The sequence below is a fragment of the Lissotriton helveticus genome, chromosome 1_1 (assembly GCF_964261635.1).
Source record: "Lissotriton helveticus chromosome 1_1, aLisHel1.1, whole genome shotgun sequence".
NCBI lineage: Eukaryota > Metazoa > Chordata > Amphibia > Caudata > Salamandridae > Lissotriton > Lissotriton helveticus.
The window spans coordinates 883,271,427-884,424,859 of NC_136057.1; the positions used below are offsets into that span (position 1 = coordinate 883,271,427).

General features: G+C 46.0%; 1 protein-coding gene and 1 pseudogene across 8 annotated transcripts; one reads left to right on the plus strand and one right to left on the minus strand.

Annotated features, from left to right (window-relative positions):
* Positions 1-50,820: 50,820 nt before the first annotated feature.
* USP15 (ubiquitin specific peptidase 15) lies at positions 50,821-865,137 on the plus strand. Of its 8 annotated transcripts, none has more exons than XM_078675586.1 (22): positions 50,822-50,944; positions 108,001-108,128; positions 111,508-111,638; positions 232,977-233,103; positions 248,506-248,651; positions 312,483-312,544; positions 319,470-319,553; positions 351,274-351,418; positions 352,098-352,271; positions 380,877-381,035; positions 381,134-381,358; positions 464,548-464,631; positions 464,722-464,816; positions 501,160-501,348; positions 550,044-550,159; positions 570,943-571,236; positions 572,569-572,639; positions 629,331-629,446; positions 666,400-666,549; positions 711,466-711,569; positions 838,803-838,891; positions 864,828-865,137. In XM_078675586.1, the coding sequence occupies exons 1-22, from the start codon at positions 50,856-50,858 to the stop codon at positions 865,014-865,016; spliced, it is 2,967 nt and encodes a 988-aa protein (XP_078531712.1). In that variant the 5' UTR covers positions 50,822-50,855; the 3' UTR covers positions 865,017-865,137. The 8 variants fall into 8 exon arrangements, with proteins under 8 accessions (XP_078531770.1, XP_078531712.1, XP_078531721.1 ...); XM_078675595.1 differs by having other exon boundaries at positions 50,829-50,944; positions 570,961-571,236; XM_078675618.1 differs by lacking the exon at positions 50,822-50,944 and adding an exon at positions 50,985-51,045 and having other exon boundaries at positions 570,961-571,236; positions 864,828-865,136.
* Positions 865,138-1,110,645: 245,508 nt separating this feature from the next.
* On the minus strand, positions 1,110,646-1,111,344 carry LOC144763147 (endogenous retrovirus group 3 member 1 Env polyprotein-like; annotated as a pseudogene).
* Between the last annotated feature and the right edge of the window lie 42,089 nt (positions 1,111,345-1,153,433).

Genomic DNA, 1,153,433 nt, shown 5'->3' on the forward strand with positions numbered 1-1,153,433 from the left:
AATTCAGACACTCTGTTCATCACCACCCCCTTTTCTGAATCGTTTTTGGCCACTATAGGTGTGGCAGGGTATACTCAGACATGAGTCCCTTGCTCACTGCTCCATCAGGATTCAAGCAAGCCGGGCCGACGACGCCTGAAATGGCAGAAACCGGTCCCCGGAAGCTTGTCTCCTTTCTGGTGAAGAATTGGCTTGGTAGTTTGATCTGCCCTGTTCCCATGATGCACTGGGCCAGGGACAGACTAATTTGCATATAGCCAGGTTCTGAGCTGGGATGGGGCAGTGAGCTAAATAACGGTGATGGATAAAGCCCTGATCTTTGGACTGGGTAAGAGTGGTCTGCTTAATTCAGACACTCTGTTCATCACCACCCCCTTTTCTGAATCGTTTTTGGCCACTATAGGTGTGGCAGGGTATACTCAGACATGAGTCCCTTGCTCACTGCTCCATCAGGATTCAAGCAAGCCGGGCCGACGACGCCTGAAATGGCAGAAACCGGTCCCCGGAAGCTTGTCTCCTTTGTGGTGAAGAATTGGCTTGGTAGTTTGGTCTGCCCTGTTCCCATGATGCACTGGGCCAGGGACAGACTAATTTGCATATAGCCAGGTTCTGAGCTGGGATGGGGCAGTGAGCTAAATAACGGTGATGGATCAAGCCCTGATCTTTGGACTGGGTAAGAGTGGTCTGCTTAATTCAGACACTCTGTTCATCACCACCCCCTTTTCTGAATCGTTTTTGGCCACTATAGGCGTGGCAGGGTATACTCAGACATGAGTCCCTTGCTCACTGCTCCATCAGGATTCAAGCAAGCCGGGCCGACGACGCCTGAAATGGCAGAAACCGGTCCCCGGAAGCTTTTCTCCTTTCTGGTGAAGAATTGGCTTGGTAGTTTGGTCTGCCCTGTTCCCATGATGCACTGGGCCAGGGACAGACTAATTTGCATATAGCCAGGTTCTGAGCTGGGATGGGGCAGTGAGCTAAATAACGGTGATGGATCAAGCCCTGATCTTTGGACTGGGTAAGAGTGGTCTGCTTAATTCAGACACTCTGTTCATCACCACCCCCTTTTCTGAATCGTTTTTGGCCACTATAGGTGTGGCAGGGTATACTCAGACATGAGTCCCTTGCTCACTGCTCCATCAGGATTCAAGCAAGCCGGGCCGACGACGCCTGAAATGGCAGAAACCGGTCCCCGGAAGCTTGTCTCCTTTCTGGTGAAGAATTGGCTTGGTAGTTTGGTCTGCCCTGTTCCCATGATGCACTGGGCCAGAGACAGACTAATTTGCATATAGCCAGGTTCTGAGCTGGGATGGGGCAGTGAGCTAAATAACGGTGATGGATCAAGCCCTGATCTTTGGACTGGGTAAGAGTGGTCTGCTTAATTCAGACAATCTGTTCATCACCATCCCCTTTTCTGAATCGTTTTTGGCCACTATAGGTGTGGCAGGGTATACTCAGACATGAGTCCCTTGCTCACTGCTCCATCAGGATTCAAGCAAGCCGGGCCGACGACGCCTGAAATGGCAGAAACCGGTCCCCGGAAGCTTGTCTCCTTTCTGGTGAAGAATTGGCTTGGTAGTTTGGTCTGCCCTGTTCCCATGATGCACTGGGCCAGGGACAGACTAATTTGCATATAGCCAGGTTCTGAGCTGGGATGGGGCAGTGAGCTAAATAACGGTGATGGATCAAGCCCTGATCTTTGGACTGGGTAAGAGTGGTCTGCTTAATTCAGACACTCTGTTCATCACCATCCCCTTTTCTGAATCGTTTTTGGCCACTATAGGTGTGGCAGGGTATACTCAGACATGAGTCCCTTGCTCACTGCTCCATCAGGATTCAAGCAAGCCGGGCCGACGACGCCTGAAATGGCAGAAACCGGTCCCCGGAAGCTTGTCTCCTTTCTGGTGAAGAATTGGCTTGGTAGTTTGGTCTGCCCTGTTCCCATGATGCACTGGGCCAGGGACAGACTAATTTGCATATAGCCAGGTTCTGAGCTGGGATGGGGCAGTGAGCTAAATAACGGTGATGGATCATGCCCTGATCTTTGGACTGGGTAAGAGTGGTCTGCTTAATTCAGACACTCTGTTCATCACCACCCCCTTTTCTGAATTGTTGCCAACGTGTATCGCACCAAAGTGTCAGATCATCACCCAGGTGAATCGGTGTGATCAAAACACCTGATAGGATATACTTTTGGGTCTCATCCACGGGTACCACTTGTGGCTTGCTTCATCATCGGACCCACATCCTACTCACCTAGAGTGGGTGGTGTGCTCCACAGGTTTGTAAGCGGAGTGCTTGACCTGATGTTTAGGGATTTGTTTGTGTTAAAATTGCCTGCTGGATCCTACTGTCTTTTTAATTAGTTGGTCCTACTGCCACTAGTGTTATAAACTGCTAACTTTTAAGACCATTCTTCAACAAGTTCTGGCTTCTTAGTCAAAATCAATTTGCATTCTTAGACTTATAGGTGCACATTTCTCAATGATGGGCCGGCTCATAAATTGTAGCTGGATGCATTAAAAAAAGCATCGCTAAATATAAACATGTTTCCAAAGATGCAATATGCATTAGAGATTCTCATCAGTAACCTTTCCTGTCAGTTTCCAATGTAAACAAGCCTGTCCACTAACAGACATTTGTAAACTTGCTCATAATAGCCCAGTGCACCTTTGATCTTTTTTAAAAAGAACATGCTCACAAGTCCCAGGACACAAGTTGGACCATTATTTTACAAAATTGATGTAGATGAGTGAACTTCTATATGTACTACAGGTGTGCTGATACTATTTTTAAGTCCTATCTAGACCGTTACATTGCACTCGATATGGTAATATTTGAAATATACCTAATTTAATGTGTGATGACCAGGAACAGGTGTTCCACAAAGTGTCACACGTAAGCCACAAATGTCACAAATAACCACCCTGAAAATATAGACATGTTACATATAAGCAAATTAAAAACTTGCCACCTGTGGTATTCATAAAAATGGAATGCCCGAATTGCAGGAGTTTTGTGTCACTGCATGGATGGGGTGAGAGAAAAGCACAAAAGGGCACAGCAGCATGCGGGCAAGCAAGTACTCATTTGAAGGAATACATTTCATGATCCCTTGTTTTTTTGGTCAGACAACCCACTACCATTAATGTTGTAAATTGCTGATTTTTAAGTGCATTCTTCAACAAGTTCTGGCTTTTTAGCCATAATCAATTTGCATTTTGGGACTTATAGGTGCACATTTCTCAATGACAGGCAGACCTGGATACATTAAAGGCATCACTAAACATAAACGTGTTTCCAAAGTTGCAATAAGCATTAAAGTTTCTCATCAGCAGCCTTGCTGCCAGTTTCCAATGTAAACAAGCATTGGAAATGCAATAAGTCTTGCATTTGCTTGAATGAGTTCGAGCTACTGGCGCTGTACATGACAATGTCTTTTAGCCATGTGTTTTAGTTTGGAGTAACGTGGATGTATGTGGTGTGTAGTGGAATTATGTGGGTTGATTGGAATTGTTATAGGTGGAATTGTGTGGTGTAGAGTGGATTTGTGTAGTAGAATTATGTGGCATGGTGTGCTGTGGAAATATGTGGTATTGAGTGTACTTGCATTATATGAAGAGGGTTGCGTGTTACGGAGTGTAATTATGTAGATAGGATTTTGCGTTGTGGAGTGAGTAGCATGTAGTGGAGTTTGATTATATGGTGCGCTGTTGCATTATGTGGAATGATGTGGAATTCTGTGGTGTCGATTGTATGTATTTGGTGTGTTGAGTAATTGTGTTGTTGTGTTTAATTATCTTGTTTGGTGTCGAATTATGTGGATCTAGCAGGATTATCAGGATCTAAATATGAAACGACTCTTGAAGTGTGGGCATTGTAATGTTGAGACTGCACGTTTGCAGTCTAGTTGCCAGGCGCACGTAGGCGTGCGCATACGCGGTGGCGTACTACGCCGCGTACGTTATAAAAATAAAGAAGGCGTGTCCCCGGGTCAGTCGGGACCAGGCGTAAGACTGCAACTGGTGTCCGCGTGTGTCTCTGCGCAGCGTGCCATCTACACGCGCGCTACACAGGTCATTACGACCTGACAATGACGACGAGGTGATTACAGACCCCACGCTGTGCCTCTCCCGAAGCTCCGACCAGTCATTTTGGAGCGCCGAGGCCAGCCAAGCTCTGGCCCTCGATCCCTGTCGGCCCGGATGAAGCCCAGGCCCTGCCCTGTTGATGTGGCTCAGTGGGTCCACCAAGCGCTGCAGCAAGTGCACTGTGTGGCAAGTACCCCTCCTTCTCCTGTCTCCTACCGAGCGCGGTGGGGAGTCTGCGCCAGCGTTTTGGGCGGACAGGCGGAGTCGCTAGGCTGCGACACGTGCCCATCGGCGTCCAGGCTACAGGTGAAGCCCCGCCACACGCTGACATCGCAGCCGGCGCCACAACGGACGCACGTCCCCCAGGACTCCAGCACAGGGATCTCTACAGGCCCCATCCCATTTCCCGAGCCTCACCTCCGGCAGGGTTGAGGGTGACTGCGCCACGATGACGGCCATCCCTCCAATTGAGCCATTTGTAGTGGACGGTGCACCCGCATCCCTTGCGCCGAGATGGAAGGACTGGACAGAGCGCCTACAATTCTATTTCGAAGGTGCAGGGACGGCGAGGGAACGGCGCAGAGCTCTCCTCCTTCACCTAGGGGGTAAGGACATTCACCGTATTTACAAGACATTGACGGAGGCCACGCCACACACCTATGTCACCCTTCTGAATGCGCTCAACGCCTATTTCGAGCCTATGGCCAGCAAAGACTACGAAAGGTTCATCTTTCGTCAGGCCCGGCAGGAGGCTGATGAATCCCTTGATGCCTTCCATGGGAGGTTGAGAGAACTCGCCAGCACCTGTGGGTTCAGAGACGAGCAGGAGGAGATACGCGGCCAAATCATCCAAAATTGCTATTCGTCCGACCTGCGTGTCAAAATCCTACAGGAAGATGGGAAGCCCTTAGCCGAGATTCTGAAACTAGGCCGATCCAAGGAGTTGTCACGAGCGAGAGCATCGCATATGGAGGCGGCCTTGCACAGGCCGGTGAAGGTTGAACAGGTCAATGTAGCAGAACAAGTGAACGTCGTCCGGCCAAAGCAACGGCCTTTCGGAGGGAAGAAGCCACAAGAACGGCGGAAAGACTGTGGGTACTGTGGAGGCACACCACACCGTGCGAAAGACTGCCCAGCAAATGGCAAGAAGTGCGGCGCATGCGGGCGGATGAACCATTTCGCCTCAGTATGTAGATCCTCAAAACAGAAGCCGGAAGCAGCACACGCCATTAGAGACAGCCCAGAGAGCGAGGACATGGACGACGACTCCCATGACTACCCCGTCCACTATGTTTTTGCCATCAACCATCCAGCCAGGAAGAAGAGGCGTCTCCCAAAATGCCGAATAAGAGTGAACCAGCAAGAGGTGAGAGCCACCATAGACACGGGGGCATCAATAGAACTCATGGCGGCTGATGTGTACAATCAACTACGAGACAAGCCAACCCTGAAGATGGCGAAAATCCGAGTGTTTGCCTACGGACAGAAAACACCGATACCACTCATCGGGTGCTTCCAGACGGAAATCTGTCACCAAGACAAGAAAATCCCCACCACCATTTACGTGACAAAGGAAGGGAGTGGCATGCTCCTCAGTGGGCAGGCTGCCGAAGAACTCCAACTTATCTTCTATGCCATGGCAGTACTAGAGGACGAACTAGACGCCATTCTCGAAGAATTCGAAGACACGTTTCAAGGCATCGGGTGCCTCAAGGGGAAGGAGGTGTCGCTGCACATAGACCCGTCCATCCAACCAGTGGCCCTCAGACACCGGAGGATAGCATTTCACCTCCGAAAGAAGGTGGAGGATGAACTCGAAAGTCTAGAGAAACAAGGCATAATTGAGAAAGTCGACGGGCCCACACCCTGGGTATCACCGATTGTGGTAGCAAGGAAGCCCAAACAGCCAGGGCAGGTCCGCATATGTGTAGACATGCGCCTACCCAATGCAGCAGTCAAGCGGGAACGTCACCTGACACCTACTGTCGACGACATCTTAGGTGAACTGAATGGTGCCAAGTGGTTTTCCAAGATGGATCTCCGCTTCGGCTACCACCAGCTGCCACTACACCCTGACTCCAGGTATATTACCACTTTCTCCACCCATGTGGGCCTACGGCGATATCGCCGCCTCAATTTTGGCATATCCAGTGCTGCCGAAGTTTTCCAAAATACCATTCGAGAGGTACTCAGCGGACTCCCGGGCGTACTAAACGTCAGTGATGACCTGCTCATATACGCCCAATCCGTAGAAGAGCACCACCAGAGGTTGAGAGGAGTACTGAAAAGGATTAAGGACTCTGGCCTCACCTTGCACCGTGAGAAGTGCCAATTTCTCCAAAATACCATCAGTTTCTTCGGATACACATTCTCGGACAAAGGCATCACACCCAACCCGGACAAGGTCAAGGATGTGCAGACAGCTCCTGCCCCAACGAACATCTCCGAGGTACGGAGTTTTCTAGGAATGGTTAACTTCTGCGGTCGGTTCATCCCAGACCTCTCTAACCTCACCCGACCTCTCCGAGAGCTCACAAAATCGACCACCCCCTGGCAGTGGGGCGATGAACAAAATGAAGCATTTCACAACACCAAGGCAGCCCTGTCAGCAGAGAAAACACTCTCCTATTTTGACCCATCCAAACAGACCAACATTGCCGTCGACGCCAGTCCTTTCGGTCTAGGTGCTGTCCTAACACAACGCCAAGGGGAAGACGACTGGGCACCGATCGCCTATGCAAGCAGGTCTCTGACCGAGACAGAACAAAGGTACTCCCAGATCGAGAGGGAAGCCATAGCGATCCACTGGGCGTGCAGACATTTCCATGTGTATGTGTATGGTCACCCGTTCACAGTCTCGACGGACCACAAGCCCCTGATTCCACTGTTCCGAGGGTCGGTATCCAAACCACCCCCCAGGATAGAAAAGTGGATACTACAGTTACAAGAATATGATTATCAGTTAGAGTTCAGACCAGGAGCCACCAACCCGGCAGATTACCTCTCTAGGCACCCACGGGCAGCCACCACCGGAGAAGAAGAAGACGCCGAGGACACAGAGGCCTATGTGAACGCTGCAGTTGAGAGATCAAGGCCCCTTCCCATGAGTTTGGACATGATTATCGAGGCCACGAGAAATGATGAAGTCTCTCAGCTTGTTTTGAACGCCATACGCACAAATGACTGGAAGACACTCCAAGCATCTTTGAGCAAGAGAACACCGCAAGCCAAAAGGGCCTTGGAAGCACTCCTGAGAGTTAAGGAGGAGTTATCAGTGGACAGTCAAGGATGCGTGTTAAGGGGGCCCAGAATCGTGATGCCTTCAACCCTCACCCATCAAGCCATCACTCTAGCCCATCGAGGACACCAGGGAGTGGTGAAAACAAAGAGCAGACTTTGCGCAAAAATATGGTTTCCTGATATGGACTCACAAGTAGAACGAGCCGTCAAAGGCAGCAGGACCCCCAGATAGCCCAGGCAGCAGGACCCCCAGATAGCCCACCCCCGGTCATCACCGAGGACGGCCCCCGGAAGCCGTGGGAACACGTAAGCGCTGATTTTGGTCACCTACCAGACAGGAGACACATGCTGGTCATCATGGACGATTACACAAAATAACCCGAAGTGGAAATCGTGGCGTCTCTCACTGCAAAAGAAGTAATCGTCAAGTTTGAGAAGACCATCGCAACCCATGGCATCTTCGAAAAAGTCAAAACCGACACCGGACCCCCCTTTCAAGGCCAAGAGTTCGCAGATTATCTTGCAGAATGGGGAATACAACACAGGAAGATAACACCCCGGTGGCCGCAAGCAAACGGAGAGGTGGAAAGGTTTATGCGCACGCTAAACAAGACCATCCGAATTGCCCATGCTGAAGGAGCACCTCTGGAAAAAGGGATATACTCGTTCCTCCGGGAGTACAGGCTTACACCACACCGCACCACGGAAGCGGCCCCCGGTCCATCCACCATGGGACGCATAATCCGTGACACACTCCCCAATCACCACACCTGGAGCCCCAACAGGGCAGACTCGTGGAGGACTGTGTCCAACAGGAAAAAATCGAACGACTATGCCAGCTTCCGGCGAAAGTCCAAAGGATCGTCCATTGCGGAGAACGACTGGGTCTATGTCCGTGACAGATATCCCGGTAGCAAGTTCAGACTCCCGTATGAACCACGGCCGTGGACAGTCACGGGCAGCAACGGGACAATGATCACCGCCCAGCGAGGCGATGAAACAGTCACCAGAAATGTCTCATTCTTCAAAAAAGCAGTTAGTCCAGGGAATGACCAGCCTGTTTCCGAAAGGAACGAGGAATCACCCATTCGACAGGAAATACACCCGAGCCCTCCCGAAAGTGCAAGCCAGGAATGGAACAGCAGCCCAGCTGAAGAACCACGAGCCTCTGAGACACCTAAGACATCTACTCCTAGAAACCCCCGGAGACCCCTGGCGATCGAGATCTCCAACAACGAGCCACCCAGGAGAGTGCTATTCCGTGGTGAAGCGGCAGGCTATGGACTGAGAAGAAATCCAGCACCTTCCTCACAAATGGCGGACTACGTGGTGGGCTGAAGGAAGGCAGAGAGACTGGTAACAGGCCGGATGGCCGTGAACTTTTGGTTATTTGTTAAACCCCGCTATTAAGTGCCACCTTAATACTGTCAATGTTTGTTTCCTACTAAAGGTGGAAAGGAATGTAATGTTGAGACTGCACGTTTGCAGTCTAGTTGCCAGGCGCACGTAGGCGTGCGCATACGCGGTGGCGTACTACGCCGCGTACGTTATAAAAATAAAGAAGGCGTGTTCCCGAGTCAGTCGGGACCACGCGTAAGACTGCAACTGGTGTCCGCGTGTGTCTCTGCGCAGCGTGCCATCTACACGCGCTCTACACAGGTCATTACGACCTGACAGGCATCTTTGTATTCCGTACTCTGAAACCTAGACTTCCATTGAAGTGCTCATCAGCAGGGTTGCAGCAGTTGGAAGCACATAAGTACAGGAACGCCTAAAATATTACGTTTCGAATAAGTGGGTGACCCATCTCTTCTTTCTTTGACCTAGCTCCTGAAAACATCCATGTCCTTACAGAGCACCCCGGGTAGAGTGGGGGAAGTTAGGTTCCCTGGAGCACCGGTGACCAGTAGGACGGATGGTAATCTGAGAGCGTGCACCTCCTTGAGTGACAGTCCTCCTTGTTTGGTGTGTGGATCCCTTCGGGTAGATGTGCGTGTGAAACACAGAGACACCCGTGGAACAAGAAGACACAGCGTGTGTTCTTCGGCACCGGGAACAATGATATTCCTTTCCATCCTGCTGTCTTAATAGGGCGTGCATCAAAGACCTTCACGTGTTTAAAAATTGCACTTGAAAATAATTTCATGGAGCCAATTGCAGTGCAAGCCCCAATTATCATGTTTGGAGTGACGCTGCCCGCGCCAGCAGGTCTGCCCTGCTAGAAAAAGTAGTAACTAGTCCGTCCACATTTCTGCATTGTTGGCAAATGCCCAATAAATCCAGCCAAAAACGAGAGTAGGTCAGTATTCCATATTGAAAGTAGTACGCAGAACACACTGTTGGTAGTGGCGTCCCTTAGAAAAATCATACATTTCAAGCTATATGCAGGTATGCCCTGCAGGTAGAGCTATGCAGGTATGTACTGCAGGCAGATCGGGCACAGTGTACCCTGTCTACTGTCCTGCCTACGTCCATCTTTCCTTGGAGGAGCCACAGGCTGGCTGTTCATGATATAAACATGTGATTTGGGTTTAATATGCTTATTTACATTGTACACCTACACAATGCAGCACTATCTGTAAGCGCCCGATGGCATGCCCAAAAGTATAGAGCTTTAAAAATGTTAAAGCGTACAGAAAGGGTGATCACTTTTTCAAAACCAAGCATTTGCAATGCAGTAGGTCTCGCATTTATGCGAGTTTCAGCTATTGACATTGCAAATAACAATGCCTTTTATTTTTGTTTTCGTTTTTAAAACATATATAAAAGGCATTGTCATTTACAATACCAATAGCTTAAACTCGTGTAAATGCGAGACCTATTGCATTGCAAATGCTTGTTGCCCTCACCATCAGGGTAAAAAACAAATCTTAACTCTGCAGCAGTGCCACCCTTTACTGGCTCTGATGTCATTTCAAAGAGACTCGTTATAGTACTTTCACAGTCTCATGCTTTCAGAACGGAAGCATTCTCAATATTATGAACAACTAAGCCACAGTTGTCGCTTATTCATCTTATGCAACTAACAACCACTGACAAAGCCAATAGTGCTGGCTTGTTGTGGGTGTAATGTTACTTGTTGTATTATATGTCTGGATACAATGACAGTAGCAGCAAAATATCAGTGGGAGCACACTATGGCAAGCACAGATTTTTAGTTTACGTGTTTTAAAGCCTCGCCCATAATTACATAGACCATGCCCCTTTGAGGGGTTTTCTTCCCACTTGAAGTCCTGGGTGAGACAGCATAAAAAGCGCAGGAATTAAAGCACATTCATAAGGAGCAGCAAAGAACGCACAAGTGCACCACACGTGCATGCACAAACACACACGTGGGCCAACAGAGAACAAACACGAACATGAACGTACTGAGAGGGCATGTACCACAGAAACGATCAGGCCACCCCCCAGGGCCGGCTCCTGCAGTGTCCCGGGATGCCCACCCCTGGGACACTGCTGTTTGCTATGGCTTGGATTATTTCACTGCCAGGATAATGCACACACCTTGGTACGTGTCCCACCTTTCACATGCACTGCACTATGTCCAGGGGGTACCCTCTATCGACCATAGGGGTGCCTGATGTTTATGGAAAGGGAAGGGCAGGGTCTAGTAAGTGCATGCACTTACCAGAATAACATGGCAGTTTAGGAAACTGCGCGCAGGCCCTGCAATGGCAGGCCTGAGTTCCCTTTCCAAGGCTACTTGAGTGGGTGGCACAATCAGTGCTGCAGACCCACCAGTAGCATTGGCATTACTAGCCCTGGCACACATAGTGCACTTCACTAGGGACTTTAACAGTAAGAAAAACATACCAATAATGGACAACCAATCACCATTACACTTTACACAGGGAACACTTGCTCTTTATTTATTTTTATTTATTTTTAGAGTTTTCTATAGCGCGAACTTGAACCGATTAGGTTATCAGAGCGCTTTACATAGCACCAGTTCCGTTACATGTTATCACAGCAGTTTACATAGAATCAGTTACGTTGCACATTTCAGTAACTTGAGCCGATTAGGTTATCAAAGCGCTTTACATAAGACAGCATTCGATGTCCAGTGCCCTCCTCCGCCGTGTAGCGGGGGACCACTTCCAGCCCTCCGAAGTCGTCGAGCTGTCGGGACTAGGCTCCTGGAATGACCAGTGCCCTCCTCCGCCGTGTAGCGGGGGACCTCTTCCAGCCCTCCGAAGTCGTCGAAACTGTCGGGACTAGGCTCCTGGAATTTCAGCTGTCCCTTTACAACTACTTTGTTTGAAGTCATGACGGAAGTCTCAATCCCAGCAGCAACCAAGTGAGCTCTCTGTCTCCAAGTTTCTAAGGAGATGAAGAAGGAAGTCCAGGAGAGAAGGTGGAAGCCCAGGTGGGGGACGAAGTTGGAAACCAGCCGCAGGTGTGTCGCTATCCTGGAGAGCCTGTGATCATCCCGCTCGGTGGGCGCGAGAGTGCGCAGGGTGGTGGAGGTGTTGGAGCGGTCACGCGTTGGCCATGGGGCACTGCCCAGGCATGTTAAGAACAGTGGTGGCCATCCTCGCTCTGCGGTCACTGGCGGCCGCCATCCCAGGACCAGGCGAGTTGCAAGGAGGGTGGTGCGAGGGGGAGCCGTTGCAGCACTAAGTTAGCGGGAGGCTCCGCTAGGAATCAGCGAGCAGCCAGTGATCATACCTCCCGGGTTGTTGTCGTCGGGTGGCAGAGCAAACGTCCGGCAGATCGCAGAGGCAGATGCCGGCGAGGGTCACCGCCAGGGATCCCTGAAGAGGGCTCACCCCCACAGGCAAGAGATACAGAGAGAGCCTGCGGGGTCGCCCCTGGGAGAGGCAGCAAGCGCTGGGGCCAGGTGGTCAAGCAAGGCGCCGATCATTAGATGGGAGTCACACCGGGCCGCCATTTTAAGGTCAGGCAGGCGGGGGAAGGCAGATTCTAGCCGAGGCCACCCCCGGTGTCTTGCCGCTACAGAGGCCCCCGGAGACTGTCCTCAAATAGAGGCAACCCCTGCGTTCTTCCGATTTCGCCCATCAGCGTACCTTCCATAGAGAGTTGAGGTCATCGGCGCTCTCATCAGGGCTCCGACCGCCATTTTGCCCGCGGCCGTCCTTTCCTCGCGTCTCCCCTCAGATTCTGCTACAGCAGCGCCAGGGGCGATCAGAGCAGCCCCGCGGGTGCCCTGCACCTTCCGCTTCCTATGGGTGCCGGGAACAGCCCCCGGGCCACTGGGGAACCGCCAAACCCAACTCCCGAGCAGCGCCGGAGCCGGGAGCCGAGAAGGAACCCGACCGCCCGACTCGGCTCCGCCCTCTTTGACACTGTTTGACACTGTTTAGCAGTGGCAAAGTGTCCAGAGTATCTAAGTTGGCAACACATGTCAGAAAAAAGGTCTAGGGCAAAAGCAAAAAGTTTAGGGAACTTTAGCCAAAAAGGGCCAAGTCCCACAGTTGATTTTAGTAGGTTTAACCTGCTACAGATAAAGACTTACAGGGTGTGGTGGATTCCCCTCCATGCCGGAATGGCCAGACCACTCCAACATGGCGGACGAGGTACTCCAGGCCGGAAGCAGACCCGGCCTCTAGACAGCTGCACCGGAAGCCACACGCCGGCAACAGCAAGCCCAGAAGGCGGGGCTGAAGACGCCTGTCTTAAGCTGGGGAACACCATCACTGTGTGTGCGGAACAAGAGGGACTTGAGAAGATGGACCCAGGGGAAGAGGACGACGCGCCCGACATACACTGGAGAAGAGCCCTGGAGACACCACAGACCATGAACCCACCCCGAGACGAGGTGAAAGAAGACAACGGTGATCGCTCTTGGAGCAGTGCCCCTGAGTACGATACTCCTGCAAGGGAAGCTGAAGCTGTGACTTCCCTCCCTGTGGTCCAGGAGAACCGTGGGTTCAGGCAAGTGCCTGGTTTCTTTTCAGTTTGGAGCTGGTGGGCAGGACTACGGGGCCCCAAACTGTGAGCACCTTAACCCATCCCCTCACGTAGGCACATCACGGGAGTAGGGAACTGGGGATGGGTGCACTATTCTCATATATATATATAGCCAGGACGGCAGCCTGATACTTTTGTTTCTTTTCTTTTCTTTCGGTTCCCTTCTACGGAGACAAACAAAGCTCTACTGTAAGATGGCCCTAGATCCTGGGAAACACCAAGCCAAGACCACCCTAGGACATTGACGACGCCACCACTTGAAGCCCCTGTGTTTTTTATGTGTGTTGTTTTTTATCTTCCACCCTTAATTGCCTTCCTCAAAAGGCCTTCTACCCCAGAAGTATTGGGATACAGTGGGCAAATGGGAACCAAATAAAAAGACACTCCCTCTCCTATACACGTCACTCATTTTGTGTCTCCTTGATAGAAAAGGACATTGGGCGGCCGATACGGACTGACTTACCACACGGATAAACTTTGATCCCTGAATGAGGCACCATAGGTTCAGAACTGAAGGGACTCCTTCCTTATGCATTCCTGTAGAAATTTTTCTAGCAGCGACCACAGTGGATGAGCATAACAGATACACTTTTCCCTATCAAAGTGAACTGTAGGCAGCAGCAGAGTGGTAAAGCAATGCATACAAAGGACACACTTTAGTCATCTGAGTATGCCAACGAGGTGTATCTATACCGATCTTATCACCTCTCCCGTTTTTCATTGAACGTAAAATACTTTTTTGAGAAAATCTAAATATTAACATTTGAGTCCCAAGCAATTTGGATCTTGGAGGGGCGTGGCCACGAGCCGAGCATGGCGGGCGAGTTCTAGGAGAGCTCCGTCCACTGCCCGATTAAACTGGCAAATTATCCTTACTTTCGACCTCCCCTGACCGCCTCACTGCTCCCCACGATTGGTGAGACTGCCACGGACACTCGGTGGCGATTGCGGGTCTCGAACTCCACGGTGGCGTGAGCGCGACCCCTGGCTCGAACGGGGCCTATCATCCTTCGTCAGCCCGCGGACTGGAGTTACGGAGAGGGCTGGCCGCGACACGCGCATAGACTCCTGCACTGCAACCGGGACGGCCGAGCAGGGCAACAACACGGAAAGCAACGGCGGCCGCTGAGGACACACGAGGGCAGGCACAACACGTGCACACGGGGTAAGACCCTTTACAGAACTGGCGATTTTATTGAGCAAAGCGGCAGGGGCACCCGAGACAAGGCGGGCGGAGAAGCAGGCATCAACGGCCCCACCGAGTGGAGTGTAGACCGGGAGCAGGCGTATGATCGGAAGACCCACCGACTCGGTGTGTACTGCGCAGGATTAGAACACGAGCGGGTGTAGTCCCGGAGACCCGAGGCTGATGGGCGAGGTCGCGGCTGGTCAGGAAGTACGGGCGCCATTTTGGGCTCACCGCGCAGGCTGCGAGACACCGATGCCCTGAAAGGGGGCTGCTGATGACCAAGCAGGCGGCGTGGAGGGAGCTGTCAAGTACACCATAGCACAGACAAGGAATGGTGCACTGGCTGGCGATTTACATGACATTGGACGGGTGAGAGCTGTTCTCCCTTGCTGCCCGACACAGGAGGAGAGGACACAGCAGGTGAATTGCGGTGGTAATCAAGTGGAGCCCTACGAACAGTACACAGCTTGCCAACCGTGGGGACAAGGGGGCGGCATAGCGGCGGTGAGGACCGGGATTGCCGAGGTACCTGCAGTGAGCGGAACGCCGGTCGGAGTGGGGCGGCACCGGCCACGCTATTCACGACAACCACGAACTTAATAACTGGTGACCATCCTGTGCTTCCACGCTCCGGAGCAATAATACGACCGACTACGACGTTGGTGAATGTATCGGTGGTAGTGAAACGACGCTGAAGCTTACTCTGGGTGAGACAGGAATATTGTCGGAGACGGCCATAATGGGCAGGAACAGAGAAAAGGCACAGAATCAGGGCGCCGCAGCCGATATGCAATCCACTGGATCGGAAGACCCGCTGGCGTCATCGAACGTGGAATTTATACCGCCAACTGGCAAGTGCTCACAGGATGCCAAGTTGGACCTTATACTTGCCGAAATCAAGGCGTCCAGAGAAGCACTTGAACTGGCGATGGACAACATGGCGACCGGCCTCTCGCTGCTCAGAGCCGACCAAAACAAACTGGCAGAGAAGGTCTCGGAGCACAGGATCGCCCTTGATGATCTAATACCGCAACAGACGGACCACTCCACGAAAATTGAGTCCATGGAAAAACAGATCAAGCTACTTTGGAACAAGATGGACGATGCAGAAGGGCGGGCCCGTCGCAATAATGTGCGAATACTGGGTATTCCAGAACGGAGCGAGGGGAGGAACCCCACGCAGTTTGTCGAAGACTGGCTAAAGAAGGTGGTTGGCCTGCAGGAGCTTACCCCGCTCTACAGTGTGGAGAGGGCCCACAGAATGCCGGCGATTCCGCCGAAACCGGGAGCGCCGCCACGTCCACTCATAGCACGTTTATTGAACTATAGGGACAGAGACTCGGTGCTGAGAGTGACGAGGGAGAAGGCACCGCTGAGATATGAAGACAAGACTATCTCGGTGTACCCGGACTTTACCCCGACTGTGCAGAGAGCTAGGTCAACATTCCTTGGAATCAAGCGAAAATTGCGAGACAGGAATTAAAAATTATTAATATTATTATTTGGACATTTGTAGAGCGCTTGGTTACGCGCATCGGCGTGTCCCCGTGCTATGATAAGTGGAAGCTGCAGTCCAAGCCACCCTCAGAAACGCCTACCTGCTGTATAGATAAGTTTTAAGTTTTTTTCTGAAAATGGTCTCAGACGGTTCCAGACGCAATTCCAGAGGCAAGGCATTCCATCACTTGGGAGCCAAGTATCTTAAGGACCTCCCTCCCATACGAGCCTTCCTTACTCTCGGAACCTTCAGTAGCCCGGTACAGGAGGAGCGAAGATTGCGCGTGGGCTCATACCAGGTCACCAGACTCCGTAGCGGGGCAGGAGCTTTACCGCTCAGAATGCGGTGACATGTGGAGAGGGCTTTAAACTCCACCCTTCTCCCTACAGGGAGCCAGTGCAGTGCCTGGAGCGCTGCTTTAGAGGGAGATCTCTTAGGGAGCCTCAAAACTAAGCGATCAGCTGCATTTTGCAGCACCTGGAGGCGGCTTATGACCTTTCCCGTGGCCCCCAGATACAGCAAATTCCCGTAGTCTAGGCGCGATGTGACCAGGGCATGCACCAGCGTTCGGCGAGCCGCAATAGGGAGGAGATCTAATACCTTCCTTAAAGTTCTCAGAACGCCGAAGCATACCCCCGCCACCCGGCCAATCTGGGGGGCAAAGGCCAGGTCCGCATCCAGCCACATTCCAAGATTCCTTGCCTCATGACAAGGGACTGGAATTTCTCCCAGGCAGGGAGGCCACCATGCCGACGACCAAGCAGACGGCCCTCCCCCCACTACGAGTACCTCGGTCTTGCTACCGTTAAGCTTCAAACAGTTGGTGGACATCCAGGTTGCCAGTTCTTGCATGCAATCCCTGAAGATGTCCGCCGCAAGACCGGGCATATGCGAGAGGGAGATGACTAGCTGCGTGTCGTCGGCATAGGACACCAAGCGCAGACCGTGTCTTCCTACAATTGTCGCTAGAGGGGAAACATAGAGATTGAATAAGGTCGGGCTCAGGGACGAGCCCTGAGGCACGCCCTGGCCCAGCCCAATCTCTCTCGAGTAACAGTCACCCAGACGAACCCGAAAACACCTGTCTGACAAGAAGGATCGAATCCAGCCAAGCGCTGCTCCTCATACCCCTCCTTCATTCAGACACTGTAGCAAGATGGAATGTGCTACAGTGTCGAATGCTGCGCTTAGGTCCAGTAGGATCAAGGCCATAGTTTGGCCTTCATCCACACCCTGTCGCAAGGCCTCTACCGCCATAAGAAGTGCTGACTCCGTCGAGTGTCGGGGGCGGAAGCCAAACTGAGAGTTGTGGAGCAGGGAGGCCTCATCCACAAACTTCATCAGTTGAAGGTTCGCTATTTTTTCCGCAACCTTCGCCATATAAGGCAGGAGAGAGATGGGGCGGAGATTTTCAAATTTGTCAAAGCTAACATTAGCTTTTTTCTGCAAAGGGAGTACAATTGCTTGTTTCCAAGCAATGGGAACAGTCTGAGTCTCAAAAGAGGTATCTAGTAGGTGGCGAATGTAAGGTTCTAGTGCCTGCAAACTTCCCATCAGCCGTCTAGGCGTAGTAGGGTCCCTCGGGGAACCAGATTTTATAGACCCGCAAATGCGGATGAGTTCCTCAGTTGGCGGAGTAGAAAAAATGGTTAACCGCTGTTCCCCCCTTACCGTAGTGGTTTCAGTAAGCTTAGGACTGTTACCAGCCTGCTGGGGGAAGGCGGTGTATATCATCGCCACCTTATTTGCGAAGAACTCTGCTATGCGGTCACAACCCTCCGCCGAACAGAGCTCTTCGGGCACCACTGCAGGCTTCACTACCGAAAGTGATTTGTAGATTGAAAATAATTATTTTGTGGAGTTTTCGGCTTCTTCAATCCTAATGCCAAAGTACACAGTCTTGGCCTTCCTGATCAATCTGTGGTAAATACGCCTGTTAGCTATATACCCTGCTTTGGCATGAGCAGTGAGGGCTCTCCTCCATTGTCTCTCTGCACGTTTGCATGCTACTTTGGCCGCTCGCACCTCCTCATTGTACGCTCTATTGTTTCCAGCCCACCTCAAAATAATGCATGACAACAAGTCCTTGTTCTTCGACACGCCGGAAGAGGTGGCGGAATGGATGGAAGTGACTCTGACCCCGCCCGCTGCACAGAACCCGTTGGAAACGACTGGGGGGTTGCAACCTTCGCGCACTGGGAGTCGTCACCGTGGCACCGGACGAGGAACCCGCGAGAAGGACTCATCGGCAACTGGAGGAACAGGGACTACCCATCCCGGAAAGGCAAAGGCGGTGGGACAGCTGACGGAGGCTGCGCTGGCTGCCCACGATGCGAGGGATACACTGACCATGGAAAGCCGCTCCGGTACACACTCTGAGGGATCAGGCTCGGCTGACAGTCTACAGCTCTTTCCTAAGATCACAGCCCAGGAGGCGCACGACTTATGAGTGGGAGTTTGGGTGGCCCCCGATTGGTAACGTATATGCCTTGCAAGGGGGGCGGGAGGGGTGGTTGGGGGAGAAGAAGAATAACGTTGACTACGACAAGCTGAAGTCACACCAACTAGCTTAGGGCAGGATGCGTGGCGCACACGCCCCCAGTGCATAGCCATGTGCCAGTTTTATCTTTGCCCCTGTTGGGCATTACTGTTTGGACCTCAAGAGGTTACACTTGGGGACCTTGATGTTAAGGGGTTGCAAGTAGTTCAGGCACAACAGTTACCGTCTTTCTGAAACACTTTAGTATTGGTCTGGAACCCGACACATGTGACTCACGCAGACCGCAATGGGGACGCTTAATAAATACAAACTATGCACCTGGAATGTCCGGGGTATGGGGTCGATATATAAGAGGCACAGGATTTTGGCACAGCTCAACAGGAGGAACGTAATGATAGCCTGCCTCCAGGAAACCCACCTGAACAGTACAGAGGGTAAAAAACTGTTTACGAAATGGAGGGGACAGCTGTTCGCTACCTCCTATTCTGCATTCTCTAGGGGGGCGGCGGTATGGATCCGGAACTCAGTACTGTTTCAGTTGTTGGAGGAGAGGTTGGACAAAAATGGCAGATATGCATTTGTGTACGGGTTGTTGGATGGTTCCCGCGTGGTAATTGGTAGTCTTTATGCCCCGAACACGGGCCAATCAGACTTTCTGACTACCATGAATGGGGTCTTAGCGGACTGGGTGGATTACCGCTGGCTCATAGGCGGGGACTTCAATGCAGTGTTGAATGTTTCTATAGACAGATCGCACCCACCTATGCATAACACCGAGAGCAGAAGGCAGGCAGAAGCGCTGGCGAGGTGGGCGGAGGGGTGGGACTTGATGGATGCTTGGCGCTGCAAACATCTGAGGGATAGGGAATACACTTTCTACTCCCCACCCCATGGCCTGCACACCAGAATTGATCACGTCTTCTGTGCTACGCTACTGCTTGGGGCAATAGAACTGGCGGAACACATGGGCAAGACTCTTTCGGATCACAATCCGGTAGAGGTTACCCTACAGTGGGGGAAGGCCCCGACCCCTATCCCGACGTGGCGACTCCAGCCGGAGCTGCTGGAGGACCCGGTTTTTCGGACATCCATAGCTGACGCAATCACAAATTATTTTCACTCAAATGCAGGCACAGCGAGCTCGAGACACGTAGAGTGGGACGCCTTCAAGGTGTACATTAGAGGGGAAGCAATGAGCACTAAAGTGGGCATGAGACATATTGTGATGGACGGGCTCCGAGACGTAGAGGGGCGTCTGGCACTACTCGAAAACGAAGCTGCAGGTATGAACATACCCTTTACACCGCTACAACGGGCACACATACAACACGCTGAATTGCTGGAAGAGCTGAGGGTGCTGGATCATAGGGAATACACGAGCAGACAGCATGCGCAGGCGGAGAGGTCGGGACCCCTACTAGCCCGGATGGTTCGGGACGACCCGGTACCTGTGCCCATTACCGAAGTCCTCGATAAAGAGGGAACACATGTTGAGACCCAACTAGACATTAATAATGCCTTCAGGGATTATTATGCAACACTGTATGGCCCACATCCACCACTGTCAGACCCAGCCTTTGAAGAATTCATGGAGGGGCTCACTATACCGAGGCTTAAGGAACAACAGAGTCAGGACCTAGCGCGCCCTATCTCCATAGCGGAGATACGTCAGGCCATGACTGCACTCCCACGTACTAAAACCCCTGGGACAGATGGCCTACCGGCCGAGTTCTATGGGGCCAATAGTGATTTGCTAGTATTGTAGTGTATCAGGAAGCACTGAAGTCAGGGGGACTACCGCAATCGACATTGCAGCCACTAATAGTCTCAATGTTCAAGCCGGGAAGGGACGGCATGCAACTCGCAAACTATAGGCCCCTGTCACTACTCAACACGGATTTTAAGATTTTGAGTAAAATTCTTGCGACAAGACTGGCTCAGTATATCCCACAACTGATTCACCCTGACCAGTGTGGCTTTGTGCCCGGCAGGAGTACGGCTATGAACCTGCGGAGGCTTAGCCAACTCATGCTCGGCGAGCAAGTACAGTCCGGTACGGAGGTCTGTATCTCTCTGGATTTGAGGCAGGCATTTGACTCCCTTAGATGGGATTATATGCTTGCGGCATTCCGGAAATTTGGTATTCCAACCGACTACATCGCATGGGTCCGGTTACTGTACACCAGACCGACGGCCAGGGTCCGTACAAACAGATGTATTTCAGAACCATTGGACATAGCAAAGGGGACGAGGCAGGGATGTCCGCTGTCTCCGCTATTGTTTATTCTGGCACTGGAGCCACTGCTTTGTAAACTCCGCAGCTCGGCGCAACATAGAGGCATCCGTAGGGCTGGGACAAGTCATGTTGTGTCGGCGTATGCGGATGACATCATTCTCTATCTACACGACTTAAGAGGAGAGCTACACCCCATACCTGCACTCTTTGAAAGCTTTAGGGCACTGTCGTGTCTCACTATTAATGAGAGTAAATCGTACGGGTTTTGTTTTGCCGCCTCTAGAGCGAACACCCAACTGTCCTTCGAGCCACACGCCTTCCAGATGGCGGAGACAACTTTCCGCTACCTGGGCATCCAGGTGTACAGGGAAGAAAGGGACATGATAGACGGGAACCTGGGCAGGACACTGAAGTCGCAAATACAGTTCTGGACTGCGTTGCCACTGTCAGTGGCAGGCCGAGTGGCCATCTCTAAAATGGTGGTCCTACCCCGCCTTCTTTATTATTTTACGAGCTTGCCATTCAGGGTACCAGCCCCATTGTTTACAAGGTTAAATACCTTGCTAACGGAACTGGTGTGGGGCACGGGGAGGCGACGGATTAGCCTAGCGAAGCTACAGCTTCCCACGTCGGCGGGCGGAATGGGGGTCCCGAACATGCGGGCGTACAGCTACGCTAGTCAACTACAGTGGCTGGCGTACTGGCTGGCGGGCCGCAATTTACATGAAATCGACATGTCAGAAGTGGAATGGAATAAAGGAAAGGTCCATGCTTTGTTGCTGCCGAGGGCGGAGGTGCCAGATACAGCACCCCCACTGCTGAAACTAGCAATCACCCATTGGAAGAAAGCGGTGAGATACACCTCGTCTGCGACTTCCTATGCACCTACGATACCGCTTCTGGGACTCCCCCTAGGATCGGGAATGCTATCGAACAGGGCACTCACCGAGTGGCATGAGGCGGGGGTGTCGCATATAGGGGACTTCTTCGCAGTCGGGTTATGTCCTTTGACGACTTTAGAAACATACACCACACCCCAAGGGGGATGTTTTTAACGCATGCAAGGTAAGTCGTTATATAGCTCTGACCTGGGCGCCGCAGGGGGAAGAACCTGATACAAACCCGCTCCTGACAATGCAGTATCTGATGGGCACTGGTAGTCATCTGACTAAGTGGCTCACGAGTGGCATCAGAGAAGGGAGAGCGATAACGTTACGTCCGCTGAGAGATCGGTGGGAGGAAGATCTGGGGAGACCACTCAGGGACAAGGAATGGGAGAGGATCCTTAAATTCCCGAAGGCAGTGTCGAGAAACCCCAAATTTAAATTTATACAGCTAATGCTATTACATAGAGCGTACCTGACTCCGCATCGCTTACACGCCATGTTCCCCAAAACAGCTGACACGTGCCCCCGCTGTGGTGCGGAGGCTGCGCACTTGCTACATATGATGTGGGAATGCCCAAAACTAGGATATTATTGGAAATCAGTGCAGGATACTTTAACTAAGCTGGCCCCCTCCAAGCCCCACGCAGCATGGGAATATGTTATACTGGGATTGGGACCAGTGAAACGTAAGAAGAGTGTGAGCACACTTTTCATTGGCCTGGCACTGCTACTTGCTAAACGCACCATCACAATGAAGTGGAAATCAGCTAGACCACCTGACCCGGCAGTATGGAGGGCGGAGATGATACGATGGGGGAAGGCTGAGAGCGCGACATTGCAGCGCGAAGAGCGCAGAGGGCTTAGGAAAAACCCGATATCTTTGGAGTGAAACACACTGCTAGGGTCCTTTGAGTCCGGGGAAGGATACACATCCGAGGATTCGATAACTGCCACTTAAGATGTGGAATGCCTTGAAGGTTGGGAGTGGTGCGCAATTCATGGACATTGCCTCATGCCTAGGGGGACAGTTGTAGTTCTAGGCGCATAGTGCGACGATCTTAATACCGGGGTCTTAAATATGGCTCCCAGGGCGGATGCGGTGAACACACACTGTATGCTGATCATGATGGGATAGACCAGGTTTTATTTTTGATTTATTTGCGTATGTTTGGAGTGAAGGAATTGGAAGTGCCTGAAGGGGGAGGGACGGGGAGAGGGGTAGTTCGTAGGGTTGTTCAAATTAAAAAGAAAATGTTATACTTTCCTATGATACAGACATGTACATGAACTGTGAATTACTTATGGCACTGCGCAATGTGATGTACTGCGTCTTCTTTTGTAACATGTGGCAATAAAAACAGATTTTCAAAAAAACAATTTGGATCTTACACATGAGGAGGTGGGCTAGGGCTAAAAGGGTTTCTTTGGTAGGCTAAAAGTTGCAGTACTTTGACGGCTGGCTGGCATTTCTGTATCACGAGTGGAATGCTGACTAACTGATTCCTACGCCCACAAAAATGTTTTCCACACCACTGCCCATACTGTTCAAGAAAATTAGGTGTACCTCTAAAACCGGGTATTTGCCCATATAATTAGCTAAACATGGATCACAGGTGCTACAATGTTAGTCCATACATTCATATAATGATGTAGCCGAGGCAGATGAAGATGAGTTAAGTAGAAGGTTTATTTAGTCCATAAGTTAATACAGGAAGTAGAGATCTGGAACAAGCAGCCCCACCAGGAGCAGCCTCCTAGCTGCTCAGCCCATCTCCCAACTGACAACACTCACACCAGGCACCCAAGCATTTCACTCATGTCAATCACACTAACATTCTACCCTGAACACACACTGGCTGAGCAGCTAAATGAAGAGGAGTACTTAAACATATGTACAAATCTGAGGATACAACATTATCCTCTTCCTCTCGAAATGAAAAACAAAAGAGAAAATAATAATGGAGGAAAAACTATACACAGTAAGAATAAACAATCGAAATAAGAAATCCATAAACCCAGGGATGAGGATGACACCACATCACGAGAGGGAAAACAGACAAACAAGAAAATAAAGAAGGAAGAAAGAGACAGTAAACACTAACACTATCCTCCTCCTTTACTACTGGACAAAAATGTGAAGGGAGAAAGAAAAACTCACAACAAAAAGTGAGCAATACCTAACGTGAAGAGGAGGTCCTCACGAAAGGAGACTGTGGCAAAAGGAAAAGAAACCCTAAATGCCACCCCTCATGTGAGGGACTGAGAAAATATGGGGCTAACCCATAACTAAATAATTGAAGGTGCAACAAGGAACAGAAACCCAAGAACACACTCAGCACGGGATGGTGCAGCACAATGTGGCAAACGTGCACATAAAGTCAAGGTGAAGCACAGGTTGACTTACACACACAAGACAACGTAGGAGTACAAGGTGATGCGCAGTGGGGCTTACACACACAAGACAAAGTGAGCCATTGAACGACTACACAAACAAGAGAACGTGATACACAGGGCGATTTACACACGACAATGAAAAGTGATGCGCAGGGCGGCTTACACACTGGACACACTAGGAAGTGACGCGCAGGGCGACCTACACACAAATGACACACAACAAAGTGCCCAACACACGTAGAGAAGGGATTATCAACCTATAACCAAGACCTAAGGGTTAACAACAGAATGAATGGTAAAATTACCATGAAATGTAGAGAAGGGATTATTACCCTATAACCCAAGAATGAGGGTTAACAGTAGAAATGCATTACAAATAACCTAGAAAGGGGATTGTCACCCCATAACCCAAGAACGAGGGTTAACAGCAGAAATGCATTGCAACACAACCTTGAAATGGGGCCAACACCCATCCCAACCTTGACAAGGGAAAACTCCCTTGTCACAAACTGTGAATGAGGGGACTTGAAACTGAGAACCCACCCCCATCCCTAGGCAGGGATACAAAATCTGAAATACATGAACACAACACTGTAGTTCAGTCATGAGGGTAAGAGAACCCAACATAAGAAAAATAAAACCAACATAAATATGACATGACGTTAGAATTATACAGCATTTTCTGAATTTGTGCAATTTAAAACATTTTAAATGTGCTATAAAACAACACAGCAAGCTATATGAAAACTGGCAAAGGTGTGCCTGTCACCGAGATAACAAGCAACAGGCTGTCCAAACAGCGAAAATGAAGGGTGCAGCACACGAAGCTTGATAAAACATGATCCTGAGAGACAGGGAGTCCAAACATAAAAGGTGAGTGATGCATCACACGAAGTTAGAGAAGACACTGTGTAAAAGTAGTAGATGGCAAATCCAGAATCTGTAATATACCAGAATCAACAGACCAATATACAAGTTCTACCTGTATTTGAGTCCAAGTCAATGCAGCTGAAATTAGACATTCTGAATTTTTGCGTGTAATTGGTGAAAGTCCTGTGCACCCGATGTCATGCTTCAGTCCCAAAAAATCGTTCTCTCACCTGTGCAGAAAGATAAACCCGGTGCTGCGCCTACATTACACATCGTGTCGAAGATGATCCAAACTTGAACTGAAGAAAAACTTAATTGACAAAGTTTGGCAAAACACCGGACAAACACTCACCACTTCCATTGTGAATCAATGTTGAAAGCCTTTATCCACCAAACACAAGATGGAGGGACGCACAGGAGACGCACGCCGAGTGGCTCACTGTGCGCTCCTTCTTCAAAACGTCCTAAGGCAGCCACAACGACCACGAAGCCAGAGAACGTCACCGAAGGTTGAAGAAAGGCTCCGCGCAGCATAAGTGGCAAGGTGAGATGCGCGAGCCCATTTTAAATTTTGAATCGTTGACAACTGTCGTTTTGAGGCATCATTATTACAAAATGTTGGAAACCATGAAACTGTAACAAACTCACCCTGATGGCATATCCGTAGCAGGGTGGGAGGCAGACAGGTCCATATAGGTGAACACCAACCCTAACACAAAAGCAGAGTCCAACTTTTTGGTAACGACGGTGGTGCGTTAACTTGGAGAGACAAATCACCTCAAATCCCACACCAAGAGAACTGAAAAGCTTGTACACAGTCATACGCCAAACAGAATCACTTGATAAAGCACAGGAGGCAGAAACTGAAACAGCAAGTGATTACCATATGTTTGTAGTGGCAGTGTAGACAATTGTAGTGGCACTGTAGACAACTGTAGTTGCGCTGTAGAGATTACGAGTAGCGCTGCAGAAGTTTCTTGATGCGTTGATTCTTCTAAAAGATGTTGGCATGCTTTAAAGCTTAATGTTGTAGACAGTCCTTTTCGCCGCTTTGATGACAACATGCCTGGGCTAGGGCTGTCCGGTGTAGTTGACACTGGTGGGGCTACTTTGCGTGCTTGTAGAGGTTCCTTCTTCTTGAGATGCTAGTTGCTTGTTCCATATTCGATACTGGATAGTCCCAACTCCTGTTAGATGGCACGCTGTGCGCAGGAAAGTCATCTCATCCTCGTCGCGAAGAAATATGTAGTATGTTAGTCCATACATTCATTTAATGATGTAGCCGAGACAGATGAAGATGAGTTAAGTAGAAGGTTTATTTAGTCCATAAGTTAATACAGGAAGTAGAGATCTGGAACAAGCATCCCCACCAGGAGCAGCCTCCTAGCTGCTCAGCCCATCTCCCAACTGACAACACTCACACCAGGCACCCAAGCATTCCACTCATGTCAATCACTCTAACATTCTACCTTGTACACTCACACTGGCTGAGCAGTTAGAAGAAGAGGAGTACAGAAACATATGAACAAATCTGAGGATACTACATACACCTAACGCCAGGGCCTAGACATCGAGGAGGAACAATACAACAGCAATCCTTTCACTCAAGTCTGCTCCAGCACAACTTTGGTAAATAATTTGTTTCCATGGACACGTTAATAAAATAGTTTGTGGGTTGAGTGCCCGCTGCAAAAAGCTGCACGCAACCTGCAGGTCACATGTTCAAATTACAGCCAGACTAAATTAGACTCTAATCCTTCCAAAGCCGAAATAATGGAGTACGAGAGAGTTAGGTAATAAAAGACAATCTAGAGCCAAAAAAACAAGCTTGTGGTGGGAGATTGATAAAAGGCTAGCAACTTTTATTGGAAAATGCTGAGGTTGAAACGAAGGTTTTACAAAAATATCAGGGTTGGACGCACTTAATTAGGGCCCTGTATCCAATCCACCTTTTTGGCTTGGACGCTTCAAGCACTATGAAAAGGAGAAACTAAAATAGTTGAAATATACTGGAAACCCCTAGATGATACGAAGAGGCTGCCACAGCATCAAGCCATGCCATGTACTTTACAGCAGCATGTTGTATTGCAGAAGACTAATAAAGTCTAAGACTAATAAAGCCTCGGATTTCTGTATCAGTGGCACCAATGTACCCCTTGCGCCTTTCCAGTGGTCAATCAACAAAAGAAGGGATGAAAAGGGCTTATTATAGATGTCCAGCACAGATGCCCTGTCAAAACCTACTATCTATAGATATGCAGTTCTCTATTCTCAGAGCAAATACGACATATATTCAGGGAAACCTGTTTAAGAGTGAAACGTGAGTAGTTCAGGAAGCAGAACTAGGATCTCAAAAACCCAGCCAGCTGGGTGTCATGCTTCATCATATGGTCCTGCTCCTTGTCGGGTCGGTGCTGCAATACCCGATGGGCGTCCATAAAAGGCCTCTTTAGCAGAGATGTTTTGTTCCTCGCCGTAAGGTGCAGTGGGTGTGAGGGGCCTAAAAAGTGTAGATGTGGTGAAATGGTGACTAAAATAGGTAGGATAGTCCAAATAAGACTTTTATTCAGGCTGGCTACCCACCTAACAAAAAACAAGAAGAGTGACAGCTTTCTGACATAATGGTTCAGTTAAGCTATGCTCAACTCGGTATTCTGTCTGTCTGCAACTCTAAAGGTCAACATGTTTCATGCCTGCTGGTCAGTTGATCTGTGAAAAACCAAAGGAAATGATGGATGGAGCGTTGACAATACAAGCACTCAACCCCAGTCAACTGATCTGGGTTTAATCCATCACCGTTCTTTAGCCCACTCTGCCACCCCAGTTCAGACATGGCCATATGCAAATCAGTCTGACCCTGTGCCTCATGGGAACAGTCCAGCCCGAACTGCAAAGCCATGCCTTCCCTGGACTGGAAACAACGCTGAAGCTTACTCTGGGTGAGACAGGAATATTGTCGGAGACGGCCATAATGGGCAGGAACAGAGAAAAGGCACAGAATCAGGGCGCCGCAGCCGATATGCAATCCACTGGATCGGAAGACCCGCTGGCGTCATCGAACGTGGAATTTATACCGCCAACTGGCAAGTGCTCACAGGATGCCAAGTTGGACCTTATACTTGCCGAAATCAAGGCGTCCAGAGAAGCACTTGAACTGGCGATGGACAACATGGCGACCGGCCTCTCGCTGCTCAGAGCCGACCAAAACAAACTGGCAGAGAAGGTCTCGGAGCACAGGATCGCCCTTGATGATCTAATACCGCAACAGACGGACCACTCCACGAAAATTGAGTCCATGGAAAAACAGATCAAGCTACTTTGGAACAAGATGGACGATGCAGAAGGGCGGGCCCGTCGCAATAATGTGCGAATACTGGGTATTCCAGAACGGAGCGAGGGGAGGAACCCCACGCAGTTTGTCGAAGACTGGCTAAAGAAGGTGGTTGGCCTGCAGGAGCTTACCCCGCTCTACAGTGTGGAGAGGGCCCACAGAATGCCGGCGATTCCGCCGAAACCGGGAGCGCCGCCACGTCCACTCATAGCACGTTTATTGAACTATAGGGACAGAGACTCGGTGCTGAGAGTGACGAGGGAGAAGGCACCGCTGAGATATGAAGACAAGACTATCTCGGTGTACCCGGACTTTACCCCGACTGTGCAGAGAGCTAGGTCAACATTCCTTGGAATCAAGCGAAAATTGCGAGACAGGAATTAAAAATTATTAATATTATTATTTGGACATTTGTAGAGCGCTTGGTTACGCGCATCGGCGTGTCCCCGTGCTATGATAAGTGGAAGCTGCAGTCCAAGCCACCCTCAGAAACGCCTACCTGCTGTATAGATAAGTTTTAAGTTTTTTTCTGAAAATGGTCTCAGACGGTTCCAGACGCAATTCCAGAGGCAAGGCATTCCAACACTTGGGAGCCAAGTATCTTAAGGACCTCCCTCCCATACGAGCCTTCCTTACTCTCGGAACCTTCAGTAGCCCGGTACAGGAGGAGCGAAGATTGCGCGTGGGCTCATACCAGGTCACCAGACTCCGTAGCGGGGCAGGAGCTTTACCGCTCAGAATGCGGTGACATGTGGAGAGGGCTTTAAACTCCACCCTTCTCCCTACAGGGAGCCAGTGCAGTGCCTGGAGCGCTGCTTTAGAGGGAGATCTCTTAGGGAGCCTCAAAACTAAGCGATCAGCTGCATTTTGCAGCACCTGGAGGCGGCTTATGACCTTTCCCGTGGCCCCCAGATACAGCAAATTCCCGTAGTCTAGGCGCGATGTGACCAGGGCATGCACCAGCGTTCGGCGAGCCGCAATAGGGAGGAGATCTAATACCTTCCTTAAAGTTCTCAGAACGCCGAAGCATACCCCCGCCACCCGGCCAATCTGGGGGGCAAAGGCCAGGTCCGCATCCAGCCACATTCCAAGATTCCTTGCCTCATGACAAGGGACTGGAATTTCTCCCAGGCAGGGAGGCCACCATGCCGACGACCAAGCAGACGGCCCTCCCCCCACTACGAGTACCTCGGTCTTGCTACCGTTAAGCTTCAAACAGTTGGTGGACATCCAGGTTGCCAGTTCTTGCATGCAATCCCTGAAGATGTCCGCCGCAAGACCGGGCATATGCGAGAGGGAGATGACTAGCTGCGTGTCGTCGGCATAGGACACCAAGCGCAGACCGTGTCTTCCTACAATTGTCGCTAGAGGGGAAACATAGAGATTGAATAAGGTCGGGCTCAGGGACGAGCCCTGAGGCACGCCCTGGCCCAGCCCAATCTCTCTCGAGTAACAGTCACCCAGACGAACCCGAAAACACCTGTCTGACAAGAAGGATCGAATCCAGCCAAGCGCTGCTCCTCATACCCCTCCTTCATTCAGACACTGTAGCAAGATGGAATGTGCTACAGTGTCGAATGCTGCGCTTAGGTCCAGTAGGATCAAGGCCATAGTTTGGCCTTCATCCACACCCTGTCGCAAGGCCTCTACCGCCATAAGAAGTGCTGACTCCGTCGAGTGTCGGGGGCGGAAGCCAAACTGAGAGTTGTGGAGCAGGGAGGCCTCATCCACAAACTTCATCAGTTGAAGGTTCGCTATTTTTTCCGCAACCTTCGCCATATAAGGCAGGAGAGAGATGGGGCGGAGATTTTCAAATTTGTCAAAGCTAACATTAGCTTTTTTCTGCAAAGGGAGTACAATTGCTTGTTTCCAAGCAATGGGAACAGTCTGAGTCTCAAAAGAGGTATCTAGTAGGTGGCGAATGTAAGGTTCTAGTGCCTGCAAACTTCCCATCAGCCGTCTAGGCGTAGTAGGGTCCCTCGGGGAACCAGATTTTATAGACCCGCAAATGCGGATGAGTTCCTCAGTTGGCGGAGTAGAAAAAATGGTTAACCGCTGTTCCCCCCTTACCGTAGTGGTTTCAGTAAGCTTAGGACTGTTACCAGCCTGCTGGGGGAAGGCGGTGTATATCATCGCCACCTTATTTGCGAAGAACTCTGCTATGCGGTCACAACCCTCCGCCGAACAGAGCTCTTCGGGCACCACTGCAGGCTTCACTACCGAAAGTGATTTGTAGATTGAAAATAATTATTTTGTGGAGTTTTCGGCTTCTTCAATCCTAATGCCAAAGTACACAGTCTTGGCCTTCCTGATCAATCTGTGGTAAATACGCCTGTTAGCTATATACCCTGCTTTGGCATGAGCAGTGAGGGCTCTCCTCCATTGTCTCTCTGCACGTTTGCATGCTACTTTGGCCGCTCGCACCTCCTCATTGTACGCTCTATTGTTTCCAGCCCACCTCAAAATAATGCATGACAACAAGTCCTTGTTCTTCGACACGCCGGAAGAGGTGGCGGAATGGATGGAAGTGACTCTGACCCCGCCCGCTGCACAGAACCCGTTGGAAACGACTGGGGGGTTGCAACCTTCGCGCACTGGGAGTCGTCACCGTGGCACCGGACGAGGAACCCGCGAGAAGGACTCATCGGCAACTGGAGGAACAGGGACTACCCATCCCGGAAAGGCAAAGGCGGTGGGACAGCTGACGGAGGCTGCGCTGGCTGCCCACGATGCGAGGGATACACTGACCGTGGAAAGCCGCTCCGGTACACACTCTGAGGGATCAGGCTCGGCTGACAGTCTACAGCTCTTTCCTAAGATCACAGCCCAGGAGGCGCACGACTTATGAGTGGGAGTTTGGGTGGCCCCCGATTGGTAACGTATATGCCTTGCAAGGGGGGCGGGAGGGGTGGTTGGGGGAGAAGAAGAATAACGTTGACTACGACAAGCTGAAGTCACACCAACTAGCTTAGGGCAGGATGCGTGGCGCACACGCCCCCAGTGCATAGCCATGTGCCAGTTTTATCTTTGCCCCTGTTGGGCATTACTGTTTGGACCTCAAGAGGTTACACTTGGGGACCTTGATGTTAAGGGGTTGCAAGTAGTTCAGGCACAACAGTTACCGTCTTTCTGAAACACTTTAGTATTGGTCTGGAACCCGACACATGTGACTCACGCAGACCGCAATGGGGACGCTTAATAAATACAAACTATGCACCTGGAATGTCCGGGGTATGGGGTCGATATATAAGAGGCACAGGATTTTGGCACAGCTCAACAGGAGGAACGTAATGATAGCCTGCCTCCAGGAAACCCACCTGAACAGTACAGAGGGTAAAAAACTGTTTACGAAATGGAGGGGACAGCTGTTCGCTACCTCCTATTCTGCATTCTCTAGGGGGGCGGCGGTATGGATCCGGAACTCAGTACTGTTTCAGTTGTTGGAGGAGAGGTTGGACAAAAATGGCAGATATGCATTTGTGTACGGGTTGTTGGATGGTTCCCGCGTGGTAATTGGTAGTCTTTATGCCCCGAACACGGGCCAATCAGACTTTCTGACTACCATGAATGGGGTCTTAGCGGACTGGGTGGATTACCGCTGGCTCATAGGCGGGGACTTCAATGCAGTGTTGAATGTTTCTATAGACAGATCGCACCCACCTATGCATAACACCGAGAGCAGAAGGCAGGCAGAAGCGCTGGCGAGGTGGGCGGAGGGGTGGGACTTGATGGATGCTTGGCGCTGCAAACATCTGAGGGATAGGGAATACACTTTCTACTCCCCACCCCATGGCCTGCACACCAGAATTGATCACGTCTTCTGTGCTACGCTACTGCTTGGGGCAATAGAACTGGCGGAACACATGGGCAAGACTCTTTCGGATCACAATCCGGTAGAGGTTACCCTACAGTGGGGGAAGGCCCCGACCCCTATCCCGACGTGGCGACTCCAGCCGGAGCTGCTGGAGGACCCGGTTTTTCGGACATCCATAGCTGACGCAATCACAAATTATTTTCACTCAAATGCAGGCACAGCGAGCTCGAGACACGTAGAGTGGGACGCCTTCAAGGTGTACATTAGAGGGGAAGCAATGAGCACTAAAGTGGGCATGAGACATATTGTGATGGACGGGCTCCGAGACGTAGAGGGGCGTCTGGCACTACTCGAAAACGAAGCTGCAGGTATGAACATACCCTTTACACCGCTACAACGGGCACACATACAACACGCTGAATTGCTGGAAGAGCTGAGGGTGCTGGATCATAGGGAATACACGAGCAGACAGCATGCGCAGGCGGAGAGGTCGGGACCCCTACTAGCCCGGATGGTTCGGGACGACCCGGTACCTGTGCCCATTACCGAAGTCCTCGATAAAGAGGGAACACATGTTGAGACCCAACTAGACATTAATAATGCCTTCAGGGATTATTATGCAACACTGTATGGCCCACATCCACCACTGTCAGACCCAGCCTTTGAAGAATTCATGGAGGGGCTCACTATACCGAGGCTTAAGGAACAACAGAGTCAGGACCTAGCGCGCCCTATCTCCATAGCGGAGATACGTCAGGCCATGACTGCACTCCCACGTACTAAAACCCCTGGGACAGATGGCCTACCGGCCGAGTTCTATGGGGCCAATAGTGATTTGCTAGTATTGTAGTGTATCAGGAAGCACTGAAGTCAGGGGGACTACCGCAATCGACATTGCAGCCACTAATAGTCTCAATGTTCAAGCCGGGAAGGGACGGCATGCAACTCGCAAACTATAGGCCCCTGTCACTACTCAACACGGATTTTAAGATTTTGAGTAAAATTCTTGCGACAAGACTGGCTCAGTATATCCCACAACTGATTCACCCTGACCAGTGTGGCTTTGTGCCCGGCAGGAGTACGGCTATGAACCTGCGGAGGCTTAGCCAACTCATGCTCGGCGAGCAAGTACAGTCCGGTACGGAGGTCTGTATCTCTCTGGATTTGAGGCAGGCATTTGACTCCCTTAGATGGGATTATATGCTTGCGGCATTCCGGAAATTTGGTATTCCAACCGACTACATCGCATGGGTCCGGTTACTGTACACCAGACCGACGGCCAGGGTCCGTACAAACAGATGTATTTCAGAACCATTGGACATAGCAAAGGGGACGAGGCAGGGATGTCCGCTGTCTCCGCTATTGTTTATTCTGGCACTGGAGCCACTGCTTTGTAAACTCCGCAGCTCGGCGCAACATAGAGGCATCCGTAGGGCTGGGACAAGTCATGTTGTGTCGGCGTATGCGGATGACATCATTCTCTATCTACACGACTTAAGAGGAGAGCTACACCCCATACCTGCACTCTTTGAAAGCTTTAGGGCACTGTCGTGTCTCACTATTAATGAGAGTAAATCGTACGGGTTTTGTTTTGCCGCCTCTAGAGCGAACACCCAACTGTCCTTCGAGCCACACGCCTTCCAGATGGCGGAGACAACTTTCCGCTACCTGGGCATCCAGGTGTACAGGGAAGAAAGGGACATGATAGACGGGAACCTGGGCAGGACACTGAAGTCGCAAATACAGTTCTGGACTGCGTTGCCACTGTCAGTGGCAGGCCGAGTGGCCATCTCTAAAATGGTGGTCCTACCCCGCCTTCTTTATTATTTTACGAGCTTGCCATTCAGGGTACCAGCCCCATTGTTTACAAGGTTAAATACCTTGCTAACGGAACTGGTGTGGGGCACGGGGAGGCGACGGATTAGCCTAGTGAAGCTACAGCTTCCCACGTCGGCGGGCGGAATGGGGGTCCCGAACATGCGGGCGTACAGCTACGCTAGTCAACTACAGTGGCTGGCGTACTGGCTGGCGGGCCGCAATTTACATGAAATCGACATGTCAGAAGTGGAATGGAATAAAGGAAAGGTCCATGCTTTGTTGCTGCCGAGGGCGGAGGTGCCAGATACAGCACCCCCACTGCTGAAACTAGCAATCACCCATTGGAAGAAAGCGGTGAGATACACCTCGTCTGCGACTTCCTATGCACCTACGATACCGCTTCTGGGACTCCCCCTAGGATCGGGAATGCTATCGAACAGGGCACTCACCGAGTGGCATGAGGCGGGGGTGTCGCATATAGGGGACTTCTTCGCAGTCGGGTTATGTCCTTTGACGACTTTAGAAACATACACCACACCCCAAGGGGGATGTTTTTAACGCATGCAAGGTAAGTCGTTATATAGCTCTGACCTGGGCGCCGCAGGGGGAAGAACCTGATACAAACCCGCTCCTGACAATGCAGTATCTGATGGGCACTGGTAGTCATCTGACTAAGTGGCTCACGAGTGGCATCAGAGAAGGGAGAGCGATAACGTTACGTCCGCTGAGAGATCGGTGGGAGGAAGATCTGGGGAGACCACTCAGGGACAAGGAATGGGAGAGGATCCTTAAATTCCCGAAGGCAGTGTCGAGAAACCCCAAATTTAAATTTATACAGCTAATGCTATTACATAGAGCGTACCTGACTCCGCATCGCTTACACGCCATGTTCCCCAAAACAGCTGACACGTGCCCCCGCTGTGGTGCGGAGGCTGCGCACTTGCTACATATGATGTGGGAATGCCCAAAACTAGGATATTATTGGAAATCAGTGCAGGATACTTTAACTAAGCTGGCCCCCTCCAAGCCCCACGCAGCATGGGAATATGTTATACTGGGATTGGGACCAGTGAAACGTAAGAAGAGTGTGAGCACACTTTTCATTGGCCTGGCACTGCTACTTGCTAAACGCACCATCACAATGAAGTGGAAATCAGCTAGACCACCTGACCCGGCAGTATGGAGGGCGGAGATGATACGATGGGGGAAGGCTGAGGGCGCGACATTGCAGCGCGAAGAGCGCAGAGGGCTTAGGAAAAACCCGATATCTTTGGAGTGAAACACACTGCTAGGGTCCTTTGAGTCCGGGGAAGGATACACATCCGAGGATTCGATAACTGCCACTTAAGATGTGGAATGCCTTGAAGGTTGGGAGTGGTGCGCAATTCATGGACATTGCCTCATGCCTAGGGGGACAGTTGTAGTTCTAGGCGCATAGTGCGACGATCTTAATACCGGGGTCTTAAATATGGCTCCCAGGGCGGATGCGGTGAACACACACTGTATGCTGATCATGATGGGATAGACCAGGTTTTATTTTTGATTTATTTGCGTATGTTTGGAGTGAAGGAATTGGAAGTGCCTGAAGGGGGAGGGACGGGGAGAGGGGTAGTTCGTAGGGTTGTTCAAATTAAAAAGAAAATGTTATACTTTCCTATGATACAGACATGTACATGAACTGTGAATTACTTATGGCACTGCGCAATGTGATGTACTGCGTCTTCTTTTGTAACATGTGGCAATAAAAACAGATTTTCAAAAAAACAATTTGGATCTTACACATGAGGAGGTGGGCTAGGGCTAAAAGGGTTTCTTTGGTAGGCTAAAAGTTGCAGTACTTTGACGGCTGGCTGGCATTTCTGTATCACGAGTGGAATGCTGACTAACTGATTCCTACGCCCACAAAAATGTTTTCCACACCACTGCCCATACTGTTCAAGAAAATTAGGTGTACCTCTAAAACCGGGTATTTGCCCATATAATTAGCTAAACATGGATCACAGGTGCTACAATGTTAGTCCATACATTCATATAATGATGTAGCCGAGGCAGATGAAGATGAGTTAAGTAGAAGGTTTATTTAGTCCATAAGTTAATACAGGAAGTAGAGATCTGGAACAAGCAGCCCCACCAGGAGCAGCCTCCTAGCTGCTCAGCCCATCTCCCAACTGACAACACTCACACCAGGCACCCAAGCATTTCACTCATGTCAATCACACTAACATTCTACCCTGAACACACACTGGCTGAGCAGCTAAATGAAGAGGAGTACTTAAACATATGTACAAATCTGAGGATACAACATTATCCTCTTCCTCTCGAAATGAAAAACAAAAGAGAAAATAATAATGGAGGAAAAACTATACACAGTAAGAATAAACAATCGAAATAAGAAATCCATAAACCCAGGGATGAGGATGACACCACATCACGAGAGGGAAAACAGACAAACAAGAAAATAAAGAAGGAAGAAAGAGACAGTAAACACTAACACTATCCTCCTCCTTTACTACTGGACAAAAATGTGAAGGGAGAAAGAAAAACTCACAACAAAAAGTGAGCAATACCTAACGTGAAGAGGAGGTCCTCACGAAAGGAGACTGTGGCAAAAGGAAAAGAAACCCTAAATGCCACCCCTCATGTGAGGGACTGAGAAAATATGGGGCTAACCCATAACTAAATAATTGAAGGTGCAACAAGGAACAGAAACCCAAGAACACACTCAGCACGGGATGGTGCAGCACAATGTGGCAAACGTGCACATAAAGTCAAGGTGAAGCACAGGTTGACTTACACACACAAGACAACGTAGGAGTACAAGGTGATGCGCAGTGCGGCTTACACACACAAGACAAAGTGAGCCATTGAACGACTACACAAACAAGAGAACGTGATACACAGGGCGATTTACACACGACAATGAAAAGTGATGCGCAGGGCGGCTTACACACTGGACACACTAGGAAGTGACGCGCAGGGCGACCTACACACAAATGACACACAACAAAGTGCCCAACACACGTAGAGAAGGGATTATCAACCTATAACCAAGACCTAAGGGTTAACAACAGAATGAATGGTAAAATTACCATGAAATGTAGAGAAGGGATTATTACCCTATAACCCAAGAATGAGGGTTAACAGTAGAAATGCATTACAAATAACCTAGAAAGGGGATTGTCACCCCATAACCCAAGAACGAGGGTTAACAGCAGAAATGCATTGCAACACAACCTTGAAATGGGGCCAACACCCATCCCAACCTTGACAAGGGAAAACTCCCTTGTCACAAACTGTGAATGAGGGGACTTGAAACTGAGAACCCACCCCCATCCCTAGGCAGGGATACAAAATCTGAAATACATGAACACAACACTGTAGTTCAGTCATGAGGGTAAGAGAACCCAACATAAGAAAAATAAAACCAACGTAAATATGACATGACGTTAGAATTATACAGCATTTTCTGAATTTGTGCAATTTAAAACATTTTAAATGTGCTATAAAACAACACAGCAAGCTATATGAAAACTGGCAAAGGTGTGCCTGTCACCGAGATAACAAGCAACAGGCTGTCCAAACAGCGAAAATGAAGGGTGCAGCACACGAAGCTTGATAAAACATGATCCTGAGAGACAGGGAGTCCAAACATAAAAGGTGAGTGATGCATCACACGAAGTTAGAGAAGACACTGTGTAAAAGTAGTAGATGGCAAATCCAGAATCTGTAATATACCAGAATCAACAGACCAATATACAAGTTCTACCTGTATTTGAGTCCAAGTCAATGCAGCTGAAATTAGACATTCTGAATTTTTGCGTGTAATTGGTGAAAGTCCTGTGCACCCGATGTCATGCTTCAGTCCCAAAAAATCGTTCTCTCACCTGTGCAGAAAGATAAACCCGGTGCTGCGCCTACATTACACATCGTGTCGAAGATGATCCAAACTTGAACTGAAGAAAAACTTAATTGACAAAGTTTGGCAAAACACCGGACAAACACTCACCACTTCCATTGTGAATCAATGTTGAAAGCCTTTATCCACCAAACACAAGATGGAGGGACGCACAGGAGACGCACGCCGAGTGGCTCACTGTGCGCTCCTTCTTCAAAACGTCCTAAGGCAGCCACAACGACCACGAAGCCAGAGAACGTCACCGAAGGTTGAAGAAAGGCTCCGCGCAGCATAAGTGGCAAGGTGAGATGCGCGAGCCCATTTTAAATTTTGAATCGTTGACAACTGTCGTTTTGAGGCATCATTATTACAAAATGTTGGAAACCATGAAACTGTAACAAACTCACCCTGATGGCATATCCGTAGCAGGGTGGGAGGCAGACAGGTCCATATAGGTGAACACCAACCCTAACACAAAAGCAGAGTCCAACTTTTTGGTAACGACGGTGGTGCGTTAACTTGGAGAGACAAATCACCTCAAATCCCACACCAAGAGAACTGAAAAGCTTGTACACAGTCATACGCCAAACAGAATCACTTGATAAAGCACAGGAGGCAGAAACTGAAACAGCAAGTGATTACCATATGTTTGTAGTGGCAGTGTAGACAATTGTAGTGGCACTGTAGACAACTGTAGTTGCGCTGTAGAGATTACGAGTAGCGCTGCAGAAGTTTCTTGATGCGTTGATTCTTCTAAAAGATGTTGGCATGCTTTAAAGCTTAATGTTGTAGACAGTCCTTTTCGCCGCTTTGATGACAACATGCCTGGGCTAGGGCTGTCCGGTGTAGTTGACACTGGTGGGGCTACTTTGCGTGCTTGTAGAGGTTCCTTCTTCTTGAGATGCTAGTTGCTTGTTCCATATTCGATACTGGATAGTCCCAACTCCTGTTAGATGGCACGCTGTGCGCAGGAAAGTCATCTCATCCTCGTCGCGAAGAAATATGTAGTATGTTAGTCCATACATTCATTTAATGATGTAGCCGAGACAGATGAAGATGAGTTAAGTAGAAGGTTTATTTAGTCCATAAGTTAATACAGGAAGTAGAGATCTGGAACAAGCATCCCCACCAGGAGCAGCCTCCTAGCTGCTCAGCCCATCTCCCAACTGACAACACTCACACCAGGCACCCAAGCATTCCACTCATGTCAATCACTCTAACATTCTACCTTGTACACTCACACTGGCTGAGCAGTTAGAAGAAGAGGAGTACAGAAACATATGAACAAATCTGAGGATACTACATACACCTAACGCCAGGGCCTAGACATCGAGGAGGAACAATACAACAGCAATCCTTTCACTCAAGTCTGCTCCAGCACAACTTTGGTAAATAATTTGTTTCCATGGACACGTTAATAAAATAGTTTGTGGGTTGAGTGCCCGCTGCAAAAAGCTGCACGCAACCTGCAGGTCACATGTTCAAATTACAGCCAGACTAAATTAGACTCTAATCCTTCCAAAGCCGAAATAATGGAGTACGAGAGAGTTAGGTAATAAAAGACAATCTAGAGCCAAAAAAACAAGCTTGTGGTGGGAGATTGATAAAAGGCTAGCAACTTTTATTGGAAAATGCTGAGGTTGAAACGAAGGTTTTGCAAAAATATCAGGGTTGGACGCACTTAATTAGGGCCCTGTATCCAATCCACCTTTTTGGCTTGGACGCTTCAAGCACTATGAAAAGGAGAAACTAAAATAGTTGAAATATACTGGAAACCCCTAGATGATACGAAGAGGCTGCCACAGCATCAAGCCATGCCATGTACTTTACAGCAGCATGTTGTATTGCAGAAGACTAATAAAGTCTAAGACTAATAAAGCCTCGGATTTCTGTATCAGTGGCACCAATGTACCCCTTGCGCCTTTCCAGTGGTCAATCAACAAAAGAAGGGATGAAAAGGGCTTATTATAGATGTCCAGCACAGATGCCCTGTCAAAACCTACTATCTATAGATATGCAGTTCTCTATTCTCAGAGCAAATACGACATATATTCAGGGAAACCTGTTTAAGAGTGAAACGTGAGTAGTTCAGGAAGCAGAACTAGGATCTCAAAAACCCAGCCAGCTGGGTGTCATGCTTCATCATATGGTCCTGCTCCTTGTCGGGTCGGTGCTGCAATACCCGATGGGCGTCCATAAAAGGCCTCTTTAGCAGAGATGTTTTGTTCCTCGCCGTAAGGTGCAGTGGGTGTGAGGGGCCTAAAAAGTGTAGATGTGGTGAAATGGTGACTAAAATAGGTAGGATAGTCCAAATAAGACTTTTATTCAGGCTGGCTACCCACCTAACAAAAAACAAGAAGAGTGACAGCTTTCTGACATAATGGTTCAGTTAAGCTATGCTCAACTCGGTATTCTGTCTGTCTGCAACTCTAAAGGTCAACATGTTTCATGCCTGCTGGTCAGTTGATCTGTGAAAAACCAAAGGAAATGATGGATGGAGCGTTGACAATACAAGCACTCAACCCCAGTCAACTGATCTGGGTTTAATCCATCACTGTTCTTTAGCCCACTCTGCCACCCCAGTTCAGACATGGCCATATGCAAATCAGTCTGACCCTGTGCCTCATGGGAACAGTCCAGCCCGAACTGCCAAGCCATGCCTTCCCTGGACCGGAAACAAGCAACCGAGGACCGGTTTCTGGCATTTCAGCCGTCTTCAGCCCGGCTTGCTTGAATCCAGTGGCAAAGTGAGCAAAGGACTCACGTCTGAGCATACCCTTCCAACTTATGGCGAACAAAGAAAAACCAAAGGAAATGATGGACGGAGCGTTGAAAATACAAGCACTCACCCCCAGTCAACTGATCTGGGTTTAATCCATCACCGTTCTTTAGCCCACTCTGCCACCCCAGTTCAGACATGGCCATATGCAAATCAGTCTGACCCTGTGCCTCATGGGAACAGTCCAGCCCGAACTGCAAAGCCATGCCTTCCCTGGACTGGAAACAAGCTACCGAGGACCGGTTTCTGGCATTTCAGCCGTCTTCAGCCCGGCTTGCTTGAATCCAGTGGCAAAGTGAGCAAGGGACTCACGTCTGAGCATACCCTGCCAACTTATGGCGAACAAAGAAAAAACAAAGGAAATGATGGACGGAGCGTTGACAATACAAGCACTCAACCCCAGTCAACTGATCTGGGTTAATCCATCACTGTTCTTTAGCCCACTCTGCCACCCCAGTTCAGACATGGCCATATGCAAATCAGTCTGACCCTGTGCCTCATGGGAACAGTCCAGCCCGAACTGCCAAGCCATGCCTTCCCTGGACCGGAAACAAGCTACCGAGGACCGGTTTCTGGCATTTCAGCCGTCTTCAGCCCGGCTTGCTTGAATCCAGTGGCAAAGTGAGCAAAGGACTCACGTCTGAGCATACCCTTCCAACTTATGGCGAACAAAGAAAAACCAAAGGAAATGATGGACGGAGCGTTGAAAATACAAGCACTCACCCCCAGTCAACTGATCTGGGTTTAATCCATCACCGTTCTTTAGCCCACTCTGCCACCCCAGTTCAGACATGGCCATATGCAAATCAGTCTGACCCTGTGCCTCATGGGAACAATCCAGCCCGAACTGCAAAGCCATGCCTTCCCTGGATTGGAACCAAGCTACCGAGGACCGGTTTCTGGCATTTCAGCCGTCTTCAGCCCGGCTTGCTTGAATCCAGTGGCAAAGTGAGCAAGGGACTCACGTCTGAGCATACCCTGCCAACTTATGGCGAACAAAAAAAACCCAAAGGAAATGATGGACGGAGCGTTGACAATACAGGCACTCACCCCCAGTCAACTGATCTGGGTTTAATCCATCACCGTTCTTTAGCCCACTCTGCCACCCCAGTTCAGACATGGCCATATGCAAATCAGTCTGACCCTGTGCCTCATGGGAACAGTCCATCCGGAACTGCCAAGCCATGCCTTCCCTAGACCGGAAACAAGCTACCGAGGACTGGTTTCTGGCATTTCAGCCGTCTTCAGCCCGGCTTGCTTGAATCCAGTGGCAAAGTGAGCAAGGGACTCACGTCTGAGCATACCCTGCCAACTTATGTCGAACAAAGAAAAACCAAAGGAAATGATGGACGGAGCGTTGACAATACAAGCACTCACCCCCAGTCAACTGATCTGGGTTTAATCCATCACCGTTCTTTAGCCCACTCTGCCACCCCAGTTCAGACATGGCCATATGAAAATCAGTCTGACCCTGTGCCTCATGGGAACAGTCCAGCCCGAACTGATGGATTTAGGCCCAGATCTCTGTACTGGGGTGAATGTATGACATTGTTCTGCATTCTGTCCATCAATTGTTGTTTTTGCATTTGTCACCCCGAGTGGGATGGGTATGCTCAGACCTGAGTCCCATGCTCTCCACACCACTGGAGTCAAGCTATCCAGGCTGATGAAGGTTGATAGCCAGAAACCGGTGCTTGGATGCTTGATTCCGGTCCAGGAAAGACAAGGCTTGGCAGTTCGGGCTGGACTGTTCCCATGAGGCACAGGGTCAAGGCTGATTTGCATGTGGCCATGTCTGACCTGGGGTGGTGTGGAGTGCAAAAAAAAGATGGATTTAGGCCCAGATCTCTGTACTGGGGTGAATGTACGACATTGTTCTGCATTCTATCCATCAATTGTTGTTTTTGCATTTGTCACCCCGAGTGATGCTGTTACGGACAATTGTGTTTGTTTCTTGAGTGGAACTAAAAGACTGTTTAACTGGCCTTTGACTCATACACCTTTTCATTTACACTACTCTTGGTATTTCTTTATGCCATACATTTTGAGTCATCATGCCCTGTAACTTGTTTACCTTTTACTTCGCTAAGTAATTTGCTTGGTGTTATAGTGATGGCCTCGTTCTACTTTGTTGATTTTGCTGCCAAATATGTTTTTTTGTTCTTTAGTGTGTTTAAAGGTCCTTTTATTTTTTACCCACACCTTTGCGCTATTGGGAGTATATATTATTGACTTTGCTGCCGCAGTTACTTTCAGGGTATTAGGCTTCATCTTTAGGGTATTTGTTGTATAGGAGCTGGCCTCCATACACTTGTTTTTATCTTTAAGTGTGGGTAGTGCACATCCTTTACACTGATTTTACCCTATACGCCCTTTTGTGTGCCCAGCATTAAGGTTACTATCTCACTACCCTTTACATTTTTATCTAGCTGTTTGGATAGTTGTTTACCTCCCACATTCCTTTACTTTTTGCATAGTTTGAAATGCGCTATGGGCAGTGTACCCATCTTTAGTTGTAATGCGCAATGGGCAGTGTACCCATCTTTAGTTTTAGTGCGCAATGGGCAGTTTTCCCATACTTTATTTAAAAATGCGTAATGGGCAGTGTACTCATCTTTAGTTGTAATGCACAATGGTACCTTACTTAAAAATGTGAAATGGGCAGTGTACCCATCTTTAGTTATAATGCGTAATGAGCAGTGTACCCATCTGTAGTTTTAATGTGCAATGGACAGCCTTGCACCTTTCTCTTACATCAATTTTTCTGCTTTCTCTTCCTTATATATCATACTTATTATTCCTCTATATTCTGTTTCTCTTCTCTCTTTACTTTTAATGACGCTATACTCTAATGTTTTACACGCAATGTTTTACATGCAACGTTTTACATGCAATGTTCAAATTATTTCCATTAATTGTTTTTCCCAAGGGAAGGGGATGTGCTACCTTGAAGCTTTTTGCACCGTTTCACCCTCCATTTATTCTAGTCACTTTCTACCATTTATTCGCTTCTTTCTTCCCTGTCACCGTACTTTTATTTTTCCTCTGTTATTTATTGTGCGTATCGATGCACGCACCACCATTCATACTTTCTTGCTGCAAGGTTGCAAATTATTGTTGTTTATTGTTGTCCAAGGGAAGGGGTAATGTTGTACCTTCATTCCCACAAGTGCATCCTCTCCTTAACTGCTCACCCAGGATGAATGTGATGTCTGCGTGGAATGTTGGAATGCCTGATGAGAGAGAGTGGTATGTTGGTGTGCCTGCTTGTGAGGTCAGAGTGGCAGTTGTAGCTGAGCAGCAAAGATGCTGCTCCTGGTGGGACCTGTAATATACTTTTACTGAACCAACCAATAAAACTTCTACTTGTGTTATACTTCCTGGCTACCTCTGTCCATCAATGGATCCAACATTGTACCTTTACAACAGTCACGTTGCGCGACCTCGCGTTATGACGTGTTGACAAGCCAGTTGGTTCTTGTGGTGATTGGGGTGGGGGCGCTAGGCCCTCATCATGCATACACCCGCAGTCACGCAATTAGACACGGACACAGTAGTATGGGGATAGGTAATGGGCACAGAGCACGTGCGCTCAGCCCCTTTATTGGCCAGTGTCACATGACCTGTGACGCTTGGTGGTGGGTGGGTGTTAGGTGTATGGTTACACAGAACAGAGACACTAGACCGTGTCTTCCGACAGTACATCCCTCCCAACCTTAGTTAAGAAAATTAAACCAACTAAAGTCCAACCTGTGGGAAAGAATATAGTTCACACAAAACCCATAACTCAATTCACGACGACTCCCACGTAGTCTACTCCACTGCTAGTCACGTCAACTGCTGGCAATAGCATATCTTCTTGCCTTGGCAGACTTGCAGCTTGTAGGTGGGCTGTACAGTCTCTCTCACTCCATTTCACATCCTATGAATGCGTAGATGTATAAATAGCAGGTCCCGAGTGTGTTGCTTTCCGCTGGACCGTCCTTGTCAAAGTACTTGGTTCAAACTGGTGTCGGTTCCTGACGGGATCTTCAGCTGCAGGTTATCCCTCTCACGGATACCCCTCTCACGTGGGTGTCCCCTCTCACTGGACGACCCGGAGGCCCTTCTGCCAGGCTCCCACTGGACCAGAGGACATGCCGCCTTGTCACTCCAAAGTGTTGAAGGACATCGCTACGGGCTCTCTTCTCCGTGTCCGAAGCTCCACCTGAAAGGGTGTTGTTGGCACTGGTTCCGTCGTGTGTGACCTTCGGTCTTCCAGGATCTTCAGCGCGAGCTTCAACAGTCCGTCTCTCGTTGGGGACCCGCTGCCACCGGTGTCCCTGAGGCCTCTGCCCCTGGATTTCCGCGGCCCTTGTGTCCGTTCCATCCCAAAGGTGGGTGTTGCCAACAGACCGGCCTGCTCGCTTCCGTCATTCCTGGATGACTGTCGGGTTCGCACGTGGATGCTTGCTTCCAGTGATGTTACGTGTGTCCCGGTCGTGCGTGTGGACTGTTGTGCACCTCTCACGTTCTCCTTGATGTTTCCCCTTCTTGTGTGTCGTAGTGTCTTGGTCCACACTCCTCTTTGCTCTACTCCATTCTCATTGTCTTCCTGTCGTCGTGCTGCTCAGACCTCTTCTCCTTTACTTCTCTTCGGTGGTGGCAGACGTGCCAACCAGACCTCTTCTCCTTTCTTCTTCTTTGGTGGCGTCGTGCCACTCAGACCTCCTCTTCGTCCTTTTCGCAACGCGGTCTGGTCACCTTGCTGTCTTCCTCTTTCTGGCCAGACTTCTCCAGGCAGCGTGCACTCCGCCTGCTTCCATCCGGTCTTGTCCTGGTTCACGGACACTGTCTCTTCACATCTGTGACTGGACCGGGCGTTGCGATCTTCTCTCTCTCTTTAGACGTTACATGTTGAATTGTGGTTGTTGAAGTTCGTTAGTCGCTGATCGTGGACTGTGTCTTGGTGTTCGAACTTCTTGGACCTCTGGCCGGTCCACTCTGCCGATGCTGGCAGGCTATCTTCGGTTGTCTTGCTGGATACTTGCTGTGTTACGGTATGTTGACCCTTGCTTCGGTCACCTCCTTTCGCGACCCCCGGTGGGTCGGCTGTTGGTGTGGCCATCTGGCTGGCCGGCTTCTTGGGTGCGTCACGTCGAGTGACTGTCCGGGCTCTTCGTGCGGCCGTCTGAGGGGTTGGCTTTTGGTGCGGCTATCTGGCTGACCGGCTTCTTGGGTGCGTCACGTGTGTGACCATCCGAGTTCTTCGTGCGACCGTCTGAGGGGTCGGCTTTGCTGTCTTGTGTTTGGTCGCTGTTCGCTCCGTTCCGGTGCTGTAGCGTTGGCGCGCTTTTGTCCGTGCTCTTCTTGTGCTTCATTAAGTGCGGAGGGTTACGTCACCGCTCCGAGCTTCTTCGTGTTCAGGTTGCTCCTGTTACCTCATGGGGTGTGCTCGCTTTCGTTCGGGGACCCTGGAGCAGTGTTGGCGGTTGTCGCACTTCTTCACTGTCACACTTGCCTGGTGGGGAGTCTCGTGGTGGTGCTCCTTTACTTCCTTCCGGCAGCGGTGACGGCCTGTGGCCACTAGGCGTCACCGTGCTTTCCGTTGGTGTGGCGTCAGTGCTTCTGGCGGACTGCGCTTCTGCTCCGTCGTCCTTTTCTGGTGTGCAGAGTTCCTTCACTCCTTGCGCCGTCTTGCGCAGTGCTATGCTGTCCTGGTGTGTGAAGTTCCTTCCCTCCTGGCGCACTTCTGCGCCTTGTCACACCATCCTCCAGGGCTTGGGTGCTTCTCCTTGTCAAGCGGTGGGCTCTCTGCTTCTTGGGGTGATCACTCTGCCGTTTTTCCCTGGGACGTGACGAAAGGCAAGTTGCTGCGCTGTGTCGTCTCTTTGTGCTCTGAAGTCCTGTGGTGCTGTGCGGCGTTCCTGCGCCAGTCTTGCGCCTCATTGTGTTGATAACTTGCGTGGCTGTATGGGCGCTTTGCCGCCGAGTGTCCTCTGTGGGGCGTCTGCTGTCCTGTGGCTCACTTGGGGCTGCTAGGGTAAAGCTGTAGTGATCACTCTTCTTGCTGCAGGCCTATCTGGAAGCTGTCTTTTCTCCTGCACACTTCTCTTGGCTTGCAGTGTGCTTGTGTGTCATGCTGGCTGCAGTGTTGCCTGCTGGCCACTGGGTGGCAGTGTGTTCAGTCTCTGCAGGGAAAGGGGAAAGACACCGTCGTTGGCCGGCACTCCTGCACCCCTTCCTGCTGTCCCCTCTTCAGGCTGTCTGTCCCGGGGAAAGCACACTCAGGCAACGGCGCTTGTCCAGGCATCATGACCGGTGAGTCTCTGCTCTCGTCGCTGCCTCATGCTGCACCCGCTGCGCTGGGGCGGTGAGAAACCAGCGCGGCTCCCAAGGACTGCTGCCTTCATCTTGGTGAGTGTCTGTGGGGCACTGTGCACGGTTGCTGCGGGTGATGCTGGCGGCCTATGTCGCCGGGGACCGCCCGGCTGATTCCCCACTCGGCATTGTTTCCTGCAGGCCTCTGCAGCTCATTTAGTGCCCGGCAGCTCTTTACACGCTGCGGGCGCGCTCTTTGAAGTTTATTTACCCCGCCGCCGCAGCCTCACATGACACACACTGCGCGGCGGGGGATAGGGGAACGCTGCAGGCAGGCCGCGGGTGGGCTCCGCTGGCCCTGCTTTACATAATGTTCATACTCGGCCGCATCGCGTCTGGCAAAGGCGGCATGACCTTGCGGGTGGGCTCCGCTTCTTACACAGTCTTCCTGTTGCCTCAGTGGGGGTCGCTCCAGTCTCGCGCTGCCCCTCAGGCCTCGCCAGTGCCCAGGCTTACCTCCGGACGACGGGCCTATTCTTTGGTGGCGGCCGTGGCGGTTCGGCTCCGCCCAGCCAGCGCTCCTCTCCAGTGGGAGTCCCTGCTGCTGTGGCCGTGGCGGGTGGGCTCCGCCCGGCGCTCACTTCTTTGGGGCACAGTTGCGGCCGGTGCAAGTGGGCTCTGACCTGTCTGCACTTTCTTCTGGGGCACACTGGTCAGTGGCGGACGACGCGGGTGGTCTCCGGTCGGCTCGCTGTACCTTCGGCGCTGGGGCTCACACTCGGCCGGCGGGCCTGTTCGACCACACGGGTGGGCTCCGCGTTGGTCACCTCCCCGTGGGGCTCAGCTGGGCTTGAGGTGCGGGGTGGGCTCCCGGTCACCTCGTCATGGACATCTAGGCCCGGGGCAAGGCACATGCCCCGCGGGCCTCTCGGCAGGCTGGCGACGTTCCTGTGGGGGAGGGAGGGCGCGACGTCGCCCTGCAGCTCTCTCCTCTTTCCCCACGATGTTTTTTTTTCCTTCAGGTAGCAGTGGCACGCTGGGCACAGCTCCGCCTCGTCGCCATTGTGGTGATTGGGGTGGGGGCGCTAGGCCCTCATCATGCATACACCCGCAGTCACGCAATTAGACACGGGCACAGTAGTATGGGGATAGGTAATGGGCACAGCGCACGTGCGCTCAGCCCCTTTCATAGCTGCAAAGGTTTCAGATTGCTATGTGTGACATTTTCATAATTTCAGGGTAATTATGAGTGACATTTCAACGACTATGAGTGACACTCTCTCCGTCACCACTGACCAGTGTCACCCGACCATCACCGGCAGGGCCCAAACATAGCTGCCAAGTTTTCAGTACACACGAGCAACATTTCTGTTTTCAAGTCCGGTATAAGTGATTTTCACATCTCCTGTGCAACACCTTCAGTGATACTTTATATGGAGTAGTGGTTTAAGAAAATGTATGGTATAAAACGAAAATATTTTATTTAGTGCAGTGTAGTACCTGGATTAAATACACCACTCACACCTGGCGTGATTTGTGAAGTTGCCCTGCACCCTTTCCAACCGTACCATACCTTCCTGTAATATTTTTTGTAGCATTTAATAACATTCATCTGGTAATCTATACCAAATAACAGCTGTCTTATCTCAGTGTCGACCTGTATATACCTTTTTGAACTGTAAATTAGAAATTAATTTTGTTGGAGAAAAAGTGTTACACTAGTTTGGTATTGTAGTTTTGCAATTGATACGCATTACCGAACTTATTCCGATCTCTGAAAAACTTAGCTGCCATCTGCCAGTGACATGAGCGCACTGCACATTTATCACTGCTCCCAACCAAATTGTTGCTGCTGGCAGGCCACATCCTCAGGCTGGATTGGGTTGTCTCCCAGGTTTTACAGTACACGTCACAAGCCTCGACTAGGGTGTTGACAGCTTGGGTTGGTCAAGGTCACACACGCTTGTGTGTTCTGCTGACCGAAAAAGGCCCGGGATCGGGAGAATGCTGATGGCGGCGCTGCAAAGAACAACAAAGATGCCGCCCAGAGTCATTCGTCTATCTAAGGCCAATCTGAGAAGTGTGTGACACCAGTGGTTAACACTGACAAAGAGGGTGGCAAGTGCTGAAAAAACTGTCTACTTACAGGGATCGTTTTCAGCCGGAAGCATGATTGGCACGTGACGGAGACTCGCACTGCAAGTGGGCTGCTGGGTGCTCCATGCCACGAGTGAGCTACCTCTACGGCAATCTGCCTTAGACTGAAGGTCTATTGCTGTCCTCACTGAGTCCTGGCAGTCCGGCCGGCGCTGTAAACCGACAGTGAAGCCGGTCAGTCATAGCTCTCCAAATCCGTCCACTGAACTTTCCCTGTGCCGGCTCGGAATTTAATTGCAACTGAAGAATGAATGCTGCGGCGCCGCTGGGCGGCCCCCGTCACCCCCGAGCCCGGCCACGCTCGCAGTCCTCCGACCTAGGCCTGCCAGCTTGGTGGCCAGAGCTGTGAGTGTCTGTCGCCGGCCGGGGTCTGAGGTGGTCAAGATGCTGAGGGCTGCAGTGTAAGTGGGGAGCGCCGTGGCCATCATCAATTATGGAACTCGGAGAGCGTCTCGAGTTGAATCTCCCGCCGAGCACTTGACCCTACTTCCTCTGGATGTGACATCACGCGGCACTATCGCGACCGGCACATCCGGATTAATCCCGGCCCCCTGTGCGCCACACTTGACGGTGATTGACAGCTGAGTAGAGTATCTGACTCAGAGGGCAGCCCGGCCCCCGTGCAGACTAGGACAGAGTCTGAATAGCCGCGCCGGCGCCGGCCGCCCTGATTTGCGCATTATGTTTCCAGGGCAACAGGAGCCTCTCAGTCGGACAGGCAGCTGCTGGCAGAAGATACATTGTAGCGCGCCACGGTCTCAGAGCTGCAGCGTCTCCGTTAACTGTTTAGGCACTCGGGCGGCTGGCAGCACCTCTCAGAACACAGAGAGAGCCCGGGCACAGGAGCGCCGCTGGCGCGCCTGGCAGCACAGGTCGAAAATGCGTGACAAATGCATTTCAGTGCGGTGATGCGGATCATGCACTGAAATGCGTGAGCGTCACACCTGTTGCGTGACGCTTGGCAGGACTGCCCTTTTATTGACCAGTGTCACATGACCTGTGACGCCTGGTGGTGGGTGGGTGTTAGGTGTATGGTTACACAGAACAGAGACACTAGTCTTCCGACAGTACAGTTCTCTCTACTCGCACTGAATACTGCCGTCACTTGAAAAACTTGGCAGAGCGGCATTAAATCCAACGGCTTCACATACCTCGACAAAAATAATTCCTGCAACGTTAAATTTTCTTCTTTTCTTCACATTGGCCCAATTCCTGGCGTACTGTTTCTTTAAAGTGTCTCGCAAATTCAATGCATTGGCTTCCTTTAAAACTTGTTTAAAATCCACTGATCTCTTGCACATTCTTAGCCATCTCCAAATAGACACCAATTGTAATGTTGGCACGCCGCATGAACCACAACGAAGATAATCCTCTTAAAGACCTGTTTATTCCTTGACAAAAGGATCACAGGTGAGACCTTCCACTCTAAGACCTCTGTACTACAAATATCCTGAACTGAACCCAGCCTATGGAATGCTCCACACAGTCCATGCCCTATTCTAATAAAGAGTTATTCTACTAACACAACACAGAGCCCGTTGAGGAGCACCAAAATCCTTGGGAGATTAGCACTCCAAGTACACAAGCGCTTGAAATTGAACACATTGGGGAAAAAGCGCCAGCAATACTAACTTGAAATGGAAAAGGTGCGGCAGTTACAGTAGCTGATCATGAACAATTGTTCGGCTCAGCCCAAAACCGCACGCCGCCAGTCTTCTCGGTGTTTTGAAGTTTAAAAAAACAATCATAACTTGGATTTTGTCCGAGTGAAAAGCAACACTTAACAAGATGGCCGCCATGTTTATCAGAGTTTGGAGAAGAACTTAACTTGTCCTCTTTCTCCCTCTATTGTCGCCGGGACCCGGCGCGTGACGTCACTCCCAGCATGCTGCGGGCGGCGGTGGCTGCTGCCTGAGCCTGGGAAGATGGCGGAAGGTGGGGTGGTGGATCTGGAGACCCAGAGGGGCGAGGTTGCGACGCTACAGAAGACACCCCTTCGGAAGGGAGACACCTGGTAATGGGGGCGGGGCTAGGCAATGCAGGTGCCTGTGGGCGTGGCCCCTGCATGGTTGGCGCTTTGGGCACTTGAGCATCTTTGGCAATGGCAGGCCAGGGGTAGGTATCTTAAGAAATAGCAGCAGCAGCTAGATAAAAAAAAAATGACATGGACACAGAGGCCATTGAGGGCACTCATGCCAGTACGCGCCATACGTACCACAGAGTAGATACGAGACAGATGAGAGACATGGACCATACAGACCAGCAAATGCAAATGTTGTGCATTGGACCAAAGGGCAGCTTGAGAGCCACAACCTTTAAGACTAGGCTTTAAAACCATAAAACACTGTAAACGGAAGTGGTGAGTACCTAGTTTTGGTCAGTAGAAAACGTCACTGGCATGTAGAAGGCTATGTCCCACGGGGGATGAGCCGGCGAAGCCAGATAGCCATGTGCTATTGACAACAGCAGAAACGGCTAGAGCGCAGTGCACCAGAAACGTATCATAGGAACCACAAACTTTATCTTAAGAAGTATGGTGCATGGATATGTTACTTCACGGTGCTTTACCAGTAGAGACCAATGAGATCCGAGTCCACCTGGCATGGTATGGAAGCCATTCACGTTTCGTGCAGTAAAGGTTTTGGAGGGAGACACGAGTCCATTGGAAGGGTTATTTATACGAATCCATCTGTTAGCCGTGAAGATAAGTCTGCATGTGGATCATGAATGGGGGACGCGCGTCTGCCGATCAAACTGCAGAAAGAGACAGTGAGTCGGCCTTTTAGGATCCTGGCTTGGTTGCATGTTGTCTAAATAAGGCTTGTGACTCTAGGTGTTTGATAGGGAAGAGCATCTGTGAAAATGTCTGTGTTCGGAGTAGAATAATAACCTTGTCTTTTAAGTGTTAGACTTAATATCAGGTGCGTGTATGTGGGGATGGTAATAAGCTCTGCTGTCAGTACCCGAAGTTATAAGTTAACTTGCTGTTAATATTTTATGGTAGCTATAATTTCAGTTGACAATTTCTGGCAGTGGGAGTAACCTCAACAATCTGTGACTGGGGATAAACATAAACCTATTTGGCGATAAGACATCTGAGAGTCAACATATATCTGAATGACATGATCATGAAATATTTGGCACGTGCTGTCAGTGTTGGCACGGATTGTTAAACTTGTTGATGATGTCTAGAGGCTGATGTAGGTCCGACTGTCAATATATGGTGGCTGACAAAAACCTAAAAATCTTTGTCAAAGTGCAGGTGCAACTTTGCCTATCAGTGTCCCACATGTTTCCAGTCTCGAGGATTAGTAAGTGTCTACTGGGGTATATGTTTCTAATACCCCTCTTGTATTTCTAGTACTGCAGATAGATCTATCTACATATGTTGATAAATGTTGGTGGGCATAAATCAAATTATCAGTCTTCAGGATATACTCAATGGTTGGCTTCCAGCGCCGGGGAGACATCAGTCTTAGTGCTAGTGTTCAAGAGCAGACACAGCCATTTTTTCTTAATAATGTGGATTAATAGACACCAGTAGTTTATGAATTTATTATACGTTATCCTTCATGTAATACAGTTTTTATATAATCCTGATTCACTTAAGCTGTCAATGTCCAGGTGTGTACATAGTGGCAAACATAAGCTTGTTTGCCAGTACCCAATGGCAGACAGGAGAGTATTTGTCCATATCCATGGGTAGACTTAAGATGGGCTGTTATTCGAGGGCAGACATAAATAAGCCTGGGTTACAGTATTCCGAGATTATTGTAATCCTTATTTTCACTGTACAATCAAGACTTAAGCACATCTGGCAGTCTGAGGTGTGGTGGAAGTGACAGTAAGAGGGAGTGACACCTAAGCCCATGTGTCTGTCACATACATACACACTGTCAGCTAAGTGGTAAATTAACTATGTTCTATCATTTAATTTAATTTTTTTATTATATTTTAAGATTCAGAACTCTGAAGGAGATCTGCATGAGAACAATATAAAAAATATAACATACAATAATGCATTCCAACATACATAATTTTAAAGAAACAATACCAGACGAATCATCAATGCAAATAAAAAAAAGTTAAACATTTTGGCACATACCATTTCATTAGGAGAGAACAAGGATTAGCGGGCCTCTTGCGCTGATTGTACATTGTATTTTATAAACACCGGTCTTAAAAAGTGACATAGTGAAAAGTACAATGAGGGACCTGTAAAATTACATGATTTAAATCTAATACATGGAGATTACACAAATCACAAACTCTCTGTCCCTTAGGGACAGCGTCCTAGATCCCGGTTACTATTTGCAGGGGCAGCAATTTAATCTCAGCAGTAAAATTGTTCTATAAACCCTATGAAGGGTATTCCAAGTAAGATGATTTTTTTTTTACATTAACAGCTTTCTTGTATAATCACATTTCTCTCATGACGCTGGCGTAACAAATTGTCCTGGTTCAAACTGATTTTGTCAGAGAATTTTTGTAGATATCTTTTTAAAAAGTATTTGGATGTAGGAAAACCACTAACATGATCTATCACCAAAATATCCCTAGGTTTTTTTTAAAAGGAACTGCAGAATACACTTTTTTATTTTCTTAAGTTGAAGATTTCATACATTAAAGTAGCACTTACTGGCCTAGCATCTCCACCAAACAGACAGTTCCTCACCTTAAAACTGATGCTAGTGCTGTAACAAAAGTTGACAATAGTTCAGAATCCAGATGTAGGATGTACAACACTGCCATGGAATTCAGATAGCAAATCTGATGCAAGATGCGGTCTTCAACTACATTGAAGAAGCTCCAAATACCTCATATCTATCATCTTGCAAGCATAACTTAAGAAATAAGGAATTTTTGCCCTTACAATTGTTAATACATGGGAAAAATAACTTCTCCCGCACAGTTTGTATAATCTATTACTTGCACCAGTTTGCATCACGCCAAGGTGTGCTACTTCTTTCTGTTGCTCGAGTAGATATCATTCTCAAGCAGCAGCTTCCTCAACGTAAGCAGCAGATTTCTCACCGTGAGTGGTCACGACCTGCCACCGCCCGCGTTGAGAAATCTCACCCAGAGGAGATCTAGCATGCGATTTTTCTCGATCACCAACTTAATGTTGGTGAACAATGCAAGGGAAAAAACTTTGCTCTGCGTCACTTAGCAGAGTTTTGGGGAACTCCGCACGAAGTGAGCAAAACTCAGTGAACTGTGTTGGCAGAGTGATATTCTTCGCCCACCCCTAATTTTGGGCTCTTTTTTGGATAGTAGATAATAATGCTAACTTTCCAAGACGTCGCAAACTTTTTTTTTTTTGGATGGTAGTCATGTTCCCATAATGGGGGAAAAAAGCAGCCCAAAGTGTATTCTCCTGTTTAATAATCGAGCTCATGATTTCATCAGAGCCCATTGTGCCACACCCTCTGGCGTTCTTGAGGAAACCCACGATCTTCTGAATTGTAGGGGACACATACAGTTGAACAGTTCTGCATCTACTTAGATCCAAAGTGCGACTAGCATTGAGATTGCTGGTATAAAGATCTGAAAGCATAACTTTAGGAAGAAGGAATTTTTGCCATAAAAATTGTTAATACATGGGCAAAATAACTTCTCTCACACATTTTGTACAATCTACTACTTGCGCCTGCTTACAACATAGCCTTACTCGAATAATGTTTTACATGGTAGTATTCACTGCAATTTCTAGAGAAGAATTTACCTAAATAGGGATATAATTGTACCGTCTCAATTTTTTCATGCCTCATAAACAATTAAACGTCCCTCCCGAGTCTAGAGCCCTTCTTCCGGAAAATAAGGATCTTACTTTTCAAAATGTTTATTTTTAAGTAATGCTCCTCTGTATACTTCTTCCAGTGAGCTAAGGCGCATCTGAAGACCAATGGGTTAGGTCCAGGGCAACGTCGTCTGGATAAAGGAGACAACATTTTGCCAGCTTTCGGAGCATCCCCCTCTACCTTTCCAACTATGAACGAGAGTTCCTTAATATCTAAGGAAAATAACAAAGGTGCCAGCAGACAGCCTTGTTTCAGGCCGTTATGCGTCTGAACATTTTGGGATAATCCCTGATTCCCACCCATCAGTACTTGACTCCAGGTTGACGAGTAAAGTGTTTTAACTAGCCTCCACAAATGTGATGGCATACCCTGGCAAGACCTCTTTCTCCTCAGCATCCGACGATCAACTTTATCAAAAGCCGTGGAGAAGTAAATAAAGGCTGTATACACGACATTCCCTGTGACTGGGGGTACTTTTGTATATTCACTGTAGTACTACTATGTTATCTAATGTACTGCAATTCCTCCTAAATGCAAAAAGAACAATTGTTGGACAGAATGCCGAACAATATCATACATTCACCCAAGTACAAAAACCAGGGCCTAAATCCATCGTTTTTTGTCTCTCCTTGCCTTTCCAGTTTGGACCCAGCCATATGCAAATCAGTCTTGACCCTATGCCCAATGGGAACAGTCCAGCCTGAAATGCAAGGTCAGGTCCTCCCTGGACTGGTAACAAGCATCCTAGGACCAGTTTCAGGGTATCACCCCATATCAGCCAGGATAGCTTGACTCCAGTGGCATGGAGAGCACGGGACCCATGTCTGGGCATACCCGCCCCACTCGGGGTGACAAATGCAAAAAGAACAATTGTTGGACAGAATGCAGAACAATGTTATACATTCACCCCAGTACAGAGATCTGGGCCTAAATCCATAGTTTTTTTTGCTCACCATGCCTTTTCAGTTTGTATCCAGCCATATGCAAATCAGTCTTGACCCTCTGCCGAATGGGAACAGTTCCAGCCCGAACTGCCAGTCCAGGTCCTCCCTGGACTGAAAACAAGCATCCTAGGATCGGTTTCGGTCCACAGAAGACATGGCTTGGCAGTTCGGGCTGGACTGTTCCTATGAGGCACAGGGTCGAGACTGATTTGCATTTAGCTGTATCTGAACTGGGGTGGCGAAGTGAGCTAAAGAACCTGCCACCGCCCGCATTGAGAAATCACAACAGGTGGAGGTCTAGCACGCAATTTTTCTCAAAACTCAGCGACTTCCGCCTGCAGAGTGGAATTCTTCACCCGCCCCTGATTTTGGGCTGTTTTTTGGATCGGGGCACAGTAATGCTACCTTTCCAAGATGTGGCAATGTTTGTTTCCAGAGAGAGAACTGTTCAAATAATGAGCACAAAAAGCTGCCCGGAGTGTAGCCTCCTGTTTAATAATCGAGCTCAGGATTTCATCTGAGCCCATTTTGCCTAAAGCTCTGGCATTCTTTATGAAACCCACAATCTCCTGAATTGTAGGGGGTCAATACAAATCGAACAGTTCTGCTTCTTCTCTTAGATCCAAAGTGCCACTAGCACTGAGATTGCTGGTATATAGATTGGAAATATAATTTGTCTAATCGGCATCAGAGATGGGGACTGCTTGCGCATTTACTCTGGATTCACAATTTTGTGCTACAGTGCGCCAATACTTTCTAACATCGTTTGAAGGTACAGTTTTCCCAGTTTAATCCATTTATCGTCAACGTCGCTTCTCTGATCTAGGGCCTTCAGTCTGGTTCTCTTCAGTTTAAGTCACTAAATTTCACAGTGTGTGGTGATAGAGAAGAACACCGATTGTTTCCTTAACAGCTGATTTATTTCCTGATTTACTGCCTTTACGTTCTGATTAACCTTTAACAATTTTGCCTTTACTATCCAAACTAAGGAAGGATTGCATATGCATTTCATACCAGATTGTTAGATCTCAGCATGCGATCTCCTCTGTACCATTAATGACCTCCAAAAGTTTTAAACCTAGAGCCATTATGCTGCTAGAGCCCCAGAAGGTACATCCATTCATTTTATTATACACTACATCACCCCTCAAGTGGTTAATTGGCTCTGAGCCCTGCAGTGCTAATTCCACATTAGTGCTCAAGATACAATGATCACTCAAAATAGATAACTGTATATTTACATTTGAGAATGACCCATACATCTGACAGGAGACAATCATATAGTCAATCAAGAACTGACCGCCAGAGGAATGAAAATTAAATGGTGTGGGCGTATCGTTTGTAATTTGCCCATTCAAGAACACAAATTTCTTCATCCTACTATTTAGAAATCAGTCCTGATCTCCCTTGTAATATTATTACTAATTGGATGGCACAGGTGGGTGGGTTTACTCCTTTATAAGACCCATGATGAGGCATATCAGAATCACACTGAATTGAGTGAGGCTAAGACCACATGTCTTTCAAATTAAGAGGCGTTACTGAAATCTATGCCAACTTACTTTCTCCTTTGTCAGTTATATAGTTATGTTTGCTCTACTGTGCCGCCTCCACCTCTCTGTGGTTTAAGACTGCATTTGGTTAACATCAATGTCTAGCATGGAAACAGCATTACACGTTTTAAAGGAATCTGCACTGGTAAATCTGTTGTTAGCACAATACAATGTAACATGGAAATCGAGTGATTCCACCAAAAGAAGTAAAAAGAAAAAACCCTGAAAGGACAAATAATTCCTAACACTAACAAAGAAGTTAATCACTCAATTGTGATTTTGGGGAAAAGGGGATTTTGGGGATAAGCCTGAAGTATAGCAGTAAATTATGGGAGACCCGCAGACGAGGTGTGAAATCTCTAAGGAAAGTAAAATAGGGAAAAGCCTGAACAACATCTGATACCGTGGGTTGCACAGAGATAGTACTCTCAACTGAAAAGCAAAGGAGAACCATGAGTGCTTATAACAGCACAGTGTTGGATGTTGAGAACACAATTTATATTTTGCTCTCAGGAAGCAGTATTTAACATGCGGACGCAGACTGTCAAAAAAAATCTGGGAAGTGTAGTTTTCTTTTTATCTAGTACATGCTATGAACTGCCAGTGCCTAAATTCAGAAGCTGCACTTGCAACCATTCTTTCATTGAAACTAAGGGTGGTGAGACTTAAGGTTGAGGAGCAGATGTTAACCTGTGTACCATGTCGATTGACAAACAAAAGTTTAACACTTCGTAACCACAGGTGTACATAGAGTAACCCTAGTTTATTGTGATTTGGGATGGGGGGAGGGGTGTTTAAAATTCCTCTGGTTGTCACTGTGGGAGATTTTGGTAATAGTACTTTTGGGTGAATTTAAGCCCACCAGTCTTTGTTTAGTTAGAGAAGAGAACAACAGTGGTACAATTTTGCCTAATTACTCAATCTGTTCTAATTGTGCATATCGCTAATAAAGTGTGCTGCTGTGCGTGCCCCCATAGCAACTGAGTAAATGTCAGCTGTAATGGATGTGCAAAACATACTGAAAACACATTTATTCTTAAACAAAATTCACTACAAAAATACAGAAATGGTATGAAAACTGGCGCTCTGAAAGAGGACAAAATCGGTGAGGTTCAAAATGGAAACGGTGGCAGAATATTTTAGTCCTGATGATGACACTGAACATTTGTGGTAGTTTAAAACATCAGCTTTTATTTAAGAACTAGGACTGATTCCTACTATTGAAAGCAATACGTGATCTGCATTACTATATTTGTTTTCCAGACATAGCATTTTTTTAAAACAATTTTTTAAAGTAAATCCAACCATATCAGCATTCAGAGTTACATATTAGGGTTTAAACATTGTGAATTGAATGCAATACAAGGTAATTGTTGTACAAATGTGTGCAAATTGTCATTGCAAAAAAGAAATCATAAATGATATGCAAGGCACATATCAATGCCGCGAAGATCACATACTCTCACTTCCCTCGATTTAGCCATACTTAGTGACAATATGTATTTGCATTCATTGCCAGTTGAGTGGGCAATTTGATCTGCTAGATAGCTACGGGCAGGTTCCTATATATGTTTGGGTTTGCTCTACATAAGCCGTTGTGTGGCATATATTTTTGCATTTGTATTACACCATGCTGTATCTTCCTTCCACTGAGCAATCTTAGGAATTGGACCTTTCTTCCATCTCATCACTATTCTGAGTTTTGCGAGTAGCATCACCACTACTGTTAACTTCCTCACATGCTTGAGAAGATCCTTTAGATAGCCAAGTAACATCAACAGAGCAGATTTCATATTCCACCGCTTGCATCTCTTCGTTTTCTAGTTTCAACTGGCGTTGTTGAATTGTGGGGCAGTGGCAGGCTTGGTGGATAAAGTCTGCATGTGGGATTCTACACCTGTTGCATTTATATTGTTTTCTTGGGTCTGTTTTATGCAATTAAATTGATGTCATACATCCTTTTAATAAATTTAAAATGTTATATTATGTGTCTACAATTTGCCACGATTTACAGTTTGTGAACAACAGTATGCCTATTTACTCTCTGACCATTGCTCACCTATGCACAAATTAGAGAGACCTATTTTATCATGTGGATTGCCCAGGCCACTTTCTTATGAAAAAAGCAAAAATGCTTTTTATATAGAACCCTCACCCACCACGGTTTCCCCTTGGTTGCCTGCTTCATCATTGTGTTCCTTCCCGTTCCATATACGGAATGGGGCATGCTGCGACCAATGAAGCTACACAGGAGCACTGAACAATGTCAGACTATATGGCAGAAAATAGGAGCTAGGGAGTGTGGGCGAGGGCTGAGTTTTGTTCTCTGGCTCTAGTGATTAAATGTTTGATCCAATCCAGCTGATCTGTATCGGGAAGGCAAGAAGTCTCGATGATCAGGAGACATGCCATCCCACTAGATGGATGACCAGATGAGAAGATTGATCACAGCGACAATTTGATGGGAATCCATTGAGCTTTCTTTGGATCTTACTATTATTCACTCAAATCTTGGCTCTCCTTTTTGCTTTTTCTGTTTGTTTACTTCCTCGACTTACTGATTGGTTGTTGTGGGATTCTAGTTAACCCATGCTTTGACTCCCTCTGTGAGGATCTGCAGCCTTCTGGCTACAGTGTTGGCCACAAGACCCCCGGTTCTTTTTGTGTTTGGCATTTATTAAAGTAACAGTTGCTATCAACCAGGTATTTTCAACATAACCCCACCAACTCCCATTTTCTTCTATATAGGTTGATACTATGCAGTGCTACTGTGTAGCCTCATTGGTCGCTGCGCACCCCGTTCGAAGCGGAATGGGTAGGAAAGAAATGATGAAGCAGGCCACCAAGGTCAAACCCTGGTGGGGGAAGGTGCTATAAAAAATAAAATTTTTGCTTTTTTTCATAACAAAGTGGCTTGGTTAGTCCATATGATAGAGTAGGCATCTCTAATTTGTGCATAGCTTGAGTTTGAGGAGGAGAAGCGGTCCTCTGCTCTCCCTGATTTGTAGTATTATGTTTTTCACCTATACAACTTTCTCAGTTTTTTTGTCTTTGGTATGTCTGTATGTTTTCTGGTTTCATTAAACCAGCAATACCGCTTGGCAATCCAACCTGAGCATCCATGCAAAGTAACAATTTTAGTTAAGGAATTCATTGAGAAGGCTGTTTTGTAAAGGACGATTTGTTAGTTCTAAAGCCATGCCTAATAATTGAATAATAGGGCTAAATGCTTCCAAACCTTTGATTCTTTTTTTGAGGTTGTGCATTCTTAGAACAGTTGAGGAGCAATCTACTCAATTGACCACTGTTTAAAACATTTATAATCTTCCTTTGAATAAATACTCGGACGACCATTGTTCCCTATTGTTATATATCCAGGTTTCTTTCAGGAGATTGGGTAGCCATATTTCGTTTTCAGTTGTCAAGAGACCTGCATATGCTCACCTGCCAGCATCCATGGGCATTCATAATCCCCTTTGTCTGGGGTTCATTATTAATAGGTGCCAGTGTCCAAATCCAACCTGCCTGCTTGTGTTTTAAAGTAAAGGTAGCCCACCAGTATCCAGGGTGGATATAAGCCCAAAAATGAGTATTGGGGTTGATCATAAGGATAGTTGCAAAATACTGGGCATAGACATCAGCCTGCTTTTGGAGACACACTGAGAAAGGGAGAGATGGACAAAGGTTGTCTATTCTTGTATGTGTAGTCAAAGGTTTTAGTCAATCTTTGCAGCAGTAGACATATTGAGAATTTTTCTTCCTGTTAAGTCTTGTGGAGGTATGAGGCACATTTTGCTCTTGTGATTTAGCAATGTTTCCGAGACTGTCTCATTGTGATAGAGAATAGTTCTACTGAAGAAAAGACATTAGGTTTTCCCTTATCTCTGAGGAAAATGTGGACTGTCTGCAGACAAGAAAGGGAAAGCCCCTCCCCCTTACAGCTAACCTTAGTGATGAGACCCATTTCATGTACATAACTTTAAAAAGAACAAACAATGGCAAATTCAATAGGTCTTGTCTATGCAAGACCTATTGACAGTGCCAATGTTTTTTCCCAGCCATGTACAGTAGCATAACTGAAAGTTTTCAAAAAAAAAAAGCGATGTGATGCTGTCAATGCTGACTGCGTCAAAGAGCTTTTTAGGGTCGAGCGACAGCGCATGCTCTCTTGTTTGCGAAACATTATTATTTACAATAAAAGGATTGCAACCCGCCAGTTGCTTACCATGTATTGGCTTCATTGTCACTCTTCTTTGCTGCCTGCTAATTGGCCAGCGCAAGCTGAGCATAATTTCCATTTCTTTATATGGAGCACGAACCAAGCACAGGTTGATTCTACTTAATTAGTGCCCTTCTGCTGGCAGGGGTGTGGAATTTAATAAAACATCTTCTGTCCATGGGGCAGGTTACTTCATAAATCTACTTGTCCTGTAACAAAATCCACTTATCCCTTTGGTGCCATGTACTGCAGCGACAACTTATGGCAGCAATCTCATTATATAAGAGCTCTGTTATAGCCTTTCTGAGTATGCCAGGGCTCATACCATAGTAGTGTTTGAATACTTGCAATCCCCTTATGTTTCCACGTTTCTGCAGATCTACATACTGGGGCTGAAGGTAGTGGTAAGCAATAGATCAAAGGTTCGAATGCCCTTTTGAGTCTGTCCAAACCTACTAACATGCATGTTTTCAGGATTTTCAACAACTCTTGTCTAATCTGTTACAATTCTGAGAAATGTTGGCAATTCACTCCTGACAATGGCAGAAGTAAACCTTCCTGAGTTTGGAAAAAAGTGGTTGGAGGGAAAGCGAACATGCAAACACTCAGCTTTTCGCATGAGCAAATCTACACATGCATATTTGCTCATGCTAAAATGCCGTTCACAAATATTTTCTAGGAGTACTATTTCTAGTCCTAGTTCTGTAAATTCTGGGGAATTCATGAAAGCCGTATAGATGCACTTAATGCAAGGAAATATACCATGGGTGCACTTTTGAGACTTTCTTCAATAATTAGGCCCCTAATTTGGTCTGGCATTGACCGTGACGTTTTGAGTTTATTAAAATTCTGTCTCTCTCGCTGTATCGTCTGGCTTCACTGTGAGTGACCGCATTCTGCACTTTCACAAGGAGCATATCTGCACACAAAGTAGTTTTGTTTAGTGCCAGTAACTTCTGTGGCAGTGTGTGCTTTTTGAGACCAAAAACAACTTTTGCCAATGTTTGTTATAATGATTAGGGCCCAGCAGCTCCCACACCAATAAGGTTTTACACAAAACCATGCCAAAACAAGTCACACTGACAAAACTAAAAAGCTATCCCCCAATTTCAGACCTATTGGCTTTGCCAATGCTTGTTTATTCCCCCCCCCCCCCATAATCTTACTAAAACTGGTTACACTTCCTCAACGCAAGCAGCAGATTTCGCACCGTGAGTTGTCACGACCTGCCACCGCCCGCGTTGAGAAATCTCACTCAGAGGAGATCTAGCATGCGATTTTTCTCGATCACCAACTTAATGTTGGTGAACAATGCAAGGGAAAAAACTTTGCTCTGCGTCACTTAGAAGAGTTTTGGGGAACTCCGCACGAAGTGGGCAAAACTCAGTGAACTGTGTCGGCAGAGTGATATTCTTCGCCCACCCCTAATTTTGGGCTCTTTTTTGGATAGTAGATAATAATGCTAACTTTCCAAGACGTCGCAAAATTTTTTTTTTTTGGATGGTAGTCATGTTCCCATAATGGGGAAAAAAGCAGCCCAAAGTGTATTCTCCTGTTTAATAATCGAGCTCATGATTTCATCAGAGCCCATTGTGCCACACCCTCTGGCGTTCTTGAGGAAACCCACGATCTTCTGAATTGTAGGGGACACATACAGTTGAACAGTTCTGCATCTACTTAGATCCAAAGTGCGACTAGCATTGAGATTGCTGGTATAAAGATCTGAAAGCATAACTTTAGGAAGAAGGAATTTTTGCCATAAAAATTGTTAATACATGGGCAAAATAACTTCTCTCACACATTTTGTACAATCTACTACTTGCGCCTGCTTACAACATAGCCTTACTCGAATAATGTTTTACATGGTAGTATTCACTGCAATTTCTAGAGAAGAATTTACCTAAATAGGGATATAATTGTACCGTCTCAATTTTTTCATGCCTCATAAACAATTAAACGTCCCTCCCGAGTCTAGAGCCCTTCTTCCGGAAAATAAGGATCTTACTTTTCAAAATGTTTATTTTTAAGTAATGCTCCTCTGTATACTTCTTCCAGTGAGCTAAGGCGCATCTGAAGACCAATGGTTTAGGTCCAGGGCAACGTCGTCTGGATAAAGGAGACAACATTTTGCCAGCTTTCGGAGCATCCCCCTCTACCTTTCCAACTATGAACGAGAGTTCCTTAATATCTAAGGAAAATAGCAAAGGTGCCAGCAGACAGCCTTGTTTCAGGCCGTTATGCGTCTGAACATTTTGGGATAATCCCTGATTCCCACCCATCAGTACTTGACTCCAGGTTGACGAGTAAAGTGTTTTAACTAGCCTCCACAAATGTGATGGCATACCCTGGCAAGACCTCTTTCTCCTCAGCATCCGACGATCAACTTTATCAAAAGCCGTGGAGAAGTAAATAAAGGCTGTATACACGACATTCCCTGTGACTGGGGGTACTTTTGTATATTCACTGTAGTACTACTATGTTATCTAATGTACTGCAATTCCTCCTAAATGCAAAAAGAACAATTGTTGGACAGAATGCCGAACAATATCATACATTCACCCAAGTACAAAAACCAGGGCCTAAATCCATCGTTTTTTGTCTCTCCTTGCCTTTCCAGTTTGGACCCAGCCATATGCAAATCAGTCTTGACCCTATGCCCAATGGGAACAGTCCAGCCTGAAATGCAAGGTCAGGTCCTCCCTGGACTGGTAACAAGCATCCTAGGACCAGTTTCAGGGTATCACCCCATATCAGCCAGGATAGCTTGACTCCAGTGGCATGGAGAGCACGGGACCCATGTCTGGGCATACCCGCCCCACTCGGGGTGACAAATGCAAAAAGAACAATTGTTGGACAGAATGCAGAACAATGTTATACATTCACCCCAGTACAGAGATCTGGGCCTAAATCCATAGTTTTTTTTGCTCACCATGCCTTTTCAGTTTGTATCCAGCCATATGCAAATCAGTCTTGACCCTCTGCCGAATGGGAACAGTTCCAGCCCGAACTGCCAGTCCAGGTCCTCCCTGGACTGAAAACAAGCATCCTAGGATCGGTTTCGGTCCACAGAAGACATGGCTTGGCAGTTCGGGCTGGACTGTTCCTATGAGGCACAGGGTCGAGACTGATTTGCATTTAGCTGTATCTGAACTGGGGTGGCGAAGTGAGCTAAAGAACCTGCCACTGCCCGCATTGAGAAATCACAACAGGTGGAGGTCTAGCACGCAATTTTTCTCAAAACTCAGCGACTTCCGCCTGCAGAGTGGAATTCTTCACCCGCCCCTAATTTTGGGCTGTTTTTTGGATCGGGGCACAGTAATGCTACCTTTCCAAGATGTGGCAATGTTTGTTTCCAGAGAGAGAAGTGTTCAAATAATGAGCACAAAAAGCTGCCCGGAGTGTATCCTCCTGTTTAATAATCGAGCTCAGGATTTCATCTGAGCCCATTTTGCCTAAAGCTCTGGCATTCTTTATGAAACCCACAATCTCCTGAATTGTAGGGGGTCCATACAAATCGAACAGTTCTGCTTCTTCTCTTAGATCCAAAGTGCCACTAGCACTGAGATTGCTGGTATATAGATTGGAAATATAATTTGTCTAATCGGCATCAGAGATGGGGACTGCTTGCGCATTTACTCTGGATTCACAATTTTGTGCTACAGTGCGCCAATACTTTCTAACATCGTTTGAAGGTACAGTTTTCCCAGTTTAATCCATTTATCGTCAACGTCGCTTCTCTGATCTAGGGCCTTCAGTCTGGTTCTCTTCAGTTCAAGTCACTAAATTTCACAGTGTGTGGTGATAGAGAAGAACACCGATTGTTTCCTTAACAGCTGATTTATTTCCTGATTTACTGGCTTTACGTTCTGATTAACCTTTAACAATTTTGCCTTTACTACCCAAACTAAGGAAGGATTGCATATGCATTTCATACCAGATTGTTAGATCTCAGCATGCGATCTCCTCTACCATTAATTACCTCCAAAAGTTTTAAACCTAGAGCCATTATGCTGCTAGAGCCCCAGAAGGTACATCCATTCATTTTATTATACACTGCATCACCCCTCAAGTGGTTAATTGGCTCTGAGCCCTGCAGTGCTAATTCCACATTAGTGCTCAAGATACAATGATCACTCAAAATAGATAACTGTATATTTACATTTGAGAATGACCCATACATCTGACAGGAGACAATCATATAGTCAATCAAGAACTGACCGCCAGAGGAATGAAAATTAAATGGTGTGGGCGTATCATTTGTAATTTGCCCATTCAAGAACACAAATTTCTTCATCCTACTATTTAGAAATCAGTCCTGATCTCCCTTGTAATATTATTACTAATTGGATGGCACAGGTGGGTGGGTTTACTCCTCTATAAGACCCATGATGAGGCATATCAGAATCACACTGAATTGAGTAAGGCTAAGACCATATGTCTTTCAAATTAAGAGGCGTTACTGAAATCTATGCCAACTTACTTTCTCCTTTGTCAGTTATATAGTTATGTTTGCTCTACTGTGCCGCCTCCACCTCTCTGTGGTTTAAGACTGCATTTGGTTAACATCAATGTCTAGCATGGAAACAGCATTACACGTTTAAAGGAATCTGCACTGGTAAATCTGTTGTTAGCACAATACAATGTAACATGGAAATCGAGTGATTCCACCAAAAGAAGTAAAAAGAAAAAACCCTGAAAGGACAAATAATTCCTAACACTAACAAAGAAGTTAATCACTCAATTGTGATTTTGGGGAAAAGGGGATTTTGGGGATAAGCCTGAAGTATAGGAGTAAATTATGGGAGAACCGCAGACGAGGTGTGAAATCTCTAAGGAAAGTAAAATAGGGAAAAGCCTGAACAACATCTGATACCGTGGGTTGCACAGAGATAGTACTCTCAACTGAAAAGCAAAGGAGAACCATGAGTGCTTATAACAGCACAGTGTTGGATGTTGAGAACACAATTTATATTTTGCTCTCAGGAAGCAGTATTTAACATGCGGACGCAGACTGTCAAAAAAAATCTGGGAAGTGTAGTTTTCTTTTTATCTAGTACATGCTATGAACTGCCAGTGCCTAAATTCAGAAGCTGCACTTGCAACCATTCTTTCATTGAAACTAAGGGTGGTGAGACTTAAGGTTGAGGAGCAGATGTTAACCCGTGTACCATGTCGATTGACAAACAAAAGTTTAACACTTCGTAACCACAGGTGTACATAGAGTAACCCTAGCTTATTGTGATTTGGGATGGGGGGAGGGGTGTTTAAAATTCCTCTGGTTGTCACTGTGGGAGATTTTGGTAATAGTACTTTTGGGTGAATTTAAGCCCACCAGTCTTTGTTTAATTAGAGAAGAGAACAACAGTGGTACAATTTTGCCGAATTACTCAATCTGTTCTAATTGTGCATATCGCTAATAAAGTGTGCTGCTGTGCGTGCCCCCATAGCAACTGAGTAAATGTCAGCTGTAATGGATGTGCAAAACATACTGAAAACACATTTATTCTTAAACAAAATTCACTACAAAAATACAGAAATGGTATGAAAACTGGTGCTCTGAAAGAGGACAAAATCAGTGAGGTTCAAAATGGAAAAGGTGGCAGAATATTTTAGTCCTGATGATGACACTGAACATTTGTGGTAGTTTAAAACATCAGCTTTTATTTAAGAACTAGGACTGATTCCTACTATTGAAAGCAATACGTGATCTGCATTACTATATTTGTTTTCCAGACATAGCATTTTTTTAAAACAATTTTTTAAAGTAAATCCAACCATATCAGCATTCAGAGTTACATATTAGGGTTTAAACATTGTGAATTGAATGCAATACAAGGTAATTGTTGTACAAATGTGTGCAAATTGTCATTGCAAAAAAGAAATCATAAATGATATGCAAGGCACATATCAATGCCACGAAGATCACATACTCTCACTTCCCTCGATTTAGCCATACTTAGTGACAATATGTATTTGCATTCATTGCCAGTTGAGCGGGCAATTTGATCTGCTAGATAGCTACGGGCAGGTTCCAAATATGTTTGGGTTTGCTCTACATAAGCCGTTGTGTGGCATATATTTTTGCATTTGTATTACACCATGCTGTATCTTCCTTCCACTGAGCAATCTTAGGAATTGGACCTTTCTTCCATCTCATCACTATTCTGAGTTTTGCGAGTAGCATCACCACTACTGTTAACTTCCTCACATGCTTGAGAAGATCCTTTAGATAGCCAAGTAACATCAACAGAGCAGATTTCATATTCCACCGCTTGCATCTCTTCGTTTTCTAGTTTCAACTGGCGTTGTTGAATTGTGGGGCAGTGGCAGGCTTGGTGGATAAAGTCTGCATGTGGGATTCTACACCTGTTGCATTTATATTGTTTTCTTGGGTCTGTTTTATGCAATTAAATTGATGTCATACATCCTTTTAATAAATTTAAAATGTATTATTATGTGTCTACAATTTGCCACGATTTACAGTTTGTGAACAACAGTATGCCTATTTACTCTCTGACCATTGCTCACCTATGCACAAATTAGAGAGACCTATTTTATCATGTGGATTGCCCAGGCCACTTTCTTATGAAAAAAGCAAAAATGCTTTTTATATAGAACCCTCACCCACCACGGTTTCCCCTTGGTTGCCTGCTTCATCATTTTGTTCCTTCCCGTTCCATATACGGAATGGGGCATGCTGCGACCAATGAAGCTACACAGGAGCACTGAACAATGTCAGACTATATGGCAGAAAATAGGAGCTAGGGAGTGTGGGCGAGGGCTGAGTTTTGTTCTCTGGCTCTAGTGATTAAATGTTTGATCCAATCCAGCTGATCTGTATCGGGAAGGCAAGAAGTCTCGATGATCAGGAGACATGCCATCCCACTAGATGGATGACCAGATGAGAAGATTGATCACAGCGACAATTTGATGGGAATCCATTGAGCTTTCTTTGGATCTTACTATTATTCACTCAAATCTTGGCTCTCCTTTTTGCTTTTTCTGTTTGTTTACTTCCTCGACTTACTGATTGGTTGTTGTGGGATTCTAGTTAACCCATGCTTTGACTCCCTCTGTGAGGATATGCAGACTTCTGGCTACAGTGTTGGCCACAAGACCCCCGGTTCTTTTTGTGTTTGGCATTTATTAAAGTAACAGTTGCTATCAGCCAGGTATTTTCAACATAACCCCACCAACTCCCATTTTCTTCTATATAGGTTGATACTATGCAGTGCTACTGTGTAGCCTCATTGGTCGCTGCGCACCCCGTTCGAAGCGGAATGGGTAGGAAAGAAATGATGAAGCAGGCCACCAAGGTCAAACCCTGGTGGGGGAAGGTGCTATAAAAAATACAATTTTTGCTTTTTTTCATAACAAAGTGGCTTGGTTAGTCCATATGATAGAGTAGGCATCTCTAATTTGTGCATAGCTTGAGTTTGAGGAGGAGAAGCGGTCCTCTGCTCTCCCTGATTTGTAGTATTATGTTTTTCACCTGTACAACTTTCTCAGTTTTTTTTTGTCTTTGGTATGTCTGTATGTTTTCTGGTTTCATTAAACCAGTAATACCGCTTGGCAATCCAACCTGAGCATCCATGCAAAGTAACAATTTTAGTTAAGGAATTCATTGAGAAGGCTGTTTTGTAAAGGACGATTTGTTAGTTCTAAAGCCATGCCTAATAATTGAATAATAGGGCTAAATGCTTCCAAACCTTTGATTCTTTTTTTGAGGTTGTGCATTCTTAGAACAGTTGAGGAGCAATCTACTCAATTGACCACTGTTTAAAACATTTATAATCTTCCTTTGAATAAATACTCTTGGACGACCATTGTTCCCTATTGTTATATATCCAGGTTTCTTTCAGGAGATTGGGTAGCCATATTTCGTTTTCAGCTGTCAAGAGACCTGCATATGCTCACCTGCCAGCATCCATGGGCATTCATAATCCCCTTTGTCTGGGGTTCATTATTAATAGGTGCCAGTGTCCAAATCCAACCTGTCTGCTTGTGTTTTAAAGTAAAGGTAGCCCACCAGTATCCAGGGTGGATATAAGCCCAAAAATGAGTATTGGGGTTGATCATAAGGATAGTTGCAAAATACTGGGCATAGACATCAGCCTGCTTTTGGAGACACACTGAGAAAGGGAGAGATGGACAAAGGTTGTCTATTCTTGTATGTGTAGTCAAAGGTTTTAGTCAATCTTTGCAGCAGTAGACATATTGAGAATTTTTCTTCCTGTTAAGTCTTGTGGAGGTATGAGGCACATTTTGCTCTTGTGATTTAGCAATGTTTCCGAGACTGTCTCATTGTGATAGAGAATAGTTCTACTGAAGAAAAGACATTAGGTTTTCCCTTATCTCTGAGGAAAATGTGGACTGTCTGCAGACAAGAAAGGGAAAGCCCCTCCCCCTTACAGCTAACCTTAGTGATGAGACCCATTTCATGTACATAACTTTAAAAAGAACAAACAATGGCAAATTCAATAGGTCTTGTCTATGCAAGACCTATTGACAGTGCCAATGTTTTTTCCCAGCCATGTACAGTAGCATAACTGAAAGTTTTCACACAAAAAAGCGATGTGATGCTGTTAATGTTGACTGTGTCAAAGAGCTTTTTAGGGTCGAGCGACAGCGCATGCTCTCTTGTTTGCGAAACATTATTATTTACAATAAAAGGATTGCAACCCGCCAGTTGCTTACCATGTATTGGCTTCATTGTCACTCTTCTTTGCTACCTGCTAATGGGCCAGCGCAAGCTGAGCATAATTTCCATTTCTTTATATGGAGCACGAACCAAGCACAGGTTGATTCTACTTAATTAGTGCCCTTCTGCTGGCAGGGGTGTGGAATTTAATAAAACATCTTCTGTCCATGGGGCAGGTTACTTCATAAATCTACTTGTCCTGTAACAAAATCCACTTATCCCTTTGGTGCCATGTACTGCAGCGACAAATTATGGCAGCAATCTCATTATATAAGAGCTCTGTTATAGCCTTTCTGATTATGCCAGGGCTCATACCATAGTAGTGTTTGAATACTTGCAATCCCCTTATGTTTCCACGTTTCTGCAGATCTACATACTGGGGCTGAAGGTAGTGGTAAGCAATAGATCAAAGGTTCGAATGCCCTTTTGAGTCTGTCCAAACCTACTAACATGCATGTTTTCAGGATTTTCAACAACTCTTGTCTAATCTGTTACAATTCTGAGAAATGTTGGCAATTCACTCCTGACAATGGCAGAAGTAAACCTTCCTGAGTTTGGGGAAAAAAGTGGTTGGAGGGAAAGCGAACATGCAAACACTCAGCTTTTAGCATGAGCAAATCTACACATGCATATTTGCTCATGCTAAAATGCCGTTCACAAATATTTTCTAGGAGTACTATTTCTAGTCCTAGTTCTGTAAATTCTGGGGAATTCATGAAAGCCGTATAGATGCACTTAATGCAAGGAAATATACCATGGGTGCACTTTTGAGACTTTCTTCAATAATTAGGCCCCTAATTTGGTCTGGCATTGACCGTGACGTTTTGAGTTTATTAAAATTCTGTCTCTCTCGCTGTATCGTCTGGCTTCACTGTGAGTGACCGCATTCTGCACTTTCACAAGGAGCATATCTGCTCACAAAGTAGTTTTGTTTAGTGCCAGTAACTTCTGTGGCAGTGTGTGCTTTTTGAGACCAAAAACAACTTTTGCCAATGTTTGTTATAATGATGAGGGCCCAGCAGCTCCCATGCCAATAAGGTTTTACACAAAACCATGCCAAAACAAGTCACACTGAGAAAACTAAAAAGCTGACCACCAATTTCAGACCTATTGGCTTTGCCAATGCTTGTTTATCCCACCCCCCCCCACCCATAATCTTACTAAAACTGGTTACACTGATTTTCCATTATGAATATTTTTGGGAAATACTAGCATGCATCAACACGTTACTAAATGATGCTGCAAAGAAATGGCACCTAAAATGTTACAGTGGTTTAGAGAAATGTTTTTTTTCCTGCTCTCATTTTTTTATGGACATTTTATTTTGAAAGCAAAGAATCATCAATCTTGCTTTCAAGCTTCTGCAAATATTTGCATGAATTCAGAGAGCATCTGGGATCATTATACATAACCTCATATTGCTAAACTTAGAAAACGTGTGTACACATTTTAATACTGGAACCACTGTCAGTAACGCAGTCAGAGCTGACAACATTTACTTAGATCTCACCCTAATAATAAAGGCGTTCAATGAATGAATCATAAATACAAGTTTGAACAGCATTATCATATGGATAAAAATATTACCTTAACTACCGACAGTGCCCTTACCTGATACATAATGTTGTAATGCAAACTGGCAGCCAAGGGTTTGTCCTGCAGGGGTTTGGGCTTACTTGTCCCAAGGACAAAATACACATGAAAACCTGTTGCCCTAGACCCCAAACAATATGTCCTGGGCGCCGGGCTTTAGGAATTCCACATCCCAGACCCTGGCTGCTCAAGCTGTGATTCGGGTACAATTTCTTCTCTCCTCTCCCACATCTCCTGCTCCAGTCTGGCTCCCCCTCCCTTGTATTGTGGACAGACTGGACAAGCAAAGATGGACTATAACGATGAGGTAAAAAATAATGGGTAGACATACAATGACAGGGCAAGCAACAATACTGCAGGCCGGGAGAGACTGCCTTCAAACACTTGTGCTCTTATGGAGTGCTACAACAAATGTGTAGGTCTCTCCTACGCAGCGCGCAAGCGGTGTTTTGGAGACCTCTTGGAATCGTTCCAGGCTTTATTGGAAACTCTTGCATGTTCTGCACTGTTCCTAATGAGCCCTCGTGCATGTACAGCGTTTACCTTGCCGGAGCAAGCAGTGGTGCCATCTGTTTGTAATTACCCGTTCCTTACAATGCCAATTGACCAGAAACTTCCTGCAAACTTTTTTATTCAAAGACTCCTTGTCCTGGGAAATGATTGAGCGCACGCTGGTGGCCCACCGCTGTCCACTCTTTTCAGTCGGCACAGAGGAGAGATAGCCACTGAGTTCTGCCCGGGTCTCGCCCTGATCAGCAGTACCTCACTGCACCGTTAGATGGGTGCTCCTGAGAGGCAGGGGACGCCAGTTGGAGGGAAATCTGGGATTGCAAAAAACAAGGGAATTCGCCTGGAGCTGACTCACGGCGTAGATGTGCACAGAGAACTGCAGCCGCTGGTTCATTCACTTACTTAAAAGAAGTGAGGGGGCAGAGCTCACGCTGACAGCAGCACCAGCAGTAACCCTGGCTGCACCTCCCTCCTTGTGCGCTCCAAGTGGACTCGACATCCCACAGCAGTGCGAGGTAAGCAGATCGCTTTTCAGTTTTTCAAAAGTTTTTAATCTCATCTTTCTTGGTCCTGTTGGTACAGACAGTATTTTAATCTTCGCTTTTGGTTGGTGGGGAGAGAAAAATGATTTTAGACAAAGAAAAAACATAATGGGAAACGCATCTGTGTAAGTAGCAGTTTTGCACTTTGTGCCCGGCTGTCGTTTAAATAGTCACAGAGATAAATTGAAGCCCGATTGAACGCTGAAAACTTATGCAACACTCTCGGAATGCCCAATCTAAGGTTTTTTTTGTCCACTGAATAAACCCTCTAGAAAAAGGAGTGCATGGGGGGGGGGGGGGGGTGTAATTTTGTGGCCGAATAGCTGTCTTCGGAACTCGGCGACCAGGCTGCAATTCTGGCTCCTCCTCTTGAACCACAGCCATGTGTGATTCTGGTTAAGTAATTATAGCTCTCTATACATCAAATGAAAATGAACTTAGGAAGTAATGTAAAAAGTGGGCGTATTGTGCCAAACTCCTCTGTGGATGGATCGAAGACTGCATAGCAGTGGGCTGTGAGTCGGTTTTTGCATCACCTGCATACAATTAAAGAAAATAACAATAAAAGGGCAGCTATCAGGCTGACGTTAAAATATATTTTTAAGGATAAAGTTTCACATGGTCATGTTCCTGCTGTCTGTGATCATAGCAACCTTTAGGATCAACCTGGACCTTTGCTAAAGCTATTTTTTTGCTTTGTTCAGACAGTGCATGTAAAAAGGAAGAAGAGCTCCAGTGGTTTACTTTCCTGTTAAATTAGAAATTGGAGATATGTCTTATTAGCTGGTCAAATGCCCTAATCTAGTGGCTACTGAGGTTCTTCTTTCTCTCACCCCCCTCTCTTTCTTTTTTTTTTAAAGTTCTTTTTATTAGGCAAAAACAATAAAGAAACAATAGGTGACCGATTTCAAAGTAACATCAATAAATGAATGACATTTCCATACTTTTATTAATTGCAATTGAACACGGGTGTCGGATTAGGGGGACCCTCGCACTTCGGTTTCACTGGGCTCCACTGGGAGGGCACATATGTCTCCCCTGTAAGCATTCCAAGCCTCCCATACGTTATTCCACTTCCTGGGGCAGCCCCTCGCCAATTATACTGACCTTTCCCTGAACATACTCCAGTCCAAGTCCTCCTTCCATTTCTCCACCCGGGGGGGGCTGGCTGGCTCCCCACAATTGGGCCACGTTACGTTTGGCTATCATGAGTGCCAGAGTTACCCACTGTTTCTGATAGGAACTGAGGCCTGTTGGCTCCAAGACATTTAAAATACACCTACGTGCCTCCGGACCCAGCTCCGAGTTCAGGACTGTTCGTAGCGTGTCATGGACCTTCACCCAGATCTCCTGGACCCTAACGCAGTGCCATAGGATATGCAGGAAGGGGAACATCCTTAACAACGCAACTATTACCCCGCACTACCATCACAACGCGGGGATTACAACGAAAGTCTTTACAACGACTTTCGCTGGAGGGCGCTGTTGGATAGGAAATAGTTTAATTTTCTATCCAACACCTTCCCTACTATCCACGGGGACTGGAGTTGGAATAGAAAATTAAACTATTCGACTATACAGCGCCCCCAACGCAAGTCGTCGTAACGACTTGCGTTGTAATCCCTGCGTTGTGATGGAATGTGGGGTAAAAGCATGCGTTGTATTTGTAGGAAGGTGGATATCTGACTATGGTTACCCCCAAACTTTTTGCCTAGTGTTTAGCTGGTTTTTGACTTAGTTGGCCTGGGATCCTGCTATTCAGGGCCCCAGGCTAATTGCTCTCTCCTTAAAATGGACTCCATGTACCTTAGGTACATACCCAATTGGAACTGGTTCACCTTATTGGCCCCTGTAACAGTGTACCCAGGTACCCAGGGCATAGGTGCTTCCAAGGCCTACCAGGGGCTGCAGCATGTATTGTGCCACCCCTGGCCTGGCCTCCATATTTGACACAACTGGCTGATCACTCAGCTGGGGTAAGTCGGTGTAACCACCCCTTACTTAGGTGTAGTATGCCTATACCTAACCCAAAATGGACACATATGTTCCTATCAGCTACTCCTATGGAAGGCCTCATCAATCCTGGAGGCAGAGTGCTTGGAAATATGTGAGATGGTGCTCTGGCATGAGCTGAGCCTGTCTGCAGCTTTCGGAACCATGTCCTTTAGCTGTTCCATGATACTGCCATACCATATACTCTTAAGTGCATTATGAACCTCGCGGTTAAATGCTATCTTTGGTTTGGCTTTATCAAAACATGTCGAGTAAGGTGTCATACGAATTGGAATACTACCCCTTCGCCAGTTCTGGCGACGGGGGTAGCATTTCACCCTTCTAGAGGGATACGACATGTACCTAACCTGAACCCCGGTTAAAGTTAAACAGAGCCTCAGCATCACAAAATGGATGCTGCCACCACAGACACAAGTCTGACCTCCTGCTGCTGGGAGTCCTTCCAGCGAGGGCAGCTTGGACAAAGGGTTTCCTGCCTTGGGAGGTGCTAGCACCACCCTAGACAGGATTTTGTGTATTGGGTAGGACAGGGCTGAATAGAATCAGACATGCCTGGGGCACACAAGGTGTCCCTGTGCATATGCCAGTTCAAGCCCCAGTCTTGGCGCGAAGCTGGACAAAGGAAAGGGGGTGTAACCACCCCCCTTCCTGGTCCCACCCAGAGTAGGGACCTAGTAGGTGATCCGGCCCCCAGATTTGGAATAAGAGTAGGAGCTGTGTCCTTAGACTTCAGATCATCCTGAACTCGCCTTGAAATACAGACGAAACTTGGACTTCGACATTCTGCTGCACAGAAGACTGAAGAGAATCTCCCTTGTGGCCAAGGAGTGACCACCCTGTGAATACAGGCACCAACCAGCAACTCGACGTCTGCTTTGCCGCCGCCTCCCCCCGCCGGAGCCCGAGCCCAGAGCCTGACAAGACCCAGACTCCCAGACATCTCAGAGCCCGATCCACAGTCCCTGCAAAGAAGCGACCCGTGGAGGCACCGAGAGACGTGGGACCGGACATCTTGAAGACCCCCGAAGAGCTGACTGCGCAGCACCCGAGGCACCCTCGACGCTGTGCTTTGGGGTTTGAGAAGCCCCAACACCGAGCAGCATTTGCACCGAAAGATCAGCCCCCCAGCATCTCCACGATCTGCGTGGGGCCCTTTTGCACTTTGCCACTCGACGCGTCATCCCGGTCACTTGCCACGCGGCTAGTGGCCATCTTGGCGACGAAAACTACGACTTACACTGCTGGTCTGGTTGCTCCAGACTGGCCCTTGCTCCCCTGAAAAGGAGCACCCGCTCTGACCTTGCTGGTCCGAGTGAGAAGCTTGAATTGATTCCTGCGTGACTTGCTTTTGCCAAGGCCTGTTTGCTCCAATCAAGTTGCCGACACCGCCATCAGCGAGAGCCATCGTGGGACAGCTCGTGATCGACTCCTGGACGTCCTTGACCTCTTCGTGTCCACGTGGCTGCAGAGACAATCTTCGCTTCTTCACCTGTTTGCACCCGACGTTGCCTGGTTCCATCCTGGTTCCACGGTAGTCACTGGCTAGTGACTTTGAACATTGTCCCCTCTGCTTTCAGGTCTTCACCTCTTCAGATCCACCCTTGGATCCACCGGAACTCTTCACGACGACCCGCCTGCAGCATCTTCAGCTCCAAGCACCATCGACCTGCGTGACGAAACCCGACTCTACTTCGGACCTGTGCACCCGCTTCCTGTGGGTGAGGTAACTCAGCAACGCCGGTGTTCCCACACTGGTGTACACCTCTAGTGCCTGTGTCTAAAGTTTTATCCTTGTAGGTCCATCGGAAGGTTCCTTAAACACTAACTTTGTAACTTTTACGCACCATTGACTTATCATTGGTGCATGCGTGCACTTTGAGCACTGCACCCGAGTCCCGCGGGCCTTTCCCGACTTCATCACTGCTAGTCTCGAACAGCTCCAGCGATTTCCCAGGCCCTAGGCCTCTTCACTTTCCCCATAGTGGTTCTTATACCACTATTTTAGTATATGGTTTAGGTGGCCCCTAGGGCTCATCCATATTTGTGCAACTTTTGTATATTTAAACTGTGTTTTGTTTTTGCTTTTGTGCTCATAAAGAGTATAGGGGATATTTGTAGAAATAAATCTATATATATTTTCAATATATATCTGTGTGGTGTCCTTTCATTTGGTATTCAAGGGGATTGTATATGGTAAAACCGCTTGCTTCACATGCCTTTACAGAGTTTAGCCTAAGACTGCTTAGTCCATGCTACCCCTAGGATAGCTTGTCTATAAGGTTGACTTTACAACCTCCACCATAAGGGTTGCTTGGCATGGTACAAGGTGATCACTAGAACTAGTGAGCATCATATACCAGGCCAACTTCTCACAGTATTGACATACAACCATGCAGGAACGTCCCTATCTCTCCACACCCTCTCCTACATTCCCCCCTCTCTGAGTGGCCCATGTGGACCAATCTTGGCCCTGTGACATATGACCTATGTATGATTTTTAGCTGCACTAGTCGGAGTCTCATGGTGATTGCCACCACCCGTGGGGATGATACAGCCGTCTGCCAGTCCTCATCATCTAGCTCCAGGCCTTCTTCCTGCCACTGCTCCCTTAAATGCCCACGGGGGTCTTCCATGTGGTTTAGCAGTTTCCTGTATATCAAGGAGATCGTCTTCTCCGGGATGTGTCTGTCTAGTACTCTATCCTCCAGAGGGGAGGCTTCAGGAAGCGATGAGCCACGGGGGATATGAGTAAGCAGTGCATGCCGAACTATGAGGTAACGGAAATACTCCCCATCATTCAGCTGGTATTGCAACCGCAGGGTGTCAAAGGACTGAATTGAGCCACCCTTCCAGATATCCCTGATGGAAGTGATGCCAATAAGGTCCCACTTGTCGAATCCCTTCGACTTCCACAGCCCCCCCAATTGTTCCGCACTCCACAGTGGGGTGGCAAGCGTGAGCTTCCCCTCCCATCTGAGGTGTCTATTGACTGCGTGCCAGACCTGGACTGCATGCGTAATGGGTCCTGTGAGATGATATCTATGGGGTGCCGCATTCAGCGCCCTAGTGTAGTCTCCCCCCGGCATCAACCAGCGATCCATCACAAAGCCTGGGTCATTAGGGGCCCCGTATATCCTGTGATTCTTTGCTGCCAGTTGGGAGGCCCAATAGTATTTCTTATGGTCCGGCAGCCCAATACCCCGGTCATACCAGGGGAGGGTAAGTTTTGAGTATGCGATACGAGGCCTGCTGTCCCAAAGTAACTGTCTCTGTAGAGACTCCACCTCCCGGAAATAAGGCGAAGGCACCGGGTCCATAGAATTCTGCAACGCATACAGGAACCTGGGCAGGGCTAACATTTTAAAAGTACCGCCCTGCCCAGAAGGGACAGGGAAGCACCTTCCAGCACATCACATCTCCTCTTAAGCGGGCCGGGGGGGGGAGTACCGCCTAAAAATGGCCATTACATCAAGGAATCGTGTCAAGGATGATCTGGGATTAGTAAGGTAAAGCAGAATATTGTCCGTATACAGCGAGATTTTATCCTCCCAGTCAAGGGTCCATCGCAACCCGCGGATAGAGCGATCCTGCCGGACCCAAGCCGCCAATGGCTTTAGTGCAAGGGCAAACAGGAGCGGGCACAGTGGGCATCCCTGTCTTGTCCCTCTGCTCAGAGGGAAATCAAAGGACTTACGGTTATTGACCACAACTCGAGCCAGAGGGGCAGAGTAGAGGAGACGCACCCAATCAATAGATTCCGGTCCGGAACCGTGCTTTTCCAGCACCGCGAACAGATAGGGCCATTCAACTCTGTCAAATGCCATGGTAGCGTCCAGTGACACCACCAAGGCCAGTTCTTGAATGGTCCCCCTCTCTTTCTTTATTTGTTTTTCTTACTTTCCCCTCATCTCTCACCTCCCTAAACCCCTGTTGTATATATTATTACACAGAATACCAGCAGTTGGTTATCTTCTTTATTGATCACAGGAAATCACAGGAAACAGGTCTGTCTTGTCCAACAGCTGTAGCAGTGCTACTGGCACAAGTCCAGAACATAGAACACATAGATAACATTCTACATTCCTATTACTAATCAACACTAAAGAAGACTTGAGGATACAACAACCTCTTCTCTCTTTCTTTGTGTCCCACCCTTCCTCCGCCGCCTTTCTTTCTCTGGTCTCGACACTCTTCATCTTTATCCCCCCACCTTCGTCTCCCTCTCTCTTTGACCCCTTCTCCACCCCCATCTCTCTCTCTTGTTCATTCATCTTCTCCTCTCACTTTCCCAATCAGCAGCACCGTTGCCCCCCATTTCACCAACCTCTATCGGTGCACACAGAGGAGACAACATGACAACGTCTGAGCAGACCGGCTTCTGTGTGAAAGAAAAAGAGGTTGACCTGGAGATTATAATGTACTGGTGTTCAAAAGGATGATGAGAGGATACTGCTGCGCATAAACGTGTCTGGGGACATACTCTGCTGAAAACGGTCGACCTTGAATCGGGGGAACCGGGTTTGAGTCTAGGCAGCGATGCTCAACATCCTGTGATTTGGGGCAAATCACTTAATCTCCCCCTGTGCCTAACAAAAAATAATGTGTGCGTGTGTAATGTAACTGGTGCTCATGTAAAGCGCTCTGATACCCTTAGGTCAAATTTGTGCTACATAAAACTCTGCAAAAAAATACTTACAAACAGTGGCTTCAATAAACCAAAGTAGACTGCGCTCCACCCAGGCAGAGCAGAGCCCAGCCTGTCAGTAAGCCCTCTACCGAACACATCCGCCTCCCTTCTCCACTGGGCAGAAAGAGTAACAAACATTGGCATAGCCAATAGGTCTCGCCTTTAGGACCTTTATAAGTATTTAATTATGCAGCACAATATCATTGGTGCAACATCAACTGTTACATGGCTAAACAGTTAGAAAGTCCCAAAGCGAAGACCTATTATGTATGCCAATGTTGTATCTCAGAAAGTGTGCATTCAGTGAAAGAGCACTTCGCGCCAAAGGGAAGCCGTCCTTGAACCATGCTTTCTGGAGGAATGACCAGGAAGTGAAGCCAGCAAAAGCTGACCAAAAATAAGCAAGGAATACGAGTGACGATGAATACAATCCATTGATAAGAATGTAAGCTAGCAAAATCTATTGCATCCGACAGCACATCCGCAGTCTCAGACAAGGCCTAAAAATTAGAAATGCCAAACTATTTAGTGGGCTGTTAAAATTCTTCACTTCTTAACAGCCACTGTAAATTTAGGCCAAATATTTCATATTTACTAGCATCTAGACAGGACCACGAGGAAGAGCTTGCACCTCTTTTTAAAATGTTGAAAGGATTTGCTGAATACGTGTTCTGTAAGCTGTAGCTGTAGCTGTAACAGGAAGAACTGGTCCTAGCAGTATGTTACTTATGTGCCCAGTCATCATTCATGAAACATTCGGTCCAACAGCTGAGCCCTTGTTTTAAAAGGGAGCTTTTGAAAAGACGACTGCTCTTAATAGGATGATTACCCTGCGTTGTCAATGTGAGCCTTAAATGTAACATGTACTTCATTATACTGGGTACACTATTAATTGTTCTGTTATTCTGATACTTTTTCCGGTCAATACTATTACGATCTCCCGAAGGCCTCCATCCATAAGGGTATTAGGTGGTGTCGGTTTTTGATGACAGTGCGAGGCCCAGCCATATTATCGTGTTGGTCAGTTACGTTCTCTACAAAGCAGGTGAAAGCAATACGTACGCTTAGAACTTTCGAGTTGGGATAATTGCACTTTTGGTACACTGTTTGTCTTTCCTGAAAAATAGTGCTGTAAGCCAAGTTGTTCGGAGCTGTGTTAAATTAAGAGCTTTTTGTTGAGCAGCATTTTTTAGATTGAAATGCTACCAACTACTTGCTCCTTTTACCTCTGCCGAGCCTTCGTGTACTCTTAGCTCAGTGGTGCAGTCAGTATTTGGTAACTCCACCATGTCAGTCTTTTGTATTGGTGGAACCACCTGCCAACGCAGGATTCTTCAGATTCGTTGCAACACAGCAAATGGCTGCGCCGAGTTTGGCTTGAGGAGAGTTCTATAAATAGCGATGTATGGCAGATTTTTTGCAAGTGTTAGTTCGCCCTTTACTTTTCCCAGAATGTCCCTTTTTTGTTTAAGGTAAATACGTAATTTTCCTTTTAAATTGCGGAGTGTCGTTAAAATGTCCTGGTTCTGCTTTTCCTCTTTCCAGCTCTCCAATTAATTCTCAACTCTTCAGGTTCTATCTACCTCTTCCGCATATTGCGGCAAATCTTTAAGATTTCTAATGGTTAAAAGCAGTCTGCTGCCACTAGAGGCCTACTTAAATTGTCCAGGCCAGTGTCTGTATTTCACCAATTTTGATAATTTTAAAGGACTAAGAAACTTTCTGATTGAGGTTTAAGTTTTACACAGTCCAGACTAATATAAAATTGTGATGCTTTTGAATCACTTTGTTTTGACTTGCTTGTGGCATCTGTGAGACCTAATTGATTGCATGTACCTTACATGTACTTTCAAATGGCTGTAACATACCAGCGAACACTATCACAAGAGTTCGGGACAGGATTACTGAAATGTATTTTCCCTGCCCTATTTCGTCATGCGAGGAATGGCGGAAACGGGTTTGCACATTTTTAAACGTGCCCCATCCGCAGGAAATAAGCACCCAGTGTACCAGGCCCATTTACTTTTTGTTCAGAAAAAACAAGCTCCCACTTTCGGATCTTGTTTTTTTTTCTGGACAAAAGAAGTTTGCAGTGCGTCCTCTTTAAGCATGGTGCCTGCTCGCACACTTCACTGCTGTGAAGGAAGTTGTCACGGTGGTAGCTAACTAATTGGAAACATGAGGCATTTACTTATTGTAAATCGCGAAATGTAGTCTATGGAATAAGATGCCCGTGTTATATGCATGCCCTATTTCGTCATACGAGGAATGGCGGAAACGAGTTTGCACATTTTTAAACAGGCCCCATCAATCAATCAATCAATCAATACATTTATAGAGCGCGCTACTCACCCGCGAGGGTCTCAAGGCGCTGAGGGAGAGGGGGGGGGGCGCTACTGCTCGAATAGCCAGGTCTTGAGGTGTTTTCTGAAGGTGAGATGGTCCTGGGTCAGTCGTAGGTGAGCGGGGAGGAAGTTCCATATCTTGACGGCCAGGTAGGAGAACGATCGTCCTCCGGTGGTGGCTCTGCGGATCCGTGGGACGGTTGCGAGGGTGAGGCTGGTGGAGCGGAGCTGGCGGGTGGGAGAGTAGAACGAGAGGCTGTTGTTGAGGTATTAGGGGCCCATGCCGTGGAGTGCTTTGTGTGCGTGGGTGAAGATCCTGACCGTGATCCTCTTGCTGACGGGGAGCCAGTGCAGGTTTTTCAGGTGGGCCGATATGTGGCTGTGGCGAGGGACGTCGAGGAAGAGTCGTGCGGAGGCATTCTGTATTCGCTGCCCCATGCGCATGAAATAAGCACCCAGTGTACCAGGCCCATTTACTATTTGTTCAGAAAAAACAACCTCCCACTTTCGGATCTTGGTTTTTTTTTCTGGACAAAAGAAGTTTGCAGTGCGTCCTCTTTAAGCATGGTGCCTGCTCGGCACACTTCACTGCTGTGAAGGAAGTTGTCACGGTGGTAGCTAACTAATTGGAAACACGAGGCATTTACTTATTGTAAATCGCAAAATGTAGTCTATGGAATAAGATGCCCGTGTAATATCCTGTACATTGGCAAAACTAACCAAGAAGTAAGAGCGCGAATCACACAACATAAATCCAGAATTAAAAAGAACATTCAAACTGCGCCGTTGGTCAACCATTGGAGGTTAAATAACCACACAGAAAAAGATCTAATTTGGACAATCATTTCTAAAGTGGAGCAAGACCCTAGAGGTGGAGATCTTGATGAAAACTTGTCCAGGAGAGAGGCGATGTTAATCGTGAAATTTAATACAGCAGTGGACGGATTAAACGAACTGTCAGAAATTTATAAACTAAGCTGAAGTCCAAATCTTTGCCTGAGGTGTAAGGAATTGAGACATGAGATCAAAATTGCCCTCCTAGAAGCAACAAAAGGCAGCTCCACCCCATCTGTGAATGACTCATTAAGCACTGTCCAATTAATCTTTTTTCGCCATGTTTCAAATTCAACTAAATACCATGATTTCTGTGCCATCCATTTTAAGATAATGTAACAGACTGTATCACATATTTTGGATCAGTATCGATTAGCAGACCAACAAATAGCCATCATCAAGAATGAATCGTAGAAAACATTGAAGAAATACACTGGAACTAGCTTCATCACTAATAAATAAACATCGTAGATCACTTCATCAGATATGAGCCATACCAATCTATTACAGAAGATCGAGACACAAATGTAAACCAGAACACAAGAATTATGGTGCATCCACAGTATGGAAGTAATAATAAAGTTTTATTGAAAGCAAAAAATGACACGTGCCACAGGAATTCATCGATGGCACATGTACGATTCATTCCATTGAAACGTGACAAGATTCAAGATGTGCACCTTTAATGCGACATGGGATGTCAATATGTTCACCTTTAATGCGAAATGTGAGGCTAGCTGTTTTTAACGTCTAGGGGACACATACCACGAACTCTTATAAAACGTCCGAGTGTTACAATGGACGGGAGTCATACTACAAATCCCATACAGCTTCACTACAGGAAGTGTATTACACTTTAAGTGCGCATTGACGTGCTCTAACATTACACGCATCAACCCCGAGAACGCGGAAGTCGCGACGCGTCCCGGCATGTTTTGAGCCCATAACGAAGACGAACGAGATAATACCCCGCTTTCAACCAACTGCAAGAGCATAGAGAGAACGCGGTATAATTAGTCGCGAAACATCAGCTAACACGACCTGTATTTTTAGTTATAGGTCCACTCCCCGCACAAATTCAAGAGAGAAGGAGAAAGGATTGTCCTGCTTCACACAAAAGGAGAGAAAACTCCCACCCAAGTAAGTGGACGTTAGAACTAAATGAGCTCACACATAGTATCCATATAAAGATGAGAACAGTGATCAGTGGGTTCTGTTCTATACAGGCGCCGCACGCAAAATATCTATTAGTCAGAGAGAGACGGGCGACACACAGTGAGATCGATGTAAGTGTATGTTTTGTTGTAAGGATGGCTCATAGAATTAAAGAGTTGTGTGATGATAGATACCAACAAAATGGGTACTACAATTGGAGTTTTTACTTTGTTGCTTATGTTTATATTTTGATACAGTTCCCAACAACGGGTTTCATATAATCGGAACAGCTAGATTAAGAGAAGGTAAGCGTGTCTGAACGATGAGCCGAAAAGTAAAAAGAGATGAGCTTTTGGGCATTTAGAGTGAATGTAAGACCAATTTGTCTTTGTTTTCCAGCTACTTGGTCCTGATGAGAACTCTACAATGGGCAAGAGTTCGAAACGCGTAGACCAGTTTGTTTTGCAGCCATAAGAATATAAAACAGAGCCCAAATTGTTGAATCTATGAATTGTTTTGTTATGACATTGCACACTATGGCTGGTTTTTGAAAAAAGGACAAAAAAGTTTCAGAAGAAAGAAATTGTAATATATAGGGTGTATGTTGTGAATTTGGCGAGATGTTTAATTTTGATATGTGAAAAAAACTAATACAAAATAAGGATTTATTTCAGACAGAAAAAGAAGTCTATGGTACTTGTTGTTGGATTTTCAATATGCCTCCTCATAAGAAAGAGTTTTCCCCGTTTAGCATTCCAACGCAGGGGAGCTTCAAAGAAGGTCCCGCCTTTGAAATGCGAATCTGTCTCCTCTCACAGGAGAAGAAGATGGCCCCCTTTGTCCAGAGCCCTTTGGCACCTGGACAGGAAAATTAGTCAGGTAGGCGTGCCCACCCCAAGGCTTGTACCACCTCTTAGGTGGGCTCTCTGAAGTGGGCATGACTTTTCAGAGGTGGCAATCTTTGTGATGGCAAACTTAGGAATTCTGGGAGAGGGTTATGCCCATTTCCTACAAGAAGTGACCATATAAGTGCGTAGAAACCTCAAGGATAATTAGCCATTGGCTACTACCCTACACTCCCTTAATGCCCCAAAATTCGGTATTTAGGGGAGCCCCTCTCACCAGAGAATCAGATCCTGATGCCCTGAAAGAAAGAGATGGCTGTGAAGAGTCACAAAGAGCAAGAACGGAAACCCCAGCAGCGGACTTGCTGCCCAACCTCCCAGCCTGCCTGTTTCCTTTGATGATTGCTCCAAAAGGCAACTTTTGCTGCAGCTTCTGAGTCCCCAAAGCCCGGGAGACTTGCCAGCACTTGACGCAGGAACCAAGACCTCCCAAGAAGTTGCAATCCTGCTTCCCTGCATCCTGCAGGCACCCAAAGACTCCTCCTGAGAGGACTTCATGACAGCAGAAACTCAACGCTTGAAGACACCACTGCACCCATCTCTCCAAGCCCGAGTTGAAGTTAGCCTACAGTCCCACATCCCTCCAGAGACCGAGTCCACCGTGGTTTCGTCCCAGCGAACTTTCCGACATTGCCGCAGCCTCTGCTCCCAGGTCCCCTCTACCAAACTGCTCCCGGTAAGGAAAACCTGACACCTGAAGATACCAATGCACCTGTCGCTCCAGGCCCACGTTGAAGTGGACCAACAGTGTCCACGTGGTCCCCCAGCCCTCCATAGACCGAGTCCTCGGTGCTTTCGCACCAGTGAACTTTCTGTAATCGCCTGCAGCCTCTGCACGAAGGACCCAATGCCTAAAGACACTTCTGCACCCATTGCCTCTGAGCCCCCCTGTTGGTTCGGACAGACTGGCCTCCCAATCAAAGTTTAGCCTCTTTACGTGAAGACCAATCTGCATAGAATAACATTGGGCACCCATTGCAGGTTTGCACCCTGCTACCCTAGTGCCGCTGATGGTGTTCTGCTGGTGCTGTCTTGGACCTCGCCCACTACTCACCTTAACTCCTGGCGACTGGTCCCATAAGTCACTGTACTGTACCTGAATGCTGGACTTGCTTTTCCTCCCATAGCATAACATTGTAGCTTCTGAAAAATTGCACTAAGTGGTGACTTTTTAAATTCAAAAGTATTTCTTGTGAAAGCGTACTTACCTGAATTATTTGCTTCTGATGCCTAAATGTATATGAAGAGATGTTATTTTTTTTAATTGGTGTGGATCTCCTTTTTGAGTCGTGTGACTCATGTACTGACTATTATATGTATTTATGAAGGTCTAACACTCCCCTCTGATAAGCATGTGGCTGCTCGACCAAACTACCCCCTAGAAGAGCACCATGGAATTGCTAGAGCAAGCCCCTGTCAGCTTATAAGGGAATCCCTGGACTCTTTGCACAATAGATCTAATTTTGATATATCATATAAAGAGCCAGCTTCCTACACTGAGTGTTTCACAGAGGCATAGTTATGCCTATGTAGTTAAGATTCATGTAGAAGTTTTCCATCCTAATTTTTTTTCCTTCTTTTACCAATCTTCTCCCAATTATGGGAGGCTATCTTTAGAACATGCAGAATTGGTGCAGATCGATCCAAAAGTTATAAAGGGTTCTCACATGTTTTTCTTCTCGTTAATAAAATAGGACTCCCAGTAGGATATGTTCTGCAGGCTTAACAAATGGTTGGCAGTTTATTTATGAAATGGAGGCCTTCCATCATTCGGTGCCTCTTTTAGGTCTAAGCCTGCCAGACAGCGTTGCTTTCCATTGTTTCTTTGTTACTATTTTTTCTTGCTTTCTCTTTGGTGTTTTTATTTGTTTTAGCCCACCCATCTACTGTTTGACCCACTTGGAGATAATAGCCTGTTTACCATCTCTCTGACTGTCTCCTTTTATTCTTCCACTTGGGACTGCTTTTTGGTAAACCTTTTTGTTAAAGCACTCTTTGAAAGTGCATTTCTTTCTCCTATTCTATGTATTTTCACCCTTCTTCCACCACATACTTCAATATCAAATAACATCATCCTCCCATTTCTTCACTTTTTCTCCTGCACCGTTCCTATTCTTTGTAACAGCACTACTAGCTTATACAGTTTGTACTTACTCACATAGAGAACAGAAATGCTTACAAACAACACTTCAATTCTTGTTTACAAACTGCACGTATTGTCTATGTATGATTACATTCAGCACATGCAGACCATTTCTGCTTACAAGCAGTATATCTAAAGTGCATGTGCTTACAGCAGCATAACTAGACTGCCTACACTTACAAGCAGGGCTATTTATTATCCCTGCTTGCAACTTGCAAGTGTAGTCTGTCTGCTTACAAGCACCACATGCATACCACCTCTGCTTAGAAACAGCACATAAACTGTGACGGGTAGTTCACTTCTTTTGGCAAGGGTGTGCTTATGATCCACGTCTTGGAGTACCTTTCCCTGATACAAATGCACACTGCAGCTGTACACAGCAAATGCACCTTCATGCACACAAGCTCTCTGTACTCTCTTGTCGTACCTTCTAGGTACGATGCTTGATTCCTCCAGATTTTGGAAGCATTTGCAGGTCTTGATTTAGTTTTCCTTTAATTTCCTATACTTTTCAAATCGGGGGCATTGGCAGCTGGCATGCTAGAAGGGTGGTGGGGCGGGAGGGAAAAAAATATACAAGTAATAAGTACATTAAATTTTTTTTTACACTTATCTTCAATCTTGGCGAGATGTCCTCTTTGCTCGGGTCTGGATTGGAGGCAGCAGCGTCTCTCACCGCTCCTGAGGGCACTGGAGCCCTATGCTTTCACTAACCCAGCTGTCTTAGACAAGCAGCAGCAGAAATCAGAAAGCCCTGCCCCCCCCCCCGTCCTGATGCTCTGTTTGGGGCAGGGTTCTGAAAGATAAAATGGTTATAAATTAACTTTATCAGTTTATTTGACCATATCTGGGGTCAATTTGGTTAGTGGGGCGATGCTCCTCCGCCTTAACGGAGGAGCCGCCCCAGCCAGGAACCTTGCATTTGGGAATCACCTTATTGATGATAATTCCTGCCAACCCCCCTGCCCCCCCCTGGATCCCCCCCGACTTACACACAACACCCAGTCAAGACTTCCACTCTGTTCCCAGCGCTAGGACCGAAGCAATCCTACTCTGCAGAAGGCTAGGACAAGGAATTGTGGCAAGTGTTATGGGAGTTCAACCTGCTCTGCATCGGCAAAATGGCAGACTTACAGAGCAGTAGAATGACCAACCTGGGGCCCTGTCAGCTCCCAGTTTTCGAACACACACGAATACTGAGGACGGTAGGAAATCATGCTCCCATGACGTCAGACTTCTCCTTTCCACAAACTCACATTTCTGAAATTCGACATTCTTTCAAAGTTCGAAATGTCTCAATCTCAGACCATATCTGCATTAAACTGAAAAAAGCCAAACATGATTGTCTATAATTGGTGAATACATCTTGGGGATTTCTGTATGATTGACAAAGACCCATTTGAATCAAAAGACTTTGCCTCCTGTCCTTGGCTTTAGGCTGAATACTGCCAAGGAATTCCAATGGACACAAAGTGACTGTTTCTCTATTAAAATGTGCATATTGCCAACTTGTGGGTACTCCTTGATTTGGGAAATTAATAAACCATGTTAAATTGTGTGCGCTTTCCTCATTTTTATTACCCTAACCTGGGAGTTCTTTAAATCCAGAAATGCAGCATTTTAGTGTTTATGCGAAATTACAGATACCTCTGGCATAGTCTCCTGCATGACTTTTTTTACACTGAAGGTTCTAGAGTACAATGACTTTAACCAATCATACCCCACCCAAGTTTCTCCTCCTGTGCCACTGGCAAAGATGCAGAATGATAATAAAGGGAAATTATCTCACTGATAATGCCCTCTAGACTATTAATTAATGCTATTTCAAAATTATAATGCAGTGACAGTCCACTTTTGTTCTTAGAAAACCAGCTACCCCTCAAATTACAAGTTGACTGTCTTAGTGTTGGACCCAATATAGCAGTAGTTTCCAAACTTTTTAGAACCACAACCCACTTTTTAGAATGACAAACTTTCACGACCCACCTAGCTTTAGTGGAGGTGAAGTGGGCGATTTTTTTTTTTAAATGTAACTAAAGCATCATGTGGTAGTGCACTGTCATTTACTGACGGTACATTTTCATTGAAATGGGCTCTAAATCTGCCAAGATGTACTGTTTTACTAATAAAACTATATAGCACACAAATGATAATGTGTGAAAATAGGGTTTTCTGGGAATATGTATCATTTGTGCATGACCAAGTTAGTGTCTTGATTTGTTTTGATCCTATTGAAATCTGTTTCCATCACACATCACACTTCAGAATTATAAAAAAAAAAGTGCTCAATTTTTTCTTTGCTAACTGCTGAATGTGCACAGTTCATTTGCAGGTATTTACATTTTATTGCGTGTTACAAAAAACTGACACCCTAGAGCCTTTGCTTTCAAACACCTGTACCCCAACAAGATTGACAAATAATTCCCTTTAACTTTCTTTTTCTGACTGCAAAGTAAGAGGGAGATAGTAAACACCATTCACCAGAGTGACATTTGACCACTGTCTTTGAAGCACACCAAATATGACAACATAAATACAGAATTTAAAGGCTTCCTTATTTGTTGCTTGAATTTTCGCGACCTATCAAAAATTTACTCACAGTCCGCAGTTTGGGAAACACTGCTCTACAGGCTGCTTTCATATAGTTTTGCACTACATAAATACAGCATACATGCTTACTGGGAGCAGCTTGGATTTTGAAAACCACTAAGGTTTTAGTTTAAAAGCGTTATGAAGAAATAAGAGTGTTTGCTTAGTGTACTTGCTAAACTTTGTTGGGTGACAGCCCTAGGCTGAAAAGCACAAAGCAACAGGCAAAGGTATGGCACTCAGATTCTGATCGGTGGATTGAGCATTATATATCATAAGGTTCACAACTCGTGAAACAGGAGTTAACCAGAAATTCTAGCCATCTCAGTAAGCATTCTGATTAGTCAGTTTGTGGGTTGCATGCTCTGATTGGTGATAGATATTCCAGGATACAGCAGGTTTAAAAAAAGCAACTTTACAACCTCTGCTTCAAGAAGGTGATAGATATTCCAGGATACAGCAGGTTTAAAAAAAAGCAACTTTACAACCTCTGCTTCAAGAAGGTGCTGCCTCTATTAAACCAAGAAGGTTAGCACCTGGACACCCTTTTCCTGGGTAGGTGTAGACTCTATTTAATTCATTCATTCATTTCTAAACTCAGCCAAAACCCCATTCTCTCTTCACCTGGTCAGGTGTAGATTTTTTTCCTTTTTGGGTCTCTTAAAATAGCGCATTGGCTGTCTGTTGCGAGACATATTAGCTTACCGTAGGTTCTGAGCCCGCCAATTGCTTGCCATTGGTTGGCTTTAGCACTCTCATTTACTTCCTTTCTATTTGCCAGCTTCCGTGGGCTTTCCTGCCTTTTCTGGTGTTTCTCTCCCTTGGAGCATGGACCTATTTATTACAATTTTTTTCCACTCCTCCCTTTTCAGGCCGTATTTTTTTTTGGGTTAATCACGTTCAAGACTGAGTTGTACTCCTATTTCTTGCCCGTGTGTTTCTCGCCTCACCATCCCTCCCTAGGTTCTCCACTTGCTTCCTCCTTGACCTCCCTCCTTCTGTTACCCTTCTTGCTTCCCCACGCCCCCTCATTTTCCCTTTGATTCCCCATCCCTCCATTTACTCCCTATCTCTCATTTGCTTTCCCATCCACACCTGCACGCTTCCCCATCCTTTCTTTGCTTTGCCACCTCCACCTTCATTGTCAGTGTGCTTCCCCATCCCAGTTTGCCCTGTGTGGTTGGTGTGCTTCAACTTCCCCATTCTACCCACTGTTGCAGCGTAAAGCGTGATAAAAATATTTAATATATTCTTACTCTCCTTTCTATTCTAACTGTACTGGGCCCTTTACGAATAGACAATCTGAGGCATTTCCATTTACCACAGAGGCAATGCCTCTGATGAATCTTTCTCCGCTGATAAGAGGAGTTGAAATTAGGGTGATCAAACTCCACGTTAGCTGTCCAATGTGAACCATTAATTGACAGACAGCTCACATATTAAAGATCAAATTTAGATACACCACTCTTAAGACCATGTTGTAGAAATAAAGAATAGCAACAGACAGACCCAACCACCTAAAGAAGTTAAGTTGGGCTAGAATTATGCTGACCAAAAGCTCTGCAACTGCAATGCAAAACAATAGAAGTAACACCTGATGTTCTGTCAGAGCTCGATGATTCTCCCTACCATGCATTAAGTCAAACAGCACAGTTTGAATGGAAAATCAACCAGACTCAATAGTAGACTCAGACAGATATTTGATTAATTAGGTTATCGTATTAAAGATTCAAAATTAATTGTCACAAGTAATTTCTTCTGAAGTTCAGTTAAGTATATCACGATTTGTATAACTGTGGCAAATATTTAAGCAGGTTTTTTTTGGATGGTTATAATCAAAATTAGCCACAGAGTTACTTAGTCCTATTTCCATTAAGGCAGAAGAATAGTTTGTTGGCCAACAGCTCAGGTCCTACAAAGATTGACAAATGGGTTCAAAATAAAGTCCATTAAAGGAAGAGCCCATTAGCATAAACAAAGAAATAAAGGAATTAAAAAAATTTAAGTGGTTCGTAAGATAGCTTCAGTCCATCAGCTACTGACTGTAGCATGAACCAAGCAGTCCAAAAGCAAAGCGAGTTATAAAATCGATCAACATAGCATACGAGTCTTGAGTATGAAAATCAGAATGACGTTCGTCAAGAAGCAAAGATCAATGTTGTTGCCCTTCCTCTGGGGTTTCTTCTATGAAGTTTTTAGGCTCGTCCCAGTGAGGTGGCATAAAACCAACATGTAAGGACTATCACATGTCCATACTCTCATTTATTTTATTTTATTTATTTAGAAGTTTTCTATAGCGCTAACAAGACCCGAAGGTAGCAGAGCGCTTTACAGTAAAAGGAATCAAAAGGTGAACAACAAGACACGTAACAAGTAAAGGCGATCAACGAAAGACAATTTGGGAGGAGGAAAAGTTCGTACAGTAGGACTTCTTGGTAATAGGATACAGAGATAACACATAGTTCTGGGGATGATTGATGATCCTAGTTACCCACGACCTAGGGAACGGATAAGGAACAAGGATTTGAGTTGGCTCTTGAATTCCGCATAGGACGGTATGGTTCTGATGTGCGGGGGGATAGAGTTCCATATTTTGGGGGCATTTCCTGTGAAGGAGCAGTCCGCAGTTCTCTTCTTTCTGGTTTTTGGTAGGATGAGCAGCAGGGAGTTAGAGCTTCTCAAATTTCTAGCTTGGCCAGCTTTTTTGAGCTTGTTTGCCAAGTATTCTGGTTTTCCGGTATGGAGGGCCTTGTGGGTTAGGCAGGCCGTTCTGAAGGTACTACGCATTTCCACCGGGAGCCATTCGAGTTCTTTGAGTGCTGGGGAGATGTGGTCGGATTTTTTGCATCGTGTGATCATTCTCGCTGCCGCATGCAGTGTTGTTTTTAATGGGGCCAGGTGCGATTTGGGGATGCCTGTTAGGACTGATTTCCCATAGTCCAGTCTAGATAGGACTAGAGATTGCGTGGCTAGTTTAAGGTCCTTGTTTGGAATGAAAGGTTTGATTTTGTTCAGAAGTCTGAGGTTAAAGAATGCACTTTTTGCCGAGTTTTTAATGTGGTTTGTCAAGGTTAGTTTGGGGTCTAGGGTGAAACCCAGAGATTTTACGGAGTCAGCTAGCGTGAGAATACCTTTAAGAGCATCGATCGACTTCAGCCACTCGATGATTTGAGGATTGTCTTCTTTGTTTGAGATGAGAAGAGTTTCAGTCTTGTCGGGATTGAGTTTCAGGTGATTCTTTGTCAGCCAATCTTGAACATCATTTAGGACAGCATTTAGTCTGTGGATGTCATTAAGAGAAGAGGTTTCCAGGTAGATCTGCGTGTCAACCGCGTAGAGGTGGAAGTGGATGTTGGCATTCCTGAGTAGTTTGGCGAGCGGTTCCATATAGATGATGAAGAGCTGAGGAGAAAGTACTGATCCTTGAGGGACACCCTTGTTGACTTGCTGGGTTTCGGAGGTGAAGTTCTTCATTTTTATTATTTACGAGCGGTTATGTAGAAAGGAGGAAAACCACTCGAGAACTACCTCGCCGAGGCCAGCTCTTACTTGCAGAGTCTTAATGAGGAGCTTATGGTCCACCGTGTCGAAAGCTGCGGATAGATCAAGGAGTATGAGGAGGCAGCACTTGTCTGCGTCAAGAGAACCGTGAATGTCGTCTATTATGTTCAGCATCGCGGTTTCTGTGCTGCGGCCTTGTCTGAAGCCGGATTGGAGGGGGTCCAGGAGATTGATGTTGTCCAGATGATGCGTCAATTGCAGGAGTACGCAGCGTTCCAGTGTTTTAGCGAGCAGAGGGAGGTTAGATATCGGTCTGAAATTGTTCAAGTCAGTTGAGTCAAGACCGGGTTTTTTCAGCAGAGGGGTGATTGTCCCATTTTTAGACAGTCGGGGACCACTCCGCTTTGTAGGGAGCTGTTTATGATTTTGCCCCAGATAGGTGCTAAGGTGAGCTTCATTTTTTTGATTAGTGAGGGAGGAATGGGGTCTGAGATGTGTGCTGATGGTTTGGAGGTCGAGATCAACGAGACTATCTCAGTTTCCTGCACGGGGCGAAAGCTTAGCCAAAGGAGGGGAGAGGAGCCGGATGGGAGGGCCTGTGGGATAGCCGCGTTGCTCTTCTGGAGGTGTAAGTTGTTGATGTCTAGAGATAATTCGATTTTTAAGACCTTATCGTTGAAGAAGCTGGCGAAGTTATTGCATAGTTCTTTGGACGCCTGCAGGGGTGTGGGCAGAGGCTTGGATGTTTGATGTCTGATTATGTTGTAGAGCTCCTTAGGTCTGTTTTTGGAATTGGCTAGTGCCTCTCGGAAGAAGCTGGATTTCTTGTTTTTGATATGGTTGTTATACTTCCTGCGGGCTGTTTTTAGTTGTAAGCGAAGGATGGCTGTTGGGTTGTTTCTCCACTTTCTTTCTTTGGCTCTCAGGGTTCGTCTTTCTGCGTTGAGGTCCGAATTGAACCAGGTTCTAGATGGGATGGCACTGCTTCTTTTGAGCTTTAGAGGAGCTAGATTATCTAGAATGGAGACTAGCTCGGAGTTATAGTGGTCGATGAGATCATTGGTCGAAAGGTGCAGAGAGTTGTCTGGAAGAAGTGAACTTAGCTGACCTTCTAGGATGTCTTGGAGTACTTGGGAGAGGTTTCTCGACCATTTGGGGGGGTCTTGAGGAGGTTTAAGCGGGATGATGGGGTGATTGATGTGAAATAAGATCATATGATGATCTGACCAGTCAACGGGAAGTATGTGGTTGACCGTGATTGAATTCTTTTGTGCAATGATGGCGTCCAGTATGGCTCCTTTGTAATGTGTCTCCTCAGTACAGTGTTGAGTAAGGTTGTTGTCAGCGAGGAGGCTGGATAGCGATCTGATTAGAGGGTTATGAGTTTCGTTCCATCGGAGATTCAGGTCACCAAGAATTAGGTTTTTGGAATCGCCGAGAGCGTCTTGTGCAATCAGGTTGGATAGTTGTTCTCCAAACTCGTTGTTTCTGCCCGGGGGGTGATAGAGTAGATGGCACAGTAGAGAGTCGTTGTCTTTGGTCTTGATGACAGCGGATAGACATTCAAATGAGTCTTACTCGAAGGAGGAGGTTTCTGTGATGCTCCAGCTGTCCTTGTGGATGATAGCGACCCCACCTCCTCGTTGTTCTATCCTGTCTTTGGAGATGAGGGAGAAACCAGGTGGTACCAGCATGTCTAGGCAGGGAGGAGATGTCTTATTTAGCCAGGTCTCAGTGAGGAACGCAACCTCAATGTCATGTGTGAGGATAGCTTCGGCTAAGTCCGTTGCATGTAGTGAGGCCGATCTGCAATTGATTAGGAGGCAGTTGGTGATTTTCTCCTGATTGCTGGTGGTTTTATCTTTAGCCTCTCTAGGTATAGCGGTGAGGACTGGTAATCTGTCGTTTGAGAGTGGGTGGATCTTTCCGGTGGCTCGTGATTACCTGGATTTTAGATTTAGGTGAATCTGAAATGGGAGAGTCGTAGGTAGCGGCTAGTAAGGCTGCTTCCCTGTCTGACATAGGAGCTTCTGATCTGAGCGGCCTGGAGGTCAGGTGTTTTGAGCCTGCTAGGGTGGGAGATGAGATTGAGGTCAGGGGTCTGGTGCATGAGGCTCTGGTAGATTCGGATTTTTTGGGACTGGAAAGCAGGCCCTTGGGATAGGGATCAATCGGCTGGGCACTGAGGGCTTCTGTGGGCGCCTGGGTGATGTTGGCGTTGGCGAGGAGGGGGGTTCGGAGAGGGGGTTTGTGGGGATTACAGGCTATACCGAGGTTAAAGAGGATTTCTATTAAGCCTTGGGTGATAGTGTCGACCTGGTTTTCAAGGGCTGTGAGCTGCTTTGTTATGGAATCAATGGAGGGGTTGTGGGCAATTGGAGTGGGGCCGAGCGTGTTATGGTTCGAGAGGATGGGTTGGGAGATAGGGATCAGGGCAGAGGGAGGGGGAGGGGTGGGGAGAGGGCTAGGAGGAGGTTTATACATGGGAGAGATAGGGAGAGGGACAGGAGGAGGATTAGACAGGGGAGGTTTGAGAGTTGGGGGGAGACTTGAGGGGAGGCTCGTTGGCTGTGGACTGCCTGTTGGCAGGGAGGTGATTGTCGTAGGAGGAGGTCGGTGGCTGTGGCTGGGCGAGGTGAGGTGGTTGGGGGGAGGGGTAGGCGGTGAGAGTTGAGTTTCCTGTTGGTGGAGGATGGCTGGGCATGGGGGATGAGATATGGCGGGGGGAGGGGGAGCCTTGCAGGCTGTGTGTGGATCGAGAAAGGGCGTGTCGAGGTCTTCTCTGTCAACTAGGGGAGTGGTCGGTGAGGGTGTTGAGGCGAGGTGAGAAGGGGTAGGGAGGGCTGACCTAAGTGAGGGAAATAGGGAGTCGAAAGGTTCCAGGTTCTCATTGTTGGCTTGTATGAGGACTGTGCCATTAGTGAAGATAGTCACGGTTGTATAACCTCTACCAACTGATCTGAACGGGAGAATCGCGGTTAATTTGCAGCTATGAGGAGTGGAGTTAGTGTTGGCGATGAACATCCGCGTTCTGATCGTGGAGACCCAATATTCGGGTCTTTCGGTGTGGAATATTAGATCCATCTTCATCGGTCCTATGGAGGCCGAGTGGTAGGTGTCAATGATTAGGGTTTCTTTATGTTTGCGGATGAGTTTCTGCTTGAAAGTGCGTCAAAGCTTTGTAGAGAGGAGGGGGGGGGAGATGATGGTGAAGGAGTTCCGACTGTGAGGGTTGAGGTGGGCAAGTGGGACTGGAGGAGGAGGAGGAGGCTGGTCCCGGGCCATCGTGAGGGTAGTAGAGGGGGGGAGCCTGATTAAGTTGCGGTGTGGAGCTTGGAGCTTGGGTGGCCCAGAGGGCAGGCGACAGGCTGAATTAGGGTTTTGAGTCAGCGCGGTTCATCAGGACACGAGACTTGGGATCCTGTGGGGCAATGTGTCTGGAGATCAATGGCCGAGGGGTCGCTTTGCTAGGCTTGCGGCGATTGAGGGCTTAAGTTCACAGGTAGAGGCAGCTCCAGGGCGGCAGAAGTCGGGAGCGACCTGTCTAATGACCTTTCCGGATCAGGCAGCCAGGGTGGCGAACCGTGGGGTTCCCGTAGAGCGAGGAGGGTGATGCTCCAGGCAGAGGGGGGGTCCTATAGCCTGGGTGATTCTGCTTAGGAATTTGCAGGTAACCAGTCTCTAATTGGCAGTTGAACCTTTGTAAACTAGCACCATGGGAATGGTGTATGAGGGAGACTCTGATCAGGAGAGGTCCTCCTTGGCCGCCAATTTGAGGACAAGTGATTATAAATGATGGGAAAAGGATGTTCCGTTGCCCCCCCTGTTTGGCGCCCCAAACAAATTTAGCAGCCAGTACCTCACAGCGAGGAGGGAAACGGATCCGGTGGAGGCTCTGGTCTGGCGATGTCATCTTTGGCCGCCATTTTGAGGTCAGGCACGTGGTCGTCGGCGGCGGGCAGCATAGGGATCCGGTGAAGAGACTTTTCTTTACAGTTCAAGGTAATTAGGGCCGTGGCTTGGCGCCCCCGTAGCGGTCGGTACCTTATCGGGTGGAAGAGGCGGCTCCGGTGGAGGTTCCAGTCAGACGACGTCTTCTTTGGCCGCCATTTTGAAGACAGGCGTGGGGTCTGAAGCGGCGGGGATCAAGCAGCTCCGGTGAAGGGACTATTTGCTTTTAATGGCAGTCGGGCTGTAACTTGGCGCCCACATAGCAGTCCGTGAGCTTACAGGGTGAGAAAAAGCGGCTCCGGTGGGGGCTCCGGTCAGGCGACGTCCTCTTTGGCCGCCATTTTGGAGACATTATTTACAACAAGGGGTGGTGATGGACAGAGTCTCTGAATTAAGCAGAGTACTCTCACCCAGTCAAGAGATCAGGGCTAGATCCAACACCGTTTTTTAGCTCATTGCACCATCCCAGTTTCAGAACCTGGCTGTATGCAAATTAGTCTGTCCCTGGCCCAGTGCATCATGGGAACAGGGCAGACCAGACTACAAAAGCCAATTCTTACACTGGGAAGGAAACAAGCTTCCGGGGACCGGTTTCTGGCATTTCAGCCGTCTTCGGCCCGGCTTGCTTGAATCCTGATGGTGCAATGAGCAAGGGACTCACATCTGAGTATACCCTTCCACGCTTAGGGTGGACAAAATTATTTACAACAAGGGGTGGTGATGGACAGAGTCTCTGAATTAAGCAGAGTACTCTCACCCAGTCAAGAGATCAGGGCTAGATCCAACACCGTTTTTTAGCTCATTGCACCATCCCAGTTTCAGAACCTGGCTGTATGCAAATTAGTCTGTCCCTGGCCCAGTGCATCATGGGAACAGGGCAGACCAGACTACAAAAGCCAATTCTTACACTGGGAAGGAAACAAGCTTCCGGGGACCGGTTTCTGGCATTTCAGCCGTCTTCGGCCCGGCTTGCTTGAATCCTGATGGTGCAATGAGCAAGGGACTCACATCTGAGTATACCCTTCCACGCTTAGGGTGGACAAAATTATTTACAACAAGGGGTGGTGATGGACAGAGTCTCTGAATTAAGCAGAGTACTCTCACCCAGTCAAGAGATCAGGGCTAGATCCAACACTGTTTTTTAGCTCATTGCACCATCCCAGTTTCAGAACCTGGCTGTATGCAAATTAGTCTGTCCCTGGCCCAGTGCATCATGGGAACAGGGCAGACCAGACTACAAAAGCCAATTCTTACACTGGGAAGGAAACAAGCTTCCGGGGACCGGTTTCTGGCATTTCAGCCGTCTTCGGCCCGGCTTGCTTGAATCCTGATGGTGCAATGAGCAAGGGACTCACATCTGAGTATACCCTTCCACGCTTAGGGTGGACAAAATTATTTACAACAAGGGGTGGTGATGGACAGAGTCTCTGAATTAAGCAGAGTACTCTCACCCAGTCAAGAGATCAGGGCTAGATCCAACACCGTTTTTTAGCTCATTGCACCATCCCAGTTTCAGAACCTGGCTGTATGCAAATTAGTCTGTCCCTGGCCCAGTGCATCATGGGAACAGGGCAGACCAGACTACAAAAGCCAATTCTTACACTGGGAAGGAAACAAGCTTCCGGGGACCGGTTTAGCCATTTTGGAGACAGGCGCGGGGATTAGCAGTGGCGAGAGTCACGGAGCTCCGCTGAAGGGACTTATTTCTTAAGTGTTGAGCGGGCCTGAGGCATTCGTGGTTCCTGGTGCGGGCGCTGATGCTGGATCCGGCAGTGGTCGGCAACAAGTGGGTGAGTGTCCTGGGGTCGCAAGGAAGGCAGAGGGGCGCCGATCACCGGTGAGCGTTATCAGGCGGCAGGACTCTGCTTTCCGATAGCGGGACAGGCTGCACTTATCCGTCTTGAGCTCCGGTCGCATTCCTGGTGTTGGGCAGCGCTAGGGGGGGCTCTATTTAGTTGATTTTCAATTGAGCCAGGAGCTCTGTTTCAGAGCTCATTACCCCTGCGGCCATCTTCATGTTGTCCAGTCGTGTTCATGGTGTCACCTAGGCCACTTGCAACAATAAAAAGGCTTTCCATGCTAGTCATGAGAAACAAAAGATTCTCAAGTCCTCATGGACCTGACACTGACGGAAAGGAAACGCAAAGTTGCATTATAAAGTAACGGCAGCAATCCTGTTCCCACAGGAATATTTCACTGTGAACGTTAAAGAAACATTCAACACTATCGGGGTGTACACATGTACAGGAGAAATAAACAATATTTCACTAGTAGAAAATGAAACACTATATTAAGTCAGGGGAAAGGTCCACGTTAGAAAAAGCATTTTGAAAAGACCTTTGTTAGCATCACACATTTAAATGAAATTAGCTTTAAACCAACTTCAAATGCAGTGAAATAAAATAAGAAATATATTGAATTCTTCACTGATCATTATTACATGAAATTGACTAACGTTAGAAAATACCCTACTACCTTAATTTTTCTCAACATCCATATAAGTGCATGTTTTTCTAAATTCACTCTTCAAAATTCGTTTCTATATTTTTATAAACTATAGACGCCCTATTTAATCTTGCACTTCACTTCTACACGTATTTGCAGTGACTTTTCTAACTGGTGTATTCTCAGCAGAAAGCTATTGAATCGCTCGGCCACTTTACTTCGCATCAAAATTCCATTCATATATGTTAATAAGCAATGTATGTGTTAGAAATTAATTAGTGCAACTAATTTATATGTATTAATATGTTCTTAAATGTATGTTTTCTTCATCTTCATGTTTTAAAGCACGCTTTTACAGTGCGTCTACTACACTTGTTTCATTTTCATATGTCACTGTGTCTAACGTGGGCAAAGTGTACTTTCAGCGTTTCGTCTTTTAATTCGCAAATATGTTATGTATTATGATTTTTATAAATCGTGCTGCATCACCACCCTCCATTGCCTGTTTGCTTCCCTGTTGTTGTCTCTCATTTGCCCTTATTTCTCAGTCTCTCCATTCCTCCTTGTGTTTCCCTGTACCTACCTTCTTCCATTTTTTTTTAAGTGCAGGAGCATTATATCAAAAAGGCCCATTTTGTGAATTTTTTTATTTATTAATCCATCTCGAATCGGTTAATAAAAAGAAATAAATGCGAGCCTTATTTTGTAAGTACATGCTTGTGTGTTGGCACACACATACAAAATTACGAGATGGCGGCATCATTGCAGTTTTCTTAAACTTTACATTATTTTGAATCTTTCTGCACAGCAGGAGCTCTGCTGTACAGCATGAGTAAAAATCATTGCCAGAGCTAAAAGGACTCATAGGCTAGACCATCTGGCATTGCCAATGCTTGTTTTGTTTGATGAAAATGCCTTCAGTCTTTTGGATGTACAAAGCAGACTGAGTTTCCAGCACTCATGTTAAAGTATGTATTCTTTTAGAAAAGTTTGCAAACACTGGACTGCATAGTTGTTCGCAATAGGACCACACTGTGTATGGTAACTGACTGCAAGTTTTCCTCCAATTGTTTTCAAAAATTGAGAGAAAATCAAAAGAAGCACCAAAAACTAGAATGCAAAACGCTCCTCTGTGACCCACAAAATTGTGCAGTCCATAGAGAGCAGGTCACATGCCTCATATTCTTTGCCCTTTTCCACATGGGTAATGGACAGCATAACAATGTTTATGGCCTTACCACCACTTACTGATCCCTGCGCTCCACATGTTTTTCTGTTTTATGAAAAGTAATTTAGGTAAGGTGTACTGTTATATGTATATTTACGCATTTTATTGCAGTTCGATGATCAAATGTCATAATGTTCCCATAATACAAACTATAGAAGAGGAGAAACCGATTGTTTGCTGACTTAAAATTATATGCCCATAGTCACAAGTCCTGCGCGGCGGTCCGGAGGCAGGGTGGAGGGACCAACTGCAGTTCTAACTGGCTCAAGGAGCCCGTCCGACCGTTGGTCGGAATGTAATCCCTAAAGTAAGGGCGGTGCCTGCACAGGCACTGCCATAGGGGTTGCAATATCCCTTTCACTGACGATCTGACTGCTATTGAAAGACTGTCGGAAACTGAATTTGGGGGCCCATAGCAGGGCCCCCATCCCTCCGCAGCCTTTGCTATGAAGCCTGGGGGGCACCTGTGGTGCCCCCACAAACATCCATCCCTCGTATGGCAGGCACCACATGGTGCCTGACACACAGTGCATGGATGTTTGAAAATATTCATTTTACTAATGCGCCTTGTGCTGCGCCCCTTATCCGACTATAGCCAAGCTGCAATAATTAAATGGATGTTTCCGACCGCCTCATGGGCAGTTGCATCCTCAATTGTCAGATGGAATCGCCGACTACTGGTTGGTCGGCACCTAGTCCGACACAATGCCGCTCTGACGCACGTCTGACCAACATCGTAATAAGCCCCAGAGTTTTTAACTTGTGTTCAGTAAAAGACATCATAGCTGTTATGTTGTATGTCTCTTTAAGATGCACGAGTGTTAGAATGTAGAATGGTATTGTGTGAGTATTCCATGTGGAACATTGTTGGTCGGCTGAGCTGTTGAGAGGAAGACATCGCTTCCCTGGCTCTCACCTGTTATTACCAATTTTCCTGTAAATAAATATATTCTACAACTATATCTTGTTGGAGTACTTCACTACAGATTGGCGACGAGGGAAACTGGAGTTCTACACGGAAATCTACAGAAGAATAGTTAATATTGAAGAGAATTAAAAAAAAAAAAAAAAAAAATTATTTTAAGAAAACAAGAAACGGACCGGAGTGAACGATTGCTGTGAGTTACACTTTAATAATTATTGCGCTGTTGCCACCGCTTATACCCAACTGCGCTTTACCCTTGGTTACAATTGTGCCTAGCGCCACTGTTGGTATAACCGTTGAGGTTACTGGGTACCTGCATCTTTTGACCTGTGATCAACATTCCATCTGCATACGCTGACTTGCTCGTGAAGGACTACGCACGTCATTTGGCTACGCAACCACAGTCAATAGCGCGTCTTTAGGAACTGACGTCAGACGCAGGTCACGCAGCGTGACCCCAACGTGGCGGCCATTTTGAACACCTTGTTTACAATTTTTTTTGATCGTTGCGGAGACGATCGACTTTGCGAATAAAGGCTTCAGCAATATATAAAGTTCACAGCGCATGAGAGAGGAACAACTACAATTGGGAAATATACATTCCGGTCAAGACATTAAGGTGAAGTAGATATAAAACAGTTATTTGGTAATTAATTTACAACAGGTGAGAAGTTCGGGAGAAGGTTGTTTTTTTAACTTATACTTCACAGTGCATGGAAGAAGGTGACTGCATTGTGAGTACTGTTGATAAGGACAGAGACATGGCACAGCAAAATTTTTCAATTAGTCCTCCGGAACAATTTTGGGTTAAAGGTGCTCAACCCAGTATAAAATGGGTAGAATGGAAAGAGTATTTTGTTAATTATTTAGAAGCTGTGGATGAAACAAAGAAAATGAAATCTGAACAAAAAAAGAGAATTCTACTACATTCCTTAGGTCCCATTGGTTTAAAGACTTTCTCTAGGATGAGTAAATCTGATGACTCCGATCTTGATGAGTTTGAGAATGCGATCAAAAATATGGATAAGTATTTTGCACCCAAAGTATGTATTGGGGTCTTAAGACCCACATTTTTTCAAAGGAAACAAACTAAAGAGGAAACTGTGGATGAGTGGATGGACGACCTTAAAAAAACTTGCCATTGACTGTAAATTTGACAATTTACATGATGACCTAATACGTGATCAACTAGTGATGCACAACAACAACTCTGCCCTACAAGATCGTCTTTGGGTTAATGGTGATGCACCTCTTGATGATGTGGTAGCCATCATGAGGAAATCCGAAATGTCTGGAAGGTGTGCTACAGTCGTAAAGGAAACTGAGAAAGATGTATCCAAGTCTTCTGGAACTATTTGCAAGATTCAAACTCCTAATAGAAATTTTTGCCAACAGCAGCAGCAGGGAAAATGGACTAGCCAACCTACAAGGGTTCAGATTAAGAACATGGAGGAGAGGAGATGCTACAGATGTGATAGCAAAGAACATCTAGCATTTAGTAGACTCTGTCCAGCGTTAAAAAAAAAAATGTGGTATATGTGGACTTTTAGGTCACTTTAGTAAAATGTGTCGCAGACGCAGTAATGTGAAGTATATGTATGAAGAAGATGTAGAGAGTATGGATGAGATAGAAACTGAGGACGAATGTTGCGTAAAGAATGTTCGTGGGAACTATGTAATTAACATTTCTGAGGATTCTTTAAAAGGCAAACCAATTTGCGAAATATCTCTTGGTGGGGTAGTTATAAATGTGTATGCGGACTCCGGTTCCCCATACACGATTGTAAATGAGGAAGTCTGGAGAAAGAGATTTGTAAACAAGATTGGTGAGCAATTGAATCCACCTGATGTTTATCCAATCAGTTATACTGGTAATAGAATTGGCATGATTGGATTCAGGTGGCTTACCTTTTTATTTAAAGGCAGATCCACTAGAGCAAAGTTGTATGTGGCAAAGGTTGGACCATCGGTGTTAGGGTGGTTCGACCAGAAAAAATTGCACATCATTTTAGATCCTAATTCCAAGGATAAAGTAATGATTTTGGATGATTGCAGCAAAATGGAGGAAACACTGTCTAAGTATTTTCCTAAGGTGTTCAGCAAAGAGCTGGGTGTTCTAAAGGGGTTTGAACATAGGTTGTGCATCCGCTTTTAAAATAATCCTAAGGTCCACAAGGTGAGACCCATACCTATACTGATAAGAGAGGAAGTTAAGAAGGAGATTCAGGGACTGCTTGCCAAAGGCATTATAGAGGAAATTGAGACGTCTGAATGGATTTCGCCGATTGTGGTTGCCCGGAAACCCAACGGAAAAATCCGTTTATGCATTGATTTGCGCCACTTGAACAATAATATTGTGGTTGAAAAATTTCCCCTTCCCAGAATCAATGAAATGGTATCTTCCCTTAAGGGTGCTACATGGTTCTCCACGGTTGATCTCTCTGCCGCTTACCACCAGGTTATGTTAGATCCCAACTCAAAGAACCTTACGGTGTTTATAACGCCGTTTGGTTGTTACCAGTTCAGGCGTATGCCTTTTAGGTGGCCTCAGCCGCTGCTGTTTTTCAGCGGCTGATGCATAAACTTTTTGGAGACATGGAGAATATCTCATTTTTTCAGGATGATATCTTAGTTGCGGCGAAAGACAAAGAGGGCCATGACTCCAAGTTAAAACAAGTTTTGGATACCCTACAGTCAGCAGGCTTGACTGTGGAGTTATCCAAGTGCAAATTCAGCCAAAGGAGTGTTTCATATTTGGGACACATCATAAGTGAAGAAGGTGTCGAACCCAAACCCACTTTGGTAGAGAACATAGTAAAATTCCCTGCACCTGTTTCAAAAGATGAGGTGAGAGCGTTTCTTGGCATGGCCGAGTATTGTGCCAAATTTATAAAAAATTTTGCTGCAAAGGTTTTCAATATGCGTGCACTTTTGAAGAAGAACACTAGGTTCATATGGAGTGAATTATGTGAAGAAGAGTTTGAGTTGGTCAAGAATGAATTGCAAAATGTGAATGCACTCGCCAGTTTTGATCCCAATATTGATTGCCTGTTAACCACCGACGCTAGTGACAAGGGCCTGGGTGCCGTTTTGTCACAATTTAATGAGGATGGTAAAGAAAAGATAATTTTGTTCGCATCTAGAGCTCTTTCCCCTGCAGAGAGTAGGTACCCTATCATCGAAAGAGAAGCCCTTGCGTGTGCGTGGGCATTGGAACATTTTCGTGCTTTTGTTTGGGGAAAGCCTGTGACCATTCGTACTGATCATAAACCATTGATCCGTATATTGTCATGTGAGGGTATTTCTGGTGCGTCAGCAAGATTAGCGAGACTGTCTATGCGGATGAAGGAGTACATTTATAAAATGGTTTACCTACCTGGGAGAGATAACCGTATTGCTGATTGCTTATCTAGACTTCCACCTCCTCTTGAAGAATGTGAGGACGATCATTGGAGTGAATACTGTGTAGCTTTGGTGCATGATTGTGGTGAGCCTGCCATAAGTAAGACCGAATGGTTGGCCGAACAGGAAAAGGATACTGTTTTGAAGAACGTGTTGGAATACATTTGCAAGGGTTGGCCAAAGAAGAAGGGTATTCCTGGTTTGGATGCCTTTTGGCAAATCCGCATGGAGTTGTCTTCTGAAAATGACGTACTCTTTAGGGGTGATAGAATCGTTCCACCTGTGTCATTGAGAAAGAGAATTTTACAACTTTGTCATGAGGGGCATTTTGGTATTGTGAGAACCAAATCGATTGTTAAGGGGATGTTTTGGTGGCCAGGTGTGGACAGCGAAATAGAGGAGTTTGTAAGGAAATGTGTGGTTTGCATGTCCGCTGACAAGACACTTAGGACTTTCAAACCTAAAATGAGTGATGGTTTGATACCTGATTTTCCTTGGAACACTATTGCCATTGATATTTTTGGACCCATTGGGGACTCTAAAGAATATGGGTTAGTTGCTATTGACCTTTTCTCCAAGTGGCCAGTTGTAAAATTTGTTGAGAAAATCGACACTCAGACGGTGCTTAAATTTTTAGATAAACTGTTCATTGTGGAGGGTTTGCCTGTGTGTGTGCTATCGGACAATGGTGTCCAATTTACGTCCAAGCTGGCTAAGAACTATTTTGAAAGATGTGGTATTAAACATAAGACCACTGCACTCTACAACCCTAGTGGGAACGGCACTGTCGAAAGGTTCAACAGAGTGGTCAAAGGCGTCATTCAGGCCTCTGTGCATAGTAAACTTGATTGGAAAGTGCAAGTACAGAAGGCGGTTTGGTCGTATAGGGTTACTGTGCAAAACAGCACTGGTATGTCCCCGTTCACCATGATGAGAGGCAGAACAGCAAGGTGTAAGTTTAACCCTGGTTGGTTATTTGATGGAAAAATAGCGATTTGGTCCCCGATTGACGTCAAAGACAAGTTACTGTCTAATCACGACAAGAGCAAGGAATTTTATGATTGTCATCATAACACTAAAGAGGTTTCTGTCAAGGTTGGAGATTGGGTGAGAGTTAAGAAACCCTTTAAGGTACCCAAGGGCGTGAGTCGCTTTGAACCACCATGTTAAGTTGCTGAAATCTTAAGAAATTCTGTAAGATTAGATGATGGAAGGGTGTGGAATCTTAAAAACATTGCAATGAACCCTGATCAAGATTGTGTAGAGCTATTCTCCAATTCCAATGTCAATAGTTTTGATTGGGTGGAAGATCATTTTGAGAATAGTCACGTTCAATCTCAACTTGGAAATGATTCTGCATCTGTTTCTTTTGAACCTAAGCTATCCAGCCCACCTTGGTGTAATGAGGGGGGGGTGGGCGAGGGTTGCAGTTCTAATGTTCAGACAACTACTAGTGCTGCTACGCGTTTGGATACACGTGATACTCAGGGTAAGGTTGTCGACGTTTTACCTGATAAAAGGACAAGAGTTTTACCTGGTTGGCTTAAAGACTTTACTATGTAATTAGTTGACTTATTTCTGTTGCCTTATTTTCATTTCTTCCTGGCTACTTTTCTTCCTTTATGTTTTTTTTTATTTTCTCCATTGTATAGGGGGGGGATGTGTTATGTTGTATGACTCTTTAAGATGCACGAGTGTTAGAATGTAGAATGGTATTGTGTGAGTATTCCATGTGGAACATTGTTGGTCGGCTGAGCTGTTGAGAGGAAGACATCGCTTCCCTGGCTCTCACCTGTTATTACCAATTTTCCTGTAAATAAATATATTCTACAACTATATCTTGTTGGAGTACTTCACTACAATAGCTTATATGGATATATGCTGAAAGTCATTTGCTATTTATCCTCCTTGTTGAGGCAAGGGAAGTGACCTCATTACCCACCCAAGATGTGCTTGTCATGCGTCATAAACCCTTCACACACTCGAAAATAGCAATATACAGCATATTACACTCCACATATCTTCAGTTATTTTATTCACGTGAAAGACAGAAAATATCAAATAAAATATCTATTGTGACGTCCTGCCTTGGCCTGGAGCTGGCCTGGCCCGGCCCATTCCATTGGACCCCAGACTGTTGCTTCTCCATAGCACAGAGGAGATTGGAGAAAACCATTATAAGCGGCACCTCCTGTTTTTATGCCTAACTCTAGCTAAAAGGGACATAGCCCACAAATGGAAAGCGACCTCCCTGCCGAGTTTAGGTGAATGGAAGAGGGCAATGCATAGGTGCGTGGGCGCCGAAATTGCAGTCTTCCAAGCACGGATGCCCACAGGAGCACAGGAAAATGTGGTCCTGTTGGGCGACCTACCGGGGCATCGATCTAGCTCCCCTTGCCTCATTTAGACCCCTAATAACCTCATCAGCCATTATATGGGTTATAATAACACATCATAGACAGACAAAATCGATGGTTAATAGACAAAAATACGCAATTACGAATAATCAGCAGTGTTCGGTGCAGTTTGTTAATTATCTGGCCTGGTGTTCTACAGGTAAAGTTGTTATGTAATGATACAATTAGGCACACTATGTCTTTTGCATTTTATGGTATGTACATGTCAGGCTGCGCCCATTTGGTACCTTTAAAAACGAATAAAATCTGTTGTAGAAAAAAAATAAAACGTCTATTAAAGCCATGCACTTCTCTGAAAATTTTATCGCTTTTTCAAGTTGCCGATTTCTAGAATAATTAATTTTTTTTCATTTTCATAACCAAATATCTGAATTATCATGAACTGGGACGAGACTCTCTTTACTGTGCTGTCTCTTGATGACTTTTTTAGAGTGATACATTTCCACACTCCGGTTCCAAAGCAGGTCATGTATATGCATGCACATCTATTTTACAGTTTTACACACCCACACCTCGAGTTCTATCATACATTGTTTTTAAGCAAATAACTTCAGATGTCAATATGAAACGGCTATTATCTGTGCTTGAAAAATTATTACCTGCCGTTTTTTTTATTTCCGTCACATTTTTCACTCGAAACTTATTTTCTCTTTTTCTCCTTCCTTAGGTATTTGGTTGATAGTCGCTGGTTCAAACAGTGGAAAAAGTATGTTGGGTTTGACAGCTGGGACAAATACCAGATGGGAGACCAAAATGTATACCCTGGTCCCATTGATAACTTCGGGCTTCTCAAAGGTCATTCATTTTATTTTATTTACTTTGAGGCATGTATAATTTACCCAGAGTTAGTTCTGAAGTTTCACGAAAACATGAGACGCATAACTTTCTGGTACTATATTATTTTGCATAATACAATGATTATTCATATTATTTTTATTATCACGTCCTTCTCACCATGACAAAGAAGTACATGTTTAAGAATTTCTCACTGACTGCACATTTACGTCTACTAAGAACAACGCTAATAAGTAAACATTGTTTTGAAGGCACTATTGTTTTGTCTTGAAGCTTTGTATAATCTATTTAAATTCGTTTGTACTTCAAAGTAATTAGTGGCTTTGCCAATTAAAAAATTAGAAAGCATTTCGGATGCATTTCTAAATCAGACTATTATTGTTCTATAGAGTACCAGATTGAGGAATGTACATGTTTTTCAAATGACATGCTAAGTGTGATGGAGGTTCCTGAACACAGCAAGAGTAGTGACCTTCTAAACCAGAAAGCAGACCACTTAAAAATTTCAGACCACGTATTAGGGAGACACTAAGAGTCATTATCTGATACCTGTATGCTTGTTGAGACTGGCGAGTTGGAACAAAATAAGATTGGTTTGCGAGGTGGCTGAGTGCTGACCCTGTAACCCTCTCCAATGACAGCACACAAAAGCTTTAGACTTGGCTGTTTTCTAAATTGAGAAATAATGCAGAAATTTCCCGCTTACAAAAACTAAGTCAAATTTCCTCAGACACCGAACAAAGTGCGTTTCAGCTTTTTTGAAGGCTATGCAGCCAGCGTTTTTAGATGGCATAGCTTTATAGAAAGACTAATAATAACAAGCATTGGCAACGCCAATAGACCTCGCCTATGCAAGAGCTATTGGCTTTGGCAAGGTGTTTTAGTTATGTTGGACACCATTGTGGCTGCTGTTCAACATGACTAAAAGTTATTGGAGTGGGGTAGATTGGAGTGGGATAGATTGGGGTAGAGTGTAATGGGGTAGACTGGCTAGGGGTGGAGTCGGTTAGATTGGACTGGAGTGGCATGCGGCAGATTAAAGTGATGTGGAGTGGGGTAGATTGGCTAGAGTAAAATGGAATGTGGTAGATTGGGTGGATTGGAGAGGGTGGATTGGAATGGGGTAGAGTGGAGTGGAGTTGGATAGTTTGGAGTGGAGTTGAGATCGAAATGGAGTGAAATAGATTAGGGAACAGTGGATTGGGGTAGATTGTAATGTAGTGGGTAGGTTGGGGTGGAGAGGAGTAGATTGGGTAGATTAAATCGGGGTAGATTAGAATGGGGTGTGGAAGTTTGGGGAGGGGATGATTGCAGAGGTGTAGATTGGGGAGGAGTAGATTGGAGTAGGGTAGATTGGAGTGGAGTATATTGTGGTAGATTGGTATGGGGTAGATTGTGGTAGATTGGTGTGGGGTAGATTGTGGTAGATTGGTGTGGGGTAGATTGTGGTAGATTGGTGTGGGGTAGATTGTGGTAGATTGGTGTGGGGTGGATGTTGGCAGATTGGTGTGGGATAGTTTGCGGTAGATTGGGGCAGGGTAGATTAGAAGAGAGTGGGTTAGATTGGAGTGGGGTAGATTGGAGTAGAGAGGAGTTGGATAGATTGTACTGTAGTGGGAAGTGGACTAAATTGGAATGGACAGAGGTAAATTGGACTGGGGTAGATTGCAGTGTAGTTAAGTGGAGTGTGGTCCAGTAGATTGTAGTGGGGTATATTGGAGTGGTGTGGATTGGGGTAGATTTCACTGAGGTACACTGAGTAGACTGGAGCAGAGTGGGGTAGATTTGAGTGGAGTGTGGTAGATTGGATCGTTGAGGAGTAGAATGGGGTGAGGTGAACTGGGGTTGGTTAGATTAGAATGGAGTGGGGTAGATTGGGTGGAGTGGGGTAGATTAGGGTAGATTGTAGCGAAGTGGAGGGGGTATATTGGGGTACACTGGAGTGGAGTGGGGTAGATTGGTGTAGGGTAGAGTGGAGTGGATGGGTGTGTAGTGACGTACATTGTAGTGGCGTTGAGTGGAATGGCTTGGTTTGTCGTTGATTTTCTTAGAGTGGAGGATCGTAAAGTGAATCGCATGTTGTGGAGTGTCTTAGAATGGAGTGGTGTGGCATAGAGTGGAAGCGCATAGAGTGGAATGGAGTGGCATAGTGTGGAATATACAGTGTGGAAGCGCACTGCGATTACAGCCCACACATTTTCAATTTTAATGTCCATTGCATTTGCACAAAAATATGTATTTGCTGCACTCAAACGGTATTGTGTGAAAAAGTCATCAGATATTGTATTGATGTGTTTTGATTGTTTGCAAATATTTGTTTCCACCACACTTAAGAATTACAAAAAAAAGTGCTTCATTTGTACTAATTCTGATTTATTCTGAACAACACAGTTCATTTTTTTGTTGTGTGCTAGGAAAAAAACATCATACACCCTCTCCTCTTGCATGCGTACTCAGCAGGTCAGAGAAAGAAAAGTATACACTAAGCACATGCAGTCAAGATGATCCGTTTGACTTAAAGGTGGAACAACTGTTGATTCTCCCGGATAGAGCTCACGTTACTTTGTTTTGTGCTTTTGTATAGGGAATTTTCATCATTTGTATGTCCTTGCTTCATCTTCACAATTTGGTAATGGTTTCTCTTGGTTCTGGGATTTGCCCATCTAGCCGTTTCAGCTATTCAACAAATCTTAAATGTGTTTTAAACAGCGGCACCTAGCTGCCACCAGTGCTTCAGATTCTACATTTGAAAAGAAAGAGTAGCTCCAAAGCCAACGTAATGCCATTAACATATCCTTCACATTAACTCAAAATAGCCACATTTGGCCACTAACTAGAGACTCTTAGCCTTTACATTTCTGTCTTCCACCTTACCATATCAACATCCACTCCAGTATATGATTGTTTTATTACATAATTATCTTCTTGTGTTGCCTATTGCAATTATTGCACACGGTTTAAGAGCTGTTGATTAATGTCACATAGACGTTCGTTCAGAGTACATTTTTAGGCAAGATCCCTTCAGGGACTACGGTTTACACAGACCTTCATGTCTGTAGGTATTGGCACACCAACCTGTCACAGATAAGATACCATTGCTTGAATGAATATCAGTTTGTTGTTTGTGTAAACATTCGGAATTCGGAGAGACACTATTTCAAAACATAGTCTGAATTCGAAGAGGTGCTGTTTCTAACTATCTTGAAAAGTTCAAGATTTAAGCCTAATCCTAACGTAGAAGAAATTAATTATTCAGTCCATTAGGAAGAAACTTTATAGGATAACACACTTCTCTCCTACATAGTGTGAAAGCATGTTTGTTATTGATGTAAAGTCAACATATTTTGACCTGATACATTACTAAAATCTTTTCTTACAGATAGTGACTCTCAGTCTCTTAAAGAGCACCTCATTGATGAACTTGACTATATTCTTTTGCCCACGGAGGGCTGGAATAAACTAGTCAGCTGGTACACTGTGATGGAGGGTCAAGAGCCTATAGCACGCAAGGTAATCTTAAACATTGATTGAGTTTTGTATACAATCACAATGCCTATATTCAGTGAGTAAGTAATATTTTTCTGAAACGCGTGAATGCTAAGGTGTCTTAGCGCTAATGAGTGCTACCACTGACTGGGAGAGAGAGATCCCCTGTCTACCTGCATTCGAATGCCCTCCAAAGCTGCAATTAACGTTGATTCTGTGCAATGTTATGGCCTACAGCTGTATTGCGATGGCTCCAAATGATAATTTGCCTCCAAGAAGGCCATCCAGTCTTCATTTAAAGCTTTTTCTAGGATCTTAGTGAGGAGCAGTAGGAAGGATATAGGGTGATAAGCTTTTACCACTGTTGGATCTCTTGAAGGTTTTTCCAAGATAGGGCGAACCAGAGATTGTTTTCCACCCTATTGGAAAGTGCCGTGAAGTAAGTACTTTATTTAGAAGTAAGACAAGGTGGGTCGCAATCGTGTGGGGAACCAGTTGTAATGCATAACGTGGACACGGGTCCATAGGGGATCCCGATTTAGTGGTTTCCAGTAATCTTGTTACTCTTTCCATCGTTAAAGAAGGAAAATTGTCGAACCCATCCTATGTGTCCTTAAGGTTATCATCTGGCTTTCCAAGAGCGGAGCAAGCAGACTCAGCCACGTGTCTTGCATTCTGATTAGCAGAGAACTCATTGTAGACAACATTTACTTTCCTGTAGAAGAATTCCTCAAGTTTGTTGCAAAAATCTTGATCTGGCGTAAACGGTTTACTCTGATCAAAGTTCGAAAGCGCAGTGACCGTTTTGAAGAGTTTTCTAATTGAGTTCCTATCTAAACTAATTTTCTCAGTAAAGAATTTTGTTTTTGTTGAAACAATAGCCGCTTTATACTCTTCAATAACTATTTTATAACTATTTTATAACTATTCTTCTCTTCCAAGCAATAGTTTAATACTTTCTTTGCAACAATTCTAATTTCGTTTTAAAAATAACAGAAGCATTGATTATACCATAATGTAACACAGAATTAACAACTGCTAATACATATAGATAAACTAAAAAACCACATGCAACATTTTCTCAAGTAGGCCAGAAAAAAATCCATAGAGAATTCATACACTTGAAACTTTTGAAGATAGTGGTTGGGCTGAGGGATACAGCATCATGTTATTATTTGAATAGTATATGGATGATTAGCCACCTAATTACCTTAATCTTTCTAAGCTATTTGAAGAACAAGGGCATATGGAACAGGCATTTTTGCTCCCCACAATTGTGCCCTAAGAGGAAAAAAATGTTGTTGGCTGAATAATGCATATATGCAGTTTTTTCACAAGTGAATGCAGTATAGAACTTGTGTACTTAAGCTGAGTAGTAGCACTGTAGAGAGAAAAATATACATACCATAAAAGTGCTGCTTGTATTACCGTTTGAATCATGTTGTGGGCTATAGCGTCATGTTTTATTTTTCACTTTGTTGTTTTTCTTTGCTACGTTTTATAGCTTTACTTTACATATTGTCCAGCGACATTCATCTTTATATTCTATAGTGTACAAAAAACAGCACAAGTGGCCTTTGTCCCCAAGGGCAGTGGGGATGGTATCCTTGGTCTGCTACAGCATAGGATTCTGTTAATAACAGTTACATTTTGTTAAGGATCGCAAGGTTATTCTGCATGACACCTACTCTTCTAAGCAGCTGTTTAGTCCTCAGCTTTGCTGTAAGTAGCATGGTAAACAAAAACAAATAAAATTCACTGACTGTTACCAAGCTCTCTTGTAACAAAGCTAATTCAGTAAGTATCAACATTATTAAAGGTGGTCTTCTAAATTAACACGGGATCTAAAATAACCACTTGTCCAACAATGCCAGTCACCATGGTGTCTTCAAACATGTTTCACTGATGCCTCTTACCACTCCCATTTAATTCCCAGTTTCCAAATGTCTGCCTGTTTTACTGCCTCTTCTCCACTCCAGTAGTTCCTGCAGGTTTTAAGTGGTGTTGTTGTGTTCTTGGAAGCCACTCCAGTAGTTCCTGCAGCTTTTAGATAGTGTAGTTGGGTTCTTAGGAGTGTTTGTGGTTTTATTAGTGTGTTCTGTTGCCTGACCCTGAGGTAAAGTGACTTGAATGAGCTTTTCAGCATAATTGCATTGCACTCAACCAATGAACTGGACACAGTATAATTTTTAAAACAGTCAAACTGTAAAGAACTTTAGGAGTAGCAACAACTGAAAATATGAGTGTTAATATTGCCGCTCTGTAGCATGTTAGCCAATTAAAAAAACGATCCTAAAATTTTAGAATAAATGCCATGCAGAATGTTTGATTACTTCAGCTTGTGCGCAGGGTACAGGACTTTTATGTCAGTGATAAGAAAAAAGACATTATTTCATTTTCACTGTGGTTAACTATGAGAATTATGTATTTTTAGTGAAGTCAAGCCAGACTAGTGTTTGGATGGCTCTATTCAGAGCCAACATAGCTGCTTCTTTCTTGGAACATAGGAAAGGGACCAGGATCCCTCACAAAGTGTCCTGGGAAAACATTTAAACTAAGAGACATGAATGGAGATTTATTAAAATGAGCAAGCAGGACAGCATCTGCATGATGGGAAGATGACGAGGTACAACAGAGGTTGGCACCCTTGTTCAGAAGGAGCTATGAAAGTACATAAAGTAGTGGTTGTGAACAGCCGCGAGTATCATTGAGCAACTTATTTTCCATTTTTTTTTCAAAACTTAGTTTATTGATTTTGTACACACATTCCTGATTCTGCGCACAATAATAGTCATCACATCCGTAAAAGCCTAATAAAGGAAACCCCCCATCAATGAGTGATTGCATGAAACGATAAGCCTCCATAACGGGGCCTCACTGTCAATGCTCCGGAGAAAAGAACCCTACACAACCTGAGTTCATCCCCTAATCATCACAACAAACTAAAGTGTCCCACCCCCCGCCCGACTCCCCATCCCCGACGCGGCTTATCAGCTACCTTTCCTACTGACAAACGTTCCTAAGAGATACCATAGGTTGCTCTATATATCACGTCTTGCCTGTCGAGTGGCTCCCCTTCTTTCAGTAGTCTGCCCCTCTCAGTCGACATGTGGTTCGCAATCTCGTAGCGCCTGCACTAATGCTTCCCATGCGGTTGCAGCCTCTAGCGCCTTGTCATCATTACGCCTACACGCCATTTGGTATTTCAGTGCGCTGTCAGCAGAAGCCCATTTCAGGAACTCCCCTCTCCATCTATTACTGGTGGGACCCACTGCTGCCTTCCAGTGCCTCGTGATTTCCCTCTTAGCCAATATAAGACCCATATCAATAAATTTACTCGTAGTTTTATTCTTGGGTGTGTGTGGGGGAACCAATGTAGCATGCAGATAGCCCTGTCGAACTCTAATCCTCGCTGTGTGATCGCATTTAGTGTATCTCCCACCTCCTTCCAATATAGCCCCATCTCCGGGCAGGACCAGAGCATGTGGTCCAATTCAACCCCCGTCCTGGCACACCTAGGGCATGCCGCCTCTTCCACCTTAAAATATTTCCGGATCTTCCCCGGTGTCAGATATGCCCTGTGAAGTATATAGAAGTGCACCAATTGGAACCTGGCATTCCGCGTGCTCCTCCAGGCTCGTCGCACTATCTGTTTCCAGGTCGTCTCAGGAATATCCTTGCCAAGATCTATCTCCCACTTCCCTTTCAATGCCTCCAGGGGTTGCAAGCTCTCACCGAGCATTCTAGAATACAAGCACGAGACTGCTTTAAAGGTCACTGCCGCCATCATAGTGTACTGGCAGGCCGTCGTTGTTTTAGGTTCCGCCAATCCCTCCTTCCAGTGTACCTGCATCGCTCTGGTCACTGCTCTGTGTAATAGGAAATCTACATTCGGTAGGTCAAACCTCTCCTGGAGAGTCCGATAGGGCAGCATAGCTCCATCTTCATAGAGGTCCCCCAACATGTGTACCCCAGCTTCCTCCCAGCTTTGCAGTCGCGACCAGTCTCCGCCATGTGGGAGCGCCGTAACCATCCCAAGCGGTATCTCGGGCGCGTAAGGATGCAGCACTCCTGCTCTGCGTTGCGAGCGGTTCCAACAGAGTCTGAATGTTTTCTCCTCTGTGAGTAGATCCCTAAGGTCAAGCCTCTGCTGCAAAGCTATATATGAAAGAACATGGCGTGGAGTCACCCTACCCCTCTCATGGTCCGGCCCCCTGAATTCCCGCGCAACCTCCTGAGTAAATACCTGTAGTTGAGCTGCCAAGTAGTAGAGCTCAAAGTCTGGGACCGCCAGTCCGCCCTCAGCTTTGGGTCGTATGAGCGTCGTCTGTGCAACTCTACGTCTACCCGTGCCCCAGAGAAAAGATACAATTAAGGACTTCACTAATCTGAAAGTGGAACCAGGTATCCACACCGGTAACGTTCGGAAGTAGTACAAGAATCGGGGGAGTGCCATCATTTTTAAGAGGGATACGCGACCCGTCACCAACAACGGAAGTGTGGACCAGAAGGCCATGCTACCTTTTAACGCCCTCACTCCATGGCCCACATTGCCCTTTAGCATGTCCACCGCCGTGTAATAAATGTGTACGCCCAAGTATTTGAAACAGGTGGGTTCCCAGTTTACAGCCCGGGTCAAGCGCGGTCTGGTCTCGCCCCACCTCACCGGAAATAGACACGTCTTGGACCAATTCACGTTCAAGCCCGAGACTTCTCCAAATCTTGAGAGCAAATTCTCCGCTCCCGCCATCGCTCCGGCCGCATCTTCCAGAAAGAGTAAGAGGTCGTCCGCATAAAGCGACACGTACTGTTGCACCCCTCTGCTCTCTAGGCCTCCATAGTGGTTTCCTGTTCTAAGATCAACAGCTAGTGGTTCCACCACCAAAGCGAACAGTAATGGGGACAACGAGCATCCCTGCCTCGTCCCTCTTTCTACTGGATATTGCAACGATATTAACAAGCCTATTCTCACTCTGGCTACTGCAGACGTGTACAGCACCTTTGTCCACTGTAGATAGCCCTCTCCCAAACCAAACCGGCCCATCACCTTGTACAGATAATCCCATTCAAGACTATCGAAGGCTTTCTCGATATCTGCTGATAGTATCATTGGCTTTTGCGCCTCCGGGTGATCCCCCGTCCAGTAACCTCATTAACCTTCTTATGTTCGCGGAAGAATTCCGCGTTGGTATGAAACCAGCCTGGTCAGCATGTACCAACGTGGTCATGTGGGGCAACAAACGGGCTGCTAAGACACTGCTCAGTATCTTGTAGTCAGTGGTTAACATCGAGAGAGGTCTATACGAGGCCGTGGCCTCACCCTCTCTCCCCGGTTTCAGCAGCGGGATCACCAGTGCTTCACGCATTGATTGGGGCAACTGCCCCATCTCCCTGGCCTCCCTATAAACGTCTTGGAGCCGCGGTGCCGACATACTTCACATAGAATTCTATGGGTAGTCCATCTAGCCCCGGAGTTTTATTATGGGCCATACGTTTGATCGCGCCTCTGATCTCTCCAATCTCTATATCTTTGCCCAAGTCTTTCGCCTGCTCTTCCTCTAGTCCCGGCAATATCAATCCCTCCAGGAAGGTGTCGACGGCAGGGTCCCCGGGCTCTAGTCGACTAGTATATAGTGTTTCATAATAGAGCTTGAAACACTGCAAAATCTCATTCTGTGTGTGGACCACCCGTCCCTCTTCCGTTTGTAAAGCTAGGATAGGGGAGCTTCTCTTTGCAGGGTTGGCCAACCAAGCCAGCAGCGTCCCCGCCCTGTCCCCTTCCGCATGCGCTCTCATCGTGTACGCCCTATGGTCAAAGCTGCGCAACCGTTCCACTTCCACTGCCTCTCTGGCGGCGCCAACCTCTTCCTGCAATTTGGGATGCCCAAGTCTCGCTACCTCTGCTGCTCGGAGTTTAGCCTCCGCTTTGCTCAGGTCTCCTAGGAGTACTTTCCGTACTCCGGCATATTTTCCTATGCAAAGTCCCCTGACAACCACCTTAAAGGCGTCCCATTCTGTCGCCCTTGTCGCCGTCATACCAGCATTTTCCGCAAAGTACTGCGTTATCCCTTCCTCCAGCACAGCATGAAAGAGCGGATCATCTAATGTTTCTGGGCGCAATCTCCAAGTGGGGACACACGATATTCCAGCCATCCAGTCCATGGTGGCCAACAGAGGGTTGTGGTCCGAGATTGTCCTATTGAGATATTCAGTCCGTACAATAGTTGGCATTACTGTTGGGGAGCAAAGCACTGCATCCAGTCTCACATGCAGCTCATGCAGACCGGAGAAATAAGAGTAATCCCGTTCTACCGGATGCTGCACGCGCCAGGCATCAATCAATCCCCAGCTCGCCTGCCAGTCCAGCCGGCCCTTAGTTAATCGGTGTGTCGGAGAATCTGCCAGTGGAGGGTGTGACCTGTCCATAGTAACATCCGCTACGGAATTGAAATCACCCCCTAGCACTAGGGGACCCGCTAGATACTGCGCTAATGCCCCCGATAACTTCGCCAGGAATCCCAACTGATCAACATTGGGTGCGTACACACTGCAAAATGCAATGTCCCTCCCTCTCAATTTCCCCTCAATGGCTACATATCTACCCTCGGGATCTATTGTTTGCGTGGTCAGCTGGAAAGGGACTCCCGCCCTGATCCATATCAATGTCCCCCTAGCAAACGCAGAATATGTGGTGTTGTACACTTGGCCCCTCCATCTACGCTGCAGCGCTATCCCCTCTGCCTTCGTTAAGTGCGTTTCTTGGAGTAGTGCAATGTGTACTCCCCTGCGAACTAAATAAGCATGAACTTTGTCGTCTGTTCATAGTGTGGAGCCCCCTCACATTCCAGGTTATATACCTCAAATTAGTTGAATCAGCCATTGTCCCATAGCACTCTGGGTGAATCTACACAGTCACTTGCTGCCGCGTCGGCAATGGCCATTCCCCAACTGTCCCGTACCCCCCAACCCCCACAAGAACAGGACCTAGAAGCACCCAACTAGTTCCCTTCCAAACCATGACAACTGTCAAACAACAATTAAGCCCAACAGTAGACACTGCAGGCAAGCCTTATAGGCAGCGAGGGGGGGCCGGTTGCCAGCAGGTAGCCGCCGTCAAGTGTTCGAGTCGGAATATCTCTCCGAGCCCTCTATGTACATGCCCTTCCACTACCGTTTTCTACCCCCCCCCCACTCCAGGCAGCGCGGAGCCAGTCCCACCCTACCTTACAGATACAGGAGAATGACCCTACACCCCATAGTCCAGCCTCCTCTTCGGGCTTACGAGAATATGTTACTCGCATCTTCAGCCGCCTCCCACCGCCATCCCATGCCCCAGTCACAAAGCAAACCTGTGCACAAAAGTTCGACAAGTTCAGGGCGGTGCATGTCGAGAAGGCCCTCCTTCAACCTAGCTCTCATCTAGCATCCCGTCTACCGTGGCTGGCATGACCTTCGGTAGGTGCGTGCTATCCACCTCAGATTGTTCATCGTCCGATTCTTCAATGTCTTTATTGGATTCTGCTCGTTCCGGAGGTAGCCGATCCTGCTGGTTCGAGAGCGCCATCACCGCCTCCAGAGCTAGTCGCCGTTCCGATTCCGTTTCCTGCGACAGAGGTCTTTTCAAACACGCCTGGCGGTGGCGGAGCCTCCTGGACTTCCTCTGTGGCAATTGGTTAGAGGGGGGGCCGCACATCCCGTCTGTTCCATCTTTTCCCGCTCTGTACAGTTTGAGCCATGAACAAGAATGATGTCCCGCCGTCCACTATGACTCGCAGCCTAGCAGGGAACAGCAGCGAATATTGGAGTCCCTCAACCCTTAGTTCCCTTTTCACAGCTAAGAAGGAGGACTGGCGCCTCTGCGTTTCGTAGGTGTAGTCCGGAAAGATGTTCAGCTTGCTGTTTCCCACCTGGTATGGAACCTGCGTCCGCGCCTTCTGCATCAGGAGGTACCTGTCGCGATAATGGAGTAGTGGTGCCACCACCGGTCGTGGGGGTCGCCCCTGCTGGGGTGGCTTAGCGGGCACCCTGTGAGCTCTCTCCAGTGTGTAGAATGCCGACAGGCCCTCCGGAGCCACCGTCGCCAATTCTCCAGGAACTCCACCATGTCTTTCCCTTCCATTTTTTCAGGAGGTCCCACTATTCGAACATTGTTTCGGCGATTACGCCCTTCCGCCTCCTCTGCCCTCTTCTCCAACGCTTCAACTCTCTCCAGCACATCAGCCATAGTCGCCGTGAGGGCAGTCTGCTTCGGGCCCATGGACTGCAGCGTGCCTTCCAGTTCCGTCACCCTGTCCGCAAGCTTGCCATGGTCTGCCCGCAAGAGGCCCAGGCTCGAGGCCACCTGCGCTATGTCCTGCTGCAGTGCCGTCTTGGTGTCCACTATCGCCTCTAGTATTTTGTCCAACTGTGACTGCAGGTGCGGGTCACACGCCTGGTCCGACTCCTCATGGTCACCTTGCCCCGGCAGCTCCGTGTCTGACTGCGGTTGCGCACCTTCCTTCTTGCCCGTAGGTTTCCCCATGGTGGAGCGCCGCTGAAGCAGGAGCTCCGACCGATCCCAAGGGCTCCCAGGGTTTCACAATGCAGGTGGGCGCACAGTCCTCTCCCATCAGCCGGGACAGTCCCTATGAGGCCCTGATCATGCGTCAAGCCAGCGCGGGTTTCTCAGCGTTCCAATCACTGCCACTGTCGCCGAGCGAGGGCCGGCGGCTCATGTCCCTTCTGCGCAGCCCCTGCTCGGTCCCAGATCCCGCTCCTTGGCTGTTCTCTCCTCACCTCCAAACGTCCGGTCAGCAGGGAGGCACACCAGGGGGCCCAGATCGGTAATCCGCCTCCGCAGGCCAGCTCACACCGATAAACTGCACGTTCCTGCCGATCACCCCCACCACCGAGGGGGAGAGCCCTTAAGATCCGAAGTCCCGTGCAGCTGGACTAGTGCACAACAGTTTCTACCTCTGGCCGCCAGGAGAGACCGCCACCTGGTCCCGGCCGCCCGTTCCCCACAGGACCGGCACCTCCAAGGGGAACTATGCACCAGCTGTGGCTTCCATATAGTCTATGACCGCTGTATGGTCAGGTGCTCCCTCCAAGTGTACTCCGTATTCTTCAATGCCCAGGTGGGTCTGTAAGTTATCTGGTTGGGCCTTCTCCACCATCCGCCTCTGCACTGGGCCCCAGCACACCACCGAACACCGCCACAACAGTCGCTCCTCAGTGCCTCCTCCCTCTCACTTCTCCACTGGTTGCTGCTCCAATGTCTGGGGGTGCCTTCAGTCGATCGTGGCTGCCCAAAGAGGATTCCCCCATAGGCGTCCGACCCCACAGGGGACCACACCGGTGGCCGCAGGGGCCAGGTTCCGATCGCAGCAGGCACCCGATCAGGCCCTCGGCATGCCGTGTAAGCTCCGCCTCCACCGCTCCGCGAGCAGGGCCGCCCGACTGTCCGAGTCTCCGCCGGGGTAATACGGGCGGCCAAAGTGCACTCAGCCGCTCCGCACCCTGCCCCCGGTCCACCGCAGCATCCGTGTCTCACGCCCCACAGTGTTGCGCAACAGTGCTAATGCCAAGTCAGACGGCCGGGGTCTTGGCAGCCACCGGCCCGCATCTGTCTCACAGTCGCAGTCCAGCGGGTGCGCTGCTTCGAGTCTCCCTGCTCCGCAATCACCGCCGCATGCGTGTGGGCCAGCACTTATGTGTCCCGAGGCCCAGTTCGTGTTGCGATCGCCGTTGGCGGCTCCCGCACTGGTTCTCCTCCTCCGTTGCCGCACTCTCGGAGAGTCGCCGGGAAGTCGGGAGAAAACTCACGCCGTCCTCTTCTCACCCCGGCAGCAAACGCTCCACACCCCGACTCCTCCGGCACCATCTCCTGCCTTCCACCAGCCAATTCAGCCGAGCGCCGTTAGGCAAGCGCTCTCGGCCATCACAGACTGCCCTCTCCTCCGTCAGACAGCCATTTAGGGGTGCAGCAGGCAGATTTTCTAGTCTCGCTTTCCGGGTCGTCAGGCCAAGTTTCCCCTCAATGAGATCCTCGGGTGGTCCCGGCTCCCTAACACACCCTCCGGTCGGGAAAAGGGGGTCCGAGGGCACTTAGAAGCAGGATAATTTTGGGCTCAAAGACTGAGCCCGCTTTCTAAGCGGCCGACATCCGCGGCTCCAAGCCACGCCCTCCGAGCAACTTGTTTTCCATGCAGTGCTTTCTGCAACATTCACCTCAGAATGTAGCTTTAAACAAAGTAGTAGCCAGTACAAACCAGTCACAGGGCATTTGCGTCTGGTGGAAAATGCAGTTATGGTATAACTCAAACATTGTAACAGATTGGAGTTAGTGGTGTGAAGGTGAAGAATAAATGGGGCCACAAGACAAGAGTACAGTTATTGTATTGACCATGTGTCAGTGGACCAAGAGGACACCATCTTACAGTCTCAGATGACACCTGTTTGATTAAGAGTGTCTTACCTCATTTCATCTACTGCTTCTGTAATTTTCTTTTCATTATATTAATTGTAAATAGTTTTGTAGGTACGCTGTTTGCTTGTTTGGACAGCTAAGTCCCCAAAGTTTGTGAATTTCAAAGGTGATTTTAGAATTCTGAATAGTATTTTGCTGTTTGTAGTTGCATGCAAATTGATTACTGACTATAGGTATTTTGCTTGCTTTGAGAGAGTGTACTGTAGGCTATCATATAGAATGATTGTATATGATGTAACCTTGCACAATCAATGTGAAATATCAGTAACAAAATGTGGCACAAGTTCTGTTGTATGTTTATTTTTATGTTTGACATGATTATTGATGTTTTTTCATCTAAAATTAAGTTTCCTAGGCAGTGCCAGTGGTCCTTCCATAAAAATATGTGGGAAAAGGGATAGAGATAGAGGGAGAGGTAAGCAGACATCTTGTGATGCCTACTTCTGAAGGATATTTATTCTTGCCAAATACTTGCCCGTTGAACATTTTTAAGGCACCAGACTGGATCCAGACACTTCTTAAACCAGCAATATCTCTCTAGTGCTGACAACCGGCACCTTGCCGAGCCATTTGCTGCTCAGCCTGTTGGCGTTAGTTCCTCTTTTTCTGTACTTTATTCCGGAGCTCATTTTCAACGAATTTTACAGTGACTGGGTCATGTCTGCTCCTAAATTCTTAAGATTTAATCCCTGTCGACGGTGTCATAAGATGATAGCCGTTTTGGATTGAAGCATTACACCTTGGCCTGACTTGAGGTCCATCAGAGAGCTGGAGACCAAGTAAATGTTTTACAAAGTCCTCCTTTCAAAATTGGTGCCCTCACACACCCTTGGGGGCGTCGTGCTCCATCATCGGGTCTTGCTCCTCGTGGGGGTGGCGCTGCAGTCCCCTAGGGGCCCTCGAGAGGGCTATTTATCAGAGATCTTTTATAGGAGGTGCCATAGTTGTGCATGCATGTGTGTGGGCTTCGTGAAGATGTGTGTGTATGTGATACTAAAATTATTTAACCGGAACTGCAATACAAATTTATTTAAGGGTCCCGAAAACAAATTAAAATGTAAAGGACTGGGGCGAATCCTAAACAACAAATATATAGGGGGGATAAAGTATGCTCCCGCTGCTCTCAGTCGTGAGAATCACGTGCTGGTGAAGTGAGGTCAACATGTTTCGCACATGTAACGGGTCCCTAATGGATCCTCCGTGCGCTTTGTCAGGACCGTGAATAAAAGTGATGGTAAAACAGTGGGAGTCAAGGGAAGACACACTGTACTACCATCATACCTCTTTTAAGGCCAACATGCGTTTTTAGCGCTAAGAAATACGTACTATCCGTATTCTTGTGATCCCAACCTCTCCGTCAGTAAAGGTTAGACACGCCGGGGAGTGCTGCGGGTTAGGAGACCATAGTGTGTCCCCTTCAGGAGAAAACCCGTATACCTGCCCTTCCGATAAGGGTGTCTTCTCCCGCCTCCCACGGTATTTTAATTTGTCCTCCGGACACTTGAATAAATTTGGATCGCAGTTCCGGTTATGTAATTTTATTATCACACACACACATCTTCACGCAGCCCACACACCCGCATGCACAACTGTGGCACCTCCTATAAATGATCTGCGATAAAGAGCCCTCTTGCGGGGCCATTGGAGGACTGCAGCGCCACCCCTACAAGGAGCAAGACTCGATGATGATTGTATTATTTGATTTAATTTGCACTATTTTGAGATCGTTATTCTGTGAGGCATCTAAAAATCTAAAATTACATAGATCGCTGTGCTGCTACGTTTGAATTTTAAAATATTGCCGTTGCCCCTACCTACTCCGTAGCTTGCCCAGAGAGTCCACGTGGTTCCTTACTGCCGATTTAGGGCACTTTGAACGCGGGACTAGACACGACTCATTTCACCCTAGGTGCCATATTGGGCGTACCTAAGGTCAGCTTGCTAGTGTTCAGGGCGATTAGGCCTGCACTACATATAGGACTGCACTCACCTCAACGCGGTGATAGTAAGCAGACTTCTGAGGCAGAAGCTGGGAGTCAGGGACCAGAATTGTTTTTAGGAATTGGATTATTGTGTTGTTTGATTTAATTTGCACTATTTTGAGATCGTTATTCTGTGAGGCATCTAAAAATCTAAAATTACATAGATCGCTGTGCTGCTATGTTTGAATTTTAAAATATTGCCCATGCCCCTACCTACTCCTTTGCTTGCCCAGAGAGTCCACGCGGTTCCTTACTGCCGATTTAGGGCACTTTGAACGCGGGACTAGACACAACTCATTTCACCACAGGCGCCATATTGGGCGTACCTCAGGTCAGCTTGCTAGTGTTCAGGGCGATTAGGCCCTGCACTACATATAGGACTGCACTCACCTCAACGCGGTGATAGTAAGCAGACTTCTGAGGCGGAAGCCAGGAATCAGGGACCAGAATTGTTTTTAGGAATTGTATTATTTGATTTAATTTGCACTATTTTGAGACCGTTATTCTGTGAGGCATCTAAAAATCTAAAATTACATAGATCGCTGTGCTGCTACGTTTGAATTTTAAAATATTGCCCTTCCCCCTACCTACTCCTTTGCTTGCCTAGAGAGTCCACGCGGTTCCTTACTGCCGATTTAGGGCACTTTGAACGCGGGACTAGACACGACTCATTTCACCACAGGCGCCATATTGGGCGTACCTCAGGTCAGCTTGCTAGTGTTCAGGGCGTTTAGTCCCTGCACTACAAAATGCCGCTCCCACCTCGCACGCGCAGCGGACGAGCGCAGCGGGCGCGTCGATGGCGCTCCGGAGGTGCGCCAGAGGTAAGCCCGTCCGCGCCAGGCCAAGCTCAGAGCTCAGCACTAGGGCAGTTGACCATCATGTGCCATTCGAATACTCTAGAGAGGCTCTGCTCCAGCTGAGACAACTTGCCCCACCCCTCTGCACACACTCTATTTTAATGAATGGTCCCTTCAACTATTGTCGGCATTGCCCCTTTAGGCTAGCAGCTAATGAACCCTGTCCAGCTCCGTTTACTGTTGTAAATATGGCCATAGTAAACTGTAGATCATTACCAAAGCACGCCGAAGAAATTTATAGGACTTTAGAGGACCTCCAGCTGGAGATCCTCTTTTTAACAGAAACTTGGATAGGCCCTGATTCAGACCCAGATATCATAAAATCTCTTCCTCCGGGCTTCCTTATTCAGCATGTCGACCGTTTAAAGGGAAAGGGAGGGGGAATCCCTATAATTTATAGAGACTATTTCTCTTGCCGACTCCACGGCAGTCCTCTCTCTGACTGCGAAAATGTTCACTTCACGATCCAGACCTCCCCATGTAAATCCCTTTCGGGACTTCTTATCTATGGACCTCCAGGCGCTTTGGGACAATTCTGTAGCTCACTCCTGGAAAATTCATTTACCTTGGCCACCACTCTTTCAAATTTTATGATTCTTGGAGATCTAAATATCCATTTTGATAAGGCCGGAGACAAGCTGGCCTCCGAACTGTTATTAGACCTAGCAACCCACCAGCTTCAACTGGAAAATCTCCATCCCACCCACATGTTGGGGCATCTTCTGGACCCTATCTTTTCCAACATCCCAGACCTCAGGATACCTACTCCCATCCCGATACCGTGGTCAGACCACTTTCTCATACCACTTAGTTGGCGGTTCCCTACCATCCATCGCCCCTGACCAGCACACAGTAGACCCACACGCCCTTGGGCTAAACTCGACCCGGAAAAATGGAAGGATATCTTGGAGCTCTCGCCTCCATCGTGCGATTCGAACCCTGTAGCAGTAGATATTGAGTTTTCAACGTGGATTGGAAAGGCACTGGACACAGCATTGCCGAAAAAATCCACCTGCAACCCCCGAGGCAAAATTACCTCGCCCTGGTTTACCACGGAAGTACGACTGCTAAAAAACTTTGCAAAAAAACCGAAAGGGCATGGAGGAAGAACTTCGATCCCCTCAAGAAGCTGGAATATAAACGCATGATCCTCAAGTACAAAAAGGCCCTTAAAACTGCACAGTCCACTTTCTTTGAAGAAAAAATCAGGTTATCTGCTAATTCGTCGAGGGGAAACCTTTCAAATATCAAAAACTCTTTTAAAAATTCCTGACCCACCCTCCCCCGTAGAGCCATCGGTCAGCCGTTGCAATGAACTAGCCGAGCTTTTTGATTCTAAGATCAAAAAAATTCTTAACTCTCTTCCCCCGCACACTACTGACACCATTGATCCTTAAGACCCGCCTATATCAGTATTTCAGACACCGGAGCTCAAACTGGACCGGTTTGTTCCTATAACAATAGACACACTGTCCTCTGTTTTACAATCAATTAAAAGCGGATCTCCACTTGACCCTGCACCACTGAACATTCTAAAATTAGTGACCCCTACCATCCTTCCCTATATGGCGAAATTGATCAACATCTCACTATGCCATGGCATTGTACCTCCGAGTTGGAAAAAGGCAATTATCAAAGCATTGATTAAAAAACCCAACTTGGACCCCTTTGAATTGAATAATTATCGGCCAATTTCCTTGTTGCCTAGCATCAGCAAAGTTGCTGAAAAATTCATGAATCATCAGCTATCCAACTACCTTGAAGTTAACGGTCTACTTAAACCTTCACAGACAGGATTCAGGCTGGGCCAGAGCACGGAGACCACAATAATTGCGGTAGTAGAAGAGGCCAGAAAGATCATAGACTCAGGAGGATCAGTGGCAGTGATCCTCCTGGATCTGAGTGCGGCCTTTGATACCGTTAACCATTCTACCCTGATCCACAGACTTGAGGGTCTGGGCATTTCAGGATCTGCTCTGTCCTGGCTGGAATCCTTTTTGAACGGCAGGTCTTTTCAGGTGGCAGATGGTAATTTCACTTCTAAAATAACACCTATACACTGTGACGTTCCTCAGGGTTCGTCCCTGAGTCCAACTCTTTTTAATGTGTACATGTCCCCCCTTGAGAATATTGTCATCCCATTTGGTATTAAATTATTAACTTACGCGGATGACACTCAGCTGGTTGTATCCTTAAGTCAGCAGGACCATTCCGCTACCAACCTCTATTCTTGCCTTGGGGACATAACCAAATGGATGGATAGGTCCCATCTGAAACTAAATAGCGACAAGACGGAGGTCCTGGTCCTGGTCCTGGGCAATCAATCACATTTTCGCCCAGAGACCTTATGGCCTCCCTGCATGGGTCCACCCCCAACCACAAAGTGTGAAATTTAAAAGTCTGGGGATTTGGCTGGATGAAGGCCTTACCTTTACCACCCAAGCCAGAAAAACCGCTGGTACTTGCTACGGCATCCTACGCACTGCCCGAAAAATCCTACCTTTACCTCCCACCCAGTCCCAAAAGTTGCTGATTTAGGGCCTTGTATTTCCCGTTCGGACTACGGCAATGCCCTGTATCTTGGGGCCCCTAATAAGGTGATGGGAAAGCTCCAGGTTGTGCAAAACGCTGCTGCCCGACTTCTCACGGGCACGAACAGCCGGTGCTCAGCTAAACCAGCTCTCAAGTCACTTCACTGGCTGCCCATTCAAGAAAGGGTGCATTTTAAGGCCCTTTGTACCACTCATAAAATCTTGCATGGGAAAGCACCTCCCATTCTAAAGGATCTCGTCGTTCCCTACAAAACCAATAGAACCCTTTGTTCCACACACCTGCATCTGACCTCTATACCTAGGATCAAGAGGGCTCGATCCGGAGGCCGTCTCTTTTCATATAATGCCTCCAAATTGTGGAACGCACTGCCATTACACACCCGGGCCCAGCCCAATTTGCTTTCATTTCGCAAACTTCTTAAGACATGGCTGTTTCCTTAACTATCCTCTTTCATCCTCTCCTGCTCTATCATTAGCGCTGGGACACTCACAGGCAGCAATGCGCTCTACAAATCTGTAAAATAAATAAAAGCACGACACCCGCAAGGGTGTGTGAGGGCACCAATTTTGAAAGGAGGAATTCCCCCACCGATTTATTTTCCTGGAAATACCACCGACCAACCAGAGTAGGTTGTAGAGTCCCCCCCCTCCCCCACCCCCCTTTTCCTTAGGAACAGCTACCCTCCATTGGGTTAATTACTAAAAAGCACACTGCCCCTATTTTAGAGGAGAAACCGAACAGTTTCCTCATAAATTCTGATTCACTCATAAATAGTGGAGTTTGCTATTTTCTTTGCATCAAGGGAGCCTGACTGGGTCTTTATCACAGAAACTTGGGCTAATGAAGCATCTGGTCCTGAATTAGTGGATGCCATCCCGACAAACTATTCAATCATGAGGGTGCACATGGCCTCTCTGTAGGGTGGGGAACTGGCTATTGTGTTCAAATCTCACTTTAAATGTTTGATGGAAGCTGGATTTGTTCTAAAACATGCAAAACTCTCTATTTTAAAATTATTTTATCAGCTACTTGCTCATTTGGAGGTTTGCTGATATACAGACTCCCCAGGACCCAGATCTCCCTTTTCAAAAGAGCTAAAATACCTAGTCGAACCTTTTTTAGTCAACATGCTTGACCATCATGAACCATTTTAATTTCCATCTTGAAGAGACCAACCACCAATACTCACTATCACTTATGGAATTTCTTTCAAGTTTAGGAATGACGCAATTGGAATTGGCCCCTACTCATAAGGCAGGTCACAAACTAGATGGTATTTTTACTAATGATATTAAGGTGTCTCATCAATCAATCATCCCCCTCAGCTGGTCCGATCACAGCTCAGTAGCATTTTCTTTTACATCTTCATCAGCAGGAGTCAACCCCTCCGAACCACGGTTAGGTCAAGAAGTTGGAAGGGGGTATCTGCTGAAGTCCTGTTCAAAATCTTGGACAGCATACCCATTGAAATCTCGGAGGACATAGATAAGGGGGCAGAGGTATTTGCAGAGTGGCTGGAGATGGCAGCCAACAAGATGGCTCCCCTTAGAGTAGTCACGCAAAAAAAGACTCTCCCCATCAGCCCGTTAGTACAATGACAGACTCAGGACACTCTAGCAGGCATGTCACCGACAAGAGCGTTTATGGAGTAAACACAAGGAGAGCAAGAAAAAATAATCTATAGTAATCATATAAAGGAATATAAACTCTTTAAGGTTGTGCAACAGATCGCCACCACCCTGGTCAATGTAGAGCCTGAGGGCTCACAACTATTTTGCAGCCAGTTAGCACATTTTTTCCAATCTAAGATTGTAGATATCCATAAAGGATTTAAAGCAGCCAACCCCAAACAGAAAGCCTCAATTGGCATTTTGGAAAACCTCCGTTCAAACAGACCAAGAAAGCAAATTACTGTCGGTCTTTCCATCTCTTACCCCTAAGATGGTGGAACAATACCTTCTTAACATGAAATCAGGGTCACCCTGTGAAGCCTTCCCGCCTGCAGTTCATCTGGCAGCTAGTACCATAGCCCACCCTCTTTCCAATTTATTAAACCAAGTGATTATCTCTAGATCTTACCCCCGGAGATGGAAGGAGGCAGTAATTAGGCCCCTTCTTAAGAAATTTAACTTGGACAGTATGGATTGCAAAAACTATCGTCCTATTTCACTTGAAGGAAGTGACCCACTTAGGGCCACCCGGGTCACTTCGGACCACCTCTCAGCCTTTTATACTAAATGAAGAGTCAGAGAAACAGTGGAGCATATACACCATTAATCATTTATTATATATGCTCATAACGGGGCTCCGTCTGCAGAGTCTCGAGAGAGTACTACAGAGGGAACTGAGGAACTGTAAGCATAAGGATATATTATATGCATTGCATGGCCAACTAATAACACGCCCGCAGTAATTTTCCCAACAGTTGTGGGCGAACATCGTAAAGACAAAAAAGGTTTCTACTCTTGTATCTTACACAGCTCAGAACACTTTCAAGGCTGTTCCACCCTGGGCTGTGATCAAACTGCCCGACAGGTGGGAGAGGTTCTTTATCGAGGGAACGCTATAGACTGCCATGAACAGTCCTTGTTACAGAAACAAAACTTAGCAAGGGGCATTTATCGAAATCAAACAGGATTAGTTTCGAACAGTACATAAAAAGGTGCCTGAAAAAGAAATTGGTGTATCGAATGCTAGCTTATACATGACATTAAAGAGCATCAATGAGCATAATCTAACACACTGGTTTCCTATCCAGCAAAGATTCTAGAGAAACATCTTACTATCCATTTGATGAAAGTTGCAAAACAGCATGAGTGGCTGCACAATTCTCAGTTTGGCTTCAGGAAACATCATGTAACTGAATCCGTACTGATTTCAGCCACAGACTGCATTAGGCGTTTAGTGGATGAAGGACAAGGTGTGGCACTGATACTCCTGGATCTATCAGCAGCGTTTGATACCATCTTGCCTTTGCTGCTGATAGAACATCTTCAAGACCTGGATACCACTCATTAAGCCCTGGCCCTTCTTCCTTATGGATTGTTCTCAGAGGGTGAAGCTACATCACATCTACAGTTTTTTCTCTCGGCCATGCGGATTCCGCAGGGCTTCTCCTTAAGCCCTGGGAAGAAGGACCAATATCTTGGTGTTCTTTTAGATACTGAAATTAATTTTAATGCCCAGGCTAATCGTACTGTGGCAACCTGCATCTGGAGCATAAGGATGCTTAGGAAAATCTTCCCGATTATTCAGCAATCAGCACGTCATGTCCAGACTGGATTATTGTAACTCAATATACCTAGACCCCAACACGAGTACCCATCACAGACTTCAAATGGTACAAACGAGCTTGCCAGAGTAATTCTGACTATTCCTAGGTACTAGTCTGCCGCCAGGTGACTAGAGATTTTACATTGGCTTCCTATCAGAAAGCGCATCATGCTTAAATCTCTCTGCATGGTGTATAAAGCTCTTTTTTGCCCCACCCATAAAAATGTTTCACTGGAATCGTCCAGTAAGAAACCTGTGATCAGCACATCAAAATCGGCTCATGGTGCCTAGGACCAAAAGAAAGATATGGGGTGATAGAGCATTCTCAATTGCGGCAAGCAGACTTTGGAACTCCTTTCGGCAAAGCTTAAGGGTTATCCTTCAGCTGATGCCTTTCAGGAAAGCACTTAAGACTTGCCTGTATACGTTATAAACAACTTTTCCTGAACTCCTGTATGCTAAGTATGGTTCTCCGGATGGTCGTCTACAGCGTCTTGATGCCTTCGGGTAACTGCTGTGCTCTATAAATGTCAACATTCAAATAAAAAATAATTGAACTATTTAGCTGGCCCCAAACTCAAGATAACAGCATTAATATTTTAATCTGTACTCTAGTTGTATTCTTAGGACAGCCAGTGGCATAGATACTATTGGTGCAGCAGGTGGAGTGGTACCAGGGCCCAAAGCTTTGAGGGGCTCATTGAAGTCTGATAATTGCTATATTTCACTTCTCCAACTAAGAGGCAAGTCACTTGTTATGTGCTCTCTTTGGATGGCATGTGTTTCTATTGTACATGAACAGTATTATAGTTGATTAAATCAAACACTGGAGGTAGTTTTGTACAGCACACATCATCAAATCATGTATTTAAAGGTCATCATATGTGATATTGAAGAAAAAGGAGGGAAAGTGAAGTAAAACAATTGACTAGGGATCACAAAATTTAGCTAAGTGGAGAACTCAAGATTATTCCCAAGATTCTGGTTTCACATTGTGCAGTTCAGACACTAGATGTATATGCTTCTTTCCCCCTATACCCACCTTACCGCCAGCCACCATCCCAAATTACTGAATGCCACCTTGCATGGCATCAGTGCGGCCCTCAGTCAAATCCCAGATCAAGCTTTGTGGCCCCATGGAAAATGTTATACTACCCATGGTTTAGGAGATGGGCTTTCAGGATGGACTCCTTGAGAGATGGGGGGAGGGAGTGGCGCGGGGGGGGGGGGCGTTGGTGGCGGTGGTGGATGGGAGCTTTAGAAGAGTTCGGATTTCTGTGTCAATTTCTTTAGTTTTATCAATGTAGAAGGAGGCAATTACATCGCAACTGACTGGAGTTAAGTTTATATAGGAATAAAGGGGATTGGGTTTCCTATTGGTTTGATTTTTGACAAGTTCAAACAGTTTTTTGGTATGGTTTTCATCCTTATCAAGTTGTAGTTTGAAGAAAGATGCTTTGGATCTTCCGATATGCCTTTTGTAGGCTTTCCTTCTTAGTTTCAGTAAATTCAGGTTAGGCAGAGAGGGTGAGGGTCTCCAAGTTCTTTCAGCTACTCTTAGTGAGTGGCGTTCATCGTTAAGGTTGTGGTCGAACCAAGGGTTGGATTTTGTTATCTGGATTATTTTCAGTTGTTTGGGCACAATGGCATCCATTATGTCTGACATGGACTTGATATAGTAATCAGTGAGGTCTTGTGTGTCTGAGATATTAGTGGGTGGAGGTAAAATGTTGTTACTAATAGTAGCTAGCATGAAAGGGTTGATGTTTCTTGTGTTTCTGGTACAACATGTGGGTTTCATTGCTTGGCCTTTAGAGATAACTACCCTTTCTGGTATGGAGAATAGGATGTAGTGGTGGCTGTCGAATCACATAGTAGAATAGATTAAATTTGGATGGCATGCTCCTTTGCTATTAATAGGTCTAAGAGTGCCCCTTTATTGTGTGTCTGGCTATTGCATGCTTGAACCAGGTGGAGGTCGTGGAGGAAAGATGTAAAATTATTCACCAGATGGTCGTTTGTGACATTCCAATGGATATTAAAGTCGCCAAGAAAAATCTGATTGTGTGAGCTTATTTTAGTAGAGATGAACTCCAGGATTTGTGATTGTCACTAGGAGGGTGGTAGATCACGTGCAGCGTACACACTGTGTTGTCATTAGTTGAGATATTGATCCCCAGATATTTGCATGAGAATAGAGATTGAGTATAAGGTTGTTTTATTAAGAGATTGTTTCGGTGAATACAGGCAATTACACTACCTATATGGTCATGGTGGTTCAAATGAATAATGTCATAGCTGGGAGGAACTAACAGGCCCGGTATGGGGGATGAGGAGTCCGAAAGCCATGTTTCAGTGAGTAGTAAGAGGTCCAGATCATGAGTAAGGATAAGGTCCACAATATTGGTAGCATGCTTTGCTGCAAATTGGCAATTGAGTAAAACACATTTAAGGATGGTTTTGGTAACAGTTGTGGGTGGATGAGAAATGTGGATTGGTTTGAGGTTGGATTTAGTGATGGCCTTTCAGGTGGGATGGGGTCTCTAAGTGGTTGGGTGATAATTATCTGGATTTCCCCCAGGGGCATGGAGTGATTGATGGATGTCTGGTTATAGGGTGAGTAGGGAGAGTTGCTGACCAATCTATTGGGTCGGTAGTAGAGGTCAAGTTTTAGTCTGCCGCTCCAGTTAGGAAAAGAGGTTTTAGTTTTGGCTGGGCTGATATTAGTAGGGCGTTTGAGAGGGGAAGTATTTTGGTTGCCATAATGCTTTTTTAGATTCAGACAATTGTGTTCCAGGTTAGAGGACTAGCTCGCCACCGCCCTCAACAGCACCTCACCAACGTCAATCTCTGACACCAACACCGCAGCGCGCAACCTTCACCAATGGATCGCAAACTGCGCTGTCACCCTGGCCCCCCCTCTAGAAAGCCAACGGCAAACACATCAAGAAATCAAGCTGGTTCATGTCTGCCCTCCAAGGTATCCAGACGCTTCTGCAGACGACTCGAAAAGACATGCAGGAATCACAAAATCCCCAGAAGCCACACCGACTTTAAAACAGCCACCCCCACACACCACCACCTCATCAAAAACACAAGGAAGAAGGCACTCCAAGACAGAATCTACACCAGCGCGCACAACTGCAAAGAACTCGTCACCATCATCAAGGATTTCGACAGACCCAACAGCGAAACCGCAGACGTCCCACCCTCCGAATACCTCTGCAACAGACTCTGCACCTTCTTCCACCACAAAATCAAGACGACCTACAACCGCTTCGACAACCAGGACCTCCCCGCTGCACCAGCAACCTCCTCAACATACGACCACGACAGGCCCTGCTCAGTTGGACCCACTAACCATGGACAACACCCTAAAGAGCATCCACTCCGGAGCACTGTCGAACCCATGCCCCCACGGCATCTTCCACAGAGCCACCCGCCATCGCACCAGAGCTACGCCGAACCATCAACTGCTCCCTAGAGACCACCACCTTCCCCGATGACTGGAAACTCGCCTAAATCAACCCACTCATGAAGAAACGCTCCACGGACCCAAGAGGCCTTAAGAACTTCAGGCCCTGCTCCCCCTCCCTGCCAAAGTCATTGAAAAAGCTGTCCTCACCCAACTAGCCGACTTTTTCGAAATAAACAACATCCTGGACATCTCCCCATCTGACTTCCGAAGCCATCACAGCACCGAGACCACCATCTTCGCCACCACTGACGACATCCCTCTCTCTCCTCAGCCATGACGAAGATGTGTCCCTCATCCTCCTGAACCTCTCGGCAGCATTCAACACCGTCTCCCGCCACACCCTAACCACTAGACTCCACGATGCCGGCATCCGCAACAAGGCCTTCGACTGCATCTGATCCTTCCTCACTTGCAGAACACAACGGGTCAAACTTCGACCATACCTCTCAGAACCGACGGAGACCAACTGCGAAGTGCCCAGGGCTCCTCTCTCAGCCCCACCTTCTTCAACGTATACATAGCTCCCCTCGCTACCAATGAACCCAACGTCACCAGGCACACATTCCAAGAAGGGATGAAAGTCGGCACCACCTGGATGAAGAACATCTGCCTTAAGCTCAACTCCGGCAAGACAGAAGTCTTCATGCTGGGATCCACCCCCTCCGCATGGAACTATACCTGGTGGCCCTCTGCGCTAGGAATTCCCCCCCAAACCGCGACGGACCACGCACGAAACCTAGGCATCATACAAGATGCATCACTCACTATAGACCGCCAGATGAACTCAGTTTCCCCTATCTGTTTCAGTACCCTACGCCTGCTGCGAAAGACCTTCAGATGGATTCCCACTGAATCCAGAAAAATCGTCACTCACGTGCTTATCAGCAGCAGACTCGACGATGGCAACACACTCTATGCCGGCGTTACCCAGAAAAACGTCTGCAAGCTCCAGAATGCCGCAGCCAGACTGGTCCTCGGCCTTCCTCGGCACAGCCACATCACTCAATTCCTCAGCGAACTCCACTGGCTCCCAGCAGACAGAAGAATAACCTTCAAACTCCTCACCCACGCTGAAACGGCCCTCCACAACGCTTGACCAGCATACCTGACAGCCGCTTATCCTTCCACACACCCAAGAGACACCTCTGCTCCGCCCAGCTCGTCCTGGCCACCATCCCACGGATCCGCAAGACCAGAACCGGAGGAAAGTCCTTCTCCTTCCTCGCTGCCAAGACCTGGAACAACCTACCCCTTCACCTCAGACTATCTCCCATGCTACCCCAGTTCAATAAGGACCTCAAGACCTGGCTTTTCCAATGACCTCAGCATTTAGACAGATCTGCTCCCCACCTCACCCCAGAACCTTGAGACCCTCACAGGTGAGTAGTTGCTCTTTACCAACCCTAGATTGATTGATTGAGAGGTAGTATGTATTAGATTATGGATGTCTGCCCTCATTAAATGTCATTCGGTTTTTAGTTCGTGGAGTGTAGACCAGATAGTGAAGGTGCTGTTGGACTGGTTTGGAGGATACATGTGAACGGTTATGGTGGCTAGTAGGGATATTGGTGATTTGGGGTGGTCCTGGGATATGGGGAAGGGTTGTTGCTCAAAGACAGTGCTGTGTTGCGTGATTTGGGGTTAGGTGTAAGGAGGATTTGGGTATTGGTGGAAGAAAGTTGAACTGGAGCATAACGATGCCTCATTGTATTGTATCTAGGAAATATAATGCTAGGATGTTTATTAACTATTTGTGGAATCTGTTAGTCACGTATTAAATTAAGCCAATGATTAGTCAGGATTTTGCTAAATCTGGTTCTACCTCTATTGTAACTAGTAGAAAACTGCTCAAATGCATTAGCTGAATTCTGCGAGTAACTGCCCCAGCTGTTTTTTCCTATCTATGCTCACTGCTTTTTCTTCGACTTTTTTTTTTTTTAAACATGACTTTGTTAGCATTTGACACAAAAGAAGGTACATGAGAATAGCTCAGGTGACCTATAACCACACAGGGCATCAACATGCTGTGCATATGATCCAGCATGGTCACATAAAGGTTTAAGTGCATTCTATAAACAAATTCAAAACAACATATTGATAAATGTAAACCAAACATTAACTAGATAAACCGCGGTAATCCCAAAAGGAAGGGACAGTTCACAATGTCAAGGAGCCCTCCCCACCCAACCAGACACAGCATGTGAACGTGGATGGAGATACATTTCAAGATGGAGTATAGGGACAATAGGCGAGGGGGTGGTCATGCAGGGAGAAGTAGCCAACCCTGGAATCGGGGGTGCCGGGGGGAAGACGAGCACAACCGGCGCCCCACCCTCCCTGATGCACCATCATTCTACTGTACTCTAAGAACCAAGCTGTTAATCTGGGCTAGAACTCTGCCAAATCACGTGGGCCCATCATGGAGGCTGTCCCCAGCACTCGATCCCCTGAGCTAACAAGGGGTAGGGGCAGAACATCCACCCCGACAGGCTAGTCAACATGTCCGCCCACAAGTCTAAATCATGCTCAGCATGTTCGTCCATGTGAACAGCTTACATGCGTCTCCTCTTGGCCTCACCTCATTCCTGCATGTCCACTAACTATTTACCACTCATTGGGGCATGGGCAGTCCAGTGTATGGCCACCTTCTCCTTGGCCAGCACCCCTCCCAGCAGTGCAAACCTGTGGCATATGCAATCCTCACTGTTAGAAGTCAGGAGTACCCCCCAACAAGCAGTGTTCAATGGAGGACTCCACCAACACACTTGTTGTTCCCCACAGTGTCCTAAGGACCTCCTCCCAGTACCCTCGCAGTTTGGCACAGTTCCATGTCATATGAAAGATCACCGTGGTTGACCCGCAGCAGGGACAGGCTTCAAAGCGAGGCCTGTTCATCTTGTGTAACTGCAGTGGGGTCAGGCAGACTTGGTGTAAGTAGTAAAACCTTGCATTGTTTGCCAATTCCTTAACTTGGACAAATGCTCTTTTCCAGGCCCCATCTGTGAAGGGTGTTGTCAGTGCCCCCGTCCACCTATCCCAAACCACCGTCGACCCAGGGTCCAGTATACTCTGCAGAGTCCGAAACTCCACCAGCTCAGAAGGAAAGGTCGGCCACACCTCAGATTGTATGGGATACTTTGACATATTGTAGGAACTGGCATTGGTGGAGTCCAAACACATCACTAGTTTACACCATCGTGAGGAATACACCGTTAGAGTATAGGTCTCCCACAGTAGTACAACCGCCCTCGAACCATTGGTCAAGCCCATCACCGATTGGATTGCACTAACGGGTTTAAACCATTTCCGTGGCAAAAGTCTAGCTCATGGGGCCCAGTGCAGCACACATGTGACCACTCTCCCAGGCTGTAGTTGCCTGTCGAGCAGCAAAGGGGTAATCGACCACGAGTCTCCTTCACAACATAAGACAATGCAAGAGGTCCGCCTCAGCACCCCACGCTCTCAATAGGTTTTTCTCCCCATTGGGACCATCGGAACACCACTGAGCGGCATATTGCAACACACTCGCATAATAGTACAGTCTTAGATCTGGGAGACCCAGCCAACCCAGGTCAGTGTCTAACTTCAGAAGACCTAGTTTGACCCTGCTGCATTCCCCCCCCCCCTCTCCCCCACTAGGGACACCAGGAGGTAACGAAGTCTGGCAAAAGTAGACAAATGTCATACTTGGCATTTTGTGGTGCCTAGAGGCAGCGGGACAAAAGTACCATCCTGCACAATGCAACCATATCCATCAATGGCAAGAGGATCAGAAACGAATGGACTACTCCAGGCCACTGTGGACTCTACCTAAATTGAATTGATAGTGAGCTCCCGGAGTGTTTGCTATCTGGATCCCCAGATATCGAAAAGGGTCACTCTCCCACTGATATGATCTGCAATAGGGTCCCGACCGACTGCTCAGGGCAGGTAACCTACACTAACGCGTCGTCTGCATAATGCAAGACGTGTGATGCCCCCCACCTCAACACCCTACTGGGCCCTGTCACGGCAATGTTGTACGACCAGCAGCTCCATTGCCAAGGCGAACAGGAGTGACGATGGGGGGTAACCCTGCCTGGTACCCCTCTCAATAGGGAAACACTGTGACACCACGAAGCCTGTCCGAAACCGGGCGACCGGGCTGGTGTTGAGTAATTTCATCCAGGACAACATACTGGTACAAACCCCATCCTCTGAACAACCTTCCATAGGTCCTCCCAAACCAAAGCGTCAAATGCTTTTAAAACATCTAAAGCAATTAAAGCCGCCTCCAACTCACAGTCAGCGACAGAGTGCATCACATGAGAAAACCTCCTTAGATTCATGTTGGTCCCATGTCCTGGCATAAAGCTACATTGGTGATCCAGGCTGACGACTACACCGTGCAGTCTAGTGGCAAAAGCCCTTGCTAGGATCTTGACATCCACTCCCAGCATGGATAGGGGTCTGTAAGACCTGGTATCCAAAGGATCCCTGCCCGGTTTGGGGAGCATGACCATCTGTGCTTCACACATGGTCTGCAGCAAAATCCCGCACCCCGTGTCTCTAGGAATGTTTCTAGTAGATGAGGGAGAAGCAGCTTTGAAAATGTTTGGCAGTATTCTACTGGTAGACCATCCGGTCCCGGTGCCTTACCACGTGCCTTCCCCAGACCAGCTCTTTTAAATCCTCTATTGAGAGTTGCTCCTCGAGGGCTTCAGTTTCCTCAGTCGTAAGGTGAGTGAGCGCCAAGAGATCCAAGAATCTGCATGTCTTCTCCAAGTGACCGCCCCCTGCCACATTATAAAGGGACGCAAGATGATCCAGTAGAAGGAGATTGATTGAAGCCTGGGAACTCGCAAAGCTGCTATTGTGTTGCATCAGAGAAGGAATCACTGGAGGCATGCGTTCCCTCTAAAGTGACCACACCAGTAGGCTTTCTGATTTGTCCGTCCTCATGGTGAAATAACTGACGATATTCCTGCCGGACCAGCCGGATCCCAAGTCTCACTCACTGTCCTTCAGGCTGTCAATAGTGACTGTCATTGAGACCTTTGTGGAGAAGCAGCCTGTTGAAGGGTCGCTAGTTGCCTCTCATCGAGCAGTTGACCCTCCAAATGACGCCTGGTGCCACTAATACGTGACAGGCACTCCCCTCTCTTCACAGCTTTCAGTGCGTCCCATTCTAAATTCCTATGTGACGATGACCAGATAGAATCAAAATATCCTGTGGCAACTGCCCTGAGCTCCTCGTGAAAAGGAGAATCAGGGAGTGTCTCTGGCCTTAGCTACCACAGGGGCACCAGAGGTCGTTTGCCCCCCACTGAAAAAGTAGTGGTGCATGATCCGAAAGGAACCTACCCAGAATTCACATCTGCACCACTTAGTCACGGCAACTTCCGCCATGACTAAGAATCTGTTGTGGCGACTATATGAATTATGGGTCCGGGTGTAACAAGTGTATTCTCGTACGTTTGGATGTGTTATACGCCAGACATCCAAGCACCCCAACCGGTCCATTACCACATGCAGTCCGTCGCCATATTGGGTTTGGTACCCAATCTGTGAGGGTGCTGATCCCAATCACCCCCCAGCACATAACTAAAATCTCCCGCCCAAGTTAGGGTGTCCAGAGGTGGAGGAGAAGCGTCCACTCAAGTGCTGGATAGAACGCCCATTATCTCTTTCACGTTCAGCAAGCACACCTCGTCCCCATCCAACTAGCCACACAGCAGGAGGTATCTACCCTCAATATCTGCCTTAAAGTTTTGCATCTAGAAGGGTACCTGGCGGCCACCCATATGGAGACACCTCGAGCGTAGCTGGAATATGTAGCAGAATAAAACTGCCCACTCCATCTCCTCTGTACGTTCTGGGCCTTGCTTTCCAACAGGTGAGTTTCCTACAGTAGAGCGATTTGTATACCCTGCCTTTTGAGGTATGTGTGGACTCTGTATCTCTTCACATAGTAGTTAAGACCCTGCACGTTCCATGTCACCACTTTTATACGTGCAGCCATAAGGACATGTGGACCATCATGTCCCAACCAGTCCGCCGCCCCCCATCACCCATCTGCGTGCCGCTGCTGTAACATAAAAACATGTTAAACAAATAGAACAACCATCACACCCACCAGGTAAACACTACAGAACAACATGTTTCTCCTCAATCATTACAATCTCGTAGTATCCCCCCTATCAAAACTCACTCCACTGTAAATGACCACTCCTCCAATTACACATAAACGTCAGTCAACACTCAGCAACAATAGTGTAGATGGGGAGCCAGAGTCTGGGACTGCAGTTGGCTACCGTCACCAGGGCCAGCCTAACCCCGAACGCACACCTGTGACATACCGAGGTCATGTACTCTCCAACTACACCTCGAAACTCCTTTTCATACTGCTCCTGTATGCAATTTAAAGAATTCTTTCGCTTTCTTAATGGAGTCCTCCTCATACTCTTTGTTGAATCTCATCATCATGTCACCTGGATTGATCATTAACTTCAGATCGTCACTGCAACTCATGCAAGACTAATCATTTCTCTATATGGGATAGATTTTAGGTATGTCGTGAGATGTATGCTAGACGCATACAAAATGGAATTGAAAGCTGCCTTTTTTCCAGTACATCCTGCTTTCAAATCATTTTGTTACTGTCTAATTCAATTTCCAATAAGGATATTCTTTCCTTGTCTTACATAAGTGTGAAATGTGTGTTACATTGGTGATGATGCACATATTCATAAAATTGATGATGTTCTGTTTTATATTGGTCCGTATCAAAAGAGCGTCATCCATACATCTTTGCCAGTACTATTACTGTCCACTGTTCTGGCTTAGCTCCCTAGACTTAACCCATGATCGATTAAAGGACCATTACCAATTTAATAACATCCAGTAGTTTCTCTTGCGTAAGTTTCCTGATATTAAAAGGTCCAACTTCGATGTTTGTAGCACAGAGGTGCGCAAATCAAGCAAGGTAGGAGGCAGTGGATCCTTCCATCGCCTACATATTTCCCTCCTGGCCAACAAAGTGCCAAAGAAAAGTAAATTTTTTGCTGGCCCATGAAACTCTGGAGAAACACCTAAAATGACAAGAGCAGGACATAGTTTAACTTGGGATCCCAGGGAGGTGGAGAGTGATAGGCAAACTGAATTCCAAAAGGGTGATAAAAGTGGACAATCTAGGAACATGTGTAAATCTGAAGCTTCTACCAAGCCGCATTTAGGGCATGAAACAGGTGAATTATCCGAAAACTTCGACAAGCGTTGAGGCGAATAGTAGGCCCTATGTAACGTGAACAAGTGGTTTCGGCGTAGCCAAGATGGTTTCACAATGTTCCACATGATCTTAAAGGATTCGAACCACAGGTTCTCCACATTGGTGTTTGTAATATGTGCGGTCCACAGCAGATCAGGCAACTGGAACTCACCCTCGATTTCATCCAATAAAAGATTGTACCAGAGTGAGACCTCTTTCTTAGATGGAGGCTTATCTGTTAAGAGGGACACTAATGTACTATCACCCCCTAGCTGAAATCTACATTTAACAGAAATCTGTGAGTGTGCCCAGCTTTGTATTTGTAGGTATTTGAAACTGGAAAACCGAGTCCCTATTTTTAAACTCAATATCTCCCACGGAAGTAGGCTACCATCAACAAAAAGATCCCCCCATACCACTAATCCTGCCTCTCGCAGTGGTACTGCAAGGCTATCCAAAAGCCAGCTCGGGGATCCAGGTGAATTCCATAATGGAGCCTTACAGGAATAATAGTCAATTTTAATAGTACGCCTAAGTTTAGACCATGTTCTACATGAATCTCTCAGCACCTTCAGTTTTACTTTTTTTTATAACTTGGGATCCCCAAACTTAAACAAATATTTGTGGTCGGCAACCTTTTCCCCTCTGAGTAATGCAGCAAACATGTGCCCAAATCCCGAGTTTATCGGAGGTTTTAACAACATCCTGGCATGGGACACCTGAAAGGCCATGGTTGAGTGCGTTACAAGGGAAGTAAACGCATCCTTGGAATTGGGCACACTCGTTAGGTTCGTCACAAAAGGGACAGACTCCAAAGTGAGTTACAACCTTTGATTGATTTATTCAAGGTTTTTCTTTCATTGATTATCAAGGTTTTGAAAAGTTCATAAGTTCCGATTTTTCATTCAAATCATATGAATCAATACATGTAGTTTTCAAGGAACGATGCTCCAATGCATTTCGGGCAATGGATGCCCTTTTTCAAGGAGCTCTGTGAACGCAAAATAATATGCTTTTACCATTCAACTCAAGGCATTCAAATACATTGCGATCAATACATTTCTTGTTACAAAAATACATGTGTGCTTTGTTGCCCAAAGTTGCAAAAGTAAGTGTCTACCTTATAACACAAGGTGTGGAATGTGAGGTGATTGAAGTAAAGGGGTGGGGGTCCTGTCGGGGACAAGGTAATCAGGGCCGAAAATGTGGAAGGGTAGAGACTGAACACTTACGTATTCGTTTTTGAAGCAGGATTGACTCGAAAACTGGAAAAGAAATGTAAGGCAAACTGTAAAAAACAGTGCCTGGCTCAGCGTTGTAATAGCTGTTGCGAAAGGAATTTAAATTCGAGCTCCCACTTACTTTAGAATGCTCGGTGAGAAGGTTCGGGTGTTCCGTGTAGGTCGCGAAGGACTCACGGAGTTGGTGCGGAGTTTGGGGATATTTGAAAAAACGTCAGCGGAACTGAAAGGCGGTAACACGGGGGGGTGGAGGAAAGGGAGGAAGGACTGAGGTTGGGAAAAGGGAGCGGCCATGATTGAGTGGAGTGTGGATGTTAGAAGAGATGGTTTTAAATGTGGACAGATACACATGTATGAGGTGGAACTCGAGTATAGCTAGCAAAAGATCAAAGGTAAAACAAATATATCAACAGAGATGCTATAAAAAGCAACTAAGTTCAATCCGGTCGTTGAGACCGTGAGGCTTCATAGCCTGCAATCTATAAATCCAGGCTGTCTCGCGTTGGAGAAGAGTTTTGTTGTTGTCCTTGCCTTCTTTTTTGCATACGATTTCTAGCACCAAGAATTTTAATTGTGCCACATTGTGGTTTGATTCGTTGAAGTGTGTGGCGATGCTTGATTTTTGGTTTTTTGTGCGTATATTAGATTTATGTTCGTTGAGACGAACTTTAATTTTTCTGGTGGTTTTGCCCACGTATATCTTACCACATGGGCATTTCAATAGATAAATTAAGTTGCTTGAGTCGCACGTAGCATTGACGTGTAGCTTGATTTTGAATCCCCTCATGGGGTGATTGATGTAGTTTCCTGTAATGGTGTTATTGCAGTTGTTGCAATTGTGACATGGGCGTGTGCCAACATGGGAAACTTGTGGTATAGGTTCTTTGGACAAGATTTCTTTCAAGTTTTCAGATCTGGTATATGCAAATATAGGAGGGTCTTTGAATAGGTTGCCAAAGTCAGGTTCGGATGATAAAATGTGCCAATGTCTCAAAATTATGCTTTTGTAAGTTTTGCTGGAAGTTGAATATTTTGAGACTATCACAGTTCTTTTTTCCTCATTTTTCTCTGATCTTTGTAAAGCTTCCTGGCGTGTCACAGTGGATGCTTTTTTAATAGCTTCATTCAGAGGTTCTGGTGGGTACCCTCTATTGGCGAATCTTCTAGCCATTTCATCCATTTTGGCTGAGTATGTTTCCGGATCGGATACAATGCGTTTAATCCTGAGCATCTGACTGTATGGTAGATTTCTTTTGAGAGCATGTTGATGGAAGCTGGTGTAATGCACCGTATTGTTTCGGTCTGTAGTTTTGCGAAAGAGATCAGTGATGAGCCCTATTTCCGTGATTTTTGCTAGAACGTCAAGAAAGGTTATCTGATGTTCACTAATATTCCATGTCAAAGAGATTCTGTTGTCTTTTGTGTTCAAAAGCATTACTATACAGTAACATTACCGACTCCTTACAAACCTTCCTCGTGGAACTGTTGATCTTCACATTGTACCATAGTTACTTTTCATATGAACACCAGTGGTATCTTCAAATGTCCGGAATGTCAATGGGCAATTGCGCTGCACCGACCTATGCCAATATATACATGACAGAATTTGAAACATCTCACATCTGGGCCAACTCCAATTGGTCTGACAATCTTAAACTATATGTGCGCTATATAGAAGACCTATTTTTTGTCTGGAGAGATACACAAGAAAACCTAGAGCTAGCATTGAATGATTTGAATGATTTCGCAAAACTACAGACCGAAACAATACGGTGCATTACACCAGCTTCCATCAACATGCTCTCAAAAGAAATCTACCATACAGTCAGATGCTCAGGATTAAACGCATTGTATCCGATCCGGAAACATACTCAGCCAAAATGGATGAAATGGCTAGAAGATTCGCCAATAGAGGGTACCCACCAGAACCTCTGAATGAAGCTATTAAAAAAGCATCCACTGTGACACGCCAGGAAGCTTTACAAAGATCAGAGAAAAATGAGGAAAAAAGAACTGTGATAGTCTCAAAATATTCAACTTCCAGCAAAACTTACAAAAGCATAATTTTGAGACATTGGCACATTTTATCATCCGAACCTGACTTTGGCAACCTATTCAAAGACCCTCCTATATTTGCATATACCAGATCTGAAAACTTGAAAGAAATCTTGTCCAAAGAACCTATACCACAAGTTTCCCATGTTGGCACACGCCCATGTCACAATTGCAACAACTGCAATAACACCATTACAGGAAACTACATCAATCACCCCATGAGGGGATTCAAAATCAAGCTACACGTCAATGCTACGTGCAACTCAAGCAACTTAATTTATCTATTGAAATGCCCATGTGGTAAGATATACGTGGGCAAAACCACCAGAAAAATTAAAGTTCGTCTCAACGAACATAAATCTAATATACGCACAAAAAACCAAAAATCAAGCATCGCCACACACTTCAACGAATCAAACCACAATGTGGCACAATTAAAATTCTTGGTGCTAGAAATCGTATGCAAAAAAGAAGGCAAGGACAACAACAAAACTCTTCTCCAACGCGAGACAGCCTGGATTTATAGACTGCAGGCTATGAAGCCTCACGGTCTCAACGACCGGATTGAACTTAGTTGCTTTTTATAGCATCTCTGTTGATATATTTGTTTTACCTTTGATCTTTTGCTAGCTATACTCGAGTTCCACCTCATACATGTGTATCTGTCCACATTTAACACCATCTCCTCTAACATCCACACTCCACTCAATCATGGCCGCTCCCTTTTCCCAACCTCAGTCCTTCCTCCCTTTCCTCCACCCCCCGTGTTACCGCCTTTCAGTTCCGCTGAAGTTTTTTCAAATATCCCCAAATTCCGCACCAACTCCGTGAGTCCTTCGCGACCTACACGGAACACCAGAACCTTCTCACCGAGCATTCTAAAGTAAGTGGGAGCTCGAATTTAAATGCCTTTTGCAACAGCTATTACAATGCTGAGCCAGGCACTGTTTTTTACAGTTTGCCTTAAATTTCTTTTCCAGTTTTCGAGTCAATCCTGCTTCAAAAACGAATACGTAAGTGTTCAGTCTCTACCCTTCCACATTTTCGGCCCTGATTACCTTGTCCCCGACAGGACCCCCACCCCTTTACTTCAATCACCTCACATTCCACACCTTGGGTTATAAGGTAGACACTTACTTTTGCAACTTCGGGCAACAAAGCACACATGTATTTTTGTAACATGAAATGTATTGATCGCAATGTATTTGAATGCCTTGAGTTGAATGGTAAAAGCATATTATTTTGCGTTCACAGAGCTCCTTGAAAAAGGGCATCCATTGCCCGAAATGCATTGGAGCATCGTTCCTTGAAAACTACATGTATTGATTCATATGATTTGAATGAAAAATCGGAACTTATGAACTTTTCAAAACCTTGATAATCAATGAAAGAAAAACCTTGAATAAATCAATCAAAGGTTGTAACCCACTTTGGAGTCTGTCCCTTTTGTGACGAACCTAACGAGTGTGCCCAATTCCAAGGATGCGTTTACTTCCCTTGTAACGCACTCAACCAAGTTCTTTACACGACGCACCTGGACGGTTGCGTCTCTTGGCTGAGCACCCGAAACCTCTCTAAATTTTTCAGACTTTGTAAACCCCCAAACCAACAAACAGCTGTGCGCCGCACCACCATTCTTTTCAGCTACACCTGAAAGGCCACCCATAGAGCTGTAGGTCGGGTGCCGCCAAACCTCCCTTCTCTCTTCGGCGCCTGATCTTCTTCCAGGCAATTCTAGGGTTGCGATTATTCCAAATAAAAGAACATATATCTCTTTGGAGTTTGGCTATCATTGTAGGTTCAAAAAAAAGGGGGATGGTGTTAAATAGAATGTAACCTTTGGTAAAATAGTCATTTTAACTAGATTGGATCTGCCCAATAAAGATAGCGGAAGTGAAGACCATGATTTCATTAGCCTACGACATTCTTTGGCAATGAGCGAGAAATTTGCTGGAACTATCTCGTTTATATCCTTGTATATGTTTAGGCCCAGGTAACGCAGGACTGGACTTAGTTGTACCCCTGCCACAGGTGCAGGTTCATTCCAGACCATTATATCCGTCTTGGCAGCATTAACTTCATAGCCAGATACGGATCCGAACTCCTCAGCCAACGCGATTACAGCCGGAAATGCCGACCATAGTTCAGATGTAAAAATGAGAATATCGTCCGTGTACAAGGCTACCTTCCTCTCCCATCCTTCAAACACAAAAAACTTGAATTAAAAAAGTAAAGATGTGGAAACATCAGTTTAATGAGTAAATTGGCTATACTCTCCTGGAATACTAATGGTCTGCGAACTAGTCCGATGAAAAATAACATTATGCAATATCTCCGAGATTCAAGTGCACAGATTATAGTACTCCAGGAGACACGTTTGGCTGAGTCTGAAATGCTTGCATTGGTTAAAAGGAATAGATGGATCGATATTTGTATAACAACGTCACAATCGATACACACTAGAGGAGTGGCAATCTTATTTAAAAAATCCATTAAAGCGAGACTGGTCTCTAAATTGGTGGACTCTGGTAGTCGTTGGGTAATAGTGTCAGTCATAATATCTGGGTCTCCTATTACTATAGTGGGATACTATGGCCCTAATCAGGATGACCCTTCGGCTTTGAAGGTTCTTTTCTCACATCTGTACCTATTTCCCGAACCGGTTATTTTAGCAGGTGACTTCAACATAGTCCTGGATCCCTTAGTGGATAAATCACCTTCTAATAGAGCTAAAATCCTATCTAAAACCAGGTCTTACTTGCAAGATAACATGAAGCAGTTAGGATATAATGACATCTGGAGATCAATGCATGGACTACAAAGAGGAGTCACATTTCGAAATTACAGACTTCACCACCAGTCTCGAATTGATTTTATTTTGATTAGCCAATCCTTAGTTAACCTGGTTAAATCGGTATCTCATCTACCATTTCATTTATCAGACCACGCGGCGATTCTCTTAGATTTGGAAGGGTTTCCTAAGAGTCGATCAAGTAATTGGTCCTTTGATCGTTCACTACTGTCCTCACCTAATATCATCGATGCTCTCAAGGTAGAGGTCCAGTTTTTCTTGGATGAAAACATAGGTTCTGCCTCTCTAAGTGTTATATGGGATGCACTTAAAGCATTCTTAAGGGGTCACATAAATAAAAAAGCTTCATATAACAATAAAATCTATAGGGAAGCAGTGGCCTCCTTAGAATTGGAGTTGACTAAACTTCAAACAGAAATTGCTAGGCATCCGGACGCCCTCATCTACAGTACATGAGTGGCAGAATAAAGTGACCATCTTAAAAGGAGAGCTAAGCTCAGTTTAAATGCTAGGGTTTTAGAGAGATGGGAAGCCAGTCAACTGGCACATTTTGAGTATGGCGAAGGTGCCAGTAAATTTCTGGCCTGGAAGACGAAGACTGAGCAAGTTCGTAATAACATGAACTCAATTACGGCTGGTGGAATAACATTCTCCACCGATGCCGACATTAGGAGAGCGCTTCGTGATTTCTTCAGTGAAATATACTGTGAAGATAAGAACGTTGAGTCAAAGCAAGCTGAAGATTGGCTGGCGGGCGTCTCTCTTCCGGCACTGTCATCAGAACAAAGTAATATACTAGAAGATCCTATTTCGCAGGAGGAGGTCAGGCTAGCAGTAGATAGTAGCAAAAAAGGTAGGGCATCCGGTCCAGATGGTATGCCATCGGAAATTTATAAAGCTCTGATTTCAACAATTCTCCCTTTCCTAACGGAGTTGTTTAATAATATCCTCCTTGAAGGGATGCCCCCTCCTATATCATGAGATAGTGCCTCGATAACACTGTAGTGTAGCTCCTATTTTCCCAATAGGCTCTGCGCATTGGAATAGTACCTACAGCAGTAAAGGCCTAGGCCAGACGTTAACTAGGTCTACTACTGTTGATACTAGACTTAATTTTTGGGTTTGCCAGCTAAGCTCAGAGTTCGCTAGAAACTTTCTCGAATGTTCAAGGAAGGAATTAACTCCCCTGATTAGACAAGAAGGGATTTAGTTTCTGACAACCATAGAACATGACAACTTTGCTCTCCCCTAATCAAGAGTCAATCTCGAGAGTCGTGTGAGCACAAGGCAATTATTTTACTCAGTCAGTACGTGCATTCTTAGTCTCATCAGAATGTAGAGAAAAGGAAGAGACGGGCGTGTTCAATAAAAGATGTTATTTATTGATCAGTCTCTTTTCTCGTACAAGAGAAATGGATCGATATTATTGCAATACTTATAGTTAAGTAAAGTGCATACATTAGAAGCAATAGTATAAAATAATACTGTAAAAACATTGATATGGTTTCTGAGCCATATGATGTTTAAAATGATTAAAATATATTTACATACACATATACATTTGACTAAACGTACTCAACTGGTGTTTCTAAATACGCCTACCCCGTGTACCTGACCTAAGTCTAATGCGTGGGCGGGAATAGAAAGTTACAGTTTAAGTTAAGTTTGTTTTTGCCAAGTGAATAACTAAAGAATTCTCTGTGAGGGGTTATTCAGTTCTGTACCTGGAATTTAGGATGGATGAGGAATGGTATCTCTTTCTCTGCTCTCGATATTCCAGGCTGCCTGCGAAGGCTACCCGGAAGCGCCGGTGCTGGGTCTCTCGGCTTGAGATATCAGCGCGTCTCTCAGCGCGTCAGGAAGGCGGGGCTGCTGCCAGCGGGGTCTGCTTCTGCTCTCGGCTTCGGCAAGTATGGCTGCTCCGTCTTGTCACCACGCGTGTGTTTGCATAGGGCAAGGTCGGCAATATTTATACCTTAGAGGTGCCGAGATTGACGTAAGGATGGACATAGGTACGTCAATAAAGATGTCATACGACTTGCTCGTTAGCACATTCTTTTGCAAAAGTTCTCTGTGAAATCAAAACAATGGCCGCACGGATTATCCAGGTTGTCATAGGTTTGATTTGTTATGAGAACGTCGTATGCCTTATCAGGGGCTGGAGGAATGTCGCTTGTCTAATTAGATCTCAAGCGTTATGACCTAATCAGATAACACGTTCCTGTGCCGTAGTGTGACTGCGTCAGATAACGGTATCTGCATCATGGGGGATTTCTTGCCTCATGGGCTGACTGTTAGTTAACTTGATAGTTAGTTTAACCAGAATAGGGTCAGGAATAGGGGGATCGATTCAGAACCTATAGAAATACACGACACCCACTCCACGCTAACTATGGTCATATCTACTAATCTATGCATAGTATAACATAGTACAACATACTATAGAGTATAGTGTATACCTTACCACCCCAAAATACATAAATGCATTTTGAAATTTTCAAATATACTGAACAATTGCAGCCATATATATTGTATGCACTTAAGCTATGAATTAAATGCAAAAGTAAACACGCATTGTTATGCATTATTGCTTTTTGGTATATGAGAAATACACATGAAATGGCTCTTAATATGGCTATACAGAAAGGAAGTCCGAGACCATTTCATCACATAATAAAATATTTGTGAACCTACCAGCGGGCAGCTAAAGTCTATATAAAGTATCTAAAAATAGAAATCTTAGTTCTCTAGGAATAGTTTCTTACTTTAAGCAGAAGATCAGTGTCCCGGGAAAAAATATGTAGAAAAATATTTTAAGGGGCATGCTGAAAAAATTGCTGTCCGTGAACTGGATGGTAATTGTTCATGTGACTTTATTTTTAAAGTTGAAGGCCGAATTCAGGGAACGCCGTGTGCGAGTTTACTCAAAAGTCTCTATTTCTGTTCCGGAGAGAACATCATATCATTCAGGCTTTCGAAAAAACTGTCAACAGCTTCATGGGAAAGTTCCACTAAGTCGGAAATAGGGGTAACCATGCATTCATGCGCATGATCGTCTCCATTGACATTCTGATTTGCATTGCTGACAGAAGGTTGTACCTGTTCGATGTTGCTTTCATCTTGAACTTCACTACTCTTCAATCGCAGTGGTGAAGATTCCAGAAATGCCGTCATCAGGATTGGCAGCCTTTGAGGGCAGCACAAAGCGTGAACCTTGGTAGGAACCAACAGTGTATCTGCATCCACCGGCGCATCCGATTGTAGCGTCAGACAGGTGTCTAACACGCATTCTTCTCCGCATAGCAGACACCTTAGTACAGGTAAAACACACCTTTGCCACATTGGTCGAAATGATAGAAACCAAGTTATGTTCAGGTCTCTAAGCCGGGAGAGTCCCAGGATTTTTGATATCCGGTCCCGGTATCCAATGGCTAGGATCGTATCTTCCATTGTCGCGAGAGTTTGATCTGTGACATGGGTTGCCATAACGAAAAATAAGGACTAGGAATAGGATTCCGGCAATTAGTCCTAGGATCAGGGGAAGTCCGCCAAAAATCGAATGGACGAAATCTGGAAAAATACCCAGTATGGCTTTGAATGGTGTTAATGCCATCGAAAATACTGTCTTAAATACCTTTGAGACCCCAGGGGTATCAGAAATATTTAAGATTTCGCTTAGGATTTCCGCGAAATGTACGGGGGAATTGGTTGATAATAATGTATGTATCTCTGCAGTCGTCCTTGCGACTTGTAGATCATACGTTTCTTTTGATGACGTGAGCCTTGTAGGCGTCTGAAGAAGCACTGTTTTCATTCTGCTTAAAGTATCTATTCGAATAGAAGTAATTTTCAAACTGGGCCATGCCCTCGCCTCCCTGTCTGGAAAGGAGCTGGGGAATAAAGAACGTCCACAGCACTTGACCTTCGCCGTTGTAGTTACTAGATAAGGAGTCCCGGGCATAAGACTGCAACATCTGCGGTCTACAATAAGAATGTAACTCCCATTATAGAGTCTTTGAAAGAATGGTTCTATTTCAGTTGCAGGTGCGCCTTGCTGGTGACATGAAAGGTTGTATGAATTCCCTTCACAGGCTCCGTGCAAACTAATTCCGTTACACAGAAGCGTGCCGCTTAGTGACATAGCACAATTGTTGCCACTAAGAAACACTTTCTGTCCTTTATTACTGACACATGCATGTGAATAGGGCAGGTTCCAAGTTGTTTTAAGGTACCCCTTTCCCAATTTCTCGTACATGCCAGCCTGTATATATTTTTGGCAGTATTGAAACCTGAAGGTTGAGATTGGAATATTTATTATTCCGTGGATTATCCATTCACTGACAGGTCGTTCTGACATTGTCATTGGTAATCTTTCTAGTTTTTCAATGCTCAAGATTGTATAATCAGCACCCTTCTGCGCCATACCGATTTGTCTATCAGTAAGGTTAAAGATTTGGAATAGTGACGTTGTGTTGATTAAACGCCAAGGCACATAGCCTGAACGCAGATTTTGTAACGTCCAGCCAAGCTGTACAATGGAACGCAATTGTGACTGACCATGTTGTAATAACAGTAAGTCTTGCGATAGTATATCGATTGCTGAAGACACAATGCTGTCCAATGAAAAAATTCTGGAGGACAGAGTCATTAACCCATTGTCCACTACAGAAAGTGATTTTTCCAAATTAATACGGTCAATTTCCCGTATTCTTTCTGCTGTCTCAATTTGAGTAACCTTCCAGGCCTCATTGTATGCTGCATATACAGAGGCTGCTATGAAACGCTTTTGACGCTGTTTGCGTGGTCCCATTATGAAATCACGCAAGTCAGCACCATCAGTAAGTAAAGTTAGGTGTTGCTTAATTTCAGGCAGTGTGGAAGTCTGTAGCCATTGAAGGCATAATTTGCCCACACTGTAGGTTGTTATTATCCCTGGGTGATGTCTTTGAGGATATCTAGGGTCTGGCCTGGTCATTTTGAAACCCTGTGTTTTATTCAGGAATCTATCTTGACAGTTATTTGTATCTGTGGGCCAGATCAACCATTGTTTCCAATCAGGATGTGTTCTGTTTTGGTTAAGTATATGGTTTATGTCTATTTCTTCATCTGTATCAGAGTTATTGCTAAACATTGTTGGCTTTGGAATAGACAGGTTATTTAAATCTTTGATTTTGGCTAAGCCAAGACAGGTGGTTTGTTGAACAGTGTCATTTAAAAATATCATTTGTTCTGGGATCATGCAGGCTCTAAACAAAGCTTCTAAACCCTGTACTTGCCATTCTTTTGTACCCCAAACACTTTTCAAATCAACATTTTTGTCCCAATAATCAAATCCAAAAGTATTCATTTTTTCAAAGAATGAATCTGAATATATCAATTTTGTGTTGGTTATCATGGTTTTCATCCCTGTCTTGTTTGACAATTTGTAATAAAATGTTTCAGCATTAGTTATGTTAAAACCTGAAAAATATGAATATTTGTCATAAACGGTTCTTGAACTCCCTTTTGGAGGTGTTGCACAATGTTCCCATTGATTATAATTTAAAACATTTCTAGGTTGTGCAGATTTATGAAAAAAATGGTTACCATAATGGTTATAGCAATACATACTATCATAATTTGTAGAACCTTGCAAATAATCATGTTTTGTAAATTTAGCAGACATTACTAAGTCAGACATCATATTGTTAATACTTTCAAAGTCCCAATCATCAGCAAATGAGTTTGGTTTTGCAAAGTCACTCAAGGAGATCTTGATTTGGTGTGGATATTTCAGGATCTCGACCGGACCATAAATTTCATAGTCAGTGTTGTCCCAGGCTACCCCACCAGGTATCGGATTGGCTGTGAAGTTGGCTGAAGAAAGTTCTGGAGAAAGTTCTCTTTTCTCGACGTGTGAAGATGTGTGTGGTTTGAGGACCAAGTTGATGTTCTGACTTGCTGTGTCCATTTTAGCATATTTTCCCTCAATGAATCGTCCCAAGGTAAATACCATGATGAGCCAAAGTATGAGGATAAATGCACCAAAACCCACCCAAAATTCAATCCATTGAGAAACCAGATATGTTTCTTTTAGTTGTTTCAAAAGTTCCTTAGCTTTGTCTTTAAAGGATTTTGATGATGGCTGTGTCTTTGGTTCACTGAAGCCTTCAGAGGAATCATCGAAGTTGATGAAGTAACCAGATGCAGTTCTGTCAATTGTTCCAATTGGTTCAGGATTTTTGTTTTTTGCATTGTCACTTGGTACTTCAGTATAGATTGGTGTGTCTCTGCTAAATGTTTTTATTTGGGTTTTCAGAGGTCTTAGTTCTATTGCATTGTTGCATAGTCCTTGTTGTTCTTCTGTAGGCGTTTCGAATGTGATGAGCCTCTTTGTTAGGACCTCTGTACTGGTAGCAAACCTTGGTGTTCTGCTACTTATTGGGAGTCCACTTGGCCTACCGTTTGTTATCGGCCACATGTTGTGGTTTTACCAGGTCGATGGATACAACTCGGTTCTCCTTTTTTCCAGCAAGTGGCGGTAGTACAACTGATCTTGTCCCGTTGACAGACAAGACTGCTTTTCTGTAAGAAGGCCCAAATTCCTTCTTTACCGCGATCTTCTCCCTGACTAGATCCCCGACTTTTGGAATCCAGACAGGTCTTGCTGGGACAGGTGGTGATTCTTCAGTGGTCGTTGGCTGTTGTTTCAACTGTATGTTGCTCAGGTCTTTTCTTGTTTTGTTTAAGTCCTGCAAAATAGCCAAACGGTCTTTGACATCAAAGGTTTTTTCTATTACCACTGAAGTCTGACTATCAAGGTCAGAGATCAACATCCTAGTTCCGAATAATAATTCGTACGGACTGAATCCCTTCAGAGAATTTCTTGGCAAGTTATTTAGACTACGGTGGACACTTATTAGATGTTTGACCCACCCAGCCCCCGAACCTAATATCCTTTCTATTATAGATTGCTTTCTGCCTTGGTTTTTTCTTTACACCATCCCATACCCTCAGGAAGGAAGTGAGAAGATTCCCGCTGGGCTGTGCTCATTTGGCCATGTTTCCCCCCCAGGCTGGTTTGCCTGAGTGAAAGAAATGGTCGAACGTAGCATGCTCTTAGCGTATATGCCATTTAGACTCGCAAATCTTGTATAACAGTCCGGACGTCAGCCGAGTGCTGAGGATCTACATTATAAGTGTAAACTAGCCTGTATATGTTAATCGCAAGCCATTCTTTTTGCTGGTAATATTATCTGCCTTGATACGACGAGGTATTAAACTGCTTCTCTCCCCACTGCGATCTCTGTTGCAGTTTGGGCAGTTTTTTACAAACATGGTGTAGTGCAGGCTCATGCCTGGCCACCAGTACCGTGATTGTAATTCTTCCAGAGAATCTTTTAATTTAAGGTGTCTGTGACCCTCGCCCATGTGTGCGTCTGCGATTAACAAGCTTCTCCTGTCCATGTTTGGAATCACTCTATCCCCCACTCCAGGGATTCGAGCAAAAGGGACGGAGTTTGCATCGATTATGTATGTATAATTGAGTGGATAGTTGATCGGTAACGCTGAGCAGTCGCCTTTTGATGACGTTTTCACCGCCAGCCATGTTTCACCGTCAATGCATTTTAATGTACGCTTTTTTCGATCTACGGGAGCCGGTTTAGTGGCTGCCACTGCGGCTGCTTCAGCCAATGAATTCCCTACAACGTGAACGCCATCACGTTGATGACTCAGTGAGTGTGTCACGTGAGTCTTTGGTAGTTCTTTTTTCAAAAGAGCTACTTGTTCCCAGAGCAGTCTCTGCTTTATTGGTGCATCTGTGTCATCTTTGTAACCGTTCTGAATCCATGTCTGCAAATCGCTGTTATATGATTTGACGCAGTAATATGAATCTGACACTATAAGTGTCGGGAATTCGCGATCCGCATTATCTAGCGCCATTTTCAATGCGATTATTTCAGTTTGTTTTTCTGAATTAGTTTCTACTGAGTGTGATTTTGTTAATAGAGGTTTTAATTTACCTCCGCGCCACACTTCTTTTGTAATCTCACATGTGGGGTTGTATGCATGTTCTCCCCAAACGGAGGGTTGAGCATGTCCGTCTGTGTAGATTACACAGGCGTAATGTCTTAGAGGCAGAATGTCGATTGGCAGAGGATACGTCTTTTCATATTTTAGATTTCTTAATTCTTCTAGTTCTGGATCAAAGTAGTAATATACTTTGTCCGTTGTGATTGAATTCACCCATTGTATCCATTCCGGATTCAATGTTGTTGTTGGTAAATTACACGGTGCTGTTAGTGCCTCAAAGGCTGATTCTGCTGTTCTGACTGTGATATGTCTACCGTCAGCTATGTCTTTTTCTCTAGCTATTGCGGTTTGAACTGCACGAATGATTTTTTCTGTATTACTGAATTTCTGTTCAGCTTCTGTGTACATGTGTGATTTAAATGCAATTGGTACCTTTTCTCCCTCATTAGAGGTCAGGTATGTGAATCCGCATCTCCCTGGGATGACTCGGATCACAAGGTTGCGTGTATTATCACGGGTTTCTAATTTTGTTTTAATTAGCATGTCTGTTTGTAAGGATCTCAAAATTTCTGTGTGTGTTTGAGTCCAACTGGATCTTTTAAAGTCTGGTTTAATTAGATCATAAAGGGGTTTGACCCTTTCTGCGTAATTTGTAATGTATGTTCTTCCGAAATTTAGGAAGCCTAGAACTGACTGTAGGTTTTTTAGTGTTTTTGGAGCTTGGATTACGGCACATTTCTCTAGGAAATTGTCTGCCAGGCTTTTACCTTCACTTGATAACTCATATCCTAAGAATAGGACTGTCAGATGGGCAATTCTGGACTTTTTAAAGTTGAATTTGTAACCCTCTGCAGCGAAACCAAGTATTATGGTGTTCACCCTTTTCAAGTGAGTCTCCAAGTCATCATCTGTTAAGTAAATGTCATCAATATAAGATAATGCCTCATCATCATATAGTTGTAGTAATTCTGTTACTCTCGCTGAGAATACCCCTGGGCTGTTCTTGTACCCCTGGGCTAACCGACAGAATTGTTTTTGAGTGCCATTTACTGAGAATGCAGTTAAATATCTGCTCTCTTGTGCTATATTTTGACAAAAGAATCCATTGGAGATGTCCAAGGTTGTTTTGTATTTTTTGCGCACTATGTTATTCATTAGTGCAGCACTGTGTGAGTTTTGCACTGCAAAAGTTTTGCAACATGTGTTAAGGTGTCGGTAATCCAAAACTAGACGATATGAATTGTCTGGTTTGGAGACCGGAAACAAAGGATTGTTCATTTGTGAGGTGCAAGTTTCAATCACCCCCTGGTATTCTAGCTGATCTAGTATTTCATTTACTTGTTTTTTAGCTTCTTGCTTAATTGGGTACTGCCTTTGTGCAGTAGGTTGTGATTTTAACTGGATTTTGTGAGGAGGAGAATCCTCATCCCATCCTACGTGATTTTTATATAAAGCAGGTGCTAAGGCCACTGCCCACTTTCTAGCAAGTGTGTATTTTTTATGAATCGGGATTTGATTCGAGAAGGCAGGCATAATTACTTCTTCGCCATGAGGGCACTCCCTGACAAACTCTGGTGGCCAGTCTTTTTCAGCTAGAAGGATGTCATAGCCTTTGGAGAGGTTATCCCAAAATAGTCCCCTTATTTTCCTAGTCTTATCTCCCTCTATACGTAATGTTATCTCGTATATCTTGTGGGGCTTGCTAACTCTGGTATCTGCAGTTTCCACTTGAAGGTATTCATTCGTGTCCACTGTCTCCAGATGATTCATAAGGACTTTGCGAGCTATGCTCACCTCTGCTGCGCTGTCTAGCATTGTCTGAGCCCACTCTCCGTTTTTCAGTTGTGTCCTCAGTATTCTCGGCATTGTTAACTACCTTGATACTGGCTACCTTCTTTTTTGGAAATTGTAATTTCTTTTTCAGTTGAGCAGGTTCCTTGTCTTTGGACTTGGCGTGCTCTTCTGATCGTCCTCTTCTTTCCGATTTCTGCGAGGAATTCTGAAAAGATTGAGAGGGACGTGTATCAATGTCTTGATATCTATCAGGTTTTTTAATATTATCCCTATTTCTAAGGTTATATCTATTCCCAGAGGGGTCACTCTGCGGTGACCTCTGTCTTAGGTTTGGAGATTTCTCTCTTCGCCTCGGAGACCTTCCTCTGGACTGGAATTTCTTTTCTTTAGGATTGGATTGTTTGTTTCCATCCCAGTTCTTTTTTGGTGAATTATTATTATTAAAAAATATTTTTTCTGGACTTGTAGTCAGTTGCGGTTTTACTGGTATTCCACCTAGACTATCTCTGCCTAGTTCCTCATAGGATTTTTCTATGATTCTGGCTATTTCAGCTGGTTGGTCTGCTATATCTGTCTCTTTTAACCTCTGGCGGATCGCCACGTTTGCTGCTTCACCTTTTATGTTGGCTAGTAATATAGCCGAGACCTGCTTGAAGTCTTTCAGTAATTTCATACCAAGAGTTAAAGCAGGTTCTGGACCGTATTCATCTTGAATTTGTTTTAGCACATCTGGTATCACCGAAATGGATGGGACACCGTGCGTTTTTGTGTAGATGGAAGCAAAGACTGTACCCCAAGTGTCACAGTCCTCAATATGTGGTGCGATTCCCATTGGGAGACATATAGTCAGAATCCTGTGTTTTTCTAATGGGGTGGTGTCAGGAAACACCGCCTCTATTTGGGTGATTTTCTGTGCCAACCAGAATGGTATCTGTTCCCGTTTAGCTGGAACTTTACCTAGGCAGGATTGGATGTTCTGTGGTGTAATTTTATTTGTGTTCCCCTGGTGAGGGGTCAGCTGTGGAAGTTTAATCGCTGGCTGAATTGTTGAAGTCCGCATTACATACTGAACTAATTGTCTATGAATTTTTAGTAGTTGTTTTAGCTGTATTAATAGCTCTGCTGCAGGCATTCTTTCGATGTCTGGATGTGGTGTGTATCCGGCTAAGACCGGCCACGTTGCTCCTGGTCTACCTAAAGGACCGAGCCTTGTAATGTGATTGTTATGTATTAGGGCGCCATCAAATAAGAGCAAATGCTCTTGGAATTTGAGTGGTACTTCCACCTCCTCGAAAGGAGTGTAAATGTCAGGTGGTACCTCTATTTTGTAATAGTGGAAGTACTTTGTTACAGCATTTGCTGCTGGAAAATGTATCCATGTATAGTATACCTCTGTCTGCCGATATTCGTGTGCCTCAATTACGAATATAACTGTGCCACCTCTAGGTGTCAGTCCATTTTCTATAAGTTTTAAGGTTATAGATCTTCTTTTGCTGACCGGAATGAGTATTATATCCGCGTCTGCATCTTTTAGTGCAGTATCTGCTGCTGCTATTTCAGCTGCTAATCTAACTGCCTCTCTTTCTTCATCACTGTCTCCCATTTTACAGACAGGATGATATTATGTCTATTTGCAGATCAGGTTTCTTTATGGAACAATGATTAGATGCACAATATTATGGAACTGTTTTTATCCTTCAACGTTGACTTGACCAAGAACCATACATAGGAGTTCCCTCCTGCGAGGTTTTGGAGGATATAACCTTTCACCCACTCCAGACGTCTTTGGAGTATTCGGGAAAAGGGGTCTGAGTGAGAGAGCACGACTGAGTTACTCTAAATGTCTTACGTTAGTTTTATCGCCCTTTCCAAACGCGTTGGGCGCCATGTAGTGTAGCTCCTATTTTCCCAATAGGCTCTGCGCATTGGAATAGTACCTACAGCAGTAAAGGCCTAGGCCAGACGTTAACTAGGTCTACTACTGTCGATACTAGACTTAATTTTTGGGTTTGCCAGCTAAGCTCAGAGTTCGCTAGAAACTTTCTCGAATGTTCAAGGAAGGAATTAACTCCCCTGATTAGACAAGAAGGGATTTAGTTTCTGACAACCATAGAACATGACAACTTTGCTCTCCCCTAATCAAGAGTCAATCTCGAGAGTCGTGTGAGCACAAGGCAATTATTTTACTCAGTCAGTACGTGCATTCTTAGTCTCATCAGAATGTAGAGAAAAGGAAGAGACGGGCGTGTTCAATAAAAGATGTTATTTATTGATCAGTCTCTTTTCTCGTACAAGAGAAATGGATCGATATTATTGCAATACTTATAGTTAAGTAAAGTGCATACATTAGAAGCAATAGTATAAAATAATACTGTAAAAACATTGATATGGTTTCTGAGCCATATGATGTTTAAAATGATTAAAATATATTTACATACACATATACATTTGACTAAACGTACTCAACTGGTGTTTCTAAATACGCCTACCCCGTGTACCTGACCTAAGTCTAATGCGTGGGCGGGAATAGAAAGTAACAGTTTAAGTTAAGTTTGTTTTTGCCAAGTGAATAACTAAAGAATTCTCTGTGAGGGGTTATTCAGTTCTGTACCTGGAATTTAGGATGGATGAGGAATGGTATCTCTTTCTCTGCTCTCGATATTCCAGGCTGCCTGCGAGGGCTACCCGGAAGCGCCGGTGCTGGTTCTCTCGGCTTGAGATATCAGCGCGTCTCTCAGCGCGTCAGGAAGGCGGGGCTGCTGCCAGCGGGGTCTGCTTCTGCTCTCGGCTTCGGCAAGTATGGCTGCTCCGTCTTGTCACCACGCGTGTGTTTGCATAGGGCAAGGTCGGCAATATTTATACCTTAAAGGTGCCGAGATTGACGTAAGGATGGACATAGGTACGTCAATAAAGATGTCATACGACTTGCTCGTTAGCACATTCTTTTGCAAAAGTTCTCTGTGAAATCAAAACAATGGCCGCACGGATTATCCAGGTTGTCATAGGTTTGATTTGTTATGAGAACGTCGTATGCCTTATCAGGGGCTGGAGGAATGTCGCTTGTCTAATTAGATCTCAAGCGTTATGACCTAATCAGATAACACGTTCCTGTGCCGTAGTGTGACTGCGTCAGATAACGGTATCTGCATCATGGGGGATTTCTTGCCTCATGGGCTGACTGTTAGTTAACTTGATAGTTAGTTTAACCAGAATAGGGTCAGGAATAGGGGGATCGATTCAGAACCTATAGAAATACACGACAACACTGATTCTAAAATCAGGAAAATCGGCAACAAGTTGTGGGTCTTATAGACCAATTTCTATTTTAAACACAGATTATAAAATCTTCACATCTGTATTGGCAAATAGGTTGGGGGCAGTGGCAACAAACATCTTGCATGTAGATCAAAAGGGCTTTGTAAGGGGGCGTCAGCTGTACGAGTTGACCTATGATCTTATAGGTGCCATCGATATGGCGACGGTGGCGTCACTTCCTCTTGCAGTGATGACCTTGGACGCCACCAAGGCCTTCGATAGAGTAAACTGGGTTTACCTATCGGAGGTCTTGGGAAAGTTTAACATCGGCAAAAAATTTAGGCGTGTAGTCAAACTCCTGTATAGGAATCCGTCAGCTTCTATACTTGTCAACGGTGAACTATCAGACCCATTTAACATCCCTCGGCGTGCCCGCAAAGGCTGCCCCCTATCCCCCCTTTTATTTGTTCTGTATATAGAGCCTTTTGCTCAACGGATTCGAGACAATAGTAATATTCCAGTCATTTTCAGTGAAGATCATATCTATAAGCAAGCATTGGCATAGCCAATAGGTCTCGCCTTTGGGGCCTTATAAGTGTTTAGCCATCCAACAGTTGATGTTGCACCAAGGATATTGTGCTGGATAACTAAACACTTATAAGGTCCCAAAGACGAGACCTATTAGCTATGCCAATGCTTGTTCTTACAGCACAGATTTACGGAGCTGATTCAGAGCGCATGTAACGCACACCTTACCTACATTGTAAGTGGAGAGCATCACGTGTACCATGTATAACTTTTGTCAGTCTCATTTGACCACATGTGAGACTGACACCACATGATGGTAGAAAATGATAATCAACTTAATAATAAAAAACCAGAGCAGTTTTAAAATTCGACATTTTAGAACAAAAATAAAAAAAAAATATAAATTGATGAGAATCTTTTTGTTTGTGTTCCAAAGCACAATTTCCTAAGGACGAAGACATACATGTATTTGCAGATGTTCAGCAATGTAAATAAATTAAATCTTTGGCTAGGAAGCTGCAAGATTCAGTCTGCCTTTAAAAGCAGATTAATTTACTACTAGCAGTATTGTCAGAAAATGTGATGATACCTGAAAATTAATAATATCCCAGTTATTACATCATTAGACATTTCTGCTTTAGCATGAAGACGTCTTTGTGAAACAAAAATATCTTGCATACACAAAAGACTTCATTGAACAGAGCCTGCAATGATGTGCAGTATAAACTTGGCTTGAGAGCAAAATCCGAGCTATTACAATGCATTCATGTAATGAAATAGCTGTAAAGACACAAAGGTTCGAGAACAGTGTGGCGTGGATGTGAAAGTGACAATAGAAAGCATGCAGTAACTACAGCACACAGGGAGAGATAAACAGCTTCTGGCATCAGCTTCAGCACATGGAGAGGGTTAATTTTAGAACCCAGATTAAGATATTGCCTCTAGCTTCTAAGCTAGTCACATTTACGGGCTAAACACTCAGTAACAAAAAAAATTAATAAACGTGATTTTTTAAGTGCAATCATAAAATGAAGGGTGCAGAAAAAAGGTAGTATGAGTTATGGTAATCCATCAGCTTCGGGTATTTGTTTTTTGCATGGATTTCTTTAGAAATGTGAATGTATATGAATAACTCGTAACTAAACTACTCTTCCTTTTTAATAATTGTATCTCTTTCGAAAGCAGAAGATTGCAAAGAGCTAAACCTCCATTTTGGTACATGGGTTTACATTTAGGAATAAGCTAAGATAGTAAATTGCGACTCCTCGTAGTTGTCATTTTTTGCAGCACCCAAACATCTAACACAAGAGTGCTTGCTGTATGTTGTGACAGAAGAGCTCTCTCATTGAACTGGGCATGTTGTTCTAAACATGGAGGAATATGGCCTCTTTTTGTCGAGCCCGTTAAGCCGCCATTCCTCCGCGCACAAAAACAGACTTCTAAAGCTTTCGCACAGGGTGCTCGTGCATTTTCAGGTAGTTGGATTCCCTTTTGTTTTTAACATTTTTGTTTTCAGCCTGAGTGGTGTAACCGTAATCACATTGGGTTTGTGATTGGACGGTGTTTCGATTCCCAGCTGGGCAGCTCAGTGAGTTGAACGCATGCTGCTCACATCGAGATCGGCTTCTGGAACTGCAGCCTCAGCTGAGGTCGGTACATGGAGTGCCAGATATTGGGTAAGGGTTGCCTTCTATGGCTCTCTTAATTACACCGCTTTGAAAGTGAATACGTGCCTTCTGAAGCTCAAAGCTAAGAACTGCTACTTGCTAAAGTGTTTCCGCAAATATTGCTGGCTAAAGAAATATCAGCCGCAACACCACAAATAGAGGTTGGATTATCTCTCATTCTTTCGCATTGTAGCTCATTTTTCTATCACAAGTCACTTCACTTAAAGCGGAGGCTTACACATGTATTGAGCAATTGGAAATTAAAGTAATTCACTTGTGTATGAAATAGTGCACGTGGGGCTTCACCTCCGGAAAAGAACTGAAATGGTAATTGTGTGGCTGCAGACAAGCGCTCTTAGGGAGATACGATGGACAAATAAATGTAAGCAGAGCATGTCGCCGTGCTTGCAGTTGGAGAAATCATTAAAGTAACAAGCGCTGTGAAAGCCTGGTACCTACAGTGTGTGAAAATATAAATAAAGGGAGCGCGGTGTCCCTAGCGCTGTGCTCATTAAAGTAATTAAAAGAAGCCTGAAAGACAGCGGCGAGTGGTGTGCGCGCATGCATGCGATATAGGGGAAAAAAAGCAGAAGTGAAAGCGAGAGCAGTCTTCACTTTTCAAGGTGGATGCCGCCAGAAGCACGAGTGCAGTGCTTGGAAAAAGTGTAGACCGACGGCTAAAGGTCCTCATTGAGCAGCGCATGCTCGCTGCCTAGGCGAGACGTAAACAGTTAGCTGCATTGGCATGAAAATGCAGCTTAGAATGGATAGCCCTCTCAATAGAAACACCTGGACATATCTGTACAAAAAATTGAAAAAGATGAAATCAGGAACTTCAGTTTAGATCAAAAGCTTACCAAACTAAAAAAAGATAAAAGGAATTTCAAGTTTGCGACCACCTATCTATACCTAAAGGAAGATTTCTAATCATGCCCAGAGGTACATGGTCACTAATGGTGGATCAGCCAGCGGTTTATTACTTGCGTTATAATCAGAATCCTTTGTCGACCAGGAGGCAGGCAAGGGAACCGTTACCCAAATTATGCTAGGTATATTGCCCACCAGCCTTTTTGTGGAAGAGGCTGAGAAAGAGCAAGATTAGATCAACCAGCCAGAGGTTTTACAAGAGGTAATAAGCCAAGTCCAAAATATATTAGACATTGTGTCTGAAGACCAAGTTGCTGCACTATCAGGAAGACTCACCTTCATACTAGCAGTTGCCACTGATTTTATTCAATAAAAAATAGAAGAGAGACTTTTTCCACAAAATTTAAAACTACTTAGTTACTTCAAAGAAAGAGAAGTAAAACTGAAGTAATCGGTTAGAGCAAAAATCCACATTTGTACCGCCCAATTTGGATTATTACTTCTGAAACTAAAGTACTCTCAGCTATCTAAGTACTTCCACCCTAATCTGCCACAACCCTTGATCCAAGCTCTGAATGAACTAAAAGTGGCCATTAAACCAATAGAGAAAGCTATAGTGGTCTTAAACAAAGATGAATATATTGCGTAAGGCATTATAAAGTTCTGGATGAGGACTACTAGCAGACATTGGAATGGGATCCCGGGTGAGAACTACTGGAAGAAATGATCCCCCTTCTAGAACATGGGCATATGGAAGGTTGGATCTAACCTAAGGATTTAAACTTTCTCATAAATAAAATGTTAATAACACTAGTATTCATCCCTCTCCCTAAGATTTATAAAGATATGTGGAATTAACCAGGTTGACTGATCATCTCAGGTTGTGAATCAATCCTTGAGCCTTTGTCGTAATATGTGGATTTCTTCCTAAAGCCCTTTCCTCAAACAAGATCATTCCTACAAGACACTACTGAATTTATTAACCATATAGAAAGCAAGACATTTGATACAGACACTGAACAGTTGGTAACTTTAGATGTCTTTTCAGTATACACTAGGATCCCCCAGAATGAAGCCCTGGTGGTTATACAACTATAACTGGATAAGAGAGACACAACTCCCGATCCTTACTGACTTCATCCTTAAAATAGCGAGGCTAGCTTTGACTAGAAACCATTTTTTATTCAATGGAGATTACTTCTTACAAACTAAAGGTACTGCAATGGGATGGCCATTGCCTCACAAATGGCAGTCTTGTACATGTCAGAATTTGAAGAGATGTTTATGTATGATACCAACCCTTTTGACCAGAAGATAGCATCTTGGTACCAGTTTATTGATGGTATATTCTACATCTGAGCAGGACAAAATCAAGAGTACCTGCACCATTTCTTCGAATGGCTGAACACCAGAACAATGAACAATAAAATTTAACATCATGCCTGACAAATAAAAAGCAACTTTTTTGATGTCACGAAGATGCCATTGGCTGGATGTCGAGCCACCACTCTCTACACCAAAGCCACAGACAAAAATAGCCTCCTAAGGTATGTTAGCAATCACCCGAGAAACCTGTGGGAATCTGCCATTTGGGCAGTTCTTGAGACTAAGTAGAAACTGCAAAATTAAAAATGAATACTTCAAAAATGCAGAAGAACTTAGTAGGAAATTGAGCCTAGGAGATTATCTAAAGACTGTGGTTTAACCCATGTTTAACCCCTTAGAATGCTATGACCGATTAACAGAAGAGAGCATGTTTGAGCACAAAGCGATCAAAACAACACACCATGTCATTTCTAATTGCGAATCTAAAAATGGTATATATGGGAGCCCTTGTCCATGAAACAAACTGTACACGAGCCAGGAAAATTCTTAAACAAGTCAGTCAGCATAAGTCGCGCATCTGAAGTAATCACGTCAACTCCACTTGTCAAACATTTCAAGGAGCATGGACGCAGAGAGCATGATCTGAAATGGCCATCATTTATATTATATTATGCAAAAGACCTTAGCGGTGGCAACAAGGAAGACTCTCATTGAAGAAAAAAGCAACTTTCATTTTGTAATATGACACTATCCATTCTGACCTAAACGAATTATCAGAAAGTCAGAGTATGTCACAGTCTAATGCCAGACTCACCCAAAAATATTAAACTTGAGCATCACCATGGTTACCACGAAGGCATAACTTTTCCATCTTCGGGACGGCTCTCTTCCACGCATCATAGGGGTTGCCTGAAGCTATTTCCTTCCTCCCCCTCAATAACTATGTACATTTTGGAGCCGTCCGTTCATTAAACTGACTTCGACTTGTGGCCCTCTCGTTCTTTGGTGCTGATGCAGTTTGAGCTCACAATTAATAATGTTGCATGACTTGAGACAAAATCATCTTTGAATGCTGTGTTTTTTGGACTCGCCAAGTTCATTCACATCAACTTTGGAGGCCAATGCCCTGGACTGCAATACCTATCAGCACTTGCAACAGACCAGTGCGGCATGCTGAGCACCTCTTCTAAATAACTATGGTCCCCGGGCACTCATTATAAGCGGATTCCAACAAGCACAACATGTAGATCCCTGCTTTACCCCGGACTTCACTTCAGAAAGTAGCCAAATTGGTGTCCCCTGAATCACATAGGTGAGAGCTCCGCCTGACTATAATGCAGCATCTCAAAATTTTTACAGCATTATTTAGAGGTTTGCTCTTTTCCTCCAATTTTTTGGACGCAGTATAATTAAACGTCCCTAAAAAGGTAAGCCCAGCATGTGGTTTCACTCCAGCATGATTTTTACCAGTTTTTCACCTGCAATTACGCCCTTCACATTCTCCCACCTCCCTCCCTCTTTTTTTTGTTTTACTTGAACAGCCTTGCTGGAACTGTTGGATCACACAGTGTCCGAGCCCTTTCTGTGTTTCATTAAGGCAGAAGGACCTTAAATAACCAAATGACTACTATGAAGGTGAACCCATCACAGTTTACTCCAGCACGATTTTCCCTGCAGTGTTACCGTCCATTACACTCTTCACAGACTCCCCTTCTTTCACTCGTACAGCCTTCCTGCAGTGATCTAATCTGACTAGAAATTCCAACCAATCCACACTGTTAGGCATAATCATTACTTAAAGTACATAGATTTGGGAGGGCATGGCCAACCATCATGGACGAACGGAGATAACTCAGCTCGGCTCCGAGTCAGGACTGTCGATGTATGTATGTATTTGTATGTATTTGAGCTTGTAAAGCGCACTGCTACCCGTCGTAGGTTTCCTGGCGCTGTATAACTCTGGGGAACCCGTCCTGGCTTTCCCTGTGGGATGGTCCCTGCTGGGAGTCCTCAAGGTGGAGCCAGGCATATCTGGAATTGATGGGGCCGTTGTGGAGATTAGGCAAGCTAATGCCCAGAGTTGCCGAGTGGAACCCCTGATTAAAGTAAGCACCGAAGCGAGAATTATCGAGTCCGCTGACCCAAGTCCACGACCCTGCCGCGTCGGGAATTGAACCCTGGTCCCGGGCCGAATTTTGCTCCCGGGTCTGCCACCTCTAACCAGTGAGCCACACTACTCCACACCAGTGAGCCACACTACTCCACTATACTCCACGATACTAGCCTGTTTAGAGGCATCCTACCGCCTACAAAAGCTCCCAACCCTAATATGGCGAGGGTCAGGTAAAGTAGGCCCCTTACCTATCTGCATCTGTTTTAAACTGGGGGAGCCACCCTAAGCCCTAGGCATGGGTCCTGGCGCGCAGACTCGCCCAACCATTCAAGCGTGATTCACCACCTCTGCAGCACGTCCAAGTACAACAAATCCCCAGCGTGGTCCCCAAGGTGAGGAGCAGGGGCCCATATATTGAGGAGGAGGACCCCAGTAGAATCAATACTTATTGCACTGCACCTGGGAGCATGGGGGGGGCTGATTTGCCTGCATCTTTAAAGGAGCCTTGGAGCTGAGCTGCCTGACCCTAGCATGGCGTGGGTCAGGCTGCTCCTGGCTTAAAAATATAGCCTTGTGACTAAGCCTCAAAGCAGACGCTCTGCACTTCAGCACCTGTTCTTACCTAGGAGAGCCACCTAGACCGTCGTGTATGGATGGGGCTCAGGGTGCTCTGATTGCTGTGAGACGGGGGCTCCAGGCATCGGTGCTGCATAGTAGGTTTTCTGCGCCTTCTCACTGAGTTTCCACACAGCTCCTTCATCACCTCACTACAGGGGGGCCTCTAGTTGACACTGCTCGCCGGTCCATAAGTCGCCAAAGAAAGCGCAGAACACTAAAGTTTCCAACTTCACCCCAACCACCTCTGGCGCAGATAAAGAAGGGAGGGCCCGTACCAGCGGCGTCATGGTGCTTACAAGAGAGAACCTTATGGCGTTGCAGAGGGAGTTAAAAAAAGGAGCTCCAGAGATATTGGAGGCGTATATGGGACTGCTTGGATGAGGTTCTGGGCTGGCAGCTCCCACGTACAACGCAGCTGGGCCTTCTGCATGTCTTGGAGCAGGTGGGCGGCAACATATATAAAAGACATCTCTTGCTCCTGGGCCTTACAGTGGCCAAAAGGGATGTGGCCAGCGCCTGGAAAGACCCTGGGGCTCCCCCGATTGAGGTTTGGAAACGGGGCATGGATTATTGTATGGGACTGGAACGCCCAGTGTTTGAGGCCCGCGGTTGTCCCAGGAAACACTATAAAAGCTGGAAGAGGTGTGCGGAATACAGGGGGCTGTGGCTGGAGCCGCCGCTGCAGCGAGATGCGACAGTGGACCAGTTGTCCTATGTACCGGGATGAGGGTGTGAGTGTACTGCCATCTTTGTATAGATTGCTTTGCTTAGATCCGGGTGACCATTGTGAACGGGGCTAAGGTGGGACCCGGGAGGGGGGGGGTGTTAAGGGGTTGGGGGGTCCGGGTAGTTTAATATCACTGTTTTATCCGGCTTACTGTACTGATTGCTGCCAATGTGCTTCTTGATTATTTGCTCACAGCCTCTCCGGTGTCTGGAGTACTGTAGATGTTTTTGCAATCATTTCTGAAATGTCAATAAAATCTAGTTCTGAAAAAAAAAAAAAAAAGGAGCTCCAAGAAGATATTGAGGTGGATATGAGCACCTTATTTGGCGCTTTTAAAGCAGAGATGGGTGGGAAACTGATGGCCCTGCAAGCAGATATGGACTCGATTGAGGCACGCACCCTAGACCTGGAAGCAAATTGCAGGAACTTTCTGATCGCATGCAGCCTCTTGCAGAAGGCTCTGCTGACCTACGCAACCAACTTAAGGCCGCGTTACTTGGGTGCAAGGACCTCGAGAATCGCTCTTGATGCGACAACATCTGGGTGAGGGGCCTGGAGGAAGGCTGCGAAGGCCCTGATCTGGAGGCATTCATGGTGGGGTTTTTGCAACAGTGCTGGGAGAGAGTGGCCCAAAGGTGCATCTCAAGAGGATCCACAGGGTGGACCGCAACTACCAGGTGACTCCAGAAATCCAGGGATATACTGGCACAATTCAGCTCCTTCAAAATCAAAGAACTGATTCTCCAGAAAGCACGCGCTCTTGAAAAAATAACATTTCAGAATGTTTCCTGCTGTTTTTTTCAAGATGTGGCCCATGCAACACTGGCTCGTCGCCAGCAGTTTCGGCTGATCAGACACCCTGAGGGAGCGCAAAATAAAGTACCGCTGGACATATCCATTTGGCCTGGCCTTTTCGTTGGACAGCAAAAGCTTCCATTCCATGGAAATCGAGGAAGCAGCATCCATCCTGGGCATTAAAATCGCCACACAGAAGCAATGGAAGGGAGCAGGAGGCACAGGAACAGACTCACAAATGGAGAGACATGGCTGCAACAGAGAGGAGGCGGCAAAAAAACATCAGGATGACACACGAAGAGACTCTTTGGTCCGGTAAAAATTCTGAACTGTAGATTCAGTCTAGTGAAGTATTGTGGGCCTCAGAATTAAATGGGGTCCGACCCCTTTCGAAGAAGACACTGAGTCACTCAGCCTCCACGGAGGCTTGGGGGGTTACACTTGTAAGAGGGGGAAAAGATTTATCTTTTAATCTTTTAGACTGACAACGAACACTGGCTAATTCTAAAATCATTCCAACTAGCTATGGGGAGGGACTGGGCAATGGAACACTGTGGTCGGGGTCAGGGTGAGGGGGGCTTTGCACACACAAAATACAATAGGGTGACTATCCTTTTCCACTCCTCTGCCCCGTTTCCCCTTCAGGATTCCAAATCAGAGAAAGCAGGGAGATTCCTGATGGTCAGGGGTGAGCTGAGGGGCAGATCGTGCACTTTCGCGACAGCCTATGTGCCCAGTGTTTGGCAAAAAGAGTTTGTGAACACATATCTGGCCACTCTGGAGGGATTCGCAACAGGGAACATCCTTTTAATGGGAGATTTTAACTCTATTTGGGATCCGTCACTAGACACTTTCCATCCACATAGGGCAACAGGGGGAGTGTTTAGCAAGACACTCAAAACGGCATTACAGGGCTTGGGTCTTGTGGACGCCTGGAGGGATCTTCATTCTTCAACAAGGGACTTCTCCTTTTTCTCTCACTCGACCTACTCCAGAATAGATCATGCATTCATTAGACAATCCCTATTCCACACGCTCTCAGGATGCCAGTTCCATCCGATTTGTCTTTCAGATCATGCCCCTCTAGAGTTAGTGCTAGATTTGCCCCCTGAGTGCTGAACACGCCAGGTGATAATTCCCTAACTTTCTCAGCATGGATCGTCTCCTTCGGGATGAACTAAGAAAAGCAATCACAAAATTCTTTGACTATAATGACCCTGCACTGACTTCTCTTGCCAATAATTGGGATGCCTTCAAGGCGATCATATGGGGGAAGTGCATCGAATTGGCAACCACATTAAAAAATCAGCGTAAGGGGGAGAGAGTACTCCTAGAAGGGGAGTTACAAAACACAAAATGGGCTCATAAGGTCAACCCTTCGGTTCAGAACCTAAGAAAAGTCACACAGCTAAAAGGAAAATTACAGGCTATTTACACCATTTGGGCGAAAAATACTTTTCTGCGACTACGAGCCCGAAGTTACGAAGGGGGAAACAAAGTGGAAGCCCTCTTGGCAAGACAACTTAGAGCGAAAAAGGAAAAAGAATATATAGCACATATTGTGGATAAATATGGGTCATCTCAGAAAAGTGAGATGGGGGAAGGCCAACGCCTTTGGGGATTTCTACCGGTCCCTATACAATGCGGACCTCTTGTTTTTTGATGACCAAGAGAAATACTTAGAAACGCTTGTGTTACCACAGATCCCAGCCTCAGCGAATGAGGACTTAAGCAAACCTATTTCCCGTGAGGAGGTACTGAAGGCAATAGACACACTTAAATTGCAAAAAGCTCCTGGCCCTGATGGCTTAAATGCTCACTTCTATCATACTTTCACCCCTGAGCTGGTTTCCCGTTTAGTGTCCTTATTTAAATATCAGCGACGCAACAGGTGACCCCCTCCATGAAGTGTTCATCTCAGTTGTCCCCAAACCAGGAAAGGACCATACAAATTGTGCCTTTTACAGGCCTATTGCGCTCCTGAACCTAGATGCCATAATTCTGGCCACGTGCTTAGAGGCTGTCATGCCGTATCTAATTAAGGTGGATCAAGCAGGGTTCATTAAGGGGAGGCAATCGCATGACAATTTGAAAAGAGTGGTACACATCATTGAAAAAGTGCAGAAAAAAGACATCCCCGCAGCCCTTCTTTGGCTAGACGCTGAGAAGGTCTACTGGGCCTTCTTGACACGAACAATGAGGAAATTTGGTTTCAACAAGACCTTTATAGGCATGGTGTGGGCTAACTACTACGCTCCTTGATCGCGGGTTCTGGTAAATAAGGTTGCATCGGAAGCCTTTGGTCTCTCGTGGGGTACCAGCAGGGTTGCCTGCTATCCCCCCTGCTCTTTGCCCTCAGTATTGAACCCTTTGCGGAACGAATCAGGGACAATCCGTAGCTGGGGTGCGTTTTGGGACAGACGAACACAAAATCACCCTCTTTGCAGATGACGTGTTGCTTCCAATCACAAGGCCATTGTCCTCTCTCCCGGCTATCCAGAATGAGCTCACCTCCTTTGAAAAGGCCTCAGGGTTTAAAGTTAATTTATCAAAGTCCTAGCTACTCAATCTGACACTACCCAGGGAAACAATGAGAGCCGTGGAAGAACTATCCCATTTTCAAAACACGCATAAAGACATCACGTTCCTAAGCGTTAAACTTACCCCATAGCTTTTAAACCTGTACGGGGCTAACTATCGTTCCTTGCTGCAGCAGCTTATGGCAGATATGACCTTGTGGAGAACCTCCTATACCTACTGGATAGGACGCATCAATGACGTTAAAATGAATCTGCTTCCCACGTTGCTTTATCTCTTTTAGGGCCTTCCGATACCGGTGGAAAGGGCGCTATTTGTTGACCTGAAAAAGATCATCACTAAATTCGTTTGGCATGGGAAAGGGCATGGTTATCCTATTGTCTACTCACTAAGGCGAGAGTGGAAGGGGGATTAGCACTCCCGGACTTCTTAGGCCATTATAGGGCGGTGCAACTCTGGGTGATCACAGATTGGTCCCTTACCTAATCGGAAAAACTCCAGCTCCATATGGTCCGGCAAATAGTGGGTAGGTCGATCGAGGACCTCCTCTGGAAGTCCAAACAAAACCGGCCATTAAATGCTTATATTAGTACCCCCACGGCTATCACTCTGCAGGTATGGGATGACCTTAACAGATCAGTACCCCTGACCACTTTCCCTTCTCCCTACACTCCCATTCACTTTAATCTCGAGTTCCCACCGGCTCATCAAGAGGGTCAGTTCGAAGCTTGGCGGGAGGGCGGTTGGCTTATGATCGCGGATCTCTTTAAGGGGGGGGGAGAAGGATGTTGACCTTTGAGGAATGCCTCATCTCTTTCCTTTACTCACTCATACGGACACTGAGTCCCAGCTCCGCCCCTAGACACCAAGGATTCTGGGATTCTCTTCTTACTACTCTGCTAGGGTAAAAACGATGGGGCTCCTTGTATAAGGACATTTCCAAATACAATTTCTCCCAGTTTCTGGGAGAGGCTCACTATAAAATTATGTACAAATGGTACTTGAACCCCCAGAAGTTGAGCAAAATATTCCCTAACACCTCCGATAGATGTTGGAGAGGTTGCGGCCTCCTGGGAGATTTTAAGCATTTTTTGGTGGGATTGTCCCTCAATTCAGCCCTTCTGGAAAGACATTTTATCCCAAATTATGACAATACTGGTTTTATCCAATTCCCACTACAATGAAACACACTCTCTTGGGGATTTGGGACCCGAGTTTGAAACGCCAAACCCACGGGGACCGCTCTGTTATGTGGTTGTGCTTAGGGGCAACCAATATGACAATAGCTGCAGCGTGGAAGAAGGTGGAGGCCCCTTCCTAACACAGTGGCATGCTAGGCTATGGCAAGCTCTGGCAATGGAAAGAATGGCAGACATAGTAGAAGACATGAGAACAGGGTTCGACTATACTTCGACCTCCCTGGTTTGTCCCTCTTCACTTGTGGCCCCAGGTTGAGGGCTCTTCATCTCTTTCATATCTAACACATGGGCGACTGTGACTCTTGGGAGGAGAGGCTTGGAGGTGCAGTCTCGGGCCCTGCCCACAATAGCCCGCCCACACCATTGACCAATTGTGACTTTGTGATACTGTGATACTACTGTTTGTTTAGTTTTGTTAGGTCTCGACTACAGCATTGCTTTAGCAATGCTTGTTTGTCGAGATTAAAGTAAGACTTTCAAAAGTCTACCCAAACTGCGGATCGGGTACAGTTCATGTGAGCCGGGCGCGTGCATATCGCACACCATCGGCATCAGACTCAGACTTCAAAAGAAGCTGCTCCCCCGCTCCCGCCACCCAATGCCGCTCCCCTGCCATCCAGTGCCGAGAGCGCGTTGTTCGTGGGTCAAGTTTCGTGTAAGACGCGCTTGCGCTTTCACTTTCAATATGTGGGCCGCTCGCTTTTGCTCGTTTCTGCATACGTTTTTTTTTTTAAGAGCGCTCTGCTTCTAACAAGCGCTACTGTATACTTGTCAATTCGCGTCAAGCTTATTGCATTATTTTTCATTATTGTGCTGGCGATCTTGCCAGTCCTTGGTCGGATGAGTCCATTTTCAGTTCCCCGTCCGCCTGTGCCGCCCCCCTCCCCCACCCATTCCATGTGTGTGCGCATGCGTTTTATGGTACGCATGCGCACTACGCAATTTGTCAAAAGACGGCCATTACAAGGTGATGAGGATTCAAGAAAATAAATTCATTCACATTGAGGCATGTATATGACCAGCGTTTGTATTATAATGTTTGCTTTGGGTTTGTTAGCTTCTCACTGCCTTTGTCCAGAAGTTCATATTTGCAAACTTAATTTTTTAATCTACATTGGCAATTTGCTTTGTATCTGTAGTCCAACCAGAGCATAGGTGTCTGGGTCAGGATGACTTTGACAAACAACCTGCCCTTTCATGTGCGACCTCCCGTACAAGTTTGTACAGCTCCCAGATATCAAGTTTCAAACAAGGTCTTAACATTTAAATGCTGCCCAGTGTAAAATTCCCAAGACAATTGCCAAGTGTCCCATATCAAGTGGGCAGCGCGCAGCAGGTCCTGGTAGTTTAGCCAACACCACTTTACTTTACATACTGAAACTTACAGTTTAACGTATGTCTATTATTATAACGTGACTGAAAGTTCCAGCATACAAAGAGCTGTTGCCTAAAAAGCCGGAAGTGGCTCAGTGTGTCACTTGCGCTATGGGTTCACTTGATGGCTACTCTCCATATGAAATGCATTGGGCTGAATGTCTGAACATTTTTGTGGATGCCAGTAGTAAAATTATATTTGTGTCACTAAAAATGAGGGTAAAACTTGGGATTAACTTTACAATGGAGTGCAGCTTCTGATCTATGCATAGTTGCTAAGAGGCCTAATGCTACACGTGACACCATCAGCCAGTACTGGATTTTCATACACTATAGCACATTGCATTCTGGGACTTGCAGTTTTATGTTTAACAGTGCAAGTACAGGCTCAAAAATCGCAGCTTGCAAATGCAACATATAACAATACAACTACACACACACACAACCACACACACACAACCACACACAAAACCACACACACAACCACACACACACACACACACACACACAACCACACCCGCACACAACCACACCCGCACACAACCACACCCGCACACAACCACACCCGCACAACCACACGCACACAGCCACAAGCACCCACACAAGGACACAACCACACACACAAACCCACACACACCCACAACCACAAAACACAACCACACACACAACACACACACCCACACACACCCCCCCACATACACAGCATCACACACACACACCCCCACAAAAACCCCCACACACACAAACCCCCCCCACACACACAAAACCCCCCCCACACACAACCCCACACAGACACACACACACACACACACACCCCACACACCCGCACACAACCCCTCCACACACAAACCCACCCACACCAGCACACAACCCCTCCACACACAAACCCCCCCACACACACACAACTCCACACACACACAACTCCACACACACACAACCCCACACACACACCACAAACAACCCCACACACACACCACAAACAACCCCACACACACACAACTACACACACACACAGCACACACACACAACACGCACACAACCACACAAACACAACCACACGCACACAACAAGAAACACACAACCACAAACACAGACACACACAACCACACTCAACCACACCACACAACCACACACACAACCCCCAAAAAAACCACACACACAACCTCACACACAACCCCACACACACAACCCTACACACACACCCACAACCCCACAGCCACACACACAACCACACACACAACCACACACACAACCATCTATCCTATCTATCTATCTATCTATCGCACTAAATCTCTTTCTCTCTATCGCCCTCACTCTATCCATCGCCCTCACTCTATCCATCGCCCTCACTCTATCCATCGCCCTCACTCTATCCATCGCCCTCACTCTATCCATCGCCCTCACTCTATCCGTCGCCCTCACTCTATCCGTCGCCCTCACTCTATCCGTCGCCCTCACTCTATCCGTCGCCCTCACTCTATCCGTCGCCCTCACTCTATCCGTCGCCCTCACTCTATCCGTCGCCCTCACTCTATCCGTCGCCCTCACTCTATCCGTCGCCCTCACTCTATCCGTCGCCCTCACTCTATCCGTCGCCCTCACTCTATCCGTCGCCCTCACTCTATCCGTCGCCCTCACTCTATCCGTCGCCCTCACTCTATCCGTCGCCCTCACTCTATCCGTCGCCCTCACTCTATCCGTCGCCCTCACTCTATCCGTCGCCCTCACTCTATCCGTCGCCCTCACTCTATCCGTCGCCCTCACTCTATCCGTCGCCCTCACTCTATCCGTCGCCCTCACTCTATCCGTCGCCCTCACTCTATCCGTCGCCCTCACTCTATCCGTCGCCCTCACTCTATCCGTCGCCCTCACTCTATCCGTCGCCCTCACTCTATCCGTCGCCCTCACTCTATCCGTCGCCCTCACTCTATCCGTCGCCCTCACTCTATCCGTCGCCCTCACTCTATCCGTCGCCCTCACTCTATCCGTCGCCCTCACTCTATCCGTCGCCCTCACTCTATCCGTCGCCCTCACTCTATCCGTCGCCCTCACTCTATCCGTCGCCCTCACTCTATCCGTCGCCCTCACTCTATCCGTCGCCCTCACTCTATCCGTCGCCCTCACTCTATCCGTCGCCCTCACTCTATCCGTCGCCCTCACTCTATCCGTCGCCCTCACTCTATCCGTCGCCCTCACTCTATCCGTCGCCCTCACTCTATCCGTCGCCCTCACTCTATCCGTCGCCCTCACTCTATCCGTCGCCCTCACTCTATCCGTCGCCCTCACTCTATCCGTCGCCCTCACTCTATCCGTCGCCCTCACTCTATCCGTCGCCCTCACTCTATCCGTCGCCCTCACTCTATCGCCCTCACTCTGTCGCCCTCACTCTGTCGCCCTCACTCTGTCGCCCTCACTCTGTCGCCCTCACTCTGTCGCCCTCACTCTGTCGCCCTCACTCTGTCGCCCGCCCTCACTCTATCGCTCGCCCTCACTCTATCGCTCGCCCTCACTCTCTATCGCGCTCACTATATCTATCTATCGCGCTCACTATATCTATCTATCGCGCTCACTATATCTATCTATCGTGCTCACTATATCTGTCACACCTCACTCTATATATCTATCGCGCTCACTATATCTGTCACACCTCACTCTATATATCTATCGCGCTCACTATATCTGTCACACCTCACTCTATATATCTATCTGTTAGAACTGGAGTTACCAGTCTACATCGGGTAGCATAACACAGAGTGACAAGGCCTATCCCCAGAGCAATTGTGTTGTACCTGCGTCACACTCCCACAGTAAGACAGCGCCCATCCACAAAAAAATGACACTACACCAGTTTTAGAAAAATACGAATGGTTTATAAAAGAAATCTCTGGTCTCTTTTTGACTCGCAAAAAGGAAGTACCTTATCACAAGAAATATTTTTACATTGGTATTCTTTTACATTCACAAAGCTTTACATTCCTTTCATTGAATTAATTTCCCCTTTAGATTGCAAGAATTTTCACAGAAACCCTGTTACCTTAACTTCTCAATACTAGAACCACCATTTACGTGAGATAAACAGCCAGTATGACACTTTCCTGGAAGGAAATCAATTTGTACATTACCCTCGGAACTGCAAGGCAACAATAGCTGGAAATTACAGATGCGCGAAAAATAGGTCCCTCAATGGCGTAATTGTAAACTGTATTAGGCAGCTGCTTATCTAAAAGGAGACAGGTAGGTTATTTCAACATTACACATAGCCAAGGAGTTTTCTCTATGCTCACATGAGTTGGCCTGAATATTCTAATAACAATTTCCTGCTCAGCGATAGTCTCCATATACCGTTTACACTATTTCCTGCATTAGTTCTTTGACCTGACCTCTCGCACTTGTTGCCCACACTTATACTTGAGTTCTCCCCTTTTACTTGCAAACCACTTGTTGTAAGGTAGTCTTTAGGCTGAACCAGTTCGGGGCTTAAGGGACACTGTCTGGAAAGCAATTAGTCAAGTTCAGGTAGAACGCAGGTTGAAGCGTCTCTGCGTAGGCTCTTATCACTGTCAACACTCGGGGCTTTGATGCGTTTTCTCTCACGCCCACACCAAATTAGATTCCCCAGCTTACTTTGGTTAATGGCACTGTCCTCCAGTTTCTCGTCAGCGCTCTCTCCGGCTCTTCCGTCAGGTGTAGGTTTAACTCCCTGCTGTCTTGACGCGCCGCACTTCACCAGGCAGGAATCGGACGTACTTTCCTCTGCCGCCCTGGGGGTGTCCGATGAAGCTTCCGCGACGCTCTTCCGACTGGCTTCCCTCACGCAGGACTCCGCCTCCGCCCGGCCTCTTCAGCGTCTGTCGGCTCCTTCCGCTGCTGCTGCCGGCTGCTCACGCCAAAGCTCCGCCCTAGTTCTGCCTCTCCCCCGACGTCACCGCAGACTCGCCTTCCGAGGTCAGGATACCTCCGCTGACCTCTGGCTGCATTTGCCGGTCCTCGCTCCCTCACACAGCGGGGGAACCAGCGTCAGAGGGAACACCGCTGCACAGAAGGTTTGGTTGTCGGGCAAAAACGACCTCTCGGTGAGTTCCGCTTCTCTTACACAGCTTGTCCACAGAGCTTTCGGCTTACAGCGCGGCCGATTAGTTCTTTACTGGCAGGATTGGGGAAGTTTCTGTTTCCACTGTTGCGATGAGGCTCCTCACAGCAACACAAACTCGTTTCACCAGGGCAGTATGATTACAAAGGGGGTATCTTGGAACTAGTCATGGTTCCCCATGGCAGGGCTTGGTCAACAGAAGAGGGGTCACGTCAATATAGAAGTGCAGCTGGCCCGCAGGGCAATCTAACTCCTCATAATGCGCCTTCCTCCTCACTAAGTCGCCTCACTCCTTTCCAGTTCCACCCCACAACCTCTGGTCACTCTTCTCAAATGGCTGCCCTGACACTGGCCTTTTATAGACTGGCCTCAGGCTACCAGAACCAGCTGGAATGTTCTAGAGCTTTTCCCTTCCACTCCTATGGCGCCAGTGCCTGAGGTAAAAATAGGTGACAGTTACAAGCCACCATTTTGTGTGTCATATGTATTCAGTTCTCTGTGTGGGCAACTAGGCCTAAAAAATAAGAGGTGCAAGGTAGCACCTAACCCCAAGGACAACACCAAAAAAAAAATTCTAGTGGACATAAAAATAGAAAATGTAGGAGGCAGAAAGGAACAAAATAAATAAATAATAGGAGGGACCACCCAAAGGGCTGACAGGTCTAACACTATCTAACTATCGCCCTCACTCTATCTATTGCCCTCACTCTATCTATCGCCCTCACTCTATCTATCGCCCTCACTCTATCTATCGCCCTCACTCTATCTATCGCCCTCACTCTATCTATCGCCCTCACTCTATCTATCGCCCTCACTCTATCTATCGCCCTCACTCTATCTATCGCCCTCACTCTATCTATCGCCCTCACTCTATCTATCGCCCTCACTCTATCTATCGCCCTCACTCTATCTATCGCCCTCACTCTATCTATCGCCCTCACTCTATCTATCGCCCTCACTCTATCTATCGCCCTCACTCTATCTATCGCCCTCACTCTATCTATCGCCCTCACTCTATCTATCGCCCTCACTCTATCTATCGCCCTCACTCTATCTATCGCCCTCACTCTATCTATCGCCCTCACTCTATCTATCGCCCTCACCCTATCGCCCTCACCCTATCGCCCTCACCCTATCGCCCTCACTCTATCGCCCTCACTCTATCGCCCTCACTCTATCGCCCTCACTCTATCGCCCTCACTCTCTCGCCCTCACTCTCTCGCCCTCACTCTCTCGCCCTCACTCTCTCGCCCTCACTCTCTCGCCCTCACTCTCTCGCCCTCACTCTCTCGCCCTCACTCTCTCGCCCTCACTCTCTCGCCCTCACTCTCTCGCCCTCACTCTCTCGCCCTCACTCTCTCGCCCTCACTCTCTCGCCCTCACTCTCTCGCCCTCACTCTCTCGCCCTCACTCTCTCGCCCTCACTCTCTCGCCCTCACTCTCTCGCCCTCACTCTCTCGCCCTCACTCTCTCGCCCTCACTCTCTCGCCCTCACTCTCTCGCCCTCACTCTCTCGCCCTCACTCTCTCGCCCTCACTCTCTCGCCCTCACTCTCTCGCCCTCACTCGCTCGCCCTCACTCTCTCGCCCTCACTCGCTCGCCCTCACTCTCTCGCCCTCACTCGCTCGCCCTCACTCGCTCGCCCTCACTCGCTCGCCCTCACTCGCTCGCCCTCACTCGCTCGCCCTCACTCGCTCGCCCTCACTCGCTCGCCCTCACTCGCTCGCCCTCACTCGCTCGCCCTCACTCGCTCGCCCTCACTCGCTCGCCCTCACTCGCTCGCCCTCACTCGCTCGCCCTCACTCGCTCGCCCTCACTCGCTCGCCCTCACTCGCTCGCCCTCACTCGCTCGCCCTCACTCGCTCGCCCTCACTCGCTCGCCCTCACTCGCTCGCCCTCACTCGCTCGCCCTCACTCGCTCGCCCTCACTCGCTCGCCCTCACTCGCTCGCCCTCACTCGCTCGCCCTCACTCGCTCGCCCTCACTCGCTCGCCCTCACTCGCTCGCCCTCACTCGCTCGCCCTCACTCGCTCGCCCTCACTCGCTCGCCCTCACTCGCTCGCCCTCACTCGCTCGCCCTCACTCGCTCGCCCTCACTCGCTCGCCCTCACTCGCTCGCCCTCACTCGCTCGCCCTCACTCGCTCGCCCTCACTCGCTCGCCCTCACTCGCTCGCCCTCACTCGCTCGCCCTCACTCGCTCGCCCTCACTCGCTCGCCCTCACTCGCTCGCCCTCACTCTATCGCTCGCCCTCACTCTATCGCTCGCCCTCACTCTATCTATCGCTCGCCCTCACTCTATCGCTCGCCCGCCCTCACTCTATCGCTCGCCCGCCCTCACTCTATCGCTCGCCCGCCCTCACTCTATCGCTCGCCCGCCCTCACTCTATCTATCGCCCGCCCTCACTCTATCTATCGCTCGCCCTCACTCTATCTATCGCTCGCCCTCACTCTATCTATCGCTCGCCCTCACTCTATCTATCGCTCGCCCTCACTCTATCTATCGCTCGCCCTCACTCTATCTATCGCTCGCCCTCACTCTATCTATCGCTCGCCCTCACTCTATCTATCGCTCGCCCTCACTATATCTGTCACACCTCACTCTATATATCTATCTGTTAGAACTGGAGTTACCAGTCTACATCGGGTAGCATAACACAGAGTGGCAAGGCCTATCCCCAGAGCAATTGTGTTGTACCTGCGTCACACTCCCACAGTAAGACAGCGCCCATCCACAAAAAAATGACACTACACCAGTTTTAGAAAAATACGAATGGTTTATAAAAGAAATCTCTGGTCTCTTTTTGACTCGCAAAAAGGAAGTACCTTATCACAGGAAATATTTCTACATTGGTATTCTTTTACATTCACAAAGCTTTACATTCCTTTCATTGAATTCATTTCCCCTTTAGATTGGAAGAATTTTCACAGAAACCCTGTTACCTTAACTTCTCAATACTAGAACCACAATTTACGTGAGATAAACAGCCAGTATGACACTTTCCTGGAAGGAAATCAATTTGTACATTACCCTCGGAACTGCTAGGCAACAATAGCTGGAAATTACAGATGCGCGAAAAATAGGTCCCTCAATGGCGTAATTGTAAACTGTATTAGGCAGCTGCTTATCTAAAAGGAGACAGGTAGGTTATTTCAACATTACACATAGCCAAGGAGTTTTCTCTATGCTCACATGAGTTGGCCTGAATATTCTAATAACAATTTCCTGCTCAGCGATAGTCTCCATATACCGTTTACACTATTTCCTGCATTAGTTCTTTGACCTGACCTCTCGCACTTGTTGCCCACACTTATACTTGAGTTCTCCCCTTTTACTTGCAAATCACTTGTTGTAAGGTAGTCTTTAGGCTGAACCAGTTCGGGGCTTAAGGGACACTGTCTGGAAAGCAATTAGTCAAGTTCAGCTAGAACGCAGGTTGAAGCGTCTCTGCGTAGGCTCTTATCACTGTCAACACTCGGGGCTTGGATGCGTTTTCTCTCACGCCCACACCAAATTAGATTCCCCAGCTTACTTTGGTTAATGGCACTGTCCTCCAGTTTCTCGTCAGCCCTCTCTCCGGCTCTTCCGTCAGGTGTGGGTTTAGCTCCCTGCTGTCTTGACGCGCCGCACTTCACCAGGCAGGAATCGGACGTACTTTCCTCTGCCGCCCTGGGGGTGTCCGATGAAGCTTCCGCGACGCTCTTCCGACTGGCTTCCCTCACGCAGGACTCTGCCTCCGCCCGGCCTCTTCAGCGTCCGTCGGCTCCTTCCGCTGCTGCTGCCGGCTGCTCACGCCAAAGCTCCGCCCTAGTTCTGCCTCTCCCCCGATGTCACCGCAGACTCGCCTTCCGAGGTCAGGATACCTCCGCTGACCTCTGGCTGCACTTGCCGGTCCTCGCTCCCTCACACAGCGGGGGAACCAGCGTCAGAGGGAACACCGCTGCACAGAAGGTTTGGTTGTCTGGCAAAAACGACCTCTCGGTGAGTTCCGCTTCTCTTACACAGCTTGTCCACAGAGCTTTCGGCTTACAGCGCGGCCGATTAGTTCTTTACTAGCAGGATTGGGGAAGTTTCTGTTTCCACTGTTGCGATGAGGCTCCTCACAGGAACACAAACTCGTTTCACCAGGGCAGTATGATTACAAAGGGGGTATCTTGGAACTAGTCATGGTTCCCCATGGCAGGGCTTGGTCAGCAGAAGAGGGGTCACGTCAATATAGAAGTGCAGCTGGCCCGCAGGGCAATCTAACTCCTCATAATGCGCCTTCCTCCTCACTAAGTCGCCTCACTCCTTTCCAGTTCCACCCCACAACCTCTGGTTACTCTTCTCAAATGGCTGCCCTGACACTGGCCTTTTATAGACTGGCCTCAGGCTACCAGAACCAGCTGGAATGTTCTAGAGCTTTTCCCTTCCACTCCTATGGCGCCAGTGCCTGAGGTAAAAATAGGTGACAGTTACAAGCCACCATTTTGTGTGTCATATGTATTCAGTTCTCTGTGTGGGCAACTAGGCCTAAAAAATAAGAGGTGCAAGGTAGCACCTAACCCCAAGGACAACACCAAAAAAAAAATTCTAGTGGACATAAAAATAGAAAATGTAGGAGGCAGAAAGGAACAAAATAAATAAATAATAGGAGGGACCACCCAAAGGGCTGACAGGTCTAACACTATCTATCTATCGCCCTCACTCTATCTATTGCCCTCACTCTATCTATCGCCCTCACTCTATCTATCGCCCTCACTCTATCGCCCTCACTCTATCTATCGCCCTCACTTTATCTATCACCCTCACTCTATCTACCGCCCTCACTCTATCTATCTATCTATCCATCTATCCATCTATCCATCGCCCTCACTCTATCTATTGCCCTCTCTCTTTCGCCCAAACTCTATCTATTTATCTAATGCCCTCACTCTATCTATCTATCGCCCTCACTCTATCTATCTATCGCCCTCACTCTATCTATCTATCGCCCTCACTCTATCTATCTATCGCCCTCACTCTATCTATCTATCGCCCTCACTCTATCTATCGCCCTCACTCTATCGATCTATCGCCCTCACCCTATCGATCTATCGCCCTCACTCTATCGATCTATCGCCCTCACTCTATCGATCTATCGCCCTCACTCTATCGATCTATCGCCCTCACTCTATCTATCGCCCTCACTCTATCGCCCTCACTCTATCTATCTATCGCCCTCACTCTATCGATCTATCGCCCTCACTCTATCGATCTATCGCCCTCACTCTATCGATCTGTCGCCCTCGCTCTGTCGCCCTCGCTCTGTCGCCCTCGCTCTGTCGCCCTCGCTCTGTCGCCCTCGCTCTGTCGCCCTCGCTCTGTCGCCCTCGCTCTGTCGCCCTCGCTCTGTCGCCCTCGCTCTGTCGCCCTCGCTCTGTCGCCCTCGCTCTGTCGCCCTCGCTCTGTCGCCCTCGCTCTGTCGCCCTCGCTCTGTCGCCCTCGCTCTGTCGCCCTCGCTCTGTCGCCCTCGCTCTGTCGCCCTCGCTCTGTCGCCCTCGCTCTGTCGCCCTCGCTCTGTCGCCCTCGCTCTGTCGCCCTCGCTCTGTCGCCCTCGCTCTGTCGCCCTCGCTCTGTCGCCCTCGCTCTGTCGCCCTCGCTCTGTCGCCCTCGCTCTGTCGCCCTCGCTCTGTCGCCCTCGCTCTGTCGCCCTCGCTCTGTCGCCCTCGCTCTGTCGCCCTCGCTCTGTCGCCCTCGCTCTGTCGCCCTCGCTCTGTCGCCCTCGCTCTGTCGCCCTCGCTCTGTCGCCCTCGCTCTGTCGCCCTCGCTCTGTCGCCCTCGCTCTGTCGCCCTCGCTCTGTCGCCCTCGCTCTGTCGCCCTCGCTCTGTCGCCCTCGCTCTGTCGCCCTCGCTCTGTCGCCCTCGCTCTGTCGCCCTCGCTCTGTCGCCCTCGCTCTGTCGCCCTCGCTCTGTCGCCCTCGCTCTGTCGCCCTCGCTCTGTCGCCCTCGCTCGCTCGCCCTCGCTCGCTCGCCCTCGCTCTGTCGCCCTCGCTCGCTCGCCCTCGCTCGCTCGCCCTCGCTCGCTCGCCCTCGCTCGCTCGCTCTCGCTCGCTCGCCCTCTATCTATCTATCGCTCGCCCTCTATCTATCTATCGCTCGCCCTCTATCTATCTATCGCTCGCCCTCTATCTATCTATCGCTCGCCCTCTATCTATCTATCGCTCGCCCTCTATCTATCTATCGCTCGCCCTCTATCTATCTATCGCTCGCCCTCTATCTATCTATCGCTCGCCCTCTATCTATCTATCGCTCGCCCTCTATCTATCTATCGCTCGCCCTCTATCTATATATCTATCGCGCTCACTATATCTGTCACACCTCACTCTATATATCTATCTGTTAGAACTGGAGTTACCAGTCTACATCGGGTAGCATAACACAGAGTGGCAAGGCCTATCCCCAGAGCAATTGTGTTGTACCTGCGTCACACTCCCACAGTAAGACAGCGCCCATCCACAAAAAAATGACACTACACCAGTTTTAGAAAAATACGAATGGTTTATAAAAGAAATCTCTGGTCTCTTTTTGACTCGCAAAAAGGAAGTACCTTATCACAGGAAATATTTCTACATTGGTATTCTTTTACATTCACAAAGCTTTACATTCCTTTCATTGAATTCATTTCCCCTTTAGATTGGAAGAATTTTCACAGAAACCCTGTTACCTTAACTTCTCAATACTAGAACCACAATTTACGTGAGATAAACAGCCAGTATGACACTTTCCTGGAAGGAAATCAATTTGTACATTACCCTCGGAACTGCTAGGCAACAATAGCTGGAAATTACAGATGCGCGAAAAATAGGTCCCTCAATGGCGTAATTGTAAACTGTATTAGGCAGCTGCTTATCTAAAAGGAGACAGGTAGGTTATTTCAACATTACACATAGCCAAGGAGTTTTCTCTATGCTCACATGAGTTGGCCTGAATATTCTAATAACAATTTCCTGCTCAGCGATAGTCTCCATATACCGTTTACACTATTTCCTGCATTAGTTCTTTGACCTGACCTCTCGCACTTGTTGCCCACACTTATACTTGAGTTCTCCCCTTTTACTTGCAAATCACTTGTTGTAAGGTAGTCTTTAGGCTGAACCAGTTCGGGGCTTAAGGGACACTGTCTGGAAAGCAATTAGTCAAGTTCAGCTAGAACGCAGGTTGAAGCGTCTCTGCGTAGGCTCTTATCACTGTCAACACTCGGGGCTTGGATGCGTTTTCTCTCACGCCCACACCAAATTAGATTCCCCAGCTTACTTTGGTTAATGGCACTGTCCTCCAGTTTCTCGTCAGCCCTCTCTCCGGCTCTTCCGTCAGGTGTGGGTTTAGCTCCCTGCTGTCTTGACGCGCCGCACTTCACCAGGCAGGAATCGGACGTACTTTCCTCTGCCGCCCTGGGGGTGTCCGATGAAGCTTCCGCGACGCTCTTCCGACTGGCTTCCCTCACGCAGGACTCTGCCTCCGCCCGGCCTCTTCAGCGTCCGTCGGCTCCTTCCGCTGCTGCTGCCGGCTGCTCACGCCAAAGCTCCGCCCTAGTTCTGCCTCTCCCCCGATGTCACCGCAGACTCGCCTTCCGAGGTCAGGATACCTCCGCTGACCTCTGGCTGCACTTGCCGGTCCTCGCTCCCTCACACAGCGGGGGAACCAGCGTCAGAGGGAACACCGCTGCACAGAAGGTTTGGTTGTCTGGCAAAAACGACCTCTCGGTGAGTTCCGCTTCTCTTACACAGCTTGTCCACAGAGCTTTCGGCTTACAGCGCGGCCGATTAGTTCTTTACTAGCAGGATTGGGGAAGTTTCTGTTTCCACTGTTGCGATGAGGCTCCTCACAGGAACACAAACTCGTTTCACCAGGGCAGTATGATTACAAAGGGGGTATCTTGGAACTAGTCATGGTTCCCCATGGCAGGGCTTGGTCAGCAGAAGAGGGGTCACGTCAATATAGAAGTGCAGCTGGCCCGCAGGGCAATCTAACGCCTCATAATGCGCCTTCCTCCTCACTAAGTCGCCTCACTCCTTTCCAGTTCCACCCCACAACCTCTGGTTACTCTTCTCAAATGGCTGCCCTGACACTGGCCTTTTATAGACTGGCCTCAGGCTACCAGAACCAGCTGGAATGTTCTAGAGCTTTTCCCTTCCACTCCTATGGCGCCAGTGCCTGAGGTAAAAATAGGTGACAGTTACAAGCCACCATTTTGTGTGTCATATGTATTCAGTTCTCTGTGTGGGCAACTAGGCCTAAAAAATAAGAGGTGCAAGGTAGCACCTAACCCCAAGGACAACACCAAAAAAAAAATTCTAGTGGACATAAAAATAGAAAATGTAGGAGGCAGAAAGGAACAAAATAAATAAATAATAGGAGGGACCACCCAAAGGGCTGACAGGTCTAACACGATCTATCTATCGCCCTCACTCTATCAATTGCCCTCACTCTATCTATCGCCCTCACTCTATCTATCGCCCTCACTCTATCTATCGCCCTCACTCTATCTATCGCCCTCACTTTATCTATCACCCTCACTCTATCTACCGCCCTCACTCTATCTATCTATCTATCCATCTATCCATCTATCCATCGCCCTCACTCTATCTATTGCCCTCTCTCTTTCGCCCAAACTCTATCTATTTATCTAATGCCCTCACTCTATCTATCTATCTACCTCACTCTATCTATCGCCCTCACTCTATCTATCTATCGCCCTCACTCTATCTATCTATCGCCCTCACTCTATCTATCGCCCTCACTTTATCTATCACCCTCACTCTATCTACCGCCCTCACTCTATCTATCTATCTATCCATCTATCCATCTATCCATCGCCCTCACTCTATCTATTGCCCTCTCTCTTTCGCCCAAACTCTATCTATTTATCTAATGCCCTCACTCTATCTATCTATCTACCTCACTCTATCTATCGCCCTCACTCTATCTATCTATCGCCCTCACTCTATCTATCTATCGCCCTCACTCTATCTATCTATCGCCCTCACTCTATCTATCGCCCTCACTCTATCGATCTATCGCCCTCACCCTATCGATCTATCGCCCTCACTCTATCGATCTATCGCCCTCACTCTATCGATCTATCGCCCTCACTCTATCGATCTATCGCCCTCACTCTATCTATCGCCCTCACTCTATCGCCCTCACTCTATCTATCTATCGCCCTCACTCTATCGATCTATCGCCCTCACTCTATCTATCGCCCTCACTCTATCGCCCTCACTCTATCTATCTATCGCCCTCACTCTATCTATCTATCGCCCTCACTCTATCTATCTATCGCCCTCACTCTATCTATCTATCGCCCTCACTCTATCTATCTATCGCCCTCACTCTATCTATCTATCGCCCTCACTCTATCGCCCTCACTCTATCTATCTATCGCCCTCACTCTATCGCCCTCACTCTATCTATCTATCGCCCTCACTCTATCGCCCTCACTCTATCTATCTATCGCCCTCACTCTATCTATCTATCGCCCTCACTCTATCTATCTATCGCCTTCACTCTATCTATCGCCCTCACTCTATCTATCTATCGCCCTCACTCTATCTATCGCCCTCACTCTATCTATCTATCGCCCTCACTCTATCTATCGCCCTCACTCTATCCATCTATCGCCCTCACTCTATCTATCTATCGCCCTCACTCTATCTATCTATCGCCTTCACTCTATCTATCGCCCTCACTCTATCTATCTATCGCCCTCACTCTATCTATCGCCCTCACTCTATCTATCGCCCTCACTCTATCTATCGCCCTCACTCTATCTATCGCCCTCACTCTATCTATCGCCCTCACTCTATCTATCTATCGCCCTCACTCTATCTATCGCCCTCACTCTATCTATCGCCCTCACTCTATCTATCGCCCTCACTCTATCTATCTATCGCCCTCACTCTATCTATCGCCCTCACTCTATCTATCGCCCTCACTCTATCTATCGCCCTCACTCTATCCATCTATCGCCCTCACTCTATCTATCTATCGCCCTCACTCTATCTATCTATCGCCCTCACTCTATCTATCTATCGCCCTCACTCTATCTATCTATCGCCCTCACTCTATCTATCGCCCTCACTCTATCTATCGCCCTCACTCTATCTATCTATCGCCCTCACTCTATCTATCTATCGCCCTCACTCTATCTATCGCCCTCACTCTATCTATCTATCGCCCTCACTCTATCTATCTATCGCCCTCACTCTATCTATCTATCGCCCTCACTCTATCTATCTATCGCCCTCACTCTATCTATCTATCGCCCTCACTCTATCTATCTATCGCCCTCACTCTATCTATCGCCCTCACTCTATCTATCTATCGCCCTCACTCTATCTATCGCCCTCACTCTATCTATCGCCCTCACTCTATCTATCGCCCTCACTCTATCTATCTATCGCCCTCACTCTATCTATCTATCGCCCTCACTCTATCTATCGCCATCACTCTATCAATCTATCGCCCTCACTCTATCAATCTATCGCCCTCACTCTATCAATCTATCGCCATCACTCTATCAATCTATCGCCATCACTCTATCTATCGCCATCACTCTATTGCCATCACTCTATCTATCGCCCTCACTCTATCTATCGCACACACTATATCTATCACCCTCAGTCTATCTATCTATCTATCGCCCTCACTCTATCTATCGCACACACTATATCTATCACCCTCAGTCTATCTATCTAGCTATCGCCCTCACTCAATCTATTTATTGCCAGCACTCTATCGCCCTCACTCTATCGCCAACAGTATATCTATCTATCGCCCTCACTCTATCTTTCTGTCTATCGCCCTCACTCTATCTGTCTATCTATGGCACTCTATCGCCATAACTCTATCTATCTATCTATCTATCTATCTATCTATCTATCTGTCTGTCTGTCTGTCTGTCTGTCTATCTGTCTATCACCCTCACTCTACCTACCGCCCTCACTCTATCTATCTATCCATCGCCCTCACTCTATCTATTGCCCTCACTCTCATCTATCGCCCTCACTCTCATCTATCGCCCTCACTCTACCTATCGCCCTCACTCTATCTATCGCCCTCACTCTATCTATCGCCCTCACTCTATCTATCGCCCTCACTCCATCTATCTATCGCCCTCACTCTAATTCGCTGTGCATCTAATCCCCTCCTGAGGCGGAAGCCGGGAGGTAGTTGTTTTATTTGTTTGAGTATTCTTATTTTCTGCACGTTTTAAACTTGCTGTACCCTCAGCTTTTAATATCACTTGCACTCAGCTTGACCACGAAGCTTTGCAGCACTGTTCGAATAATTTGTATGACCTCGTGTGATTTACCCTGCTTGACTAAATAAGTGGTGGTAATTCTCCCCCTACTTGACTTAATAAGCGCTACCGATTCTTCCTTGCCACTCGGACCAACTTCAGCCGACTTGGGCGCTGAGACAGCAGAGTCCCGGGCAGGTTGAATCTACTTTGGCGGCCATCTTTGTTTGGGGCAGCGTTTACACGCTCTCTATTGGCCACTATAAAAAAGAAAGGTCATGCCTCCGCGCAGCGGACGCGCCGGACCTGCGCCGGAGTCGTGCCAGAGTCCTGCCCGTCCGCGACCAGGAAGCGGCCGCAGACGTAAGTACTGTCTCATTTTGCGATCCTCTATCCCTCATCTCCTACGATAGTGCGACGCTTAAGAACCTCAAGCCCATCCACTGTACCTCGGCACTTATTTCCCTTCAAGATCTTAGCCCTCACCTGCCTTTTACATCTTGCAGCCCAGGACAGTCTAATAATGATTCAAGGCACGATTGTTCCATCTCTCGGACCTTGGCTCCATTCATCCCAGTACAAACACTTTACTCATAAAATCCGGTTTGATTAACTGTCGCTCTTTAGCAAAACACTCTCTCGACATTGCCCAAACTCTGGAAGAGGAAAAGTGGGATCTCCTATTCTTAACCGAGACCTGGTTAGGGGACGAAACTAATCCCGCTATACACTTAGCCATACCTTCTGGCTATAGTATACTGTGCGCTAACAGACAGGGCTCTCGCCCTGGAGGTGGATTTGCCATAATATATAGATCTCATTGGACTATCTCCTCCTTCCCCTACAAACAATTGGAACGCATTGAAGCACTCCCCTTTTGTATTAAAATAGTGGCCAATTTTACCTTTTCTGGCCTTTTGGTTTACCGCCCACCCAACTCTAAAACATCCCACTTACCTTTTTTTTAGACTATGTTCTGCAGGCAACATCGCGTTATGCAAATTTCGCCCTCCTCGGGGATTTTAACTTTCATGTTGACAATCCCTCGGATTCCATCACTCTCAATTTTCTATCCACCTTATCAGATGGAGGGCTAAACCAATTTATTAGCAGTCCAACACATAAGGCCGGACACATTCTTGACCTGATCTGTACCAACCTGGATGGACTATCCATAAATGAACCCTTCCCGGTGATTTGGTCCGATCACTTTTTTATTCCATTCTCATTTTCTTTGCACCATCAAGACCGTCATATACGCCCGGCTAAATTACAAGGTAGAAACTGGAGTAAGATCTCCCTTGATAGTCTAGCCGTCCATCTCTCACCTATCCATCTCTTGGATACGGTCTCTAACTTAGACGCCGACTGACCAATTTCAACGGCTGGATCTCTTCCACCATTGACCTCCTTGACCCTATCAGGCCCATTAAAACCTATCGCTCCGCTCCTTCTGCCCCCTGGTATTCCGATGAGCTCCGAAAATGCAAATCGGCATGTAAGCTCCTTGAGAGACGCTGGAGAATAACTTATTCTCCCGACCGTAAGCTCCTCTACAAATCTGCCCTAAAAGAATATAGGAAAAAAATAATTGAGCACAAAAGAATCTTTCTGGAAGAAAAAATTAACCATGCACAGGGATCATCCAGGGAAATATTTAACACAGTCAGAACCTTCACCGACCCCTTGGCTCTCAAACGACCCCCTCTGGTGTCTCAGACACTATGCAATAGTCTCTCCGATATTTTTGAAAATAAAATTGCCACCATATACGACTCCTTCCCTAGCAATACCAATCCAGACATCCGTGTAACCAATACTGTCACCATTGGATCAGACTGTACGTTCTCCAACTTCAAAGAGTTTACCTATGATCAATCCCTTAAAGAACTTTTAAAATGCAAATCCGGTTCTCCTCTTGATCCGTGGCCTGCCAAGCAATACAAATCCCTGGCACCTATTCTTAACCCCATTTTGAATGGAATATGGAATGATTCTCTACATACTGGTGCCTTCCCAGACTCATGGAAGCATGCTCGGTGGTTCCCATATTGAAGAAAGCTAATGCCGACCCCAGTGAACCCTCCAACTATAGGCCTATCTCTCTTTTACCAGCTCCTGCCAAAGTGCTTGAAAAACTTGTACAGCAACAACTAGCAGGTTTTTTAAAAAAACATGGTGCTTTTCACGACTCACAGCACGGTTTTAGACCAGGGTATAGCACTGAGTCAGCACTTATTGAGATGGCCGATGCCGTACGCTGGAGGATGGACGAGGGATCTAGAGCGGTGTTGGTGCTGCTTGACTTGTCGGCAGCATTCGACACTGTTTCCCACCCCCTCCTGCTGGACCGCCTACAATCCAAAGGCATCCAGGGTACGGCCTTAAAATGGATTGCATCTTTCCTGTCCAATCGGACACAGGCAGTGTTCACCCCTCCCTATACCTCGGATAGTCGTCCGCTTCGGTGGGGAGTCCCCCAGGGCTCCTCACTGAGCCCCCTCCTATTTAATGTCTATTTTTCTCCCCTTGCTGAAATCATCGCCCAAACTGGAATAAAGGCCACTTCCTACGCAGATGATATTCAACTTTTATTTTCGTTCAATAGTATCACCCAATCCACCTTTGACCCACTAAAAAACTGCCTGCGTACCATTGCCCAATGGATGGACAATAATTTCCTCCGGCTTAACGCGGGGAAAACGGAGGTACTATTCTTTCACCAGCCGTCCCCATTGGATCCCAACATCTGGGGGCCTCCTGATTTGAGTGCCCCCCCCCCCCCCGCCTAAAGAATCGGTGAAAAATTTAGGGGTTAGATGGGATTCTAACCTATCATTCCAACAACAAGTACATACGGTCTCTGCAGCCTGCTTTGCCAAAATAAGGATGGTGAAAAAGTTCATCAATTTCTTACCTAACAACACCAGGAAGACTATAGTCCAGGCGCTGATCACCTCGCATCTGGGCTACGCCAATGGCCTATACACTGGACTGTCTGCAGGTCTATGCCATCGACTCCAGACAGTCCAGAATGCTGCAGTACGGCTGGACGGTGGCATTCCCCTACGTGAGCACATCTCGCCCCACCGTCGTAGACTACATTGGCTGCCCATACAAAAAAGGGCAGAATTTAAAGCATTAGTACTGGCCCATCGTGCAATGAGGGGTAAGGGCTCTGCCTACCTTTCCACCTGCCTCTCCCCCTACAGTAATACCAGGTTCCTTCGCTCTTCTTCAAAAAATCTTCTCACTACTCCCAGGTTCAAAAAAACCTGTTCAGGCGGAAAAACCTTCCAAGTTTGTGCCTCTGCCCTCTGGAACAAGCTACCAATCTCCATCCGAATGATTCAGGAACAACTCCCCTTTTGGAAAGCCTTAAAAACGTTCCCGTTCTGCTAATCCCCTCTCTAAACCCCCCCCCCCCCCCCAAAAAAAAAACCCATCTAACTCAGCTTAAGATCGCACAGGAGCGCCGGGACACCCCGTTGGGGTAGCTGCGCGCTATATAAAACACACTAAAATAAATAAATAAACTCTATCTATCGCCCTCACTCTATCTATCGCCCTCACTCTATCTATCGCCCTCACTCTATCTATCGCCCTCACTCTATCTATCGCCCTCACTCTATCTATCGCCCTCACTCTATCTATCGCCCTCACTCTATCTATCGCCCTCACTCTATCTATCGCCCTCACTCTATCTATCGCCCTCACTCTATCTATCGCCCTCACTCTATCTATCGCCCTCACTCTATCTATCGCCCTCACTCTATCTATCGCCCTCACTCTATCGCCCTCACCCTATCTATCTATTGCCCTCACTCTATCCTATCTATCGCCCTCACTCGATCTATTGCCCTCACTCGATCTATTGCCCTCACTCGATCTATTGCCCTCACTCGATCTATTGCCCTCACTCTATCTATCACCCTCACTCTATCGCCCTCACTCTATCTATCTATCCATCTATCCATCGCCCTCACTCTATCTATCTATCACCACAGCATCACTCAGCACCACCACAGCATCACTCAGGGGCACCACAACATCACTATGCGCTACCATAGCATCACTGAACGCCACAGCATCACTCGTCACCACCACAACATCACTCAGCGCCACCACAGCAACAATCTGTGCAACCATTCAACAACAACTGGTTCCAATATGTTCTCTCAATGTTTCAAGCTTTATTACAAATGTCACAAAAAGATGTTAATATTTTACTTCCATTCTTGTATTTTCGTCACAATAAAATACACTGAACATAATCTTCACTAAAGTTATTTACAAAAGTTTAAGCTATTCCCATTATAATTTACAATAGCTTTCATTTAAGTATTAATTATTTAAAAAAAATAAAAACCATTGTTATTTGTAATATCAATACATCTAAGTCACGTAAATACAACACATATTGCATTACAAATGCGAACGTTAAAACTATCGGCATTGTAAATGACAAAGCCATTAATTTTGCTATTTTTAAAAACAACACATAAATAAAAAATGTGTCATTTACAATACCAATAGCTCAAACTTTCCTAATGCGAGACCTATTGCATTGCAAATGCTTGTTTTGAGTTGTGTGGGAAGAATGGTTGTGGGTGGGAGTTGCAAGTGCCAATTAGATAACAAGACCCACGCTGGGAGTTAAAAAACAATGTCTCATTGGTCAACTTCCCCTTCATCCTGATGAGGTACATAAAGGTTGTTGTCATCTCAGGTCGAGTCCTAGTACACAAGATGTACTTGTAATTTGAGTTTCCTATATCTCTTGATCTGTAAGATATGCTGGTGCCTTCCACCGCTGTTTGTTTTGTATGTGTTTTGCAAATCTGAAACCAATTAAAAACATTCTGAACTAAAGTACATAGATTGGTGTGACCCCCTTTTTCTCATACTTTGCCCTGACTAAACCAATCTTACACATTAAGTTTTAATTACAGAATCCTACAAAGATGGTCATCACTTACACCGGAAGTACTTTATTTTTCTTTAAAGCTGTCACAAACCCCAACTTCCACCATACTTTTGAAGTCATTTTTAGTGAAACCCTAACATCGGACTGTCAACAGTCCCTGTCCTGAGGAGACCTCAGAAGGGTAAGAGGTTGAAATGTGTTAACAACTAGATGCTCAAGGGACCTGGACATAAAGAGACTCATGACGATGTTCCCTGAGGATTCCAATCTGCCCAGTAGAGGATACCCCCAGGCCAAAGCCAGTCCACACCTTGGCCATGCAGCATTTAAGGCGGGCGCCAAATAATAGATAATGCATCCTCACATTAAATATTGTTTTAAATAATGATCTGGTGTTCAAAAACGATGACTATCTATTGGAATTCTTGCATCTGTGAATTACTCATGCACTATTACTCACTTAAGGGCTCATGGGCTTACCTGATGGATTAGCTTTACACTTTGTATAGGGTCACATTTTTTGCACAACTCATGGCAAACATGTCAAGCAATTTTCTTTAACTTAGTGTGCTCTGACCTATCTGTGGATAAATTATTGGAACATATTATTAAAAAAAACAATAAATGTTGAGTGTGATATTTCCATTTACACACAGTGGATTCAGATGTACTATACGGGAAAAATGCTTCAGTCTAGGGGGAAGGCATCTTTTTAGTAAATATATCTTTAAAAATATTGCCCCATATCTATATCTGTGCATGTGACCAATAATAGTTTGACACTGAATTTTAGTTATCATTTTTTTAAATTACTAATTTAATAACTGATGCCTTAGAGAAATGGTTATTCAAATTATACTTTAAGAATTACGCAATAATTACGAGAAAACATACTGTATTTTTCTTCCTTTTTTTCAAGCTACACATTTTGTTTGGGTACATTTTATTTTGAAAACCGTCTCCAATCCTGCATCCATTGTTTTGCTTGTATTCAAGAAACATTCTTGTCGAAATGTAAATGGCCTCAATGGTTACATTTTGTAAACATGTAATTTTGTAAACATGTAGACGTGTTAATATTGGAACTACTGTCTGTCAAGCGAACTGTTTTTACTGTATTTATTTCCTAAGAGAAGGCCCATAGTTCCTTAGAGGACCAATCCTAATACTAAAGGCTTTGGGCACCAAAAGTGACATATTGCGAGTACACTGGGAGCGGAGGTGGAGGCAACGTATAGGCAAACGGTCTGCTCCTGGAGATGAGTTGATCCGCACTGAGCCTCTTCAAGAGGACCGCTGAGAACGGCAAAGAAACCGCCTAAGAAGCCCAAGCCGTTAGCTCTTGGCGTGATCCCCGATCCCAAAACTGAGTCAAAGCAGAGGCGCTAGAGCTGTGGCCGGGGGGCAGACGGGCAAGCAAGTGGACGGGTGGTAGCCGAAAGGAGGAGCAACCCACTTGTGGTGAGCAGGAACCGTCGTGGGCTTACGTGGACTGTGGCTACTAAAAGAGCTGAGCTGAGCGTGCAGAAGTGCAAAAGAAGACCTGCCAACTTCATCAAAAACCTCACTGTGTGAGGAGGGGCAGGACCTTGGGGAGGGGGGGGGGGCCTAATGCGAGAAGTACCTAAGAAACACATTTGCCGCCAAGACACCTCCTGTGGAAAAAAAAATGTAAAAGCTTGCAGAGATTTTTTCTGATGTCCCAGTGTGTTTTCACACACATTAATGGACGTCAGCAGCTGAAAGCCTCCGAAAATTAGCTGAAAACCACTATATACAGTGGTTTTCAGCTCGTTTTGCCTGCCACATTGTGATATCAGATCCTCACTGTGTGACCTTGTGATGGGAGCCGATATAGTGTGTCACACGGTGGCACCGTGTGATTTTGACTGGTCGGCAAAAGTTCTGTGAGTCTCCGTGACTTTTGTTTCCTGATTCTGAAGAAATCCCAGTAAAAGTTAAGTATGCCAAAGATGAGTAGGCTCTGTTTGTGGTGCCATAACGGGGGCAAATGCTGGTTCTTCTGCATGCTGTTCCCCAGCCCGTGCCCAGTGGGAGTTGACACAATCTAATTTAAACCATCCATTCTCCCTCTCGTCCTTCTTTTCCGTAATTATACAGTAGTCTCTCATCCCCAGGGGCCTCTTCGATCAAGATCATTTTCTTTTCCCAAATGCACAGTGGAACATGAATCAATTTACTAATAGAGGTGCTGGTGGACACACTCTAGGAGGCATTTCTAAACATTTTATCTTCCATTTTGACTCTTTTAGAGAAAACTGTGTCAAGGTCTGATCATGTGTTAGATATGTTGTCAATTTTATTGGAGACGCATGATGTCAGTAAGTGTGGAGCTTCTAAATGTTGTTAATGATATTGTATAGACCTTGTGAAGGTTAGCAACTGCATTGCCCCCTGGAGGAGTCGGGTACGCTTTTCCCCAAGTTGTTAAACCATTGCGGCATGAAGTGCCCGCAAAACATCTAAGCATAAATGTCGATGAGGACCTAGTTCTAGGACACCCCCGCGCCGCACGGCCACCAGCTGCTGCGTGTGCGCCGCCCCGCCTGACTGCCTCGCTGCCCGGCTGCCGCCGCGTGACCACGCCCCCTTCCTTCGAGCGGCGTGGCCCGTGCTCGCCTGACCTGCAGGCTCCTGGGCGCCGCTTCTCTCCCTGTGCCCCTGGTGTCATCTGTTTGTGAATTGTTTTTTATTGTTTTGAATTGTTATTCCCCTCTGTATTGCCTGTTTTGCTGGTAGTAGTTGCCCTTCGACTTCCCTCCCCGCTCCCCGCTTCCCGCCACCGCCGCTAACCCCGCCCCTTTCTTCCTTCTGTACCCTCCCCGCTCCCGCCTCCCAGCTGCTCCGCCCCCCCGCGCACTTGGCCATATATGGCGACCGTGCGACGCAGGTGAGTGTGACCTAGTTCTAGGACACCCCCGCGCCGCACGGCCACCAGCTGCTGCGTGTGCGCCTCCCCGCCTGACTGCCTCGCTGCCCGGCTGCCGCCGCGTGACCACGCCCCCTTCCTTCGAGCGGCGTGGCCCGTGCTCGCCTGACCTGCAGGCTCCTGGGCGCCGCTTCTCTCCCTGTGCCCCTGGTGTCATCTGTTTGTGAATTGTTTTGTATTGTTTTGAATTGTTATTCCCCTCTGTATTGCCTGTTTTGCTGGTAGTAGTTGCCCTTCGACTTCGCTTCCCGCCACCGCCGCTAACCCCGCCCCTTTCTTCCTTCTGTACCCTCCCCGCTCCCGCCTCCCAGCTGCTCTGCCCCCCCGCGCACTTCGCCATATATGGCGACCATGCGAACGCGTAGCGTTGACGCGCAGCGGGCGCGCCGATTGTGCGCCGAAGGCGCGCCAAAGGTAAGCCCGTCTGCGCCCGTCCGCGCCTGGACCGCGCCCAGTGCCAGGACCCCTGGCCCCCACCGACGGAAGCCGACCCGACGAACCTACAACGCCGCCGAACGCACCGCACTCAACACCGGCGGCATCCCGGGATGCCACCGAGCCACCCCGAAGCACACCCACGGACCCTTCAGCTGCCACGCCTGCAAGTTCACCTGCATCCGGACCTACCCTGCACCAGCACCCGCACCCGCCAAGCCGAACACCAACAGCAACCACCTCAAGTGCATCCTGCTCAACACCCGCTCCGTCCACAGACACGCCGTGGAACTCTGGAACCTCCTCGACACCACAGCCCCTGACATCGCCTTCCTCACGGAGACCTGGATGAACGCCTCCTCAGCGCCCGACATCGCCATCCCAGAGGGCTACAAGATCACCCGGAGGGACCGCACCGTCAACCAGATGGGAGGAGGCATCGCCATCATCCACAGAGACACCATCCGCATCACGACCAACACCGACGACACCCTCACGACCGCCGAACACCTGCACTTCCAGATCCACACCGACCCGAAGACCACCCTCCGAGGCACCCTGATCTACCGACCCCCGGGACCACGCACACGATTCAGCGAGGACATCGCCGACTTCATCAGCCCGCATGCCCTCCCCTCCGCCGACTACATCCTCCTGGGGGACCTCAACTTCCACCTGGAGAACAACAGCGACCGTAACACCATCACCCTGCTCGACAACCTCGCCAACCTCGGACTCAAGCAGCTGATATCCACCCCCACCCACCTCGCCGGACACACACTCGACGCCGTCTTCTCATCTAGCAAAGACATCGCCTTCAGCCACGCAACAGGACTCCACTGGACGGACCACAGCTGCGTCCATTTCACCTTCAAAAGAACGACGATCCACCACCACCAGCAACAGGTTGCCCGAAGAAGCTGGAACAAGATCACAGCCGACCAGCTCACCGCCTCCCTGAGCCAGCACCCTCCTGCCGGCTCAGCGAACCCCAGCCAGGCCACCGACAACCTCACGAAGTGGATCAGCAACTGCGCGGACGAACTCGCCCCTCTGAGGACCCCGCCCAGCCGACCCGGCAGCAGAAAAACCCCATGGTTCACCGACGAACTCAAGAGCTCCAAGAAGAACTGCCGAGCCCTCGAGAAAGTATGGAGAAGGGAACCAACAATGGACAACATGACCACCCTCAAGCTCGCCACCCGGAAACACCACCAACTGATCCGCGCCACCAAGAAAAATGCATACAAGGACCGGCTGGACAACAACGCACACAACTGCAAGGAACTCTTCAACATCGTGAAAGAGCTCTCCAACCCCAACGCCGGAAACAACGACATCACCCCGTCGCAAGACCTCTGCAACTCCCTCGCCTCCTACTTCCACAACAAGATCACGGACATACACAACAGCTTCAGCATCCAACCAACGCACGCCACAACCGCAGCAACGCCGCCCACCACCACCCTCCGCGCCTGGACTCCGATCAGCACCGAGGACACCATCCGCATGATGAACTCCATCCACTCCGGATCTCCGACCGACCCCTGCCCTCACCACGTCTTCAACAAGGCCGACGCTGTCATCGCACCCCACCTGCGGGACATCATCAACACCTCCTTCGACACCGCCACCTTCCCGGAGAGCTGGAAGCACGCAGAACTCAGCGCTCTACTCAAGAAACCTACAGCGGACCCCACCGAACTCAATAATTACCGTCCCATCTCGCTCCTCCCGTTCCCGGCCAAAGTCATCGAAAAGACCGTCAACAAACAGCTGGCCGCCTTCCTCGAGACGAATGGATCCCTCGACCCCTCACAGTCTGGCTTCCGAGCCAACCACAGCACCGAGACCGCCCTCATCGCTGCCACCGATGACATCCGAAACCTGATGGACAACGGAGAAACAGCGGCCCTCATCCTCCTAGACCTCTCCGCGGCATTCGACACTGTCTGCCACCGCACCCTAGTGCAGCGCCTCGGCAACATCGGAATCCAGGAGAAGGCACTGGAATGGATCACCTCCTTCCTCAACGGAAGAACACAGATAGTCCGCCTACCACCGTACAAGTCAGAGGCCACCGAAGTCATCTGCGGCGTCCCCAAGGATCCTCGCTGAGTCCCACCCTCTTCAACGTCTACATGAGCCCCCTCGCGGCCATCGCACGCCAACACAACCTCAACATAATCTCCTACGCCGACGACACCCAGCTGATCCTCTCCCTGACCAACGACCCCGCCGCCGCCAGAGCCAACCTGCACGAAGGGATGAGAGCTGTAGCTGAGTGGATGACGACCAGCCGCCTGAAACTGAACTCAGACAAGACGGAGGTCCTCATCCTGGGCTCCTCGCCCTCCGCCTGGGACGACTCCTGGTGGCCCCCCGCCCTGGGCACCGCACCCAAACCGACGGACCACGCACGCAACCTGGGCTTCATCCTGGACTCCTCCCTCTCCATGACCAGACAAGTCAACGCCGTCTCCTCGTCATGCTTCAACATCCTACGCATGCTACGGAAGATCTTCTGGTGGATCCCCACCGAGACCAGGAAGACAGTCACCCAGGCCCTCGTCACCAGCCGACTGGACTACGGAAACGCCCTCTACGCCGGAACCACCGCCAAGCTCCAGAAGAGACTCCAGCGGATCCAGAACGCCTCAGCAAGACTCATCCTCGACATCCCACGTAACAGCCACATCTCCGGACATCTGAGAGACCTGCACTGGCTCCCCGTCAACAAAAGAATCACCTTCCGTCTCCTCACCCCACGCACCACACAAAGCCCTACACGACCAAGGCCCGAGCTACCTCAACAACCGAATCAACTTCTACGCTCCCAAGCGCCACCTCAGATCAACCAGCCGCGCCCTCGCCGCCGTCCCCCGCATCCGAAGAGCGACAACAGGAGGAAGGTCCTTCTCCTACCTGGCCGCCAAAACCTGGAACTCCCTCCCGACCGACCTGCGCCTGACCCAAGACCACCTCTCCTTCAGGAAGAAGCTCAAGACCTGGCTGTTCGAGCAGTAACGGCACCCCCCCTCCTAGCGCCTTGAGACCCTATGGGTGAGTAGCGCGCTCTATAAATGTCTTGATTGATTGATTGATTGACCTTTGCTTAAGCTTGTTGTTTTAGGAATATAGTCCGAATTTTTCTCAGACACAAGTATGGTTGAGATCTTCCATTGTTAAAAGATGGGTGCCACAAAGACATTTTTAAATAAAAAGATCAGAAGAATCTCCAAATGTAAACTGAAAACATTTCCTAATGGAGATTTCCTGATTGACTTGAAGGTTTCTAATGACGTGACATTAATGACACCTGGGGGCAGTGCTACCTGTCTCCCTCCTCTCAATACACATGTTGACCCTCACAACCCCAAGTTGGAAGAAAGCTGAGTTCTTCATACGCTCAGACAGAGGTGGGGGGTGTCAATGGAAAGTGAGTTACCTCCTCTCTCTCTTGATGCTGAGGGTTTGAAGAACACTGCTGCCTGTACACATCTGGTTGGGTTATGTAGTGGGGATAGTTTTTCACAAGCAAAGGCAAATCGGGGCAATCAGGCTAATGAACCATTGTTTACATGTACAAGGTACAGCAACTGTTCCTGATAATAAAACTTGTTTTTTGCTTAATGAAGGAGCAAGAATCTTTGTTCCAAAGACCAACGAGCCAATCATGGGGAGTGCCGAATGTTGCTCTCATGGGCGATCCTAGAGCAGAACATAGTCATCCTCCTTAGATTTTATTTTACATTTTGATAATGAGTCCTTCCCTGTGATTAGAAGTTCTATTCTAAACTCATTTTCAGAGATCGAAGCACTAAAGTTAGTAAAAAGTAGCGACATCAAATGTGTTTATACTCAATTGCGCCAATGCCGTATTCTCGAATTACTTTTGGTACATTGGTTATCGCTAACCTGGTTTTCCAAAACTGTGATTAATTTTTTTAAAGGGGATTGATGTCATGCCTGTGGTGGAGCACTCAATGTGAGCTCCTTAAGTGGAATTGGGTTATGGGAGTCCTGAGTAGTGCATGTCGCATGTAAAACAAACGCTGAGCCATTTAGGTAGCGCTTGCGGGCTACTTTTGACTTGGAACGTGGCTGGATTGGGATGTAATGAAGCAAAATTGAATTCTTTGAAGTCTCTTAACACATTTATTCTACCTTTACAAGAAACTGGGACATAAGCTTATTTTACTGCTCATGATTATTTTGTAATCTCTTTTAATGCAAGGTATTGTGAAAGGGGTTGTGCTAATGGGAAGTAGGGTGGCGATTTAACTCAAGAATAACTGTGATTTGTAATTGGGATGTTTTTATTCATCCATCAAATATATGTCTGTGTTTGAAATTGGCCTCCCAATATATGAGAGGTTGTTCATCCTTCTTTCTATTAGCTAACATGTAAACATTTTGACGATCTGATTAGTTTTTTTTTTACATGAAGTCTGGACACCACATGTGCTGCTAGGCATGCTGTATTAGAGTATGGACTTGAAGCTCCACCCATATTTTTCATTTGCTTGTGTCATTGTCCTTTGTAAATTCTGGCTTCTGATTCTTTTATAGGCTTGTTAGTCCCTCCTTAGTACGGCCTTGTCTTCATTTGTAACCTCCCTTGAGGACTGGCCTTTTATATCTGTTGTAACAGGGTAGGTCTGTAATCACTACTTTCTTTAATGAGTTTCTGTTACTGCAGGCACCACATTCTTTCCTGCAACATTCAGCGTGCCATGTCCGCTTTCACTTTCCAAGCAGCTCGGGACAATGGCGGCCGGTTCGTTGAAGTGAAATAGGTCTCGCATTTACAAGAGTTTGAGCTATTGGCATTGTAAATGACAATGCCTTTTATTTATGTGGTAATTATCAAAACAGATAAATTAAAGGCATTGTCATTTACAATATCAATATCTTAAACTCTTGCAAATGCAAGACCTATTACATTGCAAATGCTTGTTTACTTTGTCTATGATAGTAGTATGGCTTAAGATTGTCCCTTGTTAATCATCATGGGTGGTCTAAATGCAAAGGTTTCCAATCTGGCTTTTTAAATGGTTGCTGATGTTGAAAAAGAAATGTGGTCCACTCCGGATATTTCTGTACTAAAAAAAAAATAGAACCGACCAGCATGGCTTTCTTTTACTGGAAACCCTTAGGAAGTATGACTTGGAGATCTTGATTAGACGATCCCCAGCTGGGGAGTTTTCCCCTTGTACCTTCCATTCCTCCTTCAAGCAAACCGTACCTGACTATGTGATAGTATATTATGAAATGTTTGGGGCTTGTTCGAAACTTACTGTATCTCTAGCTGACTTGAGCGATCATAGCATAGTGGCTATGACAGTTGTCCCTAACCTCCTGAAACTAGCACCTGGTTACCTTTTAAATGGCGAGGCTGCCATTTAATAAGTCAAATGGTTGCACTTTTTGGGCAGCTAAGAATATAGAGTCTTTAAATTTGAAAATCCAAGATGTATGTGTTAGAACTAATAAGACATCATGGGGTGACCCAGTATTCTCCTTTGAATCTCATATGGTTAGTTTCTATAATTTAGTTTCAAAGGACAAAGGCCCTAGCCAGCTGAAACACTGTAATCTGAAGCTAAAGGTGTTAAACCAGTAAATACATTTTGTGATAACGAGACAGCACCTGCTGTTTTCCTCTTTAAGATGGAAGGAAATCTATTGTCTTAAACGTATTAGAGCAAGACAACAAGCGTATAAGCGGAGGAGTGAAAATTATGTTAATTGGATTAAGCCAAAGGAGGCTGTGAAGTCTAGGGACGCAAGGACATTTTGGCGGTTGGTGGCTGAATACTGTGATACCAGGGTGACCGAACAGGCAATTTCCATTCCTGAAAATGTTTGGGTGGATTACATCTCAATGTTGTATTCTAGTCAGTCTAGGGAAGCGGACCATGTTGTGTTGAGTATAGATGAAGAAATGTTTGTAGTGTGTGGTGCTTCATCTCAATCTGAGATGGTTGGTTTTATAAACAAATGCAAAATCATCTAGAGCAAAGGGGCCTGACAAGATTCCTTTAGCAGCTATTAAAAAGGTGGCAGTAGGTTGTGGTACTCTTAGAAATAAGGGTCTCTAGTTAGCAAGGGTTTACACCTTTGTCCAAATAGGGACCCTTCTACCTGGTCAGGATAACGTAGTTACACTCCTAAAATAACCCCTGCTCACCCCCTTGGTAGCTTGGCACAAGCAGTCAGTCTTATCTTAGAGGCAGTGTGTAAAGCATTTGCACATAAACAACAGTAATACAGTGTAAGCACTACAAAAGGACACCACACCAGTTTAGAAAAATATGCAATATTTTTATATATGCAAGTAAGACAAAAACACAAAATGATAAAAATCCATAATACAGTACTTCAAAATCTTCACTTATCAAAATATGCTTCCTTGATGTCGATAGCGCGGCAGGGCGTCGATGACCTCTCGTTGAGCTTCCAAAAACACGGCGTCCGCAGGCCTCGGTTCCGGGGGTCGGTGCAGGAGTCATCGGGCCCTCAAAGTCACACGCGTTGCAGGTCTATCTCCTCTCTAATGGAGTCAAGAGCGCTGGCGTCGGCAGGCGTCATGTGTTGCGGTGCAGCGTGCGGTGCCCTCAATTTGCGGTGCGAGCAGTGGCTCGGTGGCGGCATCAGATGGTGTCGTCGGTGAGACCAGGGTCGCGGTGCGAGATGAAGGCGTTGCTAGTCACTGTGCTGGCAGGTCACTGTGCAAGCAGCGTTGTCGTCGTTGCTAAATCGTTGTCGTCGGCTGATGAACTGGATTCGATGGCGCTGGCATCGGTAGGCCAAGGCTGCGGTGCGGGATGAGGGCGATGCGTCTTGTAACTTTACGAGCGGTGCCCTCGAACCACGGTGCAAGCAGCAACGCCGATTTCGGCATGGAGCGGTGTCGTCAAGGATACCAGGGCGTCGTCCTCAAGCGAGGCGGTGCGGAGTGCGGTGCCCACAGGTCGCGGTGTGAGCAACGGCTCGGTTGCGGCATCATCTGGCATTTTCGGTGAGACCAGGGTCACGGTGAGGCATCGTCGGTGAGACAAGGGTCACGTTGCGGCAGTGCCCTCTGCGGTGCCTTCAGGGCACGGAGTCTACAGCAGCGTCGGACGAGTTGCTTTTCTGCTGTTGCAGCACAAAACACACAGTCCCAAGTGCTGAGGGCAGAAGAGCTTGAAGTCTTTGGTGTTCCTGAGACTTCTTGAACAGGGGGCAAGCTCTACTTCAAGCCCTTTGAGAAACTCACAAAAGTAGATTGCAGAAAGTTCAGTCCAGTCCTTTCACTGTCCAAGACAGAAGCAGCCACTGCAGGCCAACCCAGCACAGCACCCAGCACAGTGGTAGTCCTTCCTCACAGCTTCTCCAGCTCTTCTTCTTGGCAGTCCTCTTGATCCAAAAGAGTTCTAAAGTTTAGGGGTCTGGGCCCCAATATTTATATCCCAAAATCCTTTGATGTCTTAGGCAGAGAGTGTCTATGCCCAGCCAGGACCAGTTCGCCTTCTCTGGTGTGATGTCCTGGCAGGAGGTGGAGACGGCATTGTCAGAGGCAGACCAGGCCCTTTGAGGTGCAAGGAAATCTCCTCCACCTTCCTCCATTGCAGCCAGATCAATTCAGCCCTTTCCTGACCCTGCCTAGACTATCTGGAGCCACAACTGTCCACAGACTTTTGTCATCCAAAACCCAGACAGATATTCCATATTCCAGCAGAGGCACAAGTGATGACTGAGCAAGAAAATACCTATTTTCTAAAAGTGGTATTTTCAAACACAGAATGTAAAAATCACCTTCACTGATAGATGCATCTTTAGATTCTGAGTTCAGGCATACTAAACTTTCTTTTCCCACCTAGTTTTCAGGGCCAGTTATGTTTATGAGATGTTGTAAACAAACTTCCAATTCTGTCCTATGGGGAACAGCAGGGGTTTGGAATTTATTGAAATATCTACTTGTCCATGGGGCAAGTTGCTTAATAAATCTACTTGTCCTGTAACAAAATCCACTTGTCCATTTGGTGCCATGTGGCTCGGTGACAAATTATGGCAGCAATCTCATTATATAAGAGCTCTTATATAGCCTCTCTGATTATGACAGGACTCATACCGTAGTAGTTTTTGAATACTAGCAATCCCTTTATGTTGCCACGTTTCTGCAGATCTACATACTGGGACTGAAGGTAGTGGTAAGCAAAAGTTCCAGGGTTGGAATGCCCTTTAAGTCTGTGCAAATCTACTAACTTGCATGTTTTAAGGGTTTTCATTAACTCTTCTCTAATCTTGTCCCATACTGAGAAATGGTGGAAATTTACTCCTGACAATGGCAGACGTAAACCTTCTTCCATGGTTGGGAAAAAAGTGGTTGTTGGGAAAATTACCTTGCAAACACTCGGGTTTTCGCATGAGCAAATCTACACATGCATATTTCCTCATGATAAACTGCAGTTCACAAATATTTTCGAGGTGTACATTTCTTGCCCTACTTCTATAAATTCTTGTAAATTCACGAAATTCACTTAATGCAAGAACATATTCCAAGGGTGCACTTTTGAGACTTTCTTTAATAATGGGGCCCTTAATTTGGTCTGGTGTTAACCACAACCTTTGTGTTTATTAAAAATTCTCTCTCCCTCTCTCTGTATCGACTGGCTTCACTGTGAGTGACAGCATTAAGCTCTTTCACAAGGAGTATATTGGAACACAAAGTAGTTTTGTTCAGTGGCAGTAACTAATGTGGCAGTGTGCTTTTTTTAGAACAATTTTTTTATTGCTTTTGCCAATGTTTGTTATAATGGTGAGGGCCCGGCAGCTCTCACATCAAAAAGGCTTTACAAAAACCATGCCAAAACAATTCACATATTGGCAAAACTAAAATGCTGACCACTAAATTCAGACCTACTGGCTTTGCCAATGCTTGTTTATTTTTATGTTACTCATAATCTTATTGAAACTGGTTACACTGATTTTCCAATATGAACATTTTTGCAAAATACTAGCATGCATCAACACACCTTACTAAATGATGCTGCAAAGAAACGGTACCTGAAATTTCACAGTAGTGTAGCAAATGTTTTTTTTTCCTACTTTCATTTTTATAGGAATATTTTATATTGAAAGCAAAGTCATTAATCTTGCTATCAAGCTTCTACAAATATTTGCATCTAATCAGAGAGCATTCTGGGAGCATTATGCATAGCCTCATATTGCTAAACTTTGAAACCGTGAGTACACATTTTTATACTGTAACCACTGTCAGTAGTGCAGTCAGAACTTAAATTTACTTAGAGCGCGCACCCTAATAATAAAGGCTTTCAATTAATGAACCATAAATACAAGTTTGAACAGCAGTAACATAGGCACACAAATAATAACTTAACTTCAGGCAGTGCCCTTCCCTGGCCCATAATGTGCTACTGAAAACTGGCAGCCAAAGGGTTTGTGCTGCAGGGGGTTGGGCCTACTTGTCCCAAGGACAAAATACACATTAAAACTTGTTGCCCTTGACCCCAAACAATATGTCCTGGGCGTCGGGCTATAGGAATTCCACATCCCTGGAACAGGTAGCCTTGCAATTGTGAAAAACAAAATGGGCTGTAATTCACTAACAGGACATGCCACACACACCAGGGCATGTCCTACCTTTCACACACACTGTACCCTGCCCACAGGGTTAACTTGGGCCTATCTTAGGGGTGACTGACATGTAGAAAAGGGAAGGTTTAGGGCCTGGCAAGTGGGTGCACTCGCCAAGTCGACATGACAGTTACAAACTGCACAGACTCTGCAATGGCAGGTCTGAGTTACCTTTTTAGGGCTACTCATGTGGGTGGCACAATCAGTGCTGCAGGCCCACTAGTAGCATTTGATTTACAGGCCCTGGCATACTCAGTGCACTTTACTAGGGACTAAAAAGGAAACCAAATACCCAATCCTGGAAACACCAATCCATAACACAATTTACCACAGGAGCACTTGCACTTTACCCCTGATCAGCAGTGAGAAAATTGCGCAGAAACACTACACCAGCAAAAACAGAGTAAAAACCGGGAGGCCAGAAAGCAAAAACTCATAGGAAACACGCCAAAAGATGCCAAGTCTAACACGTACCTTTCTTAGCCCTCATTTTGAATACTGCCACCGAACTGCAATTATCCCTTCATCTTGGAAGTATAGTATCATTGTACTGCTTTATAAAAAGGGCCCCAAATCCTCTCTGGCTACTTTCAGACAGATATCATTGCTGGATGCAACAGGTAAACTCTTTGGTAGAAGTTTATTTTCCCATTTACAACAATGGGTACAAGAAAAGAACATCATTTCCCCCAAACAAGCTAGTTTTAGGAAGAATCGTCGCACCATTGATAATATTGCAGTTTTCCAAGCAATTGAGAAATATCCTTTTTCCCGGTGTATGCTAGTGTGTACAACCTTCATCGATTTTCTTCACAGCGTTCAACAGAGTAAATCGATGAATGCTGTGGAGACAGCTCTTTAGTGTGGGTGTCCCTCATCACATCCTAAGGCTCAATATTGAATTTCCTTCTGATACCTGGTAATTCTTATGGGTAAAACTCAGTGCTTAAAACAGAGCTGCCTGTTGGTCCCCCTCTCCCCCCCCCCCCCCCCCCCCCCAATTGATTTCTCTCGATATCTACCTTTTGTTCTAGATCAAATGCAGCGGGACCCCCAAAAAATTGGCAATACGCCTATAGGCTCCCTGGTGTATGCAGATGATGTGGCTATAATGGATGTAACCCATTTCAGCCTGTAACATATCCTTTCTGCTCTGATGAAGTTCACAGAAACCCAGTTTCTGAAACTAAGTAACATTTTGATTTTCCATAAGAAAGATACAAGAACAGGGGGATTGTTTAGCTTTTAGTTAGGGGAAGAGAAACTTGAAAAAGTAGACTTGTGTTAGTGGCTGGATCTTTTCCAGTACTAATGTGACAGTATGATGCTATTTCTTGCATGTTTTGTGCTGCACACAATGCACATTGTGACCATTGATTTTTAAATACTCTGAGGCCTGTATGTGTCTGTTTCCTGCTAACGAAATGTTTTATGACAAGATTATTCAATGTTTTAGATGTTTTTGAAAAACGTGTGTGCGCCATGACTTAGGCCTGTCTCATTGATGCAATCTTGTTGGACCAGGAGGGGTGCACTAAGTGCTACTTTCATGGTGGTGAGAGGCTAGTGCTTTCACCAGGAGTTGAGCAGCACAAGGGCGGTGGTAGCGGAATACCGTGTAGTGATTAGTAGGAGCGAATAGGCCTTTTTCACCTGTGTCATTGGAGTGAAGCCTAAAGGCTCACTCATTTTAAAGTGCTTATCTCTCCCTTGGCCTACAGTGGGTTGGTATGCAGTGCTGTGCAGCTCTTGAGTTGTGTATCTGTGCTGGGTGTGCCTGGGAAGGAGATCATACAGGGATAACGCAGTACTGAGCACTGCGTGCATGGTGAGTGCATTTGTTGGGTGTCTATGTACCTCTGAATGGTACAGTACATGGAGGATATAGTGCTGTGCAGTGTGTGTAGGTTGTATACATGTGCAAAGGTGTATGTGTGCTTGTGAATGGTACAACACATGGAGAGCCCTGGTAGCAATTTGGGAGACCCAGGCAGCAATTTGGGAGACCCAGGCCTGCATGGTGAAACATGTAGAGGAGGTAGAAAAATTGTTCCAGACAGATTTTTGCATTGCTGCATTCCTGTAAGCTGGGTGGGATACACAGTGGAGAGGGGAGTGCCCGGCTTCCCCTGTACAGTTCAGATGGTTCGCTTTGGTTCCGTGAGGGGTCACGGAAGGGACTTGGGCACATGTCTAGAAAAAGATGGGGATGACAAGAGAATCATGAAGAGGGGAGCTGGGGTCATGGGCTAACCTTAAGTCATATCACTGTGGCTGACATCCAGGTATGAACTCTAGTCACTCCCATGGTCTGTTAAGAGTTATCAGCATTTGAGTCACTTCTGTTGTAACAGACTGCTTTCAAGAGGAAGAAAAGAGCAGAGGAGTAGAAACTTCAAAAGTACAAGACCCCCAACTTAAACTTCAAAAGCTCAGACTCCAAATCACATTTGGTGTCTGGCAATGGACTAGAGGAAGGGGAGTTTGAGACCCTAAAAATTATCATCAGCTAAGCTACCAGATGAGCTGCGTGAGAAAGGGAAGCTCTGCAAAACATCTGCCTATGACCAGGACTGGGGACCAAGGCCTGTTAGTCTGCCTGCTGGTTGAAGGGATATTATTCCGGGAATCCAAGAGTAACTGCCCTAATCCACTGTACAGACCCATACAGTCACTCACACACCCACTCACAGATCCATACACTCACACACCCACACAGCTTTTTACATACCCACTCACAGACCCAATCAGACAGACACCCACCCACACACACACACCCGCATAAACACTCACACATCCAGTCACAGACCCATACAGCCACTCGCACACCCACTCACAAACCTTTACTTCCACTCACACACCTATTCTGAAAGATTACAGTTAGGAAATCACTAAAGAAACCAAAGGTTACAGTGACGTTATAGTTAAGCTCGGATTTCACTAGTGCAAAACCATTGAAATTCAGCAGTTCTAGTTACCTGGGCTAACTATAACTTATGTCCCCGCAATGCTCTGATTATGATCTCTCATATTACATGGTCAGTGACATCACTCATGACATCACAAATCACATCATCAAGGTGGGTAAGTGTTTCGTAAAGTATATACTAAGTAACAGCATTACTTGAATTACTATTCTTTCTGTACTAGAAGTTAGTCAAACTATATGTAATATATCTCATATAAGTGGCTGTATGACTGTCTGCATCAGTGTATAAGTGGGTGTGTGAGTAACTGTATGGATGTGTTAGTGGGTATGTGAGTAGCTGTATGGGTGAGTGAGTGGCTGTATGGGCGAGGAAATGTGTTAGTGGCCGTATGGGTGAGTGAGTAGCTGTTTGAGTGTGTGTATAGAAAAGCAAGTGGGTGTTGGTGACTGTATTGGAGAGTGAGTGTGTGTGATTGACTGTAAGGGTGAGTGAGTGGGTGTGTGAGGTGTATGGATGTGTAAATGGGTATATAAGTGGTTCTGTGGGTGAGTGTTTGTATGACTGAGTGGATGTGCTAGTGGCTGTATGGATAAATGAGTGGGTGTGTGAGTGCTGTATGTTAAGTAAGTGGGTGTGTAAGTATCTGTATCGGTGAGTGAGTGAGTGGCAGTGTGACCGATTGAGTGGGCATGGTTTTGGCTGTGAGGGTGAGTGAGTGGGAGTGGTTGTATGGGTCTGTCAATGAGTGTGAGTGGTTGTGTGGGTATGAGAGTTGGTTTATGTGAGGATGTATGAGTGTGTGAGTGGGTCTGTGAATAATGTCATCAGTGATGTCACAGACCATGATGTAATATGTGAGGTCATAAGCAGTGTATTGCAGGGCGTAAGTTATAATTAGTTTTGAACGAGTGAAACTGAGCCTAAGTTTAAGGTACCTGTAACCTTAATTGTTTCAGTGACACAGAGATAGATATATAGATAGATTACACAGATACATACATACACTGTGTACCCGTTACAACCTGCATAGTGACAGTCATTTAGGCCCAGTTACTGGGGGGAACGTGCTCTTCCTAATGTCACACATGTTCCTCCCTTAAACATTTATGCACACCAGCTTATGGGTAGCAAGGAGTGCTTGGGTGACATTTAATATAGTTAAAATCAGGTTTTCATTCCTGTCCAGTCAAAACTGTAATTTAGACTGGTCTGGCAAGAAGGATTCAATCTGCTGCTATTAGGTTACATCGGGTAGACCTGAAGCCATGTTTTTTATTGGCACCATATTGGATAGCACAATAGGTGCTTTAGTCCACAACTGGTATTTATCTTTCTATGCCAAGGGTGTATTTCTGCACTGCATACTATTGCCTTCTAGGAAGGTTAATTTTGCCAGTTGGGTTTAAGACAATTTAGGAGAACATACACTGGGCTCTGGATAGCTGTGTCCAAGTGTTAAAGTTTAAGATTAACAGCAGGTGAGTCCCCCAAAAAAGATGAAAAACTCTGGGTGACCACCGAAAGAGGGTCTCTTTGCAACAGTTGTATTCTAATTTGCTCTTGGCTATATTTCCACCTTGGTCTGCCTCAGGGATCATGGCCTTTTTGACTATTTGTAGTTCTCGTTAGGCCTGCCTCTCTCTCTTTTTTTTTTTTGTGTGTGTGTGGAAGGTCGGCACAGAAAAAAAGTATTGACAAAGTCAATAGGTATGACCTTTGAGACCTATTGGTTTTGCTTTGCCTATTTGCAGTGCTGTACAGTATTGGCAAGACGCTGTTCAGCATAGGTAAAATAAGTTAAAACATTTTTTTTTTAAAAAGGTTCAATGATGCGTCGTTCTGTAGGGTTGCGTCTTTGTGATGACGTGTGCGTGCATGATACAAAATAACATGATTAACATTTTTTCAAATACCGATTCAAAATGGATTGGTAGATTTAAAAAGCATAAATAAATTGCATGAATACATTTTTTTTAAACCGACGGGACTGGCAGCGGTTTGCCTCCTGGTCTGTCACCCCACTAAACCAAAAAAAATAACAAAAATGAAAAAAGAGTGTTTCTGGGAAAGGGGAAGAGAAGCACATGAGAGAGCAACACTAGTGGAGAAAAACATAAGTGAAAAAGCAATACAAAGCACAGGGAGGCTGGGAATTTGGTTTGGGGAGAAGCACACCAGGAGAGACTTGGAAAACACATGCCGTTTCACAGCTTGCTTAGGCAAAAATCTAACAATTAGTTCCCTATAATAGAAATTGAAGGATAGAAGCCAGCCAGCCAGTCAGAGGGATGGTGAAGAAGCGGCTTTGCTCAAGGGAGGAACAAACACAGAGATGTCAAATAAAAAGCAAGCAGATTAGAGTGACAATCCAGCCAAAGGTATGCCATGGGCAGGCTGTTAGCCCTTGTAAATTCTTGTAAGCCCACATTTGTTCTTTTGCAACCAGACAGATTCCATTGTCTGGTACTTTCGGCCCATAAAGGGAAAAACATCTGACAAATACATATTAAAAAAAGTCTCTGCTTATCGCCACCTAGGATGTTGGATATATGTATAACAAATGTATCCATTTACATTATTATGCTTAGCCCAAAAAATATGCATTTTAGCGTATTTTATCCGAGACAGCTATTCTGCAACTGGGCCCCATATTCTTGCAAGACGCCTCCTATAATTCTCAATGGTCAATATTGATATATCCATACAGACATGGTCCATTAAAACAGCACCACTATTGTCTGTAGTTAGGAAGTTCTTCAGCCGTGCAATGCTTGACTATCAATTTTTGTTATTAGAATGGCGATAAAGGACATATCTTCATGTTCTGTCTGAACTTCAGATGAATATCTGTACAAGATTAATTTAAAGGAGGGCTTAATGCTTAAACCCAAAAATATGTTAATCTCACTTAATACTTGGTTCCAGAGTTCGTGAATATGATTGCATTGAGCGAACAGATTAATTGGATCAACCTTGGGTGTTATGGTATGCTATGTGTATTTGTAAAGTACATCACCTACAAGTGTTTCCTTGCTCTGAGCAGGCATGTGTGCCTAGCCCTGCCTATAGTAGTTTGGTTAAGTGAAAAGCCAGATCTTAAGCTTTTTGTGAAATTCAAGAAGAAAGGATGAGGCTCTGATGTGGAGTGGGAGGCCGTTCCACACTTTAGGAGCAATGTAAGAGATCACCCATCCTCCTGATATGGTTCTCTGTGTATGAGTGAGATGTGTGTGAGTAGGAGTCCTGCGGAGAGGAGGTGTTTGGGTAATTGGAGGAAGGAGATGTGACGGTTCAGGTAGATGGGGCGAGAGTTTTGTAGTGCTTTGAATATGTGTGACAGGAGTTTAAATTCAGCGCATTTGTGTATCAGGAGTCAGTGTAGGCCTCTAATGTGTGGTATGATGCGAGGACTGTGTGACAGGTTGAGGATGAGTCTGGCTGCTAATTTCTAGATGATTTGTAGTCTTTTAGTGAGTTGTTTGGTGATCCCGTAATAGAGAGTGTTTCCATAGTTTAACTTGCTGGGGCTTGAGTGACAGTTTTTTTAATGTTGCTTGGGAGCTATTTGAAGCTCTTCCTCGGCATCTTTAGAGTGTGGAAGCAGGATGCAGTAATGGCGTTGACTTTGTTGAAAATGGCAATGTATATGTACATAAGCGGCGTTCATTTGTGTTTACTGTACCCCTTGTTGTAAGCAGAACGGATATCGCTAAACACTGACTGTGTTATCCCGCCAGCATAGACCCATGCACACACGTACACGACAGCCATTTTAGGCACCATGGCCTCTCTGCCCGTTTGTTAAACCCCCGGCACCCCTCCCAGCGCGCATTGCTCATGCATCGGCCATAAGACCCTCTCCCTCTGCGTGACCCTGCTCTAGAAGTAGCACTCCTGCTTGACTCACACCCCCCATTTCCTCCCAAGAACACCCTTCCCCCTCAGGTGACAACCCCCCCGGCTGCACTTGGCCTCTCGACCCGGTCCCAAGTCCTAAGACCAAGCCTCGTGGATGTACATCCCCCTTTTCCCTGCCCAACATAACAAAACCGTGATACACCAACCGAAGTGCCCAATCTTATCGCCTGCCCAACCTTTGACCTGATCATCCCCTCCTGCCCTCGTGTCCGGTAGGAATGTCCGGCTGAGAGATCACAATCTCTTGTTACATTCAGGAGGGGAGGATGACATCTGACCGACTGGTATGGGAATAGACCTGAAGCTAGGATTCCAAGCATGTCTTTTTTCCTACTTCAAAGTGTCCTTATTGTAATAAGGAATGTTTGTGCATCATAAACATGTGTATAAAAGACGAAGCCTCAGAGAAAAGATTTATTAGATGGTGTGTGGTGGGTAGGGAGGAGAGAGCACACCCTGTAGACACCATGCGGGTGTCTGAAATGACAGGCTCTCCTCGTGAGAAATAAAACTCTATTCTTGTTTTCCTGCTTCCAGCGCCCGTCTCTTTATTTGGTAATTGTTCAAGATGGGAACTAAGAGGCGTCCTGCGCCAGCAGCCTGGGCATCTGGTGCGAGATGGGCTGACTTTCCCACAACTTTTGCAGTCATGTCCATCAGTTTCCTGTCGATTATTCCGAAGTTCCTGTTGTGGATTCAGAGTGTGGGTGTGGATTTGAGTTCGGCTGGCCACCAATTGGAGACCCATGGTGAAATCTTCTTGCTGAAGATCACTTTTTCTGTCTTATCTGTAATGAGCTTGAGACAGCTAGCTTGGGTCTAGTTTGTGATTTTGGTCATGCAGGCAGTGAACTTGTTTCATGTGTTTGGGGTCGTGTCTGAGAGCGGAGAATATGATTTGAATGCCGTCTGCATTATTGGAAAGGCTGTGGATGTATCATGTGCGGATGACGATTGCCAGTTGTATCATGTATACGTTGAAGAGGGTTGGGCTGAGCAATGAACCTTGAGTCACTCTGATGAGTTTGCGGGCTTTTGAGGAGTAAGCTACCAGTTTGATAGCTTGTGTTCTATCCGTTAAGAGGGAGCAGATCCATCGGAAAATGTGTCCTTGGATGCTAATCTCATGCATGCGCCTGATGAGGATGGGATGTGAGACTGACAGATGCTGCAGAGAGGTCCAGGAGAATGAGGGCTGCCATGTTATCCTCTGTGAAGGATCATGCGGATGTTGTCTTTGGTGGCTATGAGTACTGTGGGTGGGCCTTAATCCGGACAGCGTAGCGTTGAGAAGCTGGTGTTTGGTGAGGTGGTCAGTAAGGCATCAGTTGATTAGTTTCTCTAAGACTTTTGCCATGTATGGTAAGAGTGAGATCTGGCATATCTCCAGCAATTGAGTTTTGCTATGATCCCAGAGGTCACATTTTCAGGGATGAATATAAATCCAATACGGTTTTAAAATATTGAACTTTTAGATTTGCTGTATTGACAAATTTATGACTTTTCCGAATGCCTTTTATCTCTTCATCCATTGTGCCATCTTCTAAGAAGTTTCTCTAACTATCTACTGGCTCAATGCAATCAGTTATTTTCATCAATAAAGAGTTTATGCAGTTGTTCGATAATACCTTTACTTTCTGGATAATTAGAATTTCTATCAATAAAAATATGTATAATTAGAATTCTTCTCCTTTTATGTTTTTTAAATGAGAAGTTAACTCTGTTACTATACAAAGGACCTATACACCATATTTCAATGTCAATGTCAAACGTTCTTATATAGCGCACAAATCACCGTGAGGTCTCATGGCGCTAGCAGCAAATAAAGAACGGTAGATCAACCAGCAGTACACAACTAGAGGCTACTAAGGAAATAGCCAAGTTTTAAGTTTCTTGTGGAAACATTTGTGATCCGTTGTGGAGGAGATGTGTTCGGGTAGTTTGTTCAAAAGGCGCTGGAGCCAGGTACGAAAAGGCGCGACCTCCATTACGTGATGTTTGAATTCGGGGCTGAACAAGATATGGCTTGGAGCATGACCTTAAAGTTCTACCAGGTGAGTACCATTTCAGTATATTTTTCAAGTAATGAGGACCATCCCCATACATTGACTTATGAACAAGACTCAGAATTTTAAATTGACATCTTTGACGAATTGGAAGCCAGTGGAGGGTCTGGAGATTCGGGGCGGATGGAGCTCTCCGAGGGAGATCAAGGACCAGCCTCGCCGCCGTGTTCTGAAGAATCTGGAGCTTAGTCAACAGATCATCATTCAAAGCTAAAAGCAAGCATTACCGTAATCTAAATGGCTAATGACAAGCCCTTGCACCAATGGTTTCCTTGATTCCGTGGGTAGCCATTTAAAGATATTACGAAGAGTGCGAAGAATCCCATAACAAACCCCTAGTACCTGATTAACATGGGGTTTCAAAGACAAAGAATTGTCAATGGTGATCCCCAAGTTACGTACGGCTGGTTTTGGAAGAGGACAGGTGCCCAGTTCAGAGGGCCACCAGTCGGGCGACCAAAATTCCTCGGCCCTTCCAAGCAAGATAATTTCTGATTTACTACTGTTAAGTTGTAACTTGTTTGCACTCATCCATTTGTTAATTTGAACCATGCATTTCTTGAAGCGGACTTGGGTGCTGCCAAGTTCTGAGTCACAAGTAACCAGCAGTTGGGTGTCATCAGCGTAAGACACGGTCTGAAAACCGTGCGCTCTGATGATACTAGCTAGAGTGGTGAGGTAAAGGTTGAACAACATAGGACTGAGTATCAATCCCCGAGGAACGCCAACAGTTACCGGGTAACTACAGGAGGTCATTGAGTCTGCAACCACGGTGGTGGACCTGTCAGCCAGATAGCTCTCAAACCAGGCAAAGGTTTTACCTCTGACACCCACCTCCCACAACCGATATTTCAAAATGCTGTGGGAGATTGTGTCAAAAGGCGGCCGACAGATCCAAAAGAACCAGGATCGCCGACTCCTTTTTCTCTAAGGTAAGCCTTATGTTGTCAATAACCTCAATGACCGCCGTCTCCGTACTGTGGGAAGCCCGAAAGTCGGATTGTGAGGGGTCGAGAAGACCGTGCTTCTCAAGATGGACAGTAAGCCGTTTATTAATGAGGTGATCTAACACCTTTCCAAAATAAGGCAGGAGGGAGATTGGGCGATAATTAGATGACAAGTTGGGATCCGCTGATGTGTTTTTTAGAATGGGTTTAATATAAGCTTGTTTCCATTTCAAAGGAACCTTGGCTTGTTCTAGGGACATTTTCAAAATAAAGGTCAAGGCATTAGTAATTAAAGGCATAAGCTTGGTACAGGCTCGAGGGGGAAAAGGGTCAACAGGAGAGCCGGATTTGATTTTAGTCAAGCCTTCTAATACTTCGGTAGTGGTTATGGAATCAAATTCCATGAGCACGGGGACATTTCTCGCTTCAGAGGTAGGGGCCAACACAGGTAGGTCACTGATTGAGTCATGAGAATCTTGGTCATCGGGAGGAAAAGAGCAGTAGATGGTTTTAATTTTATTGTCAAAGAAAGAAGCGATGGAATCTACCCACTTTTGGGAGGGAAGAAAGGAGGACTGTTCCACACGGGGCGCTGAAAATTATTTTAGTATTTTATAGAGTTTGTTGCTTGATTGGACGGCATTATTTATTCTATGAGTGAGGTAGTTTTTTTTGCTGATTTAATATTTGTTATATAGTTACAATGAAGATTCTTATATGACTTTCGATTTTCCTCAGTTTTTCTGATTCTCCACTTTCGTTCAGCTGCACTACTTAATTGCTTATCAATTTTTAATGCATCCGTGAACCACGTAGAGGCTTTGCTCTTACTTTGAACAGTGGGACAACTTTGTTCAACGCAACCACAATGGCTGATTCTAGCATAATTGTGGCTTGTTCCACGTTCTCCAAAGAAGAGATCAACGAGGGCTTAAAGTGCGAATCGAACACTTCCGGGGTAAGTTTACGCCCTGGCCGAATTAAAGTATCACTCTTAGGGTCTAATTTCCTATTGAGGTTCATGGCCATACCAAACCTCAATAGATAATGGTCAGTCCATAGTAGAGGTACTGGGGGTTCGGTGGTTACTTTGGTTGAATTTGTAAATATTAAATCTAGTGTATGACCTGCTAGGTGCGTAGGACCCTTTGTCCTCTGTGTTAACCCGAGTGTGTTCATTGTTTGGGTTAAATGGCAGGTGTCAGGATCTGACTCTAAATCTCCATGGAAATTAAAGTCCCCAATTAATAGAAAGTTGTCAACTGCAAGAACATGAGGTGCGATGGTCTCTAGCAACTGGTTAACAAAGGTGGTTCTAGGACCAGGGGGTCTATAGACCAGAGCTCCTCCCCATGTTTCAGTATCTGGAGTTTTCAGTCTAAATACCAGAATCTCTAATGTAGCAGTGGTGTGGGATTCTAAAACATTAATCACACAAGGGACTTTGTAGGCAATTGCGATGCCACCTCCTCTCCCGACCTCCCTATCCTGTCTAACCAGGTGATACTGAGGCGGGAAAGCTATTGTGACATCAGGGGGAGGCCAGGCTCTGAAGCCATGTCTCCGTGACGAAACAAATGTCTGGCAACTTGGCATCCATGAGACTCCAAAGTTCTAATGCATGCTTGGGCACAGACCTAGCATTGAGGTAAAGAGCATTAATTACAGTAGGGGTACTAATAACGTCTGAAACGAATGTCTTGGCGTTAACATCGTTCCGTGGTCATGCTTTTCTGCAGTTGGGGGAAATGGTTGCTGATTAGACAAGGAGAGGTCTTTTTGTGGGGAATGTGCAAGGGCCTGCAGATAGAGTGGGTTTAAAGCTCTCAGTGCCTTACTTGAATAGCACAACATGGTGTAGATAGACTTACCAAGCAGAAACAGAAAATGAGCAGAGGTAAAGGCTCAAGGCGACGATCTGGCGCGGACGGGTGCAGACGGGCTTGCCTTCGGCGCGCCGCCGCGCGCGTCTGCTCCCTGTTAGGGTTTAAATGGCCGAAAGGGGCAGGGCAAGAGTGAATTTCCGATCAGGTAATGCAGGCAAATTGCTTTTGGTCCCTCCGCTCAACCGGCACTTGCCGTGGCGGACCGGGGACCAGCAAGGGAAGGAGAGTAAGTGAAACGACTAAATAAAACTTTTAAAAAACCCAATTATAAGGATGCACAGTTAAGAAACATTGAAGTCCTTGGCTATGTCTGTGTTCCTCTGTCTCTGAATATTTCTGGGATAATAACATTAACCTATAAAAAGTTTATTCTGATGGATACATCTAACTTTAGATTCCTCACCTTTAGAATATCTTCAGATGCCAAATTTTATCCACTGAATTCTTCAGCAATACTCACAAATGTTGACGGGTGGCGCTGTGTGACTCCGTGAAGACCTCCCTTGAAGTGACGGAGTTATGCTGCATATCTGCGCCGTCCCTGTATGCCTATGTCTGTTCCTTTTTTCCCCTCAATGTTTATTGTGGATCAAGAGCTCCCAAATTTGTTATTTTTTCAGTGACTTCTTAAGTATGTTGAAATGTGTGCTAGGACAATGTCTACCTGAAAACAACAGAATTCAAGCTATGTAGTGGCTGCTGGAATAAATATCTGTCTCGGTCATGTACCTGCACTGTGAGTGTCTTTGATGCTTGGGCTCTGGGCATGACTCACTCATGTGCCACTCAAAGGTGATCCAGAATCAGAGATGAAGCTCTACATGATGAGTTTGTGGTCAAAACATAGCTCACACTGTTCACAATCCAGTTCAACAAGACAGTCTCTCGCACAGCCCTGTTCCCCCTCGAAGGCTTTCGATAAGTTTAAGGTGCACCATAAGCACAAGAAGGCAAGGTGGTATTCAGAGCCATCCTGCTACTCTAAATTAAACAATGACGCCAGTGCATCACTCGAACAATCATACTTTATAACTATCTCCTGACTCCAATCTAGTCCTGCAGTTGGTCCTTTCAAACCCCTATGGCCATTGTAAACCCAGCAGCAGATTGCTGTCTACAAGGAGGCCATTCTGTAGGTCTTTCAGATGCTTCCAGCCCCCTCTGGCATGCCTTCCGGCCACACACAACACGAGGAGCTCCACTTGGACTTAAGCAAGAGAAACCAACTGGCCTTATGGGACCTGTTCCCTGGTTTATCCCAATTCTGTGTAATACTTGTACTCCAGCGTTCATGTTCATGACAACACAGACTCTGAGGTGCTGGCCTATGCCCTGATTCAACCATTGGTCTCTGACACTGATGAAGCGGTGTCAGCTTACTTCGACTTAAGTTGCACTATGAGATTTCGAAGGCATAACCAGTGAATTTGTGACCAATGGAGAAAAGTGCCTCTTTCGCATTAGATGTGCAAAGGGCATCAGAAGTACATAATGTAGAGGTGCCTACTGTTGAAACCAAGATAAACGTGTTAATTGAGATCCTAAAACCTTGTCTAACTTGTTCTGAGCCACATTTACCATTCAACAAGCCTCCTACGGACACCCTTATGGCTACTTGAACCATGCCGTGATCAAGCCTTCCGGTCAGTCTTATGTTGTCAGGTGACATATGCTGGATTCCGTAGGTTCCAATTTTCTGACATGGTGTGCTACCCCTGAAAGTCTAGTGGTACAAGAATCTACAAGTAAAGTCACTCCTAATGCCTTTGTGACCAACCCTAAAGGCAGACAGGCTAAACCTATTGATGCCTTCGGTAATAGTGTTCTCTGTGCTAGTTCAGCCTCATGATCCTTGAATGCTGTATACCTTGGGGGCAAGCCCACCTATGCTTTATAGAACATAGCCAGCGAGATCTTGCTGGCCATCCCGGAAGACATTGGGGCTCCCTGGCTAAAAAGATGCATGATGGCCAGTACACAGTGAAGTATGTCTTGCTTGCTTGTTTGGACACCACGGACTGTGTGCAAAGAGATATTGTTACCTGTTTATTGCTTAAAAGGCATTCCTGGATGTAATCAACCACGTTTTTAGGGAATGCCCAGCCCTTCCTTAAGGACATGCCCTTTGATGGCTTTAGATTATTTGGGTAAAAAGATTGATTTGTCTCGCAAGCGATTTAAGGACTCTTGTCTCCTGCCAAACAGTTCCAACAGTAATACAGAAAGTTTACGAGCCCCGTTAGAAATCCATCACATCAGACAGATGGGTCGTGAAAATAATTGAAAGGGGCTACACCTTGCCTTAAAGCTCTTCCCTAGCCTTTCTCCCCTCCCATTCAGAGCGGCTGCCAGCGGACCATTCCACAATCTTGCTGCAAGAAGTTAGTCTTCTGTTGGACATGGATGCCATTCAGTGGATGCAGGCTTTGGATAGAGGACAGAGGGGTATTCACGCTACTTTCTCATCTTGAGGAAGGATGGAGGCCTCTGGCATTTACTGGACCTCCATCCACTAAATGCTTTTCTGCAGAATTAAAAATTCAAGATGCTTTCCCTATCTGAGATTCTTTCTGCTCTGGATCCAGGAGATTGTATGTTGTCCCTGGACCTGCATTATGCTTATTTTCATATACCTGTCCTGTATTTCCACAGGCATTATCCGCTGGACACGGTAGTTTCAGAACACTTCTAGTTTGTAGTGCTGCCTTCAGCCTTACCTCAGTCCCTCAGGTGTTGACAAAAATGATGGCAGTAGTCGCTGCCATCCTTTTAAGATCTGTGTGACATGCGGTTCCCTAGCTCAATTATTTGTACTCACGGTGGGCGTGGCACAGTCAGGCTTTGAGCATCGTCGGAGAATGGCCGTAACTGACATCGTTGATGTTCTTTAGTGAGCTTAAGTCACACTTGTGCCTGATGCAGAACATTCCCTTTATTAGAGTTGTCCTGGTGACCTTAAAGACCTTTATTTTGCCACAGTGAGTCTAAGACAATCCTAATATGATCCTGGTGTTTCGGGCTCAATCCTGGTTCCTTTTGCAATGGTGGCTCTTAGTCTTTTTGGACTGCTGACCTCATGCATCCTTCTCGTTCCGAAAGCCTGATGCCCTGCAGTGGAACACTTGGTGTTTCAGTAGCCCAGCATCTGGGCTCCTGTATGACTTCATCCAAATCTTGCATAATACTGCAAAGAATCTTCTCTGTTGGCTGACAAGCACCAACATGACCTGTGACAGGCCACTCTACTTCCCCACCCAGACTTGACAGTGAACAATTCATTACTACTGGGTTGTTGGGGGCAGGGTGTCATGTGGGAGCGGTGGACATCAGAGCCCTCTGGTCTCTAGCAGACAGCAAGCTGTTCATCGGCCTTTTGGAGCTCTGGCCTTAAAAGCTTACCTGCTATCTAGCAAGGGAGGCTGGTGCAGGTCCTTCTGGACAAAATGACTGTCATGTGGTACTGCAACCAGCAGGGTCGAGTGGGGTGCTGGACCCTGTGGCAGCAGGCCCTATGTGGAGGTGGTTGGAGTAGCAGAACATCTTTCTGATACCTCAAACATCTATCAGGGACTCTGAATGCCAGAGCAGTAAAACTGAGAAGACGTTGACTGGCGGATCATGAGCAGCATCTCCACCCCCAGGTGGCAAGGGACATCTTTGATCAGTGGGGCATGCCCAGTCAAGATGTGTTTTTCACTGGCAAGAATACTCTTTACAAAAACTACAGCTCATTGGATTTTCCACCCGGAACGTCCCTGGGAATCCCATAAAGGCTGCAATGGGACACAGGCCTCCTGTACTTGTTCCTCACACTCCCTCTTTAGCTTAATTCTGAGGAAAGTGAGGACAGACTGGGTCCAAGCCATTTTACTAGCCCCAGATTGGGCCAGGAGAGTATGCAGTTGCAGTAGTCCTTGCAGATCTACACCTTTAAACAAACTTCTTCTGTGCTGGACCCTGAAAGATGTTTGTTGCCACTTGTGGTGCTTGTCATACACAACCTCAGCAGACAAAACTCTTGTAGGTTTTGTTGTATTTGTTATCGTTCGCCCAGCAAGGCCCTGCACAAAAGATGTGGAAAGTGAAATGGTATGTGGTGTGGGGGTTAGACCTCACCATGTAATACTATCACAATAAACCAAAGATGGTCCTTGGATTCACACTAATAAATCCTTAGCTCAGTCTTGGTAGAGTAGCAAAGAGCACTCAGGCGTTATTAGAGGAAAATGTGTTCAGCATTTCAGAGTACCAACATGGACAATATAAATCCAAAGCCAATTCATAAAAACAAAGTATATTTGAATCTTAATTTAGACACCATAACAAACAGAATAGCATACGTAAAACCGAAGTGATGGATTTTCGAAGCAATAATAAATCAGTGCAAAATAATGCATGAAAAATATAACATTGGGAAAACAATCGGTCACTTGAAGGTCGGGTTAGGTGGAACCCTTACAGGGTTACGGTCATGGAGAGCCCCTGGACCAGGCTACAATAGTCAGACCAATTTTACCTAGCCCATGGAGTCAGGATGCAGAGTTGTTCTGGCTATTCGTGGTGCCGAAAGGGAGCCACATGAATGTTGGTTTTACTGCTACCACCATCCATAAAGAAGCAAAATGCAAAAATACAATGTATACACAGCTTCTGACATCAGATGAAGGTTGCACAGTGTTCCCTATAGATGCAGTGTCGAGTGTGGGGGTTAGTGGCCGAATTGGTGACCAATAAGCCTTGGCAGTGGTCAGCATAGCGAAAAGGCACTGGAACTTCACAGGGTCATTTGGAGGGAGGGAGCAGCCTGAAACTTTGGCAGGCGAGACTACAACTCCCACAGTGCACTGGTCCACCTAGTGCTACTAGTGCCGGGTTTTAGCTAAGGACGAGGCTCGTTCACTTATTTCTAAGTCTCTTGCCACAGGGACAAAGTCTCTTTTTCTTCGGTGCTGTGGGCACTGTTGTCAGTGATACAGGTCTTCTCTTGGTCCTTCCTAGTTGTTCGGATCTGAGGTTCTCGTGTTAGGAGGTTCCTTAAACCTTGGATTTAGGGAAGGTAGGGGATTGCACACTAGTAGCTAATGGGCATCTTGTCCCTGCAGCTAGTCCCCCGCAGAAGTGACCACATCGGGAGTGAAGTTGTTACGTCACCTTTTCTACTCCGAACCCTCTATTATACCATTCCTAAGGATGGCAGAAATCAGATTGTGGTGTACAGACCAGGCTATGCATATGTATCTGGGGCAGGGATAAGGTTGTTTCCTCCACCTGGAGTCAGCCCTGATGCATATAGGACGCGGTGAAGCCTTTGAAGCTCACCACTGTGATGTGCCACTTCACAAGCCTGCTTGGGTGGAGGAAGGTGTGGCCACCATCCTGCTCAAGCCTTAGTTCCTGACTCCTGGGAGTGATCACACTGCCTGGCAGGAGGTCAGAATCCTGTCTTGGTGGCATCATGCGCTGGAAAGCACGGGCTGGTCGGCCAGAGTGCAGAGAAGCTGAGGCAACCAGGTGGGCAACCTCTAAGTGCCATCTGGGTGCATGCCTCGTCACCAAGGACGCGAGATTTGTGTCAGAGGTCAGAAGGCACATTGTTTGATACCAAACATGACATATTTCGGCGGTACCATAATGGAGCTGCCAAACTCGAGAATGCCCAGGTGGCCGTCCATGTTATCCTATGGACCGCTAACACCTATAGTAGTTTTCAATGGGGAATAGCACTATAGGGACATATAGGCTAGCACATGTATGTCCTCACCTTTAATACACTGAATCCTGCCTCCTGGGCTGAATAGGCCTACCTTAGGGGTACCTGACATATAGGTCAGGACTGTGCCACAATTGTGAGGGCACAGTCATGTTCGAGCAGTTTGCAGTGCTCCTACTGTCTGCAATGGCAACTCTGGGGACCCCTTTAACGCCTATGCCCTGGGTACCCCTGGTTCCATATACTAGGGACTTATGAGGGGGTAAAGTCTTTTCCAATTTGGGATTACCAAGTCGAACATAACTGTTTTAGAAGAGACTCCAGTGCCCTATCCAAGTCATAACCATCAGCATCTGGAGCAAAAAAAAAAAGGGGGGGGCACCATTCAAAAAGGGCATTTTCCTACAGATAACCAATTTGTTTTTAGTTTTCTTTGTACTAAAGAAAGGAAAAGGACCTAATAAGAAGGATATTCGTGTGCTTCAAGATGTGTTATTTGCTGGCTAAGGTGCAAACCCCTGAGGTGCTGCTCATTCCACCAGGGCTACAGTTCTTGCAACATCATTGGTGAGGATGAAGCCATTTCTCGACAGTTGCCAAGCTGGGTCATGGGTATCAGTACATATGTTCACAAAACACTACTAGCTTGACAGGACTAATGGGAGGTTATTTTGCCTGCCAGACCACCTGGTCTGCGTCCATTTCCCAGATTCTCTATCTTTGCTAGGTGCAGCTATTGTATCTATTATTTTTTTAAGCTCCTTTTATTTATCATTTGCATCATTATGCTCAATACATGACTGCGTATATATTTGTTCCTTAAATTCTGTAACATATGGAGCTCTAAAAGAAGAGCATCTTAGAAACTACATGACAGTTTACATTTTGAGTGTCTGATTTCTACATTCTAGCAAAGTCTTGCCTTGGTCATCATACATCTTTAAATTCCACACTGAGTCCTCCAGTTCCCCTGTAGGATTTCCACATTCCCCAAACTTTTTCCCACTTCTGCGGGCATCTTCTCCCTTTATACATTACTTGCTCCACATTCTGACACCAGTCTAGGTCAATCTTCCACTGTTATATCGTTGGGGGAATATTGTATCTATTCTTAAGGTAAGGAATCTGTTCTTAGAAGTATCCTATCAGAAGAACCAGTTACTTACCTTTGGTAACACTCTTTCTATTAGATACTCTGTCTAACCTCGTGTTCTTCACTGCCCCCCACCCTTCCCATCTTCCCATTCTTTGGTGTGGACTGCTGAAGGCATCATAATAGATTCAGAGTTAGGTTTTGGCTTACCGTCACCTGCTATTTGTTTGTAAGTCTGAGGATAAAGAGGCAGAATATAAGAAACTGACTTCAACACTTGGAGGTGCTGCTTATGTTCGGCTCCGCTCTGTCATTTCTGGGTTAGTAGGGAGTCATCATGGAGCCACATGGGTCCATCTTTCAGTCCTTGGGAACTCTGCTTTGAAAATTCTCTTGATATTATCTGGTTGACGGGGAGTCTGCGGTTAGAGTATCCACCGGAACGAACATTACTAAAGGTAAGTAACAGTTTGATTTAATTGATGGAATTCTCTGAGCCCTTTCTTGCTCACAGTTATGTGAGTGGGACTGTGAGTTGGTGAATGAGTGCTTGACAGGATCTGTGAGTGAATGCAAGAGTGTAAATGTTAATTATTCAAAGAAAAATCACCAATTCAGAGGAGCACAACTGAAGTGGGAACCTATATATTTTTGGTCTAATGGAAGGAGAGGAAGACAGCTTGACATACTGTGTGGATTTCCTGGAGTCCTGGATTCCAAAAACACTGGGTATAAGGCAGTTAGAACACTGAGCTGCCCAGTCGCTCCAAGAGATTCTGGAATTCAGTTGCACATAATGATGGGTTCTGTATTTGTTGGAATAACCTCATGGAGTCAACTTGGTCTAAATTGCAGTAAGATTACCTTTTTCGATTTTGCTAGTAGTCGCAACAGTAGCTTTCAATTGATTACCATGTGATGAAAATTATATTTAGGAGCAGCAGGACACTGAAATCCAGGGTTCAGGAGTGGAGCACTAGAGCAATGCAACCATCTTCCCAGGCACATGACACACCTCCTTGAGCAATCAATGTTTCTGAAATAACTTTAAGGGGTTCAGACATTGCACAAATGGCTAGTAGAACAGGGTAAGGGTAGTCATCCATATCCTTAACAAAGGATGTGCGATTTTCAAGCTGGTGTTTCCTAGCTCTACAGTAGTTTTAATGATTTATTGTCTTGTAGATGCCAGACCTTCCACACCACTGCCTCCTTCATTGACTAAGCGTCTCATCTGTGCGTGAGATGTAGGCTTCTAGGGACAGTGATGTTCTGATAATCATATCTTCCTTAAAGTGAACTCAAGCTCAAAAATCATCTGTTTGAGGTTCCTTATTAGCATATGGAGTAAGCACCATGATCGTCTTCACTGAAGTGGTAGATACAAAAAATGATTTAGTTGTTGCTGGTTCGCCCTCAATCATTTTCACCACTGTTAATTTATTTTCTGGATGCCTCCCCTGTTGTCCTCTATAAGTGACTAATGGTGTAATACGTAGGTTTTAGGATAAATGCCCAGTTCTACTTTTCTATGAAAAATTATGCACTTGCTTCTGGCCTAGCTTTAACCCACATTTAGATCACAAGTTTGTCTTGTTATTTCATTTGAAAAGCAGCCCTTTTGACATTCTGTTTCAAGAGTGCCCTCCAAAAACAAAAATGTTAATATAGTGGTTCCTTAATTCTATGGTGCCATGATACTCTCAGGAGTAGGAAATACGTCAAAGCAAGAAAAAATGATTCTACAGATTTGCAGACTATGGGTTGGAGGTTACTGTTCTTTCTGACCTTTTTATAACAATGATTAATGCCTGCCTATTCAAGCCTGGAGCCAGCAACCTTATTTATTTATTTTTTTATTTGCAATTTGTATTGCGCAAACTAAACCCGAAGGTGTCAAGGCGCCTATCAAAACAGATCAGAAAGTTTGCAGAGCACCACTACAGGTATGCACGTGTGAAAAGGTGGGTCTTCAGAGCAGATCTAAAAGCTTGTAGAGTGGGGCGGGACCTTACTTCCAAAGGGAGAGCATTCCACCATTTGGGGGCCAGATTAGAAAAGGCCTTGCCTCCCCATCTTGTTTTCCTAACACGCGGCACAGAAAGAAGAAGCTTCTGTGTGGAACGGAGATTCCTGCCAGGGTTGTACTGAGAAAGGATCGATCCAATGCCTGTAGGGCTGGTTTTGGCTAAGGCCTTGTACACCATACACATGGATTTAAAAAGGATACGATCCCCAACGGGGAGCCAGTGGAGCTGCTTCCGGGCTTCAGTGGCAGAGGCACGTTTGGGTAAGTCGAGAACAAGTCTCGCAGCCGCGTTCTGGACCACCTGCAGGCGCTGTAGCTGACTCTTAATCAGTCCTGCATACAGCGCATTGCAATAGTCCAGACGGGAGGCCAGAAGTGCGACGGCAAGCTGCTTTCTTGCCTGGAGTGACAGATAGTGCCTGATTTTCCTTAGGATGTGGATAGTCCCCCAACAGGTCGATATAGTCCTGTTGACCTGTTGGCACATGCTAAGGTTGGGGTCAATCATAACCCCCAGATTTTTTGCTGAGGAGGTAGGATCGGGGCAGACGCCCAGCAAGTTCGGCCACCACTCATCAGACCAGATCTTTTCCTTTCCTCCAAATACCATCACCTCCGTCTTCTCCCAAATTCAGTTTCAGTGAATTGTGGATCATCCACTGGCCGACTGCCTCCATACAAGATCTAAAATTGGCTGCAGTCGACGTGACTGACTGGGAGAGAGAGACTAGGATCTGGGTGTCGTCCGCATAGGAAACTACCTCCATCCCAAAAGATCTAATAAGTCTGGCAAGGGGGGTCACATAGATATTAAAAAGGGTAGGACTAAGCGCTGACCCTTGAGGGACCCCACATTGCACAGACAGGGATGGAGATAGAAACGATCCCAGCATCACCCTTTGCTCTCTATGGTCGAGAAAAGAGGAAAGGAGTCCCAGGGCCGACCCGCGAACCCCAATCTCCCTCAGTCGAGATGTTAACACCGAGGGGGATAGGGTGTCGAAGGCAGCCGTGAGATCAAGAAGGATCAGGAGGGAGGTCTGTCCCTCATCAACCCTAGTGCGGATGTTGTCAAGCACTATGGTGAGGGCAGACTCGGTGCTATGTTCCCTCCTGAATCCATGCTGGGAAAGATCCAAACAACCCGAGCTCTCCACAAATGCAGCCAGATGTTTATTAAGATGGGCTTCTAACATCTTCGCGGGAGCCGGGAGCAGTGAGATGGGGCGAAAGTTTTTTAATACCCCAGGGTCCAGAGAGGGCTTCTTTAGCAGAGGTTTTACTACAGCATTCTTCCACTGCTGGGGAAAAATGCCCTCCTTCATCACCCTCATCACCTTGTGTCAGATTACACACTTGATAGACACTCACTTCCCTCGACACCTCTCACTTTCTTCCCACTTAAGTACTCTGGTCAGGTGGGTTGGGTAGGCAGACAGCCTATAGACGACTTGCAACGTGGTTCAGGCAGCACCGCATCCTAGTTCTTGACTACTCTACTGGTGACTTCTCCTAGTGCCAGGATCAAGTTCTGTTCCGGTTCAGCCCCTCCCCCTGCCAGTGGCAGTTCCCGCTAGCTGGAAAGAGAGCACTAGTGGAATTTCCCATCTCCAGACCCCCCTGGGCTAATCTGATAGCCTCCTATAGTCTCATTGATTCACCAGGCGTTCTAGACAACGCTGGCTGGACTGAAGCCATTCATAAGTCCCCTGGACTTCAACCCTTTCATGCTGCCAATGTTCTGCTGCATGTCTGTACGCTAAGCACCTCCACAGATTGCACACCCAGTCCAGCTCCCAGTTCCCTAGTAGCTAATGATAGAAACGCTTGCAGCGGCAAATGCAGCACCAATCACACAGTCTGCAGCGCTCACTCTCTCATGAGTACAGATACAAAAACTGGCATGGCATGGGCACTCTTGTCTGCTTCTGGGGATTACTGTCAAGCATCATCATTTATAATACAGTCAATCACGTGTTTTTCAATATCCTATTCAGGGATATACCTTCTTCACTACCCCAGCCGTGATCAGCGAGGTATGCGAAGTATGCCGGCTAACTGTGAGGGCAAGCGCTGCAGAGTAGGTGCGGATAGGAGAGACGTGCGCACCGCACTAGCCTGCGGCCGCCATGTTTTCCCCCGAACTATGGATGTATTGTCCAGGGATATACCTTCTTGTGATATAAATAATTTCTTTGATGTGTAAAAGATGCAGGTCATTCATTCCTTGAGCCATGACACTCATTCTCTGTGCCTCATGTTGCTCCTTTCTTCAGAATTGGCAACACTGAATCTAATGTTTTTCCTTTCATCTTGTGCTATATCCTTTATCAGTAAATGTAAATGTGGGATTTTTGTAAAGCGCACTGTTACTCTACCCGAGTGTCCTGGCGCTGTAGACCGCTGGGGAACCCGTCCTGGTTTTCCCTGTGAGATGGTCCCTTTCTGGGTATCTCCAGGGTGAAACCAGGCATCCCCGGCGTCTGTGGGGGGCCGTTGTAGAGATGAGGCAAGCTTAATGCCCAGAGTTACCGAGTGAGTTCCCTGGTTAGAGTAGGCACTGAGGCGAGAATTATCGAGTCCGTTGACCCTGGTCCAAGACCCTGCCGCGTCGGGAATTGAACCATGGTCCCGGGCCGTTCTCTGCTTACAGGTCTGCCGCCTCTAACCAGTGAGCCACACCACTCTCTGAGTTTTTAGCTGTAGAATGCCCCTTATATTTCCAGGTTGAAATTACTTTCCTTGATGTCTTATTTCTAGTGCTTGCAACCAAATATGTGCCTGTACCAGGACCACAATGACCTGCTGCATGGCTTCTGTTTGGTGCCAATTGTTCTATGTGGATGTCTCGAAATGAATGATTTACAAACGTTTTGTTGATTTTCTACCAATTTTGGAGTTTGGGATAATTCTGTTTGAGTAGCTTTTTCTCCCACAACCAGTTTCAAGAGCATTTATATTTCAGTATTTTGTCTTTTAATGAACACCGCAATTTCTCTAGGTTTTAGTTGCCCCCATCCTCTCTCTTCTCCCTTTGAGGCAACATATTTAATCAGTAAGAACAATTCAACTTGAATGCCAATATTTTATTCTTAATCTATCCCTAAGAGAGCCTCTCCTCTCTGACTACTACTGCAAAGAGGCGTTAAGTTGCTAGTTGTTGGTCTGTTAACACAATGCAAATGAAAATCATGGTTTTCTTAGAACTTCCAGATTTCCGCTTCTTTGTCTTTTCCTCCTTTTATTTTCGAGTCTCTGCATTCTTCTTTCATTTCTAACATTAATGGAAGCAAAGACGCCCGAGACCCTCCTGTGTTCAAACTGACTCTTGGAAGGCCTTCCTCCAATGCTCAAGCTTTGATAAATTTCTTTGTGGGACATAGCTGCATATGGAAGAAATAACTTTGCTGATTTCTCGAATGCCTCTGCCGATTTTAGGGCTTTAAGGTTGGTGTAATTTTAGCCTGCTTCTTTGTGTTCAGTGCAAACATTTTAAAACTGCTTGAAATGTGCGCAGCATTTGATAAAAAGTAGCATTTGAATCAATAAAGTGTGCAAAGACATAAGCTGCAAAACACTATAAATTTCACCTCCCACAATAAAGTGCATTCAATTCATGCCAGGATTAATTTGTGCAATGAGAGTTATTTATTTGTCAATTTAGGACACTTACATTAGGGTATACAAAAATGAAGCAGGCAGACCAAAATATAAACCCACACTAGTGATGAAGAGATAAAGGATGCCTTCTGTTGCTTAATTGTATTTGGGAGTATTTGAACCTTGAATTGGAATTCTTGAGATGTATAAATTTTTTAGGACTGGAGAACTTGATTCCCCCACCTTCAGTGGTCTTTCTTTTCCATTATGAGGAGGAAATACTATTGAATTACTCACTGGCATTATTCTGTGGGTAGAAATTCTACAGTGATACATCAGTAAAGGAGCACATTGATTGCCCCCATCTGAATTGCCATTTTTTCCCCACTTCAACATCACATCATTCCACGATGTCATACATATGCCAGATCTCATCTGTCAACACATCTGTATCAGGGCACTCAAAGCCACCATAGTGCAATATATCATTCCATGGACCATTATTATTCCTCAGTGAACCTACCCTACATCACCCTTTGACTACCGCAAATTGCCCTTAACAACAAGTATCACTCTACTTTCACCACAGCATTGTACTCCATCTGTCCACATCAAAATACAAACCGTGTTAACTTTCACAACCATTTCTCCCCAGGTTGCTTCTGTCTTTCCTCAAGTTGCGATTATCCCACCACCAACTGACCCTTGTCTCACTCTCGTTCATCGAAACCACTGCTGTTTCGCTCTAGTCATCTCTCCAAGTCACCATCTTCTTCCTCCATATATAATACTTGTGAGGAGGGTTGGCCAAATAGCTGTATTCTTGCACCGTGGTTGGATGGTGATGGGTATATTTCGTCATCAATTTTATTTCGATTGACCTCTTCACTGAGCCAAAAAATGCCTTGGAATTGTAGAAACGAACAGGAGGATACAAACTTTCCTAAAAGCATACGATTCATCAAATTGAACTCTTTCTGATAGAAATGTTCCAACAATCGTTTGAAAACACTCACTTGCAAATTTCTGGTGCATCATGGAGAGCTAATCTATAGTTTTACTGTTTACACTTAATTTTTGCTATGTTTTCAGGTGGTTGAACAGGGTATGTTTGTGAAGCACTGCAAAGTAGAAGTGTATCTAACAGAATTAAAGCTCTGTGACAATGGAAATATGAACAACTTGGTTACACGAAGATTTAGCAAAGCTGATACAATAGGTATGACTTATGTGTTGTTTTTCGTGTGTGTTCATAAATCACTGTCATTCTTATAAACAAAATCTGCTTTGGTAAAGGTGGGAATTGTTTTCCAGCTTATTAATTTATGTGTGACACAGTTAAAATAATTTGACCATTAATGGCAGCTTTCTGGGAAATTAAAGGTTATTAGATGAGTGCGTATTTCATATTGTTCACCTGTGTCGTATTAGATCCATTTGCTTCTTTATGAAGCAAAAGTCAAAGTCGAAATATACACAGTCCACCACTTGTTAGTGTTTCCAAAGTTCTTTGTTCGAGAAAAGTGGTTTGATGATCCAAGGTATTTTATAGGGGCACTCAAGCGTGATATTTCTTTAATGTACACATTCCTACATCTATGTAATCTTTCTGTGGAATAAATTCCAATTTCTTTAACTCCAGCTCACATAAGAACACGGTGACCTCAATGACAGTAACTGGAAATGATGTGTTAAGGGTTGTAATCCTCTGATCACTTCATTCCTTCGATCATGCCTCACAAGAGAGTGCTCAGATTAAGAGCCAGAGTACGTTTATCAGGACGTTTTGTGGTGAGTGCAGAGTGTCCACCAAAGTGCATTTACAAGCTCAGCAACACCAAAATATTAAAAGGGAAACACAATTCTGTAGTCCGATGATGAGGTATCAGTAAACAGAACAAAAATCAGCAAACCCCTGTCAAATAATGTTTTGCCATTTTATTCCTTTAAGGTAAGTTTTATTACATTGTTATTGGTGTCACAACAACTCAATGTCAAGTTAAAAAACGGTAATATTCCTCAGTGATCACAATATCTAAAATGGTATACAGCGGCCCAAATAATTAACTTTGCCTTCCAACAGCCATACTGCCTTCAGACACCTATCAGTCTAATAAACATATTCGTTTCTGTTATGTCAAATGGCAACATGTACATATGCAACATTACAAGAAAAACATTCTGGAGTCTTAAAAAGTAAATCACTACACATTAAAACACTGATGCAGATAGGTAGTTGGGTTACAATCACCCTCCTAGGGACAGTCGTCTTTTGTAAAATAATATTTTACACAGAAGAGTACATTTTCTGAAAATCAATAAGCGCACATCTACAATTGAAGATACTAATATGCATTAATATAGCAACATAGAAGAACACATTCATAATACAACCAGGATATACAAACGTAATATACTTCAAGGAATTCCCCACCAGTATTGCTTTGTTTAATTGAAAGCAACAAAAAAGTTATGCATAAAAAAACCTTCATCAAAAAAGGAGTCACAGGCCCCTAGTCATTAAACCAATAAAACGTTCAAAAGGCAGATGCTTACAAACACCTTACTTTGCTTCCATTAAAGTTATTCCTCTTGTTTTCCCCATAAATGTTGCCATTTTTTGTACTGAAACTCATTCATTAGTAGAAATACAGTAACCCATGCAGTTAATACAGAAATCATAACCTTCTTTATTTATGACCGCCAGTAGGTTTCATGATTGTTTCTTAATTCAAGTAGTAGAAGTTGGATCCATCACTAGTTGGTTCATGTCTTCTGTCATTATAGTATGACTCTAAGTCCATGCAATGGCTTTTCAGAAAAGCAGTTTCCCTTTCTCTCTATTCAAAGTTCCATTTAGGGAAATGCACTTAACTTCAAAGCCGTAAATTGGCACTATACTCCTAACAGTATTGTCAGTCAAAATTTTACATTGCTTACCATTACATGGTTATACCATCCCTTGAATAGAAACATTGGTGTGATTTAATGGCTGTTTATGCTCCCACAGGTTTAATGTGGCCATCTTGCCTTCCCGTACGGAGAGAAAAATGTAGGTGCCGCCTTGGAAAGTGTCAACAATCCCTATCCTCATTGGGCAATCACAAACTCTTAACAACATTTGCAACTGCCTCGTATGAATAATTTCCTAATGTTTTATTATGTGGAACTTCCCTCCCTACCAGCAAGAGTCTTCATCTTCAACTCAACTCTGATCTTTTGAACACTATAATGGGTATCACTGAAAAACGTTTAAATTTCTAGTAAAGAGGGAAATTAAATTCCCATTTTTGGAGGGGAGCTTAATCTAGATGCTGATAAAATTCAGAACTCGTCAGATCTGTAATTGCCACAGTTTCAGCTGATGTAAAGTTGTAAACACATATAACTACTAACCCTGGTGACTATGTTAAAAAAAAATGTAGACAAAGAGATGGAATAAAGGGTCGCTAAAGGAAGGTTAACTTTATCTGAGGAGTGGTTAAATAATGACGCCAACTAAGATGTTAATTCAGACCCTGTCTGTATGTATTACTTTTAAAGGTCTAGAACTGTCCTCAAGAGTGTTTTTAGGTCGAGCTGACCTAGCTTTCAATGCGAAAGCATTGAAAGCTGTCAGCAAGACAACTAATGTTGCCCGTATTTGGGAATGTGGACAGCAATGTGCCACGCGCTTTTCGTTTCCAGTTTTCACCGCGGGAGTGCGCTCCTAGCTACTTGCTGTGTGTGCGTCGTCAGTTTCGCTTTCGAGCCAGTGCCCCTGGGGAGCCTCGTGGGCTCTGGAGCGATGCCGGCACTATCGTTGGAGTCCCACACTGGGGACTCCAAATACCATGGCCCCCGCAGCCCTCAACATGCCCCGAGTACCTCCTGTCCCCAGAAACGCAAGCACGGAGCCCCACTCACCGGGACTTCGCCTCCGCAGGACTCTTCCGGGGAGACCACGTGCCCAGCCAGGTCCCGCTCCGGGGCTGCTCCCTCCGGCGTTAATGGGCACAGAGACACTGGCACTCCGCTCCTTGGCTTCCCGGGCGGACGCCGGCTGCACGCAGGGCTCTTCTCTCTCTGCTCCGGAGCCTTGCGCCAGCCATTGCAGCCTGCCTCCTGGGAAGCTCCGGTCGCACTCGACTTCTTGCTTCTGGTCAGGCCCCGCCTCTGTCTCGAGGAGGGCTGCCTGACTTCCGCCCAGCCTGTGGGTGAGAGGCTGCAGGGGCGAGCCGAGAGCCCTGGCGCGCGGACCATGGGCACGAAAGTCTCCTAAGAACCAGCCTGCCCAACTTTTCCAATGAGCAGGACGGGGGCTCTGTGCTTTCGCAGGCGGATCGATGCCCTCTTCCTGCCGGTCTGTGCCAGGACGAGATATAATGAAGAGCAGCAACTCGAGCAGTAAAAGCGGCGGAGGCAGCAGCAGTAACCACAAGGAACATGCCCCGCACCACCACCACCACCAGCAGCGGCACCAGCAGCACGGGGCAGCCAGGAAGGGCTGGCTCTCCACGGCGTGCCTGCAGTTCTCGCTCCGGGTTATGGCTTCTACATGGGAACCCTACTGCTCTTCTGCCTGGGCTCGCTTTTCTTCCAGCTCAACGGTGGACCGCCGCAGCTCCTCCTAGACATGCAACGCTATCTGGGTAAGGAGGCGCTAAGCTCCTGTCTTGTACCTTTAAGCAGAAATGTGAAGAGAGAGTGTGTAGGGGAGGAGGGGTGATAGATGGAAAAGATTTGTGGAAGGTTTGTGACGAAAACTTTAAAAAAACGTGCTCTTTGGATAGCACAACTTGTATTTAATGTGCAAAATTGGTGATTTGTTACACATTTGCTCTGCTTTGCTCCGTTATTTGAAACCCTAGTTGCTCAAAGCCTCTGCAAACGGCGAATGCAACAATTATACATTAATGTTGCAAGACACAGATTGTTGTTTTTAATTCTGGCTCCAAAGCCCCATTTGTTGGTGGGATTTGTGTGCAGTGCTGCAGTGTTTTTGGTTGCCCTGTCTGGGCCACGGGTGCCTGACATTTAACTCGTGCTTGCTTTCCTACTTCCGCCGGCCTTCCTGGGCGTGCTCTGCTGTCTGAGGGTATTTCAGGCGCTACCCTTGGGGTTAGCCTACATCTGTGCAGTGCCTGGCACATCCACGCTGCCATGCACGCCTTGACGGCACCTCCCCCCTGTAACTTGTAGACGTGTGAATTTTGCGGGGTTTCACCTTTCTGTGGCTTCGGCATGCTTGAAGGGCTCCGGGGCTGATGTGTAAAGCGGCTGTTTGTGAGTTTGGCACATTCCATAGGAAATTGTTTGGCACGGGTGCGTGCCTTAGGAATTCAAACGGCGAACAGGGCGCATGTAGCGCCGATATGGCCACGTGAAAGCGCAGCTTATTTTCTTTCTTATACCAGAAAGAGAACACCGACAACGTACGTATAGTTCCTGTTTCACATGAGCTCGTGACAAACATGGCCAACAGGCATATCTCAGCAGTCTTTGTAAAGAACAAGTGATGGGAACAGACAGGCGGAAGCAGGCACGCGTGGGCAGCAGCAGCGATACAAACCTGCCCCGGGAAAAACGCGGGTCATGTCTGCTCAAAACAAGACCAGCATTTTATCAACACTCAGGTTGAACAGTACCCACTGTGTGGTGTCTATTTAAAAAAAAAAAACATTTCAGAATTAGTAACTACTTCCGTTTTTAAATGCATAGCACGGCAAACCTCCTGCCCCAGCTTTTACGCATTTTTCACCTTTTGTGATTTTTGTATGTGTACTCTGCGCATGCAGTTGTAGTTGTGCAGATATGCTTTTCAAAATATGCTGTGAACTCTTTAAAAATTAGAGAGATGGGATCGCTTAAATGGAATCATGCTTAGCTGTCATCTGTCACTTATCTCGAGAGGAGAAAAGTGCTTTTAATCCTGATTGCATCTTGGTATGGTATAACTGCTTCCAGGCACAGCAGCGTCCGCTCCGTGGGGTACGCGAGGTCCCGGGGTGCCGGTGCTCTCCCCGAGGGGGGCGGCTTCCGATTAGGCACCACGATGTAGGGCCCCTGGCCTCTCCTCCATTTCACTAGCAGTTCTTGCATTTTACAATGTCCTCTGTGGAACCCGTGCATGAAGAAGAAAGCTTTAAATATGACTCTGAACATGAAGGCAGGGCAGTGCACGGCGACACCCCTGAACAACTGGACTTTGTAGAAGAAGGTAACTTTGTTATTTGTAATATCAATACATCTAAGTCACGTAAATACAACACATATTGCATGAAAAAATCCTAAAGGTGTCACATTTGCGAAAGTTAAAACTATTGGCATTGTAAATGACAAAGCTATTAATTTCACTATTTTCAAAACCAACACATAAATAAAATATTTGTCATTTACAATACCAATAGCTCAAACTTTCCTAATGCGAGACCTATTGCATTGCAAATGCTTGTTTTAATCTAGATTCCCACCTCTCATTTTTCTCATGATCTTTTTTATAACGGCCCATTTGAAATCTTTCTCGTTATGACCCTTGCCTAAACAAGACAAAAGAGTCATCATTTTCTTTGTCTCAATGAGTGACTTGTCTTTGCTAAAGCATATCCTCGTTTTGCCAATGTTGTCTTTTCTACTTGAACTAATAATTAAGTAAATAGCATTCTTTGATCTGCTATTAGTCATGTACTTGAGTTTTTCCCTCTAATCTATTGGCAATTGCACTAATTCAGTGGTGATTTCTATTTTAGAAGCATTAAACCCAACAAAGTACCAGGTATTTAAGTATAAAAGAGGAATCCTCATTGCATCCGCGCGGCTGCTCAGTATAAATTTGAAAGGCTAAAGTTTTTCCTTAAAAGTATGAAGGCCATCACCCATGCCTGTGGCCTGCTTTATGGTTTGGCCTTTCTGAAGGTTACCATGGTGGGCTCCCCATGGAGCTCCTGTAAGAGTGTCATGAGGAATACATCCTAACTGGTATGATAAGTGGGACCTTGAAGAAAGATTAAAATGCATAGTGATTGATTAGGTGTTAATTTCTTTACTAATTCCTCCTTATCACATCAATAAAAGCAAATGCACTATAAGAATCTGTTCAATGTGGACCCTTAGTGAAGTGTCAAAATGTTTCTGCCTCTTATTTATGGCCAGAATTGGTCCAGGGCATTCATCAGGCCAAAGTCCCAAACCTAAGTATCTCATGGTCTGCCCTATAAGCCAATTCACTAGTCTGGAGGTCTGAGATGGCTAGAAGGGAAAAGAATAATAGCGTGAAAACTTCTTGCCTTTGTAGAGCAATCACTGGTTAATCTGACCTATGAGGAGAAAGGAAAGCTTTTACCATCATTCTGTCCGTCATCAGTCTACAATTATTAAGCTCATCACATCTACACCGAAATAATGGTCAAATGGGTATGCATTTGAGTTTGCTTTAGATTTTCCCCTGTACAAGCGTGATCACTGCATACTCGAGCACTCTTGTATTCCACAAAAAGCACAGAGGCAACATAAGCGTTTCAAAATGCACAAATGCAAGACAAGCAAATCAATCCGGACTCTTCAGTGATGTTCTATCTGATCCTTTAATGGATACTTGGACCACACACAATATAAGGCGATGTAATGATGCAGCCAAAGTGCAGCCAACGTGTTTCACCCTGAACAGGGCTTCGCCAGGGCAGTAGTCAAAGTACTCCAATCTAGAAGTGGTCACGAATATACCCAGATCATTATATCATCAAATATTTCTTCAAATTAGTGTGGTATCTTACCACAAGTGAAATTAATCCCAATAACAACCTTCGGTTTGTCTCCAAATTTTCTTTAAAATCCACAATTGCTCAAAAACAACGGTTTTGTTCCAGTATACATGGTCAGATACAATTCCTGTTTATGTCCAAACAGACTGTCAAGTGCTCACTATGTTATGTTATGTTATGTTATCTATTTGGTTAAGCGCAAACAGCTGCCCCAGCAACGAGGCGTCCCGGCGCTGAGTAACCACAGAAGCTATCCTAAGGGAGGGGGAGGGAAGTCTAGGAGGGGGGGAACAGATGGGTCTTGATAGCCTTCCGGAAGGTAGATAGATTATACAGGGAACGGATGTTTAACGGCAAGGAGTTCCAGAGCTTAGCTCCTAGGACCCTAAAGGATCGGCCACCAGTACGGCAGAGCCTGGTGCGGGGTACCGTCACTAGGTGCTGGCCAGAAGAGCGTAGGTTGCGCTGTGGCGCATAATGTGTTAAGAGCGGGCGCAGGAGTTCTGGGCATCCTGATTTGAGAATCTTGAAGGCCAAAGTCAGGGTTTTGAATTGAATCCGAGCTTCAATGGGCAGCCAATGTAATTTCCGAATGGTAGCTCTGGCTGAGCACCTGCGAGGGAGACCCACCAGGGCTCTGGCCGCTGAGTTCTGTATGCGTTGAAATCGAGCTATCTCCGCTTTATTGGCGCCTAAAAGTAGAACGCTGGCATAGTCCAGTCGTGAAAGGATGATGGACTGAACAATAAGCTGACGGATTTTTGGATTAAAAAAAACGAGTATCGGGTTAAGGCTCCTCAGCAGTCCCACACAAGTAGCAGCCACTTTTTTCGTGTGGGTCTGGAAGTTGAGTGAGGAGTCCATCCAGACACCCAGATTCTTGACCAAGGATTTGGGTTGCGGGATGGCGCCCAGCGAAGAGGGCCACCAGTGCTCATTCCAATAGCTGGTATTCCTCCCGAGGAGCAGCACCTCCGTCTTGCCTGCATTAATCTGCAGGCAGTTGTCCGTCATCCACTGGGCTACTGCAGCCAGGCCATCCCTAAATCTCGAGGCCGAGATCGAATGGCCTCCGGTGAGGGTGATGACCAGCTGCGTGTCATCTGCGTATGACACCAGCGTTAGGTCCCACTCCTTAGCCACTGCCGCAAGTGGCTGCACATAGAGATTAAAAAGGGATGGACTAAGTGCAGAGCCCTGGGGCACTCCCTGGCCGATGGAGTGGGGCTGGGAGAGAAACGGGGGAGCTGATACCCGGAAGGATCTGTCCTTCAGAAATCAGCGGAACCACTCCAGGGCAAGGCCGGTTATCCCTATTGTCTCTAGACGGGTTAACAAGATGTTATGAGAAACCGTATCAAAGGCTGCGCTGAGATCAAGCAATATCAGCGCAGCACTCTGACCGGCATCGAGGATAGTCCGGAGATGTTCGGTGGTGGACAGGAGGGCCGACTCTGTGCTATGACCCGGCCTGAAACCATTTTGAGATGGGTCCAAGACGCTGTTTTGGGCCATATGGTGGGACAGCACGTTGTTTACAAAGGCCTCTGCAATTTTGGACACCCACGGGAGCAGCGAGATGGGTCTGTAGTTTTCTAATTTGGTAGGGTCAAGAGTCGGCTTCTTAATGATGGGGGAAACCCGTGCTTGTTTCCAGACAGCTGGAACCTCAGCCGAGGAAAAGGAACTATTGAGTATTGAGGCTAGGGGGGTATGAAGAAATCCAAAGATTCAAGAAATTGGGATGGCCTCATGGGGTCGGCTGGAGAACCAGACTTGACTTTCCTGCAAAGTTTATTTAGGTCATCGTAAGAGATTTCAGGAATAAGTGTCAGTATAGTGCCATTTGTGCTTGCATTGATAGAATTAGATGGGGCAGGGAAGTGCTGCGGGAATGAGCTGTAAATGTTTTGTACTTTTTCTATAAAGTAAGTGGCAAGGTCCTCACACTGTTGCGTGGAGGTAATACAGGAGGCAGGGGTTCTACTATTTTGCAGTTCTTGCACCAATTTAAAAATGACTTTGGTGGGATTCAGGCTGGATTTGATTTCTTCAGCATAGAAGGAGGCGCGCGCAGAGCAAATAGCTTTGTGGTAGATTTTTAATTTAGACAGGTAGGATACTTTATCCATATTATTGTACTCCCTTCTCCAAGTTCGCTCGGCTTTTTTGCATTCTTTCCGCATGGATTTCAGAGTGTCGTTGTACCATGGGTTAGAGGGGGAGCAGCGCCCCTTGGTCCATTTGGCTGGAATGAGAGCGTCTAATCCTCTAGTAATCCAGTCATGGAAGGCGGCATATGTGGTGTTGATATTCATATTTGCCTCATAATGAAATTCTCCTAAGGTAGACTGGAAGTCGCTGGTTAAGAGTTTATGCCAACGTCTTTTTAAACGACGAGTTGGCTCTTTTTTGTTGGGCTGTTCCCTAACCGTCATAGTGATTTTGATGAGGTAGTGATCTGTCCAACCCATAGGCTTGGGCAGGTCGGTCCTGACTTCCGGGATGTTAGTAAAGACGGGGTCTAATATATGTCCAGCTGTGTGAGTGGCAGTGTGGATTAGAGAGTTTAATTGTAAGGCAGCAAAGTCCGTCAAGAGATTTTTAATGGTAGGGTCTAGTATCGAGTCAAAGTGGAGATTAAGGTCCCCTAGTATCGTGAAGTTTGCCGAACTCACCACCAAGGAGTTTGCCACTTTTAGGAGTGCTTTGATGAACTTGGAAGCAGCACCAGGGGGTTGACAGATGTAGAGCCCTGACAGGGTAAAGTGGGGGCCCGTGGTGATCTTAAAGCGGGCACTTTTGCAGCCCCAGATATCTTCCTTGGTGAAGGAGCAGGCATATTGCTCTTTATGGATGACTGCTATGCCGCCACCTCTAGTATCTCGGTTGAGAGTCTTCATTAAAAAGCCATCTGGCAGTGTGAGATTCGTGATAGGTGACGCGCCTATAGTTATTCTTTTTCATGGGAAGTCACTCCATTGAAACTCGCAATATTGTGCGGTATCTTTCTACCCGCCGTCAAACTAAAAAAACTGTTCTATTCCGCCAGCAAAAAACACTAAACACTTGCTCCCCACCAACTGGAGAGAGATATCTATATTAAGATACCATCTTGTATTTTAATGGTCACCTATGGTCGCTAAAAAAATATCTTTCTGGCTGCTTTAATAGTCTTGTCTGGCGCCACTAGGATAGGTTCATTTAGTATCAAATTGCCCCTTGTGTCCTAATGTCAAGAGATTACAGTGGGACCGAAAGTATTGTTTATCCCTTTCGATGGTCGTCCCCATAAAGTTAAAGTTAAAAGACTTATAAAGCGCTCGTAGACAAGCGGTTTTTTGGCGCTGAGGACGGGAGTGAGTGGAAAGGTGCCTACTCGGCAAAAGCTTGCAGAAAAAGCCAGGTCTTCAAAGCCCTGCGGAAGTCCATATAGAGAGCTGTGGTCCTAATGCTGAGGGTTAGAGAATTCCAAAAAGAGGGGGCCAAGAAGGAGAAACTTGTGCCGCCATGTTTCTTCCTTCTGCAACGTGGGATGCACAGGAGGTGCTTGGAGGAAGACCGAAGGTCACGGGCGGGAACATAAGGCTTAAGTTTGGCGGCTACAAAAGCCGGAGCTGAGCCGGCTAAAGCCTTGAAAATCAGGCAACCAAGTTTAAAAAAGGAACGTTCAGTGAGTGGTAACCAGTGTAAAGCCTTTAGAAGCGGGTGAAGTGGTGGTGTTTGGGAAGTTTATAAACCAACCTTGCAGCCTGGTTCTGGATTAGCTGGAGATGGCGAAGCTCGTACGCCGGAATTCCGACGTACAGAGCAATTCCGTAATCCAGACGTGATTTAACCATGGCTAGCAAGATTAGTTTAAGTGCCTCATTGGAAAAGAAACGGGAAATTTTACGTATAATGCGTAAATTAAGAAAACAAGATGAGACCACCGCACTGACTTGGTTGTGCATGGAGAGGTCACTGCTGACTCTAATACCAAGGCTTTTGACAGAGGCTGAATGAGAGGGAGGTGGACCAAGAGAAAGGTGCCAAAAAATGGGGGACCAGGGACTGGAGACACCACCAGTAAGTACAAGCTCAGTCTTCTCGGGATTGAGCTTAAAGTGGTTACAATTCATCCAGTCGCTGATGAAGGTCATAACAGATTGAAAATTAGAGACAAAAGAAGGAGAAGAGGAGATATTGAAAATAAGTTGGAGGTCATCAGCGTAGTTAAATACTGTGACGTCCAGTTTTTGAAGGGCAAAGACAAGAGGGAAAATATACAGATTGAAAAGGAGGGGAGAAAGAGAAGAACCTTGGGGAACACCACAGGTGATAGGGCAAGCGGCAGCAGAGAAGCCGGCCAACTGGACGGCCTGCTGACGGTTCTCCAAAAATGAGGAGATCCAGACCAAGGGGGATCCCCAGAGGCCAGCGCTCTTGACACGGGCGATCAAGATGGTATGATCGACCGTGTCAAAGTCGGTCGAAAGATCCAGAAGGACCAAGGCCTGAGAAGAGTTGGCGTCGGCTCTGCACCTGAGTTCATCCAGCACAGAGAGAATGACAGACTCTGTAGAGTGCGCGGGACGGAAGCCCGCTTGATTGGGATCTGGAAAGAGTGTATTCTCAATAAAGGAACCGAAGCAGGCTGTAACATGGCTCTCCAAGATTTTCTCCAGGAAAGGAAGCAAGGAAATAGGGTGAAAGTTACAAGGAGAGGACGGGTCGGCCCCTGCTTTCTTCAAGATGGGAATGATTTTAGCGGATTTGAAAAGGTCAGGGACCATCCCCAATGAAAGGGAATTGTTAAGAAGTAATAGAGGGGGATCAGGACAGACAGAAAAGACCTCTTTTAATAGGTGAACGTAGAGGGGGAATACTGCATGCCAAATGGTGCTTAATGGCAAAATTGATCTATTTTAAATTGGCCGGGCAACCAGCAGAGAAATGATTAAGATTCATCTCATCCTCTGTATGTTTCAAATAATCAACTTTAGTTCAGGTCTTCCTCTAGTGAAGCAGCTGCCTGAACTGAAATGTTGTCTTTGTGATTCCAATTCTTTGGTTCAAATTAGTTATAGCACCATGATCTCATTGACACTAACTTGAAATGGTGTGTTATGGTTTGCAAATCTCCAATCACCCTATTTGTTTACCAATACTTGTGAGAGACGACGCAGTTGTGATCCAAATTAAAAGCCACAGTTTATCAGGAAGTTTAATGGCAGGAGCAGAATATACATTGAAGTGCAATTTAAAGTTCATCAGCATATAAAGTTGATGAGTTAGTCCCCTTAGCCAACTAAAAAATATTCATATCCTGAAGTTCCTTGTTTTTTAAGAATGTAATTGTATAAGTTTTACCAAAATGAAGTAACCTGGTCCTGTGGAACGTATGTACTATGCATACACCTACATTAGAGTTGTATCCAATTTCCCTTTTCTCAGAAAATCAGCTTGTCGTAGTTGTGTAAGCTTTTATGTACAGCTCATATCTCCCAATGAAAGCATCTGTTTCTACCCTGACACCCTGCTTTCTTCTACTACCCATCCCCAGGATAGGCCTCTCACTCCCTCAACAGTAAGATTTCGTGATGTGACATCAATAACAATTCCTTCATTCTTTACTGGGAAATCCCTATGTATTTAAATGTGCACAATTCTTTTTATTCAGAATAATTTTTGACCATAACATTCCTACAGTGAGGGTGCTCCTCGTCGTTATTCACTTAGTTCTCATCTGTCTCACTCTGTGCCTCATTTATTGTTTGTGCCCAGATACCCCCTTGGGGTGACAGTGTTGGGCTATTCAAATGCTGATTGATTGATTGATTGCTTCCTCTTGCACGTTTAACAACGTTCCTACAAAATTGGTGGCAGAATATACTTTGATCTTCATGCATTATCATCAGATTAGGTAGTTAACAAGGTCCCTCTTACTCTCAGTTGCTTTGCTGACATCTAGGAAAAATAGTATCAGGGCGATGTCGAGTTCTTCTCTCTATTATTCCTGTACTTTTCCCTGTGTCTCCACATTAAACTCTACCATTTCCTTCACTCTTTGAGTGCTTCAACATTTTACAATTTTAGTCTCCCTTTTTTCCGTGCCATACCCACCTGCTCCTTCAGCCAGGTCCTTTTTGGTGTGTCTTCTTAATCCCTTTTCCGAATACAATGAGGCGCTATCTCTCATGAAATGTTTCGGGTCTTTTTGTTGCATTGTTCATATACCATACTGCATCATAGTTAGGTTACATTATATTTATCCAAATTTACAACTTCTGTAACACTTCACTCAGTTGAATCTGTATACTCATGTTTACCTCTCAGTGTTGTCTCTCACTGATCTCTTAATTGTGAGCAGTGCCTTTTTAGTAAGGGGTGTAGTGTTTTTAGAGAACTTTCCCCAGACCTACTACAAGAGTGTTTCTGGCCCTCTTTCATTGCTTCCTCCTATGGAGGTTTCACTTTTGTACACAGGGCTCCTTTTGTGGCAGACTCCGAGATATACATATAGTGGGGTGAATAACTGTTTGAAGTAGAAGAGGGACAGTGGTGTATTGTGTTGGAAATTAAAAACCCTTACCTTGTTATAGATAGCATAACAATTGATAAGCTGTGCCACTTAATCAAAGGACACATTGAGCTTTTTGTGCCTGTATATTGTGACTTGTCACTGATATACATGTCTATTTATACATTTGTCATAACATAATACTTCCCCTAGCTGTAAAGATCTGAGCTAAAATCTTTGACACTTTGTATGATCTAAGTATCAAAGTACAACATTCTGGTGCATCACTTTGTTTTTGATTCAATGTGTACAAAGATCTCTTCAGAAAAAAAGTATTTTAAAAATGCTGTCAACGCAACTTTCAATAAATCATTACATGAAGTACCACCACCGTGAACTTGTGATACATGAAGTATAGTTGATATACCATGGTTTAAGATCATTTTCTTATATGTTCGGGGCTGTTTTGTACAGTCCCAACTGATGTACTGTTGTGCAGTCTTTTCTATAGTTTCTCAGACAAGAGTATCACCTTGCAGTTGTTTATGTAGATAATTAAAGGGGCAATGTGGAGAGAGTTTCAGAAGATTTTGCTGTCTTCTTTGTAGGAATTATATTATTCAAAGTTTTACTCTCTCCCTCATTTATAGTCAATGCAGTTTGACACTTCCTTGGTACCATTATGGTGTTCCTTATGGGAACTAGGGCTTTAGTGTGACCTGTATATTTGGTTAATGTCATGAGTTGCATTGGTGATCCATTGTAAGTAAGATTGAGCACAATTATTGTATATAAAAGGATAGTTATAGCTTACAGCTTCTCTATTATTAAAGTGGAGATTTTTTCATTTGTAAGATACATGTACAGCTGTTAATTCACACTACATTTGATTATGAAGTAATTGTAAGCACCGTAGCTGCCAAATGGTTTCCTAGTGTACTAACAGATGAGTTATCTATTCATGTTATGTTCATGTGGGTAGAATCACATTGTGTTTTTCTAAATTGACTTGAAGGGGCTGTGTTAAGCTAGTTTTCATCCCTTCAACAAGGTCACCTTATTTAGGATCCTCTTCTTTGTCAGCAGGTTCTCTCCTCTGGTATGTGTGGTGGACATCCAGCATTAAAATTCATGAAACACAAGCACATATGCTGACACCACCATGCTAGGCCACTATTGTTACCAAATATTTATCATGTTTCATCAGAGAAAGGGATGTCTGTGGTACGGAAACCCTGCCACAGGGGTAGAGGATATAATCTGCAGCTCAATACATTGTATAGTTCATGGAAACATAACCACTGTAGCCTTTAGAGACTTTATGCCATGTCGTAGCATCCACTCTCTTTTTTCCCAATAGTAATGTTGCTTTGAGAACTGGTCTTTCAGTCCTTTCCTTTGTTGTTTTGCGTGTGGGCCAACAGGTTACTCTTAGTAAAGGGAAACACCTCTTCCAGGGGTATGTTGTCGGGGTCCCCACTTTAAGAGTTATTTCTCCTTTATCGAAGATAGTTCATATTTTTCAACTAACTTTGCGGCACACAACTTCATACCAACACTTATTTTCATACCAGCTCTAACCTGTGCTTGGGTACCTCAGTTAAGCTGAAGCATCATCCCAAACCACTTCAGTTAGGTTTGGGGAGGGTAGATGGTTTTTGCTACTCCTTACTGGTTTGCCCAAGCTATAAGTCGGGCTTTAAAAGTTAAGATCTGTTACCTTACTGGAATGCATATCTGTTTGAATATGCTTACAGTCATGTTTTTTCAATATCCGGTTTTAAACCTGCACCAGCTCTTCAACCAGGCCACATTTGGCCTCAACCCCTAAAAACTAGCAACAGTTTATTGATTTGTCTTGCACTTTGTGGTCAAATTTGTTAGTTATGTTTTTTCACATCGGGCTATTAACACTGAGTCCTTGCTAAATGAGGATAACCACTCTGAAACCATTATGTCTCAGAACGTATACATGTTGAATTGATTTTTTGGTTGGCATAGAAAGACTTATCTGAAAGAAAACAAGCATATAATTTTATTTATGGTAATTGATTTCACCATTTTGTTTAGTTACAGCAGTAAAAATGTGTCTTTCATTTTCAGTTCAGGCATACATAAATTATCTTTATATCATATAGTTGTCTGGTAAATTGACATGGTGCTCCAGAACTACTGAAATGTTACCATGGATTTGCGGCTTTATTTGCCTGTTATCTTTATTTCCAGTTTAGATGTCCAATGAGACATATAAAGTATGCCTTAATCTTTGACATGATTACTTATTTCCTTTTCTTAGAGTTGTTTTACTTGTAGAATTATTCAAACATATTGCAGAGTGTTCTAATTTCTCATTTCACTTATGTTTTCTCTTCTAACCTAGATTCCATTGAGAAGGAAATGAGAAAAGCCTTCAATATTCCAAATGAAAAAGAGACCAGATTGTGGAACAAATACATGAGCAATACATTTGAACCTCTAAATAAACCAGATAGTACAATACAGGATGCTGGTTTATACCAGGGACAGGTATTTCATTTTACCATTGATTTATTTGTTAAAGAAAGGGCATGGTATCAATTTTTGTTTCCTAAAAACTTAGTTCCTTGTATGCACACCACAGCAACTATTTATATGGAGAACCTGCTACACTTTGCTCATTGTTTTCCTATTTTTTGCCCTTTCCCAGCAGCTGTCTGTTTTTTGCAGTTTTTTTAATTGTGCTAACCTAGCCCAAAGGCATTAGAGCACTTTACAACAGAAACAGTTTACGGTACCCATTTTTTTCTTTGGGCACAGGGAGAATAATTTCTATGAATTCAAACCTTGTCATTTGTTTAAGTTTTCCTTTCCTAATTTCTACCTGAAAATGTGTAAACCGGTGAGTAATTTTTTCTAACATCCAAAGGTTATATCTAATGGAAATATTTTCCGCCACATTCCACACTTTTATGACTATCCTCTGGGCATCAGACTGTATCCCGAATCAATGGCTCTCCAGCTCCCCCAGATTGCACCAAGAGAGGTGATGCCACTTGGCACTAACCTAGTCCAGTGTCTGGTCCCTCAATCCCAGATGTACAAAGTGATACTATATAAGATGCTGTCAGACATGCTGGTGCTAGTTCCTTTTGTACCCATGCCTTAACTTCGTAGATCTGGTACTGTTGTAAATGATTTCACTGTCTAAGTTCCTCAGCAATTTTGATAGTGACTAGTTCAAAGCCACCGCCTACGGTGTTGCAATGGTGGAATAAAATGTTCTTATTGTATCAAAACAAGGAAGGAGTTGCAAGATGACTCCTCATCCTTCGACTCCTATTCATCCATGCATCCAAAGGCCATCAGGAAGCGAGAGGTCAAGCAATTTTTGGCAGAGTCTGCAAGGATGCTCCAAAACAGTCCTTCTGCCTTCTCCCTTCATTTGATTCTTCTGACAGGCAACAATCACCCAAAGAAAAACAGAGGAGCGAAAAATATTCCTCCCTCCTGAAACATTCCCACTCTAGAAGGTTTGTTGACTCGGAAGCACTGTTGCTCTCACACAGTATTGTTCTCATCTACAGCGCTTATTCTCGATCTTAAAAAGAAGAAACCTGAGGTTCCAGCCCATGTACCGACCCTCCCAGGGGTACTGCTTTTCAACAGACCATACTGTATATCTACAAGATAGACCCTTATCCTTCTCTGACACTCTCCAGGGAGAGTTTGAGGGGTTGGCCATTCAGATGTCTCTGTCCCCAACACCGCCCAACTCCTCACCTCCACTGGCTCTGCTACTAAGAACCACTCACCATGTCAGTACCAGTTCCACTTCTTCCCTGGCTGTTGGAAACATTGTTCAAGTATGGAGAGAAAACGTCAGAGCCTCCTTCAAAAGCCATCCGCTGGTGGATCGTCTCCATAGAACCCAGATGGATGAAATATTTGGGTCTAATTATAATGTTTTCCAAATGCCCAAAAGAGATTACACACAAAAGAAGAAGACTCTGAGACCGACATCGCCCCTCCTAGCCTCTTCTAGACCCTAACTGCTAGTTGTCGATAGGGCAGCATTCCTCATCTCGCCGGTCCTCCTTAAAAGGAAGTCTTTAGAATAGTGGTGGGGAAGGCAGTGGAGGCACTGGAATTTTCCTTACAACCGAATGAGGCAAAGTTCAACATTCTGAAGGAAATCCATCAGCTGTTTTTGTGTCTCCGCAGTCTCTTCTGCCATTCATTCAGGCTTAGTTGGAGCCTGTCTTGACTGCTAGGGAGACCTCTCAGATCTTGCAGTCCACAAACGGATCACATGGTACCTTAGGGGACTGCACCTTAAAATCCCAAGTTCTGGTCAATGCATCAGTCACTGGAACGCATAGTGGCTCAAACCTCATTGACTTTGTTGAGTCTAAACACATTCCCCACTGCTCCTTCAAACTTTGAGTCCAAATGTTTTCAATACATGGGATACAAGGTCTTCGCATTACACAGCCTAGCCATGCACACCGCCAATGCTACATGCTTTTGTGGACGGTACATTTACGTCCTTTGGGAATTTGCATGATTAACGCTTATTAACCATACTGAACACATGAAGAAACTGTTCTCTGATCTGAGCATTGATGTTTGAATGGTCTTGAAATGCTGCCTGGATTCTGCTGACACAATGGCTAGGTCCATGGCCATGGCGATCAAACTCTGCAAGCATACATGGATGCTTTCTGCTGGTTTTTCAGGAAACGTCCTTGCACCACTGATTGAACTGTCAAGAGAGACATTGGAGAGCAGACAGACTCCTCCCTGGAATGGTTCAAGATCTTCTGTGTCCAAACTCTTTCACCTCCCCAAAGGATCAACTCCACCAACATTACGGCCATTTCCAGAACTACTTCAGAGGATAAACCTCACCACAAGAGTGATCATCACAGCTGGTCCCACAGCAGTTCTGCTGGCCATTTTTTGGGAGAGGGAATATATGAAGGATACCAACAGCAGCTGCTCAGTTCTCCCCAATCTTCCTCTCGATCTGCAGTATCATAACCTCATTGATGACTCCTCCGCACCATCCCCTGCCAACAACTTCATCATCAGCTGGAAGGATGAGATAAATAAGGATCTCTAGTGGCTCAACTACACCCTCTTCTTTCTGTCCTCCCCCCTGGACTACCTATCTTCCACCAGAAGCGCTGTGTGGCATGTACCTCAATCATGGGCTTGGAGGTACATGCCATGCCAAGTAAGAGAACCATGGAAGTGATGTCCCTGGTGGAGAGTGGCATAGGATTTTACTTCATGGTAACAGTGGCCTCTGACCCATTCTGATCCTGAATCCCCTCACCCTTTTCATCTGGCAGGGCAGGTTGAAAATTCTATCCTTGGGCCAACTTCTCCTGTCTCTTAGTGCGGAAGATTAGTTGATGTATGTGGATCTCCAGGACAGCAATTTCCATCTTCCAATACTTTCTGCTTACATGTGTAACCTCCAGTTCACTGTTGGTCCCAGCACTACCATTTTGCTGTACTACCATTTGAACCCATGACCACTCTATAAGTCTTCACCAAAGTGCTGGCTTTGGGTGTGCTTCACTGAACACATCAGAAGTGCATGTATTTCCGTACATGTCTGACTGGATGCTGAAGACAATGTGTACTATACTAATGAGACACCATCTCCAGTGTACAATGACTCTTTTGCACAAACTGGGCTTCCCAAACAACACTGAGAAGTCCAAGGTCCATGATATATGGTCTTAGTTCTATAGATACCTTCTGATTCTATTTTGATTAAATATAATACATTTTAATGTTGCTTTCCCAAAATGAATGAGTGGTCCAGAACGCCTCTGCTGTGCCTCTGTGATGGTTTATCAAAAGAGAGTATGTTTGTTATTTGTATAAAACACATGTTGCCAACCTAGCAATATCTTGTTTTTCTAAATTACTGATGCTGCATTGGAAATGCTTCTGAAATTCTTCAAAAATGTAACAACAATAATCATAAACTGATAACGCTGAGGACCTCAATCAGTCCTTTGTTCCTGAAAATAAATGTTCGAGGTATGTGAGCTGTAGATCAAATGCTTTTCATACTCCTGCCATCTAGTTTTGGGTCCGGATGTTTGCACTTTGTAGGTGAGTCCTGCTTTCGGTGATAGTGCGCATAGGCATCAACTCCATTGTTAGATTGTTTTTTTCCGCCATCGTGTTTGGATGTGTATTGCTGCGCTCCGGTTCAACACCATTTCTCGGTTCCCCTCTGTGCGCAATCCAGTTACCCTCAACGGTATTGTTATTTGAACTCGGTTCCCATTCTCTGCGTATCGTATCGTACAGAAAAAATCTCTTTCAAACGGAAAATTCGTGGAAGGGCATTGGTCTGAGCCGCGTCGGGTAAGCTCGCAGTCGATGGAACGGACTCCATTTAAATTCTGTCCTCTGTGCCACACCAAGTACCCGCGCACATACTTGCATGAAGTGTGCAACTTGTGCCTCTCCCCGGAGCACAACGAACAAGACTGCTACGCCTGCAAATCTTTCCGATCCAAGAAGATGCTCCGTGACCGTCGGCTTGACGTTACGAAATGCAACATCAATACATGGAGAAGATTCCGAACAAGATGCAGACAATACACAAGGAACCAAGGAGGAGGATGAACCCATTTTTCCTGTCTGAAGCCGAGTCAGACATGGAAGAAGACATTCCGCAGGATCAACGTACCGTGAGTACCAACACTCCCCTGCCCCAGACTCTACCTCTGCCTTCAGGACAAGGTCTGCACCAAGAACTGGTTTCCAACGGCCCGCCTTCGGGCACGGCACTGAAACAAACAGACACTAAAGCCTTCTGGCTCTGGACCAACTCGGCCCCATTCGGGCACAGAGCTGAAATAATCGGCACCGAAACCAAAACACGTTTTGGTAACAATCCCTCCGCGACTGAAACCATCCTCGGATCCGAGCACTTCGACGCTGAAAACATCAGCACCGAAAATATTGGCACCGTAACAAAAAAACACTCCGACTCCATCAAAGGAGCATTGCTTCGACTTCCCGCCTTCAAACACATACCCGAAACAAAAGGAACTGGTTATCAATCCCAAAACTGGACATATTCATTCAAAATTACCATTGAAACGCAAACCAGATGCAGAGGACACTTACCATATCCCTCTTAAGAGGAAACATGTTGGGACTAAACCCTCTCATCCTACTCTATCACCTTCTTCCCCGCATGACCCAAATTTGTTAATAACACCCACAAATTCACCACCACCACAATTACCTTACAACCAGGATGACAGGGATGGGGATGCAGTAGATGACAATAGTCCTTATCAATGGGATGATTATAATACAGACCCTAACATGGATAATGATCCAGACTTATACCTTACTAAACCCTCTCCACCTGATGATAATATAGGGTACATAGAATTAATAAATAGGGCTGCTAAATATGAGGTAATTAAGCTTCATAAGGAGTCACTTGAGGAATATTTTCTCTTTCAAAACATACAGTTCTTCCCAGAGATTCACTCCTACATTGCCTCTGCTTTTCGTGAGACATTTTTAAAGATCCTGTTCGTGCAAGAATCCTTACACCAAGGGTAGATAAAAAAATATAAATCTGCACCAACAGACCCAGCTTATATCCAGGGTCAATAACCATTAGATTCCCTTGTGGTTTCTAATGCCCGTAAACGGGCACACTCACAAACCTTGGGGGATGCCCCTCCTCCGGACAAAGAATCTAAATTAGTAGCCTCCAGCTGGACCAAGCAAAAAACCGACCTAGAAAACTGTTCGAACTAGTCAAAAATCAAACCAAGGTGCAACCTTTACAATCAAGCAGCACAACAAGCGATATACCATCCTGTGAAGGCTTTTCTGCTTTCTTTAAGCTAAAGACTGACAATATAAGAAGTGATCTCCTCAATGATGTAAGCCGATACTCCAGCCCCATCAGCATCACTACCACTCAACCCAAAAACAACGCGGCATGGTCGTCCTTCGACACCTACTCTGAAGAATCAATTTACAAACTGCTCAGCAACTTGAAACCCTCTAATCACCTCTCAGACCCCTTACCTGCTAATTATGTAAAAGACTTCACCCCCCTGCTCCTCCCACTCTGGTCTAAAATCATTAACAGTTGACTACTGGACAAGGAGGGGGGGGCGGGGGGGCAGGGAGTTTGGGGTTAGTTTTGTTTCATTTTGCAGACTCTTGTTTCTTCGCATTGTCATTAGCTCCACTTGCATCCTCCGAGCACCTCTTTAGACGCGGCCGGCCCGGATGGGTTGTAGGCGGCTTGCTGTGTTAACTATGACCGTCTGGTATCACTATGTTGGGCGTGTACTATGCCACTGGCCCAGACAGCCGCCCCGCGGCGTCGATGCTAATTCTCTTTGTGAGGTGCAGTGTGATTATTCTTTCTGCTTAATAAACAGATTTAATACTAAAATCATTAACAGTTCCCTTCAACAAGGACTCTTCCCAGACTCACTCAAGGTGGGGCAAGTCACGCCTATACTCAAGAAACCTACAGCTAACCCGACCGACCTAAACAATTACCGCCCTATTACCAATATCCCCACCCTGGCCAAACTGCTGGAAAAATGCGTACAACTCCAACTGACAAAACACATTGATCAGTTTGACCTCCTCAACCCTCATCAATCAGGCTTCCGAGCAAAACACAGTACGGAAACGGCTATGACGCACATAATTGCTGACGCCCTCCAAATCCTTGATCACAACGATTCCTGCCTCCTCATCCTACTTGATCTCTCCTCAGCATTTGACACTGTCAAACACGAGAACCTACTGGAGCTGTTAAACACCAGAATGGGTTTATCCGGGACTGTGCTCAAATGGTTCACTTCCTTCCTACATAACCGGGCTCAAAAGTTCAAGATCAACAACGAGCTGTCCTCATCTGTGCCTGTAACATTAGGCGTCCCACAAGGATCTTCCCTATTCCCCACTTTGTTCAACCTCGTCATGGAACCACTCACCACCTTGCTTGAAGCTTCTAATGTACACTTTCACATGTACGCCGATGACACTCAACTTTACCTCATACTACAATCCCCGGATGACATCAAACTTCTGAACTCCACGCTCAGAAACACCCAATCATGGTTGGCAGATAATCACCTCAAACTAAATGCTCTGAAAACTGAGTTCCTGTTGATATCTCCTCCTGCGAAAATCGCCATCACCCAAACCTGGCTCCAGCACCTAACTGCACTCAATGTCCAACCCACCATCGTGGACTCCGCGAAATCCTTAGGCATCACACTTGACGCCAATCTCAACATGCAGCAACACATTAGCAAAGCTACTAAAGGAGCTAATTTCCAAATCAACACCTTGAGGAAACTTAAGCCCTTCCTCCCAGCTAAGGACTTCCAAACTGCTGTACAAGCCCTAGTCATCCCTCGCATAGACTACGGAATTGTGGCTCTCAGCGGACGCCCCCTATCAACAACCGCACCCCTAAGAGCCTCCTTGAACGCTGCAGCGAGACTGATCACTGGATCAAGAAAACATTCGCATATATCCCCTGACTTAAAATCCCTGAACTGGCTGCCTTTTGAAGCCAGAATTCAGTTGAAAATTGCCTGTATGACACACTTGGCCATACACCACAAGTCACCTAACTACCTCACTAATAAGCTGACTATGTCAGGAGGCTCGAGATCCAATAGAAGCACAAAAAATCTCCTCCTGAAACATCGAAGATTCCGGAAGGAAAAAACATACAAACGCTCCTTCTCAGGGATGGCACCCAGGATCTGGAATGCACTCCCTCCTGAAACCAGACTTATCTCCTCCACCGCATTTTTTAAGAAAGAGGTAAAAGCCATCCTTATGGCTAAATTCACTTAAACTCTATTTTTGTTGGATCAAAGACTTTGCACCATTTTTGTATTATTGGTTATCTGATTGTCTATCTGCTTTTAAGTTTTTATCTGACTGCTATCCTATGTTGTTACTCACGTACTACCGACTACTATATTGTACCTTGTTTATGTAAAGCGCTCTAATATCTGCAAAGATCTTGTTTGCGCTATATAAAACTTTGAAAATAAATAAAAAAATAAATAGATGCCTCAGGGAAAAGAGTGGCTGAACAGGCAGCCAATCACGGGCATATTGCCAATACTCAGGCTCTCTTAGCTAGATACGACAGGGAGCACTATGATGAATTGGAACAATTACTCTAATTTTTACCTGACGAACACAAGGCTAAAGAACACGACCTGATTCAGGTAGGGAAACTAATCTCAAACACTTCCATTAGATGCGCTTTATACGCGGCTGACTCTGCCGCTCGTTCAATCAACACCAGTGTCTTGCTGCGTAGGCACGCCTGGCTTAGAATTTCAGGCTTTAAACTTGAAGTCCGGGCTTCTATCTTAAATCTACCTTTTGATAAAGAGCATCTCTTTGGTTCCTTGGTAGACACTTCATTAGAAAAGATGAAGAAGGACACAGATTTTGCGAAATCAATGGGAGCCCTGCAGTCCCCATCCAATCGGGGTTCCTTTCGTCGCTCATTCTACAGGGGGGCTCCAAAACCATATCTACAAAGAACACCTCAATCAACTTCATATAGAGGCAACAGTCAGTCACCCTCTTCAGGAGGTTTCTTTCGAGGCGGATATAGAGGCACCCCACAACTCCCCCTCAACAAATAAACATTGACTTGCCTCATCTTCCCCCGATCATTCCACACTTGTCGGGGGATGTCTCTCTCAATTCCTTCCCGTCTGGCATACAATAACTTCAGCCAGATGGGTCCTAGGAATTATCCTATCTGTTTATTGTCTGGAGCTTACCAACAATCCCCCTAACATTGCTCCACGTTCACACAAAATGTCACCGGAGCATCTTGTAACCTCCTGTTTCTCAGGATCGTGGAAGCAAATGAGAAAACCACGGAACCCACAACGTATGACGGGTACTGTTAAATGATTGTTTAATGTACACAAGAACACTCAACAGATAGCAAACAAAAGGAAATGGCAATGTTTAGTCTTGCGAAACACAAAAGCGTGGTAATACGTTACCCATCAGTCGTAAGCCCGGTATACAAGGAGGGCTGAGGTCCAACCGTCCTCTGCAAGAATACCGGTCCCGGTATTCGGCCAACAGAGGACACTGTGCAGAGAAACGGCCGAAAATGCCGCTCGAAATAGACTGATGGGTCAGGGTGTTAAGCTAAAGCGTTTTAGCGCTGCAGGGCTCGCGTCGCGGTAATACCCAGCCGGGCAGATTACCGGGGATCCAAACAGCGTCTCCTTAGACTCACAACAGAGATGCGGCAAACACCTCCCTTGGTGTGCGTCTCTGTTCCAATTCCTTCTGGGGAGCGTAGAAACCAACGCTCAACCCAGACTCCGAATAGATGTTCTCGGAATGAGCAGCCGCTCCCTTCCGAATCCTCCGTTCCTTTTCCCCTGATAGCGGGACTTTGATAACGGAGCAGGCAAGGCAAGCGTCCCTGAAAACCACGGAGCAGCGGGACTGCATTGACCGGACGGCAAGTAATTCAAAATATCCGACGTGTTCCCAGGGTTCAATGCGTCCTAAATACTCCTTCCGTTGCGCTCGCTATCGCGCAGTGCCTGCTGGATCCTGTAGTTTCAAAACGCGATGATCGGCGTTTCTTTCCTCCGGTTGCCGTTCGTGGCTGCAAGCCGCGCCCGGGCGATCTTGACAGTACATCCTCCATTAGCAGCCCCTCCGAACAGGGCCCGCGCAGGCCGGGTGTTTCTTGTGGAACGCCGCGACCATCCGTGGGGCGTGTAGGCCCGACGCGGGTTCCCACGACTGCTCTTCCGGGCCATATCCTTTCCAAGCCACCAAATACCAGAGTTTGGCGCCCCGCCACTTGGAGTCCAGGATACCGGCCACCTCATACTCCACATCGGCGTCCACCGACACCTGCTCCGGCGGCCCTCGTCGGCCACGAGCTGAAGGTTTCAAGAGGGACACGTGGAATACCGGGTGGACCCTCAGGTGGCTAGGTAAACACAGGCGCACGTTCACAGGGCTGACGCACTGTCGTGTATTCCTATAGGTTCTGAATCGATCCCCCTATTCCTGACCCTATTCTGGTTAAACTAACTATCAAGTTAACTAACAGTCAGCCCATGAGGCAAGAACAGCCCCCATGATGCAGATACCGTTATCTGACGCAGTCACACTACGGCACAGGAACGTGTTATCTGATTAGGTCATAACGCTTGAGATCTAATTAGACAAGCGACATTCCTCCAGCCCCTGATAAGGCATACGACGTTCTCATAACAAATCAAACCTATGACAACCTGGAAAATCCGTGCGGCCATTGTTTTGATTTCACAGAGAACTTCAGTAAAAGAATGTGCTAACGAGCAAGTCGTATGACATCTTTATTGACGTATCTATGTCCATCCTTACGTCAATCTCGGCACCTTTAAGGTATAAATATTGCCGATCTTGCCCTATGCAAACACACGCGTGGTGACAAGACGGAGCAGCCACACTTGCCGAAGCCGAGAGCAGAAGCAGACCCCGCTGGCAGCAGCCCCGCCTTCCTGACGCGCTGAGAGACGCGCTGCTATCTCAAGCCGAGAGACCCAGCACCGGCGCTTCTGGGCAGCCCTCGCAGGCAGCCTGGAATATCGAGAGCAGAGAAAGAGATACCATTCCTCATTCATCCTAACTTCCAGGTACAGAACTGAATAACCCCTCACAGAGAATTCTTTAGTTATTCACTTGGCAAAAACAAACTTAACTTAAACTGTAACTTTCTATTCCCGCCCACGCATTAGACTTAGGTCAGGTACACGGGGTAGGCGTATTTAGAAACACCAGTTGAGTACGTTTAGTCAAATGTATATGTGTATGTAAATATATTTTAATCATTTTAAACATCATATGGCTCAGAAACCATATCAATGTTTTTACAGTATTATTTTATACTATTGCTTTTAATGTATGCACTTTACTTAACTATAAGTATTGCAATAATATCGATCCATTTCTCTTGTACGAGAAAAGAGACTGATCAATAAATAACATCTTTTATTGAACACGCCCGTCTCTTCCTTTTCTCTACATTCTGATGAGACTAAGAATGCACGTACTGACTGAGTAAAATAATTGCCTTGTGCTCACACGACTCTCGAGATTGACTCTTGATTAGGGGAGAGCAAAGTTGTCATGTTCTATGGTTGTCAGAAACTAAATCCCTTCTTGTCTAATCAGGGAAGTTAATTCCTCCTTGAACATTCGAGAAAGTTTCTAGCGAACTCTGAGCTACGCTGGCAAACCCAAAAATTAAGTCTAGTATCGACAGTAGTAGACCTAGTTAACGTCTGGTCTAGGCCTTTACTGCTGTAGGTATTATTCCAATGCGCAGAGCCTATTGGGAAAATAGGAGCTACACTACATGGCGCCCAACGCGTTTGGAAAGGGCGATAAAACTAACGTAAGACATTTAGAGTAACTCAGTCGTGCTTTCTCACTCAGACCCCTTTTTCCATTATACTCCAAAGACGTCTGGAGTGGGTGAAAGGTAATATCCTCCAAAACCTCGCAGGAGGGAACTCCTATGTATGGTTCTTGGTATAGTCAACGTTGAAGGATAAAAACATTCCCAAAATATTGTGCATCTAATCTCTGTTTCCATAAAGAAACCTGATCTGCAAACAAACATAATACCATCCTGTCTGTAAAATGGCAGAGAGTGATGATGAAAGAGAGACAGTTAGATTAGCAACTGAACTCGCAGATGCTGATGCTACCATGCAAGCAGCAGACCCGAATATAACACTCATTCCGGTCATTAAAAGGAGATCTATAACCTTAAAACTTATAGAAAATGGACTGACACCTAGAGGTGGCACAGTCATATTCGTAATCGAGGCACACGAATATCGGCAGACAGAGGTATACTATTCATGGATACATTTTCCAGCAGCAAATGCTGTAACAAAGTACTTCCACTATTACAAAGTAGAGGAACCTCCTGAAACGTACACTCCTTTCGAGGAGGTGGAAGTACCACTCAAATTCCAAGAGCATTTGCTCTTATTTGATGGCGCCCTAAAACATAACAATCACATTACAAGGCTCGGTCCTTTAGGTAGACCAGGAGCAACGTGGCCGGTCTTAGCCGGATACACACCACATCCAGACATCGAAAGAATGCCTGCAGCAGAGCTGTTAATACAGCTAAAACAACTACTAAAAATTCATAGACAATTAGTTCAGTATGTAATGCGGACTTCAACAATTCAGCCAGCGATTAAACTTCCACAGCTGACCCCTCACCAGGGGAACACAAATAAAATTACACCACAGAACATCCAATCCTGCCTAGGTAAAGTTCCAGCTAAACGGGAACAGATACCATTCTGGTTGGCACAGAAAATCACCCAAATAGAGGCGGTGTTTCCTGACACCACCCCATTAGAAAAACACAGGATTCTGACTATATGTCTCCCAATGGGAATCGCACCGCACATTGAGGACTGTGACACTTGGGGTACAGTCTTTGCTTCCATCTACACAAAAACGCACGGTGTTCCATCCATTTCGGTAATACCAGATGTGCTAAAACAAATTCAAGATGAATACGGTCCAGAACCTGCTTTAACTCTTGGTATGAAATTACTAAAAGACTTCAAGCAGGTCTCGGCTATATTATTAGCCAACATAAAAGGTGAGGCAGCAAACGTGGCGATCCGCCAGAGGTTAAAAGAGACAGATATAGCAGACCAACCAGCTGAAATTGCCAGAATCATAGAAAAATCCTATGAAGAACTAGGCAGAGATAGTCTAGGTGGAATACCAGTAAAACCGCAACTGACTACAAGTCCAGAAAAAATATTTTTTAATAATAATTCACCAAAAAAGAACTGGGATGGAAACAAACAATCCAATCCTAAAGAAAAGAAATTCCAGTCCCGAGGGAGGTCTCCCAGGCGAAGAGAGAAATCTCCAAACCAAAGACAGAGGTCACCGCAGAGTGACCCCTCTGGGAATAGATATAACCTTAGAAATAGGGATAATATTAAAAAACCTGATAGATATCAAGACATTGATACACGTCCCTCTCAATCTTTTCAGACTTCCTCGCAGAAATCGGAAAGAAGAGGACGATCAGAAGAGCACGCCAAGTCCAAAGACAAGGAACCTGCTCAACTAAAAAAGAAATTACAATTTCCAAAAAAGAAGGTAGCCAGTATCAAGGTAGTTAACAATGCCGAGAATACTGAGGACACAACTGAAAAACGGAGAGTGGGCTCAGACAATGCTAGACAGCGCAGCAGAGGTGAGCATAGCTCGCAAAGTCCTTATGAATCATCTGGAGACAGTGGACACAAATGAATACCTTCAAGTGGAAACTGCAGACACCAGAGTCAGCAAGCCCCACAAGATATACGAGATAACATTACGTATAGAGGGAGATAAGACTAGGAAAATAAGGGGACTATTTTGGGATAACCTCTCAAAGGGTTATGACATCCTTCTAGCTGAAAAAGACTGGCCACCAGAGTTTGTCAGGGAGTGCCCTCATGGCGAAGAAGTAATTATGCCTGCCTTCTCGAATCAAATCCCGATTCATAAAAAATACACACTTGCTAGAAAGTGGGCAGTGGCCTTAGCACCTGCTTTATATAAAAATCATGTAGGATGGGATGAGGACTCCCCTCCTCACAAAATCCAGTTAAAATCACAACCTACTGCACAAAGGCAGTACCCAATTAAGCAAGAAGCTAAAAAACAGGTAAATGAAATACTAGATCAGCTAGAATACCAGGGGGTGATTGAAACTTGCACCTCACAAATGAACAATCCTTTGTTTCCGGTCTCCAAACCAGACAATTCATATCGTCTAGTTTTGGATTACCGACACCTTAACACATGTTGCAAAACTTTTGCAGTGCAAAACTCACACAGTGCTGCACTAATGAATAGTGCGCAAAAAATACAAAACAACCTTGGACATCTCCAATGGATTCTTTTGTCAAAACATAGCACCAGAGAGCAGATCTTTAACTGCATTCTCAGTAAATGGCACTCAAAAGCAATTCTGTCGGTTAGCCCAGGGGTACAAGAACAGCCCGGGGGTATTCTCAGCGAGAGTAACAGAATTACTACAACTATATGATGATGAAGCATTATCCTATGTCGATGACATTTACTTAACAGATGATGACTTGGAGACTCACTTGAAAAGGGTGAACACCATAATACTTGGGTTCGCTGCAGAGGGTTACAAATTCAACTTTAAAAAGTCCAGAATTGCCCATCTGACAGTCTTGTACGTAGGATATGAATTATCAAGCATAGCATGGTTGATAATTTAAAAAAAAATCTAAAATATGAAAAGACGTATCCTCTGCCAATCGACGCTCTGCCTCTACGACATTACGCCTGTGTAATCTATACAGACGGACATGCTCAACCCTCCGTTTGGGGAGAACAAGCATACAACCCCACATGTGAGATTACAAAAGAAGTGTGGCGCGGAGGTAAACTAAGACCTCTATTAACAAAATCACACTCAGTAGAAACTAATTCAGAACAACAAACTGAAATAATAGCTTTGAAAATGGCGCTAGATAATGCGGATCGCGAATTCCCGACACTTATAGTGTCAGATTCATATTACTGCGTCAAATCATACAACAAGGATTTGCAGACATGGATTCAAAACGGTTACAAAGATGACACAGATGCACCAATAAAGCAGAAATTGCTCTGGGAACAAATAGCTCTTTCACAAAAAGAACTACCAAAGACTCACGTGACACACTCACTGAGTCATCAGCGTGATGGCGTTCACGTTGTGGGGAATTCATTGGCTGAAACAGCCGCAGCGGCAGCCACTAAATCGGCTCCCGTAGATCGAAAAAAGCGTACATTAAAATACATTGACGGTGAAACAATGCTGGCGGTGAAAACGTCATCAAAAGGTGACTGCTCAGCACTACCGATCAACTATCCACTCAATTATACATACATAATCGACGCAAACTCCGTCCCTTTTGCTCGAATCCCTGGAGTGGGGGATAGAGTGATTCCAAACATGGACAGGAGAAACTTGTTAATCGCAGACGCACACATGGGCGAGGGTCACAGACACCTTAAATTAAAAGATTCTCTGGAAGAATTACAATCACGGTACTGGTGGCCAGGCATGAGCCTGCACTACACCATGTTTGTAAAAAACTGCCCAAACTGCAACAGAGATCGCAGTGGGGAGAGAAGCAGTTTAATACCTCGTCGTATCAAGGCAGATAATATTACCAGCAAAAAGAATGGCTTGCGATTAACATATACAGGCTAGTTTCCACTTATAATGTAGATCACCAGCACTCGGCTGACGTCCGGACTATTAAACAAGATTTGCGAGTCTAAATGGCATATACGCTAAGAGCATGTTACGTTCGACCATTGTTTTCACTCTGGCACACCAGCCTGGGGGGAAACATGGCCAAATGAGCATAGCCCAGCGGGAATCTTCTCACTTCCTTCCTGAGGGTACTGGATGGTGTAAAGAAAAAACCAAGGCAGAAAGCAATCTATAATGGAAAGGATATTAGGTTCGGGAGCTGGGTGGGTCAAACATCTAATAAGTGTCCAACGTAGTCTAAATAACTTGCCAAGAAATTCTCTGAAGGGATTCAGTCCGTACGAATTATTATTTGGAACTAGGATGTTGATCTCTGACCTTGATAGTCAGACTTCAGTGGTTAAAGAAAAAAGCTTTGATGTCAAAGACCGTTTGGCTATTTTGCAGGACTTAAACAAAACAAGAAAGGACCTGAGCAACATACAGTTGAAACAACAGCCAACGACCACTGAAGAATCACCACCTGTCCCAGCAAGACCTGTCTGGATTCCAAAAGTCGGGGATCTAGTCAGGGAAAAGATCGCGGTAAAGAAGGAATTTGGGCCTTCCTACAGAAAAGCAGTTCCTGTCTTGTCTGTCAACGGGAAAAGATCAGTTGTACTACCGCCACTTGCTGGTAAAAAGGAGAACCGAGTTGTATCCATCGACCTGGTAAAACCACAACATGTGGCCGATAACAAACAGTAGGCCAAGTGGACTCCCAATAAGTAGCAGAACACCAAGGTTTGCTACCAGCACAGAGGTCCTAACAAAAAGGCTCATCACATTCGAAACGCCTAAAGAAGAACAAGAAGGACTATGCAACAATGCAATAGAACTCAGACCTCTGAAAACCCAAATAAAGACATTTAGCAGAGACACACCAATCTATACTGAAGTACCAAGTGAAAATGCAAAAAACAGAAATCCTGAACCAATTGGAACAATTGACAGAACTGCATCCGGTTACTTCATCAACTTCGACGATTCCTCTGACGGCTTCAGTGAATCAAAGACACAGCCATCATCAAAATCCTTTAAAGACAAAGCTAAGGAACTTTTGAAACATCTGAAAGAAACATATCTGGTTTCTCCATGGATTGAATTTTGGGTGGGTTTTGGTGCATTTATCCTCATACTTTGGCTCATCATGGTATTTACTTTGGGACGCTTCATTGAGGGAAAATATGCTAAAATGGACACAGCAAGTCAGAACATCAACTTGGTCCTCAAACCACACACATCTTCACACGTCGAGAAAAGAGAACTTTCTTCAGCCAACTTCACAGCCAATCCTATACCTGGTGGGGTAGCCTGGGACAACACTGACTATGAAATTTATGGTCCGGTCGAGATCCTGAAATATCCACACCAAATCAAGATCTCCTTGAGTGACTTTGCAAAACCAAACTCATTTGCTGATGATTGCGACTTCGAAAGTATTAACAACATGATGTCTGACTTAGTAATGTCAGCTAAATTTACAAAACATGATTATTTGCAAGGTTCTACAAATTATGATAGTATGTGTTGCTATAACCATTATGGTAACCATTTTTTACATAAATCTGCACAACCTAGAAATGTTTTAAGTTATAATCAATGGGAACATTGTGCTACACCTCCAAAAGGAAGCTCTAGAACCGTATATGACAAATATTCATATTTTTCAGGTTTTAACATAAGTAATGCTGAAACATTTTATTTTAAATTGTCAAACAAGACAGGGATGAAAACCATGATAACCAACACGAAATTGATATATTCAGATTCATTCTTTGAAAAAATGAATACATTTGGATTTGATTATTGGGACAAAAATGTGGATTTGAAAAGTGTTTGGGGTACAAAAGAATGGCAAGTACAGGGTATAGAAGCTTTGTTTAGAGCCTGCATGATCCCAGAACAAATGATATTTTTAAATGACACTGTTCAACAAACCACCTGTCTTGGCTTAGCCAAAATCAAAGATTTAATTAAACCGTCTATTCCAAAGCCAACAATGTTTAGCAATAGCTCTGATACAGATGAAGAGATAGACGTAAACCATATACTAAACCAAAACAGAACACATCCTGATTGGAAACAATGGTTGATCTGGCCCACAGATACAAATAACTGTCAAGATAGATTCCTGAATAAAACACAGGGTTTCAAAATGACCAGGCCAGACCCTAGATATCCCCAAAGACATCACCCAGGGATAATAACAACCTACAGTGTGGGCAAATTATGCCTTCAATGGCTACAGACTTCCACACTGCCTGAAATTAAGCAACACCTAACTTTACTTACTGATGGTGCTGACTTGCGTGATTTCATAATGGGACCACGCAAACAGCGTCAAAAGCGTTTCATAGCAGCCTCTGTATATGCAGCATACAATGAGGCCTGAAAGGTTACTCAAATTGAGACAGCAGAAAGAATACGGGAAATTGACCGTATTAATTTGGAAAAATCACTATCTGTAGTGGACAATGGGTTAATGACTCTGTCCTCCAGAATTTTTTCATTGGACAGCATTGTGTCTTCAGCAATCGATATATTATCGCAAGATTTACTGTTATTACAACATGGTCAGTCACAATTGCGTTCTATTGTACAGCTTGGCTGGACGTTACAAAATCTGCGTTCAGGCTATGTGCCTTGGCGTTTAATCAACACAACGTCACTATTCCAAATCTTTAACCTTACTGATAGACAAATCGGTATGGCGCAAAAGGGTGCTGATTATACAATCTTGAGCATTGAAAAACTAGAAAGATTACCAATGACAATGTCAGAACGACCTGTCAGTGAATGGATAATACACGGAATCATAAATATTCCAATCTCAACCTTCAGGTTTCAATACTGCCAAAAATATATACAGGCTGGCATGTACGAGAAATTGGGAAAGGGGTACCTTAAAACAACTTGGAACCTGCCCTATTCACATGCATGTGTCAGTAATAAAGGACAGAAAGTGTTTCTTAGTGGCAACAATTGTGCTATGTCACTAAGCTTCTGTGTAACGGTATTAGTTTGCACAGAGCCTGTGAAGGGAATTCGTACAACCTTTCATGTCACCAGCAAGGCGCACCTGCAACTGAAATAGAACCATTCTTTCAAAGACTCTATAATGGGAGTTACATTCTTATTGTAGACCGCAGATGTTGTAGTCTTATGCCCGGGACTCCTTATCTAGTCACTACGACGGCGAAGGTCAAGTGCTGTGGACGTTCTTTATTCCCCAGCTCCTTTCCAGACAGGGAGGCAACGGCATGGCCCAATTTGAAAATTACTTCTATTCGAATAGATACTTTAAGCAGAATGAAAACAGTGCTTCTTCAGACGCTTACAAGGCTCACGTCATCAAAAGAAACGTATGATCTACAAGTCGCAAGGACGACTGCAGAGATACATACATTATTATCAACTAATTCCCCCGTACATTTCGCGGAAATCCTAAGCGAAATCTTAAATATTTCTGATACCAATGGGATCTCGGGGGTATTTAAGACAGTATTTTCGATGGCATTAACACCATTCAAAGCCATACTGGGTATTTTTCAAGATTTCGTCCATTCGATTTTTGGCGGACTTCCCCTGATCCTGGGACTAATTGCAGGAATCCTATTCTTAGTCCTTATTTTTCGTTATGGCAACCCATGTCACAGATCAAACTCTCGCGACAATGGAAGAAACGATCCTAGCCATTGGATACCGGGACCGGATATCAAAAATCCTGGGACTCTCCCGGCTTAGAGACCTAAACATGACCTGGTTTCTATCATTTCGACCAATGTGGCAAAGGTGTGTTTTACCTGTACTAAGGTGTCTGCTATGCGGAGAAGAATGCGTGTTAGACACCTGTCTGACGCTACAATCGGATGCGCCAGTGGATGCAGATACACTGTTGGTTCCTACCAAGGTTCACGCTTTGTGCTGCCCTCAAAGGCTGCCAATCCTGATGACGGCATTCCTGGAATCTTCACCACTGCGATTGAAGAGTAGTGAAGTTCAAGATGAAAGCAGCATCGAACAGGTACGACCTTCTGTCAGCAATGCGAATCAGAATGTCAATGCAGACAATCATGCGCACGAATGCATGGTTACCCCTATTTCCGACTTAGTGGAACTTTCCCATGAAGCTGTTGACAGTTTTTTCGAAAGCCTGAATGATATGATGTTCTCTCCAGAACAGAAATAGAGACTTTTGAGCAAGCTCGCACACGGCGTTCCCTGAATTCGGCCTTCAACTTTAAAAATAAAGTCACATGAACAATTCTTCCCACCAGTTCACGGACAACAATTTTTTAGCAGCCCCAAATTATTTTTCACAAATTTTTCGGGACACTTATCTTCTGCTTAAAGTAAGAAACTATTCCTAGAGAACTAAGATTCCTATTTTTAGATACTCTATAAACTTTAGTTGCCCGCTGGGATGTTCACAAATATTTTATTATGTGATGAGATGGTCTCGAACTTCCTTTCTGTATAGCTATATTAAGAGCCATTTCATGTGTTTTTTTCAAATACCAAATTAGCAATAATGCATACAAATGCGTGTTTACTTTTGCATTTAATTCATAGCTTAAGTGCATACAATATATATGACTGCAATTTTTCAGTATATTTGAAAATTTCAAAATGCATTTATGTATTTTGGGGTGGTAAGGTATACACTATTCTCTATAGTATGTTGTACTATGTTATACTATGCATAGATTAGTAAATATGACCATAGTTGGCGTGGAGTGGGTGTCGTGTATTCCTATAGGTTCTGAATCGATCCCCCTATTCCTGACCCTATTCTGGTTAAACTAACTATCAAGTTAACTAACAGTCAGCCCATGAGGCAAGAACAGCCCCCATGATGCAGATACCGTTATCTGACGCAGTCACACTACGGCACAGGAACGTGTTATCTGATTAGGTCATAACGCTTGAGATCTAATTAGACAAGCGACATTCCTCCAGCCCCTGATAAGGCATACGACGTTCTCATAACAAATCAAACCTATGACAACCTGGAAAATCCGTGCGGCCATTGTTTTGATTTCACAGAGAACTTCAGTAAAAGAATGTGCTAACGAGCAAGTCGTATGACATCTTTATTGACGTATCTATGTCCATCCTTACGTCAATCTCGGCACCTTTAAGGTATAAATATTGCCGATCTTGCCCTATGCAAACACACGCGTGGTGACAAGACGGAGCAGCCACACTTGCCGAAGCCGAGAGCAGAAGCAGACCCCGCTGGCAGCAGCCCCGCCTTCCTGACGCGCTGAGAGACGCGCTGCTATCTCAAGCCGAGAGACCCAGCACCGGCGCTTCTGGGCAGCCCTCGCAGGCAGCCTGGAATATCGAGAGCAGAGAAAGAGATACCATTCCTCATTCATCATAACTTCCAGGTACAGAACTGAATAACCCCTCACAGAGAATTCTTTAGTTATTCACTTGGCAAAAACAAACTTAACTTAAACTGTAACTTTCTATTCCCGACCACGCATTAGACTTAGGTCAGGTACACGGGGTAGGCGTATTTAGAAACACCAGTTGAGTACGTTTAGTCAAATGTATATGTGTATGTAAATATATTTTAATCATTTTAAACATCATATGGCTCAGAAACCATATCAATGTTTTTACAGTATTATTTTATACTATTGCTTTTAATGTATGCACTTTACTTAACTATAAGTATTGCAATAATATCGATCCATTTCTCTTGTACGAGAAAAGAGACTGATCAATAAATAACATCTTTTATTGAACACGCCCGTCTCTTCCTTTTCTCTACATTCTGATGAGACTAAGAATGCACGTACTGACTGAGTAAAATAATTGCCTTGTGCTCACACGACTCTCGAGATTGACTCTTGATTAGGGGAGAGCAAAGTTGTCATGTTCTATGGTTGTCAGAAACTAAATCCCTTCTTGTCTAATCAGGGAAGTTAATTCCTCCTTGAACATTCGAGAAAGTTTCTAGCGAACTCTGAGCTACGCTGGCAAACCCAAAAATTAAGTCTAGTATCGACAGTAGTAGACCTAGTTAACGTCTGGTCTAGGCCTTTACTGCTGTAGGTATTATTCCAATGCGCAGAGCCTATTGGGAAAATAGGAGCTACACTACAGCACTTGGAGATGCGATACGGACCGATGAATCTGGGATGAAAGACGCTGCGCTTCCGGAACCGCAGATTTCTGGTGGACACCCAAACATAATCCCCAACAGCATACAGGGGGCCAGGCCGACGCTTCTTGTCGGCGGTAGCTTTGTACGCCGCCTTGGCCTTCTCCAGGCTGGCGCGAGACCGAACCAGTGTTTCTTTGATGTGCGCCACCCTCCTTGCGGCTTCCGGTACCCGGAGGTCCTTGACGGGATGAAGGAATGGCAAGAACCTGGGGTGATGTCCATAGTTGGTGTAAAAAGGAGACGACTTGGTGTAGCTATGCGTGGAGTTGTTATACGCAACCTCTGCCAGCCATAAGTGATCCACCCACTCCTCGGTCCCTTGGTCCACGTAACAACGCAGGTACTGCTTCAGCGACTGGTTGAGACGTTCCGTCTGCCCGTCCGTCTGTGGGTGGAAACTGGTCGACATAGCTGACGTGACATGTAAGGCCGAACACCACTTCCTCCAGAACTGGGCCGTGAACTGCGAACCCCTGTCCGACACGATCAGAGAGGGCAACCCATGTAGTCGTACCACGTTCCGCAGAAGGAGCAAGGCTAGCTGGCCCACCGAGGGCACTTGTTTGCAGGCTATGAAGTGCCCCATCTTCGTGAGGTAGTCCACGACCACCATGATCGCCGTACAGCCCTGGTCCTTAGGCAATCCCATGATGAAGTCCAGGGATATGGCCTCCCAGGGCCTGCTGGGTGTCGGGAGAGGACGTAACAGACCTTGCGGCCTTCCGTGGTCAGATTTTGCAGCAGCACAGACGGTACAGTCCTCCCCCCACCTGCGGACATCCGAACGCAGTGAAGGCCACCAGAAATGCCTTCCCAGACAAGACACCGTCTTCTCAAACCCCAGATGGCCCGCACAGAGCGACGAGTGGCACCATGCAAAGGCCTGTTTCCGCAAACAGGGAGTGGGTACCAGTATCCGTTGACCATGCACAGGCAACCCATCCCGAACCTTCCATTCCTTGTGAAACGACAGCCACCGTCTCCATGCAAAGGTCCGTATCTGTCAAGAAGGTACCTGAATTCCTCTGATTCCGTGGGAGCAGCTGACGTGAAGGATGAATATCTTCTGAAGAGTAATTCCCAACTCCCCCACACCCCTGAACCCAGAGAACTCTAAGTCCAGGAATGAAAGGGAAAGGGGAAGTGGATAGACAAAAAGAGAGACTGCCACACTGGTGCCTTCTAGACTCTTCTAACTGGTCAAGTCGCACCTAGAACAGTAAGCACAACATTACTACAGTTCTACACATAATTGGCTTCTCCAACTACTCTTGTTTTATTCCCAGACTCAGCCTACCTTATTAATGTGTGGAATTTGCTGCTCTCTGTAAATATGTTCTTGTGTTGAAAGAATAGTCTCTTTTCAGGAATGAAACTACTCAAGTGGAATTTCCAGGGCTAGAACTCCAGACTGGAATGTTACAGGTGGTATACAACTGTATCTATTTTATGCATAGAATAAGATACCCCTATATACTTAGCATCAGTTGACTGGAGGCTGGGTTGTAGTTATGGAAGAATATCCCTACTGAAAATGTCCTCAGCAAAAGCTTCTACGCATTAGCCCAGAGTGGAAAACCAATTACTCAAACTGTTCTCCTTTGACTGAGTTCAACACAGTTCAGCTCCGCAACGAATGTCTTCAAATCAAAATATTCACAGGAAAAAACGAAGTCTCTTACCGCAGACGTTGGGTCAAGATACTAGGACAGAAACTCCTACCAGGTGCTGATTGAGAGAGACTCTCTCAAATGCTGTCTTCGGAATTCTCCAGCAAGCCGCCGAGAAAATTACAAGACGCGAATAGCAGCTTCACAGGATTATCAGGTGCTGCAGGACTGGAGAATTGGAGCGGTAACAGTTCCAGGCTCCAAGACTTGCGGAGGTCCAATTATCAATACAGATTGCGGATTTACCAGACGCGAGAGGCAGAGCGCGTCTAACCGCCAGAAAATCACAGTTGAAGTGGCAGGAGATAGCGCGAGCGGTCACAAAATGGCCGCCAGGGATAACCACTAGAGCGCTGACCTAATGAAGTAGCGGCACAACCAGGAACCACTACGGGAATGACCTTGCCCCCATTCGCACTCTTCTTTGTAACCAACTCCAGATAGGGAACGTGGTATTTACAGCATGATGCGGAGTAAATCTAGGACCAGAAGGAACAGTCTTGTTGTGGGCTAATCGGGATCTGACAGTACCCCCCACCAAAGCCCCCTCCCTAGGCTTCTGCGGGTGAGTCTTATGAAATTCTGCCACCAATCTAGGAGCATGAACTTGAGAACTAGGTTCCCATGATCGATCTTCTGGACCGAAACCCTTCCAGTCCACCAAGTAGAACAAACGGTTCTTACTCCATTTCGAATCAAGAATCCTTTTATTTTATTTTATTTATTTATTCAAAGTTTTATATAGCGCGAACAAGATCTTAACAGATATCAGAGCGCTTCACAGTAGGGTGAGTAGACATAGTAATTGGGTACAGTATAGTGAACGGTAGCATAATAGGATAACAATCATGTGCAATAAGATAAAGGTAAGCACTCAGCTAGACAGTAAAATAAGGCGGTGCAGAGTCTTTGATCTAACTAAATAGAGATCATGAGGTAGCAGAGAACACTCAAATAGACAAAAGTATAAGACGGTGCTGAGTCTGAGCTAGCTACAATACAGGTCTAGAGATAATAATAAACATTCAAATAGACATTAGGATAGGGTGGTGCAGAGACTCTGATCCAGCTGCCATAGAGATCAGTGGATACCTGTAAACCCTCAAAAGACAATACTATAGGACGGTGCAGGGTCTATGATCCAACTGCAAAAGAGGTCAATAGGTCATGAACAGAAAGTTAATGGATCACTAATTATCCAACGTTACACGATCGGTGCATAGACTCTGAGCAGCAACAGAGAGGATCATGTAAACTTGGCCATAAGGATGGCTTTCACTTCTTTCTTGAAGAGTACAGTGGAGGAGATAATCCTCGTTTCAGGAGGGAGAGCATTCCAGATCCTCGGTGCCATTCCTGAGAAGGAGCGCTTGTAGGTTTTTTCCTTACGGAATCTGCGAGGTTTCAGGAGCAGACTTTTAGTACTTCTATTGGATCTCGAACCTCCTGATATAGTCAGCTTTTGAGTGAGGTAGGTGGGAGCCTTATGGTGTATGGCTGAGTGTGTCATAACCGCAATTTTCAATTGTATTCTGGCTTCGAGGGGAAGCCATTTCAGCGATTTCAGGTCAGGGGTTATATGAGAGTGTTTCCTTGAGCCCGAAATGAGTCTCGCGGCCGCATTTAGGGAGGCTCTTAGGGGTGCTGTTGTTGCTTGAGGGAGACCGCTGAGGGCCACAATTCCATAGTCTATGCGGGGGATGACTAGTGCTTGTACAGCAGTTTGGAAGTCCTTGGCTGGGAGGAAGGGTTTGAGTTTCCTTAGAGTGTTGATTTGAAAGTTAGCTCCTTTCGTTGCTTTGCTAATGTGCTGTTGCATATTGAGCTTTGCGTCAAGTGTGATGCCTAAGGATTTCGCAGAGTCCACGATGGTGGGTTGGACATTGAGTGCTGTTAGGTGATTGAGCCATATTTGGGTGGTGGTAGTTTTCGCAGGGGGTGATATCAGGAGGAACTCAGTCTTCAACGCGTTTAGTTTGAGGTGATTATCGGCCAACCAAGATTGGGTGTTCCTAAGTGTGCAGTTCAGAAGTTTGATACCTTCCGGGGATTGCACCTTTAGGTATAGTTGAGTGTCATCGGCATACATGTGGAAGTGTACATTGGATGCCTGGAGCAGGGTGGCAAGTGGTTCCATGATGAGGTTGAACAGCGTGGGTGAGAGGGAAGATCCTTGTGGGACGCCTAAATCTACTGGCACTGGAGAGGACAGCACGTTGTTAATCTTGAACTTCTGGGATCGGTTGTGTAGGAAGGAAGTGAACCATTTGAGTACAGTCCCGGATAAGCCCATTCTGGTATTTAGGAGCTCTAATAGGTTCTCATGTTTGACCGTGTCGAATGCTGAGGAGAGGTCCAGGAGAATGAGGAGGCAGGAGTCGTTGCGATCCAGGATTTGGAGGGCGTCATCGATTATGTGTGTCATGGCCGTTTCCGTGCTGTGTTTCGCTCGGAAGCCTGATTGGTGAGGGTCGAGGAGTTCGAACTGGTCAATGTGTTTTGTTAGTTGGAGTTGCACACATTTTTCCAACAGCTTGGCCAGAGTGGGGATATTGGTGATAGGGCGGTAGTTGTTTAAGTCAACCGGATCAGCTGTAGGTTTCTTGAGTATGGGCGTGACTTGCCCCACTTTGAGGGAGTCTGGAATGAGACCTTGCTGAAGGGAGCTATTAATGATTTTTGTCCAGAGTGGGAGAAGAACGGGGATGAAGTCTCTAACAGCATTGGCAGGTAGAGGGTCTGTGAGGTGATTAGAAGGCTTCAAGGTGCCGAGCAGTTTGTGTATTGCTTCTTCAGAGTAGGTTTCGAAAGACGACCAGGAGGCGTTATTTTTAGGTTGGGTGTCGGGCATTTTGGTGATGCTCGGGTATCGTCTTACATCATTAAGGAGGTCACTCCTTATGTTGTCGGTCTTTAGCTTAAAGAAGGCAGAAAAGTCTTCACAGTGTGGCATGATGTTTGTTGTGTCGTTTGAGAGTAGGGGTTGCGTCTTGGTTTGAGTTTTGACAAGTTCGAACAGCTTTCTTGGTCTGTTTTTTGCTTGGTCCAGCTGAAGGCTGAAGAAATCAGATTTTGCGCGCTTTATTTTCCTAAAGTAGGCATTTCTCTTGCTCTTAAGTATTTTGCGATGCCGCGATGAGGGGACTGATCTCCATGTGCGTTCTGCCATTCGCATAGCACGCCTGTCTTCGTTGAGTCTGCCGTCATACCAAGGGTTCGAGATCTTGGTGGAGACCCTCTTTAGTTGCAGTGGGGCGGCTTCATTGACTATTGAATTCATAGAGTCGAGGTAGTGGTCAGTCAGTGATTGAACATCAGAGGTGCCAGGAGGGGGAAGGAGGCAATTGGTGAGGTGGGGAGGCAGGGAGTTGGGGTTAAGGTTCTTCATGTCCCTTTTCCAGATCTTAGATTTGGTGGGTTGAGCCGAGACAGGTTTAACCTTTTCATTGATGAAGAAGGAGATAACGTGGTGGTCTGACCAATCACAAGGTTGGATTGCCCCTAATTGGGTGGAGTCTTCGTTGGCGATGATGAGATCAAGTATGGAGCCTTTGTCGTGTGTTGGGCTGTTGCATATTTGAGTGAGGTTAGACGCGTCAAGGAAAGATTTGAGACTATTAACCACTGCGTCTTTCTGATCGTTCCAGTGGAGATTGAAGTCACCCAGGTATATTTGTGGTATCTGCCGACCAGCGTTTGATGAGATCGTGTCCATGAGTTGTTGGGTGAAGATGAGGTTGTCCCTAGGCGGGTGATAGATGAGATGTAGAGCACATACTGGTTTACCCTCGCTGGAGATATCAAGACAGATGAGATCGCAAGACGTGATGGAGGGGGAAGTTAATTTAGTAACCACGAGGTTGCTCCTGAAAATGCATGCGATTCCCCCGCCCGTCTTGCCGGTTCTGTCAAGTCTGATTATGTGGTAATTGGGGGGGACTAATATGTCCATGATAGGTGTGGAGGCTTCAGTTAACCATGTTTCCGTCAAAATGGCTAGGTCAAGATCCATTGATGTGACGAGATCTGCAATGTTGGAGGAGTGCCTCTGGGCCGATCTGCAGTTGAGTAGGATGCATTTTAGTCTGGGGGTGAGAGGGGTGGTTGAGTGTTCTAGTGCGAGAGGTATTTTTCTGAGATTGCTGGGGATGACGCATCTGCTGCTGCCAAATGAGCGGAGGAGGGTGTCTAAGTCATGAACCGTCAGGGAGTTATGAGCGCGACGGGGGCGGTGTATGTTGTTGCGGTCGGGGATAGTGGGCCAGCGCGGAGAGTGTGAGCCCACCCGTTTCACCCCTGGAGCGAGATGAAAGCGAGGGCCTGTGCGGAGGGTGTGGCCTTTGTTGGATACAGAGGTGTTGGTTGTAGGTCGGTGTTGTCTGGGGTGTGTGTGGAGAAATTCTTTGATGGTGTGGACCTCGTCTTTGACTTGTAGGAGCGTTGTTAAAATAAGGTCGAGCTGTGAGTTGGGGCTAGCGTTGGAGATGAGGCCCGTAGGCAGGTTGTTGAATAGGGAGCTGGACTGCGAACTGGGGACAGGGGAGTGGGGTGTGCCATTGTCAGTGGAGTGTTCTGCGGAAACAGGGAGAGGGGTGGTATTCGATGGGTGAGAGAGAGTGTGGTCGAGGGGTGTGGGTGAGGGATTGGTCGGCTGGGACGTAAGGGCGGGGACGTCGTTGGGGGGCGACGCCGGAGAGTTATGGGAAGAGTGAAGACTGAAGACAATAGGGGTGTCAAGAAGGTAGTGGGGGGCTGAGTATGGGGGGGTGGAGCGGGGGGATGTTGAGGAGCGAGGCGTGGTTAGCTCTGTGTGTCTGGTTGGGGGGGTGGGGAAGTGAGGAGTGAGAATGGGGGGGGATAGGGTGAGAGAGACAACTGCTGCGGAGGAGGGGAGATATGCTCCGGTCCGTTGTGGATACCGCGAGACTCGTAGGAGGTGTGGAGTGGGTGGGAGGGAGGGTGGGGGTATGTGAGATGTGGGAGGGGGGACGATCTTCGTCAATGAGTGCGGGGTGAGGAGTGGAGTGGAGTGGGGTGGAGTTGAGTGGGTGGAGTGATCTTCGACAGTGGGTGCGGGGTGTGGGGTGGTGTGGAGTGGAGTGGGGTGGTGTGGAGTGGGTGGAAGGGAGGGTGGGGGTATGTGCGATGTGGGAAGGGGGACGATTATCGTCAGTGGGTGAGGGGTGGTGTGGAGGTGTTACGTTGGGTGTTTGACTAACTATAGCACTGGGGGGATGGGTGGGGTGTGTGTCATACCGCTGGCGGGATGGGCAGGGTGGGTTATGTTGGGGGTGGGTGGGGGATGTGTCCTTCCGTCCGTGAGATGGGCAGGGTGGGTTATGTTGGGGCATGGAGTTGGGCGGTGTGGAGCATCTTGGTGTGTGCGAGGTGGGGGACCGCATTTTGGTAATGTGAACTAGGAAAGTAGGGAAAAGGTGGTTGAGTCGGTCGAGATTCCTATCTGTGGCTTGGAATAGAATGATCCCGTTGTTGTAGATGGTAATGGTGGCTCTGCCGGGGAAAACTTGGGATGGCGTGACAGAGAGCGTCAGGCTGTGAGTGGTTTTACTGGTGGTGGAACCAGTGAGAATGGAGAGAAGCGCTTTCCTCCACTGTGCTCTACGCAGCGTGTGGAAGATGATATCAGTGCTCATGGCACCATTGCTCTGAGAGAAGTAGGTGTCCACACATGGTGTTTCAGGGTGAGCCTTCAGGAAGTTGTGTTTGTAACGTTTGGTGTTTTTTTTGGAGAGCCCTGGTGGGTAGTTAATTTTGTAAGTGTGTTCGCCTGTGCGTTCCATGGTGGAGGGGGCGTAGGTCGACGAAAGAAGGGGGGGGGTGTACGTGAGAGAGTTTGTGAGGTTTGTGAGATTGAGGGACAGTAGCCTAAGTGGTCTTAGGTATGGACGGTGGGTGTGGGTGACTAGTCTAAGATGGCTGCCCCAGTGGAGGACTAGTCCAAGATGGCCACCAGGGCTAACATAATGGGTAGTAGCCCTTTCTTTGTTGTTGGTGATGTGCCTTAGAGGGACAGCTTCACTTTCTGCACTGATAATGCTGATGCAGTGCAGGCAAAAGATTTAGGTGTTGAGGTCAGGTTAATACGCCAGAAAGATATGAGGTAGCGATCGTTGTAAAGTGAGTTTGGTGCCCATTGAGAAAAACCAGGTTACAGGAGGCAGTATAGTACTAAAGTAAGGGCACTCTATCACCTGAGTTGTAAATACATGGATGTATAAGGTGCGCTGCCTATAAGAGGAGATTAGTCTAAAGGAAACCAGTTCTTGGGGTAGGGTCACTTTAAGGAGAAACTGCTCCCGTTTTATGCCCCCAGCCAATTTTGAACAGGGTAGAATTAACATATGTGATCTAGGGTGATTTAACATATGTGATGTGGGGTGATACCAAATACCTCTTTGAAGTTTCTGAAGTTTCTGGGCTGGTCAAGATGTCTGCCACAAGAGAGTAGATAAGTCAGGGTTACTGCTTGGTCCTTTGTCTGTTGTTATCTTTTTTTGGAGAGATCAATTTCCTTTTCTGTTGGGGGCAGGTCGAGTTAGTCCTGCTTCTATGTTGGTGATTCCTTGTTACTGCTTGGTAGGGAGGGGAGAGACTTATCTCCGTTTGTGTGATCCTTGATCTAGTTGGAATGCAGCTATGCAGACATCTGGGGTGGTGGTGAATTTATTGCTCCTGCTATGGCCCCCGCCATTTTAGGCAGTGGAGACAATGTCGATGATGTCTGGCCGGTGAAAAATAGAAGTCTTTCTTTGGGCGGCAGTAGCTCTTTAGACGCTTTGTACAAAGACCTTGTGAGGAATCAGGCGGCCGTTCTTAAACATTCCTGGAAAAGGCTGCAACTCCGCTCTTGTTAGGTCTTGTTAGATCCCGGTGTCAGCGGGGGGGGGGGGGGGTCGTGGGGGCGACTAGTAGCACTGCTGTTCTCTCCTGAGACTCCGCGTCTGTAGGGTCGCCCTCACGCTCCCATGCCTGTTCAGCCCGGTGTCCGCTATGCCACACCTTTACCTCCCTGCTCGGAGCTTCCCAGTATCTCGAGGGGTGGGGTAGGACGGGTGGGGGGTAATCCGGGTGAAGCCGGGCTCCCTTGGCTGCAGGGTGACAAAATCCAACGGTATCTCGTTATTTTATTGGCTGCAGGGTGACAAAATCCAGCGTAGCGATCCACCAGGCGCAGCGCCCAACCGGGCGTGGAAGCCCTTGCTCGGCCGCGCTCGGCCAGTCCGCCCCGTCTTCCAACTCCTCCGCCTCACTACTGTCAGGCGCCCACCTCCTCCGGTGCCGCCGTGCAGCGCAGGCAACCAGACTCAGAGCGCACAGCCAGTCGGGCGGGACAGGGCACACAGCTCCAGGTCTAGGGTAGGTTAGGACCCCGGGGGTCCCGGCAGCAGTCACTGGCAGTCCCGGCAGCACTCACCGGCAGGCAGGACACCTCCGCAGTGAAGTGCCCACCGCTCTCCAGTCGCCAGCAGTGGTCTACTCCAGCGACGTCCCTTAGTTAACCACCGACCTCTCCAGGCACACCAGTCACCCACAGCTGTCTCCCGGCAGCAGACATCCGCGAAACGAGCTCCGCAAACTGGCCAGTGGAGAGCTCAGGGTCCGAGGAGGACGACGGGAACTGCTCGGTCCTCTCCTGCGGGTCTCAGTCTCCTGTAGGTCGAGGGGGTCCTCCGCACGTTTCCACGAGCCAGGTAAGCAAATCCAGTTACTCTTTTATCCAGTTACTTGCTAATCCAGTTACTTTTGTGCAGCGATGTTCCGGTCGGTGTAGCTCGAGGCTGACGGGGATAAAAATCAGAAAACTCGATCCCCAGCACAGGAGCTCTTATCGAGAGCTCCTACCCGGCGGCCATCTTGGGGATTTCACCTCAAAATTTTCACCTCAAATTCATCAGCCGAATGAACTTGAATAGCTGTGGGAGAAAGATTACGCCTAAGATTTGGTGGATTCAGTTTGATCAAGGAAACATGAAATGTTGGATGAATCTTCATAGACTTTGGAAGTGCTAATCTAACACTGACTGGTTGACCATGCGTACAACTGGGAAAGGGCCTAAAAATCGGGGCTGAAACTTACGATTCCCTACTAATCTCATATGACGAGTGGAAACCCAGACCAGATCCCCTGACTTATAGATTGGACTTTCTCTTCGCTTCTTGTCAGCCTGTTTCTTGTATCCGGATTTTGCTCTAGAGAGATTCCGAGATGCAGACTGAAATATTTTCTGCAATTTCCGAATCACCTCTTCAGCAGCTGGAACATCTACCTCCACCCAACCAGCGAGCATATTTGGATGTCTTCCTGAATTTAGAAAAAATGGAGAGAAACCTGTAGCTGAATGAACTGAATTATTGTAGGCAAACTCCGCTGTACTCAAAAGGGAGGGCCATTCCCCTTCCTGATCCATCAAATACAGACGGAGATACTGCTCCAAATCTTGATTAACTCTTTCTGTCTGCCCATCCGTCTCTGGGTGGAAACTGGTGGACAGACGAGAGTCAATTCCTAGCCCTTTCAAAAAGGATCTCCAGAATCGAGAAACAAACTGTGACCCCCTATCTGAAATCACAATTTTAGGAATTCCATGTAGCCTAACTATGTGTTGAATGAATAGTGATGCCAATTGAGGAGCAGAAGGTAAACCCTTTAATGGAACAAAGTGACTCATTTTTGTGAATTGGTCAACCACCACCCATATCACGGAATAGCCTTGGCTGGAGGGTAACTCAACTATGAAATCCATCAAAATGGTGTGCCACGGGGAAGGAGCAGTGGGTAGTGGCATGAGCAAACCCTGAGGAGACTGTCTGGAACTTTTCCCCTTAACACACTGTTCACAAGAGGCCACATGCTGTCTCACCTGAGTTTCCATACCTGGCCAAAGATAGGTCCTCTTCACCAGTTCTAAGGTCTTGAACACTCCCTTGTCCCCGGCCAAAGGGTGGTCATGAAGGCCGCTGAATTACTTCTTTCTGTAATTCCTCACTAGGAACGAACATCTTTCCTTGGACATATGGTTTCCCATCACGAATCGTTCGATCAGGACCTTCAGAGATCCAATGGGTGAATTCTTCTCTTAGGAATCTTTCTTCAATCTTTTTCCCTAATTCGTCTTCCAAAACTAAGGCCACAATCTTCTCTTGAGGAATGATAAAACCTTCTGTCTTTTCTTCAATGTCTTCTTCAGTGCTGAGACGAGAGAGGGCATCAGCCTTTCCGTTGGCAGAACCTGGTTTATATGTTAAAACAAAATCATAATCCGCAAAGAAAAGAGACCATCGCAACTGGCGAGGTGTGAGAGTTCGAGCTGACTTCAAAAATTGCAGCTTTCGATGGTCCGTGAAAACTGTCAGCACATGCTGGGCTCCCAACAAATAGTGTATCCAGACTTTAAAAGCGTCTTTCACCGCTAGCAGTTCCTTATCGGCTATTGAGTAGTTGATTTCTGCAGGGGTCAATTTCCGAGAGTGATAAGCTACCGGATGTAACTGATCAGTCAGCTTGTGTCTTTGGGACAAAATTCCACCAATGGCTCGATTCGATGCATCTGCCTCAATAAAAAATGGTTCTTTCAGATCTGGATGTTGCAGGACCGGTGCAGAGACAAAAGCTTCCTTTAAAGATTGGAAAGCCTCTTCCGAATCTTTTCCCCAAACAAACCGCTCATTCTTCTTTAACAGGTTGGTGATTGGGCTTACCTTCTCAGAAAAGTTCTGGATGAATCGCCGATAAAAATTAGCAAATCCCAAAAAGCTTTGGATTTCCTTCACCGAGCGAGGGGCTGGCCAAGATCTGATTGCTTGTAACTTGGTGTCATCCATGAAAACTCCCTCAGGAGAAAGAATGAACCCCAAGAATTCCACCCGAGAAGAATGGAAAACACATTTCTCCAACTTTACAAACAGATGATGTTCCAACAATCGTTCCAAAATGGCACGGACGTGAACCACATGCTCTTCTAGACTGTTGGAAAAAATGAGGATGTCGTCGATGTACACGACTGCAAAACGGTCCAAAAACTCCCGAAGGACATCATTCACGAAGTGTTGAAAGGCGGCTGGGGCGTTGCACAACCCAAAAGGCATTACTTGGTATTCAAACAACCCCAGTCGCGTCCGGAACGCCGTCTTCCATTCCTCGCCCTCTGCCATGCGCACCAAATGGTACGCACCTCTCAAATCCAGTTTTGTGTAGACACATGCATCTTTTACTTGATCTAAAAGCTCCGATATGAGAGGTAGCGGATAGCGGTTTTTCTTGGTGACCTGATTTAAGGCTCGATAATCTATACAAGTTCTTAGGGAACCATCCTTCTTCGGAATGAAGAAGAGGGGGGAAGAAACAGGCGATTGTGATGGTCGAATGAATCCACATGCCAAACTCTCCTCGATGTATTCCTTAAGGTGCCGATTTTCTGGTTCAGATAGAGCATAAATGCGACTACAAGGCAACGCCGCTCCTGGCTCAAGCTCAATTCTGCAGTCATATTCCCGATGAGGCGGCAACTTCCGGGCTTCTTTCTCGTTGAATACTTCACTAAGGTCTTGATATTCCTCTGGAATCTCAGGAAGTTCCACTGCACAAATCATCTGAGTTTGATCCGCCAAACTGAAAGGCATAGAAGACTGCACCTTTTCACTCAGTTCAAGGAAGCATTGTTCTTGGCAAAAGGTTGAGTTCATTTCCACAGTGCGATTGGCCCAGTCGATATGAGGGTTATGTTCCGTGAGCCACGGTAATCCAAGAATCATCTGAAATTGGGGAGCATCAATCAAATTGAATTAAGATAACTTTGATGCTCTCCAGGTCCCAAAACTGTGACCACCTCTGTGTCAAAAACAATCGGTCCAGAAGATAAACTGGTGCCATCCACTGCACGAACTGGTTCAGATCGAAGTTTCTTTTCAAATTGGATACCTAGGGATTTAGCAAACCGAATATCACAAAAGTTTCCCGTTGCGCCTGAATCCAACATAATGGAAACTTCCTCATTCTGGGTCTTTCCAAATTGAATCTTACACGATAAAATTAAATGAGGGGCGGCGGGCTGAAGAGTGTTTGCCAAATGTTGAGCTTTGGGAGTTGACGCTCCCACCAGAGCCACTCCTTCTACTGGTGGGGCCTGTCTTTTACCCACTGGTTTGTTTTTGACTTCTTAGTGCAATCTTTTACAAAATGGCCAGACTTTCCACAATACATACAAAGATTTCCCAATCGTCGCTTCTCTCTTTCTTCCGACGTGAGAGGTCCTCTAACTGTGCCAATCTGCATAGGCTCTTCACCAGAATTTCCTTCGATAGTCTTAACTGCTTCTGACCTGACTCGATCAAAACGAGGGGGCAGCTGTTTGACATCTCTTCGCTTTTCACTGCGCCGTTCTGATTGTCGCTGATCGATTTGGAGCACCAGATCAATTAACTCGGAAACATTTGTTGGTCTCTTTGGAATTTGGGCTAATCCATCTTTAAGCTCATCCTTTAGCCCTCTATAGAATATTGCAGCTCTCTTTTCGGTAGGCCAATTCGTTTCCACGATCAATTTATTGAACTGTGCCAGATAAGCCACCAATTCCTTGTTACCCTGCTTCAAATCAAGCAATTCGTTATCTGTGGTCTGAGAAATAGTTCTGCGACCAAATATTCGTAAAAACTCCATCTTAAAGTCTTCGAATTTATACAGAACTGGATTATTAGAGGAAACTAACGGCATTGACCAAGCCGCTGCATCACCACTCAGGTAAGAGAGCATGAACGCCACCTTGGACTGATCCTCCTTAAACAAAATGGGCTTACAGAGAAAATGCAGAGAGCATTGTGTCAAAAATACTTGGGCCTTATGAGGATCCCCTTGAAACCTCTCTGGTGGGGCCAACGGAATGGTTGGGGACATTGCATGCAGCACTTGAGTGGTCAAAGCTGAAGATGAAGAGGGAGAGGGGGCAAAGGTGGGAGATTTAAGACCCCCAAAATTCGGACTAGGGCTGACTGAAAGTTCATCTATTCTCTGACGAAGGTAACTTGCCTCCTGGTTTGCTTTCCTGACCTCTTTCCTGGTTTCACTTGACTGTTTCTGTAATCCTTCCAAAATGGAGGCTAAAGCCTTGACATCTAAGCCTTCAGCCATGCTGCCCAGACGGAAGAAATACTGGCACTTCAATCTGTCAAGAAGGTACCTGAATTCCTCTGATTCCGTGGGAGCAGCTGACGTGAAGGATGAATATCTTCTGAAGAGTAATTCCCAACTTCCCCACACCCCTGAACCCAGAGAACTCTAAGTCCAGGAATGAAAGGGAAAGGGGAAGTGGATAGACAAAAAGAGAGACTGCCACACTGGTGCCTTCTAGACTCTTCTAACTGGTCAAGTCGCACCTAGAACAGTAAGCACAACATTACTACAGTTCTACACATAATTGGCTTCTCAAACTACTCTTGTTTTATTCCCAGACTCCGCCTACCTTATTAATGTGTGGAATTTGATGCTCTCTGTAAATATGTTCTTGTGTTGAAAGAATAGTCTCTTTTCAGGAATGAAACTACTCAAGTGGAATTTCCAGGGCTAGAACTCCAGACTGGAATGTTACAGGTGGTATACAACTGTATCTATTTTATGCATAGAATAAGATACCCCTATATACTTAGCATCAGTTGACTGGAGGCTGGGTTGTAGTTATGGAAGAATATCCCTACTGAAAATGTCCTCAGCAAAAGCTTCTACGCATTAGCCCAGAGTGGAAAACCAATTACTCAAACTGTTCTCCTTTGACTGAGTTCAACACAGTTCAGCTCCGCAACGAATGTCTTCAAATCAAAATATTCACAGGAAAAAACGAAGTCTCTTACCGCAGACGTTGGGTCAAGATACTAGGACAGAAACTCCTACCAGGTGCTGATTGAGAGAGACTCTCTCAAATGCTGTCTTCGGAATTCTCCAGCAAGCCGCCGAGAAAATTACAAGACGCGAATAGCAGCTTCACAGGATTATCAGGTGCTGCAGGACTGGAGAATTGGAGCGGTAACAGTTCCAGGCTCCAAGACTTGCGGAGGTCCAATTATCAATACAGATTGCGGATTTACCAGACGCGAGAGGCAGAGCGCGTCTAACCGCCAGAAAATCACAGTTGAAGTGGCAGGAGATAGCGCGAGCGGTCACAAAATGGCCGCCAGGGATAACCACTAGAGCGCTGACCTAATGAAGTAGCGGCACAACCAGGAACCACTACGGGAATGACCTTGCCCCCATTCGCACTCTTCTTTGTAACCAACTCCAGATAGGGAACTTGGTATTTACAGCATGATGCGGAGTAAATCTAGGACCAGAAGGAACAGTCTTGTTGTGGGCTAATCGGGATCTGACAGTACCCCCCACCAAAGCCCCCTCCCTAGGCTTCTGCGGGTGAGTCTTATGAAATTCTGCCACCAATCTAGGAGCATGAACTTGAGAACTAGGTTCCCATGATCGATCTTCTGGACCGAAACCCTTCCAGTCCACCAAGTAGAACAAACGGTTCTTTCTCCATTTCGAATCCAGAATCCTTATATTTTATTTTATTTATTTATTCAAAGTTTTATATAGCGCGAACAAGATCTTAACAGATATCAGAGCGCTTCACAGTAGGGTGAGTAGACATAGTAATTGGGTACAGTATAGTGAACGGTAGCATAATAGGATAACAATCATGTGCAATAAGATAAAGGTAAGCACTCAGCTAGACAGTAAAATAAGGCGGTGCAGAGTCTTTGATCTAACTAAATAGAGATCATGAGGTAGCAGAGAACACTCAAATAGACAAAAGTATAAGACGGTGCTGAGTCTGAGCTAGCTACAATACAGGTCTAGAGATAATAATAAACATTCAAATAAACATTAGGATAGGGTGGTGCAGAGACTCTGATCCAGCTGCCATAGAGATCAGTGGATACCTGTAAACCCTCAAAAGACAATACTATAGGACGGTGCAGGGTCTATGATCCAACTGCAAAAGAGGTCAATAGGTCATGAACAGAAAGTTAATGGATCACTAATTATCCAACGTTACACGATCGGTGCATAGACTCTGAGCAGCAACAGAGAGGATCATGTAAACTTGGCCATAAGGATGGCTTTCACTTCTTTCTTGAAGAGTACAGTGGAGGAGATAATCCTCGTTTCAGGAGGGAGAGCATTCCAGATCCTCGGTGCCATTCCTGAGAAGGAGCGCTTGTAGGTTTTTTCCTTACGGAATCTGCGAGGTTTCAGGAGCAGACTTTTAGTACTTCTATTGGATCTCGAACCTCCTGATATAGTCAGCTTTTGAGTGAGGTAGGTGGGAGCCTTATGGTGTATGGCTGAGTGTGTCATAACCGCAATTTTCAATTGTATTCTGGCTTCGAGGGGAAGCCATTTCAGCGATTTCAGGTCAGGGGTTATATGAGAGTGTTTCCTTGAGCCCGAAATGAGTCTCGCGGCCGCATTTAGGGAGGCTCTTAGGGGTGCTGTTGTTGCTTGAGGGAGACCGCTGAGGGCCACAATTCCATAGTCTATGCGGGGGATGACTAGTGCTTGTACAGCAGTTTGGAAGTCCTTGGCTGGGAGGAAGGGTTTGAGTTTCCTTAGAGTGTTGATTTGAAAGTTAGCTCCTTTCGTTGCTTTGCTAATGTGCTGTTGCATATTGAGCTTTGCGTCAAGTGTGATGCCTAAGGATTTCGCAGAGTCCACGATGGTGGGTTGGACATTGAGTGCTGTTAGGTGATTGAGCCATATTTGGGTGGTGGTAGTTTTCGCAGGGGGTGATATCAGGAGGAACTCAGTCTTCAACGCGTTTAGTTTGAGGTGATTATCGGCCAACCAAGATTGGGTGTTCCTAAGTGTGCAGTTCAGAAGTTTGATACCTTCCGGGGATTGCACCTTTAGGTATAGTTGAGTGTCATCGGCATACATGTGGAAGTGTACATTGGATGCCTGGAGCAGGGTGGCCAGTGGTTCCATGATGAGGTTGAACAGCGTGGGTGAGAGGGAAGATCCTTGTGGGACGCCTAAATCAACTGGCACTGGAGAGGACAGCACGTTGTTAATCTTGAACTTCTGGGATCGGTTGTGTAGGAAGGAAGTGAACCATTTGAGTACAGTCCCGGATAAGCCCATTCTGGTATTTAGGAGCTCTAATAGGTTCTCATGTTTGACCGTGTCGAATGCTGAGGAGAGGTCCAGGAGAATGAGGAGGCAGGAGTCGTTGCGATCCAGGATTTGGAGGGCGTCATCGATTATGTGTGTCATGGCCGTTTCCGTGCTGTGTTTCGCTCGGAAGCCTGATTGGTGAGGGTCGAGGAGTTCGAACTGGTCAATGTGTTTTGTTAGTTGGAGTTGCACACATTTTTCCAACAGCTTGGCCAGAGTGGGGATATTGGTGATAGGGCGGTAGTTGTTTAAGTCAACCAGATCAGCTGTAGGTTTCTTGAGTATGGGCGTGACTTGCCCCACTTTGAGGGAGTCTGGAATGAGACCTTGCTGAAGGGAGCTATTAATGATTTTTGTCCAGAGTGGGAGAAGAACGGGGATGAAGTCTCTAACAGGATTGGCAGGTAGAGGGTCTGTGAGGTGATTAGAAGGCTTCGGACGTTGGGTCAAGATACTAGGACAGAAACTCCTACCAGGTGCTGATTGAGAGAGACTCTCTCAAATGCTGTCTTGGGAATTCTCCAGCAAGCCGCCGAGAAAATTACAAGACGCGAATAGCCGCTTCACAGGATTATCAGGTGCTGCAGGACTGGAGAATTGGAGCGGTAACCGTTCCAGGCTCCAAGACTTGCGGAGGTCCAATTATCAATACAGATTGCGGATTTACCAGACGCGAGAGGCAGAGCGCGTCTAACCGCCAGAAAATCACAGTTGAAGTGCGCAGGAGATAGCGCGAGCGGTCATGAAATGGCGGCCAGTGATAACCACTAGAGCGCTGACCTAGTGAAGTAGCGGCACAACCAGGAACCACTACGGGAATGACCTTGCCCCCATTCGCACTCTTCTTTGTAACCAACTCCAGATAGGGAACGTGGTATTTACAGCATGATGCGGAGTAAATCTAGGACCAGAAGGAACAGTCTTGTTGTGGGCTAATCGGGATCTGACAGTATCCCCCTCTGGATAGCGCGAAGGAACGTGTCCGGCTGTATAGCCCCAATCACCGCCTCAGGCTTTATGATAGAATGTACGGGAACGGGGGGAAGAGCCAGATCAGACGATTGACGAGAAAGCGCGTCCGCCTTCCTGTTTTCCGTGCCAGGCCTGTAGGTGATGTGGAAGTGGAAACCGGAAAAGAACAGCATCCACCGCATCTGCCGTGGCGACAGGTGTTTTGCAGCCGTCATGAACTGCAGATTGCGGTGGTCTGTGTAGACTGTCACTTCGTGTCTGGCCCCCATCAGCCAGTGCCTCCATTCTGAGAATGCGTCTTTTATAGCCAATAGCTCCTTCTCCGCTATATGGTAATTTCTTTCAGCGGGGTTCAGTTTTCGGGACATAAAGGCCACGGGATGTAGCACTCCGGTACCCTGGTGCCTTTGAGACAGAATGGCTCCCACCGCGACCTCAGAGGCGTCCGCCTCCACCACGTAAGGCAAGTCAGGGTTCGGGTGCGCCAAGACAGGTGCCGTCACAAAAGCCTTTTTCAGTGCCACAAAGGCTTCCTGAGCTTCCTCGCCCCACACAAATGGTTGTGATTTTCGCAGTAGTTGCGTGATCGGCGCCACCAACCCTGAGAACCCATCGATGAATCGACGATAAAAGTTGGCGAACCCGATGAAACACTGCACGTCTTTCACCCCCTGTGACCTTGGCCAGTCTTCCACGGCCTTGACTTTCCGCTCTGCCATTTCCTGTCCTGCCGGGCTCAACATCACTCCCAGGAACTCCACAGAGGTGACGTGGAAGTCGCACTTGCTGAGCTTGCAGAACAATAGGTGATCTCTGAGTCTCTGAAGGACCGTGGCCACGTGGTGTACATGTTCCTCATCATTGTTGGAATAGATGAGAATATTGTCAATGTACACCACCACGTACTCATCCATAATGTCCCTGAAAACCTCATTCAGAAAGTACTGAAAGGCCGCAGGGGCATTGCATAGCCCGAACGGCATGACGAGGTACTCGAAGAGGCCGAATCTGGTCTTAAACGCCGTCTTCCACTCGTCGCCGTTGCGCATACGCACCAGATGGTACGCCCCTTTGAGGTCTAGTGTGATGCTCTCTGTAAATATGTTCTTGTGTTGAAAGAATAGTCTCTTTTCAGGAATGAAACTACTCAAGTGGAATTTCCAGGGCTAGAACTCCAGACTGGAATGTTACAGGTGGTATACAACTGTATCTATTTTATGCATAGAATAAGATACCCCTATATACTTAGCATCAGTTGACTGGAGGCTGGGTTGTAGTTATGGAAGAATATCCCTACTGAAAATGTCCTCAGCAAAAGCTTCTACGCATTAGCCCAGAGTGGAAAACCAATTACTCAAACTGTTCTCCTTTGACTGAGTTCAACACAGTTCAGCTCCGCAACGAATGTCTTCAAATCAAAATATTCACAGGAAAAAACGAAGTCTCTTACCGCAGACGTTGGGTCAAGATACTAGGACAGAAACTCCTACCAGGTGCTGATTGAGAGAGACTCTCTCAAATGCTGTCTTCGGAATTCTCCAGCAAGCCGCCGAGAAAATTACAAGACGCGAATAGCAGCTTCACAGGATTATCAGGTGCTGCAGGACTGGAGAATTGGAGCGGTAACAGTTCCAGGCTCCAAGACTTGCGGAGGTCCAATTATCAATACAGATTGCGGATTTACCAGACGCGAGAGGCAGAGCGCGTCTAACCGCCAGAAAATCACAGTTGAAGTGGCAGGAGATAGCGCGAGCGGTCACAAAATGGCCGCCAGGGATAACCACTAGAGCGCTGACCTAATGAAGTAGCGGCACAACCAGGAACCACTACGGGAATGACCTTGCCCCCATTCGCACTCTTCTTTGTAACCAACTCCAGATAGGGAACTTGGTATTTACAGCATGATGCGGAGTAAATCTAGGACCAGAAGGAACAGTCTTGTTGTGGGCTAATCGGGATCTGACAGTACCCCCCACCAAAGCCCCCTCCCTAGGCTTCTGCGGGTGAGTCTTATGAAATTCTGCCACCAATCTAGGAGCATGAACTTGAGAACTAGGTTCCCATGATCGATCTTCTGGACCGAAACCCTTCCAGTCCACCAAGTAGAACAAACGGTTCTTTCTCCATTTCGAATCCAGAATCCTTATATTTTATTTTATTTATTTATTCAAAGTTTTATATAGCGCGAACAAGATCTTAACAGATATCAGAGCGCTTCACAGTAGGGTGAGTAGACATAGTAATTGGGTACAGTATAGTGAACGGTAGCATAATAGGATAACAATCATGTGCAATAAGATAAAGGTAAGCACTCAGCTAGACAGTAAAATAAGGCGGTGCAGAGTCTTTGATCTAACTAAATAGAGATCATGAGGTAGCAGAGAACACTCAAATAGACAAAAGTATAAGACGGTGCTGAGTCTGAGCTAGCTACAATACAGGTCTAGAGATAATAATAAACATTCAAATAAACATTAGGATAGGGTGGTGCAGAGACTCTGATCCAGCTGCCATAGAGATCAGTGGATACCTGTAAACCCTCAAAAGACAATACTATAGGACGGTGCAGGGTCTATGATCCAACTGCAAAAGAGGTCAATAGGTCATGAACAGAAAGTTAATGGATCACTAATTATCCAACGTTACACGATCGGTGCATAGACTCTGAGCAGCAACAGAGAGGATCATGTAAACTTGGCCATAAGGATGGCTTTCACTTCTTTCTTGAAGAGTACAGTGGAGGAGATAATCCTCGTTTCAGGAGGGAGAGCATTCCAGATCCTCGGTGCCATTCCTGAGAAGGAGCGCTTGTAGGTTTTTTCCTTACGGAATCTGCGAGGTTTCAGGAGCAGACTTTTAGTACTTCTATTGGATCTCGAACCTCCTGATATAGTCAGCTTTTGAGTGAGGTAGGTGGGAGCCTTATGGTGTATGGCTGAGTGTGTCATAACCGCAATTTTCAATTGTATTCTGGCTTCGAGGGGAAGCCATTTCAGCGATTTCAGGTCAGGGGTTATATGAGAGTGTTTCCTTGAGCCCGAAATGAGTCTCGCGGCCGCATTTAGGGAGGCTCTTAGGGGTGCTGTTGTTGCTTGAGGGAGACCGCTGAGGGCCACAATTCCATAGTCTATGCGGGGGATGACTAGTGCTTGTACAGCAGTTTGGAAGTCCTTGGCTGGGAGGAAGGGTTTGAGTTTCCTTAGAGTGTTGATTTGAAAGTTAGCTCCTTTCGTTGCTTTGCTAATGTGCTGTTGCATATTGAGCTTTGCGTCAAGTGTGATGCCTAAGGATTTCGCAGAGTCCACGATGGTGGGTTGGACATTGAGTGCTGTTAGGTGATTGAGCCATATTTGGGTGGTGGTAGTTTTCGCAGGGGGTGATATCAGGAGGAACTCAGTCTTCAACGCGTTTAGTTTGAGGTGATTATCGGCCAACCAAGATTGGGTGTTCCTAAGTGTGCAGTTCAGAAGTTTGATACCTTCCGGGGATTGCACCTTTAGGTATAGTTGAGTGTCATCGGCATACATGTGGAAGTGTACATTGGATGCCTGGAGCAGGGTGGCCAGTGGTTCCATGATGAGGTTGAACAGCGTGGGTGAGAGGGAAGATCCTTGTGGGACGCCTAAATCAACTGGCACTGGAGAGGACAGCACGTTGTTAATCTTGAACTTCTGGGATCGGTTGTGTAGGAAGGAAGTGAACCATTTGAGTACAGTCCCGGATAAGCCCATTCTGGTATTTAGGAGCTCTAATAGGTTCTCATGTTTGACCGTGTCGAATGCTGAGGAGAGGTCCAGGAGAATGAGGAGGCAGGAGTCGTTGCGATCCAGGATTTGGAGGGCGTCATCGATTATGTGTGTCATGGCCGTTTCCGTGCTGTGTTTCGCTCGGAAGCCTGATTGGTGAGGGTCGAGGAGTTCGAACTGGTCAATGTGTTTTGTTAGTTGGAGTTGCACACATTTTTCCAACAGCTTGGCCAGAGTGGGGATATTGGTGATAGGGCGGTAGTTGTTTAAGTCAACCGGATCAGCTGTAGGTTTCTTGAGTATGGGCGTGACTTGCCCCACTTTGAGGGAGTCTGGAATGAGACCTTGCTGAAGGGAGCTATTAATGATTTTTGTCCAGAGTGGGAGAAGAACGGGGATGAAGTCTCTAACAGGATTGGCAGGTAGAGGGTCTGTGAGGTGATTAGAAGGCTTCGGACGTTGGGTCAAGATACTAGGACAGAAACTCCTACCAGGTGCTGATTGAGAGAGACTCTCTCAAATGCTGTCTTGGGAATTCTCCAGCAAGCCGCCGAGAAAATTACAAGACGCGAATAGCAGCTTCACAGGATTATCAGGTGCTGCAGGACTGGAGAATTGGAGCGGTAACCGTTCCAGGCTCCAAGACTTGCGGAGGTCCAATTATCAATACAGATTGCGGATTTACCAGACGCGAGAGGCAGAGCGCGTCTAACCGCCAGAAAATCACAGTTGAAGTGCGCAGGAGATAGCGCGAGCGGTCATGAAATGGCGGCCAGTGATAACCACTAGAGCGCTGACCTAGTGAAGTAGCGGCACAACCAGGAACCACTACGGGAATGACCTTGCCCCCATTCGCACTCTTCTTTGTAACCAACTCCAGATAGGGAACGTGGTATTTACAGCATGATGCGGAGTAAATCTAGGACCAGAAGGAACAGTCTTGTTGTGGGCTAATCGGGATCTGACAGTATCCCCCTCTGGATAGCGCGAAGGAACGTGTCCGGCTGTATAGCCCCAATCACCGCCTCAGGCTTTATGATAGAATGTACGGGAACGGGGGGAAGAGCCAGATCAGACGATTGACGAGAAAGCGCGTCCGCCTTCCTGTTTTCCGTGCCAGGCCTGTAGGTGATGTGGAAGTGGAAACCGGAAAAGAACAGCATCCACCGCATCTGCCGTGGCGACAGGTGTTTTGCAGCCGTCATGAACTGCAGATTGCGGTGGTCTGTGTAGACTGTCACTTCGTGTCTGGCCCCCATCAGCCAGTGCCTCCATTCTGAGAATGCGTCTTTTATAGCCAATAGCTCCTTCTCCGCTATATGGTAATTTCTTTCAGCGGGGTTCAGTTTTCGGGACATAAAGGCCACGGGATGTAGCACTCCGGTACCCTGGTGCCTTTGAGACAGAATGGCTCCCACCGCGACCTCAGAGGCGTCCGCCTCCACCACGTAAGGCAAGTCAGGGTTCGGGTGCGCCAAGACAGGTGCCGTCACAAAAGCCTTTTTCAGTGCCACAAAGGCTTCCTGAGCTTCCTCGCCCCACACAAATGGTTGTGATTTTCGCAGTAGTTGCGTGATCGGCGCCACCAACCCTGAGAACCCATCGATGAATCGACGATAAAAGTTGGCGAACCCGATGAAACACTGCACGTCTTTCACCCCCTGTGACCTTGGCCAGTCTTCCACGGCCTTGACTTTCCGCTCTGCCATTTCCTGTCCTGCCGGGCTCAACATCACTCCCAGGAACTCCACAGAGGTGACGTGGAAGTCGCACTTGCTGAGCTTGCAGAACAATAGGTGATCTCTGAGTCTCTGAAGGACCGTGGTCACGTGGTGTACATGTTCCTCATCATTGTTGGAATAGATGAGAATATTGTCAATGTACACCACCACGTACTCATCCATAATGTCCCTGAAAACCTCATTCAGAAAGTACTGAAAGGCCGCAGGGGCATTGCATAGCCCGAACGGCATGACGAGGTACTCGAAGAGGCCGAATCTGGTCTTAAACGCCGTCTTCCACTCGTCGCCGTTGCGCATACGCACCAGATGGTACGCCCCTTTGAGGTCTAGTTTCGTGTATATCCGGGCCTTTTTTACTTGTTCCAGCAAGACACTGATGAGAGGCAGGGGGTACCTGTTCTTGACTGTAATTGCGTTCAACTCCCTGAAGTCCACACAGGCCCGCAACTCCCCGTTGGCCTTTGGAATAAAAAAAAGGGGTGATGCAGCCGGCGATTTAGAGGGTCTGATGAACCCCAAATCCAGGAGCTTATCTAGGTAAGAACGCAGATGGAGGTTCTCTGGTTCGGTCAAAGCATACAGCCTACCACTGGGGATGCTGGCCCCCGGAACCAAATCGATTTGACAATCGTAGATCCTATGTGGGGGAAGGACCTCCGCCCGAGCCTCATCGAATACATCCTGAAAGTCACTGTAGGTCCCGGGTAACGTAACAGCCTTCTCCGCCGCGGTAGCCACCATGTGTTCTGTTTCGGGGTTGGGGGTGCCCCCTTGTCGTACCCGGCAATGATGGCGACAGTGCGAAGATGACATTCGGACCAGGTGGTTTACCCAGTCGATGGTCGGGTTGTGCTTCTGGAGCCACGGCATTCCTAGGATGATCCGGTATTGCGGCGCTCGGATGATACTGAAATCTATGTCCTCTTCGTAATCCTCCCCGAATCTTACTGGTAGTGTTCCAGTGTGATGCCCTATGGGGCCCGTGACCAGTTTTCTTCCTTCCACCGCAAACACGTCCTCGGGCGTCTTCTTGGGGATAAGGGTTATACCCAACCGTCGAGCCTCGTCTTCATCCATGAAGAGGCCAGTGGCCCCTGAATCCACCATGGCCTCTACGGGACTCCACCTGGCTTCTAAGGATACTTGAATGGTGACCTATAGGTGCTGTGGTTTCGAACAAGCATGACACGACAGAGAATGGATGCTAGCACGACTCAGAGAGGCCCCTTCCCTACTCAGGGAGTCCGTTAGTTTTCCGCCTGGACGTCCACCGCTGCAGATACCGGTCTATTGCTCCTGAGACGGCTGGTCTTTGGTTTAGCAGGGCACTCACGGACGTAGTGCCCTTTCTTGCCGCAGTATAAGCATAAGCCTTGTTTACGGCGTGTCTCTTTTTCAGTGGCTGTGAGACTGGCCCTAATAGCCCCTATATCCATGGGTTCCGCCTTGGTAGCGGGGCTGCCGTCTGTGGTCCCTGGTGTCCCCGGTACTGGCAGGGTTTTCCCTTTCTTTTTGTGGTCTCCTCTGCGTTCTCCTAAACGATGATCCAATCGTAGAACCATGGCGATAAGACCTTCGCATGTTTTGGGTTGGGGATCGATCTGGGCAACGACGTCCTTGAGCTCCTCGCTCAATCCCTGATGGAACAAGGCGATCTGTTTCGCGACCGGCCATTTGGTTTCCGCCACCAAACGACGGAAGGAGTTCAAGTAGTGCACTACGTCGTGGTTGCCCTGACGTAGCTCAAGCAGTTCACGGTCTGCGGTGTAGGTATCAGCCCTTCTGTCGAAGACCTTCAGAAATTCCTCACGAAACGCTCCCCAATCGCATAGAATGGGGTCATCCCTGCTCACTAAGGGCACTGCCCATTGCGCAGCGTTTCCAGCGAGGTACGATATGAGAAAGGCCACTCGAGCCTGGCTCGTAGGAAAGGACTTGGGTTTGCAGGACAGATGCAAGGCCACTTGCGTCATGAAACCTGCACCGTATCGGGATCGCCGCTGTAGCGTTCTGGGGTGGCCAGGGGTACAGCCACCGGCATTTCCACCACCACCGCCGGAGCATGGGGGGCCGTTTGGCTGCCGGCGTCAAAGGGATTCCTCTGGGCGGCCTCGAACCTCGCTTTTAGGTCCGCGGTTTCCTGCCTGGACGCCGTTAACTCGACCTGGACGGCGGCCAGAGCCGCCACCACGCTATCCAGAGAGGCCATGGTCTGCTTCTTACGATCGGGAGAGGATTGTGATTGGAGATAGGTCGGATATTATGTAACCTCCTGTTTCTCAGGATCGTGGAAGCAAATGAGAAAACCACGGAACCCACAACGTATGACGGGTACTGTTAAATGGTTGTTTAATGTACACAAGAACACTTAACAGATAGCAAACAAAAGGAAATGGCAATGTTTAGTCTTGCGAAACACAAAAACGTGGTAATACGTTACCCATAAGTCGTAAGCCCGGTATACAAGGAGGGCTGAGGTCCAACCGTCATCTGCAAGAATACCGGTCCCGGTATTCGGCCAACAGAGGACACTGCAGAGAAACGGCCGAAAATGCAGCTCAAAATAGACTGATGGGTCAGGGTGTTAAGCTAAAGCGTTTTAGCACTGCAGGGCTCACGTCGCGGTAATACCCAGCCGGGCAGATTACCGGGGATCCAAACAGCGTCTCCTTAGACTCACAACAGAGACGCGGCAAACACCTCCCTTGGTGTGCGTCTCTGTTCTAATTCCTTCTGGGGAGCGTAGAAACCAACGCTCAACCCAGACTCCGAATAGATGTTCTCGGAATGAGCAGCCGCTCACTTCCGAATCCTCCGTTCCTTTTCCCCTGATAGCGGGACTTCGATAACGGAGCAGGCAAGGCAAGCGTCCCTGAAAACCACGGAGCAACGGGACTGCATTGACCGGACAGCAAGTAATTAAAAATATCCGACGTGTTCCCAGGGTTCAATGCATCCTAAATACTCCTTCCGTTGCGCTCGCTATCGCGCAGTGCCTGCTGGATCCTGTAGTTTCAAAACGCGATGATCGGCGTTTCTTTCCTCCGGTTGCCGTTCGTGGCTGCAAGCCGCGCCCGGGGAATCTTGACACATCTACACCTCCTCAAACAGGAGGTTCACTCTCTTCTGCAAAAGGGAGCTATAGAGCCCGTCCCTATACTTTCTAATACCCAAAAAGGATGGCTCTCAGGCCTATACTGGACCTCAGGGAGTTAAATCAATACATTCGCTCAGATCACTTTCACATGGTGACACTTCAACAAGTGCTCCCACTACTACAGCAAGGCGACTTTCTGTCTACTCTAGACTTAAAGGACGCATACTTCCATATCCCAATACATACCGCTCATCTCAAATATATCAGGTTTGTATTAGTGAGAAAACACTACCAGTTCAAAGTGCTTCCATTCGGAGCCACCACTGCTCCCAGAGTATTCACAGAATGCCTGGCAGTAGTCGCTGCGCACCTGCGAAGACAGCGGATTCATGTCTTCCCATACTTGGACGACTGGCTCATCAAAGCCAGCTCTTACTCAAAGTGTCTCCAACACACTCAAATAACACTGCAATTACTGCACAATCTAGGATTTACAGTAAATAGGTTAATGTCCCATCTTCAACCCTCCAACACACAAACATATTTGGGAGCCACTCTCAATACTCAAAAAACTCTAGCCTGTGCCAATGCAGCCAGAATGTGCAATATGCAGGCTCTAATTTCACAGTTTCAGACAAACATGTAGTTACAAGCTCAAGTGTGTATGCAACTACTGGGAATGATGGCGTCTTTCACCATGATAGTTCCCCATGCATGACTTCAAATGCGTCCTTCAAGAATGCTTAGCACGTCAGTGGATTCAGTCTCGGGGTCAAATGTCAGGTCCAGTGTTGGTAGATGGCTGCACATATCGCTCTCTGCAGTGTTGGAATCCACAAAACCTATCGAAAGGGTGGCCCTTTATCGACCCAGTTCCGCAGACCGTGCTAACAGCAGACACGTCGCTCACTGGTTGGGGAGCTCATCTCCAGACTAACACTATTCAAGGGTTGTGGAGTCAAAAGCAAAGCACCTTCACATAAATAATCTGGAGATGCTAGCAGTTTTTCTAGTGCTCAAAGTTTTCCAGACTCACCTTGCAGGCAAAACTGTCCTGATATGCACCGACAACATGGCAGTCATGTATTACATACAGAAACAAGGGGGGACACACTCCCTCCAGCTGTCACGCCTTGCACAAGCCATTTGGAGGTGGGCCATACATCACAGAATTTATCTCCTGGGAGAACATCTCCCAGGAGTGAACAATCAGATCGCAGATCTACTCAGCAGGCAGAGACAACAGATTCACAAGTTGGAACTTCACCCTCAAGTTCTCCTCCCGTTCTTTCACATGTGGGGCTTTCCACAGATAGATCTGTTCGCAACACACTAAAATGCAAAATGCCCAAACTTCGCCTCCAGGTATTCACACTCACTGTCCAAAGGCAATGCACTGTGGATGAACTGGTCAGGGATATTTGCCTATGCTTTTCCACCTGTCCCACTCATTCCACTTGTGGTTCGGAATCTCAGACAAACATCCCTCACACCGATCCTAGTAGCTCCCACATGGGCCCGTCAACCTTGGTTCACTACTCTGATGGAGCTTTCAGTAGTTCCTCACCAAAAACTGCATCTCACACCCAGTCTCCTCACTCAGAGCTATGGAGAGATAAGGCATCCAGATCCCAAAGATCTCCACCTAGTGATCTGGCACCTGAAATCATAGAGTTTGGCTACCTTAACCTTCCACTAGACTGTATGAACATCATTAAAGAGGCCAGAAGGCCTACTGCAAGGGCTTGCTACACAGCTAACTGGAAGCGGTTTGTTATATATTGTAATAACAACCATATCAATCCCCTAGATGCTTCTATTAAAAATATCATTTGTTACCTACTACACTTGCAGCAGTCAGGATTAGCTTACACATCCATATGCTTACATCTCCCTGCTAAAATAAATAGTTGCATCATTTCAAAACAGACATCACCTGTCCCTTTTCAGAGTGCCCGTTATAAAGGCTTTTATGGAAGGACTCAAAAGAGTTATTCCACCAAGACTTCCACCAGCTCCTGTGTGGAATCTTAACAATGTCTGTACCAGACTAATAGATCCACCCTTTAAGCCATTGCACAAATGTGAAATGCAATTTCTCTCTTGGAAAGTTGCTTTCCTCATTGCTATTACATCACTGAGGAGAGTGGGTGTGCTTCAGGCACTAACCAAAGAGGAACCATTTTGTCAAGTCCACCAAAATAAAGTGGTCCTTCGCACTAATCCCAAATTCCTACCCAAAGTGGCATCTGCCTTTTACATCAGTCAATCTGTTGAGTTGCCTGTGGGCTTTCCTCAACCAGATTCAGTGGCAGAACTAGCTCTACGCTCATTAGATGTTGAGCATTATTGTATTACATAGAAAGAACAAACCTTTTTCGCAAAACGAAACCGCTCGTTAGGGCTTTTGCTCCACCACACAAAGGCAATCTTGTCTCTAAATCAGGTATTGCTCGGTGGAAGGTTAAATGTATTCAAACATGATAAGCAAAGGCAAAGAGGACTTCACCAATTCCCCCTAAAGCGCATTCCACCTGCAAATTAGGGGCTACTATGGCTTTCTTAGGAAACATCCCAATAGTTGACATCTGTAAAGCTACAACATGGTCTAAACCGCACACATTCACGAAGCCCTATTGTGTAGATGTGTTAGTGAGACAACAAGCTAATGTAGGCGAGGCAGTACTTAGAACACTCTTTCAGACAACTGCAACAGCTACAGGATAGCCACCGCTTTGGGAGAATACTGCTGTATAGTCTATCCAAAGCATGGGATCTACAGCTCACATGCCACGAACGGAAAATGTTGCTTACCCAGTATGAATCTGTTCTTGGCCTGTAGAGCTGTAGATTCACACGCGCCCTCACACCTCCCGGGTACCTATACCTGTTGAAGTTCTCTTACTTTATATGCATACACGTGGACATATCTATTCTACTCTTACTCACTCCAGTCTCACCCTCTGCGGGAAAACTATCCAACAATGCAGTCCATGCCCATGCCCTCTATCACCGAATAGAAGAGTCACCTACTTTTTGACTGGAAACACTTCTTCGAAGAAAAACAAAGTTCAAACATCCAGACCTAACACTAGATTGCAGGAGTATGCAAAGCATATGAATCTACAACTCTACATGCCAAGAAGAGATGCTTAGTGGGTAAGGAACATTTTCCTTATGATTGCATATTGCGTGGAAACTTAACAGAGCCTCAGTATATGCAAAGCAAGCCAATAAAATAACAATATACGGTCAGCCTTTTAAAAACATCAATAGATGAAGTTGAGAGTTTTGAAGTTTGCAAAAGATTTTAAATCCTGGGCATCCAGCCCATTTACAGTGTTCCACAAAACCAATGTTATTTTTTTACTTTGGAAACAAAGGTTTAATCATGTCTATAAATCATGAACCACCGCAAAAAGATTTCTCAATTTTCTCAAAAAGGTCATTTTGAATATGGAGTATTTCAGGTGCCCCATAACTAATCCTATTGCAAACAAAGCAGTCTTTTTATTGTCGCTTAAAACATTAGGGGTAGATGTTCATTTTAATTAAAATGTCACTGCTGATTTTCAGCATACTATTGTGAAAATAATTATTTTTAGTATACCCATTTGGGGGATTTATGTTCCTTGGGTTTGGATTACACAAATAATTAAGGTTCTTGTAGAATGGGTGGAGTTCTCATCTGAGTTAAAATGGCTTTGGGTGCAGTTATGGAGTGGCTTCACTGTGGTATACAAGTAATTTGAAAGAAATAAAATATAGACGGAGTCAATCTATATTTGAAAATGACATGTCCATCCGGACAGTGGTCTTTAGAGTTTACTCAATTTGTACTTCATTATACCATCAAGAGTGCCTTCCACATATCAGCCAGTGTGGAACACAAGCCTGTGCCCAGCACTTACAGAACAGGTACAGAGGGTGGGTGTAGGGAGCAAAGAACGGCGGTAAATAATAAGAAATAACGTGCGCCCACAGTCGAGCCCGCGGTACACGCTGGTATCCGTCGGAGGCAGGGGAACCGGGTGAGTCGGTAGGCAGTTGTGCTCCCACGTTATTTCTTATTATTTACCGCCGTTCCACACCAGGAATTACGGCATTTAGAGGCTATATCAATGTTAAGGCTTTCAATGTAATGTCCTGATGATGGTCCCCATGATTTACTAGGGGGTCCGAAACGCCGTCGAACTTTTGAGCACCAAATGCTAAAAACGTGATTACTATGTGTTGTAAATGGTGCTTTGTTTAAGTTTTCTGTATAATTGCATTTTACGACAGAAAAACGTGTTTTGCCTTAAAAAGCCCTTCTTTGCTCCCTACACCCACCCTCTGTACCTGTTCTGTAAGTGCTGGGCACAGGCTTGTGTTCCACACTGGCTGATATGTGGAAGGTACTCTTGATGGTATAACGAAGTACAAATTGAGTAAACTCTAAAGACCACTGTCCGGCTGGACATGTCATTTTCAAATATAGATTGACTCTGTCTATATTTTATTTCTTTCAAATTACTTGTATGCATGGGACCAGTGTTCATGTACAAACTATGTTCCCCGAGGTCCCGGCTGACTGAATTGGGGTCCCTTGTTGCTGTTAAATTCACTGTGGTATAGGCTAAGCAGTTCTTGATTGTCAGCACTTAAATATGCTGCCAGTGCTTTCTTTTTTATTTTAGGGGTACATCACATAATTATTCAAATAGAATATGACTTTGTTTTCAACTTTTATAGTCCATCAGTTGAGTCTTTCTGTTCCAAGAACATACATTCAAAGTGGTACAAACGAACAAATGTTTTTGACTGCTCAGTGAGTCAGTCCTCTCTTTGTCTTCCTTCCGTTGAAAGATAACCAGGAAGGTGCATAATGCCTTTCTTCAGTAGAAGTCTTCTAGGCTAAAGGGTGAGAAAGGGAGCATTGTAAAGGCCACTGAACGGTCTCATCCAATTCTCCTACCCTGCACATGGGTCTTTGTTAAAACTCAACTTCGAAGGTTTTAGGAATTTAGGAATCCTATTGATTGATTTGCATCGTCACTAACAACTCAGTAACCTCTGATGTGCTTTCATACATGAGTTGTTCACACTCCTATCTAGAAACCATTGATGCTCTTGACAGTTAATTGAAGCAATTATTGCTAGCACCACATATCAAATCAACTCTATTCTGAGTGACTTTTACGTTTTTTAACACCTTCACTGTTATCAAGTGGGTTGCTGTTTTGGTTTTAATTTGTATCCTCTTTGTATTTCCACTATCAGTAAATTAGTTCCCAAATGTAGGCATTGGAGTAACTCTAAACACCCCACATAATTAAATTTTGCTTGGCACCTAATATTTGTTATTCCTTTACAGTCTTATTTGTGTGGAGCCTATTCAGTGTGTTGTAAAACTCCTAACGTAAATAGCAAAGGGATGGTAACTAGGATGTGTTTCTTTATTGTGAAGCAATTAACAATAGTCCAGCGTTCTAATGAAGAAAACAGACACAAAATGGAGTTAGTTTTACCGACCTGAAGAATTTTATGTTTTACAGGTGTCACCTCAAGGGAGTGACTAATATCCCTCATGAAGCCTGTGTCCAAACAATGCTCAATATGCTTACTTTCTGGGGAAATTGCATCTTACGTTTTCTTTGAGTCTATTAATTACTGAAAGTTTAACTACTTGATGACCTGCTCAGAGATACATAGGCAATAACATAATGTAAATTATGTGTTTGAGGCATATGAGCTGCAGATCTTACACTGTGCATTAGATCGCCACCTAGTGTTGGGCTCGGATGATTGCATGTTGTTGTCGTCTTGGAAGAAGTCTTTGTAGTCACGAGATAGGTGACTCCTCCCTTGGACGATAGTGCACATTGGCATCGGCTCCATCCTTAGATTGTTTTTTTCCACCACTAGGTTTGGATGAAACTTTTCCACTCCGGTTCGAAATCTACTTGTCAAGTACTTCGACTCGTAAAAACGTATTCAAACTTCACCAAATTACTTTCGATATCGACAAACATCGTCTCTACTCCATCAGCTCGATTCCGGTCATCGACACGGGCCGTTGGGCCTATCCACGCCGTGAGGCCTACACCTCATGGAAACTACGCCATTCAAAAGATGCCCCGAGTGTGGAGCAAAGTTTCCACACAGTGACCATCACAAGGTGTGTAACCTGTGCTTATCGCCAGAACACGACGAATCCAACTGCACAGCCTTTGCATCCTTTCGATCCAAGAAAACGATTCGAGATCGGAGGGCCCGTCGACATGACATGCAGAGATCGGCCCCGGAACCGGTGGATATCTTTGATGAAGAAGTTCCGTCCGTTCCCGAAGAAGATTCAGACAATCTCCAAATCGTATCAGAGGCAGACGACTCAGATGACTCCATACCATCGGGTCAGCGCGTGAGTACTACTGCCCCGGCCCCATACCCACCACCCAAATCGAAGGCAAAGGTCAACCCTCCGCCTCTGGGGCCCAGTCGCGACCGAAAAAACACTTCGAAAGCCCCGCCATCGAGCTAGGCTCCGAAGAAAATACTCAAACCTTCCGGTAACTCCATACCGAGCAAACCGCACGTGCCGATCCCACCACCTCCCTCGGCACCGAAACCGAAAGAAGTCTCGACTCCGAAACCATCGACTTCTAAAGACAAAACTATGAAGCCAGCATCCGACGCCTCGAGGCCGATGAGACCAGCTTCCACTCTGAAGTCAACATCTTCGGTACCGAAACCTACAAGGCCTGATTCCGATGCGCTCAAGCTCTCGAAACAGCCTATGACTCCAAAAACAACACCTTTGGTGCCGAAATCTACACCAAAGGACACAGTAACAACTCCTAAGGATAAAGACAAGCAGCAACCACGCCCGGAACCGAAAAAATCTGCTCCGGCAAAGGTTCTGCAATCAGAAGAACTTTTCCAACCTGATCCTCTACAAAAGAAGATCTACATTGACCCAAAAACAGGTGCTTTATCCACTACACCAAACAGGTAGAGGAAATTAGATACAGCTCCTACACCTGCAGTGCCTGTCAAGAAGAAGGACTCTGCCACATCTCCTATGCACCCTTCTTCTCCTATACTTCCTTCTTCTTCATCTCCTGTTCCTCCTAACAATTCACCTCAAAATTCTCCTGAACACTCTCCTCCTCATTCTTCACATACACCTCAAAATGATGATGAGTCTAGCATAGGGGGAGGGGTAGACCCAGATGAGGCTTTTCCATAACCTATTGATGATCCAGATTGGGAGTACCCAAACCCACAAGATGTGCCAGATATTCCTGACCCACAGTCATATCCATCAAAACCTTCTCCCCCAGAAGATAATATTAGTTTTGGGCACTTGCTGAATAGGGCTGCCATTTACCATGTAGTGACCATGCATTCAGATGAGGCAGAGGGAGATTTTGTATTGGATACATTTGAACAATCGCAAAGGTCTGTTCAAATTCTTCCTATGATTAAAGGGGTCATCAAACATGTCCAGAGGTATCTAAAGATCCTGTACATGCTAGGATCCTAAAGTCTAGAATTGAGAAAAAGTACAGGCCTGCTCCTGGAGATCCAGCCTACATTAAAGGACAGCTACCCTTGGATTCACCAGTTGTCTCAAATGCTAGAAAAAGGGCAAACTCACAGACATCAGGTAAAGCACCACCCCCTGATGAAGAATCTAAGGTGATAGATGCTTCAGGCAAAAGAATAGCTGCATAAGCTACCAATATATGGCGTATAGCTAACACACAACCTTTCCTTGCAAGATACGACAGGGCTCAATATGATCAGTTAGAGACATTACTACAACATCTACCTGACCAATACAAGGCGCTGGCAAACAACCTTATACAAGAAGGCAAGTTAATTTCAAGTGCCTCAATCAAGTGCGCACTTGATGTAGCAGACACTGCATCTAGAGCTTTAAACACTAGTGTCCTACTTAGACGTCATGCGTGGCTACGCATTTCAGGATTTAAGCAGGAAGTGCAAACTACCATCTTAAATCAGCCATTCAACCAACATCAACTGTTTGGACCAGAGGTAGACACAGCACTTGAGAAAAAGAAAAAAGATACAGCTACAGCCAAATCTATGAGAACCTTGCAATCCACACAAGCTAGAGGCTCCTTTCATCGCTCCTTCTATAGAGGAGGCTCCAAACAAACTGGAGCAGACAATACAGCTTCCTTCAAGTCCAATACACAGACATCCTCCAGTAAAGGATATTTTAGAGGAGGCTACAGAGGCAACAACAACAAGGGAAGCGGTCGGGGTAACAACAGTAATCTAACCTCTTCCACCACAAAACAGTGACTTCCCTCTGCTCCCCCAACAGCATTCCACTCATGTGGGGGTCGGATTTACACAGCTACTGCCTCGAACTTACAGCTACCCCTCCACACATACCACCCAGGCAGCGTCCAATGTCTGCAGAACACCTTACTCTGCTCAAACAAGAAGTCCTATCACTTCTTAAAAAGGACGCAATAGAAATAGTTCCTTTACAACATCAAGGAACAGGGGTTTACTCGCTGTATTTTCTAATACCCAAAAAGGACGGGACACTAAGAGCAATTCTCGACCTCAGGCCCCTCAATCACTATATACAATCAGATCATTTTCATATGATCAATTTTCACCAAGTGCTCCCATTGGTGCAACGAAGCGACTTCCTTACAACACTAGATCGAAAGGACGCCTACTTCCACATTCCTATACATCCTTCTCACAGGAGGTATCTGAGGTTTGTACTGGAAGGACAGCTTTATCAATTCAAAGTCCTTCCATTCGGGGTAACAACTGCACCAAGAGTGTTCACAAAGTGCCTAGCAGTAGTATCAGTACATCTCAGAAGACAACAGATACATGTCTTCCCTTATCTAGACGATTGGCTCATAAAAGCCAAGTCATTCAATCAGTGTGTCCAACACACGCATCAGACAATTCAAACATTGCACGACTTAGGGTTCACGATCAACTACACCAAGTCGAACCTACAGCCCTCTCATATAAAACAATATTTAGGGGCTACAATAAACACGTCTACAGCTCTAGCGTATCCCAGTCCAGCAAGGATACAGAGCATTCAAGCCTTAGTCACAAAGTTCCAACATCAACACTCTATCCCAGCCAGAGTATTCATGAGACTAATAGGCATGATGGCATCTTGCATCTTCATTGGACCATATGCAAGACTGCAAATGCATCTGTTACAGGAATGTCTAGCACAACAGTGGAATCAGGCTCAAGGGCAACTAACAGACCTGGTGTTAGTAGACAACCGCACACATCGTTCTCTGCGGTGGTGGAACACCAAAAACTTGACAAAAGGGCGGCCGTTCCTCGAACCTGTTCCACAAATAGTACTTACAGCAGACGCATCTCTCACAGGATGGGGAGCCCATCTCCTACATCATACAACTCAAGGGCAATGGACCATTCGACAAAGATCGCTCCATATCAATCACCTAGAGCTGCTAGCAATATTCTTACCACTCAAAACATTCCAAGCGCAAGTACAAAACAAAGCTGTCTTGATCCGGACGGGCAACATGACAGCTATGTACTATACACAAAAACAGGGGGCGGGACACTCTCTCTCTACAACTGTCCCAGCTTGCACAGAACATTTGGAGATGGGCCATTCCACAAAACATATATCTGTTAGCAGAACACCTTCCAGGAGTCCACAATCCGATAGCAGATCTGTTGAGTCGACAGACACAACAAATTCACGAATGGGAACTACATCCGCAAGTTCTTCAACCATTCTTTCACAAGTGGGGTCATCCAGACATAGATCTGTTCGCCACACACGAAAACGCAAAATGCCCAACCTTCGCCGCCAGGTTTCCACACCCGCTGTCCCAAGGGCAATGCGATATGGATGAACTGATCAGGCAGATTTGTGTACGCTTTTCCGCCACTGCCACTAATACCACTAATAGTGTGCAAGCTACAGCAACAGTCGCTCAAACTGATTTTAGTAGCTTCCACATGGCCACACCAACCGTGGTATACAACTCTGCTAGAACTATCCCTAGTTTCACACCAAAAGCTACGTCTGACACCATCCCTGCTAACGCAGAACCATGGAGACATCAGACATCCAGACCCAAGTCAACTGAATCTGGCGATCTGGCTCCTGAGGTCTTAGAGTTTGGTTATCTTAACCTACCACCAGACTGTATGAATATCATTAAAGAAGCCAGGAGACCTATTACTAGAGCTTGCTATGCTGCTACATGGAAAAGATTTGCCATTTATTGCAACAATAACCAAATTGATCCCCTAGATGCTTCCATCCAAATATCATTTGCTACCTTCTACATTTACAAAGATGTAACTTGGCATATTCATCTATACGCCTACATCTAGCAGCAATTGCAGCAGATTTACAAAATAGACAACACCTGTCTCAATTTAGAGTGCCGGCTATTAAAGCATTTATGGAAGGATTAAAAAGAATCATTTCTCCCAGGTTTCCACCCTCTCCAGTGTGGAACCTAAACATTGTTCTTACAAGGCTCAAGGGACCACCTTTTGAACCTCTACACAAATGTGAACGGCAATTCCTCACATGGAAAACCGCTTTTCTAGTAGCTATTGCCTCTCTTAGGAGAGTGAGATCCAAGCTTTCACTATACAAGAACCATTTATACAATTACACCGTAGTAAAATGGTTCTCAGAACAAATCCTAAATTCCTTCCAAAAGTCATTACTCCGTTTCATTTAAACCAATCAGTAGAGTTACCAGTGTTTTTCCAAAACCCAGGCTCTGTAGCAGAAAGAGCTCTACACACACTAGACATTAAAAGAGCTCTCCTCTATTATATAGATAGGACCAAATCCTTTCGCAAAACAAAGCAATTGTTTGTTGCTTTCTCTCCACCCATCTCTGAAGCTGGAATTGCAAGGTGGATTGTAAAATGTATACAAATATGCTATCAAAAAGCAAAACGTACATTAACAGTTCCTCCTAGGGCGCACTCCACACGCAAATTAGGAGCCTCCATGGCTTTCTTAGGGAACATTCCCCTAGAATACATCTGCAATGGATTGGACGGAGACACGATCAAAATGATGGATGTTACGGCCCCTCTAGGTCTTTCTCCGTATCATCTTGGACCGACACATGAAAAAGGCCATACCCTGGATCTGGTCTTTTCGACCACTCCTATAGAGATGCTGGTACCTTTGCAGGTGCTTTGGTCGAATCACAGGCTGGTCAAATACTATGTGTCGGAGGTAAAAAAAAACCATCTAGTGCTTCTCCTCGGCAGTTTTGTCAAGTGTCGCGGGCATACCATCGGGTGACTCCAGAACTGCTGGCACAGGCATGCCTGGATCACCCTTGTCCTATGACAGGAGACCTGGAAAGGGATGTAGAACTGCTGCAAGCATGGCTGACGGATAGGCTGGATGATCTAGCCCCGGAGATGCCCCCCCGCAAAACAGCTAAACGGGTTTCTGCCCCTTGGTTTACCGAAGCACTGGCGGCTTCTCGGCGGCAATGCAAGGTGGCAGAGAGGGCTTGGCGCTCGCAATATGACCCTGCGGCAAAGCTTGCATACAGGACCTCTGTCAAAGCCTACCATCGGGACATCCTCTGTGAAAAAAGAGGCTATTTTGCGAGGCGGATTGATACTGCCTCTAATTCATGTAAGGAGATATTTGCTACCGTGAGGGAGTTTACGGCCCCACGCACCCTTTCGACTCAGGTACCCCCTTCTGAGACATGGGTGAGCGCTCTTGCCAACTTCTTCACCTCTAAGATTAAAACGATCCAGGACTCTTTCCCCCTGAAGGTGGCGGTTTCATCTCCTTGCACGGAGGGTGTTTTCGATCTAACAGCAAGGGCGGTTTCGGTTTTGGCAGACTTTCCACCATTCTCAGTCTCCTCGTCCCTGGAGTTTATGGCCAGCCTTAAATCTGGGTCGCCTCTGAACGCGTGCCCTGCCAAATTTTTGGCAAAGGTGGCTGAAGTCGTAAATCCCATTGTGAATCCCATTTTGAACCGCTCTCTGAGTGAGGGTGTGGTCCCGCAGGCCTGGAAGCAGGCGATGATCATCCCTCTGCTCAAAAAGCCTGGCCTGGATCTGGAGGTTTTGGCCAACCACAGGCCCATCTCTCTCCTGCCCGCTCCTGATAAGATCCTGGAGAAGCACGTGCATATTGTGCTTTCCAACTATTTGGAATCCCATGATCTGTTGCACGCCACCCAATCCGGCTTCCGGACCAACTTGAGCACCGAAACAGCGCTCCTGGAAGTTTCGGAGGCTGTTAAGGAGGTGCTGGATTCAGGAGGCAAAGCGATGCTTGTGATGCTCGATGTGTCTACGGCGTTCGACGCCGTCCCCCATGAGGGTCTCCTCGCCAGACTTTATGAGATCGGTCTGAGGGGGACGGTGCTCAGCTGGTTTAGATCTTTTTTGGCTGGCCGTCGACATGGTCTGGGCCTCTCCTAGTTCTGCCGAGATGCCGTCACTGGGAGTCGGAGTCCCGCAGGGCTCAGTGTTGAGCCCGACTCTCTTTAACATCTTTATGACCCCTCTGGCGGCACTTGTGGAATCTCTCGAGGCCCAGATCGTTTCCTACGCCGATGATACCCAGCTCCTCTTTACCTGCAGGAAAGGAGCAGATTTTGACGGAGAGAGTATCCGGGGTTGCCTTGGGGCTGTTTTTAACTGGTTCCAGCTCAACAGCCTCAAATGCAACTCGGATAAATCGGAGGTACTCTTCTTCGGTTGTAGATCGGACCCTGATTGGCAGGAATGGTGGCCTGCCAATATGTTTCCTCCAGCAGGATCTTCCCAGCTAGCCAAGAATCTGGGGATTAAGATCGACAATGGTTTAACATTGAGATCCCAGATTCTGGGCCTCACTGGCACTTGCTTCGGCCTCCTCAGGATGCTCCGCAAGTTTCTTCCTCTGCTCCCGGAGGATCACAGGAAGATAATGGTGCAGGCTTTAATTGGCTCGAGAATGGACTATGCGAATGTCCTTTATCTCGGCTTGCCGGAGTATCTGCTGCAACGGCTGCAGGTGGTCCAGAATTCGGCAGCATTGGCCATTTAAGGACTATCCGGTCGAGCTAGAACCTCGGGCCTGCTGCAGTCACTTCATTGGCTGCCTATCCGGAAGCGGATAGTGTTTAAGGCTTTGACCCTGGCCCATAAAGCCCTACATGCGTCAGGAGCAAAATATCTCCAAAAGAGGTTAGCGTTCTATCGCCCTGCCCGCTCCCTGAGATCTGAGTCTCTGTTCCTTGCCGTGGTCCCCCGTATAAAAAGGACACGTTTAGGGGGCCGATCTTTCAGATTGCTGGCACCGCAGCTTTGGAATACTTTACCAGTGATACTGCGCAGCACCTCCAATCTGCTGGCTTTTAGGAAGGGCCTGAAAACTTGGCTTTTTACTCTTTAGATTTGAGTCTAGATTGTTGTTTTTGGTCTCTTTTTTTCTCTCCCTTTCTTCTCACCTTGTTATGTTTTGGACAGGTTTGCAATAAAGCGCCGGGACACTCTTTGAGTAGCCGTGCGCTATACAAGACAAATATAACATAACATAACATAACAAGACAGCAACATGGTCTACAACACACACCTTCACTAAACACTATTGTGTTGATGTGCAAGCTAAGCAGCAAGCTGCAGTAGGCCAAGCGGTCCTCAAAACCCTCTTTCAAACTACTGCAACAGATACAGTTGACCACCGCTAAGGGGAGACACTGCTGTACAATCGATGCACAGTGTAAGATCTGCAGTTCATATGCCTCGAACGGAAAATGCTACTTACCAGTATGCATCTGTTCTTGGCATGTAGAGCTGCAGATTTTGACATGCCTTCCCGGGGCCTGTATCTGTTTGAGTTCTAACTTAATTAGATACACACGCATGGACATCCTTTCTTCTTTCTACTAACTCCATCATTTCCCATCATTGCAAATAACAATCTAAGGATGGAGCCGATGCCTATGCGCACTATCGTCCAAGGGAGGAGTCACCTATCTCGTGACTACAAAGACTTCTTCCAAGACTACAACAACATGCAATCATCCAAGCCCAACACCAGGTGGCGATCTAATGCAAAGTGTAAGAATCTGCAACTCTACATGCCAAGAACAGATGCATACTGGTAAGTTGCATTTTCCTTTGCTTGTGTGCACTACATGAGAACCGTTTCCAATTGTGACATTTGAGGTCAATTACCACTGGGTCAAGTTGACCTGATATTGTCCTCCCTTTTAGCACTTAACTCCCTTAAGGTAACCTGGGAGAGGCGTCCGAGGCTTAATCAAGACAGTATTGTTTGTTTACACAAACAGAATTCAGTGAAACCGGTCAATTCGGCAACCTTTCTGTCAGTGCCTTACTTTACAAACTAAGAGTACTTTATTAAACCAACAACATTTTTACAATACATCAAGTGACGTTAGGCTAACGAATCTAGAAGTCCCTAGCAACTTCCTAGTGAGAAATGTGGTCTCAGGTCTTTAGCAGGGGTCTGCACCTGGCACACAGTTTATCCGTCTTGCTCCATGCTTCGTCCACTATGATAGTCTTCATCAGGCTTGCCCAGAAATAGAGGCTTTTTTAATAAGAGTTTTGCAAATTCACTTGCTTTGAGATTAAAATCAGACTGCCATTATTTCTATTTTGCAGGTAGCAGTTTTACCTTATGCTCATAAACAACAAGAATATTTGAAGAATAATACAACTTGAGAAAGGAACTGAGACACTTATTTAGATATGTAGTGAAGCTCTTATTCTGCTCTATATATATATATATAGTGTATACCCGAGTACACTTAAAATGGGTATTTTTGGCAAATGTCCCTCATCCACCAAATTTTTGAGTAACCCTCCTAGTCTAGTATGGATGCAACACAGCCAGGTCATATCCCAAGTATTCTCTGCTAATGTGTGTGGAGCTCCTCTTTGGATGGTAAGAGATTTGGAAAACAGTCTTGGTGAAGAGACCTGGCACTTCTTCCCAGACCTAGTCAATCCGATTTGAACACCTTTTCCATCTAAGGGAACTTATCCGATTCTGGAGGGCATGCCCTCTTCAAAATATGACCATGCATAGTTTTTGTCTTCTTGAAGCCTGTCCTAGGTTGTTTGAGCTTGTCTAGTGAGAATTAAAAAAAAACAGTCAAAAGGCCTGTTCAAAAGTTATATGCAGATCATGGCAGGAAGAAGAGAGGGGGGAGCTGGTATCACTCTTCCAGATGATCTGCTATTCATTCATTGGGGTTGCCCCCAACTCCCTCACCCTCAGGGAAGGAGGAAGAGGAATGTAAAATGTGTAGGCTCCCCTGTCTAGCACAGACTCTAAGTAGCTTCACACAAAGCCAACCATTATTGTTTTTGTCACCATACACATGGAGTCTGTGTACTCCACCGAACACACCACCAGCAATACCTAAGAATCACAAACCCAGCCACAATTCACACATTATGCGGCAACACCATTTGCGTATATGAAAGGGCAAAGAACCCCAGTTACAGGAAGTAAACAGCGTTGCCTGAATCAATCCTGTAGGCCGTTCCCTTAATAGAGCACATGAAAAAAGGACATATGTTGCATTTCTGTATTAATTTATTTAATATCATTACCCTAATGTGTGTCAGTAATGGTTTATCTTTGAATATTACTCTATGATCTATTGCTATGGTTTGAGGGGTTCTAGATTTCATGTAACAGATCCTGCACAGATGCTGAGACCTTCTGCATGAAGAACTTGTGTACTGTGTCTCTCTACAATAAACCTACTTTTATCATTTGGGATTTCGTGAATTACTTCAACATACAATTAGGCTATCGCCACTGCCAGTCTCTCACAGCCTATGCAAAGAATGGAAAGGAGTTTGCACTTTTGGTTCCTCCCTAAATCTAGCAGCCCAGCTCGGTGGTCTCACAACTTTTTGAATGGTAAAACGCTTAATGGAGTCAGATTATTGTTGAGACCACTGATGGAAAAAGATATAGCTGCCTAGAAAAAAGATACTGTTCACACCACCACTGCTCTGAGTCAAGCAGGGGATTTTCCATCCTATTACCACCATTAGTTAGCATCAATCCCAAAGCCTTTTTAAAATGGCCTGGCAGGTAGGTTTTTACTAAAGAATTTCTTTAATAAAGTGGTGTTCATTTTACGTAACCACTTTAATTATTGTTGACAGCTAAACTAGCTGACCAGATGCAACATTTAAGCAAATATTTTGCATATCCGTCATGTAGATAGAGAACTGTTCAATGTATTTCTACTATAACTAAAAACAAACTTGGCACATTTCCATCTGCCAACAAAGCTTCCACTTTAATGTGTACAGGAAATGTTATGGAATCGTTATATTGAGTCTTATTTCTTTGTATGAACGCCTAGGTCCTTGTTATCGAACAGAAAAATGAGGATGGGACCTGGCCCAGAGGCCCTTCTGCATCCAAGTAAGTCTTTAATTAAAACATTTTTATTTTCACACTTTGTTTAGGCTAACAGTTTAGAGCTCATATTGGAAGAAAATACACAGTAGAATCTGCTGGTCCTGTTTGCCTTTTGATTGTGTTGTGGGGACTTGACAGATATACGGTTTCTCACATGGCTTTTATACAGGTATTTTGTTATATCTACTCTGCTTTAGCAGCCCATAGTACTGATTTGAACTACTTGCATTCCACTTACTTGATTGAACTGATGCAATTAACTGTAAGGTTCAGAAAACAGTTTTCCTGTCAGACGTCCATAATCTGTTTAGAGGTACAAGCATTTACCAGTCTTCCAGGCCTGCCATTGCACCTGTCTGGAAGAGGCATGTACATTTTTTTATTCATTTTGGGAAGTGTTGTTCCACCTACTCCGGTGAGATGAATTGTTTGTTTCAGATTTGTGGCATATGTTCACCTTTCTTTTTTCTGACCTCTAGCTTTGATTATCTCCTCAAAGAATACTCTAACACTTTAAACACGCTGCCTTGTGGTTGGAATCTGTTGTGTGTTATAAGAGTTTCAGGGGATTTTTTTTTTTTTTTTTTTGGTGCAGCAGTAATTCATGTCCATATTGGGCTTGTGCTCTGACATTTGGTCATAGTTGACAATTGGGGGCAGCTAACAAACTCTCTGAAAAGGAAGAGGGTGTGTTCTAATGAACATCTTTCCTATGGCTTTTCTGATCTCTTGCGAAAAGCACGTCTGAGATTCGTAGGCTTTTAGATGATCGCATGCGGAATCAGGTTTTATGTCCCCAAGTGTTCCGAATGATGATTTCAAAGGGACAATGCTTCATTTGGCGGACCCTTCTTTTGGATGTATTATCAATCAATCAGGGGTGTATAAAGTGCGCTACTCACCCGTGAGGGTCTCATGGGGCTCGGGTCAGTCGAAGAGCCAGTTCTTGAGGTTTATGCTGCCTAAATAAGATAAATTGTCTGCTTCAGGCAAAATAAACATTGTCAAAGATTCGGTTTTCTTTCTGGGTTGTCTATGAATCTTGTGTGTAACTATTGAATTTGTCTATCTTTTTTGTTGCCTTACTTGTCTTTGAATTGAATGCAAATGTTGACGACCTACTTCTTTCGTGTATTTCCGAGCTTTACACTGTTCCTTTTACTGGCTGATAACATCTTACTTTCATTACCACAGTACCACATCTGCCAGTCTTATACTCTGTAAGGCAGAGGTTTGTACTTTTCTGGTTCTGTTTTTGCTTATATTAATTTTCCTGAAGATTCGGCATGCCAAAAGTCCCTCCCACACCATAACTTCTACATTATAGTTCATTGAAAGAGCTATGTCAAACATGATGTTGAAAAGATCTGCATTTTGTAAATAGTTCAGATTACTTTAGTTTTATTGCCATTTAGCTTTCAAGGAGCTGAAAAAAATCCAAGTCAATCTTAGTGAGACAGTAGGATATTCTGTGAAAGTCATTTATTTCAAATGTAAAAAGACGTTGTATACTGCCCTCTCTTAATTATATTATACAATTGGTCAGCAGGCCAAGATTGTCTTTTTGTTCCATAATCTTAATGTTCCTGTCTAGCAGAGACCCTATTCACACTCCTAACCCAACCCCTCTAGAGCCACTACACCAGTCATGGTATTGTGTAAGTCGAAATTGAGCTCCTCTGGTTGATGAGCATCCCTAATCCCCCCACCAGTGCCTTTACGATCATGTACAGTCATTAATTGCACCTTTTCAGATACATTACTGTAAGGAATTTAAGAATAGTTACTTTTGTATTCAGAAATATTTTGGCACATCAGTAGAATAATCAAGGGTACAGCCAAGTAAACGTCAAATATTTTTCATTTCCAACAGTTTAAGTAGATTCCCATACTATTTTACAATGGTGGGCACATGTATCTTCCACCACTTTTCAAGCAAAAGATGCTTGGTTGCTCTACGGCCTCTGTTTTCTTGTGAAAGAATGGATTCGATAAGACTGAAGGCCCAGCAGCATTTATTTTGCGTGTCCAAGTTTTACTGTCACCAACATTAGTATTAGTTTCCTCTCGTACCATTTTCCAAAAGTAAGCAAGTTCATACCATGCCCAAAGTACATGTTATTAGAACTGGGGTGGCGAAGTGAGCAGAAGAACAATGATGAATTTAACCCAGATCTAATAGTGGCTGGGGGTGAGTGTCTGAAAAATGTCAGCGCTCTGTCCATCATCTTATTGTGTTTGATTTGTTCGCCCTAGTTGCAGGGCATACCCAGACGTGGGTCTCTTGCTCACTTTGCCACTGGATTCAAGCTAACCTGACTGATGAGAAGTGTTGCCCTGAAACCAGGATGCTTGTTTCCAGTCCAAGGAAAACCTGGCCTGGCCATACAGGCTTGATTTTTCCCATGAGGAGCAGGCCAAGACTGATTTGCATATGGCTGGGTCTGAACTGGGGTGACTAATTGAGCAGTAGAACAATGCTGGATTTAACTCACATCTAATAGTGACTGGGGGTGAGTGTCTGAAAAGTTTCAGTGCTCTGTCCATCATCCTATTGTATTAGCTTAGAAAATCCCTCCCCACACCCCACTCCCATGAAAAGATATCCCCACACCCCCTACCGGTCGGGTCGGTTCTTGCCTGGGACTGTACAGCTCCACCCTCCCCTAAGGATTATTGGTCTATTAGTTAATTTAAGGGCATAGAAAGCAAAGCAAGGAGGTAGTGATAAGGCTTGACCCTAGTTTGTGCTAGATCGGAGGCATAGCCTACCCAAAACATGGACTGAGGTCCCATCTATGACTTATCACCACCGAGTAGAGTAGTCCTAACGATGGTTCCCAGCCATGCTTCACTGACTTAATGCAGCACATTTGAGTCCCATAGATTTGCTTTCAAAATGCTTCTCTTCACCTCCAGAGATTGAGAATGATCAGAGAGCAGGAAGGGTAAGGGTAATCTTCATACCAGTGGCACAAAGCTGCCTAGTTCAGGCTCATTTATCCTTTATTCTATTCTTCTGGCTGGCAATGCCCATCTGAGGAAAATGCCCTCCAAAAGGAATTATTCTCTACTCCTCAACCAAAAGGGCGAGTGGTGGCAGGGCTGAAGGCTAGCACCTCTGATCCACCCTTGTAAGCAGATATTCAGGTTCTCACTAATCCCCAGCCCTTCTTGTAGCTGTCTTGTACTATCCAGGTAGCCACTACTCTGCTGACACATGGCCAGTCAGCACCTTGTGATCATTGTCATGCTCGCAAACTTAGTACCAGTGGCAGTGATAGTCACTTTAGGAAGTAGCAATGTCCCTCATTCCTTCTGGGTGCCCCACGTTTTCTACTGATAAAGTTCTATCAGGAACCTCACACCTCTGCATTAATGTAGAGACTCAAGAACTGGCCTTTATGCCCATACTTTATTTTTTGGCACCGTCAGAAAATCATGGCCCCTACAAATGGACCTAGATGCAAATAATTTGTCTGATTTTTTTTAAACACTACTAATCATTTATCATGTTCGTATGGCAAAGCATGGTTGACGTTTGTGTACATTTCTATTGTTTTTTTAATTGTGAACTCCCCTTTCATCCTTGAGCTATACCTCGAACACAAGAGCACTGCTTTTAATATTTCTGTGACCCTTTACAGTACATGGTAGAGGGTGACACCAGTGCTCCTCTGCCCCTCGCAGCTAATGCTAAAAAAGGCATTCCGCCTAAACCATACTGTTACACTGATTTCTGTTTCTAATGCTATTTCCTTGCACATATGGGGTCATATTATATTAAGTGCCCCGGGGGTGCACTGGGCGTTTGCGTCCGCTTTGCGTGCCCCAGGGCACTTTGGTATGACAGATGCTTATGCTTCCCCTTCAATAATACCAATAACGTTGGCGCACTTAAAACGCCAGCGCTACCTTCGGAGGGTGCACCCCTATGCAAATATGGGAATTTCTTTCACTCTGCACCCGTGCCATAATACAGACGCTGGTGCAGAGGCAAAGAAGCCCTCAGGAGGCACACTAAAAGGTGGGGCACTGTCAGTGCGCCCCCTGATGACAGCCCATGGACCCCCCAGACATCACCTTGCAGGCGTGTGCAATCACTGACTGCACCCGCCTGCAAGGGGATCTCCGTTTCCCTGTAAAAGTGCAGGCGGGTGCTGCCTGCACTGTGAAAACACGGAGCAGCTGCTTCGTGCTTTCACTAACCCTGGGCTTAGGACTACGCTACGCTCGCAGAGCCTGCGTAGTTTGCGCTAGTACGCACTACGTGAATTACATATAGCACAGTGCAAAAACACGTAGCTTAGCCTGCATTTTTTGCTTGTTCGCGGTCCTCAACGTCAAGTTGGCGACCGCGAGCGAGCAAAATAGCATCCTGGCGAGACTTTTCCCTCATTCTCGATCAACAACATTAAGTTGCCGATCGCGAGCGTGGAAAATAAACCTCCCGGCGAGATTCTCAACGCGGGGAGGTCAGGTTTCTCATTGCGAGTGATCGCGTATGCTCGCGACCCCTCGCCATGAGAAACTACGAGTCTGCGTTGAGAAAGCTGCCCCTCGAATACAAATCTGCTAGAGTGGCAGAAAACGACCGCTTGCACTGTGCAAGATGCGGTTTGCAATGATTGCACAGTGCGGACAAGCATCCGGCACTGTGAAATCAGTGCGAACAGCATTTTCCATACCGCACTACGCAGTTTGCGTAGCTACGCTTAGCTTACGTAGTGCGAAGTGCACTTTGTGTAGCTACGCGTATCGCTACTACGCAAACTATGCCCAGGGTTACTTTTCACATGAATGCGCTGCCCTAGGGGCAGCGCGAGTTCGCGGCTACCTTGGGGTAGAGCATATATCCTAATAGGGCGCATTGTCATGTTTTGCGCCCGGCCCACCTTTTAAAAGGTGCGCCGGGCGCAAACAATGACCATGCATAATACGGCCCCTGGTATTCTTCTCACAGTGGCACTACACGAGTATATGAAGTAGCTGCTTTAGCTCCATCTGCATGAATGTGATACTTTTCTTTTCATCGATTTTGCCAGTTGGGTTTTCTCTTGTTTCGTTTAAATCATAACATTTTTCAATTAACATATTTTCTTAGGAATAAGCTTTGCAGGTTTAAGTATATTATAATTTATAGTTCACAGAGCATGTTCCTCCCCCTTTCTATCGCTTCATTTATATGTCCCATCAATATGTGTGCGTCTGTATGTATTTTCCTATTTATATAGTTATGTAATTTAACTACTAGGTTAATTTAAATCTATTAAATTATATCTATCTTTACATCTACTCATATCTATTTAACCATATGTGCCTGTTTAATTAGATCTATTTCACATGTATATAGCCTAACATAAAAATGTCTCAGGCCTTGTGCGTCTATTTTGGTTATTAAAGAAGCACTTGCTTCCTCTTGGGATCAAAATATCAAGGAGGTTGCGTTGTCATATGCACTGAAATGGCAAATACTGTGGAGAACACCATCATTATTTAAAATGTTTAATCTGTAAATACATTATTATTTATGTCGATCTATTTCTTTTTGATTTGTTATTGTTCATGTATAAGAATGAACCATAAAGGTGGATATGATACCTACAGTGCATTATAGCATGATGTGGGATTGAGGTTATTTGGTAAAAACAGATGACTTGACTCACCAGCATCAATGCATTTTACACGGATGCATCCCATATTGCACTAAATGCCCATGCAGACCCATTTTGTGATGTACAATTTTACAGGGGAAGTTAGCTAGGACTTTTTGTAAATGGACTTACTGAAGCTATTGAAATTACGGTATTGTAGCAATGACTAAGAGTCTGGAATATTTCCACTGCCTAGAGTGCAACTTCTCTAGTATTTTTGTTATTAATTTGAAGTTTAAGAAATGTGAAGTTTGCAATTTTACTTCTGAAATTGATGCTGCTATGTTTTCAACCCCCTTAGTCTAACTAGTTTCCAAAATGTGTGACTGGGGCCATCTGCCAGAAGACTCATTAGGTATTGGAATTACTTTTGCTTCTTTTTACACATGTCATTATAGGAATACTTTTTCAGTTGGATTTCTGATTTCCTCTCTTGGGTAATATGTTGTATTTTTTTTTTTATTGAATTATTTCTGCTCTGAATGTATTCCAGCCTGTATGCAGACTATGCCGGTTCTAACAAGCTAAAAACACTTTCTAAAATGGTGAAAGTTGAATTTCTTACCACGGATGGGACTATCTTTAGAATGTGAAATATAGTGAACCTGTTCTTTTCTGTGCTGCAAGAGTTCTCTAAAATGTTTGTTTAGTCAGAAAAATATTTTTTTTATGGTTTGTTCTTCATTTGTCAATACAGATTTTGATCTTCGGACACTAAAGGTGTTGTGGTTTCTTCAGCTTTCATATCATGATTGTGGTATGAGTTATTTCAGTGTCTGATTGTACGGCTCTTATTTTACCATGGTCCAATCTGAATTTATGCTTAGAACAGAATGTGTATATTCCATCTTTGAGGCTTCTCAGCATTCCAGCATTATACCACGATACAACTTACTTTGTCACGCTGGCCCAATTGTGAATCCGTGTTTGGCCAATTATCCAGTAAATTATGACGCCTTTTACTATGTTTCTATATTCCTGATTTTCTTGGTACAGTTTGAATTACAAATTGTATGCTTTTGTGCAAAGTTAGAATATCTCTTCTCACAATGCATCATTGAAAGAAAAATGTGTTTGAAGAAGTCAAAATAACCAAATGTAACAATGGGAAACCAGTTTGCGGATTATTTGTTCTCTACCTGGTAGGTCTTCATTTATTGATCATGCTTTCTTTTCTGCATACATTACCCATTCAGTTAATTTTTCCTCACTCCATGACTAATTTAAAAAATTCAGCGTTTTCTCCTAATTTAACATTTTCATATTTTTTGAAGTTCCCCAGGTGCATCCAATTTTTCAGCTTTACCAAAGATCTCTCCATCACTGTCAAATAATTATAACGGCTTCAGCAACCGAAAGTAAGCATCGTCTCTTAAGAACCATTTTATGTAATCTATTAGACACATTAAGGCAGATTTACTGTGTACCTTGTGTTACGGTTGTAAGTAAGGTGTGTTTGTCCAATCAGAACTATAGATCAAATACTCCCAAAATAAAATAGTTTCTAGGGTTAGGATATACACACTTCCATAATTACATAACTAATAAAAAATATATTGCGTACTAATTGTTGAAATTGATTAGCTTCGCATGTTGTGTAAATACATTTGAAAACTGGTACAATATTTCATCACAATTCAAGGTTCCAACATAACTGAAAAACACAATGCAGTTTTTCAGTAAGATTAACTATAGAAGGGGTTTGCCAAGTAAATATAACCCATCACTTGATCCATTATACAAATTGTTGACCTATGTAGGCTTTCTTCCAGTATGGGAAGGGGTATCCATCCATTCTTGCAGGTTTTACCTTTCAGTTACTTTTACGTTTACGTGTGTTAGATTGAATATTATTTACTGAACAAATTTGTAGACTTAACATCAACTTCAATTCACAAAAGGCGACACTATTGTTTAGGGACATGATACATGGTTATAGTGTAGCATTGGCAAAACCTCTGAACAAGAAGGGAAATACAGAGGAAATTCATTTTTATTTGGTCGTTCACAGTGGTGTTGAAACATCTGTGCTTAATCACCATTTCCGCCTTGCAGCCACATGTTACTTTTACATTTTCTATTTTATGAGCTCTGGGAGTTTCAAATGGTGTCCATTGGTGTGAAGGAATCATGTTGGTGTATAGTTCCTACTTTATGCATTTAGAACAGCAACCGTAGACAAATCTACTTTGGTATCAGTGACCTCTTACCATCCAAGCAAGCTGTAAGTGTTGCAGTACAGTTTGTGTCTGCAAATAAGAAGTTACACAAAGACGGTCCTGTGCAATGAACCCATTTTATAGATATAATTGGCAGTTATGCAATTGAGTACGTGTTTCTGGGTTTAGTGTCACTGTCAGTTGACGTGCCATAGCCTTGAGTTATCAAGGTTGTGTTTAAAGAGGTGTCCATTGTAATCTAACTTGCAGTGTACACAGAGCAATCTGCCACATCAGGCTGCTATTTCTCTCTCACACTCACTGTCCTTGTTGCCTGGAATAAAGCCATGGAAATGAGCACACAAATGCATGACACAGGGATTGCCTGCTGTAAATGTGTCTGGTTGGCCATATATATTTCAGGATGATATTGCACAGATAGAGATTGAACATACCATTGAGAACAATCTTTTTAAGATTCTCAAGCACTGATGCATCTTGCTTTTTGGGTAGATGCAAAGATGTGGGCAAAGTCCAGTGTTTCGGTGTTACTGTGTGGGGAAGGGATTCTATTAAATGAAGAGGAATCACAACTTGACTCAGATTTACCCAGCCTTTCCTTCCTATGCAAAACTGCGAAACTGGATTTTGTATGGAAACTTATACATTCTTCATTAACTCTCATGAAGAGCTTTTTAAAATCAGTCATCTTTTTGTGAAACTTTTACCAGAATCTGCAGTACCCTTCTTAATTGCCTTGGAAGAGCGGTGCTGGAGTGATTCAATGAATAATCTTGTTAATGTGGTCTCAACATGTCTTTGGTATTAGGGTACTTTATAGCACATTCTCCCCCATCCCCTAGTTGTAGCACTGGATGAGTCGTTGGTCATTCTGGTTTCCAGAATGAAATAAATTATTGATGTAACCTTGTTTTTAAAATTCACAATTTGATGAGTGAGCTGCGTTTTTCCTAGCATGTTCACCTATTTCTCTTGTGGGTAAGATTTATATAGGATTTTGATGAAGTCATCAACTGTTTCCTAAACCTTATTTTCCTGGTAATTTTATTATGTAATTTAATTAATATGAACCTTCATTTGCTAAAGATTTCCACCGCATGAAGCAAAATAACTGAACATCATCAGGAACAGGTAGTGGTCTAATTACGGGTCAGTGAAAATGAACGATGCTGATTTATTGACTCCCTGACTGCAGTAAGAGAGAAATTGTTCCCTCTAATCACTATAAATAAGTAGTTTACAGAGGACAGCAGAATAGCAAGGAAGGAATGTTGGCATGGTGAGAGAAGGAGTGGACACAGCAACCTCTAGAAGGTTTCAGAGAGGACTGAACAAAAAAGGGCCCAAAAAAGTATTTTACAGTATAGTTGGACGAGGCAGACAATAATTGCACTCCTTCAGCCTCCTTTTGGAGCATTATTATCAATTTCCAAGTAGCTGGGAGAGAATATGGATGTCTCTTTTTCATTTAAAGATACCATCTTAAAGACAGAATCTTAGCCTTCCAACAACGGAAGCTATTGATTTGTACGTTTCCTTTAGCCCCATATTGGATTCCTAGAGTGACAGCTTAAAAGAGTTATTGAATCAAACACCTTCCCTCTCTGCACCAATGTCACCACCGCCGAAACACCATCACCAAATCTCCACGACAGGACTCAAACAAGATCTCAGAAGCATACTGGTCTTCTGAACTCCTACACCACCATCCTCGACACAACAGCTACCTTCACGATTTCATCTCCAACTTCAACACCTTGATCATTGCCTGTGCAGATACCCTCGCTCCTCCCAATGCCACCAAAGCCTTGAGGACATGACTGCAAGCTAGTTGGCAAATAGAAGAGCTCAGGCTCACCAAACGCCACTGCAAGCAGCTTGAACACAGACAGAGACAAAGTCAGAACAACAACCATCAAGAACACCTACAAATCCGCTCTCAGGCATCCATCATTAAATCCGAGACACCAAATGCTGCATTACTAGCAAAACAGAAAAGGTCCAAGGATTCCAAGGCTAAACAACGCTTAATAAGCTGATTTTGTAATTAAGTGGAGACACACTCAAAGCTCTGGACCTCTTGAGCTTCGTATGGAAAAGCGAGGTACCTTTGAGCGGCTGCTGGAAAAAGCCACCAGCCAACTACTTCTGGAGACCGACTGGGAGTCCATCCTCCAGATATGTGATATGATTCGCCAGGGAGACACCCAACCTTACAGAAGAATATTGTATTGCAAGTATTGAAACTCTTGTCTTTGGAACTTTGATACTATGGAAACAGTTGTATTATACGCCGCATTTGTGTAAATAGCCTTGAGAAAGCCCCGGCGCAACTCGCCAATAGGGGGCGAAACACGTGTCGGCTGTCTATGTCTCACATCACAACAATAAAGATGTCACACTGCAACTTGAAGTAGTCGTGTCCTCTATATGAGAATCTGAAAGAACGGGCATTCATCCCAATAAGCACAATACTGATCTTTCAAGGAGTACACACTCCCCCTTTCTCAAACACCAAATGCTGCATGCACACTAACCACAACAAAAGTGGCACTGACAGCACCACGGTAATCTTTGCCATAGTAAAAGACTTCACTTCGCCGGCAGCAATCTGCACCACGTAATTCTATCTCAGGACCTCTGCACCCAGCTGTCCCTATTCTTCTGCAACAAGATCACCACCATCTACAAAAACATTGAGCCCCTGCTGGACTGTTTCACTCTTCAGTGTTCCTGTCCATCGCTTCCAAAACCTTAAGGCCCACCCTCACCATCTGGCCTACCATCACCACTCAAGAAACCACAACAACCATGCAGTCTATACACTCCGGAGCAACCTTGAAGCCCTGCCCACATGCCACCTTCCTCAAAAGATTGAACCCCATCATCGCAGCTCTTACCCCAATCCTGAACCACTCAATCATCTCAGCCACCTCCACGGACAACTAGAAGCACACCACAGTACTCAGCTTCCTTACCCTCAGCAAATACACAGACTCTAGCCAATTACTAGCCTATCTTGCTGTTACTCCACTTGGCAAAAGTAGTGGAAACGGTGATAAATCAACACCTAGTCTCACACCTCACTGATCACCACCTTCTTGACACTCCTTAAACCAGAATCAGAGACCACCCTCGTTGACGTCACAGATGACAACCAGATGATTATGGACAGAGGTGACACTGCTGCCTTCATCCTACTGGATCTTTCTGCAGTCTTTGCCACCGTTTTTCACCCCATCCTTATCTCTGACACCATCAACCTCATCTGCAGAGTTCCACAAAGATCCTCACTCATACCCACTACTCTGTTCAATGCCTACATGACCCCGCTAGCCAGTTTCGGAATCCACATCAGAGCCTATGCTGATGGCACCCAGCTCATATTCCCCCTGCTCTGACAAGATGCAAGGCACCCGGACCAATTTCCCCACCTGTTTGACTAAAGTTGCCAGATGGATGAAAACTACCTGCCTCAATTTCAAAACAAGCAAGACAGAAGCAGTAATCTTAAGCAAAGACACATCACTCTAGGACTACACCTAGTGTCCTGCCGAACTCGGACCCCCACCCTTCACGGCAACCCAAGGAAAGAACCTCCGAACAGTAATCAACAACCAGCTCACCATGTCCCGCCAAGTGAATGCAGTCTTCGTCTCCTTCTTCCTTACTCTCAAGATGCTCATAGAGATCTTCAAATGGCTCCCTGCAGAACTGTCACCCAAGCTCTCATCACCAACAAGCTAGACTATGGCAACACACTGTATGCTGGAATCAACACTCACCTGACCAGAAGTCTCCAGACCATACAAATCTCAATGGCCAGGCTCTACCTTAACCACCCACCCTGAACCTCACATCATCCCGCACCTCTAAGAGCTAAAGTAGCTCCCAATCCACAAACAAGCACTCGTCAAACTCCTTACATACACATAAAAGCATTGCTCAAAATTGGCCCCACATACCTCAACAACTGTATAAATGTCCACAAACCTACCAGATATCTCAACTCAGCTGGACTTTTTCTCACCTCCCAAAGCATACTCCGAACCCGATCCGGCAGTTGCACCTTCTCCTTCTCTCCTAAAACCTGGAACAGCCTCCCTCTGCATATCAGAGCCTCCTACTCTGTTCTTGAATTCCGCAGGAAACTGAAAGCCTGGCTCTACACCTAGCCCGACCCTTGCTTGGCCCACACAGCTCTTGCTTCAGTCCCAGGATGCCCTCCTGGGTGACGTGTGTGCCTGGCCCGGTTTATGAAAGAAATTGCTATCTTGTGGTTCTTAAAGTGATTGTTCTAATTATCTTCTCCTTTATAACTCTGAAGACCCATCCAAACCTTTAATGGTAGTGGCCACCTCTTTATAAAAATTATGTTGCTGGTGTAACAGCCAATCGTTGCCTTATCTCTAGTCTGCCTGGCCGGGCAAGAGCTATGCAAGCAACTTCAGATCCATTTGAAGCACCTTAGCATGGTTTCCACTCATCATCCTGGGCTCAGAAGACAGAAACTTGTTTTGCTCGATATACATGATTGATTTTAAATGCAAGAGCAAGTGGAATTTGACAGTTTAGTCGAATTATGACCTTTGCTAGAGCATATTCAAACTAAAATTAAGCCAAAGGGGAAAAATGGATACTGTCCCATCACGGATGCCTGGAACCAGTTGGTCTGCGTTGGTTCCTGCATCTCACAAGCTGTACACTTACATTCTGAGTGCCAACAGTCTGAACCCTATCCCAGATTTAATTTCTGTTATTTGCTGAGGCTTAGCATTTTGGCATTGACTGAAGCTGAACACAAAAATAACAATGGTGAGATTAAAGGCCACACCCACACCATTTTGTTTCAAGCTGACAACCCTGCGATTTAACCACCACTGTACACTATCAAAAATATAGCACATAAACATGATTGAGTTGTTCCATGCAGCCATGGTGTCTCGAGTGGACAGCACAAACACCCTTAAGTTGACCGGCTCAATTTGATGATTGCAGTTACTCTAGAATAAGTTAGAAATCACTGTTTAGAAACTCAGGCACAATTTCTCCCGGACAGAGAGCTGTTTGCATTGAATTCTGGTAGGAACAAGCATTGGCATAGCCAATAGGTCTCGCTTTTGGGACCGTATAAGTATTTAGTAATGCAGCACAATATCCTTGGTGCAACAACATCAACCGTTGCATGCTTAAACACTTATAATGCCCCAAAGGCGATACCTATTGGCTACGCTAATGCTCATTATGTGATGCTGTAGCCCATCACTGAGCAAACTTTAAAGCATCAGTGAAGTATTTCAGTGCTAGTGCTTCTTTCAATTTGATAATAATAAAGGGTTCCTCATTTTCGAAATATAGACGAGTTCTGAATTCAATCTATACATCCCTCTCTAGATAATTACACTCCAGGCACAGACAAGCATGTGCAAGGGTGAGCGAGAAGGGTGGTATTGTTGATTGACAGAAATAGAGTGAAGATATAATGCACAATACGTTTCACAGGTGAGCCGCATAGAGACCTTTCTAAGGCATCTGGTCAGCTAAGAGAAATTCAGTTTTTCCCACAAGTTATCCCATTTCTACAGAGCATCACAAACAGCTATTTCTTAGTCATTGAGGAGAGTTAATACAGTTCAGCGATAATTAGAGAGGGAAGAGAGGGAGAATAAGAGAGACAATAAAATAGTGAAGGGTGTGGGGTTTAAATACAGTAAAAAAACCAAGCATTGGCATAGCCAATAGGTCTCGCCTTTGGGACATTATAAGTGTTTAGCCATACAACAGTTGGTGTTGCACCAAGGATATTGTGCTGCTTAATTAAATACTTATAGGGTCCCAAAGGCGAGACCTATTGGCTATGCCAATGCTTGTGTCTCTTGCCCTCAGGATGAAACATATGTCCTCGGTGAGGTATCACCCTTCCCCAGCCTTGGATGGAACTTCGAGGGGGGGACTTCGTTAAGTATGCGATCACAAGCTATGATCATGGACAGTGATCTGAAACCGCATGTATGGAATTTTCACGAGGTGGGCAGAGTGAGGCTATAAATGTAACACTGAGGCAATGATTAACTGATGAGGTCTTAGGGCAAATTTTCGGCTGATCAGACTAAAAAAGAGATGTAATACAGAGAATAAAGTGTTCAGTGAAAATTCTTCTTTATCCGCAGTTACTGAGACAGAGCATTCACTGCAACGGATGCAAAGCTTTGTTGAGTGTTGTTTTTTATTTATATTTTATTTCTAGTTGTTACTCTGTCACTGTGATAAACTCGTGGCTCTAACAAATGCATAAACATTCCTATCTCCCACACTGCTATCACAAAGCTGCATGCGTCTCTCTGGCTGCCTTGCACCCAAAGGGCTCACTCACTATCATTGCTGCTTTTTCTTTGAGTAGTTTTTTAGCCCTCCAAACAGTACTACTAGTTACTCACTTTCCCATGGCTGCCCTGACTTTCAGAATTAAACAAAACATTTAGGATAGCTATTAGGCATCATATCTATGCATAATGTTTTCAAACCGAAAGTCGAAAGTGAAAATGTCTCCTCCAAACGCTAAACTTTTGAATGCAGAGTATGAAAATAGGCAGTTTGTAGAACTAGCTCATTAAATGTGTAAGTTTTAAAAAAATAACTGTATTCTCCCCCCCCCCCCCCCCAAAATCCTTTCATACTTACAATTCCTAATGGCACAGACAAATGTTTCTGCATACATTGAATTATACTGTTGCTTAGAATTTGGTGAAAGAACAGTTTATGAATTTGTGAGGATTCTGGTCCCCTCTATAAGGCCATGCCCTTCTTTACAGATGCCAAGCTCCTTTACAGGAATACTGTTTCATGGCCTTGTCCCTTTTGAGAACTCCACCTTTTCCATCTCAGTAAAAGCGCTGCATACTGGGTAAACACCTTCGGCATGTCAGCGAGCTGTACAATAAGTCCCAGGTGTTTGAAAGCAAGTATGCCTATTTATTTAGTAACTATAACATTCCGCCATGTAGTAGGACGTTGATTTTAAAAAGGCACACATGCGTGTGAATAACCTGGATTGAGTTCGCCTCAATTGTCTATTCGTGTCGCACACGATTACATTTTAGCCCGCGTCGAGAGTTGCCCTTACAACAACAAATCCAATAGCTCGTGTCACAATCCTGCATTACCTCTAGCTCTTGCTCCTCGCTCTGCTCCAGCATCTTCCTGAAGCTCACCGGACTCTCAGCCATCACAGCCCCAGGCATTCTCCCGAGAGTGTAAGCTGTAAGCTGCAAGCAGCACACACTTCAACCGCCAATGTTGCGCTTCCGGCGCACGCTGTCACAAGGAGGAACTATAAGTGAAGCGTGCGTTCCAAGCCTCTCTAACCTCAGATGGGAAGGCAAATGTAATGACGTAGGTTTACGTCTATGACTTTCATTGGAAAACGAGAGGTAACAGCTATTAAAAACAAGGCTGCGCTCTCTACGACCCTGCAATCTGTATTCTGAAGTGCTGTCCTTTGGCTAGCCTGTGCGGGATATACTCATGCACGTTCCGGGGCGCACCTTCCCGCTCCGCCGTGTGTTGTTGCTGCTCAGTCCCTCGGAAGCGGCCGCAGATGGCTCACAGCTCTCGGTGGCGGTTTCCTGCACGGCCCGGCATGGGGCGGCGACTGCTGGGGCCTCGGACCCGTGTGGCGGCTTTACCGCAGGCCCCCAGTGCAGCGCCCGGCTATGACACAGCCCTGCAGGTGTCTGCGGCCATTCGGGCAAACCAGCGACGTTGGAGAGAGGCGCTGGGAGCGGCGGCAGAACAGGTGAGATCCCAGACCCACTGACCCTTTGCGAGAGCACCTCGCAGTAGAGTACATCCCACGGGTAGTTCCACTGAGCCACGGTAGCTTCTTACAGCCACACCCCAACCAGATCCAACGTGCGGGGGCGCACTCTGAGGCAGATACGGTGAGTGTGTGTGTGCCTGCCTGCCTGTGCCTGCGTGGTTGCCTGCCTGTGCCTGCATGTGTGCCTGCCTGTGCCTGCGTGTGTGCCTGCCTGTGCCTGCGTGTGTGCCTGCCTGTGCCTGCGTGTGTGCCTGCCTGTGCCTGCGTGTGCATGTGTTGTGAACAGCCGGCCGGGATCGGAGCGCGTGACCTGATCCGATTCCGGCCGGCTGCGTGCTCGTGACAGTCTGTTGTCTCTGCCTAGTCCTTGACAGGCAAAATGACTGAAATGATTGCAATAGATCGCTTTGCGACAGCAGGGGCTTTCGCCCCTGCAATCGCAGGCGCGACCTAAAAAAGCATTCATTTGAAAATCTCGACATTGCCTCAAATTCATTTCAGAAAGTTGCTTTTGTCATTCTTCAAATTAAATTTATTACACAAGGTCCGAGGATGCTTTTAGTGCCCAAACTTGTAGCTGATGATTTAATACAATCAATTTTGTTGTGTGGTTGTTAATTTTAGTGGGGCCTTGTTAAACCACACACATTTCAAGAATTGCTAAGGGGTGAAGGTTTTTGCTGGTCTTTTGCACTGGATCATACAAATCAGCGTATGGCTTTATTACACTCTTGAACCCCTTGTAACATGCCAGGTTGATGCAAACCATACGCTATGAAACTGCCACTGGGATACAAGTGGTGCATGACATAAAAAATCCAGACTTCAATGCTTGACTCCAAGTGTCTGTCACTGAAGAATTGTTAGTTAAGTGGTAGTTGTGGAATCAAAAGCTTTGTGCTTCCCTCTCTTTCTAAACCTGTGAAGGAAGAATTAGTGGTGTAGGTTTAGTGATTGAGTTTTATACAAAGGAACTAGAGGTCAGTGACCTTTTATACAGTTTTAATTACATTTCAACACATTTGAAATTTAATATGGTCTAAAATCAATAACAAACGGTAAATACTTTGATTTTCTTTAAATAATGGGTGATGTTGACAGAAGGACCAGGATGACTGTGTAATCAATATGGTGATTTTGCTTTTTTCAGTTGATTGTTGCTAAAGTAGACAGGTCAAGCCCAATTAAAACAAATGCACTGAATACACACTTATCTCAATATCCTATGATCTGCCCACTTGTGTCCAATGTTTTACCTTCCTAATGCTAGTTTATGTGTTGCTGCTTCCTTTTAAACTGTGAAGCAACTGTTCCAGTTTAGTATGTGTAAGAAGAGATGCTGTTCCTTCACGGTCTTCATCTTCACTTGGAATAGTTCATTTGGCATTACCCTTGCACGTTTCTGCCACTGTTGCTATAGTTCAGATTATGTTGTGTTGCAGGTCTTTTATATAGTGCAGCTATTGTCAAGTCCTAGCCTCTTGCTACTCCCACAAGCAAACGTCTGTCTGCAATCAGAGGTCTTTCTGATGGAGAGTGGGGGGGGGGGGTTAAAGCGAGAGATGTCATCGGCCATCCCAACAAGTTTAACTGATTGTGTTTGGAGCTTTAAGGGTTATCTCCATTGGGGCTCTTTGAAAAGGAAAGGGGTGGTGGGGAGCTTGGGACCTCTAAACCTAATCTGTGTGTTTTACATATTATGTGTTTGCTGCAAGTTTTTTTTTGTACAAGATATTTTACCCTCTGCCCACACCCTGTCAGCTATATAGTGCTGTGTGTAAAATTATAAATTCTCAAGTCGTAGACTTCCTTTGAGGAACAGAAATAGTGTTCTTCCATTGCTATTGGTGAGGCAAATGTACATTAGTTCTGTGTTGAGATGTTGTCTTAGTTTCTCGAGTCAAGGCTGTTTCTTTCTTAACCTAAGATATAGTGGGCAAAGGCCAAGAAGCTACCTTGTCAGAGGCTGCTTGCACATAGACTGCTTTGTCCTGTTCTCAGGATCTTACTATGTGCCAGTTCCGTTGTGTTTACCAAATACCACCCTCTTGTCATCCTGGGTGTACATTGTTTCCCATTGTCACCAGTCCTCATGTTTCATTTCTTAGTGTTCCTCTATTTCTATATGTATTGATCTTGTAAATCAGAATTGAGGCTCCTAGTTCTTTGGGTCTGTCTCCTCAACATAATGTGCCCTATAGGTGTGGGTAGCCTCCAGTCTTTGTCTGGTGCCCCTGTCTTTGACTTATTGAGTTCATAGAATAGGCTGCCATCATTTTTCCAGTAATCACATTCCTGGTCTACTCCCAGGATACTTCAAGGACGAGGTTTCTCGTCGTCTCACCGCCAACCTTGTCTTCTGCACACAGATACTGCCCCCTCTACCTTTTGACTGAAGTAGTTTCACATTGGTGGAATAATGGATAACTGACTAGGCCACTACAACGAGGCCGTTTCAACGAAAAGCATAACCACGCATGCATTACTAACTGCATTACAAATTACTAACCTTTAGAGGAGATGTGCAGGAAATCGGCGGCGCAGGAGAAGGAAACGGCCGTTTTGTTTTTCTATTTATGACGTCACCACGGAAAAAACGTGGAGAAGGAAAAGCGTGAATATAGTATTCCGTTGTAACGCATGCGTGGTAAAGGCATGCGTTACAACGGAGTTCGTTGTAAGATCATACAACCGCTTGAAACAAGATTGTCAGGTATTCTTAGCTTATCAAAAAGTCGAATTTCTCCTTTCCATATTGGGTCATTTGTTTCAGGTTTCGATTTATGGGAATCACTGGTTTTCTCAAATTGTGCCATAAATGTATAATATGTATTACAATCACAGGAAAGCAAAGTCCCACTCATTGTATCGTGCATGCAGATTCTCAACAGTCGAGGTGGCACTTCCAAGTAAAAGTTAAATAAAGCATTTTAGTGTTGCTTGTTCTCAGTCTCTACAGTAGCAAGCTATTAAACAGCCCGACAAGCAAGTACTATGCTTTTTGTGATGTTCCCAGGATTGCAAAAACCTGTTGTCTTTCTCACTACATTAGGGACTCCTGATATCTTTGCATTTCTTTTTCTGGACATAAGCATTTAAAATATATTTTTGATATCTTTTTCGCTCATTCCGAGCTGTAAGCATTTGCTGTCTATTTCAGTGTATTGTCAGGCATTTCTGTGGTTTGCTTAAAAGGCATAAATATTGTAATATAGTAAAAAAAAATCCTAACTAATTTAAAGGAAAGTTTCAATTCTCTTAAGGGCACGGAGGGAACGATTATGCTTTCCGACTTCTCTTTATTCTGCTTGATTAGAAGTAACATAGCTTAAACTACTACTCCCGTGATCTACAGGGGCAACAGCAGTTAAAAACACAACCAATCACGTATCCTCATGTATATAACACTGTCCTGACAGCAACCCTCTTCCTCTTTCTTCCTGCCACCAGAGTTAGATGTCCGTGAGTCCGTCCATCACTCCTGTTTCTGTCCCATTCCTTTGCAAACAGATACAAAAATGGGTTCCTCTGAATAATTACTCCAAACATGATTATTCAAACCATATGCATTAGCAGTGTCATTGCGTAAGCAAACCATTTTCATTCAGTATGTCATCGATATAACATTAGAAAAACAGAGAGGGGCCCCTTAAAACTCTCAAGGGAAATGAGGGACTTATCACCGAAATAAAAGAAATTCCCCTGACCCAACTGTTCATATATCCATATACAGTAGTTGACAATACAAAAATATTGAATACTATATTCAATGTATATATTACAAACACATAGATTTTTTTTAAGTTGAATCAGACGACCACCCGCTTTTGAGGGCATAGAGCCGCTGGTGGCGTGAGCTCCAAATATAGATATGTCAGTGCTTTCTTCCTGCATCACCCACCTCACCAATATAGCCATAGTCTGCGAAGATACAGCCTTGAACTTGAAAGATTTTTTGATTGAAATTAGAAGTTGCTGTACCTCAGCCGGTCTGAGATTTTCAGTCATGTTTTCATAACCGGTAATGCACAGAACAATACACAGTTTGCAAATGTATTTATTTCTGAGTATGGTACGATCCAGGTGTTACCTTTTGGGCATTTAAAATGGAACAATGCACTCCTTGAGGAGTAAACATCCTACCTGTTAAGTCCAAAGCCAGGTGTCAGACACATGTATAGGACATCAAACACAGAAGCTAGTCATCTTATCCGACAATTTCTTCCTGGAAAGGAACTGATTCTGTTATCAAGAAAGGAAGAGGTTCAGCACATGATTGACATCCCACATACCGGAAAATTTCATAACTGTTGGAATAGAGCGTCTAACCCCTCTGAGGAGTCTGCATACCTCAGAGTGCTCTCTGATAGCCACTCCATCCACTAACACATGACCTCTTGAAATGGCTGACCTGAAGGAATTTACTGACCCATAACCTCTTCCGTCTGATGCTACTTCCAAAAGAAAATTTATGACATGGACAGTGTCGCCCCCACAGGAACAAGATAATGTTCCAAACATCAGATGACCATTTAATGATATGCAGATGAGTAATATTTAACTGCTGGCCGACAAGGCTCATCTAATAAGAAACGCAGCCTGTCGCCAAGACCCAAGATTGACCATCATACCCTGTAATCTGCTGTGCCATCAGTCTCTGGAAACCTTCTTGAACCAAGTGATGATGGTTACCTTGCATTTCCTGGAGAATGTTCAGAATTAGGAGGAGACTGATATGTGAATCAGAAAACTCCATGAAAATTGAAAACCAAACTTATGATGTCCAGATCGAGGTGATGAGAGGCGCATCAACACCTTATCTCGGCCTTCACTGCCAATCTGATGAGCTGTGGAAAGGTATAGTTGATTTCCGTGCCCCATTCCTCAAGAAATGCATCATTCACTGCAGCCCCTGAATTAGGTCTCCTACTAAGATACCGTGGGATTTGATGGTCCTGGTGGGATGCAGAGATATCTTTGTGTCATGCAGCCCATCTGTTAGTAATTGTGTGGAGGTTCTACGGAAGTTGTTTTCATGCACTGGAAATATAGCAATGGCAGAATTCTCAATCCACAGTGGGGTTTTGATGTCCTAAAGGTATTCCGCTTTGACAGCTCTATAGCGTTACAGGCAGAAGTGCTAAGTGTCCTTTGCCAGTTCCGCAAAAGTTCTTGATCTTGTCCCCCCAGGTTATTTATGTAACGTACTGCTGAGACATTGTCCATCTTCAGGAGTACACAGCATCATACCTTGCCCTTCGTCCAGCATTTGATTGAAAAGTAGCCCTCCAGAACCTTCAGGCAATTGATATGCAGTGCCAGTTCGTCCTCTGACTTTTTTCCTCTGGTGGAAAACTCTTCGCACCTGGAAACCCATCCTAACCTGCTGGCATTTGATTATTTAACCAGATCCAGGGATGACTCAAGGATTGCTCTCCCATTTCATGCCTCCATGTATTGCCTCGACAAGAGTATCTCTTATCTGGCTCCTGCGTCAAGTCTCTCTATTGTGACTATGTTATGCCTCTCAACGGATGCAAAATCTTCAGGCGTTGCAGAAACCAGTAGTGCAGCGGTCGTGGGACTATGGCTTGTATCAATGACGAGATGAGCCCACCTAGCCAAAATAATTGACAAAGAGACATTCTGGGATTGTTCAAGGCTCTACTAAGTTCTTTCTTAATGTTGCCGTGGGACTGCTTGGAGTATTCCAGATGGAAATTTCCTTCCATTTCGGGCGAACCTCACCAGCCTTTCCCCCATGTGTACCTCTGAGGAGGAAATTAAACTTACTGGAAGATCCTCCATTATTGGTGTTAGTGCTTCAGAAGGAACCTCGACTCTTACAGCCTCTACAGGTCCCACATCAGGGAAAGAAACCGCCATACAGACTCTGGTTATTTCTAGATCCTTGCGCTCTCTGAGGACCTTGGCAAATGAAGCTGCTGGGCAAATATCTTCTTCCTCTCCCGGCCCCTCCAAATCTTCTGTCCAAAGATCTTTTTTATTGATGCCCATACACTATCCGAAGACACAAAGGTGGAGGCGCTTTTCCCCAGTTTTTTCAAGATGGAGTCTCCATACAAGCCTATTTGAAAATGCCAAATCCCCCAGGTGGGGGTCCACTTCATTTTAGCAGGTGTCTGTGCCTTTCAGTAGAAATTACACAGTTAGCATAGGAACATTTGGGCTCTTTGGGTCTATCTTAAAAGGCCGTCTGGGTGGATAAGAGAAACAGATTTCATGGCACATTCTGCCTTTTCTAAAAAAAATACAATCTGAGGGGTCTGGAAATATGTAGTACTTTGTCCTTGCATACTTGCCAGATATGTTGATCCCTTTCGTGCGATCCATTACAAATCTGCCCCAAAAAATTACAGATACTTTCATCTATATCGGGAGTGGCTGCAAACTTGCCATCCGGAGTTTGCGAGGGGCATTCCACCTTTAGGCAGTTTCTTACCTCTTTATCAAGAAGTTTGCGAAGGCACCCGGTCATGTACTGTGCCACTTTATAGGCAGGTTTGTGTTCTGGGGAGGTGGGATATGTCCTCCAGATCCAGCATGTCAAAGGGGATTTTATCCTGCTGGTCCTCTGCCTCCAATTTAGCACGCCTAGGGATGGGAGTGGTCACACAACAATGTAGAAGTCCCTGTTGTAATTGTAGCAGACTAGGATCGCTGAAATGAACTGGGGAGGGGTTTATTAGGTTTAATTTATGTTATTTGTAGCCTAGTCGGGATTTTACAGAACAAACTTCAAAACTAAATAAAAGCAAGTCACTAAAGTACACAGAAGTAAATGGCACTACCACCAGAGATATAAAAGTAATGTGCAAAATTTATTTGTAGCCTCCCAAATGGGTTACATTCTAAAACATAATACAAAACGATTAAAATACCACCTAGAGTGGTAACACAGTACATAAAAACAGTCAAAGTGTAAAAAAAGGTCGACGCGGCGTTTCGGTGCTAATCAATCTTGACACCTTCATCAGGACATTAAGGACATTTGACTCCGTATCTATAAACAAATAACAGTATTTTAGCATAATTGTGTACTTTATTATATATTTTCTACATGCCCTACTCTTCAAGGCTATTGTCTAAACATTATATTAATCCCTTACTCCTTCCTGACCCCAGTTACTGACATACTCGTATTATCTGCATAGAACCAGGATGTTGCTACTGGTTATCCAGTTCTATTTGGTTAATTCTGGAAGATATGGCTGAATGTACCTGTATCTTGTGTTGATATAGCTTATCAATTGCTTTCCAACTCGATGTCAACTTCTCGAATAGTTATCACCGTTGTTTTTAAAGTTCTATAGGAGATGCAGAAATAGATGTACCCCTTTATTTCTCGCTAGTACTAGGATTCCCACAGGTATTGTGCCTGAAACCCATTTATTTACCTTGAAGATAGAACACAATGTTTTATATCTGCACGGAGGGGCCACCGTTGTCAATAGAAGTGGCTTCTTTTTTCGATACTTTTTTCTTTTATTTGGGTAATTTTTCCTTGTGACCTATACATGGAGAGATCACGTGTGATAAGTCTCATATTTTTGTATATCTCTGATAACCAGGCCTAACATTCTACTTATTCCACTTCAGTATCTCATAGGTGAGTACTCACCAATTTTATCTTAGTTAGGTCTATAGGTACGGTTGAGTTAATCAATCTTCACCGACCCTCCAGTTGTTTCTCATGAACAGGAAATTCGGTCTCTATGGATGTAAGTAGGATAAAACTATGGTCATGGATTATGTATAATATTACTATGTATACATGGTTTATACATCGCTCTATTGTCTATAAATTTCTCAATCATTTGGCTAAGTGGATTTCTCTAGCGTGTTGTTATCTTGTCTTACATTACACTTATTCTACACCACTAAGTTTTTGTTTATTACTCTGGCATTTTATATATATATGATAATTATCTCATTATTCAAGGGATATGTCTATAATTCATGCACTTAGATTTGATAAGTAATCCTCCTGATAGTTATAAGTGGAGCCTAGTTTATACACTTTTATGAAGCACATTCAAACAATTACTTAAGTGCTTGGTGCTTTCAAATATATCTCATAGGTACAGAGTTTACTTAGTTAGTTACCCAGAGCATGGCCTACTAGAGTTTTAACTTACTTCAAACCACCCAGAGTTTCCCCTAGTTCCAGGTTAAGTTTATCAAATCCAGGGCTCACATACCTTATGATTTAGAATCGGCCTCCCTGCTCCTCCGTGCTGTTTCCTTCATTCCGATATGGAGTGAGAGGACTAACTAAAGAAACGGCGTATTTATACTGCCGCTTCCAAACGTGACCCGGAAGTCGTGCGCCCTATGACACATGTATTTTGAATGTTGTTCCCTTTTGTATAAAATAAAATATCTTCAGTATAAAACCTTGTTATTTATGTGGGAACTTAATTTTTTCGAGTTATTCAATTGAAAAAAAGCCATTTGCGCATAGCCTTTAACACAGGTGACCTGGAAGTGACTCTAGCCGCCTCGGACGCCGGCGATCATGATATTTTATCTAAACAAGTTTTCCTGCTACTATTAAATATTCTAATTAAACCTACTCCTAATATTGCGACCTGTTATGTCTTTTGTTTAGATGTTTAACTCGTCGTTTTGTTCCAAGACATTGCATTTACTGCGGCGGCCATCTTGGATTGGGAAAAGCTTGTGAAAAGATCTACACATTATAGTCATCTTGCAATTTGCTTAACAATAAACAGTTATTCTAAATCCAGACCTAAAAAATCAATTTATCTTTGCTCACAGGATAATGCACAATAAATTAATGTTTCAAAACTTAGAAATTAAAATTCATCACTGTTTGTACGTTATCATACATTTGGCTATGATTATGATTCGATCTGACATTCTCTCACAGTCAATGCCATAGTTAAGCATGTTACTGGTCTTAAGACATCTTCTATGAGATACTGAAGTGGAATAAGTAGAATGTTAGGCCTGGTTATCAGAGATATACAAAAATATGAGAATTATCACACGTGATCTCCATGTATAGGTCACAAGGAGAAATTACCCAAATAAAAGAAAAAAGTATCGAAAAAAGAAGCCACTTCTATTGACAACGGTGGCCCCTCCGTGCAGATATAAAACATTGTGTTCTATCTTCAAGGTAAATAAATGGGTTTCAGGCACAATACCTGTGGGAATCCTAGTACTAGCGAGAAATAAAGGGGTACATCTATTTCTGCATCTCTTATAGAACTTTAAAAACAACGGTGATTACAAGTAAACCAAACCAGCCAATCACGGAGTCACTGATCCATACATCAATTTACCATAGTGAGCACTTGCACTGTGGCACTGAATAGCAGTGGCACAGTGCTCAAAGCATCAATAACCAGCAAAAACACGAGGCAACAGCATAAAATGGAAGGGAGACCCACGCCCACAGTTCCAGATCTAACACGTGTCCCCTCCAGCTGAAATGTGGGTAGAACTACCCTACCTCCTGAGAGTTCTCATCACTAAGGCGGACAAATCTGTACAGACCATCAGCATTGGCGTGTTCTGTACCAGGGCGATGTTTCACCGTGAACTCCATACCCTGTAGGGAATTGGACCACCTCAACAGCTTTAGATTCTCACCCCTCATCTGCATCAACCATCTAAGGGGCCTGTGGTCTGTCTGAATCCGGAAGTGAGTCCCAAACAGTTATGGTCTCAACTTCTTCAGTGCCCAGACCACAGCAAATGCCTCACGCTCAATCGCACTCCACCTCTGTTCCCGTGGAAGTAACCTCCTACTGATTAAGGCTATGGGTTGATCTAGGCCCTCCTCATTTATCTGTGACAAAACAGCCCCCACACCATGCTCTGAAGTGTCTGTCCCAACGATAAACTCTTTTGAGAAGTTGGGTGCCAGGAGCACTTACTCGCCTTGATTGTGAGGCCTGCCCTCCGCAGCGCCATCAACACTTCCCAGAGGTGGTGCAGATGTTCTTCCCAACTGGTGCTCAACACTGCAGTGTCATCCAGGTAGGCGGCAGTGAACTCTTCCAGTCCAGCCAACACCTGGTTGACCAACCTCTGAAAGGTGGCAGGGGCATTCTTCATCCCAAAGGGCATAACCCGGAACTGTTAGTGCCCATCTGGTGTGGATAATGCTGACCTCTCTCTTGTCCCATCAGTCAAGGTGATCTGCCAGTACCCAGACGTTAGATCAAATGTGCTGAGGTACCGGGCAGCCCCTAACAGATCGATGAGCTCATCAGCTCTGGGGATAGGGTGCGCGTCAGTCCTCGTGACTGAATTGAGCCCTCGGTAGTCCACACAGAACTGGAGTTCTGGTGTGGCACCCGATCTGCCAGCCTTTGGGACCAAGACCACTGGGCTGGCCCAAGGACAGTTAGAGGACTCAATCACCCCTAATGCAAGCATCTTGGAGACCTCCTCTTTGATGCAAGCTCTCACCCTGTCAGTCACCCTGTAAGTTTAGTGCTTAACAGGTGGACTGTCAAGTGTTCACATCATGGATGCACCAATCTATGACACTGGGAATAAGGGAGAACAAATCAGAAAACTGCCCCAGCAACTGGTGGCAGTCATTCTGTTGCTCAGGGTGGAAGAGAGGTTCACACCATTCACTAACCCATCTCGCTCTATTGCCGACAGGAGGTCAGGAAGAGGCTCAGTCTCCTCCTCCATTCCAGCATCTGTCGCTAAGAGCATGCTCACTTTGGACCTCTCCAAGTGGGGCTTCAGGTGGTTGACATGCAGGACCCGCAAGGGTTTCCTGGGAGACCGCAAGTCCACCAAGTAGGTAACAGGACTTTTGCGCTCCACCACCTCAAATGGTCCGGTCCACTTATCCTGGAGCGCGCAGGGCTCCACTGGGGCCATGACCCACACTTTCTGACCAAGCTGAAGCTCTACCAGAGTGGCATTCTGGTCATACCACTGCTTCATCTCCTCCTGGCTGGCTTCCTGATTCGCCTCAGCGAGTTGCCTAAAATGCCTAGTCTGGTTACTGAAGGCCAGCATGTAGCTATATACATCCTGGGGAGGTTTCCTGGGAGATTGCTCTCAGCCTTCCTTGACCAGACTCAGAGGTCCTCTCACTTTGTGACCATAGAGAAGCTCAAAGGGGCTGAACCCTAGAGCTTTCTGTGGCACCTCACAGTATGCGAAGAGCAGGCATGGTAAGCGGACGTCCCTCTTACGCCTCATAGGTTCCTCAATCAATCAATCAATCAGTCATTTGTAAAGCGCACTACATACCCGTGAGGGTCTCAAGGCACTGGGGGGGGGGGGGCGCTACTGATCGAACAGCCAGGTCTTGAGCATCCTCCTGAAGGTCAGCAGGTCTGTCGTAGGCTCAGTGGGAGGGTGTTCCATGTCTTGGCGGCGAGGTGGGAGAAGGATCTCCCGCCGGTGGTTGTTCATCGGATGCGCGGAACGGTGGCGAGTGAGAGGTCGTTGGATCGTAGCTGGCGGTTGGGGATGTAGAAAGGGATTTCTGTTGAGGTAGGCTGGACCGGTCTTGTAGAGTGCCTTGTGTGCGTGGCTAAGGAGCTTGAAGGATATCCTCTTGCTGACGGGGAGCCGGTGCAGGTCCCTCAGGTGGGGGGTGATGTGGCGGTGGTGTGGTACGTCGAGGATCAGACGTGCCGAGACGTTTTGGATGCGTTGTAGTCGTTTGATGAACATGGTCGGGGCTCCCGCTTAGAGGGCGTTTCCGTAGTCTAGTCTGCTGCTGACGAGGGCTTGGGTGACTGTCTTTCTTGTATCTGTCGGGATCCATCTGTAGATCTTGCTGAACATGTGGAGGGTGTTGAAGCAGGAGAAGGAGACAGCGTTGACCTGCTTGGTCATTGAGAGCGTTGAGTCGAGGATGATTCCCAGGTTGCATGCGTGGTCGATGGGTCGGGCTGCTCCCAGAGCCGTCGGCCACCGGTAGTCGTCCCAGGCTGAAAGGTTGGAGCCGAGGATGAAGACCTCCGTCTTGTCCGAGTTCAGCTTCAGACGGCTGGTCGTCATGAATGAATGAAAAGGATCTTATCATGCGCAGACTTAGCCCCAAGGGCGTCAAGGCGCCTAAATCAAATATATCAGCTAATCCCCCTACAGTACGCTCAGAAGCATGCTCTCATTGGTAGGCCATCTTGAAGAGATAGGTTTTAAGAGCTTTTTTAAATAGCTCAATTGTGGGAAGGGTTTTTATATCAAAAGGGATAGAGTTCCAAAGCTGAGGGGCAACCACGGAAAACGCTCTGGCTCCCCATCTGGCTAGTTTGACACGCGGGACAACCAATTGACAGAGTCCCGCAGAACAAAGGTTTCTTGTAGGGCGACGGCCTTCATTCCTTCGTGGAGGTTGGCTTTGGCGGTGATGGGGTCTTTGGTGAAGGAGAGGATTAGTTGAGTATCGTCGGCGTAGGAAATTATGTGGAGGTCGTGCTGTCAGGCGACGTGTGCGAGCAGGGCAATGTAAATGTTGAACAGTGTCGGGCTGAGGGACGATCCCTGGGGTACGCTGCAGATGATCTCTGAGGCTTTGGACCGGAATTGGGGAGGCGGATGCTCTGGGTTCTGCCGGAGAGGAAGGAGGTGGTCCATTCCAGCGCCTTGTCTCGGATTTCTGCGACGTTGAGGCGTGCGCGTAGTGTGCGGTGGCAGACGGTGGCGAAGTCGGCGGAGAGGTCTAGGAGGATTAGTGCTGCGGTCTCACCATTGTCCAGCAGGGTCCTGATGTCGTCGGTGGCGGCGATGAGAGCGGTCTCGTCCTGTGGTTGCTGTGGAACCCTGACTGGGAAGGGTCCAGGATTCTGTTTTCTTGAAAGGTATCTGGTTAGCTGTCTGTTGACGATTTTCTCTATGACCTTGGCCGGGAAGGGGAGCAGAGAGATTGGCCGGAAGTTCTTGAAGTCTCTAGGGTCAGCCTTAGTTTTTTTCAGAAGGGCGTTGATCTCTGCGTGTTTCCAGCTCTCTGGGGAGGTCGCGGTCTCGAGGGAGAGATTGATGACTTTGCGCAGGTGGGGTGCGATGGAGCTACTTGCTTTGTTGAAGACGTGGTGCCGGAAGGGATCTGACGGAGAGCCGGAGTGGATTGTTCTCATGTTCTTGATGGTGTCATTGGTGCTCACGCTGGGCCAGGCTAGCAGGGGGTCGTGGTCGATGGTGTGCGGAGGGTCTGTTGTGTTGCTGTCTGGTGGGTCTGTCTGGGTTTTGAAGCTGTCGTGGATGTCTGCGCTGGAAGAAGGTCGCGAGGGAGTCACACAGGGCTTGTGACGGCGGGATGTCGTCGGTGTTGGAGCTGGGGTTGGAGAGTTCCTTCACGCTGTTGAAGAGCTCCTTGCTATTGTGTGCGTTGTTGTTTTGGTGGTCTTTGAACGAGTTCTCTTGGCGGCCCTGATGAGGTGGTGGTGGTTGCAGATGGCGTCCTTGTGTGCTGCGCGGTTGTCCGTAGTTTGTTCGCTGTGCCATTTCTTCTCTAGTTTACGGCAGACTTGCTTGGTGGCTAGGAGTTCTGGGGTGAACCAGCTGGCCCTCTTTCTGGTGTCTCTGTGGGGGTGTTTCTTCAGCGGGGCAAGGGTGTTGGCGCAGTCTTCGATCCAGCGTCTGAGGCTGTGGGCAGCGTCGTTGGAGTTGGAGGGTTCGGTGGATGGGCTGAGAGCGAGGTTTGCGTGTAGTTGGTCTTCGGTGATTTTGCTCCAGCAGCGGCGGGGGATCTGTTAGGTGCGGTGGTGTGTGGTGGGTTTCTGGAAGGTGAAGTGGATGCAGCGGTGGTCGGTCCAGAGGAGTTCGGTGGTGTGGCTGACGGAGACGTGCAGGCTCGAGTAGAAGACTGGGTCGAGCCTGCGGAGTGGGTGGGCGTTGTGACGAGTTGCTTTAATCCGAGGTTGGCAAGGTTATCAATCAGGGTTGTGGAGTTGTTGTTGTTCTCAAGGTGAAAGTTCAGGTCTCCAAGGAGGATGTAATCGGTGGAGGTCAGGGCATGCGTGCTGATGAAGTCTGCGATGGACTCGCTGAACTGGGGGCATGGTCCAGGGTGTCGGTAGACGAGGGTGCCTCTGAGGGTGGAGTTGGGGTCTGTGTGGATCTGGAAGTGCATGTGTTCGGCGGTGCTGAGCGCGTCGGTGGTGCTAGTCGAGACCCTGATGCTGTTCTTTTGGACGATGGCGATTCCTCCGACGACTCCGTTGGTGCAGTCTCTGCTGCTGATCTTGTAGCCGTCTGGGATGGCTATGGTGATGTAGGGTGCAGAGGAGTCGTTCAAACAGATGTCTGTCAGGAAGGCGACGTCCGGGGCTGTTGTGTGGAGCAGGTCCCAGAGCTCGACGGCGTGTTTGCGCGTGGAGCAGGTGTTACATAGTATGCATCGCTGGTGGGTGCGGTCATTCTTGGCGGGTGGTTCGTCAGTTCTGAGGCTGGTGTAGCTGCAGTTCCGGCAGGTGACGGGGACCGGGTGTGCGTTTCGGGGTGGCCTTGAAGCAGGTGTGGGTCCGTCCAGGATTGAGGGCGTGGAGTGTGCTGGCATCGTAGCGGTTGGCTGGAGCGAGGCCAGGGGTTCTGGCGTGGATGGGCGCAGACGGGCTTGTCTTAGGCACTCCTTTGGTTCGCCACACAGAATGTTAAAACCAACTTCACTAAAAGATGTATTTTATCATTCTGAGTTTAGGCATACTAACCTCGAATTTCTACCTAGTTCCCTGAGTCAGTTAGGATTATAAAATGTAATAATCCATCTGCCCATTCCGGCCAATCTGGAACAGTTAGCCTTGCAATAGAGAATAACGGAAATGGCTGTAATTCACTATTAGGACAAACCACACACACGGGGTCATGCCCTACCTTTTACACACACGGGGGCATGCCCTACCTTTTACCTACAATGCACCCTGCCCTTGGGCCTACCATAGGGGTGACTAATATGCAGAAAAGGGAAGGCTTAGGGACTGGCAAGTGGGTGCACTTGCCCGGTCAACCTGGCAGCACCAGACTGCACTTAGGCTCTGCTATGGCAGACCTGAGACACACTTTTACAGGCTGCTTCTGTGGGTGGCACAACCAGTGCTGCAAGCCCACCAGCAGCATTTGGTTTACAAGCCCTGGGCACACTCAGTGCACTGTACTAGGGTCTGACAAGTAAACCAAACCAGCCAATCACGGAGTCACTAATCCATACATCAATTTACCATAGGGAGCACTTGCACAGTGCCCAAAGCATCTATAACCAGCAAAAACACATGAGGCAACAGCATAAAATGTAAGGGAACCTATGCCAACAGTGCCAGGTCTAACAAAGACTCAATATAATACCCACCATCAATCACTGAGTCACCTTCAATAAAAATAACTACATATCCATCAATATGCACCCTCATTATTAAAACTGAGAGACTCTTAGAGAGAGCTCTTAACTTGCCATCAAGGCCAGCAAAGATAGAGGAAGAGGGTTGTTGTCAGGAAAGTTTTAAGGGCTTCAGGATGTGTGATTGGTTGTTTTATGGACTACGGTAGTTCCTGTGTTTCATGTGAAAAGTATTCGAGTTATGCTACTTTATTCAAAGTGAAGTCAGAAAGCATAATCTGAACCTCCAGTCCTAATGTACAAGTAACTCTTTTTACTGGAACATTGCTAGCCAGTCACATTTTTCTGCTTTATCTTCTCATAGACATCTATGGTTACATAAGAAACCTAAAACTTTCATCTACTGCAATTACTTTGTTTTGCAATTTCCAGACCGAAAACATTTTTGAATGCCATTTATATTCATTATAAGATTGCTGCAGGGATCTGCATAGGCTGTCATGTCTAGGGCCATCTGCGGATAAGCTGAAGAAAATTATGACTGGAAACTCTGCTTTAGTCAGTTGTTACTGTTGAAGTAGTATGAGGAAGATCTGCTACAAAATTGATACTCTAGGAGTCTTTTTCTTTCTGAAACACTATCACACACTATGTTGTTACTGGCCTAATGGATCTGTGTGCCAGAAGCCATTTGCAGTACTATGACTGAAGCAGGCTTCTGACTCTCTGTTTTTGGAAAGGGATCATCATGACACTGGCAGGCATTAGGCAAACATAGGCAGTCTGTAACTACATAGTCAAAGGTGTCTTGAAAACGTACTTGTTAGTCTGTTGTGAAATCAGGTGGCCATTTAAATGTGTGGATCATGATATTTAATTACTTTTATTCCATAGTGTCAAACGTATTGAGCATAGTTCCAACCCCCAGAGCAAGTCCATTCACTGAGAGTTTACCTGAAGATGTCCTTAAAATCCTACATATTTAACAGTTTGCAGAAGAAAGAACGTTGGAGCTCAAATCAAGTAGGCAGTGTAGTGCCAAACATCAACATCTGACTCAAAAAACTATTTCTCTCATCGTTTATGAAAGGGAGTTGAACATTATGAGACCGATGGCGGAACAGCTATTGCTGAGAGAAACGATCACCTGATTACTAATCACTGTACTGGTGAATAACAGCAAGGAGTGTGGGTAGAGAGACTAATGACATGTCAGAAGATGTGTAGGCAAGCTTTCACCTGCGCTGGTTCATTGAGTCAGTAATTTTAACCGTTGGCTCAAGCAGTTCCTATTCATTATCAAGCTTTGTCCAGGAAGTTCTTAGCTGCAGTAAGCTGTGTGAAAACATAGTTTTTCTTCTCTAGTACCACTATCGGCTTGACTCGGTTCCATGTGCATGAATCGGTGGGGACAGGGGTTACTTTTTAAAAAAAATATTCAGTGGCATACTTCTTTTTGGATATTTTCCTGGGGTTAGGTCAGGGAAAACTAAATGCCCTTCTTTTTTATACTTCAACTATTTTTAGAGAACTGGACATGTAAATATCCTTCCAGATCATTCAGGATTTAAGACTTTACAGTGTCCTCGGAGCTGTTCCCACTTTATTGTTTCTCCTTTTAAAGCAGCCTCAAAGTTTATTTTATTTTGATGTTGTTGACAGTTCATGTCAGTTTAATTCCTTAGTGAAAATGTTTAACACGTTTCATCACCGATCACATTAATTCACAACTGTAGGAAAACTGAGTCTTGGCTGAGGTTTTGATTGTGGTTTTCTCAGTTCTGCATTGCTCCTTATTTGGAGGCTCTAGTTCCCACTGCAGCCATTTCAGTTTCTGTTCCTGCCATGCAGGATTCAATGCCTTGAGTCTAGGGTCTACAACGTCAGTCTTTTCTGCTTTATCCTTTTTCTAATGTGGTGCTTATAAGGAAATCTTAATATATATACGGCTCATTGTCAGGCTCTCAGGTGCTAATTGTATGTTGCTCTTTAATTTAGAATGATCATGTTCTTTATATCTCTTTGTCCTGAAGTCCAATTTATTCTGCCTGACTCTTCATGTCCCTGCCTATCTTTCGGCATAAAGGCACAGTGAAGTTCCACAATTTAAAAACCTTCAATAGAACGGGAGCGAAATGAGCCACATAACCCCTTAAAGCCACGGTATACATTTAAGTAAAGAAGAATCCAGGAAAATGAATAATTTTTAATTAATGGAACATAGACTTTTAACGTTACCCTTATTGGATTAAAAAATCCATACATATTTAATTGATATCCCACCTATCTATTCTTCATAGGGGAGTTAATGGCCTCCATGCACCTACACCACATCACAACACAGACTATGGCAATTGTTTTGTTATCAACATTGTTATGTTACTTCATATGCATGAATCAGCCCATAAACTCACAAAAGATGTTATTTGTTTTTTTTTTGTTTTCAACAAAAGGTACAGAAATGTTTATAGAAAGGTTAGCAGAGAAATAGCCACAGTAAAATCCTGAGCATTGTCTGCCCATTGAAAGGTACATGTTTGTTGTACCTCGTGTTGTGTGTGCTGTTCCATTTTTCTTTTGTTTTTCTTATGAACAACTACGCAATATATGAAAAGAAATTCAAGGGGCTCAGCACCCATGGATATATGGTCAACAAGTTTCAGGTATGATGCTACATAGCCATTTCTTTCACAGATCGATGTCTGCACTTCTGTTATAATGGTAAAGGATTGCTGATAAAGTGCACATCTGCTGCTCTAGTTCAGTAGTCAGAAACACCTGCAGCAATCCAGGTTGGTGATAATTATAATTAATTACTTAACGGTCTATCAAATTAATCAAAATGTGGAGGGCTCATATTCACATAAGTCATTAAACAGGCTCTTAATCCCATGCTTACTGAAAAGAGACATTTGAAATTATTACCACTGAAAGACTGCATTGTAACCCCCTAAAAGAGGGGAGGGGTTGAAATCATGCAAGGTGAGCTGCTTACTTGAAACTTGTATTCTCCTCGTGGTCCATTCGTGCCATGTTAGCCTGAACTTTCTACTCTAGGGTGATGTGAAAGTGTGACTGCTCTCTTTTGGTTGGTGCTCACAATCCAGTGCTTCACACCATGGCTTATTTGCTCACCCCTATGCTCACCAGCATGCATGTGTGACTGCTCTATTTTTGCTAGTGCACAATCCAGTTCTTCACACCATGGCTTATTTGGTCACTCCTTGACTCACCAGCAGCCCTGCTTATGGTTTGGAGGCCTAGTCTTGCAATGGGTTCCTGAAGCCTATCAATTGTTTCTTTCACTTAACCTTGGGGAAAACACTGCTCCCTGTAAGATTTGTGTGTCTTCTCATGGCTACGTTCCCAACCCATCTATAGTTTTGCAGCATGAATCCTTTTCTGGATTCACATGCTGTGCATTATTCTGCCATCTAGTGGTTAGGTCCGGAATTGTTCTTGGTTTTTTTTTAGTGTGTTTTTCTCTTGTTTTGGGCGTTGTCTACCACCATTTGGTGCCAGGTTCGGCCCTTGTGTGACATCAGACGGTGCCCTTGAGGTCGTTGTGCTTGGTAGCTATAGTCAGATTCTTTTTTCTGCCATTGGGTCTGGAAGCAGAACGGGAAGTGCCAAAGTTTTTTCAGGATACCCCGAAACTAGGAAGAAAATGTCGAAAAGTTCCAGTGAACTTCACCGATCATCGACCCTGTGACCGGAGTGAAGAACACAACTCCGGTACCGACACAACAGGCGACCTCTAGTGTTGACAAATGGCGAGGTAGGGGCCATGGAAAATACCCCCTTCAAATTCTGCCCCGAGTGCCGCCACAAATTCGCGCAGCACGACCAACACAACGTGCAACCACTGCCTGCCCAAGGAACAGAAGGACAAGGACTGTGAGACCTGTGTGGTGTTCCAGCAAAATACACTGAGGGCTCGCCGAAAACAGAGAGAGGCTCATTACGCCACAATGTCTCAGACCTCGAAGAAGACCTCCCTTAAGGACCTGGGTTTCTCCAATGATGATGAAGACCAGGGAGTACCAGCAGAATCGACGCACAAGGGTTCGGATGCCGAAATTCTGGAGGGAGTCTCCAAAAAACCACACGCCCACAAGAAGGCGAGAGACACAGGGAAGAAAACTGATAAGGTAAGGCACCACACAAACCGAAGGGCCACGAAAACAAGGCCCAACCTAAAGCAGCCCGACACTGAAGGAAAAAGGCAATCGAGGGTCAACCACGATCTAAGGAGCCCACTGAACCCTGCCAAGGGTCACTGAGGAGAGAAAATCGCAGAAGACGCTGAAACCGTGGGTCGAGCACGAAGCCCCGAAAACAGGCGCACCGCCATCGAAACAAGAGACAGGCACGTCCAAAAAGAGAAAATCTCCGGTCACCGAAGCAAACAGAACAATCGAAGTCGAAAAGAAAAGGAAACAACTCGAGTCCGAGATGGCGGCGCTCCTCCAGAAAGAGTTTGACACATCACTAACAGGTTTTCGAATTCCAAAAGCACCACTCATCGAACAGGAAAAGGTCGATGCCGAAGAAGCGGAAGACGCTGAAGGGGAAGGAGAGGATATCCTCGAATCACACCCAACTCCCGAACCTCGCGAGGAAGATCTCAAGGAATATATAGACACACCTGCAGAGGAGGAAACCTTTGAAAATTTCGAGGACAACTGGAAGGACATCGACACCGAAAGCCTTCAAGAAGAGATATGCTGCTATTCTTCGAAGGCATCTCTGCCAGAGGATATCGCCTTCTACAATGGACTAGTTAGGAGGGCAGCAGACATTTTCGGGGTCCCCCTCGAGGAGGAAAAGGGAGACCTATATTCCTTCTAGAAACATTAGCCCCATCCAACAAGGGGACACAATACTTACCAATGCTACCAAGCGTCTTAGACCAGGGTAAGGAAGCCTTTAGGACCAGCCGCAAGTAAATGGGGTATTCAGAGAGTTGAGAAAAGTACAAAGCCGCCTCCAAAGACACCAACTATATTCAGGGGAACACGGTGCCTGTCTCCATCATCATTACAACAGCCAGGAGAAGGGCTAATGCACCATCTAACTATGGTCTACCACAAGAAAAAGAGAGCAAGATGATGGATATGCTGGGAAGAAAAATGGAAAAGGAAGCTGCGACAAGGTGGTGGCTCGCAAATTTGAGTGCCTTATTGAAAAGATATGGTCACCAACAGTGGGACAACATAGAGGAGCTCATTAACAAACTCCCCAAAAAGGACAAGAAAAGAGCAACATCTATTGTTCAAGTGGGAAGAAATATACCAAATACATGCCTTAAATCTGCACTAGATGTAGCAGACACCGCCAGCAGGCAGATGTCCACAGGCACTACCCTAAAAGACATGCCTGGCTCAGAATCTCAGGTTTCAAACAAGAGGTTCAGACATCCATCATCAACAGGCCTTTCACAGGTGAAGCACTGTTTGGAAGGAGGTGGATGAATCACTCCAACAAATCAAAAAAGATAATGAGACCGCGAGAGCAATGGGAGCTCCACAGCAAAGGGGCAACAGAAAACCCACAGGGATAGGTACATTGGGCCAAGGATAACAACTGTCACAGCAGCAACAAGGCCAAGGTAACATACAACAGACTAGCCAATAAGCTAGATACCAAGGTTGACAGGAACAGCCGAAACAGCCCTTTCGAGGAAGGGGCAGGGGCCGACGCCAACCCTCTAGAGGAAGAGGAAACTGCACAAATTGACTCCCACACGGAGAAAGACCCACACCAGTGGGGGGAAGAATAGCTCAATTTTTACAAAAATGGAAACGCATCACAACGGACAAGCATCAAGCATGGTCCACAAAATATCACACAAAAACAGATAACGGAGCATAAGCACAACATCACAACACAATATGCATCATACCTATAAGCTAACAGGTTTCTCCTTCCCGAGCTGTGATTGTAACAAACTGTCAAATTAAAACCTAGTTTAATAAAATGCTTTTCTTTTGTTCATGACCGAATGAAGCCTTGCAATCCATCCCTTTGGAGCCTGTAAGTACAGGATCATAGATAACACAACACCCTTTTTCTGGGTAGCAGTGGTGACTCCTGGATTACATGAAGCAAAATTGCATTGGCGATACAGCGGGGCTTGTTGCATTTTCTTATGAACCATTGCATTGTGGGATAGAGCGGACCCACACCGTGGAACGCAATTCCCCTCCCCAATCTTAAATATAACGATCTCTGTCTGGTACGCGGGACAACAAATCTCATGTCGGCAATAAACGAAGAAAGAAGCAGAAAAAAATGGGATAAACTGGTTTAATGATTTGGGCAAGCGGGTATATTAAATTAGTTTGCCAACTGAGCCACCAGAAAGTTTCACTCACTAGTAAAGGAAACAAGGGTGAGTGGTCAGATAAGCAACCGAGAAGCAGTTGCCTATTCCGTGACACACTCAAAGCATGCACCCTCCTGCTGAGAGAAGAGGGCTACATTCAGCTAAATTCAACAGGCTCTAGAGCCAAAGGGGTTAATTGGATAATTAGGCAGTCCAGCACGCATAACACCTGAAAGTGTATAAGTGCGGCGGGCACCGTGCTGATAAAATAAAAGGTGCTCTGAAACATAAAGAGCTGCCTGTACTGATATAATAAAAGGCACAGATTTCCCGGCTGTTGGAGCTCTAGCGACTGAAAATACCAGTGATCTCAAAATTAACAAAAAAAGTAGTTCCAAAACATGCTACGATGGTAACTAGTGGAGTGAGATTGTACTTGGTCCCTGCTCTCAGGGAGGGATAAACACTACATAAGACATGACAAATGCATGCCATGAACAAATAGGAAGAAAGAGTACAAGATTGGCAATGCAACCAGCAAATAGCAAGCCTATGGGCAGGATCGAAGTCCACAAACTAAATACAGCATACCTCGAAGAGACAGTGAAAGCGCGGCCTAGGCTGACTTAAAAACTCTCAAGGTTTCTGTGCTAACAGAGGTCATATATCAGGCACACTTCGATCCGTGAGGTGTCATCCCGCCACTCTTGCCTGTTTATTCTTGTGCGGCTGAACAGCTAACTAAAGCGCCTGCGACTATTCCTCCTAGTGGCAAAACTTAAAAAGAAGGATCCATCGGCACAGACGACCTAGACCTGCACTGTACCTCCAAAACCTAGAGAGAGAGAGAAAGTATCACACACTCATTAGGAACTGAGCCATTCTCACACACACCACAATCTTGGTGACTACCCAACGATCCGCACAGCCGAACGCCGATCAAGCACAAGCAAGTAAATTCATATTAAACACTGTATAACAGAACAGTACATTATTTCAGTTATCAAGAGAATCGAGGTGTTTGGCTTTCATTAGTACCTGGCTAGCACTATTGCATAGTGTAACAAAGCCAACCTAGCAAGTCATGACCGAAAGAAAAAGTTTACTTGTGCGCTGAGCAGGGAATAAATAGAAGTGGGTAGGCTCATTTGAGTTCTTGTCTTGGCCACTACGGATTTGGTTGTTTGATTTATCTAATGTTCAGTGTTCGCTGGGAAATGTAGTTTGAGTCTGCTTTTATGTTTTGTTGGAGCTGCTAATTAATAAACAAAGAAAGGGATACACAATTTCCGCCTCCATTATGGTCATAGAATCATCTGTTGCCACTTCCAAATTAGTGGAATGTATTTGATTACATCGATTGAGAGATGTTTTTCCTTATAACTGCCTGTATTCCACAAGAATATTCCTACAATGGTGTAAGCACTTCTTCTTGTTCCTGCAGTGTGAAAAATTCCAGCTACAGCCTCCCTTCATACCCTGCCTATAAGAATTATGATTACTTGGAACCTGGGAGGCACAATGAGCAGCCTGGTCTGTGTGGGCTCAGTAATTTGGGAAACACATGTTTCATGAACTCGGCAATTCAGGTATGTTGAGAGCTGCGTGCAGTTGACATATGTGTTGTTTGTTATTACTGTGTTCTCTTAGGAATAAATTGTCACCCAGCTTTACACCTAGTTTGTGGATTAACCAAGCCAGTTGATTAATACATATTAAATGAAGTTACCTTGAATCTTTCCCTAGCATATACGCTTGCTACAATCACGCTTTTATTTAGGAACTGGGTTAAATTTTGTTGTTTCTTCTGTTTGCTTAAAAACAGTCTTGAACAAAGATGGGGGTTCAGTAGATCTCATTTGTCCTGTGAAAAAGTATTGTAGTGAAGCAATGTGGTGGGAAATAATGTGGGAGGGGTTGGATCGAGCATGGGATGGAGTCTGTCTACTCATCACCAGTTTATTGATGTGGTGCTTTCCTTCTTGCTTATATGTAATTGTAGCACAACTTCATTACATTAGATTGCACAGTTTGATGATCATTCCATTGCACAGATGTAATGTGGTGATTAGCAATAGATCGCCTTTGACTGTAAACCGAATATTTCTAAGATACATGCTAACCAATGCTGAGCATCCCTAAAGATGAAAGACTTAGTTATTTCTTCATCCGAGAATTACAGAATGGACAGTCTTCATGTGTATGTGAAAGTAATGGACTGATTGAAACTATGGCTCTGTACATTAATACATCTGTTTCTTTCTTCAGTGTTTAAGCAACACCCCTCCTCTCACTGAATATTTTCTCAATGACAAATACCAGGATGAGCTAAACTTTGATAATCCTTTAGGAATGCGAGGTGAAATAGCTAAATCATACGCAGAGCACATCAAACAAATGTGGTCAGGAAAATACAGCTATGTAACACCTAAAGCTTTCAAGGTTAGTTTTTTGACCTTTGATGTAATTTCTATCTGTGAACTCTGCTCTCATGCAAACTGTTTATGTATGACTTGTAAAATGTGTTTCACAGAAGTGCTTTTCATTTCAGAAAGAGAATTCAAGCTGCAGATTCCTCACCTGCTTTTTGTCAGCTATTTCTCCACGTTTTCCAAAGTGAGCAAGAGATGACATGCCCTAAGACGAAAGGGCTTTAAGCCCTGTAAGGACTGTTACAAAATGATCCCCAACAGATTTGCTTGTGATGCCTGGGGTCAGGCCACGACATGCTGGGACTGAGTGTTGATGATCCCAAAAGCCCTCCGGGAACGTGGGGTGAAATCTTACATCACCAACACAATCACCAGATTGCTCAAAGTCAAAAGCTCGTTCCGCTACGGAATTCGATGGAGTTGCTCTTGAGGCTGGTCTTTGCATTGCTCCAAAGCTCTTAGTTAAGCACAAGAAATATAAAAGTTGAAGCAAAGCTCTACTCCGCGCCATTCATACGTCTCTGACGAAGTACGTGGACAGCGTCAGCGGTCCCGTTCCCGTTGAACAACTTCAGACCCTTTTCTGAAGCTGGTTTCTGCAGAACCTGAGTTCCAGGGCCTTCCGTTACACTGTGCCAAATTGAAGAGTATGGCTGCGCCATTCTCTAGCTCTTCTTACCTACTTCCTCTGGTGTGCTTCAGTACTGACGCCATCCTCTGCACTCTTACTTAAACCAGGCCCGGACACATCGATGTGAGTGCCGACTTCGTCACCCAAAGAGGTGGCCCCAATTGTCCTTTCCGACTCGACACCGGTCCAAATTCGACCAACACCCCAACTGAATCTGATAGAGGTTTCTGCTCTTGCCTTACCACCAGGTGGGCAGCGCTCCTTATACTCTCTTTTTCCCACAAAGTCCAATAACGTTCTTGATCAGGATGATGAGTTTGCTCAGCCCTATTTTGATGATAATTTGTATGAGGAAGATGCTAGTGGGCTAAACACCTCTCCTCTCCCCTCCTGGCCCTGCCACAGAAGAATCTGCCTCCTATTCCATGGTCATGCTTAGGGCAGCCGAAATCCTCAGTCTTCAACTTCCCACTATGGAGGTCAAAACAAACATGCTGACCGATGTTTTGCAGTCTGGTTGGACGGCTTTCGAACCTATCTTCCCCTTCAGTGAGACCTCAAAAACATTCCATTCCAAGGGCCTGGGCAAAACCAGGCATCGCCTCTCCAGTTAACCTCAAACTGTCAGATACGCTGCCCTGGGCGACCGGCTTTTGTCTCTGAGCACCCTTCTCCAGAGAGTTTTGTGATGCAAACTACCACTAGCTGGACTAATGCTAACAATTTCCCCACCACTCTCCCGGACAGGGAATCTTAAGTGAGTGAAGACTTTGGGAAAATGCTTGTTCTCCTCCGCTAGTTTGGCTCTGCGGTCAATCAACAACTCCTGTAGAATTGTCCTCACTGGTGTTTCTGAGGACCTTCGCCTTGTTCTCTTTTGCAGGCCATCCAGGACAGTTGTGATGCAGCCAAGTTCATGATTCGTAGTGTCTTGGACACCACCAACTGCGTTGTGCAGGCCATAGGCACTAATGTCATTATTCGTCGCCATGCGTGGGTATAATCCAATGAGTTCTCAGGCAACGTCCAGTCCTCCCTACTGGACATACCGTTCAATGGGAATTGCTTATTCGTGGGCAAGGTTGACTCGACCCTTGAATGATTTAACCCCTTCAGCGCTAATGACAAGGGTAACTCGTCATGGACTTTCCATTGATTTCAATGGAAAGTCAATGAAGCTCATCGACCACCCTTAGCAGCCAAGTGGTTAAAGAGAGTAGAGCTACTTCTTACTCCTCTGGGCCTTTCCACCCAGCCCTGCTAGCAACACTTCCAACCCTAATTTGTGGCTTCTGCAGTGGCATTTCCTACCTCCAGCCTATCCCTCCCTAACAGGGAATCCAACAGTTTCGCAGAAGAAGCTGTGTTGCCCTCTGCCTCCGCAGTCAAAGTCAGTGTGGCACTCAGTCCACATTCCCCCATCCCCCCCAGCCACATCTGCAAAGCCCCTTTTACAAGACACAGCCAACTGTTTGGAGGTTGGATCCACAGATTCTATCTGGGCTGCTGAAGCTGGCTCTGTACATACTATACCAAGGTATAGTGTGCACAGAGTCCAGTGGAACCCCAAAGATAGACAGAGGTAAAGTTAGATAGCACCTTACTCTCTATTTGTGGTAGTGTGGTCGTGCAGCAAGGCTGTATCAGAGGACAGTGTTAAGCATTTGTTGTACACACTCAGTCAGCAAATGAATTCACACACTCAAAGACTGAACTTCAGACCAATTGTTTTTGTATACAAATATACTTTTACTTATTTTATTTTCTAGAACCAAGCAAGCCTGGCACAGGCAAGTGATAAGTACTTTACAGTAAATATGCAGTTGTAATACAGTTTGGATTTGTCATAGTACATGCACTTTGTTTTGACTTACAGTATGGTTTCAGAGAAATGCAATACTTTGTAAATACAGTACATAGACTTGAATGGGCTTTTGAGTAGAATGACAGGTAAGTTACTTTTGAGATTACTTTTTTTACTCAGAGTAGTATAACTGCATACTACTCTGGGACATTTCCTGTAAAGAGGCAAGTAAAATCGGTTGTGTTAGTACAATTTTAAAGAATTTCTTTAGGTTTTCAAACTCCACACTTTTCCAAGAAAAACAGTCCAATGTTATCCTATGGAGGAAAATAGTGTAATCGGTTTAAAGGTAAGTATTTGGTAGTGGGAGTTGAGGTTCTGGGGATAGACTATGGGGTCCCACAGGGTCAAGGATGCACTCTTTTGATACCCTCAGCAGCACAAGGGCGGCCGGGTGCAGAGTGCTGGGGCCCAATGTTATCTAATGGGGGACAGGGGGCTTCTGGTTGGTGGCTGCTGACGTGCAGGCCACTTGGTTGTGGGAGCAAAGCTCCTGGACTATAGCTCAGGGCAAATGGGGAAACAAAGTGGCACCAAATGTGCACCCTCAGCAGCACTAGGGCGACCGGGTGCAGGGTGCTGTTTCAACGTTGGGCGCCCTGTTGTTTTCAATGGGGAACCTCTGGTTTGCAAAGGCACAGGAGACTTGGGGACGAAGGTCTTCTGGGTGTGACCACCACTTTGAGAGGTAAGTTGGGAAGTTAGGGGTTAGTGTGGCACTGTCTGTTTGGGCACCCAAGGCCGTGGGGCGTTGGGTGCAGGGGTGCCTTTTGGGGTCGGATCGTTTTACCAGTTCCTGGTCGCGGTTGGGGGGACGTTCTGGATTTAGGCTGCAGGCGTCAGCTGGAGGCTTGAGGCAGGTCAGGGGTCGCCAGATCTCAGGTCAGAATCGCTGGGGAGACATCCTCGTGGTGTTTGTCCACTTGAGCTCGGGCCGTGGACAGCGGGTGCAGAGTGATGCGGATTTGCGGTTTCCGGCCAGGGCCAGAGTTACAGATAAATCAATCTGGTGTTCACGGGAGACAAAGTCTTTGTGGTTGAAGGCAGGCAAGTCCTCTGAGGTTTTCGGGGTTGCTGGCTGTAGGACACATCGGGATTTCGCAGGAGCAGGTTCGAGGTGGAGACAGGCCAGTAAGGCTGGAGCCAAGTCAGTGGGTGTCTTCCTCTTGTTTGCTGCTGCATGGCTGTTCGGTCCTTCTTCTTGTAGTTTCTTCTTGTCTGAGGAAGCATGGTTCAGGGGTGCTCCTAAATACTAGATTTAGGGTCGTTACAGGTTGGTAAATGGTAGGGGCCTATGGGTCCCTTCCCTCAGGTGGGTACACCCCCTATTATGCCACCCTCCAGTGGGAGGAGGGCATGGGCATGAGCCTGTCTCTGGTTGGCTGAGTACCCCAATCTGCAAGATGGCATGGACTGAGAGCTGTGCTTCACCTCACCTGCCCCACCTGAGGGGTGGAGTTGGCAGAGGTGGGCACACCTCTCTTCCTCACTTGTTTTTCCTGCTCGTTCTTCTACCCAAAGTGGGGGTTAGAACCAGTGGGTACCAGTTGCTGAGAGCAGCAAGCAGCCTGGGGAAGCTCACAAAGGTGGCAAGCCTTTGAAGCTTCCCCTTCGTGAACCCTCCCCATCCTGGCTGCAGCCCTTAGAGGCCTTCTCTGGTCACAGTGCCCTGGGTGCCTGTGGTACCATTTACCTGGGGCTGACCTGTGGCCAGAGATGCAATTGGGTTTAGGCTTCAATACAGTTTTAGGGAAATCACATAGGCCCTGGGTACCTGATTAGCAGGAGCCCAGGGCACACTCAGTCAAAGCACATCAGCAATTCAGCAAAAAGTGGGGGCAACCATGCAGAAAGAGGGCACTTTCTCACAGCTGCCAAGCGATAGCATCGGACAGGTGGTTCCTGCAAATTGTTCTCAAAGGCTATGCCATACCCTTTCTTTCATCCCTTCCGCACCTTCCAGCATCTGCCCAATAACTGGCGGAGGACCATCTCTCCATTTTGCAGCAGGAGGTGCAAGCACTTTTTGCCAAACAGGCTATCAGGAGGGTGCCGCCACTAGAAATAGGATGTGGTTGTTATTCATGCTACTTTCTGTTGCCCAAAAAGATCTGAGGTCTTCGGCTTATTCTAAATCTGTGCCCTCTCAATTTTTTCCTCCGCAATGAGAATTTCAAAATGCTCAGCCTGGCTCAGGTCTTGTCTGCCCTTGACCCTGGAGACTGAGTGGATGGTGGCATTGGACCTACAGGATGCGTATTTCCATATTCCAGTCCTACAGGCTCATTAGCACTACCTGCCGTTTGTGGTGGGAGCGGAGCATTATCACTTCACTGTGCTCCCCTTTGGTCTCACCAGCGTCCCTCGAGTGTTCACGAAATTGTATGGTGGTGGTGGCAGCACACCTTCATATATCAGGGATGCCAGCCTTCTCACTACCTCGATGACTGGATGTTGAAGGCGGGCTCGTCCCAGGCAGTTGTCAACCTCCTCCAGACAACAGCGAACCTCCTGTCATCTTTGGGGTTCAGTCAGTGTCAAAGTGCCAAAGTCACACCTGACTCCTTAGATGCTCTCTTTCACAGAAGCTATTCTGGACATGGTTTGGTTTCATGCCTTTCCTCTTTTGAAGAGATTCTAGGACATTCAGACTATGATCCCGATCTTTCAGCCTTGGTCCTGGATTTCAGTGAGGTAGACTCTGAGACTGATGAGCTATTGCATCCTGCTGGTCGAGCACGCCAGCTGGAATATGTGGTCTATGGGTGGGATCTGAAATCCCAGTGGGTGCAATATCAAGGGGACCTCTTCATCCACGTCCAGAGTTTAGAGGCGACTGCAAAAAATATGCAGTTTTGGCTACTGGACCACAATTGGTTTAGTGACTGACCCCTCTCATTTCCCCACCCAAAACGGACAGTAATGACCGATGTATCAACTCTGGGTTGGGCGGCCAACTGGGAGAGGTGGAGATCAGAGGCCTCTGGTCTGCAGTGGAACCCCAGCTCCATATCAGTCTTCTGGAGCAGAGGGCCATCCATATGGCACTGAAAGCCTCCTGCCATCCATCAAAGGGAGCCTCGTACAGGTGCTCACGGATAACACCACTGCCATGTAGTACTGCAGCAAACATCGCGATGTGGGGGTCACGACCTGTGTCAGGTGGCATTTTCGTCTCTGGAAATGGGGGAATCTCCAAGGTATCTTCCTGGTGGTGAACCACCTGGTGGGCTCACTAAACGCCAAGGCTGACAAACTCGGCGATCAACGCTTAGCAGAGCATGACTGGCATTTACACCAGGATGTTGCGCGAAGTCTCTTCCACAAATGGGGAGAACCTTGTTTTGATTTATTCGCCACTGCTGAGAATGCGCAATGTCACAATTTCTGCGTGTTGAAGTTTCTTCTTAGAGTGGAAGTCCAGGCTTCTGAATGCCTTTCTTCTGATATCAGTATTTCCCTAAGTTCTCAAGAAGATCAGACATACCGGGCCCAAGTCATTCTAGTGACTCCAGACTGGGCACGGAGAGAATGGTATCCAGAACTTGTTGACATGAGCATCTGCCCTCCGATCAGGCTGCCCCTCTGGGAGGATCTTCTGTCACCACAGAAAGTTTGAGTTCGCACCCCTGCCTTCTCAATCTCCAGTATGCGGAGATTGAGCGGTGACCGCTGAACACCTTCGACCTTTCGCCGTAGCTGGGTAACGTCATCTTGGCAGCCATGCATCCCTTGATGAACACTTTAGATGTCTTTCTTTGAAATACATTTGTGGTTTGGTCCGGTGATCACCAGATTGACCCCATCCAGGCTAAACTGTCTGACGTTTTAATATTTGTGCTGTCTCTTGCCTGGCAAGGCCTTGTCCTGGGCACAGTTAATGGTTATCTTTAGGCCCTTTCGGCCTTCTTACAGTTGCCCAATAGCTGTCTTTATTTAAATCACCTGGTGTGAAGCAATTTTTTAAAGGGCAGCAACATATGTTCCCTGCATCCTGTTTGTGATGCCTTAATGGGCCCTCAATCTTGTACTTATGTATCTGATATGTGTACTCCGTTTGAGCTGCTTTATTGTTGTCCTTTACGGCTTCTCACCATCAAAACTGTGTTTCTGGTTTTCATCACTTCAGCACAGTGTGTAAGTGGTCATCAGGCTTTGTGTTCATCCTCTATACACCACCGTCTGCCCTGATAGGCTGGTTCTGCTTACTAGGGCATCCTTTCTCTCAAACGTTGTGACTCCATTCCACGTCAGCCAACCCATCACTCTGCTGGCATTCTATTCTCTATCTCACCCTTCTAAGGAGGAAGAGAGACTCCATTACATGAACACTAAGAGTGCTCAGCTTCTACATCGATAAGGCAAAAGACAACTGGATGGACAATCAGCTATTTATGGGGTTTGCTGGAGCGAAAAAAGGCAATGCTGTGCATAACTGTTCATCTCATGGTGGATCGTGCTCTACATTAAGATTTGTTACGCAGTGGTGCAGCCACCGCCCCCGGAAAGACTGCATGCCTATTCCACTAGGGCCTAAGCTGCTACCACTGTTTTAGCATGCAGCCTTCCTGTCTTTGACATCTGCCCGCTAGCTTTGTGGGTGTCCCTTCATTTGTTGTCTGGACTGCCAAGTCAGCTGAGAAGAGCACTTTGCTTGATTGATCCTGCTGGACTTTATGGTTTGTGTCCATCCACCGCCCTCCTCCCTTAGTTACTGCTTTGGTACATATTCAAAAGGTGAGGAATATGTTGCTAGAAAACTCTATCAGTAGAACAAGGTACTTCATTTCGGTAACACTCTTTCTGGTAGAGACTCTTATTTAGCTGCAGATTCCTAACCAATCCTCCCTGTTGGGTTCTATCCTTTAATGAGGTCCCACGTTTTGTAATCTGCACACTGATATCTTGATTTGCTTCTGGGGCCCACGTCTGGTGGCATGGGCAGTCTCGAAAGCAACTGACGTCAGTGTGGAGGAGTGGCACCTTTATAGGCTCGCACATAATATTTCCAGAGCAGAGCAGCGCCAGTGCGGACTTGCACGGAGCCACCTTCCAGCACGAAGAGGTACTATGAAAAAGTTTCCGGATCCAATCTGATGCCTGGGGAATATTTAAAAGGGAAGGATGGTGAGGTTAGACAGACTCTTTGCCAGAAAGAGCATTACTCAAGGGAAGTACGTTTTTCGTCTTTTTGTTGATTGTATTGGTTTGTGTAGAAAAGGGCCCCTTTTTGCATGGTTGCCCCCCACTTTTTGATAAATGTTAATGCACTTAGACTGAGTGTGCCCTGGGTCCCTACCAACCAGAAAGACAGGGCCAATGTTGTTTCCCTAAATGGTACTGTTGCAAAACCCTATTGACAACTCTGTGGCCACATGCAAGTCCCTTGTAAAAGGTACCATAGGTACCAAGGGCACTGTGACCAGGGAAGGCCTCTAAGGGCTGCCGCACTTATTGTACCACCCTTAGATGCCCTGTACCTTCACACACTGCCATTGTATGCTGCGTGTTTTGGTGCAGAGCAAAGTTAAGAGTCGACATGGCACACTCCTGTGCCATGCCTACAATCTACTGCCCTGGCATTGTCTGGCATAGGTAAGCCACCTCTGTAGCTGGGTGCACTATATCAGTGGTGAGGGTACAGGTGCACGAGCCCTGTACCCCTACAGTGTCTAAGTCCATTCATAGACATTGTAAGTGCAGTAGTGCCATAAAGAGTATTTGGTCTGGGAGTTTGTCATTACAAACTCCACAGCACCATAATGGCTTTACTAAAAACTGGGAAGTTTGGTATCAAGGTTCTCAGCACATTAACCGCACACTGATGCCAGTTTGGGATTTAATGAAAAATAAACTCAGAGGGCATCTTCTAGATGCCCCCTGAAGAACTACCTAACTCTAATGTCCTGGCTGAGTGGCTGCTTGCTAGCCGCCACCACCAGATATGTTTCTGGACCCCTGGGTCGAGAGCCTGCCGCTCTCATGGTCGTGAAACAAAGCACACCCTGGGATGAGGTGCCAAGCCTCCTCCCACCAGGATGGGCTGGGTCCAAGAAGGGGAAGCTTCAAAGGTTTGCCGCCTTTGTGAGCTACCCCAGCCATTTGTTGCTCCCAGCAATTGGCCCCCACCGGCTGTGCCCCCCTCTTTGGGCGGGAAAATCGGCAGGAAAACCAAGTTAGGAGGAGTGGTGTGCCCACCTTTGCCAAACCCACCCCTCAGGTAGGGGAGGCGCGGTGAAGCACAACTCTGTTCCTGCCATCTTAAAGATGGGGGGACCCAGCCAACCAGTTTGAAGCTTGTGACTCCTTCCACTGGATGGCGGCATAATAGGGGGTGTCCCCACCCCGAGGAAGGGACCCTTTGGTCCTGACCTGTACCTACCTGTAATGCCCCTAAATTTAGTATTTAGGGGCAACCCTGAACCTTGCCTCCTCAGACAACAAGAGAGAAGAAGAAGATGAGGACACCTACTGACTTGGCCCCATCCCTACCAGCCTGTTCTGACCTCATCCTACTCCAGTGAAATCCTGGTGTGTCCTGCAGCCAGCAGCCCCCAAGAACCCGAAGGACCTGCCCTGCCATCCCAAACCAGACTTTGTCTCCCATGAGCACTGAATTTGCTCACCCACAGACTCTGGTTCAAGCCAAATCCATGAGTCTGCTCCACTCTGCACCTGACGCCCACGGCCCGAGTTCAACACAAGGAGGTCTCCTCGGCGATCCTGCCCTGGGATCTGCAGATCCCTAACATACCTCAAGTCACCAACCGACGACTGCAGCCCCTTTCTGGAGAATCTCCCCCTCCCCCCGACCAGAGCTGGTAAGAATCCGATGCCGAAAGACACCCCTGCACCCAATGTCCCACGGCCATAGGTAGCCCAATCGACGGTGTCCCGGGATCTCAAAAAACATCCCAACTTATATCTCCATCCAGAGGTCGCCTCCAGAAGATCTTTGTCTGCGAGCCTGCAGTGTTTGTTGCAACCAGAGAATCCCATTGAAAATGACAGGGCACCAATGCCAAAACAGCACCATGCACTGCCCCTGTGCCACTGTGGGTGCACCTTGTGTGCTCGATAGGTTCCCCCTTTGCCCTGAGCCTAATTCCAGAAGCTTTGCTCCCACAACCTGGTGGCCTTCTCTTGAGCAGCCACCAACCGGAGGACCCCTACCCCCCATTGGATAACATTGGGCCTCAGCACCTGGCTGCCCTAGTGCCGCTGGGGGTGCTTTGAGAGTGCATCCTTGACACTGGGGGAACTCTAGTTCTAACCCCAGAAAACCAACTCCAAATCCAAAAGTACTTAATGATAAGTCGATAACATCGTGTTCGAGGCATATGAGCTTCAGATCTTACACTGTACATTAGATTGCCACCTGGTGTTGGGCTCGGATGATTGCATGTTGTTGTCGTCTTGGAAGAAGTCTTTGTAGTCACGACATAGGTGACTCCTCCCTTGGACGATAGTGCACATGGGCATCGGCTCCATCCTTAGATTGTTTTTTTCCGCCACTGGGTTCGGATGAAACGTTTCCGCTCCGTTCGAAATCTACTTTTCAAGTACTTCGGCACGTAAAAACTTATTCAAACATCAACAAACTACTTTCGATAGCGACAAACATCATTTCCACTCCATCAGCTCGATTCCGGTCATCGATGCAGGCCGTTGGGCCTATCCACGCCGTGAGGCCAACACGTCATGGAAAGGACGCCATTCAAAAGATGCCCCGAGTGTGGAGCAAAGTTCCCACACAGTGACCATCACGAGGTGTGTAAGCTGTGCTTATCGCCAGAACACGACGAATTCAATTGCACAGCCTGTGCATTCTTTCGATCCAAGAAAACCATTCGAGATCGTAGGGCCCGTCAACACGACATGCAGAAATCGGCCCGGAACCGGTGGATATCTTTGACAAAGAAGTTCAGCTCGTTCCCGAAGAAGATTCAGACGATCTCCAAATCGTATCAGAGGAAGACGACTCAGATGACTCCATACCATCGGGTCAGCACGTGAGTACTACTGCCCCGGTCCCATACCCACCACCCAAATCGAAGGCAAAGGTCAACACTCCGACTCCGGGGGCCCAGTCGCGACACTTCGAAAGCCCCGCCATCGAGCCCGGCTCCGAAGAAAATACTCAAGCCTTTCGGTAGCTCCTTACCGAGCAAACCGCACGTGCCGATCCCACTTCCTCCCTCGGCACCAAAACCGAAAGACTCGACTCCGAAACCATTGACTTCTAAAGACAAAACTATGAATCCAGTGTCCGAAGCCGACGAGACCAGCTTCCATCTTCGGTACCGAAACCTACAAGGCCTGATTCCGATGCGCTCAAGCCCGCAAAACAGCCTACGACTCCGAAAACAACTCCTTCGGTGCCGAAATCTACGCCAAAGGACACAGTAACAACTCCTAAGGCCAAAGACAAGCAGCAACCACGCCCGGAACCGAAACAATCGGCACCGGCAAAGGTTCCGCAATCAGAAGAACTTTTCCAACCTGATCCTCTACAAAAGAAGATCTACATTGACCCAAAAACAGGTGCTGTATCCACTACACCACACAGGAAGAGGGAATTAGACACAGCTCCTACACCTGCAGTGCCTGTCAAGAAGAAGGACTCTGCCACATCTCCTATGCACCCTTCTTCTCCTATACTTCCTTCTCCTTCATCTCCTGTTCCTCCTAACAAATCACCTCAAAATTCGCCTGAACACTCTCATCCTCGTTCTTTACATACACCTCAAAATGATGATGAATATAGCATAGGGGAGGGGTAGACCCAGATGAGCCTTTTCCATACCCTATTGATGATCCAGATTGGGAGTGCCCAAACCCACAAGATGTGCCAGATATTCCTAACCCGCAGTCATATCCATCAAAACCTTCTCCCCCAGAGGATATTATTAGTTTTGGTCACTTGCTGAATAGGGCTGCCATTTACCATGAAGTCACCATGCATTCAGATGAGGCAGTGAAAGATTTTTTATTAGATACATTTGAACAATCGCAAAGGTCTGTTCAAATTCTTCCTATGATTAGAGGGGTCATCAAACATGCTCCAGAAGTATTTAAAGATACTGTACGTGCTAGGATCCTAAACCCTAGAATTGAGAAAAAGTACAGGCCTGCTCTTGGGGATCCAGCCTACATTAAAGGACAGCTACCCTTAGATTCACTAGTTGTCTCAAATGCTAGAAAAAGGGCAAACTCACAGACACCAGGTGAAGCACCACCCCCTGATAAAGAATCTAAGGTGATAGATGCTTCAGGCAAAAAAATAGCTGCACAAGCTACCAATATATGGCGTATAGCTAACACACAAGCCCTCCTTGCAAAAACGACAGGGCTCATTATGATTAGTTAGAGACATTACTACAACAACTACCTGACCAATATAAGGCGCAGGCAAACAACCTTATACACGAAGGCAGGTTAATTTCAAATGCCTCAATCAAGTGCGCACTTGATGTAGCAGACACTGCATCTAGAGCTGTAAACACTAGTGTCCTACTTAGACGTCATGCGTGGCTTCGCATTTCAGGATTTAAGCAGGATGTGCAAATTACCATCTTAAATCAGCCATTCAACCAACATCAACTTTTTGGACCAGAGGTAGACACAGCACTTGAGAAAATGAAAAAAGATACAGATACAGCCAAATCTATGGGAGCTTTGCAATCCACACAAGCTAGAGGCTCCTTTTGTCGCTCCTTCTATAGAGGAGGCTCCAAACAAACTGGAGCAGACAATACAGCTTCCTTCAAGTCCAATACACAGACATCCTCCAGTAAAGGATATTTTAGAGGAGGATACAGAGGCAACAACAACAAGGGAAGAGGTCGGGGTAACAACAATAATTGAACCTCTTCCACCACAAAACAGTGACTTCCCTCTGCTCCCCCAACAGCATTCCACTGCTGTGGAGGGCAGATTAACACAATTCCTACCTGTCTGGAATTCCATCACAACAGACATGTGGGTAAGACAAATTATCCAGTATGGCTACTGCCTCGAACTTAAAGCTACCCCTCCACACATACCACCCAGGAAGCGTCCAATATCTGCAGAACACCTTACTCTGCTCAAACAAGAAGTCCTATCACTTCTTCAAAAGGACGCAATAGAAATAGTTCCTTTACAACATCAAGGAACAGGGGTTTACTCGCTGTATTTTCTAATACCCAAAAAGGACAGGACACTAAGACCAATTCTCAACCACAGTCCCCTCAATCACTATATACAATCAGATAATTTTCATATGATCACTTCACAACAAGTGCTCCCATTGCAGCAACAGGGCGACTTCCTTACAACACTAGATCTAAAGGACGCCTACTTCCACATTCCTATACATCCTCACAGGAAGTATCTGAGGTTTGCAGTGGAAGGACAGCATTATCAATTCAAAGTCCTTCCATTCAGGGTAACAACTGCACCAAGAGTGTTCACAAAGTGCCTAGCAGTAGTAGCAGCACATCTCAGAAGACAACAGATACATGTCTTCCCTTATCTAGACGATTGGCTCATAAAAGCCAAGTAATTCAATCACTGTGTCCAACACACGCATCAGACAATTCAAACATTGCATGACTTAGGGTTCACGATCAATTACACCAAGTCGAACCTACAGCCCTCTCATATACATCAATATTTAGGGCCTACAATAAACTCGTCTACAGCTCTAGCGTATCCCAGTCCAGCAAGGATACAGAGCATTCAAGCCTTAGTCACAAAGTTCCAACATCAACACTCTCTCCCAGCCAGAGTGTTCATGAGACTAATAGGCATGATGGCATCTTGCATCTTCATTGTACCATATGCAAGACTGCAAATGCGTCCGTTACAGGAATGACTAGCACAACAGTGGAATGAGGCTCAAGGGCAGCTAACAGACCTAGTGTTGGTAGACAGCCGCACACATCGCTCTCTGCAGTGGTGGAACACCAAAAACTTGACAATAGGGTGGCCGTTCCTCGAACCTGTTCCACAAATAGTACTTACAGCAGATGCATCTCTCACAGGATGGAGAGCCCATCTCCTACATCATACAACTCAAGGGCAATGAACCATTCGACAAAGATCGTTCCATATCAGTCACCTAGAGCTGCTAGCAATATTCTTAGCACTTAAAACATTCCAAGTAGAAGTATCAAACAAAGCTGTCTTGATCTGGACGGACAACATGACAGCTATGTACTATATACAAAAACAGGGGGGGGGACACACATTCTCTACAACTGTCCCAGCTTGCACAGAACATTTGGTGATGGGCCATTCCACAAAACATATATCTGTTAGCAGAACACCTTCCAGGAGTTCACAATCAGATAGCAGATCTGTTGAGTCGACAGACACAACAAATTCACGAATGGGAACTACATCCGCAAGTTCTTCAACCATTCTTTCACAAGTGGGGTCATCCAGACATAGATCTCTTCGCCACACACGAAAACGCAAAATGCCCAACCTTCGCCGCCTGGTTTCCACACCCACTGTACAAGGGCAATGCGATATGGATGAACTGGTCAGGCAGATTTGCGTACGCTTTTTTGCCACTGCCACTAATACCACTAATAGTGTGCATGCTACGGCAATAGTCGCTCAAACTGATTTTAGTAGCTCCCACATGGACACGCCAACCGTGGTATACAACTCTGCTAGAACTATCCATAGTTCCACACCAAAAGCTACGTCTGACACCATCCCTGCTAACGCAGAACCATGGAGACATGAGACATCCAGACCCAAGTCAACTGAATCTGGCGATCTGGCTCCTGTGGTCTTAGAGTTTGGTTATCTTAACCTACCACCAGACTGTATGAATATCATTAAAGCCAGGAGACCTACTACTAGAGCTTGCTATGCTGCTAAATGGAAAAGATTTGCAATTTATTGCAACAGTAACCAAATTGATCCCCTAGATGCTTCCATCCAAAATATCATTTGCTACCATCTACATTTACAAAGATATAACTTGGCATATTCATCTATACGCCTACATCTAGCAGCAATTGCAGCATATTTGCAAAATAGACATCTGTCTCTATTTAGAGTGCCGGCTATTAAAGCATTCATGGAAGGATTAAAAGAATCATTCGTACCAGGTTACCACCCTCTCCAGTGTGGAACCTAAACATTGTTCTTACAACGCTCATGGGACCACCTTTTGAACCTCTACACAAATGTGAACTGCAATTCCTCACATGGAAAACAGCTTTTCTAGTAGCTATTACCTCTCTTAGTAGAGTAAGTGAGATCCAATCTTTCACTATACAAGAACCATTTTTACAATTACACCGTAATAAAGTGGTTCTCAGGACAAATCCTAAATTCCTTCCAAAAGGCATTACTCCGTTTCATTTAAACCAATCAGTAGAGTTACCAGTGTTTTTCCAAAATCCGGACTCTGTAGCAGAAAGAGCTCTACAAACACTAGACGTTAAAAGAGCTCTCCTCTATTATATAGATAGGACCAAATCCTTTCGCAAAACAAAGCAATTGTTTGTAGCTTTCTCTCCACCACATAAGGGCAACCCCATCTCTAAAGCTGGAATTGCAAGGTGGATTGTAAAATGTATACAAATATGCTATCAAAAAGCAAAACGTACATTAACAGTTCCTCCTAGGGCGCACTCCACACGCAAATTAGGAGCCTCCATGGCTTTCATAGGGAACATTCCCCTAGAAAACATCTGCAATGCAGCAACATGGTCTACAACACACACCTTCACTAAACACTATTGTGTTGATGTGCAAGGTAAGCAGCAAGCTGCAGTAGGCCAAGCTGTCCTCAAAACCCTCTTTCAAAGTACTGCAACAGATACAGGTGACCACCGCTAAGGGGAGACACTGCTGTACAATCGATGCACAGTGTAAGATCTGCAGCTCATATGCCTCAAACGGAATATGCTACTTACCAGTATGCATCTGTTCTTGGCATGTAGACCCGCAGATTCTTACACGCCCTCCCGCCTCCCCGGGGCCTGTATCTGTTCCAGTTCTATCTTAATTAGATACACACACATGGACATCCTTTATTCTTTCTACTAACTCCATCATTTCCCATCATGGCGAAAAACAATCTAAGGATGGAGCCGATGCCCATGCGCACTATCCCATGGGAGGAGTCACCTGTCTCGTGACTACAAAGACTTCTTCCAAGACGACAACATGCAATCATCCAAGCCCAACACCAGGTGGCGATCTAATGCACAATGTAAGAATCTGCAGCTCTACATGCCAAGAACAGATGCATACTGGTAAGTAGCATTTTCCTTTCTCTCCTAGGACTGCATTGACTGCTTTCTTGTGAAAATTGTTCCAAGTATGGAGTTGGTTTGTATGAAACCCTAAGAAACTGCAAATGTACAAAAACTGATTTACTTACCTTTTCTCTAGGAAATGGCCCAGTGTGATATCTAGACAGATCACACTAAGTAAAAAAAGTAATCTGAAAAGTAATGTACAAAGTAATCTAAAAAGTAGCTAAAAAGTAATTCCAATTGTTTTATGAAACAATGACTTACTTGTAACCAATCCAATTGCATTCAAACTGTATTTAAACTGCATTATTCTTGCAACGCATTATTACACTTACCTGTACCAGGCCTGGCTTAGTTCTAGAAAATAAAATACAACTAAATAATATTTTTATACCAACAAAATTGGTACGAGTTCAGTCTTTGAGTCTGTGACATCATTTCTTGCCTGACTCTGTACAATAAATGCTTAACACTATGTGAATGTAAATGTGTGTATACTTGTAAAGCGCACTGCCGCCCCATGGGCATCCTGGCGCTGTATACCGCTGTGGAACCCATCCTGGCTTTCCCTGTGAGATGCCCCCTCCAGGGCACCCCCAAGGTGAAGCCAGGCATCCCAGCTCTGTTGGGGCCGTTGTGGAGATTAAGCAAGCTATTGCCCAGAGTTGCAGAGTGGGACCCATGATTAGAGTAGGCACTGAGGCGAGAATTATCGAGTCCGCGGACATTGAGCCCAAGACCCTGCCGCGTCGGGAATTGAACCCTGGTCCCGGGCCTGACCTCTGCTTCAGGGTCTGCCGCTTCTAACCAGTGAGCCACTCTTCTCCACCCTCTGATAAAGCCTTGCTGTTCCCCACATTATCACAAATATAGAGTAAGGTATTATCTACTTTAACCTCTGCCTACCTTTGGGGTACCACTGGACTCTGTGTACACCATACCTTGCTTTGGTATATTATATTCAGAGCCAGCTTCCTTCATTGGTAGATCAGCGGTCGGGTCTACAACTTTGCATTTGTTGGGCGGACTTGGTCAACACCTGATCACACAACAGAACTCTTAAATTGTCTTTAGAATTCTGAATTTATGAATTGACAAATTTTTCAAAATAACTAAAAGCCTTGATAGGACCTTGGGTAAATCCCTTTCGAATTTTAGAAAAATATAAACTCGCTATAGTTATGGGTAAGGGGATAAGAATTTTTGTATAATGTCACTTAACAAGAACCCACCTATTGGTGAAAATACCACCAATGACATAGAGAACATCGTTGAGGAGCTCAACTTCACCCCTTACCTCTACTTAGAATTTAAGGAGTTAAGATCTCTATGTAAACATTACCATGGGGTCCCATCCCTCCAAACAGGAGCTTTTGACAGGGTATGCGAAGGACCACCTCTATGAGCAAGATGAAGACCTCTTAGATGGGGAGGAGGATGGAGGGGTGATAACTTCCACCCCTCTTACTTCCTAGGGAGAACAGGGCCCCTGTTCCCCTGACTCTAAGAATACAACTCACAGCAACTAGATCCCACATGGGTGAGTGCTCTGAGTTCATTGAGGACAGCCTCAATGAGGAAATCAACCTCTTGTCTCTAGAAAAAGAAAGAGCAGAGATGGGCTTAGCTCCCATCAATGGTGGCAGCAACATACTAAATAGGGACCGAGAGCAATCTTATGATCCCAAAATCCCAAAGGGATTGTCCCCAAATTTGAGGAAGGTGATGACATCACCAAATGGTTCACAGCTTTTTAGAGAGCCTGTGAAATGAGAAAAGTTAGGAAGTCACACTGGGGAGCACTCCCTTGGGAACTGTTCACTGGTAACTGCAGGGACAGACTCCTGACCCTTAGGGGGGCAGATGCTGGGTCTTATGACCTCATGAAAAACACTCTAATTGAGGGCTTTTGACTCACAACTGAGGAATATAGGATTAGATTTGAGGGGACTCACAAAACCCCAAACCAGCCCTGGATTGACTTCGTAGATACTCAGTTAAGACACTAGATGGATGGTTAACTGGAAATAATGTGCGTGATTTCAAGTGACTTTACAATCTTTTGTATGAAAGAACATATTTTGAGTAATTGCACTAATGAGAAGTTGCATCAACATCTGGTAGACCTAGGTCTAATTTCTCCCCAAGAATTGGGAAAGAAGGGAGACCACTGGGTCAAGACTAGGGTAATAAAAACAGCCACTGGGGGTGACCAAAAGAAAGGGGTTACCAAACCTCCACTAGGGAAAGGGGGTGAGACCCCCAAAGAAAAAAAGCCAGTCTTCTAAAGGGCCCCAAAAGCCTGCTCAGGGGGGTTGGTTCCACAACCCTTCCAATTCCAATGGTAGGTACAAAGGGAAGAACTTTAATCCCTAGAAGGCCTGGTGTTTCAACTGTAAGAAGTTGGGACACTTAACTGGAAATGCTACTTGTCCTAACAAGAAGTCCCCTAGTCCTCCTCCAGTTAGTACTGGTGTAGTAAATCTCCAGATGGGATCAACAGTGTGCCCAGAGTTCACACCGAAGCATACTGAGGGTTAAGTTGAGTTTGCCACTTTAGTTGTGTTGCCTCCCAACTTAAAGATGTATTTACAATGCCCCTGGATAAATGGGACTAGAATAGAAGCTCTGAGGGAAACAGGTGCCAGTGTCACCATGTTATGTTATGTTATGTTATTTTATTTTTATATAGCGCAATTTACCACTGGTCTATAAGCGCTTTAGAGAGGAAGCAGAGAACTGCAGGGCAGCGAGCTAAACAGATGTCAATGTTGCTCTGAACAGATGCGTTTTTAGCAGCTTTCTGAAAGGGAGCAAGGCAGGTTCCCTACGTAAGGACTCTGGCAAATCATTCCAGATCCTTGGCAGGAGAATCGAAAACGCTCTGCCCCCTTTAGTCTTAAGGTTGAAGCTAGAAGAGGCTAGTCTACATGCTTCTGAGGAACGCAGGGTCCTTCCTGGCACGTACTTTTCTACTCTGTCTTTTATATATTGTGGCGCATCTCCGTATATGGCCTTGTGGGCTATACACAAGCTCTTAAAGTGAACCCGCTGTACTATCGGTAGCCAGTGTAATTTATGCTACCATGGTGATAGACGCACTGGTTTCCCCAGAGCAATACCTGATTGGACTATCTTATCCAGTCACCAATGCTGACAGTATTGCTACTAGCCATGGCTATGGTAACATTTGACTGGGGTGGGCACTGTTGAGCCCACAGCAAGATGGCTGCGCACTAGCGTAGCTCTGCCGGCTGGGAATGTAATCCGGCAAAAATTCGGGCATCTACAGACATCAAGGACATAAGACACCAGAAATAATAGCGAACCACCCTTGCTTACGATGCAATGACAAAAAATGGTGAGGGGCCGTCTTAGACGAGGTACAGCCACAATTGCATGGTGGAGGCTAAAATGGCGGACCCGCGCTAACAGTCGTGGAGAGGGCCTGGTGGTGCGGTGGAGCTGTGGAATGACTTGGGGACCCCTGCCGGTTGACTGGTGAGTCCTAGAACGACGACGACTGGGGACCGTAACAGCTGGCGCGCGCACTGGAGCGTCTCGGCGAGCCAGCGCTGGAGTCCACGACCGTGACCCCGCAGGTGAGGCCGACCTAAAGACTTGAGCCCCGGAGGTGCCTGCACTGTGCGGCAGAGACCGCCGGTCGGAGGATTCTTGCAGTCCGGGACTCTTGAACGCCTGGGAAAATATCCGGCCGCTGCTGAAGGTGAGGCTGCACCACTGGGCTGGCCATACCGAACGCCCGATCCAGCGCCTGCAGGGGACTGAGTGCAGCTCTTAGGCGGCGCTACCGACCTCCTCTCCCCGATCTCAGCTTCTGCATTCGGGGAGTTTCACACAACTTGGAACGTCCTACAAAGCAGTGGTTGCAGGCCCGGTATTGGTGAGTGGTGCTAGACCCTATTAGAGGCCCGTTCAATACAACGTGACCCGAAGCAACGTACGCTGTAAGGGACATAACAACCAATGTTACACAGAACTTGCGGTAAAACACAGGAACTAGATATAATTACCGCAGCTTACTCCCTGACTAGGCGAACGGATCCCTGGGGGCACCTGGCTGAACATCACCTGGCCAATGAAACTGAAGCATCTGCGGTGCGGCATCTGCGTGATCCGACCATTGCCTTTTGGGGTTGGGAGTCGCCGGCACTCACCGATCAGAAACAACAGCAGTGGTACATGCAGTCAGTCACCTGCATTGTCTGAATCCGCCTGACCTTCCACGGGCAGCGCGAAGACTGTGACGCTCACACCTAACGGACTTGTCCTAACTGCAACGCAATACAGTGACATAAATAGGAGGTAAAAGCAATATATACATGCAACACTAGAAGCCACTAATAAGACCTGCTGGAACACACCATAGGGAAAACTGACATGCAGCAATCGTGCCTCAACTTCGAGGCAAAAAAGGGGTCCAGACTGACACAGCATGCCCATTCAGACTCAGAGCAAGATCCACCAACGCAACCGAGCAGGTCCTTGGCGACCACTCTACAGGCCATGCAACAAAGCCTCCTGTCTATGGATGGGAAAATCAATTCCCTAAACGCACGCATGGTCAAAATGGCCTCAAAGCTGGAGAAACCAGATGGTAGACTCACCGAGGCAGAACAACGAGTCTCAACCACGAAAGACAACGTACAGTCATTAAATAACAAACAACTAAATATGGATAAAGTACTCGCCATCATCCAAGCAAAAAAATGAAGACTTGGAGGTGCGCTTGCGCCGTAATAATTTACGCATCCTTGGCGTCCCGGAATCCACCAATACCATCCGAATGGAACACTACATAGAAGAAATTATAAGAAAATTATTTGGCAGTGAGGAGCTATCAGCAGTATTCGTAGTGGAACAGGCTCACACGTCCCTGCAGGCGCGCCCCCACCTCGGAACCCGTCGCACCCAATAATAGCAAAGCTTTTAAACTACAGGGACAGGGACACTGTACTATGATTATCGAGAGAGAAAGGAGCCAGCCAATTTGAGGGTAATAACATCTCCTTTTACCCTGACTTTACAATGACAGTTCAGTCGGCACAATGTGAGTTTGGACCTGCAAAAAAGAAACTCCAGTGGATGGGTCTAAAATACTGCCATGTTGTATCCGACGCCCTTGAGAGTGGAACAAGATGCCCGCCACCTAATCTTTAACAACCCTAAAGCAGTTATGGACAATATAAAAAAATGAAAGAAGCCGAGATCACCCTTCACGGATAAAGAGGAAGGTGCGGACGGCCCCGGACCCAGATTAAATAATGGACTCTGCTGATCTGAATAACCAGCTAATTGTCATTATGAACACATAAGGGACACGATTAACTTTGGTAAAGATATAGTATCAAGATATCCCTAATGACACCGGGGTAGTATGGGATAGTCGCAGGTCACAGTGGTGCGCTTGACATCTACTTCTAACTACAGGCTGGTCCGGATGTCCAAGACCCTATAGACATATTCCCAGCCCCCTTCGATACAAAGAAGGGTAAAAGCGCTCCAACTCCCGCCCCCCCCCAAACAGGGTAGACCCCAACTTTAATCGAATGTTTTGGTTACACTGTGCTCCCCAGCAAGTACCTGGAAGTTTACTGTTAAAAGGGAAATGTTTTTTACAGGAAGGGCATGGCTTTGGCATTGTTATTTTGCCAGAGTGGGAGGGGTTTGAAGTTCTAAGTTGTTTAATTCTCGGTCGCCGAATACTCACATACTTCGACATTCACACCAAACCGTAAAGTTTAATAATGGCTTTATTGATGTGCTGCAACACAGCATTTAATGCCCCTGAACACATAAGGTACACATACTAAAACTAATCACGTGGAACGTATGGGACTGAACAACCCTAAAAAAGTCAGGCAGGTATTTGCCTACCTGCATAGGCACCAGATAGATATAGCACTTATCCAAGAGACAGACCCCTCACTACAAGCGGCAGCAAGTATTAGTTCACGCTGGACGCATGATAAAAAAGCATCTTCATACTCTTATTCCAGAGGAGTGCTTACACTGATCCGAAGAGGCGTCCCCTTTGTCACTACCCATGCCGAATCAGATGATATGGGGAGGTTTGTCATATGACAGGGCAACTGCAGAGGCACAAATTTAACCCTAATAAATGTATACGGACCTAATGTAGATGACCCAGAGCTCTATACCAACATCTTTACTAAACTCTACTAACTACAACAGTCCAAGATTATATGGGAAGGGGATTTTAATTTTCCGCTTGACTCAAACATGGACAGGTCTGGCTCTCAGAGCTCCATAATGAAACAAGCGTGCCAAACTCTCGAGGAGGGCATGACAGAATGGCATCTCACTGATATATGGTGACCCCAAACCACAATTACTTGCAGAAATAAAAACGCACCTTCAGGAATGCACGAAAACAGCAGACCAAGAGATCAGATACCTATCCAAGCGATGGATAGCAAAAGCGTACTGGAAAGGTGGGCGGCCGGGCCGCAGCCTAGCAGCTAAAATGAAGGGTACAAGAGACATCACATACATTCAAATCCTTCGAATACAAAAAGACACACGAGTGTCCGCCTCCCAAGATATATTGCAAACGTTTGTAGATTATTATGCAGAGTTGTACGGAGGGAGAGGGTCAGCTTAAACCAAGAAACACACTCCTACATCAATGACATAGCACTAGCATGGCTATCTCCCGGTCATAGGGAATTTTTGTTTCAACCACTCACTGAGGAAGAAATGGGAGATGCAATCCGCTCATTACCCAATGGCAAGTCACTAGGGAGTGATGGGATACCAGGATAGTTCTATAAAACCTGATCTGCTGATACCTCGCCTGCTGGCAATGTATCAAGAGGCATATTACAAAAAATGCGTCCCCTCCTCTCTGCGATAAGCACTTCTAATAACCCTATTAAAACTGGGAAAAGAAGCCGAACATCCAGACTGTTACCGCCCACTATCTCTAATCAACACCAACGTTAAGATCTTGGCAAAAGCCATCGCCTCCAGACTGCAGCTGCTCCTCCCAGCCCTGGTACTGGGGGAACAAGCAGGTTTTGTTCCCTGCCGATCCACCACACATACATTTGCGCACAATATTTGCTGTCCTAAATCAGATAAACTTCTCGCTGCCCACGGCGGCTGTTTTTTGTAGACGCCGCTAAGTCGTTTTATTCCATCCAGTGGTCCTATATGTTCACGGTGCTGGCTAGGATGGGTATGCTGCAAGCGTTCTTTAAACTGTATTCATCTGTTATATACAAAACCCACAGCACGAGTTTGTGTAAATGGTCTCACATCTGAACCAATCACTATATTAAGGGGGACATGCCAGACTGCCCACTATCCCCAATCTATTTGCGATACCCCTAGAGCCCCTAGCTTGCATTATATGCCAAAAACACTCAAAAGCCGTGTTAGGCTATTGCCTCCGACCCCTAGCGATTTCACTCTACTTAGATGATATGGTTGTGTACATTAGAGATCCAAACCCACATCTGGAGCCTACACTGATAGAATATGTCAAGTTTGGGTGGTACTCTGGCTTGACTATAAATTGGAATAAGTCAGTAGTATTTCCGCTGACCCCGGGAACCACGCCACACGTAACGGAGTTTCCTCTGGTGCGGTGCGCGTCGTCTCTTAAATATTTGGTAGTCTGGGTGGATAGAGACTCGGACGTAGTCATGAGGCTGAACTATGGCACAGCTGTCACAAAACTGAGGGATCAAATAGCAAGATGGATTAGGCTTTCCCTGTCGCTGGCTGGCCGACTTGCCCTAATGAAAATGGTTGTTCTCACCTACATTTTTATACCTTTTTGTTAACATTCCCATTCCCTACACGCTTGACTTTTTCAAAACGCTACAGTCCTGTATGGTAACCCTGGCCTGGGCAGGCAAACAACCCAGAATCAGCTGACAAACTCTCACTCGCTCATATGCGCAAGGAGGCTTTAACGCCCCAGATCTGTTTTTATTCTATTTGTGCCCATGCTCACTTTGCACATTACTGGTATCAGACCCCCACAGCTTCATCGCGCAAGTAGCTGTCGAAGCAGACGATGCGTACCCCACCCCACTAAATGCTATACTATTGCATGAGAGCAAGCTAATAAACCTTAAAACAGCTAGCCCACTGGAGAGCACAATTAGAGCCTGGAATACATTAGCATTGCGCGCAGGCAAATCTCCAATGTATGTATATAAGCTGCCCTTGCTTCACCACCCCTCAATATCTGTCACAAGCGAGACTGGCGCACTGGTGGTATTGCAGGAAGCAGGCTTATGTACTCTGTGTGTTACTTTTCTGTCTGGGAGTTCATCACATTAGAGGACTTTATAAATGGCCGTAGCTGCAATTTGATGCAAAAGTTTGTCTATTACAGATTAAGGGTGGCCATTAAAGCACTATATCCCGGTTTCCCCCAGAAACCACCTGGGTTGTTATTGCTTAGAATTATGCTAGTAAGCACAGACAGAAGAAACCTAATAACTAAGCTATACAAAGTCGCTAAAAAAGAAACCAAATGTCCAGTCGACACTACCAGGGACAAATGGAAAGCAACGCTAGATACACAAACCATGCCGGAGTACTGGGAAACATGCTGTAGTCTATTAGATAAACTCACTAAAAATTTTACATTTGAAATATATGAAACAGGCATACTATACCCCCCAGCAACTACATAAATACAGGTTGAGCCAGGATGCCAAATGTAAATGCTGTAAATCAGATGAAGCAGATTTTGTCCATCTAGCCTGGCTCCGAGCGCCCACAGCCGCATATTGGAAACAAGTAATGGCTACATTGTCTGGGATGGTGGGGATAGTAATCGCATGCACACCGACAATATGTCTGCAGGGCCTGCTTAAATCAGTACCAAATGTTCGTTGTAAATTGGTGGCTGTCGCATTACAGCTAGCCAAGCGGCGAATATCAATTTGTTGTGGTGGGAGAAAGGTGCCGAATAAGGAAGACTGGTTGCGTGACATGGCCTACTGTAAAACACAACTCGTGACATATGCCTGAAGCCTCACGACCAAAGGACTTTTGGGCCCCTTACGTGGTGTATATGTTAAGTGCAAGCTCAGAAACAGCTGTATGATCACATATCTTTCCAAATGTCGGGACAAGCTAAATACCATTTGAATGCACTCTGTCAAAGACAAGTTAAGGCAAAGTAGTAAAACACTCTACAACTAGCATTTACTATATCAGGAACCTAGAATGTTGTTATTTATTTCAAAATTAATACCTGCTAAACTGTATTGTGCAACTGAAGCTTATACCATGTAATCGTAAATATGGAAAACTGCAATGCACATTGAACAATGTTATAACTTGGTTATGGAAAATCAATAAAAAAAACATTAGCCTGGGGTGGGGTGGGGTTGAGGGGTGTTACTGGCTTGAAACGGGTAGTAGTCTCTCCAAAACCTCTAGCTGCTTGTCTGCTTGGAAACGACCTGGAGACCTCCGCATGGGCTGAGGTTGAATTGAAAACCCATGCAGCAACACTGGACATCCCTGATTGTGTGTGTAAAAACTAGAGCACAGAGCCGCAGGCAGGGTGAAAACGAAGTGTTGGAGCCTGAAAGAGTGGCCCAATCTTCCTAGAGAAGAGGTAAGAAGACTGGGAAACCAGCTTCTGATCAGCAAGAGATTCAGGACTCCTCTCCTCTGGGAGAGGACTTTGCAGCCCCTGAGGGAACTGAGCACATGGAACTTGACCCTTACCAGGTCGAGCTCTTAGGCCCAGGGGGGCCCACCAGTCGATCAGCTGTGACTTGGACAGCAGACCTGTCCAACTCTTAAAAACCTAAGGCAGCAAGCTGCTGCACAGGAAAAGGGAGATGTCAGTGGGACCCACAGAGCCTATTGGGAGGAGGGACTCCTGTGTAGTCCCCTTAGCTGGGCGTCTTGGCCAGACCAAGACTTGGGAAAAGCTAGTTTAGCCACTTTTACTGGCCCCAGATGTCCCAGAAAGTAAAGTAGTTTGTAAGCTACTGTGTCACCAGTCAAGCCAGTGGCAAAACAGGTGGACACCCAAAGGCCCCCTTAATTCCACTGACAGTTGTTGGGGTTCCCTTTGAGAGGGTAGGTGTGGACATAGTCTACTTGAACCTCCCACAGCCTCAGGAAACACATTTATGCTGGTGGTAGTGGATCATAGCACCAGGTTTCATGAAGCAATTACCCTTAGCAGTACTACAGCTCCTTCAGTAGCCAAGGCACTCATCGGTGTCTTCACCAGGGTAGGGTTTCCTAAGGAGGTTGTGTCAGACAGAGGGTCAAACTTCATGTCTGCATACCTCAAACACATGTGGAAAGAGTGTGGAGTGCAGTACACGTTTACTACACCCTATCACACACAAACCAATGGTCTTGTTGAAAGGTTCAACAAGACATTGAAGGGCATGATCATGGGGCTCCCTGAAAAACTCAAAAGGAGATTGGATATCCTCTTGCCATGCTTGCTTTTCACCTACAGGGAGGTGCCTCAGAAGGGAGTAGGGTTTCCCCCCTTTGAACTTCTGTTTCGCCACCCTGTTAGGGGACTAATCTGTCTTGTTAAAGAGCGTTGGGAGAAGCCTCACCAAGAACCCCAACAGGATATTGTGGACTATGTATTAGGCCTAAGGTCCAGAATGGCAGAGTACATGCAAAAAGCTTCCAAAAATCTTGAGCCAGCCAAGAGCTCCAGAAACACAGGTATGACCAAAAAGCTGCCTTGGTGGCATTCCAACCATGGCAAAAGGTGTGGGTTTTGGAGACTGTGGTTCCAAGGGCCGTCCAGGACCAATGGAGTGACCCTTACTCCATCTTGGAAAAGAAAAGTGAGGTCACCTACTTGGTGGACCTGGGCACAAGCAGGACCCCTAAAAGGGTGATCCATGTGAACTGCCTAAAGCTTTTTCATGACAGGGCTGACATAACCATGCTGATGGTTACTGACGAGGATCAGGAGACAGAGAGTGAACCTCTCCCTGACCACCTCTCTTACAACCCCAAAGATGGGTCAATGGATGGAGTTGTCTATTTAGATACCCTCACTGCCCTACAGCAGGCTGAATGTAAGCAAGTATTACAGCAGTATGCCAAGCTCTTTTCCTGGACCCCTGCTCAGACAAACTGGTGTACTTATGATGGGGACAGTGCCCCTGTCAAAAACAAAATCTATCAACAGTCTGATTGTTAGGAGAGCATCAAAGCTGAGGTCAGCAAGATGCTGGAGTTAGGGATGACTGAGCCCTGAGAGCCCCGGGCCAGCCCAGTGTTCCCAGTCCCCAAGCCTCATGCACAGGGTGGAAAGAGAGAAATGAGGTTCTGTGTGGACTATTGAGGTCTCACTTCTCTCACCAAAACAGATTCCCACCCCATACCAATAGCTGATGAGTTGATACACAAATTGAGAGCAGCCAAATTTCTTAGTACCTTTGACTTAACAGCAGGGTACTGGCAGATTGGTATGGCCCCAGGAGCCAAAGAGAAAACGGTATTTTCCACACCTGATTGGGTATTATCAGTTAACTTTTATGCCTTTTGGTTTAAAGAATGCCCCTGCCACCTTCCAAAGGTTGGTGAACCAAGTCCTACAGTTTGCAGTTCTGTTTATTGCAACCGGTCCAATTTACAAGTTCAATTGCGAACATTTTGGTTGAAGTCTAGCCTCATTAAAATCTTTTACACATCTGAAGCCCACCATACTATTGAGCTATGATTTTATATTCAAAGTTAGAACGTTGTACACAATCCATATTGAGAATGGTTCTAGCAAAACTAACCAGATATATGGCTACCAATGTTTTGTTTTTATTGTTTGTAATGCACAGCCATATTTGCCTTTAAAACAGCGTCACAGTGCAACAAATTTGAAATCATGTGAGTGAAACAACTTCTCATAAGCACATGTTAAAATGGATAGGGCAAATATTGATCCTGGAACTCCATAGGCTAGGGTATTACTGATAAAAAAAAAACATGTTTAACTTGTTGTCCCCTACTGAAAGAGAAGCCTGTATCCAGTCTTGCGCCTTTCCCTTTGTTTCGTAACTGTTCAATTACAGCTGTACAGTCCTAAAAGGCTTGTGCATTTTTTTTTACAAATATGTGGCCCAGTCAGCTTGGAAAACCCATATTTACATTGAGGAGGAGGATTGACCTGATACCTGAAACCACTTGTATGTAGAGGAAATTCCTGTGCCTCAATGCCATGCTACTGACCTCTTTTTTATGGCCTTAATGCGTCATGCTCCTTTCCGAGGCTCACAAGCCTTGGTTCTTGCTACTCAGAAGTTGTTTAGAGATTGCGCTCCCCCACTTACCCCATTTCATGGCTTCCCCTATACCATGGCAGTAGTAATGAAAGTTTAAATGAACCCCCCTCTGCCTGTTGAGCCATCATCTTTCTTGCACACTCATACACTCTTTCTTCCCCACAAAAAGCACTCTGAGGTGTCCTAAGAGCAGCATGTAGTGCTTACAAAAATCATAAATGAATGAATACTTATGAGATAGTGCTTGAAAATGGTACCAAGAAGTGGAAGAGTCCTTTCGAAGAGGTTAATTGGTTCCACATTTTTACTACCGAGCTCTTCTTTGTGTTCAGTCTTTCTGCAAATTAAAAAGAAAGCAGTGGTTCTGAAAGCCTTAGACTTATAATGTCATAAGAGAGGACTGCCTGGCGAAGAAGACTGCACTCCACTTTACAGCATGACATCTGTTGTTACATTGGTCATTAAATATGTTTTGTACAATTAATCCTCCATCATGTAAATTTATCAGTTATGAAAGCAAAAACATATTAATTTTTCCTTTTCTTAAATTCCACTTCATTTCATACAGACCCAGGTGGGACGTTTTGCACCACAGTTTTCTGGTTATCAGCAACAAGATTGTCAAGAACTACTAGCATTCCTCTTAGATGGCCTTCATGAGGATTTGAATCGTATTAGGAAAAAGCCCTACATCCAGTTGAAAGATGCAGAAGGCAGGCCAGACAAGGTACTTTGCTCCGGAAATCAGATGTTTCGGAAGGTTTAAGTATGTCATATTCTAGTGCTGTATGAGACTAAAATGGTTTTCTTCAATTTGTTTTTTAGATAGTGGCCGAGGAATCCTGGGAGAACCACATAAAAAGAAATGATTCAGTCATTGTAGATATATTTCATGGTCTTTTTAAATCCACACTTGTTTGTCCTGAATGTGCAAAGATTTCTGTAACGTTCGATCCTTTTTGTTATTTAACCCTCCCACTTCCAATGAAAAAAGAAAGGTCTTTAGAAGTCTATTTAGTAAGAATGGATCCACTTGCCAAACCTATGCAGGTGAGATATATGGTTTATTTATACAGACTAGTTGCTTTCATGTTTGCAATTGTTTACTTTTGTTTGCATACCTTAACTGCCACAATTTTAGCAGTAACTTAATGCAAAAGGTTAAATGTGGTACCATATTTTTGACTTTGTTTATCATATGAAAACCTCCAAACATTTCCATATGTAAAATGTTCATATCTTGCCATCTCATTGCAAGATTTTTGGTCCTCTTAGACATACTTTTGTCTGGGATGTCTGTGTATTGCGTTGTAATTTAACGAAGAAAAAACTATGTTGACTGCCCAGATGATAACATGTAGTTTATGGTTCAAGTGATATTCTATCTTGCGATTCACATTCCTAGAACAACCACAAGAAGCCGAATAAGGACATTGAATCTTTATATCAGAATAGAAATGTTATCATCCATATGCAGCATACTTAGAAACCATTGATGGTGCAAACACCTGGGTCAGCACATTCTATTGAATGAAAACAGTTTCAGGGCTTACCAGACAACTGTAGGCACTGATAATTCTTCTTACTTCTAATGTTGCATCTCTTAGCTACAGTCTCATTCTTAACAATTTAATGAAGTACTCTCCTGTATTGCATGAATATAACTCTTTCCTTCTACCCCATATCTTACAATTGCTGTAATCAAAATCCCCCACCTTTCTCCTCATTGTTTAACTAGTTTTTTCCCTTATAACTTCTGCAGATCTAAATCCAATCCTCCAGTCTGCCAAACTGTCTTTTGCTCTCTATGACCCGTTCATTCAGCAAGCAATCAAACCTTGGGTGCCAACTCCAGGGTTTTTTTCTCCTGACCTCACTCTTCATTCACTTTTAAATCCCAATGCTTAACACTTTAAATCTGCAAAGAACAAAAAACGATGGACAGAACACTTGCTTTAATGTCAGGTATGTGTAATTATAGGAAGCTGGTTCTTTATATAATAAACCAAAATAGGTATATTGTGTAGAGAAGCCAGGTATCTCATATGAGTTAACAAAAACCAACAGAACTGGGGTTTGGAATCAGCAATGTCACCTACTGCCTCAGCCTGCTCCAAACAGTGAGTCAAACAGGAGTCACACAAAGAAGAAAAAGGAAAACGAAAAAAGCAAAAAGGACAGGAGTAAGCAAAAGGAAATCATTGAGCAAAAGCTTGGATTCCCATCGATTGTCGCTGTGATCAATCTTATCATTTGGTTATCCACCCATATGGATGATGTGTCTCTTGATCATTGAGACTAACTTCCAACCAGGGGAAATTCGCTCAATGGGATCAAACCAAGAACCCCAAGGAGAGAAAGAACAAATAGTACGTTCCTTAATTCAAGACCACATGGGAATTACGTGCAGTGCAAACAAAACAAAGAATGTGGTGATAAAAATAGAGTTGTGAGGAGAGAAACAACACATTTTTATTAGAAATGTCACCTCACCCCCTAGTCTAAAAACAGAACAGTGCAAGAAGCAGTATCAACAAATAACTGTAAGGCCAACATGTTTCAGCCAATAGGGAAACAATGCCCTCGGCTTTCTTCAGGGCCTTTGTTCTCAAACTTTGCTACTGCAAAAAAATAATATACGAAAAATTTAGTGAATAATTACAGTGAAAAACTAGCATTATTTAGAGGTTGGAATGAATGCAACCTACTTTTACCCATCCTCCGCTTCAAGGGATGCAGATGGCATCTAGAAGAAACATATCAAACACAGCTCCTGTTCAGTTTACCTTTAAAATCTCAAACCTTATGCTTCTCACTAGTGTGACAATTATAGTAAAACCTTAATTTCTCACCCGTCTTGAGCGGGGACTGGCCCCAACCTCACCTGGACCTAGCTCAGGATATCGAGGCCCCGCTCTGAAGAGGAAAAAGAAAGGGGAAACCAAAGGATAGAGAAATTGGTCTAACCACTGTCAGTCCTTACCTTCCTCATTATCTTGAACCCCTACTATTTTAATCCTCTCCAAGTAAACCCTTTCAAAATAATCAAAATATAGTGTCCCTTAACTCCCCTCTCACAACATGTCTGCTCACAAAGCTGGACAAACGCACCCCAAGGTGCCACTAGGCTCTCAACTTGCCTAATGGTCTTATGGAAGTACTTTCTAATGTCTCATATGGGCATGCCATTCAATGAATCAGTCAAAGGGTCATAGACCTCTCATTCAGAGTACCAAAAACAGAATACTGAGAGCACCCCTTACAACCTACAACCCTCTGTGAGACTGTAAAAATTCCTAATGCAGTATTTAAAAGTAAAGTATAGGACAGAGTTTGCACCCCTACCTGTCCGTCCTTGCCTCAGATGTGTACTGAGTCAAGGGGGAGGCAACGATTGAACAGGCAGGGTGCTTTTATTGGCCACCATGCTCTTCTCTGCCTTCATTCTCCATTAGTCAGCCGAGGCATCGCACACCGATCGCATCCTGATTGGGTCGCGCTCTCGGCTGGTACATGATCCCACTGGAGCGCTTTAGTCCTGCATGATTTTCCTGCTTATGACTAAGCCAATTGCCCCACCATATACAAAATATGTTACAAGTACCTCATCAAGCACGCCCTTCTGAGTCCGCGGCTAGCTCGAACTAAAACGTACACTCCCGCGATATCCTGCGGGACTCCAAAATTACGTCACATCCGTGACGTTTGTAGTTCTAAAATGCGCCTGTCTGTACAACCCCAGAACAGTTTGTTCCTTCTTAAATCTCAATGTAACGGATTATAAGTTCCACATTATGGGGCCTTATTATATATCCCCGTTACCTTACTGCTCGAGTCATAATCTCTGAAACGCAGAGAAGCGTCACAGCCGTGACGTTTGCAGTTCACAGATGACCACAGACTCAGATCTATTTATTTTAGTCTTCAGAACTTGGAAAATGGAAAATGTGTATAACCAATCATGTTATCATCATTAATCCCTAAGTGTACCCAATACACATCGATTTATATTGTTAAAAAGATTCGTCAAAAGTGTGTATCTGCCTCACGAGAAGTAGCCCTGCAACGTGTCAACACTGCCTACACATTCTGTAACGTCAAATCTACTCCAGTTGTTCTTAATGCCGATTCCTGCCTCATTACTGCCAGTGATCAAGAGCTCGAGGGAGCTCAAAACGCGTTTGGCTGTTGGATGGAATGCAGCCTGTCTACCTAACTGCTGCCTGCGATGTGGTGTGCGGTAACTCCGTGCTGTGAGCGGCATCTCTAGAGGGCAACCTTGTTTTTTTATATATATATATCAAAAAACAAGGTTGCCCTCTAGAGATGCCGCTCACAGCACGGAGTTACCGCACACCACATCGCAGGCAGCAGTTAGTTAGACAGGCTGCATTCCATCCAACAGCCACACGCGTTTCGAGCTCTTGATCACTGGCAGTAATGAGGCAGGAATCGGCATTATATATATATATATATTACCTACTGGCAATAGCCAGTAGGTATGTATAGTTAGGATTGTTTTCCATAGGGAAATCGCAACATTCTATTGGGAATAACTTTGGCGCCGGTTGAGGAATCTTCCTGAAATTTTCCTTAACTTTGCCTCGCGGCGCTCCGCTCCTTCCCTGAAAGTTTGGGGGGGATTCATCAAACGGGGGCCGAGATAAAAGGTGGTCCCAAAACGTGTTTTCCCCATGTTAATTTCCATAGGGCGGTTGGACTCACTTTTAGCCCGAACGGCTGAATGGTTTTCCACCAAACTTGGCAAAATTGTAGGGACTGGTAGCCCGATGTGCCTTTGCTATGTTTTAAGAGATGTGCCCCAGTGGTTTTTACGAAAATTAACTTTGAAAAAATATATATTTGGCTACATTGGGCTATATATATGTTAGAGCCCAAATGTAGCCAAATGTAGCCCGAAGATGGCCACCAGAGACAAAAAAAAACAAATGTAGCCCAAATATCAGCCAGATGTAGCCCAACTATAGCCCAATGACAGAATGTCCCAGAGTGTTCTAAAGAACAACTAGAGCGCTAACAGTCTTACTTATGACAAAAGTATGGCACACCTGAAGTCATCTTGATTGGAATAAAGTGTTAACACTTAAAACATTTATTTGCAAAGGAACAAAATGAGGGGGTTCATTTTGCCATAGAAATTATGATTAGTGCTGAAGAAAGAAAAATTAGGGCACATTTTGAGTGACTTCTCAAATCCTCTTATATTTCATTAAAAAATTCTGATATGCAGTCTCCCAAGATGGCCACCAGAGACAAAAGAGCCGAAATGTAGCCCAAATATCAGCCAGATGTAGCCCAACTATAGCCCAATGACAGAATGTCCCAGAGTGTTCTAAAGAACAACTAGAACACTAACAGTCTTACTTATGACAAAAGTATGGCACACCTGAAGTCATCTTGATTGGAATAAAGTGGTAACACTTAATACATTTAATTTGAAAAGGAACAAAATGAGGGGTTTCATTTTGCCATAGAAATTTTATATATATATATATATATATATTCACTGAAAAAACCATAAGTTTCACACCAGTTATAGTTAGCTGGAAATTTTACTCGCATAAAACCATTGAAATTCCCACGTTATAGTTAGTTGGACTCACTATAACTTGCACGTCTGCAATGCACTGCTGATGACGTCACATATTACATCACTCATGCATATATTTAAATATTTAAACATCACTCGCTAATATATGTATTCACTAAGATACACTTAACCGCATGCGCTCGTCATGAGCGTGCGAGGAGGCTACCTCATGACGAGCCCAGCTCGTCATGAGCGTCGAAGGGGTTAATAAGCCAGTTACCCAATCAATTTTTTTTTTTAAAAACCATAGGTTTCAGGCCTTATATAGTTAGGAATTAGCATTTAAAAAACCTTTGAAATTCACTGAAAAAACCATAGGTTTCAGGCCTTATATAGTTAGGAATTAGCATTTAAAAAAACCTTTGAAATTCACTGAAAAAACCATAGGTTTCAGGCCTTATATAGTTAGGAATCAACATTTAAAAAACCTTTGAAATTCACTGAAAAACCATAGGTTTCAGGCCTTATATAGTTAGGAATTAGCATTTAAAAAAACCTTTGAAATTCACTGAAAAAACCATAGGTTTCAGGAGTTATATAGTTAGGAATTAGTTTTTAAAAAACCTTTGAAATTCATCAGTGATGTCATTTGAGATGTCATCAGTGATGTCACTGACCATGTCATGAATGATCTAATATGTGACATCACCAGCTAACTATAACACCACTAAAACTTATAGTTTTTTGAGTGAATTTCAAAGGTTTTTTAAAAACGAATTCCTAACTATATAACTCCTGAAACCTATGGTTTTTTCAGTGAATATATATATATATATATATATATATATATATATATATATGTATGTATGTATATATGTATGTATATATGTATGTATATATGTATATATATATATATATATATACACACACACACACACACACACACACAACACCAATTTAGAAAAATAACTTGTATTTTTATATAATTTTAGAAACCAAGAACTTAATTATTGAGTAAGTACTTTTTAAAATAGCAGTTTTGAAGAAAACGGGTAAATATTCTTGTATAGTCTCTAATGCAGTAGTATTATCCTAAGGGGAAAAACACATACACTGCATACAAGTACTCAGCAGCAACTTACAGGACCAATCTTCTGGAGCTGAGGTAAGTATGGGGCAAGCTCCAAGGTAGCACCAACAGGTCACCTGGGTAGGCTCTGAGGTGCCCGGGTGCTGAGGTGCTTATCGGCGTAGGGTGCCCAATTAGTTTCATTGGGAAATAGTCCTGGGAGAAAGAGGCTAGGACTGGGGGGTGGGGGGCAGTACAGTTGAACTCACAGGGGGCTCGGTCCTTGAGATACTTGGGCACTTAGGAACACCGTCGGTCTGCTTCTCATCGGGATGTGGGGCTCGGGTGCAGTGGTGCTTTTAGGCGCAGTTGAGGGGGCCTGCACAAAGAGGCTGCAGGCAGCGACTGGAAGTCCAGTCTGCATAAACCCATGAAGGGGTAGGACTCTGGAAGGTCTAAGGACCCCGTTGGCACCTCTGGGCCTCTTCGACTCGGGCTGGGGGGGTGGCACAGGTGCAGTGGTGCTTTCCGATTTTGGGTTTTCGCGGTCTGGAGTCCTCTTGGTTCTTCTTTGGTGCCTGCAGTATGCAGGGAAGTAGCTCTCCTACTCCACGGGAGATGCTGGTTGTTCCCTGAAGTGCTGGCTGTCCTCCCAGGCTTTTGGAGGCAGTGCAGCTGCAGGGCGAGTTGTCTTTGGCGCATTTGTCTGGGACAGTAGACAAGCAGGGTTGGAAGTTAAGTTAGCTACCGCTCCTCAGTTATTACTCTTCACAGCTCTTCTGTGTCCTTATTCTTAGGTAATCAGAATCTACTTTCCTGGTGCCGGAGGCTCTCCTAACTACTAGATGTAGTGGCGTTAAGGGGAGTGTAGGGTGGTAACCAATGGGCTACTTACCTTTGGGGGTCACTACACCCCCTATATGTCTACTTCCAATGGTAAGTGGGTATAACCCTCTCCCAGAGTTCCTAATTCTGCCATCACCAAGATGGTAGAATTTTCCTAAAGGGTGGCACATCAGGCAGCTCACCATAGGCATGAAATTGGCCAGGTAGTGCACCACGCCTCCCTGCATATCTAATTTACTGCCTGTCCTGGTGCCAAATTGGTTTAGGGCAGGTGGTTGGTATTTTCCCTGTCTAGGGAAGCTGTTGTCACATATCAGAAGCGGCAGAGGTCTTTAAAGTCTCCTGCCTTGATATACTGATTATTTAGCCGTCCTGCTTGGAAGATGTGGCACCACCTCCGATCAGAGCAGGTGTTGTTTCTGACCGCAGAGAGTGTAGGCTCTCACGTGCAGGGTGTCTGAAACCTGCCTGTGAACACCTGTCAGCCAGCTCACTAGAGGCTCGTTGGTTTTCAGGGTGCACCTCTAAAGTGCCCTCTGGGTGTATGTATTAATACATCCATCATTGGAATCAGCGTGGATTTAATAATACATGGTGTTCGAGGCATATGAGCTGCAGATGGTACACTATGCATTAGATCGCCACCTTGTGTTGGGCTCGGATTATTGCAGGTTTTTGTCTTCTTGGAAGAAGTCTTTGTAGTCACGAGATAGGTGACTCCTCCCTTGATGACAATACTGCGCATGGGCATCGGCTCCATCCGTAGATTGTTTTTTTCCGCCACTGGGTTCGGATGAAAGTTTCTCCGCTCCGGCTAGAAAAACACTTTTCAGCAACTTCGAAGCGCAGAACTCATACAAACTTCCAATAACTTCGACATCGACTACCATAGTTTTCGACGCCATAGTTTCCATTCCGGTCATCGAAGTGGGCCGTTAGGCCTATCGACGCCGTGCGGCCTACACCACATGGAAAGAACTCCGTTCAAAAGATGCCCGGTATGTCAAGCAAGTTTCCACATAGCGACCACCAAGAGGTCTGCAACCTCTGTTTATCGCCGGAACACAACGAGTCGACCTGCATAGCTTCTGCATCCTTCCGATCGAAGAGAACCATCCGGGATCGGAGAGCACGTCGACACGAAATGAGGACATCAGCTCCAGTACCGGAAGACATCTTCGATGAAGAGGTTCCCGAAGAAGACTCACCTGATCTCCAGATCGTATCAGAGGCAGACGACTCAGATGACTCCATTCCATCGGGTCAGCGCGTGAGTACTACTGCCCCTGCACCACATATTCTGCCCAAACCGAAGGCAAAGGTCAGCACTCCGCCCAAAGGGCCCAGTCGAGACCGAATACCTGCTTCGAAAGCCCCGCTTCCCAGCCCGGCTCCGAAGAAACCAACTAAGCCTTTTAGTGCCTCAACACCGAGCAAGCCTCTTCCATGGGCACCAAAAAATAAAGACGCCTCGGCGCCGAAGCCAAAAGACCCTTCGACACCGAGCCCAAAAGACCCTTCAGCACCGAAGCCAAAAGACCCCTCGGCACCGAAGCCTAAACCAGTACCGGCACCGAAACAGAAAGACGTACCTGTACCGAAACCAAAAGAAGCACCGTCTCCGAAGCAGTCTACTTCTACACCTTCGACGCCGAAGAACTCAAAGCCTGATTCCGAGGTGCCCAAATCCTCGAACATGCCTACAAAGCCGAAAACAACACATTCGGCACCGAAAAATATGCCACAGGACGTTATAACACCTCCCAAGACTAAAGACGCACGACAACCGAAAAAATAGACGCCCAAGAAGGTTGTAGAGCAGTAAGAACTTTTTAGACCAGATCATCGACAAAAGAAGATCTACATAGACCCAAAAACAGGTCGTGTAGGTGCTACACCTCACAAGAAGAGACCAGCAGAGGCACCACCCACACCTGTGGTTCCTGCCAAAAAGGAGTGTGTAACATCTCCTATGCACCCTTCCTCTCCTATACCTTTCTTTCCTTCCTCTCCTGATCCTCCTCACATATCACCTCAAATCTCTCCTGTACATTCACCATTATCATCACATTCCCCACAGCAGAATGATGATGAATGCAATTTGGGTGGAGGGGAGGACATGCAAGACCCTGATTCATACCAGGTAGATGAGGGTGTATGGGATTTTTTTCAAACCCAAAAAATGTACATATATGGGATTTTACAAACCCACAACATGTGCCTGACATCCCTGAACCGCAGTCATACCCATCAAAGCCTTCCCCTCCAGAAGATACCATTGGTTTTGGTCAGCTGTTAAACAGAGCTGCTGTTTACCATGGAGTCTCTATGCATTCCAATAGCATAGAAGAAGATTTTCTCCTAGATACCTTTAAGCAGTCTTAGTGGTCTGCTCAAATTCTTCCCATGATCAAGGGGGTTATAAAACACGCTCCAGAGGTATTTAAAGACCCTGTATGCTCTAGAATATTAAACCCCAGAATAGAGAAAAAATATAGACTAGCACCCTCAGATCCCGTCTACATTAAAGGACATCTGCCACTAGACTCATTAGTTGTGGCCAATGCTAGCAAGAGGGCAAACTCTCAAACTTCTGGCGAAGCACCCCACCCTGACAAAGATTCAAAAGTAATTGACGCGTCAGGTAAGAGAATAGCTGCACAAGCTACAAGCATCTGGCGTATAGCAAATATACAAGCCCTCCTCTCTCGTTACGATAGGGCTCATTATGACCAATTAGAAAAACTACTTGAGCATCTACCAGATCAGTACAAAGATCAAGCTACTCACCTTATACAGGAAGGCAAGTTAATATCCAATGCCTCAATAAAATGCGCTCTAGATGTCGCAGACACAGCATCTACAGCTGTAAACACCAGTGTCATACTCAGGAGACATGCGTGGTTACGCATTTCAGGGTTTAAACAGGAAGTGCAAACCACCATTTTAAACCAACCATTTAATCAGAACCAGTTATTTGGCCCGGAAGTAGACACTACGCTGGAAAAAATGAAGAAAGATACAGACACCGCAAAGTCTATGGGAGCTTAACAGTCCACACCAGCTAGAAGCTCCTTTCGTCGCTCCTCGTACAGAGGAGGCTCCAAACAAACTGGAGCAGACACTACAACATCTTTCAAATCCCAAACATCCTCTAACAAGGGATACTTTAGAGGAGGATACAGAGGCAATAATAACAAAGGGAGAGGTCTCGGTAACAATAATAACCGATTCTCTTCTTCCACAAAACAGTGACTTCCCTCTGCTCCCCCCACAGCATTCCACTCCTGTAGGGGGCAGATTAACACAGTTCCTACCCGTCTGGAACTCCATTACAACAGACAAGTGGGTAAGACAGACTATCCAACATGGCTACTGCCTGGAACTTACAGCAACCCCCCCACACATACCTCCCAGGCAGCGTCCAATGTCTACAGACCATCTGACTCTGCTTCAACAGGAGGTTCTATCACTTCTACAAAAAGATGCTACTCAGATAGTTCCTTTAGAAGAACAAGGAACAGGGGTTTACTCGCTGTACTTTCAAATTCCCAAAAAGGAGGGAACTCTAAGGCCAATTCTCGACCTCAGGCCCCTCAACCATTACTTACAATCAGATCATTTTCATATGATCACTCTACAACAAGTGCTTCCACTGCTGCAACAAGGCGACTTCCTTACAACACTAGATCTAAAGGACGCCTACTTCCATATCCCCATACATCCTGCCCACAGGAAGTATCCAAGGTTTATACTGGAAGGACAACACTACCAGTTCAAAGTCCTCCCATTCGGAATGACAACGGCACCAAGAGTATTCACAAAATGTCTAACAGTGGTGGCAGCACATCTCAGAAGACAACAAATACATGTCTTCCCTTATCTGGACGACTGGCTCATAAAAGCCAAGTCATTCAATCAGTGTGTCCAACACACACATCAGACAATTCAAACATTGCACGACTTAGGGTTTACGATAAACTACACCAAGTCGCACCTGCAGCCTTCGCATGTACATCAGTAAGTAGGGGCTACAATAAACACGTCTACGGCTCTAGCGTATCCCAGTCCAGCAAGGATACACAGCATTCAAGCCTTAGTCACAGCTTTTCAACACCAACAATCTCTGCAAGCCAGGGTGTTTGAGACTAATAGACATGATGGCTGCATGATGGCATCTTGCATCTTCATAGTACCACACGCACTATTGCAAATGCACCCATTACAAGAATGCCTAGCACAACAGTGGAACCAAGCTCAAGGTCAACTAACAGACCTGGTGTTGGTAGACAGCCGCACGCATCGCTCTCTGCAAAGCTCTGCAGTGGTGGAACACCAAAAACTTGACAAAGGGGCGGCCGTTCCTCGAGCCTGTTCAACAAGTAGTGCTCACAACAGACGCATCCCTCACAGGGTGGGGAGCCCATCTCTTCCATCACACAACTCAGGGCCAATGGACCAATCAACAAAAACTGCTCCATATCAACCATCTAGAGCTGCTAGCAATATTCTTAGCACTCAAGACTTTTCAACTGCAAGTACAAAACAAAGCTGTCCTAATCCGGACGGACAATATGACAGCCATGTACTATATACAAAAACAGGGGGGGACACACTCTCTGCAATTGTCCCAACTTGCACAGAACATTTGGAGATGGGCCATTCCTCAAAACATTTATCTGTTAGCGGAACACCTTCCAGGAGTTCACAATCAGATAGCAGATCTGTTAAGTCGGCAGTCACAACAGATTCACGAATGGGAACTGCATCCACAAGTTCTTCAGCCATTCTTCCAAAGTTGGGGGCACCCACACATAGATCTGTTTGCCACACACGAAAACGCAAAATGCCCAGCCTTCCCCGCCAGGTTTCCACACCCACTTTCCGAAGGCAATGCGATATGGATGAACTGGTCAGGCAGATTAGCGTATGCTTTTCCGCCTCTCCCACTCATTCCATTAGTAGTGCGCAAGCTGAGACAACAGTCTCTCACACTAACCCTAGTAGCTCCCACATGGGCACACCAACCGTGGCTCACCACACTACTAGATCTCTCTCTAGTGTTGGTAGACAGCCGCACACATCGCTCTCTGCAGTGGTGGAACACCAAAAACTTGACAAAAGGGTGGCCAAAAGGGTGGCCGTTCCTCGAACCTGTTCCACAAATAGCACTTACAGCAGATGCATCTCTCACAGGATGGAGAGCCCATCTCCTACATCATACAACTCAAGGGCAATGGACCATTCGACAAGATCATCATGACATCAAGACATTCATCAGTCACCTAGAGCTGCTAGCAATATTCTTAGCACTTAAAACATTCCAAGTAGAAGTATCAAACAAAGCTGTCTTGATCTGGACGGACAACATGACAGCTATGTACTATATACAAAAACAGAGGGGGGGGGAGACACACTCTCTACAACTGTCCCAGCTTGCACAGAACATTTGGTGATGGGCCATTCCACAAAACATATATCTGTTAGCAGAACACCTTCCAGGAGTTCACAATCAGATAGCAGATCTGTTGAGTCGACAGACACAACAAATTCACGAATGGGAACTACATCCGCAAGCTCTTCAACCATTCTTTCACAAGTGGGGTCATCCAGACATAGATCTCTTCGCCACACACGAAAACGCAAAATGCCCAACCTTCGCCGCCTGGTTTCCACACCCACTGTACAAGGGCAATGCGATATGGATGAACTGGTCAGGCAGATTTGCGTACGCTTTTTTGCCACTGCCACTAATACCACTAATAGTGTGCATGCTACGGCAATAGTCGCTCAAACTGATTTTAGTAGCTCCCACATGGACACGCCAACCGTGGTATACAACTCTGCTAGAACTATCCATAGTTCCACATCAAAAGCTACGGCTCACACCCTCCCTGTTAACACAGAACCATGGAGAAATCAGACACCCAGACCCAAACCAACTGAATTTGGCGATCTGGCTCCTGAAGTCTTAGAGTTTGGTTATCTAAACCTACCACCAGACTGTATGAACATCATTAAAGAGGCTAGGGGACCTGCTACCAGAGCGTGTTATGCCGCTAAATGGAAAAGATTTGCCATTTATTGCAACAATAATCAAACTGATCCCCTGGATGCTTCCATCCAGAATATCATTTGCTACCTTTTACACTTACAAAGGTCCAATTTGGCATATTCTTCCATACGCCTGCACCTTGCAGCAATTGCAGCCTATTTGCAAAACAGGCAACATCTGTCTCTCTTCAAAGTACCTGCAATCAAAGCATTCATGGAATGATTAAAAAGAATAATCCCACCCAGATTGCCACCTTCTCCTGTGTGGAACCTCAATCTTGTCCTTACAAGGCTCATGGGGCCCCCTTTCGAGCCGCTACATAAATGTGAACTGCAATTCCTAACATGGAAAACAGCTTTCCTTGTTGCCATTACTTCTCTCAGAAGAGTAAGTGAGATACAAGCTTTCACTATACAAGAACCATTTTTTCAAATACATCCTAACAAAGTGGTTCTTGGATCTAATCCAAAATTTCTTCCAAAGGTTATCACTCCTTTTCATTTAAATCAATCCGTAGAGTTACCGGTGTTTTTCCAAAACCCAAACTCTGTAGCGGAAAGGGCTTTACACACATCAGATGTTAAGAGGGCTCTCTTATACTATATAGATAGAACTAAATCCTTTCGAAACACAAAACAACTGTTTGTATCTTTCTCTCCTCCACACAAAGGCAACCCCATCTCAAAGGGTGGTATTGCAAGGTGGATTGTAAAGTGTATATAGATATGCTATATTAAAGCTAAACGGACATTAACAGTTCCTCCTAGAGCGCACTCCACTCGCAAACTAGGAGCCTCTATGGCTTTCTTAGGAAACATACCCCTAGAGGACATATTCAAGGCAGCAACATGGTCTACACCACACACATTCAACAAACACTATTGTGTTGATGTGCAAGCCAAGCAGCCAGCTGCTGTAGGCCAAGCTGTCCTTAGAACTCTCTTTCAAACTACTGCAACGGATACAGGTGACCACCGCTAAGGGAGACACTGCTGCACAATCAATGCATAGTGTACAATCTGCATCTCATATGCTCAAACGGAAAATGCTACTTACCAGTATACATCTGTTCTTGGTATGTAAAGCTGCAGAGTTGTACACGCCCTCCCGCCTCCCCGGGACTTGTATCCGTTCCAGTTTTTCATCTTACTTAGATGCACACGCAAGGACATCCTTCTTTCTTGACTTCTACTAGCTCCATCATTTCCCATCATGACGAAAAACAATCTAATGATGGAGCCGATGCCCATGCGCAATATTGTCCAAGGGAGGAGTCACTTATCTCGTGACTACAAAGACTTCTTCCAAGAAGACAACAACCTGCAATCATCCGAGCCCAACACCAGGTGGCGATCTAATGCATAGTGTACAACTCTGCAGCTCTACATGCCAAGAACAGATGTATACTGGTAAGTAGCATTTTCCTTTTGATACCAAACACCATAGATAACTGTGAAGTCATCACGTGGCTTGGGAACTTGTTTTTACCAGTGTCCGGCGCATGTACTTAAAATGGCTTCCCTGTTCTCTTGTGATATCTAAGAATTTACTTAGGCATCACAGGAGCATATCTGCGTAGACAGATATGCTCACACATGCAGTATAGTGCACCCTGCCTTAGGGCTGTCAGGGTGGCTTTCCTATACTGTATGCAGTGTCTGCAGGCATGGCACACATGGATGTGCACCATGTCATGTTTTCACTTTCTCTGCACCAAGGCACGCAGCCTGCAATGGCAGTTTGCATGTTGGTGCTCAGGGTGGTGTCCTTTAGTGTGGCACAATACATTCTTCCGCCCATGGCGACCCTCTTTAGTCTTCTTGCCCTAAGTACCAGGGGTACCACTTACTAAGGACTTACAGGGGTTCTAAAGATATGGCCAATTGGGGGCACTATTGTACAGTTTAGGGAAAGAGGCTTGGAATTGGAGGCCTGGATACGAGGAACACAGTGCACTTCTGTCAAAAGTGCATCAGTTACCAGGCAAAAAGTGGGTGTGACCATGTCAAAAAGGGGCACTTTACTACAATAATTACTTGGGACTAAATGGTATCGCTATAGATGGAGCCCTACAGTCAGTCATGGCTACAAAAAAGGCAGTTCAGCTGCAACCACGTCTGATCTGCACAGGAACACAAGCAACCCCAGGCATATTTCAGCCTCACCGCTATTGTCCATCCTGCAAACAAATCAACCACATTTATTTCTTCCTTTCTGGTAACCCACCCCACTTCTGACCTCCCTTTCTTCTCTAAAACAGAAAACTAAAACTAAAGCTGACACACTTTCTATCCACATACAAGCTAATCACGCCTCACCAGTTTAGCGTCCACCTTGAAAATGTGCTTTTGCATTGAAAGTGCAATAGGTTTAAATCAATTCGCTTGGCTGTGCATTTTGCTCAAATTCCTGATCTTCTTGAAACTTTAACATTTCTACTTTACCGTAGTTTCTAAGTGAAGATAAATTGATTATTAAATGCGTTTTCTGAAATTGTTTGTTGAAGTAGCTTATTCAAGATAATTTTATTGCTCACTGTTTCATTTGAGCTAGTCACTTATTTTCTTCTTCATTTTCCAGCCTTCTGCCATAACGGTCTGCGTCTCTCAAGGCAAACCCTGGGACTAATCCATTTCTTGTTATACATAATATTCCTGGCTGACGGGATATATCATCATTTGGATTCTCCTATAAACTATATGATGATGATACTCCAGTCTTCCTCTTTCCCGCCCTTCTATTAATATCTACTTGTCAAATTTAAGTATTCAAAAATGGAAATAATTTTTTCCTTGAATGCACAGCGCCTGCCACATTTTCTTATCCACCTCATGTATTTTTTGCCTCTCTTTACCTCTTGTTCTCTCTTTCATTTATGTGGCACATACCATTCACCAGATTGACTGTTAACATATCACTAGGCTAGTTACCAACTTTGCATTGCACCACTACAATTTGCCTCACACAATGCTCTCACACGTAGTACCCCAGCCCTGGAAATTAGTCTGCAGTGAATAACCTCCTCACCAAGCAAACCACCCTGTGAGGTGTCCAGGTTTCTATATTTCCGCTTATTGTTGACCCAGAGCACCAGAGCAACTACACAAGTCTGGATCCCTGGTGATGATTTTAGTTGTCATGTTCAAAAATGGATAATGCATGTGTGTCATGAAACAGTCCTGTTTCATGGATTGCGTTCTTTTTGGACCGAGTGGGGCGCCCAAGTGGTACTCTAATAGTGGTGAAAGACTACTGCCTTTGCCAGGAGTTAAGCAGCTCAAGCCTGGTAGTGATTAGTTGAAATGAAAGGGCTTTTTTGCCTGTATCACTAGAGTGAGACCTACAGGCTCACTCATGTTAAGTTCAGATGCTGTGTGCGTACATCCCCCTTAGCCTACAAGGTTAGTATGTAGTGTTGTACAGTGCATGTGTATTGTATGCATGTGCTGGGTGTATGTATGCCAGTGGATGGTACAATACATGGAAGATTTAGGGTTCCATTTTGGGAGACCCATGCCTGACTGGAGGAGCATGGGAAGATAGAGATATCTCCTCAGATTTGTCGATTGCTGCACTCCTATGAGGTGGGTGGGAGACACAGTGGAGGAAGGACAGGCTTTGAGAAATCTACTACCCCACGCGCTATGGCGAGTCATTTCAAATAGCCCTGGACAGACTATTTTTTAGAGATCACTAGCTCTGTCTGGTGAGAGTGTTCTGTTCATTCAGTAAGTGAATAAGCAATAATGATGGCTTTAACTCATGTTTTTATCTTGTCACATTTGCTGTGCATTAAAAGAAAAAAGGCAAATGTGAGCTTATGTGTTCTAACAAATTGGTGCTTATTTTAATCAGGAGATTGGTGTTTACTTTTCGTTTTCTGAATACAGAGTTAAAGGATTTTGTAAAATGAACTGTCTGGGAAAGTTTCAGTTCTATTAGGGCACGGAGGCGAGGATTAAGCTATTCTTTCTTATTTAATTTCAACAGCAGCCTTTTTAAACCAACAACAATCAACACAAAGACTTAATCTCCCATGAAGCATGAGGAAAAAAACATCAAGTTAATTGACGTCCCTTGGCTCAGTACCTGTCGATGACCCCTGCTGGACTTCCTCTTTCTTCCTGCGACAAAGCAGACTGTGAAAGTATCTTAATCCTGTATCGAAGTTTCTGCACCTATGGAAAGAAAACAGAGTCCTAATATATTGCGTGCGGTGAAGCTACCTCGCACAACATTACACTAACACATGAAAAACCAGGAAAACGCTTTACTTGCATTTCAACCTATGTCTCTTAACCCGGGTGTGTCCAGATTCATCCTGTGTGTGGGGTAATCCTCGCCTTGGTGTCCTTAATAGAATAGAAACTTTCCGTTACGTAAGCTAGGAAATTTGTCATTCTATGTCAGGATTTGGAGTTGAGGATTAGGCGAGTTCAAATCTTATCCACCACTAGGGTCGCAATAGAGGAGACTGGTTTAAAGTAAAACCTCTTGAAGACTGAGTCTGGCTACCAGTCTGCTGCATTCAAAATGTCCTCCGAGCAAGCTCCTAGCACGAAGGCCTTGGAAGCTATTGCGCCTCTTACTGAATGTGCTACGAAGACCCTCGTAGCGATGCCTGCCTCTAGCATCACCCAGCGTGCCCATCTCACAATGGTTGGAGATGAGACTACCCTAAATGGTTCCCTCAAAACAAAGAGTAGTTGCGTCTCCCCGTGTGGACGCAAGCCTACCGTCATGGCCTCATAGGCCTTGATACATCTTACTGCACAAAGCTTGGGTGTCCCTGGGCCCTGGGCAGGCCGGATATGAAATCACCCACGACTGGCATTTGGTCAGACGAGACAAGTGGAAGGTGACCCTGCCAGGAATTAACCATCTTCCTGAGATATCAAGGGCTCTGACATCTGAGACTCGCCTACATGACACCAAGCACAACAATATGGCCAGCTTGGGCGATAGCTGCCTGCGCAATAAATACTTGTTGCTAGGCCATCCGGATAGCAGATTCAAGACCTTGTTGACATACCAGAGGACTGAATACCTTTGTTCCGGTTGAAGGGAAACCCGGATGCCACCAGTTGATCTGCCACTGTAGCTGACCGGACGATATTGTGGACCGGAAGTTATTGACTGGCCTGAATGCCAGGCCTTCAGAACCTAGATGGGCCATGAAGTTTAGTGTATGGACAATGTCTGCCCCCACAGGATCCAGACTCCATTGGAGACACCAACCCATCCATCGAGACCAGGCCGATAGGTACCGCTTGATTGTGCCGTCCGCCCAGGCTAGGAAGAGGTGTTCGGCAGAGTTCCTCGAAAGTCCCGGGACCTACCATCGAGACTGGTAATCCTCCATGCCATGAGCAGAAGGGTGTCACTCACTACCAGAGGGTGAGGATTGCCTGCTGGATCGCTCAGGAGATGAGGGAGCGGGAGTAGACGGATTGGAAAAGCCCAAGAAAGTTCCATCAGAACTGGAAACCATGCTTTCGTTCTCTGAGCTGGGGTGAGCACCACCAATTCTGCCCTCTACCGGCAGACTGGAGTCATTAACCTCATCATGGCGAAGGGGGAAAGGTGTAACCCCGTTCTGGCGCCCAATCCTGAAGGAACGCATCCGTGGCCGTCCCCCCGGTCCGGTCTCCAGCTGAAGTACTGAGGAAGCTGCTAGTCGAGGCGAGAGACAAGCAGGTCAATGGAGAATGGTCCCCAAAGATCTTTAAGCATCTAGAACATTGGGGAAAATAGCTTCCATAAACTCGAGTCCCCAAGGTGTAAATCCGTTCAGTAGTTCATGAGAAATTAGAAAAAGAAAAAGTTTCAATATCTGCGCGGAGCCTAACGACACATCTCATCGTGAGATCTGATTGGCTGTCAGCCCTTCATCCTGGAATTGCTGGCAGCCATCTTGGGACCAATATACATGATAGTACCCCATTGAAATGCATTGTAGTGAATCGAAGATTTTGAGGGTTACCAAAAGGAGAACTATAAAGGGTGATTACAGACATTAAATACATTAGAATTCATTTGTTGATGGTACCATACTAATTTCAGGAATTGTGGTGTGTGCTAAGGTGATTGTACCCTGTGAAAAACCTTCTGCTGGAATATCATGAACCATGTTTGAGAGAAAACGGAAGCTAAAGTGAGAGCATATTTTCTGTAAATTCACATTATCTTTCTCAGTCATGTAAGAATGAAGTATGTCATTCTCAGTAAATCATGTACATCCAACAAGGGCAGAGACTGTCAGTTGATTCCTTTGTGTTCTACTGTAGCTTCCCAGAGTGTTCTAAAGAACAACTAGAGAGCTAACAGTCTTACTTATGACAAAATTAAGGCACACCTGAAGCCATCTTGATTGGAATAAACTGGTAACACTTAAAACATTTAATGTAAAAAGGAACAAAATGAGGGGGTTCATTTTGCCATAGAAATTATGATTAGTGCTGCAGAAAGAAAATGCGCTAACAGTCTTACTTATGACAAAATTATGGCACACCTGAAGCCATTTGGATTTGAATAAACTGGTAACTCTTAAAACATTTAATTTAAAAAGGAACAGATGAGGTGGTTCATTTTGTCATTGAAATTATGGTTAGTGCTGTAAAAAGAAAAATTAGGCCATGTTTTAAGTGAGATCTCAAATCCTCTTCTATTTCATTAGAAAATTCTGACAGGCAGACTGACACAATCACTTTCAATACCAGCAGTAGAATTCCAGTTAACTCCCTGGTGAGCAGTAGCTTTACTACAGTGATCTAATGAACAACTAGAGTACTAACATTCTAAATTTTTGGCAAATGTGTGACACATCTGAATGCCTTCTTGATGGAATCAAAGTAAAAAACTGAAAGCATATCCTACTGAGGAGACTGCAGTAAGTGAGGAAATCAGGAAACTTCATAACAAATAAGTCTTCCCAAGATGGCCACCAGAGAAAAAAAAAACCAAATGTAGCACAAATATCACCCAGATGTAGTCCACATATAGCCCAATGACAGAAGTGTGCAAAACACTTTTTATTTTTTGTTTTTCTGCAGTTTTAAAAAGTGCAGACTGGTCAGGTATTGGAGCGTTACATCTTACTTGGACCCCTTATTGCGTATTTTGCACGAAGTACATGAGATTAATCTTGCGAAACATTGAACTTTACAATTCTGTTATTCTGAAGTTGCTCTGAACCGGGCTTTGTAACACCCGTTTTTACCTACTGGTTTTAATTAATTCTCACTGTATTGTATTAGGAAAGAGGATTTACTGTTTTTATGTACACTTTTATGATCTGTTTGCAAATCAGATCGAATAAAGTTTAATGAATTCTATGGTAGGACGGAGGCGAGGATTATGCATATCTTTCCTCACTTTATTTGCTTAGCAGTTAAAAGAAAACGTAACACAACAATCATTAACCAAAAGACTACACAACCCATCAACCATTAGGGGAGTAGTCTCCAAGGCAACTATAGTCCAATCATGTCACAGTCCGTCATAATATCGTGACGTCCCTTCCGCTTCCTCTTTCTTCACTGCTCATCAGTTAAGTGCATTCCTTACATTCTTGGCTTAATCTGACGTTGTTGCTGTTTGTTTAGCGGTTTCTTGTTCTCTTTATTAGCGTTATTGCCTTGATATTGTTTCATATTCCCTGCGCAGCAGACTCTTGCCCGAGAGCGTTCTCCCCTTCAGAGTTTCTCCCGCTGTGCGCGGTGAGATCCTGTCAGGCGCATCTGGTCCAAGCGAGGCTGCTCCGCCGAGCGCTCCCGCGGGTCTTTACGCGCGTTTGCGAATCCGGTCACTCCTTTAGTTTCCGCTTGATTCCCGACCAACCCTTGCCTAATTTTGACACCGCTACACGGTGATATTCCACACGGCCACGTTAGTGGCCATTACCACCTGGTGGTGGTAATTGGTATTGCGCCTCAGTCCATTCTTATAGCAGCTTCGGGGAAAGCCCAGCTGTTGGAGCACCAGCAAAGGGGCAGCCTTAAGGATTTTAAGGGCATTTGTTCTGTGCTCACTCCCTCTACTATCGTGTGTTCTCCAGAAGACCATTTTTACTCATCCTACCAGGAAGTGGAGGAGGAGTGGTCCCCCAACTTTGCCCTCCAGCAGTGGACCATGCCCTCTCTCTGGCTATTTCTAGGGCGCTGGCTCCTCTTAGGGATCAGGTTGATAAGCTGGCGAAAAGCATCTCTGGGGTGTTCAGTGACCCAGATCTGGTGGTGGCAGGACCCAGTAGCTCCCAGATTGGGAATAAAAGGGCCGTTAAGCATAACGTGGGGCACTTGAAAGGATTTGATAAACTTACGGAGACCTTCCTCAAGAGTGCGCGAAAGCTAAAACATGCACCCTGCCGGGAGGAGGAGGAGTCTAGAGAAAATTGTGATGCTGTCACCACTGCTGTAGACCCCGACGGCGGGTTTCCCTTAGAGGGAGAGGGTATCGGAGGACGATTTCTCCTCCGATGAGGATAAGGACTCGGGGCATCCCTGGCATCCAGAGTCCCACTCCTCTCAGTCCCGGGTTGGGGAAGGGGTTCACTCGAAGATGTTGGAGCCTACCCAAATTTAACATCCTAGGTCGGCGGAGTGGACCCCTGACACCAAAGTGGCAGAGTATGTGGTGGGGAAAATCCATCAACCCCTTGAAAGGGAGGTCAGGTATAAGATGAGGGAAGAATGCCCCATGCCCTCACTGAAGGGTAAGGCGGCACACAAATTGATGAGAAACTATGTACCTTTTTCTCCAAGTATATGAGGGATCCCAAGAAAGGAATTAATAGGTCTTGGACGTGGTAGGGCCCTTGACCCAAATTATTCAACTGGCAGAGTGTTCAAAAGAGTCAGGATCCTCTTTGTCCATGGATATTGTGGCTGGTTGGGCGCTCTACCCTAAACCCTAAAACACTACCCCTCCACTACCCAAACGCCACTGCACTACCCTAAACCCTAAAACACTACCCCCAAAACTACGCAACCACCACTGCACTACCCTATTCCCTAAAACACCCCCCAGCAATACCCCCCTACACTACCCAAACACCACTGCACTACCATAAACCCTAAAACATTACCCCAGCACAACCCCCTACACTACACAAACACCACTGCACTAACTTAAACCCTAAAACACTACCCCCAGCACGACTCCCTACACTACCCAAACACCGCTGCACTACCCTAAACCCTAAATCTAACCCCAGCATGACCCCCTACACTACCCAAACATCACTGCACTACCCTAAACCATAAAACACTACCCCAGCACGACCCCTACACTAACACCACTGCACTACCCTAAACCCTAAAACACTGCCACCAGCATGACCCCCTACACTACTGCACTACCCTAAACCCCTACCCCAGCACGACCCCCTACACTACCCAAACACCTTTGCACTACCCTAAACCCTAAAACATCACCCCCCAGCATGACCCCCTACACTACCCAAAAAAACACTGCCATTACCCTTAACCCTAGAAGAAAAAAACCCACCCCATGCCCAATCCCCCTTACCTCTCACTCCTTGTGGTTCCTCTCTCCTCGTGGTTGCTGCTTCAAGTCGTCTCTGAGGGGCGGTGCACGTCGTTGTGAGGAAACGGAACAGCCTCTGTTTCCTTACAACAACGTGGATCGTCTACATGTTTTATAGAACACATGGTCATTTACCATACCTACCTTTACAACAAAATTTGTTGTAAAGGCATGCGTGGTAAATGACCATGCGTCGTAAAAAAATGTGTAGTAATGACTTTGCGATGTACAACGCATGCGTGGTAATGCATGCGTTGTAATGGTATCGCGAAGTAAAAAAGTCTTTGTAGCGGCTGTGTTCGAAGCATGTGGGCTGCTGAATTCATATCTGTGCATAGATCGCCGCCTAGTGTTGGGCCCGGATGATTGCACCTTGTTGTCCTGGAAGAGTCTTCGAAGTATCACAAGATAGATGACTCCTCCCCTGGACTACAGTGCGCTTGGGCATCTTCTCCATCCTCAGATTGTTTTTTTCCGCCATTGGGTTCGGATTTTATTCCTATACTCCAACGTCGGAATCGAAACTAAACTTTTCTAGAGGCCAAAAGGCCTTCGACTTCGACGGTATTGTTCTCGCCCGGTACTTCTTGACTCGATCAAACCTTCCATCTCGACTCGGTCGTCGACATGGGCCGCTGGGCCTTTTCGACGCCACGTGGGCCTGCTGTCGATGGAAAGGAGCCCGTTCAAAAGGTGCCCACAATGCCACTCCAAGTTCCCGCTTACTGACAGACACACAGTATGCAACAAGTGCCTATCACCAGACCACAAGGAAGAAACATGCCCAGCCTGTGCCCAATTCCGTTTGAAGAAAACGATCCGGATTTGACGGGCCGCTAGGCAAGAGATGCAGCGACAGGCACCGGAACCAAACAACATCTTCGGGGATGAACAGGAACTTCCAGAAGGAGAAGATTCGGATCTAGAGATTGTCACCGTCGAGGACCACTCGGACTCCGATGACGAGATCCCACCGGGGCAAACCGTGAGTACATTGCCCCCGACACCAATTAGCCCATTACCAAAGGCTCCGATCGAGGCATCGCCTAAAGGCCTTAGCCAAGATCTGAAACATCATTCGGCAGCCCCGCCGACCGGCTCGGCTTCGAAAATAAAGACCAAGCCTTCAGACACCCCAAGTCCAAGAAACGTTACCCCAAAGAAGGTTCTACAAACCAAAAAGGTCGTCGACCCGAAGAAGGCCGTCAAGCTAAAAAGCGCAGAACCTAAGAAGGCCGTCGAGCCAAAGAAGGGCGCCGAACCGAAGGGCGCAGACCCGAAGCAGGCCACCGACTCGAAGAAGGCCTCTGCGCCGAAAGTCGTCGAACTCAAGAAGGTCGCCGACACAGAGGGCGTCGTACCGAAGCCTGTGGCCCAGCCAAAAAAGGTTATCGAGCCAAACAAAGGCACCGACCCGAAAACAAGTGCTCCTAAAAAACCAGTCGATCCAAGAAAAATCATTGACTCGACAAAAGACAGTCAACCTAAATAACCTGTTGAGCACAGAAAGCGCATCGAACATAAAGATCCGGTTGATCCGCAATCAATCGTCGAGCCGGACAAACCGCCCGAGCCGAAGAAGAGCAATAAGGCACCGAAAGTCGTGGAACCAAAAAAGGTTGTCGATCCGAAGGCAACGGGAGATCCAAAACAGACTGAGCCAAAAAAGTCAAAGACACAGCCACGGACAGTGGAAGAAGAACTCTTCCACCCAGAGCCATCAGAGGATCAGGCAAAAATATACATCAACCCTGAGACTGGTAAAGTCACTATTTTACACAGGAAAAAGAGGCCATTGGACACTGAGCCACATTCCCCCATTCCTCTGAAGAAAAAGGACTTTGGGACTTCTCCCTCTAGACCCTTCATTCCTTTCTATCCCGCTATGCCTACTATGCCTTTTGCTCCTTGCTCTCCTACTCGCTCTGGGGACAATGAGGGCGACACAGGGGGAGATCCCCAATATGATATTAACTACCCTGAGGATCCTAACCCTCAAACTTAACCATGGGTAGAGCCCACTGATCCATATGACACGCATCCCATCCCTGACACCTCCTCTTACCCAACAAGGCCGTCACCTACTGACTACACCATTGTCTTCAACCAGCTAATAGACAGGGCAGCGCAGTACCACAATGTAGACATGCACAATGAACCTATAGAAGAGGACTTTTTATTTGACACATTCCCTACTACTGAGAAAAATGTCAGAACACTCCCTATGTTGAAAGGGGTCCTAAAACACTCGCCAGACATATTTAAAGATACAGCCAGAGCACGTGTAATCAACCCCAGGATTGAAAAGAAATATAGGGCGGCCCCTACAGACCCTACTTATATCAGAGGTCAGTTGCCATTAGATTCCCTGGTGATGGCCAACGCACACAAACGGGCCAACTCACAGACAACAGGAGAAGCTCCACCTCCTGATAAAGAGTCCAAAATACTAGAGGCCTCGGGTAAAAGAGTAGCATCCCAGGCCTCCAATTAATGGAGAATTGCAAATACACAAGCTCTACTAGCTCGTTACGACAGGGCACACTATGACCAGCTTGAAAGTTTGATGCAACACCTGCCTGAGCCTTTCAAGGCACCAGCTACTGACCTTATACAGGAGGGGAAATTTATTACAAACGCCTCCATTAAATGCGCGCTTGACGCAGCAGACACTGCAGCCAGGTCCATTAACACGAGCGTCTTATTACGAAGACATGCATGGCTACGTATTTCTGGCTTTAAGAACGAGGTGCAATCCACCATTCTTAACCAAACAGTCAATCAAGACTTTCTTTTCGGGCCTGCTGTCGACACCATTTTAGACAAAATGAAGAAGGATACGGAAACCGCAAAATCAATGGGTGCATTGCAGTTTCAACAACACAGAGGTTCCTTTCGACGCTCCTCATACAGAGCAGCTACACGAGGCAATACTTCACAAACCTCATCTACATACAAAAGCAACACACAAGGTTCCTTTAACAAGAACTCCTACAGAGGAGGTTATAGGGGCAACAATAATAAGGGACGAGGACGTGGAGGAAATAACACCAGAGCCTCCACTGCCACAAAACAGTGACTTCTTCACACTACCTCCAGACCATCTAACAACAGTCGGAGGCAGAATCCAACAGTTCCTATCTGTCTGGAACTCAATTACCACTGACGGGTGGGTGAGACAAATTATCAAGTATGGCTATTGCCTAGAACTCACCTCTACCCCACCAAACATACCACCCAGGCACCGTCCTATGTCCAAGGATAACATCACCCTGCTACAACAAGAGGTGAGATGCATGCTGGAAAAGGGGGCCATAGAGCCAGTCCGTTTCCAACACCAAGGGACAGGAGTATACTCACTATACTTCCTTATTCCCAAGAAGGACGGTTCACTCAGACCAATATTGGACCTCAGACCCCTAAATCAATACATACTGTCGGAGCACTTCCATATGATCACACTACAGCAAGAGCTCCCGCTGCTCCAGCAAGGAGACTTCCTAGCAACATTGGACCTCAAGGGTGCATATTTTCACATACCCAAGCATCCAGCTCACAGGAAATACCTCAGGTTCACAATAGAAGGTCAACACTACCAATTCAAGGTTCTCCCCTTCGGGGTAACCACAGCTCCAAGAGTGTTTACAAAATGCTTAGCGACAGTAGCTGCACATCTCAGGAGGCAACACATCCATGTGTTCCCATACCTAGACGATTGGCTAATACATGCAAAATCGTACGAACAGTGTGCAAAAGACACATCGCAAACACTTCAGCTGCTACACAGCCTAGGCTTTTCGATAAACTACCCAAAATCGCATCTACAACCATCCCACACACAACAATATCTGGGAGCTACTATGGACACCTCAGTAGCAAAGGCATATCCAAACTAAGCAAGGATAACCAGCATGCAGATGCTCATTCGCAAATTCCTGCCACAACAATCTTTGCCAGCTCGAGTCTTCATGCAGCTCATAGGCATGATGGCGTCTTGCATATTCATTGTCCCACATGCCCGACTACAAATGCGTCCATTGCAAGAATGCCTAGCACGGCAATGGAACCAAGCTCAAGGACAACTTAAAGACCTAGTGTTGGTAGACAGTCACGCTTACAACTCTCTGCAGTGGTGGAACCCAAAAAACCTTTCCAAGGGGCGACTGTTCCAAGAGCAGGTTCCACAACTAGTACTAACAACGGACGCATCACTGACAGGTTGGGGAGCCCATCTACTTCAATACACAGTACAAGGGCTCTGGACAATCAAACAAAAGAAACTGCATATCAACCAACTAGAGTTGCTGGCAATATTCCTGGCTGTAAAAGCGTTCCAAAAATACCTGTACAGCAAGACTGTGTTGATCCGGACGGACAACATGACAGCCATGTACTATATCCAGAAGCAGGGAGGGACACACTCCCCACAGCTATCCCACTTAGCACAGAGCATATGGAAGTGGGCAATTCCAAAAGACATCTTTCTCCTGGCAGAACACCTCCCAGGGAAAGACAATCAAATAGCGGATCTGCTCAGCAGACACAGCCAACAACTTCACGAATGGGAGATTCACCCCCAAGTTCTCCAGCCATTCTTCGAACAGTGGGGGCACCCAGAAATAGACCTGTTTGCCACAGACCAAAACCCAAAATGCCAGTACTTTGCCGCCAGATTCCCCCATCCGCTGTCACAGGGCAATGCGATATGGATGAACTCGTCAGGCAGATTTGCGTACGCTTTTCCCCCAGCACCACTGATCCCGCTGGTGGCACGCAAACTGCGGCAACAGTCACTCACACTAATCCTAGTTGCTCCCACATGGGCGAGACAGCCGTGGTACACGACGTTCCTGGAACTTTTAGCAGTTCCTCATCTAAGGCTGCGCCTCGCACTCCATCATTTAACTCGGAACCATAGAGAAATCAGACACCCAGATCCCAATCAGATGAACCTAGCGATCTGGCTCCTGAAGTCTTAGAATTTGGATACCTTAACTTGCCTCCAGACTGTATGAACATCATTAAGGAGGCAAGACGACCGACCACTAGAGCATGCTATGCAGCTAAATGGAAGAGATTTGTTATTTACTGAAACAATAACCAAATCAACCCATTAGACGCTTCCATTCAAAACATTATATGTTACCTACTGCATCTTCAAAGATGCAACCTAGCCTACTCTTCAATAAGACTACACCTTGCTGCTATAGCAGCATACCTTCAAAACAGACAACACCTTTCACTGTTTAGAGTACCAGCAATCAAGGCTTTTATGGAGGGTTTTAAGAGGGTAATTCCTCCAAGGCACCCACCTTCCCCAGTCTGGAACCTAAATATAGTACTTACCAGACTCATGGGCCCTCCTTTCGAACCTTTACACTCCTGCGAATGGCAATTTCTAACACGGAAGGTGGCATTCTTGATTGCCATTACCTCACTCAGGCGAGTTAGTGAGCTACACGCATTAACAATTCAAGAACCATTCATGCAAATACATGCTAACAAGGTAGTTCTTAGAACAAACCCATAATTCATGCCAAAAGTCGTTTCACCTTTCCATATCAATCAGTCAATAGAACTGCCAGTGTTCTTCCAAAATCCACAGTCAGTAGCGGAAAGAGCCCTACACACACTGGACATAAAGAGAGCTCTGCTTTATTATGTGGACAGAACGAAATCATTTAGGAAAACAAAGCAATTATATGTTGCTTTTTCACCACAACAGAAGTGGAATCCCATATCAAAGTCAGGAATAGCCAGATGGATAGTTAAATGCATTCAAAACGCACTTTATCCGTACCCCCAAGAGCACACTCTACAAGGAAAATGGGGACATCCATGGCTTTCCTAGGAAATATCCCTCTTGAGGACATATGTAGAGCAGCCACATGGACCACCATACACACTTTCACAAAACACTACTGTGTAGACCTGCAAGCAAAGCAGCAAGCTGCTGTAGGTCAGGCTGACTTTCAAACTGCTGCAGCTGGCACAGGTAACCACCGCTAGAGGAGATACTGCTATACAGTCTATGCACAGATATGAATTCAGCAGCCCACATGCCCCGAACGGAATATGCTACTTACCAGTATGCATCTGTTCTTGGCATGTAGGGCTGCTGACATTCATATCGCCCGTCCTCCTCCCCGGTGCCTGTCGCAGCTGCAGCATTATCTTTTGCATGAACATCTCCTACTTTACTATCTCCATCTCTGCCACAATGGCGAAAAACAATCTGAGGATGGAGAAGATGCCCATGCGCACTGTAGTCCAGGGGAGAAGTCACCTATCTCGTGATACTTCGAAGACTCTTCCAGGACAACAAGGTGCAATCATCCGGACCCAACACTAGGCGGCGATCTATGCACAGTTATGAATGTCAGCAGCCCTACATGCCAAGAACAGATGCATACTGGTAAGTAGCATATTCCTTACCGATTGAAGCTGGCCCCTGTTGTTCAGTGAGACATTTATTTGATTAATTAGGAGGAAGGAATGTGTTTTTTTACAAGGCAGAGTTAAGGCACTTACATTGGCTTAACGCTGCCTTGTAAATAAGGCCCCCTCTCATGCTATGCTTAGAGTGAAAGGGTGGGCAGTGGGAGTTGCGGTGGGTGTTCCTCTGCAACAGGCACTGATTTTGATGCTGCACCCTATTTATAATGGCAGCGTAAAAGGGAGGCAGCGTTAAAATTAAGAACAGGGAAAACCTGGTCTTAAGCTGGCGAATGCATTATTTCTCCACATTTTTGCTTCATCCATGTGTGCTGCCTTGTGCAACACAGACGGAAAAAGCAAAATGCCTTGTATGTGTAATCTTAAAAAAAAAATCCATGTTGTGATTTCTGTGTGTGCTGCTTTGAGCAGCACACATGGAAGTGGGACAAATGGCATTTAAAGATTGTTTATGTACAGGAAGGTACCCCTCCTGTACATAAACAATCTTTCCCCTGCACGCAGACACCCTTGCACTATGGTGCAATGGTGTCTGCGTTGGCACTACACTGCAAAGTTTAGCGCCAGCGCAGGGGAAATTCAAGGCTGCACCATATTGTTGTAAATATGGTGCAGCCTTCCGTTTCTGAAGTAGCGGAGAGAGGCTTAACCCATGGCTGTTAACGCCTCTCTCCGCAACTTCCTTGAACATATGCCCCTCAGTTCTTTTATCTGCATGGTACACCTTCTTTGTAGCAGGCACATTAACCCTCTGTGCCGTGAGGGTGGCAGGAGTGGTCTTGTGAGTGCACAGTGAGGTATGTGACAGTATGAGAGTAGGGTAAGTGGAGTGACTACAGGGTGACTGAGGTGACCATCAGAATTTGGGTGTGCATGTGAGTGCAGAGTGGGACTAATGAATGCATGGTTAGTGATGGGCTTGTTTAAGTAAGATTGCAGATTGAGCAGTGAGGGGGACAGGTGAGTGAAGTGTCACATGAGTGCAGGGTGGGTAATGTGCTTGTGTGGCTGCAGGTTGAGGTACAGGGAAAACCGCGCAAGTGCATTTTGAGAGCAGAGTGATCCCTGAGTGCATGGTAAATGGTGTGAGTGCATGGGGGTCATGATTGCTGTGAGTGCAGGGTGAGCATGAAAGTGAAGGGTGAGAATGAGGAGCAAGTTGTCTGAATGCAGGGTGCATTCCCAGACACTTGCAGTGCAGTAACTTAGCATGCTATTGACGGCAGCGCAGGGTTTCAGATATGTTAAACTATTGCTATTGCTATTATGGCATTAACCAGGGATCGAGGGTGGAGGAAATACATACTAGGCTGATCCTGCAAGAAAGTACCAGTTTTATGTTTAGGGTTTGCAGCTCATTATTTTGATGTCCCAGGTGGTACAAAAATAAGCAGTCACCTAAAGCTCTATTTTCATCATTTATCTGTGTATACTCTGAACAGAAAATATAAATAGAAAGCACTTTGAATTGTGTTTTAGGGCTGCCTGAATGATACGACTGATAATAAAAGGGAACAAAGACAGAAAAGTCACATCATAAATGAATACATACTTCTTTATTTATAACCCATATTTAGTGTTAAGAGAAGCAATTTGAAGGCTGTTTAAACACCTGACTGGGATTTGTCTTTTGGCAACTTAAAACCCTTTTAGCCCTGTGATCATTGCGCTCCTGCCGGTGTAATTTAAAAAGCAACATTGTCGTCTTTCTGGGAAAAGCTCACCCTCCCTGGACGGGGTTAAATTCCGAGAGCTGAAGTGCTTCAGCTGCACTGGGAGGCAGGACGCCTTACCTGCTAAAACTGAAAGCAAGCAACACATTCACTTAATCTGCAGTGTGAGGCAAGGAGTCTCCTCTGCTATGAAATAGTCGCTTTCAGTTTTAGCAAAGGGGGCTCCTTGCCTCCCACTGCAGCTAAAGCATTTTAGCTGTAGGAATTAACCTGGTTAGCCCCCCCTCTCCCCTCCCCCCTCTCCCCTATGTGTGGCAGCCCGGGATGAGACAGCTTCCCGGGCACACACACAGCCACATCGGAGTCCTTCACAGGTCTTTTAAGACCTTTTGCTTGTTAATGAGGCTTTGATGGTTTTCACCCCTTCTTTTCTTAGGGCCCCTGCAGCTCCACTCTGCCGTTTGCTTGAAGAATCAGCCCCCCTCCCTCCCCATCCCTCCCTCCTCCCCTCCCCCCGAAATATGGCTCTAAGTGCTCCTCTGCCTGATGGTGAAGTAGAATTGCAACAATGTGGGACACTAGAGGACAAAGGTGAGATTTTAGGGTGGCGTGCGCACCCCCCACCCCCCCCCCCCCCCCCCCCCCCTGAGACGGTGTTGCGCCCCCCCCAGGTGGGCGTGCCCTACAGATTGAAGAACTCTTTGTTAGGGAATCTGGAACGTAAAAAATTGGGTAATGTTTTATAATTGTTAGGATGCTTGTGAGGTTGGACAAATAAGAATCTTAGTCATGTATGGATTTACATATAAAACATTTTATTAAAACAAAACAACAACAATTTAAACTATGTACAACCATGTTGTGTCATCGCTGGACCATTTGTGAATCACAGCCTGCAAGACAAAAAGTGAGATAAGATTGTGCATCATGCGTCCAGCAAAGGAGAAAGAGGGAGAGAGAAAGAAAGAAATAGTAAGAGAGAGAGAGGATGACAGAGAGAGAGAGAGAAAGAGTGAGATACAAGGAAGAGAGAAAGAGAAAGTGTGAGAGAGAGAGAGGAAGAGAGAGACGGAGTGAGAGAGAGAAAGCCAGAGAGAAAGAGAAAGAGTAAGATACAAGGAAAAAAGAGAGAGAAACAGTGTGAGAGAGAGGAAGAAAGAGAGAAAGAGTGAGAGAGAGAAAGTGAGAGAAGAAGAGTTAAAGAGAGAGAGGAAGAAAGAGAAGGAATGAGAGAGAGGAAGAGACAGGGAAGGAGAGAAAGTGTGAGAGACAAAGGAAGAGATGGAGAGGGAAAGGGATTGTTGACACTGGAGAAAATCTTCGCAGCTCACCTTAGTGCCACCGGTGTGTCTCCAACCACGTGCCGGGATATAGTGCACCCTCAAGTTTAGTTATCTGAAAGATAGTATAGAGTTAGTAATTGCAGAGTACATACAACTTCACAAGCCTACTTCTCTGTTTCTCCAAAGCTCACTCATGCTGCTGCACCCCAACCACTCCCACTGGTCGGAGGTGTCTGTGTGCTCTTGTACACCCAGGCTGCTGCACACTATCCTCTCCCACCGCCCAGAGGTGACTACCCGCTGCTGCGGAAAGAAGTCTCTCTGCTTGCCTTCCGCCACCGGCGTGTGTGTAAGAGGGTCCACCATGTGCCGAAGGAACTTTCTCAGGCGTTGTCAGGATGGCCACGCATCATCGCAGGTTGTACACGCGTTCAGCTGTGGTGGAGTTGTGGAGGGGTGGGAGGGTGGCGTTGATTCATGAATCACAGCCTGTTAGATAAAAAGCAAGATAAGATTGTGTGTCATGCGTCCATCAAAGGAGAGAGGATGAGAGATAGAGAGAAAGAAAGAGTGAGAGGAAGACCGAGAGAAAAAAGAAATAGAGTGAGTGAGAGGAAGACAGAGAAAAAGAGAGAAACAGTGAAAGTGAGAGGAAGACAGAATTAGAAAGAAAGAGTGAGAGGAAGAGAGAGAGAAAGTGTGAGAGAGAGAGGAGGAGAGAAAGAGTGATAGAGAGGAAGATAGAGAAAAGAGAAACAATGAGGGTGTGAGGAAGACAAAGAATGATAAAAGAAAGAGTGAGAGGAAGAAAGAGAAACAGTGTGAGAGGGAGAGAGAAAGAGTGCGGGGACAGAAAGGAAGAGATGAGGAGGGACACTGGGTGCCTACACTGTGGACAAAACCCTCACGGCTCACCTTTACGCCACTGCTGTGTCTCCAACCCCGTGCTGGGACCTAGTGGAACTCTCAAGCTCCCACATCTGAAACATAGTACAAAATTAGTACTGGCAGTGTATATACGACTGCGTATGCCTAAATCGCTGTGCTGCCTTTGTGCATCCAGCCTGCTGCACCCCATCCACTCCCGCCGCCCAGAGATATCTACCCTGTGCTGCGCGCCCAGGCCTCACTGCTCACTTTTTCGCGGACAGGGCACCCTCCACATCATGTAGCCCCGCTCTGCAAACCAACAAGTCTTATATTTGGTGCTGCGTCATGATTTTGCCATGGCAAAGGGCATACTACTACACCCATTATCATGGCAGGTTACACACCCGCTCAGTCCTTGCAGTGCTACTAACTCAGTGATCAGTGAGGCTACGCACGTGGCAGTAGGCCCCCGCTGTTGCATGGCTCAGGCCTACACTGCGGTCCAGCAGGGCACACAAAACATGAGGTGTCAGGACCACCGGAACAGGCCATCACCGTGGCGGTGTGCGTCTGCCGGCAGCAGTGCATGGTGTGCGAGCAACTCTAAAATGACGTAGAGCAGGTGCGCTCAGTTTTTTATTAGTAGGGTCACGTGTCCTGTGATGCTGGTGGTGGATGAATGTGGTGTGGGTGTATACCAGCCATGAGGGTGTGGCTGTGTTATACTGACAACTAGACGTGTGACCAGCAGACAGTGTTGCCAGATTGGGCTAGATCACGCACAATTGGGCTATATTACGCACAATTGGGCTATATTTTTCCTGGTTGTGCGGTAACATTTTGGTTTGTGCTAGTTGCCAGATTATACATATATATATGCAGTGCTCCAGCAAAGTAGTATGTTAAAGCGCTTTATTAGACAAATATTTACTTGGCAGCCCGCTGCAAGAAAAATTCAAATGCATTCACCACCAGCTTGACGCTGTCCCTGCCCCTCCTTCCTTAAAGTAGCAATGTTTGGCTACTTTGGGCTACTTTTTGGATGGCTTGGAACTAGAGAATGCTTAAAAAATCTGGCAATACTGCCAGCAGATTACTACAATGAAAATCCGGTCCTTGTAGCGTTGTTGTCCTTCCCTGTAAGCGTCAACGGGGTTGGCTGGTCTAGCGTATGCCAGTCCTGCGTGCGGCTGTGCAGAATGACTCCGGAGCTATGGGCATAGCTCCGTCGTGAGCTCTATGAGGAATCAATTCATGCGGCATGCGGGTGTCCCTGTTGTAGTACTGCCGTCACCCGGATCTCAAGCGCCAATGTGTCACTCTGTGAGCCAAGTCTCATAACATGGCCAACATGGAAGGTACGGGGAATCACTGACCCTACTTTCATCCATAGTTCCACGCAAGATAGATGGTGGATATGACACATCTGTGTGGATATGAATGTGTATTACACATTAAGTGCAGTGTTGCAGCTGTAGCAATACAGGGCCATGGAAAGTTCATGTTTCAGTTTTTGGCACATGGAGGACAGCCACTTAGAGACAGACTTGTGGGAGTTAGGCTGCGCCAACATATGTACTTATACAATCACTCCGCCAATCCCCACGCACTTATAAATTCACTATACGCTCTGCTTGCAGTGCTGTAATGATCCAGTCTCTACTTACGTACTTGTGCAATGACCGAGACAAAGTTATATAACCAAAGTTTTCCCCCACTGTCAAAGGTAAGTTGGTTGCATACGCTGTCCAGAGCACAATGTAATGTGGTAGGGCCCAGGGGCAGCATATTGCGTACATAATGAACACACGGACACAGATAGATAGTCAGTGGTAGTGAAATGATTAGTTTTAACAGAGATGAGGTTATCAAGGGCATTGTTGGACTAACAGCTGGGAAAGCCCCAGGGCCTGATGGGATCCCGCCGGACCTATTTAAGTCTGAGCCTAACTCGGACAAAGGTAGCCCACATTGTTACAGACCCATCTCATTAATTGATTCTATGGTTAAAATTGTAGGAAGAATGGTATTGCAGAGACTATCTGAATGGGCAGAGGAAAAAAACATTATGTCCATTTCTCAGTATGGATTCTGTAGTGGTCCCTCTACAATAACCCAGTGGTTGAATCTCTTTTTAATACTAAGCAAGTACACTGTAGCGCAAAGGGGCACCATCCATCTCACCTTCATGGATTTGTCCTCAGCTTTCGACTGTGTTAACAGGGGAAAGCTGTGGCAGTCCATGAGGGCGAAGGGGGTAGATAGTGGTCTGGTTGGTTTCTTGGCCGATCTGCATAGCAACACCAGAGCTAACGTGAGATACTCCCAAGATCTGAGTGTAACGAATAATTTTAGCATTGGAAAGGGTGTCCGCCAAGGATGCATCTTGGCCCCCTTCTTTTTTAATTTTTATATCAATGAGTTAGATAATGTGTTACAGAATGTGCCGACAGATTGTCCGAGAGTCGGAAGGCGGGGAATTCCTATACTCCTGTACGCAGATGATGCGGTGTTAATTTCGAGAACTGAGAAGGGACTCCAATCTCTCCTAAATGCTTTTAAACTGTTCATGACAGATAGAGATCTTTTGGTTAATAATTCAAAATCATTTGTCATGCAAGTTGGCCAGCAACCAAGAAGGACCTTCACCCTTTAAAATTGATGGAGCTGTAATCCCTTTAACAAAAACGTTCTCCTACCTGGGGGTTCTTTTTGATACCAAACTCAATTGCCCCCCTCACCTTGCAAAAAAGAAAGGAGAACTAGTGAGGGTTAATGCTTCTATTTTCAATTTTGCTGCTAAATTGGGGAAAAAAACGATTTGTGCCATGCTGAAATTGTATAATGCAAAGTCAGTGGCAACTGCCATTCATGGGAGTGAAATCTGGGGGAATGTTGGTGGTGAGCACCTGCAGATTGCTGAGAACACTTTTTTGAAGTGTCTCTTGTGTGTCCCGGTAGGCACCCCCAATCTTGTTGTACATGAAGAGTTAGGGACGCAGTATCTAAGTGACTTGTTTTCTCTACGTCCCTTGATTTGCTGGCTAAAGTTGTGGTTGAATCAGGATATACCACTAACGCATTTGATCGTGAGGGATTTTCTGAGTCAGGATAAGGCAATGTATAACCCTTGGCTGAAATATCTGAAATCTAACTTTGCTAGGCTTGGTCGTCTAGATCTGTTTGAATACCCAAGCCAAATTGTAAAAGGGGATCTGGAGCTCATTAAATGGGCCTTCCTTCTGGATAGGAGGACCCAGAGGGAGGATGTGGAGCTTCAGAAACAAAGCGTGAGGAAATTTGCCATGCTGAAAACTTGTGAAACTATAGAACCGTATTTGGCTGGCTCATTGACCTCCCATGAAAAATTTCTCCTAACGAGGTTCAGATTAAATCTCTCATCATCTGCTGATCAGACAAAAAACAGACATTTTTAACAAATTGGCAACACCCTGCGGCTGCGACGGAAAGTCTCCGCAGGATATGCTGCATTTTATATTTTTATGTAAGTTTTATGAATTCCCACGCAAGCGCTACTTAGTAACACTTTTAAAAAAACTTAATTTTATACAAATCAGACCGTCGCTAATGTATTTACAACTTCTGCATAGTGACAGTATCCTCCACATTAAGGAATTTTTAAAACTGACTGTTGAACTGAGAAATTGTTTGGACCAGTAATGACTCATTGTGAATTTTGTATTATTTATACTTTAATTTTCTGCCTTGACCTTACCATGTGGAAGAAAGTATAATTTATTCACTTTTGGCACTTTACATGATATGTGTTTACATCTTTTTGTGAAATAAGAATTTTATATTGTACTTGCACTTTTATGGTTTGAAAAATATCCGAAATAAAGTTTTATTGATTGATTGATTGATTGATAGTGGAAGTTTGTACAGGCACGTGCACTCAACTTATTTTTATCACCAGGGTCACCTGTTCCGTGACGTCTGTGCTGGTTGCATGTGGGGCGAGTGTACGCCAGCTCTCTGGGAATGGTTGGTGCTGGCAACCAGTACAACATTAATCATTGCATCAGACACAGAGATTCAATCATAAAGGGTCAATGATTTGTGCTGCAGTAAAGAAGGGGCACCAGATGTGAAATAATACACAAAAGATTCTATCGTAAAGGGTCCATGACTTGTGGTACACTGAGTTAGGGGCACCAGATGTGAAATTATACACAAAATATTGTATCATAAAGGGTCCATGAGTTGTGCTGCAATGAGATGGGGGCATCAGAAGCATTTAGTGTCTGCGCAGCCAGCGATGATGCGTGGTGCGGGCGAGCCACATTGGGAGCAATGTGTGTTGTTATGTTATGTTATCTGGAATTTATAAAGCGCACGGCTACTCCCAAGAGTGTCCCGGCGCTAAGAAAAAGACCACAATAACAACCGACAGAGAATCCGCCCTTGCGTCGAAAAGACCTAAAGCTGGAAAAGCCACGTTTTCAGATTCCGCCCAAACGTTAGGAGGTCCGGGATCGTAGTGGGGGAGGAAGGCTATTCCAAAGTCGGGATGCTACTACTTAAAAAGATCTTCCCCCAACCCGGGAGAGCGTGACCTTCGGGGTCGAGATAAAGCGCTGGGAAGAGGACTCCAAGGGGCGCTGCGCAGGGTAAGGCTGAAATCTTTCCCTTAGGTAGGGGGCACCGATCTTGTGAAAAGCTTTAAAAAAGAGGACTAATACTTTAAAATGGATTATTTTCCACACCGGAAGCCAAGGAAGTGAGGACAAGTGATGGGACGTGTGCGTCCTGGGTCTGGTCTAAAAGAACGCCCTGGCCGCCAAATTCTGGATAATCTGTAGTCCGCTGAGTAAGTACTCTGGAAGCCCCAGGTACAAGGAATTAACGTAATCCAGTCTCGACATCACGAGGGCATGGACAACTGTTTTCCTGTGGGAGACTGGCAGTAGGGGAAGAAAATTCTTCAGCATTTTCAATGTCCAGAAACAGTTGCCTGGCACTGATTGGACTTGCGCCTCTATTTAGAGGGCTGCATCCAATTTAACCCCCAGGTTTTTTACAATGGAGACATCGGACGGGGGGGGGGGGGCATGTCCTGCGGCCACCAGGTATGCCAAGCTTCATATGGGCTGGAGCCGAAGAACATAATCTCTGACTTATCAGAGTTACATTTAAGTTGGTTGCGGCTAAACCAGGAAAAGACCTCCAAGAGACATTCATTGATCCTGGTCCCATTGAATTTAAAGCCCTTCTCGCATGTCAACAGCAAGTGAGTGTCGTCTGCATATGACACTATTTTAGCACCATGCTTCTTTGCGAGAAGGGCCATATACATGTTAAATAATGTAGGGCTCAGGATGGACCCCGATGTTCAGGGGAGGGATTTCTGCTGTAAAAGGTGGAGACCAGATGGTTTGAGAACGGTTACTTAAAAAGGACGTAAACCATTTCAAAACCGTGCCCTCGAACCCCCTCAAGTCTTTGCAAAAGTCTCTCATGGGGGATAGTATCGAAGGCAGCAGAGAGGTCTAACTACACCAAGACCGCCTTGCCTCCTCTATCCAACTTGGCTTTGATAGTCTCAGCAACTTCTAACAGAACAATTTCCGTGCTGAAGTTGACTCTAAAGCTGGGTTGGCTCGGGTGCAGGAGAAGATTGGCCTCTACATATTTCGTGATGACTTCGTTCACATATTTCTCCAGGACCTTAGAGAAAAAGGGCAGGAGGGAGATAGGCCTGTAATTACTGGGGACCTCAGGGTCGGCCGTGGGTTTCTTTAAAAGAGGTAGGATTTTGGCATGTTTCCATATTTGTGGCATAAGCCCCTACCGCAGTGGGGTGTTTAAAATCTGGTTAACCACCGGATCAATCACTTCAGCTATGGAAGATATGGGATCTGAGGGTGAACCTGACTTAAGATTTTTCATAACAGTGAGAGACTGTTCAAGGGCAATCTCAGGGAATTGCAGAAGATGGGGATCTGTATTTGGACAAGCGTCCTGGAGTGGATCACTGACTGCCACAGGCTCCAATGCCTGACTGGCGAAAGAGTCCTGAATGCTTAAAGGTTTTTCATGGAAGAAGCTGGCCATTCGCTTGGTCCATTTACTCGAGAGACTGAAGGGGCGACTGATAGACGAAGGAGATGAGAAACTTTTTACTATATTGAAAAGTTTGTGGCTTTTGTTGGCCTCTTGCTCAATTTTACTAGAAAGGATAGATTTATTTTCCTCACAAACTTTCTTATAGTGTTATTTTAGAGCTCGGTTTAAGGTGGATTTGTCCAAAGGGCTGTAGTTCCTCCTCCAGACTCTTTCCAAATGTTTGCACAAGGTTTTGCTCTTTTTTTAGTGCATCCGAGAACCAGGGGGCAGAGGTTCTGGTAAATTTGGCCGCCTTCATAATAGGTGGGGAGAGTTGCTGCGCCGGCAGATTTAACCGGTGCTCTAAGGAGTGCACATCCTGCTCTAGCTGGCCACTGAGGTGGATGGGTCATTGACTTATAGCACTCTGTATTACTTCTGGTGAGATTAGATGAAAGGGTCTGGAACAGCTGCGGGTGAGAGTTTTTCCCTGAGGGAGATGTTTGTCAGGTTCCCTACTGACATTAAAACTTATAAGAAAATGATCTGACCGGGTTAGAGCGAGGGGGGGCTCAATTCCAATCCAGTTTGAAGAAAAGACCTGATCTAAAGTATGCCCTTTATTATGTGTGAGAAGATCAAGATAGGGGGTTAGGTTAAAAATATTGAGGGCTTCATATAGCTTTAAGGTTTCTGGTTCAAGAGCGTTGTCCATATGGATATTGAAATCGCCCAGAACCAGATATTGGCTGTGTTTAGTCGCTATAAATGCAGTCATGTGGCTAATAGACTCCAAAAATGTCCCCACCGGGCCAGGGAGGCGATACATTTCGAGCCCCCTCAATGGACTGGTGGGCAGAAACAGTTAAAAGGAAGCCCAGGCTCTCTGCACCATCTAAGTTCGGGGTCGGTAGAGGAGTGCAGCTCCTACTGGACTTTTTCATCTGCAATCGCGACTCGATGTGAATTGTGAGCCCTGCTATCCACAGTGTACATCGAAGGCAGTAGTCGGCACAGACATCAAGGAATGCTTTTAGTCACTTCCTCTTGACAGAATTCGAGGACATAGAGTACAATTCTCTCTGCAATAAATAAATCATCTCTCAATTTAAATTGTGAGCTCTGCTGACCACAGTGTAGGTGTATGGAACAAAAGATGAAACATTTATGGAATACACTGACGAAATCTTGGTTCTTCTGAGTACAGTTGTAAAGTAAGGTATTCTGAAGCTGGAATCTGGACTGGTCGATCATCATACCATCCACCTTTTCCAGTAGGGAACAGCTTGGGAAAATAACGACCTTCCAAACTTTTTTATCACACACTCATGGGAGTTCCTTTTCCTTTTTTTTATCTGGAACAATTCACTAGTATCTCCTATCAGTTCTTTTGAATGTAGAGGGTGTATAGTATAATGTTCATACATTTCTTATTTTCTGGAATTCTCCACTTTTTCTATTTCTCCACTTGAAATATGTGTTTCATCTTCTAAAGTCATTTCTTCTTCTTCTACATTTACACTTTTATAGTAAATATTGTTTTGCACCAGATATAATGTATCCTTTTGGACTTTCGTGACATCTACTAAGTCTTGCCATATTTTCCGACTCTTTGTGGGTACACCATTAACAAGAATGACTACAGGTTCAGTATCCACTCTTTCTACACCAACAGTTTCAATATTTGTCTTAAAATCTAAAGGTAAATACACAACTCTTCCTTTTAAACCTCTTTGTAGATCTGTTGGAGGCAGCTTACCTGTTTTAGGCTCCATACGAATTATAGCCTGAAAAGGTTGCACAGATTGTATAAGGATGGCCTCATATGAAGTTAAATCTTTAACCCCTTCAGTGCTAATGACAAGGGTAACTCGTCATGGAGTTTCCATTGATTTCAATGGAAATTACATTGAGGGGCAAGAGGGGCCTTAGCAGCCAAGTGGTTAAGTTCAGGCAGTATAGCTACTAATTCATTATGGGCAGCTGTAGCTGGCATTTTGTTTTCTTCTAATGTATTATAACAATATTTACAAATGCATTGTACAGTACCTAACTCGATTCAAAAAAGAGCAGAATCATAAAAGTATACAATTTAAAACAAATTTGCACAATGTTATTTTTATAGAAAATAGCATACAATACAATTACTGTTACATCCATAATTACATAATATATAATCATGTAACTGGTACAATTCATTTGAGTAAAAGTGCAAAGTGCTTCTGCATTGGAAAACAGTTGGTCTACCACAAATATAACAGATGGGCACATAAAGTTTCCATTAGTGCTAATCAATATAGTCTTCTAATAATAAGCGCCAGCCTAATAAAGCTAAGCACAGCACTACATATAGCTGGGGTAGACAATGACAGTAAATACTCGTATCCCTCCTTATAATTACAGGGTCCAACATTCAGTAAGACAGGCTTAATAAATCGATTTCTGGGGTCTTTATACAAGGTACAAACAAGAAAAAGATTCAAGGTGCTTTGCGGAACCTTATTATTGCAAGGGCAAGGGGGTAGCCTCTCACACCCCCCGCCCCCTGTTTCGGGAAAGCAAAAAGAAAATGCAAGGTATTTAAACGAAATCTTGTTAAGTAAAACCGCCATTGGGTATGCATCGTAAAGGACAAATAAAACTGCTGTTGCAGTTTGCCCCCTTTATATGATGTATAATCAATATTTCTTAACATACCCAAGGTGGTACGATAGGCATTTTTAATTATTGGTTTTACACCCTTCACAGCAGATTCGGGGTTTTCGTGTATATGTTCCAAGCCAATCTTATGCAGAGTCCCCCTCACATATAACAGCCATGGGATCTGCATAGCATTGTCAAGTTTAATGCAGTCTTTTAAAATTTCTTTCGTAAGTTGCAGATCTTCAGATTGCCAAATTTTGCCCCATAGGAGCAAAGGGGAGACATGTATAATGTCACTCACAAATTCCAAACCCATCTCGGTATGACAAAAAATATTAGAGGAGCCGGATGGGACTGATAAAAGACGCTTTATAAACTTATTTTCCATCACTTGAATCTTGGTACAATTATCTATCCCCCGCACCCCCGCCCCATACGTTGCAACAGACAAACATTTAGCTTTGCACAAAGTTTTTATTTCCGCAATCGGTTTTTGGCCCAATTTACTAGAAAAACGAAAGAGGGCCTCTATCGATTGAGTAGCCTTTTGGACACGAGCTGATATTAAGGGATCCCAGCTCAAGGTTTTATTGAATAGATTTCCCAAGTAATTAAAATTATCAACTTTTTCAATGGTAAGATTAGTTACCACGTACCTACGAGTTTTTGCCCCCTTAGGGCCACAAACCATAGCGAAAGACTTTGTGAAATTAACCCTAAGATCTAGCCCTTGCATAAAATCATTAAAAGCATTCAAACAAGTTTGCATGTTATTGGCAGTGAGGGTCATTAACACAGTGTCGTCCGCATAGGATAACATAGGCACCTGTTTGCCATTTACTTTCGGGAAATCTGAGCAATTTTCCAATAGAAAACTTTCCAAGCCATTTGTGTAGACCAAAAACAAAAAGAGCGCCAGGATACAGCCCTGGCGAACACCTTCAGTAGATGGAATAGATTTTGTCTTCTCACCTCCCGGGCCAAATCTAATCCTCACGGTGGTGGCAGCATGTAATCTACGAAGCAGGGTAACCAGCGCTTCCTCAAACCCCATGTCCTCCATCATCCGCCATAATTTATCTCTACATACAGTGTCAAAGGCACTGGATAAGTCCATGAAGGCCAGGTGAATACAACCACCGTTGGCCTTCATGTACTTACCCATAAAAGTGGAGAAGTGTGGCTCAATGGTTAGAGCGGCAGACCCTGATGCAGAGGTCTAGCCCGGGACCAGGGTTCAATTCCCCGCCTCAGCGGGTCTTGGGCTCAAAATTCCACGGACCTGATAATTCTCGCCTCGGTGCCTATTCCAATCATGGAGTCCCACTCTGCAACTCTGGGCAATAGCTTGCTTAATCTCCACAACGGCCCCCACAACGCTAAGGATGCCTGGCCTCCACCTTGGGGGTGCCCAGGAGTGGACACCTCACAGGGAAAGCCAGGATGGGTTCCACAGCGGTATTCGTACAAGCGCCTTGAGACCCTTGCGGGTGAGTAGTGCGCTATACAAGTATCAATTTACATTTACATAATTAGTGCCAGATTTAGGCACTGCTCTGTAGTCCCTTTACCTCGCCTAAACCCATACTGCGAATCCACGATGATGCCAGATGATTCCGCCCAAGTGTCCAGGCGGGCCAGTATCACCCTTCCCATCAGCTTACAGGAAGCATCTATCAGCGATATTGGCCTGTAACAGCACGGGTCACTTTTATCTTCTTTTTTAAAAATCGGTACCACTACCGCCTCTTGCCATGAAGTGGGGATACCCCCGACCACAACCGCTCTAAATACATTTAATAACAATGGGGCCCACACCTCAACATTATATTTAAAAAGAATTAATGGGGCTGCGTCTGGCCCTGGAGCCTTTAGTAAAATGCCCTTCCTTAAGGCTACCTCAACCTCAGAAAGGGAAAGTGAGAGACTTAATGTTAATGCTGACTCTAAATTACAATCGCTACGTACCTCCATAACCGTTGTCAAACAGACCCCTTTTGGGTTAAAAATGTTAGAATAGTGGACTTCCCAGGTGTTCCCCGGTATATGAGTTACCATATTACCTTTTTCCTCACTATTTAGGAATGGGCGGTTTATGACCTCCAATAATTGCCTACAATCCTTCAAAACTGAAGCTTTTTTCCGGTCATCCCATGCCTTCTTCTTTAGATCTAATTTACGCCTGCTAATAGCATCCTTATAAGCTCTCCTTGCCTTACCAACCATCTCCCTATCCCGGGGTACTTTGTGTAATGCTTTTGTTAAACTTGTTTGTGCTGCCGAGCATTCAGCATCAAACCATTTGCACCCTCTTGATTTCTTTGTTCCCACGGTTTTTAAGAGGTGCAAGGCCACATTACCACAGAGCGCCTCAAAGTTCTTAATTATTGTTTCGGGCTCAGAGATGGGTGTTAAGCAAGCATCAATCCTTGTACCATTTGCTTTAAAAATCTCTACCTCTAGTTTTCTTACATCAACCCTATCCCATTTCAAGGTTACCCCTTGATTCTGGCTATATTTTGCCGGCTGGTCGAGGATCTTAGACTTCTCAAGCCTAGGGCTCAGACTTAATACTAAAGGATTATGGTCGCTTGCGGGATTCACTTCAATCTGGAAATCATTAATAAAATGGATATACCTATTGGACACCAGAGCAAAATCAATTACGCTCATATGACCCCCTGTGCCTTGGTCAGTGGGTATATCCAATGATTTAGAAAAAGTTCTCATATCCAAAACACCAAGGTCATTTATAGCAATAATATTATTCAAAGCATCACCTTGCTTTGTATGCTTAAAGTGTGCCAATGGTTGATCATTTGGATCTGACACCCCACAAGTCCTAGACCCACTAAATTTACATATTACACAGTTAAAATCCCCTACCCACATAATAAAAACTGGAGAGCAAATATTGGTCACTTTAACAATTTCCTCTTGTAATTTATCAATAACAAATGTAACACGATGATCAAATATATTATAATACCAATTCACCAAAAGTAAAGGCACTGGGAATAGATTTTTTTATCATGAGCAGTTGGTACCAGGGGGATTCCATCAGTGTAAGTGTTTTTACAGTGCTATACTTTAAAGAGATAGCGGTCATTAGACTCATGTATGTTTTGTCATGGAGTGAGAACACCTGGTGAGTGTGTTCAAAAAGCCCTCACCCACCAACCTAGTTGGTGGCATGCTTCATCATCGGGCCCACCCAGTGACACCTAGCGTGTCCCGGGTGTGCTTCGACGCCTGATTACAGCGGAGCAGGTATTTAGCTGAGTGTGCAGTGAAGGGTGTTATGAGAGTGAAATTTAAAACGGCTAGGCGGGGGTCCCAGTACCCGAGGGTAAATTAAACTTTAATACCTGGGCCTCCGTCAGCGGTTAAAAATAAGGCTGATGGATGTTAGAGGCGAGTTACGACCTCCCACATCCTGTGGGTCAACATGTTTCAGCCAGTGCCTTATATCTATGCTGGCTTTCTTCAGGACCTAAAAATGTGGGTGCAGTTAAACTAGTGGGTGTGTGATACAGACTATGTGTCTACACGCCCTAAGGTGTTTATCTATGTGTGAGAGGGGGATTCCCTTCTCAAGAACACGCTAGTTTTAGCAAGTTTTTGCCTCAAGGTTGAGAGGTGGCAGGGGGTTGGCCAGCATTTCTGGGCAGAGCCTGCTCTGAACCTGTAGTGCCTCCTTCGCATCACCGGTATGCGAAGGAGGCACTACAGGTTCAGAGCAGGCTCTGCCCAGAAATGCTGGCCAACCCCCTGCCACCTCTCAACCTTGAGGCAAAAACTTGCTAAAACTAGCGTGTTCTTGAGAAGGGAATCCCCCTCTCACACCTAGATAAACACCTTAGGGCGTGTAGACACATAGTCTGTATCACACACCCACTAGTTTAACTGCACCCACATTTTTAGGTCCTGAAGAAAGCCAGCATAGATATAAGGCACTGGCTGAAACATGTTGACCCACAGGATGTGGGAGGTCGTAACTCGCCTCTAACATCCATCAGCCTTATTTTTAACCGCTGACGGAGGCCCAGGTATTAAAGTTTAATTTACCCTCGGGTACTGGGACCCCCGCCTAGCCGTTTTAAATTTCACTCTCATAACACCCTTCACTGCACACTCAGCTAAATACCTGCTCCGCTGTAATCAGGCGTCGAAGCACACCCGGGACATGCTAGGTGTCACTGGGTGGGCCCGATGATGAAGCATGCCACCAACTAGGTTGGCGGGTGAGGGCTTTTTGAACACACTCACCAGGTGTTCTCACTCCATGACAAAACATACATGAGTCTCTTTATCTATTTATTTCCTTAATTATGAGCTAGTCTTCTTTTGATTAAAATCATATATAATCTCGGGGATAAGGACTAGCTATCTGGTCCTCTCTCTCTCTCTCTTGATTACGCATAGCGGTCATTAGGCCACCGTTGGCCCTTCCAGCCTGTGAAGGCTCAGCATACGCATTAAAAGATTGATACCCATCCAGGCTGTTACCCCTTCTGCTCCAAGTTTCCTGGAGACAGATTATGTCAAAAGTTTCAATATATTTTAACCACGCCTCATCCTTTAGCCTCCGAGCAAGGCCAGCTATGTTCCATGAAATTAGGCGAAAGGGAAACCCCTCTACTTTACTACTTGATGGGACCAGATGTGTACTTTCAGGGCCTAGTAGGTTCCTTACTTCAAGTTAGATCTCATCTCTCCCACCCTGATCTTTTACTAAATAAGCCATCAACGGTTTAACACATACATTTATATTGCTGGCCACCACCATCCCTGTTCCACCTATAGCCGCATAGGACTACCAGCCGTATCCACTCCTCCCTCGTGTGCCGCACTAATACAAATAGGAGCTGTGGGGAGTCACTCCACCCCCTCCAGACCCAAAACGACCTTCCACAAACAGATAAGCAGCAAATTTTTTCCATTTATCATTTAAACATTGTTTTCCTTTTCTCTTTTTAAAAACACATCTGCATTCCTAGTTTGAATTTTATAGTGAGTACGTCGACAACAAATACAAACATAGTTGGGATTTTCACCAGAAACTACTTTAAACTTTATTTCTTTTTCAAACTTCACATCAGTACTATCTTCCATCTCTTCTTCAACACCTACACTTATCAAACTCTTACTTACACTCCTCTTGTCCAGCAAAGAAACATAACTCTATATCATCAACATTTTTTTTATATCCAACAATGAACCATGCAAAAGAGCTGTATAAATTTCATTTAGACATAATGCAGGACTTTTAAATCTTCTAATTAACTTTCGCATTTCAGGATGATGTACTGCTGACATTCTTAAATGATGAAAACGACGTTGACACACTTTCTTAGAAAGACATGCCAGAGAATGACCTTGCAACCCTGTATTTTTTCTCACTTTTTTTTTTTTTTTGTTTGCAGAGTTTTATATAGCGCGAACTAGACCCGAACCGAATCAGGTATCAGAGCGCTTTACATAGCACCAGTTATGTTACATGAGGACAGACACATATTCATTTTAGGCACGGGGAGATTAAGTGATTTGCCCAGAATCACAGGAGGTTTTGGCGTCGTTACCGAGACTCGAACCCAGATCCCCAGGTACGAGGTCGAGCGCCCTAGCCGTTAGGCCAACTCCTCTCCCCAGAATAATATTCTTCACTATGCAGTATTTCTTACAACAATCATCACTTTTACTATTTATATCCGATTCCGCCCCAGAGGGCTATCTTATTGATCTTACTTTGCCACGGGTCGAGTCCTTGTAATATCTTAATCTTCTGTTTCACAGTTTTTCTTCCATATTGTCTTAAGAAATGTAGTAAAATATCAATAGATTGTTTACGTATACTACAAATACTACTACAATCCCTTGTAAACACTGCAGCCTCTGTACGTCTCCCTTGAACTTCCTCAGCTGTTTCTCGTTCAACATTTCTAGGAACTATTTTTCTCTTTCAATTGGAGAAACATTTTTCACTTCATAACAACGACCACAGGTATCAACTGCATGCAGTAATCTATTTTGTTCAAAATAACAAAATATTGTATCATAAAGGGTCCATGAGTTGTGCTGCACTGAGTTAGTGGCTGCTGAAGAACTCAGCATGTGCGCACCCAGCAATGATGTCATAATTGGTATAAAAAAAGTTCTTGAAGCAAGGATACTAAAAGGATATTATGTATGTTTTAGGGACCTTGTAGTTAGTTGCCTACTGCACTCTGTAATTAATGAATGAAGACTCAGTTTTTAATTGTGAGCCCTGATGACCGCAGTGTATGAGGCAGCGGTCAGCAAGGGCCCACAGCCACGTGGCGTTGAGTTGAGCTGCACAGTTATTGGTAATTCAGCGTAAGACCAGCTAGCAATAAGTGGTGTCCTGAGTTAGTGGCACCTGAAGCAACCAGCGTGTGTGCACCCTGCGATGATGCGTGGTCCGGGCGGGCTGCACTAGCAGCAATGTTTTTTGTCTATTGAATTCTGCCTTAATAAGGCCACGTGGCAATGGCTTATGGTGCGGTGAGTTAGTGGTACCTTTGGCGCTCAGCGTGTGCACACCCTGCGATGATGCGTGGTCCGGAGGGGCCGCACTGGGAGCAATGTGTCTTGCGTACTGGACTGCGTCATCTGTAATCGCCACTCCATATGAATTATGAGCCCTGCTGTCCACAGTGTAGGCAGCGGTCAGCAAGGTCCCACAGCCATGTGGCGTTGACTTGAGCTGCACAGATTGGGAGCATTTGGTTTTCTTAACCTATTATAGTCTCTTTCACAATTTGCATCAGTACTAATCTTGAATTGTGAGCCGTGCTAACCCCCGTCTAGACTGGAGGCAGCGGTCAGGATGGGCCGCCAGCCATGTGGCGTTGAGTTGAGCTGCACAGTTAGTGGCACCTGAAGCACTCAGCGATGATGCGTGGTCCAGGCGGGCCGCACTGGGAGCAATGTGTCTTGCCTACTGGACTGCGTCATCTGCAATCGCCACTCCATCTGAATTGTGAGCCCCGCTGTCCGCAGTTTAGATCGAAGGCAATAGTCTGTACAGACATAAGTCTGCGGTGCTGTGCTGCTGGGTTCACAGGGGGCTTGTGTCGAAGAGGCCAGTGGTCACGGCAGCAGCCATGTGGCAGGGGGAGGGCTGCCACTCTGGAAATGGTTTGGCCGTCCCACAAGTGAACCACACCCAGAGCTCCGGCGTATTTATTCATACTCCTACGTTGGAGTGGCATACGTTGGACCAGCCCACTCCGCTTCCAAGGGGGACAACACAGCTACATGACCGAGATCTTCCCCACTGCCTGAGGTAACATGGTTACATCTATTGTCCACAACACTACAAGCACCAGCAGTATATGTACACATGGAGAGGTTTGTGCTCTGCATAGTGAGGTCTGTCCAGCACATCACCGCTACACTTGATATTGTGTGCATTTTTATTGATGGGTTACTTGCCTCCTTCACACATACTTGGTTGCCACATCTGGCAACATTCAAGTATTGTGTGGCTGAGGGATAATGCCGTTTTTCTGTCCTGCGCTGCCTCGGTGGTAGTAGGGAGGGGGGTGGTCCAGGGAGGACGTCCTGAGGCTGGTGGCAGTGGGTGTTGTGGCCTTCTTGGGTATCACAGCTGTATGATCAGTAAGTTTGACATGTGTTGGTCTTCAGATGTGATTCTGGGTTGTGCTCCCTCTCACATTGTTCGTAGTCGTCCTGGTTTACACCAGTAAAAGGCAGATGTTCGATTCCTACTGCTGATGCGGCTTATTGCCTGTTTTGGATCGCACCCCAGATTTGGCTGCTCGTTGAAAATATCAGGAAGTGGTGTTTATGTGTTATTTTTGCAAGGGAACGCCTACTGTGCATATTATTACCATTAGTTGTTGGTCTAATTTGTGGCTTTTTTTTTTGTTGCAGAAGCTATTGGTGGAAAACTGGGGATATCCACTGTTTTCACTAGGTTGAGAATGGAATGATAATTTAAAATCACTGAAAAAACCATACGTTTCATGAACATTATAGTTAGAAATTAGCTTTTAAAAAACCATTAAAATTCACTTAAAAAACATAGGTTTCAGGGACGTTATAGTTACAAATTAGCATTTAAAACAGCTTTGAAATTCACTTAAAAAACCATAGGTGTCAAGGACATTCTAGTTAGTTGGACATTTCACTCGTACAACACCATAGAAATTCCACCGTTATAGTTAGTTGAGCTAACTATAACTTGCGGTCCCGCAATGCACTGCTGACGACGTCACATATTACATCATTCATAACATGGTCAGTGACGTCACTGATATTTCAAATGACATCATTGATGACATCACTCAGGTAAAAATCTGATGCACCTCCTCACACCTTAATAAATCCTTTGATATACCCACTCTAAAATATAAACTACCATTAGCTGATAGAGACTACTAGCCGCAGATTCCTCCACGTAGAATTATCCCCAGGCGTGAGACTGGATCCGGAAACTTTTCTGCCACAGCATCCCTGCGCTCTGAGGGCGGGGCGACATCACGCGACTCCGCCAAGGCGTCGTCCGCGTATGTGACGTCAGCGAAGTCACATAAGACCCGCCCCGGCGCGCCTACGGCAGTTTTTTCCTTTTTTGCGTGCAACGCGGATCCGGTCCTTGCTACGTGCCTGTTTAGGGCCCCTTTTTCTTCCATTTCTTTTTGGTGGAACAGTGTGCGAATGGCTTCGGGCTTCAAACCTTGCACGTTTTGTGGGCGTCACATGTTGGCGAAGGACACGCACCTCATTTGTATGTGGTGTTTGGGGGAGGATCACAGCACCACTGATTGCCCGGCGTGCCAACAGTTGAAGCCAAAGTCGCGGTGGGAGCACCGGATGAAACTTCTGTCGGCACGTCTCTCCAGGTCGACGTTCTCCCCTCGATCTGCTTCGGCAGACGGCTTCAGATATGGCCGTGATCGTCGTCCTCGTCCTTCTCCGGTGTCAGGTGAGCATCGCTCCCCGGTGGGTAAGTGTCGCAGTTTGTCCCCGGGTGCTGATGTCCAGCCTGCCGTGGGTGTGGACTCTCGGCGGGTGATGCGGCACCGCATGCTGTCCTATCCACCTTTTCCCGGTGTTGGGGCATCGAGAGTCCAAATGGAGACATACGCGGCAGCTTTGCAGGCCTCTCTGGCGTCTTCTCCTCCTTCCCCTCCTGGGGGAAGGCAGGGCCCTCCGCGGCGCCGCCGGTGGCTCCGACGCCGACTGGTTCGGATCCAGGCTTGGAGGATGTGGTGCTGTTGGGGTGCGGCTCCTCCGGGGCACCTCCTTCAGGCCACGACGTTTCTGCCTTGCAGCAAACTCCTGCGGGAGTCCCTGTGGTGTCGTGGGAGGTTGCCGGGGCTCGAGTCGCTTCCCCGAGCCCCTCTGGGTCCTTTGACAAGGTGGTCCTGTCTAAGGCCGAGGTGACGCTGCTACGGCGCCGGCAGCAGCTGGACCATGCGGAGCCTCAGGGGTCGGTGGACCCTCCTCGGCCTGCTCTGGGTCGAAGCCAGGTGAGGACCCCTCGTCCCTCTCCGGGCCCCTCTCGTCCCTCTCCGGGCCCCTCTCGTCCCTCTCACAGGCGGCTTCCTCCGCGGGGGGGAGTCGGAGGTGCAATCATTCCTGGCACCACCTCATGGGTTGCCGAGCGATCTACGCCTCATTCTGGGCCGCGGCTGGCGGAGGGCTTTGTGTCACTCCCCGTGCCTGTCTCGTTCCCCCACGCAGGTGGCTGCCTCGGCGGGGGTCGGGTCGGCATCGTTCCGGCGCCGCCCCGGGGCGGGTTCGGTTCCAGCTCCACTCCAGTCTCCGATCCGGTCTCTGGTGCTGGGTGACTTGGAGGAACCTTGTCCGGTGACGCCGACATCCTGCCTCAGGCAGTGGACTCTACGGCTTTGCGCAGGGGTCGTACCGCAGATTTGTCTTCGGACGCTCCTTCTCCAGAGGTAGCCTGTATATTGGTGTCGTCCTCCCCGGAGACTGGTCGCTGTGTGGTGTCTTTTTCACCGGCGTCAAAGGGCGGCAGGTCCCTCACTCTTCGGCTCCTTCGGACTTCCAGGACTGGCCCTTGCCTGTCCTGCTTGGCCTCGGGGACGGCTGCCTTAGTTTGCCCACGGAGGAGCTGCTTTCTCCACTGCGGGGCTTTACGGCGGTTGTGGCCTTTGCTGACGCGGTGTCCACGGCTGTGGGCATCATGCGCATGGGTGACCCGGTGGCTCACATTCCGTGACCATCTATTAGAGGTCCTCCACCAGGGCTCTGGTGGGAGGGAAATCTTACTTCTCTTTGAAGGTTCGCTCCTTTATTCCCTGACGGGGGCTTGGAGGCGTCCTGCCTCGGGGGACCCGGTGCCTCAACATCTTCTGCTCCGGGAACCTCCCGGCGTCGCGTGACCCGACGTGTCTTTTCCTTCTCCCCTAGGCCGCCTGTCCCCTTTTGTGCACTGCTTTTCCCTCCCTGCCGCCACTGTTGACTCCGCCGTCCCGAGAGGCCGGGCGCAACATGTTCGCCTTGACCAGCGCTGCCCTTCGGGCCCATAACACCTTGTGTGTGCTGGCTAGGGCCTCCTCCTGTTTGTGGGACTCAGCTGAGTCTCTGGGATCCGCAGCATCCCAGGAGACTGGTCTGGTGGACTTACGGCATTATGGTTTGGATGGCCGGGAGCTTGCGGCGTTTATTCTCCACTCCGCTCTGGAGATCTCGGAGGTGCTGGGCCAGCCATGGCTTCCTCAGTCGTTCTCCATTGCCATGTTTTTCTTTGGGACGGAGTGTTCCCTGAGACTATTCGGGAGCGACTCATTGACCTTCCGTTTGATGGCAGCCTGTTGTTTCATGCCCTGGCCGACTCCGCCATCCAAAGGCTCTTGGCAGGGCTCCGTCCTCCTCCGCCTTCTCCTCCTCCGTCCCCTCCTCAATGACTCCTGAGTTGGGTTGATTCTGGGCCTTCTTAGGCCCGTTGTTCTAGCTGTGGAGTGTGTGTTCTGGCCAATTGCGTCCTTCCTTGGGACTTTGGAATTGTTGGCTGCTGGATGGCCCTGTTGTTACTTCTAAGTGTGTGTTCTGCCAGAGTTGTTGCGCAGACTTGGACCTAAGATTAGGCCTTCTGCTTTGCTAGGGCTGCATGTCAAGCCTCCCGCGGGGGTGTTTTTTCCCCCGTGGCTCTTTTGTTTTCCTCTGCTGTGGAAGTTCTTCCGAAGAGGGTTCCCATATCTTGGGACTTAACTTACCCTATGTGCGGTAGTAGTAGCTGTCATATGGCTTGCGCTCTGCTAGGGGGTTCTGGTCACCTTCGGGTAATAATAATAATAATAAGGTAGTTTATAAAGCGCCTGGCGACGCCATCCCGGCGTGTCCCCGCGCTGAAAAAAGCAGTTTATCAGAGACATACAGCCTTCCCACATCCCCCCCTCCAAGCCCCTGCTTACAGTTTATATAAATGTGTTTTTAGCATTGTTCTGAATTTTGTTTCCGATTCTTCCAGTCTTAGGGATGTGGGGAGAGCATTCCAGTTTTTGGCTACTATATATCTAAAAGAGCGACCACCTAATTTTGCTCTTTTTACGCGGGGAATCGTCAACAGCCCCATCCCCTCTGATCGGAGGGCTCTGGTTGGCTGGTACCTGAGTCCTAGGTCAAACAGATAGGGAGGGGCTTTGAGGAGTATCCTGTGGCACATTAAGAGGGCTTTGAACATCACTCTCTTCTTGACCGATAACCAGTGGAGCGCAGCTAAAGCTGGTTTAGATGCTGCTCTTCTGGGAAGTCGTAGTACGATACGAGCAGCTGTATTTTGGAGGACCTGCAGGCGCTTTAAACCGTGTTCTGTAGCACCCAGGAACAAGACATTCCCGTAGTCCATCCGGGAGGTCACCAGTGCCTGGGTCATAGTGGTTCTGGCCTCCAACGGGAGTAGATCTAGGGTGCGATTTAATGTTTTCAGGACCCCAAAGCATTTTCCTACGAGGCGACGGATGTGGCCTTCGTAGGATAAAGTGTGGTCCATCCAAATGCCCAGGTTTTTGGCTTCTTTACAGGGGACAGGTGTGGGACCCAGACATGTCGGCCACCAATCTGGAGACCAGCTCAAGTTGTTTCCACCCTCCACCATTACCTCTGTTTTAGATCCATTAAGTTTTAGGCAATGTGCATCCATCCATTTAGCTAATGCTTGCATGCAAGCCTTAAAGTTAGATGCTGCCTTTGCTGGTGCTTGGGACAGCGAGATCAGCAGTTGGGTGTCGTCAGCGTAGGATACCAATTCTACTCCATACGCCTGCACCACTTCGGCCAAGGGGGTCATATACAGATTAAAAAGCGTAGGACTCAGGGCCGAGCCCTGGGGAACCCCCTGTTCCAAGGCCATCTCTGCTGATCTGCAAGAGCCTCGTTGCACCATAAAACTTCTGCCTGTAAGGAAGGACTTCAGCCACCCCAGTGTGGAGCTGATGACACCTGCTTTACCTAGACACTGCAGTAAGATGGAATGAGCTACAGTGTCGAATGCCGCACTGAGGTCAAGCATCACCAAGGCCATGGTGTTACCGGCATCCGCCCCCCGTCTAAGGAACTCAGTCGCTCTCAGGAGAGCTGTCTCCGTGGAGAAGCCCACCCGGAAACCAGATTGCGAGGGGTGCAGGGATTCAGTTTTTTCTAAGTGTGCCATTAATTGACCATTTGCCACTTTCTCCACCACCTTAGCTAAATAGGGGAGCAGAGAAATTGGTCTTAAATTTTCCAGTACATCTTGGGCAATGTTGGGTTTTTTCTTTAAGGGGAGCACAATTGCTTTTTTCCAACTTTCTGGGAGATGTTCCGTGGAAAAAGAAACCTGGAGTAAATGCCTAATATACGGCTCCAGTGTTGAAAGGCTTTCTTTCATTACCCTAGGAGGGGCTGGATCGCAAGGGGAGCCCGATTTAATTCCCTGACAGAGGCTGCAGAGCATCTCTGGAGGCGGAACTGAAAAGGATGTCAGTCCCCCTGTTGTCTACTGACCTAATTACAACAAATTTCGTACCAGCTACCGGTTTGTTGGAAAAGGTAGCATATATTTTCCTCACCTTTCCTGCAAAGTACTCGGCAATTTTATTAGATTCTGCTATTGAGTCAGTGTCCTGGGTGGTTGGGGCACGTATCACCGAGATCTCTTTGAAGATTTTAAAAAGCTCTTTCGATGAGTTTTCCGCCTCCCCAATGCGAATCTTATAATGGGTGGCTTTTGCTCCACGTATTAACGTTTGGTAGTTTTTCTGAGCCTCTTTGTATTTAGATTTACTTAGAGGGCAGAAATCTATTCGCCATCTCCGTTCCATTTTTTTACATGCCGATTTGGCCTCTTGTAGCTCAGGAGTAAACCATGGTGCTGATTTCCCATTTCTGCCCCCTGTTCTGGCGAGATGAATCGGGGCTGTCTTATCAAGGGCTTCGAGAATGCGTTGTTCTAGTCTTTTGAGAGCGAGCTCACAATCGTCTCCTCCCGGTGGACCCCCTTCTAGCAGCAGTTCATTGAACACCTCTTGGGAAAATTGTTTCCATTTGCGTCGGGGGTATCTTTTGTTCTCCGCTAGGTGAAAGTCAGGGGTTGAAATAAGGATTTTAAATGGGACCAAGTAGTGGTCAGACCACGGGATCGGAAGGGGAGTGTCAGTCGTAATTCCGTCCCAACTACCAAATACCGGATCTAATAGGTGGCCGTGTTTGTGAGTGGGCATGTGGTTTTTTAGGTCAATTTGTAGTGCCTGTAAGTCTAGTATCAAGTTAGTGGCTTCCTTATCCTGTTCATCATCAAGATGGATATTTAGATCTCCTAGCATCAGAAATCTGCTCTTTCTGGTTGCCAGGTACCTGTTCTCCATGGCGTTTATGTAGGTTGCTTTTGCCTTCTGGGGTCGTGTGCGCGGCCACTCGTAGTGGTGTGCCCGGGCATCTCCTCCTCTCCCTGCTCCTGCCCTGAGGTCTGGGGTGATCCTGTGTTCTCCCTTGCCGGGCGCTGCCTACTCGGCCTTCCTGGGGCCTCTGACTGTTCTTCTTGCTTCTGGCAGCTTTTGACTGCCGGTGCTGTTCTGGCTGGCAGGTTGCTCTCCATCTGGAGTGGGTTTCCCTTCTTTTCCCTCGTGTCCTTGGGTCCTCTAGGCTCTTCTTCCGCTCTTCCTGTCTTGGCATGGGGCGGCAGCTGGTTTGCCTTGTGGGGGAGTGTGGTGCTTTGTTCTCTCCGACCTTGCCCTTGGTTCTTCTGCTGTGAGTGTACGGGCCTCTTTAGCCTTCTCCCTCCTACATCCTTTTGGAATCTGTGGGGTTCTGCTTCTGGGGGTTCCCATTGCCTGGCAGGGACGAGGTTCTACCTGGTCCACAGATCTGGTCCCTCTGTTCTGTATTGGCTGGTGGGGTCCTTTTGCAGACCCTCCTTCCCAGGGGGTATTGCTAGGGTATCTATTCTTCGTGAAGGAATCGGAGGCTAGTAGTTTCAATCAGATGTACGAGTTACTTACCATCGGTAACGATGTATCTGGTAGAGACAATTCTAGCCGCAGATTCCTTTACTCACCTATTCTGCGAGGATTCTTGGGTTGGTCTTTGGTACTTGCCTCCCGGTGGGCGGCTGTTTCGCCTGTGAGTGCCTTCTTTGTTCTTAATGGGTGGCTCCGTCTGGGGGCGGTTCATTCCTCCTTTGCTTCTTTGGAGGATGGGGTTCCGGTCCTTCGGTGCCCAGCTGCTCTGGCTACTCCAGGGTTGGGGGGGATTGCTTTCTATCCGTGTCCTCCCTCCCCTCCTTCCATTGCTATCCTCTGCTTAAGGGTCATCTGGCCATGTCTTGCCCTTGTGGGTTGTTGCCCTCTATGTTATGGTGGCTTGGAGGTTTGTTGTCCCTGTCTGTCTTGGGACTGGTTCCCTTCCTTGCTCAGGGTGGGGGTGATAGGTTTACCCCGTGTGCCATGACTTTTACGCATGTTCCTTGCCTCAGGGGCACAGGGTTGGGAGGATGTCTATGTGCTGGCAGGGTGACTGCGCAGGGCTCTGCTTGTTCTTTCTTCTTTCCCTGCTTTTGGGTTCTGCGGTGTTGACACACTCTGGTGGTGTTGTTGGTCACCGTTTCTTTCCAATTTTTTTCTGCTCTTTGCACACTGTTCCCACGTTTCCACAGTTTTTTATCTGGTGGTTCCCCGTTGTGGTGCGGAAAGGTTCTCTGAAGAAATCTGACGTAGGCGCGCCGGGGCAGGTCTTCTGTGACCTTGCTGACTTCGCGGACGACGCCTGGGCGGAGTCGCGTGCTGTTGCCCCGCCCCCGGCGCGCAGGGATTCTCTGGCAGAAAAGTTTCCGGATCCAGTCTCACTCCTGGGGATAATTCTACATGAAGGAATCGCCGGCTAGAATCGTCTCTACCAGATACTCACACACCGCCACTCATCCAGAGTTACTCACACATTTAGTCACTCATGCAAAGAAACAAAAACACTTCTATTTACTCACCTATACAGTTATACACACAAACCTCACTTATTTATACAGATACTAACATATAGTTACTCTGTTATACAATCACTGATACAAGTACACACTCATCCATACAGCCACTCTCACAATCACTGACTCTCACGTATAGTCATTTATATACTCCAACTCTCACATGCACTGTTTTACATATGTAGTTACTTGGACATGTAGCAATGAGATATCAATTCACTCACCAACACATCCATACTCACACTCACCCACCCATACAGCTGTTTCCACATGCACTTTTGAACCCATACACCTAGTGAATAAAGAACTCACACATCTATGCACAGTAACACACCTCCCACCAACCCACCCACACACACACTGAGGCACACATACAAATACTCAGGCAACCAATCAATAACCCATATAGACAGTCATGTAGCTACTCACCAACCAATGCAGCAGCTTACACAGCAATAGACAGACATTCACACAGTTTAGTCACTAACCCATGCATTCACTAAGACACATTTATTCACTCACTTATACAGTCAGTCACGCATCTACTAAATCCTCCATCTAGACACTTATACACCCAATCATTCTTCAATACACCTTGGCCAATATATATATATAAAACATATTTAAACTTTACAAGAACACACAGTCACTGGATGATGTCATCAGTGATGTCATTTGAAATGTCATCAGAGATGTCACTGACCATGTCATGAATGATGTAATATGTGACGTCATCAGCAGTGCATTGCGGGGACACAAGTTATAGTTAGCTCAACTAACTATAACAGCGGAATTTCTATGGTTTTGTACGAGTGAAATGTCCAACTAACTATAACGTCCCTGAAACCTATGGTTTTTTTCAGTGAATATAGATATAGATATAGATATGTGTGTGTTGTTTATAAATTGGTATAGATCTCCTTATTGAGCTATGTGAATTATTTATTGACTGTGTGTATTTGCAGATGTGTTACACTCCTCTCTGATAAGCCTGTGGCTGCTTGACCACGCTACCACCCACAATAGCTCCTTGACCCTGCTAAAGCAAGCCCCTGTCCACTCATAAGAGAGCCCCTGGTCTGTTTGCACGATATATCTCAACTTGATATATCATATAAAGAGCCAGGGTTCTACATTATAGATATTGGAAAAAATCCCATGACAGAGAAGGAAAACGTACTTCTCTGTAATGGTAGTTCTATGTCATACAAAACAGAGTGGTATGCTATTCCTACCGGACAGTACAGGTAGATTAGTGCATGGAGAAATATTATGCTCACTGTAGGCAGGAGAAAATGTCCTCCTTTCGGAAAAGACCCTCACACACCTAGTCAGCTGGGTGTCTTGCTTCATCATTGGGTCTGATCCTCATCGGGTTGGTGCTGCAATACCTGATCGGCACCCATGATGGTGCCTTTTATCTGAGATCTATTTTTCCTGGCCATTGGGTGCAGTGCATGTGAGGGCCCTAGTGAGTGTAGATGTGAAAATGTGGGGTTAAAACAGGAAGTCGAGGTCCACTCAGAACAATTTTAATGAATGTGGCCACTCTCCTGATAAAAATAGAAGTACACGCACCCCTGCTGTAAGGTTACAGGGTACTGCGCTGTGAAGTCAGGTCAACATGTTTCTTGCCATTAAGTCATGTAGTTGGCAATTCTTCAGGACCAATGTCAGATCTATCTACACTTTTTGGTGGTGGTCCAAAGTAGTGAAAGTGAATGACCACCCATACAGCACCCTAAAATGTGGTACCTGAAGATCTAGAACATCAACCCAATTAGGGTCAGTTTAATGCGGCAACGTGTTCCGGCAGTTGTTGACACTGAATAGTGCAGTGTTGTTTCTTCTCCGTAATGGCGGCGGTAGACCTACCCCTCAGTCTGCCGGTCCCGGTTCTATGTTATAGGCATTTTCACTGAATCAATAAATAAATATACTATTTCTCCTTGTTCTAGGGGAACGGAAGGAAGTGATATGGAAGTAGTGATTCTTCTACAGAAATTTCTAAAAATTAGCTGCTTCATTGATTCATGGCATAGTTAGAAGGCTTGCAGCTTCTGAAATTCATAAAGGTGCAGTGTTATTTCGGCATTATTAATGCTCAACCTGTCCATTGCCCAAGGATCACTTGCAGATAAAAAAAGACCGGAAAATGGGTGGCCCTTAATGTTTAACGATTCTACTCATTTGTGTGCCGTAATGAAGGTTTGAATATTTAATTGATTTCAAGGTCATCAGTCACTAATTGTGACAGATATATAAAGATGTGTGTTTGATATCTTAGACATCGCTTCCTCAAAACATTGTTGGCCAATTCTCTTAATGTTCATTGCAAAATGCATGGGTAAACGTATTTATAATAGCTTGCAAATAAGGTTGAGGTGAGTCTGACATGGCCTTTAGAGAGTTACCATCCTGCCCTTACTTTACCTTGACTGCAGGATTAAATACACTCTTCTTGGTAGTAATTTATTATATTAGTCATCACAGATGATTACTAAGCAGCTCCTCTCCCTCTTTATTTACACAATGCTATTAATATGTTCCAGTATATTTTACCACAAACCTTTGGAAAATTGCCCATTAATGTTAAATCGTTAGTATAGTGTTTGCTAGAGTGGTGTTTTCAGCAAAATATATTTTTCTGTGAGTTTGTCTATTTGGAGTTTTTTTAAATGTATTTAATATTTTAAACAACTGAGAGTGTTCCTCTTGTGTGCATTTCTTTGCATTTAAAAACCTTGTTTTTCAAGTGAAAAAATGTTGTTTAAAAAGAGTGTTATGGGGTCAAGCGCATGCACAGTATTATTCTACTGTTTTTGGATTCAGAGAGACTACCCTTCTAGTGACAGATAACTTGGATTACAAGTAAGTTAATTTCCCATCCACAAACAAACTACAAGCAGCTGCGTTTTATTATGTACATCCAACCCTTGTGTACTTCATGTTGAAAAATGTGTTGCTTGGAGGTCTCTCCCTCTGGGTTTGCAGCTCATAAACCCACTTAGAAGCACACAAGAACTTGAGCCACTTCAAATATGTACAGTTAGAGAGGTACTCTCCTTCAGGTATCATTCAGTTGTGCATAAAAATCAAATAAAGAAGCATTCCATAGGCTCAATACTACTCTTTCATCTAATAATTTCTCCACCCAAAATATTAGAATGTACAGTACCCACTTTTACTCATCTTTCCATGTTTTAAAACCAAAGCAGAATTCAACAAGCAACTTGTTTCATTCCCTAAAAGGAACTTCTTCAGGACCTAACTATTCAGGTGCACAGTAAGCCCGTCCACATACATCATTTATGATTGATCGCAATTTGGTGTGAGCATTTATGTAAAATGTTGTCATTTAATGAAGAAAAGTGACCTCAAAATACATAGTATGCCATAATTAGTTCAGACAACGGACATAGGTCATTTGCAGTATTGATTGTGACAGCAGCGTGAAAAAAATGAAAACAAATTGAAAGAGGCACCTTTTTTACTATCATTTGATGAGTGATGGCAATCATTAGTTAGAGAGAATGCAAACCATGTTGGATTGGGGGTTGCACTTAGCCAAATGACAGGGAATGAGAATCGTACTATATCTTTAGCATTCCGAAAATTGCAAGACATTGAGCTCAAATATTCAATAATAGAATAAAAATTATTAGCTAGTGGGTGGGCAGTAAACAAATTCATGACCCTTTTTCTGAGGTAGGCCAGTTTTAATACTCAAAGGGCATAAGCCATTAGTGAGTATCCATCGGGGTGTGGGAGGTATGGGTCAGGAAAAGCATTGTACTAGTTGCAAAGTTAGCATGCACTGCTGAACACATTCCAGGAAATTGAATTTTACCAGTTAATTATATATTTTGTGCACTGGGCAAAACAGAGAACAGTGAGAATGAAACTAGCAGATGACCCAAATAACTGATGTGCTGTTTCGAAGAATGAGTGGGTGCATGCTGTAGAAAGTGATGTTGAGTGTTCCAAACATTTTATTGAGTTTGACCCTGGGAGAGAGGTTATTAGAGTGGGATCTTCAGCTGTATTGTACAATCTAAATACAAATAAGGTGTGCACTTGAGTGTGCATTACAAACAAAACACTGGAGCACATGGAATTTCGGTCACTTAGTAATATTGTTCCATAAAAAACGTGCAGGCGTTTCCTTTCTTTGTTTCTTTTGGCCACTTCAGTTATTTTGGATGTTCTTGACTGGAAACTACAATACATTCATACACATCCGACAGCTGACACGTGTTTCGTCCAGAACAAGACTTTGTCAAGGCTCAAAATCAACAGGATGCAAAAATGGTACTCCTGTATTAACTAAAAGACATAGTTATACATCCAATCATATTGTATGGCCACAAGAACCCGAGCAAGAACAAAGAGTGCAACATCATGCCTTTTTGGCATGCAGGCATTTTGTTGTGCCGACGCCAATCTACCGTCCTGGTGACTTATTTGCTTGAGGTTAGTAATATTGCTAACATATATATTGGTGGACACATTTTACTTTATATTTTATATTGTAACCTGTACTTTGGCTTATATTTTCTCCTCCTGGCTTGATCTCTATAGACCACATTTATATGAGATTGAATTTATACCTATGTCTTATAATGAGTGCAGGAATTCCATTTTTGTATCCTATACATTTTTCAGCCTTGGAAAAAGTCTTGTTAAAGACGAAACGCGTGCCTGCTGCTTGATGTGTATGAATAAAGTGGTCAAAATAAAGGAGAAAGAAAACACACGGACTGTTTTTTTTAAATTTTTTTTTTATAAAGACCTTTATTGTACACAGTCAGCATGACACAGCGTAAGGCCTACAACCCAGTCGGGCCGGCCGCAGCAGAACCAGAGCTCAGGCATTATAAATCGGACAACACAGCCGCGCGGCCGACGACCTGAGGGTCCGGCGTCAAATAGAAACTATGTGTACCATATATCAAGTATTTCAGGCATACGACATGGCTTAGGTCTATGATTTTACCATAACCAAACAACTAAACTTTTCCGTAAACTGTAAAGGCACACGTAGCATAAACAGTCCTGCGAAGGTGAGAGAGACAATCATACAGTGCAGTATATTGTTGATCAGCGGTGCGGTCAGCAGCCCATCCCCAACATCCCCACATCCGTTTACAAAGGGCGGAAAACACCGCCTTCTCGGCCACCATGGCGTCGTCCATATCTTTGCACCAGTCTCTCAGTGTGGACAGGGCGTCAGAACCCCACAGTTTGGCTATATTGCGCTTCGCCACCATCATACCCAGCACAGCCCAGTCCTGCTGGCGACGGGTCAGATCTTCCGCCTCCCAGATGTTTATCAGACAGCGACGTGGGTTGGGCAGCAGGGAAACTTTGTGGTTTGGGAAATGGTTCGCATAACCGCTGCCCAGTACGTGGCCACAAATCTACAGTCCCAGATCGTATGGTAAAAGGTCCCCCTCTCCCCGCATCCACGGAGGCAAAATGCGTGTGAGGTCCTTCCTATTTTGTGAAGAACCGTTCTGGTGTAGTATGTGCGGTGAACAATTTTCAACTGGACCAGTTTAAGTCTGGACGGGATCGCCGATTCCTTTGTCGAGGAGAGCGCCTCCTGCCATTCTGAGTCATCAAGATCGCCGACATCTCCCGCCCAACAAAGGCGTAACTTAGGTAGCATGTCAGGGAGGTTGTTGACCAGTTTCCGATATGTGAGGGATGTCGCTTTGTGGGGCATATGTTCTGTAAGCAGTCTATCTTCTAGAGGGGTGGAGTCCTGTAATGTAGTTCCGGCCGGGATAGTGGAGAGAAGTGCGCAGACTGGTTTTTATAGCAATAATATTAAGTAACAAGTATGGTTGTAGTGCACAATCAATTGCTCAACTTATTTATAGTAGGGTGTAGACACTGTTTAGAGCACCTTGTACATCAATAATATGTTTAATGTTGGACCTTGATTTGGATCCTGATTCACTTATCCCTTACTTTTTTTGATCTCAGTAGATGTGAGATTATTCAAAACCACGGCTACCAAAGATTGTGTGAGTATTGGATGATCTAAGGGGAATCAACCACTGAAGATTTTATGATTTTGAGGGAGATGTTCTTGTGGTTCCTAAAGGCTTAGAGTAAAGCTAATATTTTTTGCCAATGAGAAACATGTTCGTCTGGCGGACACCAAAATACAATTGAGGTTGGATTATTTGTGGACTGCTATGAACTGTGAAGTTGATGTATGACTGTGATGTTAGTGTTTGTTTAATAATGTTGAGTATGTAAAGGTGTTCAGCTTTTAGTTGAAACATTTAAACAAAGTTGCTATCATATGCAGACTCAAAGGTACAAACTGGTTTACAGGGCACATTTGTGTTGGGTATTAAGAGGTGGCTCCTCATACACACCTCACCATGAATAAGGATCCTGAGTGCTCTACACTCCACACTCTGCAGATTGCCAATTGACAATGTTGGAATCTATGTCAATTGAAGCCCTGTGGCCCCACTGATACACTCTGTGAAAAGGGCTAACATATAATTTAGATACACAGAACATTATACCACCCCCTTTTCACAGCCAACGAAACATGAAACGAAACAATAAAACTCCAAGAAAAATCGAGGAGATACAGTGGCAGACAGCCACATATCAAAAACTACACAACATCAGTAGAACACATAATAACTGAGATATACTACTGGCTCAAAGAAAACTACAGGATATGAAACTGAAACAAATCCCATGTACAGATTATCTTGTTGTGATACACGTAACTTTGCTCAGAAAATGTACACAGTAACCACCCATTTGTTTTACACTACAGTAGTCAACCTTTCACATAGCTCTCCACAAACTCTACTTTCATCCGCTTCACTGTCATTGTCAAGCTAGTTTAAAAAACAATGCTTACACCAAAGGACATTCTTTAAAACACAACCTCAATCACTCTGAAATTAAACTTAGTCCTACGTTAATAAGCAGGTACAACTTGCATAATACATTTAATATGATCCTTGTAAGAAGTGTGGTAATGTGTAATAGATAATGTAAATATCATTTGAGCTAAATGACTGCACTTACAACTTTGAAATGGTCTATATGATGAAACAATCCAACTGAGGGAAAAAAAAACTCTGCTCAAATTAATGAACAGCACATGAAGAGAAAAACAAACATAACTTTCATTGGCACGAAACATCTGCTATGCTACAATATTCACAGAAACAGAGCAATACATTTATAATTGCACAAAAATGTGCCATAAGCTTCAAATCAAATTTCGTACATGCTCAGTGTGCAAAATAATTGATTGTTTAATCAGCGATGTAGGAAAGTGTAGTCTGTGGTATAGCAGCAGCGGTTTAAAGGCAGGCACAGGGCATATTCTAATGCTGGTTTGGGATGGAGCCTCTTCATACTGCTAACACTTTGTTGTAGACTTCCCTGATTGACATCTTCTTAGACTGTCGGGATAGGAAGTGTGTGCTTCTGTCAGTGCCCATCATAAGCTGCATGCTGTTTACCTTTTTCACAAGATACAGCTTTGCAGGGGTCCAAAGTTTAGACGTTCTCAACTGCCTTGTGACCAGAGCTTTTTGTTGTACTACTAGCCTGTTCAATTCCATTGTTAGAGGATTTATCTTTATGAACATGGGAGGACTTTCTATGGCATGTTATTTCATCTCAAATGAACTCCTGAGGGGATAAGGGGAGTGATCTGACTTGAATTAGCAACACTTGAGCACATCTCCTGTCACAGCACAGGATCATATGGTATGTGAAATTAAGAGTAACACTCCTAAAAAGCTTAATCTCCTTGTTTGCCTTGTGGCATTCGATTTCTATGTTTACATCTTGAGCAACCTGTGTCGAATGTTCTACACCCAGATATGGCACACTGTCTTAGGAGTCTATTTTGCTTGTTCTCCATGTGTGATACTGTGTTCATCCTCATTGCTGTGCCTCTCCTCAGAGCCCCAACCGAGGGAACCAGGGTTCAATGTGAAGGTGGTGCGCTGTGTAGCCAGGTGAAACTTGTCGTAGCTGCTGTAACCATTATTATCATGCAACACAGTTGCATTTAACATGATCTCTTCACTACCATTTATTCAACTTGCCACCAGACACATATGTTTGTGACGTTAGGTGTTGTCAAATGCTGTATGGCTTGTTCTGGTACTGTATGCCTGCGATTCTAAATGTACATCAGCTGTACAATTACACCCACCCTTGTTATCCTTGACTGGAAACAGAGCCTTTTAGGTCAGACATTGAAGGAACCAATCCTAATGAAATCAAGGTGTCAACAGTTTTCTTTTGCCTATGAAAGTAACTTATGACCTCTGGTAAGTGGGTACATGATGTCATCCTTCTGCCGCCATTGAAGCATGCCATTGCAGACAGTTTTGCAAAACCAAAGGTCCGAGACTCCTCAGTTGTCATCATCTTGGAACTGATAAGGACATGGCTCAGTTAATTAATGATTTCTACCCATTTGGTGACAACCTTGCTGATACTGAATGCCTAATTATCAAAGTAATGTAGACTCTTAACTTTAAAATGGATACAGTATCTGCTTCAACAGAGTTTTCAAAGTTCTGTCTCAAGTAAAACCCGAAAAGTTGCCTAGGATGTCACACCTGGAGAATGAAATAAATACAGCAACTAAGTCCTGATAGGATTTTTGGGTGCAGTAGAATACTACCATACCACACAAGGGACATGCTGGTTTGGTTTGCTCTAGAAAGAACAATGTTCTTTTAATGGGCCTATTGGAGGGAAACACGAAACCTGCCTTTAGGGCTCAATTTTACAACTGTTTTCAGAAAATCTGGTTTTGGATTGGTCGGTGTTGATGTTGCACATTGTTCTATTCAGCGCCACTTCTAGGTTCAATCTAAGATGGATCCTGATGTTACTCTCTTTGTTGAGGGAAGCAGGGAAACTCAGGCTCTTGGGAGGAGCAGGTTGTAATTGTACCATCATTTGTTTAGCAGGCCACACAAGGCATAATGTGGTTACGAAGCAGTAGAAAATCCTGCAAGTGAAATATGTTTTTGTGGTCAAGATCAACCTGCAAGTGGAGATTGACTGACAGCAACAACTTTCATAATCCAGTTCAGCCCAATCATGCTCTCAATTTTGCAGCAATTAAAAAAGTTGGAGTCCAGTAAATATTGTTTCACTGATGCATATAATTTCTTTGTATTTTGCTCATTGCTACCTGTTGCGTGTGCCTGGTTCACCTGATTCCTCAATGATAAGATTGGAGTACCTTACTTGACCTACTTGGGTTGTTGCCCTGGTACTCTCAGCATGGTTTGTGTCTACCAATATTCCATGAGCAGGTGCACCAAAGAGTGACACCCTAGCAAATGTGCACAGGTTTTGTTAAAGCCACCGTGGTTGCAAGGAGCAAATGTGTTTTTGGGAGGACTTGGGTGGTAAGCATTGGGAATCCGTACTGAAAGAAGTTACTACTAAATTTATATACTTTGTCACTGTAGTACATCTTGTTTCTGCCAATGGGGAAGCCCCCCTGCTGGCTCTGACCTACTTTAGGACACTGTAGCAAGCTCAATTTATGTCCCTCAGCATAAGGGAGATTTGTAAACCGATTAATCCCCAACATTTTCTTCAGTGATTGAATTCAGGTGCCCTATATGCTAACATTATGTTTGACGAAAGGGAACAGTATGACAGGCTGTGGAGAAGACCCACTTTTCTGTTCTTGTTATGCAACAGGAGTATGTATCCTTACAAATACGTTTCTTCCCTTTAATATCCAAACTCACATATGTTCTAACCAGAGAAGGTGGGTTTTACTCAAGGGCAGTATCTTCTACAGGATAACGGTATACCTTCTGGACATTTACAGCCCAACCACAGCGAGCCAGAAGTTGTTTTACTTCTTTAGCAATCACAATCATAGGTATGAGTAACATGGCTCTGCTAGGGGTAGAGGATTTTAATCATGTATTAATGAGCCTACACTAGTTAGGTCTTCTTTAATCTACTGCTCCTGAGTGAGAAGCACATTGGAAGTTTTGTCCAGACATCGCAACTTTAATAAGGCATGCCCCAGCTTTTAAGAGTACTCATGTTACACCCTGGTTTATTAAATAAAGCATCTACTGGAATTGGCAGATGTTTTGATGGGTTAGGTAAGAATGGATAGAACTGTGCACAATTCTATCCCAGACGGTTTAGTAAATCATGCACCCTTACTTTGGGTCTTGTGATGGAAGGGCCAGATATCCTAGATCAATGCGGAGTCTTCAACCACAAGATTCAGGTGATGTGAGTTTCAGGTTTTTTGTTCAGGAAATATTGAACTTTATTTTACCCTAAACGTAGGTTCCAACATGGGGTTTTCCTGTATACGTGGAGCCTTTAAATTGCACATGAAGGCTATTAGCGAGTTTCGTGAGATGGGTGTCATCAAGTTTCTTGTAAGGAATCATTCAAAGTTGTAGTAACCGATTGAATTAGCTGGGGGGAAGGTGTATTCCAGCATTTGTGCCTGCGAGTGATTCCAGGTTTATCAATTCCAGAAGCCAATACATGGTTTTTGCTGATTGTTGCAAAGTGAACCTTTTGGGTTAGTTACCTCTAGTTTTTCTTTAATTTTTCTTTGGACTCGCCTCACTGCTAGTAATGTGGTATTTGCTCTGATGCCAGAATATGTTGAAATTGACTTAAAGCCTGATTGGCACGTTTAACTTTCCTATAAGGCAAAAGTATATGGTACAGAAATACACCCCTGGTATGGAGAGTTAAATGATACTTGTGCACTGAAGCACCTTTTGTGCTGTCCACTATAGTAACATTGAAGACATGACTTCAGGCCTACCTTGTATATCCTAACAGCAGTAGCATGAACTCTGCTGCCCAAATCTGTCAAAATCATTCTTTTGACAGGTAGGGAAATCCGATTTTAAATAATAAATAACACCTCTTAAGCACATCTTGCCACCCACAAGTTTTCCCCCATCACTAAGCCCAAATTAACATTGTCACTGGCCAGGCTCTTACATAGGAAAGGTAAGACTATAGATTATTACACGTTAATCTACAACTTTTGTGCCAGCAACAGACTCCATTTTAAGACTTATTTTTATATTTATTAAAAATCGAAATCTAATTGTAAACTTGAAAGTTTCTTGAATATATGGGAATGTAGCGTTTAGAAAGTTACCTTTACCCTGCTAAAGATAATTTGCATTAGCTATCCAGCAACTGCTCAACCAGTACCTGGCCTGAATTAGGTGTGAAAGAGGTGTGAATACTGCTTCCATAGCTGAGACAATGGCCTGCGACTGTGGGATGGGGGGGGGGGGGGGGGGGGGGGGAGAGTGTATTCTTCCCCTATCAGTAAGACCAGTTGATGTGGACCCAGGAACCTAATTTGCTTTAAAGGTGCCTTTCTTGTCACAAGTAAGTGTTTGGTGACACCTGAAAGGGCCCAGCATTTGTCCCCTAGTCAGGCTGCCACCAGACCCAGTGAGAGGAAAGCTACCCCAGAGCTGGTTTTTAATGACCACAAATGAGGGGACTGCTCATTACCCTGGCCACTTTACTGGATGGGCGCACACACTGCACAAGAGGAGAAGGGTTTCTGTAGTAGGGGATCTCTGTGTATAGTCATAATCTAGTGAATAGTCCCGCCCATGTGCGTGGACCCCGGAGCAATCGAAATAGTCTCTTAAGTTATCTTCTTCTACAGTCCTGCATAGACACTTAAGAGAAAATCAAAGACAAATAATGCAGCCTAAAACTACAAGGCTACACTGGCCAGTACTTCATCTTGAAGTGAAAAAGATAGCCAAATAATATTAAATTTCATACACTTTGTAAAATTTCACACCTAAAGAAACTCCCCTTCACAAAAATTCTTTCTCATGATAGAGAGGAAGGGTTGGACAGACAAGCCCCATAGGCTGCCATTATGTGTCTGGAAAAGGGATACCGTGCCTTTAAGGAACTCTCTAGAGATCCTCGGTATCCCAGGATGCACAGCCAAAGGCCTTTTACTTTCAGTTCTTTTTTCCGGCTCCTGCTAGCAGGACCCTGGAGCATTGAGCTCTACCTTTTTGGGTATATCTTTTAAATTTTTTGGAAATTTTCCAGTGTTTTGAGTGTTTCACTCGATGTCTGGGGTCTCCTCTTGCAGTTGCTGCGTTTTTTTACCAGTTTTGCCACCTCGATATTGTCGAAATGCCAGCTTTCATCGACAAGTGCTCTGAGTGTGATAGGTAGAAGGCTAAATCTGACCCCACAGAGTGTGTATACTCTGTCTTCCTTCTAGCCATGTCTCTGACTCCTGTGATATTTGTCACTCTTTCTCCAGGAGGACCCTGCGTGACAGGGAGAAGATTCGTCTCCAAGGCCTGGAGCAGAGGAGACATCAAGAAACAGGTGGGACTTCTGGGCATGGAGGGACTCTATCTTCATCCTCTGCCCGTGCTTCGGGCTCCCCAGTCAAGAAAAGGCCCAGAAAAGACACTGGTCCCGGTCGACGTCGATGGCTTCTACGTCGGCGTCGAGAGGTATGACTACCATCTGCACCCCATCGACCCACGCCTCTGGGTCGAAGTGACGTCGCTGTTCGGCATCGAGGGGGTAGGACGTCGAGACCTCGGACGAGGTCGACGTCGAGGAGTTCACCGGCGTCGACACACCATCGGCGTCGTGATGAGTCCCGAAGAGGCAGGCGCTCGCCGTTGAGGCGACACCGCCGTTCGCCGTTGACGCGAAGATCGACGTCGAGGAGAAAAAGATAGCCGTCGAGGCAAAGACACTCAACGTCGGGGAGTTCGTTGACGTCAGGAAAGTCGACGTCGAGAAGAGAGACGGCAAAGAGATCGGCGTCGAGGTGAGAAAAGTCGACGTGGAGGGAAGAAAGTCGATGTCTATAAGGAAGTTGAGGCCCAGAACGGTGTCTAGTGCCTCTGTGGTGAGCGTGTCATTGGCGAGTTACCAGTCGCGGCGGCGCTCGCGCTCAAAGAGGTCAGCTTCCAGAGTGTCCTCCCCGAGGCCTGCTCGCAAGAAGAGACGAGTCCTTAGGTCACCGGACTCTGATTACACCCGGACCTACTTGCCCTCAAGGCCCAGGACTCCTCCTCCTCCTCCTCCTCCTCCTTTTTCTCCTCCTCCTCCTCCTCCTCCTCCTCCTTCTCCTCCTCCTACTCCTCATCCTCCTCATCCTCCTCCGCCACCTCCACCTCATCCACCACTGCCTCGGCCTCCACTACCGAACCCTGTGTTTCCAGCACTACCTCTTCTGCTTCCACAGCCCCCGGGGCCGGTCGTTCCTGCAAGGCCCAGAAAGCCACGGTCAAGATCCAGAGGGAGGCATCGCTCTCGCAGTGAGCGTCGATCCTCGACACGGTCACGCCATCGTCGGCAGAGGGACAGGTTGCTGTCCAGGTATGCAGACTCGTCCAGTGACAGGAGATATTCTCCCACTTTGTCAGACTCTCCTCCGACGAGAGTGTCCCCAGTGGATGACATTGTGACTTTCCAGGATGTGCTGCTGAGGGGGGCAGCGAAGTTGGGGATCACATTGACTGTGCCCACCCCTACCACTTCCGTGATCTTTGAAACGTTGAAGCGCAGACACCTCTCTCGCCCTTTGCTGCCTTTGGTGCCAGGACTGGAAGAACCAGCCATGGAGCTGTTTCTGACGCCGACCTCGGTGCCCCGTCGTCTACGGTCTCTCCGGACAAGGAGAGCAGGCACATGGATTCGGCAGAAAGGAAAGTCTGTAGTACGGCTGCCACTTCGATGAAGGCAGCTAGTACATCAGCACTTTTGGGCAGATATGATCGCTCGTTGTGGAAGTCCCTACAACAATTCATTGAGCTCCTCCCGAGAGACAGGAGGGAAGACTTCCAGGAGATTCTGAATGAGGGCATGATGGTCTCAAATCAGGTCATCGGTTCGGCGGCGGATACTTCTCTCCTGGCCGCGCATGGGTACTGCCATCGCATTAACTTGAGGCGACATTCATGGTTGCGCCTTACCTCTCTTAAGCCTGAGGCACAACAGCGGATTGGTAATTTGCCCTTTTCAGGATCCACCCTCTTTGGGGCTCATGCGGACAAAGACATAGCCCGCATGAAGGCGGAAGCGGAAACGCTGAAGGCTGCAGGTTTGGAGAAACCGAAGGATCAGCGGAAGTCGTACCGTCCCTTCCAGAGGTGTTACTCTTCCTATAGCTATCAATGAGGGCAAGGTCGTCAAGCTTGCCAACAGCATCAGCAACAACAGCAATACCAGCGACAACCCTTCCAGAAACGTCAGAAGGGCAGAGGCGGACAGCAGTCCTCCTCTGCGAATAAGGGCCCGGCCGGGTCTAAGCCCTGAGGAGTTACTTCCCCCTCGTATGTTACCTACTCCGGTGGGGGAGAAGCATACAGAATTACTTGGCAGAGTGGAGAAAAATTACTCCGGACAAGTGGGTGCTGAATATTGTTTGCAATGGATACAGTCTTCGGTTTGTCAGCCCTCCTCCAGCTATTCCACCGGTTCCTTCGCACTACCAGCTGCGAGAACTCCAAGAGGAGGCCGATACCCTGTTAAGAAAAAGGGCGATAGAAGACGTCCCTCTGTCTCAAAGAGGAAAGGGTCTATACTCACGGTTCTTTCTGGTACGCAAAAAGGACAAGAGCGAGTTCAGGCCCATTCTGGATTTGGGACAAGCAAACAAATGGATTCGCAGGGATACATTTTGCATGCTGTCCTTGCACCAGATTTATCCTCAGCTGCAACTAGGAGACTGGCTTTGCGCAATAGATCTGCAGGATGCGCACTTCCATGTGCCCATTGCACGGAAACACCGGAAGTTCCTGCGATTCCTAGTCGACACCAATCACTATCAGTACACCGTACTACCGTTTGGACTGAAGTCTGCACCCAGGACTTTCTCAAAATGCATGGCAGTGGTAGCAGCGCACCTGAGAAAGAACAAGGTGTTTGTCTACCCGTACCTGGACGACTGGTTGATCAAAGCCTCCACTTTCCAGGAAGCGCAATTGCATTTCAACAGGACGGCTGTTCTGTTGAACCAGCTGGGTTTGCACATCAACATGTCCAAGTCCGTTCCACCTCCTGTTCAGTGCCTGCAGTACTTGGGAGGCTCCATCAATACTATCAGAGCAAGCGTGTCTCCTTCGGAGGAGCGGCGCTTAGTGATCCTTCGGAAGGCTCAGGCTCTCCTTGCTGTTCCATCAACGACAGTAAGGACAGTGTCTTCTCTTCTGGGGTCTATGGCCTCTTGCATCTTCCTCAGACCACATGCACGCCTCCACATGAGACCGCTGCAGGAATGTTTGGAGGATCAATGGGACCAGAGACGAGGGAGCTGAGACGACAGGATCAACTGTCTCTACACGTTCAACTGTCTCTGAGATGGTGGTGTTCGTGGGAGAATCTCCTCAAGGGGGTCCCTTTCCACAAGGATATTCCCACACAGACTATTGTGACGGATGCATCTCTCCACGGCTGGGGGGCGCATTCAGACCATCTTCAGATCCAAGGAACGTGGTCCCAGATGGAATCCACATACCACATCAACTTTCTGGAACTCAGAGCTGTTTATTTGGCCCTGAAAGCCTTTCATTCGTCCTTCCAGCCCAACTCCTTGCTTGTACAGACGGACAATACAACCACAATGTATTACCTCAACAAGCAGGGGGGCTCGAGATCGCGCACACTGTCCCAGGAAGCGCAGGCGATCTGGCACTTGCTGTTAGCCAGAGGACTGACGATAACAGCGACCCATCTACCAGGTGTGCAGAATCCTCAGGTGGACGCACTCAGCAGGCTCGTTCAAGAGAACCACAAGTGGGTCTTAAACGACGTGGTGCTAGGACACATCTTTGAAAGATGGGACAGTCCAGACATAGATTTGTTCGCCACCTCCGAAAACAGCAAATCCCGAGACTTCATGTCCAGGTTTTACCAACCGGGAACTCTGGGGAATGCGCTCTGGAACAGCTGGTCGAACAGCTTTCTGTACGCTTTTACACCCATTCCCCTGATTCCGGCAGTGCTCAAGAAGCTGTCTCAGTCCAGAGCACTAATGATCCTCATTGCTCCGGAGTAGCCTCGACAGTGGTGGTTCACGGACCTGCTCCACCGGTCTCCAACCCCACCTGCGGCTTCCATGTCGACCGGATCTTCTAACGAAGTTCGGTTGGCAGATGGTGCACCCCAACCTCTCATTGTTGAGTCTGGCGGTGTGGCTCCTGAGATAGTACAGTATGGACACTTGAACTTGCCTGACAACTGCATGGAGATACTCAAGGAAGCTAAGAGACATTCCACCCGGACTTCCTATGCCTATATGTGGAAGAGGTTCTGCATCTTGTGCACGTCAAAGAATGCTGATCCCTTTTCCAGACACATAATGGCAGCCTATGGGGCTTGTCTGTCCAACCCTTCCTCTCTATCATGAGAAAGGATTTTTGTGAAGGGGAGTTTCTCTAGGTGTGAAACTTTAAAAAGTGTGTAAAATTTGATATTATTCAGCTATCTTTTTCACTTCAAGATGAAGTACTGACCAGTGTAGCCTTGTAGTTTTAGGCTGAATTATTTGTCTTTGATGTTCTCTTAAGTGTCTATGCAGGACTGCAGAAGAAGACCACTTAAGAGACTATTTCGATTGCTCTGGGGAAAACACACATGGGCGGGACTGTTTATTAGATTAGGACTATAACAGAGATACCCCTACTACAGAACTGGAGTTACAGGTAAGAAACTACTCCTTCATTGCCTTGGATTTTGGGAGTGAGGGCCACTTAAGGATTGCTTCCAGTAGGCCAAACAGGAACTACTGAAAAAGAAAGTTGCTAGGGTTGCCTCTGGGAACATTTACCCTATTGATTAGGTAATGCCTAGAAGTCTTAACCAACCGCTAACTGGTGTCAGGCATAATTGTTGACCCCCAAGGTATCATCCTCAGAACACTTTATGGACTTGCGGAAGATCAGAAAATGTCTGGACCTTCTGACTATGACCTGAGAGGGGCCCGAAGGACTAACTTGCTTCAAGTATTCGGCCCTGTTCCACAGTGATGACTATACAGTTTCAGCAACTGCCCTCTTTGAGGATTTTAATTTCTCAAAAAGAGACAAGGGCCTTTTCTATGCTAGGACTTAAAAACTTTTTTAAACTTTCTGACTTTTAGACTTTCAAAGGAACTTGTGCACTTATTGTGTCCGACGAGGGCTCCATTGCAGTCAGCCTCAAATCACATCAACTCCTTCCATATACTATCATTATCGCTTTTTACTTTTTGATGCTATTTCCATTTAAATCTTTACACATTTATGTCACTGCCTCCCCTTACTGGATTTTTGTCGTTTTGGTCTTATTTAACTCAAAATGTTTCTCTTTATTTTAACATTTATCTTGGAATTGTATTTTCTGTGTAGCTTTTTCTACTGTGTATGCACTGCTTAAATACTTTACACTTTGCCATTGATTTAAGCCTGACCACTTTTTGTCCCGTTACCAGGGATTGAACACAGGTTAATTTTTTAAAGAAATTGTGTTACATCTAGCAGGTGGTAGCGTTATTCTTTGAGGTGAACCCTTGACCACAATGATAAATTGTACAGATATAGCTGTGGAAATGAAATACTTACAGTGCACACAAAAATGGAATAGTGGAGAAGACCTGTAAAGAGAATGGACCCTCCTAACTACACCAACTGTCTATTTTGGATAGCACTGTTGTCATGACTCAGCATGGATTAATAGTGAACTTCGCAAATATTACAAAAAAATGTCGGTGTTGAATCCTGTTGAGGATACCTCACCTATGGATGTATTGGTGGCTGAATGTGTACCATGGATTGCTTAAAATCTGGGGGAACGAGGATGTGTGTTACAGATCCTACTCACTAGTGACCACGAAGGGCATGACCTGGAATAGTGCACCAGGCAACAAAAAATTGCTAATTTGAAAATGCTTTCTAAATTGTTACATGTTTACAACCATAGCTCCTGCCCCACTTTCGGGAGCCTCAACGTTGTAGCAATTATAATTTGACTCTTACATTTAGCTCTTTTTATTGCTTTGTAATACCCTAGTCTTTGATTTTGCATCTGTTTTTATGTTCTTCTGTGTCCAGTCTGTATCATTGCCTTTGCTAGTTTTCCGTCTTCTTTTTTATAGGCGGCACTCTTTAGTTTCACAGTTTGAACTCGGATGTAACTTTGGATGTCTTGAGAGGTGCCACTTCATCCATTGTGTTTAAAATCTTAGGTACAGTTTTTTTAGCATGTCCTCAGTGCTTTTATTGTATCTCAGGTGAAATCTGTTCCTGGAGTAGGATGCTTGGAAGCATTCCTTGAATTCAAGAACTTTAAAATGTTCCAAAATATTTCAGATGCCTGAGTTGAATGGTGTTATCGAGGTTGCCAGTGTGCGTGTGTAATCAGAGTTTGTACCTGCTTTTGTGACTAAAATACTCCCACTAGTGTAATAAAGATAAGAAAGACCTACTATCTTCATCTGTGTCAGGTCCTGTATTTTGCTTTGCTTCTAGCTTGGGATGCTTTGCGAAGTTTTACTTTAGAGGATTATGTGACTTCGTTCATCAGCATGAGAACGGGAGACAATCTAAATTTGTTGAGATACAGTACTCGTTGAGCTCCCTAAAAGGTTAGGTGAATAAATGTCCACTGAGTGGTGGGTCTTTGTCATGGTTTATGGCTGCTAATAGTCTTACAATTTAGCTTTTTAAAATGAGTGTCTCATAATATAATTTGTCAACTGGTAAAATATATTAAGAATTAGACATTTGCAAGTGGGGTGCGAGTTACGGTCAGTGTATCTGATTTACAGTTTATTCATTTTAAATGATATAGTTCCTTCAAATTGAAAGCATCTTTTTTTTCCCAAAGACATTTTAGGTTGAATCTGTCCGTCCCATGCGGTGTAACCTTGCTCTCTAGGATGGTACGCTCGGTGAAGCAGTGTAAGCTGTATCATTTGAAATTGGAAGGTTATTACCTCCTCTCTAGTGGCTGCTACCTCTTCCCACCAGTCCTCGTCCTCCATCTGTCCCAGTTCCCCCTCCCATTCTACCCTCACCCCCACCATCAGAACGGACACGTTTTGAAAGGGCATTTGGCATATAGCAGACAATTATGGCCCTTAATATTTGGAAGGAGAGTTTTCGCTTCTAGTGTGGAGTATTCGAGGATGTACTCTTTAGACTACATAGTTGGTAGGAGCGCACAGCAGAGCTGGAGGTACCGGGCGAACTGTGAGCTGTGCATATTGTAGTTTTTGTACTATGTGTAAGTTTTGAAAGGACTTTAGTGACTCATTGTGTATCACATACCTATGGCAGTGGGGTAAACATTTTTACCGCCCCTCCAACCCCCTCTACCTCACCCACCCCCCATGGAGAAAAAAATGACCAGGCCCCCTCTCAAAATTTCACAATTATTTTATTAGAAGGGCAATGTTTAAATATGTCATAGACTTATTTAAACATTGTAGTTAAGTTCTTTTACCATTTTAAAAATGCAATTAAATACATGATTGGCCAACATACTTTTCTGGTCGGGCAGGCTTACTAATGTGTAAAGGCATCCACAGTGTGATTATTGGTAATGGGGATATTTGGAGTCCCTTCCCTTTTGACACCTTCTCCCAGCCAGGTTATAAATGATAAAAGTTGTTAGGGATGGGCCAATACAGAGCGGTTTGCTGCAGCTCATATTTTTTCTCCTGAAACCAAAGCACTGTTATCAGCATAATGCTTCTTTAGGTCTGAACCACTTTTAAAATGCCAGAGAGCTCCAGGAAAGGCAGAAAAGCCTCTCGAGTGACTCTGTGCCTCCCTGAATACCCTGGAGCGGGGCAAGCGTGGAGCAGATGAAAGAATATTTTCTTTCTCTTAAGCGGGTCTTCGATCCCTTGGCTCCGTCTGGTGCGGTTTCCAACCCCAAAGAGGTAGGGAGTATTCCGGCTGCCCCTTTGCCGATGGTTTCGACCTCTGCCACAGCGGGACCCCCTATATCTGTTAGCAGATTCAACACGGTGCCGGTGCTTAGCACTCCGGGGTTCAAACCTTCGGCGACGGTGCCTCTCCCGTCAGTCAGTGCCAGACGTTGTCAGTTACAGCTGCGCCACTAATTGTAGATCCGTCTACCAGGGTTTCCTGTCGGAAATCCTCGTTTTACAGGCGGAGAGGAGGATGTGGGACAAACACTACTTGGTGCTCTTGCCTAACCACCGTGGAAGAAAACTGGCCGACTGATCTGGGGGATGCTAGCGGTCTACAGCCTCAGACTTGCTCTCTCCCCTCTGGGCATTGCCACGGAGGATAGTTTCTCTTTGTCAGAGGTTCTAAGAAGAGCAGCTACAATTTTGCCTTGTCAATTTCCTGCTGTGCAACTAGCCACAGACCCCTTGATGCAGGCTCTCCACCAAGGTGAGATGTAAGTGTTCTCATTACTCCCTTACAATGAGTCCCTCTTCGACAAACTGTTGGGGAATTGAGAACAAACCATCACAGGCCACTGGCATCTCCCTGCCCCAGGAGACTCCCCCTGCCTCTTACGCCAACCCACCACTGGAGGATTGGTGATACAGGCTGCTACCGCACAGGCAGAACCTTCTGTCCTTCCGGTGGTTCCTCCCAGCAACGACGACAGATGGTTAGATAATTGTGGACAGCGTTTCTTCTCTTCTATCAGTGCAGCCTGGCGATCTTTAAATGCTGCTTACGTTTTAGGCAGAATATCTCATGCTCTATGGGACTCTGTCACGCAGTGCTTGGTGTCGGAGGAAGCTAAACAGGAGGTCCTTCAAGTAGTATAGGATGGTCTGGAGGCCGCCAAGTTTGTTATTAAGTGTAGTATGGACACCACTGATTCTGTCAGTAGAGGTACGGCTCAGGCTGTGGCACTGCGCAGGCATGCATGGCTGCAGAAGTCTAGATTCTAGGAGCCTGTCAAAAACACTCAGCAAAATATGCCTTCTGAGTTCAGACTGTTTTTGTTAGCAACACCATTTTGAGGTAACACAATTATTCTGTTTGTTATCCCGCACTCCTTTTAGGAAGTCCTTCTCTATTCCAGTTGTGGCGCACAATTAGTGCTGTATTTTCTTTCTCTGCTATGTGCAGAATTGCCCATGTACTATGTGCAGAATTGCCTCCTAAGCTGTATGCAGCAGGTTTATCGGCTTTATTCGAAAGGATTTTTTTACGGCTTGTTGAGTTGTACTTACCTTATGTGGGGTACCTCTAGTACACTTTAGTCCAGTGTTTCTGTTTATATCCGTATACCTTTTGTATATGCATGTCCATTTCCTGCATCCCTCCATAGGTAGACAGGTTCTTCGCCTTGCGTGGGTGTGGTGTATGTTGTTTACTCTGCTTCTTCAGATATATATTAGATGTTGGTATGGATATTGTTTGTAATTATATCTTATGGATATCTGTTGTTTGCTTGACCTATTCGAATATATCTTCATGTATTTAGCCCTGTGGGCTTTCCAGATGTGATGTTTCTGGGCTCCTTCATCACACACTTCCCATACGACTGTCATCGTACCTGTGGTAGATACTGGCCTCTTTCTAACCACTTGGCCTATGAGGTCCTCTACCCGTATGTATATTAACCATACCTTAGTGCGTTCTGCGCATATTTGTAGTCAAGCTACTATATATATATATATATCTCCTCTGGTATGTTATTTATTGTGGCCCATTCCTTAATGTGTTTATTCATATTCATCGTCTTATATGTTGCAGTTCCTCTTGCACATTGAACTGTCTACCCTTCAGTGGGACCGCCTGTAGGTGGCATGTTTTCCTTTTGTAGATGGCACATAACACTCCTGACTATAGGGGCCCGGTGAATTTTCCTGCTTCTGGGGGGGGGGTTTCAATTATAGATCGGAACAATCTTTAGTTGTGTTTTGGTTCCCTTATACAGGTTGCCACATGCCTGGGCTTTAACCTTACTCTGCCTTTGCATGTGCTTTCGCCTTTGGAGTGATACAATGCTATGCGTTACTCTTTCTGCTCCCTTTTCAGGAGTATTAGTTCCTCTATTGGGCTTTCTATATGACTATGCTGGTTTCCTCACCACTGACCCGTCAGACGACTGCTTTTTGTGTGCTTCCTCCTTGGATTGGTGTGACGCTCTGCATTGCTATGTTTGTCTCCCCTTTTCTGGCGTGTGAATTCCTCTATTAGGAATTTTTCTGGCTATGATGGTCCATTGTCCATCAGCGGTAGAGGCGCTAGCCTCCTGGTTCTGCCACTGGTTACTTCGTCCTCTTCTCTTCTCCTTTCTCATTCAGGCTCTTGTCCCTCAGGGGACGGTCCCTTTCTTTTCATTCCTCTATTGCAGATGGTTGGGACTTGATTTTTCTCGTTATGGTCCCTATTTGCCTTTATGTGGCATGGTTAGATCTCCCTATTTGCTACCTTGTATTGCATACCTGTTACTTTCTTCCTTATGGAATCATCTGGTCGCCTCTATTTGCAACCTTTATTATCAAGTTCAACTACACTTGTTGTCCGACGCTGCTTTGCTCTATAGGGGATTTCCTTCGGTGCACCCCTTTTTCCATATTATGCTACCTCCTGTTAGGGGGATTTCCATGCATATCTCTCTCTCCTCTTCGTTGCGGACATAGGGTTGTTTTCTAAGCACTTTCCTACTCCATTTGCCATGTTGTCATATCGGTGTGTCGTGCCGTTATTCCTGTCATTCTTCCATAGTATTTGTATATCTTTTCCTTGGGGTAGGGTAGCATTCTCTTACAATTCCCTTTTTTTCCAAGGGGATGTACACGTATGGCTAGATTCCCTTTGTATATCTTAATAAGATCCTATGTCTGTATACTTACAGATATATGTATATTTCATGGAATTATCTATAGCTTGTTATTATATTTATGGCGCTTCTTGTGGGTATAGTTATTGTGATTGTTTTTCTTCGCTATTGTGATTACTCCACAATATTAGGACACTGCTCAGTGGTTTCTCAGAGGTTCTGTGTTCCACATGTCCTATTAAGTGTCCTAGATTCGTTCTATGATTGCATTGGCCTTATTAGGTCAGTTACTGACATTTCGTCTTACCATGGATAATTTCTGTTTACACTGTAGGTGTTATCTTGTCTACACTGTGGTGGTTTCAGTTGTGGTCACCATGTATACCTGGGTCAGATGCTGTCGAGGCCGCATCTGCTTCTTTTTTCCTTACTGTGACAGGTAAACCAGCATTATGTTCCCATGGTTTTTGCCACCTGCCTTCTTATCGGGGCTTGTGGTGATTAGGTTACTATGTGTTGAACTTTCACAAAGTGTCTTCTCAGTTGTCCTTTCCCCCGGTCTTTTTTTGTTTTCTGACTTGGTTCATATTACTGGTACATTCTTTATAGTCCCAGTTCACAGAACCTCCTTCGGGGATGGTATGGCTTGGGTGTCTGATTCATAGTAAGGAATTTGCAGCTAGATGTCTCTATCAGATGGACAAGTTAATTACCTTTGCTTACCATGTATCTGGTAGAGACCGGATCTAGCCGCAGATTCCTTGCGCCCCTCCCACCCTCCCCGCAAACCATTTTTTCTTTCTTCTTCATTTATATTGAGTCTGTTTTTGGGATGTTCTATTTGTAGACATTCTTGTTGTGTTGTAGGCTCATGAGATATCTTTCATGTGGATGTCCTGGTTGTGTTGCAGGTTTGTTCGCTTAATTTCTGCTTATTTTCAGTACTGTGGTACCTTGGTGGGTATGTCTATTTCTTGGAGGGGCAGAAGGACATTGCTGTTCCTGCTATCTGTCCGGAGTCTTTTGGACCTCTTGCATTCTTGACTGTTTTCTTCTTCCTTTGCATTCAACAGATACATGGTGTCTATTGTCTTGGCACCCTGTTCCAATAGCTAGTTTTGGTATGGGGCTCCACATTTTGAGCGCAGACTATAGGCTCGAAGAAACTGACATCGGCGGAGGGGGTTATATGGACTCCGCTGACGTCACACCTGGAGACAACATCGCCGCGGAGTCGCTCAACTCCCTCTGCCAGCACACAGGCGTACTGGGGGGAAAAGTTTCCGGATCCCATCCGGCACCTGGGGAGGATTCTAAGTAAGGAGTCTGCAGATAAATCCTGTTTCTACCAGATACATTTTTACTGAAGGTAAATAAATTGTTCTTTGACACCTCTCCCATAGGAACTCAGCTTAGCACCAGTTGTACAGCAGTGTGGTATATGCAGTCCCCTTAGCACCTTCTAGTATGCCCACAATGCGCTAGCTGTTGTGACATGAACTTCCTTCTCCCTCCAACTAAGCGCTGCAGAGTTAAGAAGTGAGCCTCAAGTGACTTGACTGTGTCTTCAGTCCCAGACACCCTACTCTCTACTTCTGTGACACTGTGGGATGTATTCTGCAAGTCTTGTCTGATCATAACCAGGTCACCTTTAGTTCCCCCATCTTGCCCTCCAATGTGTCTTTAACATCTTAATTTGCATATAGTATAGAGGAAGTATGTGGTCCACTCCAAGTTGCTCCATCCTTGAGAACAGTGTGTTTAGTTCAATTATCAATCTTTTGGTGGGAGGCTGGGACTGCCCATTTGTCTCTCACCATGATGTGTCTAAGGGGGAACCATAGCTGTCTGAGTCAAGGAGGCAAGTCTTAGCTAATCTGCTCAATGTGCCGCCCACCCACTGCCCCTGTGGGGCATTCTCACTGTGCCAGTCTGGAGTCGTAGAAGTGATCTCTGGCTGATGAGGCACTTGTTTTCACAAAGCAGGCCAGGCTACCGGTGTGCTAAGTCGATCTAGTCGCAGGGGGCCAGGATAAATCGGATGCAGAGGAATCACCCCAACTCCGCCACCAGCGCCTCACAGCGGTGGGATAGGGGCACTGCGGGGTAATCCCCAATGAGCAGGTAGAGAATCCAGAGAGGCCCGACCCAGGCCAGGCAGCATCCATGGCAGACCCTCCACTCCGGCAGTCCCCCACAGCCCAAGGCTCAGTCACTGCCCTCAATACAGGTCGTCAAGCACTCCCCGCTCTATGGATAACTGTGTCCGACCCCCAGGTAGTCCTGTGGAAGGAGGGGGGGGGGTCAATTGTCTTACCTAGCACCGTGATTCTGCTGCTGCCCACATCACTCCCCAGATGGGCCACAGTTGCTCTAGTTTCACTTACACAGTGGGGCCACTCCCCAGTGCATTGCATGCCTCTAGGTCCTCCACTGGCCCCTATGCACACATGTGTGTAGTCACTCGACATATGTGCAGGCATCCAGCTTTTTTTCGCCTGAGAAGCAGAGAGGTGAGCCCATCCCCGGAAGGCCCCGCCAAATTCAGTCATTAGCCCTCCACTTAGTCCCTCAACGCCTCATAGGGTAGGCAGAGAGCTTACAACAGTAGGAAAGCAGGGGATTGAGAGGGAGTGAGAGGGGAAATACGGCAGTCCCCAGCACCTCAATCAAGTCTGCGATGTCAGCACTACCTCAGCCCTCTTCAGCCCAGGCCTTCAACTTCGTAGCCTCCCGGCGGCCTCAAGCACTACCCGCCAGGCTCTGGAAATGTGCTAAAGTTCCTTACTGCAGCGTTGGCAGTGCTCAGCAGCTACCATGGTCGAAGTTCCTTGCAGCTATATATTGCAGCTGCCAGTGCCCACTAGGATGTCCATTCATCTGGGACCAATAAATATCAATGGGTGGGGGTGAGGAGGGGTCCCATTTCGGTGTAGTTCACAGGCAAGGTCCAGTTGTGCGGCGCAGGACCCACCATACACTGCCCCAAAGTGAGGCTGTGGATCAACCGATATGCATCCTTGCAGTCCACAAATGTCCCTCCTCCCAAAGCGAGTGCTTCTCTCTCACCTTCCAAGCCGCATCCAAAGAGCCACACATCTCCAGAACCCCTCCGGCCCACAGTCGTCGTTCTGTAATATCATTCAGCCTCACTAGGCCCCTTCTGCTTTATTTATGGACTTCACCTGACCTCTAGGGATGGTTGTGGCAGCACCAGGCGCCGCTATCTGAGGTCATGAGTAGCATATCCAGAACCCCAGGGTGGTGGTTATCAGAGTCCTTCAGGTGGCCAAAAGGGGTCCTCCCCATCTCCTGGACCTGGCGCTAGTCCATGTGTCCCGGCCCTCTGACTCTCTCCCAGCTCATCTCTGCGCGAGGCTGCTGCTACAGCCACCGCTTGAGCCTGCTGACCACAAGCACACTCAGCCCTTGGCTCACAATGCTGCAGTGTTAGCCATTTCCCTCAGCTGGACGTTGATTCTCGGCACAGGCGAGGTGCCTGATGTCAGCCGCCGATACACACACAACCCGGACAGGATTGTCCCGGCGAGCGGTAGCTACAGTTGGATTGCAGCCACTGTGCGACGGAGCTCCTTTACGGAGCGACCGCCATGCTCTGCAGTCAAGCCACGCCCGGTGTTGACGGTTTAAACTTTTGTACCCGGATTTCTCTTACTTGAGACTGGGAAACATCTTTAAGAATATGAATGGTTGCTTTGTGTGTAAGGTGAATGGTTGTGAGTCTTTATTTTCTCTCATAAGAAATGTCCATATTCCATCTTCAGGATAATTTGACATAGGGTATTTTACGTGAATGAAATGATAACAACAATCTAACATTGATGGATCAAGATTATATTTTTTTGTAAGATATGTTTGCCAAATTATATTACACTTTTTACTTTTCAGTACAAGGTGATTGTCCCGAAAATCGGAAATATACAAGATCTTTGCACAGGACTGTCTGCTTTGTCTGGAATTCCTGCAGATAAGGTGAGCCGATTTGATAGCATAATATCAACATGTATAACTTGGTGTTAAAGATGTTCAAAATGTAAATGTGACTGTTTTCTTTCTGTTTAGATGATAGTTACAGATATTTACAATCACAGGTTTCACAGGATATTTGCCACAGATGAAAACTTAAGTAATATTATGGAACGGGATGACATTTATGTGTAAGTACTATTCGTATGATGTGCTTTACCTGTTTGCTTGGAATGATTTGGTTTCCCAGTCTGAAACTATTTGTTTCTTTTCTCAGCATAAATGTTTTTATCCATTAAAATAGATATGTCATGTACATCACTTATGCATTCTGTACAGGCTAATACTAACAATTATTTCCTCTTACTCTAAGGATGAAGAAACACAATTATTATTTCAGATGCATGATAAACTGCAAAGTATTTGAAAATTATGACACCATATAGTGTATAAAATATTGGAATTGCATTTGAAAATTGCAGAGTAAGGACCGATATCCGCCATTGGAACTCTACTAACTTCCCAAGACTTCTGCTTAGTTTAGAGTCCAAAGAACCTGTTTCCGTACATGAAATTTACTTTGCACAACAATCAGTCAACTTGATGTTTGTCAGCCAAAAGGGCTTCCATTGACCTGTACTTCAGGTATCCGCAGATATTAACACAAAATTCCTTCAACGTCCAAATCTCTGTTTTGTATGAGAGACTGATGCATTAGTATGTATAACCATACCATTCTACACATCTTCTGTTTAAATCTGCTTTATTGATTTTGTTGATGAAGCAGGCTATATTTAGGGAGGTTACAGCTCAGGATTTGATACAACTATGGTTCAATAATATTGTTACCTGTGATGTACAAGATGACAATATGAGGAGTCAACGTTCACCACAAAGAGGAGAAGTACATATGTTAATATACTAGTGTAAGATCACATTCAGGTGCCCATCTAGAGTGTTACAGAGTCCTTGTGTGCTTCTGTCTGTGGAGCTGAGAACATACGGTGAGAAAGTGGGAAAGGGCCCATCACTAGGCCATTGACACTGTAGTACATCACATTAGTGAAGGAAGGAAAGAAAAGTAAATAACAACGTAGAACAAAAATGCAAATCTGTCCATCTTGGGTTTTGCCCTTTCCCCTATGCTCTCCACCAATCCTCCAACAAAGAAAACTATCAAGGTACATACAAACCCATTAATGACCACAGCTGATCTTTTGCTACAGATGAGGGCTATCACTACACCGCTATCTTGGACGTGTAATTTAGAGCAGCAATCTAGGTTACCATATCTATCCCACCTATTTTTGCCTCCACATCAGTGTGCCTTGAGTCTCAGTGCTGGTCTAGTCACAAGTTATGAAATATAGTGTCCCAGTTGACAGGTATAGGCATTTTACGCAGCCTAGAGTGTCTTCTTTGTGTAGTGCAACACTTTCGGCCCGCGCCCACACCCGCAGTGATTGCCACCATGCCAGTAATGGGGTGGTTCAGGTGATTCTATTCTCTAATAATTAAGCATTTTGCCACTATCAAACCCAGATAAAGAAATTGAGATGTGACCCTTTGCTTCTTATTTATGTGAATGAGTCCTAAGATGCATGCCTTCCATGTGTGTAGATTTGTGCAGTCGGTCATTTGGGTAGTTACATGTCGCCAGAAAGTGTAGAGATGAGGACATGCCCACAGCGCGTGAAGGAGGTCTGCATCTCATAAATGACCTATGGGGCAGTGTGCGTCTGTTCGTTCATAGTATCTGTTATTTTTAACTGGTCTGAGATAGGCTTGTTGGGTTGTGTAGTATTGGATGAGGCAGAAGCAGCATTCTGAGGCATGTGTGTCGGATCCTCCAGCACGGAGGCCCTCTCTTTATCCGTATAGGGACAGGCCAGGTCCCCCTCCTCAGCACTGACTCAGGGGTGTGAGAATTAATACTGTGTGCTGGCGGAGGTAGGCTGCGAACCATATCGTGAGCTGCCTTCCCGTTCCCATAACATGCAGGTACTGCAGTGTGAGGTGCATTGAAGGCTCCGTTCCCCCCATTTGTTGAGGTATGAATCAGATACAGGCCCGTAGGCAGCCCTTCGTCCTCTGCCAGTGTATCATATCACACTATGTCACCATCTCGATAGAAGTCCCCCTATGTATGCAGACTGGCGGCACTACACACAGCGATCTCCACAACGAGGTGTTAACGTTGCCTCTTGGCATGCCCAACAGTGGCAGCACCGGTGCATAGGGGTTAGTGGATCGTGTAAGGTACAGACTACACCAGTAGCACTTATACCCTACCTCAAGCAGTAGAGACTCAGGTGACTTCTCACACATTCATGGATGGAAGTTTCGGAGCCCCGCTGAGCGGGTCAAGGCCGGGGATAACATTACAGAGCTGCTTCCCCGCCTCCCACTGGGGTTGAAAGGCAAGACAGTATTGCTATATAATAGCATGTTAGTGAAAAAGTAGAGTAGCCAGGGCAAAACCACCATTTTGAGCAAGGCTACACGACCAATGACAGATAACAGGAGAGTGCGTCAGAATGACATTTGGGATCTGCGCACAGGCGTCGCTCTGGTTGGATTGCCATATATTAAGTCAACTGTTTGATGATCAGAACCCCCTAAGTAGTGAAACACGCTGGGTTGTCATTTGACTGGGGTCCCTCTAAGGGTGAATGTTGGAGCGGGATACTAAGTGGTAAAATGGAACACGCATGAATTGGCCCAGTTAACTCGCAGGCCTGAAATGGCAGCAAATTTGGTAAGAGTCTGGGGTAGGACATTGGGTTCCGATCTCATGTCTTTGATATAGAGGAGGAGATCATCAGCGTACATAGAAATCGTGTGGGTTTCACCGCCCATTGGAATATTTCATTCTTCGCTCTGGCCCCTGATAGCCATAGCAAGTGGCTCTATAGCCAAAGAGAAAAGTAGTGGGGATAGAGGACATACCTGGCGGGTGCCTCTGCCTATCGAAATAGGGTCCGAAATATAAGAAGTTGTTTTTACTCTAGCCATTGGTGTAATGTAAAGCAATTTAATCATTTGGAGGAAGCGGGCACCATGCCTAAAGCGGGTAGTGTATCAAATAGAAAACCCCATTCCAGCGAATCAAAGTCTTTCTCAAGGTCTAGGACCAAGCATCCACGGGGTTGCCAAAGGTGCGTGGAGTATTTGAGACCCAGAAGAATTGCCGCAAACTCAATATCTGAAAGAGACATGTTAGTGATAGATTCTTTACCTTAGAATATCCCAGGCGTCGGACTGGATCAGGAAGTTTTGCTTAGCAGTACCCTTACGCGTCAGTAGGTGGCATGCTGCGGCTCCGCGTCCGTCACTTGCGTCGTCAGCGCCGAGATGACGTCGCAGAGAGTACTTAGGCGCCATCCATGCGCGCTGACGTCAGTTCTTTCTTTTTCCGCGCCAGTAAGCGCAGATCCGGATTGAGCGCATACCTTGGTCTCTTTTGACCTCTATTTTGAGACTTTTGTCTCCCCACTTTCTCTTGGTGCACGTAGGGATGCCCGGCTTTAAGTCCTGTGGGACCTGTCGCCGAAACATGTCGTTAGCAGATCCCCACGATGTTTGCCTCTACTGCCTGGAGGCCGACCACGACTACCGGGACTGCCGTGACTGCAGTGCCATGGCCTCCAAGGCCTTGAGGGAGCAGCTTCGGAAGTTGCTGGAGGTCCAACTTTAGTCGAGTCACCACTCTCGGTCTAGGGGCCGTTCCCGGGACCGCTCGCGGGACAGGAATTGTTGCTCCTCGGACTCCGGTAAGCGTCGCCATAAAACGAAGTCGCTCCTCCGAGGGGGACAGGGGCATCCGCCCCTGCGGCTCCTCTGGAGCCAGAGAGTCCTGCGGCCTACCCACCATACACGGGTCCATCGCCGACCCCTGAACAGATGCAAGAATGCCTTGCTGCTTTGGACCTCCTATATAGGCCTTGGACTCCCGCCGGTGCGCCTTCGGGCGCCGCGTTCCCGTGTCCAGATCCTGCTGGCCCGGTCGGCTCCGCCATCGGCTCCTGCTCCGGCGCCACAGGATCCTGCACCGCTGGCTGCGGCCCGGGCTTCACGAGGTGCAGAGTTGCCGGCTCCGGCGCCCCCTTCGGCTCCACCCCCGGCGCTGCACTGGGTTACGTTTATCCCGCCCTTGCCCCCGTTCCCAGACCATTTTTTCCGGCCTCGGATCCGAATTGGGCGCGGTCCGGCCCCGGGCAGCGCCCTTCACGGAGCCGTTTCCGACATTGTTCCTCCCCTCTCCGGCTCCGGCTTTGCCACCGTGTCTGGTCCCCTCTACGCCAGAGGCGGACGACGACTGGGAAGGTTCCGAAGACCCGCTTGCTCGGCAATGTGACTCCAAACTTGATTGGGTGGACGACTTGGAGGATGCTGGCGACCTCGATGTCTCTACTGACCTGGGGTTTGCCTCTCACCCACCTAATATGGAGGAGGGTGCCTCCTTCGTGATGGTCCTCCGTCGGGCTGCTGAAGCCCTCAACCTTGACCTCCCCACGGTGGCTCTCAAGACCAACGTCCTCACCGAGGGGCTCCAGACAGCGTCTACTTCAGCGGAGCCGCTGCTTCCCTTTAATGACGCCCTGACAGAGGTCCTCTTGGGCACTTGGTCGAGGCTGGCCGCTGGGGCCGTCGCCAGTGTGGGAGTAGCGGCCCAACAAGCAGGCGGTGTTCACCGACCGGCGCCCGGTGACCCTGCTTTCTTGACCACTCACCCTACACCTGAGAGCCTGGTCATTCAGGCCTCTACGTCGCAGAGTGCCTTTCTCACGGCCTGCGGGATAAGGACTCTAAAAGGCTGGACCAGTTTGGGAAGCGGTTGTTATCTTTGTCCAGCCTTGGGCTGCGGTCGGTGAACACCGCCTGCTTGTTGGGCCACTACTTCCATGCGGTGTGGGACGCCGTTGCTCAGGTGTTGCCTGAGGAGGTGCAGGCTACCCTTTCTCAGGCGATTGCTGAGGGCAAAGATGCGGCTAAGTTCGCCATTCGGTGTGGGTTAGACTCCGCCGACTCTCTGCGCAGGGCGATCTCTACGACCGTGGCGTTGCGGCGCCACGCCTGGTTGCGTTCAACCGGGTTTTCGCCCGATGTCCAGAGTTCACTCATGGACATGCCCTTTGATGGCACCCGCCTGTTTGGCGACAAGGCGGACAGTGAACTGGAGTGCTTTAAAGACTCGCGGGCTATGGCCAAGTCCCTTGGTCTTTCTAATAAGAACCCAGCCACTCCTGGTTTTCGTTCCTTTCGTAGTCAGGGTCCAGGTGCCCAGACGTGCCCTTCCACCAGGCCTGTGCAGAACCAGCCACAGCGAGCAGGTTGGGGAACCAGCGTGCGGGTCAGTCCACCTCCACCCCGCTGCTTCTGCCTCTAAACCCTCCTAATCTGAGCTTCAGGGAGCACCCCACGCCGGTGGGCGGCAGGATCCGCCACCACCCCCGCTGGCGTGAGATTACGTCAGACAAATGGGTGCTGCAGATAATCTGCAAAGGTTACTCTTTCGATTTTAGTCCCCACCCCTAGCCATGCCACCTCGGTGCCACCGCATGTCGGGGGATCATTTGGATCTTCTCCAGCAGGAAGTCGAGGCCCTCTTGGCCAAGGGGGCCATCGAGTGCTATCCTGGGCCAGAAGTAGGGAGTGGTTGTTATTCTCACTACTTTCTGGTCCCGAGAAGGACAAAGGAGGTCTGCGTCCTATCCTGGACCTTCGGGACGTGAATCGCTTCCTCCGGAAGGAGAAGTTCAAGATGCTAACTCTAGCTGCCCTTGACCCTGGAGACTGGATGGTGGCGTTGGACTTGCAGGACATGTATTTTCACATCCCCGTCCTGCTGGCCCAACCTGCAGTTCACGGTAGGCCAGGAGCATTTTCAGTTTACCGTGCTCCTCTTCGGCCTTACCTGTGCCTCTCGGGTGTTAACGAAAGTGATGGTGGTGGTCGCAGCTCATCTGCGCAGGTTAGGGGTGTCAGTCTTCCCCTACCTCGATGACTGGTTGGTGAAGGCAGGCTCGCCCCAGGCAGTAGTCACCCACCTTCAGACTACGGCCGACCTCCTGCATTTGCTAGGGTTCTCCCTCAACGTGCCGAAGTCGCACCTGAGTCCCTCTCAGAAGCTCCCTTTCATCGGAGCGGTTCTGGATTCGACGCAGTTTCGGGTTTATCCTCCCGAGCAGCGAGTTCGGGATATTCAGGCTATGATTCCGATCTTTCAGCCGCTATCCTGGGTTTCAGTCCGAATTACTCTCCGGCTCCTGGGCCTGATGGCCTCCTGCATTCTGCTAGTCCAACATGCCAGATGGCATATGCGAGCACTGCAGTGGGACCTGAAGTTCCAGTTGGCACAGCATCAGGGTAACCTGTTCGATCATGTCCAGATCTCGGAGGGCACTGCACGACAATTGCAGTGGTGGCTCACGAGTCGTGATTGGGTCAATGGCAGATCCTCTCCCTTCCCCAACCGGAGCACACAGTGGTGACGGGCGCGTCACTACTGGGATGGGGAGGCCACTTGGGAGAGGCAGCGATCAGAGGCAGCTGGTCTCCGGTGGATTCCCGGCTCCATATCAACCTTCTGGAGCTGCGGGCAATCCTACTTGCACTGAAAGCAATCCTTCCCTCTGTTGGGGGAAGTGTAGTGCTGGTGTTCACGGACAACACCACCGCCATGTGGTATTGCAATAAACAGGGCGGGGTGCTGTCCTGGACCCTATGTCAGGAGGCTCTGCGCCTCTGGACATGGCTGGAACAACAAGGCATTACTTTGGTGGTTCAACACCTGGCAGGGTCTCTGAATGCCAGGGCGGACGAACTCAGCTGCCGGTGCTTGATGGATCACGAATGGCGTCTGCACTCGGGCGTGTCGCAAGGTCTCTTTTAGCAGTGGGGAGAGCCTTGGTTAGATCTATTCCCCACCGAAGAGAACATGCAATGTCATCAGTTCTGCGCGTTGGAATTTCCAAGGCACACTCGCTCGGCTACGCTTTTCGACGCAAGTGGAGTTGCAGTCTGTTGTACGCCTTTCTGCCTATACCAATTCTGCCCAGAGTGCTGAAGAAGATCTGGCGCGACTGGCCCCAAGTTATTCTTGTGACTCCGTACTGGGCTCGAAGAGTATGGTATCCTGAGCTACTCAGTATGATCATCGATCCCCGATCCTTCCTCCTCTTTGGGAGGATCTTCTGTCACAGCAGCAGGGGACAGTCCTCCACCCGAACCTGTCCAGCTTCCACCCCCATGCGTAGATATTGTGCGGCGACAGTTGACGGCTTTCGACCTTCCTCCTGAGGTATGTAATGTCATCCTGGCAGCCAGGCGTCCCTCCACTAAAATGGTATACGCCTGCCGATGGAACAGATTAGTGGTATGGTGCACAGCAAAGGCTGTGGATCCCCTTTCTGCCCCTCCTTCTGAGGTTCTTCTGTTTCTTCTTTCTTTGGCCCAGCAAGGCTCAGCTCTGGGCACTGTCAAAGGTTATCTTTCTGCCATTTCTGCCTTCCTGCAGCTTCCTGATCAGCCTTCTCTTTCCAAGTCCCTGTTGTTAACCGCTTCCTCAAAGGCATTACACACATGTTCCCTCCCGTGCCTTTCATAATGCCTCAATGGGACTTGAACCTTGTTTTGACTTTTCCGATGTGCGATCCCTTTGAGCCTCTTCATAACTGTCCTTTACGTCTTTTTACTCTAAAGACGGCTTTCCTGGTAGCTATCACCTCTGGCTGGAGAGTGAGTGAGCTCCAGGCTCTTTCTTCCAAACCTCCTTTCCTTTCAGTGCATCTGGACAAGGTGGTTCTGAGCACCCGACCTTCTTTCTTGCCCCTCTTCACATGAGTATGGTGGCTTATTTGCAAACTTGCACATTAAACTGTCAAAGCATGTCTCTGTGGCTTCCCAAGCACCATCTTTGACATTATGCTGCTTGCAGATAAATGATGAGAGAGAGAGACCTTGTATACCATCACTTGCTGATTTGTAGTAGTATCTACTTTTTTTGTAAACCAGGTGGAGGATTGGGGATGCGGCTGGTTATAGCCAGCCATTCATCATAATGGGGTGGAGTTAGGAGCATATTATTCGATGAATGCTTTAAAAATACAAGCAAAGTTTCCGTTTATTCTGGTTCTGGAATTTGTGGTTGCCTTGTCTTTTAGGTAGAGAATGGTCTACACCCATTGTTGACAGCATGAGCAATTTTTATTTTGCTGCTTCTATACACTGCTCATGCAAATATGGTTCACACTTTTATTTTCAATCATTTTCTTTGACCTATTTTGAAATGTAAAAAGTTCTAAGCTAACCCTTGAGAAAATTACATCAGCCTTCCTTGTCCATATACAATTTACTACCTAAACATAGGAGCTTAACGGTGTTTCACAATTGATGCTGCCAGCAGCCTTCACAAGAAACCCCAAAAATGGTGTTAAATATTCATTAATTTGTATATTCAAAATGTATGGAAAACGTGTTACACAACAGACAACTGTTGTATGAGATTGTATAATGACCTCTGCAAAATTTTACATTGACATTTTCTTCAGTGAGAAAACTAGCACATTTTCTGTAGCTGTGTACATATTTTGTGAAGAAATGAGAAACTGCAAAATAAATCCTTCAAAAACTGGTTTAATATATTGCAGACGAGCATATAACCACTGTTGCAGGGTTTCTGCTCAGGAACGGAACTATGCTTGGGATCATAGACCATCTGCATGTAGGGATGGAGTCATCCTACCACCTCAGTATCTATGAGCCCGAGTCCTATTAGCAATAGTGCCTAAGTTGCTCTCCTAACCTTACCAGAGAAACGAGTGAATTGGTACCCCAGAAGTCAACGCTCTCAATCCTCTCAGGGATCGTGGTAACAGGACACGTCCTTTCGCTCTCACTCTTACTCGTACACAATAAAATAAATAAGACACAAAGAAAGTTTAAAATATTTATTCAAATTATTTTGTCCTAAAATGCAGTATTCGTACCACAATTAGAAAACAAATGTATACTAAAAATACCGTTTACATGGTCATTAAACCATATATCATAAAAATCCTTGTTGTATTGTAAGGCAGAATATCCTAAACCACCCTCCCTTCTACTGAAGCTAAATGATTTTGTATCAAAAATATCTGGGATTAGTGGCGGACCCCTACGTTAGCATACTCAGATGGATGTTCTACATCTCAGCTGGCGTAGCAATCTTGTCTCGGAACCCTTGCTCAGTGTGTGTACTTAAACTCCTGAGCTCAGTTATATGACAAGATATGTATGCCCATAAACAGCAGCTGCATTCTCGTGTTATGTCTAGGTGCTACAGCCTGACCAGAGAGAATAACGAGGCATTGTTGTTTGACCTTGTCTGTGGTGTTCAGTCTAAATCCCAGAAAGGAACAGAGCACAAAAACATATGCAGGTTCCGGTTGAAAGTACAATGTGGACCAAAAGCAAGCATGTTCTTATAGTAATGTGCGCAAAAGAAAATGCGGCCTACAACATGCACAATTTGACTAACATAGGGAAAACTACAAAGGGCCATGCAGGAAGAACATGACACCCTCCCTTTGGTCGGGATAATAGCACTAAAGAGAATACTAAATGTAATAAAAGTAATCAGAAGTTAAACATATTCAAAGGATAGTTTAGAATAGTAAGTTACCGAAAGCGCATAGAAAAAATTAATTTTGGAAAAATTATGTTGCTTTGGAGGAATCCATTGCGTCACTCGCCATCTCAAATGCTAAAGACTCCATAAAGGAGCTGATTCCACACATGATGATTGGCCAACTGCCCAAGGTGCGAGCTTAAAGAACAAACATGATCTCTGGTCACAGGCGATGCTGATACAGTTACCCGGCAACCTGCAGCCGTGTTAGCAAAGCCTGTATCCTGTGTTTCCTTGTAGGCTAGTGGCTCAACCTCTCATTGTGAAGAAGTCACAAACCCAAAAAAGAGTCCTGAAAATGGGACTCTTTAGCAGTCCAATGTCCCAGGTGGCAGGTGTCTGTGACGCCAGGAAAATGTCTAGTGCCCATTCAAAGGGGCACCAGGTACAGTGGAACACAGGTTGTATGCAGGCAAACCAGGCAGGTCGAAATGTTAAGGACCAATCAAGATGCCATTCTTGCAGTAGAAACATTCCAAAGATCTGAAGCATACTCTCACTGTAGTGTTGGAGCTGTGCTAGCTCCAGAGCATCCACAGAAGGAAAGTCCATTGTGGAGAAGCAGGAACAGGATGAGAATACCGAAAATGAGGGATAACAGGAATCCTCCAAATATACTACAAAAAATGGAGGATTGAAGCCGGTATTACTCCAAAGATGGTTGGAAAAGAACTAATGAGGCCAGCGACTACAACCTTAAAAAAGTTCTGGAGGATGTACTGGAGGATTTAAAGATTCCTCCGACACCATGGACTGACAGATCAGCAACGTCGCCTCCACCTGCTTCAACACCCTCAGCATCCTCCGCAAGACCTTCAAAGGGATCCCTCCTGAATCCAGAAAGACCATCACCCACACTCATTACAAGCAGACTGGACTACGGAAACACCCTCTATGCTGGAATCAACAAATCCCTGCTACGCACACTCCAGACCATCCAGAACACTGCAGCCAGACTCGTCCTCAGCGTCCCACGGCATGAGCACATCAACCAACACCTGCCAGACCTCCACTGGCTTCACATCGAGAAGAGAGTAACCTTCAAGCTACTCACCCATGCCTAAAAATCCCTCCACCACAGCGGACCCAAATACCTCAACGAATGAGTCTCCTTCCACAAAGCCAAAAGGAACCTCCACTCCTCCGACCTCGCCCTGGCAGAAAACCTGTGCATCCACAGAATCAGCGGGTGGAGGAGACTTCTCCTACATCGCAGCCAAAGACTTGAACGAGCTCCCAGTCAGCATCAGACGCTCCCCTACTCTGCACACCTTCTGGAAGAGCCTCAAGACCTGACTCTTTGGCTGATCAAGAGCTGCACCCTCTGCGCCTTGAGACCCTAATGGGTGAGCACCTGATTGATTGATTGCAAAGGTCTACTGTAGAGCCCTCCTGCAGAAGATCCAACTGTGGGCAGACGATAATGCCACTATCCCAATATCAGGCTGGCGTTAGGGAAAAGACCTAGTAGTGATAGACATGGGCAGCTTTACTTGGCTTTTATAAATCTAAAGACTGCTTTCAACTGAGTCCCCAGGTATAAACTTTGGCACACTCTTAAAGATATGAGCATCACACCATCTATCCTCAGCATGGTAGTCCAGTTGCACAATAGGAACTACACCCAGATCACATGGGGATTGTAGGGACAACTTACTGAGCAGCTTCCTGTCAGTAGGGGAGTCCGCCAAGGTTGTGTCTTGGCACCCACTCTGTTCTCTTTGTACATGAATGGAGTGCTCACATTTTTGCAACAAGTACCTGCTTGCTGTCGCTCCAACCGTGGAGGGAGAAAAGCTACCTACTCTTCTGTTCACGGACGATTCCTTGCTGGTGTCAAAGACGCCGGCAGACTGCAGCTTCTGCTAAATAGATTTAATCTTTTCTGTGATAACAGGGGTTTAGTTATCAACACCAAAAAAACAAATTCATGGCCTTTAATCTCCACAAGTCGTATATAGGCAATCCAACGTTAGGTGGAACCTCCCTGGAAAGAGTTAATACCTTTGATTATTTGAGTGTCTGTCTCTCAGACAAAATGGCATGGAAGCCCCATCTCACTAAAATGCTCCTGGGTTACAAGCGAGTCACAGGGGCTTTAGGCAGGGAACATCGCTCTTCACATAGTAGATATGTAGCAGCCACCTTCCCGGTCTACGATTCAAAAGCAGTCAGCACAGCTCTGTATGCAGCAGAGCTGCGGGGATTTGAAAAGATACCGGAGCTCATTAAATCAGAGCATAAATCCCTAAGGGACCTTGTGATGCTGCCCCAAAGCATCCTGCTTACTCCCCTAATTCTTGACATGGGTAGGTGCCCCAGTGGCGATATAGCAAGGCTCCGCCCGTTGTCCTTCTGGGCTCGTACTAGGTGGACCCTGGAGTTCCTGCCTTATGCAGAAGCTCTTTCGTAGGTTATCTGCTTAGGGACCTGCAACAAGGTAGGGTGGATCAGAACGTGAGGAAATTGGTGTTTGATGTAGAGCTTCTCGACCCTATGGGAAAATCAAGATCCACTCCGTAAAGAGATACTTAAACATCATTATTGGGCATGGGTCGAGCATCTAGAAATCACCAAACCCAATCAAGGCAATTTTACCGCAGAGTTCCACCTTCATAAACAGATCAGATTTTTGGAACCCTACCTAGACCTAATCCAGGCCCCTCTGTTCAGGATGCTATTCATACATTTTAGGTTTGGCACCCTCCCTTTTGGCGAGGTAACAGTCAAGTGGCACTCAAGCACCCTAAACTCCAGCATTTGTCCACGTTGCAAGGCACCAGTGGAGTCCGTTGCTCATGTTAAGTTTGCCTGTCCGGCATACGCCCAGCCCAGGTCTAAATAACTAAAACTGATCTGCCAGCAATTGGGCACACGGAACCTTTGGGAAGCCTTGCGTATTTTAAAATCGGCCTCCAGACCAACTTTTATTTGCGGAGTGGCCACGTTTTTAAGTCATACTTGGGGCATCAGGAGAAAGGCCCTAACGAGATCCGTAGCAATCGGAAGGATGGAATCTATTCCCATCTGTTCATGGGTCCACCAGTTCCCCCTATTCACTATGCACAAACAATTTACTGCACATAATCATCTTGCAAATGTGTTTTGCGAGGGTTGTAAAGGTTACCACCATGACTGCTGGGCATGAAGACCAAGTCAGTAGATTTTAAGTGTTATAACTCTGTGATGGCTTTTTTCTCCCACCGTTATTGCCTTAAGCACACCTTTTAATTCAGAAATGATATGTCAATTGTTTTCTATAACTCGTTTTTAAACTTTTTATCCTATCTTTTTTTTAATGTTTTTAATGGCTGCAGCTTAAAATCAAAGTCTGTTATTCCTTTTTGTAATAATGATTTTGTCTGACTATCTGTTTTTAATTGGATTATGTGATATGGACATGGTGCTCCTACACAGCTGTAGAATCTCATCTGCTTTTCACAAGAAATGTCAGATGCAGTAGTACTGCGTGTCCCAAGTTATTATCGTAGGTCGTATTCCAAATGACATCCTGGTGCAGGGAGCAGGCTGTGCAACTATACTGCGCTTGAAGAATGAATTTGTATGTTTATTGTAACCTGCTGCACGAACTGTTCCTTTATATATATTTTTTGTATTTTAACTGGTCCTTTTATTATAGCTTTTATGACACAAGTTGTCAAAATGAAGCTCATACAACAACAATATGAAACACACTCCTAACACAGTTTAAGCAAAACAGGACATTTGTAAGCAGCTTAACTCTTGGTTAGGCAATAGGTTAATTTTGGTGCAGTACAAAACAGTTCAATACTTAGAAGGATTGGAGTTTTAGGTGGAAGAACCAAGGTTCCCGAAGGTTCAGGTTGGCACTCAGAGGGCTCCACCAGTGGCACTAGGGCAGCCGGGTGCAGGGTGCCAATATTAGCCAATGGGGCTGAGGGCAGCTCTGTTGGGGGCCTCTCACGGGAAGCCACTCGGTCTCAGGAGCCAAGCTCCTAGAATTAAGGTTAGGGCAAAGGGGGTCCCAAGTTAGCACCACGTCCACACCACCAGCGGTGCAGGGGCGGCTGGGTGCAGGGTGCTCTGGAGGTGTCAGGAGCCCAATTCCTTTCAATGGATGGTGGCGGTCATGGAAAAGGCCTGCAGGCTGGCGCCAGAAGATGGATGAAGGGAACCAACAACTGGAGGATGAAGATGAAGAGTTGCTGGACACCAGGGCACCGTCTTTTTGTATTGGGTTCTTCTCACTGGTTCCGGCTGCGGTTGGGGAGACCCTTCAGTATGAGGCTGCAGGCATTGACGAGAAGTTCGATGGAGGTCGTCCAACGCTGTATCACAGGTCAGGATCGCTGGGCGATCCTCGCTCGAGTGTTGAGCCATTCAGACTCGGGCCATGGGCATTGGGTGCAGAGTGATGAGGACTCGCAGATCCGGCTGGATCATGTTGGACAAATCCGGTGTCTATGGGAGCTAGGAGTTCTTTAGGAAGGCAGGGCAGGTCTCTGGGGTTCTTGGAGGCTACTGGCTCCAGGACATGCCGGATTCAGCTCACACGGGTTCAGAGCAGGAGACAGGCTGGTAGGGCTGGGGCCAAAGCAGTTGTCGTCGTCCTCCGTTTCTGCCGCACTGCTCTTTGGTCCTTGTTCATCTTGTCACATTGAATCTGAAGAGGCAAAGTTCAGAGGTGCCCCTAAATACCAGATTTAGGGGCGTTAAAGGAGTGTGCAGTTTGAGACCAATGGGTCCCTTCCCTGGGGCGACTACACTCCCTAGTGTGCCACCGTCCAGTGGGAGGGGGGCATAGGCCCCTTCCTGATTGGAGGGGTTCCCCCATCTTCAAGATGGGGGGGACTGAGAGGTGGCCTTCACTTCGCCTCCCACACCTGAGGGGTGGGGTTGGCAAAGGTGCCCCACCTCCCTTCCTGGCTAGGTTTTCCCACTGGTTCTCGCACTCAAAATGGGGGCCAGAACCGATGGGGAGCCTGTTGCTGATAGCAGCAAAAGGCTAGGGACAGCTAAACAAGGCGGCATGCCTTTGAAGCTCCCTCTTTGAGGATTCTGCCCATCATGGGAGAGGAGGCATGACACCTCTTTCCAGAATATGCTTTGTTTCCAGATCCAGAGAACGGAGGGCTCTCTATCCAGGGGCCCAGACACCTGTCATGTGGTGGCAGATGGCTGGGACTCAGTCAGAAACCACACCAAAGTTGGTAATTTTTCTGGGGGCATCTCTAAAATGACCTCTGTGCATTTTTCATTAAATCCAACACTTTGGATTTGGTTTTATGTACTGCAAAGGTTGATACCAAACTTCCCAGACTTAATTAAAGCCTTCATGGAGCTGTGGGGTTGTGTTGACAAACTCCCAGCCCATGCATTCAAAATGGCTTCACTGCACGTACAATGTCTGTGATTGGCACAGACACTGTAGGGGCATATTGCTCTTGCAGCTATGCACTCGCTTGGGTATAGTGCATCCTGCCTTTAGGGCTGTAAGGCCTGCTAGAGGGGTGACTTACCTATGCCACAGGCAGTGTTGGTGGGCATGGCACACTGTAATGTGTGCCATGTCGACTCTGTAGTTTGTCCGCTCCAAAACACCCAGTCTGCATTGGCAGGGTGGAGGTGTTAAGGTGAGGGGTTTCTGAGGGTGGCATAATACATATTGCAGCCCTCAGAGGCCATGTCTGGTCACAAGACCCTTAGTACCAGGGGTACCTTTTACAATGGACTTGCATGTGGCCCAGAGGTGCGCCAATTGTGGGGACAAAGGTACAGTTTTGGGAAAGAACACAGGTGCTGGGTCCCCGTTAGCAGGATCCCAGCACACACTCAGTTGGCATCAGGAATCGGGCAAAACAACTGGCAAGCAGTACAACTGGGAACATTCACGGCTACCAGACATCACTCCATTTGTGGGGTCCCGCAGGGCTCATCACTCTCCCCTCTGCTATTTAACTTGTATCTCCGTCCCCTTTTATTTTCTCTCAAAAAATTCAAAGTCACAGCGTACAATTACGCTGATGACTTACAACTGGTATTCACTCTCAATACTCCTGATGCGGCGACTGAATTTCAGAAGACCATGAGGCATATCCAAGGCTGGATGAATGATAACCACCTTAAGCTGAACCCGGGCAAGACGGAACTACTCTTGCCCGGGAAAAGCGAACCCAGCTGGGGCCCCCATTTCTGGCCCACCGATATGGGAACTCCTCCTGTCAGCTCCGCCTCAGTAAAAAGCTTGGGGGTCACTTTAAGATCAGATCTGTCGCTGCACTCTCAGGTAGGTGCAGTGGCGTCAGCAAGTTTTTTTTCAGCTCCGTAAAATAAAAAAAATTACTCAGTTTCTCACACAGTCTGCCCTCATTCAAGTCACTATAGCCCTGGTGCTGTCCCGTCTAGATTTTTCAAACAGCATTTATTTAGGCTTACCATTGGGACTCTTGAGAAGACTCCAATTGGTCCAGAACCAAGCAGCCAGACTCATAACTAAACAACCCAAGAGGCACTCAATTAAATCAGGCATGAAGGAGCTACACTGGTTACCTGTGGCCCAGAGAATAGCTTTTAAAACCTGCTGTATAACCTTCAGAGCCTTAAACAACTGTGGACCAATTTTTATTAAAAATCTAGTGACAAAATATGTCCCCACACGACATCTCCAATCTGCCCAGAAAACACTAGTGGTGGTGTCTCGATTCAAAAGGAAACGACAAGGGGGCAGCTGCTTTCATCACCTTGCTGCCACCCTCTGGAATTCGTTACCTCTACCACTCAGACATAGTAAAGATCTGCTCACGTTTAGACATGCCTTGAAGACCTGGCTGTTTGAGCAAGCCTATTTATAGTAGTTTTCACAGCAACATGTATCATCTCTTCCTCCCGACAGCGCCATGAAGCCCACGGGCGTACGAGCGCTTTAAAAATTGCATATAACATAACATAACATAACAAAAAGTTAGGGGATAAGTTAGGGGATAACCATGCAAACCGACACTTTCCTACACATATTTAGAAGAAAAGCCTTTCGCTAAAGGGGTGCTTTTCTAAAAAGCATTCACAGCAGCCAAGATATCATTGTCGATATAAGTGTTGGAGCATGTTACTGCTGCAATGTTTGCTGTGACTACTGTAGATTTGGCTGCTTCATCAGCTAAAGAATTGCCTACATTGTGTGCTCCCACACGTTGATGATACAATGTATGTATAACATGAGTTTGTGGCACAAAGCAGTTTGTGCTTGATTGCGCTACCCTTTGATTCTTGTAACTCATTTTGTCTCCAGAAATTTAAATTGTTATTAAAAGAGTGTACACAATAATACGAACCACACACGGTAAGTGTTGGGAATTTAATATCTGCATTTTCAAGTGCAAGAAGTAAAGCCTTTAGTTCGGCCAACTTCGCAGTGCAGTCTCCTAGAGCTGCTGTGCGAGTTGTTAGGGGGTGAAAATCGCAATCCAAAATAGCACCAATAACAATGGCACATGCAGCAGAATACTGATACTTAGAACCTATATCAGATTGTGCTCAACCATCAGTATTTATTTATTTATTTATTTAAGTAGTTTATACAGCGCGCAGCTACCCCCGGAGGGGTGTCCCGGCGCTAGAAACAGAACCTCAAGGGAGGAGGGGTGGAATAAGCTTGTTACCAGACAGAAATCATAATCTGGAGAACAGCCAGGTTTTTAATTTAGCACGGAAGATGGATTCAGATGGGCAGAACCTGAGGTCGATTGGGAGGCAGTTCCATAGTTTAGCAGTGATTACGCTGAACCCTCTGCCGCCCATTCTGGAACGTAGAAAGCGAGGTGCAATCAGAAGGCGTAAATTGTTAGATCTAAGTGATCTGACAGATGGAGATATTGACACTCGCTTTTTTAGGTAGCTAGGTCCAAGGCCGTTGATAGCTCGGAAGGCGAGGGTAAGGATCTTAAATTGAATGCGGCTTGCAATGGGAAGCCAGTGGAGCTCTTTGCGATAGGCGGCAACCGACTGACGGTAGGGGATATTTCCGATCAGCCTAGCCGCCGCATTCTGAACGATCTGAAGCTGATCGATCAGATATTGAGGTGCGCCGGCGTATAAGCTGTTGGCGTAATCTAGGTGAGAAGTAATGAGGGCCTGAGTGATAGTTCGGCGGGCGTCCAAGGGGAGGTAGGGAAAGATCTTCTTGATCATGCGCAGCTTCGCGAAGCAGGCAGAGGTGACCTTGTTGACTTGTGCTTTGCATGAGAGTGAGTCATCGAACTGATAGCCCAGGTTACCTGCTGATTGGACAGGGGTGGGCGAAGGGTCAAGTGCTGTGGGCCACCACAGGGTGGGGGAAATAGGGTTTTTCTGGTTAAAAAACAGGACTTCTGTCTTGTCAGCATTCAGTCTTAGGTGATTGTTGGTCATCCAGTCACAGATGTTGTCCAGACATTGGCGGAAGTTGGCAAAGGTGGAGTCCGAGTGGTCTCTAAAGGAGAAGATCAGCTGAGTATCATCAGCGTAAGAGACCACTCTGACTCCACAAGACTCCACCACTGCGGCCAAGGGTGCGAGATAAACGTTAAAAAACAGAGGGCTCAGGGCAGAGCCCTGCGGAACACCACACAACAGGGGTTTACCCTCTGATTTAAACGGCCTAAGCATCACCTTCTGAGTTCTGCCAGTAAGAAAGGATTCAATCCAGGCAAGTGCAGAGCCACCGATTCCGACCTGCTTGAGACGGTTTAGTAGGATTTTGTGGGAGACCGTATCAAAAGCGGCGGATAGGTCGAGGAGGACCAGCATGGCCTCCTCGCCCCTATCCACACACTCACGAATAGTCTCAGCCACTTCCAGAAGAGCAGTCTCAGTGCTGAAACCTGCTCTAAATCCGGATTGGGAGTCGTGTAGCAGGGAGTTGTCTTCCAGATACTCTGTTAGTTGCAGCTGCACGGCCTTTTCCAAGATTTTTGCGGGTTTGGGGAGGAGGGAGATGGGGCGATAATTGGAGAATTTAGTAGGATCGGCATCAGGCTTTTTCAGAATGGGGACCAGCAGTGCTTCCTTCCACGTAGTTGGGAAGATGCCATGATGGAGGGAGGCATTCCAGATGGAGAGAAAGGAGTTGGCCAGTGAGGGGGCTAGGTCACCCATGATCTTAGCAGGGATTGGGTCGGAAGGGGAACCAGATCTGCATTGGGTGAATAGCCTGAGTGCGGTCTCAAGAGTCAGCTCGTCATAGGACTGCAGGGAGGCGGATTCCGGGGCCCTTACATGGGGAATCAGGGGGGATACCTCAGTAGGGAATGAGGTACATATTTTGTTAATTTTTTCAAGGAAATAGTCCGAGAGTCCATCGCATAGTGCCTGGCTGGAGGGGGTCTGCGTGGCCCTAGCGGGGGGATTAATAAATTTTTTGACAATATTAAAGAGGGTTTTTGAGGAGTTTTTAGCGTTGGAAATTTGTAATGAGAAGTAATCTCTCATGGTGGCTTTTTTTTGTTTAAGAAATTTTTTCAGAGCGGTTTTGAAGATAGCTTTGGCTTCAGGGTCGTAGTTCTGCCGCCACTTGCGTTCAAGTAGTCTGCATCTGCTTTTTTCCTCGCGGAGGGTAGTAGAGAACCAAGGGGCAGAGGGGCGGGTTCTAGCGGAGGATATGGATTTGAGAGGGGCGATGGAGTCGATGGCACGGAGCAATGCAGAATTGAGTCTGGAAACATTTCCATCAATGTCACTGGAAAGAGGGTCCGATTGAAAGTAGAATAAGGGGTCTAAGGTGGCACAGGTGACTTTATGCCACTTTCTCCCCAGCTCTTTCCTGAGGACAGTAGGGGCGGGTTTCGAACTTAGCTCAAGATTAAAAGGGACAAGATGATGGTCAGACCAGGTGAGAGGGAGGGAAGGAAAGACTGTGATGTTTGAGAAGTTAGCAAAGATTAGATCAAGGGTGTGCCCAGCTGTGTGTGTAGGGCCTTTGACTAACTGAAGTAAGTTCAGACTCTGCATTGTTTCTAGCAGGTTGTTAGCTTTCGAGCAGAGAGAATTATCCACGTGGAGGTTGAAGTCTCCTAGCGCCAGGAAATGTTGGTGTTTGAGGGAGAGATCCGCCAACAGGTGGGTAAGTGCCGTTAGAGAAAGAGTTGAGGCAGTAGGAGGGTTGTAAACTAATGTACCCGCCAATATTACTGCCGTGGTATCCGAGATAGTGAAGTACATAGCTTCAATCATCCCGATGTTCATCAATTTGGTGATGGACAAATTGAGGTGGGATTTTAGGATGATGGCAAGACCACCTCCTGGTTTGCCCCCTGCACGATTGATGCCCTTTAAGATATAGCCCGGCGGGGTAGCAAGATGGATATCGGGAGTGGAGGTATCTGTGAGCCAAGACTCGGTAAGGAATAGGATATCCCAGGCGTCAGAGATTATTGACGTCCATATCTCGTTGGCATGGCGGGGCAAAGAACGGCAGTTAATCAGACCTGCTTTCAGCGTCAGGGGGTGGGACAGGCGTTTCGGCAGGCTGAGGCAGGGAGAGGGGCGAAGGCTCAAAGGCGGGAGCATAAAATTACATTGAAGGCAGTGGAAAGAGGCATCCTCCAAGTAATCGGGGCTACATCGTGTAGTGGAAGGGCAAGTAATGGGTTTTAGGAGGAGAAGCTGGGATCTGGTCCAGCACGTGTGGCCAGAGACAGCCGGACATGCAGGGGGGCTGGCCCTAGGCACGGGCCAGGCGCGGACGGGCGCAGACGGGCTTGCCTTAGGCGCGCCTTTGGCGCGCAAACGGCGCTCCCGCTGCGCTCGTCCGCTGTGCTTGCGTGGGAGGCACATTTAGGGAGAGAGGGGGTGGGTGTGGCCTGAAGGGTGGGCGTGGCCTCGCGTTTCCGCAGCGATGGCGGCCGTGTGATCTTTCCCACAGAGCAGCGCTAGATCCGCTGTTTGTGGGGTGCCTGCTTGGCGGTAAAAGACAGAGAAAAGCTCTGGGTAAGGTGCAAAGTTTTAAAATAAGAATACAACACAAATCAAACAGTTTTTTTAAAAATGCGAGTTAGAACACCTCCGGCTTCCGCCTCAGAGGTCTAGAGTTTCTAATGGACGCGCTAGCAGTCAGCGTCTTTCATAGGTTAGAGGGTGGGCGTGGCCTGACGGGTGGGCGTGGCCTCGCGTTTCCGCAGCGATGGCGGCCGTGTGATCTTTCCCACAGAGCAGCGCTAGATCCGCTGTTTGTGGGGTGCCTGCTTGGCGGTAAAAGACAGAGAAAAGCTCTGGGTAAGGTGCAAAGTTTTAAAATAAGAATACAACACAAATCAAACAGTTTTTAAAAAAATGCGAGTTAGAACACCTCCGGCTTCCGCCTCAGAGGTCTAGAGTTTATAAATTATCTTTTTTATACTGATCAAGCTGCAGAACTGAAGAAGTAATTGTACTGAACGTTTTGAAGACACTGACTGCAAAGCTGTCTGGCCCAGGTGCTATTCTTGGCTTAAAGCTTTAATAGCACTTTTGTTTTTTTCAGCGATACTAAGGGAGATTATCAAACTTCAGTCTTCTTTTGCCTTTTGTCCACGTGGTAACCTTTTATTTTCCATTTTAATAAGGATTAGCGTAGTACTCCCTAAATGCATCTAATATCCCCCCTTCAATTTTAACATTGGAGTGGTGTTGAATATTTGTAATGTAATTGCACTCTAACTTGTGCCAGAGTTGCTGAGTGGGGTGTGTACCCACCTTGTTATCCTGGCTGTAGGAGGTTTTCCAAGTCTCTGGAGGATGAATACTACCTTGGTAGTTGCTACCGCATTAAGTTTACCTTGGAGGGAAATCAGGCCATGTTGCAAAATTCTTTTGTGGTTATGTTTGTGTTCTTTGTCAGCTTGGGCTAACTCAGTTTTGAGGAGCATGGATTCTTCTCTCCTAAACTTTTTTAGAGTAACAGGTTCTAATGCCTAACTCCTATGTGTAGAGGTAGGTGGGTTCAAATTGAAGTAGAATTTTGCAAAAAGGAAAAAGATCCATTGTCTTTGCTAATGTTGGTGCTTCCTGTTGTATGTTTCCGCTTAGATTCATCAGCTTCTGGCCCTTCTGAAATGCTACATTTCTCATCCAAAAACAAAGGGTGTAATGCAAAGCCCTACAGGTGAAATAGGCAAATTTACACTGGATTCCTGGTGGTAGGGGGATCATTATAAATAAAATCACGCTGTTGTGACCTCATCAAATCTTCTGTCCTAAGAGGTCAGTCTGAATAGTAGCTACTGATGAATATGGAAGGATTACTGTAGGTAATCCAGAACAGAGGCCACAAAATTACCACTGGTTAACACCAGAGTTCGTGGTTGAAATGTGCAGCACAAAACGTGTTCTTTTTAATTTCTTACCTTTTATAAGGTGGTTGTTTGACCAAGGTTAGCTACACAGCGCTTGTTGGATGGGCGGATCTTCAGGCTCCTTAAAGTCAATAAGATGCAAACTCTTGATGAAATAGGTGGATCTTAAGTTCTTTGTGCAAGGTTCTGATGGTTTCAAGAGGCAAATGCGGTGTTACTGCGTTTCAGAGGGAGGAGCCTTGTTGGTGCAAAGATCTACCCTCAATCCATTTCGGTCTTGAATGGCAAAGTGAGCGACCATGGTCAGAAGCCGACCATTGCCAACTGATTTGGGTATACCGATGAAGGGTTTCAAAATGTTGCCCGTGGTTGTGTCAAGCAGAGTTTTGAATTCAGTCCTTGGACTATTACCACTGGAGTGGTTTTGGGGTGATTTTGTCAGAGCCCTTCAACCTACACATGAAACTAAGTTTTGTGCATAGTTTGCACAAGGTTTTTCCAGGAGGTCCCCACTGACTATATTGTGTATTCAATGTGAGGGAGAGCCCTGGCTACATTAATGGTGATTTAATCTTTGGTTTGCAATAAGACCAGTCACACAGAGTCAACAATAAAGATAAAAGAACACATTCTTGGGGAGGAAAATGACATGAGTTGAGAGGGAAAGGTCATTATTAAAGACTGCACAAAGGTTTCTGGCTGATTTGGAAGTGGTGGAAGGGTAGTCTAGAGAGTGCAGCAAGACCACGGGCAAAATATTGGCTTCTTCAAGCCAGTGAGAAGGATTTTAGTTTTGGTGCCATGCTTTTCCGGCATAACTAGTTGCTCATCATTCATTGTCGCACTTGATGGGGTTAATTGTACACTTCCCTCCATCTTTGTGGTTACTTTGCTGTCTTGATGTGTAGTTGAGTGCCATCAGCATACATGTGTTGGATTTATTAAGGATTGCAGCAAATGGTACCTGTGTATGTGTTGAAGAGAGGCTGGGGAAGGATGACCCTTGAAGAACACCGCAGGTGAGCTGGCTGTTTTTCACATGTTGGGACGGGTTTCACCTGTTGACTATTGTTGGCGAGCATTGATTTGAATCAATGGAGAGGGGTTGGCCTAACGGCTAGGGCGCTCGACCTCGGACCTGGGGATCTGGGTTTGAGTCTCGGTAACGACGCCAAAAACCTCCTGTGATGATTCTGGGCAAATCACTTAATCTCCCCGTGCCTAAAATGAATGCGTGTCCTCATGTAACTTAACTGGTGCTATGTAAAGCGCTCTGATACCTGATTCAGTTCGGGTCTAGTTCGCGCTATATAAAACTCTGCAATTTTTTTTATTTTTTTAAATGGACTATGCCCCTTATAGCCAAAACATGGTCTCCATCTGTCAGAGGAAAGTGTTGTGGGTATCCCTGTTGAAAGCTGTAGACACATCTTGCAAGATGTGGGCACTGCTTTGACAATTGTCTCTGATAGTGGGTAACTTTTCCCTGAGGTTCAATAGAGCAGTTTTGTTGCATTTTCGGGGCCTGAAGCCTGACTGTTTTTTCTTCTTCTAGATAAGCTGAGAATTGTGTGGTGAAAACCACTTCTACAAGCTTAGCCAGAAATAATTCTCTAGTTTATAAGCTTGTTTGGGTCATCAGCATGTTTCTTAAGTATAGGTGTTAAGATAGTATATGTAAGAGTGTTGGGGATAGCTCATTCTGGTAAAGATGCATGTTTCTAAAGGCAAATATATCAAGTTAGTTTGTGATCCAGCAAATTTGAGTGAATTTCTTTAAGTTGCTACTGGAGAAATGGTGTCATGAATTTTTCAGTTTGGTTTATTTTCCAACAATAGGTAGCCACAAGCACCTCCAATATTTTTCGGTAACACTTAAGCCATTTAAGATAAGAGATGATGGTACAAGAATTGCAGTTCAATACCACCCATGCACTGTTGCACTGGCACGGCACACCATATAGACATTGAATAATAAAGGTTCTTCGAGTAGCATGTGTGGAACTTTGAAGAGCATTGACACATGCAGCAACTTCGATGTCCATGGTCACCTGCTGACAAAAGTAGACAAGGAAAAATGAGAACCAATCCAAAACTCTGTTCCATGTGTCCATACAGGTTCTTTGGCTGTTCAGCAGTGCCCATAACCGATAGAGCGTAGGGGATGATAGACAATCACACAGTACCAAAAGACTTGATTTCTTAAATTGAGTATGCTCTCAGTGTTGTTTAATACCTGTATGTTTTCAGTCTCATTACTGCATTTAAGAGGGTACCCAGGTTGGCATCAGGTGTGGTCAATGCTATGTTTGCGATCTAGTATGATATTAAAGCAGGATCGGCCAGTGTTAAACCTCAAACCAACATGAGGCAATGGGGCATACCTTAAACACCAAACACCCCAAATAACTTAAACATCAAGGAATTAGAGCTCCAGAAATAAGGAATCCAGAGAGTCTGCAGCAAATAATGCATTTTCAATGCAATAGGTGTCTCATTTTTTGAGTTAGAGCTACTGACATAAATTACAATGTCTTTTACTTGTGCGTTTTGGTTTTTAGTGTAGTGGTTCATTGTGGTGTGGAATGGAATTATGTGGTTTGTATTGGAATTGTTAGTTGTGGAATTGTGTGTGATGGATTTGTGTAGTGGAATTATGGGGCAGGGTGTGCAGTGGAAAAGTATTATGTGAATAACAGACTCTGGGACACACAGATTGTGCGATTGGCTAAACTAAAGAGAGAGAAGGAACGCAAATAACGGAGATAGAGCTACCAAGTTTGGGCACTTGAGAGGGTGATAGAACACCTAGAAGCGAGAACACAGGGAAAACACAGGAGTCACTAGGCATGTGGAGATCGTGAGACCGTGAACATTTGTGAGTGAGAGAGCACACAGTGGTGCTTTATGTAATGGGACATGGTTAGTGAGTTTGATGAGGGGTGAGTTATCAGAGATTGTTGAAATATTAAGCTTCGACACTTAGTAAGCAGTAATTAAGCAAGGTTAACCTGTGCTGAGGAAAGGATTGCTGTCGCACTCCCAACCCATTTCCCACTAGCTGTGAGTGTGTGAAGTTAAGAATATTAACACTTGTGTGGAGTCACGACCAGAACGCGTACTGTAACTTAGTTCCCCATAAAATTAGAAACGGAATGCACGGGGTACCAGGGTAGGTAGAGTGCCACGTTTAACTTGTGGCAACATGCCCATGTGCATCGCCCTAGCATATAGAAGCAGGGACATAAGCAATTGAAAGGAAATCGATTATCAGAAAATGTTGAGATTTTGAGCTCGGCGATTTATGCATCATCATGAGCTCGGGGACTGTAACCGGCGAAAGGAAGTCCATTGTTAGAGAATGTTGTAATGTTAAGCTTTAAGGCTTTAACAACATGGGCTCTGAGATATTATCCATGGAAAATAAGTCCATTGTTAGCTAATGTTGAAACGGTTAGCTGTGACACTGAAAAACATTAACTAAGCAGGTTCAACCCTGGCTAATGAAAGGTAGGCCTGCACTAGACAATATTGAAATGTTGATCTCTGCTCCTTACACTGTGGGGCCTGGGCTAGTTGAAACAGGATTCCAAGCGAAGGGCCGTAGGTGAATGTTGAAAGTTTGAGTAGTCTGTGTCCTACTTTCTAGGCTTGGAACTTGAAACCTATGTGGTGTAAAAGATCCTCCAGTGAATGTGAAAATGCTAGACAGTAAGCTTAACACACATGTTGTCTTCTAATCACCCTGCTGTCCTCCAAGTGCAATTTCAAAATGAAGCAATGGTGCCAGACCAAACATGGATTGCCATATTTATGACAGGGGTTATATTTAAATAATAAAAAAAAGAACAGGCTCTGATGTTGTTGTGTTGGGTTTACTTAATGCATGTAGGCGCTGTTAACAAGGCTGTCTTTTGAAGTCCCACAACAGTTTGAGCTTTTAGGTGCTTTATACTGACCTGAAGCTCGTGGTAAGGAGTGCTGCCAGAAGCTTGCGCCCTGCTTGTTAAAGAGAGGGCATGTGCCCTGCACCCCAGAGACAGTCTGTATCTGTGTGAGAGAGCCTGTGCCTGTACTACGGAGTGCACATTAGAGGAGGAGTCTCCGTCCTGTACCTTAAGAAGGGAGAGACATGTACCCAGACCTGCCAAGTATCACGCATCTGGCGTGACTCTTAACGGATTTCAGTGTGGTGTTCCGCATATCTCACTAGCTTCCTGCACTTAAAATTCCTGCCCGCGGCCCGGCTGAGTCATTCACTGACTACAGCCAGGCCTGACGTCACCGGACCGAGGTAGTATTGTGCCCAATATCGAGACACCCGGGCGGGCCTGCCCTCAGTGATTGCGTGTTTACTGGGTTTTCCGCCGTGGAGGCGCGCAGCGGGCCGTGCAGAGGTCGCCTGGACAACCTGTCACTGGACGCCACGGATGAGCAGCCTTACAGCCCTGATACGTGTCATGTCGTCGGCTGTGCTCATCTGGCCTATTATAGTTCTGCATTATTACACGCTGAAGGAGACAGAATACTGCAGCGGGGAGCATGTGAGTGCCCTGCTGGCTGAGGTAGATCATACACGTGTGTCTGCATCATCTGAATGCTGACTTACGGTGCCAATCTGGTTCTCATTGGGTGCCGGGCAGGAGGTGTGTATTTAGGCTCGTGTGCAAAAAAGACAACACAGGCATGCGGGTACTGCAATGTGTCCCGCGAATTGCGCAGTGTGTGATATGGCTGCATAGACACTTAAGAGAAAATCAAAGACAAATAATGCAGCCTGAAGTTAACAAGGCTACTCTGGCCAGTACTTCATCCCGAAGTGAAAAAGGATAGCCAGATAACACTGAAATTTAAACATTTTGCTAAGTTTCACACATAGAGAAACTCCCCTTTACAAAAATCCTTTGTCATGATAGAGAGGAAGGGTTGGACAGACCAGCCTCATAGGCTGCCATTATGTGTCTGTAAATGTATACTGTGCCTTTAAGGAACCCTCCAGAGACCCTCGGTATCTCATGATGCACAGCCACAGGCTAGTTACTTTCAGTTCTTTTTTTCCGGCTCTGGCTAGCAGGACCCTGGAGCATTGACCTTTAGTGGTATATCTTCAATTATTTGTGCTTTTTTGATAGTTTGAGTGTTTCACTCGACGTCTGAGGCCTTTACCTTCCTTTTGCTGTCTTTTTGGGGCAGTTTAGCCACTTTTTTCTTGTCAAAATGCCGTCTTTATTTGACAAGAGTTTGCATACTCTGTCTTCCTTCTTCTCACGTTCCTGCTTCCTGTGTCATCTGCAAGTCATTCTCCAGGAGGACCCTGCGTGACAGGGAGATTTGTCTTCAAGGCCTGGAGCAGAGAAGACAACAGGCTGCAGGTGGGACATCTGGGCATGGAGAGAGCCTTTCCTCTTCCACAACTCATGCGTCGGCCTCTGGGGGGCTCCCCGGTAGAAAGAAGGCTCAGAAACAACGCAGGTCCCGGTCGACGACGAAGGTGACAACGTCGACATCGAGGCCAGGTATGACTACCATATACTCCCCTTCGACCCAGGGCTCTGGGTCTAAACGACGTCGAAGATCAACGTTGAGGGGAAGGAAGTCAAGTCCTCGGACGAGGTCGACGTCGAGGACTTTACAGACGACGTCGACACATCATCGCCATCAATCTGAGTCCAGGCGACATCGGTGTTCGCCGTCGAGTCGACACCGCCTTTCACCGTCGACACGCAGGTCGCCGTCGACGAGAAGATCACTGCCGTCAGGGAGAAAGTCAACGTTGAAGAGAAAGTCGACGTCAAGGAGAAAGTCGTCGTCCAGAAGCCATCAGAGCTTGTCGTCGAGAAGCCTGTCTCCCTCTGTGGTCAGCATCTCCACGTCTGGGAGTTCGAGGTCAAGACGGCGTCGTCGTTTACTGTCAAGGGGCACTGCTTCCAGAGCTTCCTCTTCGAGGCCTGCCCGCAAGCGGAGGAGGGTGATTCATACTTTGGACTCAGAGTACTCCAGGACCTATTCACCAACCCGGTCACCGGAATCAGCTCAGCCTGTGACTCCTCGTCAGTCGCTGGTGCGGCCTAGGACACCTACTCCTCCTCCTGCACCTCCTCCTCCGCCTCCTCCACCTTCGCCTCCTCCACGGCTGCCGACACCTCCATCTCCGCCTCCACCACCACCTCCGCCGCTTCCTTAGCTGCCGGTGGCTCCAACGGTACCAGTGGTCCCGACGGCTCCACCCGTACCAGTGGTCTCGACGGTGCCTAGAAGGCCAAGTTCTCGATCCCGGCCAAGACATCGCTCTCGCAGCCGGCGCCGGTCTTCTACCAGATCACGCCGTCATCATCGTCACGAGCGGTCATGCTCCAGATATACTAGAGACACGGGAGTTCTCTAGTGCAGGGAGATATTCGCCGACGATGTCGACTGTCGGATTTCCCACCTCTGAGGGTGTCACTGGTGGATGACATCACCACGTTTCAGGAGGATCTGGTAAGGGGAACGGCTAAACTGGGCATTGCACTGTCAGTAGCGATACAAAAGGGGATGATGGACGGAGTGTTTGCACAAATCAAACACTCACCCCCAGTCAACTGATCTGGGTTTAATCCATCACCATTCTTTAGTTCACTCAGCCACCCCAGTTCAGACATGGCTATATGCAAATCAGTCTGACCCTGTGCCTCATGGGAACAGTGCAGCCCGAACTGCCAAGCCATGTCTTCCCTGGACCGGAAACAAGCATCCTGGGACCGGTTCCGGATTCATAATCCTCATCAGCCAGGCTATCTTGAATCCAGTGGCCAAGTGAACAAGGGACTCACGTCTGAGCATACCCTGCCACACTTAGGGCGAACAAAGCGATACAAAAGGGGATGATGGACGGAGCGTTTGAACAAATCAAACACTCACCCCCAGTCAACTGATCTGGGTTTAATCCATCACCATTCTTTAGTTCACTCAGCCACCCCAGTTCAGACATGGCTATATGCAAATCAGTCTGACCCTGTGCCTCATGGGAACAGTGCAGCCCGAACTGCCAAGCCATCTCTTCCCTGGACCGGAAACAAGCATCCTGGGACCGGTTTCGGATTCATAATCCTCATCAGCCAGGCTATCTTGAATCCAGTGGCCAAGTGAACAAGGGACTCACGTCTGAGCATACCCTGCCACACTTAGGGCGAACGAAGCGATACAAAAGGGGATGATGTCCGTGCCTGCCCCTTCCACACCGATGATCTTCGAGACTACAAAGGAAGCAAGTCCCTCGTCCTCTGCTGCCTTTGGTACCCGGTTAGGAGGAACTGGCGATGGAGTTGTTCCTGACTCCTGCATCAGTGAAGTCGTCTCCCTCAAGACTTCAAAAGAAATACAGGCCCGGACTCGGACCCTGCTTTCCTGCGGGTGGATCCTCCTCCGGATTCCGTCATTGTGGTGGCGGCGAAGAAACAGCACCTTATGGCCCCTTTGACCACCGTTCCACCGGACAAGGAAAGCCGTAGACTTGATTCTGCGGGGAGAAAAGTCTGTAGCACTGCAGCTACTTCCTTCCTAAGGTGGTGTCAGATTTCCATGTGAATCAAACAATCACTTTGCCCACGTTTTTTCAGCATCCTTCCTCTCCGGCGGAGAGGTCCTTTCATTCCCTTGATGTGAGGAGGGTGTTGAAATTTAACTTAGATAAGACCAAGGAGATTCGTAGATCGGATCAATTATTTGTTAATTATGGATCGGTCAGGACTGGTCTTGCCACCTCTAAACAGTCCATATCTAGGTGGATTGTGTCCTGTATTCAACTGTGTTGCCAGAAAGCTAACAAGACTCTAGGGGGTAAGCCTAAGTCTCACTCTACCAGAGGTAAAGTTTCTACAGCGGCTTTACTGCGTAATGTCCCCATTGCGGACATCTGTAGGGCTGCCACTTGGAAGTCAGTCCATACCTTTGCTAAACACCACTGCCTGGACTCTGATGCCAGGGCAGATGCTCAGGTTGGGCAGGCTTCGCTGAGAAATGTATTTGCACAGTAGTGGTTCTGTCTGTTTCTTCCACCGCTGGGTTTGGTTTGTTGGGATGGGCTTGCCATTGTACTCACATGATTATGACTATACACAGAGTTCCGCTACTACAGAAGGAGTAGTTTCTTACCTGTAACTCAAGTTCTGTAGTAGAGGTATCTCTGTTATAGTCATAAGCAACCCGCCCTCCTCCCCAGTGGATGAAACTATAATATCCTTAATGCTACAGGCCTGGCTTTATAAACCTTCAAAAAGATCTGAAAGTAACTAGCCTGTTGCTGTGCATCATGGGATACCGAGGGTCTCTGGAGGGTTCCTTTAAGGCATGGTATCCATTTACAGACACATAATGGCAGCCTATGGGGGGGGGGGGGGGGGGAGCACTTTGCCAGGGCCGGTTTTTGTTCCCAGTCCGTCCCTGGATCAGGAGATGCCTCTAGAGGAGCACTTTAGCTGATCTCTGATGGACAAGGATGTAAACTTCAGGCACTTTAAGTGGCCATTTGTCCCCACCAATCCTCACATTCTACATTTGTTGCAAATATCAACAGATTTGATAGAGCAAAGTTTTTTGATATGCATAACCAAAAGATAGAAAAATGCCTTACCAACTCAAGTCAATATGTTCAGTATTCCCAAGGTGGTGTTTGTGTGCTAATGTCTGATTTTAAATTGGTTATTTCAAAGCATGTGAAGTCATGATGCCCTTTATAACCAATAACAGCCAGAATGGTTGTCACTTAATCGAGACTTGGCTAGATGTTTACATCTTGGTTTTGGAATTGTGCAGTTTTGGCCCACTACAAACAGACAGATATAACTTGCAATTTTCTTTAAAATGTTCTCTCTTTGTGCAGCTATTCACAAGACTTTTAAAGCACCAAGCTGTGGTTGTGTAAACTAAGCGTGCCTAATGACTTATATAAAATAGATTTATAGTTACCCCTATCGTTTTCAACCTTATGGATGTTTTTAATTCAACAAAAGCAACTCTTAATACATAGTTCATCGTCTGCAAATGTAATATTCAAAGTTTTTAGTATGTAGAGTTTGGGGATTTGAGGATCATCTCTATGATAGATGCCCATATCTTGTGGCAAAGGTAGACTCCATTGTACTTAATCCTGAAGTAATAAAGAAAGTATGCTGTCTGATGCTTCCTACTGCACAAAAGAATTAGCTAAGCAAACTTCTACTGATTATTCTTCTGATTCTCTACCATTTTTAATCATCCCACTTGCAGTTTCACTTAAACGTAAACCAAGGAACATTCCAAAAAGCAAAATTCTCTCATTTTTTATTTTATAATAAATCATTCAGTTAAATTAAAACTATTGTAGATGAAAACACCATTTCTATTTAGCGTCTGAACACTAAGAAATTAAAGTAGCAAAGTGTGACCTTATGTTGCCTTGGTAAACAAATGAGAACTGCCCCAATCATTTTAAGAAGGCACTATATCATCATACCATTCAGGAAATTAGATAGCTTGGTTTTTCACTGAATGGAGAAGTTCCCAAATACTTCCTGCCTTCTTTCAGGGCTTAAAACACCGACCGTTTTTTACTTCACTCAACATCAGTCTATACCAGCAAAGTTTTTCATCCATTTCTTTTCAGTTGGATAGTTGTTTTATTTTTCCCTTTGCTCTGAAATTGTTTTCATCTGCTTTTTTTCTTCAGTCACAATGCATGTACTTTTCGGGAAGCGTCTAACGTGATGGTATGATGTTTAGAAAAAATGTCCATAATTTTATGGTGGCCTGTGTCCTGGTCCCTCATTCAATTAAACACCACAACATATGTAGGAACATACAAGAGGATAACGGTATAGTGAAGGCTAATAGAGGGGAAATCATTAAAAGGATGACCTATGCCACTTTGATGATGAATTAGATGGTCTCTTCTATCTCTGCTTTTAAAGGGAGTGCTTCTGTCACTTTGGAAAATGAGGGGGTAGCTTCTGAAGCTTGCTCATGGTGTGTGATTAGACTCCTAATGTCGAGGAGATCTTCATCCCACCATTCCGCAGCGAAGCATTCAGTGCCAACTCTTTTCCCTGTTTTGATGGTGTCTCAGAGTATTCTGAGTTGTCATTGAGGCAAATCTCAGTGGCAATAGTGTCTTCATCAGACAGACCCGCTTTTCTGACTAGAGCATGTCCTGTAGAGGTGGACATTGTAGCATTATCCCTTTTCTTTTCCATAGCTTCTACAAGACAGCATGGAATAGGTTTTTGCTTTCGTGACCTACAGAGTGTCTAGCATTCCTCAGGACCTATGAGTATAAGTTACTGCAAAAAGTGAAAGTGTAACAAGGTGATAACAAAAGACGTGTTCAATGGAACAGATACAACCATACACACCAGATCTACAGATTCTGGGATGTTGTAGTTGTCAGACCTGTGTGAAAAAAAGGAGAGAGAGAGGCAGAGAGGGAGAGAGAGAGAGAGGTACAGACATCAAAATTAAAATTCAGTACTTGTGTTTATATTGTGATGGAAAATGAGTCAATGTCCTCAATAATTCGACACACATTGGTGAAGATGAAAAACTAAATGTAATTTTAAGGACCTACCCATTATGTGTAGGCAAATCACCTCACCTCACCTGGCAACTGCTCAGGACGTGAGGCCCCGCTCTAGAGAAAATATATAATTATTTGACAGTAAAGATAATCTCGAAATAAATTACAGGTTTAACTGTCACAAGCCAAAGTAAAATAAAAACAGATTTGTCTGTGTTCACTAACTTAGTGAAAAGGTTTCAAAGATTGTTCATTTGTAGTAAAACCTACATAATATGGCTATAAAGTGAAGCGTTCTGAAAACTAGATGTAATGACCATAATGCAATGCTTTTTCCAAAACTGTATTAATACAGTCAGTAATAATTCCCATAAAGAAGAATGATGTTATAAGATTATATTGGCCCGCTGTATATGCCGAAACTGGCGATTTAACAGGGAATGCCACTGATAACGGGGCACTTCAAACCCCGATCTATCTCACCAAACATTAACAATGCTTGTCAAGAAATACACATAAGCGGTTCCCAACCTCTATCGAGATCCATATAACAATGATCCCGTCTACCCGAAATAGCCAAAATGCCGAGTGAAGAGTAGAAAGAACAGGCATATGACACTGGGGTCTACAGAGAAACAATAGAGATAATATCTCTGTGCAAGCGGGTTTTATGCGTAATAAGTCAAAAGCTTTGGAAAAAAACACGTATCATTGTTAATCCTGAGAGTATAACCCACAGATGTATTAGACTTGTATCGAGTGGGACAGCAGTCTATCACTGTTTAAAAAGGAAAGACCATGACCCATCTATCTTTAAGAAGTCAATTAACAGTGAAAAGGGCACGCTCACAACAAAACTATCAAGAGTGCATAAAAACCGTTCCCGATTTAATCAAAAGAGGGTGCAGTTGCTAACAATATGCATATCAAGCACAAATTAGAAATCTAACTACAACCAGCTCACCTGTCCATCTGTACCCCGGGCTATACTGAGCCGTCACGGAGGTAACGGACAAATTACATTGTTTTGATATGTAAATGGAATGTATTTGAAGTCTCTGTAAAAGAACAATATGTAGCCTACAATTGAAGTTCAGTTTATGTAACGGACTTATACAACAGACAGTTAAAGCATACTTAATAGTGTTGAGACTCCAAACACTAAGATTAATTCCATCCCAATTCCTAGAATGCGATTTGAAGATCTTTCTTTTTTATGGGTGATACAGCTGTTTTCAGATTTCTTTTAAAGCATATTTATTCCCCAACTCCACGTTGATCAGTCTGTCCTCTGTGCCTATCATTTTGAAATTCCTCATAATCTCGAATGTCGTCTTACTTTTGCTTACATTTATCTCCTTATTAGGTTGTGCTTTTTAGGTTTCGCCTACACAGCGCTTGCGAAATCTATTGTATTTAATATAAATCCTAAAAGGAGCTTCAGTAACTTAAATTGCGTAACTGCTCACCAAGCTACAACGTACAACAAAAACAGCTTAATAATAATGACATAGGTGAAACCTATTGCATTTACCAATGCTTGTTTAAATCTGTTCTCGGTAAATAGGTGACTAAAGACGAAATTCAGAACATGGTATGATCTAAGTTCCTTTAGGAGAAACCTATTCCATGCTGTCTTGTAGAAGCTATGGAAAAGAAAAGGGATAATGCTACAATGTCCACCTCTACAGGACATCCTGAAAAGGAAAGTTAGAAGACTGGACACCATAGGGAAGATGGCTTGTCAGCTGGAATCATAGAATACTCGAGTTTTCCTGCCCTTTTGGGCCATTACGATGGGTTCCTTCGAGAATCAGTTAGTCAGGTCATGTAGCACCTGCTAAAAAAAAGAGAAGAGTTTCTTGAGGTATTTAAATAGGGAATCGTAGCGTCAGACAGCATTGCCAGACCACATGATATACTGATAACCATTCCACATTGGATTACTGTTATGGTTGTTTGATGCAGCATGTCTCATGGCTAAAACTCAACTCTTTTACTGTGCTGGTTCAACAGAGCATCCAAGACCTACTCTTTAATGGTGCTTTGTTACTTGACTTTCATTCAGAAGATGTGATACAAAATACGAACACTGAAGCTTAGACCTTAAGATCTGTAGGATTGTAAAACTTGAAAGAAATCTCATACTTTAATGTACTAATCTGGACAAGACACATGAGTTTCCTGCAATTTAAAGTAGAGAAGAAACATTTCTGTTACATGGAGCTTCCTTTGTGATCGAAGTCAGTTTGCAGAGCTTTTTTAAAGTGCATGTTGATGGGGACATCTTTTCTCCTGAGAAAAGGAGTTACATCTACCATTAGCAAAGCTATTGCTTCAGCAAAGCTTTTCCCTATGCAAGCTTTTTTCTTCTTCAAGATCTTTGAATGACAATGCTTCTTCATGATGAGGGTCTTCAAGTCAATAAAAAGAAGTCTAATTTTCACACATTGTACTTACATGCAAATAATGGTAAAGCTCCGTTGTTGTTGAAAAGATTTTGTTCTATACAAATGAAATGGCAACAATTGCATTTGATTGAGTAAGGGTAGTTTTGCATATTCTGGGCTCCTTGGCATCCTGCCTCTCTAATTTAAGATGTCAGACTACAGATGACACCTCTTCAAGAGTGCCTAGAGAATCGATTAATGTTAGCAGAAGATAGAGAGAATTGGAATAATTTGCTTGCTAAAGTTTCTTTTTCACTTCTTTGACACTGATGACGAGTTTCTGAATGGATGGAAAGCCCACACAGGGAGATCTATCAACCCAGAAAACATGATCTCAAGTGTAAATGGGGTGCCATACAGATATAACAGAACTGCAGAACAGACAGTACATATTCCTTTCAAATCCTTCCTTCCTTCAATCTCATCCTGTCCTATTCTTCTGCAGACAGACAGTTTGACATCTGTTTTGTCCATGCTGACAACTTTTCATGTCAGAAACAAACAGGGAGAGACTGGATCCAGACTTTTCTCAGGAAGAGCAGGCAATGTTATGTTATGTTATGTTATTTATATTTCTATCGCGCACAGCTGCCCCAGCAAAGGGGCGTCCTGGCGCTTTTGACAGGCACTGTAACATAACACATATTAAAAGAAGGGAAGGTTATTAAGAAGCAGGAAACAGAAAAGTTTTGATCGCCTGCCTAAATGTTGAATTTGGTTCTGGTGAAAAACATACAATTGTTCAGCAGGCAGGTCTGAAGAACCCGAAGACTTGTGAGTTGAGACCCCATCTGATAAAGAAGCTTCAATAGATTTTTTTCTCCCCAAAGAAATTGCAAAATGCCACTGTTACACCTCCATGTTGACAGGACCATGCTCTCTGCTGAATACTCCTTCAATTCTTTGGTAGAGAGGATTTCTCCGTTTTTTATTCTCCGACCCCTGTACTTCCCAAAGGGATTCCAAATTGAGTTCAAACAATGCATTTCCAAAGTGAACCTTATAGTTCTGGACATGCCATGCTGGTTGTGCTACTGGTACCTTCTTAAGATGTCTATTCTGCCACACAAGAGAATTCCTTACAGACCAAATTTGTGGCCTAGGATGTTAGGCAGGATCCTTCATCCCACCCTACCATCTCTGAATTGAAGCACCTGGTTCCTGAGTAGATGCAGTACGAGCTCTCGAAACTCCCAGACTCCTTTAATGACTCACTTCTTTTCTAGTTAAAATGATTTCTGCATTATAAAACATCCTTTTGTTGATGCCCATATTTCCTGAATCTACAACATTAGTGGAAAGGTCTTTACATTCACTTAGAAAGCTTTGTGTTATGTTGATAATGCTAAAGATATCTAAAGATAAACTATTTTTAAATTATGGATCTGTTCATACAGGTTTAACATCTTCCAAGTAGACTATAGCCAAATGCCTCGGGGATGTTCACTTTTTTACATCTAGCAATAAAAACATACTTATGAAGGAGATGCCAGTCTGCCTTTGCATTTCTTCAATTCACCACCCATGACTGCCTACAAATATGTGAATATTTTAAAGGACTAGAACCTTTTTTATAATAACTGTTTCTATGTCTTTCAGATTTGAAACTGCCATAAATGGAACAGAAGATACAGAACAAGTCGTTATTCCTATCTATCTAAGGGAAAAGTATCGCCACACAGGTTATAGTCATCATGGCTCAACATTATTTGGCCAACCTTTTCTTATGACCGTACCTAGAAACATCACTGAAGATAAGCTTTACAACCTGTTATTGTTGAGAATGTGGTGAGTACTAGTTTTATTTACGAGTTTGTGGGTTAAAGTTTGACTTTTTCATTTGCATTATACCACGAAAGGTCACTTTGAGCACTACTAACTGATGCAGAGGTGAGCACTCCCCATGGTTTCTATATGTGGTCACAGCTATTTTAATGTTTAAGAATTCAGAAATATGTAACATCTGAAACCTCATTACATATCATACTAGTGCAAACCTTTTCCTAGATGTGAATGGTGGCATAGTCTCACCATGGTTTTGTTCTCTTCCTGTCTTAACATGAGGTTGTGTTGTGCTATTTGGCAATTGTTTGAAACAAAATGATACCAAAACCCAAAGATGGGTGCAACATAATTGTAAACCTTGACTGGGGCGAGTGGTTGAAAAGTTTCAGCACTCCATCCATCATCTTGTTGTGTTAGCTTTGCTCGCCCAAAGTGGCCATGTGTATGCCCAGACATGGGTCCCTTACTCGCTGTGCCACTGGATTCAAGCTAGCCTGGCCGATGTTGATTAGATGAGTGTGGATCAGAAGATGTGGCTCCCTGTTTCTTCACAAAATATCTCTAAGGAGCACACTGATCTCAATTTCTCATGGAACAGCTTACCGCCTACCGTCCTTCAAGACAACTGAGATCCGCGGCAGCATATCAACTAGTGGTACCACGCACTAAGACTGTCTCCTGGGGAGACAGACGATTGGTGGTCACAGCAGCCAAACTTTGGAATGCCCTTCCACTTCAGATTCGATCAAGCCATACCCTCTTTTAATTCCGAAAACTGTTAACAACATGTTGTTTAACCAGTAATCTGCTCGAATCTTGTTCTGAATCCATAGCGCCGAGACGCCTACGGGCATTTGTTTGCGCTCTATAAATGTCAAAAATAAATAAATAAATAAATAAAAGCGCACAAGACACAAGGGTGCATGATGTGGTCCCTCGCCCTTGAATATGTGTTTCTTGCTTGCTGTGGCATGATTTGAGCACATCTCTGATTCTCAGGCAAATGACCTGCACTACACACAGACCCCCTTGCCCCACCCACCCACCATGCATGACTACCCTCCTGGTAGCATGCCCACTGCTGCGCTATGATCATCCACCTTGTCTACAGTGGGATTTTGTGACACACAAGTGCCAAAGTGAGTTTCTGCAATCCCTTAGAAGACCATGTGGGTTATGTACACCATGTTTAAAGCTACAATATGACAAAAAGATACACGCAGATTGCTGAATGCTTGCCTCTAACATAGCTTCCCTGTAAGCGATGTGGCAGCAGTTTACTAGTATGCTCTTTTAATATATATTAAAGATTTTAAAAAGTGTTGGAGGTTCCAGACCCATAAACCTGCAAAAAACAGTTAAACACCACCAACCGTCTTCACATTCGCACTATACCGAGCCAATGCCCTATAAAAACCAATGCCAAAGATGAGCTTTAATAGGGGCACTTTGTCAGTGACGTTCCTCTGAACATTTACATTGGCACTAACACTGTGAGCCTATGGTATAATTGACAACTCACCTATGGTGACCTTGTCCCGCTCGCCTATGGTGACCTACCTTTGGCAATGTTATGTGTATGGACCATTAACCTGATGTCTTACGAAACCTCTACAGGGGGGAGTTCCATTGCAGCGACAATTACCCCTCAGTCACACACTGTGAAAAGCTACAGTTGATTCACCTAACCAGGCCAGCAATGCATGCCTACCTTAAAATCCCACAAGCGCCTCTATGCAAATCTCCCTCGAAATTAATACTCTTTCTGTTCAAAAAAGCACCTAGAAGCAATTGAAATACATTGTGTGCGCCTTACGAGCAACAATAACATGGACATACCAGACGTTATGGCCCACTAGTCACACATCGTGAAAAGCTAGAGTTGACCTCACCCTCCCTGCCCTCAAATAATGCAGCATAAAATTCCACAAGCACTGAGTGCTAACCTCTCTTAAACATACCACTGGTGCTGCTCATGAAAGCACCTAGTAGCAATTTAATTACCAGTGTGCGTTTACAAACAAAATGAACTAGAGTATACCAGCCGTTATGGCGCTGAGTGTACTAATTAATTAATGCATTCCAGGAATCTGTGCTCAGCCTCTTGGTGACGGTTGAAATCGGCGTGGGTCACTTATCCTTTTATTCTTCCCTAGGTCGATAAAATGAGTGTAATTTCATCGGGTAACAACAGACATACTTCCTGCTCTGAAGAAAGGACACTGTCTGCAACTTGGAAACGCATTGGAGCAATTACACACTGGGATCCAATAAGTGAGGGGTGGTGCTGTTGGGTATACCAACCCTTGACCATCCACAAGTCCTTCATCGAAAAGTACATCTGTAAACACTTATTCACATGCAGCTAATTATGTTCGGTATAGCTACCATAATTAGGACAACTCTGCAAGTGTAGCAGCATTCACGGTGGAGCTGCCTTTATGAGCTGCCACCTGCAATCACTTAGAGGCATACAGAGTAATAAACCAAACAAAAAATAATGGCCAAAAAAGTTATTTTATGACATCAGTCTTGCCAGGCATGTTTCGAACTGCTGATAACCGTGAACGATGGAAATGCGAATACACAGACAAGTTACAATAACTCAACGCGGTTAGTGTTTAAATATGTACAAATGCGCAGGGTCTATAAGTGTACACAATTTATTGGTAAAATAGAGCAAAGTGCCAGGGAAAAATAAATATATGTTGATGTAAACTGGTTATATTCTTTCACTACATGTTTAGAAAGAAGTGTACGCTCTTATAAAAAGAGAAAAGTCGCACTGCAATTCACATCGGTATCATTGTTACCTGCTGCATGTGTTTTTTTCTTTACTTATAAGGATAGAGTGAAATCCAATTAACAAGAAGCTGCATTTCTAATTGACACAGACAACAGCCAATAGCAATTGCTGGGTGTGCAACAGGCCATAGAATAGAATACAATGGAATACAACAGGTCTTGCAGGCAGCGCAAGCGCTGTCAAAGGTTTGACCTAAAAATTGAAGAAAAGTTTATAAACAAATTGACACCAGAATTACAAAAATCCAAAAAGGGGAGCTGGAGATATGAATTGTTATGTTTTTAAGTAGAAATAGTACGAAATAACACAAAGCGCCAATGGAAGTCGGTGGTCGTGTAACTGTGACCAAGGTACAATTTGAGGCTGACAGTGAAGGAGCGTGGGTTGGATACAGAAACCAGGTTTGCCCTGATCAAAGATTGTACCCTCTGTTCTGTTCCTGCAAGGCCCTTAGGAGAGACACTAGGAGATTCGCAGGTTAACCCCATCGCTGCTAGAGCGATCCTGCTGCTGCGCTGGACAGCAATAAAAACGGGTGTGGTCATGACGAGCTCAGCTCGTCATGAGCACAGGAGCACTGTACTGCATGACGAGCTGAGCTCGTCATGAGCATGGAAGGGGTTATTAGGCCGAGGCCAAGAGCAGGGTCTAGTCCAGGTACACTGGCCACTGGTCAGTTATGTACATCCAGGAAAAGGCCTGTTATAGCTTGTTGTATCCCTGTAGCTTGTACAGGCCAGCCTTATGATCCGTTTAGTCCACATCCAGTTCCAGTCCTTCAAGGGTCTTATTGAGTCACAGACATCAAGTCTAGTCCTCTTCTGATCATCTGCAGGTCCAGGAAGTGCTCGGAAGTGGTGCCTGGGGTTCCACAATTAATGCCTGTCATTAGGACTACGGGATATGCCCTAATTATTGAAGTAAAGGTTCCTGGGGCCAACCATACCCACATTGGGAATTTGCAAGATAGCAAAAGTCTTCAGTTACTGTAAACCTGCACTCTTGATTGCTGCGGGGGGGTGTGGGGCGTGTACTTTTGTAATCTAGTTTCCTTTCACATCTAACACTAATATCCAGTTTGAGGCACCCACTTTACCTACAACAAACCCAGAGACAGAAGTCTGGTAGGAGAAAAGCAGCATCCTTCATCAACAAGAATGCCACAAGAATGGTCTTGGCATCCTGTTTTCTTCCTTTCGTGTGTGTACCCAACCACCTATCAAGTAATATTTGACACTGAAGCAGGTTTTGACACTGTAGCGTCAAAAAGGATTCCCACAGCTCCAGCCTGCATATTCTGCAGGGTTTAGAGGAGTCTTCTCTACCCATTCAGGTCTGCCTATTGTTTGTTCCTGGGAGGGCATTTCACACCTATTTAAGGCTAATTACTGGCTAGGAGAAGCTAGAGAGCCAATGTAAATTAGCCTTCAGTGATTTGAGTCAGGAAAAAGGTAACTTTTCTAAAAGTAACATTTCCTTAATATTTAATAAAAACTCAACTTTACTATTGAATTGGATTTTTAATAACTATAAAAAATAGTTGTTTAATTATTTTTCTAGCTAGTTCCATTCCCAAGAAACAGTATGAGTATTTTAGTCTCTACGCTTGTTTTCTACATAGGCCAGCTGGGCCTGCAACAATGAAAATAGCTTTTGTTTGCAAGTCACTTTAAGGGCATGTCAGCATTGCATTTTGTCAAGTCTTACTTTTAAATACTTTATGCCCTGCCGTGTAGGTCTTGTAAAAGGAAGGTTTTGACTGATGAAAGGGTTTATTTTGACTGGTTGAATTGCAGTTTTTATACTGTTGCAGTCAGGCTCCATTGGTGGGCCTGAAGCCATGTTTGCACTGCCACTGTAGTGGGTGGCGCAATAGGTGGGCCGGCCTCTAGTGACATTTAACTTACAGGTCTTGGATACATCCTGTACCATATCGTAGGAAGTGTAGGCAAGTTAAATGTACCAAATAGTGTGTTCCAATTCATCCATGTTTAAAAGGGGGAGCAGAGCCACTTTACTACTGGATAGCAGTGGTAAGGTGCACAGAATTCTAAAGCCAGCAAAAATATATTGGGAAAGGCTACTGAAAATGGTGTGCCTAAATAGCAATTCAGAAGAATTAAAGACTGAATGAGTAAAAATAAATTTAAAAAAAGTTTCTTTGAGTTGGTGCGGCTTTCCTGACTGTACATATAAATTAAATTAATACTTAGTCCTGGGTCTCAGTCATCTGCAAACCTATCCCACATACTTTATTGGGTGGCTTTTGGTTTTCCTCAGCAATAGGTTGTACCACATTTCCACGTCTTTGGTTGGATAAACTGTTTTCTCCACAATTAGATTGTTGTCCTTATCTTGTTCCTTCTCCAGCAAAGCAGACCAAGTTGCTAGTTAAGCTTAGTTAAATAGTGATAGCCCACTACCTATTTTGTTAACCAGCATACCATGGTAGTATCTTACCATCTCCCAACAGCTCCCCCAATTTTAACATCCTGCTTTCCGAATGGTATTCTTAGTTTTTTGTCTATAGAATGAGAATTTGCCTAGCCTTGGTGCTGGTAAGTTCCAATTCTATTAAGGACTCGGAGGCGAGGATTATGCCTTCTTCCTTCACTTTATTTTCACAGCAGCAAGAAAACACAGAAAAACGACTTTTCCCATGAACACTTGGGAAACAGGAAACTTAAACATAAGTCTTTCGTCAGTCTTTGCACTCCAGCAGCTCCCATCATGCTCCTCTGCTGCTTCCTCTTTCTTTGCGCGAAGCCCATGTTCCGGCATTCTCACGCATCCTGTTTGGGACCGTCCTTACCTGCACAAAACGGACAATCCGATACTGACCGTCTCTTCAGCCTATCAAAAGGTACATAGACACAGAATACAGTGCAGCAGCAATAGTCATAACAGCATGAATTCCATGAATGACTTACTTACATTCCATACGGGGAGGGTCCACTTCTTGGAAGTCATTGGGGGAGATAATCCTCGCCTCCGAGTCCTTAATAGAATTGGAACTTACCAGCACTAAGGCTAGGCAAATTCTCATCCTATGGCAGGACCAGAGGCTTCAGATTATGCCAGTTCAAAGCTTGTCGACAACCAGCCGAGCCACTTCCAACACTGGCTTAAAATAGTACCTCTTGAACGTGGAATCTGATGACCAATCGGCCGCTCTCATCAGATCCTCTAATCGAGCCCCAAGGGCAAAAGCTTTGGAGGCCATAGCTCCTCTTGCCGAATGAGCCCCAAATTGCTTGGTATCAATCCCCGCCTCCTGCATCACCCAACGCAACCACCTGGCCATTGTTGGGGAAGAACCAGCCTTGTACGGTTTACGTAGGGCAATGAGAAGTTGTATTTCGCCCGGAGGGCGAGTGTCATCAGTCATATCCTCGTAAGCCCGGAGACACTGCACTACACACAGTTTAAGGGAATCAGTAAAAGCCTGGTACGAAATAACCCATGTGAGAGTCTTGGTTCGCCTGCTCACAGTGAAAGACACCCCATCCGGGGAAAAAACTCGGGCCGTGATGTCAAAAGCTCGTACGTCTGAGACCCGCCTGCAGGATATCAGGCACAACAACATCGCTAATTTGGCCGTAAGCTCTTTACGGGAAAGAAACCTATTCGGCTGCCACAAAAGAAAGAAATTCAGAACTCTGTTTACCTCCCACAGGACGGAGTAGCGCGGTTCAGGTGGCAGCGAGAGGCGGATCCCTCTAAACAACCTGCACACCAAAGGGTGCTCCCCAATCGGGGAACCCTGCACCAAGTCATGTCCAGCTGAGATCGCAGAACGGAAAGTATTGATTGACCGGTAGGCCAGGCCATCTTCCGCCAGACCGGCAAGGAAGTTAAGGACATGCACTACATCTGCCCCCACTGGATCGAAACTCGGTCGCACACACCAGCGACGCCACCTATGCCATGCTGATCGGTATCTCTTGGTCGTGCTATTCGCCCATGCCTAGGACAGCAGGTCCTCTGCTTTTCCCAAAAGGCCTGGGAGCGTCCAGCGACGCCAGAGATCCTCCAAGCCATCAGCTTCAGCGATCCCTCCTGAACCAACCGGTGGGGAGTCCCGTCCGGACTGGGCAGAATGTGAGGAGAGAGGGGGAGTAGGATTGGAAAATCCCAAGAAAGTTACAGAAGAACCGGAAACCAAACTTGAGATCTCCACCAAGGCGTGATCAGCACCGCCTCTGCCAACTGACGACGCATTAGCGCCAACACTCGTGTTATCATTGAGAACGGGGGAAACACGTACCCCTTCTCGCCCGACCAATCCTGGAGGAAAGCGTCCGTTGCCTCCGCCAACGGATCCGGGCGCCAACTGAAGTACCTCGGGAGTTGATGATCCAGGCGAGACGCAAACAGGTCCATCGTGAAGGGGCCCCACTTGGCCGCCAACCGAGCGAAGAGCTGAGGGTCCAACTTCCACACACTGGCATCCAACAAGTGTCGTGAGTTCCAATCTGCCACTTCGTTCTGCCGGCCCAGCAGGTACTCCGCCGTGACTGACACTTGATGGTCCAGGCAGAAGTGCCAAAAGTCCCGTGCGAGGTCCGCCAGCATCTTGGATCTGGTCCCACCCAGATGATTGATATATCGGACCGCCGACACGTTGTCCATCCGTAGCAGGACACATGATTGCACTCTGTCCTTCGTCCAACACTGGACTGCAAAGGACCCCGCAAGCAACTCCAAACAGTTGATATGTAAATACTGCTCGTGGACAGACTAGGCGCCACCCATGGAAAAATCTCCGCACCTGGCCCCCCAACCGGACCGACTGGCGTCGGACTCGATAACTATATCCGGGGCTGACCCAAAAATCGCTCGCCCGTTCCAGGCCTCCTTGTGCGACAGCCACCACTGCATCTCGCCTCTCACCTCCTCCGACAGATGAATTAGCTGAGAGTACGTCAGACCTTTCTGAAGGTGATACGTCTTCAGATGCTGCATCGCTCGATAATGGAGGGGGCCCGGGAATATGGCCTGAATCCAGGACGACAGGAGACCCACCAAACGCGCCAAGTGGCGCAGCGATATGAGCGGCCTCACCAGGGTCTGTCGCAGCTCGTGTCTGATCTTTGCCATCTTCCTGGCGGGAAGACTCAAAGTGGCAGACACCGAGTCTATGTTGAACCCCAAAAAGGTGGCACACTGGACGGGAACCAGAAGAGACTTCTTCTCGTTGATAACAAAGCCCAGACCTTGAAGGAGGTCGACTGCGACCTGCAACTGGGACACCAACCGTTCCGGACACTGGTCCATGAACAGCATGTCGTCCAGGTACATGATCATCCTGATACCCCGCGCCCGCAAGGCCTCCACCGCCGGGCGCAGCCCCTTTGTGAAGCACCACGGCGCTGAGGAGAGCCCGAAGGGCAGCGTGGTGAACTCGTAGACCTGACCGTCCCACTTGAACTGGAGGAACCGGCGGTGGGGAGGAAAGATCGGGACCGCCAAATAGGCGTCTTATAAGTCGAGCCTGACCATCCAATCGGACGGACGTAAAACATCCCTCAAGAGGTGAATCCCCTCCATTTTGAAACGGCGGTTCACCAGCCACTCGTTGAAGTCCCTCAAATTTATGACTGGACCTCGGCCCCCGTCGACCTTGTTGACCAAAAAGAGATTGCTGAGGAAACCCCCGGGATGTTCTCGCGCACAACAGATCGCCCCTTTGAGTAGGAGGGCGGAAACCTCTTCGCGCACCAACTCTGCATCTCGCTGTGAGAAAGTAATGGGGTGGGGACTCTGTAGCTGACAGGGACGACAATGGAACTCCATCTGAAAGCCCTGGACCGTCTGCAGCACCCAAGCATCGCTTGTAAGAGCAAACCACGCTGGGAAAAACTGCGCCAAGCGCCCCTCGACCCGCAAACTCGCCGAGAGCAGCACACTCACCTCTTCCAGAACCCTGCTGCTGGCCTCTTTGGCCTCCCCGGCAGTGGAATCTCTGTCCCCTCGTCGGGTAGAAGTTATTGAAGCGGTCGTTGGTTTGAAACTGACCGCGGCCGGAGCCTTGGCCCCGATCGGAGCTGTTGCCACGACCGAACGAGCGGCCCCTGCCACGTCCGTCCCTCTCAAAAACCTGAGGGCCAAAAACTTTCTTTATATTGGACTGTCCTCTGTCCAGGGAGGTAAACGTGGCAACAAATTTGCCAAGCTCTTTGATGAACGGGTCCCCGAATAGTCCTCCTTGCGCCACAGCGCCAGCCTCAGAAGAGGCGAGGTCACCCAGCTTAGGGTCAATCTTAATTAAAAGTGACCTCCGTCTCTCAGTAGAGAGCGCGCAATTGGCATTGCCAAGAAAAACAATGGCCCGATGCGCCCAATTTGAAAGGACCTCCGGGGATATAAGATCCCCTGAGACCTTGGCCTCCTCGGCCATGTCCAGAATCTTGGTCATGGGACCCACCGCGTCTAACAGCTTGTCCTGGCAGGTACGCCAGGACCTGTCTATACCCTTCCTAGGGTCTTTGACAAATTTAGCTAAAAATGTCGCCATCTTGAGGTCTATATCCGGGGTCATCGCCACCTTACCCTCTAAGGTGGGGCAAGGACACTCCGCTCTAAGGCGACTACGAGTGTCCTTATCTACTGGCTTACGCAAACGGTTTGCCACATATAGGGCCACTTTCTCCCCGGGGACCCAGTCCGAAGACCAGGGGTGGACAATATCGTCCGGGTCCAACATGTCTGAAGGACCTGCAGAGGAAGTCGCTTGTGACGGAAGCCACGACCTTGAAGAACAGGCCTCTTCGTCCGTGTCCGGAGAATCCCCATCCTCCTGTGGCTCTGGGGACATTGTGCGTGGGGTAGGGGGAGGCAATTCAACTGGGGGCACAGGGATGGGTTGGGACCCCTCAGGCGCCATAAAGGCACGTTTAACCCTAGCAAAAGCCTCAGTCAACCCCTTCAGTACATGGTTTTTTATTAGGAGGGCGACAGGGCTGGGGCCGGGGCCGGCGCGGGAATCAGGGCCGCAAGCTTTGCGTACGCCTCATCCATTCGCGCAGTGAGCCGCTGTTCTAGGGGGATCATCGCTGATCAACTGCCCTGTAAATGCTATCATCTACCGCCTGGTAAAAGTCATCATCCCAGTGGGCGTAGTTCAGAGAGTCTTCCTCAGGGTACTGGCCTTGGTCCCTCTGCATGATGAGGTAAATTAGGCTCTGCAGGGAACCCAGGGAATGGCACAGCAATTAAACAAGCGCCATCACCGGCACCAACTTGCCAACTGGGAGGGAGCCCAGATAACGTGGGGGCACAAAAGGCACACAATTTAAGGGGGGGGTCAGCCCCAGGGGACGCTGCAACCCTTCTATTTATAGGGCACCACCCGGAAAAAACGTCCCACTGCACCTCTTTTAAACCCTCTGGTGCTAATTTCGACCCCACAGGGTGTCAAAGAGTACACTACAACCCACACAGGGCGTGACAGATGTGAACAGTCTAATTTGCGACCTCCAAGGGGTGTCAATCCGGGTGGCAGTGGGCAAAAAAACAGGCACCTGAGGCAAACACGAGAAAAAACGCTGTGAAAGTGCCCTTCCCTCACGCTGGCCACAGAGCTAAAAGCTCACCCCCCAGCGGTGGGAGGACCTCACCGCGCTACAGACTGGGCACCAAATCGCGTGAGGAGCGCGAAAAGCGTCCCGCGATTGACAGGGGACTCTGCAATTAAAAGATATGTTAGCGCTAGCCTGTAGAAACAAAACGCTAACTCCACAGCCCCCAAAACCCAGGAGAGAGAGAAAAAATTCACTTAACTTGCTGCTGAGCAGCGAAGGAAGAGGAAGCAGCAAAGGAGCATGATGGGAGCTGCTGGAGTGCAAAGACTGACGAAGCACTTATGTTTGTTTCCTGTTTACCAAGTCTTCATGGGAAAAGTAGTTTTTCTATGTTTTCTTGCTGCTGTGAAAATAAAGTGAAGGAAGAAGGCATAATCCGAAGCCTCCGGTCCTGCCATAGAATTGCTATCAAAGCAGCACTTCCAGTAATGCAAAGTTAGTTCCTAAATACTTTTACGTTTTTTACTTTCACCAAAATATGTTATCTGAGAGGGATGCAACCGATGGCCAGAAACTCTGATGTGCCATTCAGATTGAGAACATGAGAGTGTCACACATGCCTTTTGAGAATCCAGAGAGAATCCCAGATATGTTGCAACACCCAAAAAATGAGATTCTTACTGCTCTCCTGATACCATAGAATAGCCATGCTTATTTAGAACAGTCTTCAGTCTCACCTTTTTGAAGATTTTAGATGCTGAGTATTTAAATACAAAACCCTTACCCCCTTGTAACTTGGGCTTCAAAAGTCGACTTATCTATCTCCAGGTCATTGATAACTCCTATTACTGATATTTTTTAGCTTTGTCAGCAACATAGTTGTAGATCTCGTAGTTTTTAATTCCTCTACCCCTTCAGGGTTCTCCTCAACTTTTACTTTTTCCAGAGTAGATGCGCCATTTGAAGGAACAGATACTGGGGAGTAACACAAGCCCCTACAAACACTGCATTACAAGGGGACCCCACACCTTCGGGTGCCACCAACTTCTAAGGAAGCATCTAACAGGTCAAGGTCAATTAATATCTGTGAGATGCGATAGACTAAGGGGCCCCTCACCACATTTTCTTGGGGGGCCCCATCATTTTGCATTACACCAGTGACCAGATAAAGCTATTAATTCCCCTTCAATTGGTCTTGAGTGGAGCTCAGGATTCCTGTATGCCTTCCCGAGGATACCACTCTTTTCCAGAGTTCTCACAAATATCCAGAATGGCTGGCCCAAGTTATATTGTAGGCCTTGGATATGGCATGGAGAATCTGGTATCTCGAACTCTTGAGAATTGGCATCTGTTCTCCTATCAGGCTTCCCCTTTGTGAGGATCTTGCAGCAGGGCAATGGTTCTTCTCCCCAACCTGTCCACTCTCCACCTATATGCATGGAGATTGAGCGGCGATGGTTGAGAGTGTTGGACCTCCCTATTGAAGTGTGTATTGTCATTTTGGCAGCTAGGCATCCCTCGATGTAAAAGATTGATGCCTGCCGATGGGACAAGTTTATGGCTTGGTGTGTATTCAAATCTGTTGATCCTTTGTCAGCACCATTGTCTCAAGTTCTGTTTATTCTATCCCTAGCCCTGCAAGGCTTTGCTTTAGGCGTGCCTATGGGGTACCTTTCCTTCATCTCCACTTTCCTGTGGTTGCCGGGCCCAACCTTCCTTGTTCAAGTCACCAGTTGTGACTTGTTTCCTTAAAGGTTTGCAACATGTTTCCTCCTATGCCTTTCATTATGCCCATATGCGACCTGAATTTAGTCCTTACCTACCTTGTGCTCACATTTTGAGTCGATGCACAGCTGTACTCTTAAGACTGCTGACCATCAAGATGGTCTTCCTTGTGGCAATCACATATGCGAGGAGAGTTAGCGAATTGCATGCGCTTTCCTTTAATCCTCTGTACACTACTTTCTTCCCAGACAAGCTATGTCTTAGAACCCTGACATCTTTTTTTTTTCCAAAGGTAGTCACACTTTTTCATGTCAGACAGAACATCACACTGCCTACCTTCTTCACTCCCACTCATCCTACCAAGGAAAAGGTGATACTCCACAGCCTGGACCCAAAAAGAGCATTGTCGTTCTACATAGATCATACAAAAGAATTCTGAATGGTCGATCAACTCTTTTTTCGGGTTTATGTGGCGAAGAAAGGAAAGGCAGTTCAGAAGCGAACCATCCTCAGCAGATTATTTACTGTAATAATTTCTATTAGCAACTGGCAAGAAACAATCCCCTGAGGGTTTGAGAACTCCTTCTACAAGAGCTAAAGCTGCGATCATTGTGTTATCTAGAAGAGTCAAAGATCTGGACATCTATCAGGCAGCTACAAAGGCATTACATGTTTGCCAAACACTGCTGCCTGGACAGTCCGGTCCAGAGAGACGGGCATTTTCCCCATTTGGTCCTCCAGGTTTTTTTAGTAGGAGTTACCTCCAGGGAGAGACTGTTTTTGTATCTATTCTAAGGTAGGGAATCCGTGGCTTGAAGTCTCTATCAGATGAACAAGTTACTTACCTTCGGTACTGCCGTATCTGGTAAAGTCTCTTATGTAACCGCAGATTCCTTTTTGTTCCTCCCCGTTCCGCGGACTGTTTGTAATTCTCGACTACAGAGATCCTTCAGTACCTCACTTAGCTCTAGTCATTGCCTTCTCCGCTTGGCTGTGTGCTTCTGGTGCAGATAAACAGCCGAGAACGGAGGTCAGTGGGCTGGAATGGAGCCCAAATAGGCACCATGCACATCACTTCCGGTGTGGGCAATGCCAGCGCTTCCACGCGGAGTCAAACGGTGCCACCCACTGGCACACATGGGAATTTCTTGAAAATATCCAGATCCAGTCTGAAGTCTGGGGAATATTCTAAGGTAAGAAATATGAGGCTAGATAGAGTCTCTACCAGATAAGACATCCAAAGTTAAGTAATTTGTTCTTCTAGGCATGTGGATTACTTATATAGATTTTGAAAAAGCTGTTTCAATCTTATGGTTAGCCTCAGATCCTAAATTTTTCTCTGGATCTCTAACTGTGCAAATAAAACTACTCCTGGTGTTTCCCTTTGACTTTAATGCGCTAGCATAGTCAAGGACAGCCTTACTTGTGATTCCTGAATCTTTTTTCTGTACAAAGCTGCATGAAGGACTTCTTTAAGAAAACCGTGTATGTATTCCACACAACCGGAAGTGAGGTTGCCTCACCGTTATATTGAAAATATACAGATGCAGTTGAATTCACTATCTACAAATATTGAGTCCAAAAATAGCTTCCAGTCAGTAACATTCTCCCTCGAGTGGTCGAGTAGATGTGTGAGCAAGAGGATTATTTCACTGATATCCTTCCACAAGGATCCCTGAACCAAACACAAAAGTCTGTCCTTTAGAAATGCCATACTGGGTAACATATATCCTGTTCTTATCCCAGTTTTTGATCACCATATATCTATAAGCTTCATTTATACTAGGCAGTTGTGCCCTAAACTTGCTCTAGAGTGAGCTAAAACATCAATTGTTTGCAAAATAAAATTTGCATTTCTAAAATATTGTGCCAGGATTTCTCTCAAAAAATGTAGAAACCTCTGAAATATATCCCGATCATCCATATTAGGGGCATAGCAAGAAGTACATATGTACTTGTATATAAATCATATTGTCCACCACCCATCTGTCAGCTCTAATCTGAAAAATGTTGTGATCAAGAGAGCTGCACCTTTATTTTTTCCTGGGTGAGTGGAGCATATAGCCTTTTATACACACCTGCTGTAAAAAAATATTGCTTAATCTACACTGAAAGACATACAAAATATCCACTTTTAAATTCCTCATATATTCAATGATTCTTCCCCCTTCTTAATTTGCTCAGCATCCTATTTCAGTTCCATAATGGGAACTGTATTTTCTAACTCATATGCCCAATCTTGTAATGCATCAAGGATTTTCTATTCCCTGACACATCGCCTGGGGCAATATGAGGATTTTTCTGAATTCTCTGCGTATCTTGAACCCACACCAAAAGTGACCCCAATACCCCCTTCTCCATGAACTTTCTTGTAGGAACTGTCCTATTGTCCTTGGCACTGAGGTGTGCCAATTTGCTCCAATGATGGACCCTTCATAGTCTTTTCAGCATCACCCATCCCCCTCCTCCTGACAAATCTCTTTGATTTGATTGTCCACCTTTTCAACCTGCCATCTACAGTTCATCTTGTTATGCCACAGTATTATGAGCATTTTGAGAACCTCATGTGGATTATGGTCCCTAACCTTTTAGGTCGAACCTGGGCAGCACATTTGCTGCTCTGTGAGGCATGCTGTATTCAGGTATGGACTTGAAGCTCTGCCCGTTTTCCGCCCACTTTTTCAATTTGCTCCTGTTACTGTCCTTTCTAAATGGTTGCTTTTGATTAATGAATAGGCTTAGTAATCCTTCCTTAGTGCGCCTTGTCTGCACTTGTAACCTCCCATGAGTACTGGACCTTTTACTTGTGCTGTGACTCTGTATGTTTTATTTAGTCTGTAAGCACTATTTTCTTGAATGATTTCTCCTATTCCACCCTCAACATGCTTTCCTGTAACGCAGGACAGCGCCCGCATTTAATTTTTTTTTAGTAATGGTGGCTGTCTCAAATTGTTGGGCACCACGGTCCGCTTTAACTACAGCGCCCCCGCTCCGTGCTTTATTTAGGTTGCCAGCGCAGTCTGCTTTCACTATAGCGGCTGTGCTCCTTTCTTTATTTTGCTACGGTGGTCTGCTTTAACTATAGCTGTGCAATCTTTCTTTTTATCGGAGTACTAGCCAATGGCGGTCGCATGGCTGGAGTGTGGAGGCGCACATTCGGCACATAAAGGCGTGCTGCCACCATTGGCTAGTATTCTGTACTCCCTTATCTCCCGGATCTCCCTTGCCATGCCCAACACCATCTCACCCCTCCCACTTGTCCACCCCTCCGAGGTTGAGAGTTTAAGCTATTGGCATTGTAAATCGCTGGTGATATTTTGATAACAAAACATTTCACATGACTGCATTCTGTGGCTTCCTGCACTTCAGATTGCCGAAACCGTTACTTCTAGACGGGCTCTCAATTGTCTGCATGCTATCTTGTACTGATTTCTCTCTAGTCTCATATTTGCCTGTTTAATTTTTGCTAGGCTTTTAATACCACATTCACACATTGCTGCCAGAAGAGGCTGGGAATCATGGTGGGCTAGCACACCAGCCAGAAGCCTGGAACAATATATAAAGAGGTTCGGTTAATTTGCTTTGTAATTCTGCCCCATATGGCTTCTCTGTTGATCAGCAGTTATCGTTGGCTGATCTCCTCTGAGGAAGGAGGCCTCTTGCCTGAGAAGTGGACCTGCTGTGCCAGCTTCCTGCATCACGGAAGGGTGAATTGGTGTGGTCCAACGCATCCAGAACGCCTCCGCACGACTCATCCTGGACATCCCCCGACACAGCCACATCTCCGGCCACCTGAGAGACCTGCACTGGCTTCCCGTCAGCAAGAGGATCACGTTCAGGCTCCTCACCCACGCACACAAGGCTCTCCACGACCTGGGCCCCAAGTACCTCAACGACCGCCTGACCTTCTGCACGCCCACCCGCCAGCTACGATCAACCAGCCTCGCCCTCGCCGCCGTTCCACGCATCCGCAGAGCCACCGCCGGAGGAAGATCCTTCTCCTACCTGGCAGCCAAGACCTGGAACTCCCTCCCCATCCACCTTCGGCTGACCCAGTACCACCTTTCCTTCAGGAAGCAACTCCAGACCTGGCTGTTCATGCAGGAACGTATCCCCCCTCCCCCAGCACCTTGAGACCCCTCCGGGTGAGTAGCGCGCTATACAAATGTCATGATTGATTGATTGATTGGCCATCCTCTTGGTGGGGTCATCCTCTAGCTGACGTTGAGGACACTAGAGAGTGGGACGTCAAAGTAGTCAAAATCAGCATAAGGACGAGGCAAGCCTGGGCAATTGAGGAAGACACCCAAGATGGTGCAAAAACCGTAGTGACTAGATAAGATAATTGGCCTTAAGAAAGTCCAAAATAGAGGGTGTCGGGCTTATCCTGAAGTATTCAATAGATGTAGTGCTCCATAAGAAGGGTAATTGTTTCTGACAATCATGAAAAATAGGATTCCCAGTCGGTAGATTTAGGGTTGGCCTTATTAATCCAGTCATCTCGCTGTAGTCGGTAGAGGTTGGGGCAGGCCGGTAGGGCTGGGGCCAAGTCCGGGGTGTCCTCCTCTTCTTCTTCAGCATGGCTCTACGTTCCTTCTTCTTGTTTCTACTTGTCTTAGGAGGCAAGGTTCTGGTTGCCCCTAAATACTGAATTTAGGGACGTTACAGGTAAGTTCAGGTCTGGACCAATTGGTCCCTTCCTTGGTGTGGGCACACCGCCTATTATGCCACCCTCCAGTGGGAGGGGGGCATAAGCCTAACTCTGGTTGACTGGGTCGACCATCTGCAAGATGACGGGGACTGAGAGTTGTGCTTCACCTCGCCTGCCCCTCCTGAGGGGTGGGCGCACCTCTCCTCCTAACTTGGTGTTCGAGGCATGTGGGCTGCTGAATTCATATCTGTGCAGAGATCGACGCCTAGTGTTGGGTCTGGATGATTGCACTTTGTTGTCTTGGAAGAGTCTTCGAAGTATCACGAGATAGGTGACTCCTCCCCTGGACTACAGTGCGCATGGGCATCTTCTCCATCCTCAGATTGTTTTTTTTCCGCCATTGGGTTCGGACGCAAACTCCCATACTCCAGCTCGGAATCGAAAACAAAACTTTTCTAAAGGCCAAAAGGCCTTCGACTTCGTCGGTATTGTTCTCGCTCGGTACCTCTCTACTCGATCTAAACTTCCATCTCCAGTCGGTCGTCGACGCGGGGGGTTGGGCCTTTTCGACGCCACGTGAGCCGACCCTCGATGGAAAGAAGCCCATTTAAAAGGTGCCCACAATGCCACTCCAAGTTCCCTCATACTGATAAACACTCAGTATGCAACAAGTGCCTTTCCCCAGACCATAGGGAAGAAACCTGCCCGGCCTGCGTCCAGTTTCGATCCAAAAAAACTATACGAAACCGACGGGCTGCGAGGCAAGAAATGCAGCGATAGGCACCGGAACCGGACAGCATCTTTGATGATGACCAGGATCTACAGGACGCCCCAGACTCGGACCGAGAAATCGTCACTGTCGAGGACTACTCTGACTCCGACGACGAAATCCCGTCGGGCCAAATCGTGAGTACATTACCCCCGACACCGATTAACCCGTTACCAAAGGCTCCGGTCGAGGCATCGCCAAAAGGCCTTAGCCAAGATCATAAAAGACTTTCGCCAGCCCCGCCTTCCGGCTCGGCTCCGAAACCAAAACTGAAACCTTCAGAAAGCCCAGGGCCCAGTACCACGAAGAAGGTCCCAGAGCCAAAGAAGGTCACCGACCCGAAGGGCGTCAATCCAAAAAAGGCCGCACAGCCAAAGAGCGTCGAGCCAAAGAAGACTGTCGACCCCCACAAAGGCCGTTCAGCCAAGAACCGTCGACCCCGAAAAACTGGTCGACGCGAACAAAGGCACACAGCCAAAGGGCGCCGAACCGAAGAAGGTCGTCGACCCGAACAAGCCTGCTATTCCGAAAACCGTCGAGCCGGCAACCGGTGCCGTACCGAAACCAGTATCGAAGCCGGAAAAGCCTACGGCTCCAAAGACACCAGTCGATCCAAGAAAGAACATCGACTCGGAGAAAGACACTCCTAAAAAGCCAACGGAGCACAGAAAACGTGTCGACTCGAAAGTTCCGGTCGACCCGAAACAACTCGTTGAGCCTACTTCGGGGCCCGAGCCGAAAAAGTCAAACAAAACTCCGAAAGTCATCGAAAAACCAAGTGTTACCGACCCCAAGAAGTCTAACACTAAACCCAGGACTGTAGAGGAAGAACTATTCCACCGAAATCCATCAGACGACCAAGCTAAAATATACATTTATCCAGACACTGGTAAAGTTACCATCCTGCACAGGAAAAAGAGACCTTTGGACTTTGAACCTAATTCACCTATCCCACTGAAGAACAAGTATTTACAATGCAATGGTTTCGCCTTTGGAAAAGTTAGAGCTATTGGCATTGTAAATGACAAAATTTGTATTTATGTGTTGGTTTTGAAAACAGATAAATAAATGGCATTGTCATTTACATTGCCATTAGCTTAATCTCTCGCAAATGTGAGACCTAATGTACCCTACGGCAATTTTGGGCGCCTCTCTGACCTATCTTCGGAGCAATCATCTCTCTGCAAGGCTTTAATTCGTCATTAATGATACCATATGGGGGTGCAGTATAATCAGTGACTCTAAGGCAGGCCAGTAAACAAACATCTACAAAGCAAATGATAGCAGGCAGCCTCTTGAAAGAGATCTATTCCTTACAACAGTCTGCGGCAAAGGAACAAAGCACCGAACTGGGTTAGCCTAAGAGTAGATAAAACTTTTCATATCAAAGCAATTTGTGCGCGTCCTTTTATCTCAGTCCCCAGTGACCTTCTAACCACCTGGCATTATGCATGTTAATGGGTTTCTGGGTCTGCCACAAGCGCTGCCTCTGGGTATAAATATCCAGGCCCCTGCCCTCAATTTATACCACTGCAGCTGGTATCCTTGGCTGCTCCAGACATCGGCCCCTGGAAATGGCATACAAGTTTGAGGTTCAGAGCGCAACTGCACAACAGCAAGATTCCGGCATAAACAGAGCACAACCAAGCATGCGCCTAAAAATTAGTGCTTAGACACACAGGCATGGTAGCACTAGAATACATTGTCAGAATATCAACTGACATGAATATCGTCTCCTAGAAACCGTTTACTAAAATATCACTGTACTGGAGGTAACAAGAGAACAGCTACAAACGATAATTGGGAAACTATATTTATTACAGACGATATTTCTCAGAATGGTAATCTGACACATCATCTCAACTTCTTGGTGCACATCTGTCTCCCTAGAGGCATGTGCGTTCAAGTAATGGCCACTTAATCTCTGTTATGCAATTGCTCAGATGGTTCATAGGCTCGAGGTTCTATGAGGACCTTGAGTTGAGGCAGAACCAGTGCAGACATCAGACTCAAGCTTTTAGTGGCTCGCCCAACTCTATTGTGCATATTTATCTATTTATCTGGCCCTGGCATGAAGTTAAGTCTGGAGGCTACCGAGGGGACTGGCATGCCAGGACTCGATACTCCCTTGAGCCAGTAAAGTTAAAACAATATCCTACCAACATGTAAAAGAGACAGAGCACTAAGAATCACATTGGAGCATCGCTGGTCAGGGGGACGTCAAGTGAATGACCATAATTATGGCCCGGTCCAAATCTGGGCGGCGGGGGCGCTCGTAAACAGCCATCTCTATGGATTACTGATATAGGAGTAATAGGTGAGGCGAGAGGACCAACTTAAAGTTACAGTAAGATTCAAGGGCAAACTATTATCGGGACTACTGCATAATTTACCTAGCTTCAAGTCATTAATATCTGCCTCAATCTCTTCCAGCATGATCGGATGCTCCAAAGAGTCTATGTAGTGCATCCAGTGTAGTCACTGGGAGAGCTTCAACGAAAGAGGAGAAACACACTGCACTGCACAGAGGATTTGGTAGTAAGAGGCAAAGGCAGATGATATTGTTGCATTCACTTGTTTCCCACACACGGACAGCGGGAGGGGGGGCGGGTTAACGGACAGCGGGAGGGGTGGCGGGCACACGGACAGCGGGAGGGGGGCGGGTGAAAGGGCTCACGGACAGCGGGAGGGGGGTGGGTGAAAGGGCTCACGGACAGCGGGAGGGGGGGCGGGTGAAAGGGCTCACGGACAGCGGGAGGGGGGCGGGCACACGGACAGCGGGAGGGGGAGGGAACGGGCACATCGCGCAACCCACCCCTGCAAAGGACACTTCCGAAATGGCCAAAACATCACGGGGGTAAAAAAAAAAAGCACCGCCGCATGACGTATCGAAAAGCCTAAAAATCGCCGGAACGCCCACGAATCTGCTCCGGCATTGACGGACAGATCTCTGTTCCAATGGCTAGCCTCCATTTATGGAGCTAGCCAATGGAACAGAGGGGCGGGACTACACACACACACTGTACACAAAAGTTTTCGCCTGCGCGAAACGCTGCTTGCGCAGCTTTCGACAGGCGAAACCTAAAAAGGACTTTGGGACTTCTCCCTCAAGACCCATCAGCCCTTTTCAACCTATCATGCCTACTACACCTTTTGCCCCTACCTCACCTTCTCACCACGGGGACAATGAGGGGGACGCAGGGTATGAGCCACATTCTCATTATGATTTCCCACAAGATCCTGACCAAGAGTAACCTTGGGAAGAACCAACAGACCCTTATGACACCCATCCCATCCCTGATGTAAACACATATCCTACTAAGCCGTCACCTACAGATGACACAGTAGTCATTGACCAACTCATAGGGCAGCACAATTCCACAATGTGGACATGCATAGTGACCCTGTGGAAGAAGACTTCCTGTTTGACACATTCACTACTGCAGAAAAAAGTGTCAAAACGCTTCCCATGTTGAAGGGAGTTCTAAAACACGCACCTGACATATTTAAGGAAACAGCCAGGGCACGGGTAATCATTCCCAGAATAGAAAAAAAGTATAGGCCAGCTCCCTCAGACCCTACCTACATCAAGGGCCAGTTGCCACTAGACTCACTGTTGGTTGCTAACGCACGAAAATGAGCCAACTCTCAAGACAACAAGGGAAGCACCTCCCCCTGACAAACAGTCAAAAATTCTAGAGGCAACAGGCAAACGGGTAGCTGCACAAGCCTCCAACTCATGGAGGATTGCTAATACACAAGCCCTACTGGCTCGTTATGGCAGAGCGCACTATGATCAGCTCAAAAGCCTTATGCAACACCTACCAGAGCCTTGTAAATCACAAGCCAATGAATTTTATCCAGGAAGGAAAATTCATATCAAACGCCTCCATCAAATGTGCGCTTGACGCTGCAGACACCGCAACTAGGTCAATTAATACTAGCGTCCTGCTACGCAGACATGCATGGCTGCGTATTTCCGGTTTTGAAAATGAGGTGCAGTCCACCATTCTTAACCAACCTGTCAATCAGGATTTTCTATTTGGCCCTACTGTCGACACCATTCTGGACAAAATGAAAAAGGACACAGAAACCGGAAAATCTATGGGTGCATTGCAGTTTCTGCAGCATACGGGCTCCTTTTGACGCTCCTCATACAGAGCAAATACATGAGGGAATGCTTCTCAAACATCAGCCTCATACAAAAGTAACACACAGGGTTCCTTCAACAAGAACACAACCAGGGGAGGTTACAGAGGTAACAGTAATAAGGGAAGAGGGCGTGGAGGCAAAAACACCAGGGCCTCCACCGCCTCTAAACAGTGACTTCATTACGCTGCCTCCAGACCACTTAACACCGGTCGGAGGCAGACTACAACAGTTCCTACCTGTCTGGCACGCAATTACCACGGACAGGTGGGTGAAAGAAATTATCCAGTCTGGTTATTGCCTAGAACTGACTTCTACGCCACCAAACATACCACCCAGACAACGTCCTATGTCCAAAGAACACATCACCCTACTACAACAAGAGGTGAAATGCATGCTGGAAAAGGGGGCCATAGAGCAAGTCCCTTTACACCAACAAGGGACAGGAGTATACTCCCTATACTTCCTTATTCCAAAAAAGGACGGTTCCCTCAGACCAATATTGGACCTCAGACCCCTGAATCAATATATACTATCGGAGCACTTCCACATGATCACACTACAACAAGTGCTCCCGTTGCTACAGCAAGGAGACTTCCTAGCAACACTGGACCTCAAAGATGCGTACTTTCACATACCCATCCACAGAAAATACCTCAGGTTCACAATAGAAGGGCAACACTACCAATTCAAGGTTTTGCCCTTCGGGGTTACCACGGCTCCAAAAGTGTTTACAAAATGCTTAGCGACAGTGGCGGCACATCTCAGGAGGCAACACGTCCATGTGTACCCTTACCTGGACGATTGGCTAATACAAGCAAAATCGTACCAAGAGTGTGCAGCACACACGTCCCAAACAATCCAGTTGCTACACAGCCTAGGCTTTTCAATCAACTACACAAAAGGGTGCACTGTCAGGGTGGCGTTTGGGACACACGGAGTACGGTCGCCATATTGGGGGACCCGAGTAGTCAGCGGGCTGGTTGTTGTGGCGCCAGGGACATAAAAGACGCCCTGCAACGTTGAAAGTCGATTGCTGATTGACTCCTGAGGCGGAAGACGGGAGCCGGTGTGTGTGTATGTTTGTGTGCAACAGCGCATATTTTTAAAACTGCTCACTTGCCATCTTGCATAATTTTAAAACTGCTCACCTGCCTTTTTGTATTTTTAATTGTGCACTGAGCACCATCACTGGCCAGACGATTTGGGTTCTGTCAGGGTGGTGTTTGGGACACACGGAGGACGGCCGCCATATTGGGGGACCCGAGTAGTCACCGGGCTAGTTGTTGTGACGCCAGGGACATAAAATGGAGGCCACGAAACGGACGCGCGCAGCCGGCGCGCCAAAGGCAAGCCCGTCTGTGCCCGTCCGTGGCCGACCGGGACTAGGGGCCAGGCCCCCTGTCAGTCCACCTCCGAGAGAGCACTATAACGCCCAGCAGCTAATGGCTCTTCGCCCTCCCCCCATTGGGGAGAAATGCAAGCACAGTATGAGGCTGGGGAACTTTGACAAGAAATGTATGTTCTGTTCTTTTACTATCAACCGCCAGCGGGGGATCAGATGTAAGGAACAGACACTTAATCTCGCCCTTATCAACTGCTGTTCGTTAGCTAAGCATAGGTTGGAAATCAGTGACGGACAGGTAGACGCCCTCTTCCTTACCGAAACTTGGCTTTCCAACACCTCGGCTCCCGACATCATAGCCGCTCTCCCGCCGGGGTATGGTATTAACAGAATGGACAGGCAGGAGGGGAGAGGGGGTGCGATTGCTATAATCCACAAACATGAGTTGACATGCACCTTGGAGAACGCAGAAATTGTGGACAGTGAGACTGGTTCCTTCTCCATTTTAGCGTCCCATAACCATATTCTCAAGGGACTTTTGGTGTATAGACACCCAGGGCCAGGGGCGCGGTTCGCTGCTCATTTGATTGAGAACTTAATGCAGCCAGCCCTTAGGTATGAGAGACTCCTTCTCTTGGACCTACATTTCGATGACCCCTTAAGTGGGGAAGCACAGGAACTTCGACAATAGCTAGCTGGAATGCAACTAATGCTAAAATCCGAGCTACCCACCCACTGCCAAGGCCACCTTTTAGATACCATTTTTGCTAACTGGAACATGCTTTTCGTAACCCCTCCCACTCCCGTGATCTGGTCGGACCACTATTTGGTCACGTTCGGAGCGGTAGTACCTGAGCTCACAGCACGGGATGAGATTGGCACGAAAATAAGATGTAGAAAATGGGCTAAGTTTTCAGTAGAGGCATTCAACAAGGCCTTTGGCAGGGACGGCTCACCTATAGGGCTGGGAGTGGATGCAGCCTGCGAGGCATTAGATAGGCGCATTACTGAAGCTCTGGATTGTACGGCACCTTGGTCGCACAGGGCCCCTCTGAGAAAGTCCAAATCTGCACCCTGGTTTAACGCGGAACTTCGGGAAAAAAAGAAAGATTGTAAACAGCTGGAGAGGCTGTGGAGAAGAAGCTACTCTGAATTAGAGAGAAACATTTATAAAGCTAGCCTGAGGGAATACCATGCCCTAATCAGGAAGGTCCGTAGAATCTACTACTGCAGCAGGATTGAGGGAGCTGACAATTCTATGAAGGAATTGTTTATGGTCTACAAAGAGCTATCAGACCTGTCCAGTACAGGTACCCTTATGCTGAGGGGTTCAGTAGAGTCCTGCAACCAGATAGCAGAGTACTTTGCCAATAAGGTGGATAAAATCTACTCCACCTTTCCGGACACGGCCAGGGTAGACGGCGGAAAAGATTTTGCCCCCGTAAACCCGGACAGGAACCATCTAACTGCTTTTGTGGTGCCCCGCGGGAGACCCTATGTTAGATTGCCAGAAGTATTAAGTCAGGCTCCCCTGCAGACCCTGCACCCCCTAAAGCACTCCACGGATGTGTGGAAACTCTTGAGCCACATATCACACAACTATTAGAACTCTCTTTTGAGTCAGGGCAGGTGCCTAAATCATGGAAAGGTTCTGCCGTTGATGAAAAAACCGAATGTCAGTATGGAACAACTTGACAACCTACGCCCCATTTCGCTTCTCCCATACTTTGCAAAGATTGCGGAAAAGGCAGTCAATAAACAACTTTTAGCGCATATTGAGGCAAATGGCCTGCTACACTCTACCCAGTCGGGTTTTCGTGCCCTCCACTCCACTGAGTCAGCACTCCTCTTGTCAACTGAAAGCTTGAGGAAACACGCGGATGAGGGGCAAACAGCGGCACTGATCCTGCTTGACCTGAGTGCCGCGTTCGACACCGTGGCTCACTACACCCTGCTACAGTGTCTAAAGAGGGGAGGAGTGGTGGGCAAAGCATGGGAGTGGCTGGAATCATTTCTTGCAGATCGTAGCTTCCAAGTGGCACAGAGTCCCTTACGATCGAATAAAATTGATCTAAAACAGGGAGTACCCCAGGGTTCCAGTCTCAGCCCAACTCTTTTCAATCTGTATGTAGCTCCGGTTGCAGATATCACTGACAGATTTGGGGTAGAAGTAGTATCTTATGCGGATGACACGCAATTGGTGGTGACACTGACACAACCTAAGGAGCAGTGTGCCACCAATTTTAATGCGTGTTTGCAGGAACTCGCCACATGGATGGCTGAGAACTGCCTTAAATTGAACGGAAATAAAACGGAGGTGCTGATTGTGGGCAGGGCCCCCTCAGTTTGGACCTCGGCATGGTGGCCTTCCATGCTGGGTAATCTACCCATTCCCAGCAACCCAGTAAAAAATCTTGGTATTTGGCTGGACAATAAAATCTCGTTCGAGCACCAGACCAAACAAGTGGCAGGCACCTGCTTTGGAATGCTGAGGATCCTTAGAAAAACCCTGAATCTCCTGCCACAGTCGGCTAGACAGACTCTAATCCATGCCGTAATCACATCTAGACTGGATTATGGAAATGTCTTGTACTTGGGAGCCAGCGCCAAGTGCTTACAGAGGTTGCAGCGCTTTCAAAACGCGGCAGCCCGCCTGATTCTGATGCTCCCTAAGAGAACGTCAGCTAAGAAAGCACTTACAACCTTACACTGGCTGCCAATCAAGGAACGGGTGGTTTTTAAAGCACTTTGTGTAGGACACCGGATCCTACAGAGGAAGGGCCCTACGTACCTTCACAATATGCTTGAACCTTACCTCCCGACGCGCCAACTGAGATCTAGTGGAACTAGGCGAGTCCAGGACCCAAAGTTCACCAGAGCTAGAATGGGGGGAAAATCCTTCAGAGTCATGGCTGCTGCCCACTGGAACAAACTTCCACAGAGACTACGACTTGAAACATCTGAAGCGGTTTTCCGCAAAGAGCTTAAAACCAGCTTGTTCCCCTCTAGCTAACTTACGTGCCAGGGGCCTCCCAGAACTCTGCTCTCCAGTCCGTCACTCAGTTTGCCCTCTCAGCGCGGGGACACACTAGCTAGTGTAACCAGGCGCTTTATAAGCTTCATATAAATAATCGCATCTGCAACCTTCCCACGTACAGCAATATCTGGGCGCCACTATAAATCCCTCAGTGGCAAAGGCATATCCAAACTCAGCAAGGATAGCCAGCATGCAGATACTCATTCGCAAATTCCTGCCACAACACTCCCTGCCAGCTCAAGTCTTCATGCAGCTCATAGGCATGATGGCCTCATGCATATTCATTGTCCCCCATGCCTGACTCCAAATGCGCCCATTACAGGAATGCCTAGCACAGCAATGGAACCAGGCTCGTTGACAACTAAAAGACCTAGTGTTGGTAGACAGTCGCACTCACAACTCTCTGCAGTGGTGGAACCCACAAAACCTTTCCAAGGGGCTACTGTTCCAAGAGCCGGTTCCACAACTAATACTAACAGCGGACGCATCACTGACAGGCTGGGGAGCCCATCTCCTTCAATACACAGTACAAGGGCTCTGGACAAACAAACAGAAACAGCTGCATATCAACCAGCTAGAGTTGCTAGCGATATTCCTAGCCCTGAAAGCATTTCAGAAATACTTGTACAGCAAGAAGGTGTTGATCCGGACGGACAACATGACCGCAATGTACTATATCCAGAAACGGGGAGGAACGCACTCTCCACAGCTGTCCCATCTGGCACAGAGCATATGGAAGTGGGAGATTCCAAAAAACATCTTTCTCCTCGCAGAACACCTTCCATGGAAGGACAATCAGATTGCCGACCTGCTCAGCAGGCACAACCAACAAATACACGAATGGGAGATTCACCCCCAAGTTCTCCAGCCATTCTTCGAACAGTGGAGCCACCCAGAGGTAGACCTGTTTGCCACAAAAGAAAACTCCAAATGCCAGTACTTTGCCGCCAGGTTCCCACATCCGTTGTCACTGGGCAATGCGATATGGATGAACTGGTCAGGCAGATTTGCATACGCTTTTCCCCCAGCACCGCTGATCCCGCTGGTGGCACGCAAACTGCGGCAACACTCACTCACACTAATCCTAGTTGCTCCCACATGGGCGAGACAACCATGGTACACGACGTTCCTAGAACTGTCAGTTGTTCCGCATCAAAGACTGTGCCTTGCACCCCATCTTCTAACTCAGAACCATGGAGAAATAAGACACCCAGATCCCAATCAGATGAACCTAGCGATCTGGCTCCTGAGGTCTTAGAGTTCGGGTACCTTAACTTGCCCCCGGACTGCATGAACATCATTAGGGAGGCAAGACGACCAACCACACGTGCGTGCTATGCAGCACAATGGAAGAGATTTGTTATTTACTGCAATAATAATCAAATCAACCCATTAGACGCTTCCATACAAAACATCATATGTTACCTGCTGCATTTACAAAGAAGTAACTTAGCATACTCTTCTATTCGACTACACCTTGCTGCTATAGCAGCATAGCTTCAAAACAGGCAACACCTTTCACTGTTTAGAGTAACAGCAATCAAAGCCTTCATGGAGGGTTTAAAAAGGGTGATCCCAGGTATTGAATGGAGGAGGTCATCCATGGCAGGGGGGTGAGTGACTGGAGGTTAGGAATCTCTACTTGCTGGATCGTGAGGTTGAGGACATAGGACTTATCATAGTTAACTTTGAAGCCCGCTACTGCCTCGAATCGTTGTAGGGCTGTCTGCACCTGCTGGAGAGAATGGGCCGGATCCGAAAGGGACAGCAGGACATCATCCGCAAAGAGTGAGATTTTGTGGGATTCCCCTGTGAAGGGTATTCCACGGATGTCAGGGTTGGCTCGTATCGCAGCAGCCAGGGGTTCAATGCTAAGGGCGAAGAGCAGTGGCGAAAGAGGGCAACCCTGTCTGGTGCCCCTAGAGTGGTCAAAGAATTGTGAGAAACGATGTCCTAGGGTACCCCATCCCTACCACAATGGCGGCCACCCTGCTGGGCCTTCGGGTCCCTGAGCTCGAACACCAGACTAGAGCTGATAAGAGAATAATGTGGCTCTGTGTTGGGGCAGAACATGCGGGGAGCGCGTGGTCACACGCCCCACTCCCAGGTGCACTGCGTACGAGGATGCAAAATCCAACTCTATTTTTTCATCATTCAACTTCTTCTCAGTTTATACAAAATTCATCGTGAGTGCTTGTCATGCTGTTGTCATGATATTCATCAAATCCACACATTTATCGTACTGTATTTCAAAAACTTCTCGTATTTCCCTGTGTCCATCCAGACTTCTTTCGGAAATAAGATCATCATACACTGAGTGGTTCAGAGCAGCATTCTTTTATTTTACTTCAAACCCAATGCATTTCGGGCTAAAATCCAGCCCTTCGTCAGGGGTAACTGTGAATGGATAATTATAATCATGCGTTATTTACAAAAATATCAATATCTTCTTTTATAGACTCTTTTTTTAAAAAGTTCAAAATGCAAGCAATAAACAATGCTAAATAAATGTGCAAAGTGCATAAATGTCCAAGTCCTTTTTATCGGCTACAACTGTAGATTTTGACTAGCGCTCCCCCCTCCTGAATAGTCTGATTTGTAACCCCATTCAAACTAACTTTACAAGGCTTTAAGGGAAAGTCAGTACAATATTCTGTTAACAACTCAATTCTAACTAATGCGGTCGCCTTCGACAAGTGCTGTCTCTACTGCCATGCATTTATCCTCTTAACAGAACTGTAACATATTCGTTTTTATAGTACAAGCACGTTCTTGTGCCTAACATACCTGCTCATACTTCCATCTCTCTCAGCCCGCGTTGCGCGCTGCAGGTAATTAAGTTTCACTCGTGTCCCGACCTTAGCTTTAACTACTTCCTACTCCGCCCACTTCCTCCCCAACCTGAATAGCCTTGTTTATACATCTAACTACATTCCCCACAATACATCACAATGTAAGTGCAATATAGGTACCGAAATTACATTATGAACTTCGCGCTTATGTGAAATAAAACAAATGCTTGCAAAATGAGACCATAATCAATCTCTAATCAAAAAAAATACTTGTACTGTCCATCCATGTATTAGTGGTTACCACCACCGAAGAGTGTCACTCTGAACACGATGTTCAATTTTATGTGGAGTCCTGAATATTCGTCCAACATTTTATTCCTTTTCACTGGTGCCGGGTGCAACTACCAACGGGGGGCTAATTACAATATAAACATTGGTAGGTGGTCTGCACACCATGTTTTTCATTATTTTCCGTTTCATTTAGTCTAAGCATTTTTTTGCCAATTGCGTGCGTCCCTGGATTGTGCCAGCCCGAATGCACTAATACTAAGTAAGAACATGCGGGGAGCGCGTGGTCACACGCCCCACTCCCAGGTGCACTGCGTACGAGGATGCAAAATCCAACTCTATTTTTTCATCATTCAACTTCTTCTCAGTTTATAGTGTTGGGGCAGCCAAAATCACTCTAGCAGCAACCTGGAAAAAGAAAGAGGCCCCGGCCATCTCGCTCTGGCACTCGAGAATGTGGAAACTACTCAGTTAGGAAAGAATGGCCGATATCTTTTTGGACGACTTCAAGAATTTTGAATTTCGCTGGGGGCCACTGGTAAAGGTTCCTCTCCAAGGGCCTACCATCTGCAGTCTGCCTGCCCAGCGTTCGTAAGCTGCACTTGTTCCAGGTTTAAGCTCCTGACACTACTTAACTAATTCTACGCCCAACGTGCTTAGCTACCACCACTAAAGGAGGGAGTGGGGAGGGTGAGGGTGGGACGGGGTGTAGTTTTTTATGTGTTCTCTGTTGATCGTTTCATCCCACTAAGTGCGCTGTTGCACTGAAAGCATAGAGCCCAATATCCACAGCAAGATTCCTTGAACTCTCATGGCGCCCTGTTGCTAGCTTCTGGCGCACTTTTGCCTTTCAGTACGTCGTCTGGGGGGGTCATTGACTATTATCGCATATGCTAGCAGCGTTACATGACCCTGGGCGTCCAGTTGATGACACTGCCTTCTATTTGACAGCTAGACCTGGCTCAGCCGGGTCGCCCCTGGACTCATGTACGGCATACCCCTGTGTGGGTTGATGTGCGGGATTGTCGCTTGTTCTTCCATGATTCCCCCTTCCCCTTTTCTCATTAATCAATAAAAAATACTTTTGACAAAAAAAGGGTGATCCCTCCAAGACACCCCCTTTCCCAGTCTGGAATCTAAATATAGTGCTTACCAGACTCATGGGACCTCCTTTCGAACCTTTACACTCATACGAACTACAATTCTTAACGTGGAAGGTTGCATTCTTAGTTGCCATTACCTCACTCAGAAGAGTGAGCGAATTACAAGCACTATGCTATTCAGTCTATGCACAGATATGAATTCAGCAGCCCACATGCCTCGAACGGAATATGCTACTTACCAGTATGCATCTGTTCTTGGCATGTGGGGCTGCTGACATTCATATCGCCCGCCCTCCTCCCCGGTGCCTGTCGCAGCTGCAGCATTATCTCTGGCGTGGCCATCTCTTACTTTCCTATCTCCATCTCTGCCACAATGGCGAAAAACAATCTGAGGATGGAGAAGATGCCCATGCGCACTGTAGTCCAGGGGAGGAGTCACCTATCTCGTGATACTTCGAAGACTCTTCCAAGACAGCAAAGTGCAATCATCCGGACCCAACACTAGGCGGTGATCTAAGCACAGATATGAATGTCAGCAGCCCTACATGCCAAGAACAGATGCATACTGGTAAGTAGCATATTCCTTTTCCTCCGATTCTCCCGCCTAAAGTGGGAATCACAACTGTTTTGGGCCAGTTGCTGGAAGCAGCTAATGGCCGGGTAGTCACAAAGGCGGCAATCCTTTGATGCTTCACCTTCGTGTACCCTGCCCATCCTGGGGGAGGAGGCTTGGCACCTCGTTCCAGGATGTGCTTTGTTTTAGGACCTCGATAGAGGCACGCTCTCGACCCAGGGGTCCAGAAATATGTCTGGTGGTGGCAGCCGGCGAGCAGCAACTCAGCCAGGACACTAGACTTAGGTCGTTTTTCAGTGGGCATCTCTGAGATGCCCTTTAAGTACAATTTCATTCAATCCCACCCTGGTATCAGTGTGGTTTTAATGGGCTGATACCATTAAGGTGCTGTGGAGTTCGTAAGGACAAATACTCTTTCTGGCATTACTGCACTTATAATGCTCATCACCTGTACCCTCACCACTGGTATAGTGTTCCCAGCTAGATTGGTGCCGGGATGTGTGCCATCTCAACTCTTCACTTTGTTTTGCGCCAAAACACGCAGCCTGCAATGGCGGCTAAGGGTGGCACAAGAAGTGGTGCAGCCCTTAGAGGCCTTCCCTGGGCACAGTGCCCGTGGTACCTACGGTACCTTGCAAAAGGGACTTACATGTGGCCAGAGAGTTGCCGATTGGGTTTTGCAACTGTACAGTTTAGGGAAAGAACATACGCTCTGGCTACTTTGTTGGCAGGAACCAAGGGCACACTCAGTGAAAGTACATCAACTTTAGGCACAAAGTGGGGGACAACCATGCAAAAAAAAGGGGTGCTTTCCTACAATCAGTACTTACTAGTAATGCCGTTTTTAGGAACATTCAGTCTATCCTGTAAAATAAATTTTCTTCATCTGTGGGCAAGAACAAACTTCCCTTCTGTTGCAACCCACCTTATGCGTAATATACATTTCCTACTTAGTGTTAATAACCCACCTGCCTTTTATTTTGAAGTCAGCGTGATCTAGGTGGATCAAGTGAGGTATGAGACTTTGTAACCTCATAAGCAAACCTTTAGTGTCAGTACTTAGTAAAGAGATGGACTTGTAAGACTCATATTCTACACGGTTCTTTTTGGGTTTAAATAAAAGCGACAGGTTTGCCTCAGACATAGTGGGAGTGAACGATGAGGTGGACATGAAGCTGTTAAAAATATCTGGTTAGGAGCCTCAAAATCGATGTTTAGGCTGTTTTATAAAATGCAGGATGAAACAATTAAGTCTCAGGGCCTTTGAGGGTTTCTTTCTTTGCAATTATTTTCTCAAACTGATCAAGCTGAACAGGCAGTATGCCAGTAATCGTGTCCCTGTAAGTACCCCCTAATTTTCTACAAAAATGTAGTTTTGGATGAGTATAGATGCTAGTAAATTCATTCACAAGGAACAATGTATCTTGCTCGGTGTCATGTTGAATGACTCTATCTTCCCTAACAGCTGCTATAAACATAGTGGCCTGGCGAACTCTGAGTTTTGAGACTAACACTTGCATTGCTTTATCACCACCTCATAGATTTTTTGGTTATACCTTGCCAGGGAGTATTCTGTGTTATTGAGCTCTCTATTCCTCACTTAATCTATTAATGCCATTTATTTCTGCCTCAGCATTAGCAATTTGTTCCGTTGATGTTAGAGTTTTGTGTTCTTACAGTTGCTTCTGTAGTAAGAGGTCACCTCCATGATCTTTTTGGAGGTGTGCAGCAGCTTCAGTTGTTAGGTGGCACATAACAGGGTTTTTCAGCAAGTCCCGGACTACATCCCAGCTGCAGACTCTAGTGTTGTCATAAGCCAGACATTCCTTAATCTTGTCCCTGAGTACTGAATTGGTGAGAAGGCCATCATCGAGCCTCCTTGTTCTTCTCTAGCCAAAAACATATGTAGGATTGTTTTTGCTTCAGATGGCAATTTCACCATGTAGAGCTTAGCATGCAATTGAAAAATTGAGCTGAAGGTCTGCCCCTACCTGTGCAATATGTTCCTGGATCACAGGCAGTCTGCGACTGAATGATTTCTGTTTCAGTCAATTTCAATTCAATTCAAAAAGTCTTTATTTCGATTATTCATCATGAAAGACAGAGAATTAAATACAATAGTGAACAAGGGTCAAGACTCATCTTAAAACTGTCTGTTAAAAAGAAACCATGATTAAAATATAAATAGCAGGAATACTTTATAACCATACTAAGAAAAAATTAAATCTGGTATAATCAAAAGACTTTATATAAGTACAAAAGAGGCAACGCCTATAAAAATACTCAGTCAAGCTAATTAATACGATCATTCATTTAGCTCAAAGAGCCCACTCTTTTTTCCCGAATAGCACAAGCCGAGCTCAGAAATTTAGACACCCCAATAACAGTAGTCTCATTACAACCTGTTTTTAATAGCCTTTTAGCGGCCATTGCGAGACAGGTACCCAGGGATCTACATATAGGTTTGAGCAACGTGCTTCGGGGGAGCTGGTAGGCTGGGCAGACATAGAGGAGGTGGTTGATATCTTCAATATGCTCGGGGCAAAACGGACACATAGCTCTTGCGGCGGGGGACCATTTACTAGTAAATTTCCTTGTAGGAAGAGTCTCGACACGGAACTGGTGGTAAAGCTTGCGATCTCTGGGTTTAGTTATTAGATCCCAATAGCTTTCCATCGAAGATTCATCTTTAAAATCACAGTAAGCTCTAGTTAAAGATGAACCGGTCAGAGACGAGAACCGCTCAGTTTTAATAAGGTTCCGATATGCAGCTTTAAAGGCAGATTTGGTTGGAAATGACGTAGTTTCAGGGCACTCCCACAGATCTCTCATCCCCATCCTGCTAAGCAGGGATTTGATACTGCTTACCCATACAATTTAGTTTGCCTTGTCCAACCCCCTTACTTCGATCAAGCCCCTGGCGAATAAGAAAAGTTTGGGAGTGATCCATAGTCTTCTCCAGAACGCCAGAATCCTAAACCGGGCAATATCCTCAATTGGCTGGCAACCCAGGTCTAGCAAGAGGGGGATCCGAGGGGTTGATTTGGGGAGACCTATAATAGATCTCAGGAATTTGTTCTGGGCCTGCGCTAACTGGAACAAATTACACGCGCCCCATATCTCTGCCCCATACAAAATGGCGGGAATGATTTTAGTGGTATACATCTTGTCAACAGGAACAATAGGTTTGGTGATAAACTATGTTCCTTTAACAGGACCCCGGCTAGTTGGGAGTGCTTCAGCACCAATAATTTCAGCTGGGGAGACCAACACAACCTATCGCCAAAAGAAACTCCCAGGTAGGTGAAGACATTAGTTTGCTCCAGGAGTTTCCCGCTCATGAAAACTCTCGAAGATACTGGCCTAGCCCCATGAAGGACCATAAACTTTTTCTTCTCAATGTTTACTACCAGTTCATGGTCGCGGCAGAACTCCTCAAAACGAGACAGTGCAAGTTGGAGTCCCTGTCTCGTCTTGGATAAAATCAGCGTATCGTCCGCGAACATGAGGAGGGGGACTCTTTGGCCTGCTAACATGGGTGCATCCGTTGGCTGGTTGTCAAAGTACCGGCCCATGTTTCAGCCAACATTGACAGATCCTGGAAGAATGATATTTTGTGACCCCCAACAGTGACTGTAGAAAAGTACCGCTTTTTGCATGGTCACCCCCTAATGTATTGCCTGATATCTGATGCGCTTTGACCGAGTGTGCCCTGGGTCCCTGCCAATCAGGTTCACACGGCGTGTGTTCTTTCCCAAAACTGTACCATTGCTCCCACAATTGACACAGGTCTGGCCCACTTAAAAGTCCCTTGTGATTGGTAATTGTGATACCAGGGGCCTTGTTACCAGAGAGGGTACATTAGGGCTGCAGCATGTATTGTTCCACCCTAAAGGACCTCACACCTAACACATACACACTTCCATTGTAGGCTATGTGTTGTGGTGCGGCTAAACTAAGAGTCAACATGGCACACCTTCCTGGGTGTCATGTCTACACACAACTGCCTGTGAAGTAGGTAAGTCACCCCTCTGGCAGGCCTTATATCCCTAAGGCAGGGTGGGCTATACCACAGGTGAGGGCATAACTGCATGACCAATATGCCCCTACAGGATCGTAGTCCATTCTGGGACACTAAGTGTAGTGAAGCCATTTTGAGTACATGGGCTGGAAGTTTGTTAACACGAACTCCACAGCTCCATGATGGCTTTTCTTAAGACTGAGAAGTTTAGTATCAAACATCTCAGCATAATCAACACACACTGATGCCAGTGATGGATTTATTATAAAATGCACTGAAAACGACTGGCCTCTAGTGCATTGGCTGCCATTCATGCACCACCAGACAGGTTTCTGACCTTATGGGATGAGAGCCTTTGTGTTCTCTGAGGTTAGGAACAAATCCTGCTCTCGGTGGGGCTGCTTCTCACCTCCACTTGTAGGAACAGCAACAAACACTTGGCAGTGAGCCTCAAAAGTGCTCACCTTGGGTTATGCTGATTTGGGCTGCTCCAGCTAGTGGAGAAGCCCGCCCCCCTGTCCCAGACCCACCTTTTGGCGGCAGGAAAGGTGGGAAAGTTAGTAAGCAGAGTAGGAGTGGATTGTCCACCATGGCCCGGCACACACCCATAGGGTGGCCAGGAGCTGAGGTGAACCCCTCGCTTGAGAATTCTCCACCTTGGTTTGGAGAATTAGGCCCAATAAGAATAAGGATGTGCCCCTCTCCTCAAAGGGAGGGGGCACCCAAAAGGAGTAGTCACCCTAGGGGACAGTAGCCTTTGGCTACTGCCCCCAACTTCAGTAAAGCCCTTAAATTTAGTATTTAAGGGCTCCCGTGAACTTTTTCCCTCAGATTTGAAGACCTAAGAAGCACCGTAACCATGTAGCAGTGAAGGAGGAAGACGACGACTGACTTAGTCCCAGGCCCACAGGCCTGTCTCCCACTTCAAGGACCCTCCTTGTTAAAACCGGTGTGTCCTGCAGCCTGCAACCTCCAAGAACCCTGGAGACCTGAGCTGCCTTCGACAAAGACTCTTTTCTCCCGTGGACAACGGATTTGTCCAGCAAGAAGCAACCCCAAGGACACCGGATCCAGGCGTGTCTGTGGCACTTTCACTATTCTGCACTCGTCACCCATACACCAAGTCCAGGTGGCCCGCCGATCCAGGGATGTCTCCCCAGCGATCCTGACCTAGAATCCAACGTTGGACAACCTCTCCTGAACTTCCCCACGATGCCTGCAGCCTCATCTTGAACGCTCCCCCCGACCGGTTCTGGTTAGAGAAACCCGACACCTAAAGTCACCCCTGCACTCTCAACCCCCAAGCTTTGGAGTGCCCAACCAATGGTGTCCTGGCAGCCCCCCACTATCCAACTCGCCTCTCCAGTCGAAGGATTCCTTAAGCCAGTCTTCTGGACCGATTCTGCAGCCTTTGCCTCCAACCGAGGATCTCCAGTGATTCCTAGAGGGCACTTGGAGCCTCCTTTGCACACGGCTGCACCTGTGCCCCGGGTGGTGCAGTCTTGATGCTACTTTTTGGCCCCTACAGCTCTGACCTCAACCCCCAGAGCCTGTGTCCCTGAACCGTGGGTTCTTACCTGCAACTTGTGCCTCTACAAGGTGCCCCCAGATCCCATAGGCTAGCATTGGGCCCAGTGACCTCTAAACCCAGCTGCTCCAGTGCCGCTGGTGGTGAAGTACCCACCTTGGTCCGACCCTTTCCCAGGGTTGGGGAAACCCTCCGAAGACTGAAGTACTTCCATGTCTTTCCGCCCATAGAATTACATTGCTTTTTCTCTGTATTGCACTAAGTGTTGATTCTGAAAATAATGCAACGTATCTCTTTGACCTCAAAGTATTTCATGTATCTGTAAAGTATTTTTAATGCTTATTCAATCTTTGCCAGCTGTATATTGAATGTATTACATTACAGAAACGTTTACTTGCCTGTTATTGAGTTCCACTTGGTTCATAAAAATAAAAGTAACTAAAGTAATATTTTATGTAAAACGTTGGCCCGGAGTTGGTCATCAAGTGTTTGTTCTTGCCTTGTATGAGTGTGTACAACAAATGCATTCACACTACCCTCTGATACGCCTAACTGCTCAACCCAGCTACTACTAAATTGAGAGTACGGTATTATCTACTTTATCCTCTGCTATACCTCTTTGGACTTACTGGACTCTGTGCACACAATATCTTTCTTTGATATAGTATATATCGTGCCAGCTTCCTACAGCGACATTTCCCCCAACTTGTCCCAGCCATACTTCCCTGCTTAATCTCTTTGTTTAAGCAGACTATTGCTGGCACCATTTTGTGGTGCCAGCTGGTTTTAGCATTTCTGAAAATTTCCATTTCTGGGAGTAACTGAAAAAGCCTCTAAATTTAGCTCTGAAATCTGTACAACTGCATCCAAGGAACTCGTCATGGTACTTCCACTGTTTCACCTTGAGCATTTTCCAAGTGCTCAAATTTTACTTTTCACTGGCCACCACTGTTACTTTGGAAACTCCTGCTCTAACGATCTGTTGTCTGTAGATTCCTCCAGGGAAAAGGCATACCATGGAAGTTGTGCACCTCTTTCATGACAGGTCGTTAATCTTTTTTGAGGCCTGGATTTTTTCAAGTAGCGTTCCTTTCGTCAGGTCACGGAAGAGAACCACCATGAAATCTCTGGGACTTTGGTCACACACATCTGAGGACTTTGTTGAGGCTCACTGGTCTTCAGTTCCTTTGCCCCTTCAAGTCTTTTGTGCAAATCTTGCTTGTGTTGGCCTGGCATCACAACAGCCTCTTCACAGAGGGCTCCCTTTTATTTTTAATATCTGCAGTAGCTGTTTAAGAACAACTAGGCTGGTCAAGATGAAGTCAGCTTAGATTTGAACGTAAGGGGACTCCCAAAACATGTTTTGGGTCGCTTAGTTCCACTGAAAGGTGTGTTCGGGAGCGCAACTTTTTTAGGGGCTAATGTGTAGCCCAGCAGGGAATGAAAAATGTGTGTATTTCGTTGAACCTTGTGTTTCTCGAAAGTGTCTGAATATTACCCAGAAGTATCCCTTTACTCCCTGCTAGATGTCCTTCGAGAGATTGCGATGGGGCATCAGCTCTTTGTTTTTTGGTTCTACACCAATTGTGGGTGGGTGGTCTCCACCTGTTGTACTCCTGTGGAACCCTCACCTCCCAGGTATTGAATGAGTATGCTTGTCTCACCAAAGAAATATCACTGTGTCCAACCTTCTGGGCTGCGCTTCAGATGCAATCTATAGTGGGCTGACTGCTGGGTCACCATGTCCTGCAGAGTTCTCAATACGAGCCTGCAGCCCTCTACAGGTCTTCGATGTGACAGTTTAGGTTGCATCAGTTGTGATGAGAGCCCATTTGGGCCATTGGCTAGCATTGATTCTGTTGACACTACTCGGGTCTGTTGTGCATCCTTGGATAGCTCTGAAGTGACAAGAGGCTGACACTGGTTGCAAGCAATGGTTTGGTCTTTTAATGATGGTTAGCTCCTGTCATTTCAGTGTATGTCCCAAATGACCTCATGGAGACTACCTAAGACCCTTTCTTCAAGCTTCCTTCCTCTACTCCGCTGCTATAAACTTATCTTTTTTTTTTGGCTCCAGTTTAACCAAGAATTTGTGGGTCCTGCACATAAGTTGGGTGGGTAGTCTCCAAGGGTCCTCTCCAGCAGACACTGTTGTCTGCTGCCATGTCTGATGTACAAGCTGGCGGCTCTACTTCAAGCCCAGCGCCATTGTGCGTGTTCCCCAGATGCACTACCACGGCAGCCTCCTAGGTTCATATGTGGTTGCTAGGTTCCCTCACTTGTAACCACACCAAGGATAAGGCAGTATCAGATTGCCTCAAATATCATGTGTTAGAGTAGAAAGGCATGGACAAAAGACCGGGAGAATGCTTTATTTGCCATGTCTGTCTTGGTAACAACCCTTTAATTTTTTTAAGTGCAAGTAATTCATGCAAGTCTAACCTTGTGGTCAGATCGCGCCAAGTATAGAATACTCATTTTTATCAAGGACTACTATGAATTGTTATTTTCAGGTCTATCTTTGTTAAAACAAAATTGCATTTTATATATTTCCTTGGTTTGAGGATGAGGAACATCACTCAGTTGAAATCCTATCTTATATTGCTTTGGGTGGAGGGTTGTGAGCTGAGCCCATGCAATGGGCGTATCTCATTTGGCATGACACCTTTGGCTGTTATTCATCTCCATTCAGGGGTGTGTAGATGAGCTTTTCATAGGGGTTAACTAACCATTAACCTTACAAGGCGAGTGCCTGTTCACCTGGTTAATTAAAGGCATTTGGGCTGGTTGCCTGGTGCTTTAAGCTTACCTCGCTGCATTTAATCGCATTTCTCTTTATTAGGATGACTAAAGGTAAACCAGTATCTGAATTTGAGTTCTGCATGACAGTGTCTCAGCTGCACTTAGTTTTTCCAATCTTCCATATAAATAAAGGCTGGCTACTCACAGCCACTACTACAAAGCTAATGTTCACAGTATGTCGAGTATTAAAATATACCTCCTACCAGCTCATTGCTCATACTACTCCGGTCCACTGCCGAAATGTCCAGTTTTAAGATCGAGGAGGAACACATATGTTAGAACAAGGCAGTCGGTGAGTTATCCTGTGTATATATGTACTTCAGGAGCATTACCATTATTTGAAAGGCATTTTAAACCACAAGCTTGAACATTAAAATGTAGTTTGTACATTCACCTTATTGCCCAGACATGACTTCTTTGTTCTTCCTGTGGTACAATGCCACACAGTGACACAAAAAAAGCACATTGAAAATATTGAATTATCAATTAGGAGCTAACTGAAAATATGTCAGTTACTAGTATTCCATTATTAAAATACAGACATTTAAGGATACCAGTCATGCATGTTTCTGCTTGGAAAACAGTTATTTCCTCTCTAATCCTTCCTCTCCTTTCACAATACACATCTTCTAAAGTATTTGGGCACCTTGTCACCATTAGCCCCTTAACCCTCTGGATGAATGAAAATAGCTTCACCACAACTTTGCGACCATAGATTCTATCAAAGAGATGCTGCATTTTTTGTTCAAGTGGTCTGCGGTCAATATTAGAGATACCTTTAATTGTGTTATATGATTGCTCATATTATATCTCAAGGTGAAAATATAGTTGCCTACCGAATCCCCCTTCAAAACTCAATGCAAGCTAGCCTTGGATTGGTAATCCTGTAATATTCTCTTTACGAAATAAGATCTCCTTCCAGTAAATGTGTATTTTTTTAGAACTCCACCAAATATGAAACTCCGTTCCAACTTGCTCATAGTTAGTCTAGTGTAATAGTGATACTTTTAGGACCACATGGGCTTATTGATCAGTGGTGTAATATTATGAAAAATACATGCCTTGTGTATTTTTCTTGTGTTCTATGCATCTTGAAAAATTAAATATTTTGTCCTGCCTGTCAGACTATTATTAAGAGAATTAATTTTGCAGGTCTGTTTCCCACTTGATATTATGACCTGTGTGGTAGAAGTTGCATTCTCAATACCTTTCCCTGCTTTGAACCACACTACCTGACGCCAGTTGGTGGTCCTTAGGATGTAGATATTACAAGTGAACAATTGACTGTCCTGTGGGTTCAGTTAAAGAGAAGTCCTAGCGTTCCATCCCAGAGGAGGAGATTCTGGTTCATTTCATGGCAGCTGCCCTTTAACAACCCCTAATTAAGGTTTAGATTTCCAAATAGGTGATGAGCCTAAAATAGGTGTGGAGTGAAAGAAACCAGCAGTTGACAGCGAAATAAGGTTCCAGACTCCCACAAACTATGCTTTTAAAAGTAATGTATGCAGTGTAGGAAGTGGAAGAACATACCACAGATGCATGGCATCCAACTAAGTGTATAAGCCTAGACACTGCATCCCGGGATTGATATCATGGAGGGCAGTTTTACACTGATGCGTAGTGAAGGAGCTACTTGGTGAGGGATGCCGAAGTTCTCAGGACTAAAGTCATGGGCCAACCAAACGTGGAGGTGACACTTGGAGGATCTTTCTGGGTCTCCTTAGGAGAGTCAGTAAGGCAAGTGCCGACCTATTGACTGCACCATTGCTGTAAAACTTGTACGTGTAACTGCAATGTTGACAACTGCCCATACGATGCAAATGTATCTGGCGCATGTATTTTAAGAGGTGTAGCCGAACAAACGAAAAATTGAAGCATGTCTGTATCATTTATAAAAATAAGAAAAACCCATTAAAGAAATTTAAAAAAAAAACAAGAGAGCCAGTAAGGCTATTCATGAAATACACACTGAGGCTAAACTAAAATGCACATGAGCATGACAATGGCAGAAGAAATCTGCAGTGGAGCCAAGGCAAGGAAAGGCTGATCTTTTTCAGAGCCAAGGGTGCAACACAGCATCTTGGCAGTAGACATTCTTACACACTTACCTTGAGGCAACCGGAAGCTAAACACACATTAACTTGTTGCCCACAAGGAAATGGTATTTTTGGGCATGTAGTTATCGGGTTTAGGACAAGTGTCTAGCATCCCAGAGAGAAACATTTGGAGTTTAAAATTAAGGATGTTCATGGACTGGTCTATAAAGAATCCATAATAAGTTGGATGGTATAAGCAGTACCCTAACTTTGTTTGTGCTAGGTTTACCATGTTCCTCTGAAGTTTGGGTATGCCAAGGTAGGTTGGGACAGGCAAAGTGCATGAGTTGCAAATCCTACATATTCAAGAGTTACATTTATTGGGTGTTTGGAGGATCCTTAGTTTTACCCAAGTTTGTTTGCTCTACTTCTCTAACTGTCTTCTATGCTTTCTCTCGTTTGACAAATGCAAAACTTTTGTAATGGTTTTTGAATAGTATGACCTCCTATTAAGAAGATGTGTTAAAAATCCCAGAGAAAATACTAATATTAGGATAACATTCTGAAATGTACCTAACTTGCCCTTTTATTTAAAAAAAAGTTGCAATGCATACCTTCATTAGTTGCAAATTAACCTGTAGGATTTGAAAAAATATGATCTATTGCAACCCCTTGTATATGAGGACTGTTGGTATACATAGTCCTACCAAGTGATCCTGCCTCTTTGTAGCAGACTTGACAAAGGTTTTATGTGCAGTGTAGCATATTTATTACCTCCTGCAGCAAAAATGTGGCTAGCACTATTGTGGATGAGGAAGCTACCAAGCTTTTTATTGTGGTTGAATGGCATTTGTGAATATTCGTTATTCTACGGTTGTAAATCTGGCAAAAGAATGAGAGAAATCAAAGTCAACAGACATAATATCCTAGAATTTTGGTGTATTTAAAGTAAAGTAATTGATTCTTATCGTGCACATGTAGAAAGGGTATGAGCTGGTAGACTATTGAGTTTGGACACAGAAAGACTGAGAAGGAATGTAGAGATAAATTTCATTGGACAGAAAGATTAAGATCATTAGTACTCAATAACAAAATAACCAATATGAAAATGCTAAGAAATACAAATATTTGTATTTATTTTTTAAGCCTCGTTCACTGAAGTCTTGGGACTATGGTTAACATAGCTACAAATCCAAAGAAATATACTAAGCAGTAAACTATAACTGCTAGAGGTAAGAGAGCCTGTCAGCAGCCTTGTGACTGAAAAGCCAAGTTTTCAAGTGGAGTCTAAAAATCAATGTGAGATTAGACACCCTGACTGAGATTCAAAATATTCCATATAGTGGTTGCAGTTACTGAAAAGGTATTTAAAAAAATTCAAGTACCTTTTCTTACATGGCCTTACTTACAGTAGTCATTGCTTAAAAGAAAACCGTGCTTCGAATAGGAAGCCAATCCCTGCAGAATCCAGGATGTATGACATTACAACGCATGCTTTTACCACGCATGCCTTTACAACGCAGTATTTACAACGAATACCTTTACAACGCATAGTGCTTTGGGGCGCTGGATAGTGAATAGTTTAATTTACTATTCCAACTCCAGTCCCCGTGGATAGTAGGGAAGGTGTTGGATAGTAAATTAAATCTATTCCCTATCCTAGAGCGCCCCCTAGCGCAATGCGTTGTAATGGTTTGCGTTGTAAAAGTTGCGTCGTAAATGCACTGCGTGGTAAAAGTTGCGTTGTAAAGGATGTTTCCCCAGAATCCAAGATGAAGCAATGATCCGTAATTAAGACAGTAGAAAACCAAAATAAGGAGAATGGTTTTAGTAGCAGAAAGAGTGCATCTCGCGGATAATAAGGATTTGATAGCAGCACCTACAGGCAATCATAGCATTGTAGGATGCGAGTGATGGAGATAGAATCAGAAACTTCTCATGGGTTTTAAACAGTATTTGATGGTGGAAGAAAAGGGAGTGGGACAAATATTGAGGTGGGGAGAAAAGAAATGAGGTCGGACAGACAATAGACCCCAGAAGTCAGTGCCTTACACAGACAGAATAGAATAAAATAACTATTTCCCAGACTTACATCTAAAATTCACATCACTGAAGAGGAATTGGAGCCAGTGGAGAAGAAGATAGGTAAAAAGGACTGTGAGAAAATACCTCTTGTTGCATGGTCGCCCCCATTTTTTGTAGAATAATGCTGCTTTTTCAAAAACAAAATTCACACTGAGGCACTGCTATGCACTCGCCAGTAAATGCGTTCTGAGCCCTAAACCATTGTAAAGCTCGCTAACTTGTAAATGACACGTTTAGCTTCCCAATAGGGCTATAGTTTAGGTATATAAAAGTACACCAATGGCATGGAAAAGGTAAATGTCAGCTGTGTGCTACAGCACATGTTGTTCCATCATCTGGGTTGATAAAGAAAACATGGCTTAATGCCTATGTGGTAGCCTGACTGCCAACCAGCTTTTAAACCTACAAGTGAACTAGTCAGAATAACTATTTTTTAATATTAAATATGTCACCACTAAATTGGCTCTGTAGCCCAGGAGGTAGGGTGTCTAGTATTTAAAAATGGTGCATAGCAATATTTAGTGTCATCATCTACCTCCAGTGAATAGCCATCAAAAGTTATTTTCTCTGTAAATACGAATGCAGCTGCCATATGAGAAACACTAAAGTCACAATAAATGCAATCATCACTCGGTCTCTGGTTTGGGGCAAGCTAACACAATAGTTCAACCACTATTTCTAATGTTTATAAAAAATCAAAGTCCGTGGTGAAAGCCAATTGTAATAAATATTTAAGAAATGTAACTTTTAAATGGTCAGACCTTTGTGAACCTGCATAGGCTAATTAGCATTAGCCTGCCTGTCAGCAGGTGGAAAAACAACTCCCAGAGAAAAATCAATAGCTTAGGCCTTTTGGTAGGAAGACCCATGTGTGTGAGGTATGTGACTCCGATCAGCTTTTGATGGCAGCTAGGGAGGGTTCAGGAACTTATTGTGAAAGAAGCCCGGATACTGTCCATTCATAGTATGGTGTAAAGGGATACATGGCCTTTGTTTTCTGGCCCATCCTGTCACCCTTTCATTGAGAGAGGGGCTAGTCCCAGAGCCAGTTTAATATAGTTTCATAAGAGGGACTGCTCATATTCCTAAACACACCATAGACTAGAAAATGACACACAAATCTGAGAGGCATCAGGAATAATAAGTAGCAACATTGCCAAACAAAGGCAGATGAAATGAGAGGTTTATATTTATCAATTGTAACATTCATGGTCTCTAAAATGATAATGCACTAGGAATAGTCATGAGACCGAGGAGTTTGTCTTCTTGAATGCCCTGAAGAAGCCCAGATACAGGAAAAACGCGTTGGCTGTATTCACAGTTCTTCACGGAACATGAAATAAAGGATACAATTGATAAATATAAGTCTCTCGTTTCATCTGCCTTTGTTCTGCAATTTTACACTTATTTTGCTACTTATTATTCCTGTTGCCTCTCAGATTCTTGTGTCATTTGCTAATTTATTTGTGGTTCCAACTGGTGGCGAACCATTTCTTGAGGTTAGCAACAGCAAATGTGTTTGTTTCTCTCACACAGCAACACGTGATTGTGCGATAAGCAGTTCCCCTAGCCACCATTGTTTGTTTGACACCATGGACTAGCACAGCATCAGCCTCCAAGGGTAGAAAGCTGCATCCATTTTGGATTTGTCTCAGAATAGTGCACAGTTGGATAGTTTTCTGTAAGGCAAACATATTGTGCTGAAAAGGTGAGTATGGTTGCCCCTGGGAAATCTTTTCCTGTTGTTTTGGAAGTGTCCAGTCAGTGTCGAGTGCCACCGCAGGTAGAACTCGAGAGTAAGAGACTTTTCCAGATCTGTGACTCCAGAGGACCCTAGGAGGGAGAAATAAAATCCACTACTGGATGGATAGACTTGCTCTTAATTACTTTATACCAAATTGATTACCATCTGTGAGGTCAAAGAGACCATGGAAAACACTAATGAAATTAATGATATAGTGAGAATAAATATCAAGCACTGGGAAATATCGCCTTGTACATTTTGTTTGTCCGATATAGGCCTTAATACGGGTTTTTGCATAAATTGCGAGAATTACTGTACTCTTCAAATATTTAGCAGTGCGGATTTCATGAGACCTGAACAAATTCTATGTGGATAATTTAGACTCTCTATGGAGTAGAGTTCTCTCTCTCCGTTACTATGACATGTGTTATTCAAGATGATTTTGCTGCCATGTTTTTATATGTACTGTAGAATGTCCCATTTTCAGTACTGGATCCTTTTTTTTTTTTAATCGGTGATTTAATTAAAACATTATTATTTTAGGTGGTAGCAAGGGGAGCTAGGATCTTGCTGAAAACGTTACATGAAAGTACATTTGAAGATGTGATTGCGTTGCTATATTATAGGATGTATTATAAAGCAGCCTATCTCATCATAGTGAAGGCATGGCCCATTAACCAGCGACTAGAATAGATTATCAAGCATTAGTAGCATGAGCATTTTCAGAGCTACTTTATGATTGGGTAGAACTGGACCAGCGGTCCTGATTGCCTCATAAAACAAGCATTTGCAATGCAATAGGTCTCGCATTTGAAGAGTTTAAGGTATTGGCATTGTAACTGACAGTGTGTTTTATTTATCTATTTTGATAATTAACACATAAATAAAATGCATTGTCATTTACAATGCCAATAGCTCAAACTCTTGTAAATGGTAGACCTATTTCATGTCAAAGAAGCGGCCGCCATTGTCCCGGCAGCTTCGAAAGTGAAAGCATACATGGCCGCTGAATGTTGCAGGAAACCATGTTGTGCCTGCAGTAGGAGAAACTCATTAAAGAAAATACTGCTTACAGACGAAAAAAGACGCTTCGTGTAACAACAGAAGTAAAAGGGCAAGTCCTCATGGGAGGTTACAAATGAAGACAAGGTGATACTAAGGAGGTACTAAACCTATTAACAAATCAGAAGCCAGCATTTACAAAGGACAATGACACAAGCCAATGAAAAATATGGGCGGAGAGTGGGCGGAGATTCAAGTCCATACTCAAATGCAGCATGCCTGCAGAGATGAAAAGAACTGCAGAATAAGATAAAGCAGTAGGAAATACAGGCATGGAAGAAAGAGGCATAAGGTTAAATTAAAACTAGGTAGTATTGGAATCTGCTACCCCAGAATTCGCTAGCAATGTCCTCCTGAGAAAAAAATAGGGTCCCTCAAATTATTGTATGCATTTATTTGTTTATGTATTCACTTGGCAATCACTTATTTAACACTGTACTTAGATACATTTTTGTTTTAAGTCTATTGACCTTCTTGCCCGTTGCTTTCTCTAGTAAAGCAGCATTCCTTGCACTTGCTCTAAAATGCATTTACTAAGTACAACCGTTTGGTCAGGAGGTAGCAAGCAGTACACTGTACCTAGCAGCCTGTTAATGACGGTTATCTCTCAAAACTGCGCGCTGCAACTGAAACCGGAACCCTAGCAACACGCTATCCTGGAGGCAGAAGAAAGAGGTGGGAAGCCTCGTTTCGCCAAGGCTCGAGATGCTTCTAAGATAATTCCATGACACAGATGTGTAAATATAGTTTTGCAACTTTCTGATCTATTGAGCTAGACGTATCTTTGCACACATTACGAGACTTCCACATTCCACGGAGACCCGCCAGAACAGCCTTACACCAGTTCCTATAATTACTGAAGTGCTGGAAGCAGCGCGTGCATAATTACATAAACCTCAGTGTCTTTTGAACATCAAAGTTAGTTGGAGGGGTACACACTTACAAGCAAGGTGCCTTAGTTTTTAACACAAAGCTTGGAAATCATTGCCGACTTTTGTTTATTTTTTGCAGCGTTATAACGTGTGTGAACATAGAAGCTTAAAGCAACTTTACGGGGCTGTTATTTCTGTACCGACTAAAAACAAGCGCGGTCCGAGTTGGATCATGGGGATCTCTTGCCTTTATGGGGCCATGTGTTTCTAACACATGGCCCCATAAAGATATAAAAACTGCTTTGTGACAGATGCTTTGCAGGCCACTGAGTCAGGCTCTGAGGCCAAAGGGCGTACACCAAAAACCCTCATTTCCAATGGCAGGCCGCCGTTTACCATAAAAGGTAACGCCAACCAATGGAAATAAGGGGCAGGGCTTAAAGCTCTTTTCTAAAACTACTCATTAACAATAAATCTCGCTGAGTGAGCTGCGCAGGTGCACAACAACGCTAGGCGAGACCTAAAAAGGGTGATAGACAACCCGAAGTGAACCAATAGTGAAACGGAATGGAGAAATAAACCGCCTCGGAAGAGCCCCTTATGGGCAGGAACCTCACTGTCATTTCAGAAAATGGAATGCTGTACCTGTTTCCACATTTTGTGATATCTTGGAGAAATTTGACCAGCTACAATCCGAATTTGATGAGGACAAAGTGCAATTCTTTCAGTTTTTACAACTCAATCATGCCCTGCTTAAAATGTATCCTGAGAAACATAGACATCCCAATGAGTCGCCCCATGAGGGTAAATGGGTTTTTGACAAGCTGCACAAAAAAAGTCATATCTCTATGTAAATAGTTTAACATTGCATTTGGAATATGACAAACGTGAAATAGATTGTGCAGTTTGGAAAAAGGCTTAATTTACTCAGTGTCCATTAATTCGTGTTTCTGCCTGGTCCAGTAAAATTCTACACTGGATATGTTATTCTGGTATGCATCTTCAGCTAATTGTAAGAATTGCACATCATTTCTGCCTTGAGGTGTTTGGACAGGGGGCTAGTTTTATCCACATATTATGGAAATCTTATAACAAATGAACATCTCTGCAGAGAAAATGATGTATGAGTTATTAATATTAAAATCAGGATATCAGACATCATTTGTTAATGTGGGATTGATAATTATAAAAAGGGATATAGCACAAAGATGGTTAATATCGTCTCTATGAGAAAAGAATGGAGTTGAAATATAGACTTGTGCATGGCATGCCTCAGAAAACTTGTAAAAACATAGGCCTCCTGCACATAATACCACTGTATAATTAAAGAATGGTAGTGTACTAGAATAAATATGGTGGGCGTGTTACCAAAAGGGAGGAATGTTGTTTGTTTAAGACCGGGACAGTGAATCTATGCCTTTGAAACTAGACATTTTATGAAAATGGTGAATTTGCATAATGATATTGGCTGAACATTTACTTTTTAATGCTGAATGTGTTCTTTGGGTTGGTGAAACAGAACTGTACAGTAACAATAGATATCTTGTTGTATTAAGTACTTAAAACAATAAAACAAAATAAAAAACATTGTATGTGATCTTGTACTTTTTTAGAAAACACATTTTATTATGCAACTACCTGTACCTGTTTGAATTCAAAGCTGATACCAACAGTAAAAGTAACATATATTTAAACGGTTTAGTTATAATTGATTCCCCATAACCAGAGTCTAGATTGAAACTATTGACATTGAATAATTTTTTATCTTTACCATTTTGTGTTGCAGTCGATATGTAAAAACAGCTGTGGAATGTGAAGACAGTGAAGGAACTTCACGGTGTTGTAAAGACCTCAGCATCAATGGAAATGGCCCAAATGGAATACATGAAGAAGGCTCCCCCAGTAAGATTTGAGTGTTCCAGACACAACACTTTTGATTTAATCTTACATGGTTCACATTGTTCTCAACAAAGTACCCCTGTTTTAAAAATAGAGTTTGATACATGTGAGTAGGGAAAGCTACATTATACTCTTATAAAATAAGTTGGCTACAGAACTCTAGAACCTCAAAATATGATATAAGGAAAAAAAGCAGTGTAGTATAAGCGATATTTATGGCTCTGGCCATAATTGAAATAAGAGGTGTGTATTTAACTAGGACCCCCTGAATTCATAGAATATAGATTCCTAGACCAGGGAAAAATAACCATTTGATATTTAACAATCTAGGCAACCAAAAGAGACAATCAAAGAAGAAGTTTTTTTTATAATTTTTTTTGTGGAAGGAAATTAAGCTACAAAAAGTTATAAAGTGAACAATTTATTCAGGATAAAACAAAACAGTTTCACATTTACAAATTTAATATATATGTTAAAAAAGTATAATTAAACAAACTAGACTTAAAACAACAATGTATAGATCACAGGGCATAAATCACAATACAAATGGAAACATATATAAAATTAGAAAACAGTAGGAGTGGCAGATTGGTACCAATGATCATAATTGAAATAAGATACATGTTCCCATGATGTCTTTGCTAGGCGTTCGGGTAAAATGAAGAGTAGCAACTGCATTCATAAATGGTAGATCATAGCTCTCTTGAATGTTTTGGAACTCCGCACCGAAAGAAAAGTGTCTTTCAACGGCAAACCAGATAAATAACTAACACAGTCCAGTTTATTACTACAATATACAGACCCAAATTATTCAAAATATGCATGTTTGAACTTTCTTCGGCCAATGCATCTAACTGGAGTGTCCAGTAGTACAAACATCGCACTGCTGGTGTTCCTTTAGCACCCTGGCAGCACTTATACAAACTTATCAGGTAATGACCCATAGAGCACAGGCAAGACCCTCCTGTATGAAGCTGGTTCTGTATATACTATACCAAAGTGAGATATAGTGTGCATAGAGTCCAGTGGAACCCAAAAGGTAGGCCGAGGTAAAGTAGATAGCAACCCACTCTCTATTTGTGGTAGTGTGGTCGAGCAGTAAAGCTTTATCAGAGGACAGTGTTAAGCATTTGTTGTACACACTAAGTCAGCAAATACACTCACACACTCAAAGACTGAACTTCAGACCAATTGTTTTTGTATAAAGAGTATTCTTTTACTTATTTTATTTTCCAAAACCAAGCAAGCCTGGCACAAGTAAGCAATTAAAACTTTACAGTAGTAATGCAAATTCGTAAACGGTTTGAATTGCAATTGTAAATGTACTTTGATTTGATTAAAGTAGTGTTACTGATTTTCAGTAACACTTCTGTAATCAAATTAAAATACCCTTACAATTGCAATTCAAACTGTTTACAAGTTGCATTACTACTGTAAAGCAATGCTTTGGAAATACAGTACATATACTTTGTGTAGGCTTTTTAGTAAAATGACCTGTAGATTACTTTGCAGATTACTTTTCTTACACAGTGCAGTATACCTGGATACTGCCCTGTGACATTTCCTGTAAACAGGTTAGTAAAAGCACTTGTGTTGTTTAGTACAATTTTAAAAGGATTTCTTTGTGTTTTCCAACTCCACGCTTAAAAACTTATCATAGAAAAACAGTCAATGTTATCCTATGAAGGACAATAGTGTATCGGTTAACAGGTTAGTACTTTGTTTTGGGAGTTGATATTCTGGAGTTAGACTCAGGGCTCCCCTGGGTCAAGGATGCACTCTTGTTACACCATCACCAGCACAAGGGCGGCTGGGTGCAGAGTGCTGAGGCCCAATGTTATCCGGTGAGGGATAGGGGCCTCTGGTTAGTGGCTGCTGACGAGCAGGCCACTCGGTTGTGGGAGCAAAGCTCCAGTACTTAAGCTTAGGGCCAGTGGGGGTTTATGCCAGCCCAAAAGATGCACCCTCCACGGCGCTGGGGCGGCCGGGTGCAGAGTGCTGTTTTGGTGTCTGGTGCCCTGTAGCTTTCAATGGGGAGTCTCCAGTTTGCAAACACACTGCAGGCTCTGGGATGAAGGTCTTCTGGGTGTGACCCCCACTTGGAAAGGTAAGTTGGGAGTGGGTTAGGCACTGTCGGTTGGGCCACCCAAGGCCGTGGGGCGTCGGGTGCCGGGGTGCCTTTTCGGTTCGGATCTTCTTACCAGACTTTGGTCGCGGTTGCAGGGACCTTCTAGTTTGAGGCTGCAGGCATCGGCTGGAGGCTTGAGGCAGGTCAGGGATCACGGAATCTTGGGTCAGGATCACCGGGGAGACCTCCTCTTGGTGTTGGGCCACTCGGGCCGTGGGCGTCGGGTGCAGAGTGGGGCAGATCCTTGCGGAGCTGAAGTCTTTTGTTGAACAAATCTGGTGTTCACGGGAGACAGAGTCTTTGGTATGGAAGGCAGGCAGGTCCTCCGGGTTTCTCAAGGTTGCTGGCTGCATGACACACCGGGATTTCGCTGGAGCAGGTTCGAGGGGGGACAGGCCAGTGGGCGTCCTCCTCTTGTTAGCATTGGCACGGCTGTTCGGTCCTTCTTCTTTTCTTCTTCTGGTTTCTTGTCTGACATCTTGGTTCAGGACTGCCCCCTAAATGCTGTATTTAGTGTGCATTTTAGGGGTTCCGAGGTCAGTTGCCAATGGGCTTCTGACCTTAGGGTGACTACACCCTTTGTGTGCTCACCCCACGTGGGGAAGTGAGCACAATCCCTAATCCTGATTGGGGAGTGCCTGCCATCTGCAAGATGGCGGCCCTGAAGAGTGGACTTCATCTCGCCTCCCCCACCTGAGGAGTGTGTTTGGCAGAGGTGGGCACACCTTTTGGGCTGGCTAATTTTTCCTGCCTGTCTTCTTGCAGAAAAGGAGGGGAGACCAGAAGGGGACCTGCTCCTGATAGCAGGAGAGGCTGGGGGTTGCAGTACAAAGGCTGCCAGGCATTTGAAGCTCTCCTGCCACAGATGGTTCTTTCTGGGCTGGGGGAGGTATGAATACCTCCTCGCAGGAAAGGCTTTGTTTCTGGGCTCAGGAAGCATAGGCTCCCACCCTTGGGGTCCAGAAACATGTCTCGTGGTTGCAGGCTGATGTATACCAGTCAGGGAACCCACCAGAGGCTGGTTGTTTTTCAGGGGGCGATCCACAAGATGCCCTCTGAGTGCATTTTTCATTAAATCCCACATTGGCATCAGTGTGGGTTTAATGTGCTGAGAAGTTTGATACCAAACTTCCCAGTTTTCAGTAAAGCCATTATGGTGACGTGGAGTTCGTAATGACAAACTCCCAGCACCGTCTACTCTTAGTGACATTACTGCACTTACAATGTCTAAGAATTGGCTTAGACACTGTAGGGGTAGAGGGCTCATGCACCTGTACCCTCACCACTGGTATAGTGCACCCAGCTAGAGGGATGGCTGACCTATGCCAGGGCAGTCGGTTGTAGTTATGGCACACACGGATATGTGCCATGTCGACTCTTCACTTTGTTCTACACCAAAACACGCAGCCTGCAATGGCAGTGTGTGTGTGTAAAGGTTCATGGCCTCTAAGGGTGGCACAATAAGTGCTGCAGCCCTAAGGGGCATTCCCTGGCCAGAGTGTCCTTGGTACACATGGTACCTTTTACAAGGGACTGACACGAGGCCAGAGAAATCCCAATTGGGGGTACAAGGTACAGTTTTGGTGAAAGAACACAGGCCCTGAGAACCTGATTGGCAGGGATCCTGGGCACATCAGGTCAAAGTGCATCAGTTGTGTAACAAAAAGTGGGGTGGTTATTGCAACCGTAACCCAGCTTCTTACACCTCAACCATGGCAGGATTCCAGAAGACACCAGGTATATATACTTCTGCAACACTAGTCTTAGTAGGGCTAGGCATAGGTTGGTATTATTTTGGGCTGCTCTAGCCCTATCTCATTCAGAATGTGTAACCCAGTGTAGTTTATACTTCCATCTGAAACAGGGTCTGTGCCATTTTACATGCTGCATGTTCCATGAAATGTTGCTCTGTCAGCAGCAAGATTAGCATGGCTTTGTGCATCAGAGGTGATTAGAGAGCTTGAAACTGTTGCTCCTCCCATTCACAATCCATTATATAATAGACTGTAGTATGCCATCTTCAGTAGCTCTTCACTGCCAGACGTTACAAAAAGTCCCTAATGTCTAGATGTAAAGAGTCAATAAAAATAAGAATTTGAAAAAGCTAAAAACTTTAAATATATAGATATGCCAACTGACATACATAAGCGTTATCATATTATATTTCTTATGAATAAAAGCAGGTCTGAACGAAGAAATGTTTGGAAGGTTCTAACTAAATGCATGCTGTTGACTGGAATCGAACGATACTGGGATACGATCCAAGACCATTCTCCACTAGAAGGTGGTGGACTTGGAAAATGCCTCTTTAAAGTGTGTGTTAGCTGAATAAAAAAATGCCATTGTCTGCATAATGCAGATGTGTGTTTAGCTGATTCCCCATTTTTAGTTAAACTTCAGGAGCCCTGAAAGGTTATTTATCACCATTTTCGTATACATGTCCATGTTCCCATGAAGTCTGGCCATGTGCCAGATGAACCCCTTCATGTTAAGCTTGATGATTTTGCAATTCCTGTCTGGTCTGCTTGTATCCATGTCTGCGCTCTTATCTGGAAAATGTTACTATTTTCTCTGCTTTTGTATTTGCACTATTGGTTAATGCTCGCTTTGCAGGATTTCACAACATGTATTAACTTGTACCACATCATCTATTTATTTTGGTTTCGAGATTCTTGTCTTCACCCCAGGTTGTGGTACCTAGTTTTACTCCCATTCCATTTGTTTAATCTTCCTGTTTATTCACTGCAACACATGTTCTCCTCTTTTAACACATTGGATCGAGACGTCTCTTGAATTCAGTCGTCTTTGACTTAATGGTCAAAGTAGTCTTTGAAGCTTTCTAAACAGCGCTTCCCGCTGATACAAATGCTGTAATGTGTGGTGAGACTCAAAGATTTATCTCTCTGACTGTTGATTTTGTGCTGTCATTCAGGGAGCATAATGTTATATCCACTTTTCTTTTTGCATCGCCCAATGCACTATTCAAATTACATTTTAAGAAGAGGGGTCAGTAAGCTCCTTCTTTCACTTAAAAAATATTCAGTGCGAATAAAAACTCTACATACCCTTACAAAATATTTGCCTTTTTAGGTTTCGCCCTGGCGTTGCAACTGCGTAGCAGTTGCTCCGCCCAGGGCGAAATCTTATGTCTTACATATGGGGCTTTGGTCACGCCTCTGTCTCCCATTGGCTAGCTCCATAAATGGAGGCTAGCCATTGGAAGACATCAGCGCCAATCACATTCTCCCGGTCAGAACGCGAATCGTGGGCGTTTCTGACTCTTTTTTTAAGTCTCGCCCCTTGTCCCGGGCCGCGCTGTGATTGGCTGCCGGCCCGGGACACCCCCGGGCCGCGCTGTGATTGGCTGCCGGCCCGGGACGCCCCCGTGACGTCATTCCCCGGGCCGCGCTGTGATTGGCTGCCGGCCCGGGACCTGACTTGTTCTTCTTGTTTTTATAGTGACACTAAAGCCACCCAATGGAAATCAATGCAGACAGTAAGCAGACTGCACGATTTGGTAAACCCACAAAAGCCCTTTCTCACTTATACACTTTAGTGTTGCCTAGTAGGTGAGATATAAATATACAGAGTAGCTTTAATTTTCACTTTGTATTTACTGTCAGATGTTAAAAGAGAAAACACACGCACATAACGATAGCGTCAGAGCAAGATAAAGTTTGCGCTATATAAAACTTTATCTGGCGCGCATATATAGCTATGTGGAAAGTATTCACATTTTACAAAAAAAAAAAAACTGAGCCCAAACCCGCTTTCTTGAAAGGATAATGCATTATTAAGAGGGTACGGACGGGCTGCAGCAGCGAAGCCTCGCCACACAGATGCACTTAGCATGGTGTCACTTTACTGGAGACGTCCAATCTGGCACGCGGCAACCACCCTCGAGCTGCGGGAAACTAACATGGCGCCCACAGAGGACGCGTTGTTTGTGTGAGCCATGTTTGTTAACATCCTGTTGGACTGGTACCAGCCCTGTCCTTGCTCGCAGCGTGCACCTCAGCCAGCTTGAGGGCCTGACAGTCTTAATCATTTTATAATGTCGAGCCATGTTCTCAGGATGTCGTGATACAGCTGTTGTGTTCCACCAGCAAGCACGCCGTGTGCTCTGTGTCAGCGTGTGTTCGTGACGAAGAACAGCCCTGCGTATCCCACATGTATCCCCCCTCTCTATACTCATGTGCGGGCAGTCCCCAGGGTAAGTGTTGCATAAATGAACATTTTCATTTTGTTTTCTCTGTATGTAAGATATTATTCCTTCCATTCAGAGATATTCATCCCCAGTAATTATGGGGGTTTTAGAGGACACTCCCACCATTTCCTCCAATCCATTTTAGGAGCGAATTTAAGTGAGCAAACAGGGTCGAAAAGGCCGCGGTGAATGCCTGTGAATACCTCCTGTGTTGCAAACGTGTTGATGGTCGTCCCAGCCCAAGAAGGCTCTCCTCTGCCCTTCCGTGGACAGCATCCCTTCCCCAGGGTCCCACCCTGCCTTAAAATAAAGACTGCAGGAACCCTTCCCCTCTTGTGGGTTTTTCCGCATTTCTATATTGTAAAATGTAAAGCCTAATGATTAGTTATTCTCAATAACTCGAAGTATGTAAACATCGACTACAGCGTGCGTCGTTCAGCCGTGTCGAGGTGTAGCTGCACCACCCTCTCTCACACACCGAGGCTACTCTAATTATGTCTCATCTGGACCCCTCACCCACACCGCTGTCAGTAGCACACCGTTTGAGCTGCTTCTGTTATAATATTACATCTTCTCTGCAACAGCCCACAAGAGCGCAGGCTTAGCATTAGTTATGTTGTGATTTTCTAGACATCACTATGAATTCTTTAAACATTATTAAGCTTCATTTGTTTTCCTGGGCTCAGCCGGTCTTGGTTTTGGACATAGGCCTGCTTATGCAGAGCCAGGTAATGTTGGACCCGACTCCATAGCAGCTGCGTTCTTCAGTCTGCAGTTTTGCAACACACACGCTGAAAATTTTCATGGGCTGAGTTGGTTGAGGATCCAGCCAGCCCGGCTCTTTCACATTTGAAGCATCTGTGCAGGTGCTGGCGTTGGTTGGATCTGTGAGGAGGCTGGGTGGGTGCTCAGCCCCTTCCTCCACAGTGTTTTCATCCTCATGAGTATTCAGAAGCCGGACGAACTAATAGACTATTAGTATTTCCTGGGTACCGTCCAGAACCTTAGCAGATGCAACAGCTGAACTGATGGTGGGATGTGAGTTGGCAGTCAGTGATATCTAGGGGGGAGTGTCTGCTGTGTGAGCGGAGCATGCCAGAGTAGCCTCACGAGGAGGTGAATGTGTGCTTCCAGAGTCCCGAGTATCTTAACAGGAGCCAGTTGGACTGATCACCAGGAGGAGGATTGACCTGCATTATAACATCTGATGGGGCTCATAGAACTTACTGACGATTGTACTGGAACTTGTTTGTGGTTAAACAGCTAGTGCTATTGTGTAGTTGTCATGTGAAATGATTAGTCAAGCTAGTGTATTTCGTGCAGTTTTTGACAATATACATACAAAAGTGCTTTTGATATCCACTGATACGACTACCTTTTTAAGAAACAGCTAAAAACATGCCTTTTTAAGAGTTAAGAATGCTTTCATCGGCATGTTTACGTTCTTTCTGTGCTGCGTCTATCTCGCCTCATGTTGTCTCCGTGGTGTTGTCTTTGTTGCCCCCGGAAGAAGTCCAGGTGAGTGCTCCCCTCCCCTCCCGCTGTCCGTGTGCCCGTTCCCGCCCCCCTCCCGCCCCCCTCCCGCTGTGTGTGTGCCCGTTCCCGCCCCCTCCCGCTGTCCGTGTGCCATTCCCGCCCCCCTCCCGCTGTCCGTGTGCGGTATGTTCCTGTTTGGTGCATACAACCCCGATGGCTCTCCTGTTGGTAAGAAGCTCCATGCAGCTAGTAAACAGAGTCTACATGTGGCTGAGTTTGTTTGAGAGGGAATTCGGTGTTTTTCTGTCGTCGAGATAGTAATGGTCTGAATTTGGTGATTGCGATCAAGGGAAGGTTTGTGGTACAGCTAGTGCTATTGTGTAGTTGTCATGTGAAATGATTAGTCAAGCCAGTGTATTTCGTGCAGTTTTTGACAATATACATACAAAAGTGCTTTTGATATCCACTGATACGACTACCTTTTTAAGAAACAGCTAAAAACATGCCTTTTTACGAGTTAAGTCGTCAGCGCCGGAACACTCCGGTTGGAGTAGCTGTTTACAAGTTTCGATCTAGAGATGAAACTATTGGCATTGTAAATGACAATGCCATATATTTATCTGTTCTCAAAACCAACACATAAATACAAATTTTGTCATTTACAATGCCAATAGCTCAAACTTTTCAAAAGGCGAAACCAATGCATTGTAAATGCTTGTTTTCTAAAGGTCAGTAATTAAAAGACATGAACATGATTAATTTTATTTAGCTATCAGACTTACTTGACATTTTCCAACGAAAATAAAATTCAAAAATGTTTCAGGAAAAGTATTTCAAATAAAAACTGAAATACTTTGAATTGGTAAGTCTCTAAAATTTAACCTAGTAAGCAGCAGCCATCACTTATGTTAAATTACAAAGCAAATACTCAACCATAAGTGCCATGGAGATTTTAAACAAACTTTGCAATAATGTTGTGAAAATGCACACAGAATAGGAGAGGTATATAAAAAGAATTCATAGGCCTTGAATTTCTAAGACCATTATAACTGAATGGAAGATGCATAGTGCCACCAAGACCCTACTTCTATCAGTTCATCTGGGCAAATGGATGATCGAGCATGAATACCACTTGTCAGGGAGGCTGCCACAAAGCTATTTCCACTTTAAAAGGCACTCTAGGTTTTTATTTCAAAGTCTGATGACTGTGTATATGGCAACAATATTTCAAGCACTCCCCAAATCTGGGCGGAGTGGTAGAGTGGCAAGAATGAACTCATTACTTATGAGATACTCTATGAACTTGTTTGCAGAGTGAACAATCTAAACCAGATGTTGGTGACTTAAATGCAAATTTGGTGCTAACCCTGGATAGTACATCACTAAGAACACGGTCACTAATGTGATGCAGGGGGGTGGAAGAATCACTTTATGGCAATTTCTCTCACTGTTGGGCACTGAGGCCCTTTTCAGGTTGGAAGGGATTATGAATAGAGCAAATTACCTTGAAAACCTGCTTCCCTTGGCAGGAACATTGATACTGAGGTGAAAGTTGACCTTTCAGCAAAGCAGTAAAGAGATACAGAAAGTCATAGTGACAGTGGAAAGCTTATCTTTTTTGTCACAATAAAAAATGTTTCCTGTTAAATGTAAAGTATGGTGTTTAGAAGGGTGGAATGAACTAGTCATTCTGAGGCTCTGATGCAACAAAATGTAGAAAGGGTTCAAGGAGATGTAGATTTTTCAAAGGAATTGTAGACTGTGCACTGCTCTCCTTTGTCCAAAGAGTGTAGAACAGTGCCCCCAATCCTGTGTTTCTAACACCACCTGAGCTAGAATTGGGGTTCACCTATCATCTCTCAGGACCCTGGTAGGTGACCCCTACTAAGTTGGCCCCATATTCACTCCTAAGGCTATATGCTCCAATGCCTCTGCTTCCAAGACTTACAACACACACCACGATACCTTTTCCCTTGTATTCACAGCCCATGCTCTTCTAAGAGGAAATGTATCCACACACTAATGTTGCTGGTGTCACAGACCCACACCTCACGGATCAGTAGGCAACATAGTTGAGTCATGTGGGCGTTAGTGGGGATAACATTGAATTTTACTGAGCCTCCAAGCCACTTTGCAGCTCACATTCATTACCGAAGGCCTGCCCCTTGATTTCCTATACAGTACCACTCAACTGAAGTGCTACCTCTGAAACCTCACCAGCGCAGGAAGAGCAGCAAGCATGTCTATGCTGGCACTCACACTTCACACGGTCTTTCCTTCTCTCCGCTCCATTAATACGGATTGTATTTACTAATTAACAATAACATGTTTGACCTGCAAAAATCTGTGGAATGAAGTAGCAATTGAAATGTTTTATATTAATTAACATATTAATTTCTTCAAACATTCCCAGTGAGCATCATACTTTGGTATCAGCATGATTACTATTTTATTATTTATTAGTCACGTTGCTTCATTGGAATGTCTTATGTTGTACTATTTTAAGCAGGGATGAAGATTCAAATTATTATTTTGTACACGGATGTAAGAAACCATAAAATGTGCAAACTTCACCTAAACCACGCTAATGTGTTTTTATACATGCAGGAAAGTAATTAGACAATAATTGTTTTTGTCATATGTTAGTGCCCATCCATACATATGTTCCTTACTTGTCATTTTTAAAACTCTTTTTATTAACATGATAATCAAAAGAAAAAAACATTAAGTGACTGGCAGTTTTACACTTGTCAATATAACTATCCATACGTACAGAATATGGAATACAGAATAGAGAAAATGGGTCACGGGGATTCCAGCGCCTCCCCTTCTGTTGGACGTATCGGGGGCGTACAAATATCACCACGATGTTGGTTCCAGGCCTCCCATACCTTTCCCCACTTCTCAGGGCAACCTCTGGCAACATAGACTGACCTCTCCCTGAACATGCACCAATCTAAGTCTTGCACCCATTTCGCAACCAGGGGTGGCTGATTGGCTCCCCACAACTGTGCTATGTTTCGCTTCGCAACCATACAAGCCAATGTCACCCATTGTTTTCGGTACACATTCAGATCTGTGGATTCCCAAACGTTTAATATGCACCTGCGGGCCTCCGGCCGTAACTCCACCCCAAGGACATCTCGCCGAGCCTCATGGATCTTCACTCAGTAGTCCTGCACCCTCGCACAGTGCCACAAGATATGCATAAAGGTTCCAAGTTCTGCGCAACCCCTCCTACACTCCCCAATCGGCCCATGCGAACCAGACGCGGCCCCGTGACATACGACCTATGCAAGATCTTCCACTGAACTAGTCTGAGCCTCATCTGTATCGCTACTACTCTAGGAGAAGAGACCACCTCCCTCCAATCTTCATCATCCAGCTCCAACCCTTCTTCATTCCATGGACGTCAACGGGTACTCCATATTATTTACAAGCTTTCTATATATTAGAGATATAGTCTTCTCCGCGAGGTGCCCGTCCAGCACCCGGTCTTCAAGAGGGGAAGCATCGGAAAGCATTGTGCCTCTAGGGATATGTGTAAGTAGAGCGTGCCTATTCTGGAGGTAACGGTAGTGTTCATTGTCATGAAGGCTGTACTGCTATTTGAGAGAGTCAAATGTGTGCACCGTGTCCTTCCCCCATACGTCTTTAATCTGCGTAATCCCAGTAAGATCCCATTTGTCAAATCCCTTAGATTTCCGCAAGCTTCCCAGCTTCTCCGAACTCCTTAGGGGGGTGGCAAGTGTGAGTTTCCCGTCCCATCCAAGCTGTCTGTTAGCCGTGTGCCACATGCTCACGCCGTGTGCCGCTGGCCCCATCAGGGGAAATCTGCGACGCCTAGCATATAGAGCCCTGGTAAAGTCATTCCACGGCACCTGCCAGAGATCCATAGCATAACCCGGGTCCCCGGGGGGCCCGTAAATGACTTGGTTCACTGCCGCTAGTTGGGAGGCCCAATAGCATTTCCGTATGTCCGGCAATCTTATCCCCCCCATCATACCAGGGAAGAGTGAGTTTAGTGAATGCTATTCGGGGTCTACCGTCCCAGAGAAGCCGTCTCTGGAGGGTCTCTATTGCCTTAAAATAGGATGCCGATACCGGGTCCATTGTGTTCCGGAGTGCATATAAGAATCGAGGAAGGACCAGCATCTTAAAAAGCACCGCTCTGCCCAGTGCTCTACATCTCTCCGAAGACAGATCAAAGGGGGTTCCAAGTTGTTAGCATACCTTAACTTTGCATCGAGCGTGATATAGATACCAAGGTATTTGAACCCCAACGGCTCAATCTGTATCAGGCAGTCCTGCGATATTATCGGTGGATCACCGCTAAGGACAAAAAGCCCCAACTTAGCCCAGTTTATTGCAAAACCGGAATACCTCCCGAATATAGCCAGCACATCCAGAAAACAATTCCGGGATCCCCTAGGGTTGGTGAGGTAAAGCAGGATATCTTCCGCATATAATGAAATTTTATCCTCCCAGTTCAAAGTCCACCGCAGGCCTCGTATCGAGCGGTCCCACCGGATCCATGCCGCCATGGACTCATGGGCGAGAGCAAACAGTAGCGGGGACAAGGGACATCCCTGCCTTGTGCCTCTACCGAGTAACTCCTGTGTAACTCTAGCCTGTAGATTGGCATAGAGTAGACGTACCCAGCTAACAAACTCCGAACCGAAGCCCATCTTCCCCAACACTGCAAATAGGTAAGGCCACTCAACTCTATCAAAAGCCATGGTGGCGTCCAAGGACACCAATACTGCCGGTTCCTGGATCGTTGAAGACCTATCCAGTATCCCGTGGAGCCTGCACAAGTTGAGAGCTGTGTTACGGCGGGTCAGGAACCCGGTTTGATCCGGGTGTACGAGGGTGGTGATCACCTTGACCAATCGTGTCGCCAGCAACTTCGCCAGGATTTTGGGCTCGGCATTCAACAGTGAGATTGGCCTATACGAGGAACAAAGCATCTTGGGTTTACCCGCCTTGTGGATGACCACAATGTTAGCCACCCGCTGGTCGTACGGGAGCTTGCTCCTCTCTCTGCTCTCCAGGAACATAGACTGGATAAACCGGGCGAGTTTATTAGCACTTAGTTTGTACAGTTCAATGGGGATTCCGTTCGGGCCGGTGGCTTTCCCGGAGTGCACCCCCCTGATGGCCTGCGCCACTTCGTCATCCGTGAAGGAGGAATCTAAATACTCTCCGTGCTCGTCCGATAGCACAGGCATCTGGATATCTCTGATCATTGCACTATTGTCTTCCTCTGTGTATCCACCAACCGAGGAATACACCCCGCCATAATATTCTGAGAACTCATCCGCAACTGCCTGCCGGTCGGTGATCACCTTAGAATCTGTTCGCTGTAATTCTAGCACCAGCCTTGATGCTCGATCTCCCCTCTCAAGCCATGCTATCAATTTACGGCCTTGTACCCATGTTCGTATATCCTGCTCTGAGTATCAGCGTCCTGAGCTATGACCCTGTCTCTTGCAAAGCCTCTATAATCATCTTGTCGCAATTTTAGGAGGTGCATACTCTCCGGGGTTGCTGCCCTAGCTACCTCCTCATCTAACTTTATCACTTCCGCCCTTTCCATGTCCGCTAGGCACTTCTTTTTCTTCCCCGCTATCAAGGACAGTACCTCCCCCGAACAACTGTCTTATAAGCTTCCCACAGGGTCTGCGGTGTCTCCACTGAGCCCCTGTTTTCCTGGAAGTATCTCTCCGTTACCTTAATGATCTCTTTCTTGGTGTCTGGGTCTTTCAGGTGCCATGCATTAATAGGAGCCACCCTACCCACTGCAGATTGGCCAATCTCAAGCTGAAGCTATATGGGAGAGTGGTCGGAGATCCCCCCCTCCCTAGGTGTCGCGCCTCCTGGACCGCGGTAGCCTGAGCCGCCGGTATCAGAACGTAGTCAATTCTTGACAGGCTGTGATGCTTCAGCGGACACGTGTGTATATTGTAGCGCTGTGGGATTACGCACCCTCCAACCATCCATCAGTCCCATCGTGTCTAGGAAGTCGGAAAGCCACATCTGCGCCGGTCTCAACGCTCTAGCCGGGTACCTGTCTAGTTCCCCGTTCACCACCGCATTGAAGTCTCCTCCCATCACCAGGAGACCCAAAGGTAAAGTCAGGAAGATAGCTCCCAGGTCCCGTAAAGTGTCGGATTGAAGACCGGGCGAGACATATATGGACAAGAAAGTAACTGTCTTCCCTTCCCACTACCCTGATACACCAATGTAGCGGCCTTTCCAGTCAGACCAAGTGGCTTGAATGTCCAGGGGAAAATAGTTTTTAACCAGAATCCCAACCCCCCTAGATCCTGTAGTGAACCCATGCAACCAACTTATAACCCCCTTTATGAAGGGCCAGGCAACGATTACCTATGAGATGGGTTTCCTGTAATAAGACTACGTCCGGGGAGTGTCTTCTACTCAACTGGCTGACTATCCCTCTCTTAATTCTGTCTCCCAGGCTGTTCACATTCCAGCTTAGCACTTTTATCCCCGGCCCGACTAATCTTCGACATTAAACCAGTATGGATACAATACAAGCACATCTTTGTCACCTGATGCAAAGAAAAAGAAAATTAAAGAAATCCATAAAGCAAACGATACGGCGAACAATAGTCTCACCAAAACAGACCTCTTCATCCACCCCTCCCCGCACCCCTGCATATGGCTAACGCCCATCCCCAACTCGCAGTGTGCCTGTCGCCCAATACCCCGCCTACTCAACTAACTAAAGGTAGTAACGAGGAAGCAACCATTGCCCCTCCCCCCACCCTCAAAAGCACTGTCTTGAGCCCTGAAACAGTTCACAGCCGTGGTAAATAGCTGCAGAACCGTCCCATCACCCGACTTTCTCAAACTGTGCAAAGGTTCCCGCTGCCTCCAACATTACTGTTCCAATCGTTCCTCTACTCCTCCGAGTCCTTGCTCTTCCGTCCCGATCGAGGGTCTGCTGTCTATCCAGTCTGATGCCACTTCCGGGTTGTCAAAGAACCATGTCTTCCCCTCGATTTCCACCCACAGCCGAGCCGGAAACATCAATCGCATGGGAGCCTCCGCCCGCACCGCCTGCAGGATCGCATCTCTGTCACGGAAATTAAGCACTCTGGCAATCATCGGGCGAGGGGACACCCCATGCCTAGGTCTCCCCCCCGGCACTCTGTGGGCCCTCTCTATTGTAAAAAATGTACTGAGACCCTTCGGCTTGAGGTGATTAAGGACAATGTCTTCTACAAACAAATCCGGCGCCGGACCCTCTGACCTTTCGGGCACCCCTAGGATGCGTATGTTATTGCGCCTGGCTCTCGTATTCATCAAGCTTGCGGTCTGCGGCATCTCAAGAAATCTTGAGGTCCCGTACCTCCTGTTTCAATTTCGCCATATCATCGATCAAGCTGGCAGTCTTAATGTCAAGCGACTTAACTTTCTCGCTAGTCTTCGAAAGATCTGCGCCTATCAGGTTGACCTCTATCGTGACCGTGTCCAGTTTATTATCCAGGGATTCAATTTTTTCCCCAAGTGAAGATTGGACCCCATTTATCGCCGCCATGACTTCAGTTAACATGGGTTCCACGGGGGTGTCACGTGAGTCTCCCCCTGAGGAGAGGGCCTTCCTAGATTCACCTGGGGACCCCTTTGGCATCGTATAGCGGTCCAGCTTATTAGATTGAGCGTGTTTTGATCCTTTTGAGGGCCTAGGCAGAGTCTTGTCCGTGTCCGGCTTCGTCGCCATTGCGGCAGTTGCAATGCACCTGCTGTTCGTCGCGGTGACTCGGTCCAAATTTCGGGCCCTCACACTTCTCCGCGTCTCAGTCAGGGAGCCAGGGTACTGAACCTTCCCCCAGGGACATATGTACCCATGCAGGCTCCCCCGTCAGGTGGTGGCCGCATCACCCCAACAAAGACTTATATTCACAGTGGCTGTAGATCTCTCCAGCAATGTGCAGCAGTCCGCTACATGGAGAGGGGACCTGGGATGTGATCTCCGCCGGGCCACGCCGTCTGCATGCAGCACAAAAACAGTCCCACTCCGAGGTGGCGCCCCCCGCCAATATGGACTATGTAGGCTCACTCCAGCATCGGCCTCTGTCAGCGAGGGTCTCGGTTCCTTCCGTCTCCCCCACCTCTAACAGGCGCGCTGGGCCTACCTCCTTATTTAGCCGCCCCGACGCGCATCTCGCTGCACTCTTCATTACAGCCGGGTGCTTCTGCCGGTGTGCATCTCGGTTACGGCACCTTCAACTCCAGCCGTGTGCCCCTCAGTGTCCCACTGGTAATTTAAGGGGGCTCCTCACCCAGGCAGGTCTATTTGGTAACAGTCTTCCGGCCCGAGGGTCTACAGCCGCATCTCCTCGCCCCCAGGGGCCCACGCAGCAGTCAGGCCTTGCCATAGGACGCAGCAGTCCACCGCAGCCCCCCACCGATACAGACCGCCGCGAAGCGGTGTCTCCACCCTGCAGGATTCCCCGGACAGCGCCACGCCCGCAATCACCACCGGCAGCTACAGCAGGGCCGGTCCGCAGCTTTATTCAGTGTCTAGGTGGGGTCAGGCTTTCCCCCCCGCTCTCCGGTGATTCCGAAACAGTGACTGGGCCGAACTAGCAACTTCCGGTGTCCGGCCCCGCTGTTGACCAACTTGCAGCTGGGTACAGCTTTTACTTTAGCCCCCGGCTTGGGAGGCGGGTAGGCCGCGCGTTTGCAAGCGGCGTAACTCGGAGCCCCGACCTCGTAGCCGGCCCCCGAAACGCCGCGGGGAGCGTCGCTCCAGCTCCGCCGTCGGATGACAGGCTTAGGGCTCAGGATATGTTCCAAGATATTGCAGGAGATGGATGGGGTCTCAGGAGCCGAGCGCTCACACGGCCATCTTGGTCCCGAGCGTGGCTCCTCCCTGTTCCTTACTTTTTAGTAATATGTTACTTGAAACAAAGGGTAGAGTAAATGCTCTGGACAAAGAAGGTTGCAGAAGTGTTGGTGTAGAAGATTCTGATATGAATTATAATAAAATGTATTTTTGGCCTTTTTCAGACTATCTGAAATGCTGAAGGAATTTATTATAAAGCTCAATATACCTAGGGCAAGTTAGCTTTATAAGGATAAATTACTTTTGCAGCCCATTTTAAGGAATCTATTATACAGCTCAGTATGCCTTGGGCAAGTTAGCTTTATAAGGATAAATTACGGTTGCAGCCCATTTTTGGTCATTAACATAGCTATACCAGTGTTTTTGTGACCAGTGTTGTATTTGGAGAATTGATTTTTGCATTAATAGGTCGGTTCACAAAAATACAGATTCCTAGTGTATTGCAATTTGAAATACCTCATATATATTAATAAGGTAGTTTGCAAATTGGGTCCCACTGGGAACTGCAGCCATCCCAGAGATTGTGACCTACTGAGGTAAACAGACCACCATATCTGTAATTACATTTGAGGAAAGCATGTTTAAATGTACCCATTTTCCTTATAGGAAACAGGATAAGTTTACAAAAATATTTAAAAATGTGAATGGTTTAAAAGCCTTCCAGCTCTTGGGGGTAGAGGAGGACCTTGAGCATTGGTTGATGTTGGTAGTTGCTGGGGAAAGGGCCTCAGTTTCGAGTATCAAGGAGTGATCGAGGGTTGAATTTTCCTTCGTTGTATGGGATAAGTTGCTAGAGTCACATGGTATTGCAATCAGTCACGTCATTTTTGTAGAGCGCGGCTTGTCCCCCTCCCCAGGGGAGATCCAGGCGCTTACTGCTGGTCTCATTCGAACAACCAAGTCTCGAGTCCCTTTCTGAAGGGGGTCATTGATGGTGCAGTGTGAAGGTGAAGAAGTAGGTCATACCAGGCTTTGGCCGTGAGGTGGGAGAAGGAGCATCATCTGGTGAGGCTGCATTACATTCGTGGTATCTCTGAGAGGGCGAGGTGTGCTGGATGGAGCTTCCTGTTTGGCTGGTGGAAGTGCAGGTGGTAGTTCATGTAGGCAGGTCCTTGGTTATGGAGGGCTTTGTAGACGTGGGTCAGGGTCTTGAAAAGGCATCTCTTCTTGCCTGGGAGCCAGTGGAGGTCCTCCAGGTGCTGGGTAATGTGGGTTCTCTTGAGCAGGTTGAGGATCAGTCTGGCCGCTGCGTTCTGTATCAGCTATAGTCTTTGCATGAGTTCAGTGGTGGTGCCGGCATAGTGTGTTGCCATAGTCCAGCAACTGGTGACTAGGGCCTGTGTTACCGTTTTCCCGGTGTTGGTGGGGAGCCACTTGAAAGTCTTACGGAGCATAGGGAGTGTGTGGAAGCAGGCGGAGGAAAAAACATTGACTTGACTTTTCATGGAAAGTTCTCTGTCGAGGGTGATACCGTGGTTGCGGGCCTGGTCTTTTGGAGTGGGGGAGGAACAGAGTTCAGAAGGCCACCAGGTGTTGTTTCATAGGGTGGTGTGCTTGCCGAAGATGAGGACTTCCGTCTTGTTTGTGTTGAGCCTAAGGCAGTTGTCCCTCATCCAGGCTGAGATGTTCTTCATACAGTTGTGGAAGTTGATTTTAGCTGAGGTGGGTTTCACTGAGAGCAATAGGACAAGCTGAGTGTCATCACCGTAGGAAGTTATGTTTCTCATGTAATCTGACTGTGTCCGCAAGTGCTGTTATGTAACTGTTGAAGAGGGTTGGGCTGAGGGATGATCCTAGAGGTACGCCACAGATGTTGTGTTTGGCTTGCGATGTGAAAGGAGGAGCCCTGACTTTCTGAGTGCGTCCTGTGAGAATGGATGACATACATTTGAGAGCGTTGTTTGTGATGCTGATGGCGATTGATTTGAGGTAGGTGGGGGACAGTGTTGAAGGCTGATCAAGCTGGACCAGTTTGGCTGATTCTCCTCTGTCCAGTAGGGTGCCAATGTCGTCTGTTGTGGCGATCAGGCCTGTCCCAGGGCTGTGGTTAGTTCTGAAGCCTGATTGTGAGGGGTTGAGAAGGTTGTTTCTTTCTAGGTGCTCTGTGAGTTGAAGGTTGATGGCCTTCTCCAGGACTTTGGCAGAGAAGGGGAGCAGCGATATGAGTCGGTAGTTCTAGTGATTGCTGGGGTCTACCAAGAGTTTCTTGTAAAGTGGTCTGACCTCTGTGTGTTTCCAGGCGTCGGGGAAGGTGGATTTGGTTAGCGAGGCATTTAGGATGGTGGTGAGTTGTCTGCTGATCTCCTCTCTTCTGAGGTTGAAATGTCTGTGTTCCTCCGCGTGGTTGTGACTGATATTCTGAGTTGTTTCCATTCTGTGATTTGGTGTTCAGCTGTGGTGTTTCACTGCTGGGAGATGCGGGTGGTGCGTTGTTGTTTTTTTGTTTTGTAGATGGTTGCTATCTTGTGGAAATGAGTGAGTTCAGGAGTGACAGTCCAAGGAGAGCTCGCTTGTTGTGATTTTGCCATTAAAGAATTTGGCCATGTTGTCGCAGCGTGGTTTTGAAGTTTGGGGGGGGGTATCCTTTGGTAGGTTTGTTGTCTGATGATGTTAAAAAGCCCTTTGGAGCATTTGTTTGTTTTTTCTAGGGCATTACGGAAGAAGATGGCCATCTCTTTTTGGATGTGTTTTTTGTAGTTCCTGCATTCACTTCTGAGCTGGTAGAGGTGAGTAGTGGATGGGTTAGCTCTCAAGAGTCTTTCAGCAGCCTTTACTTCTTTCTACGTTTAGGTCTTTATTGAACCAGGATCTTGAGGGGGTGCCTCTGATCCGTTTTATTTTCAGGGGAGCCAGTTGGTCCAGGTCTGTTTTTATCGTCAGGGTTACGGGTTGTGAGCTCCTCTATGTTGAGGTGGTCTGTGGTGGGCGGGAGTAGGGATGACATTTTCTTACAGGTCAGTCAAAGGGATCAAATTGAAGTTCCTTCACCACTGGCAGGTTTTCAGAGATCGATTGGGAGGTGCTATTGCTTGGTTGAAGTGGTAGTCGGACCAGTCGATTGGGAGAATGTTGTTTATGCTAAATATTTCGTTTTGGGCTATAATAGCATCTAAGGTAGAGCCTCTGTTGTGGATTTGTCCCTTGCAGTAAGGTCTTTGCTGAGCAGGAGTCATTTTAATGATTAAATTAGTGTGTCCATCTCGTTATTCCAGCGGAGATTGAAATGACTTAGGATTATGTTGTCGGAGTTAGAGAGAGAGCATTGCATTAAAAGATCAGATAATTGTTCACCAAAGGTGGGTGTGTTTCCTGGAGGGTGGTAGATGAGATGACATTTTGTCACTTTGTTGTCGTTTAGCTTTAGGGTGGTGCTGAGGTATTCGATTGTTGTATAGGAGAAGAAGTTTGTTTCAGCCATTGTGATGCTGTTCTTATGTATGATGGCTACGCCACTGCTGTGGCGGTCCTTCTTGTCTTTTTTGATGATGGAGAAATCTGGGAGACAAGAGGGTCAGCGAACGCAGAAGATAATTAGTTGAGCCACTTTTTGGTGATAAACGCGATGTTGTGTTGTATCACTACCTTTCAGTAGTCTGTAAAGTATTAATGTTTTGCTACCTGCTTTTGGTTGCAAACAATATACACCAATCCGACTTGGTATTTGGAAGGGATGCCCTGAACACCCCTCTTCCAAATACCGGAACAGTATTTGGTTGCAAACCCAAATTTGGATTGAGTAACATGTTACTGAATCACAATTTGGGTTTCATACATAATAAAAAGCCTTTTTACTGGTGCAGACGGTGCAGTGGTGTGCAAAGGCTTCATGCATCTAGCCCTCTGTATATTAAAGTAGTCCCTGTTCTACCTGGTAATTACTTGACTACACCCATCATATTGTTTGACGTGAAATGTGGGCTAAATTTTAATATAGTACTTTGCAATCCTTTGAGCGTGATTCCACTTTTTCCATATTACTAACTTTTTGTAAAATGTGTCAATTACATTATACATTTATTTCAAGATGCACATTATCTCGAGAGTAGCCATGTTTGTTTTTTCCAAGCATTCAAAGGCCCCTTAATTTATGGAACCAGTTGTTTTTGCTGCCACAGGTGAGATGGAAACGGATGAGCCGGATGACGAATCTAGTCAGGACCAGGAGCTTCCTTCGGAAAATGAAAACAGCCAGTCGGAAGATTCTGTTGGGGGAGATAATGATTCTGAAAATGGATTGTGCAGTGAAGAAAGTTGTAAAGGCCCGCTACCTGTTGGACACAAGAAACGTTTCTTTACATTCCAGTTTAACAACTTAGGCAACACCGATGTCAACTACATCAAAGATGACACGAGGCATATTAGATTTGATGATAAGCAACTTAGGCTGGATGGTGAGTTCTTATCTTATTTTTTTAATACAGATTTTACTCATTCAAAGGTTATTGTGCAAAAGTCACGTAATTATTTCAAATCTAGACATTTTCACTGTAACCCAAAGACTACAACAGGAGCACAGAGGTCTGAGCAACATTTTATTTTTACTGAAACCTCAATACGTTTGATAGTTCACTTTTACATACAATCATGAAAGAGTGTTATTGCCCAGAACCTATGACAGATTCAGATATTTTTGGAGAACGAGAGGCAACGGACCAATGCAAAAGAGCAGAACGCGATAAGGTCCCCATGTTTGCATTACTTGTGTTTTTTTCTTCGTTTTTTTCTTCTGCTAAGTGCATACTAGTGCCAATTTTGGTTGCAAGGAAGCACATCAAACGAAAATAATAGCCCAAAATCCCAGATTTGTGTTAATTTAATTCTGCAAAAGTTTCCTGACATTTCACATGATTATGCAAAACTTAAATTACGTGACTTTGGCACTCTCCTAGTTATGAGGTGCAAGCCTGAATTTCCGACAGATGTTGCATCGCTCCCACAGAATCATCAGTTTGCAATGCATGTATAGAACAGAAAGCAGGTTGCATTTGAGGACAGTGAGCGGAACTGGAGGATTGTTTAGGAGTCAGAGCGAGACATGCTATTTTGATTATGCAATCGGAAGGCATGCCTGTGAGCCTCCAAGAAGACTGGGGTAATAAGATTCAGGAATGACCATGGATTTGTGGCTCACCTTTATGGCCCTACGGGTTAATAAAGACAGCATGTAGTTTTTCAGCGTTGACATTTTGAAGAGAACTTTGTAAGTGCCTCTGACTGTGGCTTTTAGCAATTTCTAGCATATCTGCATTGCTGGAAAGATACGAGATTGTTCTAGTTTCTGTCTTTTAGTTTTATAGATCAGAACATGCATTTTGATGTATGGAGAGAATTCAACAACATTACACAAATTTAACATTTGGAAAAAAGTGCTTGATTAAAAACGGGGATGTGTTACCTCATTGTATTAGTTTTGCATACTGTATCTGCATTTCATTTATTAGTTAGGTGTCTATAGTTGAAAGACAACGTGCAGGATATGACCGTATTTGAGTACATTACAGCAGCCTAAATTATGTGATCTCCATAGCATAACAGCGGAGTAAATCCAAAAACAAGAAGCTCTAAATTTTTTGTTATTTTCAAATGACGTCTAAAACCAGTAAAGACAAGGCTGATTGTGAACAGGAAGAAATAACTCATATTATGATACAGTCAATCTGTTTGTCTTTGTTATTGCAAATATTGCATTTTGGAAAACTTGGTTATATCTTCTCTCGTTGTAGAACGGTCATATCTTGCTTTGGACTGGGATCCAGATTTGAAAAATAAGTTTTTTGATGAAAACACTGCAGAGGTAGGTGGTACATCTTACTATCCACGCTGTTATATTCTTACTATAAATGAGATTGTGTTTGCCTTATTCTTCTATTTAATGGTTATTACTTCAATGTTGGAGAAATAGCTGAATTCAAAAAGAAAAACACAGGTTATAACACCTTTACTGCTTACCCTCTTGTTTTAGTAAGCTGATTTATATTACTTTCTCTCACACTAAGTCACTAGTTTTTGAACTACTTTTATTCAGAAAAATGCATGTTGGTGAACCATACCATCCCACTGAAAACATTTTTATGTACCTACCGTTACAGCCCTAGGATATTAATTCATTAACCATGGATTAGTAGATTCTGATGTAACTGTCTCACTGATCTCCTTATGGCCCTTCTACGAACTGCATCCAGGGCCCACTTCAGTTGGCAGTTCCACCCTAGGAGATGTACTTAAGGGACCCAGCACTTGGAGACCTAACCCTACCCAGAAGTGAGGCTCCATGGGTTAATGGTAAGCAGAAAAGTGGTGCCTTCCTTTCTACCCTTTACCTGAATCTTCTTAAGGTGTGCTGAGCCCCAGTACAGGAACTGAGATTCCTATCTGCAAGACAGCTGGCTGGCCTGGTGATGCATGTAGGTTGCTGGGACCAGTTGAAGCAAGACAAGGCAAGTGTGTCTCTCCGTAGAGAAGGAAAGAGGCCCAATTTGGAGAGCGCTACACAATGTGAGAGTGACTGCGTTAGATCCCTGGTTGAATGCAAGTGGATTGATCGTGTGAAAGTCTAGCAGTCAAAAATTCTTTATCATACATGCTGCCAATAAAAAACGTGACACAATAAAAAACACCTTTCTAGATGCATCAACTTGCATGGGCCTACATTTCCTATTGAATATCCTAACTACTTAGTTTGTGGAATAGCATACCATAGGCACAGAATGTTTTTTATCCCCCCCTCAGCCTAATCGGTCTATGTTGCAGGGTTACAAACTTGTCTTAACCAGCCTAATGAACTAACCCAACACGTTGTGCAAGCAATCACTATAGTGACTTAGCTCTGGAGTCCCACACACCCCAACTCAACTGGAACGGTCTTGCATATTCCCCAGAGGGGCCCCAGTGCATTGTGGCATAATTCCCATGCTTCAGTTTTACCAAAATACTAAACAAGGTAGGAGGAATGCCAAGATTTACTCAGCCAGCATCAAAGATGATGTCTTGGGATGTTGTTGCATGTGGACCGCAGGTCTACAAGTACCACATACAACAGCACCTTCAGAAGTGGAACGTCTCTCTCCTGAAACTGGTCAAAATTGAACACTTGGTCCACTGCACTGTTTATTTTTTCTCAATCCTGCATGGCAACCTGAGAGAATGTTATTATCCTAGGCCCAAGAATTTAATCTAGTAAGACCCATCAAAACATTTTTGTGCATTTCCTAAAAGGCTAATTGGGTCATAATTTGCTGTATCCTTCATGCAGCCATTTTTATGTAAACACACTGTTTTGGCACCCAGCATGGATTTCAGGATAATTGCAGTGCTTACGAGCAAAATGTAATTGCCCCATAACATATTCTCAGATTTTTAAAAGTTTGACGTGTTTTTTATCTGGGCCCTGAGCTTTTCCTCTTTTTATCTACTCATAGCTGAGACACCAAACAGCATGGGACAAGAAGGTCCAACACCAGCCTGGTCATTATCCTCATAAGTCGGGCACTAACAGTGTTCTTGTGTTATATGGATTTCATGCTTGTGAATGAGCATATTGCTGCCATTTAACACCAGTGGCCAGAATAGTGTCATATCTCTTAGCCCAGCTGTCCTGAGTAAGTTATGCCATCTAGTCCGTTCCCACTCTCCCTTTTTATGGGACAGGATGGTTTTATATTATCTCTTTATAGCCTCCAAGAAAGAGGCCTTGGCTAATCTTTAGTTTCTATCAAAACATTTGTGCCTTTTAGGTTTCAGTGTCATGTGGATTTGGTGATCTGCAAAGCAATACGTTCACAAATGATCAAGTGTGATGCTGCGAGTTGCTGTGGGTCTAGAGAGGCAAGGGATGGTGAAGTTATTACAGACACAACCAGATTTGATATAGAAAGGAGTAGTGCACCACACTACGTAATCCCATTTCAGATTTTTCTGATTATTGGGGGCTAAGGTATTATCACTAGTCGTGGCATGTGGTTATAGTTTTCTAAAAGCACTTGTATGCGATGTTAGTGTAGTAGGGTGTTGTCACTTTCCCGGACCTCCTCAAAGCATAAGGTTTCAGCTGTTGTCGCCAGTGTAATATCAATTATGCTCATGTGCAAACCATTATTGAAGGCGTGTCTACTATCAAAGTCAGAGACTGATGTTCCATAATACACGCTCAAACCATGCGATGAATCGATCAACGTTAATTAATAGCCAGTTCCTGAGCAACTGCTTATATAACTGATTGCAGCCCAGGAAATACGCTAAACCTGACCTTCCCGCTCCGAGATGCCTATTTCGCTGTATGGTTCAAATGTTGTATTGAGGTCACCAGCACCTACTCTCATATGCCTTTCTATACCCTTAATGTGTCTTTGGGCTCATTAAATCTGGAGTTAAGAACTTGAAGCATAGGTGATTCATCTTTGTGCTACATACCCTATTATAAATATTGAAGAGCATCAAATGGCTCCCATATGTGCAAGGAAATATCAACTGTTGCACATCGGGTTAGCCATTTTCAATAACATTGATCCTATAGTTCAATTTTGTATTAATCCATGTAGTTAGTCCTTCAAATAGCCTATGCGAGAGCCCTTTTGTGCCGGAATGCATAAAGATCTGTACCTCACCCTAGGACAGCCCAAGTGTCTTGAAACTTGCAGATTGAGTTCATACTCACTGCAATCTGGTGGGACCAGTTTGTGCAATATTCTTCCAATATTCTTTCTTAATAATGTAAAATTAGATGGGACTATTTGCTCTCTCCCATTCTCTGTCGAACCCTGTAACTTTGTAAGAGTGTTGACTTGGTGCATATGTGACCAGTGTCTGCTGTAGCAAGAGAGGAGTCTTGGCTTGTTATGGTACAAGTGTCATTAAGACACCCAACACTAGACTTAGCACCTGCTCGGTTAGACGTGGTGTGTCTTTGCTCCGGCAGGCCCTGCTGCGAATAATGTTTTGTTTTAGTAAATACGGATTGAACCAGCCACTCCCCTTCCAAAGGGCTTTCTGGGACTTTGTTTACTAATGTCGTTTCAAATCACATGCACAGATGACTTTTAAATTAGGACCCTCTGTCTCAAGGGTGATTTTGGGGTCCTCTTGCATTGACTAAGCCCTTACTTAGTAATTGACCCCATCTTGTTACTATTATTACACTGAGTTGTAATGGTTACGGGGGTCTTAGGAGGAATTGATATTTCTCCTAAGAGAATGTTTGATACAAGTATACCCAAATCACTGAACCTTCTCTTGGGGAACAGAGGATCCTACAATGCACCTGCAACCCCCAAATATCCCAGGATACATAAGGGATCCCCAGAATACCATTTGTAAAAACATTTTTACTACGAAAACATACCTATAAGTTCAGCATATTGTATTGTGATTCAGCCACACTTTCAATTGAAAAGTATTTTTTGATTTGGTCTATAACGTTTGACATCATGAACTCATCTGCACTAAATTTGCCAATCACTTGGCAGTGCCAGTTTCTGTGCACATCTATGCATAGGTCTAAAAGATAAATGATGGAGAAGAGAGATTGATTTTCTCAATTTTGCTTGTGCATCTACACCTAACTTAGCATGAAATCTGAACTTTTACTCGAAATTGCGTTTCATTAGTTTGGTGTCAATACATTAAGGGTTTTTATTTTTGAGATACGAGTTGAGAAAATAAGTTGCAATAGTTGCGCGTGTGCTGTGTGAATTTTTAACAAAGTTGATTACGAACTTGTAAAAACTGTTTGTGTCTGGTGCTGGTGTTAAATTGCTTCTTGGACATTGACTCTTATATTGGAAAAGTTGATTCACGAACCTTTTTAATATTGAAATTGAAACTGCTGCTGCTAAATTGTTAATTTGCACATTGTTCTTTCCTTGTCCTCCATGCTCCCCGGTCCGTCGCGGCACATTAGTGCCGATTGCACGGAGGGACGTGACTCCTCCCCCCAATTGCATCACTTCCGCTTGCAGGGGGTAAAAACAGATGGGGACCCGGCCTCGCAGCGGACGCGCGCAGCTGGCGCGCCAAAGGCAAGCCCGTCTGCGCCCTTCCGCGTCTCGAACGCGGCCAGGGGCAGCCATGCGGCCAGTGGGAAGAGAGAAGTTGAGAGGCTTAGCTAGTCTAGAGCTGAGCTAATAGCTTTTAATAAGGATAACCTCTGCTCACTACATCATAGTGATCGCGCAGGAACGGGACTGCCTCCCTACTGCCCATTATGCGGACAGGATCTGGGTGCAGTACTCGACATAACATCTCCCACTTTACAAATTACTACGGAGACAGAGCACCCAAAGAAGACCCCACGGCTAGAACACTGCGAGCCATTCCGAGCGGGCCTCGTGAATTGTAGATCCCTCCCTACGCATGCTGATGATATCTGGCTGACGCTGGCGGAATCATCATGGGACTCGTTGTTTCTTACTGAAACCTGGCTGAATTAAGATATTATGGCATCAATAACTCTAGCCATTCCGCTGGGTTTTAAAATGAGCTTCTCAAACAGGGTAGGCAACAAAAAAGGAGGCGGGGTGGCCGTTATTTATAAAGACCTATATGCTCTGACCTCTTCTAGACCCCTTGATATACAGGGTATAGAGGGGCTCTACATTTGCCTCCAAATCAATTTGAGGGTGTCTCTAACAGGTCTGCTTATTAACAGGCCACCGGACTGTGCAGCTGCTATCACTCTTGATCTCTGCAACTATATTGTACAATATTCATTAGCTCATGCACATTTTCTGGTTTTGGGGGATTTTAACCTCCATGTTAACAATTCCAATTGCCCTCAAGCATCCCAATTTATTGCCTCACTAGAAGTTGCTAATTTAGCACAAATAATCACGGGACCCACTCATAGGGCAGGCCACACTTTAGACTTAATTTTTTCGAATATCCAGGATATCACAGCAGAGGCGCCGCAACCACTGGTCTGGTCTGACCACTATTTGATCCCATTTTCAGCTAAACTGGCCAATTTCAGCTTGGGCAGAGGCAAGCGATCCATTATGAAGAGAAAGTGGAATAATCTAACGGCTGAAACTTTAGGTCCTATCTTAGAAAGAGCCCCACCTGCCCTCACCTCAGACCCTAACAGCGATGCCCTGACATTTAACCAATGGATCGCGTCGGCGGTGAACACCGTCGCACCAGCTAAACTGGTGATATCACGCAGACTATCTCCAACAGCACCTTGGTTCTCAGAGGCACTTATGGTAGAAAAAAGGGAAATGCAAGAGACTTGAACGTCTGTGGAGACAAAAGTACTGCGACACAGCAAAGCGGTGCTACAAAAACACCTTGAAAAATCTACACAAATCGATAAAAATGGCGAAAGGCAATTTTATTGCTTCCTGCATTCAGAAAGCAGATCAGCCTAGTAAAGAAGTCTTTAGAGTAGTTCAATCCTTTTTTAAGCCCAGAGCAATTGAGATGGAAGCGACCTCGACACCAGTTTTGTGCGAAGATATCTCTAATTTCTTCGAAAACAAAATTTTAAAGGTGTATGACACTTTCTCTGTCCCGGTCGCGACAGAGAAGTCGGACCTTCCTATGGTCACTAAGCTGGTCCCGTCCTTTGTTCGCTTCTCCCCTATCTCGCTGCACGAGGCTCTGGCGGAGATTGATAAGTGCAAATCAGGGGCCCCGGATGATCCATGCCCACCCAAACTATGGAAAAGGATATCTCTGATTATGTCAGATACTCACCCACATCTGGAACAGATCCCTCGCTACCTGAGTTTTTCCTGATGCTTTGAAGCATGCCACACTGCTTCCCCTGAAAAAAAAACCAATGGAGCCATTGATGATTTTAGCAATCTCAGGCCAATTTCGCTCCTCCCTGCGCCAGGCAAAATGCTTGAGAAACTAGTTCAACGCCAACTGAACCATTTCATTGAAAGCAATGCCATCCTGAATGAAACACAGTCGGGCTTTCGGCCTGGTTTCAGCACTGAGACTGCTCTCATAGAGGTTGCAGAGTCAGTTAGGTGGGCACTAGATTCAGGGGCATCAGCAATTCTGGTGCTCCTGGATCTATCCGCAGCCTTCGATACGGTCGATCGTGCCAGATTGCTGCAGAGATTGGAAAGCATTGGCCTGCGTGGCAAGGCGCTGGCCTGGACACAGTCCCATTTGTGCAACCGTTCCCAGAAGGTTGCACTCCGTCCTTTTACATCCAAACCCAAACCTCTCTGGTGTGGCGTCCCTCAGGGCTCAGCCCTTAGCCCGCTACTTTTTAATGTCTATCTGGCCCCTCTTTTTACCTTAACCCCTTCCATGCTCATGACGGAACGGTTCCGTCATCAGCGTCGGTGCTCCGGTGCTGATGACGGAACATTTCCGTCATGAGCCAATACGCTTTTAAACCTGTCAGCACTGCAGCGAAATTCGCGCAGCACTGAAGAGGTTAATAGCAAACCGGGGTGTCAAAGCAATTTCGTATGCTGATGACACACAGCTGGTCTTCTCTTACAAAGAGCAGTCAGAGGAAGCGTTTGGCAATTTTAAGGACTGTCTTCGTGATTTTGCTATCTGGATGAACACTAACAAACTAAAATTAAATGCAGGGAAAACGGAGGTGATCTTCTTTGGAAAAGGTCAAGTGGCTGCGTCTGATCTTTGGTGGCCCACCGAAATGGGGCCCCCACCGCTCCCTAGCACTAGTGCTAAAAACTTGTGAGTAAGATAGGATGATGGCCTTTCTTTCTTAGCTCATATTCAACGGGTAACATCGGGGTGCTTAAACAAACTTAGAAATCTTCGAAAGTTTCTGGATTTGCTGCCAGCAGATTGCCGTAAAATAGTAGTCCAAGCTACGGTAACTTCAAGATTGGACTAGGCAAACGGCCTATATCTTGGTCTGCCGAAGCATGCAATCCAAAGGCTACAGATGGTGCAGAATGCGGCTGCGAGACTGATCAAACATATCCCGTTTAAGCATCGTGTCTCTCCGCATCTACGCAATCTTCACTGGCTTCCAGTGGTAAGCAGGATCGAGTTTAAGGCTTTGACCCTGGCTTACAGGGCACTCCAGGGCAAGTGCCCTAACTATCTTAAATTAAGACTCCCCCAGTATCAACAATTGCGGTCCCTACGCTCGAACACGCTCAACTTGCTCTCTGTCCCCAGATTTGTGTGTGCTCATCTTGGGGGGAGAGCTTTCCCGGCTAGAACAGCCAAGCTGTGGAACGCCCTACCACTTGCCATTCGCAGTGCCAATTGAGAGCCCTGCTTTAGGAAACAGCTAAAGACGTGGCTTTTTAATCAGTAATTTCATCTACTTCTGCTTTCTTTTCTGAATCACTTGGTTCACGTTTGCTGTTCACAAAGTGCCGGGACACCTCCTTGTGAGGTAGCTGTTCGCGCTCTACAAAACTCAGTATTATTTAAAGGGTGAACCCTTTTGTATACCAGTGGTGTTTAAAATCATTATTGAAAAAATCACAAATTCTTGCAGTCTCATTTGAATATTTTCTCGTATGAGATGAGCTAGTGAGGGGGATTTATTTAGGGTTTTTTGCCATTTTAAAATAGGCAATTTAAAAACAAAAAAGATCAGCATTTTTGTACTGTAGAAAAGAAATTCCACAGACTTTGGGGAGCACCAAGACACCTGCCCCACCCCAGAGGAGTGCAGAGCAGAGGGGTGCACTCGGGGACATAGAAAATGCTGATTAAAAAAAAAAAGTTGTTTGCCAGTCAGAAATCGCAATATTTAGGGGAAATGTGTATTATAACAAAAATAGTTATTTACTGATAAAACACTGTAGTTACAGCCCTGAAAACCACTGAAGTATGGTATACAATACACACAATGCACGTCATTATTTACCTTGCGCTCCATGCCGAAAACACAAAATAAAACGACAATTTTAAAAATGGCACGTGGAGACAAAAAATGGACTGCCAGGAACTTAACATGGCGACATAAGGTATGGCGTGTGCTGCATATCATAACCGTGGAATTATAGTGTGTTTGCATGTTTGAGCCAGAACAAGATCTCTGTGATGTTTTTATTTCAGTGTGTGTGTCCGCGTATTAAATTGTGTATATATATCATGCGGTGTCTCTATAATCTGGGACAAGTACAACCCTTTCCGAAATTGACTCTCAGGATAGCGAGGGTGAGCAGTTTCAGGCTTCTCAGTGAGGTAGTGTTGAGGGCAGGAAGTCAGAAGTCAACAATAAACCAACAGACTCAATGCAGTATTGTCCAGTCCAGTGCTATGTTTCTGAGTAAAAGAAAGAACTTCATTCACACAGCATTACTCGTCCTGCAGTGTGCAATTGGGAGTGCAAAACAGGGTTAAAATTATGTTTTAGTTGCCACATTATTTTGCGAGTGTGAGCTGTAGTTCAGTTTGCATTTACTTTTAAGAAGTATTGGCATGGAAGAAGTCTTAGTTTGTGCAGCATGCTTCCGTCCGTGTCACAGTCTCTCATTCACACATGCTCTGCAGCTGTGCTTTTACCTGCTTTGGGCTGTGGGAGTCCTTGCAAGTGCTGGACAGACGCATTCAGCGGTCTTTCTCCTGTGGTGACCTGGGAATTGTCAGGCTTGCGTAGTAGCTGAGTATCTGGATAATCAGATGACCTCATTGTACTGTCTTCCTAAGGCTGCTTCTCGTTTTCAGCATTTGCAGGCTTCCTAGGTCGACAATGGGAGAGATTCTGGTTCAGCAGGTTCGGCCTTTGGGCCAATGTAATTTTTAGGTCTCGGACCGGAAATGCTGGCTTGCCAGCTTCCGGGAGGAGATCTTATGTTTCTTAGTAGGGTCGTTTATCCCGCCTCTGTCCTCCATTGGCTGGCTTCCTAAACGGAGGCCAGCCATTGGAGGAGAGATGCGTCACTCCGATTTAACCCCGTCTTTTTCGGATTCGGGGGCATAGGTTTTGCTGTTCTTTAGACAGTGACGTCATCCGTCACTCAGAACAGCAAAACACGCCCCCGAATCCGAAAATTTTCAAAGTTGCCGGCCGCCATTTTGCTGTTCGTCAAAGATGAGGTAGGTCGCCTGCTCCCGCTGTCCTCGTTATTATTTTCCGCCTGCCATCCACATTCCCGCTCCCATTCTTGGGGGGCATCGGGACCTATGGGGAAATGCTGCTGCATGCCCGCCAGGCACGGCGAAACCTGGTCTGTGGTTTCTGCTCGGCTGACAACGGAGAAAGGAGGCGGATCGAATGCGGCGGATTGAGGCAGATGTCGGGAGCAAAAAGCTACGTGTGGGTCTAAAGAAGACATGGGCCCGCTGCAGGAAGGCATTGCGAGGTGTCTCACAAGCGACGCACAACCTCGGTGGCCATAAGGTCCAGAAGGAGGGGAAGACGAGTGTTAGGAAACGTACACTCGCATGCGGTTGTGTGGGTTACATTGGTGATTTTCAAATCACCCGGCCGTCCAGACTCTGCTCCCGGCATCAACAGCTCGGCCCGCTCGAGCAGACCGAGCCACCGTGGGAGATGATCAGACGGGCGGAAGGAGAGCAGGGCGCTGTGTAGCTCTTGCATGTTTAGACATGGGGGTGCCTGCGGGGTTTCAATGTGCCATTCACCCTCCCAGTCCTTGGCCCAGGGCAGCGCGTGCTCACCAACGCATGTGTCCCCTCCGCGTGTGACTCCTGATTTTAACATGCTCTCCTCTTCTCCTCTCGCCCTCCCCTCCCCCGCAGCCACCCGCTCTTCCCCCTTCTCGCCCTGGTCTTTGAGAAGTGCGAGCTGGCCACCTGCACCCCCACCCCCGGAGCCCGGCATGGCCGGGTGCGATGTCTGCTCCTCCGACTCTTTCAACGAGGACAGTGTTCGCCAAACAGGTCTCTGCATTTTATCCGCCTTTGCCCCTTCACCCACCCGAAATACCACCACACTGCCCCGGACCGGCCCGGCAGGGCACACTGGCTGGCTTCAAACAGCCGCTGCACGGTCACTTCACGCGTGTTGTGCTCAGTCCTCGTGCACGTGGCTGTAGCGCCTGGCAGGCAGCTTCAGTGCGCTTGTGTGTATGGAGGGTGTACCTGTACAATGTGCACTTGGAGACATTCATGGCTGTTGTAATATACGTACTTCTGCAGGCAGTGAAAAAATCTAGCCGCGATTAAGAAAGGGGAGGGGAGAATGTGCCGCAGCTGAAGTGAGAGCCCCGGACCCATGGAGGCAGTTGCCCGGCATCCCAGAACGGGGAGAATATGAGGTGAGGTTATTATCTTGAAGGGGCTGCGAAGAGGGAGGGGATTGAGGGACAAGAGGGAGGACACACACGACATGCATAAACGATCCCAGTTTATTTCAGACTCAGAATCACAGCTCTGCTCTGTGTGGCGAGCCAATGTCCTTCCCCAGGCATGTCTTCGCTGGTTCGAGTAGCCCATCCACAGTCTGTGGCAACCGGCTCCATGGGAACACATCTGCAGTCCATGCACTTCTTAGGCATGCGTTCAACGGCTGATGCCCTTCCAGACTCTGGGTGGAGATCCCATGTCCTTCCCTTGGTATGTCATAGCTGGCTATCCACGTTCTCTGCACCCGGCTTTATGGGCACATCTATAATCCCTGCGTTTCTTAGACGCGCGTCCGTATGCCGCCCGCCCGACAAGGCTCTGTTCACATAAACCTCTAGTCGATTAAGAGAGCAGCGCAGCCCACCCCATGACCCAAATCTCTGCAACTACATACAGAGCCCATGCACTCTCCCAGAATCATTTACTTATCCACAGTCTTTGCCGTCCAATGCCCCCCATACCCTGTGTGGCTCTATAGTCAGCCCCCATCCCCAAGGTGTGTGCTGTCTCTGACCCAACACTGGTACGCTCTGGTACGCACACTGCATAGTAACACTCTATGTTCTCGACTTTATATGTAGCCTTCCCCACCCATTTTTTTAATTTCTGCAAAGTTTATGCACGCCCAAAGTGTATGTTCTGCGAAAGATGAGTGCATAACTCCGTCTGTGCTTCCCCGGGCTCCGTGTGCACATACACCCACATGTAAATGCCATCTGCAGGCTCAGCGAGAACATCTGTAGTTCATGCCCTCTGATAGTTTTGTGTTCACAACCACAGTCTCTGCATCTGCAGACTCTGTGCAGGCGCGCAACATCCATTGGGCTCACGGGGCTTCAGCCCCCCCCCCTCGTGTGAGTCAGCCCGGGCAGAGACAGCTTCGGCGGCTGGCGACAATCTAATTGCAGCCGCACCTGAGTACTTAACAGGTCTTTAAAAGACCATCTACTTGTAAATGAGGCTTTTGTTTTGTTTTCACCCCATTTTACAGCCACTCTGACTATGGTTTAAAGAATTAACCCCCCCCCCCCCCCTGAAATATTTTTCAGCCCCCACTCCACATTTGGCTCTAGTTGCCCGCCTGACTCTGTGTGCACACCCACAGCGCACAATCTCCTATTGTTGCGTGCCTATGCACCGTCCCTGTTCTCTATGCCCTACCCTGTTTATGCTGGCTCAGCAAATAACTCTACAGTCTCAGGGAGAATTAGATACACTTGCGCAGCCAACCCCTTCCTGGGCTAGTGTGCACATCCACAGTTGTGCTCCCCCAAGCCCAAATGACTTGCTCTATCCGTACATTTACAGCTAATATCGTTCCCATGCTGTGTTCGCAGACCATGCCCTCCCCATGCTAGATACACAACCATGTGCCCACGCACACACACAGACTCACTTTTTTGTGTGTGCAGATACTAAGTCCATGCTATTTTTCCTTTTTCTGCTGTTACCATCCAACAAACATCATGGGGCAGGGCAGAAGATCATTGATCATGTATTGGTTGTCATTCACGTAATACGCAGAGGTTGGCAGAATTTACAGCTGGTAAAACATGCATAGTTATGACCTGCAGAGACGAGTGTGTGAGCGGCTCGTGTGCTTAGCATACATGTGAGTGGCATCTCTCCTCATACCATATCTGAACAATTTCTAACATAAATTACATCGGAGGTGTTGGTGCGCCGCAGACAACCATGAACTGAATGAAGAAGGTAGTGGGTTCTCATGTTGATTTCTTATTACATTTTAACTAGGTCTGGTGAGATGAGCGGATTTGCTGTCAGAGAAAAAACATAGAGCCCTGGTACAAATTCCTATTCGCGTAAAAAAATAAAATAAAACGCATTCACGCGTACTTTGGAACCTTCCTTCTATACGTACAGTCGAAATAACAACATACTGACCGCCATGAGTGTTGTAATATTCCGGAATCCTGCACCTACAGGTATATTAGCAACTTGAAATGAGGCTTTGTTCATTAGGCTACAACTCCTCTAATAAAGCTTGACCACACAATGTTTTTTTTGAGAAGGCCGGACTCTACAACGATTGATAAATGTCCACACTATGCAGAAAATGAATGTGCTGCCGTCAGCCCCTCTTAGGGAAATCCTTCTAGATGTTCGTAGCTCAGTACTCCTTTGTTTTGCCTTAGAAGCTGTTTTTTTTATAAGACAACATTCATAAAGAAATCGAAATGTAATTTTGATTTTGGATGTCATTTTTTTGCGGACATTTGTGATATATATTCTCCGTAAAATTCAACCTTAATAGTGGCAAGCTGTAAGTTCAGTAGGAATGTATGAGAAAGCTATGGCTTTCCAGAGAAGGCTCAAATTGCAGAACATCTGACACTCCCATACATCTTACTTATGGGACAATGGGCAGGGCCATGTCACACCATTCCATGCAGTATTAGTCAGACTTCCCCCTGCTGACGAAATCTCACCTCGGGGTCCTTTTAGGCCCGATCGTGGGTTTGAAAACAGCGTTTCAGCGGGGCTATTCTGGGCATGCTGATGCGAACTCTTGCTTTCCGGTAGAAATCGGGAGAGTCCCCTGACAAAGGAGGTTTACCGCGACTCCAGGACTAAGAGGATCTTGATTTGGGCTTAAGCCCCGCTGCGGAAAGTATAACTTTTTGGGGTTTGCGCAGGGATTTATTGAAATGTCTGTTTTAATGAAGACAGTTTGCATAATTGTACTGTGTTGGTCATTTGGCACATCGTTACAGCATTTTCATTTCAACTTCTCAAGTTCTAAGCAATCCTCTTCCCTGCCCCCTGGCTGTGCTTGCTCCCCTGCCCCCTGGATGTGCTTGCTCCCCTGCCCCCTGGCTGTGCTTGCTCCCCTGGCTGTGCTTGCTCCCCTGCCCCCTGGCTGTGCTTGCTCCCTCGCTGTGCTTGCTTCCCTGCACCCTCGCTGTGCTTGCTTCCCTGCACCCTCGCTGTGCTTCCTCCCCTCGCTGTGCTTGCTTCCCTGCCCCCTCGCTGTGCTTGCTTCCCTGCCCCCTCGCTGTGCTTGCTTCCCTGCCCCCCTCGCTGTGCTTGCTTCCCTGCCCCCTCGCTATGCTTGCTTCCCTGCCCCCTCGCTGTGCTTGCTCTCCTGCCCCCTCGCTGTGCTTGCTCTCCTGGGTGTGTGTGTGGCTCTGGGTGTGTGTGGGGCTCTGGGTGTGTGTGTGGCTCTGGGTGTGTGTGTGTGGGGCTCTGGGTGTGTGTGTGTGGGGCTCTGGGTGCGTGTGTGTGGGGCTCTGGGTGCGTGTGTGTGGGGCTCTGGGTGCGTGTGTGTGGTGCTCTGGGTGTGTGTGTTGGGCTCTGGGTGTGTGTGTGTGTGGGGGGCTCTGGGTGTGTGTGTGTGGGGCTCTGGGTGTGTGTGTGGGGCTCTGTGTGTGTGTGTGGGGCTCTGGGTGTGTGTGTGGCTGTGTGTGTGGCTGTGTGTGTGGCTCTGTGTGGGTGTGTGTGGCTCTGTGTGGGTGTGTGGCTCTGTGTGTGTGTGTGTGTGTGTGTGGCTTTGTGTGTGGCTCTGTGTGGGTGTAAATGCAATAGGTCATGCATTTGCTAGCTATTAAGCTATCGGCATTGTAAATGACAATGCCATTTATTTCACAATAAAGGTATTGGCAATGTAAATGACAGTGCCATTTATTTATGATTAAAAAAAAAAGTCATGAGCAATGCCAATAGCTCTACCTTTAATAATGCCGAGACCACTGCATTGTAAATGCTTGTTGCATTTGGTCTTGGCAATATGACCTCCGGGCTGTTCAGGATGCACACCTTGGTGGTACAGGAGCACTCAGGCTGGGAGCACCAGTTATTCATCTGTGGCAATTACTCTCAGTAGTTGCTTATTGTAGAATCTGGCAGTCATTGATGCTCTCTTGCTATTTCCATACCCAGAGCACTGTGGGCTTTTCCTATTGACAATCTCCCGCCTGCAGGGACATTCTCACTCTTTTCCTTTTACAGCTTCTAGGCAGGTCCTCTGCTCCTGCAGCAAAAGTGCATTATACAAGTGATGTCCCCTCACCTCTGATAAATTGCCTGTGAGGCAGACACCAGCCCTTATCACAGCAGTCCTGCAAGTACTCTACAAGCATTCCTTGGATCTAGAGCCATGTGGCGTGGTTTGAATCCTACTTTTATGCACACCTTCCAGACAAGGGATGTGAATCCAATGTCTGAGGTTTCAGAAACTGTTTGGGTTGGTCATTTTCTGATGGATACAGCACACTCTTCACCTTTAGAATACTCTCCCCAACACCATACTGGATTCAGGAGCCTTTCATAGCCGTGCTCCGCATGTTGCAATATGATGCTGTGTGGCTCCACCTTGGCTTCATTCTACCCCAGAAGTGGCAGAGTGGAACCACATATATATATGCCACCCCTGCGTGACAGTTCCTTTCCCATTTCAGTTCCCGCACGTGGTGTGTGGGCTCGGGGCACAGCTCCAAGTTCAAGTGCAATGAGTGTGCCTGAAGGCGATTCAGGACCATGGAGCGCAGCTTTGTCATAGAACACTAGAAGAAATCATGGCCCTCGCGTAGGTCCTGTTCGATATCCAAGTTGAAGAGCAGACCCACTTCCAAAGCCATTCTTGCTAGAGGTCCTCATTGCGGGCAATGTTGTTTGGTAAGTCAAAGTCTTAGAGGGAGCAAAGTAGGACTCAACCCCATCTTGCTACTTTTTTCCCAAAGAGAAGTTGCGAGGACATTTAGGTGCCACTCAATCTCGCTCCTGAACCATGATTAAGGAGCTGATTCCGCAGTTGGTCCCGATGGGCCATGTGATCACCGGACCCGCAGCAGGACTACAGCAGGTTGAGATCTGTAAATAGGCCATGCTGCACATATCTGGCATTCTTCAGACACCCTGTAGTGCGTGTTTGGGTCCCAGGGATCCCCAAGGTCCTCCATTTGGCTTACTGTCATCAGAGCCATACTCTGCATCGCTTGAGACCCTAGAACTCTTTGGAGTTCTGCAATGACTCGAATGCAGACATCCAGCCCTGGTTTCAAGATCTGTGCCGATCCCTTCCCCATCAACTCTGGTGCAAACAGTGCTGGCTCTGGAGGAGGATCTTGCGCAAACTCAGATATCTGACCCCAAGCTGGCATCGTCTCAGCCCCAATCGAGGTTGCTCTATGAACCTGCTACGACATACTCTGTCTCCCCGCCTGAATCAGATCTCCTGTCTCCATTACCATGGAGGCATATTCAGAGGCTCCATTGTCTATTCAATTCTGAATCTGACCAGCGCTTGCCATCATTTGGAGATGACGATGGTGAGCATGATGACCGTTTATACATCGAAGTACAGGAGGCCAGTGGGCTGGATACTTCCCCCGATACAGGGTTGATTTCACCTCATGGCTTCACCAATAGAAGAGGTTACTTACTTTGCTGTGGTGATTCAACAAACTGCTGAGGTCATAGACCTAAAAGCTCCCTTCCATTGAAGTTAAGACAGATATCCGAACAGACAGACACTAGTCGACAACCAGCTTCCCGATGACCGGCCAAGTGTAACAGTCTCCACCTCCTGTTTCCATTGACTTAAGATGCTCAAAAAGATTTCAAGTGGCTTCCCTTCAGCGCCAGCACAACCGTCAACCAGGCCCTCATCACAAGCAAGTTGAACTACTGTACTGCACTCTGAATGATTCTACTTAGGAATCATTATGCAACTGACCAGAAGACTCCAGACCATTCTGAATGTAGCTGCCAAACTCTCACTCCCCACCCCCACATCACGCTGGGTTCACGCTGGGTCCCGGTTCGCGCTGACCAGAATTGTGGCTGTTGCTTGAGAAGGGCTCACACCAGACCGCCCCCCCCCCCCCCCCCCCATCTGACAACATGTTTATTATTTCCAGAGGGACAAAGGAGGTTTCACCTTCTTCAGCTCCTAATGTGACCAAGTCTGATCATCAGTGGTATAGTGAACACCAGGTAGTGCTCAGTACAATAGATATCTACTGGCATGAAGGAGATCACCCTGTTTAGGAAAAGAAGCCCTCCCCCACAACCTGTGGCATGCTTCTTCATGGGCTTTAGCGACCCTAAACACATTTTTGTCTTTGGATGGGCTCAACCACATAGTGGGAGCTTGGGCTGTTGTAATTAGGGATTACAATATTTCAGAAATGTTTATGGTTAAAACTGCCTAGGACATAAGCCTACTTCATCAGATTATTCTGGGCTACCCTTAAAGGGTTAAAAAGAGGAGAAACTTGGATGTTAATGGATTGCTATTCACCCACGATCCAAGATCATTCCTAAGCCGAAATGTTTAGACCGATCACTAGTGCCCAGCTGGGCCAGTGGCATTGGTTAGTGCTGAACCTGTCATCCTTAGGGTGGTCTTCCCCCAACTTTTTGCCTGCTTTCCTATGCGTTTTGCTGTATCTTTTTGTTGGCCTTAGGACTCTGAGCACTTTACCACTGCTAATCATTGCTAAAGTGCATGTGCTTCTCCCCTAAACATGTTGTCATTGGTGTATACCTGATTGGCATATTTAGTTTACCTGTAAGTCCCTTGTAAAGTGGTACACCTTTTCCCCAGGGTCTGTAATCTAAATGCTACTAATGTGGCTGCAGCACTAGTAGTGCCACCCACATAATTAGCCTTTCAAACCTGTCTCAGGCCTTCCGATGCAGGGCCTGAGAGTGCACTTTACTGCCACTTCGACTTGGCATTTAAAACCACTTGCCAAGCCTTAAACTCCCCTTTTATTATACATATGTCGCTCCTAGTGTACGCTCTAAGTGACCCTTAGGACAGGGGGCTGTGTAGCTAAAAGGCAGGACATGTACTTTTAAGTTTTACATGTCCTGGCAGTGACAAACATCTTAATTTGTTTTTCACTTATTTGAGGCTTACTCCTTCTATAGGCTAGCATTGGGAATTCCTTAAAATATCTTCTAAGCTGTCATGTCATTTCTGATTGGAAAGGAATAGCTAGTTCATATTTAATATCTTTGGATAAGTGGTGATAAATCCTCTTTAATAGTAAAGTTGACATTGACATTACCATGTTAGAAGTGTCATTTTTTAGAAAGTGGATATGTTTCTGCTCTTATTGCTCTGTGTGCCTTGTAGCCTGTCTCCAATACACGTCTGAGCTGGGTGAGAGTTGCACTTTGTGCATTCCCTCTAGAATGCCACAACACAGGAACGGATCGGTGTGACAGGAGAGTCATCTAAATTAATCTTCTTACTGATAGCCTTCCTGGGCTTGAAGGGGGAGAGGTGGCTCACATGGGTGTCCTGCCCTCACACAAAGGGCTAATTTACCCCCTACTGGTAGCCTAGAGCCAGGACTGGGCTGAAAGGGATCCTTGTGCACTTCAGAGAGTTTCTTTGCAGTCACCCCCTACATGCAAGGCACTTTTGTGTACAAGTACTAGGGTTCTGACCCTACCAAATCAGTACACTACTGAACCTGGAAAGAACTTTGCTGGAGTAAAGACTGCTGTGCGGAAAGGATTGCCACTTTGCTGTGACTGATTGTTCTGAGGAATGGCTTCTCTGCTTCGCTGAGCTGCCCTGCTGCCTGCTGATCTCTGCCCTGCTAAAGACAAGGACTGGACTCTCTCAATTGAATGCAGAGTGACTCCAAGGGCTTGCTGGCTTGCCTCCTGTTTTCTGAAGTCTCGTAGACACAAAAGACTTCTGCTAGCCTGCTGGTGCTTCTGGACTCTGCCATCTGTGAGTCCTACCCTTGCCTGAAGAGCCCCCCTCCAGCCCTGGACCTCAGAAGTGGGTTCTGTAGCTGATTTCTGCAAAAACTGACGCATTGTCACCACTGCGCCACTGGATCCGACGCATCACCCTTTGACGCTGACTCAACTGTCGACAAGACAGCCTGCGCGGCTTGATGACGAAGCATTGTCTTCATTTCAACGGAGCTCGACAATAATACAGTGACCCGAGTGCGTGAAAAAGATTGACGCATTGTGCCCTTGATGTCGACGCTTTGCTCCATCCAAGGTGCTTTTTCAGTGGACCCTTCGTGTGTTCTGTAGCCGGCCTGCCCTCCATCACAGTCAGGCCAATCTTTGATTTTGCACCGGTCCCTTGCGACCTCAAGTAACTTCTTAACCGCTAGTGACTTCTAAGCAGTGTTTCTCATTTAATCTTTAAAAATTCATATCTCGATTTCTACTTATTCTCCTTTTGGTTTTGTTTTACTTAAATTAATTGTCTGATTTAGGGCATTATAGGCCTACCTAAGGGTAACTTACACATACTGCAGGGGAGGCTTGGTTTTTCCATTGCTTTAAATGGAAAAGTTAAGCTATCCATTTTAAACTGCCCTTTTACCTGTGTCACACCAAGGGTGGCACAACCAGTGCTGCAATCCTTGGGGTGACCTTCTAACGTACATGCTCTGGTTACCCTTGGTACCATATACTAGGACCTTATTGGTAAGTTAGATAATGCCAATTGGGTGTAAGCCAATTCAACATACACATTGTAGGGGTGGAGTGGCCAGGCTACCGACCAAGATGGCAGCGCAGCATTGAAGCTCCGCCGGGCTTTCCCAGTAAAGACTCTCTATCTCCAGTTTCCGATCTGCTAATACAGCCGGAACCGGATTGGCGTGACCCAGGTGCGATGGAAAATGTGGCGCCGTGTTGATTACCCCTTTACCCGCAGCTGATCGCCCAACTTTATCCCAGCTCCAGTGGGAGAGTGGACCCAACAGCAGCGGTACAGCCTGGAATCCCGCCTGTACGACCCCGTGTGACTTCCTCCGGAGCTGAGACCACCTGAGCCCGGCCAGCACAGCGACCGCCTCTGTTGGGTTGGAGGGAGCGCTTGAGGCTTGTGCCGATCCCTGAGGCCCCACGGTGACAGGGACCACGGGCGAGCCTAGGGGGCAGCCGCCCGGCCGTCAGCACGAGCATGCCGGGGAGGGGGGGGGGGGGGGCGTGACTAATGTAGACTTTCCACTCGCTCCCAGCAGCCCAACACAGTGAATCGTCGACATCGGAGGTGCCTCGCGTGCGGCACTGCGGAGAGCCTTTGGGATGCACCCCGCGACTCCATTTCCATGGTGCTGAGGTTGGCCGCCAATTTTCTGATGCCAGAGTGTGTCGGAACACTTGGCTATAGAGTTAGAGCCCTGCAACCTGTGTTTTCACCCAAAGTGCATTAAACGGAGGACCAATACTCATAGTCCCACAGGCAATCCTTAAAACTATTCTACTGCAGTCTGGCACTCAATTCAACAATCGCCCCCCGCACAACCAATTCACTGCTGCCAACTGAGGGCACACTGCACTACAGCCCTGATTGTAGGAGGGTCGATTTGCTGGTACTCCACTGTTGAACCCCGGAAGGTGTGGGACTGCTGCCTAGTCGAACCGCCAATTAAATCACATTCCACCCCAGAGATTTCCCCCTGAGCACCTGCACAGCGGCATGGGCCTCAGCGGCACAGGAAACGGGCCCGACATGGCGGAAGGTGGCCAAGACACAGCTCTCACGGGTGACTCGACTGCGACCCAAACCTCCCTACTGCAAGACCTTAGAGCTGGCTTCAGGGCGCTAGACGGCCGATTTGACGCTCTTGAAAAAGGTCTTCAGAACCTGGGGCCTAAAATCGAAGTGCACAACAAGAGACCAGACACTGCGGAAGGGAGGATTTCTGATCGTGAAGACGGCACAGCTCAGTGTCTCAAACAATTGTAATGCGTGGAAAGAATCCTTAAAGACGTTGCAATCAAAAACGAAGTTTGGAAGCAGGCAACAGGCGCAATAATCTTCCCATTCTCAGAGTCCCTGAATGGACCAACACTGGCCGCATAGATCTCTGCGTGGAATTCCTTCTCACTGACCTTTTTCATAGGGAGGCCTTCACGCCTGGCTTCGTTGTCGAATGGGCTCACAGCTCCTTGGGTCCTCCCCAAACCCAGGCAGTCCTCCCAGACCCATTATCGCACGCATCATGAATATCTGGGACAGGGACACTGCTCTGCGCCTCGCCAGAGACCGCGGCGAAACCACCTGGCAGGGATTAACGGCTGCTCTGTATCTGGATTTTACAATGATGGTGCAGGAGGCACGGCGGAAATATAACAGTGTGAAGGCCACTCTTAGGAACTTGGGTCTCAAATACGTCATGCTATATCCCTCACGCCTATGCGTTGACATTGAGGGCAGGTCCCGCATATTCGATACACCCACCGCTGTACAGGAACTTTGCCGAACTTATAAAAACAATGGCAGCCAGCAGAAACCCGCTGGTCCTGGCTCTTCCCCTCCGTTCAGCAGCTCGACTGCCATCATCAAACTTTTCTCCACTGAATGAACACATTACCAAGTGTTGCGGCACTGTGTGCCGGTCTGCTGTGTTTCTATACATTGAGATAGTATGAACACCACTTATCAGTTGATTGTATTAGTATACTGGGTTTCCGGCGGGGCGTAGCCTCCCCCCAGTGTGTATATCACGTTGCAGGTATCATTTATTATAATGTATCTTACTGTACACTTGTCGTTCCATCTAGAATGTGTACATGATGCATTTGGTTATTGTCTGATGGTATTGGTTGCTTGCGTTAAGATGCGCGAGCCTGGGTAGGGGTGGTGTGGGGGTTCAGATATAGACTCTATCATTATTACTCGTTTATCACTATGCTCACTGTTAAGCCAGACATTTCTTTCCATTAAGATGATACTATTTTCACTGCACGATTGCTCAGAGGGCAACGTTAGGCAATCTGCCTGGCCCCTCCGGCCTGTCACTGATCTCGTGGAATGTTAGGGGCCTTAATAACAATAGAAAAGGGAAACATGTACTATATTATTTGCAGAGACACCAAATAGATGTAGCATTTTTGCAAGAAACTTATTTGCCCAAATCAGACACCATGCTGTTCGCATCAAGTTGGGGACAGCACGCTATTTTTCAAACTTCAGCACTTATGCAAGGGGTACCGCAATATTGATTCATAAACGGCTCCCCTTTCACTTACATAAAGCCTACTGTGTTGAGATAGGTGCTACAAAATCGTGGTAGGAAAGCTGATGGGCCATAGCATGGCGTTAGTATGCGTTTATGCTCCTAACACTGACAGCCCTGAATTCTTCCATAACTTACACTCTCAAATCTTAAGACTGGGCGCAGACCATACGATTATGGGTGGGAATTTTAATCTGCCCCTCATTCCCTCACTAGACTGCTCCTCCTCCTCCCCGGACACAAAACCGCGCACACACATGGCGCTTTTGGAACTCTGCGATTCTTTACCTATATTGGACATATGGAGGCGTAGTATGAGGCCACCAAAACACTCCCTAGGACATACTCTGACCACTCCCCTGTGGTGCTCCAGATTTGTGTCCCCAGACCAGATGGATACGAGCGACAATGGCGTTTCCTGAGCCAGGCCCTCAATGATGATCTGTTCTGTTCCGAGGTTGGAGTAGCAATAGAAGACTACTTCAACTTAAATACTGGCTCGGTCGACACTTGGGCTGCTCTGGGAGGCCTTTATGGCCTACATTCTGGGGGTCTGCATTGCTTAGCACGGGGGAGTGTTAAAGGACCTGAGGGCTACTTTTGCTGGCATCGAGCAGCAATTAGAAGCACTAAACAGGGAAATGCTTCTTCAACCGAGCCGGGAAGGGTCGCAACAATTCTTAACACTCCTCACCGAATTTAGGGAAACAGTGGACCGGGAAGCCCTCTTCTTAAGCAAATATATAACTGCCCGCCGCTAGGGAGAGGGAGAATAGCCTAGCTTTACCTTATCACGACTTTAGAGTCCCCCATATAGAAAGTCTTGTATAACAGAACTCAGATAATCCTCAGAGCAACTCCTGACCGACACCACCGAGATCCGTGACGAGTTCCTAACATATTATGATACACTATATAACTCTAAAGTCACACACGATTTCGCAGCTCAGGAGGAATACCTTGCAGAAATAGTACACATGGAAAAATGTAAGCAAGACTTCCTGGCTGAACTCTTCTCGGCGGACAAGATTGTCAGGGCGATTGAGGCACTGAATGGTTCCACTGCTCCGGGCCTAGATGGTTTTACCAGGGACTTTTACAAATCTTATAAGGACTTACTAGCTCCTCGGCTACTAGAGGTGTACAACAAAGCGCTTGAACAAAGGGAACTGCCCCCCTCCCTCAGGGAGGCCGCGGTCATTCTGCTGCCCAAGCCGGGTAAGGATCCTCTACTACAGACCGCTTTCCCTGTTAAATCTAGATGATAAAATCCTCACTAAAATGATCGCCCTTAGGCTTGCCCTACTGATGGATAGAATTATCTCCCATGCCCAATCGGGGTTCGTACCCCACAGATCCACCTCCTTAAACCTCAGAACTCTCTTCGTGGTCCTGCACAGAATAAGCCCGGACGTCCCAGTGGCAGCGGTCCTACTAGATACTGAAAAAGCGTTCCCTTGAGTGGCCCTTTTTTCTATCGGTGATGCATAGAATGGGTATGCCCAAGGTGTTCATTGATGTTACAGCGCTCCTGTACAGCGGTCCTACTCCGAGACTGCGCCTCAATGGCACGTTATCCTGCTAGTTTACTCTCTCGCGGGGCACCAGACAGGGTTGCCCCTGCCAGCGCTCCTATTTATACTTGCAATGGATCCGCTGGTCAGGCATTTTCAGGAGAAATATCTACAGAGAGGGCTCCAGTTTAACACCGGTACCCTCCTTGTGTCCTTATACGCCGGCAATATTGTTCTGCTTGTCCGGAAGCCACAGGTACATTTAGATTCCCTGATACGAGAAATCATTAGGTTCGGTCGATTCTCCGGACTGGGAATTAATTGGCATTAATCTGTAATATTTCCCCTTACCACCAGCACTAAGCAGTGGGACTGTGAATTCCTGCTTGAATGGTATGATGACTCGACTAAATATTTAGGAATCCATATCCACATAGACACAGCCCAAATAATAGATTGAACTACAGCCAGGCTGTTCACAAGCTTGAGTCGCAGATTGAGAAATGCCTACGCCTTCTCTCTCGTTTGCGCGTCGGTGGCCCTTATAAAAATGACTGTTATCCCTAGATTTCAGTATTTTTTCAACAACATCCCTATTCCAATACCGAACAGGTTCTTTTTAACATTACGCTCCGACCTCATTAGACTGACTTGGGGGGTAAGAGGCCCAGGGTTCGCTGGAAGGTCATGACCCTTCCTTATTATAGAATAGAGAGGGCTTTGGGGTTCCAAACCTTCAGCTATATTATCTGGTCGCACAATGCAGCTATGCGCACACCTGGTTTCACCCGGATGCCAGAATTCCTTGCCTACGGCAAGAAGCAGATTTAGTTCTGCCTGGCGCTCTTAACGTTGTCTTACCTCGAGGCATACCACAGGATCCGATGGACATCCAAACAGTCTCTACCACCAGTTGGGCCTGGAAAAAGCTCACTGTCCAGTTTACTTTCTTTGGTTGCTTCTTTGTGGTCAGTTCAGTGAGGTGGGCCACAATGGTGCCACACCCCTTCACACACTTTCTGTAGTACCCAGTCAAGCCAACGAATGCCCTGACTCACGTTTGGATTATTGGAGCTTCCCAGCCCAGAATAGTCTGGATCTTGGGTTGTAAGGGTTAAACTTGGCCTCCACCTACAAGGTTCCTCAAGTATACAACATAGCCCGGCCCTATCTGGCACTTACTTGCCTTGATAGTGAGTCCTGCATGCTGCAAAGCCTCAAGGACCTTTCCAAGGCGGATCAGGTGATCTTGCCAGGTGGAACTATAAGCAGCAATATCGTCAAGATATGCTGTACCAAAAGACTCTTGCAAAAACAACAGTTGATGGACAGAATGCAGAACAATGTCATACATTCACCCCAGTACAGAGATCTGGGCCTAAATCCATCATTTTTTTGCTTACCACACCTCCAGTTGGCAGTTCGGGCTGGACTGCTCCCATGAGGCACAGGGTCAAGGCTGATTTGCATATGGCCATGTCTGAACTGGGGTGGTGTGGAGTGCAAAAAACAATGGATTTAGGCCCAGATCTCTATACTGGGGTGAATGTATGACATTGTTCTGCATTCTGTCCATCAACTGTTGTTTTTGCATTTGTCACGCCGAGTGGGATGGGTATGTTCAGACGTGAGTCCCATGCTCTACACACCACTGAAGTCAAGCTATCCTGGCTGAAGACGGCTGATAGCCAGAAACCAGTCCTAGGTTGCTTGATTCCGGTCCAGGAAAGACATGGCTTGGCAGTTCGGACTGGACTGTTCCCATGAAGCACAGGGTCAAGGCTGATTTGCATATGGCCATGTCTGAACTGGGGTGGTGTGGAGTGCAAAATAACGATAGATTTAAGCCCAGATCTCTGTACTGGGGTGAATGTATGACATTGTTCTGCATTCTATCCATCAACTGTTGTTTTTGCATGTACCAAAAGACTCCAGACCATCCAGGACTTTGTTCACCTACCTTTGGAAGGTGGCAGGGGCATCCTTTAAACCAAAGGGCATCATAGTAAACTGGTAATGGTCATCTGGGGCGGGGAATGCCGACTTCTCTTTTGCTCCTGGGGTCAACTCAATCTGCCAGTAATCTGATGTACTGGGAAATGTGGCTGCCCCATACCTGTCAATGAGCTCATCTGCTCTTGGAACGGGTGTGCATCTGTCTTGTCTTCATGACCGCATTGAGACTTCTGTAGTCCCTACAAAACCTCTTCCCTGGTATTCCTCTCTAGGAATGAGGTTTGGTGACTAAGACCACTGGGATGGCCCAGGCACTCTCAAAGGGCTCAATCACCCCTTGTTCCTGCATCTTGCTGACCTCATCTCTGACGCTTTCCTAGACTAGGTCAGACTGCCTCTATATTTTGTTTTTGTCAGTTTGGCTGTCCCCAGTGCCCACATCTTGTGTACACCAGATTGTCTGACCAGGGGTCAACGAGAAGAGCCCAGCATACTGCCTTAGGACTTTCATGCAGTCAGTCTGCTGTTGGGCAGTGAGGGTGTCTGAGAAGATAACTCCCTCAACTGACACATCTTGAGGGTTGCTGGAGAGGAGGTCAGGGACAGGTTCACTCTCATCTTGCTGATCCTCATCAGTAACCATCAGCATGGTCGTATCAGCCCAGTCATGATATATTTTAAGGTAGTTCACATGGATAACCCTCTTAGTGCTCTTGGAGGTACCAAGCTCCACCAGAAACATGACCTCCCCTTTTCATTCTAGGATAGGGTAGGGTTCACTCCACTTGTCCTGGACGGCCCTACGTGCCACAGGCTCCAATACCCATACCGTCTTACCTGGTTGGAACTCCTCCAGTGCACCTTTTTGGTCAACACCTTGCTTCCGGAGCTCTTGGCTTGTCTCAAGGTTTTTATTGGCTTTCTTCATGTGCTCAGCCATCCAAAATGAAGGCAAAGCACATAGTCTACTATGTCCAGTTTGGGTTGTTTGAGAGGCTTCTCCCAGCCTCCCCTTACCAGACTTAGTGGACCTCTCACAGAATGGCCTAACAGAAGCTGAAAGGGAGTAAATCCCACTCCTTTCTGTGGCTCCTCTCTGTAAGCAAAAAGCAGGCATGGTAAAAAGACATCCCATCTCCTTCTGAATTTTGCAGGGAGCCCCATGATCATAGCTTGCATGATCTTGTTGAATCAACCAGACCATTTGTTTGTGGGCGATATATGGCGTGGTAAACGTATGCGTCAGCACACATGGCTTTTAGGTAACCAGGCACTAAATTACGAACTCTGTCTGAAACCACCTCCTTAGGAAGGCCACTCTGGTAAAAATACTTATGAGGGCCTTGGCAACTGCAGGAGCAGTGGCCGTCCTAAGTGGAATTGCTTCAGGATACCTGGTGGCATGATCCATTATCACCAGCACAAATCTGTTTCCTCAGGCTGTTTGGGGATCAAGGGTACCAACTATGTTAATCCCTATCCTCTCAAAGGGCATCCCAAACACGGGGCAGTGGGATTAGGGGGGGTCTTTGTCTTGCTACCCGTATTGCCACTGGCTTGACATGAAACACAGGAGCTGCAAAACTCCTTTCTTTCTGAGACATTCCTGGCCAGTAGACGTGGGTTACCAACCTACTCCAAGCTCCCATTTAAGGGGATATCAATTGCTAGAGAGAAAGAACTCTTTTTACTTCTGAGACACTACCACTCTCCTATTAGCACCCGGTTTGGGGTCTCTAGCCTCAGTATACAGGAGTCCCTCCTCCTAATAGGTTTGGTGTGAGCCACTGACTTCCTTTTCCTGGTCAGCCACTTGCTGTCTCAGGCTCTGCCAGGAACAGAGGACCAGATCCACCAGTAAAAGTACTTCCCTATAGGGCCCACCTGGGCCTAGGAGCTCTGCCTGTTAAGGCTCAAGTTCCTGGGGCTCAGTTCCCTCTGGGGCTAACAAGTCTTCTCCCTGAGGAGAGGGAGGGGAGGGGGGCTGACGTTTGTCTGTACAGAAGTTGGTTTCCCAGCGTTCTTGCCTTTTCTCTTGCAGGGTTGGACCATTATTCCAAGCTCCAACTCCTCTTATTTAACCTAGACTTTGCACCGTGCTCTAGTTTTCACACGCACCCATTAAGGTATCACCAGCAAGGCTGCATGGGATCTTAGCTCTACCTCAGCCCATGCTGACTTCTCCGGATCATTTCCTAGCAGACATCGTACTGGAATTGCAGAGGACATGACCACCTTCTTCTGGTCAGTAACTCCTCCCCATTCTAAGGTCCCTATTGCCTTGGTATGGTTATCAGCATTGATGACTAGATATGTTTGTTCAGTCAAGTACTGTTGTGGGGCTATCTATTTTACAGTCACCATGGTGACACTTGCACCTGTATTCCTCGGTGCTTGTACTTCAACCCCATTGATATGTGGCTTTTGTCTGTCCTTTTCCAGGTTACTGGGCCAGAAGCCAGGGTAACCCCACCTTCAGAGTCTTCCCCTTTTCAGTGTGCCCTCTGACCTGGTCAAGTCACACCAAGGATCCCATCTGGAGACTCGCCACTCCAGTAGAGATTGGAGGTTCACTAGAGGAGGCCTTTTTAGGACAGGAAAAGTCCTCCGTTTGGCGTCCTTTAGGCCTTACATTTGAAACATTAGGCCTTTTTGGGATCCCAGTTTTTACCCTGGTACCCACCTTTTGTTTGGGAAGTGTCTCTGGGACCACCCTCCTGAACAGGATTTTTGGACCTTGGAAGACTCTTTTAGTTTTTCCCCTTTGTGTCTCACATCCTTCCTTGGGTGCGGGATTACCAACCCCTTTAATTTGGTTCTTTCTGGACACCCTTGTTTTGACCCAATGGTCAGCCTTCTTCCCCAGCTCTTGAGGAGAGACTAACCCTAGATTCACTAGATACTGATGCAGTTTTTCAGATGTACAATTACTTAACAAGTGCTCCTTCATCAGCACATTGTAAAGCCCTTCATAATCTTGCTCCTTACTGCCTTTGAACCAGCCACCTAGTGTTTTGAGTGAGAAATCTGCGAAATCTATACAGGACTGACTACAGGTTTTGTGAGTCTCCCTGAACGTAACCCTGTACTCCTCAGTAGTGAGTCTAAAGCCCTCAATCAGAGTATCCTACAGAGTTCCTAAGGCTCAACATATGCCTCATCCAGTGTCAGGCATCTATCCCTGCACTTTCCTGAGAAGACATCCCAGAGTAGGGATCCCCAGTATTTCAAGTGTAACCTCCTCATTTTACATGTCCTCTAAAAGTCAGTAAACCATTTGGTGATTACATCACCTTCAGCAAATATAAGGACAATTCCTTTGCGTACTTTAGGATCAAGCTTTTCCTCTCCATATTTACTTCATTACTTCCACCGCTTATGGGGCCTAAATCCATCGCAGCCTTTTCTTTCTAAGGCCAGGATTTTGGCCGTAAGGGCTGCCCTTTTAGCTAGTCTCGGAAGGTCTAAGTCCTCTTCATCCAGCTCTTCCTTCTGTCCTGAATGTCATGTCCTACCCCCAGTAGTGCTAGACCCTCTAGGTACAGTGTTAGCGTAGACGTGAGGGGTCTCATCACCTGTACCATTCGTAGGGGAATCATCCTCATGATTGCTGGTTACACAATCATCCTCACTGACTGTTTGTAGGGCTCGGGCCTACGTCACCACGAAGTGGGGGCGGAGCTTCCGAGCTCTTATGTATTTGAAAAAAAAGAATTCTGAAAGGGGTCCTGGCTGGCACATTCCTTAGTGCGTGCCGCGTTTTTTATGGCATCTGCCTAGTGATTCGTCTTCGCTGTGCTGTCTATTTAGTAGCCTTGACGTGATAGGCTATATTTACTTGTCGTCCGTCATTTATTTCAGTTGCATGGCATATTGTCTGTGGTTACGCGCACGGCAGACTTATTAATCTTAATTAGGAGCTGTCAGGGTGGCCGTGTAATACATTCCAGATGGTGTGCGCGCGTTCACCATAGAGCAGTGCGTTTGTCGGGCGCGCGTCCTCCTCACGTGCACACAGGCATAGCGAATCAGTGTCATAGCGAAAAGACAACATTTTGTCACGTCTGTTATGAATTTATGACTTGTAATTTCAAGTAGGTTACATCAGCTCGATTAATGTTTCAACCACGGCCTGTTTCGAATACAAGTTCAGTTGTTATATAGTCCCGAATTCAAAATGGTCTCTCGCAGTAAGGTTTTCTACGAGTTGAATTTAATTCTGACAGGGTCCGTTTTGCATGCATGTGTTTAAATCACAAAGGCAACATGCAAGGGAAGTGTACAATTGATGTGGTTTTTTTTTCGGTTTGTGTTTATTAAATGAGTGCAGTTGGAGGCATGAAAGGGCTCTTGGCAACAGGCGGTGAAAGCTGGGAGGCGTGATGTGGCCTCTTTGTTTCCGTAGTGCTGGTCGGTGACGGCGCGCTATTCTTCTGCTGCGGTTGATGGATGACCTGCTCAGAGGAGGGCAGATCTGAGGGAATGGCCTGCCGACAACGAAACGTCATCTGTGTTACTGGAGGGTTTTTAAATACTAAAGTTGTGGCCACCAACGAGACTTGCCTCTTCTTCGTAGCTCAAGAACTTGTCTTAAACAAAAACGTCACCGCTTAATAAATCATTATCTCGCTTAAGACCGCTAGCACGCTTTTTAGAAGCAGTTTGCACCCCACACAAGTTTGAGGAAAGTTCTTAACACGCTCCACCCCTTGAAGGTGACTGTGACTTCTTATGCTTCGTTTTTCTGTCATCTTTTTTATTTCGGTTAATGGGGAAATATGATCTACGAACCTACCAATTGGGTAAAGGCGATTGTCAGAAGGCGGCACCATGAGCAGAAGACTTCAGGACAGCCAGGCTACATATTGCAGTAATACCCTCAGCTGTAAAAAAAAAAAAAAAAAAAATCTGACAAAATGTAAAGTTGTCCGGGGCTTACGGTAATGGTTACAGACTACATTAAATGTTCTTTGGGGATAAACCAGCTGCTGCAAACAACTGTCTGACCTGCAAGTCTTGGGGTATAATAGTGGTAAGATGCAACCTGTGGTTATTGCGCTCGAGAGATCTGTGTGTAACCTCTGGCCGTAGGTTTGAATGTTAAAATAGTTCAAATGATTAATATGCCTATTTCAGAATATAGCGTATATTTGTAGATCACATATTTATGTGTAACATAGACTAGTGGGATAGCGAGTTTGTTGCTTAGAGCCTTGTACAACCCGCATGTTTTAGACTACAGGTGAAATAGCTCAGGGAATTATGTCCTAGCTGCAAACTGCAGCATAAAAACAAGAATAACAGGGGAGATAAATAAATACACCTTCTCTTTTTTTCAAATGGATATCCGCTTCAAAGTCAGGACATTATGTATGTTGATGACCTGGGTCTTCGTCAACCACATCTTTAATAATATGGTGAATTTACCTTGCTAGACGTGCACCTTCCAGCGAACCATGAAACCCGGGCTTTTCACACCTTGCTTTTGCCAGCTGCAGGCACTCACTAGGAGAGAACACAGTTTCCCTGCTCGTGCAGAGTGCAGAGTGGTAGTGCAGAGTGGTAGTGCAGAGTGCAGATTGAGAGTGTGAGTGGTAGTGCAGAGTGCAGTTTGAGAGTGCGAGTGGTAGTGCAGATTGAGAGTGCAGAGTGCAGAGTGGTAGTGCAGAGTGGTAGTGCAGAGTGGTAGTGCAGAGTGGTAGTGCAGAGTGGTAGTGCAGAGTGGTAGTGCAGAGTGGTAGTGCAGAGTGGTAGTGCAGAGTGGTAGTGCAGAGTGGTAGTGCAGAGTGGTAGTGCAGAGTGGTAGTGCAGAGTGCAGATTGGTAGTGCAGAGAGCAGATTGGTAGTGCAGAGAGCAGATTGGTAGTGCAGAGTGCAGATTGGTAGTGCAGAGTGCAGATTGGTAGTGCAGAGTGCAGATTGGTAGTGCAGATTGGTAGTGCAGAGTGGTAGTGCAGAGTGGTAGTGCAGAGTGGTAGTGCAGAGTGGTAGTGCAGAGTGGTAGTGCAGAGTGGTAGTGCAGAGTGGTAGTGCAGAGTGGTAGTGCAGAGTGGTAGTGCAGAGTGGTAGTGCAGAGTGGTAGTGCAGAGTGGTAGTGCAGAGTGCAGAGTGCAGAGTGCAGAGTGCAGAGTGCAGAGTGCAGAGTGCAGAGTGAGAGTGCAGAGTGCAGATTGAGAGTGCAGAGTGCAGATTGAGAGTGCAGAGTGCAGATTGAGAGTGCAGAGTGCAGATTGAGAGTGCAGAGTGCAGATTGAGAGTGCAGAGTGCAGATTGAGAGTGCAGATTGAGAGTGCAGATTGAGAGTGCAGAGTGCAGATTGAGAGTGCAGATTGGTAGTGCAGATTGGTAGTGCAGAGTGGTAGTGCAGATTGGTAGTGCAGAGTGGTAGTGCAAATTGGTAGTGCAGAGTGCAGATTGGTAGTGCAGAGTGCAGATTGGTAGTGCAGAGTGCAGATTGGTAGTGCAGAGTGCAGATTGGTAGTGCAGAGTGCAGATTGGTAGTGCAGAGTGCAGATTGGTAGTGCAGAGAGCAGATTGGTAGTGCAGAGAGCAGATTGGTAGTGCAGAGAGCAGATTGGTAGTGCAGAGAGCAGATTGGTAGTGCAGAGTGCAGATTGGTAGTGCAGAGTGCAGATTGGTAGTGCAGAGTGCAGATTGGTAGTGCAGAGTGCAGATTGGTAGTGCAGAGTGCAGATTGGTAGTGCAGATTGGTAGTGCAGAGTGGTAGTGCAGAGTGGTAGTGCAGAGTGGTAGTGCAGAGTGGTAGTGCAGAGTGGTAGTGCAGAGTGGTAGTGCAGAGTGGTAGTGCAGAGTGGTAGTGCAGAGTGGTAGTGCAGAGTGGTAGTGCAGAGTGGTAGTGCAGAGTGGTAGTGCAGAGTGGTAGTGCAGAGTGGTAGTGCAGAGTGGTAGTGCAGAGTGGTAGTGCAGAGTGGTAGTGCAGAGTGCAGATTGAGAGTGCAGAGTGCAGATTGAGAGTGCAGATTGAGAGTGCAGATTGAGAGTGCAGATTGAGAGTGCAGAGTGCAGAGTGCAGATTGAGAGTGCAGATTGGTAGTGCAGATTGGTAGTGCAGATTGGTAGTGCAGAGTGGTAGTGCAGATTGGTAGTGCAGAGTGGTAGTGCAAATTGGTAGTGCAGAGTGCAGATTGGTAGTGCAGAGTGCAGATTGGTAGTGCAGAGTGCAGATTGGTAGTGCAGAGTGCAGATTGGTAGTGCAGAGTGCAGATTGGTAGTGCAGAGTGCAGATTGGTAGTGCAGAGTGCAGATTGGTAGTGCAGAGAGCAGATTGGTAGTGCAGAGAGCAGATTGGTAGTGCAGAGAGCAGATTGGTAGTGCAGAGAGCAGATTGGTAGTGCAGAGTGCAGATTGGTAGTGCAGAGTGCAGATTGGTAGTGCAGAGTGCAGATTGGTAGTGCAGAGTGCAGATTGGTAGTGCAGAGTGCAGATTGGTAGTGCAGAGTGCAGATTGGTAGTGCAGAGTGGTAGTGCAGAGTGGTAGTGCAGAGTGGTAGTGCAGAGTGGTAGTGCAGAGTGCAGATTGAGAGTGCGAGTGGTAGTGCAGAGTGCAGATTGGTAGTGCAGAGTGCAGATTGAGAGTGCAGAGTGCAGATTGAGAGTGCAGAGTGCAGATTGAGAGTGCAGATTGAGAGTGCAGATTGAGAGTGCAGAGTGCAGAGTGCAGATTGAGAGTGCAGATTGGTAGTGCAGATTGGTAGTGCAGATTGGTAGTGCAGAGTGGTAGTGCAGATTGGTAGTGCAGAGTGGTAGTGCAAATTGGTAGTGCAGAGTGCAGATTGGTAGTGCAGAGTGCAGATTGGTAGTGCAGAGTGCAGATTGGTAGTGCAGAGTGCAGATTGGTAGTGCAGAGTGCAGATTGGTAGTGCAGAGTGCAGATTGGTAGTGCAGAGTGCAGATTGGTAGTGCAGAGAGCAGATTGGTAGTGCAGAGAGCAGATTGGTAGTGCAGAGAGCAGATTGGTAGTGCAGAGAGCAGATTGGTAGTGCAGAGTGCAGATTGGTAGTGCAGAGTGCAGATTGGTAGTGCAGAGTGCAGATTGGTAGTGCAGAGTGCAGATTGGTAGTGCAGAGTGCAGATTGGTAGTGCAGAGTGGTAGTGCAGAGTGGTAGTGCAGAGTGGTAGTGCAGAGTGGTAGTGCAGAGTGCAGATTGAGAGTGCGAGTGGTAGTGCAGAGTGCAGATTGGTAGTGCAGAGTGCAGATTGAGAGTGCAGAGTGCAGATTGAGAGTGCAGAGTGCAGATTGAGAGTGCAGATTGAGAGTGCAGATTGAGAGTGCAGAGTGCAGATTGAGAGTGCAGATTGGTAGTGCAGATTGGTAGTGCAGATTGGTAGTGCAGAGTGGTAGTGCAGATTGGTAGTGCAGAGTGGTAGTGCAAATTGGTAGTGCAGAGTGCAGATTGGTAGTGCAGAGTGCAGATTGGTAGTGCAGAGTGCAGATTGGTAGTGCAGAGTGCAGATTGGTAGTGCAGAGTGCAGATTGGTAGTGCAGAGTGCAGATTGGTAGTGCAGAGAGCAGATTGGTAGTGCAGAGAGCAGATTGGTAGTGCAGAGAGCAGATTGGTAGTGCAGAGAGCAGATTGGTAGTGCAGAGTGCAGATTGGTAGTGCAGAGTGCAGATTGGTAGTGCAGAGTGCAGATTGGTAGTGCAGAGTGCAGATTGGTAGTGCAGAGTGCAGATTGGTAGTGCAGAGTGGTAGTGCAGAGTGGTAGTGCAGAGTGGTAGTGCAGAGTGGTAGTGCAGAGTGGTAGTGCAGAGTGGTAGTGCAGAGTGGTAGTGCAGAGTGCAGATTGAGAGTGCGAGTGGTAGTGCAGAGTGCAGATTGGTAGTGCAGAGTGGTAGTGCAGAGTGGTAGTGCAGAGTGCAGAGTGGTAGTGCAGAGTGGTAGTGCAGAGTGGTAGTGCAGAGTGCAGAGTGGTAGTGCAGAGTGGTAGTGCAGAGTGGTAGTGCAGAGTGCAGAGTGGTAGTGCAGAGTGCAGAGTGGTAGTGCAGAGTGGTAGTGCAGAGTGCAGAGTGGTAGTGCAGAGTGGTAGTGCAGAGTGGTAGTGCAGAGTGGTAGTGCAGAGTGGTAGTGCAGAGTGGTAGTGCAGAGTGGTAGTGCAGAGTGGTAGTGCAGAGTGGTAGTGCAGAGTGGTAGTGCAGAGCGGTAGTGCAGAGCGGTAGTGCAGAGCGGTAGTGCAGAGCGGTAGTGCAGAGCGGTAGTGCAGAGCGGTAGTGCAGAGCGAGAGTGCAGAGTGCAGATTGAGAGTGCGAGTGGTAGTGCAGAGTGCAGTTTGAGAGTGCAGAGTGGTAGTGCAGAGTGCAGAGTGGTAGTGCAGAGTGCAGAGTGGTAGTGCAGAGTGGTAGTGCAGAGTGCAGATTGAGAGTGCAGAGTGCAGATTGGTAGTGCAGAGTGCAGAGTGGTAGTGCAGAGTGCCTAAAACACATTGCCATTTACAATGCCATTATCTCTAACTTAAAACAAACCCGAGGCCTAATGCATTCCTAATGCTTGTTTTCTTTAGGAAGGTCAGGATTCTCTGCTTTTGCTTGGGCTGCATCTAACTCAGCAAGTAACTCCTGGAGCTGTGCCTTGCTTGGAGAAGACCCAGGTTTAATTTTACAAGTTTTATGGAGAGCCTTAACAGCTTCCCATTAAGTTGCAGATAAGGTGTCAGGTTGAGCTCCTTGATTCTCCCCTCTGTGCTAGTCATGGTTAATGTAGTTGGGACCTTTTTAGAAAATCGACCAAAAATTCTGAATAGACTTTTAAGGCCTAACTAACTAGTACACCTTTTACACTTTAATACAAAAAGACTAGGGGGCTTAACACAATGCCCTAACAGTTCAGATTAGAAAATGTAGGTGTAGGAAGCTGGCTCTGTATATACAATACCAAAGTAAGATATAGTATGCACAGAGTCCAGTGGATCCCCAAAGGTACAGTAGAGGCTAAATTAGACAATCAATACCCGCTCTTTTTTTGGTAGTGTGGTCGAACAGTTAGGCTTATCAGGAGGGTGTGTTAAGCATTTATTGTATTCACTCAATCAAGGACTGATTACACACACACAGACAAAATCCAGACCAATTGGGTAAGTATAAAAAAGGTATACTCAATGTTTTATTTCTAGACAAAATCCAGATCAATTGGGTAAGTATAAAACAGGTATACTTAATGTTTTATGTCTAGAACTTAGCGGGACGTGGTACAGGTAGGTAAAATGTACTTTTAGAGTAGGAACTGGGACAATCGAGCAAGCTTTTAGGCTCATGATGGTCTACTGGAAGGTTGTGGTCATAGGCAAGGGCAGTCTTTATCTCGCGTTCATCGATTTAAAGACTGCCTTTGACCTTGTACCTAGGGAGACCCTATGGAGTGTACTGGCCGACATGGGGTTACCACACTACTTGCTTGTGTTGCTTGTTAGGTTGCACGAAAAGAGTTTTGCCCAGATTAGGTGGGGCCCAGGGGGGGAAAAAACCAATAGTATCCCGGTAGAGAGAGGTGTACGCCAGGGATGCGTTCTGGCTCCCACCCTTTTCTCTCTTTATATCAACGGGGTGGTTGAGCATCTTCGGAAACATCCTTCAGATGAACCATCCCTGGCTGGCGAACGCATACCAACCCTCCTCTTCGCGGATGATACCCTTTTAATATCTAAAACCCCTATAGGTCTCCAAAGACTCCTAAATAACTTCCAATCCTTCTGTGCCAATCGTGGCCTGGTAATCAACACTAGTAAGACAAAATATCTTGTTCTGAATCCTCCCAAAAAACCAGTCCGTTCTCCCATTTTGAATACTGAACCGCTGGAAAGGGTCGAAGTTTTCGACTATCTTGGGATACGCATCTCTCATAAAATGGATTGGTCACCACATTTGGACAAAATGCTTTTAACTCATAAGAGAATAACAGGAGCTCTTCTGAAAGAACAACGCTCCTGCAAAATAAGACCTATAGCCACTGTCCTAGAGATCTATTCGGCCAAGGGTGTCAGCTCCGCCCTTTATGGGGCCGAACTCTGGGGGTCAGCCATTTCTGATGCTCTACCAAGATCCGAGACGAAATTCTGCAGAGCGATTATGTCTTTACCGCAGGGAACACCCACGGTCCCGCTAATGTTGGACCTAGGATGTCACCCAATTGATGACCTCGCAAAATTTCGACCACTCTTGCTATGGGCGCGGCTGTGGCGTGTGGAGGAACTCAGCAAATACGCCCAAGGCCTCGCAGAAATCATGTCACTACCTGGGTGGCACAAAATTAAATGGTTAAGAGACATGAAGTTGCTGCTAGCCAATTTGGGCCTGAATGAGGCGTGGATAAATAGAACTTCTCCCCCGAAGTTAACGCTCAAGAAACTTTATTGGGACTGGATCTCCACAAAAAGAAATACTAGTACTACCATGGGTAGGCTTACTGAGGATTTCCTGAAGTTTAAAGACCAACCTAAACGGGAACTGTATCTTGACACTATTGAAAAACCCTTTGATAGGGCTCTATATTTCAAATTTAGAGCAGGAACTCTTCCCCTTTACTCTTTTACTTCGAGTTGGAAATCACACGCTCATACCACAGAGCTTTGTCCAGCGTGCTCACTTAAACCAGAGTCATTGGCGCATTTTATGTTTGAATGCACAGAGTATGCAATTCCAAGGAGGGTTTGGTTCAAAAATTTATGTCGGCAGTTAGGTACCAAGAGTCATGCGACTGCAATCAGGATTTTAATGTCTGATTGCCGTCTCACCTATGCTTGTGTTTTAGCTAAATTTTTATCATGGGCTTGGTCCATCCGTATCAAGAGGCTAAAATCAACTGTTTAATTCCTTTTTACTGTTTAAATGAACTGTTTATAAATTTGTAAAAATGTCCTTTATATGCTATAGTGATTTTATAAATTACTGTGTATTGTGTTCATGTGCTGCTTTTATGATAATTTTTTTTTATTATCGAAATAAAGCCTTTTTGACTTTGACTTTGAGAAAATGTAGGTGTAGGAAGCTGGCTCTGTATATACAATACCAAAGTAAGATATAGTATGCACAGAGTCCAGTGGATCCCCAAAGGTATAGTAGAGGCTAAATTAGACAATCAATACCCGCTCTTTTTTTGGTAGTGTGGTCGAACAGTTAGGCTTATCAGGAGGGTGTGTTAAGCATTTATTGTATTCACTCAATCAAGGACTGATTACACACACACAGACAAAATCCAGACCAATTGGGTAAGTATAAAAAAGGTATACTCAATGTTTTATTTCTAGACAAAATCCAGATCAATTGGGTAAGTATAAAACAGGTATACTTAATGTTTTATGTCTAGAACTTAGCGGGACGTGGTACAGGTAGGTAAAATGTACTTTCAATTGTAAAACTTTACGCAGAAATGCAATTGGGAATATATTTGCAATTGTTACAGGTTTGTATGGGCTTTACGAACAGTTTAAATTACACAGCAATTACTTTTAATTACTGTTGGATTACTTTTCAATTACTTTAAGTGCTTGAGGTGATATGCCGAGATTTCACACACTGGAGTTTGTCACTTAAGTACGGCAATTAGTAAGTTAAAGCAGAGTTACTTTCATTTCATACAAAACAGTAGGTCAACATTTTTTAGGAACAAAACTCAGAACATTGGTTCCTATGGTAAAAAGAGTGTTAGCAGTTCACAGGTAAGTAAATGACTTACAAGTATGAGTTTTGGGGGTTAGGACCAAGGTTCCCCAATGTCCAGTTGGGCATTCAAATTGCACTACTTTCGGCACAGGGGCGGCCGATTGCAGAGGCCCAGTGTTAGCCACCGGGGCAAAGGCGGCCTTCTGTCAGGGTCTGATTTTGAGCAGGTCACTCGGCTATGGGAGCAAAGCTCCTGGGGTAGGGATCACCACTGCAGGTGCCAATAATCAGCACAGGAGCTGCACCACCAGCGGCATTGATGCGGCCGGATGCCATGTGCCCATGTGCCTGTGGATTTCAGTGAAGATCTCTGGTTTGAAAAAGATGCTGCAGGCTCGGTCAGGGAGGTTTCCTGAAGGCGACCGCAAGCTGGAGAGGTGCATTGGGTTCTTGGGAATGCTTGTACACCTTTGGTTGGCCCAGCCAAGTCCGTGGGGCGTTGGGTGCAAATGTGTATTTTGGTGTTTGCTCTACTTACTAGCTCCAGTCGCGGTCAGGGGGACCCTTCAGGTTGAGGCTGCAGGCGTCGGCTTGACGTTTGAGGATGGTCGGGGATCACCAGATCAGGATCGCTGTGGAGACGACCTCGTGGTGTTGGGCCTCTCGAACTTGGGCACTAGGTGTCAGGTGCAGAGTGGCGCAGAACCGTGGAGCCACCTGGATCCGGGTTCTGGTCTTGGGGTCTTTGTTGAGGAAATCCGCTGTTCACAGAAGACAGTCTATAAGCTGGGTGCAGGGCAGGTCCTCTGCGCTCTAGTGGGCTGCTGGACACGCTGGGGTTTCCGCTGTAGTCCAGTTGGAGTTGGGACAGGCCTTTAGGGCTGAGGCCAAAGCAGTTGGTGTCCTCTTCTTCATGGATTCGAAGTGGAATGGCATGGGGAGCAAAAAAACTATGGATTTAGGCCCAGATCTCTGTCCTGGGGTGAATGTATGACATTGTTCTGCATTCTGTCCATCAATTGTTCTTTTTGCATTTGTCACTCCAGGTGAGACGGGTATGCCCAGACGTGGGGCTCGTGCTCTCCATGCCACTGGAGTCAAGCTATACTGGCCAAACAGGCCGCTCAGACCAATCATGATGCTGCTCATGTAGTGTCATGACTGGCTGGGAGAGTCTGCTTCTGGTGCTGCCAATGCAGATGAATAGGACAGAGGAGAGGCGTGCAGCAAAGGGACAAGCCCTGTACATTTTACTTTTCCACCACCTGTTCCTGCTCCACAACACTCATCCTCGCCTACCAGATGACCCTAACTCCTACACACCTCAAGGGTCACCTCATTGTGATATTGGGGGACAGGGACATGGGGATACCATTGATATTCCGCCACATGATAATGCCTAGGATACCTATGATACTGACCCATCAGCGGATACAGATCCTGACCTATACCCTGCAAAACCTTCCACTCCCGGTGATACCACTTTATAAATGTTTTTATTAAACAGATTCGACAGCAGGTACAGTGCCACAAAGGTCAATAAGTAAAGTACAGTGAAATCAAGTATATGTGTAGATACCACAGGACGATACATTGGAAATCATGGGGAGGGGGGATCATCATTGTCCAGGTCGCGGGGAGGAGTACATATGTCACCACGGTATGCATTCCGGGGGGCCCATTTCTTGGACCATATCCGGGGACAGCCCCGGGCCACATACAGTTTTTTCCCTTAGCATGCACCAATCAAGATCTTTTTTCCAATCAGTAACCGTGGGTGCATGTGAGGCCCCCCAAAGTTGTGCTATGTTCCTCTTGGTGATCATGCAGCTGAGTGTGACCCACTGCGCAGCGCGTGTTCTGAGGTCGGTTGGCTCCCAGATATTAAGAAGGCACCTGGGCGCGTCTGGCTTAACTTCGACCCCCAATACTTCGCTCATAACTGCATGGATTTTACGCCAATATTCCTGGATTGGTTCGCAGTGCCAAATAATATGTATAAATGTACCCGTCTGAGTGCACCCTTGTCTACAAGACCCATCTGTTAGCCCACCCATGTGTACCAGATGAGGACCTGATATGTAAATTCTGTGTAGGATCTTTAATTGCACTAGGCGAAGCCGCGCCGGGATAGCGACCATTTTGGGGGAGGAAACCACAGTCTGCCAGTTTTCGTCGTGTAATTCAATGCCATCTCTAGTCCATTTCTCCCGTAGTGGTAGTAGGGGGTTATCCATGTTGTTAATGAGTTTACGATAGGTAAGGGATATTGCCTTTTTGGGTAGGTGACCATCTAATAGTCTGTCCTCTAGTGGGGAGCTATCTGGTGGAGAGGGGTTGTTTTGCAAAGCTGTCTGTAGTGAGTGCCTGATCTGGAGGTATCGGAAATGCTCTGTGTCCGACAGGGAATAGTGGTTTTTGAGAGACTCGAAGGACTTCACACCCTCTGTGTTCCACAGGTCCCTGATGTGAGAGATACCAATCAGGTCCCACCTGTTGAAGCCCTTGGAGTTTCCCAAGTCTCCTAACTTTTGCGAGTCCCATATGGGAGTGGCGAGGGTCACCCTATTGCTCCAGCCAAGTGACTTTGCTGCGGAGTGCCATATTTTAACTGTGTTATTGGTAGGGCCAGTAAGTGGTTATCTATCAGGTTTGGAATATATTGCACGGGTGTAGGTCCCGTTCGGAAGGAGCCAACAGTCCATATTGAACCCCGGATCGTCAGGGCGGCCATAGGTGCAATGGTTTATTGCCGTAAGGTGCGCCGCCCCGTAATATTTTTTAATGTCAGGTAGCCCGATACCCTCATCGAACCAGCTGAGCGTAAGTTTTTGGAAGGCAATACGCGGTCTCCCGCCCCATAGAAGGTTCCGCTGGATCCCTTCAATCTCCTTAAAGTACGAGTTTGGGACAGGATCAACCGAGTTTTGTAAGGCGTATAAGAAACGGGGTAGGGACATCATTTTTAAAAGGGCCGCCTTGCCCAATAGAGAGAGCGGGAGTGTCTTCCAATTACTGATGTCACTTTTGAGTCGTTGCAGGGGGGGAACAAGGTTGCGGGAGTATCTGACCGACGGGTCGAGAGCAATTAATATGCCTATGGTATTTAAAGCCTTCCGAAACTATCGGTATGGGGCAGTCCCTGGGTAGAGGAGGAGGATCCCCACAAAGGACAAATAGGTGAGATTTTTGCCGGTTGAATCCAGAATATCTACTGAAAACATCTAGGATGTTGAAAACAGCAATCACGGATCTCTTGGGGGATGTGCGATACAGAAGGATATCATCAGCATATAGTGAGATACGGTTTTCTTAGTCTGCCGACCATCGCATCCCTCGAATCATTACAGCCTTACGGATCCATGCTGCAAGGGGTTCGAGGGCCAAAGCGAACAATAAAAGGGAGAGGGGACATCCTTGGCGGGTCCCTCGGCTAAGCACAAACGTATCAGATTTTTTATTGTTTACAACCACCTGTGCCATGGGGCGCTGTACAGTAGGCGCACCCATCGGCTGAAAGCCGGTCCGAATCCCAATTTTGCAAGTACCGCAAAAAGATAGAGCCATTTGAGCGTATCAAATGCCATTGTGGCATCTAGTGAGACTAGGACTGCGTCTTCACGTATGGTCGGTGCCCTGCCTAGTACCCCGTGCACTCTGCGCAGATTTAGTGCAGTGTTCCACCTCGGCATAAACCCTGGTTGATCAGGATGTACTAAGTCCCCTATGACCTTGATTAGTCTGTTGGCAAGTACTTTAGCTAGTATTTTGGGTTCTGCGTTCAGTAACAAAACTGGGCGGTAGGAGGCGCAGTCTGTCTTGGGCTTGCCTTCTTTGTAAATTGTGACAATGGTCGCGATCCTCTGATCAAGGAGACCCTTTTCAAGGCTGTCTTCATGAATGGATTTCAAATATGGGGCTAATTTATCAGGGCGGAGCTTGTACAGTTCAATTGGGATACCGTTTGGGCCTAAGACCTTACCTGAGTGGAGCACTTGTATCGCGAGTGCTATTTCATCAGTGGTGAGGGCATTATCCATAAATGCTCGGTCAGCCTCCGAGAGTGTAGGAAGGGAAATGTCTCTGATAAGGTCTGAGGAATCTGTTTCTGTGTTTGGTGCCACCGAGCTATAGACTGTGTGGAAGTGGGTTGCGAAGTGATGTACTATTTGTTAGGGATCCGTAATGGGGGACCCATCAGCGTCTCTAAGTTCTGGAACAAGCCTGCTAGCATATCCTTTTTTATCGAGCCAGGCAATTAACTTCCCGGCTTTGTTCCCCCAGTCATAAATCCGGCCCAATTTGTCCTGCCCCAAAGTTTTAGCACAGTCGGTGACCAGGGCTCGATATTCATCCTGGCGTAGACAGAGATGACTTTCATTTCGTCCTTTTTAGGTCTCGGCTAGCCGCGCGAAGCGCGTCTCCGCCGAGACTCTTTTGTCGGCATGTGTGCTTCCCAGGAGACAATTCTGGCCGCGCACATCGCCTTGGAGGCGATTTCAAAGTGACACGCGCACGCGAACGAGCGCTGTGGTCAGGCGCTGTCTCCTGGGAAGCACACACACAAGCGCCCACGCACATACATACAGATACCCCCCCCGCTCACATACACACACACACGCGCACTCACACACACGAGTGCACCCCCCTCTCCCCCGCCGTCGCACACATGCATGCATACACACACACACACACAACGAGGGAACCGAGCCCCCCAGCCCTTTTCAACTTACCAGGTGAATTCGGAGGGACTCCCCGCTCTCCTTCTGGCGTCGCGGGGCGCTTTCACTCCGCCTTCTCTTCCGGTCCGGACGCTGCCCCGCCCCCGTCACAGGCGACTTTGCCTGACTTCCGGTGAGGCTGCTGGGCTCGTGAGTAACAGTGACTTCCTTGTTGCACGTTAACCCTGTCTGCGCAAAGGTCTCCACCTTAGTATCAGTTTAAGACCTAAAACCAGTCATCAGCCAGGGGCCGCAATCTCAGCAGACTGGGCCCTTCACTTGTAGAACATCACTGTCCCGGGCTGATACAAGGGCGACCCGCCGATCTCCTGGAGCCCAGTTATAACAGTTGTGGCCGCTCCGGGTGTCTGTCAGTGCAGTTAGGGGGCCCCAGGTAGTGTAAACCACAACCTCAGCTCCCGGGGTGTCCACTATCGCGGGGTTGCTAGTGCCGGTAGCTCTCCGCTAATGGCCACACGGAGCTTCCCGGTCCGATGGCAGGGACCCGGCCCGCCTCCCTCGATCCGCCCCAAGCTGCAGCCTCCTCACCAGAGCGTGGGGTCACAGAGCCTTGACTCGCGGGAGTATGCAGAGGCGATTTCTTAGCCTCGCGGTGTATGTCTGTGGGGGAGGGGGGTAGGCTAGCACCCCCGATGTCCGCGACAGCCGACGCAGCCACTCGAGGCCCCGGCTTTCCCTCGCCGCAGGCCCCGTTGCAGATTACTTCGGCCTCTGGCATCCGATTTTTACCAGGGCTGCAGCGTCGGGTACCGCACCTCTTACGATGCCCAGATTAGCACCTTGAGGACTGCTTGGTGTAGCGGATGTATGCGGTAGGCAAGGAGGGCTCCGTAGAAGCTCTAGTGAGCGTCCATGCTGGTGTGCCGCGTAGCCACGCCCATTCATGGAAGTACTTAAGAGTAATTCCTCCTCTGATCCCTTCAGCCTGTACATGAAATCTTAACATTGTTTTTACAAGTCTAATGGGCCCTATATTCGAACCCCTCCACTCCTGCCACCTCCAGTTTCTAACCTGGAAGTTAACATATCTAGTCTCCATCACTTCTCTTAGACATGTAAGTGAGCTTCGGGTACTAACCTTGGGAGATCCTTTCTTCCAAATACATTAAGATAGGGCTGTGCTCCGCACCAACCTTAAGTTTATCCCAAAGGTTTTTTCACAATTTAACATGATTTAATCTATTGAACTTTCTGTATTTTTCCTTAAACCTGATTCAGTTGCAGAATGGTAATCCATACATTAGATGTTAAATGCACCATCATGTATTATATTGACAGAACCAAATATTTTAGAAAAACAAAACAGCTTTTTGTTGCTGTCTCAAAATGCCATACAGAGAAAGCCATTTCTCATTCAAGCATTACTAGATGAATTATTAAATGCATCCAAACATTCGATGCTAAAGCTAAAAAGACTTTAACTATCTCTCCTAAAGCCCATTCCACTAGGAACAAAAGGTGCCTACATGGCCTTTCTTGGAAACATTCCTATTCCTGACATTTGTAAAGCAGCTACATGGTCCACACCACATACGTTTACAAAACACAATTGTCTGTTTATACTAGCCCTCCAACAAGCTAATGTTGGACAGGCTGTTCTATGTACACTTTTCCAAACCACTACAACTTCTACAGGCTACCCATCTCTCGCAGTAAGCATTTGTTCGTGGCATGTAGTGCTGTAGATTCACATGCGCCCACCCTCCTCCCTGGATTCCTGTTATGTTGCTGTCAATTTATTATTTCTTACTTTCGATTTAATATTTCTTACTGTCCTCTTTCAGTGGACAACTCTATATACCACACTTCACGTTTTATCCTCACCCACCATGCGGGAAAGCAATCTAACAATGAAGTCCATGACCATGCATATTTCGAGCAGCAGGGGGAGTCACATTACCTTGTGTCTCTAAAGACTTTCTTTGAAGAAAAACACATCTAAGCCCAACTTTAGATGGCAGCATTATATACATCATGTGAATTTACACCAGTACATGCCACAAACAAATGCTTGCTGGGTAAGCAACATTTTCCTTCCTTTAAAACCCATTCTTCTTTCATCCTAAACGTAATTTCAGGTTTTCATATCAACCAAATAATCTCTTGTGGCCGAGTAAGCGACCAAGATGGCCGCTTAACTTTGTAGCTCCCAAGCCGTCGGCCTCCTTTCCCCGCCAGCCTGCACTCCCAGGCCAAAACACGGTCAACACGGTCTCCTGGTGCTGGACAGATGAGGAAGAGGACACCCGAAGACAAATGGAGCCTGTCTTGGTCCCTGATAACCCCTGCTGAGCCGCAACGCAGCTGCCTGCGCACCTGGACCAGTTGCGGCCCTCGGAAGCCCGAATCGACAGGGGTCTTGGGTAAGCCTGAAGGCGGGGTCTGCTGGGAGCGTTTGCGGTGGCGAGCTGCCACGGCCCCAGTAGTTTGCGAGACGTCGGCGTATCTGCAGTGCGAGACGGGAGTCCCTGGCCGAGTCTGCATCGCAGCCTGACCCCGGTGCTGCACAATGCCTGCAGTAATGACATATGGCCAGAGGAACGAGGCAGCATGCCGCCTATTCAGACCCTTCCTCCACACACCACCTGGCACCATCTTGTCGTGTGCTTTTGGCATGGTCATTGAGACGGCGCAGCCACGATTCTAGACCTGACATAGGCGGCCATTTGCACAGCTGGAAAAGAGTTCAAAACTTATGGCAGGCCCTCTTTCAACTACATGCCCCAGCCGTTGCACCAACGCTATTAGCCGCGATATGCCCTGCTGAATGGTATCACACATAAGTGATACACACACAGCGTCCAGGGTGCAACCTACCTGCTGCTGATTTCACTGTGTCCCTCAGTACATCCGGGTAGTGGTCAACAGTGCAACCAAACACTGACACAGTTAGAAGCAGCACGCCTCACATAGCAAACAACTCCCTCGTCATCTATCCACCTCTGCAATACCATAATGGTGCGGACAGACCCCAAACAGCGTCAGCTAAGCTTTGAAGCTGGGAAGATCCCTCGACGTGAAGACGTCGAGCCCCCCACGGAGCCAGAGAGAACCTGCTTAAGCATCTCGCCATGAAGGCGGAGGATTTGGAGGCACGGTCGCGTCGGAACAACCTCCGCATTGCGGGTATAGCCGAATGCATGAACACTGGCCCAATGGCCAAATTTGTTGAATCTATCCCCTAGAGGTGTTTGGGAGAGAAGCGTTTGCCGGCACTTTCGCGGTAGAATGCGCACATCGAACACTGGGGCCCGCTCCGGTACCTGGTGCAACACCAATAATGATTATTGCCATAGTACTCAATTACCACGTTCGGGATATGGCATTGCGATTGTCAAGGGAACGTGGCGCCCTCAGTTATCAAGAATTGACCATATCTAGCCTTCCGGATTGTACGCAAATGGTGCAGGAGGAGCGCCGTAAATTTACAGATATTAAGCGTTCTCCCCAGAAAGCTAATATCAAGTATGCTATGTTGTACCCCACCAGGCTCCGAATTTAGATAGGCGGCAAAATGCACATTTTTGATTCCCTGAAGGAAGCCATGCAGTTCTGGAAGAAGCACCAAACTAGAGACAAATCACAAGGGAAGGCTGTTGGTTGCGATCATGGTTCCTAATGATGGCCGGCTGTTTTTTTAGGCCTGTCATGCAATGCGTACCCTCCTATGGTTTCGCTACATATTATTGGTAGCTTCAGGGCTGTGTTAGGGGCCATTGGTGATGTTCGTGCAAAAACCTGTGATTGCACCTCTGCCGGACTGCAACCCTGAGTACTGAACATCTACTAATGCAAATCAGGCACATATTGGGCAGACCTGATACATATGTTTTTTCTTGGACCCCATGGCTCACAGGAGCGTTGCCTTCCCCCGCTGGATGTTCTCCTGTTTGTTCTCCCCTTTCTCCCCCCCCCCCCATTTCCCCCTTCTCCTATGTTTGGGAATGTTTGAATGGAATTCACCGGGTGCCTTATTTTTGTGTATCCGTGGGTGGAGGGTGGAAACGGGGTTGGGTGTTTTGGTTTGTTGATTGTCTTACTTTTGGTTGGTAAGGAGCAAGTTTAGCTTACATAATGATGGGTATGATTCTCATAACTTTACAGCCTGCAGTGATTTTTCTGACAGAAGCCAAATGGCCTCCAATAACATGCAAAGCCGGTGCCTTAGCCTCAAATGCCTATCCTGGAATGTGAGGGGATTATCTGGCCCCAAAAAAGGGCGCCAAGTCCTAGCATACCTGACCAGGCACAAAATCCAGGTTCTCTAATAAAAGAGAGAGGGACCCAGCAAGCAAAGGGGTTGGGTACCATCAAAGACTATCGTCAAAAAAGTAACCCCCTTTGGATAATATTACACACCTGGTATAGATATTATCACAAACATACTCATTCCATACACGCAAAAGTGGATAAGGAGGAAATGCAAAATGGCAAATTCAAAGAATATATGTCAAAAATACACTTTATTCACGACAAAAGTTAAAAACATCAGTATATTAAACCCTATCATGGATACAATTCTAATTAATTATTAAAAAATACTCATAAAAAATACTCATATAAAAATAACATAGATACACATAACACAATACACAAGAGATCAACATTTCATAAAATGCATTACATAGCAAATGGGAAGCAGACTAAAGGAAAATTCATTCCTATTTGAAGAGTGAGAGAATACAATAGCCAAAAAACTAGATCAATGTTAGAAAGTTTCTTTCAAATTTCATTCAAGATCATTGTCTCCATAAGCTTAATGTCGTAATCACTCATATGGTCATCAACGCGTTTCGGTGGGCAATTAATTAGTAGCCAACACCTTCCTCAGGAGAATTATTTGATTCCCACTTAACACAGTTTTATCTTCGTTTCATGGGGCCAAAAAGACCTCCTAAAATAGATTTAACCTTTTTCGTCAGAAGTCTGTCAAGATCTATATAGACCTGATGGAGCCTGCAATTCCTTCTCTAAATGGTGGCCATCCAATATTCTTCAATGGCAATAATTGTAAAATCTGAAAAAATGTTAGTTCTGTTAATAAATCACACAAATTGAAAGGAAGAAACCACAAATATGTAATATTTGTAACTTCCGTAGTTAGGCTCGCCTCATAGCCTCAATAGAATTAAAACGGCAGTACTGCCACGGTCTGTCTTCCAAAAAATTCCGGTACCCGGGACACACACCTCCGGTCTCAATAGCAGGTTGCCTTCCTTCAGGAAACACACTATGCACCACTCCCAGCACACAGATTTGGGTCATGATGGGGGAGCCACCGATTCTTCTCCAGTTATAGCACATACTTGCGGGGGGGTGTATACTGATACATCGCTCTCTCCCTTTTCAGGTCTTTGAAATTGTAAAAGATGAAGAGTGCAGGTATCTGATGGTGTCGGAATCACTGGGGGGAGATCCCGTTCTGTTTAATAATGTGTACGCTCCCAATGTGGATACTTCTCACTTTTTTCCTAGCCTTATGACACATGTTGATCAGTTGGGTACTGACAATGTACTACTGGGAAGTGATTTTAACCTCACACTTAACCCCATAGCCAACATTACTGGTACAAACCGCACCACAAAACCTCATGCTACGCAGGGTCTAACCAACTTGTTTCAGTCCACCTTACTTACTGACCCCTGGCGTCAGAAACACCCAGGATGCTGTGCCTACTCTTTTTATTCTGCCCTGCACAGCTCATGGTCCCGTATAGATCACTGGTACCTTACACCACAACTACTCCTAGAGGTACAGGAGATTGACTACCTGCCCCGCACCCTACCTGATCACGCCCCAGTACTGCTCCTGGTAGATTTCCTCACAGTGCCAAAGCAGCGCCCAATGTGGAGATTTCCTCCGTCGGCACTACTCGACCTGGTATGTCATATGAAGTGGGTGATTCCATTAGAGAATATTTTTTATTGAATGAGGGCACGGTTACCTCACAGCTGGTACTGTGGGACGCCTTTAAAGCATTTATCCGAGGGGTCTGTATATTAAAACATGCCGGCGTACTCCAATCCATCCAAAATGACCTCAAGAGCATAGAGAAAAAACTAAAAGCCATGAATGCAGTTGCACAAACTACCCCATCTCCGGAATCTCTGCGCGACGCGCAGCTCTTCTGACCGAATTCACAGACTCAGCTACTCGCGAAGTCAAATACCTCGGTAAATATGCATGGCCCGAACATATAGAGAGGGGGAGAGACCCGGTAGAACGCTTACCAGCCTTCTCCTGCCCCAATACCAATCCGTATTCATAACGTACCTAGATACAGATACTGACACCACAATGACAAAGGGATCGGACATCACAGTAGCCTTTCTCACATACTATGTCCACTTGTACAAGACGAATAAAATCCCCTGTAGGACAGGCTTTGGGGGACTACTTGCAGGAGATTGCCATGGACTGGTTGGAGGAGGGACAGCGTGATTTTTTGGCCTCACCTAGAGATGAGGATGAAATTAAACAAGCAATAAAAGGGATGGCCAGCAGCGGCGCCCTGGGATCTGATGGCTTCTCAGGTGAATTTTATGAAGCCTTCCAGTACAAATTAGCGCCAAGACTGCTGGAAGTATATGACGAGGCCCTTCAAAGGGGGTCCCTGTCCGCGACTATGCGGGAGGCCATTGTGACACTATTACTCAAGCCAGGTAAATCGCCACGTCAATGCTCCTCATACAGGCCGCTGTCATTACTCAATTACGACTATAAAATACTGGCCAAAATAATAGCGACCCGACTAGCACTACTGGTAAACACCACGTTGTGCCCCTGTCAGGCTGGATTCATCCCGGTCCGATCTACGACACCTAATCTGTGTGCAATTTTCTCTGTGATGAATCAAATGGAACCCACATTACCAGCGGCAGTCGTTCTTCTCGATGCCGAAGAGGCCTTTTATCCGTTGGGAGTGGCCCTTTTTATATGCTCTAATGAAAAAACTGGGGATCCCTGTTGTTTTTTAGGTCTCGCCTGAGCCAGCGCAAGCGCTGCACTGCGAGACCTTTAGTAAGGGGCCTTTCAAAGTGCTACCAGAGGATTTTGCTGGCCTCAAGCTTGCGGTCATGCGCGCAGCCGGCATGTTGGTTTCTGTCATGGCTCATTAAGCCTTGCGCCACCTCTCTCCCACCACAGAGCGTGTTAATTGGAAACATATGCTGCTTTAACTTTCGCCGCGGTGGGTGCTCGCACACGCACCACTTTTGAAGCCGGGCTTGTCTTGTTACAGTTAGTCCCGCGCGCGCACCACTCGGTCTCTCCATTCACCCCTCACCCCCCTCACTTCTCTTCCCACTTTCGTCTCGCTCCCGATGTCTCCCTTGTGTTTCTCCATTTCACCCAGTGCAAAGGTCAGTGTGTGCTTCAGACCTTGCACCGCCAGCTTTGTCATGCAGATGTCAGAAGCTTCACATCCCTTCCTCCCCACCTTCGCTGTGTATTAAGGGCTCCCTTCAGAGCTCTCCGTTCTCAATGTCAGAAACTTCACCGCTCTTCCCCCCACCTTCGCTGTGTATTAAGGGCTCCCTTCACAGCTCTCCGTTCTCGATGTAAGAAGCTTCACCGTCCTTCCCCCCCCCCCCACCTTAACTGTGTATTAAGGGCTCCCTTCATAGCTCTCCATTCTCGAAAGCGGCGAGGCTGTGGGACAAGACCACCAAAGACCAAGCCACCCACCCTCTCCGCAGTATATGTGCCAATCACTCAAAATGCCAGCTCCTGCGCATCCACAATTAAAGAGTGCGTCACAGAATGCATGGTCGGTTGTTCTTAAATCACCACACAGCAACACGTGCACACACCGCATTGGAAAGATCATTTTGAAACAAATGATAGCAAAACCCGTTTCCGTTGTCTTTTCTCTTGCTTCCCTCCCTCTTCCACCCTATCCCATTGCCAGGGCTCATGCACAGCGCCTGTTCCTAGCAGCCTTTCTTGTCTCCTCTCTCTCGCTGTATGTCCCCTCTCACTCTTCTTGCCTCCTCTCTCTGTATGTTCCCTCTCCCTCTTTCTTGCCTCCTCTCTCTCTCTCTGTATGTTCCCTCTCCCTCTTTGTTGCCTACTCTCTCTCTGTATGTTCCCTCTCTCTCTTTTTTGCCTCCTCTCTCCGTCTTTCTCTGTATGTTCCCTCTCCCTCTCAGACTTTCTTGTTGCCTCCTCTCACTCTCTCTGTTTCCCTCTCCCTCTGTGTTTCTTTTTCCCTCCTCTCTCTCTGTTTGTCCCCTCTCCCTCTTCTTGCCTCCTCTCTCTCTATATGTTCCTCTCAGTCTTTCTTCTTGCCTCCTCTCTCTCTCTCTCTTTCTTGCCCCTCTCTCTCTATTTGTTCCCTCTCTCTCCTCTGCTGGCTCTGGGGTCGCCCCTTCTCGCCCTGCTCTCCCCACCCCCCCCCCCCCCCGTTCCCACTCATCCCAAATTCTCTTGCCGTCTCAGCTCCTCCACCCCTCTCTTGTCGCGTGCCCACTCTTTCTCCTGCTCTCTTCCATCCCTCTTTTCCCTTTCTCTTTCTCCCTTCCTTCCATCTCCCTCGGCGTCCCTCCTTTCTCTCACCAGGTGATGCATCTCGTGTTTAAATTGCCAGTGGCAGCTGGATGCTGCGCTCCGTTCAGCTGGGCTTGATTAATTCCCACCCCCAACACCAACCGTAATACATAAATACCTGGCAAAGCCTCATCCGGCTCATTACAATTTAGTCACATAACAGCATTAACATCGCTGTACATGCCTCCGTTAATAAAAGCCCGGCAAAGCCTTCATCATTGCAGTAATCAGTCAACTATAAAATAGCCTTTGCAGAGCTAAAATCAAAATGCATTCCTCTCATAACTGCACATATCGTCTTTCAGCTCTTGCTGTTTTCCCTCGGGTAGTCTTGCAGCTGGAGGCGTTGAATGCAGCCTCTACTTCACAACATGCATCAGTGCCCCATTTGAAAGAATTGGTGAGCCTTTGCAGTGCAAAACAAGCAACTACCGTTTCGGAATATAAAAGGAGGTTGAGATGTGGAGCGTATGAGTGGGACAGCAAGCTACATCCAATCAGTGCAACCAAGCTGCATTACTACAGACAATGAAAGCATGGCAAGATATACTCTAAAATGAGTGTTACTAGAACAATTTTCAGAGTGGACGTGCTTCCATCATAACATAGCATACATTTTTATTGATCATTGTCAAGTGTATGCCTGTACTTACCTAGCGTCTCATATTTAAACTGTGCTTATTGTTGGGCTGCTGGCCTCCATATATCTGTAAATTATTAAGATATGCTGATTATGGGACTGGCCTGTGTTTGTTTTGGTATTGTCTTACATGTGTATCTGTTTAAGATGTGCTGATTGTGGAGCTCATTGGCGTTTGTATGTTCCCTCTCTCTCTTTTTTGCCTCCTCTCTCCGTCTTTCTCTGTATGTTCCCTCTCCCTCTCAGACTTTCTTGTTGCCTCCTCTCACTCTCTCTGTTTCCCTCTCCCTCTGTGTTTCTTTTTCCCTCCTCTCTCTCTGTTTGTCCCCTCTCCCTCTTCTTGCCTCCTCTCTCTCTATATGTTCCTCTCTGATTGTGGAGCTCATTGGCGTTTGTTTTATTAGGGTCTCTTGTAATCTCCTAAAGATACGCATTTGTAGTCCATTGCTTTAGAACCTCTTACTCTTGAGGGATGTTTGTGTTACATTTCCCTGTGCAGGACCACTCTGTTGTTCTCTGTATCAATGTAACTTATGTATAGGCACACATTCAGCATCACGCTGCCAATGACTGCTAGACTGAACAAAGCCATCATTTCCACGTCCTGTGGCACACATCCTCATGCTCATTGCCATTAGGTCTCGCCTTTGGGACCTTATAAGTGTTTGGCCATGCAACAGTTAATGTTGTTGCAGTAAGGATATTGTGCTGCATAACTAAATACTTATAAGGTCCCAAAAGCCCGACCTATTGGCTATGCCAATGCTTGTTAAACTTAGTCCGCCTCCTGTATGCTAAACCTGGGCCCGACTGAAGATCAATGGTGAAATAACACACTAATTCCCCTTAACGCGTGGCATTAGACAGGGATGTCCCCTCTCACCCCTACTATTTATTATAGCTATGGCCCCCTTGCCCGCCACATACAGGAACAACATCTCCACCGAGGACAGCGATTACACACAGGTCTACTGACCGCATCAGTCTATGCCGACGACATATCGCTATTTTTGCGGAAACTGACTGATAATCTGTCCCCACTCTTTGAGGGAGGTTGTCCGATTTGGGGCATATTCAGGATTAGTGATAAACTGGACTAAATCAGAAATCTTCCTGCTTACTCCGGCAATTGCACAAGAGGAGTTAGAGTTCCCCCAGAAGTGGTACACAGACACCCCCCCACCCCCCCCCCCAAGTACCTTGGCATGTACCTGCACTGCAGTCCCCCTGAGGTAGTCCGACTAAATTATGTACCTGCAGTGGATCGTCTCCCGCTGCAGATTGAAAAACGGATTAAGCACCCCCTCTCATTAGTTGGCAGAATTGCCATATTAAAAATGGTTGTGCTGCCACGTTTTTTATACCTTTTCTTAAGTATACCTATTGCTTTAACCACGAAATTTTTTGACACATTACTAACGTTGCTTACTCAGCTTGTCTGGGCAGGTAAACAGCCGCGCATAAGCTGGAACACACTAACCATGCCGTACGAACGTGGGGGATTTGGTGCCCGGATTTTTATCTGTATTACCTAGTGTCCCAAATCCACTTCACATATTATTGGTATCACACTGATTCCCGGCTCCACTATCTCACGGCAGAGCGTTCTCAAATATATCCCAACTCCCTATCCGCCATATTACCGCAGGGACTGCCGCACTCCCCCGCTGAGATCCAAACTGTGCCCACGACCTGCTGGGCATGGACCAAATTATGGCGATATCTACATAGAGTCCCTGTATTCCCCTCATTTGCCACTCGCAGACAACCCGTGACTACCCCCCACTACTGAAGCCCTGACCAAGCACACGTTAGTCAAGCATGGCCTTCAAAAAATTGGAGATCTGTTGAAGATTCACAACTGTGCACGGTACCAGAACTCACCTTGCATGGGGACGCTACGTACATGGACAGATCTTGTGATCCTTGATCTTGGCGATACCGAATGGGCTAATGTAGCCGGAGGAGTTCCCCCTCCCCTCACACTCGTCATTGCATCACCAGATGACACTCACTTAGTCTCACGCTTATACCACCTACCATTATCTCTTCAACCTGTGGTCCGGGCTATAGCACGAACAGCCTGGGAAAGAGACCTCGGTGTACCAATAACAGACAGCATTTGGCACTATTGCTGTGCACAAACACAATACATTTCAAATAACCATCAGCATAAATTATTGCATTTTAAATATTTACACAGAATCTATGTAACCCCAAAACTTCTAGCTAAGATAGGTCCTAGTACACCACATCCATGTGCTAGATGTGCCACGGCTAAGGCTGACTTTCCACACGTTGCATGGAACTGCACACCAATACAACCATACTGGGTGGATATTTTCCAACACGTATCTCTTATGGTGGAACAGGTGGTACAACCCACACCCCTGCTGGCAGTGTTGGGCTATGTTCAACCATTACCAAAAGCTATGCGGAGGTTCACGGCGATGGCTATGCTCCAAGCAAAGCGTCAAATCTCTGTTCATTGGTGAGAAGACCACATGCACCGAAGGCAAGTGCCTAGCACCGGGACATGATTCACTGTGACACTATGTGTGACCTATATGCCACACTGTTATAGCCCACCGGCAACCGATAAGAAACTATTTGCTTGATCACCTCCTTGCCGAAATCTGAGGACTGCGTGTGGCTGCAGATGAAAGGCTGCTCTGTTGGAGTGTTGGGGTGTGAATGCATGAGCATGCTGAGCCTGAGCACGGCTGATCTAAAATGAATCCTGGCTTATTGTAGATACTGCCAACAGGAACATATCAGATACACTGCACTGCGATCATACCCACTAATTGCTGGGGATTTTCCTCCCTCCCTTGAGATTTGCTTCCGTACCGTGTTTAATTGTTGTGTGATTGATGCTCTTTTTTATTGTCATGCATGTATAGCCATACTGTTATGAGCTGTACGACACGGTGCACTCTCCGAGCAACTGTTACTTTAAAAAGATCAATAAAAAAATAAAAATAATCTTTCAACTGTTTTTTCGGATCATTTAATACGGGTAGAAATACCACTCTATACTCTAGATGTGAGAAGGGCACTAAAATACTAATTATATAAGACTAAAGCTATTAGAGAAATAAAACAGCAGTTCGTAAATCAGGGCCTCAGACTGGTATGGCTTAATAAAAACAAGCCAGAGCTAGATGGATACTTTCCTCTATAGCTAAACCAAAAGAAACAGATCCCTTTTAGGTAAACCAAATGCACATTCTAAATGTGGAAAATTAGCCACTGCTGAAGCAGACGGTTCCAGATATATGTAAAGCAACATCCTGAAAATGAGTGCATGCTGTCACCAGATATTACTGAATTGACTCTAACGCCAGAACTGTGGTAGGTTTGAATCACTGGTCAATATATTTGTCTCTTTGCCTTCCACCTTGGATCCCTCCACTAGGGTGGAGCTTGATTTAACTTGCTATTCTGTTCATGATGCCTGAGAAGTAAAAAGGGCATAAGGTGGGAGATTGATCCTATCTGACCTCCAGGTTAATGTGATGGGACTTCAAAGGAAGCCCTCTGACATTAAAATGAACATTAACAAACAATTATTTTATCGTGGGATTCATGAACCCTGAGAACACACCTGGGTCCAACGAACGTTCCTGGAGTGGCAGAATTTCTGCAAATTATGAGTTTTAAAAAAAGCAAATAAAGAAATACTTTTTTGCACTACAGCTGTACTTGGCCAGCACCCACCAAGCATGGCCTTTGGCTGTCTGCATCGGAGGTTGACAGCCTGAGGTGGGATAGAGGCTGCCCTGTGGCCAACACCTGCATTGTCCTACAGAGGTTGGCCACCTACCGTAGGATGGGCGCAGGGCCATGCGCAGAGCTGAAGACCATGTGCAGTAGGAGTTGACCACCCGTGGATGGTTGACCTTCAGCCAGGCCCTGCACCCAGTCCCTGTTGTGGACAGTGTGGATTGGTAACTCTCAGAGGGCTAGGCACAGTCTCTGGTCTGGTCCCTAACCCCTCTAAGCATGACCAGAGGCAAAAAAATAGTCCCCCTGGATGCTGTTATCAGTGATGTTATTGATGATGCCATTTGAGAAACCGTCAGTGACGTCATTTGTCAGGAGTGATGACATATAATAAAATCATACCAACAAGGCAAAAAAGTCTCCCTCTGACCTACAGTTATTTTACATTAGCATCATTTCAGTTTCTTATTTGAGCCATCCAAAAACTGTTCTGGACGCAAACTGGTTCACAAAAATATCTTTTAAATTTCTTTTATCAAAACTGTTTTTATCTTCTCATTCTCTTTTTTTTCCTTCATATATAAAATATTTATCTTTTTTTCACAGTTATAAAATAACAATGCATAAATTATTGAGAATCAATATATATATATTACAATATAAACACTCCCTGGCCTTCTATTGTTCTTTCAGAGGGGGTCCCCCTTTATTATGCATATATAAGATCATAAGCAGTGTGTGACGTTGGTTGGTTTCCTTAACTAGGACTATACATAAGTTTTGTTTTGTAGATATAATTGCACATTAACTGTGTTTTATGTTTAGTGAATTTCTGAGGTTTTATAAATGTACGTTAAGGTCTTCGTACTAACTTCACTTTAACTTATGAATTTCTCAGTGTTGTATATTTATATAAAAACTGTTCACTTCCAAAACAGTTCAGAAATGTGATGCTGGTGCCTGCCCTATTGGTGATTTACTCCTGGTAACATATATGTTCCTCTTACACACGTTTTATTTGTAAAAAAAAAAAAAAAAGTTTTAATCTTAGTATACTTGAGAGCCAACATATGCACAGGGGCATTCTACTGTTGATAGATTCAGAGAAAATACCCAAGACTCATTCCGTCTACCACTTGCCCACCTGGTTACACCGGATCAGGAGGTGCCAATGTATAGCCTCTTATTGGTATAGTATGTTTAACAAAACAGATTGCTGAGCAGATTCAGTACCTTAAAAGTAGTCTCCGTTTTGTTTTGACTAATTTTCATATGTTGTATTTAAGTGATAACATATTTTTTCTGTTTTTTGAAACCTTAGTTTTGGGGAAAATAAATTACACAGTAATATTAACAGAAATCTTAAAAGATATTAATTTTGCAGGGTACAAATGACCTAGAAAGAGGATTAACTAGCTATTTAACGGACACTTCCCACTGCAACAAGAAGCCACTAAATTTAGTTTTATTTCATCTGTTCTTTCTTAACCGAAGAAATTATTCTCTTTAGGATTTTGAAAAACATGAAAGCATGGAATATAAACCCCAGAAAAAAGTCTCTGTGAAATTAAAAGATTGCATTGAACTTTTTACGACCAAGGAAAAACTAGGTGCTGAAGATCCATGGTAAGTTTGTTTTCTTTTTGTAAATGACTGTGTTACTATATGTGTCTGAGTGTACAAAGTAATGTGCTTTTGCATGTATTGTACCATTGTCAGTTAATTCTCTTCTAGGAGGGAGGGAGATTGTATACACTTGCCAGTGGGTTTTATTCTAAAATTGCATAACATATCTCCTAGTTTTTCTTCCTTTGAGCAAATCACTACCAAAGAAAATGAGTTGCAATGTAGGTGGGCAGCATGCTTAAGAGCTGACAGCAGATGAGTGGTACTAGTGTATGATCCAAGCTGTTTCATTTTAGTTGAAGGTTTTGGATGCCGTTCTTCGTATATTCCATCGTTTTTCTGCTCCTACAATTGACGTCTGAATCGAGTATCTATGTTGTTTTATTCTCAGGACTCTCAGGTTTATTTCTGGTTTGTGCCTTCATTCTATTTATCAAAAAACGAAAATAGAATGCCAATACTGATGTACACAATTTCGACCAACAATGTGCTAACCTGAACCTGAAAAAACAATTCAAGGACGGGAATTGCTAGTTAATAGCTTTTTATTTGCAATATTTTTTAGAAAGATCAATTTTTATTTTTTCAAATGATATAAGAAAGACTTATTTACAAAGAAAGGACAAATACAATTAAGAAAAGCAAAACATTTGTCTTCAATCATTCAATATTCCAACCATATCACAAGCATACAACACACTTTCATACCATTCAGGAGAAAGACTATAGAAGCATAGAAAATATTTTGTTTAAAAAAATATATATATACATTTGCAAAATTGCTTCACAAAAGAACAAAAAAGCCACAGCCTGCGGGCAAAATACTACGTCAATAAACAGAACGTTTTTTTGAACAAAAGTACATTCGTCTCAAATGATTATGTAAATAAACTTTTCAAGGTTCTTAGTAATGTACAGACGGATTGGAAAAATTAAGTAGCCAAGCCGTTCTTCGCAGGTAAAGTGTGGCCAGGAGCCTACGCGTTTCGAATCCCAATTGTTTTCATAGGATTCTCTTCAGGGCCTTAAGCAGTATCTAAACAGGGCACAAACGTGGGTTAAAAACACAAAAAATTAATAACTCAAACATACCGTGTGACAACAGAGAACAACTTAAGCAGATCAGAGGTTGGCTTTTAGTCATATTTTGATTTTAATTTTGACCACTTATCAAGAAACCCAACTGGACTGACCATCCCACACACACTCCGGGGCTTACCAATTTGGTGAAATGCTCCAGGACGGAGGGAAGCAGGGAGTTCGTTTCTTAAGTCTGTTGTGGTGGTGTTTGATAGTTGGACTAGAGCAGCGCGGTGAGTGCATTCGAGGGGCAGCTCTCTGTTAATGTAAAAACCGAGAGTGAGCATCTTAGTTTTAACATGCCTTTAAGCAATGTGACTGGACAGCGTGACTGCTTAAAACCGGGCTGTCGGTAACGACCTCCGGCGGGGGAGTACAACTCTACTAGTTGCCCTAATACCCAGACTGGGCTAGATGCTTTTACTCACCCAGAGGCGGATTTGCCGCGGCTGGCAGTCAGGCGGGAGCCGGATCGCTCGCGCTTATAATCCGTTTCTCTCACGGCAGAATGAATTCAATTTGAGAGCCGAATTTAAGTCACCTTGTTGAATCCTGTACCAAGATGCAATCGTGGTTTGAAAGAGCAGCGCTACACGGCAAAAGACGCGACTAAGTTATGGCTTTAGTGTGGATGCTCACCATAATGTATATGGGTTTCCGGCCAGCTAGCTCAATGGAGACCTTTTTGGGCGGCTCTTCAGCAGTTACTAGATTAAATAACCGAGAGGCACATTTTAGCGCATCTACTCTTGTCAAATTAACAGCATGAAAGTATAAGACGCCGGCTCACAGTACTTACTTTGCTCTCGGGTCAGACGACGTGAATCAGCTCGCGTTCCAGTCGGCACTAACTTCAAGGACATGCGCATAGCATGCTGAGGTCAGACACTAGCCGGTATTTAAAGGGGCAAGCATGTGCACGGCCGCCTCCTTCTTAAAGGGATGACGTTAGTAAAATAAATGATACCGCTTCCTAGGGAGGGGAAATGACCTACAGCAACCACACAGGCTACAATCTCTCCCCTGTTTGTCGACCTCTGAGGGTGAAAACCACAAATTTCACAAGTCTACCGTTACAGATAGACCAAGTGCTACCACAGAGTCAAGGTTCCATCTAGATGGAATGGTGAATGAATTGTGTGTTTACAGTTTGAAAATTTCACTCAATTCATTGAGGCCAGAGATTGCCGTGTCAAATTTTACAATTAGAAGGGCTTCTCGTTTTGAAAGTTGTAGATCCAGATCACCTCCACGGGGGTTCTTCTCAATTCTTGAGATCACAGTCCATTTGAGGTCACTGATTGCATGTTGCATTTTTGTCCAATGTAGGACTAGAGGGGCGTTCTCCACTTTATTCTTCAGTCTCGATTTATGCTGAGAAATACGTTGACGTACCTCTTGGCTAGTTTTACCTATATACAACTGTAGACAGGGACATAGAATTCCATAGACGACTTGCTTGGACTTGCAGTTACTGAAGGTGTTATGTTTCCAGTGAATCCCATTATGCTGGAATAGGGAACCCTCAATCGTGGATTCACAGCACAGGCATGTACCGCATTTATGATGGCCAGTTATGGGCGGTAGTCGCATCATTTGGCGCAATGAAGGTGGACTCGGGATGGGCATCGCTGCTCGAACGATATGATTGGCAATATTGTTCTCCTTTTTAAAGGCAAACAAGGGAAGATCTTTCAGGCTTTCATCTAGATTCTTGACTAGATGCCAATTTTGTCCAATAATTCGTTTTAACTGGTTTGCGTTGGGGCAAAAGGTGGTAACGCATACCTGACGTTTCATACTGTGTTTTTCTCTTCGTTCTAGTAAAGCCTCACGTGGGGTCCAGAGTGCTCTTTTCATACAATTTTTTACTAGTTTTTTAGGGTACCCCCTGTCGCATAGCTTGGATATTAGATTGCCAGCATGATGGTTGAAGTCTTCTTTGAACGTGCAGTTCCTGCGCACCCGCAGGAACTGCCCGTACGGGAGATTTTCTTTGAGACTTCTGGGATGGTTGCTGTCGAATAGTAAAGATTTATTGCGGTCAGTTGATTTTACAAATAATGTAGTAGCCAACTTCCCATCTTGTGGAAAGACCTCAACGTCCAGGAAAGCGATTTTGCTAGTGGACTGGGTTAGACTGAACTTTATATCAGCGGTCCTTGATTTTAACCACTGATGGAAAGATGTTAAAGTATCCTCATCTCCCGTCCAGATCATAAACACATCATCAATAAATCGGAGCCATGCTCCGATATATTGATGAAACGGGTTGTTGGAATGTATGTATGTTTCCTCATACATGGACATGAAGAGAACTGCTAGCTGCGGCGCAAAGGGGCAGCCCATCGCCACCCCTTTGATTTGATAGTAAAATTCTCCATTGAAACAAAAGTAGTTTCTCTTGAGGGCGAAAGATGCAAGTTTTATCAAAAATTCAGTCGGTACTTGCATAGGACGTGATCTTAGGTCCAAGAAGTGTGACAGGACTGCTACCGCTTCGTCCTGTGGAATCTGTGTGTACAGCGATGTCACGTCTAAGGTGACTAAAATATCACTGTGGTCACGGTAATTCATGTTGGCCAATTTATTTATGAAGTCCGTGGTATCCTGTAGGTAGGATCTCACCTGACTCATAAATTCTTTTAAGAAACAGTCCACGTATTTTGCAATCGGCTCAAGCAGGGAGCCACATCCTGCCACGATGGGCCTGCCTGGCGGATGGTTCTGATCTTTATGAACTTTAGGCAATACGTAGAACATCGGGGTTTTGGGATGCTTGATCTTTAAGTATTCCAACTCCTTGGGACCAACAAATCCTAGGTCAAATCCTTCTTGGATTATATTAAACAATTCATTTTGAAGGTCTGTGGTAGGGTCTTTACCTATCTTGCGATAGCAATTACAGTCGTCTAGCTGCCTCATTACTTCGGTGGTGTAATTGTTGGTATCCCATATCACTATTGCACCACCTTTATCGGCCTGTTTGACCGTTACCGAGGTGTCATTCTTTAGATTGTTTAATGCAGTCATCTGTTGTTTGGTGGTATTAAATTTCACGAACTTTCTTTGCTTTTCCATGGCTGAAATGGCAGAAAGGACACTCCTTTCGAAAGTTACAAGTTCTTTTGGAATTTTATTCGCAGGGGGGCAGAACGTAGATCTATTTCTTAAACCCGTGACTTCTGCCGGTCTTGGTGTGGAACTTTCACTAAAAAATAGGGTGAGCCGTAATTTTCTGCAAAATTCGATGAACTCAGACTTCATTTTCACGAAGTCGGTTCTTTTTGAAGGTACAAAGGACAAACCTTTTGCCAAAATGTCCTCTTCCTCGCGTGTAAGTACCTTTTTTGACAGATTAAAGATGGGCGACGCTTTTAATTTTTGTACTGCTGGCGCCGAGTTTTCATTTTCATTTCCTATTTAGGCTTCCCCTTCACTTATTGTATAACCCATTTGCAGTTTCCACTACCCTTGTTAAAGTGTAAACAGGTTAACCTGCAGCTCCAATGTCTCTATTGGGCACTAATGAGGGGCTGCTCTAAGTTTCTGCCCTTTCCTAGGTTTGTAGTTTAAGTGTGCATTATAAAATGATTTCATCTCAATTATTTCTTGATCATGTGGTTTTAATTAATAACTGCAGCAAAGAAAGGAGTATGCTCTTGGAATACACTGCTTCAACTGGACATAAAGGCTGCTGGGCTTCAAAGTATTTAACCTCCCTCAGCTGTTACCATCCCATAGTGACGTATTAATGCTTCTTCTGATGTGTGGCATGTAAGCAAGCAGTTCAAGAGATTAATGTCACATTAATGTGCAGATGCGCTCCCTGGTGTGCACGCAACTTCTGTACCCTTATCAGCTCTTGACAGCACCTTGAAAGGCTTGGCATTAATGTTTGGTTAATCACTTTTAACGTAAGCCCAATTTCAGGCATTTCCAAAAGCTGCTATCTAGCAAAGTGACTTTTACTGTTGCCTACTCTTGGTGACTTCAAGCAAGACTACGAAGCATGACATTGTTGAGCTTGCAAGCAGCTTTAGACACTGGTCCTGTGGGGGGAAATAGACTTTTTCAATTACGTTATTGCATGGAATTTGAATTATTTGCCTATTAAGGTACTGTTTGAAACAATATTTTAGTTCTTTTTTTGTAATTTTCAAATGCACCCGCTCTACTCTACTACAAGAAGCACTTTAGGTCATATGTACAGAATATGCCTGGTATTTGTTTACTTTGCAAAATTACCTCTATCCTCAGATTAAGAGATCTGTGACTATGTTTTATATTAGGAATATGTGAATTGTGTCTACACATTCAAGAAGAGACTGGAAATTCATCACAATTACTATCATAGGTATCAGGTAGTGTTCAACCACTGTTTATGAGTAAATCTTTTTGTCCCCGTCAGTGATGGTGTTTTAAGCTTTATTTCTTGCTTTATCCAACACTCATTATTTCAGATTGAATTAAATGAGATAATAGTGTTATGTAGTGTACTTAACTAAAGTAGTGTAGTCTTGGTTATGTTTGCTATGAGATGAAGCTAGTGACTGACCTTAACTAACCTTGTGAGCCAGTCGAAGTAAATGCAGAGGTTCAAGGTCATTTCCTTATTAAAACACATTTGATTAAAAAATTGGATGCCCCAGTTGGTGATTTGTTAATTTGTGAAATATCAAGACACTCACATGAACTAGTTGGTAGTGGCGTTGATAAGGGTTGGATAGTATCCTGCTTAAAGAAGATTCCGCAAAAAAAGAGAAATGAAACAGTATTACTAACCAAGGAGGGAGGGAATGCTAAAGCTAGATGGCCTGTGTGTATTAAAGATTATCTGTATCTTAACACATGCCACTGAAAAAGGCACCATATGTTTTAAACATGTTGCAGAATGATGTGTGGTCATTGTTCCTTTACTAAAGTCCAACAGCTCTTACCACAATCTGGGAGAAGATGATACCTAAAAGATTCTCTAGGAACCTTGAAATGTTAAATGTTAAAAAAGAGGGAAGTGTGACACCTAGAGAAGCAGACTTACCAAGTGGCTCTGGCCAAGAAAAGTATTTGCTATGCTCTGGGGAGCAGAAACAAGCACCATGCTGAAAACAGTGCTGTGTTTTTGTTGAAAGAAAGAAAACACAGTGGCATTGAACCACTCTGTAGTTGTATATCTGTAACATTTTGTTACTCGAGTTCTTTCTGTGGTACGTTGTCCAAGTGTGGTGTTGTAGGTGATTCAAATAACCCTCAAAGTGCCTCCACCTATTTTAGATAAAGCACCTCATTGTAAATACTTTGACACTCTTGAGGTGAAAAAGCTTTCAATAGAATGTTGGCAATCATGCCTTTTTAGAAGAGCTAACCAAGCATGACTACACTCATTGACTCTGTAAATGGGTTCAAAGAAAGCTGCCAATTCTATAGAATAACTGTGAGAGAGAAAAAGTTTGTCATTGTTGGAGAGGCAATCAACTTTTTTACACGAATGGTGGGTGGCTTTAGAAAGTTTGAAGGCCATTACCCTAGAGCAGTGGTTTTTAAACTGTGGTCCGCGGACCTCTGGGAGGTCTGTGAAGCTTACTAGGTGTATATTATTTAAGAAGCAACATGTAAAAAATATAAATGTGTAAACCTTTCTGTAAAACTAAAAGAATTCGAAATAAGAGGCTAAAAATTAAGTTGCTATACTCCGATTGATTTGTGGGAGCAGTGCAAATACATCAAAACAGAATCTAGTATGGACAGTGAATGGCCTCAACTGAGTTTAGGAAGACTCCAATCTTCTAACATTTTGATTTTTTCAGATTTGTTTGTGAATCAAATAAAACATTTCATAATTTGTGTATTTGCTTATTGAATGCTGGTTTCTGTATTTTATGTGTATTGTTTTTAGGTTCAAATAATCTAAAATGCTCAGGCAGCGGTCCCCTTCTTTCTTTAATGACTTAGTGGAGGTCCAGAGTTCCAGTAATGATTAAGTGGGGATCCTCAGAAGTCGCAAGGTTAATAACCATTGCCCTAGAAACTCCCTTGGCGGGTTTGCAGTGGTAGAAGTGGTTGTCATCGCCTTGACTAATTGCTGATGTGCACATTTGCAAGGTTAGTGTTATGCAAGTAATGAGGGTAGCGAGTCTGTTGGGCTACATGAAGAGAGACATTTGTGCTCGTGAGTGACTAGTCAAGAAGAAAGAGGAAGGAGAAACAGAATCGAGGGAAAGAAAGAACAGTCAATCTAAGGAACCAGATGCAATTAAACCTATTCCCACTACTAAAACATAATCCCATTGCCTGTCCACCCCAATCCCTAGCTATTTACTGAGTTAAATAGAGAATTTCAGACTACTAGTGGCTATAGAGTAGTGCCTTTCCCTCCTCTTATTCTGGTAGTACGTGCTACTGGTAGAAAGTACTTTCCCTTATACATAAGCTAAAATCCAACTTCATGATTTGGGATATACTAGGCTTGCTTTGTATGTGTTCATTTTTGGAATAAGGCATTGTACAGTAGTAAGCTATGAATGGGTAATTCTCAGATTAACTTCCCAGAAAACTAGAACAATGAAGGAACATGTGTGTTTATAACTAGATTTACTAAAGTTCCAATGTTAAGTAAAGTTTGGATCTTTTAACTAGGATCTGTCCTCAGACTAGTCAGTGTCCAAAGTATTTGAGGATCCGCCAGCCTTAGACTTACCTAATTCTGATACAATTACCTGAAACAAACCTTACCCTTTATACACCTCTTACTACAGACAAAGTTCTAATGCTCCTCGCTAATGCTGTGATTCTGAGTGTTATTCATTGACAATGTGTCAGAATCATGTTTTTGACTCCACAGACACTGTTGCTTGGGCCATGGGAATGGCTGTCACACTACATCAACATGTTTGGATACATGCTACTGGATTTTAAGGGGATATCCAGGCTATGCCCATGGACATGGCTATGTGGGGAGTAGCCTTACTCCTCTTTGGAACATTTCAAGACCAGCAGGGATTCAGTTCTTGCCTTCATATTGGCCTCCCTGCATGCCAGTTTTATTAACATTATTGAAGTCTGTATTTACTTTAGGCCTATGCAGTTCCAGCAGCCACAGTCGTCTCAATCTATCTAGACAAAACAGCAAATATATTGCTCCTGTCAAGGCAGTGGTGGGTCTAGGAGGTGTCACAGTAACAGCAGATCCAGTCCTCATCACCCTCTGTGGGCTCTACCACCTCAAAACCCCTCTGACATCCCCCTCACTATAACATCTTCCTGTGGGTGGGAGATATGTTGCCACTCAATTCACGACAGCCCATTGGCAGATCCGCTTTGGCTGTGTCCTTTCTTTCCTATTCCCCACACCAGACCACTCCAATTTCTTTAGAGCATGCTAGCCTGCCCATGCCTCAATTTTGGAGATTAAAGTCCTTGCCTTGCTAGCAAGAGGGTGCATAGTAGAGGGGCCTCCTTAAGAGAGAGGCACAGGATTTGACTTCATTTACTTCTTGTTCCCCAACAAGGATGGAGGTCTGCAGCCTTACCTGGATCACCACCTTCTAAACCTGGGCATCCTACAGACAAGTTCAATCTCTGGTTCCTGAGCCATGTGTTGTCGGCCATGAACACTTGGGATTGATTGGTATACCTGAACTTCCAGGATACCTGTTCTATCTTCCTGATCTCTCCACCCACAGGTACTACCTGAGGTTCACAATGTGAGCCTAACATTATTTGCGGTCCTCCCATTCAAACTGAAGACATCCCCATGTCTTTACCAAAGTGCTGGCTATCATGTCATTATGGCTGCAGAGGTCATGAGTCTATGTCCTTCCCTACTTGGACAACTGTCTGTTCAAAGGGAGAATCCCCAACACTGGTCTGGGAACATCTCCAGCAGATGACTACTCTCTTTCACAACCTTCACTCCCACACGGAGGCTGGCTTTTAATGGAGCATAGACTGAACCTCAATACCCATCAGGACCTGCACCCCCCACCCAGTGCCTTGAGACCCTCACGGGTGAATAGTTGCGCTTAACAAACACTGATTGATAACTCAATACAGCCCCTTTGCAAGCCTTCCCTCCTCAGGAGATTGTGGATATTGAAGGTCTGATTCCGATTGGTCAGGCTAAAACGTGGATACCAGTCCTGCAGGTGTTGAAGGCTGTTAGTCTCTTAGCCTAGTTCATTATCTTGGTGTACGTAACCCCTCCAGTGCTGCCTGAGACGGCAGTGGTGGTAACACCAAGGCAAGCTTTTGGCTCAGATGCAGTTTTTCCGGTCGGTGCATCCGAATCGGCGCTTATGATGGACTCCTCCAACATTCTAAACAGTCACCCATTCAGCCCTGTAAATGCTCAGGATATTGTAGAAACACAACCGTTTTTGCTGGCTAGGGTCTCATCTGGGCAACATGAAGGCACAGGGACTTTGGTCCTGATGAGAGCAGCACCAGCACATAAATGTGGTCAAGCTGTGGGTGGTCAGGCTTGCTCTTAAGTCCTTTCTACTTCCATCTCGGTGACCAACATCTTAATTCTGGCAGAGAACACCACTACTATCCATTGTGGCAACACGCAGGAAGTGTGGGATAGTAGGTACTAAGTCCAGTAGCTATTCACCTGTGGAAGTGCGTGCATCTACAGGGAATGTTCCGGCTGCGGCTCACTTAGCAGCCCCCCTCAACATGAGGTTAGATGCTTTCAATCACTTCTTGCTGTAGGACCACGCGGAGAGTTACATCCCAAAGTGATAGGGTGATATTCTCTAGATTGAAGTTTATTTTTGAGAATCTCTTTGCCATTAACCAGAACAGGAAGCGTCCTCGGTTTTGTGCCATACATTTTGACTTGTCTTCAGACACAATTACACCATTCACACTTCTGTCCTATGTAAGGTCACACAGCATCAAGCACAACTGATTATGATCACTGCAGATTTGCTGAGAATTATGTGGTACGCCAATCTGTTGGCATCGAGCATTCAGCTGCCCTTGTTGGACTTGCTGTCATAGAATAGTAAGGTCTCAACGTTAGTCCGCAAATTTTCCTGCTGCATTCATAGATATTGAGTGGCACACGTTAGTCTTTTTGCCTGTATGACAAGCTTGCAGACATCATCTTGGCAGCCAAGAACCCTGTGACTAAATCCTTCTACACAGGCCAGTGAACTAAGTTTGTTCAGTGGTGTAGTTAAAAGGGCTCCAGTCCCTTTAAATCCTGACTTTTCGATGTCTTAGGATTTGCATTGTTACACGCTCAGCAGGGCCTAGCTGTGGCTTCAGTGAAGCCCATCTAGTGGTCAAGTCTTCTTTTGTGTGTCTATCTCATCAACCTTCTCTATTTAGATCACCACAAGTGGTATATTTTCAGAAAGTTATGCTTTACTTCATCTTGCCCACACAGTGTATTGTTCTTCAGTGGAATATGAACCTTGTTTTGACTTAATCTTCATTTGAGCAAATGCATAGTTGCCCAGTTCAACTTCTTACTCTTAAAACTGTTGTGTTTGTGATGAAACGCTCTATATACAGGATCAAGCCCTATCAGTTCAGCCACCTCTGACTGTTTTTTACCGAGATAAGTTGGCTCTCCGTACCTACCAGATCCTACTTACTTATAGTGGTTTCTGCATTCAATATGGGACAGATTATCACTCTTCCACATCCAACAGAGAAGGAAAGTCTGCATGGTCTGGATCACAGGCATGCAATATCATTACATTGACCGCACACAACATGTGGGCTTCCCCAGAGTTAAAAAGGGCATGGCTTGGGCTAGACATATTGGGCTTGGGGTCATCATTTGTTTCATGATCTAATATGCCATGACAACGAAAATTCCTACAGAGAGCATTCAGACTCATTCCATCAAGACCATGGGTGCTTCCTGAACCTTTTCTCGAGGCGTCCTGGGTGTGGACATCTGCGATGTGGCTTTCATTGCATACTTTTGCAAAGCACTGCTGGCTCACTTCTCAGCCATGCAGTGATGGATACTTTGCCGAGCTGTGTTGCATGATTTCCTTGGTTAACCGGCGCTACTCAGTCCCACCTCCCATGGAGAAATTGCTTTGAGGATCATTCATAATGTAAGCGATCTGCAGAAGTATGTATTCATCAGAAGAAAGTTACTTACCTTCTGTGGATACTTATTCTTTCCCCAGTTTTATCATTGCCTTCCCTTCTCCCTGATGTCCCAGTGCTTTGATTAGTAAGATCCCATGGTACACAAACATGATGGGGCCTAATATATTCCATCGAAGTCATTTGGCGGTATAATAGATTAAGCTGCTTAGCACCACATGGTTCAAGGACAAAATAACCTGGTCTCCACTTTTAGTTGCTGCTGTTTATTTAAGCAGACTCAAACACATGGTGGCACTGGAGAAAATGTTTTGCAGACCTTTTTGCAAGGAGATGAGCAATCTGTGGGAAATATCTTTACTAAAGATTTGCAACTCTGTCAGAGCACCAGTAGTCTCCACCTAGTAGCTAAATGCTCCAACAAGACTTAATCCTTCTCTTCCTCATTTTCTGATTTCAGTCCATAAGGTCTGGACCAATACACCCATTGAGATAAGTCGAGGCTCCTATTTTTTTCTTTCTTAAATCCTGATAATTCCTCTTTTATCTCTATTAAATTGTCTGGTGCTGACCTATCATTTCAAGTCCTAAACTTTTGATCTATTTTCTTCCTCTTCTGTCCTTAACTACTGTAAAACAATTCATTTGAGACATTCTATATGATTAAATCTTTAATACATACCTCATGATCGTTAAAATGAACTTCAATGCACAAATGATATGAAGGAGTAGTGTACAACTCATGTAACATATTTGTTTCCTGATATACAAATACTTATTTTCTCCTGACAGGTTTAACAGTAAAAGCGTTTTCATACCCCTTGAACTATTCCCAGCGCTATGCAAAGAAACAGAATAAATAATCATCAACTGACTAGAGCATCAGCCATCCCGTATCTATCTTGCAATTTGGTGTTCTGGACTACCATACAAGGGAGAACCCATTTTAAGAGTAGCTAGACATGGTGACATAGTGCAGTCTTAATCCAGCTGCACATTGTGGTTGACTGTTATGCCATGAGGTCTGTTGACTTCTTTCTAAACATTCTGTTCAACAATTTTTGTCACCATTAAGACAGATCTCACAATAAATAGCATTATGAATCATCCACCACAGTTTTTTGTCGTCAGCTAACTGTAATATTCGACTGTGCCGTGGGAGCTGCATTATGTTTTGTACTGGTATGCTTTCTAATGCTTAGTTATTAATAGAGCTCATATTTGCAAAGTACATTTTTTAAGTGTTTTCTGTATCTTTTTCCTTTTCACCAGAGTTTGTTGATAATGAATGCCTTTGTGTCCTCTCGCCTGGACTACTGTCATTTTCTTGCTCTTCCTCCCTCCCTAATCTGGAGATTACATTTACTCCAAAACTTCGCTGTGGCAGGTTGTTGTAGACCTTTGTTCTAAAGACTATATATCTCCTCTGCTCTCACCTTTGCACTGGTTTCCGGTGGCACAGTGGAATATTTTAAAATCTTTGTGCCTGGCTCACAAAGTTGTTCACTTTAATCATCGATCACTTATACATTCCAGATTACATTGGTACTGCTTCATTCACCAGTTACGATCCGCTGAGCAAAATCTGCCAGCGGTCCCTGCCGTCAATCGTAAAACACCAGAAGGCAAGTCTATTTCCATCTCCTCTCTCGCACCGAGAACGTTCTGCCCATCCATACCAGGGAGGGCCTAACATGCTTGGCTTTCATAAACTTATCAAGAGAGGGCTGTTGTCTTCCTTTGTGAAGGCATCGTCCTTCTAGGCCTTTTATTTCTTCGGGTTTTCCTCCGTTATGCAAAGAGGATTATTTTATGACCAAGAAACACACCTGTGTTTGTGTGCTCTAGCTCACAAATACCAAAAGTAAATTAAATGTATAAAACTCAGCTTAAAATCTGCTTCATAGATAAAGCAGGAGAAACGTGGTTAGACAAGGGTAAGAGAAGCCTACTGGAACACGTTGGTTAAAAAGCAAAATTTTCAGAAGTCTTTTACAATGTCTGAAATTGGATTTAGGATGTAAAGTGAGGCTCATAATTCTGCGATTGAGTCGCTGTGGCAGAGAAAACTGTCGCCGAACGTCACTGATTTGACCTTTGGAATCTCCTCAAGACATTGTTTAAAAGATTGCAGTGCATTGATCATAGGTACCAAATTTATCGTTTAGAAATTCAGGAGCATTATCCTGTAATGCATTATGCACAATTGACCAGGCGGTAAAACACACCATACTGTTTACCACCGGTACTAATATAAAGAAATGAGTATCAGAGACATATGTTCCCTTCTTGAAAGCCCTGAAACTAACTGAGCAGCAGCATTTTGCAATATTTGAAAACATTTTAGATATTTGGGGATGCCAGACAGATCGTACTGATGTAGTCAAGTTTGGACTAGATTAGCGCTTTGATGACAGGAATGTGATATTGACAGCCTCCGTTACACTCGCCTCTTTGTACGGTTAGTGAAAGTTATCGATTCCACATAGGCAAATAATGTCTCTGTGCAATACTTATAGAAATCATTTGCACCTAGTGGGCATTTCTGGCTATGGAAGTGACAACACGTCTATGAATACTTGTCAACAGTTCTCTACTGTGACTACGCTGCAAGAAGCACCCACTGCATTTGCTTCTGCTTCAGATTGCTTGATTGCAATTACATTTTACAAGGCGACACATTAACTCTGTTTGTAAGAAAAATGTTCTGGAATGTATCATCTTTCATATGTATGAATTTGAATCTAAGCATAATTCTTTTTTCTTTTGAAAAAAGGAGGCTCTACTTGTCTTGAAGGGGATGGAAAGATAACACTGCTGGCGTTCCAAACCTTGACTCCTAGCTGCCTAATCCCAGAGAAGATTTTTAGCATATTGAACCACCTTGCCCATTCATCTTTTTACTTTTATTTAAGGAAATAATGTTCTCATTGCAAAACAATAACTCTGCCATTCTTTGTACAAAACTAAGACGTGGCCAACCAGATGGAGACTATACTCGTCCATGCTTAGCGAGACTCTTTGAGGACGCATAAAGTTCATGGCTAATATTGTTTTTTATTTCATGTGTCAGCCGTAACTGGAAAAGGGTGGAGTTACGGCTGTCAATTACACTAGTGGACAGAGAAACGAAGCTGCCCACCTGGGCCGCACTTTACTATTCGTTTGAAATCTTTTTATTAATGTTAGAATGCAAACAAAAAAAACCTCTCACCTACATCCAACGGCCGGGGAGGTTGAAATAAGGGGTAATCGGGAGGAAGACAGGAATAAAGAACAACACTGAGCAACACGTCTATGCCTATGGGAGGATAAGTGTAGGTAGCGAGGGTAGGTGGGGTTCTGGGTCGGGAAGGAGTCGGTTACTAGGGTGCTTCTTGTCACAAACAGTTAGGTGGGCCCATCTGTAGGGTGTTGTAAGTTGCCGGCCTAAAGTTCAACAAGCTGTATTTCGTCGACTTTGCTAAAGTGGAGCACACGTGGGTATGCCTGGCAGGTGAGTTTGCAAAACTCCTGTGCTAGAAGGCCCCAAGTTTGGTCAAAGAATTAGAGTTTTCCCTCAAGGAAGGCAGTCAATTTCTCCATGCCCAGTAAGCCCCATAGTGTATGCAGCTAGTCTGTGTAGGTGTGGGTAGTATCAGTGCCCCATTTCGCAAAGATGGCTTCTTTGGCCTTCGTTGTAGCACAGAGGATAGGTCAGGGCATTATGAAGTCCCTATAAGACATAGCTGGGCAGGTTTGGGACATCGGTTTGGTGTATCTCATGACTGTCAGCACCGCTTCTCAATATTTTTTTAAGCTTAGGATAGTGCCACAGTCGGTGGGTCAGCATTCTTGTGTGGCCACCTCCGTGCAAACAGCTTCCATCTTTGTGCATTCGTCATCGCGCCTGTCTTAGCCCGCGTGTAGTACCAATAATGTACTATCTGAAGCATAATCTTTTTATAAGCTAGAGACCAGCATATTCCCATGAGGAACAGGGTCAAGACTGATTTGCATATGGCTGAGTCTGAACTGGGGTGGCGAAGTGAGCTAAAGAACGATGATGGATTCAACCCAGATCTGGGGGTGAGTGTCTGAAAATATTTAGTGCTCCGTCCATTATCTCCTTGTGTTTGCTTTAGACAGATTCTTAGTCACAGCGGATGTTGCCACTGATGTGCTGTGGATGCAGGTACTGGGTAGGTTCGTCTCAGACCATGCAGTGTTGTTTGTTGAGTGCAGAGTGGGGGGCAGCTGTCCTTTAGTGCCCCTGTGCCAACTCAGACTGGAGGCACTCACTGATTCATTGTTCCGTGAGGAGGGCAGTGACCTCTGAATATTTTGATTCTACCTAGTCAGCAGTGTCATGTAGGAGTATAAAATGGGACGCACTGAAGACCATGAAATGGGGGAAATGCTTATTACGTATTAGTGGTACCTGGCATCGCTTGGAGACACAATTGCTCGAGGAGGAGAAACGACTAACGAACCTCTAGCGGGTTGTTCCTGCGTAGGAATCTCGACAAGAGTCACTGCTTTCTGTATGGAGGGGAGTGGAGGAGACCTGAGGCAGGCTAGACTGGTTGTTCTGCCATGAATATCGCTAGTTGCTTCATCATGAGGGCGATACATCGGGGCGACTGCTGGCATTGGTGCTTAAAAGGGAACGCCTACCCCCGGTGATACTTTCTCTGAGGTGCCGCAGTGAGATGTTTGCGGGATCCCTGGTGGCAATCAATTGCCTTCTGCAGGACCATCTTGCGTCCATCTATGGCTCAGTGGGGGTTGATCATTCAGAGGATATGCACGTTTTCCTGGATTCACCGCCGCTTCCTCGCCTCATGGCAGAACAGACCAAGAGCCTCGAGGGGGACCTCTTAGTGGAAGAGCTGAAAGGGGCAGTCTGGGAGATGACACAGGACAGTGTACCATTACAGGATGGGCTTCCGGTGGAATACTACCAATCAATCTCTGAGTTTCTACTTCCCCATCTACTAGAAATCTTTCTCAAGGCACAGGATCTTACCGTGCGAGGGGCATAGACAGTCATGCTCCCCATACCAGATGGGAACTTATCCGATCCCAGTTCCTATCGACCCCTATACATTCTAGGGTTAGAAGCCAAGATATTGGCAAAGGTACTTGCCACTACACTGTGTGACGTGGTTACCACCCTGGTTCACGATGGTCAGTGTGGCTTTATGCCAGGACGGGGGACCAAAATGAACTTAGAGGTTTTCTTGTGATGCACTTCATCACAGATTGCTATAGATATTGAGAAAGCATTCAACACCCTGGGTTTGGCGGTTCTTCAGAGAATGGAATTTGGATAGGTCTTTCTGTCCTGGGTAAGACTGCCCTATGCCGGCCCAGTGGCCCGGGTTCGAACTGGCTCTGTATTGTCAGAGTATTTCCCTGTTGATTGGAGTATGAGACAGGGCTGCCCTCAGTCGCTGCTCCTTTTTGCCTTAGCGATGGAGCCTCTGGCCATACACCCTCTCCGCAATATGGATGCTTGGGGGGTCGAAGTAGGAGGCATTGCAGAATGTTGTCTCCCTCTAGGCAGACGATGATATGATATGATATGATAAATGGGATTTGTAGAGCGCACGTTCACCTACGGTTTCTTGCGCTGGAGTGGAAGGGCTGAGAGGTACAGAGCGGAACCAAACTATTCGTAAGCTAACGAGAAAAGCCAAGTTTTAAGTGATTTTCTGAAGTGAGCGTAGGAGGGAAGAAGGCGGAGTGCTAGGGGAAGGGAGTTCCATAGGAGTGGAGCCTGGGTGGAGAATCTCAGGCCTCCATGCTTCTTACGTCTAAAGGAGCAGGGGGTCAATAGATTAGAGTCGGAGGAGCGAAGAACGCGGTGGGGAACATAACGGTGTAAGAGGGAGGAGATGAAAGAAGGTCCCTGAGAGGGAAGGGCTTTGTGAATAAGGCAGCCAAGTTTGAAGAGGCTGCGCTGGGCCACTGGGAGCCAATGAAGGTTCCTAAGGAGAGGCTTGGTGTGACTAGATCTTGGTTGGCCATAAATCAGCCTGGCTGCCTGGTTCTGGACGAGTTGGAGGCGTTGGGATTGATATACAGGTATGCCCACATATATGGAGTTTGCATAGTCGATGCGAGACATGACTAGTCCCAGGGTGACCTAAACAAGAGCTTCATGGGAGAGGAGTCTGCTGATTTTCCGAATGCGACGCAGATGGGAGAAGCAGACGGATACTACTGAATTGATTTGAGCCCTCATAGAGAGGTCCTTGCTAATGGTAATGCCTAAACTCTTGACAGAGTCAACAGGGAAGGGAGAGGGACCAAGGGAGAGGGGCCAGAAGGTGGAGTTCCAGGGGTTGTCTTGGGGCCCAGTGAGGACTAACTTGGTCTTGTCGGGGTTAAGTTTAAGCTGATTTGAGTTCTTCCAGGAACTAATGAAGGTCATGATGGAGTGGACGTTTTGGATGGAAGACGGAGAGAGGTCGATGTTAAAGATGAGCTGAAGATCGTCAGCATAATTGAAGATGGTCACAGATTTTTTTCTGAAGCTCCGAGATTAGGGGACGTATGTATAGGTTGAAGAGGAGTGGTTAGAGAGAGAGGAGCCCTGCGGGACTCCACAGGTGAGACGCTTTCCTACCGAAGAGAAGGGGAGAGGGAGACTGCCTGGACTCGGTCTTGAAGAAAGGAGGTGATCCATCTCAGTGGTTGCCCCCGAATGCCGGCGTGCTCGACACGGTCGAGAAGGATGGTATAGTCGGTGTCGACAGCCACCGACAAATCCAGGAGCACCAGTGCCTGAGGGATGTTCTGATCAGCCCCCTTTCTTAGCTCCTCGTGGACGGCCAGGGCAATTGATTCCGTGGAATGCTGAGGCCTGAAGCCAGCTTGGTGAGGATCAAGAAAGTGGGTGGTTTCAATGAAGGTGCTTAGACAGTTAACCACAAAGGCCTCCAGGACTTTGCCCAGATAGGGAAGGAGGGAGATTGGGCGAAAGTTAGAGAGAGTACCTGGGTCTACTCCAGTTTTTTTGAGGATGGGTGAGATCACAGCCGTTTTGAAGGAGGAAGGGACCACCCCAGAGGAAAGAGTTATTCAAAAGAGAAAGGGGGGGCTTAGGAATATTAAGGAAGATCTCCCGACTAATGTGGGGGGGGGCAGCTGTCATGGGGGGAACCAGACTTAATTTTCCTGAGAAGAGGGCTTCTTCAGTGAGCGTCGGGAACTTGAGATACTGGACGGGGTTGGGAGCAGCCGCAGTGGTATCAGGTAGGGCCACAACTCTGGGGATGCTAATTTTAATTGTGATGATCTTTTCAATAAAATAGCTATTAAGAGAATCACAGAGGGTTTGGGATGGGAGGGATTTAGCAGTGACGCGATCGGGTTTTACCAGCTCATCCACGATGGAAAAAATGGTTTTGGATTTACAATTTGAACTTAGTATTTTTTCAAATAAATATACAGATTTGGCCGAGAGAATGGCTGCTTTATAGTCCTGTAGGGCCGTAAGGAAGGGAGCTTTCTTAAGGGTGCATACGATGCACTGGTGAATGTTACCCCGAGAAGTCTGTGGGAACCCTGCTGTATATTATGTCTGAGTCCGGTGCGGTGTCCAGCCTCCGTACCAAGAAACGGAAAACTGTGTTGTTTCGGCTGGCTACTCAGTCTTGCCGTCGGCTGGTAGAGCTCCCTGTAACCGGATTTCAGTGGGAGAGGGGCCATTTTCGAAATCTGGCGATCCAGGTAGCGCGCACCCCAGTGGCCTGATATCAACTCAATCTGGGTGGAGTCCTCAGTGGCTTAGAGTAGTCTGTCCATTTCTGGGTCTGTCTGCGGTTGTCAGTAATGGGTAGAGCAAGATGGTATTTTACCCTGCTGCCTCTATGCCTTACAAAATGCTATGTATGATATCCCGCTGTCTGTCTTCAATAGAATTAATTGTCTCCTAGTGTCCCTAGTGTGGGCGAGTAAACGCAGCAGGGGTAAACTGGATCTTCTGAATTTAGACACTGCCCTGGGTACACTGGGTCTCCCGGACCTGAGACTGTACTACTTTGCTAGCCTTTTGCAATATGCCGCTCAATGGTGTTCTGATGGTCTAAATTGGGGGGGAAACCTGCTGGGCGCACGGGGCGCTGCTTAAGACCTCCTGCACTGTCTTATGTTGGGGAGGAGAGTCCTGAACGATCACCCCTTTGTCATTCGACAGGTAATAGTGTCATGGCAGAGTGCGGTCACACATGTGCTGTATCAACCCCCTATGCTAGACTTTAACCTCTCCGTTGGTCGAAACCCATTCGCACAATCCAGTCAGTAATGGATTTTTCACAGTGGTTTTGAGGGCGTCTGTACAACTGTTGGGTACTAATACCCTAACGGTTTGTTTCTTACATTGGTATAAACTCGAGATGTGTTTGGCCTTCACCAAGGCCAGTTCCTACAATATGCCAAACTATCCTGTACGATTCGGGAGATATGGCCGACCTTTCCCACTGAGCAGATTTGACTTTGCAGGTTGTGTTGGATCTGGGGTCAACCCGAGGCCTGATCTCGCGTATATACAAGTCTCTTAAAGAGGATCCTCATACTGATGTGACGCTGGTGTAGATAGATGGGCAGGGGGAGACTACACTTCTCCCTCAGGGGGCCTGGAAGAGAGCCTTTGCTCAAGTTCAGAAAGTGGCAAGCAATGGGAGGTTTAAACTTGTGCAGTTTTACGATGTGCATCAGGTCTACCTAGCCCGACTGCGATTACACAGGATGAACAGGGCTCGCTCGGAGGCTTGCCCCTGTTGTGGGTCTACCCCGGCGTAATTTCTTCACATAACGTGGGACTGTGAAAAATTGCAAGGGTACTGGGAGGAGGTCCCTCAATACACTGCGGGGGGGGGTCACATGAGTGCTTGTAGACTCTTCTGTTAAGCACTGTTTGCTTGGAGTGCTCCCGACGCCTAAGCGTCAGGTACGAATACGGCATAGATTTTTTTTTTTAAGTTCAAAATGTTTTATTGAATTTTACAGCAGAGAGATACAGTGAAAAACGAAACTAACACACAGTAGGAAAGAAAAGAAGCACCAGGGGGAGGGGGAGGAGGTTGTGCATGAAGTGAAATAGTAAGCGCTCTACAACAACGGTTGAATGGTACATTGTTTAGGGGATAATACATAGGCATTGCAAACGTTCTACATTGGGAATTGAACAGTACTGTATAAATTGAATAATACATAGGCCTATGACATTATGTCATATCATGTCGCTTGGAGTGAACTACAATGCAGTACATACATCTTATACAATAACCTTTATACAGACATGAGTATCAGAAACTGGTACGTTAAAAGACAATTAGTTTTATTACCTTAATATCTATGATGTAATATAATGCACAGGGGTGAATAAAATGGGTATGTCTCATATGAGTGAGTGAGGGAGGATAGTGGCGCATAAGGTAGTTGGGCCTAGTATAAGGATTGCTGACGAAGCATAGGTGAGTCAAATACAGGGAGAATGGAGTGATTTGAAGGGGAGGTTAGTTTAACATTGTGATGGTCATGGTGGTTTATAGGTAAAGGCGTCTGTGTCTAGGGCTTTCCAGATCGAGCACCGTGAGTGTCTCCACGGGGAGGATTGGAGAGCAATGTTGTCAGCTCCTCTAAGAAAAGTTAACCACTCACGCCACTTAGAGACAGAAACTGCTTTGAAGTTTTTCCAGCTGTTTAAGATTAGTTTGCAGGCTAGAGTAAGCATTAGGTCCAGGAGGAACCGATCATTGTCGTTTTTGATTTGGGAGTCCAAGGGGCCCAGTATAATGTATGAGAAATCTTCCGTGGGGACAATTTTTAGGGTATGTCTGATGAATTTGAACACTTTAACCCAGTAGTGATGCAGCAGGGGGCACTCGAACAGCATATGTGCGAGAGATCCCTCGTGTTTGCCGCAACACTAACAGTTGGGGTCTTCTGTAAGGCCTACCTTGAAGAGTCTAGCGGGCGTCCAATAAGTCCTATTAATTAACATAAATTTAGTTTGAAAAAGAGTGGGCGAAATTTTATGTGAAAAGGGAGGCTTGTTTATGGCGAGCCAATTGAAAGCAATATTTGATTTAGTAGAGTCGACTTCCCACTTCCCTTGGTTAAGAGAGAGGGTTTTGTTTTGGTCCGGTAGGAGAATTTTAAATATGCATGACACCAGGTGTCCTACTTTGGATAGGTGAGACAGGAGGGTGGTGATCAAGGGGTTATTCCCTGATATATTCAATTTGGTAAGCCCTACCTTAAGCTGAAGGAATTTATAGAAATCTAGGTTAGTAAGATTGAACCGATTTTGCAGGGTTGAGAAGTGTTCTCGTAGCTGTCTTGTACTAGTTTAATGCCCTTGTGGGACCAGTCGGCCCAGAAGAACGGAGCACCACCATTTTGCGTGTGGGATTGTACCATAAGGATGATAGGTAAGATTGTTTTATCTTCACTTCCATGCAGGAGTCAAGGAGTAGAATGGCTCTTTTGGTGTTCTGAATGATGTTTCTTGAATGTGGTAAATGGGATATGTCCATCGTAACTAATGCCGCTAGAGGAATAATCTGTATGATGGACTTCTCTAACGCCGCCCAGGGTGGAACATACAGTGGATTGTCCATAAACCAGAATGCACCCTGCTTGCAAAAGAAGGCCGTTCGGTAGTTTCTGAAAATGGGAAGTGAGATGCCCCCTTTGGCCTTGGACAGATGGAGTTTTTTCATAGAGATTTTGGGCTTTTTGCCCTGCCAGAGGAATTTGCTGAATGTCAATGTTTTTTTAAGAATTCATCACATTGGAACATGGGTAGCATGCTAATCAGATAATTGACAAGCAGGGTTATCATCATCTTCAGGGATTCCGCTCTTCCCCACCATGATAGGAATTTAGGAGACCAGTTATGTAGAAGTGATTCTATTTTTGGGACCAGAGTTTTTCGGTAGTGTGGAGAGTGGTTATTAGTTTGTTTGTGAACTCAAGACCCTGGTATTTGATAGAGTTCTGTTGCTAGGTTAGACCTGATGAGCCTAGGATACTTTTGTCACCGTATCGACTGAGTAGTTTTACCTCAGACTTGTCCTTGTTAAGGGAATATCCAGATACTTCTGAAAAATGGTATATGGTATTCACCAGTGCTGGGATTGCGGTATGGGCCTCTTCAGTGACTATTAATACATCATCTGCGTAGGCGGCAAGTTTTACAGTAGAATCCCCAAAGGAGACACCCTTAATGTCTGTATTTTCCCTAATGTGTTAGAGGAACGGCTCCAAAGCCAGGAGAAAAGGGGGGGCGAGAGGGGGCAGCCCTTTCGAGTCCACTGGTTAAGATTCAAAGCAGAGGAAACTATACCTCCTGCTCTAACTTTAACGGTGGGATTCTGGTATAGAGCCATTATCATTTTGACCAAGTTATCGCTCAGATTAAACTTCTCTAAGACAGCCTTTAGGTACCTCCAATCAACCTTGTCAAAGGCTTTTTCCGCATCTAATGTGATGGCAACTGTGGAGCGTCGAGAAGTCTAGCCTTTTCTATGGTATGAGATAATAGACATGTGTTGTCACTGGAGAGCCTGTGTTTTAAGAATCCGACCTGAGACGGGTGTATTAGTTTAGAGATATGTTGTTGAACTCTATTCGAGAGAATTGATGCGTAGATTTTGCAATCCAGGTTTATTAATGAAATCAGTCTGTAGTTTTTAGGTAAGAGGGGATCTTTGCCTTCTTTTGGTAGGACGATTATAGTTGCTTCTGCAGGTGTACCTATGACTTGACCAGTAGTTGAGAAGTGGGTTAATAGATTCAAAAGTGGTGATAGAAGGGACAGAGAGAAGGTTTTGAAATATTTGGCGTTGAAACCGTTGGGCCTGGGGCTTTACCCGATTTCAACTTATTGATCGCTATCAGTATCTCAATTTCAGTGATCGGACCATTTATTGACTCTCATGTTCTGTTAGGAAGGGGAGAGTAACACTGTTTAGGTAGTCATAACATTTTGAGTGTTTTACGTTAATGTTTTGTTTATATAGGTCTTTATAGAAGTCCATGAAGGTGTCAGCTATTTTTTGCGGGTTCGTAATAATATTCCCTGCCTTGTCCTCTATGGTGTTAGTGACATATCTCTGTACTTTAAATTTTAGATATGAGGCAAGGGATTTGCCTGCCCTGTTAGATTCACATAATTTGATGCTTTTTTGCTTATTGATCCATAACCCCGCCCTGTTGCAGATGATTGTATTATATTCATATTTCAAGTTGAGGATTTTAGTAAGAGTGACATCTCTTTAGTTATTGATATGCGTTTTTTCTAAATCCGCGATATCCGTCTCTAACTTTACTAAGTTAGAATTCGTTATTTTGTTAATTTTTGTTCTAATCCTGATTATTTCCCCCCCTTACTGTTGCTTTTAGGGCCTCCCATCTTGTTAGATCTGATGTTTCACCAGCCTTGTTCTCAACAAGAAAATTATGAATCATGGTTTTAATTGTCTGTAGATTTTCTTGATCAACTAGTATTTAGTCATTGAATCGCCAGCTGGATTGCTTTTTTTGTGGCGCGGGGTCAGAGATAGACAATGTGATACAGGAATGGTCAGAGATTACCCTGGGTTCAATTGATGTGTGATCTACCTTGCAAAGCGTGTTGTTGGAGATCACGATATAGTTTATACGCGAGTACGACTTGTGGGGAAAGGAATAAAATGTATAATCCCTTTTTGTAGGATTCTGGATTCTCCATGCGTCAGTCAGGTTGAATTTCAAGCATATCTTCTTCAGGACTTAGTGTGATTTATTTGGGACAAATGGGTATCTAGAGTTTTTGTCTAGGTGAGGGTCAAGAGGTAGTTGTATCAGAAATTTGTTCTAATTGGTAATAAAGGTCATCCCAGAAGGAAGGTACGTCCTTAGTAGGAGCGTAGATGTTAGCTACGTAAAATTCCACATTATCTCTGGTAAGCTTTGAGGTGACCCATCTGCCTTGTGAGTCAGAGATTTCGAGAACAAATTGATTCGGATTTTTTTTTAAATCAGTGTAATTACACCATTCTTCCCTACGGCTGCTGAATAGGCACTATCTGAAAATTGACAGTTAGCAAAGATCCCTGATAGTGTGTTGTCCAGTTTCGTTTCTTGAAGGAGGATTATGTCTCCTTTAAGCCTATGTAGACAATCAACTATCTCCCTCATCTTTACTGGGTGGTTCAGGCCTTTCACGTTTAGGGAGACTACCCTAATGCATTGATTTAGACCCGCTATATGATGTGTGAGGGAGGGGTAATACAGATCAGTGACACAGATCAGTGACTCCCTTAAGTAGGTTAGCCATGAATGATGCCACAACGGAGATAGTATCGTTCCTTTGTATGTGCTTTTATGATACGAGACATATGAGACATAAAACAAAAAACTTCCTCTACTGTAGGGAGCTCCAATCCTTCCAAGAAGGACTGGGACCCGTCTCGTCAAAGCGCAGGCGGCTGGTATAGAGGCTCTCATAAAAGGAACTGAACAGTCCATTGATCCGCTGCTACTCCACCCGCCCAGCAGGGGAGGTCAGTGCCAAAATAGGCACGCAGCGAAGGGCAGGGTTCGCAAGCCAAGCCAACAAGGTACCCACCGTGTCCCGTTCCGCATGCGCACGAGCCACGAATTCCTTACAATCGAAGCAGCAGAGCCGCTCAACACCCCCGGCCACCACCTCTCTCGGAGCCAGTACGTCCTCTCGCGACCCAGTGCCGTCAGAATGAGTCTTCTCAGCCTCACGCAGAGCAAGCTCAGCCGTCTCGACCTCTCGCAGGAGCAGCTTCCTAACCCCTACCCACTTGGCTATACAAACTCCGCGGACCACCACTTTAAAGGTGTCCCACTCTACAGCCGCCGACGAGGCAGTGCCCGCATTCTCGGTGAAATAGCGTTCTACCCCCTCGCCAAGCTCCGCTCGGAATACCGGGTCCTCCCAACATCTCAGGCCGCAACCGCCAGCAAGGAATCCTTGGCCGCTCCGCCGTCCAACAAAAGTTCACTAAAAGGGGGTTATGGTCCGAAATGATGCATGTCAAATATTCGCTGCTATGCGCCAATGAGGCCAGGCCAGCACTACAGAGAAGGGCATCAAGCCTGATATGGAGGTCATGCAGGGCCGAGTAATAGGAATAGTCCCTATCCGTCGGGTGGTGTGCTCGCCAAATGTCGACTAGCCCCCAATTGTCCTGCCAATGGGCGCGAATCCCAGCCGGTTTATTAATCGGGGTCGAGGGCAGCGGAGGATGCGATCTATCTACGGCTACATCAGTAACAGAGTTAAAGTCGCCCCCATCAGGGTGGGCACCGTAAGGTAATCGGCGAGGGCAGAGGTCATCGTTGCCAAGAAAGTTGCTTGCTCCACATTTGGGGCATAAACACTACAAAGAGTCACCTCGCGGCCATATAAAGGGCCCGCACCGCAACATAGCGGCCTCCAGAGTCAATCAAAAGATATAACATTTGGAATGGGACCCCAGCTCTAACCCATATCAACGCCCCACGTGCAAAGGCCGAGTACGAAGTATAATATAGCTGCCCGCGCCACCTACGCTGTAGCGCCTGCCCCTCTGACTTTGTAAGGTGAGTTTCCAGCGAGGAGGCGATCTGTATCCCCCTACGAACTAAATAGGAGTGGATTTTATATCTGCACTGCATAGAGTGCATCCCCCTAACATTCCAGGTTATACACTTAACGTCAGGAGCCGGACCCATAGTGACCTTGTAAAATCCTGCTCGAGGCAGCCCTCATCCTCGGCCGCCAAGCAGGGTCACACACTATCCAATAGGCAACCAGTGACAATACCAGACTAATACTGAGGCACATCAGCAAAAAATCACCCCAACCCCATCCCCAAAACATCCACCCCTCCCATCATACTGCCCCACCCCCCAAGAACAGGCACTAACATAGTGAGACCCATCCAAACCACCCCAACTGCACACATCATGCATAGTCAAGGTAAATTAAACAATACCATCCGGTAGGAGCGCAGCAGGAGCCAAAGACATAACCACAGCGAATACAAATACGCTCTCCCTGCCCACCCCTCAAATCCCCCAAATCGCATCTCCTCCCACCCCGCCATCGTCGTCCCCCCCCCCAGATTCCACTCATTCTTCCGTGCCCGCTGCAATACTTGGCACACACAATACAACCAAACAGCATCTCTCACACACAATCACCCCGCCACGCAATTATCCAAGATCCCCCCATCCAGGCAAAACCCAATACAGTTCAAGTACAATCCCCCGTCCCCCCAAGCTACCCCTCAGCTACTCATACAGGAGTCCATCAGCTGTCCCAGGGGTGGCCGGCGGCAGTCTCTGTTCATCCGATACCGAAGAGTCTCCCTCCGAATGGTCCTTTCCAGTGCCCTGCTCGGATACCTCCGATGTAACTTGCAATAGTTCGCCAGAAATCGCCACTACCGCATCTAGGCCTCCTTTACGCTTTATGGCACTTTGTGAGGTCGATGGTATCCGCAAACTACGCTTGCGGCGCCGCAGTCGCCTCGACCGGCGAAGTTGCGAGTCCCCGGCTAGTTCACGTGCCTCCGCCTCCTGTCCGTCCTTCCCCGCTCTGTACGACTCCAGCCACACCCAGGCCTACTCCGGCGTGTCACATAAGTGAGATTTGCCATCCAACACTATGCGTAGCTTAGCCGGGAAAAATAGAGCGTACTGGATCCCCTCCGCACGCAGTTCCTTCTTCACTGTCTGGAACGACATGCGGCACCGTTGCGTTTCGAATGAGTAGTCTGGAAGCAAAGTGACGTGGCTATTATCCACTTGGAATGGGCTATCGCTGCGAGCCCTACGTAAGAGGAAGTCCCGATCTCTAAAGTGTAGTAAGCGTGCTACTACAGGATGCGGGGGACGGACCTGCAACGGCGGTTTAGCCGGGACCCGGTGCGCCCGCTCCAGGGTATAGAAGCTCGACAGGCCCTCCGGGGCCACAACTGTGCGCAGCCAATCCTCCAGGTAAGCCACCCCTCAATTTTTTCCGGTAGCCCCACCACACGGATGTTATTGCGCCTATTTCTACCTTCCGCCTCCTCCGCACACCGCTCCAACACTGCAATATGGTCCAGGACCCCGGCCATGGTGGCGGTCAGCGCTGATTGGGCAGGGCCGAACTCTTGCAATGTGTCTTCAGTCTGTTTCACGCGGTCCACCAGTTCAGAGTGGTCTGCCCTCAAGAGGCCGAGCCCCGTGGTAACCTGCACAATGTCCTGTTGGAGGGCCGTTCGAGTATCCGTGATGGCCGCCAGTATTTTATCCAAATGCAACTGAAGGCCTGAGCTCAGAGGCAGCTCCTGCTCCGCCTTATGCTCCATGGGAGGGGATTCAGCGTCCGATGGAACTGGGTCTCCCTCCCGTCGACCTCGGGGCTTACCCATGTTGTCCACGAGCAATGTTCTCTAGGTCCGCTTCGCTGGTCTCCTGCCCCCTCAATACAGCCCCGGCGGGTCTCCCCTCTTACTTGCCGCGCTTCAATGACCCGGCCTCAGGGTCTCCCGGTGCTCTCCTCACAGGGCGTTCATTGGTACCCTCGTCAGAGCCGCCCTCACCGCCGCTCTCCTATACACAGGCCCCCACGTAGAGGCCAGGGGTGCACTCGACGCCACCAGCCACGGCACAGGCCAACCCCCCACTAATAGGGGACCTCGCTTCTTCCCGGGTCATATGCCCCTTTCCTCAGGGCCAGCAAGGCATCCGCTCCAGCCCGGCCTACCGTTCAAAGCACTGTGGGGTGGGGCAGGGCCGGGGAGCAGTCCGCCGGTCAACTCAGGGCGCGTCCCAGGGCTATTATCATGTGCAGTCCTTAGGAAGGCGTGCCAGTAGGGCTCCTAAGCAATCCAGTCTCGGGGAGCCCAGCCAGTTTAAGCACTCCCTCCTAACCAGATCACGGGGCCAGTCCAACGGCCCCTCCGCGGCACCCCCCCCCCCCCGTGACCGTGCTCAGGAGCACCCAATGTCAGGGGGCCTCCCACAGCACCTCTGTTCACCTGCGGCGCTGCCTCCACTCCGGTTTCGCACCACCACCGGCACAAGCAAGCCAACGCCAGGTCCGCCGCCGCCCCAGCGGTCCTCCCCCAGGTCCCAGGGGGCCAGCAAAATGTACACCCTCAATCGGGGCCCTCCAGATACGCCAGACAGCCCTCGCAGCCACCGCTCCTTCAGCGCCCCCCAAACTGCGCTTCACTGTTGGCCGCCATCGCCTGCAACAGAATCTTAGTGCTGGCAGTTCAAGAGGTCAGCGCCACTGTGGTCCGCCAGTTGCCGCATCTCCGGGTCGCTCAGGACCCAGTGTACTCCAATTACTAACAAGGCCCCTTCTTCTCTGTGTCCCCCACAGCAGAGTCCAACTCTCGCCAATATCCAAACCGGACCTAGCGGGTCTCACAAGCCAGGGCCTCAGTTTGTGATGGGCGTCCGGGTCACCTGATCCACCTCCTCCGGGCTCCTCTCGACGTGGGACGGGTCTCACCCACCTTCAGAAAGCAGGCCACCGTCTCCTCCAATGCCCACTGGCCTGCACCAATGCTGCCGGGCAAACTCGAGCCCCTCCTCCGCCGTCCTTTGTAAAGCCGAGTCTCACCGCCAGCCGGGGTCTCAGGCCGGGGTAGCAGCCGCCAGCCGTCCGTCACAGCAGTTCCGGGCCGTTGCTGCCGCCCTCTGGTACCCGCACAACGTTGTCTCCGGGTCCACCACTCCCGCAGGGCTACCGCTTGCTCTAGGCACCATCGGCGTAGCTCCTTAACTCATGGCGCGGCCCACTGAATCAGGGCTCAGGCACCTCCGATCGCGGGGTTGGCGCCAATTTGCGTGATCGGGCAGCAGCGCCGCCGGAGTCCATAAGTGCCCAGAATGCCTGCTTACTCCGCGGCAAAGGCCCGCCGCGGCACCCCCGCACCTCAGGGCCCCTTCCACCGTGATTAGTCAGACTCGGGGGGGGGGGGGGGGGGATCGGGAGGTCCCCACCTCAGGATAATCGTAGGGGTTCGGGCACGGAGCTCCGAGCTCACGCTGCCAGTCCCATCGGCACCGTAGCCACGCCCCCACACTTTCTTAGACATATGCATTATGTAAAATCAGTACCAGGGGAGACAACATGGACCAGAGTTAATGACCGTGGTTGGACGTAGTGGGCGAGACTTTGGGAACTGACCTGTCCATTTGTATTTCGCCTTTTTCGTCATGGAATTTAATAAGTGAGACTGGGTAATTGAAGACGTGGGGGATGCCTTGCGAGAAGATCCTGAATCTTGCTGGTGCAATGAATGAGCATTGTAGACCAGCTGCCTTCATCTTAGGTCGAAGGTTTAGGAAACCTTTGCGTGGGTCGACAGTTAGCTTTGAATAGTCCTGTGAGATAAAGATTTTTGAGTCTTTCCAGAGAATGTGATTGTGCTTTCTCATGTGGGTCAGAATAAGTTCTACATGCTGGTAACTTAGAGGTTTGCATACTATGGGACGCAGTGACTTGAGGTTTGGAGGTCTCCAAGTTGGACCCTATGGGCCCTGACAAATTCCAGCTCTTTGTCAAATTTTAAGTTGGTGGCTTGGGTGAACCATTTCTCTAGGAAGGCAATGCATGATTGGGCAGTATCCTCTTCTCCTTCAGGCATGCCAATGATACATAGGTTGCCACGTCTGTTCCTGTCCTCTAATTCAGAGAGATCTTTCGCAAATGAACGGGAGGCAGTATTAAGAGTTTGGATAGATTTTTTCATTATATTTCCGTCGTCTTCCATTTCACTGATCCTGTTGTCTGCCTCTGCAATTCTAGAACTCGTCTCTTTCATGTTATGACGGATAGCTGCTATTTCGTTTTGCATGATGTTGGTGTTTGTTTTGGTGGATTTGGCTAAGTCATGGACATCATCAAGTTTCTTTAAAATCATTTCTTTTGTTAAATTAATGTCCGGTTTCCCTTTTGTTGGTGAGTCAGGATGCGGTGGGTCCACTTTCACTCTTTTAAGAGAATGTTTGCTATCCTTGTCTGCCATTTTAACAGTATCTGTGCTTTCGGGGAGTGTGACACTGATCAAACAGAGCGCAAATAGAACGTAGGTAGATAGGAGTTGATTATACAGGTAATTGAGCCAGATATTGGTACCTCTTGTTGATTTTACTTGATGTCTTGTTGTTACGCAGTTTTGTTGATCTGTTAACTCATGTTGAATTCACTTATTGTGATGTTTCCTTGTTTCGTAATCTTATTTGTAATCTTGTCTAATTGTCTTGTATTGTCTTATTGTCACTTGTTGTATCCAGTAGTATCCTTATTGTATTTTCCTTGTTGCATTTCGCTTAATGTGATATTGTTTCATTTCTGATGTTGTTTCCTTATTTCGTAGTCCTGTTGTCTTGTTGTCGCCTGTGCAGGTCGGGCAGGTTGGACAACTTGTGGTCGCCTGTGCAGATTGATCAACTTTACAGGTTTGTAGGAGAAGGGAATCAGCATATTTCAGTAATGAGCAGTTTAGTTTAGTCTAGGGTAGTCAGGGCAGTCAAACAACCACAATTTTGGAAGCTGATCCCTGGGAAAGGATGATCACCATAGAGCTGAGCATACCCCTCATAAATGTTGATGAATACCCCTCCTAAATGTTAATGAAAATCATACCTGCTGTGTGCTTCTACATGACCTCTGATGTAGGGGTTGAGATTTTGATTCCGATAGGCAGTAATTAGGCTCTTAACGATGTTCACCGTGATACATGCAGCTAAGCAGACACCATCTTAAAGAAAGGCAAAGTCAGGCAGCTAAAATAGGACGCTCGATGGACACTCAATGGACAGGATTGTAGATCAGACCAAAGATGTCAAGATACACACATTAGCCTTGTTCCTTGTCCTTAATAGTGGATGATGTGCCTTTTAGGACGTTGAGTCGAGAATAGAGGAGATGCAGGTGCGCGTTGCTAAGCGGCTGCCATTTTAAGCACAAGCTGTAGGTCGCCGGTAACCTTCAGTGGGAATAATAGTGCCTACTAGGTCGGGAGCCCCGCATAACAGGAGACAATGTGAGTGTATTGAACACTTGATCTTGAACGACAGATTGGTGTGGATTTGTGCACACGCTGCTATCAGGCCGCCATTTTGGGTCCAGGCAAAAGTAGGACTCCGGTCAGCTTCACGCGGAACATTTCACAATATTTACAACGGATTTTAATGTGAGATTAGTCAGGATTGCCAGAGTCCGGGTCGGGAGTGCCGTTGGCGACTGTGTGAGCACTTATTCCTGGAGCAATGGTTGAGACGCGGGTGCAATGTTATGTGGCCGCCATTTCGGGAGCAAGCGCTGAGATGCGAGGCCTCCGGTAAGCTTTTACCCCATGTATTAACACTATGAATGCGAGAGAAAATAACGGTTGGGGGCACCGTATCTATAAGAGAGCCTATGAGCGCTTGCTTTTGGTGCAAAATTGGGGGACAAGCGATGCTTGAGAGCCCCTGAGGATCATGTGGATTGCTGTCCTACCTCCAATGTCGAACCTGGCCTGCTCATAATCCGCCGCTCATAATCTGCCTGAATCCTCTGTATTTCGGAGCGATACACGGTTCATATGGTAATCCGCTGCATTCTTGTTTAGGGCACCACCTTTTCCTCTTAGCTACGTCCCAAAACACTGTCGATATCAGGGGTAGTGTATTCCTCCGGAGTGGAGCTGAACACTCACGGTGCCATCTTCCTCCACATCCAAGCCACGCGAATACGGCATAGATTTATACTCTCTGGATTGGTGCTGGCCAAACGGAGGTTGGTCATACACTAGACGCAACCCGCGGCCCGATGAGCAGTAAATGGCTGGCGGGCCTGCAGGATTGAGGAGTGGTTGAAGAGAGATGTTTGCAAGCTGTGCACATGGATGAGCATGCTCAATGTGAAGTATGGGCTGGTATGTTGACACGCTTGTCAGAAATAGATTAGCTGACACCTACCCTCCCAGTCAGCGCAGGGAATTCAGAGCTGGGCCAAATTTGGAGCCCAAATGAGTGGTTGGGTTCTTGGTGTGCTCCTGAGAGAAAATTATGGTATGCTTGGAGAGCTGAGGCCCTGATTGTGTGCCCCCTCACCTGTCCCTGCAGTTGATCCTTCTGCCCCCCCTTTATCCCTTTAGCCCCCCATTGCTCATCTTGAAATATATTTTCCTTGATCTTCATACACTGTGCTGGGTGGGAGGCTGGGGAATGCCTCCCTACGTAATACACAGCCGCCTTGCTATTGTCATGCTACTGTTACTTTCATGTTTGATTTACATGTATTGATTGTAGTTTTTCCAAAATTGTTCATGCCATACATTTGATTGTTTAATCTTTGTGACCAAGTGGGCTGTGGTGCCAGGCACGGTAGTGTCTCGGGGTTCATGTTGCCGGAGGGAATCTCATGTATATCCTTTTCTATCAAATGCTAATAAAGAAATGTTACAACAACAAAAAACGACCTGGAACTTCTAGCCGATCACTTAGCACTAAAGGCCTATCTCATCTGATAAGCAAGGTCTTTCGTGTCCAGATGAACATTATGACAGCCATGTACTACCTTCAGAACTAGATTGGGACACCCTCTAAACAACTGGCTCTGCTATCCCAGAGCATTAGATGTTTGGCTCTCTGCCACAAAATACTTTTGCTGGTGGAGTACTTTCCGGGGTGGACTACGATTTTGTCGACCTCATCATCAGGATGCCGCAGTAAGTCCACAAGTGGAAACACCACCCGAAAGTCCTTCTTCCTAATTTCACCTATGGGGTTTACCACAGATAGACTTATTCGCAACAGCAGAAAACGCAAAATAGCCAATCTTCCCCTCCAGTTTCCCACAGTACAGGGGAAATGCACTTTGGATGAACGGATCAGGGATATTTGCATACGCTTTTCTGCCTGTTCCCCTTCTTCCATTTGTGGTTTAGAGGCTTCGGCATATTTCCCTCACTGTCAATCTAGTGGCACCCACATGGGCCCGCAAGTCCTGGCTCACAACTCTGTTTAAACTCTCTCAGGTTCCACATGAGAGGCATCGTAATAAGCCAGACCTTCTCACACACAACTTCAGACACCTGAACCCCAGACCCCTCAACTTTGCGATCTGGCTCCTGAAGTCATAGAATTTGGTTTTCTTAATCTTTCACCTGAATGAATGAGCATTCTCAAGTAAACGTGCAGACTTAGCACCCGAGTCTGCTATGTGGCAAAGTGAAAAAGATATGTATGCTGCTGTCACACAAGATACTGATCATTTTAACGCCACAGGACATTGTCTGCTACTTACTCCATTTGCAGGTTTCTGGTCTAGCCTTTACTTCCATACAATTACACCTGGTTGTCGTAGCTGCCTACCTTCAAAATAGACACATTTTTTTTCAGGATACCAGTCAATAAAGCTTTCATGGAGGGCCTCAAGAGGATCATTCCTCCCAGGTCCACCAGCACCCTCATGGAATCTCATTGGACCTCAATTTGAGCCCCTCCGCTCTTGCACCATTCACTCTCTGTCTTGGAAGGTGTAATTTCTAGTTACTATCACCTCTCTCAGGTGTATCAGTGAACTATAGGCATTAACCCTGGAAGAACATTTCTTCTAAGTAAATAGGGATAGGGTTGTCCTCTGCACCAATCCCAAACTCCTACCTAAAGAAGTATCTCATTTCCACTTTAAACATTCCAATGACCTTCTTGGCTTTTTCCACAACCTGATTCAGTTGCAGAACTGGCTTTCCATGCTTTGAATCTAAAACAAGCCTTCATGTACTATGTTGACAGAACCGGGCCATTTTGGAAGGCAAAACAACTTTTTGTTGCTTTCTCCAAACCCTACAAAGACAAGTCTCTATACAAGTCAGATATTGCCAGAAGGATCGTTAAGTGTATCCAGACATTATGAGCTAAATCTAAGAGGACTATGCCCACTCCTCCTAGGGCACACTGTACTTGCAAGATAGAAGCACCTATGGCCATCCTGGGGAACATCCCAATAGCTGACGCATGCAAAGCAGCTACCTGGTCTACTCCACACACTTTCACGAAACACTACTGTGTGGAAGTTCTAGCCCGCCAACAAGCTAATGTAGGACATGCAGTTCTCTGTACAATTCTTCAATCTTCTGCAACACCCACAGGCTAGCCACTGTGTTTTTGAGAGTACTGCTGTACAGTCTATTCACGGTACAAAAGGGGGGTGGTGATGGACGGAGCATCTGAACCAATCAAACACTCACACCCAGTCAAAAGATCTGGGTTTGATCCATCACCGTTCTTTAGCCCACTCTGCCATCCCAGTTCAGACATGGCTATATGCAAATCAGTCTGACCCTGTGCCTCATGGGAACAGTCCAGCCCGAACTGCCAAGCCATGCCTTCCCTGGACCGGAAACAAGCTTCCGAGGACCGGTTTCTGGCATTACAGCCGTCTTCAGCCCGGCTTGCTTGAATCCAGTGGCAAAGTGAGCAAGGGACTCACGTCTGAGCATACCCTGCCACACTTATGGTGGCCAAAGCGGTACAAAAGAGAGTGGTGATGGACGGAGCATCTGAACCAATCAAACACTCACACCCAGTCAAAAGATCTGGGTTTGATCCATCACCGTTCTTTAGCCCACCTTGCCACCCCAGTTCAGACATGGCTATATGCAAATCAGTCTGACCCTGTGCCTCATGGGAACAGTCCAGCCTGAACTGCCAAGCCATGCCTTCCCTGGACCGGAAACAAGCTTCCGAGGACCGGTTTCTGGCATTACAGCAGTCTTCAGCCCGGCTTGCTTGAATCCAGTGGCAAAGTGAGCAAGGGACTCACGTCTGAGCGTACCCTGCCCACTTATTGCGGCCAAAGCGGTACAAAAGGGGGTGGTGATGGACGGAGCATCTGAACCAATCAAACACTCACACCCAGTCAAAAGATCTGGGTTTGATCCATCACCGTTCTTTAGCCCACTCTGCCATCCCAGTTCAGACATGGCTATATGCAAATCAGTCTGACCCTGTGCCTCATGGGAACAGTCCAGCCCGAACTGCCAAGCCATGCCTTCCCTGGACCGGAAACAAGCTTCCGAGGACCGGTTTCTGGCATTACTGCCCTCTTCAGCCCGGCTTGCTTGAATCCAGTGGCAAAGTGAGCAAGAGACTCACGTCTGAGCATACCCTGCCACACTTATGGTGGCCAAAGCGGTACAAAAGAGAGTGGTGATGGACGGAGCATCTGAACCAATCAAACACTCACACCCAGTGAAAAGATCTGGGTTTGATCCATCACCGTTCTTTAGCCCACCTTGCCACCCCAGTTCAGACATGGCTATATGCAAATCAGTCTGACCCTGTGCCTCATGGGAACAGTCCAGCCTGAACTGCCAAGCCATGCCTTCCCTGGACCGGAAACAAGCTTCCGAGGACCGGTTTCTGGCATTACAGCCGTCTTCAGCCCGGCTTGCTTGAATCCAGTGGCAAAGTGAGCAAGGGACTCACGTCTGAGCATACCCTGCCACACTTATGGCGGCCAAAGCGGTACAAAAGGGGGTGGTGATGGACGGAGCATCTGAACCAATCAAACACTCACACCCAGTCAAAAGATCTGGGTTTGATCCATCACCGTTCTTTAGCCCACTCTATTCACAGCATACGTATCTACAGCCACACATGCATCGAACTTAAAATGTTACTTACCCTGTAAGCATCTGTTCGTGGCTTGTAGTTTTGCAGATTTACATGCACCCAGCTCTTCCCCGGGCACCTGTGATCGTTGCAGTATCTCTCACTATCTCTTTTTCCCTCTTAAGAATTGACATCTCTGTAGTAATCGCTTCACATTCCATCCTAACCTCTGTACTGGGAAACAACCCAGCAATGGAGTCAATGACCATGCCCATTTTCACCAAGAGGAGGAGTCCGAATGCCTCGTAACGCGAAAGACTTTGAATAAAAACAACTTGCACACATCCGGGCACAACGCTAGATGGCAGGATTATGCACAGCAGATGCTTACCAGGTATGTAACATTTTCCTTGTTATTTTCCTTATAGCACAGTTTTACAGCTAATTTTTATGATCTTTCCAAATAAGAAAATCAAGTGCTTTTCATCCATTGTCGTTTGGATGAAAAGGCAGATTGAATTGTTTTGGATCACTGCAACTCAGAGGTAATAGAAAGGAATTCCTTTGAAATATTATGTACCTGCCTTTTGTAGTTGACAAAGTTTCTGGGGCTGGGCGAATATTAAATCTTCCATCCCTTCTCTGCTTGTCAAGCTTGATTATCCTGAGCTCACAGGAGAACCAGAGGTTGGTGTTTGCATGGCTGAAAAACATTCCTTTTCTGTTTTTCTATATGTAACTTCAACCACTTTAAATATGTCTCAGTCCATCGTCTACACATAAATAAATACAAATTCTCCTTCCCACTGCTTTGACTTAGATTTGAATGGGACCGAATTTTACTCATTTGTTTTAGAATCTGTGTTAAAATGAAGTAGTATATTGTCTTCTTCAGCAAAATGTATGTTTGGAGGGACCAAATAACGGAGCAGTAATGCCTCCTTGTAATTGCCTTGGTGTTAAATAGCCTGTGTAGTTGCCATTTTTCGCAATACTCCAAATTGTCTCAACCTATAATAGTTGCAAAATATGTATTTGTTTGTTGAGACTATTTATCTTGAGGAATGCTCTGAATTGGTTAAAAAAAAAAAGCAACCACAATTGTGCATTAACTTTATAAAGGTTTCCTAGTGCAAGATTCTGTGCTTGTTTTGTCTTTTTATTTGTCTATAATACTTTTACTTATATTTTAGGTACTGTCCAAATTGTAAGGAGCATCAGCAGGCAACTAAAAAGCTTGATCTCTGGTCTTTACCTCCAGTGCTTGTGGTCCACTTGAAACGCTTTTCCTACAGCCGATATATGAGAGATAAATTGGACACCTTAGTTGATTTCCCCATACTGTAAGAAGAAATTACATGCATGCAGTAATTAATGTCTAATCTGCAACGTTTTAAAAAAAAATATTTGATAATATTAAATTGGCGTGGAGTTTGTTGTCATTTAAGCACAATGTAACAGTTGTTGAAAGAGTGCCTTCCTCCATGTACACTGTTTAAAATATGAGGTGGGGGAGAGTGGAGGAGCAAAGAGCTATCCTCTAAGAAGGCAATGCACTAAGGTGGTTTAGTAGCCTTGCCATCAGTCTTTCAGTGTCCGACCATACTCCCCTATCATCCAACATTCAACTCACAACTTGAGAAAAAGATATGCTCTGGATAGTCATTGAAAGAAAGTAAACTATTCTTATCCTATTACCGCACTCTTGAGCGGGGCTGACGTCTGTAGACCATCATAGCGGTTTAAGCGCTGAGTGAGGTTGTAAATAAAGAATGGAATAAATGACCTGCTTTAAGAAAATTGATGCATCTACTTGATGTGAGGAGATCTGGTATTTGATGGGCAGCTAAACATTAGGACTGAAGTAGGCCTGGGCGGTAAATTCCGTTCCGTTCGTGGAATTTGGGTAATTTCGCGTTCCGCGGAGAACGCCAAATTGCCCAAAATTCTGCGTGTCGCGATTTCGCAATTTTTTTTGCTTGTTTGTGTTCTCAAATGCGTGTTCGCGAGATATTTCTCCCCGAGCACGCAAACCGTAAAAAAGCTTGGTGAATAAGCAATTCTGCTTGTTTGCAGAATTTCTGCGTGTTCGCAGAGATTTTTTACTGTTTCGCGGAGATTTGCGTAACGCGATTACGCAAATTCCGCCCACCCCTAGACTGAAGTAGAGCTAGAGTAATGGGAGACAAGGACGTGGCCTGCTGCCTGAAGCTGTCAGATCCACATGACAAGCCACTCCCAGATACTGCAATGATGGTCCTCTCCGATCTTTGTGGTGCCACGAGATGGAGAGTTTCACAGGTGGAAGGGCCTGGAAGGATCGACTCGCCTTGTGCCAGCCAGTGTATGGCTGTCATAGGATTTAAACACAGTGACTGCCGCTTGGAGGTAGCGCTAAGTTCTGGCAGGTGGTGACCCTTCAATGCAACTTAATTCTAATTGGCAAACCCCTTTCAGTTGTTGTAATAAAAACACTGAACTGCTCATTTCTGTGCCCTCTTCCTTGATATTGATGGGAAAACACTGAAAAAAGTCATATTTAGTTGGCGGAGGGAGGCATATGGCAGTTTGACATGCTTCTTGACAGACTACCCTGGATGAAGATTGTACTAGCCAAGGGGAGTTTACATGAACAGAAGCTGGCACTGGAAACATTCAAGTGAGATATTACAGCCTGGATAGAACTTCCTTGAAGAGTGGGCTTGTGTAGTTCCATTAGCACACATCTGGGATAGGTGACTCACGGTGGCAGCCATATAGAAGGCTCAGAACTAAAAATGATGGACATGTGCATTAATTAACAGCAAAGGACAAACTGACTATAAACTATTTTATGGGGCCCATTCGAAGCAGATGGAGAAAATTAGGGGGTGTAATTCACAGAAACACCCTGGGAGGTTAGTGATACCTGATTACAAGGTCTAGGCTTATCACGGACTGTGATGGGTAATGGCTATAGTATCACTTTGGAGTAAAAGCTCAGGGGCTTTGCAGGCTGCTTGATCCCCAATCAATATTTGGGATTCTTTTTTCCCATGTACTGTAAGGGCATTGAGTACACTGCGGCTGAAATGGGCAGTGGGGCTCAGTATCACTCTAATATCCCTTCAGAGGCAAAGCACTGTGCAAAGATGCATTTCAAGAGTGCAGAAGAGCATGGCACTCCAAAAAGCAAAGGTGACTTGGAGATTAAATCATTGCTGTTGAGCATGGGATGAAGACTACAAACTATAGATGGAAAAACCAATATATTTAAAAGAGACTGTAGTAGGCATCAGACTGGATCTGGAAAAATTTTACGTTGCAGTACCCCTGCGAGTCGGTAGGTAGCGCCGGTCGACTCCGCATTCGTTGTAGTGGTTGCCGGGATGACGTCGCTGTGTCTACTTAAACGCCGCCCCTGCGGGCTGACGTCCGTTCTTTTTTTTTCGGCGCCAGCCAGCGCAGATCCGGAGAGAGCCTTAGTCACTTTTTTACTAACTCTTTTTCGACTTTTGTCGATATATTTTTGAGTCTTCGACTCTCGGTGCACGATAGAAGTCCAGTCGTCAGCCCGGTTTCAAGCCCTATGACTCTTGTCATAAGTGTGTCTCTGGAGCGCGACCAAGGACGAAGTCGTGCTTCGACTGCCGGGTCCTGAACCCGAAGTGTTTGCGGGAGCGGTCCCCAAAGCTTTTGGAGGCCCGGCAGTCCTCTCCGTGCCGTTAGAGATCCGGGTCGAGGGGAAGGTCGCTGGACCGGTCGCAGAGTCACCACCATTCGTCCTCGAAGTCTTCGCACTCCTCGGGTAAGTCGAAGCACAAGAAGAAGACGAAGAAGCATCGTCGCTCTTCGCCTTCTCGTCGGCAGACATGACGTGGGACCCTGAGTGTCTTTGCTCTCCAGCTCATTCCTTGGAGCCCGCTGGGACGGCTCCGTGCTTCACTCCTTTTCCTGAAGTTTCCCTTGCACAGCTTTGTGCATTTTACAAAGCGCTGCACAGAATCTTTGGGCAGCCCGACTCCGCAGGAGCGTCTTCGGGCCCCACAGACTCTGCTGGGTGACCTTGGCCTTCCATGCCAGAGGCTCTGGCCTCGGCACCGCAGGGTCCCCAAGCATCCAGGCCTGGATCCAGATCGGCACCGGTCGACCTCACGGTACCTTCCCCGGCACCGATTCCAGTGACGGATGCCCCTGACATCGGTTGTGCCCCCAACCAGCGTCAACCCCAGCCTCACCCCTGATTTGGACACGGCGCCGGACTGACGTCGGTACTAGCACCAGAGGGTACTTTTGTACCGCTGTTCATCCCTGGTGTTCCCTATCGCCCTAAATGGCAGCCAGAGGAGGAGGACTGGGGGGGGGGTCTGTTAACCCTCTAGCATACCAACTTGAGGAGCCAGACTGGCGAGAGGAGGTGGGTGATGCCTGTGGTCTGGATACCTCCCCAGACCTTGGTATGCTTTCTCCCCCTACTGTGCCTACAGAGGAGGAACCTCCTGACTGAGGTGCTTCAACCGTCAGCAGCCTCTTCGGAGCCCCTGCTACCTTTTAATGAGGCTGTCACTGACATCCATCTGGGCACTTGGTCCCAGCACAGGGGCTCCTGTGGACAGGATGATTGCCTGACGCCACCGCCCAGCCAACCCACTTTTCCTCTCCCAACACCCCACCCCTGAGAGCTTGGTGGTCCAAGCCTCATACTCAAAAGGCGCATTCCCTACTGCTCCCAAAGATCCAAGATGCTGGACCATCTTGGGAAGAAGATGTTTTCTTCTGCCAGCTTAGGGCTGTGGTCGGTGAACACCGCATGTCTCTTAGGCCGTTGTACACACACGGTGTGGGATACTGTTGCGGAAGTGCTGCCACAGTGCCTGGAGGAGGCCCGGGCCGTGCTGACTGCACTCTTCCTGAGGGTCGAGACGCAGCTAAGTTCACCATCCGGTGTGGGCTGGATACCGCCGACACGCTGGCTAGGACGGTTTCCACGTCAGTAGCCCTGAGGCGCTAAGCCTGGCTGAGAACATCTGGCTTCTCTGGCAATGCCCTTTGATGGCCGTTGGCTGTTTGGTGACAAGGCCGATAACGCGCTCGAGTGCTTCAAGGACCCTAGGGCCACGGGCAGATCCTTGGGCCTCGCAGCAACTTCTCGCCCCATGCAGTCTGCTTTTCGCCTTCGTCTTCCTGGTACCCTAGAAGGACAAAGGCATGCATCCTATCTTAGATTTCAGGGACATCAACTGTATCCTCCGGAAGGAGAAGTTCAAAATGTTTACCTTGGCTCAGGTCCTGTCTGCCCTCGATACTGGAAACTGGATGGTAGCGTTGGACTTGCAGGATGCTTATTTTCACATCCCAGTCATGCCTTCCCACCGGCGTTACCTACGGTTCACAGTAGGCCACAAGCATTTTCAGTTTACCATGCTCCTCTTGGGCCTTACCAGCGCCACTCGGGTGTTCTGGAAAGTGATGTGGTGGTTGCAGCTCATCTGCGCATATCAGGGGTTCCAGTCTTTTCCTATCTTGACGACTGGCTGTTGAAGGCGGGCTCACCCCAGGCTGTCGTCTCCACCTCCAAACTATGGCGGACCTCCTGCATTCGCTGGGGTTCAATGTCAACGTGCCAAAGTCGCACCTGATTTCCTCTCAGAAGCTCCTTTTCATCGGAGCAGTTCTGGATACAGCGCAGTTTCCTGCTTATTCTCCCGAGCAGCGAGTCTGGGATATTCGGGCTTTGATACCGATGTTTCACCCTCTATCCTGGATTTCAGTGAGAAGGACTCTGAGGCTGCTGGGCCTCATGGCCTCCTGCATCCTGCTGGTAGATCATGCCAGATGGCATATGCGGGCTCTGCAGTGGGACCTGAAGTTCCAGTGGGCGCAGCATCAGGGCAATCTTTCCGATGTTGTCCACATCTCAGAGGGGACTGCGAGTCAGTTGCAGTGGTGGCTCACGAACCAAGATTGGGTCGGCGGCAGATCCCCCTTTCCCCCCCCCCCTCATTCCCCATCCAGAGTTCATAGTGGTGACGGATGCGTCAATCCTGGGATGGAGCGGTCACAGGGGAGAGGCGAAGATCACAGGTCTCTGGTCTTGTTGTATAGCTCCTATATATCCTTATATCGTGTTAAGTTAGCATAGGTACATTTGAGATTTAAACGCCATTTTTCCTTTCTTGCAACTTCTGCACACGACCCTTAATTGTTGACTTAGCTTTCAACCTAGTGGTTTGCCGTGGTGTATGTGAGAATAATATGTTATTGCTCTGATATCAGTTTTGTTTAATAAACCATGTCTGCACGGAGAGTGCTGAAGTTTCAGGAGCAACACGATATGGTATTGTTATGAGGTCTGATCTCCACGCCTTCATAGTCATAACACAAGTGCAGCCTTTGCCAACTTGGGCTTGAGGCGGGATTGATATTGCTTTGCACGAGAATTGTTAACACACTTGATGCGGTGCACATGCAGAGAGAGCTGGTGTATGCTGATGTGATTCCTTCATGCTAGGACACTAAGGTATGGGCCCGCCCTAAAACAACCCAAAGAGACCTTCTTAGCTAATAATATAATATATGTGTTAGGGAGGGTGAGATATAAGTGTTGTTAACTCTTATTCATTACAGCATGTTAACATGCTGTCACCATTCGCTTTTTATGTCTTAGTAACTATGCTGATAATTTTGCTACTGATAATAAGTATACTTGTATTATCTAAGATACTGCGCCTGAGAAGACGGCATTAGTAAATAAACATTTCAAATGCACATGTGTCTTCTTTACTCCATGTTCTGGTTTGTAATGATAATATAACGAAAGAGTGTTCATGAGTCCCACGTACCCTGAGGTACTGTAAGTTCATGTTCTGGTTTGTCTAAACATTGGAAGTTTGATATGTCCAATGAGACACTGTAGCTAGCTCGGTAAGGGGTGAGTTGGTTGCTAAGGTAAGTTTTGGGACACCCTAATTTGCCGAGGTTCCACTCCTCTGTGCACAGTTCTGTGTGAGTACAGAAACCCTGCAACATGGCGCCCAACGGTTTCGGTGGTCTTATATCATGACACTCGAGTAGTTTATCGTTCATGCCTTAACCCCTTCACATCCGTTTCCGGAAAACGGGGTGTCGGTGAAACCTATCTATTTTTTGAAATAGGTCTTTATTCAAGCTTGATTCTTTCTTAAACGGTTTCTTTGAATTACTACCCAGTTGTGCTACAAAGTATTCTTTGTGTTTTCCTGTTTCCAGTGTTGTCATGGCGGCGGTGGCTATTGCGCAGCATAGTCGCGTAGCGGTACGCAACCATCTTCAGACGTACCAGGTCCCAGTAGATGGGATGGCTGTGATTTTCGTGGTATGTGCAGATCCGGCGTTTCCTTACGAGTTGTTTTACTCTTGGGTTACGTTTCCGGCTGTGGACGCTAATTCTGGTTTGTTCCACTCCTACACCGCCTCGGTTGTCCCGGCTGAGTATACGCCGTACAGGGCATTGGAAATACCTATTGATCATTGGCAGCATCGAGTTTGGTTTGATGGCGCCCTCCCCCACTCTTTGTCCGCAGCGAGGTTAGGTCCGCTCTCAATTCCAGGTACGAATTGGCCTGCGTTGGGTGGCTTTACCCCGCACCCGAATCACGGGGCTTGTACCCTAGCAGAAATTCGCAGGCTACATGTTGTTTCCATTTCCGTGATTCGTGCTTTAGTGCAATACATCGGTCGACATCTTCCTGGTGGTCCCCAGGGGGGTGCAGCCGCTCCCGTGGATCGAGGCGGAATGCGTCTCAATCCAGTGATGGTTAATTCGGTTTTTGGTGCGCGTCCAGTTGACAACGATGACTTCCCATTCTGGCTAGCAGAGAAGTTTGATCAACTGGGGGCGGTTTTTCCGAATTCTACTCCTGCTGATAAACATAGAATGTTAACGATTACTCTACCGAAGGATATAACTCCTGAACTTGTTGACTGTGAAAGCTGGGGAAAAACATTTGCGGCAGTTTATACAAGGTGCTTCGGCACCCCGTCTATGACTGCCCTGCCTGAAATCATTAGACGTGTTCAGAATGATCACGGTCCTGAGGCAGCGGTTGAATTGGGTATGCGCCTGTGTGGTTCTTTTGAGATTGTAAGTGATCTCATTCTCTCCAATGTTAAAGGAGATGCAGTTAAATTTCAGGTGTCGAATGCTTTGGCTGCTCTGCCCGATGCCGACAAACCCCGCCAGTTAGCAAAGATTGTGGTGGCCGCTTATAAGACAATTGGCCGCACAAGTAGAGGTCTGAAATATTTTCCAGTAAAGGAGAAAAAACAACCTCAGGGACAATCTGCAGTGACAGATGTCCAGCCCAAGTCCAAAAAACAAAATTGGCCTAAGAAACAGACACAGGGGAAGAAGAATACACAGACTCAGGATTCTTTTCCTGCAGTACAAGCACCTGCGCCGACAGAAAAAGTTTATGATTTGCGCGATCGCGCGATGATTAAATCACCTGATCGATTTCAGGGTTCTGATCAACGCTCTCCTCGTTCCTTTCAGGAAACATCGGCCCCGAAGACCGGTGGAGGAGGAGGGGGTGGACGTGGACGTGGTGGCCAACAAGGACGTGGTCAGTCCCGCCAGACGGACGGCGCAGTGAAGCAGGAGGATTCTACGCCTAAGCGTCCGCAGTTTGCGAAAAAGAAAGTCGCAGCCTTAACAGCGCATAGATATGCCACAGATAGTGAGAACGCGGCTTCGGAATCTGACGTGGGCTCTGACCTTGCTGGACAGCGCGGCGGAGATTACCATAGTCAGAGAGGCGCTCCGTCCACTACTGAGGGTGACAGCGACTGAAGTGTTTGTTGTAATAGAAACAGCCGATACGAGATTAGCTCCCCCTGAAAGACTTTTTGAAATTGTCCTGCTAATTGAAGGTGACATACAGCGTACTGTCAGAGGGGTGTTTTGGGAGAACCTTTCGTCTACGTACGACATTTTGCTTTCCGAGGCTGACTGGCCCCCACCTTTTGTGCTCGCAGCTCCGCGAGGGGAGGAGGTGATCCTTCCCAGTTTCGCGCACACTGTCTCGACTGAGCATGCGCAGCATTTTGCAGAAGAGTGGGCTCGGGCTCTTGCACCGGCTCTCTACCGCAACCAATGTGGTTGGGACAAATTGTCCCCTTGCCACGAAATTCCTTTGCGGTCTGAGCCGCAGCCTCAGCCTCAATATCCCATACGGCGTGAAGCTAAAGCAGCCGTCGCAGAAATCCTTGAACAATTGGAATATCAGGGAGTTATTGAAACGTGTGTGTCACCAATGAATAATCCCCTTTTTACTGTGACCAAACCTGACGGGTCATATCGTTTGGTATTGGATTACCGGCATTTGAACTCGCATTGCCGTAACTGTGCAGTACAGAATACTCACGGCTCTGCCCTAGTTGATAGTCTAGTGCGTAAGCGTTTCAAGACAACGCTTGACATTTCCAATGGTTTTTATGCCCACAGACTGGATGACTTTAGCTCCCAGTGGACAAGTTTTACGTCCGCTGGGGTGCAAAAACGCTTCCGGCGACTCCCAATGGGCTACAAAAATAGTCCTGGAGTCTTCACCTCCAGAATAGTCACTCTGTTGGAGGGAATCGATCCAGATGCATGTTCTTATGTAGATGATATTTATCTCACAGACGACGAGATTTGGATGCATCTGTGTCGAGTGAATTCCATAATTTGTACCTTTGCTGATATGGGTTACAAATTTAATTTTGCAAAATCGCACATTGCAGAACACACGGTGTTGTTCCTCGGCTATGAGCTGAACAATGAAGGTAGAGGTTTGGCTCCTCACTTCTTGGAGAAATGCGCACAATTGCGCGCTCCTACAACATTGAAAAAATTACAGTCTTTGCTGGGTTTTTTGAATTTCGGCAGAACTTACATTCCGGAATATGCCCAGCGTATCAAGCCTTTGTATGCTTTGATACAACCAACTTTCTCAAAATCATGCTGGCTGCCTGAGCATTCAGCCATTTTGCAATCCTTGCAGGCTGATCTGCTCGCTTCTAAATATTTACTGACTCGTGATAACCACACCAACCTGGTAATAAGAATAATTCCTGGGACGGTGGGTTTCACATACCTCACTTTTAATGAAGGTGACACAGTACCTATTGCTTACAAGTCACACTTGTACACTTCGGCTGAGTTGCGGTTTCCCACAGTGGAAAAGGTTTTAACTGCTGTACAGATGGCAATTCTTAAGGAACGAGCACTGTCTCAGGGGAAACGCATGCTAGTGGTAACACCCTGTCCTCACTTGGAGGCAGTCACGAAAGCCAGTGTACCAAATTCAAAAGCTTTGCACCCTCGGTGGATTCAGTGGGCTGCGTCATTGTCATCCACGGATGTCATGTTTATTTTTGACGCCTCCTTACGGTCGCAAGAGTACTTGCAGTATGAATTCGTTCATCCTGCTCCTCTGGCTATGCGACCTTTGGAGGACTTCCATTGCATCATTTACACTGATGGGTCGGCGCAGGTTGCGCATGGCTCTAAACATGCCTACGTTTCCGCATGCGCCATTGTGGTCGGTGCTATGTTGAATGATGAGTTCATTTCCAGGGAAGTGCACACGATGCCCCTGGGCGATTGCACCGCACAATTGGCAGAGCTTCGTGCTCTATTACTAGCGTTAGAGTACGCGGATCCAAGTGTTACAACTCTGATTGTAAGTGATTCTTACTACTGTGTCCAGTCTTACAATGAAAACTTGTTCTTTTGGATTCAAAATGATTTTCATGATTCCAAGGGTAGCACAATAAAACATAAAATGATCTGGGTTCGAGTGGCAGAGCTTAAGGCTAAGTTGCCACTCGTTTTTGTTATTCATACTCTCGGTCATCAGCGCGTAGGAGTACACGCTGTTGGCAACTCGCTTGCTGATGAAGCAGCGAAATCAGCAGTATCTACATACTTAGTTGCAGCAGTTACTAGGTCTCAAACCAAGATTGATAGCGACATCTTGGCAGCGATTGCTGCCTCTGAGAAGGGAAGTAAACATCCTGCGGGATTCCCTTCGAAGTATAAATACCACTTAAGTCCCGAAAAGGTTCCTTTTGTGACAATTCCTGATGTTGGGGAACGGCTGATTCCCAACTCGGATCGCAGAGCAGACTTGATTACAGCGGCTCATGAGGGTGTTGCGTCTGCGCATGCGGGCGTCTCGGCCACTGTAACGCAATTACAACTACGTTTCTGGTGGCGGGGACTGTACAAACAGACGCGTGATTATGTCCTTCTTTGTGACATATGCCAGCAGATTAAACCTTCAACTGCTACGCGTCCGCCACAGACTCAGTTGTACATTTCTAATAAACCGCTAGGTTGTGTTTATTTAGATCACTGCGGTCCTTTTTCATCTGATACTGCATATAAGTACATCTTAGTAGCAGTTGACTCATGCACACGCTTTGTGTGGGTATGGCCACATCGCAGCGCTGATTCACGGACTGTCATTAGAGATTTGCGTATCTTTATAGGGATTTTTGCCTGTGGTACCTTCCATTCGGATCAGGGTCCGGCTTTCGCCTCTAAGGCGTATAAGGATGCCATGACTTCGATGGGGGTCCAAGTCAAGTTTTCGTCACCCTACAGACCTGAGGGTAATAGTGTAGTTGAACGAATGAACCGTGATTTAAAGCAATCTTTGACAGCCCGAGTTATAGGCACTGGCAGAAACTGGCTGGCTCACCTCTATGGCGTGCAGCGTGCTCTTAATAATCTCCCTAGAAGGTCTCTGGGTGGGCGGACCCCATACGAAATGCTCTTTGGCATCAAGATGTACGTCCCTGACCTTGACGGTCTAGACTCTGTGGTTCGCGCCACTTCCTTTGACGCAGATGAACATTGCAATGTTTTACAGAATCTACAAAAGACCAGAGACAGTCTTGCAAAGGAACATTTGCCCTCCACATCGGATGATGCGTTGCAGATCCCGGTAGTTGGCTGGCTACCCCAAGTTGGAGAACTGGTTCGAGAGAAGATCGACAACAAGAAAGAGTTTGGTCCCTCCTATCGAGCTCCAGTCCCAGTGCTTGGAGTGAAGGGCACAAGAACAGTCATTTTACCACCACTTCCAGGTCGTAAGGAAAACAGGTTTATTTCTATTGACAATGTCAAGATACACAGAGTGGCCGATTCTTCTTAGCATGACACCAGCTGTTTCCTGTCCTTCCATTGTGAGAAATTCAATTATGCCCACTGCTTCTAATATTGAACCTGAAGTGGCCATTGAATTACCTGCTGTTTCCAGTCCATTATTACATAATTTACCCGGAACTAACGTTGATGAGTTGGACTATACATACCCCACTGATTTGTCCATGCCTGACCTGCAAGCTCGTTTAGCCACGGAATCCAGATTTTCATTTGACTCTGCTTCCTTTGCCTCGAAAAAACCCTCTCAAATTGCAGTATATGCTAGCCTGTTTAAAAAACATTTTTTGATACCTCCTTGGACATACATTTGGCTGGTCCTTTTTTCGGTTTACCTTTTTATGTCAATTGGTTTTGTGTTTTATTTTTTTCGAATTATGAATGGACACTATGTCGAGGAGAGAACTTGCATTACTCATTTAAATGGAACTTTGGCCCCACTTTCCTCTTCACATTCTACACACAGATTAAAAAGAGACTTGACTTTGGTTAACATCACAGCATGGCCTGTTCTGGATGGAATCGCGTGGGATGCAGTTCGGTTTCAAATTCATGGCCCAACGGAAGTCGTTAATGTTCCTAATGTACTTAGAGTGAATATGGGGGATGTGGTGAAACAAAACATTCGTTCTGATGATTGGGATGTTAATGCTGTGGAAAGTTTGTTTTCTGATTTGAAGTACTATGCTGCTTTTGATGCTGAGGATTTATATTTAGAATCTGCTAATTATGGTGAATTGTTCTGTTACCAACATTATGGCAATCACTTCTTACACAAGACATCTTCCCGAAGGGATGCTGTTAATTTTACTCAGTGGGAACATTGCCCGGCACCTACACAAGGGAGTTCAGAAACGTTTCTTAAAAAGTATACTTATTTCACTGACTTTAACCAGTCCAATCCCGAGTCCTTTTATTTTAAATTTCACAAACAGCCACTGTCCAAGGTTAGACTTACCGATACAAAATTGTTGTATTCGAAGGCCTTCCTAGATCAATTAGTTACTGGGGGCTATGAGTTATGGAAGGAAACAATAGACCTTAAATCGGTTTGGGGTTCAAGGGCCTGGCAGGTACGAGGCACTGAGGCTTTGCACCGTGCATGTCTCATCCCGAATCATATGTTGTTTTTAAATGAAACCATTTCCCAGACCACATGCTTTGGATTGGCTACATCTAAAAGGTTAAACACCCCGTCTTTCCCGGAGTTGGAGGAATATGAGGATTGGAGTAATTTTACTCAATTGTCCATTAAAGACATACAGGCTCTGCTTCTTAATTCCTCCTTTAACATTTCCAGTATGAATCCCAAGGGTTGGCTGCTTTGGCACCGTAGTGCTGATTCTTGCCAAAAAAGATTTTTAAATATAACTGACGGTTTTAAGACTGTTAGATCTGATCCCCGGTCTGATTTGAGTCATACTGTCACCTCTTACTCTGTGGGCAAGTTGTGTCAAGCTTGGCTGAAACATTCAACTTTACCTGCGGTTAAGTATCACCTTTCCAAACTGAATGCAGACGTGGATTTGAATGATTTCATTAAAGGCCCAGCTAGTGGCAGGTCAAAAAGGTGGTTATATGGGGTTTACAATGAAATTTGGAAACTGTCACAGATTGAGGCTGCTTCACGCCTTAGGGCTATTGATCAGGCGAATCTTGAGAAAGTGCTTGCAGTTGTTGACAATAGCATTAACGTGCTTTCCTCTAGAATTTACACATTAGATAATATTGTGTCGTCTGTTGTTGATATTGTGCATGATGAAGTGTCAGTATTATACCATGGTCAAAATCAATTACGGTCAATCATGCAGTTTGCATGGACACTTCAGACTCTGAAAATGGGTAAAGTTCCCTGGGGATACATGAACGTTTCCTCTTTATTTGCACCGTTTAATTTGACAGACAAACAACGCTTGCTTTCAATGCGTGATGCTTCCTTTTCTATGCTACATATTGAAAGGTTGGAATCTTTACCTTTTTCTGTGGCAGAAGCCACTGCTGCTACGTGGCTTATCCACGGTTTAATAACACTGCCTTTTGCTTTATATAAGTTTTCAAATTGTATGAAATATGTGCCAATAGGTCGTTTTGAACCCTTAGGTAGCGGTTTTCTTCATGAGGTCTGGTCACTCCCATACACATACAGATGTTTCAAGGATGAACAGGAGGTTTATCTAACAGGGGATGAGTGTACTGAGACACCAGATCATTCTTTAATGTGCAGACACATACAGTTACACGGTTCATGTAACAAGGACCGACCGAATATGGCTTGCGTTTTACAGGGCACGCCAGTTCCTGCTATCATCCCCACGTTTAAATTGTTAGAGAATGGTAGTTATTTAATGCTCAATAATGAAAACTGTTGTGGGTTAATTAAAGGTATAGCTTTCATAGTAACAGTAAGTGAGCGAGTTATTTGCTGCAGAAATGTTCTTTATCCTCCCACACGTGAACATAGGGAGTCTTCCATTTGGCCACAGATACCGACCTTGGGAGCAGAATTCAGCGGCATGGCTAGAATAAGAGCTCTATTGTCCCAGAAAGAGGTGGCCTTGAGCTCGGCCCGTGAAACTTTCGTGCTTCACATTGCTAACACCCGTACGGAGGTTCAGGCTCTTTTAAATACTGATTTGCCTTTGCATTTCGGAGCCATGGTTCGTTCTATCTTTAACGCATCCTCCACAACGGGCCTAGCACATTTTTTTAAAGTTGTTAGCGGTGGTCTCGTGACTTCCTTTGAGAAGATTTTTGGAGTCATCCCTGCCTTCTTCCATTCTATTTTTTCATCCTTATTTGGAGGGTTCCCGTTTTTACTTGCATTAGTGGCTGGCGCTTTGGTGGTTTTCTGCCTTTTTAAATATGGATGCCCTTCCTGTGCAAGACCACGCTCAACTGCTACTGACGCGGTTTCGCGACCGCATGCTTGATTACTATGGCACACTGCCGTTGGCGACTCTAAGCACGGCGTTTGGATTATCTTTTCGGTTCTCCTATTTCACCTGTGTCCAGCCTGTATTTCGCTGCCTGACCTGTGATTTCCTTTGGGCCATTGATTTGTGTCTCTGCGGACCGATTTCTTCTGACGTCGATTTTGATCAACTGATGAGTCCTATCATTGCTCACGAGTTGGTTTGTTCTGACGAAAGGATTATGGCCTTGGCGGTGGCACATGGACTAATGGGTCCCTGGGATGTGTTGTCGGCAGCGCAAAATTTCTTGGAACGAAGTTTTCTTGAAAACCCACCGAGCTGTCCTCTGATGGTTATAGAGGATCCGGTGCTGGGAGATCACGTATGTTCCTTTCATCTTTTAAATTGGATGGCTGAACTGTTTTCGGATGAGGACAGTGACTTCCTCCTGGAGGCTGTTGCAGCTTACTTTTCATATACAGTCTTATCATAAACACTGCCTCAAATTGACATGCTGATTGATAGCATTTCCTTGATTTTATTGACTTTTGGTCAAGACATTTTATTTTTGCTTGCCTATTGGCTTGAGCCACATTATACTTGTGGGCTATTTTTTAGCATTAGTTTTTATAATTGAATTTTTATTCATGCTCGTTTATTGTTGGATTCTGCTCTCATGTGATGGCACTTCTGTTATCTTATTTAGTCCGTTCTCGGATCATGGGGGGGTGTTGTATAGCTCCTATATATCCTTATATCGTGTTAAGTTAGCATAGGTACATTTGAGATTTAAACGCCATTTTTCCTTTCTTGCAACTTCTGCACACGACCCTTAATTGTTGACTTAGCTTTCAACCTAGTGGTTTGCCGTGGTGTATGTGAGAATAATATGTTATTGCTCTGATATCAGTTTTGTTTAATAAACCATGTCTGCACGGAGAGTGCTGAAGTTTCAGGAGCAACACGATATGGTATTGTTATGAGGTCTGATCTCCACGCCTTCATAGTCATACCACAAGTGCAGCCTTTGCCAACTTGGGCTTGAGGCGGGATTGATATTGCTTTGCACGAGAATTGTTAACACACTTGATGCGGTGCACATGCAGAGAGAGCTGGTGTATGCTGATGTGATTCCTTCATGCTAGGACACTAAGGTATGGGCCCGCCCTAAAACAACCCAAAGAGACCTTCTTAGCTAATAATATAATATATGTGTTAGGGAGGGTGAGATATAAGTGTTGTTAACTCTTATTCATTACAGCATGTTAACATGCTGTCACCATTCGCTTTTTATGTCTTAGTAACTATGCTGATAATTTTGCTACTGATAATAAGTATACTTGTATTATCTAAGATACTGCGCCTGAGAAGACGGCATTAGTAAATAAACATTTCAAATGCACATGTGTCTTCTTTACTCCATGTTCTGGTTTGTAATGATAATATAACGAAAGAGTGTTCATGAGTCCCACGTACCCTGAGGTACTGTAAGTTCATGTTCTGGTTTGTCTAAACATTGGAAGTTTGATATGTCCAATGAGACACTGTAGCTAGCTCGGTAAGGGGTGAGTTGGTTGCTAAGGTAAGTTTTGGGACACCCTAATTTGCCGAGGTTCCACTCCTCTGTGCACAGTTATGTGTGAGTACAGAAACCCTGCAACAGTCTCTGGCAGAGTCTGGGCTCCACATCAACCTTCTGGAGCTTCGGGTGATCCGTCTTGCACTAAAGGCATTCCTTCCTTCTGTCAAAGGAAGAGTAGTGCAGGTGTTCACGGGAAACACCACTGCCATGTGGTACTGCAACAAACAGGCCGGTCTTGTGGAGTGCCTTGTGTGCTTGGGTGAGGAGCTTGAAGCATATCCTCTTGTTGACGGAGAGCCAGTGCAGGTTTCTCAGGTGGGGGGTGATGTGGCCATGGCGTGGTACGTCGAGGATCAATCGCGCCGAGGCGTTTTGGATGCATTGTAATCATTTCATGAGCTTGGTCTGGGCTCCTGCTTAGAGGGCGTTTCCGTAGTCGAGTCTGCTGCTGACGAGGGCCTTGGTGACTGTATTTCTTGTATCTGTCGGGATCCATCTGTAGATCTTGCGGAGCATGTGGAGGGTGTTGAAGCAGGAGGAGGAGACGGCGTTCACTTGCTTGGTCACTGAGAGCGTTGAGTTGAGGATGATTCCCAGGTTGCGCGCGTGGTCGGTGGGTGTTGGGGCTGCCCCCAGTGCCGTCGGCCACCAGGAGTCGTCCCAGGCTGAAGGGTTGGAGCCGAGGATGAGGACCCTCCGTCTTGTCCGAGTTCAGCTTCAGCTGGTCTTCATCCAGTCGGTGACGGCCTACATTCCTTCGTGGAGGTTGGCTCTGCCGGTGATGGGGTCCTTGGTGAGGAAGAGGATCAGCTGAGTGTCCTCGGCGTAGGAGATTATGCTGAGGTTGGGCCGGAGGGAAGGGGGTGGTCCACTCCGGAGCCTTGTCTTGGATCCCTGCGGCATGCGCGTAGTGTGTGGTGGCAGACGGTGTTGAAGGCGGCAGAGAGGTCTAGGAGGATGAGTGCTACAGTCTCGCCTTTGTCCAGCAGGGTCCTGATGTCATCGGTGGCGGCGATGAGGGCAGTCTCGGTGCTGTGGTTGCTGCGGAACCCTGACTGGAAAGTGTCCAGGATTCTGTTTTCTTCGAGGTATCGGGTTAGCTGTCTGTTGACGGTTTTCTCAATGACCTCGGACGGGAAGGGGAGCAGAGAGATGGGCCGGAAGTTCTTGAGGTCTCTTGGGTCTGCCTTAGGTTTTTTGAGTAGGGCGTTGATCTCTGCGTGTTTCCCGATCTCTGGGTCTCGAGGGAGAGATTGATGATGTTGCGCAGGTGGGGTGCGATGGAGCTGCTTGCTCTGTTGAAGACTTGGTGCGGGAATGGGTCTGACGGAGAGCCAGAGTGGATTGTGCGCATGTTCTTGATGGTGTCATCAATGCTCACGCTTGCCCAGGCTAGCAGGGGGTCGTGGTCGATGGTGTGCGGAGGGTCTGTTGTGTTGCTGTCTGTTGGGACTGTCGTGGATGTCTGCTATCTTGCGGTGGAAGAAGGCGGCGAGGGAGTCACAGGGCTTGCGACGGCGGGATGTCGTTGGTGTTGGAGCTGGGGTTGGAAAGTTCCTTCACGATGTTGAAGAGCTCCTTGCTATTGTGTGCGTAATGGTCGAGGCGGTCTTTGAAGGAGGTCCTCTTGGCCGCCCTGATGGGGTGGTGGTGGTTGCAGATGGCGTTCTTGTGTGCTGCGTGGCTGTCCGGAGTTTGTTCACTGTGCCATTACTGCTCTAGTTTCCGACAGCCTTGCTTAGAGGCTAGGAGTTCTGGGGTGAACCAGCTGGCCCTCTTGCTGGTGTCTCTGTGGGGGGGGGTTTCTTCAGCGGGGCGAGGGTGTTGGCGCAGTCCATGAACTAGCGTCTGAGGCTGTGGGCAGCGTCGTCGGTGTTGGAGGGTTCGGTGGGTGGGCTGAGAGCGAGGTTTGCGTGTAGTTGGTCTTCTGTGATTTTGCTCCAGCAGCGGCGGGGGATCTGTTGGGTGCGGTGGTGTGTGGTGGTGTTCTGGAAGGCAAAGTGGATGCAGCGGTGGTCGGTCCAGAGGAGTTCGGTGGTGTGGCTGACGGAGACGTGCGGGCTTGAGGAGAAGACTGGGTTGAGCATGTGGTCAGCAGAGTGGGTGGGCGTTGTGACGAGTTGCTTTAGTCCGAGGTTGGCGAGGTTATCGATCAAAGTTGTGGAGTTGTTGTCGTCGTTGTTCTCATAGTGAAAGTTCAGGTCTCCGAGGAGGATGTAGTCAGTGGAGGTCAGGGCGTGCGTGCTGATCAAGTCGGCGATGGAGTCACTGAACTGGGGGCGGGGTCCGTCGGGTCGGTAAACGAGGGTGCCTCTGAGGGTGGAGTTAGGGTCTGTGTGGATCTGGAAATGCATGTGTTCGGCAGTGCTGAGCGCGTCGTCGGTGCTAGTCGAGACCCTGATGCTGTTCTTGTGGACGATGGCAACTCCTCCTCCGACTCCGTTGGTGCGGTCTCTGCAGATGATCTTGTAGCCATCTGGGATGGCTATGGCGATGTCAGGTGCGGAGGAGTCGTTAAACCAGGTCTCTGTCAAGAAGGCAACGTCCGGGGATGTTGTGTCGAGCAGGTCCCAGAGCTTGACGGCATGCTTGCGTGCGGAACGGGTGTTCAGTAGTTTGCATCGGAGGTGGTTGGGGTCTTTCTTGGCGGGTGGTTCGTCGGCTCTGAGGCTGGTGTAGCGTCATAGTGGTGGCAGTCGTCGTGGCGGATGCAGGGGCCAGGGGTTCTGGAGCTGGGCGCAGTCCAGGCGCGGGTGGGCGCAGACGGGCTTGCCTTAGGCGCGCTAGCAGGAGGCATATATGGGGAGGTTGGAGGGAGGAGCAGCTGGGAGGCGGAAGGCGGGGACAGCGAATGGGCAGTGGGCCGTCAGGGGGGGCGAGGCCGCAGGAGATGCAGCGGCGAGGGCGGTGAGGGATAACTAAGGTAACGGATGGAAAAAACCGAGGGAAAAACGAGTGGCACAGAAGGCAAAAGGGCACAAAAAACGAGTGAAACAGAAGGCAAAAGGGGCACAGAAATGAGGAAAAAACGAGTGGCACAGAAGACAGAAGGGCACAAAAAAACGAGTGGAACAGTGGGCAGAAGGGCACAAAAAACGAGTAGAACAGAAGGCAAAAGGGGCACAAAAACAAGGGAAAAGCGAGTGGCCCAGAAGGCAGAATGGCACAAAAAACCAGTGGAACAGAAGGCAAAAGGGGCACAAAAACGAGGGAAAACGAGTGGCAGAGAAGGCAGACCGGCACAAAAAACGAGTGGAACACAAGGCAAAAGGGGCAAAAAACGAGGTAAAAACGAGTGGCACAGAAGGCAGAAGGGCACAGAAATACCGGAAAAACGAGTGGCACAGAGGCAAAATCCAGAACACAGAAATACTGGGGCAGCTAAGAACAGAAAGCAGAACGGGCAGAGAGGCACAGGGGAAGCGCGGGGAACAGAACGGGAAAACCGGGCAGAGACACGGGGGCAGCAATGGGAACAGAAGGGAAAACCAGGCAGAGACACAGGGACAGCGAGGGGAACAGAAGTGAAAACCCTGGCAGAGACATGGGGGCAGTAAGGGGTACAGAAGGAAAGACCGGGCAGAGAGAGCATGGGGACAGCGAGGGGAACAGAGGGAAGAAAAAGGGGCAAGGACCATGTACAGGCAGCAGGGGAAGACAGACAACAGCAGTCACAGACACAACAAGGAAAATACAGGCAATACAATAAAAGCAATAAAGCGGAGGATGAACAAACCTACCTACGGCCTACCACTGGCCACCAGGGATGAGGCGCAGGTGGTAGTCTGCGGGTGGTGGAGGACCTCGAACTTCCTCAGCAGCGGCAGCTGGGGCAGGGAGACACAGGTGGTGCTGTGCGGAGGGGAAGCTACCTACCTGGTGGGGTCAAGGGGTGCTCTCCTCACCGCGCAGCGGCCGGCCTATATGGGGAGGTGGGAGGGAGGAGCTGTTGGGAGGCGGGGAAAGCGAATGGGCAGTGGGCAGTCAGGGGGGCGGGGACGCAGCGGTGAGGGACAACAAAGGTAACAGAAGGAAAAAGGGGCACAAAATCGGGGGGAAAACGAGTGGCACAGAAAGCAAAAGGCACAAAAAACGAGTGGAACAGAAGGGAAAATGAACACAGAAACGAGGGAAAAACGAGTGGCACAGAGGGCAGGGCACAAAAAAACGAGTGGCACAGAAGGCAGAAGGGCACAAAAAACAAGTGGAGCAGAAGGCAAAAGGGGCACACAAACGAGGGAAAAACGAGTGGCACAGAAGACAAAAGGGCACAGAAATACCGGAAAAACGAGTGGCACAGAGGCAAATCACAGAAATACCGGGGCAGCTAAGAACAGATGGCAGAGAGGCATGGGTGCAGTGAGGGGAACAGAAGGGAAAACCGGGCAGAGACACGGGGGCAGCGGGGGGAACAGAAGGGAAAACTGGGCAGAGACACGGGGGCAGCGAGGGGTACAGAAGGAAAGATTGGGCAGAGAGAGCACGGGGACAGTGAGGGGAACAGAGGGAAATAAAAGGGGCACGGACCACGTACAGGCAGCGGGGCACACAGACCACAGCAGTCACAGACACAACAATGAAAATACAGGCAATACAATAACAGCAATAAAGCGGAGGATGAACAAACCTACCTACGGCCTACCAATGGCCACCAGGGATGAGGCGCAGGTGGTAGCCTGCAGGTGGTGGAGGGCCTCAAACTTCCTCAGCAGCGGCAGCTGGGGCAGGGACACACAGGCGGCGCTGTGCAGAGGGTGAGCGACCTACCTGGTGGGGTCAAGGGTCGCTCATTTTGCCCCTCTTCTTTCCGCCTCCGCACCCTTCCAAAGAGGAGGAGAGACTCCACCGTTGGGACCCAAAACGTGCGCTGTCCTTCTACCTCTACCGCACTCAAGACTTCCGGGTGGACAATCAACTCTTCGTGGGTTATGTGGGCACCAAGAAAGGTCGGGCAGTGCACAAACATACCATCTCTTGATGGGTTATCTAATGCATTAAGATCTGTTATTCTTTGGCAGAAAATAAACCTCCAGTAAGACTACTTGCCCCTCTACCAGGGCAACGGCAGCCACTAGTGCCTTGGGATGTGGAGTTCCGTTGGTTGACATCTGCCAGACGGCCACATGGGCATCCCTGCACACGTTCACAAAGCATTACTGCCTGGACAGCCAAGTCAAGTAAAACTGCTTTTTCGGCCGTTCTATTCTCCAGGACTTCCTGGCGTGAACTTAGTTTGCAGACCCACCTCCGAGGTCGGTATTGCTGGGGTATCTATTCTAAGGTAAGAAATCTCTAACTACAGTCTCTTTCAGATGAACAAGTTACTTAACTTCAGAAATGATGTATCTATAAGAGACATATGTAGTTATATATTCCTTACCTCCCTACCCACTCTGCGAACTGACTTCTAGCGATAGGGACTCCCTTCCAGGGCCCTAGTTGTGTGCACCAGTGGTCAATGTCTTGCATGGTTCTGCGCTTCTGGCGTGGAAAGTCGTGTTAGAACTGATGTCAGCACACAGGGGCGGCGTCTAAGTAGACACCGCGACACGTCATCCCGGTGACCACGACGACAAACGTGGAGTCAACCGACACCATCTACTGACGCGCAGGGTACTGCTATGAAAAAATTCCTCCGGATCAAGTCTGACTCCTGGGGGTAGTTCTAAGGTAAGGAATCTATAACTACAGATGTCTCTTACAGATACGTCATTACCAAAGGTAAGAAGTGACTTGTTCTTTAATGACTTGATTTGACAAATTCTGGTTCTCATTGGTATCATTTGACTAAAATGTCAATATTTAGCAAAAATGACTGTATCCAATGAATACACAAGGAAATGGACGGATCGCTGAAATGTTTCAGACACTCACCCCCAGTCAAAGATCTGGGTTGAATCCATCATCGTTCTTTAGCTCACTTCGCCACCCCAGTTCAGACCCAGCTATATGCAAATCATTCTTGACCCTGTGCCTCATGGGAACAGTCCACCCAGAACTGTTTGCTTTGTATGCAATGAATGCCACATCAATTACTAATTTAAAGGGTCAGTACACTATATTTATAAATATAGATTTTTATCCAAGGATTTCATTCAATCAGTGTCCAAACATGGAGGTGACAACAAAAGTGAAATGCGTCCTGACTCAAAGAAAAAACGTAACCAGGAGTAGCTAGAAAGAAGTGAATGTGGTGCAAATGTTTGTGTTTAAAACAAACAACAATTCCTGATTAAATGGTATTATCAGGTATCTATGTATCATATGCTGTCAATGGCGTTTTAACCCTCAACTTGATACTGGAGTCTCATCAGCACATACTCTAATGGAGGGACATACTGGCAGATTATGGAAATGAATCGGTAGGAATCAGTCAAAACTAGGGTGATGTGGTAGTGCTTGCTCACTAGTTCTGATAATCAATGTACTTAGTCAAGGGATGAGGTGTAACACAGAGTGGTGAGAAAGTAATTATTTGCAATCTTATCATAGACTTTATTCAGGCCGGATGGAATAGTGCCAGTCCAGTAAACCAGCCACTCGTACAATGAGAGTTCCTCTGGCGGCGCATGAACAGTTTAGCAGGATTACCTCTGTCACTTTAACCCAAGGACTTTCGGGTTCCCTTTGACTTCAATGCTATAATTGTTGCCCTTCCCATTTCCTTACTAGGTCCCCAGAGTAGCACTATGCCTCAGAAGCAGGTTTAGGCCCATGCTGGATCTTTTTCTCTTATTGACCGAGGGATGCAGCACAGCACAGGAGTTAGCTTAAGATCCAAAGGGCTTATCCTTTGTTTTTGTTTGTACCCTCTTGCATTGGAGTACAGGGTGTTCGAGGCATGTGGGCTGCTGAATTCATATATGTGCATAGATCGCCGCCTAGTGTTGGGTCCGGATGATTGCACATTGTTGTCCTGGAAAAGTCTTCGAAGTATCACGAGATAGGTGGCTCCTCCTTCGGACTACAGTGCGCATGGGCATCCTCTCCATCCTCAGATTGTTTTTTTCCGCCATTGGGTTCGGATGTACTTTCCTACACTCCAAGTTCGGAATCAACAAAACTTCGGATCCGTCGTTATTGTTCAGCGCTCGGTACAATACACTTTTAAACTTCTGTTGCACAGCGGATGTCGTATCGGGGCCATGAGGCCTTCTTGACAACACGTGGACCGACCGTCGATGGAACGAAGTCCATTCAAATACTGCCCGCAGTGCAACTCCAAGTTCCCGCACACAGATAAGCATCCTGTGTGCAACAAATGCCTATCTCCAGATCACAACAAAGATAGTTGCCTAGCCTGTGCTCAGTTCCGGTCGAAAAAAACTATCCGGAATCGACGGGCGACGAGGCAAGAAATGCAGAGGTCGGCGCCAGAACCCGACAACATCTTCGACGATGAGGCAGACCTAGCTAGCGCCGAAGACTCGGATCAAGACGAACAGCAATACTCGGAGCACAACTCCGAATATTACCTCGAAGAGGAGGAACAAATCGTTGATCTCGAGGAATACGATCACGACATCGTAGCAGTTGAAGACGACTCTAATGACGACGAGGGGCCAACCGTGAGTACACCGCCCCATATAGACACTACACCGATATCAGAGGCTCGGGTCCAGGCATCGCCATCAGGCCTTAGCCAAGATCAATATCCTCGTTCTACAGCCCCGCCATACCGCCCGGCTAAGAACATACAAAAAGAGCCTTCTGAGACACGTTATACGACATTTGTTCCATCAAAACCGAAACTCGTCGACAATACCGTCTTCGGACCGACCGTCGTCGAACCGAAGGTGATTAGGCCGAAGGGCGTCGACCCGAAGGCCACAGTCCCGATACACCCTTCGAAGCCAAAGACCGTCGAGTCGACATCGAAGACAAAAGCTATCGAGTCGAGCTCGAAGTCGAAAGCCATCGACTCAACCTCGCAGCCAAAACACATCAAATCGACACCAAAAAAGCACGTCGAATCGACCCTCAAGACAAAGCACGTCGAATCGAGCAAAGCAACTTCAACTTTCGACAAGGGGAAAAAACAGGTCGACGCAAGCAAAAGGCCTATGCCCAAAAGTAACGTTGAACCGAAAGTGAAACCGAAGGTGGACGTAAACAAATCGGTCGAGCCGAAGCCCACCGATCCGAAAAAGGGCATCGAGCCAAAACCACAAACTCCGAAAACACCTAAAAAGACTGTCGAACCGACCAAACCGCTCGGTCCGAAAAAGGTGGTAAAGCCAGCCAAAAACGTTCAACCGACAAAACCTGTCGAGAAACATCAAAAACCAATCCAACCACCAAAAGCGGTCGAACTCAAAAAAGCGATCAACCCGCAAAAAAACAAACCTAAGTCTACGGCACCGAGGCCAAAAACTGTGGAAGAGGAGATTATTCATCCAGACCCATCCACAGAAGACCAGTCAAAACTGTACATTGACCCAGAAACTGGTAATGTGACTGTCTACACAAAAAAGAAAAGACCTATGCCAACTGTAGACTTTTCAAAAATTCCCCTCAAAAAGAAAAGAGACTGTGCTACCTCTCCTATACTTTTTGAACCTATCACTCCAGCTATGCCTACTACTCCATATGCCCCAACATCACCTGCACACTCTGACTACAACCCAGATGAAGATCAGGATGCAGATGTCGGGTTTGGGTATCCACAAAACCCAATAGGAGACCCACATTTACAGACGTGGGGTGGGGGAGGAGAACCAGATACTGAAGGGACTCTGCCCATTACAGACCCTGCAGTATACCCATCTAAGTCGTCACCCACAGAAGATACAGTGGCCTTTAATTCTTTACTAGATAGAGCAGCAACCTACCATAATGTAGATATGCACTCTGATGCTATTGAAGAAGACTTTCTCTTTGATACATTAACAACATCTGAAAGACATGTAAAAACTCTACCCATGTTGAAGGGAGTCTTAAAACACGCAAATGACATTTTTAAGGACACTGCTAGGGCACGGGTCATAAACCTTAGAATTGAAAAGAAATATAGGGCTGCACCTATAGACCCTACATTCATCAAAGGGCAGCTACCCCTAGACTCCCTAGTGGTATCTAACGCACGTAAGCGCGCAAACTCCCAGACTACTGGAGAGGCTGCTCCTCCAGACATGGAGTCAAAGATCTTTAAGGCATCAGGCAAGAGAGTGGCAGCTCAAGCAATAAACTCATGGAGAATAGCCAACACACAGGCCCTGCTGGCCAGATTTGATAGGGCGCACTACGACAGCTTAGAAGAAATTCTCCAACACTTACCTGATCCTTACAAACAGCAGGCAGATGAACTTATACAGGAGGGGAAGCTCATCACCAATGCCTCAATTAAATGTGCCCTAGACGCAGCAGACACAGCTGCCAGATCCATCAATACAAGCGTGCTGCTAAGGCGCTACGCATGGCTTCGCATATCAGGCTTTAAGAATGAAGTCCAATCCACAATTCCTAATCAGCCCATTAACCCAGACTTTTTATTTGGTCCAGCAGTTGACTCAATTCTGGACAAAATGAAAAAAGATGCGGAAACAGCAAAGTCCATGGGAGCTCTCCAGTCCCAACAACACCGGGGCTCCATTCGTCGCTCCAATTATAGAGGAGGAGCGCGAAGTCATACATCACAGCAATCCTCCACCTACAAAAGTAACACAATCCACATACAACAAAAACACAAACAGGGATGGATACAGAGGAAATAACACCAAGGGACGGGGTCCTGGAGGCAATGCAAATAGATCCTCCACTAACACCAAACAGTGACTTCTTGGCACTACCCCCAGACCACATAACACCGGTCGGGGGAAGACTACAACAATTTCTGCCAGTCTGGTTAAATATCACTACAGACAAGTGGGTCAGGCAAATTATCCAACATGGCTATTGCCTCGAACTCACCTCAACACCACCCAACATACCACCCGTGCACCGTCCAATGTCACAAGAACATATAACGCTACTGCAACAAGAGGTCATCAGTATGCTGCAAAAGGGGGCCATAGAACCAGTCCCACTACAACATCAGGGAACAGGAGTATATTCTCTATACTTCCTTATCCCAAAGAAGGACTGGTCTCTCAGACCAATATTGGACCTCAGGCCCCTCAACCTGTACATTTTGTCAGAGCATTTCCATATGCTCACTCTTCAGCAAGTCTTACCATTGCTTCGCCAGGGAGACTTCCTAGCAACTCTAGACCTCAAAGATGCATACTTTCATATACCAATACACCCTGCTCACAGAAAGTACCTAAGGTTCACCATTCAAGGACAGCACTACCAGTTCAAAGTCCTACCATTTGGTGTCACAACAGCTCCAAGAGTGTTCACCAAATGTCTAGCTACAGTGGCAGCACATCTCAGGAGGCAACACATCCATGTGTACCCTTATCTGGACGATTGGCTAATACAAGTGCCATCAGCCCAGCAATGTGCCAACCACATGTCAAAGACCATCCACCTACTGCACAGTTTAGGTTTTTCACTAAACTACCCAAAATCAGATCTGCAGCCCTCCCACGTCCAATAATACCTGGGAGCAACAATAGATACACTGGCAGCGAAAGCACATCCCAACGCAGCACGGATCAAGGGAATGCAAGCGTTAATCCAAACGTTCAGACCCCAACACTCGTTACCAGCTCGAGTGTTTATGCAACTAATAGGCATGATGGCCTCGTGCATATTCATAGTCCCTCATGCCAGACCACATATGCGTCCACTCCAAGAGTGCCTAGCAAGGCAGTGGAACCAGGCTCACGGGCAATTAAAGGACCTAGTGTTGGTGACCAGTCGAGCATACAACTCTCTGCATTGATGGAATCCACAAAACCTTTGCAAGGGACGACTGTTCCAAGAGCCTGTCCTACAAATAGTGTTAACCGCGGACGCATCACTACTAGGATGGGGAGCCCATGCCCTACACTACACAGTACAGGGACTCTGGACTGCACAGCAAAAGAAACTGCACATCAACCTCCTAGAGTTGATGGCAATCTTTCTAGCCCTAAAAGCTTTCAAAACACACTTGTGCAACAAAGCCGTGTTGATCCGGACGGACAACATAACAGCTATATATTACATTCAAAAACAAGGAGGAACACACTCACCACAGCAGTCGCACCTAGCTCAAGCAATGTGGAAATGGGCCATTCAGAGAAACATGTTTCTCATGGCGGAGCACCTCCCAGGCAAGGACAATCAAGTAGCCGACCTGCTCAGCAGACACAGCCAACAGATGCACGAATGGGAAATTCACCCCACAGTGCTCCAACCATTCTTCCGGAGATGGGGACACCCGGAGATAGATCTGTTTGCCACAAGCGAAAACGCAAAATGCCAGTACTTTGCCGCCAGATTCCCACATCTGCAGTCGCAGGGCAATGTAATATGGATGAACTGGTCAGGCAAATTTGCGTACGCTTTTCCCCCAGCTCCATTGATACCACTGGTGGCACGCAAAATGCGCCAACATTCGCTGACGCTAGTCCTGGTTGCTCCCACATGGGCGAGGCAACCGTGGTACACGCCATTCATACATCTGTCAGTAGTATCTCATCAAAGACTGCGACTCACACCCAATCTTCTAACTCAGAGCCATGGAGAAATCCAACACCCAGGCCCGCAACAGCTGAACCTGGCGATCTGGCTCCTGAAGTCCTAGAATTTGGCTACCTAAACTTGCCCCCAGACTGCATGAATATTATCAAAGAGGCAAGAAAACCCACTACCAGAGCATGGTATGCAGGAAAGTGGAAACGTTTCGTCATTTACTGTAGCAACAATGACATTAACCCACTTGATGCTTCTACTCAAGACATCATTTGCTATCTCTTGCACCTACAATGTTGCAATTTAGCCTATTCCTCCATCAGGATACATCTAGCTGCCTTAGCAGCATATCTTCTAAACAGGCAACACCTTTCACTATTTAGGGTGCCAGCAATTAAAGCGTTTATGGAAGGACTTAAACGCATAATTCCTCCAAGACACCCACCTTCACCAGTCTGGAATCTAAACGTTGTTTTAACCAGACTAATGGGACCACCTTTTGAGCCATTACACTCATGCGAGCTACAATTTCTTACTTGGAAGGTGGCTTTCCTTGTCGCTTTTACTTCGCTTCGAAGAGTTAGCGAGCTACAAGCCCTAACTATTCAAGAGCCATTCATTCAAGTACAAGCAAATAGAGTAGTTCTCAGAACAAACCCTAACTTCATGCCAAAGGTGGTATCCCATTTCCATATATATCAAATCATAGAACTGCCAGTGTTCTTCCAAAATCCGCAGACAGTAGCTGAAAGGGCCTTACATACTCTAGATGTCAAGAGAGCTCTGCTATACTACATAGACAGAACTAAGGCATTTCGTAAAACAAAACAGTTGTTTGTTGCTTTCTCACCGCAACACAAAGGCAACCCCATTTCTAAATCAGGTAGAGCCAGATGGATCGTTAAGTGCATCCAAATATGTTATTTAAAGGCAAAACGCACCTTAACAGTTCCCCCTTGGGCGCATTCCACAAGCAAACTAGGGGCATCCATGGCTTTCCTAGGTAATATTCCTTTACACGAAATTTGTAGAACAGCCACATGGTCAACCACACATACATTTACCAAACACTATTGTGTAGATGTACATTCCAAACAGCAAGCTGCTGTAGGACAGGGTGTTCCCAAAACTCTTTTCCAGACTGCTGCAGCTGACACAGTTAGCCACCGCTAAGGGAGATACTGCTATACATTCTATGCACAGATATGAATTCAGCAGCCCACATGCCTCAAACGGAATATGCTACTTACCAGTATGCATCTGTTCTTGGCATGTCGGGCTGCTGACATTCATATCGCCCACCCACCTCCCCGGTGCCTGTCGCAGCTGCAGCATTCACTCTTTGCATGGACATCTCTTTCTGTACTATACTCCATCTCTGCCACAATGGCGAAAAACAATCTGAGGATGGAGAGGATGCCCATGCGCACTGTAGTCCGAAGGAGGAGCCACCTATCTCGTGATACTTCGAAGACTCTTCCAGGACAACAATGTGCAATCATCCGGACCCAACACTAGGTGGCGATCTATGCACAGATATGAATGTCAGCAGCCTTACATGCCAAGAACAGATGCATACTGGTAAATAGCATATTCCTTACATTTCATTATGCAAATTTTGATAGGAGATACACGTCCCCACTCACCCATTGGCAATCCCAGACTCAAGTTCCCATCAGCAACGCCTACCCCCTTTGGACATACATATAGACACTACCCCCATCCCGAACACTACACTCCATAGAACAGGCCTTACAGACCACAGCCAGATCCAATCGGCACTAGACATTGGAGTAAGATGGGACCTGAAGATGTTCGCCTATAAACTACCTGACCAAAAGGAGCAACTATTGAATCCCACTCTGACATATGTATTGGTCAATGAGGGCTCAGTAGACTCTCATAGGAGGCTGTGGCAGGTAAAGCTATAATAAAGAGGGGTCCTGATTAAGGACTTAGCCACGGCAAAACGTAAGACCCACAGGAGCTGCACAGTCTAGAGAAGAAGATTAAAGACTTTAGCGCTCGATCTAGTGCATTACTACACACTGTTGAAAAACTAGAGTTTGCTAAAATGCGCCTTAAGGAGGACGGCTGGAAGTACCTAGAAGGAGATTTTATGGAGGAACAGGTGGTGGAGGCCAATTTGGCCCTACCCACATGTAAATCACCATGAGAGGGCTGATATCTGGGAGAGTTCTATAAAATGGGCAAACACTTGTTGTGCCCTCGTTGACACAGGATTACCAAGCACGTTTTTTGATTGATGCTGCTGGATTTTCGACCCTGAATGTGCACGAGGACTGCTAACCAGATTTCAGTGCCTGTGCCCTGACCCTAAAGTATATGTTGAATTGGCTGCACCCGATTGGAAAGGCTAGCATTCCTGTAAGTCCTTCGTTAATGTTGCCCTGGTACCTAGGACATGGAAGTTAGGGGGTACCTCAGGGCTTGTAGCACTGATTGTGCCACCCTGGAGGTCCCCAAGTAAAACAAGTCCCCATTCTGCCACTGCAGACTTGTAAAGCAGTCCTGCACTGCTAGCCTGACTTTGCCATTGAAGTCAATTGCAAAGCCACCACTTCCCCTGGACATTTGTGTAATTTAGCTCTCTGGCAGGCCTACCGAGCACTAAAGGCAGGGTGCAGCACATTACCCCGGCAGGACATGTACTTTACATGTCCTGGCAGTAAGACATGCAAAACCCCCTTTTTGCTGTGGAAAGACTTGGTTGCCCAATTGGCGAATACCGGGTTGCAAGCTGACCCCTCAGCCGGTGCGAACTCCTGAAAGGTGCGACCAAACTGAGCACTCCAAAGTATCAAACGACTCGTTACATTAAGCCCAACTTGTATCTCAGGTGAAAATTAATGTAACTTGTTGCAGTGTCCAGCTTTAGCAAAGCTGTCATTATATTGCCCTTAAACCTCCTGTGCCTTCCCTGGTCTGTGCCTGCTCCACAAGACAGCTTTTTGCCCTCCTAGAGAGACGTGCCAACGATTCTCGGGAAGAAGAACAATGAGAGATTGCAGGCCAGAGAGGTGACACCTTCTTCCTGCAGGAAGCCACTTGGGTGTCAGCCCCAAAAGGTAGACTTCAAAGGTGAAGCTGCCTTTGAAGAGCAGATATGTCACACCAGGGGGGAAGGCCACCCCATTGTAGAAGTAGGGACGTGTTACCTTGAGATAGCCACACCCAAGGGTGGGCTAGAGAGGTCTCGCCATCTTGGGAGCGGGCAAAATGGGTCACCCTGGGCTAGCCAGATGCTACACTCCACAGGATGTAGACACCAGGTGGGAGTGAACCTAGCAGCCCATTGGCTACCAACCACATCCTGCCCTGAGGGCACTTTCAGAGCATATAGAGGGCACCCCTGGCACCCAGACCTCAGATCTCGACCAACTTGGAAGTTTGACCAAAGAAGCACTGCCCTGCTGCACCGAGGGACCAGAAAAGAGAGGCTGCACTAACTAGGACTGCACCAGCTGTACATGGTGGCTAGCGAAGAGATGGAATGTGACTGCTGTGTCCTGCTCAAGGAGAATCTGTTTCCAGAGCTCAGTCAAGCCAAGAGAACTCCAAGGGCCAGGCTGGCCCCCTGTTCACAACACAGGGACACAACAGCTGAAGAAGCCTGCAGCAGCAAGTTTGTAGCCCAAAGTCTTCTAGCTGATACCACTGCTGCCATGCAGCACCGAGGACCAAGACCCAATGCACAGAGTTGCACCGAGTTCGCTGAGCCCGAGAGTGCTGTCAGAGTTGCTGGGACTCTCAGAAGGGTGGTTATAGACCCAGAAAGGATTAGCCTGTGACCACAACAACAGGCGACTGGTAGTCAAGTGGCAACTGGACTTCAGCCAGACTGGAGAAAGCATCATGGGATGTCGACTCTGCAACCAGGGCCCCCTCGCCATCTTAGTGGACCGAGGAATCCCTGCAGAAAGAGCCCTGTTGACCACATCGCATCCACAGCATTCTTGGAGCAGCTTCAGAATCCTTCATCCCTTGCATCATGACCACCCCTTAGGAATCCATTGCAACGCGGATAAAGTGCCTGTAACTACTGAAGGACTGCTTCTGTGAAGGTAACTGTTTTGAGGACCTTGCTGGTCCCTCTGACGAGCTCCCTGCTGGTATTGGGCGCCCCAAATACTTCGAACTGATCACATTGACACTTAACTGAATTTTCTTAGAAAATGTTTACAAGTATCCAATTTGTTGACATTGCCAAGGCTTGTTCGTGGTTAAGTGAAACTGCTTCAATTTATTATTGCTTGTAATATCTCCGGAGCCCTGCAGTGGATTTTTTTTCGTTCTAGTCTCTAATTTCGTATTCTATTTTTATAAATTGGTATGATTTCTTCAATTGTTTTGGTGCTGTTTAAATGCTTTACACTAGTTCCGATTTGTAAGCCTTTCTGCTCAGTACCATAGCTACCGAGGGTTGAGCTGCGAGTTTTACAGACAAAGCCTACTGGACCTAAAGGGGTTATTTATTTATTTATTTATTCAGTTTCATATAGCCCTGGCTAGACCCGGAGGTATCAGAGTGCTTTACATGAGGAAGAAACATTATTTCAGAACATGGTTACAAAGTTACATCAGTTACTGGAGCGTAGTTACAGGAATTACATGAGTACAAAAGCATAGCATAAACATGAGGAAAAAATAGGCAAGGGGAGAGAAGTATTAGGGGAGAGAGGGAAGGAATAGGGGTGGCAGACTGAGAATAGTGGAGGGATGAGAATGGTGAGGGTGCAGGAGGCACAACGGGAAGACGAGAAAAAACTGTGACAGACGTCCGGCTGGATAGGTGACGGCCGAGGGGTGAACCAGAGCCAAACTCCTCTATAGCTGCGTGGCACAGCTCCACCGGTCAAAGGTTGCTCTGGCACCGCAGTACATACAGAAAGTTATAGTTTCCACCTAGGGGAGGCAAAGTCCAAAAGTTACATCGGGCGCGCCGGTCAAGGTGTACGGTTCTGTGCTCCCAGAGGTAAGGGGATAAAAACCCAGGCCTCAGCTGTGTGAGACTCCCTTGTTGCTGTGGACTCTCTCAGAGGGGTCTCTGAGACTCCAGGGCATAAATGATGGATCCCTCTCCAACAAGGGGAGAAGGAGTGCTTTGGAAAGGGGCCCACTCATAGTGTTTCTTGCGCTCTGCAGTGCCGATGCTCTTTTGATCGAGGTAAGCCTCCTGGATTCCAGTTGCGGAATCTTTGTACGGGTGGGAAATCACTGCAGTGGAACGCCGTTCATGAGGCAGGAATGTCACAGCCTAGTTCTCAATTCTTTATACGTGCCATACGTCAAGTTACCAGCATCAATATGGGAGCAAATAAACCAAATCTATAAGACAAATTGTGCTACATCTACATCATTAAAAGTACATCCAGAGTACTACAGAGACCTCCCAGTCGCACCTTTTATTTATTATTTATTTTTTTGAAATGTTTTATATAGCGCTGGCTAGACCGGGAGGTATCAGAGCGCTTTACATGAGGACGAGCATTGTTTCAGAACGTAGTTACTAGTTACATAGTTACAATTTACACATTTTCAGAGCATATTTACAAGTTGCTGGAGCGTAGTTACCTGTGTTAAAAACATATACGTATGGGAAAAAGCAGGCAATGGGATAGATTCAGGGGAGAGAGGATAGGAGATGGGGAGATAGACAAAGATTGAAAAAGGGAAAGAGGTGGGGGGTGAAGGAACACAACCGGGAGATGAGAGAAAACAGTGTCCAACGTCCGGTGTGCTGTGATCCCAGTGGAAATGGTGTCATTCCCACACCTCCGCTGTGTGTGGCTCCCATTAACCTGTGGACTCTCTCAGAGGGGTCTCTGAGACTCCAGGGCATAAATACTGGATCCTTCCCCAACAAGGGGAGAGGGAGTGCTTTGACAAGGGGCGTCATTCCCACACCGCCACTGTGTGTGGCTCCCTTGACACTGTGGACTCTCTCAGGGACGTCCTTGAGACTCCAGGGAATAAATGCTGGATCCCTTCCCAACAAGGGGAGAAAGGAGTGCATTGGTAAAGGGCACACACCATGGTGGTAACTTTAGGGGTAATGGTGTATTGCGTAGTAAAACAGATTTAGAATGAAGGGGGCAGTTCCAAAGTCTGCAGAATTGACTCTTGAATTGATTGATTATCTCTCAATATCAGTTTAGTGTCCTCTTAGCAAGGCTTGTGTTGACGCCTGTGGCTTGTTCCTGGCGTCTGCGGCGTGGGCATAGTTTAATCTTCCCCCTACACTCCCCTCTTTTGTTGCTTAATACTCAGGGGTTCCATCTCCTACCGTATGTCGACACCCTGTCTCCCCCTGTGGCCCCATTTGTGTGGTCGTTTTGCTATCCTGTGGGGTTTAAAATGTTGTTCCTCTTAGATTGCTGTGATTGGCCGGGTGGTAAAGTGCCTAGGATCCGTGCCCGCCGAAGGTGTGTCCTTTCTTAATGACTCTATTGTTGAGTTGCAGCCATTCCTTTTCCAGAGGATCGGTGGCCCAGGACCTTGTGGGGATGATTGATTTAGCCACGAGGCTTCCACCTTCACGAGATGGGATCAGTGGCAGCCATCTTAGGGTCCGGCGCAGTGTGATGCTCATGTCCCTTGTTGTTGGAGACAAGCCAGCTCCCAGGATTATGCCTTTGGGCGATCCAGAGACTCCCTAGTGGTCCAGAGGGTAAGTCACAAGCTGGAATGGGTCGACACTGTCCCTCCCGTAGCTACAGCAACATGGGCGCCATGTTGGAGTCAGGCACAGCCGGGGATCATAATTTCTCCAGTGATGGGAACGAGCCATTTGCTTACAGGGTAAGGCCCAGTCCATCTCCGGAGCTTGCTATGGGCCGTCCAGGTATCTCCCGGTACCCTCCACTCACCGCCGTTTAATCGCTCCTCGTTCCCCAAAATGGCGGACGAGGTCCTCTCAGAGATAATTACACAGGCTCAGGTGGCAGGCAGAGCTCATTGATCAAGAGATGGGGTTCTGGCACAGCGGACAGGTCTTGTAATTGCTTCCTTATTCCCCATAGCTTAATTATTAGGATTACCTAGTTCCCACGCAGCAGTTACTGTGACTGACACGCGAGGCGATGGCGGTAAACAGTAACTAAATGACAACCAGTGTTGTGCAACTAAAACATTTTGGGAATAAGATCCTCAGGCAATGATGGCTGTCTGATGTTTGCTTACTGTTTTCGCAAGCAAGAGACTGTTCTAAGCGCTGAACAAGAGTGAACATGGGTGCCATCTTGGGGTCAGGCCACACGCAGTAAGATATAGTCAGTTATGCATAAGGGAGCTCTGTTCCCTCTGCGGCCGCCACACTGTTTATAAGTGGTTGGGAAGTTTATAACACAGTGAGGTTGCACAACCACACCATATAATACACCCCATTTCCTCACACTTCCGGAATATCCATCCTCTACAGGCACAGTTGTCAGGCACACTGTTATTTTGTTCTTTTTGCTAGCCCAGCCCAGCAAGTTCTTGCTGTGGCAACAGTTGTAAGCCCTTTTGTCCTTCCTGTGTTTACCCCCTCTTTTTCCTTAGGTATTCCCCGTTTGAACCACTGAGAAAGCTGCCGTCTGCATCTACTTACGCTGGAGACAACTTTCCTTATTGCAATCACATCAGCATGTTGCGTGGGTGGATTGCAAGCACTTTCTGTCTAGCAGCCATACACCACTTTTTTACTGGACAAATTAGTCCCCAGGATGAAAGCTGCATTTCTCCTGAAGGTTGGCATGCCTTTGCATGTTGAACAGTCTATCACCCTATCCGTCTTCTTCACCCCACCTCATTCATCTAAGGAGAAATAAAGATTTTATCATCTTGATACAAAGAAATCCCTACGAGTTTCAATCGCACCAAATAGCATTGGGTGGATGGTCAGCGCTTTGTTGGGGCGCAGGGGAAAACTGTTCAGGAAAGAACCATCTCTAATAGGTTGTCTTGTGTATCACGATCTGTTAAGGACTAGCCAAGAAACAATCCCCAGAAGGCCTTCATGCTCAATCCACCAGATAAAAGGCTACCAATCTTGGAAATTCGCCATGAAGTACTAATGCCTGGGTAGCCAAGTCCAGAGGAAGGGGCATTTTGCCTGTTCTGTTGTGCATGATTTCCTGGTTTGAGCCATTCCACAGACCCTGTCAAGGTAAATCTTTGGTATCTATTTACAATGTCAGTAATCTGCGGTTAGTAGTATCCATCAGAATAGGAAGTTACTTACCTTCGGTATCACTCTAACTGGTGGATACTTTATCTAACGGAAGATTACTCACCGACCTACCCACTTCATCGTTCCGTTGAATAGGTTCCAATCTAGAAATGTTCACACTAGCACAATCTTATTGTCTAAGGTTTTGCGGCTGACGGCGCAAACAGTTGAGAAAGAAACTTATGCCAGTGTGCAGAGACAGTGGCTATGTGGGGGGCCCCAAAATCACATCCAGGGTGGGACGAACCCGATGCCAAGCCGCACAATGCCACCTACTGATGCATGAGAAAATTGCGAAGAACATTTTCTGGATCTAGACTGGCACCTAGAAGCTTTCACAAGGTGAGGAATCTGTGGTGGATGCAGTATTCACCAGAAAGAGCGTTACTCAAGGTAAGTAACTTGTTCATTAAGTCCATTTATTTAAAAAGCATCTTAACTAAATTGAACCTGAAAGTACTTCACTGCTTCTGAGATGTTTTGTCTTTTTTAAATGTAGTAACATTGCAAAGTTAATTCTCATTGACAAGTTAGCTTAGTTTTTCTGTGCTTGTGTTCGAAAATTACTGAAAAACCTGTGTAAAGAAGCATCCAAAAACACAGAAATTGACCTCTTATGAATTTGAAAAGCATTCAGCTATTTTTGACCACTAACGTACTTAAAAATAATTTTTGTCATGCTCTGCAGGTCAGCTACTTCCTTGCATTTATCTTTAGAGGCTACTATTGTCCTTGAATATGATCTTCATAAAATAGTGCTGGTAGTGAATCAAACAATTTTAATCATGTTTCAGTGGGAAGTTTTTTGTGTTTATTGGAGCATGGCTTTTAAAAAGGGGGTGCAGATTTTTTCTCTCATGAGAATTGAAGCTGCTCAGTAGCAAGCCAAAGGTTGTTATGGGACTAGACGTGGGATGCTTATGTTCACAGTAAATCATTATTGTTCTGATATGGACTCGGGATGGTCACCTCTCATGATTCTTTTCCCAATTTCTCAAAGGTTTTTCAACAAAAGTCATCCAATCATTATTTTTTATACTTTTTGGTAATTGGAATTGTATTCTTATAAAAATGAGGAAGATTCATTCTATTCTTAATCAAAAGTAGGGAGGAGGAATATAGTGTCCGGTCAATTCCCCTGGTCAGATATCCAAAATCAGATAGGACAGGACACTTGTAACTACGTTACACATGGTTTAGTTCAGACAACCCTCATAAACGATATGTTGTTAACGTTGCGGTTAATATCGTTTTTCCGCCCCACATAGACGTTGTGGCATTTATCATCGGGTTGTCCGAATGTGCTGTATGCCAGCCTCAAACCCGAGGCAACCTCTGGTGCTGCGTAGTAGTGTTCAGAGATGTGCACAGATACCCCCGAAAAGTGAAGGTTAGGATAAAATACAAATACACATCCTAAGGACTATTTTAATTAACACGGGATGTGGTCTGTGGTTAAAAAAGCATGGGTATGCCATAAGATCAGGTTACTGGATCTATGCATATCACTTCATCGTCAACATGTTTCAGCTCCTCTATGCCCAGCCGGGTCGATGGAGCATTCGTCAGGACAGAACAGGACAAAAAACACAATTAAAATTACTCACACAACTTGTGCAGTGTTCAGTGGACAAATATAGTTGCCCACAGTTTCCGTAAGGTTCAATTTACCTATAATGCAAGAAGATTGGTACAAAGCATTATTCACATTAGGGGGTATATTCTAGCATGTTGTTGCTATTTCTAATCTCTAATTAACAACTGAGTTAGATGTACAATTATTACATAAGGGTGCACTATGTCACATGTAGTGGCGAGTCAGGAGAAGGAGAATTACAATATCTGAGTGAGAGTTGTTCCTAGTTGTTAGCGAACGTGTGGCGACATTTAGTCAAAATATGGTAAAGTCTTGTGTTGTTAACCATAGTAGAAAATACCCTGTGGTTTGATGTTATCATTATGTGCATATATGATAAATCATACTTGCAACAACCAGGCGCATGCTCTACATCGCTCGTAGTGCGACATTCATGTGTTATTAGTCATAATACAGTATTCAACATGAATCGAGTTTCTCACACTAACTGAAACTAGGATCAATTGCAACGTAAAGCAAAGAGGATCTACCATACAGTGTTGTTATGTTCGAAATCATACCTTACAGTTGGAAGTTTTTCTCGTCTACAGGGGAAAACGGACACTCGGTCCCAGGCTGTAGGTAGAGGAAAATAAGGTGTGGGAGTTGTTATTCAAACGCCGAGCGGGTCGCGCTATTGAGGAACGCCACACTTACCCGCAAGGAAGGCGATTTCCGCGTCTAGTGCTGGCTCTGCCCCTGGACGCGGAATCGTCATCTGTATTCGACTTTTACGTCAGTGAAGCATGAGAAATAGAAAGAGGACAATCTGCTACATTGCCTATCTATCTTGTTCGATATACCGGGGAATTAATTGTTTTCGTAATGTAGAACTCTTTGATGAAATATATATGTGTTTAGGACAATGTTGTAATCACATTTATAAGGTCGTTCTAATGACCCAAGTTACATTTGTTGGAAATGCGTTTTTTTGGGGGACCCGAGTTATTAATTTACCGGCGATATAGAAATGAATGGCTCTAGTATGTTTGGTGGTTTTACACTGGGGGGGTGGGTTTTGTAGGGAATAGATGGTTTAACGGTATCCCTATTACGGAGGCAGCCATATTGTGATGGTTTACATGGGAGACTACTACCATAGCCGATAGTAGGTCAGATATGCACCAAAACTCTCATTATGTTGAGAAATGGTGCCACTTAACATCATCGTTAAGTCCCACTAGGTTGGTTTTAAGCCTGTCCACCCATCTTTGTTCCTTTTCATATAGGATCTTCTCTGCATTGTTGGTTTTATCTTTCAGCATTTCCAATACTGTCCATTTCAGTTCCTCTGCGTTGTGACCTGCATCAACAAAATGCGTGCAGAGTTTCGTTGTGTTCTTCTTCAACCTGATATTGCTCTTGTGTTCCCCAATTCTGACTTTAACTTTTCTGCAAGTCATCCCTATATATTTCTTCTCACAGGGACATGTTATCATATAGATAACATGTGTGGAGTTGCAGTTCGTGTGTAGTCTTTGGGTCTAAATTAACGATTCTGTCAACTGTATGGTTTTGGTCGCGGTTGTTGATTTACATACAAGACAAGTACCACATGGGTAGTGTCCTGACACCGGGGACATCCCAATATCTCTTGTTTGTTCAGATTGCTGAAATTTCTTCGGGCGTGTATGCACCAACATATCTTTAAGATTTCTTGTGCGTCGGTTTGCTAATCTTGGTTTAGGCTAATTAAAATTGCCAGTCGCCAGAATTCACCAGTTCTTATTTATCAACTTTTGGACTTTATATGTTGCTGGACTATAAGTAGTAACACAAGTCACTAAGTCTGTTGCTGGTTCTTTTATAATCGTATCCAAAAGGCTCTGTCTTGGTTGGTTCTTTGCCCTCTTCCGGCATTTGGATATTGTAGACTTCTTATAGTCTCTATTTTCAAGTTTGATGCATAGCTCTTGAGCTTGTTTTTTGTAATCACACTCCTGGATACAATTTCTTTTGAGCCTCAAGAACTGACTGTAGGGCAAATTATCCCTAAGTGGTTTGGGGTGAAAGCTCTTGTACGACAAGAGACTATTCTTTGACGTTGGTTTGTGGAACGTTCTCGTTTCCACCTGTCCATTTTTTATAAATATTGTGAGGTCTAGGAAGTCTATACTCGTGTTGGCCATAGTGAAGGTAAATTTCAGCCATTGGTCACGTGTGTTCAGCCAATCAATGAATAGTTGTACATCGTTGTCATTCTTCCATATCATGAGAATGTCATCTATGTAACGTTTCCAGTATAATATACTGGAAACGTAAGGGTTAGGGTTAGTGTTAGTAAGTACATTGTTGGTTTCGAAGTTACTCACATAGAGACCTGCCACTGAGGGAGCAAAAGCACTCCCCATGGAAGTGCCATGGTTCTGCAAAAATAGGCTTCCATCAAATTCGAAAAAAAATTCGGTCAGGGCTAATCGACAACATTCATGAATGAAGTGTCGCGGTGTCCGATAGTTCCATTCTTCCATGAACAATACATCCTCTAACATTTGCAGTGTCTCTTTTTGTGGTAAGCTCGTGTAGAGTGACTCCTCATCTAAACCTACAAGTAACATTGTTTCTTGATCAAAAGGCATCTCTGATATTTGGTTCAAAAGGGCACGTGTGTCTTTCAGATATGTCGGTGTTCTTTGAACCAATGGTTTTAAAAATTGGTCTGCAAATTGGAACAAGGGTTTTAATATGGACCCTATACCTGAGACTATTGGACGTCCCGGGGGGCGGGGGGGGAGTCTATTTTTGAGCATTTTTGGTAACGAGTAAGAACAAGGAGTCTTCGGGTCTTTCGTGATAAGATAGTCATAGATCAATTACGGAATGAAGTAAAACCCCCCTTCCAGAACCTAACAAATAAGGAACGAAAAGCCCTCGAAGAACTACAAAGAAACGATCAAATCATCATTAAGCCCGCAGGGTGGAGGTGTAGTAATTCTCAGCAAGGAAGGATACAAACAACAGTGCCTAGACCTCCTGGCTGATACAAAGTTTTACAACAAAATTATTTCTGACCCCACCCCAAGACTACAAAACTCCATAGCCATGATGGTCTATGAAACGGAGGCGAATGCCTGGATAACGAGAAAAGAAGCAGACTATCTTATCTCGAAAGACCCAAAGACTCCTTGTTTTTACTCGTTACCAGAAACGCACAAAAATGGACTCTCTATCGACAAAATGTGAGTAACTTCGAAACCAACAATGTACTTACTAACACTAACCCTTACGTTTCCAGTATATTATACTGGAAACTTTACATAGATGACATTCTCATGATATGAAAGAATGACAACGATGTACAACTATTCATTGATTGGCTGAACACACGTGTCCAATGGCTGAAATTTACCTTCACTATGGACAACACTAGTATAGACTTCCTAGACCTCACGATCTTTATAAAAAATGGACAGGTGGAAACGAGAACGTTCCACAAACCAACGTCAAAGAGTAGTCTCTTGTCGTACAAGAGCTTTCACCCCAAACCACTTAGGGATAATTTGCCCTACAGTCAGTTCTTGAGGCTCAAAAGAAATTGTAGCCAGGAGTGTGATTACAAAAAACAAGCTCAAGAGCTATGCATCAAACTTGAAAATACAGACTATAAGAAGTCTACAATATCCAAATGCCGGAAGAGGGCAAAGAACCAACCAAGACAGTGCCTTTTGGATACGATTATAAAAGAACCAGCAACAGACTTAGTGACTTGTGTTACTACTTATAGTCCAGCAACATATAAAGTCCAAAAGTTGATAAATAAGAACTGGTGAATTCTGGCGACTGGCAATTTTAATTGGCCTAAACCAAGATTCGCAAACCGACGCACAAGAAATCTTAAAGATATGTTGGTGCATACACGCCCGAAGAAATTTCAGCAATCTGAACAAACAAGAGATATTGGGATGTCCCCGGTGTCAGGACACTACCCATGTGGTACTTGTCTTGTATGTAAATCAACAACCGCGACCAAAACCATACAGTTGACAGAATCGTTAATTTGGACCCAAAGACTACACACGAACTGCAACTCCACACATGTTATCTATATGATAACATGTCCCTGTGAGAAGAAATATATAGGGATGACTTGCAGAAAAGTTAAAGTCAGAATTGGGGAAGACAAGAGCAATATCAGGTTGAAGAAGAACACAACGAAACTCTGCACGCATTTTGTTGATGCAGGTCACAACGCAGAGGAACTGAAATGGACAGTATTGGAAATGCTGAAAGATAAAACCAACAATGCAGAGAAGATCCTATATGAAAAGGAACAAAGATGGGTGGACAGGCTTAAAACCAACCTAGTGGGACTTAACGATGATGTTCAGTGGCACCATTTCTCAAGATAATGAGAATTTTGGTGCATATCTGACCTACTATCGGTTATGGTAGTAGTCTCCCATGTAAACCATCACAATATGGCTGCCTCCGTAATAGGGATACCGTTAAACCATCTATTCCCTACAAACCCCCCCCAGTGTAAAACCACCAAACATACTAGAGCCATTCATTTCTATATCGCCGGTAAATTAATAACCCGGGTCCCTAAAAAAAACGCATTTCCAACAAATGTAACTTGGGTCATTTGAACGACCTTATAAATGTGATTACAGCATTGTCCTAAACACATATTTATTTCATCAAAGATTTCTACATTACGAAAACAATTAATTCCCCGGTATATTTAGCAAGCTAGATAGGCAATGTAGCAGATTGTCCTCTTTCTATTTCTCATGCTTCACCGACGTAAAAGTCGAATACAGATGACGATTCCGCGTCCAGGGGCAGAGCCAGCACTAGACGCGGAAATCGCCTTCCTTGCGGGTAAGCGTGGCGTTCCTCAATAGCGCGACCCGCTCCGCGTTTGAATAACAACTCCCACACCTTATTTTCCTCTACCTACAGCCTGGGACCGAGTGTCCGTTTTCCCCTGTAGACGAGAAAAATTTCAAACTGTAAGGTATGATTTCGAACACAACAACACTGTATGATAGATCCTCTTTGCTTTACGTTGCAATTGATCCTAGTTTCAGTTAGTGTGAGAAACTCGATTCATGTTGAATACTGTATTATGACTAATAACACACTAATGTCGCACTACGAGCGACGTAGAGCATGCGCCTGGTTGTTGCAAGTATGATTTATCGTATATGCACATAATGATAACATCAAACCACAGGGTATTTTCTACTATGGTTAACAACACAAGACATTACCATATTTTGACTAAATGTCGCCACACGTTCGCTAACAACTAGGAACAACTCTCACTCAGATATTGTAATTCTCCTTCTCCTGACTCGCCACTACATGTGACATAGTGCACCCTTATGTAATAATTGTACATCTAACTCAGTTGTTAATTAGATATTAGAAATAGCAACAACATGCTAGAATATACCACCTAATGTGAATAATGCTTTGTACCAATCTTCTTGCATTATAGGTAAATTGAATCTTACGGAAACTGTGGGTAACTATATTTGTCCACTGAACACTGCACAAGTTGTGTGAGTAATTTTAATTGTGTTTTTTGTCCTGTTCTGTCCTGACGAATGCTCCATAGACCCGGCTGGGCATAGAGGAGCTGAAACATGTTGACGATGAAGTGATATGCATAGATCCAGTAACCTGATCTTACGGCATACCCATCCTTTTTTTAACCACAGATCACATCCCGTGTTCATTAAAATAGTCCTTAGGATGTGTATTTGTATTTTATCCTAACCTTCACTTTTCGGGGGTATCTGTGCACATCTCTGGACACTACTACGCAGCACCAGTGGTTGCCTCGGGTTTGAGGCTGGCATACAGCACATTCGGACAACCCGATGATAAATGCCACAACGTCTATGTGGGGCGGAAAAACGATATAAACCGCAACGTTAACAACATAGCGTTTATGAGGGTTGTCTGAACTAAACCCTGTGTAACGTAGTTACAAGTGTCCTGTCCTATCTGATTTTGAAGATTCATTCTAAACACAAAAAGTGATAGCGCTCTAGCCCTAGTTCTTCAGCATTTACTTCTTGCTTCTACGCCTAACCAACCCTCCCTAATATTGTTTTGAGAAGTGTACTGTACTAGTGCTTACACAATTTTTTTCTGGGGCAGCTCCAACTTAATAATTTTTGGAATTGTGGTTTCAGGAGACCTGAATATGCTTAGAGTCATTTTCTTAGTTTTAAAAAGCAAACCTTTTCTATTTAAAGTATTTCTGGGTCATCCTGATTGTGAGACAATATCTGTGGGTATCTGTCTTTGGGAGTAGCCATTCTAGTGAAGTACTGTTTTAGTTTTCTTTTTAAACGTGTTGTTTTATTTATTTATTTAAAGAGTTTTATATAGCGCTGGGTAGACCGGAAGATATCGGAGCGCTTTACATAAGGTTCCACATAGTTGCAAACATACATCAGTTACAAGTTACCAAGGATACCAGTAAAAAACCTTTAAGGAGCATGGAAGAAAAGGAAAATACAGTGAGGAAAGGAAATGGGGTAGGGTATAGATACGACGGAGAGACGAAGGGTAGGTCTGCCCAAGGTCCGGCTGGGTAGGTGACGGCCAGGAGGGAATCCGCAGCCCATCTCCTCTTCAGCTATCAGATAGCTCCACCGGGTATCGGTCAGATTGCTAGGTCTCAACAGAAAAACAGAAAAGGGAGCCCATCTCCTCTTCAGCTAACAGGTAGCTCCACCGGGCCTCGGTCAGTTAGCAGGGTCTCCACGGTCGAGGGAAAGTTCAAAGAGTACATGTCCTGGAGGGAGAGCAGGATCAGGGTCAGGTGAGGGATGTGATTAAGTTCAGGTTAATGACCAGTTCTATTGTGCAGGAGTAGTCAAGCATCATAAAGTGACCAACTGACGCTGCAATCTTGAGATCAGGCAAGGGGGTTGATCTGTGCAGTATTGCGTCGGGCGGACAGGGCAAGTGTCCGCATGTCTTCAGAGGTGGTGAATGATTGGAAGATAAAAACATCAGTGGGAGAGGTAACAGCCATTAGCAGGGCAGGCGAGGCGCCTCAAGAGTCATTCTCCTATAATCAGAGAGCAATTCTGGGTCATCCCTATAGGATCCCAATGTGTGACCCGCTCCAGCGGCAACCGTCGGTTCAATGGAAATCAATAGCCTACCTTCTCGTGATCACTGAGGTGTTCCGGTTGTTAGTCTCCTTCCCACTCTCCAGCTGCATCGATCTCGCAGCTCTCGAGTGCCATTTTGGAGTCAAGCAGCCCCTGAGGCCGAAAGGCCGCAGCGTGCTTGGTAAGTCTAAAGTAGTGCAGTGGATGGGATTCTCGGCCACCGAACCCAGAATAGAGGGAGGCGGACAACTCATCTGCAGTGCGGGTGCCAGATGGGACAGATCCAGGTTTACATCAGTGCCTCTGTGAGCGGGATGCGTGGTCAGCTACCAGCTCGATGTCGGGCGGCTTTTCCCGGGACTCTGCGAGCGGGTGCCTGGCTCCCCTGGGATCCAACCTCGAGATAGTTAATTGTGGGTTGCTGGCCGCGCGTCAGCCATTTTGGGGTCAGGCATTGCTATTCAGCCATCCCCGATCTCTGTGCCTGCCTGCTCTTAGTCGCCGGTCCTGTTCCACCGATGCGGCACACTTAACTTCGTTGGCGAGCGGAGATCTCAATACCGGACGCACTCTTGAGGCAGGAGTGTTACTTGTGGGCCTCTGACCGCGCGACAGCCATTTTGGGGTCAGGCATTGTTATTCAGCCGTCCCGGCGTCCGTTGTTGTCCGAGCCCGGTCACAAGCACCGCGTTTCCTCCGGAGACCTTAGCGCCAAGAGCCCAGAGTGACCTGAGCATCTGTTTCCAGTGTTGGTTCTGGCCCAGCGCCTCTCCCCACCCGGTGGCAGGGTATGAACCCGGTAAAGGAGCTGCTCTGCAGTCGATCTGCTCTGTCTCACGCAGACCACGTAGGTGCCCAAGCACCGCTCATTTTTCAAGGATATCAAAACTGTTGTGCATATCGCTTTGTTCTTCTTGCTTTCTTTTACTGTGACTATTAGTAAAATATGTGTACTACATCTGTTATTGAAATTGAGAGCATGTGTGCCTTTGTAATATTTTGGTAATGTTTTGTATTGATGCCATCTATTAATTTAAATATGGTTATAATAGTAAATACTACGTCTTTGTAATCTTTTTACAGGGACTTGGACATGGGTGAATTCCTGATAAATCCAAATGCTGGACCTAGCCGTTATAATTTGATTGCTGTGTCAAACCACTATGGAGGAATGGGAGGAGGGCATTGTAAGTTCTTCTTTTATGTCTCAAATGGTAACTAATTGTTACTGTAACATTACTCTCTATGCGTAGGGTATAGTTTCAGCTATATAACATAATTACCGTTGTTGCTTACTTAAGTTCCATCACCCACCTCATCTTCCATTCCACCCCTCCCAGTTATTTAAACACAGAAACTCAACGTGTGCATTTTACCCATCAACCAGCATGCCACCAGTGGCCCTAAATAGGATGATGTCTGTATAACAGTACGATAATTTTGTTCACTTGGATATTATTTTTTCAATGTGTGTAATTGACCTATTGGCTTTGTTTTAGAAGGGTTTTGCATGCTTTTATTATTTTAGATTTCTTAACCTTATTGAAATCTTCCAACATAACTCTTAATAGTCAAGTAAACAGTTTATTTGTTTGATTTCATATTTTTTTATACTTGTTTTTATTACAACTTTGTATAAACATCATCATACATCCTCATCGAAAGTTGTTACACTTTCGCTCATAGGGCTGATTAGCAGATAATTGTGCATTTAAATTTCATAATTAAGTAACAGTTCTGTACTGTGCTATCAGTACTTTGCTCTACAAAAACAGTCCCCTTCTGCTTTATGGAAGCATCTCACTGATACAAATGTGTTGTTGAACAGTTGTATGAACAATGCCAACACATCCAAGGTATGTGCAGTAATTTCAGGACCAAAACGGGGCCTCTAGACACCTCCTCACATCCTGCTAGTTAAGAGACCGAGAAGTTAGTCATCCATATGCAGGGCCTGCTCCTCAAAATTTGGTAGCAGGCCACTTTTATATGATCATAATCTCCAACTTTGTGGTAGCTATCCTGCCAACGCCCACTCCACCACCACTGCAAAAAACAATTTTTCATAATTTTTTCTGACCTTTCAGACACATAGGAATCAATATTTATATAGTCTCAAAGATGACAGAACACCAGGAATTCTATGCTTGCTACTCCATTGTGATAGAGAAAACATAATTGAAATACAACATATTCTCCATGTGGGTGAAGCTTCCCACCATGAAAGTGTTGAAGATGTTAACCCTAGAAATTATTCTAGATTCAACTCTGCATCAATGTTTGTTTACATGCTGCAGATATTGCATAAATATTATTGCAGTTTTTCTCACTAATTTTCTGTTTCGCATACAAACATTCATAAGACCTATAACATTAGAATGTGAAATTCCCTGTATGTCTTTCATCTAACAAAACAAAATGTGCATAGGTTTTCATGGGGTTTGTGATCTCCAGAGGCACTGATGAAATTTCGGGTTCATCTGAACAGTATGACAGAATTACTGGTATGCTGAATGTGGGGATACCTTATTTGCAGAGTTACACAACTGATCTCTAGACGAACGCACACACACTTTTTAAAAATAACTTTAAATAGATGGAAGATATGATGCCTAAGCAATGGCCACAGATACCCGACTCCTCCCTAACACTCTGCATTTCCTCATCTTCAGAAGCACATGTGGAGAACTTACAGACTTTATATGCTTGAGTTCCGAGTATACTTTTTTGCTACTGGCACAGTGCTATGAGACATGCATTTTGGCCTATTCTCTAACCATACTGTTCTCCACTCTGTTTGTCCCATCAAAACACTTCTTTGCAGCAATCTGCTTTTCCTTAAGCCTTCCTAAAATAAAAGTCACATTCATCAACCATCACTTTGCACCACCTATCATATACTGAAGATTACTGGTACTTGCTTGAAGTCCTGCTGTAAGACGAGGATAGGGAAGAGGCATTTGCTCATCCAAGAGAGGTTGCCTCCCAGTGAAGTGTAAAGGCCTTATTTTGAGTTTTGAGGACAGTTGTAATTCCTTCAGAGCAATGGAGTAAATCACTCTGTGGTCCTGACACATCCTGTTTCCCAAATCTAGTGATGTCCGCCAGCCACAGAGACAAATTTTAACATTGGCAGGAACTGATGTCACTGCAGTACCTGTCAAAGTTATAAAAGTTTGAGCATTCGCTCCATCAAGCAGGATGGCCATCTGTCAAGGTTTTATGTAGTTTTACTTTTTGCAAAAACCAACTATCTGAGAGACAAATAGCCACAGATTCCTTACCTCTGAACATTCAGGCGTCAGGCTGGATCCGAAAGATTTTTCTTAGTAATACTCAACGGTTGACCGCCGGTGACGTCGTCTGCGTCTCGTTCGTCGTGACGTCTGCAGCATCAATACCACCGCCACTCTGGTGTACTGGCATCGGTTGTTTTCTTTCCGTGCCAGCCAGCGCTGATCCTTTGAAGAGAGCTACCCCCTATCATTTTTTTACTGACTTTTTTTGTACTTTTAGTCAACTTTGTTTGTGTATTAGGAGTCATGTCGAGCAAGAAGACTTTGGGGTTCAAGACATAGTCTTGAATCCCAAGAGGATTGGGAGGGGGAGCAGAATCCCTTAGAAATCCTGCACCAACAAGATGTAGACTGGTACAAGGAGCTGTCTGATGCCAGAGGTTTGGACATCTCCCCAGACTCTGGCATGTTTTCCCCTCCTACCCTGGCTACAGAGGAGGTAGCATCTTTTGCCATGGTGGAGCGTAGTTCCTCAACCTGCAGGTTCCTACAGTGGCGGTCAAGAGTAACGTCTTGACAGAGGTCCTGCAGGCTGGGGCCTCTAGCTCTGAACCCCTACTGCCTTTCAACGGGTCCTTAATAGACGTCCTTCTGGGAACCTGGTCATAGCCCACCACATGGGCCCCTGTGAATAGGATGATCGCCCGACGATTGGCTGATGGAGGATCACCTTGCTTTACTCCGCGAGGAAGTCGACTCTCGTGTCCATTGGAGCCACAGAGAGGGTTCCCGGGCCTGAAGTAGGCAGTAGTTGCTATTACCGCTACTTTCTGGCCCCAAAGGAGGACAGAGGCCTTCGTCCTATCCTAGACCTCAAAGCCCTCAATTACTTCATCAAAAAGGAGAAATTCAAGATGCTCTCTTTTGCTCAGGTCCTGTCTGCCTTGGACCCAGGTGACTGGATGGTAACCCTGGACTTGCAGGATGCTTATTTTCATATTCCCATCCTGCCTGCCCATCGTCGCTACTGCGGTTCATGGTGGGCCACGAGCCCTTTCAATTTGCGGTGCTCCCCTTTGGCCTCACCAGCGCCCCTCAGGTGTTCATAAAGGTGATGGCGGTGGTCGCAGTCCATCTGCGGAGATCAGAGGTTCCAGTCTTCCCCTATCTCAACGACTGGTTGTTGAAGGCGGCTTGCCCCAAGCAGTCGTCTCCCACCTCCAGGCTGTGGTGAAACTTCTGCATTTACCAGGGTTCACTATCAATATGCCGATGTCACATCTGACTCCCTCTCATACTTTCCCTTTTATTGCGATTCTTAACATAGTGCAGTTTCGGCCCAATCTCCCCCCAACAGGGAGTTCGGGATATTCAGGCTATGATACCGATGTTTCAGCCTCTATCCTGGATTCTGGTGAGAATGACTCTGAGGCTGTTGGGCCTCATGGCCTCCTGCATCCTGCTAGTGACCTATGCACGGTTGCACATGCTCGCTCTGCAGTGGGACCTAAAGTTCCAATGGGCACAGCATCGAGAAAAGCTCACCGACCTGGTTCCCATTTCAGAGGGCACTGCAAGAGACTTGCAGTGGTGGCTAACAGATTGCGATTGGTTTAAGGGCAGACCCCTCTCCATTCCCCACCCAGATCTCACAGTAGTAACGGATGCGTCCCTTCTGGGATGGGGCGGCTATGTGGGGAAGGTGGAGATCAGAGGACTCTGGTCTCCAGCGGAAGCCAAGCTCCATATCAGCCTCTTGGAGCTTTGGGCGATCCGACTGGCACTGAAAGCCTTTTTACCATCAATAAAGGGAAGGCTCGTAGAGGTGTTAACGGACAATACCACTGTCAATTGGTACTGCACAAACATGGCGGGGTGGGGTTGTGGACTCTTTGTCAAGAGGCCCTGTGTCTCTGGACGTGGCTGGAACAGCAGGGCATTTCCCTGGTGGTTCAAAACCTGGCCGGTTCTCTGAACGCCAGGACGGACAGGCTCAACCGAAGGTGCTTTGCCGATCACGAATGGCATCTCCATCCAGAGGTGGCACAAAGTCTCTTTCAGCTGTGGGGAGAGCCTTGGTTAGATCTGTTCACCCCCAAATAGAACGTGCAATGTCAGCTGTTTTGTGCATTGGAGTTTCCAAGGCAGCTCTCGCTCAGCTATGTTTTTTGCCGCGAGTGGAGCTCAGGCCTTCTAAACGCCTTTCTACTCCTACAACTCCTGCCCAGAGTGCTCAAAAGATCAGGAACGACCTGGCTCAAGTTGTGCTTGTGGCTCCGGACTGGGCACGGAGAGTGTGGTATCCCGAGCTTCTAGACATGAGCTTCAATCCTCTGGTCAGGCTGCTCCATCAGGAGGATCTTCTGTAGCAGCAGCAGGGGAGGGTTCTCCACCCGAACCTGTCCACTCGCTGCCTCCTTGCCTGGAGATTGATCAGCGACAGCTGACCGCTTTCGACCTCCTTCCTGAAGTCTGTGAGGTTATTTTGGGCCAGATAGATCAGGCTCAGATTGCCACTGCAGCCACCCAGGCTACATTGGATCCCTCCATGATCAATGGGTGGGACAGAGGGTCTCTCTTGTCTTTGGGACAAATTGTAATTACATACTCACAGCCTTACTGTAATTACAATTATGGAGTTTTCTCCGCACTGACCCAACTGTAATCTTCCCCTTAGTCCCCCGGGGGCACAGTAAAAGAACGGCTCTCCCTCATTGACCTCCACTACGGGTCTCTCGCCCCTGCATCCTTGACTTATTTTCCTTATCCCCTGGTAAAATCCATTCCACACAGACTTTGGTAGCACAACTTGAAACTGCACATTAATTGTCCACTTACCCTCTGTTGCCTTCCATCTAGGGGCCCCCCACCCCACCCTACCCGGCCAGAGCAGCCATTGCAAGTTGGACAGCAGTGTCTTATTGACCCTCAATGAACTGTCCTCTCCGTCCCTCATGACTCACTCATGCTACGTTTCCCTCATTGGAAGCACCCCCACTTCAATTTGGCGCTCCGACCGGACGTCACTTTGCAGCGCCTCTCCCAACAAGTGCCCATGACTCAATGTGGCTCCTTGTTATGCGGCACCCCCTTCCCTCTTTGACCTGATTAGATCAGAACTTGCAACATTGGCTAGTAGAATCACGAAGGCACTCGGGGGATTGACATCTCCGTCCCCCATGACTCCACCATACCCTTCTCCCCACGGGGAGTTCTTCCTTCTCCAATATGGCGCCCCCGTTGGACGCTATGTTTTAGTCCTACCTCGCCCCGTACCACACTCCTGACTGGATCTGGACCTTCTCCCCAGTGGGAGATTTCACTCTCCAAAATGGCGCTCCCTATGGACGCTATGTTGTAGTCCTACCTCGCCCTTTACCACGCTCCTTGCTGGACCTTCCAGTAACGCCCCCCTGACCACGCCCATACATGGCGCCCTCACTGCCGTGTACTTATACACCACAGAGACCTCCACCTGACGAGCGGCTGTCCTGCGACCCGACTTCGCCGACGTGGTAGGGGTAGGTGCTACCGGCATTTGCCTCGAGCATCCAAGGTAAGGGGTGGGGCTCACTTTCCCGGGGATCCCCGAGCCACCCGCGATGGCCGGATTCCCGACGCTGCTCGTTGCCGTCCGGTCCCGGTGCCCCGGTAAACACCCACTCGGACGAGTCTGGTCCTGGCCGCTGCAGGGGTGCCCACCCGCAGGCTCCCTCGGGATTGGGGTCAGGCCCGCCCCCTCCTTGGGGATACTTACGGCGATCTCCTCTGGGGAACCTCTCCCCCTGGGCAGACTGACTGTGATCGGCCCCGGGAGGCGGGGCTGTCCGCTACCTGATGTGGACCTGTGGGGCTAATGCATCCGTGGCTGGTTCGGCCCGGATTACGTCCCTTGAGACGCCGGGGACCCCCGGCCGGACCCCATGAGACTGGTCGGCCAATCCGACTCACCACGGTGATATCAATTGTGGTCCTACTACCTAGAGGACGTATTAACCATGGGTATATGGCCCAATTCCCTCTCTCCTCCTCTATCCTACCTTTCCCTTACAGGTATTGACCTTACAGCTCAGGCCCCACGAGGACAGTCCGTGGGGACCATTCACCAAGGCCAAGGGGTAAGAAATTAACACTGTGTACTTTGACACCCCTTGTTTGTTCACTTTTCCACCTTCCTGTGAAGTGCTGATGGCTCCCCTTCCGGCCAGCTGTGACACACATTGTGTGACAAGCATTAATCTGGTTTTATTAAATGTATGCCCCTCCGTGACCTTTGCGGTGTATCTTCCCCTGATTCCTTTATTTATTCTCTCTCACTGTGCCTTAATATAGGCTCTTTACATGAATTATTGGATATATACTGCTCCAATTGTTGTCATGCATTTTTATCCAGAATCACTTTTGGGTTGCAAGGTGATACTGAGTCCCTCCTTTCTCTCCCTTTCACACAGGGCGGGAACCCCCGCAGGACACAGACACCCCACTGCACTGGTACTTCTACCACGCAGGTTGTATTTGAAAACTTCTTTCAAAAGTTGATGAGCACTCCTAGGTCCTGATGAATTGCCGTTGAGGCATGAAACATGTTGACCACACTACAAGTGAGGGTTGAACGAAGCCGAACCACCTAATTTCTCGGCATCGGTACCCCTCCCTTCATCATTTTAATAAGGCAGTAAGCCACATGAATAAAGCAATTGAAGTGGACTTCCCTGACCTTTTTTAACCTTTTTTCACGCTCACTTCTTTACCTCCCAGGTCCCTCACACACATACACCCATTGGCCAGGAACAAAAGAACTCCACCAAAAGAGTAGCATTCTGTGCTACCCGTCAGGCATTGCACCGCCAGCCTGTCGTTGGAGCAGGAGGCCAATGATGACACAATACAACCATCAGGCAGGATGACAACGGTCGTCCAGCTTTTTAGTTGTGTGAGGCATCCTCAGTTCCGATAAGGGATTACGTTACTCCCTGTCATGGTTTTACACCATTTACACTATTCCCAGTGAGAGAGTTATTATTATTATTCTTCTAACCCTTCCCTTCCCCAGGGGAACTTTGTACAATCTTGTTGTTTGCAGGTTATTTTGGGAGCCAGACGTCCCCCCACAAAATCGGTATACGCCTGCCGATGGAACACATTTTGTTAATATTGTACAGACCAATCTATTGACCCTCTATCTGCTCCATTATCTGAAGTCCTTCTGTTTTTGTTTGGCCCAGCAGGGCTCTGCACTGGACACATTGATGGGCTAACTGTTTGCCCTTTCTTCTTTTCTTTGGCTGCCTGATCAGCCCTCTCTTTTCAAATCTCCTCTGGAGCAGAGATTCCTGAAGGGGTTAACCCACTTGTTTTCTGTTTCACCTTTTATTATGACACAGTGGGATCTTAATTTGGTTCTCACCTTACTGATTTGTGCATTGTTGAGACGCTGCATAACTGCCCTCTGTGGTTGCTCACCATCAAGACTGCTTTTTTGGTGGCAATAACTTCTGTCAGGAGGGTAAGTGCACTGCAAGCACTCTCTTCGCAGCCTCTTTACCTGGCGTTCTTTCCGGACAAAGTGGTACTCCGTACTAGGGAATCTTTTCTGCCTAAGGCCGTGGTTCCCAAACTGTGCGCCGCGGCACCCCGATGCGCCGTATTGAGTAGGCAGGTGCGCCGCACACAATGTGGGAACACACGGGGAAGTTGGAAATGCCACCTTCATCATCCTCCAACATGGTGAGCGACGTGCGTACGCCTGCATCGTACGTGCATTCCGAGGCGTAGTCTCCACCATTACTGGCATATGCTGTTCAGAGGGTTTGAGATGCGTGTGTGCTGTGTACCCGCCGTGCCTCATGGGACCCTCTTCTCAACCCGAGGAAACAGTTAAGTGAAGTTCGCTGCCCTAATTGCACAACCAATTTAAACTAGAATGCACCAAAAAGGTCACTTACAGTCACTTAAGAGCATTGTTCCCTGTAGCATGCGCGGGCGCCCACACTACTTGGTACCAGCTCGCACGTATTCTCCCAAAGTGCGCACTTCACCACCACATGCAAGAGACTGTTCAACAGCCACTAAAACTTTAATTGGCGCTGAAAAATGCGAGGAGCAGTGGCAGACAGTTTACATGGCCTTTAGTCTGAACGGGTTTTTAGCACAATGTGTTTGGAGCAGGCAGCTGTTACATATGCTGCTTGCTCTATTAGTGTCGGGACATGGGGCCTGCAAGGAATAAGCAGCAGTAGTGACGTCCGGGAGCCCGATCCAGAAATGTATTGATTGTTGGCAGTGGCACTGGAAAAAATAATATACAGTGTCTGTTGAAAAACGCTGGGTAATACTGCCCATGGTTTAAGGTGCGCGTTAAGTAAAACTGCATAAACTAAACTGGATTCTGCCTGTCGCCTAAACTGAATCACATCATTTAGGAATTGAGCACAAAGCATTTAAGCAAAAAAGCAATACATTTTAATTGCCGGAAGAGTGGCTAAATTGCACCGGTGATCACATATAAGAGAAGCTCCAATACTTAAATTCAGGAGGTGCAATCTACAAAAAAACGTGTGATTTTCTTAATAGCCTCTTAAAAAGGGCTAAGATACTTTTAGAACTTAATTTCTGAAGAGGATTTAATTTCTGATATTTATGAGTTTCCGTGCACTTCATTGCTTGCTTTACTCATGAGAAAGTGTTCAAGTGTTGCACGTTGGGCAGTTGAACGTCACTTATAAGAGCACTGAAAACGCACAAATGTCACACATAAGGCTTATTTGCAAGCAGTATGGTCTCTCACATCCCGTTTGGTACAGTCAGGTCTCACAGTGCCCTTCCATTTCTGGTGCCTTGCTGCAGTTTTAAGATCTTCTTAGTGTTTCCCATTGCTCAAATGTGTGTAATTTCTGATATTTATACGTTTCCCTCGTCTTCATTGCTTGCTTTTGCTTATGAGAAGGTGTCACTCATAGTTGTTGAATGTCACTCATAGTTACACTGAAATTATGAAAATGTCACACATAAGCAGTCTGAAACCGTGGCAGCTAGCTTTGATATATCATGTCATCAGAGCCGGGGCAGTAACGTTTCTCAGTTCATGTTTATAAACTCAACATTTTATTGAATACTTTTAAAATAAACTGATCTGCTTACGTCAAATGCTAGGTCAACTGTTATCTTCTTATTTTGTTACAAATATGATTATAATACCTTCATTGCGTCCCAATTACTTTAAGGAAGACAACAGGAAGTACTCCCGAGGTTGGGCTTACATCTCGCCCACCGGTAAAAAAATGGTGAGGAGCCACGGCCAACTCCCTATTAGGTCAAGGGAGCCACAGGTCAAAAAAGTTTGGGAACCACTGCCCTAAGGTGTTAACACCCTTCCATCTGGTACAGTCTGTTACCATACCCACCTTCTATGCACCCCTGCACCCTTCCCAGGAAGAGGAGCGTCTTTATCGTCTGGACCCATAAAGAGCGTTATCGTTCTACATTGATCGAACCGGAGAGCTCCGGGTGGATGACCAACTCTTTATAGAATACGTGGGACTATATCCAGATGGATTATCCTCTGTATAAAAATCTGTTACACTTTAGCGAAGAAAGATCCCTCTGCAGGGCTTAATGCCCATTCCACCAGGTCAAAAGCAGCAACCACAGCTCTTCAGCGTGGTGTTCACGTTTCCGATATCTGCCAAGCTGCCACGTGGGCATCTCTGCACACGTTTGCCAGACACTACTGCCTGGATTCCTAGGTTCGCAGAGACGGCCTGTTCGGTTGCTCTGTTTTGCAGAATTTTCTGGTCGAAGCCGTTCCGCAGTCCCTCCTCTGGGATGGTATTGCTTGGGTATCTGTTCAAAGGTAAGTAATCTGCGTCTAGCTGTCTCTATCAGATGGACAAGTTACTTACCTTCAGTAATGCCTTATCTGGTATAGACTCGATCTAGCTGCAGATTCCTTACCAACCCACCTATCCTACCTGCACTTCGGAATTGGGTTTATGTGTTGGTTATGTTCCCCTTCGGGGCTCTAGTTCTTCATCTTGTGAGTTGCAGCCTACATGTGCCTCAGATTGCAGTGAGCAGAGTCCAGGAAGTGGTAATGAAACAGTCTAGTGCTGTCTCTTCCCAAGACAAAAAGTTGTTTAAAAAACGATTTTCACTTTCTGTGTTTACTGTCTATGCCTGTGGTTGTTACAGTTAAAGATTGTAGTTTTAGGCTGCCTGTAATTGCATATTTTATCACATGTGTTGTGTTTTAAATTTGTGGTTTTCCCTGCCCATGATTGCCTCCATTTAGTGTGTTAAATTGTGGGATTTGCAGTCCAACCTCTGTAGTTTGTCCCTCTCATTTCTTGGTGACAAATCTGTTTTCCCTCCAAATTTCTCCTTTGCTCTGTGCTTAGACCTGTGTGCTAAAACAGTGCACCCCAGCCACCATTTTGTGTTCACAAGCCAGTGAGGCCAGCCCCCCTGCCTTCCCCCCTCCCCCCCTGCAACAGGGATTTTCTACATCAGAGGGTGCTTCTTTGTGCTGTTTAAACTGTATTTACTGGGGCTTGTGCACTTCGTTTTTTGGCCAGCAGGGGAAGTAAAGCTTTATTCAAACAGTATTGTTAGATTTCGAGTTAGTGAAGCCTTTACCTGCAGAAGTCCAAAGTTGTGGATTGAGCCTGTCTGTCTCCTTGGAGATTCTGAACAGGAGAAGCAGCTGACCAGACCCCACCCCCAGGCCAGCAGAACATTGGCTATTCAGCTGCCAGGCAACTATGAGCCCTCCTCTCACACCTGCCCAGGCCCCTTAAGGCCTTGCTGGGTGCACCCCAAATCATTCTCCTCCATCTTGTGAGTTGTAGCCTACATGTGCCCCAGATTGCAGTGAGCAGAGTCCAGAAAGTGGTAAGGAGATAGACTAGTGCTGTCTCTTCCCAAGACAAAAAGTTGTTTAGAAAACGATTTTCACTTTCTGTGTTTACTGTCTATGCCTGTGGTTGTTAAAGGTAAAAATTGTAGTTTTAGCCTGCCTGTAATTGCATATTTTATCACCTGTGTTGTTTTAAATTTGTGGTTTTCCCTGCCCATGATTGCCTCCATTTAGTGTGTTGAATTGTGGGATTTGCAGTCCAACCTCTGTAGTTTGTCCCTCTCATTCCTTGGTGACAAATCTGTTTTCCCTCCAAATTTCTCCTTTGCTCTGTGCTTAAACCTGTGTGCTAAAACAGTGCACCCCCAGCCACCATTTTGTGTTCACAAGCCAGTGAGGCCAGCCCCCCTGCCTACCCTCCCACCCCCCACCCCCCAGCAACAGGGATTTTCTACATCAGAGGGTGCTTCTGTGTGCTGTTTAAACTGTATTTACTGGGGCCTGTGCACTTTGTTTTATGGCCAGCAGGGGGAGTAAAGCTTTATTCAAACAGTATTGTTAGATTTCGAGTTAGTGAAGCCTTTACCTGCAGATGTCCAAAGTTGTGGATTGAGCCTGTCTCCTAGGAGATTCTGAACAGGAGAAGCAGCTTCCAACTACCTGGCCAGCAAACCTTGTCTGAGGTCGCTGGGACCTTATATGGTCTGCTAGTGGTTGGCACATGTGTACACTGATTGGTGGTTGTATCTGGTGTTTCTATTGGGTTAGGGTTAATGTCCTCATTGGTTGGGTATTTGAGGGTTCTGATTGGTTTCTTGGTCTGTGATTCAATCATTGTAGGGTTAGGACTAGGGCTAGGGTTAGGATTTCTATTGGAAGTAGGGACTAGGGCTTCCTATGTTATTGGTTGTTCGGAGTAGGGTGGGACTAAGGCTGGGTTAGACCTTTAATTGGAAGTAGCTATTTAGGGCTTCTGGTGTGATTGGTTGTTGGACCCGTTGTGGGACTAAGAGTAGGGTTAGGCTTTATATTGGAAGTAGGGACTAGGGCTTCCTGTACCATTGGCTGCTTGGACTTGGGTTGGGACTAGTGGTAGGGCTAAGGCCTTTATTGGACGTAGAGATCAGGGTTTTTGAACTGATTGGGTGCTTGGACTAGGGCTAAGATGGGCTGCAAGGTCCTGGTCTCCTATTGGTTCTAGATGTTAGGGCTAGTGTTGTGATTGGAAAGTGTTAGGGCTAGGGTTCCCATTGGCTGAAGGGGTCACCTGATTATTAGGGCTACACAAAAGGCCGGGCTTAGGGCGTCTCAGCCCAGGCGTCGAGGCTAAGGGCGGAGAGGACAAGGGTATTTGCCTGTTTGAGCCTGTTAAGGGCGGAGAGGACAAGGTTAGTTGCCTGTTTGAGCCTGTTAAGGGCGGAGAGGACAAGGGTAGTTGCCTGTTTGAGCCTGTTCGAGACTGGTCGGGACTAGGGCCAGAAATGCCGCCCTTTCTCTCATTTAACAATATCCAGCCCACACCATCCACAACCACAAACAGAGCAACACACTCACACCAAATATACACCACGCACAACACTGTGCACAGGTTAATGTACCAGCATGCACCAACAACCCAACCAAACCACATCTACACACCCTACTATCCCAACTACCACACATATCCACCATCACCCACAAGCAGTTCACAACTCTATCCTATACCACTAACCAATACACTCATCACTAACACAATGCCAATCAACACCATACATAACTACATCCCACTCAGACACACTCTCCCTGCTGTAATTACACCTAACAGTCCACCTTTTATCACTAACAAACATATAATGATCCTTCCATCAGTTGTCCAACAAACACCCTCCTCTCCCTTCTACCATAATAACACTAACACACAACACACACACTGCACCCCACCACACTTTGTAACTCTTGAAACAAACCAGTCTAAGATAAACACTCACCTCTACTTCATTCCCTCCTACACACAACATACACTCTACTCATAAACACATCACCTCCCCCTCTACGTCACAACCTCCTCTCACAAACAATACTACACAACCAAATCAGTTGCATGAAACATATACATCAGCACCCCTTTTCACCACACCTCAGAAGCAAACCATATCACACACACCAGCACAACATGATCTTCAGAGCGCAACACCTCATAATACTTACCATCACAAAATACATACATATACCCACCTTTCAAAGCACACAAAGGAACAAACTCCAATGCCAGCTTTCACTCTTCCACCACACCTAACATAGATACAGCAATACAGCACCTCTCTTCTAACCGCCTCTCATCCATTGGACAATTTAGAACATTACGACATGACCCACATGCTGCACCACCTCCCCTGACTCATTCACCTTCCGCCTTTAACACACGCAAAAAATATAAGCAACATGCCACACCTCACAACTTTGCTTCCCCAAGTCTACCTCACAACAATGTTACACCACAAAAGCAACACAGCACTCCAGCTCATTCTTAAACACCATCTCCAACACATACACAAGCAGACCCATCAAAGTGTCTTCTTAACATGCTGGATGAGGAACACGATAAAGAACAGCTACACGATTGCTATCCTAACACAGCTAATACCATCACTAAAAGCACACCTGCTACACACCCACACAATACTGATCACTCTTCTACAAAACAAAGTCCCACTCTTACCAAAGGCCACTCTCTACACTGTCTACTAATAAATGCTCGATCCCTCTCTGAAAACAAGCATCACATCTACGACCTTCTCACCGATGCAAAATGTCCAAGTGGATAAACTAGCAAGATCAAGCTTTGCTACTATAAAAACGCTGCGATGAATTTTCCCTCATTTGGGATTTCCACACAAGGTCCAAGCTACCATCTCCCTTGTTCTATCAAAACTCGATTACGCCAATAGCCTCTACCACGGATCACCTTTAACAACCATGAAAAGACTACAACGGATTCAGAACTCGGCTGACAGACTACTCTTGCACATCAAACCACGAGACCACATCTCCCCTGCCTTGAAAGCCCTGTATTGGTTACCGGTTGCCAGAAGATCCACGTTCAAGCTGCTTTGAATTACCCACAAAGCAATACATGGAATAGGACCACTCTTCATCAGGAATAAAATCACCAAACACATTCAACAAAGGAACCTCCGCTCTAAAGGAGCATCTCGCCTCAAAATCCTACCATACAAGAAAAAAACCATGGGTGGCACATCCTTCTCTGTTCAAGCAGCCAAACTATGGAACTCTTTACCCCCCCAACATACGATCCACCGACAACCACCTTATCTTCAGAAAACTACTCAAGATCTGGCTCTTCCCCCACATAAGCATCATACTGAAACAGAAATTTACAGCATATCCCTCTGTATATAAGCATTTGTTTTCACTATAGATATGTACCTATCTTTGTGTATTACTTTATAAAACCTGTAAAATAATTATGTTGTTAAGAGAAAAAAAAATAATAATATTCATCAATAAATAAAAATCCTCTTTGGTCTACATGTACATACTTCCATTGTGCATCTATGTACATTCCATGTACTTGGATCTGTGTGCCTGTTACTTTTCTCCTGAAAAAGCATATCCAATGCACTACCATATTTCTCATCCTGTGCCTCTATCAAGATATTTAATCCAAATATACTTACTTCCTTTATGTATCTATATACTTTCAATGTACTTATGGATCTATATATTTATCACTTTCATCTAATTTAGCATTTCCAATGCACTAGCCTATTTCTAAGCCTATACTTCGCTCAATATATCTTCTAGCCCAACCTTCTACTCATCTCAAACTTCTTTCTACTACTCTTCTAATGCACTACCCTATCTCTCATCCTATACATCTATCAATATATCTCCTACATCCACTCTCTCATTTATCCCAAACCCCATACCACTACTATGATCGCCAAAATAACTCTTTCTAGACTCTCCTGCTCTACCCCTCCTTGCATCATCTGACACCTCTTTTTACTACACCGATCCCCTAAAACAAACCTTTCTAAACTCTCCCCTCTGACTCCTTCCCTCCATAACTCCTTTTTACTCATCCAAAAGCCTCTTCCTACTGCTAAGACCTAAAAATAAAAAATACAAAAAAATCCTTTACTCTTTTATCCCTCCACTATCCTTTTTCAATCAAAATTAACAGACTAACATGTTCACTTCTCAAATTGTATATTCAACTATACTAATATACTGCCCAAATAACTGAATAACATATCTACTACTCAAATTACTTCATATTTATACCATACTAATTTTCAACACTAATCCTTTATGGGTTCCGGAGTGGCGTGCTACTCGCCAGAAAAGCGCTTCAACACTCATCAGGGGTAACAAGTGCTATATGAATGCAAATCTTTCTTCCCCTTTTATCCATCCGGTATCCTTCTCACTCCAAGTGACAGACTAATATCCACCACTGAAATTACCTCATATTTCACCATATTAATTCACCACTAATCCTTTATAGGCTTCCTGAATAGCATGCATCAACAAGCGAGTGATAAATAAATGCAAACCTTTGTCCTCCTCTATCCTTCTGCTATCATTCCAAATCCAAATAACTGACTAACCTATCCACCACTTAAAATGTAGTTGCATGTTTCACTATACTAATTCGACACAAATGCTCTATGGGTCCCGGAGTAGCGTGCTACCCGCCGAAAAAGCGCTTTGAAGCCTCGTCAGGGGTAGTAAGCGCTATATAAATGCAATTACAATACAATCACTTCATGGCTTTGCGCTTCTGGTGTGGAAAGTCATGAAAAGTACTGACGTCAGCGCGTCGGAGTAGTGGTTATAGTGACGTTGCGGATGTCACGACGCTGATGACGTCATGCGGAGTTGACCAACGCCACCTACTGGCGGCCAGGGGTACTAATACGAAATCTTTTCCGGATCCAGCCTGACTCCTGTAAGTTCAAAGGTAAGGAATCTTCGGCTAGATCATGTCTCTATCAGACAAGGCGTTAGCAAAGGTAAGTAACTTGTCCTTCAAAGTGGGAGTTTTTTTTGTTGTTTTTTTTAAACGAAGGATCCTCACATTGTAGGCATTTTCTCCCATGATGTCTGGATTATTTTTTTATTTTTACTGCCCTCACCATTAGGCTTCACTTGACTGATACGGAAAGCAAAAAATAAACATCCGACCGTCCAATTTAAATTGGGCTGACAGGCGGACGACTGACCTCCAACAGCCCCTTTTTCATCGGCCCATCAGATGATTATGTTGGTTACAGAGCGGGAGTAAGCTCCATCTTTGAAATACTTCAATTGGGCTGGCGGATACCGAGTTTGACAGAGAGGGTACTCCGTCACTGTTGCAACGAAGTACCCTCTCCTCCAAATACTAAATTGCCCCCTAAGATTTATGCAACTCAACATTCTTAATAGTCTTTACTTTGAGTTCCAGATTGTACAATATGTAGTTAAATTTAGTTATAACTTTCAGCGTGTGTAGCTGGGAGGGTTGTACTTTTATATATATACTCTGTAACTGTCATGAAATCCAACATTTCTGGGACAATTCAGTTAAATAATTTTTCCCAACATTTTTGAGAACGTACTGTTATTGCCATATGTGGCAATGTGTCCTCTTTTATTGCCCATAGACAAACTAACTCTCTATAAATTTGCACTGATGCTTGGTGGTTGCAATTTCGCCTATGAGTGGGAACTTTTAGGATTTCTGGCATAGCGGGTGGTGGATTGGTATTGACTGAAGCATCGCTGGGGAAGAAAGCATCGAAGAAGTCTGAAGAGAGATGGACAGTATGGAGGTATGGCTGACACAATAAAACAACTGTCTTAAGGCGAGTTTTTGAAGATGAGAATGGTGTGGGTGACCCTTTTTTCCTTTCCTGTCTCTACTCCAACACCCCAGTTAGTTTTGATCACCTACCTATGACTACACTGCAATATTTCAATAACTGATCCTTTCCTGTAGGTACATATTTTGGACTTCTATTGTAACTTGACTTGACATCAAGTTTTTGCTTTGTGGTTTAAAGCAATAACTGCTGTTTAAAAATATGCTCATGCAGGACTTGACCTATATTGAAAGGACCCTTGGTTTGCTAGAGGTATGACATCATAAATCATCATAGGTTAACTCAGTCCATTCATAAACTGAATACTGTGTTTCACCAACCTACTGCTGAGTCAGGAATGTACTTATGAGATCATATTACATAATGCTCTGGTAATTTATGCCCTTACCCTTCAAATGTTCCTGCATCTTTGTTGAACATAATTTGAAGTATATAGGTAATAATGTACCTTAAAGAACTCTCTGTAAAAAACACATGTTGAAAACGGACTATGACTTATGTTATCAAGTCTGCAGTCCACCTAGAGCTATCTGAAGTGACCGTAAAACGCCATAATGTTCAGTGCCGTAAAAAACACAACAAAAATTAGTAAGAGCAAAGGTCTATTACAACAAGAGCCGAAATATGTATAATTTTCTCCCAAGTCATACAGAGAACCTTGACCAAGCATAAATGTGGATGATTTTGAATGAAGTTTATGCTATTGGTGCTGTCGATGTACCATTTCACAAAGTCATAACATTGAGATTAACTGCTGGCCAGCAGAAGGGGTTCTCAAAATTTTGAGTTGCAAACCACAGACCACAGAATGTAGGGATCCATTAATACACTTGATGGCAGCCAGGACTTCCTCCTGAAACCAAGCACATTGGGACAAGTCCAAGTTGGGTAGTTAAGTCCAGGTAAATTGTGCTAGGTTTATGTAATGTTAGTTTGATGTCTCGAGGTCTGCTGTCCTACCATGGCTTTGCGAACTGGGTCAAGTACAACCCCTTCACCACTTGACTCTCAGTGGTAGCAATGGCGAGCAGTGACAGAAATCTAGAGGAGGTAATGTGGAAGTGCTCGAGATCATTGCTCAGCAATCACATAGCAGTGCAATAAATGAATTTCCAACCCAGTGCTTATCCTTCATGCAAGAACGTGTTTTAATGCACACTCGAATGTAATAATTCACACTAAAATAACCAAATACAATTTAGTGTCCACGGGTACTTTCAGGGAGTGACGCTTCTCCAGTATTGGGGTGTCTTTCATAGATTCACATGCCTGAATCATTCCCCGTCGTTGGAGTGGGAGTCCCAAGGTATATAAAAAAGCAATAAGTATGCCTATAACAACCAAAAACCTTGGAAACAAGAAACCAGGAAGTAAAGTAGCCCAAGCTACCAAGAAAAAAGTTCCACATGCATGACTATCATAGTCATTATACATAGCCCAAACTGCAGCCAATGAGGCGACAGCACCCACCAGAAAGTTCTCTCAGACTCTCAGATTTTCTACCGCACGTTGTGTGAAGGGAGTCTCCCTGAGCTCTGCTCAGTTCTTCTCAAGTTTCTTCAGGATTTCTTGCCTTTAGGATGACTTTCTCTAAGAAATCTTTATTCAGGCCTTGTGAATCTTGTGGTAAGCTCCGGCTTTTCTCAGAAGGTCCCCACAAGAAATACATATACTGCCTGTATCCAGATTATCAAGTGAAGGACTGCAAGATATGCAGGACCTTCCCTCAAAAGACCTCAGGGACAGAGAGGACTGCTTACTTCTGTGGCTACAGAAGCTCAAGGACCAGGACAATACAGTTTCTTAGGTAGGCTGTATTGCCTCTGGGTCATCTGAGGCCTCTAGGGGTCAAGGTTGTTAAGAAACAGCAACCTTCTAAGGGGTCAGAGAGGCCTTCCACTTCTAAGGCTACTCCTCCTGTCAAGAGCAAACCTTTGCCTTCCACGCCTCCGAGAAGATCAGTCAAGATTTTGCCTCCTAAACCAACTTCTGAGAAGATTCTTCCTCAGAAGAAGACCCCGACGACCCCTTCGTCAACGAAGATCTCCGTCGACGCAACTTCCACAGCGACGGTAACTTTTTCATCACCTAAACCTGAAATGATCATGTCGTCTGCGTCATCCCCGTCGTTGCTGGTCTACGTCTCAGTGAAACCAATATCGTAGACGAAAGAAACTACATCTACTCCTATCGTCGGCGCACCGTCGACGACCAAGACCAAGAAGATCTCGTTGACGCCGGCTTCATCGTCAACGGCCTCGTCGACAGCCACTCCATCGTTGCCTCCTCATGGTCGCAGGCAATTTTATCGACGACCACGCCTTCGTCGGTGTTCTCATCTTCAGGACTTATTCCTTCGTCGACGGGCCCGTCGACGACTCCGTTGACGCAAAAATTGTCAACATGTACAGAAATACAAGTTTCGTCACCATCTATGGCTTTAACTTCTACACCGTCTACGACCAAGCCTTCTTTGCTACAAAGACGTGGTTCTGTGCTAGAACCCTTATCTCCATTGTGTCTTTCTCCACATAAGGTACCTCTACAGTTTCCTGACAAATTACTGGACTCAGAAGACAGTGAGGAAGATTCTGATGTGGATGATAGGTTTGAAACAGCTACAAGTCCTTCAGAACTGCTCATTAAATACCAAGAGGATGATCAGGATGATCAACCTTCGCCTGAACATTTGGCGTCACCTGCTGCTAGTATCCAGACAGCTCAAATGCCTATAGCCTTGTTAACCAATCTTCAGCATATGCTGGACGATTATTACCATCGCTTTCCGCCATCTGAATCAGCGGACTCCATGCCACCTACACCAGTGGCGCAGGCTTCCACATCATAATTCAGGTCTCCTAGACCTCCTTCGCCAGTGATTTCTCAACATTTTGCAGAAGCACACTCATCAGAGGATGAAGAGAGAGAGGAAGGTGAAATAGAGGAGAGGTATTGTTGTCGGAGTGGGATGAATATCAAATCCAGACACCTTCTCCTCCGCCTCCGGTTCCTGCAGATTCACCTCCAGTGGACATTGGAGGCTTTCACCTTCTTATGGAGTGAGCAACCCAATGTTTCCTTATTCCTATGGAAACTAAGAAAGAGGAATGCTTCCTCTATGACTTTAAAGACCAGCCAAGGAAACAGGTGCGGACGATTCCAATTATAGAATTTATATGGAAAGAGGGACTAAAGGTGATGTCGAATCCGGCAGCTATTCCTCCAGTCTTGCCACGTCTAGACACAAAATATAAAGCGCCTGACAAGTCTCCAGCTTGCCTTATAGGACACCCAAAGGCAGATTCCGTGATCGTGCAAGCTGCCCAAAGACGGGCTAGAAATCAATCATCCCCGATCACAGCCCCACCTGACAGATACGGCAGGCGACTGGACTCGATTGGGAAGCGAGTCTCTACGATGGCAGCCACAACGGTCTGTGCGGCCAATTCTCTAGCCATTCTGGGTCGATACGACTGACAGATGTGGTCGGATATCTCACCGTACATAGACATGCTTCCGGAACCTTCGAAATCTGAAGCTCTGAAGATACTGCATGAGGGAGAACGGATCTCGGCAGGGATTATCGACTCTACAGTGGATGTTGCTTCCACTGGTTTCAGGCAGCTGGCGGGGGCGGCTGTCCTACGCCGACAAGGCTGGTTAAAGGCTACTTCGTTTCGCCAGGTGGTGCAAGCTAAGATCCTGGACATGCCCTTCAATGGGGAGGATTTGTTTGGCCCACATGTAGAAGAAGCCTTGCAAACCATTAAAAAGGACACAGAAACAGCCAGATCTCTTGGCACCTTGCAATTTCGGAAGCCGCCCTTTCGGGGTGCAAGAGGACGTGGATCGTCCTCTAATCGAGGAAGTTATAGTCCGCAATCTTCCTAAAGATCTTATCAAGGGAATCAGCGCTACCAATCGCAACGTTACCAATCTTATGGCCAGCGCAACACATCCTATTCCCAGAATAAGAAGAAACCTTCCTGCCGCGGAAAGGATTCCAATAAAAGGCAAGGAGTATCATCACCTTCCACCGCTACTGCCGCATTCCCATGTAAAGGTTGGAGGAGGAATCTCAAAATTTTATTCAAACTGTGGAAAAGTAAATTTTGCCATGTTCTGTGTCCCTACGCCTCATCCATCATATGTTATGTGTGCATGATCAATATGCATATGTTATTCCCCATTTCTGATTAAAGACGCAATTACAGTTGTGTCCACCTCTAGTATGTTAGTTTCCAGTCCTCGTGAATACTACGAATATCAGGCCTATGTAAGTAATGTTGCCACGTTTCTCAGTGTGCACGTTATTCAATTATAAAGTCTCCGTTTCCAGGCCTCAAAAGGGCCCGGACCACAGATTCAGTTCCTGTTTCCTGAAAGCCTCGCTGAGGAGCAATACAGCCCCCACCTGTATCCTCGACCCTTCACTTACTTCCTGCCTTGCAGTGCCCGGTGCACCCCGGCTCTGCCTCTGAGTCTGCCAAAAGTATGTTATAGTTCCTGCTATCAGTTCAGTCCTCCTCCTCTGCATTCCTAAGCTACTGAACTGCATCAATAGTTTCCGTCATTGTCTAGCCTTCTCGTCTCCACGTTAGAGAAATACTGTATTTAATGGTCATTTAATATTCTTCACGCACTACATATAGAATAATGCATGGTCCAGTCTTAAAATCAGGTTAGCCTCTCCCCTCATGACTTCAAGTTTATATCAACATGTTCCCTAAACATTAGATACCAGATAGGGTTTAGGTACATGTCGCTCCGACCCTCCAGACTCTAGTCTCTGCTCCTAGCACAGAGTTCGTAGCCCCCAGCTTCTCCTAGTAACACGTCATTGCTAGTTTTCGCGCACCATTAGGTTAGAGGTCCCGGCTCCTTAGGTAGCCCCCTCCAATGTTTCCGCCTATTCATGACATATTCTGTTACGTTTTGCATCACATGTCTAAGTAAACTCCCAGTTACACCTCTTATTTCTGTTATCTCTCGCGACTGCTACGCGTCACGCCTTCTACTCCACCTACTGTTACGCCTACTGCAATGTAATGCTATGTGTTTGCGCTATGTATATAAGTCAATGTTTTGTTATTAAATGTTAGCGCGCTCATCCCAGACCCAGCCCCGGCAGCTGCCGGGCCTTATTGTCCTATTCCCATGCAGGTTGTCCTGATCCTGTCCTTATGCTGTAATAAACCTGCAGAAACTCCTACTACCTCGAATCTTGACTCTTATTTATTGAGCTATCTGTTATGCTATAAGTCTAGTCAAAAATAGGGTATTATTTATTTATTTACCACATAATGGCGCCCGAATAGGGACTTGCCCTTTCCCCACGCGTCGGTGAAGCCACGCCGACCCCCTGACCCTCTGCAGTCGTGACGGAACCATACCGTGCACTGGCAGATATTTCTGCTCCAAGTATCCCTCAGGCCCACGGAGGAGACGGAGGAGGCGGTCCAGCATCCGAACGAGACGGTGGAGGAACGCGGCGAGTCCCGACCAGAGCCCAAGCCGAGAGTCCAAGGTCCGAGGTATCCGGAGGCCCACCCGTAACTGAAGTCCGAAGTCCGAAGTTCGTCGTCGTAGTCCAGTCCCGTCCGAGGCCTTCCGTTCCGTGCTGCCCGGTGAGTACCATTGCTGGGGTAGTGTCTAGACAGGGTCAGTCTAAATTGACTCCTGGTCCGTGGGTTGGTGGTACCCAAGCCCACAAACGAAGTGTTCACCTAGGTGGATACGGGTCTTGATGCGTTCCTTTATGGGACCGGTATGTTCCGTACTGTTACAGCAGTGCATCCAGTAACTCTAGTCTGTTCCGTTCTCGAGAATTCTGTTCTGTTTCTGTTTTCAGTATTTTCAGGTAGTATTCTGTTCGAACTGTTATTTATAATGTTGTTTAATGTATTTTCAATGTCGTGGTATGCCTGAATTGTTTTCCCAATTGTTATTGTTTTTCGTGTATTGTATTGTGTTCCGATTCAAGTTTAGAATGCCGCTCTTTTCCAAGTTACGTCAGTTAAAAACTAGAAAGGGTCTGCTGGAAGCAGCAGTTCCTGTTCCGCCTAGGGACAGTCCAGGTCACTTTATGTATCAGAAACATGGCATAAGCGCCATATTGTATCTAGATTTATGGGTAGAGTATACCAAACAGTTAGAAGAAAAGTATAGATGGCCCGTATCGGGTACATGGGATGCCGAATGTATCATGCGAGTAGAAGAAGCATTATGGAAAAAGAAAGCCAGACAGTCACAGAAAGATGCCATCGAGTTATGGCGTAAGTAAGCGCATAGAAGAACGGAAAAGGAAGTCAGAAAGTCAGAGTTAAGTAGAGAATCCCAAGAACGAGCCCAAGAAAGAGAATTAATCGAGATAGGTGAACAAGTCAAAGCCGAACAGTCAGACAGACAGAGGCATGCCCTTATTAAGGGTATGTATCCTCTCCTTGCCGAAGGCTTGCCAAAAGCGACCCCAGAGGCACCCAGTAATTTCCCGCCACCATTAGTTCCGACCAAGCTACGTCACAAACCGACCGCAGCTGATATTTTTATTTCGTCCTATTTGGACGACACAGTTCCAGAATATGCAAATCCAGTTCGCGCTCCACCTGTCCCTGTAAATCAGGCACTTCCCGTTCCTCCAGACACCGGAGTACCTGTTACGGTACCCCCGGGTCAGCCTGCCATACAAGTTCAGCCCACGTTACAATTACCGACCCTGCAAGCACGAAGAATGTCAGTCGACGATTCTAGTATAGGGGCCGCAGGAGGAGGTCCTCCTCAAACCCCGCCGCCACACAAGCGTTTATCAGCACTCGAATTACATGCTCAAGCATCACAGCGTACTCCTAAAAGTAATAAGTCTGTTACAGAAATCAGACAAGCCCTTGCCGAATGTGTTTATGACACAGTCCCAGGCGAGTATAATATGGTTTTATATTCCGTACGCGTAAGAAGGGTGACCGAGTATCTAGTCACCTTACCAAATATGAAAGAAGATCTAGACAGAATATATCGTTTCATCCGTACAGGGGATGATCCAGAAAGTATTGGCGAGATTATGTCTCAAAGGAAAGCCGAGATTCAGCTCATGATATTAAAGTTCCTGATCAATTGTCTAATAAGAGAACAAGATTACCCGTCTAAAGATCCTGCCGAAATGAGAATCCTAACAAGGTGGAGTGATAATATAGCCGAGGGTAAGCACAAGACCATTAGTGCCATGGAAAGTATGTACAAGAAAATTCGTAAAGAAATAATAAGGTTACACGAACAGCGTAAAGCAGCACAAGTAAGCGAGAAAGAAAGTATCTCTGATCCTGAAGAGGAAGACGAGAATCCCGCCAGAATAGCGTATGTAGGAAAATCCAGATTTCCAGATCGCCATTTACGTCCAGAACCTAAGTCTATTTTTCATCATCCAGCACCAGAACGAGGCTCTCTAGAACAAGTATTTCAAGCTACCGATCACATCCTGAAATCACGAGTCGGTTATAGCGAATTAAGTACCATGCACGAACAAGAACTAGCCCGATCAGCAGTCCGATGGATTACTGATTCTACCACTTTTCCAGACGAAATAGTGGCACAAATGTTTCTGAAACTGCCCCCAGCCGAGCAACGACTGGTGGGTATGTATATGATCCAGCACCTCATTACCCTGTATGAGGGTCAACATTCTGATCCAGGCCCGTTACATGATATCCTGAACGAGTTACTCCAGTACAGATGGAGAGGTCTAGGTACCGATTTAATTAGTGTCATTCTAGAACAGCGTCACAAGTATAGAACGTTCCTGAACCCGCATTTTGTTCATGTCTCACCCCCAGAAAGTAAACCATTCTACATAGACAGACAGAATCCGCTACGAGAAGTCCACCCAGTCCAAGGGGCGGGTGGCGTAATGCAACGAGTGTTTGTATACACTCCGATATCAAAGATGGAACTTCTTGAAATGAAGAAATTAATCCCCTGTCATGACAAAGATCCAGCGGGGTTCCATAGAGAATTAAAAGACATGCTCCGTATGGGAGAATACACTTACCCAGATATCATTAAAATGTTAAAGGTCCTGCTACCCGCAGGGGTGTATGAAAAGTTAAAGGAAAAAGAATGGGAGGTGGGAGAGAAAAAGATCGATTGGACAGCTCTAGAAGCTGAAGACAAGGCACGAGTACCAGGTACCGGTCTTGGAGATAAATGTAAAGAATTACCAGAATTATTGATTCAAGTTTTACCCAGATTATTGACAACTAGGAAAGAAGACTGGGATGCAATCTCAGCCTGTAAACAGAAACAAGATGAGGATATTAGTGATTTTTATTCTAGATTTGAGAAATGTTTCAGTATTAACAGTGGTCTCAAGACAAGTAGTGAGTCATACCCTCATCTTTTCGTTACCAAATTAGTCGAGAATTCAAGTCCACAAATTAAAAACCGAGTTTTGAAAGTCGAAAGCACCTGGCAAGCAAATAGTCCGTCCCAGATGCTCCAGATGCTCCAGTATCACCAGAATAGAATCAGAGAAGAGCAAGAACACGAAAGAAAACGTATGAAAGACACGAAAATGAAAGTGCTAGTTGCACAATCTATTCCTCAAGACAGTCAGAAGAGGGGTCCGAATCAAGCCAGTCATCCTGCGGCTCCCGTTAAAGGGAACTGCAATTATTGTAAACAGCCAGGTCATTTTATAAACGAGTGTGCAGTTCTGAAACACAACATAGCTACTGGTAAGACTAAAGAAAGACCACGTCCGCCAAGACAAGAACAAGTTTCACAGACTCCTCAGTCACAGAATGCACCACAGACAGTTACAGTACCGCAGCCTATTGCTGCAACACAGCACGTTACATCGCAGATGTACCAGTATGCACAGTCCGAGTATCCAGAGTACCAGTCATATTCATGAAACAGCCTAGAGAGGGAGGTAGGCTTGCCTCTCATCGAGATACCTGTAGACCAAGAAGGTCCCTATGTTCATAGTCAAGTATTAGGGAAAGACAGAAAGTTTTTGATCGATACAGGGGCAAGTAGGACCACAATTAGTCACGCCGAAGTTCCAGGGGCTCCGCTCTCAGGCTCAAGAAATGTTTCCCTTGGATTTTCAGGAAAACCCATAGTTAATGAGATATCAAAGCCAGTTACTCTAGAAGTAGGTCCATTGTCCCGTACTACTGATCTGTTACTTACTAAGTCATGTCCAGAAAATCTATTAGGCATTAAGACATTGAAAGAATTAGGTGCAGTTATTTGCTGTTCCCCAGAGGGAATACGTCTGTTCCTACGTGACTTTAAGGGTCACTATGTATTACGAGATTTTGATTCAAGATTGTCTAATGTTCCGCAGCATTTATGGGCGCAAGGTCCAACTGATGTAGGTTACATGCAAATCACACCCTATCGTGTGACTCTCAAACCAGGTGTAGTGTTACCACGAATCAGGCAGTACAGATTGCCACCTGAGGCTGTAGCAGCCTTATCCAAAATTATTGACGAGCTCATGGCTCAAGGAGTAGTTGTAGAAACTGACTCCAATGTATGCAATTCTCCGATCATTCCAGTCATGAAACGTACTGATCCAAATGCACCCCCAGTATATCGATTAGTGATTGATTTACGAGAGCTTAATAAATGTATTATTCCTCAGTACCCAGTTGTCCCAGACATTTCTTCCCTGTTAACAGCCATTGATTCCGAAGCCATGTTTTTCACTGTTATTGACCTCAAGAATGCATTTTTTAGTGTTCCAATTCATCCAGACAGCCAGTTTCTTTTCGGATTTTGTTTAAATGGAAGGAGCTATATGTTTACACGCGCTCCTCAAGGTTTCACAGAAAGCCCTAGTATTTACAGTCAAGCACTCAAGAGACAACTAGACAACATTCACATGCCAACTGACACTGCCCTGCTCCAGTATGTCGATGATCTACTGATCACAGCCCGTTCTGAACGTGACTGCGAGCGTGCATCACTTACAGTTCTGTATTTTCTAGCCGAGATGGGGCACAAGGTGTCACCTTCGAAGCTTCAATTCTGTGTCCAGCAAGTGGTATACTTAGGACACTTGCTGTCCAAGAGGGGTAGGCAGTTGACACCCGACCGTATCCAGTTAATAGCGAGTCTTCCCCAGCCCAGAACCCAGAAGGAGGTACGTGCCTTTATCGGCCTTACTTCTTATTGTAGACAATGGATTCCCCAGTATGCATTCCTAGCCAAGCCACTGATACAGTTAACGACACAGGAGGCAGCCGTATCGACTGTCCTCCCTTGGACATCTGACCATACACTTAGTTTCAACGAGTTAAAGAAAGCCCTATGTCAAGCTCCAGTTCTAGCTACACCGAACTACAGTAAGCCTTTTACACTTTTCGTTACAGAACGCAAAGGTACAGCATTATCTGTTCTCACACAAGATCAAGCAGGTCAATACAAGCCCTGTGCTTATTTTTCGAGCACATTAGATCCAGTCGCCCAGGCGTTGCCTGCGTGCCTCAAGTCAGTTGCAGCCACAGCACTAGCTATCAGACAAAGTGATTCCATAGTTTTAGGACATTCCCTGACAGTACAGGTCCCACATTCAGTAGAAGTTCTTTTAAACCGAACACAAACTCAGCACTTGACAATTGCACGTTTAACAGGTTATGAATTGACACTGTTCCAGCCACACATAGAAATTAGACGCTGCAACGTCCTGAATCCTGCTACACTGTTACCATCAGTTAGTTCAAATCCAGACACACATGATTGTGTGGAAGTAGTTAACATTACGACAAAGCCAAGACAAGACCTGACAGATATTCCGTTACCAGATCCTGACCTGACACTTTATGTGGATGGTTCATGTATGAGAACTAGTACAGGAGAACTAGTCGCCGCGTATGCAGTGACTACTGACACTGAAGTTATTGAAACACACCGTATTGATACTCTGTCCGCTCAAGCAGCAGAGCTAGTCGCTCTGACACAAGCCTGTATACATGCCAAGAACCTGAAGGTTAATGTTTACACAGATTCACGTTACGCATTCGGAGTTGTACACGACTTCGGAGTGCTCTGGCAGGAGAGAGGTTTTATGACTTCTCATGGAACCAAGATTCAGCATGGTCTCCTTATTCAAGCCCTGTTAGATGCCATACATTTACCGACATCTATTGCTATCATGAAGTGCAAAGCACATACGAAAGTCACTGACATTATTTCCCAAGGTAATGATTTAGCAGACCGCACAGCCAAGCTTACAGCACAGACTCCAGACATTCCAGTTAATCAGACACATATTCCAGATCTGACTACATGCATGACAGTTAAGGACCCTACTCAAGATGTCATAGATATCCAGTCACATGCTACTCCCGATGAAATCAAGAAATGGTCTGTACAAGGAGGGGTCCAGACAGATCAGGGATGGTTAACGAAGGGTAGAGCCACATGGTTTCTCCCCGATTCTATGGTTCAAGTCATTATCAATACCGCACATAGTCCAGCACATTTAGGAGAAAAAGCTATGTTAGACAGTATCCAGAACATTTGGTTCAACAAGCATTTACGAGCTGCAGCCAAGCAGAAAGTCCGTACCTGTATGATATGTTGTCAGTTTAATCCAGGTAAAAGTGTCCCGGTGGAACAAGGTGGTTTCCAGCCCCCTGACCACCCTTTTGAGGTCCTCCAGATGGATTATATTCAAATGGAGCGATGTCGAGGTTTCAAGTATGTCCTTGTAGTTGTATGCGCCTTGTCCAGATGGACAGAAGCATATCCAGTCCCAGATTACACAGCCGCGACCACTGCCAAGCAGTTGGTTCGTGAATTCTTCCCTAGATATGGACTCCCTAGAGTCGTATATTCTGATAACGGCCAGCCATTCTCATCTGAACTCATGAAACATGTTTCCCTTTTGTTAGGGTACCAGTGGAAGTTCCATTGTGTACGCCATCCAGAAGCAGCTGGACTAGTCGAAAGGCATAATCAGACTCTGAAAATCCGTATAGCAAAAGTTTGTAAAGACAAGGGTGTGGACTGGTTAGTAGCTTTGCCAGTCGCTCTGTTTTACATGCGTATGGTCGCACATTCCAGATCAGGTCTGTCCCCGTATGAGGTAGTTTTCGGCCGCCCCCCTAATATGTGGGGTACTCCTAGACCCCGAAGTATTACCGATGTTTCATGTAATATGCTGACAGATTACCTAGCTTCCTTGATGTCTGCCCTCAACTCATGTCGTTCACAGGTTGCCGCCGCATTTCCAGACAATACCGAGGTGGCACCGCACGAGATCGTTCCAGGCTCCCTTGTGATGATCAGAAATTTCGACAGATCAAGTCCGCTGGAACCACGTTGGAAGGAGCCACGTCAGGTCCTCTTGACCACCCGAACTGCCGTCAAGTTGGAAGGCAGGAAGGGGTGGGTCCACCTTTCTCATGTAAAACTTTTCAAAGGATCGAAACCAGTCTTCAAAAACATTTCCAAGAACATTTCCCAAGATTCGAAGGATTGCCAGAACATTGTTTTAAAGGACTGTCCCGCACAAGACATTATTACAACCCCTCCCTTGTTAGAGAAAACTCCGCAACAGGAGTATAAGTTAAAGCTCAGGTCTAATAAGTCAGCCAGTTTGATTGTATAAGTCCTCCCCTAGGTGAAACGGTTAGACTGTTTCTGACATGTATAAAATAGACCCCCATAGTGAGAGAGTCAGTCAAAGCTCAATCAAATGTATCGTTTTTCTGAGTTTCGTATTATTCATCAGCATAATGGCTTCCTGCACCAGCTATGCTTTCTATCTGTGTTTTTCAGTTCCTCATGTAAATATGTCTGCTCATGCTACAGTAGAGCACACGTTTAGTGATCTGCCTCCTCACGAATATTCATACCGCCTCGCTATGCGTAATAACACATTTATCCGTATGTTACATTATTCACACCAGACCAGCAATGCCACTAATTGTTGGGTGTGTGGTCGACTCCCCCCTTTCCAGACACCGAAGGGAGTTCTGCCACTCTTTCCTTATCCATTCTCACACAATGGTTCGTGTGGAGCATGGTCCACGTTAACGTCGTCCTCAACAGATATGTCTTTTCTTAACAGTACATGTTTCCCAGACAAGCAAGGTCTCCCCCACAGAACAGGTTTAGATTTAGAAAATGAAGTATATAATTTAGGAAATTATTCGTCGAATTTCATGGTTCTGAATGTTCAGTCTGATACTACTCCAGACTCACCCGCTATTTCAGTACTACCAGTCAAAGGCGAATTATGTGTCCGTAGTTATGGTTCTGTACATATAGGTCATAGTGAATGTACTACTGTTATCCAGTATAGTGACAGTGGGAAATCTATTTTCAAAGCTTCACGTCATTCTTATTTTATTTGTGGTCAAACTGCATATGTCCGTCTGCCCCTCGATTGGGAGGGAACCTGTTACATTGCTTTCCTACTGCCACCTGTTTTTCTAGCCCCACCTGACTATCATAGGAATTCTTTCTTAGTACACACTAGACACAAGAGAAATCTCCCGATTGTCGATTATACTGAAACCGCCGCAGAGCAATTCATTGATATAGATAAAGGTGTTTTCCCTTATTTAGGTACAGTTGTAAATAGTAAGCTCATTCGTAGGTTAACAAGAACCCTTGAAGCAGTAGTAGATGAGACTGCCTCCGCTCTAGGTAATTTAACTGAAGAGCAATCCTTTATGAGAATTGTCGTTTTACAGAATCGTCTCGTCCTTGACGTCATACTGGCCGATAGGGGCGGGGCCTGTAGAGTTCTCGGATCCAGTTGTTGTATTTTCATTCCAAATAACGCGCCGTCTGTTTATTCAGCTATAACCAGACTCCATAAAATTGCCCATCTGTTACACCAAGATCCAGGCACCTGGACATGGTCCGGTTGGTTCTGGAATATAATTTCCGCATGGGGTTGGAAAGTCCTGTCCTTTCTAGGTATTGCAGTAGCGATCATATTTAGCTGCTGCCTCTGTATACAATGTGGCCCTGCGATTTGCAGCATGTGTGCTACCTCTTGTATTCCCAGTCCCAAGCCCTGTTCTAAATCCCGTTCCAAGACAATTCGAGACGAGCAAATGGTACTGTATGAAATAATAGACGGTATCATGAATATTGATGTTTCCTGATGGAAACGTAGTGACAAGGAGGGAATGTGGAAAAGTAAATTTTGCCATGTTCTGTGTCCCTACGCCTCATCCATCATATGTTATGTGTGCATGATCAATATGCATATGTTATTCCCCATTTCTGATTAAAGACGCAATTACAGTTGTGTCCACCTCTAGTATGTTAGTTTCCAGTCCTCGTGAATACTACGAATATCAGGCCTATGTAAGTAATGTTGCCACGTTTCTCAGTGTGCACGTTATTCAATTATAAAGTCTCCGTTTCCAGGCCTCAAAAGGGCCCGGACCACAGATTCAGTTCCTGTTTCCTGAAAGCCTCGCTGAGGAGCAATACAGCCCCCACCTGTATCCTCGACCCTTCACTTACTTCCTGCCTTGCAGTGCCCGGTGCACCCCGGCTCTGCCTCTGAGTCTGCCAAAAGTATGTTATAGTTCCTGCTATCAGTTCAGTCCTCCTCCTCTGCATTCCTAAGCTACTGAACTGCATCAATAGTTTCCGTCATTGTCTAGCCTTCTCGTCTCCACGTTAGAGAAATACTGTATTTAATGGTCATTTAATATTCTTCACGCACTACATATAGAATAATGCATGGTCCAGTCTTAAAATCAGGTTAGCCTCTCCCCTCATGACTTCAAGTTTATATCAACATGTTCCCTAAACATTAGATACCAGATAGGGTTTAGGTACATGTCGCTCCGACCCTCCAGACTCTAGTCTCTGCTCCTAGCACAGAGTTCGTAGCCCCCAGCTTCTCCTAGTAACACGTCATTGCTAGTTTTCGCGCACCATTAGGTTAGAGGTCCCGGCTCCTTAGGTAGCCCCCTCCAATGTTTCCGCCTATTCATGACATATTCTGTTACGTTTTGCATCACATGTCTAAGTAAACTCCCAGTTACACCTCTTATTTCTGTTATCTCTCGCGACTGCTACGCGTCACGCCTTCTACTCCACCTACTGTTACGCCTACTGCAATGTAATGCTATGTGTTTGCGCTATGTATATAAGTCAATGTTTTGTTATTAAATGTTAGCGCGCTCATCCCAGACCCAGCCCCGGCAGCTGCCGGGCCTTATTGTCCTATTCCCATGCAGGTTGTCCTGATCCTGTCCTTATGCTGTAATAAACCTGCAGAAACTCCTACTACCTCGAATCTTGACTCTTATTTATTGAGCTATCTGTTATGCTATAAGTCTAGTCAAAAATAGGGTATTATTTATTTATTTACCACAAAACTGGTCCTCAATAACATCGGACAGATGGGTCCTAGACATCGTAGCCAGGGGCCATGCTGTCGAATTCGAAAAGTTTCCTCCAAATTTCCCTCCAAAAGGCCCTCCTCCAGCTCATCTCAAGGAGTTATTTTCCCAGATAAATTTGATGTTGCAAAAAGGAGCGATCGAAAAAGTCCCTCAGGGGCAGAGAGGAACAGGATTCTATTCACTGTTCTTTCTAATAAAGAAGAAATCTGGAGAATGGCGTCCAATTCTAGACCTTCGTTCCCTCAACAAGTATCTGAAGAAACTGTCATTTCGGATGTTATCCCTTCAGGAAATACTTCATCTTCTGTCGGCAGGGGATCACATGGCCACCCTGGACCTTCTAGATGCATACTTCCACGTTCCCATTTTACCCCGTCACAGAAGGTTCCTGCGTTTCAGAGTTGCTGGCAGGGATTTTCAGTTCAAAGTCCTTCCCTTTGGGCTGCGATCTGCACCCAGAGTATTTACGAAGGTCCTAACTCCAGTAGCAGCGCACCTCCTTCTGGAGGGGATTCAAATATTCCCTTACCTGGACAATTAAACAGAATCCAAAACATGGCTCACATGTTACTATCAAGAAGGTCAGTTTCAGTCCGACAGTTCAAATCCTTTCTAGGAATGGTCTCTTCTTGCATCCCGTTGATACCAAATTGCCGCCTCAGAATGAGGCCCCTTCAAGAGGAACTCAACCTACAATGGTTACAAGTCTCCGGTTCATTCGAAGATCTCATTCAAATCACTCCTCGGATGCGGGAGGCTTTTCTCTGGTGGGTCCAAGAAAGAAATCTAAAGAAAGGGTGTGCGTTCCTTCAAAAGACTCCGATTTACACTATCACCACAGACGCATCCCTCGAGGGTTTGGGGAGCTCATCTTCAAGGGCTGAAGGTCAGCGGAAAATGGAGCCCTCAACAAAAGACATGGCACATTAATCTGCTAGAGCTAAGAGTCATCTTCTTAGCCCTCAAGTCTTTCGTACAATCATTCTAGGGGCCACAGTATTGGTTCGCACGGACAATACTACAAGTATGCATTACTTAAACAAACAGGGAGGAACGAGGTCGATTCTTCTATCTCAGGAAGCCCAAGAAATCTGGGCTTGGGTGATACAACACAGGATCAATCTCTTGGCAGTTCACGTGCCGGGAGTTTCAAATGTTCTGGCGGACACCTTCAGCCGTTCAACGGTGTCCACCCACGAATGGGAATTGCATCAGCCAACGGTGGATTGAATCTTCCAGCAGTGGGGTCATCCCGATATGGATCTCTTTGCGACCAAGAAGAACAGCAAATGCCTATTCTTTGCAAGCTGGCTTCCCCACAAGGACTCTCAGGGGAATGCGTTTTCGATCAACTGGTCTCAAATATATGCTTACACCTTTCCTCCGATACCGTTGGTTCCCAGAGTTCTCCGGAAGATGAAGAAAGAACCTTGTCTCTTAATTCTCATCTCTCCCACATGGCCTCGCCAATTCTGGTTCACTGGACTTCTTCTCCTATCAGAGTGCGATCCAATTCAGTTTAGACCAATACCGAATCTCCTCTCCATTCAGAACGGTCAAATTTGCCATCCGGATCCTGCTTCTCTAAAATTAGCAGCTTGGCGCCTGAGCACCTTGAATTCGCTCATCTAAATATTTCTGCAGATTATAAGGAGGTACTGGGTAACGCGCGAGCACCTGCTACAATAAAGACATACAGACTTAAATGGAAAAGAATCTGCATGTGGTGTCAATCTGCTGGGGTTCACCCGGTACACCCGTTTCACGCAACTCCAGAACAGATATTACCTTTTTTCTTGCACTTAGCGATATCGAGCCTATCTCATGCAACGTTAAAGGTCTTTTTGGCAGCAATTTCAAGGTACCGACTGGATGGATCCAACTCTCTTTATTCATCAAGAATAATACAACAGATTTTTAAAGGACTATTCCAAATGTTTCCTCCTGTACGTCGTCCACCTCCATCATGGCATCTTAATGTGAAACAATTCACAAAGTGGATTTTACATTTCTAACCTGGAAGGTTTCTCTGTTGCTAGCATTGACTTCATCTAGAAGAGTCAGCGATGTTCAAGCTTTCACCGTCAATTCACCTTTCTTGCAATTCACGTCCAATTCTGTGGTACTACGTCCAACCCCGAAATTTATGCCGAAAGTGCCTTCGGATTTTCACCTGAACGAACCAGTCATCTTAAAGACATTTTTTCCTAATCCGCAATCCCCAGCGAAGAGGGCATTGCATACCCTTGACATCAGAAGATGTCTAAAATTCTATTTACAAAGGACCTCTACCATTCGCAAATCCAATCAACTGTTTGTTGCCTACGGGAAGATACGGCAAGGATAAGCAGTGTCTTAGCATACCATAGCTCGATGGATTTCTGCCGCTATTGACTTTTGCCTTCTGCAAGCTGGCAGACCTTTGCAGACTACTCCAAGAGCACACTCTACGAGGGCGGTTTTCTCATCGACTGCTCTCTTCGCTGGTGTCCCTCTTCATAAGAACAATATAGCAGCAACTTGGTCCAGCAGACATACTTTCACCAAGCATTACTGTTTGGAAGCGGCCAGCGATGCTGATTCTTCAGTGGGACAAGCGGTTCTCCGCAATCTTTTCAGATAAGGCGAGCCTCTGTTTTCCCTCCTCCTCTTTACTGCTTTTCAGACGCTTATTATTTTGCCTATGTTCACTACATGTTCAGGTAATTGCAAATTTTCATATATGTTTATGCATTTAGCATTTCTATTATGTGATTGCAAATGCTTGCTATAAGCAGATAGTATTGCGTCTTCCAAGCATTATTGGGGTACTGCTATCTACTCTGATTCAGGCATGTGAATCTATGAAAGACACCCCAATACTGGAGAAGAACAATAGTTACTTACCTGTAATCTGTGGTTCTCCAGTATTGGTGTCTTTCATAGATTCACATGCAACCCTCCCACCTCCCCTCAGAGGCTACCTTATGCTCTTATCCCCTATTACACTCTTGTGCGAGAAAATCTGATAGCCTGAGCCGCTGAGGAGAACTTTCTGGTGGGTGCTGTCGCCTGATTAGCTGCAGTTTGGGCTATGTATAATGACTATTATAGTCATGCATGTGGAACTTTTTTCTTGGTAGCTTGGGCTACTTTACTTCCTGGTTTCTTTTTACCAAGGTTTTTGGTTGTTACAGGCATATTTATTGCTTTTTTATATACCGTGGTACTCCTACTCCGACCACGGGGAATGAATCAGGCATGTGAATCTATGAAAGACACCAATACTGGAGAACAACAGATTACAGGTAAGTAACTATTGTTCTTCTCTATCTTCTATCTCCCTTGGTTACCCCTTGATATAGATGGTCCCTCTTCTCAGGGTAAGAGATCTTAGCACAGCAATTACAGTTTGGATCCAGTTCTCACCCATAACAGGCTTTAACTTGGTCTCTTAAAGTAAAGTTCGTTACTGCACATGGTGGATCAGTCCTCTGGACATAACGCCCATCTTCTTCATCAGTGCGCTCGCCCCCCTCTTTTGAGAGGTAGACTCCTGTTTGTCTTTCGGTTGATACCACTCCTGCCCCATGTTCTCAAGAAGATTAAGACGGACCGGGTCCAAGTCACCGTAGTGGCCCTGGATTGGGCATGGAGAGTATGGTATCCAGAACTCTTGAGCTTGAACATCTATCCTCGGATCAGGATGCCCCTTCTGGAGGTTCTGCTATCCCAGCATCAGGTCAGGGTTCTTCACCCAAGCCTTTGCAATCTTCACTTTCATATGTGGGGATTGAACCGCGACAGCTGAAAACCTTCAACCTTACTCCGTAGGTGGTTGATGTCATTTTGGCAGACAGGTGTCCGACAAAAACTATATAAGCCTGTTAGTGGGGAAAATCTGTAGTTTGATTTGGCACTCAGCAAAAAAACCTTGAGGGAACATTGACGTTTTGTTGTTTGTTTTGCCCCATGTCCAGCAAGTTTTTTTTACTCTGGGAACAGTAAACGGTTAACTTTTGGCTCTTTTGGCAGCTGCCTGATCATCCTTCATTCTTTGGGTCGCCAGTTGTCATGTGCTTTTTGAAAGGTTTACAACATTTGTTTTCTCCCTCCTCCTTTATCATGCCACATTGGGACCTTAACTTGGCCCTCACAATTCTGATATGGACTGACTTTGAGCCATTTCACAGCTGTCCATTTCAGCTTCTCACCATCAAGACAGTGTTCCTCGTCACCATAACATCGATACAGCATGTGGGTGAGCTTCCAGCTCTCTGTGCCAACCCTACATACACAATCTTTTTCACAGATAAGCTGGTTTTGTGGCACAAGCATCTTGCCTAAATTTGTGACGCTGTTCCACGTCTCTCAAAACATCACCTTACCAGCGCTCTGTGCTCAAACTCTCCCCTTTAATGAGGATGGGAGAGTCCACCGTTCGGACCCCGAGAGAGCTCCAAGCTTTTATATTGGTTGTACTAAATGACACAGCTCTTTGTGGAGTTCTCTGTAGAGAAAATATGCAAGGCTTTGCAGAAAAAGACTATCTCTTGCTGAATCGTGCTTTGCATTAACATCTGCTACACACTGGTCTAGAAGCAACTTCCAAAAGGACTATATGGTCATTCTACCACGGCCAAGCCTGCTACCATTGGAGTTTCTGTCCCGGACATATGCCTGGCGACTAAATGTGTGTCCCTCCATGCATTCACCAAGCACCATTGCCTAGACAGTCAGGTGTGCTGTAGAAGCATGTTGTGCTCTCTGTACTGCAGGACTTCCTGGTGTGAGTCCATTTACAGTCCCACCTTCAAATAGGCACTGCTATCTATTGGTATCTATTCAAAGGGTGAGGAATCTGTGGTTAGAAGTCTCAATCAGAAGAACTAGTTACTTAACCTTCGCTGATACTCTTTCCAACTCTATGTAGCCAAAAATGACTCACCAGTTCCCCCCTCCTCCCCGTTCTGTTATTAGGCTTTATCAATTAATAAGATCCCAAGTCTAGGAATCTACACACTGGTCAACCAATTTGCTTTTGAAGCTCTGTGTCTGGGAGTGCAGACAGTCTCAAAAGCAACTTACATTAACTCGCATAAGTGGCACCTCCATAGGCTCTGCACGTCATTTTTGGAGCAGGGCGGCACCACTGTGTAGCTGCATGGTGTCACCTTCCGGCACGCAGGGGTACCGTTGAAAAGTTTCCACATCCAGTCTGATGCCTGGGGAATAATCAAAAACTGAAAAATCTGAAGCTAGATGGAGTCTCTACCAGAAAGAGCATTACCGAGGGTAAGTTGTTTATCTATGTACACGGTGTATGTGTGCACAAATTGGATGGCATCAATCACATGCATATTATATTTAAGTATTGTCCATGGAAGTTGATTTTCATACATATATCTGTTCCCAGAAGACATTTGTCTACAAGAAGAGTGTTAAATGAAGGAGGAGAGTAGAGAAATGGGAGTAACACACTTCAGAGACCCCAACAAAAGCAAGTGTAAAAAAGGGCAAACGCCCACACCCTACCTGCCAAAGGATCCTATCACAGTGCACTGGTCCAGTCTTGATGCCACCCCTAGACCCCACTCCGCCCCCCAACTCTGTGCCTAAGGGAACTAGTATGCCAACAACCTTTTTTCCACCAAGCACTTGGTGGCGCTAAAAGCTAAGTCCTGCTATTTTGCTACAACATGAAAAATATATTTACTGATATATTAGAATTTTAACTTCGCAAGACTCATTGTAAAGTCATAGTGCAGGATGCCTGACTTTCGATTCACGTACAACAATAGACTCTATCTCTTGGTGTAGACTCATGGTTTTGCATTAGTAGTTTGCAAATTATAAACAGACAAGAGACGTCTATGCCTCCTAGAAAGCTGGAACTGAGAATAAACAACCCTCTTATGAGAAGGGAAGTTAGATATGTGGGAGCGAATAATAAATTTCCCTTCTTATCATTTGTAGGATCTATCCCCTTTAAGACTGTTCATTCCACAACCGATGGCGGAGCGCTGGGAGTGCATGCTCAGCACCTTGCAGCAGGAGGGTGGGGCTGGAGGCGCAGGAGCTGTGGAAGATTGAGTGGCGCCCTTTTGGGATTGGGGTGTGCCGTGGGATGATCTTTATAAGCGTGGTTCAAATCCACCCGAGTGACTTACCGCACTCACCTATAATTACCAAGTAATAAGTCAGCCGGACAGTGGAGAAGAATAAACAGGATATTTTATTAGGCCACAAACTCCCATATGAGAGGGCCCTGTCCGACCTCACCCCTAAGAGTGCGCCGAGAGGACTGACCCATCTCATCACAGCAATACATTATAACAGGATACAGTAGAATAAAACACGCCCATTCTGGAAAAGTACTAGAACCCTGAAAGAGCGAACAATGGCCTCACACAAGAAGCATCTGCACCTGCGATGGCAACATTGCTTATCTCGGCCCAAGGCCGCAGAGCCAGGTCTCAGCGTCTCCAGCACATGAGAAAATCATAGATTAGAAGTTTGCTATAGTTTCGATCACAGTTAGCCAAGAAACGAAAACTGCTGCGTTCAGGGTTTTTCTCTATTCCTACGGGAGGGGTGAGCGAGTGCGACTCGCACACAGAGAGAAGCACTCCAAAATGGTGGCACACAGGCTAAGCTAAGAAAACTGAATAATGTCACAGGCATAAATGAATATTGAAATGGAGAATATAAACGTAAATGCATAAATGAATATATCATTGGTTAGACACATTATGCTAACTCATAAGCGTAAGTGTAAGTGGGCGGGGCATCGGAAAATGAAACCTATCAGACCCTCCTTTTAGCATACTGTGGCTAACATGAGTGTAGCCTTTATTAGCTAAAAAGGTAGGGCTTTTGCACAAAATGCTAGGGACGGGGCAACATATCAATCGAAAATATCATCATCAAAAGGCATTAACCAATGGATATCATGAAGCTCTACATCATTGGAAACAGGATATTGGCGTGTTGGTCTCTGAGGAAATCGTAAATTGCTGGCGCACATAGAGCAGCAAGGGGGAAGGCAATAAACACATAGGCAACAGGTCAGCAAGATACCCACAACTCCCACAACACCCATCAAAATCTTCCAGCCCCAAGAGGAGAAAACACTCCACAACCATGTCTTTAGTGACCAAGTACCAGTATCCTGATGAAGTTCAGCTGCCAATCTATGGAGTTTCTGTACTGCTAAGTTAACAGTCGGGCCGAGTCAGGAATATAAACACAACAAGATGTCCCGATGACGCGGCAGGCTCCACCCCTATCTGCGAGGATGACGTCGAGCACCATCCTGTTCTGGATCGTAAATAATCTCATAGCCTGCATCTCAATGGACATATTGGCCGCAATATCTGCCTCCGTATTCACTACCTTTTCCATCACCCTTGACAGTGTCCGAATAGCTCTACTGTTAAAGATAGGACCCCAGAACGGCAGTAAACCCTTGGAGAAATTTGTCCATTGCTGCAAAGAAGTGTCAGTCTGATCTACATCCTCAACTTGGAGCACCCTCCTTTTACGCTGTCCAGGCATTATAGCAAACCGTCGATGAGTTTTATGATAATCTGAGGGTGCTACATAAACAGTAGTAATAAGCCAGATAACAGACCCCACCCCAACCCTCAGGCAACCACAAGTATCCATTACCCCCGCATACAAAATAAATATTCGGGGAAGTAATTAAAGAAGGACTAAGGGGCAGGCGAATCGAAGCAGTCACATTGCAGGCGCTGTCCCCCACCTTAATAGGACCCCTCCCTAAGATACAGAAAAAGGGTGAAGGCCCAACAACTGCCAGGGGTACCACAGAACGACCACTACTATTTGTCGAAGGAGGATGTCCATAGGCTAGGGAAGAGTTCAACTGTAGAAAACTCTCCCTCACTTTGTCAGTGTCGTTGGGTGTCACAAATCGTTCTACCTTCCTCGAGCATGTTTCCAGAAATGTCTGATCAAAACGTCCGTCTTTAAACAACCGTCCAAGAGAAGAGGTGGGCATAGGGCGTACTCGCATTGTCAACGTCGATCCTGTACCAGGTAATCGAGGGTCCAAGAAATCAGGCTGCCGAAAGAATTTTACCATACCAATTAAAGTGTACCAACCCACACAGCTATTCACAGGTGTTAAAGGAAGTGCCAGTAATCTGTCCTTTTTATATGCAGCAGAGGGGAGCAACCCACAGACCCAACAATCTGTCACATTATACACGCATGAGCATGATGTAGAGTCTTAATAAAAACATTATCTCGATAGCCTTTTCGCATACATTGTTCCCCATAATCAAAAGTACCCATATTATGTTCGGGCAAGGTAGAAGGGGTAGGAATGAACTTATGGACAGGGTAAGCTTCGTCTAGGAAAAACAGTATTCCAAGAATTATCAGAAATACAATGATCAATATCACTATGACCACCACTTTCCCTTTCCGTGATAGAGCAAGCCATGGAGAATCTGGTTCTGGTCTACGAGGAGCTGCAAAAGGTTGCTCCTCCTCAGGGATGGTACGACCAAAGGGATACATATTTCCCTAACTAAAAGTCCAAAACTAAACTAAAAGGTACTCAAATAGTTCCAGTCACTCTGAAGCCAGCCAGAGGGGTTCTTCACCCTCAAAAGGGATCTTCTCCCTGTGTCCGTTAAAGCCTCACAGGCAGGCTTCTATTGTTCGTTCCCTAATCCCACGACGGAGTCACACAGCCTTTGCAACTCAGGAGCACTGAATCTGGGCCCAGGCGCAATCCTAGTGTCCCATTCGACAATGTCTCGTCAGTGCACCAGGGCTCTTACCAGCAGTCCATCCCTAGCACTTTACTATTCTGCAACACAGTCCTCGTCTAATCCCTATCTCAGCCCTTCTTCCAGTGCTCAGTACTTTTTCTTCTCCTTTTTGGGCTGCCGATTATAACGAGTGCTCCCTCACACCTCTGGATCTGTGAACAGAATGGGGGGCTCAATGGCAGGAGACGTATCCTCTGATGTTTGCTCACTCTGATCAGAAGAGGCCTCACCACTTGCAATCAGAACTGGCCTCTTTACTCTTTGATCCGGCTCCTCACCCCTCAATGAAGCATCCGAGAAGGGTATGTACCGAGGAACCGCCTCGCACTCTTGATCAGCGACGCCGTCTCTCACCCATTCATCATATGGCAGCGGTAATGGGATGGGTTTGACATGCGAGGCATGCGTCCATGCTTTTCGAACCTGGATCCGAAGTGCGGTGCGGGTGGTCAGAAGCACCTGCCTCGGCTCTGACCACCTGGGTTCCAAACAGGACTTCCTCTGGTACTTCTTCACGACAACTCAGTCCCCGGGTTGTATGGCGTGGTCTGGCCCCTCTGGCAGCGGTTTCAGGGTGTCTGCTACCTGCTGATGAATAGAACGGAGATCTTTAGTCAAAACATACAGGTAATCTATCAACAAAGGATATTCAATTTCGAAGAAACATTTTGGTCTAGGGACACCCCACACGTTAGCGGGGCGGCCAAAAATAACCTCATGGGGTTAGACACCTGTCTTGGAGTTGACTGTCACTCTAGTGGAAAGCAATGCTAGGGGAAGTGCATCTGGCCAACGCAACCCTGTACTCTCTTGTATCTTGGCCATTTTTAGTTTGAGTGTCCCGTTGAACCTCTCTACCAAACCCGCAGCCTGGGGGTGCTGTGCTGCATGGAATTTTTGAGAGATCTGCAGCCCCTTACATATCTGTTTCATCAATTCAGCATTGAAAGATGTGCCATTATCACTCCAGATCACCCGGGGCAAGCCATACTGGGAAAAATACTCAACATCTTAGCTGTGGAGATAGCTGTACAATCTTTAGTTGGGAAAGCCTCCACCCACCTGCTAAAGGAGCATACCACCACTAGGACGTACTTGAGGTTCCTGACCCTCTCCATTTCAATATAATCCATCTGAATCACTTCAAAAGGGAAAGAAGGAGGGGCAAAGTTACCAACTGAAACAGGTGTTCCCTTTCCCGGATTATGTCTTAAACAAACCATGCACTGTCGCACCAAATGGGTTGCTACCTTGGAAACGTTCTTATTGCTCCACACTGGATCTAACAATTTACATATCCCACTTGCACTAATGTGTGCTGGTCCATGAGCCATTGTCACCACTGGGAGGACATACGCATCCGGGAGTAACCATCTTCTTTTGTCTGTCACATTCGTCCAGCACTCATCCGAGTCCAATCGCCCCCACCATTCTTCCATGTCCTCAACTCGTCGTCAGTTGTTTTTTCCTGTATGTTCCGCACACTTTGTACAGTATTCGCAAACATAGTAACATCCGGTACCCACCTAGCTGGTCCTGTCACAAACATTCGTGGGAGTTTCATCCTAGCCGTCTCCTTAGCTGTCTGATCTGCAAACGCATTTCCCCGCCCGACATCATCCACCACCACTTTGTGTGCACTACATTTGATCACTGCCAGTCGTCTGGGAAGCGTCAATGCTGTCAGTAGTCGTAATATCAATGGACCATTCTGAATCCTTTGTCCGTGTGATGTCAAAAATCCCCTCTCCGCCCACAGTCGCCCGTAGCTATGAGCCACGCCGAAGGCGTATTGGCTGTCAGTGTAAATATTTACGTCCTGTCCTTCACTCAATTCACACGCACGCATCAATGCTATTATTTCTGCAGCTTGGGCTGAGTGGTACGGGATCCTAGAAGTCTCCACCACTGTTTTCAATGTCGTAACTGCATATGCTGCAGTTGAGGTACCATCCGCAAGTTTAAAACAGGAACCATCAACATACAGCTCCCCGTCGGGATCATCTAGGGGGGTGTCTGTCAAGTCTATCCTTCCCTTTGTCTCCTCCTCTGTCCGAAACAAACAATCATGGACTTCATCGTCCTTTTCATCTGATGGGATAGGTATCAACGTGGCCGGGTTAGGAGTGGCACATCTTTTAATCGTAACATGGGGTGCAAATAACGTCATCTCATAACCAGTAAGACGAGCACTTGCTAAATGCTGCGTCTGCGTTCTGTTCAATAAAATATCCACAGCATGCGGTACCATCACTGTGAGTTCTGAACCCAACACGAGCCCTGCCGATTGTCTTATTGAGACCGCAGCAGCCGCTGTAGCCCTTAGACAGCTCGGCAACGCTCTCGCCACATTGTCAAGCAAAGCAGACAAGTAAGCGCACGGTCTCTGTTTCCCTCCAAAACACTGAGTTAGGACAGACAACGCGCAACCTTCCGCCTCGTGTACATAAAGCACAAAAGGCTTCTGGTAATCAGGAGTTCCCAAAACAGGCGCAGAAAACAAAGCAGTTTTTAGTAACTCAAATGCTTCTTGACATGCTGGAGTCCAGGGTAGGGGTTCGCGCACTTCTTTAGTAGTCAAATACAGAAGGGGTTTGGTTAGTAAGGCATAATTAGGTATCCACTGGCGACAATACGATGTTATGCCCAGAAATGCGCGCACCTCCCGCTGCGTGTTAGGCACAGCCATGTTAGTTATCGCCTTGATGCGCTCCGGTGTCAACCTCCTCCCATCCTTCGATAGGAGATGACCTAGGTAGGTAACCTCCTGTCGACAGTATTGGAATTTAGGAAGGGACACTTTATGTCCCTTGCGAGCCAAATGATGCAGTAATTTAACCGTGGCTTCTCGACACCCTTCCTCGGTGTCAGAGGCGATAAGAAGATCATCTACATATTGCAAAAGAACATTGCCTTTGGGGAGCTCTAAGTCGTCCAATTGAGCTTTCAAAGCCTGGCTATAAATGCTGGGACTCTCGGTATAGCCTTGGGGAATTCTACAAAATCTAAAACCTCGACCAGCCAATGAGAATCCGCAAAGGAAACGGCTATCCGGATGCACAGGAATGCTAAAGAAAGCGTTTTTTAAGTCCAAAACAGAAAAATATTTCGCCATGGGGGGTATCATGGTCAGAATCGTGGTAATGTCGGAGACCACCGGATATTGGGGCTCGACCACCTTATTAATGTGGCGCAAATCAGTCACAAATCGATAGACGTCAGGTGTATCATCGCTAGCATCGGCTGAGTGTCTTTTAAGGATCGGTAGAATAGGACTATTACAACCGTTCGAGTCTGTCTCCTCCACTACACCTGATCGTATCAAATCCTGTATTATCTGTAGCAAAGCCTTCTCTCCATCCCTAGATATCTTGTACTGGGGTATCCGTGGCAGCCGGGCTCCCACCTTAACCTTGATGGACACAGGAGCTATATCCATTTTTCCCACATCAGTATCACTACTGGCCCATAGAGTCTCTGGGACTCCCACAAACTCGGCCGGGAGAGGCTCGTCTTTCGAAAAACACTGCTGCGCATGCGCGACAGTAGGACCCAGCGTGAGATACACACCGTCTGGAGAACAGTAAATCGTAGCATTCAATCTCTTCAGTAAATCCAAACCCAACAAATTTTCGCCACAATTCGAAGTCAGAAGGAAGGGAGAGTCAACAGTAAAGGGACCAATCGTAAGAGCAAGAGGCTTAGAAATGGGGCTAATCACCGGAGTACCTGAGAACCCTACAGAGATATTATTCTTGCCAGACAGAGCCTCCCCTAGGACCTGAGAACGTGCCACAGAACTCTTCATAGCACCCGTGTCCACCAAAAATTTCTGAGAAGACCCCAACAAATCCGCAGTCACATAGGGTCCTTGTTGATCAACATCCACAGAAACCGGTCCCATGCTCTGTCCTATGCTGTCCTAGTTATGAGAGAACCCAGTCAAGTCGTCCATAGCATATGCGTCATTGTAGTATTGTCAGTCTCTACTGGCGTCACCCTCCGTTTGGAAGTGTTGCCAATCCTTCTCTCCGTCAAAATAATTTCTTCCCAGTCTCCTGTCTTCGTCAAACTGTCTGTCATCCCGACGAAAGTCACCCCGACCTCTACCTCTGCCTGACTCAACATTGGACAGGAGCTCCGGACAATCTCTCCACCAATGCCCCTCCTTTTTACAGTTCCCACACTGATTCTGACCTAAACGTTCTCTCTTCTCTCCCCTTCCGTAACTACTTCCACCTCGACCCACTGCCATGGGTGGGGCTCCACGTCCCCGACCCTTCAACACCTGCTGCAACAACACCCTCGTCTTCAAGTCTTTGGCTTTCTTTTCCTGTCTGTCTTTGTTCTCGTTCTCTCTATGCTCATATTACTGAGCCATACTCAGAATACCAGAGGGGGTGGATGTCGGCCACGTACTCTCCGACACCTGCAATCTAGCCGATATTTCCGGTAACAGATTCGTTACAAATCTATTAACGAAAAGTCGCAAGCTTCCATCCTGAGAGAGATCCTGACCACTGAAATCCATAAAAGCCTCCTCGAAACGAGTGAAAAAATCTGACACTGCTTCATCCTTCTTCTGCCTACATGCAGTCAACTTATCCCAATCCACTTTCTTTGGAGGAATAAGGGAGTGCATATATTTTATTATTCGTCCTGGTAATGCTAAAATCTCTGCCTTCGGCTTCTCCCGTGGCTTCCGCTCCTTGTCCCAGTCCTTAATTTCCTCCCAAGTACCACCCAAGTCCTCCGCATGATCTGTCCCCTTTACCTGTCTCCACACATCCACCGGAACCAGTAGTCCAAAAAACAATTCTATGTCAGCTAAAGTCATAACCGTCGAGGAAGCTGCTTCCATCAGCTCTTTGTAGTAAGCAGTCAGATTTTTCCTTGAATCATGCAACTGAGCTTTTAAGGCTAAAACCTCGCTCCGTTTCCAAGGCGTGTATACCCACTGTTCTTGGAAATGAGCATCCACACGAGCCCTAGTAACAATGTGAGTTACTGGGTCTACCACTTCAGGCACTTCAGGATGAAAAATAGGGTGTACCTCGCGCATTGGGTGCACCCCAGGAAAATGGGGTTCTCCTGCTGATGGCAACTCATTTCTGTATTCCAACAAGGACCGCAAACTTTGCAACACATCCTTTATTCCAGTATTAGCCCTATAGGCTCTATTTTGTAATGTCATGAAGAACCACAGGCGCCGCTCCACCACAGCCCTGTTCCCACAACGCTATTAATGTCGTTGACATATGCCATAAAGCATGCTGCTGCATCAGGGGTTCATAATCTTTCATCGTGGACCAAATGTCTTCAAGTGAGTAAATATTATTCCTAGCCCACTGACAAGCCTGTTTAGCCACTACCGTTTTCTCATCCAACCCAACAGTGGAACGCGTAAGCAACTTTCGTACCTGAGTAAGTAGCCCACTTCCCGCACCTCGAGCCGGAGTCAACAACCCACCTTGAGGGGTAGCGCTGGCAGAAACAGTAGGAAGTGCAGGAGAGGCCACAGAGGGGGCAGGTGAGCTCGCCGCCAAGAGGGAGACCAAGGGCGCGGTCAATGAAGAGGTGACAGAAGACAAGGCTTGTTCGACGTCTCTCAACAAAGTAGCGGCTGAAACAGAGGAGGAAGTGGGGGTGCCAGACAAGGGAGGGGCACCCGTTTGTGGAACTGAAACCACTGCAGAGGAAGCAGAACCCGACAACACGGGGTACAACTGTTGCGGGGCATACGGGGGAGGGGGGCGAGCATTCAAAATGTCCTCCATCTCATCTTGTTCTTCCTCTCTTACTACATAACGTTTAGTGTCTTGTAACCTATAAAGTCTGTCTGCACGCTCAATCCGCTTCTCATTCTCTTTCTTAGTATGTTCTCTCGCCTTCTGCGCCGCCCTCTTCTGAGCTACCTTCTCCTCTCTTAGCTGTCGCTCCTTTACTTCCTTTTGCCACATCCTCAGGGAGTCAAACATACTCTGGCGACTGCGCCTAGCGAATAATCTGTCTTGTAAATAATCTAGTTTTGCCACATCGAAAGAACCAGTCAAGGGCCACTGCAAATCCACGTTTCCTTTAGTATATCTGTGCCACAAAGTGTTAAACAAAATCGGAGTCAATCCATACTTAACATACATCTCGAAATTAGGGGAGCCCTCCACTGGGGTGGGTTGGCTCTTGGCCAATCTAGTGTCTGAGGTGCCACAGCAGCACCCAAGACACCGCAGCTTACTGAAACACGGCATCTCCACTCACTCAATCTCACTCCAACACAAAATATCTCACTGACTCCCAGATCGCACAATCACAACAAAACACACACACATATGTATTCGCACTTCTTATACGTCAAATCCCTACCAAACACGTGTTACCAAAATGGGACAAGGCCCGTCGACCAAGTCCTGGGGAACCTGGACCCTACCACAGACCGAACAGTACACACTCCGTTCCGAAATTGAAGAACACATCCGCCTCCCGGGCGGCACTACAGATCGCTGCACACTACACCACGTGAGACCCAGGACCCGTTCCCAGCGAACCACACACCCTAGGGGTTCGGGTGAGTCCCGGAATCCGTCTGCAGTGAGCCGCGCCTCGATCGCAGTACCATCCGGTCGGATGACCAAAACAAACGTCCACCCAATCTCCACCAAGTCTGTCAAGGCGCCACTCGCACCCTGAGTTCCCCGGAGCACACTAGCCCCAGGAGCACACCGGCTCCTCCAATCACCAGAGACACACCGGTCTCAGAGACACACCGGTCTCATGGAACATCCCAGCTCCCTCACTCAACGGTCGGACCACTCACCTTCTATACGCGGTACCGACCTCTACTGCCGGCTGCTGGGACCAACACGGTCAGCTCCAAAGTTCCGCCTTCCGGACCCCAGCGCAGGACCACGAACCGGGACCTCTCCCGATCAGCAGGGTGGGGCAGCGCTGCGAGAACCAAGCTCGGCATCAAAATGGGTACCCAGACCCACCGTGCCGACCAGAGGGTCCCCGGTCTTCTGCTACCCACTTATGGGTGAGGAAGATCCTTATCGCGGGGTTCCTGTTCGGGCGCCATCTGATAAGCGTGGTTCAAATCCACCCGAGTGACTTACCGCACTCACCTATAACTACCAAGTAATAAGTCAGCCGGACAGTGGAGAAGAATAAACAGGATATTTTATTAGGCCACAAACTCCCATATGAGAGGGCCCTGTCCGACCTCACCCCTAAGAGTGCGCTGAGAGGACTGACCCATCTCATCACAGCAATACATTATAACAGGATACAGTAGAATAAAACACGCCCATACTGGAAAAGTACTGGACCCCTGAAAGAGCGAACAATGGCCTCACAAAAGAAGCATCTGCACCTGCGATGGCAACATTGCTTATCTCGGCCCAAGGCCACGGAGCCAGGTCTCAGCGTCTCCAGCACATGAGAAAATCATAGATTAGAAGTTTGCTATAGTTTCAATCACAGTTAGCCAAGAAACGAAAACTGCTGCGATCAGGGTTTTTCTCTATTCCTACGGGAGGGGTGAGCGAGTGCGACTCGCACACAGAGAGAAGCACTCCAAAATGGTGGCACACAGGCTAAGCTAAGAAAACTGAATAATGTCACACGCATAAATGAATATTGAAATGGAGAATATAAACGTAAATGCATAAATGAATATATCATTGGTTAGACACATTATGCTAACTCATAAGCGTAAGTGTAAGTGGGCGGGGCATCGGAAAATGAAACCTATCAATCTCCAGTTTAATCATTCGGCTGGACATCGTCCTTGACTACTGGGAACATATAGGTTCCAGGTGTGGGTTCAGCTGTGGCTGGGGCGCGCGTACGGAGGGGATGGGGGGGAGGGGGGAGCTGCCCAGGCGGGGAGGGGAAGAGACTATCAGGCATCAGTGTTATTGATTCTGCCGCTATTGTTTTCTTCTGCTTTTCCTTTTATTGTTTGTTCACAGTTGATATATAAAAGTCATTTTTGTGCGCAAACCTGATGTTGGGAAGATCCACCCCCAACTATGCTAGCGCACACAAGCTTAGCGTAAGGACAGTCATGGACCTACTCTGGGGCGGCTGCCCCGACAGCATACGTTTTGCCAGTATTGGGCGGGTATTCCTCCTTCTTACTCTACCCCATACCTACATGATGTAACGTCACTTAATGCACGTCTGCCATGCCCATTTACTGTGCTGATACTGTTACAATGTCCAATGTATTGTGATACCTTTTTCAAAAATCGCTAATAAACAGATTTGACAAAAAAAAGAAAAAAGATGGTTCATTCCACAGCAGGTTGTTTGGTTGGAAGAATATATGTGTACCTTAAAAGATGAGTGATATAATGTTCAACAATAAAGTAGCTCAGACTGCTGAAGTTAGTTAAGCATCTACTTTAACAAACTCAAACTCTTGAACTGAAATACCAGTTGTAATTTGACATAAAAATTAAACCTTGTTAATTAACAAATTCATTATTTCACTTTTACATCTTTGCTTCTCTGCAGTTAGGAAGAGACTTGGCTTATTCCACAAACATGTGCTATTTCTCTTTGTATGTGGTTGACATCTTGGAGGGCCCTATGAAGTTGCAACCAGTGTCCCTTTTCCTCATTTGGAGTGCCTTTCACAGGGTCTTTCTCATGAGTCATTTGTTTGTCTCTTAGGTTTCTTCCTGGTCTCATTTAGTTTCATTGACGTGTAGAAAGCTAAGAAGATGAATTGCGCAAGGGTGGAACTATTTTCTTCTCATGAGAAGGCATCATGTGGGCTCTTTTAAAAAAAAAAAAATTCTTGGCACTAAGGAGCCCATGTTTTTTCGATCCAGTTTTCCCAAATAAAATACTGAACAGGATTCCTCACCTTTACTAATAATTCTTTCAGACTTAAGTGTGGTCAGGAAATCTTTTCTATAGCAATAGTTGCCCAACGTCCCCAGATGATGCCATGTAGCGCTCTCTCTCTCTCTCTCTCTCTCTCTCTCTCTCTCTCTCTCTCTCTCTCTCTCTCTCTCTCTCTCTCTCTCCCTCTCCCCCCCCCTCCTCCCTCCCCCCTTCATGGAGATTGAGTGGTGGCAGTTAAGGGTTTTGGATCTTCCTTCCGAGGTCTGTGACTCGTTTTCTGAAAGTTTGCAACACTTGTTCCCTCCTAACCTTTTCTTAAAGCCCCAGTGGGACCTCAGTCTTGTCCTCACATTTCTCATGTGTTCCTCCCTTGTGCCCCTAAACACCTGTTCTCTGCGGCTCTTGAATTTTAAAACAGCCTTTTTAATGGCCATCATATTGGCTAAGAGGGGCAGCGGGCTTCAAACTCTGTCTGTTCACCCTCTGCACACTACCTTTTTTCCGAACAAATTCTCTTTCCGACTTAAGGTTGTCACTCCATTTCATGCCAGTCAGAGTATCACTCTTCCTACATTTTTCGCTTCACCGCATCCTTCAAAGAAGGAGCAGAAACTCCCTTGCCTGGACCTGTAGAGAGCTGTCTCATTCTGCATTGATCACACCAAAGACTATTAGGTGGACGATCAGCCCCTTATCGGGTTCAATGGAGCGAAAAAGGCCAAGGCTGTGCAGAAGAGGACCCTCTCTCGATGGATTGTACTCTGCATTAAGACCTGCTATGCATTAGCTAAGAAGCAACCTCCCAAAGGCGTGTAGGCCCATTCCACCATGGCTGCTATTTCTGCGTTGGCAAGAGGGATCCCTGTCCTGGACATCTGCCAAGCCACTTAGGTGGGCGCCACTCCACACGTGCTGTCCTGCTTGGGCAATTGCAAAAAGAACAAGTGATGGACTGAATGTGGATCAATGTCACACACTCCCCCAGTCAAAAGATCTGGGCCCAAATCCATCGTTTTTTTGCACTCCACACCACCCTGGGTTAGACAATGGCGATATGCAAATCAGCTCTGACCCTGTTGCCCCATGGGAACAGTCCAGTCCGAACTACAAAAGCCATGTCCTTCCCAGAACGGAATCAAGCATCCGAGGACCGGACCGGTTTCGAGGTAACACCTCTCTTGGGCAGTCAGGTACGTAGAGTCGGCCATTTTGCCTGTTCAGTCCTCCACGATTTTCTGGTTTGAGCCAGTTTGCAGGCCCACCTCCGGGAGGGTATTGCTGGTGTATCTGTTGTAAGGTGAGGAATCTGTGGTTAGAAGGCTCTATCAAAGCAACAAGTTAGTGACCTACTGGAATGCTTTATCTGATACTCTAAGTAACCAAGATTTTTTCACCGATCCTCCCCGCTTTGCAAATTGAGTCTTTCACCCCAAAGAACCCATTAGACACTGCACACTACGAAAACATTGGTTTTACATGGCTCCCCGTTTTTGGTGCAGAATTAGTCAAAACAGAAACTGGTATCGGGTGGGGCTTATATGGGCACCGAAACGTCACTTCCACCGCGGGCGACGCCAACATGGAGCCGATCGACAACACCTTCCAATGCCCAGAGGTACTGCTCAAGATTTTTCGGATCCAGTCTGGTGCCTGGGAAATGTTCAAAGTGCAGTTAGATGTCTCTGCGACAAAAAGCATTACGGAAAGTAAGTAACTTGTTTGCCAGCTTCAACAATTCAGGCAATTATCAAACTCTTCTTCATGAGCCTATCATGGAAGTGTAGGTTATACACCAGCTCTAAGGCAATATGGATTCCAATAAAATCCTTCATGACCCCTGGCCTTGCCGGGAGACCGATGAGGATACAGATCCTACACTCAACATCATAGAGGAACGGTTTTCGTTACTCAACATACGAACACTAGAATTCCTGATCCTGCTTGACTTGTTAGCTGCAAATATTGTGGCCTACACGATTCTGCTGGGCCACCTGGTAAATGGGCTGGTATTTCTGACATAACTTTCTCAAACCACAGCAATAGTTAATAATGTTTCTGTTTACATTAGCATAGAAACCCATTTCCTCCTGTCTTCTGAGGGTTTTCACTTTTACCACACCTCTTCACCATTTCTATGTGCCCATTACTGTAGTAAACCTACAGCAGTATTCTGAAAATTCAGATCCACATCAGGACAGTAAATAACATCTTACGTAAGACACATTCATTCTCTGCTGTAAGAAACTTTACTTTCTGGTGGATCATATGACAACTCAGTCTCGTTCCCATGATTGTGGTGACCGAGTACATGATTTTTGTGATGGAAGTGAAAAACCTTGGGGTTTGATTTCATCATGACCTCTGCTTTCAACATTAGAGGCTTCACAAAAAGTACTGACTTCCAGCTGATGTTGTGGAGAAGGGTACTCTCACCCCTCCATATCAGGCATCTGTTTGAGTTTGCCAGTGCTCTGGTTCTCTTCTGGATTGATTATTGTAACAAAGTTAATTTCGCAGAACCAATGCACCTAAATATGAAGAAACCTGGCCACATGGCCCCAGCACTGAAAGACCATCTTTAACTTCCAGTGAACCTAAGAATGTAATCCAAGTTTCTATCCAGACCCTGAATATGTGCAAAATCTTTCAGCCATTTCTTCATTGGGTGTGCCTCAAGACTGGACAGCACCAAGCAAGTTATTTTTTCTTTTTTATTTATAGTGCTTTATAAAGCGCCATCATGACCATCACGGTTTCAGAGCGTTGTACAAAGAGAGCTTATGAGAGTTGTAGTACAGTAGTGACACCTGACACTAAGATACGCTGTACATAGATTTCGAAGAGCAAGGTATAAAAATATCATATACAATATCTAATTGGTTAAATGACAGTTTCAGAAGTGTTCTCATGTAGAGCTGAAAGAGCAAGGCAAAAACAATAGAATCCAATGTCGAATAAAGTATAAGAATAAAAAAGGGGGGTGGAAGCGCACTCCCTATTCTAATGTGTTTTAATCTAGTGTAGCAAAATAAACAATCTTAGGAGACTGGTGCTGCAGCATAACACTTGCTGTCTATCAAGTGTTAAGTGATATGAAATGCAAAAACCGCCACTGGTGGCAGAACACGCTGCGCACTGTACAAATATAGTCCAAAAAGGACTCTCAATTATATCATCAAAAGTAATCCAATTAACATCCTAAATTCAAAAACAATTTTTTCAAACACATTATTGTTCAGCAATTCATACTGTTATTTAATACATGTACTCAATGTATGATATAGTTTCATAGAATAAATACAACAACATTAAATGTATCACTGGTTCATTATAATCATGAAGACCAATAAATTCTGTTGAACATTGAAATTCAATCTTTCATCAAAATGGTTGCTAGATGAGCATTTTGAAACATATTATATTGTGCCCGATGCATTTCGGGACAGTGGTGTCCCTTCCTCAGGGGCAATCTGTAAATGCAAAAACCGTCGATTCAGGATAAACAGTACAAATACTAACACTATACAACAAATTACTAATGTTATAGGTGGTGACCAATCCTGTGGCGGGTCAAAATATTCTATCATGTCATGTATCACCAGTTGTATATGAACCGATATACTCCATGATGTAATAAGTGAATGTGAAAGTGAATTAATGATGACTGTCATCCCAAACTCATAAAAAGAAGTTGTGGTTAATATAACATAAAAGTGCCCAGTGATATCATCACCAATGTGTAAACTTTTAGGAAAGAAGAAAGGATGAGAAGATACACCACACAAGAGAGGGTACCTGGCTGAATGGATTTACTCGCCAACTGTAACGAACAAGGTCCTTGTACCAAAAGTGGCTATATAACATTCTCATCTGTAAAACAAGCCTAAATACAATCTAAAACACCAATGTAGTGGCCTACCTGATAGTGTACAACCACTGAAGTTGTTCAATGCTCGCTCAATGCAGCTCACTGCACAACACAATAAAGACCAAGGAACTCGTTGACTTCTGATAAAAGTAAACACACCAAACACTTAATGTAAATGGTCCAAAACCAACCAATACATTCTACCTATTCACTGAAATATCTACCGATATTTTACTTACCGGCGCCGAAAACGCCGAGTGTATATCAGCACCGCCTTCACTCTATGTTCACTCAAACTGCTTACTGGAACTCAGTCCCTATCTACAAGGAGAAATTGAAAATAACATTTGTACTACCTCCGACATCCATACGCACGTAAACGTTATCCCTTCGGTGCTCACAAGTACTCACCTTGGCTAAAGTTGAGAGTATCAAAAAGTATCGCCTGCCTTTTCCTCCGATATTCTCTTAATGCAATCCTGTCCCTGATCCCGCTACTCGCATTAAACCTTCAATGACGCTACCGTCATAGAAATGAAGGAGGGGTTACAAATGCTAGTACAAGCTCGAAAAATGCCGCCATCTTGGTGCAGGGTATATTTATGAAGCCTCACTGTCCTAGTGTCTAAATGTAATGATAAAAGTGAAATGCAATAACAATGCAATCACCATGTCCACGCTTTCTAAGCTCGACTGAATGCAAGTATAAATATTCTTCACGGCATACTCTATACAAATAATCAATTGGTGCATAGATGAAAGTGAGTGATTATTGAGTGTAATTAACAAGGTAACGGGTATACAGGTGATTATATTTGGTAAGGAATCTGCGAATAAAATATAAATAACAAGTGGAAAAGATAGCACAAATAAAAAGAGAGAAAAGGAAGGTAAACTGATTGTTCTGGACCCCCTCTATACAAACACTATACAATGCATAAGTACACTGAGATCTACTATTCTAGTGTATACATTGAAATGGGTTCGTTTGTGCACGTATCCATCTTCACCAGAATGGTTTTGATCCAGAAAAAAACACAGTTAAAGCAGATGAGCGATACAGATTTCACAAGAATAGTTTTACAGTGACTAAATTGTAATGTTAATGAGAGTTATAAAACCAAGTGATAACATCGACATTAGAAATACAACAATGATATTATAGCAATCATGAGTATAACAACATTTATAGAAAGCAGCTCATATCAAAACGGTCATTAAGACCGGATGGATGCATAGTGCCCAGTGTCTGAATCCAATGTAATTCTCGTTGTAACAAAATTCGATCAACATACAATACATCCGCTCTATGACTTGAACCCGTAATTGGGAGATAGAATGTTTTGCTTCTTCCCAGTGAACCGCTAGACTAGAGGTGGAATTCCTAGTGCGTATTCTACTCTTGTGTTCTGTAATACTCACTCTAAGTTTCCTAGTGGTTTTGCCAACATACGCTTTACCGCAATGACATTTTATACAGTAAATGATATTAACTGAGTTGCAATCACTCGTATGTCTCAATTTGATTTTTTGGCCTGATAATGGATGTAACAACACATCTCCAACTGTCACATTATTGCAGTGAGTGCAACTATTGCATCATTTTGTCCCTAGGAACTCCTGTTGTGTGTCACTCTGAATTTTCCTGGATAAGAGTGTCCGCAAATTTCTACCCTTGGTGTAAGCAAAAAGGGGTCTCTCTGAATATATGCCTTTAAAGTCTATCTCATGTTGTAAAAGATCCCAACGTTTGGTGATGATATCTTTTACTGCGGGTGAAACCGTTGAATATCTAGACACAAAAACTAGACGTGTATTGGTGGTCACCTCTTTTTTCTGTAACAACTGGTCTCTGGTTTTATCAAGTGCCTTCCTCCGGCATTGCTCAATAATCTGGGTTGGGTAACCCCTTTCATAAAATCTCTGTGCTTGCTGCTCTAGTTTCATGTTGCTTTCAACAGAGTCCGAACAAATCCTTCTTACTCTAATGAACTTGCGAGTAAGGTAGATTACATATAATACTTTTTGGGTGGAAACTTGAAAATTGCAACGTGCTATTCCTATCAGTCGGTTTGGTATAAACTGAAGTTTGAAATCTGTTGTTTGGGAGCTTCTCAATCTGAACATCCAGGTAATGTATGGTATCCTTATGTATATTAAATGTCAATCGTATGTGGGGATTTGCATTGTTCAGTTGATTAATCATGGTCACTAGAGATTGTTCAGATGCCTTCCATATTAGAAAAATGTCGTCGATGAATCGACAATACATGAGGATGTTGTTCATCCATTCAGTATTCGAAATAATGTGGTCCGACTCATACTGTGCCATATAGATATTGGCATACGCTGGAGCCCCCGAAAAACCCATGGAGGTTCCAGTGAGTTGAGTGTAAAAATGTTGCTGCCATTCGAAATAGCTATTATGCAGACAAAATTTCAACAACTGAAGCAAAAAAACTTTTTCCAAAGTAATGTCAGGTGATTGGAATAATGCCCACTCTACTGCTTCCAATCCTGCAGCATGGGGAATTGACGTATACAGTGCTGTTACGTCTATTGTACATAAAAGTACTTGAGTGTGAACTTCAGGTGTGATGGTTGATAATTTTTGTAAAAAATGCGTCGTGTCCTTGAGGTACGTGCTCCACTGCTGTACAAACTGCTGTAAGTAAAAATCCTAAAACTTTCCAATGGGGTCAAAAATAGAGCCACAGCCCGACACTATCGGTCTAAATGGTGGATTATTGGCATCCTTATGCATCTTTGGTATCATACAAACGAGGTCTTTGAGGATTCTGCGTTGTAAGGTATGCCTTAGTCTGGTCTGTGATCCATTCATTGTTGAGCTCTTCTGACAATAGTTGATGTAACATGTCTTGCAATTGTGTGGTAGGATCATAAGTCAACAACATGTATGTGTTGGTGGCATTAATATGTTCGTTGACCTTCAAGTTATAAAATGCCGTATCCATAACAACAAGGGCACCCCCCTTGTCCGCCGGTTGCATAGTCAATGAAGTGTCGTTAGCTAATGCTTTCATTGTTCTACGCTCAAACTTGGTCAGATTGTCACGTCTCTTAGTGAGAAATGGTAACTGTTCAATGTCCTTGTACACCAAAGCTTCAAATGTGTCCAACATTTTATGGGAAACTGGGGGTACAAATGTACTTTTGGGTTTAAAGATTTGTTCAGATCGTGTTGGTTGAGCAGGTATATCAGGAACCACGTTGGTGAAAAAAAGTCGTAATTTTAGAAACCTCATAAACCTGTAGACTTCAGCCTGCACTTGTAATAAAGTAGTGGTGCTTGTCAGGACAAAAGACATGCACCTAGATAAAATGACTATTTGTTGAGGATTAAGCTCTTTGGATGAAATATTCATTACTAAATTACTGTTCTGCCGCTGCGGAGACTTCTGCCTGCCTTGTCCTTGTCCTCGCCTGGTTTTTCTATGGCTACTGTTACACTTGGTTGATGTCCAGTTGGTGGCTTGTCTAGATCTGGGACCTGGGCTAAAAAAGATGCCGATGGTGTTGGTTGATTTGTCTCAATAGTTCTAGTTGATGGGCCAGCAAGTTGTTTCTCCATGATGTTTTGTGTTGGAGTACGATAAAGTATAAGGCAGATTCAAACGAGTTTTCTCAAGATGCATGTTTTTCTAGAAGTACTGCTTTAACTTCGTTCTAGAAACCCTTCCGCCTCCTGATAGCTTGATCCTATTCACCATGTATTTAGAACCAGAAATAAGCAAACCTTTGTGAGTTATGCATTTAACTTTAAGTTGAAGCCTAGCTTCAATTGGGAGCCAGTTGAAGGCTCTGGGGGATGTGGAAATGCGATCAAAACGATGTGTGCTTGTTATACGTCTTGCTGCTGCATTTATTGTTGCTTTCAATGAGACTATTCTGGCTTTTGGAAGACCTATGAGTGTGGTGTTCCCATAGTCCAGTCTTGAAAGCACTAGTGCTTGCACTGAGTTGCCCACTCAATCTTCAGCTGAAGTCTAGGCTCTAAAAGCAACCTTAACCCATAGCTGAGGGAGTAATTTAGCTTACCGGCTTTCAGGAGAACACTGAAGACATTAGTATTCCAGAAGGCATCCAACTGTCTCCATACCACCATCAGGCTCAGTATCTTTAAAGAAGAGCCTGGGTCCTTTCAGCTGTGCCCAGAAAGCCACACACATTTATCATCCTTAGGAAGTTTGGTAACACCTCGAGGCCGTTGAGTTGTCCAGTCCTTGTCCACATTATTTGACTCCTGAGCTTTACAAATGGGGCATGAAGGCTGTATACTGGCACTTTATAAAACCTTAAAGCAAGTAATGTTTTGTATCACGCCAACGTCCTAGACCACTGAGGTCTTCATATCTTACTGATGTCATGTTGCTCCAGGAGCTGTGGCAATAGTTTGATACATGTCTCCCTCATTTTCTTCAACATTTTCATTCACTTTTACCATGCTCAGTGATACCATGGTCAGTGGGGTCACATGTACAGGTATCAATACCTTACTTCGAGAGGGTTTTCACATGGAAAAAAGCTAAAGAAAACAAGCAACGATTTTGAACATCATATGACTTAAAAGTGAAAACACGTTTTTCCCCCAGAAAAGAGGGTTTCTGGTGTTGAGGCCATAAATTTAGAAATGAAACACATTTCTGAAAAAGTTGCAGGCTTACAAAAAAAGTTTTATTTTCAATCCTCCTGCTTTTTTGCCTTTGGGAATGCTGCATTGTTGATTGGAAATTGGGGGCAAAAAAAAACCATAGATGAGATGCCCACATAGCTTACCATTCCTATTTACAGAGCACCAGTTGATCTTGAAATGTACTCCTTTTTTTAAATGATGAGTTGGACAAAGTAAAATCTGGACTGGCATGTGATAGAATAGTAGCTTTTTAATGTGGAATGAGCATCAGTCTGAGAACATCCCATCACAAACTATACCTAAAAGATTGGTTATCTCCAAGCTCTTATATATGTCCAGGTTTTGTACCAGGCAGTTTAGTAAGAACCGATCTTGTCTTTAACAGCCAATACATTTTTAATAATTATGGTCATGATTACAGCAGTAGCAATGAAGTCTTTTTTCTAGCACATGGCAGTTTTTATTCCACCCAACAGGAGTCAGAAAAAGAGGTAACGTGAACTCTGCCCTCTAGCCTATTACCTCTGAATTGATAGAATCATCCATGATTATAAGCACATAAAGTCTGCTTAAAATCGTATGTGTTTGCTCACCTTAACCATGTGGCTTAGGTTATTATTACGAAACTATAGACCCATATGTCTGCTAAATTTCCATGTTGCGGTGGGTGCATAATGGAGTAAGTCCTAAAAAGATATATTTCTCTTGGCTTTCAAATTAACCCTCGATTCTGAAAAGCAGGGAAAACAGACATAAATTCTCGCTGAGCTGTATGGAGATAATCTCAGATCCTGCTGCAAACTATTTTCATGGTATTTTGTATTTTTTGCAGGATCTCTCACCTTGCCCTGAGAAGTTTTATACAGTTACACTTCTGTTATGTTTAAAGCCCTTTATTTAAAAATACCCTGGTCTTTAGAAAAAGTGTAATTGTGAACATTAAACAAACCTTAACGGATGTAAACATTAAAATTGTGAATAAAAAGAACACATAGAATATTTTAATCCTAGAACCTACATCTAGCCCTCGTTAGGTTCTAAGAATGTATCCATATCCTTTGGTTAGCAAGTGCACCCTCAGCTGAATCATTGTCCTGAGTGTAAGTATTTGATGTGCGACAGTCTAAGGCAGTTTTCTGTGTTTGTCCAAAAGCCTTCACTGAACAACTGAAATTAGAAATATTTATACACTATTGTTGCTATATCCTTCTGTAAATGTTTGTTCCTTTCCCCTGGAGATCACCACATGTGAAGGAAAGGTTAATCTATCATGTTATAACATACACACCACACACATGCAAATGAATAAGCACCATAGCGGGCTTTCAACCATTTTTATTCAGTAAATCGTGTGGCAAAGCAAAACATTTGGGGTTAACTGCCTTAAATTGTGCCTTAAATTGATACAGTGTGATAAGCTAGTGATCATGAATCTTAACTCTGTCACGTCTTGTATATATCATTAACATTTTCCCTAAGAGAGCAATATTCATACATCTAACGTAAGGGAAGCAGACCACATACTGGAAGAGCTTCAGGAAAATGGAAAACTTCACAATAGCCCTTCAGTGCAGTGGCTCTCTCCCCAGAAGTGTTCACAGTGATTCCATGATAGCAGTACGCCGCAGCTATATATTGGAATGGCTATGGCCACTCAGAAATGGCACCTGGGGTCCCAAACCTTAAGTTCTGATAGGCACTTACTACTGGATATTCCTCGCTTTTTGAATATCCTCAGACTGCAGATTGGATTTGAAACTTTTATCATAGCTCTCCTCCACCAGTGGTCGGCCACTAGCACCCAAAGCAGCGCATGTGTGACATCACTGAATCCATATAGCACCATCCCAGTGCACAGAATCCGTTCCTTATTTGCCATGCCCTTTGACAGGGATCCAGAGCTGCTTTCTGTGAATTTTCAAGTTTCTCAACAGATTTCAGTCATGGTTAGCCTCGAAGGAAAGGTGTTCTCATCCCCCCCAAGTCATCAGTAGATGAGGAAACCTAAGAAGAAGATAAAGAGACAACGATTGTTCTCAGGGTAGGTCACCTCAGCGTTCCTCTCCACATGTGGAGTCCTTTTCAAAGCCACAGGTCATCAACATCACTCTGCTTAAATGCCCCCTATCTCTGGTGCCTTCCTTGGTACCTGTTCTGGACCCCTTGCTGATCCCTCTACTGGTTCCTGTGCCAATGCTGACACCATTGCCATTCCTAGCGCCAGCGTAGTAGAGTCCAGGACAGGGAGAAATTCCAACCTGGTACTATGCCATGCAAACAATACTGACAAGCAATAGATATTTTTGGCTCAAAATCGGACCACATCCAAATGCCTGAGATGGTACTGCATGACGATGGTAGCAACGAAACAGCCAATTTGTTTCCTACTGCCTCAAAAGACAAGGTGAATAGTTAGTATTGCAGAATGCCAGTGTGCTCAATAAGTCTCCATTGACCAAGATGAAGTGGCCCTCTGGCCTGGTTCCACCTTTAACTTGCCTGTTTCCACGCAACTTTAAGAAAGGCAGTGGAGTTGCTGAAGCTTTCGTTGCCTACCGTGGAAACCAGACCCAACATCTCCACTTTGGTCCTACAGCCCGCTTCAGTGACATCAAACCCATTGCTTCCATTCAACCAAGCTTTGCCTTACCCGTTGAGGGTGACTTAGGACAAGCCGGCTTCTGCCCACAATTTAAATGGACTTCTTGCTCATCGGTATAGGCTGGTTCCTGGAGAATACATTTTCCTGTCTGCGCACTCCTCCCTAAAAGTTTGGTGGTGCAGGCCTCCTCTTGCAGCAAACAAAATCCAGAAGCATTCCCTATGGCTTCTGGCTAAGGTGTTTTAAGAAATTAGAGAAGATAGAAAAGTGTGTTTTTTCTCCACAGGCACTTAGCCCTAAGGTCAAACAACGCACATGCTTCCTGGCTAAACACAATCATGCGTTGTGGGCGACGGGGAAAATGGTGGTCCCCAGCCTGCTTGACTATATAAAAGACCACTTTGAGTAGTGGGTACCTCTGTGAAATTTCTTAAATACTCTTATATTTTCCTTTGGTCGCGATTGTAACCCTAAAGGTGTGAGATATCATAGGAACACAGAGGGTCTTAACATCCTTCTGCTCACCATTCACACCAAAATAATAAAGAATTTTCCCTGGGCCTAAATAGGCAAGCTTTCCTTCGGTGGTGGGAGGCGAGCTGTAAAACATTTAAAGGTATGTTTGAGGTGGGGAGAGTCAAACCCATTTGATCAGATTAGTACAACAAGACTGACAGTGATTTAAATTCTGCCAATGTGCCATTGGACCTACACAAACACATAAAGAAAGCAGTTTCTTTGGACTTACCTCCCTTTGAAAATTGCCTCATCTGATACGATGAAGACAGACATGTAATCTCTAATTTGTATTAGGTGCTCAACAAACCAAGGCCAGGATATAAATATCCATTCCAACAAACCTGGGACAGGGTACTCAGTATAACACTGGGCAAGAACCAATGGGATAAAATTCAGACTGGGACCAGTGGGATATATGTGTGTGGTAAAGAAACTATTCAAAACTTGATACTGATGGCATTACACACCAGCTAAATTAAGGGCCATGGACCACTTAAGAGATGTGCTCTGATGGAGGGGTTGTCGAGAGTTCATGTTTCTGACTCATCCTTTGGTCTTTCCCATGGTTACGAGATTTATGGGACTCTGTAATGCAAACATTTGAAGCAGTGACGAGATCACAAATAGCGAGGTGCCCAGAGGTTATCTTGCTAGGCTTTCCATCGGTAGAAGTGCACATTTATGCACTAGGAAAGGAAGAACGTCCCATATGCTTTTAGCAGACAAGCAGGCCATCCTAACACGCAGTCTGGGCACAGTAACAGTATTCAAAGTGAATTCTCAGTATGAAGAAACTATGTAACACAGCTCGGGGGAGAACAAAATCACTTTTAGAAGCAGTGGGCCTGTAGTAGACTTCTTGCCCTGGATCTATAGCAGCCTTCCTGCCACAAAGGATTCAGGGCATTCGAGATATGATTCCGATATTTTAGGAGAAAGCATGTGTTCCAATCCTAATGGTTCTTCATTATACTGGTCACGCATGCATGCTGACACATGAAAGCTCTCCAGTGGTGCCTTCATCTGCAGTGTTTCCAAGACAGTGCCGATCTGTTAGACAATAGCGGAATCTCCCAGGACACAACAACTGACTTGCTCTGGTGGTCAGCAGAGGAGAACCTGATGCAAGAGACAACCTTTTATCCTCAATTGGCTGTGGCCACAATAGTGACAGAGACATCCACATTAGTGTGGGATGCATGCCTATGAAGGGACTGAAGATCAGGGACCTCTAGTCCCCAGGAGAGAAAGTTCAGCACATAATCTGCTCGAGCAGCGGGTAATGCGGGTGGGTGAAAGCCTTCCTGCCCTCCCTTCATGGCCAGTCTGCCCAGTTATTGACAGAAAACCCAACCAGAAAGTGGTAAATCAACAAGAGGGAAGTGGGAGGTTTCTTCTTCTCTGACCGGAAGCCCTGAAACTCAGGGTATGGGCTCAGGTGCATGATATCTGATTAGTCACAAACATTTTGCAGGTTTTTTGAACATCAGAGCCAACAGAGTAAGAGTCATCTTTCCAACTATAAGTGGCTTCTCCACCTGGAGGTAGTTCAGAACATCTTCACCCTTTGGGACACCTCTCAGGTGGACCTCTTTTGCACTCTTGAGAATATTTATTTTTATTTATTGAGTTTTATATAGTGCGAACATAACCCTTTCAGGTTACCAGAGCGCTGTATAACATTAAGGCAAACAGATAAGCATATACAAATGACCACTTCGGGAATCAGAGCACTGTACATCAGGAAAAAAATAGTTCAGTGCACTCCATTTTCCATTGCAGGGAGTCTTAAGAGATGTGTTTCAGTTGATGTGGAATTTTCCACTTTTTTACTCATTTTACCCCCATACTCTTTAATCTTTTGGGAATTGAGGTAATTGTGTCAGGACCGGCCCAAGCCGTTCTGATCGCCCAAGACTGGACAAGAATGGTGTAGTACGTTAACCTTTTCCGACCTTCCCTGTGTCCTCCGTGCAAACTATATGTCAGGGTAGAGCTCCTGCCCCAGGAGATTGAATGGGAATGCCTAAGCTCTTTTTAGTTGCTGCCAGAATTGGTCGACTTCCACAAAATCTGGGCATTGTGGAAGATGGGGCCGTTGTATGGCATTGTGTGCAGACCCCTAGAGGTACATCTATCTGTTGTGTTGTGTTTTGTTATTATGTTAGCCCTGCAAGGTTGTGTGGTGGGCCCTATCAGAGGATACATTGCTGTCTTTTCAGTATTTTGCTGTTTTCCTGACCATCCTTCCTTGTCCAAACCGCTGATTGTTTTCAGATGTTTGAAGGAGTTCACATACATATTTTCCTCAACACTCATTGCTATACCCCAATCTGATCTTAATTTCTTTTCTTGACTTTCTTGATGGAGGGCCTATTTAAACCCCTTTACAGGTGGTCTTAAAGACTAAAGCTGCTTTCCTGCCTTAGATGATGTCCCCCTTCAATCTGGGGCAATCCATTACTCTTTCCATTTTCTTTTCTTCACCCCATTCCACAAAGTAGGAGTAGAGGCTCCATCGGCTGGATTCTTGTAGGACAGTCAGTTATTACATCGACCAGATTAGAAAGATTGGGTCTGATGACCAGCTCTTCGTCAGATATGTAAGCAGCAAAAAGGTAAAGGCGGTTTAGAAGTGTACCATATCACTCTGGATTGTATTGTGCATTGAAATGTTCTATGCCCTTGTTAAGAATGTACCATCCAAAAAAATTCATGCACATACCACCAGAGCAAAGTCTTGAACTTTAGCACTTGCTCGGGGTGTCCCCATGTCTAGATTTATTGCTCAGTGTCATGGGTTTCCCTTTACACTTTTTCAAACCAGTGTTTTTAGGTCTCTGCTAGCGTAAGACTGCGCACATTTGCAGTCTCGCTGGCGAGATTTAATGATATTGAGGAGCTTTCACTAGCGGGCGTTAGGCCCCGCCCCTCTTTCCCATTGGCCGGCGTCACCGTTTGTGCTAAACGGTGGCCAGCCATTGGGAAAGAGCATCCTCTGACGTACAGTTTTCTCTCTTTGAGCGTCCCACTTGGACGGGCTCACTTGACTTACTTCCGTCGCAAAAGGATTCTTATCTTTATGGGGCCATGTGTTTCAAACACATGGCCCCTAAAGATAAGCTCTGGTGTGATCCTCTTTTCTTTTTTTTTTTTTGTTCGTTTTCGGGACGCGCTTGTTTTTTTCATGGCGCCAATATAAGCAAAGCGTTGATTTAATAAGATTCTAGACAAACACTGACTTCATTCAGCGGCCGCTTTTCAAAGCCGGTATTCTTCCCTGCAGCGACCATGTGGCTTGCCTCTCTACTCCTCCCTCCTGGCTCCTGCGCATCTTTATTTATTACCTCTAAGTAAACACAAGCTTCAAAGGGGCTGCTATCATCATTCACACCTCCCATGCTTGGCAGGCAGAACTGTGCCCATTTGCCTTGCATACCACACGCCTTCTGGCCGGTCACCACAAAGCTGAAGCCATTAATCCAACAGTCTAACAAGGTCCTGGGTTTTGGTAGAATGGTACAAATATCTGCACACAATTAAAAATGGTATTATCTGACCCGGAAATTTCTGAATTATGGAGTGATGCTGATGGGGCAAAGAGCGTAGAAGTGGCAAGACGCCCTAAGATGGTAAACTGATGTTAATGCAGGGAACATATTTCACACATGAGGATGTTCCAACTGCGCCTACGTCATTTGAGTAACTCCAAAGATGTTAACTTCCCATGCACGCAATGTGCTTCCAGTTCCTTTCACAGAGTACCTCGGTGAGCTGCTCTCACACGGGCGACTCCAGGCTCTACAATGTTTCACTTTACTACCCAAGTCTTTTTTGGGGTGCGTTTGCACTTTTGTGTAGCGCAACCACGACCCGAAGTTATAGCAGCGCTTTACATGAGCACCAGTTTCATTCCACAAGGACCACCCCTTCTCTTTTTTTATTATACTATATGCAAGTTATTAACTGGCTTGAGTGTTAGTGTAACAAATGAGTGATCTGCATCACACATATGAACAACTAAAGGTCTACGTGCGAGTTGACAGGGCTAGTATGCCAAAATTGTGGATTGTAATTGCATCCCTGCTCCGCGCAATGAGGGATTTCAGTCTTCAGATCGGTAATAACCATGTCCACCTGTAATTATCGGTTCCCTTGCCGCAGGCTTATACCCGATTTCAGGCACATTTCTGCTACCATTTACCACATGCTTTGAGCTAATGGTAACAGGGTGTAGGGGGGGTTGGAGGAGGGGGCAACGTTAGTCATCGGGTGGTGGTGAGGAAGGCGTAGATGAAGATACAGGGAAGGCTTAGGGGCTGCTGAGGTGCCACAGTAGGTGGTCGGGTGGGGCCAGGCAGCTCCTGTGAGCACAACTCCTACCCAACCTGCATTTAATTTTACTGGGTGCAGGTGCTAGAAATAGAAACTATTTGCTCCTGGCACCCATAAATTGGTCAAGGTGTGGTTGAGGAATAGGGGTGGAGGCACAAAAGGGGTCACAAAATGATGTATTTGTCAGTCAACCATACATTATATTTAACTCTGCTGCCTAAAAACTGGCACTAAGGACAAATGCGACAGCAGGTTTGTTCCGGCTTACCCAATTGGTCGCACAGTGGCTGCATCTTAAAATATATTATGGTGTTAAAGCACTGGCTGCTGAGATCTTTGTGTGCCTAGTACTTTTCATTGGATAATAACAGTAAGGTAAGGAGTACTTTGATGTTACAAGCATAAGTATAATACAGTCTGGATGTGGACATAGCTGTCGGAGTTTTTGGTTCGCTAGATGTGAAAGGTTCGGTGGGGTGGTGAGTGAGGTTTTGGCTGCCGGGAGTGCCGCAATCCGGCGGGCAGGGGGTCGGGCAGTGAGGAGAAGAAGTTAAGAGAGGAGAGATGACCCAACTCGTTCCAGGGAACAGGGTACTTTAGACAACTTAAGCCAAACGGACAAATCCCTGGAGGGAAATTTAACAAAGCTTCACCCTATCCTTACAACCATTAAACTCGTGTTACATCATACAACCTTTAAACTCATGCGTTACATCATACACACCAATTTACTAGTAACCCAAACAAGGGCCCAAATATACTCTACAGGCTGAAATGTAATGCTTACACTGTTTTATTTATATAAAAGCTCTTCAGTCTCAAAATTTTAAATTTCGGAAATGATTCCAAAAGATACCTGCAACCACAATATTAAAAACATTTTACACAATTTATGCATTCCACTTTACGTGGTCCCACAATACAAAATAATAAAAACACAATATTAAAAGGAAAAAAGGACACAGTCATTAAACAATACATGCAATATACAACCCAATAAAACTACAGTTATGGTTATCTGATTACATCAGTCAGATCCAATAGCCCTATATAGTTTACGTGGAACCACTTGTACAGGAGTATCCCTTGTAACTAGAGATTCCTTGGCTTTTTTGGATTCCTTAATTGACACAGGCGTCGACGCGTTTTGGTGGTTACTCTTAATGTTAATAAGGCCACCTTCTTCAGGACAAAATTTCAAATGGGGTCACTCCTCTTGATAGGTACCAATATATCTCTACATATCAAAACAAAAACGGAAAGCAGCTATATTTAAATATCGCCATCTTAACATTTCTCAACAGCCTATATATTTCCAGAGTGTCTAATCCGAACTGTCCTAGATCACATTTAATCCAGAGTGTTGATCTCAAATAAAAGCATTTTTATATTTCCTATGTACAGTGTCACTTCAATTGTTCTCAACCCCCAGTACATACTGACATACGGTAAAGAAAACGGGGCAAGATACATTACATTTCAGTGTGAAGCTTAGCTGGAAAAAATGTTATGCCAATCATTTCAACCCCCCACTCATACGCTATGCATTCTCGCTCATATAACACTTTATATACTCCATTCTCGTTCGTTTGGTACTTGTAGTATATATATACTGACCGTTTAAACCGGCAGTTTCACCGAAGTGTAAAGGCCCAGATGCAATCTTTATCTTTAATGTTCTAGGGTAAGAATACCCTGTCTAATAACAGGGAGAAAGAGAACGTATAAATAATAAGCCTTCTCTCACTTCATTTCTTTTGTATATAGTTCAGGTTAGACCATATAGTTACCTTGATCTATGTCAATAGAATTTATATTTCTAAATTATATATCCTTCTTCATAGCGGTACATCACTCAATCATACACCAACATCAATGTATCTGTTGTCAATGTATCTTTCTCCCTCCTGTATGTATTAAAAAAAAATCCAGCTATGCTTCACACTGAAATGTAATGTATCTTGCCCCGTTTTCTTTACCGTATGTCAGTATGTACTGTGGGTTGAGAACAATTGAAGTGACACTGTACATAGGAAATATAAAAATGTTTTTATTTGAGATCAACACTCTGTATTAAATGTGATCTAGAGCATTTCGGATTAGACACTCTGGAAATATATAGGCTGTTGAGAAATGTTAAGATGGCGATATTTAAATATAGCTGGTTTCCGTTTTTGTTTTGATATGTATAGATATATTGGTACCTATCAAGAGGAGTTACCCCATATGAATTTTTTTCCTGAAGAAGGTGACCTTATAAACATTAAGAGTAACCACCGAAATGTGTCAACGCCTGTGTCAGTTAAGGAATCCAAAAAACCCAAGGGATACTCCTGTACAAGTGGTTCCACGTAAACTATATAGGTCTATTGGATCTGACTGATGTTTAATCAGATAACCATAACTGTTGTTTTTTTGGGGTTGTATATTGCATGTATTGTTTAATGACTGTGTCCTTTTTAGGTTGAGGACTCGTCGCACTGCTGTAAGCAGTGAGGGCGGAGCTCCGAAGATTTTATGTTTTTTAGTAAGGGGGCTTGAACCCGCCCCTCTTCTCCATTGGCTGGCTTCCTAAACGGAGGCCAGCCATTGGAGGAGAGGGGCGTCACTCGGTTGAAGCCCCGTCTTTTTCGGATTCGGGGGCGTGTTGCTAAGCTTCTTTCTATTTACTTTCTTTCCGCTTCCCATTGGTTGGAATTTTACCTTCCAGCCAATGGGAAGAGGAGAGAAAGTAAACCACGCCCCGAATCTGAAAATGAGGCTGGTTTCTCCGAGGCATTCTTGCGTCGCCTCGGAGAAACGGGGTGGCGCTTATTAAGCCTTCCGTGGCTTCTTTATTTTATTTTATAATTTGGCAGCGCACTGGCTTGTTGGAGCAAGCAGACCGCAGAAACATCTCTCCATAGCGCGCCTCCGGTCAGTGGAATGTCAGGCTGCACGCCATGGACGCACACACGGAAGCAACGCGGGATCACGGCGCTGCCTGCTGCTTACATGCGAGGTAAACTGATTACACGAGAGATAAAGTGTCCTGGCGCGTAGCTGGAAAGTGCAGACAGAGAAGGGAACATGGTGCGGGGGGGCGCTGAACAAAGTGTAAAGCCACAACCTCTCCCCCCTCACGCCAGCCAAGGCAGCGTCCGGATGCATGGCAAGCTGCTTTGCCCGCGGGCACACCTCTTTAATTGAATTAGGAGCGGGGGAGTCGAACTGTCGCCCGTCCCCACCCGAATCAGGGCGCTCTCCTTACCAGTGTTTACAACTACGGCGGAGTTGTGAGGGTGGGAGGCTTCAGCTGAGCACAGCGCCATGCAGATGAGGGTGCACCCCTGCCTTGCCTCGCGCACACCGAAAAGGCCAGGTCCTATAGCTCCTGTTGTTTTCCAGCCTAGAAGGGAGGCACTGACCCCGGAGAATACAGCAATGTCCCTCGGGTCCGTTTGTAGTCTAACTCTAACCGAGTCTTCACCTAAGCACTGCATCGGGTACAGCCCGGATCTCCCGGCTCTCTTCCAACCTAAGCCTCGATAGAGGCCTTATTATAGCCACCCTTCCTTGTCCAGTGCGGTTCCCTGGGTATTAAACTACGAATATCAAACTACGCAGAGCTCACCGTCTGCACCCCCACCCACGGTTTCGAGAGCATGTTGGGTGTAGCCCTTACACACCCAATAACCGAGGTATCCCAGGCGGCTCACTCTGGCTTGGATACCGCCGATGAGAAACACGCCGGACCTCCCCCACTTTAAAGCGGGACCCGGCTCAAAGGCCGGTCTGCTGCCCTTCGTGAAGCGTCACATGGTGGAGAGGCTAGGAGGGAGGGGGATCCCCACAGGCTGAGAAGAGTCAGGCAGAGTCATAGGGGAAATGTGTATAGAATAGAGGCGACTTAAGTGTGGGGGTCACACGGGTGGTGAGGAGTTGGGTCAAGTCAGGACGAGGAGCGATTCACCACGGAGTACCAGAAAGGTCTGTGTGGATGGTCCACAGGGGCCTCGAAGCCTCAGGCTTTCCGCTCTTTCCTTTGTTTGGCGCTTTCTTCAAGCGCCTTCACTGGGCGGAAGCAGGAGACGCTTGAAAGCCTATATTTCTCAACGCTGACCTGGTATATTTTTGTCTATTCAGCTTCCTGGGAGAGTTCAAAATACTTGCATTCGGGGTCCTTTTAAATGTCTTAACTATGGCAAATTCATCATATTACGAATGTTGAATATTTACTTAATGAAAGCTGAGAAAAAACGTGACATAGTCTATTTGCAAAATACCGGCGGGAAAGCGCCGAGTTTTTGAGTCAATGAGCTAGGAAGGCTGTGAAGTTATCGGCTTATCGATCTGGCAATATTGTTCTTGTCCCTTCATCCCCGCGCTCACTCTATTCTCACCCCTGCTTATTCCTTTCTCTCCTCGGCTTACTCCACCGACCAGCGTTCTTCTCTCCTCCTCATTCTCTCCTCTTCTCTCCCTGACTTCCACTCTCTCTTTTCCCTCCGTCGCTCGCACTCTTCCCCGGTTTCCTTTTTCTCTTCTCCTCTCCCTCTTTTTCCGCCCTCTCTATCTCTTTCTTGTATATCTTGCTAAAAACAGATTCGGGCTCAGTCCATCTTCCGCCCCTCCCCTCCCCCCCATCTCCCTTTGAATCCAGGCTGCCTTTGTTTAGCACCTCTTTTCCTCGTTTCTCGCTTTCTACCCTCCCCACCACCCACCCAGAACATGGACCAGATATATAACTCTTTCTGAGAGTCTCCCGGGAGCCGAGCGCCTCGGCAGCTACTGTTCGGAGTCTCGCCGCTATACACCAGAAGGACAGACGGTCACAGACCCGAGTACTGGCGTCAGTTTCTGTGTGTAAACATTCATGCCAATTTCAAGGGGGGAGTAAGTTTTACGGCCCATTTGCGGAAGGTAAGCAGTGTATTGCAAAATAGCCGGCTGGCGCAGATATGGGTCAAAGTAGATTTGTTTTTGGTTTGTATATTACACAGCTTATATATCACTTAGACCGCTTTCCCTTCGTATATGGAAGACATAAATCTGGACTACGCTTTATTGGTTTACTGGGGCCACCATGGTAAACTGTCAAAGTAAACACTCGCCAAGTAAACTCCAACAGGGAAATGATCATTTACCTCTCCCAATTTAAAATGCCTAGTAAAGCAAGGTAACCCACCAACAGAAGAAGGTGCATCAGGAGCCACACCCAACAGTTGAATGCCACTAGATAATAGCCAGCTGGGATATATACACACCAGGACCTCACCTATCTTGGAGTTCAATGTAGGTAAATTACCAATGGGGGACAATGTGTGGAAAAGTCAGCCCATAACGCACCTGATGCCCAGGCTGCTGGCGCAGGACGCCTCTTAGTTCCCATCTTTGAACAATTACAAAACAAAAAGAGCCGGGCGCTGGAAGCAGGAAGACAAGAATAGAGTTTTATTTCTCACGAGGAGAGCCTGTCATTTCTGACACCCGCATGGTGTCTACAGGGTGTGCTCTCTCCTCCCTACCCACCACACACACCATCTAATAATCTTTTCTCTGAGGCTTCGTCTTTTATACACATGTTTATGATGCACAAACATTCCTTATTACAATAAAGACACTTTGAAGTAGGAAAAAAACATGCTTGGAATCCTAGCTTCAGGCCTATTCCCATACCAGTCGGTCAGATGTCATCCTCCCCTCCTGAATGTAACAAGAGATTGTGATCTCTCAGCCGGACATTCCTACCGGACACGAGGGCAGGAGGGGATGATCAGGTCAAAGGTTGGGCAGGCGATAAGATCGGGCACTTCGGTTGGTGTATCACGGTTTTGTTATGCTGGGCAGGGAAAAGGGGATGTACATCCACGAGGCTTGGTCTTAGGACTTGGGACCGGGTCGAGAGGCCAAGTGCAGCCGGGGGGGGTTGTCAGCTGAGGGGAAGGGTGTTCTTGGGAGGAAATGGGGGGGGGTGGGTCAAGCAGGAGTGCTACTTCTAGAGCAGGGTCACGCAGAGGGAGAGGGTCTTATGGCCGATGCATGAGCAATGCGCGCGGGGAGGGGTGCCGGGGGTTTAACGAACGGGCAGAGAGGCCATGGTGCCTAAAATGGCTGTCGTGTACGTGTGTGCATGGGTCTATGCTGGCGGGATAACACAGTCAGTGTTTAGCGATATCCGTTCTGCTTACAACAAGGGGTACAGTGAACACAAATGAACGCCGCTTATGTACATATACATTGCCATTTTCAACAGTCGCCGCTTTTTTACATAAGCTAGTTCAGTTCTATACAGTCGATACGATAGGCGGAATGCGGCACATATGATTTTACATTTGTTGGGTTATTCATAGAAGTCTAGAGATCGGCATAATACTTAGTCGGAGTCAATCAAGAAAAATGTTCCGAAACATTATAATAATCAAGTTCAGACTTTCTCTCCGGTGACATCAACATACAGTAAAAAGTGCTCTGATACCTTCGGGTCTTGTCAGTGCTATAAGAGACTTTTGGAAAACTAAATACATGAGTGACCGATGAAACATTTTTGAAAGCAATACGAAATGGTTGAGGGAGGAATTCAGTTTGATACAAGCAATTAGTCAAGGGGGTGAGTAGAAAGTTCAGGAAGGGGGGGGGTCTTCGTCACAATGTCTTTTTAACAGAGTCCGTCTTCTTTCGTTGGCGCTGTTGAGCACCGGCGGTGGAGCTATAGGTCCAGCTCGGATTCATCCTTACGCGTTGCAGGGTGCGATCAGTCCTCTGCTGTTAGATCACAGTCCTGTTTCCTAACTGATCTTCTTAGGGGTGCCTCATGCTGGGCACCTGCGTGTCTTTCTTCTTCCGTGGCAAAACCTTATTCTATAGTCAAAAGTTATGCGAAAAGGGTGATGTTGTTGAATAATCAAGGGAAGAGAGGGCGGAGTGGGATCAGATCTTTGAGCACACCAAGGGACCACAAGGAGCAAAGGATGACGAGCAGGCAGGCCCATCAGTCGGGCTCAAAAGGGACGGGGACTTCAGGCACGAGTGGGTCAGCAAATCGAGGGCTTCAAGGCAGCCCTTCATTCCTTAATCTGCCGAGTTTGAGAGTGGTGCCTCGTTGCTCTGTGGCTCCACCTTTGGCTGAGGTCACACGTGCTTCATGATCTGTGGCCAGGCTGTGCGTCACGTCCAGCTCCTCTCCTCCGGTGATTGTATCTTTGAATGGGTACAAAACAAGTTTTAGAAAAACTGGCAGGAGAAGACATTTATACATCTCAATTCCGTCCCCAATCCTAAGTAGGTGGGGGATAGGTTATTTATTTATTTTATTTATTTATTTTCTTGTAAAGCGCAGGAATTCGATCTCCGAAGAGATATCTCCGCGCTGTGTTGTTTTGAAGATAGGTGAAAGCAGGAGGATTGTGTGACTTAGCTAGGGTTGCTAGGTGGGAAACAAATACGTTTTCAGATATTTTCTGAAGGTAGCAAGATTGGAGTTCTGTCTTATGAAGAGGGGTAGTGAATTCCATAAGGTAGGACCTCTGAATGCTAGAGCTCGGCCTCCCTGTCTTTCTCTTCTGATCCTAGGGATCTGCAGCAGGGCTTGATTTTCAGATCTTAATGATCTACCTGGCTGATACAGTTGGAAAATTTCATTTAGGTACCTAGGGCCAGTACCATACAAGCATTTGTGGATGGTACAACAAATCTTGAATAGCACTCTCTGGCGAATTGGGAGCCAATGTAGTTTGCTCAGTAAAGGATATGAGGGAGATCTCGCAGGGGCATTGAGGATCAATCTAGCAGCAGTGTTCTGAACAACCTGCAATCTCTTCAACTGTTCTGTATTAGCGGAAATAAGCAATCCGTTGCAGTAGTCTACCCTACTCATGACTAGGGTTTGTACGAGTGTTCTCCGGTGATGGTCAGCTAAGTATGGGAACACCCTTCTGAGTAGGCCAATGACCCTCATGCAGGTTCCTGTGACCTGTGTAGCGTGGTCTTTTAGTACCAGGGATTGATCTAACTTAACGCCCAGATTTTTCACGCTTTCCTTAGGACAAGGAGCTGTGCCCAATTCTGGGGGCCACCACTCAGGTGTCCAAAGGAGTGGTGCATTCCCAAAAAGCATGACCTCCGTCTTGCCCACATTACACTGTAGGCAATTGGAGGTCATCCATCCAGCAATGGCTCTCATTCCAGCAGCAAAGGAGTTCCTTACTGCAGAGGTCATGTTTTGGAATGGGAACAATAGCTGGGTGTCGTCTGCATAGGATATTGGTATAAACCCAAATTTCCTTGCGACCTTCGCCAGGGGGGCCACATACACATTAAATAATGTGGGGCTTAGACATGAGCCCTGTGGAACCCCCTTAGTGAGCTCTCTAAAGATGGAGTAGTGAGAGCCCAGGCGAACATTTTGGGATCGGTTGGAAATGAAGCTTTCCAACCAAGATAGAGCAGTTCCTTGCACTCCTACTCTCTTCAGACGACTGATCAAGATGTCATGAGACACCGTGTCGAAGGCAGCGGACAAATCTAATAGCACCAGAATCATAGAACCTCCCCTATCCTGTGCCATTCGGATGGTATTGGTCACTGAAAGGAGAGCTGATTCCGTGCTATGATTTGGTCTGAAACCAGATTGAGAGGGGTCCAGACCGTCCGCTGCCTCGATAAATTTAGAGAGATGGATGTTAACGTGTCTCTCAGTCATCTTACTGATGTGGGGTAGGAGGGATATGGGACGCAGATTATTGAGGTCTGACCAAGGTAACGTGGTGTTTTTACGGATGGGGTTCACGACCGCCATTTTCCAATCGTGGGGAATTCTGCCTTCCCTAAGGGAGATATTGATCAGTGCTCTAAGGCTTGGGGCAAGAATACTGCCCAATGGCACAGCCACCGAAGCTGGTAATAAGTCAGTCGGTGATCCGGATTTAATTGATTTAAGGAGCACTTCTACTTCAGCATGGCTTATTTCTGGAATTGAGGTCAGAATGAGCCCACATATTCCATTTTGGGTGGGTTCATCTTTAAGACAGTCTATGTCATCTCTATTGTTATAAGAGGTTTTGGTAATTTTGTTATAGATTAGATCTATCTTTTTCTCAAAAAACATAGAGATGTCATCACATAAGTTTTGGTTAAAATCATCTGGGCTCTCACAAGCCATAGGCTTGACAAAGGATTGTATGACTCTAAACAATTCCCGAGTGGAATTTCCTGCCTCTGTAATTTGAGAGTCAAGTTTATTCCTCCGGGCTTTCCTTATGTTCTTAAGGTAGTTGGAGTGGGCTTCTAAATAAAGTGTTTTACTCATCGGAGTGTGGATTTTTCTCCATTTTTTCTCTAAGTTCCTACATCTCTGTTTTTCGACTCTCAATTCCTCAGTGTACCAAATTTCTGACTTTGGTCTAATACGTTGTTTATGTAATTCTAGTGGTGCAATTTGGTCAATGGCCTCTAATAGTGATTTGTTAAATTTGGCCAATCCACTATCAATGTTATCTTCTTCAAGAAAATTTGGTTCTTTCCATATATGTTGAAGTGCCTCAGGAGTTATTTTGTGCCATTTTCTTTTCCATGTGGGTGGGAAAGGTTTTTGGAGCCGAGGGTGTGAGCCAAATAGTTGGAAGGGTAATAGGTAATGGTCTGACCAGTAGACAGAGGTTGGTGAGCTACAGGTTAACCTAGGACAGTTAGTTAAAATTAGGTCTAATGTGTGGCCTCCTATGTGTGTCGGGCCATTGTTTTGAATTTTTAGTCCTAAACTGGATAAATCATCCAGTAGGGATCTGGCATCGGGATCATTAGAAACATCAACATGGATGTTGAAATCTCCGACTATAATAATTCATCGGTCACAGTCAGAAGTCATCACTTATGGAGTATGTAGGAGGGCATTTCCATTGAATTCGTAAGCCTATTTGGCGTTCATTCGTGACATACGTGGAGAGAAATTGGACTCCTATCGACAGTGTATTATAATCAAACTCGAAATCGAGTCCTTAGGTAGAGACTCGCCCTTTTTCTTTTTAACCCAAGTACTGACAATCTTACATTTCCCTTCGGGGTCGGCTAACTCTTGCAAGTAGGGGGGTTATCATCATGAGAGGGGGGCAGAGGTTACACATGCTTTTCTTGGGGAGCGACCGTTAATCAAGGTCATCAATTACGCTTCGGGGGTAGCTGATATGGAGCTGGGGTTAATCGGGAGAAGGGAGGACGCTTTGGACAGGGAGCTGGGGTCAATCGGGAGAAGCGAGGACGCTTTGGACAGGGAGTTGGGGTCAATCGGGAGAAGCGAGGACGCTTTGGACATCCGCACTTAAGTGCAGAGGGGTGAGGTAGTCTGGGCATTGGGAATTGCATTTCTGACGAACTGACAAACAGAAGACCATTGACGTTATAGTCCCCCTATAAAAGGGCCAGATTAGGGGACATCAGTCGTCTTACCTGTCCTTTCCTTCATTACCAACTCGGGTTCAATCGTTTTGCAGAAAGGAGAGGTAGTAATATGGCAAGTTACAATCGTTTTAGTTTCTGTCAATTTTGCCGAACACCTTTGTGTTCGAAGAGACCCAATTAGGTTTGTGCCGGGGGCACAACGTTACCACACAAGGGAGGAGGGAACAGGGGGACCCTGAGAGAGAGAGAGAGAGAGAGAGAGAGTCCGCACTCTAAACGAACCATTCGGTACACGTATGACATGGAGAGAGAGAGAGAGAAACATGTACAATAATGGGTCATTCAGTGCGCACACAACACAGGACAGCAGGGGTCAAGTAATACGGAAACACAGGCAGAGGGACGACGTAGATCCAGACATTACGTACACACAAACTCAGGCGGGGGAGACAGTACACGTATTATTTAGAAAAATCCAAGACAAAACATATAACAGTTATTGGCCATAATGATCTCTTCCTGTATGCTGCGCATCCTTAGCGTCCTAAGCTCTTTTTACCTTTTTCTTCTCTTTTATCGTCGGCTGCCTTTACTGGTGGTTTTGGTTGTACACACTTACGCCTTTTGGCAATTGGTCAAGAACTAACCTGGTCGGGCTAATGTGTTTCCAGGCTGAGGCAACAGTGGGTGTCAGTTGTGAGAACAATGGGGCAGCTTTGACTTTTATGTCTATGAGGGTGCGAAAGGAGGTAGTAAATTTTAAACACTGGCAACATTCCTAGTCCTCCAAGCGGAGGGTACCTGGGTAAACCTCACCTCAGAATATTCTTTAAACTTTCCCTATTTAGTTAATTGTAGGATGCTTATTCATTAGTGCACGTCATTTTTGGTTGTATTATTCGGGGTGCCAAGCGAAGTCATATTTTGTAGTTTTCGCTTCAGGCTGTCCTCCCAAGCGCTAAGTTCAGGGAGAGAAATAGCCACTGTTCGCTTGTCGTGTGTATGTATCATAATCGAACCCCTTTTTCCCATTTTTGTCCGCTAGATCACCATTTTCTTTTTCGTACCTTAGTCGACGTTCCGATGTGACCTGCTGAAAGAGGGAAAAAGAAGGGGGGCAGGGGCAGCATTTTAAAAACACATCAGCGCGCATAAACTCGAAAAGGCTTTTACTTACTACATACTCGGGCTATCTCCACTGGACGCAGTCCCTGCCAATTTGGCGTTTAAGCCCAGGTGGACCATTAAGTGTGGGAGAGATGATTATCGGAAGCCTGTGGGTATCATAGGTCGCCCAAGCGTGGTATTACGGATCGTGCGCAGGGGGGGGGTCAGAACAAAAGGGCAGTCGGTGCAACGTGGGGGGCGAGCTCGTGCTCTCCTTTGGGGAAAAGTGATAACCTACAGCCGTACGGTGTCGTTGTCGTTCGTACGGGGGGTCAGGTGGCACTCCTTCGGGGCGACTTAGGGGCATTCCTAAAACAACTCTCCTGACACAGGTAGCATATAAAGTATTGGCTAAATACCAGGATCTTTAGCGGTTGCTTCAGGCCGTACAAAAATATGCAAAATACATACAACAAAAACCTGGACCGTTCAAACTTGCAATATTTCTGCGTACCATGCTTTTCAACCCTTAACCAATCGAGCTGAGCCATTTCACCAGTAATTTAGTTATATCGGAAATAGTGGTCATTTATTTAAAACTTACCAATTTACGCGTGACAACTACGTTTGCTTTTTCCAAAAATCTTTAATAAAAATGTCAGTGCATAAATACGGGCCTACAACCCCGTGGGCCGGCCACGGAGCAGGCTGGAATTGTACATAAAATCATATCGAAACTTCAGTGTGAGCGAGTATCATAAGTGTTGAAATTCGACCCTTGAATAATCATGATGTGCCAAAACTTAACAACAATTCATTGTCCGAATGTTCAATCAGTACCCATCTCACTTCAATTCATTGTCCGAACACATAATCAGTACCCCTCTCATATCAATTCATTGTGGTTAAAAACTGCATACATATTTCATGACACCAAGGCTGAGCAATCGGGGTACAACAAGGAGTTGAAAAGTTTAATTTGTACCAGCGCCATTTTGGGAGCAGCCAGGCAGATCCAGGCATAGTCAAAATCTCCACCAACTCGTGGTTGGCCCAGAGCCTCTTTCGGCAGTCCAAAAGTTCCGTTAAAGGGTAACAGAAAGGATCGGCAGTATGAACCATCAGTCAAAAGGGGGAGGAGGCAACAATTTTTTCTACCGGGTCATACTGGGTTTTCACCGGAACTGATCCGAACTGTAATCTGCAGGATTTTAGTCATTCAAACTGAGGCTGGCGTCAGCATGGGAGCGCCGACGTCTCGCGGCCACATCTTCATCGTTCCACGGAAAATCATGGCAGTCATTCCCCATCGGGGGTGTCCGCGGGGGTCGGGGGCCCCCGTGGCTCTTATAGAATCTTCAAAGTTGAGGAGAACACTTATGATGGTGGGACTCGTTTCTTAATCAACAAGCAACCGGGCCATCTCTTCACGCCGGGCCCGCTCCAGCAGGATCGACCGCCATTTTACGAGTGGGCGAACCCTCGTCGAGTGAGTGGAGCGTTGGGGGTGCCACTGGGGGCCTCCACCTGGGGAGGTGGGAGAGGCTCGTTCGCGCCGCCTCTCCCTCCCAGCGCACCCCACGCCGTTTTTCTCGGCGCTAATATTCATGATGGCCGGGCCAGGCGATGAGAGGGGGGGGTCGGAGGCATAGGCAAGACATCCCCCCCCCCGGTGGCCTGCAAGGTGCCGCTTCAGGGCCGGACGGGGAGCTTCTACCAGGCCGTGGCTGGACCAGGAGATGCGAAGGGGGGGGGGTCGGTGGCATGAGCAAGACATCCCCCCCCGTGTTGTCGCAGCCATTATTGAAGAAAGAAGAGGGGACGCCCGGATCCCGTCGGCCTCGGCTCCTCTTTTGGCCCACCGTACTCGACGACCTCCGGCCGACGGCTGGCAGCAGGACCCGCCCTACACGTGCCGAAGATCTCGTCTTCCGGATGGGCGTAGCGCGAACCTGTTGCACTTCGGGAGTTTCCAGAATGGGGGTAGGTATCTGTTGACTTGTATCTGTCTCATGTTACCGTTATTGGGGCGTGGCAGGCGGTGGGACAGACATGTTTGAAGCAGTGAGGGGTGGCGAAGCCTGGTTGCCTTGTGGCTGCCGTGATGTCAAGCTTGGCTTCTCTCACCATTTTCATGTTTCTTATTACGGACTTATTTCTTAACGTTTCTTATTTGTAGCGAAATCATGTGTTTCGTCGTGAGCTATTTCTAACGTTTTCTTATTTGTAGCGAAATCAAAAAACTCGGCAGTGGCCTACTGATTTTGCTTTCTTATTTCTTTCTTCCCTTTTCTTCCTAGCGTGTTTCATGCTAAAAGTTTCTGTTAACAGGATACGATGATTACTTCATTATTATTACATATGTCCTTTTTATTAGGGGTGCCCTCTGATCAAGCCAGATGACCTACCTCTAATAAATGGTCCGGGTGGAACTAGTTTACCAATCAGTGGGGAGTAGATAGGCCTGGGAGATTACAACGGGGGACAAAGGTCCGCATTACCTACCCTTCACTACTTGTAAAGATTTAGACAGAATATTTCTTTTCTACGTTATTTGCAAACAGAGGATACCTTAAAAGAACTATTCCTTGAACAATAAATGTCCAGACAATCAATCAATCAATGGGGAGAAAAACAGGCATGACGGATTACAACGGAGACAAAAATCTGCATTACCTATTCTTCACTATCTGCAAAGGGGGGCAGAATATTTCTATTCTTCCCTGTTTGTAGACAGAGAATATCTCAAAGAGCAATAATCGATAAAAATCGATAACAAACAATCAGTGGGGAGAAAAATAGGCATGACGGATTACAATGGGGGACAAACGTCTGCATTACCTATCCTTAACTATTTGCAAAGAGAGAGGAACGTTCCTATTCATCGCTGTTTGCAAATAGAAAATGTCTCAAAGAGAACCAATACTTCAAGTACAATCAATCAATCAATCAGATGGATAAAGCCATCCTACCCATCGGACGTAAAGACGTCCTACTTAATCTTACCCGGACCGGACCGTGTGGGCAATTCTTCGCCTTCCCTTTTCCAGCGCCCAATCGTTCTCTTTCTTCCATGTTTTTACCGCAGCATTCCTGTGGGATTCCAGTCAGGACAGTAGGTCACTTGAGAGAGGTCCGTTCGGAATCGGTGAAGTTCATTCAATCGGCAGCCGGACGAGGGCCCTCTCAAGGCAGGTATACTCCAATCGTTTAGATGTTCACCCCATCGTCTGGACCTCTCTTACCGGACCTTATGTCGCTGATGGACCCCGCGTTGGGACGCCAATTGTGGAAAAGTCAGCCCATAACGCACCTGATGCCCAGGCTGCTGGCGCAGGACGCCTCTTAGTTCCCATCCTTGAACAATTACAAAACAAAAAGAGCCGGGCGCTGGAAGCAGGAAGACAAGAATAGAGTTTTATTTCTCACGAGGAGAGCCTGTCATTTCTGACACCCGCATGGTGTCTACAGGGTGTGCTCTCTCCTCCCTACCCACCACACACACCATCTAATAATCTTTTCTCTGAGGCTTCGTCTTTTATACACATGTTTATGATGCACAAACATTCCTTATTACAATAAAGACACTTTGAAGTAGGAAAAAAACATGCTTGGAATCCTAGCTTCAGGCCTATTCCCATACCAGTCGGTCAGATGTCATCCTCCCCTCCTGAATGTAACAAGAGATTGTGATCTCTCAGCCGGACATTCCTACCGGACACGAGGGCAGGAGGGGATGATCAGGTCAAAGGTTGGGCAGGCGATAAGATCGGGCACTTCGGTTGGTGTATCACGGTTTTGTTATGCTGGGCAGGGAAAAGGGGGATGTACATCCACGAGGCTTGGTCTTAGGACTTGGGACCGGGTCGAGAGGCCAAGTGCAGCCGGGGGGGGTTGTCAGCTGAGGGGAAGGGTGTTCTTGGGAGGAAATGGGGGGGTGTGGGTCAAGCAGGAGTGCTACTTCTAGAGCAGGGTCACGCAGAGGGAGAGGGTCTTATGGCCGATGCATGAGCAATGCGCGCGGGGAGGGGTGCCGGGGGTTTAACGAATGGGCAGAGAGGCCATGGTGCCTAAAATGGCTGTCGTGTACGTGTGTGCATGGGTCTATGCTGGCGGGATAACACAGTCAGTGTTTAGCGATATCCGTTCTGCTTACAACAAGGGGTACAGTGAACACAAATGAACGCCGCTTATGTACATATACATTGCCATTTTCAACAAATGCATACCATTGAAATTACGATGCAGTAGTCGTGTTTGTTAAATTACACTGCAAAAAGGCACATTTTTTTGGCAGTATTATGCACCTCTCCGGTAGTTTTATCAATGATTATTGCTGCACGTGCAAACGTTTAATTTAATACCAGTTGAATAAAGTTTGTAGAGTTATATAACGCAGCATATCACCCATGAGGATATCCAGTCGCTGTCCATGGGCACAGGGACATTAGATGATTTGCCCAGAATCACAGGATGTTGCTCTGAGATTTGAACACGGACACCCAGCTCCTGAGTGGGCAGCTCTGGCTGCTGTGTCAACCCCCCCCCCCCCCCTTTGCATGTAAATTTGTGTGTCTCTAGGACTCTTTACTACTCACTCTCTCACTATATAATACTCACGCTCACTTTTTACTACTCGCTCTCTAATACCCTCTTTACTAATAACTCTCTCCTACTCACTATCAACTACTCACTCTACTACTCTACTACTTACTCTGTGTGTGGGTGCTAATGCAATAGGCCTCGCATATGCAATCGATTCAGCTATTGGCAATGTAAATTACAATGCCATTTATTTATGATAAAAAAAAAAAAAATTAGCAATGCCAATAGCTCTACCTTTAATAATGCCGAGACCATTGCATTGTAAATGATTGTTTCCTTTTAATGTTGTGTTTTTATTATTTTGTTTTGTGGGACCACGTAAAGTGGAATGCATAAATTGTGTAAAATGTTTTTAATATTGTGATTGCAGGTATCTTTTGGTGTCATTTCCGAAATTTTTAATTTTGCGACTAAAGAGCTTTTATGTCAATAAAACAGTGTAAGCATTACATTTCTGTAGAGTATATTTGGGTCCTTGGTTGGGTTACTAGTAAAGTGGTGTGTATGATGTAACACATGAGTTTAAAGGTTGTATGATGTAACACATGAGTTTAAAGGTTATAAGGATAGGGTAAGGCCTTGTTAAATTTTCCTCCAGGGATTTGTCCATTTGGTTTACAGTGAGGAGAAGAACGTATAGGTGTCGGAGGTTGCACCCATTTGGGCGGCGGGGGGGCTCTGAGGGAGTTAGGGAGCTGCTGCAGGTCGCCGGAGATGGAGGGTTGCTTGCCTGGTGGATTGTGGACGGGTTATGGTTTGGGAAGTGTGCGGGGCATCATTGGACAGTCGCGTGCTTTCAACAGAAGGGTTGCCCCCTCCACACCTTGGTGAAGGATTGCTGGGGGAGCAAGGATTTGTTGGCGCCGTGGGTCTGGCGAGGTCGCAGCGCGAGTGGGGTGGGAGGGAGAAGGGGCTTGCAAGCGTGAGAGGTTGAGCTGGCTTGGGCGCCTAGGGAAGAGGCAGCGTTTGGTTTTTTTTGTTTTATTATTTCAAAAGTTTTTTTATTGAGAAGATTTTTTACAGTAGTGATGCAGGGGGGGGTTCTTGGCGCCTTCTTGGTTACATAAGGTCTACTTGCAAACCTTGCATGCGCAGGTTTTTACTGTAAGTTCTGTAAGACCCCCGGCAAGTGTGAAAGGAGAAGAGAGAAGGAAGAGAAAGGAAGGGGGGGGGAGAAACCATTGATACTATATTGTTGCCCTCTTAGCCCTAGCTGCGTGCTGGCGGTAGGCGTTGATAGGCTATGCGTTCACGGGGGTTTGTGTGACCCCAGATGCGCGTCGAGCGCCACCCACATCTCAGTCTTGGCATTGTGGCTGGGTGAGAGTTTCCCAGTGAAGTTGTCTGCTCCTCTGAGGAAAGTGACCCAGTTAACCCAGCCCTTGAATGTTGCTTTGGCTGTGTTTTTCCAATTCGCTAATATGGTTTTGACTGCTGCGGTAAGTAGGAGGTCTATTAGGTCTCTGTCTTCCTTACTTTCTAAGTCTGGTGCCATGAATGCTGTGGCTAGGCCAATGAGCCCTGGTTGTATGTTTTTCCCTATGACAGTGTTGATGAAGTCACTCACTTTCCTCCAGAAGGTTCTCACTTTAGGGCATTCGAAGATGAGGTGTTCTAGGTCCCCTTTCTTCTTGTGGCAGTTCCAGCAGGTGTCGCTATCCCTTATGCCTACTTCTGCTAGTCTGGCAGGAGTCCAGAAGGCCTTATGTAGGAGCCAGTATTTTGTCTGTGCGAGTTGTGGCGTAATTTTGTTAGATGTGGCTGACTTCCATAGTCGACCGTTTTCATCCTCACTAAAGTGTCTGTTGTAGAGTGTTTCCGAAAAATCTGTTGCTTTTGCATTTAGTTTTGATGTTTTGGGACTCAAGAGTTTGTAGATCTGCGATGTCTGGTGGCCGATCCTATTGAGGGTGTTCATGTATTGTATGATGGTCGGTGTTTCCTTGTTTAGGTTCGCCTTAGTTATGGCTGTTTTGATTTTAAGGAACGTGTAGAGTTCTATGTCCGGTAAGCTGTGTGCCTGTTTGAGGGTGTGGAAGGTGAGTGGGGTGTTGTTTCTTTCCAGTTGTGATGGGGTGGTAACTCCTCTCTTGATCCAGGCTTCATTAGTCATCGTTCTCCCTTTGTATTGTATTCTTGTATTAAACCAGATTGACTCCCATTTGGTGCCACTGATCTATTGTCCCATCTGCTTGTCCACTTTTAGTAGGGCTGTCTTAGTGTGTTTGATGATAGGGTTATGCATTGCAGGGTTTTTGTTCGCTGTGAGCATTGCTGTGGGATTCAGCCCGCCTAGAATGTTCGTTTCAAGTTCTAGCCATACAGGCTTGTAGTCTTGTGTGTTTGTGACCCAGAAGATTCCTTGTTTAGCTAGGCATGCGGTTTGGAAGGTTTTGAAATTCATGATGTTTAGTCCACCCAGGTCTTTTTTGAGTCTCAGTTTCTGTAGACTAATCCTGGGTTTCTTGTCTTTCCATATGAATCTGTTTATCAGTTTGTCGAGTTTTTTGTGGGAATCGTCTGTTGTTGTCAGAGGCAGCATGCTTAGTGTGTAGGTGATGACTGGTGTCACCATCATCGTAATTGTTTCCACTCTACCCCACCAGCTGATGTGTTTGGGGGACCACAAGTCTAGTCTCTCCTTTACCTTCTTCAGGGTGGCTTCCTCATTATGGTCTAGGGTTGTTCTGAGATCTTTGCCGAAGAGGAGCCCCAGGTATTTCAGGGGTTTTGTTTGCCAGGTTAGACCCGTGTTACCAAGTACCGCTTTTGTTGTGTGAACATTCATGGGTTTGCACTCTGATTTATCCCTGTGTAGTTTGTAGCCTGAGGCCCTCGCGTATTCTTCTATGGTTTGCATCAGTGCAGCGATCGAGGTGGATGGCTCTTTTGTCGTAATTAGCACATCGTCCGCGTACGCTGCCAGTTTCACCGTCTTGTCCTTGAGTTGGACACCTTTAATGGCCGGGTTTTCCCTTATCATAGCCAGGAGTGGTTCCAACGCTAGCAGGAACAGGGCCGGGGACAATGGGCATCCTTGCCTCGTCCCTCTCTCCAGTGTTAGTAGTTCCGATGAGCCCCCGTTCACGACAACCCTGGCTCTAGGACTATTGTACAGTGCCATGACCATGCCTCTGTATTTGGTGCCTAGGCCAAATTCGCCATGCACAGGTCGAGGAATGGCCAGGAGACTCTGTCAAAGGCTTTCTCCGCATCTAGAGCTATCATTACCGCCTGGTCCGTGCTATGTGTTGTTTGGTTAATGAGGTATCAGAGGAGTCTGGTATTGTCCTGGGATAGCCTGTTTTTGAGGTAGCCTACTTGTGAGTTGTGGATGAGGTGTGGCAGGGCCCCGTTTAGTCTGTTTGCTAAGATTTTTGCATACATTTTACAGTCTACGTTGATGAGCGATATTAGTCGGTAGCTCTGCGGGTATTGTGGGTCTTTGCCCTCTTTGGGGATGACAATAATGCTGGCTTCAGCCATGGAGTCTGTCATTCGTCCTTTGCGGATACAGTGGGTAAAGACTGCAGCCATGGTGGGTTTTAGCTGCCCCAACAATTTCTTGCAGAACGCCGCCGTGTATCCATCGGGCCCGGTGCTTTGTTTGCTTTGAGTGCTGTTATCGCTGTGTCTATTTCTGCGTCTGTGATGTCTTCTTCTAGTGTTTCTTTCTGTTGCACCGTCAGTGTCGGTAGGGAAATCTTGCTTAGTAGTTCTGCCCCACCGTCGGCCACTAGGTTCTTGTCTGCGCTGTACAGCTCCTGGTACAACTGTTTGAAAACTTCTAGGATCCCTTTGTTTGTTGTTTGTGATTTGTTTGCCTTATCAGTTATCGCCGCGATTGAGTGTTGTCTCTGTTTTGCCTTCAGGTATGACGCTAACGCTTTCCCTGCTTTGTTGGCGGAGCAGAGGTTTATGGATTTGTAGTTATTGATCCATGTGCCTGCTCTTTCGCTTAGTATCTTATTGAGCTCATATTTTTTCTTTGTTATGGTTGTTAGTGTGTTCTTGTCTGTAAGGTTTGCGCAGTGCCCTTTTTCTAAATCGCTGATCTGTTCCTCTAGTTCGGCTATTTTCTTGTTTCTCCCTTTGTTCATCCTGGCTTTGATGTTTAATAGCTTGCCTCGTACTGTGGCTTTTAGGGCGTCCCAAATGATGCCTTTGTCCACTTCGGTGTTGTCATTGAGTTCTAGGTAATCCTTTATGGTCCCCTCAATTTATGTTATGTTGCCCGGGTATTGCAGGATATCGCTATTGAGTCTCCATCTGCGACTCGGTGTGTCGTTGTGTCTACCGCTTATGGAGAGGGATATGTGTGCGTGATCACTGGAGCTTGGAACTGGTGCGGTACTCTGCTTTGCTGTTGTAGGAACTCTTCTTCATTGATTTTGACCTGTGCTGCTTGAACGGAGCTGACGCTCAATCAACATCGCTTCGTGGTGCTGCCTCCCCTTGACTCGCTGGTGTGAGCGTGAGCTGCACTCTCCACGCTCTGCCTGTCGCTCCCAGCTAGAATCAGAGGGGTTGAGGCCAGGGTGTGCACTGAGAGCGCACCTAGCCTGGGGGACTGCGAGGACCAGGATTCCTAGCTGGGATCAGCTGGTTCCTCTTCCCCCAGGCGAACCGCCCACGGACACGCCCCCAACGAGCTGGATATAGCTTCGTGACACCCGCTTCGCGGGCGCCACTCACTGGAGCTTGGAACTGGTGCGGTACTCTGCTTTGCTGTTGTAGGAACTCTTCTTCATTGATTTTGACCTGTGCTGCTTGAACGGAGCTGACGCTCAATCAACATCGCTTCGTGGTGCTGCCTCCCCTTGACTCGCTGGTGTGAGCGTGAGCTGCACTCTGCACGCTCTGCCTGTCGCTCCCAGCTAGAATCAGAGGGGTTGAGGCCAGGGAGTGCACTGAGAGCGCACCTAGCCTGGGGGACTGCGAGGACCAGGATTCCTAGCTGGGATCAGCTGGTTCCTCTTCCCCCAGGCGAACCGCCCACGGACACGCCCCCAACGAGCTGGATATATCTTCGTGACACCCGCTTCGCGGGCGCCACTCACTGGAGCTTGGAACTGGTGCGGTACTCTGCTTTGCTGTTGTAGGAACTCTTCTTCATTGATTTTGACCTGTGCTGCTTGAACGGAGCTGACGCTCAATCAACATCGCTTCGTGGTGCTGCCTCCCCTTGACTCGCTGGTGTGAGCGTGAGCTGCACTCTGCACGCTCTGCCTGTCGCTCCCAGCTAGAATCAGAGGGGTTGAGGCCAGGGTGTGCACTGAGAGCGCACCTAGCCTGGGGGACTGCGAGGACCAGGATTCCTAGCTGGGATCAGCTGGTTCCTCTTCCCCCAGGCGAACCGCCCACGGACACGCCCCCAACGAAACGTATAAATACCATCTCGCTCGTCGCGACGCGGGACGCGCGCGGGATCAAGCGCGGGGATAAGCCCGGGCAAAGGGCGGGCGTCTGAGGCCGTCCGAGGACGAACTAGGACGGGACGGGCCACCTTACTAACCATCTGCTCCTGGTAAGCCAAATCCTCATCTGACTTGTTCCCCTACTAGTGCTAAATACTCGTTCTAAAACAACGAGGGACTCGAAGTAATCAAATACCAACATAAATCGTGGTAACAAAAAGAAATGGGTATAAAAAAATTACGATCTAGGACTATCTTTATGAAACGTATGGGTACGGAGGACGCTGTTCGCAAATCATCAGACAAATCAATAAAACAAGGTCGCATTACACGGACCCCGGCCATTACTGAATATTTCTCTACTTTAACATCTAAAGACGAAATTGACAAAAAATTACTTTTGGAAGAAGAAATATCCAACTCATCACTGCTTACAGGGTCAGAAGAACGTGTGCTAACTAAACTTGGGCCAGATCCCAATTTAAACTTAAGTGACATTGTTTCTGACAAATTGCAAAAGTCCTTCAATAATTCTAAAAATTCACAAATCCAGGGTCATGAGGAAAATCAGCTAACTTCTTCAACACCAAAAAAAGGCCCAGGAAATACCTGTCATCTGGAAGAACTTTGTGCAAATAACTCTAAGATAATACAAAACCAACATGAGTCAAAAATAACAAATAGTCCCCCCTTGCAAAACAATCTAACGCAACCTCAAACACTTGAATCATCGGTAGACCCTTTTCTCATAAACACCAACTACTCAGCTAACATAGTTACACCTATGTCAAAAGCCTTGTTTTCCCTACATGACATACTTGAGTCGGTCCTTTCCTTTCTAGGGAATATACTAGAAAACTCAGACCAAACGCTGGATGTTCAAATTGGAATCCTTAAACATCTAGTTGAGGAAAAAAAGAAAAGGAAAGAACCCCCTGAACTGGGGAAAAACTCAATGAAGTTCAATGATAATGAACAAAGGAATTACACAAGTCACAAAAACTGCGCAAAAGACCTAGAAAAAAATGATCGTGGTACACAAACATCAGTAATCCCAAAACAAAAAAAGGAGAAGCTAATACGACAATACGAAACACCGATATTCTCCCTGAAAAGACTTTTCAAAGAAAAACCTGCTAAAGACAAACATTATCCAATTTTCACAAAGGTAAAGAAATCGGATATACCAAAGGATGAAGATTTGGATGAAAATATCCAAAAAGTTATTTCCAACAAAACATCTGAAAGAAAAAAAGGAGAAAAAACATATAAATCTATAAATACTGACCGAGTAGAAGGAAAAAGAAAGAGGAAGAAACCAATAAGACGTATACATAGGAAAAATAATCGCAAGCTGAAATTCCAAAAGTTTATAACTGCCAAAAATAATCAAGAAGTACTAGAAATTGAACCATCTAAGCCCGGGGCTACGGGTAATATGGAAACTAGTTAAAAAAAAAGAGAAGAGAAATTGAAACCATTAGACCCGGCTGCAAAGGATTTTGTCTCGCATAATGTCCCTGAAGAATTACAACTCCAAAGCACGATCGAAAGTACAAATAAAGGAGAAAACCAACATGGAGCAGGAACATCATACTCCAGAACACTTCAACTTGAAGAACTTTTTCCAACGGACTTAGCACCATTAAACAGAAGAAGAATTATCAATCTCCTTCACCATATCAAACCCTTGAAATCCATGAATAGCAACGAGATCGACCTAGTAATCTTTCCACAAAAAGATAATAATAAAATAGCTACAGTAACCTTCTGGTCAAACGTTATACCTGGAATCATAATCAGTGAAAAGGAAACACTACACAAACATGGATACGACGTCTATTTAAGAAGGGATCTCAAAGACAACAGATTTCCCCCTAGATATGACGACCAAATATGGAGAATTTCTAACTCGAAATACAAAAATCCTCTGGGAGAAACTGATGTGTCCCAAGCAACGCATTCAGGAATTAAGTATTCTGGGAAAGACACTTTGAAGGTAAAACTGAAAAATGGTGAAAGGTTAGTATGGCAACAAGACTTAAAGGGAAAGGAATATAGAGAAAGCATCAGATCTTGGTCATGGGTATCTGAGAACTTGAACAGTAATAAATTTACATCACGTTCAGGACAACCTGTTTAGCAATGGTCTCAAAATAATATCATGGAACATAGCGGGGATAACTAAGATCAAACTAACGGAAGCTACAAGCAACCACCCGGACCTCTTAATGCTACAGGAAACCTGGGCAACACAATCATTTTCGCAAAATAACTATTACGTATATGATATCCCCGCCACAGCATCCACTCGTGGCCATGCAAAGGGTGGTCTGGCCATACTATTGAAGGAGGATTATATGTGGGCCCAGGAAATCATCCAGACCAAATCACAAAACCTGCAATGCTTAAAAATCCTTCTAAAAACACATGATGTAGCAACAAAACAATCATTTCTGCTATTCAACGTCTATGCCCCTCCGGGCAAGAACTACGATAATATCTTTCTAGTAATTATGGAATCCATCACTCAAATTATTGAAGAACAATTATGCATTTCATATATGATAGCAGGTGATTTAAACGGTAAAATTTCAAATGCAGAAATTGGAAAATGGATGCAACTTTATGATGACGAATTTGCTGAGTCCTTAGCCCCGCAATTCCCTAAGGGTGCAAAATGTGATAAAAGAGGGAAATTATTATTATCGACACTCCCCTCCATAAGAGGCGTAATTCTGAACGGAAACATAGAAGGAGACATTCCGGCATCGAATACCAGACAGGGTAATGGAAGCTCATCCATTATTGACTATATTATCTGCAATATGAATTTAAAGGAGACTGTTACCCACCTAAAAATACAGTTAAGCCAAGAGAGCGACCATGCTCTGTTAATTTTGAAAACTGAATGGAGGACTCAAACAGCTACCAGCAGGCAGCTAATATTTCAAAGAAGCTCTGTTGTGGTCAATAGTGCCCAAAGAAGAATTTTCTGGAGCTCGAAAGTATTGGACAGAATATCGACGCTGATTGAACAGAAAGATCTCCTATCAGAAATTATCTTGGATGATCCAATAGAAAATTTCGAGCATATCATCAATAAGCTAAAAAATCTACTATTGGACAAATTGCAATGTGCCCCTAAAGGTGTGAATTATGGGAACAATAGCCGCAACAAAAATAATACACAAAATACCCAATCATCTATACTCAAGAAAAAATTGAACAGATTGGTACGTGCACAATATCTGAACCACTCTATGTCAATTAAGAAAGAAATAAATAAACTAAAAAACAAACTCAGAAGAAAAAAGAAAAAAAGAAAATCAAGATCGTAATTGGGTGGACATTCAAGAAGCGGCAAAAGATATGAATTCCCGAAAATACTGGTCTCTTGTAGCCAAACTAACTGGCACAAAAAAAAAGCTACAAGCGATACCTGTTACTCCAAAGGACTGGGGAACTTATCTAACAGACTTATATAAAGCAAACCCGATTAACTTTGAGGGGAAAAGCACTGAACAAGGCAATGGAGACGCTGACCCACATATATACAGAGTTACAGCTATTTCAGTGGAATGGAACATAAGAAAAGCAAGGAAAACAGGAGCTTCTGGTCCAGACCAGATCCCAATAAAGATCTACCAGGCAAATCCAATGGAATGGAGTAAGTTGTTAGCAAATCTATTCAACCACATTTTTAAAACTGGTCAAATGCCTATATCTTGGCAGGGAAGCACCATCATCCCAATACATAAAAAGGGAAGCAGGACAACCGCAGGAAACTATCGGCAAATCGCCTTAATGGATGCTGCTGGAAAAATATTCGCAGCAGAGGTTTTACAAAGATTAAAAGAATGGGCTTTTTCATTGAACAAAATTCCTATGTTTCAAGCTGGCTTTAGGCCAAAACATTCAGTAACGGATAACATTGCTATAATACAAACAATAATAGATAAATACGTAACTGGTAAATCTCAGGCGGTATATGCAGTGTTCGTAGATTATTCGACGGCGTTTGATCGAGTAGATCGCCCTACTCTATGGTATAAACTCAAGGAACTTGGCATTCCAGATTTACTACTCCGAACTATAGTGAACCTTCACACTGATACCTGGTGCCAGGTCCAAATGGGAGGCGAACAGGGATTAACAGAAAGGATAAAAACATCCAACGGCCTAAAGCAAGGGTGTCTCTTGGCCCCACTATTATTTTCCTTATATCTCAGCGACTTACCTAAGCAATTGCTTCAAGGCTCAAATCTGTCCCCTAAAATTGCTAAACAAAATATACAAGTGCTACTCTACGCCGATGACATCGTGATGTTTGATCTTACTCCCTATGGTCTGCAACAATCCTTGGACATTCTTCACGATTATTCAAAAACTAACTTTTTAGTCCCCAATTTAAACAAAACAAAAATTGTGGTTTTTTCAAGGAAGAAATCTATTGTTAAATATAGATGGAGTATAGGTGGAGAGAAGATAGAAACAGTAAGCGAATATCCATACTTAGGCAGGATTCTCTCAAAAAATATCACGAATCGAAGACATATAGAAAACCTAATGAGGAAGTCAGAGGTGCATACTGAGGCCCTCTTAAGGCTATATCAGACAACTGGGAATCGGCATTTCTCCTCTTTAATAAAAATATATAAAGCAAAAATTCCTCCCGTTTTGTCATATGCAACAGAATACATTCCAATGACACAATGGTCCTATATGGATCGTAAGGAGGGGAAAATTTTAAAAAGGATAATGAAAGTCTCTGACTCTACACCAGTCCAAGCATTACGTATAGAATTTTCGATCACGAGCTCCTATGCCACGGCGGTAGCAAATGTAATTAGGTGGAGCTATAATCTTCTCCATGCAAAAGAGGGCACATTAAGATATCTGCTGAGTCAAGAAATTTTTGAGGGTGCATTTAAAAATCAAACTTTTTTAAAAAATATGACAAATATTTTTCAAATGGCGGAGATCACCCCGGAAATGCTAAAAGGCTGGACAAACGCCCAACTGAAACTTTTGCTAAAATGCTTCACTCCGAAGCTAAGCTACGAACTAGACTACCAACATTGTAAAAAATTATCAACATGCAAATCTTTCGTAGACTCTCTGGAATATAAACAAAAACAACCATATATTGGGTTTTCATTGACACATGGTCCAAGGAGGACAATTACCTTGTTAAGACTGGGCACCTTACCCATACTAACTTACACAGTAAAATGGCAGCCAGGGGGATCCTCGATTTGTCCCCTGTGTGAGGGGGGAGACCAAACCTTAGAGCACCTGTTGTACGTGTGTCCCAACTTGAGGGTAACTACTGCACGGACAAGATTCCTCGCTCCGATTTATCGATCTTGTAGAATTATCCGAGTGAACGAACTAATAGATTTATGTAAACAGCCTCCAAATGAATTTGTTTGCTATAACTTTTATAAATTTCTTAAATCTTTTTTAACATTGTATTGATTAAAATGTGTAATTACTTCTTAAAAAATTGTAAATTGTAAATTTGTGGTCCTCTGTTGAGTACCTATACAAATAAAAACTTTTTGACTTTGACTTTGTGTGCGTGATCTGAGATGGTGATTGGGGCTATGTCTGTTTGGTCAATCAGGTGTGTGTGTGTGTGTGGCTGACATTAAGATGTGGTCAATTCTACTGTATGAGTTGTGTGGGTGTGAGTAGAAGGTGTATTCCCTTGCTTCTGGGTGTTGTAGCCTCTACGGATCCCGGAGTTGGAGCTTGGTGCATATGTTCCTGAGGATGTTTAGGTTCTGGGAGTCGTGACTTGGTCTATATGGGTGTCTATCTGTGGCCTGGTCTAGTACCTGGTTCATGTCTCCTGCTAGCAGTAGGAGGTCCCCTTGCGGGAGATCTGCTAGTCTGGATTCTACATTATGCCAGAAATCTTTGTCATCCGCATTGGGCCCGTATGCATTGGCCACGTGTATGGTCTCCACCCCTCTCTTCAGGCTCGTGACTAGTAGTCTCCCTTCGTTATCTGCGTGGCTGCTCTCTAGGGTTAGGTTGGCTCTTTTGCTTACCGTGGTGATTACCCCTCGTTTCTTCTGTTTGGCAGGTGAGCAGAAGACTTCGCCTATCCACCTAGCTTTGAGGCGATTTGCATCCTCTTGCGAGAGTCTAGTCTTCAGAAGGGCGTACACATCTCCTTTTAGTTTCGCTAAGTACTCTAGAGTCTTCCTACGCTTTACAGGGTGGTTTAGGCCTTTCACTTTGAGGGATACTACCTTAAGGTCTGTGCTCAGATTACTTTGTGCTGGTGTGGTCATGGCGGAGTCTTGTTTTCGCTTTCTGTTTTGGTTTGTGCTAGGTGCGCTACCATCGCAGTCTGCGGTTAACCTGGGTTCTTGTTCGTTGTTGCTCTGCTATGTCTGCTAAGAGGTTTGGACTTGTGTGTGCTGGCTGAGGTGACATCCCCTGGGTGATAGATGGGTGCTAGTAGGAACATAGAGATAGTAAAAGCATGGAAAGAAAGAAATGCATACTTCTGTACTGGAACTGGAGCCCGCTCCCTCCCCTCCCTTTCCCCCACCCCTCCCTCCCCCCTCCCCTTCCCCCACCCCTCCCTCCCCCCTCCCCCCGTATTTTGATCTATGGGCGTGCGACAGCAAGGGCCCTCCAACCCCCCCCCCCCCCCCGAGTTCTATGCTTATTGGCCCTTTAACTCAATTGCGCGCTGGACATTGCTATGTTGTACTTGTTATTATTGACTTCAGCGGTCATAGTGTACAAAAAGTTCAAGGGAAAAGGATATGGGTTCATCGTCTTGCGTCCTCCTAATTGTCGTCGATCCAAAGAGGTAGTTTGTTGTTCATGAGTAGGATCTTAGTGTCTCTTACATATGCAACTGGCCGTATGTGTGCAGGCCTGAGGTAGATCAGGTTATTGTCTTTAAAAGCAGTGTCAGTCATTTGTTTGGCCCGTGGGCCTTCCTTTTGTTGGGTCAGCATCTCTCCTCTCTTCCTTCTGCTGCGTCTGATGGGGCTCTTCTTTTGGGGGCTCCTGGACTCTGTGCCTCCATGTCCTCTGGTACTGGTCCCCTCAGATACCTCCTTAGTTCGCTGGGTTCATAGAAAATTAGGGTGCCTTGTGTATCTGTTATCTTCATTCTTGCCGGTCCGGCGAAGCTAAAGGTGATATTATTTTTCCGTAGTTTATCTCTCACGGCAAGGAAGCCTTTCCTGGTTTCGACTGTGAGCTTGGAGAAATCTTGCGTGATGATGATCTTCTGTCCGTTCACTTTAAGATTCTGCCCTTTCCTGGCAAAAGCGAAGATCGCTTCTGTGTGATTGGCCCGGAGTGGCTTGCAGATGATTGGTCTTGGGCCTCTGCCTTGCAAGGGTTTTGTTGCTGGGACCCTGTAGGCTTTGTCTACTTCAAATGGTCTGTCGAACTTCAGACCTGTCAGCTTTGGCAGGAGGTCTTCTAGTAGGGCTGCGCATGAGCCTAGGGGGGCTTCTTCTCCCTCTGGTATCCCCAGGAATCTTATGTTCCCTTGCCTGCTCCTGTCATCTTGCTCCGCCAGCAGCTTCTGTAGATTGTTTGTCGTTTTTATCACCAGCCCCAGGTCTTTGTGGGTTATATTGGTAGTGTCCTCTAGGTCGCTGATCCTTCTTTCTGCCACGTCAAGTCTGCCGTTTGTTTTGCATTGGTCGGCCCTTATGGCCGCCAGCTCAAGTTGCATATTGTCTATTGTCTTTTTCGTGGCCTTGGCTAGTTCGTTGCCTTCGAGCGGACGAAACCGGAAGTATCAATGGGCGCGGCCATTTTCGGTTAAGATACGGAACCAGCAGGGAAGCGGTAAACATCGAGCGGATACACAGTGCAGAAAACCCGAGACCCCCAAACAAAGCAAGGCAAGAACTCGCAACCAAGAGTAAGAAGTGACATTGCCGGTAACCTCCCGACTCACCAGCCAGGTGAACCGGGCGAGCAACGATACTGAAACCAGTCAAGGGGGCGGCCATCTTGGTGTGGGCACCAGGAGCTGATACAGCCAATACGAAGCTAGAAAGCGCAAAACCCTGCGGTCCAGGCGCGGCCGGGCACCTAGAAAAAGACATTGTAGGTATTGCAGCCCGATGAGAGCGCCAAACTAGCCAGACCACAAAGACACCGCATGCTGCAAACAAGCCGCACACCTAGCGGAGCACATGGACCTCTCTCAGTAGTGCAAAGGCGAGACAAATAACTCGCACAACGCGCTACACACAAACGGAAGCAAAGGAAGAAGCAACCAAGACACACAACAGCCGGGGGACATACGGGAAACGAACAACTGAGCCAAAAGAAAGGAGACGCAAGCAGAGAGGCAAACCCCAAACGCAGCCAGGCGCAAAGCGACCACAGCCGGAACCGAACAAGCTCCGAGCCATATAGGCAAGGAAGGTCGTCTGAGCTGGCGGGGGCAAAGACAAGAACCAGAACAGTCAAGTGGCCAAGCAGGTTCCGCGAAGAATCCACACCCACGCAAAGAGGTATCACAACAAAAGGAGCGAAGGAGGATCCTGCCAAACAACAAAAAGACGGCAGACTGCACACATTACTGGTCAGAAGGGGTTTCGACACAATGACGGGACGTGACGAGAAGAACGCCAACGACACCAAAAAGGTCAGAAAAGACAATCCAGACTCGCCAACTAAGCTAAAAAGTGACCCAAAAAACGAAATAACCCTGGCAGCGTTTGTTTTGGTCACGGGGTGAGAGGAGGGAGGGGGGCAGTCCGAGGAAGGGAATTTCTCAGATGGGGAGGGCAGGGAGGGCTGGCTATGATGGCCTTTGGGGCGGTCGGGCGAGTTGGATCGGTGCGGGGTGAGCGGGGGCTGCTCTGCCAGCGCCAGGCACTGCAGGAAGTGCAGAATACGTGTGTAATCAAATCCTTAAATAGTTTGTAAGAAATAGCTGCGTTTCTCGGTCCATGGGAAGAACACAATCTGACATCAGTATAGCACGGCAGCGCATGTAAACAAGGGGGCAACTTTTCAAATGTGCACTCATTCCCAAAAAAAGGCATCACCAGCTGCTCTCTGGGACCGGATTGGCACGTCACAAAATAAATACCCACAGGGAAATACACGTCCTAAAAAACTATACATTTGACTCGCATCACTTTCAGTGCTCAATCCTTAAAGAAAAAGAGGCTGGACATTTGTACTACACACAATTACTCTTTCACTAGTGGAAATGTACAGTCTAAAACTCTTGCATGTAATTCACTTCTTTTCTTTTAACCTATTTCCCCCCTTACTTTCTGAGTTACGTTTAATAGATGCTTCTCTCTTCGGTGATGGACTATGAAAGGCATGCGGTGTTTTTTAGCCGCAGGCTGCCCAAAATGGAAAAGAAAAAACATGGTATCCTGAAAGTCAAGTGTGTTCCGATTCCAGTGGGTCAGGAGATGAGTAAGAAGGGGAGGGCCGGAAACTAGTGAAATCCTCAGATTCCAAGCACGCCTGGCGGTCAGCCTCACCTACCCGGCAGTCCCTCGAAAGATAGAGAGGATGTGGTCCGTCGGCTTAAACTGCCGACTCTGGTGCTGGAAACCAGGGTTCAAGCCTCGAGGTTGCGTCCACATCCTGTGATTTTGGGCTAATCACTTCATCTCCCCGTGCCTGAATGTGTAATGTAAATACGGTGCGCATGTAAAGCGCTCCAATACCTTCGGGTCGAGTTCGCACTATATAAAATATATATATTTTTAAATAAACTCTTACAATGACGGCGATGACCTTTCCCTGCTTCAAAGCAGTGAAGGAGATGAAGCATTGAGATTCACCAACATGACAAGTGGAATAAAATGTCAAAATCTCGTCAGTCACAGACAACAGGTTTCAAGAGATAATTTCACTTAAAATTCGCCCAATCTTTTAAAATCATAAAAAGTAGTTAAAGCACATGGCAAGGCATCCTTTAGGGGGGAATGTGGGTCTCTCTGCATAGGGTGGCCCAACATCCTGCATTTGCCAGGACGGTTGCAGTACTTCACCATACGTCCCGGCAGATTCCAGTAAATTTCACGCATGCCCCTGTTATTAGAGAGGGTGGACTGTACCCAGAGGGAAGCTAGTTTTCATGTGCTCCAGTACTTGATTTGTTAGCAGCCCTGATCAGGCAGCAAGTTAAATAACAGATGGTGCTGTGTGTATATTTGCATTTACCTTTTGTCTGGGCACAGTTCCTTAAAAAAAACAAAAACATTAAAAATGCAATAGGTCTCGCCTTTCATTAAGTCAAAGCCATTTGCTTTGCTATACAATGCCATTAGCAAAGCAAAGGGCTTTAACTTAATCAAAGGCGAGACCTATTGCATTTTCAATGCTTTTTTGGACTATGCAGTAAGAAGAAAAAGCTATTTCGCTTGTTCTGTGCTTCAGAACTTCTTTCGCTGGCCTCCTGCAGATCCACAATGCAAATTTTAAGGGGATTGATGCGAAGCAGATTGCACCCATCTTTTAGTGGAGTGATTTATTTCGCAGTTTGCTAGGTGCTAGGGACCAGAGACTCAATACCCCTAAGCCTCCAGAGATGTACACAATCTCTCAATTCCAAAACCACACAATGGTCCAGCACACTTAGTTGAAGTTCATATGTTAATATACAGTGATTTCACAAAAATAAGCCTTGGTACAGCTTAAACATTCATTTCAAGTGATTAGATCTCATAATCAGACAATAGGGCAATTCAGCAGAGTTGTTCTTAAATACTTTATTGATGACTTCTTTTTTTCTGACAAGGTAAAACTGTAGCCACAGGTGTACGCAGGACAAAATATTTCAGACATAGTTCTCTTAGCCATACTACGTTCAGAAAATTTCTGCTGACTTTGCCACACTTCATATAGTCTTCAAATACATCCACAGTATATCACATACACACTGTTCCCTTTTCCCTGCTTCTCAGCATTGTTCAGTGTCCCTGGTGGGGAGGGGCACTGGTGCTCTAATTATGTATAAATACTTATTCCCATGTGACATAATGTGTCTTCATCTTATACCCCCGAGTATTATCAGATCATTGTAAGACATCACTGTTGCTTTTCAAAAGGCATTCCACATTTTACTCCTGCTTTTCGATTTCGTACGAGGACCCAGTCATCTTAATGGATTTTTTTTTTTTTTTTCTGATGCCCCTCACCTGGCTGATGGTCTTATTTCTCCTCCTCCTCTGTTGACTGGCCACCGGGTCTGTTGGTCTAGAAGTCCATGTTGGAGTAGTCTTATAATGTCTTTACGTGAATGGTGGAACACTAGTAATCACAAGGTGCACTTTATTGTATTGTGAAATGTGTAAATGTAGGTTCTAAGAAATTGATTAATAGCCATCTCAACATCCTTGTTCTGTTCCAAACAGATGCAAATAACTGTTCAGAGTTCTCAGGATCCACTCTACCTCTTCATTGGCCTGTGACCACTTTGTTGTCATTTTCTTTTATTGAATGTAGTGAATTTCAAGTGATTGAAGGCACGGGCAAAACTCCTCCCTACTACATTGTCAGTTTATGTTTTTTGGCAGGCCAAAGATGCTGAAGATTTTTCCAAACTTCTGGCGAACAGGCCAAAAGCTTTCAAAGTCATAATTTCCACAGCTGGGAACTTTGAGCATATATCTGAGAGGATCAACAAGTGCCCATTTAGGAGTCATTTTAAATCAGAACTAACATCTTGCCACTGCCTCTTACTTGGTTTTGTGTTGACAGGAGTTGTCCTGTCTGGGGTTCCTATTGCCTGGCACCATTGACACTCTAAAATTTGATTGATCAGCGTTTCCATCCCAGGAAACCATACCTTTTCCCAAAGGCAGGCCTTTGTTTCACAGCACCTACTGTGCAAGATTGTTACATGAGAATGATTGACTGAGGTACAAGCAGACGATCACCACAAAACATCATCTGTGCTACCTAGTTAATTTCTTATTATGAAAAATGCCTTTAAATCTCCTCTACTTTCTTCGATCCTCCTTTGTGTCAGTCAGGAATGTCTTCGAGTGATTAGTTCTGCCACCTATCCTGCTTTCTGTATACAGTGAGTGAGTATTCTAGTCAGCAAAGTCTTCATGCTTGCTAAAGTAGCTTCCCTTTGTATCTAGCAATACTTTTTTGCCTTTGGAGTGAGCTCAGCAGGTGAAAATGATTGCTATCCAATTTCCTGCTCTCTGGTGCTGTACAAGCACTGCGCTGCACCGACAGGACTAGCGTTGACTACTATTGGTTCTGACTCTTTTGATAGGTCAAAGTACACATTGATGTAGCTTGGAAAAGGGAGTATTTTATCTTTGAAATGACCTATCTTCCGATTCACACCGCTTCCATGAATACAACATCTTTATAAGAGATCTGAGTGTCGCTGCTTATCTTGTGAGGTTTGGGAGAAACTTCTGCAATATGTTGCCTGCCAAAAAAGCTTTGGATTTCTGTCACTGTAAGTAAGCTTGACTTGTATTTCTTAACTAAGAACACATAAGCATAAAATTTAACTTCAGACTTTAAAAAAAGAATCATATTTCTTTGTGCGGAGCATCAGCCCCATGTCAGCTAGTTTTAGTGTCTTGTGGTGCTGCAGGATGTTTCAGGCGTACACCAAAATGACATTGCTGATATTGAGCACTCCTAGTCCTGCTGAAAAAATGCCAAAATTCAAACGCCTATATCTCCGGAGGCCAATATGTGAGGGTGGTGTTATGACCGCAGTTGCAGTTGGTGGTATTCTGAGTTAAGGTCTATTTTTAAAAACCAACTTACCCCACTGAGGGCAGATATAAGGTCATCAGTTGTAGGTGTTGTGTGTCTCTTCTTTTTATTGCTTTATTCAAAGCCTCATATTAATGACAGGCACATTTTACCTGGTTCCTTGACTTTGATTGCGACGACCATCGGCAATACAAAGGATATGGGTTCAGTGCCCCTTCAATTACTCATTTGTCTTCTAATCTTTGCAGTTATACTTCCGCTGCTGTTCTTAGGTAGAATGGCACTTGTCTATGAGGGAGAGCCTTGGAAGACCCCTGACGTTCTGGTCAGGACTCTGCTCTCTCGGCGCACAGCTCCACTGCAAGTGCCCCGCTCAGCACCGCCACAGACTCCGGTTTGAGGCCCTGTGCTTCTGCCTTTTCTTTCTCTCTGCTGTTTTCTCTCTTACTCACTCTTTTTTTTCCTATTTTGCCTTTTTTTTCCTACTTTTGCCTGTGATTCTTCCTTTCCCCGCTCTTTGCCCCTTATTTCTGTTTCCTTTAGTTCTCCTTTATTTCCGTTTGCCTTTATTTGGGTTTCCACTTTTTGTCCCACGCCGTTTCGGACCCCACCGCTGCGGCCCTTCCCGCTTCAGACTGTGCCCGCCTCCCAGCTGGCCCGTCCTCTCCCGACCCCTACTTAATGGTGGACGCTGCGTGGCGGTGCCGCTGGCGTGCCCAAGGCAAGCCTGTCCGTGACCCGACCAGCACCAGGAACCCTAATCCTCCGACCCACCAGCGCTACAGCTCCTCGGCTCTCTACACACTCAACACCAGCAAGAACAACAACTCCAAGCTCTCCCCACATCTCGACACTCACAGACACTTCACCTGCCGTCACTCCTTCACCCTCGCCGAGACCCAGAACCCACCCCCACCCTCCAGCAACAACTCCATCATACCCCAAACCCTGCAATGCATCCTCCTCAACGTCCACTCCCTCCACAGACATGCCGCAGAAAACCTGGACCTCCTCGACAGCACTGCCCGGACAACGCCTTCCTCATCGAAACCTGGATGGATGCCACCTCTGGACCAGACATCGCAATCACTATCCCTGAAGGATCCAAAACCACCCGGAAGGACCGCCCTGGGGAGGCGTCGCCATCAGCCACAAGACCAACCTTCATCTGAGCACCTACACCAACGGGCCCACAGACCTGATGGAACACCTCCACTTCAAGATACAGACCAACCCGTCCACCATCCTCTAAGGCACCCTCATCTACAGACCCCCGGTCCCTTCACACCTTTTTGCGAATCCATAAGCGACATCATCACGCCTCATGCCATCAACTCCACTGACTACGCCTTGCTGGGAGACCTCAACTTCCATCTCGACAACCGCCAAGACCCCAACTACACCTCCCTCCTGGACAGCCTCCACGTCATCGGACTCCAACAGATTGTACCAGAACTAACACACTCAGCAGGACACACCCTCGATCCCATCTTCACAGCAGGGAACTCCATCACCTTCAGCCACACCTCTGAGCTCCCTTGGACAGACCACCGCTACGTTCACTTCACCTTCAAAGCTAACATCTCATGCAGACATCACCACCAGCTCCAGCGCTGGAGTTGGAACAAAATATCCGACGACCAGCTCACCGCCACCCTCAAAAGCTCCGCTCCTACCACCATAGACAACGACCCTACCACCGCCGCACGCACTCGACACAACTGGATCATCGACTGCGCCACCACACTGCACCCCTCAAGAAAGCCTACAACCCTCACACCAATAAAGCCAGCTGGTTCTCCACCGAACTCCGTGACTCCAGACGCACCTGCATTTGCCTCGTAAAGCTATGGAGGAACTCCAAAACCCCAGCAGACCTTGAAAAATTCAAAACAGCCACCACCACCCACCACAAACTCATCAGATACTCAAGGAAGAAAGCACTCCAGGACAGAATATCCACCCACGCACACAATAGCAAGGAAATCTTCAGCATCATCAAAGAGTTTGCCCAACCCAACAGCGAGACTACAGACATCCCCCAACCCCCGCTCCCAGGACCTTTGCGACAGACTCAGCGCCTTCTTTCACAGCAAAATGAAGGCCAACTAAGACAACATTAACTATAACTACCTCCACGAGGAACCCACTCCCAGCACTATGCAGCAGACACTAGACAGCTGGACTACCCTCAGCATCAGATTATGAAGACCACCCACATCTGGGGCCGCCAAGGACCCCTGCCCCCACCACTTCTAGGCGCAGACATCATCGCCCCGAGCTTCAATGAATCATCAACCACTCCTTCGAGACTACCTTCTTCCCTGACGACTGGAAACATGCCGAGATCAACCCTTTCCTGAAATAACCCTTGGCGGGCCCCACCAACCTCAAAAATTTCAGACCGATCTCCTTACTCCCATATCAGGCCAAAGTCGTGGAAAAAGCTGTCAACAGTCAACTCGCCGCCTTCATAGAAGAAAACAACATCTTCGACTCCTCCAAATCAGGCTTCAGGAAGAACCACTACACCGAAACCGCCCTGTTCGCGGCGACAGATGACATCCACTCCCTCTTCGACAGAGGAGAGACTGTGGCCCTCATCCTCCTGGACCTCTCCGCGGCTTTCGACACAGTCTCTCATAGCACCCTAGCCCGCAGACTCCACAACGCGGGATCCGGAACAAGGCCCTCAACTGGATCCACTCTTTCCTCTCAGGAAGAATGCACTGGATAAGACTCCCCCCTTTCCTCTCGGAACCCACACCGACCACCTGCGGAGTCCCACAAGGATTCTCAATCAGGCCGACCCTATTCCTTGTCTACATGGCCCTGCTTGCATCCATTGTCCGATCGCACGGACTCAACATCATATTGTATGCAGACGAAACCCTGCTCATCCTCTCCCTATCCAACGAACCCAACATCACCAAACACAACTTTCAAGAAGGTATGGAAGCAGTAGCCAGGTGGATGAACAGCTGCCTACAACTCAAAACTGACAAAACCGAGGTACTCATCATGGGCTCACACCCCGACACCTGGAACGACACCTAGTGGCCCCCCACCCTCAGACACCCTCACTCCCCCACGCACGCAACCTCGAAATAATCCTCGTATCTATGCACCGCCAGATAAACGCTGTCACCTCTTCCTGCTACCACACCTTCCACCTACTACTACAAAGACTTTCAACTGGATTCCCCCGAACACAGGAAATCAGTCACTCATGCCCTCATCAGCAGCAGGTTGAACTACGGCAACGCACTCTATGCCGGGATCAACAAGAATTTCACCCGCAAACTCCAGAATGTCGCCACCAGACTAGTCATAAACATACCACGCCACTGCCACATCAGGCCCTCCACAACACCGGACCCGCCTACATGACCCCAATGTTCCCTCCGCTCAGCCCATCTCTCCCTTGTGACAGTACCTTGCATCAAGAAGACTAGAGCAGGAGGACGCTCTTCCCTCCTCGCTGCCAAGGCATGGAACTCCCTCCCTCTCCACCTCCGACAGATACCATCACTCCCCAAGTTCCTGAAGGACCTCAAGACTTGGCTCTTCGGAGCTCCATGATCATCCGGGAGCTGCGCACCCAGCACCTTGAGACCGTTTCGGGTGGGTAGCTGCGCTATATAAACCCCTGATTGATTGATTGATTTAACTCACCATTTCATCAATGTGCAAGTATACATGTGACTACAATTGAAGCCTTTGAAAAGGTTGCTAAAATATTATCAGTCTCGTTCAACTGTTAGCTGAATGCAAAGTGGATCAAATTCTTCAGCCATTGTGACACTGAGTATAATCATAATGGCAGCATTGATGACGAAAAACTTTGTGTGGCAGCTTTCCTCTTCATGTTTGACATTGGCAGTGAAAGTTCCAGCCAAAGGCAATAATCCTATGCTGCCATATGCAAAACCTTTCCTGTCAAATGTCCAATTTGAGGGTTCTCTGCATTCCCGTATTCATGGTCTTTCATTTTACCTTACTTTGTATCTCTTTCGCCCCCTTTTATTTTCTTTTTTGGGGGGATTTAACTGCGTTTTTTGTCTTCTGTATTTTAAATATCCCATTATATGCGATTGTGTCCTATCTTTCTTATTGGCCTTAAATACTGATAATCTGAGAGCTTGCACACACAATCACAGGATTTTTTTTAACCCAAACGGGAGGCATTTTTTTCATACACGGCCAGTTAATATAAACTAGTTTTAAAATAACAAAGAGCACTTTTCAACTCCAAACACTGGGTGGCGCCATATATGCATAGTATGTGAATCTAGCTTTTGTTACAAGAATTTTCGATTCTATCAAGGACACGGAGGTGAGGTTTACGACTTCTCTTTCTTTACTGCCAATACAACAGCAACCATCCAAAACATCAGTGAACAAAAACTACAAATCCCATGAGTATAAACCCCACTCCCCCTTAACACCTCTTTCCCAGTCCAGCAATCACTGCTCCTCAATGTCCTCAAAACTGAGAAACACCATTTTACTGCCTCTTTCTTAGCTTCTCGGTAGTCAAGATAAGTTTCTCTTTGTGTTGAATCTTACATTGTATTGCTGTGCTGTTTCATAGATTGTTTTATTTTTGTCTATTTGCTTTATTGTTTGTGGCTTTGATGTTTTGCGCGTCGGAGGGTGAACTCTCGATTCGGCTGCCGCATAGCCCGTGTTGTGTCCCTGAGGTGCCCGTTTTTTACTCTCCGCCCCCTCTCGCCAGACCCGAGTGCAGGTGTCTCCCCTTGCCTCGTTGAGCGGCGGGTGCAGGTTGCTGCTAACCTGTTGTACACAAAGCTTGTGCACATATAGCCCAACTGGACGCCGCAGGGATTTCCATTTTCCCTGATTCTTCTCCTGCCACAAATTAGAGAGTTTCACATTTATTTATTTATAACGTTTTGTACAGCACGAACAAGACCCAGGTGGGTATCCGAGATCTTCACAATATGGAGGGTCGGAAATAAGAAAGGGAAAAAAACACATCATTTGAGAATGCAGGCAGGAACAGTGACAGAGGGGTTCTGTAGTAGGGGATCTCTGTGTATAGTCAAAATCTAGTGAATAGTCCCGCCCATGTGCGTGGACCCCGGCAATCAAAAATAATCTCTTAAGTTGTCAAAAAATGCAGAATTGCAAAGACACTTAAGAGGGAATTTAAAGACAAATAATGCAGCCTATATCCACAGGCTACACTGTCCACTACTTCAACTAGAAATTCCACCAAAAACAACCACACAAACAGCACAGCCTGCCCAGTTTCTTCCACAGAGAAACTTGCCTCTACCAGCAAAAGCCTCTGGAATGATAGAGAGAAAGGCATGGACAGACAAGCCCCATAGGCTGCCATTATGTGGCTTAATCAGGATACTGTGCCTTTAAGAGAACTTTCCAGAACTTCTCCCAGTATCCCAGAATGCACAGCAGGTCCCATTTACTTTCAGTTCTTTTTTCCCGCTCCTGCTAACAGGACCCTGGTGCATTGAGCTCTCCCTTTTTCAAGGGTTTATTGGAATTTTGTGCACTTTTGGTTTTAAAAGTGTTTTCAATTTGTGTACTTGGTGTTTCCCTTCACTCCTGTGTATTTGTTCAGGCTTTTTAGGGCTCAAAAATGCCTGCTCTCTTCGACAAGTGCCCAGCATGTGGAAGGAAGAAGGCCAAGACTGATCCACACGACGTCTGCATACTCTGTCTCCCTGAAGCACATGTCCCTGAAGGATGTGACATCTGCCAGACCTTTTCAACAAGGACCCTGAGGGACAGGCTGAAGATTAGGCTTCAAGGCCTGGAGGAGAGACGGCTGCAGGCTGCAGGTGGGTCTGGGCAGGCTGGGAAGGCTCCCCCTGCCCCTGCTGAGGCCTCTGGGGGGCTCCCCAGAGGCAGGAAGCCCAGCAAACGGTCCCGGTCTCCGTCGACGTCGATTGCATCGACAACGACGTCGAGAGGGATGACGACGGTGTGTTCCCCATCTCCCCGGGGCTCCGGGTCGAGACGGCGTGAGAAATCAACGTCGAAAGGCCTGGGTAGGTCGAGGTCACCGTCAACGGCGTCTTCATCGTCGTCTTCGCCGTCGACGTCAGCGTCGAGCTATCGACGTCGAAGAAGGACCGTCGGTCATCGGCGCTCGCCGTCAAAGCGACACCACCGGTCGCCGTCGAGCATACGGTCGGCGTCGAGGGGACCCTCGACGTCTAGGACCTCGGACAAGCGGTCGGCGCCGAGAAGGAGTCGACGCTCATCGTCGAGGACGGCACGTTCGACGTCGCGGAAGTGGCGTTCGGCGTCGAGGAAGAAGCGCTCGACGTCACGGAGGCGGCGTTCGGCGCCGGAGTCGCGGAAGCGACGTTCGGCGCCGGAAAAGCAACGCTCGACGTCGAGAAGTAAGAGATCGGCATCTCTGAGACTTTCCAGCTCTCCTAAGCGGCGTAGAATGGGTTCTGGCGCCAGAAGCCACGCTGGGTCTGATGGAGGACGCCGGAGGCGGCGGTCGCCTACTGGAGGGGCTGATTCGTAGTCCCCTCCCCCGAAGAAGTCACCGGGCTCGGTGTACTCAGTGGTTTATACACCACCTCGGCCTAAGACGCCCCCGCCTCCTTTACCTAGAGAGGATCCTCCCATCAATCCTCCTCTCCCTCCACTACCTCCCACGGGGCAACCACCACCAACGCTTCCGCCACGTGGGCCTGCTCCTCGGTCGGGGATATCTCAGGTTCCTCCACTAAGGTCGGTGTCACTGCCTCCGCTCCCTACACCGCCTAAGGGGACTCCAAAACCACTACCCGAGGATAGGCCAAGAAAGACGCCTCCTCGGAGGCCTGCGGAGCGTCCACGAACTGGGAGATCGCGTTCTCGCTCCAGGAGGGAACGATCGCGCAACAGGTCGTCCACGCGGTCGAGACGACGCCACAGGAGGCGCAGGTCTCGTTCCCAGACGAGGTCCTCGGGGACCAGGGACTATTCTCCGACGTTGTCGGAGTCACCGGGGACAGGGGTGTCACCGGTTGACGATCTGGTGTCTTTTCATGATGTCCTTTTTAGAGGTGCAGCAAAATTGGGCATCTCTTTGACGGTGCCCACGCACAAGACATCGGTGATCTTCGAGACGCTTCACCAGAAACATCTGTCTCGGCCATTACTGCCACTGGTACCGGGCCTGGAGGAACCGGCCATGGACCTTTTCCTCACCCCAGTGGTGACTAAGGCGGCCCCCTCGAGACTGCAGAAAAAATACCGGGCTCCCGGGCGGATCCGGCTTTTCTAAGGGTGGAACCCCCTCCAGACTCTGTGATAGTGACGGCGGCTCGGAAACAACATGCCACCACCCCGTCATCCACAGTCCCACCAGATAAGGAATCTAGATGGCTGGGAGGAAGGTTTGTGGGACGTCGGCGACTTCCATGAAGGCTGCGAGTGTCACGGCCTTGTTGGGGCGGTATGACCGAGCCCTCTTGGAATCCCTCCAGCAGTTTGTGAAACACCTGCCTCGTGACACGAGAGAAGATTTCCAGGAGGTGTTGAATGAGGGGATGTTAGTGGCGAATCAGGTCATCAGTGCTGCAGCTGATTCTTCCTTGCTGGCGGCGCATGGCTTCTGCGATGGGATTAACCAGCGAAGACACGCCTGGCTCCACCTCACGTCGCTAAAACCTGACGCACAACAAAGGGTTGCCAATCTACCATTCTCTGGTGAAACCCTGTTTGGGAAACATGCGGATGACGAAATGGCCCGCATGAAGGCGGAGGCCGAAACGCTCACGGCTGTGGGTCTGGAAAAGCCCAAGGAAAACAAGAAGTCGTACCGCCCGTTCCAGAGACGGTTCGGTGGACAAGGCAGAGGGCGTGGCCAGGCTTCGGGACAGCAGCAACAACAGCAGCAGTTCCGAAGACCGTTCCAGAAGCCCCAGAGAGGCAGAGGCGGCCAACAGTAGGCAACAGCGACTAAAGGCCCGGCCGGGTCTAGGCCCTGAGCGCTTACTTCCCCTTCATCCGTTACCCACTCCGGTGGGGGGAAGCGTTCAATTTTTTCTGGCAGAGTGGAGAAAAATTACTCAGGTCAAGTGGGTGCTGAATATTGTTTGCAATGGATACAGTCTTCGTCACCAGCCCGCCTCCAGCGATTCCACCGGTCAACTCGCAGTTTCAGCTGCGCGAGCTCCAGGCGTAGGCCGATATCCTGTTAAGGAAAAGGGCGATAGAAGACGTACCTCGGTCTCAAAGAGGAAGAGGTCTGTACTCCCAGTTCTTCCTGGTTCGCAAGAAGGACAAGAACGAGTTCAGGCCCATTCTGGACTTGCGACAGGCAAACAAGTGGATTTGCAGAGAAAAGTTTTGCATGCTGTCGTTGCATCAGATCTATCCTCAGTTGCAACAGGTAGACTGGCTATGTGCTATAGACCTACAGGATGCGTACTTCCATGTGCCCATTGTACACAAACACAGGAAGTTCCTGCGATTCCAAGTCGGCGCCAATCATTACCAATACACAATACTGCCATTCGGACTGAAGTCTGCGCCGAGAACATTCTCGAAGTACATGGCGGTGGTAGCGGCACACCTGAGAAAGAACAACGTGTTCGTCTACCCGTACCTGGACGATTGGTTGATCAAGGCCTCCTCCTTCTCGGAAGCTCAAGCACACTTCCAGAAGACGTGCGTTCTCTTGAACAAGCTGGGGTTGCATATCAACATGTCCAAGTCTGTCCCGACTCCGGTCCAGTGCATACAGTACTTGGGAGCCTCCATCAATACGCTGTCAGCAAGCGTGTCTCCTTCGGAGGAGAGACGAGTATCACTCCTTCGGAAGGCTCAGGCTCTTATGATCACTCCATCTACAACAGTGAGGACGGTGTCTTCTCTACTGGGATCGATGGCCTCTTGTATCTTCCTAACGCCACACGCACGACTGCACATGAGACTGTTGCAAGAGTGCTTGGAGGACCAGTGGGATCAGAGGAAAGGATCTTGGGACGACAAGATACGACTGTCCCTGCATGCTCTTCAGTCTCTGAAGTGGTGGTGTTCAGCGGAGAATCTCCTCAGAGGGGTGCCATTCCACAAGGACATTCCCACTCAGACTGTCGTGACGGATGCTTCTCTCCAAGGTTGGGGGGCGCACTCAGGAGACTTACAGATTCAAGGGACGTGGTCCCCGACTGAGTCCACGTACCACATCAATTTCCTGGAACCCAGAGCTGTTCACTTGGCACTGAAGGCCTTTCATCCATCCTTCCAGACCAACTCTCTGCTTGTCCAGATGGTCAATACGACCACAATGTATTACCTCAACAAGCAGGGAGGTTCGAGATCGCGCACTCTGTAGCAGGAGGCGCAGGCGATCTGTCATTGGCTTCTGGCCCGAGGACTGACGATAACGGCTAATCATCTGCCAGGTGTGCAGAATGTTCAGGCGGACGCTCTGAGCAGACTGCTTCAGGAAAACCACGAATGTGTCATAAACGACGAAGTGCTAGGAGAAGTCTTCGCAAGGTGGGGGACTCCAGACGTAGATCTGTTCGCCACCGCCGTAAACAGCAAATGCCGAGACTTCGCCTCCAGGTACTTCTAGCGGGGGACGCTGGGGAATGTGATATGGATCAACTGGTCGAACAGCTTTCTGTACGCTTTTCCACCCATTCCCCTGATTCCGTCAGTGCTCATCAAGCTGGCCCGGTCCAGGGCGCGGATGATACTTATTGCTCCGGAATGGCCAATTCAGTGGTGGTTCACGGACCTGCTTCACCGGTCTCTCCTTCCTCACATACGGCTGCCGTGCAGGCCGGACCTTCTCACGAAGTTCGGGGGACAGATGTTGCACCCCAACCTCTCGTCTTTGAGTTTGGCTGCATGGCTCCTGAGATAGTGCAGTATGGCCATTTGAATCTGCCCGAAGATTGCATGGACATACTGAAGGAGTCTAAGCGACCTTCCACTAGGACTTCCTATGCTTACAAGTGGAAGAGGTTCTGTATCTGGTGCAAGTCCAAGAACTATGACCCGACGACGTGCAAGGAGGATGTCATTCTTCCTTACCTTCTACATTTGGCGCAGTCTGGCCTTCATGTTTATTCCATTAAGGTTCATCTTGCTGCATTGACTGCCTACAGGAAATGCCCTTCACAGACTTCCTTCTTCCAGATCCATGTGATCAAAGATTTTCTGGAAGGCTTGAAGAAAGTATGTCCTCCAGTCAGGCTCCCTTCGCCTTCATGGGAATTGAATGTGGTGCTGTCCAGATTGATGAAGGAGCCTTTTGAACCTATTCATAAGGCTTCGTTGCAGCACCTGTCCTGGAAGGCGGCGTTCCTCGAGGCCATTACATCAGCCCGCAGGGTGAGTGAAATTCAGGCGTTGTGTTGCCAAGAACCTTATACTGTATTTCATGCTGCTAAGGTTGTTATGCGTACTCAAGGTTATTTCGGATTTTCATGTCAACCAGACGATAACTTTACCTACATTTTTTCAGAATCCTTCATCTCCAGCGGAAAGGTCTTTACATTCCCTGGATGTTAGGAGGGTGTTGAAATTTTATCTGGATAAAACCAAAGATATTCGTAGGTCAGACCAATTGTTTATCAATTATGGATCGGTCAGGACGGGTCTTGCGCCTCGAAGCAGTCCATTTCTAGGTGGATTGTGTCCTGCATTCAGCTGTGTTACCAAAAAGCTAATAAGACCTTAGGGGGTAAACCTAAGGCTCATTCCACCAGGGGCAAAGCTGCCACGACAGCTTTGCTCCGTAATGTTCCAATTGCAGAAATCTGCAAGGCGGCCACTTGGAAGTCGGTCCATACCTTAGCTAAGCATTACTGCCTGGACACTGATGCCAGGGCAGACGCTCAGGTTGGGCAGGCTTCACTGCGAAATTTGTTCGCACAATAGTGGTGTTATTTCTTGTTCTCCACCGCCGCTTGGTGTGGGGATGGGCTTGCCATTCTATTCACTAGATTAGGACTATACACAGAGATCCCCTACTACAGAAGGAGTAGTTTCTGTCCTGTAACTCCAGTTCTGTAGTAGGGGTATCTCTGTTATAGTCATAAGCGCCCGCCCTCCTCCCCGGTGGAGAGAGATATTCATGTAAGGAATGCTACAGGTCTGGCGTGTTACGCCTTCAAAAAGAACTGGAAGTAACTGGGACCTGCAGGGCATTCTGGGAAACTGTGAAGTTCTGGAAAGTTCTCTTAAAGGCACAGTATCCTATTTAAGCCACATAATGGCAGCCTATGGGGCTTGTCTGTCCATGCCTTTCTCTCTATCATTCCAGAGGCTTTTGCTGGTAGAGGCAAGTTTCTCTGTGGAAGAAACTGGGCAGGCAGTGCTGTTTGTGTGGTTGTTTTTGGTGGAATTTCTAGTTGAAGTACTGGACAGTGTACCCTGTGGATATAGGCTGCATTGTTTGTCTTTAAATTCTCTCTTAAGTGTCTTTGCAGTTCTGCATTTTTGGACGATTTAAGAGATTATTTTTGATTGCCGGGGTCCACGCACATGGGCGGGACTATTCACTAGATTATGACTATAACAGAGATATCCCTACTACAGAACTGGAGTTACAGGACAGAAACTACTCCTTATCAAAGAACATCACATTTGGATAATACAAAAGCGTGCTGGGAGAAGAACAAACATAACTTATAAGAATATAACCGAACAACTCTGGGCACAAGTCTTAGTCTAAAACAGTAGTTAATCCAGAGGCGGTGAGTGTGAGAGATGAGCCATGGACATTTAAGGCAAGAACTTGTTCATAATGATTATTTTTATTTCCTTTTTGAAAGAAGCCGTTGATGAGATTCTGTGGACTTCTGGTGGGAGAGAGTTCCAGATCCTAGGGACCGAGCCTGAGAAAGCTCTGTTCCTTATTATCTTTTTGCTAAAAAAATCTGTGGTTTCAAGAGGAAAGAGTTTGCACTTCTTGATGGTCTACCCCCTCCTGATAGTTCTAGCTTTTGCTCTAGGTAACTGGGGGTATTGACATGGAGTGGTTTGTGAGTCATACAGGCAATCTTTAGGTGTATTCTTGCTTCAAGTGGCAACCAATTTAGGGATTTTAGGGATGGGGAAATGTGAGCATTTCTACTCTAACCCGTAATCAATCTAACAGCGGCATTCAAGGAAGCCCGTAGTGGGGCCAAGGTATATTTGGGGAGGCCACAGAGCATAACACTGCCATAGTCTAGCCTTGGCAAAACAAGTGCTTGAACCACCTGCTTGAAGTCATCTTGTGGGGGGAATGGTTTGAGATTCCTAAGTATCCGCATCTGGTGGTTAGCACCCTTGCACACCCTACTAATATGATGTGAGGAGAGCAGTTGAAGGCTGTGAGGTGTTTCATCCAGCGGTCTATCTTGGCGGTGTGATTAGGCATAGATACATATTAGGGTTGCAATAACTTTTGGGACCTGAGGCCTTGCCACACTCCACCCCTCCATACAGCGCCTACTGGGGTTACAAGAACTTTGTGTGTTATTTAGCGGTGGCTCCCCCTGAATATTCCAGTGTCTGCGCGGTATGTCTAACTGTAAGCCTTATGATTCTGCTGATTATGAACTATGCAAGTACTATTGATAACGGTTGTCTGTGATTTCATAGAAAAATGATTGAATGGAATACCATTACTGAGAAGCCATTCCAGCTAAACAGTTAAAGTAAAATTTTCAGGATGAATTGCATTTACCATTTCATAGAAAATCCAATTCATAGTCTTTTTTTTTTTTTCGAAATTGGCTCCTGCATACTTATTTTTTAAGATGTAAATTAAATGGTAGCAGGGCTTGCTTTATGAAAAAAAATCTTAGGATATTTAATTCTTTATGTCATGGGACATAATGGGGACATTGTTTCAGCTTTTATATCTTTTACATTGTCAAGCTATTACTTTGATGCTTGTAATTCTGTAGTAGGGGATCTCTGTGTATAGTCATAATCTAGGGAATAGTCCCGCCCATGTGCGTGGACCCCGGAGCAATCAAAAATAATCTCTTACTGTGTCAAAAAATGCAGAAAAGCATAGACACTTAAGAGAGAATTTAAAGACAGATAATGCAGCCTAAAAAGGCTACACTGTCCAGTACTTCAACTAGAAATTCCACCATAAAATCCACAAAACAGCAAAAGCCTGTACAGATTTCCCTTGCTTTACCAGCAAAATCCCTCAGGAATGATAGAGAGAAGAACCTGGACAGACAAGCCCCATAGGCTGCCATTATGTGGCTCAAAACAGGATACTGTGCCTTTAAGAGAATCTTCCAGAACCTTCTCCCAGTATCCCAGAATGCATAGCAGGTCCAACTTAGTTTCAGTTCTTTTTTCCGGCTCCTGCAAGCAGGACCCTGGAGCATTGAGCTCTCCCTTTTCAAGGGTTTTGTTGGTGTTTTTTCACTAATTTCGTTTTTGTGTACTTTTGAAGTACTTTAGTGACTTTCTTCTTGGGTTTTTGCTCTCTTTGGCTGTTCATAATGCCTGCATTATTTGATAAATGCCCAGAGTGCTCAAGGAAGAAGGCCAAGTCAGACCCCCATGAGGTGTGCATCCTCTGCCTTCCCTCTTCCCACGAGGGACGTTTACAGGCCGCCGTCGAACCCGGTGTCTATCTCCTCGTCGTCGCCGTCGGCGTCGAGTGGACGACATCGGAGGGCCCGGCGTCGGCGCTCGCCGTCGAGGCGACACCGCCGTTCGCCGTCGAAGGCAAGGACATCATCGTCGTCGAGGGGATCCTCGTCGTCGAGGTTGCCGTCGAGACGGAGGAGGTCTCCGGCGCCGAAGAAGTCGACGTCGAGACGTTCGAAGAGGTCGACGTCGAGACGATCGAAGAGGTCGACGTCGAGGTGATCGAAGAGGTCGACGTCGAGGCGATCGAAGGGGTCGACGTCGAGGCGATCGAAGGGGTCGCCGTCGAGGCGGTCGACGTCGAGGCGTCATCGCCCGTCGTCGAGATTTCGAGGTTCATCCATCTGGTCGGGGTCGACGTCGAGGCGGAGAAGCCGGTCGACGCAGAGGAGTGTGAAACGGTCGACGCCGAAGGGCCGCTCGCCTTCGAAGGACACACGATCGCCGTCTGAGCACCGCTCTTCGACGTCAGGAGGTCGTAAGGACAGGCCCAGGACTGTGGGGGGCTCCCCGCAGTCAGGACAGGATGGTGGCTCCCCAGGAACGCATTACTCCGAGGTGTATACCCCGAGGAAGCCTGCCGCGCTGCCTTCGTTGCCTCCTTTACCTAAAGGCCCGCCTCCGAGGGTTTCGCCCCCTCCTACGTTGCCTCCTTTCCCGGCGCCTCAGGCCCCGGTTCCAACGGTTCCTCCTCCCCCGGTTCCACCGCGATCGGTGTCGATGCCCATCCTCCCGACACCTCCGAAGAAGACTCCTAAGTCGAAGGTTCCTCCTAAACCCAAGACTTCCGACCCGGGGAGGCCGGCGGAGCGTCCCAGACCCAAGAGATCGAGGTCACGCTCAGGTAGAAGGGACAGGTCGAGGAGTGGACGCGGATCCTCCTCGAGATCCAGGCATCGCCATAGGAGGCATAGGTCCCGGTCTAGTTCTGCCTCGAGGACCCGTTCCTACTCACCTACGTTGTCTGACTCACCGGAGACGAGAGTGTCGCCGATTGATGACATTGGCACGTTCCCGGAGGTTCTCCTGCGCGGGGCGGCGAAGTTGGGGATCGAGGTTAAGGCTCCTACGCCATCAACTTCCGTGATCTTTGAGACATTGCATAAGAAACACTTGTCTCGCCCCCTGCTGCCTCTGGTGCCAGGTCTACTTGAGCCGGCGGAACAACTCTTCCTTACGCCGGCGGTGGTGAAAGCTGTGCCTTCCAGGCTCTTGAAGAAATACAGGGCTCCTGAGTCGGACCCGGCTTTCTTGAGGAAGGATCCGACACCGGATTCGGTGATTGTGACGGCGGCGCAGAAGCTCCACGCCACCTCTCCTGCCTCCACCGTGCCTCCCGATAAGGAGAGCCGCTGGATTGACTCTGCTGGACGAAAAGCGTGTGGGACATCCTCTGCAACGATGAAGGCCTCCAGTGATTCGGCGTTGTTGGGACGATACGACCGTGCGCTGTGGGACTCCATGGAGCGGTTTGCGGACCTCGTTCCGCGCGACCGGAGAGAGGATTTCATGGAGGTCGTCCAGGAAGGGATGCTGGTTTCTAACCAGGCCATTAGCGCCGCGGCGGATATCTCCCTGCTGTCCGCGCATGGATACTGCCACGGCATCAATCAGAGGCGCCATGCTTGGCTTCGGTTGACGTCGCTTAAACCTGAGGCGCAACAACGTGTGGCTAATCTGCCGTTTTCCGGGGATACCCTTTTCGGGAAACACGCAGATGACGAGATGGCCAGGATGAAGGCCGAGGCGGAAACCCTGACGGCGGTGGGCTTGGAGAAGCCCAAGGATAAGAAACCCTTCCGCCAATTCCAACGGCGTTTTGGGTCACAGGGTCGAGGAAGGGGTCAGTCTTCTGGGCAACATCAGCAACAACAACAACAGCAGCAGTACAGAAGACCCTTCCAGAAACGTCAGAGGGGTAGAGGTGCACAGCAGTCCTCTACCGCGACCAAGGGCCCGGCTGGGTCTCGACCCTGAGCAGTTACTTCCCCTTCGTCCGTTACCCGCTCCGGTGGGGGGAAGCATTCAATTTTTTCTGGCAGAGTGGAGAAAAATTACTCAGGACAAGTGGGTGCTGAATATTGTTTGCAATGGATACAGTCTTCGTTTCACCAGGCTTCCTCCATCGATTCCTCCGATCAGCTCGCAGTATCAACTGCGCGAGCTTCAGGCGGAGGCCGACATCCTGTTGAGGAAAAGGGCGATAGAAGTTGTACCTCTGTCTCAAAGAGGAAGAGGTCTGTACTCTCGGTTCTTTCTGGTCCGCAAGAAGGACAAGAACGAGTTCAGGCCCATTCTGGACTTGCGACATGCAAACAAGTGGATTCGCAGAGAAAAGTTTCGCATGCTGTCGTTGCATCAGATTTATCCTCAGCTGCAACGGGGAGACTGGCTTTGTGCCATAGACCTACAGGATGCGTACTTCCATGTGCCCATTGCACACAAACACAGGAAGTTCCTGCGATTTCAAGTCGGCGCCAATCACTATCAGTACACGGTACTTCCGTTTGGGCTGAAGTCTGCGCCCAGGACATTCTCAAAATGCATGGCAGTGGTAGCGGCACACCTGAGGAAGAACAAGGTGTTTGTCTACCCATACTTGGACGATTGGTTGATCAAGGCCTCCTCCTTCTCGGAAGCTCAAGCACACTTCCAGAAGACGTGCGTTCTTTTGAACAAGCTGGGGTTGCACATCAACATGTCCAAGTCTGTTCCGACTCCGGTCCAGTGCATCCAGTACTTGGGAGCCTCCATCAATACGCTGTCGGCAAGCGTGTCTCCTTCGGAAGAGCGACGTTTATCACTCCTTCGGAAGGCTCAGGCTCTCCTGTCCTCTCCATCCACGACAGTGAGGACGGTGTCTTCTCTGCTGGGATCGATGGCTTCTTGCATCTTCCTGACGCCACATGCGCGGCTGCACATGAGACCGCTGCAGGAGTGCTTGGAAGATCAGTGGGACCAGAGGAGAGGATCTTGGGACGACAGGATACGACTGTCTCTACATGCTCTTCAGTCTCTGAAGTGGTGGTGTTCGGTGGAGAATCTCCTCAGAGGGGTTCCCTTCCACAAGGACATTCCCACACAGACGATCGTGACGGATGCTTCTCTCCTGGGATGGGGAGCGCACTCCGGAGACCTGCAGATTCAAGGGACGTGGTCCCCTTCGGAGTCCACGTACCACATCAATTTCCTGGAACTCAGGGCTGTTCACTTGGCGCTGAAGGCGTTTCAACCGTCCTTCCGGACCGACTCTCTGCTTGTGCAAACGGACAATACGACCACGATGTATTACCTCAACAAGCAGGGGGGCTCGAGATCGCGCACTCTGTCTCAGGAGGCGCAGGCGATCTGGCACTGGCTTCTGGCTCGAGGACTCTCGATAACGGCCACTCATCTGCCAGGTGTGCAGAATGTTCAGGCAGACGAGCTGAGCAGACTGATTCAGGAAAACCACGAATGGGTCATAAACGACGAAGTGCTAGGAGAAGTCTTCGCAAGGTGGGGAACTCCAGACGTAGATCTGTTCGCCACCGCCGAAAACAGCAAATGCCGAGACTTCGCCTCCAGGTACTACCAGCCAGGGACGCTGGGGAACGCGTTATGGATCAACTGGTCGAACAGCTTTCTGTACGCTTTTCCACCCATTCCCCTGATTCCAACGGTTCTCATCAAGCTCTCCCAATCCAGGGCGAAGATGATTCTGATTGCCCCGGAATGGCCCAGACAGTGGTGGTTCACGGACCTGCTTCACCGGTCTCTCCTTCCTCACATGAAGCTGCCGTGCAGGCCGGACCTTCTCACGAAGTTCGGGGGGCGGATGGTGCACCCCAACCTCTCGTCTTTGAGTTTGGCGGCATGGCTCCTGAAATAGTGCAATATGGCCATTTGAATCTCCCAGAGGATTGTATGGACATACTGAAGGAGGCTAAGCGACCTTCCACTAGGACTTCTTATGCTTACAAGTGGAAGAGGTTTTGCATCTGGTGCAAGTCTAAGAACTATGACCCTACGACATGCAAGGAAGATGTCATCCTTCCATATCTGCTACATCTGGCGCAGTCTGGCCTTAATGTCCATTCCATTAGGGTTCATCTGGCTGCTTTGACTGCCTACAGGAAATGCCCTTCACAGACTTTCTTCTTCCAGATCCCTGTGATCAAAGATTTTCTGGAAGGCTTGAAGAAAGTATTCCCTCCTGTCAGGCTTCCTTCGCCTTCATGGGACTTGAATGTGGTGCTGTCCAGGTTGATGAAGGAGCCTTTTGAACCTATTCATAAGGCTTCGTTGCAGCACCTGTCCTGGAAGGCGGCGTTCCTCGTGGCCATTACATCGGCCCGCAGGGTGAGTGAAATTCAGGCGTTGTGTTGCCAAGAACCTTATAGTGTGTTTCATGCTGCTAAGGTTGTTATGCGTACTCACCCTAAGTTTCTTCCCAAGGTTGTTTCTGATTTCCATATCAACCAGACTATCACTTTGCCTACGTTCTTTCAGAATCCTTCATCTCCAGCGGAAAGGTCTTTGCATTCCCTGGATGTTAAGAGGGTGCTGAAATTTTATCTGGATAAAACCAGGGATATTCGTAGGTCAGACCAGTTGTTCATCAATTATGGATCAGTCAGGACGGGTCTTGCGACCTCTAAGCAGTCTATCTCTCGGTGGATTGTGTCCTGTATACAGCTGTGTTACCAAAAAGCTAATAAGACCTTAGGAGGTAAGCCTAAGGCTCATTCCACCAGGGGCAAGGCTGCCACGACAGCATTGCTCCGTAATGTTCCGATTGCAGGAATCTGCAAGGCGGCCACTTGGAAGTCGGTTCATACCTTTGCTAAGCATTACTGCCTGGACACTGATGCCAGGGCAGACGCTCAGGTTGGGCAGGCTTCGCTGCGAAATCTGTTCGCACAGTAGTGGCGTTATTTCTCTTTTCTCCACCGCCGCTTTGGTGTGGGGATGGGCTTGCCATTCTATTCACTAGATTATGACTATACACAGAGATCCCCTACTACAGAAGGAGTAGTTTCTGTCCTGTAACTCCAGTTCTGTAGTAGGGGTATCTCTGTTATAGTCATAAGCGCCCTCCCTCCTCCCCGGTGGAGAGAGATATATTCCTTTCTGGAATGCTACAGGTCTGGCGTGTTACGCCTTCAAAAAGAACTGAAACTAAGTTGGACCTGCTATGCATTCTGGGATACTGGGAGAAGGTTCTGGAAGATTCTCTTAAAGGCACAGTATCCTGTTTTGAGCCACATAATGGCAGCCTATGGGGCTTGTCTGTCCAGGTTCTTCTCTCTATCATTCCTGAGGGATTTTGCTGGTAAAGCAAGGGAAATCTGTACAGGCTTTTGCTGTTTTGTGGATTTTATGGTGGAATTTCTAGTTGAAGTACTGGACAGTGTAGCCTTTTTAGGCTGCATTATCTGTCTTTAAATTCTCTCTTAAGTGTCTATGCTTTTCTGCATTTTTTGACACTGTAAGAGATTATTTTTGATTGCTCCGGGGTCCACGCACATGGGCGGGACTATTCCCTAGATTATGACTATAACAGAGATACCCCTACTACAGAACTGGAGTTACAGGACAGAAACTACTCCTTCACCTCACCACCCCTAAACACCATCCATCTCTGCTGCCTAAAAATGCCTCCCCACGCATAAGATGCGCCCATCTCTGAACACTAAACTCCAACAATCCCTGAACCCTTAAAGCCCTTTCTAGTCCCTAAACTTTGCCCATCGTTAAACCTAAAACTGCACCCATTCTTGAACCTACCTATGCTTATCCCTTAAAATCCTGCACCACCCCTAAACTCCACCCATCCCTGAACCCTAAAAAACCCACACCACCTCTGAAAACCACCCATTCATGACCCCTAAAGCCCCTCACCACCCCTAAACTCCTACATCCATGAACCCTAAAAACCCTTTCTATATATAAATTCCTCCTATCCCTGAACCCTTAAACCTTCACGCCACCCTCAACTCCACCCATTCCTGAACACTAAAAATTCTTAACCACCCCAAAACGCTACCCATTAATGAACCTTAAAAACACTCCCCAGTCCTAAACTCCATCCATCCTTTAAACAAAAAAAAGAAGTCAACACCCCTGTATTCCACCCATCCCTGAACCGAACAATCAATCCCATACCAACCTAAACTCCACCAATGCCTCGGCCCTAAAAAAACACATCGCCTCTAAACATCACCCACCCTGAACCTAAAAAACCCTCACTACCCCTAATTTTCACCCAAAGGTCTGATTTTGGATGCTTCCTTAAAATGATCTTTCCTTTAAAATGTTTCCTTTAATTTTTTAGTTATTTGCATTTCCATAAAATTGTCTTTCCCTAAAATTGGTTTTCCATTATTTGTTTTCCTCCAATGTGGTTTCTCAGTTTTTGTTTTTGCATTAATTCACATACACCATTTATAAGAACCCTTTGATTTTATGGGTGACCTAGGGATGTTTCCTGAGATTTTATATGCGGCTAGCAATGCTGCCCGATTTTCTTGTGATTTTGCTTTTCACTTGGGACTTAGAATGTTTTCTTATTTTTACATAGTTTGTATAGTTTGCATTTGACAGCCTTCATTGCATTCGATCAGTACCGCTTATTTATAATTTTTGAAACTAAAACACTTTAACTTTTAATTGATCTTGAACTCGATTATTGAGTGGTCCCCTTTACTTATTGAACAGTCTTTACTCTGTTAATTTAACCACTAGGCCGCGGCGGTAATTCCGCGGCGGCGTTGGGGGGGGAGGGGAGGTCGCACGGTGCTGCCATGCTTTTGACGGATCCACTCTGTCACGAGCCAAGGGCGCGCTGTGCCTATGACGGAGTGGTTCCATCACGGCTCCGCCCACTCACTAATTCGCCCGCACAGCGGGGAATCATTGCCGCGTGTGCGGAGCTGCCGCGGCGTGACGGAGCCACTCCGTCATGAGCACAGCACGCCCGTGGCGCGTGACGGACTGGTTCCGTCACTAGGACGGAACGGGTTAATGTTCTGGGAGGTTCCTTAACTCGGGCATTGCCTCATGAAATATAGGTTTAACACTCTCTCCGATCCAGTAAACTGTGGGAGAATTGAATGAGGTAAAATTATGGAGTACCAGCATTTTGGGATACGATTACAGTATCTAAACAGATCATTATTTCCAGGTTAGTTTGTATACTGTAAAAGTTTAATTAACAGTCTTTACCTCTCTTTGTTTCTTTTGTTGTAGCACACGCTACAAATGCTCATGCGTTATTCTTACAAGTCATAAGCTTCAGACTTCCCCATTTCCTTTTAAGGATTTACCTCTCAAAGTTTGATCTTATTTACAGCTGATTCTATTTCAGTACAGCCTTTTGAAGGTTTCTAGGTTGCACACCAACCTTCTAGATGAAGATAATCTTTCTGGCACACACACTATGTTCACACACAAATATGATGGACACCCCCAGAGCTGAACGTGCATTTCTGGGGGTGGCCTGTTTGGTTGCTAAACGGGATGTCCACACGCATGGAAGCGGTAGAAGCCACCAATAATATGGAGCTGGCAGGCAGGGGTGGACTGGTGCGTCTTCGAGGTACGTGGCTTTCCCCAGAAGCATGCATGGATATGGGGTAAATGGTGTGATTATTATGGCCTGTTGATTTGAAAGGGTAATGTTGTACGTCTCGTGTACCCAAACCCACCACAATGTCACTCATGTATGTTGCTCGTATTTTACACTGTGTGATAAGCTGTCATGTCGTAAAACCTCAATAAAGTTGGTTCTAAAAAATATATATATATGATGGACAGAATGCTGAATGTTGTCAAACATTCCCACAAGTTATAGATCTGGGTTAAAATCCATCGTTTTTCTCCTCACCATGCCACCCCCGTTTGGACCCAGCCATATGCAAATCAGGCTCGACCCTGCTCCCCAGGGGAACAGTCCAGCCTGAACTACCAGGCCTGGTCCTCCCTGGACCAGAATACAAATATCCACAGAAACGGTATCGGGGTATCACCCCTCATCAGCCAGGGTAGCTTGAATCCAGTGGCATAGTGAGCACGGGACCCACGTCTGGGCGTACCAGTGGTGTGGTGAGCAAAGAAAGTTTGAGTTAGGTCGACAGCTCTGTACTGGACATACCGACCCACTTAGGGCAACCATAGCAACACAAACAAATGATGAACAGAATGCTGAACATTGTCATACATTCACCCCAAGTTACAGATCTGGGTTAAATCCATTGTTTTATGCTCACCATGTCACCCCAGTTTGGACCCAGCCGTATGCAAATCAGTCTTGACCCTGCTTCCCAAGGGGGGAACAGTCTAGCCTCAACTTCCAGATATCAGCCCTCATCAGCCAGGCTAGCTTGACTCAAGTGGCTTATTGAGCATGGGACCCACATCTGGGCATACCCTTTCCACTATTCAGTGGCGTGTGAGCAAAAAAACAATGGATTTAGGCCCAGATCTCTGTACTGGGTGTGAATGTTTGACGTTGTTCAGCATACCATCCATCAAATATTCTTTTTGCTGTTGTCACCCCAAGTGGGACTGGTATGCCCAGACATGGGTCCCCTGCTCACTGGAGTCAAGCTAGCCTGGCTGATGAGGGGTGATACCCTGACACCAGTCCCAAGATGCTTGTTTCTGGTCCATGGAGGACCTGACCTGGCAGTTTGGGCTGTACTGTTCCCATGAGGAGCAGGGTCAAGACTCATTTGCATATAGGTAGGTCCAAACTGGAATGGCATTGTGAGCAAAACAAAAACAATGGATTTAGACCCAGATCTCTCTATTGGGGGTGAATGTTTGACATTGTTCAGCATTCCGTCCATCAACTTTTTTTTGTTGCACAAACACTGTGCTGCCTGTTTACCAAGGGAAAGTAATCCCCATTAAATTCACATGACCTTTGCCGTGTACTACATAGACAAATGTGAAAAAAACGCGTTCCCACATGCTTTGCAGCAGACAGTGGCGCTATCAGCCTGCTCTAATACCAACTATATTTAACATCTGCCTGTCACCAGGGATTTAAAATACAGATGTGTAACTACAATGCAGTTGCTTCTGCTCTACAGTAGCTTACGTCCCATTTGATAATCATCACTTGAGGTAACTCTTACCAGGTAAAAATGTAGCTGCCCTCTTTATGCTTTTTGGTTGAAGGTGTGCTAGTGCTCCATAGTTCCCCAGGTTTCTCATAGTGTACACAAATGTTCAGAGATAGATTCAACTTCTCCCTCATGTTTATAGTATCAACCTAAACCTGGCAGTACTAGATTTCAGTAGTGCTTAATTTGTAAACCAATAAGTTCCCAAGAATAACGTTTTGTACGGAAGCCTGTGGCCTTTGGTAAGACTATTGGGGTTGCCTAATACCAAGCCTGGGTACTCTTGATTCCACCTAATGTCTATTTCAGCCATCCCCTGCGTATGGGCCCTTAATGTTACTCTTGCACGTTCTTTTTAATCCCTGCTTTCTCCCCGTGTCTTTGCTTTTCCATCTTTCTCTTTTTCTGTCTCTAGCTCTAGGTGAAAGTCTGAGGAGGAAACTGGGCTCCAAATTTGCCTCCGATTAAGCAGTGGGTCTCAGGATTTATACTCTGATCCAATAATTAAATCCTGGGCATTCCCATTGAGGTGGTTGCCTGTTGCATACTTCCCCATTTTGAGGGTGCACATTGTTTAGATTCCTCTTCGCCCTCAGAGACGTGGGTATAAACTTTTCTGCATGGAGTATTAGAAAACACACAGAATTGTTTGGAGGGCAGCAAACATACTAGAGGATTTGAATCGAATTAGCAATGCTTACCATGTTTCAAATCCCAAATCAATGTACACACACAAGGCAATTATATTTTCATTGTAAACTAACATTCCCTAACATTAATTTATTATACACCAACCTGTGATACAAAATAGGGATTAGATTACTAATAACTATAATACAAACATTAGCAAAGGTAAAATAAATCAAAGTAAAGACAATAAAAATGGCAAACGTAATTCGTTACCTTTGTTCAGAGATCCGCTGAGCCATATAAAACTGCCCCTCACAAAACGACATGATTAGGCCGTTGGCTTAGTAGCGAGAATATCCTTGGGGCAGTCTTGTCGCCCAGGGGTGCTGGGGGTCCTTCCCTCTCTTACATAGTCTTAGTGCCTGGTTATAGTGGCTGCCTGGTGAAGAGGGCATGGCAATCTGTTACTAGGCATGGATGCTTAGTAATCCGTTGCCCCCCTTTATGGGCCCCAATGCCCAGGCAAGGTGATGTTTCTTCCCCATGTCTTACTGAGTTCTTACAGGAACTCAACATAAAAACTGTTAGTGAATCACGCATTATTATGGCAATACTCAATTTGCACATATAGTTTTCTCGAAGAATATACTGTATCACTATCATATCGTTCTGACAGCCTGCACACAGCCAAATATTCATAGGCCCTATAGGCTTTGGATATGGTATGAGTAATTAATAAAGCACTATACCTTACAATTATAAGTCTTGCGTAAATGTAATAAATGACACAACGAAGAAAGAAATGCCACCCTGCAATGTGGGGAGTTGAGGCTAAAAACCACACCACAGTAACTTTCTATGAAAAAATAACTTTTTTAGCTTGAAAGTTTAATTCCTGAAGAATTACACTATTCCTGTAAGGACATTTTTGAAACTCATTTGTTCAGCTGAAGATCAGATGCATTGCAAAACTAGTGTGGGCTGGCTTACAGATCGAGGTGTGCCTTGAGATGCCCATTGTTCAGATTTTCAAAGCTACTTAATGGCAGTTTTCATCCAGTCTAAACCACCTTAGTTTCCCACGAGTTATGGGGAGGACTACGAAGGATTAAGAACATTTGCATCAATGGGATAGGTGTTCGCGATGTCAGCTTCTTAACATTAGTTCCAACTCCAGGATTTGGTGCGTGTGTGTAACGAATATAGATATAGATATATATATATATATATATATATCTCATATTACAGTGTAGCATCCAAACCTTGTTAGAAGATTGTATTGTCATCATTTGTTCTATTTTGTGTTGCTTTTTTAAAAGTTTATTTTTCTAATTATTTAATCTAACTCAGTGAGATTTAGTTTCAAGTATATATAAACAACAATCTATATTCACAACTGAATATTTTCAGGTGTTTTTATTTTGGTAGTTGTGGATGTATCAGATTTAGTTTCAATAATAAAGCTATCTGAACAAAAAAGTAGAGAAAAGAAAAAGCAGAGTGGTTGCTGGCAGTTATGCTTGTGAAACTGCACTCAATAACTTTAAACGTGCCTCTTCTAAACTGCTTCTAACGTGTCAACTGACAGTTTTCCTTCTCTGAGTGCTAATGACCGATTTGAAAGCAAAGAACGATTGAACAAAGATAGTACTTCCATGTTTTATTTATAGATGTGCTATACAATGTGGTCATTTTTTAAATAAGACTTTCTCAAATAATTTCCTCCTGTGAGGTAGCAAGGAGCAAGAAAGAAACTCAGCTCAGTACTGTGGAATATAAATAAATAATACCGGATCTAGGTTTTACTGGACATAGCAATAACAGATAGCTCAATAAATAAGAGTCAAGATTCGAGGTAGTAGGAGTTTGCAGGTTTAATACAGCATAAAGGACAGGAGCAGGACAACCTGCACGGGAACAGGATGGCAGCGCTGCCGGGGGCAGGATCAGAATCGGCGTAACATTTAATAACAGTGCACAAATATATATACTAAAACAGTTACATTACAATGAATTACAGTAGGCGGAGCAGTGGGTGTGGTCAATAGCAGTCGCGAAAGATAAGGGTGAAAATGGGTGTAACAGGGGCGTATACATAGACATGTGATGCAAACGTAACAGAATATGTCATAAATGGGGCGGAAACATGGAAGGGCTACCTAAGGAGCCGGGACCTCTAACCTAATGGTGCGCGCAAACTGACAATAACGTGTTACTAGGAGAAGCTGGGGGCTATGAACTCTGTGCTAGGAGCAGAGACTGAAGTCTGGAGAGTCAGGGCGACATGTACCTAAACAGTATCTAGTATCTGATGTTTAGAGAACATGTTGATAGAATCCAAAAGTTATCGGGGTAAAGGCTAACAGACTCTAAGAGTGGTGCATGCATTATTCTACATGTAGTGCGTGATGAAGAATATTAAATGACCATTAAATGCAGTATTTCTCTTACATGGAGACGTAAAGGCTAGACAATGACGGAAACCATTGATGCGATTCAGTAGCTTAGGAATGCAGAGAAGGAGGGCTGGACTGATAACTAGAATCATAACATACTCTTGGCAGACTCAGAGGCAGAGCCAGGCTGAGCCGGGCACTGTGAGGCAGGAAGTAAGTGAAGGGTCGAGGATACAGGTGGGGGCTGTATCGCTCCTCAGCGAGGACTCAGAAGACAGGAGCTGAATCTGGTGTCCGGGCCCTTTTGAGGCCTAGAAACGGGGACTTTACAATGAAATAACGTGCACACTGAGAAACGTGGCAACGTAACTTTACATAGGCCTGATACTCGTAGCTTTCACGAGAACTGGAAACTGGCATACTAGTAATGGACACAACTGTAATTGCGTCTTTAATCAAACATGGGGGATACATATGCATATTTAATCATGCACACATAACATAAGATGGAGGACACGTAGGGACACAGAACATGACAAAATTTACTTTTCCACATACCCCTACTGCATTCCCCCTGGGTACCCAGGGGGAATGCAGTAGGGGTATTCAAAGAGAGTAATAAAACATGTACAAACCAAGAGTTCATTATCATCTTCTCTATTTTGACAACTGGGTCAGAATGCACTATTTTCACTTAGATATTGCAAGCAGTTGATGATGAAACGGACTTTTAATCCATACCAACAAGTCATCTCATCCGCACCAAGATTATTGCTGGAGGATTTAAAAAGCATTTTAAATATAATCTAATTTGATGGAGTTACGTCATCTTAGCAATGCCTAAAAGGAGCTGGAAACGTTTGATCGAGTATGGCAATACAAACACTGTTTTGAACAATGTTAGCAATAAAAAGAGAGGCTGACTGAATGCAATTCACCCCACCCAGATGTGCAGAGTCTCTAGAACAAGATCCACCCTGACTATATTAGGTGAAACGATGATTACTGACGCATAGACCCAACAACCATGCCCAAAACCAAATAGTGAATCTAGAGTGGAAGTGCATCTCTGAGGGCGGTGGAAGACTGGGAGGAGTGGGGGTAGAAGAGCTGAGTGTTGGGTATAGCTGAATACATTGAATAGTTAAACTGTTTATAATAATTGTAAGAAAGTACATTAGTACTTGGACTACTAAAAACACTGGTATCTAATATTATGTAAGATAATACAACAGTAGAGCCTACTGCGTTTGAGCCAATAGAAGCCGACATGTGGCAAAGTTACATATAACACCAAAACCTAATAAAGTTTGTTTAAAAAAAAGAACGTTTTCGACCTTGGACTATTTACGACTTTTTCTTTTTATTGCCTTGCTACATTATGCACTGTCATGATTAGTCTAAGTGGCAAGCTGAACAGCCCTGAGAACAATACAGAAATATGTATTTACATTTATAATGTTCTTTTCCTTTCTTAGATACAGCTTTTGCAAAAAATAAAGATGACGGAAAATGGTACTACTTTGATGACAGCAGTGTCTCAACTGCATCACAAGATCAAATAGTGGTACGTATCATTTTAAATTGATTGTTTAATTTGGAAATTGAGAAATGGGAACTTGGTGGTAAATGAAGCAGTATGAGAGAAAGAAATTGACTAACAAATAGTTAGTAATATGAGAAGCTGCTCATCGTAAAAACGGCCTGTACATGTCTATCAGTGTTGACTTAGGCCTCATTTGGAGTTTGGCTGGACGGGTGCAGGGCTATAAACTGGCAATACTCATACCTGTCAGTCTTGCTGTTCCCTGGATGCTGATCCAAGTCCATGATTCGAACACAGTTCCCTGATGACACATGAGTAGCTGTAACCACTATGCCACACCGCCTCACTGAAAGCTCAGCTCGTTTGGGCTTGAGGTTTGTACAGCTCGAGCTTTAAGTGGCTTACCCACCTCTTGTGCTCGCTCAGTATTCTTCTGTGCCTTAATAGCATCCGCTGTACCAATCAATACACTGAAGCACAGAATTTTCAATAAGACGGACATGGAGCTCTAATTGTAGCGATGTTGTGGAGGAGGCCTGAGTCTCTGTTGGGCTTCCATCACTCTGGTTGGTCTGACTGAAAATAAATGATGCGACCGGTCATAAAAACACAATACAAATCTGAATGTGTATCCGAGTTTATATGAATGGCAATGCCACTTCAACAGGATATCACACACTTTAAGTGTACAGTTGAGTAACTTAGGATGACATGGTAAGCATTTGGACCAAAGATTGCAGTGTTTCAAAGCATAATCTGAACACTTTACACTCAATAGTAAAAAATAACTCTTGACATCTGAAAGAGACACGTTAGTATTAGATTCCTTACCTTAGAATATCCCCAGGCGTCAGACTGGATCCGGAACTTTTTGCGTAGCAGTAATCTTGCGCATCGGTAGGCGTCGTCTGCGGCTCCGCGTCCGTCGTCGGCGTCGTGGGCGCTGTGATGACGTCGTCGGAGTACTTAGACGCCGCCTCCGCGTGCTGACGTCAGTTCTTCTTTTTTCCGCGCCAGCAAGCGCAGATCTGGAAAAAGCAGTAACCCTAGTCATTTTTTGACTAACTTTTTGATCACTTTTGATTGTTCTCGAAGTCTTTCGACTCCGACGGTGCCGTAGGGATGCCCGGCTTTAAGCACTGCGATGATTGCGACCGCCTGATGTCGGTCACGGATCCTCACCGCGTGTGTTTATCTTGTCTCGGCGTCGACCACGACGACAAGGCCTGCTCCGACTGCCGGGCCCTCTCTTCGAAAGCCAGACGGGAGCGGTCCCGCAGGCGGCTCGAACTCCGGCAGTCGGTCCCGCGCCGCGAGAGGTCCCGATCCCATGGGAGGTCGAGGGACAGGTCGCGTGCTCGGAGCCACCACAGTTCCGAGAGTAGGCCGCACTCCTCCGGGTCGAAGTCGCACAAGTAAGTGGCACAAGAAGTCCAAGCGGCGTCATCGCTCTTCGGACTCCCCCCAACGCTCGCACGATGCGGCCGGGGGTTCGGGTGGCACCACCCACGCGGCTCCGACGGAGTCGCAGGCGCCGCGACCAGCCCCATACCCTACGGTCCCTGGGCTCAACGCGACGCCGGAGGAGGTCGAGCGCTTCCTCATGGCCATGAGGAAACTCTCTCCTCCGACGGGCTCCGCGACACCTTCGGGCCCAGCGGACCCGTCTGGGACCCCTAGCGGGTCGGGGGGATCTGCCCCGACGCCGTCGGGTGCTTCGGCCCCGGCGCCGCCGACGCCTTCGGGCCCGGCGCCGCAGGTTCCCGTTATCCCGACGCTGCCGGCGCCTTCGGGCCCGGCGCCGAGGGGTTCAGTTGTTCCAGCGCCACCGGCGCCTTCGGGCCCGGCGCCGCAGGACGCCGCTGGACCTCCTTTGGGATCTGGTTCGTCGCCGGTGGACCTTACGACCTCCCCGGCGTCGGACCCTCAGGTGTCGCCTCCGGCGCCGTCCTCGGGCGGCGCTGTCCCCGGTTCCACTTTCGTTCCTGTTCCGACGCCGGGACGGCCCCGATGGGCGCCGCTCCAGACGTCGTTTGGAGAGTTTCACTTCTATGAACAGGCCCCATTAGTTGAGAACCCTGAGTTTCAGGAGATGGGTGATGAAGAGGACTGGGAGGGGTCTGAGGACCCTCTGACCAGAGAGTGTCAGTCTAACGAGGACTGGACAGGAGACCTTGGGGAGGCCAGTGGCCTGGACACCTCTCCAGACACTGGTTTTGTCTCCCCTCCTACCGTGGCTTCGGAGGAGGGGGCAACATATAGTGTGGTGCTGATGAGGGCTGCCAAGGCCTCTTGGGCCTTGAGCTCCCCGTCGCGGCCGTGAGGACTAACCTCCTCACTGAGGTCCTTAAACCGCAGTCAAGCTCGGCCGAGCCTCTGCTGCCCTTTAATGAGTCCTTGACCGACGTTCTTCTGGGCACTTGGTCCAAGCCCGCTACGGGTTCGCCCGTAGATAGGAACGTGGCCAGACGCCACCGCCCAGCCCCGGGCGACCCATGTTTCCTGTCCTCCCACCCTACCCCCGAGAGCCTGGTCATCCAGGCCTCCAATTCCCAGACCGCATTCCCGTCGGCCCCGCCGGACAGGGAATCCAAGAGGTATGACCAGTATAGGAAGAAGATCTTCTCATCCCTTAGTCTGGGCCTGGGGTCTTCCAACACCGCCTGCCTCTGGGGACGTTACACCCACTCTGTGTGGGATAAGGTCGCGGAGGTGCTGCCAGAGTGTCCGTTGGAGGTACGGGCCAAACTCGGCCAAGCCCTTGTGGAGGGCCGGGATGCAGCCAAGTATTCCATCAGGTGTGGGCTGGATACCACCGACTCGCTAGGTAGAGCGATGGCAACGACGGTGGCGGTCAGACGCCACGCCTGGCTGAGGTCCGCCAACTTCTCGGCAGATGTCCAGAACACACTCATGGACATGCCGTTCGATGGCCGTCGCCTCTTTGGCGACAAGGCAGACCGTGCGCTTTAAGGACTCCAGGGCTACGGCCAAGTCCTTGGGCCTCTCGGGCCAGCGCCAGCAATCGGCTGCCTTTCACTCCTTTCGTGGCCACGGAAGGGGTGCGCCCACACGCGCCGCCAGCCACGCTCCGCAGGGCAATACCCAACGCGGTGGGGGCCGTGGGAACCGCCGTCCGGGCGGTCGGGGGCAGCGGCGAGGTCAGTCCACACCTTCCCCCGCAGCATCCGCTTCAAACCCCTCCTAGTCCGTGCTTTCAGGCCCATGTGACGCCAGTGGGGGGCAGGGTTCGCCATCACCACCTCCACTGGCGCACTGTCACATCGGACAGGTGGGTGCTACAAATCGTCCGAAGGGGCTACTCCCTCCCCTTGGAGGCGACTCCTCCAGCCATGCCACCGCAGAACCACCGTGTATCGGGGGATCATTTGCGACTTCTGCAGGAGGAAGTTACAGCCCTCTTGGCCAAGGGGGCCATCGAGCGCGTTCCTGGGCCAGAAGTAGGGTGTGGTTGCTACTCCCACTAATTTCTGGTACCCAAGAAGGGCAAAGGGGGCCTACGCCCTATCTTGGACCTAAGGAACGTCAACGGCTTCCTCCGGAAGGAGAAGTTCAAGATGCTGACACTGGCTCAGGTCCTGGCTGCCCCGGACCCAGGAGACTGGATGGTAGCGTTGGACTTGCAGGACGCTTACTTTCATATCCCCGTCCTGCCTGCCCACCAGCGCTACCTGCGGTTCATGGTTGGCCACGAGCACTTTCAATTTACCGTGCTCCCCTTCGGCCTTACCAGCGCCCCACGGGTGTTCACAAAGGTGATGGCGGTGGTCGCAGCTCATCTGCGCAGGTTAGGGGTTTCAGTCTTCCCCTACCTCGACGACTGGTTGTTGAAGGCGGGCTCGCCCCAGACTGTCGTCAGCCACCTCCAGACGACGGCAGACCTCCTGCACCAGCTGGGGTTCTCCATCAATGTGCCGAAGTCACACCTGTGCCCCTCTCAGAAGCTCCTCTTCATCGGAGCGGTCCTGGACTCGGCGCGGTTTCGGGTTTATCCGCCCGAACAGCGGGCCCGGGATATTCAGGCTCTGATTCCCATCTTTCAGCCGTTATCCCGGGTTTCGGTCAGGTTGACGCTGCGGCTTCTGGGGCTGATGGCCTCCTGCATCCTACTGGTGCATCACGCCAGGTGGCGGATGCGGGCTCTGCAGTGGGACCTGAAGTTTCAGTGGGCCCAGCATCAGGGCAACCTATCCGACCACGTCCTGATCTCGGAGGGCACTGCGAGACAGCTGCAGTGGTGGCTTACGGACCGCGATTGGGTCAGCGGCAGATCCCTCTCCCTTCCCCAACCGGAGCACGTAGTTGTGACGGACGCGTCCCTCCAGGGCTGGGGAGGCCACATGGGAGAGGCGGAGATCAGAGGCCTCTGGTCTCCGGCGGAGACCCGGCTCCACATCAACCTGTTGGAGCTCCGGGCGATTCGTCTGGCACTGAAGGCATTCCTCCCCTCTGTCCGGGGGAGTGTAGTGCAGGTATTCACGGACAACACCACCGCCATGTGGTACTGCAACAAACAAGGCGGGGTGGGGTCGTGGATCCTTTGTCTAGAGGCTCTTCGCCTTTGGCAATGGCTGGAACGCCAGGGCGTGACCCTGGTGGCTCAACACCTGGCAGGTTCTCTGAACGCCAGGGCGGACGTGCTCAGTCGTTGGTGCATGATGGATCACGAATGGCGTCTGAACTCGGATGTGGCGCAAGGCCTCTTTCAGCGATGGGGAGAGCCTTGGTTAGATCTATTCACCACCGAAGAGAACGCGCAATGTCATCAGTTCTGCGCGTTGGAATTTCCAAGGCGGCACTCGCTCGGAGACGCTTTTCGTCGCGAGTGGAGTTGCGGTCTGTTGTACGCCTTTCCGCCTATACCACTTCTGCCCAGAGTGCTGAAGAAGATCAAGCCCGACCGGGCCCAAGTCATCCTTGTGGCTCCGGACTGGGCGAGAAGGTACTGGTATCCAGAGCTATCAGTATGTCAGTCGATCCCCCGGTTCGTCTGCCTCTTCAGGAGAACCTTCTGTCGCAGCAGCAGGGGATGGTCCTCCACCCGAACCTGTCCAGTCTCCACCTCCATGCTTGGAGATTGAGCGGCGACAGTTGAGGCCATTTGACTTGCCTCCTGAAGTTTGTAACATCATTCTGGCAGCCAGGCGTCCCTCCACAAAGTCGGTATACGCCTGCAGGTGGAACAGATTTGTGGCATGGTGCACAGCAAAGGCTGTGGATCCCCTCAATGCCCCTCTTTCTGAGGTCCTTCTCTTCCTTCTTTCTCTTGCCCAGCAGGGCTCTGCTCTGGGCACTATCAAGGGCTACCTTTCTGCCCTTTCAGCCTTTCTCAGGCTGCCTGATCAACCTTCTTTGTTCAAGTCCCCTATTGTTAATAGATTTCTTAAGGGCATCACACACACGTTTCCTCCTGTTTCGTTTGTGATGCCTCAGTGGGACTTGAACCTGGTTCTTACATTTCTGATGTGCGCTCCCTTTGAGCCACTTCACAACTGTCCTCTCCGCCTTCTTACTCTGAAGACTGCTTTCCTGGTTGCCATCACCTCTGCCAGGAGAGTGAGTGAGATCCAGGCCCTTTCTTGTACTCCACCTTTCCTTTCTGTCCATCCGGACAAAGTGGTGCTGCGTACCAAACCTTCTTTCCTGCCCAAGGTTGTCACGGCCTTCCACATCGGGCAGTCAATCACCTTGCCAACCTTCTTCCCGCCACCGCATCCCTCTAAAGAGGAAGAGCGGCTCCACCGTCTGGACCCAAAACGTGCGCTCTCATTCTACTTGGATCGCACACGCCAGTTCCGGGTGGATGACCAACTCTTTGTTGGTTACGTGGGCGCGAAGAAGGGGAAAGCGGTGCACAAGAGGACCATCTCCTGGTGGATCATCCTGTGTATCCAGGCATGCTACTCCTTGGCTAGGAAGGAGCCTCCTGCTGGATTGCGGGCTCATTCTACCCGAGCCACGGCGACTACCACTGCCCTGGGCAGGGGAGTGCCCTTACAAGACATCTGTCAGGCGGCTACATGGGCATCGCTGCACACATTTGCAAGACACTACTGCCTGGACAGCCAAGTCCGGAGGGATGGCTTCTTTGGCCGTTCCGTCCTCTGGGACTTTCTGGTGTGATTATTGGTTCGCAGACCCACCACCGGGGTTGGTATTGCTGGGGTATCTATTCTAAGGTAAGGAATCTAATACTAACGTGTCTCTTTCAGATGCACAAGTTACTACTTGTGTAACGATATATCTGTACGAGACATTAGTTAGTATTAGATTCCTTACCGACCCACCCATTGTAGGAAGGTAGATCCCTGACTATGGTTGCCCCCAACTTTTTGCCTGGTGTTTTGCTGGTTTTCTGACTTAGTTGACCTGGGGCCCTGCTATTCAGGACCCCAGCCCTACTGCTCTCTCTGTAAAATGGATTCCATGAACCCTAGGTACATATCTAATTGGATACTGAGTCACCTTATCAGTCCCTGTACAGTGTACCTTAGGTACCCAGGGCATAGGTGTACCCAGGGCCTACCAGGGGCTGCAGCATGTATTATGCCACCCCTGGCTGGCCATCCAAATCTGACACAACTGGCTGCACGACAGCTGGGGCAAGGTGGTGTAATCACCCTTTGCTTTAGATATAGTATACCTATATCTAACCCTAAAATGGACACACAGATCTCCTATCAGTCACTCCTATGGCAGGCCTTGACAATCCTGAAGGCAGAGTGCTTGGAATCGTGTGAGATAGTGCTCTGGCATGAGCTGAGCCTGTCTGCGGCTTTCGGGATCCATCCCTTAGCCGTGTCCATGATATCGCATACCATATACTCTTAAGTGCATTATAATCCTCGCGGTTATATGCCAACTCTGGTATTGCTTTATCAAAACATGTCGAGTAAGGTGTCATACGAATTGGAATACTAACCCCTCGCCAATTCTGGCGACGGGGTTAGCATTCCACCCTTCTAGAGGGACACGACATGTATGTAACCTGTAACCCCGGTTAAAGTCAGACAGAGCCTTAGCTCCACCAAATGGATGCTGCCACCGAGACACAAGTCTGCCCTCCTGCTGCTGGGAGTCCTCCCAGCCCAGGAGGCAAGGACAAAGGGTTTCCTGCCAGGGGCGGTGCCAGCACCGTCCCAGACAGGATTTTGTGTATCCTAGGTAGGCAGGGCTTTAGAGGAAGGTGACTGCAAGTGGCACCCGGTGCTCACTGTGCATAGGCCGGCTGGAACCAGTTCCAGGGGCACTCCAGCCCCTGACCTGGGGAAAGCCCGCCAAAGGAGAGGGGTGTAACCACCCCCCTCCTAGTCCCACCCATAGGGCAGGACTTAGTCGGGTGCCAGCCCCTTTTTGCAGGATAAAGGTAGGAACTGGCCCCCTTCCAATTCAGATAATCTTTGAATCCTGAAACTACTTTCCACGAAAGGAACTCAAGACTTCTTCCCAAGATTCTCCCTTGTGACTAAGGAGTAGTCACCCTGCAGCAGCAGGCACCAACCAAGCATCGCGGTTTGTTGCCAGTCTCTCCTCCCGGATCAAGACTGCTCCAGCACGACGAGAACCGGCTTCCCTGGCACCTCTGACCTCAACCTACATCATCAGCCCAGCTGTGATCCGTGGGTGCGACGAGACCTCGAGGGACCGGCCATCTTCAGAACTGCACGACGCTTGTCCAGCACGACCACCGAGTGACCCTCGACTGAGTGCTTTGGGGTAAGAGAAGCCCCGACCCTGAGCAGCTCCAGCACCGAAGTTCAGCGCCCCTGCATCCACGAGATCTGCGTGGGGCCCTTCTGCTCTTTGCTGCCAACCGCGTTGTCCAGGTCGCTTGCCTGTTGGCTAGTGGCCCCCTCACGACGCTCCACGACGACAAACACTGCTGGTCTGGTTGCTCCAGACTAGCCCTTGCTCCCCTCCAAAAGAGGAGCACCCTGGACCCTCCTGGTCCACTCAAGACGCCATTTTAGGTCCACCGCGTGGGCCTTGCATTTGCCAAGACTTGTTGCCCAATCCTGGGTCCAGCGACGTCGACAGCAAGAACCTTCGTGGGACAGCTCGCACCTCCATCCTGGTCGCCGACAACGCCTCCTGGTCCGAGAGACTGCAGAGCCCAGCAGCGCCCACTCACCTGGCTGAGGTGACTTCGTCCGGTGCCATCCTGGTGCCCACTCAAATCACTGGCTAGTGATTCAGAACTTGGTCCCCTCTGCTTACAGGTTTCTTCTTCCCTGATCCAGGCTTGGATCACCACGAACTTCTTCACTGGTCGCCTGCCAGCAACTTCTTTCTTCAGGCTCCTGGATCTTCAACGAGGGTTTCCGACGCAACTTCAACCCTATGCAGCCGCAGCCCCTGGGCTAGGTAACCTGAGTACTCCGGTGCTCCAGCATAGTCCAACACCCTAAGAGTTCGGATCCACTCCCGTTTTCGACCCACCTAGTCGGGTTCGCCCGAGAACAGTAACTTTGTCTTTACTAGCTTCCATAGACTTTTTCCCGCCTTACGCGTGAGAGTTCCCACTCTGCACACGACGTCCACAGGCCTCTTGCTACTAATCTAAGGGTTTAGTATTGTAGGCCTAGCGTTTCTAAAGTCTATGAGAATAGTTACTTACCTGCTAGTAATTCGCATTCCACTTTTGTAATATATGGTTTTTCGTGCCCCTCGGGCATTTGTGTAAATTGTGCGACTTAAAGTATTTTCGTAAGAGTTTTGTTGTGTGCTTAGCTCCCTGACTCATAAAGAGTTCAGGGTAGTCTTGTTATAAATAAATATCTGTTTATTTTCATAACAACTTGTGTGGTGTCCTTTCACTTGGTGTTCAAGGGGTAATGTGATGGTAAAACAGCTGGCTTAACACGCCCTCTAGAGTCTTAGCCTTAGACTGCTCGTATCCATGCTACTAGGATAGCTGGTCTATAAGGTTGACTTACAACCAATCATCGATAAGGGTTGTTTGGACTGATACATAGTGATCACTAGAATAGTGAGCACTGCATATCAGGCCAACTTCTCACACCCATCCTCCCCGTTCTGCGAACCAATATCTAGGGTTAGGGTTGTCCCCTTTCAGGGCCCTAGTTTCAATGGCACCAGTGTTGGTTTTTAACATGGCTCTGCGTTTCTGGCGCGGAAAAGCTGTGTCTAAGAACTGACGTCAGCACGCGGAGGCGGCGTCTAAGTACTCCGACGACGTCATCACGGCGCCGACGACGGACGCGGAGCCGCAGACGACGCCTACCGACGCGCAAGGGTGCTGCTACGCAAAAATTTCCGGATCCAGTCTGACGCCTGGGGATATTCTAAGGTAAGGAATCTAATACTAACTAATGTCTCTTACAGATATATCGTTACACAAGTAGTAACTTGTGCTTTAGGAGCACTTATAAAAAAAAGACTACCTCTCTTGCACACATCTTTATTGCTCCAGCTTCCCTGTAGCAGATACTGTCAGAGTCAAAGGAATTTCTCTTTTGTAATTTATAAATGGTCTCAACGATGTAGAAACACATAACTGATGTTAGAAATGGGGGTCTATAGTTGACAGTGGCTTGCACCCTGTCCAAGTATGGGACCCTTTATTCAAATCAGGATAAGGGAGTTACACACCCAAGATAACCCCTGCTGACCCTCTTGGTAGCTTGGCATGAGCAGTCAGGCATATCTCAGATGAAATGTGTAAAGCATTTGTATGTAAACTCACAGCAAGACCATAAAAACACTACAAAGAGGTGATGAGTCGATTCTTTATTGCCATGAAGGGAAGGTGATGTGTTGATTCCTTACTGACAGGGGAGGTGATCTGTCTGTTTCAGGACACGTGGCCACGTTTCCTTACTGCTGGGCTACTTCAATGAAGAACTTGCTGCACTGGTGCGATGCTTTGAAAATCCTTGAGCGATGGGGTCACTGAGGCAGCGAAACAGGCACTGCGTCAATTTTCCAGCCACAAACAAAGCTGTGTCGATTTCTTCAGCCGCACAGCAGACCAGAGTCAGAGCAGGTGCCTCGGACGGCAGAGACATGGTGCTCATAACTCAAGCTGTGGCGATCATTTCAGCTGCACGGCAGGTGCAGCGTCGATTCTTCGGCCGCACCGCAGTGATGCGTTGGTTTTTCAACCACACGCAAGACTGTGGTGGGAAAAACATGTGTTGATGGTCGATGCATGGGTTTTCTGGCTTCTTTACTGCAAAACCAACTCCAAGGGTCCAGAACTGGAATTAGCACCACTTGGGAGGTCAACACTCCCAGTAGAGGAGTTTAGGGGCTGCAGGTGAAGTATTTGATGGCCCTGAGACTTCTTAACAGGAGGCAAGCATATACAAGCCCTTGGAGAACCTTGGCAAGTAGGATACAGAAAGTAAAGTCCAGTCCTTTCACTGCACAAGACAGATACAGCAGGCCAGCCCAACACAGCAACAAGCAGAGTGGCAGTTTCCCTCCTACAGCTTCTCCAGCTCTTCTTCATAAAATCTCTTCTTAGTTCAGAAGTATTCTGAAGTTATGGTGTCACATCTTCAGTATTTTACCAGTTTCTGCCTTTGAAGTAGGCAAACTTCAAAGGAAAGTCATTGGGGAAACGACTATTATAACCCAGGCATTACTACATAGTGCCTTTAGAACGCAGTCAGTAGCAAGACTGACTTTCCCCCACTTGACTTGTCTTTGAGCGCCATGAAACCAATTGGTGAGCGTGCGCGGTAACAAGCATTTTTAACATAACATAACAAGACTGCGACGTTACCACAAGTTGCATTTCGACGCAAGTACTTACGACTTGTTTTAGGGGCTGCAGTGTTGGACTGATGTTGGATTTTAAGTCCAAGACCTTCCCTACTGGAGTTGGAATAGTAATTTAAACTATTCCTAAGTCCAGCAGTTCCCTAAAGCAAGTCGTTGTAATGATTTGTATTGTGTTGGAACTCGTGGTAATGACACAGTCGTGGTATTGACTGGTTTTGGCGTGGTAACAGATGCTATTAAAGACTATGTAGTGCATAAGATCCTGCCTTTCCCTGACCTGGCAACAGACATCGGGGATGGAGATAGCTTTGTGTGAGGACAGGCACAGTGTCAGAAGCCAAACACACACTTACATTAACCTGATGCATCTGGGCCCAGCAGGAGCGATGCAGAGGACAGTCCAACCACTCCCATGGCTGTTCTCCACAGAGAACAGATAACTGCTCCCAGGGAAGCACGTCAAGGGGAATGGTGGTTGGGACAAAATAATAAAAACAGCCTGCGACGTGTAGTGGACCTCCCTCACCGGCTACTTGTGCTGGTGTGGGTATGGACTTGACCCAGGGAACATCCACTTTGTAGGGGGAGTAGAACAAAATGGGATTATCAGCGAGCTCAGCAGCTTCAAACACTCTGTCTGCACGCATAAGGGAATTAAGGTTCAGGGTCACACTCACACTGCCAAAGCTGAGACTGTATACATACTTACTTCTATGGTACAGGCTGTGTGTCTAATAACTATTATTATTATTATTATGTTTCTTATATAGCGCCTGAATCGACCCCCGAAGGGGTATCTCCGCGCTTGCCTTGGGAACCCGTCCTGGCTTTTCCCTGTGAGATAGCCTCTACAGGGCATCCCCAAGGTGAAAGCCAGGCATCCCGCCGCAGGGGGGCCGTTGTGGAGATTAAGCAAGCTTAATGCCCAGAGTTGCAGAGTGTGAACCCATGATTAGGTCAGGCACCGAAGCGAGAATTATCGAGTCCATGGACATTTGAGCTCAAGACCCTGCCGCGTCGGGAATTGAACCCTGGTCCCGGGTCTGACCTCTGCTTCAGGGTCTGCCTGCTCTAACCAGTGAGCCACACTTCTCCACTATGGAACCAGGAAACCCAGTAGAACGTAAGTCCATAGAGATCAGTACCTTGCAACCTCTATTTAAAGTTCTCCATGCTTTCCAAGAAGCCACATACGGTTATGCCTATCCTGGGTCAGTAGTACAAGATATAGTGCATGCACCAACTGTGATGTGATGTGATGTGATTGGATACTTTTATAGCGCACTACCACTCCAAGGAGCATCTTGGCGCTGTGACTCCCTATGTCAAGCAGATGTCCATAGCTAGACTGTCCTGCATATAGAAAAGGATCAAATTAAAGTTTTTCATCCTGTGTCAGACAGTGAGTAGATCCATGTTTTCAACATTTTTCTGAAACTTTGCTCCGTAGTGGCTTCACGAAGGTGTTGAGGTAATTTATTCCATACTTTTGCGGCAATTGCAGCTAGGGATTTACCTCCCTTAGTCGCCAGCCTAAATTTGGGGACGATAAGCAGATTTGCTGTGGATGATCTGAGTTCAAGTGTCGGATGGTATTGCGTGAAATATCTCCGTAAATACACTGGGCCTTGGTGATGAAAAGCCCTGTAGGAGATTGTCAAAACCTTAAACAAAATGCGCTTTCGTACCGGAAGCCAATGCAGGGCGTCCAAAGCAGCAGAGGCCGAGGATGTTCTTGGCCATCTAAGAACTAGTCTGGCCGCTGCGTGCTGGACCATCTGGAGTCTATGCAGGGCAGATTTATTAAGCCCTGCATACAGGCTATTGCAGTAGTCTAATCTCGATGTTATCAGTGCTACTGCAACCGTCCATCTGGCGCTCAGGGGAAGCAGGTCAAAGAATTTTCTAAGACCTCTAATGATGTTAAAACAATTTCCGGCCACTTCCCTTGCTTGCTGTTTGAAGGACAGTGTGTTATCAAATTTAATCCCCAGATTCCTTACTGCATTGATGGTATTCGGTGGGGCCTCTGCCACCTTCGGCCACCAAGGCTGAGGTGAGAAGCAGTTATTGGGTCCGAACGGCACAATTTCTGTTTTTGCGGAATTACATTTTAGGTGGTTGTTAGTCATCCACGAAAATGTTGGCGAGAGGCATTCTTTCAGGTTCAATTCAGCATTGGTTAGATTTTTGTCAAGTATTAGTACCGGCTGGGTATCATCGGCATATGCGATCGTGCTGATACCGAAGGAAGAGATCAGTTTGATCAGGGAAACCATATAAAGGTTGAACAGCGTGGGGCTCAAACTTGAGCCCTGCGGAACCCCTGTTTTCAACACTTTCTCCTCGGAGCAGAATCGGCCCAACATAGTGACCTGACGCCTGTGTGCCAGGAAACTTCTGAACCATTCGAGAACGGTTCCCGCTATGCCCGTATTAGCTAGGCGTGTAAAAGGATAGCATGGGACACCGTATCGAATGCTGCAGAAAGATCTAACAGGATCAGGACCGCCTCCTTGACCTGATCCAATGCAGCTCGAATGGTCTCAGTTGTGGACAGTAATGCAGATTCGGTTGAATGGTGTGCCCTAAAGCCAGCTTGACATGAGTGGAGGATTTCATTCTCCTCCAAGAAAGCTATCAACTGTTTGTTGACATAGGATTCCGTCAGTTTACATAGGGCAGGGAGAAGCGAAATTGGGCGCAGATTAGTAAGTGTAGCCGGATCCTTCACGTCCTTCTTTTGCAGGGGTCTGACTGCTGCCACTTTCCATCGCAGGGGAATCTCACCTGATAGGAGGGATGAATTAATGATAGAATTTATTTCAGGATTGACCTCTCCTACTATTGCTTTCAGCAGGGTTGGGGGGCAGGGGTCAAATGGAGGTCCTGACTTAATAGTGGATATCGCTTTATATGTGTCTTCCAAGCTGATTGGGTTAAAAGTTTCCCAGCAGGGTTTGTGCCTGTTTATATTCGATTTGGCCTCTCACTCCTCTCGCTCAAACAGAGGGAAGTCTTTCGTAATAGTATCTATTTTCTGTGTGAAATAATTGGCTATCTCATCGCATAAGGTCTGTGAAGGTGGGATCTCTTGTGTCAGTACTTTAGGGTTTCTGAAACTATTTACAATTTTAAATATTTCTTTCTGTTTATTGACTGTAGCTTCAATTTGGGACGTGTAATACTTGGCTTTTGCGCTTTTGATCGCGGCATGGTAGTGACTCCTCCCCGTCTTGTATGCCCCTTTTTCTTCCTGCCCATAATAGCGTCGCCACTTTCGCTCTAGGACTTTAACATTGCCCAACATTTCTTTTAGTACACTTAAGAACCAAGGTGCAGAATTATTTTCTATCCTAGGTTTGGATCCCTGCATTTGTTATCTTGTTACCTATCTCAGTCATCCAACGCTCAAATCTCTGATTATCAGAGTGGATGCTCCCCGAAAGAGTGGGTTTACTTTCCTTTATCCAGTTGTGAAGGTCCGGATGTTCTACAATTTTACCCCAGCAAGGTACGGGTTTGCCCTTTTTGTATTTCTCCTTTCTCTTTATCTCATTTCCCTCAGTCCTGAGGCTAAACTCAATGAATTTGTGGTCCGTCGAGGTTTGTAAAACCGGCGATTCTACTTTCATCGCCTCTATATTGGAGCTGATGCAGTCGAGGATATGTCCTGCCGAATGGGTAGGTTCTGAGATTTGCATCGTCAACCCCAGAACCTGCAAGATTTCTTTAAAACTAGAGGCGTGTTGGTCATTTGGATCGTCCAAGTGCAGGTTTAAGTCTCCTAATATGGTGAAATTGGCGAACCTGAAAATCAGGTCGCCAAATACCTCCCCTATGCTTTCCAAGAACTGTGTGGAATGTCCTGGAGGGTGGTACAATAGTGCACCTGCGAAGGTGAAAGTATTGCATGCTTGGATGCAGAAACTTAGGCTATCAGCTCCTCTAATATCTGGGAGCTCTGTTGTTATGCATTTTAGAGTGTCTCTATGAATAATAGCCAGTCCGCCACCTCGGTGGTCTATCCTGCCTCTGGATTGAGAAGCCAGGGGGTAAGGCATGTTCTATATCTTGGTTCGACCACTCTCGTAGCCATGTTTCAGTGACAAATAAACAATCTAGCTCTTTTTCGATGATGAGATCATAAATGTGAAGTGCATTTTTGCACATTGATCGTGCATTTATCAATCCCCCCTTTATGAATTTAGGTTTCTCTTTGCCTCTGGGCTTATAATAGGGTACTAGTGTTTGCCTACACTTCTGACAGCTAATCGGACCCAGCCAGGTGTCCACATTAAGGGCATGCTGACAGTGTCTGGTTTGTTTATTTAGGGCTAGTATCTCCTCTCTTGACCAGGTGTGAACCGCAGCAATATATTTGACCCTAGGCCCGTCCTTAGCGCAGACTTGCAGGACTTTGGCTTGACTTCGGCGCGACAACGGCGCACCCGCTGATCGCGTCCGCTGCGCGGAGTCATAGCCGTTTGTTTTTATACTGGATCCTCAGGCGCTAGAGCGCTGAGACTGGGTCTACCCCCAAGATGGCCGCCGACTTTTGGCTCGGAAAGTCACCACCCCACTCAGCACCTAACTCGTCTGTGTGCGGGGCGTCAGAAAAAACACAAGCACAGTGTAATTTCAGCAGATATGGGCACAACTTTTAAAAGTAAAACTTATGCGGCGCAAACGAATTCAGTGAAAATTAAAGCCCAACTCCGTGTTGACTCCTAGGAGCTATGTGCACTTCACTGTCAACAACTTCAATCTATAGTTACATCAGCAAATTAGTACGGTTAGTCACGCCCTCGCACAAGGCATTGCCGATGTTGACTTAGCTGATGGGGAATCTCCCCGATGAGTCCAGGAGCCGCTGCCGCGGGTCCCTTGACTGGAACGACAGGAGGACCATCCTACATGAACAGGAAGGCATCCCCGACAGCTGATTCTGGTTGCGGCTTACTTCTGGGAGACGCTACTATTCCAGACAGCTGAACAGGAACGGACTTCTTTGATACGCCGATTGCCCAGCATGGGCGTGGTCGTTGGGAGTGGTTTCTGTACCCGACGCTCCAATATGGCCACCAGAGCTTGCACGTTGACGTGAACTTGGGCGTGATGGGACATGAAGCCCTTTGATCCCCGCAATGTTATTTATGCCGTAATGGTGTCTTAGCCATGCTCGTGGTTGCGGTGCTCTTGTTAAAGTGCTGTATGCATTTCCATGTTACATAACAAGGTAGGCACAAACATACGTGTCCACCAAACCGCATTCAACCATACTCGGTGTACGGCAAGACATACAACTCACGCTTTTATACAGCAGGCTCTCTTCATATGCATTTCACTCAGCCCTGTACTTGAGTCCTCCACATCCTCTCACCCATCCTCAAAAAGGTATTCTTCACCTGGGACCCTGGTGTGTTGTACACTGTGCCAGCGACAGGTGTGATCATTCCAATGGCGCCCCTCGGGTAGGAGGTTTTGCTTTATTACATGGGTCCTCCTTGCCAGGACCTTTGTGCCCATTACACACAGCCCTGTGTGTCAGTGACAACTCCTCCCACCACTCTAGCTCAGGAAGATCCATTAGCCTGGCGATGGGCCTCCGGTATATGTGGGGCACACCTCAGCTCCCTTTGTGTGACTGTCTAGAGTGAATGCACAAACAGCCCAACTGTCAGTCTAAACCAGACTTGGATTCCTCAGGCATGCAGAGGCACAGATTGGTAAAGCAAGAAAATACTCACTTCCTAAAAGTAGCATTTTTAAACACACAGTTTAAAAACCACCAACTTCACTAGAAGATGTATTTTTAAATTGTGAGTTAAGGGACCCCAAACTCCAAATCTCTATATCTTCCCAATTGAAAGTTACACTTGTAAGAGATTACAAGGCAGCTCTAGTGATAATCTATGGGATAGATTGTACTTGTAATAGTGAAAAACAAAATTGGCAGGACATGTAAAGCACACCAGTACATGTTCTGCCTTTCACATACACTGCACCCTGCCCATGGGGCTACCTTAGGCGTGCTTTACATGTAGTAAAAGGGAAGGTTTGGGCTTGGCAAATGGGTGCACTTGCCAGGTCGACATGGCAATTTAAAACTGTACTCAAAGACACAGCAGTGGCAGGCCTGTGGCATGGTTGCAGGGCCACTCATGTAGGTGGCACAATCAGTGCTGCAGGCACCCTAGTGCATTTGAATTACAGGCTCTAGGTGCGCAAAGTGTACTTTACTAGGGACTAACTAGTAAATAAAGTAGGCCAAGCGTTGGATAACCAATTACACAGGGAGCACTTGCACTTTATCACTGATCAGCAGTGGTAAAGTACCCAGAGTTCTAAAACCAGCAAAAACAAAATGCAGCATAGTCAAAAACAGGTCAGTAGCAAAAAGGCCAGGGAAAAACACACCAAAGATGCCAGGTCTAACAAATGAGGTAATAAGTGTGGTAGTTGAGCAATAAGGTTTTTATTTTGGTTTTTACATTGTGAAATGGGTTTGAGAATATTTCACTTTTAGTAGTGAGGGCACCTGTCAAATTTGGAAATAGGCTATGGCTCTTCTACAGCAGACTATATTGCTGTTAGCACTTAGATCTTCAGAACCTATCCCTCTGTATATGTGGTACTCATCCCATATCTTGTTCAGAAACTTCTTGATGGCCCTCACTTTGCCTGTTTTCACTGTGGCTCTTTTTTAATTCAAATACTATAAATACTTATAAATATCCCTCAGTGTGTATATTGGTTGAAATTATGTAAATCAATGCCCATCCAGGGCTCAATTTCTGTTAAAATTTAATCATCAATGCCCATCCAGGGATTCATTTTTGTTGATTAATGACGGTCATCAGTGGTATTAAGTATAAATGTATACAAATAAGGTACACTCTAAGATGGCCGCCTTGAAAACTAATGAACTGAAGTACATCTTTTATGTTGATTGTGCACTAGATTGTCGTTGGTTGAAGTAATCACGTGTAACTTTATTTAAAAAACGTAGAAACCTATTGTGCAGTAACAGTTGGAAGAAGGCACGATGCCGAAATGCGTCCTGTTTTCTGTTTAAAAGTATGAGATTAAAATCGTATTTCACTTGAACCACGGAATGCGGTCCATTCTTTTGCCGAAGCAAGGGGAATTGAGCGAGAATATATATATATATCACCTCACTTTCCCCAGATCGAGGAAAAACAGGCCGCACTCCAGGGTGAATTCTTGAAAGAATATCTGAAAGAGACACGTTAGTGATAGATTCCTTACCTTAGAATATCCCCAGGCGTCAGACTGGATCCGGAAATTTTTGCGTAGCAGTACCCTTGCGCGTCGGTAGGCGTCGTCTGCGGCTCCGTCGTCGGCGTCGTGGGCACCGTGGTGACGTTGTCGGAGTACTTAGATGCCGCCTCCGCGCGCTGACGTCAGTTCTTATTTTTTCCGCGCCAGCACCGCAGATCCGGAAAAAGTGGTACCTTAGTCTTTTTTGACTAAACTTTTTTGATCTCTTTTGATCATTCTTTTTAGAGTCTTCGAACGGTGCCGGTAGGGATGCCAGGTTTTAAGCCCTGTGAGGATTGCGACCGACTTATGTCGGTCACCGACCCTCACCGTCTGTGTCTCCACTGTCTCAGCGTCGACCACGACGACAAGACCTGTTCCGATTGCCGCGCCCTGACTTCGAAAGCTAGGCGGGAGCGGTCCCGCAAGCGACTCGAACTCCGGCAGTCGGCCCCGCGCCGAGAGAGGTCCCGGTCCAGACGGAGGTCGAGGGACCGGTCGCGGGAGCGGAGCCATCGCAGCTCCGGGAGTCGACATCACTCCTCTGGGTCGAAGTCGTCAGGTAAGCACAAGAAGTCGAAGAGACGTCATCGCTCTTCCGACGCCCCCCGACGCTCGCTCGACGCGGCCGGGGGTTCAAGTGACACCGCCCATGCAGCTCCGTCGGAGTCGCATGCGTCGCGTCCGGCCCCATACCCTCCAGTCCCTGGGCCACGCGCGACGCCGGAGGAGATCGAGCGGTTCCTCATGGCCATGAGGTCTCTCTCTTCTCCGACGGGCTCCGCGGCGCCTTCGGGCCCAGCGGACCCGTCTGGGGGTCCTAGCGGGTCAGGGGCTCCGGCCCCGACGCCGTCGAGTGCCTCGGCCCGGCGTGGCAGGACCCCACTGGATCCGGTTCCGGATCCGGGTCGTCGCCGGTGGACCTAACGAAATCCCCGGCGCCAGTCGCTCAGGTGTCACCCCCGGCGCCGTCTTCGGGCGGCGCCGTCCCCGAGGCCTCCCTCGATCCGGCTCCGGCGCCGCTTCAGACGCCGTTCGGAGAGTTTATCTTTCATGAGCCGGCCCCATCATTTGACGCCCCTGGGTACCAGGAGATGGGTGATGAGGAGGATTGGGAGGGGTCTGAGGACCCTCTGACACGGGAGTGTCAGTCCCAGGAGGACTGAACAGGTGGACTTGGGGGATGCCAGTGGTCTGGACACATCACCAGACACTGGTTTTGTCTCCCCTCCTACCGTGGCTATGGAGGAGGGGGCTACCTATAGTGTGGTGCTGACGCGGGCGGCCAAGGCCTTGGGCCTTGAACTCCCCGTCGCGGCTGTGAGGACTAACCTTCTCACTGAGGTCCTTAAACCGCAGTCAAGCTCGGCTGAGCCTCTGCTGCCGTTTGATGAGGCCTTGACCGACGTTCTTTTGGGCACTTGGTCAAGGCCCGCTACAGGTTCGCCTGTAGATAGGAACGTGGCCAGACGCCACCGCCCGGCCCCGGGCGACACTTGTTTCCTGTCCACCCACCCCACCCCAGAGAGCCTGGTGATCCAGGCCTCCAATTCCCAGACCGCATTCCCGTCGGCTCCGCCTGACAGGGAATCCAAGAGGTATGAGCAATACGGCAAGAAGGTATTCTCCTCCCTAAGTTTGGGACTGCGGTCTTCCAACACCGCATGCCTCTTGGGCCGCTACACCCACTCCCAGTGGTATACGGTCGCGGAAGTGCTGCCAGAATGCCCGTTGGAGGTACGGGCTAAACTCGGCCAAGCCCTTGTGGAAGGCCGAGATGCGGCACGTTATTCTATTCGTTGTGGACTGGATACCACCGGCTCACTGGGCAGAGCGATGGCAACGACGGTGGCGATTCGTCGCCACGCCTGGTTGAGATCCGCCAACTTCTCGGCTGATGTCCAGAATACACTCATGGACATGCCGTTTGATGGCGGTCGCCTTTTTGGCGACAAGGCAGACCATGCGCTTGAGCGCTTTAAGGACTCCAGGGCTACGGCGAAGTCCTTGGGCCTCTCAGCCCCGCGCCAGCAGTCGGCTGCCTTTCACTCCTTTCGTGGCCACGGAAGGGGTGTGCCCACACGTGCTGCCAGCCACGCACCGCAGGGTAATACCCAACACGGTGGCGGCCGTGGAAACCGCCGTGGCGGCGGTCGGGGACAACGGCAAGGTCAGTCCACACCTTCCCCCGCAGCTTCCGCCTCAAAGCCCTCCTAGTCCGTGCTTTCAGGCCCATGTGTCGCCAGTGGGGGGCAGGGTTCGCCATCACCTCCTCCACTGGCACACTGTCACTTCGGACAGGTGGGTGCTGCAAATCGTCCGAAGGGGCTACTCCCTCCCCTTCGAGACGACCCCTCCAGCCATGCCATGCCATGCCACGCCACCGCAATACCACCGCGTATCGGGGATCATTTGCGGCTTCTGCAGGAGGAAATTACGGCCCTCTTGGCCAAGGGGGCCATCGAGCGCGTTCCTGGGCCAGAAGTAGGGTGTGGTTGTTACTCCCACTACTTTCTGGTACCCAAGAAGGGCAAAGGGGGCCTACGCCCTATCTTGGACCTACGGAACATCAATGGCTTCCTCTGGAAGGAGAAGTTCAAAATGCTGACTCTGGCTCAGGTCCTAGCTGCCCTGGACCCAGAAGACTGGATGGTAGCGTTGGACCTGCAGGACGCCTCTTTCCACATCCCCGTTCTTCCGGCCCACCGGTGCTACCTGCGGTTCACGGTTGGCCACAAGCACTTTCAGTTTACCGTGCTCCCTTCGGCCTTACCCTCGCCCCACGGGTGTTCACAAAGGTGATGGCGGTGGTCGCAGCTCATCTGCACAGGTTAGGGGTTTCAGTCTTCCCCTACCTCAACGACTGGTGGTTGAAGGCGAGCTCGCCCCAGACAGTCGTCAGCCGCCTACAGACGACGGCAGACCTCCTGCACCAGCTGGGGTTCTCCATCAATGTGCCGAAGTCACACCTGTGCCCCTCTCAGAAGCTCCTCTTCATCGGAGCGGTTCTCGACTCGGCGTAGTTTCGGGTTTATCCTCCCGAGCAGCGGGTTTGGGATATTCAGGCTCTGATTCCACTCTTTCAGCCTTTATCCCGGGTCTCGGTCAGGTTTACGCTGCGGCTTCTGGGGCTGATGGCCTCCTGCATCCTTCTGGTGCATCACGCCCGGTGGCGGATGCGGGCTCTGATATGGGACCTGAAGTTTCAGTGGGCCCAGCATCAGGGCAACCTTTCCAACCATGTCCTGATCTCGGAGGGCACTGCGAGACAGCTGCAGTGGTGGCTCCAGGACCGCGATTGGGTCAGCAGCAGATCCCTCTCCCTTCCCCAACAGGAGCACGTAGTTGTGACGGACGCGTCCCTCCAGGGCTGAGGAGGCCACATGGGAGAGGCAGAGAATAGAGGCCTCTGGTCTCCGGCGGAGTCCCGGCTCCATATCAACCTTTTGGAGCTGCGGGCGATTCGTCTAGCACTGAAGGCATTCCTCCCCTCTGTCCGGGGGAGTGTAGTGCAGGTGTTCACGGACAACGACAGGGCGGACGAACTCAGCCGTCGGTGCATGATGGATCACGAATGGCGTCGGAACTCTGACGTGGCGCAAGGCCTCTTTCAGCAGTGGGGAGAGCCTTGGTTAGATCTATTCGCCACCAAAGAGAACACGCATCGGTTCTGCGCGTTGGAATTTCCAAGGCGGCACTCGCTCGGCGACGCTTTTCGTTGCGAGTGGAGTTGCGGTCTGTTGTCCGCCTTGCCGCCTATACCACTTCTGCCCAGAGTACTGAAGAAGATCAAGCGCGACCGGGCACAAGTCATCCTTGTGGCTCCGGACTGGGCACGAAGGTACTGGTATCCCGAGCTACTCAGTATGTCAGTCGATCCCCCGGGTCGTCTGCCTCTTCAGGAGGACCTTCTGTCGCAGCAGCAGGGGACGGTCCTCCACCCGAACCTGTCCAGTCTCCACCTCCATGCTTGGAGATTGAGCGGCGACAGTTGAGGCCATTTGACTTGCCTCCTGAAGTCTGTAATGTCATTCTGGCAGCCAGGCGTCCCTCCACAAAATCGGTATACGCCTGCAGGTGGAATAAGTTTGTGGCATGGTGCACAGCAAAGGCTGTGGATCCACTTTCTGCCCCTCTTTCTGAGGTTCTTTTCTTCCTTCTTTCTCTTGCCCAGCAGGGCTCTGCTCTGGGCACTATCAATGGCTACCTTTCTGCCCTTTCAGCCTATCTGAGGCTGCCTGATCAACCTTCTTTGTTCAAGTCCCCTATTGTGAATAGGTTTTTGAAGGGCATCACACACACGTTCCCTCCTGTTCCGTTTGTGATGCCTCAATGGGACTTGAACCTTGTTCTTACATTTCTGATGTGCGCTCCCTTTGAGCCACTTCACAACTGCCCTCTCCGCCTTCTTACTCTGAAGACTGCTTTCCTGGTTGCCATCACCTCTGCCAGGAGAGTGAGTGACCTCCAGGCTCTTTCATCTAAACCCTCTTTCCTTTCTGTCCATTCGGACAAGGTTGTGTTGCGGACTAGGCCATCTTTCCTGCCCAAGGTTGTCACGGCCTTCCACATCGGGCAGTCTATCACCTTGCCTACCTTCTTTCCGCCACCGCATCCCTCTAAAGAGGAAGAGCGGCTCCACCGTCTGGACCCAAAACGTGCGCTCTCTTTCTATCTGGATTGTACACGCCAGTTCCGGGTGGATGACCAACTCTTTGTTGTTTACGTGGGCACTAAGAAGGGAAAGGCGGTGCACAAGCGGACCATCTCTCGGTGGATCATCTTGTGTATCCAGGCATGTTACTCCTTGGCTAAAAAGGAGCCCCCTGTTGGATTACGGGCTCATTCCACTCGGGCCACGGCGACTACAACTGCCCTGGGCCGGGGAGTGCCCTTGCAAGACATTTGCCAGGCAGCTACGTGGGCCTCGCTGCACACGTTTGCAAGACACTATTGCCTGGACAGTCAAGTCCGGAGAGATGGCTTCTTTGGCCGTTCTGTCCTCCAGGAATTTCTGGTGTGATTATTGGTTCGCAGACCCACCACCGGGGTTGGTATTGCTGGGGTATCTATTCTAAGGTAAGGAATCTATCACTAACTTGTCTCTTTCAGATGCACAAGTTACTACTTGTGTAACGATATATCTGTAAGAGACATTAGTTAGTGATAGATTCCTTACCGACCCACCCATCCTCCCCGTTCTGCGAACCGATATCTAGGGTTAAGGTCATCCCCTTTCAGGGCCCTAGTTTCAATGGCACCAGTGTTGGTTTTTAACATGGCTCAGCGCTTCTGGTGCGGAAAAGCTGTGTCTAAGAACTGACGTCAGCACGTGGAGGCGGCGTCTAAGTACTCCGACGACGTCATCACTGCGCCCACGATGCCGACGACGGACGCGGAGCCGCAGACGACGCCTACCGACGCTCAAGGGTACTGCTACGCAAAAATTTCCGGATCCAGTCTGACGCCTGGGGATATTCTAAGGTAAGGAATCTATCACTAACTAATGTCTCTTACAGATATACCGTTACACAAGTAGTAACTTGTGCATTTATTTTTGATACATCAATTTGAATTAAGGGTTGACCACGTTCCTGGATCAACGCATTTCGGTGTTTCAGCACACCTTGTTCACGATCAACAGTCTCTTCGTAGCGTTTCAATTTAAAATGTTCAACATGACTTACTTCCTGTCATGTGACTTGCCATTTGGAATTCTGGTCTTAGTAGTTTCCTATTCTTTTTGCATATATCTCTGTCGGTAACTGCTTGTTCTTTTTCATCTTGAATTTGATCTTTCATACTTTATTTTCTGTCCTGGTTTCCTTTTCCATATCCCTTTTGTTCTATATTTGTTAATTCCGATTATATACATACATGTATCGCCGTTTCACTTCCTCTGATATGCCGGGACACTTGAACAGCGGTGCATCACAGGGTCTGAGGCTTCCCTGTCCATATACTTTTTCACCAAGCATAAACAAATACGCCGATGCACTCCCTCCAAACGAAATCGCCACTTCCAATTAGATTGCGTTTAGGAATATTTATTTTATTTCATTTCATTCCAGCATGTTGAATCCAGAAAGAAAAAACCCAACGCGTTTCAGCGAACAACTCGCCTTGCTCACGGGTAGTTCATTCAAAAAAACAGATCCATTAAATAAAGTTCCAATAAAGTTACGTGAAAACAAACAGTGTGTAAACAAAAACATAGGACTCAAGTCACCAAACTAACATGTCGGCCATCTTTTAGAGGTAAATCACGCTATGCCATAACGCTATAAATGGCTTCCCCACTGCTGAAAATATGCGTTTCATTCTATTTCACGATTTGAACGATATACATTGCATTTTGTATCAGAAATTCCTAATTACTAAACCATATCCATGATATTTTGATTATTTTGATTTTCTGATATTGAAGCCACATGTGTTTGAAAAATATTACAACCACTCCTCCGACTGGCTAAGTAGTTCTAGATAACACAAATCCGCTCATGCGCTCTAACAATGGTTAGACTCAGACCACTATGCGCATTGCATCTGTAATATAACAGTACAATACTCTAATTTCAATAAAATAAAATATATAAATTATGCAATACATCTCCCAAGTGGGTAGACAAACAGTACATAGAAGATTTACTGAGTACAGTAATCGTTTGGAGGGAGTGCATCGGCGTATTTGTTTATGCTTGGTGAAAAAGTATATATACATATATATATATATATATATATATATATATATATAATAATGTGTCAGATTGTTTCTGACTCGCAATTTCGGCTGCAGTGTTCTTCTACTCCGAAGGGGTGCTGAAGATGAGGCGGACAAGTCCACCGCCTAATACATTTAAATCACGGTATGTTTTAACATACCAAAACTCTGGATTCGTGAACAGTGATTAGATTATTTTGATAGTGACCATTAGAATTACATTTTTATATATATATATATATATATTTTTATATATATATTCACTGTGAATAAAAAGGTTAGAGTGGTGTTAAACTTGAAGAAGATAGTAAGATTTTAACTTACATAAAAAAATAATAGAAATCTACTCAAAAAGCACTATGGTTTAAAAGCTGGGATTGACTGCCAGCAGGGGGATAAATGCAGAGCCTGGCCATAGGCTAGGTCCTGCCACCCTCAGGCCTAAAAGTATGCACAGAGACAGAGTTGGGTGAATATGATAAAAGAAAAATTAGGATATTTACTGAAAAAAAGTTTTAAAAATACTAAAAACCCACCGAAAAAACATATGTTAAAGTGACGTTATAGTTCGGAGCTGGAATAACAAACACTGATGTTTAAAAGAAAATTGAAATTCACCAGTTATATTTTACTGAGCTAACGATAACTTGTGCCCTGCTATACACTGCTTGGTCCCTCACATATTACATTACCCATGGTGCTTTAAATGACATAATTGATGACATCACTTATGACATCAATATGTATGACAGTTTGCTGTAAGCTTTTCATACTGGAAGGTATTCAGCAAGGTACACTCAATTTGCCATAACATCTGTAGTACTAATGGGTGTATCCTTTTGTATTACGTAGAATATGAAGCATATCTGTGAAACAACCCAAAATAATGAGATATTATGCTCTTATTTTCTGGTAGAGGTGCATACGAAATGTAATGACTTTGTAGACATTAATGAAATTCGCAATTTATTAAAAGTTGAAGACAGTTCAAAAACAGTGTTTATTATTTACCTTAATGAGATGTGCCTGTTAAAGGCACCATCTTACACAGAAATTAAAGCGACTCTTCACGTATTTCTGAAATGAATGGAATGGTGTGCACCATTTTAATAATGTTTGCATTGAAACGTACCTTTAACTTTGTTTGACTGTTTGTTTTTTTGTGCTATTTTTGTTTAACAGTCCAAGGCAGCATATGTACTCTTCTACCAGCGGCAAGACACCATCAGTGGAGCAGGCTTTGTTCCTGTGGAAAAGGATTCTTTGCCAAGCGCTTCATCTGCCTCAAGCCTTCCAGTTGAAAGTGACGAAGATAGCAATGACAATGACAATGATTTAGAAAATGAAAATTGTATGAACACTAATGAATGAGCTGCTAAAACAAGTAGTAGCCACCAAAAATCATGCACACACAAATAAATGGTACTGTGTGTGAATATGTGTATGTATATATATATATATATATATATATATATATATATATATATATATATTACACACACATATACATGTGCATTACAAAATTTTGAAAAATGTTGGGAAATTTGAGATGACCGAATGTAGATCATTTTTCAATTTTTATCAGCGAGAATCTTGAAGTTGTTCCCAATGAGACCTTTGACAGGCACTGCCTATAATCCATTTGCAGTCTTGTTTCTAAAAGGTATATATATTTAGGAAGTCATGAACCTTGATATAAGTTTTCTGCTGCTGTTTAGAAGAACTGTATGTTTTTCATTGATTGTTTTGGATGTGAGTTAATTGATGTCAACAAAAATGTTAAGTTTGTGGGCATTGGTAATTTATCCTGTTGTGTATTTCCAAGAAAATTGGTGCAAGGCTCTAGTTTTGAATGAATTGTCTGTCTGCTTAGGCAGCCACACACACACTTAACTCATTCATCATATTCACTGTATTATGATGGTAGTTAGCAAGTGTGGCATGTAAAATGGCAGTAGTGTTCAACACTATATTTTCTAGGGTTACCCTGAAATCAGTGCAGGCCTTTGTGAAAACCTAATTATGTTCATGAAAAGAGAAAACGGATAGCAAAGGTGTTTTAACCTTTTGTGGTATAGTTAAATTTTCAGAGTATTATGGTTTACTTATCGCTGCTGTGGAACGGGTTGAAGAGTGTTCATGACACTAAAAAAAAAATAAGTTGTGTTTCAACTGAATGTATGTATCCATTGTTGCTTGTTGGGCTCCTGTTCTCTCGCTTTTCTTTCTGAGCTCTTATATTTTGCCTGCCTGTCATCTTTAAATTTGTGCTGTAGGTTTTCTATAGTTCTGGTAGCTTGGTGATTTTCACCCTCCCAACTATTGTAAAACTGTTTGGTTTGGCATTTCGACTTGGCCATACCAAAGAAGGTGCATCAAGCTTCGCTTTTTTTTATTTTTTCTATATAACTTGCCTTTAAATTGCTACCAAACTGTTGAAAAGGCAGGTCTATTCAATTTCTTTATGTTCCTCGTGGAATTCACCGTAGCCTTACAGCTCATCTCAAAATACAATTTGTGACACTGTCGGAGAACTGGCATTTGCATGAAAGAGTCAGAAATTGCGCAGTAAAGATCTATATAAACTTTGAAACCAACTTCATTTAACCATTTAAAGGGTATAGAATGCCAAAATGGGCAAAAATGGCTTAAAGCAGACATTTTTAAACTGTATACAATTCTGCCTTTAAGAACGTCTGCATATTACGGGACAAAACACTGCATATCTACTACCTGAGGAATTACTCTTTCTCCCACTGCTATGAAAAGAATGGAAAAGTATGTTCTTCACTCGAACTAATGTAATACAGATACAATAGGTTATAAATTGTGTATTGTAAATAAAAGTTCACTCTGTGAGTGCACATTTTGGTAAATTATTTTATTTATACATTAGCATTAAACATTGACCAGGATAAATGAGGTATGTTGGACTTGGCTTTGCTTTGTACCTTGATATTGAAGCTGGTGTTACATCCTGGTATTTTAAAGCTGCTTTTTTATGTAAACAACCTCCTGCATGACAGAGGTTACAATCTGGTCTGCACTTAAGTTCACTTGGGTTTACATTTGAAATGTGCATGTTTATTTATTTATACAAATTTCAATAAAGATATTTAAGGCCTTATTTAGTTTCTTTAATTTTTGAGATGCACTGCAAAGCCTGAGGTTCCATTGTGTTACAGGAGAGTTCCATTCCCTCTGATTTAGAACAGGAGGGTATTAGCAGCAAATATTTTGTATTGGTAGTTCATATTGTCTTCTGCATAGAAACTAGAATCACGATCATGCTACTTTTAGAAAGTGAGTATTTTCTTGCTTTACCATTCTGTGCCTACCATTTCTTGCAATTTTTCAACATAATTTGTAAGATAAGACATTAGACTATTGTGAAAAAGTCTAAGAGGATTTATAAAGTTACAACTTGCTTCAGTTAGAAAAAGAATATCTGAAATTGATACATTAATGTGCAAGGTATTATATCAAAATGTTCTTGCAACATCTGGATTCCTTGAAAAAATGCTGGAAGCTGACTTTTTGGAGGATATGTCTTACTGCAGATTTCTCACCTTATGAATATTCTCCAGGCACTAGACCAAAAAAGGAAAACCTATTTTCCCAACAATATCTCTCCAGTGCTGCCATGTGGCACCACACGACTCCAGTTACATCTCCATCCACCATAAATATGACAACATTAGGCTATATATGACGCAATCTGTCATGCTGGTATAATTCCTGTTTTTTCTGCACTTTACCAATGAGGGCCTGGAGAGCATCTTGCTTTTTTCGCCATCTAGATTCCCTTTTGAATTCAACCTACGTCACTGTCATTTTCTTGCTCTTGGGAGTTCAACTCTCTATACATTGTCATAAAAGATGTCTTTATTGGATCTTCACAATAGCCGCATGTTGTGTTTGAGCTCCAGTCATGAACCCTAGTCATGCAACTCCTTATTTGTCAATGCACATGATAGCCACCAAGAAGCGGGAGGTCATGCTGTTGTTGGCACTGGGTTGTAAGTGTACTCCAAAGTGGTCCATCTCCCCTTCTTCAGGTAAGACTCCTGACTGGCTGCAATCCCCCAAAGGGCTTTCCTACAAGAAACACAAAAAAACTTCATAGGAAGGGGACATTTTTTCTTCCTTAAGGAAGCATTGCTGTACCTGAGAACATTTCAAGATTGTACAACTTCTTTGTCTAACACTGTTCTATTCCTCATCTTCAGAGCAGATTCTGATACTTAAAAGCATGAAACTGAGTTCCCTGATTCCATCTGTCCCTTATTCCTCGGTTGAGGCTTTTTAACAGGCTATGCTGCATATCTTCAGGGCAGGCCTTTATTCGTCTGTGCCACTCCCCGGAGGCAAAACAAACAATCGATGGAAAGAATGTTGAACAATGTCAAGCAATCACCCCAGTACAGAGTTCTAGTCCTAAATCCGCAATTTTCTTTGCTCCCCATGCCCTTCCAGTTTAAACCAAGCCATATGCAAATCAGTCTTGACCCTGCTTCCCATGGGAACAGGCCAGGTCCTCCCTGGACCTGAAACAAGCATCCTGGGACAGGTTTCAGTGTTTCACACCTCATCAGCCAGGCTAGCTCGACAGTCCAGCCTGAACTGCTAGGACAGCTCCTCTCCGAACCAGAAACAAGCATCCTGGGAACAGTTTCAGGATTTCACCCCTCACCAGCCAGGCTAGCTTGACTCCATTGGCATGGAGAGCACAGGACCCACATCTGGGCATACCCGTCCCACTCGGGGTGACAAATAGAAAAAGAATTATTGATGGACAGAATGTTGAACAATGTCAAAAATTCATCCCAGTACAGAGATCTGGGCCTAAACCTATAGTTTTTTGCTCCCCATGCTATTCCAGTTTAAACCCAGCCATATGCAAATCAGCCTTGACCCTGCTCCTCATGGGAACAGTCCAGCCCGAACTGCCAGGCCATTTCCTCCCTGGACCAGAAACCAGCATCCTGGGACTGGTTTCTGGGTATCACCTCCATCAGCCAGGCTAGCTTGACTCCAGTGGCATGGAGAGCCACGTTATACCTGTCCCACTCGGGGTGACAAATGCAAAAAGAACAATTGATGGACAGAATGTTGAATATTCACCTAAGTACAGAGATCTGGGGCTAAACCCCAGAGGCAGCCCAGATCGTGAGGGGTTGTGGAATCAGGCTGCTGAGTCGCCTCCTAATTCTGCATCTCCAAAGGCTCCCGCCTTAGAGCTGCTTCTGAGAAAACCCTTACCTACCAAGGCACTGACCCATTTAACTTCGGGGCTGATCACGATGTCTTCCCTATTCTCAGAGCTGCGTTCACCTCTGGTCTCAAAGTTAGCTCCCTAGATTCTTACTCCTTGGATTTGACTACAGTGTACTGGCAGATACTATTGACATCCCGAGCAAGGGAAAAGACAGTGATTACTACCCCATCTGGATTGTACCAGTTTAAGGTCTTACCCTTAGGATTACATGGAGCACCTGCCACATTCCAACGTTTGATGGATTTGATATTGAGGGAACACCACAAGTATGCAGCTGGCTACTTGCATGATGTAGTTGTGTTTAGTCAAACCTGGGAACAACACCTATATCACTTGGAGGCCATTTTGCATAGTCTGATAAAGGCAGGTTTGACAGCCAATCCCAAGAAATGTCTGTTGGCCACTAATTCAGTCGGTTATTTAGGATAACATTTACAGGAGGGCATGAGTCGTCCATAAGTGGATACAGTAAAAGCAATTAAAGACTTGCCGCAACCTGTGTCAAAGAAAGAGATCAGAGCTTTTCTGGGATTGGTTGGTTATTACTGCTGTTTTATACCTCACTTTTCAGAGGTAGTTGCCCCCTCAACTGACTTGTTGACAAAGAAGTCTCCAACCCATATGAAAGAATGGTTACCCTGCCACTAAAGGAGATACTGTGCGGGGAACCGGTTTACCCAGATTTTACCAAGCAGTTTGTTTTTACACACGAATGCATCTGACATTGGATTGGAGGCTATTCTTTCTAAGACAGATGATTCAGAGCTCTTACATCCTGTAGTTTTTTTTTTTAGGAAATTGTTGTCATTGAGAAGGAATGTCTGTCAATTAAGTGGGTTATGGAATCCTGCCAATATTATTTGTTGAGTCGTTACTTTCTTCTTTTGACCGATAATCCCTCTTGATTTGGTTGTCAAGACATACATACTCTATTGTCTGTATTTTAAAATGGGTTTTAGCCATGCAACCCTTCTCATTCCAGATTCAGCATCTGCCTGAGAAGTTGCATAGGGCTGCGGATTTTCTTTCCCGGGTTGATACGTCTTCATGGCACAAACGTCCATGCCTGGAAGGGGAGTATTGTGACAGAGAAAAAGAGCCATGTTTTGAAGGACGGCCCGGAAGCACTAAAGGTACACGCACTATTGTTTTGGTTGTGCATGACCCGGACGTTCCTGCTCATCCATCTGATGATTGGTTGTGTGCTGTCCACATCTCTGGGCCAAAAGAGAACAGGTTTTTCTTTGGAGTGTGAGTGGGGTCGGGAGAATGTGGAGGAAGTCATGAGGCAGACGGAGGCGGATAAGCCAGATCTGGAGCCGGGAGACGAAGAGGGGGTGGAAACCCAGTGAAGGCTGAAGGACGAGCTCCGAAGGATTACTGCATCCATTGACCGAACCCACGACGGCATGGTGGAAGAGGCAGCCGTGACTCCAGTCCGGAGTCATGGCCTCAGGCAAGGATGTGGGATAAGCGTGTGGTTTCTGGGAGTGCGGCTTGTGGTGAATGGGGTTCTTCTGCTCTGGGAAGTCATACACTTCGGGAGAGTCTATCCGGTATAACTGCTTGCTGCTTGTGGGGGTTATTGGAGATCAGTCACTCTCTATATTGTGGGCATAAAACGGAAAGCATAAGCAGAGCACAGCACCACAAAAAGTAACTTCTGACCATTAGAAGTCAGTAATGTATTTAATTACGTTAGTACATCGTAAATCACATCAATCCATATGGCAAGAACATGAAAGAATGTACAATAGTTTTCAGAAACGTTGACACGTAGTTGTAGTGCAATAACCGCTGACACGTATTTCGTCGATGAACGACTTTCTCGAGGCTGTTGAAAAAGCATAAATGACAGATTGTTTGATTTCTAAAAACAATATATGAGGGAATTCTTCCTGCATCCTCCCAACTTTTAACACTAGTTCTGTACCAAGGTGCATCAGTGTAAAGCTGGAAAAGGAGTTTTTTTCTCTCCTCGAAACAGTGCCAGAAAACAGAAGAGGAAAATAAGAACCAAGTAACCCAGTGAGGAAGAATCTACTACAATAGTGCGAGATGGATCGACTTACAAAGGCGACCATGACCCATCCTGGTAGAAACTCGTGTCTTATAAATAGATTCATGCAGTCGAGAAATAAGCGGAGATTACCACCGTAGTATCGCATCCCCACATAAAATCAAACACCCATAATCATACAGGTTAAAAAGAAGAAGAAGAGAGGAAGTATTTAATTTAAAAAGAGAAAAAGTATTCTATGTGTACCTCATAAGATATATCTGTATATGGTAGGGTCCACCAAGTTAGGCTTGTTCCCGATTGAGGTTACTCAGTAATACTTGAATAACTCCACGAGTCCGTACACACAACGACCTGGCGATGATGGTAATAGTAAAAAGAGGGGCTGGTAAGTAACCCAATAATTAGGCATCCCTTATTTATTGGAAGTCATCAAATGTAATCTATGTATACCTTCAAGCAATATCTATATGCCAAGAATGCCACCAAAACGCCCTTTTCCATTCAAAGTGTCACAGGGAAATACGAAATGGCTGTATCAATCCGTGGGAGTACGACCTAAAGGTAAGCTCAAAAGTAACAGAAAGTGAATAAAGACCGATAAATATTGCCGTTTTCGAGTGCCCCTTACTAATAATTGTTAACAGTCTCGTTTTACATGAAGAAGTCAACAATACTACCACATTTTTCAATATCGTATATTGACAAGCCCTCTAGTGTCTGAAGAATATATCAATGAATTATGACAATATAAGTCTTAAACAAACTCTAGTTAATCATCGTTCGATGGTAGTAAAGGGAAACAATGTTAACAGCCCATTCAGTCGAGCCCCGAAACATAATGTAGACACACCCACAGTAATCTCTACGATGGAGATACGGTAATAGGTGTAATCGTACTGGCAAAATACGTCCATTTCGAACGGCCTAGCCAGATACGACCCGCTTAAAGAGCACAAATGTTTAAATACTTAAAAAATATATATTAAGCTTACTTGGCTAGGTCAAAGTTAGCTTGAAGGTCCCTATTATGATAAATGGTTGGAAGCCAGCGTGCAGGGCTTCAAAGAAACATTACCGGTCTGTCGCCGACATCTACAGACATAGTTAAGAAAACAACAGGGTAAATCAAAAGTCAAACGGTCCGCACTACACTTCAGTGTCTTAGCATCCCATTATCACCCCTTTCCCTGAAACCTACCCGAAGTGTGTGAAATCCAGCTCCCGACGTGAGAGATAGGTGCAGCCGTTTCACTGAAAAGAGCTGTATATGTAACAAGACGCAGTTACCAAGCATCAAAAAGACGCGAGGATGCATTAATGATGTGAAATGAGCGCAACCCGAGCGCAGTTCCCATTGTTGTAGTTTCATAAAGTTATAGTGAACTACAGAACATGCATGACGACATGTCGCTAATCCTTTAAGAAAACTGTGATGTTAACTATAAACGAAACATCCGTTCACAATAAAACCAACTGTATGTCACTGCCTACAATCGTTTTTGAAATTCCAAAAGAGGACGGACATGACACACAAACAAGATATACGTGTGCCAAAAAATGCTACGAAGTTGAAAGCAATATCGGTAAATGTAAATAAGTAAAAAAAAGCTCTTCACCCCGGAAGGGGCGGCTACGCAGTATGTTTGTACCTTGCTTGCTTTACTGTGCTGGAGATGTAAACCTAATAACAAAATTCACCCAAACAAAAGTTTTAAAAGCTCTTACATAACACCGGTAGGCTGTTATTGCTCTACAACTACATGTCAACGTTTCTGAAAACTATTGTACACTCTTTTATGTTCTTGCCAAATGGATTGATGTGATTTACGATGTACTAACGTAATTAAATACATTACTGACTTCTAATGGTTAGTTGTTACTTTTTGTGGTGCTGTGCTGTGCTCTGCTTTCGCTTTATTCAAATTGATGTGTATGGAGGAAGTTTTCTCTCTGTACTTGGTGAAACTGTGGATGGCACAGTGTTGGCATTGAGCACGCCAGATTACGTGTGGGTATTTACTTGTGCAAACTACAACAGAGGTGCTGACTGTTCTTTTTGTTACCACTGCCATCATTTACATATATTCCAGAAAGCAGACTATTAGATTCGGTTTTGGCCACAAACTGGTGATGTCAGGTACACAGGTGCGTACCTGAGGAGAGTGATAAACAAGATTGGTTCACTGAAAGTACTCCGGTTATACCATCAACTGGTCCAAATCGGTAATCTGTCTCTTGCAAGGTCCTGCCCCGGTCCTACCAACCAACTGTGCAACTGGGATAGTGACAGAGGGATTTCAATACCTTGGGATATTTACTACGGCAAGGCCGGAACTATTTTACAAACATAACCACGTAGGCCCGCTGAAATATCTACAGGGAGAACACTGCTGTTGTCCCTACTGGGACGTGCGGTGTTATTTAAAATGATAGCACTAACATGTTTTCTGTACGCCTTACAAAATACACCATTTGCGATCCTCGAGGCGTACTTCGAAACAATATATGGGGAGGTCAGAACCCTACTCTGGGATTGTAAGCCACCTCGCATTGTGGTTCAAAAACTGGTCAGAGGATGGTATGATGGAGGGATTGCGCTACCTAACATCCGAGCATACTATTGGGCCTCGCAGTTGCCAGTCATTAATAAATGGATGCCTCACCCACATTACGAGCTGTCCTGTTGGATGGGCAGGTGGTTGATGGGCACAAGGGGATATAGAGAAGCCTTATATATAAACCAGAAGAGACAGCTTCTTACTGGACCGACTGCCCAGACGATTGCGCTATGGTACAAATGCACTAAGAAACTGGGTTGGAATAACGGGGGGGGCACTAGCTACACCCCTCTGGGAAGCGGAGAAATTAGGGAAATTGGGCAGATGCAGGGGATTTGACAAATGGGACGTCATAGAATTATAAAAAATAGGTGATTTGTGGGTGATATGGAATATAATTTCCTATTCAGATCTAAAGAAAGAATATGAACTATCGTATAAAGAAAAGTTTAGATACCTACAAATAGGACATGCCTTAAGGGCAGCCGTGCAGGCCCAAGCGGACATTCCGGATGCCTCGCCACTAGAAGACAAACTCCTGATAGGATACATGGACAGCAGGGCCATTTCACTCATATCAAAAAAATAATAAATCATCTAACTGACCCACTCCTACGTCTTCACGAGCGCTGGCTGGCAGACGTGGGAAACTTGGAGGAGGAAGACTGGTGTGATGCGCTCTCTTCCCCTCGCGAAGTAGCTATCTCGTCAAGGTTAAGATTGATCCAACTAAAAGTACTCCACATAACATATTTCTCCGGTGCCACGTTGGCAAAAATGGGAAGGAAGGAAGGAAGAGACAGAGTGTAGAAGACTATGTGGGTTGGAGGGCACATTCTATCACACACTGTGGGACTGCCTGGCAATCCAGTTATATTGGGATGCAGTGGTAGCATGCATAAAATATGTAATTGGCAGAAACTTTCAGCCATCCCCTAAACTCTGTGTACTTAACATATGGGAAGCAATGCATATGAACTGCATGGAGCAACTCTGGGCCAATATTTATTCATATTCATAATTGCCAAACAAAACATAGCTCGAAGGTGGGGAGTTGCGGAATCGTCAACCCGGGTGGAGTGGGAGCGAGATATTGATTGGTGTATGATGGCTCAAAGAGCAGTATATAAAAGTAGAGGGTGCCCCCGGAAGGGGGATCTGGGGTAAATGGAATGCGTGGAGAGGTAATATTTGTAATTCCCCCTCCAGGGGAATAGTTCCGAAGACGAAAGGAGCAATGGCAATGTGATCGAAACAGAAATGTAAATGGTCTGCTATTTGGGATAGACAAAGATGAAAATGTATGTCAACTGTATTTCCATTCAAGAATGTAGTGATCTTTGTTTTCTGCTGTCTTGTTACCAAAATAAATAAAACGATGTAAAAAAAAAGGATTGCTCATGGGCATAGAGGTGTATTTGATGATGGACATTTATTAAACTTATACCACAGGATTAATGGCCTTATCTTTGTTTCCCGAGGGTGCTGAAGAGATGCAGAGGGGCGGATTAATGAGGAGGATTCAGAGGACAGCGCCATAACATCAAGAAGAGAGACTTTATTATTAGTATTTTGGAGACTGTAAATTGGAGAAATAAAACTAATAATATCAGACTTAGTGGTTGTGCGTCTCTTGTCCTGTCACAGTGTTCCTAGAGGAAAAGGAATTTTACTTACTTTCTTTATTGGTTACCATTCTGGGTCTGAGGTTCCTTATTCTTTTCATCAGACTGAATATGTTCAAAATGTTGTCCTGGAGTCATATGCTCTATGCCCTCAATGCAGGGGTGATTGGTTCTTGTCCCTGCATCTCCATGATGATAAACATTTTCTAATCATTCCTTCCTGCCATCTCACTTGTGTTATTTTGAGTTCATGCTGGGGACCCAGTACTACCAATTTGTGGTTCTTCCAGTTCTTTTTTTTATTTATTTGTTTTTATTGGTAGTATAATATAGCCTTATAGCCCGCCGTAGAGGGCTATACCAGCTATTAAAGGCCCTCTCCAGTGTTAAAGGCCCCGAGCCGAAGGCGAGGGCCTTTAACAAGGGAGAGGGACTTTAATAGCGGTATAGCCCATCTAGGAAGGGCTATAAGGCTATTAGAACATTCTGTCACTAGAGGACAGAATGTTCTAACAAAAAAACAAAGCCTTTTGGGAGCGTGAGGGGATTGGAATCTCCTCAGGCTCCCTGAAGTCTTTGTTCACAGCCAGAGCTGTGAACAAAGAAACATTGGAATGTTGGAGCTCCAGGCTTATACCAGCCATTATAAGCCCAGAGCACTCCATTGTTTTCAATGGAGCTCCCAACATTCCAATGTTCTAATAAGAAATACAACAGTGCAGCAGTGACACACACAAGCTATAGAAGGGGAATGGGAGAGGGTAAAGTCAACGAATGGGAGAGGGTTATGGAGAGGAGAAGTTGCGCGACATCACAATAGTGTAACAAGATACAGTAGTTTGTAGTTGCATTATGTTAAACGAGGCGAATAACTGGCTAACAAACAAGAGTGTTACAATGATATGTAGTCCCTGGGGTAGAGATGCAGAAAGGCACAGATGGTCTATTCGATATGGAACAAATTCCAGGGGCTATTTGTTTTACAATTGCACATGACCGGTGTGAAACCTTGATCTCGGTCCAGGCCAGCACTCGCTCCTCCAGCTCCGCATTCTCCGCCCAGTCCAGAGCGCCTCCCCAGAGCAGGGTTTGCGCCTTCAGCCCTCTCCCGCTCAAAGGTGAGCAGAGTTGCTCCCTCCCTAGCCCGCTAGCTGCTTCCTCCTGCTGCCATTGTCTTTTCTTCCACCTGCTGCCCATGTTCTTCTTTTCCCTCCTGCTGCCCATAGTTAAATTATTTCCCCTTTTCTTTTTAATTTTCTTCCCCCAGCCAGGTCCCTGCCGCTGCTGCCCCAGCAGCCCCTCCCCCGACACAGCCCCTGCCTCCCAACCTCCAGTCCCACCCCCTCCCCTCCCTACTTAATGGCAGCGTCTGCCCAGTAGCGCAGTGGATGCGCCAAAGGCAAGCCTATCCGACCGCGCCAGGAACCCTGGATCCCCGACCGTCCATCGCTATGACACCTCCTCGCACTTAACCCCGGAAGACACACAGACAGCAAACTGGCATCACCGAACATGGCCCACGGCAAGTTCGCCTGCCTCCGCTGCCGCCAGACCTTCACCACTCCGACCACCAACGCCGACGACACCCTCAGCTGCATCCTCCTCAACGTGCACTCCGTACACAAGCATGCCATGGAAATCTGGAACCTACTCAACTCTTTTGCCCGACTTCACAGAGACCTAGACTAACACCGCATCTGCCCTGACATCAACACTGCCATCCGGGACGGCTACAAGATCCAGAGGAAGGGCTGCCCCAACCACCCGGGACGATGCCCCGCCATAGTCCACAATAACACTCTCCGCCTCAACACCTCCAGCGAGACCCTCAACCCCAAAGCCACACTCCGTGGGAAACTCATCTACAGACCCCCTGGCCCCCGGACACCCTTCGCCACCACCATCACCGACTTCATCGCACCCCACACCATCGCATCAACGAACTACATACTCATCGGAGACCTCAACTTCCACGTCAGCGACCCCCAACTCCACCATCCTCCGCGACAACCTTGCCAAAATCGGACACAACCAACTCGTCAACACACCGACACACAGGGCAGGGCACACCCTCGACCCCATCTTCGCTGCAGGAAACTGCGTCCACTTCAGCCACACAACGCAACCACCTTGGACCGTCCATTTCACCGTCGAGAAACCCAAAACACCTAAACCAGCCCCGCCATGAAGAAACTGGAGCAAGATCACTGACAAGGAACTGAACTCCACCCTCTCCCGAGACAACCACACCTGGGCATCTGACGCAAACACCACAGCCAGAGAACTCAACACGTGGATCCCCAACTGCGCAGACGAGCTCGCCCGCTACGCAACCCCGGCAAACAATGCACCAGAAAAGCCGCCTGGTTCACCACCAACCTCCAAGAAGCCAGACGCACCTGCAGACGCTACTCCACCTACAAGAAAGCCATGACGGACTACCACAACTAAATCGGAACAACCAAAAGGACCTACATCCACAACAAAATCTTCACCAACTCCAAGGAACTCTTCAACGTCATCCAGGAATTCACCAACCCACGAAGCAAAGCCAGAGACATCAAGCCGTCCCAGGATCTCTGAGACAAGCTCGGAACCTTCTTCCACCTCAAGATCAGTACACTCTACGACAACTTCACAGACCACCCTCAAAACACCGCAGCCAGCCCTCGCCCCCCAAGACACCAGCCAGCCTACCATTTCCAACTGGACACCAATCACGACCATAGACACCGCTGCATCCATGAAAGGCATCCACTCGGGGGGCCCCCATCGACCCCTGGTCCCCGCACATCTACCACAGAGCCGTGGACACCATTGCACCCCAACTGCAGCACACAATCAACACCACCTTCAAAACGGGTACATTCCCAGATGACTAGAAGCGTGCCAAAATCAGACCCCTGCTCAAGAAACCCACGACAGACCCCAACGACCTCAAAAACTACCAGCCCATCTCGCTTCTCCCCTTCGCAGCCAAAGTGGCAGAAAAAGCCGTCAACAGGGAACTGACACGATTCATCGAAGAACACACCATCCTCTACCCGTCCCAATCCGGATTCCGAGCCAACCACTGCACCGAGACCACCCTACTCGCCACCACAGACGACATCCACACCCTCCTGGACCAGGGCCACTCCGCTGCCCTCATCCTCCTTGCCTGCAGCCTTCAACACCGTCTTTCATCGCACACTAATCACCAGACTACACGAGGCCGGCATACAAGGAACTGCCCTATACTGGACTTGCTTGTTCCTCACCGGAAGAAGCCAAAGGATCAGACTACCGCCCTTCCTCTCTGCCCACGCCGACATCACCTGCGGAGTACCACAAGGGTCATCGCTGAACCCAACCCTCTGCAGCATCTACATCATAGCCCCCCTCGCAGACATCGTCCGACAACACGGCCTCAACATCGTACCCTACGCCGACAACACCCAGCTCATCCTCTCCCTCACCAAAGACCCCACCACAGCAAAACTCAACTTCCAGAGAGGAATGCAAGAAGTGGCTGCCTGGATGACCAACAGCTGCCTAAAATTCAACGCCGAGACAACAGAAGTCCTCGTACTTAGAACCACCCCTTCAGCATGGGACAACACCTGGTGGCCCTCCGAAGCCCGCCTACCCCCTCAGACCACGCCTAGAACCTCGGCATCGTACTCGAGTCATCACTCACCATGAACCGACAGGTCAATGCCGTCACCTTCAGCTGTTTCAACACCGTCTGCATCCTCCGAAAGACTTTCAAATGGATCCCCCCTGAATCGAGGAAAACAGTCACCCACGCACTCATCACCAGCAAACTAGACTACGGCAACGCACTCTACGCCAGCATCAACAAGTCCCCACTCCACAAACTGCAAACAATACAGAACACCGCGGCTAGACCCGTCCTCGGCATCCCCAGCAAGAACACATAAGCCAACACATGCTGCGACTCCATTGGCACCCCGTGGAGAAGAGTCACCTTCAAAATCCTCACTCACGCCTACAAGTGCCTGCACAACAACGGACCCAAATACCTCAACGACAGAATAAACTTCCACATATCTACTAGAAACATGCGGTCATCCAACCTCGCACTGGCTGAAACCCTGTGGATCCACAGAGCCAAATCGAAAAGGGTGTCTTCAGGCGGGGGAGGAGAGGAGTCTATTTGAAAAATGAATACGGTTTCCATATAAATTTGTGGCGGGAGTGTACAGGCATCAGTTCCAAGAAGTGAGAGAGTTGCTCCTGACAATATGTAACATCCGGGAGCCATGACTTAACAGTAGGGGTAGGATATCAGCCTCAATTAATGGCCACCCTCTGTTTGGCCATAAGAAGGAGCATTACAGGGAGCCGGCGGTTACATGCGGGAACGCCTTTGACGTAGCCCAAGAGGATCACTAGTGGACAGCCGGGGGGCAGGTGTCTTGTAATGGCATGAATGATAGAGAACATCTCCTCGCAAAACTCTGCTACTCTGGGGCAGATGTATGAAAAAGTCTTGCAGGGAATAGCGTCTACTGCAACGCTGGTCTACCAGCAGTCCCATACAGCAGAGTTGTGTGGGGGGAGCGGTATATGCATTGTAAAAACTTGAAGTGCCAATACTGCCTTAGTGTCAGGATCACTCAGCCCTTCAGATGAAAAGGTTTCTCAATTAGCATAACACACTTTAGGACCCCTACAGAGTCTAGAATAGGTAATTACAGGAGAAGTCATTGGGCAAAGATAAACCCAAGATGGCCACCAAGGGGCTCACTATCGAGCAGCATGCTAGTTGTTATTCAGCCCAGGGCAATTTGGAATGTTCAGATGAGGCGCCAGCATTAGTGCGCACTTCACCTCAAAATTAGAGCAGTAGGACGTATTCAGGGATTTCGGCGCAAACGTTTATTCAGGGAAAATTCTAGTTGCGCACAAGTTTTCGTCGTTTCCTCGTTGCGTCTAGTTTTCAGCCGGAGCGAGGAGTGTCTACTCGAAGCGCAAGTCAGTAAGCTGAATAATGTTACTTTGTGTGTCGTTGGTATGCGCGCAGTGAGTCTATGGGAATATTGTTTTACTTCAGCAGCGCATGGGCAATTAAGTGAGTTTAGCAAATCACGCCTTTTGAGTAGTGTTACATGTAAACGGGAATAGTCAGCACAAGTCATTCAGCACTTTAGGGCCATCGTGAATAAATCATACTGTTTTCAGTTTCCAGTTAACTCACGGAGCGTTTAGTTCTGCGCTGCAGCTTGGGCAGACAATTTTCAATTTCAAAGCTTTATTCGACTTTTAGTCATAAAAGCATATTTCCTAACCATAGTGCAATAAATACTAAGCATAAAAAACAGACAGTTTATCCCAATTGTATATACGTAGTTAGTGAAGTTTAAAGGGGTGAACTAGATAGGAAACACTTCTTCTACAGTGAATACTAATTTCGAGAAAAGAAAGGAATAGATATTATTCTTACCTGAAACCCAATTGAAGCAGTACAGGAGAATAGGTGAGAACGCCCTATATGAAAAAGAAAAGACAGGTGTTAGAGAAAAAGAACAGAGTTACATAATATTAACGTTGTGAATAGTATACAGTTACAGAAAGCAAAATATAATCCATCACATGAAGAGAGGCATAGGTCACAGGATATCTGGGTAGGTAATACTTAGAGGAAAAGTATTGATTTTCATTCTAGTTATAAAAAGTTGTCTAATGAATACATTTCCTCGCAGTTCAACTTCCAGTAACCAAAACACACAAGAACTGAACACGAAAGAAGAGTGAAAAAAACAGAAGAGTTACCAGAGCGAACATATTTTGTGACTGTCTCTTCTCTGTCCCATCCCCTTCCCCCCCAGTGGCTTCCACAGTTATTCATGAGATAATATTATGTGTTACTGGGAAACTGTTGTGGGGCATTGGGAACTGTCGTCATTCTGTCCCTGTCCATATTAGTGGATTGCACCCCTTGGCAGAGTGAAGTGCCCATGTGGTATTTGCACCTGAGCAGAATGGCAGACGGTTTTGATGTAAAGAAAATTAGGAGAAGTCCTAGAAGGAATACAAAAAGAATTAATAGCCATTAGAGAAGAAAATAGAGGGTTCAAACAGGGAATAATTACATCACGAAGAGAAACTGCAGATTTTACTATAAAAATGAATAGTTTAGTCTCAGTCTAATTATAAAATCTCAGCTTCCCATGAGGAATATTCTAGTGATTCAACAGCTCCCCTACCCAAGGTAACAACGCATGTTATACATTCCTTATCTCCTGTGATACCTTTGGCCCCCCTGAGTTTTTTAACAGAGACCCCCAGAAGGCACAGGTGTTTTTGATACAATGCACTCTACATTTTATGTGTCATCCTTCGGTTTTCCCATATGCGCAGTCGCGAGTGGCTTTCATACTCTCATATTTGTGTGGAGATGCAGCGTCATGATCCATGCCATTGGTGACCCAAAATGATCCCATTTTATATGATATTGATGAATTAAAAAAGGAGTTCCTCAGAATCTTTGACAGACGAAAGGCATCGTAAGCAACGGATAATGAACTGTTGGAGATTAGACATGGCAACCGAGATCTAATTGCATACCTGGCCCAGTTCAATAAATTAGTAGTGCGACCGCGTGGCCAGAGAATAAGCGAGCAGTGGTGTTTTATCGCAGGTTAAAAGATTAATTAATTAAAAGATGCCTTGGCCCAGGTGCCAAACAGACCCACAGAGATTTCAGCATTGATTGATCTAGTTCTTGAAATTGACTTTCGACAGAATGAAAGGAAAGGAGAGAAAAGAAGGGATTTCCAGCCAAGTTTACCAAGGTTTGATCGAGAACAGAAGGTACGAAGGGAAATGATTCCCAGCATGGCGTAGAACCAATGCAAATAGGAACTATACGAGGGCCACTATCAAAAGAAGAAAAGGAAAGGCGAAGAGTTAACAAGCAATGTCTGTATTGTGGTAGTGGAGGTCTTTTTGTCTGAAATTGCCCGAAGAAAGCAAACGCCGGCAGAAAACACCCAGCACCATCAGTAAAGTGAGTTGGACTGGTGGTTGCAGAATTAGAATCAACTCCAAAAGATCACTCGTTGACAAATACCCTACAGTCTTCTTCCCCAGATCTCGTAATGTTAATGACCCTCCAGTTCAGAGAGACCACCTTGAAATAGATAAAGGTTATGATGGATTCGGGAGCCACAGGCAATTTCTGCGACTTAAGATTAGCTGAGACAATTGGATTAAAGGCGATAAGAAAAGGAAAAAGTGAAGCAGTACGAGCATTGGACTGGACAAATCTTTCATCAGGGCCCATAGTGAGTCATACAGAACCAGTGGAATTGGAATCTGTGCAGGACATCGTGAAACTATACAATTTAATGTAATTGATGCTCCACAGTTTCAATTAATATTGGGTTTGCCATGGCTTACAGAGCATATTCCGACTATGGATTGGAGTGTTCGATCAATCGCACTGGATTCAACATATTGTAAGGAGCATTGTTACAAAAATAATCAAAATGACGACATGAAGACACAAGCATCTCATTTGTGTGAAGGAGGAGCGACAATTTGTGTTATTCAAACTACAGAGCTGCCTTCAGTATATGCTGAGTATCAGGGTGTATTTAGTGAATCAGAGGCCGAGAAACTTCCTCCACATAGGGATTTTAATTGTAAAATCGCGTTGGAACCAGGTTCTAATCTTCCCTGGAGCAGAATATATGTCCTAACTGAGAAAGAAGACAGACATTTGAAAGAGTACTTACAGAAATACCTAAAAAATTGATTAATCAGACCTTCACAGTCCCCGGTGTCATCGCCGCTTTTTTCATTCCAAAGAAGGATGGCGAGTTAAGACCCTGCATAGATTATAGGGCAATAAATCGTATTACCATCAAGAACTGATATCCATTGCCCTTAATCTCAGTTCTCTTGGAGCAAGTAAAAGAAGCACACATTTATACCAAGCTTGATCTGAGAGGGGCATATCATCTTGTTTGAGTCAAGGGGGAGATGAATAGAAGATGGCTTTCAGAACTAAGCATGGGCTATTTGAATATCAAGTTATGCCCTATGGGCTTTGTAATGCACCAGCTGTGTTTCAGCATTTCATCAATGATGTGTTGAAAGAATTTACAGATCAAAATGCAATTGTTTATATCGATAACATTGATATATTCCAACTCAGTGGAAGAGCACGAAGAACATGTGAAAGGAGTTCTACGGAAATTGCGAGAAAACAGTCTATTCGGCAAGTTAGAGAAATATGCCTTCCATGTATCCACAGTAGAATTCTTGGGATTTGTGCTATCTCCAAATGGAATCCCTCTGGATGAAAATAAGATCAAGGCAGTTACTGAGTAGAAATCCCCAAGAACTGTGAAGGAAGTCCAAAGCTTTGCTAACTTCTACCGAAGATTTTTCCCAAATTTCTCCAAGAAGCTAATTCCCTTAACAAAAGAAAGGTGTCTGTTTCTGTTGGTCCAATGAAGTGGAGGAAGCCTTTGCGAAATTAAAAAAAGACACTACCAACTGCACCGATTTTGTTGCATCCAGATCCTTCTGAGCCTTTCTTTGTTGAGACCAATGCTTCTAATTTGGCTTTGGGAGTAATTGTGTCTCAAAGACACAAAACCACCGGTCAATTGCATCCTGTGGCTTTCCTTTCATGAAAACTAACCCCAGCCAAGATCAATTATACTATAATGGAGATGGATTTGTTAGCGATAAAGGATGCGTTCGAGGAGTGGAGGCACTATTTGGTAGGTGCTAAATATACCATCACTGTCTTTACTGACCATCGGAACCTGAAAGTTTTAAAGTCATCCAGAAATCTGATACCTAGGCAACTTCGCTGGTCCTTGTTTTTTTGCGGACTACGACTTCGTCATCATATATAGGCCAGGGATTCAGAATGGTAAGGCAGATGCTTTATCCAGATTGGGGACTGAAGGTGAGCCAAAAGTGATCAAGGATCAAAAAATCATAGCCAAAGGGAAAGTAATTGGAGCAGTGTTGAAGGAATCCATAGAAGGAACAGATTACTTTTTAATGGAACTGGAAGAAATTAAAGAGTGGGCCAAACAAGATTCCAGGCGGGAAATTAGTGGAAATTTGCTGTATCATTCCGGAACTGTCTATCTGCCTACCACAGAACTACAGCAGAAGGCCTTAAAAGAGTGTCATGCTAATATCTTGGTAGGTCATAAAGGAGTATCGAAAACAGAAGACCTCTAAAAAGATGTTTTTGGTGGCCAAACATGAGCAGAGATGTCCATCAGTATGTAGCCACTTACGAAGTTTGCACAAGGGGAAAGCCGGAGAGACAAGGTCCAAAGAGCCTATTGCAACCCTTGCCTACCCCACCTTACCCATGGCATACAGTAACTCTAGATCTAATAGTTGAATTATCATCTAGTCAAGGTTTTGATACGATATTAGTTTGTGTGGATGCATTTACAAAGATGGCTCATTTTGTTCTACTAAAGTGGGTACCAACAGGGAGAAAATTAGCACACATGTTTAGCCAGATCATAGTACGGGCTCATGGGATTCCAAAAGTGCTAGTGTCTGATTGTGGCTCTCAATTCCGATCTCATTTCTGGAGAGCTTTCATGAAGAAATTAAATATTGAGACTAGGTACACTACTAGTTATCATTCTGAATCCGATGGCCAAACTGAAAGAACGAATCAGGAGCCTGAGCAATAGCTCAGATTATGTCTATTGGATCACGAGAGAGATTGGCCAGAATACCTTTGGGCTGTAGAGTTTGCACATAACAATGCAAAAAATGTATCCACAGGTTTTTCTCCATTCTCTTATAATACAGGTAGACATCCAAACCGATCTATGAACTTTCAAGAAGTTGATGTCCCAGCAGTAAAATATCTAGTAGAACACATGACTAGAGTGCACAGTTTAGCAACTGAAAATCTAAAAAGCGCTAAGGAAAGTTACAAACATTATGGAGACAGAAAGCGAAGGAAAGAACCCGATCTTCAAGTTGGAGATAAAGTTTGGTTGAGCACCAAGAATCTCAAGCTTAAGGGAAACAGAAAGTGGCAGCTCAGATTTGTAGGCCCTTATTTTATTGAAAAGAAGCTGAGTGCCTTGACTTACCAATTAAAGCTACCCAAGTGTTTAAGGATACACAAAGTATTTCATGTTTCACTTTTAAAGAAAGAAAAAGACACACAATTGATGGACGGAATGCAGAACAAATCAAAACATTCACCTCCAGTCAAGAGATCTGGGTGAAATCCATCATTCCCCCCTCTTCAGCCAGGATAGCTTGATTCCAGTGGCACAGTGAGCCCAGGACCCACGTCTGGGCTTACTTTGCGCCCTTAGGGCGAGAAAGGAAAAGACACACAATTGATGGTTGGAATGCAGAACAAATCAAAACATTCACCCCAGTCAAGAGATCTGGGTTAAATCCATCATTCTTTTGTTCACCATGCCACTAAGCATGGGCGTAAAATCCGCTCCGCTCGCGGATTTTTCGGATTTTCGGCAAATTCGCAATCCGCGAACGCTCACGAATTTGTCGAAAATCCGTGAATCCGCTCGCGGCGGATTTTTTGCTTGGTTGCGGCGCGCGGCGTGGTGCACGGCGTTCACTTTCCGTCATTTAGCGTTTGCCGAGTTGTTTTTCTCGATCATATTTTGAGAGTGCTGCGCCATTTTGGATCTTGCTGCGTGTTCCCGCGGGAGTTTGGCTCCCGCGAATACGTAATCGCGGCTTGCCACCTTGCACAGCACATCTCGCGAGAGTTCGCAATTGCGAACACGTAGTTGCGGCGGAAAGGAACAATCTCGCACTTGCGAAGTAGAGATTTTGCAATTTCGCACAAGAAAATCACCAGCAAACAGGATAAACCTTCAGAAAATGATGATTTTTATCAGAATCACTCCTCAGGTTGACATTTGCATGGCCTTTCTTTTTGCAAGGAGTCCATTTTGGGGGGGGGGGAGGAAGGAAGTGCCCCACAGTCTCCAACTTCCTGTTCCTGTCCAGCAGGCTCCTCCCAGTGCTTTGTCCATCTCCTGGTCACTTTCATTTGGATCTGGAGCTGGAAGGATTACTTTTTGTGGGTGCTGCTGGATATTTGGATTTGAGGCCTTTTTGACTGTCTTTGGATCACTTTTGGATTAGAAATCAACTTTCACAAGTAAGTTTGTTTGGGGCATTACAGTTGCTGCAAGTACAATTTTGGAACTTTTTCAGAAAATTAAATAAATTATATTGTGGGTAGCCACAGTATCCAGTAGGACCAGGGTTGGTTATGGGTGCATGATACAACTGTTTTGTTGAATTTAAACACCATTGAGGCCATGGATGGGCTGGGATTGTGCTGATTTTTGTCGTTTTTTTGGGCCTGCTGGTGGGGCCCTTTGCCCAGGGGTGGTGAGTGTTGCATGGGCCTAGTCTTTCTGTGGGGTGTCTTCTTGAATTTAAACATAATTGAGGCCATGGATGGGCTGGGATTGTGCTTATTTTATTGTTTTTTGTCGTTTTTGAGGGGCTGCTGGTGTGGCCTTTTGCTTGCCCAGGGGTGGTGGTGGTGCATGGACTGAGTGTGCCTGTGGTGTGGTCTCACTCTCTTTGATGTAAACATCATGGATGGCATTGGATTGTGGTGATTTCTGGCTGTTTTTCTGTTTTTTGGGGGTGTACTGTTGATGTGGACTGGCCATGTGGGTGGTGGTGGTGGCCATCTTGAGTGCTGACTGGTACAGGCAACATGTGCTTGGGGTGTAAGGGGGCCATTTTGAGGAGAGGCAGTGTCTGAGGCCTGCACTTATTTTGCCTACTTTTCATCCCTTATGCCCAGGGGTAGTGAGTGTTGCATGGGCCTAGTGTTTCTGAGGGGTGTCTTCTTGAATTTAAACACCATTGAGGCCATGGATGGGCTGGGATTGTGCAGATTTTATTGTTTTTTGTCGTTTTTTTGGGCCTGCTGGTGTGGCCCTTTGCCCAGGGGTGGTGAGTGTTGCATGGGCCTAGTCTTTCTGTGGGGTGTCTTCTTGAATTTAAACATAATTGAGGCCATGGATGGGCTGGGATTGTGCTTATTTTATTGTTTCTTGTCGTTTTTGGGGGGCTGCTGGTGTGGCCTTTTGCTTGCCCAGGGGTGGTGGTGGTGCATGGACTGAGTGTGCCTGTGGTGTGGTCTCACTCTCTTTGATGTAAACATCATGGATGGCATTGGATTGTGGTGATTTCTGGCTGTTTTTCTGTTTTTTGGGGGTGTACTGTTGATGTGGACTGGCCATGTGGGTGGTGGTGGTGGCCATCTTGAGTGCTGGCTGGTACAGGCAACATGTGCTTGGGGTGTAAGGGGGCCATTTTGAGGAGAGGCAGTGTCTGAGGCCTGCACTTATTTTGCCTACTTTTCATCCCTTATGCCCAGGGGTAGTGAGTGTTGCATGGGCCTAGTGTTTCTGAGGGGTGTCTTCTTGAATTTAAACACCATTGAGGCCATGGATGGGCTGGGATTGTGCAGATTTTATTGTTTTTTGTCGTTTTTTGGGCCTGCTGGTGTGGCCCTTTGCCCAGGGGTGGTGAGTGTTGCATGGGCCTAGTCTTTCTGTGGGGTGTCTTCTTGAATTTAAACATAATTGAGGCCATGGATGGGCTGGGATTGTGCTTATTTTATTGTTTTTTGTCGTTTTTGGGGGGCTGCTGGTGTGGCCTTTTGCTTGCCCAGGGGTGGTGGTGGTGCATGGACTGAGTGTGCCTGTGGTGTGGTCTCACTCTCTTTGATGTAAACATCATGGATGGCATTGGATTGTGGTGATTTCTGGCTGTTTTTCTGTTTTTTGGGGGTGTACTGTTGATGTGGACTGGCCATGTGGGTGGTGGTGGTGGCCATCTTGAGTGCTGGCTGGTACAGGCAACATGTGCTTGGGGTGTAAGGGGGCCATTTTGAGGAGAGGCAGTGTCTGAGGCCTGCACTTATTTTGCCTACTTTTCATCCCTTATGCCCAGGGGTAGTGAGTGTTGCATGGGCCTAGTGTTTCTGAGGGATGTCTTCTTGAATTTAAACTCTATTGAGGCCATGGATGGGCTGGGATTGTGCAGATTTTATTGTTTTTTGTCGTTTTTTTGGGCCTGCTGGTGTGGCCCTTTGCCCAGGGGTGGTGAGTGTTGCATGGGCCTAGTCTTTCTGTGGGGTGTCTTTTTGAATTTAAACATAATTGAGGCCATGGATGGGCTGGGATTGTGCTTATTTTATTGTTTTTTGTCGTTTTTGGGGGGCTGCTGGTGTGGCCTTTTGCTTGCCCAGGGGTGGTGGTGGTGCATGGACTGAGTGTGCCTGTGGTGTGGTCTCACTCTCTTTGATGTAAACATCATGGATGGCATTGGATTGTGGTGATTTCTGGCTGTTTTTCTGTTTTTTGGGGGTGTACTGTTGATGTGGACTGGCCATGTGGGTGGTGGTGGTGGCCATCTTGAGTGCTGGCTGGTACAGGCAACATGTGCTTGGGGTGTAAGGGGGCCATTTTGAGGAGAGGCAGTGTCTGAGGCCTGCACTTATTTTGCCTACTTTTCATCCATTATGCCCAGGGGTAGTGAGTGTTGCATACTTGCATGTCCCTAGTCTTTCTGTGGGGTGTCTTCAATGTAAACATCATGGATGGCATGGGATTGTGCTCATTTTTCTGTGTTTTGTCGATTTTTTGGGGTGTATAACTGAACTGATGTTCCTCTGTCTTCCATTGCTTTTAGGTGCACAAGAAGACTCAAGAGAACCACCAGTGCCAGGAAGAAGTCCTGCAGCGGTGTGTGCAGCATAACGTCACGCGACGTCACGTCTGGACACAGAACCCTCTGCAACTCGTGCAACTGCTGCCTGCTGACCTGCTCTGAAGAAGATGGCCCCAAAAAAAGTAACCCGTAGCTCCTCTAGCAAGAAAGGTGCCAGTAAGGAGCAGAAGAAGCAAGTTACCAAGGACACTGGTGTGCCGCCCGCCCCTTTTTTTGGGAGTAAAAAAAAAAGTATGCCTGCAGCAGCAGCAGCGGGATCTGCTGGGGACCAAGCTGGCAGCAGCACCCCCGCTCCATTGGGCTCAGTGCCACCACCACCACCACGCCAACTTAAGTCCAAGCCCTTGAGTGCTGCAGAGGCAGCCAGTAGAGTTCTTCAATCACCATCGACCAGTGATGTTGGCTCATCGCAAGAAAGCAGCAGCAATGTCCCTCAATCAACACAGGTTGTTGTAGCTCATCTGACGAGTGTTGAACAACCACAGCCGCAACAACAATCACATGTGCAAGTACAAGCCCAAGTACATGTGGAAGGAGAGGCAGCGCAAGGAGATGCGCAAGCAGAGGTGCATGGAGGGTCACAACAAGTGCCCACAATAGTTGTTCCTCCCGAAGTAGGGGCACATCAGGAAATCGACAATCAAGGCGAGGTATCATTTGAGGAAGCCACTCCTCCTGATGATCCTTCATTGTCTTCCACACCCCTAGCAAGGAAGAGATCAAGGGTGGTGTCTACATCCTCTTCAAGCACACCTCCTTCTGATGATACGGATCAAACTTGGGAACCAGCACCACAGCCGTCTGAGAGTGAGGCACACCATGATCCAACAAAGGTAGTTAAGCGTAAAAGGAAGCTCGTCCAAAGTCTCAGAGTTATGGAGTGTGATGAGTCTCAACAAGAAGTGGCGGATACTGCTGCTGATGAAGACTCTGCCAACGACGACCCAGTCATCATAAAGGTCACTGCAGCCCCAGCGGGCATGCAGCAAACAGACATTTTGACCCTAGCCCGAAGAGCTGCTGAGTGTGATGATGATGATGATGATGTTGTCGATGAGGAGGCAGTGGAAACACCACAATCATTGGAGTTAAGTAGTACACCAACTCGTCCCGCTTCCATATTTCTTTCTGGCAAGAAGAGACCTCCGTCAACCTCGACCTTAATTAGTGGCGGTGAAAGTGCAAAACGTAGAAAAGTTGGGCAATCCAGATCCTCCACTTCATCTGGCATTAGCTTCATGACCACCACCACCAGTATCGCCGCCTCCTCCATGTCCCACAGACACTTCAAGTCCCCAGTTTGGGACTTCTTTACTGTTTGTCCAAAAAATCCAAAGTTTGCCATTTGTACCATTTGTAAGCAAGCAGTTAGTCGTGGTAAGCCAGGTACCAACTATGGTACCGGAGGCCAGAGAGGTCATCTTAGGAGACAGCACACTGTCAAATGGTTTGCGCACCTAGATGCGATCAAGAAAGGCCAAATTCAAGGAAACGTTGATGTTTCATCTGATGATGACGAGCAGGAAGAAGACGTGTCAAACACTTCCCTTACACCCAGTACCCCTGTCAGCAGCACACCCAATGTGAGGCACACTAAGAGTGTTGGAGCGAGTGAGACACCAACGCACAAAAGTTCACCAGCGAGCAAAATTGGGTCAACGAAGTCATTATCAGCCCGTAAATGCTTGGTCCAGGGCAACATTAGAACAATGCTTACTTCAGACGTGCCATATGAACGCAACCACCCACTGACGCGTCTGTATAACACTAAGCTGGCTAAAATGCTAGCTGTGGACCTTCTACCTTTTTCTTTTGTAGAAGCGGTAGGTTTTCTTGAATTAGTGGCAACGCTCTGCCCTAAATGGAAGGTTCCGAGCCGGTTCTATTTTGCCAGAGTTGCAGTTCCAGCACTACATGAAGATGTGCTGGAGGCGATTGGGGCAGCTTTGCAGAAGAGTGCTGTTCACACAATACATCTGACAACAGACATGTGGACCAGTGGCGCAGGCGCTGATTACATGTGCATCACTGCACACTGGGTCTCTTTTTCAGGTGTTAAAGCAAAGCTAAACGCAGGTGTTGACCCGGACCAAGTTTTCAAAGTTGCTCGGAAACATGCAACACTAGCCATGTTTGGCTTGGAGAAAAGTCACACAGCAGAAAACATTTTGGAAGAGTTTGACAAAAAGGTCTTGAACATGCTATCCCCCCTAAAACGCAAGATTGGTTATGTTTCCACGGATAATGGCGCCAATGTAGTTAAGGCCATGTTGCAGGGTCACTATTTTAGAGTGCCGTGTTTGGCGCACTGTATCAACCTGGTAGTTCAAAAATTCTTGAGTGATAAAGACAGTACAGCGTTCGAGGTAATGGCCACCTGCCGCAAAATGTGCAACCATTTCAGCCATTCTTTTAAGGCCCGGAAGCATCTGAGGAGACTGCTACTTCAACGTGGAATGCCAGTGAAAGCACTCATCCAGGAGGTGGCAACACGTTGGAACTCAACCTTCTACATGCTTGAGCGTCTGTATGAGCAGTATACGGTACTCGATCACTATTTCTTCACAGAGGGTACATCTCAGAAGGAGGACCTGCGGATGAGTGCGGCGCAATGGGACATAGTTAAAAGCCTGACAGACATGCTTCGTCCTTTTGAGTTCTTCACGCGTGCAGTCAGCCAGGAGGACTGTAATTTGGGAAAAGCTATCCCATTGTTGTGCATGCTGGAGCACCAACTGATGGCGGTGTCTTCTGAGTTTGAAAAAGATGAAAAAAAAAAAGAACATTTTATTTTGTCTCAGAAATTATTAGAGCGCCTACGTGGTGATGAACGTCTTAAAATGATCAACTCAGAACAGCATTACATTTGTGCTACTATTCTGGATCCACGCTACAAAAAGGCGCTGGCAGACGAAGCATTCTTTCCTTTTGCTGATGCAGATGTTCAAAAGTACAAACATTGGTTAGCCTGGTCAGCCAAGAGGTTTGAAAAAGAACGGCAGGTTATTGAAGGAGAAGCCAGTACATCAGCATCAGCATCAGCAGGCCATCCCCAGTCACAAGAATCCACTTCTGCACCTGTGGCTGGGGCACAAGTGACCTCTCAGCCGTTAAAGACACCGGCAACTGGATCATCTGCACCACACACAATGACAACACTAACAGTGGCTGCGGAGGAGGATTGGCTAAGTTTGATGGGGTATGGTTCTCGAAAAAATGTCACAGGCACAGCAAAAAGTAAGCAAAGTGGAGGAACAGTTGATGACCTTGAGTCGATGGTGCAGGACTATCTGAATGACTCAACAGAGGTCTTTCTTAATGAGGAGCCATTGCAGTATTGGCATGGCAAAAAACAATTGTGGCCACAGCTCTCCAACCTGGCTATAAACTATTTGTCTTGCCCACTCGCAAGTGTGTCTTCTGAACGTGTTTTCAGTGCTGCTGGTGGCATTGTAACTCCCAAACGGAGCCGCCTCTCGCCCAAAAATGTGGAGCGGCTGACAATGATCAAGATGAATCAGCACCTCATACCACCAGATTACAAAGTACGAGAAAGCACGCCGCATGAAGACGAGGAGGACGGCAACGTAGATGAGGGGATTTTTTTCTCTGTTCGGTGGCACTGACCTCATCCAGCCTGAATTCGCAGAGTATGATGACGAAATCTTGTTCTTATTCCCTGACACCGAGCCCTGAAAATGAGACAATCAATCAAGAACTTTCTTTTTCGTCCTTATTCACTTTTATTCCTGTGTGCTTTGTGTCTCTCTTTCTTTGTTTTGCACAGTTAATTTAATTCAAACTTTAATCACCTAATCCCAAAAACAAGACCATCATCAGAACTGTCTTCACTTGTTTGCTTATTGATTTGAAGGTGCCGCAGTCTACATTCCTCAGGTTCACAAGTTCTGAAGAACATGCTCCTCTATCCTCCTCCTCCAGACTGCGATTTCCCTCCAAGCAGAGTGCTGGATTACGCCCAATGAAGAAAGACTCAGCACTTGTGGGGGTGTTGTACTTCTTTGCGGGTGAGTTGACGGATTTGGGCCCATTGCTGTGAAGCTCTAATAATGGACAAAAGTGTTTTGGACCAAATATGAGGTGGAAATTTCTTGCCGTTTTTGCTGACTTGCTTGCCTTTGAGGTGCTCTTTGGCGGGGTTCCGGGTGTTTGTGGGTAATTTTTGTTGTCTGTCGAAGCACTGCTGCGAGCCTGCGACAGTCTAATCTTGATTGCATTTGCTTTTCAGGAAATCCGTGGTGGAAAACAGGAGTTATGATGATTGATGATGATGATGATGACCTAGCTGCACAGCGCCGCGTTTGGACCGAAGGCCGAGAGACATTGTAAGTATGAGATTTAGCTTTTTCGCTGTTTGGGGGTGTTGTCGGGTGTTTTTTTGCGGGTGGGTTGGCGGGTCTTGCCTGGGGCATTCCTGGGAAGGTCTAATACCGGATAGAAGTGTTTTGGACAAAATCCATAAGGAACAGCCTTTTTTTTGCTATTTCTTCTGACATCTTGCTCAATGTAGCGTTTTGGGGGGCTTCCTGCTGTTCGTGGGTGGGTTGCGGCCGGGGTCTCTGTCGAAGCACTGCTGCGACAGTCTAATCTTGATTGCATTTGCTTTTCAGGAAATCCGTGGTGGAAAACAGGAGTTATGATGATTGATGATGATGATGATGACCTAGCTGCACAGCGCCGCGTTTGGACCGAAGGCCGAGAGACATTGTAAGTATGAGATTTAGCTTTTTCGCTGTTTGGGGGTGTTGTCGGGTGTTTTTTTGCGGGTGGGTTGGCGGGTCTTGCCTGGGGCATTCCTGGGAAGGTCTAATACCGGATAGAAGTGTTTTGGACAAAATCCATAAGGAACAGCCTTTTTTTTGCTATTTCTTCTGACATCTTGCTCAATGTAGCGTTTTGGGGGGCTTCCTGCTGTTCGTGGGTGGGTTGCGGCCGGGGTCTCTGTCGAAGCACTGCTGCGACAGTCTAATCTTGATTGCATTTGCTTTTCAGGAAATCCGTGGTGGAAAACAGGAGTTATGATGATTGATGATGATGATGATGACCTAGCTGCACAGCGCCGCGTTTGGACCGAAGGCCGAGAGACATTGTAAGTATGAGATTTAGCTTTTTCGCTGTTTGGGGGTGTTGTCGGGTGTTTTTTTGCGGGTGGGTTGGCGGGTCTTGCCTGGGGCATTCCTGGGAAGGTCTAATACCGGCTAGAAGTTTGTTGGACAAAATCCATAAGGAAACACCAGTTTTGGCACTTTTTGTAAGTTAGGGTTCGTTAGGGTTAGCCCTAGCAGCAGGATTGCATGTGTTTCGGGGGGTTCTATTGCAACGCAGTTCTGTTTTTGTAGAGCACTGTTGGAGCGATGCTGGCTATGGATACTTTTGCTTGCGGGCAAGTGGTTTGAATACAATCCACGGTCTGTATTTGGGCCTACTGTTACTTTCAAAGTACGTTTTGTAACCATTTTTCTGCTAGGCATCGTTTTTGGAGATCTGATTGGGGTTCTTCTACATTTTTGCGACTGGCTTTAGTAAGGGTCTTGGTGGGAGCATTGCTGGGAAGGTCAAATTTTGTTCTAAAACACAGTAGTACACCTACCTTGAGGGGAAAGATCCGCTATAATATTTTGGCCATACTTATTGATCCTTAAAAAGGTGACTCAGACAGAGCACGCAATTTCAAAAATATTGTACTGTCTATTAGGGAAATCAAAGTGTCACTTTTTGAACCACACAGCGTACATACCTTTTATTTATTTATCAGTGGTATTGTAATAGCACTTCCTGTTTTCCGTTCAATAATTACAGGCCGGGTTTCAGTCAACATCCGCCAGGCAGGCAGTGGACAGGGTGTCTTCTGTCAGTGGTCACCACATTGATGGACGAAGCGTCAGCTGGAATGGAGGAGTGCCGCCAATAAGAGGAATTGTTTGCTGCATGCAACTTACTTACCAAATTCAACAGGACAACTCCAACAACATACGCAATACAGATACAGTATCCATTGTTGTCTTTTATTCTATGAGTGTGACTGCATGTGCTTACCTTTAGTTTGTAACCAAAGATTGTCTGTATCTTCAATTATTGTTTGTCCATGCTCTGCTTTTTTTTTCTTCTCTCAACAAAACCTACCCAAAAAGAAACCCCCATTCCCATCCATTTTACAAACCCTAACCCTCTTCCCCCGGGCTGTGTTGTTTTGCTTGATGTCTGACTAAAATGACATCAATAATTCCACACACTTGCTGGGGAGGATAAGGTCATAGCAACAGGCTGGTGAAGGAATACGAGGATATCTTCTAGACTTACTCAGCTTCAGTACTATATCTTCTAGTAGTAGTAGCCAATGTCAAATAAATTCAACGCAAGTACTAGTTATACTTGCAAGCAAATACTTTACCATTTGTTAGGCTACATTATGGCACTGTTCTAGTGTACTGTCACCTGCTATTTTCTCGATCGTACCGTAACCGTTGTAATGCTACAGTAAGGAGGACAAACAAGGTTTCGTTTTCTTTTTTTCCATAGGCATGCAACTGCCACTGTGTCACACCACTAGTACCACCGCAATGAGGAAATGTCACCCGCCCAGGATTGACAACGTTAATCCCCATTTCACCTGGAGCCAGCCCTGGGCCTAGCCCTAATTTCTAACACAAATTACAGGTAAGATAAGCGTTTGGTGGGAGGTAGTATAATGGAGTATTATTTCGGAGTAGACAAGAGATTGACGGTTGTACTACTAAAGTCCTACGACTGTTCAGGAAAACAAAGTTACTGTTACACCCCCGCCCCCCACCCACCAGACTGAAAAGCAGTAAAAAACAGGTATGGTCAGATAAAGTTTAAAAATATATTTATTTAGCCCTAACAAAATAATCTCCCTCACCCACCCTAACCCCAACGATTGTCTTTGAAACGTCCCAAAACGATCCCAACTCCCAAATCCCACCCCCCAAAAGTCTATAAAAAAAGGGCAAGGGACACTCCACTACTGGAGGGTGCTGGTGCTGGTGCATGATGCGGCATGGGCATCATACTCCTTGCGGAGGGTGGCAAGCTCGGAGCGGAGGCCCTTAACCAAGTTCTTATACTTCAGGACCTCCTGCTCCAGGTTGGACATGCGGACTCGTAGGCGGCGTTGGCGGTCCTTGCAGCTCCTGTGGGGGGCAGCTGGTATTTCGGTTGCTTGGCGGTGGCGGTCATCTTTCTTAGCCCGGCTCGGTCCCGCTGGCTTAGTCACGGAGGAGGATGCAGTGGTCACAGTCGAGGATGTCGTTGTTGCCCCGCTCGACTGCTTGTCCTCCTCCTCCTCCAGGGCCACCAGCCGCCGATATTCGGCGACAGTGGCCTCCAGCCTCCGTTGCCGGGCCAATCTAGCCTGCTCCCTCCTTGTTGTTGATTTGGAAGGAGCAACTATATGAAGAAAGAAAGACATAGTCTGTAACCAATGCTCCTTATTAATAACACAAAGTGATTGAGCCGAAAGTTGGGTCACAGAGTACAAGTAGCAAATTGAAAGCACAGTACATAACTATTGAGGACAGTATCTATGTAACCTCCCACTTCTGCATCCTTGCTCTAACATTAGTGGTAGTTTAATGAACAAATTCTACGACCACTATGGACTTCCATTCCAGTCGACTATGACAGTACACCAGTCTTATTCTTCTTCTTCTCTCTTGTTTAGGGAAATTGGTACGTTATCTTATGCAAGCCGGCAGAATGACATGGACAGCACAGTGAACTTGCACCCGAGAAAAAAAGTTGCACACCATGATGAGTGAGACAGACTTGCGTTACTGTACCGGTCCAGTACATGCAGGTGGTGAAGCTATTACTTTTCTATTACGGGTGGCACTGAGAATACTCTGTTACAAGGGCTACTGCTTAATTAATTTACCTTTCACCCTACAGTGCAAATGAGTACTAGAAAAGGAAAATGAAGAAGCTAACTAATTTGATTATCTATCACTTCACATGGGACGTATTTGATGACATATGAGATGACTTTAGGTGCTTTGCTTAATATTGAGTGAACAGTGATACACCCACACATGAATGACGTACTACAAGTAAACTAAAGTTATTAAGAGAGGTACGGAGTGTCCACCGTAATAACCAGATATATGCTGTGATTGCAAACGCAATACAAAGTACTGCTACTATTCATGGTAGTATTGGACACATTTACAATTTCTTTTCCTTGCCTTCCCTGCACTGGAACGGACGTGCGGGTGCGGTGGTACATGCTCTTCAAGGTAACACTTACTTCACCTGGCGACCATCTACTCTCTCTAGATACACATGTGCTATCTAAGAGTCAGAGAATACCATGCTCCGGGCATCCATTCAGTCAAAGTATACGCACACATACAGTTTCTGTTTCACCCACCCAGGCTGCTGTCCTTCCACCCATCCTTGCTTCATCATTGACCCAGCCATGCACCATACCATATTCTTTCCTTCCCAGCCACCTCGGGGGCCAAGCAAACACATATCGTTCTTCTTTGCCAGCCATCATACAAGTTCGCGTCCCACTTACTTACACCCTTCTTTCGCTTTTCGTTCATCCCATCCATCACGTTCGTCTAAGAACTTATTGGGATTCTTCTCACCAAAAACTTCACAGCTAAGTCGAAGTACATTTCGAGGAGGCTACTACCTGGTTGATTTGTAATTGTAATACACCTGTGCAGAAAGCACACTATGCAGTCTTCAATCTCAATAAGTAAGGAATATATAGCTTACCTGTTTCCGCCACCACCGTTTGAACCCCCACAGGACCGTCCGCCGGCTCTTGCACCGCCTCCTCCCCAGAGTCCTCCGAGTCCTCGCCCAACACAGCCACCTCCGCGCTGGCCCCGTCACCAGATGTTACACCTACGAAGTACATTTAAGAATGTTAGAATACACCACTCACTACTATATAATATTTGGTCTAGGAGAAATGTTAAAAAAACAGAATACAATGTAATAATTTGTGACTGTCTACTCCATAGTAAAAATGTCCCATTTTCCAGGGAAGGCTGTTGTCTTGCTGCACTTTTATGCACAACTGATGAATGCTTGCTTTTGATTTTTAACACGCACCACTTTTTCTCCTAACAGTCAGAAGCTTGACTCCTAAGAACACGACCAGGATCAAGTTCAAACCAGGTGAGAGCTCGGCTCGACCACAAGAAATGTGTCCAATTTATCGTAAGCACTAACCACTTTTCCATTTTCAGTTAAATAGTTTTATGACAAAGTAGATTTTAATAAATGTGTTTACTTTTAATAAAGCTTTTAAACTTAAATAGACTCTGTGGTTTTTGTTCCTCCAGACTAGAGTGGATGAGCTAAAGGTTTTGGAATTTTTGCAAGCATGAGTGCCTCTGACACTTCTTGACTGTGCTGTGACTCCGTACTACTCTCTTGTCCTGCGTACGATAATCTAGAGATCATTGGGGATCTATAATCGGTGACTTTGGGAGCTGAATGACTCTGCCACACTATCTAGTCAGTAAGGAGACAGTGCATAGAGGTATTGCTGAATATAATGGGAGTCCAATGGAATTGCCAAATGTCCAATCTTAGTTAGCTACACAGACAGACTAATAAGAATAGTCTAGTAATACCACAGGGAGTCATATTCGAGGCAGGATAAGAATTTATATCCAGTCTACAAGAAGATCAAAGACGATTTAGAAAAAATCGAATGAGGAACGCTAGGAAAAAATAGGTACTGTTTATTAAAATGTAAACTTACTGGGGCCAGCAAAGGAGCCCTCGCCTGCCCGATCCTGGCCTGCATCCTCAGCACCCTCCTCCTGTGTCCTCTTGCCCTTGGGGGGAGCTGATGTACAACATGAAATAAAGAAAAACCAGAAAACATGGATGAGATTTTTCAACCAAATCAAACATTTCAAAAGAACAATAACAAAATATTTTGGAAAAATAGCAAATAGATAGACAACTATTCCACGGGATCTATCTCATGTGGTATACTACGTTATTCGTATTGCCTGATTTGCGGAACGTTGACTTAGAAAGTTCCTATGTAACTCAATAAACAGACTACTAAAGAGGTTTGCCTAGGCCTGGCACTGCAGGCAGCAGTGCGCAGCACGCGAAGTGACAGACAAAGTCCATCCTGCTTGCAGATCAGTGAATACTCAAATTATCAATCCACCCGCCACCACCGCCACTATTTCTTCTTATAGCCATGTGTCTAAAGGAAGGACTGGACTTCAGTCTGTTGGGGCTGATTTAGAAGTCCCTTGCGGAAGTTGCGGCTCATTTTCCTCCATTGTTGCGTGCCTTTTGTGACGCAGCGGCAGAACAAAAGACTCGCCATGGTGTTGGTGCGGCGTATATATTAAAAAAAAACCACATATGGGCATATGGGCGATGCGTCACGTTGTAAAGCCCTGCGCCATCAGGGGGCGTTCCGGCGCAAGGGAGGGCGTACCTGCGCAGGAACGAATCCTAAAAGTGGCTGAGGGAAATCTACAAGATGTCAATCAGTCACTTTTAGGACAATGATGCATGACTCAAACCCTGCGCGCTTGAAGCCGACGTACGGCTTGATGCAGCATTGGGGAGATAGGGTACCCCAGAGCATTGCTGGAGCTGCGCCATCGTTGGCACGCAACTCCAGCAATGCGCTGCCTTTACGGCACAGATGCGTAAGGCTTCTGTGACGTTTTGGGCCAATGGGTGGTGGTGGCATGGCACACAATTACTGCCGCATCCCTGCTACTTTGCAGGGATGCGCCGGTAATTGAAAATATGACCCTTACTGTCTAGCATTACGCAGTTCTTATCTTTACACTACACTCATACATAATTTCTCAGGCCAATGAAATGCTTCTGAACACAACATACAAAACAAAGAAGCATATTAGCAAGCAAGGCTACTGAGAAGGAGAGCAGTGCACCTGAAATGCATAGAAGATTTTGAAATATAATTTACCTCAATGTAATCGGCAGCATTATTGCTCTTGGTAAAGAACAAAGATTTGCAAATAACAGAGCAGGATAAAACAGAGTAGTAAATGTACTACTACTACTACTCACCAAGCCCGGGGACCTCTACGCCGAGCGCGTCCAGCAAGTCCCGCTCCCGGTCCATGACATCGGTCCAGCGGTGGGTGGCCTGGTTATATGTGCGCCGGACCCCAGAGATCTTGTACATGGCCCGGCACACCTTCTCCCACCGCTTGCGACGCTCCCGGATGCCATAGCCAGTTGCGATCTTGCCGCCTCCCAGGATCGTCTTGGGGAGGCGGCGCTGGACGTGGAAGATCAGTGCCGCCACTTCCTCCGCGGTGAAGATCTCCCGCGGGACCACTTGCTCCCCCCTTAAACGCCCGCACGGGAGCCGGGCACGGGGTGCGGGACCCTTCCCCTTCTCAGGGTGCTTCCCGGCTCCCTTTACCATGGTCTGGGCAGAAATAGAGTTAAATGATAAACAAGAAATAGAATAGTGAAGAAGAAAAGAAAAGAGTTTAAAAAAGTAGTTTAAAAGTAACTAAAAGCTGCAGAAAACACAAAAATATAGAGCTAGAAAAATAGAGGGATAGATAATAAGTAAAATTAGATCAAAAAAACTTCAAACAAGCAAAGGATGGCAGAGATTGAGAGAGGATAGAGAAAGCATGCCCAGAACCATAGCAATGAATGAGAAACAAGATGGCCGCGCCCGTTCACGACCGCGTGGGTAAGTTCGCGCGAGATTTTCCTTGCGAGTACGCGCGAAATAGTACTAGCGAGCAGCACACTTTGCGAGATTACACATAGCGGCCGGAAACGGAATTACGTCACGCAAACAAGATGGCCGCGCCCGTGTACGACCGATAGGGTAACTTGGCAAACGTATAGCTAGAAGCGCCTCGCGAACACGCGCAAGATCACGCGAACATACACGTCGCAAAAAAAACAATTTTGTATTCGCACGTATTCGCGGCTTCCGAAATCGATCTCGCACGGATTCGCGCCCCAAAAAACGCGCGAAATTGCAGAAAAAAACGATTTTAGCTAAACTGAAAGCAATGAGCAGGTGCAAAAGTTCAAACTTAACATTAGTAACATTCAAGGTAGTGCTTCCTGATGGGCCCCTCCAGAGTTTGCAACTATTCTATGACCCTGCTATGACCCAAACAGCAGGCTCATAGAATAGCTACAAGTAGACCATAAAGGTCCTGTGAAAACATTTTTTCACTGCAACAAAAAGCAAATTACAGATAAGGAAGGAAGCAGGTGCCAGCCAGACTGGAACTTTCAAAATTACTGACACATTAATGAAACACAAATTAATTGATGGCAGTTGAAGAAGGGCAGGTGTGCTTGCTTTTTTCAACCACCATAATCTACAGTGATAAATAAACCTAATGGGTGGCAGTGAGGAACTGAGGATGTACCAGAGGGTGGCATGGGTGTCCCAGAGGGTGGCAGTGGTGAAACAGAGGGTGCTGTGAACCTGTGATGATAAACCAGACGTAGAAACAACATAGTCGCGGCCGTTGCGAGCCGAAAAGTAAGTTCGCAATTGCGAACTTGTCCCAAAATCGGCGCGAACGCGCGCCAACACAAAAAACGGGAAAATCCGCAAATCCGCTAGAGTTCGCGGATCTTCGCGGATTGCGAATCCGTAAATCCGCAAGTTCGCGTACGCGAGATCCGCTAGATCCGCCCATGCTTACATGCCACCCCAGTTTAGACCTGGCCATATGGAAATCAGTCTTGACCCTGTGCTTCATGGGAACAGTCCAGCCCGAACTGCCAAACCAGGTCCTCCCTGGACCGGAAACAGGCATCCTAGGACCGGTTTCGAGGTTTCACCCCTCTTCAGCCAGGATAGCTTGATTCCAGTGGCACAGTGAGCCCAGGACCCATGTCTGGGCATACCTGGCTCACTAAGGACAAGAAAGCAAGAGACACACAATTGATGGACGGAATGCAGAACAAATCAAAACATTCAACCCCAGTCAAGAGATCTGGGTTAAATCCATGACCCTTTTTTTTCTCACCATGCCACCCCAGTTTAGACCTGGAAAAATGCAAATTAGTCTTGACCCTGTGCCTCATGGGAACAGTCCAGCCCGAACTGCCATTCAACCGTCCATCAATTGTGTGTCTTTTAATCACTTTTAAAGAAGGCATCAAAAGAAGTGAGAATAGTGAACCCCCAAAACCCATTCAAACAGAGAGGAGAAGAATTTGAGATGAGACAGAATCTAGATTCGAAGGAGACTAGGGGTCAAGTTTTCTACTTGCTATTTTGTAAGGAAGGGGTATGGTCCTGAAGAAAGATCATGGGAGTTGTCTTCTGAAGTACTTGCTCCCCAGTTAGTTAAGGATTTTCACTGGAAATTTCCAGAGAAGTCCAAGTCGGTGGACTCCACTATGCGGGAGGGTACTGTCAGGATCACTCAGCCCTTCAGAAGGAAAGGTTTCTCAATTAGCATAACCTGCCTTAGGACCCCTACAGAGACTAGAATAGGTAATTACAGGAGAAGTAATTGGGCAAAGAGGAAACCAAAGACGGCCGCCAAGAGGCTTACTATCGAGCAGCATGCTAGTTGTTATTCAGCCCGGGGCAATTTGGAATGTCCAGGTGAGGCACCCGCATTAGAGCGCACTTCACCTGAGGAATTAGAGCAGTAGGACCTGTTCAGGGATTTCGGCGCGAAAGTTTAGTCAGGGAAAATTCTCATTGCGCAGACGTTTTTGTCGTATCCTCATTGTGTCTAGTTTTCAGCCAGAGCGAGCAGTGTCTACTCGAAGCGCAAGCTGAATAATGTTACTTTGTGAGTCGTCGGTATGTGCGCAGTGAGTCTATGGGAATATTGTTTTACCTCAGCAGCGCATGGGCAATTGAGCGAGTTTAGCAAACCATGGCTTTAGAGTAGTGTTACATGTAAAACGGAATAGTCAGCACAAGTCATTCAGCACCTTAGGGCATTTGTGAATAAGTCATAGTGTTTTCCGTTTCCAGTTAACTCACTGAGAGTTTAGTTCTGTGCTGCAGCTTGGGCAGACAGTTTACCCCAATTATATATGCGTAGTTAGTAAGGTTTAAAAGGGTGAACTAGATAGGAAACACTTAGTTTCTACAGTGAATACTTATTTCAAGAAAAGAAGGGAATAGATTACCAGAAACCCAATTGAAGCAGCGTCTGTACAGGAGAAAAGGTGAGAATGCCCTATATTAAAAAAGAACAGACAGTTGTTAGAGAAAAAGAACAGAGTTACATAATATTAACATTGTGACTAAAGCAAAATATAATCCACCACATGAAGAGAGCCATAGGTCACAGGATATCTGGGTAGGTAATACTTAGGGGAAAAGTATTGATCTTCATTCTAAATGTAAACAGTTGTCTAATGAATACATTTCCTTGCATTTCAACTTCCAGTAACCAAAACACACGAGAAGAGAAAACGAAAGAAGAGCGAAAAAACCAGAGGAGTTACCATAACTAACATATTTTGTGACTGTCTCTTCTCTGTCCCATCACCTTTCCCCTCCATTGGCTTCTGCAGTTATATTACGTGTCACTGGGAAACTGTTGTTGTTCTGCTCCTGTGCATATTAGTGGATTGCACCCCTGGGCACTTAGCCTGTAGTTTGGTGAAAGGCCTGCCATCTGAGGACATCTTTAGGACCATTGGTAATAGGTGGGTCAGTGTTCTCTTCCCACTCCAAGCGCGCTGCCGGTCTAGTGATTGGTGCAAAGTTTTGCATGATAGTGTATAGGTGGGTAACTAGTTTGCGCTGTGACGTATTAGTGAGTATATGCTTTAGCGCCTGGAGTGTAGAGAGGGGGCGGGAAAAGTGACCTGTGATGCGCAACATGGAGCACGAACTTGGTAGTATTTGAAAAATTCCAGTGCTGTAGGAGGCGTGGGCCCTTCGAATGGTGGTATGAAAGTGTCTGCCAGGTAAAGGTCTGAGAAGGTTATAAGATCTTGCCCACGGGCATGCATCCTGGCTCCCATATCCTGCAAGAGAGGCAACTAGGGGTTATGCCTGAGGGGCACAGCAGGGGCATAGAGGTATGTTTCTGCGGAGGGTTGGTTTCATCAGTGATGTGCTGGTCTCAGCCTGCATGGATGCTTTTCCTGCTCATCAAACGGTTGTAGCTATTCAGGTTGTGGAAGTAGATTATTAATAATCCACTGGTGCAGGGTCACCCTTTAGTCCACGGGTTCCTAACAAGTAAGGAGGAATCGACACTGGAGTGAAGTACCATGGATCATTTATTTAGCATTCATGAATGGGGCGCATCCCACCAGCACCATAGAGATACTCTGGGAGAAGCACACTGAACAATGGGTAATATGGGTTTTTAAAGCAAAAGATCACAAACAAGGGACAACCAGAGGCAAATAGAGCGTTGGGAAAAACACACAAATGAGGTAACTGCAAGAATCGACAGCCTCTGTGTCTTGTGCAATTACTACGTCCCAAGGCTGAACAACAAGATATGCTATCTGAGTAAACTTTACATGAGGATTAACCGTTGTCTGAAAAACCTCAAGCCGACGCCAGCTGTTCTTTTACGCTGACTCTGCATGTGTACACAGCCTACAATGCCCCAATCTAGATTATTTACTCATGTTTATACAGAGGCGGTGTCAAGGATAGAGCCGGGCTGGAAGCAGGGCACGGGTGAAAAATGGATGAGGCATAGCTTAATCAGAAAACGAGAGAATCAGATTTTACATTTTAACAGTTTTCCCTTTTAAAAGTACATGTATTAATCTCTGATATCAGTATTCATAAATTCGTAAATTTCTGTTTGCATCATCATTTCACAATTTGATTCATGAACATTAATTGGGGGAGGTTTAATATTATTACAAGTAGCTATACAAGAGGTACAAATCATCGGGGTACATTGAATGCAACAACAGCAGGTGAGAAAGAGGATTCCTATGGTAGGTATTCCCATGAATAATTTCCAGCCCCATGTAAAAATGATTCCCCATAACCACTCAGACCAAGTCCATGTTCCTTGGTCTTGATGTATTTCTGCAGCTATTTTATACAATTTAGAAATGGCATCATAAACAGATGGGGCGCGGTCAGGGATGAATACACAGCAGCTACTCCTGATAATGCAACATGCTCCACCACAGTCAGCTAATACTATGTCTAGGACCATTCTGTTTTGTAACGTTACAATTCTCGTAATTTGAAGCTCTTCCGTAATATTTCCAAGAGCCATTGCTGTTTGATTAGTTACTGCTTCCAACACCGGGGTCAGACGTCTAATCTTCCTACCATTTAGGATTGCCCCAACAAAGAAAAAGAATCCCAAGTTAAAATCAAAGTACTGCTGTAATGCTGTATCAGTTTGATCTACTTCATCATTATTTAGAGTTATTTTAAGTCTATTCAAAGAAATGTCATTAAACAGTCTCTGGTCTTTGTGATAAGATGCAGGTGCTAAGAATACAGGAGGAAGCAAAAAGGACACGTAACAAGTTCCAGACCAACTGACTGGTAGATGATAATAACCTTTGTTTCCACAAATGAAATAAGTGTTATGTAAAGATAGGAAACTACTATTGTTTGTTCCAGTGATATTCAATACTGTAGTACAGTCACGTTTTCCCACAGGAATACTGCCAATTTTGCTCACACAAAGATCTGCTTGGGCCCAGGTTACAGCAATAATAAGAGATCCATTGTCTTTGGCTGTTTGAGTGTTAGGAAAAACATATCTTGTGGAGGAATTTCCTCTGCGATACTCCTCCATTTCCCATACAGTTCCTTTGGCCTGCGGGAGGCCTTCATCATCGGGGTAACAGACCTTGTTTAACTGGGCATTGAGTCTTCCAACATCAGCTAGAGTAATATTATTGATTGAAGAGGCCCACAAAGTGCGGACCAGGCTCCTCAAGAGCCATTATGTGAGAATGGCTGGGGAATGAGAGGCGTTCCTCCTTTTTTTCTGATGGATTGGCATCATTCCACATACCCAGCAGTTGGTAGTGTTCGTAGCATTATGAGTATGATGTAGCATTTGTATGAAAGTGTTATTGAGGTAGGACATTTGGTGCTTTCATTCGTGGTAGGGAAGGGTGAAATAATAATGTTCCATGGGGACAGGAGTAGTAGTGGGCAATAAGTTTTGAGCTGGAATTACTTTCTCCATTGTCCAAAAAACTGCTGCCAATATTATCAACAATATGATCAGTCACCATATACAGAGTCTTGTCATTACTTTGCAGCTTGGATCCCAATCTCTGCATTTCTCCTTCTCGGTATCAATACAACCCCAGGTCGGAGAGAGACCCAGGCTCCACTGAACACATATCACAACACACTCTGAACCTAGTTCAGCCGATTCTGTGATCCTACAGTGTCACAGCCGAACTTTCCACTAATTGAAACTGGTCCTCCGGTATTTCTATCGGCTCCTTCCCTTCCTTGGTCGTAAACTGTACCTTGTTGCTGAAGGCGTAGTTTGATCAGGAAACAAAGTGTCTTCATTCAGGGGAGCAACACTTTTCTGAGTTTGTGAGATGTCTTTCAGATCGTTTCTGCCTTCTGCTTGGAAAACAGATGCTGGGATTAGTTTGCAGTGTACTGCATTTATCCAATGATGGTGATACGGACAGCAGTTCAGGTGGCCAGGAGAACTTGCTCGGCGTTCTTCCAACCAGGTTCCAAGTTCTTAGAGCGTTGACATTTTTTTATTAACACGAAGACCCTGAGCTTGGCCCTCTGATTTGTCTGGTATAGCTTCATGCACCTGCCGGTAAATCAAAGACAATTTTCAGTTGTGTCTCAGATAATCACTCAAAATAGAGTACTGTATTTCCTTTATCACATTTGGCCTTGGGGTTCCCATACATTCATAGGCCTGCCGAAGACTATTTCATAGCGAGAAAGTCCAGTTTTACTATGTGGGATGGAATGAACAGATAACACTGCTAGAGGCAAAGCATCTGGCCAATTAAGGCCTGTTGTTGCCTGTATCTTTGCTAGTTTCAACTTCAATGTAGCATTGTACCTTTCTTCTAGACCCGCTGCCTGGGGGTAATTAGCAGCATGACACTTTTGTTTTACCCCTAAACCCTTCATTAGGTACTCCATTATCTGGCCAGTAAAGTGGGGGCCATTGTCATGCCATAGGACTCTACAAACCCCAAAACGGGGGAAGAACTCCTTTAACAGAATTTTAGCTGTTGTCAAAGCTTTGTTGTCTTTGGTGGGATAAGCTTCCACCCACTTACTAAAAGAACAAACCACTACTAATACATACTTCAAATTATTACAGCTCTCTAACTGAATATAATCCATTTGAAGTGCTTCGAAGGGGGCCTGGGGTGGAGAAAATCCACCAGTAGGAGTTGATACTCCCTTCCCAGGATTGTGCTATAGGCATATCATGCAATGTTTAATCAAATGTTCAGCTGTTTTCCGAATGTGCTGATTATCCCAAACCTGTTCTAGTTGGGAGGTAGTGTTTTTGGCTCTAACGTGAGCAGGTCCATGAACCATGGTTACAAAGGGCATTAAATAAGCATAAGGTAACTTCCATTTCAGCATATCTTTTGACATCCAACATCCCTTATCATCTAACTCTCCTTCCTTTATCCATTCTGCTTATTCTTGTTCTGTAGCTAACTGCTGTATTTCTTTGATTTCTGTATACATATTTTCCCATTTCTCAGCTTGGGATCGTAATTCATACATCCTACTCGTGTGTATACTCGCAGTGTTTCTGGCAATTTCGTCTGCAAAGGCATTTCCCTGTCCCACTTTATCTGTGATTCTCTCGTGGGCACTACATTTGATAATAACTACACTCCTTGGCAATTTCAAGGCAGTAAGAAGACTATTTACCAATTCACCATACTGTATTTTAGAACCATGGGAGGTTAGGAATCCTTGTTCCTTCCAAAGTTTGCCAAAATTGTGTGTCACACCAAATGCATACTGACTGTCTGTGTAAATGTTCACTGATAACCCTTCACTAAGTTCACAAGCCCTTAAAAGTGCAATAAGTTCAGCTGCTTGGGCAGATATTTGCGTAATACGGGCTATTTCTACCACAGTTTGTAATGTGGTTATGGCATAGGATGCAGAGGTGGTGCCATCAGGTAATTTCAAGCAGGAACCATCCACCCATAATTCCCCCTCAGGATCTTACAAAGGTGTATCTTTAAGATCTATTCTTCCCTTAGTTTGTTCTTCTGTCAGAAAAATACAGTTGTGCAAATCATGAGTTTGTTCAGCTGGCAAAGGTAACAATGTAGCTGGGTTCAATGTCAAACATCTCTTGAGTGTGATATGAGGTACCAAGAGCGTAAGTTTGTATCCTGTAAGTCTAGCACTAGTCAGGTGTTGTCTTAGTCTGATTAAGGAGTGCATCTACGGAATGTGGTACCATAAGCTTGTTACACAACACTATCCCCTCAGATTGTTGTATAGAAAAGGCTGTGGCAGCAACCGCTCTAAGACAGCCTGGAAGTTCTCTAGCCACTGGGTCCAATACAGCCAAACAATAAGCACATGAACGATGTTTACTACCATATAGTTGTGTTAAAACTGACAATGCACATCCTTCTCTCTCGTGTACATATAATATAAAAGGTCTTGAGTGCCTAACACTGGAGCAGAACAAAGGGATGCACAAAGATGCTGATATGCTTCTTGACATTCAGATGTCCATGATAGAGGAAAGGGAGTGTCTTTAGTAACAAGGGTACAAAAAGGTTTGATGATGAGGGAGAAGTTGGGGATCCACTGTCTACAATATGAACAAATGCCAATAAGTACCCTGACTTCTTTTTGAGTACTTGGGATGGGAATGTTTATAATAGTTTGAACTCTGTCTTTAGTCAGAGTGCGACCTTCCTTAGACAAGAGGTGACACAAATAAGTGACCTCAGATTGACAATATTGCAATTTATTCTTAGAGACCTTATGTCCCTTAGAAGCAAGATGATGCAATAGGGAAAGAGTGGCCTCTTTACAAAGCTTATCTGTATCTGCTGGGAGCAAAATGTCATTGACATATTGCACAACTTCTGATGGTAAAAGAAGTTCATCCAACTGTCGTTTAAGTGCCTGACTGTAAATACTAGGACTTTCTGTGTAACCTTGTGGATCTCCACAAAATCTGAATGAGCGGCCCATTAATGAGAAGCCAAACAAGTATCTACTATCCTTATGTATAGGAATAGAGAAAAAAGCATTTTTGAGATTGATAACAGAAAATACAGTGTCTGTAGGTGGGATTAATGTCAACAAGGTCATAATATCAGAGACGACAGGATATTGAGGATTCACTATTTTGTTTACTTCTCTTAAATCAATCACAAATCGGTAAATCTGGTCTCCTGTTCCATCACCCATTTTAGGATGGGGAGAATGGGGCTATTGCATACATTAGAGGAAACTTCCTCAACAACTCCTGTACATCTCATGTCGTCAATAATAGATATTAGTGCATCCTCACCTTCATCCGATATTTTATATGGCGGGACCCTTGGTAAGGAGGCACCCTCATGAACCTGTATGTATACTGAGGAAATGTCTTTCTTCCCACATCTGTGTCAGCAGTAGCCCAAACACATGAAGGAACAGAATCAAGATCCAAACATAAAGAGAAATTATATTGTTTAGGCAATGTTTTTTTCCCAAAAATGACACGTACTCCAGATGGGGAACAATGTATAGTAGCATGGAAATATTTCAGAAGATCAAGTCCCATCAAATTATCAGGAGCGCGTGGGGGAAGTAAAAAGTGGGCTGAAGCAATAAAATTCTCAACCTGCCAAGGCAATTTTTGAGATACAGGGATAGGAGTTGGTGTTCCATCAAACCCGATTGATGTAATCAATTGGCCTGACAAGGGTGTCCCAGGGACCAGTTTCTGAGATATCGCACTGCGTGTCGCCCCTGTATCCACTAAAAAATTCTGATCCTGCCCAAGTATGGTGGCTGTTATATCAGGACCTGACTGGTCTACAGGTATCTCAACTGGTCCTCCTTGTCCTGCGCTGTCCTAGGCAAAATGCGTTCCCACTGTTTCTTCTGATTCCAATAGTTTCTTCTGATTCCCAGTCCTCCATAGAATATTGATTATTCAGTTGATCAAAATAATTTTCTGACCTATTTTTCTCTGGAGCTTGAGCTTGTTGTAGCTGCTGTCGCGGGAACTGGAGTCCCCCGGCTACCATACAGTTTTTCCCTTCCTCTGCCACTAGCAGCTAAAACACGGCATTCGGAACGCCAATGTCCTTTCTCCTTACAATAAGCACATTGATCCGGCCCTAGTGGAGTTTGTCTACTTGGTGGCCCTACTGGAGGTGCTTGCCAAAAATTCTGACCATAGGTTTGACCTCGACCTTGGGGTCCATAGGCCTGGACCATCATTACCTTAGTTTTCAATTCTTTTAGTTTCCCTTCTTTCTGTTCTTGCTCAGTGGTCACATGATTCTGATACTACTGAGCCATATCTAATATAGCTTTCGGGGTTACTGAAGCCCATGTACTCTCAGAATTCTTTAAGCGAACAGATATCTCAGGAAGTAAATTTCCTACAAATCTATCTACAAACAGATGCGCACCTGTAGGTGTAGAAGTGTCGCCCACTGAAATCGTGGAACACTTCCTCAAGGCGAGTAAAGAAATCAGGGACAGCCTCTCCCTGTTTTTGTTAACAAGCAGTGAGAAGTGCCCAATCTATTTTCCTTGCCGGTAACATCGTTTTTATATAAGTAAGTATTTTACCAGGCAGATCCAGTATGAGCTGACTAGGTTTCTGAACAGGTTTCCTATCCCTGTCGGCTGCTATGATGACAGCCCAGTCTCCACCTAAATCCACAGCATGATCATGTTTCCAAGTAAGTCGTCACATATCCGGTGGCAGGATCATACCAAAAAAATATCAATATCAGCTAAGGTCATGACACAGGAATCAATAGCTGCCTGTACATCCTCATAAAATCCTCTAGGATTTTTCCGTATGTCTGGTAAGGAGGCTTTTAAAGTAAGTACATCCGTCCTTTTCCAGGGCGTATATATATCCAGTTATACAGTTTCAGTTTTCAGTTTATTAAGCTTTATTCGGTTTTTAAGCAAAATCATAAAAGTACAGATGTACAATACATTTATTAAAAACATTTAGCAACAAAGTTAATAAATGCGGAGTGAGCATACAAAAGCATTATATTAAAAGTAGCGAAGCATGTGTAAGGAAAAAAAAGTTGGCAAATTAGGTGGTACACCAATAAAATGATTCCATGAATGTATGATTAAACAATTAAAAATTCAATTCTAACATGAAAGGGAATAAAGTAAAAAAGATTAATAAAATCAATTTACGGGTATCAATTTGCAGACACTACAGATAATTCTCATACGGTTACATGGTCTTCCTTAAAGCAATTAAAGTTCTCAAGTAGGAAGATACTGCATTAACCTCCAAAACTGATTCCAGCCGCTTTAATTTACAATACGCTGCCCTGCATCCTCTGATTCCCAAGTTGATAAAAATAGGTTTTAAAAACAATTTCCTTGGTGCCTCATAAAGTTTACAAAAAAGAATCGTATGAATGTTTGATGGGTCTGATATGCCATCACAAGGGCATTTCACCAGATATTTTGACCAATCATTACGGTTGGGGAATTTTACCAGACGGAAAAAGGTATCCGCCCGAAACCTGAACAATAACATTCTTAAAAAAGGACTAGGGACCAATAATAAATATGGGTGTATGCCTGTATGAAAGGTGAAAGCTTGGCCCATCTTAGCAGTACATTTATCTTTTATTGTGAGCCATCTTTTATTATCTAAGTAGTCCATAATCAACTTTTTAAGCACACGCCTTGGGATAGATTCTAGGCACGTTGGGTTTTCAAAATATTCTATGTGGCCAATGTCTATCGCCATGGTTTTTATATGTTGCAGCCATTTTATGTGTCTCACACCATCTAACTGTAAGCAATCGCATATAACGTCTCTATTAAGCGATGTCTCTGGCGTGACCCAAATCTTGTGCCACAAGAGAAGCGGGAAGGATTTAATCGTGTCCTCTATATATGCAATCCCCAGTTCTCTATGGCTAAAAAACATGGACATAGATTTCGGTATAGCCAATAAATAGCGAATGAAATCATTTTCAGTGCGTTGTATCTGGTCTGTTTTAACGAAGCCCCAGATGCCCGCACCGTAGTTGCCAGTTGGGCTGCATTTAGCTTTATATATTTGCATAAGTTCTTTTACTGGACGGCCACCTAACTTCCTCGAGAAGTTTATCAGGGCACCCTTTGCTCTGCTAATTGCAAGGTTTCTAACCTCTACTGCCTTGGACCAGGTTCCCCTGTTGTCAAAACGTACTCCCAAGTATGTAAAACTGGTAGTATTTTCAATTTTTTTCTCATTTAGGAAGATTACCTTATTAGTTTTTAAGGAGGAACCACATCTCATGGAGTATGTTTTTGAGACGTTAATCTCTAGCCCCCGCGCGCTCATGAAATCTGAGAAGTTAACTACCGCCCTTTGCAGGCCAATTACGGTGCATGATATGATTGCAGCGTCATCCGCATATAGGAGGATGGGAATAGAACTTCCCCCTATCGACGGATAATCGCATTGGAAAGACTGAAGGTATCGTCCCACACTATTTATATATAGGATGAAAAGAAAGGGTGCCAAAATGCACCCTTGCCTTACTCCTCTTTTGATAGCAAATTTATCGGAACATGCCCCCTCTCTCCCGTACCTTACCCTCGCTCCTGCGTCCCTGTATAGATCTTTAATGAATGTTATAATCTGCTGCTCCATGCCTATATCAACTAATGTATCCCATAGCATGGAGTGATCTACACAGTCGAACGCGGAGCTTAGTTCCACAAAGGTTATAAAAAGGGATTCATTTTTTGCTTGGATATATTTTGCGGTCAACAACGCCAAATTGAGGCCCTGCTCTATCGTCCCCCTGCCTGAGCGGAAACCATATTGTAGGGCAGAGATGATCTGTTTTTCATCTGCCCATTCCTGTAGTCTGTTGAGAACGATCCTGCCTGCTACCATCATTAGGGCATCCAGAAGGGATATTGTTCGGTAGCAGGCAGGATTGTTTCTATCCCCCTTTTAAAAATGGGCACCACTATGGCCTCTGGCCAAGTAGTGATGAAGCCGCTACCGCTATTTAAAACATTTGTTAAGAGAGGTGTCCACAGCTCTGGTTCTGATTTGTATATGTCAATCGGGACACCATCCGGTCCCGATGCCTTCCCTGAGGCGCTTTCTGTAATGGCCCTCATTACCTCTTTATGATCAAAGACGATCCCCAAAGGGAACGGCTCTGAGCACTCATGATTATTACTGGAGATGTTACTGACCCTTGTGTCGGAGTTTTTATACAGTTTAGAGAAGTGTTTAACCCATACTTCTCCTGGTACTACAACATCAATAATATCTATGTCTCTATCTAAAAAGAAGGGAGCGTTAACCACCCTCCAAAACATCGTATTATCATTTTTTAAACACGCTTCGTGGAGGCTCTGCCAGAGTTCGTGTTTTAATTCTGACTTCCTATTGGCTATAGCATCCTTATAAGATTTTCATGTCTGTCTAACCTTTTCCAAAGATCTTGGGGATTCGTGTAGGGCAGATATTCATTTTTTATGTGCCTTTGAGCAGTCTTTGTTGAACCAGCCTTTCGGTTTATCAAAGGTTTTTTTATGGAAAATGGTCAATAATTTCTTTATCTCACCCGTAATTACCCCAAAGGAATCAAGAACTTGTTGATGGCTTTCAGTTATGGACAAATAGATTAGTAAGTGGTCAAGGACTTTAGTCGCCAATTTATCCCTAAATATTTGTGGGTCTACTCTCTCCCATTTTATGTAATAGCCATTTGTACTACCTAGGCTGATGGGCGTACGATAAATCAGCTCGTTAGGTTTTATCAACACTTGTGATTTCAAAGATACCACTATTGGATAGTGATCGCTAAAAGCAAGATCTAATGTTTCCCAAGACCCGGCTAATAGTCTATGCCTACGTGATGGAAGAGCAAAATCTATTATGGAGTTCGCTCCTCTTCCGTTAAAGGTCGGTTTGAAGTCCACCATAGGAGTACAGATTTCATTAAAGAAGCCCATATCAAACTCAAAAATCAAGGTATTTAACAAATCCCCTATCCCTGAGTGAATAAAGTCGGTCAGGACTTCATCCCTGTTTTCCTTCAGGGGACATATACCTGTATTGTTACCAGAGCAAATGGAACAGTTAAAATCGCCTACCCAAAAGAGAATCAAATCTCCACCACCTGATTGCTCTAGAAATTGTATGTGTCTTCGCAAGGTAAAAATAATGCCTTCCCATGACGAAGCATGGGCGTTATTATAAAAATGTATGATAACTAGCTTTTTTAAGCCCGACCTGCTTACCAATAAAAGTTGGTAATAATCTGTTGAGATAAATTTAAGAACCTTAAGGTCGGATGTGTTTGATATGTAAGTAGATAGCTCACCTTTATTTCTTCCATGTTTTCCATTTTTATTTGGGATGGCTGGTGTATGAAAGGTTCGATAGCCCCTCAAATGTACCTCTTGGCTCAGCCATGTTTCTTGGAGACATAAAATATTGTATTTAAATATTGTCTCTTGCCAATCGGGATCGTCCATTTTATTCCTTAGACCCCGCGACATTCCAGAAAATGACTACTTGACTTTTATGTGTACTCATCTCCAGTGAATCTGCCTCTCCTGTTGTACTAATTATGTCATTTTGATGTATTGTCTTGCTTGTTTTCTTACAGCCTACGGCTGGGAGAAGTTCGCAATCCCTCCCTGTTGTAGTACTACCAGATGGCTGTCAATCAACCCCCTCCATTCCCATAAATGGAGCAAAGCGATTTGAGGTGGCGATTTTGAACATGGGAGGCACTTCAATGCAGGTGCATTGTTTTCCTGGTCGTCGAGGGTTACCCACCAGAGCTTTTGGATAAAAGTAGCTTAAGTCTCTGGTAGATATACCTCCCTCAAGACCCCCCTGGAACCAATATCGTATGTAATTTGTCACCCTGTGGTCTCTAAAGTTTATAATGATTATGTCCCCAGGTACATCCTTCGGTCTTCCTACCACCCAGTCCAGCCTTCTAACATTCAAAATTTCGCCGTTTAGATTAGGAGGTAAAGGTCTATTTGCTCCTAGCCAATACATGGCCTTATTTTTGAGTGTCTGGTGACTTTCAAATGTTCCTACTGTCAACTCTGGTACCCCAATTAAAACGATGACAAAAGGTTCAGCCTCGGGTGGCAGGTCTATATGCTGGGCAGGCCCTATAATCTGTTTATCTTTATTGGTGGTCCTCTGTGATTTAACCGGTGACTTCTGGCTTTTCGTGTAAGCTTGCCCTTTATCTAGAGAATCCCTACGATTAGAGAATTTCAGGAGCTATATTCATAGTGTCTTTACCCTTAATGGTGTTATCTTGAGCTTTAAGGTGCAGATTATCATTACTTACTTTGTTAGGAGACTTGGGCGCTATCCTCGGTTCGTTGGCAATCGGGGTAGATCTTTTGTTCATCAACTCTTTAAGTAAATTAGAGTTGGCAATCCCCATATCTGAGATGGCCCCTAGTTGCTCAGTCATACGTTTAACCCTCTCAATTAGTGGCAAGAGCAATGATTTAATTAAATGCTCAACATTGGTCATTAACGTTTGCTCAAGGCATGATGTTTGATGCCCCTGAGTTGGGTCACTTATATCTGAGCCTTTAGATTTAGTTGGGGTCCTATCAGCCCTACAAGCTTTTGCTCGGCTTCCTTTATGCTTTGCCCCTCCCCTCTTTCTTTTTATAGAAATAGCCAGCACTGATTTTTTAGTGCTAGCAGGCTTTTCTTGGGCTTGATTACTAAGGATGATTAATAAAGAATCTTTCGTCGAAGAGGGGGATTTCGAAGCCAGACTAATGTAAGTACTGGAAAGATCATGTTGAATCGGTAAGGATGCTGGGAGATCTTGTAATTGCAGGGGTATGCCTATAGCATTGGTTTGATCAGAGGCCATACTAACATGCATGGGGGTCTTTACTAGCTGAATAGTTCCTAAGGATGAACGCTTACTCTGCCATTCTAAAGATATGCACCGCTCAGTTAGCAGGATTTCTTTTTCTAGAACTGAGGTGGCCCTTGTAATGAATGCATCCAAGGTTCGTTGGACAGAGCCTCCTGTTAGCGAGCTCCGGCCTAGGTTCAACATATTACTTATGATATATATTGTTATTTCAACACATGAAACAAAAGAGTTTAAAAACTAGTAAAATGAAACCTTACTGATTTAACATTGAGTCTTGTTTCTTAAACCTCTGTAGGAAGCAAGAATAAGGGGGGTGGCCCAGCCCAGCCTGGACAGCCCCGGACGGCCACAGATGGCCCGCCCTTTGCCCGGGCTTAGCCCGGCGACGCGGGGGAAGAGTCTGGCTTTATAGCGCCTCCTGGCGCGTTTCTGCGAGTAGCGGCATCCGGCCGCACTGCAGGCTGGAACCTGCAGTCCTAGCTGTCCCCGGAGTCAAAGAGCCTCCCCCGCACAGCGGCCGCAAGAAGTTGGAAATGGCTTGCGGCGGCGGGGGGAGAATGGGGAGGCAGCAGCAAAGCAGCAGCCCAGGAAAAGGGAAAGGGCTCAAGCTCCAGGCAGGTAAAGTGTCACGCAGGCAACCTGCGTTTCCAACAGGGTCCACTGCTCCACCGGGGAAGAGTCTGGCTTTATAGCGCCTCCTGGTGGGTTTCTGCGGGTGGCAGCTTCCGGCCGCACTGCAGGCTGAAACCTGCAGTCCTAGCTTTCCCCGGAGTCAAAGAGCCTCCCCCGCACAGCGGCCGCAAGAAGTTGGAAATGGCTTGCGGCGGCGGGGGGAGAATGGGGAAGCAGCAGCAAAGCAGCAGCCCAGGAAAAGGGAAAGGGCTCAAGCTCCAGGCAGGTAAAATGTCACGCAGGCAACCGGCGTTTCCAACAGGGTCCCCCCAATTCTACAAAAAATGTGCTCTAGCATTGGGATCATTATCTGCATTCCCTCTTCCAGGAAGGAACTGTGGCATGGCTTCCCTCATAGGTCTTATTGGAGGAGAGGAAGAAAGTTCATTGCAATATCCAATCATTGCTGCTATAGCATTATTAACTCTACTTACAGGGAAGGCTCCTATCTGACACTGCCGACTAATAGCTCTAACTTCATTGGGACCGTTCTGTCCTGCAGTCATTTCCCACGGAACTGTAAGTTGATGAGAAAGCTTATTTATCAGACAAAGAAGTTCTTCCTCTGGAAAACCCTGTGTCTGATCTATCATTTCTTCTACTTCCATTTCTAAATCACTTAACCACTTCAATGCTATCAACCTTATTGCGTCCTGACGAAACTGAGGTACATTAGAATGAAGAATTCGAGGAGTGGAGACAGATACAGGCCGTACGGAATCATCAGTCATTTCAGGTGCAGTGGCCTAAGATGGGGGCTGGGTAAGGGATGTACCGGAACTGGTTGGAAAATAGGGAGCTGAACAACCGCGGGTAAAGGTGGTGGTGCCGGAGGTACAGTGGGAACGACACTTGGCAGTTGAGGGGGAAGAGGTGTCAAAGGTACATATGGGGGTGGGGGTCGTTCAATCAATAATCCGTCAAGGTCTGAAACCTTATCTTCTTGGTGGATTTGTGCTGTTACTGTCGGTCTAACTACATATTCCTTAGATATTAGTAATCTATGCTCTCGATCTAAACATTGCTTCTTCTCCTGAACTTCCTTATCCTTCAAAGCCTTATACTTTTGATACTCTGTCTTCCTTTCTTGTTTCTGCCTTGAGCTGCCGCTCCTTTACTTCCTTCCTCCACATATGCAAACTGTCAAACATAGCTGGCCTAACTTTCTTTAAAAACAATCGTTTCTCTAAATGCTCGAGTTTGTGAGGGTCCATTGTCGAGAAGTCAAAGAAGGATTGTGGTGCTGTTCCTCTGGTAGGGGTTGTGAAAGTCATTAGAGATTTGGAGCCCACTGTGTCTCACTTGGATTTACAGGGGAGTCCATTTGTTGGAATTTAATGTCCTCTCACACCCTTGCAGGTGTCATGCTTCATCATCTGGGCTGCTCTTTGTTGGGTTGGCGGTGCAATACCCAACAGGCTCACCTCAAAGAGGGGCACTTTTTCAGAGATCTTTTTTCCAACAGCCGTTTGGTGAAGTGCGGGTATGCGGCCAGAGAAAGTGTAGACGTGATCGTGAATTAAAAATGAGGCTGGGAGTACCTGGAAGAAGACTTTTATTCTGGGGGTCTCCTGCCTCAGTTAAAAGCAGAGTAATGTCCCCTGTTGTTGTGTCGTCGTGATTTATTGGACGGTCAACATGTTTCTCGCGTGTGTGTCAATTGATTCGCGATTCGTCAGGACCAATCGAAATTGAACTATCTACACTGAGGTATCTTAGCGTTAATTTCGCGTTGATAAGTTCAACAGGGATGCAATCAAAACATTTCTGTAGTGTAAATGTACCTGTGAAGGGCTGGAACTGCCGGTTTGAAGGAAACAAAGATATACATATTATATATATAAATGAACCGTCTGTCAGGCCACACCTGTGAGAAAAAAGAGATAGTAACTAGCCTGTGAACCAGCATACTTGAAGGTATCGGTGGCCGTGGTGGCTTGGTGTCTTATGTGAACTAAGGTGGTTAACCAAGCCCCTGTGGAGTACATATAAAAGAATAAAAGCAGCAGGCAATTCTTGTAGGACTCACCTAAAAGTATCAAGAATCCAGGCATCAACAGTACCTGGCAGTCAACACATCAGGCTACTCCTCCCACATATGTAGAGCTATATGTAGAGGGATGAATGCAATAAAATAAATACATGGTAAAGCAGCATGGACTCCTTATTTAAGTATTTTACCTGACTAATTCTGTAGTGGTTTCTTAGTTTAATATTAATTTGAACAAATTATTGTGATTGATATGTTACTTAACAATGCACATGAACAGCGAGCGTATTGTTCTCTTAATGGTGAAAAATAGGGGCTTAGTCTTCTCCGCCTGCTAAGTGGTTTGTTTGAAAGCCAACCATGTGCCAGGTAGGTCCTATATATAAGTAACACCATTAAATGTGCACTAAATGCTCATAGGTTTTCTGTATGTGAAAAAGGCGCTCAGGGCACAGAGATTGACTTATTGGGTTAGTGTGTAGACTTGAAAGTTAATTCTACAGTGCCCCCTTGTGCTGCGCTAGTATGCCGTTCCTTGTTAACCAAACAGGGTCTCGGGGTACAATTTCGAGCTAGAAACAGGTCAGTTTTGTACCGTGGATTCTATAAATTGCCCGCTCAGAGAGAAGAGGAGACTGGACTGTTACGAGGGTGTTTTGATTAACAGGTTGCTCCCTCAAGGTCCTCTGCCGTAGAGCGCATACGTTGCTCTTTAAAATTACCAGGTCAAGTCGGCAAAATGGTAGGGTAAAAGGTATGCATGATCTATCATTACGGTTTGCCCTGGAAGTTAGAAAAGAGTTGTCAGTGCGCTAGTAAAGATCAACGTTTATTTAACAGACCTGTGCAGAGCTCAAATTACTGGAGTGTCGAGCGTGTTCTAGGGAGTTGGCGGGGGTGGGTGGATCATGGGGGTTTGTGATTGATCCCGCTTGTGCCCTCTCTGTGTCTGGCCTCGTGTGAAAAGGCCGCGCGTTCAAAGCAAATAAGCACAGTTGCTATAACGGTGTCCCAACTCGGAATCGGGACGGGTGTGTGCCACAAAATAGAGCGGCTCCTGCCTTAAAAATGCCCGCATTACAACAATGCAAGTGACAGGTGTGTGCCACAAAGTGGAGCGGCTCCTGCCTTTAAAACGGCCGCATTATAATACTACAAGTAACCAACCATAACAACATTTAGAGGGGTTTACTCATGTGCAGCAGACCTGTGTGGCTCAGGTGACCTACCCCACACTGCTGAGTCCGGGAGGTGCCGGCGTGCTGGGCGGTCGCCATTAAGTAATGAAGGGTGTTATGTGACCAGAGGCTCATGTTGTAGCCGTGGTTACATGGGATAGAAAGATAAATGAGGCAGCCATTACAGAGTTGAGTGTATATCCACTTTGTGTATAAGGTCCCGAATACTTATATGTTCGAATGTGATGTAGGAACATAAGTATGCCCAAATGGAAATGATTGTATATGCGGTATGTGCAGGTAGGCATTATCGATAGAGAGATTTAGGTCTGCTTATGCTTATGCTTATGGTGGGACATGCAGCGGCCATTGCAGAGTGGAGTGTACCAGATGGAATGGGGTCCACTAAGAGAGGGGAATTATGCCTACGGCGGGAACAAGCAGTGGCCAATGCATGGGCGGAGTGCGCCACGAGTGCGTACCTGTCTTCCCAGTTTATTGTATGGTCTTGTGAAGTGGTTGTTTGTGGAATACATTTAGGGCAGGCAGAATTACTAGTCCGATTGATAGCGGAGGTTGTGTGCCTCTATGGTGTAGATTAGTACAGCTAGGATCAAGAGTGGTATGCAGACATGTTTTAGGTTTTGATACTGCTCCAGGGTATGTCTTCATTCAGACCCGCACTGTCTGAAGACAGGCGATGTATCCACCTTTGTTCTTTGGTGAATAGACTCTGCCTGTCAGTTCTGGGGTTAGCCTCAAGTACTAGCCATTTGATGGAATCTGGTAAGTGGCTCTGCTCCAGAAAGTGAGTGCACACTTTGGTATTCGTTTTTTTACAGCGGAAATTGCTGCGATGTTCTGAGATACGTGTTTTAATTGGTCGGGTGGTCATGCCTACGTAGTGCATGTTGCAGGGACAGGTCAAGAGATAGATACAGTTTGTGCTGTTACAGTTCGTGTGTCCTTTCATTTCCCATGTGAAAGAGTTGTTCAATGTGATAGTCTTGTGCACAGCCGTGAATGCGCAGGCACTGCATGACCCACAAGGGTAGTGTCCCTTCACTGCTGGTAGTTGCCAGAGTGTTGTTTGTTGGACCACTGTTTTCCTTTTAGGTCTAGTCTGAACCAGGATGTCCTTGATGTTTTTAGAGCGTTTGAACGCAAACCGTGGACGTTCAAAATTTACAGATCCTGTGATAAGGATGTGCCAATGCTTCATTAGTACTTTTTTCAGTTTGTCAGAGGCCGGTGTGAAGGTTGTTACACACGTCATCAAACCCATATCAGTAGGATCCTGCCTCTTATGTTCCAGAAAACTCTCTCTGTGGTTGTGTTTTGCTCTTTTTCTGGCAAGATAAACGTTTCTCTGGGGGTAACCTCTCGCCGAAAGGTTGTTCGCCAGAGTAGCAGACTCAGATTTGTATTCTGCAATGGTACTACAGCTCCTCCTTATTCTGAGGAACTGCCCAAAGGGTATATTTTCTTTCAGCGCCTTAGGATGATTGCCGCTAAAATGGAGGAGGCTATTCCTGTCAGTATTCTTCCTGTACATGATCGTAGAGAGGGTGTTGTCCTCAATTTTGATGGTTAGGTCCATTGTTCCCCATAATGGCCATTGTAACTGAGGATCCTCTTTTGGATATTTGTTCCACAATGCATTATACATGATGGGACAAATACCATATTTGATGTACATCTCAAAATTCAGCGTACCTTCTGGTGGTGCCGGCTGACTTGATTCCAAAATGCTCTGCTTATCGCAGCAGCAGCAACAAAACTTCCAAAGTGTGCTAAATACAGGCATGTTATATAAGATATAAAAAACTTATAAACAGAGAGAAATTAAAAATATTCTCACATTATCTGTAAAAAAAAGTCAATCAATACCAAATAGCAAGAGAACCAGTTCAATACAAATCTACCTTATTCGTAGTCTTCAACTCCCACCTGTCGATCCTCACTGATCCAAAAGAATGACCATCCGAGAGCCCCGTCAAGGCTAGCAGCCGCCAGGAAGATCAGAGTAGGAGAGCTGAAAAATCACCTTAGACACGAGAACTAGTCTCTTCAGGTGGTGCACTCCTCAGCGAAGTTCGCCTTACCGACACGATCTCCTCCCCAGGTCCAACTGCAAGCCTTTCAAACAGTAACTGTGCACACGTTAGATAAGCAATTAGGTATCAATGTATACAGGACAAACATAGATGACACTGCTGGTTTGGTGAAAACTTTATGTGATTCTCCTTGTAGAATATACAGACGCCAGCCGACACGTGTTTCATCAAGCAGGACGAAGCCTGTGAATCATCAGGGCTGTAAAACATATTTTAAGCATTTTTGAAAAATACACATGGGTAGTTCACAAAGTAAAACACATTAGAAAAAGCCGCGGGAACCAAAAAATCATGTGCACATTTACATGCCATGTGCAACAAAATAATATATAAAATAAAATAAAACGAGTGCTCAGTGAGGAATAAATAAAGGTGATATGAGATTAAAATGGTGAGTCATAGTGCAACAATGGACACAGGAAGAAGTTTCTTACGGAAATAAAAATTACTGTCACCTCCCAACGATTGGTATACGGAGGACGAACATGAAGAATCATGGATAAATTGCCCAGCTAGGACAGTCCGAAGAGAACCTATAGGGATATTCTGGAGTGAAAAGATTCAGGCTGTTTATATTCTAAGAGGTAAAGCAAAACAAGGGCAGGTGGTGCCCAAAGTGATAATAACTGAAGAAAAAGCTTCGTGCGTGCAGGTCGAGGTAAAATGGCACGGGGGTGAGGGCAAGTGTCCTAATCAGGTCCAATGTCAGCGAATCTGATCCAAGACATATTCTATAATTTGCTCATGTGAGAAATAGCATGCAAAGGGTGACAGCTTAGGTTGAAAAAAATACATGATGTGTCCATGAAAAGCCACAATGATATCGTACATAGCAGATAATAACTGGTAAATGGTGAGCCTTAAACATTCAAATGTGTGTACAGGAGTATAGCTATGTTGTATCAAGCTTGATGACATCGAAAATGTCTCTATAAAAACGAGATCAAGTACATAAACTCGATATGGAAATAAACATGCATTCCTGGATTGCAGTAGCAATACGGCTAAGCATCTCGTCATATCACGATCTCACGTTATCAAATTGCTCTAAAGCACATAGAGAACAAAAACAACAATGGATACATCGTTTTCTTTTTAAAACATGATCCCGGTGCACAAGTGTACGGCAAAGCCGTTGGCGGTTAAGGATGTGGGGGCAGGAAAATATCACCAGATATGTGTAAATACCTGTGAAATGGCGTGCTGAGTCATAAACGGTTGAAATAAAAGCAGAATGGGAGGAAAATCAGTAAAACCATATCTCACATCCGCCCACATTAAGCTAAAGACGGTTGAGGCCGGTGTCAACTCACCGGGTAAAGTGGTAGACTCGGTAGTTCGTGTACAAAAATCGGGGAAGAACTGGTAACTTCAGGTGGAGCAGTCGGGTACGACTGTCATCGGTAACCTGAAGGAGTGAAGAAGGAAAGTGCCCGTTCATTAAAGCCTCTAGGAAGCTAAGGCCGTGGTGTCAGGATCAGGACAGACGTAAAATGTCCTTACCTTCGGTGGTCGGTTATTGTGTTAATCCATGCAGGAAGTGTCTACAAAGGGAATGGAGTCTCCATGGCTATTGAAGTAATCTTCCGCAATGGTGCGCATGCGCCGTCAAACCCGGAAGTGAGTATAAACGACTTGGGGCTATAACGCTAACCGTAACATGCCGTGATCGTGAGAGAAGGGATCATGTTTGTACAAATATGATGTCATAAAAGAACGTGATATTAAACAAATATATCCGAAAAAAGGGGTAAATAAAGAGAGATGTATATTACATTAGCAAACAAATAATAACTGTCTCTAGACCGTGTAATAAAGTTAAAGTGGAGATATGTAGCCACAATTGGTACTCATATACAGTGTGTATATAGGATAGGTACAGTGTATTGGAGCTCAAAGTCTCTTAAGAAAGCGCTGAGAGGCAAGGGCGCGAACTGCTCTGCACAGATGTTGGATGGCAGAGTAACAGTGGAAAGCTTGACAGGGGATACAGTATTCTATGAGCTCAGGGATTGAGAAAGTATTGTAGCTCTGAATCAAAGTTCTGACCGTATTTTACAGTGTGCAGACGCATAATCCAGGTTGCTTCTAGCCTGCGTAGACGGAGTTCTCTATTTCCTCCCCGTACATTTGGTTTAGCAGTGTCAATCCCAAAGAACTTAAATTTTTTGTATTTAGATTGGCTGGCACACGTTGCTATGTGTAGAGCCATGGGGTAACGTGGGTCCTGTTGGTGCATGGCTCTGGCGTGTTCCCCAATGCGCTCTTTCAAAGGTCGAATCGTGCTGCCCACGTATTGAGTGCGGCATGTGCACTCCAGGATGTACACCACGAATTTCGTGTTACAATTAATGTTGTCCTTGATGTCATATTTTTGTTTGTGATAGCCTTGGAAGTGTTTCGTATTGTTTTTGGCCCATCTACAAACACCGCAACCACCGCAATTGTAGAATCCCTTGGTGTGCGGGGTGAACCATGTGTTAGGGTGATTGGATGGCAAGACCGTGGGGCTAAGTCTGTTCCGTAGTGTTTTTCCTCTTCTGTATGCAATCATAGGTCTGGAGCTGATACATGTGGCTAGAGTTTTGTCAGCCAAGAGGACATTCCAATGCCTGTTGATACTCTTTTTAATCACCGGGCTGATATCATTATAGTCTATGATCAATCTTGTCTCTTGGTTCTTGACAGTCGGTTTGGTTTTCACTAATAGAGTACTGTTGCGGTCCAATTTTTTCGCCCTTTGACTGCCTGGTTGACAACTTGTTGATTATAGCCACGTTTGTGGAAGCGTGTACGCATATCCTCTATGCAATTGAGGAATTCTCCATCTTCGCTACAGTTTCTGCGTGCTCTGACACATTCACCATAGGGTATGGTGTCAATCTGATGTTTTGGGTGCGCACTATCTGCTCTTAGTATTGCATTGCACGCTGTTTCTTTTCGGTAGAGTTTGGTATGGAGTGTGTCATTGTGTACATAGATTTCTAAATCCCAAAAAGTGACTCTACTGGTGCTGCAGTTGCATGTGAACTTCATATCCATGTCGTTCATGTTGAGGTAGTCAAAGAATGCTTGTAATTTCACTTGTGTGCCAGACTAGATTAGTAAGCAGTCATCAATGTATCGTCCCCAATACACTATTGAATCTATCCATGCTGCTCCATTGATGCTCCAGATCCAGGGTTTTTTTAATGTGCCCATGTAGAGATTCGCAAAAGAGGGGGAAAACCTCGAGCCCATGGCTACCCCCTTAGTTTGCCTGTACCATTTCTGGTTGAACATAAAGTAGTTATTTTTTAGGATGAGCTCCATCATGGTAGATATAATTTTGGTGTGTTGCCACAAGTTGGCTGGTCTTGTATCAAGATATTTAGAGACCGCCACTAGACCTTTGTCCGGGTCTGTTGAGGTGTAAAGTGACATCACATCCAACGTGGCTAAGGTCATGCCCGTTTGCCATTGCATGTCGCTGAGGATACTCAGGACATGTTTAGTATCCTGGATGTATGAAGGAAGATTTTTGACAAGTGGATTGAGGAAAATGTCCACATATTCCGCCAGTCTCTCGGTAGGTCCACCTATTCCGGATATTATTGGTCTGCCTGGCGGGAAGGCAGCTGGTTTGTGGATCTTAGGTAATGTGTAGAACCATGGGGCCATGGGTTTGTTGACTTTAAGGTATAGGGCCTCTTCATCACTTAGGAGTCCTGACCCATGCCACTCTTTGAGATGGTTATTGATTCTGGTAGTTATGGTTTCTATCGGATTGCTCTTTATAGCAGTATAGCATGTGGAGTCATTGAGTTGGGCGGTTATCTCCAGTTCATAGTCTTTTCGGTCCATGATAACGACGTTCCCGCCTTTATCTGCTTCTTTTATGACTAGTTCCCTGTCAAGGGTAAGTGTCTTTAAAGCTATCCGTTCGCTTCTGGTTAAGTTGTCTCCGCTTTTTTGTCTATGTTGTTTCTGTGTCTTGATTTCAAAACCTTCTAGGTCTTCGAGGACTAATGTATGGAAGGTGTCGATCTGATTTCCCGCTGGTAAATTGGGCGTCCATTTGGAATTGCATTTAAGATTGCTAGATTGAGTATTGTCATCCTCTATCCCTAGGTCTTGTAAGAGTTGTTCATATGTCAGGGATTGTTCATGAGTCTCGTCCAGGGTCATGAGAAGGTGTGTGTCCTTGATTTCTTGTATGGTTTGCATCCCTTCAGTAAGGATCATGTTGGTTCTATCCCTGGTATGCATTGTCTTGGGATTGTGTGCAAAGTGTTTCTTGAGTTTCAATCGTCGTACAAACTTGAATAAGTCAATCTTAATTTTACATGGATCACCCGTGTCTTTAGGGTTAAAGTTCAGGCCTCTACTGAGCACGGTCGTCATCTCTTGGGACAAGGTCTTGCTGGAAAGGTTAACCACTTGTACCTCTTGAGTGTCTTAGCTCATCTGCGAGTGTCTCCTGATCTCAGTTTTCTGCTGTATTCCTCCTTTCCCTGCTCGTTTCCCCCTTCTGTTTTTTTTGTGGAGTTCTGCCGTTGTTGGGTCCTTTTCTCCCGTCTGATGGTTAAGATTTCGCCGAAAAAATTAGAGGCGTTTGTGTTTCTGTCCGACTCAGTTTCGGTCTCGCTGGGGATGGTGTTGATGGAGGAGGAGCTAGACGTATTGGACGCAGTTTCTGTACCCCTGGTAGTTTCAGAGGATTTCGTTTTCTTGACTAGTTGATCGTATTTCCGAGCAAACATGAAGACCCTTCCTTCTCTGTAGTCTGCTTCGTCACGTTTCAGTTGTCTACTCTTCCGCTTCTTAATTTCTTTCTGATGCGTGTTAAGGATGTCTTTCAGTATAGCGTAGTTTTTCTCGGTGGTTTCTTTGAGATTGAAGTCTTGGATTTCTTTTTCTACTGTTAGAATTTCGGCTTGCAATTTGCACACTTTTTTCTCGCGCTTTCAATAAGGATGTCAATCAGAGTTTTTGAGTTGATGGTTAAGGCCTCTTCCCATCTGCCGAGTAGATCGACGTCTAGATCGTCGAAGGTTGGGAATATTTGTGATCGGAGTCCCCTAGGGACTCTGTTTAATCCTAGATATAGCTTGAGTGTGGCGCTGTCCCACCACCTCGCGTTTTCAGTTTTTCTCAATCTTTCAAGTTTTATAAATTTGTCTTTGAGTGTTTCTTTTCTTGATTGGTTGCTGCTGGTTGAAGGCCCAGAAGGTTGACCGCCTTTTTCTAGATTATCAAATAAATCCGAAGCTTCTTTGTCCCTATCCATCACCTTATAGTACGGATAACTTTTTGGATTTTGGTGCTGTCGAGCTGCCCACCTGTGTCAATGTTAATGTCTGATCTGCTGTGGGTTTGGTATGTGCAGGTAAGGGGCGCTCAAACAGTGCGGGTGGATTATGGTGATGGAGGCGATGAGATACAACGGTGCAGACAGTATAGAGGAAAACCCTGTAACCTCTAGCTAATGTTTAGGCATGAGGTGCCTGAACATCATGTAACATACAAACAGTAACTGTGCACACGTTAGATAAGCAATTAGGTATCAATGTATACAGGACAAACATAGATGACATAGATGACACTGCTGGTTTGGTGAAAACTTTATGTGATTCTCCTTGTAGAATATACAGACGCCAGCCGACACGTGTTTCATCAAGCAGGACGAAGCCTGTGAATCATCAGGGCTGTAAAACATATTTTATTTACAACAAGGGGTGGTGAGGGACAGGAAGATCAGAGTAGGAGAGCTGAAAAATCACCTTAGACACGAGAACTAGTCTCTTCAGGTGGTGCACTCCTCAGCGAAGTTCGCCTTACCGACACGATCTCCTCCCCAGGTCCAACTGCAAGCCTTTCAAACAGTAACTGTGCACACGTTAGATAAGCAATTAGGTATCAATGTATACAGGACAAACATAGATGACACTGCTGGTTTGGTGAAAACTTTATGTGATTCTCCTTGTAGAATATACAGACGCCAGCCGACACGTGTTTCATCAAGCAGGACGAAGCCTGTGAATCATCAGGGCTGTAAAACATATTTTAAGCATTTTTGAAAAATACACACGGGTAGTTCACAAAGTAAAACACATTAGAAAAAGCCGCGGGAACCAAAAAATCATGTGCACATTTACATGCCATGTGCAACAAAATAATATATAAAATAAAATAAAACGAGTGCTCAGTGAGGAATAAATAAAGGTGATATGAGATTAAAATGGTGAGTCATAGTGCAACAATGGACACAGGAAGAAGTTTCTTACGGAAATAAAAATTACTGTCACCTCCCAACGATTGGTATACGGAGGACGAACATGAAGAATCATGGATAAATTGCCCAGCTAGGACAGTCCGAAGAGAACCTATAGGGATATTCTGGAGTGAAAAGATTCAGGCTGTTTATATTCTAAGAGGTAAAGCAAAACAAGGGCAGGTGGTGCCCAAAGTGATAATAACTGAAGAAAAAGCTTTGTGCGTGCAGGTCGAGGTAAAATGGCACGGGGGTGAGGGCAAGTGTCCTAATCAGGTCCGATGTCAGCGAATCTGATCCAAGACATATTCTATAATTTGCTCATGTGAAAATTAGCATGCAAAGGGTGACAGCTTAGGTTGAAAAAAATACATGATGTGTCCATGAAAAGCCACAATGATATCGTACATAGCAGATAATAACTGGTAAATGGTGAGCCTTAAACATTCAAATGTGTGTACAGGAGTATAGCTATGTTGTATCAAGCTTGATGACATCGAAAATGTCTCTATAAAAACGAGATCAAGTACATAAACTCAATATGGAAATAAACATGCATTCCTGGATTGCAGTAGCAATACGGCTAAGCATCTCGTCATATCACGATCTCACGTTATCAAATTGCTCTAAAGCACATAGAGAACAAAAACAACAATGGATACATTGTTTTCTTTTTAAAACATTATCCCGGTGAACAAGTGTACGGCAAAGCCGTTGGCGGTTAAGGATGTGGGGGCCGGAAAATATCACCAGATATGTGTAAATACCTGTGAAATGGCGTGCTGAGTCATAAACTGTTGAAATAAAAGCAGAATGGGAGGAAAATCAGTAAAACCATATCTCACATCCGCCCACATTAAGCTAAAGACGGTCGAGGCCGGTGTCAACTCACCGGGTAAAGTGGTAGACTCGGTAGTTCGTGTACAAAAATCGGGGAAGAACTGGTAACTTCAGGTGGAGCAGTCGGGTACGACTGTCATCGGTAACCTGTAGGAGTGAAGCCTCTAGGAAGCTAAGGCCGTGGTGTCAGGATCAGGACAGACGTAAAATGTCCTTACCTTCTGTGGTCGGTTATTGTGTTAATCCATGCAGGAAGTGTCTACAAAGGGAATGGAGTCTCCATGGCTATTGAAGTAATCTTCCGCAATGGTGCGCATGCACATACCAAACCCACAGCAGATCAGACATCAACTGCAAGCCTTTGATGGGGTCCCATGTTGGGCGCCAATTTGTGGAAGTGGATTATTAATAATCCACTGGTGCATGGTCACCCTTTAGTCCACGGGTTCTTAACAAGTAAGGAGGAATCAACACTGGAGTGAAGTACCATGGATCATTTATTTAGCATTCATGAATGGGGGCCCATCCCACAAGGACCATAGAGATACTCTGGGAGAAGCACACTGAACGATGGGTTACATGTGTTTTTATACCAAAAGATCACAAACAAGGGACACCCAGAGGCAAATGGAGCTTTGGGAAAACACACAAATTAGGTAAAGGCAAGAATCAACAGCCTCTGTGTCTTGTGCAATTGCTACGTCCTAAGGCTGAACAACAAGATATGCTATCTGAGTAAACTTTACATGAGGATTAACCGTTGTCTAAAAACCCTCAAGCAGATGCCAGCTGTCATTTTGCGCTGATTCTGCATGTGTACACAGCCTACAATGCCCCAATCTAGATTTTTTACTCATGTTTATACAGATGCTGTGTCAAGGATAGAGCCAGGCTGGAAGCAGGGCAAGAGTGAAAAATGGATGAGGCATAGCTTAATCAAAAAACGAGAGAATCATATTTTACATTTTAACAAGGTTATGATTCAGATGTATCTGAAAGAAACAGTTCGTTATAGATTCCTTACCTTAGAATTACCCCCATGCATCAGACTGGATCTGGAAAGTTTTTCGTCAGCAGTACCCCTGCGAGTTGAAAAGTGGCATCGGTCGAATCTTCATTCGGCGTCGACGTCATGGTCGCCGGGATGACGTGAAATGAAATGAAATGAGTCTTATGATGCGCTACTAAGCCCGGAGGCATCAAGGCGCCTAAAAAAGAAATAAAAAAGACCAGGTAACCAGCACTACGGATACCCGTTAGAGAATAACCACGTTTTTAGGGCTTTCCGAAAGTTCTGGACCGACGATTGGAATTTGATTTCAAAAGGAAGGCAGTTCCACAATTTGGGGGCTACTATTGAAAACGCCTTCCCACGATGCTCCCCTACGAGCGCGAGGGACCACCAACAGACTCTTGGTTGAGGAACGGAGAGCTCTCTCTGGTACATATGGGTGCAGCAGTTTCCTCACGCCCTCAGCCCCATTGTCCGGTAAGCGCCCCCTTAGGTCAAACAGAGAGTCTTGAAGGCAATCCTGGACTCAATAGGGAGCCAGTGTATGGTTTTCCTGGCAGCCGTGGCGGAGGATAGTCTTGGAGCATCCAGTACAAATTTGGCCGCCGCGTTCTGGACTGTCTGTAGGCGCTGCACAAGACCTTTATTAGCACCAGCATAAAGAGCATTACAATAGTGAAGTCGCGAAGCAACCAATGCAACGACGACCTGCTTGCGAGCCTGCGGGGACAAATAGTGCTTAATTTTTTGAAGTATTTTAATAATGCCCCAACAGGTAGCGACTGTTCTATTGACCTGCTGTGCCATTGAGAGATCGAGTTCGATAATTACTCCCAGATTCTTTGCAGAATCTGTAGGTGTGGGACAGACTCCTAACGAGGGAGGCCACCATTCGGCCGTCCAGATGTTTGTGCTTCCACCAAAGACCAAGACTTCGGTCTTCTCCCCATTTAATTTGAGTGAATTGTTAATCATCCACTCAGCAACCGCCTCCATACAACTTCTAAAATCATGAACAGGAGCGTGCACAGAGCGAGAGAGGGACACCAAGATCTGTGTATAATCAGCATAGGAGACTACCTCCATCCCATACGATCTAACTAACCTGGCAAGTGGGGCCCCATAGATGTTGAACAGGGTCGGACTTAATGCCGACCCTTGAGGGACCCCACATTGCACAGGTGTGGGAGGAGATAAAAAGTCTCCCAGCTTAACCGTCTGCTCCCTCTGATCCAGGAAAGAGGCCAGCAAGCTCAAGGCCACGCCATCTACCCCTATCTCCCTCAAGCGAGATGTAAGAACCGAGGGAGACAGGGAATAGAAGGCGGCTGTCAGAACTAATAGGACCAGCAGGGAGGTATGGCCCTGATCGACCTCAGTGCGGATGTTGTCAAGCACTATCGTCAGGGCCGTCTCCGTGCTGTGTGCTCTCCTGAAGCCATGTTGGGACTGATCTAGCAGACCCGAGGTATCCAAGAACGCCGCCAGATGTTGTTTAGATGGGTCTCCAGCATCTTGGCAGGGACTGGAAGCAAGGAAATAGGGCGGAAGTTCTTGAGTACTTCAGGGTCTAATGTGGGCTTCTTAAGAAGGGGCTTAACTACAGCACTCTTCCACTGGTCGGGAAAATAGCGTCCTTCATTGCTCTGTTCATGATGTCCAAAAGCGGAGGCAGCAGGGTATCTCTGCATTCCTTGAGAACTTTAAGAGGACAGGGATCTAAAGGAGACCCTGACCTCATCTTGCTTAAGAGCAAGTCAAGTTCCTGCAGAGAAAGCTGTGGAAACACAGACAGGCTCACAGTGGTGGTAGGGGCATCAACTTCGAAAGGGAGGAGAGCAGGACCAGGAAAGGAGGGGGGCATTAAGGCCTTTTGTGAATCAAGGGCCGAGTAGATGTCTGCTATTTTCGTGTGAAAATATCCTGCGATTTTATGAAATGAAATGAAATGAAATGAAAAACATATTTATAGAGCGCTAGCAGCTGCCCTGAGGCGTCCAGGTGCTAAAAATTACCATCAGTGCTCAAGAAGAAAAGAGGGGTGAGTCAGCACTATTGATTGAACAAAAAAGTTTTGAGTTTCTTACGGAAGCTCAGAAGGTTAGAATCTGCTCTAAGATGAAGTAGTAGGGTGTTCCATATTTTCGGGGCTTTATATGCGAAGGATCGACCTCCGGCCCCTACTCTGTGAATTCTTGGGACCTGGGCAAGAAAGGCGTGTGAAGATCGGAGAGCTTTGGTGGGTTCATATGGCGATACCAGAGAGTGATTGATCTCTGGGCCTGATTTCCAGTATGCCTGATGTGCAATGCACAGAGATTTAAACTTGACTCTCTCCCTGATGGGGAGCCAGTGTAATGCTCTTAAGCCAGTTTGTATTGAAGTTCTCCGAGGGGTGCCAAATAAGGTGCGAGCTGCACAATTCTGAGTACGTTGTAATTTTTGTAGGGTGTATTCCGGCGCCCCTAGGTACAGAGCATTGTTAAAATCTAGGCGGGATTGAATTAAGCCCTGAATGACTATCTGTCTTGCCTCAAAGGGGAGAAGTGGCAGGATTTTTTTTACCATCCTTAAGAGGCCAAAACAGGTTGCAGAGACTTTAGTTGCCTGCATGTTGAAGGTCAACGATTTATCTATCCACACCCCCAGGCTTTTGATGTTATCTCTAGGGGTGGGAGCTGTGCCCATGCTCAGAGACCATGACATCTCCAAGGTGGTGAGAGTTGGAGGGCCTAGAAGCATCAGCTCAGTTTTGTCATCGTTGAGCCTCAGACATGATTTAGTCATCCAGCTCTTGACGTGCTCGAGACAAATTGTTAGGTTGGACTGCGGTAGTGGGTTACTCCTTTGTGCGAGAGAGACCACTAGCTGGGTATCATCCGCATAGGTGATGATGTTAATACCATGCGGATGTACTATTCCAGCCAGCGGTCTCATGTAGGCATTAAAGAGCGTAGGGCTCAGTGAAGCACCTTAATGACCTCCGCCTTATATTCCTTAAGGAGAGATTTGTGTTTCTCTCTCTCTAGGGGATTCCAGCTCACCCGCCATAGCCTTTCCTGCCTCCTGCACCCCTGCCTCAGGAGTCTTAAAGGCTCCGAGAACCACGGGGCTGATGGTTTCTGTCGGGCAGAATAACGCAAGGTTACAGGGGCTAACACATTTACTGCTGTCGTAACAGCATTCGTTAATTCCAAAGCAGCTATGTTAACGTCTTTGGCTGAGCTGATGGAGAATATCTGAATCAGAGGGGCAAGGGAAGAGTTGGTGACCTTCTGAAAATCTCTTCTAGGTTCCAGTTTACTAGGACCAATCCACTTAAGATTGCTAGAAAGAGCCTGAAGTTCTAATGGGACGGCCAGATGGTCGGACCAGCTCAGTGGAATAGGTGGACCTATCTTTAACCTAGGATCGTTCGAGAAAACCCCATCCAGGGTGTGACCCGCCTGGTGAGTAGGGAGTTTAACCAGCTGCTGAAGACCATAGGCAGACAAGGAGTCCACGAGAGTAAGAGAGTCTCTGGAGGCAGCATTATCCAGGTGAAAATTTAAATCGCCCACGACCGTCAATTGGGCACAGCCAAAATAAGGTTCCAGGATGTTGAGCAAGGACTGGCTAAAGTCAGTTCTAGGACCCGGGGGTCTATAGATCAGTATGCCCAGAAAAGGGGCGGCACTGGGAAAACCAATTGTAAAGTGGAGAGCTTGGAAAGGATCAGAGGGACCAGACAGTTCCGAGGTACGACAGGTATGGGAAGTCTTATAAAGAATCCCTAGTCCACCTCCTCTGCGCCCGACTCTATCCAGCCTTGCCAGCGCATATCCCTCCGGAATCGCGGCCACCAGATCAGGGCCTGAAGAGTCCGAGGCCCAGGTTTCAGTTATAAACACCCAAGTGGGCCTTCTTACCAGAACAAAGTCATTGAAAGCGATATTATTTTTCACCAAAGATCTTGCATTGATGAGGAAACCACTTTCCTTCGTGGGACTGATGGTACGGGGTAGGAGAGCGGGAAAGGGAGACCTAGAGGGGTCACCTATCGGCAACTTGCACCGGCTGGCAAAGCAGCCACCGCAAGGAGAATTTCGCAAAGCCTCCGGAGAGCAAGAAAAGTGACATGGTAGCCGAAATGGTTTATAGGCACGCATATCCTGGATGGAATATTTAAAGATTACATGAGTGTCTAGATCAGGACTGCGTATCTTCCCCTTTATTCCGTCCATTATCCCGTCCTTAGCGCGGACGGGCGCAGACGGGCTGGACTCTGGCGTGACTCCGCCGTTACTACGGCACAAACGCTGCGCGCAAACGCTGCGCGCTTGAAGGGCCGCTTTAAATGCAGGTCTAGCCTGTCCTGATGACAGCTAGCCCGCCAACAAAAATGGCGCCACCAGGCGTCCACTTCTTCTCCCAAGATGGCCACTAAACAAGGGGCGTGAGGCCGGGGACCCGCCAAAGGCGGTGGGTACACCGATTATAGTGCAAGAGTGAGGGCGATATAGTTAAAAACAGGGAAAAGTGCCAAAATAATTACATAAAGCAAAGACAAAAAAGGATTGTTTAAAAAGCGCTATCGCGTTTTGCAAGAGAGAGCCTAAAAGCGCCTGCCTGCACGCAAGCGTCGCGCGAGTTATCTGGTCCTTCTGGTTAACGTCACAGTAGCTACATAGATGCCGACCTCGAGCGCTGACGTCAGTTCTTTCTTTTACTGTACCAGCAAGCGCAAATCCGGAAAGCAGTACCTCCAGTCACTTTTTGACTGACTTTTTGTCGAATTCGTTTTTTGAGTCCATCGACTCCTGGTGCATGAGGGATGCCCGGCTTCAAGGCCTGCGGTTCCTGTAACAGACTGATGTTGGTGATGGATCTGCACTACGTGTGCCTCTACTGCCTAGAGCACGACCATGACCCCAAGTCATGCTGCGACTGCCGAATCATGTCCCGAAGTCTTTGCGGGAGCGGTCCTGAAAGCTGCTCGAGGCCCGGCAGTCAGCTCCACGTCGCTCGAGCTCCCGGTCGCGGGGGGAGGTCGAGGGACCGATCGTGGAGCCACCATCACTCGTCTTTGCACACAGGGTCAGGTAAGTTGAAGCATAAGAAGTCGAAGAAGCATCGTCGCTCTTAGACTTCCTCTCGTCCGCCGCCCAACGCAACGAAGGGTGCGGGTGGTGCCTCTCTGGCAGGTCCCTGTACGGAGCCTACAGGGTCGACTCTGGCCTTCCCTCCCTTACTGGGACTGAGAGCCACCCCTGCCCAGCTTTGTCAGTTCTATGAAGCGATGCATGCCATCTTTGGGCAGCCCGACTCCGCCGGCATGCTTTCGGGCCATGCGGGCTGGGGGCCCTAGGCCTTCGACGCCGGTGGCTTCGGCCTCAGCGCTGCAGGGCCCCCTTGGATCCTGGCCTGGATCCCGATCGTTGCCAGTTGACCGCGTAACACCTCAACTGGTACCGATTCCACCGGCACCAAATCCTCAGCCAGCGCTAACTGGACCCCAGCGTCAACCCAGGCTTCCCCCTGATGTGGACCGGGATCCGGCGCCGATGGGTACTTTTGTGCCTGTGTTCCACCCTGGCCTTTTTCAGCCATATTGGCAGCTATAGGAGGGTGAGGAAGACTGGGATGGGTCTGGAAACACTTTGACCGACCAGTTAGATTATGATCCGGACTGGAGAGAGGAACTGGTGAATGCCAGAGGTCTGGATACCTCCCCACACCGTGGCATGTTGTCTCCTCCTACCGTGGCTATGGAGGAGGGAGCGTCATACGCAGTGGTGTTGTGTAAGACGGCCGTGGCTCTCCACCGCAAACTACCTACGTTAGCAGTCTAGACTAACCTCCTGACAGAAGTGCTTCAGCTGGCAGTGAGATCTTCGGAGCCCCTGTTGCCGTTCAATGAAGCCCTAACCAACATCCTTTTGGGCACCTGGTCCAGGCCCAACACAGGGGCTCCTGTGGATAGGATGATTGCCCAACGCCACCGCCCAGCCTTGGGCGACCCCACTTTCCTCTCCCAACACCCCACTCCTGAGAGCTTGGTGGTCCAAGCCTAGACATCCAAAAGCGCATTATCTAACGCTCCACCTGATAGGGAATCCAAAAAGCCGGACCAACTTGTGAAAAGATGTCTTCTTCCACCAGCTTGGGACTGTAGTCGTTAATCACAGCATGTCTTTTGGGCCGTTATTCCCACTCTGTGTGGGATACGGTGGCGCAGGTGCTGTCACAGTGTCTGGAGGAGGCTTGGACTGTGCTCTCCCGTGCAGTTGCCAAGGGGAGGGACGCAGCAAAGTTTACCATCCACTGTGGACTGGACACCGCCGACTCGCTGGGAAGGACGATTTCAACATTGATAGCCCTTTGACGCTATGCCTGGCTGAGGTTGACTGATTTTTCTGGTGATGTCCAGAACACCGGCGACAAAACAGACAGTGCGCTAGAGTGCTTCAAGGACTCTTGGGCCACGGCCTAGTCCTTGGTCCTCTCCACCAAACGCCCTGAACTGTCTGCTTTTCTCACCTTTCGTGGCTACAGAAGGGGTGCCCCATCATGTTCCTTCCAGGGCCACAGGCCGGCACAAGCTCTTCAGCCCCAGCTTGGCCAGGGATGTGGGAACCACCACTGTGGTTCTGTGGGCCAATGGGTGGGTCAGTCCACCACCGCCACCTCTGCAGCAACCTCCAAACCCTCCTAGTCCGACCTTTCAGGCCCATCACACACCAGTGGGTGGCAGGATTCTCGATCATCTTCCCCACTGGCGTACCTTCACGTCGGACAGGTGGATTTTACAGATAGTCCAAAGGGGCTACTCCCTTCTCTCCAAGACTACACCCTCAGCCATGCCACCTCAGTACCATCGTATGTCTGGGGATCATCTGGCCCTTCTCCAACAAGAAGTTACGGCTCTCTTGGCCAAGAGAGCCATCAAATGAGTTCCTGCCCCAGAAGCAGGTAGTGGTTGCTATTCCCACTACTTTCTGGTGCCCAAGAAGGACAAGGGCCTGCGTCCTACCTTGGATCTCAGGAATGTCAACCGCTTCCTCCGGAAGGAGAAGTTCAAAATGTTGACCCTGGCTCAGGTCTTGTCTGCTCTCGACCCTGGAAACTGGATGGTAGCATTGGAAAAACAGGAAGCTTATTTTCACATCCCTGTCCTGCCTGGCCACTGGCATTACCTGTGGTTCATGGTAGGCCACAAGCATTTTCAGTTTGCTGTGATCCCCTTTGGCCTTACCAGCCCCCCTCTGGTGTTCACGAAAGTGATGGCGGTGGTCGCAGCTCATCTGCGCAGATCAGGGGTTCCAGTCTTCCCCTATTTCGACGACTGGTTGTTGAAGGAGGGCTGACCCCAGGCAGTCGTCTCCCACCTCCAGACTTCGGCCGACCTCCTACATTCACTGCGATTCTCCATCAACGTGCCAAAGTCACACTTGTCTCCATCTCAGAAGCTCCTTTTCATCGGAGTGGTTCTGGACATGACGCAGTTTCGGGTCTATCCTCCCAAACAGTGAGTCTGGGATTTTCGGGCTATGATTCTGATCTTTCTGCCTCTATCCCAGGTTTCGGTCAGGATGACCTTCCAGCTACTGGGCCTCCTGCATCCTGCTGTTGGATAATGTCAGATGGCATATGCGGGCTCTGCAGTGGGACCTGAAGTTCCAGTGGGCACAGTATCAGGGGAACCTGTCCGATTGCAGCCAGATCTCAGAGGGCACTGCACGCCTACTGCAGTGGTGGCTCACGAACCAGGATTGGGTCGATGGCAGATCCCTCTCCCTTCCTTAAACAGAGTTCACAGTGGTGACCGATGCATCACTTCTGGGATGGAGCGGCCACATGGGGGAGGTGGAGATCAGAGGCCTCTGGTCTCTGGCGGAGTCCGGGCTCCATATCAACCTTCTGGAGCTTCGGGGGATTCGTCTTGCACTCTAAGCATTCCTTCCCTCTGTCTGGTGAAGAGTAGTGTAGGTGTTCACGGACAACACTACCGCCATGTGGTACTGCAACAAACAGGGCAGGGTGGGGTCATGGACCCTATGTCAAGAGGCTCTCCGTCTCTAGACATGCCTGGACATCAGGGCATACCCCTGGTGGTTCAACACCTAGCAGGTTCTCTGAATGCCAGGGCGGACAAACTCAGCCGCAGGTGCATGATGTTTCACGAATGTCGTCTTCACTCAGATGTGGCGCAAGGTCTCTTTTAACACTGGGAAGCATATTGGTTAGATCTATTCTTCATCAAAGAGAACGCGCAATGTCAGCATGGTGAACAGCAAAGGCCGTGGATCATCTTTCCGCCCCTCTTCCTGAGGTTCTCTTGTTCCTCCTTTCTTTGGCCCAGGAGGGCTCTGCCATTTCAGCCTTCCTTAGGCTTCCTGATCAGCCTTCTCTTTTCAAGTTCCCTGTTGTAAATAGTTTTCTTAAGGGCATTACTAATCTTTTTCCTCCTGTTCCTGTCGTAATGCCTCAGTGGGACTAGAACTTGGTTCTTACCTATCCTATGTGCGCTCCCTTTGAGCTCGCTTAACTGTCCTCTCAGACTTCTCACTCTGAAAACGGACTTTCTGGTGGCCATCACCTCTGCACGCAGGGTGAGTGAGCTACAAGCTCTTTTTTCCGAGCCTCCCTTTCTGGCTCTTCCATCCGGACAAGGTCGTCCTTAGGACTAGCACTTCCTTTCTTCCCAAGGTGGTTACTTCTTTCCACAGTGGCCAAACCATCACTTTGCCCACCTTCTTTCCGCCTCCGCATCCTTCGAAGGAGGATGAGAGGCTCCACAGGCTGGATCCAAAACGTACACTCTCCTTCTATTTGGATCGCACCAAAGAATTCCGGGTGGACGACCAGCTCTTTGTTGGTTACGTGGGCGCTAAGAAAGGTTGGGCCATGCACAAACGAACCATCCTCAGGTGGGTCGGTGTGTGCATCAAAGCCTGCTATTCTTTAGCAAAGAAGGAGCCTCAAGTAGGGCTGCTCGGCCATTCCACCAGGGCGACGGCAGCTACTACTGCTTTGGGAAGAGGGGTCCCCCTAAATGACATCTGTCAGGCAGCTATGAGGGCATCGCTGCACACGTTTACCAAACATTAGTGCCTGGACAGTCAAGTTCAGATAGACAGCTTCTTTGGCCGTTCTGTTCTCCAGGACTTTCTGGTGTTAACTTGGTTCGCAGACTCACCTCCTGGGTTGGTATTGCTGGGGTATCTATTCTAAGGTAAGGAATCTATATCTAATTGTTTCTTTCAGATGAACAAGTTCTGTAGTAGGGGAATCTCTGTTATAGGCATAATCTAGTGAATAGTCCCGCCCATGTGCGTGGACCCCGGAGCAATCAAAAATAATCTCTTAAAGTGTCGAAAAATGCAGAACTGCACAGACACTTAAGAGAGAATTTAAAGACAGATAATGCAGCCTAAAAAGGCTACACTGTCCAGTACTTCAACTACAAATTCCACCACAAAAATCCACAAAACAGCAAAGCCTGTACAGATTTCCCTTGCTTTAACAGCAAAATCCCTCAGGAATGATAGAGAGAAGAACCTGGACAGATAAGCCCCATAGGCTGCCATTATGGGGCTCAGTACAGGATACTGTGCCTTTAAGAGAACTTTCCAGAACTTCACAGTTTCCCAGAATGCCCTGCAGGTCCCAGTTACTTCCAGTTCTTTTTGAAGGCGTAACACGCCAGACCTGTAGCATTCCGTACATGAATATCTCTCTCCACCGGGGAGGAGGGCGGGGGCTTATGACTATAACAGAGATACCCCTACTACAGAACTGGAGTTACAGGACAGAAACTACTCCTTCTGTAGTAGGGGATCTCTGTGTTCTTTTTTCCGGCTCCTGCAAGCAGGACCCTGGAGCATTGAGCTCTCCCTTTTCAAGGATTTTTTTTTTTGTGTTTTTTCACTGTAAAATCGATTTGAGTACTTTCTAAGTACTTTTAGGCTTTTCTTCTTGGTGTTTTGCACTCTTTTGATGTCAAATATGCCTGCATTATTTGACAAATACCCGGAGTGCTCCAGGAAGAAGGCAAAGTCAGACCCTCATGAGGTGTGTATCCTCTGCCTGCCCTCTTCCCATATTCCAGAGGAGTGTGAGATCTGTCAAGGCTTCTCTGGCAGGACCCTGAAGGACAGAATGAAGATCAGACTTCAGGGCCTCGAGGAAAGGAGGTTGAAGGCGCAAGGTGGGTCTGGAGGGGCTTCATCTGCCCATGCTGTGGCCTCTGGGGGGCTCCCCAGGGGCAGGAAGTCCAGCAAACGTCCACATTCTCCGTCTGGGTCGGTAGCACTGACCACGACGTCGAGAGGGAGGTCCACGGCCAGCTCCCAGTCTCCCCAGGGCTCTGGGTCGAGAAAACGTCGCCCGTCGACGTCGAGGGACTTACACAGGCCGCCGTCGAACCCAGTGACGATTTCTCCGTCGTCGTCTTCGGCGTCGACGTCGAGTGATCGGCGTCGATGGGCCCGGCGTCGGCGCTCGCCTTCGAGGCGACACCGCCGATCGCCGTTGACGGACAGGACATTGTCGTCGTCGAGGGGATCCTCGTCATCGAGGCCGCCGTCGAAACGGAAGAGGTCGCCGTCGAGGCAGAAGAGATCTCCGGGAGGAAGAAGTCGCCGTCGAGGCGGTCGAGGTCGCCGTCGAGGCACAAGAGATCGCCGTCGAGACATAAAGGATCGTCGTCGAGATGGTCGGGCTCGACGTCGAGGCATGGAGGCCGTTCGACGACGAAGCATAGAAGACGGTCGACGCCGAAGGGGCGCTCGACATCGAGGGACCTACGTTCGACACCTGGTCACCGTTCTTCGGCGTCGAGGGGTCGTGCTGACAGGCCTAGGACTGTGGGGGGCTCCCCTCAGTCCGGAAAGGATGGCGGGTCACCGGGATCGGTGTACTCGGAGGTGTATACCCCGAAGAAGGCTGTTCCACCTCCTCCTCCGTTGCCAGGAGGTCTACCTCCGAGGTCTCCAACCCCTCCTCCGTTGCCTCCACTTCCAACAGGACCTAGGACCCCTGTGCCAAGGTCGGTCTCGTTGCCCAGGCTTCCGACCCCTCCCAAGAAGACTCCTAAGTCTAAGGAACCGCCCAAGCCCAAGACGTCCGCCCCGGGGAAACCGGCAGAACGCCCCAGACCTAGGAGGTCAAGGTCGCGCTCCAGGCGGAGAGACAGGTCGAGGAGCAGACACAGGTCCTCCACCAGATCTAGACATCGCCACAGGAGGCATAGGTCCAGATCCCGTACAGCATCATCTAGGACCCGTTCCTATTCGCCTACTCTATCGGATTCTCCGGAGACTAGGGTGTCCCCGGTCGACGACATTGGCACGTTCCAGGAGGTGCTCCTGAGGGGGGCTGCGAAGTTGGGTATCACGGTGACGGCTCCTACACCTACGACGTCCGGGATATTCGAGACGCTTCACAAGAAGCACCTGTCTCGCCCTCTTCTGCCGTTGGTCCCAGGACTGGTCGAACCGGCGGAAGTGCTGTTCCTTACACCGGCGGTGGTGAAGGCTGCTCCCTCAAGACTCCTGAAAAAGTACCGAGCTCCTGACTCGGATCCGGCCTTCCTACGTGTGGACCCGGTGCCCGACTCGGTGATAGTGATGGCGGCCAGGAAGTTGCATTCTACCTCCCCGTCCTCCACAGTGCCACCGGATAAAGAGAGCCGCTGGATTGATTCGGCTGGTAGGAAAGCCTGTGGGACTTCTTCCACCACTATGAAAGCCTCCAGCGATTCGGCTTTGCTAGGGCGGTACAACCGTGCGCTATGGGACTCCCTGGAACAGTTTGCGGACCTTGTGCCACGCGACAGGAGGGAGGACTTCCTGGAAATTGTCTCGGAAGGGATGCTGGTTTCCAACCAGGCCATCAGTGCCGCTGCGGACATAGCGCTGTTGGCCGCACATGGCTACTGTCACGGGGTCAACCAGCGCCACCATGCTTGGCTCCGGCTTACGTCACTCAAGCCTGAGGCGCAACAGTGGGTGGCCAATCTGCCGTTTTCCGGTGAAACACTCTTCGGAAAACATGCCGACGACGAAATGGCCCGGATGAAGGCCGAGGCTGAAACCCTGACGGCTGTGGGTTTGGAGAAACCCAAGGACAAAAAGCCTTACCGCCAGTTCCAACGGTGGTTCGGCTCGCAGGGGAAAGGAAGAGGACAGTCTTCTGGACAACAGCAGCAGCAACAACAGCAGCAGTTCCGAAGACCCTTCCAAAAACGTCAGAGGGGTAGAGGTGGACAGCAGTCCTCTACCGCGACCAAAGGCCCGGCCGGGTCTTGCCCCTGAGCTGTTACTTCCCCTTCATCCGTTACCCGCTCCGGTGGGGGGAAGCGTTCAATTTTTTCTGGCAGAGTGGAGAAAAATTACTCAGGACAAGTGGGTGCTGAATATTGTTTGCAATGGATACAGTCTTCGGTTCATCAGCCTTCCTCCATCGATTCCTCCGGTCAGCTCGCAGTATCAGCTGCGCGAGCTCCAGGCGGAGGCCGATATCCTGTTAAGGAAAAGGGCGATAGAAGATGTACCTCTGTCTCAAAGGGGAAGAGGTCTGTACTCCCGGTTCTTTCTGGTCCGCAAGAAGGACAAGAACGAGTTCAGGCCCATTCTGGACTTGCGACAGGCAAACAAGTGGATTCGCAGAGAAAAGTTTTGCATGCTGTCGTTGCATCAGATTTATCCTCAGTTGCAACGGGGAGACTGGCTATGTGCCATAGACCTACAGGATGCATACTTCCATGTGCCCATTGCACACAAACACAGGAAGTTCCTGCGATTTCAAGTCGGCACCAATCACTATCAGTACACGGTACTTCCGTTCGGGCTGAAGTCTGCGCCCAGGACGTTCTCGAAGTGCATGGCAGTGGTAGCGGCACACCTGAGGAAGAACAAGGTGTTTGTCTACCCGTACCTGGACGATTGGTTGATCAAGGCCTCCTCCTTCTCGGAAGCTCAAGCACACTTCCAGAAGACGTGTGTTCTGTTGAACAAGCTGGGGTTGCACATCAACATGTCCAAGTCTGTTCCGACTCCGGTCCAGTGCATTCAGTACTTCGGGGCCTCCATCGATACGCTGTCAGCAAGCGTGTCTCCTTCGGAGGGGCGACGATTATCACTCCTTCGGAAGGCTCAGACTCTCATGTCCACTCCATCTACAACAGTAAGGACGGTATCTTCTCTACTGGGATCGATGGCCTCTTGTATCTTCCTGACGCCTCATGCGCGGCTGCACATGAGACCGCTGCAGGAGTGCTTAGAAGATCAGTGGGACCAGAGGAGAGGTTCTTGGGACGACAAAATACGACTGTCTCTGCATGCTCTTCAGTCACTGAAGTGGTGGTGTTCAGCGGAGAATCTCCTCAGAGGGGTTCCCTTCCACAAGGACATTCCCACACAGACTATCGTGACGGATGCTTCTCTCCAGGGATGGGGAGCGCACTCCGGAGACTTACAGATTCAAGGGACGTGGTCCCCGACGGAGTCCACGTACCACATCAATTTCCTGGAACTCAGAGCTGTTCACTTAGCGCTGAAGGCTTTTCACCCGTCCTTCCGGACCAACTCTCTGCTTGTACAGACGGACAATACGACTACGATGTATTACTTCCACAAGCATGGGGGCTCAAGATCCCGCACTCTGTCGCAGGAGGCGCAGGCGATCTGGCACTGGCTTCTGGCCCGAGGACTGTCGATAACGGCCACTCATCTGCCAGGTGTGCAGAATGTTCAGGCAGACGAGCTGAGCAGACTGATTCAGGAAAATCACGAATGGGTCATAAACGACGAAGTACTAGGAGAAGTCTTCGCAAGGTGGGGAACTCCAGACGTAGATCTGTTCGCCACCGCTGAAAACAGCAAATGCCGAGACTTCGCCTCCAGGTACTACCAGCCAGGGACGCTGGGGAACGCGTTATGGATCAACTGGTCGAACAGCTTTCTGTACGCTTTTCCACCCATTCCCCTGATCCCGACGGTTCTCATCAAGCTGTCCCAATCCAGGGCGAGGATGATTCTGATTGCCCCGGAATGGCCCAGACAGTGGTGGTTCACGGACCTGCTTCACCGGTCTCTCCTTCCTCACATGAAGCTGCCGTGCAGGCCGGACCTTCTCACAAAGTTCGGGGGGCGGATGGTGCACCCCAACCTCTCGTCTTTGAGTTTGGCGGCATGGCTCCTGAAATAGTGCAATATGGCCATCTGAATCTCCCAGAGGATTGTATGGACATACTGAAGGAGGCTAAGCGACCTTCCACTAGGACTTCTTATGCTTACCAGTGGAAGAGGTTTTGCATCTGGTGCAAGTCTAAGAACTATGACCCTACGACATGCAAGGAGGATGTCATCCTTCCATATCTGCTACATCTGGCGCAGTCTGGCCTTAATGTCCATTCCATTAAGGTTCATCTGGCTGCTTTGACTGCCTACAAGAAATGCCCTTCACAGACTTCCTTCTTCCAGATCCCTGTGATCAAAGATTTTCTGGAAGGCTTGAAGAAAGTATTCCCTCCTGTCAGGCTTCCTTCGCCTTCATGGGACTTGAACGTGGTGCTGTCCAGGTTGATGAAGGAGCCTTTTGAACCTATTCATAAGGCTTCGTTGCAGCACCTGTCCTGGAAGGCGGCGTTCCTCGTGGCCATTACATCGGCCCGCAGGGTGAGTGAAATTCAGGCGTTGTGTTGCCAAGAACCTTATACTGTATTTCATGCTGCTAAGGTTGTTATGCGTACTCACCCTAAATTTCTTCCCAAGGTTATTTCTGATTTTCATATCAACCAGACTAAGACTTTACCTACGTTCTTTCAGAATCCTTCGTCTCCAGTGGAACGGTCCTTGCATTCCCTGGATGTTAGGAGGGTGCTGAAATTTTATCTGGATAAAACCAAAGATATTCGTAGGTCAGACCAATTGTTCATCAATTATGGATCAGTCAGGACGGGTCTTGCTACCTCTAAACATTCCATCTCGAGGTGGATTGTGTCCTGCATACAATTGTGTTACCAACAAGCTAATAAGACCTTAGGGGGAAAACCTAAGGCTCATTCCACCAGGGGCAAAGCCGCCACGACGGCTTTGCTTCGTAACGTGCCAATTGCGGAAATCTGCAAGGCGGCCACTTGGAAGTCGGTCCACACCTTTGCTAAGCATTACTGCCTGGACTCTGATGCCAGGGCAGACGCTCAGGTTGGGCAGGCTTCGCTGCGAAATCTGTACGCACAATAGTGGTGTTATTTCTCGTTTCTCCACCGCCGCTTTGGTGTGGGGATGGGCTTGCCATTCTATTCACTAGATTATGACTATACACAGAGATCCCCTACTACAGAAGGAGTAGTTTCTGTCCTGTAACTCCAGTTCTGTAGTAGGGGTATCTCTGTTATAGTCATAAGCGCCCGCCCTCCTCCCGGTGGAGAGAGATATTCATGTACGGAATGCTACAGGTCTGGCGTGTTACGCCTTCAAAAAGAACTGTAAGTAACTGGGACCTACAGGGCATTCTGGGATACTGTGAAGTTCTGGAAAGTTCTCTTAAAGGCACAGTATCCTGTTCTGAGCCACATAATGGCAGCCTATGGGGCTTGTCTGTCCAGGTTCTTCTCTCTATCATTCCTGAGGGATTTTGCTGTTAAAGCAAGGGAAATCTGTACAGGCTTTGCTGTTTTGTGGATTTTTGTGGTGGAATTTCTAGTTGAAATACTGGACAGTGTAGCCTTTTTAGGCTGCATTATCTGTCTTTAAATTCTCTCTTAAGTGTCTGTGCAGTTCTGCATTTTTCGACACTTTAAGAGATTATTTTTGATTGCTCCGGGGTCCACGCACATGGGCGGGACTATTCACTAGATTATGACTATAACAGAGATACCCCTACTACAGAACTGGAGTTACAGGACAGAAACTACTCCTTACTTACCTTCGGTAACGATATATCTGTAAGAAACATAGGTTAGTTATAGATTCCTTACCGCCCCACCCATCCTCCCCGTTCTGCAAACTGATTTCTAGGGTTAAGGACTTCCTTTCAGGGCCCTAGTTTTGTGCACCAGTGGTCAGTGTCTGTGCTTCTGGCGTGGAAAGTCGTGCACAGAACTGACGACAGCATGTGAGGGCGGGGTCTATGTAGCAACCGCAACGTCATCCCGGTGACCACGAAGCCAACGACAAATGACGAGTCAACCCACGCCCCCTTTCGACACACAGGGGTACTGCTGACAAAAAACTTTCCGGATCCAGTCTGATGCCTGGGGGTAATTCTACAGTAAGGAATCTATAACTAACCTATGCTTCTTACAGATGTTTTGTTACCGAAGGTAAGTCACTTATTCTTCTGAATCCAGTTCTAATACCGGTTTTGCAAGTTCTCTGCCTGTTAGGAGTGATGGCCTTGTGTATCCTCTTGCTGCCACATACCAGATGGCATATGTGAGCTCATTAGTCGTGCCTCAGGCAGTGGCTTCAGCATTAAATGTTTTCCAGTATTGGATCCTTCATAAATTCACATGCTTGAATCATTCCCCGTCGAGGCAGTGGGAATCCAAACTATAAACTTTAACCAATTAGGCAATAGCACCCTGTAAAACACTCTGAAGTCAGGCTGAATCCCTCAGATTTCCTACAGCACATCGTGTGATGAGGCTTTGCTCAATTTTCTACCTTTTCTCTCAACCCATAAGAAGAATTTTCTTACAGGGCATTATTTACTACCAATATCTACAGATATTCTGACTGACCAGCCTGTCACAAACAACTTAAAAAAGACTATTCAGATCTTGTGGCACGTGTGTTAAAAAGATACTCCACTCTGATCACCCACATAAGGAGTGCATATATTGCCTTCATCCGAAACATACGGTGAAAGATTACAAAATGTGTCGCATCATGTCTCAGAAAACCTTGAAGGACACGGAAGGTAGACTTTTAATATGGCTCCAAAAATTAAAAACTAAGGTGTGCCCTTTGTCTGAGAACAATGGTGATGAGTCTTCAAAGACTGTAGCATCTCAAAAAAGAGATCAGTCTGCTCTGCTGAATAAGTGTTTACAGAACTGCCTTCTAAGGCTGTGAAAATAATCTTATCATACCACTTCTGTGCACTTAAAAAGGCATGAGGAGTGTCCTTGTTTGTCAAAAAATGACAATATTGCCTCAGAAAAGATTAATTCAGAACCTACTTCCCTTTCCCTCAAAGAAGTTTGTCCAAAAGAAGCCACAAAGTCTTTACCGTTGATGACCAAATCCCTGAAGATGGCTTCAAGTTCCAAATTTGTATTCCCACTGACGACCTCGCCGTTTACAACCACCTCGCCAATGACAATGTCGAACGTGACTACGACGCCTTCAAAGTCAATATTTACCACAGCTTCATCGCCCATGATCAATCATTTCCTCTTCACTGCTGTCATCGCCGACGACCATAATGGCAAGAATGCTTAAACAGCCGCCAACGAAAATATCCTGATGACGACTCTGACTACCACTCCAACAATGGTAGAGCCGACAATGAGGAAAGAATCGGCGACAAAGCAACCAGCAACGAAAAAGCTACAGTCGACGGCACAATCGTTGACACAGGTCTGCTATTCCTGGACCATCCCTGTTCCCAACCAGAAAACTTATACTTTCAATGTATCTGTTCAGCATCATAACACTTCTTATCTTTCTTACCATGGGTCCCCTTGAACACCCCTAGAACTGTTGACTAGAGTACCATTGATGAGGGATCCATCGGCTAGGGATCAGTCGTTGAGAGAACCATCAGTGAGGGAACAGTTGACAACAAAGATTGAATTAAGAACAGCATTTCTCTTACTGTCTTTGATCCTGGAAAGGGATATCTACTGCAAAGATAATTCTTCCAGGTCACACATCACCAGGCAAAGTGTTGTCCTACCCATCGGCACACCTCTTTGATAACGAGGACTTTGATCAGGAGGGCCCCTTTAGAGTGGCTCATAACCCATCAGGTAAAGTGTCAGGAAGATGATAACGAATGGTATTATTAGGAGCACTACTAAACTGCTGGAGAGCATTCTGCACAATACCAAGAGGAATATTCAGCTAATGATCAAGAGAAACAAGAACCATCCATTCAGATGCCTATGTCTCTAGTAGGCAATATGCAAAATATGCGCCAAGACTATTACCGCAGGTTCCCAGAATCTACGGCCACAGCTCCAACACCACAAAAACCAAGACCAGTGTCATCTCTTCAAATTTGAACAATGCTTCTGCGGTCATCGTAACTGTTTACTACACCTGCAACACCTCTACCAATGGGGGCTACATTAGCTGAACCTCTAGCTGACAATGCTCCTTCCACAAACGAAGACAGAGAGGATGGATAAATAAGAGACACTGCATCAGTTCCCAATGAGTGGGATGACTACCTCATTCCAACACCATCCCCTTTAGCGCCACCACCAGTAGATTCCCTGCTGGAGGAATTCAGCTGCTTCCATAATCTTATGGAAAGGGCAGCTAAAACGTTTGAACGTCTGCTTCTCACTAAGCTAAAAAAAGTGGATTGTTATTTATGATTTCAAAGAGCCCACCAAAATTCCCTATCATTGATTTTGTTTGGCAAGAAGGCTTCAAAGCCATGAAAAATCCAGCTGCAGTCTCGGCAGTCATTCCCAGTTTAGACAAAAAATACAAGGGATCGGAAGATTCTCGACAAGTTTGATTGGCCAACCAAAACCAGACTCAGTTGTATCCCAAGCAGCCCAATGTCATTCTAAAATTCCATCCACTCTTCCGGACAGGGATGGTCATAGGCTGTACAACATTGGGAAGCGATTCTCTTCCATGCCGGCCACGACAGTTAGTGCGGCAAACTCCCTAGCAATTTTAGGCCGTTACGACCACCAAATGTGGTTGGATGTTTCCACATATATCAACCTATTACCAGAAGAAGCCATACTGGAAGCCCGCAAGATTCTGCAAGAAGGGGAAAGAATATCAGCAGAAATCATAGACTGCACCATTGATGTCTCGTCAACAGGATTCTGGCAATTGGCAGGTGCAGCTGTCCTCTGAAGACAGGGATGGCTAGAAAAACCTCTTTCCATCAGGAGATTCAGAGTAAGATACTAGCCATGCCTTGTGATGGAGAATAACTATTTGGTAAGCATGTGGACGATGTGCTCCAGTGCATCAAAGCTGACACTGAAACAGTCCCTGGGTACTCTTAAATGTAGGAAACAGCCCTTTTGGGGAGGCAGGGGCTGAGAAGTCTACTCCTTTAGAGGATTTTACCAACCCTAAAGAGAGCAATATCAGTCTGGCCAGAGTCAGTACTGTCCACAACATTCACAGCAACAATATAGACAACCACTAGCGGTGGCATATAAACATACAGACAGAGGACAATCAGCCAGATTCATCAAGCCGAAATCGGCTCGCAAAGGGCCAGATTCTCAGTGCGAGTGCTATTTTTGCATTTGGGATTCATCATCCCAAATGCAAAAATCGCAATTCTAGAAATCGCTAAATTGCGATTAATTGCATTTAAAGAATCTCAATTTGAGATTCCTTAAATGCAATTCATGAACCTTTTAAAAATTGCGAATTCGCAATCTGGGGGCACTATTTATCGCGAAGTCTAACTACATGGTAAATAGCAAAAACTTAGAAAAATGCACTTTAGTGCATTTTTCTAAGTTATATGTTACACACACACATGTCCTTTGGACATATGTGTGCGCAACACCAGTGTACATTACCATTTCAGGGGTGTTACAGGGTGTCCTTTGGACACCCTGGCACCCTTGAAATTGCTTCCTTATTTGCGATTCGCTAATTGCTAATCGCAAATAAGGAATGACTCCCCATTCATTCCTAAAATGAATGGGAAAGCCATTCCTTATTTGCGATTAGCAATTAGCGAATCGCAAATAAGGAAGCAGTAGAAATCGCAAAAAATATTGCGATTTCTACATGCATCCCGTTTTGCGAGTCTTTAATAGCGAATCCTTAAAATTCGCTATTAAGGACGTGCAAAACATGACCATGATGAATCTGGGGGAATGTTCTTACCGCGGCAGGGATTCTAATAGTCAACATTAACCTCTGCATGGTGCCGACAAGCCCCTGCAAACCACCAACGCAGCCTGGGTGTTCAATTTCAAATTATCTTCAACAATGGTCCCGTATTACATTTGATAAGTTGGTGCTCGATGTCATCAACCGAGGACACACCCTGGAGTTCATCAAGACTCCACCAACTACTCTGCCAAAAGGAGCACCACCACTACACCTTTAACAACTCCTGATGCAAATATCAACAATGCTGGAATAAAAGACAATAGAAGTAGTTCCAAAGACTCAGAGTGGAATTGGTCTCTATTCTCCCTTCTTCCTCATCCAGAAAAAGTCAGGAGATTGGTGCCCCAGCTTAGATCTTCGGAAGCTAAACAAGTTCTTAAAAGAAATAATCTTTCCTCAAGGTAACTTTTTTAGGTTACATTGACAGAGTACATTTGGATACAGTTCATTGGATTGCCATACACTCTGTTATCATGCGCTGCAGTGCTATTCATACTCTGATTAGTCCATTTTTCTGGCAACAGTGAGGCGCCAAGTCAAGTGATTGCCATGTAAAACTGGGGTACGAAACTGGGGGGTGTTCATGAAATTCTGGGTACTGTTGTCAGATGGAGGATCGAGGCGTTGTATACACATTGGTCAGTGCAGTTATGCACTACTAGGGAGAATGGGAAATATATAGTCTGACGCATTCTGACATCTGGCCTTCAGGTGTGGCGTGATGTATGGCACTATGCGCTAGGGATTCTACGTGGACGCCGCGGGAGGAGATCTGGGGTGTGTACTCGTAGGCTGGTCTGGCGGTTGTGAGGTCATAGATACGTGTGTGTCGCGGTCTGGGTTGTCAAGGGGTGGGGACTGTTTGAATTGATGCAGTAACAGGGCCCATTCCATGGAAATGGGAAGCTTGCGTATCCCTTTCACCTCCTCTTTGCGTAATGTTTCTTCCTCTGCCGCTGCCCATTTGAGTACTGCTCCCACCCATGCCGTAATCGGGGACCTGTGGGGGATCGCCAGTGTATGGCTAAGCCTCGTTTAGCTAGTAAATGGCCAGTGAGACAAACCTAGTGGGCACTTTGTGTTGCTTCTGTTTCCGGAAGATACCTAGTGTACAGGATTCCCAGGTGGTCAGGTTTGTGAGCCCGATGAGCTCCCCGAGTTATTTGTGGATATTGTGCCAGTATGCTTGTATAGTAGGGCAGCTCCAGAACATATGGTAAAAATCTGCTTCCTGCGCGTGACATCTAGGGCAGAGGAATTGGGTATCAGGATAAAATCTTTGGAGGCCGGCTGGTGTCAGATATGCCCTATGTAGGATATAGGATTGTATATTTTTAAAGCATGCGTTTCTGGATACCTTCTTGGAGAATTCAAGAGCCCTCTCCCATTCTTTCTCATGTAAGGGGCGCCCTATTTCTTCCTCCCAAGTGGTCCGTAGGGTCTCTAGGGATCTGTTTGTAAGTACCCGTTTGGCTTTATAGAGCCATGTGGTTAGGTGTCGCCCCACCCCATATATAATATTGTATGGATGACCGGGTGTGTGGCTGGTTCCCCCGATGATAGGTCGTGGTACAGTCGGTAAATCTCGAGTAGTTGGCGCTGAAGTAAAAACTGGCCAGGGAGAGCTCGTAGTCGTCTATGATTTGTTGGAACGGTCTTAGTTGTCCGTCCTCAAATAGCGACTCTGCTTCAGTAATACCGCAAGTCGTCCATGTGTCTAGCATGTTGGGTGTGTAATAGTGTTCGTGTTCGGGCCAACCGACCAGCGGAAGCAGGGGTGAGAATGGGGGCTTCCCTGGTGACATACGATGTATTCTTTGCATGCACTTGCGGGCCACCGCTACTTGTAGGGGGTATGTCCGTCTTGGTGTACTTCCTGGGTGGGCACCCAGCAGGTTGTAGTGTATGTCTCACCTAAGTGTCTGCCTGCGGTCCAGTAGGATAACCACTGCAGTTGCGTTGTGAGGAAGTATGATTCGAAGGATTGGGCACCTAGTCCTCCTTGCGTAGTGGGTCGTTTTAGTTTTGCCAATGCTATCCTATTTCTGCTTTTTCCCCATATTAGCGAGCTGAGGAGTGAGTCTAGGTCTCTGAAAAAGGTTCTGGGCGGGATTACTGGTAGATTCGTGAAATGGTACAGCAGTCTCGGGACTATTATCATTTTGGCTAGAGCCACCCGGCCGAACGGGTCCAATGGGAGATTCTGCCAAAATCCAACTGCCTGTGGAAAAGTAAATTTTGTCATGTTCTATGTCCCTACGTGTCATCCATCATATGTTATGTGTGCATGATTAAATATGCATATGTATTCCCCATGTCCGATTCAAGACGCAATTATAGTTGTGTCCACCTCTGGTATGTCATTTCCCAGTTCTCGTGAGTAATATGAGTGTCAGGCCTATGTAAAGTTATGTTGCCACGTTTCTCAGTGTGCACGTTAATTCATTGAAAGTCCCCGTTTCTAGGCCTCAACAGGGCCCGGACACCAGATTCAGCTCCTGTCTCCTGAAGCCTCGCTGAGGAGCGATCCAGCCCCCACCTGTATCCTCGACCTTTCACTTACTTCCTGCCTCGCAGTGCCCGGTGCAGCTTGGCTCTGCCTCTGAGTCTGCCAAGACTATGTTATGATTCCAGCTATCAGTTTAGTCCTCCTTCTCTGCATTCCCAAGCTACTGAACTGCATCAATAGTTTCCGTCATTGTCTAGCCTATTCGGCCCCATGTTAAGAGAAATACTGTATTTAATGGTCATTTAATATTCTTCATCACGCACTACATGTAGAATAAATGCATGCTCTAGCCTTAGAGTCTGTTAGCTTTTCCCCTCATGACTTCTAGTTTATATCAACATGTTCCCTAAACATTAGATACCAGATAGGGTTTAGGTACATGTCGCTCCGACCCTCCAGACTTTAGTCTCTGCTCCTAGCACAGAGTTCATAGCCCCCAGCTTCTCCTAGTAACACGTCATTGCCAGTTTGCGCGCACCATCAGGTTAGAGGTCCCGGCTCCTCAGGTAGCCCCCTCCATGGTTTCCGCCCCATTCATGACATATCCTGTTACGTTTACATCACATGTCTATGTATACGCCCAGTTACACCTCTTTTCCCCCTTATCTTTCGCGACTGCTACGCGTCACACCTACTGCTCCACCCACTGCTACGCCTACTGCAATGTAATGCTATGTGTTTGCGTTATGTATATATGCTCATGTATTGTTATTAAAAGTCAGCGCGCTCATCCCAGATCCAGCCCCAGCAGCTGCTGGGCCCTGTCACCCTGTCATCCTATTCCTATGCAGGTTGTCCTGTTCCTGTCCTTATGCTGTAATAAACCTGCAAAACTCCTACTACCTCGAATTTTGACTCTTATTTATTGAGCTATCTGTTATTCATTCATTCATTCAAAAATAGATCCGGTATTATTTATTTATATACCACATAATGGCGCCCGAATAGGGACTTGCCCTTTCCCCACGCGTCGGTGAAGCCACGCCGACCCCCTGACCCTCTGCAGTCGTGACGGAACTCTTCTGCGCAGTGGCAGATATTTCTGCTCAAGTATCCCTCAGGCCCACGGAGAAGACGGAGGAGGCGGTCCAGCATCCAAACGAGACGGTGGAGGAACGCGGCGAGTCCCGACCAGAGCCCAAGCCAAGAGTACAAGGTCCGAGGTACCCGGAGGTCCACCCGTAACTGAAGTCCGAAGTTCGTCGTCATCGTCGTAGCAGTGCAGTCCAGTCCGAGGCCTTCCGTTCTTGCTGCCCGGTGAGTACCGTTACTGGGGTGGTATCTAGACAGGGTCAATTTAAATTGACTCTGGTCTGTGGGTTGGTGGTACACAGTCCCACAAACGAAGTGTTCACTTCGGTGGATACGGGTCCTGACGTGTCTCTTTAAGAGACCGGTAAGTTTCGTACTGTTTCAGCAGTGCATCTAGTTTCTGTTCTAGTCAGTTCTGTTCTCGAGAAATTTCAAGTGTTCTGTTCGCAATATTTCCAGGTAGTATTCTGTTCGAACTGTTATTTTAAATGTTTTTCATGTATTTTAATGTCGTGGTATGAATGGGGAACAAGTATCGTGTTTATTGTGTATTGTATTGTGTCTAGATTACAGTTCAGTCATGCCCATATTTTCCAAGTTACGTCAGTTGAAAACTAGAAAGGGTCTGCTGGAAGCAGCAGTTCCCGTCCCGCCCAGGGACAGTCCAGGTCACTTTATGTATCAGAAACATGGCATAAGTGCCATATTGTATCTAGATTTATGGGTAGAGTATACCAAACAGTTAGAAGAAAAGTATAGATGGCCCGTATCGGGTACATGGGATGCCGAATGCATCATGCGAGTAGAAGAGGCATTATGGAAAAAGAAAGCCAGACAATCACAGAAAGATGCCATCGAGCTATGGCGCAAAGAAGCTCATAAAAGAACCGAAAAAGAAATCAGAAAGTCAGAACTAAGTAGAGAATCCCAAGAACGAGCCCAAGAAAGGGAATTAATCGAGATAGGTGAACGAGTTAGAACTGAGCAATCAGACAGACAGAGGCATGCCCTTATTAAGGGTATGTATCCTCTTCTTGCCGAGGGCTTGCCAAAAGCGACCCCGGAGGCATCTAGTAATTTCCCGCCACCGTTAGTTCCGACCAAGCTACGTCACAAACCGACCGCAGCTGATATTTTTATTTCGTCCTATTTGGACGACACAATCCCTGAATATGTAAATCCTGTCCGCGCTCCGCCAGTCCCTGTAAATCAGGTAATTCCTACTCCCCCAGACACCGGGGTGCCCTTAACAGCCCCCCCGGGTCAGCCCGCCATACAAGTCCAGCCCACGTTACAATTACCCACCCTGCCAGGACGAAAAGCATCAGTTGATGATTCTAGTTTAGGGGCTGCAGGAGGAGGTCTTCCTCAAACCCCGCCGCCATACAAGCGTTTATCAGCACTCGAATTACATGCTCAAGCATCACAGCGTACTCCTAAAAATAATAAGTCTGTTGCAGAGATCAGGCAAACCCTTGGCGAATGTGTCTATGACCCAGTTCCAGGCGAGTTTAATATGGTTTTATATTCCGTACGCGTAAGGAGAGTGACCGAGTATCTAGTCACCCTGCCGAATATGAAAGAAGATCTAGACAGGATATATCGTTTCATCCGTACAGGGGATGACCCACAAAGTATTAGTGATGCCATGTCTCAAAGGAAAGCCGAGATTCAGCGCATGATATTAAAGTTCTTAATTAACTGTCTAATAAGAGAACAGGATCATCCGTCTAAAGACCCGGAAGAAATGAAAACTCTAACAAAGTGGAGTGATAATATAGCCGAAGGAAAGCACAATACTATTGGTGCCATGGAAAGTATGTACAAGAAAATCCGTAGAGAGATAATAAAGATACACGAACAGCGTAAAGCAGCACAAGTAAGCGAGAAAGAAAGTACCTCTGATCCTGAAGAAGAAGACGATGAGAATACCGCCAGAATAGCGTATGTAGGAAAACCTAGATTTCCAGATCGCCATTTACGTCTAGAACACAAGCCAATTTCCCATCATTCAGCACCAGAACAAGGTTCCCTAGAACAAGTATTCCAAGCTACCGATCACATTCTGAAATCACGAATCGGTTATAGTGAGTTAAGTACTATGCATGAACAAGAAATAGTTCGGTCAGCAGTCCGATGGATTACTGATTCTACCACTTTTCCAGACGAAATAGTGGCACAAATGTTTCTGAAAATGCCCCCAGCCGAGCAGCGACTGGTGGGTATGTATATGATTCAGCACCTCATTACTCTGTATGAGGGTCAACATTCTGATCCAGGCCCGTTACATGATATCCTGAACGAGTTACTCCAGTACAGATGGAGAGGTCTAGGTACCGATTTAATTAGTGTCATTCTAGAACAACGCCATAAATATAAAATGTTCTTGAACCCGCATTTCGTTCATGTCTCACCCCCAGAAAGTAAATCATTCTACATAGACAGACAGAATCCGTTACGAGAAGTCCACCCAGTCAGAGGAGCGGGTGGCGAAATGCAGCGAGTGTTTGTATACACTCCAATCACAAAGATGGAACTTCTAGAGATGAAGAAATTAATTCCCTGTCATGACAAAGATCCAGCAGGGTACCATAGAGAATTAAAAGACATGCTCCGTATGGGAGAATACACATACCCGGATATAATTAAAATGTTAAAGGTTCTGTTGCCCGCAGGGGTGTATGAAAAGCTCAAAGAGAAAGAATGGGAGGTGGGAGAGAAAAAGATAGATTGGGCAGTCCTAGAAGCAGAAGATAAGATACGTGTACCAGGTACTGGTCTAGGAGAGAAATGTAAAGAATTACCAGAATTATTGATTCAAGTTTTACCCAGATTATTGACAACTAGGAAGGAAGACTGGGATGCAATCTCAGCCTGTAAACAGAAACAAGATGAAGATATTAGTGATTTTTATTCTAGGTTTGAAAAGTGCTTTAGTATCAACAGTGGTCTCAAGACAAGTAGTGAGTCGTACCCTCACCTTTTCGTTACTAAATTAGTCGAGAATTCAAGTCCACCAATTAAAAACCGAGTTCTGAAAGTCGAAAGTACCTGGCAAGCTAATACTCCGTCCCAGATGCTCCAGATGCTCCAGTATCACCAGAATAGAATCAGAGAAGAACAAGAACACGAAAGAAAACGTATGAAAGACACAAAAATGAAAGTGCTAGTTGCACAATCTGTTCCTCACGACAGTCAGAAGAGGGGTCCGAATCAAGCCAGTCATCCTGCAGCACCCGTTAAAGGGAACTGCAATTATTGTAAACAGCCAGGTCATTTCATAAACGAGTGTACAGTTCTGAAACATAACATAGCTACTGGTAAGACTAAAGAAAGACCACGTCCGCCTAGACAAGAACAAGTTTCACAGACTCCTCAGTCACAGAATGCACCACAGACAGTTACAGCACCGCAGCCTATTGCTGCAACACAGCATGTTACATCGCAGATGTACCAGTATGCACAGTCTGAGTATCCAGAGTACCAGCAGTATTCATGAAACAGCCTAGAGAGGGAGGTAGGCTTGCCTCTCATCGAGATACCTGTAGATCAAGAAGGTCCCTATGTTCACAGTCAAGTATTAGGGAAAGACAGAAAGTTTTTGATTGATACAGGGGCAAGTAGGACCACAATTAGTCACGCCGAAGTTCCAGGGGCTCCGCTCTCAGGCTCTAGAAATGTTTCCCTTGGATTTTCAGGAAAGCCTATCGTAAATGAGATTTCAAAGCCAGTCACTCTAGAAGTAGGTCCATTGTCCCGCACTACTGATCTGTTACTTACTAAGTCATGTCCAGAAAATCTGTTAGGCATTAAGACATTGAAAGAGTTAGGTGCAGTTATATGTTGTTCCCCCGAGGGAATACGATTGTTCCTACGTGACTTTAAGGGTCACTATGTATTACGAGATTTTGATCCGAGATTGTCTAATGTCCCGCAGCATTTATGGGCGCAAGGTCCAACTGATGTAGGTTACATGCAAATCACACCCCATCGTGTGACTCTCAAACCAGGTGTAGTGTTACCACGAATCAGGCAGTATAGATTGCCACCTGAGGCTGTAGCAGCCTTATCCAAAATTATAGACGAGCTCATGGCTCAAGGAGTAGTTGTAGAAACTGACTCCAATGTATGTAACTCTCCGATCATTCCAGTCATGAAACGTACTGATCCAAATGCACCCCCAGTATATCGATTAGTGATTGATTTACGAGAACTTAACAAATGTATTATTCCTCAGTACCCAGTTGTCCCAGATATCTCTTCCCTATTGACAGCCATTGATTCCGAAGCCATGTTCTTTACAGTAATCGATCTTAAGAATGCATTTTTTAGTGTTCCCATCCATCCAGACAGCCAGTTTCTTTTCGGATTTTGTTTAAATGGAAGGAGCTATATGTTTACACGAGCTCCTCAAGGTTTCACAGAAAGTCCTAGTATTTACAGTCAAGCACTTAAGAGACAACTAGACAATATTCACATGCCAACTGACACTGCCCTGCTCCAGTATGTCGATGATCTATTGATCACAGCCCGTTCTGAACGTGACTGCGAGCGAGCGTCACTGACGGTTCTGTATTTCCTAGCCGAGATGGGGCACAAGGTGTCCCCTTCGAAGCTTCAATTCTGTGTCCAGCAAGTGGTTTACTTAGGACACTTGCTGTCCAAGAGGGGTAGGCAGTTGACACCCGATCGCATCCAGTTGATAGCGAGTCTTCCTCAGCCCAGGACCCAGAAGGAGGTACGTGCCTTTATTGGCCTTACTTCTTACTGCAGACAATGGATTCCTCAGTATGCGTTTCTAGCCAAGCCACTGATACAGTTAACGACACAGGAGACAGCCGCACCGACTGTCCTCCCTTGGACATCTGAACATACACTTAGTTTCAACGAGTTAAAGAAAGCTTTATGTCAAGCTCCAGTTCTAGCTACACCGAACTACAGTAAGCCTTTTACACTTTTCGTCACTGAACGCGAAGGTACAGCATTATCTGTTCTCACACAAGATCAAGCAGGACAATACAAGCCGTGTGCTTATTTTTCTAGCACATTAGATCCAGTCGCCCAGGCTTTGCCCGCGTGCCTCAAGTCAGTTGCAGCCACAGCACTAGCTATCAGACAAAGTGATTCCATAGTTTTAGGACACTCCCTGACAGTACAAGTTCCACACTCCGTGGAAGTTCTTTTAAATAGAACACAAACACAGCACTTGACAATTGCACGTTTAACGGGTTATGAATTGACACTGTTCCAGCCACACATAGAAATCAGACGCTGCAACGTCCTGAACCCTGCTACACTGTTGCCATCAGCTAGTTCAAATTCTGCCGCACACAATTGCGTGGAAGTAGTCAACATTACGACAAAGCCAAGGCAAGACCTGACAGACATTCCGTTACTAGATCCCGACCTGACACTTTATGTGGATGGGTCATGTATGAGAACTAGTACAGGAGATTTAGTTGCCGCGTATGCAGTGACTACTGACACTGAAGTTATTGAGACACACCGCATTGACACTCTGTCCGCTCAAGCAGCAGAGCTAGTTGCTCTGACACAAGCTTGTATACACGCCAAGGAAAAGAAAGTTAATATTTACACAGATTCACGCTACGCATTTGGAGTCGTTCACGACTTCGGAGTGCTCTGGCAGGAGAGAGGTTTCATGACTTCTCATGGAACCAAAATTCAGCATGGTTTCCTTATCCAAGCTCTGTTAGATGCAATACATTTACCGACATCCATTGCTATTATGAAATGCAAAGCACATACGAAAGTTACTGACATTATTTCCCAAGGTAATGATCTAGCAGATCGCACAGCCAAGCTTACAGCACAGACTCCAGACATTCAAGTTAATCCGACACAGACACAAACTCCAGATCTGACTACATGTATGACAGTTAAGGACCCCACCCAGGATGTCATAGATATCCAGTTACATGCTACTCCCGATGAAATCAAGAAATGGTCTGAACAAGGAGGGGTCCAGACAGATCAAGGATGGGTGACGAAGGGAAGAACCACATGGTTTCTCCCCGACTCTATGGTTCAAGTTATCATTAATACCGCACATAGTCCAGCACATTTAGGAGAAAAAGCAATGTTAGACAGTATCCAGAACATTTGGTTCAACAAGCATTTACGAGCTGCAGCCAAGCAGAAAGTCCGTACCTGTATGATATGTTGTCAGTTTAATCCAGGTAAAAGTGTCCCGGTGGAACAAGGGGGATTCCAGCCTCCTGACCACCCTTTTGAGGTCCTCCAGATGGATTATATTCAGATGGAGCGATGTCGAGGTTTCAAGTATGTTCTTGTAGTTGTATGCGCTTTGTCCAGATGGACAGAAGCATATCCAGTCCCAGATTACACAGCCGCGACCACTGCCAAGCAGTTGGTTCGTGAGTTTTTCCCTCGATATGGACTCCCTAGAGTCGTATATTCTGATAACGGTCAGCCATTCTCATCTGAACTCATGAAGCACGTTTCCCTGTTGTTAGGGTACCAGTGGAAGTTTCATTGTGTACGCCATCCTGAAGCAGCTGGTCTGGTCGAGAGACATAATCAGACTCTGAAAATCCGAATTGCCAAAATATGTAAAGAGAAAGGTGTGGACTGGCTAGTAGCTCTGCCAGTTGCTTTGTTTTATATGCGCATGGTCGCACATTCCAGATCAGGTCTGTCCCCGTATGAGGTCGTTTTCGGCGCCCCCCTAACATGTGGGGTACTCCTAGACCCCGAAGTATTACTGATGTTTCATGTAATATGCTGACAGATTACCTAGCTTCCTTGATGTCTGCCCTCAACTCATGTCGTTCACAGGTTGCCGCCGCATTTCCAGACAATACCGAGGTGGCCCCGCATGAAATCGTTCCAGGTTCAATGGTCCTCGTACGTAACTTCGACAGATCAAGTCCGCTGGAGCCACGTTGGAAGGAGCCCCGTCAGGTCCTCCTCACCACCCGTACAGCCGTGAAATTGGAAGGACGCCGCGGCTGGGTACACCTTTCGCACGTCAAGAAGTTCTACGGATTAAAGCCGGTCTCCAAGAACATTTCCCAGGATTTAAAAACTTGTCAAAACATTGTTCCTAAGGACTGTCCCGCAAATGACATTGGCACAACCCCTCCCCTGTTAGAGAAAACTCCGCAGCAGGAGTATAAGCAAAAGCTACGGTCTAGTAAAATAAGTCAGCCAGTTTGATTGTCTAAGTCCTCCCCTAGGTGAAACGGTTAGACTGTTTCTGACATGTATAAAATAGACCCCCATAGTGAGAGAGTCAGTCAAAACTCAATCCGATGTATCGTTTTTCTAAGTTTCATATTATTTCTCAGCCTTTTGACTTCCTGCACTAGTTACGCATTTTATCTGTGTTTTCCAGTTCCTCATGTAAATAAGCATTCTAATACTACAGTAGAGCACACGTTTAGTGATCTGCCTCCTCATGAATATTCATACCGCCTCGCTATGCGTAACAATACTTTTATCCGCATGTTGCATTATTCACACCAGACCAGCAATGCCACTAATTGTTGGGTGTGTGGTCGACTCCCCCCTTTCCAGACGTCAAAGGGAGTTCTGCCACTCTTTCCTTATCCTTTTTCACATAATGGTTCGTGTGGAGCATGGTCCACGTTAACGTCATCCTCAACAGATATGTCTTTTCTTAACAGCACATGTTTCCCAGACAAGCATGGTCCCCCCCACAGAACAGGTTTAGATCTAGAAAATGAAGTGTACAATTTAGGTAACTATTCGTCGAATTTTATGGTCCTGAATGTTCAGTCTGATACTACTCCAGACTCACCTGCTATTTCAGTATTACCAGTCAAAGGCGAATTATGTGTCCGAAATTATGGTTCTGTACACGTAGGACATAGTGATTGTACTACTATTGTCAAGTATAGTGACAGTGGGAAATCTATTTTTAAAGCTTCACGTCATTCTTATTTTGTTTGTGGTCAAACTGCATATGTTCGTCTGCCCCTCGATTGGGAGGGAACCTGTTACATTGCCTTCCTACTGCCACCTGTTTTTCTAGCCCCACCTGACTACCATAGGAATTCCTACCTAGTACATACTAGACACAAGAGAAATCTCCCGATTGTCGACTATACTGAAACTGCTGCAGAGCAATTCATTGATATTGATAAAGGTGTTTTCCCTTATTTAGGTACAGTTGTAAATAGTAAGCTAATCCGTAGGTTAACAAGAACCCTTGAAGCTGTAGTAGATGAGACTGCCTCCGCTCTAGGTAACTTAACCGAAGAGCAATCCTTTATGAGAATTGTTGTGCTCCAGAATCGTCTCGTCCTTGACGTCATACTGGCCGATAGGGGCGGGGCCTGTAGACTCATCGGATCCAGTTGCTGCATTTTCATTCCAAATAACGCGCCGTCTGTTTATTCAGCTATAACCAGACTTCATAAAATTGCCCATCTGTTACACCAAGATCCAGGCACCTGGACATGGTCCGGTTGGTTCTGGAATATAATTTCCGCCTGGGGATGGAAAGTCCTGTCCTTTCTAGGTATCGCAGTAGCGATCATATTCAGCTGCTGCCTCTGTATACAATGTGGCCCTGCGATTTGCGGCATGTGTGCTACCTCTTGTATTCCTAGTCCCAAGCCCCGTTCTAAATCTCGTTCTAAGACAATTCGAGATGAACAAATGGTACTGTATGAAATGATAGATGGCATCATGAATATTGATGTTTCCTGATGGAAACGTAGTGACAAGGAGGGAATGTGGAAAAGTAAATTTTGTCATGTTCTATGTCCCTACGTGTCATCCATCATATGTTATGTGTGCATGATTAAATATGCATATGTATTCCCCATGTCCGATTCAAGACGCAATTATAGTTGTGTCCACCTCTGGTATGTCATTTCCCAGTTCTCGTGAGTAATATGAGTGTCAGGCCTATGTAAAGTTATGTTGCCACGTTTCTCAGTGTGCACGTTAATTCATTGAAAGTCCCCGTTTCTAGGCCTCAACAGGGCCCGGACACCAGATTCAGCTCCTGTCTCCTGAAGCCTCGCTGAGGAGCGATCCAGCCCCCACCTGTATCCTCGACCTTTCACTTACTTCCTGCCTCGCAGTGCCCGGTGCAGCTTGGCTCTGCCTCTGAGTCTGCCAAGACTATGTTATGATTCCAGCTATCAGTTTAGTCCTCCTTCTCTGCATTCCCAAGCTACTGAACTGCATCAATAGTTTCCGTCATTGTCTAGCCTATTCGGCCCCATGTTAAGAGAAATACTGTATTTAATGGTCATTTAATATTCTTCATCACGCACTACATGTAGAATAAATGCATGCTCTAGCCTTAGAGTCTGTTAGCTTTTCCCCTCATGACTTGTAGTTTATATCAACATGTTCCCTAAACATTAGATACCAGATAGGGTTTAGGTACATGTCGCTCCGACCCTCCAGACTTTAGTCTCTGCTCCTAGCACAGAGTTCATAGCCCCCAGCTTCTCCTAGTAACACGTCATTGCCAGTTTGCGCGCACCATCAGGTTAGAGGTCCCGGCTCCTCAGGTAGCCCCCTCCATGGTTTCCGCCCCATTCATGACATATCCTGTTACGTTTACATCACATGTCTATGTATACGCCCAGTTACACCTCTTTTCCCCCTTATCTTTCGCGACTGCTACGCGTCACACCTACTGCTCCACCCACTGCTACGCCTACTGCAATGTAATGCTATGTGTTTGCGTTATGTATATATGCTCATGTATTGTTATTAAAAGTCAGCGCGCTCATCCCAGATCCAGCCCCAGCAGCTGCTGGGCCCTGTCACCCTGTCATCCTATTCCTATGCAGGTTGTCCTGTTCCTGTCCTTATGCTGTAATAAACCTGCAAAACTCCTACTACCTCGAATTTTGACTCTTATTTATTGAGCTATCTGTTATTCATTCATTCATTCAAAAATAGATCCGGTATTATTTATTTATATACCACATATGATACACACCATATATGATTGCCCTTGAATATGTTGGCTGGGGAATGATAGATTCGGATCCCGAGGTATCAGGGGGCCTCTGCAGTCCAGGCTGATACAACCTGACTTGATGTGCCCTGGGTCAGTGCCAATTAGGTCCCCAGGGCATGTGTTCTTTCCAAAAACTGTACCTTTGTACCAACAATTGGCACATCTGTGGCCACAGGTAAGCCCCTTGTACAGGGTACCATAGGTACCAAGGTCACTGTGACCAGGGAAGGCCTCTAAGGGCTGCAGCACCTATTGTGCCACCCTTAGAGGTCCTGCACCTTAACACTCACACACTGCCATTGTAGGCTGCGTGTTTTGGTGCAGAGAAAAGTGAAGAGTCGACATGGCACACATCCCAGTGTGCCATGCCTACAACTCACTGCCAGAGGCCTAGGTAAGTCACCCCATTAGTAGGGTGCACTAGCCCACAGGTGAGGGTACCGTGGCATGAGCCCTGTACCCCTTCAGTGTCTAAGTCCATTTTTAGACATTATAAGTGTAGTAAAGCCATAAAAAGTGTATGGTCTGGCAGCTGATTATTACGAACTCCACAGCTCCATAATGGCTTTAATAAAAACTGGGAAGTTTGGTAGCAACGTTCTCAGCACATTAAACCCACACTGATGCCAGTCTGGAATTTTATGTAAAATGCACTCAGCGGGCATCTTATAGTTGTCCCCTGAAATCAACCAGCCGTGGTTTGGTTCCTGAATGGCTGCCTGTCATTTGCCACCACCAGACATGTTTCTAGACCACTGGGTAGAGAGCCATGCTGAGCAGAAGTGGTATGGCTCCTCCCCCAGGATAGGCTGGGTCCACAAAGGGGAAGCTTTAGGCCTGGTGCCTTTGGAAGCTGACTCCAATTGGTTCTGCCGCCCACTTTTGGAGGAAGAATCGGTGGAAACCCCAGCTAGGAAGAGAGCTGTGCCCACTTTCCCAACCCCACCCCTCAGGTGGGGGAGGCAAGGTGAAGCACACATTTCAGTCCCCTCCAACTTGAAGATGAGGGGACTCAGCCAATTAGAGAGAGGCTCATGCCCCCCTCCCACCGGAAGGGACCTATTGGTCCTGACTTGCACGCCCCTTTGAATGTCTCTAAATATAGTATTTAGGGACCACCCTGAACCTTGCCTCCTCAGACTCGAGGAATAAAGAAGGACCAAAGAGCCCTTCTGACCCAGGAAGAAGCGGACACCTACTGCTTTCGCCCCATGCCTACCGGCCTGTCCGGTCTCTGACTTGCCTACAGTGAAGAACCCGGCATGTCCAGCAGCCTCCCAGAGCCCAGAGGACCGGCCCTGTAATCACCTTACAGACTCTGTCTCCCGTGAGCACCGGATTTGCTCAACAAAGACTCCAAGACCAGTATCCAGATTCCAGCAACTTTGTAACCAATGCCTACAGCCCAAGTTTGAGTTGCCCAACCACACAAGGAGGTCTCCCCAGCAATCCTGACCTGGGATGAGGTGATCCCTGACCTTCCTCAAATTTCAATACAATGCCTGCAGCCTCAAACTGAAGGCTACCCTCGACCGCAACCGTAGCTGGTAAAGAAACCCAACGTCAAAAGACACCCCTGCACCCAACGCCCCACAGCCTTGGGTGGCCCAACCAACATGTTCAGGCATCCCCCAAGAACCCAACTTATCTCTCCAGCTGGTGGTCACCTTCAGGAAGTCTCCCTGCCCGAGCCTGCAGCAACTTTGCCGAACCGAAGGTCTCCATTGAGTATCACAGTGTCCCCAACGTGTTTTTGACACCCTACACCCAACAGCACTAGTACCGCTGGTAGTACAGCTCCTGTGGTGATTGTTGGCCCCTCCAATGCTGACCGTAACCCTAGGAGCTTTGCTCCCACACCCGAGTGGCCTGCTCGTAAGCAGTCCCTAACCAAAGACTCCTTAGCCCCATTGGCTAACAATGGGCCCCTGCACTCTTCACCCAGCTGCCCCAGTGCCGCTGGTGGTGCAACTTGAGTGCCTACCTAGACCTTGGGGAACCTTGGTCCTACCATCCCCCCCCCAAAAAAAACTCCCACCGTAAGACGTTTACTTACCTGTGAAACCATTTTTTTCCCATAGGAACCCATGTTATGAGATTTTGGGCCTAACGCATTGAACTGATGTTTGTATGGAGAAAAGATAACTAAAGTTAAAAAAGTATTACTTACTGTATATTGTGAGTTCTCTCGATGTGGTACCTAGGCATACCACCCCCCCAGTAATCAAAGTAATCTGAAAGTATTTTGAAAGTAATTAATACTTTTTTCTAGGTAAGAGGTAATTTTAAATTTCTTATTCTGATGCGTATTCCAACTAATCTTTTCTGTCTGAGAGATTACCTCCTGGTGGAGGCAAAAAGACCCGATGATGATGCTACCAGCTACTAGCACGCCCGTGGCAAAGCATATACCACTGACCGAAAATAACTGTTGAGGGTCCCACTGATTTTTCTAAAAGGGATTCCTCCAGAACATATGATCCCACTCTCTTTTGATTTTCAAAGGTAAGATTGAAATTCGGATCAAAGCAGCACGGCCCATTATTGAAAGAGTGAAATTAGTCAATTTTACAAACAGTCCCTTAATCTTACTTATTAAGGGAGCATAATTCAAAGAATATAAATCATTAACATTTTATGAGGCATATGTCCCTAGGTATTTCCTGGGCCTTGAGATAACTAAAGGATGGAATTCAGTTAATAAAGTGTGTAGTGCGCTCTTACATATAAAATATCTGTTTTTCATTTATCTATCTTATAACCTCCCAATAATTGATATACCTGAAAAATGTCAAACACCGTCTGTTGGTTCTCTATATTGGGTTCAAGAAACAATGCTATATCATCACCGTATATTTTAACAGTCATCCCTTTCAACGGTGGTACTATATTCACATTTATTCTGACAGCCATAGCAAGTGGTTCTATAAAAAGGGCAAAGAGTATAGGTGACAGAGAACAGCAATGTCATGTACCTCTATTAACCTTGCAAGTACCAATATTACAAGAGTTGATAATTATTTGCACAGAAGCTCCTTTATATAAACAGGATTTTATTTTAATATTTTTAGAGGAGAGCCCAAATTCTCAATCGAAGGCCTTTGGCACCTAATAACATAATCTAAACCGGATTTTATTTTGCGAAAAATAAGCCAAAACTTCAATCAGAAAAATTGTATTAAAAATTGTTGTCTCCCAGGTACAAAGCCACACTGATCCGGATTTATAACCAAGCCTAAACTACTGCTCATTTTATTTACTAAAAGTTTAGTTATAATTTTATAATCAACATTGTGGAGAAGAAGCGGCCCTTACCTCCCCGGGGCGGCGTCCGAGCATGGGGCCCCTGACCTCTGGGACCGGTCATGCAGCGTCCCTTACAGCCAGGACTCCTCCTCTATCTCTTCCCCTACAGGAACCGGCAGCAACAGCCGAACACGAAAGACCGGAAGCGACCTCCCATGACCCCGGAAGAGAGGCGTCACTTGAGGACCCGGAAACGACCGCCTCTGACCCCGGAAGTGCTTTTCCGACACCCGGTCCGGAACACAGAAAAGCCGTTAGCCAGTAAGGGAGGACGTTCCAAGCAGCGGACTCGTGGCAGGAGGCAGCGGCAAGCGAAGAACCACTGACAGCGAGAGGAGCAGAGCAGAAGAATCGAGACGAGGAGGAGGACGTCTGGACTGAAGACTGGGGGCGTCCTCAGGAGGTGGCTGGAGAGCGGCCGCAACTCGCAGGAGAGTTGCGGCGGGGCACGTGAGTACACTCTATCCTTTCTCCGTGTGCCCCTGTATTTAGCTGTAAATATTGTAGATAGAGCCTCACGAGCATGAAAGCACTGTATATTGTATGCTATCACCCGCACTGTAGAGAAGACCCGAGCACCATTGCCCCGACACACACAACACCCTCTTCCCATTCCCTCTCGCTTGCCTTTTTCCGTCCTACCCTACCATCCCTTCCTCATGTTCGATTTCCAATTCCCTCCCTCCCCGGTGAAGGTGGAAGTACTCCAAGGTCCATTTTGTCCAGGACTAACCGCCCTGTACTCTTCTCTCCCTTCCAGATCTCCGAGGAGTACCAGTGCCCTACCGTGGAGACGACAACGGCCCAGCAGAAGGACTCATCCAGACGACCCCGCCGCGCCAGACCCACATCCCAGCTACCCCAGCCCTGCACATCCACCCGGGACTCACTCAGCATACTTCGATCCGGAAAGACTTTTGTCCTGGACATTCAATAAAGTCGCTGATCATAGCACACTTTATCCGGCCTCCCCGCCTGTTATTCCGGTCCGCCCGCACCCAGCTCCACAAACATTTAAAAGACTTATAGGTTTTTATGAATTGACATTTACCTTATCCTTGTTTTTCTTAAAAAAACTAACCACAACTGCAGTGCGAAATGATGCAGGAATATCACCCCCTTCTAAAGTGTGACTGGCTAATTTTACAAGCTCAGGATTTAATACCGATGCAAACAGTTTATACAGTTCAGCAGGCAAGCCATCTTCTCCACAAGCCTTTCCATTGGCCAATGATTTCACAGCGTATTCAATATCTTTAAGAGAGATATTTGCTACCAAGGCTTGCGGTTGGCTTGTCCACAATTTAGGATTAGGGAGTTTGCTAAAGAAACCCCTAAGTCTTAAAACATTCACATCCTGTTGCGCTTTATATATTGTTTTATAGTGTTTAAAATATATATCCTGTATTTGCGCCGAATCCATTATCTAAACGTTTGTTTCCTTATCTGTAAGAGATGTAATCCTATTTTGCTCTTCGCGTTCCTGTACCTGCCATGCTAAAACTTTGCCTGCAAATTTACACTCCTCATATATATTTTGGAGATATGCTGAGTTAGCAGTATACCCTCTGGCATAATAATATTCCTGCGTACACGTCCTCGCTTGTCTAAGTGCCAGTTTGTTAGTAGTAGTTTTATCACGCAAATATTGCACATTTGCCCAATGCACATCCAAGTCTAACCTTGGCCTATACGCCCTTAGGCATTTCCTTTCTGATGAATAATTGGAAGTTATTTAGCCACGGATGGCTGCTTTAAATGTCCCCCCAAATAGCCTCTATTTATGCGGAGTTATTAATGAGCTGAAAACAAATTCACTATGTAACTCTTTACACCAATCTTCATCCTCCAGATTGACCTTATTAAAAAAAATCTCCCAGATGTTCTTAATACTGTGAACCCTGACACTTCCACCTTTACCAGAGCATGGTCCGAGGAAACCACATTCTGTATATGCATTTAACCAATTAATTTCAGATTTCGAGAGAAGAGGAAATAATCTGATCTGAAGGCAGATTTTTATTTAGCAGAAAAACAGGATATTCCCGCTTATTTGGATGCTCTTCCCGCCGTAGGTCTATCAGATCTAATCCCCACATATATTCTATCAATGCACTCGCCATTCGTGGCTTATTCTGCTTACCTCTGTCAGGGACCTCTGCCTGCTCTTAAAAAACAAGCATTTGCAATGCAATTGGTGTCGCATTTGCAATGCAATTGGTGTCACATTTGCAAGAGTTTGAGCTATTGGCATTGTAAATGACAATGCCTTTTATTAATGTGTTTTGAAAACGTGCAAGCGGTGCACAAACACCTGCGTTGTACTTATAGTCATTGCTTATCACAAGCAAGGCTGGCAGTAACCGATCCTCTTTTACTGGCAGCATTGCTTCTCGTAAGTCGTGTATGCACCGCTTGCAGGTTTTCAAAACATAAGTAAAAGGTATTATAGTTTACAATGTCAATAGCTCAAACTCTCACACATGTGAGACCTATTGCAATGCAAACGCTTGTTTGTCTTGGAGAGAGTTGGGACCCAAAGACGTTTCCCTTAGCCTAGGTGGGGTGCAGGAAGACAACATCGTGCCAGAATAGCATACCTTACCATACCATCAACTGAAAAGTATAGAATGAGGTGAAATACCTTGTGTCATTTTGAGATGATATCTTTTGGCAACATCACAAGAGACGTGACTGAAAGGTTCATCTGATCCTCTGGACTCCAGAGTCCAAGTGGATACCAATGCTGGACCTCCACTCTAGCCCGAACCTGAAGGCCTCTCCGTGAAGGTGGTGATACTAAGAGACAGGACCGGTCACCATGAACTAGTCCAAGTGTAGTTCAAGGACCTCCATATTTTGTTTAGAATGAAAGGAGATACCTGTAGCATTGTTCCAGCTACAGGCTAAGGTCCCCGATTGACATATCATCCGCTGGTTTACTTAGTTTGCTCACTTTGTGGCACTTAGTGTGTGCACGCTCATTAGAAAGTATGAAAACACTGGGGTGCTATTTAGAGTCCTGACTTTCGCACCCATGTACATGAAGGGCGTAGCGCACGTGCCAGTCACACTCCCAGGGCACTTGGATAATATGACCAACAGAGTTCCCAGTATCACAGTGTGTGCGCAGGGTAACCAAGAACCAACTAGAACAGGGGTCTTCAAACTGCGGAGTGCGACCCCCAGGAGGGACGTGGAGCGATGCAAAGGGGGTCGCACCTTCACAGTCACACTTCTGCCCGGGCCAAGGGCTTCAGCCCCCTCTTCCCCCGTCCTGTGTCTCAGCCCGGGCTGCTGCAGTGCAACTCGAGCTGCTGGGGATACGGCTGGGCAGTGTCTGGATTTTTATCTCTGGCACGCCCGAGTTTTTCACAGACCTTTAAAGACCAATTGCACTTTTTATTGGTAATAAGTATTGATTTACTATCGCTAGTAAGACATATTCACTCCAGTGAAGGTTTTATTCAAACACATCACTTTACTTATATTCACAATACTGAATCATGACAACAAGTTGTTTAACCCCTCCCATGCTGGTGACGGAACCGCTCCGTCATCAGCACAGCGCACCCGAGGCTCGTGACGGAGCGGCCCCCCACGAGCATGGGAGCGCCGCGCAGCCCCCCCACCGCCTAGTGCTGCGGCGGAATTTCCGCCGCAGCGCAGGGGTTAAAATGTCTATTTTTTATGTTACTCTGAAGACCATGAATTGTACTGCAGAATTTATATATCAGAACTAAAATGTTGTGACCCAGAGGGAGCTGTAGATAGCAATAGCGCTCATCAGACAATTTCTGCCTTCTGGGGGCGCAAGGGCAGTGCCAGGGGTCACATGGGGGAAACACAGGGGTAGCAGCTGCCATCTAAATTCCATCCTTCAGAAAGAAATGGAAAGAAGCTGGTAGTGGAAAGATGGAGGGAATGCGAGGAGAGTGAGGGAGAGCTGCAAAAGGTAAACATAAAACAAGGTAGTTGGTGAGAGACAGAGGGAGATGGTGCTTGCCACAAACAAAGAATTGAACAAGTTCAGAACAGGAGGAGAGCGTGTTTGATCCACCCTGAAAAACAGTAGGATACACCCCTGAATCACAGAGAAGCATGTGTGCTGCAAAGCACACCCCAACCATCAGGTATTGAAAGCACTGCACCCCTGAATGATGTGGAAGTGTGAGGCTTGCACACATACTGTTATCCATCCTGCCAACCCAGGGACATCAGAAGCCATAGCAAAGAGCCCAGAAGACCCCACATAATCTGCTGGCAACCCTAACCATAGGACTGTAAATTTGTTGCAGGATCAGCACATTATTTATTCCTCCACACTTGATACCCAATTAATGCCGCAATAGTTTAACTTAGATCTTAAACCCTACGCCGGAGTCAATAACATGCTGAGTTACTTCAAGTATCTGGGAATGCACCCTTCATTCAGGCAACTCATTCCTCATTCTCGATCTTCACTTTCACGCTCACCCTGCACTCACAGCGATCACAATGCACTAACACTGATCACCATGCACTCACACCATTCACCCGCTCACCCTGCACTCACAGTGATCACTCTGCACTCACAATGCACTTGCGCTGTTCACCCTATACCTCACCTGCAGTCACTCGAGTACACTACTCATCCTGCACCCATGTGACACTACACTCACCTGTCCGACTCACTGCTCAATATGCAACTCACTCAAACAAGCCCATCAGTAATCATACATTCTTTCGTCCCATTCTGAACTTGCATCCACACCCAAATTCATACACCACCTCACTCACCCTGCAGTCACTCCTCTTACTCTACTCTTGCACTGTTGCATCGCTCACCGTGCACTCAGATGGGCACTCTTGTCACCCACACAGTGCAGAGGGATAATGTGCCTGCTACAAAAAATATGTACCATGCAGATCACAGAAAGGAGTGCGAGTAAACTATGAGTAGCGCTATAAAAAAATGAAATATTTGTCAGAAAGGTGCTGTAGAGAGATGAGGTGCATTGTTGGTGAGTAGCAGTGAAGGAGTGATTGGAGAAGGAGGAAACGGGGGTGGGCCACCAAAAAAGACTGTTGCTCCGTGTGCGACCAGTGTTAGGACCAGACCTGGCTGGGAGTGTTAGCACCCCTCCGAACTTCTGGTCTAGTGACTACCATGCTTCTGCCTATTACTATTATTTACATTTGTAGTGCGCTACTGTTACCAAAAGATGTCCTGGGTTAATAACCATCTGCTGCCTTTAGGCAAATGAGAAACACACAGAAGGAGAACAAGCCAAATCGGGTAAACCTACAGAGCATAGAGAAAGGTTTTGACATCTTCCTAAAGGATAATAGATTCTTGGTGGAGTGAAGCAAAGGAGGATGCAAGTTCCATAACTGCGCGGCCTGCACCAAAACAGCGAGACAGACAACTCATGCCTTCTTGAATTAGGGAACAATAAGCAGAGTGGCACAGGCCGAGAGGAGCATACCGGTCCGACCCCTATGCTTGGTGAGGAGAGATAAGAGGATGAGAGAGAACAGCAAGGGAGTGAGAGAATTCGATTGAAGAGGTCAGGGATGAGGAGAAATGTGAATTGCCGAAGAGAAGTGAGGACACGCAAGAAGTGAGTGTGAGCCAAAGGTGAGGGCTTCTGTTAGAACAAAGGGGAGATGTGAAAGTTGAATGGGGGGACTGGAGAGGTGTAAGATACACATAGACAAAAATTTTAATGGTGAGAGGAGGTGAATGAGAAGTGCTGAGGGGCACCGGAAGGTGACGGGTCCAGAGATGCCATGAGATAAATGCAAGAGACTTTTAGAGATTGTCATGGGGTTGAGTCCCGCATTTACACTGTGTTAAATTAGCATGAGCTTATTAGAAGTTTAAATGCCATTTTCCTTTCTGCTACCTTTGCACACGGCACACATTATTACAAATGTTTAGTGTCTAGAGGAATGTTTTGCTTCACACCAGAATAATATGTTTTTCTATACTAGCAGCTTGGCTTGGTAAGCGTTGTCTGAACAGTGAGTGCCGAGGCCTTCAAGGTTATTTCAACACAGTGGTTGTTGTTCGGTCTGATCAGCGCACGTTCTAAACATAACATATATGCAGCTGTGGCCACCTCTGATTTTGGCGCGTTTATTAATGCACTGCGCAGGCATTCTCACACACACTTTGGAGAACTAGAAATTGAAGGGAGTATGTTCAATTAAATGTACTTATTTGTCAATTGCCTACTATACTTAGCAAAGTCAACAATTTGTATAAATGCTCATCCAAACCAGCAAATGATTAACAATGATCTTTATTCTGAAGCATGTGTTCAGTCCAATCAGCTTCCAGAGAATATAACAATAGTCCAATCAGCTTCCAGAGAATATAACAATAGTCCAATCAGCTTCCAGAGAATATAACAATCAATATTACATAAAACAAAAATTGACAGATTAACAGCCAACGCGTTTCGTCCCCATCCGGGACATAATCAGGGCTGTAAACAAGGAAAAATGAAAAGAAGAATCATTGGCCAAGATGGCCGCAGACAGACCGTAGGAGAGCAGTCGCACTATCCCTCTCTCCTGCCATGGTGTGATAGAAGCGATACCCTGCGCACCTAGTGACCGGTGGATAATGTGTTTTTTTGCGGAGTGGTTTGCCAAACTATTGCGTTACCCTCGAGAGACAATTCAGACGAGTACTCACCGTGAGGATTTGGATACGGTCTAGTACGTGGTGTGGCGCTGGAAAGCCTTCTTGGAGAGCCGCTCTTTGCAGAGGAAGATACAGCGCGCACACACGATGGCACCCAGGGGAGTGAAGCCCAAGGAAACCAAGGAGACAAAGGAGCCATCTCTGGTAGCTGCAGCAGTGTCCTCGACTCCAGGGGCAGCGACCCCGGCATCACTACGTGGGGGGGGGCGCGGCCCCAAAGAGAATGGTGGCGGCGGCGGCAGTGAAAAACATAGGAGCGGCAAGAGGGGCAGCGGCGCTGCCTGATCAGGATGTGGGGGAGAAAGATGCAGCCCACGAAAACAGCAGGAAAGGCGCTAGAGGCCAGGCACCTGCCATCGGGAGAAACAAGGATGCTCCAGGAAAGGATACGCTCCGGCAGCCAACTTTGTTCAAAGCTTTTCCTGCAGCTGGAACACCAAGATCGGAGGCGAGCACGGCCAACTCAGGGAAAACTCCAACCCAGACTCCTCGTGGTATCGAGCAGAGCCAGGATGGGAAGGATGTTGGCGAGAATGGGCTGCTCAGCACAACGGCAGTCGCAGAGACAGAAGTGAAGGAGGTAGCGGCGGGAGCAACCACGCCAGCATCTGCATCGCAGGATTAGACGGGGTGCATGGAAGGCCAACCCCAACAAGGGCCACAGGAGGTAAGGGACTCTGCAGCAGCTGAAGAGCCAGCGGAAACAAACACAGTGGCGGGATCAGGTAGCGGAGGGCAGCAGCTGGCCCAGGAGCGGGAGCTGGAGCGGGCCCTTGCAGTGACTCTTCCTACTATCGACCAAGCGCAGCCACAGGTACAGGTACAGCCACAGCCACAGCAGCAGAAAGGAAAGGAGGGGGCTGTGATGGCGGGTCAGATAGGCAGAGCCTTACATAACACTGAGACTGAGAAGGGGAAAAAGGCAGTTGTCCAGGCAAAACAAATGGAGGCAGCCAACCGTTTAAAGAATAAAGGTTTCAATAAAAGAAGCGAGAATTTGAAGGGCAGGGCGAACTTCGCACCAGGTCACGCAGGGCCTGAGAGAATGGGGAAAAAAACAGAAACAGCAATACAGGGTCCCCGAGTGATGACTGTTTTTTTTAATTGAATGATGACACGGGATCCTCAATCTCAAGTGGGAGAGCATTTCTGGGGAGTCCAACTCTGAGCTCGATTCTGGATCAAATTCAAATTCAGAAATCTCCACTGAAGGAAGTACCTCAGCCCACAGAGACTCTATAGGAACAAGGCGACGTAGGGGAGGATCTCGGCCTAATAAAAGGAAAAGAGGCAGCCCCCAACAAGGAGAGGTTGCCAAGAGGCTGGACTGGGATTACTGTGCAACATCCCAGCTATACCAGGAGAATGGAGCCCTAGATGCGCCACAGAGCACAACTGGGCAAGGGGTACTACACCCTCCAACTATCGAAATGCTATTCGGCACTCTCAAGCAAATGCAGGGGGAGGCCAGGGCAGAGTCCAGAAAGGCCAGGCAAGCGTAAAAAAAAATACAATATGAAGTGGAAGCTCGAAGATTTTGAGAATCGCCAAAGGCGCAACAATGTGAGACTCCTGGGAATTGCTGAAGGAACTGAGGGGCAGGATGCTCGTGCTTTTGTGGTTACACTATTAAAAAATGCCTTTCCAGAATGGTCAAATTGGAACTGGGAAGCAGAGTTGCAGAGGGTGCACAGGTTCCCCTTGACACAGAAGAAGGGACACACAACTGCAGTAGGAACTAAGCCCAGAGAGATCTTAGTTTTTTTTGGAAACTTCATTCTTCGGCAGGAGGTGATGGACAGAGCAAGGCCCGAGGCAAAAAGATCAGCGGAGGGGACCACCTTTTTTGCTCCCCCAGACTTTTGCCATGCAACAGTAGAGAGGAGGTGGAGGCTAAGACAAATGATTCCGGCATTCCAGTCTATGGGACACGAGTAACCCTGGGCGTAGTACTTCGCTACGCCCACGGAGTGGGCGTAGTGTTGCCTACTTCGCCATTTGCAAAGTAGGTGTAGCAGGCAACACTACGCCCACTCTGTGGGCGTAGCGAAGTTGCCCGCCACCCGCCTCCCTCCTGCCCTCCCTAAATACTTAAATAACGTTTTTAAAAAGAATAAAAACCACTTACCTTGTTGGCTGCGTCCCCGGGGCTCCCTCTCGTAATCGCGCCGCCGTCTTGGACACTAATGCGCATGCGCGGGCGGCCGCGCATGCGCATTAGTATCCAAGATGGCGTCGCGATTACAAGAGGGAGCCCCGGAGACGCAGCGGACAAGGTAAGTGGTTTTTATTCTTTTTAAAAACGTTATTTAAGTATTTAGGGAGGGCGGGAGGGAGGCGGGTAGTGTTTAGGGAGGGCGGGAGAGAGGCGGGTGGCGCGTAGTGGGGCTACGCGAAGTGCGTAGGTGGACATAGTTTCTTGCCCACTTTGCGTAGCTTTGCGTAGCCCCACTACGCCTACTACGCCCAGGGTTAGACACGAGGTGTACTTGCTCTTCCCGTCATGATTGAAAGTTTTGATAAATGGGAGGGTTAGAATGTTCTTCTCTGAAGTAAAAGCTCAGGAGTTCTTGACGGAGCTGAAGGAAAAGAAGGCTCAAGGGGGGGTGGCATCCTAAGAACACATTAACATAGGCACTCTAAGAGGGGTTTTGGCAACTTGAATTTGGGAATAGCACGGGAGGAAAGGTGTGACAGGGTAATGGAAGAGAATGCACGGACTGGGAAAGCTGGCAGGAGGGGGGGACGGCGACGCGGCTACCTACGGACACACAGCAGCTACACATAGGTCATGAATGACCTATTTGCCTGTAAGGGGGGGTCCTGTGGGAGGGGGGAATCGGGGGGGCTGTAGGGCACACTTTAGAAGGGCACAAGGTAGGACACGGACATGACACACTAAGAAACTCAGTCATTAGGGAAATATTGCAGGGCACCTCAGATTTAGAAATAGAAAGAGTGGCTGTGAGCACTGATGGTCAGGGTTTAAGAATGGGGCGGATGGAAAAAAAAAGAGGAAAAAAAGATGAGCACCAGAATAATTACTATCAATGTTTGTGGCCTGAATGATCGCGCCAAAAGACAACGAGTGGCGGCCTACTTAAGAGCTTCAGGGGCGGTTGTCATGTGCCTACAAGAAACGCATATAGAAGGCAATAAAGGGTATCTTTTGGATCAATTAGGCTTTCAGGTACTGGCACACTCAAAACAAGGGGCAAAGACCAGGGGTGTGGCAATACTCGATAGAAGCAACCAGGTACCAGTCAGGAAAAAATTGGAGGACTCATGGGGCAGATGGGTTCTAGTAGAGTGCTTAGTTAATGGGGATTGGATTACGATAGGCTCCATTTATGGCTCGACGGAGGATGATCCAGAGATCTTTACATTTTTAGATACTGAGCTTCCGGCATGGGCCCCGGTAGCAATCCTGGGGGGAGATTATAATATTAATGGCATAGGGGGGCTCGGTATATGCTTGCCAGGAAAATATCAAGGGCGGAAAAAAAGGGTCTGTAGGGCGATCATTGAGATGGCAAGGAACAACTCACTGGCTGATGTATGGTCCACACTTAAGCCGCAGGACGATGGGCCTACGTATTTCTCCACCCCGCATAAAGTCTTTGCAAGGTTAGACTACTTTTTGATTTCCAACAGATTGATAGTAAAATCGCAGATAGAAAAATTGCCCCACATCGTATCAGATCACAATCCATTAGTACTTTCCCTAGATATCTCAGTAAAGACCAGATCTACGCGTAAGAGGACCTTTGAACGTAGGTTATTAAAGGACAGCAAATACATCCTGCATATGAAAAAGTGGATAAAAGACTACTGGGAAATCAACTGGCATAGCACTGCTGCAGGCTTTACCTGGGATGCTTTTAAGGCAGGGGTACGCGGAGAAACTCTTAGTTACAGCCTATCAAGCCAAAAGAAGGAGAGGGAAAAGGCCGCCATGTTGTCCCAGACGGTAACAGACGTGGGGGCAGAGCTGGGAGCATTAATTCAAGCAAGGGCACCCATAGATCAGACCCTTGTGAAACTAGCTAGGGCGAAAGCGGAGGCAGGGGAAAACATAGCGTCAAAAGCAGCAGAGGTATATACAGCAAGGAGGGAGCACTGCCATGAATATAGCGAAAGGTTGGGTCACACTCTGGCAGTCCGACCCAGGCAAAAAGTGGCACTGGGGGAGATAAAGGGCATTATGGATAGTAATGGGAGCTTGGTAACAGATGCATCTGGGATATGTGAGGTATTTAGACAATACTACACTAAACTCTATTGTGAGGATCAGGTAACTCATGAGGCACTATCGCAAGAGTATCTGGCAAACATACTAGTCCCATGTCTCACTCAGGAAGGCAGAGATGAATTGGAGGCACCTATGGGGGAGGAAGAAGGGAGATCTGCTTTGGCGAGCCTTCCGGCAGGGAAAGCTGCAGGGCCGGACCACCTACCAATTGAATTTTAAAGCACTTTTCAGGCAGACATCTTTAAGTATACTTTGGAAACATTGCAACAGGCACAAGTGGGACAGTCAATCCCAAAATCCTGGGCGGGAGCAGATATTGTTATTATCCTGAAAAAAGGTAAGGCACCGACAGAGGCAGGGTCCTATAGGCCAATTACATTACTATATGCAGACACAAAAATCTATTCTAAAGTGCTGGCCTCTAGGCTCTCAAGGGTAATAGACACACTAGTTAGCAAAACATAGCATGAATTCAGTCCAGGGAGAGGGACAACAGAACACATACGGAGAGTTATCACCTTATTTGACGCCACAGAGGTCTCAGGAGACCCAATGTCGGTTATGCATTTAGACGCGGAGAAAGCGTTTGACCAGGTCTCCTGGGACTATCTCTGGTCGTCCTTACGTTGGGCTGGTATAGGGAACGATTTTATACGGGCTATACAGGTGCTTTACCTAGCACCCACAGCATCGGTTAGGGTCAATGGGGAATACACAAAGGAGCTAGAAATTAGACGGGGCACTAGACAGGGCTGTCCCTGCTCTCCGCTGCTCTTTGCTGTATACTTGGATCCTCTGCTGCGTAGATTAACTGCAAATAGAGACATCTCACCGGTTAGGGACATGGGTGGAGAATATAAGGTGTTGGCATACGCCGACCATGAAGCTGTCATCTCGTCGTCCCCCACAGAAGCAATAAGGGAAATAGAGAAAGAAGCTGCACTGTTGGGTAGAATATCTGGTTATTCCCTTAACAAAACGAAAACACAAATCATTATAAACAACAAGGTGTCTTGCCCTGATATTCGGGTCATAGATTCAGGGCTATACCTGGGGGTAGAAATAACTGCAAATCTAGATAGTATTGTAGCAAGAAATATCGAGCCAATAATTAATAAGGCGATAAAAGACCTGGATCGATGGCCTAACCTTCACCTATCAATAGTGGGGCGGGGGAATGTGGTAAAAATGATGTTACTGCCCAAACTCTTATACATCTTTAGGGTGATACCATTAATATTCGAAGCAAAGTGCTATACTGCTCTGGAGCAGATAATAAATAGGTTCCTATGGGAACATGGGAAAACGAGGCGGGCTCTAAGGTACATGTCACTCCCTAGAGATAGAGGTGGGTGGGCAGTTCCGGATTTTAAAATGTATCATTGGGCGGCGGCCCTTCAATATATGTCTGAGCTTAATGGTGGGGCATCAGAACAAGCAGGGGATGCTACCTCAGTATATTCATTATTGATGGGGGGAGAAGTAGATAATGTGTTCTTAAAATACACCGACTTTAGTTACTACAAGAGAACTAAATTCAAAACTATGATTGCAGCATATAAAATCTGGGCAGCATTCAGAAAGAAATATGGACTGGGAAGATACAACGCCTATACACGAGTATATGGTAATAAAGCTCTCTCGGCAGAAATGTTCGCTGATTCAGTGTTTACAGACTGGGGTCGACATGGAGTTGTGAGCATTAAGGACCTAATGGGAGAGCAGGGGCTGTATCAGTTTTCAGAGGTACAACAACTATATGGTGTTGACACAAAAAGTTTTTATTAATACCTACAAATGAGGAGTTTCTTGGGTTCGAAAAAGGGGGCCCGGCGGGATTTAAGGAAAATACAGTAATGGAATATATCGCTAAACAAGGGAAATGTACAATTAAAAGAATCTATTTTGAACTCTTAGAAAGCAGGGAGGACGATCTAAGAAAACACGAAGATAAATGGACAGAGAGGCTGGGGGTAGTGGAGGGAAACTTTCAGCTCTCATTAGAATTTGGGAGGAATATATTGTGCTGTGCGGCACTACAGGCGCAACATTACAAAACGATTTTCTCCCTATACTATACACCAGCGAAAAATGCACAATGGGGAGTCACTTCTGGAACCACATGCCCGCACTGTAATAGTTCGGAAGCAGGGGTAGCTCACATCTTTGCTACATGTCCAACATTACTTCCTTTACATAAAGAAATCGAAAAGTTTTGGGAAAACGCGATGGTTATTAGTACAGTGCTCACACCAGCAAGGGTGGTCCTGGGAGTGGATGGGGAATGTGCGGCTAATAAATTCCTGTTTATAGCAATGGCAGTCTTGTGACTTTGCGTGGTGGCAGCATGGAAAGATCCGGTACCTCCTACTTTTCACCAATGGCTGGCCAGGCTCCTCTCCATGTACAATCTGGAAAAGAAGATATACGCAAGGAAGGGAAGATGGGGGAGAAAGTTAGGCCTTTTAATATGGGAACCCATGGAAACTTGGAAGAAAATATAAGGAATGGGGAGAGGAGGGGCATCAAGTAATGAACTGACAACTGAAAGGCCAGCGAAGTGGAGGGTGGGATAAGGGGTCTCTAGAAACTCTCCCGTTCGCCTTTTTATGTTGGCCCTTTTTCTTTCTTTTTTTTTCTTCCCTGTTTTGCTTCACTCATTGTTTTTTTTTCTACTTTATGGTTTTTTGCATGCATTGAATAAAATAATTTTTTGTTTCAATTATGGAATATATGTACATTTGTCAATATCCGTATTTGTATGTAACTTGCCTTACAGCCGGGGGGGGGGGTGAAACGGGGGTAAATACCTCATTAAAAAAAAAAAAAATTTTAAAAGGAAAAAATGAAAAGAACAATGAATAAAACTCAGTAAGGTTTCATCCTAATTTCAAAACATACCAATCATATCTAACATTACACAAAGTATGAAACAATACAAGCACAAGGATCCATTTGTTTAACCCCTCCCACGCTTATGACGGAACCGCTCCATCACGCCCCTCGGGTGGGCTGTGCTGGTGACGGAGCGGTTCCGTCATGGCCCGCTCGCGCGCCTGCGCGGGGCTAATTTTGCGCCTGCGCGGCGCGTTCCATTGAGCGGGCGGGGCCATGACGGAACCGCTCCGTCACAAGCACAGCCCACCCGAGGGCCGTGACGGAGCGGTTCCGTCATAAGCGTCGGAGTGCCGCGCGGCAGCCCCACCCCCTTAGCGCTGCGGCAGAATTGCCACCGCAGCGAAAGGGTTAATACCTGGACCACAAAGACACCATCCTACCTATTTAACATGCTCGTGAATTCATTTTTGACATTATATATTGATCGTATCTCTATACTCTTCATTTTTTATATACAGTTCATTTGTTCTAGTCCCACAACTTGATTCCGACATGGAGAACTATTATCCTTTGCTAAAAATAGCATGAGAGCCCTTGTTAACCCTCGACAGTTATAGGATGAACTAAATAACTCCCCGGGCGAACCCTATTAAATCCACTGAATCCACTGAACTGAGCTCACCTTCTAGTATGTAGCCGGGATTATTTAGAGAAATCTTTGTATCCAAAATGAAGTGAAATAATCCTATAGTCCGCTGATATCCACAATCTCTAAACACTGAAAGAAACGTAATATGAAAATTACAAAAGCTCCTTTCTATTGGTCATCAAGACCAGAACGACCCAAGTAAGTCATGATACTGATATCCCCTCACAATATTTTACCAATATTGAAATTTCCAATATTCTATATTTGTGGGTCCGAAAAAAAACCTCTTGTGGAAGTTCCCTAGTGTAAAACCCAGAGTATACCTACTAGAAAGGAGGAGTATTTATTTCAAATCCATTATGAAATAGAATTCATCTATCCCATTAACTCTCTTCATGTCATCCTGTATTAGAGCTCTTACCAGTGCCGTTATATTTCTGCCCAATATTCTGGTATGTTTCCTTAACTGCCGTCCAATCCTGTGTTGTCAACATTAACGCCCAAGCTCCAATCTATACTCCGGTCCTCGTAGGCTAATATATATTCCAAATCACTAGGGAGAAAAAGATTTTTTTTAAAATAGGTAAAACTAAACCATAAATCTACAAGTCCCTTTAGCCTGACCTCCGCTCATACCCTCCGTCAACCACTAAGTCACCTTACTTGTTGAATAATCCATTGTAGAGTAAAAAAAGTCACCATGGTCCTGGCTCCCAGTCCGATAAATCCGGAATGCGCCAGACCTAGTACAAACATTGCATTTCTACTCTAGTTCAACCAAACCCTTTTGAAATTACAAATCTACACTGGTTACACATACCTTTACTTTAGAAAGTTTACAATCTGGTCCACCTATACGTTTCTTTCCTGTTCGAAAAATCGTCACTTCCTGTCATCATCGTTCGAAACCTCCATTCTTTTAATGTATCAGTCTAAATCACGGGCTGTTTCCATTCTGGTCCGCCCGTGTCATTACTTCCAGTCCCCCTTACATCATTTTCTGTACCTTTCCACTCCGTCTCACCATAGCCTCTCATTGCAGTACGAAACGTCATATTGATTCGTTCCATCTTTAAAACCTTCTTTGTTATTGGTTTCTCTGTACTTGCTATCTACAAAACCCTTTTGCTATTGATTCACTGACCAGCCTTCCCAAAACCAAACAGTTCCCTTTCTATTCCGTCATCATTTAGATACATCTGTGTGCGATCGCCGTTCTAATTCATTTATCGCCCCTGTTCTGTTAACCTAATATAAAAAAATGTATCTAGTCCTGGGCAAAGAATTAAAGTGTTAGAACGTTAATCTTCCAACTACTCATGTGTTTCCACATACAATTAAATGTGTCTGTCTTAACATAACGCCGACAATTTTTAACATCAATTTTCTTCTTAATTACAAACCCAAATAATAATCCGAATATTTTTCTACTGTTCTATATAAGTCAAATTCAGGCAATCCTAGCATCTCCCATTAGGATCGAACCCAGCCAAAGTCTTATCAAATATGATCCTCCCTTAATATCCTGCAACCTTAAGCCTGTTAACTGATGGTCGGAAGAAAACGATCCTATCACCCACCACTGCACAACTCTTTTTTTATAAAAATAGAGGGCCTGAAAAAATAGATGACAATGGTGAGAACACAGTGTGTCATTAAAATTCTCCCCTGCTTGGTACCTCCATGTCGGATTCAAGCACCCCAATACGGCCACAAAAACATTATGTTAAAAAATAATGTAGTTCAGAATCAGTGTTCAAACCCTCCTTCACCGTCCTACACCTGCAGATCCATCTTGCCTCTGTTTGTCTAATTCTTAACTCCCAGTCACCTCCTCTGAAATTGTGTTCAATTTTTTGAATTCCATGGAATCTAAAATCTTTATTACCACTGTGATGTTTCTCTATGTGTACGAACAGAGGCGATCTGTTATCCTGATTTATTACTGCTCTCTTATGTTCCTGAATTCTTGTTTTTAAATTCCGTTTTGTACTGCCAATATATACCTTACTACAGCTACATATTATGGCATAGATCACGCCTGCACTTTTACAATTGATGAATTAATTTATCAAGTACCGTTTGCTCCTGTTGTATTGAAAATCTTTAGTTTTGTTCATTCCTATGTCGCAAACGCTACACGATCCGCAGGTGTAAAAACCTTTTGGGGGGCGATGGTAACCAATTTAAAGAAGCTGTTCTACTAGGTCTAACATAGTTCCTAGTAACCTTCTCTTTAAACGTCATCCCCCTTTTATATGTCATCATGGGCTTATCCCCCACCAAACCGGTCAAACCGGGTACCCCTTTTAAGAGACTCCAGTTCTTACCGAGAGCTTTTCTTATCAAGTCTTTTTGTTCAAATCTGTTTTTATTGTGAACACAGCGATAAGCCTACAACCCCTTATCGAGGCCGGCCGCGCATATGCAAGTCTGTAGATGTAGTTGACCAGGGGAGATGAGATCCTTAACACAGCGCCCTGCCTACAACCCCCGGGGGGGCCGGCCGCGTGGCTTAGGGGAAAATATAGCAGAAGGTGGTCATGCGCTGGCAACGCGCCGCTGTACGGGGGGGGCGCGTATGGGGGGGAGAGCAGTGGTGTCACATTTTCAAAGGCCCAACAGGGGCCAAACTGTCCCAAAGGGGGGCGGAAGCCAGAGTGGCAAGCAAGAAAGAAGAAAAAGTCGGAAGTAGAAGAGCAGTGGTGTGGCGGAGAGGGGCTAGGGGGGCATAGCTACGGTCGCCTACAAGAGGCGTAGAGCGCAAACCAGCACTGGGGGGGGCAACTAAGGGCCTAGTCTGCTTGGGTCAGCAGGAATGAGGGCGTCCTCGAACAATTGCAGAGCGCGGAGCCTGGGGGGCATGTGGCGGGCATAGCTGATGGAGCACAGGTGACGCACGAGGGGTTCCCACACTGCCTTGAATCGCACCCCCCTTGATTGTATCCGCGCCGTGAGCAGCTCCATGGTCAGGACCTGCCAGAGGCGCACGAACCAGGAAGCTATCGGCGGTGCCTCAGCCCGCTTCCAGTACAGAGCAATGAGTTGCTTGGCAGCGCCTAACATGTGGAGGGTGAGGATCCAATCGATGCGCGTGAGTGCTCTGAGTGTGGGGGGTCGGACGCCCAGCAGGAGTGTGCAAACCTCCTCAGGGAGGGGAAAACCCAACACCTTCTTAATGTGACTAAGGACCTCCTTCCAAAAGACAGCCAGGGCAGGGCACGACCACCAGATGTGTATGAAGTCACCAGTCGCAGTGCTACACCTCCAGCACAGCGGTGAGGAGGCGGGGAACATTTTGTTGAGACGCAGGGGGGTGTAGTACCATTGCGTTAGCATCTTGTACGCGTTTTCCCTCTGTGGGATACTGCGGTAGGTTTTGGGAATGTCACTCCAGAGCCTAGACCATTGAGATGGCGTGAGTTCAGTGCCAGTCGCCGTCTGCCACTGCCTCTGGTAGGGATGCGCGGGAGGGGTGAGAGGGTGCCGCAGGATATTGTAAATTTGGGAGATAAGCCGTTTCAGTCCCCCGAGGGAGCGTGCCAGCTTCTCAAATGGAGTATACTCCCTGGAGGCAGCCTGAGACATGTCGTCTCCCGAGATCCAATGGCGCAGCTGCGCATATTGTAAGCCAGCGGTTAGGGGGAGGTTAAATTCTTCCCTGCAGTCCAGCCATGATTTAGGGGATCCACCAAGAAAGAGATCCCCTGCAACCCTGCAGTCTCCTTGCGTCCAGCTCTCGAAGGCTCGGGTCCGGGCAGCAGGGGGAAAGTGCGGGTTACCAGCAATGGGGGTATGCGGAGAGGGGAACGTGGTTAAACCCTTGGACACTGCCACTCGGTCCCATACCTCAAGCACCGTCCTCGTGGGGACCGCCATATACGCACTCCTGGAGCGCGCTACCCGCGGTAACCAGGGCAAGTCCCATATGGTGCGCCCCGTGACCACTCGGTCCATGTGGAACCAGTGTTTGTCGCTTTCGCGTGCACCCCATTCGATCACGAACCGGAGATGCGCCGCCCAATAGTAGTGGAGGAGATTCGGGCAGGCGAGGCCACCCCTGTCTCTCGGTTCCATGAGGACTTTTTGCGAAAAACGAGGCCGCTTACCTCCCCATATGAAGGACGTGAGGTCGCGCTGGAGGTTCCTGATGCAGTGGATCGGGATCGGAGTGGGGAGGCACTGGAAAACATAGAGAATGCGGGGAAGGACCGACATCTTGACCGCATTGAGCCGCCCCAGCCAGGATATCATCAGGGGCTTCCATTTCCGCAGGTCTGCCAGGACTTCTTTGCGGCAAGAGGCCCAGTTTCTGGAGGACCACGAGTCGAGGTGAGGCGTGATGTCCAGACCCAGGTATGTAATGTGGTCATCCGCCCAGCGGTAGGGTGCGATCTCCTTCAGGAAGGAAACCTCCTCCTCGGGGATGGTGAGGTTGAGAGCCCAAGATTTGGTGTGATTAATTTTAAGGCCGGACGCCTGCTCAAACAGTGAGAGGGCGTCGTGCACCGCTGGGAGGGAGATCCGAGGGTTCGTAAGGGTAAGGATCAGATCGTCCGCAAATAACGCTACCTTGTTGGTGCGTCCCCCGTGGGGGATACCGTGAATGTCAGGAGCGCGTCTAATCAGCTCCGCCAGCGGTTCTACCGCTAAAGCGAACAGGAGCGGCGAGAGCGGGCATCCCTGTCGTGTTCCCCTGTGGATTGAAAGCGGCGGCGTCAGTTGGCCATTGACCCGAATTCTGGCCTGTGGTCCGAGGTAAGGGGCCATGCACCTGGAGATCATGGTAGGGCCAAGACCCAGTTTCTTGAGAACCGCCCGCAGGAAGGTCCAGTCGACCCGGTCGAAGGCCTTTTCCGCGTCCAGGGAGAGGAGGCAGGCCGGGATTTTCCAATGGTGCACCTTTCCCACCAAGTGCGCCAGCCTGCGGACATTGTCGGCCCCCTGTCGATCTCGAATAAATCCCACCTGGTCCGGGTTCACCAATCCCGGCATGAGCGGGTCCAGCCGTTTGGCCAGGATCTTAGTGTAGATCTTGAGATCGGTGTTAAGGAGGGCGATGGGGCGGTAGGAGGCGCAGAGGCCGGGATCCTTCCCGGGCTTGGGGATCAGGGCTATTTCCGCCAGACCCATATCGGGGGACGGTCCAGTGTCGTCAGAGAAGGAGCCGTAGAGCCGCAGCAAATGCGGGCGGAGCTGGGTCAGGAACAGTCTATAGAAGGCCAACGGCAGGCCGTCCGGCCCCGGGGTTTTCCCCACAGGGAGGTCCTTGACAGCTTCCGTTATTTCCTCCTCCAGCAGAGGACCCTCCAACGAGGCTGCGCACGCCGGGGACAGTGGAGACCCCTCGAAGTCCGCGAGGACGGCCTCCCGTGCCTCCGCAGAGGTGGGCTCCTCAGCATACAGAGAGGAGTAGTAATCGACAAAGGCAGCCTGCTTGGCCCTCTCAGAGGTGACACTAGTGCCATCCTGCCGCTTGACATTGGCGATGTGGGCCCGAGCGGCACGCGCCCTCAGCCTGCCGGCTAGTAGGCGACCTACCTTGTCCCCCCCCTCGTAGTACCGCTGCTTGAGCGCTAGCAGGGAGTGCTCCGCCTTGTTGGTGCGCAAGGTGCGGAGTTGCCCCCTGAGGTTGGCGAGAGTCCTCTTTGACGCCCGCGAGGGGGTGTCCCGGTCCCGGGCCTCTGCCAGTTTGATCTCGGAAGCCAGGTCGGTCTCCACCTTGAACGCTTCCTTCCGCCGTGCCACCGCCAGGGAGGTGATGTGGCCCCGAATGGTGGCCTTGAAGGCATCCCAGACCGTGCGGAAGGGCTGGTCGGGGGTGTCGTTGACGGCGAAATACGAGTCTATGGCGTCACGGATGCTAGCGGCGTCGTCTGGGTCCCGAAGGACCCTCGGCGGGAGCACCCACCTGCGTTCACAAGTGGCGCGGGCCAGGGGATCCTGGAGCAGGAGTTCCACATGGGCGTGATCCGACAGGGAAATGTCGGATATAGCGGCTGCTAAGGAGTCGCGGGCTAATTCAAGGGAAGTGAAGAGGTAGTCGATCCGGGAGTACGTCCGGTGGGAGTGCGAGTAGAAGGAGTAATCCCGGGTCCCCGGGTTGTGATAGCGCCACACATCCACGAGTCCCAGGTCGATAAGTTGCGTCCTAAGGGTAGAGGACATCGCTCCCGCACCGTTGAAGGGGGCTCCCGCACGGTCTAGCTCCGGGTCCCAAACAAGGTTGAAATCTCCGCCCAAGATCACATTGGCCTCGCCCGGTGGGAACTGATCCCGCAGAAGTGCCTGGAGGTATTTGTCCTGCGACTGGTTGGGCGCATACACACAGCCTAGAGTGAACCGCGCACAGCCCATCTGTACCGAGGCTCGGAGGAACCGCCCGTCAGCGCTCCTGAAGGGTTTCACGGGTCCCCGCCGGATGCCAGCCCTGCAGAGAATTGCCACCCCCGCTGTCTTGGTGTCAGAGGATGCCCAGAACTGTGTGGGGTATCTAGGGTGCGCCATGCGTTTGATGTCCCCCCTGAGAAGGTGTGTCTCCTGGAGGAGGATAATGTCAGGGGAGTGGTGTAGGAGGTAGCGCCATATTTGCTTCCGCTTATTGGGGGAGTTGAGCCCTTTGACGTTGAGGGAGAGGACCTTCAGGGGTGTAGGAATGTTCGCTGTCATAGCACTAAGGGGGAGTGAAGTCGCGCAGGTCCCAGCTTAGCAGACACCCCCGCAGAGAGAGCAGCGGCATCCTCGTCTCGCCCCCAGCGCGCCAACCCCCGCAGGACCCACCATGCCGCTCCTCCGTAAGCGCAGGGGGAGAGTAGTAAGAGAGGGCAGCGTGAAGGAGAAGTAGGAGAAGAAAAGAGAGAAAAAAGAGAGGAGGCACAGGGAAGAAACAGAACCAGAACAGGCCAACAGGGCCAATACACAATGTCCCAGGTACCGGACATCCTCTACCCGAGGGTTTGGATGAACTCAGGAATGTCACTTCCTACAGGACAAAGGGGGGGGGGTGAAGATGCGGGTAGATGGAATGAAGTTGAGTCGTCTCAGAGTCCGTGCACCCCGCTGCCTCAAGGTAGTCCGGGGGGGTGTCGAGCCGTGGGGTGTACATGGTCTATGCAGATGCCTATAGAGCGCTGGGGCTCAGTGGTGCGGCTCATGGCTTGGTAAAGGTAGGGGGCATCGTCCAGCCCGTTAGAACCCCACTAGTGAGAAGGGGGGGCCCTACCCCCAAGAACAGTGGGGTTAAATCACCATAGTGCAGGAGGACAGACCAAAGTGTCCAGGGGGGAAGGGCGTGTTTAGGGCAGTTTGGGTCACCGTAGCGATGGTTAGCTGCCTTCCGGGGTCGAGGGGCGACCCCCACCTTCAGAGCCAGAGGCGACAGGCTGGGAGGTCTGCTCCTCGCGATCGCCCTCAAGAGAGCGGATGTGCGCTATGATGTCCTGCTTGGTCTGTGAGGTAGATAGTGCGTCCACCGGGGGCGACCGTCGACGTTTGCGCACAGTGGACCATTCTGAACGCGGAGGTGCCTTCTCCGAGTGGGGGGGGCGAGTCGGGCTGTGGTCCGGGGATTCCGGCATGCCTAGCAGTTGTGCCGCTTCACGATAGGACCTGAGGGCCCTGCGTTTGCCCTCCCACCTGAAGATGAGCGCAAAAGGATGGCCCCACTGGTAGGAGATGTTGAGGGCCCGGAGTCTCTCGGTGACCGGGCGGAAGACCTTCCTTCTATGGAGTGTGGTTGGGGCTAAGTCCTGGAAAATCTGGATCTTGTGGCCCTCATACCGCAGGTCCGGGTTGTCCCTAGCCGCCTTCAAGATGGCCTCCTTCTCGGTGAAGTAATGGAGTCTGGTGACGATGTCGGGCAGGAGGCCCGATTTAACCTCCCGCTCCAAAGACTCGGTGTGCGCGGTCGAGGCGCGGCGGGGGGGCGTCTTCCTCACCCCACACCGCTTGCAGGAGTAGGGCCACGTAGGCCATGGTATCAGTCCCCTCTTCTCCGAGTGGCACACCCCGGATGCGGAGGTTGTTGCGGCGCCCCCTGTTTTCCAGGTCCTCCTGCTTGATCTGGAGCTGGATATGTTGCTCTTCAAGGGTCGCCACTCTCTGCCAGATCTGCTCCAGGTCCTCGGTGCGGGAGTCGACCGTCTTTTCCAGGCCGTCGACCCGGTCGCCAAGGTCGGTGACCTCCCTGCGCAGTTCTTTGACGCATGTATGGACCTCCGTCCTGAGGGACCCAATTTCCGTCTTCAAATCGGCCATGAAGGAGGACATGAAGGCCTGGGTCACCGGTGGAGAGTCGGCCGGCGGCGGGGGTTTCCCCCCTGCCGATGCGGGGCCCCCAGAAGAGGACGGCGAGCCCGTATTGCCCCACATGGAGGCCACTGATGTACCCCTTGTCGTCGTTGGTGGGGGTTCCGGTTTGTTCCCCCTGCCGCGGGTCATGGTCCACGTAGGGCGTCGAGGGATTGCGGAGGGTAGGGGCAGCTGATGCGCGTATCCCTCGTACCTTGGCGGGGTAGAGTCGAGTAGCCCGAGCCGCTCGTTCAGGGGGCAAGGCCACGTGGTAGAAGATGGCGATGGGGGGTGTAGGCTCTACAAGCCCGAGGCAGGGTCAGAACATACTGCTGAAGGCCAGGGTGCTGGAGTGCTGCTGGTGCAGGGAGGGGATGGGTCCTCTGGGCAGGCAGGGCAGTGTGCAGGTAGGGAGCCGTCCGCAACAGGTGTCTCAGGGCTCAGGGCTCACAGGCGGAAGGTCCCCGATAGCTTGGGGCGGGATGCGACCACCCGCTCTCACCTGGTGAAGGGTCTGCTCCCAGCACAACGTTCAGGTGGCCCCTCAGTCGTGGCCCGCGAGCGACCAGGAGGGTCCCCTTGAGTGTCCCAGCAACAGCAGGCCCAAGGCAGGGGTAGCCGGTGTTGGCGCTGGTGTTGGCTATGGCGGGGGCCCCCCGGAGTCTCCGCAAGCCAGGCAGGGGGCTGCCCCGATGATAGGTCGCTAGGCTCAGCAAGGCCTCAGGGGCGGATCGGTGTGTGGTTGGATCCTGCAGTGCCGGGGTCCTCCGAGGCTGGTCTCACCCACACGTGGGCCCCGGTCAGCCCCTCAGCCCGCCGGGATGTCCAGGGCAGCAGGGGGCACGCAAGCGGGGGCCACCTGCGCCAGGGAGCCGGCCCTCTGCCTCCAGGAACGCCGCCGCCGGGGGTCAGCCAGGGGAGGTAAGCGGCGGGCAGACCCGCGCCCGGGCCTCACCAACGCCGGGCCCCTCCAGGAAGAGACAGGGGGAGGGGGGATGGCGCGCTGCTGCTCACCGGGGTGTCCCGCGTCGGTGGTATCGCTGCCAGGCCTCTCAAGCAGGGGGCCTCCGACGGTCTCCGCAGCCCAGGCCCGCCGCTCCCGCCAAAGCCGGGGCCTCGCGTGTGTGCGGCGTCCAGGCAGCCGCCGCGTTCCCCGCCGGGGGTAGCCCGGCTCCAGCTCCAGTCGCCTCGGTACGTAGGGCGGCAGCAGGCAGGTCCGCCAGGGGAGTATGGCCTCAGGTGGGGTCAGAGAAGCTTCGATGCCGCACTCGGACCGCCCCGCAGGTCCACTCCGCAGGAGCCGGCCAGGACGTCTCGGCAGCAGACCTTCAGTCAAGATGGCGGCCAGGGAGCCGATCGCGGCGGGCCCGGGGCTTCAGCTCCAGTCGCCTCGGTGTTTAGAGCGGCAACAGGCAGGTCCGCCAGGGAAGTATGGCCTCAGGTGAGGTCAGGGAGGCTCCGATGCCGCACTCGGACCGCCACGCAGGTCCACTCCGCAGGAGCCGGCCAGGACGTCTCGGCAGCGGACCCCTAGTCAAGATGGCGGCCAGGGAGCCGATTGCGGCGGGCCCGGGGCTCCGGTCGCCGTCAACACGAACTTGCCCAGCCGCGGAATGCCACCAGAAGAGATCGTTGGCAGTGCCAGCAATGGTTGGAGGGTCCCCAGGGACAGAAACCCCCCGGTATCCGCTGAACAGGCTCAAGTAGGCAGCGGGGCAACGGAGCTCGCACGAGACGCGACTGTTCACATCGCTGTCTCGGCCACGCCCCCTATCAAGTCTTTTTGAGAACGGTAAGTCGTAACAAATGTAAGTCTTCTTTCTCATTCCGTTCTATTTTTCTGAGTCAGAGTTGCCCCTCTGTCTAGTTTCAAAATCCTGTCTCTCGTACCAATCATTTTATGAGTTTGATAGCCCCTCTTTTCTAACCTGTCCTGAAGTTTTTTTATTTCATTTTTGAAATCTCCCTCACCACTACAATTTCTCCATACCCGTACCATTTCACCGTAAGGTATTTCAGAAATCACTGATGAGGGATGAAAACTATCGGCCCGTAATATAGAATTAGTGGCCGTGGTTTTTCCGAACAATTTACTAGTGATCTTGTCACCGTCCGCCATCAACACCACATCTAAATCCTCAATTTCTTTCTCACTATAATTCATTGTCAATGTGACATTGAAATCATTATCGTTCAAAAAATATAAGTATTCATGTAAGTCTACTACAGAGCCTCTCCAAATCAATACAATGTCAAAGTTCTTCTTTTTGCGAGGAATTGCAACGAATCAAAAGAGGGCGGCGGAAGTTACCCGTCGAACTAGAATGGGGCGGAAACACCGAAAGTTCAAGGATGGGCACCAGAAGCCAGAACAAGGTCAGGAATTAGATCAGGATATAGAGACTGAAGGGGAATTAGCGGTTATCAATCTCTCTAATAGGGATCACAATGTTTTTTAACATTCTGTGTTAAAGAAAGCTCTTTCTTTTTGTCCTATGAACACGTGTGATTATACTGACTTGGAAATAGATCTGTTTAAGTTTGCAAGAATTCTTAAATTGAAAAGTTTTTTCTCAATGTTTGATAAAGATATACAAAAAAAATTGCAGAATAAAGCTTCTGAAATGACGATTGCTGACTTGAATAATGTTCATTTATTTTTATCTTTATCAGAAGGATCTGAAATGGATATTGAGGATGTTGCTGATTTATGTAAAGTTACCACAGATTATACTTGCACTAGTGGATTAAGGAATAAATCAAAATTCATACCACAGGGGTCGCAAATTGTGGCCATAGATTTATTTGTAAAGAAAACTATGGAAGAGTTTCACCAAATGGAAGACAGGGAACACGTAAAAGTACGGCACAAAGACAATTTGTCTTGGGATGAACGGTCGGCGTTACATGATTTAAGAAATGATAAGACTACAGTGATTCGCGAAGCAGACAAGGTGGGTAACATTGTGGTTATGGATAAGACTAAATATCTTCAGGAAATACAGAGACAGCTTAATGACTCCACGTGTTACACTAGAGTAGTGGGTAACCCAGTACTGGAAATCACTAGAAGGATAAATGATAGACTATACTGTTGGAAGGAGAAGGAATTGATAGATGAAGCAGAGCATAGATATTTGAAGGTAACTCATCCTATCTCCCCTTTCATATACACTTTACCAAAGGTACACAAATTAAAAGTTGACCCACCGGGCAGACCAATTGTTTCTAGCTTCGGGGGTCCAAAGGAACATCTGTCAGAATTTGTGGACAGTTTCTTGAAACCACTAGTGGTCAACCTTCCCTCATATATTCGTGACACCATGGATATTTTAAATAAGCTTGAGGACTTTAAATGGGAAGAGGGGATGTTATTGGTAACATTTGACGTGGTAGGTTTGTATACCTGCATTATTAACAACAGAGGTGAAGAGGCATTGGGACATTTTTTGAGTAGTCGGAGTGCGAGTTTAAGAAAGCATTCCAATATGCTAGTTGAGATGAGTAAACTAATATTGACCAAAAACTTTTTTCTGTTGGAGGATAATTGGTATCACCAAACAAGGGGCACAGCGATGGGCTCAAGGTTTGCTCCCTCTTACGCCAACCTATTCATGGGTTGGTTTGAGAGGGAGCACGCCTGGGGCCGCACAGCCTCAAAATGGACAGAACTGGTCCTTTTTTGGGCCAGATTTATTGTTGATAATGTATTGATTTGGAGAGGCTCTGTAGTAGACTTACATGAATACTTACATTTTTTGAACGATAATGATTTCAATGTCACATTGACGATGAATTATAGTGAGAAAGAAATTGAGTATTTAGATGTGGTGTTGATGGCAGACAGTGACAAGATCACTAGTAAATTGTTCAGAAAAACCACAGCCACTAATTCTATATTACGGGCCGATAGTTTTCATCCCTCATCAGTGATTACTGGAATACCTTATGGTGAAATGGTACGGGTACGGAGAAACTGTAGCCGTGAGGGAGATTTCAAGAATGAAATAAAAAAACTTCAGGACAGGTTAGAAAAGAGGGGTTATCAAACTCATAAACTGATTGGTGCGAGACACAGGATTTTGAAACTAGACAGAGGGGCAACTGACTCAGAAAAATAGAACGGAATCAGAAAGAAGACTTACATTTGTAACGACTTACTGTTCTCAAAAAGACTTGATAAGAAAAGCTCTTGGTAAGAACTGGAGTCTCTTAAAAGGGGTACCCCGTTTGACCGGTTTGGTGCGGGATAAGCCCATGATGACATATAAAAGGGGGATGACGATTAAAGAGAAGGTTACTAGGAAGTATGTTAGCCCTAGTAGAACAGCTTCTTTAAATTGGTTACCATCGCCCCCAAAAAGGTTTTTACACCTGCGGATCCTGTAGCGTTTGCGACATAGGAATGAACAAAACTAAAGATTTTCAATACAACAGTAGCAAACGGTACTTGATAAAGAATTCGTCAATTGTAAAAGTGCAGGCGTGATCTATGCCATAATATGTAACTGTAGTAAGGTATATATTGGCAGTACAAAACGGGATTTAAAAACAAGAATTCAGGAACATAAGAGAGCAGTAATAAATCAGGATAAACAGATCGCCTCTGTTCGTACACATAGAAAAACAATACAGTGGTAATAAAGATTTTAGATTCCATGGAATTCAAAAAATTTAACACAATTTCAGAGGAGGTGACTGGGAGTTAAGAATTAGACAACAGAGGCAAGATGGATCTGCAGGTGTAGGACGGTGAAGGAGGGTTTGAACACTGATTCTGAACTACATTATTTTTTAACATAATGTTTTTGTGGCCGTGTTGGGGTGCTTGAATCCAACATGGAGGTACCGAGCAGGGGAGAATTTTGACGACACACTGTGTTCTCACCATTGTCATCTATTTTTTCAGGCCCTCTATTTTTATAAAAAAAGAGCTGTGAAATGGTGGGTGATAGGGTTGTTTTCTTCCGACCATCAGTTAAGAGGCTTAAGGTTGCAGGATATTAAGGGTGGATCATATTTGGTAAGACTTTGGCTGGGTTCGATCCTAATGGGACATGATAGGATTGCCTGAATTTGACTTATATAGAACAGTAGAAAAATATTCGGATTATTATTTGGGTTTGTAATTAAGAAGAAAATTGATGTTAAAAATTGTCGGAGGAATGTTAAGACAGACACATTTAATTGTATGTGGAAACACATGAGTAGTTGGAAGATAAACCTTCTAACACTTTAATTCTTTGCCCAGGACTAGATAATTTTTTTTATATTAGGTTAACAGAACAGGGGCGATAAATGAATTAGAACGGCGATCGCACACAGATGTATCTAACTGATGACGGAATAGAAAGGGAACCGTTTGGTTTTAGGAAGGCTGGTCAGCGAACCAATAGCAAAAGGGTTTTGTATATAGCAAGTACAGAGAAACTAATAACAAAGAAGGTTTTAAAGATGGAACAAATCAATATGACGTTTCGTACCGCATTGAGAGGCTTTGGTGAGACGGAGTGGAAAGGAACAGGAAATGATGTAAAGTGGACCGGAAGTAATGACATGGGCGGACCAGAATGGAAACAGCCCGTGATTTAGACTGATACATTAAAAGAATGGAAGTTCTAACGATGATAACAGGAAGTGACGATTTTCCGAACAGGAAAGAAACGTATAGGTGGACCAGATTGTAAACTTTCTAAAGTAAAGGTATGTGTAACCAGTGTAGATTTGTAACGTCAAAAGGGATTGGTTGAACTAGAGTAGAAAAGCAATGTTTGTACTAGGTCTGGCGCATTACGGATTTATCGGACTGGGAGCCAGGACCACGGCGACTTTTTTACTCTACAATGGATTATTCAACAGGTAAGGTGACTAAGTGGTTGACGGAGGGTATGAGCGTAGGTCCGGTTAGGGGACTTGTAGATTTATGGTTTAGTGTTACATATTTTTTTTAAAAATCTTTTTCTCCCTAGGGATTTGGAATATATATTTTAGCCTACAAGAACCGGAGTATAGATTGGAGCTTGGGCGTTAATATTGACAACACAGGATTGGACGGCAGTTAAGGAAACATACCAGAATATTGGGCAGAAATATAATGGCATTGGCAAGAGCTCTAATACAGGATGACATGAAGATAGTTAATGGGATAGATGAATTCTATTTCATAATGGATTTGAAATAAATACTCCTCCTTTCTTGTAGGTATACTCGGGGTTTTACACTGGGGGACTTTCACAAGAGGTTTTTTCTGAACCACAAATATAGAATATTGGAAATTTCAATATTGGTAAGATATTGTAAGGGGATATCAGTATCATGACTTACTTGGATCGTTCTGGTCTTGATGACCAATAGAAAGGAGCTTTTGTAATTTTCATATTACGTTTCTTTCAGTGTTTAGAGATTGTAAATATCAGCGGACTATAGGAATATTTCACTTCATTTTGGATACGAAGATTTTACTAAATAATCCCGGCTATATACTAGAAGGTGAGCTCAGTTCAGTGGATTCAGTGGATTTAATAGGGTTCGCCCGGGGAGGTATTTAGTTCATCCTATAACTGTCGAGGGTTAACAAGGGCTCTCATGATATTTGTAGCAAAGGATAATAGTTCTCCATGTCGGAATCAAGTTGTGGGACTAGAACAAATGAACTGTATGTAAAAAATGAAGAGTATAGAGATACGATCAATATATAATGTAAAAAAAGAATTTACGAACATGTTAAATAGGTAGGATGGTGTCTTTGTGGTCCAGGTATTAAACAAATAGATCCTTGTGCTCGTATTGTTTCATACTTTGTGTAATGTTAGATATGATTGGTATGTTTTGAAATTAGGATGAAACCTTACTGAGTTTTATTCATTGTTCTTTTCATTTTTTCCTTGTTTACAGCCCTGATGATGTCCCGGATGGGGACGAAACGCGTTGGCTGTTAATCTGTCAATTTTTGTTTTATGTAATATTGATTGCTATATTCTCTGGAAGCTGATTGGACAATTGTTATATTCTCTGGAAGCTGATGGACTGAACACATGCTTCAGAATAAAGATCATTGTTAATCGTTTGCTAGTTTGGATGAGCATTTATACAAATTGTTGACTTTGCTATGTATGGTAAACAATTGACAAATAAGTACATTTGATTGAACATACTCCCTTCAATTTCTAGTTTTTTCAATTGTACTATTGAGGGTAGGACGGTGTCCCTTGGGGAGGTTGAGTATGTATACAGAATATTGATAGCATTTTTGGAAAACGAGTGTGGAATTTACCCCTTGGGTGCACATTGATAGATCCTACACCATCATAGTTGTGATAGGACACTTTGGAGAACATTCGCATGCAGAGAGCTGGGTAGAAAATGATGTGATCCATTTCTACTAGGACCAGAGGTGTAGGGTCGCCCTTGTAAACCCAAGAGACCTTCTGTAGATATAAAATAACCTAATAACAAGGGAGTGTGAAATCTAGGTGTAATCTAGTCTATTTCCATTTAGCATTTTAACATGCTTTCTCCTTTTGTATTTTATGGAATAGTAACTATGCTGATAATCTTGTTGCTTATAATATGTCTGCTTGTATTAGCTAAGATACTGCGCTTGAGAACACGGCATTAGAAATAAATATTTCAAACTTGCACGTGTCTTCATATACTCCCCGTTTTGGACTAACATGAGTGTATAACGAAAGAGTGTTCATGTGTTCCACATTGCCTGAGGTAGTCTAAGTTCCATGTTCTGGGTTGTCTAATCATTGGGGGTATGAAAGAACCAATCAGACACTGATTGCTGGTCTGGTAGGAGATTTTGGCTACTAAGGTGAGTTTTGGCACACCCCAATTCACTGAGGTTCCAAGTCTCTATGCACAGTTCTGTGTAGGAGCAGAATCCCTGCTACATGGCGCCCTTACGTTGGTGGTCTTACTACATGACACTTGAGTAGTACTTCATTCAGTCCTTAACCCCTTTGCTATTGTTTCCGGATAACAGTGGTGTCGGACAAACCACTTATAGTTACATAGGTCTTTTCAAGCTTGAATCTATTCAAACGTCTTTTTTTTTTAATTACTACCCAGTTGTGCTACTAGGTTATACATTGTGCCTTTATCTTCTCTGTGTCGTTATGGCTGACATTGTTATACCGCAGCATTGTCGCACTGCGGTTCACAATCATTTGCAAGCATACAATGTTGGTGTGGAGGGCATGGCAGTGATTTTGGTAGTAAGTGCTGAGGTGGCTTACCCGTCTGAGATATTCTACTCTTGGGTGACGTTTCCTGCAGTGGAAGCAGCTACGCAGGTTTTTTACACTTACACTCACACAGCCGTGCCCGGGACTATGTCCCTTATAGGACACAGGAAATTCCGATTTCTGCATGGCAGCACCGTGTTTGGTTTGATGGCACCCTTCCTCACAGTGTAAAGGGGGCTAGATTGGGTTCTGTGTCCATTCCAGGCGCTTCCTGGCCGGTTTTGGCTGGATTCACCCCGCATCCTCGTGCGGGGCAGGTCACCGTTGCTGAGTTACGGACCCTATATGACTCTTCTATTAGTGTCATTCGGGCCCTAGTTCAATATATTACCCGCAATTTCCAGGGCGGGCCCCTGGTGTTGCGGCCCCTCCAGCTGGACCGAGCGGAATGAAGCTTAGTCCTGTAATGGTCAATGCAGTAATGGGCAAGCGTCCCCAAGATAAGGATGATATGCCTTTTTGGCTTGCCGAGAAATTTGATCAGCTGGAGGCTGTATTTCCTAATTCGAGACCCGTGGAAAAACACAGGATTACAATTAGTTTCCCTAAGGATTTGGTACCGGAAGCCGGTGACTGTGAGTCATGGGGTAGAATTTTTGCGGCAGTGTACACGAGGTGCTTCGGCACTCCGTCAATGGCTGTCCTTCCGACGGTCATTAACCGTGTTCAGGACGAACACGGATCTGAGGCTGCGGTTGAATTGGGAATGAGACTCGTAGGTTCATTTGATGTAGTTTCCGATCTGGGCCTTTCAAATATAAAGGGAGATGCTGTAAACTTTTGGGTGGCTAACGCTGTACGCGAGGTCCCCGATGCCGACAATCCCCGACAATTACCGAGAATTTTTACGGCTGTGTACAAAACCATTGGCCGCAATAGTGTAGGTGTCAAGCCCTTTTCTGCTAAAGATAAGAAGCAAACCCAGGATGCGAAGTCTGAAACAGACGTTCAACCCACAGCTCCAAAGAAAAATTGGAACAGAAATAAAAAACAGGGTAAACAGAAACAGGAGACACGTCCCCCATCACCAGTGCCTGAGTCTACTGAGCGCATTTATAATTTGTGCGACCGCACTATGATTAAGTCGCCTGATCGTTTTCAGGTTACTGATCAACGCTCTCATCGTTCTTTACAGGACACATCGGCCTTATCGTCCGGTGGTGGAGGCGGCGGCAGAGGTCGGGGTGGCCAGCAGATTCTCGACCAACCCCGCCCGAAAGACAGAAAAGGCAAGCAGGACGATTCTTCACAGAAAAGACCCCAGTTTCAGAAAAAGAAAGTTGCTGCTTTAACAGCGAGATATGCCAGAGATAGTGAGAACGCAGCTTCGGAATCAGACATGGGCGCTGACGTTGTTGGACAGCACGCCGAGATTACCATTGTGCGAGAGGCCAAGCGTCCACTACTGAAGGTGACAGCGACTGACCGATATGTTGTTGTGGAGACAGCTGATACCAGAGTAACTTCCCCTGATAGACTTTATGAAATAGTCCTTTTAATTGAAGGTGACATACAACGTACAATAAAAGGGGTATTTTGGGAAAAACTTACAACTACCTATGACATTTTGTTAGAGGAGGCTGACTGGCCCCCACCTTTTGTTCTCACAGCTCCGAGAGGGGAGGAGGTGATCCTCCCTAGTTTCACGCACACAGTCTCGAAGGAACATGCGCTGAATTTTGCAGAAGAGTGGGCTAACGCCCTTGCGCCACCTCTGTACCGTACGCATTGTGGTTGGGATAAATTTTCCCCACACCACGAGACTCCCTTACGGTCTACCCCACAGCCTCAACCTCAATATCCCATCCAACGTGAAGCAAAGGCTTCCGTTGCGGAAATCCTTTAACAATTGGAATATAAAGGTGTAATTGAAACTTGCGTGTCACCGATGAATAACCCACTTTTTACTGTAACCAAGCCAGACGGTAAGTACCGTTTGGTATTGGACTACCGGCATTTGAACTCGCATTGCCGTACCTGTGCAGTACAGAATACCCACAGCTCTGCTATAGTGGATGGTCTTGTGCGAAAACGGTTTAAAACCACACTTGACATATCCAATGTTTATTTTGCCCACAATTTGGATGGTCTGAGCTCCCAATGGACCAGTTTTACCTGTGGCGGCAAACAACTCCAATTTAAACGCCTAGCGATGGGCTATAAGAATAGTCCAGGTGTGTTTGCGGCCCGTTTTGTCTCTCTCTTGGAGAGAGTCGACCCAGATGCGTGTTCGTATGTGGATGACATCTATCTCACAGACGAAATTTGGGCGCATCTGTGTCGCGTTGATTTCATAATTTGTAACTTTGCGGACTTCGGTTACAAATTCAACTTTGCAAAGTCTCACATTGCAGAGTACACAGTGTTGTTCCTGAGCTACGAACTCAACAATGAAGGTCGATGATTGGCTCCTCACTTCTTGGAGAAATGCGCACAACTGCGCGCTCCTACAACTCTGAAAAAAGTACAGTCCTTGCTGGGATTTTTGAATTTCAGGCGTACTTAAATTCCCGAATATGCCCAGCGTATCAAGCCTTTGTATGCTTTGATACAACCTACGTTCAACAAATCATGCTGGCTGCCTGAACATTCAGCCATTTTGCAATCACTGCAGGCTGATCTTCCAGAATCTAAATTCTTACTGACTCATGATAACCACACCAACCTGGTGATCAGAATCATCCCTGGGGTGGTGGGTTTCACTTACCTTACTTTTAACATAGGAGACACAGTACCTATTGCTAACAAGTCACACTTGTACACTTTGGCAGAAATGCGGTTTTCCACTGTGGAAAAAGTTTTGACAGCAGTGCAAATGGCGATTCTTAAAGAATGGGCACTGTCGCAGGGAAAGCGCATGTTGGTTGTTACCCTGTATCCTGCACTAGAGGCAGTGACCAAGGCCAGTGTACCAAATTCAAAAGTTTTGCACCCAAGGTGGATACAATGGGCAGCATCTTTGACGTCTCCGGATGTCACTTTCGTTTTTGATGCCTCCTTACAGTCACAAGAGTTTTTGCAGTATGAGTTTGTTTATCCTGCACCATTGACAATGCGACCTTTGGAGGATTTCCATTGTATCATATACACTGATGGTTCAGCGCAAGTTGCGCATGGGTCTAAACACACATACGTCTCAGCTTGCGCCATTGTGGTGGGTACCATGGTGAATGATGAATTCAATTCCAAAGTCGTGCACACGCAGACTTTAGGGGACTGTACTGCACAATTGGCAGAGCTCCGTGCTCTGATGCTTGCATTGGAGTACGCTGATCCTAGTGTGACGATTCTTATTGTGAGTGATTCTTACTACTGTGTCCAGTCTTACAATGAAAACCTGTACTTTTGGATTCAGAATGATTTTCGTGACTCCAAAGGTAGCACAATAAAACATAAAATGATCTGGGTCAGAGTGGCTGAGCTTAAAGATCAGTTGCCACTCGTGTATGTAATTCACACTCTTGGTCGTCAGTGCGTGGGAGTTCACGCTGTTGGCAATTCTTTGGCCGATGAGGCCGCAAAATCAGCAGTATCGACATATTTCGTTGCGACAGTTACACGTTCCAAGAGTAAGATTGATGTTGATATCTTGGCGGCAGTAGCCGCGACTGAGAAGGGAAGCAAATATCCTAAGGGGTTCCCTTCGAAGTATACATACCACTTAAGTCCTGATAAAGTTCCTTATTTGAAAATACCGGACGTTGGTGAAAGGTTAATTCCCAACGCGGACCGCAGGTCCACACTGATTACAGCTGCCCATGAAGGTGTTGCGTCTGCGCATGCGGGTGTTTCGGCCACTGTATCTCAGTTGCAACAACGTTTCTGGTGGCGGGGACTGTACAAACAGACGCTTGATTATGTACTTCAATGTGACATTTGCCAGCAGATCAAACCTTCGACTGCTGCGCGTCCACCCCAGACACAGTTGTACATTTCTAATAAGACACTTGGTTGTGTTTACTTAGATCACTGCGGTCCTTTTCTTCTGATACTGCGTATAAGTACATCTTAGTAGCAGTTGATTCATGCACACGCTTTGTGTGGGTGTGGCCACACCGCAGTGCTGATTCGCGACTGTCATAAGAGACTTGCATGTCTTTGTAGGGATTTTTGCCTGTGGTACCTTCCATTCGGATCAGGGTCCTGCTTTCGCCTCTAAGGCGTATAAGGATGCCATGCCTTCATTGGGGGTCCAAGTCAAGTTTTTGTCTACATACAGACCTGAGGGTAATAGTTTTGTGGAACGAATGAACCGAGATTTTAAGCAGTCTTTGACAGCTAGGGTTATAGGCACTGGCAGGAACTGGCTGGCCCACCTCAATAGCGTGCAGCGTGCCCTTAATAATCTCCCTAGAAGGTCTCTGGGTGGGCGGACCCCATACAAAATGCTCTTTGGTATCAAGATGTTTGTCCCGGACCTTGACGGTCTAGACCAGGCGGCAGTTGCAGCCTCCTTTGACGTAGATGAACATGGCAATGTTTTACAGGATCTACAAAAGATGAGATACAGTCTTGCAAAGGAACACTTGCCCTCCACATCTGTTGCTGAGCTGCAGATTCCGGTAGTTGGCTGGCTATCCCAAGTGTCACAACTTCCCCTAGGCTGTTTGAATGAATGAGAATAGTGCGTGAATGGTGGTACACTACATTGCCCAGAATGCTTAGGGTGATCTCCTTTCTCACTTTTCGTTTTTTGATTTATACTCCTCCTTGACTAGCAGTCCGGTGCTTGTCACCTGACCCTAGGAGTAAGCTGAGCCTGGTTGCAGCCTTGCAGTGCCTTGGATAACGACGGATTTCCTTCGTTGTCGTTTTCAGTACTTTTTGCCGTTTTTGTACTTTGGAAGCTGGTAAGCCGGGGTTCCGCCTTAGTCTAGCCTGGATCGCGCACTGAACGCGCTAGGATCTGAGGCAGGCACGGCCATTGAAGGAAGAGAGAACCGACGCTTAAACCTGATTGCATTGGCTTCACGGTAAGGCGCTTTTGTTTGAATTCAGTAGCGCGTTTCCAGTTGCGCTAATCTCCAGAAGAAGAGAGCATGCTCTAATGGCGATTGGATAATTAACTGAATAACTTTTAAAATTGAATCTTGAAAGAGGGGAAAATCTATTTTCTTTTTTTTGTGGAACTTGTCACAGACACTGGAAGTTCTTATGATTTTGAAACAATGTTTGAATACTTTTCATGTCTGAAGGAGTAAGACTTTGAATATTTCTCACTTGCTGGTCATTGAATCCTTTTGTGAAATAAACAGAAGATTCCTGCAACGCTACGGAATAGGTTGTTTGCATAGGACTAAGAAATCATTGTCACGTCGCAAAAGGATCTGCTGGAACTACACTCAGAGTCTATCGAGTGTCTTGCTACCTACAGAAACCTTCTTTGTTTTTATGGTTTATTTTTGATGTTTTTGAATGAGTATTAGGAGAGTCTTGCGGCTATATAAACTGTAAGTTATATTCATGCACATAGTATATTGATCTACTTATATATGTGGGATGTATGATTGATACCTTGTCTCTCCTTCTGCAGGGTCTATCACCAGAGATCAGAGAGTTTATACTTTGCACAGATATCCGAAGTTATCTGCTTCTTTATTTTGGACAGCTGCACTTTATTGTTTCTTTTATCCATTTTTCCCCTTCCCTGGTGGTGTTACGCTCAGAGGTGTTTGTTCAATACACCCGGGGTGTGCCATTGCAGGGGATAGGGAGACTTATCTTCAGACCTCGCTCCTGCTGTACCTTGCCACAGGTTAGTGCATCTGTATGAATTCTGACACCAAGTTGGAGAACTGGTTCGAGAGAAGATTGACAACAAGAAGGAGTTTGGTCCCTTATATCAAGCTCCAGTTCTAGGGCACAAGAACAGTCATTTTACCACCACTTTCAGGTCGTAAAGATCAGAGGTATATCTCCATTGACAATGTCAAATTACACAGAGTGGCCGATTCTTCTTAGCATGACTCCGGCAGTCTCATGTCCATCGATTTTGAGAAATTCTGTTTTGGCCCCGGCTCCTAATCCCCTGCCTGATGTTGCCCTCGAGATGCCTGCAATTTCAAGTCCTTTCTTGAGTTCACTACCTGGTGCTCATCTTGATGAGACTGAATATACTTACCCCACTGACTTTTCGATGCCTGATTTGCAAACTTGTTTGGCTACAGAATTCAGATTTTCATTTGACACTGATTCTCACACATCGAAGACCCCTTCCAAGGTTTCTGTTCTTGCAACACTGTTTAAAAACATTTTTTGATTCCTCCTTGGACATACATTTGGTTGGTGCTTTTTTCGATTTACCTGTTCATGTCTATTGGATTTGTGGTCTATTTTTTCCGCCTTGTCAACGGACACTATGTTGAAGAAAGAACATGCATTCGACATATATTAACGGAACATTGGCTCTCCATTCCTCATCGCATAGATTGAAGAGGGACCTGGCTTTTGTTAACATCACTGCTTGGCCCGTCTTAGATGGGATTGTGTGGGATGCTATTAGATTTCAAATCCATGGGCCCACCGAGGTTATTAATGTCCCAAACATCCTGAGGGTTTCTATGGGGGATGTAATGAAACAAAATATACGTTCTGATGATTGGGATGTTCAGGCCGTTGAAGCTTTGTTTTCTGATTTGAAATATTATGCTGCCTTTGATGCTGATGATTTGTATCTTGATTCCGCAACTTATGGTGATTTGTTTTGTTATCAACATTTTGGGAATCACTACCTGCATAAAGCAAATACCAGGAGGAATACTGTTAATTATACCCAGTGGGAACATTGTCCCGCTACTGTAGAAGGCAGTTCCACTTCTTTTTTAAAGAGGTTCACTTACTTCACTGATTTTAATCAGTCGAATCCTAATGCATTTTATTTTAAAATGACTGAAAAGTCCACTTCCAAGGTTCGACTTACCCACACAAAATTATTGTATTCTAAGTCCTTTTTAGAACAGTTAGCTGTTAGGGGCTACGAACTGTAGAAAGATACTATTGATCTTAAATCTGTTTGGGGTTCTACAAGTTGGCAAGTGCAAGGCACGGAGGCTTTACATCGTGCATGCCTCATCCCGAACCATATGTTGTTTTTGAATTCTACAATTTCACAAAAGACTTGCTTTGGATTAAATGCCCCTTCATTTCCTGAATTAGAAGAATATTCTGGTTGGGATACTAATACAAAATTGTCCATCAGAGAATTACAGACATTGTTACTAAATTCTTCCTTTAATAAACCCAGTTTGGATCCTAAGGGTTGGTTGCTGTGGCACAAAAGTGCTGATTCATGCCAACATCGTTTTCTGGGTTTAGCTCCAGGCTACACACAAGTCAGGGCGGATCCCCGTTTTGAAAGTGGCCATTCTGTAACTACCTATTCTGTAGGCAAATTATGTCAGAGTTGGCTCAAACATTCCACTTTGGCGTCAGTTAAGCTGCACTTATCTAAATTGACTGACGATGTTGATCTGAATGATTTCGTGAAAGGTCCAGCTTCCAGTAGATCAAAAAGATGGATATATGCTATTTACAACGAAGTCTGGAAACTGTCCCAGATTGAGGCGGCTTTCCGCATTAGAGCTATAGATCAAGCGAATTTAGAGCAAGTGCTAGCAGTTGTAGATAACAGCATTAACACGCTTTCTTCCCGCATTTACACGTTAGATAATATTGTGTCATCTGTTGTTGATATTGCGCAAGATGAAGTGTCTGTTTTGTACCATGGTCAAAATCAATTGCGTTCTATTATGCAGTTTGCATGGACCTTGCAAACTCTGAAGGCTGGAAAAGTGCCATGGCATTACATGAATACGTCATCGTTATTTGCCCCATTTAATTTGACTGAAAAGCAACGTTTTATGTCAATGAAAGATGCAACTTTTTCTATGTTACACATTGAAAAGTTAGAACCATTACCATTTTCTGTTGCTGAGACTAATTCAGCAACGTGGCTTTTTCCACAGATTAATAACTCTGCCTTTTGCTCTTTTCAAATTCGAAGCGTGTATGAAGTACTATGCAATTTGCAGATATGAACCTCTGGGCACCGCTTATCTCCATGAAGCTTGGTCGTTACCATTTACCTATAGATGCCTTAGGGACGGAAAAGAGGTTCACTTGAGTGGTGAGGATTGTACTACAACGCCTGATCATTCTCTAATGTGTAGGAATATCCAATTGCATGGCTCTTGTTACCAGAACGAGCCAAATTTAGCCTGTATTTTGAAAGGCACACCAGCACCTGCTATCATACCAACATTCACATTACTGGCAAACCGGAGTTATTTACTTTTAAATAATGAGGATTGTTGTGGGATGGTTGCCGGAATTGCTTATGTGGTTACAGTCAGTGAGCGTGTGATTTGTTGTAATAATGTAATGTTCCCGCCTCCGCATGGGAGGCTTGATATTTCCATCTGGCTGACGATTCTGACCTTGAAAGCAGAGTTCAACAAGATGAGCCGTATAAGAGCTCTATTGTCCCAAAAAGAAGTCGCCCTCACATATGCTCGTGAAACATTTGTACTTCACGTGGCAAACACCCGCACAGAGGTGCATGCTTTATTAAATACAGATTTGCCCTTGTATTTCGGTGAGTTAATTCACACTATCTTTAATGCATCCTCCACCACAGGGCTGGCGCACTTTTTCAAAGTTGTTAGCAGTGGCCTTGTGACTTCTTTTCAAACTATATTTGGTGTATTCCCGGCGTTTTTTCATTCGATTTTTTCCAGCCTATTTGGTGGATTTCCCTTATTGCTAGGCGTGCTTCTGTTGTTTTGTTTATTTCAAAATGGATGCACGTCCTGTGTTGCGAGAAGATCTGTCACGACTGTTGCTGCTCTGCAACCGAATGCTTGAGTATTATGGAGCTCTGCCTCTTGCTACATTGAGTGCAGCTTATGGATTATCGTTTTGATTCTCCTTTTTCACATGCGTCCAGCCTGTCTTTCATTGCCTGAGTTGCGATTTTGACTGGGCCCTGGACTTGTGTCTCTGCAATACGATGTCTCCCAATGCGGATTATGATCAGCTTATGAGCCCCTTAGTTGCTCATGAACTGTTTTGTTGTGGCGAAGGGATTATGGCCTTTGCAGCAATGCATGGAGTCCTGGGACGTTGGAATGTTTTCGCAGCGGCGCAAGATTTCTTGGCATGCAGCTTCATTGAAGAAACACTGAGTTGCCCTCTGATGGTACTAGAGGCTCCGGTAATTGATGAACATGTATGTTCTTTCCCTTTGCTGAATTGGATGGCTAATATGTTTTTGGATGAGAACAGTGACTTCCTATTGGAGGCTGTTGCTACATTTTTTGCATATACATTGTTGGATTGAATGGCTTCCCTCTTTCTTCCATGACTGAGGTCAAGAGTTGGACATCGGATATTTAAAAAAAAAATTCTCTTCCATCAATTTGAAATTATTTTTTGCCCAGACCTATTGACTTCACTATGTCCATGGCTAGAATTATTTGATTTGACATGTATTCAAATTATGGAATTTTTTGTTCCTAGTTTTTTCCTGTGGCAATTTGAACTTGGTTCTGACTGTCGTTCTTGAACTCTGCTTTCCAAATTCACCCTTTGACTTATCCGTGCTCGGATCATGGGGGGGTGTCATGGGGTTGAGTCCCGCATTTACACTGTGTTAAATTAGCATGAGCTTATTAGAAGTTTAAACGCCATTTTCCTTTCTGCTATCTTTGCACACGGCACACATTATTACAAATGTTTAGAGTCTAGAGGACTGTTTTGCTTCACACGAGAATAATATGTTTTTCTATACTAGCAGCTTGGCTTGGTAAGCGTTGTCTGAACAGTAAGTGCCGAGGCCTTCAAGGTTATTTCAACACAGTGGTTGTTGTTCGGTCTGATCAGCGCATGTTTTAGAAATAACATGTATGCAGCTGTGGTCACCTCTGACTTTGGCACGTTTAATAATGCACTGTGCCGGCATGCTCACACACACTTTGGAGAACATTTGCATGCAGAGAGCTGGTGTAGAAAATGATGTGATCCATTTCTACTAGGACCAGAGGTATGGGGCCGCCCTTGTAAACCCAAGAGACCTTCTGTAGATATAAAATAACCTAATAACAAGGGAGTGTGAAATCTAGGTGTAATCTAGTCTATTTCCATTTAGCATTTTAACATGCTTTCTCCTTTTGTATTTTATGGAATAGTAACTATGCTGATAATCTTGTTGCTTATAATATGTCTGCTTGTATTAGCTAAGATACTGCGCTTGAGAACACGGCATTAGAAATAAATATTTCAAACTTGCACGTGTCTTTATTTACTCCCCGTTTTGGACTAACATGAGTGTATAACGAAAGAGTGCTCATGTGTTCCACATTGCCTGAGGTATTCTAAGTTCTATGTTCTGGGTTGTCTAATCATTGGGGGTATGGAAGAACCAATGAGACACTGATTGCTAGTCTGGTAGGGGATTTTGGCTACTAAGGTGAGTTTTGGCACACCCTAATTCACTGAGGTTCCAAGTCTCTATGCACAGTTCTGTGAAGGAGAGGAATCCCTGCTACAAGATGAGGGCAGTGAAAAGACAGAATGGCAAGAGGTGATTAAAGGTGACGTGAGAGGTTGAATGGGGAGAGCTCAGAAGTTGTAAACAGGGGTGAAAGAAAATAGCTTGCAAAGTGAGAGAGGGATCGGGGTTAGGAGGGGAGAGAGGGATGGAAGGGAGGGGTTGAGAGGAAAGCTGCATGGGTTAACTGCTTAACTCTGCACAAAACCGCCAGGTTTTTAAGGGACCCCTGCTTCTCCTGGCCAGGGCCAGGAGAGCTTCTAATGTGGCAGCACATATTCCTGTGGAGTGGAAGGCCCTTCTCAAAGGTTGACTGGAAATATTTCTGATGTTAATTGCTGTATTTTGGTTATAAACAGGTACAGATGGGGTGAAATCTTTCCTCTGTGTTACTGTGAGTAACAAATGTAAAAAATAAGGAAGCAATGCTATCCCAAAATACGCCGCATCACATAACATCATTTTCATTTTCTTCCCACTGAATTTAGTCAAACCTGTCGCGTAATTTGGTCCTCACCTGCCTCATAATTCTAGTAGCCCTGCCTACAGGTTTAGACATTTTTGTCAGGAGGAGTCCTTAGGCCTCAAAATGTTGACAGGGGGGTCTCAGCATCCAAAAAGTTTGAAGACCTCTGATCTAGAATAACAATAAGCCACAAAGCCCTGACTGTTTCTAAAGCACAATGGCTCTCTCGCTGGATACAATTGTCCTGATCTGGATTCTCTTGCAATGCCCTCTACTCCCCACAGGCAAAAAGTTGCGCTATATAAAATTGTAAACAATAAATAAGGAGCGCTAAGGCGTCAATAGCGAGAGGATTGCACAGTGGGGAGCATCCGGAGGGGCCTTGAACCGTGAGGGAGGAGAGGAGGAACAGCGAAGTAAGGCTGGAGGGAGACCGAGACTTGAACGAGACGTGTATGGAGACATGGGTACACGAGTTGGAAGGGGGAGCAGAGCTCAGACGTACAGTTAGGAGTGCAGATGCAAAGAAAGAAATCATTGGCATAATATACTGCAGCAAAGAGTGTGCAGAGGCCAATAGATGGACCCGTAGGAGCAAAGAGATGGGGGGTGGAGAGGCAGAGGGATCAGGATGCAGGGTAAACAGGAGTTGATGGACAGATGGAGCGCTGCAGATGCAGAAAGACGGCGCGAGCAGGGGAAGGCTGCAGGGAATGCTCAGGGCGAGATACAAAACGGGATGAGAGAGAGTGCAAGAGCCGAAAGTAGTGTGCTGGGCAAGTATCAAGGTTCAGGGCCAATGTGCAAGTGCAGCAATAGAAGGGGATGCTATACAAGTAGTGATTTAAATGGGCAGGTGTCCAGAGGTATTGAATACCCGCACTTTTTTAATTGGAGAGGGAGAGTACTTGCACTTCTCGTCACAGAGGAAATACTTTTAGTGGGAGAGTCCCTGCACTTTTTAGCATAGAAGCAGAACTTTTACTGGGAGAGTGTTAGTGTTTGGGAGCTGTGTTAGAGGACAGACATGGTGAAAGAGACGTGGTTAGCGCTCTGTCAGAGAGACATGCGCACACAGGGGCCTGTGTTAGAGAGGGGATCGCAGAGACAGAGAGGGATGCCAAGCAAAGCTCATCCAGAGTAAAACAAAGAGACAGTCGTAGGGAGAAATCACAATCCACCCCTGTTATAGTGAAGGAGAGGGGATGAGGGGGACATTTTAATATAGCAGAAGGGCACATACATGTGTGCGAGGGTTAAAGAAACATGGGTAAACTGTGTGTACTTTGTAAATGACACATGCACACCCGTGTATGAGTCAATCACGCTCCTGCAGATCCCTTTGGAGGGTGGAAAGAGAAACCGAGATCGCAAAGAGTTCTTGCCCAAGATCACTCTGCCGGGCGCTGTGATTTCTTGGCACTAATAAAACTATACCCATGTCCCTATTGCCTGGTGGTAACATTTGCACTCCCCCCGCAAGTACCCCCATCTTCACCCATTGTACTGCTGCTCTGTCGATTTCCTGAGCACTTGTGAATCCATACCCCCCCTCGCCTGTACTCACTGTGAGCCTTCTGAGCGCCTATGACACTAGCCCCTCCCCCAGTGCACGGTGGTGCATGGCCCACTCACCCTACCGAGGTCCTCCTTTCTCGCCTGTACTCACTGTGCTGCTATTGTGCCGTCCTCCTGAGCGCCATCCTTACTGTTTATGGGCCTCTTGCGGAGCAGGTCTGCAAACATATACACAAGGAGGCTGCCAAATCGAGCGTGGTGTCCCCACGCTCTGTAGTAAATAAATCAATAAAACAAGCTGCGGAGTAGTGGAGCCTGGCGCCCTGGTCGCCTTGCCTTGGTCCGGGGGTGGGGAGTGGTGTTTCGGCTGCCTCTCGCCCTTGGGGTGGAGGCTGGGGACCGGAAGGTGCCTGGTGCTGAAGATCGACCGTGGCCCTTAAATTGTTGGGCAAGGTGGCTGGCCCGGATCGCTTGTGGCTCTACGGCACAAGACTGACTGTGCCTTGTGCTTGGCCTTGGCTTGGGGTGACGCCATTGTGAGGCCTGTTGTGGTGCTTGCCTGTTTGTGGTCTATGAGGAGGGCGGCTGGGACGACCGGGTGAGCGGCTGCGCCGCCGTCGGCATCCTAAGAAGAATCCTGTGTCGAGGATGGCCGAGTGACCTGTGTATGATCCCTGGAGGGGGCCGCGGTGGAGTCCCGTGAAGCGGACCTTAGCGAAAGGTAGGATTGCATATGCTGCTGCAGCGGCCCTGCAGCCCCCTGGGGAATATATGAGGCTGGGGGGCCCTCCCGCATTGTTGGGACTTGCACTGGGACTCGCAGGAGCAAATACAAGTGCAGCGTAAAGAGTCAACGTCAACCTCTCCTCCCCCCTCTGAAGTCCCAATAGCTAATCCTGTGCAAGAAATGTAAAATGGACAAAGTGCTTATCAATGCGGAAGGTTGGAGAATCTCTTATCGGCCGCCAATCACCAATAGTTCGCCAATTTGCGCAAATTAGCAAAAATAAACTTCAGCACAGCCAATCAATCCATACTAGTGCAGCGTAAATATTCAATTTAAAAACATCCCTCCCAGTAGTCACGACAGCGAAAACTAAACAAACCAGTGGTGCGCGTGCACACAGAGGAGCGTGGGCGAGGGAGCCTGTTGTCTGTGCCGCGCTGATGCGCGTGCTAGACACTGATGGGAATGGGCGGAGCAAAGGCGGGACATGTGCCCGCCTTTGCCCAATTGCGTGTCTTATTTTTTTTTTAAAACACACTAAAGCCAATGGCAGCCGGCGAAAGCCTGATCACACACACAAGCGAGTGGTCAGCTTTCCGAACCCCGTACAAGAGGTCTCGTGCTGCGCACTGTAATGCTAGGCGCTAGACCTAATGAAACGAAAAGGTTTAATTATTTTTTTTTAAATGCATCCCATTTTCCTTTAAGGAAAACCGGCTGCATTTGAAAAAAAAAATTGCTTTATTTAAAAGCAGTCCTAGACATGGTGGTCTGCTGAGCCCAGCAGGCCACCATACCTGGGAGGGCCTGCCATTCCTAATGGCATCACAAATTGCGAGAGGCTCATTAATATTCATGAGCCTCTCTATTTGCGAGCCCATTGGGAATCACTAACAGTGTGTTACACACTGTTGTACATCCTAAATTGTGCTTCGCAAATTGCGAGTTGCAAAAGTCTCGCAATTTGCGAGGTGCTATTTTGGACATCGAACATCTGGCCCAGAATGCTCTCCCTAACAGTATCCCTGTGGAAAAGTGGGTTTCCCTACAAAGGGCATTTGAAATAAATCTAGCCATAGACCTTTGTTTCTTATCAAGCTCCCATCCAGAATCAGACAGTCAGACTTGGTGGCAGAGCCATGCCATGGAAATGTATTTTATATGCATTTTGTTTTTTGTTTCAAATTGAAGATACTTGGTTGGCCCTAACGTGCAGAAGACAGCCAAGTATGCCTACACCTGTGTCCATTCATCCACAACAATGTCCCTTTTGTTGTGTTATGAAATACTTAATCCAACTTATGCTCCAAAGGCCAACAAATGTATATGGAAACTATACATTCATAAGCTTGCATTCTTTTTGAGACAGCTGAAAGTAAGGCATAATAAATGCACTGAGTAACATTGATTTAAGGCATCTTGCTTTTCTGTGGAGGACTAGTTGTGGTCATCTATGCGCGTCGGTAGGAGGTGTTGGTCGACTCCACGTCCATCTTCAGCGTCGTGTTTGGCGGGATGATGTTGCAGTGTCTATTTAGACGCCACCCCTGCGTGCTGACGTCAGTTCTTTCTTTTTCTATGCCAGCCTAGCGCAGATCCGGAGAGAGCTACCCCTTCAGTCACTTATTGACTATGCTTTTTTCAACTTTTGTCGACTTCTTTTTTGAGTTTTTGACTCCTGGTGTGTGAGGGATGTCCCGTCGTCCGACCGGCTTCAAGCCATGCGAGGCCTGTCACAAACTGCTGTCTGTGATGAACCCACACCTCATGTGCCTCTAGTGCGTGGAGTGCATCCACAATCCAAAGTTGTGCTCCGACTGCCGGGCCATGAATCCAAAGTCTTTGAAGGAGCGGTCCCGAAAGCTCTTGGAAGGCCCAGCAGTAGGCTCTGGGTTGTTGCCTGTCTCACTCGAGAGAAAGGTCTTGGGAAGTTCATGTTTTCTTCCTCCAGCTTGGCACTGTGGTCCGTGAATACCGCGTGCCTCTTGAGCTGATACTCCCATACCATCTGGGATACAGTCGCGCAGGTGCTGCCTCAGTGCCCGGAGGAGGTCCAGGCCATTCTCACCCAAGCGATGGCAGATGGGAGAGAAGCAGCAAAATACACGATTCACTGTGGACTGTATACCACTGACTCACTGGTAAGAATGATTGCCATGTCAGTAGCCCTTCGGCACTATGCCTGGTTGAGGACGTCTGGCTTTTCGGGGGATGTCCAGTCAACTTTGCTGGACATGCCCTTTGATGGCTGTTGCCTTTTTGGTGACAAAGCAGGATCCTCGAGCTACGGTCAAATCCTTGGGCCTTGCAGCATCATCCCGTCCACCTCAGTCTGCTTTTCACCCCTTTTGTGGCTACGGAAGGAGCACCCCACCACTTCCGGCCCAGTCCAGCCACCAGTTCACACAAGCTGCCTAGCCTCTGCATGTCTGCATGTCTGCGGACGCAGGACTCAGCAATGGGGGTCTGGGAGCTAGCGGGCAGGCCAGTTTGCTTTTCCCCCCTGCAGCAGCCTCCAAACCTTCTAAGTCTGACCTTTCAAAGTCACAACCGGCCAGTGGGCGGCAGGATTCGCCGTCACCTCCCCCACTGGCAAACCATCACGTCGGACTGGTGGGTTTTTCAAAAGGTCCGTAGAGGCTACTCCCTCCCCTTTGAGACTACCCCTCCCTCCATGCCACCGTCTTTCGATCACATGTCGGAGGATCATTTGGTGCTTCTCTGCCAGGAAGTTTCAGCTCTCTTGGCCAAGGGAGCTATAGAGATGGTTCCTATGCCAGAAGTAGGCTGTGGTTGTTATTCCCGCTCCTTTGTGGGGCCCACAAGTGACTAAGGCCTGCGTCCTATTCTAGACCTCAGGGCCCTCAACCTCTTCCTCCAGAAGGAGAAGTTCAAAATGCTAACCTTAACTCAGGTCCTGGCTGCCCTCGAGCCTGGAGACTGGATGGTGGCGTTGGACTTGCAGGACACCTATTGTCACATCCTCGTCCTGCCAGATCATAGGCTCTACCTATGGTCCACGGTAGGCCATAAGCATTTTCAGTTCGCCGTGCTCGGCTTTGGCCTTACCAGTGCCCCTCGGATGCTTACGAAAGTGATGGCGGTGGTCGCAGCTCATCTGCGCAGATCAGGGGTTCCAGTCTTCTCCTATCTTGACGACTGGTTGTTGAAGGCAGGCTCACCCCAGGCTGTTATCTCCCACCTCCAGGCTATTGGCAGACCTCCTGCATTCGCTGGAGTTCACTATCAATGTGCCAAAGTCACACCAGACTTCCTCTCAGACGCTCCCTTTCATCTGAGCTATTCCGGACTCAGAGCAGTTTCGGGCCTATCCTCTAGAGCAGCGAGTTTGGGCTATGGTACCGATGTTTCAGCCTCTATCCCGGATTTTGGTGAGAATGACCCTGGGGCTGCTGGCCATCATGACCTCCTGCTGGTGGATCATGCCAGATGGCATATGCGGGCCCTGCAGTGGGATCTGAAGTTCCAGTGGGTGCACCATCACGGAAATCTTTCTGACTATATCCAGATCTCGGAGGGAACTGTGCAACAAATGCAGTGGTGGCTAATGAACCACACTTGGGTCAGAGCCAGATCCCTCTCCCTTTCCCAACCAGATTTCACAATAGTGACAGATGTGTCACTCCTGGGATGGGGTGGCCATCTGGGGAGGCAGAGATCAGAGGCGTCTGGTCTCCAGCAGAGTTCAGGCTCCATATCAACCTTCTGGAGTTCCGGGCGATCCATGTGGCACTGAAGGCATTTCTTCCCTCGCTAAAGGGGAACGGTGGTGCAGCTGTTCATGGACAACACCAGCGCCATGTAGTACTGCAACAAACAGGGCTGGGTGGGGCCGTGGACTCTGTCAAGAAGCTCTTCGTCTCTGGACAAGGCTGGAACATCAGGGCATGACCCGGTGGTTCACCACCTAGCAGGTTATTTGAATGCCAGGGCAGATGAACTCAGCTGCTGATGCCTGGTAGATCACAAATGGCGTCTTAACTCAGAGGTGGTGCAAGGTCTCTCTCAGCTGAAGGGAGAGCCTTGGTTAGATATGTTTGCCACCGAAGACAACGCGCAATGTCAGCAATGCTGCGTGTTGGAATTTCCAAGATGGCAATGGCTCAGCATTACTTTTCGTTGCGAGTAGAACTGCAGCCTCCTGTACGCCTTTCCGCTTGTACCAATTCTGCCCTGAGTGCTGATGAAGATCAAGCCTGACCGGGCCCAAGGTATTCTTGTGGCTCCAGACTGGGCACAAAGAGTCTGGTACCTAGAGCTCCTGAGCATGGCCATCTATCCTCCACTCAGACTGCCTCTTCAGGAGGATCTTCTGTTGCAGCAGCAGGAGAGGTTTCTTCACCCAAACCTGTCCACCCTTCTTGTAAGGAGATTGAGCGGCGACAGTTTACAGCCACCCGAAGTCTGTAATGTCATCTTTGCAGCCAGGAGTTCCTCACTAAAACAGTATACGCCTGTCGTTGGTATACGTTTGTCGCATGGTGTACAGCAAAGCCTGTAGATACCCTTTCACACCTCTTTCCGAGGTCCTTTTGTTTATACTTTCTTTGGCCCAGCAGGGCACAGCCCTGGGCACTCTTAAGGGCTATCTTGGAGTCATCTCTGCTTTCCTTCCGCTACCAGATCAGCCATCTTTGTTCAAGTCCCCTATTGTAAATAGGTCTTTAAGGGCATTACTCATCTCTTTCTCCATCTCCCTTTGTAATGCCCCAGTGGGACTTGAATCTTGTTTTAACTTATCTTATGTGCGCTCCCTTCAGTCCTTTTCACAACTGTCCTCTCAAGCGCCTCACTCTGAAGACAGCTTTCCTTGTTACCATCACCTCTGCTCGCAGAGTGAGTGAGCTTCAAGCTCTTGCTTCTAAGCCCCTTTTAACCCCTTCGCTGCTAGGCCTCCCCCCCCCCCCTTGTTCTAAGCCTTTCTTTGGGCTATTTGGGGTAGTTCGCACTAAGGCCCCTGTAACTTTTTGACCACATAAGGTATCCACGTCAAATTTGCGTCAGTTTTTTTCAACATCATGGAGATTCTAAAGGTATCCAGGGTTTATGGATTCCCCTGGAGGGGACCCAGAAATTAGCCAAAATACAGCTAAATGTTGTTTCTATTTGGAACAATGGGAAAAAAGGGCTACAGATGAAAGTGTCTGTTTTTTCCCCTTCAAATGGTATCAAAAAAGGGGTTGTGCTGCTGAAATCACCATCTTCCTAGCTTTCAGGGACAAGCAGACTTATCTCAGAAAACAAAAATATTTTATACAGTTTGGGCATGTTTCTGGGACATAGCCTATTTTTGCTATTTTTTGTGCTTTCACCTCTTTCCAGTTAATGGTAGAAATGGGTATAAAAGCAATAATGGATCCTGGAAAGCTATACATTTTAGAAATTTAAAAAAAAATCTAAATTCAGCAAGGGGGCATTTGTGTAGATCCTTCAAGGTTTCTTTATAGAAACTAACCGTTGAATATAGGAAAAATTGAAAATTTGTTGAAAAAAACAGCCATTTGTGTCAACGTTTTCACCAGTAATTTCTTTTAATTATGACAGCTGTTTGACAGCAATATACCGTTACGTCCGCTGGACCTTTCTGTTCATGGGGATATGTAGGACTTGTAGGTTTACCAAGAATCAGACGAACCTAGAGCCAATAACTGAGCAGCTACTTGCAGTGGTTTTTTATTATGTACCGAGTATATAGCAATTATTCTGGGAAAATGTATAAATGGAAAAATCGGTATGAAAGAAGCCTATGTATTTCTGAAATGGGAACAAAATATAGAGTTTAGAAACATTAGATATTTGCACATTCACAAAATTGGGAATACCCATACTAGCATGAGAATTATAGGTCATTTTTCAAAATGACTTATTTTTTACACATTGTCTTTAATTTGGAAGGCAGAAATGCATCGAAAGTCAATACGCAATACCAGTTGCTCTTCAATTCTGTGTTACCCTAAGTCTACGATAAAAATGGTACCTCACTTATGTGGGTAGACCTAGTGCGCACAACAGGAAACTGTTCAAAACGCAAGGTGGACACAATACATTTTCTCAATGAAAAATGACCCTTTTTTAGCAAAGTGCCTAGATGTCGTTTTTGAACCCTAGCTCTGCCGGCACCTAGGGAAACCTAGCAAACCTATACATTTTTTAAAACTAGACACCCAGGGGAATCCAGGATGGGGTGACTTGACTGGCTCTCCTTAGGTACTGTTACCCAGAATCCCATGCAAACCTAACAAATTGTCAAAAAAAAATGTCTTCAGATTTCTGTGGTGAAAAGTTCTGAAAGCTGCGTGGATCCACAAAATTCCACCCACCCCACATTCCCCAAACTCTTCTGAAAAGAATTGTACCTCACTTGTGTGGGTAGGTCTAGTGTCCGTGACAGGAAACGGTCCAAATCGCAACGTGAACACACCACAGTTTCAAAGAGAAAAATGACCCTATTTTTGCAAAGTGCCTAGCTGTAGTTTTTCAACCCTAGCTCTGCCGGCACATAGAGAAACCTAGCAAACCTATACATTTTTAAAAACTACAAACCCAGGGAAATCCAGGATGGGGTGACTTGACTGGGACTCACTAGGTTCTGTTACTCAGAATCCCTAGCAAACTGAATATATTGTCAAAAAAAACACATTTTCCTCCCATTTCTGTGGTGGAAAGTTCTGAAATCGGAGTGGATCAACAAACTTTCACCCACCCCACATTCCCCAAAGTGTTTCGAGAAAAATGATACCTTACTTGCATGGGTGGGTCAACTACCCGCTACAGGCAAGGGCCCAAAACCTATTGAGGCAACATCAAAATTACCTATCACGAACCAACCTGGGTTTGCAAGGGGGTCCCATGAGTTTTTGGCCCATGGCTCGGCGGCCATCTAGGGAAACCTATCAAACCCACACATTTCTGGAAACTAGACACCCGGGGAGTCCAGCGAGGTATAGCTTGCATGGGTCCCCCAACATTCTTCTAACCAGAATACCCTGCAAACCTCAAATTTCACTGAAAAATATCACCTTTTTCTCAAATTTGTGCGAGGGAATGTTCTGGAATCTGCGTGGATCCACAAATTTCCTACCACACAGCGTTCCCCCAGGTCTCCGGATAAAAATGGTAACTCACTTGTGTGGGTAGGCATAGTGGCTGCAACAGGAAATGGCCCAAATCATACTGTTGAGACTTCAAAATTACCTATAACAAAACTACCTGGTTTTGGGGGGGGGGCACCTGGGGTTTTGGCCCCGGACCCGCTGCCATCTAGGGAAACTTACCAAAGCCACACATTTCTGGAAACTAGACACCCGGTGGAGTCCAGTGAGATATGGCTTGCGTGAATCCCCCCCCACGTTTCCCGTGCCCAGAATCCACTACAAACCTCAAATTTAGCTGAACTAAATACATTTTCCACATATTATTGTGTGGAATCAAAGTGGCCGCACAAATTTCCTACCCCACAGCGTTCTCCTTAGTGTCCCGAGTAAAATTATACCTCACTTGTGTGGGTGTACAATGCAGAACTTGCTAAAATACCCTGATTCCATAGGTGTTGGGCTCTTCCGAGTCACAGGCCCTTGCCCCACTCACACAAGTGAGGTATCATTTTACTCGGGAGACTGAGGGGAACGCTGTGGGGTAGAACATTTGTGCCGGCACAGGGATTCCACCCAAAAATATGTTGGAAAATGTATGTTTTTTTCAGCTAAATTTGAGGTTTGCAGGGCATTCTGGGTAGGAAAACGTTGGGGACCCATGCAAACCATACCTCCCTGGACTCCCCTGGGTCTCTAGTTTTCAGAAATGTGTGGGTTTAGAAGGTTTGTTTAGATGGTTGCCGAGCCCAGGGCCAAAAACTCATGGAACTCCCACTTGCAAAGCCAGGTCATTTACGGATACATAGGGGGCATCTGAGTTTTTGTTCCCAAGTCGGCAGCCATCTAGTAAAACCTCCCAAACCCACACATTTCTGAAATTTAGAGACCAATGGAAGTCCAGGGAGGTGTGGCTTGCATGGGTCCCCCAACATTTTCTTACCCAGAATCCCATGCAAACCTCAAATTTAGCTGAAAAAATTACTTTTTTCTCAAATTTCTGTGTGGGAAAGTTCTGGAATCTACGTGGATCCACAACTTTTCTACCACCCAGCATTCCCTCTGGTCTCCCGATAAAAATGATACCTCACTAGCGTGGGTGGGTCAAGTACCCGCGACAGGCAAGGGCCAGAACTAATTGAGGAGACATCAAAATGACCTATCACAAAACAACCTAGTTTTGCAAGGGGGGTCAACTGGGTTTTTGGCCCCGGGCTCGGCGGCCATCTGGGAAAACTACCAAGCCCACACATTTCTGAAGACTAGACACCGGTGGGAGTCAAGCAAGCTATGGCTTGCATGGGTCCCCCAACGTTTTCCTTCCCAGAATCCCTTGCAAACCTCAAATTTAGCTGTAAAAAATCCCTTTTTTCTCAAATTTATGTGTGAGAAAGTTCTGGAATCAATGTGGATCCACATATTTCCTACCACCCAGCGTTCCCCCAGGTCTCTCGATGAAAATGATACCTCACTCGCCTGGGTGGGTCAAGTAGCTGTGACAGGAAAGGACCCAAAACGTATTGAGGAGACATCAAAATGACCTATCACAAAACAACCTGGTTTTGCAAGGGGGGTCACCTGGGTTTTAGGCCCCAGGCTCGGCGGCCATCTTGGAAAACTACCAAGCCCACACATTTCTGAAAACTAGACACCCAGGGGAGTTCAGAGAGGTATGGCTTGTGTGGATCCCCCAATGTTTCTCTAGATGGTAGCAAGTCCAGGCCAAAACCCCAGGTGCCCCCTCCCCCCCCCCACCTAAAATCAGCTAGTTTTGTTATAGGTAATTTTGAAGTCTCCACAGTACTATTTGGGCCATTTACTGTTGCAGCCACTATGCCTACCCACATAAGTGATGTACCATTTTTATTGGCAGACCTGTGGGAACACTGGGTGGTAGGAAATTTGTGTCAGCCCGGTGAACCTACAACTTTCCAATACAGAAATGTGAGAATAATGGATTTTTTCAACAAAATTTGAGGTTTACAGGGGATTCTGGGTAGGGAAATGTTGGGGGACCCACTCAAGCCATACCTTGCTAGACTCCCCTGGGCATGTAGTTTTCAGAAATGTGTGGGTTTGGTAGGTTTCCTTAGGTGCCCACCGAGCCTGGGGCTAAAAACTCATGGGACCCCCTTTGCAAAATCAAGTTGTTTTGTGATAGGTCATTTTAATGGCGCCTCAACTTGACCCACCCACCCAGTGAGGTACCATTTTTATCGGGAGACCTGGGGGAATGCTGTGTAGAAGGAAATTTGTGGATCCACGCAGATTCCAAAACTTTGCCACACAGATATTTGAGAAAAAAAGTAATTTTTTTCATCTAAATTTGAGGTTTGCTGGGGATACTCGGTAGGGAAATGTTGGGGGACCCATGCAAGCCATACCTTGCTGGACTCTCCAGGGTGTTTTGTTTTCAGAAATGTGTGGGTTTGGTATGTTTCCCTAGATGGTCGCTGAGCCCAGGGAAAAAACTCATGGGACCCCCCCCCCCCCCCCCCCTTGCAAAACCAGGTTGTTTTGTGATAGGTCATTTTGATGTCGCCTCAATAGGTTTTGGGCCCTTGCTTGTCGTGGTTACTTGACCCACCCACACAAGTGAGATACCGTTTTTCTTGGAAGACTTTGGGGAATGCGGGCTTGGTAGAATTTTGTAGATCCACACAGATTCCAGAACTTTCCACCACAGAAATGTGAGGAAAATGTGTTTGCAAGGGATTCTGGGTAACAGAACCTGGTGAGAGCCAGACAAGTCACCCTATCCTGGATTCCCCTGGGTGTCTAGTTTTAAAAAATATATAGGATTGCTAGGTTTTCCTAGGTGCCGGCAGAGCTAGGCTTCAAAATCTACAGCTAGGCACTTTGCAAAATAGTGTCAGTTTTCACTGTAAAATGTGGTGTGTCCACGTTGCGTTTTGGGTTGTTTCCTGTCGTGGGCACTAGGCCTACCCACACATGTGAGGTACCATTTTTCTCGGAAGACTTTGGGGAATGTGGGTTGGTTGGAATTATGTGGATCCACGCAGATTCCAGAACTTTCCACCAGAGAAATGTGAGGAAAATGTGTTTTTTTAACATATTTTGAGGTTTGCAAGAGATTCTGGGTAACAGAACCTGGTGAGAGCCGGACAAGTCACCCCATCCTAGATTCCCCTGGGTGTCTAGTTTTCAAAAACGTGTAAGTTTGCTGGGTTTACCTAGGTGCCGGCAGAGCTACGGTTCAAAATCGACCGCTAGGCACTTTGCAAAAAAGAGTCCATTTTCACAATGAAAATGTGGTGTGTCCCTGTTGCGTTTTGGGCCGTTCCCTGTCGCGGACACAAGGCCTACCCACACAAGTGAGGTAACATTTTTCTCAGAAGACTTTGGATAATGCGGGGTGGGTGGAATTTTGTGGATCCACGCAGATCCCAGAACTTTCCATCACAGAATTGTGAGGAAAAAGTGTTTTTTTTTTAACTAAGTTCGAGGTCTGCAAGGGACTCTGGGTAACAGAACCTGGTGAGAGGCACACAAGTCACCCCATCCTGGATTCCCCTTGGTGTCTAGTTTTAAAAAATGTACATGTTTGCTAGGTTTCCCTATGTGCCGGCAGCGCAAGGGCCCAAAATCCACAGGTAGGCACATTGCTAAAAGCAAGTCTGTGCCTAGTGGGCTTTCTGCTGCCCTGGGGGGAAATTGGGGGGGGGGGGGGCTTGCCCCGATATGCCCCAAGGGGGACAGAATGACTGTGGCTATTTTTTTGGTGGTGGGGGCATTGCTATGGCCATTCTGGGCAGCCCTCCCCCACCCGCAAAAAAAAGCCAGTGTAATCGCTGGCGCCTATTGAGTTTTCTGCCTCCCGGGGGCAGATCAGGGGCCTCTGCCCCCCGGGGGGAAGAAAGACTGTCGTATTTTTGGGGAGAGATATGGGCATTAGCATGCCCACTCTGGGCTGACCTCACCCCTGAAATAAAAAATAAATAAATCCTGAGGTCTAGTGGGCTTTCTGCCCCCCAGGGGGGGGGCAGATAAGGGGCTACTGCCCCAATTTGCCTCCGGGGAGGAGCAGAAAGACTATGGTAATTGTTTTTGGCTGCCCACAATGGGCATGATAATGCCCCCACCCCTACATTATTTAAAAAAAAAAATCCCTGGTTTCTAGTGGGCTCTCTGCCCCCCTTCCCCGGGGGCAGATTGGGGCAGCCCCCACCCCAACGTCAATAAAAACATCTCTATTTTTTATTGGGCGTTCTGCCCCCCCCCCGGAGCAGATTGGGCGCTACTGCCCCCATCTGCCCCCCCAGGGGGCAGAAAGACTAACATTTCTGTGGGGGGCATTGCCATGCTCTTTTTAGGCAGCCCCCACCCCAACGTAAAAAAAAACCCTGGTGTCTAGTGGGCTTTCTGACCCCCCAGACAGGGCAGATTGGGGGCTACTGCCCCGTCAGACCCCTGGTGAGGCAGAAAGACTGACATTTAATGTGGGGGGGTGGTGGCATTATCAAGCCCTTTTTGGGCAGCCCCCACCCCAACGTAAAAAAAAATCCCTGGTGTCTAATGGGCTTTCTGCATCCCCCCTCTGCCTCAAAGACTGTTGAGCCCAAAAGAAAATGGGGGAAGCAAAGGCCCTTGACCAAGGGGCCGCTCCCCTCTCGTGGTGCTAGTGGGTGGATCCCTGCTTGGGGATCACCCTCATGGCGTGATCCCCAAGCAGGGATCCATTAGGGAATGGTACCATTGGAAAGGGGAGATGCTCCTCTTTCCAACGATACCTCTCCCATCTTTTTCGGTGCTCGGGGGCTGAGATAGCCCCACAAGCATCGAAACTGAGAAACTGAAACAAAGTTCCAGTTTCGATTTCATTGTAAGGACGGTAGCGCGCATGCGCGCGATTGTCATTTCAATGAAATACAAAAATCGGCCTGGGGAGGTTGGGGAAGCTCTTCCCCACTTCCCCAGGCAAAAATTAAAAACAATTGGAAATCCCTCTGCTGTCTGCAGCAGAGGGATTTCCTAGCTTGTGCTCATGACGGAATGGTTCCGTCATGAGCACACTATTACTTGTGCTCATGACGGAACCATTCCGTCATGAGCACTGAAAGGGTTAAGGTTTTTATGTTTATAGTAATCAGATTGGTGTCTCCATTATCTTAACTTTTGCATAACTGATTGAAACAATCTCTCTTTTTATCTTGTACTGTAAGGGAACAAAATGTTATATTGTGTATTTATATGTGATTTCATTGCAATGGTTTTAATTAATTGTGCAATAAAAAGTATCTGTCTATCTAAGTCCCCTTTCTTCTCTGGGCAGCTGGACAAAGTGGTGCTTAGGACGAGATCCTCGTTCCTCCCAAAAGTGGTTATACCTTTTCACGTTGGACAAACCATTACTTTGCCCACCTTTATCCCACTTCCGCACCTTTCCAAGGAGGAGGAAAGACTCCACCGTCTGGACCCTAAAAGTGCGCTGTCCTTCTACCTTGCCTGCACAAAAGATTTCCGGGTGGATAATCAACTCTTCATTGGCTACGTGGGTGCTAAGAAAGGTCGGGCTGGTCAAAAGAATACCATCTCTCGATGGATTGTCTTTTGTATTAAAATCTGTTACGCTTTGGCAAAAAAGGAACCTCCAGTGGGGCTCTGAGCTCATTCCACCAGAGCAACGGCTGCCACCACTGCTCTTGCATGCGGCGTTCCACTCCATGACATCCGTCAGGCAGCCACGTGGGCATCCTTGCTCACGTTCACCAGACATTACTGTCTGGACAGCCAAGTCCGGATGGACGGCTATTTTACCGCTTCGGTCCTCTACGACTTTCTATTGTGAACTTGGTTTGCAGACCCTCCTCTGGGGTTGGTACTGCTCTCTTCTAAGGTAAATATCCAAATGTCAGTTAAATATTCCTTACCTCTCCACTCATCCTCCTCGCTCTGCGTATTGAATTCTAGGGACAGGGACTCCCTTGCAGGGCCCTATTTTTAGCACACCAGAGGTCCGTGTCTAGCATGGCTCTGCGCTTCTGGTGTGGAAAGTCGTGTCAGAACTGATGTCAGCACACAGGGACGGCGTCTAAATAGACACCGCAACATTATCCAGGCACACACGATGCCGACAATAGAGGTGGATTCGACCGCCGCCACCTACAGACACACAGGGGTACTGCTAAGAAACAATTCTCCGGATCCAGCCTGACGCCTAGGGATAATTCTAAGGTAAGGAATATATAACTAACATATGTTTCCGAAGGTAAATAACTTGTTCTTTAGGTTTCCCCTTAGACAACAAATGGGATGTCTGTGAAATCTTTTGTAAACAGCAAAAAAAACTTAAAATGGGCTTAAAGCCCACCCATTACTTATCACTGTTTGACTTTGACGTCACTGTCATTTCCTTGCTTTTTATTGGTCAGCGTCTCCTGGGGATTCGAGTTTGTCTCTGTCATGGAGTATCAATAACGTACAGCTTCCAGTCTGTAGCCACTGTTATTTCACTAACCACATGCTCCTGCGGGTACATTTTTAAATTCATGCACTCTATATGTGTCAGCCATCCATCCCTCCTCCCACCATCAGTGCTCTTGCCCCAGTTTCCCCGGCCTCTCTCACTATCTGTTGTGTTGGTGCTCCGTTCCCCATCTCCCTTGTGTTGCTTGACCTCCTCCTGCTGTCTGTTGTGTTGCTGCTCCCTCATCCCCCACACCGCCCTCGTATTGCTTGCACTCGTTCTCCCTCACTCCTTCCCAGCATCTCCCTCGTGTTGCTAACTCCCTGCCCTCCTCCCACTGTCCATTATGTTGCTGCTCCCTCAGAACCCTGCAACGTGTGATCAAGTCAAGAGACCAGACGAGCATGTGTTTAAATGGGGTCGACAGCCAATGCTTCTCTCAAGAACTATACACCCCAACACATTCAAAGCGGGGTATACATATATGTACATATGACATGTATATGGGGTTATGGCCCAAAATGGGCTTAGCCGTGTTTATGTGTTCTAGTTTCCATGAGATTGGGCAGCAGTGAGTGGTTATCTGCCCACTCTACCCTCCCTTTTATGCAAGTTTCTTGTATATCTCCAATTGTGAGGAGGGGCGTAGATTAAGAAAGGGCTTTGGTGCCTGCCATACTATTGATGAAAGGTGCTATACAATGCTAGGAAAAGTAAAATCAGCAACAATTCAATAACAGGAAATCAGTGGAAGAGAAAGGCCACACTATTATGCAAAATAAAATCTGGGATTGGTAACATGCCACTACCCAGCCCATAAAGAAAGATTCGTGCACGCCTGTGTGGATGGTCTGCCACCAGACCCCTTATTGCTCCAAGTGTTACTGATCACTTGTTGCCTGGCCGCACAGCTCATGAGTCTATCATTTCCTTATATACACAATAATGCAATGTAACTGAAAGTTTGTTTGATAATTTCTACAAAGTTCTTATTTAATATAACACTTCTTCCATGAAGTACGTCATTCCAGAACATATAAATATATTGGGTTTTGTAACAATATGCTCTATACAAAATAAAGTAAATTGAAACAGAACGAAAAAGGCCTTTTTTTTTACAATTGAAGATTTCATTTCCAAACGGTTTTTGTTTGTTGCCCAATGCATTTTAGGATCTCTGTCCCTTCTTCAGGGGCCACTGTGAAAAATGTATACAACAATAAGAGAAGAGGAAATATCACAAGTCGAGTCTATGAATTAGTTAAGATATTAAAGATGAGTAGGTGGAAAGGATTCCAAAAAATATTGATACTGAAGTCTCATGCGGACTGGAAGTGATCCCCGTACCTTGAGAATGGAAACAATATGTGATTGCCCGATATAGTTAAAAATTAAGGGAGGATAGACCATTCTATTCCAATGTTCACCACATGTTCCTAAATTATACTGGAAATGCCCCTTGATTAAAATATTTTGTGATGAAAATGTTTAAGATCTATATACTGCAACTCCAAAAATACTCACAATGCAAAAAAAATGGGTATTTTCACCTTCTTCCTAATAAACTCGCTGCGCATGCCTAATCAGCAAAACTCTGTAAATAATAACGAACTGTCAAAGACGTGTACAGAAAAAATGCCTCAGTTCAGTCAAAAATGTGTTGTCTTGCTCCACATACCTGCAATAGAATACCGTAATGAATTCATGCTGCAGCAACTTCAAAATGTTGATTGAGAGGCAAATCTAGTAATTGATGTGAGACAAGAAATTGTTTCAAGGAGCCTGTTAGCGTGCTCGTACTATCTGTAGGAGAAACTCTCCGTGTATTAAACTATCAAAAATTTGTATTGTGTTGCCGAAAAATCAATCTCATTGAGAGTAGTCAACTGCGCCATTATGTCTAAAACATTTCACAGATATAACATAGCTAGTCTAGCTATGTTAAATCTGTCCGCCGCTCAATGGAAGTGTCTTATGTATGTAACAATACAATCAATCACTCAGAGGAACCGAAGGCCGCCATATTAACAGTGCTATTGAGAAAGTCAACTTGTGTGAGTGCCTTGCTGATGCTCCCATCATACCAACTATGAAACTGACAAGTATTTGGACCCAACTATAGGATAAAAAATGCTGCAACTATTGTGGTATATGTGCCAGAACGTGCTCACATCAAATTCCACGGAACTAAAGATGTACCCAAAGCAACAGAAGGTGGGAAAGGGGAAGTGGATAAAGAGAGAGACTGCCTTGAAGAGGAGATAGTCTGGACCTCTTTTCTCTGTCAGCACTTATCTTTCTATTGGAATTGGGGGTGATTTCCTGTAGAGGAGAAAAAGGTAGAACAAGCACACTAAATACCACTTCTACTAATTGATCTCTTAATCTAGCATTGAGATATTAATTACAATCTATTAACTCATACCCCAAACTTCTCAAGGCTTAGCTTCTCTCTATAATGGTCAATATTAGATCATGTAGACTATTTCAAAGTGGAGGTTGAATGAAATATAATATTCAAGAAATGTTCTACACACATTTGGTTTTTCTTCAGGTGATAAATACAAAGTCTCTTAATCTCAGGTTTGATTATACTGCTGAGTATTTTGAATTGTCCATCAGTAGAATACACTGACGAACAGTTCTTACCAGGAATGAAGAATACACCAGGTAGTTGACAGGAAAGAACTAAAAACAAACACTACCTTATTCTTCAGAAAATTCAAGTTGGCTTTGGCTTCAAAGAGAAGATCTCTAAACGCTACCAATTTCTCTAAAGGTAATATCAAGAGGAAAAAAAGTATAATTTTCCTCACTCGAGCTCAAGTTATATTTTTTTAAAGGACTAAGGAAGGATAAAGTCGTACACGCGGTAGTGCAACTAAGACTTCTGCTAGGTATAACAAGATCCGCTTCCCAGCACCGAAGAGACGTTCTCCAAATTTCTATCAGGAGTTGATTTTCCGGCGTTGACAGCAGCGCAGAGGTGAGACGCAACCGGGGCCTCACGCACTCCAGTTGAATGCAGTGTTAAAACATTGCAAATGCACGATTTAGTCTTCAGCCGTCTTGCGCTTGAAAAGGCTAGACCACAGACCTTTCTTCTGCACAATGTTCGGAATGATTCCAAAGTTCAAGGAGTGAGATATACGAATGGTGTTCAAACAGAGACTCAATGCTGGCATTGAAGCAGAGTGGTATCTTCTCTGGTAAAGGTATTTACAAGGCTTCTTAGAGGTCTCATACCTTTTGGCTTAAACCTTCGTTAAGCATGTGTTGGCCACTACATTTCTGACAGTACCTCCCTCCAAAGGGGCCCCTCCAAGTTTGGTTTCTTTGGATAGGCTTTATGAAAGCCTTCAATTAACTTGGGGGCATGGACATTAGGTGCAGGTTCCCAAGATCTCTCTTCAGGACCAAAACCCTTCCACTCAATCAGTCAATACAGTTTTTTCCTAGCGATTTTGGAATCTAAAATCCTACTAACCTCAAATTCTTCTTCTGAATCTAGAGTTAGTGACATGGGTAGTCTTTTTAATCTCACAAGAGAGACATGGAATACTGGATGGATTTATTGATTTTGGGAGCTGTAATGTCACTGCCACTGGAGTGATTATCTTCTTTATCTTAAAGGGGCCAAGAAATCTGGGTTGGAATTTACGATTCCCTTTTAAATGCAGATTACGAGTGCACAGCCAAACTTGATATCCTTCTACATATTTTGGCCCTACTCTTCTCTTCTTATCAGCATACCTTTTAAATGATGCTTTAGCCTTCAGCAAATTTTTTGTGCTGCTAGATATGTGTGGTGTAAATCTTTAAACATCTCTTTTACAACGGGAACTGAATCATCACTTTTTCCTAGCATAAAGTTTGGGTGTCTACCCGAATTTAAATAAAAAGGGGTAAAACCTGAGGAGTCATGCACTGCATTGTTATAAGCAAACTCTGTGGTCCAAAGTAAATCGGACCAGTCACCTTCCTGTTCTAACAGCTAGAGTCGAAGATACTGTTCGAACTCTTGATTGACCATTTCCGTTTGATCATCAGTTTCTGGGTGGTAACTGCCGGAAAACGAGTATCAATTCCATAACTGTTCACAAACTTCTTCCAGAATTTTGACACAAACTGAGAACCTTGATCAAAATTATGACTCTCGGGAGTCCATGAGTTTTTATTATGTGATGATTAAACAACTGAACTAGCTGGGAAGCTGTTGGGATGTTCTTTAATGGAATAAAATGACTAATTTTAGTAAACTAATCTACAAAAACAAGAATAGTATTGTAACTCTGGCTGGAAGGGAGATCCACCATTACATCCATGGATACAGTGTGCCAGGGATGGGGGGCATTAGGTAGAGGCTGCAACAATCCCTGGGGTGCTTGTCTACTAGGTTTTCCTTTTATTCAACTCTCACATGTTGCCACATACTGTCTTATGTGAGCGACCATGCCAGGCCACCAAAAATGTCTTTTATCTAAACTCATGGGGAGAAGATAATAACAACAATGAACTTGATTATATATATTTTACCTACTGGCGATCGCCATTATGTTGTTATAGTTAGGACCTAGTTTCCATTGGAAAGGCATTTTTTGTCTGCCTATAACTTTGACGCCGTATGACTTATCTTCAGGAAATTTTCAAAACAAATATGATGCCCAGTTCAGTTGCTATCTTGAAAGTTTCCCGGTGATCCGTCAAGAGGGGGCTGAGAACAAGGGGGTGCTTAAAAACCTGTTTTCGCCATGTTCCTTTCCATAGGACCTTTAGACACAGCTACAGCGCAAACTGCTGAATGGAATTACACCGAATTTGGTAGGAAGGTAGATGTTGGTTCAAGGAAGTGCCTTTTTGTGAGTTGGTGTAAATCTTTTAACCCCTTTGCTGCTTCTGACGGCCAACAACTGTCACGCGCACTACCTCCGTAGTTAGGATCTGATTGGCTTCCAACACTCCAAACCGGGAGGTGTTGGCAGCCATCTTGTGACTCGGTGGAACCGAGTCACAAGTAAAAACATTTTTTTAAAAAGAAAAGGGGGCAGGGTAGAAACACCATGACGCCCTAGTCCTCTTAGGGGGGTTGCACGGGGACTCACTAAGGATAAGAGATGCGCGGGCACCTGCTCTTTATTTATTATAGGCCCCTGGGTGGGACAGGTCACGGGGGCAATGTTCCAATAGTAATGTAGGGGGTACTCATGCGGCACCCCCTCACCATAGGGTCCGCCACCTCCCCGGGGCAAAGATATTCAAACTGATGTGGGGGACTGCACAACCCCCCGCAGCTCAGGGGACTGCCACTTCCCAGGGGCTATTGAATTAAATGAATGCAGGGGAGGCCCTTATGGCCCCGCCATCTCCCTTGGGTAAATTAAATATTTATGCATGCGGGGCTCTGACCCTCCACGCAGCCCCAGGAACTGCCACCCCCCAGGCCATGCTACAGCAATATCCTGGGTGCACACACCTGGACATTGCAGTTTGCTATGGCCTGGCGGGAGCCATGCTCCCGCCAAGCTATTGCAAACACTCTGCTTTCAGCAAGCAAGAGCAGGAAATGCTCTTGCTTGCTGAAAGCCAAACATGTCTGGTTTCCTGCTTGCTCAAGCAAACAGAGAAATAGGCACATTGCTTTAAAATCCAGGGAGCTGCATGTTAGCAGCTCCCTGGGTCTCAAAGCAATGCCAACAGGAGGTGGGGACCCGGCAGGGACAGCTGGGGCCTTAAAGCTCCCCCCACTGCCTTAAAGCTCCCACCTGTGACCTCCAACAGTTTAAAAGTGGGTGCCCCTGGGTGGGACCAAGCGGTACAAAAGGGGGTAGTGATGGACGGAGCATCTGAACCAATCAAACACTCACACCCAGTCAAAAGATCTGGGTTTAATCCATCACCGTTCTTTAGCCCACTCTGCCACCCCAGTTCAGACATGGCCATATGCAAATCAGTCTGACCCTGTGCCTAATGGGAACAGTCCAGCCCGAACTGCCAAGCCATGCCTTCCCTGGACCGGAAACAAGCTTCCTAGGACCGGTTTCTGGCATTTCACCCGTCTTCAGACAGGCTTGCTTGAATCCAGTGGCAAAGTGAGCAAGGGACTCAGGTCTGAGCATACCCTGCCAACTTATGGCGAACAAAGCGGTACAAAAGCGGGTGGTGATGGACGGAGCATCTGAACCAATCAAACACTCACACCAAGTCAAAAGATCTGGGTTTAATCCATCACCGTTCTTTAGCCCACTCTGCCACCCCAGTTCAGAGATGGCCATATGCAAATCAGTCTGACCTTGTGCCTCATGGGAACAGTCCAGCCCGAACTGCCAAGCCATGCCTTCCCTGGACTGGAAACAAGCTTCCTAGGACCGGTGTGTGGCATTTCAGCCGTCTTCAGCCAGGCTTGCTTGAATCCAGTGGCAAAGTTAGCAAGGGACTCACGTCTGAGCATACCCTGCCAACTTATGGCGAACAAAGCGGTACAAAAGGGGGTGGTGATGGACGGAGCATCTGAACCAATCAAACACTCACACCCAGTCAAAAGATCTGGGTTTAATCCATCACCGTTCTTTAGCCCACTCTGCCACCCCAGTACAGACATGGCCATATGCAAATCAGTCTCACCCTGTGCCTCATGGGAACAGTCCAGCCCGAACTGCCAAGTCATGTCTTCTCTGGACCGGAAACAAGCATCCTGGGACCGGTTTCGGGTTCATAACCCTCATCAGCCAGGCTATCTTGAATCCAGTGGCAAAGTGAGCAAGGGACTCACGTCTGAGCATACCCTGCCAACTTAGGGCGAACAAAGCGATACAAAAGGGGATGATGGACGGAGCGCTTGAGCAAATCAAACACTCACCCCCAGTCAACTGATCTGGGTTTAATCCATCACCATTCTTTAGTCTGACCCTGTGCCTCATGGGAACAGTCGAGCCCGAACTGCCAAAGCCATGTCTTCCCTGGACCGGAAACAAGCATCCTGGGACCGGTTTCTGGGATTTCAGCCGTCATCAGCCAGGCTAGCTTGAATCCAGTGGCAAAGTGAGCAAGGGACTCACGTCTGAGCATACCCTGCCAACTTAAGGCGAAAAAAGTGATACAAAAGGGTTTGATGAAACCGGTCCCAGGATGCTTGTTTCCGATCCAGGGAAGACATGGCTTTGGCAGTTTGGGCTGGACTGTTCCCATGAGGCACAGGATCAGACTAAAGAATGGTGATGGATTAAACCCAGATCAGTTGACAGGGGGTGAGTGTTTGATTTGCTCAAGCGCTCCGTCCATCATCCCCTTTTGTATTGCCTTCTAACTCCGGACAGCACAAAATGGTTTCTGCCGACCAGAGACACATTTTTGCCCTCCTGCTGCTGAGCCAAGCTTGAGCAGTGGAAGGCAGAACAATAGGCATCCTATCACAGGGAGGTGTGACCACCTCCCAGACAGGATTTAGTGTATTAGAGTTGGGTGGGTGCGCTTGCCAGTGACCGAAAGTCTGCATGAGGTGCACATTTGGTGTCTCTGTGCATAGTCCAGTTCAAACAAGTCCTGGGAGCCGTTGGCTCCCACTCTGGTGCAAAGCTGGACAAAGGACATTAGAGTAACCTCCCCCCTGCCCAGACCATCCCCTGGGATGGTCCCCTGAATCTTTCTAACCCTCTCCTGTGGGTACTTAAGGGCTTTCCTGGCTGTAGGACCTTAGATTCGTCGTGGACAACCTGTAACCACTGCACTTCGACCGTCTGGGCACTCTGGACTTCGTTTGGGGCTGACTTTGTTTCCCTCTCAGTCTGCTGCATTGTCTGTGCCTGTGCACCATACAGGATCTGTGCAGGACCTGTGGAGCATCAAAGACAACTGAAGATAATCTCCCTTGCATATAGCAGGCACCGCAACACTGCTGACCGGTCTGCTGATCCAGAGCTCCTATGGACTCAGAAAGGCTCAGCAACACAGGAGGTGGGTTCCTACATCTCTTGACGTCTGAGCTGCTCTCTCACCAAGTTTGAGGTCAGAATCCCTTGTGGGGGCTGCAATACCTGAGCCCCTGTGCACCGCGTACTTTTGGAAGTGCATGTGCTTGTTGGCAATTCCTGGACACGTGCATTGGGCTCGGAGAAGCCCCAACCTCCGGCAACTTCCTGCACAAAGATCTTCATCCATCTCGCACCGAGTGCTCCGTGGCTTGCTGTTATGTGAAGCTGCTTGAGGTCCTGTTGTGACTCCTGTGCCTCCGGCCTGTGGGTCCATTTGAGGGTTGACTTTGCTTTCCTTAGGCTCCCCTGGTTGCTCTAGGCTTGCTCTGACTCCCCTGTGTATGGTGACTCTTCTGGGCCTTGCTGGTCCATACCGTACACTCCCTTGACCTTCTGTGTGGGTTGCCTTTGCCAAGGCTTGCTGGTTCTCCCATCGTACAGCGACCCCTCAGCACTCGACATTCTTTGTGGGACAGCTCGTATCCGGCTCCTGGTCATCCACGACATCGCCTGGTCCCAGCAGCTGCAGAGTCAAGGTCTCCGTCAACTATCCTGAAGCATCTGACATTGGTGTGCATTCGTCTACCGAGCCCCTGGTCACCCTGAAGTGACCAAGACTCTGTCCCCTCTGCTTTCAGGTACTATTCTACTAGAATCCACATTTGGATTCCAACGGACATTCTTCTCCCTTTCAGCAGTGGCTCTTCTTCGAAGTCCTCCATTGGGTTCGACAGTGGTTTCAAATGCCACTTCACACCTATGCACCCGGCTCCTCTGGGTTAAGTAACTTGGGTACTTCGGTATCCACGGGTGATGTGGCACTCCTACCTTCTGTCTTCTTCGGGGTTTCTTTGTAGTCCACTGGGATGGGTCCTTAATCTCTAAAACTACAACTGCGGCTTTCACATAGAGTTGTACGGAGCTCGCAGTTGTGTTCCCATACTGCACCCGTCCTCCATGGGGTACCTATCTACTCACCTTGGGTGTTTCCTTGGGGTCCCAGCGATTCTTTGTCCTCTTGAAATAGTCCTGACTCGATTCGTGGTTCTTATACCACTTTCTTAGTATATGGTTCCCCCCCCAGGGCCCAATGTATATTAGTGCTATTTACTGTAGTTTCTTTGCATAAGTATTGTGTGCTTTGTGTCTGTCTCCGTGTAGGAGATATTGTAACATACTAGATAGTGGTATATAATAAATACATATTTATAACTATTGTGTGGTTCTCTTTTCATTTAATCTATACTATAAGATTGCATTCTGGTGAAACAAGATGCTTTACATTCCCTCAAGACTTAGTCTGAAGGCTGCTCTCCACAGCTTCCACTTGGATAGCTAAAGACCTCTTAAATCACCATAAGGGTTGTTTAGACTGGTCCAGGGTGCCCACTTTAATTAGTGGACAGCATATACCTGGCCAGCCTCTCACAAGTATACTTAGGAGATTTGAATGCACATATTTTACATGGTACAATAGCAAATCTATAAACAGTTTGTGATAATGTTCAGTGTTGTTTTTTTGGGCCTGAAGAGTATTGTAGGAAAAGGGAGGACTTGTTATCTACAGCTGTAGTAGAAGAGGACAGAGAAACTCCTATTAATAACTTTGTAGAAGAGATTAGAAAGGTTAACACAGTTTCTTCTAAGAAACTAAACTGTGTTTGTATTTCATGTTGACGCACCCACTACAAAAATCAAACGTGGACTGTTGATTTGTATTCTAGAAGTGAAAAAGAAAACAATGATAAGTGGCAACAATTTGCTGCTTATTTATTTGTTGAAGAACGATTTGATTTATCTTCTTGACAAGTTATATGTAAATATTGTTAAAAACAAGTTCAGTGCTTAAGTTGTAAAATATGAAGTGCAGGTGCTCAAATGTTTGTTGGAGGCTACACCTACTTTCCTCCGGTTCCACTCATTTCCTCCACTGGCTCCATTCACTTACTCTATTAGCTGCACCCACATCCTCAACTGGCACTGCTAAAAGTCAGATGTAATACCCAATCTGACGAAAACGTATGAGTGATCCTGCGCAAATCACCTTGGTTTCCCTGGCCTTGGGCTCATAATAGCTCTGATTGCGAGTTGGCTGGTGTTTCCCAACCCCTGCACAAACTTGTTTGCAGGGGTCGGGATCCGAGATGGTTGGTATTTCCGACACTGGTAATTACTGGGTGCCGTATGTAAATTGGAAACGGGGTGCTTTTTTCCCTAACGTGGATTTTGGTGCAGGCATCAAAACACGTACGATTTTCTCCAAAACTCAGAATGGGTTTTATTTATCGCAGGGGTGAATTCTAACCCTACAGTGTGGGATTTTATAGGGAGGGCTATATAGTACCTACTCCTCCAACCAACTCGAAATCACAGCTTTAATAATGTATGTGCTGTTCAAAAATATAAATTAACCCAAGACGCACCACCTGCTTTAAAATCAAACCCCACTGTTCACGATGATTATCAACGTAATATGGACATTGATGGGTACATCCATTAAAGGATGAACATAACACAATAAGATATTTCGACTGACAGTTTTTATTCAGTTTGCCTCAAATACTAATACCTCCACAAAGCATGCACGACTACTTCTTCGAAACAAAGGGAATAAATACAGGTATTGTGAAGTCTCAGATAATATAACTCCAAGGATTCATATATTAGAAATACATAGGGGCAGATTTATGATAACTGGCGCATCCCCAGGGATGCGCCAGTTATTTTGCGCCGCTGCTCCGCCACCCATGGTGCACCGCATTTACAATGCGGCGCACCATGGGGCAAAAACGGCACAGATGCGTGACGCGTCTGTGCCGTAGAGGTGGCGCATTGCTGGAGTTGCGTCGCTAGCGCGACGCAGCTCCAGCAAGGCTCGGGGGTGCCCCATCTATACAGTGCTGCATCAAGACCTACGCCTGCTTCAAGCAGGCGCAGGGGTTTGACGCAGCATTGGCCTGAAAGTGACTGAGTGAAATCTTATAGATTTCACTCAGCCACTTTTGCGAGGCGCACCTGCCCCGGAACGCCCACCCTGCGCCGGAACGCCCACAAGTGGCGCAGGGCTTAACAACATGACGCATCTGCCTAGATGCGTCACGTTGTAAATGGGTCGTAGGGATGCGCCACGTTTACGCCGCAGTTGCGTGACGCAAACGTGGCGCAGTCCCATCATAAATCTGCCCCATACTATTTAAGTGTACAAAACAAAACTTGCCTGGTTGTGTGATTGAACCTTAAAACATGAAAGTAACTCTCTTTGACTGTACCCACAAATCTGGAAAAAGCGCCACCATAATGCATTGCTTAAAAGTTCCTGCAAAGCCGAAGTTCGTCTTTTTTAGCAGGGGGCACGCTGTGCTTTACTAGCCGAGTGCATTACCGTGTGGTATTGCCACTAAGCAATGAACGGTCCATAAAATTTCTAGCAGACATGATGGCTGTGTGCCAAACAGAAAGATGGGTTCATGCGCCTGCCGTGGAAATAAATTTGCGTGCAATGTTCATGACGCATGTTCTATTCCGTACTCAGATATCCAGCCTTACTGGGACAATATAATGAGTACCAACCCTCTTAATTGTAGAAGCAGCTGTTACTATTGTGCATGTTTTTCCAGATTCTTTGTATTTAAGAGGGGCAAATAAACAGAGAATGAGTTTGATTATGGCGTATCAAGCTGCCCCAGTCACTGACAATCGTTGCTTACGATTCCCTGTGCCTAATAATAAATGTGTCCGTCTGCAATGCAACTGGTGCTCATGTAAACCGCTCCGATATACCTTCGGGCCGAGTTTACACCACATAAAACTGCAACAACAACAAAATACTGCAGGGGTGCCCATTATATTCCTTTACGCCACAGGTCGGTCTTCACTGTGCGCAGCCTCTCAAACTGTTACTGGTGTTCCTGTGCTTGGAAACACTGGAGGCGGAGCTAAATAGTGCATCCCTCAGAATGAAAATCTGCAACATGTCTTTTAGGAGTTACTTTCAGCAGACAGTCTAATGAGTAAATTGTGGGCCACTCTCCACTCTAACACAAAGAAAATACTAATACACCTACTGCGTCTGGCTATAAAAGCAAGTGGAATTCAGTCAGTACCTCAGTTACGGGAGCATTGTTTCCAGGGGCGGCTGGTGACATTTGAAAGTGGTGAGGCGTAAACTAATTTACATATTGCACCGCAGCGAGCGCAGCGAGTGAGCGCAGCGAGCGAGCCCGAACCACCTTGCATCCATCCATACATCATTCATGCATCCACCCATCCATCCATCCACCAATTCTGCATCCATCCTGCATCCATCATTCATTCATGCATCCACCCTTCCGTCCAGCATCCATCATTCATTCATGCATTCACCCATCCTGCATCCATCATTCATTCATGCATCCACCCATCCATCCACCCATCCATCCTGCATCCATCCTGCATCCATCATTCATTCATGCATCCACCCATCCATCCATCCACCCATCCATCCTGCATCCATCCATCCATCATTCATTCATGCATCCATCCATCCACCCATCCATCCACCCATCCATCCACCCATCCATCCACCCATCCACCCATCCATCATCCATCCTGCATCCATTCCTGCATCCATTAATGCGTCCACCCATCCATCCACCCATCCTGCATCCATCATTCATTCATGCACCCATCCATCCATCCACCCATCCATCCTGCATCCATCATTCATTCATCCACCCATCCATTCACCCATCCACCCATCCAGCATCCATCCATCATTCATTCATGCATCCATCCATCCACCCACCCATCCACCCACCCATCCATCCACCCATCCATCATCCATTCCTGCATCCATTCCTGCATCCATTCATGCATCCACCCATCCATCCATCCATCCATCCATCCATCCATCCATCCATCCTGCATCCATCATTCATTCATGCATCCACCCATCCATTCATCCACCCATCATTCATCCATCATCCATCCATCCATCCACCCATCTTGCATCCATCATTCATTCATGCACCCATCCATCCACCCTGCATCCATCCTGCATCCATCATTCATTCATCTACCCATCCACCCATCCTGCATCCATCCTGCATCCATCATTCATTCATGCATCCACCCATCCATTCATCCACCCATCATTCATCCTGCATCCATTCATGCATCCACCCATCCTGCATCCATCATTCATGTATTTTTATGACCATATAACTTGCACACAGCTTGTCAGTGTTTAATACCAGTCTCGAACCTTGTACTCCAGCACCAATGATACATGATTAATATTAATTGTTTTTAAAAACATGTATTTATTCGACACCAATTTCACACCTTAGTCGGAACATCATTTTTATTTGTTTTTTAAAATATCTATTTATTTAACACCAAAGTAAGTCATGTATACATTTTTATGGTTTGATAAGAGGCTCGAACCTGGTTTCCCAGCACCAAAGTCGGCCGTGCTATCCGTCAGGGGTTATGTAACCGGGCTATGTAGTGACCAGCCAATCCTGCACCAGGATTGGCTGGGGGGGCACCATGACTCCTCGCCCAGTCGCCCTGTGTAACCCCGGGGGCTGCGGCCCGCCCCCTGGTCCTCTCTCTAAGGGGGAATTCACAAGAAAACGATCTGCGCATGCGCGGGCATGTTTGTGCCCAAAAATACACTTGCGCAGCTGCAGCAGCCCGATCCTCCCCCCCCCCCCCCCTTGCGCACTCCGGGAAGGTCGGGTGTCTCCCGGTTTCCCGGCCGGCAGATAGCGCGATTTTTAAAAATAATTGTGTTTGGCTTCTAGTGACGACGTGGTGGGTCCATGGGGCTTAGTGGGGCTTCGCCCCTACGCCCCAATGGACGCACCGCGCCTGATTGTTTCTTTGGCAACGCCCGTCTCCTGCCAACTGAAAAACTAAGATGGAACAACGTCGGCTCGCACCTTCAATAGCTGGCTTCAGCCTGCTTCACAAGTCAGCTGCGTGTTACGTTACCGACTTGCATAACTCCCACACCCCGGCTCCTCTCCTCACTAAAGGGCCCTTGTGATAGCGAGCTCGTAAATAACTTTTACGGTTGCCTTAGTTAGCTCTTACTTAGTGTCCGTTACTGGTGGTGGGCCGGGACACTGCACTGCCTGCCTGATTAGCTGAGTAGGCCTGGGCCTGGTGCTGCTGCTGCCTGCCGTCAACCACGTCGTCTGCCTGATGTGAATGACTCGTGGGGGGCGGGTGTACTGGGGTGTAGCAATCTTTAAAAAATCTGGGCAAGCTGCCGCACCGCCGCTACCACCACAGAACCAAAATCCAGCCCAATCAATGTTCCTCCCACCGGCAACATTGAACTAAGTGCTGCCATCAACATAGCATAATAGCATATGAACAGTACTTCATATGAATCTCCTCTTGGTTCACTCAGTGTCACAGCCCCAACACTCTTCAATGGGACTCACTTGGAAGATGAGAAGAATACTCAGCGCGGACTCCGAGTCCAGTAATGAGGTAAATATACCAATATCATAAAGGCAATATGTGACGTGCAGCAGATGTGTATAGACCCGGCCCTGATAAATAAGTGCCGGTGCTAGGCACCGGAAAGCACCGGCACAAATTAAGCACTGAACAAGTTAAACAAAATGCCAGCTAGATCTGTATATAACAACTTAGAGCTGGTACCTATTCCTAAAGAACTAGCAGATTTAAATGTTTATAAGTCTATTCTAATTCACACAATACATCCATTTCTGGCCATAGTTTATATGGAGCCAAAAACTGGAAAGCTGCCACCCATTGATCTAATTAAAAGGTCGAGGTGTACTCAACTTTAGATTTTAAAAAGAATATTGTAAGTTTTGGTGTAGATAGAGAAGATAGTTAGTTGATATTAGTAAAGTTAAAATGCTAAATTATACCTGGTACAGAATAATGTTTTTTATAAGAATGTAGAGGTTGTTGAAGATGTGACATATGTAGAGGAGGAAACATTTTCTACAAGTGGACAGTTTGAAAAAGTAGATACATCTAAATCAGAAGACATTATTCATCCTCTACATTCAAAAGAAGTGATTGGTGATGCCATTGAATTATTTCAAATGAAGCAAGCAAAAGGAACACCCAAGTGTGTTTGGGAGAAAAGTGTGTAAGCGCTTTGTTTTCCACAACAGTTCCTTTCTGGAAAAGGTGGACACTTTGATGTAGGAGATGATCAGATTGAAGACAGGACTACATCTACAAAATCTGTCCGCAAAAGAATTTATGGAGAAAGTTCAAGAAAGAGATGAAAACTTAGCATATAGTTTAATTAATATGATAGTGTGTCAACTTGGCACCAACGAGTATTGGTATCATAGACACAGAAAACTCTAATGCATGTTAAGAAAACTTGGAGCACCTACTTGGTTTCTGACACTCAGTTGCACTGAATATGCATGGTATGATCTACTTGACCTCCTTCGAGAAGCATATTTAATCATCAAAAATATCAAATTAAAGATACCAGGTGAATTTTGTTCTTTGGATCCTGCAAATGTTTGCATGTATTTCAACCACAGATTTAAAGCTATGATGTCTTACATCTGTAACAAAAGAACATCCTCCACTAGGAGAAGTGAGTGATTTCTTTTGGCAAAATAAATACCAAGCCAGAGGTGCACCTCATATACACATGCTGTTATAGATAAAGGATGCACCAAAATGTGGGACAGATAGTAATGAGGCTGTCCTGAGTTTTATACATCAGTATGTAAATTGTGCCGTCCTAAAAGATGGTGGAGAAAACTTCTTGAAACAACAAGTTTTACGCTTTTAAAGCCACAGATGTGGGAATTACTGCTGTCATAAATAGAGATCTAAAGGTGTATTTTATATAAAATGTCGTTTCGGATTTCCACGTTCTGTGATTCCACAAGGCAGAATAAACAGTTTTCTATCAGCAGTAAGACATATACTCACTCGCAAATTACCAAAGAACATGTATAATTTAAAAAGAACAGAACCCTTATAGTATATTAATGATTACAATCCGGTCATACTAAAAATGTAAAATGCAAACATGGATATACAATTTGTTTCTGACAACTCAATTGCAGTTGCTCTGCATGTAACTTCATACATTACAAAAAAGAGAGATGAAAGACGTGGGAGGAAATTTCTGCGGAGAAGACTCGGAAGAAGAGATTATACATCTTCAGTTTGAAGATGCTTTCTCATAGAGAGAAAGGATCCTATGAGTGCTCAGATAGGTTAAGTTCAGCCAGCTTATTTTCAAAGTCAAGATGAATCATTTGGGTAAGCCTAGGACTTGGCAGTATGCGAAACATAGTATTAAAGTCTTTCCCAGAAACCCAATCTTATTGGAGTTTGAACCACAAAGTACTGATATTGTCAAAACAAATATGTTGGATACATACTATCATAGAAGAAGTCCACATTTGAAAAATGCGTGCCTTTATGAAATTCTTCAGTATGATAGGTTTAAAAAGAATGTATCAGAAAACATAGAACAAGAAACATACGCAATAGTTGGATGTGATGGCTTTTTGGTCAAACCTGCAAAACGAAATTCAATCAATCCCCGAAAAATTATTCTCAAACTCCATTTGAGCACTTTTACAACTGTTCAAACCTTAGCATGGTAAAACAGAGTTGTTTGGAGATTTTGATTCTTACGAAGATTCCTTTAATGCTGTGAAGAAATTATTCAGTGTTCAGTCTTTCCTTTGTATTTGAAAATGTTAAATGATGAGATTGAATAAGAGGAAACTATTGTATCGGCAATAGCAAGAGAATGTTCACAAAGTAGCCAAATTTCTTACCCATTTAGTCAAGATCCACTTGGCCAACCAATTATTCAGAATGAAGCAGCATCAACAATAAATGAAGTGGAAACAACAATGGAACTAGCAAGACAAGAGATGATTGATTTTGAACATTTAGAAGGACAACTGAACAGTAAACAGAAAGAAATCTTTGACTAAGTAAAAGAGAAAATACAACATGGCTTCTTGCACGAAAACAAATAGTGCCAATGCTCATCATTTAAACCTATCCTATTATATATTAGCGGTCAAGCTGGAACAGGAAAATATTCCTAATTACAGTTCTAACCAGTTATCTACACAGAACTACAGAATCAAATTATCATATAGTAAACAAAACTATTAACACCTCAAAAGACTGAGGTAGTAGTCTAATGGCTAGGGCGATCAATCTCAAATCTGGGTAACCGGGTTTGAGTCTCGGCAGTGATGCTCAAAATCCTCTGATTCTGGGCAAATCACTTAATCTCCCTGTGCCTAACAAAAATGAATGTGTCTTTGTGTAACGCAACTGGTGCTCATGTAAAGCATTCTGTTACCTCTTGGTCGAGTTCGCGCAATGTAAAAAAACTACAAAAAGAGAAAAAAAAATGTATAACATGCTTGCAGAACAGAAAACCATAGTTTGTTTAACGCCTACACTACAAGATTTTCACAAATTTAATGAAGAAATACTGACACTGGAAAACCGAAACATTTTGGAACTGACAGCTATTGATAAAATTGAACACCAGGGAGTAACAATGCTACTGAGTGAAAAACAAAACAAAATATTTAGAGAACTCTGTGTCAAAGACTGCAGGATTAGAAAGCTGTATACCCATGTGTAAAAACTGACGTGTTTTTTGTGACGTAATTTGAGTATTGATCACGGATTAGTAAATGTTGCTATAGGAAAGTTGTTGATTGTGTTCCTTTTCCAAACAGGAATCAAATAGAATTTTAAGTTGTAAAGTTTGATCAGATTAATGCAATAAAGCACATTGGGCATTGTGTTGTGCGTTTTTTGCTTGTAAAGGACTTATGTGTTTGACAAAAGTAGTTTCCTCTATCTTTAGCATACGCTGTAACTATCCATAAATCACAAGGTTTAACCATAGACAGAGGTTTTGTAAATATTGGAAGTACTGTGTTTAAAAAAAGGAATAGCATATGTTGCATTGTCTCGAGTAACAACACTAGCTGGTTTGTCTTTGATTGAATTTGATGACAATTTTTTTTAGTGCTGATGAAAGTTGTGTAAGAGAATACAATCGCTTAAGAAGTCTCTATGCACCTCATTTAAGTGAATACCCATTCTATAGGAAACTTATACAATGTCTAAAACAGAAATATATAAAACTATCAACTGCACTTCAAGATAAGAAAGGGTATCAATACAAAGTTGAAGGCATAAAGAAAATAAAAGAAGAAAGTGAGGGTGATATTGTAGGATACCAGTTAGAAAACAGTTCAGGTATCCACTGTTATTCTAATTCGGTTCTCAATGCAATCTTTCATTTACTACGTCTTCTTAATGAAATCATGGAAAACCATGAAACAAGTTTCTGTTCTGCACTACATCATTTACTTCAATAGTTGCTTACTGACAGAACTAAAATAAATACTATTTCTGGCGTTTGACATCTTTTGGATCAATGTAGCAGACCCGTAGCATTGACTCTCAACATACAACAAGATGCACAAGAATTTATAATGGTCATGCTTGGAGTCTTAGAAGGCGAAGAAGTAAATATTGATAACTTATTTGGACTAAGTTACAAATGGGAGCATGTCTGTGAAGATTGTTCATTTACCTTTTACCACTGAAATAAACGCAGAACGATACCTATACTTAACACTACCAGATTGCGAAACAGTGTCTTTTGACAAATTGATTAAAACAGCAAATCAAAATATGACCTGCTCAAATTGTAGATCAGATATGATGTCTACATTGCAGATACAAAGTATGGGAAAATATCTGATTTTAATAATACAATGATGTAGAGTAGATGGAACAAAATTACAAACAGAAATTACAAACTTCAAAGTAGGTCAAATATCTATTTCAGGGAGAACTTCTATAAAACTCACTTTTATTTTTCATGAAGGAGCTACTATAACATCTGGACACTATACTGTGTTTTTAAAGAGTAACAGCGGATGGACACATTGCAATGATGCCAACCTGAAATTCAAAGCTAGATTGCCTTCTAAACTACAAAATTCTTACCAGTTTTTTCTGCAACCAAAGTTCTATGGATATCATTTGGCTTATTGGGGGTGATGTCTTTAAAAATATAATGGATTGGATTCTATCACTATTTACAATTAGTCTTTTGCTTATTATTTCACTTAATGGACATAATATTCTGAAATATGTTTTAAACAATGAACTAGAGTACATATTTGTTTGTAGTACTGTACCAGGTATAATAGTAAACATTATTTCAAATCTATTTATGTTAAGTAGTAAAGTTAATAGAGATGAAACAACTAACCAAGAAATTGTAGTGTGTAAAGCGTTGTAACACATATTTATAATGATATACTATGACATTATATACAAATCACAGTGTATGGTGAAGTTGTAGGAAATCTGAGAACAGTAAAACATGGCAACTGATACTGGTATCTAATTACAATACAATGTAGTTCTTTATGAAAAATGTACTTTTAGGGTCCGATTCTGATGCGGGTTGGAAAGCGTCCTAACCGAATCGGTTTGGATATGGTTTCCGACCCACTCGGATCGGGAGAGTCCGACTGACAGAGTACGATGTATCCAAACGCTTCCCGATACTATATGGTTGGACACCCATTGACTTCAATGAGAGCATATGTTCCTAACCGCATCATAATTGGGACCTCGGTTGGGAAGACACGTTTCCGATCCAATTTGGAAGGAGCAAATGCTGTTAGGAGGTCTTCCTAACCGCATCAGAATCAGGCCCTAGGTGAGAATGTTTTCCTAACCACATCAGAATCAGGACCTCTATGTTTTTTGACATAACGTACTAATATATTTGTTTTTGTTTTTATTAGCAGTTACACTTCAACATTCTAAGCTACTTTGAAAACAGTAGTGTTTAGGAGAATATTATTCCAAAAAAGCCTTTACTAGATAATCTTTCAAAATTATTTGGAAGGTAAGAATATAGAACCTAATGTTGGTGATAAACTCTATATCTCTTAGAAATATGTCACACATCTACTGCGCAAACCTTCAATATGTACAGACATCTCATAGTTGATAAAGTTTCCTCTAGTACTTACACTGAAAATCACATATTTATGTATGAAAAATGTCATTTTCACTTTTTCTGATGTTGTAATGATACTGCTATTGTTTTTATTTTACAGATATCTATGTAAACAATGATAAAAATTGAGAATAACAGGCAGGTATTTAGTAAGAAACTTTATTACAAATACAAAAAAAACACTCAAACAGGAAATGAAAGACTTATGCTAAAATGTTTGTAAAGATCTGACATTACCAACTCAACCATCTAGACAAGTAGGCCTTTCAAAACATTTCAGACTTTAGACATGCAGTTCTGCTGCTAGACCAACTTGGTGTTTCAAAACCCTTTACGATCTTTAACATGGTATACTACTAATTAAAAGTGACTTGTAAGGTAGCCTGTAGCTAGACAAAAGGGTAAACGTAATGTTTATAAAAACAAAGATACGTAATACAAACCTTTTCCATGATACATGCACACTTTTAGCCGTATAGCATGACTTATATGTCCAGTGTTCTCCATTCAGTTCAATGTCAAGTAAGTAATTATACAATTGAGGTGGTAATACATCCTCTCACACAATGTTTTAAACATCTACACTTTCACTGATATCTACAGGTACAAATCTTATGTATGTGGCAGTAATGGACGGATTAACTTTCTTACTAAAACAACTGATTATTGACTGACACACCCAAAAGGTAATCTATGCTACCTTTACATAAAGATTTATACAGTCAAACAGCGAAAAAGAGTCCCTGCAATATACTAAAAAACACTCAGATAGGAACTGAGACAGTTATCAAAGTATGTAATAACGGTCTCACATTACCAAGTTAAACACGTAGACAAGTATGCCTTTCAACATATATAGAGCTAGGCCGACTAGGTGTTTCAAAGCCCTTCATTAGCCTTAATCTAAGTCAGCCCTAAGGTAGTTTGTAACTAGGCGAGAGGGTCAAGTGTATGTGCATGAAACCAAAACCATGTATTTAGAAGTTTTTCACAAGTACATGCACACTTTTCGTTGCATATGCTGACATACGTCCAGTGTTCTACATTAAGGGGCTCATTAGGATCGCGGATTTCCCGCATCCTCCGGGCCGGCGGAAGCCACCGCCGGCCCGGAGGATGCGGGAAAACCGCAGCGGATGCTTTAAAGACCCACCGCCAAATTAGGATGGCTGGTGGGTCTTTGAATCTGTCCGCCGCTTTTCCGCCGCGGTCGCCTTCCGACCGCGGCGGAAAAGCATTAACATGGCTGGCGGTGTCTATCAGACACCGCCAGCCATATTATGAGTAAAAAGTATGCTTTTCCACGGCGGCTTTTCTGCCGTGGAAAAGCATACGGACCTTCACTTCAGGGGCCCGTTGCGGGCCCCCTGGGCGAAGGAGGTGTGGGGGGTGCACATGGGGGGTACCTATGGTACCCCCCTGCATTTGCGTGAACAAAACGGCAGGCATCGCACGGTGCCTGCCGCTTTGTGCACGCAAATGCCGTGCATGCATTTTTAACATTGCGACGGGTGCACCCGCCGCAATGTTAAAAATAGAGGATGTGACCGCCACCCTGGTGGTCACATCCTAATCTGTATGGAGGGACCGCCGCTGCCCCTGCGGACGGTCCCTCCTACTCTATGGTGGCAGACTCAGGTCCGTCCGCCATCATAATCGGTCCCTAAGTTCAATGCTATGAAAGGTTAGAGCTACTAATACATCATCATAGACAGTGTTTCAAGCATTTACACCTTCACTTACATGCACAGGCATAAGTCGTCTGTATCTAGCGGTAATGGAGGCAGTGAGACTCTCACTGAAACAACTCATTAGTGATTGACACACCCAAGAGACAATTCATGCCCCTCTTACATATAGATTTATAGAACCAAACAGCCAGAAAGAGAGAGCCAGCAAGGTACTAAGAGACATTACTACATGTAGAAAAAAACACCAAGATAGGAACTGAGAAACGTATCCTGATATGTAGTAAAGCTCTAACATTACCAAATGAACCATCCATATAAGTAGGCCTTTTCAACAGGTCTACAGCTAGGCCGACTTGGTGTTTGAAAGCCCTTCATGAACCTTAATCTCTTGTATTAGTACTTAAAAGTCAGCCCAAGTTAGTTTGTAGCTAGGCCAGAGGTTGAAGTGTATCTGCATAAAAGCAAAGACATGTAACTAGAAGTTTTTCTCAGGTACACACACTTTTAGGTGTATATAGTGAGTTATACATGAACTGTTGTATGTTCAGTTGACAGTACAGTTCAATGAAAGGGTACATCTTACTTATACATCCTCTCAGACACTGTTTGAAGCATCTGCACCTTCCCTGTCATGCTTGGACACAAATCTTTAGTATCTATTGCTAATGGAAACAGTAACAGTCTTATTTTAAAAAATTAATTAGTGACTGGCACACCAAAGAGATAATCCATGCCACCCCTTACATTTAGATTTATCGACCTCAATAAGCACAGACACAGCTAGCAGTGTTCTAAGAGTCTTTCTACATATCTCAAAAAAGTCCTAGATAGGTACTGAGACAGTATCCTCATGTGTACTAAACCTCTGGCACAAGCAACTATACCATAAAGAAAAGCAGCCCTTTAAACATATCTCAGGTGCAATACAGTTCTCCTTGGACATGTACTTGTACACCTTGCCTGATTTTGTATTTAAAAGACCTTGACATGCTTTAACCTACTGTAATACTACTTAAAAGTTACTACTAAGGTAGACTGTAGCTACGTCAGAGGGAAAAGTGTATATGTATAAGAACAAAGACATGTAGTAAGGGCATTTTTAGAGGACATGTACTTGTACACCTTGGCCGATTTCGTATTTAAAAGACCTTGACATGCCTTAACGTACTGTAGTACTACTTAAAAGTTACTTCTAAGGTAGAATGTAGCTACGTCAGAGGGAAAAGTGTATATGTATAAAAATAAAGACATGTAGTAAGGACATTTTTTAGAGGTACATACTTTTACCTGTATAGAGTAATTTATACATCCCGTGTTCCTCATTCAGTTGAATATTAAGAAACTAATTTTGATAGGGTATAGCTGCTAATACATCCTCTTAGACAATGTTTGAAACATCTACACCTTCCCTGATTTCCACAGTTACAAATCCTACATATCTATCACTAATGGAGACAAAGACAATCTTATTTAGGCAACAGGTTACAAACTGCGATACCAAAGAGACAATCCATGTCAACCCTTACATATAGATTTATACACCAAAATAACCACAAACACAACTATCAATGAGCTAAGAGTTTAGTATATATTGGAGAAAAGATCCAGATAGGTATTGCGACATCTATCCTTATCTGTAGTGAAGCTCTGGCACTAACAAGTGAACCATCCAGATAAATAGTCCTTTCAACATATCTCAGTCACAGTACAGTTCTGTTTGGACATGAAATTGTTCAGCTAAGCCAATATAGAGTTATTGTGATATGTAGCACAGCACTGATTCGAACAAGCATGCACTATTTAGTCACTCATTCAATCATGCAGGGACTACACATATGGAAATACAACCATAAAGGCACTACTCATGCACTCAACCAATCACCCAGGCAGTACTCATGCATTCATACAATCACTCATTGCTACTCATCCAATTGCATAGCACTACTTATGCACATATCCAACCACTCAGGCAGTACTCATCCACTCATCCAACACCCCAGGTACTACTCAGCAGGGGTGTGGAATTTATTAAAATATCTACTTGTCCATGGGGCAGGTTGCTTCATAAATCTACTTGTCCTGCAACAAAATCCACTTGTCCCTTTGGTGCCATGTTGTGCGGCGACAAATTATGGCAGCAATCTTATTACATAAGAGTTCTTATATAATCTCTCTGTATCGGCTGGATTCACGGTGAGTGACAGCATTCTGCTCTTTCACAAGGAGCATATCGGCACACAAAGTAGTTTTGTTCAGTGCCAGTAAGTAATGTGGCATTGTGTGCTTTTTTGAGACCAAAAACGATTTTTGCTTTTGCCAATGTTTGTTATAATGGCGAGGGTCGGGCAGCTCTCACAACAATAAGGTTTTACAAAAACCATGCCAAAACAAGTCACGCATTGCCAAAACTAAAAAGCTGACCACCATTTCAGACCTACTGGCTTTGCCAATGCTTGTTTATTTTTGTTTCCCAAAATCTTATTGAAACTGGTTACACTGATTTTCTAATATGAATATTTTGGGGGAATACCAGCATGCATCTAAATGATGCTGCAAAGAAATGGTAACTGAAATTTTACAGTAGTTTAGCAAAAACATGTTTTTCCTGCTTTCATTTTATTAGGGTCATTTTATATTGAAAGCAAAGAATCATTAATCTGGCTTTCAAGCTTCGACAAATATTTGCATCTAATCAGAGAGCATTCTGGGAGCATTATGCATAGCCTCATATTGCTAAACTTTGAAACCGTGTGTCCACATTTTTATACTGGAACTACTGTCAGTATTGCAGTCGCAACTTACATATACTGAGAGCGCTCAGCCTAATAATAAAGGATTTCAATTAATGAACCATAAAAATAAGTTTGAACAACATTAACATATGCACACACATATTAACTGAACTGCAGGCAGTGTCCTTCCCTGATCCTTAATTTGGTACTGCAAACTGGCAGCCAAAGGGTTTGTGCTGCAGGGGGTTGGGCCTGCTTGTCCCAAGGACAAAATGCACAATCATAACGTGATGCCCTTGACCCCAAACAATATGTCCTGGGCGTCGGGCTATAGGAATTACACATCCCTGGGACTCATATACTCATCCAATCTCACAGACACTACTCAACAACTCATCCAGTCAATAAGGCACTAGTCATGCACTCATACAATCACCAAGGCAATACTTATGCAATCAACCAGGCAGTACTTATGCATTGATCCAACGATCCACACACGACACATACAATCACCCAGCCACTACTCATGCACTCTTCCAAGCACCCATGCACTACTTATACACTCTTCTAATCACCTACATACTTCTTATACACTTTTCCAATTACCCACACTCTAGTCATGCACTTATCCAATCATTCAGGCACAACTCATGCACTCTTCCAAACACCCATGTACTACTCATACAATTACCCAGATACTCCTGAGGCACTCATCCAGTCACACAGGAAGAACTCCGGCACTCATCCAATCACTCAGGCACTGCCCATACACTTGTTCAATTACCCAGGCAATACTCATGCACTCTTCCAAGCACTCATGCACTACTTATACACTCTTCTAATCGCCTACATACTTCTTATACACTTTTCCAATTACCCACACTCTAGTCATGCACTTATCCAATCATTCAGGCACAACTCATGCACTCTTCCAAACACCCATGTACTACTCATACAATTACCCAGATACTACTGAGGCACTCATCCAGTCACACAGGAGGAACTCCGGCACTCATCCAATCACTCAGGCACTGCCCATACACTCGTTCAATCACCCAGGCAGTACTCATGCTCAGATCCAATCACCCAGGGACTACTGATGAACTCATTCAATGATCCAGACACTGCTCATTCACTGATTCAAGCACCAATGCACTACTCATGCAATCGCCCAGGTACTACTCAGACACTTATTCATTCACCCAGGCACTACCTACACAGTTAATCACCCAGACAATACACACCTATCCATGCATACACTCATGCACCCTTTTGTGATGTAACATGTGAGGTCACAAGCAATGCATTCCGGGCGCGAGTTATAGTTAGCTCACTAACTATAATGGCTGAATTTCACTGGTTTTGTATGAGTGAAACCTGAGCCTAACTATAACGTCCCTGTAACCTTTGGTTTTTCCGTGAAATTCTAAGTTTTTTCAATTTCATTTCCTAACTATAATGTCCCTGTAACCTTGGTTTTTTTCAATAAATTTCTAAGCATTTTTAAATGCTAATTCCTAACTATAAAGTCCCTGTAACCTTTATTTTTTTCAGTGAATTTCTTGTTTTTTTTTAGTAGTAGTTGCTATTGCAGAGTGGTGGAGAAAGGGGGCGGGGCCTTCAATGAGCTCTCAGGAATCCCACTATGTAGGACTTACAGGAAGTCAGGAACATTACTCTATTCTGCCATTTACTGGATTATCATGGTAGTACTTTCAAACAATCTGTCTTTTATTACATTTACATATCTAATGAGCAGACTGCAACATCAATATTTTCTCTGTGATATTTGAATGATTTTCACATATTAGAAATGTCAGTTTGCAGGTGGATATTTGGTGTTGCTTCAGATACTGGTGTTATATATCGAAGAAGGGGGCTACCTGAAAACACACTGCACGAGAGGACGTAAAGGTAAGTCTGAGGGAGTCCCACTCCAGAGAGCAGGTTGCAAGGGCTTCAGGACCACTGGAGCATGGCTGGTTCATCAGTTCTCAGGCTGGGTGGACTGGTTGCAGAACAGATAGGTCAGCCAGGCGGTGCACGTCAAGATGTCCTCGTTAACAGGAGCAGGAAGCTTGGAGAGGCGATAGTTGGGCCACTCACTAAGTTGGTCTCTGGGGTCTCGACGGCCCTGTCTTGTTGCTTGCTTCCTGGGCAGCTGGAGTCCAGAATGGACTCTTCACCTTGGTGAATGCTGCAGAGGCTCTGGTACCCAGGGTATAGGTGTGGCACAGCTCCAGTAGGTCCTGGTGCCTCCAAACTTGGTGGGGAGACAGTTCTGACCCTCCGGAGCTGGTGTACTACTTTTGGTTAGAGTGCTGCATGAGAGTCACCAGGGAGCAGCAAGTCGATAAGACCATATTCTGCAGTTTGGTACCTGGCGGCTGCAGAGGAGCAGTTACCCCCACTCCAAGGGAGTTCTTTGGCGATTTGTAGAAGGCTGGAAGAGCTCTGAGGTTCATGGAGGTCTCACAGTTGCAGGACGAGACAGCACACCACAACTGTCGAGTCCTTAAGGCAGCAGGCAGGGTTTGGCGCCATTTTTCTGTCTTTTTTTAACAATAAGTATCACATTACAAAAGTGTCCAATGTCAAGCAGTTATTATTGCCATTAACTTTGTGCTTCATCTAATGAAAATATAATTACATTTTAGGTGTCCAGTTCATCTAATTTACTTAAGTGTGTGCCATACATTACAGTACTGCATTAGGTAGGGCATAAGTTATAGATATCTTAGTCAAGTGAAATATATCAACACCAACCCACCCGGTAGTCATTTAAGGCTATGTCTATCTATAGTCAGACCCTCCAGGATTTCGCGATTTCACGATTTGCAAACAAATTGCGAAATCGGCACTTTTGTAAAAAGGCATCGCTTTTTACAAAAGTGCCACAAAATCTGGCAACACTGGGTGGGATGCTGCTTGCATTCCAGCTGGTGCCATTCACAACTTGGCTGTCACACCCAGCACTGCCAACCAAACCCCTCCTGGCAGGTGCAGTAGACTTTCCAAATTGGGGCTAAGGCTGACAGCCCTGACATGTTACAGGAGTGTTTTTTACAGGTCGCAAACCTCCAGCTCATCAACGAGTTCCTCCACAGTTTGTATGATAATTTATTTTTGCGCAATGACAAAAGGGTTGTTAATATTGTGCTGCGAGGATATACTAATAGTAATGGATATCCGTACAAACCTCTAAAACGTGACATAATATACTAACTTGCGGAATGCGCTGTTTATACCTTGGCTCATGCAGCAAAGAGTTTGGCAGTTTCCCGGATGGCTACAATAGGATCCAGCTAACTTCCAACCTCTTATGTCAAACACATTTGAGTATAATTAGAGTTGCAGCTCACCTGACTAACACTTAATGTTTGCAGGAAATAAGATGGCAGGATTGCAAACTCGTTTTGTCACAATTTTTTTCTTATTCAAGCGACCTGTTGTTCTCCTCAACCACCTGGCATCAGGAAATACATTCTAAAGAAATGTGCCACCTTCACTCTAGTGCCTTTTGTTGTGTTATATGCGGAGTGATCTTGTCAGATTTTAAACTCCTACTCGCATTCGACTCTCACTTTTTTCATAGAAAAGATGACAATTATTCACTATACTTTTGGCCTTCCCAGAGAGGCACATTAGAGAGCTGGGTTAGAAAATGTGCTTCAACGCCTTATCCTTGGCACTATACAAACACAAAGAAACTGACATATTTTGCCGTACAATTACTACAGACCAGCTCAGTGCCAATCAAAGGCAAGGGAGGATGTGATATAATCAATATACTTGAGGGCTTGAGGAGACTGACTCCCCACCAATTATTATATATCACACGGAACAAGCCACGGGTCTGGGTTAGGAGGAGGTTAGTGTGTCATGCAGGGGGGAATTCCCTTTTTAGGACGGTTCCCCTCACACACCAGAGGTGTCATGCTTCATCATGGGCATCATCAGGCTGGACTGTTCCCATGAGGCACAGGGTCAGACTGATTTGCATATGGCCATGTCAGAACAGGGGTGCAGAGTGAGCTAAAGAATGATGATGGATTAAACCCAGATCAGTTGACTGGGGGTGAGTGCTTGCATTGTTCAACACTCCGTTCATCATCCCCTTTGGTATTGCTTTGTTCGCCCTAAGTTGGCAGGGTGTGCCCAGACGTGGGTCCCTTGCTCACTTTGACACTGGATTCAAGCTAGCCTGGCTGATGACGGCTGATTAGCCAGAAACTGGTCCCAGGATGCTTGTTTCCGGTCCAGGAAAGACATGGCTTGGCGTTTGGGCTGGACTGCTCCCATGAGGCACAGGGTCAGACTGATTTGCATATGGCCATGTCTGAACTGGGGTGGCGGAGTGAGCTTAAGAATGATGATGGATTAAACCCAGAGCAGTTGACTGGGGGTGAGTGCTTGCATTGTTCAACACTCTGTCCATCATCCCCTTTGGCATTGCTTTGTTCGCCCTAAGTTGGCAGGGTATGCCCAGACGTGGGTCCATTGCTCACTTTGCCACTGGATTCAAGCTAGCTTGGCTGATGATGGCTGATTAGCCTGAGACCGGTCCCAGAATGCTTGTTTCTGGTACAGGGAAGACATGGCTTGGCAGTTCGGGCTAGACTGTTCCCATGAGGCACAGGGTCAGACTAATTTGCATATGGCCATGTCTGAACTGGGGTGGCGGAGTGAGCTAAAGAATGATGATGGATTAAACCCAGATCAACTGACAGGGGATGAGTGCTTGCATTGTTCAACACTCCGTCCATCAACCCCTTTGGTATTACTTTGTTCGCCGTACGTTGGCAGGGTATGCTCAGATGTGGGTCCCTTGCTCACTTTGCCACTGGATTCAAGCTAGCCTGGCTGATGATGGCTGATTAGTCAGAAACCGGTCCAAGGATGCTTGTTTCCGGTCCAGGGAAGACATGGCTTGGCAGTTCGGGCTGGACTGTTCCCATGAGGCACAGGATCAGTCTGATTTGCATATGGCCATGTCTGAACTGGGGTGGTGAAGTGAGCTAAAGAATGATGATGGATTAAACCCAGATCAGTTGACTGGGGGTGAGAGCTTGCATTGTTCAACACTCCATCCATCATCCCCTTTGGTGTTGCTTTGTTCGCCCTAAGTTGGCAGGGTATGCCCAGATGTGGGTCCCTTGCTCACTTTGCCACTGGATTCAAGCTAGCCTGGCTGATGACGGCTGATTAGCCAGAAACCGGTCGCAGGATGCTTGTTTCTGGTCCAGGGAAGACATGGCTTGGCAGTTCGGGCTGGACTGTTCCCATGAGGCACAGGGTCAGACTGATTTGCATATGGCCATGTCTGAACTAGGGTGGCAGAGTGATCTAAAGAATGATGATGGATTAAACCCAGATCAGTTGACTGGGGATGAGTGCTCAACACTCCGTCCATCACCCCCTTTGGTATTGAAGTGGGTGCACTTGCCAGGTCAATATGGAAGTTTAAATTTGAGAACACAGACACTGCGGTGGCAGGTCTGAGACACATTTGATGTGTGGGTGGCACAGTCAGTCCTGCAGACCCACTAGTTTAGCAGAGAATAATGGTTCCTGTGGACAATCAACAAGTAATATACAATAATAAACAGCACAATCACAATAGATGAAGGCAATGAGATGACAGAAAGAGAAAAAACATATATCACAAATTTTTCATGAAGTCAAGTTGTTTATATAAATGCATATTCACATTATTTTAAATCCAGTGAATCAGTCTTGTCACAAGCGGAGACAGACGGGTTTTCTCCCATCACCGGCGTGATTAATTTCAAAGCTGACCCAGGCAGTTTCAACATATTGAGCGATCCTTCACTCTCCCGACCTGGTAAGAAATCCCCTGCATATTTCTCTATACAGCTACCACAGTTTCAGTCAGGGTGCTTACCCATTTTTCATCCCCCCCTTTTTTAGATAACCACATTTGGACACAAATTGTCGGTCGTCCATATTCTTTACAAGGCCTACATAAAAGCAAGCCTCATAGACTGCCAGTACCTCTCCCCGCAATAGGGTAAGTCAGAATTTTAACTGGTTCTGGTCTTACCAAATTGCACAACATCATGCTCATGTTCATTATAAATTGCCCTATGAGAGTACCCTCCCCTTATTTTTCACTTCCATACGGTGCACACCACACGATCTGACAGTCATTCTCTGGTATGAATATCGACCGTAAAGGAGCATTTTTAGACACCGTTTTCTTGCTTTCTTCACAACCTCTGTACTGATGCATGGGTTATCATTCTTTCAGGTGTCCCTCCATTGTTAGGTCCTGAAGATACTCCATATTGACAGTTGGGTCGAAGCGTTGTCGACAACCTAAAGCAAACCATTTCCTAGCCCCTAATAGTGTACTTGGAGGCTACGATTACTCATTGTATATTAAAATGATGGTCATCTTTGTATATTTTCTTTAAACCAAGTTTTATGTCACAGTCACAACCTTGAAATATAGGTTCCACTTTCATTTGGGACACCATGCACTGGAAGTAAAATAATGTGAATACACATTTTTATAAACAGCTTGACTTCATGAAAAATGTGTGATATACATTTTTTCTCTTTATGACATCTTATTGCCTTTGACTATTGCGATTGTGCTGTTTATTATTGTTTATTACTTGTTGATTGTATGCAGGAACCATTGTTCCCTGCTAAACTATAATTACCCTGGTTCCATGTGAGTAGGGTGTCCCTTGCGCCGAAGACGCGCCAAAGGCAAGCCCATCTTCACCCGTCCGCGCCTGGACCATGCAGAGTGCCAGGATCCCTGGTCCTCGCCTGTCAGGTGCACAGGGACGCCGAATACACTAAACCAGTAATCAATTACAAGCTATCAATAATGGTGGCTATCGGTGTGCCCAACAAGACCCAGCTATTCTCCCCAACAGAGCCACATTTCTGTGTCCTACCTGTGATTTGAGATTGGAGGACAGGATACAGTCTAACCAGACTGTAACTGGAATCAGAAACACTCAGCTCAAAAAATGTAATAAGTATAATGGAAAGGACAAGGTCTCTTCTGCCTTGATCAGTGCCCGCTCCCTCCCAAAGCATAGATGCGAAATAGCAGAACTATTAGATAATCATCATCTGGATCTTCTATTTATCACAGAAATATGTGCTGACCCAGCTAGAGGCCCAGATTTCTGTATTGCCACCCCGGATGGCTTTGCTGCAAACAGATACGACAGAGTAAAGAAAAGAGGGGGTGGTCTGGCTCTTATATACCGAAATGACTTCACAGTAAGATACAGATGATTCCCTCCATTTGTGTGAGGCATTTAACTTTAATATAATGCTCACTAATCATCAATCTTTAAAGGGGATCCTACTATATCACCCACCATGCCCCAGGGGAGATTTTCTATCAGCAATAGGAAACCTTCTGGAACCCGTTGCAGGTGAATATAATTGTACTATTCTTGGGTATTTTAATTTTCATTCGGACGCCTCCGAAGGTAAGGACTCCACAATCCTCACCTCGGAGTTAGAGGCGTTAGGTCTTTCTCAAAAAGTCACGAATCCTACGCACTTGCCAGTAGGTAGTTATAGTTAGGACCTAGTTGCCATAAATGTAAAATGTAAATTGATACTTGTATAGCGCACTACTCACCCGCAAGGGCCTCAAGGCACTTGTACGAATACCGCTGTGGAACCCATCCTGGCTTTCCCTGTGAGGTGTCCACTCCTGGGCACCCCCAAGGTGGAGGCCAGGCATCCTTAGCGTTGTGGGGGCCGTTGTGGAGATTAAGCAACCTATTGCCCAGAGTTGCAGAGTGGGACTCCATGATTGGAATAGGCACCGAGGCGAGAATTATCAGGTCCGTGGAATTTTGAGCCCAAGACCCGCCGAGGCGGGGAATTGAACCCTGTTCCCAGGCTAGACCTCTGCATCAGGGTCTGCCGCTCTAACCATTGAGCCACACTTCTCCACATAGGAAGAGCATTTTTTGTTTTGCTTATAACTTTGGCGTCATTTGATGAATCTTCATGAAATTTTGAAACCAAATTCTTTATTTATATCAGCCCCTATGTTGAAAGTTTGGGGGTGATTCGTCAAGGGCGTCTGAGATAAAAGGGGAGTCCCAAAACTTGTTTTCTCCATGTTAATTTCCATAGGAAACTTTAGACAAGGCTACAGGTTGAACGGGGGAACAGAATTACACCAAATTTGGCAGGGAGAAGGGTCTTGGTCTAGAAAGCACGCTTTTGTTTATTTGGTGTAATCCATTCAGTAGTTTTTGAGAAATATCGAAATGTACAGATATCGATATTTGGGAATTCTGCCATCTGATTGGCTGAGGCGTTACGAGCACGAGCTTGCTGCTTATTGGCTGCGAGCGGTGCAAGCGGTTGCAACTAGGAATGTTGGCCACCATTTTGTGATTCCATTGAAGTGAGTAAGGGGAAAAAAGGGCAAAAAGAGTAGGAAAGAGGTGGGTAGGAGTGCTGTGAGCTCTTTAGGGTGGTTAGGGTGTGCTATAGAGGGAGTGTGAAGCGAAGTATTTACCCTTACCGGTGTGAAAGTGCTGTTTTGCCCACTCTGAGATGGTGCTGAGGTGAGGTGCCGGTACACTCGGGGATGAAAGCGTGCGTTTAAACCGTGAGCTGAGTGCTGTAAACTGATGTGCTCTGGTCGCTGTAGCATACTGGACAAAGCAAAGTATTTACCCCTACCGGTGTGAAAGTGCTGTTTTGCCCACTGTGAGATGGTGCTCAGGTGAGGTGCCGGTACACTCGGGATGAAAGCGTGTGCCTAAAGTGTGAGCTGAGTGCTGTAAACTGATGTGCTGTGGGCGCTGTACCATACTGGCTGAAGCGAAGTATTTACCCTTACCGGTGTGAAAGTGCTGTTTTGCCCACTGTGAGATGGCGCTGAGGTGAGGTGCCGGTACACTTGGAAATGAAAGCTTATGCCTAATGTGTGAGCTGAGGGCTGTAAACTGATGTGCTGTGGGCGCTGTACCATACTGGCAGAAGCGAAGTATTTGCTGAGCTGAGGTACCGGTAAACTCGGGGATGAAACCGTGCGCCTAAACTGTGATCTGAGTGCTGTAAACTGATGTGCTGTGGGCGCTGTAGCATAGTGGCCACTGTAGCATAGCTGTGCAGGTGGTGTTAGTATGCGTTTAGAGTATGGTGGGAGTGGGAAGTAAACTACTCACTGGTACCGGTCTGAAGACTCGGGGATGAAATTGTGAGTCTAAGTTGTGAGCTTATTGCTGTAAAGTGATGTGCTGTGGGCGCTGTAGGATATTGGCAGCTGTAGCATACATGTGTAAGTAGTGTTAGTATGCGTTTATACCATACAGGGAGTGGGAAGCGAACTACTCATCCCTACCAGCCTGAAGACTTGAATGCAGTGTTTTAGCAAGCAGGAATAAAGAAATAATCGTAAAGAATATAATGCAGATTGTTCCAATGCCACAGAAGACAAATGGTGAAACGAAGTGTGTCTAAGAAAGTGGCTGTGTGTAATAAAGGGACGGAGTTTGAAAATGTTACAGAAAGTGTCTTCATTAAAGTGCCATAATTGGACCCACTGGTGCAAGAGCTAGGGCATACAGCTGAGGCAAACTCCAACAGCTTCTGCTGTATTCACACGTAAGGTCATGTATCAGTGAATTCCATATTACATGTTACAGTGCCATGTGACATAAACAATACCTATTAGACTTTAATGACTCTAAATTCTATAAGGGAAATAAAGGTAGGATACGATTACCACATGGATCCTTTAAGAAAAGAAAGAAGAAAAAAAGAAATTTCAAAATGTAATCATTAAACTCTTTAGGTACCCTGGTACTGCTTTTTTGTAACACAACATTATCAACAGTAGAACAGTCAGTAATCTGTTGTACAATAGATCCAATGTGGTGCGTGTCAGAATTGGTACTAGTTCTACCCACATTGGAACTTTGAGGGGGAATACAAACATTGCGCTTCTGAGAAGCACATTTGGTACCTTTCTAGTCAAACCATACATTATTGTCTTCAGCTGTTTCAGAAAAACATTCTTGTGTAGAGAGCTAAGGCATCAAGCTGAGACAAACTCCAACCGCTTCTGCTGTATTGAAACCAAAGCTCCTGCATCAGTGAATTCCACATTACATGTTACAGTTCTATGTGAGATAAACAATAGCTATTAGACATGAATGACTAAATTGTATAATGAAAATAAAGGTAGGATACGATTACCACACTGTGCTAACCAGTTCCTAAAAAAACGCGTCTTTTTCATTTGTGAGCAGAGGCTGAGTGTGAGTAAATTTGTGTGAAAGGGCTTAGTGGTTAACAGGCAGGCAGAGAGACGTGTGCACAAAGAATAGACGTGGTTTCTAAATGGGTGTCGGGTTTAGGCTAATTTAGCAAGTAAATAGCGTATTTGCATAGGCCATACATCACCGATCTCTGGTTAGAGTGGAGAGGTAAGGGGCAATAATGAAGACAGAGTTCAAATGTCTGAGTATACTTAGAAAGTTATTTTATCATAGTAGCAGAATTGAAGTGTATTTTAAAAAATGTAAAGGAAAAAGTAAAAAAAGATGGAAAAAAATCCATCCAAGAATAACATGAGTCTTTTAGTCTTGGAGATTGCACTCCAGAAGTTCTTCAGCGGCTTGAGATGCGTAATGTGCCAAGAGGCTATTGTTGCCATCGTGTTAGAAAAGCGAAGCGATACAATTCATATCCTCGTAGGGACAGTAATGTTCCTTGAATGTTGGAGCGGCAATTTGAAATGGCAGGCAATCTACGATGTTGTGAAAGGTTGCACGTTGCAGGAGATCTTTCGCGGCTGCGCAGAAGTCCCATTCCGCCACGATACCTTTTTGCTTTGCATTTGCCATTTCTCCACTGCCAGAACAATCACGTTCATGGTTTTCAAGATACTGCATTACCTGCTGGATATCGGGAGCTATTGTTGGAATGTTGGCAAGGCATAGATCCATTCGCCAGTCGAATGGGCAAGTTTTGCAATCAAAAGATGGTTGTACGCATATTGCGTTTGTGTAAATAACTGTTATGTTGTAGCTGGCTCCGATAATAGATAGAGGCAGGTAGCCGAAAAGTTTTTCCATTTTTTTACAGTATTCATGTAGCTTGGCGTAGAGGCGTATTCTGTCGGACATAGTTGTTACCGTAGCCATTTTTTACAAGCAGTAAGTAAGTAAATTTTATTGTGTGTGGTTAATTAAAACCTTTACAATTTTGATTTTAAAAAAAGTATTCGAACTAGCATTAAATAAAAATACATCGACTTTCTGTGATGTCCTTTTTCTTTAAAAAACAAATTTACATTGTCCATGTTCTAGGCCTTTTGTTGCACTTCATACCTTTGGAATTGTGCCGTTAGTCGCCATTTTTTCAGTTTTCAATATTAGGAGGCTCGCCTTCTGGAGAAATCTGGTGGCCCTGCAAGCTGTCTGCAGCTGTTGACTGTTCAATGCTAACATGACAGCAGGCCGACATGTTCTGATTTGAAGAGAACAAAATATATGCAATAGATAATAGCGTCTCAGGTTCGTCAGAGATGGGCAAATGCACAATATATGTATCAAGGTTTCTTCTGTTTGGCCACAGAGTCTGCAAAGTGATGACGGCCATGTTTGCTTCCATGCAGGGATCTGGTCTTTTGAAATGTAAGTTCCCAGCCGTATTCGTAGAAGCATTTGTTGGACGGATGCTGTTATGTGGTTGACTAGGTATGGTTGCGGGGCACATCTCTCGTATGTGGCCAGTACAATCCAGCCATGTTTTTTCTTTGCTAGTGCGACTTTATCTGCAATCCAGGAATTATGTTTTGCCACGCCGTTGGCTACTTTTTTGAAGGCCGCAAAGGTGTAGTTGGTGTTCCATGCCTCTTGCATGTTGAGCTTTGCCGATGCTTCTTCAAATACTGTTTTCCAAGCATTTTTTGCTTTTGATTGCTTATTTATTTCAATCCAACAGAGACCCATCAACGAGTCCTCTTGTGCTGCTCTTAATTTCCAGCACATTTTTAGTATGGTCGCTTGTCTGACTGGGTGCTGATTTAATAACCCAAATTCAAGACGTACTTGCGCTTGTGAAACGAAGTTCGGAATCTGAAAGATGTATTTGAACAGCTCTGACTGTTGTAAATTCAGGAAGTTTGCATCTTTACCTCTGAATAAATCGGAACCATACGTAAGGGATGGTAGAAACTTTGCCGCGATTACCTTCAGCAGGTGTAAATTGGATGGACATTTCAATTTTGTTTTTAATAGGTTTAGAGCAAACTGTAATTTGTTGGACTGAGCTTTTCTGTGCAGTAAATGGTCTTTTAGTGTCCACCTTGAGTCGACCACTACTCCCAGATACTTATAAGAGAGGCTTTGCTCTATAAGGTTGCCTGCAATATGCCACTTGAAAGATTGCCGCCCTGTCTGTGGTGTAAAACAGACGATCTTCGTTTTTTTATAATTGAATAACAACCCATGCACACTGATGTAATCGTGCAACTTTGTGATGGAACGTTGTAGACCCAAAGGAGTCTGGCTGCAGAGTACGATATCATCTGCATACTGCATGCTCCTTATTTTAAGATTGGCTAACTTTGGGGGGTCACTATGTATCTCCGAGATACACTTGTCGAGGTCCGCGGTGAAGATGTTGAAGAGGGTGAGGGCCAATACGCATCCCTGCTTGAGGCCGATGTGAGTGGGGATTTTCGCTGTTGTTCTGTCACCATTGCCTAATTTTATCTTGACCCAGGTGGATGTGTATAGATTTATGATGGCCCGCAGCAACTTTGATGGTATACCCCAGTTAGCCATCTTCTGCCATAGGATCTCCCTTGGGACTGTGTCGAACGCCGCTTTTAGATCTACGAAGCAGGTGTACAATTTTGTTGACTTTTCCTTGGCTCTGTCGACAAGAAGATTTAGCGCGAGCAAATTGCATGACGTATTAGTTCCAGGCCTGAACCCCGTCTGGGTGATTGGAAGAATCTTATTCGAGCTGACCCAGTCTTCCAATGCTCTCAGGAGATTTGATGCGTATGTTTTGGCCTCTACATCGATGAGAGCGATCAGCCTGTAGTTCGCTGGGTCTGATCGAACACCTGCTTTAAAAATGGGATGCAGAACACTCCCTCTCCATGATGGAGGTATGCTTCCTGTTTGGAAAGCATTGTTATACAAAGGGGTGAGATATTCAGCCCAAAACGGTTCATCATGTTTGAAGAGCCCATTTGGCAAACCGTTTGGGCCTGGCGCACCTTCAGTCCTCAATTTTTTAAGATCATCTGTACTTGAAGTGTCGTGATCCAGTTTTCACCAAAGTTTTGGTCTGCTTCTTCCTTTTCATTTTGTTGGTAGATAGGATGATCTGAATTCCTTGCTTGAAATTTGTACGTTTGGCTTTGCTCTAAATGCTGGACCCAATCTTCCTGTAGTATGTTTGCATTCAGGACATGAGCTGCTCCGTTTGCTACTTTATTGATTTCTGCCCAAAATTTCCTGTTGTTATTGGATTTGCTGGATTCTAATAGCCGTTGCCAAATTTCTGTATGGTGTTTAGATTTTTCCAACGAAACGTCTTTTTTGTATTTTTGCCTTAGGTTGAGTATTTTTTGCTTAGTGTCTTCGCCCTTCATCGAATCTTTTGCATGTAACTTTCTGATTTCCTGGTTTAAAATCCTTTTTTTGGACCCTATTGATCCCAGGGGCGCCTGGTGTGCTTTGTTTGTTTTGCTTTTGTGAATATGAGTTTGATGACCAAATCTGTCAGTTAGGCTTATAATCATCTTTTCCCAAATTCCCCTGATGTTCTGATGGGCTTTTCCCAGTGTCTTCTTCCTGCACCTTTTGCACATGTGTCATAATTTCTTCACCGTTCTTTCCATTCCATGTTAATCGCTTGAGATTGTAGGGACTAGAGGTTACAATCAGGTCTTTGCATGCTGGGGCCCTTGTGTGTTGATAGCTAAGCTCGATTAATTGCAGGTTGTGATCGCTCTCCAATTTGTGGATTATTCTGTAGGTAACGATTGTTTGGAAAACCTCCAGGTCCACTATGGTATTGTCTAGGACTGCTTGGGCCTGTTTGACGATTCTGGTCGGGGCTGCTGGCTGATCTTGCGGAAAGCGGCCATTCAAAGTGATCATTCCGATTTCGGCGAACATTTGAGCACACTGCTGGCCGTGCTTGTCCTTTTTCCGATGGTTTGTTAGCATTGGAGGAATGGTTATGCCATTCAGTTTTTTAAGTTGGATATCTTGTGCGTGGTCCCTTTGCAGTAGGAACATGTTTAGATCGCCTGACACGACCAGTCCCGCCTGTGGATAAGTGGTTTGCATAGATTTGACGAGTGCTTTCAGGGTCAGGATTTTCTCTGATTTCTTACTGGCTTCCGGGTGTATGTAGACGTTACAGATAACCAGTGACCGGGACTCTTGGGCCCCCTGCGATCCTGGGCTGGGGTCAGGCAGTAGGTTGATTTTAATGCACTGGATCCATGTTTGTCCCGTGTCAATTGTGACGTAGGACCAAGGAATGCTAGTGGTCAAATAAATCGATAGGCCTCCAGCAGCCCTGCCTGATATGCCTCTTTTAACGGCATTTTGTTGGATTTCTTTGAAGCCATTAATATGTTCGGATGTTGTTGACCAGGTCTCTTGGAGCAATATGATGTCGAATTGTTTAAGAAATGCTGATAATTCCGCGTCATTTGTTTTGACCCCCAATCAGTTTATATCCCATGAGCATAGTTTCAAATTCGGTTTTCATGCTTCATTCGACATATTTTCCGCCGGGTTTGGCGTTGAGGATAGAACTTTCCGGGTTTCGCTGGATCCTCCTGACGAGCCTTGTTGAATAATGCGTAGGTTGGTCCAACCTCCCTTGATGCTATCCGTGCGACCAACTGCCCCTCGGAGTATTCCACTGTCGGGCTGTGATCTTACCTCTACCAGCATTGATAACGGTCCCGGGTATCTTTCAATTTCTACTGGTATTATTTGAATTCCCCATTTTGCAAACTCTTCTCTGTGGTGCCAAAATTCTTTGGGTTTCGTGGGGTCCTGCCATGTTGCCACTGTCATCTCTCTCCCATTTGCGTTTGGGATTGGTTTAAATTCGATGCTTTCTATGTAATTTGTGTTGAAATGTCTCAGAGTTTCAATCGAATTAGTAAGTTTTAAAATGGCGCTCCGATTGAGGATATCGTGCTTCCCCCTGGAGCTGTAGTGCGGAATAATTTCGTGTATTAATGCGCCTGCTGGGTAGATTGAATCTATTTCTTCATTTTGATCCAAGTGCCTAATTTGAGTGTTTTAAAAAAAAGGATTTTCTAGGTATCCCTGTTTTAAAGAGATGGGCTGGGCTGCTGGCTCGGTATCGAAAGTGAGTTGGTGGGGTCTTGGACATTCTGGGCCTTGTATGGAGACTCTTTGCTGCTGCTCAATGGCCAAAGAAATTTCTTTTTGTGCCTTTTCCTTTTTTGGAAAATAGTACGAAATGCTTTTTTGTTCTGCTTGAGTCTTCTGCATGGGTACACAAACCGCGGGCTGCGTTTTTGTGTTGTCTTTTATTGGGTTGTGGACTCTTTGGCTGCTGGGATGTTCTATTGATGGCACTGCCTGGGGATGGGTTGGTATTAGGGGATCCTGCTGAATTTCGCCTTGCTCTTCCTGGTCCTTTTTGCTTGACTCTTTGCCCTTCGGGCCTTTCCATGTTATTACTGAGGTCGGGTTTGTTTTTTTAATTCCGGCCATTGCGGGCTCTTGGTCCTTGTGCCTGTTAGGCAGTGCTGTTACTTTTTTGCCTTGATGCTTGTTTTGTCTGGCTTTCCTCAATCTCTTACGTTCTCGTTTTGTTAAAGGATAAGGTTGGTTTTCTTGCCCTTTGGTTGGTGGCCCAGAATCTTCTCTCCCTTGACTGGCAGATTCGTCAGTACCTTTGTTTTGGAATGGCATGTTTTCGAAGGTTGGTGTCTGGACGTTTGCCGAGTGAATTGTTGGACTGCCTTCTGTTGGGGCAACGATTGTGTGCTCACTGGTTGTTGTGTCACAGCCGGTTGTACTTGTCGAATATTTAAGAATGTTACTGGACCGGGGATTTTGTGCTGCTCATTTGTTTTGTTTTTTACTTCCAACAAAATGTCTGTTAAAATGGTCGGTAGAACTTTGAAATGGTTCATTGTTTCTGAGCACCGGCATTCGTGATACATTGTGTGCGGGTCTTTCTGTACCCTTTCGATGAGGGAGTTTAGCTCTAGTATCTTTCTGTCTATACCCACCACGTGGGATGCCAGAATTTGTAAAAGATCAATCTGTAGCTCCAATTTTTCAGAGTGTTGGAGTAATGCTGAAGAAATGGTTTCCATGATGCTTATAAATGGCGGCCACAATGGAGCCTGTGCTGGAGGAAATGAGTCCGTTTGATTGCTACTGGATTGGGGACTAGACCAGGTTTTATCCCCTAGTTTGTTCCGGCCTGAATTTCGGGGGTCTCCACCCTGTGGTGTGCCTGGAGTGGGTGTTTGTTTTACCCTTTTTTTCCACGCCTCGGGTTCTTTTGGGGGAGTTACTTTGGGTGGTGAAAAGGTGGTGTGGTGCAAGAGAAGTGGCCCTAACGGGTGATGGTTGACCATTTGCCTCATGGCAAATTTTTGAAATGCTTGCACTTAGGCGAACGAGTACTACCTGTGTTTCCGAATCTATTGGAGGTTTTGGTGTTGTAACATCATTTGATGGATCCTCTGAGCTTGATGGGCAATTCTGTGTGCTCGATTTTTCCAGTTTTGTGTAAACGTTGGCTATTGTCTTTACACCTTGTTGCCATTTCGCTGATTCTTTGTCTGTAGTTTCGTCCAGTTTGACCGTGATGTCCATTCTTAGAGCTGGTAAGTTGCTAGCCCCAGAGTCGGTCACCGCGATGCCAAAGTATGAGCCCAGACTTGATGCGCGGCGCTTCTCTGGCGCGTTTGGTGTTGTTACCTCTGGAGCCTCCATGGGTTCTGAACACAACTCTTTATGGGGATTAACGTTGTTTACTGCTTCCCTTGTGTTTATTTGCGCTTTCACTGTTAGTTTGTTGAACATTGTTTTGGGGGTTTTCCAGGGGCTTTGACTGGGCTCTCGTGGGGCATTGTGAAGAGGCTGCAATGCTTTTGATGGCGAGCCCACTGACTGGAACTTTCTTTTATTGATGATGGCATTCTTAGTTTTCTGTACTTGCAGCTCCGAGGGCGCTGATGATGGGGGTAAGATTAGAAAGTCTATGATCTTGGAGTTTTTAAGTCCTGGAATTGTCTGTTGCGTCTTAACGGTAGAGACGCTGACATTTGGGTCTTGTACCTCAGCTAGGTCTTCGTCGGAGGGATCATTTGGTCATTCGCTCATATTTCTGCCGTGTTGTTGGTTTCTTTTTTTTGGTTTGTTAATGGGGTCTGTTCTATCTCTCCCTGATCTCATAGTGGGGGGGGACAGCGAATGTTTGGTGGACCTGCCCCCTTCCCTTTTCTCCTTTCCTTTCTCCCACACAGCCCCCGCACACCACCCTTGCGTGGGCTGTAGCTGTGACTGTGGCGTGAGGGTCTCCGTTGAGAGTTGCGGGTAGTATAAAGCCCAATGGGCTGAAGGGTGTGAGAGGTGTGCGCACTCTTGTGGCTCATGTTGCTCCTGTTGCTCCTATGACCCCTGTTGCTCTCTCTTTCCTAGGGGTGGCTTGGAGGTCAACCGGGCTGTGCTCCTACGGCCTTTTCACCGTCAGTTGAGTGCTTGTGGGGTTTTTATAATTCTTGGAGACATCCGGGCCTCTGTGGCCCCTCTGATGGGCTGCCTGATGCTCCGCCTGATGGTGTGCCTCGAACTGGGACGATCCTGCTGGCAGCCTGCCAATCGACCGAAGCCCTGGTTCTAAGCCTCCTGCGCAATTGTACCACGGGGGCTCTGCACTTCACCCGTAGCTCGCCAAGTCTTAATTCTTTGCCCAAATGTCTTGCGGGGCCGACAGGCTCCCGGGCTCCCTGACTCCTGGGAGCCCCCCGCCTGAACTGAAACCGGAGTCTCCCTCTGTGCTGGCTTGACTCGGCTTAGCTCTCCACTCCACTCCACTCCACTCTTGGCGTGGAGTGCTTACTTTCTTGCCCCGAATGGTGGGGTGTGGCTTTAATCCCCCGAACTGCTTCGCACAATGCGCCTGGGGGCAGGATAAAGGAGAGCGAGTAGGCTGCGGGCGGGGGAGGCAGGGGAGATGATGCAGATACCGGGGAGGGGGCAAGGCGGCAAGGGGGCAAGGGAGAGCAGGGGAACCACACCAACCTGCTCAACCTCGACCTGCACACCTCCGCCTCCGCTGACCGCTCAACCCGGGTTCCTCCCCGTGCCGACTCTCGGCTCGCTCGCTGCTCCGGTCCGCTCCGGCTCAGGCTCCTGCTGCTACGTGGATTGCTGGCTGCTAACGCGGCTCCTCCTCCTCCTCACACATGCGCACTCCAATGACTCAAACTTTTCTGGTCAACGTGACCTCTTTAGCTGAGAAAAGCTCTGGAATTGAAGACCTTCTGCCAACCCTACAAGCAGAATTAGTAGTAGGATGGCCGCAAAGAGAGCGAGAATTATGGGCACTATTCCTGTTATTTCAGAGAATGAAGTCTGGTATTAAAAGAAAAACAGTTGGAAAGCGTGTTAGAAGGCCGTAGGAGACCATGTTAAAATAGTGTGCCAGACCTTGAGTGTGAGATGTGTTGAAAATTGTGTAACAATTCACAAAGTGTAATTGGAGGTTCATATTTAAAAGGGAGTGTTTTTTACTTGAAGTTCGTGGTATCTGCAGTTGATAAATTTCTCTTGCAGAAGTGAGGGAAACCTCTGTTGTGAACAAAGGCGCTTTCAGTTTGGTTTGTTTAATTAAATCTGTTTTCAAAGTAGGGATTGAAGGCCAAGTTGAAGTTTGGGAGTTAGTTTGTGTGGGTGGGAACAGTTACTGGGTTTGAAACAGTAAGGACATGCGGTATGCCAGCTAACTTTCCGTAGGAGTACATGTTATTGAGAAGCAGATAACTGCAGTTCGAAAGCTGTGTGAATGTTGGTCTGATTGTGGGTGTTGGCGTGCTTTTAAAAAAGCACACAAAATTGGGGACTATAAGCTTAGAAGCGTCGTGTAGTTGGACATTCTTGGATAGTAGTGAATGACTGACATTGTGGGCACACTTTTCACTTCTGTATGCTCTTTAAGACAGCAATATGTAAATGGGAGAAACAATTTCTCGTGAATAAATGCGGTACCTTATATAATCACACACAACATGACAAAAACCTTGTGACCTGGAATGCCCGTCGACCCCTCAAGATGCCCCTAGTACAGTTTGGTGGACTGCAATGCCCCCGTTATCACCTTCTGTCCATTCCCCACAGGGCAAATGGAACTGTGACAACACACCATTATGTACAACCAGGGAGGAAGAAAAAGAAGACAGTGCCTTCAACTGGGCTTTCCAGTATGGAGAGGCCCCGCCCCCAGCCAACGTCAGTGCAACGCCATTGGTAAAAGACGAGGAAGTACAACGGACGGTGTGCGTCGACACCGGAGGGAGATTGAAGGAAGGAGTTCTGGTAGCGTTTACGGAGGAGAGGCGAAGACGGGAAGAAGAGGACTGCGGAGGAGAGCCGAAGATGACTTTTGAGGATACCCCGGCAGAGCCTGGAGGCCAATGACCCCACGCACTGCCGAGCCACATTCCAGGAGGAGCGTGGCTGCTCCGGTACATGAGAGAGTCTCGGGCTGGGTCGGGAGGCGGGGGAACCTGGTCGAGTAACACCGTTTTACTCACGACTCACCCCTCCCTGTTATTAACTTCCCTGACATCCGTTCACCACCCCTGCTCACGCTCCTCACACGTGTCCCTCCTCACTACCGGTAGTAGAGCGAACGAAGTGCATAAGATTAAACACATACAGCGGTGATCCCTACACTCCCCGGTTCCCTAGGTGTTATTTGCGACATCGGAAACAATACCTGACACTCTGTCTCTTTCATCTCCACATATCAGCCTACAGAACCCTCCCCAGCACCGAAGAACAAAGCAGGAAGAACCAATTCAGGACCTTCTTTTCATTACGGATCCAGCCCAGTTTGCAAGAGACAGACTTACCAGTCGCCCTAAAAAATTCTTTAAGAAAATAAAACCTTACTTATCAAGACCTGGTCTCCGGTCCCTTGCTTCCACCCCACCACATCTGGTGTCAGAAGTTGGATTGAAAACCTCCATCAGTCAACCAGGGATGGAGCAAGTCATGCAACACCTCATTAAGGGACAGGAGAAGTTAGAGTGGGCCATAGAAAGACAGATGACGTCGGCCCAAGCAGACCGAGAAGTTTTCATGAATACAATCTTGGCACAGATCGAGAGCTTACAGAAAGTAATCCATGAACCCGGGGCACCCACACTAGGAGAAAGGTGAGCCCCCGCCCACCATCCTTCCAGAGTATCCCTACAAAAATATGTAAATGGGGAGGACCTGGATGCTTTTTTGACCAACTTTGAAAGAGCCGCCCGAGCTTGCGGCAGGCCGGAAGAGAAATGGCAATTTCTAACTTGGGAAGCCCAGTCAGCGTATCAGGTTGCCAATGCAACAGGGAATACTCCATATCCCGGAATAAAGGAGATAATCCTGGACCATCTAGACCTTGATGCTGAGGCTTATAGAGTCAGATTCCGTGAAGAGAAAGGAGTACCCGGGGAAAACCCCAAGACTTTATTTTTTAGACTGATAATGGCCGAGACCCTCCAGCAGTAGCAAGGAGGAAATCATGAATAGGATCTATTTAGAGCAGTTCATGGAAGCACTATCCTATGGAACGCAAAGATGGCTGAAGCAGCATTCTGGCCTCTCAGCGAAGAGCAAGACCTTCAGGGCCAAACTACCCCCACTGAAGGGCCCACAATGCTTCGAATGTGGCAAGTGGGGCCACATGTCCCATTTATGCCCCAGATGAAAGCCAGCGGAGGAGCCCATGGAGGTCGGGTACATCCTGAAAGCCTTGATGTACAATGCAGAAATGGGTCCCTCTTTCTATGTACTTGTACAGGTGAACCACAAGACAGTGAAAGCCTTATTAGACTCTGGGTGTAAACAGTCAGTCATACAGAAAGGTTTATTCCTTGCACACCAACAAATCCCAGACACTTTAGTACACATTAGGTGTACATGGGGAAGTCAAGCCCTATCCCCTTGCAGTGATAACCTCATCTCCCGTTGGTAGATCTCCTTGTACAGTACGGGTGGGGGTGGTGGAGTCACTTCCAGAAGACCTCATAATAGGAGTGGACAACCCTGACTTCCTATCCTTGTTTCAGACTGAGCTCAAGAACCTAGGGAGAGAACAGGAAGAACCCCGCCCAACCCTGATCACCACAGAACCATGGTTGTTAGACCGTAGCTTCCGTTTCACCCAGGCCAATGATTCCACACTCTTTAACGCTTGGGAAGCAGCACACATAAACCAAACCATGCCATCTCCCACCTATCTCCGTTTTGTAATTAAGAACAATCTCCTATATCGGGAGGGAAGGGCTGAAGAACCCATGCAGTTACTGGTGCCCCAGGCCTTTCGAGATCAGGTTTTATTTTATGCCCATGCACACCTTACTGCAGGACAATCTGGAGTGGAAAAAACAACACAGAACCTATTGAGACAATTTTACTGGCCTGGCATTTACAGAGATGCCCAGACCTATTGTCAAACGTGTGACATATGCCAGAAGAAGAACCTGCAGCGTCCCCCGTCCCTCCTTTAAAACCCTTGCTGATTATTGGGAATCCTTTCGAGAGAATCAGTATGGATATAATAGGGCCCCTGCCACGTACGTCAAAGGGTAACCTCCATGCTCTGGTCCTCGTGGACTATGCCACCCATTTCCCGGAGGCCTTTCTTCTCAAAGCCCCCACGACTTAGAACATAGCGGAAAAACTCCTTGAGCTATTCTCGCAGGTAGGAAATTCTGACGACCAAGTGACCCCCTTTGTTTCACGATTGATGAAGGAGGTCTGTAGAACCTTAGACTTGCATCACATCCGTACTTCAGCATATCACCCCCAAACCGACGGCCTGGTCGAGCGATACAACCGGTCCTTGAAAATCACACTAAAGAAGATGCTTACAGTCGAAGATAAAAATTGGGATCGCCTTCTTCCTATGGCCTTGTATGTTCTAAGGGCTCAAGTACAGAGTAGCATGGGATGCTCCTCATTTGAATTGCTTTACGGAAGGCAACCCCGGTCCATCCTTGCGATCACGAAAGACGCCTGGGAAAAGGAAGAAGAAAATTAAAACATGTCCCTACTCAAGTATACTCATCAACTGAGATCCAAACTGGGGATATTGAGGGACCTGGCATATTCGCATTTGGAGAATAGCCAGAAAAAAAGAAGAAACAATATAATAAAGGGAAAAGATGGAGAAAGCTGTCTGTGGGAGACTGGCTGTTGGTCTTATTACCATCCTCCACACCGAAGTTTCAGAGTAAGTGGTTGGGACCCTATCCAGTAATAGAGACCCTAGGTAACACGACCTACCGGGTACGAATATCCCCTTCCCGAAACCAGTGCTATCACATCGATCTCCTGAAAAAATGGTTGGGGCCCTTACCGAAGACCACCCAATTCATATTACCCACCTCAGCGGAGTATTCCACAGTCAAACAACTTTTAATGAAGACCTTACGGACGAAATGAGGCAAGAACTATAAAACACCCTCGACCCGTTTTCAGACATATTTTCTGACTCCCCCGGAAGAACGACGCTAACAGAACATTGCATCAAGACTATGGAGCAGAAACATGTGAAACAAAAACCCTATAGGATACCAGCCGCTAGAAGAAAAGACGTGAGAAGGGAGGTACAAGAAATTCTTCGGCTAGGAGTTATTCGCCCATCCAAAAGTAATTGGTCTTCGCCCATCGTAATGGTCCCTAAACCGGACGGGACGACACAGTTTTGCATGGACTTTCGGGCGTTAAACGCCATATCCACCTTCGATGCTTACCCGATTCCCCGAGTCGACAAACGAATCCAATGTATGGATGAAGTACGGTATATCGCCACCTTCGATTTAACAAAAGGATATTGGCAGGTGCCCCTTAGGGAAGAAGACAAACGAAAAACGACGTTTGCAACAGAGGAAGGCCTCTGAGTTCAACGTCCTCCCATTTGGCCTGCATGGGGCACCTGCCACATTCCAGCGACTCATGAATACTATCCTTCAGCCTTACCGAACATTCTGTTCAGTCTACCTGGACGACATTGTCGTCTTCAGTGCTACATGGTCAGAACACCTCCAACACCTGAAAATGATCTTACAGGCATTGAAACAAGCAGGATTACACATAAACGAAAAAAATCCTGCGCGGCCTTCCACTGAGTAAAATACCTAGGCTATATACTCGGGGACGGAGTTATCGCCATACAATCAGAGAAGGTTAGGGCAATAATTGACAACCCCTTTCCTTCTATCAAGCGGGACCTATGGGCTTTTCTAGGCCTAATTGGATATTACAGGAGATTCATTCCTAACTTTGCCGACGTAGCAACCCCCTGACAAACCTTCTCAAGAAAGACATCAAACAACAACAACTGCGTCTTCCAACAGTGGACGTGGAACAGGCTTTCCTGAGATTAAAGAAAGCCATCACCTCCAGCCCTGTGTTGATTTCCCCTAACTCCAACAAGACTTTCTTTATGGCTACCGATGCCTCTAACTCAGGACTAAGTGCTGTACTGTCACAATTAGGGGACGATGGGTTAGAACACCTTATCCTACATCTCAGTAGGAAGCTGTTGCTCAGAGAGTGTGGATACCCAACAATAGAGAGAGATGTCTGGCGATAAGGTGGGCTGTAGAAAAGCTAAAGTACTACCTGGAAGGGCAGCCCTTTATTCTGTATACGGATCACGCCCCATTGCAGTGGAAGTGTAGGAATAAGGCCCAAAATCCCTGGGTACTCCGCTGGTTTTTGTTGCTGCAACTTTTTAAGTTTGAAATAAGACACCGAAAGGGTAGTGAGAACGGCAATGCCGATTACCTGCCCCAAGCATTTCCCCTCCTCAGTCGGGAGGAACCAGGGGGTGGGGTGGTGGTGTGTGACCTGGAATGCCGCCGACCCCCAAGATGCCCGTAGTAGAGAATGGTGGACTGCAATACCCCCATTATCACCTTCTGTCCATTCCCCACAGGACAAATGGAACTGAGACAACACGCCATTATGTACAACCAGGGAGGAAGAAAAAGAAGACGGTGCCTTTAACTGGGCTTTCCAGTATGGAGCGGCCCCGCCCCCAGCCGACATCAGCGCATCGCCATTGATAAAAGACGAGGAAGTACAACGGAGGGTGTGCGTCGACACCGGAGGGAGATCGAAAGAAGGAGTTCTGGTAGCGTTTATGGAGGAGAGGCGAAGACGGGAAGAAGAGGACTGCGGAGGAGAGCCGAAGACAACTCTTGAGGGAACCCCGGCAGAGCCTGGAGGCTAACGACTCCATGCACTGCTGAGCCACGTTCCAGGAGGAGTGTGGCTGCTCCAGGTACTTGAGAGAGTCTCGGGCTGGGTCGGGAGGCAGGGGAACCCGGACGAGTAACACCGTTTTACTCACAACTCACCCCTCCCTGTTATTAACTTCCCTGACATCCGTTCACCACCCCTGCTCATGCTCCTCACACATGTCCCTCCTCACTACCGGTAATAGAGCGAACGAAGTGCATAAGATTTAACACATACGTCGGTGATCCCTACACTCCCTGGTTCCCTAGGTGTTATTTGCGATGTCGGAAACAATACCTTACACTCTGTCTCTTTCATCTCCACATATCAACACTGGCTGGAATACACGAGAGCGGCCTACAGAACCCTCCCCGGCACCGAAGAACAAAGCAGGAAGAACCAATTCAGGACCTTCTTTTCATCACGGATCCAGCCCAGTTTGCAAGAGACAGTCTTACCAGTCGCCCTAAAAAAGTCTTCAAGAAAATAAAACCCTACTTATCAAGACCTGGTCTCCGGTCCCTTACTTCCACCCGCCACAAACATGTACACCTATCAGACACAACAACACTACGTACTGTGGGAACCGTGGCTAGCCATGTACACAAGGCAAACATGGCAGGGCACCTCTGTCACACAAAGCGGAATGCGGGGAGAGATGGGAGCAAAGTATGTGCAAAGGTGGCAATTGATTCTTGATTATAAAGGTATACAATGCAAAGTGTTGAGGGGATGCGCCGGACAGACTTGAGTATGCAGAGCAAAAAGATGTACATGTCAACATACACTGATGGTCTATTGAGTGAAGTAGACAGTGGACGCAACCATGATAGTACAGTCAGTAGGGAAGGTTACGGAAAGGTAACGCTTACGTGCCCCCCCTAAATGTTTAACGTAGTGGGCTGACTCAGCGTACGCAAGGGTAGCCTAGGGGTATGAAGAAGAGGCACGTTTCTCTGGGTGTGGTTTTGTTCCAGAATGGCTAACGTGTCTGCCATGTCTGCGCAGCTTACACCGCCACGAGGTTGACGCCGTGAGCGAAAGTGGCTGCGTGGATGATGCTCTCAGCGTGCTGGTATCTAGAAACCGTCATGGCCGCTGCGACGCATATATGCCCCACAGTTCACCTTTCAACACCACCATATGTGAAAGAGGCCCACCACGTGCCGGCGGAAGCTCCTGGGCAGAGGTCTGCGAGCTCGGAAGGCTCCTGAGATTAACGCTGGCTACTGCGACACAGGCACACAGTGCCCGGCCTGAGGCCCAGCAGCGTGGAGTGCTCCGTATACTACTAACACAGTAGCCCAACAGGTATCAACAGTGGAACAGTGTTTTGATACCACAATGGATGATGTTAGAACTGCATCTAAGAGTGGAGATGAAGGTACTCCCTTCGACCAGGTGCAACCAACTCTAGGTCCCAACAGTGGAACGGTGTCTTGATCCCACAATGGGCGATGTCCGATATTACATGCTGCTTGGTTTTCATGGAACTCCCTCTGTTGAGGTGCATCAGACTCTGTGCTTGCGTAGCTAACTGTTGCAAATGATTATAGTGCTTGGTTGACACCAGTCGGTGGAGTACACCGTGGTACAGCAGGTCCGAACAGTGAAACGGGGTCTTGATTCTATGATTGAGGATGTCATAAGTTAAAGTCTGTGTTGATTTCTGTGTACCCACTCCGATCAGGTGCAACCAAGCCTGTGCTTTCAAATCCAGCAGTACGTCGTAGCTGTCAGTCGTTAATGACCACTGCCTCTGGCCTACACTGCGGTTAGCAGGGTTCACAATTTAGATCGAGTGGTGATTGTTTAATTACAGAATCCAGTAGTCAAGTAACTACAACGTCTATTGAAATATACCCAATATTGTTTTAGTATACTTGCTTAAAGAACTTTTTTTAGATGAGTTATAGGTTTAATAAAGTGACCAAATTCATCTTGCAAGTCAAAAGTAACAGTGAATAGTGTAGACTGTGGACAGATGAAATTGCAATTCGAATTGTGTTGATTTATTTATTGCAGAGTTTTCTGTAATTTATGTTGTTGTATTTTGTGAAGAGGCAGTGAGAAAAAGTATTCATGGTTGTGTGTGTGAGTACTGCCTTCAATTAACACTGCAGACAGCAGTGTTCACAATTTGATCGACTCGCTATTGTAGATGACGCAGTTCTGTAGGAAAAGGCTTGCTCTAGTGCGCTCTGTCTACACCACTCATATGCATCATTGCAGGCTCCGCACAAGGTCTTTGTGGCTTCGCGGATTGAAAACTGAAGAGCTCAAGTCAATGACACATGGCTGTGGGCCCTTGCTGAACTCTGTCTCTGGCCAACACTGCAGACAGCAGTGTTCACATTTGAGATTGAGTCGGTGTTGTAGATGACGCAGTCCTGTAAGAAAAGACATTGCTCCAGTGCGCACTGTCCGCACCACGCATACGCATCATTGCAGGCTCCGCACCCACTTTTTTTTTTGCTTCACGTATGACAAACTGGGCAGCTCAAGTGAATGCCACGTGGCTGTGGGCCCTTGCTGAACGCTATCTCTGGCCTACACTGCAGACAGCAGTGTTCACAATTCAGATCGAGTCGCTATTTCAGATGATGCAGTGTTGATGGCAACAGATATTGCGCCTAGTACGGCCCACGCGCAGCACGCATCATCGCTGAATGCTTTTGATGTGGCTTTGTAAGTGCACTTGAAATGAGGGAGCGTTTATGATATAATCTTTTTGTGTATTATTTCAGACCTATTGATTGTGTGTCAGTATACCACAAGTTGTGGTTCTTTTACGATAGTATTATTTCTGTATTATTTCACATCTACTGTCCTTACCTTACTGCAGCACAAATTATCGATTCTTTTAATATTGAATCTCTGTGTGTGGTCCAATGATTACTGTTGTAGTTGATGTTAGCAGCAACCATTCCCTGAGGGCTGCTTTACACTCACCCCACACGCATCCAGCACAGATTTCACGGGATATGTGACCATCGTAATAAAAAGGTGTCGAGCGCACGTGCCCGTACCCACTTCCACTATCTATGTATGTCATTGTGTTCATTATCTATGCATGCTAGTGCCCCTGGGCTGTACCACATTACATTGTGCTGTGGACAGCGTATGCAACCACGTTACCTCTGATAGTGGAGAAAACGTTGGTTATGTAACTTTTAGGTGTATGGCTATCACAGGTGGAAGGCTACTTTACAAAGTACGAATATTGATGAAGATGATGGTTACATGTTGTGTGTAGTGTAAGATATGTGTATGTAGCAAAAAGTTTAGAAAAAAGCTCGCTAAGCAGAAGAGGTGTGTCTCATCAAATGCAGTATAGAGAATGACTAAAATAGGTGGCTTTTTCCAACTGTTACAATGGGAAATGTTATGAACTAATGAAATGCTTTTTTTTTATGGTCACATGGCAATCGCGCACCCAGTGCTTAAGGAGACCGCACCCGACGTGATTTTGAGAAAATATATTTAATATAATATACGTTTATTACAGTTAGAAATATATAAATGTTGGGGCGCTAGAGGGTGCGCAAGCAGAATGGCCGCACCGATGTGAGGCTCCTGCTTCCTGAGACCAAGATCCTTTCATAATCCTGTGCAAATGAGCACAAAACTTGCTGAAAGCGTGACAAATTAAAGAACTGGCACCCCTCTCCACTCAGTGCGAAAGAGGAAGAGTTTGGAGATTCTCAGCCGGAGCGCCAGGCATCGGAAGTTGTGACCGCACTAACTGCCGGAACAGGGAGGAGGCGTAGGGCGGCTGCCGCTGGCAAGACAGACCAAGGCCTCGCATGCGGCTGCTAGGCCGCGCGGCTGGCGGACATCAGAGTGCGAGAGCGCTGTACCAGTGGCCAAACACACTGCGGATGGCGACTTGCGCTGAGAAAATGGAGACGGCGAGAGGCCGTAAGGGACACAGCAGCGCCCGGAATTAATGCATGCAGCACAGAGGGACGGAGCCGATGGCGTAGGAGAAAAGCCATAGTCTTGTGCGTGCAGAACGGGAATGGGCGAGCCAGCCGCAGGGGCCCCCTGGGGGAGGTAAGTGCACATGAGAGCCCACAATGCTGAACAAGTGAGCGGACGCCCGGGGGACCCCCGCAAGGGATGTGAGCACCGCCAGGATACAGACATGGTCTCGGCGGGGACAGGTACAGCGTCCCATCTCCCCCACCTCTCATAATAAGGTGGGAACGTGAGAGAGAGCACACAGCGCCGTTGATGCAGGCAAAGAGACGTCAGGGGCAACACGATTGAACACAAAGAGAACGGTGTTGGGCAGGGGGCACCTGAGGTCTTAGAGAGAGACTTTAGCAAGGCATTGTGAGGCGCGAAGGAAGCGGGTGGAAGTCCCCCCTCACATGTATGTTTCTGTGAGGTGGCGCTGGGAGGCCAAGGAATTATTTGTAACTGCGGTTGTTCCCCTGTTGGATGGCACTAGCACTGAATAGAGATAAAAACCCTTGGAGCTATACTCTGTGGCCTAAAGAACTTTGGGGGCAGTGCCCACGTGTCAGCCGGGCGTTGCATGCAGAGTCCGCCGAGCTGGCGCAATATAGAAGCAGACTTAACCAACAACTATAGAGCATTGCACTGGCAGGGGGAAGGCGGCACAAGAGAGCGGCAGGGGTGGAAACCCCCACAAAATAGGGAATAACGTGCTGCGCCAAACAATAAGATGACCGTGCAGTCAAGATCAAAAACACGCCTTCTTTTTTTTTGCGGGACGGGGAGGTGCGCTAACAGGAAGCCCACGTACACTTGAGACCGGCCCCACAACACTAGCAAGGAGAGCGAGCAACTGCTGGAGAATAAACGCAGCATATATCTGAGCTTGTGCACTGTAAGAACAATGGGGAAAACTGAAACCAGACAACCTAAACTGAACTTTGACGCGGCGAAGAAAGGGAACAGGCAAGTGCAGGATGATCGTGACCCAGAGACTGTGGCACACACCAGCAGAGGGGCCACGTCACAGGCATCAGACATGAACAATATATTGCAAGAGATATGTCAGGGGTTTGCGACAGTGGTGGACAAAGTGGATCGTATGTCATCCAGAATGGATGCCATAGTGCACAAGCTTGACGGCCACGAAGATCGCATTAGGCAGGCAGAGCGACACATATCCGATGCCGACGATGTCACCGCCAGTCATACAATGCAACTAACAAGAATGGACAGGCTTTTAAGAACGATAGCGGCCAAAAACGAGGATTTGGAAGCCCGAAGTAGACGCAATAACATCCGTGTAATAGGAAGACCAGAATCAACCAATACTGGTAGAATGGAGGACTATATTGAGAAACTGCTGCTAGCGGCTATTGGGGCAGAAGCATTCTCCTCGTAGTTCATAGTCGAACGGGATCACAGAACACTTGGACCTCGACCAATGCCTGGTAACCCTCCGCGACCCATCATCGCAAGATTACTGAATTATAGGGATCGAGACGTGGCTCTCCGAGCAGCAAGAAATAAGCAGACGCTGACATATGAAGGCAACACCTTCTCGATATACCCAGATTTCACACCCATGGTGCAAGAGGAGCGACGCAAGTTCATAGAAGTCAAAAAGAAGTTATGAGCGGCGCAAATAGACTATGCGCTCCTGTACCCAGCGAGACTCAGGGTGACACATCAGGGGAAGCAGAGATTCTTCACAAAACCGCACAGGCAGAGGACTTTGTCCGATCAGGGAAGGGAGCTGCTAGAGGAGAGGGAGGCCAGGGAGCATCGCAGCAACATGATCACAATGGTGACAACGAAGATTTGTAATGAACACTACCCAGAACAATATCATATCTCATGAGACGTGGTTTGGTGGACTAATATGTAACAGCAACCAGAATGGCCTGAAGGAGGTGAGGCATTTCCAATTGACTCATTTGCTTTTTTGTCACTGAAGTTCCAGGCTCCGCTTCCCCCCACAAAGCCCTGCACGCCACCACAGATAGGATCGAGGGGAGCGGAGAGACTGCATAGCTGTCTGGACATGCCCCCCAACGGGCATTGCCCCATGGATGAACATTACACACTATGTGAAGAGTGTTTAACTTGGTATTTGAAGCAGTTGGGAAATAGGGAGGGGGGTGGGTATCGGATTCTGGCAAAATTGGGTTGCTTCAGTGGGTGGGGGGAGGGGGGAATGAAGTTGGGTTGTTTGGTTTATAAGGACATTTGAGTTTAAGACTTCCCCCTAAAGGGGAGAGACGACAGGAGGGAAGGGCAGAGTACAGCATCAGAAAAGCGACACTTTAAATAAATGTGAGCAGATACAAGATTGGGAAACAATATGGCTGACACAACTGTAGGTACGTTAAACATTATTACATGGAATGTGAGAGGGATGGGCGACCCCAGGAAGAGGAGGCATACATTATCTTACCTTGACAGACATAATGTGCATATTGCTATGCTGCAGGAAACTAATTTTGTACGTCAGAAGCAACACACCTTTGCCGCCAGATGGGCGGAGCATAGAGTCTTTTTCTCTTACTCCACGTATGCACGGGGAACAGCGATACTGATTAAGAAACAGGTCCCCTTTCGGATGGAGGGCGTTTCATGGGATTCGGAGGGCAGGTATTGCCTTGTGTGGGGCCGATTGGGTACCACGACGGTAACGCTGGCATGCTTTTTATGGGCAAAATTCGGATGAACCAGGGTTTTTTGACACACTGTGGGCTAAGATATTTGAGGTAGACTCCACTCATGTCGTTTGGGGAGGCGACTTCAATGTGACTTATTATCCTGGACTGGACAGATCGCACCCCGCCCACACCATTACACTAAAGCACAAGCGGTTTTGAAGGACATTGTTGCTGCCTATCAGTTGACTGATGCATGGAGACATAAACATCCAAATGCAAAGGAGGGCACGCATTTTACTGCGCAGGCGCGAACATGGGCTCGCCTAGACAATTTTTTTGTATCTAGCGGGATGGCTCCCGTGAAACACTTGGCTAGGTCCTACTCGGACCATGCACCAGTAGTGATGGCGCTCTCTTCAGCAGACTTTAATACCCCGCGCAGGCCCTGGCGACTGCATGCCCCTATCTTGCTTGATACGGTGTTCCAAGAGGAGCTACGAGAGGAGTAACTTTTTTGAGCGCAAAAAGGACTCAGTGAATAGTGTTGAGATAGTCTGGGAAGCCTTTAAGGTCACAATACAGGAATACTGCATAGCAAAGGGGTCTGGAGTTCTTAAGGATATACTATCACACTGCGTACACTAGAACATGACCTAAAAAGACAGGAAATGGAACTCCCCAGTGATCCAAGGGGCACCACGCAAGCATCCTTCAGGACTAAGCTTACAGAATATATGGAGGAAGCCCGGAGAGAGGCGCAGTTTCAGGGTAAATACTGGGTGGCCCGGCAATATGGTGAATGGGACAGGCCTGGGAAGACGCTGGCGCAGAAAGTAAGGCAACCTCGCTGCAGCAGCTATGTAATGGAAGTGGGTGATCAGGAGGGGGTGATACGCCGAGATACAACTGGTATACTTAACGTATTCCTGGGGCACTACAAAAAACTCTACACCACGACTAGACAGAGCGACCTTGACTTAGATGGCTTTCTGGGAGATGTGGCTCTGGGCTGGCTCAGTGATGTGCAGAGGACCTATCTGTGAGCACCATTTGAGCTCGATGAGGTACGTGAGGCTAATATGGGACTACAGTCTGAGAAATCCACAGCGACAGATGGCATCCCAGCAGAATTTTACAAAACATATGTGGACCTACTGGCCCCTATTCTTAGAGAAGTTTACGAGGATGCACTGGAAGTGGGACATTTGCCGGCCTCTATGAGGGAAGCGCTCATACTGTCACTGCTAAAGCCGGGAAAAGAGCCAGAACACTGCGACTCATATAGGCCGCTATCGCTCCTCAATTGCGATGCAAAAATTCTGGCCAAGCTGATAGCGACACGCCTGAGTTTATTAATGGAACACTTGATACTGCCTGACCAATCGGGTTACGTACTCGGCAGGGCTACTTCCCATAACTTGAGGATGCTGTTTGCCGTGTTAAACAACGTCGCGCCTGAACTGCCGCTGGCGGCAATTTTTTTAGATGCCACTAAAGCATTCGATTCTATAGAATGGGATTATATTTTTGGAGTAATGGGATGCATGGGTTTCCCCCTGCTGTTCTAATCATGGATCAAACTGCTATACTGCTTACCGGTGGCAAAGGTCCTTGTAAATGGACAAACATAACAGAATTTTGGAATCACTATAGGGACGCTGCAAGGGTGTGCCCTTTCCCCATTGCTGTTCGCAATAGCAATAGAGCCGCTGGCGGCAAAACTAAGACAGCACCACAATGATAAGGCCCTCCGATGTAACCTGCGCCAGGTGCTAATCTCATTATACGCGGACAACATCACTCTGTACGTCTAGGACCCATAGCAAAATTTAAATCCGTTACTAAGGGAATTTATTGTTTTTGGACAACTCTCGGGTATACAGATAAATTGGGGAAAATCTTGTATTTTTCCATTGACCACAGCTACGACGCGCTTCTCGTTGGATTTTCCCCTGGAGTGGTGCGAGGAAGAACTGAAATACTTGGGGATAAGGGTCACCAGAAATAAAGAGGAGCTTATGAGACTTAATTATGGCACGGCCATAGCTAAAATAACGGACTGTGTCACACGCTGGGTTGCACTGCCACTTTCCATGGCTGGCCGAGCGTCCTTGATTGAAATGGTGGTACTCCCCCGGCTGCTCTACCTATTTCTGAACATCCGTTTTTATCCAGGTGCGTACTTTTTTTAATTAGAGCGGAAATGTTGCGACTTGTATGGGGGGCAAACAACCCAGAATACAATGGGAGGTGCTGACAAGGCCATATTCGCAGAGTGGTTTTGGTATACCAAATTTTGAACTTTATTTCCTGAGTGCACAGGCCCACTATGCCTGATTGTGGGTGAAACAGCCGCAGTACATGCCACTAGTTGCAGCGGAAACACTGGCTCTCGCATCACACACCAATAGAAGGAGCATTGTATGTAGGAGTAACAAACAATGCCCTCACGAGTACTATATCAGCATGGCAGCGCATACAACATAAGCTGGAAGTACCCATGATATATTCGCCCTTACTGCCCCCCTCGCTTACCACCCCGCTATGCCGTTGCTGCAGGAGGGGATCTTTAGGAATTTCCAACAGCGAACTCACTACATACTTGGGGGGAATTATACCACGAGGGCCAATTCCGTAGTATTGACCACATGTTCCAAATCGCACAGAAGACGCCACTAGATATTTTCGTTTATCTCAGACTGAGAGTTGGGATAAAATCGATCACTCCTGAGTTCCCGCGGAGCCGCCAGTGCTGGCTGCACTACAGCTCATATTGGAGAAAGACAAGCCTAAAAGGTTGGTCTCACTCATATATAAAACGGTACACACACAAATGGCAACTGCACCTCCACCGTCGCGTAAGAAATGGGACGAGGAACTAGGACTAGTACTGACAGACAAACAGTGGGAGTGGAGCTGTCTGCAGACCGAGCGAGTATCGGCCAGCAGCAGACTTTGGATAATTCATTATAAATTTTTACACAGAATGTACTATACACTGGCCAAGATGTACAGGTTCAAATTAAGAGATGATAACAGGTGTGATAGATATCGCGCGGCGGGGGCGGATTTCCTTCATCTAGCATGGGGGTGCCCCGAGGTAAATGAATACTAGGAACAAGTGTTTCAGGCACTCCGTGTAATGATAGATACACCTGTAGAAGCTACACTGTTGCTGGCACTGCTGAGGCATGTCAAACCACTTCGACCTGAACACCGCACATTTGCTGCGCTGGCGCTCCTCATGGCTAAGAGAAGGGTGGCCTGCCATTGGGGCAGAGGCAGGGCGCCTAAGTTCAAAGAATGGATCTCTGATTTAATAATGTGCCAGGAAAGGCTCTCGACATATGCAGAGTTGCTGCCAGTGGCCTCCAGGCCCGAAGATGTATGGGCCCCATTGCAATGTTATTTTCTAGCCCACCCAAGAGAAGAGGAGTGATAGCATAAAGAGAACTGTGGGGAGAGATGTAATAGGAAGGGGCTCTTAGACATGTAATGTGCTGAGAAAGTGTGACAGTACCAAATAGGAAATAAGCTGAAGACGATAGGAGCTGGCTAATGATGTGGCTTCAAAATGCATAGATACAAGTTATATTTCCCAACATGTGTTACTGTATGTGTCTGCCTGGGGGAACATCATTGTAAGTTTGTAGAGATGCGATGCCCAACTCACTCACGATGCATACAATTATTCCTCTACTGCTGTACCACTGATGGAACTTGACTGGTCAACTGAGAAATATTTGCACTATTGTAATGTACCAGGTCTGTATCACAAATGGATGTAAGATGCTGAGATGGAAGTGTTCATTTGAAAAACAATAAACAGATGTTTAAAAAAAAAATATATATATATATATAAATGTTTACACTATTTTTGATTATCGCTTGTTCTCATATACACTTCAAAGTTATTTAGATATAGTTTTGAGACAAAATAAAATGAGGGAATGGCGTACGCAGCGCGACACCGTACATCTATGACGTAACATAGGGGGTGGCAGTGTGCACTCGTCGCATACGCAACGCGCAGCGGGCGCGACCCTATACATACATGACATAATGCGTGGCTTGGTAGTGCGTACACGTCGCATACCAAAGAAGCAGCTCGCACGACCTCATATGTATATGTTGTTACACGGGATGCGGTGCCACAAACCTGTTGGATACGAAATGCGCATCATTTAAATGTGGTGGATAGGATTTGCGTGCTGATCGAGCTTGGTAGACTACCGGTACGGGACTGTAGTATTCTAAAAAAAGAAAAAATGATATACATATTTTTGGGGGAAGATATAAAACATTAGATCATTTTTAAAGTAAAAAAAAGGATAACAGAGTTGCAAAATATTAAAAAACAATCAGCAAAGATATAGGTTTTATAAATATTAAAATGTGAAATTAACATTTAAAAAAAACCTTTGAAATTCACTGAAAAAACCATAGGTTTTACAGACGTTATAGTTAGGAATTAGCATTTAAAAAACCTTAGAAATTTTATGAAAAATCCATAGGTTTCAGGGACGTTATAGTTAGTTGGACATTTGACTCATATAAAACCAGAGAAATTCGCCAGTTATAGTTAGTTGAGCTAAGTATAACTCACGCGCCCGCAAAGCACTGCTGATGACGTCACATATTACATCACTCATGACATGGTCAGTGACATCACTGATGACATCTCAAATGACATCACTGATGAAATGACTGATGACATCATCCAGTGAATGTGTGTTTCTGTAAAGTTTAAATATTTTTCATATATATTTATGCCAAGGTGTATTGAAGAACGAGTGGATTTACAAGTGTCTGAATGGATTATTTAGTAGGTGCGTGACTGACTTTATAAGTGAGTAAATGAACGTGTTTTACTGAATGCATGGGTTAGTGATTAAACTGTGTGAAAGTCTGTATTAGTCTCTCAGTTGGTGTGCAAGCGACTGCATCGGTTGGTGAGTAGCTACATGAGTGTCTAGATGGGTTATTGATTTGTTGCCTGAGTATCTGTATAGGTGCCTGAGTGTCTGTGTGAGTGGGTAAGGGGGTGAGTGATTCTGTGCATAGATGTCTGAGTGGGTGATTCACTGGTTGTATGGATTCGAAAGTGCATCTGGGAAGGGCTGTATGGGTGAGTTAGTGTGTGTATGGGTGTGTTGGTGAGTGAATGAATGTCTCTGTGCTATATGTGTGAGTAACTACATATGTTTTAAGGCAGTATATGTGAGTGTTGGAGTATATAAATGACTATACGTAAGAGAAAGTTATTTGAAGAGTGGGTGTATAAATGAGTGTCTGCTTGTATCAGTGATTGTATAAGACAGTAAGTATGTGTTAGTATCTGCATAAAAAAGTTATGTGGCGTGTGTATAAATAACTCAGTTGGTGTATAACTATATATATGAGTAAATGAGTATGTAATTCATTCTTTGCATGACTGATTGTGTGAGTAACTCTATGGATGAGTGGTAGAGTGTGACTGCATGTATAGGTGTATGAGTACATATTATAGTACTGTATTGATGAGTAACTGTATGCATACGTCATTGGATGTGTGTATAGACCTAGGAAATAGTCGGTGGTATGTAGTATCTGGCATTGGTGTGTGTATTGTTTCAAAAATAGTAGTCTGTATTTTAGAGTGGGTGGATCAAAGTTTATATTAGAGCATCAGTATGTGCATCAGATTATCATGTGGATGATGTCATCAGTGATGTCATTTGAGATGTCATCAGTGATGTTATCAGTGATATCACTGACCATGTCATGAGTAATGTAATATGTGACATCATCAGCAGTGCATTGCGGATGTGCGAGATATACTTAGCTCAACTAACTATAACTGGTGAATTTCTCTGGTTTTATATGAGCCAAATGTCCAACTAACTATAACGTCCCTGAAACCTATGTTTTTTTCAGTGACTATATATATATATAGTTATATATTTTTTATTTATTTATTTATATTTATATATATATTCACTGAAAAAACCATAGGTTTCACACCAGTTATAGTTAGGAATTAGCATTTAAAAAACCTATTAAATTCACTGAAAAAACCATAGGTTTCACACCAGTTATAGTTAGCTGAAAATTTTACTCGCATAAAACCATTGAAATTCCCACGTTATAGTTAGTTGGACTCACTATAACTTGCGCGTGCAATGCACTGCTGATGACGTCACATATTACATCACTCATGACATGGTCAGTGACATCACTCATGACATCACTGATGACACCATCCAGTGAGTGTGTGTCTTTCTGAAAAATAAAAATGTGTTATATATGTATATGTAAAAGTTGATGGAAGAATAAATGTTTAAATAAGTGTTTACATGGATTATTAAGTGTATCTTAGTGAATACATATATTAGTGAGTAATGTTTAAATATTTAAATATATGTATTAGTGTTTCACTTTGTGTATAAGTGGCTGCATGGGTTGGTGAGTAGCTACATGTGTATGTATATGGGTTATTAGATGTTTGTATGGTTTAGTGGGGGTATTACTTAGCACATAGATGCATGAATGACTGACTCTCTCTTTGTATGTGTTTTGAAGACAGCATATGTGCAGGACTGTATGGGTGGATGAGTGTGTATATGTGTGTGTTAGTGAGTAAATGACTGTCTCACTAGTGTCTTTATCAGTAACTACATATGTTTTAATGTAGTATATGTGAATATTGATGTATATAAGTGAGTATATGTGAAAGTGAGGGATTGTAAGAGTTCCTGTTTAAATAAGTATGTGTTTCTATAAGTGATTATTTAAGCGAGTAAGTATGAGTCAGTTTCCTTAGAAGTAAGATGGTAGTGTGTGTATAGCTGTATATGCAAATAAATGGATGTTCAATAGTTTATTTGCATGTGTGAGTATGTGTGAGAGTATCTTTTGGATGACTGTCAGTGTGTAACAGGATGTATAGGTGTATCACTACATATGATAAGTGAGTATATGTATGAGTGACTATATAGAACTGTTGGTGAATGAGTGGATGTGTATATAGATGGTGGAATTATTGAATTGGTTGTTGTAACTGGTATGGGTATCTCCATTGTTTTGAACATTTTAGTTTCTATTACTGAATATGTGTTTCAAGGGTTACATTACAGTGAAAGGAGGTCTGTCACTCTGTCACAAGGATGGTGTCATCAGTGATGTCATGAGTGATGTCACTGACCATGTCATGAGTGATGTAATATGCGAAGTCATCAGCAGTACATTGCACGCGCAAGTTATAGTGAGTCCAACTAACTATAACGTGGGAATTGCATTGGTTTTATGCGAGTAAAATTTCCAGCTAACTATAACTGGTGTGAAACCTATGGTTTTTTCAGTGAATTTAATAGGTTTTTTAAATGCTAATTCCTAACTATAACTGGTGTGAAACCTATGGTTTTTTCAGTGAATTTCATAGGTTTGGTAAATGCTAATTCCTAACTATATATAGGGCCTCAAACCTATGTTTTTTTCAGTGAATTTCATAGGTTTTTTAATAGCTAATTTCTATAGCTATGAAATATAATATTTTTTATAATAAATCCTATATTGTATATTTATATCATACTATTTTTTTATGTATATTTTTTCCTTTTTTTTTTTTTTTGCCTTGTTACGCTCCCGGTGCGCGTACCGGTGAACGCACCGGTAATCCCAGTGTTATGGCGCGCCCCGGTGCGCGTACCGGTGAGCATCCCGTTAGCGCCATTGCCGCAAACGAAAACATCATCGTGACGTATCGCGTAGTCGCGTGATGCGTCTTATGACGCACGGCGTAAGCGCACCCGGAAGCGCCCCAGCGCATACGATCGCGCAACGTAAGCGCCTCCGGGCGCGCCGCCGGGCGCGCCGCCGGGCGCGCCGCCGGGCGCGTAGCGTAAGCGCGTCGGGTCATGTGACCTGAAAATAACACTTTTCATTGGTTGCTAACAGTTTTTTTTTTAAGAAGGAATGAAATCCCCACCCATTTCCTTCACTTCTTCTTTCACTTTTGTGACTGCAAGACCTCTCTTTTTGCTGTCAGCTCTTTGCTGAATTAATATCTTGCATTACCATTGCTGCCAGAGCATCCAGCAGTGAAGATGAGTCAGAGGGATTTCTGGATGAAGAGGTTCCTCAGCCGAAAATAAAAGAACACTTCATATGGAAGTTTTTTTCCATTCCACCTGATCAGAAAAAAGTAAATGCTCCAAAGGTGGAGTGCAGGATTTGTAAAACTGTCCTGTCACGGGGTGACCCCAGAAAGAAGTATTCATTTGGAAACTCGACGATGATTCGACATGTCGAGAGGAGGCACCCCCAGAACTTTGCCCAGGAGAGTGTCAGGGCTCTGGCACAAGAGGCTCCCAGTGATGGGGCCTCTACTTCAACCGGAGGACAAACTGCATCAGGGAGGGAGCAATCACAAGAACAGATTCCAAACATCCAGCCTGCTTTTAATAGAGGCGTTATTAAATTCAGATATTGCGATAAGTTACTTTGCTATGGGGAACAAAGTGTTCTGCTCATGGTTCGAGCGTTGGATAACCATCGCTGCCGTTCCCAGCCCTAATTTTTTTTTGTTTTTTTGCTCCTGTTGAGCAGTTTCCCATTCACTGTTTTTGTTCTAAAAAAAGAAAAAAAGAAGAAAAAAAAAAGTTCTTTTCAGAACTACCTCCAATTCTCATCAAAGAGCTGTGTTCTTAAAAAACTGAAAAAGAGTAAGTGAAGTGGAGTGCATTGATAAACGAGAAGAAAATGAGTGAGAAAGCACAGAAAGGGACGAGAGGAGAAGGGAAGTGAACTAGGGGGACTGAAAGAAGGTGAGTGTGGGGAAGGAGAGTGAGGAGAAGGAGAGTGAACATGGCGAATGTGGATATGCGAAGAAAATGTAGTAAAGGAACGGGGGTGTGGAAGGGTAAGAAAAGAGCAGTGGCTTAAATTATTATTTTACTGTTTCACTGGGTTTTCCCCATGGTACGCTCCCCGGTACGTGTACCGGGCGCTCCCCCCGCGAAAAGCGCAAATTTTTTTTTGCCCCGCGGGGCCCTTTTATGGCCCCCACATCAAACCTAGGGGGCCAGGGGGGTCTACCCTACCCACTTTTAGTCATTTCCCCCTTTGTTTTTGCCACCTCTTGTGTCTCGATCCTACCGAGACACAAGATGGCGGCCGCTCCGGACTGTTTGGAATGTTGACAGACACCCGAGAGCCAATCAGCTTTCCGCTCACGAACTTGCGTTACGCGCCGGGTGCGCTCCCCGGTGCGCGTACCGGGGCGCGCTCATAGATATATATATTTGTTTGAACCTAAATTACTCAAAATCCACTAGAGCACATATCTTGAGACATAGCAAAGGCACATCGGGCTACCAGTCCCTACAATTTTGCCAAGTTTGGTGGAAATCCATTCAGCCGTTTGGGCAAAAAGTGAGTCCAACCGCCCTATGGAAATTAACATGGGGAAAACACGTTTTGGGACCCCCCAAATATCTCGGCCCCCGCTTGACGAATCCCCCCTAAACTTTCAGGGAAGGAGCAGAGCGGAGCGGGCCATCTTCTTTGAGAAATTTGCGAAGATTCGTCCACCGGCACCAAAGTTATTCCCAATAGAATGTTGCGGATTTCCTATGGAAAACAATCCTAACTATAACTACCTACTGGCGACCGCCAGTAGGTAATATATATATATATATATTCAGCATAAAGACGTCCTGCAGCGGTCCGGCAGCAGAAGAAGACGAGGCAAACCCAGGTATAGTGTATAGTGATTTTATTAGCTCACCACCACTCCACCACGACGCGTTTCGGTGCCCGAAGCACCGTGATATACATATATCAGAATCAGAATCAGAATTAGCTTTATTCGATTTTTGATTAAAAATCATAAAAGCAGCAGCAAAACACAAATAAAATACATCCATGTTACATTACATGTCACTTATAAAAAAAAAACAAGATTAAATTGATAAAATGGTTCAGCTAATCAATCAATATGAAAACAAAAAAAAAAGACACAAAGCAGGACTCTGTCAGCAGTTATTTCTGAATAGTGCTCGGAAAGTACAGAGTTTCAACAAGGGTTCAGATCGGTTAGGGGCTGCAAAACAGAACTACGGGGATTAGGCGCACAGAGTCCCCCTCCCCAAACATTATACTTCTTCACTGCCGTTCTTGGTGACTGGATGGGTGGGATGCTTGGATAGAAGTCGTATAAATCCCAAATGCGAATTGGGCCATCCCCCTCTTGCTGCTTGCATGATCTTAAATAAGGGACTATTCCCCTATGCTTGAATTTAATTAGCACCAAGTCCCCAGGGATGGCTTTTGGCATTGCACCCAACCACCCCACCCTCCTAACGCTTAGAATCCCCCCATCTAAGTCAGGAGGCAGAGGTCTATTGGTCTGTAACCAGGGCATGACCTTATTAAGCAGGTCTTGACGTGTTTCGTGATTTCCATGGTTTAGTGGTAGAATCCCAGAGACAACAGTCACGTAGGGGGCGGCTTCAGGGGGTAAGTTGATTCGAGGCATTCTAACAGGTTCGAGTTCTGGTTTAGCCTCAATACGATTTATTAACGGACGTATTTTGGGCAGTTTGAAGCCGGTTGTAGACGGTGAAGTTTGTGTATGCTTTGGTTTTACCGAGATAGTGAGGGGAATAGGAGGGTCTGATGGTACCGGTTTGGTGCTTAAAATATGCGTTTTAATTGTCAGTTCCATACCAGATAACCTGTCTCCCAGGTCGTTTATTTTGGCCACCAATGGTGATATGAGAGATGTTAGTAGGTTCTCAAGATGTTCCAAAAAGGTTGGTTGGAGGGGTGATGAAACATTTTCTACTTCTCCACGCACCATATCCCCCGATACTGTGGTTAAATTGGTGTGGAGTAGAGAGGGGCTGGGGCATGGGTTTTGGAATATGGCTTGCTTCTCTTTACCAACGTCATCCCCATACTTCCATTTTGTGTTGGGCCCTCCCGGGAGTACGTTTGCTGGGGATCGGTATTTACAATGAAGAGGTGAGTTCTGCAGGGTGGCCATAACACCATCATTGGTGAGCGTACTTATAGTGGGTAATATGTCCGGGACGTATTTGGTTCCACACAAGGCGTTCAGCTCCTCCCACAATGACATGATATAAAGCGGGTCGCCACAGTAAGTCAATAGTATAAAAATGAAGAAAAACCCCAGTACCTCTTAAAAGAAAATGCCAGTGGTATGGCCCGTCCCGTCCTCCTTAGGCCTCTGAGGGCCACAGAGGGCCCGCCCTTTGCCCGGGCTTAGCCCGGCGCCCGCCCGCGCGCGCGTCCCGGTGGCCGGAGATAAGGGCTGACTTAAGTAGGCTCCGGTAGCAAGGGGGTGTGGCCGCCGCCTCCCGAGTCCTCCCGCTGGCTGCAGGTGCGTCCTTGCACTTCTGTGTGCTCACGCTGCGCCTCCCGCGAAGCGGGAGACGCGAGGTCTGTTTTGTTCTCCCCCGGTAGCAAGGGGGTGTGGCCGCCACCTCCCGAGTCCTCCCGCTGGCTGCAGGTGCGTCCTTGCACTTCTGTGTGCTCACGCTGCGCCTCCCGCGAAGCGGGAGACGCGAGGTCTGTTTTGTTCTCCCCCGGTAGCAAGGGGGTGTGGCCGCCGCCTCCCGAGTCCTCCCGCTGGCTGCAGGTGCGTCCTTGCACTTCTGTGTGCTCACGCTGCGCCTCCCGCGAAGCGGGAGACGCGAGGTCTGTTTTGTTCTCCCCCGGTAGGAAGGGGGTGTGGCCGCCGCCTCCCGAGTCCTCCCGCTGGCTGCAGGTGCGTCCTTGCACTTCTGTGTGCTCACGCTGCGCCTCCCGCCATATACATATATATATTACACGTAATACTTACCTTTAATACTTACCAAAATACTTACATTTTAAAGTATTTTTTTTACTGCGAGTATGCCTTTACCTTTAATGCATTTACAACGAAATTCAAACACGTTTTCACATAATAAGCACTATTTTCTTACATTTATTTTGTTAAAAAAAATCCACTCTACAAAACCATATAAAATACGTCGGCGGCCATCTTGAAAATTCTGCGATAGCGAGTTTGAAGGGTCTTGAGGATAACTCGGTCCAGTAACCTTCGCAGTGGATATAGCCTCCTCCACTGAGGATAACAGCTTAATCTCTGAAACAGTTTAGGGCTCACCTGCTGCTCCTTTGAGCTCCCGCTGCCACCAGGATCAGCAGACCGGAGGGCTGCAACGTAAGCGCGGCTCCCGCGATATCGTCGCAAGGACTTCAATCCCCCAGCGCGCCCCGGCGCCCTGTTGCACGTCATTCATAGAGCGCCAGGAGGCGCTTTAAATTCAGGAGAGCGGCCCCGCGAAGCCCGGGCCAAGGGCGGGTCCGTCCGCGTCTGTCAGAGACCAGAGGAGGCTGGGCTGGGCAACACCATTAACATCTTCTGCGGAGAACTGTAAGACTGCATCCATTTTACTTGGACTATTATTACTTGCTTACTTTTATTCTGAAAGGTTGCCTGGTTGAAACTTTTGTGTGTTCCCTTAACTTCGTGTCTAGTCATTATGAGTAAAAGGAAGGTAGGGGATAGGGTGGTGGGTACACTTGATGCCTTTTTAAATAGAGCGGAATCAGTTTTAATCCACGAGATTCAGGCAACTGAACGTAGGATCTCTTTGGAACCAGCTTCGTCTAGGGGAGGCATTTTGCCTAGTGCCCAGCTACCCCCCTTACAAATGAGTATTGAAGTGGATTTTTCTGGTGAGATAACACCACCTAGCTCAATATGTGAGGGGTCCATGCCCCCCATTTTGGGTTCTTCGCTACCCCAATGTAGTACCCAGAGTCCGGCTATGGTTAAAACAAGGGGGAAGAAAGCAGCAGGGGGGGTTGGAGTCGAACCGTCTACAAAAGAAAGGAAAGGTCGCTGCCCAGCCAAACAACCTTCATCGGTGGCCATCAATGAAACCAGTGGGGTATATGTTTTTGGCAATCCAGGTGTTAATGCCTCCGTAACTAATTCTACAGTTGGCTCTAATGTTCAGTTTAATCAAGAAGATCTGTGCACACTACTAAAGGATCAGTTAGCTGTCCTTATCGCCCCCATCCTTAAAAGACTTGATTCAGTAGATGAGAGGCTCAATAAAATTGAACAATGTCTATCCAGTAGTATGCAAAGGATTTCTACCCATCCTATTCCACAGGATAATGAGGGGGCCCATTGTTAACCTTCAGGGGTAGCAATCAACGTGCAGACTGGTGATATACCAAACGTCCAAATATGCTCTGCTCGGGTCCCACAGGTGTCAAGTGCTGTATACCCAGCTCTGCCAATACCAAATAGCGGTACCATGGTTCCATTGGTACAGCGGAGTGAGGCAGAAGGTAATGGGAGGCGAAATGAAGATGGGTTAGAAGGGGGTCCTAATATGCTTCCTAGCCTCCATCTCCCCCTGTGATGTATTCCTATAGGTTAACGAGTTAACTAGCAGCCATCCCATGATGCAGAAACCGTTATCTGATTACGCCAGACCACGGCACAGGAGCGCGTTATCTGATTAGGTCATAACGCTTGCCATCTAATTAGGCAAGCAATATTCCTCCAGCCCCTGATAAGGCATACGGAGTTCTCAAAACAAATCAAACCTATGACAACCTGGGAAAAACCCTGCTGCCATTGTTTTGATTTCACCGAGAACTTCAGTAAAAGAATGCGCTAACGACCAGCTCGTATGACATCCTTATTGATGTATCTATGTCCATCCTTACGTCAATCTCTGCACCTTACAGGTATAAATATTACCGATATTGCCTTAAGCAAACACACGCGGTGGTGACGAGATCGGAGCAGCGAGACTTGCCGAAGCCCAGCAGAGAGCGAAGCCCCCGGCGCTGCCCCGCCTTCCTGACGCACTGAGAACGAGACGCCACTTTCTCCTGCCGAGAAATCCAGCTCCGGCGCTTCCGAGCAGCCCTCGCAGGCAGCTTGGAATATCAAGACCTCAGACGAGAGATACTATCCCTCAACCATCCTAGACCTCGGGTACGGAACTGAATAACCCCTTGCAGAGAATTCTTGAATCAGTCACTTGGCAAAACAAACTTAACTTAGACTGCTACTTTCTATCCCCGCCCACATATTAGGCTTAGGTCAGGTACACTGGGGTAGGCGTGGTTAGAAGCACCAGTTGAGTACGATTAGTCAAATGTTTATATGTATGTATCTATTTTATCCATTTTAAACCACCATATGGCTTAGAAACCATATAAATGTTTTTACAGTATTATTTTATACTTCTGCTTTTATTGTATGCACTTTACTTAACCATAAGTATTGCAATAATATCGATTCATTTCTCTTGTACGAGAAAAGAGACTGATCAATAAATAACATCTTTTATTGAACACGCCCGTCTCTTCCTTTTCTCTACAAATCTGGTGAAACTAAGAATGCACGTACTGACTGAGTAAAATAAGTTGTCTTTTGTTTTCACACGACTCTAGAGATACACTCTTGATTAGGGGAGAGCAAAGTTGTCATGTTCTATGGTTGTCAGAAACTAAATCCCTTCTTGTCTATCCAGGGAGGTTCAATTCCTCCTTGTCTATTCGAGAAAGTTTCTAGTGAACTCTGAGCTAGCTGGCAAACCAAAAACTTTAAGTCTAATATCGACAGTAGAAGACCTAGTTAACGTCTGGTCTAGGTCTATACTATTGGAGGTATTATTCCAATGCGCAGAGCCTATTGGGATAATAGGAACTACACTACATGGCGCCCAACGTGTTTGGATAGGCGATAAAACTAACGCAAGACTTTAGAGTAACTCAGTCGTGCTTTTTCACTCAGACCCCTTTTTCCCATAATACTCCAAAGACGTCTGGAGTGGGTGAGAGGTAAAATCCGCCAAACCTCGCAGGAGGGAACTCCTAGTGATTGGTTCTTGGTTCAATCAACGTTGAAGGATACACTGTTCCAAAATATTGTGCATCTCATCTTTGTTTCCATAAGAAACCTGATCTGCAAACAAACAGAATAACCATCCTGACAGTAAAATGCCAGACAGTGATGATGAAAGAGAGAGAGCTAGAGTAGCAGCTGAAGTAATAGCAGCTGATAATACTATGCAAGAAGCAGACCCGGATATAATACTCATCCCGGTCAACATAAGAAGATCTATAACGTTAAAACTTATAGAAAATGGACTGACACCAAGAGGTGGTACAGTCATATTCGTAATTGAGGCACACGAATATCGGCAGACAGAGGTATTCTATTCATGGATAAACTTTCCAGCAGCAAATGCTGTAACAAAGGAGTTCCACTGTTATAAAACAGAGGAACCACCGGATATCTACACTCCTTTCGAGGAAGTGGAAGTACCACTCAAATTCCAAGAGCATCTGCTCTTGTTTAATGGCGCCCTAAAACACAATAATCACATCACCAGGCTCGGTCCACTAGGTAGACCAGGAGCAACGTGGCCGGTCCTAGCCGGATACACACCACATCCAGACATCGAAAGAATGTCTGCAGCAGATGTTTTAGTACAACTAAAACAATTAATTAAAATATATAGACAACTAGTCCAATATGTAATGCGGACTTCAACCATCCAACCTGTAGTTAAAATCCCACAGCTGACCCCTCATCAGGGGAACACAAATAAAATTACACCACAGAACATACAGTCCTGCCTAGGTAAAGTACCAGCTAAACGGGAACAAATACCATTCTGGTTAGCACAAAAAATCACCCAAATAGAGGCGGTGTTTCCAGACACCACCCCTGTGGATAAACACAGGATTCTGACTATCTGTCTTCCAATGGGAATCGCACCACACGTGGAGGACTGTGACACTTGGGGTACAGTCTTTGCTTCCATTTACACAAAAACACATGGAGTTCCATCCATGTCAGTAATACCAGATGTGCTAAAACAAATTCAAGACGAATACGGTCCAGAACCCGCTTTAACTCTTGGTATGAAATTACTAAAAGACTTCAAGCAGGTCTCGGCAATATTACTAGCCAACATAAAAGGAGAAGCAGCGAATGTGGCGATCCGCCAGAGGTTAAAAGAGACAGATATAGCAGACCAACCAGCTGAAATTGCCAGAATTATAAAAAAATCCTATTAAGAACTAGGTAGAGATAGTTTGGGTGGAATACCAGTGAAGCCCCAACTAATTGAAAGTCCTGAAAAAATATTTATTAAAAATAATTTAAACAGTCAAAAGAAGAACTGGGATGGAAACAAACAATCCAATCCAAAAGAAAAGAGATTCCAGTCCAGAGGAAGGTCTCCTCGGCGGAGAGAAAGATCTCCGGACCAAGGACCCAAGTCTCCCCAAAGGGAGCCCTCTGTGAAAAAATACAACCTTAGAAATAGGGATAACATAAAGAAACCTGATAGATATCAAGACTTTGATACACGTCCCTCTCAATCTTTTCAGACTTCCTCGCAGAAATCGGAAAGAAGAGGACGATCGGAACCCAGGGAAGGGCACGTCAAGTCCAAAGACAAAGAACCTGCTCATCCAAATAAAAAATTACAGTTTCCAAAAAAGAAGGTAGCCAGTATTAAAGTATTCAACAATGCAGAGAATACTGAGGACACAGCTGAAAAACGGAGAGTGGGCTCAGACAATGCTAGACAGCGCAGCAGAAGTGAGCATAGCATGCAAAGTCCTTATGAATCATCTGGAGACAGTGGACACGAATGAATACATTCAGGTGGAAACTGCAGACACCAGAGTTAGCAAACCTCACAAAATATATGAAATAACTTTACGTATAGAAGGGGATAAGACTAGAAAAATAAGGGGCCTTTTTTGGGATAATCTCTCCAAGGGCTATGACATCCTTTTAGCTGAAAAAGATTGGCCACCAGAGTTCGTCAGGGAGTGCCCACATGGCGAAGAAATAATTATGCCTGCCTTCTCGAATCATATTCCAATTCATAAAAAATATACACTTGCAAGAAAGTGGGCAGTAGCTCAAGCTCCTGCTTTATATAAAAATCATGTAGGATGGGATGAGGAGTCTACTCCTCACAAAATCCAGTTAAAATCACAACCTACTGCACAAAGGCAGTATCCAATCAAGCAAGAAGCTAAAAAACAGGTAAAAGAAATTCTAGATCAACTAGAATACCAGGGGGTGATTGAAACTTGCACCTCACAAATGAACAACCCTTTGTTTCCTGTCTCCAAACCAGACAATTCATATCGTCTAGTTTTGGATTACAGACACCTTAACTCGTGTTGCAAAACTTTTGCAGTACAAAACTCGCATAGTGCTGCACTAATGAATAAAATAGTGCGCAAAAAATATAAAACAACATTAGACATCTCTAATGGATTCTTTTGTCAAAATATAGCACCAGAGAGCAGATACTTATCAGCGTTCTCAATAAATGGCGCTCAAAAAGAATTCTGTCGGTTACTCCAAGGGTACAAGAACAGCCCAGGAGTATTCTCAGCGAGGGTAACAGAGTTACTACAAACATATGATGACGAAGCATTATCTTATGTCGATGACATATACCTAACAGATGATGACTTGGATACTCACTTGAAGAGAGTGAACACCATAATACTTGGGTTCGCAGCAGAGGGTTACAAATTCAACTTTAAAAAATCTAGAATTGCCCATCTAACAGTCCTGTTCTTAGGATATGAATTATCAAGTGAAGGCAAAAGCCTGGCTGACAATTTCCTAGAGAAATGTGCCGTACTCCAAGCACCTACAGTCAATTCTAGGCTTCCTAAACTTCGGAAGAACATACATTGCAAATTACGCAGAAAGGGTCAAACCCCTTTATGATCTAATAAAACCAGATTTTAAAAAATCAAATTGGACTCAAAAACACACAGAAATTCTGAGATCCTTACAAACAGATATGTTAGTTAAAACAAAATTAGAAACACGTGATAACACACGCAACCTTGTGATTCGAGTCATCCCAGGAAGATGCGGATTCACATACCTGACCTCTAATGAGGGAGAAAAGGTACCAATTGCATTCAAATCACACTTGTACACAGAAGCTGAAAAGAAATTCAGCATTAAAGAAAACATTGTTCATGCAGTTCAAACCGCAATAGCTAGAGAAAAAGATAAAGCTGACGGTAGACACATCACAGTCAGAACAGCAGAATCAGCCTTTGAGGCATTAACAACCCCGTGTAATTTACCAACAACAGCATTGAATCCGGAATGGATACAATGGGTGAATTCCATTACAATGGACAAAGTAAAATACTACTTTGATCCGGAACTAAAGGAACTAAAATATCTAGAATATGAAAGAACATTCCCTCTGCCAATCGACATTCTGCCCTTACGACAGTACGCTTGTGTAATCTATACAGACGGACATGCTCAACCCCCCGTTTGGGGAGAACAAGCATACAACCCCACATGTGAGATTACAAAAGAAGTGTGGCGCGGAGGTAAACTAAGACCTCTATTAACAAAAACACACTCAGTAGAAACTAATTCAGAACAACAGACTGAAATAATAGCATTGAAAATGGCGCTAGATAATGCAGATCGCGAATTCCCGACACTCATAGTGTCCGATTCATATTACTGCGTCAAATCATATAACAGCGATTTACAGAAATGGATTCAAAACGGTTACAAAGATGACACAGGTGCAACAATAAAGCAAAAAATGCTCTGGGAACAAATAGTTCTGTTACAGAAAGAACTACCAAAGACTCACGTGATACACTCACTGAGTCATCAGCGTGATGGCGTTCACGTTGCAGGGAATTCATTGGCTGAGAAAGCCACAGCGGTAGCAACTGAATCGGCTTCCGTAGCTAGAAAAAAGCGTGCAGTAAAATACATTGACGGTGAAACAATGCTGGCGGTGAAAACGTCATCAAAAGGCAACTGCTCAGCGTTACCGATCAGTTACCCACTCAAATATACATACATAATCGATGCGAACTCCGTTCCTTTTGCTCGAATCCCTGGAGTGGGGGATAGAGTAATTCCAAACAAGGACAGGAGAACTTTGTTAATAGCAGACGCACATATGGGCGAGGGTCTCAGACACCTCAAACTAAAAGATTCTCTGGAAGAACTACAATCAGTGTACTGGTGGCCAGGCATGAGCCTGCATCATCACATCTTTGTAAAAAAATGCCCGGGCTGCAACAGAGATCGCAGCGGTGAGAGGAACGGGGTAATACCATGGCGTTTCACTCAATAAGGGCTAAACAATAATCAGGGAAACAAGTGTAAATAATGCGTCCCATTAACAAATAAAGACTAGTTTCCACTTATAAATGTAGACCCCGGCACTCAGCTGACGTCGGGACTGTTATACAAGATTTGCGAGTCTAAATGGCATATACGCTAGGAGAAAGCTACGTTTGACCAATATTTTCACTTTAGCCCTCAAGCTTGTGGGAAAGCACGGCCAAATGAGCATAGCGAAGCGGGATTCTTCTCACTTCCTTCCTGAGGGATACGGGACGGTGTAAAGAAAAAACCAAGACATAAAGCAATCTATAACAGCAAAGGTATTAGGTTCGGGAGCTGGGTGGGTCAAACATCTAAAAAGTGTCCAACGTAGTCTAAACAACTTGCCAAGAAATTCTCTGAGGGGATTCAGTCCGTACGAATTACTGTTTGGAACTAGGATGCTAGTCTTAGATCTTGACAGTCAGACTTTAGTGGTAAAAGAAAAAAGCTTTGATATCAAAGATCGTTTGGCTATTTTACAGGACTTAAACGAAACAAGAAAAGACCTGAGCAACATAAAGTTGAAACAGCAGCCAACAACCACTGAAGAACCACCACCTGTCCCAGCAAGACCTGTCTGGATTCCAAAAGTCGGGGATCTAGTCAGAGAAAAGATCGCGGTAAAGAAGGAATTTGGGCCTTCTTACAGAAAAGCAGTTCCTGTCTTGTCCATCAACGGGACAAGATCAGTTGTACTACCGCCGCTTGCTGGTAAAAAGGAGAACCGAGTTGTATCCATCGACCTGGTAAAACCACAATCATGTGGCCGATAACAAACAGTAGGCCAAGTGGACTCCCGATAAGTAGTAGAACACCAAGGTTTGCTACAAGTACAGAGGTGCTAACTAAAAGGCTGATCACATTCGAAACGCCTACAGAACAACAACAAGGACTATGCAACAATGCAATGGAACTCACACCTCCGAAAACCCAAATAAAAACATTTAGTAGAGACACACCAACCTACAATGAAGTAACAAATGAATATGCTGAAGCTGCAAGAAACAGTAATCCTGAAGCAATTGGAACAATAGACAGAACGGCATCCGGCTACTTCATCAACTTTGAAGATTCTCCCGAAGATCTAAGTGAATCAAAGACACAGCCATCAACAAAAACTTTTAAAGATAAAGCTAAGGAACTTTTGAAACAGCTGAAAGAAACCTATCTGATTTCTCCGTGGATTGAATTTTGGGTGTCATTTGGTGTATTTATCCTGATACTTTGGCTCATCATAATACTATGTTTGGGACGCTTCATTGAGGGAAAATATGCTAAAATGGACACAGCAAGCCAGAAAATCAACTTGATCCTCAAGCCACACACGTCTTCACACGTCAAGAAAAGAGAACTTTCTTCAGTCAATTTCACAGCCAATCCTATACCGGGTGGGGTAGCATGGGACAATACTGACTATGAAATTTATGGTCCGGTAGAGATCCTCAAATATCCACACCAAATCAAGATCTCGTTGAGTGACTTTGTAAAACCAAACTCATTTGCTGATGATTGGGACTTTGAAAGTATTAATAACATGATGTCTGATCTAGTGATGTCTGCTAAATTTACCAAACATGATTATTTGCAGGGTTCGTCTAATTATGATAGTATGTACTGCTACAACCACTATGGTAACCATTTTTTACATAAATCAGCACAACCTAGAAATGTTTTAAATTATAATCAATGGGAACATTGTGCAACCCTTCCAAAAGGAAGCTCAAGAACCTTTTATGACAAATATTCATACTTTTCAGGGTTCAACACAAGTAATGCTGAAACATTTTATTTCAAATTGTCAAATAAGACAGGAACAAAAACCATGCTTACAAACACAAAATTGATATATTCTGACTCATTTTTTGAACAAATGAATACATTTGGTTTTGATTATTGGGACAAAAATGTTGAAGTAAAAAGTGTTTGGGGTACAAAAGAATGGCAAGTACAAGGTATAGAATCATTGTTTAGAGCCTGCATGATCCCAGAACAAATTATATTCTTGAATGAAACTATTCAACAAACTACCTGTCTTGGATTAGCCAAAATCAAAGACTTAAATAAACCGTCTATTCCAAAACCAACAATGAACAGCAATAACTCTGCAGATGAAGAGATAGATGTAAACTATGTATTAAACCAAAACAGAACAAATCCTGATTGGAAACAATGGTTGATCTGGCCCACAGATACTAATAACTGTCAAGACAGATTCCTGAACAAAACACAGGGGTTCAAATTGACCAGGCCAGACCCTAGATATTCCCAAAGACAACACCCAGGGATAATCACCACCTACAGTGTGGGCACACTCTGCCTTCAATGGCTAAAAACTTCCACACTGACAGAAATTAAGCAACACCTAACTTTACTTACTGATGGTGCTGACTTGCGTGATTTCATTATGGGACCACGCAAACAGCGTCAAAAACGCTTCATAGCAGCCTCTATATATGCAGCTTACAACGAGGCCTGGAAGATAACTCAAATTGAGACAGCAGAAAGTATACGGGAAATTGACCGTATTAATTTGGAAAAATCGCTTTCTGTAGTGGACAATGGGTTAATGACTCTGTCCTCCAGAATCTTTTCATTGGACAGCATTGTGTCTTCAGCAATCGACATAATATCGCAAGACTTACTGTTGTTACAACACGGTCAGTCTCAATTGCGTTCTATTGTACAGCTTGGCTGGACGTTACAAAACCTGCGTTCAGGCTATGTGCCTTGGCGTTTAATCAACACAACGTCACTATTCACTATCTTTAACCTTACTGATAAACAGATCAGTATGGCACAGAAGGGTGCTGATTATACAATCCTGAGCATTGAGAAACTCGAGAGATTACCATTGACAATGTCAGAACGACCTGTCATTGAATGGATAATACATGGGATAATTAATATTCCGATATCTACTTTCAGGTTTCAATACTGCCAAAAATATATACAGGCTGGCATGTACGAAAAATTGGGAAAAGGGTACATTAAGACAACATGGAACTTGCCCTATTCACATGCATGTGTCAGTAATAAAGGACAGAAAGTGTTTCTTAGTGGCAATAATTGTGCGATGTCACTAAGCGGTACACTTCTGTGTAATGGAATTAGTTTGCATGGAGCCTGTGAAGGGAACTCAAATAACCTTTCATGTCACCAGCTAGGCACACCTGCAACAGAGATAGAACCATTCTTTAAAAGACTCTATAACGGGAGTTACATTCTAATTGTGGATCGCAGAGGTTGTAGTCTACTGCCCGGGGTTCCTTATCTCGTTAGTACGACTGCGAAGGTCATGTGCTGTGGACGCTTATTGTTCCCCAGCTCCTTTCCAGACAGGGAGGCAAGGGCATGGCCTCACTTGAAAATTACTTCTATTCGAGTTGATACTTTAAGCAGAATGAAAACAGTGCTTCTTCAGACGCCGACCAGGCTCACGTCATCAAAAGAAACGTATGATCTCCTAGTCGCAAGGACGACTGCAGAGATTCACTCATTGTTATCAACTAATTCCCCCATACATTTCGCAGAAATCCTAAATGAAATCTTAAATATTTCTGATACCAGTGGAGTCTCAAATGTATTTAAGACAGTATTTTCGATGGCATTAACACCATTCAAAGCCATACTGGGTATTTTTCCAGACTTCGTCCATTCCATTTTTGGAGGAGTTCCCCTCATTCTGGGACTAATTGCAGGAATCCTATTCTTAGTCCTTATATTTCGTTATGGCAAACCATGTCACAGACAAAACACCTGCGACAAGGGAAGAAACAATCCGAGCCATTGGATACCGGGACCGGATATCAAAAATCCTGGGACTAACCCGGCTTAGAGACCTGAACATGACTTGGTTTCTTTCATTACGGCCGATATGGCAAAGATGTGTTTTACCTGTATTAAGGTGCATGCTGTGCGGAGAAGAATGCGTGTTGGACACCTGTCTGACGCTACAATCGGATGCGCCAATGGATGCAGAAACATTGTTGGGTCCGGTAAAGGCTCATGCATTGTGCTGCCCTCAACGGCTGCCAATCCTGATGACGGCATTCGTGGAAACTTCACCACTACGATTAAGGGGTAGTGAAGATCAAGATGAAAGCAGCATCGATCAGGTACAACCTTCTGTCAGCAATACTAATCAAAACGTCAATGGAGACAATCATGCACATGAATGCATGGTTACATCCTTTTCCGAGTTAGTGGAACTATCACAGGAAGCTGTTGACAGCTTTTTCAGCAGTCTCAACGATATGATGTTCTCACCAGAGCAGAAATAACGACTCTTGAGCAAGCTAGTACACGGCGTTCCCGACACCTTGAATTTGGCCTTCAACTTTAATAATAAAGTAGCAAGATCGACTTTTCCTCCAGTCCACGGACAGGAATTTTTTTAGCAGCCCCAAAATATTTTTGTTAACTTTTACGGGACACTTTTCTTCTGCTTAAAGTAAGAACTATTCTTAGAGAACTAATTTCTATTTTTAGAAACTTCATAGACATTAGCTGCCCGCTGGTATGTTTATAAATATCTTTGAACTGTGATGAAGTGGTCTCGAACTTTTCTTCTGTATTAAGAGCCATTTCATGTGTAATTCTAATATTCAATTACTAATAATGTATACATATGCGTGATTATTTTAGCATTATTCTACTGCTTGAGTGCATATAGTACATATGACTATTTTTTCCCCGTATGTTACATAATTTCAAAATGCATTATGTGTATTTTGGGGTGGTAAGGTATACACGATACTCTACAGTATGTTTTACTATGCCTAGATTCGTAAATATGGCCATAGTTAGCGTGGAGTGGGTGTGATGTATTCCTATAGGTTCTGTATCGATCCCCCTATTCCTGACCCTATTCTGGTTAACGAGTTAACTAGCAGCCATCCCATGATGCAGAAACCGTTATCTGATTACGCCAGACCACGGCACAGGAGCGCGTTATCTGATTAGGTCATAACGCTTGCCATCTAATTAGGCAAGCAATATTCCTCCAGCCCCTGATAAGGCATACGGAGTTCTCAAAACAAATCAAACCTATGACAACCTGGGAAAAACCCTGCGGCCATTGTTTTGATTTCACCGAGAACTTCAGTAAAAGAATGCGCTAACGACCAGCTCGTATGACATCCTTATTGACGTATTTATGTCCATCCTTACGTCAATCTCGGCACCTTACAGGTATAAATATTACCGATATTGCCTTAAGCAAACACACGCGGTGGTGACGAGATCGGAGCAGCGAGACTTGCTGAAGCCCAGCAGAGAGCGAAGCCCCCGGCGCTGCCCCGCCTTCTTGACGCGCTGAGAACGAGACGCTGCTTTCTCCTGCCGAGAAATCCAGCTCCGGCGCTTCCGAGCAGCCCTCGCAGGCAGCTTGGAATATCGAGACCTCAGACGAGAGATACTATCCCTCAACCATCCTAGATCTCAGGTACGGAACTGAATAACCCCTTGCAGAGAATTCTTGAATCAGTCACTTGGCAAAACAAACTTAACTTAGACTGCTACTTTCTATCCCCGCCCACGTATTAGGCTTAGGTCAGGTACACTGGGGTAGGCGTGGTTAGAAGCACCAGTTGAGTACGATTAGTCAAATGTTTATATGTATGTATCTATTTTATCCATTTTAAGCCACCATATGGCTTAGAAACCATATAAATGTTTTTACAGTATTATTTTATACTTCTGCTTTTATTGTATGCACTTTACTTAACCATAAGTATTGCAATAATATCGATTCATTTCTCTTGTACGAGAAAAGAGACTGATCAATAAATAACATCTTTTATTGAACACGCCCGTCTCTTCCTTTTCTCTACAAATCTGGTGAAACTAAGAATGCACGTACTGACTGAGTAAAATAAGTTGTCTTTTGTTTTCACACGACTCTAGAGATACACCCTTGATTAGGGGAGAGCAAAGTTGTCATGTTCTATGGTTGTCAGAAACTAAATCCCTTCTTGTCTATCCAGGGAGGTTCAATTCCTCCTTGTCTATTCGAGAAAGTTTCTAGTGAACTCTGAGCTAGCTGGCAAACCCAAAACTTTAAGTCTAATATCGACAGTAGAAGACCTAGTTAACGTCTAGTCTAGGTCTATACTATTGGAGGTATTATTCCAATGCGCAGAGCCTATTGGGATAATAGGAACTACACTACACCCCCTGAAGCTACACCTTACACTATTATCCTAGCTAATGTGCCCCCACTCCCTTTGGGTACTTGTGAACATTGGTCAACCCTTAAAAACAAAGCTCTCTATTTCTTGAGGAAAAAGACTGGCATTAGTAATGCATTATTTGATGAATTTAAAATGGTGCGGCGTATTAACTGTGTTGGCCACTCACATAAATCTTTGATGGGTGATTGTGTGGTATTGAGTTTCAGGTCTCCTTCCTTTGTACAACATATCTTTGCGACGGCTGCACACTATCCCCCCGCTGCTGATTTTTTTTAATAACCCACTTGAGATGCCAAGATATAAGGAAGCTTGGGTTCCCCATAGGGCTCACAACTTGGTTGACTATCCAATCCAGACTAGTAATCGTTTTGAGTTACTATCCACGTTAGAAGACATTGATTGACTGAGTGGATGTGTCACCCCACTGAGGGTCGAAGGTCACGGGGTCAAAAAGATGGCCGACAGGAACATATTTGGTACCCACAAGGAGTTGAGTAGAGGGAGTGTGTCCCCTTGGGCTAAACTGATTGACAGTGTAGGCAAAACGTGTTGGGGCCCTGAACAGTGGGATACTCATGCTGACCTTGAGGTTTGCCCATCGGTGAGTGTTGGTAGTTTAGGTCAGCCTGTTGCATCTAGTGTATGTACAGCGGTGTGCATGGTCTACATAGCTAATTTAGGCCCTTGTTCAACAAGATCATCCGTAACTCTATCCTCGTGGAACATTGCGGATTTAGAATCAAAAGTTCACTCAATTGACTGGGCAACTTTCATAGAGAACATGGATGTATGGGCCTTCCAAGAGACTTGGTCTGTGGAAGGAGTTTTTCATGTGGGTTATTTACATTTTTTAAAAACAGCAGCCAAGGGACCGAGGGGCAGACCAGTTGGTGAGCTGACTTTTTGGGTGCGGCAACTTGAGGGGATAAAGGTGGAAGAGGTTTTTATTAACAGCCCTGACATTATGGCTATCCGGGTTAGTTCATCAAAGGGCCTCGACGTGATTATATGTAATGTATATTCGAGGGGCCTACCGGGTGGTAGGAGTTCTAAAGTTGTTACAATCCTGGAAAGTCATCTGAACCAGGAGGATAATTTTAGTGACCGGATCATTGCTGGCGAATTTAATACGTGTTTTGAGCCCCTAGACGTAGAGGATGGTAAACTCACCGAAGATGTGGATGTATTGTGGGGTGTTCCCTACTTGAACCTACAACCCATAACAAAATGGTCCGAGGCTGCACTCCAATTGAAGGGCTTGTGCCTGGACAAGGGATTGAGGGCGGTCAATGGTAGGACACAGTACATAAGTGGGAATCCCATGTATAGGTACTGGGACCTAGCTCAAGTGTAGGTGACTGACCCAGTTGGTCAGTGTGACCATGAACAGAAAGAAAAATGTCTTTCTAGTGTCCCCTCACTCACCGAGGTTGCCCCACGGTGACATGCTTCATCATTGGGGCCATCCCAGTTCTCTACGCAAAGGGGCGTGCTGCGACTCACGAACTACGCCGGAGCACTTAAGGGTGAAAGACTATGTGTAGTGCAAAAGAGTGGTGGAGTGGGTGTGAGTGAATTAAAAATACCGTGCTTAGTGGGCCTCAACAAATTTATTATCGCTCCTAGGCAGGTATATTAAAAGTGGGGTGGCTGTCACTGTAGATCAACCTTTAGTAGGGTTGGTTCAGTGAACATACAAGGTCAACATGTTTCATGCTACCCCTAGCATTTCTTCAGGACCATGCGGTCCCGGGGAGGCTACCATTAGGTTTGACCGAGCGTTTTCACCAGATAGGAAGTAAGTAAACGATCTTCGCTGCATTGTGAGAACGCCGCTTTTTGACATCAGAAAGGACAATGTGCCCTACTCTGCGATCGGTTGACTATCGATCCCAGGTTGTTCATATTTTATTTTCCTCTACATTACCCAACAGCAGTGAGTCCCATAAGTGAAATCGACCCCCCCTGCAAGACCATGAAGTGTTATTATACACTTTAATAAGTAAATATCGAGAACATTATTTCTATGTACCTACTATATGTTTTATGTGTCTAACGTCCTGGTCACATTAAGTCCTGTCTTGTTTTTATGTGTGAATTCACAAACACACAGCACAGTTTTTTAATGGACAAACACTTGGCATGGCAGCCTGCACGCACCAATATGGTGCAATCATCAACTATAGCACCGAATGTGTGCGGTATGAAAGTATACTATGTGTCCCTTCCCATAAGGAGGGGTTGAATGCTACTAATGATATGCTTTCTTTTACAGCACCATCAATCTGATTAAAACGTATGTATTTCTAGTATGAACGCATGCTTTGATTATTAAGTGTATTATTTCAAATTATTTTTGCTCCCTTAATCAGGGACTTAGGAGTGGCATATGCAGGGCTGGTCCCTGCATGGTCCTGAAGAAATGCTAGGGGTAGCATGAAACATGTTGACCTTGTATGTTCACTGAACCAACCCTACTAAAGGTTGATCTACAGTGACAGCCACCCCACTTTTAATATACCTGCCTAGGAGCGATAATAAATTTGTTGAGGCCCACTAAGCACGGTATTTTTAATTCACTCACACCCACTCCACCACTCTTTTGCACTACACATAGTCTTTCACCCTTAAGTGCTCCGGCGTAGTTCGTGAGTCGCAGCACGCCCCTTTGCGTAGAGAACTGGGATGGCCCCAATGATGAAGCATGTCACCGTGGGGCAACCTCGGTGAGTGAGGGGACACTAGAAAGACATTTTTCTTTCTGTTCATGGTCACACTGACCAACTGGGTCAGTCACCTACACTTGAGCTAGGTCCCGGGCCCCTATACATGGGATTCCCACTTATGTACTAAGCCTGTTGGAGGACGACCTAGTCTCTTACTCCTCCTTCTCCCTTTGTTTCGTAAATGGTAGGACACAGTCAGACAGGCAGGGTGCGAAGACGTTTGATAATGGCAGATCTGGCAGCCGCATCGACTACATATTAGTTAATGTGGAGATGTGGCCTACTATTTTAGATATGGTGGTTCAGAGTAGGCCAGAAAGTGACCATAACCCCCCTGGTCCTGACATTTAATGACAGTAGTTTTAGTAGATCCTCTAGGAGGAAAGGTGTTATAGACCAGGTGATGGCAACTATTTCCAATGATCAAAGAAGGGTACGGTGGCCTGGGGTAGCCACTAATGAGAGGACCCGTGCTGATATTAGGGATTTGGGCCCAGATGTAGGTAAAAAATATTTACCGATTCTTAATTACCGAATTTTACCGATTCGGTAATTAAGAATCGGTAAATATGAAGGGTGGACATGTAGGTCCATCCAGATGTGCATTTTACCGATTCGGTAAAAATCGGTATTTACCGAATCGGTAAATACCGACCGGTAATGCTCCATTCATTCCTATGGGCTTTGAAGCCCATAGGAATGAATGGGGCATTACCGGTCGGTATTTACCGAATCGGTAAATACCGATTTTGACAAGGGTGCAGGGGGTGTCACTTTGACACCCTCTAGCACCCCCAAAAAAGGGTCGGGGGCCATATGGCAGGCATACCTGCCCTAAGGGCAGGTCTGCCTGTCATATGGCACAGGTGTGCATGCACACATGTGCATGCACACCTGAATCGGTATTTCACCATCAAATTGAATTTGATGGTAAAATACCGATTTCTTAGGCCTTGTGGGACTCATAAGAGTCCCACCTACATATCAATTTTAACGAATCTGTAAAAATACCGGTCGGTAAATATACCGACCGGTATATTTACAGAATCGGTAAAATTACCGATCGGTAAATTTACCGAATGGTAAATTTACCGATTCTGCCCCCTACATCTCAAAATCCTTTTACCGGTCGGTAACGGCCGAATTCGGCCGTTACCGACCGGTAAAACCCTACCTACATCTGGCCCTTGGTCTCAAGCTCTCTGCTAAAACTCAACGGTTGTGAGTCAAATGAGGTGCTCAATGATAAATTACTGAGTATCCACAGTGAACTCTTTAAGGGCCTTAAAAAGTATTTTATTAAAGTCAAAATAACAAATATAAAATACGGCCATCCACCATTTTATCAATAGTAATACATCTGTCATATACAATCCAAGCGTGCCATCTACTGGCCAGAGGTAGTTGTAAAGTTATTAGTGGTTAAAAGACTTGTGATTCAGGTTCAGGTCGTTGTTAAGGAGTTGTGGTTCAGGTCCTTCATTGTCAATGAGTCGTTGTAAAGGCCATTTCCCCTCTAAAATGTCTCTTGGACATTCTCTGCAAAACTGCAGACTATGCTTCTAGGAAAGACAAACACATGCATTAATTTTCACTTTATAAAAACTCTATTTCTAAGCACACTTTAAGCATTTTCATTTATTTTTTCTCTCTATGAGTTGCACATTTATTTTTTATTTATTAGTGAAAAATAAACTCTCGACTTCTGGCTTATTTTCTACATTAGGCATGTGCATCTGCTTTGTGGCCTACTCTAGTGTTCCAGCATGCGCTTGTGTAGTTTTTATTTTTCCCCTTTTAGTCTTATTATATCCATTTCACACGTCACACATTTTTTGATTAGTTATTTTAAACACACAGAAGGGTTCAATCCGATCAGGTTTTATTTTGTGAAAACCCTGCTCCATCAATCCCCCATAATAATCCATAATAAAACACAAACCAAACATCTGATTGTCATTATTTATACTACTTAGAAAGCAGTAGTTCTCTTTTGTTTTAGCATAACCCCATCTATATTTTTTACTATTTCATAGTAATTTCTTCTTCTATCTTCCAATTCTATTTCTTCTCTTTTTCTCTTCCTTGCTATCCCTTTAGTATCCAGGGTTTGTTTCTTGCATTTGCAACACATATATTAACATCAGGATTAGTATCCCTGTAGATACTGCAATTATAGGTGTTAGTATTTTCCCAAAGGTAGCAAACCAATTACCTACTGGGGAGAAACCCTTATCAAGTCTCTCCCGAGCACCATCAACCTTCAGTTCAGTTAAATCTTCTCACAAACGTGTAATATTCTTAATATATCCCTCCAGACTCTTAATTTTATCAGGGATATAAGTATGGCATTGTTGGATTTTCAATATGCTACAGACTCCACCCTCTTTTGCCGATAATACATCAAGGGCAAGTCTATTTTGTAAGACCATAGACCTTATAGCAACCATTTCAGTACTGATCATCAAAAACCCACCAGCGGTATCTGTTGATAAATGATCAACCACTGTGGACAATTTTTTAATTTTATGTGAATTTAGAATGACCCCAACTGAAGTTATTAATGCTCCAAATATATCACCCACAATTTCAACGGCACCAATTCCTCTTTTATTTCACCTTAATCCACTCTTCATTTCAGTAATTCCATGATTCTTATCCAAATGTTAAACTTTAGGGAAAACTATTCCCATATAACAACATCCATACCAATGTGCAGGCAACCTATAATAGGCATTTTTACCACACACATCATAGATTCCAGGGGAAACAGGATCTGTACCACCTCTTATTCCCCAAACTCCCGCACTTAGGAACACGTGATCACACTTACTGGAACCAATGAAATAATTGTTAAAATCTGTTTTTATTCTTAGTAAGCAAAGCTTTCCCCTATGATGCCAATCAATTGCAGCATATGCCTCACCCTTTTGTATGAAAAAGAAACAATTGAAGGACGGAATGCTGGAAAATGCAAGCATTCATCCCCAGTCACATGGATCTGGGTTAAATCCATAATTTTTTTGTTCACCACACCACCCCAGTTTGGACACAGCCATATGCAAATCAGTCCTGGCCCTATTCCTTGTGGGAACAGTCCAGCCCGAACTGCCAAGCCAGGTCCTCCCTCGACCGGAAACACGCATCCTGGGACTGGTTTCAGGGCATCATCCTTCATCAGCCAGGCTGGCTTGAATCCAGTGGTGTAGTGAGCACGGGACCCACGTCTGGGCATACCCTTCCCACTTAGGGCGACATAAGCAAAATAAACAATTGATGGACGGAATGCTGGACAAGGCAAGCATTCACCCCCAGTCACATGGATCTGGGTTAAATCCATCATTATTTTGCTCACCACACCACCCCAGTTTGGACCCAGCCATATTTCAAATCAGTCTTGACCCTGTTCCTTGTGGGAACAGTCCAGCCCAAACTGCCAATCCAGGTCCTCCATGCACTGTAAACAAGCATCCTGGGACTGTTTTCAGGGTATCACCCTTCATCAGCAAGGCTGGCTTGAATCCAGTGGTGTAGTGAGCACCGGACCCACGTCTGGGCATACCCTTCACACTTAGGGCGACATATGCAAAAGAAACAATTGATGGACGGAATGCTGGACAATGCAAGCATTCACCCCCAGTCACATGGATCTGTGTTAAATCCATCATTCTTTTGCTCACCATGGGCCCAGCCATATGCAAATCAGTCTTGACCCTGTTCCTTGTGGGCACAGTCCAGCCCGAACTGCCAATCCAGGTCCTCCCTGGACCGGAAACAAGCCTACTGGGACGGTTTCAGGGCATCACCCTTCATCAGCCAGGCTGGCTTGAATCTATTGGTGCAGTGAGCACAGGACCCACGTCTGGGCATACCCTTCCCACTTAAGGCAACATATGCAAAGGAAACAATTGGTGGTCGGAATGCTGGACAATGGAAGCATTCAACCCCAGTCACATGGATCTGGGTTAAATCCAACATTCTTTTGCTCAACACACCACCCCAGTTTGGACCCAGCCATATGCAAATCAGTCTTGACCCTGTTCCTTGTGGGAACATTCCAGCCCAACCTGCCAAGCCAGGTCCTCTCTTTGAAACATTTGCATAGCACTTTTCACCCTAAGTGGGATGGGTATGCCCAGACGTGGGTCCCATGCTCACTGTGCCACTAGATTCAAGCTAGCCTGGCTGATGAAAGGTAATACCCAGAAACACGGTCCCAGGATGCTTGTTTTCGGTCCAGGGAGGACCTACCTTGGCAGTTCGGTCAGGACTGCTCCCATGAGGCACAGGGTCAAGACTGATTTGCATATGTCTGGGTCTAAACTGGGGTGGCATGGTGAGCAAAAGAATGATGGATTTAACCCAGATCTCTTGTCTGGTGGGTGAATGTATGATTTATTTAGCATTCCGCCCATCATTTGTTTGCGTAGAACCTTTCACCCTAAGTGGGATGAGTATGCCCAGACATGGGTCCCTTGCTCACTGTGCCACAGGATTCAAGCTAGCCTGGCTGATGAAGGGTAATACCCAGAAACCAGTCCCAGGATGCTTGTTTCCGGGCCAAGGAAGACCTGCCTTGGCAGTTCGGTCAAGACTGTTCCCATGATGCACAGGGTCAAGACTGATGTGCTAATGGCTGGGTCTAAACTGGGGTGTCATGGTGAGCAAAAGAATGATAGGTTTAACCCAGATCTCTTGCCTGGGAGTGAATGTATGATTTATTCAGCATTCCATCCATCATTTGTTCACGTGGCACTTTTTACCCTAAGTGGGATGGGTATGCCTAGACGTAGGTCCCTTGCTCACTGTGCCACTGGATTCAAGCTAGCCTGGCTGATGAAAGGTAATACCCAGAAACCAGTCCCAGGATGCTTGTTTATGGTCCAGGGAGGACCTGGCTTCCCTGGTTCGATCTGGACTGTTCTCATGAGGCACAGGGTCAAGATTGATTTGCATATGGCTGGGTCTAAACTGGGGTGGCATGGTGAGCAAAAGAACGATGGATTTAATCCAGATCTCTTGACTCGGGGTGAATGTATGATTTAGTCAGCATTCTGTCCATCATTTGTTTGCGTAGCACTTTTCACCCTTTTCTCTAAAAGCCCATGGAGGTAAACAGGAATTTTGCTCAGCAGCCTTTTCTTTAAAATTCTGTCTTCTACCTTCTACTAAATTTATGAACTCAATCTCGAGGGGAGACGCCTAAAACTGCCTGTAGCTGACCAGGGAACTCACCGGCTAATCCCTGCAACGTTTCTGCTGCTGAATTCATTTCCGCCTGGTTGCCCTTTTTGCCGTCGTTGGACCTCGCGGTACCCGCTGCGCGGGTCCCGCATCGCCCGTTCTGTTGGGTGTTCCTGCTGAGGAGTGGGACCTTCGCTGGAGTCTTGTGTGGGCTGCAGGGCGGGAGGAGAACACTCTACCAGGGCTGCGAGCGCCAGGTGAGGGACATGGACTCCATTTCCCAGGAGTCCCTGTGTTGCCATCACCTGCACCTGGACGCTCTCCCTGGTTGCCCCGCCCCCCACCGCCGAGCTAAAGCTGCCGCCTGTGAAAGAAGTTCGGGAGACGCCTAAAACTGCCTGTAGCTGACCAGGGAACTCACCGGCTAATCCCTGCAACGTTTCTGCTGCTGAATTCATTTCCGCCTGGTTGCCCTTTTTGCCGTCGTTGGACCTCGCGGTACCCGCTGCGCGGGTCCCGCATCGCCCGTTCTGTTGGGTGTTCCTGCTGAGGAGTGGGACCTTCGCTGGAGTCTTGTGTGGGCTGCAGGGCGGGAGGAGAACACTCTACCAGGGCTGCGAGCGCCAGGTGAGGGACAGGGACTCCATTTCCCAGGAGTCCCTGTGTTGCCATCACCTGCACCTGGACGCTCTCCCTGGTTGCCCCGCCCCCCACCGCCGAGCTAAAGCTGTCGCCTGTGAAAGAAGTTTGGGAGACGCCTAAAACTGCCTGTAGCTGACCAGGGAACTCACCGGCTAATCCCTGCAACGTTTCTGCTGCTGAATTCATTTCCGCCTGGTTGCCCTTTTTGCCGTCGTTGGACCTCGCGGGTCCCGCATCGCCCGTTCTGTTGGGTGTTCCTGCTGAGGAGTGGGACCTTCGCTGGAGTCTTGTGTGGGCTGCAGGGCGGGAGGAGAACACTCTACCAGGGCTGCGAGCGCCAGGTGAGGGACAGGGACTCCATTTCCCAGGAGTCCCTGTGTTGCCATCACCTGCACCTGGACGCTCTCCCTGGTTGCCCCGCCCCCAACCGCCTCATCCCTTATTAGGAACAGCTGATCCCCGCTACGCGGGACGCGTGCGGGACGCCCGGGGCTAAGCCCGGGCAAAGGGCGGGCCCTCTGTGGCCCTCAGAGGCCAGAGGAGCCTGGCCCGGGCCATCCCCTTTGTCATTTGCTTGGACTATTGGACCTTCCATCATAAACTGTAAGTCTGTCTCTTCGTTGTATTCATCATTATCATCGGGTTCAACTGTATAGGCTGAGTTTTTTATCTATTATATATATTTTTTTTTTTCTCTTCTTCTCTCAGCCTACACTTAATTTCTGCTACCCCGCGCTTCAAAAATCTCTGGGGCCTGGTATGAACTATCGAGAGACTAGAAGTATGGCAGCTGCTGGAGCCAAAAAATCGACAGGGACCCTTGATGATTTCATTGTCCGGACTCATGCTTTAATAGATGAAGGGATTATATTAATGGATAGAAGGGTGTCTCAGGACCTGGCAATAGCCAGGAGATCTTCTTTAGGACTTATAGCTCAGGCTTGTACTCCACACGCAGCGATTGGCTCAAACACCCGTGCCATCGTACATAATGAGGGGGCCCATGATGATATTAGTTCCCAAGAAGGTTTGGAGGCAACACCTAATCTTGCTTTGTTAGTAGAGAGCGATTCTCCAAATGAGCCCGAAAATGTTCCTGTGGTTAATGTACATGACAGGGGTCTGAAAGAGGGTGCAATTCCCAAAAAAAAGTCCAAATCAGCCAAACGTAAAGGAAGGAAAGCACCGACCACTCAAAACCTAGATCAAACCACTTTAGACCTGGCGCCCTCAAACAGCATCCTGGTTGCGCACACTGCTGACTCGGATGGAGCTGCCCAAACTAATGTGCGTTTATCCCTAGGCTTACCAGATGACACGGTCATAGATAGTAGCTTAGAGGAAATACTGGATTTGGGTGATGAAATAGATAACCATGTTAGAAGCAACGAGGATATGAACAGCTTAAACATGGTAAATAACAACATCTTGGAAATGTTAAAAATCCTGCTTGAACCAATTGAGGTCAGGTTGCGTTGCTTAGAAACCATCTTAAAAAACATTCATAAAGATATAAGTGCTCCCAGTTTTAGTTGGGAAAATAAGATACCCCCTGTAAAAAAGCCCACGAACAAGCCTCCCACAGCTGACAAAAACACCCTCCCTCTCAAAAAAATTATACCCAGTAACCCCACCAATGTTACCATCTCAGGTGGCACTTCTTTAAAAACCATTGATTCAAAACAAACAACGAATCCTGTCAAATCCCAGGTAACCGCCCAGGTTAAGTTTAAAGCTCCCACACCCTCGGCCCCTAAATTAGATCAGACCCCGAAAGAAAAGAGAGAACCACGGAGAAACATCCACCTTCCTCCGGATGCATGCCCCTATGTAGTGATCCTGACTGGGGTCACTGAACTTGTAACAACTGAAACGGAGTCTTACCAAGCCTTAAAAAATAAGGTTTGTCACTGGTTGTCAAAAAATTACCCCTTACCGCCTGGCATGCCTAGTAACATCCTAATGGTGGAGAGAACCCCTTGGGTGGGAGGCAATAGGAAAAACCTACAAGGTGCCTGCGTTGTGGTCACCTTTGAGCACCAACAGGTAGTAACTTACATCTGTGCTGGCACACCACGCCATCAGGCGAGCACGGTCACTGCCAGGCCTCTCTCCTACTTTTATGTACAGGGGAATCAACCCGACAGTAGGTGGAGCTGGTTAAAGGGCCCCCAGGAGCTTAACCACAGACAGAAGTTCAATCCCCCATGGGAGGCTCAATCTTGCGGTTGGGAGGAGAGGGGGGAGGACGGGTGGAACGTGGTTAGGAGAAGAAGAGCCAGACCTTTTCAGGGTGGGTTTGCTGCAGGCCCCCAAAATAAATATTTATATCATGACCATCACTATGCAAACGGGCAAGAAAATTATTTTAATGTCCCAACGTTTAATCATTACGATCACCCGTCCTTTATGGATTGGGTAGATTGACAAACATCAGGCCCCCCCACCATACAAGTCTTGACTGCTCCTCACATCACACCACAGTGCAGTCAACACTCACAAGAATTAAACTCCGAGCCAACTATTGAGCCAATGTTAACCACAGGACAGGGCTTGGAGGGAGGGACAGCCTCGAGTGTGACTGATGGGAAAAAAGGAAGTAGGCGGGTGATCGCAATGGCCACTTGGAATATAGCGGGCCTTAGGAATAAGATTGATGATCCTCATTGGAGAGACTAAATAGGCACTATGGACATAATTGCCATGCAGGAAACGTGGGCGACTGAAAATTTGCTCACAATGGATGGGTATACCACCTTTTACCTCCCAGCTGTCAATTCATTGAGAGGGCGGGCCAGAGGTGGTTTGGTTACCTTGATATCTGCAAAAATCTCTGGCACATATAAAGAAATTCCCACTGGCAGCCCCTACTGTTTGGCAGTCTTAATTACACACAGGGGATTTAATGCTGTACTATTAGTTAACTTCTACAACTCCTTTGATAGAGAACACCCACTCGATAACTTGTTGAGGTTAAACTCTTTTTTAACTAGTTTTCAGGAGTCTATGGAGGCTAACTGTATTGTAATTTTATTGGGTGATTTCAATGTCCATAGTTGTAAGGAAAAATGCCCCCCGAACCTCTTGTTTGGTCCCCCAGAAGAAGAGAATATCCATTTTGAACATTCAGAACAGGGATCCTGTTTAGAATCCCTGTTAGCTGAAAATGGTCTAATGTTGCCTCTTGGGGGGGAAGAGGGTATCCCAACTTTCACGGGACATGGCAGTGGGTCTACCATTGATTATATTTTTCTAAGCAGTAGTTATAGTAGTCATATTTTTGGCTATACTGTTGTAAGGTCCCATTTTAGTGACCACAATCTTGTTGTCTTAAAAATTGAAAATGTTCTAGCTGTTAATGTTAGCACTTTGAGTCTAGCAGATAAATGTGATTTAAGAACATCGGATCAGGCCGGCCGAATCAAATGGTGTAAAATAATCCCGGAGGATTTTTTTGGTAAACTGCGCATAAGTAGCCAGGAGGCCTTTGCACTTTGTTTGGATGATCAGGTGGGGGACACAGAGGTGTTAGAGGCGTATAATAGGGTCTGCGCCAATATTGTGTCGAACCTGACACAACAGTGTAAAAGGAAAACCCAAGAAAGGGTGGGCTGGTTTGATAATAATTGCTCCGCTGTTAATCGTAAATTAAAATCAGCTTTAAAATCGAAACCAGTAGATAGAAGACTTGTGGCCACCCTTAGGAAAGCATATAAGACCGCCATCGAGAGAAGATGGCGCGAGATCAGAGAGGATGCTTGGGCTGACCTGACCTCAACTGATGTTTTGAAAAGTAGCGCCAAATTCTGGGCCGTGGTCAATCAACCATTTTTTGCGGACTCACATAACAGTGAGTTGGATTGTGGTATTCAAGAAGATAAATGGCACCTGCATTTTAAATCTGTGTATGAACAGGAAGCCCCCGGGGCTGAGGATATGACCAGCTTATACCAACTCCCTTACAGCCTAACGGTGGATGAGGAAGAGGTGGGCTTAGCCATTGAAAAAATGACTAGCAATAAAGCTCCCGGGCCGGACGGGGTTCCCGCTGATCTTTTTAAAGTGGATATTTTATTCTGGTCCAAAATTTTAGCCAGAGTTTTCAACAGCATTTTTAAAACAGGTATCCCAGCATCATGGTCCCAATCAGTAATTGTCCCTATTTTTAAAAAAGGAGACAGGGGGGAACCGGGAAATTACAGCCCTATATCCCTAATAGACTCTGCGGTTAAGGTCATAGGGAGAGTGGTCCTCAGTAAACTTACTGATTGGCTAGATGAGTCTAACATTCTCTCACCCCTTCAGTACGGTTTTAGAAAGGGAAGGAGCACCATCGATCAGAGCCTAAACTTACAACTGTTGATAGGAAAATACACCATAGCTAAGCCTGGATCCCTGTACATCGCCTTCATGGATCTGTCCTCGGCTTTTGACCGAGTTAACAGATCCAAGTTGTGGGGCCAGCTCCTCAGCATAGGCATTGACCCAAATATCGTGTACTTCCTAGCAGAACTCCATAAAGACCTTACCGCCACTGTCCGTTATGACAGAAAAGGGAACTGCACAGGGAAAATCCATATTACCAACGGTGTTAGGCAGGGCTGCATTCTTGCCCCCCTGCTGTTCACTCTATATATCAACAATCTGGGCAGAACATTGGGCACAGCATGTATAGATATACCGAGGGCAGGGAAATACATATTGCCCGCATTATTGTATGCAGACGACGCTGCTCTCATAGCTAGAACCGCAGTCGGCCTGCAAAGTCTGTTGAACTCTTTTTATAATTTTATGATAAAACTGGACTTAAGCATCAATTTTGGTAAATCCCATGTAATGGTAGTAGGGCATAAAACAAAGACTAATAAACATGCCATGACCTTACACTGTAATGGTCACAAATTATCTAGAGTTCCCAGATTCCCTTATCTGGGTGTAGTGTTTGATGATCGTTCTACATGGCTTCCCCAAATGCTGGAGAAAAAAAAGGTCTTAACACGATCTATATCTGCAGTTCTCGGCTTTTCACGTAAAATTGGGGTGAAGCCTATAGAGGCCGTTTTAAAAGTGTACGCTGCTAAATGCATAGCTATCGTTATGTATGGCGCAGACCTGTGGGGTTTTAGGCCTGTTAAACTTCTTCAAGTGATTGAAGATAACTTTTTAAAATCCATTCTTTCCTTACCAAAATCCACGGCAAGCTTTATTGCTCATCAGGAATGCGGGGTGGATTTTCTGGAGGACCGGGTCGCTATGGCTCCCCTCCTGAAATGGATATCTGTGTGGCTCAACCCAGAGCTTGAAGTTAATCACGAAATCCTGAAGGACTGCCTTAATTTAGATCACTGGAACAAGATCCCCTGGCTGAACTATGTTGAGCAGTTGTGTATTAAGCTAGGAAGGCCTGAATTGTTCCATAACCCCTCTGCCCTCGTGAAGGCAGACTTGAAGTGGACAAAGAACACCTTTTTGTTGTACAGTGGAATGAATAGGGAAAACAGGGAGTTGTTAAAACCCTCGGTTAGGTCGCATCAATTGATTGTTTCCTCAGACCATGATCCGGAACTGTACTTGAAGGTCGTAAACAACCCAAACCATAGGTACCTTCTTACCAAGTTCCGTCTGAATAAAGTTCACTTGTTAATCTCTGGCCGCCCTGGCTGGACCAGGGACTCGGAACTGAATATATGTACTTGTGATGGACACTCAATTATGGACACTGCCCACTACTTGTTCTTTTGTATCCACTTCAAATCTATCAGGGAAAATTTTATTATTCCCCTGCTAAAAGGGAGGGGGTTTAGGCAGGTTAAACCAGCTTTATTATACCTTCAGATGTTAAATGATATCTGGGAAATCTATAACGTGGCCAAATTTTTAATTGTTGCAGTCAGATTGGGTAAAAAGATTAATTGGGTGTAGAATACCTACCTACAACAATCATGCTTACTGTAAAATTGAATCTGGTTTTTTAAAAATTGTAATGTTTTTACTTGATTGATAATTGTAACCTTTTTAATGATATATTGTGATTTTTGGACCATTGTTTATGTGTGTTTTGTACTTTTATGGTTTTGAAAAATTCGAACCGAATAAAGTATTTCTTGACTTGACTTGAACTCAATCTCTTCTTGAAGTAACCTACATGCAAAGTTATTACGATGTGCATATACAGTAAACACTCACCCATATATTCTGCATTTTTTGCTCTATTTAACCTGTTCATATTCTTTCTAATTGGCACTTCAGAAAATACCAGAAATAATAATGTCAATTTCCCTTCTCATGAAATAAGCTCGTTGGTACACTACATGAAACACCATATGTTAAAGGTAAGTGATGATAAGTCACTCCCTCAGACACAGACAATGGTAACTGCATGCACAAATAACAATCTCTCGCATCCATAGTATCTACGTATTCATACAAGAGTTTAGTGAAAACATTTAATGAAACATCATTAATGGAGTTATCTTGATTATATATATTATCACTGGTTATCTTTTCCTTATTAGTTTGTGGTTCTTCTCTAAGATTATCCACATTTACATTTTCACTCAACACACTATTAGTAGTAACATTTTTAGTAGGATACATAAAATAAGGCACAACAGCATTAATGTTGACAAGACAAACATTAGTAGCAAAGCACTTATAAAGCAAGCATTAATACACCTATGTTTAAAACTTCGGTTTTGATATCCAGTCTCCGATAAATCTGTTTTTGCCATTTTCTGTTGTAAAAATCAAAACCTAAACTAGAACTAAAAAAAACTTTTTTTAAAAACTAAAAATTGATCAATAGTGTATCCAAGCACTTCTTTAAGCCTTCTTACTTCCTCCTCTTTTTTATATCTGTCTTCACAGCCTTCAATTCAATTCCAGCTTTATTTTTCTGCACTCTTAAGAGTTATTTTTTCAATTTTCTGCAACCTAATTTAACACAGTTCATTTAGGGTGGCTCATAATTGTTTCTGTGACTCGATTCTGCATTTACCTTTTCCCCACACTGATATGTGTGTTCAGCTGCTTCAATCACTACATATGTCCATTCAGGTGCTGTATACTTCTTGTTCGGAACTCTTTTTCTTTTTGTTCTCCGAACTGTATCTTCTTCAGAATCACTTTGTTCACTTTGGCTCGATACTTCTAGTATTGTATTTGTAACTTTCTTTTTCAGAGTGTATTTCAGTCTTTTTACTCCCTCTGGCCATATATCTTAATTTCTTGCCTTTTTCACAGCACAATTTCACCAGATTCAAGACTATGTTCACAACTTCTTTTGTTTGCCTCTTTTCTCTTCTGTATTTTATTTATTATTTATTGATTTTTGTGTTTTATAGAGCGCGAACTTGACCTGTTAGGGTATCAGAGCGCTTTACAGAATCATAGAGTTGCACAAAAGGCATTGAATCATAAGAGTATACAATCGATTGGGAGGGGGCGGGGTGATGGATACATAAGGGATACATATGTCCAGTTTACATTACAGTTACTCAAGACAAGGCCCCAGGTTTCTTGGTGGGGTGACTAGGTCATCAGAGGGAGGCAATAGCAGGAAATTGATCAGGGTCTCTGTGGTGGTTGAAGGTAAAAGTTTAAACAAGGGAATTTACCCAAAAGGAAGGTTTTGGCCTCCTTTTTGAAGCATGCCAGAGAGGGGATTCTTCTGATGGCGGGTGGAAGAGAGTTCCATATTCGTGGCGCGGCCCCAGCGAAAGCCCGATTGTAAGTTTTTTTTTCTCAAAAACATGCAGGCTGGAGCAAGAGGTCTCTGGCGGACCGGGAGTTTCTGATTCCTCCGGATACCACAAGTTTTTGTGCAAGATAGTCAGGGGAGTTTGAGTAAAAAGCCTTGTGTGTGATGCGTGCCAGCTTAAGCTGTATTTTGGGCTCGAGAGGAAGCGAGTTCAGCGCTTTCAGGTTTGGAGAAATGTGATCGAATTTCCTTGTGCCGGTAAGTAGTCTGGAGGCCGCATTGAGGCAGGCTTTTAAAGGTGCCAGGGAGATCTTGGGTAAACCCGAGAGGGTAGAACAGCCATATTCCAGTCTAGAGATGACTAGAACCAGCATAGCCGCCTGACCCGGCACTTTTGCAAACCATCACCCACAAAATTATGTCACCAGTGGAAACACTGTTTGTTTATTTCACGCAGAGTGAATGTTTGATCCTGATGAGAACCCCCTGAAATAGAGGGGTTTGAAACGCGTAGACCGTAGGATAAACCAAACCCAATTTTTTGTTTAAAAAGGACTAGCTTTATTCAACAGTAGGATTAGTGCAAACTTGACAAAGTTTATTTGAATGCTAGAAATGTATAGAAATGTATATTTTTGCATATTGTGGAAAAAAGTTATTCTGTATTTGTAATCTTCTGTTTGGTTTATTGTACATGAAGGATTATTGGGTATGAGTATGAATGCAGTATGTTTGGAGAAGAATGGTGGATGTGATTGTGTTGTAGTTTGTGGTATTTTGTACAGTTAATCTGTGGGTTGTAATGAAGTATCTTGTATATATAAAAAACTGACAAAGCTTTTTCAAAAAAATGAAATAAAGCAAAAAAATAAAAAGCAATTCATGAGCTCAAGGATATAGTGATGAGCAGTTCTTATATCTTTTTGGATTAAGTTCATTAAACAGTAGCAGCATTGGCAATTGTTTTTTGGTAGTTGTTCTAGTGTGCTCAGCCTTGCTGCTTACGAGCCAGACCCTTTTTTAATATCAGGCTCCTTGAATCTTGGCATGTTCTTTGCCCACTTTATTCGACTTTGCTCTGGCTCAGGCTCATGTCCTCCTTGAATCTTGGCATGTTCTTTTTCTTCCTCTTCCTGTCTTTCAAGTGGACTTGGGACTCTTCTTATGTGACTGGCATGAATCCAATTCGGTAAACCACCACAATTCACTGCTGTCGTTATCACCAGTATCACTTGATACGGCCCATGCCAACGTGGTTCCAAACATGACTTTTGTACATGTTTCTTTACCAGAATCCAATCTTCTGGACTTGGGTCATGTGCTTGTTCTTGCAGTGGTGTGGTTGCAACTTCTCCAATCTGATGAGACACAGAATGCACCACATCAGCCAATCCTTTGCAATAATCGAGCACTAGATCATCAGTTCTATTTATCAGTTGATTTGCTGGGACTAACAGCTGTCTCATTGCTCTCCCCATAATCACTTCATGGGGCGACAATCCAGTCTTTTTTATAAGGAATACTTCTCAAACTCATCAAAACCAAAGATAATGCATCTAGCCCTTTCAGTGCTGTGGACGCACAAACTTTTGTCAATCTTGACTTAATAGTGCCATTAATTTGCTCAACCACACTTGAAGCTTCTGGTCAATAGGCACAGTGCAATTTTTGTTCAATTTACAATGCTGCACAAATCATCCGAAGTATTTCATTATTAAAATGGGTTCCTCTATCTGTCTCTAAAGAGACTGGAAATCCAAACCTAGGTATTATCTCTCTTAGTAGCACTTTAGCAACTGTTAGATTATCATTTCATCTTGTTGGATATGCTTCTTCCAAACAAGAGAACAAACAAACCACAACCAACACATATTTCAGACCATTACATGGCAGAAGCTCGATGAAATAGGCTTGCAGTCTGGTAAATGGTCCTGCTGCTTTTCTAATTCGTCCCCAACTGACAACTGTCTTTCTCCCGCATTTTGCAGATGGCAAGTTATACACCTCTGGCAAAGACTCTCTGCAATGACTCTGAACTTTGTGGTGAACCAAGACTGCTTAAAAAGCCTGATCATAGCATCTCTCCCTACATGTGTTAAGCCATGATACATCCTTGCCATCTGGGATAGCAGGCTATCTGGCTTTATGGTCTCCCATCTGTATGCACCCACACTTCATCCTCTGCTCTTCGTGTACAACCTTCTTTAATCCCTGTTTCTTTTTCTTCCTCACTATCTTCCTCCTGCAACTGTCTAACTTCTTCCCATGTTTCCACATAAGAGAACATTAGATGACAATTTGTATCAGATTTCTGCGTTTCTTTGTTAATTGAAATTGAATTTTGAGCACAGAATCGAGCAATACCGTTTACCGCTCATCAAATAATCGTTTCCAGATTTATGTGCCGAATACTTAACCACTGCAATCTTTTTGGCCAATTGTAATGCAACTAACAAATCTCTCATATTATTACCATTTCAGATTTGTGAACCTGATGATGTCAAAAACCCACAGTGCATCCACAATTGTCCAAAATCATGCACCACACCTAAACCATATTGATTATCAGCAAATATGGTTACTCTCATATTTTTGCCAACTATACATGCTCTCGTCAAAGCAACAAGCTCAGAAATTTGGGCAGAATGTATTCCCTTTAAGCACGATGCTTCAAGAACCATAGCCACTGTACAAAGTGCATAGGAAACACGAAGAGTACCCTTTTTATCTCTCAAGCAAGATCCATCCAAAAACATCACACCGTCCAATTCTGGCAAAGGTGTGTCTTTTATATCTGGCCTTGGCTTCGTACACAGTTCAGTCACATCTAGACAATCAGAATCTAATTCGTCCACCACTTCCTCACAATTTGGACTTGGTAACAATTTAGCTGGATTCAAATTTGTACTTCTATTTACAGTCACATTCTCTGCTCCCAGTATCACTCTTTCATACCTTGTCAATCGACTGCTCATAAGATGTTGTGTTCTCGTTCACGTCTACAAAATCTCATAAGAACGTGGCACATACACTCTCTATTGATGTCCCATCACAATCGATTCACTCTGCTCCAGGCTCACACAAGTAGACGCCACTGCTTTCGAACATCCTGGCAATGTTGAATCCAAAGTCAGCAGAAAAGTATGCCAGTGGACGTCGTGCCATTCCATGCATTTACGTTAGGACTGAAAGTGCACAACCATCTTTTTCACAGCAGAATAGTGCAAAATCCTTACTGTATTTATTTATTTATAACATTTATAGAGCGCCCTGTTACCAAACGGTGTCCTGGCGCTGGAATGAAAGCTCCCCCTTGCATAGGCCTGAAGCTTAATGTACGAAAAGCCATGTTTTCAGACTTTTGCGGAAGGTCATTAAATCAGTAATCTGTCTGAGAGCCAGGGGGAGAGCATTCCAAGCCCTGGCAGCCCCCAAGACGACGCTCCTGCCTCCCCAGCGAGCTCTCCTTATCCGAGGGGTCACAATGAGCCCCAAATTAGCTGACCTAAGATGTCTGCCGGCAGGTACCATTGGAAGTGCTGTTTTAGAAACGCCAGGCTAAGACCACGAAGGGCCTTGAAAACTATGCACAGGGTTTTAAAAGAGATCCATTTGCGCACTGGGAGACAATGCAGCTTCACCAGTTCCTGGGACACGAATGCAAACTTTGGTAAGCGTGTGAGGAGACGACCTGCTGCTTTTTGCAAGGCCTGTAATTTGTTGAGAAGCCCCTGTTGGGCATTAGGGAACAGGCTGTTGCAGTAATCAAGGCGAGATAAAACCAGGGCGGTCACCACAGTTTTCTTGCACCCATCAGGTAAAAAAGGGAGGATCTTCCGGATTATTTTCAAAGTATAGTGGATGGTTGAAGTCATAGCATTAACTTGGGGCCTAAAGGTAAGCTTATTGTCGATCAGAACCCCTAGGTTCTTGACCTCGGTGACTGGGGTGGGGGATACCCATCCCTTCAGGCCACCAATTCGGACTCCAGAAGTTATCACTGGAGCCGAAAAGTAAAACTTCGGTTTTAGCCGAGTTTAGCTTTAAACAGTTTCTGGCCATCCAGTTGCTAACAGCTGTCATGCATTCCTGAAAGTTACTGGCTACCCCTTCTTCTCTACCTGGAAGCAGAGATACCACAATCTGCGTATCATCCGCATAAGATGTAAGCTCAAACCCATATGATCGAATAACTGGGGCCAGTGATGAAACATAAATATTGAAAAGGGTGGGACTTAGGGATAATCCCTGGGGAATCCCACAGGGAAGCATGAATGGTTTAGACTCAAACTCCCCCAGTGCCACAACCTGGATCCTGTCAGTGAGGAAAGCTTTCAAGATGTTAAGAGCTTTCTCTTGTATCCCGCAGGCCTCCAAACGGTCCACCAGAAGCATGTGGTGGACCGTGTCGAAGGCCGCCGACAAATCCAGCAGGATCAGGGCTGCTCTCCCTCTGGCGTCCATCACCTTTCTAATCTCCTCCGATGATTTGATTAGGGCAGATTCGGTGCTGTGGTCTGCTCTAAAACCATGTTGCGAAGGATCAAGGGCGTGTGTGGCCACTAAGAATGCGCTAAGCTGACTATTCATGGCTCTTTCTATTAATTTGGCCAGTAGCGGTAGTCTGGCGATGGGACGGTAGTTATTAGGATCGGTGATGTCCAGATTAGGTTTTTTTCACAAAGGAAGAATTGAGGCCCATTTCCAGCTAGATGGAAATTCACCAGCCACAAACATGTTGTTAAACAAAGTAGCTAAGGTGGTAGCTATAGGAGCCACGGCTAGCTTTGCTACCGTGGCCGGGCAGGGGTCCCGGGTAGAACCCGATTTTGTACCGAATAGCAGTTTCTTAATCTCCTCCGTGCTCACCGGGGAGAAGTTCCGAAGCTTCACCTCATTTGGATTGGCTGTTAAGTTCCACGGCCTAGCCACTATCAGGTTATCCCTAACTTGACCTTCCAGGGAGTTAAAAATGTTCTCCACCTTGCTTAGGAAGAACTGAGCTAGCTCCTCGCACAGTTCAAGACTGGGAGGCGTAGTCGCTGGCTTTGGGGTAGCAAGACTCGAAACCGTATGAAATAGTTCCTTCGGCGAGCTCCTGGCACAGTTGATCCGGGTGGTGAAGTAACTTTGTTTTGCCTTTCCAATCATATCTTTATATATCACCAGACTTGATTTGAGGCTTCTTTTGTCGTCTTCGTCGTAATATCTCCGCCAAGCACGTTCCAGTTTCTTGCAGACAAGCTTATATTCTCTGAGCTCGACTGAGAACCTGGGGGCCGACGGAGTAATTCGAGTGGGGCGGCAACTTTTAGTTGGAGCTAGCATGGTACAAGCGTGGTCAACCCAGTTGGAGTAGGTGACCGCCTCTTTGTCCACATCTGATGTGAGCGTAACCATGGATAATGACAACAGATCCACCAGGGAGGCTCCCTCTATCTTACTCCAGGCCCTACAAGTCCTTGCTGGTTTTCTAACCTGCCTTGCCCTGTGGGATTTTATAGCGGAGATATTGAAGAGCACTGCAGAGTGGTCCGACCAAGTGACTGGGTAGATATTTGAGACCTCAAGGTCAGGATGGTTTGTAAATATTCCATCCAGAGTATGGCCAGCATTATGGGTAGGGCCTATCACCAATTGTTTTAGTTTGACACCATTCATAACCTCCATAAGGGCTGATGTGTCAGGGTCTGAACTATTCTCTAAGTGAAAATTGAAATCCCCATAGACTGTAAAGGACTTTGCACATAGGGCCTCATCTAGAATATTTCCCACTGAGCCTATAAACGCCATCTTAGTGCCAGGGGGCCTATAAAGTAAGCAACCCCTGAAGGATTGATGGTTGGAAAGAATAAAATTAAAAGCCAAAGCTTCGCACATTTCTGACGACACGGGTAGAAAACAGCCATTAATGGAGCTATGGTATATAACCGCCAGGCCCCCTCCTTTTTTCCGAGGTCTGTCCAGAACAAAGCTGAGATAGTTAGGTGGAGTGGCCTTGACTATATCTGGCCCTGAGGCTGCGTCCGTCCAGGACTCAGTGACAAAAGCAATTTTTATTTCCTTGTCCTGTAGCAGCTCGGTACAGTCCGAGCTGTGTTTGACCAAGGATCCAGCGTTGAGCAGGAGGCAACTTACATTATTCGTTGTGACCTCATCTGTCTCCTTATATATATTAGAGGCTGCCCGGACTGAAGTTAGCAAGATTGCTGGGATTGTCATATTACAAGAAGCGCATACCTCAACACCGGCCTGCGTCCACTTGTCAAACTCCAGGCATGAACAGCCAGTTGTCCTCCCTCCGCCACCGAGGCTCCATAATACCTCCGGATCATAAACTAAATGTTGTAACTTGCCTGGGGACCACCAACCAGGGGTCATGGCGCTAGGCGCGGGCCAGGCGCGGGCCCGGCGCGGACGGGCGCAGACGGGCTTGCCTTTGGCGCGCTGGCGGCGTTCCCGCTGCGCGGACGCGCCAGCCCAGTTTATGAAGGGCTGGGGACAAAAAGGCTAGAGCGCTCACCTTGGCCCACTCAAAATGGCGGCCGTCCGGGTGAGTGCCGGTTCGCATTTCCCTCCCTTCTGGCATTCCTAATGCAGGTGCTCTACAAAGGCTGTCTCGCAACTCTACAAATGCCCTCATACATTCTTCATCCAGTTCAATTGGATCGATCACATCCTTAAGTGTCAATCTCTGTAATGGCTTGGCTGTCAGTGAAAAAACACTGATCCACTGTCTGCAGTATCCAACCATACCCAAGAACATCCGAACTTCCTTCTGTGATGTGGGTGGTCCTATTTTCAAGATCACAGCTATTCGATCTTGTGATACTTTCCTGACTCCTTTTTCAATTTTGTGTCCCAAATATTGAACCTCTTTTTGACAAAATTGTAATTCAGCTGGTGACACATTATGCCCACCTACTGCCAAATGGTTCAGTACAGGAAATTGTATCTGTTACACATGCTTCTCTTGTTTTTTATGCAACAAGTAAATCATTTATATATTGCACCAACACTGAATCTTCTATCATCACCAATGACTCCAGATCTGATTGAAAATTGAGGGACTCTCTGTATACCCTTGGGGAACTCGGCACCATGCCAAGACATGGTCTCCGAACTGGAATGCAAAAAGATATTGGCTATCCGGATGCAAGGGCATAGAGAAAAACGCTTGACGCAAATCAATCACTGTTAGGAAAGCCACCTGCGGAGGCAGAGCCTTCAGCATAGCAGCAGCTCATCTGTGGAACAGACTACCTATTGAAATCAGGAAAACAGGTGATCTGATGGCCTTTCGAAAAAAAGTGAAAACGTGGCTTTTCCCAAAAATCTAACCCCAACTCATGATATCCCTCATGCCCATGATGCACAGTGTTAATTAGCTATGTGAACTCAGCGCCAGGATGCCCGTAGGGTTACAGAAGCGCTCTATAAATACTATAAATAAATAACTGTAAACCATTCCGCATCACAAGGAATTTGGAAAAGAATCACTGCTGGGTTTGGCACTATATGGCAACAAGGTGCCACAATCTTATTCACTTTCCTCAAGTCTTGAACTATCCTGTACTTCCCAATGAGTTTTTTAATCCCCATAATCGGTGAATTACTCACTATTATCTCTCTTAAAATGCCATGTTCGATCATTTGTTCAGTTACAGGCGTTACTCCTGCAATGGTCCCAGGACTCATTTTGTACAGTGATGTTTTTGGAAATTCTGCTCGTTGTTTGACTGTAATTTCACTAGGATCGACTCCTTTCATCAGTCCAATGTCTTTCCTTGTAAAATCCCACACATCAATCATCACCATGTCTCTCAGTTGAACCGGCAAATCCTTTGCTGTAAATAAAGGATGCAAATCATTCACCTCTGTCCCTTGCCTTGCCAACACCACTTTGAACGCAATATCCTCATCTGGCGTTTGAAATACAATGCCATCTGGTGTACAATAGATGGTGCAGTTCATCTTACACAACACGTACCTACATAATAGATTTACTGGACACGTATCACACACCACAAATCAATATAAATCTCTAAACTCTCCATTGTGTACCTTCATTGGTTTTGTCACTGGAGTCTTAATTAGCTTATTTGAAACACCAACAACTTGTATAGTATCTCCCGAGAGGGGTAGGTTTTCATTTTCCACCGTTCTCAAAGTGGAACTGGTAGCACCAGTGTCTACAAGGAATGTAACAACATTACCTTCAACTTCTCCATCCACAAAAGGACCACACTGATCTACCACTAGGGTTGCGCCAAGCACACACTCCTCCTCCCCCATCAGGCACCGTCATTGAGATGAATCTGAATCACTCTCCTGGCACTGCAACCAGTATTGTGAAGCCATTTGTACATTTTGATTATTACCAACTTGCTCTCCTGCATGGAAATCCACATTCGCCCTGTATTTTTGTACTTGAGCATTCACATTACCTGGCATCGGGGCTTGCGGTATCTGCACTTGTGTAACTACCTGTTGTTGCTGCTGTTGATTTCTATTCACTTCATTCTCCATCTGCTCATTAAAATTCTGATTCAATCCATTATTTCCTAGAAAAGCCTTACACTTGTTTTTTCAGTGTCCAGATTTTCCACACACATGACAAGGATATTTCTTTTTCATTTCATTTCATCCTTTCCTTGAGTAAGAACCCCACCATTTGTCATGACGCCTCCCATGTTAGAAATCTGACCATTTAAAATATTCTAATTCTGACCCTTTCCTTGGAATCCTGTTTGAGAATAATTCACAAAAATTCCACTTTTCTGTGCAGCTTTCAATTGAGCCCACATTCATTTTTCTTTCAAATTCTTTTGTCTTGATTCAATATCATCACTACAATATTTTGCATATCGTAGTATCTCATCTACACTTTTATTTTGCCAACAAATCAAATGCTGTTGAATCATATTACTAATCTCTGGTTTCAAACCAAACACAAACCTGTATACAAAATGTACCATATCTTTGTCATTTATACTTTCCAAACCACTACACTGTTTAATCACCTGTAAAAACCTCTCATAATATACATGTACTGATTCTTTAGTTATGTTATGTTATATATTACTTATAAAGCGCACATACACCAGATTTTTTTCATGGCGCTACTCTAAAGGATACCATAGTCCTGGACGTTACTCATATGCCTGTTTAAATAGCCATGTTTTTAAAAGTCTCCTGAATCTCATGAGATCCGTGCAGGATCTAATTTCTAAGGGCAAGGAATTCCAATATCTGGGACCTAGTTCAGTAAACCTTGTTCCACCGAGACGCTTCAGCCTAAATGATGGTGAGGCCAGAAGATGCAAATGGTTGGATCGCAAATTGCGAGTAGGGATGTATTCTGTCAACAAATTTGGGGCTCTTGCCATTCAGGGATTTAAAGATGATACATCCCACCTTGAAGGAGCATCTCTGAGTTATGGGAAGCCAGTGTAACTTCCTCAAGAGAGGGGTGACATGTTGACGCCTGTTTTCCTGCAGGATCAGTCTCGCTGCCTGATTCTGTACCAGTTGGAGTTGGTGGATAAGATTAGCTGGAATGCCGAAGTTTAGAGAATTGGCATAGTCTATGTGCGAAATCACCATAGCTAAAATCACCTGTATCTTAGCTTCCTGTGTAAGGAACCTACTGATTTTCCTTATTTTTCTCAGCTGGAAAAAACACGTTGAGATCACAGCGCCAATTTGAGGCTTCATTGTAAGGTCGCTGTTAATAATGACCCACCCGTGTTTTGGCAGAGACCGAGGGCATGGGGGGCTGTCCCAGCTCCTTAGGCCAGAAGAGGGTACTCCAGGGATTCAGAGAGCCCCCTGTTTAGAATCACCTCCGTCTTATCTGGATTTAACTTCAGATGATTGCTGTTCATCCAATCACGGATGAACAGCATCGTAGTCTAAAATTCATTGATAGATTCTGGGGAGTTACTAATTGAAAACACAAGTTGGAAATCATCCGCATAATTAAAAGTACGGACTTTCTTTTCTTTAAGAGCATAAATCAGAGGAAAGAGATAAAGGTTAAATAAATGAGGGGAAAGTGAGGACCACTGCGGCACACCGCAAGTAGTATTCATCATGGGGGTTGTGAACTGACCTATACGGACTGCTTGAGATCGATTTCTCAGAAAGGAGCGAATCCATTCAAGAGCTGACCCTTGGATTCCCACGCCCTTCGACACGATTGACCAGTATGTTATGGTTGACTGTGTTTAACGCTGCGGAGAGATCCAGTAGCACCAGGGCCTTTGGAGAACCCCTATCAGCCTCTCCCTGCAGGGTATCCAGTACTGTTAGTATAACTGACTCAGTGGAATGGGCTGGCCGGAACCCTGCTTTAATGGGGGTCCAACCATTCGGACTGTTCCAAAAAGGAAGATAAGCATCTGGCCACATAGACTTCAAGTACCTTGGCCAGGTAGGACAGCAAGGAGAAAGTATTTCAGGATCTGCCCCTGACTTTTTCAGGAGGGGGATGACAATAGCCTCCTTAAAGGTGTCAGGGACACAGCCCTGGGACAGTGATTCATTCAGGAAAGACAGAGCTGGACCAGGGAGAGCGGAAAAGACCTCTCTTAAAATCCAAGGGGGGCAACAGTCTCTAGGAGAGCCTGATTTTACTTTTGTCAACAGGTCCAAAAACGCATTGTAGCTTATTGCTGGAAACTGATCCAAGGAACATGGATTCGTAGGCACCATCACACATACCGGACTCAAACATATGGGAGTGCTGGCCTTGATGGCTTTAATTTTATCAATAAAAAATTATTCAGGGCGTCACATAGTGACTGAGAGGGTGTAGGTTTTAATGTCACTCTATCGGGGTTGGATAGTTCAATGACTATCGAAAAAATGGGGGGCTGTCCCAGCTCCTTAGGCCAGAAGAGGGTACTCCAGGGATTCAGAGAGCCCCTTGTTTAGAATCACCTCCGTCTTATCTGGATATAACTTCAGGTGATTGCTGTTCATCCAATCACGGATGAACAGCATCGTAGTCTAAAACTTATTGATAGATTCTGGGGAGAAACTAATAGAAAACACAAGGTTTTAATGTCACTCTATCGGGGTTGGATAGTTCATTGACTATCGAAAAAATTTCTTTAGATCGATTTGTGGAAGTTATTATTTTAGAGGAGAAATATGCAGTTTTTGTGGTCTGGATGTTTTTTTTATAGTTTCTTAGTGCGACCAGATAAATATCTTTATCATCGGGTGAATATGTATTTCTCAACTTCCTTTCGGTTTGTTGCAGGGCTAATTTTAGGGTCTTTAGATTAGAGGAAAACCATCTCGGAGCCTCGTGACGTCGGGCTCGGTGTACTCTTTTAAGAGGGACATGTTTGTTACTGGCTGTAAGCAGCCAAGCAGATACATCTTTCTCACTATGGTTGACAGATGGTTGGGCCCACGGCACTGTATTAGTCAGTATCTCAATAAATTGATTTTATTGTTAGTGTTCCAACTCCTGGCTGATCCACCATTGAGAGTAGGGATTTTGGTCCTGGTGAGATTATTAATAGTGAATTTGATCAAATGATGGTCAGACCATGTACAGGGGATAACCACTGGATTAGTTATAGCCAAATTGGCTGACCATACCTGGTCAAGTATATGACCTTTAATGTGTGTGGCAACAGACACATGCTGGTTAAGGTTAAGAACTGTGAGTAAATCAGTGAGCTCAACGAATTGGGGACAACCAGATGTTTCATTTGGCCAAATAACTAAAATCACCAATCATCAACATTTTTATGTGACTTGTTATTAGATGGGCTAACTGTTCACCCAAGATTTGTGGAAACTGTGGCATATTCTGGGGTGGCCTGTAAAGTTAAACACAAACCATAGGGGCGAAATCAGATTCAAGCTTGATCACCAGGTTATCTACTAATGGTAGGTCAAGAGAAGTTAGTACCGTAAATTTAAGGTTGTGATGTATTATGGCTGCTACTCCGCCTCCCACCCTCCCCTGTGGGCGATTAGCTTGTAGGATGTAGAATTTGCTGGGTAGTACGTGGTAATGAACGAGGACAGCAGGTAAGTTTCATGTTCATTTATTACATATCAAGCTGGACCATCAAGACTTCGTAAGTACACATGACGGCAAACAGAGATCAACTGACAAGGATTAGAACCTGGCACAGAACCATCAGAGTATGGGATTCTGTGCACGCACTATCTTAACAAGCATAGATAAATACAAGTATAGATTACTACATAGTGCTGCTAAGATATCAGGGGAGGAATCCTGAGTTAGCCAGGTTTCTGTTAGCAACAGAATGTCCGGTTGTTCAGACCCTAGTAAAAGATGTATGTCCAATTTGTGTTTTACCATTGAATGAGTGTTAAGAAAAATAGCCTCTAAAGGCTGACTTTTATTTCTATCCTGGGTCTGAATATACCTCTGAGAGTGGCTAGTGTGTATGAATTCGGGGAAGGATGATCTAATTTCCATTATCCTGTTCTTAACCAACACTGTATGTGTAGGAGGATTCAATGCTAGATCATTCGAGTAGAGCAGTTTCAATTCAGATGAGGAATAAATAGATTTTTGGGCATAGTAACCTGCCCCTTGCCCCGTACAGTCGGGCGCAGACGGGCTTGCCTTTGGCACGCTGCCGGCGCGTCCGCTGCGCTCCTGCCTACTGCCGGCATCAATAGCCATCGTCAGCCTTAGCTCCTCCCCCTCCTCGGTGATTGACGCCCCGAGTGGGCGTAACACCTGGAAGTAAGCAGGGCCGATAGCGGTATTCGTGTAGCCCAGTAGTTTCCCCAATTCAAATTCAAACAACAGTACAATTTTAAAAGGTTCTAAGCAGTTTAAGTTAAAACAATCTACTGAGCAGCAGCACCTTTCTTAGAGCTCCCGCTCCCAAGCTGCTGTCGGCTTAATAGCCGTTGTCAGCCTAAGCCTCTCCCCCTCCTCGGTGATTGACGCCCCGAGTGGGCGTAACACCCCACTAGTCTATTGAGTCGTTCTGTCAATTTTTACCCAATCTGTCTCTTTCTGTGAAATCTTACTCTTCAAATAAGTAATTACTTGATTATACTTTTTCATCACTTCATCTGACGGGGCTTCAGTCTTTGCATCTCTTGGATATTCTTATTTTGGCCAATCTATTGCAATCTTACGCTCTGTCCCCAAATCAGCCAGAACCACAATATCAAACAACCCATCCAAATCTTTCAAATCTTCCAACAATACTTTTGAAACCTTTACAAACCTCTCTACTTGTTTGTACCATTCAACAGTGTTTTCCTCAATCTAGGAAATTAATTTGTAAAAGACAATATATTTTGTCTTGACCAAGGAACGTGAACATATCCTCTTCCTGGCACTTCTCTCATTGAATATATTATTTCAGTTGTTACTGTTCCTGTCCCTGTATCCCTCACAGGAGACATAGGTGGTGTTGCTTTATTCACAAACATTTCTTCTTTCTTTTTAACCCATCTACCTTTCCAATGTTCCAATTCACCCCATTGTCTCAAAGTATTAATCACCTCTTTAATCTGTAAGCCTTTTCCAGAAGCATTCAAACTCTCTAAATCCTTGTCACTAAAATCCAATCTATATGTCTTTTGCAAAGCCTTTGATTTCTCGATATCAACTCCATAAATGTGTGCAGCTTCAGCAAACCTCTTATGAAAACTCTTTGCTCTCATCATAATATTTTTACACAAAAATAGCAACTCTTCTTCCTGATATTTACTAAATCTCTCTGGAATGATTGTACCCATAATAATTTCTTCCAAATCTGCTTTTAATCTACTCAAATCCATATTTGTATTCACTTTATTAGACACCATCCCTCTATTCCATTTATCTAACTCCTCAGGTGACGGTCCTACTGAAACCCCTGAAGTAGATGTAATTTCTCTCACATTCTGCACTAATCTTCTAGGTTCTATCTGTACATTCTGCTTTGGGGTTTGCACTGGTCTTCTGTAATATCAATCAACATTTCTGTCTTATTTGCTCCAACACCATCATTAACCCTATCATTATTAACAGGTACTGTCAAAGCATGTGCTTGTGAAATATTTTGACCTTCACTATACAATGGAACTACTGGACCAATCGTCACTGGAACTGATAAAGCTTCTGCATTTAAATTCATCTGAGTAATCCTCTGTGTCAAATCATCCTGTGCCTTATTCATTACATTTGTGTTTCTCACTTGCGAGTGCTGAGGAACTTCAACATGAATCAAAGGAGCACTTGGTGTAATTCTTTCTTGCTCTTCCTGATATGGTGAAGTCCTGTTTAATAACATATCATCTAACAATTCATCAAAATGTCATTTAGATCTGGTTCTGTACATTCTACATTTTTCTTTTTCTCCTTAAATTTTCCTCCAGTCTGATACTCAACAACAACAACCGGATATAAAACTTCACCTTCCGTAATTACATCTTTCCTCCATCTTTTCATCTGAGCATCCCATTTTGCCTCTCAATATCTACTCAAAGTATTTCTATAATTGGTTACAGGCCTGTCTCTTTCTCTCTTATTCGCTTCATGTTCCCATTGCTCAAGTGCCTCATACTGCATAGGTCTAGGATTTGGTCTCAAATGATTCATCTGATATCTCAGATTCTCTAAAATCCTCACATTAAAAATACCATGTTCTAGAAATGCCATATTCCCATCTCCTTCCGTATACTTCACCCAATTCTCAAACCATGTACATGTATGATATCCTCGTTCTAATGACATAAAGGAAGCAGGCGTACAAGCAGGTGGCACAGGATCTCCCTCTCTAATGACTATAGGCTCATCCTTTTTTAAATAAAATCTTCATCATTTTCAATAACCTCATTCTTATTCTGTCGCTGCGTTAAAACTCGAACAAACTAAGAAAATTTCGTCCATATTTCTTCACTCATTATTGATTTACGCTGGCCAATACCAGCGTGACTCACACCAACCAACCGATAGTAACACAGTACTCTTCCGTGACGGTTCACACCACCTGACCAATGCCAGCGCGGCACTCTGTGACGTCAGTATAACTCCTACTACTGACCCTTCCTTTACAAAATATTCCGGCAATTGATAACAAAAAATAGGATTAGAAACAACATAAAACAATCCTGCCTGGTCTGCCCCACTAAAAAAGAGATAGATTCAATCAAACAAAGAAATTATTTCCCTACTAGAGGAAAATCGACCAGCGTCACTCCAATCTCAATCAAGTAAACGTTTTTGGGACTTTTTCAGCTACGCTTTCTAAGGTACCTGTTGGAAATGGCCCTTTTTGCAGGGTTATCCCCAAACTTTTAGCTTTTTCCTCCTATTTTTCCCTGACCTATTTGTGTTGGTTTTAGGACTCTGGGCACTTTACCACTGCTAATCAGGGCTAAAGTACATATGCTTTCTTTGTAAATTGTGTTATGGATTGGTGTTTCCATGATTGGATATTTGATTTACTTGTTAGTCCACAGTAAAGTGCACTGAGTGTGCAAGGGCCTTTGAATCCAATGCTACTCGTGGGCCTGCAGCACTGATTGTGCCACCCACGCGAGGAGCCCTAAAAAGGTACCTCAGACCTGCCATTGCAGAGTCTGTGTGAAGTTTGTAACTGCATGTCAACTTGGCCAGTGTACACACTTGCCAGTCCCTAACCTTCCCTTTTCTTACATGTCAGGCACCCCTAAGGTAGGCCCAAGGTACCCCTGTGGGCAGGGTGCACTGTATGTGAACGGTAGGAAATGCCCTGGTGTGTGTGGCATGTCCTAATAGTGAATTACAGCCAATTTTGTTTTTCACTATTGCAAGGCTACCAGTCCCCCATAGGACAGAATGGGAGGTTTGTTTATAACATCTTATAAAAATAACTGGCCCAGGGAATTCGGTAAGAAAATAAAATTTAGTGAAGGTGATTTTTACATTCTGCATTTGAAAATACCACTTTTAGAAAATGGGTATTTTCTTGTTCAGTCATCCCGTGTAACTCTTCTGGAATGTGGATTGCTTGTCTGGGTTTTGGATGACAGAAGGCAGGAGGGGCTGCAGATAGTCTAGGTAGGTCAGGAAAGGGGTGAATAGACCTGGGCTACAATGGGGGAAGGGGGAGGAATTTTCCTTGCACCTCAAAAGCCCTGGTCTGCCTCTGACAAATGCCGTCTCCAACTCCTGCCAGGTCTTCACAACAGAGAAGGCCCTACCGGTTCTGGCTGGGCACAGACACCCTCTGCCTGAAAGATCAAAGGATTTTTGGACATAAATACTGGGTCCCAGACCCCAGAACTTTAGAACTCATCTGGAACAAGAAGCCTGCCAAGAAGAAGAGCCGGAGAAGCTGCGAAAAGGAACGACTGCTTTGCTGGGTGCTTTGCTGGGCTGACCTGCAGTGACTGCTTCTGTCTTGGGTAGTGAAAGGCCTGGACTAGACTTTCTGCAACCTAATTTGTGAGTCTCTCCAAGGGCTTGAGGTAGAACTTGCCCCCTGTTCACGAAGTCTCAGAAACATCAAAGATTTCAAGCTCTTCTGCAAGCAGCACTGGGGACTGTGTGTTTTGTGCTGAAAAACAGAGGAAAAGCAAATCGACATCGTCTACGATGCTGCTGCCGACTCTGTGTCCTGAAGGCACTGCAGGGGGCTCCACCGCAACGCTGCACCGCAACCTTGGTCTCACGGACGATGCCTGTTGACACCGTCACCGAGCCCCTGCTTGCACCACAACCTGTAGGCACCGCACTCCGCATCGCCTCGCTTCACGCCAAAGCTTTGGCACCACACGGAGCACCGCTACAACGCTGCACCTCAACCTTGGTCACACCGACGAAGCCTATTGACACACAGCCACCGAGCTGCTGCTCAGACTGTGACCTGTGGGCACCGCAGTACGCACCGCCTCGCTTCACGGCGAAGCTTTGGCACTGCAGGGAGCACCTCCGCAACGCCTCAATGCCGCACCGCGACCTTGGTCTCACTGACGACGCCTGTTGACGCCGCCACCGAGCCACTGCTTGCACCGTGACCTGTGGGCACCGCACTCCACACCGCTTTGCTTCACGAGGATGCCTTGGCCTCCCTGACGCCGACGCTCCCGCCAAAGTCGACACCGCTGCTTGCACCGTGGTTCGAGGGCACCGCTCGTAAGTCACATGATGCACCGCCCCCATCGCGCACCACAGCCTTGGCTTACCAACGCCGGTGCCATCGACTCCAGTTTGTCCGCCGACGACAGCACTTCAGCAACGACAAAGCCGCTGCTTGCACCATGACCTGCTAGCAGCGTGGAGAGCACCGCCTTCATCTTGCACCGCAACCCTTGTCTCATCGACGACGCCATCTAACGCTGTCAGAGAGCTGCTGCTCGCACCGCGACATGGGGGCACCGCACGCCGCACCGCTGCACTTTGCACCACAGCACCCGACGCCTGTCAGCGCCAGCGCTCCTGATTCCATCAGAGAGGAGCTCGACCTGCAACGCAAGTGACTTCAAGGGCCTCAAAGCCCTGCATTTCTCACAGGTACTGTTTGCGGGTCTTCCCGACACCGTAGCTGCCCTACGACCCAGCGGCCAGCCAGAACTGTTGGATTTGATGTTCATGACGCCGTGATAGCCCTGGACGAAGGAACTATGTTTGAAACTTATTTTGATAACTGCAGATTTTTAAGTATAGGATTGTGGATTTTTATCGTATTTGGTCTTGTCTTAAGTATATAAAAATTGGATATTTTTCTAAACTGGTGTGGTGTCCTTTTGTGGTGCTTACACTATATAACTATTGGTTATGTGCAAATGCTTTACACACTGCCTCTAAGATAAGCCTGACTGACGTGTCAAGCTACCAAGGGGGTGAGCAGGGTTTATTTTAGGAGTGTAACTCCCTTATCCTGACTAGAGTGGTGGTTTCTGCCTGGCTTTGGCGCAAGCCTCAGTTAGCCAGAAATCCTATTTCTAACAGTACCCAGATAAATCTTCACTATACTAACTAGAGAATTCCCTTTGCAATATTAACAACTTCTTTTGTTGCTTAATATCACACCAGCAGACAATGCACTTCTCAGTGTGCACCACACTATTCCTCTGCCCATTAAGCTAATAACATCCCTGGATCTTAGGCAACTGCGTACCTGTTTCTTCTTGACTACATATAACAATAGCACAATATGTTAGTAACCAAAATTATTAATCCCAACGTATTAATTTGCCAAATTAATTAAACCATCCTCTGCTACCAAAAACGTATCCAGCGTTTCAAGAAACTAACTAATTAAACATCTGGAACCAAAATCAATACCCTACAGTCCCATTCATGCTGGGTGAGTTTAAACCAATCTTACCAATTGGTTCATTACTGTTTATACCTTCCTTTGGTGATGAAATCTTTATAAATCAATCAAGGTTTGGCAAAATAATATTGGAAGCTCAAAAATAATACTTAGAAAAATCATCTCACACAATTAACAAAATGACTCTAATAAAGAAAAACTAATTGCTCATCAAGTACAATACAGCTCGAATCATAAATCAACACACCAAGAACAAATCATCCAAATAAAATATTAGCAGTCACACATCTTTTATGACAGCGAATTGAGTGACTGGATAGGCGTAGAGACAAAAAGGACAACGAAATAAGCCAATTGCAAATCTGTTGTGCAAATTCAGAATATCATACTAACCAAAGTTCAAGAAATCTGGAAAGCTACCTTCTGGCCATGAGAGGGAACAAGGCCCCTTAAGAAGAGTTAAGGAGCAAAGGTAAAGAGTCAGGATCAATGGAACAGCAGCCAGCATATAGGATAAAGGAAAAGAGCGCCACAGCTCTTCCCTCTCATAAAGTGAGAAAATGCACCTAAACCCACCCCCTTTCTACAACTAATTATACACTAAACTCACCAAAGTTCAACCTCTAGTCTATCCACACCACGTAGAGAAAAACATTTTATTGGCTAAAACAGGCTTGTTAGAATCACACCACTTTTGTCATGGCTTCAATTTCAACGCATCCTTGTTATGAATTATACAAGTCATTCAGCCTTCAGTGGAAGAACTTCCATATCTATCTTCCGTGACTTGCACATAATCCTCATTCAGGCAAATGTATTGTACTGTGGAAGAAAATATCCTCATGCTCGCTCTTGGAGGAAGTTCTGCTTTGTTGTATTCATTGTTTCCTCCACAAAACCTTGACCATCACCGGTGGCACATGAGGATCAGCTTGCAGCATTCAATTTTTCCCTTTCTACATATCCCATGTTAACTAAAAAATGTTCCTTGGGCCTTCTCTACAAAACTGCAGAGTACGTGTCTAGGAAAGACAAACACATGCAATAATCTTCACTATATGAAAACTCGATTTCTAAGCGCACTTTAAGCATTTTCATTTATTTTTTCTCTCTCTTTTATTTATTAGTGAAAAATAATATCTCGACTTCTGTGTTATTTTCTACATTAGTTGTGTGCATCTGCTTTGTGGCCTACTCTAATGTTCCAGCACGAGCAGTTTTCATTTGTCCCCTTTTTGTCTTATTTTATTAATTTCACACGTCACATGTTTCTTGATTAGTTCTTTTAAACACACAGAAAGGTTCAATCTGAGCAGGTTTTATTTTGCGAAAACCCTGCTCCATCAGAGCCTACACTGCAACCCTGATCTGGGCAGTTCACAGTAATAAGCTCACTCATAGATGACCTCGCTTTTCTGCATCAAAAGGGTTGATTGATGGATAGGGGCTGTGTGTGAATTGTTACAGACGAGTACTGATCCAGCGCGGCTCTCCAACAACTCTCCCAATTCATCCCACTTAACCCAGGAGCTGACTTATTTTATTCCTCGGTGGAGCCCATTAGCACCGGGAGTCACACATCCACACACCACACTGCTCCTAGGATCAGTGAACAAACCAGAAGATGAAATGCTGGACAGCGGAGCACCGTATTAACCTTAATCTAAATTTTATACATTATATTTATCTATGCATATAGATAAATTTAATCTCTAGCATTTTAGGAAATAACATCAAGGCACCCCACTGTTTTGGTCGGTGGACCAGCTAGTAGAAGTTAGTTGATGGAAATTAAGACCAGCTTAATTACAATTTTCCCATTAATCTTTATTTTTCTATCTTGTCATGACTTTATTTAATCACATACCTCATATACTTTTATTAAAAACATTTATATAGGTTTAGTCAAGGACAAATAGCATTTTCATTCAAACTTTAAAATGTATTAGTACATTCAAGAAATAGAAATTTAGAAATAATATTACCAATCTGCAATAGACAAGGACAGGATTAAAAACGAAACAGGTTTCTAAGCTCCTCGATGTCCACCTCCCATCAGGACTCATTCAATTATTTGCCCCATCAAATTCAAAGTCCAAAAATAATTCAAAGTCTTTCAGCACCAAAAATTGCTCAGTCCAACAGCATGTCGATGTGCGCCATACAATTCAGGAACCAACAACTTTCCCTCTTTCGTACAGGCTCTTTTATACCCTTTTTCCCTAACTGTCTAACTAAAATCTGAAACTTTTAGGGTCCATACTCATTTCTAATTGATCCATCAGAGGGGTGGTGAAGATCACCTCATGTCCTCTTTGTCCAAACCGGTTTTGCATTTTGCTATGCCATCTTCACATATTCTCACACAGTCAAATTTGTCCAATTTGCAATCTGTCATCCTGTCCTTCTATCTTTTATACATCATGAAGTTACAGCGCGCAAGTTTCCCAGGTGCTTGAATTCAAGCATCCTTTGGCACACTCCAGTGTCCTAGGCCACGCTGACCTTGACATCTCTACTCTGAACACAGGCCGTTCAGCATCTCTGGCACAATTGCACATGCACAGAGCCATACTTCTCGGAGTCTCGCATAAACAGCCATTTTTCAACTAGGCCGCACGGGCCTCAACGGGAACTACTATGAAAACAAACACAACAAAACGTTACATTTCGAATGTTATACCTTCTGTTTACCTCCCACCATTCTAATCTTTCCTTGTTACAGGTTACCTAGCCAAAAGCGACACATATGCAATGTTTACTTACCAAATGTATTTGTTTTGCAATACAGATACATTTAAAAGCACCTATACACACCTTTATTTATATAAAAATATATATATATTATGGCACTATATTAGCACAACATCTTCACATTATTAGTAAATTAATTTGGGAAGTCAGCAAGTTAGTTTTCCCCACGTGTACTTTCATTTGGTGTATACTTTTGGTTGATTAGTTTATCATGCTTCACACGATTAATACATATTATTGTTATGAGGCTTCAATTTTGCAAAGGGTACACAAAAATGTTTTATCTTCTCCCCTGCTCCACAAATTCCCCCCTTTGGTGATTTATCACCACACAACCACCCAATTAAATTTCAAATAAACATATTTCAAGTTCTTTTTCATTTTTGTTAATTTCCGACTTTAGTATCCTTCATGTTCAGTCTTCTAGTATTATTATACATTTTATCTTTGTATTCTTCTAAATCTATTTCACCCATTTCACGTTCTCTTTCTTTGTTTTCTTCTATTTTTTCTTTTCCTAATTTTTCAGTTTTTCTTTTTTTAATACATTTGCATGGTAGTCTCAACATTAGTATTATGAAAACTATTACAGTCAATGGAAATAATACTTTCCCTATTATTGATTTACCTATTTCTACAAACCACTTTTTTACAGCAGAAAAACTCTTACCAAGTTTCTCCAGAACACCATCAGCCTCCAGTGGAGTAATTTCTTTGTGTAATTCAGTTATATTTATAATATTCCTTTGAATATTTTGACTTTTGTCTGGGATATATGTACAACAGTGCTGTACTTTTAAAATTCCACAGACTCCTCCTTCTTTTGCCAATAATATATCAAGAGCAAGTCGATTCTGCATCACCATAGCTCTCATAGCAACCATTTCAGTATTTACCATTAAAAATCCTCCGGCAGTATCTGTTGACAAACGATCTACAATCGTTGACAATTTCCGAATTTTATTTGCATTAAAACATATACCGACTGCTGGTATCAATGCTCCAAAAATGTCTCCTACTATTTCTAAGAAACTTTCCCTTCTTCTATGTGTTAATGGTTTACTTATCTCATGAATTCCATTAGTACATGAAATATTTTTGGAAAGACCAGACCTACATAACAAGACCCGTACCAGTGGTCCGGTAATCTATAATAAGCATTGTTACCACATAAAAAATACACTCCAGGAAAAACAGGATCATTTCCACCTTTAAATCCCCATCCCCCTTTGATAATGTATGTGTCTTTACAGTCACTTGCACCCACAAAATAATGGTCATACAGCGTGTTATCTCTGCGAATACCCAATTTCCCTTGTGGTGGCGTATCTATACCTATTGCTACATTTACATTATTCTTCTCAAGGTTTTCATCTTCAAAGTTCCACATTTTTAAATTTTGTTTACTTTCAGTTGCTTTCCTTTGAAATCGGATCCTCCTTTCTTCTACCATATCCAAAAAGACCTTTTCTTCCTTACGCATTTTACATGGTAGATTATTTCTAAAAGCATATTCCAAAGTTAGTTCTTGTGTTTCCAAAAAATATTCACCAAAATCTTTGCCCTTATCCATCTTGTTCAGTCCATGTTTAATAGGCAATGTTGCAAAAGTGTCATCAGAATCAGAATAATAATATTCTAGTTTACCGGTTTCTATAAAACAGACTAGCTAATACACTACATGGTATTCCATAAGTCAGAGGAAGGTGATGGTAAGTCACGCCCTCAGATACAGATGCTGGTAACTACATGCAGACGTAACAGTCCCGGACATCCATAGTTTCTACATATTCACTCAAAAGTTTAGAAAAAGCATTCTTTGAAAAATAATTAATAGACCTATCTCTATGCAAATCAGTATTATCAACAGTTCCCACATTATTCTTTAAATCATGAATCTTCTCACTTTTACTACTATTGTGTGCAACATGTTCAAAATCTGGTTTAAAAGGAATCACTACTGCTAAAATAAGCCATATTAACATTAATAATCCTGTACAGATCAAAGACAGTCTACACCATTTATAAAAAATAGCACATTTTGATCTATTAATGTCCTTAGTCAGACCCTCCAGGATTTCGCAATTTGCAAAAAAATCGCGAAATCGGCAGTTTTGTAAAAATGCTGCGATTTTTACAAAACTGCAGCGAAATTTCGAAAATGTGGTGAGACGTTTGCCCTGACAGAATTAATTAGTGTCCAACATGTTGTGAAATATTGCTGTCACTGCCACAGAATGCGCCGGATTATGCCACATGATTTGCCTTTGTTTTTTGCATAATTTGACTGACTAGAAACTAGGCAGGTGTGGAAAAAGCGTGCTCAAGTAAACAGTGGCACTGTAATATCCAGTCAGTGGCGGCAGTCCACCTTCGACAAGATGTAATGCCGCAGGTGAGGAGAAAAATCTTTGACAAAAGTGGCAGACCTTGTGTTTGTGGTTCATGTGGCTGTTAATCACGGACGCTTTATGCAAGATGTTGTTACTGAATAAATGCTGAGCTCCAGACATTTCCTTTCATGCTTTGGTATGTATAAACATTTCTGGGGGGCTAAATCTTCCAGCAATAGATAGAATGGATATGCAGGGGCTCTACGAAGGGGCGAAAAACAATTAAGCCTTGTTAACTTGTAAATGGCCTCTGAAAGACCTGTGAAGTACTCGGTGCGGCTGCAATAATACCCAGGAAGCTGCGTCAGCCCGGGCTGCACACATGAAGAAAGGCGGAGGGGGGTGGGGTGTTGAAATTGGGGTGGGGGGGTTGTTAGGGCCTGAATCACTTTGAGCTCTGAATGCTCTTTGGCCCTGGACGGCGCAAATAAATGTTGTGTAATATGCCTCCCCCTTTAAAATGTGTCATTGCATTATGTTCCCAGGTTATGACAGTGCCGCGGTGCTCTTTGTGTCTCAATGTACCACCTGAAACATTAGCACAACCTATCTGTGTGCCAGGCTGCTTCTCGCACCCCTTGCCCAGAGAGCATAAACATAGTACCACTGCTGGCACTTGCTGTAGTATGTCCTCAAGTTTCCTGAAAACAAGTAAAAGTGATCCCCTGGATAAAATAAAGCCAATCAGGATTTCTTTAATCCTGCTACATTCCTGGTAGCGAAGTTGAGAATAATAGCAGATGGTCTGCCCTGGGCTACACCCTTCGAACTGGCAATGGGTTACATACCTTAACAGCAGTGGCATCGTTATTATTGACTGAATCAACAGGTAATGGTTAAGGGTTATTCAGTTCACCAGCAAAAATAGCTACATCTTCCACAAGAAATGATTGACAGCCTGTCAACCCCAAGGTATTGCGTCACTCTAGATAGCCAGATGGCACCTGCAGAGCATACCTGCTGACAGTAGGTATGGTGTAAGGGTAGTAACCTGCAACTGTAATAGCCCTGATTACTTGTGGAACCTCACAGAGCAAAAATTCAAATTGCTTGTAAAAATAGCCCAAAAGATAGCACAGTCAGTCAGTCAGAATATCTTTATTCGACTTATTACAAGTCATACAAAGAAACAAAACGGTAAAACCCTGAGAAGGGATACATACATAAATAACCCTTCAATTACCTAAAAAACATCAATCTAGATACATATTATAAATACTATATACAGGAATAAATAAAAAATGCATTTTACAGTTCATATCAAAAGAAAAAACATAACAACTTTAAAAGTTTTTTAAGGCGAGATTTGGCCCCCCATTTTTACCCTCGCAGCGGCCACTAAGAAGTTAGCAATACAGAAAGTTGTACGGGGATTTGTCAGGAGTTGTAAATAGAGCAACGCCGGACGCACCTGAGTAAAACCCACTTCTTTCAGAATGGGGAGCAAATATTTTTTCCTCTGCTCATGGTACAGGCTACAAAACATGATAAAATGCATTGTGTCCTGCACAGAAAAATGGTCACAACTGCATGGGGGGGCTAGGTCTGGCTTCTGCCAAGACGTGAAAGAACCTAAATAAAAATGTAACAGGTTGAACCTGAATTTAGTAAGTAAAAACCTGTGGTAAGGGACTGTAACAAAAGTGAGGTAAGGTGCAAGGGAGGATTCGCTAACCAAAAGATTGTGTGCCCTAACTGCTGGCTTCTGCAGTTCAGCTTCCTCACGGCGCACTTCCTTCATATCCCTGAATGACTTTTTTATAAGGTCTATGTCCAGAGCCCTAATTTTATCTGGGCTTACAAAGAGTTCTGGACGGCCCAATTCAGTAAATGATTTAATTAGATAGGCCAGCCATGGGATGCTACTATATTTATCAAGTGATAAGACATCCTTCAATATTATGTGGTTCAAAGGAAGATCTTCATTCAACCACATTTTCAACCACAGGGTTAGGGGTGCTAAACTCAGTGAGTCTGACAGGTAGGATAAACCCACCTCTTTATGTATGGAATAAGTCGGAGTTGACTGGGGGATGGAGAGAAGAGATCTTATGAATCTATTTTCTGCCCTTTGAATGGGGTCAAGATTTACATACCCCCACAAAGGGGATCCATATAGTGCAATAGCCACAGGCTTGCACTTGTAGATTTTTAAAAGGGCTTCCATGGGCCTGGCTCCCAGCTTGCCAGCAAAGCCCAAGAGCGCTGAGGAAGATCTAATAACCGCCAGCCTCTTTGCTCTAATCTGTGGCCCCCACGTTCCATTCTGGTCAAACAGTACACCCAAATAGGGAAATGTGGTTACCTTAGCCACCGGGGCCCCTCTGCAGAAGAATGATTTATGTCTTTTTTTGGAACGCTCACGCCCCATAACCATCGTATGTGATTTGGAAACATTAACCTTAAGGTCCAGATTATCCATGAAGGAACCAAAAGCGTCCAAGAGGCGCTGTAGACCTACACCAGTGCGGGCGATCAACACGGCGTCATCCGCGTACAGGAGTGCCGGAATATGGACATCTCCTGCACGTGGCACATCCGCGTCCTGGTCTCGCAGGTGTTCCCCCAGGCCATTAATATAGATGGTAAAAAGCGTGGGGGCTAAGATGTAGCCTTGCCGAACCCCTTTTAAAGATTTAAAAAGTGGGGTGCATCTGCCATTATTTGACACTCGGACGGCTGCAAAAAGCTCCTGATGCATGGTGGCCATAAACGTAACCAAAGCTTCATCAATACCCATCTCCAAAAGAATTGACCAAAGTTTTGCCCTATTAACGAGGTCAAAGGCCGAGGAGAGGTCCATAAATGCCAAAAACACAGAACCCTCCTTGGCCACCGTATACTTAGAGATGAGTAAATGCAGATTAATACATTGTTCGATGGTCCCTTTTCTCTCCCTAAAACCATATTGCAGGTCAGACAGCCCACCACAGCCCGCAACATTCTCCCTCAATCTAGATAAAAGGACTCTGCCCAGAATTTTTATAGTTGAGTCCAAGAGGGATATGGGCCTATAGAACGCGGGGTCGTCCCGCTGACCTTTATTTTTAAAAATGGGGACGATGGTGGATCTGGCCCACGAGGCGGGAGCTGGATTACCATTAACTGCATTAAACACATTTGACATAACCTCAGCCCACAGTTTAGGAGAGTACATAAAAAAGTCAGCAGGGACTCCATCGGGGCCTGGTGCCTTGTGTTTGGTGGTTGCCAAGAGGGCTTTCTCCACTTCTTGGGGATTAAAGATGATGGGATGAACATCCACATTGGTTAATGGGCCCTTTTTAATACCCTCATCATCACCCCCATAAACATTTTTGAAGAAAGACAACCATTTTTCATCTGTGATCACGCAGTCCATGGGTGCATTGCTGTCATCGGAGAATTGGGGCTGTTTGATAATCTCCCAAAATTTCCTACTATCCTTAAGCACTGCCGCTGAAAGAAGATTGTCCCATGTTTCACGTTTAATGGTGTCTTTACGGTTCTTAATGGCTGCCCTATAGGTTTTCCTTAATCTCGAGATTACATCTTTATCCCTTGGGGCATTTTTTAGAGCTGCCAACAGTTCTCTATGGGCTTTCGAGCATACAGAATCGAACCATCGCTTATGTCCTTGTACTCCCTGGATTGGTTTTGCTAAAAGATCCTTGGATACCTGGTTACAGATTGCCTCATAAGCCGCTACTATGTGTTTACCTTGCGTGCCCGGATTTTTACAAAGCTCCACCTGGTCTTTGATTTTAGGGAAGCATTTTTCATAAAAATTTTCCGGAATCACTTTAGCCCACTTCACTCGTCGATCTTGATCAGTGGTCCTCAGGGGATGTGCCGGTTTTGCTGTAATTGGTGGCGCCCCCATCTGGGCACCCCAGGCCACTTCGAGTAAAACTGGGTTATGGTCACTATAGTGTATTGCAACTGTATGGTAAGCCATGGTCCGATTTAAGATCCCCGGTGAGACAAAAATGTAATCGATCACTGTGCCATTTTGGGCGCCGGTAAAAGTTGGCGATCTCAAGCCGCAATCAGGTTCGTATAAGTCATAGTTAGCCAACAAATCTTCAAGCTCCTTGCCCTCTGCAGAGTGTTCAAAATGAGGTCCCTGTAAGGCCGCATCATCAAACTCGTTTGTACCTCTTCCCTTACATGCTAAATTACATAAATTAATATTAAAATCGCCTAATAAAATAAACTCAAAAACTAACTCGATATTCTGTGCTGCTGTGTTTAAAATATTATCCAAACTGGAAATGTTGCGACCGCTATAATCACTGTTCCCTGAATTGTAGAAATTTACATATAAAGTCCTGCTTGTTTTATTAATCACCCTTTCAACCATTAGGATGTTGTCAGAGTCAGTGCTAATCTGCCTGTAGCTTCTTGCTAAGTCTAACGCAAACAAAATCACCAATCCACCTTTTGCTCTACCCGCCCTGCTAGCCACTGCGGGTTTGGTAAAGCAGGTGTACCCATCCCACCAGAGATTGTTGGATGTATCCCATGTTTCTTGCAAGGCGATGATATGATGCTTAGTAACAAAGCTCAGCCAGGCATGATCCTGACGTTTTGCAGTTAGACCTGCTACATTCCAACTAATAATCTTACAGGAATCAGTAGATAGCCTTAGTTCATTTACATCCTCTAAATCACCTTCGACTGCTAGTTGCGATAATTGGCCTTCGCTGGTATCAGCTTGACACAGGCTCTGTATGCCCTCTCCCAACGTACTAGTATTTGCAAAAGCCACAGTCCGAAATGAAGGCAATTGCTGTACAGGATTAATTGACGCTTGAGACTCAGGTGCTACATTGGGGGCAAAATTATTCAAGTGCTCAACAGTATTTAAATCTCCACATTTTACTATTGGGTAGTTCAACACCTCCCTATCCAGATCAATTCCTGGTTCGAGTCAATCACAGGTATTCAAGTCAGATAAAGGGCCAAACCTGTTTCCTGTGGCAAAGCCCCACTCAAATGGAGTGGCCGCCTGACCCTGTCCATATAGAGCTGGGTTCCACATAGGTTGTGGGGTATTTGGGCGTGTGAGAAACTGGTCGTTTCTCAACCAATATGTGGGCCTATTTCCCCGAGCGCTATGTTCGTAGCCCATAAGGCCAGAATCCCAACCATTAAACCTTGGTTCATGTGCAAGGACAGGCCTGTTATTTAGCTCTTTCTGATAGTTGAATCTTCCTGGCTCCCGCTGTGCTGTGGGCTGAAACCAGTCATTAAAATGTCGAGATCTGGTACCCCCTCCCCAGCTACTGGGATTAATGTTTCTTTTGTAACTGGGAATAATGGGTATGGTAGCAAGCTGAGTCTCATCATAAAAGAACTTAAGAGTGAGAGGAACTATAGAGCCACTACGACGTTGGGGTGGGAAAACATTACTCAGGATTTCTGGAAGGACCTCGGCATTGGCAAAGTTTAGGATGACACAGTCCCCTTGGAACTTTTTTGGCTTACTGCCAATCCAAGAAACCCTCCTGGTCATAACAATATCCCCTGCCAGTTTATCGAGCCCTTCTTGAGCCATATACATATTGTTAGAGAGCCAATGTAACGCTTTATCTTTTAGATCCTGATTGGACTCTTTTTTTCCTTGTGATAGAACAGGGACATTTGCCAGCACCAGCACTACCGGCGAGGCTTCCACTATGAATTGGGCTGAAACGTCCTCTTGTTGCACAACCACTATAGGGCCAGTAGTGCTGTTTCCGGCGTCTCCAACATCTACAACAACATCCTGACCAGGAATGGGTACTGACGGTAACGCTGGCAGAAGCAGCGGCCCTTGTTGGATGGGCTGTAAATTATTTTCAATTGGGGTAACCTCCACGTCCGTGGGTGTTAGATTTGTGACGAGGGAGGATAGATTCTCCACCTCATCTACTAGTTTAATATGTACCCCACCCAATTTTTTGACCTCAGATGTTAATTTATCTAGTTTCCCGATCAGGGGTTTGATTATAGTCCTGATCTTAGTGTCTATCATTTCTTGAATCCTATTGAAAAGATCGTCATCGATAATGCGTTTAGACTCTATGTCAATATCGGACTCTACATATTTCCCCCCCCGCCTGGTGGGTGGTGTGGCGGGTTTTTTCCTTCCTAGTTGTTTCCCCCCCCTCTTTATTGGAAGTCTTCTACAGGCTCTAACAGCCCGTGTGGAAGGCTGCAGGGATTGTGGATCTTCATCCGTAACAGCTAGCTGTTGGTTCACATCAATAAAAACACTATCTGATAGATCTATTAAGTCAGTTCTATCTATTGGAAAGTCAACGTCAGCGGCAGCAGCTACCTCAGTGCTATTATTTTGAGGATTAGGGTCTGCAAGATCTGGCTGCGGTTTTTCTGTGAGTGAATCCGATGTCGCTGTACTTAAAATACTTGTAGAGGGGCTATCTGTAGGCAAAATAGGTGATTGGCTTAGGCCAAGAGATTGCCTTCTCTTATTATTGATGTTACTGACCACTTGTACAAGATATGAATCAATGGTATTCACTGTCTCAGCTGGGGCAGGAACCAGCTTTTTCCCCATTATGAAAGCGGTAATTTTAAACGACCGTTCAAGGCTCAGTTCAGATGGATACAGTCGATTGTTGGCAACGATGTGCTATACAAGTCAATCAATAATCCAGTAATGGAATGGGAGGCCAATGCCTCTGTAGAGAATTATATCAAATAAGACCAACTGGAGACAGTACCTTATGATCCGTGTGAGAGGTATCAGGGGGGTGGCCTAGCCTGGCCTTGTCGTGCCGATGAGGGCCGTAGAGGGCCCGCCCTTTGCCCGGGCTTCGCCCCGGGCGTCCCGCGACGCGGGTCTCCTCCTCCTTTATGGGGCACTCTGCGCTCTTCCGGCGCGTCCCGCGTCACTTTCACGCGCCGCCGCGAGGCCTGCCGGGAGTTGAAGTCCTCCCGGAGCGGCGGCGCGGTTACCAATGCCCTGTGATGACTCTCGGCGGTGGCGGCTTGGGCGTCGTCTCAGGCGAGTGCTTTGTGTGGCCAGGAATGACTCTCGGCGGTGGCGGCAGGTAAGTGGCTCTTTATCTTACTGAGAGAAAAAGGAGCGAAATTAATCCCCTGTGAGAGGTTATCAACAACACATGCCCTTTTAAAATGGATCACTATGCAGTCCCCATAATCTTGCTTTTGCCCGTTGCCCACCCAAGGAAACCTTCTAGCCATAATGATTTCATTATGAAAAAAACTAAAATCCCATAATCTCCTGCTGAACCAAATGAATGACTTTATTAATACATTGTTAACATTCTTCACTCTGTGCAGGTCGAGGAGGAGCTTCTTTTAAAACAACAATAAAAGGAGTTACTTGAGGTGTCAGTTGAAGAGCCATTTAGGGTGCTCCAGAGTCAGAAAGACAGTACAGGAAGACTAGCAGAATTAGCTTGAGGGACACATGTTACAGTATTAGTTTCCTTGGAAATACACCTATCTGAATCAAGGCACTGTATGGTCCCTCAAGATTGGGGGACATCAGTGGCACCCTCAATTTGTCAAATTGACGTTGGTAGGTGATCAGAGGTGGGCAAGTCGAAATGGTACACTCTATTGCTTTTAGTCTACCATGAATGCGTCAAATAGTATCTTGAGTGCTAGGTATGTACAGTGTTTGTGATGTTGAAACTGACCTAACCTCCAAATTGACCTAACCTCCAAATTCACTACAGCAGTAGTGACATACACTGGACTGCCAACTGGATTGGGCAGCACTTTATCCTTATGGTGAACAGTACGCAAAGGTTCCTTTTTTACTTTTCCCTGGGTGTGAACTGAGAAAAATCATCCAAAGGTTTCACAGCATTAACATGATCTGAATCATTAGTTACAAGTTCATGTGAAATACAAGGATTAACTCTCCTCCATCAGGAGGACCCAGATGTCTTTAATCAAATCAGGTTACTTGATTTAGTACTAGGGCCGGTGACTTCTGATGCTGGTAGAGTCTGCTTATCTTCCAGCAAAACCTGTTTGGTGACACCTAGGCTTCCCTCAACATTACTGATCTCTTGGTTGAGCGCCCCCATAGCATTAGTTAAAGAAAATTAAAAAGAGGCTGCCTGAGGAAGAGGTTTCCTGCCTCTTGGATCTAGATCAGCGGTGCCCTG

Bases quoted from the DNA above. Each gene is read 5' to 3' on its own strand.
- USP15 (XM_078675586.1), top strand. From the start codon at position 50,856: ATGGCGGAAGGTGGGGTGGTGGATCTGGAGACCCAGAGGGGCGAGGTT. The intron at 501,349-550,043 runs GTGAGTACTAGT...TTTGTGTTGCAG, and splicing joins CTGTTATTGTTGAGAATGTG to TCGATATGTAAAAACAGCTG. The intron at 572,640-629,330 runs GTAGGTGGTACA...TATTCTCTTTAG, and splicing joins TTGATGAAAACACTGCAGAG to GATTTTGAAAAACATGAAAG.